We start from the raw sequence: 1,088,758 nt of genomic DNA on the forward strand, positions 1-1,088,758 counted from the left end.
TTAACATATTAAAGTAACAGAAGAAGATTGCTGTGAGAAAGATCTGATTTCAAATCTGGCCTCAGACACTCATCAATTGTGTAAGCCTGGGCAAGTCACTTAACTCTGCCTCAGTCTCCTGAACATAACTTTGTATTCCTCCCAGAGTTGTTGTAAAGTGTTTAGCATACTTCCTGGCACACAGTAGGTCTTAATGAATGTTTCTTCCCTTCCCCTTCCCTTTCCCAATGGCTCCCAAATGGCTTTCATGATGTACTTTTCAGAGATGTATTTCTCTTTCTTTTCTACGCATCCAGATGCTTCAGGTCAAATTTGGAGGCTGGCAGAATGCAACTATGGTTACCTACTTTGATGACTATGCCAATCTATGCTTTGAAAAGTTTGGAGACCGGGTGAAGCATTGGATAACTTTCAATGATCCTTGGGTAAGTCCATTATTTTCTGAGCTATGGACCCCACTCTTTTTTTTAAATGTTTTTTAATTAATATTTTGTTTTTATATTGCTTAGATTTCCTGAGGTATCCCTTAGGAATATCTCATCCCTCAAAGAGAATCATTCTATATAACAAAGACCATAACCCTTCTCTTTTAAAGCTGATTTTTATAGTGTTCTCTCACTAACTCAAGTCTCCCTCCTTATTCTTTTAGTCAGTTGCAAAGAAAGGCTATGAGACAGGACGCCATGCCCCTGGACTGAAGCTCAGAGGTACTGGAGCATACACAGCAGCCCACCATATCATTAAGGTAAAAATGAAAGGCTGAAATTCTTCCTGGGCCTATAGACTAAGGCAGAAGAGAAATGGCTTCTCAAAGCTTTGAAATCTGCATCTCCCTTTTAGTCCTCCTATTTACACTCACTCTGAGCCAACAAAAACAAAACAATGACCACTAAGTGGGGCTTGAAATGGGACATATTATTGGTCAATCAATGAGAACCAGAGTAAATTGGGTTTAAGGCATGGTCCTTAAGAAAGAAATAGTAAGAAAAAAAGGTTTTTTAATTTAAAAAAAGAAAAAAAAAAGAAATAGTTTGACAAACAACAGCAACTCTTATATTACTTTACCATGTTAGATAATGAGCCATTGATATATGTATGTTGATTAAACAAATATTTGTTGAGCTATCGTTACATACTCATTGTGGGAGGTACCAAAGGCAGAACTACAAAGATGTATCAATAAAACATGGCAGCTGCCTTCAAGAAGTTTCCAATCTAGTTGAGGAGACAATAAATACCCATATGAAATTTTTAATAAACAACAAGGTATATCATTAGTTAATTAGTTAACCTTCCCCCGCTCTCTATTTAGCATTTACATGATTAGGTCAAAGTGACAGTGCTACTACTATACACAGTGAAGGGGCAACATGCCCTCCAGCCACGAATGGCCTTTTTCCCAAAATTTTTTCCAAGTACTTTGTAAATTCTTTACCTTATGCTTTACCTTATTGCCTATATTTATACTTGTTATCTTCTCCCCTTAAACGGTAATCTTCTTGTGACTAGGATATATTTGTATTCCCAACACCTAGCCCAGTGCCTGGCACAAAGTAGACAATAAATGTTTTTTGATTGATTGAATTGGAATTAGTGATGGTCCTTGGACACGGAGAATCGAGACTTATAGATTCCCAGTACAGGTATCCTTCCACTGGCTATCCACAAAGTCTAAGCTTTTGCTGAGAGGCCCCTGAGGGACAAATCTCTGGGATGGCCGCCAGGGTGACCCTAAATGGAAATGATCTGAAAGTAAAGTTTATCTTTAGCATCTTATATTTACCCATCCGGACTCTCCTGTTACCCCATTCCAAATATCCATGGGCTTCATGTTACCTCCTTCTCCCAGCCTGCCTCCCAGCCAAGAACTCATTACTACAGCACCTTAGCCCTGCATGGTACAATCCCATCATTCAAAACAAATTTTGGTAGGCAGAGAAAATCATGAGCCCCAGATAATATGAGTGAACGTATGCTAAGATGAAAAAATGGGTATTGATCATTCAGTAAACATTTATAAAAATACTTATTCTGTGTCAAAAGACAAAAGTCTCCTGTACTCAAGGAGATTACAATCTAATAGTGAAGACAATATGCAAACAAATCTATTCAAAACAAACAATATATAGGATAAAAAGGAGATTTTTAACATATATTTAATTAATTGAGAGAAGGCACTAGAATTAAAATGAGTTTGGGAAATCTTCCTAAAGAAGATTAGGACTCTTTTAGGTAAAGTATATACATTTTGAGGAGCTAGGTGGTACGGAATGGGCCTGAAGTCAGGAAGATTCCTCCCCGAGTTCAAATCTGGCCTCAGACACTTACTAATTGGGTGACTGGGGTCAAATCACTTAATCCTATTTGCCTCAGTTCTTCATCTGTAAAATGAGCTGGAGAAGGAAATGGCAAACTCCTTGCCAAGAAAATGCCAAATTGTCACAAAGAGTTGAATACAACTTAAATGACTAAACAACAACAAAGTATTAATTTTAATCAGGGTTTCTGGAGCTGAGACTTTAATTAAAAAAAAAAAGATTATAATAGGAGTATTAGGAACTATGATAGACCAATGGGACAGGTCCTTGAGAAGAAGGAAAACTTTTGGTAACCCTAAAAATTAGACTGGTCTTATATCTCATTCTAAAAACAGAAATATGTAAAGTATTCACATATTAATCAAAGAATAGCACAGTTTTGCAACTGAAAGAATCAGATTATTTCTGATACTATAACCAAATACCCATCTAATCACTGAGGGTTCCTACTATGCTGGCTCTTCAAGTAGTAGTTGTGACCAGGTGGTTCAATTAAAATGCATAAGATATTTTCCAATGCAAAAGGAAACCTTGCTGTCTACCACATGTTTCTATTTTTTCAAAGCCTAATTTTTTTATTTGTGACCACACCCCATAGAGACTCATTATTTATGAGTGTCTAACACTATGCTGAATGGGAATAACAGGTAATCAATAGACACTAGGAGAAGCATTAAAGAGATGGGATCTACCAACATTGTTTGTAATAGTCACTTGAGGGCTTTCATGTATAAATTCACATTTATTCAATGCTTATTAAATATCCACCATGCAGTGGTATACAAAGTGGTATGTTGATAAATGTTTAACAACTGGCTCTTGGAAGGAAAATATACATAAAACACACATTTAATTTTAATCTGTATTACTAACATTTTCTTCATTTCTTTGTAAGTCTAGACAATTCAACACAAAAATCAAGCAAGTTTTGATTCATAGTATTTACCAGGTTTTTTTTTGGTGTAAATGCTCACATTGAAAATTTAACAATGGACTCTCCTGGACCAGTTTAAGCTGGTTCCAGCACACCCCAGGTTATAAGAAACAGTGTTAGGTTGTTATTTATACATATGAAGGACATAAAGATAAAGAAGAGTTTAGGCCCTGCTAACAAAAAGATATTGAAAAGGATACAACATAAGCCAAAATATTATAGAATGTGATGGGACAAAGGTGAGATCCAGATAAAGTACATCAGGAAAATCTGAGAGATGACTTTTTATAAGGAATAATGATCTCAGAGCTGGACCTCAAAAGAAGAAAGGCATTCTTAATACACAAGAAGATGGCCCATATAAACTATTGAAGCAAAAGACAAAACATAACTGGGGAGCAGCTAGCACTCTGATGTGACTGAAATGAACAACACATGAATGGGAATAATGTGAAATAATGCTGGATCATAAGTCACAGTAGTCATTGAATGTTTAATAAAACCAAAAACTTCAGCTCCTGGGATTAAAAACTCACTATTCGACAAAAATTGCTGGAAAAACTGGAAAATAGTATGGCAGAAAGTAGGCATTAACCAACGCCTAACACCCTATATCAAGATAAAATCAAAATGTCTCATGATTTAGACATAAAGGGCGATACTGTAAGCAAATTAGGAGAACAAGGGTTCGTCTACTTCTCAGATCTGTGGAGAAGGGAGGGATTTGTGCCAAAGAAAAACTGGAGAACATTATGAAATACAAAACAAACAATTTTGATTATATTAAATTAAAAAGGCTTTGTACAAACAAAGCCAATGCAGTCAAGATTAGAAAGGAAGCAGAAAGCTGTGGCGGGGAAAATTTTACATGCAGTGTTTCTGATAAAGTCCTCATTTCTATAATATAGAGAGAATTGACTCAAATGTATGAGTATAAGCCATTCCCCAACTGATAAATGGTCAAAGGATATATACAGACAATTTTCAGATGAAGAAATTAAAGCCATTCTAGTCATATGAAGAAATGCTCTAAATCATTATTGATCAGAGAAATGCAAATCAAGACAACTCTGAAGTATCACTTCACACTTCTCAGATTGACTAAGATGACAGGAAAATGTGCCAAAATGTTTGTGGCAGCCCTGTTTGTAGTGGCTAGAAACTGTAAATTGAATGGATGCCCATCAATTGGAGAATGGCTGAGTAAATTGTGGTATATGAACGTTATGGAATATTATTGTTCTGTAAGGAATGACCAGCAGGATGAATACAGAGAGGCTTGGCGAGACTTACATGAACTGATGCTAAGTGAAATGAGCAGAACCAGGAGATCATTATACACTTCGACAACGATATTGTATGAGGATGTATTCTGATGGAAATAGATTTCTTTGACAAAGAGACCTGAGCTTCAACTGATAAATGATGGACAGAAGCCACTACACCCAAAGAAAGAACACTGGGAAACGAATATGAACTATTTGCATTTTTGTTTTTCTTCCCGGGTTATTTTTACCTTCTGAATCCAATTCTCCCTGTGCAACAAGAGAACTGTTTGGTTCTGCAAACATATATTGTATCTAGGATATACTGCAGCATATCTAACATATATAGGACTGCTTGCCATCTAGGGGAGGGGGTCGAGGGAGGGAGGGGAAAAATCGGAACAGAAACGAGTGCAAGGGATAATAATGTTGTAAAAAAAAATTACCCTGGCATGGATTCTGTCAATATAAAGTTATTATTAAATAAAATAAAATATTTAAAAAAAGATGACAGGAAAAGATAATGACCAATGACTGAATCTGAATCAAAGCATAGTATTTTCTTGCTCTTGGTGATGTTGTTCATTTGCTTGATTTTTTCTTTCTTGTATTTTTTCCCCTTTTGATCTAATTTTTTCTTGCAAAGCATCACATATAGGGAAATATGTTTAGAAGAATTGCACATGTTTAATCTATATTAAATTGCTTGCCATTTAGAGGAGGGAGAAGAGGAGATGTGAGGGAGAAAAATTTGGAATGCAAGTTTTTGCAAAAATGTTGAAAATTCTCTTTGCTTGTATTTAGAAAAAATAAAAGCTATTATTATAAAAAAAAAAAAGAAACAATGTTGGAGAGATTAAAATCAGACTGGAGAGGACTTTAAAAACCAATATTTTAGTTAATAGACAATAAGGAGCTAGTGAAATTGTTTTTTGTTTTGTTTTGTTTTGTTTTTTGAGAAGTGATGCAACTTGGTCAGACTTGTAAATTTTTTAAAATTGTTTTGGCTGTTTGTGAAGAATGGACTGGAAGCTGATAAATTAGTTAGGAGTCCATTACATTAATTCAAGGAAGAGATAATGACAGTCTGAATTAGGTATTAGTGAGATGAGAAGAGAAGATGGATGTAAGAGCTATGATAGAAGGTGATTTTAGTAATACCTGGATTTGGTGGGCAAGTAGATGAGAAAAAATAGAGACAAAAAAGATTCTAAATTTTTAAGTTTGGGTAACTGGGAAAATTATGGTGCCATCAACAAAAATAGGGAAGTTAAGGAAGCGCCAGGGTTAAGGGAAGTTAAGTTCTATTTTGGACCTATTGAATTTGAAATGCCATCATCATAGCTGGAAAGAACCAGCAGGCAGTTGGAGATGTGGGAGTGGAGCTCACAAAGAGACTAAGACTGTATATATAAATCTGGGACTATTCTGCAGAGGCAATCACTGAAACCATGGGAGAGGAAAGAATACCAAGAGAAAGAGTGTAAAGAGGAAAAATAAGTGAAGACAGAGCCTTGAAAGACTTTAAAGGCAGGAAAGGCAGGAAGTGGCTAATGAACCAGAGAATAGGTTAGACATGGAATAAGAGGATCAGGAAACAATGGTGGCTACACATGTAAAGAGGAAGAGATAGATGATACCTTAAGGTCATTGCAAGATTGAATTTTATTTTTCTTTTTGAAGAATATTGAACATGTTTGCAGCACAGATCCAATACAATATGGGACACTGAAGATGATAGAAAAAGATTGAGATAGGGAGAAAGAGAGAGAAATGCTCAGTGATCCTAAAAATGGAAAGGAATGGTGAGAAAGGTAATGGCAGAGTTTTTTTAAAATAGCCACTTACCTTATGTTTTAGAGGCAGAAAAATTTTCAAATCATCCATTTTCTGAAAAGATTTGTCTCAGCAAGCTAATAGGTCAACTTTCTTTACTATAATACTTAGCAAAAAACTTAGTTGTTGTCCATTTATGGGTTATTCATTTTAAAATTATTTACAATGAATTATTAATCCTGGGCTGACTTTCCCCTAATTGCCCAGCATTCTACCTCCCAGACTCTATATTCTCAGGCAGTAAGTATTCATTTAATTTTAGCCCAAGAAAAACATAGCCCAAAAGATAAATATACTAAAAATGCCATGAAGCACTACTAAGCCAAATATAGGCAGTTTTTGGATTATCTGATGGTCTGGATTACTACATTATGATTCATCTCCATTACTGTAGATGATTTAGAACTAAGAATGGAGAAACTGTAATGTATGTAATAGGCAGAGGAGGGAGTCATAGAGGCTTTATGTAGTATTTTAAGGTTTGCAGTATTTACTTATTCCCCCCCCCCCAAAAAAAAAAAAAAAAAACAACCCTGGGAAATAGGAACTATTATTATCCTAATTTTATAGATGAGGAAACTGAGGCAGATAATGGTGATTTGTCCCAGATAATACAGCTAATGTCTGAGGTTGGATTTGAACTCAGTTTTTCCTGACTCCAGCTTCTGCACTCTATCCACTATGCCACTAACTAGAATTTGAACTGGAATTCTTAGATTTTGACTTTGAAAAGTAGGGCGAATATATTGAGAGTAAGGTGGCAGCGGGGTTTGATAGAACCACATTCATTCAGCCATTTATTAAATACTTATTATGTAGAAACAGCATTGAATTTAAGATATGGTCCCTACTCTGATGGAAGGAAGGAAGGAAGGAAGGAAGGAAGGAAGGAAGGAAGGAAGGAAGGAAGGAAGGAAGGAAGGAAGGAAGGAAGGAAAAAAAGAAGGAAGGAAGGAAAAAAAGAAGGAAAAATAAAGGAGGGACGGAATGGAGAGAAGAAAAAAAGGAAGAGAGGGAGGAAGGAAGGAGGAAAAGATACAATCCAAGGGCTTTAGTGACATAAAATGGTAGGTTGTCTTGAGAACTGGTCCCTGCCCTCATGGTGCTTACAAACTAGCAAGAGATGTTGTAAAAATGTGTTCTTTTTCTTCTAGTCCCATGCAAAGGTCTGGCGCTCTTACCACAAAGCCTGGCGCAAAAAACAACATGGTAAGCCTCAAACATTTAGAATCAACCAATAGAACTGGAACAAACAGGTTCTACAAGGTGACATGTTCCTTTATTTTTTTCTCCCTTTTCCCAAAGGGCTGGTGGGGATTTCATTAACTTGCAATTGGGGGGAGCCTGTGGACATTACTAACCCAGAGGATGTCGAGGCTGCTGAAAGATACATGCAGTTCTGTCTAGGCTGGTTTGCGAACCCCATTTATGCTGGAGACTACCCCCAAGCTATGAAGGATTACATTGGTGAGTAAACCGGCCTCCTACTATCCCAGCTGGAGAGGCAGGCCATGTGCTATACTACAATGTTTGGCTAACCTGAGAATGGGAAGATCAGGATTCTAGTCCTTGCAAGTCATTTCTTCCATTCAGGCTATTGATGAATAAAGTTTAGGTTCTTTTCAACTTTTTCATTCCATGATTCTAATAGAATGGACAGCTAGATGGGGAAATGAATCGAGCACTGGGCTTGAAATCAGGAAAACACCTTCATGAGTTTAAATCTGGCCTCAGTCCCTTACTAACTGTGTGACTCTGGGCAAGTCACTGAACTCTTTTGCCTCAGTTTCTCCACTGAAGAAGGAAATGGCAAACGACCCCAGTATCTCTGCCAAGAAAACCCCAAATGGGGTCAGGAAAAGTTGGACATAACTGAAATGACTGAGCAACAACAAATAGAACTTTTTCTTATAGTGTTTATGTGAAAAGAATAAAAGCTGGGGACATAGAAGGAAGATAAATGGCAGTAAATGTTCTAGATAAGCCATAAACTGGATAATAAGCTACCAAAGAATAGAGATTTTCTGTCTAGAAAACAACCTAAGAATATTGAAAAAAATGAGTATTTGTGAGCTTGGAGAAAAGTTCACCAATAATTTAGAGATGGTTTTTCTCCTGTATCTTTTGCCTTTTTATTTCTCTCTTCCTGTGTCTCTCCTCCCATCCCTTTTCCTCCCCTCCCCTTTCCCTTCCCTTTCCTTTCCCTTCCTTTCCCATTTCCTTTCCTTTCCTTCCCTTTCTTTCCTTCCTTTCCCTTTTCCATTTCTTTCTCATCCCCTCTTTTCCCTTTCCTAGTTCTGTTTCTAGCCTTTTGCCTATATTTATTTCTTCAGTTTCTTTTTCTTGTCTTGTGGCTAGAACTAATATTTCTAGAAATATGTAAATAATGTAGAGGAGGGGCAGCTAGGTGGTGCAGTGGATAGAGCACCAGCCCTTAAGTCAGGAGCACCTGAGTTCAAATCTGGTCTCAGACACTTAACACTTCCTAGCTGTGTGTGACCCTGAGCAAGTCACTTAACCCTAATTGTCTCAGCAAAAAAAAAAAAAAAAAAAAAGTTAGATATCAATAATAGTAGGGGAAGGCAATCTTCACTTTATTTTTTTGTTTATTGAGAAAACTTCTAGTATTTCCTTATTATCTAAAAGAGCCACTTCTGGTTTTATGAGATTTTTAAAAAAGGATCTCTCTATACCTATACCTTGTAGTTCTTAGAATAAATCAGTATTATATGTTCTTAAAGGCTTTTTCTCCCTGTATCTATTAACATAAACACGTGGGGTTTCTTTTTTAATATTAATTTAATTAATTAGTATTATTTTTTTTCAATGCTGAATCATCCCTAGTCCAATGTGATTATATTTGAATTATTTTTTTAGATAAGTAGAATGTAATATTTTTGCGAAGTTTCCACTAAAAATTTTAGAACAATATTCATTAATGATATTGCATACATACACATACACACATATACATATATGTAACATATAACCAATATTACCTGTGTATAACAAAAATATAGACCAATATCATTAGTGACAAATTCCAGGAAGCAACGAGATCTATACACATATATGTATGCATGTGTATGATATGTGTGTGTATCTTCCACTAGTTTAGGTATAAGACCTATATTTGTCTCTTAAAAAAAGAGTTTGGAAAGAGGATTCTGAGAAGAGTAGGTGAGAAAATTCTAAGCTCTTCAGGTTTCTTCCACAAACCAGACAAAATAATGCCTTAGGCGAACCTAGAGTTGTAAAAACAAACCAGAGTAGAGGCAGAGTACTAGTTCTCCTAGATCAGTTGGAGAAGATCTGAAGCAAAATTCTGGGATGAAGTAACAGGCTGTTCCTCTGAAACGCCCAGCAGAGAGCCTTGGGACTGACTGGGTTGGGAGGCAGCCTCAGCCCCCGCCACAGGAATCTTCCCCTCGGGGACAGGGTCAGGAGACCAGAGTCTGAGCCTGAATCTGGGAAGAGTGAGGGAACCTCTGCTATAAGAGACAGCACAGCTGGACTGCCAAAAGAGAGCCCTAAGTAAAACGGGACCAGCACATGGCTGATGAGCCCAGAAGCAGTGGAGGAGAGATGCTTTGGGCTGTGGGCACTCACAGGAGGGCAGAGTTCTTGGTTGGGATTCCAGGCCAGAGGGGAGAACTAAAAAACAACTGGGGCCATCCCCAGGAGTAGAGATGACTTATAATAACAAGCTTTAAGGTACTTTATTTATTTATTTATTTTTAATGAGCAGGCAGAGGAGAAAGAACCTCAACAGAAAGTTTACTATGGGAATAAGTGGGATTTGTCTTCAAAGGAGGATACTGAAGTTAAAAAAAAAACAAAACCCTCTCACCCTAAAGAGTAATATCAAATGGTCACCTGCCCAAAAAGAATTCATAAAAGAACTCAAAAAAATTTTAAAAATAGAGACAGACTAAGAAGAAATTTTTTAAAAAAAGAACAATCCCCCAAATCCAAGATTATGAAAAGAAAATCAATTGACTAGAACAGGAGATCCAGAATTTTATAGAAGAAAATGACTTCTTGAAAATTAGAATTGGGCTAGGAGAAGCCAGCGATGTTATGAGAGATCTCTCTATATATAATTTATTTATTTTTGCGGATGTAATTGGGGTTAAGCTGCCCCATATTTATATGATTTTTAAAAAATATTTTGGGGGCAGCTAGGTGATGGATAGAGCACCAGCCTCATTGAAGTCAGGAGGACCTGAGTTCAATTCTGGCTTCAAACACTTAACACGTCCTTGCTGTGTGATCCTGGGCAAGTCACTTAACCCCAATTGCCTCAGCAAAAAATGTCATATAAATAAAAACAAAACAATAAAATATTTTTAAAAAATGAAAAATAGAAGAGAATGTGAAATATCTCATAAGCAAAACAACAGATCTGGAGAACAGAACAAGAAGAGAAAATATAAGCATTAGAACAAGAAGGGAAAATAGAAATACAAAAAATCAACCAATCACCACCTGAAAGAGATCCTAACAAGGAAAACCTACAGGAACATCACAGCCAAATTCTGAAACTCCCAGGCCAAGGAGAAAATATTACAAACAAGAAAAAACCCAATTTAAATATGGTCACAATTAGAACCATATAAGATGTAGCAGAAGCTACATTAAAAGATCACAGATCTTGAACATTATATTTTGAAGAACAAAAGAAATGGAAGCTACATCCCATGGTAGAAATTATCCTGTATTCTGTATTTCATGTGATGTATTCCAAATTCATATGGTCCAATGGCACTCCCTGCCCTCTCCATGATTGTTTTCCTTTCCTTTGGCTATCTTCTTACTTCTGGATCCATGTCTTTTCCGGATCCATATCTTTTCCCCCTTCCCCACTTAAGTGTAGGCAGAGGGACTTGTACAAAAGCCTTGGAACAGGAACTAGCATATCTTGTGTGAAGAAAAGTGTCTGGAATAAGGTCTAGGAAAAAGCAAAGTTCTAAAGTCTTAAATGACAACAGTTTAGCCAAGAAGAGGAGATGAAATAGTGGCTAATGGGGATGGTTGGATTACATAAGGATTTTTTAAGGATGAGGAGACATGTGCATGTTTGTAAACATGGGGATTTCAGCAGAGAAACCAGCAAATAGGGAGATATTGAAGAATTTGTGGGGAAAATCTGTTAGATCCAAATATGATTTCTCTATTGTCAATGGAGATAACTTACGCAAATCTTGACATATTTTCCATTTCTCATGGGTATGTATATATACATATATATATATATAATATATATATATGCATGTGTGTGTGTGTGTCCCTGTGTATATGTATGTATATGTATTGTTCCCTCTTTAACACAAACCCCATGACAGTAGGTATGGTTCTTGAAAAACCAGCCCTCCTCCCCCATCTAATTCCTCTGTGAAACTCACATCTCATTTGTATAATTTCTCTTTTGACCTTTTTCTTGTTTTTTAGAATCATATACTCAGCTGTACTCCATTCATATATGGTTTACATTTCTACAAATAAAAAATAAGTGGTTTGTCTTCATATTTCTCTTAAGTTCAAGTCTTTCTGCAACAATTTAATTTTATTCAATGTCTTTTTCTTTTGGTACATTATTATGCTCAACTTTGCTGGGTATGGTTTATTTTGTTTTTGTTTTGGCCACCATGCCAGTTCTTTTGTTCTTCAGCATACAGTGTTCAAGACCTTAAAGTCTTAAAGAGACTTGCCCAGGATCACATAGCTAGAAAGTGTTGAGTGTCTGAGGCCGGATTTGAACTTAAATCCTTCTCCAGACACTTCAGGGCCAGTATCTAATCACTACTCCATCTAGCTGCCCCACTACTGCTATGTCTTAAATGGTTCTAATTGTGGCTCTGCCGTATTTGAATTTTTTTCTTGTTGCTTGTAATATTTTCTCCTTGACCCTGGGGATTTCAGAATTTGGCTATCATGTTCCTGTAGGTTTCCTTGTTAGGATCTCTTTTGGGTGATGGTGGATTTTTTCTATTTCTGTTTTCCCTTCTTGTTCTAACACTTCAAGACAATTTTGTTTCTTGTATTATTGTTTCAAGATTCTTTTTTGATTGTAATTTTCAGGTAGTCCTATTATGTTTATGTTTTTTCTACTTAATCTGTTCCCTAGATCAGTTGTTTTTCTTTTTCTTTAAAATTTATTTTAAAAAGAATTTAAAGAATAAAAAACAAAAGGAAAAAATGAAAAACAAAACAGTACAAATCAGAACACTGTCATGTACCGAGAAGAACATCAGGGAGGATTCAAAATATATAACAAACAATTTAAGAAAGGATGTATAATAGTAGAAAACATTATATTCATGAGTATCCATCTTTATTTCCTTGTAGGTTGTTCTTTTATTCTCTGCTGTACACTTTAACTTTTTTTCCCTTTTCATCTCCCCTCTCCCGCCTGTATAAGCTATTTCACATCTCTTCTATTTTTTCATTCCATATATTGTTTTTATTATTTCTTGGTCTCATAACTTCACTGGCTTTCCCTTGCCCAATTCTATTTTTCAAAGAGTCATTTTCTTTTTTCTTAAATGACTTTTTATTGACAGAACCCATGCCAGGGTAATTTTTTACATTACCCCTTGCATTCACTTGTTCCGATTTTTCCCCTCTCTCTCTCCACCTCCTCCCCCAGATGGCAAGCAGTCCTATACATGTTGAATAGGTTACAGTATATCCTAGATACAATATATGTGTGCAGAACCGAACAGTTCTCTTGTTGCACAGGGAGAATTGGATTCAGAAGGTATAAATAACCCAGGAAGAAAAACAAAAATGCAAGCAGTTTATATTCATTTCCCAGTGTTCTTTTTTGGGTGTAGCTGCTTCTGTCCATCCTTGATCAAATGAAACTGAATTAGCTCTCTTTATCAGAGATCCACTTCCATCAGAATACATCCTCAAACAGGATATAATGATCTCCTGGTTCTGCTCATTTCACTTAGCATCAGTTCATGTAAGTCTCTCCAGTCCTCTCTGTATTCATTCTGGTCATTTCTTACAGAACAATAATATTCCATAACATAGAAATTTTCTTAAGATTTTGGATCAGCTTTTCTAGTTGGTTAACTTTTCATAATTTTCTTGTTTTTCTTAAATTTTTTTTGGGGAAAAAAAATTCTCCAATCTCTCTCAATTTTTAAAGTCTTTTTTTTTTAGTTTATCTGTGAAACCTTTTAGGGTAGGTAACCATTTCATTATTCTTTGGAGTTGGACAGATTTTTTTTTTTTTTTTTTTTGCTTCAGTATCCTCTGAAGACAAATCTGTATTTTCATAATAACTTTCTTGTGGTTGGTTTCTTTCTCCTTTGCATGTTATTTTAAAATTACTTATAGCAGCTTACTGGAATCAGCTCTACTTCTGGGGTTGGGGAATGGTGCCTCTGGCCTCAGGGCCCCCTTCAGTTCTCTGCTAAGTGCCCACAGCTAACAGCATATCTGTCCCATTGCTTTTGCACTCACCAGATGTGAGCTGCTTCCTTCAGCTCAGGCTCAGGATACCTTTTGGCAGCTCAGATGGGCCTGATATCACTAAAGATTGGTTCCCCCAATCTTCCCCTTCTCAGATGCCCAGCCCCCCATACTATCTGGTGTGAAATCCTGTGGCTGGGACCAAGGCTCCCTTTTAACCCAGCTAACCCCAGGGGCTGCAGCTTGCCATTCCAGTAAGGAGCTAGCCTTACATTTCACAGGAAGCAAACCTCTGATGTCTTTCTTTAGATCTCCTCTGGTTGTCCAAGGAGGACCACCCCTCTGCCCCAGCTTTTTATTTTTACTGCTTCAAAATTGCAGAGGTACTATTTTGTCTTGTTTGTGGGGAAAATTTGGGGAGCTTGGAATTTTCTATCTTCCCAGAATCCTCTTAATTGGATTTCTTGCTAACCTTTCAGTAAATTTTCTTTCACCGATTCTCATTAAAGTATTACTTATATCTTAATAATTTTTTAGGTTTAAATTTAAATCAAATTGAATATTAAAATCCAGCCCCACTTTTATATCAAGGTGAAGACACATTCTAAGCTCAAATTTAGTCTCGTTGAAATAGATTTCAAGTCATTCCTTAATGCCAGAAATAACCATAATGTAAAAATTCTAATCTGTATGAATGATGATCCTAGCTAAATGAAAGAATTGCTCTTTTCTATTTCAAACTTTTCTATCTGCAAACAAATTCACAATTGGGACTGATCTTGACTGCTTTTTCAAATATAGCAGTGTTTACTGGGGGGCAATTTGTAGTATCTTTCTGTATGTCTTTAAAAAAAAAAAAACACTGGTTAAACTTCATTTTGAATGGTGGTGGGTTGTATTCATGTTGATTTTATCCATCTCGCATTTTCTAGCATGAACAGCTCATTTTGATTGATCTGGTAGGTTGGCTGATCTCTATTATATCTCACGTATATATTTTAAAAAATTTTTGGCATTAATATTGATCTTTGTCCTAAAGTTTATAATATCAATACATAAATTGTCTCTTCACTGTTATTAGAATTTCACAAGACTAATGATTCTTGTTATGTACAATGCTTCCCGATTTATTTCTCAAGTATTTGTTGTTTAGACACAAGGTTTTTATAGTCTATAAAGTCTCTAGCACTTATTCTTCACAAACAACATTTTTGTTTTGGCCAGTTCACCTCTGCATTAAACTATACGGTACTTGTTTATTTAATTTGAAAGGTTTTGAAGTTTTTTGCACAATTTCTTTACATCCTTATTGACTGGATATACAACAGACAAATATGAAGAATTATGTGATCATTACCTTACTGAACTGAAATTTAATTCAATTTTAAAGCTATATTTAATAGTAACACCATAATGTTCTTTTAAAGTATATTTCACAATTCTCTTAAAAGTGGACTTTCTTTAACCAGAAGTTTCAAGTTGTAGGTAGATTTAAAATGCATTACTCATATATAAAAACTTTTGTGGTTTTAACATTTTAAAATTGTTACGTAAGACAAATTTTTTCAGATACTTTAATCTTAAATCCTGGAATTTAGACATCTCTTTTAGTAAGTATTATAAATTTGGAAATATTACTATCATATATTGTGAAAGCAAAAACATTTGTGGGAAATGACTTTTAAAGAAACTTTTTTTTCCTTTCATGACAGGTAGAAAGAGTACAGAACAAGGCCTGGGGATGTCAAGGTTACCAGTGTTCTCAATCCATGAAAAAAATGACATTAAAGGCACATTTGACTTTTTGGGATTAGGTCACTTCACTACTCGATACATCACACAAAAGAATCATCCTTCCCGCCAAGGGCCCAGCTATCAAAATGATCGTGATGTAGCAGAATTAGTTGACCCAAACTGGCCAGATTTAGGCTCTAACTGGCCACAGTTGGTGCCATGGGGATTTAGGAGGCTCCTCAACTTTGTTCAGGTAATTATTAGAAAGCATTTTTTATAGGAAGTTAGTGTAAAGAGCTTTGTTCTAATAAAAACAAAAGACAAAAATTGCAGATAGTACTCTTCTCTAAATATAAAATTATAGCTTCTTTGTAAAGTATAAATTTTGTAAAATTCAAAATGGGATTTTGATAGGTTTAATCTAATAATTACATGCTGCTATTACTTGATTTAAAAGTTAGCATTTTAGAAATTCTCTACATACTTTCCCTGTCTTAACCCCAGTATCTTCCATAGCTGGTTTAAATATTAATTTGTCTTATTTTCAGACTCAATATGGCAATCCTGTCATATATGTGACAGAAAATGGTGTGTCTGAAAAGCTGAATCATATTCAATTGTGTGATGAATGGAGAATACAGTACCTCAAAGGATACATTAACGAGATGCTAAAAGGTGAGAATTAGTTGCAAACATTTCAATTTTTAATTCAAAAGGTCTTTTTGTTTTCATGTGTTTTGTCAACTCAAACTCACAACAGGTTGTGTACTATATGGCTATTGAAAGAACAAATGCTGTATGATCAGAAAGGTACAATATCTAGAACCTAAGTAAAAATCCCATCATATTCAACACTGATTAGACAAATGTAGTCAGATCATTTGACATCAACACTCAGTGGAATGTCATTTGATGGACAATAATAAACTGAAGAATATCCACAGGAAGACCATGAAAGGGAGATTTCAGGTTTACAGTATTATGAATTATCAAGAAAAGGAACTAGGGACATTTATCCTAGAGAAGATGAAAGGGAGGGTACTTTCTAATAAGACATGGTATTTTGCTTTTAATTTTAACTCATACTTACTTGCTAGCTATGTGATCCTGGGCAAATCACTTAACCCCAATTGCCTCAGGGGGAGAGGAAGGGGGGAGAAACTTATAGAATGTCATGTGGAAGAAATATTGTTTCTTGTTTGACCCAGAGGACAAAAGCAGAAGCTAAGAATTGTAGAAAAGCAAATTTAGGTTAGTTATACCTCTAGAGGTATAGTTGCTCTGATTCAGGAGGTTCTCCTTCGCTTTATTTCTTCCAATGTTCAAGAACATTTATTCAGGGCATTATAAAAGTTGATTCTCCAAAAGACCATCCTCAAGAATTCACAGGAAACTCAAGAAATCATCTAATACATTCCATACCCAAATACTCTCCTCTGAGCCCATTCCAAGTTCTGAAATTCTACAAATGTGTAAAAGCTTCAGGAAATAAATGTAGTTTTACACATTTTCAGGGAACTAAATATTAAAATGATTTTTAATGGAAATTTGTTTTTAGCTATAAAAGATGGTGTTAATATAAAGGGATATACTTCGTGGTCTCTGCTTGATAAATTTGAATGGGAAAATGGATACTCACACAGATATGGATTCTTTTATGTTGAATTCAACAACAAGAATAAACCTCGATATCCTAAGGCTTCAGTTCAGTACTATAAAAGCATCATCACTGCAAATGGATTTCCTAATCCAATAGAGGTGAGACCAACATTAATTCTAACCCAATTAATATATGCCCTTATGGTTATACAGCATTAGTACAACTTTCACCCTACATCTCCTCTATCACCAGTTCTCAAGTTATTAGTCAGGACTTGAACTTCCTGACTTATAAATCTATATTGTTTATGATACAAGATGGAAACTGAACACAATGAAAAAATTCAAATAGAAACAATATCTATTCATGAATACAGATATTTATTGATATATGAATAACACACAATTTAGCATAATATAAATGGTTACATGGTAAGCTAACTAAAAGCAAAGGATATGATTGTGCTCTCTATAACATTTCTAAACAGAAGATACCTTGCTGTTTCTCAGTCAAGATCGTCCAGTCCATTCCACCAGATGGCTCCAAAACTTTTCATGGGAAAGATATCTAAATTCTGTATTTAGTAACTTTAAAGCTTTTACGGATACAATGTGAGAAAAAAGCAGAGAAATAAGAATATTCAAAAACTGTACAAGCTCTGTTCTATGATTAGTGGAAAAGACACAGGGGGAAAAAAAGGCAAAAAGAGGGCAGTCAGTTTTCTTGTTCTTAGATTGTTAGCTACTTGAGGGCAGGAAGATGTTTAGTTTCTTCTTTGTATTTGTACCTAGCAGAATGTTAATACAAAATAGAACAATTTCTTTTTACCCATCACAATTAAGCTCCAGACTTATTTCCATGCTGGTTCCACATTATTTCCCCTCCCAGGCTCTATGATCTGCCAAACTGAACTGTTTACCATCTCTCATCTAGGACATTCATCCTCTACCTCAGTGCCTCTGGCATAAACTATTTCCCATGCCTGGAATACTAGCTTTCTTCACTTGCACATTTTAGAACACTCGACTTCCCTTGGAGGTCCTTTCAAGAGAGCTTCCATGATTGTTTTTACACCATCCACTATTTGTCATGTTCTGTACTTATTTATCTGTGAACATATAAAGACCTCCAAGGGAACTCAAGTGTTCTAAAATGTGTAAGAACTCAAATTCCTTAAGGGAAGGGGGAACTGTCTCATTTTAATTTTTGGATAACTTGAAAACAAGGAACACAACTTTTTTTTTTTTTTTTTTTTTAAACATTCTGCACAGGGAACACTAAATATTTGCTGACTGATTTAAACAGGCTAAAAACTTTGACTATTAAGAAACCATTACTTATCAAGCTAATCTTAAACAGGTGGAAAGATGGTACAGCATAGCCACAGAAACCTGTTCTACCACCAACCAGATCCTTGCTGCAGGTAAATATTCTGTCCCTATCTTTGGTTCACTAAATGTCATGGTCATATCCAGAATTACATAAATCATATGTTCCTGAAATCACTTTCTAACATCTATCTAAAATAAAAACAAATTCTTACTTTACTTATAAGCAAATGCTAAATTGCTAACTGCAAATACCTTAAAATGAAAAAAAGAATGCTTTAATAACATGATAGCTACAAATACAGAGGCAATGTTTATAATACACTACATTGCTCCTAATAAATCAAACTGATGCATACTAATAGCCAAGGCAAACTAACAAACTTGGGAGTTTTATGGATTAGACTTTTTTCTTTTGGGGGGTTGGGGGGGTGGGGAGGGGAAGGGAGGGTAGTATTAAAAAAAAAAACAAAAAACCCCGGCACCAATCTGAAAACATATAAAGGGGCACTTCATATATTGCACATCAGCGTTTCTAATGCAATGGTTAACTAAAAGAATAGGCAAATCTGTCTCTAAACATTCCAGTTAGGAGATTTAGGCAAAACCACACCCAGAAAACATGAAAAACAAGAAAATATAAAAAACCGTAGCTTACTAAGAAGAAATGATGTGCTGCTCTAGATTTTAATACTTTTTAACTTGGCATAAGCCTATCTGTAAAGCTAGCCTGTCATTTCAAAATCTACTAAAATTTTCTACTTGGTAGGGAAAAATACTGAATCACATTAAGGCATATTTGAAAAACAGGAGCAGAAAAGATAAAAAAAAAATACAAAATGAGATAGTATAGTCTTGATATAAAAAAGTAGTGTTAAATATTCCAATAGTTTAAGTACAAACTAATACTGCATTCCCTACAAAGCTAAAATATACTCTAAAGACATTAATTGTTCCATTACTGAAGATGATATATATAATATCTAATACTTAACATAATTTCTCACATGACCTGTTTAATTATACTTCTATTATTAACAATGCCAAAAGTTTCTAAGTGCTTCCAAACTTTCTTCTGGCAATTGTCTTTGTTTCTCCCCAACTTTTATGTTTCCTTCCACCCAACCAAAGTAAGAAAAAAAAGTAGAATATTTTTACTACTATTCAAAAATTGGTTCATAGACAAAACAAAAACAAAACCAAAAAACTTTGCATGCTTTTAAGAAGCAAAGATATAGTTTTAAGACTTCTCTAAATTTGAAAGGCAGTAAATCCTAAGTACTTTGCCTTCTATTTTCTATAAATCATTTTAAGGAATGGCTATTAATTAATTCCCAACATTTAATTATTTAGGTGCCAGTATACAGAGTAAATCTAAATAGGTGAAAATGTGAACTGATCTCTTAAAGGTTTTTCAATATTACTAATCTTTCAGTAAAGTTACATCAGCTGAAACAATGAAATATTGACTTGTGTATGGTCCCTGTTTTCTTACATTTCAGAACCTTTGTTACATCACATGCAAATGGTTACAGAGATTGTGGTGCCTACAGTTTGCACACTCTGCATACTTATAAGTGCAGTTCTACTGATGTTCCTTCTTCGGAAGCAAAGCTAAGAAAAGATTACTAATAAAAGGTTACTAACAAAATAGCTTCATTCCATATAAAATTTAGTGTTGTCATCTTCATTTGGTTTCAAAGGCCTGCAGAGTTTCCTTTTTGGTTACTGTGGTGATAAAAAAAAATTATTTGTACATATATAATTGACATCACTTCCAACATCACAAAAGTATCACAAAAGCAATTTGGATTTTAATCAACTTGTGTCTATTTTTTTTTTAAATGCTGCACATACTATTATTCAAACTTGAGGATAAAAGCTAAAATTAATGTTCAAGAGATATCTTGAAGTAAAAACCAATTATTAAGTCTTAGCCAATGAAAGGAATGTTTTAAGTGCTTATATTTAGGTCAAGTTTATATTTCTTCTTTCTCTTAGCATATAACATTAAAACTACAAATCACATAAAATGGGATGAAAATATGGTCGTCTTAGGGAAGACCAAAAATGCCAAGTACTTTAATTCCTATATGAAATCACTGAGTTTTTAACTATTTAAACAAAGAACTTTTTTTTTCATCTCCAAATAAGATTTAAAATTAATTTTAAAAGCATTTCAGCATTTATATAGACAAACATGGGCTTAATATCTTCTTGGAAAGATACGACTAATACATTTTCCTTGTATTTAAGATGATATTCTATTAAAAATATTAAAAGATAATATATAACAGCATTTTGTTCTAACAAATGAAATTGTTTTTTATAATCGATAAACAATAAGGACAATGAGATTTTATATTCTCTACAATTTTCAGTTAAATTATGAAATGATAAAGAAGTGATTCATTGTTAAATAAAGCTTCTTTGATCCCTACAAATGATGTCCTTGACTCAACATGGTTCCTGGGCAGCCATTTTCATTATTAAACAAAGAATTCTTAAGACTTAAAATTTTTACAGATTATTTTGGTTCATTTTCTTTCAGATCAAAATATTTTTAGGAAAGGTAATTTGCATTTGAGCTCTACACTAAATACTAAAGTACTCAAATGAATCTTACATCTCCTTGAAGTGAGTATTCTAACCACTGACTGAAATGACATTTTTGCACAATAAACTTCCATAGAACTTTTTGATTAACTTAAAAATACATATTCATTTTTAATTACTAATTTGCATTCTGAAAACAAATGTCATTCTATCATGTTAAACCCTATAAAATTAATTTGTCAAAGTAACTACGTAACTGAAAAGGCAATCAAAACTCTCCATGCTTAATAACAAGTTTGCCTTTGGACAAGTTACTTCTTCAGACTTTCTCATCTGTAAAAAAAAAATTGGATGATCTCTGGTTCCTTCACAGCTCTGACAATCATGAGCATCAAATATCAGAAGAACATATTAAACATAATTATTATCTATTGTATTAAATCAGCATTACACTGCAAAGAACTATTTGCTTCCAAACTTCAAAACATGCTAAAAAAAAAAAAAGATAAAATAAATAGCTCTTACAGGATAATATCAACATACTTTATGTGAAATGCACTTTGCTGCAGGCAACCATGTTAGTGAAAAACATTTTTTCTTCAAGACTGTTGTTGAATGTCGACTCGGACAGATCTGCAACAAAAATGATATTTTGGTGACTATAGAAACACTTAAAATAATTGTGGTTTTGCCCACTTTCATAATTATTAAGAGAAAAATTGCTTTCATTCCACTGTAACACAAAGTTTGAATAGTAAATATATATATAGTATTTTAAGAAAGAAAATCTAAAAACCTAAATTTACAAAGTAGGGTTAGAAGAGGATTACTTGAATGAAAAAAGAAGCCTTCTTGGTACCATTTGAAATATAATTCAATTTACTTACACACTGCTGAGCAACGAAAAAAACAATTGCTTTATTAATCCAATAACATCACCTTTATGCCACATTTAAAAGGCATTCTTTTTCATTTTCAAACTCATAAAAAAAGTATGATATATTCACAATTCAGTTTCTCAGGCTTATATAACTATTGTTACTACTATCTTTTCCTTATAAGAGATAATAAACAGTTCAATTAGCATTTAGATTCTAGCCAGGAATCTTTGATTTTCTTTTTATATTTCTATTATTAAGCACTTTAATCCAATCCAATAATCCAATCAGTGCAAGGTACAATATAAAACTAGGCCATAATGGCACGGTGATAATTAGTTTGTCAAAAGCTTTTTAACTGCTTGCAAGGCACTTTACATTTGATCCTTAACAAGCCACGGGGTAAATACTATGTTCTTCCTCATTTTATAGATGTAGAAACTGAAGGAGGTAGAATTAAGTGACTTATCTATTACTACTTAGCTAATTGTGTGTTTTTAGGATGGCTGTGACCTCAGACTTTCCTGACTTCACATCCCCACTGCATCCACTGCCACACTCAGCTTCCTAACTCTATACTTTCCATTTACTTCCAAATTCTTTTCTTCACAATCTGGTATGGCTCAAAATGTAGAAGACCACTGGGTCTTCTAGGTTTTTTTCTCTCTCCTGTAAGTATTGATTTATTACATACATTCCAAGTACATCATTAGATTACCTGAAGAAGCAGAAATACCCTGAATAGAAAGGTCATATCTAAAATTATAATGATACAACAAGTCCATCTCTCCATAGGCAGCCAGGTAGCACAATAGACAGCATATTGGGTCTGAAGCCAAGAAGTCTCATTCATCTTCCTGAGCTCAAACTTGGCTTCAGACTTAATACACTCTATGACAAGAAGTTACTCACTCATGTTTGCCTCAGTTTCCTAATCTATACAATAACCTGGAGAAGGAAACGGCAATCCAAACCATTATCTTTGTTAAGTAAGCTCCAAGTAGTTTCACAAAATGTTGGAAACAACTGAACATACTTTTAAATTTTGCTTTCTTTTGGGTTTTTAACTATGTGGCAAAATAGTTGAAGTTGAATAGCACAACCGTTACTCTAAACAGCTCCATTAAATAGTAAATAACCTCTATTTCTGCTAATACTTTTAAGTCAATGCTAAGTTATTCTAACAAATACCTTACTTTCCCAAGTTCCACATCGAATCCTCAGCTCCACCCTCAGGTCCCCAATAAATACAGAAGTCTTTATCTTGCTATCATACTTACGTGAACTCTGAAATTCCTTTATCTTATCATTCTAGCTTTCTCCATTTTATGACCACTCTTCATCCACACTAAAACCTTTTGATTCCTCTACCCCTCAGTTCTTTCCTAGGCCATCAATCTAACAAAGGCTAATCTCCTTCCTTCCCTAAGGTAAAACGGTTTAACTCTAAATGGGCCTATTTGTATCTTTATGTCATCAGGTCTTACCAAGCCAAAACCTTGAATTCCTTCTATCTTATCCTGATATTCCTATTTATATGCTACTATACAGCTAAGAGAGAATTAAAAAAAAAAAAAAATCACAAAATCATGTTGACTGGGTCCACATTTATGTAACCACTATTTCAATTAGGTCCTCCACTACATCAAAGCATTATTCTTTATTACAATTCCCTAATTAATTTACTCTCCCACTTGCCACAAAGGCTTTTCCAAATTGTTTCATTCCTCCTCAAACCTGCAATGTTATTAAAAAGCTCTTTTAATTACCAAATGCAATTAATGGCCTTTTCTTGATCCTTTGTTCAAGACCACCTTCTTTTTGCTCTTTATATGTTATCTCGTCATGTATTCAGTGATCTGTCATAAGTCTCCCAGACAAGAAATTCTACCAGAAGGTAGATGTAGGAACAAATTGGTGGGTTATTATAGGGAAGCAGATTTCAGCTTCATATATAAAGAAAAGATAAAATTTCTCCAAAGTAAAATAAATTGCCTCATGAGATAAAAAGTCCTCAATTAATGGAAGTCTTGAAGGAGAGACTGGGTGATATTTGGTAGAGATGTTACAGATTTTTATGCTTCACATATGATTGAACCAAGTAATTTGTAGCTAGTCAACATAGTGGTTGAACATGCAGATGGAAAATCTCAAGCTTAAATATAGCCTTAAATATTTAGTAACTATGGGAACATGGGCACATTTTTTAATCTATTAGCCTTAGTTTCCTCATCTATAAAATAATAACAGCACCTACCTCTCAGGATTCCTGTGAGAATAACATGCAATATCTGTATATTGCTTTGCAAAATATAAAGTGCTATAAAAAGGCTTCCTGTAAGTTACTATTTTTAAAACCTCCAAGGTACCTTTAAACTAGAAGTCTGTGATATTAAAATAAAAGACATTTCAAATCCTGTCTGAGAACCTGAAATCTTTTCTTTTATTCTGGCTTTTGAGTGTCACTGTCAAGTTGCTAACATTTAAAATGTCCACGATACTTGGTAGATACCTCATATTTTTCTGAAACAGCTTTTATCCTACATTTAAAACTGAATGTTTAGAAGTACATACTTGACACTATTAGTGAACTCTTTATCTTTAATGGCTACAGAACAGATTCGGTATTTTAAGATCAGGCCTAAAAGAGCTACCAAAATCATATATATATTTTTATCTTATTTTTCATTCACTCTATCATTTTAATAGTTAAATTTTAACATAACTCTAAATATTCATTACCTTCTTTGTTAAAATTCAGGTGGCTTATTGATGGAGTGTCACTTAGTTGCCAAAGTGTTTTAACTTCCTTCTGTCCACTATTTATTTCCACTCTCCATTTTTTTGGAGTCTCGCTAATAAAAGAAAAAAATAAGAGAAAAATAAAAAACATGTTTTTATAGAAGAATTATTTCAGGCTAATAAATGCTTACCTCTGATAGAAGTTTTTTATGACAATTGGTCTGATCGGCAGCTGAAATGTATGTTTCTCATTGAGAGGGTTTCTCTTATAATATAGAATGCAAGACCTATAAAAACAAAAATGAAAAAATTTTTTTAAAGAATAAAATTCATTCTAAGATAAATTTTTTAAAAGTTAAGTTTTTTTTTTTAAATAGCAACTGAGGCACAGAAGTTTAGATGGGAAACCTACTATAATTTGAAAAAAAGATTCTTTTGAACATACAATTACACTTAATACATGAACCAAAGGGGAAAAAAATTAGTTATTGTCTAGCTTTAAAGAGATTAAAGATAAAAAATAAAGTACTGTTAGCAAAGAGTCAGAATTGGAGAAACATCAGAGAACCTATATGATTTGATACAAAGTGAAGTAAGCAGAATCTGAACAGCAATTTATACTGACTACAATAATATAAAAGAAAAATAAACTGTTAAAGACTTAAGAATTGAGATCAACTTTGTGACTAATCACAATTGCAGGAGAATATCAATGAATCAATGTTTTTCACCTCTTGGGGAAAAGGCAATAGATTAAAGATGCAAAATGTAAAATTTAAAATATGGTCAATATGTAGGATTCTTTGGGTATAGCTATTTGTTACAAGGAAAGACTTTTTTCAGAGGTAGGAAAATAGTTAAAAAACAGAAGGGCTGTAACTACCATGCTGAACTTGAAATACATAAAAAACACTACATGGTAGTCTCCTTTTTTTCTGTTCATCTTATAGAGAATATGTTTGTCAAATTAACATTAATAATAAAAAATTTTTTAATAAATGAATATGTTGAGGGAAAGAACACCTAATATATATGGGGGATAAGAAGGATTATAGGTAGGAAATTAAATAAAAGCTTATATAGATATGTTTACCCCATAAGAATTCATATCTAAATATTTTTAAAGTTTGCAAAATGTTTTTCCTTTACATCAGCCTGTGACAGGTAGAATATAAACACTACCATCATTTTGCAAATTAGGATGAGGAAGAGTGACGTGACTTAGCCGAGATTAGAGAATTATTCATTGCAAGATCTAAGATTTGAACCAAGTTTCAATGCTCCTATAAAATATAATTTCCTATCTAATTTTGTAAGCACAGGAAGCTTTGAAGTGTTTTCTTTTTCTTCTTTGTAAGTGAGAAAACAATCTGCTTTCACTGAATTGATGAGGGGTAAATCAAAAGGTTCTCCCAACTTTAGTTTAAGATGTTACCTAGTTACACAGAATCAGGACAAGCTTCATACAAGAACAATTCTGCATAACTTTTTAGTAAAACACCTGTCTATAACAGTAACAGACTAATAGTCGAATTGCTCACACGACCTTAGAGATAGTCTAATCAAAAAATATAACATGGGTGATAAGGGCAGAATGGTATTAAAACACAAGTTTGAATTATTTCTGAGGACAACTAAAGCATTTAATCATAACTACTTAATTATAGTGTCAAAAAGTTATTAGAAAATAATGATTACTTACTGTGCTAAAGTGAACAGGATTTCGTGTGGAAGTTTAAGGTATATCATGCAACTGATCACAACTTCCAGAATGTGGTGGAGTTTCCTAACACGACGTACTTGTTCTTGTGTATCTATGGATGTGGAAATAAAGTAATCCTAAAAGAAAAAAAAAAAAGAGGGGGAAAATGGAGTCTTTGCAAAGAAGCTATCTAAGAGTAAAGTATGCCCCAGTTTAGAAGCCTGAGGGAAGAAAATAAGACAGAGATAAAGAATGTATGCATTCCAACATTATTCTTAAACTACACATTTTAAATAGACCAGGTAAATCATTTTCTACACAAAGAGGAAAAATGACTTCTCAATTAAGTCCCAAGAAATAACATATAGGCCACCACCCTAAATAGATCGTTTGCTTAAAAGGAAAAAAATACATATAATATAGTCAATAAAAAATAAAAAATTATAGGTCATGCTTTTATCAAATACTTTAGGGGAAAAGTGAAAGGAGTAAAATTACTATCTTTAGATCACCACAATCCCTTTCAACTATAAAACCTGCTGCTCTGAAGCCAGAAAGTGCTTTTATGGGTATTATGGATATGGGCAATATGTGTCCATGTGTGCATACACACACACAGGAAAGGGGAAAGGGAGAGAGACTCAGACAGGGACAGTGATTGAGACAGACACACAGAAAAGTATCAAATTTCCAAATGGATGTCTTAATTAAATTCAATATGGCCAAGAGAATTCATTATCTTTTTAACAAAACCCATCTCCTTCTCTGAATTCTCTATGCCAAAGGAATCACCACTTTCTTTCATCACAAGTTCATAACCTCAAAATCATCCTTAATCCTAATTCTAACCTTCATGTCATTTAATCGGTTACCAAATCTTGCTGATTCTATCTTAATTCACAAGGCCACTATCCAAAGTTCATCACCTCTTGAAGTATTACAACAGACTACCAACTGGAATCCCCAATTCCTTTGCCCTCTCTAATTTATCTTCTATTTCTGCTGCCAATAAGATATTCCTAAAGGACAGGTTGAGCATATATCTCTTTTCAAAATCTCAAGTGGCTTTCTATAATTTCTAGGATTAAGTACAAACCTTCTGTTTGATAATTAATTCAGCCTACCTCTCTAAATTTATTAGATATTACTAATTTCTTTCTATCTAGTCTTCTACATCTCTTAGAATCCCAAGCTTCCTTAAAAGTTTGGCTCAAGGAATAATACCTCCTATACCTTTCTAGTACCCCTCAGGCATTAGTGCCTTCAAAATATCTTGGTGGTTACTTAAATTGTATACATATTGATTTTTCCCCATATCCCAACCCATGTGCTTCTTTAAAGCAGGTATTTCTTTTCTGTCTGTGAACTATCAGAGCCTGTCACAAAAAAAGTTGTTGATGAATGCCAAACAATTCATCATCCAAAGTGCCATTACAATATTTAATATCCTTGAAGTTGTTAGTGGTTATTTTTTTTTTCCTTTAGAGAAATTAAACAAAAGTAAAGAACAACCCGGTTTTCATTCCATGATTTCTGGCAAGGCCTCTTTCAGAACATACATATTAAATAAAATCAATAATCTGAAATAATCCCTCTCAGATTTCACATGTGCTATTTTGCACAATTGATGTGGTTCTCAAATTTTACATAGAACTTCGATAAAAATTTAATGCATGTATGAAGTTTATTTAGATGAATCCTATTATCAAACATTTTCAAAAAATAAAAATCCTTGATTTGCAATGTAAATATATACTTTAATTTAGTTTTTCTATAAATATGGGTTATCATACACAGCAAAGTTTCATTTACTAAAATCTGGACTGAAAAACTCAAAAACTTTTCTACACTAAACTTTTATGAGATATAAAATTAAAAACAACTGCCAAACTTTCTATAGCCATACTATATAATCAGACAAGTGTTTGATGATAATGACCTAAGGCAATGCAAAATCCTAAAAAAGACAAAACTTAAAATTCAGATGCTCTAAGGTCCTGCACAACATATTTTATGTATCTATGATTTTGTATTTGCTTCTCCAATACTCTTGAATAAAGAGCATTTTCTATGTTGGATTTAAGACAAAGTACACCTATACATAAATAATATAAAAGGACAAAATAAACTGGAGAATGTCAAAATAAACTCACCAAGTGATTCATTGATGCAAGCTCCTTGCCTATTAAAGAAAATTAAATATATATAAGTGGAAAGCATATCCAAAACAATAAAATCATACCTTAAGTATCAAAATCTCTCTCTATATATATATACACATACATATAAATATAAAATCTCTACAATTTTAAAGCACTTTATGAATTTTTCAAAATATATCATACTAACTCAGTGAGTATATTTTTTTAAAAAGATAATTTAATATAACATTTAAGCCACAATTATCAATGTTATTGTTTATCCTTGAAACTCTCATAGTTTCTGTTTAAAACATTTTAGAGGGTTTCAAGTGTTGGTTTGCTCAATCAAGTCATATTACAATATCTTACGAAACAATGAATAACATGGGGAAAGAAAAAAAATTATTTGAAGGGTAGGTAATTAGAGAGGGTAATGGGGAATTTAAGAGAACAAAAACAAATATGACTTACCTATGAAAAAGTTAATGTAATCTCTCTTTATTTTGTCCAAACCAACTTCCAAAAGCATTCGAATTGGAGTGGTACCAGTGAGTGGAATTACATCCATGGCTCCATGGTAAGATTGCTGAATATGCTTACTTAGCAAACCACTACTCCCTCTGTGGAGCTAGAAATAAGATATCTCCTTCAGAGTATGATATATTAACATCATTTGTGTGAAAAATTAAACACAGGGCTATCTACATGAATCTAAATAAGGTTCTGCTTTGTTCTAAAGCACTGTTTCCTCACAACTTATTTAAAAATCATGTTTCTTAAAAAATCGTGTATTTTAAATATGTAAAATATATACATACCCATGGCTGTACATCCCCACGTCTTAAATACTGTAAGATCATTGTAAAGCATGCCACCAAATCTTGATATGAAGCAACACCTTGAAAACACAAGTTATTCCAATATTCATTTTTGTTGTATTTTTGCAGTTATAAAATGATTTTTAAAAAATCATTTCAGGTAAAAGAAGAATATTCACTTTGTCAAAGAAAGACAACATAGAAGTTAAATCTAAGAATTAAAAGGTCTAATAAGTTGATGGTAAATAACTATCTATTCTCTATTACAAAATGGAATATTAAATGCTTGTAATCCTAGCAAGATACAACAAAAAGACCCCTGGATTTAGAGTTCTCCAACTCTAAAGAGAATCTGGGTTAGAAGCTTACTCTGCCATTTTTTAGTAAACCTTTGTAGACCCACTTGATCTGTATGGTGCTCGTTTCCTCCTGCATAGAAGCTGTAAGTTAGTCTAACTGATTGCCAATCTTTCCACCTCTTAATATCTGAAAGATTCTATATGCAACAATATTCATTTATTTATGGAATTAGAAATTTCCTATGACAAAATATTTTAGGCTTACTAATGAGTGACAGTACATAATTCAACTGTTAATGAATAGCTAAGAAAAAACTTGATTAGAATGACTTCCATGCAAATCAAAGTTTAAAGAGGAAAAAAACTAAGGTAGCCATTTTATTTCAACAGATTTGAAAATAAATCTAAAATAGAACAGATAAGATATAGATTTTTTTTTTTTTTTTTGCTGAGGCAATTGGCATTAAGTGACTTGCCCAGGATCACACAGCTAAGAAGTATCAAGTGTATGAGGCCATATTTGAACTCAGGTCCTCCTGACTTCAAGGGCTAGTGCTCTATCCACTGAGCCATCTAGATGCCAAGATAAGATTTATTTTAACAGAATAGATACTCACTCATTCTCATTCTGCACCACAGTTGTTCAGTGAAATCCAGATCACCTCGTACTGTAAAAAGACACTTAATGGAATCGTCAACTGCAGCAGTATCACATTTCAATACCTGAAAAAGAATTAAAACTTTAGAAAACACTTCATTTACCAAAATTACAAAGATTTCTAGGTCATCAGAAACAAATTTTAAAAGAACCGTACATTTGCACAATTCACTTATTAAGTTTAGGCAGACAATACAAAACTTTTATATGCTAATCATAATGATATTAGCAATAAAAGTTTAGGCAGACAAAAATAAGTTTAGGTGCACTATGTGGGCACTTACACACAAGACAAAAGAGTATTGTTACTGATCAGTCATTTCAATCTCTTGTCTAACTTTATATAACTTTGTGGACCTCTGAACATTACGTTTTCCTGGCAAAGACACTTGAGTATTATTTACAGATTTTTTAAAATGGTCATCACATGAGTCTATATAGGGGAAAAACTACTGCACCAAAAATAACTGAACTTGGAATAAATGTTTGCCATCAGTTTTCCAAAGATACTCAGTGGTTTGATTCTTTCTCTAAAGCAAACAGAAGTTAAGGGAATTGCCAAAGTCACATAGATACGAAGTTTTTGAGGCTGAATTTGAACTTATTCCAAGTCCTGTACTCTATCCATTGTTATTTTACTAGGTAAACAGGTATTCTGACTCCTGGGAAGGACTCCAAAAATGGGGCAGTGAATAACTTTCTAAGCTACCTGTTCTGTTTGTTAAATATCTTTCTGGTATTTAATGATGTAACTTTTCTGTCTCCATCTCACACATGCAAAAGCATCACTAAAAACACATAAAGGAGCAGCTACTATAATGGATTCATGTGAGATAGCATAAAGTCAAAGACCAAGCATATTGTGGAATGAGGATTATATGTGGAAATTCTTAACAAAAAGTCCACATACCTTGACTTTTTTTGCTGAAGTATCAATTCCATCCAACTTACTCTTTAAATCTAAAAAATTTAAAAATGGCATTAATGATTATTCTGTCCTATTCTTTCCTTGCTTTCAAAGAAGGATAATGTTATAACCCTAGCCAATCTGTAGTAAAACAGTATACTGAAGTTGCTACAACTGTAGGCTAGAACTGGAAAGAATCCTAAAGACCATCTGATCCAAATCTCCCTCGTTTTATAAATGAGGATGCTGAGGCACAGAGAGGTAAGACATTATCCTAAAAATCAGTCATGATTTAAACCTAGATCTTCCGAATATATTTAGTGCTTTTCTCCAATATAACCTTTTATCTGCCTTGTAAAGTTTCTAAATGTAATATAGTATCATTACAACCAAATCTAAGTATAAGGAACTTCTGAAACGACCTCTCTTTTGTACCTTTATACATAATACTACAAAATAAAGCTCTCTATTCCTTAACCACAATAAGTTTTCCTTAGACATCTATAGAGAACTATCACAAAGGCCTGCTTAGAGAAACTAAAATGATTTAAATTGACAACATGCAAGTGAACTAGAAAAACAAATACCATTGAGAAATTCCTGAACAAGGTCAACAGATGATTTAGTTTCTGTAGGTTCAGGCCACTCAGTAATACCAGTCGCCAATCCATCAGCCAAGGCCTATTAGCAGAAAAATACATTGTTCATGCAATCAATAAATGTTAATACACCCAACCAAATGGAGGATTCAAAAAGAAAATAAGACTTATGTTGAATGAAGGACTATACCCAGATAGGTAGGGAGAACAACACACCTGAAACAATTAGAAAACAATGTGCCTGTGAAAAACTATTAACTCATTATACATAATTATAGCTCACAAGTATCACATCAAATTCTAGTTATTAAACAAGCACACTGTTATCTACTGTTTCATTTGTGTTTCTTAAAATAGCTCACACTTTTTTGACAGAGTCCTATTCTGATAATTCTTCATGGCATGGAATTGATTCGGGGTTCTTGATGTTCCAGCAAACTCAGCTCTGGTAGACTTTAGTATCCTTGGAAAAAACTTTGTATATAACACTATACAATATTTGTATATATTGGATATAAACTGATGCAACACATTGTGTCCAGCATAGCTGAAGTAGACAAAGGCTCATCACCAGAAGCTGGTCACTTGTGATAAACAAAAGTAGTTCTTGGTCTTGGATGGCCTGCTTCTGCAGTGATGGCAGAGGGGTAACAGAAGGGGTGAGAAGGTTCTAACAATAACAGTTTTTAGATGACTATCAACTTTAACTTGGCTATTAGTACTCCAAACGTGAGATTCATATCCAATGACAAAAAAGTAGACATACAAGGGACTGAGTTGTAGCAAACCTGATATTGTCCCTAAAAATAAAATCAAAGACAAATGGGGTTATAGTTAAAGTTTTTTCTTGCTAAAGCAAATAATGGACATTTTTATGTTAAAAAAAAAAAAAAAGGTCTCAACCTTTATTTTGAGTCCAAGACCTCTTAATCAGTAAGTAGGTAGTATGTTTCAATTCAGGTTTTCTGAAATTGTGGTTGGTCATTGTGTTGATCAGATTTCCTAAGTTTTTCAAAGTGTTTGTCTTTATGTTGCTATTATTGTATAAATTGTTCTGATTCTATTCATCATCTCACTCTGCATCAGTTCATACAAGACTTTCCATGTTTCTATTCCCTTTATCATTTTTAAACATAACAATATTTCATCACATGCACATATGCATTGCTCAGCCCTTTCCTAGCTGATGCCCCTTCCCCACCAGTTTTCAATTCTTTGCCATCACAAAAAGAGCTACCACAAATATTTTTGGGTCTTTTAAGGAAATAGTTTTACTGCACAAGCAAAGACAACAAAAATTATAAATTCATGGGCCATCTAATCACTATAACTGTAGCATCTGATAAATATTAAGAGAGGCATTGCATCATTTTAACATTTCATGTAAATGATATAAAGAAATTCGAAGAACTTGTTAAGATTATTTAAATTAATTCAAAATGTGCTTTTATGTTTTGCATGTCAATGCAAAAGTAGGGACAGGCAAGAATAATGGGAAATGTTTTAAAATGCATGAATCTATATGAAGTAATGAGAAACAAAACTAGACATACCACACCTTTATCATCAATAACAATTTGAAAATATTTCAGAGAAGCTACATGTGGTGATCACTGAGTAATGCCACACACATACAAAAAGTTGATTACTTTTGATAAACAGGAAAAGATATGTTTCTGAATGATTTGGGTATGACCAAACCAACTTGTTAGATGCAAATCAATCACCAGAGAAGAGACCCAACAGCCTTTACCACACTTAAGGAAACATTTTACTTTATAGGTAGGAAAAGACAGTAACCAAGGAGAATAGCAATTTAGAATATGCACTCATTTGTAAAAACTATTCAAAACAGAAGACTTTGAATAATACTGTCTCAAACAGCTAAGAAAACCAGTGAAAGGTAAAACTTTTAAAGATAGTTGAGTGATACACTTAACTAGCCAAAGTTATCCTGAGGGAATTTAAGGATGAAAATACAAGATAGAAGACATACCAAAAGAAAAAAAAAAAGTAGTAAAGACCAACAAAGAGTTTTATTAACAAAACTTTTTTTCCCCAAAAAAACGGCAGTGTCACCACACTTGGCCTTAAACATAAATGCAAGATGCACTGGCAAGCAAAAATAGCACTAAAGAAAAAATGTTGAAAAAAGCTAATATAAAAAAGTTTTTCAAAAAGAAAGAAAATGATTGTGGGAAAATCAGCCAAATTACTCCAAGTATACATAAGAGTAACATTAAGAGTAGATCTGTGTTGGAAGTGACATAACTTTAATGGCTTTATTTAAGGTACTGATTTAAACTGGTTGAGGGAATAGAAAATAAAAAATGTGTGTGTAGGAGGGCAAGAGGAGAAATCTCAGAACTTAGTAATGCCTCTCCCCTGAACACCCCCCCCCCAATTATATCAGCTAACATATGCATACATAAAATTTTTAACAACTAATGTCACATACGTATAGTGAATTAATATGAAGCCATTTGTAGGGAAAAGGCAAACAATCCCAAATGGACCACATATTTACCATTACACTGATAATTGAAATATGTGGAGAACACAACATTCTATAAGTATTGTTGGAATTTTTACAAAATTGTTAGGCAGAACAAGCAAGGTATCTCCCGACTTGTACTTGAAAATTTTTCAAGATTTCTTGTACAGATTACTTGTTTGTTCAATAACCTATAATAGATATTAGCCAATGCTTAATTTAAGAGACTGCTCGCCAAAAGCATGTCAGTATCATAAAGGCAATCCAATGCAGAGTCCAAATTGAAGAGGGATTTTCTATAATACGGTAAGTCCTCCAGAGACTTTGTTTGTTGCTATCACTCTGCTAGTTACATTGAGCCAGGAAACACTGCTGAGCCTCCTACAAAGGACATCCAATCCCTCAAAAAAAAAATTTGGCATAATTCACACCCTCAAAAAATGAAGTGAATGAAACAATTATGTTTGTTATATCATACAATTATATAGTCTATAAAATTAATCCATTAGTATATATGAATCTTAGAAAACCAGTTTATATGGAAATGCTGGGCACAAAATTAAAATGTTGTTTTCCGTGTACTGCAAAATACATTTAACCTATATCACATTGCTTGCTGTCTTGGAGAAGGAAATGCGAGGAAGAAAATTTGGAATTAAAAGTCTTACAAAAACAATGTTGAACACTATCTTTACATATATTTGGAAAAATAAAATAGTACTGAAGGGGGAAAAAAAGATATTGCAGAACTTCTTTTAAGAATTCAAATTTTATTCTACCACCATACCACCATCATCTAAACTATCAAACAATTTGAAATTATTTTTTAAAAGTCACTAAAATTCATACTCTTATTCGTAAATCACTAAGCTAGACCAAAACCCCAAGGTAGCAAGAAAAAAAAGACCTATATTCATAGAAGATAATGTCTCATGACACAAAAGAACAAAAGACATGCCAACTGATTGAGGAATGGCTAAATAAATTATGAAATACGAATGGATTAGAATACTTATGGTGCCGTTTAAAAAAAAAAAAAAAAAGATGACTTCAGAATTTTTCAAGACTTCAAGGAAGCACGGGAAGACTTACATGCACTGTTAAAGAACCAGGAACACAATATAAACAATGACTGCAACTAAGTAGAAAAAGGAAAAAAACAAAAATGCAAAATTTAATGCTGTGTAATTATAATGATCAAACTTAAATTTAGAGGAGTTTAGAAATTTCCTTTCTGTCCCTTTGTAGAAGGAGAGATATAGGGGAGGGGAAGTGGAATATTTCATATACAGTTAAACAACTATGGAAATTGGTTGGTTTTGCTGCATTACATTTTTCTAATTCTTTTTTTTTTTTTTTTGCGCTGAGGTAATTGGGGTTAAATGACTTGACCAGGGTCACATAGCTAGGAAGTGTTAAGTGTCCAAGACCAGATTTGAACTCAGGTCTTCCTGACTTCAGGGTTGGTGCTCTATCCACTGTGCCACCTAATTTCCCTCAGACCCTTTTTTAAAAATACTAATACTCTTCCAATTCTTTTGCATTGCAATGAGTCACTAACATACTACAATCTCTAGAAAACTAAAAATGAGTATTGGAGAGATAACATAATGGAGATAAAAAGATTGTGACATAATAACTAAGAAAACCTAAGAAGGACTAGAGTAAAAATCATCATCTGGAAATGTAAAATGTGCATGACTGTTGTGATCTTCATCAGTGAAGGAACAATATAAACTGAAACTATCATAAGTCTATTCGAACAGCTCACATTTGTATAGCATATTAATATTAAAATGATATTTCATTTGGTGCTCACATCTCTCAGAGGTAGATGTTATATTACTATTTCCATTTTGCTTAAGTCAATGAGGGTAAATGACTTGAATATACAATCACAGGGAGAATGTCTGAGGCATTAAAACAGTCTTCATGATCAAATTCTACATTCTTATTATGTTTTATTTATTTGTTTTATATTTACTTTATTTATATTATTTATTATATTTGGATAATTTTAACTTTACTCCCCATGTGAAATTTCAGACATTAGTATGATGGTTTATTGAGAAAGATTCTCCCAAAAACAATGAGAAATAACTCTTTGTTGAGTGTATGTTAAATAATCCAATGACCTTAAGTCTGAGTATTTCAACTATAGAAGAAAAAGTAAATTTCATATCAGTTAAAGACATTGTGATGACAACTTCACTGAAATATAAAAACTTAAGAAAAATTGCAACTTTCAGACTGATACTCACAATTAGAAACTTCAGTTCTCTATGCAGATGATACAAAGGGCTTCTAGGATCTCCAGGTTCCACTTTAATATTCTGAAAATTACCCAAAAGTAAGTTTTTAGTACTAATACCTTACATATCATTAAATTTTATAATTAATTTCAAAATCCTACATGCTTTCCCCCTTTCCCTCCCCATAAACAGCAATAAAAACTTAATCTTATAATTCCATTGTAGTGTGCATGTCTAACGCTGTTAAAGAGTAAAGGAGTAATTAAAGGCAGAACACATTATTCACCCAATACTCACACTATTCATGGATATTTCAAATCTTTCCTGACCCAGAAAAACAAATGTGAATTCAAACCACTACACCCTCTATCTTGATATGCACTCTCTTGAAAGACACCTGTGTCCCTCTGTCTCTTCCCCATCTACAATCAAGAACCTACATTAAATGATCTTTTTCACATGCTCTCTCATAATTTTCATTGAATTTCAAAGAGTTACAAGGTAGGATAAATAAAGACATTATAAAGCCTATATTAATAAATAAATGATGTCTAATTAAAATTAATCATAATTACTTATTATTAAATCAGATCTCAGTATTTAAAATCAGTCACAAAATTCCAAATTATTTTTTAAGTCTCTGTCCCTTTCTTCCTAATAGCCTAGCTTACCCTAGTCCCAGATTAACATTTCTAAATTCTAGTACCTACTCTCCTCCCCATTAAGGAAGACTAACTTCAAAAACTCCCATTAATTAGTGGAAGGCTCTCTTTAGTGTTATGAAAATTCAATTTTATTATTTAAAAATAAAAGATGGTATATACCAAGTGATAGAAGGACATTAGCTACAAGACCAGCATTTCTGAATGGTCAAAACAGAAAAAGGCTGTTCATGTAATAAACAAAAGAGAATTTTTTTTCCATTTGTAGTGTGCATGTCTAATGCTGTTAAAGAGTAAAGGAGTAATTAAAGGCCTGGATATAGTAAAAAAGGGGAAAATTATTTCCTACCAGTACTGAAGCAGAAGTGAGAGGTGGTGTTTGGAGAAGCACATCCACAGGACTCCATGAAATATCCAAACCAATCGTAGTGTATGAAAAGGGAATTGAATCATCTAAAGGAGTGGATTTAAATAGTTCGTATTGAGCAAAACCTCTGGTTGTTACCTAGAGGGGGAAAAGAAGGCTCATAAAGTCTACATAAATAAGAGACTGATAATAGAAGACAGTTAAATTTTTTTCTTAAGGATACCAAAATCAGACACAGCTTTTTTATCTACTTTACAGCTATTTCATTTACAAATCAAGAAATATTTTAAATTTATTTTCCTCCTAGACTACAAATTAACATTACAAAAATAGTGCCAATTAGAAATCTTAAAGATAAAAGCTTCTACAGAAAAATAGGTCTGTATGTGTATACACACAGCCCTCAGTTTTAAATAAAAACTTTAAAATGACTACACAAGAGAACACTTAAAACACATACGGTAGATGACTTATGTCTTTTCAGGTGTGAACTTTTCAATTCTTCAAGATTTACAGAAGAGTTTTTTTCAGGTGTGGGACCTAAAGAGCAGGGGGAAAATCTCAAGATTAAAACTCCAGTTCAGGTTTAGAACACTAAAAAGAAAAAGATTACTATTTCAAAGTAATGTGTACCCATAGCACTGAATTTGGAATTTATGGAACCATATGTTTAGTCAGAACAGTGCTTATTAGAAAGTCATCCAACCTCTTCATTTTACAGAGTAGGAAACTAAAACACTGAGAGGTTAAGTAACTTTCCCCAAATTAAAAACTAGTAGAAATGGTTAGAGGATTAGAGAACTAAGATTCAAATAATGGCTGTTTTTTATCAACTTGTTGGCCTTGTATCTATCTAACTCTCAGGATTCCAGTTTCCTAATATGTAAAATAAAGGATTAGAAAAGATGACTTATAATAGTCCTTCTATAAGTCTAGGATTCTAAAATTTTTAAAAGTTGGAATTAATATTTCAATGTCCACCAAGAATAGCACACTCTGAAAGGAATTAAATCCTTAACTTTTTTTGCAGTTAAATAGCTAAAGATATTTTTCTAATGGAGATGGTTCATTCACAACTTTAAATGAAATCTGAAATGTTTCATCACTAATAGTATTTATCACTGAGTGTTTACTATGAGTAATGTGAAAATTATAGTCAATTTTTTTCTCATCTTTCAAAGTTCTAAGAAAATAACTTATTACTAAACTTTTAAGGCTATTCATAGCATGACCTTATTTCTAGCTGTGTGACCCCAATTGCCTGGGGGGTGAGGGGAGTTGCTTAAAACAGCTCTAGATTTTTATTTATTTGAATCCTATTTATATGCTATTCCCTTTCAAGTAATGTCTTTAAAAAAAAAAAACTTTATAACACTTAAAATCTCACCTTTACATGTGACCACTTGCAAGACAATTCCTGTGATGCCCTTCTTTGTTCTAATAGGTTCAGCACCTAGCCAACAGGTACTTTCAGGATCTGAGCTGTCACATTTTACCCACAAGGGAGGAAGAGGCTTAACTGGCCTTTTAATCTTCAAATGGGTCATATTAGGATTTTGTGTCATTGTGTAAAGTCCAATCAGCTGCCTAGAAAACGAAATTCAAAGAATTTTAGATACAGACAGGGGTTCAAGTTGAAAATTTTGATTCTGGCAAATCCTCAGTTTCTTATGAATACAAGCTACAACTTGTTTAAAATAACACTCAACTGTGTTATTTTAAAGCATCAAGAAATAACTTTTTCATACAAAGTTTTTTATATCCCAGTGCCTAGGGCCTGGGGGTACTAAGGAGTTAGTCAACAATTAATATTCTTAACTGATTATTTTCTTTACAATAGCAATAAGAAATGGTGTTAGAGAACAAAATTAAAAAGACTAAAATCATGAAACTATTAAATTCTCCTAAAAGAGGAGGAGGACAGGAAGAGGATGTTGAAATGTAATCAAGAATACTTTTCTTTGTTCCACTAAGTGATGAATAATTGTCATATTTTCTACCTATATTTGGACACTTGGTGTAAATTATTATTACTGGGAGAACAGAAATATAGACAAAATGGGTGTGCAATGTTGCATACACTGTTAGATATGGTCATTTATCTTAGTAAATTGTTTTTATTTGTTATAGACAAAGAGTCTCTGGGAGAGGTTTAGATGAGAATGACTGGAATTTTTTAAAGGGAATCAATAAAACTTTAGAAACAAATTTAAACCCCCACAAATTCACATGGGTGAAAATGATTAATTAATAAGATTACTTATAGTGAAAGACAATCTAAGAAAAACTAAGTCTGACATTTTCTTGGCAGTGAACAAGTTAATTAACTACTTTTCCTCATATTCCAGATAGTTATAATACTTGTATAATTTAAGTAATACACACGGTTGTTATGAGAAAAACACTTTTGAAATCTGCTAAGTTCTTTATCAACATGAATTATTATTTCTGAAACTATTTGAGGGAACAATACACATTTTTTAAAAAGTTCTCTCCTTTAAAAAAAAAAAAAAAACTTAAAAAGGAAACTCACCTGGCTCTCTTAACAGGTAAAGCAAGTGGTCCAGAATTTCCATTCATGGGTAAATCAGAAATAACTGATTCTTCAGACTGTGATTCTTCCATATTCTCAGCTTCTTTTTCTTTTGAACGCTTTCATAAATATTTTTAGTATTATTAGATTGAGTCACAATTAAGACAAGAACTCACTACATTAAAACTGAGGATTATTGAGGAAAACATTGTCATGAGTATCCAAAGACAGAAAAAAAAAATGATAGAATCAAACCTATAGCACAAAACAGTTGAGTGTTGAACTGGTGACTGGACCATTACCCACTTTCCTAGAACAAATAAAAGTACTATATTCTTTCCTATCAGCAGTACCCCTAATTAGAGGCTCCCTTGTTTTCTCACCAATCATTTCCACAGCTATTACCTAAGACTTAAAGGGGACTACTTCTTTTGACTCTAAGACAGCAGCTTTCTCCCTTATCTGCATATCCTCAAATCAATTATATCCTACTCTTCCTGTCACTTAGAATACAAGTATTTTATCCAGAATATGAAGATCCTCAAAGTACAAACCATACTTATTTCATCCTAGGTACATGTTTCTGTCAGTGTCAACATTCACTTCATCAATAAAGACCCTTGACTCCCTATACATTTTTCAACCACAGCAACAGGTAAAGTCTAAGCAGTTGTTATAGCCAAAAAAATCCGTCACATCATGATTAACTTTCTCATGATGAGCTACCTGATCTGAACTGTTAGGCTGATCCCTGAATGATGGATGGAGTTCTATGCCTACTCATCATTGAAGGCATTATAGACTGATAGGACTTTAATCTCAAAGGCACAGGAGAATTCTAACGTAAAAGAAGCTCTGTCTATGATGAAATACTAGAAATATTTGATGATGGAAATGAACATGAAAAGTCTCGGAATAAGAATCTGTTGCTATGGGCCTATTGCGCTCGAGTTAATAACTTGACTCAAGACAAGTCATTTTGCCCTGCTAGAGGTATGACTATATGGACTACCAAAGTTCCTTTCATCTCTTCCTACAGCTTCATTATTAGGGTCTCACAGTGGTTTTTCTCTCCTGCAGGATAGTGAAATGGATAGCATGTAATGGAGGGACTTGGAGCCACAAAGCCCTGAGGTCAGAGCCAGCTTCTGACAATTCCCTGGCTATGTGACCTTGAGCCAGGCACGTGTCCTCACTTATAATATGAGAGGATTAAACTGAATGCTTTCCAAGGTCTCTTCTAGCTCCATATCTATAATCTTATGAGCCCTGAAATCAGGCTGAATTACACTCTAAGCAATGACTAAGTCCTCCAAGAAGTCTTTGTCTCAAGAATTTTCGTCTGGTCCTGTGTGTCTACACAAACTCTTTTACTTTTAGCAAGGTAATCTATCTTTGTGATAGATTATTGATTCTTGTTCTTCACATTTTTATCCCCCTTTCCTAGTCCTGGATTTAACTCCATCTTTTAACCATAATTAATTTTCTCCTCATCTTTTTCCTAATCACTACAAATATTTCTAAAACTTCTAATAAAATATTAATTAAGATAACTCCTGGCTATAACAAAGAAGATAACCACATGCACAACGTGCACGCAGGGGAACATATCATAATATCTCTATGTTCCTAATTCTCTGAACCAGATGGTTCTTAGGGAACAACCAGTTCCAACTTTCTAATTGCTATTTCTTTGCACTCTGAGGAAAACTTATCTAACATATGATTTGAAGTTTAGTCTCAAAACATTTAAAAACTGGTAGGACCATTGCATTAGATTCCTATGGTACCCAAACAATTTTGAAGCATTTAACACTTTTCAAGTGCCCATTTCAAAAGGAATTTTCAAAGAAAATAAATATTTGACTGCTTTGTGACCTCTCACCTAATAGCTTTTCAAGTATATTATTTTGTCCCTATTACATAAAATGAACTCTTAATAAAAACAAAGTAGTTTACATTTGATTTCATTTCTCACCAGGCTGTACTATTTTGGAACTTCTTTGAATTTTCTACCATGCCCCAGGAAGTTCATTATTGGGAAAGCTTCATTATCCTAAATGATAATTCATATCATAAATCATCCATAATGATGATTCACATCAGCTCCTTACTATTCTGTTTTTCAGATTGAAAGCTAGAGCTATAGTGGCAGGCTCAGAACAATTCATTTCTCATTTAGCTGAACTACTTGGGGAAGTCTCAGACTTTTGCACTATGCTGCTTTTTCTTCTTTCCCACTTCTCCTTTTCAGCTTTTTTGGGGGTATCTTCCCCTATTAGAATATCAGATCATTGAAGACAGCAATTATCTTTCTTTTTTCATATTTGTATTCTTAGCACTTAACTCAGTGTAGCATGTAGTAAGTGCATAATAAATCCTTATTGACCCAGAACTATGACATGAACTAGGTCAGGGCAAGGTCAAGTAGCTATAATAGAAAAAAAAAACAAATTATTACAGTTGTAAATTAGTATGTAATGATGATGACTTTCAAATATTATCTTTGCTCTCCTAACTGGCATTAGTTTTCTATAACTAACCTACCAAGGACCAACATGCTATTGCTATAAACACATTAATCAACTGCTTTATGGCTCCAGTTACTAGCCCTGGATCTTCCCAGTCCAAATATCCTGACCTAGCTATCACCTCCCTATATATGTACTCTTTAGGAGATGGAATTTCCTGAGTGGTAGGGATTGTATTTTTTATTTTCAGCCCTCAGGACTTAGCAAAATATTGGCCCATAGTAAGTTTTTTTTTCATTGATTCATATTTACATAAAGCTTTAGTAACACATAGCTTTACACATACTATCTTATGAAGTAGTTATACTGGGGAAATTGAGTGATTTAATTAACGTACTTTGAAAATAAGAGCTGAGACTCAAAACTTAAAATTCCAAATTCAGAGAACACCATTAAATACAGAATATCAATGTCCTAGAAATTTATCTTTTTTAATAACAATGAACACACAAAAATAAAAGGAAAACTTTAAACATCTATAATTAAGAATATAGAGTACTATTTACTAAAATCAAGATCTTTTGTGAACACTGCCAAAGTAACCGCATGTGATCATTAAGAATTATACAAAAACCCAGTGCCACTTACCACTTTCTCCATAATAAATCTCATGCCATATCTACTTCCAAAACCTTCCAAAGGATTTGCCCGATTTTCATTAATCAATTTTACTTGGACATCAGTCTGTCAAAAATATGTGAAATTACACTGTTAAGTTGAATAAATATACATTACTCTAAAGAACTCTAATATTACACAGTAAAATTCTACTTTCACACATTTCAACAATTTATGGAAGTTGCAAGGTAGACTAAGAAGGATGAATAAATAAGGAGTAAGAAAATCTGGATTCTGATGTTAATTTTGCCACTAACTAGCTATATGTGATTTTCAAAGAAATCATTTCACATCTCTTGGATTGCTTCCAAATCTATGAGAAAATAAAACTATACTATCTACAATGGCCCTTATAGATCTAAACTTATATGGTCAATGTTAAAAATTTTAAATTATCTCTTGCTCAAGCTCATCTTTGTGCCTAGTATGTTCTTTTAAAAAACTTTCCCTACATCAATATCAATGCTTCAGAAAATTTGTAAAGTCTGTAACAAGTCTCCCTCTAACTTATTTTGTATTTGCTATCTTTGTCACAAAATTGGCAGATATTCTTTCATGATTGCTTAATTTAGGACTTTAGAATATTTCTTATAAAGCTAATACATAATGTAACTGATTCACTAATTACACAATATGTGCATGTGCATACATACTCTATAGACAAACCAGCAAGTTCCCTGGAGACCCCAAGATCACACATTTTATTTTTTAACTTTCAGCATCAAAAAACAAAACATGACTTATTAAATTCTAATAGATTAGTAATAGGGTCTGAGAAGAGAAAAAAGCCTGATATGCTTTACCATTTATTCAATGTTTCAAATATATTATTTTACAAAATTTTTTTATAAAATAAACTGAACATTTGCATTTTAAGTTATCTTTTATGAAATCATTCTGATTTTATCCAACTCATAAAAACAAGCATTTTATCCCATATAAACTCTATAGAATTAAATTACTACATTTCACCTTCTAAGTTAGAATATTGTATAATTTAATAGAAGCTAAGAAGATATCAAGTGTCACCTATGTTTTTAAGGTTAGTACCAATGGATCATAAAGTACATAATGTGAAAATGATTTGATTAAAAATTGAATATCTCTACATTTAGTAAAAGCATACAAAATCTCTGGAGTTGATATGCAGAACTTCCCCTTGATGTGCACAGTGAGCACTTATTAATTGAAATACACAATATTAATTTTAAGTATGAAGGAGATTTACTTAAAAGTACAATAAACTTTATACCTCATAGAAAAATGGATCTTTCTTTACTTCTTCCATTGCTCTGAAATACAAAAGTGTTAATATGTAGTTAGGTGGATTCAGAATAAAAATTATTAATGTTTCTATAAAGGTTTATAAAATGCTTTTCTTACAACTGGTAGGCAGCTAGGTGGTGCTGTGCATAGAGAATGCTGCTAAGTTTTTTTTTTGGTTAATTCTCAAAATGAACCAAGTTATCAGGGAGCGAATTCCATGACATAAAAGTGAATTGGATTTAAGTGAGGGAGGGCTATACAAAGTCACCTGCAGCACTTTCTCTTCCAGAGCCATCTGGGTCTAGTGGCTAGATATAGATCAGGACAACTGGATATGGCACTGGGTGAAATGGGAGACCTTGGCCTTTTTAAGCTAAGATCTTCAATAGGTCTCAGTTTGACTGAGGCTGAACCCATTGAGTGATTAAAGCTAGGTCCAATTAAGGCAAAGAATCTCCTCTTTCACCTAGCTCAAAAAAATCGAAATAAATGAATAAATGAATCTGGGATGCTTCAAGTTTCTAACCAAAACAGAAATGACTGCTATTTACAATCAATCTGAGCCAATCAGGACTCATTGAACAAATGCGGGTTGGCCTAGGACCCAGGGGTAGCCAATCAGAATCAAATTGGTTTGGGTTATAAGGCCTGGTCCTTGAAAAAGAAATCTAGCCAGTAAAGCCAGAACTTGCTGAGAATCCAGTGCCTAATTGAGGGCTCTGGCACAGTAGAGATGGAATAGTTGCAAATTGCCTAGCCCAAGTGCCTGGTAGAAGAAGCTTAATAAAATGCTTGTTTCCTTCCTCCCATCCTATATCCCAAACACCCACAATACCAACTCTTTTGTAATGGCAAAGAACTGGAAATAAATGGATGCCCATTAACCGACTATTGACCAAACACATTGTGGTATCTGAAAGTAAAAGAGCAGTGTTAAATAAGAAATTATAAAAGGGACAGTTTAGAGAAATCTAGATTTGTGTGAATAAACACAGAATGAACTGATTAGAATCAGAACAATTTATAGAAAAAATTGTAAAGAGAAATCTTCTGAAAGACTTAGGGGCTTTAATAAAGAGCCCTGATTCTAGGATTGATGAAGCTGTTCCTGAAAGAAAAGTAGCAGCCTTGAAAGGCACAAGGAGACAAACTTATGTCTTGGACATAACTGACCAACTTGGGAATTTGTTTTTTGTTGGTGTTATTTGACTAGGATATTTGTTCAAATTTTTTTTTCCTCTCTAAAAGTGAGTAGAGGGGATACAAGTAGAGATTGAGATAAGGAGAAAAAAAATTTAAAAACTTTTAAAGCAGCCAAAACAATAATTTATTACTTCAAGCCCAATATTTTCTCTATGACTCCGTATTATGTATTCAGTTATTTTAAAGGAAAATATACAGGGTGGCTCTGGTGGGCTTGACTTTAACAAGAGGAGAAAAAAAAGGAGGGGAACATTGGATGGGAAAAAACACAAAAATAAAGAAAAAATTTTTATAAATGATTTAAAGTGGGTAATCTGCAATCCACATTCATCCCAGTAGCCATTTTGTGCAAGGCAGAAAAACAGGGAGGGGGGAGGGAAAATTTAATTAAAGGATGGGGGGAGGGAAAGGGGGGGGGAGAAGGGGAGGGGATAGAAAGTTCCAGAACATTCTAGAAAATGTAAACAGCTGAAGACAACTAGCAATTCCAGTTACACACGCCAGGGGGATGCACCATCAGAACCTCTTACTGAAAATAAATTGTTTGCACAGGTTCAACATAATATCTACTAAATTGTAGTATTGTATTTTATGATGAAGAGTATTCTAGTTTCAAAAGTGCGAGTAATATTTGTTTCTAAAATCACAAAATAAACAGGTCTGCCACTCCCCCCCCCCACTCCCCCTTGCACCTGAGGGCCCTCGGAGAGACCAAGACAAAAGCTAATGTAATGGAAAGAAGCAGCTGCGCAATTGCTTCCCCTAAATCCCCTTAATCCCGCTAAACTCAGGAATGTTGGCAGCTAGAAGTCCCACAACCCTTCGTCTACAGATGAGGGGCCCCGAAAGGGGAAGACTTGGCGCAGCCAGTCCGACAGAAACAATAAAAGGCCTCAGCAATGGCCTTGGCAAGGGAGGCCAGGCTCTGAGAGCCCCAGATAGGGCCATAAAATCGAGGCCGAGGTTTCAAAAAGAGGAGACATATCCCGCAGGACAAATAACTGCCTTTCGGGAGGGGGGTGGGGCAGCCAAGACTGGGGCCTGTTGCGGACCTGGCAGGGCCAAGTGAGGTGGTCGTTCTCTTCGCGCTACCCAAGGCTGAGACCCAGAGAAAGACAGAGAGAGAGAGAGAGAGACAGGCACAGTAAGGCGATAAGAGATGGGGAGACAACTCACTTAATGAGAAGCTCGTAAAGGGCCGTAGCCGACTCATTCACGTTGGGCAACATAGCGTCCACAGGTTCAGAGCTCCCAAGCCACGTCTGCGAACAAGTGCGCACTCAACTGCTAACGTCACAGGGTCGTGACTCGCTCCGCCCCTCACGGACTACATTTTGCCTTAAAAAAAAACTAATAAGTCTTCTCCGCTAAATTTTTTTTTTATTTTCATGACATACAGCGCGTTTTCTTATTTAAATACTATTTCCTTCTCAATTAAGAAAAAGAAATGCTAATAACATTAAAGAGGATTTTTACGCATGTCATCTAATCACACTCTCTTTAGGATCATTCCGCGAAAAATGAGTCCCTAATGTCTAACCTATATTAAAAACTCCAAGATTGTTTTAATAAATTAATTTCATTCATATATGAATACGTATTTCTATACCTATTATTTATTGTATAATTATAAAAGAAATACTTAGCAGTGAAATGTTCTCTTTTTCTTCATTGGTTCGGACTGGTGCAGAGCGCAGGGGGAGGGATACATATAATTGCAAGTTGGTGCTTCGTATTTCCTTTTCCTGAGGAGCCATCGGGCGGAGAGGAGCGTGGCTCTTACTCTCCAGTGCCCGCCATGGTGAGTGAACTCTTTGTGGGGGATACGTTCTTCAAGCCGGGAACTTAGAGTAGGATATCTGGGACCCCGGACAGCGGAGAGGACGTGGAGAAATGTTAGATCTCCCGTGAACGCTACTTCTGGTTTGGGGTGGGAGGGTGGTGTGGCGAAAGGGCAGCCATCTTAGAAGCAACGTGTGCGGGAACAGACAAAAAATTCGGAGGCCTACAGGGTTTACAGGATACGGGTTAATTCAGGATGGGGGCGCCGAATAATTGTGGGGCTACTGACCCCTTAGGAGTCAGAGCAGTCAAGATCTGGTAAAATTCATTTAGTAAAGTCTAGGACCACATGAGAATGAACGTAAGGAAAGGAAAGATCGCGTTCGGCCTTAACTTTGCTTTTCAAAGTTGATGCCACATGGACTTAACGAGGTTTTTTCCTTTGAAACCAACTGGTAATCGAGAAGTACGGTAAGACCTACGGCACAACTGACTGATTTCAGTGACTAGTTCGTCTGACAACACATTCTGATTCTTTATCGAGAGAAAACTGTAGTTAATGTCTAAGTTCAAAGGAATAAGATCCAAAGAAAATTTATTTTTCTCTCTTGGATTGAACGAATGAATCCCAATGAGATAAAGAAGATTGCGTCAAAATTTTAAATAACATTAACCCATCCATGTTTATTAGATTGTTTAGAAGATTTTGTAAGGCTATGTTCCTTTTAAGTCTTTTTAATGATGTTTTTTGAGACATTAAAAGTTACCTGGGAAGATTCATTGCTATGATGTCGTAATTTGCGTCTTACCTAGCGTTCAGTGACAGTTGCCTGCTGTCAGTATGCTGGCGCTTTCTGGGTGATGATTATTAGTAACTGAGCAATGATCCAGAATTCTTAGAAGCTGAAAAGGGCAGATTTTTTCCCTGATAATGTGGTTTATGGTTCATAAGTGCTTGTTACTTTCTTTCCCAGGCTTGTGTACGTCCCTTGATATCTGTGTACTCTGAAAAGGGGGAAGTATCTGGCAAAAATGTTACCTTGCCTGCTGTCTTTAAGGCTCCTATTCGTCCAGATATTGTGAATTTTGTTCACACCAACTTGAGAAAAAATAATCGGCAACCTTATGCTGTCAGTGAACTAGCAGGTATGCTCATATATGTGTAAAGTTTGAGTTTTGTTTTTAGAAACAAACCATAACGTTGGAGAAGTGTGGGGGTTTTTTTAAGGCCAAAAAAAGAAACTACCCACATTTTAATTGAATAAAATAATTTTGTGAGTTGTGTGGCTTCAAAAGAAAACTGTTTAATGCTACACAGAAATGATGAGATTTCCACTTCATTGGTCCGTGTTTCTGAACCACATGATTTTTATGGAAGTTCTGATAATGTGTAGTACATGCATTTGATGAAGGTGTTATTGATGTATTAAATCTTACTTGGCTTCTCCTTACTTTTTAGGTCACCAGACCAGTGCTGAGTCCTGGGGCACTGGCAGAGCTGTTGCTCGAATTCCTCGCGTTAGGGGTGGAGGGACTCACCGCTCTGGCCAGGGTGCTTTTGGAAACGTATCCTTACTGTTCAATTACTTGTTTCCTAAACAAGATATTGTGATAATGATAATTACTTTGGCATAAATATCCTGTGTTTTGTAGTCATTCATATATACATTATGCTGCTCCCTTATAGCAGTGCTATGAAGTGAATAGTAGAATTTAGTTACTAATATATGTGTGTAGAAATTAACTGTCCAAGATTTTGCATATAGTGAGTGATGGGGTTAATTTCACAGTTCCCTGCATTGTAGGCACTAATTATTCATAAATGGGGATGGCTGTGACATGAAAAATTAGCTTGCTATGATGCTGTAATTTGCGCCTTACTCTGTTTTCAGTGACAGTTGCCTGCTGTCAGTAAGCTGGTACAGAAGGTTGCTGAAAAAATTTCTCTGAGCAAGACCTAAGAAAAAGTATTTTGAATTTTTTAAGTGGTAAATGTGATTCTTGACTAGAAAAATAGATGTGTCGAGGAGGTCGCATGTTTGCTCCTACCAAGACTTGGCGTCGTTGGCATCGCAGAGTGAACACAACACAAAAACGTTATGCTATCTGCTCTGCATTGGCTGCCTCTGCTCTGCCAGCGCTGGTCATGTCAAAAGGTATGTTTCATTAGAAATGGTTTGAGTGCACCAGCCCTGAAGTCAGGAGGACCTGAGTTAAAATCTGATCTCAGACACAACACTCCCTACCTATGTGACTCCTGGGCAAGTCACTTAATCCCAATTGCCGCAGCAAAAGAAAAAGAAATTGTTTGAGTGAGGGACATTATAACCATTGCAACACAGACCTCATTCTCTTTCCTGGGGGAGGAATGTCTCCAAATGTACTTTAGTTAAGAAGGTTTGATGAAATACTGGAAATAAATTGGATTCCACTCCTAGCTTTGTAACTTTGAACATTATCTAGTAATTTTTTAGTCTTCCCTTGGTCCATTTGTTCCCTTTACTGTAGAAATCTCTGAAAATCCATCTTAGGTCATGTTAGGAAACCTCGGTATTATGGAACAGTAAGGGAGAAAGGAAATGAACATTTATATAGTGGGTAGGCACTGTGCTGACCAATTTTTTTTAAATTTCATTTGATCCTCACAACAACCTGCAAAATAGATAATCTTGTCCAGTTTTAGAGATGAATTAAATACAGAAGAAAGATTAAGTAATTTACTAGCATCACAGCTAATAAGGATGAGACTAAATTTTAACTCTAGGCTTCCTGATACCCATCTTTCTATTTACTCTTGCCACCACCTGCCTAAAGTCTTTTGATTGGTAACTATTGCAAATTAACAATTCTGTGTGTCGTCTGGCTGGCTATAGTGAAAAAATTTCTTGGAACATGGTTTTCTATAGAATTGTCATGGGCATATCACTTCTTCTCTGTCCCCCTTCCTCAAGGTCATCGAATTGAAGAAGTTCCTGAACTTCCTCTAGTGGTTGAAGATAAAGTTGAGGGGTATAAGAAGACCAAGGAAGCAGTTTTACTGCTTAAGAAGCTGAAGGCATGGAATGACATCAAAAAGGTAAATTAATCAGGCATATATCTGTAACATCACTACAGTGATATAGACAAATAATGTGTAAAATTAGAAAATGGGAGGTTTATCTTAAAGTCAAGTATCTGGTGAATGAATTCCAGCAGGGGCTCATCAGAGTAAAACTTAATCTGGTTTCTTGCCTCCAGATGTGAGGGACATCCTTGTAATGATGATATTCCACTTCATGGTCCGTGTTTCTGAAACAACATGATTTTGTGGAAGTTCTGATACTTGATTAGGGAGTTTTCATATGTAGTTACATTGGAAAGAATCTAAATCTAATGTATTCAGGTTTTAAGAGTTACTACTTAGTGATACTTAAAAGTAAAATTTTATAATAAGATGCCCTTAAAAAAATTTTTTTAAGGTCTATGCTTCTCAGCGTATGCGAGCTGGTAAGGGTAAAATGAGAAACCGTCGTCGGATTCAGCGACGGGGACCTTGTATCATCTATAATGAAGACAATGGTATCATCAAAGCCTTCAGAAACATTCCTGGTAATTTTTTTCTCTCATATACTTCAAGAATTAATTTCATTAATGTGAAGAATCTTGGCTATTTTGGATTTTTTTTACTGGCTAATGGACAACCTTCTGGTAGACCTGCTTACTTGAAAGTCATCTTTTTATTTGAGTGTGACTGGTCCAGAACTAAGGTCCATTGAAATAGCCTTAAGACTTATGATCCTTAAAACATAAGCAAGTGCAAGGGATAATGTAAAAAATTATCCTGGCATGGATTCTGTCAATACAAAGTTAAATAAAATAAAATTTAAATTAAAAAAAAAGGTTATGATCCTGTTACAAGAGTAGTTGGTTTTTTTCCTCTGGATGCAGAAAGTAGCCTCATAAAGCTGAGGCTTTATTTTATAGTGCATGTTTCTGAAGTACATGATGTTCTGATACTTGGATGTGCAGTTTAAGTACATTGGAGAGAACTTTATTTTAGTGCACTTCAATGTAACAATTTTCATTGAATTGCCTTTATATGTTTGTTTTTTAAGTCCTGAGCTATATATAATGAAACAGTTTTTCCACTTTGCTTTACCTTATAGGTATTACTCTACTTAATGTGAGTAAATTAAATCTTCTGAGGCTTGCTCCTGGTGGACACGTGGGGCGTTTTTGTATTTGGACTGAAAGTGCCTTCCGCAAGTTGGATGAGCTGTATGGTACATGGCGCCGGCCTGCTACCTTGAAGAGTCACTACAAGTAAGTGTTCTTAGAACTGAATGAACTGAGAGGATTGGAAATGATGAGATTCCACTTCATTGGTCCGTGTTTCTGAAGCCTATGATTTTAGTGGAAGTTCTGATTCTGATCTTTTCAATTTAGTTCAGATTTTTGTTTTAAACACAAAACACTTTTTTTAAAATTCTGAATTTTCCCCCCTTTCAGTCTTCCCATGCACAAGATGACCAACACAGACCTTACCAGGATTTTGAAAAGCCCAGAGATCCGGAGAGCCCTCCGTGCACCACGGTAAATTAACAATTATTGGCATCTAACTTGACAGTAATAGTTAGAGCTCACTTTTGCTTATTGATGGTGAATGGTAACATTTGCAGAGTTTGATTATTCTGTTCCTAAAAGTATGTTAAAAACAAAATATTACCCACTGTTTTACAGCAAGAAGATTCATCGACGAGTACTCAAGAAGAACCCGCTGAAAAACTTAAGAATCATGATGAAACTGAACCCATATGCCAAGACAATGCGCCGGAATACAATTCTGCGCCAGGCTAAGAATGTAAGTAATGCATATTAAATATAAATTGGGTTTGCTTTTGAGTTTTTTGGTTGCCTTATCTTCTTCCTGATCCTTTCCAGAGGAAAATCAGAGAAGATAAAAGAGCTGCTGCACTAAAGAAAATTATGGAGGCAAAGAAAGTAGATGAGAAAAAGAAGAAGAAGCTTGCAGGTAATAAAAAGCTTGCAGGAGCAAAGAAGGTTCTAGGGCAGAAGAAACCAGCAGAAAAGAAGCTTGGGGAAAAGAAGCCTGCAGCAGCTAAGAAGCCTGCAGCTGAAAAGAAGCCCTCTGCAGAAAAGAAACCTGCCACACAAAAAAAACCTGCTGAGAAGAAGCCTGCTGCATAAACTCAGCATAAGTTTTATCTATTGGGGCATCCACATTATGTGGATATTGTGAATTTCTTTAAAAATAAATACTCAAAGTGGCTTTGGAAAAAAAACTGGAAATTTTTTTATTAAGAAAATAATGTTCACAAATCACAAAAATCATATTTTACAAAAAGTTTTAATTAACCTGATTGCTTTATAAGTGATGTTATATTTGGGCCTTGAATTCAGAACTTGTGAAAACCAATACTAGATGCTGACTCCTATACAATTAATATATATATATATATACATATATATATATGGCCTTGGAGTTTTGAAATGGTTGTAAGTGGTGTGGGTGCTCACAAGGAAATTTGGTAGTGGAAATTAAGGGCCCACTCAGTACTAAACCAAAGTAAGGCGTTGAAAGAAAATATGCACAACTGGATTTATTATTTTTTGTGTGTGTGAAGGGATGATGTAATCATTAAGTAGGAAATAGCAAGGGGATGAGAGCAGCCAAGCTGGGCCTGCCACTGCAAATACCCTGGTCAAATTGCGTGATGGCAATCTTATTCCACTTTTCTAGTGCCAAATGAGCAGTAGAAGGCACTGGCAAGCCAGACCACCCACTACATGGTACCAATGGTGTCAACGATAGGGAGGGGAGAGTGGATAGAAAAGCCCCCGTAGGTGCAGAAGTAGAATGCGCCCTAGGGGTACTCGGAGGAACCCCTGCGTCCCCGCGGAGGGGAGTGTGTAAAGGGCCTTCGAGTTCGGAGGTAGGGGGCTCCTGCACTAGGTGTCTTTAACATGAACTGGTGGGTCCCGAGGATACGGAATGCCGGCTAGGTGTGCCTGGCCACGGAAAACCGAAAACTTGTAGAAGCTTCCGGTGGGGGCCTATGGTGAACCGGAAGTGTATTTCCCCCATAGTCAAGATGTCCGTTTGCCCGGCCTCTTCCGCATGGGGCCTCGCTGTCGTCAGACGGCGTCCCCCGGGCGCGTCCAAAGAGGGAGGCGCTCCTAAGTTGAAGAGCAAGCAGGATGCTAAGCCGGCTGCAGGAACTCCGCAAGGAAGAGGAGACGCTGCTGCGAGTGAAGGCGGCGCTGCACGACCAGCTCAATCGATTAAAGGTAACGCCACCATTGCCAACCCCGAGCCCCAGCATCTTGGGGCGGACCCGAGAGTGGTGTAGCCCTCAAGAGGCCGCCCCCAGGAGGGAGGAGAGAAACCAAGCAGAGGAGTGGCCGAAGTGAAAGCGCGCAGCCACGCCCCTCCCCAGCCACCCTCGGGAACAGGCGATATTCCTCTATGGCTTCCTCTTAGGAGCATTTGCCGAGCACGTGCTTAACCCCTAGTTAGAGCTGGCAACGACCACATGTAGACAGACGAGCACATTACAAAGTGGTCGAAAATAAACCTAGACCTTTGGGCCACGAGGGAAGGCTTCTGTAGGAGGGCTCCAAACTGTTTCCGCCGAGAAAACCTCAGTACTTGCTTTAGAGAAACTTATGATCTAGGAGGGCTCTAAGGCACACTCAACTCGGGTCCTAACTGTAGCGCAGTCCCTCCCTCAAGGACTGCTAGAGGAGGTCCTCCCTCGGCTGCAGAAGAGGCGGGGGAGAGGGGGTGATTTTGTTGTAATGTAGGATGTTGAGATAGAGGAATGGAAGGTGGCTAGATTGGGACCAGATCTCATCACACTTGGATGGAGGACATCGGATGGAAGGTCCCTCTCTTTTCTCACCTTGAACGCTTTTCTCTTTAGCCACTTAGCCATTTTCTGGGTGCCCGACCAATCTAGGTCTGTAATTTGGTATTCCTCTCTCATGGCTCCTTGCCGCATTGTTTCACCAGGTCTTGTGGATTATACGTTGGTATTTTTGTACTCCACAGTGCTAGTGTTTGATGATAATGAAAGGAAACCTAGGCTAATGGAAAGAGTAAGAGGATCAGAATTGAAGTCTAACAGATCCTAATCTCTTGGGAAAACCTCAATTTTCTTATCTGTACTAGAGAATCGCAAGACTCCTTGCAGGTCTTAATCCTCTACTTCTATGATGTCCATCTAACATGATCTCCTTAGTGCTACACACACACACACACACACACACACACACACGCACACGCACACGCACGCACGCACGCGCGCGCGCCAATATAAAAACCATCCCTTTGGTTCCTGTCTTACTTAATCCAGGGCTGCAGGCAACATTTTAACCAGTTTAGGAGGAAGAGGCCCGAGTCCATTACACTTGATGGTCGCTTTGGGGTATTCTGGCTTGGTGATCTTTGCCTTAAAGTGAGCTCAGTTGCTGAAGAGACACTTTACTATTTAAAGTAATTGTCTCAAGGGAGCCCAAAGGTGCAAGGAGAGGGCAGTGCATTTCAGGAGCTCTGCTCCTCCTACCCACTGTTGATAGCTGAGGTCTATCCCAAGACAGCGTTTCACTTCCCTTCCCTTAACGTACAATGGGAGCTTTGTTCTTTCCTCTTCATTGTAAATAGTGTAGTGAAAGGCAAAATGACCCACTTGCCTTATGTTTTAGGTTGAAGAGCTGGCCCTTCAGTCAATTATTAGCTCCAGAGAAGGGGAAAGAATGACCCATCTTTCACCTCCAACTAAGGAACCAGAAAATGTAAGCATAAGTAAATGTGGAACTATGGGAAAAACTGAAGTTCAGAGTTAACGGTATAATTCTCTGCTTTGGGGTAATAAAAAACAGTATAAAAATACATTTTTGAGACCAAAGAACTTTGGAAAGTTATGAGAAATTTAATTAATTCCTCCTTAAGTTAATAAACCCACTAAATTTCCAATTAGTTTGCAATTTGATTATAGGCATTGCATTTTTAAAATAATTTTTGATTGCTTACTTCCCTGTGTTCATCTGTCATCTCAGTTACCCTAATTTGGGGCATTGTGTTTAGGAAGCATAAATTGTCTTGTGTCAAAGTTGTTGTATACACATTGTAATAATCCTGCTTAAAAAGCTATTCAAATCATTCAAATTAAGGCTTGTTTGCCTTAGTCTGCCTTTTTATCATATAGCCCCAGCTTCTTAAACTGAGGCTCAGAACTCTATATGGGGTCTCCCATCTGAAAGGGAGAAGGGTGTCACAACATGATTTATTATCAGTAAATGTTTGATTTGTACACATATTTTATATACTTGTCACATAAAAATTTCTCAGGCGAAAAGGGAGCATGAGTAAAAAAGTTTTAAGAAGCCCTGATATAGCCTAAAGACTCATGTTTGTAATACAATTAATTAAAACATTTAATCTGAAAGAATTTGAGGAATTTGAATTGAGTAGTGACTTCAGTATACTCTGTAAGTTTGGTTCTTCAATGTCTTAAAGAGAGATGAGAGAAAAAAAAGATTTAGTTCTGGTTTTAAGACCTGATGTTTTTAAAATGTATGATTTTTTTTGTTGTTGTTCTTTTTAAATATTAATATGTATATAATATCTTTGGCCACATCAGATTTTGGTGCAGGTAGACAATGAAACTTCCATCAATCAAACTGAATTACAGCTAAGCACAAGAAATCATGCTCAAGAAGAGGAGGAAGAAGAAGAAGAAGAAGAAGAATCTGATTCCTAAAGGAGAAAGGAGAAAATCAGGATTAGTTATTTATCTAAGTTAATTTTAAGATTCAGGGATTTTCCTTCAGTATCTACTACCACAGGGTAGGAAATTCAAGGATCTATATTTTACCATTTGGAAAAAAGGTCAAGTTCATATTAAGTTAGTCAATTCAGATACATATACACACTAGAGATAAAACTTCATGTGATATGGAAGTATTTGTGTATTTGTAATCAAAAAAGATTAAATGTAAGCCAGCCTTTCACATTTTTCTTACTATGCCTTTAAAAGGGAGTTTAACAGTATGCCTTTATTTGTCAATATGTATATATATTAAACTCCCTTATGCATAGAGCAAGACCAAGTTCTAGATTCTATAATCTGATAGGTAAAAAGGTAAAGAGGTATAATGGGATTCAGTTACTAATAGAAAGAGCATAAACTGTTTAAATGCTATCTGAGTAACATAGCACGTTATGTGCATGTAGTTTTGAACATCTTAATCTGAGCTACTACATTGTGGTTAAATGCAGATAAAAAATGCTGTCAATGGGATATCAAAGGAGAAAGCCAAACCATGTTCTTGTAGAATACATATTAGAATAAAAAATCTGAATCGTTTTAAAAATAATTTTTGTATTTAAGGAAATGTGCCATATTTTTCAAAAAATGTCTTATAATGTCTTATACTTATTGAATGAACTTGTTTTTACAATTTAAAAAAAAGGCTAAAGAAATAGAACATTGAAAATTTCTCACTTGTGGTCAAGATTCATTTCTATGCTCTTTCCCTTACCACAGAGGATATGGTTAATTTAGGTCAAATTTGCACAGCACAAGCAACAAAACATAGCAACCACGAACACAGAAAAGACAACAGGTATTCTTGTGCAATTTTAAAACTTTCAAAAACAACTACATACTGTTGTATGCCAGAAACAGAAATGCAACTGAACATGTTTCTTTGAAAATATTATCTAATGTTGACTTTTAAAAAGTGATGATAGTCAACTGATATCATTAACGATTTCCAGGACAGAGAATTTTTGAGTGCATTTTTAATCTTGCAAAGAAGAAAAAGAGGGAGGGAGTTCAGGCAATGTCTTTTTAAGTTTATGTGCAGTAAAAGCCCAAAATTAACCACTGAAAGAATCACTAAAATTTCTAAAGGAATAAATTTAGGAATGTAGAATTCATTAATCTTTTGGTGACCTAGAGAGTGCTATAATATAACATTCAGCTTGTTTACCTGTGAAGAGTATTAGCAATTAGCACAATATACTATATATATATATATATACACATATATATATACATACATATATACATATATATATACATATATATGTGTATATATATATACACACACACACAATATATATATACACAATATATAGCACAATATATGCAACCTTTTAGTGTCTTGAGCACAATGTTTTGGAAACCAATTCCCAAATTCTTATAGCACTCTACCCAAAATGCTACAAATTAAGAAATTTTTTTTCTTTGTTAGTCATTTCAAAAATATCCCATTAAGTAAATTGATCATCCCAAATAAAAGGTGGAAGAAAGGCCATACAACATATGTGAGTATTCTAGAATTATGGCTTCAGATAAATATATAACTCAGAACGGGCACTATACATAGGTACAATACAAGCACACTTAAATATTATATTAAGGGGAAAAATGCAAGATTATGACCAATTAAATTCCCAAGGTCCTTCAGGTTTGTCTTAAGAATTTTTTTTTACATCTTTCTTTGTAAAGAAAAGGGTGGGCATCAATTTGGTCAGAATAACAAACAAGGAAAATAAATGCTGGAGGGCATGTGAGAAAACAGATATAATGATACACTGCTGGGAGACCTATGAACTAGTCCAACCAATTTGGTACTATGCCCAGAAAACTCTTTCTTACACTGGACTTATCATTTATCATTTAACTCAGTGATAACAAAAGGTATATAATCAAGAGATCAATGAACAAAGAACTATATGTACCAAAAATATTTAGAGTAGCTTTTTGTGTGTGTGTGTGTGTGTGTGATGGCTAAGAATTGGGAACTATGAGAATGCCTGTCAGTCAACTGGGGAATAGTTGATGAAGTTAAAACATGTGGTTATGATGGAATACTGTGCTACTGTAAAAAAAAATCATTTTTTTCAGAAAACCTGGGAAGTTTACATGAACTGTAGTGATATATCATGTAGAAAAATAATGCAATAAAAGCACTAATTATAAAATTAATTAACTTTGAAAGACTTAGAAAGTAATCAGTACAATTGACCAACTACAATTTCAAGTCTCATGAAGAAACATTCTATCTAGCTCTAAATAAAAGTTTGTAGATTCCTCAGTATAGATTGAAGCATTTTTTTTCTTTCTTTTTTTGGGGTACATAGCTAATGTAGAAATTTAACTATAAATATTTACAATGGATTTGAGGGTTTTTCCCTTTTCAAGAGATGGGGGAGGAACGAAGAATATAAAACTAAAAGTTACGTTGAATTAAAAAGAAAAGTGAGTGGGAAATATAAATAGGGTCTTTGCTGATTTCAAGAAGTTGGAAGACACTTATTGATAAAGGTGCTTAATGGGAAAGATTTTGAACATTATTACAATCATTTTTGATGTGGCTTCTAAGAGTATAAAATGACAGGAAGGCATCCAAAAGCACATTTTCAAAAAGCATCAAGCTACAAGTTTTTTCTTGGTCCAGTATTTTTCTTGCAACCTTTCTTATTTTTATCTACCTTCCCACATAAAAAAAGCTTGGACAGATTTAAGAAACCAAAATGATCATTTTCCTATAAAATGATAAAATCACTACCACCTGAAGTACAGAAAATATACTACTTTCAACTCTTCTGTTAAACTTGATGATATATTTATTAGAATAAGAGATTAGATTTGTTAAACATTTGAAAATAAAATGGTTAAAAGGATCTCCATACAATTTTTAGGCACTATACACAATATATTCTGTAATTGGATTAAGAGGAAGATGTCTGATGAACTTTAATGACTTGATTCATTGGTGACAATCGAAAACTCCCACTATTTTAGAAACGCCAGTCAAAAATTAAGAGACATACACCACCCAACAACTCTGAATATCCCACAGAATATTTTTAAAATAAATATAGAAATATAGCCACAAGTCTCTAAGTCCTCACAATAGACTGATGAAGCCCTGGCTATTATGGCAGTGCGGGGCTCTGACTTGATTTAGGTGAAAACAACTGGATTCTACACAGAAAGCAAAAATTACAACACCGTGACATCCACTTTCTAATGCTTGTTTTCATAGCAGCAAAAGCATGCTTCCCATGCACTGCTTGTGAAGGACATCACCAGGCTTCTCCTTTCCACTTTCAGGAAAAGAGGGTAAATGCCTAGCGAAAATGAAGTACCACTGTGTCAAGACAACCCCCTCCCCCCGCAAATCACAAGGCCAGCCAGCTGAGGCTGGAGGAGCAGCAGTGCAAAGAAAATCTCACTAACTCAACAGCGCACACTTTCTGGGGGGTCATTAACACAAATAAGAAACCCCCGATGCAAAGCCAATTCACTCAAGGGAATAATCATAATTAAAAAAAAAATCACAAATAGAATTTGGCACATGCTATGTTCTTCATCCTTCTCCACAGGGTAATATGCACATCTGAACAGAGACAAGCATGAGAAATAGGATCTAAGGTAGCATTGTTTTGCACAATGGGTGAGGGAGCAGCCTTTCTCCAGCTTCCCAAAGAAACACTTTAGATGCCAGCAGCATGGGTTGGTGTGCTAGGCTGGTTAAGGCCTATGGTGGAGCAGAGCCAACCTGCAAAATCAACTTCCTCAGCATCAGACCTCTTGATAAAAGTGTGAACCTGTATATGAGAAATGTGGAGAGGAAGTAATATTAGAACAACATTTAAAAAATAAGATTCAATAAGTATAAAAATATATGTAGCACCTTCTTGATATAGTAAAGACATTAAGAAATCAATAGGGTATCTGTAAATTGGGGAATGGCTCAACAAGCTATGATATATGAATAAAATGAACTATTTCTGTATCATAATTAATGAAAAGGATGGTTTTGGAGAAATTGAAGATTTGTAGGAACTGATGCAGACTAAAGTAAATAAAGCCAGGACAATTTATTCAGAAAAAGCATTGTAAAGACAAACAGTTGTGATCAAAAATCAACTTTTGAGCAATGTAATGAACCATCAAGATGCCAAAGGATTAATAATAAAGCATGCTATCCATTTCCTGATAAAGAGGTGATGGATTGATGTTGCATAACAAGACATTCATTTTGGACATGAAAATGCAGGAAATTGCTTTAACTATGGGTATCTGTTACAAATACTTTTTTCTTTCTTTTTTACTTGAGAGGAAAAGGTGGGATGGAAAAAAGGTACAAGAAAAGGGGTATCTCTCCAAAATGAAAAAAGGGAATTACAGATCAGCTAGCCAGCTTTGAAAGGTACATATTTGAAATGATTATATACTTAAAAGAAAAGCAAACTATGTAATATTCACAATTTCATATATAATCCTCTCCTGTTCTACAATGCACATAAAATTTTCTGTTTTTGCTTGGTACTTTTAAAGTTCAGAATTTTCTAAAAATTATGTTCAATCAAGAAAAAAAGGATTCAAAAGGATTACAAAAGTCCAAATGATAAATTGAGCTGATTTAAGCTTAATAGGAAATCTGACCGTTTCTGCTGAATGGACTGACTTTAAAAAAAAAGACTAGAGGCTTATAATGTATGTAAATTCCCCACCATCACCAGGAAGTGAATGAGACCATCTCTCTCAGATTGCATGTTAATCTTTGACAATATCTTTTCTCCTTCATTATTGCCCTTAAAGTTAATTTAAATTGGATTTCACCTGTATTAAAATATTGAGCAAGAGGCACAATAAAATTTGCCCTGGCCTATACTTCCTTAGGGGTAATTTCAATATTAATGAGAAATCTATTAAGACTTGACTTACCATAAGTTGCTTTAAGTCAGCTCTCTCAGCAGGATTTTTTATTAGGCTTAAAAGAAGAACAAATAAAAATTACTTCTCTTTTTTTGAAGGTAAATTTTTTTATTAGTCTCTATAAAATTAACCTACAAAGGATAAATTATTTAGCAAAATGTAAAGTGCAGTGTCTAATATAAGACTTTTAACCCATGATTTATAGAAAAGTCTTGGGATCAGAAACCCATGAGAGAATATAAAAAATTCAGAAGAATAAAGCCATGGTGGGTTACCACAATAAAAGCCAAATCTGAAAATCCTTCAGAGGAGTGCAGCCCAATATAAAAAGCCATATTCTTTATGATATACTTGCCAAGAATAAGAGGCCAACTTACCATTTATTCACAAAATCTTGAAATTCGAGACTAAAGACTCCACTGGGCAACTTTGGAGGAGGCTGAAACACATTACATAATATTACATCTAACTCACTAGAGTGAACTTTCCCACAGCTGATCCTAATCAAAAAATCTCTTCTATCCACCTGCCTTAGACAGGCTTGCCTCTGAACTATTAACACAAAGGTAGGCCAGAGAAGAGCTCAGTCTCTCTTAAAATGTATTACTGGTGTGCTGATACCAAGATCTTCCATTCTGTTGGAATCAGGTATCCCACACTTCCCATACTTGGTGGGAAGATGTTAGCAGTAAAATTAATGGTGATTTTCACCTAATTTGCTAATTGTAGCAGGAGAGTAACAAGATCCTCTTTAATGTTTCTAACTAAGGCAAAAAGTTTCCTAAAAATATGTATCTACATGAGGGGAGACAGATAACATAAACAAACAAAAAAAATCAGACACTAATACTATTAGGAGAAAAGTCTAGGAGAATGTTACCCAACACTCTACAGGTCCTTTCAAGAAAAGAGTTTTTCCTGATGACTTCAGAAAAGATCTTTGCCCATTATTGTTGTTTCAGAATGATCAAATTAAGGCAAAGATTTTACAATCTCTTCCAAATGAGCAAGCAGGACTAGAATTTTTTTATCAGAGATAACAATGTATGCTCCAAGTCATTTATCTCTATTGATAACCAAGGGAAAGAAGGCTTTTCTTCTCGAATTATTCTAGTTACATCCAATCCAAACCCACAATCTGGCCCCAACCGCCTTTCAGTCTCCTCTCTCACAATTTCTATGGCCAGACTAGCCCACACTGCTCTTTCGAATTCCCTGATGGCTTTCCCTCCCTGCTTTTCTACCTGATCCCTCCACTGACCAGCCTTCAAAGTCTAGTTCAAGTCTCACTTCAGGGAATCTTCTCCTGCTTTCTGCTGCTCTTTCTGTGAACCATTCATTTGCCACTTCCCATACATATTAAATAACTATGACAAGCTTCTCTAATGTCTCATTGTGGCAAGTGACTAGGGCTACCTAAGGTTATACCAGACTGCAGGATCTCATGGAGTCTGCAAGCTAGAAATGATTAGTAAAGCCCTAGCAACAGATTATGTAATTTCTGTTCAAGAACAACTTAAATGTGGATGCTGCTAAAAGTCCTCGCCACATCATCACTCTATTTGGTCATGGCCACAGACAAGATGGACAAAAACAAAATGCCTATAGTGATGATAGAGTGGCCAAAAAAAAAAAAAAAAAAAGGTGCTATTCCTCACAGTACAATGGGAAGTTTGTGATGACATGCAATCTCTGTTTAAGGCTCAGCAAGGAGTGTAGGCAGACCTGGAAGTGAGGAAGATTTCCCTGGAATCCTGTCTCAGGATCTCAGGAGCTGTGTGACCCTGGGCTCAGTGACCTCATCTGTAAATGAAGCTCTAGCTTCCTCTGACAGCTCTAAATCTATGATCTCCAGATGATAAGTCCAACACACTCCAGTACAAATGGGACTATAGCCATATTAACATTCTCATTACAAAAGAAATCATAAAATATAAAGAAGATGGATTTTATTTGGAAAAGTGATTAAAGCAGCTGGTTTCATTATGTGGATAAAGGCAATAAGAAACATAAGACTAGGGTACTCACTCAGTCATTTTGGAGTCTTGGGAAAACTTCAAATAAAATTCAGCTCATTCATTTCAACAAACATTTATTTATTAATAAATTCACTTACCATTGCTCTGCTTGCTTGTTTTAATGATAGAAAAATCACACCTCTCCCAGGATAAGCTCATATCAGAGACTGATTCAATTTTAACACTCAATAGCTCCTTAGCTCCCCTGAATTGTCTCTATTCTGGACAGGAGAGCTGGAGAAGGGAGCCAGAACCCCCTCCCAAAGTCCCCTGACCTTCCCAATCTTTCCATCCTTTGGTGTACAGTCTTCCCCAAGAGAAGGTAAGCAGCAGGAAGGGGGAGATTGTCATTCTCTTTGTCTGTATGCCCAGATTTAGCACAGTCCTGACACAAGCTGGTGCTTAATAAATGTTACTATTAGGAAGTACTCATACAAGGGCAAGACACCAAGAGGCTAGACATGAAAAGATGGGAACGTAACAGTCCCTACCTATCTTGAGCTTACTTTTACTAGTTTTACTAAGGAGACAAAATATAATAATCTAAGGAAAATGAGAACAACAACAACTAGACGTAATCAGGACTGGCTTCATGCCAGAGAGAGGAAGAAGAAAAGGCAGAAAAAAGAGATGGGAGATTAAGCAGCAGCAACTATGGCCAAGGCTGGAAAAAAAGGGAAGTAATTTAAAGAAAAGAGGGCAGCTAGGTGATGAAGGGGCTAGAACACTGAGACTAGGCAAACAGACAAATCTTCAGGAGTTCAAATCTGCCCTCAGACACTTCCTAGCTGTGTAAATGTAGGCAAGTCACATAACCCCATCTGCCTCAGTTTCCTCATCTGTAAAATGAGCTGTAGAAGGAAATGGCCAACTACTCTAGTATCTTTGCCAAGAAAACCTCAAATGGGGTCACAAAAAGTTGGACTAGACTGAAACAACTGAACAATAAGTGTTTATTGCTTGAATGAGAAGAAAAACTAAGTCCCAGAAATATCAACTCATTCATGGTCTTATGACTAAAAAACCATCTAGCCAAGTCTGGAACTTGAGGTCTCCCTACGTGACATTTTTTCCACTACGTGATCCTCTTTCTTTCATCTCTACCATAGGCTCCTTAGGACCGGGAGCAGAAAGGAAAAGGAATCACAATAGACACTAAATTTTTAAAATGATTGTTAGACAATTCATAGTCAGTAAGAATTACATTATTTAAGTTAAGGGTTAACTAGACTCTCAGTGTTCATCCTTTTTTTTTCCTTCTTTAATACCTAAGTTTCGATCATTTGATTGCTTAGTAGCACTTCTGCCAGAAGAACAATGATGTGAAATGTTAAACATGCTCAGCAAACATAATATATTTACAGTAAAACATCTAATGACAAAATGCTCAGTGAGCTAAGGAGGAGACTATAGAGCGAATTTTAATCTGAAGCAAAATAAAATAGAGAATTGGTTTCTTTTTTTATTCTTATTTGTGAAAAATGTTTCTACAAGAACTGATGCAAATGTCCAATCTCAGAATAGTCCAGTGACTGATAGGTGTCTTCCCTGATAAAGGTCAATGTGTCAAGTGAATCCTTAGAAAGAGCTATCCTCCCCACTGCCCAGGCATTTGGATCCAGATGGTAAGGTAGGGGAAATAAGCTAAAGAGGCATTAGTCTAGAACACAACTAAAAAGCTGTTTTTCTGAGAGAAGTGATCATTTCTTTCTCATATTAACAATTAATTCCTGAATTAGGATCAGGGTTTTTCTTTAAAAGACATAGCTAATAATAAGATTGGCTTAACTTTCTTAACAATGTTTGAGACCCCTCCTAGGTGGGGAAGCCTACAGAGCTCTACCCAGGTCTGGGTGGAGGTAAATTCAGATAGCCCAGATCTAATCAATAGCTAAGGTCTAGAAGAGAATGTGATGAAATTAAAAATTTAAAATTAATTGTTTGTCCCTCTACTTTTCAGTCACTTCCCCTCCTCCACCCATGCCTACCTGGTGCCAATATTTATGGTTAAATAAACCAAAAGTGGCAGGAATTTGGGAGGGAACATGTATCAGTGCTGTCAGGGTGACAAATCAGTTCACCACCACTATAGACTTAGAATTAAGACAGAATCACAAAGTAAATGTACTTTAATCAGTATCTACAGCATCTCTCTCCACTGGACAAACATTAGTTCTAACTTCATGAAGTCTGGCAGTGGAATCTGGTAGATATCATCTAACTGCCATCTTCATGAAAGAAAAGCCCCTTGTTCCCTTGAGGAGCAACAAAGTGGCACAATGGATAGGGTGCCAGGCTTGCAGTTGGGAAGACTCAAGTTCAAATCCAGCCTCAGATACTTCATAGCTGTGTGAACCTCGGCAAGTCATATAATCCGTTTGTCTCACTTTCCTCATCTGTAAAATGAGCTGGAGAAGGAAATGGAAAAACACTGCAGTATCTTTGCCAAGAAAATCCAAAAAGGGGTCACAAAGAGTTAGACATGACCTAAACAACTGAATAAAAACAAAAATTGCTAAACACAGAATTCAGCCCATAATGAAATACAGTGTCACCACAATGAGAGCATTAGCCAAGAAAAAGAAAGGAAAGACTAAAGCAGGGGAATAAATCCAAATTGAGGTTGGGGAGTGAAACCCAACTCAGAAAGGCAGAAAGAAAAAAGATCAATCATCATGAACTGTCTCTTCTGTCCAAGAAAGCAAAGAATGGTCAAAAGCAAGAAAAATCACTAACCAGGAATTCTAGGTTCAAACTCCCTTTCATCCAGGACAGTCAGAACTTCTGCATTAGGCTCTTATTGATATAGTAGGCCTCCATAACAGCTATCTATGCTTCTAGCACCTTCTTGGGAAGCTGGTGCAACAGTGCTGAGTACAACTGTGCTTTATTCTTAGCTTTGCTGGAAGGCCTGAAACCACTCTGGCAAATTTCTGAGTTCACTTAAGATGATTGGTGGTTTATTAACTAGCATTAACATTATTGACTAAATATTCTAAAGCTTCCTATTTGAAAAGAATTCTAGAATTATCACCAAAGAGCATAATTAGTTCAAAAATCATTATTCATAAGCCAACTCAATTTTGCTGAATTAAAAAAACCTTGGCCTGTCCCAAACATCTGAACAGTTCGCTATTTCCCCAGTACTTAATTTTGTCCTTTGCCCCAATTCCATGATTTGGGAAATCATGCTATATTTACCTCATTGACTATGTAATCCAACAGTTCAAAAATTGCCATTGGTGGTCGACTATCCATTCCATAAGCTACAAAGTTTAGAGAAAGAAAAATGGGTTTATCAGAAGAAGTCACTTTGTTACTGTATAATAAATTTCCCTAGGTGAATGTCCCCCTTGATAACAAAGGCAAAAGTAAGACCAGAGTACAGTATACTTGCCTCAAGGAAAGGATGTAGTCAGAGCAAGAATGTGGGGGAAGAGGACACAGCAACTATGTAACAGACTCTTAATGGCCTGAAGCCATGGTGGGACAAAAGCCTTCCCTCATTCTCAGAGTACTTATCTTCTCATCGAAGACCATTCTCACCAGATATAGGGGGCTCATGGACACCTGTACTTTCAGGGTCAAAGAAACTAACCTCAAATGGGAATTCTTCATGCCATCTTACCCACATACAGTCTCCTCTGGGCTTCATGAAGGAGTGCCCTTGTGAAGCTGGGCATTATGTCAAAGCCATCAGACTGGGAGATTTGAGTACAGCCCTGGGATTTGTTCCTGGCCTGACAAAAAGTTAGTGGAGACATTTCTGATGGGACAAACCTTCCTTAATAACATCAGGTTCATTTGTGATCTATGAAAAATACTCTGGGCTATGATAGAGAGTGTTTAATGCAGATTCTCCCAGCTCCCTATTCCATAATCTTGAATTGCTGCCTTACCTGACCTTTGGCAACTGTGTCCTCCTAGCCCAGTCTGCTTCTGCTGGTCGTGGAATATACTTTGGGGGACTGAGGGGAAGGACTAGACAAGGAGTACCTCTGCTGCTTTTACTGTGATGATCTTGGAAAAGGTACCTCAGTAGTTTCTGTTTCATCATCATACAGCATCTCTATGAAGCACTTACAGCAAGTATTATTATCCTCATTGAGAGGCTCAAAGAAATTAAATGGCTCACCAAAGATGGCACAACTGCTAAGTGTTCTCTGGAGGCCTGACTGCTTAGTCACTGCCTCACATGTTCATAAAAGAAGGGATTGGAATACGGGTCCTTCAAGGTAACTTCCAACTCTATGATACTGCAATCCTTAGCCTGTCACTACCAAGTGACTTGATGTGATAAGAATATAACATTTCCCTTTGCCTCTCAACCACTGTCTTTGCAGTGGTTTGCTGAGCTGCCTCCATGAGCCCAAAGCCAGTTAGAGTTTCCCTAATTCTGAGCAGCCAGATCTTTCTGGGAAACTTACAACTGAGGGGCCTTCCAGGAGTTCTTGGTCGTGGTGATGTCTCAGGTGCATCTCCTTCCATTGGACAGCCAAACATCAGTTCTAGCTCTTTAGAATCTGGTGGTGGAATGGGATATCGTCCAATGGCCATCTCCACCAAAGAAAGCCCCATGCTCCAGATGTCTGATTGTACCGAGTAGTGAGTTCCCTGGAGTCGTTCTGGCTGTATTAGACAGAGGGGAGAGAAAGAAATATCATTGTCATCATGAATAATAATATTAATAATTTTATGAAATATCTTAGCTCTCATGAAGGAAGTGTCAACCCCAGAGACCAAAGACTGCTATTAAAAATTATCTATGCTCACATGACTCCTATTCTCCTCTTGGTTCTGTGATTTTTGTTTTTAAAACTTCTTGGTTCCAATTCAGGGAAGAGATCTCACTTAAACAAGAAAAACACACAAGCTTCTATGACAGTAAAAGGCTGCCTCTGTTATCAGGATCAACTCAGTGTTTTTTCTGTTACTACCCACTGATGTATTCCTGTTCTATTCCTTCTTAAAATGACCTTCGACATTCTGACTGGTCCCCCCAACAGGGATTCACTGCTCTTCCCAACCTCACTGTTCCAGGTGGGACCAGCTGACAGGCAGAAGAGCTTAGATGGGCACCTCAACAATGGCTTCCACAGACCTGGTGCCAGCCTTGCCCTAACATCATCTTTGCTGATGACCACACCATTTTAAAAGGTGAGAATCCTTATGAAAAGCGTTGTATTTTCTGGTTCTTCAGATGTGTCTAAGTCTCAGAAATGATAAGGTAGCCTAAAATTCACTAGAAGGCCAGGATGTGCAATGGAAGGAAGAAGAACTAAGCTGAATGACTCAAACTCTAGAATCAGCTCATGCTGTGTGAGCTTGGGCAAGTCCATTTTTAACTCTTTGAATCCTAGCTTGACAAAATGGAGAATAACAGCCACTCTACTTAATTCACAGGATTGCTGAAAGAATTAAATAACACACTGTATTCTTCCCTCCCCTAATAGTATGTAAGCTCCTTTAGGGTAAGTACTATTTCACTGCCTTTGTATAGTCAACAATAATATTATATATTCAACAGTGTCAGGCACATAGTGGGAAACTTAATAAATAATCACTGGCTGATATAGGAAGGTATTTTAAAAGAATATACCACCATGAGGCATTGTGGTATAGTACAGAGCATTAGACTTGGATCAGAAGACTTGATTTCAAATCCTGCCTCAAAATCCTTTACAGCTACATCATGCGTTCATGAGTACAACCCTTAACTTCTCTAAACCTTAGTTTCTTCCTCCGTAAAAGGGAATAGTAACACTTGAAATATATATTTGATAGAGATGGTAGAAAGGAAGCACTCTGCAAACCTTTAAATACTATTATACAAGTACACAAATTAAAAGTGTTTTTTAAATCCTAGAAAATAACTTATTTTGATAATTATGCATTTTGACAAGTTAATTTCTTCCATTATATTCTCTCACAATTCTCACATAGTATTAGCTACGCTAAGACTGAGCAAATAACCATGAAAATACTCTCAATCAAGTAAATGATAAAAATAATTCTTGTCAATAAGGTTTTATGAATTTCAATAACATTGGTAAAGTGCTGAAGGCCACTTTTAGGGGAACAGCTTTGTTGAGTACAAAGGAGGAGTTATTAGAGATGCTGTAGAGATCAAATCAACAAGACATGGCAAGTGGTTAGACAGGTAAGGTGAGAGTGAAATGTGGAGAATGACACTGAGGTTTTAATTCTGGATGACTGAAAAGACTGGGGTACCCTACACAGCTGATAGGGAAGTTAGGAGGAAGGATGAGGGGGAAAACAATTCAGTTTTAGATATTTTGACTTTTGGGTTCTTCAAGGTAGAAATATCCATTAAGTAGTTGGTTAAGTAAGACTGGAGTTCAGAAAAAAGATTCAGGTTGGATATACAGATTTGGGAATCATCTATGTGGAGATAGCAGAACACATGTGAGTTAATAAGGTGATAAAGTGAGAGACTAAAAAAAGAGCAGGTAGGACAGAGCTTTGAGGTATATCCAAAGTTAGTGTGAATCAAAAGTGAAGCACAGATGTTCATTATGACCATTAATAGTAAATGCTATACTAGAAATGCAGAGCTGTTGAAATAATTAACAACTTTAAAGTTGCAGCATAAAAAATAAATCCATTCAACAAAACTCAGTAGGAAGAAAAATTCCATTTAAAATAACTACACACAATATAAAATATTTGGGAGTTTACCTGCCAAGGCACACAGGATTTATATGAACATGATTATAAAAACTTCATATATGTAAAAACAAATCTAAACAAGTAGAGGCATATTCATTATTCATGGGTCTTATGGGCCAGAACTCTGAACTTGAAACAAAAGATTCTTACAAGGTGACCTGAACACTAAGTCAGTGGAATTGATAGAGGCAATAGTTATCTAATTTAGCATGGTTCAGTATGATTGATTTAATCCTACAAGGAGATGTTATGGGCCAGAACTTGAAACAAGATACTAAGTGGAATCAAGGAGACACTGGTTAAATCTAGTTTAGCATTGATTTAATCCTACAACAAATAATGGTTTCCTAGTGATATAATGATTGGTTTGTACTCAGTGTACAGCATATAAGCAAGAAGCTCTCAGGGTCAAAAAAAGACAAACGCACTAGAAACTCTCAGAGGCTGAGACAATCATTCCATTGCCCACCTTTGTGGTGGCTGGAGGCTGAAGCACACAGGGAGATTCAGAAGCCAGAGAAGGAGGCAGGAGCTCAAGCTCACAGAACCAAGGAGAGAGATAGGCCTATAAGAAAGCTAACCGGGCCCCAGACGAGACAATAAAAGATCTAGATTTTAACCCCTGGCTGCACTTGTAGTGATTACTAAACTGAAATGAAGGCTGCCTCTAGAGACCCCAAGAAAATCTCAACAGAGAACATTACATCTTAGAAAGAATAGTACATATGGGTAGCTTGAGATAATATCAAAATGACGATACTACCTAAGTTAACTTATTCAATGAACTACCAATCAAAGTATGAAAGAATTGCTTTATACAGCTAAAAAAAAAAATCAGATAATTCATTTGTAGGAACAAAAAGTCAAGATTACCAAAGGAATAATGAAAAAATTATGAAGGAAGGAAGCCAAGTAGTCCCAGATCTCAAACTATATCAGAAAGTAGTAATCATCAAAATAACTAAAAACAGAATTTTTAGATCTAGATTAGATACATAATATATAGAAATAAATAAACACAATAGCCTGGAGTTTGAAAAACACAAATCTGAGCTATTGGAGCAAGATTTCACTATTTGATAAAAAATTACTAGAAAAATTGTAAATGAGCCTGGCAGAAACTAGGCATGGATCACTATCTCACACCCTATACCAAGATAAGATCAAAATGAGTACATGATTTGGACAATAAGCAAGTTAGAGAAACATGGAAAAACCTACGTGTTAGATTTATGGATAAGAGAAATGTTCATGACCAAAAAAGAAACAGAGATATTCATAAAAAGTAAAATGGATAATTTCGATTACATGAAATTAAATTTTTTGCATAAAGAAAACCAATGTAACCCAAGTTATTTAAAAAAAAAAAAAAAAGCAGGAACCTAGGGAGGAAAGAGGGGATAGTGCAGCAAATTTCTCTACTAAAGGTCTCGTTCCTCAAATATACAATTATGCAAAATTCATAAAAATAGGCATCATTCCCCAATTACTAAATGGTCAAAGGATATAAACAGGCAGTTTTCAAAGAAAAAAAAAGCTTTCAATGGTCATATGAAAAATGTTCTAAATCATTAATAATTAGAGAATTGTAAATTAAAATAACTCTGAGATACCCACATCCATCAGATGACAGAAAAGAAAAATGACAAATGCTGCAGGGGATGAGGAAAAACCATTGTACACTGTGGGTGGACTATGAAATAGACCAATCATTCTGGATAATAATTTGGAACTATGTCCAAAGGCTATTAAATTGTGCTTACCTTTTGACACAGCAATAGTGCTTCTAAGTCTATCCCCAAAGGAGATCAAAGAAAAGAGAAAAGGACCCATAGGTACAAAATATTTAAAGCAGCTCTTTTTGTAATAATAAACAATTAGAAACTTAGGAGAAGACTATCAACAAGGGAATGGCTGAATAAACTGTAGTATATGAATGTGATGGGATTTTTTGGTGCTGTAAGAAATCACAAGGTGGGTAGAGGTAGTTTTAGGAAAACTTGGGAAGACTTAAATGAATTGATGTAAAGTAAAAACAGAAGAATCAGAAGGACAACATATAATTTAAGAGCAATATTTTAAAGAAAATCAACTGAAAGACTTGCTAATGTTGATCAATACAATGATCCACTACACTTCTAAAGACTCATGATTTAAAATGTTATCCACCTCCAGATGGAGCACTTTTGATGGATTCAAGAGTACAAAATGAAGCAGTGTGTGTTTTTCTTTCCTTTATTTTTCTGGCTTCCCTTCCCATCCCCTGAATATGGCTAAAAAAAAAAAATGTTTTACATGATTTCATGTTTAGTAGGGTGGGGGAAGGGAGAAAATTTGAAACTGAAAATAAAAACTTTTTTTTTAATCTAAAAAAAATAAAATGAAAAAAATTGTTTAATATAATTGGGAAATGTTTACAAAAATAAAAATATAATACATTAAAAATATTTCTTATATGGAATGGTTCTCAGGTAGTGGGGAAGGATACTAGTAAAAACTGAGAATGTAAAAAAAAAAGGCTACATCAATAAAAATTAATTTTAAAAAAAGAATTAATTAGGGAGAAGTAAAAGGATTGCCTTCCTACAGTACATTATCATGGAAACTGGCTGCTTTCTCTTGGTAACAATGGTAGAAGGCAACAAGGGAATAGAGAATTAGGGATAGGATAGAGTTTAAGAAGTTAGAAATGGGAGGACAGAAGAGCAGGTCAGATGGTCTGGCAAAACATAGAAATGGAGGAATAAATTTGGAGAAAATTATGCATAAGGAGTGAGTCAATTAGGCTGTATATAAATAATTCTCACCCAAATGTAGTGAATGTTTATTTTGTTCCATCATGTATTATAACAGCTTGTGAATTTCATGGTTCTTAGAGCATGAAGGCACCTAATCAAACACCTAACTTAGAGATCCTCTTTGTACTAGCATTTTTTCTTATCTTACTCTTTAAAATGTTTTCCCTAAATATATTGCAAACCCCACAAAGGCAGCAATTGTGAAACATCACCAATCCCCCATTCAAACCAAAGACTTCTAAAACAAGGACACTTCCAGAATCTAGAAATTTTCTCAGAGGTTGAAACAGTATCTTCTTTTCTTTTACTCCTTAAAGTATTCACTATAGAGGGTCTGATTTCATAGGGAATGATCGATCAGTTGCTGTTCCTGCTTGAGAGCCCTGGGGGGGCCAGAAGCTTAAGCCAATCAACCAGTTGTCCATACCGACATATAGGACCTCGTGCCCACGAAGGAATTAGCCATGGAATCAATCAGCTGCCCACTGACGCCAAAATCACAAAGCTTGATTTCCCCGCGTGAATTCACCAAGATGTTGGATGGCTTGACATCTATGAGGAAAAAAGACAAAAAAGAGAAAATTGGAAATATAATAGTGAAGAATCCAGACCACCCCAAGGTGACCACTACTGATCAAAGACACTCCAGCCTTCTAAGGACTACAATGACATTCTTGAAACAAATTATCAGAGGAAAAAAATGGATTCTCTGTGTTATCCTCCCTAACTTAATCTTTCAGTAGAAACTTGCGAGAAATAAGAGAACACTTTGTTTTTATAATTCATAACTGATTCAGGGCTAGAAGACAAAACATGTCTACCAGCTTTGTTTTTGAAAGCATTACTGAGATAAAGTGTCTATTGTTTGTTGAAAAACAAGAAGAAAAAAATCAAACTGCCTGACCCTTTTGTTGCTGCTACTACTAAAAATGACTTTCTATAGAGATATCTTTTTCACTTTTCAAAGACCCTTTCACATTTATTATGTCAATCAGAGGCTTTCACTTTCACTTTCAACTCAGGTTTCCCTGGGTCCCACCATGTTACTGAGGTGATACTGTTCTACATGGGATTGGGAGTAGGCTCCACATCAAGGGAGTCTCAAACATCTTAGTACAATTTTAAGCTTTATAACAATTTAAATATCCACCCTATATATGTGGAAGCATGTTTTTACTATATCTCCCGTGTTCCCAATATCTATGTCTTGCTTCAATGTCTAGATTGTAAAACATCAGGTTTTGCAATATTTATACAGATTACTCCAGAGCGAAAAAGCAAAAGAACCTCTAGTTTATATAGTAAATGGAATCCATTTGGTAGAAACGATAATAGACACACACATGGCCCAAGCATGAAGAATCACAAAAGCAAATCTCATTTCTAGAGCCACTCTTCCTCTATCTACAAAGTAACCAGCTAATTAATACAATGCAAATCAATATGGGGAAAAGAAATACTAATATTGTGAAAGATGCTACATTTCTCAAGAATTTGGTAATCTATCTGAAAAGATAGGAGAATGATTAAAAGTACTAAATAATGGAATGTAGAAATTAAAATACTAAATAATGGGATGTCAGTAGAATAGGTACTCAGAGAAGAGAGAGGAGTTGGGTTGGGTTAGAAATAAAAACAGCTAATCTTTGAGTAAATCTTGGAAGCCTACTTCAAAGAACCCCTGAGTTCTTAACCTTTTTGTGACTGAAATAACAAATTTGTGAAGGAAAAATAGAATTTACATTTTTACTGACATCTTGTTTTTTTATCCCACAGTTGATTCAGGGTATATGCCACTCCCCACCTTCTTCCCCACAGTAAGTCTTCCCTGGAAACAAAAAACCATTATGTAAAGCCAAATTACTCTCAAGGTTAGTATCTAACAGCAAAAACAATATTCCAAACCTAGTTTCCCACACTCTTTGACAAAAGGAACAAAAGTATATTCATTTTATCTTCTCTGTTTGAGGGAGACAGGAAAAACCCAAAGTGCCCGACCTGTGTGATGAAATCACTTATACCTACTAATCTGCCCATGGTATGACTGATGTGTTTTAAAGGGGTTCCCTTGAGTCACTGAAGTATAGATCTTCTTCCTTTTCCCCTCTAGTCAGGGAATGTGATGTTGGACCAAAGAAACTACTCCACCAAAAGGCAGGTGAATGACTAAGGCTGAGATAAAATGTAGTTTCAAATGTATCTTCCCCCCTTACCCCGCCCCCCCAGCTGAATAGGAGGAATGTGAAATAAAAATTTTTTAAATAGGTCTTTACTTATTTTCCTATTTTACATTTGAGGAAACTGAGGAGACTTTCCAACAGTCACTTAGCTAGTCAAAGAGCCAGGACAAGAATTTTAATGGAGCCTCAGCTCTCTCAAGGGTAAAATAGGGATTAAAAATCACTGTTCTACATACCTTGCAGGGTTATTTAAAAGATCAAATCAAATGCTATATGTGAAAGTACTTTGAAAAAATAAATTAACTCACCAAATAAATTAACAATCTGACCCAGACAGATTTACAAGTAAAAATTCCATGAAACATTTTTAAAAACAACCCCGCTATGCTCCATTGTTTTCAGAAACAGAAAAAAGAAGGTAGTCTATTAGATTCCTTTTATAAAAAAGACAAATACTGCTCTAATATTCCAATAAAGGAAGTCTAAAGCAAGGGGAACTAGAGACAAATAGCACTGGAAAAGGCAAAGAACCAAGCAGTCCCTAACAATCATGTTTTCTAAAATATGGCAGGGATGGATAGTATTATGTGTCAAAGAGAAATGGCCTTTCTAAGCATGCAATAAATCATATTTTCCTTGGAACAAAGATAATTAAGCATCTTGGAATAAATGAGCATCTGTGAAGCTCACCCTCATTAGTACACGGGTGGTACCAGCGTTCTAGGACAAATCAGGGGTTACTGGAATGGGAAAGGGTGAACAGTTCAGTCTGCTCCACATGTAAATTCTAGTCAGTAATAAGATGAGGCTGTACATTGCAGCAGAACTCAGATTCAGTAATGAATGTCTAGCTCAGGTCATCTTGGTTCTGCCACTAACTATGAACTATTAAATTATGGTCAAGTCACTTCAAGGAACTGTTTTAGTTTCCTCCCATCTAAATGAAATATTAATAGAAATAGGAACAAGGATTAAACAGGATGAGGAGGAGGAGTTGCTATTAGCTATGGTAAATGAAATACCAATACAATGAGATTCTGGATCAAAATAACAATAGAATTATAGCACAACAGGTCAGGAAACACTCATCTAATTAAGTAATACATAATATCAAATGATAATTGTATACTAATACCTTCTGGAATGTTTCTGGAATGGAGTAGGAAATTAAAATTCAAGTGGGAAAAATGAAATGTATTTCATTCCCCAGGACTGTTTTATCTAGGAAGTTGATTTTTAATTTAAAGCTTTTACCTAATAACAAAAAGATAATAAAACAAATTTTAAAATAAAATGAGCTTGGAAGAGATGTATTATTGATTTCTGCTCAGACATAGAGTAACTCTTGTTGGCTAGGTGCATTCTGAATATACCTACTAAGGGATTTGTGCTTTTGCTTCCTTCCCTTCCCCCTTTTAAAATACCATTACCTAGTATCTAGTCAGGAAATGCAGATAAATATTATCATCAGTCTAGGTCTAATACAAAGAGAAAAAAAAATCTGTAATGCCTGTTCCCTCAAAATGTGTAAATCCCTGTAATTCAATCCAGAGCAAAGAAGTGATTTTTGTTTATTAGCTGGTGGGAATTACTATCCAAATTCAATTAATCTATCTATATTTATTGTATAGAGTACAAGCTAAGCACTGTACTAAATTCTGGATGCTGCTCTCTCAGACACGTGCCATGGTACAAACAGAACTGACCCCAGCAACCTTCAGATTCCCCTTTCCTCCCTCTCCTCTCTGCTGAAGTGAAGCTAATTATAGGATTCATTTAGAGCCAGTTCCTAGCTATTTATCAGTTTGGTCCTGTTATCTTTTTCATCTTCTTCCATCTCCAGTCAGAAATATCACATTTATTTTCCAAACTCAACTGCTTGGTGAGCAGATGGCATCATTAAACACTCAATTAACACTCCCTAGACCCTTCCTGTGCACTCTCTCCCCTCCCCTCAGTTAAAATTTAAAATGTATTAACTCGTCCAATCAGGAATGGACTTGGCAAAATTATAAAACAGGTCAAAGTTTATACCTATAGTGTCCTATCTTCCATTCTATTCACTTTTTCTCCACCCTTTTGGGGATTTTCAGCTCTCTTCCTGATTTGTCTCTTGTCTCCTGATCAAATTTTGCTCTCAAGAAAAGCTTATACCTTACTTGCCTATGGGCAAAACTTATGTAGCTATCACCTATGTAAGTTATGTAGCTAACAGCGAATTTATATTTAAAAACAACATTCCATATTTTTCTTCTATTTTGCCCTACTGATTGGGACCTAGATTCCAGGATTTAGTGAGATTTGAATGGCCTTATTTCCCTAATTCCTCTTCCAGAAGGACTGAATCAAATCTTCAAAATCCCATTTTCTTATGCCTTCTACTTCTCATATTGCTTCCATAACCACTGTGGCTCATCAATTAATAATAAGGTACCAGAAGACAATCTCATGGTTTCTTCCTTCTAAATGACTGTGGATCAAAGTTTAGGTAATTCCTGAATGCTAAAGAGACTTCTCCCTTTTTTTGTTCTTCATTTTTTAAAAATTCTTTTTTTTTTTTCCTGAATAGGCAATTGGGGTTAAGTGACATGCCGGAGGTCACACAGGTACAAAGTGTTCAGGTCTGAGGCCAGATTTGAACTAAGATCCTCCTGACTTCAGAGCTGGTGCTCTATCCACTGCACCACTTAGCTGTCCCATAAAACTCTTCCTAACTTCTTTTCTAAACTAAAAGGACAACTCTTGGCTTACTCCAGAACCAGGGGCTAAATCCAGTTAGCTACTTTAGTGAGAAATTCAGAGTAGGATACCCTCTCTCTATTCTGGAAAGGCTCAGAAGGCTTTAAACCTTCCATTTAACCTCAGAAATGATGACAGAAAATTGCCTATCCTGAGAAACTGGGAAGGAAGTTGAAACAAACTGCTTAAAGCCCATCATTATATTCCATAAAAACTCAATATAGTAAACTCAGAAATCCACAGGAATGGAGGAGGAATTCAATGGCACAGATGATCTGAAAACTATTTCTCTGGCTCTGAGTTGCATTAAGCTTTGTCAGAGCTTACCCTCATCAGAGGAAAGGAAGACAACCAGAAAACAAGAAGGGTTATTTTCCCAACATCTCTTGAGCCCTTCTCAAAAGGAAGAAAACAACTCAGAACAGCTGAAGGAGACAGCCCCTAAACAAGGGGTAAGAGACTGCAAGGGGAGCAAGTCTAGCCCCTTTTTCAGAAATCAGAGCAGATAAATTCCATCGATAGAAATTAGGGAACCTGGAGGCCTGAAAACAAATCTTGACTTCAGACAAATGTGCTTTTTCTTACACTGAACCAGAACTATAGCTCCTGACTTGCAGACAAAAGACTGTCTAATTAATAAGAGAAAGCTAACCAGGTAGTGTATGTAAACCTGACCTTAGGCTAATTCACCCATAGATTTATTCTTCGACAGCCTATTTCCCCAAGTCCATCTGGCAAATAAGGAAAATTCAGTGTTATTCCTTAAGCAGTGATCAACATTAAGAAACAACAGGTGAAAACAAGTCCTGTGGACAGTGGCATGCCAGTCTAGGATTCAGTATCTGCTACAGATAATTCACATTATGGTTCACCCTGATTTCAATATTTAAGAGTTAAAGGTAAACATCAACCCAAATTCATGAAGAGAGAAGGCCTCTTAAAGAGGTTAAATAACCTCTTCTCAGTAATGCTGGCAACTGTCAAATTTAGAGGAGGGAAAAAAGCAGCTAATCATTTTAGTAAAATGTAACAAGAAATGGCTACTAGAAAGCCAGCTTTAGATTATGTGTTTTCATAGGGAGATAATTATACAGGAAAGAGCATTAAAAATTCATAAAGGACCCTAAACTTTTCAGTTCTCATTCATTTTTAACTTCTTTTCCACTTTCCTTGGAAATGCTGAAAAGTAGCAAAATACACAGGATTTGAGTTGCTTCTTTTTCCAACTCCACTGAAGTATATTTTACATCCACCTCGCCTCTCTCCTTTCCTTTCTCTGTCAAGAGCATGAAGATGGCCAAAAGAAGAAAGTCAAATGTTACTGCTGGTAAAGACCTTAAAGATGATCCAGTTCAATGTCTTTATTCAACAGATTACTTATTCTACCAAAGATGAAGTGACCTGTTAGAAGGCACACAGATAATAAATGGGAGATGTAAAATCCAAATCAGATCAGATCTGAAGCCTCACTGATCAACTGCTGGAAAACTCAGAACGAAATGCAAGCCCAAAAACAGCTTCTGATTCTTAAAGTGCTAGTGAATCTCTTCTAATCATCATGAGGTCAAGGGAAAGAACTAGAACTTATTCCATCTGGTGGTTATGTTTTGGAGATTTAATTTAGCAGGAGGCAAATCTAATTGTGAACCAGCCTTAGCCACACTACATAGCATATAGAACTAACATTATTTCAGATGCCCTAAAGTCAGCATTATGCACACATTTGTGGGCTCTCCCTCCCTTTATCTCCCCCCCTTTCTTCCTTCTCTCTCTCTCTCTGTCTCTCTTCTTCCTCTGTCTTTGTCTCTCTCCATCTCTCTCCCTCTCCCTCCCTTCCTCTCTCTTTCTGTCTCTCCCTACCTCCCTTCTTTCTTCTTTTTCTCCCTCCTTCCCCTCTCTGTCTCTGAATCTCTCTTTCTCAATTTTACAGTTCCACCATGAAAAGATTATCTCTCCTGTTTTAGAGAGTAACACCCCATTTTATTCACTTAACAACTTTTCTTCTAGCTCTAATGGTGGAAACACATTGACAGCAGGAGCTAAAGGTTGCCATTTCTCTACCTCCTCCTACTTAACAATTGGGTTCAAATAGGGAACCTGCTTAGCAAGGCCTAACAAAAAGGCTATTTTTAGTCTCCACTCTCATTTGAAGATTTCATAGCAAGCTCAACAACCAAGTTGTAAAACAAGTGTTTTTTAGATAGTCATTAGTTTTGAAAAGCTTTTATTTTCTACCCTCTAGCCCCACCTCCCTACCCTGAAACAGTAACAATTGAACATATTAATTAGCAATGTAAGAAAAGAGGACTCGGCTTTATTTGAGTCCATCTTTCCTAGAAACAAACTCATAATTATTATTCATTTTTAACTTAGCAAGATGTCATAAAGACAAGTGAAATGGAAACAGGTGCAATGCCAAGCTCCCAAGAACAACCAAAAAGTCTGGCTCATAGATCTTTGCCATTCCAGACAGCAATGAGGCAGAGGAAACCTTGAGGTCTGAATCAAACACATATTCTAATACTGACTTTGCTGCTTAAGGCCTGGACACTGAGTAAATTAGTGAACGTTCCTCATTTGTAAAACAAGGAAGCTAGGCTAAATAATTTCCAAGGAACTTTTCAATGTGAATGGCCTATTAATCTAGGATGTGTCTTCTTCTTAAGATTTGGAGCTAAACAAAAAGTTATCAAACTGTGCATACCCTTTGACCTAGCAGTGTTTCTACTGGGCTTATATCCCAAAGAGATTTTAAAGGAGGAAAGGGACCCACATGTGCAAGAATGTTTGTGGCAGCCCTGTTTGTAGTGGCCAAAAACTGGAAACTGAATGGATGCCCATCCATTGGAAAATGGTTGGGTAAATTGTAGTATATGAATGTTATGGAATATTATTGTTCTGTAAGGATGAATACAGAGAGGCCTGGAGAGACTTACATGAACTGATGCTGAGTGAAATGCGCAGGACAGGAGATCACTGTACACAGCAACAATAAGATTATACAATGATCAATTCTGATGAACATGGCTCTCTTCAACAATGAAAAGATTCAGATCAGTTCCAATTGTTCAGTGATGAAATGAGCCGTCCACACCCAAAGAGAGAACAGTGGGAGCTGAGTGTGGACCACAACATAGCATTCTCATTCATTTGGTTGTCTGCTTGCATTTTGTTCTCTTTTTCATTTTTTTCCTTTTGGATCTTATTTTTCTTGTGCAGCAAGATAATTGTGGAAATATGTATAGAGGAATTGCACATATTCAACATATATTGGAGCATTTGAATGTCAAAAATCATATATATAAAAAATAAAAAGTTTGGAGCAGCTAGGTAACCTAGTGGATAGAGCACCAGCCCTGAAGTCAGGAGGACCCGAGTTCAAATCCAGCCTCAGACACTTAACACTTCCTAGCTGCATGCCCCTGACAAGTCACTAAACTCCAATTGCCTCGGAAAAAAAAGAAAAAGAAAAAGAAAAGCTATAATTAAAACAAACAAACAAAAAATACAATATAGTACAGAAAGGAAGAAGAGAACTTACTATTTCTTATAATTTTGGGGTGAGAAAAATATACAAACACAGAAGAATGAAGAAATGAACCATACTTTTATCAGATAAACCACACTTTGTTCTGAATCAGGGAAAAGAGTGTTGAAAACATACACATGTAGATACACATCTACCTAAAAATTCATACATGGACACATTCACAGACCTACAAACACAGAAGGAAATATATCAGACAACAGAAAAGCAGAGAAGAGGAAGGAGAGTCAAAAGCACTGGAGAAAGAATAGCAGCAATTTTTAAAAATTCAATTTTACAGCATGGATCCTGAAGGAGTGATAAAAAGGGAAAAAGAGTACTGAAAACTAAGGAATTGGGAAATGGGAGTTTTTAAAAGTATTTATTTATATGAATATAATATTATTTCTCTTAAAGAAATGATGAAACTTTTCTTTTAGCAACAACACCCACCACTAGTCGCCAGCTCCTAGGTCTCCTGAACCAAGACAAAAAAGGAGAAAGCAAGGCAGAGTCCATAATGTCTTGGCCTACCAACAATAAAGTGGAGGCTAGAGCTGGACACCCTCCCCACAGTAAAAACTGGTGGAATGAGAATTGTTCAGAAAGAAACTCCTAAGAGCGTAGATACCAGAGAAGAGAAAGGATGATGATTATAAATGGGGCCGCCCCAGATCACCTAAGCCAACTGGGTAAGTCTCTGGTATTGCTGATAGAGATGACAATGACTTCCCCCCACACACTGCAGCTTGGGGGGGAGGGGAGTGAGGGGGAAGAGTGTGCCAACAGCTACACTCTCCAAGGAAAAGCATCCTTCTCAAAGGGAAATGCACAGTACCCCACAGTCCCTCAAGTGAAGATCCTGCTTCACCCTGAAATTCTGGTTCTTGGAAAAGAGCACTATTTCCTCTCAGGTTTGATATTTATAGATCTCTATTTTTATGGAGAAATTTAAGACAAAGCAAATCAGTGCCTGACATTTCTTTGTTTACTGCCGCAAATAAATCACATACCCATGTATTGTGTTCACCTTAGCAAATAACATGAGTTTCATTTCTTCCCCTGAATTAGGATCCTAACTCAAGTTTAACCTTATCTGCAATTTGGCAGATAAGTGATGCTTTTTCTTTTTTTTTTTTTAGATTTTCTTTTCTTCTTTTTTGAACTTTTATTTTTTTTCAATTACATATAAAGAAGTTTTCAACATTCGTTTGTACAATTTTGAGTTTCAAATTTTTGTTTCTCCCTTTCTTCCCTTACACCTCCCCCCAAGACAGCCGGCAATCTGATAAAGATTATACTTATACATGTACAATCACGTTAAACATATTTTCAAATTAATCACGTTGTAAAAGAAGAATTAGATCAAAAGGGAAAAACCAAAGAGAGAAAAAAAACAAACAAAAAAGGGAAAGTATGCTTCGATCTGTGGTTTTTTCTTTGGAATTGTTTTTCAGAATAGTCATTCAGATAACTATTGTTGAAAAGAGCTAAGTATTGGGGCACATAGGTGGTGCAGTGGATAGAGCAAGTCAGGAGGACCTGAGTTCAAATGTGATCTCAGACACTTAATGTTTTCCAACGTAATGTTTTTAAAGTTAGTTTTAGTAGTTCTAAAGTTACCTTTGCTATGTATCATAAAATGTGATATTTAAAAATAATTATAAACAAATTTTGGAAAAGGTGAGGTAAAGGTTGGAGAAAAATGGGTCACTTTATAATCTTATTTTTATTAGATACAAGAGTTTTCCTTGAAGTCCAGAGCAAAATGTTAAAATTTCACACTGTTCTTCAGTAAATAATCAGAACAGTTATTTCCTTTAAGAATCTTGATGTAGAATGATAATTCAAGAAGGTTTTATTTACTTAAAATCAAAGTCTTGGCCTGAGAAAGAACTTAAGCCTTTCTGTAATCATCTTGTTGGCTTGGATTTAAAGGGAACTTTTAGGATTCTACCCACATTGGGGTGGGGGCAGAAAGGGAGAAACATGGAAGATGGTTAGAAAAATTTAACAAGATAATTTAAAGCAGGGGGACTAATAGGTAAAAACCCACCAAGTTCACAAATAGATCCAATTTTCCTCTAGTGTCAAAAAAAGACAAACATTTATGTCAGTTAAGAGAAATCTGTTTACAAACATCACAACTGTGGTCAGACTCACCTTTGCCTTAATTACATAAATACTTCTACTAATGTTTTAAGTGTGAGATGTCATTCTGACATATTTTATATGTCCTTCCCAGATGATATTTCTAAGACTGTTGCTGGAATGATTACCATACTATTTCTCTAAGGGAAACTCATTCAGATTATTTGCATATGAAAAAGCCTTCTCAAACAACGCAATTTTATGGAAAATGTACCCCTTTGTTAGTTAAGACACAAGCAGTCAGTTTTGAAGCTTTGAAGATTGAATCATACTCTCTTTTTTAAACTTTATCTTTCTTGAGGTTTTTTCATTAGGGTGGGAGATCTATATTTTCTTTCACAACATGACTTTTGTGGAAATGTTTTATACAACTTCACATGTGGTTTCTTAATAAGGGCTGGGGGTGGGATAAAGGATAGAATCTAGAAATGAAAAGTTTAAAAAACAAACAAAATTTTAAAAAGTGTTTTAAATGTAACTGAGGAAAATATCAAAAAATAAATAAGAAAAGAAAAGAATCTTTCCCAGGGGCCTAGCCATACTAGACCTAAAATTATATTAATATTTGGCAAAAATAGCTGGGAAAACTGGAAAATAGGATGGCTGAAACTAAGCATAGACCAACATCTTAGACCTTATGCCAAGATAAGATTGAAATGGATTCATGAATTAAACATAAAAGGTAACACTAAAAGCAAATTAGGAGTGTTAGGGATAGTCTACATATCAGAGCTTTAAAAAAACGAAGAATTTATGACCAAAGAAGAACTAGAGACCATTAAGAAATGCAAAATGAATAATTTTGACTATAACAAATTAAAAAATGTTTGCACAAAGAAAATGAATAGAGCCAAGATTAGAAGGGAAGTAAAAAGCTGGGGGAAATTTTTTTACAGCCAGTAAAAGGCCTCATTCCTAAAACATAAAGAATTGACTGAAATTTATAAGAATACAAGTTAATTCCCAATTGATAAATGGTCCAAGAATATGAAGATAATTTTCAGATGAAGAAATTAAAGCCATTTTTAGTCACATGAAAAAATGCTCTAAAAGTTCCTTGATGAGGAGAGCCCCTAAACACACACTCATACACCCCCTCTCCCCCTCCCCCACTTCTTCTCTATGACTTTGGGGAAAAGCTTGGGAAACTCCCTCAGAGAAGCTCTTCCCTGAGAGACCCACCCCAGGGAATCAAGATAAAGTGGTTTCATTCTGTTATCTGGGTGGGACTAGTTGAGTTCAGAACCACTCCTACTAAGCCAGATAACTGGAGATGGAGATTTCTATCCAAATCTATTGAGTTGGAGATTAGTCCAGGGACACTCATAGAAATGGAAAATTCCTATTCAATTCTGAAAATCTGTCTTATTTCAACTCAAACTGCTCCCCATCCTCTAGCCAAAGTTTCAATTATAAAAAGAGGCAACTTGGGGCTCATTCCTTGTAGAGGACCTAACAGGCCATGCCAAGGAACCACTCTCTCCCCTTGGCATAGCTGCAACCTTCTGCCCACTGAGAGGACATTCTCTTTCTGCGTTATTCCCTCTTTATCTCTCTCACCTATTTCCCTAACAGGACCCTACCCTTCTTTACCCCTCTGTCGCAATTTCTCTGGTAGATCTTTATTTCTCTGTTGGGACCCTGCCACTAAGGAAGTCAGCCTGCAAAAGCTGACTTCTCAATTCTAACAATAAGCTTCTTTTGCCAATTTAATTTTTCGGGTTCATAAAGTCTTTTACCATGGACCAGCACCGACCAGAAGAGGGTTCCCACAACTCCCTGCCCTGCACCAAACCTCATCACCCTAATTTTTAGAAAATGCAAATTAAGACAACTCTGAGGTACAATTTCACGCCTCAAATTGATTAAGATGACAGGAAAAGATAATGATGAATGTTGGAGGGGATGTGGGAAAACTGAAACACTCATATATTGGTGGAATTATGAAATGATTCAATCCTTCTGGAAATTTGGAACTATGTCCAAAGGGCTATAATACTGTCCATATTTGGATCCAGCAGTGTTTCTATTGGGATTATATCCTTAAAAGAGGGAAAGGGGCAGGCTGATTTCAGCAAAACCTAGAAAGACTTACGAACGAAGAGAACATTGGTTCTATGTAACAAGAAGATCATATGATGATCAATTGTGATGAACTTGACTCCTTTCAACATGATATGATTTAAGGCAATGCCAATTTGGAATGGAAAATGCTATTTGCATCCAAAGAGACAACTATGGAGCCTGAATATGGATTTTTGCATACTATTTTCAGTTTTTTTGTTGTTTTTTTTCTTCCTCATGATTTTTTCCCTTTTGGTCTTATTTTTCTTGCACAACATGGATAAGGAAATATATTTAAAAGAATTGCTCATATTTAACTTATATCAGACTGCTTGCTGTCTTAGGATGAAGAGGAAATATATTTAAAAGAATTGCTCATATTTAACTTATATCAGACTGCTTGCTGTCTTAGGATGAAGAGGTATAGGAGGGAAAAATATTTGGAACACACAGTCCTACAAAAATGAATGATGAAAGCTATCTTTACATGTATTTGGAAAAATAAAACACAATTGGAAATTTTTTTAAAAAATAAAGTAATTTTTTAAAATGCAAAAGGAAAGAAGGGAGGGAGGGAGGGAGGAAGGGAAGAAGGAAGAGAGGGAGGAAAGGAAGAAGGAAGGGAGGGAGGAAGGGAGGAAGGATTTTCAGGGACATCTATACAGCACAGTGAATAGAATGTCTCCTGAAGTCAGGAGGCCATTAGTTTAAATCTGGTCCTAGTATCATTTAATCAAAAATACCTTAACAGCTGGAGATTATAATGTTTGGTTCTATTATCTTGGGCAAAACAACGCTATCTCTGCTACGACAGACCATTACAGATTCTAGACTATTGTTGTCCTTTAATCCCTGCCCAAAAACAGTAAGTAGTTTGTACCCCCTCTCTCCCAGGTTTCCTAAGCACACTTCTTATAATCCTCTGGTAGAACCTAATTCCAGCAAAGATGTGGAATAACAATAGATGGATCTAGAATTCAATAATGGACTAGAAAAATTGAGAAATATGGAGATTCATTCCCTCATGGTGCCCTAAACAGTTTGGTCTTTTCATTGTTCAGCTATAGCTAAAACCCAAATGGCTCCTGAAATCCTGAAAGGTTTAGATACCTTAACAGGCCAATATGGCACCCTCTGTAGCTTCCCTATCCCTCTAAAGTTCATAAAGGGAGGAATGGAAGAAAATAAATTTTTATGGAGTGCCCTCAACCTTAAAAGCTCCATATAACTCTATACAAGACTTTACACAGACCTGATTTACAGTGAGAAGAGACCTCATCTAATCTAATGTCTTCATTTTACAGATAGGGAAACTGAGGCCCTCCAAATTAAGTACTTTCCCTTGGCAATACAGGCAGTACATGACAAGAGGGATATGAATTCAGTTCCTAAAACAATTATTTTTTTTCCAACTGTACAATACAGTTTCCAGTTCTCTCATTTTTATAAATATGAATGACTTTGATACCCTTTTCAGCTCAATCAATTGACCCTGTATCAGTTTACCTACTTGTCAACAATCACTTCTAAAACCTGTTAAGGATTAATCACTCATTTGCTGTGACAGTTTAAAAATAAAATCCCGTTTATAAAGCCTATTCTGCTTCAATGCCTTTTAATAAGGAAATTAATAAGGAAAGTGCCAAAGAAAATAGAAAATAAGCTATAAGACAAAGAAGACAATAGGACGCTAACAATCCCTTCTTCTCTATAAGGTAGAAAAAATAGTATTCAGCACTGCAAGGAACTGAATAATTCTTTTACAAGGGAAAGAATGACCTCCTTTTTATAAAAGTTTTATCTGGGGATCTTGATTTTCAGTTACATCATAGGAACACATAAACATATTCATACTCCTCTACAATTAAGTATTTCTTTGTTCGAAGCAGGCTAAATAAACATAAAATTGCCAAAGGACAAAGGAAAAAGTATTCACAGGGTTGATGGATAGGCCATTGGTATTGAGAGCAGGACACACAACAGAGAGAGTGAAAGAGTATAGAACTTGAAACCCTAAAGGAAGAATGGGGAACATATTTGAACTAAGTATAAGCTGAAAAATTAAAAAACACTGGACTAGATAGTTATGTAATTAGCCAAATGTTCAGAAAAACAAAAAGGAAAACATGAGAGATGCACAGCACACAAGTCTATCTACAATCTGATTCCCATTTGCCACTTTAAATTATATCCCATTATTTCTCCACCTAAGTTTTCCCCCTAACTACTCCAGTCTAAGTGGAATGCAAATAAGCATTCCTAACTCCACTTATAGACCAACTTCTTCCTCTCCCCTTGCATGTGTTTCTTGTTTATTCATGTATGCACCTGTGTCTAGCTTGTCTCTAATAAGAACCTAGAAAGGCTCTAGATATATTACATGTCTATAGTACTAGCACCTTCTCCCAATATAGGTACTGAAAGTGCTCCTTCTGTTCAAGAGTCTTTGAAGAATATTCACTGTATAGATCAATTAAACTAAAACTCCTTAACTTGGTATTCAAGACCCTATATAATCTGATGAATTGCCCTACCTTCCCAACTTTATCCTTTAATTTTTCATTAAGAATTAATGTTCCAGTTTAAAAATAAAATCTTGTTTGTAAGGCCTAGTCTTCAATGCCTATGTTCATGCTACTTCCTGTATCTGGAATAAATTCCCCTGCTTCTGCTTATTAAATGACTATCTTTTAAAGTTCAACTCAAATGTCCCTTTCTCCATAAAGTCTTCCCTAACCACCTGCAGTCGGTAATGACCTTCACTTTCTTTCTCTTCCCCAACAGAATTCATTGTGCATGTATATTTTATTTTTAGCAAAGTAATTTGAGTTTGTGTTTCTCTACCCAGATTATAAGCCCAATAAGGTGCAAGACGACATCCCACCTTGAGTGATTTTTAGTTATTCCCTTTACTCCTAGTTCAGTCCTGCAGACATCTTCCTCACTTCCACCCTCTTTCATCTGTACAACTTTTTTCACACTTGTGAGAATTAAGATGGCAATTCAGTGTGGGGTGATGGGGAGGAGAGAAAGAGAGGGAAAGGGAGAGGAAGGAAGAGAGAGAGAAAGGAAGAGGGAGAGGGAGAGAGGGAGGGACACAGAGAGAGATAGAGAGCATGAATGCAGTATTATCCCCACTTGATATATGAGGAAACTGAGGTCCCGAGAACTTAGTCCATCCTAAGACCACACAAGTCTATGCAAATCCTGATCCTTTCTCTTCTGCAGCTAAATCTCAGTGTCTTAAGACAGGACACCCAAAGGAGATGATGTAACAACTTGAATTCTGCTTCTTGGTGCAGTTCCTGCTTAGCCACCCTCACCTAATAATAATGCCTCCTACACTGCTCACAGCACAGCAGGCACACTTTGCTGTGAGCACCTCCCACCAAGGAGAAACTCTAAATGTGCTTCCAAACCAAAACCCGCTCCTGCCACCCCAGTATTTAATTAATTCAGTACCACTGAATCTCCCACTGGTACCTTCCATCTGACAGAAAAGCTCAGTGCCATCTGGGCTCTGGGGATGCCATTCCACCAATAACATAAGAATCACTAGGTCCTGGTGGCAAGTGAAATGGAAGGCATACCATGTATAACTGCTACCATGACAAAATTCTTTTTTTTTTTTTAATTGAAGCTTTTTATTTTCAAAATATATGCAAGGATAATTTTTCAACATTGACTCTTGCAAAACCCTGTGTTTCAATCTCTCCCCTTTCTCTAGATGGCAAGTAATCTATGTTAAACATGTTAAAACTATATGTAAATCCAATATAGGCATACATATTTATACAATTATTTTGCTGCACAAGAAAAATCAGATCAAAAAGGAAAAATGAGAAAGAAAACAAAATGCAAGCAAACAACAAAAATGGTGAAAATTCTATGTTGTGGTCCACACTCAGTTCCCACAATGCTTTGTCTGGGTGCAGATGACTCTCTTCATCGCAAGTTCATTGGATCTGACCTAAATCATTGAGAAGAGACATACACAACAAAATTCTTAATCTGATGATTTTCTATTATGTATGAACTTTTCATAAGGGGAGAATTAAGCGGGGCATGAGGGGCTGATTTCCCGCATTCCAAATTTCACTTAGAAATAAAGAATTACTCTACACAAAAGGGCAGGGCACACACCTGGGCATCTGGGGGAAATGATGCTAAGAAGACCTAAGTTCAAATCAGTGGAGACTCGCCAGCTAAGCAACCACAGACAAGTCACATCACTTCTGTTGCCTCAGTTTTTTTATCTGTAAAATGAGGCTGATACTCCTGTGCGCAGCTCCCCTGCTAGTTGTGAGGATGAAATAAGCTAATAGTGGTAAAGATAGAGCACAGTGGCTGGCACCCCACAGGTGTTGTCTCCATGCTAACCATTATTACTGCCACTACCCCCACTTCCCTACATCTTCTCTACATCTTCTAAGCCAGAGGGTCTACAAGGCTCAGCCCCAGCTACCCAGAAAGAAAAATCACACACTTTAGACCACCATTATTCCTCTCCTCTTTTCCAGGTAAGGGGCACTGGATAGATCGCTGACAGCATGAGGCAATTTTCCCAGCTAGATATAAATTTGCTACGATATGACAGAAGTAAGAAATTTTCTTTCTCAACCATGCTTCTAAAGAAGATAAGTCTGTTTTACTCACCTAATTTAGAATTCCATTTTTCTCTCTAGGTGTGACTGCTTGGCTTTCCCACATTACTAGCAAGGTTCCCACAAAAAAAAAATCTTTAAAAGCTTCAGGTTCTTAATCTATTAAATGTGCAATTTCACAGAGGCAGAATAAAATCAAATGAAAGAGCACGTGTGGAAAAGTATGCATTTGCATGACCTCAATCAAGAAACTTGGGATAGAGACATTCTAACAATTTTAAAAACTAAAACATTAGCCACATGGAAACAGCTTAGATTTGTTCTGACCCTTACTAAAAAGCCAAGAAAATTGTTGAAAGACCTCCTCCTAAATTGACATAAAGAAAAACATCCTAATATGTGATGTAATAAAAATATCACTAAACTTGGAGATTTGATTTGAATCCCAAATCTGACACTGTGTGACCACCAGCAAATCATTTAATCTTCCCAAGCCTCAACTTCTTAATCTGTTTAATGAAACCATATTTACTCCCAAGAGGGGAGAGGATAAAGGGGAAAGGGGTGGTTATTATTTTTAAAAATAACTTTGTCATATAAAAGAGGGAAAAGTACCCACATATGCAAAAACGTTTGTAGCAGCTCTTTTTATGGTGGCAAGAAGCTGGAAATCAAGTGGATGCTCATCAATTGGGGAATGGTTGAATTAAGTTATGGCATATGAATATAATGGAATATTATTGTATAATATATTATTATACAATTAATAGTACATTAGTAATAATGGCAAGCAGGCTAATTTCAGAAAAACCTGGAAATACTTACATGAATTAATGCAGGGTGAAATGCACAGAACCAGGAGAACACTGTAGACAGTAACAACAAGATTATATGATGATCAACTTTGATAGACTTAGCTCTTCTCAACAATATAGTGATCAAAGGCAATTCCAATAGACTTGGGATAGAAAATGCCAACCACATCCAGAAAGAACTGTGGAGACTGAATGTGGATAAAAACATAGTATTTTCACCTTTCTTGTTGTTTGTTAGGGTGGCTTTTTTTCTCTCATGATTTTTCTCTTTTGTTCTGATTTTTCTTTTACAACATAAATAATATGAAAATATGTTTAAAATGATTATACATGTTTAACTTTGCTGTCTTGGGCAAGGGGTGAGGAAGGAAAGGAAAAAAAAAATTGGAGATTCAAAAATCTTACAAAAATGAATGTTAAAAAGTATTTTTACTTATAATTAGAAAAATAAAATACTATTAAGTAAAAAAAAAAATCACTTTGCAAACTTTAATATGCCACAGAAATTTGAACTGTTATAGTTATTCGGGGGAGTCTGAAAATAAAATAGACTGCCTCAGGGGACATTAAATGTCTCCCCACTGAGAGTCTTTAATCAGAGACCTTTTGTCAGGAACATTAAGGCAGGATACCTGTATTAGGTGACAATTCTATGTATCCTATTTTTAACTTACTAAGAAATTTCACTATTTAAGGAAAATACCAATCTACCAACTTTTCCTGTCCCGTAGACCAATTTGTTTGATGGAAGTCCATCTCTCTTTATAACCCTAATAAATAGTACTAATAGTACTAAGGCCTCATTCTTTATTGACCTTTGGCCTCTTTGGAACAGCCATAATGAATATACACTTATCACTAACTTTTTACAGCTCACTGTAGATGGGCCAGAGTTTCAGACACACTTTAGGCATGATTCAAAACTTTTTGGCAAATAGCCACTAGCATTAATACCATCAATTTCTCTATATTCCTGGGCAATAGAAAATGCATGATTTGGATTAAGTCTATTACACAAAGTTTTTAAAGACATAAATAAAGTTTAGGGAAGAAAAAAAGCTGCTCTGTTCTTCCCCATTCTTATCTCTACAAAAAGAAGAATTAGAAAGAAAATGGGTTTTATTTGTGGCAAAGGAGTTTAGTTAGAAGTAAGGAAGAACTGTCTGGCAGAAAGGAAGATTAAACAAGGAGAGGTTCTCTGACTCCTATTTTCACACTGACTCAAGTTTCCAAGAAACACCAGATCATTCTTTTCTCCCTTCCTCAGCAACCAAATTGAGCAATGTCTGCCCAGGACCAGAACCTCATTCCATTTTAATCATGCAGAAAAAGTTTTAATATCTTGACCCTTATGTGTAACATACAGAGGCAACTAGAATCTGCAAAATTGAAAGGTCAGCTCCTGCTGAGGCAGAAGTCTGTCCACTTATCCCAGCCACCACCCAAGAGAGACAGACTCTTCTCTCAACGCTTTCCAAGGCTGGGCTGATGCCAAACAACTTATCAGCAGACATCTGTTCACTGACTCTTCTGCCCCGAAATTGCTCTCAGTAGACCCAAGAGGTCATAGAAGAGCGTTCTGGGGCTAACTTCAGCCTTGAACGCCCCATTAACGATTCAGCTGGGCAGGGGAACCTCTCTCTGTAAATACTATTGCTGAGGTTAAGCAGCAGGGTGGAACTAAACCAATGGTTAGGAACCAATGGGTTAGGCCCAGCTCTACGGAAAAACTAGCCTTGTAATCCAGGCAATCACCTAACCTCTCTGCATCCAAGTCTCTTGCTGATAAGACAGGGACAAAGCATCCCTCAATCAAAGGAATATTATGTTTGAAAGTGTTTGGGACAGTGTAAAATTATATATGAAAAGAATTATTGTCATGTAACATATTTTTCCTCTACTCAATTCTCTCATTATCAGAAGCATAATTAAGAATGGAATGGTGGCACAGTAGAGCATGGTGCTGGACCTGGAGTCAGAAAAAACTGAATTTAAATCCAGTCTCAGTAGTTATTGGCTATGTAACCCTGGACATCCCTTTAACCTCTGTCTGCCTCAGTTTCCTTATCTACAAAATGGAGATAGTAATAGTATCTACCTTCTAGGATTGTTAAAAGGATAAAATGAGATAATAGTTGCAATGTACTTTGTAAACCTTAAAGTGTTGCATAAAAGTCAGGTAGCTAAGGCATACAAAATTAGAAAGAATAAAGTGAACAACAAGTACTTACTTGGCTCACAACAAAAATGAAAGGCCTCATTTCTAAATGAGTTGGAAAACTGATGATTAACTATAGCATTCCTACAACTGAAAGGGCAGCTAAGTGGCATTATTACTTAGAAAGAATCATCTTCCTGAATTCAAAACCAGCCTCAAACACTTACTTAGTGGTGTTATACTGGGCAAGTCCCTTAACCCTGTTTGCCTTATTTTCCTCACCTGTAAAATGAGCTGGAGAAGGAAATGATGAACCACGTTAGTGCCTCTTCCAAGAAAACACCAAATGAGATTATGATGAGTGGAAGACGTCAAAAACACACTGAAAAGCCTAGTATCAAATCAAAGAATGTTTTTTAGACACTTGTTCAGTCTGAATACTCCTTTTTAGGTAGTCATCCTGAGTGACAAGCACATAGTTAACAATAGAATCACAAATTAATTCCAATTTGTTTTCCTTTTCTGTGCTTCCTCAGACAGTCCTAAAAGATAAAGGAGGTTGGGAGATATGAGATGTGAAAGAGTAAGGAAGCTCTAGATTGAGAACCAGAAAACCTAGACAGCTTCCTAAAACATCCATCAGTCTGCTATAAATATTGTGGGTCGGAATCTGAGGATAGAGCGGTTGGCAGAGTCCTTGGATTTACTGTATAAAATAGACAGAATCAAGTAACAGAAGTTCTTGATCTCATACAAGCCTATTTTCAAAAGTTTATTTTATACTGAAATGCTTGTGTTATAGATTGTTGTTCAGTCTAGAAATCATTTTCCAGGTGATATGCAACTCAAGCATGTATTTATTATCAAATGTTTCTGCAATCTCTAGTTCTCTACTACCTCACTTTTGTACTAGAATATTCTATGAAGAATAGGTGTTATAAAATACCCTACAAAAAAACTGAAAAGTTCTTGAGAGACAAATGCTGCAGAAGCACTTGATAATATATGCTTGAACTGCCTAACACTAAGAAAGTTCTCTACCACCTCTTCTAAACACTTTTTTGGTTTCCTTGGAAAGGAATTGTGGTCAGAATGACATGCGAGCAGCTAGCATAGCACTCTGCATGTGTAAAAGTTTTGCTTTGCTTTTTAGAGTAAGCTTGCTTTTTTTTTAAAAAAAAAGAATAATTTTGAGTTTTCAGAAATGAATCTTACCGTGTTTCCCCGAAAATAAGACCTATCCCAAAAATAAGCCTTACTATGTAAGATTCCTCTATAATAAGCCCTCCCCCGAAAATAAGCCCTATTGAGATTGCTACTATAGTGAAGGTGATCCCCTGCGCTACACGCTACATTACGGTACCCTCTAAGCGGGAATGAGGGGGCATGATGGAGGATAAAAGGGGCATGATGGAGGATAAAAGAAGAACTCAGGGGGCATCATGGAGGATAGAAGGAGCACTCTGGGAGCATGATGGTTGGTTAAAACATTATTGAGGAGCATGATGGAGTGAAAAAAAGGACTGACAGTCATAATTTTATTATTCTTTCTGTTTTGACCCCCAGGCATGAGTACAAAAAGGAAGAGCTATACTGTTGAGTACAAGAAAGCAATTATAGAGGAGTCACATGGCAAGAATCTTGCAGTTTTCTGTTAAAAAAAAAAAACTTTTGGATCTTCGAATGGTCAGAAAATGGAGAGCAGATTATAATAACCTCAATCAACAGGTGGATGAGGGAAAAGGGAAAAAGTGCAGGTCTGGATCAGGTTGGCAACCCTTATATCCTGACTTGGAGATCCTCATTGGTGAATGGATTGCTGACAGGAGAGCAAAGGCCTTGGTTGTACGCAGGGCTGATATTCAAGCATTTGCCCTTTCAATGGCACCAGAGTTTGAAATGGTCTCAGAAGGATTCAAAGCATCACAACACTGGTTGGACGGTTTCCTTCAAAAGTATGAACTGTCCCTAAGAAGATCAACAACACTGTTTAAGCTGGAAGATGCTGAAGTTATTAAACGTGCACTTGCATCCAAGTCCTTTATTGATAGGATCGACATTTCCAAGTACCAAACCTGCAATATGATTGCTATAGATTTAACTGCAGTGTTTATGGGACAAGGATCTCAAACAACAATTCATCACAGGGGTGCAATGTCAATCTACATTCCCACCACTGGCTATGAAAGTACACGGGTCACCTGTGTTTTGGCAATTCGTTTGGATAGAAAGAAAGCCACACCTCTAATCATCAGTAAGGGCAAGAAAGATAAGATTGAATGTGTATCAAGCATTTACGTTCTTGAAACCGAAAAAACCTGGTGTACACAAGAAGAAAGTGGGTTGATTTAATGCTGCCACTTGTTATGCGAGGTAACCAAAGAGGTCTGATAATCTGGGATTCAGACAGCACTCACCCCACTAAAGAAATGAAGACCTTCCTTGCAGAGAGAAGAATAGATCAAGTAATGATTCCTGCAGGAATGACTGCCTATCTCCAGACCTTTGATATTGCAATAAACAAGCCATTCAAGGACCATTTGCGCATGGAAGTCAATGACTACATTGAAAATAGAATGGAAAGAAATCAGCGTGGAAACTTTGTGAAGCCCTGTCTGCAAGAAGTTGTGACTTGGGTGAAGAAGTCATGGGATAAAATTACTGACAGCTGTGTCGCCAAGGCACTACGAGCAGGTTACCTGGACAAGACATGTTCATTTAAAGAGAGCTATATTGCGGGACATGACAGATTGGGTCCATTTCTTCTGAAGGAAATAGAGGCGCAAGACATCCAGGACGGAATTCAGGTTATGGACACTTATGACAATGTTGTTGAAGAAGATGACATGATCATTATTGAATAAAGGTACCTTTTTTTGTTCACATTTACCTGTTTATTAAAATTGCTGTCAATGTTCATTAAAATAAGCCCTCTCCTGAAAATAAGCCCTCTGGTGTTTTTCTGTCCACAAAAAAATAATAAAACAGTGTCTTATTATCGGGAAAACACGGTAGTAGCTCAGTTTGGAATGACATAGCTAAACAATATGCACAATCAGTAAACCCGCCATAGCAATTCAAATAGCTAAACCTGAATCTGAAAAAAACCAATCATTATTTTCCTTGGGTTGGGGAAGAACATTTGTATAATTTTTCCTTTTTCTGAGCCTCAGTTTCCTAGGCTGAACTCAATGACAGCAAAGATGATTCTGTGACCCCAGACCTTGCCACTATTTAAGCAATCTTCCTCCATGAACTATCTGTTGCATCAAGAGTTAAAGGTTGGTAGAAGCCATAAATTCAACAAGAGTCATACACAAAAGCAAGGAACAAAAGTTTTAGGAAACAAATCTATGTCAGGTTTAACATGGCTGACCTACTTCAATTAAGCAGGAAATCCAAGGTATGACATTAACTGAGACAGTAAGAGTCCCCATAATTCAAGAGTAATGATTGTTAAGCCAGAGACATCTACTAGTCCATGAAATGCATCCCAGCCCTCTTTTTATCTCCTTTACTACAATTATTAAGGATACAGGGTGAGACAGTTGGAAAATTGGAGAAATAGTCAATACTTTTTTTTCTCCTCTGATTCCACTGAACCATAGAATTTCAGAGCTGGAAAGAGCTTTTAAAGTCATCTAGTACAATCCTTACCTAAATCAGGATATCATTTCCCACAAGTGGTCATTAGGCAGCCACATAAAGCTCTAGAAGTAAAAAAAATCTAGATATGAGGCAATTCATTCTAGTTCTGTTCAACTCCAATGGTCAGGAAGTTTTTTCTTACATTAGGCTCCAATCTGCCCCACTAAGTTTCTATTCGCTTTTGGTTCTATCCTCTAGGACAGAATAAATCTAATTCCCTTTCCCACATGAACATCCTTCAGTTAGTTACCTTGCTGTCCCTCTCATATGCCACTGCAAAATTCTCTCTTCTACATGTCAGACAACAGTAAATAGCTCCTTCAATCATTCCTCATGTGACATCTCTAACACCTTGCCACCTATGACATCTTCCTTTAAGTCACTTAAGACTCAATATCCTACATAAAATGAGGCACCTATATTGAGGACTTTTAATATAATAACATGTTCTTTTGGTCAGCAGTCAGAGAGCAGGTCATATTTGACAATCTAATCTCATGGACTGAACCTGGGAATTAAATCCCTCCATTTGCTTATAATTATTTTTCTCCAGATTTCAAGGATGTGAAGGTTTGTTGTTATCCTCTTTGGCTTTATACTATAAAGCATGGTCTTCAAAGTGAGGGCCTCCACATGACATCAAAGAGATCAATTGAAAGAACAGTAATATCCCACAAGTCTGTAATAACCAATCATGCATGGACTTACACCACCTCCTTCAATATCCATTAGACTTTCATACCATCTACTCTGTCCCCCTGCCACTGCAAGCCTTTCTTATCAGTCTACCTCCAATGCTGGCCCTTCAGGAGGGTTATGAACCTAGGCCCAAATTAAAAAAAGCTCAATTCCCCGTAGCCTACCTACTCCCGTATCCCCTCCTGGCTGCCACAGGAGGCCCTCGTGCAGGTAGGTGCTATGTCACTAGGCAGAAAACCTTGTCAGTTACCCTCCTTCTTTTATTCTTCAGTAGAGAGGAGTAATTGACCAGCACAGGATGAGCAGATATGGATAGATTGAGTCTACACTAAAGATCTCATTAGATTAGCCCCACCCTCCAAATCTATCCAGTTTAATGGAAAACTCCACCACTCTCCCAAGGTTCTAGGTCCTTAATTTTCTCCTCATCTATGAGTCCTCAACTGAAACTGTTCTATAAAGTATCATTTTTATATGCCAGTCATTAAAACAAAGTATCAAAATATAATGAAGTTAAAACTTAACCTCTGGAAGCAGCTAGGTGGCGTCCCGTGGATAGAGCACCAGCCCTGAAGTCAGGAGGACGAGTTCAAATCGGGTCTCAGACATTTAACCCTTCTAGCTGTGTGACCCTGGGCAAGTCACTTAACCCCAATTGCCTCCACAAAAACAAAACACAAAAATCCTTAATCTCTGAATTGCTATATACAAGTATTAAATCAATATTTTTAAAAATGAAACATATTTAATCATACTGCTCTCACTAAAATATGAGAAATATTTTATTAAGAAAAAGGCTGCTGTACCATTAAGACTATTTTCAAGATATTCTTTCATCTGTTAAATTGTCTATTTTGTTTCTGTAAGTTTCATGTATGTAATTATTAGTTAGTATTATATGTAAATAATTTATAAAATAAGTAAAAATACAACTGGGGGGGGGGTATCCATGCTAAAAGTGTTTGCTGATAGAGGTGTGCAATTTAAAAGCAGTGGGAACTAGAGTTTGGATTCTAGAGGGTAGAACTAGGGCTAAAGGACCTACAAGGATAGAAGGGCAGAGTTCAATTCAACCCAAGACCATTTTAATAATTGGAAATTCCCTCATCCTAGAAAATCATAATTTCTGGCCTGAAGTCTCCACTCTGATCAGATACCTTCCCCTAGACCTCTATTTAAAGAGTATGCCAAGCCCAGCTAGCTTCATTTCTTTCTGTGGCAAAAATTACAACCAGACTTCCCCACTTTTCTAGCTACCTTTAGAATGTAAGCTCCCTGAGGGCAGCCACAGTCTTTTTTGTTGTTGTTTGTATTTGTATTCCTAGTGCTTATTATAGTCCCTGGCACATACTTAACTATTTGCTGATTGACCAATAAAGGATTGCATGAATGAAAACATTAAGTATTTCCTATATGCAAAGTACTGAGTCTAGGATACAAAATAAAAATTAATACAGTCTCTGCTCTCATGGAGACCTCACTATAATCAGGGAAAGAATATATGTGGGAAATTTTAATTGATTCAGTGAATCAGATACTTAAAGGTCCTATGGTCTTTATGTACAATGGTTACATTAATATGGATAAATAAATAAAAACACAATCATTTTCAATGTTGAACCATTTGACAAAGCCAAGAACTTTAGAATAGATTCACTACAATAGTTGAATTCTTTGTCTCAGTTTCTCCATTAAGAAAAGCTGGATGGCCATTTGCCAAGGCAAGTTTTACAGGATAGTCAGCTTTACAAAGGGTTTGGGCTAAATGACTTCCTAGGTTTTCAACACTAAAATTCTATTTCCCTTTCTGGAAAAGTGATGCTATTACTTTAAACAAATGAAATAGGATTTGAAGAGAAATGAAGTATAACCTAATCAGATGCCAGTAATAGAGTATTAAAGCCCTCAAGAGAACTGGAATTCCACTGTACTTTGCTTTATCTCCAGCTTCCAAGTCAGTAAAATCTTTCTTTTTCTTTCAATAGGAAGTATCTACCTAGCCTAAGGCATACATATTCTTTCTCCCTTGCCCCAGTGATATATGCATTTGCAAGACAGCTGGCTATAGGAGAGATACAATTCAGAACAGGGGGCCTTAAACTTTTTAAATAGGAGGCCAGTTCACTGTCCCGCAGACTGTGGGAGGGCCGACTATAGTAAAAACAAAAACTTTGTTTTGTGGGCCTTTAAAGAAAGAAACTTCATGGTCCTGGATGAGGGAGATAAACATCCTCAGCTGCCACATCTGGCCTGCGGGCCATAGTTTGAGGACCCTTGAAGACCATGGAACAGAGGAAAGAAAACTGGATAATACACAGATTGGACTTATAACTCTGGTCTACTTTATTAGCACAATACTGGAATATATTTCCCAAACAACATATTGTGACACTCACATGTGGCAATATCCTGGATTTCTTCAATGCCTTTTCACTAAAGAAAGGATAAGGGCAGTTTAAGTATTTATAAATATGTAATTTTGCTAGAGACAGAAGGTTGGTTGAACACAGATAGTTCTCCCTCTTTTCCCCTACTTCTCCTTCATGTACCAGAAAATTCACAGGTATCAATGACTAAAAAAGATTACAATATATTCACTCTGATAAAGTGTCTCAACCAGAAGGAAAAAAAAGTTAAATTTTAAGATTTTTTAAACTAGAAATCAAAGCAATGTATTTTTCAAAAAATAAATTCTTACCTCTATGCATTATCTTATGCTTCTCTCTCAGATATGTAAGACCCTTTATTACCTAGTAAAGAAGAAATATGGATATCTATGTTGAAAGTCAAATAAGTAAAAAAATCCACAAATATAAATTCAGTACCATTAAGTTTGAATGGTCAAGAGATGTTATCTAGCAATACAATATTAAGCAAAGATGATAAACAATATAAGGAAATAGGGAGAAAAAGGGCAAAGGTGTGATGGTTTGCTGGATGCAAGTTGGGCAGCTAGAAATATCAGACTGAGAGGAAACTGAAGATAGAGTCAATTGAATTACGATAATAACTAAGCCAAAGAAATAGATGAATATACCAAAAAAATTAAGAATACAGAAAATACATTCTCTCTTATCTTAAAAGTATGGTCAGACTAAAAAGCATTTCTGTAACTTATCTTTAGAAAGAGAATTCATTTTTATTTTCACCACACAAAGTTTAAAAAGGGAGTCACATAAGAAAAGAGAGAAAGAAATACACACACATACTTTTTAATTGAGAGCTCCTACTTTCTTCCTTGTCTTTATTTACTGCCTTAAACAAAATTGCAGGGAAGACAAATACTTACAGCAATGCTAACTTTCCCCAAAATTTGCTCAGGAATTCTTCCAGCTTTCTTAAGGACCTGGTCCAAAGATCCTCCATCCTAAGAATAAAATGACAATATTTAGTGATTTTTGCGTCCAACTTTGTTTCAAATATGTCGAACTAAACGCAAACATTCCTTTTAGATGAAGACAAATCTCCTGTCTGTTCACTTCAATTGATCAGACATCCAACAAAATGTACTAATGGGTCAGTAAGTCATAGACAGAGAAATATATACAACACTGTCTCTTTTGTCATGAACTTACCATTTTATGAAAGCCATAAGACATATACATGAAAAATTTAAACAATAATAAGACTTCATGAATCAAAAGCCACCAAATGAGTAGCATGGATAATACATGCTTGAAGTATGCAAAAAAAAGGAAAGATCGCTCTGAACTGGGGGGGGTCAGAGAAAACCATACAGGAAAAGTGAGAGCTGATGATTTATCACAGAATAAATGATTCATCTTATAATGAGTTATCATAAAGTAAGGATTACTTTATACTCAAAGGAGCTGCATTAATTTGAAATCTAAAATATTAACAGAAGATAACAATCTGTAATCTTTTATCATAATTAAGGAGGTCCAGAAAAAAATTTCACAAAGAGTAATACCAAATATCATATTATCTTCTATCTTTTTCATTTTGGCTTGAAATTTTAGTGGGTGCCAATTCATGAACCTATTCAGACTCATTTGACTTTCGGTGTAACTAATTATTTATACAGTGACAAACCTATTTAATTCCAAATAACCACCATCTGCAAAATGATCCTAAGAAACAAACACAATTCTTAAAGATGACAATAATTTCCTGAAGCTGTAACATGATCACTGAGTCAGTTTTCATCATAAACAACTGAATCACCACCATACATATGGGGCATTATACTAAATACCAGGCTTACAATAAAGCATAAATCTCAATTCCATGCCTGCAGGAGCTTATAGTATTTCCATGCAACAAAGAGATCTTGAAATTAGAAACTCCTTCTCCCCACTCCCCCAAACAAGGACTCTTCAGATAACAAGAAAATCCAAGTTGCAGGTCTCTAGTCAAAGAGCCAGATCAAAAGAGCCAGCACACATTGTCCTTGTTCACACACCCAGTTATCTAATCTCGGTTCTTCTCCATGAGAAGGCCAGGCACCAACCATTTTTCAGGGTTTTCACGCGCACCCAGTGAGTAATGTTGCAGAAATAGCTTTTGAAGGACTTCAAAAACTTAACCAAATCAAAAACAGGCAGTGTTTGATGAGACAAGACAGAGAGATAGAGCTTCAGGACCCAGGTCATATAAGCAGGAAAGACAAATGAGAAGGGTTTGAGCCCCACCTCTGACACTATGGGAGGAAAAAGGGGCAATAGTAGGAAATCTCCCAAGAGACAAACATAGAAAACAAAAGTTTCAAAAAAGTCAGGCTACAAAAAAGGGATAGGATATCTATTTATCTATATCTATCTATCTCACATAAAAATGATGACTAATAAGGCCTTCTGCAATAAGTGTTAAAAAAAAGGTCAGAAGAGAATACTGTCAGTAGAGAGGAGCAGATATTGATCAAGATGACTACAGAGCCATACTATACAGCCTCATTTGTGAATGGAGAAATTGTCAAGTAATTGTAAAAATCAACTATTTTTTGTTCATTATGTTCAAGCATTCTTGGTAATCATAAAACCATAACAAAGGGCAACTCAGCATTAAAATTCTGATTTTTTGAAAGATGCCGTGGTTTAAATTCTAGTATAACACACAGTCAATTTTTGAGCATTTGTTCTAATAGAGAGGGATGGCACTTCTTGATCAACTTTTGCTAGGGTAGGAGGAGCTTGTGCAAATACATAGAGCAGAGATTAGAGGGAAGAGGGAAGAAAAGATAGAGAAGCTAAAAGAAGCCATGGAGACAAATTTAAATTGTATGTCTTTATCCATGCAGAAAAAACTCTTTCTACTTATGTCCTCTTCTAGATTCACAATGTAGTCACATGTCAATTATCTGTTGTAGATTATTCACACACAAAAGATGCCTGTACTGGGCATCCCTACGTATCCTAGTAGATTTATATCCACTTCATTTTTTGGTTTTGATCTTTTAATCTTTATTAATATTTTTAATTACATGTAAAAATTATTTTAACAAGCAAATGAAAGAAGAGGTTAACAAAATGATAACACAAAATAATCCAATGAATTGATAAATAAAACAAAGGGTTGATTTCTTGACAAAATGTTAATCTGACTTTTTACATAATGGAGAACAGATTGCTAGTCTCAAAAATAAAAAGTCACAAGTAAAAAAGAAATAAAGGAAATTATCAAAAATTATTCTGTCCAGTTACATACTAAGAAAATGGAAAATGCAGATAAAATAGATAACTACTTTAAAAAAAATAAAACACTCAAATTGGTAGAAAAATAAACAGAAAACCAAAGACTCAGTTATCAACAATTATATAAACATGCTTTAGGGGCAGTTAGGTGGTGCAGTGGATAATAGCACCAGCCCTGAAGTCAGGAAGACCTGAGTTCAAATTCAACTTAAGACACTTAACACTTCCTAGCTTGTGCCCCTAGGCAAGTCACTTAACCCCAATTGCCTCAGCAATGAAAGAATGAATGAATGAATGAATGAATGAATGAAAGAATAAAAGAATAAATAAATGGGTAAATAAATAGATTAAAATGCTCTAAATTATTAAATGGAAATTAAAAGAACTCTGAATCCTCACATTAGATTGACAAAGGTGATCCCACCCCTCCCCACAAAAAGAATGAAAATGGACACTTGGCCAATGTGGAAAATGTCCACAATGTGGACCTGTGAAATGTTCCATCTATTCTAGAAAGCAATTTAGAATTATATCTCAAAAAAAATCACTAAATTGCTTATATCCTTTGACCCAATAATGACACTACTAGATTTATATTATACCCAAAAGTCATCATATGTACAGAAATATTTACTGTATTACCTTTAAGTGTAGCAAAGAACTGGAAAAGTTAGGAGGAAGGCCTGAATAAATTCTGACATATAAATGTAACAGGTATAAAAAAAAAATGAAAGAAATAGGCTTAAAGACTCCAGGGAAGATCTGTATGAATTAACAGAATGAAATGAATAATCTATAATTTACATTAAAAACAACAACAACATTGAAAGACTTAAAAATACTAATTAATGAAATCAGCAATCTTCATTACAGACTGATAGAAGTATGATAAATGAAAACCGCAGAATGAGATATATTTTTCTGGATGTAACCAACAGAGAATTATTTTCCTTTAACATACTTATTTGACACAAGAAGAATCTTTTTTTTCTATTTTGTGGAGAAGCATGAAAAATAAGAGGTAGAGGAGAGTAAGTTATACTGGCAGATGTTATATAGAACATAAGAAAACAAAAAAAGTTATGTATATATTTTAGATTGTGAATGTATATTCATTATTTACATATTTTCACATAAATCATGTTGTGAGAGAAAAATCAAAACAAAAGGGGAAAACCAAGAGAAAGGAAAAAAAAAAACCAAAAAAGTGAAAATACTATGTTTTGATGTGCTTTTAATTTCCATAGTTTCTCTCTGGACGTGGATATTGCCTTGGATCACTGAATTGCTGAGAAAAACTAATGTCTATCACATTTGATCATCAAACAATTTTGCTGTCGCTGTGCACAATGTTTTCCTGTTTTTGCTCACTTCACTCAGCATCTGTTCATGTTTTTAAGTCTCTCCAGGTCTTTCTGAAATCAGCAAACAGGCTGATCATTTCATACAGAAAAATCATACTCCATTACTTTCAATTACCACAATTTATTCACTCATTCCTTAATTGATGGGCATCCACTCAATTTCCACTTCTCTCCCACCACAAAAAAAACTGCTGGTTGCATTGGTTGCATTTTTGCACATGTAGGTCCTTTTTCCCCCTTTAATAATTTCTTTGGGATAATGACCCAGTAGTGGAACTTCGGGATCAAAAGTCTGATAGCCCTTTGAATGTAGCTCCAAATCTCTCTCCAGAATGATTGGATCAGTTCACAACTCTACCAATAATGCATTAGTGTCCCCACTTTCCCCATATCCCCTCCAACATTTATCATTATCTAAAAAGTTTTTTTTTTTAATTAAAAAGATATATTGCCATTCTTTTCTGGGTAAATGGCAAGGAAAGAAGAAATGGAGGGAAGGAGGGAAACAGGAACAGAGGGAGGAAGGAAAGAAAGGAAAAAGGGAGGGAGGGAGGGAAGAAGAAAAGAAAGGAAGGAAAAGGGAGTGAGGAAGGAAGGAAGAAAAGAAAGAAGGGAGGGAGAGAAAATGGAAGGAAGGAGGAAAGAAGAAAGGAAGGGAGGAAGAGAGAGAAGGAAGGGAAAGAGGGAAGAAAAAAAGGAAGAAGGGAGGGAAAGAGGGAGAAGGGAAGGAGGGAGGGAAGGAAAAAAGAACGGAGGCAGGGAGGAAGGGAATAAGGAAAGGAGAGAAAGAAGGAAAATTTATTAAGTACTTTCTATGTGCCAGGCACCGTTCAAAGCATTTTACAAATATTCTATCATTTGATTCTTACCACAATCCAGGAAGATAGATGCTAATTATTATTTCCATTTTACATTTGAAGGGATTTAAACGTGAGTATCTCCCTCATTCCAGGTCCAGCACCCTATCCACTAAGACATCTAGGAGCCTCTAATAGAAAATAGCTCAAAATGAGAGGCCACAATGTCAAAACGAAATTTAAAACAAAAAAAATTTGCTGGATAAGTCACAATGAGAATCAAGTACTAACTATACTAACCTTCCCACCTTTCCAAATCTCTATCACTGTTGCTAAGGACCTTGCTGAGTAGAATAAAACTGCCTAAATTATACTTATTTTTAGCAGCTAATTATAATCTAAGTTAATAGTGCCTTTGTGAAGGTTCTATAAAAGAAGCAAATGCTTTATGAAAATATTAGTTCAAAAACTCTTACAATAGAAGTATCTACTTATAAGATGAGTCCCAGTTTCACCACTTCAGCAAGGCTTTGAAGCACTGAAAGATATCATTAGTCAAATTCTATACTTGGACTGGAAGGACTTAAAACAAATTTATAGCTAAAGGCAACTACAAGGTCTTGATGTTTGGTGATATTCTTAACTTTTGAGGAGATTTCTTTTTTAGAATGGAGAGGACCAGAGATTATTCACAAGAATTATTTCTGATGTGCAGAACCAGGAGATCATTATATACCTCAACAATGATACTGTTTGAGGATGTATTCTGATGGAAGTAGATCTCTTCGAGAAAAGAGAGCTAATTCAGTTTCAACTGATCAAAGATGAGCAGAAGCAGCTACACCCAAAGAAAGAACACTGGGAGATGAATATAAACTGGTTGCATTTTTGTTTTTCTTCTCGGATTATTTATACCTTCTGAATTCAATTCTCCCGGTGCAACAAGAAAACTGTTCGGTTCTGCACACGTATATTGTTTCCAGGATATACTGTAACCTATTCAACATGTAAAGGATTGCTTGCCATCTGGGGGAGGGGGTGGAGGGAGGGAGGGGAAAAATCGCAGCAGAAGTGAATGCAAGGGATAATGTTGTAAAAAATTACCCTGACATGAGTTCTATCAATAAAAAGTTATTTTAAAAAAAATTTTTTTGTCAAATACAAAAAAAAAAAAAAAAAAAAGAATTATTTCTGAGATTCTCAAGAAAAGGTATAAGATCAAATATTTCATGTATGTAGGAAAAACCTCTGTCTCAGACCACTCAAGTACTTCCCAGAATTGTGAGGATCAAATGAGGTAATAATTGGAAAGTTCTTAGCACACTGCCTACTAGTAAATGCTAGTTGTTATTATCATTAGCTATTATGGCTCAGATGTTATGACTTCAACAATGCCTCCAATGGTTGATTTTGAAATATTGAAAAAAATGACTTCAGTGAGAAGTAGAATCACAATATTAATTAGACTGTAAATTCTACAAGGGCAGGATCAAATCTCATTCAAATAGGTAGTTGAAGTAGACACAGCAGACTTAATTTAAAATCATCCTTTAAATCCTTAATTAAACTTATTAGTTGTGTGACCCTGAGCAAGTCACTTATTCCTGTTTGCCTCAGTTCTTTATCTAGAAAATGAGGTGGAGAAGGAAATGGCAAACCACTTCAGAATCTCTGCCAAGAAAACAATGGGGCAAGAAAGAGTCAGATATAATTGAAAAACAATTGAACAATAACAAAACCCTGGACAACTGGATCACAACCTCTCTTAGTTTCCCCATGTAAAATGGGAATAAAAACAACACCCACTTCTCATAGGATTGCTGTAGAAATAAAGAGATAATATATATAAATCTCTTTGCAAATTCCAAATCTCTATATGAAGTGGTTAAGTTTTTTGTGTCACAAAGGCCTAAGAATCACTTCTCAGAATATTTTTTTAAATGTATAAAATACATAGGTCCTGGTCATTACACTTTCCCCAGCAGAGCTTAAAGAGAAGGAAGGTTGCTTTTGTCTGTAAAAGCTTCCTGGTTCATGTTCATCACTTTCCTTCTACTTCAGTTTCTACTCATTTGCCAATTCACACATTTGCATCCAAAATTTACATGCCAGGGTTGAAGATTGTGAAGATTACACAGAAGTGTGTAAGAAAACAAAAGGACAAAAAATGATTCACATTCCCTCCACCATCCCAAGGGGAGGCTAAGGTCCAACTAAATGATAAAAAAATAATAATAATCACTTCATGGTAAAATAGAAGTGTGCTTACAAGCTGTCTGTAAAGGACTGCTTTATTATTGAGGGAATGAAGGAGTGGATTATACAATGACTCTTGAACTAAGGGTCTATTTCCACAGAAAACTACTTCTCTCCTGGATAAGCAAGAGAGAATATTCTGAATAACCTGTAGACACACAGAAAATGCTTCTAGATTCTACCTTCCATATGGCACCAACAAAAGCTGACAGCTGTCTGGAAGAAGTCATATAGCACATCTTGATCATTTAAGATAATGGGAGAATTAAACAAACAAACAAAAAAAGCCCACACCAAAACTAGAACACTGGCGGGAGAGGATCTCTCCACACTTTAGTGGTCTAGAAACTTCTTCCCCCATGTCAGTGCTAGCTCAAATATAATTAAGGGGGAAATAAAAACAGTGCAAAATAGTAAAAGAAGGCACTGGAAACTATTTGCTGCTGATTTTCCCAAGTACTTCATTATGTCAACATTTCCTTATTTGTTGGGATAGAAGAGAACAAAGGAGAAGACACTGATGAGAACTCTGATGATTTGTCTATCTCTTATCAATGGTGAGAGCAAAGACATGTAGATAGCAAGGAGCCCAACCTCTCCCACACCAGTTACCTAACTAGAGTGTTGAACCAAAGTTCCCTTTTAATGTACAGACCCAGTTTCTCCAATTGTCCTATTCAGTTATTCTGCCTCAGGTTATAACCTTTCCTCTTAATGTTTGATGAGATAAAAATCTATCTCAGTTGCTCTGCCCCAAAATCCCAGGTTGTAACCATTCCCTCTTAAATGATTGATGAAATATCTTTATATCTTTAGATTATGACATTCCTTCTTAATGTTTGACAGGATAAAGGTTTATCCATTTTAGATATCATTAGAATATCAGTAACCTCTCCAGTACCTCCCTCCATAATGTCATCCTAGGGGCCTCCCCCCTCCCCCAATTGGGTTATCCCCACCCAGGTGCCTCCCCCATTGTGTCATTGTTCTTGTTATCCTATGAAAGGCTTGCCCCTCTGATGCTTCAGGGGTGGACTCTTTGAGACAATAGTCTTGTCCAGCCCTGGGACCAACCATGGATCCATTGGTCCCAGTATCTCTCTCCATTTAATAAACTATTGAATTGGTCTCTAATCTCTGTCTTGCTCAGTTTCTTCGGCATTACAAGAGTTGGCCCACTAGTCTTTCGGAGAAGTCAGCCCCACTTACCATATGCTCCATGCAGATACTGATCTCCCCATCGCTGTAAAACGCCCCATAAAACCCTACAATATATGGAGAGTTGCACTCATGCAGGACTTGCAGTTCCCGTATAATCTGGTTCCGAATTGCTGGCTTGATCTCCAGATGAATTAACTGTTAAGAACAATAACAACTTGGAATCACCTTCATAACTGGTAAAGCTTTTTAATAGGAACAAAAATTTGTTTTAAAAAACGGAAAACAGAGACAAGTTTTCATAAATGTTCACCCACCTGAAGCACCAAATACTAAAGCACAGAACAGCAAGACTTATATTTGTGATATTAAGTACTAAATAAAGGCTGTACTATTATGTTCTGAGAATCTGGAAATGGGTGTGGAGAGGCTGGAAAGGGGCTGAAGATAACCTCTTCCAAGAAACATGGAAGTAGAAGTATTTAATTGATGCAGCTGGGGAGCACTTCATTTGTTTGGAGAAGGCAAGAGAAATGGGGAACCTCTCTGAATAGATGGATACAAGCTCTTTGGGGTTTCCCTTTGGACTGAGAATAATACTTTGTTAGGATTGGTTCTAGGCCATACATTGACTTTACTCTCAACTATAGAAAATGCAAGAACTGCCCAACTTCCTTGTTAGCAACTTTTTTTTGTTGTGCCTTACATCTTTTGCTTTAAAAACTCAAATATTTGAGTCAGCTAGATTGTGCAGTGGATAGAATGCCAGCCCTGAAGTCAGGAGGACCTGAGTTCAAATCTGGCTTGAGACTTAACACTTCCTAGCTATGTGATCCTAGGCAAATCACTTAACCCCAATTGCCTCAGCAAAGAAAAAACAAACAAACCCTCAAATATTTAAATCCATTCAACAGATACTCATTTAGCAAATGCTGAGAACATGCTTCTAGGCATGTGCTGAGAAAGAAACTAAAGAAATACAAAATGTAGTCCCTGTCCTCCACTAACTTTCAGCTTAGCTAGAGACAAAACACACATACATGAAAATAGGTAATATACATTGTCTCTTACTATTAGTTAAATATCAAATGAATGGGAAAAATAGTATTCTAGAAATTCACAGAAAGGTAAATGGGAGCTGAAACCATCTTTGAGTTTCCTGAAGGAGGCTAAGAATTATCTCAACCTTTTAGACTTAGGGAATGACATGATTAAAGGCACAGAGGTAGTAGTGAATACTGGATATTTAAGAAATCAATGAAAAGATTAACCTTGCTGGAGAAGAGAGTATGCTGGGGAGCAGTGAGAGATATGGTTGTATAATAAAAAATGAGGCCAAAACAGTAAGGATCTCAAGTAAAAAGCAAAGCAATATGGACTTCCTTCTGGAGAAAATGAAGAGCCCCCAGAAGTTAGTTTTTTATGTATTAAGTATTTGTATTTTAATTAGGGAAGAATTATAACATCTATGTTTCTGGAACACTTGTATAATCATAATGTGCAAGATGCCTGAAAAGGGTTTCTTCTAAAATGGGCAATAGCAACTAAATGAAATGAAGTCTGCCACTCACAATAAACAGATTGTCCACAAAAAGCAGGACAAAAGGAAGCAGAGAATAGATCTAATTCAATTTAACCAAAATATGCATTAAATATATGTGCAGAAATAATCCTACACACTCACGTGATGTGTTGTAATTAATACCACAGCCATGACTAAAAATCCAGGTATCCCAACTCCTAATCTAATCTGTTTTCCATTTTAATCCCTCTCTACCAATAAAGTTTCCAGGAAGATCAAAGGTATATGGAATGACCTACAATGTGGAGCCAGCCAAATCTCTAGATTTAAATCTCATATACAAAAGTTAAGGCATGTCCCTTGTTCACATAAAGGTTACAGTAGGGAAAAATGACACACAGATATCATGTATTTTGTATTATTGCTATGTGCATAAAAAATGCCAAAGTATTATGTGACATACAGCCTGGAGGTTTGGGGGGAAGAGGGTCATTCCTACAGGATCAAAAAGGTTTCACAGAAGGATAACAAGCTGAGTGAGAATTTTTAAATGGCTCTGGCTCAGAAAGCCACAAAACTCACCTTCCTTGCCATGATTAGGCCAGAGGGTTTGTGGGAAACTTTGAACACCACACCACCATTCCCAGCTCCCAGTTCACTGATCTTCTCAAAGTCATCATCCTTCAGCTCACCCACTTTCTGTTTCTGGGTGAGAAAAGCCTCCAGACGCTTGCGCTGCTGTTCATCAAGTTCTAATTCCTCCAGCTTCTTCTGCAGCGCCTCAAGGTTGGTCCTGCCCCACAAGAGACAGACATACACAGTGAGAACTCTCCCAGTGGAACAGCCCATTAACCTTACTGGAAAATAAACTGAAATCAACCATGAGTCCCATCTCTTAGGTAGAGGAGATAGAACAGCACAGGAAAGAGAGACCCAACCTTGGAGCCAGGAGACTCAGATTCAACTCTAGTTTCTGTATTATGTGACCCCAGATAAGTCAGCCCTAGAAGCCCTGTAGAACAAGGAGGTCAGAGTAAATGATACTTACAATGCCATTTAGTTCTAACATATTAAGATTCTAATCATCAAGGGTGAGACCAATGCCTGGGACCTGTATCATATTCATATAAAAAGCACTGGACAAAATGATAGATCCTCGATTTTTACAAGGGTAAAAGCAATGTTGATTTTACTACTTTCCTCCCTGGGTAACTAAGGGGGGGGGAGGGGGAGGTGTTCAAACAAAACTCAAAAGGATCACTTGGAATCGATTGGGAGCCTTTACGATGTGTCTAGGATGTATGTTGAGTATATATGTGTGCTTCATAGGCTCACAAAGTGTGCACTTTGTTCCATTTTTTTCAGACCCTATCCTCAAAAGAAGTCCATCATAATGTTTTGAAAAACTCATCAAACAGACAACTTTTAAATTACAACTAATTGTGTGATAGTTACTGTGGAAACCTCAGCAAGGCCACATGGAAAGTCTGATTTTTACAGACAACAGCTGAAAGAAATGCTCAATAAAACTAGTAAATGGGAAAACTATCAAAATAACATCAGCAACAGCCAAGTGAGGAAGAGATTATGTTCTTCTTGCAAAGAAAGCAACTGTTCTTATACAAAGTTAGAAACAACTCCCTGAGAGTTCTTGGTACTGATACACTCCAGACATACATTAATAATGACTCAGAGCAGTTCATAATCATTCATTATGATGTTGCCCCAACTCCCTACTTGGCATGTCTGACAAGGAGGAACGAATTCTAATTTAATCATTTTTCTTGCTGAGAACATCTGCAAAGATGAGGGGAAAGTGATTATATCACTGTCAGGTAGAGAATGTTGGGCTTACTCATATGAAAGAGTGTTCCAAATCATTATTGATCAGAGAAATGCAAATTAAGACAACTCTGAGATATGACTACACACCTGTCAGATCAGCTAAGATGACAGGAAAATATAATGATGAATGTTGGAGGGGATGCGGGAAAACTGGGACACTAATGCATTGTTGGTGGAGTTGTGAAGGAATCCAACCATTCTGGAGAGCAATCTGGAATTATGCCCAAAAAGTTATCAATTTGTGCATACCCTTTGATCCAGCAGTGTTTCTATTGGGCTTATATCCCAAAGAAATACTAAAGAAGGGAAAGGGACCTGTATGTGCCAAAATGTTTGTGGCAGCCCTGTTTGTAGTGGCTAGAAACTGGAAAATGAATGGATGCCCATCAATTGGAGAATGGCTGGGTAAATTGTGGTATATGAACGTTTTAGAATATTATTGTTCTGTAAGAAATGACCAGCAGGATGAATACAGAGAGGCTTGGAGAGACTTACATGAACTGATGCTAAGTGAAATGAGCAGAACCAGGAGATCATTATACACTTCGACAACGATATTGTATGAGGATGTATTCTGATGGAAGTGGATTTCTTTGACAAAGAGACCTAACTGAGTTTCAAGTGATAAATGATGGACAGAAGCAGCTACACCCAAAGAAAGAACACTGGGAAACGAATGTGAACTATTTGCATTTTTGTTTTTCTTCCCGGGTTATTTTTACCTTCTGAATCCAATTCTCCCTGTGCAAGAAGAGAACTGTTCAGTTCTGCACACATATATTGTATCTAGGATATACTGCAACATATCTAACATATATAAAACTACTTGCCATCTAGGGGAGGGGGTGAAGGGAAAAAAAATCAGAACAAAAACGAGTGCAAGGGATAATGTTGTAAAAAAAAATTACCCTGGCATGGATTCTGTCAATATAAAGCAATTATTAAATAAAATAAAATAAAATATAAAAAAAAAAGAGAGAGAATGTTGGGCTTGAGCTTTGTATGTTTTTCTCCTTACTATGTCCCTTCCTCCCTTCATATTCTTCTCCTGTACAGCTGAGACAGACAGGTAGAATAATCAGGGCACTTTTAGAAATGTAAGGGGGAGGGCGGGAGGATGGTATAATGGGAAAAAAAAAACACAATAGACCAAGAGCTGGGGTACCTGGATTTTAGTCATCACACTGGGTATTAACTACAACACCATGAGCAAGTCAATTTTTTTTCTGGAAACTTCATCTGTTAAAGATGAAGGTCATTAGCCCCACCCCCCACCCCCAATTCTATGATTTCTAAAGTCACTATACATCTCTCAGTCTGTTTCTTCATTTGCAAAATGGGGACAATATATCTTCACTGGGTTATGATGAGGAGCAAATAAGAATATAGATAAAAATCACACTCTGAAAAGGTAGAAGCATTATATTACTGTAAAGGAACACCACCATCGTTGCTAAACAGATATAGAAGCTTCTGAATGATGAATATATTTGAAAATTTAAAAATCCAATCCAGGAAACAGTACACTTTCCAAAGGAAAAAAAAAACAAAAACAAGATACTCCCTGCATAGGAAAGTTTCTATAATAAAATGGCCTTTAAGTCCCTTCTACTCAACTAACCCCAAGTTACTGACTTCAACTCGATTTACCTTCCCCTCAATACCCCAAATAGTTGACAAACTCTGTAGTTGTCTTCCTTCTCTTCCTCCCACCCATTCTCACTATCCCTCAGGTTCCCCAAGTGTCCACAGTTCCAGCTGAAATGGGCAGATAAATACATAAGAAGAAAAAGAGAAAAGGTACAGTAACACCCTCCTATTCTCATTCATTCTCCCCCACCTCCCTCCCTTTCTCTCTCTCCCCCACACTGCACACCCACATCTACTTCTTCTCCAGACAACAGCTGTGGCCAGTTCTATCATGTTCACCACAACATAGATAAAATAGACCATTGTTAGCAAAAATTATGCACATGGCTGCCTTGCAGTAAACACAGTTCACTGAGATACAAGAAAATTATATACTCACACTAGGAGACTGGAGAAAAACCCAAGAGCTGTCATTTGGGCTCTGAAAACACCAAAGACAAAGTGAAACAAATGGAAAAAAGGTGGATCCTATGAACACAGACACATCTCTCTTCCTTCTCATCTACCTGTTAAGTCTGAACACTCCACCTCATCTATAATCTTTCCTTTACAGCTAATGGACTCCATAGAGACATAACATATAAAGAATGTCAGCTCTGCAAGGGCTCTCTGTGGTCTTCATCTCATGAGACCCAAAAGGGAATTGGTCTGCCAGGGTCACTATGAATTGTATCATTGGGTCTTTTAGAACCCAGTGCAAGGAACTTTCAGCCCAGAGCTCTTTCTGCCACACCCCAAAGACATCTGCAACCAGGTGACCACACAAAGTTCTTAAAAGCTAGTCAAATAAATGCTTAAGGTAAAATGGAAATGAATACCCAATGTGTTAATAATTAATGAGACAAGCATAACAATGGTGCCTTCCAAACCCACAAACCACAAAAAGGCCCTGGCTGGTTGCCAGATGCTGCCCAGTTGGAGCAAATCCAAATCATCCTTTCCTTTGGACTTAGTGACAAACTACCTAATGGTATGAAAAATATAAACGCTTAAGGAAATGATGGAGAGATGCAGAGAAATTCAAGAATCATCGCACTGAAAAAGAAAAAAATTAAGGAAGGAAGAAAGGTCATTTAGCCTAAATTCCCTGTTTTGTAAATTGAGATCTAGATTGATATAATATGATTTTGTGTTCCCCTGATTTTTTTTTTTTGGGGGGGTTATGTTCTGGCAATCTGATTCCAAACTAAATGATTTTAATCTTAATGCCTTTCTTCTAAGTTTATCTTTAATTTATCCTGTGTATATCCTGTGTTGGTTTGGCCAAGCCCACCCCCAACGTGGGAATTCTTTTGTTCTGATAATCTGTCTGATTTGGAATAGATCACTTCAGCAGATAACTTCTGGCCTTAGGATAGTCCCACAGCTCAAACTCCTGAGACAACAGTGAACAGACCCCTCCTCAGTTCATTACTGTCAGATAATCTGTCAATAAGAAACAAATTCCGGAGACCACTTTTCCACCCTACCTATGGTCCATGGAATTAGCATGTCAATGATAGAAAATTATATAAACATGTCTCCTTGCTTCTGTTTCTCAGCTAAATTCTTTTGGAAATTTAGCCCACTTTGTAATGGCATTACAATTACAATAAACTTTGCCCCTTGTCTTGGAATGGGTTCAAGCCTACAAATTCTTTGTAGACACCTCGCAACACGAGTCTATGACCCCAAACTCTGGGGTACCCTTCCCAATCTCAATAATTTGCCCAATATAATAGCAGTTACTTATTTTCCACTGAAGCTACAAAAGTAGGAAAATAAGTACAAACTAATATTTCCAGCAAAAAGGTCCTGTCCATCTCCCATCAATTCACATTACATAAATTTTCACCTATTTTAATGAGACATTAGGCCGAGCCTAGAGTTAATTTTACAGAACTAACCCTGTCCCAGAACCAGCCACCAACAGATATTAGGTATTATTTGGCCTTTATATATTGCAGAGTAGTTTCAGGTATGCTTCTCCTCTCCAGGCATTATGTTTCATTTGGAATGGTTCAGTTCCACAAATTTGAGAGGAAAAGCTTTAAATCTTTTATACTTATCATCAATCCCAGAAGTAGGTTTAAGAATTGTTTTCTGGAATAGTGACAATGATGCTTTTGTGAGCACCTACACACCTGTCAACTTGGAGGAGAAAAGTAGGCGGCCAGTCATGATTTGCATGATCAACCACTGTCAAAGAGTCATGCAAAAAAAAAAAAAAAAAAAAGGTAGGAAAGCAGACTCAATTGTGAAAGTGGCTGTGCTAAAATTTTAGCAAGGTGAATAAATATCTTTCCATACTGTTCTCCAAAAGAAGGAAGTATGAACTGATGGAAAAGAATACCAAAAAGGACATAAAAAACATTATCTAAGCAATTTATAATCAGAAAAAGAGGCTGGTTAGGTGGTGAAATCAACCAATAGATTTACTAAGAACATACTATGTGCCAGGCACTAGGCTGAGCTGGACATAAATGGATATTGAAAAGAAGAGACTGGATAGACTGGAGAAATGAAATCCCTCATAAAACCCAGAGAAAGCAAAGTATTACCCAGGAGAAGAAGGTGGTCAAGAGTGTTGAATAATTCCAAGAAAGTTGAGGACCTATCAGTTCCAGTATAAAAAAAAAATCCTTCTGGAATTCAAAGCTCTCTGAAACCTAACCCCCTCTTGCTTTTCCAGTCTTCTCAACCCTAACTTTCCACTCTCGATTCAGTAACACTAGCTACCCCGATGTTCCAAGAAGGGCATTCCATCTCTTGGCTCCAGGCCACTGTGTCTGAACATCCTTCAGGCCTAGAATGTCCTCCCTCCTCCTGATTCCTTTAAATCCCAATTAAAATTCCATTTTTGACAGGAAGTCTTTCCAAATATCTCTTAGTTCCAGGGCCTTCACTATTTTAATTATTTCCTATTTAACCAGTATATAGTTTGTATATATTTATTTGCTTGTTGTCTCCTCCACTGATTTGAGCTTCTGGGAGGGCAGGGCAGAGCCTCTGGTCTTTTTTGTATCCTAAGGGCTTAATACAGTGTCTGGCATTTAGTGGGTACTTAATAAAAGTTTATTGCCTGACTAAATGATTTTAACCTTAATGTCTTCCTTCTAAGTTTATCTTCAATTTACCCTGCATATCTTGTTTCCATGTCCATGTCATTGTTTTGACGCTGTCTTCTCCATTAGACTGCATTCTTTAGAGCAGGGATGTTTTTTTTCCCTTTAAATTTCCCAGAATTTAGCACAATGCCTAGCACACTGTAGACATCTAATAAATGCTTGCTGACATGACTTGTCAATGTCTAATAGCTTAGAAAAGTCCTCAAGGGAATGAAAACTTGATAATTTGGAAACAAGTGTGCAAACTGGCAGAGTAAAAAAGAGTATATGAGAAGAAAACTAGATTAGATGGTTACTCATGGCTTTTATTTCAATTTGAGTAAGAACAGTTATTAAAACATCATGAAAATTACACTGAGGTTAATCCTAGAGGTTCAGTTCTGTCAGTCTCTCTGGGCCCTCTGCCCCAGCAGCGGGCCTCCTTCCCTACCAGCAGACCTGTCCTCTTCAAACCTCCAGGTAGGCAGCCCACCTTCCCTCTCCTCCACGCTGAACTGAGGGCTTTCTCTCTCAGCATTGGGTGTGGGTCTGTCTCTTCCCCACTCCACCTTCCTTTCTATGCAGTATTTCTCCACTCAAGCTAAGTTCTTTGAGGGCAAGACGTATCTTTCTTTTTGCTTTTGTATTTTTGCTATATATATATATTTTTTGCTACTTGTATTTCCAGCATTTTGGACTAGGTTTAGTAAACTCTTAATATAAAAATGCTTGCTTGTGGTGTTTTTCTTCTTGAAAATATAATGGTTCTCTCTGGGAGTAGGTTTCTTGGGGAGGTAGCCTTAGTATTTTTTTTTAATTTTTATTTAATAATTACTTTATATTGACAGAATCCATGCCAGGGTAATTTTTTTTTTACAACATTATCCTTTGCACTCATTTCTGTTCCAATTTTTTTCCCCTCCCTCCCTCCACCCCCTCCCCTAGATGGCAAGCAGTCCTTTATATGTTGGATATGTTGCAGTATATCCTAGATACAATATATGTTTGCAGAACCGAACAGTTCTCTTGTTGCATAGGGAGAATTGGATTCAGAAGGTATAAATAACCTGGGAAGAAAAACAAAAATACAGATAGTTCACATTCGTTTCCCAGTGTTCTTTCTTTGGGTGTAGCTGCTTTTGTCCATCATTTATCAATTGAAACTCAGTTAGGTCTCTTTGTCAAAGAAATCCACTTCCATCAAAATATGTCCTCATAAAATATCGTTGTCGAAGTGTATAATGATCTCCTGGTTCTGCTCATTTCACTTAGCATCAGTTCATGTAAGTCTCGCCAGTCCTCTCTGTATTCATCCTGCTGGTCATTTCTTACAGAACAATAATATTCCATAACATTCATATACCACAATTTACCCAGCCATTCTCCAATTGATGGGCATCCATTCATTTTCCAGTTTCTAGCCACTACAAATAGGGCTGGGTAGCCTTAGTATTAGTTCAGATCAATAATCATCCCAAATGCAGCCAGAGATTTAAGTACAGTCTTTTATTGTCTCTTCCAAAATCTTATCTCCTTTCCTTGAGGCTCAGCTAGTTTTCTGGAGGCCTTCTCTCTCCTTGGTTCCAAGATCCTGCTAATAATCCTTTGCCTCTACTCCCTTCAACCTTCAGCCAGTACAAAAGTGAAAGATGAAATGAATCTGTCTTGCCTCCAAGAGAGGGCTTCTCTCTGAACTCACTTGACTGGCTCACTGAAGCTCACTCTATACTCCTTCTCCAAGAGTGGGATTATGGGTTTCCTCCCAGAGTGCTCTCTGGCCCTAAAAGCTTCTGGCTTATGTGAGCTCTCTAAAGGTGTGAACACAAGCATTGTTTCTATCAGTATTAGCGACTTATCATCTAGTAAGGATTAGCTCTAAGGTGTGAACCAATAAGCATTGTATCAATTCCACTGAGTTAACACTAGGATTCTAACACTTGCTGACTATCTCTAAGATCTTAAGTCATTTCTAACTGGGCCACAGTTTCTGATCCTTTACAACACAGAATCCCATGGAAAAGTTATTTCTTGAACTTAAACAAAGACCCTCAAATCATGCTAAATGTGTTTGCTACATGTATTTACAAAGAATCAGCCTCACTAAATAATAGGAATCTTCTGAATGATCTGACTTAATCATAGCCCCCCACTCCTATAAAATAATCTCAAATGTTATTCTCCTTGAAAGGGAGAGGATCTTCATATTACTGGAATTCCATTATAGGAATGGAAAGCAAAGGATTGACTACTTGAAGAATGACAACTCTTGCATCTTTAATAAAAGGAGCAAGTGATATGGCATCAAGTGTAAGCATAAAAATGGCTTGAAGAAACAAACCAAGCCAGCTCTAACACCTCTATTCTTTGAGAAGATTATCTTACTAGCTAATATCTTTAAATAAAGGAATTTATCAGTTCCACTAGTTACAAGCACCAGAAAGGCAGAAACTGTTCCTCAATTAGGTATTTTGCTGTAGCACATTGTTGGTTGAATCAGTTCTTTTTTCTGAGACTGTTAAATGGGAGCAACTTCTTGCAGAATTATCATCATCAACATATCATCATCATTTTGTTATTCAGTCATGTCCAACTCTTTATGACCAACCCCATGAATCACAATACAAGTCCTTCCATTTCCACTATCTCCTGAAATCCATCCAAGTTCATGTTCTTTCCTTCTATGACACATCTATCCATCTCATCCTATCATTTCTCTCTCTCTCTTTCTCTTTTTTTTTTTTTTTTGGCTTTCAATCTTTTCCAATCTGTCCTATTTTTTCATTATGCAATTGAAGTATTTAAGCTTCAGCTTCAGTATTTGACCTTCCAGGAGACAGCCTGAATTAATTTCTTAAATGACAACTTCTTCGTGTCCAAGGGGACTATTTTAAGTCTTTTCCAGCACCACAATTCTAAAGCTAATGTTTATATAGCAATTTAGGTTTTACAACGAGAGTCCCAAACTCCTAACAAAATTGCCAATTCAAACAGAATATAGTTATTCCAAACCCAAAAGAACAGGTATATTTAAGCCACCTTCCAGACATACTGCTGTGTTCTGCCTCTGACCTGATACTACAGCTTCCCTACTCCAGATTAAGAGTTCATCATATAATGCGGAATGTTGAAGAGGATGTGGGAAAACTGGGACACTGATACATTGTTGGTGGAACTGTGAACACATCCAGCCATTCTGGAGAGCAATTTGGAACTATGCTCAAAAAGTTATCAAACTGTGCATACCCTTTGATCCAGCAGTGTTTCTACTGGGCTTGTACCCCAAAAAGATACTAAAGGGAAGGGACCTGTATGTGCCAAAATGTTTGTGGCAGCCCTGTTTGTAGTGGCTAGAAGCTGGAAAATGAATGGATGCCCATCAATTGGAGAATGGTTGAGTAAATTGTGGTATATGAACATTATGGAATATTATTGTTCTGTAAGGAATGACCAGCAGGATGAATACAGAGAGGACTGGTGAGACTTATATGAACTGATGCTGAGTGAAATGAACCAGGAGATCCATTATACCTCAACAATGATACTGTTTGAGGATGTATTCTGATGGAAGTGGATCTCTTCGATAAAGAGAGCTAATTCAGTTTCAACTGATCAAGGATGGACAGAAGCAGCTACACCCAAAGAAAGAACACTGGGAAATGAATATAAACTGCTTGCATTTTTGTTTTTCTTCCTGGGTTATTTATACCTTCTGAATCCAATTCTTCCTGTGCAACAAGAGAACTGTTCGGTTCTGCACACAGTATCTAGGATATACTGTAAGCTATTTAACATGTAAAGGACTGCTTGACATCTGGGGTAGGGGGTGGAAGGAGGGAGGGGAAAAATCGGAACAGAAGTGAGTGCAAGGGATAATGCTGCAAAAAATTACCCTGGCATGGGTTCTGTCAATAAAAAGCTATTTAAAAAAAAAAGAAAAAAAAGGAGCATCTCAAAAAAAAAAAAAAAGATAATTATCTCATAATATTCACTCAAAAAATAAAAATAAAAAAAATAAAGTCAGTGGCTTGTTTTTTTTTTTTTTTTTTTCCCCTTTTATTAACTATTAGTATCACCAGGGACTAGCACAATACCAGGAACACAGAAGGCATTTTTTAAAATAAAATTTTTATTTGGTTTACTGATTAATATAAAGTGAATGATTAATAAATGTTTGTTGATTATTGATTGATTAGTTGAAAGAACCAAAAGTGTCCTCTGACTGTTATTAAGGAGTTTCTTCTCTTTCTAAAAAATAAATAAATAAATAAATAAATTATCCAGTAGGTGCTCAGTAAATTCTTGTTGAATTAAATCATTTGGATGCTATTTTGCAATTTTGGATCATTTGAGCTACTTTAATAAATAAATGATGATTTGTAATTATTAAAAAAAAAAAAAAAAGAGTTCATTATTATCTAAAAGACTCTAGACCCCACCCCCCAGCACAACTCCTGTTTCCCTATTCATGACCCTTGTACATACTTATCCCCTTAGCTTCTCCTCTGGGAATAGTAATCAAATCAACTCTACCATTCCTGGAATAGGTGTGTCAATTAACCTTAAAGTCTATTCAAAATCATAGTAAACTGCCTGATTAAAATAGTTACCACGGCCCAACAGTTATGGTCTACAGGATCTTGCTTTTTGTTTTTGTATCCCCAGATTTTAATATGCTGGTAAGTACCAAAATGGAGTGGCTAATGGGCTCAGTGCATGGAGCGCCAGAAAAACTCTTCTTGAGTTCAAATATGGCTTCAGACACTTACTCTGTGACCCTGAGTAAGTCACTTCATCTTCTTTGCCTCAGTTTCCTCACTGGTAAAATGAGATGGGGAAAGAAATGGCCAACCACTCTAGTATCTCTGTCAAGAAAACCCTAAATGGGGTCACAAAGCTTCAGCTACAACTAAGGACCAAATGAAAACAACAGGCAACCTAATAAGTAGTTAATGAATGCTTTTTCATTCATAGGACTTCCTAATAGGAATGGAGAGGCTAAAAGATATTACTGGCTCCCACTGGTTCAATAACCACATTTACTTAGATGATTCAAAAATGTACATATTCAGCTCTACTCTCTCTCCTATTTTCAGTTCTGTGACACCAAATTTTTCCTAGACATCTCAACCTGTACTCAACCTCAACTTCTTGAACTTAATTCGTCTAAAATAAACTCATAATCTGTACTCTTAATCCTTGTCTGCCCCTTTTCTAAACCTTCCTACTTCTCTTGAGGACATCACCAATCATACAAATTCATAAACTGGGATTCATTCTTGTTCAATTCCCACATCCAATTAGTTTCTGTAACTTGTAAATACTATCTTCTGTGATATCTTTCCAATTTGTCTTTTAATATTCTTTCAGCTTCTAATCTTTCCCTTTTCCAATTTATTGTCAATAGAGCAGTCAAGATATTTAAAGTACAACAGGTTGTACCAGATTAAAAATTCTCCTGTGGCTCCTTTCTACTTCAAGGATAAATTATAAACTCGTCATCCTAGTATTATGCCACAGTTCTCTTTTAATGTCCTGACTCGGTTAGTTATAGTGACCCAGTCCTGACTCAGTTTCTCTAAGTGTTCTGCCGCAGTTTATAATTGTCCTGCAAAACCTCCCCTCTCTCTTTATCAGAATATTTGATAAGGATAAAAGATCGTATATTTTAGAATATCAAAATGCCTCTACCCACCCCTAGATATCAGAATATCAGATACCTTCTCATCTCCCCATTTCCAGGGTGTCTCTCCCTATTATGTCATCCACTTCTCCAGAGGCTCAACCCACCCTGTCAGAGTCCCATTTATGAACTCAGCACCCTGACTCTGCCCCCACCTCACCCTGAGTCTGAGCCATGTGTATATATGTCATTGAGAACGCATTGTTTGCTAGATTCTTGGAGATGATAGTCTCATTCAGCCCTGGAACCAAACCATAAATCCATTTGGTCCCAGTAAATCTCTCCCTTTTAAATAAATTATTAATATATTCTCTAATCTCTATCCTGCTCAGTTTATCCGGCATCACACCTAGCATTTAAAAATCTTTACAATCTAGTTCAAATTTCTCTTTCCAGACATTTCACTTTATTCCTCTTCATATACTCTCTGTTCCAACCAAATTGGCCTCCTTGCTGTTCCCTAAATGTGTCTTTCTTATTCCTACTCCATTTTGCATAGCTTGTCTGTTCTCAGGTCTAAAATGCCCTCCTCCTGACCTCTACTTCCAAGAATCCTTAAGGCTCAACTCAGGTGCTACCATTTAAGGAAACTCTCTTCTGATTCTTCTATAGTTGTTGATATATTCTCCCACTTTAAAAAAAAAAAGGGGGGGGGGAGTTAAAATTATTTATTGTTTTGTTTTATTTCCTCAATAGTATGAATGAATGAAAAGGTATTTATTTACTAAGCTCTTATTACTTGGCAGCCACTGCCCTAAATTCTAGAAATACAATCAGCCCTCAAGTAACTAATATTCTTTTGGGGGAAAACATCAAAAATAGGAGAATGGTAACAAGAAAAGAGGTATTTTAGGACACAGGGATGGGACCACAGAAGAGTAAACTGAAAGACCCCATCCTGGGAAAAAAGAGCAAAGTTGATTTGATGCTCATGAACATCTTGGGAACATTGTCTCAAAAGTAAAAGTGATGGTAAATGAAACTACAGAACAGTTAACTGAGATGCCATTTGAAGAAAAGATAACGGTAGTGAGGACTTTGTTATTGTTCTCAAAGCAAGAGATGTGTATCTGTTGGGGGAGTATAAGTACCCAGCAAAAAATGGCAGGTAATAGGGTAGAAAAATGGATGGAATGAAGATGATGTTACATGGTCTTTGGTAAGCTGCTGGAGAGCACACAATGATTTCCCCCACCTCATTACCCCAACCCCTGTGTCTGGGAGCATAAGCACCTAGGCCTAACAGGATCTTAACATAGTAGATAGTTAAATTTTTGCTGAATGAAAAATGAATAAATTTAAGTCTTAACTGGAAGGAAAAGGAAAAATTTAAAGGAGAAGAAAATGTGTGATGAATAAGCATTACTTTTCAATATTTAAAAAAATAATTTACAAATAAAATTCATTTTAAAAAATTCATAAAATCATTTATTTTAAGCTAATTTGCATCTGTCTACATTTTGGTGGTGTATTTGGACTTCTAATATGGTTGATTAAATTGTAAAGGAGCATACTAGATTAGTCTGTTTTATATTCAATTCATACTATTGAGAAGTAAAAACATCAGCAAAATCAATATCCTTTTTTTTGGCTCTGTTCTTTTATACTCCTATATAAACCATCAAAAGCAGCTGTTTAATAGAGACTATTTCTATCGTTCCTTCCAACTCTAAATTCTGTGTCTTGGAAAGTTTTATTTTTTCAGCATATGTTCTTGTCCCATTAATTATGCCTTATGTTTAAACAGCATGTTATTGTTTTCCAAACCTCATTCTACCAAGTTGTATTTATTTCGCAGGTGTATGTATAACCTTGGGCAATCCATTTAACCATTCCCAGCTTCAGCTTCTAGTAATTCTGTGTATCAGACAATAGAAATATCACTAAGCCCATGATAAAAAAAAAAAAAAAAAAAAAAGGAAAACTATAATTTAACAGATAAAGTGACTTGCTAGCTCCTGCTATTAGTGGGAATCAAAATCCATGACCTGGGAGTCTTGTCTTGCCTATGTTCAATCATTTTTTAGTCATGTCTGACTTTTCATACTCTTACTTCAGGTTTTCTTGGCAAAGATACTGGAGGGGTTTGTCATTTTCTTCTCCCATTCATTTTATAAATGAGAAAACTGAAGCACAAAAGGTTAAGTGACTTGCTCATACAGCTAGTAAGTGTCTAGGGCCAGTTTTGAGTTCAGGAAGATGAGTCTTTCCAATTACAAGCCCAGGACTCTAGCCACTGTGCCACCTAGCTGGCCCTGCCCTCACACTGTCTTATAAAAAAATGGGCAGTGTTTCCCAGTTCAACTAAGACCAATTTTAAACTTGCAATTCTTCAGCTAAATCCTGTAATGAATTAGAAGGAAACCAACTGGGCATCATAGCATATAAGATTTCATTTGAAAAAAGGTTATGGACCCTTGATAAAAAAAGGATTCTGGGAATGTTTTAGACACATAGGAGAATCTGTTCCTTTGGATAAAATGTTGAGCAGTGAGTGATGCAGCCTGAAAACTTGCTTGGCTCCGTTATTCACCTCTACACAGAGCCCACTGAGAAACTTCATGAATACTTCCCTCTTTTAGTGAAAGTGGCAAAATTTTCCTCTAGAAGTCCTTGACACAATAATCAAATCTACAATGTTATTAAGTCACATCTTTATTTTCAGGCTGAGCTATATTACTAAATGTAAAGTCCGGGCTAGGTCTCTGGAGAACTTCAGGATCAGCCTAAGTCCTTGGTCCTAGTGGAGGAGTGAAAGAGGGAGGAGGGCCATATGGCTGGTCAAAGATGGAGTCTGGAATCTGAAGTCTTCTCTTGTGTCTGTGGCTGAGAGAGTCTTCTGTGTCTGAGATTTCCTTTAAATACTCCAGTGCGATTATGTCACTACATCACACTGAACATGCACAACCACACTGAGCATCCACAACTATAGCCATTACTGTGCAAGTGCTATCTATAGTAGCATTATATCACCATAGCACATTAAGTATATGTACTTAACTAGAGTGATTATATCATTAGCTAGAGAATCATTATCTCACCAATTGTACTGAGTCTTAACTATACCTTTTCAGAGTTCTGACCCTCTAAAATTACTCATTTGGCAAAACTGATTTTCAAATAGCAATTAGCTTCATGTTATCAATATATTAATCCTACATATGTACATATATTCCAAATGATAAGTTTTTCCACTAATATGGAAGCCCAGGTGAATGGGCCCAGACAAAGATTTCTCAAAAAGTCTATGAAGTTAATTAGACCAGTTCCTAAGCCTAACTTGCAGGATCTCTATTCCCAGAGGGCTGTGGGGCAGGAAAGATCAGAACCTAGGTCTAAGCTTTAGGAAGTGACATGATCACAGCAAGTAGATAACATTGTTGACCATTGGTCAACGTTTTTTCAGTCCATCCAATGAAAAGACTTTTGCAATTTAACCAAAATTCACTATTCCCGGCTTGCTAAAGCTAGGCACAATGCTGGGAGACGGGAGCTGAGAGGGCCTATGTCTGCTCAGCTGGTGTGCTTAGGCCTCTCCTTGCAAGGACCAAATAAATGCTTCTTTGTATATGAAGATGCCTCTGAGTAGTCAATTTGGGTGAGAGGTTTAGCACCCGTCCCATACCCCACTAAATTATATTTTATGTCGTCCTCCTATAAATTTGTACACAAAAATTATATTCCTAAGAAAATTTTATTTGTATATTGGCCATTAAATTTGCTTTAGGATAAAATGCCTAATACTTACCTGGAGGCATTGAAAAACATTATTCTAAGAGTCAGGAGAGCTGTTTTGTAATCTAGTATCTACTTGCCCCTAACTTGCTGAGATACCATGAGCAAGTCACTGGTACTCAGTTTTAACATCTTCAAAATGAGGATAAATTTTTAACTGCAGATTGTTGAAAGGTTCTAATAAGAATATGGTTAAGAAAGAGCTTTAAAGAAATGTAACCATAATGAAGAAAAGTAAGAAAAAAGCAGGCCTAGTATCATCAGATCTTAAAATATACTGTAATGGGCTGAGGCTTGAGTTGATGCACTGAGGTCCCAAGCACATGAGGCTAAATAGTAATTGGACCATACTCTATTAATATATAAGCTTGGAGAAAGAATGGCCCCGCCCACTCTTTGTGCAAGTCCTGATGTGGTTGTATAGGAAATGATGATTTTGGTGGGTGGAGGCAGGGGAGTGGAAAAGGAAGGGGAAAGAGAGACTGGGAGCATTTTGCGATTGTGCTAGCTGGCTTCCTGTCGCAGCTGCCCATATTGCTATCGCAATCTTTTTTCACCTCTTCACTTCAATAAAGATTGAAGATTTTTCCCTTAACCTGAATTCCTGACTCCGGCTGATTTTAAATACGCGGTCATTACACTATACTACAAAGCAATAAAATTATCAGAACTCTTTGGTGATGGTTAAGGAAAACAGATTGATCAGTGGAACCAAGTAGGACCACAATATACAGAAGCAAATGAAAACAATAGCAAAGTGTTCAGTAAACATAAAGATCCAAGTTCCTGTTGCAAAGACTCACTATTTGGGAGAGGAAAAAAAAACACTGACATCTGGCAGAAAATTGGTACAAATCAGTAGGCTCACTTTATGCCAAGGAAATCTCAAATAGGTATGCAACTTAAGACATTAAAAACAAATTAGAAAAGCAAAGGAGGAATTAATTACTTTTCAGATCTAAAAGACTTCATGCTCAAAGAATCACAGAAAGAAAAAAAATTGATCAATTTTGATAATAAAATTTATTTACACAAACAAAACTAATAGTTAAAATTATATGGAAAAAAAGTGAATGGGAAAATCAAGCTTCTCTAATAAAGATCTCATAAAACCATTTTTCAAAAGATAAATGGTCAAAAGGTATGAACAAGCAGTTTCAAAGGAAGAAATGAAAGCTATTAAACAACCATAAGAAAGGTTCCAAATCACTCATAATTACAGAAAAAACATTTTTAAAATAACTGAGGTTCTTTCTGACACTTACAAGACTGGCAGAGGTAACAAAAGAGGAAAATGACAAATGTTGAAGGGATTACAAGGAAATAGGCACACTAATAATCTGTTGGTAAATTGGCTGAAAACTGTTCCAACTATTCTGGAAAGTTATTTGGAACTATGCCTCAAGTTACTAAACTGTGGATGGATTCTCTGGGCCCTGCAATACACTACAAAGAGATCAAAGAAAGAGAAGAATCTATATGAACAAAAATATTTAGGACTACATTATGATAATATGAATAGGACAGTTTCAGCGGAAACTGTGAAGAGCTCTATAAACTCAATGCTGATGAAAGGTAGCATTTTTATAGTGATATAAAGGTTACAAAGAACTTTACATATATCACCTCATTTGAATTTCATAACCCTATGAGGCAGGTGCTATTTTTATCCCTATTTTACACATGAGGAAATTGAGGCCAAAAGAGGTTAAGTAACTTGCTTGGTCACACAGCTAAAGTGTAAGAGTATGAGGAAGGACTATATAACTCCAGTGCTCCTGATTCTAAATCTACCATTCTATGTAGCATGCCACCTAGCTACTTCCAGCAAGCAGGAAACTAATCTGTTCAATTTTAACAACTTATTAAAAAAACAAAACAAAACACTTTGAAGCTGTAGACTTTGGAAACTTGATCAACACAATGATAAATTATCTTGTCAAAAGACTAAAGTAAAACTACACTATCCACGTCCTGACTCAGTAGGGATGAACTTAAAATGAAGAATGAGACGTACATTTTGGGATACGGCCAATAAAGTAATTTGTCTTATCACTTTATGCACAAAGATTTTTAAAAATTGTCCAAGTGCAGGAAAAATGGGGAGGATAACTAGTAAATTAATATTAAGTAATCTAAAATAATTTAATAAGTTAATAATCAAGATCAAAGCATATAGCATTTCAAAACCTCATTCCAGATTTATTCTAAAGTTATCAATATAGGAATATATGCAGAATTTCCCCCTTTTTTTTTTTTATTACTTCCCACTAAAGGTCAAAATAACCATAATATTCCAAATTACTAAAAAATTATGGAAAGTCTTTAATCAGCTGATGAAAAGATTTTTGGGCAGAACACAATCTTTACTTCTTTCCACCTACTTCCTGTTCTTCCAGAGGGGAACAGTTCTCATTTACTCAATGGTTGGCCACATCCTGTCTTACAAGCTACTTCCTGGGAGCAAATGAGGGTGCTTTAGGAAGATCATTAACTCTTTGAAGTCCTCCACAAATATTTGAACACCTATAATAGGCAAGTGTGTTAAACTGGACAAAACAAAATCTATCTACTACAGGAAATGTGGCACTATGAAGAATACCCAAAACAGTGGAAGACATAGGATCCTTGACCTCAACATGTTTCCAAGTGACCTGGAGAGAGATAAAAAGTCCATCCACAAAAGATAAGAAAAGTGATATTAAGATACAGAGTAAAGAACACTGGAATCAAGCAATCCAGAGACATAGACTCTAATCCTGTCTCTGCTCTTTGTGTAAGCATGAAGTCACTTCAGGATTCCTAAGCTGTTACTTCTGCAATTATAGGATGAGGGGACTGGACCAGATAAGTTCTAAGACCCATAACCCCTGACAGCCTCTAATTTTATAATAATACAAGGTAGTTTGGGACAAATTGAACAGTACAGACAATGAGACAATGAGACAATGATTATTGGGGGCTAGGTAGTTCTGGGGAGGCTCAGAGATTCTATACAATGTAGGTTGGACTTTTAAGGATGTACAAGATCTAGACGATGAGAGAATTCTGAATTAGGAAGAATGTTATTGTCAAAAGCAGTGAGAGAAAGCACAAGCCCTTGTTCAGAGGACAGTGAATGAGCATCTGCAGGAGAGACACAGGCAAATAGAATACACTTATGGATGAGAGTGCAGTGAGAGGTAAGTTTGAAAAGATAATTTGGAATGGAATTGTGAAGCACTTCAAATACCAGATTTGACATATTCTTGCATGTTAAAAGTTTAGATGTTATTCTGTAGGCTATGCAGATCCATTTTAAAGTTCCTTATAAAACCATTGACATACTGACCTGAAAAAAAAGGAAGACTCTTTTTAACTACCTTTCCCCAAGCCTTCTGCTCCTTCTGAAGTCAGAGAGATCCTACAGGATATTATTAAACTCAAATAGGAAGGGGGGTGGGAGTGAAGAAATAGGGAGGAGGAGTCACTAAACCATATATAATGATCTTTGCAGCCTACATGCTAACTTAGAAAACTATTAATCTTATGTTCTATTGTATGCTTATTTAAAAAAATATTTTCCAATTACAGTTTAATCTGCTGCTGCCCATTTGACATTTCTCCTATAGGGGGAAAAATGACTTCCCCATCCCTGATTCACAGGGGGAAATCAAAGCTTCATCAAATCCTACTCTTCCCTTGGCTAGCTATCAAAACACAAATCACAGTAAAATGATTTCAGGCTCCTCCACTCTGTGGGTTACTACTTCCCTTAGTTACAGAACCTCCTTCTTTTTCTCTTCAGAAAGACAGGATTTATTCTTACTATGTTGTACCACAAAAAGGAATGAGGTCTATAAATCATATTCAGCTTTCAATACTTGGCTCACCCCTACAAATACTTCCTCCTAAAAAGATCAGAGGGTTTCTCTTATGTAATCCTCAACATTCCATGAAGCAAACAAGGAAGCAACTGGGGACTACTCCGAAATGGGGAAAGCTGGGACAGAGAGGTTAAGGATGTCACCCAATGTCAAACTTAATTGGTAATCAAGACTGAAATCCAAGTTACCCACTTTTCTTTTAGGCACTCTTTCCAAGAGTTTAGCAAGCATTCTCTGGCTCGTAAGACAAATTATTGAAGAATAGTTCCTAAGCAATCTATTAAACTTGACAAAATCAAATTTTTAAATGAACAGCACCTCTGCTCCACAGGATCAAAAATTCTTTCCTTTCTACAATCATTCTTTCAACAAAAACTGAGTATGAGCTAGGAATGATGGGGAATTTTTTTTTCTCCCTGATCTGTCATTTCATGAATATAGGGAGCTTCCTTTGAGTAACTTCCTCTTTTCTGCAGCCTATGGTCTTAAAAAATTGCCTTGGGCACTGAAATGTTAAATGAATTGTCTAAGGAAACACAATTATAATTATTGGTAGAGCTGGGCCTCAAAGCCAGATCTTATGCCACTCCCTCACCCCAAGTTTTACCAGAAATTTATTTTCTGATTTTTAAAGTTTTCTTTTACTGTGAACTTAATTATTAATATTCAAATATACAAATAGAAAAGAGGATTATTTAAGACTATAAACATGTAAAATTTGTTGAAGAAAAATGTACTAAATTTAACAAGATAGTAATAAAAACATTCTTTTGTCACTTTTTCTGCACTTCTCTTTTTCTTCTATACACACTAACAGAATATTATTGCCAAGTGCTATTTCCAGATATTTATCAATAATATCTCCTCCTTTCCCCTAAAAAATTCCCACTATACTAGGTGCTATAGGGATTACAAAAAAGCATAGTTATCCTCAAAGAATCTCATGATATAACTGAGGTATTTAAATCTATACATAAAAAAGATAATCAATAAAAAGTAGCCTATGTTGAATACCAAGTAAGCCATAAAAACAAAATACAGACACAAAGGCCAAAAAAATATGAGATGTCACAAATTCCTTGTTTTCACAGATGGGTAAAAGTTGGGTAAAGTTAGGAATCAGACTAAGTTTATATCTCAAAAGTGGAGTACACAAAGTGTAGATGATCTCCATACCTGCCATTCATAACATCCTATTTTTCTCTCGAGGAAGAATATGTTTGAGAAACATAATGTTCTCCTCACATCTTTTAGTAACAAAACCCAGCATCAAGAGTAGCTCTAAGAGAGCTCTTTCCTGATGCTGGATATCTTTACTTATTTTACAGCCACAAGCGTTACTGTCCTTGGAAATCAATGCTTCCTTTCCTGATCTTACCTCATTTCCTCATTCTCCAAATGTGGTCCCCCTGCCTCCAAACTCTGAACCTGATGGCCCCTTCTCCCAAAGCATCCCTGATGTTATTATGAACCATTAGTGCCTGACCCTGTGATGGAGCACTCAGAACTAGTATAGGTCTGATCGTCACAGTTAGAGGTATTATAACTTGACTCTAACACAGTGACGTCATTTTGGTTCTCTTTAAGAACAAAGGGCAACAACAAGTTCTTCCCAGACCTCCCTTCTGGAGAAGGACCCAGACCACTGATTCCATCTTTCTCCAGACTTGGCCATTCTGGCCCCCTATAAACCCTCCCTTCTTGAACCTTAAAAGATCACTTTTACTCCCTTTTTATGTGCTGTCTTCCCTATTAGAATGAAGCCCTTTGAGGCAAGAATTATTTTTCATTTTTCTGGGTTTGCATCCCTAGAGTTTAATGCAGTGCATGAAAACAGTAAGATGTTTGCTGATAGATTAACTAGAATTTCTCCCTATTCTGTTCTAAAAATTAATTTCAAATATGACATTTTCAATGCCATAAATTCACGATCTACTTCCTAGGGCTATGAAAGAAATTAATTTGTATACTTTAAAGCTCTATGTAAATGTGAATTATCATCCTTAATATTATATCATAAAATCATATTCCAATTTCATGCTGTCATATGTGACCCTAAGTCATATCTCTGTTAGCAAAGCCAAAATCTGTCAAGTGTTATCTACTATGCTAAAAATCATTTTTGTACAGACCTGGCAGACTATGTTAGCTTTCTAAAGACCAGTTTAGCTAAGAACAAAGAAGTTAATCACCAGATGAAAAAATTCTTAGACCAGAGGAACTCATTAAAAGAAGAAAAATGAGAAATTGCTCTAAATCTTATGTGACCTCCAATCTTTCTCCAGCGGTGGTGGCAAAATCATAGAAAACAATCAGTGAGTGTCAAGAATAACAGTTTTTAGACCCCGCTATAAATACTAATTGAATTGATGAAATTCTACAAAGGTGAAACCTATGTCCAAAGACCAATGAAAGGCTAGAAAAAATGAATCATGTCAGTCTTGACATTCTGTAATACAAGTGAAATCAGAACAAAGAAACTGAAATTAAATTGAAAAAATGGTTCTGGAAAAAAAAATCAAATATAACAAACTATGCAAGACTGTATATAAGTTCTTAATGAGGAACATATGAGAAGTAGCAAATTTATTTTATTGTGCTTCCAAAAGCAACAAGAAACATTATTTCATGAGACATTTGGTCATTTTATATTGCAATGGCTGTGATAAGCATTCGCAAAAAAGACAACTATAAAAATAACTGCACTAACATGTTCCAGAGAATGACAAGATAGAGAATTCATGCCATCTGCAGATCTGACAACTTTTTATCTGCATCTTCAAGTAATTGGACAGCACAGGACCAAAGACAAAACCACTGAAAAAACTCTATAAGATCTCCCAAATTATATCACATTTTGTGTTTTCAAAGAAAACATGGAAATATGCTTGAATGGTGAAAAAATGTTGGAAAAATATGGTTCAGGATCAAGGGATAAAACATACCAAAGATCAGGGCAAAGTCCAAGTCAAAGAGGAATTCCTTTTATAAATGGTGATGTCCTCCAGATGCAGATGACATTGTTGATAGCAGAAGATACAGAAACTCTGTTAAGAACTGTTATAGGGAATCCTGACCCTGTCTTTTAGAGTAATCATATTTTTCAGAAACACCAGACCTAGAGAACACAGAAGGTCTTGAATGTGTCAAGGCGGAAGTTCATTTCCCACCCTCCATACTGATATAATTTGTTGTTTGCATCCCAAACTGGACTCCTTGGATGTCACTGGGTGTCAAAAGAGGTGCCAGACAGTCTGCAGTAGGCTTGTGCTGCTGGAGCCTTATAGATAAGGAGACCATCATATCTTCATGGTTTAACAGTTCCCAAGGAAAAAGAATGTGGCTTTTGTGGTAGTCTTGCTCCTCCCCTTTGGGTGGGGTTTTGTCCTTTTCTTCTCACTATTCCCCTCTTGGGCCTGGGTCCCTTTAGGGGGAGATTCTGCTATCCTCCTCCAATTATCCTGCTGTCATATATGTGCAAATCTCTGAAAGTACTGAAGTGCCAGCCCATGCTTTGGGTTCCACATGCATATTCATTTCTCTTGTAATAAACCTAGTTTTCATAGAAGTTTTATGAAGTTGTGATTTCCTGTTGACAACCTGAAGGTTTTCTGAAGGAAAAATGGATCAAACACTAGACACAGTATAATAGTCTCTGCCGCTTACAAAAGAGATAGCACCAAAGATGAAGAAAGCAGCTCAACACCAAGCATACACAAAACTGGTTTTTGAAGGAAGTAACATAATTTTGAAGGCATTTGAGGGATCCGTTTTTAAGGTGTCCAAAGAAGTAAAAATAATATAGTAAAAGAAAAAAAAAACCTCAAACTTCCTTATTATCAAGGAACAAGGGCAATAGAGAAAACAATAAATATGGTCAAATGCCTGTTTTCTCATCTATGTAAAATTTTAGAGAATAATCTAACACATAGATGGTATCTTAGATGAAGGTACAAGAAGATAACTGGCAGTCAATACTCCAAAGGTGTAAAGATTACAAAATATATGTATCCCTTTGAAAATAAGGTTAAGCACATGGTTCCTTTATTAAAACAATGTTTTTCAATGCATTAAATACAAAAGACAGCAAAAGAAACTAATTAAAGCAAAATACAATCATCAGAATATTTTTGAAACAAGTTTATTGCTATCTAATTAAGAAGTCCTGTTTTAGACATATCAAGGATGAACTGGATTCAGAATTAAATAGGAGAAAGAAAACAAATTGGATAGATTGCAGTTTGGGAAACTGCAAAGTTCTTTATTGATCCCAAGGTTCTCCCTGAAATAAATGTAATTTTAAATACCATTTTTTTCCCTATTCCCATTACATAGCTGAGTCATAGAACACTACAGTTTTCACAAAGTCAAATCTGAGGTTCACTGAAATTGAGGCAAAGGAGAGGTATGAGGACAGGTATAAACAGGTTGCAGCACGTTACACAAGGAATTATGATGGAGAAGCAGAGTAAATGATGTTATCAAAGCAATGTGAGAGCAAAAATGAAGATGGGCTGTTTACAGTATGGGAAAAGAAGAGAGATAATGGTGGCTTTTGTGCTTCACTGGAGTCTGATGAAGTCAAGAAAAGGTATAATAGCAGATCCAGTGCAAAAGTCTATGAAGGGGGGCAGTTGGGTGACACAGTGGATAATGCACCAATCCTGAAATCAGGGGGACCTGAATTCAAATCTGGCCTCAGACATTTAACACTTTCTAGCTGTGTAAACCTGGGCAAGTTACTTAACCCCAATTGCCTCAAGGAAAACAAAACAAAACAAACAACAAAAAAAGTCTATGAAGAGAAGGAGAAAAGTCTCTCAAGACAAACAAGCATGAATGGATTGTGATCATCACTGGAAGCACTATCCACATTGACAAGGTAACATACATTGGTGTGAGCATTTTTGGAGGATAAACAGGTTAGGCACAGAGGCTTTCTGGCATAATTCCTGGAAAGAACCCATGTTCCATTTCAAAGGACCTTGGCACACCCACAACAAGGTGAATGTAAACAAGGTTTACATGGTTGAACTTAGTGTAGTGATTATTAACCATGCTCAATTCTTCAGGTTTTACTCATAAAAAAAAAAAAAAAAAAACAGACTGATATGCCCATCTCTAATCTATATTTAGTCTGGAATAAAGTGAAAAAATTTTAATTTGATCATTAATTGACCTTTTCTTTCCCAAAATATTCCTGCAATTTTCATGAGTATCTCTTCTTAATTTTCTAAAATCTATATCTTATCAAATGGAACCTGTAATCTAAGAAAACTGACATTGGGAATATTCCTAGTTTACAAGTACATTCCTAAATTTAAAAATCCTTATCTAGAACTATGCATATATAAAATATTTTTAAAGATAAGGGATAGAGACAGAAATTGGCTCATTCTTGGAATGGGACCATTAAAATAGGTGGAATTATTTCTTCTTCAATAGAACACCTTTTTTTTTGTTGTTTTTGTTTTTTTAAAGGAGGACACTGGGATAAATTTTGGTTGTTTAAAATCATTAAAATTTTGTTTTTAAAAATATGCACAGTTTTAAAGAAGGGAGAAAATTACTAAAAAGGCGGTTGATTGGGAAGGAAAGGAATGAAAGTAGGAGAAATAAAGATGAAGAAAAAGTTTAGGGATTCTCAGATTCACAGATTATAGTCAGAAGGGCCCTCAGAAAACACCTAATCAAACCCCCTCATTGGACAGAAGACAAGAAGCCACATTTAGAATCAAAGGATCTAAGTCTGAATTTTATCTCTTCCACTTACTAGCTCTAAGATCCTGGTATGTCACTTATATATCACAGGATCATAAATCAGAGCTGGAAGGAATGCCTAGTGATGCCTTCTTATCTCACAGATTAGGAAACCTGAAGGCCTCAGAGGGTTTCCTAATGTGCCCGATTTCCTCTTGCCAGGATTGGAGTAAAAAATTCAAAGCCATCTCACACCTTGGATCCCATCAGCCAAAAACTTGTTCCTACATAGGTTCAGCCAAGGGGTGCTATATTTAGAAAGCACTAAATTATCAAAACCAAGAAATCTTATTAATGCACAAATCTTTCTTTTCCCAGATTTCAACTTTCTGGAAGAACTGAAATTGCTGAGGAGAGAGGGAAAAAGAATGAAGAAAGAGTGTGTGTGTGTGTGTGTGTGTGTGTGTGTGTGTATGTATGTCTCTGCTATGTGCCAGGCACCTGGCATAAGCAGATTGTTTGATCCTCACAACAACCCTAGGAGGTAAGTCTTGTTGTTATCCCCATTTTACCATTTAAGCCATTGCAGCAAATTACCTAGCTGGCCTAACATCGCACAGCCAGTAAGGCATCTAAAGCCAGATTTGAATTCAAATCTTCCTGACTTGAGGTCCAGCATTCTACACACTATGTAGCTGCCAATCCCCAGTGCAGCCTTACGTAACACAGGTATTGGCCATGATGGATGTTTAACAAGCCCCTCAATGCTCTGTAAAAATACCTCTCATCTTCCATGTCTCATTGGGAGGCCACCATGAATCTCATCATACATGAACTACCACTCATCAATTTTTATTTAATGCTCTGTGTGTGTGTATGAAGAATTCTAGTGATAGGGATTGTGGGAGATACAAAGAGATATTCCCTCCCAGCACTAGAGGCCCTTAGGCTCTCTTCACTGGGCAAGGCACTTCTCCAACAGTTATATTTTTCTTTTTTTTTTTTTTAATATTTTATTTTATTTTATTTCATAATAACTTTATATTGACAGAATCCATGCCAGGGTAATTTTTTTTTACAACATTATCCCTTGCACTCGCTTCCAATAGTTATATTTTTCTTACCATCAATGATGATGGAGATGGCGAGCATTTACATAAAACCTTGAGGTTTGCAAATCACTTGATACATATATTATCCTCTGATCTTCACAAAAGCAGCTATTCATTTTTATTCCAAGAAAGGGTCTGGGGCATCACCAGACTGCCAAAGGAATCCATGACACAAAAATCCACTGCTAAAAGCTTTAAGGTGTGCAAAGAGTTTTCTATGTTAGCCACTCTGAACCTTACAACAATTCTGTGAGGTAGGTGTTCTGATTACTTTCATTTTACACAGGGGAAACTGAGACTGAAAAGTTAATTGATTATCCTAGTAAATGTTTTTGGCAGGTTCCAAATTCAGGTTTTTCTGTCTTTGTCCAACACTCTACCCACTGTACCACCCAGCTGCCAATACCATCTGTCCTATTTTGTGGATTTTCAATAAAGATCAAATAAGAAGACAAATAAGGAAACTTTGAAAAGCTTATTTTATCTTATTTGCAAATAAGGTTAAAAACTATTATTATTAACCTTGATATTTGATACATAAGAGAAATATGAAGTTTTAGATGATGGTGAGAGATACCACCCAGTGCTAGATTGCTAGAGCACTGACCCTGGAATCTCTTCCACTTGCTGTCTTTCCTTTCCAATGACATCTGAGTGAATCCTCTCTGAAAGACAGAAGTAGACTAAGCTTCACCCAGAGTCCAAGACGAAGAGTAAAGTCCCTAACCTGCTGTTGACACAAACATGCCTAGGAAAAAAAATCTTTACCAATGCATGGAGAAAACACTTCCACTGTCTCAGGGGTATAAGCAAAGCAGATGATTGTTACAGAGGAACTAGAGTTTATATTGGGATCTACTATATCCCAATGTTTGTTTCCTAGTTGTTTCCCAGGCCCTTTTGGAGCCTCCTGTCTAACTGAAAATAATTCCTTTGCTTCCTGAATATCCTAAAAAAAACGTAGGCATGTCCGGCATCATCTCTATTCTAAGTCTAATAGGCTAAAGAACAGCTGAAGAGTCTAGTTACTGCAAGTTCTTTGGGAGATGAGATCTTTACCTGATACAAAGTTACTGCACTCTTGAACCCTTTGGATAAGATGGTACTCTAAGTTTAAGTAAACTTTGAAACCTGCAGGAATTCTTTCAGCAAAAAACTGAATAAGCCACTTCCAGAACAGTTTACTCAAACTCAAGATCTGGTCCATTAAACAGTTCAATAGAATTCAAAGATGTAAATGCTACTAACAGTGGCAGAGCATAACTCCTCTCTAACTTGGTAGTTATTTGTATTAAAAGTATTTAAGTTTTGGGACCAAAATGTTTACCAAAATGGGACCAATCTCAGAAGTCACCAGGCCTCTCAGAACTTGGCTAGATTTGTTCTCAGATAACAGACACAAACTCCTTCACTAGACCTTTATTCAAAACCATCCCTACCACTCTAACACAATACTTATAAATATAATCTGAAACCTAAATTCTTCACCTTTATCTCCTCACATATCATAGATGTGCTGCCACTGATTTAAAAGCATATTTCTTTTGAAGGGCCTATAAAAAATGCCACAGTTCAACCTTTTTCCTCTTCCTGATTTTCCAGGAACAAGATCCCATCTAACAATAAAATTCAGAAGGGTAGTCAGAACCCAGATAATTGCTTCCTCAGCACCCATCAAATGCCTCTGCCAGATGTTATTGTTCTAAGAGAATATTTCCCAGCCTCAAAATCATTCCCTTAAGCTTAGCTACAAGTACAAAGAACAGCTAAGGAAGACAGAAATTTGCTATGATACCTTCCCATAGTGCACTTAATGTTTCCTTAAGAGGAAATGGCAGTACCTTCTAAATTCAATTCTCCCTGTGCAACAAGAAAACTATTCAGTTCCGCACACATATATTGTATCTAGAACATACTGCAACCTATTCAACATGTAAAGGACTGCTTGCCATCTAGGTATAATAATCTTAGTATAATACGCTCATTTTATAGATGAGAAATCTGAGGTCTAAGGATGTTAAGATTTTTCCAACGTCACAAAGGCTGGAGAGAGGATTTGAACCCATGTCCTCTCACTTCTCACAACACATTCAGAAAATAGGAAAAAATTAAATTAAAAGCTGAATAAAGTTCATTTATTGTACTGTAGAAATCCACATCTTTCTTAAGGAAATAATGCAAAGAATCACAAATCATCCAAACTAGAAGAATTACTCACCTGGTCCAATCCTGTCTTTACAGATTAAAAAAGGAGGTTAAATAACTTGCCAGTCACTGAGTTGGCAGACTTGCTCCTGGGTCTCTGGTTTCCAATTCAGCTTCTTTTTTTTTTTTTTAATATTTTATTTTATTTTATTTAATAATAACTTTATATTGACAGAATCTATGCCAGGGTAATTTTTTTTTTTACAACATTATCCCTTGCACTCATTTCTGTTCCGATTTTTCCCCTCCCTCCCTCCATCTCCTTCCCTAGATGGCAAGCAGTCCTATATATGTTAGATATGTTGCAGTATATCCTAGATACAGTATATGTGTGCAGAACCTAACAGTTCTCTTGTTGCACAGGGAGAATTGGATTCAGAAGGTAAAAATAACCCAGGAAGAAAAACAAAAATGCAAATAGTTCACATTCATTTCCCAGTGTTCTTTCTTTGGGTGTAGTTGCTTCTGTCCATCATTTATCAATTGAAACTCAGATCTCTTTGTCAAAGAAATCCACTTCCATCAGAATACATCCTCATACAATATCGTTGTCGAAGTGTATAATGATCTCCTGATTCTGCTCATTTCACTTAGAATCAGTTCATGTAAGTCTCTCCAAGCCTTTCTGTATTCATCCTGCTGGTCATTTCTTACAGAACAATAATATTCCATAACATTCATATACCACAATTTACCCAGCCATTCTCCAATTGATGGGCATCCATTTATTTTCCAGTTTCTAGCCACTACAAACAAGGCTGCCACAAACAATTTTGGCACATACAGGTCCCTTTCCCTTCTTTAGTATCTCTTTGGGGTAAAAGCCCAGTAGCAGCACTGCTGGATCAAAGGGTATGCACAGTTTGATAACTTTTGGGGCATAATTCCAGATTGCTCTCCAGAATGGTTGGATTCGTTCACAACTCCACCAACAATGCATCAATGTCCCAGTTTTCCTGCATCCCCTCCAACATTCATCATTATTTTTTCCTGTCATCTTAGCCAATCTGACAGGTGTGTAGTGGTATCTCAGAGTTGTCTTAATTTGCATTTCTCTGATCAATAATGATTTGGAACATTTTCATATGAGTGGTAATAGTTTCAATTTCATCATCTGAAAATTGTCTGTTCATATCCTTTGACCATTTATCAATTAGAGAATGGCTTGATTTCTTATAAATTAGAGTCAGTTCTCTATATATTTTGGAAATGAGGCCTTTATCAGAACCTTTAACTGTACCAATTCAGCTTCTTTCAACCAGCATGAATCCCAAAACTATGAAAACCCTTAAAGGAGAAATCTTCTTCAACTCTGCCTCAGTGAGGGGACTCCACCCTGAAGCAGTTTCATCTTTGTTATCTGGTGGGGTTGGCTCAGTCCTAAAACCCATTGAATTCAATTCAAATTCTAGCTCTAGCTGAACCAGCAAGGAACCAACCTGGGACTCCACCCATGAGCCCCCTTCAGCTTAAAACCAAAAGCTCTTATTATAAAAGAGCCAAACTAAAACCCTCTCTTTGCAGAGGTTCCAAACATGCCAGCCCTATGCTTGGCATGTCAAAGGCCTTTGCTGACTGAAATACTGTCTCCACTGCCTTCTTCTTTTTACCCTCACCTATTTCCTCAAACAGACTTTAACCTTACTTCCAATACCCATAATAAACCTCTTTTATCAATCTAGGTTTTTGGGTCTGTAAATTCCTTTACAGAGAACTGCTTGCGCTGCTGGAAGGGAGTTCCCCAGAACTCCCTACCCTTGTGCTGAATCCTGAAAGGTTGCAGGGGAGCCAAACTCCTCCATTTGATTCCCTGAACCCCTAACCTGTCACTAGACCTCATTTAAGTCCCTGACCACCAGAAACCGTAATTTCATTTGGTTACCCCAAATCTAAACCTCATCAAGCAGCCCAAGGTCCACAGCTTTAGGCAATCCAAATAACCTAAGGGGAAACCTATGATCCTGCTATATTTCTTCGTACCTAACACCTCAAGGGAGGCCCATTTAGGGACAGAAAAAAACAACTTTGACACAAGAAGAGTCATCAAACTGAATGAAGCTGCATTCAAGTCTACTAAGTAGTCACCATCTGCTGTGGCTTCCAGATACTTTTTTTTCCCTATCAATTCATTGTACCCATTCCATATCCTGGCTCTAGGCATTTTCTGCAGCTGTCCTCATGCCAGGAAAGAGGGACATTTCCTCTTACTGCCTTCCTTAGTTTCCTTTAAGTCTCAACTAAAATCCCACTTAATAGGAGCCTTTTCCAAAACCCCTCTTAATTCTAATGCCTCCCTTCTGAAAATTATTTCTTAATTGGTACGGCATGTGGCTTTTGTTTGCTTATCGTTTCCCTGGTAAAATAGTAAGCTCCGGTGGCTTCAGTCTTTTGCTTCTTTTTGTATCCCCAGGCACAGTAACTGGCCCACTCTAGGCACTTAAACATTTATTTACTGACTGCCTGAATATAGTTTGTGATTTTAAGTCTTCAGGTTTTGGTAGACACTGCTCACTGACTTTAAAATTTTAAATTTTTTTCAAATTTCTAAGCCCTTATCTATGATAAAAATAACTATAACAGTTGAGATCAGTTAGATTCCCAGAATAAGCAAAGGAAAAGAACAAAAGTTTGAGAAACAATGCTTCAGTAAAACAATGAAAATGTTGCAATTTCTGCCTAAATCAACATTTTACGTTCCAAAGGCCTTTCCTTTTTAAAACGGGACTTACCCACAGTATTATTGATTAAAATTTAACTGGAACAAAAAGATGTTTTTAGGAATGTGAATCGTCATTGTTAATAAGTGTTTGGAATGTTAAGAATACTCCCAATTAGAAATAACTAAGATCACTTCCATTTCCCCACTAAAATACTCCTCTTAGTCTTCAAGTAAAGAAAGTTAAATTGAACAGAGGGTTGAAACTTGGATAGGATTTAAATCTGGATTTGACTACTGAACTATAAAATTACAAGCTATTTACAATTAACTTAGAATTACTTCAAAGTCCTAATTCCTTACCTGCTGAAGACATATGTGAAAGATTGTTTAATCCCTTACCAGCAGGACAATAAAGAATGCAAACATTTTTAATGATAAGTTTTTCTTAGGAATCGAGATTTTAATTACTTTTTAAATATAACTTGCTAAATAACAAGTACCCAGGGTACAAATTAGCTTACTTCTTCCCTTAAAACTCCCCTGAAGGAGGTTTAAGGTGGAGTAGACAACAAATAGCTTCAAGCCTACTGCGACCATTCACTTTAACCAATTTTTTGATTTCCTATTAAAGAGCTTTAAATTTTATTAAGTTTGGACTGTTCTAATCAACAGCTAACCTAAAATAGATAACTCCAAAATCCTTCTAATTAAGTCTTTTGCTTTTCATTATTTTGAACATCCCAGTTTGTTTCTCTTAAGTTTCTTAACTGACAAACAAACAAACAAAAGGATTCTATTTGTGGTTAAAAGATTTTCTTTTCCCCTAAACCTTCTTCTAAGATTATAAAGTAAGAAAAACAACTTGCAATTTTCTTCTTAGAAAAGTTTTGCAGTCTGGGATGTTTTTTTAAAAACAGATTGCCTGGTCACTTTACCAAATGTTTAATATAATCAAATGCCCCCAAATGAAGATAGCACTTTTAGGATAGGGACAAACATCCACAGAAGAGAAGCAGCAGAAAGACGCTGGCAGTTAAATTATTTTTCCCTCTAAGTCCTTGATAGGACAAGTTCCAGACCTTGACAACTCTAAGAAGACCAAATGTTTAAAACGAGGAGCAATAACTTCAAAAAGGGGTCATTCCCGTTTTCCCAAACTTTTACTTTTACTTAATTCTTTCCTAATTTGAAATATTAGAATTGCATTTACATTCAAAAATGAGGTTCATTGGGACAATACAGGAAAATAAGAATAAGGCTGTTTAACAGTTAGAAGTAGACTATAATTTAGAGAACCCCTGTTATTTTCAAACCAAACTCCCATTCGTTTTTTTAACGGATCAGTTGAGCAAACAACTTTGTGAGACACCTCCAAATGGCTTTCTTAGGTTCTCTGACAGGCAAATAAAAACTTGGGACCATAAGGTAAAAATCAAAGATGAAATCAAGTGGCATCATAATACCACACTAATATCACATTTATACATCACTAAAATTTCAAAAGACTTTCCTTCACAACAATCCTATGAAGGAGATAGTGCTAGTATCATCCAATCTTAAAGATGAAGAAACTAAGGCCTAAGTAAGTTAAGAGACTTGCCTACAGTTACATTAGTAGGAAATGCTAAAGCCAAGGCTCAAATTCAGGATTCCCTATTGACTCTTAAGATCAATAATTTTTATATAACAGACTACATTTGTAAGTTTGGAGGAAGAACAACAGATTTGGAAGTCAGGCTTCTAAATTTTCTTCCTCGAACTACCTTAACTTTTCTGTAATTATTCCAATTCTAGGTTTTCACCCTCTCATAAAACTTCCCCACTATCCTTACTGCCCTGCTTCATATCAACATCCTGTCAAAGAATTGTTTTCTTAACTCTCATCTTTGTCACAATCCTGTAAAACAGGCAGAGCAGAAATTATAGGCAAACTTTAATAGATGAGGAAACTGTTACTTAGGTTAAAGATGTGCCCAGATCACTCATTAAATAGCCAAGATGCAACCAAAACTCTATGGAGAGTGCTCTTTGTACTCCATACAAAGGATAGAAGAAAGGCTTCTAAGTTTCCTTGGACTGAGCCTTGGACAGGATCTATTAGATCATCTATTAACAGCCTCTTTTCACAGATGAGAAAACAGGTCAAAGAAGTTTGGGTGACTCACCCAAAGTGGGTGGGCAAATAGCAGAGTTAGGATTCACATTTTGGTTTTCTAATCCTAAATCTTCCCACTACTGTGGGAATTTTGTCTCTCCATGACATTTTTCATATTTTTTTTTGTTTTGGTTTTTATCTTTGTACAGCACTAAATTTTTTAAAATGTCATTTTCTACCCCAATTAGCACTTGATAGAGAGCTGTGTAAACAGGTACACTAATAATATACCTGATGGAGCTGTGAACTAGTCTACCTATTTTGAAAAGCAACTTGGAACTGTGCCCAAAAGGCTATTAAAACTGTATTTATCCTCTATACCCTCTGAACTAGTGCTAAGAATACTAGAGCCACACCCCAAGGAGATTAAAGAAAGAGGGGAAAGTCTTAAATGTATAAAAATATTCAAGGCAATTCTTTCTGTAGTGGCAAAGAATTGGAAAGAGCGGATATCCATCAATCAAGGAATGATTGAACAAGTGGTGGTATATGAATGAATGGAATACTGTTTCACTGTAAGAAATGAAAAGGGGAATGATCTCAGAAAAACCTAGGAAGACCTACATGATCTAATACAAAGTAAAATTAGCAAAAACAGGAGAGCAACCGAATAACAGCATTTTTTAAAAAAAGATAATCAATTCTGAAAGATTTTGTATCTGATCATCACAATAACTCACCAAAATTCCAAACTAATGGACTCAGCATAAAGACTGAAACAATTTTTTTTTCTTTTTCTTTCTTTTCTTTTTAGGAGAGAAAAGGAAGAACACATAGCTAATGAATAAATATGCTTTGCACAACTCAGATATTAGTAATGGATTATGGTTTTCTTGCCTTCTCATTGGTGGGAGAAAGAAAAAAAAAAGGGAGAGAATTTGAAACTAAATTTTTTTTTAAGTTTTTGTGCTTTAAAAAAAAATCAATTCATATCTATCAAATGCCTATCATATATCAGGTTCTAGGGATACAAATGAGAAGTGGGGGAGGTAGGTAATCACAGTTTAGAAAAGACCTTATAGACCACGTGTATAAAAATGTAACTTTTTTGTAGTGGCAAGGAACTGGAAATTGAATCCATGCCCTCAGTTGGGGAATGGCTGAATAAGTACTATAGTACATGGATGTAATGCTTAAATCGTCTAAAGATCATCTAAAAAAAATTATGAGTAGGCTGATTTCAGAGAAAACTAGAAAGACAGGAATTGATGCTGAGTGAATTGGGCAGAACCAAGAGAACATTGCACACAGTATAAGATTATGCCATGATCAACTAACTCTGATGGACATGTATGGCTCTCTTCAACAATGAGATGAACCAAATCAGTTCCAATTGTTCAATAATGAAGAGAACTAGCTACATCCAGCAAAACAACTATGGGAAATGAGTGTGGACCACAACAAAGCATTTCCATTCCTCCTGTTGTTGTCTGCTTGCATTTTTGTTTTCTTCTCAGGTTATTTTTACCTTATTTCTAAATCTGATTTTTCTTATGCAGCAAGATAACTGTATAAATATGTATGCATATATTGCATTTAACATATACTTTAACATATTTAACATACACTGGACTACCTGCCATCTAGGGGAGGGGATGGGGGAAAGGAGGGGAAAAATTGGAACAGAAGGTTTTGCAAGGGTCAATGCTGAAAAATTATCCATGCATATATCTTGTAAATAAAAAGTTTTAATTTTTAAAAATATATCTATTAAAAAAAAAAAAAACAATGTAGTCATTCAAGGCAATCCAACAGACTGTGATGGAAAATGCCATCCACATTCAGAAAGAGAACTATGGAGACTGAATGTGGAAAAAAACATAGTATTTTCACCTTTGTTGTTTGTTAGGTTGACTTTTTTTCCTTTCTTATGGTTTTTCTTTTTTTGATCTGATTTTTCTTGTGAAGCACAACAAATAAGTAAACACATTTAAAAGAATTGCACATATCTAACTTAGATTGTTTGCTGTTTTGGAAAGGTGGGAGTAAGGAAGAAAACTTTGGAATACAAAGTTTTATAAAAATGAATGCTGAAAACTACCTATACATACTATTTGGAAAAACAAAATACTATTTTAAAAAAGAAAGAAAAGGCCTTGTAGATATATAAGATGGCACTTAAGCTGAGCCTTCAGAAAGCTTGGAAGTCTAAGTGGCAGAGGTAAAAAGGAATGCATTCCAGGCACACGGTCTTTGTAAAAATAGATAGGAAATGGAATGTCATTTATAAACTGAATATGAACATTATATTTCATCATGAATCCTTTGGAATTGTGGTAGGTCACTATGTTGCTCAGTTACCAAGTCTTTCAAAATTGATTTTTAGATATTTTTTTTTAGTGTTGTTACTATGTAGATTATTCTCCTGGTTCTGCTAACCATACTTTGCATTAGTTCATATAGGTCTTTCCAGGTTTTTCTGAGATCAACCCTTCTTGATTTCTTAAGACACAATAACAAAAAAGTAAATTTTGCTGAACCACAAAGTGAAGGGAGAACAGAATAAAATAAAGCTGAAAGGACAGGTTGGAGCCAGGTTGTGAAGAGCTTTAAATATCAAAAAGAATCTTATTTTTACCCTAGTGGTAATAGAATCACTGGTGTTTCTTGAACAGGAGTGACATGTTCACACTGATGCTTTAAGAAAATCACCTTGGCAGCTGTGTGGAAGATGTATTGGGAAAAGACTTGAGGCCCAGAGATAATTTAGGAGACTATTGAAATGGTCAAGGTAAGAGAGATATAGAAGATCTGAATTCAAGCAATTGTGGTGTTGGGTGGGGAAAAGGGGAGGAATGAGAGCGGGACTTCTTAAACTTTTTCCACTGGCAATCCTTTTTTGCCCAAGAAATTTTTACACCACTTCAGGTGCGTAGGTATATAAATCAGACATTTACTGATAACAAATCATTACTTCACACCCCACTACATTCAGTTATGTAACCCCACATGGAGTCATAACTCATAATTTTAAAAGTTTTGCTGTAGGGGAAGAAATAATAAGATTGAGATGATACTGTAGAAGAAAACATTAAAGATGATGTCCAAGCAAGAAGGATAGTGGTACACTGAACAGAAATGGGAAAATTTGAAGGACAGATGGATGTAGGAGGTATACTTCTCTGAATATGTTGAACCTGAAAAACCTGGATGACACCCAAAACAAGAAGCTAGCAGCAAGCTAGTTGAACTTAGCTTCAAAAAATGAACCTAGGATTCAGAAGAAAGATAAAAGATAATTATATAAATTAGAGAATCATCAGTCTAGAGATGATGACCTAAGTAGATGAGCTTACCAAGGGAGAACAGAAAGGGAAGATGCCTCAGGGCAAAACCTAGGAAGATACCTACATAGAGGAAGAAACTAGGATAATGAATCACCATATGTTCTAAGAAAACACACATGGACAGGTAAGAAGAGCAAGAGACAGCAGCATCCCAAAAGCCAAGGATGCCAGTAATAACTCTGACACATCTAAAGTGCATTAGAATGTATAATGTACTTTACACACATGACTTCACTTGGATCTCATAAAGGAAATAATATAGAGTTAGTCACAGCTCCATTTTAGAGAAAAGGAAATGGATTCAAGAGAGGTTGAGTGCTTTGCCTATGGTCACACACCTGTCACAATTAGGATTCAACCTAGGTCTTTCTAGCTCCAAGTCCCATAGTAAACTTACAATGCTATGTCTTAATTCTCAAATGGGGAATGATAATGCAAATAAAGAAAACTATGAACCATTATCACTAATTTTCTTGATACAAAAATATTCAATGCAAAACTGGAAAAAAAAATAGTATAGAAATATAGCTCCAAAATTCATTCTGATCAAATTGGATTTATACCAGTTATCTGAGGATAGTTCAAAATTAGAGAATCAGCACAATAATTCATTTAAATCTCATAAATCTAAAATCAAATTCTAGCATTATTTAAAACAACAACAAAAAACAAATGTGACGCTTTCTGGGGAGGGGGGGGGAGTGAAGGGGAAAGGAATGAAGGAATGATACTCATTGTCATAATATTATTTAAAATAGTATTAAAAGTATTAGCTAATTAAAAATAGAATAAATTAAGAATAAAAGCTGGCAAAGAGGTAGCAAAATTATTGTATGTTAGAAAACCACAGATACAAGAATTGGGATTTGAAATCAAAGTCCACCCCACATTTTACAAATGAGGAAACTGAACAGCTCAGAGAGATGAAGTTATTTGCTCAAGGTGACAAAAATAGAGATCCTGAGAGGTGGGATTTGAATTCTGCCCCACACCAAATTGTTTCCTTAACTGATCAATAAGCAATTAAGTACATGTCCAGTAAAGGATATCATATCAGATGCAGCAGATATAAAAGATAAAAATGAAACAGAATGGTTTCCTTGGGAAATCGTGAGGAATTAACAACAAAAATAAGGAGTTTTAATGAAGTAGCAAGATATGGAATGTGGTACAGGTAAAAGAGTAGTGGATTCTAAGTCCCAGACCCTGGGGTCCAATCTTGCCTCTGTCACTTACTAGTTATTCTATGTGTTTGTCTCCAGGCAGGTGACTTTACCAGTCTGAGTCCCAGTATCCTTCACTATAAAATAAAGAAGGCAGACTACATGGTTTTGAAGGTCCCTTCCAGCTCTAAATCAGCTATAAAAATAATCAACTTTTCTTTTTATTACTAACAAAAGATTGGAAAGAAATCTTAAAAATACTATTTAAAATAAAAACAATAAAATAAATTTAGTTAATCTACAAATTATACATAAATCTACAGAATTTTCACAGAAATAAAGGAAGTTCTAAAGAAATGATGAAAGTCAATGTTAGTTAAAGCTGTTTATTTTCAAAACATATGCACAGGTGATTTTCAATATTCACCCTTGTAAAACCTTGTGTTTCAAAATTTTTTTCCCTTGCCTACCCTCACCCTTTCCCCTAGACAGCAAGTAATCCAACATATGTTAAACATGTGCAACTATTCTATCTATATTTCCACAATTATCATGGTCCACAAGAAAAATTAGATCAAAAAAAAAAAAAAAAAGAGAAAGAAAACAAAATGCAAACAAAAAACAACAGAAAGAGTGAAAATACTATGTTGCGGTCCACACTCAGTCCCCACAGTCCTCTCTATGGGTGTAAATGGCTCTCTTCATCACAAGACCATTGGAACTGGCCTGAATGCCTCACTGTTGAAAAGAGCCATATCCATCAGAATTAATCATCATATAATCTTGTTGTTGTCGTGTATAATGATCTCCTGATTCTGCTCACTTCACTTAGCATCAGACCATGTAAGTCTCTCCAGGCCTCTCTGAAATCATCCTGCTGGTTGTTTCTTACAGACAATACTATTCCATAACATTCATATACCATAACTTACTCAGCCACTCTCCAATTGATGGACATCCATTCATTTTCCATTTTCTTGCTTATACAAACATTTTTGTACATGTGAATCTTTTTTCCTTTTTTATGATCACTTTGGGATACAGGCCCAATAAAGATACTGCTGGATCAAAAATAGTGCACACAGGACTATCGTCCTTGGGTATAGTTCCAAATTGCTCTCCAGAGTGGTTGGATCAGTATTAGTATCCTAGTCTTCCCACATCCCTTCCAACATACATCATTGTCAAAAAGTCAAAAATATTTAAGGAAACAAGGGAAAAAAGAAACAATGAAGGTTTGGAATTACATTCTCAAATTATAATACAATAATGATCAAAACTATCTGGTATAGGATTTTTTTAAGTGGCCATATGCCACAATAAATCCCAAATAGATTAATAAGCTATACAGTATAATAGGAAAGTTATAGTATTATAAAATTAGGAAAGAATGAAAGCTTCTTTTACTTATTATGCATAAGTTATGAATTTGTAAATAGCTATAAAAAATTACAAAAGACAAAATAGATTTCTTCAACTGTAAGAATCAGAATTACAATTTAAAACAATTCTGAAATATTAACCTCAATTGCCAAAGATGGAAAAAAATAAATGATGACAGGGATTTAATACAATGAGAACACTAATTTACATGCTGGTGGAATTGTAAATTGGTCTAACCAATTGGGAAAACAATAGAAATTATGCAAGAAAAGATACAAAACTATTAATATCGTATCTACAGACCTAGTGATCAATTTTATTACTAAACATGGAGGTTAATAAATATAAGTTCCTTCAAGGAAGAATTTTTTTTTTTAAATCTCTGATTTTGCATGGACTAAAGCCTTGACAGTTGCTTGCAGAATTGAAGACCTACTTGTGCAAAAATATTCACAGCAGTCCATTTGTAATAGAAAAAAAAAAAACAAAAACAGATTTTATGCGCAACTGGAGAATAATAAATAAATAATAAATGAACTGTAGCACATAAGTATGACATGTTGCAGCACCATAAGGAATTACAAGTATTTAAAAATTCAAAGATTTATGAAATGATTTGGATATGGTAATGTAGAGTGAACAAAACAAAACCAAAATACATATACCATAACTATAGTTATATAATAGCAATACAACTCAAGATAAAAAATGCAGAGAACACTGATAGTAAGTAATAAAGCATATACCCATTTTTAAAATAACGCATTTTTGTTATCTTTTTGGTTTTTGCATCACCTATGGTCCCCTATCCTTGCACAAAAAGGGACAGGAAGGTTTCTTCTTATATTTATTCTTAAGGCCAAGCTTGGCAATTATAATTTTCATAGCATTGAATTTTTTTTGTTGTTATTCTTTCCATTCATATCGTTGTAATCATTGTGCCGGCATCTTTTCTTTTAAGGAATGGAAAACTTCCAAATGTAAAGTTGGAAGCATCATCAGTTGAAATCACTATGGTTTTACTTTAAAAGTTTTGGAATTGAACTTTGTGGGGGATTTAATTGGCATTATTCTGGGAGTCTGAATATTTCAAGAATATGTATCAATACAAATTAAATATATTCATGCATATACAGTATAATAGCAATGATATCATTAAGCTGATTTCAGGAGTTATTCACTATAATGAAAATCTGAGAAAAGGCTACTATAGTTAATAAAAATATGTCAGATTCTCTTAGTTTTCCCTTTCTTTCTCCAGAGATTTTTAAACTTCAAGAAATCTATTTTCATTATAAGTTTGCTGGGGCTACTACTTCTAACAGTAATTTCAACAAACTCTACTAATTAAGTCTTTCAGTGTGTTTTTGTAGCCAAATATTCCAAATATTATAGCAATCTCTGGCCCAGAAAAGTTTCTAATATTGCACATGCTATCTGCACATTCAATTCAATTCCATTAAAGTACCTCTAGATACATGGAATGCACAAGGAACTGGGACGAATAATCAAAACAAGCATTTTTACTCAAAGGGAATCTGCAATGATAGGAAAAGAGAGGGAAGGGAACAAGAATTTATATAATACCTATTATGTGGTAGACACTTGTATTAAGTCCTTTACAAATATTCTCTCATTCAAGTCTCACAATAACCCTGACAAGAGTAGCTTCTGTTATTTATCCCCATTTTGCAACTGAGGAAATTGAGGTAAACAGAAGTTACAATAAGTTGCCTGGGTAATACAGCTATCAAGTGTCTAACGCTGGATCTGAACTTAGATCTTCTGGACTCCAGGTCAAAGTGTTTTGTTCACTGTGCCACTAGCTACCTCAATACAAAAACATTTATACAATCCTTTAAGATTTACAAAGGAATTTCCTGAAAATAACTCTGCAAGGTAGACAGTACAAGTATTATGATACCCATTTTACAAATAAGAAAACGACAATTCAATCAGGTTAAATGATCTGCAAATGGCTCCACAGATAGTAAATGTCAAAGCTGGGACTCAAACCTCAGTCTCTCTTCATTCCGCTAGTTGTCTCCCAAATAAGGAAAGTAGGATACAAGGAGATAAGATATTATACAAATGAATAAGGAGACATATGATACAAGTTAAAGTGCAATGAGGGTAAAGGGCAAGTTCAACATTTTTAGCTTATGAGATCGGCAAAGGAAGGCTTCACAGAAAAAGCAACATCTAACCCTAAATGTCTTTAAAGGGGGGGAAGAATTTCAAGAGGCAGAAATATGTAGACGATGATTTCCAGGCACAGAAACACCTTGCACAAAAGTGGAGAGGTCAGGTGAGTGTGTGAAGAAAATAAGAGTGAAAGGAGACTATGAAAAACCAAGGAGGGCTTGATTTTGTATATCTTCAATGTCAGGTTAAGGAGTTTGTGTAAGCAATGAGAAGCAACTTAAGTTGTTATGATCAGACTAATACATTGTTGGAGGAGTTGTGAACTGATCCAACCATTCTGGAGAGCAATTGGGAATTCTGCTCAAAAAGTTATCAAACTGTACATACCTTTTGACTCAGCAGTGTTGGGATTATATCTCAGAGATCTTAAAGGAGGGAAATGGACCCACATGTGCAAAAATGTTTATGGTAGCCCTTTTTCTAGTGGCAAGAAACTGGAAACTGAGTGGATGCCCATCAATTGGAGAATGGATGAATACATTATAGTGTATGAATGTTATGGAATATTATTGTTCTATAACAACCAGCAGGATGATTTTAGAGAGGCCTGGAGAGACTTACATGAACTGATACTAAGTGAAATGAGCAGAATCAATTGATCATTATATACGGCAACAACAAGATTATGTGATGATAAATTCTGATGGATATGAATCTTTTCAACAGAAAGGGAATAGGTCCAGTTCCAATGGTTTTGTGATGAAGAGAGCCATTTATACCCAGAGAAGATTGGGGGAATTAAATGTAGATCACAACATAGAATTTTCACACTGTTGTTGTTCGCTTGCATTTTGTTTTCTTTCCCATTTTGTCCTTTTTGATCTGATTTTTCTTGTGCAACATGGTGTTTGTGGAAATATGTATAGAAGAACTGTACATGTTTAACATATATTGGATTATTTGCCATCTAGAGGAAGGGGGGAAAGAGGGAAAAAATCATAACACAAGGTTTTACAAGGATAAATGTTGAAAATTATGCATATGTTTGAAAATAAAAAGCTTCAATAATTTTTTTAAAAGTTAGTGTCATATCCATCTATGTCTTTAGGAGATTATATTGGTAGTTAAATAAAGAATAGATTAGAGGGAGGAAAGATAGGAAAAAAGGACGAGATGAGAGGCTATTACAGTCCAAGTGAACATTAATGAGGACCTAAACTAAGAATGGCAGCAGTAGGAGAGGGCATATGCAAGAGAAAATAATATCTGACATGTAGATAGTTCCTTAAAATTTAAAGATACCTCATGCAGATGGATCCTATTTGAGCCTCACAACAAATCTATAAAGTTATTAGAGCAAGAATTATTATCCCATTTTACAGAGAATGAAACAGACTTACAACTGTAATATGACTTGACCAAACCCATATGTAGCACAGCTGAGGCCTGAACCCAAGCCTTCTGACACCAGATTCATGTGTTCTTTTCACATTTTATAAAGCATCTTCACATATATTATTGCAAAGAAGAGGTGGGAATGACAGAACTGGACAACTGAGTGGGTAAAGCAAAAGAAGAAAGTCAAAACATAGTCTGTGAGATTTCAAGCCTGGGTAACTGGGAGGATGGCAACATCATCCACTGAAATAGGGAAGTATGGAGGAGGAGAGATTTAGGGACAAGATGGGGAACAAGTTTTGAATAAATTGAATTAGAAGGCAAGAGGGACATCCTAAGAACCAACTGGAAATAAGATTGGATGAGATAAATCTATCTAGTTGTAGAAATAATCTGCAGAAGTCATGACTAAGACATTACATAGGAGAAGTCATCACTAAGGGAAAGAATACAGGGAAAAGTGAGTTAAGCTTTGGGTTATACCAACATTTAGGAGATTCAAGGAGGAAACTGAATCAGTGAAGATCAAAAAAGGGAGGTTAGACAAGAAGGAAGAGGACCAGTTATCTTTAAAGTCAACATAGAAGAAAATATTATGAAGGGGATAGTCAACAGTATCAGATACTACACAGAAATCATGATGGGCATTGGTTTTGAAAATTAAAAGGTCACTGGTGACCTTGGAAAATGCATTTTATTTAGCTTATCAAGGTTGAAAGTCAGATATCAAGGGCCTAAATGAATGGGATAGTAAGAAAATATAAGTAAACAGTATAATCTACTCTTTCTACAATTTTAAGTTTATAGAGAGCAAGGAATAGGAATTACATGCATGGGTTTTTAATGAGAAATTCTTTTTTTGTTATATTATGTTAAGAGGGGAGTGAGAAGAAATGGGAAAAGTCCATTAAAAATATCCTATGCACATTATTTGATATTTATATCAAGAGCTATTTTCTCTCCACTTCAATTTTTAAGATTCCTCAAAACTGAATTCTGACCTAAGCATACATAGTCAACTCCTTTCTGCTGATTTCTGTGCTACTATGAAGACTGAAATCAGAAAATCAGATTGGGAAATATCTACAGAAAGAAAAAACCCTAATGCAGTTCTCCTGCCATTAGCACTATTAGGTAGAGTCATTTTCTTTATGTGTGATAACAATCTGAACAAAGATTTCTATTCTATTGCTGTGATGAGTCATGAAAGTGGGCACAGAGAGAGCTTCAGCAATCGATAGAAATTATTAGCACCCAGCACCCAATTGCATCTGGGCTTCTTTCAGACAACAATACAACTCACCATTTTAGATTGTACCCTAAATTCTACTACAAATCTTATCCCCAATCCCAATTTGAGCTTTCTGCTTCAAGTTTTCTGCCTTAAAATATATCATTTAAGAGGAAGAGTGCACTAATCAAATGGCCAGAATAAGCATTTATTAAGTATTTACTATATCCCAAGCATTGTATTGTGCTCATGGAAAGGCATTTATTAAATGCAGTGCCACTGAGCTCAGTGTTGGAAACACAAACTGAAAAGCAAGACAGTCTCTGTTCTCAAAAAGTTCAAATTCTAATTGCAGTAGTCAAATTATATAAAAGAATTCAGGTCATAGGGCATAGAAAGACCCTATGATCCTTTGATTAATAATAGACCAATCATTATGTATACAGTGCACCATCCATTACACTCTCTATAGAAATTCCCTCCAACTCAAGCAAAAACAGCCTAGAAGCTTCTGCTAAAAACTGGAGGATACCAAAAAATTATGAATATACAAAACCTGCCTATGAGTTTGCAATTTAATTGGGCAGAGAGACTAAAAACAGTGAGAGTTTACAAATGATCAAATACAAGTCAATATAAATATATTCACATGTGCTGAAGTGATATCAAAAGAAGAGATGGAAGACAGACCAGATATTTACCATAAAGCCAATGGTCGGCATCTGCCTTATATGGCCACTGGCCAAAGCTAGAAAAGATCAGGTAAACATATAGTACATATGGACTTATTTTTAAAAATTAAATAAATAAATAAGCGGGAAGTGCATAGAAACAACAAAATTATAAAGACCCTGAAAGTTCATTATATGTATATCATTTAAAACTTTTTAATTAGAAGTAAAAAATTTTTAAGTTCCTAGAATGCAGAAGTTTCACATGTTGCTACAAGGATGCCCAGAAGTAAAGGTAATTATTGTTGCTTACTACAAAATTCAAATCAGTAATTTATCTATTTTACTGTTTTTTAAAACAGTTCCTACTTTTATTTATTCAATGCAACTTATTTTAACTTTCAGTTTTGTTAATCTCCTCTTTGATTTGTTAGGTCTTATTGGTATTTAATGACATCCCCAAGACCTCAAGCTAAATACCCAATTCACTGACCTGCTCTTTCTCTCTTTTATTGGTGTAATCATTTAGAGATATAAAATTTGCCATACTGCTTTGCTTGCATCCCACAAATTTGGTATGTTGTCTCATTATGGTCATTATCTTTAATGAAATTGTGGATTATTTCTATGATTTGTTCTCTGATACATCCATTCTTTAGAATTAAGTTATTTAGTATCAAATTCATTTTAAATTTATGCTTCAAAGACCTTTTATTGAATCTAATTTTTATTCTATTATAAGATGGAATAAAGATACATTTAGTTTTTCTGTATTTGTTGATGAGATTTTATGTCCTAATATATGATCAACTTTTGTGAAGGTACTTTTGCATAACAGAGAAGATTAACCCTTTCTGTTCCCATTCAATATTCTTGAAAGGCTATTTTCTCTAACTTCCTAAAATCCTATTATTCCCTCAATTTCCTTTTTGTTTATTTTTAATGATTAGATTTGTTTAGGTTTATAGTTTTACTATCCCCCCTGAAACTCATTTAACTTTTTCCTCCAAGAATTTAGATGCTACGTTGTTCCACATGTATGTTCAATATTGATATTAATACTGTCTCTACCTTTTAGTAAAATATAATTTTCCTATATTTCTTTTAATTAACCTATTTTTGTTTTTGTTTTGTCTAATATATAGACTGACACCCCAGTATTTTTTATTTCAGCTTAAGTATAAGAGATTCTGCTCCACACCCTTATTTTAACTCTATATTATCTTTTTGCTTCGGCTACATTTCTTATAAACAGCATTATTTCCATATTCGAGTTTCTAATCCATTAGATTAGAAACCTTAGTCTGTTTTAAGAGTTCATCCCATTCATATTCAAGTTCAATTGCTAACTGTATTATTTCTCTTCATGCTATTTTTTTTTTTTTGTTTCTCTTTTCAACACTGTCACTTCTTTTTACCTTGGGTAAAAATCTCCTTTAATCAATCCTCCCTTTTGTCTCCCCACCCAGCCATCCTTCTTTCCTTTAACTCCTTTCTTTCCTTCCTACTTCCCTATTGGGTAATATTAATTTCTGTGCCTTACTATGTGTATGTATAATCTTCCTTTCTTTGAACCCGCTTAGATGAGGATTCAAGTGTTGCAGATTTTTCTCATTTCCCACTCAACTGTCTAAAACAATAAATATCTAAAGATATAACTCTCACAAACAAAAGAGGCATTTAATTTTTAAGAGTATAAAAAAAGTTTGAGAACTGCTGAACTAGCAGAAGTGAAAGCCTTCAAGGGCATCACAATGAGATGGGGCAGAGAAAAGTTTAGTTTCCTAGCTTCTCTATTGTTGCTGGTATGTCTCCATGGTCCCAAGACCAAGCACTTTCAGAGACCCTAGGACAAAAAACATATGGAAGTTATCCACCAAAAATTTCGATTCTCTCTCCTCCCACTCCTCCCCACACATCTTGTAGGTGAAGAGAGTACCTTGAAAGTTTTTCCTCACTTATTACAAATGAGATACTACAAAAATTTCTGAATATTTTCATTTTGATTAACACTTTTTATGAACTCCTCTTAAGAATTTTAAAATATTCAAGATGAAGAGAAACTATGTAGATCAGCAAATACAGCACTACACCTGGATTCAAGAAGCTCTAAGTTCAAATCCCACCTCAGACATATACACTGACTGTGTGACCCCTGGCAAGCAACTTATGTTTCTGCATGACTTCACGTTTAACCAATATCATTTTGCTTGCCTTCTCAAAGTAGGAGGGAAGGATAGAATTTGGAACTCAAAATTTTCAAAAATGAATGTTTAAAATGTCTTACGTGTAATTGGTAAATACTTATGGAAATAAATAAAAAATTAAATTTAGGATCAACATTTTTTTTATGCAACTCACATATTCAAACTGTTCTGTATGGTAATGAGGAATAAGATTCATAGGATTAAATTTTATAGCTGGAAAGGGCCTCAGAAGTCCTGTGGCTCAACCCTCTTGTCTTAAAAGATGAAGAAAATGAAGCCCAGGGAGCGTCTGTGATCTGCCTAAGTTCACCCAGGTAGTAAGTAGGTGGTGGATGGGGCTCGAATCCCCTGATTAGCCCACTGCACCAAGAAGTTAAGAGTAGGATGGGGTCCCCTGAGCTAGATGGGACAAAAGTCCTCCTCTACTGGATTGTGGGCGTACTCCTACAGAGGGAACTTCTCTGGGAGAGGAGCAGATCACGCCTGCGTCCTTTCTTTTCAAAATCATGGCGTAGACACGGCCGGCTGGCCTGTCAGGTTAGAGGCACCACCAGACTTAAGTTGGTGGCCAGCTCCGGCGGGCCTCTCGGGTGCACGCAAGGCGAAGGCGTCCCCCACGCACGTATGCATACCCGGCCGTGTCTCTTTCCCAGTCCGCCCCTCGTGTCGCCCCGACCCCGCACTCACTCGGCTGAGCTGGTCCCGTTAATTGCAGAGCCATCCGGGGTCGGGTTCAGCTGAATGGGCATCGGCTTCTTCTTGGGCATTTTGGCCCCGAGGAAAGCACCTTCCTAACTCACAGGCTCGCTCCCTCTCGCCTTGGATGCAACTCCGCCTTTCCAAATTTAAGGCCGGGACTGGAAGGTGGAAGAGAGCTGCGTCTTTGGGCTCTCCCGGGTCGCGGCACCTCACCCAAGCTGACCGGACTCAAAAGAAACTGGGCGGAGGGGTGGCTATGGGGAGTTCCCTGGGGAAGGGTTTCTCGAGCCGACGGCGGGGATTCCCCCACCCCACCCCCTCACACCCGCCTGGATTCGGTTCTGCCGACACCGCAGTCGGAAGGGCTTCCCCGGCGGAATCTGCGCCGTCTCTGGCTCCTGCAGGCGCGGGATCCCCGGCGCTCGGGCTGGCTCGAGAGCAGTTAAGCGCCACAGCCCAAGGAGCCCAGATCCAGAGATGATACCAGTCCCCCAGCCTCTGGAGAAAGTGCGGCTTCTCGGACTGTCCTCAGAGCCACACAACCGTCCGAGGGAGGGAGGGAAGGAGAGACAGACGGACGAAGATGCGGGGCGGGAGTGGGAAGGAAACCTTCAGGGGTTGTTGTTTTCCCCCCTTCTTCTGGATCTGCTTTTTTTTCCTCTCCCCCTCCGAGCACCGCCGCCGCCGCCGTTACCGCCCCCTCCCATCCAGATTTCGCTGACAGCCAATGAGAAGAAGGCATCCCAGGCAGATGACGCGGAAACACGTCACGGAGGCGGTGCACGTGGGGCCTCCACAAAATGGACTAGGGATTGGAAACAGCGTCCTCTGCCGCTGGCGGTGTTCTACGTGAAACTTCAGGAAAGCTACCTTTTCATTTTTTGCTCTTAAAATCATTTACTTCGTAAACGCTAATCCACTTCTCGCTGTGGGAGGTTTCACGTTCCTGTGGCAGGTTTGAGGTACCCTGCACTGCTGAGGTGACAAAGCTAGGTCTTCCCTTTTACTCTTTTTTGGGGCAATGGCACTGAGCCATGTTATTCTAACTCCTAAAAGAAATAAAATCTCACTTGTTCTGATTTTTCTCTATCAACATGATTCATAAAACAATGTGTATTAAAGATAAATAAATAGATTTCATAAGGAAAAAAAAAGTTTATAATTCTATAAAATTCATAAAGAGTCAATCCTAAGAAAAGTTCCATCCCAGTTTTCCCCAGCTTTCCTTTCTGTTGCATATCTATGCACAGGCCACATGATAAAATTGCTATTTTGCTTTAAAAAAATAAAGAAAATCTCCCGAGGAGAGGAAGCTCCCGCCTTTGAGTCTGGAGACCTGAATTCCAATTCAAACTTGACTACTATTTTTGTGATGTAAGGAATGTCACTGAACCTTTCCGGTCCTCAGTTTCTCCCATCTTCAAAATGAAAGTGTGGCGTTCCACGACCTCGTCTCCACGGATTTAACCCATCCCTAATTCAGCATTGTTGCTTAATCTGTAAGACTGAAATCTAATTGTTCTGTACCCAAATAATATTAGCTCATATTTTATATAGGGCTTTAGGATTTGCCAACTACCTTGTACACAACAATGTAAGGGGCACAGTGCAATAATCACACTCATTTTATAGGCAATAGAATTAGAGATTTAAAAGTGAAAAGGAAGGGAGAGGGAAACTTTCTTTTACTGAAGCTGTGTTCCCTTTAATATTATCACTCTGAAACTGTTTCCTTTTGATCTGTGATCCCTTTTGGAGTCTCAGTCCCTCCTGAGGAAGGCATATCCCCCCAAATAAATTATCTTTCCGGGCTATCAGACCCTTTGATTCAATTAGAAATCCTGGTCAAAAAGCACCCCTTTTAAGTGTTGTTAATTCCAATAGGAGATAGGACTGGATACTGATAAGTATCTAAGCCTGGGAACCTCGGCTTCTGAAGCCCCAAGACTTCTTTTAAAGAGCAGTTTCTGGACTCACTCCTTGTGGAGACCCAAGCAGTTTGCTAGGACCCACTGAGAAGGCATTCTCTTCTCGTGCTAGCCTCCATTTACCTTGCAAAGGCCCAAAGCAGGAACATGCCAGGCCAAGGAACCTCTCTTTCTTTCCTTAGCATAGCTGCCTGCAAGGACCCTGCCCACTGAGAAGACATTCTCTTCTCAGTGCCAGACTCCATTTCCCTAATAGGACTTTGCCACTATAGAAGTTAGTCTCTTAGCAAACTGGTTTCTATCCAACAGTAAACTTTCATGTTTGCCATTAATAATTCAGGATAAATGAATTCGTTCACTTTGAACCTACAGGCAGACCAGAGGGGGATTTTAACAACTCTCTTATTGCCACTAACTTTATCACTACCAGGAATCGAGGGGATACAAACCTCATCAGAAATATCCAGGATATCTATTCCAAACCCCTCATTTTTATAACAAGGAAATAAGGTCTAAAGAAATTAATTAATATGTCAAAGTCACCATAGCTCTAGGATCCAAACCCAAGTCCTCTTTATCTCAAATTCTTTCTTCTGCATCATGCCAGTGTGAGAACTAAGATTCAAAATTTTGATTAGCGTGACATACTGTCCATACCCAGTTTCAAATTCAGGTTACTTGACTTCCAAGTCCAGTACCATCCACTATGCTACATTGCTTCTCAACTCTATCTCCATTTGAATTGAATGAATAGTTGTTTTTGTTTTGTTTTTTTTTTACATTTTAGACTTAATGAAGTGTTGTGGGGTTGCCAAGAAATTCCAGAGCTGGTATTTTTAAATCATTGAGGAAGACTGGCATAAGCAGATTCCCTCAAATGAATTAAGGACTATAGATTTTTAAAGTGGGAAGGAACCAAAAAGGCCATTTAATGCAACTCCTTATTACAGATGAGGATACTAAAGTTTATTTATTGGTGTAACACCAAATAATAAAGGATTGTTTCTTGTCCCCGAAGATGAATTTGTTTTGCAGTTTGTAAGCTAAAACAAAGCTCCTTTTGAAATTTAAAAACTGATGTTGCTGAGCATTTTTATTATTATTATTATTATTATAGCTTTTTTATTGGCAACATATTCATGGGTAATTTCTCAACATTGACCCTTGCAAACACTTCTGTTCCAACTTTTCCCTTCCTTCCCTCCACCCTCTCCCCTAGATGGCAGGTTGTTTCATACATGTTAAATATGTTAAAGTATATCTTAAATACAACATATGTATACACACTTATACAGTTCTCTTGTTGCACAAGAAAAATCGGATTTAGAAAGGTAAAAATAACCTGGTTATAAAGACAAAAATGCAAGCAAACAACAACAGAAAGAATGTAAATGCTATGTTGTGGTCTAAACTCATTTCCCAGTGTTCTTTCGCTGGGTATAGCTGGTTCTGTTCATTATTGATCAATTGGAACTGATTTGGATCCTCTCATTGTTGAAGAGGGCCACTTCCATCAGAATATATCCTCATACAGTATTGTTGTTAAAGTGTATAATGATCTCTTGGTTCTGCTCATTTCACTTAGCATCAGTTCATGTAAGTCTCGCCAAGCCTCTCTGTATTCATCCTGCTGGTCATTTCTTACAGAACAATAATATTCCGTAACGTTCATATACCACAATTTACCCAGCCATTCTCCAATTGATGGGCATCCATTCAATTTCCAGTTTCTGGCCACTACAAATAGGGCTGCCCCAAACATTTTGGCACATACGGGTCCCTTTCTTCTTTAATATCTCTTTGGGGTATAAGCCCAGTAGTAGTTGCTGAACATTTTAAAGAAAAAATTACATCTGTTATTGTCCATAATTTAATAGAGTATTTTAGAACCAAGAAGCATAGTTACTGAAAAGACAACTTTTGACAGAGTATTTACATATTATATCATTTCCACATTTTGAATCCCATATTTCCTTCCCTTAACAAGTGCATTCCAAATATTTTACAATTTTCCCTCATTACTCATTATCCTCTCCATTTAGCTAATTTTTTCAAATAAAATGCTTAATCTAATCAATATTACTATCTTCTAGATTTTTAAAATATTGAGTATGACAATAGTACATGTTTCAGTAATATATGAAATGTTAGCATGCCAAATAGATACATTTAAAGAGTCACGCTACCCACAAAGAAGAGACATCTATTTCTTAAGTTCTCAATGCTTGACATTCCCATAGCAATGAAACCGATGAGTTATTTTAGGAATCACTTTAATTACCAGTTATATTTCATTTAAGGAAGAGTTGCCTCAATTTAGTCATGATGATGGAATTTCAATGGGTCTCTGCAAATGTAGCCTCAAAGTTAGAATGTAACATCTGGTGTCTATTTTTGAAGAGGGTGGGAGTGGAAATAAGGAATTTATCCTGAGAGGATCTGACAATGAAGAGGTAAAGACATTCACTTTTTTGCCTTTCTGTGGACATAGTTTCCAAAAAAGGCAAGATATTCTCAGGTCAGATTGTTCTCAAAAGCAATTAACTTCTTTCAGACACTCAGGATAGAATACCATTTATTCTCAATACAGCACAAAGATGAATTAGGTTTCTTTCTGCTTAGAGAATTGTAACCAATTCTTTCATTGGTATTTTCAGAATAAAGTACTTGGAATGGGAAAAACTCTCTAATATTTTTCTTGTGAAGTGCATTGAATTTATTATAAATAGGAAATAAAACTGATTTAACTTTAAAACTAGAGTGACCACAGTGATCCGTTACCTATAAAGAGCTTGTGGAATTGAAGGAATAGACCTGTTTTGCTTCCATTCTCTGTCTCAGTACCTCAGAAGGCTTGTTCTAAGAAGCTTTCACAAGAGAAGAATGTTGCCTCCATCTGCCTCCTATATACAAGGCATTTAGTTGCTTTTAAACTTCAGTGGATAGAAAATTAACCCTCCTCCTCCTACTATGGGTGTTTTGAATGGAAGGACAGATGTCCTTTCAACTGATTTAAGAAGCTCTGAGCTTCTTCTGTATTCATGTATAAATGCCAGATGACTTTATCTTTGAATTACAGATCTTAAAGATATCATCCCAGTTCCTTCAGGTTACAGATGAAAGAACTGAGGTCCATAAAGGTGACATTATTTGTTCAAGATTAAATTGGTATGATAAATGGTCAAAGGATATGAATAGACAATTTTCAGACGAAGAAAGTAAAGTCATCTATACTCATATGAAAAAAATGCTTTAAATCATTATTGATTAGAGAAAGGCAAATTAAAACAACTCTAAGGTACCACTACATACCTCTCAGATTGGCCAAGATGATAAAGAAAGAAAGATAATCATAAATATTGGAGGAAAAACTGGGACATTAATGCGTTGTTGGTGGAATTGTGAAATGATCCAACTACTCTGGAGAGCAATATGGAACTATGCTCAGAAGGATATCAAACCTTGCATACCCTTTGATCCATGAAGGCCAGTACTAGCTCTGTATCCCAAAGAAATCATAAAATAAGGGCAAGGATCTATCTGTGTGTGCAAAAATTTTGTAACAGCTCTTTTTGTGGTAGTAAAGAATTGGAAAATGAGTAGATGTCCATCAATTGGGGAATGGCTGAACAAGTGGTGGTATATGGAAGTAATAGAATACTATTGTTCTATAAAAAATGATTAACAGGCTGATTTCAGAAATTCCTGGAAAGATTTATATGAACTAATGCTAAGTGAAACAAGCAGTACCAGGAAAACATTATACACAACACTGCAAGATTGTGCTATGATCAACTATGACAGACTTGGTTCTTCTCAGTGATTCAGTGATCCAAGGCAATCATAATAAACTTTGGATGGAAAATTGCATTCTCATCCAAAGGGAGAACTATGAAAACTGAATGTAAATCAATACATACTATGTACATACATTTTTTTTCTTTTTTTCTTCTGTTTTTTTTTTTTTCTTCTCTCATGGTTTTTCCCTTTTGTTCTGATTTTTCTCTCCCAACATGATTTATAAGGAAATATGTAAGAAAAAAATGAATTTATGTGTATAACCAAAAAAATTCCTGTTGTTTTTTACATGTAACTGGGAAAAATTAAAAATTTTAAAACTATTAAATTTGTAGGTTTTATCTCATCATCCAAGCTCCTCCCATACTATCACACTTTCCAATAAGCTAACTTAATTGACAGGTATATTTGGTTTAGTTAACTAAACCAAATGTAAGGCTATGAAATTTTCAGTTATAACTTGTATTTTTTTCTACTAACATTTGAATTGAACTTTAGAATTTTACATAAATTATATGTTATAAGCTCATGTTGTAGTACATAAATATGTAAAATATAATATGCAACACCTTTGTTGTGAAGAACAGATAGGTGTGAACAGAATATTATGCCTATTTTACAGATAAGGAAACTGAAGCTAAAAAGTTAAGCGGCTTGTTCATGGTCACAGAGCTGGTAACTATCAGGGGATAGATTAAAATTATTCTATTGTTGGGATTAAATGATTAAAACAAAATCAGCTCCTGACTTCAAGGAGTTTAAGTTATAATGGAAAAATAAAATATGTACACAAATAAGAATATAGAGCATATAAATTAATTTAAGGAGAAAAAAAGCCCCTAAAAACTGATGGAATCAAGAAAGGTTTTACATAGGAAATGAGGCTAATTGGCTTTATGGGAGATAAAATGCTAATTTTGGGGAATAAGCCACTTTGACTGGAACTCAAGTGTATAAAGGCAGTACTATAGTTTATTTGGTTTTTCAAACAAGTACTATCATTATCCCCCTCTGACAGATTAGAAAACTAAGTCATCAAGGTTAAATGAGTTGCTGAAGGTCAAAAAATTAATTTCATGAAAAGTGGAAAAGCCAGGATGCCAGTTCAGGTCTGTTGACTCTAAATCTATGCAAAGTTGTTCCTGCTTCAAGTCCTTTCCACTCCATTTCATCAAAATTATTTTGCTTAAGCACAAATCTGACTATATCAGACTCCCCTGTGCTTTCAATTCCAGTGGCTCCCAATTACTTCAGAATCAAACATAAATTCCTCTGTTTAACTTAAAAGCCTTCCACAATAAGACCCCAATCTATTTTTCATGCCCCACTATACAGGATAGTCAATATGGTCACTTCGATATAGTCAAACTTTTTCTCTGTTTCCCTCACACAAAACATTCCATCTGCCTTCTTCCCTCTATGTGAACTTTCTGCTGTGTCCAGATTCCTTCACCTTTGCCTCAAAGAATTCCTCTTTTCCTTTGAAAAGTACAAGCACCACCTTCTACATTCAGGAGTCTTTAACTTGAAGTACTTAACCTAAGATATCTGTCTATCAATACAATTGGTTTCCTTTGTAATCCTCTATATTATATGTTATGCTTTTAAAAATATTGTATTGAGAAGGGGGTGCATGGGCTTTATCAAACTTCACAACATCAAACTAGTAAAAGAACCTCAAAAGGGTTAAGAACTCTGTTCTATTGATCCAACTATTCTGGAGAACAATTTGGAACTATCCACAGGGCTATCAAACTGTTCAGACCCTTTGATCCAGCAGTACATGGAAATATGTTTAAAACAATTGTACATATTTAACCTATATTAGATTAATTGCTATCTTGGGGAGGGAGAAAAATTTGGAACACAAAGTTTTACACAAATGACTCTATGAAAACTATCTTTACTGGTGCCCATCAGTTGGAGAATGGATGAATAACTTATGGTATATGAATATTATGGAATATTATTGTTCTATAAGCAACAGCCAGTAGGATGATTGCAGAGAGGCCTAGAGAGACTTACATGAACTGATGCTGAGTGAAATGAGCAGAACCAGGAGATCATTGTACACGGCAACAGCAAGACTATGCAATGATCAATTCTGATAGATATGGCTCCCTTTAGCAATGAGAAGATTGAGGCCAGTTCCAATGATCTTGTGATGAAGAGAGTCAAACTACACCCAGAGAGAGGACTGTGGGAACTGAGTGTGGATCACAACATAGCATTTTCACTCTTTCTGTTATTGTTTGTTTTCTTTCTCATTTTTTTCTTTTTGATCTGATTTTTCTTGTGCAGAATGATATTTGTGGAAATGTGCATTTCCACAGTGTGGAATTGCACATGTTTAACATATATGGGATTATTTACCATCTAGGGGAGAGGGGAGAGAGGAGAGGAAGGGAGGGGAAAAAAATCGGAACACAAGGTTTTGTAAGGATGAATGCTGAAAATTATCTATGTATATATTTAAAAATAAAAAGCTTTAATTAAAAAAAAACTATATGTATTTGGAAAAACTATTAAAAAATAAAGGTTAAATGAAAGTGGCAGAGTAAATAGATTTAGGTTTCTTATACTTTTTCTACTAGCAATCTCTTTTCACCTAAGAAATTTTTATGTAACCCTAGGTATATGGGTATATAAAATAGGCATACAAATCAAACATTCATTGATAATAAATCATGATTTTGCAACTCCCACATTCAATTTAAGATGTTTTGGGATAGGGCACCAGTCCCAGAGTCTAAAGAACCTGAATTCAAATCAAACCTCAGATATTTATTAGCTGTGTAAACTTAAACAAGTCATTTAACCCCAGTCGCTCCAAAAAATAATTAGGTGAAAATATTTTTCCTACTCAAAATTTGCCTACAAATTTTATAGTATTTTGTTATCTTCTAAATACTCATTTATTTGTTTGTTTTTTAATGTGTATTTGCTCCCTCAGGTCAGGCAGTTGGAAAAAAACAAAGAATTATTTGAACATATGCATCCTGGTCCATTGCTAGCCATGTTAATTTTTATTTATCTTTGGCATTCTGAAAACAGCACAGTACTAGTGCAAATTAAGGACTTAAAGGCATTGTGATATATTAGTTGATTCTTGCTCTTATTTATTCATTTAAAGAAAAAGGAGAGAGTTAATTGAAACCCAGATGTTCTTTTCCATAAAGTTTTTCTAACTTTTAACAAGTGCTACTAAGAGAAAAAGACTATGTAAGCCTTGGTGCCTGCCTTAATTTTTTTTCAAACAAGATAGGGAAAGTGAACTACTAAGTAGTTCAACTAATTATAACTGCTAGAAAAATTAAATTTAAAATTTCAGTTTCCTAGTCTTATAACTCACTTTGGATGAAAAGAGAGTAGAAGATGAGCTCAAGCTCAATATTAGGTATCTCCATTGTTAGAGATTTTTTTAAAGATCTGACAATCTTCTACCTCTAACTTGAAAAGGATGATCTAGCAAAGGGTGATTTAGGTGATGTCAAGGATAGGAGCTAGGTTTTAGCCTGTTAGCTGATTTGTTTCTCTTCTTCTTTTTGCTTTTGTTGCTTTCGACAACTTTTTCTGTTTAAGTGTCTGAGGCTGGATTTGAACTCAGGTCCTCTTGACTTCAAGGCTGGTGCTCTATCCATTGAGCCATCTCCTCCCCTTCCCAGAGGAACAAATCAGCTGAGCCAACCATGGCAATGGCAATCCCAAAAACCTCTCCTCCCCTTTCTTTTCCACTCCCCTGCCTCCACCCACCAAAATCGTCATTTCCTATACAACACATCAGGACTTGCACAAAGAGTGGGTGGGGGCCATTCTTTCTCCAAGCTTATCTATTAATAGAGTATGGTCCAATTACTATTTAGCCTCATGTGCTTGGGACCTCAGTGCATCAACTCAAGCCTCAGCCCATTACATTAGCCCATTGCTAAAAAGGGTGCAGTGAACTCTTCTGATAGGCAGTTAGTATCTGCAAGTACCTTCTGATAATTGACTGACTGAGGCCTAGAGAGAAGGACTTTGATTGAGGAACTACCTTCCTTGTGATCTATAGGGAGCTTTTAAAACTCTCCACCCTTTTTTACTCCTTAGATTTCCAGTTGGAAGTATAGCAGGAGCAACAATAGCAGTTTCTAACAGAAGCATATTAGCAGTGTGGCCTATATTTGCTTAAGCATTCTTAGACAAGGATCTCTAGACCTCCCAGATCAAGTTTACTCCTGTTTTTTAAAATTTCTTTTTATGACCAAAGGGCAGAGACTAGATCGTGTGGTTGGACATTTTTAGCCTTAGAGTTAACTGAGTTTGGAAATTCCTAAGTTAGAGAACTCCCTGAATTCATGTCCTCAATAAGATGATGCTCATGGGGAAAGGGGATTAAAAGCAGCAGAATCCTTTAGCTAAAGATATATTCAGGAAATTTAAACTTTGCTATGAGTTCTTCAAGTAAAACAGGTCTATTTGAATCTGAAATCATTACACAGGAGTCTCACAAAGTAACTTAGCTTTCAAAGGGCCATATAAATAGTATAACAATTTTTTTAGTTAATTTATTTAATATTTTCCCAGTTACATTCAGAACAATATTTTTAAACATTTGTTTTTAAGATACTCTTAAGATACTTAAGATACTAGATTCTCTTTCTTATCCCCACTCACTCTCAAAAAACCACATGTGAAGTCATGCAAAACATCTACATAAAATTCAAATTGTAAAAGAAAACAAATCTTCCACTCTAATGAAAATAAAAACTCTCAAGAAAAATTAGGTTAAAAATAAAGAGAGAGAATGCTTCAATCTATATAGACTTGATCAGTTCCTTCTTTAGATATGGATAGGATTTTTATCATAAATCCTTCAGCATAGGTGTGGATGATTGCACTATCGAGAATAACAAAGTCATTTACAGCTGGTCATCCCAGAACATTGCTATTACTTGGTATACAGTATATTTGATTTTGTCCATGGAGGACTTTCCAGATTTTTTTTCCTGAGAGTATCCTGCTCATCATTTTCCAGAGAACAATAATTTTCCATTAGAGAAACTTACTTCAAAAAAATTTTTTTTACATTTACTATTGCTAATTGTATTTCTCCCCCATTTATTCTCTCTTCTTTCACCCATTCTCTTCTCAAAAGTGTTTTGCTACTGACACTCCCTCCCTCAATATGCTATCTCTTTTGTCACTTTACCCTCCTTTCCAGATCCCATTCCCTTCTTATCTTCTTGCAGGGCAAGATAAATTTCTATACCCCATAATTGATATCCTTATTGTACACTGAAAAACTCCTACCCCTATCCCCAAATGATAGGGTGGGGTATATCTCTGTTAACTATATACATATGGGAAAACTCTGGACATGAGCCCTAAAATTTGTTTTATAGGATTTCCTTAAAGTTTTGCTTTGGAATGAGGGCATTAACAAACCAGAGAGAAGTTAATTAATCTCCATCCCAACCCAAGATCTGACTCAGGTCTATGTGAGCCATAAGTCCTTCAGAAGGAGAAGGAGAAGTTAGGCCATATTTGACACACCGAAGACATGTTTCAGTGTGTATAGTTCTCATATTAAGAAACATCCAATCTCTAAACGAAAAAATTTTTCCCATAATTTAAATGGATCCCCTCTTCTTCTGACCTCAATGTAGTTAGAAGCTATCTGGTTTCTGTTCATATTAAAATATTTATTTCATTTTAAGCAGTTTATTTAATTTGGGTTATTCAGGTCCTGCCTCTGACAGGTAGTCATATAGTAGAAATAGTAGTAGAAATATAACTAGCAAAAGCGAAATAAGCATTTATTAAGTATGTGCCAGACACTTCACAACTTCTTTTAAAACATTATTTCATTTGGTCCTCATACCCAGAGAAGTAGTTGTCATTATCACGCTCATTTTATAGTTGAGGAAAGTGAAGGAAAGATTAAGTGACTTGGCCAAGGTCACACAATTATTAAATGTCTGAGTTCACATTTGAACTCTGGTTTTCCCTGAGTGCTCTAATTACTACTACACCATTTAGCTTTCATGGCCAAATCGTAGAACTTCTCATTAGGCTCAGGCAACTCACTAACAGTATAATGTAAATTAGAAGATGAATTCCCAAGATGCATCTATCAAAGGGATTTCCACACTGGGAATTACCCATATAGATGAATCACAAATCCAAGCTGCTCCTTCTCTCCAGCAAAAATCCAGATGTAAACATGTAAAGGACCATGTTAATCTCTTATTTTGTATAATCCACACTATGTAGGGTAATATTTATAAGAAAGATTGGTTAAGAACCTTTGTCCTTAGCCCCTCTGGTACTTATTTAAAGATATAGACATGTTTAAAAACCTTCTTTTTTAGTTTAACTTAAAAATTAAGATATTTATATCTTAATAGTTATATTTCTAAAGACATTTCCAAACTTTTCTCTTTAGAAAGAGGTATAAAATACAAAAAACAAAACCTAAGGGCCTGAGATGGGAGACATTTTAAGGATAGTAATCAACTTTGGATGAACAATACAAAAAATATGTTGTCTACTTTTGATCAATAAGTATGTCTCTACTGGGTCTGTATCCCAAGGAAATCTTAAATGTGAGAAAAGGATCCATGTAAAGGTCTGAAACTCTGAATAAGTGCACTGGAATCAGACAACCGAGCACTTAAGGCTAATTACTGATTGGCCAATACTCTATTAGCATATGCTTGGAAAATGGCCCTTCCCACTATCCTGTGCTGGCTCGATCTTTTGGTGTATATAGATAATTATAGGAGGGATTAGGGGGTGGAATAAGACAAGCCAGAACACTTTGGTGGTAGATGAAGAGAAGGGAGGTTGTAGAGAGCTTGTATCCATCCCCTTCACTTCTCCCCCTAAAGACCAACAAGGACTTTTGCTTATCCTGACTCCAGCTGATTCTAAGGTGTTAGAATCCTAGTGTTAACTCAATGGAATTGATACAATGCGTATTGGTTCACACATTAGAACAAATCCTTACAAGGTATTAAGTTACTAATATTGATAGAAACAATGCTTAAGTTAACACCTTTGAGAATTCACACATTGGCTCACACATTGGAGTTCACAAGTACGGAGATACACAAAACTTTGTAACTTTGCGAATTCACACCTCCCATAATCCCACTCTCAGAGGAGGAGTCAACCTTTGGGTTCACACCTTTAAGAGGTCATATATAAGAAGCTCTTAGAGCTTCAGTCAGTCAGTCAGTCAGTTCAGAAGATTGCCAAGAGTTGGAGTTGAGCTTGAGGCAGAATCCGGAAGAGCAAAAAGGCAAGCTGCAAGAATTCTTGGAACCAAGCAGAGAGAGAGGCCTCTTAGAAAGCTAACAGGGCCCAAGAAAAGAGATAAGACTTGGAAGGAGAAAATAAACATTTGCATTTTACCTGCTGGCTACATTTGAAGCGATTATTACTTTGAACTGAAACTAAGGCTGCCTCCAGAAAACCTCCCCAAGAAACCTGCTCTCCCAGAGAACCATCATATATTATACAAAAGAAGAGAGCACCACACTAAGGCATCCAAGGTGCTGACCCAAACTTCACATTTGGTGCCCAATGTATGAGCAAAGGACCCCAATTTCACTTAAGAAGTCCCTGGTGACCAGGAAATAGGGTGAGTATTTTAATAGACAAACAGGGAACTTACTTTGTTAAGGGCTAAACTAGTAACCTTTTCTAGATGAAATGGGGCAGATATTAGAAAAAGATTCTCCTCCACCCCCACCCCCACCCCGAGGGGGCACTATAGAACGCATACTCAAGTTGATCAAGGGACAAGGCTTACTTGTAACTTGGGAGCATTAGAACGCATATCCCTGTGTTTCTTAAAGGAAGAAGATATAGGGGCAGATAATTGGAAACTAGTAGGAGATCAACTATGTGACTAGTACAATGATAAAGGTCCTTATTCAATTTCCAAGGAAACATTCTATATATACAACATAATACAATTGGCCTTAAAGAATCCTGCAAGTTATTCTTTTTTATTATTATAGCTTTTTATTTATAAGTTATATGCATGGGTAATTTTACAGCATTGACAATTGCCAAACGTTTTGTTCCAATTTTTTCCCCTCCTTCCCCCCATCCCCTCCCCCAGATGGCAGGTTGACCAATACATGTTAAATAAGTTAAAGTATAAATTAAATACAAGTATACATGTCCAAACAGTTATTTTGCTGTATAAAAAGAATCGAATTTTGAAATAGGGTACAATTAACCTATGAAGGAAGTCAAAAATGCAGGCGGAAAAAAATAGAGGGATTGGGAATTCTATGTAGTGGTTTATAGTCATCTCTCAGAGTTCTTTCGCTGGGTGTGACTGGTTCAATTAATTACTGCTCTATTGGAACTGATTTGGTTCATCTCATTGTTGAAGATGGCCATGTCCATCAGAATTGATCCTCATATAATATTGTTGTTGAAGTATATAATGATCTTTTGGTCCTGCTCATTTCACTCAGCATCAGTTCATGTAAGTCTCTCCAGGCCTCTCTGAAATCATCCTATTGGTCATTTCTTACAGAACAATAACATTGCATAACATTCATATACCACAATTTATTCAGTCATTCTCCAATTGATGGACATCCCCTCAGTTTCCAGTTTCTGGCCACTACAAACAGGGCTGCCACAAACATTCTTGCACATACAGGTCTTTTTCCCTTCTTTAAGATCTCTTTGGGATATAAGCCCAGTAGTAACACTGCTGGATCAAAAAACATTGCACAGTTTGATAACTTTTTGAGCATAGTTCCAAATTGCTCTCCAGAATGGCTGGGTGTATTCACAATTCCACCAGTCCCTGTTTTCCCACATCCCCTCCAACAGAATCCTGCAAGTTATAAAAAAGAAAAGAAAAGAAAAGTTTTAAAAACAGCTAGACGAGGAAGTGTGAGGAAAAAAAGGAAGACAAAGGACAGATTAATGGCGATATCACCAGAGGGCATGAGGAGTTAAGTGAAGTTGAAGGGTGGGGTGATTCTTGCTCTCACAAGGCAGCTTCAACTCCACCTAGGGAGCAGGTCCTTGACACGTCTCCATCAACTTCACCTTCTGGGATGGAGGGAGGAGAAGTAGTGGGAGGGACAGTGATACCACCAGTACCTCTCCCCCAGCAATCATCCCCTCCTATGACTAGATTACAAAAGGCACTACTTAAAGCCACAGAAGAAGGGCAGGAATATAGCTGATTTGAGAATAGAAATGTATCCTGTGATTCAACAGTTTAACTCTTCAGGGCAAGAAAGTAGAAGATACACTCCTTTTGATCTAGAAATCCTCAAAAACCTGAAAAAGGCTTGTACTATTTATGGGGCTACATCATCTTATGTCAAGATGTTATTACCGAATTTGGCTTATGAAGTCTTAACTCCTAGTGACTGGAAATCTATAGGAAGGATATGCTTAGAACCTAGACAAAACTTGTTGTGGTTTTCTGAATATAGTAAGCTCTGTAGGATACAAGCCCAGTGAAATAGTCAAAGTGGAGTTAATACTCCAATCACCTATGCCCAACTAACAGGTGTAAGTTCTTGTGCAGACATTTCAGTACAGATTAATTACCTCATAGCAACATATGAGCAAATTGCTGGTGCAGCTATCAAAGCATGGGGTTTTATCCCCGGTCAAAACAACAAAGGAGAGACCTTCACAAAAATAGCACAAGGGCTAAATGAACCCTTTGCTGGTTTTGTGGGATGTTTGCAGACGAGTTGTCATACAAACTATTGGTGAAAATGCAGCAACAGAAATTATGATAAGGCAACTTGCTAAAGAAAATGCTAATGAGGTTTGTAGAAGAATTATGCTCGGACTATGCAAGGATGCTCCTTTAGAGGAGATCATAAGAAGCTGTGCCACAGTGGGCACAAATACCTTTTATAGCCAAGCTATGATGCAGACTTCCCAAGATCTGAACATGGGAAGAAAGACCCCTTTTGGCAAGGGACTTCCAGAGAGACTCATCAATGCTTTCAATGTGGTAAAGTAGAGCATCTGAAAGCTCAATGTTGGCATAGAGACAGGATGAGAAAACAGGGTGGGAGAACAAGCCCCAATACTCCATATTAAAAATGCAATAGAGGCTTCCACTGGGCCTCAGAATGTAGGCTGATTCAGGGAAATGGGATGGGAGGCCCAGCCCCAGGGCCCAAAACAAAAAATACTTGGGGCATGATGGCAGCCAATGCTACGCCCAAAGAGAACTTTAGAAGTTCAATACCCACACATGACCAGGAAGCAACCTGATGGAAGAAAGGGATTACAACTGGGAGAATAGAGTTGTATGCAGCTGGGACAACTGAGATACCCCCTGAAAAGGTGAAATCTGTTCCTCTCCAGCCTATGGATCCCTTGTCTTTAGGCACAATAGGCTTGACCATTTCTCTCCTGAGAGTGCTTACAAAACAGTGTTCATCCATATACTGATGTGGGATAGTGGGGAATGTGTAGATAATATACCAGTCACTAATACAGGTAGACAATGTGTGACTTATCACCCAGGAGAAGTAGTAGCATCAAGTTTACTGATACAAACTCCTAATAAGCAATCTGGTGATAGTCGCTCAGATTCTGACTCCAAGCAACAAAATCCATGAATATACTGGCCAGCAGCTGTGACAGCTGACTGACCTATGCTCACTATCTATATAAATGGCATACCATTAGAAGGGTTGGTAGACACAGGTGCAGATCATACAGTTATTAGAGGTGCCAACTGGCCCAGTCACTGGCCAAAGACTAAGGAAGACACCTACATGTCTAGCATAGGAGGAACAATAGCAGCTGAAATTAGCGGGAAACTATCCTTTGAAATGAACTTTTGAAGGCGAAACAAGAATTTTTATTCCTTTTATAGTTGAAAAAAATTCCCATCAGTCTGCGGGGAAGAGACATTTTATAACAACTAGGATTATAAATGAGTACTTTGTTTTTTTAGGCAGGGCTGCTATTGAAGGCCTGCCAACACTTTTACCTGTTCTTATCCAATGGAAAACTGATACACCAGGGTGGATAGAACAGTGGCCTTTAGCTAGCGATAAAATTCAGATCTTATTAGATATAGTACAAAAAAGTGTCCTTAACCTAGGACACTTACAACCTTCTCTAAGTCTTTGGAATTCACCAGTATTTGTTGTAAAGAAAGAAATCTGGAAAATGGAGGAGGTAAATGAACAGATGGAAACTATGGGAACTCTTCAGCCTGGACTTCCATCTTTTACTCAATTGCCTAGAGAATGGCCTCTTTAGATTTTAGACAATAAGGATTATTTCTATTCTATCCCTGTAGATAAAGAGGATATGAAAAGATTTGCCTTTTCAGTGCCCAGCATTAACTTAGCTGAGCCTTATAAAAGATATGAATGGACAGTTTTGCCACAGGGAATGAAAAACAGCCCTACTATATGTCAAATGTATGTTGCTGCTGCTCTTACTCCAGTAAGAAAAACATTTCCAAAAATAATGTTATTACATTATATGGATGATATATTGGGATGTGCGCCTAAGGAACAAATGTTAGAAGCATGTCTACAAAAGACCATAGAAACACTAAGGAACTACAAATTGTACATAGCTCCAGAAAAAATTCAAAGGACTGCTTCTTTTCAATATTTAGGATAAGCTGCTTACAGTACAAAAACTTTCCTTAAAAACAGACCTTAAATGACTATCAGAAATTGATAGGAGATATCCAATAGATGCATCCAATGTTAGGTTTGACTACCTATCAATTGCAACCATTATATGACATTTTAAGGGGAGACCATGCTTTAAACTCACCACTTCAGCTTACAAAAGAAGCTCAAGAGGCTTTGAGAAAAGTTTAACTGGCTTTATCCAATGTGGTTGAAAGAGTCACTCAAAACCCCTTGGAAATATCAATTTTTGCTACACAAGAGGCACCCACAGCAATCCTTCATCAAGAATAAAGTGTGTGAACCTCCCAGCACAACCAGAACAAAGCCTCACTGCTTACCCAGTGCTTATGGCTAGAATTTTATTGAAGGCTATTAAGTGAGAAGTACAATTATTTAGGATAAGACCTGACAAGATATACACCTTTTATACTAATGCACAAATTAATGTGTGCTGTGAAACCATCCCAGAGTGGCAAATTTTATTAGCCATAGCTCCAAATTTTACACACAGGTCTCCATTAAAGATAATCAGACTATTACATAATTGGCGATGGATTCTTGAAGAAAAGGTTTTTAAAGTTCCTCTTAAAGGACCAACTATTTTTACAGATGCATCCAAACATAATATTTGCACTATATACTCTCATGACTTAACTATAAAGATAGTAGTCAGAACTCCTTTTCAGTCCACTCAACAGAATGAATTGTATGCAATCATTCTAGCTCTTATTTATTATCCAGGAGATATAAATATAATATCTGATTCAGCCTATTTAGTAGGTGTGGTACAAAGAATTGCCACAGCCCAAATAAAATTTGTAGCCTCTAATATATATCAACTCTTTAAGGAACTTCAAGAGCAAGTGAGAAAGCATCCAGGTAAGATTTATATCTTGCATGTCCACTTTCATAGTGGACTTCCAGGTCCTATTTTTGATGGTAATTCAAAGGCAGATAGCCTTCTAACTATATTGGCCAATACTCCTTTATTTCTTTCTTTTTTTTTAAATTTTATTTAATTTAATAATAACTTTATATTGACAGAATCCATGCCAGAATAATTTTTTACAACATTATCCCTTGAACTCGCTTCTATTTCGATTTTTCCCCTCCCTCCCTTCACCCCCTCCCCTAGATGGCAAGCAGTCCTATATATGTTAGATATGTTGCAGTATATCCTAGATACAATATATGTTTGCAGAACCGAACAGTTCTCTTGTTGCACAGGGAGAATTGGATTCAGAAGGTAAAAATAACCCGGAAGAAAATCAAAAATGCAAATAGTTCATATTTGTTTCCCAGTGTTCTTTCTTTGGGTGTAGCTGCTTCTGTCCATCATTTATCCATTGAAACTCAGTTAGGTCTCTTTGTCAAAGAAATCCACTTCCATTAGAATACATCCTCATACAACAATACTCCTTTATTTCAAGAAGCCCAAGAATCTCATTCTAAATATCATCAGGCTGCTCGAACTTTATGTTTACAACTTGGAATAACAAGAGAGCAAACTAGGAGCATAGTAAAAGCCTGTACAGCTTGCCTTCCTTTCCATGCTCCTATGCTTCCTCCAGGGAAGAACCCTCGTGGTTTGAGACCCAATGAAATTTGGCAAATGGATGTGATCCATTATAAATCTTTTGGTCGTCTTTCTTTTATCCATGTTGTGGTAGACACCTTTTCAGGATTCACTTTTGCAATATCAGCAGCAAAAGAGACAGCCCAAGTAGTCACTGAATTCCTTATCCAAGCATTTGCAATTATGGGTGTACCACAAGCCATAAAAACAGATAATGGTCCTGCATATACTTCTAAACATTTTGCACACTTTTGTGCACAGTATAAGATTTTACAAACTACTGGCATACCTTTTAATCCTCAAGGACAGGCAATAGTAGAGAGGAGAAACAGAGACATTAAGATGCTCCTCCAAAAACAAAAGAAAGGGGGAGCCACAGGTAACTCTAGAGAACTTCTAAATCTAGCTCTTTATACTATTAACTTCTTGATTTGTGACAAAGATGCACTGGCTCCAGCAGACCGGTTTTATAACCCACCGGATGGGCAGTGTCCAGTGCGAGCAGCTCCACTATCTTTAGATAATTGCCAGGTGATGTGGAGAGACCCAGAAAGTGATGAATGGAAGGGACCAGAGAGGCTAACTGCTTGGGGGAGAGGGTTTGCTTGTATCTGTACAGGTGGAGAAGGAATCAGATGGGTGCCAATGAGCTGTATTTGCCTTGTCCATTGCAGAGAGATGGAGCACTCCCTTGAAACGAAGGAGAAGACCCAAGAAATATCAGGTAATTCTGTTGCTGATTGTGCTCACCATTGAAAGAGCATAGCAGTTATGGTGATTAATTCATGGACATCGAAAATTGTTGGACTTCAAAACCCTCAGGAATCACTGGATTCTCTGAGACATGATAAGATTGTTGTAGGACTTGAAAACCCTCAGGAATCAAAGGATTCTCTGAGACATAAGACTTGAAAACCCTCAGGAATCACTGGATTTTCTGAGAAATGATAAGACTGTTGCAGGACTTCAAAATCTGCAGAAATCACTGGATTCCCTAACACATAAAAAGGCTGTTGTGGGACTTCAGAAACTTCCAGGGACCATTGGATTCCCTGACACGTGAAGCAATGGACAATAGATTGGTTTTGGACTATCTCTTGGCTGCTAAGAAGGCATATGTGTGATTGTTGTTTACATACCCTCCTTCTAGGACTTCTGGAAATCTTTTACAACACCATGTTGATTCATATTGTTAGTTATATCACTACTTGCATGTACAATTCATGTTTGTTACACCACATTGAGCCTGCACCAGCTGTGGGAAGAGTCATCACTAATAGCTTGTGCTTTATTGCTATGTGTTTGTGTAATACCTCCCCTGCTGATGGGTTTGTGCATACCTGTTTCTAGTAAGACCCTTCAGCCCAGAAACCCGCTAGCAACCCCCACTTCCCTTTGGTGCTTTTCATCTCTCTTCCTGAGAAATCAAGGAGGGCGTGGTCATCTCCTTTTTAGTGCTTTCACCTCCCTTCCTGAGAAGTCAGGGGGTGTGTGATTACCTCCTTTTCAGTATTTTCACCTCCTTTCCTGAGAAGTCAAGGAGGGCATGATCACCTCCTTTTGGAGGGTTCTCACCTCTCTGAGAAGACAGGGATAGAATGACCACCTGTGTTCTAAAACAAAAGAAAGTGGGAGATGTAAAGGGCTGAAACTCTGAATAAGTGTACTGGAATCAGACAACCGAGCACTTATAGCTAATTACCGATTGGATGATACTCTATTAGCATATGCTTGGAAAATGGCCCTTCTCACTTTTCTCTGCTGGCTCGATTTTTTGGTGTATACAGATAATTGTAGGAGGGATTAGGGGGTGGAGTAAAATAAGCCAGAGTCACTTTGATGGTGGATGAAGAGAAGGGAGGTTGTGGAGAGCTTGTGTCCATCCCCTTCACTTCTCCCCTTAAAGACCAAGAATAAAGACCATGGACTTTTGCTTATCCTGATTCCAGTTGATTCTAAGGCATCCAAGGTACTAACCCAGACTTCATGAACCCACATGTGCAAAAATATTTGTAGCAGCCCTTTTGGAGTGGCAAGGAACTGGAAACAGGGAAAATCAGTTGGGGAATGGCTGAATAAGTTATGGTACATGAATATGATGGCATATTATTATTCTATTAAGAAATGATAAAAAAAAAAAAAAGAAATGATGAGCAGAATGACTTCAGAAAATCCTGGAAAGACTAATATGAACTGATACTGAGTGAAGTGAGCAGAACAAAGAGAACATTGCACACAGCAACAAGATTATCTGATGATCAAGTATAATAGACTTGGCTCTTTTCAACAACGGGGACATTCAAGGCAATTTCAATAGAAATGGATGAAAAATGCCATCTACACTCAGCGAGAGAACTATGGAGAATGAATGTGTATCAAAGCATTGTATTTTTACCTTTTTTGTTGTATGCTTTTTCTTTCTCATGTTTTTTTTTTTTTTTTCCCCCTTTTGGTCTGATTTTGTTTTTGCAACACATGACAAATATGGAAATATGTTTAAAAGAATTGCTTTCTATAATATAATATATAATTACAATCTATATAACTTTGCTTACTAGCAATGGGGAGGGGTGAGGTAAAAGAGGGAGGGAGAAAAATTTGGAACAAAAAGTCTTACAAAAATTAAAGTTGAAAACTATCTTTACATATATTTGAAAAAAAAAACACTATTGAAAATTAAAAAAAAAAACTGAATAACCATGAAAGTATGGTCATTTCCCAATATATTTTACTTTCTTCAATTTAATCTTTGTTCAATTTAATTGTTTGCTAGTCATGAAAAGTCTAAGGAAGAGTGCCCTCCTGTGGTGAGAGCTCTCTTTTCAAATATTTCTACCATTTTAAAAGATCTGCATAATAAAGGAGGGAAAGAAATAATTTAAAACATTTTTAATTAATCTTTTGAAACAAAAATATCCTTTTTTCACATAAAATAATAAATTCTTATTTTTAATATATTTTTTTTAAAACATATGTAGTTTTCAACATTCATCCTTGCAAAATCTTGTGTTTCAAAATTTTTTTCTCCCTCCCTTCCCCTCACCCCCCTCTCTTAGACAGCAAGTAATCCAATATATGTTAAACATGTGCAATTCTTCTATATATATATATATATTACTATACTTATCATGCTACACAGAAAAATAAGATTAAAAAGGACAAAAATGAGAAAGAAAACAAAATACAAGCAACCAACAACAAATAAATAATAAAAGTGAAAATACTATGTTGTCCCCACAGCCTTCTCATTCTGGGTGCAGATTGCTCTCTCCATCCATAGGAAGTGGCCTGAATCGGATCACTACTGAAAAGAACCACATCCATCAGAATTAATCATAATATAATCTTGCTGTTTCTGTGTACAATGATCTCCTGGTTCTGCTCATTTCATTTAACATTAGTTCATGTAAGTCTCTAGAGGCTTCTCTGAAATCATCCTGCTGGTAGTTTCTTACAGAACAATAATATTCCATAACATTCATATAGCATAACTTACTCAGCTATTCCCCATTGATGGGCATCCACTCAGTTCCAGTTCTTGCCACTACAAAAAGGGCAACATTTTTACACAAGTGGATCCTTTTCCCTTAAATAAATTATTTTAGATGGTGACAAACAATGCTGGTAAAAATGTAAACCAGTAAACAATGCTGGTCTCATTGTTCTAGACAGACTGAACACTATTATTCAATTAGCTATGTGCTAATCATTGCAAATAGTCTCTACATCATGGAACTTGGGTTCTACTATGGAGATACAACATTTAAACAGATAAGTGTAAAATAATTTGAGAAACAAAAAATATTAATACTTGTTGAAATGAGAAAATGTTTCCTTTAGTTGTAATTGTCAAGGAGCTGGAATCAGTTCAAACGGAAGAAGTTCAAATTTGGCCTCCAAAGATGTATATATAGGAAGTGTACATAACAGATTTACAATTTCATGTGCAATCATCTTTAAAAAAAATTATGCTATGTTATGGAAATGTTTGTTTTATGCCATAAATTAAAAATAAAATTCAAAAAACCATAGCATCTCTCTCACAGTATTAGTTCTCATTCTCTTTCTTTTTCTTTCTTTAGCCTTTAGGATCTGAGCATTTAGAAGATAAGATTTCTAGAAAAGTTAAGATTTCTAAGAGGTAGAGGTAAGGAGAGTGTTCAAGCAAGGAGGATAGCCAACATGTTTGAAGGCACAAAAGCAAGAGATGAGTGGGTAAAAGCAAATAAGTCTGTTCCGCTTGGAACACCAAGTCCAGGAAAGGGAATAACTTGAAGGGAAAAACAAAAAAACCCAAAGAAACTGAAAATTAGGCTGGATCTATATCATGTAAATATTTAAACACCAAGGTAAGGAATTTTCATTTTACCCTAAAGGTAAAAGGTAATCATACAGATTTTTTGATTTGGACGAACCCTGTGCTATAGAAAGATCATGGCTGTTATACGGAGAACAGATTGAAGAAGGGGAGAGATTAGAAATAGGGAAACTAGTTAAGGGTAATGACACAGGTGAGAATCTGAGGGCCTGAATTAGGGGACCGGCTGGATGAATGGATAGATGTGATATAGGTAAAGACAAAGAGGGAAAAACAAAGAATGACTCATAGATTGAGAATTTGAGTGACTGGATGTATCACAGTACCCTTAACACAAATAGAATGGTGAATCAGTGAGATAGATTAGGTACCCAATATACAATAGTAAATGACCATAGTAATCAAGTGTTTGGTAAACCCAACAATCCAAGCTTTGGGGATAAAAATTCAATATTCGCCAAAATTTTCTGAGAACTTTGGAAGCAGTTTGACATAGACTAGGCATAGATCACTATCTTATACCATGTACCAAGATAAGGTCATTAGATATAAGAGATGATCTCATAAGCAAATAAGAGGAGCTTGGAAAATTTAAGAATAAGGGAAGAGTTTATGACCAAATAAGAGACAGAAAGGATCACAGAAAGAATAATGGACAATTTTGATCACATGAAATTGAAAAGTTTTGTTCAAACAAAAGCAATACAGCCAAAATTAGAAGAAAAACAGAAAACTGGGAAAACATTTCCCAGCAAGTTTCTCTCATAAAGCTCTCATTTTTCAAGTATATAAAAAAAGAGTCAAATTTATAAAAATAAAAACCCTTCCCTGATTGAAAAATGGTCAAGGGATATGAACAATTTTTGGAAGAAGAAATCAAAACTACCTAAACTTATATTTTTAAAATGTTTTAAGTAACTACTGATTACAAAAAAAAAAAATTGAAACAACTCTGAGGAACCACATCACACCTATCTGATTGGCTAATACAACAGGAAAGTAAAATGAAAAATATTGAAGGGGATATGGAAAGAAGAGGGACACTAATACACTATTAGTAGAATTATGAACTACTCCAGACGTTCTGGAGAAAAAATTGCCATTATGCCCAAAGACCTATAAAACAATGCATATCTTTTGAATCAGTGATACAGATACTAGATCTGTATCACAAAGAGATCAAAGAAAAAAGGAAAAGGATCTATACATACAAAAACATTTATTACAACTTTTTTTGTATTGGCAAAGAATTGGAAATTGGGAAGATACTCATCAATTAGAGAATGGCTGAACAAGTTATGGTATGTGATTGTGATAGAATATTACTGTGCTATAAGAAATAATGAGGGAGATGGTTTTAGAAAAACTTGGGAAGACCTCTATGAATTGATGCAGAGTGAATTGAGTAGAACCAAGAGATTGTTGTACACAGAAACAATATTGTAATGATACTCAATAGTAAAGGACTTAACTATTCTGATAATGATCTAAGACAATTCCAAAGGACTCTTTATGAAATATGCTATCTACCCCAGAGAGAGAAGCGATGAACTCAATACAAATTGAAGTATAATTTTTTTCACTTTTTTTTTGTCTTTTTTTGGAAATATGACTAATACTGAAATTTGCTTAACATGATTTCACATGTCTGATAGCATATTGATTATCTTCTTACTGAGTCGGGGAGAGAAAGAGGGCAAGAGAATTTAAAATTCAAAATTGAAAAAAAAATAAAAATAAACACTTAAAAAAAAAAAAAAGACATTGTTGGTAACTTTGGACAGAGCAGTTTTGGCTGAATGATGATAGAAGCCTGAAGAGTTAAGAAGAGGAGAAGCAGATACACTTATCATAGATGGTCTTCTCCAGGAATTTAGGCATCTAAGGCAGAAAGGATATGGGATGATAGCAGGAATTGAAGGATCAAATGAGAAGATAAGAAAGACATGGAAATGTTTGGAGGCAATAGTGAAGCATATATAACCTGGGAGAGTCTGAATACAGAGGGAAAGTAGGGATGAAATAGGGGTCATTCTGCCAGAGGAATCAGCATGGAATGACATCACTAGCATATGGATGGGCTGAGATCTGCATTAATGGAGTTAACACACTCATTAATCCTTTTTAGTAATTGAATAGGTCTTGTTTCCCCAACAACATTATTAGAGGACAAGTCTAATATCTCAGTATCAGACATATAATGAATGCTTAATAATATTTGTTCATTCTTGCATAGGAATTTACTTTATCAAACTATTTGAGGGTCAAGTAAGCTATTGAGCATGAATTCAGCAAAATGAGAATTGTATTATCTCTTTTAGTGCATAAGTTCCAAACCAAGATCTATTGGGCTAATTTGGAGCCAAATTCTCCATGTTTATACTAAGATTTAGCATGGGGATAAATCAGTGATAATTTAGTTAATTGGAAGGAAACAATTAGGCTGATCCCATTATTAGTTTTGCCTTCCTTTTTTCTCTTGCTTTCCATTAGTAACTATGGTAGCATTGCCTATGAGCCTTCTTCAGAATATTATATTTCACTGCTTTGTTTTTCATTTATTCAGGTAACAGGAATATCATTTTATAGCTAGAGAACTAAAGTAATAACAATGGCCAATAAAGAGATAAAGACCTTGTCAACTTTCCAGAATTAACTATTTTGAATTACCTAAACAGTACAGGTCTAAAGTAGAAGGAAAATATTTATCAGATCAGGCCTCCAAGATATAATCAGATAATCAGAACTCAAAACTAGTCTTGGGAAACAACTCCTAGGTGATATTTTGACTACTTTACTTAATAAACTTAAAAAAAAACATATTTACAGTTTTCAAAGAATAAAAATGAAATTTTCATCTAAATCTCAGGTAACAAAAGAATAGGGCTAAGAGAATAGAGGATTTGTCCTTTTCCACATATAAAGAAATTTACAACACTAGAAGGGTAAGTCCCAATCACAAGAATGGAAATGGTAACTTGTGTGAATATCTCTCTTCTGCTTTCTTACCCTAGGAATTTTATTAGCTTATCACAGCATTTATCACAGTTCAATATAGGCAAATTGCTGCAATTCCTGTGTTATGCTTGATTCATATATTCTTTACCAGCTGATTGGTCTTGCTTGGTTCTTTATTCCTAATAGACACTATGACTATTGGACATTTTCCTGTTTCTTTGTTTTCTTTCTTCCAGAAACTCATTCTCTTCTTCAGATAACAATTGTTATCTGAGTCCACAGAATTATGAAAGAATAAATCTTTACCTACTAGTGAAGAGGGTTGTGGTCCCTTTAAGATCCTTTCAGATTGATTTGTGATTCAGATTACTCCCAGTCCTTCCTGGCTGATGCATTATCAGTTCAGAAAGCCTGCACCTTTAATTCACAAATCCTGGTCAAAAGCACCCCTTTGAATTCCAATAGCAGATCTGCTACATGGTTGTTATAGCATATAGTTCTATAGTACATAACACAGTTGCATTGTATATTCTCATTTGTCTTATTGCCTTCTCTATAATAAGTCTCATATTTTGAATAGTAATTGAATTTATATGGTAGGCATTTAATACATTGAGTACTGTGGGCCTCAGCTATCTAACCTACAAAATGAATCAAATGTAATCAATTCTGTCAATGGATCAGTATTTGGTCATGCATTTTCTTTTTTTAAAAATTTTATATTCGTGCATTTTGTTTGTTGTAACAAGCACTTTCCAACAATTATCCAAACAATCCCTTTACATTCCCGATGGGAATGGTCTAGAGCTTAGTGGCTATAAGAGAGTTATTAAGAATCCCCATTAAATCAGCCGCAGGTTTTAGGAGTGAAAGAATTCACTCATTCCCGAATATTAGTTGCAAAATGAAAGTTAATTGTTAGATAGAAATCGATTTAACCAGAGATTGACTTCTATAGTGGCAGATCTATGGAAAATGGACTTTCGCACTGAGAATGCAGTTCTCAGTGGACAGAAGGTCCTGGCAGAGAAGGGAGCTGCCAAGGTCCATCTGCAAAAGACCTTCCTTGATGGAAGCTATTTTATTGAGTGTCTTGGTGGGAGGTTGGGACAGCCTGAGCAGATCAGAACCAGTGGGGGCTGGGTGGCCCAAGCAAGTCAGAATGGGGGCTGGGACAAGCCCAGATCTCCTACTGGAATTCAAAGGGATGCTTTTTGATCAGGATTTGTAATTGAATCAAAGGCTCTGGCATCTGGAAAGACAACTTGTCTGGGGAGGATATGCCTTAGCCAGGAGGGGCAGGGAATCTGAAAGGAATCATAGATCAATAGGAAATACAATTTCTTAAAGGGACCACAACCCGCTTCATTCCTCTAATACAATTAAGGAAAATCAACTAATAGTATGATTTGGTTGTATATTTTATCAATCATTGCATGGTAAGTGTGCAACTACTGTTTATTTAAGTGTACTGAAAATTTTGTCATCTTAAAAAGGGTTCTCATAAAAGAAAAAGAGGGATTCTCATACTTCAAAAGATTGTAGAACCCTCAATTATATTATCTCTTAGACTGCTTCTAGTTTTTTTAAAAAAAAAATAGATTTTTATTTTTCAAAATACATGCAAAGATAGCTTTCAACATTCACCCTTGCAAAACCTTGTGTTCCAAGTTTTTTCTCTTTCCCCTCTCCCTCTTCCCTTAGAGAGCAGTATAGATTAAATAAGTGAAATTCTTTTCATTGTAGTTCCACATTTATCATGTTATGCAAGAAAAATCAGATCAAAAGAGGAAAAAATGAGAAAGAAAAAAAACAAGCAAGCAAACAAACAAACAACAACAACAAAGGTGAAAATACTATACTGTGATCCACATTCTATCTCCATAGTTCTCTCTCTGGATGCAGATGGCTCTTTTCATCACAAGCCTATTGGAAATGCCTTGAATCACCTCATTGTTGAAAAGAGCCAAGGTCTTCACAGTTGATCATCACATTATCTTGTTGCTGTGTATAATGTTCTATCGGTTCTATTTACTTCACTTAGCATATTTCATGTAAATCTTTTCAGCTTTTTCTGAAATCAGCCAACTCATCAATTCGTATAGAACAATAGTATTCCATTACATTCATATACCATAACTTTTTTAGCCATTCCCCTACTGATGGGTATCTACTCAGTTTTCAATTCTTTGTCACTACAAAAAGACCTGCTACAAACATTTTTGCACATATGAGTACTTTCCCCTTTTTATGATTTCTTTGGGATACAGACTTTATAGAAACACTGCTGTATCATGGGGTATACACAGTTTAATAGCCCTTTGGGCATAGTTTCAAATTGTTCTCCAGAATGGTTGGATCATTTCACAACTCTACCAAAAATGTATCAATGTGCTAGTTTTCCCACATCCCCTTCAATATTTATCATCATCTTTTCCTGTCATTTTAGTCAATCTGAGAGTATCTCAGAATTGTCTTTTTTTTCTCGTAAATTTATTTATTTTTAATACACATTGTTTTGTGATTCACCATGGGAGCAATAAAAAAGCAGAAAAAAGAAGTGAACATAGCATATGTTGCTCTATATTCAATCTCTTTAATTCTTTTTCTGAATGCAAATGGCATTTTCTGTCCAAAGTCTATTGGGATTTGCTTTGGATCACTGATCCACTGGGAAGAACCAAGTCTTTCATAGTTTATCTTGCTATTATTGTGCACAATGTATTCTTGGTTTTGCTTGTTTTGCTCAGCACCATCTGTGTAAATCTTTTTAGGCCTTTCTAAAATCAGCTTGTTCCTCATTTTTTATAAAACAATAATATTCCATTAACTTCATATAACACAACTTGTTCAGCCATTCCCTAATTAATGGGCATCTACTCATTTTCCAATTCTTTGCTACCACAAAAAGAACTGCTACAAACATTTTGCACATATGAGTCCTTTTCCCATCTTTAATATTTCCTTGAGATACAGATCCAGTAATGGCACCACTGGGTCAAAGGGTATGCATAGTTTGAAAACCCTTTGGGCAGAGTTTCAAATTGTTCTCCAGAATGGTTGGATTACTTCACAACTCCACCACAATGTATTAGTGTCCTAGTTTTCCCACATTCCCTCCAACATTTATCATTATCTTTTCTTGTCATCTTAGCCAATCTGAGAGGTATGAAGTGATACCTCAGGATTGTTTTAATTTGTATTTTTCTAATTGATAGTGATTTCCAGCATTTTTTTCACATGACAAGAAATAGCTTTAATTTCTTTGTCTGAAAATTGTCTGTTCACATTCTCTGATAATTTATCAATTGGGGAATGGCTTGTATCCTTATAAATTTGAAGGACTGCTTCTAATCTTACAATTCAAGATCAATTATTAATTAAAATATAGTGAACAATTTCCCAACAATAAAGGCTATCAAAAAAGTGCTAGACATCTATTTGACAAATTAAAAATAAATTCATTATTTTTGAATTTAAATTGTAGGGAATAATCTCACATTGGCTGGCCTAGGATGAAATAAAATGGCTTAATAGGCTTCTAATGCCTAGAATTTCTATACTACTATGAAATTGTTAGCTATTCAAATTTTTAATGCTTTTGAATTGTTCCAAAGTTATGATTCATAGCTGTTTATTTACTGCTTTAATACAAAATTTCCAAAAAGAACTGACATTAGAAATTCATCAGTGTAAAACATGAGGCTTCTTGCTACAAACCTTAGGAAAAGAGATATGTCTCACATGTATCTCTAAATAAACTACTATGTATAATCAATTAATCTTAGTATCTCTCATATATATAAGATAATTAGTCATTTACAATAACCTACTGGGCTACAGTTGCTATTCACTATATTTCCAAGGGCTCATGAATAATTAATCTAATGATTGGATTTTTCAATTTTTAATTTTCAGGTAGAGTTGCATATACTGCATTTTAGTATGATAATGCAAATCATAAAGAAAATGATGTAAGCAACTAAACTCTTTTGTTATCTAGATCACACCTTAAACTGTAGGTTGCCATCTCAAACAGGGTCTCATAATTGAATGTGCAGGGTGGCAAACTTACGATTTACCATCAGTAAATATGCTTATTTTATTTACCTATATATCCAGGGTCAAATAAATATTTCTCAGGCAAAAACGACTTGCAAATGGAGAATTTAAGAAGCCCTGATCTAGGGGCAGTTAGATGCTGCAGTAGATAGAGCACAGGTTCTGGCATCTGGAGGACCTGACTGCCTCAGACACTTAACACTTCCTAGCTGTGTGACTTTGGCTCGTCCCCAGTTGCCTCACAAAAAACAAAAAAAACAAAAAAAACGCCCAACAACAAAAAAACCCCCAACAACAACAATAAATAATAATGGTAATAATAAAAGAAGCCCTGATCTAGATTAACAATCATTATTTTGCACCTTCAAAACCTCATCTCATTCTTGAGATCATCCAACCAGAATTCTTTCCCTAATTATACACTTCAAATCCCCTTAATATTATGTACTATTTTCTACTCCTTTGCTCTAGTCTCAGAGGAAAAAATGGCCCTTATTGCCAAAATCAACTTCTCTACCTATGCCCTTCATTCTATATCCTTAGGAACGTGTACCTTTGATTATTCTTTTTCTTTCTCTAATTTTTAATTTTTTTCAGTCTTCCTCATTTTAATATAGTATATCTTAAGGAATATCCTCCTCCCAACTTGGTATGGTTGTATGGGTTGTATGGATTGTATGGGTTGATAGGGACAACTACTTCAAATTGAAAGTATTCTACATGTAGACACGCCTACAATTATTGCTTATGAGCCCCTACCCACTGCATTCATATTTAATAATCAATTAGTTGACACAATTAATTCAAAGAAATGACATTTAGTGAAATGGCATAACTTGAAGTGTAGTAACAAAGCATTATCTCATTACTCTGGATTACACTGTCCTAATAAATAACAGTGTTAGTGGAAAGAGTGGGCAAGGCATGCAGTATACACAAATAGATACGTTCTTAGGAAACAGGTCTTCAATTCATATCTCCAAAAAAACCCAGGTATTTACACTGTTCCTCCCAGGTTTCTGCCAAAAAGGCCAAGCATCTGGCTTTTTTGGGTTTATTTCTCTCTGTAGCTCAATTCAATTCCACAGCAGGACTCTGGGTGTGTTCTATGCTAGACACAGCACATTTTACTGGAAGAGTTGTTCTGCTGCCAAACACTATTGCTTCTTTCTCCCTCCTCTCTATTGCCAAAGGTTGCACTCCTTAAAACTGTGCTTAGTTTCTACTGACTCCCTAGAGAGTGTCTTTGTCTCTGAATTGGCTATTGGCATTGGTTATCTTATCTAATTGATGGAGGATACTATCAAAGAGATAGCACAATGTAAATACTTCTTTATGCTTCTTTTATAAGCTGTGAGTGGATCACTTCCAGTTGCAAAAAGTTCCCTGGTTATCTTTTATGTAGTGCAAATAACACCTCATTTTCTAGTATAATTGAACCCTACATTTTAAAATCTCAAAGTGAGATAGAATAACTCTATTGATCAGGGGTAACTTCACTTATTTCTATCATCTCCTGAAGCTCTCTTCCTATATTTTTCCTCCTTTTCATAGCCAAACTTCTAGAAAAAGTTATCCATACTCATTATCATTTTTTCACCTCTCATTTATTTTCCATCTTTCTTCTAACCTCATCACTCAGTTAAAATTAAAATTTTCTCAAGCCTCAATTTCCTCATCCGTAAAATGGAGTACTATGAGTATATAATTCAATTTTTCTGATATCAAAAGAGATAATTTTTCTGTCTGTGACATATATATATATATATTTATAAAGCACTTTGGAAACTTTAAAATACTATGTTAGCTATTATTATTATTATTATCTGTATATCCAAATGCATTTTCAGTCTTACATCACCAACTGCCTACTGAACATTTCCACCCAGATGTCTTATAGTCATCTCAAACTAAAAATGTTCAAAATAGAATTTAGTATTTTTCACCTAAAATCAATCCCTTTTCCTAACTTCTTTGTATCTGTCAAGGGACCATCATTCCTCAGGTTCATTTTCAATTTCTTTGTTTCCACCTCACTTAATCAATTAATTACCAACTTTTCTACATTTTACCTCAATACTGTCACTTTTCTCCAATCATAACATAACCAACTTAACTCAGGGGTTTGTCACCTCTGACCTGGAAGGCAATAACTTGTTAATTGATTTCCCAGCCTCCTTCCCTGTCAAGTTCCTAAAGACAAGTCTCACTGGGTTATTTCCCTAACCAAGAAACATTAGGCATGCCCTTTTATCTCAGTACTTTCCCATCTCTCTCTCTCTCTCTCTCTCTCTCTCTCTGTGGACAGAGAGCAGCGTCTGAAGTCAGGAAGAAGGGATTCAAAGGAGATTTCAGGCAATTCACTAGTTGTGAGAGCCTGGGCAAGTCACAGAAGATGATAAGCCATGGCACTCTTTGCCAAGAAAACCCCAAGAATGGTACAGTCCACAGAATGCCAGAATGGGACACGACTGACTAATAAGCATCTGCAAGGTGCTGAGCGCAGTGAAAATCCCTGGGATTGGGACTGGGGAGGACTTCCAGGGAGTTCATATAACAAATGAAAATATTTAAATAAAAGATGGAAAGTAGCATTAGGAGGGAGAATATTGGAGGCGGGGAGGGGGTCTGAGAAAGGCCTGCCTAAGGTGGTCTTTGCCAGGCACAATTTAGCCATGAGGCTATGGGTCAGTGCCCCAAACAACTCTTTTATTGAAGAACAGAATGCTCTCAATTCCTGGTGCTCTAGAGGTTAGTGGCGATAAGAGAGCTGTTAATATCCTTTAATCTGCCGCAGGTTTAGAAGTGAAAGAATTCACATATTCCAAATTATTAGTTGTGATGCGGGAAACATTCCTTTCTAGATTCCCACCCTCTCCTAGTTAATAATGTAAATTGCCCTTTCACTCACAAATCCTGGTCCCTTTGAATTCCAATAGAAGATCTGACCTGTTCTCAGCCCCACCCGGATATGAGCCAACTTTGGGGCTACACCCGAAAGCCCCTCAAGCTAAGTCTCCTATTATAAAAAGGCCACGCTTGGGAACCCCTCTTTGCAGAGATTCCAAACATGGCTACCATGTGAGGACCCTCTGTCCACTGGACCCTTTGTCCAGTGCCCTCCTCTCTATCTTCACCTAATAATAAACCTCTTTTATCATTCTAGCTCTCAGGGCCAATAAATGCTTTTATTGGGAACTTGCGCCGCTACTAGACCTCCTTGCGCCGAATCTGTACCCCAAACCTGCCACTAGACCTTAACCCTAATTTCATTTAGGTACTCCAAAGCTAGACCTCAACAGTTGCAAAAATGAAAGTTTATTGTTGGATAGAAATCAGTTTGCTAAGGGACTGACTTCTATAGTGGTAGTGATTCTATTAGGGAAATGGAATTTTACGCTGAGAGAATCAGGGGGCCATCTGCAAAGAGATTAGCTCTAGGAAGCTGTTATATTGGGTATCTTGGTGGGGGCTGGGACAGCCCGAACTCATCACACCAGGATTCCTCAATTGAATGAGAATTTAGAATTTCTATGGGAGTTGATTTGCTCCTGAATAGTATTGCTTCCCTTATCCTGGGAGTACGGGCTCTGTTTCGACTCCTTGGAGCCTGGGAAATCTTGGTCTCTGAGATCAGAAAAGAGGACACAATCTCTAAGAGTGATAATTTTAAAGGGAACAGTTACCCTCCCCTTTCAAAACTACTTTCAGTTTTCCAGTATTATTAAACACTCTCTCCTTTCATATACTATATTCTGGCCAAATTATATTTATTACTATTATATAAAGATATTCTGTTCCAGTGTCTGGAACGAACTCTCACTCCACTTTGCTTCTCACAATCCCTGGTTTTCTTCAAAGCTCAGTTTATCCATTATCTTCCACACGCTTTCCTGACCTCCTGGCCCAGCTGTTAGCCCTTTCTCATTGAAATTACCTTGAATTCATTTGTATTTATTTATGCTTTTAAATGACCTCTTTTCAACAAAACATTAATTCTTGGTGAAACTTGTGAGTACATACGTTGATTTTCTCTTAATTGACAAGGTCCTCCTAAGTCTGGGCTTAACATACTTCACGAGGACATTGAGCTTGTGAATGCTGTGTCTGCAAAGCAAAAGCTCTGAATGGTTCTACCAAGCTGGGAAGAATCCGTGGTCTGAAAATGAACATCCAATTGTTTGAAGAGAAGGACCACTAGTCTCTCATCCAGGTGAGGAATTCTTCAGTCACAAATTGCGGGATGAGTTATCAGTAAGTCAGCCTGCATTGATTAAAACACAACAGGAAGCCCCAAGTGGCCCTGTGGACAGAGAGCAGCGTCTGAAGTCAGGAAGAAGGGATTCAAAGGAGATTTCAGGCAATTCACTAGTTGTGAGAGCCTGGGCAAGTCACAGAAGATGATAAGCCATGGCACTCTTTGCCAAGAAAACCCCGAGAATGGTACAGTCCACAGAATGCCAGAATGGGACACGACTGAGCATCTGCAAGGTGCTGAGCGCAGTGAAAATCCCTGGGATTGGGACTGGGGAGGACTCCCAGGGAGTTCATATAACAAATGAAAATATTTAAATAAAAGATGGAAAGTAGCATTAGGAGGGAGAATATTGGAGGCGGGGAGGGGGTCTGAGAAAGGCCTGCCTAAGGTGGTCTTTGCCAGGCACAATTTAGCCATGAGGCTATGGGTCAGTGCCCCAAACAACTCTTTTACTGAAGAACAGAATTATGTCGACCCCGAACCTAACGTTCCGAGTTTCTCAATGTCTTCCCAAATACAGAGCCTGAAACCTATCATTTACTACAGAACTCAAGGCCTCCGGAAGTGAAGTCACTGAAAGGAGGTGAGGATCTTCCGGGAGGCGTGGGAGAGGTACCGACCAAAGACTTCCTTTTCACATTTGGCGCCAAAGTTCCAGGCTAGGGGCGGGGCTAAGGGGTCCCTACTTCTCTGCGCCTGTGCTAAGTAGGCTCTCGCGAGAACAACTTAGGCGCGAGACGCGCGGTATCCCGATATTCTTAGCTGCTTACGTTCCGACAGATCCTCCGTGAAGGGCAGGCCGGCGGTCCGGCTATGGGGAAGTTTGTTGGGAGCTGAAGCGGAGGAGGTCTTGGCATTCCTCTAGGGAACGAGGCGGGTCCCGGGTGATGTTTGGTGTGGGGTCTAGGAGAGGCCCAGGCGAAGCAGGCAGTGGGGGCCTGTGAGGAAGCTGGGGGCGGCGAGAGCTGCGAGTTTGCGCTTGGGGTTCTACCAAGGTGAGAAACCGGGCTCTGGCGGCGTGCAAGGTGACCCCCCTTCTTCTGTGCCTTGGTTTTCCTCGCAGCCTGGTATCTCTATAAGAGTGGAATATTAAGGGACACACCTGTCTCCGCCCACAGTCTAGGAAGGACAGCTGGGAACATTTTGAATTTTATTGAAATGAAGAGTTTGGCATGCAAACTACAGATCGATGATCCTATTAGGTCCCTCTTTTTCTCTGAGGATGCTTCGAAGGCCCAGGGAGGAAAAGTAACTTGAGGGAGATCACCTCGGTAGGAAGCACAATTAGGTGATTTGTCACATTTCGCACAGCACTAGGCCCAGGCCACCCTCCCTTTATTTCCACTCTTGAAGTGCTACATAAAGGGATAATCGTTATTTCGTGTCATATTTCTTAGGCAGTATAGAATGAGTGGTCATAGAGCTGGAAGCTGAGAAATTAGGAGTCACAGTTTCGACTCCCACGTAGACTGTGACCCTGGACAATTCACATCACTTTTCAGGGCTTTAGCAAATTCCTAAAGATAATGAATTTCAGAGAAAGTGGCCACTTGCATTAATAGAGTTTGCTTGGAAGCTACATTTAATTGATGAAATCACAGGTCTCATCCCTTTTGCTGTCTCATCTTCTGTGTGCATCTTTCCTCTCTTTAAGTAAGAACTGGCTTGTTTTTTTAATCCTACCTTCTGCACCTTGGAAATAATACTGTCTTTGTTGAAACATTTTTAAAAAATTTGTTTTTCAACAGAGACCCTCTCTTCTCTGACTCACCTGCCTTCTTTTCCTTTCCTCTCCAGAAAAAAAGAAAAACAAAACCCTTATTGCAAATATGTATACTCAAACAAAACAAATTGTTGAATTGACTACATCCTAATAGTGATGTGACTATCATAGGGATGCCCAGCAAATAAGTATCAGAAGCAGAATTTTATTCCAGGTCTTATGATTTAACAAGTCTAGTATTTTATGTTACTCTTGAATCATAATATTCTGATAAGGATTAGGGAAAGGAGATTTCAGATGAAAAATTTCTGTTTAGGAAGAAGTGTTTTTACTGTTTTTAACTATATTTCCCTTTCCCTTTCTTCCCAGCAGGAACAATGGAACCAGAGGAGAACAATTTGGTGGACCTTTCTGATTATGAGGTGGTAGAAGATGAAACTTTTCAACCTTTTCCACCTCCAGCCTCTCCAGGAAGGGATGATGCTGGAGAAAATGAGCCCACCACAGGTTAGAAAGGAATAGTTCCAAATAATGCCTAAGTTGTCATATTCTTTAGAAATTATCACCATTAATAATACTTACTTGACAACAAATTGTATTTGGTGACATCTCAGTCAAAACCAAAGTATAAGTAGACTCTCAACAAAACTAAAGAATAAGGCAGTGTAATAAATAGGATGTTTTCTTTTTGTAGGGAAAGTATATGCAAACTATCAGATAAGTAGAATGGATATGAATGAAAATTTCACATGGCAGTTGTTATTTTAAGATGCTAACTTCTGGTAAATACCAGGTTCCATATTTTAATTACAGAAATAACTTAAATGTCCTTATCTTCATTCAGAAACAAGGAGGGATCAGATGGGAGATATGCCTGTAGCTACAAAGAAAGCTGTAAAAAGAAATTTGCCTAAGTTAGATGCTCAGAGGTACTTCCTAACTTGCTTTTATTATGTTAAACTTTGAGTTTATTTGGGTGGTTTTGGATACATTGTTTCATTTTCTGATCAAATTTTAACTTGCCTAATCTAAAAAGATTTTTAGTTCATTAAGAAATTTCATGTTTTCCATGCACATGAATATTCACAGCACATATTTATGATTTTACAGATTAATTTCAGAAAGAGGACTTCCTGCATTAAGGCATGTATTTGATAAAGTAAAATTCAAAGGTAAAGGCTATGAGGTAAGAAATAACCAATTTTGATATACTTGCCTTTGTTATGTTATTATTAATAACATTTGGAATTCAGACAGCATTATTTTACTACACAGTTGTGTCCAACCCCATAGTTTTTCCTAAAAAATCTAAAATGCTTTACAGACTTTGCATGTCCCTTCAATTTATTTAGAAAGATGGTTGTAATCTACATTTTATATATTGAGATACAGGTTAAATTAGTCATATGGAGTTAGCCTTTGTTAGAACTTAATTTCTTGACTTGTGGCTTATTATAAAATATCATTAAGTGGGAAATGAAATACTTCACATGAATCCTGCAAATTAATTATAACTATTATTCATTATTTAATAGTGATAGTGTGTTAATTTTTTTCAGCAAGTGCTTTATGCCACTTCATATAAAAGCATAATGAAACTAGGAAGGTTTGAACAGAAAATTCTAATCCAGTAATGAAAACAATACAGATATGGAAAGAACCTAGGAAGATGATTTAGACCTTTTTTGTGTCATGGACCTTTTTGGCATGCTAGCAAAACTCAGTTTTTTTTTTTAAATGCATAAGATAGAATTACTGAGGAAGTCAAATATATTAACATACAGTTATCAAAATATTTTTTAAAGTTCATGAATCTGATGACACCACATTGCACTCCCTCCCCAGTTAAGCACCCTTATTCTGACAGTTTTTGTGATGAAAATACTCTTGTTATAGTTTCTTCAGTTTCTTAACTCTTCCTCTTAAGAATTTTGAAATTTTTTTCCCTCTCAAAATCTTAAGTCTTGAATGCTTCCTAATCTTCTTTCTCTATATATATATTGTTAGCTTTGTGTGAATACTTATTGCTAAAAGTGATTAGTGATTTCCCAGGCCTATATAAAACAATATTCAAAGTACTTTTTAACTAATAAATTCAGTTGTTTTTTTTTTTTTAATGCTTATTAGAATCTTTATCTGAAACAATTAAATAATTTTCTTTTATGTGAATGAATATTCTGGGCTCTTTTAGATTAAGTAGCTCCTTCCTATTTTCCTTTTGAAAGTTTTCTCAACTCTGAAAAATACAAATGACCCCAGTGTCTTTGACAATACTCCTTATTTTGAAATCTGCTGATATAGTCAATATTTAGATGGAATTTCTATTTAGCAATTTTATTTTTATGTTCTAGGCTGAAGATTTGAAGACATTAATCAGACACATGGAGCACTGGGCACATAGACTATTCCCTAAACTGCAATTTGAGGATTTTATTAGTAGAATAGAGCATTTGGGAAATAAGAAGGAAGTTCAGGTGAGTATTAACTATGACATAGGTATCCTCAATCTCATGTAGACTTAGACTTAATGTAAGGAAGAAATGATATTTTATGAGGGCCTTTTTAAATTAAACTGAAAGTGGTTTAAGAAGGCATCTGTAATAATTTGTGAGCACTTTAGAACTATTTTAAGAACTTCAAGGATTCATCCACAAATACAAATTGTAATCTCTTCTAATGCCTTTTATGAATTTTTCATGCCCCAAACTTCACTTAATTGATATTCAGTGCTCTGAGAAGCCTCTCCAAAATTAACTAGGGTAACATTCATCTAATAGACTTTTAGCATAGTCTTTTCCTGAGTGTAAAGTTGAGGCTTTTTTAGATAGGTATAGAACCAGTGAGAACTTGCACTATACTGATAGAATCTTCAAGAATCCCAGAACATAACAGGAGACTATAGAAACACTGTTTTAAAACTTTTTTTAATGCACAGTAGAGCTCCTATTGTTACTTCTGTTTTGAATTGGCTAAGCCTACTAGGGAAGAAAAGAATCCATAATATCTCTATCGAGTAATAATAGAAATAAAATGTTATTCTTTGAAACTTTGAATAGAACGAATGATGTTCATCTTTAAGTAGTTTCTACTACATTGACACTTTTGGTGACAGTACATTATATACTGCCTTCTTACTTTCAGACCTGCTTAAAACGAATTCGACTTGATCTTCCTATTATACATGAGGATTTTATTAATAATGATGGTAAGTATTGCTTGTAGTTACAATTGAGGTATACATTTTTATACACCTATTTTGTTTTTAGATTATGTTCTAATGGATTGGAGCTTTTTTTTTTTTTTTTAATAACGAATATATCTTTAAAGCAAAAAGTGACAATCCAACAAATAAGGTGTCATGTTAAAATATCCTTGTAAAATACTGCCAATCCAGAAGGTGTTGAACTAGCTCATAAAATGTTTGTGTACAGTTTGTTGTGTCCTTCCTTGAAGAGTTGATTGAATTGATTGCCATTTTGCAGAAGATATTAAAAGCCCTTTAGAGACTTTAATTGATATAGATACTGTTTATCCTTGGTTAACTCATGATTTAGCCATGATTAGCAAATGAGTAAAAGAATAAGATAAGAAGTATTGATTTTCATATGCTAGTGACTGAGTCTTGAAAAAGTATTTCTGGGAAGATCAAGTAGAATAAATTGGTGATGTATTTGGCCTTTTTCTCAGCTTAGAGCTGAATGTAAGATCATGACTTGGGATTTGAGGGTGTCTAATTTATCCTTTTATAGGAGAAAAACTTGAAGACCAGGAAAGCTAAATGACATTCCTTAGGTCATTCTGATGGCAGGACTACAACAAGACCTTAGTGACTGTACTTGGTATTGGTTACATTTGTCAGTCACTCATTGTAACCACATAGTCAGTCACATATATCAACACAAGTGGTTCCTGCCGACAGGATCTGTCTAGCTATCAGATTTCCTGTGCGATGGTTCTGCACATATTTCTTTTCAATATCAGTAATTGTGTTGCTTATAAAAAATAGTGGAAAATAAAGACTCAAAATAGAATTCTCCAAGGTCACTAGTAAGTTGATTTTAAATCTCAATAAGACCAATTTAACACAATACCAAAACTGGATTTCTTGCCAAGATATGTGGCATACAGTGGGATTTCATATATATAAGGCAGGGATCCTCAAACTACGGCCTGTGGGCCAGATGTGGCAGCTGAGGATGTTTATCTCCCTCACCCAGGACTATGAAGTTTATTTAAAGACCCACAAAACAAAGTTTTTGTTTTTACTATAGTCCGGCCCTCCAACAGTCTGAGAGACAGTGAACTGGCCCCCTATTTAAAAAATTTGAGGACCCCTGATATAAGATATGAAGTAGTTACTGAACTAGTAAAAGGAAGTTTCAATAAAGAGAATCTGGATTCTAGAATTTAAGAATTTTTGCTAAATTGTTTTAGTGTAGAGGTTTGACTTTAAAACTTTTTAAAATGTTTTTTTAGTTGGTAGATAATTTCAACTAACATTTCTCAAGTTTAAAAAGACCTTTGATGCTTCATTTTGGTATAAAGATAACGGGTTTTTTTTCCTTTATTTTTTTAAAATAATCTTTAAAAATTTAATCTGCCCCACCTATTACTTCTTGAGCAAATTAAAAAAAACAAACCCATCAGAAGGCTATAAAACATAATTGCATAAATTAGCAAAACAAGTTATCACATTAATCACGTCTGAACATTTATGTCTTTCTGCCTTTTAAATTCATAATCTATGACAAAAGTTAAGTTGTGTTTCTTTTGGACTCATGATTTATCATTTCGGTGATTGGACTTCTGAAGGCTTTCATGTTCGTTTTTCTCTATAATGTTATTATAAAATGATTCTTCTACTTTTGCTCATTATACTCAGCTTTAGTTTGTTCTGAAACTATGCTTCAACATTTCATCAGTCTTATGAGATACAAGAGGATACTTCTTAATTTCCAATATTTGTTATTCTGAAAAGCATTGTTAATAATTATATTTATTTATATGAATCCTTTTCCTCTTTCAGGAGAGTATAGACCTAAATGAAATAGGCCTGTTAAGTCTATGCACAGTTGTTCTCCATAAAGAATAATCTAATTCATAGGTCTGTCAAAATGGTACCAGTTTTTCTGTTACCTCCCCAACAGTTTTTAGTTTTCCCTTTTTTTCTTTACCAGGAGGTGAAGGATCCTCAGTTTTTGAAATTTGCATTTCTATAATTTGTGAGTTAGAACATTTTTTCATATGCTTATTAATAACTTAGATTTCCTCCTTTGGAAAAAACTGGTTGTTTTATATCCTTTGACTATCTGTTGGAGAATGAATGTCATTTAATGAGTTCAGTCAGTCATATCTTGGATATTAGACCTTTATGTGAGAACTTTGCTGCAAAAGTTGTTTTTTTTTTTCTTCCCAGTTTTCCTTTTAATTTTTACTATTTGTTTCTGTAAAACCTTTAAAATGTTATATACTTAAAATTGTCCATTTTATCTTGTATATCTTCTCTTATCACTTGTTTTAATCATAAACTGTTCTATCCAGATTTTGAAAGGTAGTTTTATACTTACTCATTTAATTTATTTACGATATTACTTTTTATACATACATGATGGTATCCATTTGATGTTTATTTTGGTGTATAATGTGAAGTTGGTCTAATTCTAATTTCTGCCCAATTGCTATCCAGTTTTCCCAGTTTTTGTTGCATAGTGAGTCCTTCCCTCAGTAAATCAAACCCCCAGATTATCAAATATAATGCTGTTGTGTTTATTTTATTTCATGTCATTTCCTTAATTTGTTATACTCATTGACATTTCTTTCTTTAAAACAACAACGAAATGTTTTAATGATTACTACTTTGTATTGCAGTTTGAGAGTTAGTACTTATAAATCCTGTTCCTTCCCTTTATTTTCAGTACTGTCCTGGAGCTTGTATTAACTTGTATTCTTGAAAGCTGACAGTTTGCTGGGGAAGGAGGGCTGAAATCTCTGGCTAGCCACTTGGAAAGCTGCAGAGCCTCTGAGTGATGGTCAACTGTATGTCTTTTATGATTTGTCTGAAAACTCACTTAGCTTAATAAGTATGGTTTTATGGTAATGAATTTTTTGGCTATGGTAGCTCAATGGTTTTGATACGAGTAAATGGGAGCCAGTAGCTTTGCCAGTGAAATTACAAAACCTTCAAGTCTAATATAAACAGTCTAAAACTTGTTAGGAATGCATTTTATTCCAATCAGGAGAATAACTGTTTTTAGTCAATTTTTTAACTAACTTTCTCTTAGGGACTCTTTTCTTTAATTATTCATTAATAAAATTAGTATACTTGTATGGATTTATTTTTGTTTTTTAATTTAGATGATAAAGCAGAAAGTAATGAATTTGAGACAGCTACCACAGACTTTGATTCCTTGTTTGCAAATCCAGTTGATAAAGAAATATTTGCTTCTCAATCAAATACAACTTTAACAGAGGAACAGCAGCAAAGAATTGAAAAGAATAAACAGTTAGCCTTGGAAAGGAGGCAGGCAAAACTGTTAAATAACATTCAGTCCCAAGAAAAGGGTAAGTTATAAATTTTGTTATATGTGCTGCCACTAAGGTACCAAGGACATGTTAGATATTTTTAACCTAACTTATTTCTCTGCCCCCAAAAATAATAACTCTTAAGAAAAGGTGATAAAAGTTCAGTTTTAAAAGATAATAAAACCTTGACTATTTGGAACTCTTGGAAGCAACACAGTTTTGGGGCTGGAGGCAATGGATTTTAAATCATTCATACACAAAAGCTTTCTAAAGTTGTGGCTATTATAGTGGAAATCTTTAAAAAAATTTTGTTCATTGAACAGGCATGTATCAAGCATCTATGAACTAAACTGCACAAGATACTGAGGATCTAAGGACAAATATGATACAGCCTGAAAGATATATTCATAACAATTTAGCTTTTTCTTGGTGACTCAGGGCTATTCTCATGAATGGCAGTTACTGTACTGAATGTAGCTTTGATGCCTTAGGCTGCTGTGCTGTTAAAATTCTAAATTCAAATTTTAATAGTTATTTTTTTTTTGCCTTTGTTTGTTGGCACTTTTTGCCATTAATGTTGGCAGTTGTCAGCATGCCTACATCTATCTCTTTCTAGCTTTCTTTTTTCCCCAGGCTAAATTAATGTTAGAATTTTGTATAAATTAAATGAGTGAATGAAAAACTTATGAAATTCTCACTCTGTAGTATAGATTTAGTACAGTTTTTGCTTTTTTTAATGGCTTAGATGCCTTTTTTCACTGGTTTCTTGTCTTTTTTTTTTTTTTTTTAACCTGAGAAAGGATACTTTAGATCATAGATCTAGAGTTGGAAGAGACTGCACAGGAGTCCAGAATGACACCCAATCTCAAAAAGGCTAAGGAAATCAACTTAAAGTCATTTATCATGTGGTAAAGTTGTAGAGCCAAGATTCAAGCCTAGATGTTCTGAGTCCAGATTCAGAGTTCTTTCTATGGTTTCTATGGCAATCAGTGAAAATATCAGTGTCATGGCAGTATGAGAAAAAGAGATGAACATATATTGAATCCAACATGACTTTTCATTTGGTAGAATCATGAAGTTGCTTCAATCTCTTTTTCAATTAATGATCAGCTTACATGTCAGCAAAATATTTTTTTACACTGGATGAATATACCAAAAGTGATTTTTAGGGAAAGGAACTATAGAAAATAGAATCTCCTCTCCCTCCATCCCTGATCTTCTATTACAAAACAGCAAAGTGATAGATAATTATTCATTATTCCAGCTTAATAGAGCTGAACATACATGAACATATACACATATACTTAAAACATTTCCAGACTTAAAGAGACTATTAACTTATAATCAAATACATATAACAATTGGTGCTATCATTCATTGTATAGTGATTCTAAATGAAGCTTTTTATTATGATTTTGAGTATAGCCTCTGAATGGAATCTTTTAGTCATTCAGTTCAGTGCCTCTTAGGCTTTAGCTTACTCTTGAGGGCCTCCATTGATAACTTACTACTTCTTTCCACCTTTGAACAAATCTAAGAGTTCTGAGGTTAGAATATCTTCTACCCTAAATCCTTAAGAAAGGACAAAACTCTAAAGGGACTTCTTATTTAAGTGGAACCATTTTCATATTAATGAAGTATTTTGTTTGTAGTGACAATTGTTAGATTTTATAGAGTCCCCCTCTAGGGAGTGCCCAGGGTCACACAGCTGAGAAGTGTTAAGTGTCTGAGTTCAGATTTGAACTCGGGTCTTCCTGACTTAAGGACTAGTGCTCTATCCACTGTGCTACCTAGCTGCCCTTGTATTATTTTTTTTCTCTGAGGCAATTGGGGTTAAGTGACTTGCTCAGGGTTACACAGCTAGGAAGTGTTAAGTGTCTGAGACCTCCTGTATGCATTTAAAAATTTTTTTTATTTTAATAATCTTTTATTTACAGGTTATATGTATGGGTAACTTTATAGCATTGACATTTGCCAAACCTCTTTTGCCAAACCTCTTGTTCCAATTTTTCCCCTCCTTCCCCCCACTCCCTCCCCCAGATGGCAGGATGATCAGTAGATGTTAAATATATTAATATATAAATTAGATACACAATGAGTATACATGACCAAACTGTTATTTTGTTGTACAAAAAGAATCGGACTCTGAAATATTGTACAATTAGCCTGTGAAGGAAATCAAAAATGCAGGCAGGCAAAAATATAGGGATTGGGAATTCAATGTAATGGTTTCTTAGTCATCTCCCAGAATTCTTTCGCTGGGCGTAGCTGGTTCGGTTCATTATTGCTCCATTTGAACTGATTTGGTTCATCTCGTTGCTGAAGATGGCCAGGTCTATTAAAATTGGTCATTATATAGTATTGTTGAAGTATATAACGATCTCCTGGCCCTGCTCGTTTCACTCAGCATCAGTTCATGTAAGTCTCTCCAGGCATTTCTGAAGTTATCCTGTTGGTCATTTCTTACTGAACAATAATATTCCATAATATTCATACACCACAATTTATTCAGCCATTCTCCAATTGATGGGCATCTACTCAGTTTCCAGTTTCTGGCCACTATATCTTGTATGCATTTTTAAAGTAAAATAACTAGGTTAAAATGAGTGGATAATGACACTTTTTTTTTCCAGATTTGTCAGTTATTGTGCCCCAGACACAGGCATCTGAAAAGAATAGTACAAGTGATATTCAAGAAGAGAATTTAAATGAGTTCAATGAAGAAAATCCAGAAATCTCGGACAGTACTGCCAATTCTGCAGATATAGATGATGACTTCCAGAACTCAGGAGTAAATGAAGCCATTTAAAATATGCAACAATAATTAGCCAACTAATCTTTTCAAGGCATTTAAATGTCAACAGTTGTTTGCCTCATTCATCTTAGTAATAGCTGCTTATCTGCTTATCCTCCAATTTAACACACAGAGATTTGTTGTGTTTTTTCCATAGTGGGTAAAAACAATGTAAGTGTTTAACTTTATTAGAAGTCTTTTCAAGATCTGGCCCACTTGTTTATATTTGTCCTATTTATTTAAATTAGTCTAAATTGTCATAGGCTTTATAGCTTCTTCTACTTGTCTTTTTATATAAATAGATCTTTTGTTAGCATATAATTTAAAGGTCCTATGTTTTAATGAAAAGTGCTTAATATTTTAAGATATAAGAATAATTATACACTTTATTTTTTTGTAAAACAAGTGAATAAAGTTCTTTTACAGAAGACGTGACATTTTAATGAATGTAAAAAATAATTCTTTACATTAGTTTGCATATATTGGTGATTTTCTTATACTTTTGATGAGATTCTCAACATTTAAATGGTCACATAGCATGTGTGACAAAGATGAAACAGTACTGCATGGCATCCAAATTTAAGATTTGTCTTCAGAGATTATATAGTAACATTGTCAGTGAATTAAATCTTATTAGCTGATAAGCTTAGGCTTACTTCAGCCAATGTATATCTTCAAGATTTAGAATTCTCAAATTGTTGTCCAGCTACAATTAGATTATTATTTTTTAAAACATTCCTGTAGTCTCTTAGTCCTTCAACCAATTTCTATCTTTTTATTTCCCTAAGCACCTGATCCCTCTTTGCCATCAACAGCCATTTCATTTCTGTCTTTTTGTTATGAGCCTAGCCCCTAGGCATCATGTAGAACCTACTTTGTTAACCTCTAATTTGGGGGTAAACTTTACTTTCTCAGCATTTCTTAGCCAAGGAGCTGTTCTTTGTAATTTCTAATGCATGAGGGGAATAACCATTTCATTTTCATATTTTAATATAGTGGGGCCCATTCATTTGACAATTTCTCTCTTGAGGCCCCAGGTCATTCCATCTAAATATTCTAATATAGGAAAAGAGAAAGGAGCTTATTTCTAAGAATAAATGAGAAGTTGGCAGAAATATATGTCTTAGAACCAGTTTCCTTCCTGTGATACCTGTAGCAGTTGCTAGTTTCTACCTAGTCATTCCCAATCTGGAGCCTGTGATCTCATCATTTCAGGAAGCTCCATCATTTCTGCAGTTTCTAGTCTTAAGAGGCTGTGAAGTTATTTGCTCAAGTCAATCTAGTTAGTAGTTTTTAATTTAGGGCTTGAACCCATTTCTTCCAGATTTGCCACACTACTAATTAGCCTGTCAGGTACATATGCAAAACTGGTTCTTTTGAAGGATGTTATATCTCAAGGGTCTGGATAATGTGCCCTGGGTTTCTGGGTTTCCCCTTTATTTCTTTTGGAGGACATTTGGATTAGATTAAACCCTGGAATGTGTGTGTATTGAGAGAATGATTCAGACTAAAGTGCTGGATTTGGAATCAAAAGGACGTGGTCATGGATGAATTCTAGTAATGTTATTACTTACTTGACTTTGGGTAAGTCAACTTCTTAGTCTTAAGTTTCTCACTAATAAAATGAGTCAAACTGTTTTACAGATGAGAAAACTGAGGCAAACAGGGTAAGGTACCTTAGTCAGGATCACATAGCTTCTCAGTTTTGAATTCAGTAATTCAGGTCTTTCTGACTCCAAGCCTAATACTCTAACCAGTGCACCACCTAGTGTTGCCCCTTTTAAAAATCCCTTCTATGAACTTGAGTATGTAATGCTGTGAATTTGTTCACTTCTAAATTCTGGTTAAATGTATTATCTTGTAAGGTATAAACCGAGTTCACATGATTCCCAGATGGCGACTAGATTCAGTTTAGAAACATTTTGTGTTCTAAAATATCCCTCATGATGAATAGTCTGAATCCAAGTTAAGTTATAGATAAGTTATTTATGAATATCTCTCTAAACTCCAAGAGAGCATCTAATGTTTTATTGTGTCCTCCAGTGTTTTGAGTATTTGTTGAAATAACAAATGTAGTAGCAACCAACCCACATATAATATTTGATACTTACATATAAAGTTCCCAAAAAGTTCTTTTCATCGATTTTGAGCCCCATTTGTCTAGAGTACTAAAAATTTACTATTCTTGTACAAAAGATTAGATTTTATTCTTTCTGCTCCTAAGAAAATCTTTTTAGAAGATTTATAAAAATAATGAGAGGGGTAGTGAGTCAGGACAAAGGAAACTGATATTGACAAGATTCTAAATAATGATAATCTGGCTTTAGAGCTATCATTTTCTATATGTTTTTATAAAGACTCATCTGTACTCAATGCAAATTCAAGTGAGTAATAAAAATAATTAATTTGTATATGCAAAAAGTATTTGAGAGGTAGCTAATGGTTTAATAGGAAAAAAAAAAGTTAGCCTCTAAGTCAGGAAGATCTGAATTCTGTCCTAATCCTGATTCACACTATGGTCCAAAGCAAATCATTCAACCCAAAAAGGTTCTTTATGTGGGGTCCATGAATTAGTTTAAAAAACATCAGTAGATATAGGTGGATGGATAGATGGAGTTAGAAAATTTCAATATAACTGGTTTTCTCTGTGAACCCCTATGGATTATTCTGAGGAGTCCATGGGCTTTGCCAGACTGCCACAAGTGTCTATGACACAAAAGATAAAGAGATTTCAATTTAAATGCTGTTTGCCAAGCTACTCTATAAATAATAGAACAGGTGCTTCATGGGGAAGTTAGTCTAGCAATGAAACTTGGTCCAAAAGTGAAACAACAGTTTTTATCTTATTCTAACTAGAATAATCAACATCTTCCATGTAAAATTATCATGTATTCCAAGAAAAGCATAAGAAAAAATTCGGAGGCAAAACTCCTTAGACGGAATAACAAAGAAATGTATTTTACATTCCATAATCTGAGGACACATCCAGAAGAGCCAAGTCCCTTATTTCTTCTAGAAGTGTATACAAGCTGGTCCCTTTTGTTTGGCAATATTCCTGATACTCTTCTTGAATGATTTTGACTTTGGCTTCTTCTTGAGCAAGCTGAGCTTCCTCAACAGATCTGGTTACTTCTTTCACTAGCTCATTTTTCATTAAAAGGGAATTCTGTTGAGAAAGTTCCGTCTCCGATATCTTGTATGGTTTGTTGCTGATGATTTCAAGCCTGATTGTGTCAGCATGGCAACGAGAGGCCTGCACAGATATCCTTACCTATCAAAGAAAAGAAAGGACCACATTATATTGTTGCCTTTTGTGTTCTTTCCATTAAACAACACTTAATATGGAGCTGGACTTACTGTTACATGATCAAACAAGCTAAATGTAATTGATTCTCCTCCTGCTGTGGTAGAAGTGATTTTGTTTTGAAATCGTTGAAGTGATCCAGGTTTCCATTCAGAACATCCATCCTGATAGCATGAGATAACTAATCCATCTTTATTCTTCAGATAGGCAGCACCTTTAATCCCAAACCTAAATCACAGATGAAGAACACAAATCCAGAGATGCCATATTGTAACAGGCAAGGAACTTATCTAAAAAAAAGTGTTATACTCAAATTGAAATGGGGGCTACTAAACCGTATACAAGGATCCCTGTGAGTTGCATAATGATGCAGGAAGCCATACATTGATATTTATATCATGTTTTTGTTAGTATTAGAATTCATTTTAATATTAATAAAAGATCTCAACACTCAATACTGATTTCATTTTAATCTAGTTTTGGCTGCACTTGGGAGCTATAGGTGGCCCATGGGCCTCACTGCATTTTTCTGATCTAAAATCTTTTAAAGCATACATTTTGTGTAGGGGCTACCATGGAATTGTGTAAAGAATGCTGACAAGTTTTTACCACTTTTTTTTGCCACTTTTTAAAGCTTAATCTGCATTAACATTTCTTCCTTTCATCTCACTCCATCCCAGCTTTGCTTAAGGCTAGACAATTACTGAACAATCAATCAAGGCCTGACTTATAGTATTCACATTGAAAATTTGAGAACTAGCTCTGGTAGAGCTGGCTCCAGCACACCCCAGGACTTTGGGGAAATCACAACTTTGGCAAATTTATGGTTTCCTTATCTATAAAATACATATAACAATACTTTCACTATGAGCTGGAAGGAATCATAAAGATTATCTAACCCTAACCCCCATTTTATAAATGAGGAAACTAAGGCCTAGAAAAATTACTCCAGATTATATAAGGAGCAGAAACCAAGTCAGCTACTCTAAGTTCTTTCTTCACTATTCCATTCTGTCTTTATATCGTAAGGATCCAATGAAACAAAGTGTTTGCAAATGTTAAAATGCCATGTGAAGAACTTATAGTTTATTATAAATATGAATTATAATTATAATTTACAACTGAATAAATTAGGAAACACTGCTCTCCTTTCCTCCCCCCAAAAAGTATTCTACTTTGTGACCAATCAAATGTAGTCAAAGCTTTAAATAGATTTAAGAGCAATGAATACTGATCCTCTAGACTTTATTTTAAAGACTATTTTCTATTAAAGTTTTGGTGGATATAACTTACCTTGGTATAAATACAAGCACACCATTTGTTCTAATTGAATAAATGACACCATCTGCTATACAGCGATCCTCAGTTTCGGGATCTTTGTCTTTGAAATACATACACTGGAAAAGTTCGGTAGACTGTTTTTGGGCATGCTGGGCTGCCTATGAGAGAAGGACAACCCATCAAAAAAGCTTTTAAAAATAAATGTTTATATTCGTAAATTAATTTATATTCGTATTAATCCTGAAGTCCTATAAAATTCACTAAATAATAGTAATGCCTAATTAAAATTAATTCAGTTATATTGATGCAAGTTAGTCTAATGGAAAACAATTTTATTTTCTAAGATGGATCATTTTACCAATTAGAGTATTTTTTTTACAGTAATAATAACTGATAAGTGTATTGTTTGTTATGGTTACAAAGTATGTTTTCATGTGTTTCTTACAAAAACCTTAAGAGATAAATTATACCATACTTTTGACAGAATTCAGTATTAACTATTCAAATCCAGAAAGTTCTTTGGACTGGATTTTAATACAGGAAGGCATCTTCCTTGTAAAGTACGTGGAATCAATGTCTTTTTGCACCAAGTTCCAAACAAAACTTGCGGTTAATACTAGCTTTCAACAAATCCCCAGAGGTTGCCCAGCTCAGCTCTGGTACCCAAAAGAATCTTTATTCTTCACTTAGTTTATTAAAAATCATAGTGAAAAGAGAACGTATTTATTTCATTTTATCTAAATAGAGCCACAGTCACAATAAAAACACATCAAATGAATTGTTCCATTTATTTTAGCTGCTTCTGGAACATAAGGAAAAAAAAACAGATTTTAAAACTTTCAGGCTACTTCTATAAGTTGTCTTTTTCCTTAAGACTTCTGAGGAAGGGGAGTCAGGGGAGTTGTAATTACTCTTTCTTTTTAACAATGGATATTTTCCCCTCAAAACACAATACCCAAACTTACCTGAAAGCTGTCATTAATGAATAAATTTTAATACTAGAAGTTAGGGGATTTCTGCAGAAGGAAAGTTTTCTGTCTGTCTTTTCCCTTCTCCAGATCGTTACTGAATTTTACTGATTTCTTGTCTCCCAACCAGTATTTCCTCCCTGACCACCACCCTTTTTCCATTCTTCTGCCTCAAACCTTAGGGATCTCTAAAATGATTTGGTGTGTCAATACAGTTAGTAGAAGGACCTTAACTTTCACAGTCCTATTTTGGTTAATCAGTAAAGAGCTCCTCTACATAAGAACACTACTTTGGAATCAGAAGCAATATTCCACCCACATAGTTTCAGGAGCCAGCAATTGTTGAGAATTAAAAGAGGAAGTCTACTAAGTAGGATAGAATATTGTATTTACAATAATCAAGATTCTTTAGGTCCAAACCAAATGAGGAGGCTGGATGGCACTTCAGAAGACATTTAGTCCAAAAAATAAAATAAGTTTTTAAAAAGTATGCTTCAAATTGCATTCAATTAAATTTTTTTTTTTTTTACTTTTCCTGCTTTTTTTTTGGTCTGGGTTATCTTTAGAAAGATGACTAATGTGGAAAAATGTTTCACATGACTACATATGTGTAATTTATATCAAAATACTTACCTTTTCAAGGAAGGAAGAGAGAATTTGGAACTCAACTTTTTTTTGGCAAGGCATCGAGATTAAATGACTCGCTCAGGGTCTCACAGCTAATATGGAATTCAAAATTTAGAAAAATGGATACTAAAAATTGTTATTACATGTAATGGAAAAAATGTAAAAGTTTTCATTTTTAAAAAGTCATCCAGTTTAGATCTTTCATTTTACATATGAGGAAACTGAGACCCTGAGGGGTTAAGTGACTTTACTAAGGTCACAACAGTATTAAGTGTAAGAAGTGTCAGGTTCTTTGATTCCAAAGCCAATGATCTTTCTACTGTATCACAAGTAATATATTTGCTGCAGTATGCCCATTAGAAAGCCAATACAGTGCAATTTTAAACTATAATAACCCCAGAAGCATAAAAGCTACCAATTTATAAAAACCATGAATTGAAAGTTGAATAATTTCAATTTCCTGTACATTTAAGTTTTGTAGATTTTGAATAATGTATGTTTAATTTTAATAAGCTGCAACACCCTTTCACTAGAAATGATGTTGTGACCATGTCTGGATGACATTTTTTCAACTGCATTGGTAGAGGATGTCTCTTTGCTTTGCCATCCCATGCACCTGATCTACCAAGATCAGACTTTTTCTTGTGAGGTCACATCAAAACCATCTGATGTGTATCAAAACCTTGTTCCTTTGGATGATCTTAAAGTTAGGATTATAAATACAATCTTTTCGGTCACTGAGCAGCAATATTTAGAGTAATGAATAAGCACAATGTCAAATTCTAATAATAAACATTGATATTTTAAAAATCACAATAAAGTTTTCAGATGTTGAGTTTTTTGTTAAGTCTATAGTATATATACTACTGCAGTTACTGATACAAAGTGTTTTAAGGTAGCATTTCATTTTATTCTCAACAACCTTGAGAGGGAGGTATTATTTCCATTTCCATTTTATAATTGAGGAAATCAAGGCAGACAGAGGTTAAATGACTTGCCAAAAGTCATACAGTGACATCTGAGGCTGGATATGACCTCAGTACTTCCTAAATCCAAGCCCAGCAATCAATCCACTACTCTATCTAGTTGCCTCTAAAGAGACTTTGAATCCATAATACAACTGACTTACCTCACACATACATGTGTACACACACGCACACACACACACACACACACTCAGGGTGTTTAAAAAAATCTTAATGCAGTTTTACATACATACACACACACACACATCACAATAATATTCAACAAAAGCATGTGTATATTTTTACTATTATTAGTCTATGCACTTTTATAAATGTGCACATAGAAAATATTCCCACATATGCACACAGATAGTATATTACACATGTATATGTTTCACATATTTGTACCCTGCCCCAAACTATTAATACAATTACTATGCTACATTTTGGAGTAAATAGATTTTTACTGTGGGCAACTAGAGGACTTAAAAAGACATTAATACTTTTTCCATGAAAAAACTCTAATCCAACTTCTAAACTGACTTACAAATAAAATGTATCATGACCTCTTGTTAGTCAGCACAGCCTATAATTCATCAAACCAAAAAAGGAAGAGATATAGAGGAAACACCTTGGTCTCATCTCTACTGTAACAGTGCCCCAAAGTAAAATCTTTCCAAGTTTCCATACACTATTGAATATATCCACTAGGAAACATAGTTGTAGGAAATTATATAATAGAATTTTAAAAATATGAATTTATTATTATTAAAAAGATTAGTTTTCATTTGCTAGAGTGTGATGCTGTTAAATAAAAGCTCAAGTATTTGTTAATTCCACTATATTAGTAAAGCTAAAGAGTTAAGTGTGGGGCTCTGAAATCAGGAACACCTTGGTTCAAATCCCATGTCTGACACTTACTAGCTATGTGACTGTGGGCAAATCACTAAACTTTTCTGAGCCTCAATTTTCTCATCTATAAAATGAGGGTAAAAATAGTTCCAACCATCATAGAGCTACTGCGATGATCAAATGAAAGAATATGGGTAAACTTTGCAAAACCTCAAAGTACTATGCTATTTTTGTTATTAATATAATTGTGATGAATATAACATAATCATCGCTATTACTAATGAAAGTAGTACAATGGTTAGTGCATTTAATATCCGCTCTTACTCTGTTTCTGTTGTTGATATGTCGGCATAATTCCTCTAGGTCTTTGCTGCTGAACAAATTTTCCTTAATCTCTGTTTTATTATCTTTTGAAATTGCTGCCATTAACAATCGGTGCACAACAATATCTGAATATCTTCTAATTGGAGAAGTGAAATGGGTATATTTATCTAATGCAAGTCCTTGAGGGGAAAAAAAGAGTTAAGATTTAAATGATGAAAAGAGAACATTAAACAAATAGTTTTAAAAAACATATCCTGTAAATCTGAGCAACTGTCAGTATCCTACCATAATGGTGAAACTCGTCTTCTGCACAAGAGCCAGTTGAGAAGTACAACGCATTGGACATGGCCTGGGTAGCCATGGAACGTAGTATTCTGTTCACCAAGGGATCTCTTGGGTCATTGGCACGATCAAGGGAATCGGCTAGAGTTTTATTAGACCTACCAAACAAAAAGAGAAAAAGTATTAGGGTCCAAATACTAGTCTGCAAATCAAAGATTTGAGATTAAGACTTTACTTATCTTTCTGATGGCTTTGATATACTTAGCTATCATCATTTGGAAGGTGGGAGGAGGAACAATGTTTAAAAGTAATTAGAAAAATCTAATTTTTCTTTATGATTAAAACAGAGAAATTGAATCAGACTCTAAATAGACTATGGGAAGGAGTAATATGTTGATATGGTGGTAAAGTCGATACTTAATTTAACAAGAAATTTCTTTCTTTTTTTTTTATTTAATGATTACTTTATATTGACAACATTATCCCTTGCACTCGTTTCTTTTCCGATTTTTTTTTTCCCCTCCTTCCCTCCACCCCCTCCCCTAGATGGCAAGCAGTCCTTTATATGTTGGATATGTTGCAGTATATCCTAGATACAATATATGTTTGCAGAACCGAACAGTTCTCTTGTTGCATAGGGAGAATTGGATTCAGAAGGTATAAATAACCCGGGAAGAAAAACAAAAATGCAGATAGTTCACATTCGTTTCCCAGTGTTCGTTCTTTGGGTGTAGAAGAAATTTCATAGATACTTTCCGGAACTAAACTTGTCAAAATAATGGTCCTCAAAGAACAATCTAAAATTAAATACCTCAGTTCTCCTATAGAAAGCCCTCTCTTTCTAACCCAAAACAGTATGCATAGAAGGCAGAATGAGATAGTAAGAAATAAGAATGCTCAGCTAGAAATCAGGACACCTGTTTTTTGGAAATACTCCTCTTATTATTTAGGGAGTGTTACTGTGGGTAACATCTGGGTCTCAGTTTTTTCTCATCTGTATAGAGGTTGATCACTAAGGCCTCCTTCATAAAATGCACTTCTTTGCTTGGTATTCAATAACTACTTATTGACACAAATAGTACATTTTTAAACAAAATTACTCCCTAATATGAAGTAGGGGATTTTTCTTCCATGTCAAGGATCTTCACTTATAGAAAAAAACAAACAAACAATCGAAGCCCACCTAAGGGTAAATCAATTTAATTTAGCTTTAAAATTATTTTTAGAGAGAATATAAAATGTTCTCTCATTTTAAAATTTAAAATGAAAACACAAAACCCTATTCAATAAGTATAACAAAAACATTTAAAAAATTACTTTGTTTCTGTCTTATAACAAGATTAAAAGAAGAAAGACATGAGGGAAAAAAGGGAGTATAAAGGTGATTATAGAGACAGCTAGGTAAACAGGAGAAACAGGTAAAGATAGAGAAAGAGACCATAGAGAGAAGGAAAAATGGATACATCCACACACAGAGATGAGACAGAGAGGAAGAGAGAGAGAGAGAGAGAGAGAGAGAAAGGAGAAATACCTAACTTATTTACCAAGAGTACTTTTTTATTGGCTAAAGGGTTTAGATTTTTAAGTTACTAATTTTAAAATACAACCTCTAAATTTGTTTTTAAATGTATAAACATCCTGAGAATATTATAAAGCATGTTTCAATTACTTCCTGAGAGAAGTATACTTAAAATCTTCTCTAATACTCATTTTAAAAGCGAAAGATTTTTTTATTTTTAAGGCAGAAAATACAACATCTTGTTTAACAGGGAAATTCTTTGGAATGTAGCATCTTACAATATTAGGCTTTTGCAAGTTTAGGCACAAGTAGTATCATTTAGTACTTGTGTTATAGAATGAATGAAATTACACCAATAACCACACACTTCTCATGCATACCTTTGAGAAGGTGAATATTATAATTAGGAAATTGGTTTTTTGGTTTTTATTTTAAATAACTACCTACAAAATATCTAACATTGCCATGAATTGAAGAGAGCCAATAAGTCTTCGTTTGAGGAGATGGCAAACCACTCTAGTATCTTTGCCAAGAAAACCCCAAATGAGGTCATGAAGAGTCAGACATAATTGAAATGACTAAACAAAGTAAATCTTCCATCTTTACCCAGAGCTGTAGTAGTGTATTACGATCCCATGAACTAAAATGGGAACAAAAGGACTTGCTACCCCTCAAAAAGAGAGAAATACCGTGTATCCATAGAAAAGCCTTTAGCTTTAGCACATTCCCGGAGCTCTGAAAAAAACTCCTGATGTGGAGGTGGATGTTGTCGTAACAAAGCTTGATGCGGGAAGTTCTCCCATATCTTCTTGGCTACCCAGTGATTGGCCAGGATCATACATTCAGCAACTGTTTCGTGAACTTCTAGGGGCTGCTTAGGGATGAGATCGTGAATGTTCTTTTTATCATCCAGCTGTACTCGGACTTCTACTCCTTCTAGTTCTAGGGCACCACAACTGTCCCGTTTGGCCCGCACATGTCTTGCTATATCAGTCAACTTTCCAATTGCCCATACCAATTCATCCTGTTTGGCTTGTCGGCTTTTCTCGTCCATTTCTTTGAATTCTGGAATATCACCTATAACACTAAAGTTTCCATCTAACAGGTCTTGTGCAGCCTCATAATACAGCTTATATGCTGACTGAATGATGGTTCTACCATACCATACTTTTTTTATTTCAAAGGACTTTTTGTCTAATTCCCACAAGACACTTACAGCATACCTGAAAAAAAACAAAAAACAAAAACCCAACAACACAGTTTTTCAGAGCATTAGCTTATCTTGAATTACAAATTCTGCTTTTTTAAAAATTTAGAATAGATGTCATTTCTATAGATTCTGGTCTAGGTTTTCATGTCATTATTTCTATATTTTAATAGCTCAGTCTATCACAACTGGGTTTATACTCCAACTTGCTACTTTAAACACAGAAGTTAGAATTTGAAAGTTTAGATGATTAATGAAAATCTCATCCTTTCCCTACTGTTCTATTTTTTTCCTTCAAATTTTGTAGTATATTATATCAGTATGCCTCCATTATGATAGGCTAATTATTTTATGGAATTTTTTCCCCCTGAGGCAATTGGGATGAAGTGACTTGGCCAGGGTCACACAGCTACAAAGTGTTAAGTGTCTGAGGCCAGATTTGAACTCAGGTCCTCCTGACTTCAGGGCTAGTAATCTATCCACTGCACCACCTAGTTGCCCCAGGCTAATTTTTTAATAGGCTAAGTATTTTGTCTTTTCCTCATTACATGTAAAGATGATTTTTAACATTCATTTTTTTTAAAGTTTTGAATTAAAAGATTTCTTCCCCCTTAAGATAGTAAGCAATTTGATATAGGTTATATATGTATAATCATGTAAAATATTTCTATATTATTTCTATTGTAAAAGAAGAAAAAAGAAGAACAAGGGGAGAAAAACATACACATACAGACACAAAATAAAGAAATTGAAAAATAATATGCTTTCATCTGCATTCAGTTATTTCTCTGGATGGACAGTATTTTTCATTTCTGGTCCTTTGGGACTGTTTTGAATCATTGCATTTAAGTTAATACTTTAAAAACAATGATGTTTAGACCAAGGTCTGTATTCTATTTTCTCTCTGCTATCATTTCATCTCTCTGTTCTAATTTGGTAGGACCTGTGAAACTTATAGTCTATGGGTATAGCCTTCCAGAATTCAGGGTTACAGCTGTGTCACAATGAGACACCGAATAGGATAGACTTTAGTGCACTGCTAAAACAAAGCAACTTTTAAATGAACAAAACAATGCCAAACTTGGTTCCAATGAGCCTGATATAACTGAAATGTGTGTAACTCTTGGTTATCTCATATTTAACCTGGAGATAGAGTGGTAAACAATTACAAATCTCAGCTTACAGTTTTCCATCTTGATTAACACCGCTTCCAACTGAGATCAACCTGTTTATGTTGACTCCATTTTAAAGGAAAGTAGAACTAAGTATGTAGAATCATTCTAGCCTACAGTGTTTATGACAGTCCAATCATTTTAAAGGAATGATAATCAAATACATACAGTAAGCAACAAAAAATAGTGGTAATGCATTTTTAAAAGACCCATGACTATTGTACCAAAAAATATTATTCACTGAGTCCTCCAAAGAAATATATATACACACAGTGGGTATCATATATTATACTATATATCACATAGTTTATTGGACTTAATGGAAAATAAACAAGTAGGAGTTAAAAATAGTTGTACACTAGAAGTGAAGATGAGAGGACATAAGTGGAAGAAGAGATTGGAACAGAAAAGCGAACCATACAAAGACTAGTGGAGAGAAAGATAGGGCATAGGATACAAATAAAAAACAGAGCAATAGAGAGATGAGCAGAAGAAAAAGAGGAGTATTAGTAGTTTGAATCAATCTCACCGATCAACTCCTCCAAGTAGGGAACACAAATCAGCACTCAGAATGGAGGGTAGCATATCATACCGACGATCTGCTAAGTAGTAAGTGGTTGCCCTGTAAATAATACACATATACACATATATAACATAGTTAGTGCAGGAATACAAAGGTATTTATTGCTTTAGGAAATAGTCTAATCTATAGTGAGTCAAAAGACCAAAATATCACTACAATTAAATATAGCTTGGAGACTTTTCACACCATGTGGAATGCCTATTAAGAGAGCTCATTTGACATAAAAGAGCATACCATCTTGTAAGTGAGTACTTTAAGTATCCATATATTTCACTTTTTGTAAAGAAATTAGAAAATTGCTTTCTTTGCTGGTGTGAATCTTACAAAAATTCTGAATATCAAGAAAAGTTAGAATATAATAATCTGGTATTTATATAAAGCAATTATATGTTAATTCATGGAATATTAAGCCAATTTTAACTTAAAATAAAATGATGTATGAAGAGGTTAGCCATATGTAATAAAAAGTAAGATTACTAAGGATCCTATTTTCCTAAGGGAAAAGGGGGAAGTAGATTCCTCTTCCAAGAATTTTCAGAACTGGAAAATACAATGCTCTTTCTGTCATACATATTCTTTCTTTGTAAAGACCAACTTTCACAGTTACCAGATTGTAATGATTAAAGTCCAGCTATCTACATTCAATAATAATAATGCTTTCTTAAAATGTTATTTAATTTCCTGATTTATACCTAACTAAAGAGTATTACCTTACCTTGTTCTAGCTTCAATATCAGTATAAGAATTTGTCATCACAAAATGAGTGACATCTGCAATATGAACCCCAAGTTCCAAGTTGCCATTACTTAAGGTTCTAACTGATAGAGCATCATCCACATCTTCACAGCCTTTAGGGTCAATGCTAAACACAAGATGAGTTTTCCTCAAATCAATGCGTTCTTTTTCCTCCTCAGGATTTACTTTCCAGGGATTCTCTGGGGTGTTGACTGGCATTTCACACATCTGTATGAAGAGACCTAAGTCAGCAATTGATAAGACTTCAGGCTTCAATAATCATCCATCTGCTCTTTTTCACATTAAACATCACTGCAACCATCCCATAACATATTGCTTCAATTCTGTACCTCCCCAATTACCTCCTATAGCCATCTTACTCCCTTCCAACTGCTATTTTCAAGACAGCAGCTAGACTGTGAACATACAGATGGTTAATGAATGTTCTGCTCCTCTCTCTACTGTTCCCAAGACTGCTGTTTTTTTCAAATTTAATAGAATTTCAGATCAAGTCAAAGTGTAAAATAGACTAACATTCTTTAAAAGTCACTTAATGTTTTTTAGATCAAGACCTGTATGTACACTATTTTCTCTCTGCTATCATCTGTTTGGAGTCCCAACTAATTTTGCTAAGAGATCTAAAACATTTTAGTCTTGTCAAGTCTGGTTTACTGTATTCAAGTTAAGATATGTTGATTTCATATCAATATATGATATTAACATAAAATATCCTGAAATATCATAATATTAGAACAACCATTTTGTTTCTTTAAGTCTGATTTTGTTATCCTTTCCTTGACTGGATAGAAGACAAGAGCCTTGGGAAAATTAGTTTAAGAATCTTATCATAATTTTGAATTTTGAAAAGGATTGATTCACACACTTGTAAAGTTGTGTAGAGGGTGTGGCCCACTCAGAAATGCAACTAGAATAAGGTGAATGTTACACTCTTACCACATGCCCTAGAAGGAATGCAATTATTTTAGCTATATGAAAAAATTTCAAAATTGGTCATTGTCAGGGATACAGACCATTAAATAATAACTGTTCTGGAAGTAGGATAAGCTGTCTCAAATATCAGAGGGAAGTGTGGGCTTTCTCCTTTCATGGATCCAACTTTAGTTTGCACAGCAAAATAAAAGAAAATTTAAAAAGAAACACTAGAAGCTATTAGAAAACACAGAGCTACAATAGGAACTAACCTGGGCTTCTGAGAAAGGGGCAACAGAAATACTGTTTTCCACCAGGATTGTTGAAATTTCCCCTTCAAGATCTCTTATTCTTCCTAAAACTCGTACAAAATGTCCATTTGGATAAACAGATGTCGACTCCCAAGAATCAATACGCACAACCACCCTGAAGTCCTGAAATTAGAGGAAAAAGTACAGACATTCCAAGATTAGAGGTTAAACTGGTCAATAAGAGGTCTTCAAATTTAAATAAATGTAAAAAGTAATCATAGCTGACATTTATATAGTACTTGGAGGTTTACAAATTGCTTCATATACATTTTATCATCATGTGATTCTCATAATAATCCAGCAAAATATACACAGTAGGTATTAGTATCCTCAACTTACAGATGATGAAATGGAAGTTTAGCAAGGTTAAGTGACTGGTATTATTCAGTGCACAATTAGTCTCAGAAGCAGGATGCAAACCCAGGTGTTTCTTAACTCCAAGTCTTGTACTCTTTCTTCTAGGACCAGGAATGTCAACTGATGCAAAACCAAAACATTCATCCTACCTCTACTTTCTTTGTCTTAATGATTAAAAACCAAACAAATAAAACCGCACTGTATCAATGGACACAACTTGTTCCTTCAAGGCATTCTGACATTTCAGAACTGATGGTGCTGGCATAGACATCATGTTACAGCACAGATCTGGAGCAGGATGAAGCAGTCCCACAATCCAAAGAGGATGGCATTTTTACAACACTGTCTCTTGACTGATTCCTGAAATGCCAGGTGGGTATGAGACCATTAGTCTAATTCTTACAGGGGAGGCATAACAACCTGCTGCAAATAGGCCAACTAGAAATCATATCAATTATAATGTAACATAGTAAATATTCTTCTAGATGTTTATTGTAAAATATTTTTGAGTAGTACAATAACATTTTAAAACAGGGATTCTAAATTTTCTTTTTTTTTTTTTTTTTTAATTTTTATTTAATAATTACTTTATATTGACAGAATCCATGCCAGGGTAATTTTTTTACAACATTATCCCTTGCACTCATTTCTGTTCCGATTTTTCCCCTCCCTCTCTCCACCCCCTCCCCTAGATGGCAAGCAGTCCTATATATTTTAGATATGTTGCAGTATATCCTAGATACAATATATGTTTGCAGAACCGAACAGTTCTCTTGTTGCACAGGGAGAATTGGATTCAGAAGGTATAAATAACCCGGGAAGAAAAACAAAAATGCAGATAGTTCACATTCATTTCCCAGTGTTCTTTCTTTGGGTGTAGCTGCTTCTGTCCGTCATTTATCAATTGAAACTCAGTTAGGTCTCTTTGTCAAAGAAATCCACTTCCATCAAAATATGTCCTCATACAATATCGTTGTTGAAGTGTATAATGATCTCCTGGTTCTACTCATTTCACTTAGCATCAGTTCATGTAAGTCTCGCCAGTCCTCTCTGTATTCATCCTGCTGGTCATTTCTTACAGAACAATAATATTCCATAACATTCATATACCATAATTTACCCAGCCATTCTCCAATTGATGGGCATCCTTTCATTTTCCAATTTCTAGCCACTACAAACAGGGCTGCTACAAACATTTTGGCACATACAGGTCCCTTTCCCTTCTTTAGTATTTCTTTGGGATATAAAACCAATAGAAACACTGCTGGATCAAAGGGTATGCACAATTTGATAACTTTTTGGGCATAATTCCAGATCGCTCTCCAGAATGGTTGGATTCGTTCACAACTCCACCAACAATGCATTAGTGTCCCAGTTTTCCCGCATCCCCTCCAACATTCATCATTATTTTTTCCTGTCATCTTAGCCAATCTGACAGGTGTGTAGTGGTATCTCAGAGTTGTCTTAATTTGCATTTCTCTGATCAATAATGATTTGGAACACTCTTTCATATGAGTGGTAATAGTTTCAATCTCATCCTCTGAAAATTGTCTGTTCATATCCTTTGACCATTTATCAATTGGAGAATGGCTTGATTTCTTATAAATTTGAGTCAGTTCTCTATATATTTTGGAAATGAGGCCTTTATCAAAACCTTTAACTGTGAAGATGTTTTCCCAGTTTGTTGCTTCCCTTCTAATCTTGTTTGCATTAGTTTTATTTGTACAAAGGCTTTTTAATTTGATGTAATAAAAATTTTCTATTTTGTGATCAGTAATGGTCTCTAGTTCATCTTTGGTCACAAATTTCTTTCTCCTCCACAAGTCTGAGAGATAAACTATCCTATGTTCCTCTAATTTATTTATAATCTCGTTCTTTATGCCTAGGTCATGGACCCATTTGGATCTTATCTTGGTATATGGTGTTAAGTGTGGGTCCATGCCTAATTTCTGCCATACTAATTTCCAATTATCCCAGCAATTTTTATCTAAATTTTCTTTGTAAAGATGAGCTGCTTTTTATTTTGCAGGATTTGAGGATGTTATTGCAGTGGAGTCACTGAATTGGGAAGGAACTGCCATTGCCAGTCACTCATTTGCTTCTTAACAAGAAAGTGCTACAACTTGAGCAGGGGAGGGGTGTGGTACTAGACACATAAGTTTAAAAAATATGCCTCAATCTGTATTCAAACACCATGAGTACTTTCTCTGGGGACGGATAGCATTTTTCATCATAAGTCCTTCAGAGTCATTTTGGATTACTGTTTTGCTAAGAACAGCTAAGTCATTCATAGTTGATCATCTTACAGTATTGCAGTTACTGTGTACAATTTTTTCCTTTATTCATTTATTTCACTCTATATCAGTTCACGTAAGTCTTTCCATATTTTTCTGAGGAAATCTATTTCAGCATTTGTTATAGCCAACAGTATTCCATCACAATCATATATCACATTTTGTTCAGCCATTTACCAATTGATAGACTTTCCCTTAATTTTCAATTCTTGCCATCAGAAAAGAGCTGCTATAAATATATAGGACTTTTTAAATCTTATTTTTTATCTTTTTTGGGGATATAGATGAAAGTATGATTTTCTATATCTCTCAGCATAGTTTCCAAATCCTATATGAAATAGTTGAATCAGTTCACATCTCCATCACCAGTGCCTCAAATTTCCCCCATTGCCTCCAATATTTGCCACTTCCCTTTCTCACCCTATTACCCAAAGAAACAGGTGAGTTGTACTTCAGATTGTTTTAATTTGCATTTTTCCAATCAATAGTGTTTTAGAGCATTTTCTCAGATGGCTATAGACATCTTTGATAACTTTATCTAAAAAGAGATTCATAAATCTATATATTTGAGAGATGAGGATTTGATCAGAGAAACTTGCTTCAAAATTTTTTTCAGTTATAATCAGTAATTGTATTTTTCTCCATCCCATTTCTTCTCATTCATTCTATTCTCTTCTTTCACTTTTCTCAAGAGTTTTGCTTCTGACTACTGCCTCCCCTAATTTGCCCTCCCCCCTTATCCCTTTCCCCTCCAATTTTCCTATAGGATAAGATACATTTCTGTTTATCCAAATGAGTGTGATGTTATTCCTTCTTTAAGTCAATTTTAATAAAAGGTTAAAATGTTTCCTGCCACCTCTCTCTTATTTCTCCCTCACCGTAAAAGCTCTTTCATGTCTCTTTTCTGTCAGATAATTTATCTACCTCTCCCTTTGCCTTTCTCTCAGTGCATTTCTTTTTTCTCACCTCTTAATTTTACTTTTTTAGCTACTATTCCCCTTCATATTCAACTCATACTTGTGCCCTCTGTCTATATATACTCATTCTAACTGCCTTAATAATGAGAAAGTTCTTGTGAATTACAAATGTTATTTTCCCATGTAGGAAGGTAAATAGTTAAACCTTAAGTACTTTATAATTTTCCTTTCCTGTTTACCATTTTATGCTTCTCTTGAATCCTATATTTGAAAGTCAAATTTTCTATTCAACTTGGTCTTTTCATCAGGAATGCTTGAAAGTCCTCAGTTTCACTGAATGTCTATTTCTCCCCTCCCAAAGGATTACACTTGGTTTTCCTGGATAGGTGATTCTTGGTTATAATCCTAGTTCCTTTGCCCTCCAAAATATCATATTCCAAATTCTGCTATCATTTAATGTGGAAGCTGCTAAATCTTGTGTTACCCTGTGGCTCCAAGATATGTGAACTGTTTCTTTCTGGCTGCTTGCAATATTTTCTCCTTGACCTGGGAGCTCTGAAATTTGGTTATAATATTCTTGGTAGTTTTCATTTTTAGGATCTCTTTCATGAGATGATTGGTGGATTCTTTCAGTTTCCATTTTAATCTTTGGTTCTGCAATATCAGAGAAATCTTCCTTTGTAATTTCTTGAAAAATTATTATCTATTTGAAAAATAGAAAACTATTACAAAAAAAGAAAAATTATTATCTAGATCCTTTATAAATTATCTCTCCTGAATCTATTTTCCAGGTCAATTGTTTTTTCCAACAGGATATTTCATAATGTCTTCTATTTTTCCATTCTCTTGGTTTTGTTTCATTGTTTTTTGATTTTTCATAGGGTCATTGGATTCTACTTGCTCAATTCTAATTTTTAAGGAATTATTTTCTTTAGTGAATTTTTTTATCTCCTTTTCCATTTGGCCAATTCTCCTTTTCAAGGCCTTCTTCTCCTTATTGTATTTTTGTACCTTTTTTTTTTTTTTTACCATTTGGCCTAGTCTATTTTTTAAGGTATTAATTTCTTCAGTATTTTTTTGTGTCTCCTTTACCAAACCACTGACTCTTTTTTCGTGATTTTCTTTTTTCTTAAAGCTTTTTATTTTCAAAACATATGCATAATTTTCAACATTCACCTCTGCAAAACCTTGTATTCCAAAGTGGTTTCCCTCCCTTCCCCCCACTTTCCCCCATAGACAACAAGTAATCCAATATATATTAAATGTGCAATTTTTTATAAATATTTCTACAATCATCTTGCTGCACAAGAAAATCAGATCAAAAAGGAAAAAAATGAAAAAACAAAATGCAAGCAAACAACAACAACAAAAAAGAAAATATTATGTTGTATGTATGTATTGATGACTGATTTATTTTGAATGGTCATGGATTGCATCAAAAGGCCCTGCAAATATTCTGGGACTCATGAGATTAATGCACATCATCTGCAAATAGAAAATCCAGAGAAACTTACTTCCTATAATAATTCACTCTCCATTTGTACTCCAAAGGACAAAATATATCCTATTATCAATGGCAAACTGATTCTGTAAGAATACAACTCCCTGTTTTATGTCTTGCTTGACACAAGATTAGTGAACCAAATTATTTTTTATCAAAAAAACCTCACATTTTAACATATTTGTAAGACATCATCATTATCACTAACATTTTTACAGTGTTTACTATGTGCTAGGCACTGTGCTAAGCACTTTACAATTATTATCTCATTTAATCTATCTGCTTGTAGGACAGTCTTTTAGGTTATGTTTCACCTTTAATGAGTAAAATACTTTTTAAAATTAAAAAAAATAATCAACAATCAAAAACATTGAAAGATCTTAATCTCTTAACTTTCAGTCAATTGTATAACCATGAATTATAAATATAATATCCTCCAAATTTTTGTCTTCTCATACAATCCTCAAGAATACCTGCAATAACTTATATTTAAGATTCTCAAATTTTTTTTTTAGTTCAGTTCAGTTGTGTTAATTCTTCATGATCCCCATTTGGGATTTTCTTGGCAAAGATATTGGAGTAATTTGCCATTTCCTTCTCTGGCTCATTTTTACAGATGAAAAAAACTAAGGCAAACAGGGTCAAGTGACTTGCCCAGGATCAAACACAGCTAGTAGATGTCTATGGCCAGATTTGAACTCAAGGAAACAAGTCTTCCTACCTTTATGCCTTTATACTCTACTCATTGTGTATTCTACCTGCTCTTTGGTAATGATGACATCCATTATTTTTTGTAATAATTTACTATCTTCTCTCAGAAAATCTTGAAAAATCAATCTCTTAATGCTTTCAAAATTATATTTCTTCCAGCACAAATTTACTCTGTGTTTATATGATCTGATACAGCTGCCTTTCTAATATAACAATTCCATTTCCTCACATAATACACAAGAGAATGAATTATTTAAGATTCCACTCTCAATAATGAAAACAAATTGCAAAAGGAAACACTGGCACATTTTTTGTAAATTTTTTCTCCTCTTTTTATTGATCTGCCAATTTGATCAATAAGGAAAATCAAGTTTTGCTGGCTGATGTTTCTGGAAGCAGAATTATTTTTGGTTTTGCAGTGTTTCCAGAATTCAGCACAGGAACTTACATAATAATACAGGTGTTTACTGAATGCTGAATTTGCTTTTGATCTCATAACCTTAGTTTTGTAGACTGTTTTGTACTGGTTAAATTTCTTTAAAAACAAAAATTCAAAAAGTTGTTAATGTTGCTTATGTTCTTTCTTTTATTCATTTCCCATTTTTAGAGTCAAAAGCTTGTATAAATCTATAAGGTTGAGTTATTGTGGTTATTTAGTGATATTTTCTAATTTTTATATTTTCTTCTAGTTTGATAGTGATTTTGACTTTTGCTCTAATGGATCTGCACAAAACACAGTTGATATGGATTTCCAAATTAATAACCAATCATGTTTTGTGTAATAATATATAATCAAATTTCATTTTTTGGGCAATTTCATTCTCACCCCATCCAGAATCTTATAATTTTTGTCTTGAGAAATTACTTATGATATACAGATAGGAGGCTTTAATAGTCTACAAGCTTTCATTTCTTAATCCTGTATGGTATGTTCTAAAACCATCCTCTCTATGTCTTCTTTTGAAGTCACTAAGCATTAACACATTATGCTGATTTAAGATTAGAGGACCTTATTAAGGTCTCCATAGAATTTCTCTAGCTCTTTGTTCTCTGCAACAGATGTTGGTGGCTAAGACTTTATACTCTACAATAAATTTTGGGGAACTATTCTTCTTCTTCTTTTTTTTTTTTGGTGGTCATGACTACAAATGTTGATCATTGAGTACAAATGTTCTACCAAAATGATGATTCTCTTTTCTTTGGGTGACCAGTAAAACCCGCTCTGTCAAATCTATCATCTGTTTCTCCAAGCACACACTTAATGCTTACATAGTTTCCAACCACCTTATGTCTTTTCAGTTTAATTTTTAGTAAGAATGTCAATTTTGATATTAATGGAATATCAGGTTGTTAAATATTAGACCAGGATTTCACATTTAGAATGTCAGTTCTAATATGGTTGTAGTTCTCTTTAATAAAATGTCAATTTCTTAATCATTAGATAAGACTTTCATATTTAGAATATCAATAATTTTCTAATTTTTAGAAAGATGAATTAATTTTTATAAAGGGCTTAAAAACTGATTCTTTGTAGCATCTGATTCCTTTTCTGCCATTATGCAGCAGTTACATAGACAGAGCTAGCCAGAGCTAAAGGACCATTTTGAAGTTTTGTTTCATGGGTTATAACAACCGTCATCATCCAGTGTTCAAATCTATTGGTCATTAATACTGTGGAGAGCAGATAATTCTTATATTTTGTGAAATACAGCAATGGCTGAAATCTATGAAGTCTAATTCTCCCTCTACTGATGTTTTTTTTCCCCGTTGCTACATTTTTCTCTAAGCAATTGATTTTGTGAATAATATTGTATCAAGGTATCACTATAGGTCATGAAAGAAAGCTTGTTAGTGTTGTTGGCAAAGTGTACATATATATACACACACATACCTATATTTTGCCAACACTAACAATACGTACGCGTGTATGTGTGTGTGTGTGTGTGTGTACACATATAGAATTAGTTTCTGAGTAATTTCTGATAAATGAATAATACAGGCTATCTTTGGTTATCCTACACAGTTCTTTCTAGGACAGTTACTTTCTGTTCTTTATTTATTAACTGAAGACTACTCAATAGTTGATTCTTCTATATTTAGAAGGTCTTAAAAACAGTATCCACAATAGCAGATGGGTAGTTTAGGGGTCATTCATAATTTATTTTTCCTCTGCTAAAGGAAATACTTGGGTCTACCTGCTACTGCACAAACATAACCAAATTTGAGTAAAATAAAATAAAATGTAATTTTTTTACCTGTAGTGCTTCTGCTTGTTGAGTACTGATTCTGATTTTGGGAATTCTGTAATCCCAAGGTGTAACTAAGATTTTCTGGGCATTTTTGCCCTGGGACTGAACCTCTTCTTTAGATGGAAAAGTCACCACATAATCCCGCCAGTTCTTCTGAAGGATTCCTACCACTCTGCCTTTGAGAAAAAAACAATATTGATTGGTAAGGTAGATACACCTACCTTAAGATAGGGTAGAACAGTCTGCCATATGAACAAATCCTGATTACATTAATGCTAAAATTACTTGTAAAGTGCCACTGAATGAATTAAGGGGCATCATTCTGCTACCTTTAAGTAGTTAAAATTGAACACAAAATGTCATTTATTATTGAGCATATTAAATTTACAAGAGAGAGATCTCATTCTTTTTGTTCATCTCTTGCCATATTTGATGTGTACTTGGCATACAATTGCTCTTCGTTCTCTTTTGCCTTCTATATCCCAATTTTAGAGTTAATAAATATGTAGGGAAAGATATTAAATCTCTGTGAAACTCAGACAGAGGAAGAATCACTAGAAGAAAAGTTACAGAAACTCTCCAGAACCTTCCTTCTCTCATTTACCTGTGGGCATAGGTTCACTGGGAGATTCCCCAGGTGTTTTGTCATCATTTTCATTCTCACATAAAGCAGCAGTCCTTCCTTTCCATTCATTTTTGGGGAGTAGTTCCACCACTACTACATCACCATGAATTGAGCGGTTGCGAGCTTTCATACCATGGACAAGGATGTCACTAATTAAATCTGTTTTTAAGGAGACAAAAATACACAGAAAGTCCTAAAGTTCTTCAATATCAGGAAGATATTGCAAATGCAATCATCCTGCACTCAGTAGCTTTGTACTTTTAAAGATGAAGACAAACTTGTGTTGTTCTGAGGACTAATAGCTACCAATTAATTTTCGCTTGGCACTATTTGAAATAGCATCAGATAATTTCAGAATTACCTCATTGTGATAATAATAATGACAACATTAGCAATGATTGGTAACAATGTACCACTTTATGATTTAAAAAGTGCTTCATATACATTATCTCATTATTACCACCAATAACCATTATTTCCCCCATTTTACAGAAGAGGAAAATAAGCTTGAAGAAATAACTGGTTTCCCTATGGTCTGTGAGTTAGCAATTCTAAGAAATAAGATTAGAACCTAAATTGTCACCTGTCACATTACCAAAGCACTTATCAGTCTTATAATAAGCCTATAAAGCATATAGGCATTATTATCCCTCTTTAACATTCCAAGTCTCCATCAGAATCTCTGTAAACACATTTAAAGCAACCCATCCTGCTTAAATATAGCTACCATCTGATTACGCTCTTCAGCAGATCAATCAGGTGCATTAGCCAATCTTCCACGAATGCTCATGTACTATCATAAAGTAAGTGGTCCTGGGCCCATGCTAGCAGCCCTTAGATAATCTTCTCTTGGGATTCCTATGCAGTCACCCCTGAACTTTGCATGTTTCTGGAGGCACAATCAGCTTTGGATTGGTAGAGATTCAAGGTCAGATATGACACATGTTGAACATAGTACATATTCTAAGTATTTCCACTTCCTTTCCCTTCACTCACTTTAAAATTCTCTGATTTCAAAGGATGATTTTCAAGGGAAAAAGAGCATAAAAATCTGTCATCTCTTAACCATGATAGTTTGGTTTGCAAGAAAGTAGACCTGTCAATTTCTATTTTATTGCAACCAATGACTGAGAGAACAAATAAAAAGTATAATATAATAGAATAAAAGTCCTACTTTTCTTCCACTGTGGAAGACCTCAGTAAAGAAAGGTAAAAAAGGTTCCTGAAAGAAATTGAATATACTGAACCTGAGTCTTTACTGCTGGCTCCCTGGAGTCGGACAAAAGCTTCTATTTGTGCTCTGTGTTTATTGACATTGAGAATTCCCTAAAATCAAAATTAACAGTCAATGAGATGGCTTGAATAGGGATAGAAGAAAATTCAGCTTACCTTTAGCATTTTGAGTGATGCAACAATAACCACTATATTACATTTTTATAAGATATGGAATCATCACTTTCAACAATGATTTTTTTTCCCCTTGAAAGAAAAGGGCACAATGGAACTGTTCTTGACTATAATGGCATTATTCCTGACTGAGATGGCCTTACTTATGAAGCATAAAGAGCCCAAGAAGTCCCTAAATATATCCCACATTTGTATATAAAATGCTACTATTTGTGACATATTCCTTCAGATTATACAGAAAATGGAGATATCATCAAGAGGTATAACAGTATTAAATTCTTAATCTATCAGTGAGATTGAGTCTATCATCTGCACTTTTGATATAAGAAATCCTAGCAGCAATAGCCTCTTAGGTACATGTCATTGAATATTTATTTCTTCCCCCATGATGGGAGACATTTGCAAGGCCATTTTTCCAACGTCTTCTTCAACAGTTAACTTTATAGCTAAAAAGTATTACTAATATGATGGCTTTCAATTAGATGACCAGATTCTATCAGCAGAATGATGTCTGACCCCACATACCACCAAATCACTAAACAATGACCGCAGTTCATTGCTTAGACTGACTGCCCACATATCCCCCTCTCTCAAAGGCCATAGGCAATTAAAGAAAAAAAGAAAACAACTGGGAGTTTTAAATAGTCAGTTTTAATAAGAGAAGGATCCATATTGGCCCACTTTTAACAATGTCTTTTTGTCATTTTCCTCACCTGGATGTATCTCCCAGACTTAATTCCAGCCTCTAATACTTCCAGAGGAAGATGCTCTGGGTATTCTTTCCCATTGTTCTCCTGGCTTTCGAGTTCCCTCTCACGACGGGCCTGAAGTATTGAATCACACAGCTCATGGGCAGCCTTTAAATCCGGCCAAAAGTTGTCCAGATAATTCTGTGTAATAAAGTTAAAAAAAAAAAAAACCAACCCGAAATCAGAGAAACTATAAATAAATATCTTCATTTCAGTTCCATTTTAAAAACTCATTTTCTTGAACAAAAGCTCTGGTATACAACTTTGTAGAGACATTATCCTACATCCCCAGCACCTACTAGAGAATTTTATACCTAATAAGTGTCTAATAAATATTTATTCAATAGATGAATGCATTTCCTAATTAGTCTAGAAAGATTTTATGGAGTTAGTAAGAAGATAATTATAAGCAAGATCACATGTTTAGGACTGGAAGAACTTTTATTATCCTCTAATCCAACCATTCATTTCACTGAGAAGAAAGCTGAGGTTTAAGGGCAGAAGACCTGTTTAAGGTCATGCAGGTCATTAGTCGCTTTCTCTTATTCCTTAAAATTTTTTAGAAGAACCAGTGAGACTCCCCCGCATCTTAACATTTGCATTCTTGATAACTCTGTATTTTCATGCATATAAACGTGTGCATACTATCTCCAAAGCCAGCAGAATAAAGACAGACAGTTGGAGACAGAGTACCCTGTTCCTGGAGATGGTCTTTAAAGGGTTCACTTCCTAACTAAATCCTTTTTATCTATGCCTACAGTATCTCCTCTAGCCATCTGATAGTGTGATTCCAATTGCTTTTTCTCACACCCTCCTAGAAGTCATGACTTTTCTTTGTGCTTGGTCCTCAAACCTCATATGTATTAAACTCACTTACTTCTTAACCTTCTACATTCTGTCATTTTACCTAATCTCTTTGAAATTTTCTTTTTCATTCTTTTCTAAGTCCAAATTTCTTCCAGAAAGAACTTATCTAACTCACTTTGACCCCATATTATTTTTTTCTTCCAATACCACTCAACTTTGTAAAGCCCTTGGTCACATGGTTTGTGTGAGAAAAGCTGTACAAAATTAAACCACATTGTAACACTTGGCTACAAGGAGAAGCGGTTTTCACAGTGAGGAGAAAAACATAATTTTAGTCAACTGTCCTCTGCAGGAGCAAGACATGATGCACTGCAGAAGAAAAAAGAAGTGACACCGACATTAATATCTAAGATCCCTGGAATCCTTTGGCATCTGAGAACATTGTTTTTTGAAGGGCAAGAAAATTCAACTCGCACATTTTAGCAACAGAAACATAAGACAACTAGGAGCCCTTATAAAATCTACAATTAAGATTCAATAAGAATCTCTGAGAACTGACAAAGAGAAATGGATAGTCTAATTCAAGACCTTGCATCAAAAATGACTGCAACCAAATGTTGTTTGGTTGAAAATCTTAACAAGAAAAAAACAGAATGATTATTTATTAACAAATGAATTGTCTCTTTATATCTTCCAAAGGTGTCCAAGGGATGTCCAGAGTGCATGGGTGACACAGGGCAGAGAGTCAATGACAACATCTTATCATGGTTCAAAATGACAGCCTCAAACAAACACTGCCACACTTCAATCCTATTATTTACTCTCACTAATATATCCACTCATTCGTGTGTAACCAAGAGCAAAGAGCAGCTAAAAAACACTTGCCTAGCCTTTGATCTTGGTGACTAGTTTAGCCTTTTGTTTGACATCCAAAACACTTGGTCCTTCTTGGAAAAATAGAACAGTGAGAGTGACAGAGTGGGGATGGTCTAGGTTCTCAAGCTGGGGAAGCTCTAGGAGCTTTGTGGTTTGGGGAGTCTTGCTCAGAACCATCAGTGTCAGAGTGAACTAGGGCAAAGGTGATACAAAATCTCAAGGTATATTCCCCCATTTTTTCCTGTCCTATCACCAACTGGCCAAAGATGCCTAGAGCCTCCTAGGAGTTGTTTATGGAGAATATCTTGCACGAATGTGCAAACACATACACGCCACACACATGTGCACATCCACTAACTAATGACTTGAAATACCTTGAATGAAATCACAAATACACCTTCAGTTTCACTTCCATACTGCTGAATGGCCTCTTCATCTTCTGTCACCATAACAATGGGCATTCTATCTTGACAGTGGTGATAGTACCAGACAGCTGCATTGTAAATGCTCCTAGAAAAACAAACCATGTGCATCCCACCCACCCAAACACATGCACATTAGAAAATAGATTGACGTGCTGAGAGACAATACCACTGTTTAGCACCATATAGCAGAAAAACTCCTTGATTTGGAGATGAAAGACCAGGATTCAACTTTTTTTTTTTCCCTCAGTAGTATTTTATTTTTCCCAAATACATACAAAGATAGTTTTCACTGACAATCATTTTTGTGACATTTTATGTTACAAATCCCCACCTTCCCCAAGACAGAAAGAAATCTGATATAAGTTAAACATATACAATACTTCTAAACATATTTCCATATTTGTCATATTGTGCAAAAAAACGCAGATCACAAGGGGAAAAAAACAACAAGAAAGAAAAACAAACAAGCAAATAAAAAGGTAAAAATAGTTTCATCTGGCTCTGTTCTCCTGGCTCTGCTCACTTCACTCAGCATCAGTTCATCTAAGTCTTTCCAGGATTTTCTGAAATCAATCTGCTCATCATTTCTTACAGAACAATAATATTTCATTATACTCATATAACTTATTCAGCCATTCCTCAATTGATGGGTATCCACTCAATTTCCAGTTCCTTGCCACTATAAAAAGATCTGCTTCAAACATTTTTGTACATGTGGATCCTTCACCCTCTTTTATGATCTCTTTGGGATAAAGATCTAGTAGTGAGACTGCTGCATCAAAAGATATTTACAATTTGATAGCCCTTTGGACATAGTCAGAATTCAACTCTTACCTCCAAAACAAACTAGTCATATGACTACTTCTAATCCCTTGATCAATTCTGGTTTGTGAACTTTTACTTAGGCTTCCAAAAAATAAGTAGAATCATATGTGATTGTGGGAAATTCATGTGATCTTTAGGGTCTTAGTTTATTTATTTGTAAAAAGAGGGGCCTTATAGAGTCTCCTTCCAACTCTAAATCTATGATTCAAATCCTCAAAGCATTTTTAAGGATCTTAAAAAAAATTTATGTCACACACACACACACACACACACACACACACACACACACTCTCTCTCTCTCTCTCTCTCTCTCTCTCTCTCTCTCTCTCTCTCTCTCTCTCTCTCTCTGATACTATTTGATACTGGAAAACAATACCACAAAGATAGGCTGTAGAAATATAACAAGAAAACTGTCTGCATGATTTAAAAGCTATACAGTTTTCACGATGCACTAAAAAGGTCATATGGCATTCAAAGAATATTGCTTATGTACTATTATAAAGAAACTGTTCTTGTGTTCATGTTGATAGTTCCTTAGATGGTCATTTGTTGGAATTCTTGTGAAGTCATGTCTGGACTCTATTCTTTTTAATTCTGGAGGCAGAATCAGCTTTGGATTGGTGAATATTCAAGGTCAGGCATGACTACATGCTGGACAGTTTCACTGAGCTACTGTGGATCTAAATTCTAATGCTATGCTCAGAGACTATGGCAACATGTGACAGGTCCTTTCAAATGCTGTACTATAATCATTTGTTAACAGAGTTCGTGCCATGCTTGCGGAATATGCTTATTAGAACAGTGCCAATCAATTAGCTGAGTGAGTGAAATCCTCATGATAAGCCCTAGCCAAACAAGCAAGGGGAGGGCAATGCCTAAGTGGGTTTTTTCTATTATCTAAATTGATTATCTGAATATCACAAATACAGCAGCAAGAGCTTGCATATGTTAAGCATTGAGAATCACCAACAATTTAGTTTATTTACCTAATATGCCACCTCGCAAAGCTATTATGAGTAGCTAGAGATATCATACAATTGTAAATCTTAAGGTTCTGTGTAAACATCAATAATTATTATGATGCTTGACCAGATTTTTTTTTTTTCATTTCCTTCTCTAAAAAAGGACTGAGTCTAATTCCCTTTCCTACTCCATCCAATTGAAACTTTCTTCTCCTCCACTGTATTGCTCTTATAATCTTGTCCTCTAGGTAGAGGGCTAAGCTTGCAGTGAGTACCCAGTTCACTAAGGTGGACCAGTACTAAGGTCCAGTAGGCCAAATTATATTCATGTATGAAGAAATCCATTTTGACCTCAGTCACTAAACTTGTGCTAAACAGAGGAAGATTTCTCTTGATTTCTGATTTACAGCTATATAAACAATCACCATATTTTCATATTAATTGTGAAGATATCATTTGTTCACATGTTGATGGGATCAGAAGAAATGTTTGCTTTCCCTTCCATGCTACTTGGTATAATGGAAATTCTGAGGATGTCTTTCAGAATTCTCTGACTTACAATATAAAAACCTCAATTCTATGACCTTCACCTTCATTCTAGCTCCACCATTTCAAGGTGGATACAAACACTTTCAGATTATGAAAACTTTATTTTATTCAGCTATAGATCAGAAACTTAGTCTCAGAGTCAGAAAAATCAAGTGCAACCTCCAACATATATTGGTTATGTGATCCTCAGTAAATCCCTTAACCTCTCAGACCTTTAACAAATTCTCTAAAATTTTAAGATGCAGAATAGGTGCTAACACAGATTGGGGAGGGAATTTCTTCAATGGGAATTCGTTAAACCAATGAAATCAGAGGTCCAGTTTAAAAAAAAAAAAATCAGAAGCCAGATCACAAGGTTAAACCTTACCTTTCATAATAGTGAACCAAGTTTTGGTGAACCCTCACTGGCTGAATCTTCATGATCTCAAACTCAAAAATCCATCCTTTTGATCACAATCTTCTATCACTGTTCCTTTCCTACTACCTCACTCCTTCTAAACTTGTTTTGCTACTGACAGCTTTCGGTCCCTCTCTCTGTCCATGTAGTAGTTCACTACCCCAGTTCTAACCTTACTTTCCTCCCTACACTATAAGTAAACAGGCACACAAGATACCACCTTACCCGCCTGTCCATACCTTGGTAATTCTATTTTCATAGGTTCAATTATCATCTCTCTATTCAGTCTTAAAATTATATATCCAAACCTAACCTTTCTCCTAAACTCCAGACATGTCCATACCTGAAGTCATCATATACCTCCCAAACTTGTTCTATCTCTAAATTTATGTATTTTTAAGTATACTACTATATTTCTACTCATGTATGTTTAAAAGCTGTGAGCCATCTCTGACTCATCCCTCATACACCACCTCCAAATCAAGATATCAAGTTTCTTGCTTCTACCTCTACAACATTTCTTTTATCTGGTTCCATAGCTCCATTTATACTGTCATTACCTTAATTCAGATCTCCTTTCCTACTGGCCTGAGTCTCCTAATTGGTCTTCCTGCCTCCACTGTCTTCTCCTGTCCAATCCATTCATTTTCCTAAGGTACAAATTCTGTCCTGTTCAAAAGCTTTATTGCTTTTGAGATAAACTCCAATCTTCTTAGTCTGGAATTTAATATCCTTTGCAATTTGGATATAGCATATTATTTTAAAATATTTCTATTATTTCAAAATTCTTTTCCTTCACATCCCCTAAACACCACTCAAATAGTACTAATAACTTTCCCATCCTCAACATGCCACATCCCACTTCTGCTTAAGTAAAACATGTCCTCTGCCTCTCAGAAAACTTAACATCCTTCAAGGATCAAAGAGGAGCCATCTCCTCCCTGAATCCTTTTCTTCTTACATGCCATTATTAGTGGTCTTTCCCTCCTCAAATTACCTTGCATTTATTTACATATGCACGTACTTGTCCAAGAGGACATAAGTTTGCTCGCGAACCAAACTATTGACTATTTTCTTTGTAACTTGGTAACTCTTAATATCTAGCACAATACTTTGTACATGATTGATGATTGAAATGAATCATTGAAACAGTATTTAATAGTATTAAAAATAAAAAATAAGTTGAAAAATTTATCTAGGTTTTAAGCATTTCCATACAAATTTCAGCTACAGAATAACTGCTGGTTCATTTTGTCACATTCTCTGGTCAAATCCTAATGTTAAATGGTCACAGGCTATAAATAATAATCGTAACAAAAACTGCTAATTCATACAGGTTTAGTACTGTACCTCGTCTGCCATTTTTCCATAGACTCTCCTCTTTCTCTTGGAAGATAGGAGTACTGCTGGAACTCGTTAGCAAAGAGAATACAATCATGGCGAGCATCCTTTAGGAGATTTCTAAGTTTGTTATACTGTCTAAGACAAAAAAGAAAAATAAAATCTAATGAAGTAAGTGCTTTCCATTTACATTTGCTGAAAATGAAATTAGAAAAAGGCACTTCAAAGAAAATATCTAATTATTTTTAAACCGACAAATATTTACTTAAATTAGAATTTTTAGAGTACTTGTGTTACTAATATTTCAAGGGGATATATGGCCTTTAGTCCTCATAATTTTTCTTTTTTCTCACTCCTGAGATTTTGTCTATGGGTCATCTGTAGATTTCATTGCTCCATGATGGATAGCAACTTAGCATTAGGTCTTTTGAATCACTGTGGCTGAAAAATTCATCACCCTGTAGCCAATATGGTGATGAACCTCTGAACTTATAGTTAGCTTTGAGGGAATTGGGACAGCAAGTGGTTATTTGTGGGAATTGAGTGAACCACAGTGACTTTATCTTGTGACTCAATTCTGGAGTTAGCTCGGTTTCATTTCTATTCAATGATGGGTCTAGTCCAAATTCTGTCTTGTGAGAAAAGTTTATTTAATTGTGGGAACTGGGAAAACAAAACCTCAAGCCTTACCTAGTTTTTGGTTTGTCAGTATATGTCTGAGAAACTGGACAACCCCCACATGCTATGTAGACTTTTAACTAAGATCTAGGTGACTAATGCAAATTAATGCAAGGGATTTTCCTCACAATTGTATATCTCATGATCAACTATGACAGACTTAGCTCTTCTCAGTAATGCAGTGATTCAAGATAATTCCAAAAGACTTGTGATGGGAAATGCCATCTGCATCCAGAGAGAATATGGACACTGACTGCAGATCAAAGCAAACTATTTTCACCATTTTCTTTTTTCTTTCTCGTGGTTTTTCCCTTTTGTTCTGATTTTTTTTCTCATAATATGACTAATAAGAAAATATGTTTAAAATGATTGCACATGTATACAACCTTTATCAGATTGCTTCCTACTTTGAAGGAGGGAGAAAAAAAAATTGGAACTCAAAATCTTACAAAAATGAATGTTGGAAACTATCTTTACATGTAATCAGAAAAAAAATAAAATACTGTTAAGTTGTTGTGGTTGTTTTTGTGAAGCAATTGGTGTTTAGTGACTTGTCCAGAGTCACACAGCTAGGAAGTGTTAAGTGTCTGAGGCTGGATTTGGATCTATCCGTGGTACTATCTAGCTGCCCCAATATTGTTAAGTTAAAAGGAAAACTTAGAACACCTGCACATTTCAAGCAACTCATATGTTTCATTCAGAAGCTAGTCCTATACTAATCATTGTTTCCATGTCCCTTTGATTATTTACGACACTTGAAGGGAGAAGGACACCCTTTTCTGAATTTGGGGAATTGTACCTGTTTGTTCTCACTTGGAAAGCTCCTAATGTTTTATCCAATTGGAAATCAAATTACCTAATGATGTGTTGTTTTCTTTTAATTAACTGGCCTTATTTGATTGTTTTTATATCTTTTAAAAAGTCTTTCTCATCTAGTATTTGGGATCCAGCCCTAAGCTGAGAAGATCTGGTCCCAATTGTTAGGCAATTGGCATGCACTACTTAATAAACTGATACGCTCAGAAGATCAAACCTGTTTCCTCAGTCATTTCAGCTTTCACCTGCCACAGCGAGTTCTCTAGAAATCACACAGTACTAGATAGTACCATGGATAGATCCAAATCCAGCCTCAGACACTTAACACTTCCTAGCTGTGTGACTCTGGACAAGTCACTAAACACAGGCCCATCCACGTAAAGCATGACTTTTGATCTGTGTGATGACCACGTATTTAAAATCAGCCGGAGTCAGGAATTCAGGTTAAGGGAAAAATCTTTAATCTTTATTAAAGTGAAGAGGTGAATAAGGATTACGATAGCAATATGGGTAAGAAAGATTGCGATAGCAATATGGGCAGCTGCAACAGGAAGCCAGCTAATAGAGGGGGATCTGAGCTGTAAGGCCATCGCAATAGCAGAAGCAAGCAGTCTATCCTCCCCTTCCTTTTCCACTCCCCTGCCTCCACCTACCAAAATCGTCATTTCTTATACAACACGTCAGGACTTGCACAAAAAGTGGGCGGGGGCCATTCTTTCTCCAAGCTTATATATTAATAGAGTATGGTCCAATTACTATTTAACCTCATGTGCTTGGGACCTCAGTGCATCAACCTGAGCCTCAGCCCTTTACAGATCTGGATTGATAATTTCATTTTCCAATGAGAAACTTCTTTTACTAAAGGAGACTGGTAACTATCCTGCAACTTAGTCTTAGAGGCTAAGATTATAAATCTTAGTGCCTGAGGCACTAAAAGGTTAAATGAATTGTTCAGGGTCATACGGGTCGGCATGTGTCAGATGTGAAACCTTGAACCTATTTCTGTCCTCTCTGCTCTAGGGCCAGTTCTTGCTTCAGTACACTGCTTCCTCCAGTGCATGGACAACAGGGAGTTAATTGCATTTTCCAGAACACTAACACAGGGTCATAATATTTCCTTCCCCAAGAAGGGGGGACATGCCAATCAGATCTGAAAGTCAGGCCTGTAGTCATGGATGGATGAGTTAAGTTCTAAGAAAGAAAGTCCTTTTCAGGAGACAAGCAATATAGAAGAATGGAGACATTCATGGCTATTTAAACAAAATTTATTATTTCTCTGAAAAAAGGTAAGTACTGTTCATAGTAAACCAGATGTTAAATTAACATATAAATTATACAAGGCAGGCAATTAGCATTTACTCCTAGTTCAGTATGAAAAACACTTGGGTCATATACTTGCTCAACTGCCCCACACTGGGGAGAACAAAAAAACTTTCCAAAGTAAAGATGAAACACTTTATCATCTCTCACTGAGACAAGTGCTGACTAAGCATTGTCAGAAAACAATCTTCTCGGCTGGAATTAATTGATTAAACTCTCAATAATGCCAAGCTAGCCACAGCGCTCAGCAAGCCTAGGTGAGGCAGAAGGTATACCATGATAAAAATCAAAGTCTTTGCCCTGGAAAAGCTTACAATCTATACGAGCAAATAATATGTACAATGGTGTGTGTGTGTATAACATGCATATGTTATGTGGTTATACAGAAGACTTTATATATTTGTTATGGTTTACGGTGTATGTTATATATAGACACGTGCATACACACACACCCCACAGAATAATTTCAGGGGCGGAAGAAGCATTAGCAGGTCAGAGGAATTGGGAAAAACCTCCTGTAGGAGGAAGGGGCAGAGGGAAGGAGGAAGTATGTTCCAGGAGTGCTAATTAACTACCCTAGAGGAAGACATGGAGAAGGGAGATGAGACATTTTATGTAAGGATGGCAAAGAAGCCACTTGGGATGGAATGTAGATTACAAAAAAGGAAATAATGTCTCACAACCCTCGAAAGATAAGCAGGATCTGGTTTGCAAAGGGTTTTAAGTGACAAACTAAAGGGGTCACATGTTTCACTAGCTGACCTCACACTGTTTTCCTGAGTTTTTTTTTTTTTTTTTTTTAACCCTTTTAGGTGTCTTAAATCTCCCTTGACATCCTATGTCATAGTTTTCAAAGGCCATGGCAATGAGCAAAATTCTCATCCACCTAAGATTCAAGGACAAGTCTGATGGTTCTACCTATTTAGAGATGGGCTGTGAGTGGATTCCCACACAAGTACCTAGAGTAGCAAAATTAGGGATTCACAGAATATTTAAGGTCTATACTACAAAGGAACAGCAATAATAACAATAACAATCTTCCATTTGATACAGTACAAAGAGCTTTCCTCACAACCCTGTATTATCATATACCTTTTTACATATTTGGAAATTGAATTTCAGAGAGTGTAACTGACTTGCTTTGCCTGCAATCATTAGTGTCGCTCAGTTAATAAGTGGGAGACTTGGAATCAAAATCCAGGCCTTCTGACATCCAAGACGGTGTTATTTCCACATCATAAAACTATCCATTTTTTCTAAGGCTTACTACTACATTCAATCAATATGTTAGGGTGGAAAGGAACACTGGGTTTGCAATCAGAAGACCTGAATTCAAAGATTGCTTCTGGGCTTTGCTGATACTCGTCCTCATTTCTGGAATGTATTCCCTGTGGATTCCCATCTATTCAACTCAAAAGCTTCCTCCTCAAGAAATTTTTCCCTAATGTTTCACATGACTACACATATATATTATCTATATCAAATTGCTTGCCTTCTCAAGAAGAGGGAAGAGGAGAGAGTGAATTTGGAACCTGAAATTTAAAAAAAAAATTATTAAATTTTTTTGTTTATATGTAATTGAGAAAAAACAATTAAAATTAAATAAGGAAGACAAAAAGTGGAAGTTTTCCCTGTTCTTCCCTTTTACCCAGGACATAATTCAGCATACTCTCCTTGTAATTTTCCTCTGTACTTAGCCCCTGTTATTGTTATTTAGGTGGCACTCCTTTGAAAAGATGAACTGATGTTTTATTTAAACTCTTCTTGTCTAGTCCCCCAAAAACAAACTGGACAGTGTAAAGACAGACATGTGTTTACTTAAGATGTGTCAAGGTTGCAGTCAAGTCAGGAAGAAGTCAAAAGTAGAATCCAAGTTTCCTGACTTCTGGTTAAATGTGCATCGTACTAGACTCTGTATAATTAATAGAACTTTGTGTGCCCTGAATCAAAAGATTCCTCAAAGTAGATCAAACCACATGCATTATTTACTAGCTACAAGAGTCACTCTTTAAGAATAAAAAATACTTATATACTCATAGCCTTAGTAGTTCCAAATTATAAGATATATGAACATACAAGATATGTAAAGTTAACTTACAGTTAGAATTTTAAAAGCCTATCTTCCTATTCTGTGTATCTGAAGTATATTGGTGTGTGCATGTCTATCTATCCATCCCTATATAGGACCTATCCATCTTCTCATAAGCAATTAATCTGCTATCTTTTTTTTTTTGTTGTTGTTGTTGCAAGGCATTTGGGAGTTAAATGACTTGCCTAGAGTCACATAATTAGTAAATGTCAAGTATCTGAACTCAAGTCCTCCTGATTCCAGGGCCAGTGTCTACTTACCTGCCCAATGAGCTAAACTTTCTAAAACTTAAGTAAAGTTTCCTAAATAACATTAATGATATGGTTTGCAAAGAGTAAATGAAAAATCTAAAATTTGCTTAATAAGCAAAAGAGCTACTAATGCACTAGACTTCAGATACCAGTCTCTTGGTCCTGTGCTATTTCTCTTAAGGTTCATCATTTCTACCTCCACTAATCCATGTCTATACTTAAAAAAAATGAATAAAAAAAAGTCTAGCTCAAACTTCATCTCCTCTCCAAAGCCCACCCTGATCCTTCTTTGATTTTGCAACCCTCCAGCACTTATAGGCTATTGTGTTGGCTTGTTATTGTTTATAAATTGTTGTGTAATGGCCCTGAAATCAATTTAATTCCATTTATTAAATGCTTACTATGTACAAGGTGCTGGAGACATAAAATAAAAACCAAAACAGTCTTGGCCCTTAAGATGCTTACATTTTACATGAAATAGATATATCAGTGAAAGAACATCTAGAAAAACCAGAAAAATAGTCATATGTGGTACCTTTCTTATGCCTGGAAGAGTTGAGGATGCTAGAAAGCAAAGGTGAAGAGGGAAGGCATTGCTGGCAGGGCAGTGATAGCTTCATACAAAGGCATTAGGCAAGAGAGGGAATATTCAGTAGAGGAAACAACTAGCAGGCTGACTTGGCAGGGTTGTAGAAGATGTGAAGGAGACTAATGTCAAAATAAGTGAGGAAAGATGGAATAAAGTCAGACTGTGAAGGTCCTTAAAAGGTCCTGGACTGCAGAGTGTTCATTTTATCCTCCAGGTAACAAGGAATCACTGAAGATTTCCCAGCAGAGGAGTGACACGGTTTGAGCTGTATTTTAAGGAGTAATTTCTGAAGCCATGCAGAGGGTGGACTGAAGAGGGGACAGGCTGGGAGAGCCCAATCAGGAGGGTGCTGCAATAACTCAGGCAAGGGGGCAGTTGTATAGGTGGACCCTTGGGACGCCCCTCCCAGGATATTCTGGTCACTTCCAAACTGGCCCAGGAGGCTAACTCGGGCCTGGGATACCAGCTCCCTCAGCCTCCTCTGTCTCCTCCTCCTAAGCTCTCCTTTATAGAGGGCAGAGAAATTGGACTCTCAGCTCACTTCACTTTGTATCTATAGTTCTGCTTGACTTCAAGTCTGACTGCCGCTTGTCTGAGGACTACCCTGGTACCCTATCCTAGTCCCCACCTCCAATTCTTTTCAGGTTCCTTTTGTGTATTGCTTTCACCCATTAGACTGTAACCTCTTTAAATGTTAGGATTATCTTTTTTCTTATTTGTACCCTCAGCACTTAGTACAATGCTAAGCTTGGTTAGTCATTTCTCAATCGTGTCCTACTCTTCATAACCCCATTTGGAATTTTCTTGACAAGAGATACTGAAGGAGTTCTCCATTTCTTCTCCAGCTCATTTTACAGATGAGGCAAAATAAGGCAAACAGGGATAAGTGACTTACCCAGGATCAGATAGCTAGTAAATACTTGAGCTGGATTTGAACTCAGAAGACTCTTCTTCCTAACTTCAGGCCCAGCACTCTAACCACCCATAGCTGGTGCTTAATAAATACTTATTGAATTGAACTGGATAGCAGGGGACAGATACAATAGATATTGTGGAAGCAGAATTGCCAAGATTGAATGGAGAGGCAAGAGTCCCCTCCTACTGAAGAGAGTAGTAAGGGATAGAAGAGTCAGGTTACCATAAGTGCAAAAAAGGGAAAAATGTGAAAGGCACAGGCCTAAAAGGAAGAGAACTTTTTAAAAGCGAGAACAGGGCTTTGAGAGAATGTAATGAAAAGAAATGGAAGATCAGTATGGAAACTCTGATGGAGTAGAGCTTATGTGGATGGGAATAAGAAATTGTGAAGTAGGAGTAAAGCAAGTGAATTTTACCTCAACAATCAATCAATCACTAAGTGTTTATAAAACATCTACTATGCTTCAAGCACTGTGCTAGCTGCTAAGGAGCAAAGAATGAGACAATTCCCACTGACAATGAGCTTTCAGCATAAATGTAAAGCTAATAAAAACACACACACACGTAGTTAATATAAAGCAGTTTTGCAGGAAGGGCACTAGAAATTGGAGGAGGGAATCAGAAAAGGTTTCATGTAGAAGACAGTGCTTGAGATGAGTCTTTAAAGGAAGAAAAGGATGTTATGAGGCTAAGATAAAGAGGGATTGAATGTTAGATGGAGAGAAGCCCATATGGAAGCAAAGAGAGGAAGCATTATGAAGGAGGAATAAAGTGAGAACGGTACTTTGATTGGATAACAATGTAGATAAGTGATGTCTAATGAGGTTGGAAAACAAGGGGATCAGGTCATAAAGAGTTTTAAAAACTAAACAGAGTTTATACTTTATCCTAGAAGCAGGAGAAAACTGCTGAACTTGGTTGATGGAGAAGTCAGTAAAGTCACAAGAAAGAAGAGCTAAGAGTTTACCAGCCATTGTTTTCCCAACTAGAATTTTAAGGTGGCTAAAGGTAGGGTCCAAGTCTCCTTTCTTCTCTACTTCCTCCAAATACTCAAAGATAGAATAAACATTAGGTGCTCAATCTGGACTTCTATTTAACTACTATGTGATCCTAATATATTTATAAGACCACTGGATAAATCCTTATTATTAGAGAATTAACAATAGTGTCAAACTTTGGAAAACCAAAATAGTTTTTCGTGAAAAACTGATTTATTTAGAAATGTTTTGGAAAAAACTATATTTAAAATCATCTCTTTACATCTGGAGGATTTGAGTATTGCTTTAAAAATCCTTCAAAATGAAAATTTTTTTAAAAACAAGATTACCAGACTCAGCATTGTGTCAGCAATCCAAATGATCACAACAAATTGATTTTAGTAAGAGAAATTGAAATATGACACCTGGACTGCCTTTAAACTTGGGCATGTATAAACATTTCTATTTTACAGTCAGAACAAAATCAACTTCAAACTCATTTAATCATATTCTATCTGAAAAATCTGTACACAATCTACTTAATGTACATTTTATGAACAGGACATGTAATAAAAGGCAATTTATCATTTTAATATACAAATAAAAACACTTTACACCCTTCACAGTCAAGTAATGAAGAAACTTCAGTGTTTGATAAGAATAAATAACTCCTATATATAAGGTTGGATATATAATTCTAACACTCTCTCTACAAAGGGTGGTCTCCAAGAGCAACCACAGAATCTTCTTAAAATATTAAACGAAGCAAAAACATTGTTAAAGCATTTCTGTTTTAATAGTCTGTCAACTGTTTTTTACCATTTAGATATTTTTTTATATGGAAAGGGTTTTAGACTGGCTTCTTCCAGAAGGCCTTTGTTTAGTGAATACAATTATTGTGAATGGCTTGCTACCGTAAGACTCTCAGAACAAAATGGGAGTTTATTTTAGGCCTCTTTCAATAAATTATTATATGCTATAATCTGTATGCACTTATAATAGAGAAGTATAGAGTTTAAAGAAAATACTGGACTGTTTTTCATTCAATAAATTGTTGCAAATTTCTGAAAGAATACATATACATATAAATATACATATATATACACACACACATACAAAGAGTTCTATATACACATGAACATATATTTCAGGATTAAAGTACTAAGAATACTAAAAAGAAATCATCAAACAGCTTTCTGCTGCAAGAATATAGACCAAATAATGTGAAGGTTGCACTGGTTATAACCTTAAAATATCAACCTACTGAGACATGAACTATAAAAGCAGATGAGCAGATGATTATGCTTCAATCATGTGCTGAAATGAAAACTGTGAAAGAGAGCTTCTGCAAAAATGCCTTTGATAATTCCTTATTAGAAAAGTAAATCCCAAAATTCCTTTTAAATAATAGGTTTCTTACCCTTTCCATCCTCCCTCCCCCAGGATCTTTCTTGTTTAATAAGTTCAAATCAGGAGCAAATAATTATGCAAAACAGATATACCTTCGTCCTCTTTGATGCTGTACAGCTTGACAGGCTGTTTGCATGAAAATAATACCTTTCAGCTCAGGAAACTCAAGAATTTCAAGGTAATCTTGAACAACTTTCCAGTCAGGGATAACATAATGAGTCACATCACTGGACAAAAGTTTCCCATCTGGAACATAATTCAAAATTTAAGAGATGAAACAACATTTCCAAGGCTGCTTTATTACCACTGTCATGTTGCAGAGTCTCTGTGAACAAAATAACTTACAACCTTAACTACCCTGCATGTTTTTAAAAGACAAGACAAATCTACTTTGATAGAGAGCCAAAGACCAGGTAAACTTAGCAGCTTCATTTTTCTAAAGGTGGGATAAATAAAAACATAACATGGTTTATTATGGTGCCAGAGTTACACTGGGGGGAGTTGATAGATTTTTCTGAAAAATAAACAAACTTTTAGGATTACTTAGATTTTCTGAATTAACCCATCACTGCCTAAGAATCCTTATCTGCAGACCGAATAAAAAAGACAATTTCCAGAGACTCATAAAATGTTATTATTTTAAAATATAATTTCAAGCCTTATGTTTTGGATTATAATGTTGATGATCTATAATGAAGGTGTTAATTGAATAAACTATTCAGTAAAAGTAATGAGCAATGAATATAATTTCTGTCCAGCTCATGGGCTTGCTCAACTTTGACCATTAACCTTCATTAAGCCCTAAAACTGACTGAGGATTACTTTCCCAATCCCACGTTTCACTATAGGAATACTGGCACTATCTTGTGTGACCATGGACTAGTTATTTAAAATTTCAACTCTAAAACCTATTATGAAGTTCATTATTATAAACTCGAAGGCTACTCTTAAAAGCAAACCAGAAAAGACATTGTAGAATATACTAAAGGCCACATTATTTTAGGAAAAACTAACAGTAAGGGTTTACATATGTCTTCTTCAAGTTTCTTGCCATTGTACTGGTACATGTAAAAACATCATGAGAAAGTGGGCACTCAAATGGCCGTTTGAGAATGCTTAGGCTATCATGACATTTATGTGAACATACTAGCAACAAAAGGCCCATGTCTGGCGTAACTTTTCAATTAGAATCAATCCTTCTCTCTGATCTGGGAGAACTTGCCACAGTCAGAAAAGGTTATTTAGCCTTTAAAAAATTAGGTAATTTTTCTCCTGCTTTCAAACCCTGCAGGGTTAGGATCAGTCATTATTAGGAAATGCATTCAATACAAACGGCTCCTAAGAAAGTGAACAACAGGGACATTGCTTTTTAATAAGTTCATAGAATCCGAGAATTTAAAGCAAGAATATAGAATATTCAGTCAAAACCATTCACCTTGAAGAAAAGAAATCTGTAACCCAGAAAGAAATAACTTGAAATCAATCAACCAATCAGCAAATTCTTATTATGCCCTTATTGTGTGTAAGGCACTTGGATAACCTGGGTATGGGGGAAGGGAAAAACACAGGTAAAGGAGACAACATAAAGGTCTCCTTATGTCCAACGAGAAAGAGAAGGAAGGTGGGAAGTAACCTAAGAACAGGGGCCCTTAATCTTTTTGTGTCTCAGACTGATGTTTCTAAATGCGCAACATCATCAAAACAAAAACAAGAAATCTCATTTATGCTGAAATAAAGGGGCGATTTCTGGAGGGCGGGGGTCCAGGCTCGGATTGAGAAAGTATCAGGAGCCACCTCACCTCCCCTGCCCCAGGGGGCGCCAGAGCGGCTGTAGAGGAGCGCAGGCCTTGTATTGAAGTTCCGGCTTCCCCACTCCGCCCCCAGAGGACGCCCGAACTACGAGGGAATTGCCCAGAACCAGTGTTTATAGTCCCTTTAGAAAATGGGAGTGGGAGGCGCAGTTTACATTCCCGTTCCCGCCCCTTCCCCTACGCCTAGGCTTCGGTACCACCGGGCATCCCAGCTAGGAGGAGGCGGGGAGCACAGGCCCAGTGTTTACAACCTAGCTCTCATCAGCGGTCGGTGCCGGAGCCATCCCGCGTCCTCTCCGCCACACAGGCGCAGACTGAGTATTTACACTGCCGTCGGCTCCTAGCTTCGTCTCCGCCCCCCCTACAGGGGGCGCCACAGCTGTGGGCAGGCAGGAGAACACCGCCCGCCTTTATATCCCCGCTCCCGCCAGTCCCTTCCTGCTTTCTGTTTCCCCCCCTCTACCCCCGGTTCTGACCGTTACGGCAGCGGGCGGGCTGTGGGCACAGCGGGCTGTTGCAGGGCACGCTGGGCCGCAGGTAGTGCTCCCTGACAATGCGCACAGTGCGGCCTTGGAACGTCCTCAGGTGCAGCACCTTCTCCCGCTTCTGCAGCATGGCGGCGGCGAGGCCAGGCAGCAGAAAGAGGCGAGGCCGTGGCTCGGGACCCGCCCCCTTCCGTCCTCGGGAGGCCGGGCCCTGAGTGCAACCGGGCGCCTCCCGGGGGCCTGAGGCCGGAGCTGCAGTTCACGCTGCGGAGGCCGCCCGACTGCTCTCCGCGGGGCCCAACGGCCGCCCCGCCTCGATCTTTAGGCCTCGGAGAGGGGTGTGGGAGGGGCCCGACATCCCCTTCCTTCGGAGCCAATACCGAGGTCTGAGCCTCGTGCCTCAGTTTACCCTTCTTCCGGTGGGGGGGAGGGCATGAAAAGAAGAATCTACCCACGCCAAACGAAGTTATAGAGACCAAGGAGGGGAAGAGAAAATACATGAAAGGCTCCCAGTTTTCGGAAAGCAGATTAATTTCTGTGGGTGTTGAGAGCTCACATTGTAATGGGAGAGACGACATAAAAAGAACAACTATACAAACTAGGGATAGATGTGTGTGTATGGATGTATATGTAGTCTGTTCTCCATATGTACACATAGTCGTGTCATATGTGTATGTATAAATATGTGTGTACATAGGTGTATATGTGTCTTATGTGCGTATAAATATATATATATATATACACACACACACAAGGAAAATCATGAAAAGCTTCTTGCAGACTTGGAAAGAAGCTAGGGATTGGAGATAAGGGAGAATAGTGCAGGCTTGAGAGAGAGCTTGTGAAAATTTTCCCACGAGGGGTGATGGAGTTTGTCTGTAGCTTTTTGTAGCTATGATTTGCAACTAATATACTTAGGGTAACCTTGAGACACTAAGGAAACACCTTACCTGATGCCTGCCATAACCACAAATCTAAACTGAGCTTTGTCAGGGCACCTCGGAGAGACCCTTTCTGAACAGTTGACTATAATCTGCAGCCTAATTCTTTGGAATTAACCGAAGGGCTTCTCAGTGTTGTTCTGTTAGTGAAAGTATGGATAGTAAGGTAGTAGGGTTAACTGTACAGCTGTTGAATTGCTTTGTCCTAATGCAAGATATTACTAAGGGTCATGTCAGGGTATTACTACATACGATTTGGAATCTACTATGCCATACAGATAGTCATTCTATTACACATGTGAGAATTTTCCATTAATTTGCAAAAAAGACCTTAGTAAGTTATCCACAACAGTTTAGAACTTAATGTGCTTGGTAGTATTTCATCAACAGTAGATTTCATTCATTTATTCAGCAAACATTTGTGAAGTGTCAATGACTAACCAGCTGTATGCGCTCTCACAGAGACCAAGAAAGCAAGGAAAGATAGAAAACATCTATGTATGTGGTCGACATTTTAGGGGGACTCAAAGGGGATTCCAAGCCAGGTGGAGATAAACTTGAATCCTGCAACTAAGCAGGTGTTACTAGGTAGATGTATTTGCCTGGAGAGGTACAACATTTATTAAACTCCTACCATATACATGATCCTTCCAGGCATGGAGTTGATGGAAATTTTAGTTAGTAAATTAGTTAGTAAAGCACTAACTAGTAGTAAACTCTTTAGATGGTTGTAAAGATAGCACCTTTAATAAAACCTTTAAAAAAGAAAGAGTGATTATTACTGTTATTTCTTTGATTTCTAGGGCCCTCCAAAATTTTCTTTGTACCAGGCACATGCTTATTGCTGTTGATACAGAGACAAAAATGACAAAAACAAAACCACTCCAAACCTAACAAAACGATTTGTAATGACATGTAGTTTTATGCTTCATTGTGTTCTATCACTTTTTTGTTATAGAACATAAAAATACATCTATCAGCACAAAATATTTTGTTACTGATTTCAGGAGAAATTCCTTCAATGATTTTGTTAAGTACTTACTAAGCATCTGTACATTCATTGGATCATAGGCACTATTTGAAATTATGTTAAAAACAAACATTCCTGTTTCCTAAGTATTTACAATCTGAAATGGAAAACACTGTCCTCCCCCCCCCCCCCCCCAAGACTGCATGATGCTTTCCTTAAAATAAACTATCCTGCTGTTTCTGAACTAAATGAAACGAAGTTTCATTTCATGTTTTTTTGATTGGTTAAAACTGAACCACAGTCTTTCTTTTGTTGTCCTGGCTTGTAGTTAACCTTTATTTCAGTTCACTTTCAAACATCATTTTAGCACCTAATTCCAGACTTGCTGTATGATAAATGTAGTTTGCAGATTGTGAATCTACTCCAGAAACCAATTTTGAATTCTGTAATAGGTCCATGTTTTATAGTTCTATAGAGATTGGACATGATTGTGACTTTGCACATTTTTTTTTTTTTTTGATGTGTAGTATACCTTATCAATACATGATCAGTCTGCCCCTACAAAAGTCATATTGGCCATCTTTATTCAGTTTTCAGTTTTTGATTTCATTGTCCGAGTATTGTTGGACAGCATTATGCCAGGATAGCAAAATTCAATAACAGCTTTCCATTCCATATTGCTGATGAAAAAAGTTGACTAGGAATAGGGTTCTCCTGGTGCATGACTTGATTCTTCTTCAGGCTTAGCATCAGTGTGCTTATTCTGCAAAAGAATTGTTAGTCATTTGCATGCATACTTGCATATGTGTTTCAAGAGTGCAATCATCAGTAAACAACTTCTGAATTACCACTGATGAAGGGTGATTCTATGAGTGGTGACCAGATGTGCATTTTTGCAAAAGGGAAACAAAGAAAAACTTACTGGCTTCTGAGAGGCTTAGATTTATTGCCATACAATTCACCAACTTAATGACATAGAATAACTTCCAAATCAAATGTCAGAATTGCCAATCTTTTACTCACAATTTCTTGTATTCCTTTTTTTTTTTTTAAATCATTTAATAGAAGATGGTAGAACATTCCAGCCCTCGGTAATCCTTTGCATAACTGAAAAATACTGAACCATCCTTGCTGGATATTTGGATATTTTCATTCAGCTTAACTTTTGGCAATTCCAATCTTATATCTTGCTTCTAAGAAAGGAAATCTGTAGAAGGAAAAGAATTAAGCTTCCAAGTATGGCAGCTTCTTCTAGGATGAGATTCTTTTTTTTAATAATAGTTTTTTATTTTTCAAAATACATGCAAAGATAGCATTCAACATTCACCCTTGCAAAACCTTGTGTTCCATATTTTTCCTCCTCTCTCCCTCTCCCTCCTCCCCTATAAAGCAAGTAATCCAATATAAGTTAAACATGTGTAATTTTCCTAAACATATTTCCATATTTATCATGCTGCACAAGAAAAATAAGATCAAAAAGGAAAAAAATGAGAGAAAAAACAACAAAAAGGTGAAAATACTATGTTGTGAGACACATTCAGTCCCCATAGTCCTCTCTCTGATGCAGATAGCTGTCTGCATTACAAGTCTATTGGAATTGGCCTGAATAGAACCAAGTCCATCATAGTTGATCATCACATAGTTTTCTTGTTACTATGTACATCAACATCACTTTATGTAAGTCTCTCCAGGCCTCTTTGAAATCATCCTGTTTATTGCTTCTTACAGAACAATAATATTCCATTACATTCATATACCATAAGTTATTCATCATTCCCCAACTGATTACTGATGGGCATCCACTCAATTTTCCAATTCCTTGACAATATAAAAAGACTTGCTACAAACATTTTTGCACATATGGGTCCCTTTCCCTTCTTTAAGATCTCTTTGGGATATAAGCCCAGTAGAGATACTGCTGGATCAAAGGGTATGCACAGTTTGATAGCGTTTTGGGCATAGTTCCAGATTGCTCTCCAGAACAGTTGGATCAATTCACAACTCCATCAACAAAGTGTCCCAGTTTTCCTATATCCCCTCCAACATTTATTATCTTTTCCTGTCACTCTAGCCAATCTCAGAGTGTCAATCTTAGTCAATCTGTGAAGTGATACTATGGGTTGTCAATTTGCAGTTCTCTAATAGTGATTTAGAGCATTTTTCCATATGACTAGAAATGACTTTAATTTCTTCATCTGAAAATTGTTAATATCCTTTGACCATGTATAGGATGGAGATTCTTAACATTTTTTTGATTGTCATGGATTCCTTTGGTAATCTAATCGAGTCTATGGATGTCTCAATAACATTTTTAAATGCATAAAATAAAATGTGGAGAACTATAAAGAAAACTTAAGCATATTGAAATACAATTGTCAATTATTTTTATTTTTAATTTACAGATCTTATGTTAAAAATCCATGTTTGGGAACTTGTTAGGCTAAATATTGCTGATCTATATTTGGGAAAGCACTTTACTCAGGTGATGATACCAATGGATATTAGAGATGAAGAAAAAATTTCTGATGGTGAAATTTAAATGCTTGAATGACTTATTAAAGAAGCTCAGAGAATTTTCTCTAAAACTTTGTAAAATTGATTATATACCCAAACCAACGATATTTTGAACAGGCTGCCAAATGTGTAATGGCAAATAGTAAAAGAAGAAGAAAGTCATGAAAACATTATCTTTGTAAGAAGTCCAGCTCAGGGTTTAGGGAAATAAGTACTGGGCTGACAATTAGAACTGACAGAATTTAAGTACTTGTTCTTTAATACGCAATATATGACTGCTCTAACTTCCCGGGGCCTCAGATACCCTAGCTGATATTTTAGAATTTTTTGGATGTAGTGATTAAGTGCGATGTACAAGCTTATTTTCATTTGTTCCCTAACTCAGTAGAAAATTCATTTAAAGAGACATGGTTGTTAGGATGACTCTATTTTATTGAGGGTAATTTAATTTCATATACATTAAAGGCTCTCAATTCTTGATTTTTACTTTTAGTTACAGATATAATAACTTCCTTTTAGCTTTCTGAAAACACTATAAACCCTCATAATCCACTTTGCAGTGATTACTGTAAAATGTTCTGCTTAAGAGATTTTTGGGGGAGGAATGGTAACAGAAAAAATTATTTTCTGTGTGCAAATATATATATCAACAAATATTATATATCAATGCATTTATTGTGCAGGTATCTTTTTTTTTTTTTCTATAGCGTAATTTCTTTCAACACCACTAAGAGATGCTATTTCATTGATTTTGAGATTGTATTGCTAACTTCCCTTACTGCCTCATGTGAAGAAGACATTCAGGTTTATAGGTTATTTCTATTAAAATGCTTCATTTGTTGGGGGTGGTGGTGGTTGTTGTTGGTTTGTTTGTTTTTTTTTTTTTTATAGAAATCGTCCATTCAATGAATGAAGTTTAATTCTTAATTAATTTTGAAGCAATAATACTGAGATTTTTGTCAAAAAGCAGTATTATTGCTTCAAAATTAATTGTTGTGTTTGTTGTTGTTAGAGTCAAACTCTATTCATTGAATTTAAGGGAAATAGAGAGTAGTAGCTTTTGAAACATTACTGTGTAAGGAAAATGCAGTTGTATGACTAGCCATTGAAAAATATTTAAAATATGAACATCCCTATTTTTCACTTACAATTTTTCTGACAGGATTAAGTTTTCCTTTGTCATTCTTATGATATGGTCACTCTGCATAGTTAAATTTAATTTGAGGACTACCCAGAATTTTTCAACTCATTTTAGTCTTTTGTTACTAGATGTAGCTATCTGAAAAACTGCATTCCATTTCATATCTTATAATGATAGCTAATGCATTTAAAACCTTATAATAGAAAGATAATGGAGAGATTAGAAATGGAAAAGATGGATATTATGTTTTAGTCCCCGAATTCTTGTATTTGTGGCTTACAAAAAAAATGCATACTATAAATGAAAAGAATAGGAGACTTCCTGGAAAGCTTGAGAGTTAAGACCCATAAAAACAGGAAGGGTATTTTCATATATTAGTTCAATATTAATCATCAAATAATGTCATTTGTTTAAATAATTTCCTGGCCTTTGTATGTGAAGAAAGAAGGAGCAAATATTGAAAGTTAAGAATCTGATACATATGCGAGATTCTATCACAATAGTTTCATGCCAAAGGAAACAGCCTGTATGGTTCTTTATTTGATTTAAAATAAACATTTTGAACTTCATAAAATATGTTTAAGACAATCACATTTGTTGGAATATTTGAAATGTAGAGCAGCAGAAATAATGTCCTTAAAAAAGAAATCAGAGTGCCAATCCATTCATCAGAGACCACACAAGTGTGAAGTTGGAGGTAATGATGTCCATGTAGGCCAAATTAGCTTGGTTAGTCCAGGCTGATAGATATTTCAAAACAAAAACCTTACCTATACCAACCCATATTATGATCATGTTAAGCAGAATTGATTTATTTTGTACCCAGAATATAGTCAGGAAGACATTACAAAGACTCAAGCCTACTGTTCTTTGTGGTTAATGCAATATATGCAGAAAAGAAGTCTTATGGGGTTCCTACCTTTTGTTTTACTCTTTCACTTCCACCAAGAATGAGTGATAACTCTCATTCAGGGATAGAAACTTTCTGCAAACTCAGTGTCAGATGATATGAGTCCCTGACTTATAAGATTTTAATTTTAAATTGAAAATAACATCATTATAGGCTAATCTCATTATGGGAGGTGGTCAAATCTGGGAGAATGCTAGTATAAATAAAACCACCTGTGTTTTGTGAAGAATTGAAATAGGGTCAAGGGCATGATTAAGAAACTCTTTGTAACATTTTCAAAAGACTTCTTTCTATATTTTCTATTAAATCTGACATTTTAAGAGATGCCGTTAATAAATATTCTTTCTAGAATGTAAAAGAGCTTGAGGCTTACATACTTTTTATTGAACCATAATGTTCTAGTTTTATTTACTTTTTTTAGCCTTTGAGGCCCCATCTCTCCAGACCTGGAGAAGTGAAAGCATTTTGATTCCTTTTTTAAAATTTTAAATTATGTTCCTTAAACATCTTGAGGGATCGCTATTGGGAGAAGAAAATAATTTTCTCCTTTCCTGTGTCTAAGTTCGTACTTCTTTGCTTCTTCTTTGAGCTTACAATTTATACTGTCCATTTAAGATTGCTATAATTTCAAGTTTATCCACAAATATTGAAAATATCCTAAAATCCATTCCTTAATGGTTGCAAAATTTGCTGACTTTTACTAGATTGAAAACAGATTAGAATTCTTTTTGACTGCTTTCACTTTGTGTATCTCTGCTTTTTTTTTTTTTTTGATTCCTTCCTTGATGGTGTCCAGTGAGAGACAATGCTATAAAAAAGAGGCCATCATCTTGTTCCCACTCTGAAGTTGATGTGTCCCCATGAAAATGGGCTATAGCTGATTCTTTGTGTCTATAACCTTAAGAGGTTTAAAAAATCTGGAGAATGAGTTTCTAGAGTCCTAGGAGCTTCCTAGGATTCAGCATTCTAAGAGTCAGAGTCCATACCAGGTTTTATAGTAAATCTTGCAAGTATTGAGGCCCCAAGGAACAAGGAGTAATCTTTTAGAAGTGATCTTTAGGATCTAACACAGCAAGAACTCAGCAATGCCACATTTGGATACACACTTATTGGGAACAATGCTATTTAAGAACCGAGCTAAATCTCCTCAGAGGCTTAGGGAGAAATTTTTATTCTTGCTCTATCTGTGAAGTAAATATCCCCTTTTAAAAGCTAATAGCTATTTAATCACTAAATAGAACTGTGCTGTTAGTCACTGTTGGCTAATACTAGGGGAATTCAAACAGTGAAGAGCTTGTGCCAATGGTATTAAGAGATGCCCCAATGTTTTGGGGTACCTCTAGAAGAAGATGTAACCAGTCTGATTCTGGGATAGTAATAACAGAATATACCTATTATATCTGAGGCCTTCTCTGGGTTAAAGTCAAATCTTTACATTTGCAGTCTAGGCAGTCTAGGCAGATTCTCCACTCTAGAGTTTCATTTTTGAAAGTTTCCAGCATCCTACAGAAATTAGCAAAAAGGAAAAAAAAAGAATTTCTCTCTTTGTGCATGTACAATTATTCTTTCAGTGTGTGTTTCTGTTATAAGTCAGTTCTATCTGAGATGTCATTTGCAAACTGGAATTTGTTCATTTGTTCAATGTTTAAATAGTGGTATAGTTTAATGAACTCTAAACACACATTGATAAGGAGGTATGAATTTTGCATTACTAAAATGCTGGTGCCTAATTGAGAAATGTTCATATTTTCCTTTTGCATGTAAACAGATCTTTTTTTCTTGTGATCTTTTCTTATTGTGAGATTCTTATGTCTTTCCAAGTCTATAGGCCTGGGTTTGCCTGAAAGCCTAGAAACCTCAGTAGATCAACACTTGATTTAATTCCTTTTCTCAAAACCTTTCCTAAATTGCTCAGTTGATTCTTTATTACTTCCTCAGAGTTTACTTGTTCTGCTATTGGGATGAATTTCAAATTCTAGTAGAATTTTCTTCACTTTGACAGATACATTGGGGAAAATTTTAAGTATTCTTTGAAATAGGGACCTAGAGTTAATTTTTCTGGATCTCCAATGGTACAAATCCCCTGAAGAAATTTCTTCATAGGATTTCTTGTATAGAAAGGGACACTTAGAAAATTTTGCCGTGGCCAAAGTTGAATGACTTTTTGACTTGAGGAAATGCAGGAAGAGATTGGAAGACATTTGGTTTCTCCCTTGAAAGTTAGAGACTTGCTTCTAGGTGATGATAGTTCCTAAATCCTTTCTGGGGTACACTATAAGTAGCCTGGGAAGCTTCTTAAAAAAAAAAAAACTAAAGAGGAATACTTTAATGAATTATAGTACTTGTCATTAACAATAGAGAATCATTGTGGCATAGTGGATTAGGAGCAAACTGCTCCATATGCTAAATAGAAAATCCTGGTTCAATTAACATATCGGTGCCCTTAGACAATTCTCTAAAGCTATAAGTTGCAGAATTTCAAAAGATCTATATTTCTTTTAAAAATTTTTCAATAATATTTTATTTTCTAAATATATATAGTTTTCAATATTCATTTTCTTAAAACTTTGTATTCCAGATTTTTCTCCCTCCTTCCCTGGCCTCTCCCCTCTCCAAGATAGCAAGCAATCTGATATAGGTTAAATATGTGTAATTCTCTTAAACATGTTTTCATATTTGTCATATTGTGCAAGAAAAATCAGATAAAAAAGGAAAAATGCCAAGGAAAAGAAAAAAAAAACAAACAAAAAAGATGAAAATACTAAACTTTAATCCACATTCAGTCTTCACAATTCTATCTATGGTGCAGATGGCATTTTCTAATCCAAGTCTATTGTAATCACCTAGAATCATCTTATTGTTGAGAAGAAACAAGTCCATTATAGTTGATTATCACATAATCTTGTTGTTACTATATACAGTGTTTTCTTTGGGTATATAGCCGGAGCTGGGAGTACCAACTAATAAGACCCTTAGCCTTTCTTTTGACTGTTTTCTCTTACTCTCTTCTTAATCTCTTCCTACTTTGACACTTTTGCTGGAAGTGTTTGGTGAAAGAAAATGTTGTAAGAGAAGAGGACTTGGATCTTCTCCCTTCTGATGCCAACATGTAGTCATATAAAAATAGGTCTTTTGTTCTTTAATTTTAGGTGAAGGATACTAATCCAGCATCTCCAACTTTGCAAGTGCCAAAAGGTCTGGAGAATAAACTTCTGAAAGCCTAAGAACTACCTGGGGCTTGGGATATCTGTAGTGTATGTCTTTTTCCTCTTCCCAGAATATAGGATCCTTACAGCAGTGATTTCACCTTTGGAGATTAACTTGGTGGTACTGTTGTTAAGTAGGAATTAAGCTAAATCTTATTCTACTTTCCCCAGAGACTGAGATGAGATTGGGTTGAATGTTCCACTGAGATATTTGAGGAAAACGTTTGCATATTGATTCTTGCTAAATCTTTGAAGTAAATATCTTTCTTCAAAAGCTTAAAAAAAAAACTCACAGTATTTTAGTGGAAGCATATACCTAGAGCTGGAATTGGCTTGGTAGTCATTATTTCATCCCTTTATTCTAATAATATGAATTTACATATTTACTTTATATAGTTATATATGTAGTCTGGGATTCCTCAAAAGTTCATAGCTTATAAGCCTCTGCTGATGTTTCTGAGAACACACTACTTCAAAGCAAAAGACATTTAATTAAACAACATCGCAAAGTAAATGACAAGGAAAGCTCCCTTACACATACAAGGATATGTATATTCTCCCAAGAAATGCTGTGTGCAAACAGGACACGGAACCAAAAAACATGTATAACCAGGATAATTTGTGCTTGTAGGACAACATACTTGCTATAACTTCTCTTTGCCTCTAATATTATTGATTATTTATCCATAGTTCCATTGATAGCATCTCCTGTCTGGTGATATCATCTGGCTACGGGTTCCCCTTGCCTCCCCCCCCTCCCCCCACTGTTGAGATTTTCTTCTGGTGTTTTCAAGGCATCCCCATCTATTTATATTTCTGTTGAACTGCTCTTAGCTATTGTGAAATTGCACCTCAGAATGTAAGCTCTTTGAAGGCAGGGACTATTTCCCAGCATCTAACATAGTGTCTGGAACAGAGAAGGCATTTAATAAATACTTGTTCTTTAATTGATTACATAAAAGGTAAGAAAAGTTATTAAACAAAAGATAAATAATTATTATCTGAAGATAATTAAATATTTAGTAAGCCATATTAAAACATACCTTTTCTCCTTCAGGATGATTTTCTTAAATTTTTCATAGTTTTAGAAGCTACCTATAATATACATTTTAAAAGACTGGATTAATAAAAAAAAATAGTTCAAGTAATAGCTAAATAAGGACTATGAAATTAAAAAAAATTACTGCTGTCTTTTGGTTTTATGTCATTTTCACATACCAATAACTTTTCCTTTTCTACTACCAGTGAGACATTGCTTATAATTAAAATAAAAGTGATTAAAAATAAAATAGAAAGGCAAAAAAGACTATTAAGTGAAATTAACCATTGTCTTACCAGAATCTTACAGAGTATGCTATATTCCACACTCAGAGTTCCTCACCTATACAAAGAAGAGAGGGATGTACTTTTTCTGATTCTTTCTTTAGTAAAGAGCTTGTACATTTTAATTCCATTGCTTTCATTTTCTCTCTTTTTTCTTTTTTCCTTCCTTTTTTATTCTCTAATTTCTATATTTCTTGTTTGGTTGCTTGCTTTTTTTCCTTTCTTTCATTTTCTTTCTTTACTATTTTGTTCTTTGTATGTCATTTGTAGACTGCAAACTTAGAATGATCAGAATATTGTTATATTTAGTAATTAAGTATAAACTAGTGACAAATAATGGTTAAAATGTGTATAATGCTTTAAAGTTTATTAGCAGCAGTATGATCAGAGTGATGCGAGTTCAAGTTTTGCCTCTGACATATGAAGGCTCTGTGATCCTGAACCAAGCTCCTTGATCTCACAGTTTAAGACTATAAATTACTGAAAAAGCATCTTGGGAGATGACATTTCCTTATCCATTGCCCATGTCAATGAAATCACAGATTGAAATCCTTTTAAAGTTTATGAATTACATTATAAACACTGCAAGCATCATTTTGTTTGACCCACAAAACAAGTCTGGTGTTATTTTCATTTTACAGATGGAAAACTGAATCTTCAAGACATACCCATTGTCATAGAGTTGTCAAGTACCAGATGTAGGATTCAAACTCAGATCTTTCTAAAATTTAATGCTAAAAAGTACTGAATTGCAGGGCCTCTAGTGTATAACTAAATTGTTCTTGATTTATCAACAGTCCCTTTAACAAGTCATCCACCAGAGAGATGGCCAAATCTGAAAATCATGCCCTCAGATGGACAGTTGCCTGTTTATTTTCTTAATTTAGAATTTCTAGTGAAGACCTTTTACTTCATGGATATTTTCTCTGATGTAGATGAGGACATTTAATAAGATATTAGTGCCTTCTCTCTTCTCATGTCAACAGAAAAGGAGATAGACTATATATAAACAATGTTATAAAAAACAATTAAGTATAGTTGAAATAAATAGGCTACCTATAAACAATGTTATAAAAAACAATTAAGTATAGTTGAAATAAATTTATTATACTATTCAGACACATTATGGGTTATGAAGGTTTTTCTGAGGTGAATTGAGAACCTAACCTTCATAGTATTATTTCTTTTACAATGATAAACTTTGATGCCTTTTGTTTTAATAGTTTTATTTTCTATTATCTCCCAATCTCTGCCCTTCCCCCATTTTTAAACTCTCATGTAACAAATACACGCAAGCAAAATCAAATGACACTGTCAGTATGTGCAATACTCTGCTTTCATATTTCTCTGTCTCTTTAACAAGAGGAGAGAGGTACAATTCATCATCTGTCTGTGACTGAGATAAATTATTACAGTTAATTGGAACCTGACTGTAAAAGCATGGTATTATTTCTTTGGAAATATATAGTACAAATTCTAGATGACCAATGTAAAAGTGAACTCATGGAACATAGCTGTTCCATTTCCAGTGCTATTCTTTGTCCAAACACGTAAAAGGAATTAAGGGCCATATATTCATCTCCATTTAGCTCATCAAGTTATTGCCTTCTATAGACTGTGAAAATGAAATTCCTAATTTTGCCCAATAAAGTTAATACTATTTCAGGTAGGTTAGTGTGCACCTATAGGAATCCACTTTATGAGTGCTAGAGAGTAAAAAATTAGATTGTGTTCTTCTGATCTCTGTTTTGAGGATAAATTTCAGCTGTTAAAATTAATCTAATCATTTTTTGGTTTGAACTTAGGACCTCTTTAAAGTAGGTAGGTTGTGCAGTGGATAGAGTGCTAAGCTTGGAATCAGGAAGACCATCTTTATGAGTTCAAATTTGGCCTTAGACACTTAGTAGCTGTGTGATCCTGGGCCAGTTACTTCATCCTGTTTGCCTCAGTTTCATCATCTGTATAATGATCTGGAAAAGGAAATAACAAACCAAGGAAATCCCGAGATAGGGACGCAAGGGATAGGAAATGACTGAATAAGTATCTCTTTAAAATTCCCTGATTTTGGTGAGGCTCGTGAACTTCTAATCTGAATTTTATGTTACAAACAAACAAAAAAAGAGATTGAAGTACTTTCTTTCCTTGGGATTTAGGGTTGGTTGCCTGAGCCCCAGAATCTGTCTGATAGACAGTCTTTTTCTGAAACCCACAGAGGAGAATGCCATATATAATGAGAGAATCTAAAAAAGAATGTTGTTGTTTTCCCACTCTTAAATCAACAAATATTTATTGAGCATCTGTTATGTACAGGTACTTTGCTAGATGTTGTGGGGTACTAAGAAATATGAGATGGATGCTTTTAGCTCTAAATTCAGTGACACGATCCCTACTTCACTATGACATGATCTCTATTCCTTCCTTCCCTGCCCAGATTAGACTTATCTATCAAATGAAAAGTTAAATGATATGATATTTAAATAGCACCATAAGACAATTGTAGGAGAAGTGTCACAAAGTGTTCGATGAGAAATTACCAAATGATACAGATAATAAATGTCTTATACCTTCAGAGTAGGGAGAGATCACTTTAGACTGAGATTTTCCAGAAAAATTTTACTGAGGAAGACAGGATATGAGCTAGGTTCTTAAAGGAAGGTGAAGATTTATATAAACTGAGAAAATGAAGAAAAATTTTAGGCAAAGTGCTGAAGAATGAAAGCTTCAGGTGAATTCTGAATACAATAAAGATTGATTTCTTTGGAGTTGGGGAGTAATAGGTGATAAAACTAGAAAGGTAAATTGGTATCAGATCATGGAGCCTGGAATGCCAGATTTAGTCCTTTGGACTTCATCCTATTGGCCTATGAGAGCTAGTGAGGGTTTTGGAGCTGTGTAATAAAGCGAACAAAAGTGTTATCATTATCATACAATCTTATCATTCATTACCATACAGTCTTATAACTAAGACTTTAGAAGAAATGAAAAGGAAGAGATGGATGGGAGCTATATTTCAAAGGAAGAATCAGTGTGACTAGTAGCATGATTCATTTTAGCAATATTATATTAAATACCTACCACATATTAAGTGCAGGTATAAAATATAGATAAGACCCAGTTTTTGCCTATATGGTATAAAAATACCAGTCCTAAAAGATAATAAATGATAGCTTAGAAGATATACAAAGTGCTGTGTGACATCTGAGAAGGAGAAAAGGCATTACTCACTTGGAGAAGAGAATCATAGAAAGCTTGATAATAATAATAGCTAGTATTTATACAATATTTTAAGGTTCACAAAGTGCTTTTCATCCATTATTTTATAAAATCTTAAACACTTTGAAATAGATGCTATTCTTATTTAAAAAAAAAACATTTCACAGATGAGGAGACTGAAGCTAAGAGATTAAATAATTTGCCTAGGGTCACACACCTGGAAGTTGACTTAGGCAGGCTTCATGCTCAGGTCTTCCTTCAAATCTAACACATTATCCATTGTGCCACCTAGTTGCTTATTGGAGAAGATGGTATTTGAATTGAGTTTTAAAAGATGAATAGAGATTTAAAAACCAGAAAAGGGGAAGGGATTATCTTGTTTGCTGCTGTAGCTCCCACTGTTCTGAGGAGTATACAAGAGGAGCTATCTCACTGTGCAGTAACCTGTAGGGGTTCTGATAGATCAGGGCTGGCATCTGTCTTTAGGCCCCATTTTTAGAGTTTGCATTGGCTTCTCCAATATAGCCTCTCTCCCAGCATTGGCAGGTTTCTGGTCCATTTACAGGAACTTGTGCCGGCTTACCTGCTATGAGCTGTCTCCCAGAGCTTGTAGACTTCAGACCTGTTTACCAGAGATCCTGCTGGTTTTCCAGGCCTTTGCCAGCTTCTGGCAACCCTTATGTGCAATACTGGCTTGGATGAAAGAGCTTATTTTCATTTCTCTTCAGTTTTTTTATCATTACTCTAGCTGGAATAATTTTTCAGATTTTTCCTGGGTGGAGTGGGAAGAGGATAGAAGAGCTGGGTTCCTCTACAAATTTTCTCATTGCCATCTCATTAGGAAATAGATTTAAAAGACATTTTTATAGAGGATGGAAGCAAGGCAAGGTAACAATTGGTGAATTTATTTAAGAGCATGGCATGGTCATAGAGCATTAGATTCTGCAGGCCTACAGCTCAGAAGGAGCCAAGGTTGTTGGGGAAAACCAAATCTTATAAAAAACGAGTTTTATTTTTCAACTCTGTTGGGAAAAAAGAATATCAAAAAGAGGATAGGGCCTTTAGTTGAGGTGAATGGGATGATGATAAATAACAACAGAAAGAAGACATGGCGGTCAATTCTTATATATTTTATTTATTCCTTCCTTTACTCTGCCATTTTGGCTCCATCTCCTTATATGTTTTGTGGGTAGAGAATTGATCTTTGCACTAGAATGATAGAGCAAAAATTATTTACAGCAAGTAAAGAGACAGTAAAAGAGTATCTGTTAGTCCTTGATGAAGTTAAGTCACCTGGCCCAGATGAATGACATGCTTAGGTGTTGTGCAAATTGGTAGATGTGATTGCTGAGTCTCTTTCAGTAGTAGTTGAAAATTGGGAAAAACGGTAGCTGTACTACATGACTGGAGAAGGGCAAATGTCAGTCTAATTTTCACAAAGCAGAAGAGAACAGAATCTGCAAAGTATAAGCCAATGAGTTTGATTTTGTCCTCTGGGAAAATTCTAGTATGGATTGTTAAAGAGATGGCTAGTCAGCGTCTAGATAGAAAGTGGCGATTCAAAAGGGTGAGCATGACTTCATCAATAGCAGGCTAGACCGGACTAATCTCATTTCTTTTTTTTTTTTTTTCTTAGATAGAATTACTAAACTAAGAGGTGAGAGGAGTCCTGTGACCATAGTTTACCTAGATTCTATCAAAGCTTTTGACAAAGTACCTTTTATTATCTTTGTGGACAGGGAAAGATACAGATTAGATGATACTTCAACAAGATGGATTCAAGAAGAGGTCATGTGGCTGAACTCAAGGAAGGATTGTTAATGGAACAATGTCAGTGTGCAGGAAATCTCCAGTGGAGTATTCCAGAGATCAGTGCTTAGCCTAGTAGTGCTTAACATTATCAACGACTTGGATAAAGCCATAGATGGTGTGATCATCACAATTTTCAGGTGGCACAAAGCTGGGAGGTTTACCTAACACACTGGATAATAGAATTAGGATCTAATGGAGTCTTGACAGGCTAAAACACCGGTATAGAGAAGAGTTGTTCTGAAAAAGATCTCTGAGTGTCAGTGAACTGCAAATTTATTATAAATTAACATATATGAATATAAATAATATATAAATGTGTTGGTCAAAAAATCAGATTCAATTGAGAATTAAGGTTGAATTAAGAAAGGCACGACTTTCTGTAATATGGAGGTTAATCCCATTATATTTTGCTATAGTAATGCAGTGGCAGTTAGGTGACACAGTGAAAAGAATGCTGGTTTGGAGTCGCCAAGACTCATCTTCTTGAGTTCAGATGTGACCTCTGTGTGAGCTTGGACAAGTCACTTCATCCTGTTTGCCTCAATTTCCTTATCTAGAAAAATGAGAAGGGAATGGCAGACCACTCTAATATTTTTATCAAGAAAATCCTAAAAGGGTCACGAAGAGTCAACACAAAAAATGACTGAATAACAGCTCTGCTTTAGTAAGCCAGGCCTGGATCAGACCAGGCTGGTACTTTAGACTCAAGATTAGAATGAAATGAGGCACATGGAGAACATTTAACAGTTAGCAAAAGGAGATTTTTACTTAGTCATAAAAAAAATTCAAGAAAAGTAGAGTCTTATTTCAGGTCAACACCATTTTCCTACCTCTGAATTGTCAGTCATTTTCCTTAATTGTAAAAATAGGGATAATAAAAAATACCTTCCTCAAAGAGTTGTTGTGAGGCTTAGATGAAATAATATTTTTAAAGTGTTTAGCACAGTGCCTGGGACAAATTAGGTACTATAGAAATGTTGTTTCCAGCTTCCCTCCTGAATTCTGCATAGGGTAGGGCTCTAGGGTAAGCCAATCCTATCTAAGTGTCAGGATTCTAGAAAATATTGCTATCACATTTGCCTTAGTCAGAAATTATCTGGAGCATTGCATTCTCTTCTGGATTTCATGGTTTAAGAAAAACATTAATTAACTGGAGAATGTTGAGAGAGGGATAACCAGAATGGTGAAGAATCTTAAGTCCATATCATAGGAGGATTGGTTGAAGGAACTGGGCACATTTAGTCTGGAGAAGAGAAGCCTGACCCAAAAAAGATTGCAATAACCATCTTCAAGTATTTGGAAGGTTGTCCTATGGAAGAAGGATTAGATTTATAATTTGGTACCTGACCAAGAGCAGAGAGTAGGTGTCAAAGAGGCTTATTTAGGTTTGATGTCAGGAAAAATTTCCGGTAATGAATGCTACCCAATGGTGGAGTTGACTGGGTGGGTTCTTATCCTGAGGTTTTTAAATTTAATTTTTTTGGAGGCAATTAGATAGGATTAAGTGACTTGCTCAGGGACACACAGCTAGTAAGTGTCTGAGGCCAGATTTGTACTCAGGTCTTTTTGACTCCAGGTTGGGATCTCTTAATTGCTCCCCTGAGTTTTTGTTTTTTTCCAAGCAGAAATGGAAATACCATTTGTGATATGTTTTGGAGTTAGAATTGTATAATGTATGAGTGGACTGTATGGCTGGTGTTCCATCCAGTTCTCAAATTTTATGATTCTGAAAGCAAGATGTTGCATAGCAGGGATTCTTGTGATTTTTATTAGGGAGAGGTACTTTAATTTCACTAAAATCTTGAAATTACTGAGAGAAAGAGGCTTAAGAGATGGGGAAATAAGGAGGGCTGATAATGAAGTTCCTGAGTACTACATACAAGGATGTGCTACTATCAAGTGACACAAGCCTCTCCCTGTTCTCTCCCCTGAAAATCACTTACTAAGGGGTAAGAGGGTGAGAGAAGTTTGTGAGTAATGATGATAACTTGTCTGGTAGATTTACTAGGTAAGGAACCTTGATAAATGGCTTCTTTTGGAGGAGGAAAAAGAGGTAAAGATATGGCTAAAGAAGAAAGCAGAGGGAAACATCCCTTTTCTCCCTCCCCCCCCCCCCCCCACCTGCTCCAGCCATGGAAGTCAAATAATGGAAGTCTTTCAGCTAAAACTTGTAAAGAAATAAAATGTTCATTTCATAATTCCATCCTCAAGTGTATATTTCCATGTTTAGCCAAGTGGTAGTCTCATCATACATGTGTTAGGGAGCTGATGGTCTGGAAGGAACCTTTAGTCCTTTCTCCTCTTTTTAGGTGAGATCATCAGAAGAATGAGACCATACTGTTATGTTAAAGATTTGCAGAGAAAGAGATTTCATTCTCTCTCTGATCATCCATTTTAGTGTCTAATAACAAGTAATATCAGGAAGCTCTTCATTCTGCCATCTTAAATTCCTCTTAGAGAATCTTAAATCTGATATGATAGGTGCAATATTCATCCTATCTTATTTTTTAAAAATTGGGATTCCTCATGAAAATATCCAGATTGTGTTTGTGTACATAGGATTGCCCCAATAGAGAGAGTAATAGCATTGACATCATTAGGTTCCAGCTGAACACTAATTGCTGTTTGCCTTGAATTCAGATAGAGGGGGAAGCAATGAAAATGGTATTCAAGTCACATTTAATTGTTATTATTTAAAGGCAAAATCACAGAAGGAAGCCTGAGTTTATGTACAATCAAATTATATAAAAGAATGCCTAGTAAACCAGTCCTAATTCCATCTTGGGTTTTTTTTTTTTTTTTTGGTTCTCTCCATTTCCTCCTTCCCTCCCCCCTCAGAACATCTGGTCTTTTGTCTTTATCTTTTGTGCTCCTTTCCTTCCTATTTAGTGTCTCACTTCTCCTCTCCCCCAACCTGTCTTTGCTGATACACATTCTGAAAAAAATTACTCAACTCATTTTGATAGAGAAAGCTGAGATCTGTGACTGGTACAACTGTTGGAATATATAAACATGACTTTTCTCTAGTTGCCTCTGAGATGCCAGCCTTAGCAGCCTCATTTTTAAAACTATTTATATGCACAAAAGCCCATAATAGAGTTTTTATTGTGTATGCCTGTGATTTTGGTGGATTTTTTTCAAGCAAGATTCTTATTATTGTTCAACACCGACTTCAGTCCTAAATGATAATGAAAACAGAAACATTCTTTTTATAAAGGATATGACTGCCTTGCATGTACTTTAATGTCTGTCTTCCCTTGCCTGAAGGGGATGGTTTAGTGGTTAAAGCAGCAGCTTCCCTCTCCCTAGAAGTCCAAGTTCACATCCTTGCAGCATTGACTCAGTCCTTTATTCTTCTGCAGAGAATAAATTGAATACCAGGCAGTTTAGTGTGTGGGTGTCTTTCAGATGAGACTTAAAACCAAAGACTCTCTGTGGACATTTGAGATGCTGTGGTTCTTTTCCCTCTGTCCTTGGTCTGGATTTCTGGAATGTGGCCTAACCCCAGATGTCAATTATTCACCCCCTAAAAGAGACATTTATTTGGACCTTTCTTCTTTCCCTCCCCCTTAGCTTCTGCTGTTTCTTTGCTTCAATAATGTGACCTACTGCTTTTACCCCTAGATTTCCAGTACATTAAAAAACCAAGCAAACAAAGCAGGATATTTTTTTCAGTGAGTCAAAAAAGCTACAAATAAAAACTTGTTATCTGCATTCCATTATTATAAATAACTTACCGACTCATGTGCTCTCTATATGTGATTTTTATTGCAATTAGAGATTTGAGCTTCACAGTGGATATCAATGGCATTCTCCATGATTGTTCCTTTAAAACAAAATGGAAATCACTAAGTCGCATGGGAAAGAACAGATTTTTTTTAAAGAGCTGACCTTGGTTTCTTAGTAAGATCTACTTTGTGGAGCCATAATTAGCTGCATAATAATAATAATAATCATAGGGAGGTGGAGCCAAGACGACAGAGAAAAGACAGGAACTCACCTGAGTTGTCACCAACGCCTTCCCAACACCTTTAAATAATGCCCTAAAACAAACTGAGGAGTAGCAGAACCCACAAAAGAATGGGATGGAATAATTTTCCAGCCAAACACAGTTTGGCATCAGGATAAGAGTGGAGCGGGGTCCAGTGCAGGTCTTGCCTGTGCAGATCTGGCTCTAGTGTAGACCCAGCCCCAGCAAACCAGGCGCAGGCCCCGGGATGCTCTGGATTAGCAGTGGCAGTGGCTGCTTCTGGAGCTCTCAGCTCACAGATGGGGAGGAGGTTGAGCAAATGGTCAGAAGGAGATTATAAGGGGTCTCATTGCTGGCACTGGGGGCAGGACTGTGGATTTATTCACAGTCAGACCTGGGTCACAGTCCCAGAGTGAGGAGGAGCTCCAACATACCAGAGCTTGTGGCCACAGGGAAAAAGGGACCCTAATCACAGTTCCTGGGCAGAAAAGAATGCTTGTTGTACCTCAGGGACCAGAGCACCTCTCCTTAGATCATACCATCTTGGGAAACTCACAGATCCCTGAAAGTATCTTTGAAAATAGCTACACAAATCCCTTGAAGTTTGAGCCAATGAGCCTGAAAGCAGATCCCCATTTTAGCACAATTAAAAGTCAAAAAATGACTGGAAAAATAAACAAACAAGAGGAAAAAAATTTCTGACTGTAGAAAGTTACTATGGGGACAAGGAAGGTCAAAACATTCATTCAGAAGAAGATAACAAAGTCAAAACTCCTAGGTCCAAAGCCTCCAAGAAAAATATAAATTGGTCTCAGGCCCTGGAAGAATTCTAAAAGGATTTTTAAAATCAAGTAAAAGAGGCAAAGGAAAATTTAGGAAGAAAAATGAGAGTGATACAAGAAAATCATGAAAAAAGTCAACAACCTGGTAAAGAATTCGAAAAAATTCTGAAGAAAAAAAAGATCAGGACAAATGGTAAAAGAGGTACAGAAATCCATTGAGAAGAATGCCTTGAAAAGCCAAATAGAAAAAAAAAATCACTGAATAAAAGAACTTATTAAAAATAGAATTGATCAAATGGAAAAAAGGGTACAAAAATTCATTGAAGAAAATAATCTCTTAAAAATAGAATTGAGTAAATGGAAGCTAGTGACTTTATGAGATATCAAGAAATAAAAAGCAAAGCCAAAAGAATGAAAATATAGATGGCTGTGAAATATCTCATTGGAAGAACAACTGACCTGAAAAATAGATCCAGAAGAGATAATTTTAAGTGATGACCAGGAAAAGAATCTAGATATTATCTTTCAAAAATTATCAAGGAAAACTGCCCTGATATTCTGGGACCAGAGAGTAAAATAGAAATTCAAAAAAATCTACCAATCACCTCTTAAAAGAGATCTCAAAATAGAAACTCCCAGGAATATTATAATTCCAGAATTATCAGATCAAGAATAAAATATTGCAAGTAGCCAGAAAGAAAAAAAAATCAAGTATCATGGAGCTACAGTCAGGAAAACATAAGATTTAGTAGCTTCTTCGTTAAAGGATGGGAAAACTTGGAATATGATACTCTGGAAAACAAAGGAGCTTGGATCACAATCAAGCATCACCAACCCAGGAAAACTGAGTATAATCCTTTAGGGAGGAAATGGATATTCAATGAAATTGAGAATTTTCAAACACTTCTGATGAAAAGACCAGAGATGAATAGGAAATTTGACTTTCAAATATAAGACTCTAGAGAAGCATAAAAGGGTAAAGAAGAAAGGGAAATCATTAAGGCACTTATTAAGATTAAACTACATGAGAAAATGACACAATTCATAAGAAACTTCTCATTATTAGCACAGTTAGAAGGTGTGTATATATAGACAGAGGGCACAGATGTGAATTGAATATGAAGGGATGATATCGAAAAAATAAAATTAAGAGGAGAGAAAGGAAATGCACTGGGGAAAAAGGAAAGAGAAAGATAGAATGAGGCAAATTATCTCACATAAAAGAGGCAAAACAAAACAAAACAAAACAAAAAACCTTTACAATGGAAAGGAAGCTGGAGGAGGTAGTGAGGAATACTTGAACTTAAGTCTTATTGGAATTGGCTCAAAGAGGGATTAATATACACATTCATTGGATATGGAAATCTACCCTACCCTACTGAAAGATAAGAAAAGAAGGAGCTTAAGAGAAGGAGGGGTAACAGAATGAAAGGCAGATTGGGAAGGTAGTAGTCAGAAGCAAAATGCTTAAGGAGGGAAAGAATGAAAGGAGAGAGAGAATAGAATAAATGGGGGGGCACAAAAGAGGGAAATATAGCAATCAGCTGTGAGAAAATTTTTGAAGCCAGATTTCTTTGATAAAAGTCTCATTACTCAAATACATAGACAATTGAGTTAAATTTTTAAAAATAAGAAGTATTCCCCACTGATAAATGATCAAGCAATATGAACAGTTAATTTTCATTTGAAGTAATCAAAGCTATCTATAGGCATAAGAAAAAAATGCTCTAAATCACTATGGATCAGAGAAATGCAAATTAAAAAATTCTAAGGCACTACCTTATACTTACTAATAAGATAGAAAAAGAAAATGACAAGTATTGGAAGGGATGTGGGAAAACTGAGACATTAGTATCTTGTTGGTGGAATTGGGAACTGATTAAACTATTTTGTAGAGCAATTTGGAACTATGTTCAAAGGACTAAATGATCGTGCATACCCTTCAATCCAGAAATATCACTACTAGGTCTGTATCCCCAAAGAAATAAAAAACAAAAAGGAAAAGGACCTATATATGCAAAAATATTTATAGCAGTTCTTTTATGGTGGCAAAAATTGGAAATTGAGGGGATCCATATCAATTGAGGAATGGTTGAACAAGTTGTGGTATATGATTATGATGGAATATTATTATGCTATAAGAAATGAGCAGGATATTGTCAGAAAAACCTAAAAAAATGTACATGAACAAATGAAAAGTGAAATGAGTTGAACCAGGAGAACACAATACACAGTAATAATAAAATTCTAAGATTCTAAGTCTATGAATGACTTAGTTATTCTCAGCAATACAATGAAACAAGACAACTCTGAAAGACTTAGGATGTAAGATACCACCCATTTCCAAAGAAAAAACTTACAGTGTCAAAATACAAATGAAGTGTATTTTCCCCCTACTTTATTTTTCTTGAGGGCTTTTTTGTCTGTTTTCTTTTACTGTTATAATATGTTTTGGATGACTACACATGTGTAACCTATATCAAACTTCTTGCCTTCCTCTTTTCAACAATAAGGTGATTCAGGCCAGTTCCAAAGGTCTTCTGATGAAAAGTCATCTGCACCCAAAGAGAGGACTGTGGGTACTGAGTGTGAATCACAACATAGTATTTTCACTTTTTTTTGGTTATTATTTGCTTGCATTTTGTTTTCTCTCTCATTTTTTTCCTTTTTGACCAGATTTTTCTTGTGCAGCATAATAATTGTGGAACTATGCATAGAAGAATTGCACATGTTTAACATATAACTGGATTGATTGCCATCTAGGGGAGGAGGTGGGAGGAAGGAAGGGAGAAAAAAAATTGAAACACAAGGTTTTGTAAGGGTGGATGTTGAAACTATTTATGCATATCCTTCAAAAATAAAAAAAAAAACTTAAAAAAAAAAAGCAGAATTGGCCAAATGAGGGGAAGGGGGAAGGAAGAAGGTAGAGAATGTGGAATTCAAAATTCTAAAATGTTAAAATTATTTTTACATGCAATAGGGGAAAAATAAAATATAAAACAAATATTTAAAAAAGATAATAATCATAACATTTTGTATCTGCATAGCACTTTACAGTGGTCCCAAGTACTTTTCACACACACACACACACACACACACTCTCTCTCTCTCTCTCTCTCTCTCTCTCTCTCTCTCTCACTTTATCCTTACAATATCCCTGCAATCTAGCTAAGGAAGGTATTTTATATATCTATATATATATATATATATTTTTTAAAATAACTTTTTATTGACAAAACCCATGCCAGGGTAATTTTTTACAGCATTATCCCTTGCACTCACTTCTGTTCCGATTTTTCCCCTCTCTCCCTCCACCCCTTCCCCCAGATGGCAAGCAGTCCTTTACATGTTAAATAGGTTACAGTATATCCTAGATACAATATATATGTGCAGAACCGAACAGTTCTCTTGTTGCACAGGGAGAATTGGATTCAGAAGGTATAAATAACCCGGGAAGAAAAACAAAAATGCAAGCAGTTTATATTCATTTCCCAATGTTCTTTCTTTGGGTGTAGCTGCTTCTGTCCATCCTTGATCAATTGAAACTGAGTTAGATCTTTTCTTTATCGAAGAGATCCACTTACATCAGAATACATCCTCAAACTGTATCGTTGTTGAGATATATAATGATCTCCTGGTTCTGCTCATTTCACTTAGCATCAGTTCATGTAAGTCCATCCTGCTGGTCATTCCTTACAGAACAATAATATTCCATAACGTTCATATACCAAAATTTACTCAACCATTCTCCAATTGATGGGCATCCATTCATTTTCCAACTTCTAGCCACTACAAACAGGGCTGCCACAAACATTTTGGCACATACGGGTCCCTTTCCCTTCTTTAGTATCTCTTTGGGGTATAAGCCCAGTAGAAACACCGCTGGATCAAAGGGTATGCACAGTTTGATAACTTTTTGAGCATAGTTCCAAATTGCTCTCCAGAATGGCTGGATGTGTTCACAATTCCACCAACAATTTATCAGTGTTAGGAAAGGTATGCTACCTACTTCACTAGGATTGTTAAAAAGAAAGGACTTCAAAGACTCTAAAGAAATATAGAAATGATATCAACCAATCAATCAATAAGCTTTTATTAAGCAATTATTCTATTCTAGATACTGGGCTAGGTAATGAGGATACAAACACAAAACACAAAAAGGCTCTTCCCTCAAAGTATCAGCACTATGATTGTTTTCTGGATTAACAAAGGGAAGCTAGAGGTTATTTTTAAAAAATATTTTTATTTATTTCATTAAATAGTTACCAATTACATGTAAAAATCTTTTTTCAATCATTAAAAACAATTAGTTCCAAATTCTCTCCTTCCCTTCTTCCCCCCCTCCACTCCTTGAGTTTAGCAATTTGATATCTATTACTTCTATGAGATCATGCAAAACATATTTCTATGTTAGCTAAATTGTAAAAGAAAACACAAAGTAAAACAACAAAAATAAGGAAAGTGAATAAATTTTACTTCAGTATACATTCAAAATTCATTAGTTCTCTATCTATAGGTAGGAAGCACTTTTCAAAATGAGTTCTTTCAAATTATCTTGGATCATTACCTTGATCCAGTAGCTAAGTCTTTCACAGTTAATCATCCTTATTATATTGTAATTACTGTGTACAATGTTTTTTTTTGGTTTTGTTCACTTCATTTTGCATGAATTCAAATAAATTTCCCAGATTTTTCTAAAACTATGCTCCTCCATGCATATAACAGTATTCCATCACAATCATATAATACAACTTGTTTAGCTATTCCCCAATTGATGGTTATCCCCTCAATTTCCAAAGTTGGCTCTCATAAAAAGTTTTTAAGATATTTTATATAAATAATAATATTTTTATATAAATAAGTCATTTTCTCTTTTCTTTTTTTTTTTTTTGGAGGGGATACACACCCAGTAGTGGTATTGTTGGATCAAAGGGTGTACAGTTTTATAGTTCTTTAGGCATAGTTCCAAATTGCTCTTCAGAATGGTTAGATATATTCACAACTTCACAAACAATGCATTAGTGTCTTGCTTTTTCATAATCCATCTAGCAAATGTCATTTTCACTTTCTGTCAAGTTAACCAATATGATAAGCATGAAATTGTATCTCAGAGTTGTTTTAATTACATTTTTCTAATTAGTGGTAATATAAAATATTTTTTTCATGTGATTCTTGATAGTTTTGAGTTCTAAAAACTGCCTGGTTTTTATCCTTTGACCATTTACCCACTGGGGAATGGTTCTTATTTTTAGAAATTTGGCTTTGTTCTCAATATGTTTGAGAAATGAGACTTTATCAGGGAAACTTGCCATAAAAATGTTTTCCTAGTTTCATGTTTTCCTTCTAATTTTGGCAGCTTTATTTTTGTTTGTGTAAAAGCTTTTTAATTTCATGTAATCAGAATTATTTATTTTACCTCCTGTAATCTTTTCTATCTCATATTTGATCACAAATGCTTTTCTTATCCAGAGGTCTGACAGGTACATTTTCCCACATCCTCCTAATTTATTTATAGTATCATCTTTTATGTGTAAATCGTTTGTCCATTTTGACCTTATCTTGGTATATGTTGTGATATGTTGGTCTATGTCTATCTAGTTTTTGCTAAACTGCTTTCCAGTTTTTCCAGCAATTTTTAGTAGATGTTTGGTTTTTACCCTAAAACCTTGGATCTTTGGGTTTATCAAACACTAGATTACTGTGGTCCTTAATTACTGTGTATTTTGTGCCTAATCATTCCCACTGATTCACCATTTTATTTCTTACTAGTACTAGACTGTTTTGATGGTTACCACTTTGTAATATACTTTGAAATCTGGTACCATTGAGCCGCCTTTCTTAACATCTCTCACCCCTTAATTCCTTTGATATTCTTGCCCTTTTGTTCTTTCAGATAAATTTCATTAGTATTTTTCTAGCTTTATAAAATAATTCTTTGGTAGTTTGATTGGCATGGCACTGAATAATTCAGTAAATTAACTTAGATGGAATTGTCATTTTTATTACAATTATTATTGTCATTTTTATTACATTTATTATGTCTTGTTTTATCAATGATCAATTAATATTTCTCCAGTTGCTTACATCTGTCTTTATTTGTATGAAAAGGGTGACTTTTTCAAATTTCAGACTATTTCCATACTGCTTTTTTCAGAGTTTATTCTGGGTTTGGAAATTTTTGGTGTTTCCAAGATGGTGTGATCTTGGGTTAGGTGTGATCATGATCTCTTGGTCCTTACTTAGGAAGGGCCCTTAATCTTTTGGGATAGTGTCCCCCTCCCTGGGTGGGGGAGAGGAAACTCCCCCTCAGGGCTTCTACTCTCTCTTGACCAAAAGTGATCCTCTCTGTCCTTGAGCTATGACCTAGAAGTGAGAAGAGGCAAATGGGTTACCAAACAGTGTCCTGTATCTTGTGTCCAGTGCTAGCACAGAGGGTTCCCTGTAATCCCTTTCTGACCACTTATCAGGTCCCCTTACTGTCTCTGACTTGAGCACTTCTGAGTGCTGCGGCTGCGGCCATTATTTTGTCCTACCATTGGTGTTTTATCCATGTGGGCTGAGTCAGCCTCCTTCCCCAGGCCACCCAACTTTCTTTCCTACCTCCTATGTTGTCTTAGACTGAAAGAATGTGTCCTTCTGACCTTTTTTAATGGCTCTGACGCTCCAGAACTTGAGTTGAGTATTATTTTAAAGTTGTTTGGAGGGAATGTTGGGAGAGAGAGCTTCTCTGCGCCTGACCATCCTGGCCAGAATCTGAGAGGTTAAGTCACCTACCCTGGGTGGGAGAGCAAACCTGTCACAAAATCGTTAAGAACAGAATCCAGTTCTTCAGTCCAGCCCTCTTCACTGATCACTACTGGTTGGGCACGATAATGCTAAGTATAAGCACTTGGTTAGCTAGCTGAGTTTGTCAGTAATTGGTTCCCTACGTTTTTCTGGGACAGTGACTAAGTTTCTACAGCTTTGGGGTTGATATCAGAAAGACTCATCTTCATGGTTCATATCTGATCTCAAACATTAGTAATTGTGTGAGCCTGGGCAAGTCACTCTTTGCCTCAGTTCCTCCTCTATAAAATGAGCTGGAGAAGGAAATGACAAACCATTCCAGTGTTGTTGCCAAGGAAATCCCAAATGGGACCACAAAAAGTCAGACACGACTGAACAATAATAACAAATCTTTCTCCCACTTCTGTTCATTTATGTTCTTTTGTATCTTCCCCTGAACCTCCCCCCCCCATTGCTTTCCATGTTTTTTCCTTTGTATTATACTGTACCTAAAAAGCCTGCCAATCCACTCACATTATGATGTTAGCATTTTACTTTATTGAGTTGTGCAAACACCTGCATGTACTTGTTTTTGAAAAAGCAGCTAAGGGTGGGCGTACTTATTATGCTGCTACAACATAAGTCAGTTTGAAAATGCCAGACCAAGGAGGGGCATAAAAAAAGCTCCATTTTCTTGAAAACCCTGGGTACCCAAAGTATCACTTTTCCTAGGATTTAGTGTCTATGTGTCCTGTGTTTTGTAAAATATCCTTGATTTTCCCAGCTTCATAGGTGTGAACCATGTACAGCCCATTCATTCAACATTTCAGAAAAGAATGGAGAGTGAAGCTGGATACCATTCTTCGTATTGCTGAGAGCTAAAAAGACTTCACTGAAATGAGATAACAGACTTTAAATTCTAAGAAAATTCAGCTATGGCTCAATAGGAGAGACACTGTGGTGTAGTGGGCTGACCCTGGAATCAAGAAAAAACAGGGATTCATCTTCTGCTTTTAATACACACAAACTGTGTAATCTTATAGACTGGCATTCCTGTCTATAAAACGATAAAGTTGTAGATGCATTTCTTGTGTGGATGCATTCATGAGCCTGTTCCTCCCAGGGCCCCCAAAATTCATCATGTCATTTTAAAATAACCAGAAAACTCTCTAAAGGATCTCCCCCCCCAAGACTGGTATCAGAAAAATATATCAGAAGTAAAGGAGTTTATTGATGAGTGGCATCAGGGTCCTAAATGTTACCCTAGTTGACCTTAAAGACTTAATGCAGCTTTTAAAAATGGACAATTTATGCACTGGAAGACTCAAGCTCAACATGTTATACTGTCTCACATTACATTATAAACAGAAACATAGCTAAAATGTACATATAATAGGCAACAGCTGAGCTTAGTTATGACCTTATTTTCACCGATAAAGACAAATCTCATCATTCACTGGTTGCGATGTCAGTCATTTATCTTCTCCTGGGCTCATGAGGATACAAGTCATGTATACTACTCAGCCTCTCAGTTTGTGACAAGGGAAGTCGGCCAGCCAGTAATCATAAAAGTGACTAATTCATTGGCATTCAGAAATTCTGTTGGTTAAAATGCAATAAAAGTGCATGGTGGTTTGTTTGTTTTTTTCCCTTTACTCTAAAAAAAGTAGCTCAAGGTGGTAAAATATATTCTTCTACTTATATCACCTAGCAGCTGTAAAATGTGACATGACAGCAGAAAGTAAGACTTTGCTTGACAAACCTATGTATATTATGATACTCATATATAGCCATAAACACTTTGTAAGAATTTTTTTTGGTTTGAAGGAATTGTACAAACAAATAAAAATTATGATGGTGCTAGTTTTGACTTTTAAGAAAAGTTTATGGCTTGTAAAGTGTGAAATTTCAAAATGATGCTATAGGCAAAACAGAATGACTCTAAATAAGATGATATGAGTTCCTTCTATCCACCAAGCTCTGATCTGAGCTCACCATCGTGTAGATGTAGCCTCAGGTTCTTAATAGTTATGCAGTGAAGCACAAGCCAAGTCTTATCAATCTAAAAAAGGCTTTGGGAATGAATCTGAGGTACTATGTCTGTCCCATGAGGATGGAGTAGCCCAGCTAAGTTCAGAAAGGCTCACCAAGAGGTTGACTGTAGGTTAATGCATTTTTTAGCTACAGCATTTCCTAAAGACCATCTGCCATGTGTGTGTATGTGTGTGTATTACATTTTATGTCAGTGGAGGGAATTTCCACATTGATCATATCATGAATACTTGAAGTTAAAGAAATCAAATTGCCCATGTGTCTTGGCAAATTTCATCTCAATCATTTGATCACATCATTGCCATCTCTGTTCAGTTTAAAAGGTATTGAGTTCCCAATAAGTGGAGACCATCTGGAAGACCAAAGTCTACCGTCAGGGCTATTGTAGTGGAAGTTCCTATTTAAACAGAAGGTCAATGGACCAGATGATTCTTTTCAGCTCTGAGGTTCTATGACTCATTGCTCAAGTCCTCTTTTGCCCCCTGTAACTCCTCTGTGCTAAGGACCTTTGACTAAAAAGATCAATTTAGAGATGAGTAGCACAGGTAGTTCCCAAAAGCAATGAGCAGATATAATGGGCCAAGAGATTTTCAGAGGCCAGAAGTTGAGGAAGAGAATTGAGACAGCATCCATGGAAAAGAATACCATGTCACAGGACACTGATCTTCTGCTGTTATATAAATGCATTGTTAACAAGGTGGATACTTATTTTCAAAGCAGCCTATTTTATATTTTGCCTATTGCTGATGTTCGATAACTGCTTAATAACAGCAGCAATAATTATAGTAATAATCATGATGATGTAATAATTATAAGGCAAGTAGGCTGGAGAAATTTAACCATTGCATGTAATTGAGAGTGAGTAGAAGAAATAAGAATTAGGTATCCAAAATCAGAACTTACAGTGAGCCTAACATTGATCCTACTGCCTTTTTTCCTGAGAGCAAAGTAACATAATAAGAATGGGATCACAGAGCTGAGGAAGTGGATGCGAGTCCTCCTGCATGTTCATCTTTGAACTACATATTACTGGCAGAACATTAAAAATAGAATCCCATGAATGTTTCTGTCAGATCACTGTCCAGCAAGTTCCTTTAGGGAGACAATAATGATATCTTGATTTTAATTATTCTCTTTTTTTCCATTTCCTTTCAATGTTGTGTTTTGAATAACTTGTACCAAAGCTATTTCCTCCTCATCTTTCCCATAATTAAGGATGGTGGGAGGTATTCCCTTTGGTCTTATTTCCCCCTTATTCTTAGTCATAGTGGTCTTGGCTTAAAACAGAACAGATTTAATTAGTATGATGCTATATATTTTTGAGTTTTAATTTTCCTAATAATCTTACCACATAATTTGATGTTTTAGTTTGTTGTTCTCACTTCTTGACAGATGACAGAGTTCAGAAATAGTCATTGTCTAATTATCAGGATTGGTAATGTTCTATCCTAGATAAGTGATGAGATAATTGTGGTTTTATATGATCCCTTAGAGCAGGGGTAGGTGTGGAATATTGGGCCATGTGAGATCTGTGAAATCATTTGCATGATCAACTGCAGGCAATGATGAACTGAAAGATAAGTACAACAACCTACCACTGTTTGAGTTCTATAGGTTGATAGCCTTTGAATGCTATTATAAATATCCAAATGGACTCTTGACAGAAAAAAATATTTTCAGTCCTGCCTTAGAGGGAGATAATGAAAGAATGGAATGCAGAATTTTGTCACAGAAATAAGTATTTATAGTTCTTTCAGATGAATTAAGAATATCTCATGATGTCACCTACTAATGAATATTAAGAATATTCAGTAAACCTTAGTGGTTCCCTGTTGTCTTCTAGGATAAAATGTAAACTCCTCACCAGTCATATAAATGCATATATAACCTGACCCAAGCTGTCTTTCCAGTTTCATTGCATATTACTACCTTTCATGAACTCTTTGATCTAGCAAAACTACTCTTTTCTCTATTCCTCACACATCACACTCCTATATTTCATGTTCCCATGACTTTTTATTCCCTGTACCTGGAAAGAAAAAACTTCTCTTCATTGATGCCTTATAAAATTTTTCATTTCCTTAAAGATACAATTCAAGTATCACCATCTACACAGTTTTCTTGATATACTTGTTAGTGCTCTATTCCCTAAATATTTTGTATATAATTGCCTTGAATTTATTTTGCATTTATTCTTTATGTACGTATATATGTCTAGCCATAGAAGTTGCTACTGGGAAAAGCCTGGAAAGACTTACAGGAACTGATGCCGAGTGAAGTGAGCAGAACCAGGAAAATACTGTACATGGAGATAGCAAGATTATGCAAGGATCAATTATGACAGAACTAGCTCTTCTCACCAATATGATGATCCAAGACAACTCCAATAGATTTGGGATGTCAAATGCCATCCGCACCCAGAAAGAGAACTTTGGAAACTGAATATGTATCAAAACGTAGTATTTTCACTTTTTTGTTTGTTTGCTTTTTCTTTCTCATAGTTTTTTCCCTTTTGGTCTGATTTTTTTCTTGCACAACATGACAAATAGGGAAATATGTTTAGAATGATTGGACATGTTTAACCTATATTGAATTGCATTGGATAAATGATGGACAGAAACAGCTACACCCAAAGAAGGAATACTGGGAAATGAATGTGAACTATTTGCATTTTTGATTTTCTTCCCGAGTTATTTTTACCTTCTGAATCCAATTCTCCCTGTGCAGCGGGAGAACTGTTCGGTTCTGCAAATATGTATTGTATCTAGGATATACTGCAACATATTTAACATATATAGGACTGCTTGCCATCTTGGGGGGGGGAGGAGGGAGGGAGGGGAAAAAACGAAACATAAGTGATTGCAAGGGATAATGTTGTGTAAAAATTATCCTGGCATGGATTCTGTCAATACAAAGTTATTATTAAATAAAATTAAATTAAAAAAAAACCTATATTGAATTGTTTGCTGTCTTGAGGAGGGGGGTGGTGGGAGAGGGAAGGAGAAAAAATTTGAAACATAAAATCTTACAGAAATGAATGTTGAAAACTATCTGGGCTTAATCATCTATAATTCTGTCTGATTTAGTTGTGATTGGTTGTGCCCATGAACTATTTCATGCAAATAATTGGCAAACCTTTGTAATATGTAAAAAAAAAAACAATTAAACTATCTATACATGTATTTGGGAAAATAAAATACTATTGAGGAAAAAAAGAACTGCTGCTGAGTCCAAGGAAAAGGGTCCATCTGCTCTGAACCTTTTCATCAAGTCAGAGTCAGTACAGTCCTAGGGGAATCTGGCCTATAGTGAGAGGTGCTGGACTCCTATTTCTTTGGCTTCTTGCACTCCCCTCCCTCGTGTCTAGGATCTCTCTAAAAGAGAATTATAAAAGTGCTCAATGTACAATATGAATCGGGTATAGGATGCAAAAGAAAATGCTAAACACAAAACCCACAAGTATATATTGACAGAAAGACTTAACACAGGATTCAGTAGCTTAACTTAGAGCTATTATTAAACTCTCCTGGTAAGTTGAGATGTAAAGCCTCATTACAACATGAAACAGCTTGTGGGATTGCTGAATAGGCATTGCTATATTTCACCTTGGCTCTATACTGCCCCTTCTCTCCTCCCTGCATCCATCTCTCCAGCTAGGCCAGGTCTTGGGCTTCTCTTTTTATCTGGTTATCTTCTTTAATAAAGACATTTTCTATGCTTCCATCAGTTCTTCTTCATGGAGACAGGGCTTTCAGACTGCTCAAAATCACAAGGGCACCTCCAAGCCTGGTCACCTTCATCGTAAAGTCTTTGTTATAAAATATGAAACAGAAGGGGCAACTAGAAGCCCAATCCAAGTTATGAGGTCTCCTGGTTGAGATCCCCTGGCTTTAGCAGCCCCATGGGGGAATGCCATATAGCTGGGGTAAGTGAGTTGGGAAGTGCAGGAAGCCCTTGCCCCGGTATCTGCACTGAGAGGCTTGAAGAATGTTCACACACTCAGCAAGAAAGAAGAGCAAGAAGTGAGTTACTCCTTTTTAAAGATCCACTGAATTGGCTCTTCTTCTCGGTGGTCAATAAGAGGATGCTTGATCATCTTCAGAGTGTCCAAGCACTGAGCTTAGTCAATCAGAATTGGGTGGGGAGGCTCTGACAATGCTCTCAACAACCCGTAGCTACATATATACATGTAATGTCCTCCCTAAAATGTAAAGTCTTTGAGAGGAGGGATTGTTTCATTCTTTGTATCCCTGTGCCTACAGTATCTGGCACATAAAAGGAAGTTAATGAATGCTTGTTAATTGATTAAGAATTGGTCTGCTTTGGGAGTCCCTGAAGGTATACACCAACACACTGGGCTAGGAGTGAGAAAACCTAGATTTTAAGGCTGGCTGTATAAATTCCTAGGCTAAATGACTTATCCAAGATCTAAAGCCTATTTGCCCTTGATGTCTCTGAAGGTCAATGTGAAGATCAGATGTACATGAAAATACTTCCTGAAAGGTAAAATGCTATAAAAATGTAAGATATTATTGTCATCATTATTATTGCTGTTACTATCTCTATTCAATAACTCCCATAGTGATAGTAGTTGTTCTCTGAGAAGCACATTAATCAAATCTCCTTCTTGTTTTTCAGGTATCCAACTTGCTTTTACCCCAACTGTGCTTGCCTAAAGGGAAAGAGAAGATGAATGAATGAGGTCCATTATCTCTTCCTTCTTGCTCCTATCCTGACAGTACCAAATTTTATTTCCACCTTTCATAATGAAAAAGAGTTGGTAGCTAGAAAAGTAACCATAAATCATTAGAATATTTATAAGGCTTTTGCTTATTTACTACACATTGATTAAGTACCAACTGTGTGTAAGACCGTGTGCTAGGTGTTGGGAAAGGATGTCTCCTTTGCTTGAAAGAAACACCCTTCTTTCTTTTTTCCAAGTCCTATCTATTCTTCTAGGCCCAGCTTCTAGTTCTACTTCCTTTTTGCAGTCTTTTCAGACAATTCCAGATAACAGTCATAGCATCATATATTGATCTGTCCATTCCCTGAACTCATTTTGCATTTGCTGTCTGTACCACACAATTCAGCAGTCTATTATAAACTGTCTTGTAATTTTGTTCCTTTTTTAAAGTCATCTCCCTAATTAGACTGTAAGTTTCCCAGAGAGGGACTATATATTACTCTTTCATATTCCCCCCATAGCAGATAGCATAGTAACTAAATATGCAACGGGAGTCTAAGAAATGCCTTATTGATTAAAATTGGTATTGCTACTAATATTCTTTGAAGCAGGGACCATGTTTTATCTTTCTTTGTATTCCCAGCGTTTTTGTCACTGGGCTAAGCTTATAGATGGTCAATAGATATTGAATGAATGAATATCTTACACTTGTATAACACTTTCATTTTCAACACACTTAAAAATCCATTTTCTAATTCTATATTGTGAGTGTAAGATAACACCACCCTCCCTCTACATGTTGGAAATGAATCACAAAGTGGCTAAATGACTTAAAATCACAGACTATTGGAACTGAAAAGAATCTTGTTACTCAGTTGTTTTAGTCCTGTTCTACTCTTCATGACTCCATTTGGGGTTTTCTTGGCAAAGATACTAGAGTGGTGTGCCATTTCCTTCTCCAGCTCATTCTACAAGGAGGAAAATGAGGCAAATAAGCTTAAGTGATTTGCCCAGGGTCAGATACCTAGGAAGTGTGTGAGGAAGTATTTGAATGCAGGAAAGTGAGTTTACCTGACTTCAGACCTGGCACTCTATCCACTGTATCACTTAACTACCTGAAAAGTATCTTAGAAATCACCCAGTTATAGAGCTCCCATTTTACAGATGAGGAAAGTGAGGTCAAGAGAAGTGACGTGACATTGTCAAAGCCATACCTCTGTCTCGTCATACCCTTAGACTTCCAGTCTAACCACTTTTTCACTTCTCTACTATGCTACACTGCTTCTCATACTTAAGATATAGAACTACTTCTCTGACATTTCAGGAATCAACAGGTTCCCTTTGAATTCAAGTTTTATTTTTAAGATTTTTTGGCTTTCAATGACCCTATTGATAGATAACTTTTCCTTTTTTATGAAAGAGTACATCCTATTCACATTCACAGTTAAAATTACTACCTTATAAGTTATTAACTCTGTATTTCCCACCATCCTATTTTTCCCAGTTATGCTTTTCTCTTTCCTTTCCCTCTTTCTTTCCTAATCAATGTTTTGCTTCTGACTAACACTTCCCTCAATCTGCCCTCCCCCTTTTCAGCCCTTTTCCCCTTTGTTATCTCTTTCCCCTTCTACTTCTGTCCTCCTTCTATTAGCCTTCTCCTTTTCTTTTCCCATTCCCTTCCTATTTCCTTATAGGGTGAGACAAGTTTCTATATCAAACTAAACATGTCTGATATTCCCTCAGTTCAAATGATGCTCATTCCCCTCTCTTCTTTTAAGTGTAATAAGTCTTTTTCTCCACTTCATGTGATATAATTATCTCATTTTACTTCCCCTTTTCTCTTCTTCCAGTACAATCCCTTTTCCATTTCCAGTTTATTTTACATCATTACAACAGTCAAATTATACCTATATCCTCTAAGTATAATTCTAAAAAAAGATATAGTTCTCAAGAGTTAAACATATTATTTTCTTGTATAGGGATATAAACATTTTAACCTTTAAAAAACAGTTTTTCCTTTCCTTTTTACCTTTTTATATTTCTCTTAAGTTCTGTATTTGAAGATCAAATTTTCTGTTCAGCTCTGGTCTTTTCACAAAAATTAGTTGAAAACCCCCTATTTCATTGAATGTCCATCTTTTTTCCTTGAGAGATAATGCTTAGTTTTGCTGGGTAGTTGATTCTTGGCTGCAGTCCAAACTCCTTTGCTCTCTGGAATATCATATTCCAGACTCTTTGATCTTTTAAAGTGCCAGGTCCTGGGAAATCCTGATTATAGATCCTCAATTTTTGGATTGTTTCTTTCAGGGTGCTTGTAGTATTTTCTCCTTAATCTGGCAATTTTGGAATTTAGCTATAATATTCCTTGGGGTTTTCATTTTGGGGTTTCTTTCAGGAGGTGATTGGTGGATTCTTTCAATGGCTATTATTGTCTAGGCTCTTTTTCATCATGGTTTTCAGGTAGTTCATAATTCTTAGATTGTCTCTCCTGGATCTATTTTCTAGTTTTTCAGTTATTTTTCTAATGAGGTATTTTACTTTTTCTTCTATTTTTTCATTTTTTTGGTTTTGTTTGACTGATTCCTGATGTCTCATTGAGTCATTTGTTTCAATTTGTTCAATTCCAATTTTTGGTGAATGATTTTCTTCAGTTAGCTTTTTATTTCTTTTTTCATTATCCAAATAAAATATTTTGTTCATTGGATTTTTTTCTCCATTTCACCAATTCTACTTTTTTAAAGGAAGTTGTTCTCTTTTTCTATTTCACCAATTCTGTTTTTCAAGGAGTTGTTTTCTTTTTCCATTTCATCAAATCTATTTTTTAAGGAATTGCTTTCTTTAGACAATTTCTATGTTTCTTTTTCCAAACTCTCCTGCAAAGTTCTCATTTCCTTTCCCCATTTTTCTTCTAACTCTCTTTTAAGATCCTTTTTGAGGGACAGCCAAGTGATGCAGTAGATAGAGCACTGGCCCTGGAGTCAGAAGGACCTAAATTCAAATCTGGCCTTAGACACTTAATGCATCCTAGTTGCTTAACTCTGGGCAAGTCACTTAACCCCAATTGCCTCAGGGAAAACAAAAAAGATCCTTTTTGAATTCTTTCACAAAGCCTTTTGAGTTGAAGACCAACTTATTATCACCCTTTGAGGCTTTATCTGGAGGCATTTTGCCTTTAGCATCTTCTGGGTTTGAGGTCTGTTCTTCCCTTGTTTTCATAACAGCTATCTTTATTAGAGCTCTTTTTTTGTGTTTTTGTTCATTTTAAAAAGTTGAGATCTGCTCCTAGGCAAAGGGGGAATTGTCCTTAGCTTCCTCTACAAGCAGATAGGGGTTTTATGCTGCCCTGGTGCTGCCTGGCTTCCTTCCTGAGCTAGGTGGTTGTGACCAAGTCCCACTTATTATGCTGGGCTTCAGGGTTTTTGCCTTCTATCATTTAGTGGTATTGGAGGTCTCATAGCTGCTCTGCTGATCCACTGGCTTCTGAGCCAGGACAGAGTGGTCAGTGCTGCTATATTTTGGTTAAGAGCATCCCACTAGATCCCATACTGGGCTTCTGCACCCTGGGACTCCCTGTGCTGCACCTGTGCTGGGCCAATTGAGACAGATATTTCCTGAATTTCTTCTGGATATCTTCTGCTGGAAATTTATTATACTCCAAATATTTGTGAGTTCTGTCATTCCAAAATCCATTCAGAGACTTGATCTGATGTTGATTCAGGGGGAAGCCAGGAGGAACTTAGGGAGTTCTTAAGTCCTTCAAAATTGTTTGTCTTTACGATATTGCTGTAATTGTATAATTTGTTCTCTTGGCTCTGCTCACTTAACTTTGTATAAGATGGTACAAGTCTTCCCAGGTTTCTCTGAAACCATCCACCATCTTGGTTCCACCCCCTTAGATATCCATTTCTTTTGACACATTGACTCCATGGACAAAGTGCTCAAAACTATTGATTTGCATTGGAACAAACATCAATGGGAAATCTGCCTGGCTCAAGAATACCACTCAAAAAAATCACTATGATGACACAATAGTCTGGGACTACAAAGACAAAAATTAGATTAGTTCCTGCCCTCAAGAAGCTTAGAGTCTATTGCAATGATGATATATTGTGTGATAATACAGTAAGTGTCAGAGCCAGGACATGAGCTCAGTGCTCTTTTCCTCTCCATCTTGATTTGGGATAGATGGCTTCTGAGTTTCCCTCCCACTCTAAAATTGTGCATTCTGAGTCTAGTAAAAGCAGTTCAGAAGTGGTACCTGCTGCTGCTATTGGGACAACTGGAGTTATTCTTTTCATTACAGTGAGTGTGGGATGTTTACATTGGTCTTGATCTGAGGTTGTGGCTGGTACAGCTCCAGAGTATAGATATATCATTTGCCAGAATTGAGGCAATTAAGTGCAGAGAAACTGTGTTCTAGAATCAGCCTGCAGCTGCCTGATTATGCTGAGATATCCCTTTTCTTTTCCCCACTTCACTCTCATCCCAAGGGAGGGTTATCCAGATCAAGATCTAAGATTCTGTGAGGATGGCAATGGGACAGAGGAGCCAGAAGGATGATGCTAGGTTCAAACAATTAGCACAGATAATCCACAAAATGAGCAAGTCACACATGTATAATAATTCAGTTTGAGTCTATTAAACATTTATTAAGTACCTACAGTGTGCCATCTGTTTTGGTTTACACTTGACTCATTAAAAGAGAGAGCTCAGAAGGATCTCCAGACTTGGGAATCAAATAATCTGGTTCAAATCTTGACTCTATCATTTAGCTTTGTGTCATCTGTTAAGTGGGGTTAACAGTACCTACTGTCAGCTTCATTGAGGAAAGTGTGTAAATTCTAAAGTATTGGAAGAAATGTGAATTATTGATCAGATTTAAACCTCATCTAGAGGCTTTGTGATATAATGGAAAGAAAGCTGACATTGGAGTCACCTGGTTTTTTTTTTTTAATAATTCTTTTTTTTCAATTAACAAAAATTCATTATATCTCTTCTATCTCCTCTTCCATCTCACTGAAAGAAAAAAGAAAATCATTATCCTTGTAGCAAATGTACATTGTCAAGCCAAACAAATTCTCTCAATCACCATGTCTGAATGATGTGTCACATTATGTACCCCAAATGTATCATCTCTCTGTCTGGAGGTGGATGACATGCTTCATCACCAATTCTCTGTTATCATGGTTAGTTATTGACTTGATCAGAGTTCTTAAGTCCTTCAAAATTGTTTATCTTTATAATATTGCTGTTATTTTATAATTTGTTCTCTTGGTGCTGCTCACTTAACTTTGTATCAGGTGGTACAAGTCTTCCCAGGTTTCTCTGATACCATTTCTTTCACCATTTTCTTACAGAACAATAGTAGGAGGAAAGATAAAAATAAACATTTATTAAGGATGTACCATGTACCAGAAACTGTACTAAGCTAATATTTCACTCCCATCATGTATCATCATTTCTTCAGCCATTCCCCAACTGATGGATACACTTTTAGTTAGAAACCTGGATTTAGAATCTTCCTCTAATGTTTACCAGGTGTGTTATCATGGGTACATGCCCTTTCAATTCTGAGCCTTTTTAAACTGGAGTTAACAATACTTTAAGAACCTACCTTACTTATCAACCAAAATTGTTGAGGGGGCCACAAGAAAAAAAGATGTGTAAAGCACTCAATAAATTATTTTAATTTCTTAAAAAATTAAAAAATTTGTCATTTAATTTTTATTCTCACAAACATTAAGTAAAACAAACATTTTCATATACATATATATGTATATATATTGTAGATCAGAATATCATATATGAAATTGCAAAACTATTATGGTTGTTTTTAGGTTGTTTTTCTTTTTTGCTGAGGCGATTGGAGTTAAGTGACTTGCCCAGGGTCACACAGCTAGGAAGTGTTAAGTGTCTGAGACCAGATTTGAACCCAGGTCCTGATTGCAGGGCTGGTGCTTTATCCATTGTACCAACTAGCTGACCTAGTTGTTTTTCTTTTAAACTATAAAAGGTACTCAAAAAGTCTTAGTGCAATTTCAAATCTTAATAATTTAAAACTGCATCAAGACTTTTGGGACACCCTGTATAATGAATTTGAAATATAGCTTTTTGTTTTTTTTTTTTTGTTTTGTTTTGTTTTTACAAACAAATTGAATTCAAAAACAGAAAACTATTCTGTTTGTGATTCTTTCTGGCCTTCTTTCTATTGTTTTCATAAAATAGTTTGAAAACCTTAAAGCTTTGTAATAAAGTCAACTCTTTTTTTGTATGACTGTGATCCCTTGCTTAGAGCAGAGAAGAGAAGTAAGGGAAGAGTTGAGGGGTGGTGTGTGTGTATGTGTGTGTGTGTGTGTGTGTGTGTGTGTGTGTGTGTGTGTGAAGTCTTCTACAAACCCTTCTCACTTGCCTAGCTTTATACACATTCTTTTCTGTAGTAAAAGAGGTGTTAAGAGTGATTAATCAAGTTGGTGGCTTCTGTCGTTGATGTTTCAGTCTTCTCAGTCTTTATCATTTTTTTCTCTTATTCCATGACTTATACAACCTCAGGCATTCATTAGACCACAGAACATTGGAGTTGGAAATAACTACATGCAGTCTAGTTTTCTTATTTTACAGACAAGAAGTAGTGTGGTCCAGGATCTAAGAAAGTCAAGCTTGAGGCTGGGAAGATCCAAGTTCAAGTCCCACTCCAAATACCTACTGGATGTGTGGCCCTGGGCAAGGAAGCTCTCTATGTTCCAGGCTAAGACTATAAAAGTGTCCACCATTGTGGTACAAGGAATTTCCTAACCTGGGAGTTGCTTATCTCTGCTAATGAAATCCAATCCCTATCCTTAGGCTACAGAAGAGAAAAACCAAAGTTTAGAGTGTTGAAAGGATTTGCTAAATTAAAGGTACAGCTAGTTAATGTCTAGGATAAAAAAGCTAGGATCAGAATCCATTACTTCTGATACCTGGTCTGATGTTCTATTACCCCTAGAATGTATCTTCATGCCTCTAGTTTTCTTTCTTTTTCTCCACTTGAAAGCTAGTTTTGCCCTCATTTTGTGAAACCTAAGGACTGAACAATGTCTCTCCTCCTCCTCCTCGTTCTTCTCTTCTTCTTCTTTCTTCCTCCTCCTCCTTCTTTTTATATTATATTTGTATGCTCAATGTCTGGCACAATATTTGGCACATACCAAGTATTTAATAAATACTGGATTGATGCACTTTTTTTTCTCTGATAGAATAAATGATTAATTCATTGTTAGATAGATTTCTGGCATCAATACAAATTCAGGAGATGTTTAAGATCAAGGGGTTCTTATCAACCTGTACCACCTGCATGGCTGCCAGTTTTACTTTTAGATAAGTCTGGTTCTGTGCCCATTTGAAGGTTATCTTTCTCTAATTGGGCCTACTTCCCCTGATTCCCTTTCATGATGCTCTCCTTGACCACCCCTGCTGGTCTCTCATTATTTCCATTGCTTCTTTCCCAGGTGGATAAGCCCTCTGTATATGTGCAGAGGCAAGGAGATCGATTCCTTTCCAGGACTGAGGGAGATGTGTGCAGTTCGTAGAGATCTACTGTGGCTGACAACAGATTCTTTTCCTGACCTTGCAAGCCCTGTTCAGCAGGCCCTTTCTACTCCAAGTAACTACTTAATTCACCCATAGCCACAGGGTTCATAGGATGCAGAACCTGGTAGGGAAGATCAAAAAGAACTTTTCAGTCACAAAATCCTTAGACCTGCCCTCTACTCCCCAGGACTACGAGAATACATCATTTCTTATCCTCTCTTCTCCCCCTTTAATTTCTAATTCCTAATTTCTGCACGGCCTTATTTCTCTTGTATCCAGCCTTATTTCTTTCAGGTTAATTTGTAAAGCTGACTGAAAGGAGTTTCTAGTATTTTAACCTTTTCTGTTCTGGTAATGAGCCAATCATTCAGAACAAAGGTGAGTGAAAGGAGGAAGGATTGGATCTCTTACTCCAAGCAAAGGTAAGTGAAAGTAATGATACTTTGTATTTACAAGGAGCCTTTCTGGAGGCTGGAAATCGCTAAGTGTTTAGCCAGAATTCCCTCATTAATTCACATCTCTAAGCTCTCTGAAGGAACCAGACAAGGAGCATTATTATTATCATCAATCACCTAACAAGAAGAAACTGAGGCAGTGGTGGGAGGAGGGGAAGGCTGCTTTAAGCTCTCTCAGAGAGTTGAAGACAGAGCAGGCATCAAGCCAGTTATTGCCTTTGAATCAATGTTCTCCTTCTTGGGTGTGTGAATGTGGGTGGTGGGATGGGGAGGGGATGGTGGGCACTGATGGAAGAAAAATATATGGTTCCGTTCTAGGCTTGTGAGAGCTGTATTCAAACAAGCCTCAGCCAGGTACTTCACTATAGCCATTGGCTTTTCAGGTCTCTATGTCTAATATATTTTGATTTAATTTAGACGTCGTGGATTAGTGGAAAGGAACGAGGTTTAAAAGAGGTCAGTTCCATTACTCAGCATTATTAATGATGTTGTTGGCCGCTGAAAATCTCAAAAACTAGAAAACTAATAAATTTTACACATTGAAAAATCACGGATGGATCAGGCAAATGTACAAATTCTTAAAAGTATTTAATATCTGTTAAGAGGACAGAATGATAAATTCAATATTGAAAACCAATATCAGATTCACAATTACGAACCATTTATCATTACTGACTGCATGGACAGCACCTTATTGCAGGGAGCACAGAGTGATTCATAAGCTGAGACCCGGAACAACTCCATATGAAGCAAAGTATAAATCTACTTTACATATAGGAAACTTATTTCTACTTCCTATCTTTATTGCCAATAATAATCTTAGCATTTGGGAACAAATTATTATACATTAAACCCATATGTGATGAGCTCAACTGATTCAAAACTTCTCCAAAAAGCCTTCCAAATTATTCCAAATTGGATTATTAACTGAAGCTCCATTTCCTGTGAAAGAGGAAAGCAGACTTATGGTTGGATTCAGTGGCCATCCAGACAGCTAGCTTAGGTGTACAGGCTAGGCCTTAAAGCTTCAGTTTATTTTCCTTTTTGTGCAAATATTGTTTCAAAATGCAGTGATATGACAAATTCAAGACCAAACATAACTAGTAAACCTATCGTTTATTTATATTATTTATTTCATTATTTTATATCATATATTTTCATATATTACATGTAGATAACTATAATGCATCAGTATATTGTATTATATTTTTATATATTATGTTATTTATAGCATTTATACTTTTGTTTTTAAGGCAAATCATGAGATAATATTCATGAAATTTTCTGTTATCATTATAGATATGATTGCCTAGGAATGAGGGAAAATTTTTTTTCAGTTTCTAGAAGTATATTTGAATCCCACATTTTTACCTTTCATGACAGTCTCAGGCTTAGTTTTATCTTTTATTCACTCATTTACTTATTAAAGCATAGAATCTTGAGCTAAAAATGACTTTAATTCATTAATTTGCTAAATTTTTTTTTGGGGGGATCTTTAGATATAGCAGTTTTTAGACCTTGTTAATACATATGATATTCGGTAGGTATACAGTAGAAGAAGGATGGTGGTCAAATATAGGTTTGCTTTAATATCAAGAAGACCTAGATTTTAATCATAGTAGCCACATGGCCGTGGACAAATCACTTAACATCTCATTGATCCAGGAAGCTGTTGAATTGTAAAAATTACAAGCAAGTTTCTTATCTGCAAGAATGGAGGGAATTTGAACCCTAGGATTTCCCTACACTGATGAAATCATAGATCCAGATAATTATGTCTATTTATCTATGCATAATGATGATAACTAATATTTTTTAATGCCTACTATGTGCCAGACATTATGCTAGTTGCTTTACAATGATTATCTCATGTGATTCACACAACAACTTGGGAGGTACTAATGTTATTGTCCCCATTTTACAGATGAGAAAGCAGAAGCAAATAGCTGTTTTAAGTGACTTGTCCAAAGTAATACAATTACTAAGTTATATTAATTACAAATTTCATGCTAATTATTGAGTCTAGATTTGAACTCAGGTCTTCCTGGCTCCAAATCCAGTCTTCTATACACTGTGCTACACACACACACACACACACACACACACATACACATGCAATACATATGTGCATAAATATGTATGTACTCAATGCTCTTCATAGCATTCTTGTATCCTTAAAACTTCACACATTTAATCTTTAATAACATAGGGTATAGGTAAAATAGAAAAAAATCTGATCAGTAAATATATAGACATACTGAATTAACTTTGCACAGCTGATATGGTCTTCAGTTCTGTTAGTCTTAGAACAGTTTATCTTCCTGCCTACCAAACAAATTTTCATTTGTAATAGGAGCTTAAAAATGAATACATTGTGTGCAACTATGTAATGTAGTTGTCCTAAATCTTTAAAAAAGATTCTTTTGAAAGTCATGTATTAAACTATACTTGCAAACTGATTAACCAAATTAAAAATATACATGGTATGAAGACATCTTGTGTCTATCTAAAATTAGAGGGAGATCATTAATATTATTTCTTTTTCATTTTTTAGTAGTATTATTTCTGCAATGCAGATAGAAAAACTGAAGTCCTGAAAGGACAAAAGAGTGAATCCGTAGCTGAGTAGGATATCTGACTTCCTGCCTAAAGTCCAGCACAGAGCTGGACTTCAACTTTTTAGCAATTCTAACATACATGCATGCACACCCTCTCCTCCCCACATAGAAAGGCACAATCATTCATTTATGTATATTCATACAGCTGTAGATAGTTCATAGTTACCAGATGGGTAGCCTCATTCAATAAGTAAAATTCTGGTGGCTTTAATGTGAAGCAAAGATTGTGTCAGGCATTCAGCAGATGGTCAGTATAGTTGTACAATGGGATTCTCTAAGAAGGAATCTTAGATCCTTCTGTGCAAAAAAGTTGAGATAGATTTTGTTCAAAGGTCTTTTGTATCATTTTGAAGCTTTCTCTTACAGATGATTTACTAAATCTCAGACATTTAACCCTTCCTGAAATACTTGTTTTAAAGATCTGCTTTTGACCTTTCCAAAGTTTAATGATGGTCTCATTCCCCCAATTCCAATTTGTACTTCCAGATGAGTTCCCAAAGAAAAAGATTCTTCATTCAAGGAATTCTCAACAAGTTCATTGGGAGTGTGATGTTGCCAATGGATAAATCGCACCCTACCTCAGCTGGACTGGAATATGAGCTGCTGGCTGTGTGAGCCTTTTCTTTCAGAGAATTTCCAAGAGTCTTGGAGAGAGAATAGTTGATTTACATATGGTATGTAATGGTATATTACAGGGCATATGATTTACATTATATGATTTACATATAATTGTGGTAGGAAAAGTAATAGATTTGGAGTCAGGAAACCATGGAAGGCTTCATGGAAGAAGGAATATCTAAATTGCAGCTCTGATATGAACTAAAATAAGCAAAGGTAAGAAATACAGATAAGAGTGCATAGGATCAGTTTAAGGAATATTTAGCATATTTGACTAGAATATAACATAGTAGGGTTAATAAAATGAAATAAATATGAAAAAGTAGCTCAGATAGAATAAGGTTATGGAGGGCCTTAAAAGTTCAGCTAAGGAACTTTTTTTTTTTTTTTTAATACTAGAAGCAATAGAATAAAATCCCCTCTTACACTGATGACCATCTCTTATATTCCCAGCTCTATTCACCATTCCTATAATTTTCTGGAATAAAGTGTCCCTTCCTATTACCAGTCACCTATATTTATATATAATGATCTTCTCTATTAACATTTAGAACTCAAGCACTGTATCCCCAGCATTTGGGGATACACAACACAATGCACTTGGTCCTTAGTAAGTGCTTAATAAATGCCTTTTCATTCATTCATTCAGTAACCACTAGGACTTCTTATTATCAAGAGGGTAATGTGGGCATGTCTGAGCATTAGAAAGATGAGTGTGGCTATTACATGAAAGATAGGTTGGTGAGGGGAGAGACTAGAAGCAGAGAGACCAGTTTACAATATCACTATTATAATAGATTGGGTGAGAGGTTATGAAGACCTGGATGACAGTGGTGATAAATGTGAATGGATAAAAAGAACCATATGTGAAAGAAATTGTGAAGGTAAAATTTTTAAAATGTGGTAAATGATTCAGTGAGGGAAAAGTATATGAATGAGAGGAAAGAATCAATTCATTAAACATTTATCAAATCCCTAAAATGTGCCAGACATTGTGCTAAGTCCTAGAGATACAAAAAAAAATAAATAAAACAATCAGTTTCTACCCTCAAGGATGACATTTAATTAAAGTCAAATATGGCTAGGGTTGGAGAACCTTTGTGATTTGGAAGATGGTAGTGCTATAAACAGAAACAGAGAAATTGAGAAGACTTGGGAAAAGATTATGTATCTAGTTTTTCACCATATTGAATCTGAAATATTTTCAAGGAATGCTAGAAGAGATGCCCCCTTGTAGTTAGAGATGTGGTTCCAGAACTCAGAGAAGTAACTGGAACTAGTTATATAGATTTGGGAGTCATCAGCATGAAAGTCTTGGAAGTGGATGAGATAAATTGGGTGATAGAATTTAGAGTTGTGAGCTGAAAGACAAAAACAGAACCTTGGGAGTATACCTACATTTTAGTAGGTAATTATAAAGAATGAACAGAAAAGGAGATCAAGACAGAGAAAAGAGACTAATTAAAGAATGAGAGAAAAGGGAAAAATTAAAAAACAACAACAAAAAAATCTCCAAGAAGGAGGGGCTGGTCAAGAGTGTCAAATGCTGTAGAAAGATCAAAAAGCATCAGTAATGAGAAAAGGCACTGGATTTGCCAATTAAGGCATCATTGATGACCTTGGTGAGATCAGTTTCCATAGACTGGAGAGGTCATAAGCCAAAATGAAAAGGACTAGGCAGTGAGTGGGTATTGAGGAGGGAGAGGCAGTCTTAAGTGTATGTTGCAGCTAACACAAGCAGCATATAATAAGGAGCAAGGCCCTATTGATTTCCACAAGAAAGTGCTTCTCTTCTAGCTAATGTCTTATTTATTTATTTTTTGCAGTATTAATTTGCATCTGGTTTGGTCCCAAAATCGAAAGAAATCAGAATCTGGCCAAGGTACATCTGCAAGATGAGTTTATTTGATGGTGAATGCATTGCTCTCTTCCGTGAGTAAGCAGTTTACATCCTGCTGGGTTGCATCCCACTGTGGCATGAGGAATATTTCCAATGATTTAACTTTGGCCGATTGTCAAATTGCATTCTGATTGCTTATTAGCTGTAAGATATCAATAGTATATCTGTAACCTATGTAAAAACATACTCATATGGATATGCTTCATTCAGTCATTGATTTCCAACTCTTAAATTCTCCAAGGGACCTCATAAATACACATGATACCCTGAAATGTGGATTTTGCATCTGATTCTTTTTTTTATTTTGGAGAAAGAGATGTAGAAACTCATGTATTGTGCCTGGACAGCTCACTAGTAGTTATGGAACAGAGGAGGTATAGTGCTACTGTTTCTTTTCTCCAGGGTCTTGGGCAAATTATGCTCCATGAATTGCTTCCAGATCTTATTGTTCCCGCTGAGAATACTAAGGGCTCAAAATGGGTGGTACATCTCATAAGATCTGAGTCAGTCCCTGTTTCAGTTGAAAGCAGAAAAAAAGAAACAAAGAAACTCACCTTTAATTTAGATGGGTACAGGGAAGCTTGGTGCCTTTTAAAAAAGTAACCAATAATTTCCTAGAACTATATTAATTTTTTAACAAGTAGAAATAAATGATAACAATTATAAAAGTCATGATATCAGTCTATAATTGGGACAAACCTGTAAAAATGTGGAAAAGAGATTTGTAGCATCAGTTTCTGAGGATGACTCAAAACTTAGTTGTCTATCCTAAGCAATCAGCATTTCACAAACAACATTCAATCAATATCATTAAATATTCAATACATATTCAATGTTATTAAATATTGAACACCATTTAATAAATACAACCAAGTTAATCAAGACTTTGGTGATTGTAGGTTCATAAGAAGCCTATCAAAAATCATTTGAAGTGGGTTTTGTTCTGATATTTCTCTTCTTTTTCTCTGTTTTTGAACCTGTGTATAGTTTGTGACATAGGGCTAGATTCAAGTCCTGGACTGTGAGTCAGGGAGACACGGTTCAAATCTTATCTCTGACACTAGCACTTGCTTGTCACTAAAGTGACAAGTCATGTAATTTCCCAAGTTACTAAATGCTTTCCATCCAACAGCCCTGTGAGTTATTATCCATATTTTGCAAGTGAGGAAACTGAGCCCCAGAAGGTGGGTTAGTCAGCTATTTTTTTTATTGAGTACCTCCTATGTGTCAGGCACTGTGCTAAGTAATAAGATAACAAATAACTGGCTGTGGATCACTCACATCTCTTTCACATGAATTGCTAAAATACAATATCTCATGCCTCTTATATAGCTGATGAAATATCACTGGGAAGTTTTTGGATTACGATTCTCTTAATCAATATGTTTGTTAGCTCCCCAGTTTAGTGTCATCTGCTCTCAGATTTGTTAAACTATGCAATCAATTGACAAGCATTTAAGAAGTGCCTACTATGTGCCAGAATTTTGTACTCAGAATAAAGATAGTCTCAGAACTGAAGGAGCTTATATATTCTACTGGGGAAAATAGTACCTATACATATAAGTAAACACAAAATGTACATAAATGCAAAGCAATTTGAGGGGTGGAGACTTGAAACTATTTTTGTTCTCTACTTTTACCCAAATCAACGATAAGCAAAGGGCCAAGCACAAATCTCATAGACATACCACTAGAGAAAATCTGCCACAAAAACATTGGGTCTCTTTGGATGCAGTCATTCATCCAGTTCCAAATCCACCTAACTACACTGTCATTTTCTAGTCCACATGCCTTTTTTCTTGTCCATAATAATAGCATGAGAAACCACAAATGTTTCTCTTAAATCTAGAGATTTAACCACAGAGCTGGCCCTGAGACCAGGAAGAATCGAGCTTGCTTTTGACACACATGAGCCATGTAGGACTGGGTAAATCACTTAATAATTCAACATTCTAGACAATTCTCTAAGACTATGAGTTTCAGAAATGGTACTAACTTGAATTGGTAAAGAGATTTTCATCATCTGGGAATTTTTAATTCCCATAAAATCACTAATTTAGTCCTTTTTTCCCCCTTTTTTCTTAAACTTCTAGTTTAGTAACTTTGTCAGAAATGGAAATGAGAATAGGCTGGCATGACCTGTTCTTGATAAGCCAAGATGACTTTTTGTAAACTTACTTATTTTTCTAGATCATCACTAGCCATTCCTCTAATAATGCATTCTAGAATTTTGCCAAGACTACATCAAGCTCTCCAGTTCAATTCAATAAAAACCTCACATTTATTAAATACTTATTATGTTTATGACATTATGTTAGATGATATGAGTGCAAAGTTAAAAACAAAAACAAAAAAAATCACTGCTCCTATAGAGGGGGGTGGATTTAATATATAAACGAGTAGGTAAAAACAGATCACCAATGGTACTTTAGGAATATCTGTCATTTCTTTAAGTTCCCTGGGTTGGAATTCATCTGAGCCTAGTGACTTGAATTCATCAATGGCAGTTTAGATCTTTGCTTACAATCTCCCCATGTATTTGAATTTCCCTATTAGTCATTTTTGGTCTGTCTTTTCCAACAGATAAATTATTCTCCATGGTAGAAAAAGCAAGAGAATAAGAATTAATTATTTTTCTCTTCTTTCAATCTTCCATGAACATTATTCTGCCCACTCAAACTGGCTCTATCCCCTCTTTGATCTTCCTCCTTCTCCAATGTAGTTTTAACCTCCTATATTTCCTATTTTCTCCTCACAAATCTTAGCTCATTTTGAGGGTTAGCAATCCTGGCACTATTTTTTGTAGGGCTCTGCTAAGCTTTTATATTCCTCCTCTGTGACTTGCCCTTATTTCCCTCTTTTTTACATATCTTTAAAAAAAATAAGTTTGTTTATGAGTTTTTGGTTCCTCACTGTAAGTCTCTTTAGATGTCTCCCTTTCCTTCTCATTGGAATTCTCTTTGTGCCTTTAAAATTTCATTTTTGAGAACTTTTCATCTTTTTTACTGGCTCCCTACTACCTCTAGAATCAAATTAAAAAAAAAAAAACACTTCTCTTGGGCTTTTTAAAAGACCTTTAAAATCTGGCTACTTCTTATCTTTCCAGTGTTTTTATGTCTTACTCTCTCCACCATCTACTCCACCATCCACTGATACTAGCTTCCTTGTTTCCTTGAACTAGATACTCCATTTCTTGATTGAGCATTTCTTCTGGCGATCTTCCATGCTTGACACTTTCTCCTTCCTCACCTCTGTTTCCAAGTTTCATTGGCTTCTGAAGTTTTAGCTCAGGTTCCACCTTTAACAAGAAGCCTTTCCGAAACCCTTTAATCTTAATTGCCTTTCCCTTGAGCTTATCTCCACTTTATCTTGTATATATCTTATTTGTACACAGTTGTTTGAAAATTTTTTCCGCATTAGACTGAATTCCTTGAGATTAGGAATTATTTTTTTTTTGCCCGTCTTTGTAGCTCTGGTACTTAGTACCAAAGTGGCACATAGTAGGCATTTAATAAGTACTAGCTTATTAGTTCCTGAGCTTTCTTCTTCTATAGAATGGAATTCCAAACCTATCCTTTCTCTAAATCCTCTTATATATGTTCAAAAAATCACAAACTAACAGATTATGCCCAGTTTTCCTCTCATTTATTACAAATTCCAAGATTGAGAGGCTTATTTCTTCTATCACTTCTATCAGGTTCCCATTATTTCTTCTTCAGTCATTAATTCCTTCTTATTGATGATTCAGGTCCAGAACCGCAGTTTTCCTCTTTACTTCCTCTCCCTTTCAAAGAATGAAATTGTCATTAAGAAAAGTGAGGAAACTATTAGTTGCTCCACCTTTGTTAGAGAGTTCCTTAGATGTCCACATAAATGAAATCCTCATCATTACCATGTCACACTTGCTTACCAGATGTAATCTACTTCCCAAACTCATCATCTATTTCCTTTTTCTGTCCAGGTCATCTATGGCCTATTCCAATGTCAATATTGTTTCTGTTATTTATTTCACTGATCTTCACTGAAATGTTCCCTACCATATTTCCACTCTTCTGGTATCAGGATTTCTTCACATGAATAATAATAATACCTAACATTTATATAGCCATTCTGCCAGACACTTTATAAATACATGCGTTACATCTCTTTTTTGTAAATGTTAGTCTGTCTTGTCTCTTCTACTCCTTTTGAATAAGCTATGCAATTGAGACATGTTCTAGTCATAAGTCTCATCCTACCATAACCTTATCCTACCACATACCTATCCATATCCTATGATATCCATGAGACCAAATTTGCTTCCTTATATAAAGGCATTTATTTTGTTTGTTATTCATACTTAATGCTTTGGTGACAATTGACACTATGTATTTGACACTATAAATTTTATTGCTGGCTCCTTTCTTGAATTTTGTGTCTCTACTGCTATTTTTTCTTATAACTACTTTTTGTAGTAACTAGTTTGGGTGATAGGTATGACTTTCTTCCTTCTTTTTCCTTTCCAAAGCTTTGGGCTCTAAATACAGTGTTCTATCTATTCTGTCAGTCACGTCTTTGAATTTTTAGTCTAGTGTTTTTTCTGCAGTATCATGTGGAAAATAGTTCAGAATTAAAGGCTGGACCCCTTTCCTAGTCTTACTGGGATGAAAGTTTTCAGGGTGGAAAGAGTCCAGGACACTGGATTCACTTGTTGACTAAATTGTCGATGGAATGGAATTCAACCAAGATATCATTCTATTACTTTGGATCTTTCACAATATTATACTTATTGAAAGGAATGAAATTTAGACTTTTAGATTGTTTCTAAGAGAAGTGTTCGATTTAAGGCCTTTAAGCTGCAAGCAGTTCAAAATTCCTTAGTATGGCCAGAATCAGATTAAAATAAAATTGGGAAATGTTTAACAGAATAAACACAAATATAAGACACTATAGATAATGTTAATTTGTGGTTTTCTAAATCAACATATACACCACAGGGATTTGAGTTTGATACCACTGCCCAAAAGGATGAGGGCTTACTTTTGAAATGAAGGAAGCCCACTTTCTTCCACTCTATGTATACTATCTGGGACTCTGTTTTTATCTTGGAGGGCTTAGCAATATGGGACATATGGCAAACTAGGCTTCACACTCTTAAAAGACAATAATGGTTATAATGCATTATTTTTTTTTTTCTGATGCTTCTGTTGTTTGTACATTTCTTTCTTTCTTGGATAGTACTTTGGGGGGCAGGAAGAAGGGAAAATTATCTGGACTCTTCTCAGGCCCTACCCAGAGAATGATTTTAGGTGGATTCTAGGTGGACTCAGAGGACTTAATGTTTAGGCACGGAAGCTATTTCTAAAAGCTTCAGAATGAACTGGAGATTTTATTTGCAAATAATTCTGGCTGCTAGTGTGGAAAGTCCCATTATCCCTACTTTGGTCCTTCAGGTTTTTTATTTCATTTTTTTGGTGTATGTTTTAGTCCAAGGGAAAAGGGAAAGCTAACCAGTTAAGAAGACTGCATCATGCAGCTATTCATGTTTCTACAAAGTAATAACCCTTCTTTCCTTGTCATTCCAGTTTCTGTAGGAGGTAGGGAACTAAGAAGTCTGCTTAATTCTTAGTTGAGCTCTACTGGGTAGGGCAGGCTAGACTCTTTGCTTCCAAGACTGACATTGAAATTAGGGGATTTTAAAGTAGATGATCCCCAAGGCCCTTTCAAATCTTTATTTTTTATTTTTAATTAAAAAAAAGAGAGAGAGTGGGGAGGAGGAAGGAGGCAGAGAGACATTGACAACATTGGTGCAGAGGCGAAAGAAAGAAGGCTTAAGTTGACGCCTGGGATGGGGGAAGGGGAAGGGAATAACAGAAAAAGAGAGTTATAGATGAGGAAAAACAAGGCTTCTCTGTCCCCTATCCCATTCTTGGACCTTCTAGCCTTGACACCAGTCTTTCTAGTGTGTTAATGACGTCCTGCCCCCTTTCCCCTTCAATTTTCTGGTCCCTCTTTCTGGTCCTCTGCTCCTGATCTAGATTAGAGTCCCTCGTGTACTCTTCAGCTTGCGGAGGCTCAGGTGCGGGCTTAAGCGGGGCTCACTTAGGTTCTCCCTCCTCCCCTTCCCACGTGCGGTCCGCCCCGCCCCTCGGCCGGACTAGCCAGCAGCTTTGAGTAGGAGCTGCTTGGACAACCGCAACTCCAAACCCTTAGAGGCGGGGAGAGAGTGGAAGGGAGGAAGAGAGATGGAGAAAAAGGGAGAGACCGAGGGAGAGGAACAGAAATGAGAGACTGGGAGCTAGAAGAATAGAGAAGGAAGGTCAGAGAGAATCGACCAGGGACAGAAAAAAAGGAAGAGAGCAAGAAAAAGAGAGAAAGGAAAGGGGAGAGTGAGAGGGAGGGAGGCAGCAGGGAGGGACAGAGGGACGAGGGAAGGGGTGGGGGCTTACTCGGCAGCAGCGGCAACAGCTGCAGCTGCCGCCGCTCCTCCAGCCTCCAGCTCGCAGGGCTCGTTGCAGAGTCTGTGGTCTCCACTCCCGGGAACCAGCCTTCGGAGCTCCCGCATCTCGGGGCCGCTGCGCCTTGACTCTGAGGAAGAGCTGGTCAGCTTAGAGCCGCCAGGCAGGTAAGCGGTGGGGGAAAGGCGGCTCAGGAATAAAGGGTCCTCGGGGTTTGGTCCCAGACTAACTTTGCCCTGCACTCCTGTCCCTACTCGTGCCCTTGCCATCTCTTTCAGGTTCATTCCACGATCCAGGATGCGGCACTCGAGTTTTGAGGGGAGGGCTGGGGATTTTGGCCAGAAGCCCGGGGGTCCGGCTGGGGTCCCGGGGAGATGAATTGAGCCAACGGGGTAGGGCGCACGGCTGTGGGGAACCGGCCAGAGAACCCGCCCGGATTCGGGGCGTCCCCGCAGCCGCGTGCGGGTAATTGAGGCTTCTCTCCACGTGGGGGAAAGGAACAGAGGGAGAGAACCCTGGCAGCACCGCGGCCCCGTGGTCCCGGGTGGGCGGCACAGCGGCTGGGGTGCCTCGGGAGGCTGGGCGCACAGCTGACGCGAGTCGGCAGGCGGTCTCGGCAGCCACCTCTTCTAGGATGCCTGAAAAACGGCACCTTACCCATTTCTGCGCCCATGGGTCTTTTGCGTGGTTTCATTTCTGCAAGCGGGACGAGGAAAAATACTACCCCTTCTGTCCCACCTCGTCTCTTACTGCCGGCTTTCATGCTTTCCTGCCTTGACCCACACCCGGATTCCTAAACCCTTTCAGAATGGGGACCCGGAGTGAATGGGTTTGCTCGGAGCAACAGCTCGGGCAGAGAACTGAGACATTAACCTCATCCATCCTTAGCGAAAATTGACTTTCCACGACTAGATTGACAGTGGACTGTATCTATACACCTGGAGAGTGGAGCCTGAGTTCCTAACTTTCCCCCTCTTAATAGGGATGTTACTTGGAGAGGGAGATAGATAAAAGGGTAATGACCTCTCTAAGTACTTCAAAATGAAGCTGGCTTTCTAAATGTGGTTTATTTATTTATTTTGCAATAATAACCCAGAGGTGAGTTACTGGGTGGTTAAAAAATATATATGTATATTATTATTATTATTTTCTTTTTGATCACAACGACTCGTGAAGGCGTCCTCCTAAGGCACAGAGAGGTTGCGATCTTTTGCTGGGGGAAGGAAGCTTCCCCTATGATAAGACCACGGATAGTTGAAGTATTGAAGTAATAACGATTTTGAACGCAGAATGTTTCTAATGGGGACAAACGCGTGTCTGTGTTTGAAGCTCAGACATCTCTGTGTCTTTGAGAGCAAAGAGCTGGCAGGCAGTGCTATGGGCTCTTCCGCAGCCCCGGGCTTCCCTGGTTGCTTCCCTTAAACAGGGCATCTCAATTCTATGGCTCAGTGTCCGTAACTATTTCTCGTAACCCCCTAGAAATCTCTCTTGAGGTTCAGATGTCTTCCCCCGCTTCATGTTTCCTTTTCAAAAGACTAGATTCACTAAGTGGTTAAACACCGGTATCGCCCGAAGGATGAAAAGAGACACTAGTAATCTCTTGGGTTGAGTGAGCTGGGCATGTTTTGAATCTTGGTGATTTTGGGGAGGACACCCAAGAGGAGAAAGGTGGTGACCGAGACTCAAAGGCTATTCTCTCCAAGAGAGAATCTGTGACCTCGGGGAAGGAGAAGTGGAGGTTACTAGAGGGGTTTGAAGGGTGGGCAGAAAGGTGGGCTGAAAGTCTGTTTATTGAGTTGGACTGATTTGTAGAAAAGGCACAAAAGATGTTTCCTTCGAGGAATAGATGAATCCCATGGAGGGAAATATCTAACTTCATTCTAGAAGAGTTTGAACTCCAGCTTTCTTTGTCCTGAAGGGAGGTCTAAGTGAAGAGGAGGCATGTAGGTTTCCATTCAGGTCTTCACGTTTTAAACAAATTCAGATCAGTGGGGTTGGTAGTAGCTGAGAGATATGAGGAGAGGTCATGCAGTCAGAATCCCCGGAGAGGGTCTTCTGAGCGACTGGACTTTGTCACACATGTCAACCAACAAGTATTCTGGAGAATGCAGTCTGGATATATCCAACATTATGTATAAAAGTAACAAATGGTATCTCTTAAGTGAATATAAATTTTAAATGGAAATGGAGTTATATTAGTTAACTTTTGACTCCACTGAGGACCTTTGGAAAACTGAGTATGATACCAGAACTGGGCCTGATTGGATGAAGATGTGTTAGGAGGTTCAAGCTGTGCTTTTTATTTGACAAATGCTGCATTGGGATCCAGAGAATGTAATATGGACTTGGAATAAAAAGCCTTAGGTTTGAATTCTGGTTCTGCCACTTAATATCTATGTGGCCTTGGCCAAATCAGAGCCTCTATGAACCTCCTTTCACTCATCAGTAGTGAGAATCATGGGGCAGCTAGGTGGCATAGTGGATATAGCACTGAGCCTGGAATAAGGAATATTTATCTTCCTGAGTTCAAATCTGACCTTAGACAGTAGCTGTGTGATACCAAGCAAGTCACTTAATCCTGTTTGTCTCAGTTTTCTCATCTATCAGATGAACTGGAGAAGGAAATGGCAAATCATTACAGTATTTTTGCCAAAAAAAAAAAAAAAGCCCCAAATGGGGTCATGGAGAGTTGCACATGAATGAGAAGACTGAACTACAACAGTTAGGGATCATAAGTGATACTGCCCTCACTGGCTTGTTTGTGGCAAAGAGATTTGTGAATTCTAACGTATTATAGAAATGTTAGCTATTTTGGTGATTCATTCTTGACCTAAACAGATATTGATTTGGCTCCTTAAAAAAACCAGTGATAAGCTAACATAATAGAGATGTCTCCTAACCCTTGCCCTTTAGGAGTGTTCAGCTCCAAATCTTATGAATTAGTAGCAAGGATAAGGACTGCTTTATATTGTAATTAAGTGTCACCCTTAAGTGGTATAGGACTTCAGAAGAGGGAAAAATGTCTTTTGTATTGAGAGATCAGTGAAGACTTGCTAGAAGAGATGGAATTGAGCTAAACTTTGAAGGAGGAAGAAGAGTTCAATGTGTAGAGATTTGAGAGCTTTCCAGGTAGTACGAATCACATGAGCAAAGATCCAGGTGGGAAAGCTCAAAATGTGTATCTTAAGGGACATAGGGTAAACCATAATCTGAGGATTGTATGGAGAGAGCAAGGCACCTGGTTGGAAGCTAGAACTACTTAATATAGGGCTTGATCTGGGACTAATTCCTCAAATTTACCATCAGACAGCCCCTGGCTAGATTCTGAGGTAGGGTGGGTAAATAGTATGCCTACTGGATTTTATTGATTAGGTGTTATTGATTCAATGTGGATATTTTTTGCTTTGCAACCTTTTGATCACTTCTTTGTTCTTCCTCAACAGTAAATATTTATGGAGTACCTACTATGTACCTATTGTGACACAGACACACCAAAGTGACCTGTATCATACATCTAGAGCAGAAAGCAATTGCAGAGGCTACCTGGTTCAATCTCTTCATGTTATAGATGATGATATTTAAGTAGAAGAAAGTTAAAGGGACTTAAGGTCATATGGTCAGAATCAGAGGTAGGATTTGGAGCCAAGTCACCTGACTCCAGAGTCAACATGCATTTTCCATGGTTCTAATTCATCTGTCTTGAGTATAATTGATGCTGACATTTCTTAGTTCTTTAAGTCTTACAAAGCACTTTATATATCTTATTATCTTGCTTGATCTGCACAGCATCTTTCTGAGATAGGTGCTCCTGGTATTATTATCTTCATTTTAGAGAAGAAGAAATAGAGAAAAAAAATTTACCCAAGTCACAGAGTTGATCAGTTCGAGAAGAATTCCAATCCAAATCCAATGCTTTTGTCCCTGAACAAAGATCCCACTGATAATTCCAACTTTTTTATGCCTAGCTTTGATTAAAGGCTTGATGGTTAAAAATGTTGGCTGAGATGAAGTTTGGGGAATATCTGTAGGTTTAAATGATCCAGGCTTCTTTGTTGCTATGGTTAAGGAAGAGAAAGTTGTATTTATGACCTTCCACCAGGGATTCTCAAATTGTTTGGCAAACAGAACCTCTGGCAGAGTAGAAAGGGAGCTGTGGTAACAGTAATAATGGCTTAATATTATATGCCTAAAGAAAGGTGCTAGATAGTACCCAGCTCTTGCAGCTGCAATTTTGAAGTTCATAGTCTCATTATTTTTTGGACCACACCTTCATTGGTGTAAGGAACTTGCAATGATGAAACACCCTTATTCAAGGCAGATCCTTACTTTCTCTGAATCTTAGAAAGTTCCTTGGGTCTACACTCAGTTAAATGAATTGCCTGGGGTCATCCCTCCAGCTTGTGTTAAGAAGTAAGGCTTGAAAGCAAAGTTTTCTGATTTCCAAATCTATATATCTCCCTGGTTACTTCCAGAACTACCTCTTAATGGATTTTTAAGGTGGGTAAACTGAGTTCAATATCACACAAATAAAAAAAATTGAATAGCAAATTGAACACCAAGGGGTCCTATTGTTCTGATTCAAATTAATGCTGCCATTTCTCTTTCCTATCTGATAGATGAAAGGCTTGCAGGAACAGAGAAGATGACTGTATTTCTTGAGATTACTCAGCTCTTCTTTAGTAGAATCCAGAACAATTATAATTTAGAGATGAGTCTCTCAGCCCCCCTCACCTTAGGAGGCCATAGAATTAAAGGAATATTTTATCTTCATCAACAGAGGAAGAGAATACATCGCAACATAATTAGAGAATAAATAGGTGCCATTTGTTGGATGTAAGTTTCATGCCCTATGGCTCAGTGGGGGTTTATTATAGCAATATTATAATTGGAAAGGTGTCATCAACTCTGAAGGTGATTCATGAAACTTTCATGGGCTGGGTGGTCATTGTCCAAAAGGCATGTCTTTTTCATTAGAGGAAGAAACAGAGCCAGAGAGATGGCTGCTTCTGCTCTTGGGGTACTCTGTGCTTTATTTGATGGTAACTATGTGACAGCTCTCCTTAGAGAAGCAAGGAAAAATTATGCAGAAATGAATGCATTGTAATTGGATCAAGTCCATGTTATTCATTTAAAGGTTGTTTTGTTAACGATTTCAATTTTGGAGGTTTTAAGGATTTAAATGTATTTTGAAATGCTATCTCACCTATAATAGGAGGAGAAAACTAGAGTTTGTACCTTAGTTGACTTAGTTTAGTAAAATGTAACAACACAGTTTATCCCTGAAGTGTTAATTAGACCCCAAAGGAAGAAAACCATAAAAGAGTTGTTTTCCTAAATGCTGGCATTTTTCATTTGGATTCTATTTATTGATTATTTTACAGTTGAGAAGAAACAAAAACAAAAATCCATGTTTTTATAGCAAATAAAGCCTGCTGCAGTAATTATGCACATTCAACATAGATCTGTTACTGGAGTAGGAAGTTGAATTTTGGTTTGACCTTAAAATATTTGAGTGAAACATAGTTAGATGACTTAAGGAAGACAAGACCTTCATCTCATGGTCAGCTTGAGATCTAGAGGAGAAACAAGAGGATGGGGAATATTCACTCAATAAGCATTTATTGAATGCTTATTATATGCATTGTGCTAGCCAATGAGGATCCAAAGACAAAAATAAAAATCCATGCCCTTGAGGAGGAGTTTATATTTTATGCCAGATGTCAGAACAGACAAAGTCAAGTAGAAGATCAAGTAACAAATATTTAAGTTCTTACTATGGACCTAGTGTCAGAAAGCAGGTAACAGGGCATATTGGAAAATAATTTGGATTTGAAGACAAAGGACCTGAATCTGAAGCTTATTTATTAGTGTGTGACCTTTGGTGAATCGCTTTATTTCTCTGGGCCTCAGTTCCCTCATCAATGAAGAGATTAGACTAAGTGATCTCTAACAGGTTTTACAGCTCCAGAGCCTGTGGCTTACACTGTGAGGTACAGAACCTGGAGGACAGGGACTGAATCTTTGATTTCTGTGTTCTCCAGCATGATGGTTGAATGTAGAATAAAGAAGGCTTCATAGACTTCTTTTGTTGGTTAGTTAAAATGAGTATTAGAAAACATAGTCTCTACCTTCAAGGAGTTTATCATTTTGTTATGGAAATATGACCAAGACCTTTGAAGCAATTACAGAATAACTTTAGTATGTGGTTAACTGCTAAAGTGTGCAGTACAGTAAGTGAGGTAGGCTTTTAGATAAAAGGGATCAGGGAAGGCTTAGACTTAGACCTGGAAGGGACTTTAGAGGGTACCTGTCTTTTTTTTTTTTTTTTTGCCCCAATACAGCTGAGGAAAGGAGTGATTCCTGACCTGCTCAAGGTCAACAAGGCAGTAAAGGGCCAGCATCAGAATTCAAATTCTTTAAATTCAACTCTCCATGCCTTCATCATGCCTTCCTTAATAGAGAATATGGGACTTTAACGCTGCTTCAATGATTGATTTCTCTTGGTCCTGGTCAGTGAAGAGAACCGACTCTCAATGTGGTCATGTGAAAAGAGCCCTCACTTTGGAATTCTGTGGTCTGGATTCAAATCTTGCTTATGCTATGTGACATTGGACATGTCATTTAACTTCTCTAGGGCTCAGTATTCTCGTTTATAAGATGGGAGGATTGGTCTGTATGACCATTTTGGGTCCTTTCTTACTAAATCCTTCAAAGAAGATTTGCTTAAGGGGATGGAAGTTTTTATGTGTTAGAGGTGTCAGTGCCCTGCTGACGTGATCACTCCCTTTCATCTCATAACTAATTTACCTCTTCTACTTATACAGTTTTAATGGTAGTTTTTACATGTCTTTGTGCAAAATTTATCATTGGTAAACACACTATAGACATTATTCTTAATGTCACTATCTTACTATCCACTTTGAGTTGTTTTTGATGTTTAATTTTTCCCTCCAAATAAATTTTCTACAGATAATGATGCATATTTCCTCTTCCCCCTAATTTAAAAAAAATTTCATTTAAAGTTTTGAGTTCTTATGCCCAAAGAGCTATCAAACTGTATGTACCCTTTGGTCCAGCAGTGTCTCTATTGGGTTTGTACCCCAAAAAGATCATTAAAAAAAAAAAGGACTCACATGTGCAAAAATGTTTGTAGCAGTCTTTTTTGTAGTGGCAAGGAACTGGAAATTGAAGAGATGCCCATCAGTTGGGGAATGGCTGAATAAATTATGGTATATCAATGTAATGGAATATTATTGTTTTATAAGAAATGATCAGAAGGCTGATTTTAGCCTGGAAAAACTAACATGAACTGGTGCTAAGTGAAGTGAGTAGAACCAGGAGAACATTGTACAATTACAATAGACTTGTGATTGAAAGAGCTATCTGCATCCAGAGAGAGAACTATGGAGACTGAATGTGGATCAAATATAGGATTTTCACTTTTATTATTGTTGTTATTTGTTTGCTTGTTTTTTCCTTTTCACATTTTGATCTGATTTTTCTTGTCCAGCACAACAAATATGGAAATACGTTTTGAAGAATTGTACCTGTTTAGCCTATATTAGATTGCCTACTCTCTTGGGGAGAGAGGAAGGCCAGGGAAAGAGGAAGAAAAATTTTGAACACAAACCCTTATAAAAATGAGTGTTAAAAATTACCTTTGCATGTACTTGGAAAAATAAAAAGCTATGAAAATAAAAAAAGTAAAATTTTGAGTTCCAAATTCCATTCCTCTCTTCCTCCCTCCCTTAGATTGTTAGCAATCATATATAGGTTACACAATGCAATTATGTAAAACATTTCCATATTAATCATTTTGTATAAGAAAACTTGAATAAAAAAATTAAAGAAAGAAAGTGAAAAATAGAATGCTTTAGTCTTTCTTCAATCAATATCATTTCTTTGGAAGTGGATAGTACCCTTCATCATTAGTCCTTTGAGATTGTCTTGCATCATTGTATTGTTGATACCTTTTTATTCTTAACAGAGAGGTATGTACTATAAGGGCAGAATGTTGAATTCATTGTTCTACACATTTGTTTTTATTGAACCCTTTTTATTACAAAGGGGAGTTCAATTACTACCTGTGCTGTGTGTTGTCAGGGGGCAGAAATGACTGTGAAATAAAAAGAAAAACTCAATAAAATTTATTCTAAAAATAAAATCAATATTCTTTTGAGGTCATTTTTTCTTTAAACATCACTGTCACTTCCTGATGATTCCTTCCCTCCACCCTGCCCCAATAGAAACCTTTTTGTAACAAATAAACACATAAATAAAACACTAGTTAAAACAGACCAACACATTGGATATCCCTGACAATATATACTATATTTTTGTACATGTAGCCTACCACTTTTCTACTGAGAGGAAAGACAACGTTTCATTATCAGCCCTCTTCAGCCATGATTAGACACTGTATTGATAAGAATTCAATGGTGTTTTCCTTTCAATTATTGTAGTCATTGTGTCAATTGTTCTGCCTCTGCTTATTTTACTTTGCATCAGTTCATACAAATCTTTCCAAATTTCTCTGAATTATTTGTTATTTCTCATGGCATAATAATAATTACATTTGCATATCACAGTTTATTAATGTTTAAGTCTTGTCATGTCATTGTATTCTATGAATTGAAGCCATATCATATTCTTAAGGTGATTTTTTTTTGAGGGGGAAGAGGGGAGAGGGGTCCAGATTTGTTTTTTCACTGAGATAGTAGTGATGTTATAGTAGCAGACAACTTGAAATCACTGCTAGTGCTATGAGATTTCCTAAATCCAATCCTACCTGATTCTTCTGCTGAATTTTGGGTCTGATTCATTAAGTATATAATTTGATAGATTACCATGTCATAGTTTGACCACTATGCATTTTTCATCCTCTGTGGTTTTCCATAGTTTTTGGTTAGATCAGTTTCTTCTACATTATTGTTGGTTTCCCTGAGAATACTTCTTTGTGTTCTGGGACTCCTGTTGGTAGGAGGATTTCTTATTGATGGTGAGATTCTCCAAATGTTCTTTTTTTTTTTTTTTTTTTTTTTTCAGATGACATTGTACGAATTGTAAAAAGTCTCAGAATGTTATCAAATTAATCTCTGTCAAACACTAATTTTATGTTACTTTTTGACTATTGACTCTGGCTCCATGTTATTTATAGAACAGGTTTCAAACTACATAGTTTAACATTCACAAATCTTTCATCTAGGCCTTTCTCACTTCATTTTTCATTTTTGAACACAGATTTCTACTCTAGTAGTTTAAACTCTATCCTGTCAGATTACTAATATTTTGGGCATCCTCTGCTCTGGTAATACTAATGTATTTATGTAGATTCTCTGTTCCTGTCCTTAAAAAAATTTTTTTTTAAAATTTCCCCTCAATCTTGGACTATGAATATCATTTTAAAAAAATAGTTACTTTTTTGATTAATGAGCATTTATTTTCTCTCTTTATACCACTGGAAAAAAAGAAAAGGTCAAGTAAAATAAATACCTATATTGAATATATCTAAAATATGTGTCTCATTCTGCAAATTTAGTCCATCACCTCTAACAGGAGGAATGTAGCTTTCTAAAATATTGGTCCTCTCTTCTGGATCTGTTCACTTTTTTCTGCATCAGTTCATGTAAATCTTCCCACCTTTCTCTGGGAATGTTCATTGCACCATTCATATACTATATTTTGTTTAATCATTTCTCAGTTAATGGACACCTATTTCATTTTCTCTTCTTTGTGGGGCTATCATTTTAAAGAGAGAAACTTCTCCTGAGTTAAAATAAATCTGTGGTTTTACCAGAATGTTTATTACAATTAATTTTTCAATGTATAAAAATCTATTTTTCTCCCTTCCACTCACCTCCCCCATCTACCTCTCCAGAAGAAAAAAAAAGCAAAATCCCTGTAACAAATATGCATAGTCAAATAGAGCAAATTCTCTCCATTGTTCATATCTCACTCTGCATCTTGACAGAGTAATAATTGGAATTATGGTTGGTTACTGTTGATCAAGTTTTTTGTTTGTCTTTACAATGTTGTTATTGTATACATTATTCTCCTGGCTCTGCTTACTTCACTCTATATCATTTCATGCAAATCTTCCCAGGTTCCTCTGAAACTGTCCCCTTCATCATATAATGCACAGTACCATTCCATCATAATTTGTTGTCATTCTCCAGTTGATGGAACTATCTTAGTTTCCAGTTCTTAACCTCATGAAGGAGTTTCTATGAATATTTTTGAACATTTGGATCCTTTTCTCCTTTCTTTGATTTTTTTTAGAGGTATAAACCTACTAGTGATATCACTGGGAAAGGAATATAAATTTCAATAATTTTGGGGGGACAAAGTTCCAATGTTTTCCAGATTGGCTAGATCCCAGCTTTTTAAACCCCACATGGGGTCTTGGAACTGAATATGGGGGTTACAAAATGATGATTTATTATCAGTATATATTTTATATACCTGAGGTCACATAAAAATTTCTCAGATAAAAAGTTGTAAGTGGAAAAAATTTAAGAAACACTGGGCTAGAACAATTCATAGTTTCATTAGAGTGCATTAATGTACTTATTTTTCTATAGCCTCTCCAGCATTTGTCATTTACCATTTGTCAATTTTACTAATCTGAGGGGTATAGGATGTTACTTGAGAGTTGCTTTAATTTGTATTTCTCTAATGCAAATTAAGACAACTCTGAGATACCACTACACACCTGTCAGATTGGCTAGAATGACAGGGAAAGATAATGTAGAATGTTGGAGGGGATGTGGGAAAACTGGGACACTGATACATTGTTGGTGGAATTGTGAATACATCCAGCCATTCTGGAGAGCAATTTGGAACTATGCTCAAAAAGTTATCAAACTGTGCCTACCCTTTGGCCCAGCAGTGTTTCTACTGGGCTTATACCCCAAAGAGATACTAAAGAAAGGAAAGGGACCTGTATGTACCAAAATGTTTGTGGCAGCCCTGTTTGTAGTGGCTAGAAGCTGGAAACTGAGTGGATGCCCATCAACTGGAGAATGGCTGAATAAATTGTGGTATATGAATGTTATGGAATATTATTGTTCTGTAAGAAATGACCAGCAGGATGAATACAGAGAGGACTGGTGAGACTTACATGAACCTGATGCCAAGTGAAACGAGCAGAACCAGGAGATCATTATATACCTCAACAACGATACTGTTTGAGGATGTATTCTGGTGGAAGTGGATCTCTTCGATAAAGAGAGCTAATTCCGTTTCAGTTGATCAAGGATGGACAGAAGCAGCTACACCCAAAGAAAGAACACTGAGAAATGAATATGAACTGCTTGCATTTTTGTTTTTCTTCCTGGATTATTTATACCTTCTGAATCCAATTCTCCCTGTGCAACAAGAGAACTGTTTGGTTCTGCACACATATATTGTATCTAGGATATACTGTAATCTATTTAACATGTAAAGGACTGCTTGCCATCTGAGGGAGGGGGTTGAGGGAGGGAGGGGAAAAATCGGAACAGAAGTGAGTACAAGGGATAATGCTGTAAAAAATTACCCTGGCATGGGTTCTGTCAATAAAAAGTTATTAAAAAAATTTGTATTTCTCTGATTTTTAGTGATTTGGCCTTTTTTTTTTTTTTTTAATACAGCTATTGATAACTTAGGTCTCACCTTTGAAAACTGCCTGGCCAGGATTTTCTAAACTCCTTTCTCTGGTTTTCAAGCATTGTCTGTGATTTGATCCTTATTCTACTATTCAACTTTATTACCTACCAAGTCTCAGCTTCCTTTTCTGTAATATTCATTCAACAAGCCTTCATTATCTACTGATCATTATTATCTATTTCATTATCAGACTCCAATGAACTGAGTTAAATACTGTAGTGGAATACAGAGATAAATAAGAACCTTTCTTGCCCTCACAGAGTTTAGTAGAAAGGCTAATTAACTACATATCTCCCTCTCCTACATTTTCCCTCTCCCCTTCTCTTTTCCCCTATTCTCTTCTCTCTCCCCTTCCCTTGTCTCTCTCCACCAATGTAGTCTGACTTCTAATCTAGTTTGCCAGTATGCAGTATTGGAGCATTACTAGTTTAAATTAAAAAAAAAAAAGAGGTTAAACTAATTTGCCCATGGTTGCAGAGCTAGAATACATCTGAGTCAATACTTGAACCTATGCATTCCTGACTTAGATATCAACTCTTTAACCATTACACCATACTGCCCATTCTCCTTATTGGGTCATAAATATTCCATTTCTCTTTTGCCCTGTAATGAATGCTCTTTCTTTACTTGATGACCCTTTCCCTTTTCTCTTCACCTTTCTAGATCTTCCCATTGTTAAAGTTCCATTTCAAACCTCACTGATTTCATGAAGCTTTCTCTGATTACACTACTCTTTACTTTTTTTTCTTTTCTGAACTTATGGCCCTGTCGGTACCGCAGCATTTATAATGATATATTATCATTATTAGTGATGTATAACATATGTAATATATCATTATAATGATATAGTGATATATTATCTTGTGCTGTTTTCTTTTGTTTAATGCACATTAATCTTATCTTCCTAGTGGAATTATAAACTCTTCTAGGTCAGATACTGTCATATTCTTTTGTATCCTGCTGAAGGTTTGTACAAGTCTGAGAACATAGTAGGTCCTCCTTAAATATTTGTTGATTTGATAACCATGCTAGAAGTGGGAAGGGATAAAGTTCTAAAGACAGGATCTATGCTTAATACATCTTCAGAAAAGCATACCTTCTTCCTCTCTTCCACTGAGTCCTTTGAGAGAGGAATAATTTTGTCAGCAGAAACTATTTGGACATGAAATCCTTTTGCTTCAGGTATGTAAAGAACAAAAAGAGAGAATGAGAATGCAAGTGTCTGTATCTTGAAATCCTACTATTTTAGGGCAAAGCTTCTTAAACTGTGGGTTGTGACCCCATATGGGGGTCTGTATCTGAATGTGGGGGGGTCATGAAATAGTGATTTATTATTAGTAAACGTTTGATTTATATACCTATTTTATATACGTGGTATGTGTACCCTGTATCAGATAAAAAATTTTCAGGTGAAAAGAGGTCATGAGTGGAAAAAAAGGTGATTATGGAGTGACTACAGGCAACACCATAGAATCATAGACAATAGCTAGAAGAGACTTCTGAGGTTTTCTAGTTTCAAATCCCTTCTATTTTTATATGTGAATAAACAGGGATTTACAGAAGCTAAGGGACTTGAGCTGAGTCATTCAGACAATGAGTAGCTGAGCCTGAATTTGAGACTGAGAGAAATCTCATTTTAGGGAAACTTCTGTTTCTGAAACTGATTTCTGTATACAGGGTGAGAAAAACTATATCTAGGAGTTCTTGCTAGTTATGGTGACACCTACTTACATCAGAGGGGGAAAAATCTTGGAAAAAAAAGTTACCATATCCTCTTCTTCTAATGCCTTTCCTGTATCTGATTGGTGTTTCCTAATCCAAGTTAAAAAAATGCACAAGCAAACATATACAATCCCTACTCTGAATCACCTAAACTTTCTTTCAGAGGAAGAGGCACGATCTACGTAAGAAAATAAAATCATGACAGAGCCTATGAATATCAATAGGGAAAGCCTTAAAATACATCCCCAACCAACAGTTTGGCATTTTGTCACTCCTACAGCCCTTCAGTTAACTATGCTCTCATTATATTTTAAGGTTCTAGTCTTCTCAGAATGCCTTCTTTTGAATCTCTCAGAGTTACCAGGTAGATAAATAAGTACTTGTTGGGGCATCCTCTTTCCTTTGTAATTTTCTCTTTCTAATCTCTACCTCAAGGTTATTTTATCTCTTAAAATAACTTCTGATATTGACTTCTGAGGGAAATAGAGAAGGGAAGATGCAACTCAACCGACTTTGTTTTCCTCTTTTGTTGTTGTGGATTGTTCAGTCGTTTATTTCAGACCTGTCTGTTTCTTTATGGCCCTATTTGAAGTTTCCTTGGCAAAGATAATGGAGGGGTTTGCCATTTCCTCCTCTAGCTCATTTTACAGCTGAGGAAACTGAAGCAAACAGGGTTAAGTAACTTGTTCAGACTCACACAGCTAGCAAGTGTCTGAGTCCAGATTTGAACTCATGAAGAAGAGTTTTCCTGATTCCAGATTCAGGGTTCTATCCACTGAATTATCTAGCTGTCCTTCCCTCCTTTATCCCCAGTCTAGGTGCCATTCCCAACAGTAATCCCAGGTGAATATAGTCTTAGAGACTAAAACATGTTTGACTGTTTCCAAGAGCCTTTAGACCTTTATGGAAAAGAAAGAAAATGTTTTCTAATATTTACTCAGGAAGAATATTTTGAGAGGTGGGAGGTTATGGTAGAGTATTTGGAAAAAGAGAATTTGGGTTCAAATTCTTTCTTTGGTCTGTATTTTCTTCCTCTGTAAGATATAGGTGTCGCTCCAGATGATGCCAGTAGCCTCTTTTAGTGTTAAATCTTTAATATTCTGAGTTTTTTAAAAAAGTTTTTATTTTTACATCTTGAAGGGAAGAATGAATGGACTAAGAAGGTTGATGGAATGGGACATAGGTGATTCACTGAGGCTGAGACCGATTGGAGTCAGAGAACTTGGGTTGAAGTTCTAGCTTTGCTACTTATATCTGTAAGTCATGTAACCTTTCTGGGTCTCAGAGCTTCAGATCTGTAAAATAAAAGTGTGTGTGAGGGGTAGGAGGAAGTACTAATAGCTCTAAATCTAGTCTAGGTTTTGTAAATAGTTCATTCCCAATTTTTCACATTAACAGGATGACATAAAATTCAGAAATACCTTCCATTTGGCTTGTAATGAGATGTGTGATTTTTTTCTTCATCTCATTTTCTAATTATATTTCACATGGGCTAATATTGATATAATTTCACATTCCTTGAGGACACACCAAATGATGCTGGTGATCGGGCGAATTTAGTCTTGGATTTAACATTTCCTATAGATATTCTACAAAGTGAGTCAATAGGAATCCACAGAATTTTGTCTTTTCCCATGGTCTTACTCTTATATGGTTGGGTCTAATCACATTGTGTTGCCTTGGAGAAATTTGAAATGGATAGTGTTGTAACTGCATGTTCCTGTTAATGCCTAGAATGATCAGGATCATCAGTTTAGAACTGGAAGGATCCTAAGAGATCATCTGTTCTTTTAGTTACTTTGTGCATCTTCATGTATATATTGTATCATTCCCAGGAGAATGTAAGCTCCTGAGAGTGGGGGCTAGCTATATATATCTTTAATCTTTATATCATCAAAGCTTATTGTAGTAGCTTTCATATATAGGGATTTAGAAAATGTTAGTTGTTTCAGCTTGAATCTTCTCTAATTTCTTCCTTTTATTGAGAAGAAAACCCTGATTTTGCTTGCCCAAAATGATAAATATTTAGTAAAGAGCAGAATTAAGATCTGAGTACACCAAATCTAGTGGTTCCTTCCTCCCCCACCCCCACCCCCATTCCCATGTTGCCTCTTAGTTGAAAATCATCTTTGGTGCATTTGACTAGCTATATTTTGTATATATCTGTGTCTGGAGTGATACTGTGATAGATTAAGGTTCTTGGTGGTCAGGGAGTTAAATGATGAGGTTAGTGGCAGGTTTGGGGTTCAGGGAACCAAATGAAGGGTCTTGGCTCCCCTAAATCCCCTTGGGATCCCGCACATGGCAGGGAGTTGTGGGAACCCACTTCTGGTGGCGCAGAGGTCCTTCATGAAGGGATTTATGAACCCGCAAAACTAGACTGGTAAAAAGAAGTTTGTTATTGGTATTGGAAGTCATCCTTTGCTATGCATGAATAGAAAGACTGAATTCCTTAGTGTCAAGGTTCCAGCAGAGAAGTAAAGTTTCTAGTAAAGAAATCCCGACAGAGATATAAAGTCTTGTTAAGAAAATAGGTAAGACAGATATAGAGAAGGTAACGCTGAAAGAGAATATCAATTCAGCGGGCAGAGGTTGCTGCTATTCCAGGGATGGCATATTAGGTCCTCTGCAAAGAAATGAGTTTAAAATTGTCATTTTTATAAGGAAATCTGAGACAGAGTTTCAATTGAATGAAATTTCCTCAATGCCATCACTGCCCCCAGGCCTAGATGAGACCACTTACTGGGAGTGATTTTGAGCCAACAATAGGGGTCAGTAGAAATCTAGATCTCTAGCTAACTGAGATTACTTCAACTAGTCCCACCAAGATAAATCACTTTATCTTGGTTCTCTGGGGTGGATCTCACAGAGGTAGGGTTCAAGGAGAATCTTTCCTTCAAGGAGCTTTAGAGAGAGTTTTGAGGCTCCCCTTGTCAAATTTACAGTCAGCAACACTGTTGGGAAACTTTTCCAAGATGATATAATAGTATTGGAAAAAATATTGGAAGATGATTGCATAGGTGAATATTTTGAAAAGTCTGCATTTGTTCTAGAAACGAACTTGGAATTTTATCTTAAAAGACAAAAAATTGTGCATATACTTTGACCCAATGATTTAAATACTAGGTATATACCCCGCAAGAAGGTCAGAGATAGAGGGAAAGGTCCCATATAAACAAAAATATTTACAGCAGCATTTTTTTTGGTAATAGCTAAAGATTGGAAAGAAAGTAAGATACTCATTAATTGGGAAAGGACTGAAACAATTGTGATATGTAGATAAAATGGAATTTTTACATTGTAAATTTTGTTCTGTAAAAAATGACAAATATAAAGAATTTAGAGAAACTTAAGAATTGTATGAATTGATGCAGAATGAAATTATTACAACCAGAAGAGCAATTTAACACAATCATCACAATAATTTAAAGGAAGATGACCTGTAGGCTTCAGAGGACTGATGGATGAAGCATATTTCCAACTTTCCAACTCTTGGCAGAGAAGTAAGTAGTAGACTCTATACATATGAAATGAAGTGTAATTTGTCATACATGACCAACATGTTGATTTATTTCATTGAATGTTACTTAATTGTTACAAAGGAGGGCTTTACTGAGAATAAAGGAGACAGTAGAAAATGATAATGATAAGAAAAAGAAAAACAATAGATCAATAAAACATTTAAAAAGAAAAAAAAGCACTGGATTAGGAGACCTAGATTAATCTCTAAGGTTCTTGCTAGCTCTAAAATTCTATGATGCCATGACCTCTACAACCCAGACCTTTTCTTAATTGCCCCTTTTACATCTTCTTCCCCTTTTTCTCCAGGGGCACACTCAGGCATATGAAAGAGTTCACCAGGCCATTGTCACATTTGCATATGAGTTTGCATATCACATGCATATCATTTGCATTGTCTATATAAGTAGTGTTTTCTATTCTTCAGAAATTTTCAAGGTAAAATGTGGCTGCTTCTCTCAAGGTCATGGAACTCGATTGTCTATTTTTTTCCTTTCTCTTTTCCTGCTATGTTCCCTGTTCTTTCTGACCCAAACCACTTAAACAGAATTGTTGTGTGGAGACAATTGGAAAAAAGAGAAGATGGTAAAGTGTCAGAAACCTTTGCTTTTTTACCCTTGTAAGTTATGACTTAGAGAAGTCTCTTCCTGCTAGCTGACAAAGGCAGCCTGGAGACTTTGCTGTCTCTCTGCCTGGCAGGTAGGAAAATCCATGAGCCATGTGGTATCACTGAGTCTGGGCATTCTTTGTGTTAGAAAAGCTTTATTTATTTCCAAGGTATTGGCTTCTGCCTAGGATCTGAGATGAAAAATTAGAACTAGGAGTAAACCTATTAAAGCTATCAACATGTGGACACCACCCAATATTGGGGAGTAGGGAGTAGATGTGAAAGATATGGAAAGGGATGACCTAGATGAGGAGACTTTTTGGAGGTACTAGTAGGTGGTGGACAACACTGGGGCATAACAACAGCCCATTTATAGCTAACTCTGGGCATGTAGTTCTAGCCATGGATAGAGAGATCCCTTGTGGTGATTCCTGTTATTTTTCATGCTGGGATTTCTTGGCAGAGATTCTATTCTGCTCTTGCCTTTTGTTTGCTCTTTTTGGACAATCTGATTTAATTCTCTGTTTCCCCTAGGGAGGCATCTGCAGGTTCCCTGAGAAAGACAACTTTCTTGACACCTGAGCTGCCCTGTGGAGTATTGGTTATAGTTTTGCTGCCTCTGGAAGAAATAACAATCTATGTGCACAGGGAAATTATTCTAAAAGTTCCTCTTGAACTTCTGTCATTAGAGTAATTCCTTTCATAAAAATAGCTAGCATTTAGATAAACATTTTAAATTTTGCAAAGCACATTAGAAATATCTAGCTTTATGCTGGGAAGTTGGTACTGTTATGATCCTTATTTTATAGATGAGTAAATTGAGGCATTGGTAGCTAGGTGATTTTATTTTTATTTTTTTATTTTTTTTTTATTTTTTTTTAAATTTTTTATTTAATAATTACATTATATTGACACTCATTTCTGTTCCGATTTTTTTCCCCTCCCTCCCTTCACCCCCTCCCCTAGATGGCAAGCAGTCCTTTATATGTTGGATATGTTGCAGTATATCCTAGATACAATATATGTTTGCAGAACCGAACAGTTCTCTTGTTGCGTAGGGAGAATTGGATTCAGAAGGTATAAATAATCCGGGAAGAAAAACAAAAATGCAGATAGTTCACATTCGTTTCCCAGTGTTCTTTCTTTGGGTGTAGCTGCTTTTGTCCGTCATTTATCAGTTGAAACTCAGGTCTCTTTGTCAAAGAAATCCACTTCCATCAAAATATGTCCTCATACAATATCGTTGTCAAAGTGTATAATGATCTCCTGGTTCTGCTCATTTCACTTAGCATCAGTTCATGTAGGTCTCTCCAAGCCTCTCTGTATTCATCCTGCTGGTCATTTCTTACAGAACAATAATATTCCATAACATTCATATACCACAATTTACCCAGCCATTCTCCAATTGATGGGCATCCATTCATTTTCCAGTTTCTAGCCACTACAAACAGGGCTGCTACAAACATTTTGGCACATACAGGTCCCTTTCCTTCTTTAGTATTTCTTTGGGATATAAGCCCAATAGAAACACTGCTGGATCAAAGGATATGCACATTTTGATAATTTTTTGGGCATAATTCCAGATTGCTCTCCAGAATGGTTGGATTCGTTCACAACTCCACCAACAATGCATTAGTGTCCCAGTTTTCCCGCATCCCCTCCAACATTCATCATTATTTTTTCCTGTCATCTTAGCCAATCTGACAGGTGTGTAGTGGTATCTCAGAGTTGTCTTAATTTGCATTTTCTCTGATCAATAATGATTTGGAACACTCTTTCATATGAGTGGTAATAGTTTCAATCTTATCCTCTGAAAATTGTCTGTTCATATCCTTTGACCATTTATCAATTGGAGAATGGCTTGATTTCTTATAAATTTGAGTCAGTTCTCTATATATTTTGGAAATGAGGCCTTTATCAGAACCTTTAACTGTGAAAATGTTTTCCCAGTTTGTTGCTTATATTTATAGGGATGCAATGAATAGAACACTGGGCCTAGAATCAGAAAGATTCTTCTTCCTCAGATACTTTCTAGCTGGGTGACTCTGGGCAATTCACTTCATTCACCCTGTTTGTCTTGTTTTACTCATCTGTAAAAAGGGCTGAAGAAGAAAATGTCAGATCACTTCAGTATTTTGCCAAAGAAACCTTGGAAGTGGGATCACAAAGAGTTGGACGTGACTAAAACTACACAACAAGGCTGAAGCAGAAGTTACACAGGGTCACACAACTAGTGTCTAAGGCTAGATTTGAACTTGGCTACAGCACTTTGTCCATTGCACCAACCAGCTGCCACAATTTCCTTTGATTAAATATTACATTCTTCTTGTCCTTTTGAAAACAGCAATGTTATTTTTACCCTTTTGAATATGACTTAGCTATCAGATCATTTCTCAGAAGGGTCTAAAGCTGTAGATGACTTTAGGTTACTTTATTCCTATAAAATTTCATTCTTATAAGAAATAAAATTTTGTTGTGGAGGTGGAGTGTGATGAAAATGATGATTGCTGACTGTAATAATTTTCATTGTGCTTGAGTCAGTTATGCAGGCTCCCAATACTGGGCTGGATCTGAGATGAATGTCAAAGAGTCTCCCCGAATTGGTGTGGGTTATAGCACCAATTATAAAACTATGGGAAAGAGGGAAAGCAGACACTTTCATTACTCTTTTTGACAAGATAAATACGATGATTTTTTTTGCCTATGACATAATTAAATCATAGTAGATGCTAGGACTGGGAGCTGAGAGAAATGATATTGAGCCTTGTTTAAAATGAGAAAGTTTGGTCTTAGCCAGTGGCTTTAATGGTGTAACTTGTGTGGTATAGTTTTGAGGGACTTCTGCCTTGCAAGTACTATAGGTTTCTTTCCCCAAAATGAAACAATTGAGAGAGTTCATCAACATGATCAAATAATACAGCCCAGCTCCCTGAGTCCAGGGCCTAAATAGGGCCAAATGTCATGTTGAAGGCAACCCTGTCAAATTCATATCCCTTTGGTTAGTTTGCCCTTATTCTCTGCATTTTCTCTGAGATTATAGCCCATGTATAGCCTTAATTTAGGGTCTGATCCTCATTTTTACTGGCTGAAGGAAATGTATTCCCTAATGCTCTTCCAAGAGATTATCAGTGGGAGCATGTCCATGCCTACCAATGAACATAAAGTCAAAGTCTCATCTATAACATGGGACACCACTCTATCTAGGCTCATCAAATTGATTAAATAATTCTTTTAACAGATTCTTTGCCCTGATGGGATAAGAGTAATAATTTCTTTTGAGTGGGAAGTGAGGTAGGAGCAGAGATCTATGTTCTGGCTAGAAGAAGACCTTCTGCACTGGAATCAAGGTAACAGGATAGAGTATTCTATGATTAGAAAAGTGACTCAGGACTAGTTAATGTAGTTGACCAATGGAGGACTGAGAAGGTCATGACTTCCCAAACCAGACCCAAGCTCCAAAGAGGTATTGACTTGGAAGTCCCAAAGCCACCCCTGAATGTCTGTCAGTCAGACTTTCCAGACTTTGGCGTTATATTTTCTCTGGAGTAATAAGGACAGGAATGTCTAGGATAACAATGGCCACAAGGTGATGAAGAAATAAGAGTCTCTTGTGTTCAGCTTAATTGAATGAGCATTTATTAAGCCCACTAAAAGCCAATACTCTGCTAAAAAACAGTGCCTGTTTCTAGGGAGCTTATGTTCTACTGGGCGTAAAGAAAATGTACTTATGTAAGGAAATGCAAAATCTGTACAAAGTAAATGCAGAGTCGTTTGGGGGGACCACTAGTATCTCGGAGGGGTCAGGAAAGGCTTCTTGAGCTTGAACCTTGACAAAAGTGAAGGATTCCAAGAGGCTGAGGTGAGGAGAGAGGATGTGTATGATGCCCAAGCACTCTCTCATTAAGTAAGCTCTGGATGATCTATAATGAACTGCCTTGTAAGATAGAGCTCTTTGGCCCTAGAGATTAGCTGGCCAGGGATGTTGTCATAGAGAGTCATGTATTGGGTAGGAGTTTGCATCTGATACCCCCTAACTCTTCTAACTCTGAGATACCATATTAGGAAAGCATAGCATCCTAAGAGCATAGTGTTAGAGCTAGAAAGGATTGTAGAAGCCACTGAATCCAACCCCCTCATTTTGCACATGAGGAAATTGGGTCCCAGAAAGATTAAATAATTTGTTCAAGATCACAGGACAATAAGGAGTGGATTTGGGATTTGAACTGAGGTGCAGAGAATGTTTAGATTGCAATAGGTTGTCATCCTGCAAGTCCAGTGCTGGGCCTGGACTCAGGAAAACCTGAATTCAAATCCAACCTCAGACAGTCACTAGCTGTGTGACTGTGACAAGTCACTTAATTCTGTCTGCCTCAGATTCTCATCCGTAAAATGAGTTGGAGAAGGAAATAGCCCCAAATGGGGTCAGGAAGAATAGGACACAGTTGAAAAATGACTTAACAGCATCTTCCTACAGGTGGTCTTGGCTTGACTTCTTTGTTAAGGTGGGAGAACAGAAGTGAGAGGGGAGGAACATCATAGACCCTTTAACTGACAGGGTAGTATCTTCTGAGAGTCGAATAATTTTTTACATTGTAGATCTCTCGAGTGATGTTGTTCCTCCATCAATGTTCCCTTAGGAATGAGGAGTAGGTATCAGAGTTTGGAGAAGATGATGATGGTTTCAGGTACCTTCTAATAATACTAATGCTAATACAGTTGGGAGGCAGGACAGAGCATGGTACGGTGAAACAAACCCTGGAATTGGATTTAGAGATTCAACTTTGCGTTTGGGCTTTGCTATCTAATCCTATGGTTATGGGCAAGTCAGTCTCTTGTATTCATAATTTCTTTTGAAAAATAAGGGGGCTCATAGGGTCATAAATCTATTGTTGGAAGGGCCAAGGGCCATCTAGTTCATTTCCTCACTTTTTATATATATGTAGAGAGAGAGAGAGAGAGAGAGAGAGAGAGAGAGAGAGATCCCCCTAATGAGACTAAATTACTTATCTGTGGCCATGTAGATAAGTTACAGGAATAGAGTTGGACTAGACCACCTCTGAGGTCTTCTCTAGCTTATAATTTCTGATCTGCTGATCCTCCCTGACCAGCACTTTCCAACTGAGAAGACCCTACCTCCTCTTCCCAGGAGACAGTATGTGTGTGCCTATGGGGAGGCGGGGGAGGTCCTGAATAATAAGTAGTCCAATAAACCAAAAAAAAATTTTTTTTTTTTAAAGCTAGGTGGGTATAAATTACTGCAGGAAGCTTTTTGGGTTGGTGTCTTCTGGGCCATTAGAAGAATCATTAATTATGTATTAAGTGTTTGAAAGGAAAGACATCAGTAGCCTATAGGATGTATTTGCATAGTAATAGAGGATTGATTAGATGCAGTATCTATAGTGAGGGCTACTGGGAATAAGTTCCCAGGGCTTTACAGCAGTGGTAAATTACATCTACAAAATCTTGCCGGATAGTAAATAATGACCATCCGAATTGCTGAAGGAGTTCTCCCGGTCTGGGCATGAATTATGGTGTCATCCTGCTGCCACTGCAGCTGGCGAAGGGAGGGAAGTGCCATCACTCTGGGCGGGGCATGGGAGGGGAAAGGGAGAAGGTTGATCATTTTTCCAAGAGGTGTCTCTGGTCTAGAAGTGTTTGTTCAAGGACACCAGCGCTGAGCCCAGTTGCTGGATCTGTCTCTGTTTTAATATGTTCCAGAGGAGGTTTGAAGCTACTTGCAAAATGTGAATTTTGCTAAAGGCTTTTCCTTAGCTTCCTCTAGGGAGATAGAAGCTCAAACAAAAAGCAAATACAAGTTACTTTTCAAACTGCAAACTATGTGTCTCCATGTAATGAGGATGAGGGAAGGAAGAGATCTGGTTTTCTCTTTGCAGATCTTAAGGCTGTGTGTGTGTGTGTGTGTGTGTGTGTGTGTGAGATATTACTTATCATTGTCATTATGATTATTCTTTCTCCTGAAAGAACCTTGAAGTCCAAAGCAATAATATTTTTACAGAAAAGGCAGAGACAAATACCTGAGCACACAGCAGATGAGAAGTGTAGCAGTAAAGTGCATCCCATGTTCCTTCCTTATGTTATTTTATGTACAAAACAGGTAGGACAGGATTACAATTAAGAAAACAAACAAGCAGAGAAATAGGTATCAAACAAACAAACCTGTTAGGCACCTCTTGTACCAAAGAGGTCTAATTTCCCTCAATTTATGAGGGAGTTTATGGAGCGTGGGTTTGTCATGATAGTGAGAGATGATTAGTCAAAGGACTCAGAGTTCAAATCCTTTCTCTCTCCTTCCCATTCCTATGTGATCTTGGGTCAGTTATTTTCTTCTCTCAGTTTCTTCATCTATAAAATGAAATGGGGATAGACTGATGACCATTAAAGATTGCTTCTAGCTCTAGATCTATGGTTATTTCCTCAGGTGGCATTCTGAGATCCTCTCCTGGCTTATTCTGTTTTTATTTTTGTTTTTAAGGCAGTTGGGGTTAAGGGACTTGCCCAGGGTCACACAGCTAGGAAGTGTTAAGTGTTTGAGGGCAACTTTGAACTCAGGTCCTCCTGAATTCAGGGCTGGTGCTCTATCCACTTCACCATCTAGCTGTCCCTTTGACGAGGGGAGCCCCCAAACTCTTTCTCTCTTTCTGACTTTGGGGGGGACACTAAGCTGTCCCCTGAGAGACCCGTCCCAGGGAATCAAGATAAAGTGGTTTTATTCTGTTATCTGGGTCAGACTAGTTGACTCCAGGACCACTTGTACTTAGCCTGAGCTGGAGATTTCTATCTAGCTCTATGGAGTTGTAAAATACCAAGAGCTGCCCATAAAACAAGCTTCCTTCAGCTCAGTCCTTTGCAGAGGACCTAACATACCATGCCAAGGAACCTTTCTCTCTCCTTGGCATAGCTGAGACCCTCTGCCCGCTGAAAGACAAACTCTTTTTCAGCGTTAACCTCTCTTTGTCTCTCTCACACATTTCCCTCAAAAGACTATACCCCTATTTACTTTCTATCAGGATTTCTCTGCTAGAAGATTTCTTTGCTGAAAATTCTTTTCTCTCTGCTAGGACTCCTCTGCTAGATCTTTACTTCTCTGTCAGAACCTACCACTAAGGAACTCAGCCTGCAAAAGCTGACCTCTCAGTTCTAATAATAAACTTCTTTTGCCATTTTAACTTTTCGGGTTCGTAAATTCATTTACAAAGGACCTGCGCTGACCAGAATGGGGTTCCCACAACTCCCTGCTCTGTGCCGAACCTCATCTTTCCTATCTTATTCTGAATCCAAATATTTCTTCACAATAGCCTTTTCATTTTGGGATCTAATTCTAAAATACATCTCTAGTCACTTTATTTTCATGAGTGATGTTTTTAAAGCTTCAATATCTCTGAACTTTATTTTTATTGAGCAATTACTATGTACAAGAGACTGTGCTGAGCACTAGGAATACAAAGATATGACACATGACTTGCTTTCAAGGAGCTTACAATATAAAGGAAAAGCTTACACAAATAACTGATCCAAGGAAGGGTAGGATAAGTACAGTAACAATAACTTATATTTATTAAGTGCTTTCAAGTTTACAAAGCTCTTTACCTAGTTTACCTCATTTGTGCCCAAAGGAGAGGTCCAAGGATAAATGCTGTGGGGACTTTGAAAAGGAAGAACTTATTTTCAGGAGAATCTGAGTTGTATTTGTTTAAAAAAAATGGGGAGAGATGAATGAATGAATGAATTAAGGAATGAATGCATGAAAAATCATTTATTTATTAGGAGATTACTTTGTGTTAGGTACTCCACCAAGTGCTGAGTCATACAAACACACACACAAAAAGACAGTTCCTACTTTCAGGAAACTTAAATGTATAAAATAACATATAAAAAGAGGAAGGGGTTGGTAGTTTAGGGGAGGGTCCAGGAAGTTAAAAGGATGGTCAGTGGAATCATAAGGAAATTGATTGACTCATCCAATTCAGAAGTGGTAGTATTGATTTGATTATTGTTGATTATTGATGTAGTCACTTGGGTCATCATGGAGATATAGGTCCTGAGTGTGAATGGAGAAATAGAGATCAGTCCAGATGTATTCAGGTGGATTTATGTATCCTTCTTGACTTGATTATTTTGTAGCATTTTTATTCTGTTTTTAAAATTCTGACTTTTTCAAAAAACTGCCCTACCATATAGTAGATCCATAGAATAGAATGCCACCACACAGTAGAACAAAAAAAAGGAGTGTACATTACATTGTGAACTCTAATATGACAACTCATTTTTCTTTTAAAGTATATAATAAATTGAATATGAATTAACTTTCAAAGCTGTCCTACTTGTCTGTGATTCCTTCTGGCTTTCCTTTTATTCTTTTCTGTATATCAAGTTCCTGCTGTGTGCCAAGTACAAAGATACTTTATAAATATTATCTCTTTAGTTCCTACTTTCTTTTACTCCTTTGGACTTTTCCATCATTCCTCAGGAATCCCTTCATTCTGCAAGATCACATCAGCCTAAAATTCATAGCTCATCATTCTTCCCCCATTCTTCTTCCTCCTCACCCCAATCAGTGGAGAGCACCTCCTAAAACTTTCAGTTAGGGAGGGTGCCTAGGACGGTCATCTCCATTTCCCACTGGCTATTCTCCTTTGGATGTCTTTATAATGTCCTCATTATGGGAACCTTCCTCCTACCCCCCAACCATTTCAGCTTTTTTTTTTGTGTGTGTATTATCTTTCCTCATTAGAGTATAAACTTCTTGAAAGCAGAGAAAGTCTCTCTGTTTTGTCTATGTATCCCCAGTGCTTAAAACAGTGCCTGATACAAGTAGGTATTTAATAAATGCTTACTAACTGACATTAAAAAATGTTTTAGTGACTCTTTTTTCTTTCTTTGGCAATCCTTAGCCCTGTTTCTCCATCTTTCCTCAATTGAAAAGAAAGAAGGAAAAAAATCTTTGAGACAGATAAACATAGTGAAGCAAAATAAATTCCCACATTGGCCACATCTGAAAATGTATCCCTTAATCTGCTTCGTGAATCCATTATCTTTCTGTCAGGAAGTGGATAAAACACTTCCCTCATAGGTTCTATGGAACTGTGATTGGTCTTTGCATGAATGGAGTTCTTGTTCTTCCTTAACTTGATTTTATGCCTACCTTGAGTCCCTTAGGACTGGTAACAGGGAGATGGAGTTTCTTTGGAGGGTGATTGGAACTGCATGAAAGAAGGGCAGGGCATATGATTGCCAAGTATTTCAGGCAGACTTGGAATGTTTTATAACATATTAGGAGCATCTACCAGGCCACAGACAACATTCAGGGACCTACACTGGACCTGATTTTCCTCAGCCATTTCAGGGTGTTCACTTTTTTTGGCAGCCCTTAATTATTCATGTTGATGAGCTGATAGGGATACTGAAGCTCCTGGAAATCCAGAGCCTTCCCAAACCTCATAATAGCTATTGCAGCCCTCCCCTAAACTACCAACCCCTTCCTCTTTTTATATGTTATTTTATACATTTAAGTTTCCTGAAAGTAGGAACTATCTTTTTGTGTGTGTTTGTATGACTCAGCACTTGGTGGAGTACCTAACACAAAGTAAATCTGCTAAAAAGGAGCCAAAATGAAATAGACTTGCAATTTAGTCAACAGACGTTGCCTGAGAATCTCCTCTTTTCAGAGGCTATCCTGGATTATATGGAATGCTGTAAAGGAAGAAAATACTCTTTGTTACCAATCTAATGGGGATGAAGTCTCTATTCTTGGGGAGTTCCTAATCTTATGGAAGATACAGAATTCTATATGAAATGACTTATGCACACCTTCTATACAGGTCTGTAAGCTGATGCAAAAGAATATCTAGAACTAGAGTTTGAAGATCCCTGAGATCAGGAGCTGAGCTTTATCTGGACTTCCTCTCTCCCGTAATAATTATTGCTTTATAGCTTTTGTTTGGTTATTTATGTGTGATTCTTTGTGGCGCCACTTGGTGTTTTCTTGGCAAAAATACTGAATAATTTATCATTTTCTTCTCCAGCCCATTTTACAGATGGACATTTGAAGCAAAGTTAAATTACTCACCCAAAATTCCATTGTTAGGAAGTGTCTGAAGCTAGGTTTGAACTCAGGTTGTTCTGACTCTAGGTCCAGCACTATATCTACTGTTCCACCTACCTGCCCACTGCTTTACATAGAGTAGGTATTTAATATTAATTGTTGATAGATGTCTGGAGGGGATAAAACAGTCAAAGATGAAAGGAAGGAAAGGCGTATGTGAGAGCAAAGATTTTTCAGCACAGAGTTAAGCCCACATAGATACATGATAAATATTTGCTGAGGTGAATTGATGATATACTAACTGGAAGCTCAGGGCCCAGATTGGTGTATTCACTGCATCCAGCTTCATCTTAGAATTGTAACTATACTTTTGTGCATTCTGGGAGGCTATTGACATCATGAGATGTTTTGCAGGTTGGCTGTCCTGGAGGGCTCCTCCAGCATCTTTGGCTATTCATGGATGGATGCACATGGACTGGAGATAGGTGGAAATTCTGAGAGTACTTCTGGTCTGTAAAACAAAATGGCCCTTGAGGCTGAGCAGAGGCATGAGAAATCAGGTACCCCTACTGACAGAAGGGGTGTATGGAGGAGCAGATGGCAAGTGGAAGGGGTGAGGGGGGAATGAAGAGTATATTGGCTCTGTGGGGATCTGCAGAGATGGAAATTCAAGCTAGATGAATGTAGCCACATGAACCACCTGTGACTTGGTGTGAACTATGACTAGGACCACCTGCCCCAAGAAGGAGGAAGCAGAGGTCAAGAATGCTCTCAGAAAAAAAAGATCAGGGATAAATTGGCATTTCTGGGGCAACCATTACAACCTTCTTTCCCTATTCCTGGAAGTCTAACTGACGATTAAACTCTTGTTTCTGGGCTATCAAGCTTCTTCCCATCAGAATGTTTCTCTGCTTCTTTACTTCTAAAAGTCAGAGTAAACCTTAAATGGATCCATTTCTAGCTTGGCTCCTCTCAAGATGCTCATAGTTGGTGCTGTTCTTAGAAGGACATGGGAAATAATGAAGTTAAACAATAGCCTTCTGGATTGGTCTATCCACGCTGATCTTGGAACAACTCACTTTTAGTTTCTTGTTCCTGGCAGGTATTTGTTTACTCTTAGCTTTCAATACCCTGAACTAATGATTTGTTTCAAATTCATTGGATCTCCTGGTCCCTGTCCTCATTTTATAGTTCTGACATTCTGCCTGGTGAACTTTATGACTTTGATCCAGGAGTTTTGAGATCTGATTTTTTGATGGACTAGAAGAGTTTGAAGAGACTTAAGATATATTTGGGAGTAGGGAGAGGCTAGTTATTAGAGAAGAGTTCTTTAGCCTCTGGAGAGATAAAAAGGAGGGCTTAGAAAGAGTTGAAATGGCTCAATAACATTCAGTTTCATTGAGACACCATTATTTCTTCCTTTATTTCTCACTTGATAGGTACCTCTTCATTCAGCGAGGTGGCTCAGTGGATAGAGTTCTGGAACTGAAAACAGGAATATCAGAGTTTAAATCTAATCTCAATCACTTACCAGCTGTATGATCTTGAACAAGTCTCTTCATTTTTGTCTGCCTTAGTTTCCTTAATTGTAAAACAGCACCTACCTCACAGGGTTATTGTGGAGATCAATAAGGTTATATTTGTAAACCTGTGGCAGAATGCCTGGCACATAGTAGGTGCTTAGTAAATGCATGTCCCCTACCACTCATTTGTCTTCTGCTGTCTACCACATGACAGAGAGGTAATAAACTTCAGATACAAAATGAGGCATACATTTTTAAACATAGAGAGTAGAGGAACAGGTTTTGATTGATTATGCATATTTGTTACAGGGGCTTAGTTTTCTTTCAGTTTAGGAAGGGGTTAGATAAAAGGGAAGATAATAGGGAGAAGGTGATAAGACATGCTTATTATTTGAAAAAAATAAAATTGAATTAAAAAAAAGAATATAGAGAGCTCAAAAAGTATGGAGAGAAATCTGATGGTAAAATACTTGGGCAATTAAGTTAATTTGAATATGACCTTATATAGAACGAAAGGCATCCAGAACCTCAAGGGATACCATAACTGCATTACTTTACTTGTGCGAGAGATACTTCTAAGTCATCTTTGTCATCACTAGGCATTTTACCCATGTCATTGTAGAATAATGGTAACTAATCTAGAGAACACCAGTAATCTTACTGTTGTCAAAGCTGTTCTTTAAATAGCCATCAGTAATTATAAGCCCCTGTAGACTGTGAAATCATTTTGTGCTGGAGTGTTTGTACCCTTCCCACTACTGTCTTAACAATGCTTTCTTTCTCTGTTACTGGTATTATCCTGATTTTTAGGTATTTTATTAGTCTGTATTTCTTCTATCTTGCCAGAACTTTTTGAGTCTCAGAGTGAAGGGAATATTGGGTTAAAGATGGGGTAGAATATGGGAGCTGAGTGTTAAAGGGCAACCCAGTTGTTACCAAACTCCCTGGATGGGGATTCTATGCCCCCCCCCCCCCCCCTTTAAAGTAATTTCCTCTTTAATTTCTCAGTTTTTTATGATCAGGGAGTAAATCAGGGTTCTGAGCCTACTGTTTCATGCAAAGGATTAATAAACTGGAAATTTATGGGTGAAGTAGCTGACGAAGAAAATGGAATAAATTGAAGTACTTTCTATGAGGGCTGGGGGGGATGACTGGTTCCCAGAATGAATTTTGGCTTATGGAACTTCTGCTGGGGGCATAGACTCCCATGGGGAATTTTAGTTATTTGGAAGTGAATTACACCCCCTGCTGAATTTACACCCCCTACTTTTCTCCCTAGGGCACAGGATGAAGTTAGCCAAGTCTAAGTTACTGTGATGATGTTTCCTGCTTCCTGATAAAACAGACCTTTAGACTATGGATCATAGGAATGAGAATGGAAGTTGAGTTATTGCAGCAATGTCTTTTCCACCCACCTTGCTGAGATTGCAGGGGCAGGGAGTAGGTCTCTCTGTAGATAGAAGATACTTTTAGTCTTAACTCTGGTTGGGGTCCCTCCTCTGATCATCACAGTTTTCAGTGGTCTGACTCACTGCCTGAAGAATCTTAAGCCTACAAGCAGCATCCATCTGGCTCTGACCAGGGAGTCCAGGATACATGCTGATAAAAACAGATTTGTCTTCACCTTACATAAAACAAAGCCTGCAAATTGTAATTTTTTTTCTCCTGCCATCTAAAACTTCATCTGCTGAAGAAGGCAGAAAAGGACACGGAACAGAGGGGGAAATAGGCAGAGAGAGAATTATTAATAATTACACTCTAATATTGCTTCCCAAAGGCCCTATGAAATAGTCACAGATGATAATATGAGCAGAAAAATTCTACATGGAGGAGGAATAGAAGAGGTGTGAAAGAGGGAGAACTGAACTCAAATCACCATTGAAGTTCATGGCATAGGAGAACAGTTGGAGCATTTGTTCCTTCAGAGTGGTCAGGGATAGCTAGACACCGAAAAGTGGGTTCAGGAAAGGCAACCTTCCTCCCCCATCTTCCTCTCACAAGCCATCAGGCTTATTTTGTTTTGAAACTATTTTATGATCTGTTTTTGGGAGGACACTGGAATCTGAGTTTGAAATTGAAGTCAAAGCAGGGGGCAAAATTGAATTCTTATCCTACTTCCTTCTACTCTCCCCTCCACATATATTCTCAATCAGTCTGTTAACCAGATGCTTTGAAGCAAACTATAATTGTTCACCTCAGAATCTTGTGCCTTTACTCTGATGTTGAGAGAAATTGAAGTCAATCACAAGTTGCCTGCCTCCCACTCAGACTCCACAGCAAACCGGCAGTACCATTTGCCATGTCAATAATTCAATGCAACTGGTATTTATTAAGAACTGATCATGTGCCAGGCACTGTGCTATGGAAATATAGACAAAAATGAAAGCATTTACCTGCCTCTGAGAAGTCTGTTTTCTATTGGGGGAAAACAACATACATATATAGTATATACAAAAGGTATAAAGTAATTTTGGTGAGAAGTGGAGAATTGGGTACTGACAACCCTAGGGAATAGGGAGAGGCAGTGACTCCTAAGGGCTGCAGAGGGAGAGCATTCCAGGCATGGTGGAAAAGGCAAATTCAGGAAATGGAATGTCATGGAAGTCACTTTTGGCTTTAACGGTGATCTAACCGAGGAACCTTAGAATTTCCAGAATAACCACTTTCCCCAAGTTTCTCTCTCCTGGGCACTGTTTGGTTACTCAGGCTGTGGAAGTGAAAGAAACACAAGGCAGAAGAGGCAGCTGGGGACCCAATGCACAGATTTAGAATTACCCAGGTGGCATATGTACCTGCTACTTTGTCTAAGCAGGATCGTGGGTTTTGGGGTTCAGACTTCCCTATAGGAAGTCTCAGAGGGAGAATTCCACTCCAAAGCAGAAGTCTTGGCACGAGGAATACAGTGGCAAAGTCCAAAGTGGGAGTTGGACTCCAGGGTCCCAGAACTTCCATGACCAGGGATTATACTGCTATGAGAAAGGGGAATTGCTTCTGAAAAGCAGGTGCTGCCCATAGGGGATGCTTCAAGATCTGGTGCTCTGAGAACAGGTAAGGCTGCTTTATTCTTCAGTAGATATTGTGTCTGTGGGGAAGGACGTACCCTAAAAGATCCTCCAAGAGTCCAGTGACAAGGGCTTCTTCAAGGAAGGGGATTCCTTCTTTAAATCACTGTTATTTCCTGAGGAGACTTGAGGCTCTGGGGACCCCACTCTGAGGACTCTGAGCATTTGGTTGTCTGGGGAAAAGGGATCTTTCCGTTTTCCAGGCACTGCTGAGAAAGGCTGTCGTCTCCAGGCTACTACTTGTCTCTTGAGTCCCACCCCAAAATACACCTCTCTCAGCTTGTTACCAGATCCCTTTGCTCTCTTCTGTTGGACTGTCTTCCCTATTATCCTAGGAGGTCACAGCTAGTGGAAGACCCTGAGATGTGAAGCTCAGGGACCACATTCTCTGGACCACTGATGTCAAAAAGCAGAGTCCCTCCAGGGTTTCTCTTTCCATTTGAGCTCTTGAGAATAGCCCTTTTTGCTTTGCCCTGGTTGTGACTTAGCACTAGCAACTCTTTCCTACTAATCAACGAGCATTTATTAAGGACCTACTATGTGTCAAGAAATAGAGGCACAAATGATTTGCAGGAGATAACTGAATGCTCATTTCTTCTTGGGTTTGAGCTGTGTCTGCTGATGATTTGGAGAGGAAGGGGCAGTGTTTTAAACAATTGATGCTCCCTGAACACACTCCAGCTAGGTTGTGGGGGTCTGGACAGGTTGGGGAGGGGGGTGGGAAAGAGAAACTGGTTCAGAGGGAAGTGCTTGCCCTGGACCCAAGATTGAGAATGGACTCTTGGCAATAATAAGGGGCCCTCAGTGCAGGAGCTAAGGGACCCATCAGCGGTGGGCAACAGTGAGCTCTGTTCTCATTCAGTTTCCCTGACCTGGGCTTTCCTATGGTCCTCTTCCAAGATGGATTTGGCTCTTATTTGGGACTTGTGAACACAAACAATCCCTCCTTTAAACCTAGTTGCCTAATATCCTTTGCGACTGGCTGTGAGCTATATTGGGAATCTGAACTTTTTCTGGAGATGCAATATACTTCCTTCTTTCCCCAAAATTTCTAAGATAATTTAGAACTGTGCACTGGGCTTTTGTATAGTAGCTGTAGCTCTAGATTGGGACATGGTTTTGAATCCTTTATTCTGTTCCTTACTACCTGTGTTATCATGACCAGGTCTCTTCTCTGGGCCTCAGTTTCCTCCTCTAAAAGTGAGATTAGATACACGTGACCTTTAAAGAGAAAATAAAATTTCTTCCCTTTAGGGAAAAGACCAGACTTGAGACAACTCCCCACAACTGAGTGATTTGAGGTTTTTAACTTCCAAATATCGTCTCTGCTGTCTGATAGCAATTCCAACCTTTGAACATTACCGTAGCCCCAGATCCTCTCTAAATCCAACTAGTCTTTGGGAGAGGATGCCATGAATGGAATCATTAACATCTCAGAGTAAATAAATATTAATGCAGTTTTAGCTATTAAAGCATTTAAGGTATTTGGGACAGAGTTTATATAGCTCATTGAGGTTTGCAAAGCACCTTATATTTGTTCTTTCATTTGATTCCCTGAACCATTCAGTTTTCTCAGGTGAGTTTGATGGGAGGGAAGAGATCTGGACATCTGGCAGGCGAGGGAGACATCTAGGAGAAGAGTGCTCAAGACAGGGTTCATCTACTTCCTCATTTTCCTGAGGGGCTGGACCTGTTCAGAAAGGCTTGTAGAGACCATCTGGTTAATGCCAACCTTCTTGAGGCAGTGTGGAGGAGCAGAAGGTGAGGGGTGGAGAGAATCAGGGGCCTGGATAATTGGCCCACTGGATTCTCAACCTTTGCACAGGATGAGACTACTTTCTAAAACTCTTTCTCCAGCAGGAGTTCTTGCAAAGGTTACTGTGGGCCCATGTGTGTGTTTTCCCATTCATTGTACCTACCATATGCCCCTAGGAAACCTGCCCTGATAATAATTTTCCAAAGGGAGGAAAGAGGCTTGGCAAATGGGAAAACAGTCTTTTGACTTAACTGGCTGCCCCTTGCCACCTGTCTTCTTAGCATAGCCTGCAGCTCTCCTTGGCTGGAGTAAGGAAGTCAGCCAGCCAACTGAAGCTGGAGAAGTCAGGGGTATGTAATAAGAAAGGAGAAAAAGAGAAGAAAGTGAAGAGCGATGTGAGAGAGGGAGAGGGGGGAAGAGAGGGAAACAAATGGGAAGAGAGAGAGGGAGACAGAGGGGAAGAGGGAAGGGAAGAGAGAGGGAGAGAAGGAGAGAAGGAAAGGAGAGAGAGAGAGACAGAGAGAGACAGAGAGAGGAAGAGAGAGGGGGAAGAGAGGGAGACAGATGGGAAGAGGGAGGGGAAGAGAGAGGGAGAGAAGAGAGAGGGAGAGAAGAGAGGGAAAGAAGGAGAGAAGGAAAGGAGAGAGAGACACACACACAGACAAAGAGAGAGAGACAGAGAGACAGAGACAGAAAGAGGAAGAGAGAGGGGGAAGAGAGGGAGACATGGGAAGAGAGAGAGGAAGAGAGGAAGAGAAAGAGAGAGGGAGAGAAGGAGAGACACATACAGAGACAGAGACGGGGAGGGGACTGGGGGGAGAAGGGGGAAGGGAGGAAGAGAAGGGGAGGAGAAGGGGGAAGGGAGAAAGAGAAGGGGAGGGAGGGAGAAGGGAGGAGGAAGAGAGGAAATGAAGGAGAGGGAGAAGGGAAAAGAAGGGAGAAGGTCAGGGGAGAGGGAGGAGAGGAGGAGAAAGGGGGGAAAAAGGGAAGAAGGAAAGGAGGAGGAGAAGGAGAGAAGAGAACATGAGAATCATTCAGATTTGCCAGGTTTTTCTCCCCCCACCCCTCCAGCTGAAGGATGGTAATTTAGGGAACATTTTAATTATCTAAACTGAGGAATAGAACCTGTGTTTGGGAGAAGGGTGGACGCACCACACTGAGCACAGGACTGGCCTCCTCCCAGAAACCCATAAAAGCACTGTTGCTATCAGGCAGCCTCTGTCAATCATCCCGCTTCTGGGGAGAGATTTGCTTTTTATTGCAGCTCTTAAGTAAAATGATGTGTGGACAGTGGGCAACAGCACCATGCGGGCTTCTCTCCACTGGGCAGGACTGGTTCTTTACTTACTTGCCATGACGGGAAATTGCTTCTGGGCATTGACTTCTAATGAACACTTTGCAGTGTTTTCTCACCCAAGTGTGCCTGACCTGGGCCACTCACCTCGGCTTCTACGGGCAAATGGAGGGGTGGGGATCCCCTCCCTCGGCCCCTTGATTCTTTCCCAACCCCCTCTCCATCCCTCTCCCTTTCTTCTAGCCCAAGGAACTTATGGAGATCACACACAACTTTACTCAGCGTTCCCAGCCGTGTTCTCCCACCCTTTCTCGGAGTACAAGCAGCTAGCCTCCTCCTCCTGGGGGAGAGGGTCCAGGGGAGTGCACTGGGGAGGTAGTGCGGTATGGTGGGGAAATCCAGGACTGGGGTCTGAAACTTCAATCTGGGCTTTGCCACTTTCTACCCTGAACCGCCAGACCACCTGACTACTCATGAGTTTCCTCTGGTATACAATGAGGAACTTGTGGTAGAGACCTTTAGAGTTCTGCTAGCTTTAAATGTGTAATTCTGTGACTCGACTGAATGCCAACAAGACATCACAATATTGGAAGTGAGGAATCACGATTAAGGAGAAAGAACAAGGAATTGGGAGTCAGAGGACTAGGGTTCAATTCTAGGCTCTTATTGCTTCTTATGTGTGACCTCACTCTCTACTCCTATAAAAAGAAAGGTTGGACTAGAAGAGTGGTTCTCAAACTTTTGTTCTCAGTATATTTATACTATTAAATATTATTAAATATCTGGTCAAAGTTTTTGTGCAGTTATTTTTATAGATATTTACCATATCAGAAATTTTAAGAAAACTAATTTGGAACCTCTGACCCTCTGAAAATTTTCAGAGAACCCCAGGGTTCTTTGTAACACATTTTGAGAACCACTGAACTAAATGACTTCCATTTAGTCCATCCCAGCTCTAAATTACAGACCTTATGGCCTATTAACAATATTGTTGAGTTAATTGTGGTAAAGAGCAGAAATAAGTTTCTAAGAAGGTTTTTGTCTTGGTCATGGGAATTTAGTAGGGGGATACCTTCTCTTGGCCCATCTTTGAGAATTCTGGGACTTTGAATGAGTGAGAATTGTAGAATTAATACATGTATATATGATGAAATACTTTATAGGTAAGGACTATTTAGTTTTTGTCTCTGTAGTCTTAGTATGTGCAGGTTCTAGGATGACTTAAGAACTTGGAGCCAGGAAGATGTAGATTCACAGTCCTGCCTCTGACACAACTGGCAATGTAATCCTAGAAAATCATTTCACCTCTCTGTGAGTTGCAGAGAAGTTATCAACTTGCCTTGATGGAGTTTTCTTATCTAGGACATCCTTAGATTAATGGAATCACAAGTTCAATCCTCATCCCTATCAATGGTATGTAGAGATGTGGTGCATTGGATAGATAAGTCCTTAATAATAATATTGGCTAACAGTTATATAGTGCTTTAAAGTTGGCAAAAATTTTATATATGTGTATATATAAAGCATATATATAATAAACATTTCATATAATTATAATGAAATAATATATATGCATGAACATGTGTTATAATGCATATACACACACATATATATATATATACCTCTCTCCCTCTTTCTTTCTCCTCTTTTTCTCTCCCTTCCTCTCTCTTTCTCCTTTTCCTCCTGTCTCCCCCTCCCTCCCTCTCTCCCTCTTTCTTCTTTTCTTTATCTCTGTCTTTCTTTTTTTCTCTCTCTCTTTCCTGAGATCTTTTGGCCTGTTATAAAGTCCAGAGATGTGTGATGCCTTAAGGTTTTAGACTATCCTGATGGAGGTGAGTGGGGCTGGGAAAGATTAAAAAACAAAAGCAAGCCAGGCAGGTTGTGTTTGGGAGCTGGGGGGAATACTGCATCTGAATCTGAGCTCCAGGGGAGAGGCATGGGCATGTAGCACCTTTTTTGGGGGGATAAAGAGGGAAGGAAGAAAATTCCGCTTGTCCTAAAGGTCCCCTAACAGAAATATGGGAGCAGAAACTGAGGTAACTGGTAGATCCTTTTATGTTTTAGTAATTATTCTGTCACCCATCTAAAATAATTTCATCTTGAAGTTTTGTTGGTATTGAAAACGGCTGCCGAGTAAGTGAAAGCAGCTTTAATTGGGATTCATAAATCCACTTTTTAACAAGCACAATTAGGAATACTTATTATAGACCAGCTTGAAGACACCAGGAAAGCGCATTTAGCATGGGCAGCTTTTATATGGCTTTATTTCATAGAGTTGGAGACAGTGTGATGCTGGAATCCAAATTAGGCCACAAGGAGTAAGTCTTCTGTTTAAAAGCTAAATTTTACCCGAGCGGTCAGTTCTTGGTGTTCCTGTTGATATAATTTCATTTTAATATTAACTTATACTTATAGCATTTTAAGTTTCCAAAATGCTTTCTTTACAGTAGCCCTCAGAGGAAGGTAGCTCAAGTATTTTATTGCAAATTTACAGATGAGTAAAATGAGGTTCAGAGAAATTAAGTGACTTATTTAAGATCACATAAGTATCAAAGCTCTCATTGAAAGTCATGTCTTTTGACTTCAAGTCCCAGATTCTTATGTGTTTTTTTTTTTTTTACTGAAAGTAAGCAATAAATATAATTAATACTTCCACATTGTGAGGATTAAGCGTACAGTGCCCCTGCAATCTGAAAAAATCTCTATAAAATTTTTGGCTCTCCCTATGTACCGGAGAAGTCTGAATTTTCTCTTTTTCTTTTACGGGGTGTTTACAGTACCTTATTGTAAATTCTGACTTAAGCATGTGGTCATAGGCTCTGTGTTGTCTGCTGGCTTTCAGGTGTCACCTGCAGCTTTTGCAAAACTCCCTCCAAATTCCCATTTAATTTCTTAGGCTAATCTACAATCTGTTGAAACTGTGATGGGGAAAGTCAAAGTGAATAGGATAACTGCATGTAGGTCTTGGGCAATAGTACAACAATTCTGTCTCCTGGAGAGAGGTTCACTTAATCTCAATATTTATGAATTTGGAAGCAGCCATCTCTAATAAATTAGAAGGGGCGTCATGGATAGAGAGTTGGACCTGACATCAGCAAGAGCTGAGTACAAATCCTTTCTCAGACTCTTCTTAGCTGTGTGACCCTGGGCCAAGTCCTTTAGGTTCAGTTATCTTATTGATCATGGATGATTTCCAGAGAACATACGGAGTGTCTGGGTGTGGGTAGCTCATGGGTAAGGAGACCAATCCATCAAGCTTTTGAATATTTCCTATGTGATGGTGGCTATGTGGAGGACACAGCTATATTATTAATACACTTACATATCCTTTAATTTAATTAAGTAAGCAATGATTGCCTACCATATGTAAAATAGTGCTTCATACAGCTTATTTCTCAAGATAAGATAGTGGGCTATTATTGTCATTTTATAAGTAATTTTATAAGAAAGGGAACTGAGGTTGAGAAGGAAAGTGATTTGCCACCAGACACAAAATTATTAATTAATTAGTAAAAGGCTGAAGTCTGCCAAAAATCTTCCTGGGCCAGTGTCCATGTTACTACCTAAAACCATATATGTTACATGGTACTGAACTCAAGAGAGCTGTGTATCATTGGGTAAAAGGAAGCTCAAATGGATAAGAATACAAAAAAACATGAAATTCTACATAAACTATGGACTATTAACTATGAGTGTTAAATTCAGAGAAGGAAAAGATAAATGTGAACTAGAGTAGTCAGGGAAGGCTTTGTAGAGAAGACAAAATTTAAGCTAATTCTTCAAGGATGAGTTGGATTACATAAGTGGGAGATGATATTGTCATCTTGGCTTTTTGCAACAACAAGAGCTAGCATTCTTATGGTCCAAAGTGTAAATGCTATCTCATTTGATCCTTACAACAACCCTATGAGGTGGATGCTGCTATTATCACCTTCCATTTCAAGATGAGCTATAGACATTGAATTTAGAACACTTGCTATCTTTCCCCCAAGAAAGTATCCTGAGAAGAAAAATCAATCCATTAGTAAGGTTTTGTTAATTGTCCACTATGTGAAGGCACTATACTAAATTGTTGTTGTTTGTCCTTTGTTAACAAAGAGGATCATGACATCAACCAAAAAGATTATTTAGTACTTACTATGTGCCAGGCATTCAGTTGGGAAGATAATAAATGAAACAATCTCTGCTTGCAAGGAACTCTTATTTTAATAGAGTGGATGACAAAGGCTTTCTGTATATATTCTGAAAGTACATACAGAGTAAACAGAAAGAGAATAAATACAAATAAATATAAAATAAATACAAAGCAGTTAGAGATGGAGGGTACTAACAGAGGGTGAGAATCTTGAAAGAAGAGAGGGGCTGTGAGGCAGAGGAAGGAGGGAGTACATGCAAGGCTTGTGCACAGTCAGAGACTGGATCTGGAATATCCTGTGCTGGAGACAAGTAGGAGGCTGTTGCAATAATCTAGAGAAGTGATTAGGACCTGAACCAAAATAAGTCCCTTTGTGAGAAAGGGTCGGATTTGAGAGATATTGGGAAGATAGAAATGGCAAAATTTTCTAGTTGACTTGATATGTGATATAAGGAAAAGTAAGCAATCAGTGATAATATTAAAGTTACCAATGAACTTATAAAGCTGAAAGAATGATTATACTTTGGGCAGACAGAAGATTTTGGAAGAGTTTTGGGGAAAAGATAATGAGTTCAGTTTTGGAAGCCAGATTGCCAATGGTTGATTGAGTGATGAGTGAGAGGAGAGGAAGTCAAGACACTGAGTGTAAGTAACTTTTTTCAAGGATTTTGAGAAAGAGAGGACAGTTTTAGGATGAGAGTTTTAGTGACATGAGGTTTAAAGGCTTTTTAAAGATGGGGGAAACTTGGACATGTTTGAAGGCCATAAAAAAGGGAGAGGGAAAAGGAGGGAGGGAAGGGGAGAGGGAGAGGAAAAGGGGAGAGGGAAAAGAAATTGTGATCTGTTAAAGAAATCAGAAGGAATAGGTGATTGTTGAGGGATTGGCCTTGGCAAGGAAAAAGACGACCTCATTGTCAAACTGGGAAAGGTGGAAAGAGTGGGGAATCATGTCAAGGGGTTTTGAGATGAAGAAAAGGGGAGAATAGGGAGCAGCTCACGTTATAATGACCTCAGTTTTCCCTAGTGTAGGAGAAGGCCTGGTGAGGAGTAAATGCGTGAGACTTGTGGAAAGAAAAGAAGTTAGCATAGCTGCTGAGGGGTCAAAAAGATTGAAGTCTGAGAAAAGGCCATTTTTTTTAAAGCAAAAAAGAGGTCATTGGTGACCTTGGAGCCAGCCATTTCAAGAGTCGTGAGGATAGAAGCCAGATTGCAAGGGGATGGAACAGTGCCTGGAAGGTGGAAAAGTGGAGGCAACACATGTAATCAGAATTTTTTCTGTGTGTTTCTTTAAGGGAGAAGAGATAAAAGAAAACAGCTTGGGCAGGGGAGAGGGGGAGGGGAGAGAAGAAAGGATAATATCTTCATAGCAAAAAGAACTCATTAAGTAAGTATTTTCATGCTGAACTGAGTATTCTATAAGACAAGTTCCATGGTTAAGAGCTCTGATCCCGGGGAATTTAACGTCTATGACAGGATAGATGTGTTGATGATTTGTTAAAAAAATTTTTTTAATTGAATTTTTTTTTAAATTTTCAGTTCCAAATTCTTTCCTTTCCCTCTCCCAATCAATAAGAAGACAAGAAAAATGAGACTCATTACAAATATGTATAGACATGTCTTCGTTAAACATATTGTATAGAAGATATGGATAAATGAACAATAAAGTCTGAAAAAATATTGAAATATTTGATTATTTATATTTTGTAGGATATATGAATTACTGTATTTTGAGATTGGACAGCAGGGGAATCCTTTGCTTCAGCAAAACTAATAGAAAGTTACTTCTGTAAATCTGGGACATCTTCATGGAGGAGGGCAGTTTTAAAAGAGCTGCTTCCATGAATAAAGCAGCTCATGAAGACCATGCCCTAAACCATGGGCAGATTGGATTCTGTACAGATGGAGAACATGTCTACTCTGAAGTAGTCACAGATATTTTGGAGTATGATATTGAAGTATTAAATTTATGGTGGGCTTTGTGATATGGCAGAAGGAACTAGACTTGGGAATTAGGACATCTGGGTCCACATTTAAGCTCAGATATTTATCACCTGTTGACTCTGGGCAAATAATTCTGTGACCCTGATTTCCTCATCTGTAAAATAGCAACAACAGTATTTGAACTCATGGTTTATAGATGTTATAGCACTGCCAAAATGTGAGGTATTAGAATGCAAGATGCTGGTTAAAACTTCAGGACTGGATGGTGGACAGAAGGGAGAGCTCTCTTCTTGCCTAGCTTAAAATCACAATTTGAAACTAGCTGCTCAGAGAGTCTCCAAGGCCAAAGTAGCAATTTCCAGTCATGGACCCTTGTCTGGTTTTTTGTTTTTGAGGTTTTTGTTGGTGAAAGCTTTTCTCTAACTAGGCATCAGGACCCCAACAGTATCTCACCTAGATTCAAGCTTAACTCTGCTACTTTCTAGCTGTGTGATCTTGGGCAAATCAGTTAGCCTTAGCTTCTTTCTGTATAAAATGGAAGTGTTGCATTGAGGTCCTCATAGCTTAAAATCGATTTATAGTATCTTCAAAGATGCTTTGCAGAGATGAGGAGGAGAAATGATAGAAATAGATGTTTTAAGAGAGTCGTTTCTGAGATAAAGTGGAACAGTGGAAAGAATGCTGGCTTTGCAATCAAAGGCCCTGAGTTAGAATTACCTAAGTGACCTTGCTCAAGACACTTAGCTTAGAAGCTGATAGTTTGGGGGTGCAGTAGATAGAGAACTGGAGCCTGGGGTCAGTAAGATCTGTCTTCAAATCCAGCTTTAAACAGTTCCTAAATATGTGACCCTGGACACATCACCTCTCTTTGTCTCAGTTTTCTCAATTATAAAATTGAGATAGTAATAGTATCTACCTCTCAGTTATGGTGAGGATCAAATGAGATCATATTTGTAAAGTGCCTGGCACATAGCAGGTGCTTAATAATTGCTTATTTCCTTTTTTCCTATTTTATTTCCCTGGGCCTCAGTTTACTCATCTATAAAATGACAGGGTTGAAATAAATGATCTTTCTAAATGTATGATTCTGATAATTGTAAAAGAGCTTTGGTTTTTCTGCTGAATGGTGGGCCTGGAATGAAATGTGTTATTTTATTGGTTTGATACTCCCAAAATAAAGAAAGTGATAGTAGAGGGTCTAGGACAGAACCTTGGAGAACACCTAGAAAGGAATGGTACCAGAGAGAGGAATGCATAAATAATGGTTTAAGACCAGAAGGCTCCTAGAAATAATTTAGCCCAACTCTTCTTTCTTTTGAAGAAGACATTGAGGTTTAATGTGAATAAGTGACTTCTAGGGTCACACAGATAATATGTTGTAGAGTCAGGGTTCTAGCTCAAGTTTTCTGATAAATGATCTTTTTATTTTGCTCTTTTTACATAATAACCCAATGAGTAAGGACAGAGTATCTTAAGCTCATTTTGACTGATTTGGAAATAGAGAGTAAACAGTTGGTTACAGGACTCACAGCTACTTAATACAGATGATCTGGCTCTAGATTCTAAACTTCCAGCAACCCAGGGCAGATCTCTTCCTACTGTGCCCCACATTTGCTTCTTGAAAGCCCCACTTTTCACCCACAATTTATAACTCCATAACCCCCCAGGCTCAGATGATTGTTATTGTTTGAAGGAAGCCACCCTCAAGTAAATTTGACCTGATGCTGCTGGGCTGTCTTGACTAGGATTTAGCAGGAACCTCATTGTTGAAATGCTTTTAGGTTGTAATGGTTACATTTCACATCGATGCCTGGCAGGATTCATTGTAGCACGGAAAAGAGGCTTTTAGTTTAATTGAACCATGGGTCTTGAAATGGCAACTAATCAGTCAACTTTCATTTCATTCCTTTCATTTGTGGCTAATTATATTTTCCTTCAGGGATTAGGTGAATCAATGTAAATGATGGTCTTTCTCCCACACTCCTCTGCACTCCTCACCTTTTCATTTTAGAGACCCTTGGATAGACAATTGCCAATTGTAACATATCAGCTATGAACATTGTGTCTCCTGCCTCAGATGTAAAAATTCTCCTGCCCTGGTAAAGGGTGTAAATAGCAGCATGTCAACCATGTTCTGAGCATGATACCAGCAACACACACTAAGTGATGATGAGAAGGTGCTGAGCAACTGTCTGATTTAAAGGCATTCATTTTCTTCTCATGAGCAGACTGAAAGGCCAGCCCACGGTTAATAATTCATTTGGGGATCCTTTTCATATTCAGGGATCCATGTCTATCAAGGGACAGAGCTATTGCTTAAATTTCCTCATTAGAGCCAAATAATGTTCAACTGCTAGATCTGGAAGGGACCTAGTCTTATCCCCTCATTTTACACAGAGGGAACTGACCCAGAGAGGTTCGTGACTTGCCTGTGATCACACAGATAGTTAAGGGCACTTCTGTCCCTCTCTCTCATGGATGAGAATTGGAGGCTCCATGCCAGTTCCAATGATTTTCTTTTACTTTTTCATAGATTTCCAACTAACACTTGTCCTAAATGAACTAGTTGAATTTTCTCTCTCTGGTTTGTCTAGGATTTGGAGGAGAGGATGGAGAATACTGTATAAATGACCTTTATTTCTATAAATTGTGATGATTTCTTATTTAAGTTGTGAGAGAAACTACCTTAATAGTGTGAAAATGGAAAAGGAGGCCAAGAACACTCTCAGCTGTACATTTTTTTTTATTTAATAATAACTTTGTATTGACAGAATCCATGCCAGGATAATTTTTACACAGCATTATCCCTTGCAATCACTCATGTTTCGTTTTTTTCCCTCCCTCCCTCCTTCCCCCCCCAAGATGGCAAGCAGTCCTATATATGTTAAATATGTAGCAGTATATCCTAGATACAATACATATTTGCAGAACCGAACAGTTCTCCCACTGCACAGGGAGAGTTGAATTCAGAAGGTAAAAATAACTCGGGAAGAAAATCAAAAATCAAATAGTTCACATTCATTTCCCAGTATTCCTTCTTTGGGTGTAGCTGTTTCTGTCCATCATTTATCCAATGAAACTCAGTTAAGTCTCTTTGTCAGAGAAATCCACTTCCATCAGAATACATCCTCATACAATATCGTTGTCGAAGTGTATAATGATCTCCTGGTTCTGCTCATTTCACTTAGCATCAGTCCATGTAGGTCTCTCCAAGCCTCTCTGTATTCATCCTGCTGGTCATTCCTTACAGAGCAATAATATTCCATAACATTCATATACCACAATTTACCCAGCCATTCTCCAATTGATGGGCATCCATTCATTTTCCAGTTTCTAGCCACTACAAACAGGGCTGCTACAAACATTTTGGCACATACCGGTCCCTTTCCCTTTTTTAGTATCTCTTTGGGGTATAAGCCCAATAGAAACACTTCAGCTGTACATTTTTGACTGGTGAGCGGGTTATGTCATAGATCTGGAGGTAGATCTTGGATGCACTACATTCTCCCTAACCAAGCCCCACCTGATCCTAACTCTGCCTTCTCACCATGAATTCAGTATGAATTTGTGCATTTCCTTTCCTTCTTAGCATTTATCTCTGTTGGCTTTAGATATTCCTAGTGTGATCTTTTAGATCTATTTTTGAGCCACCTGTTTGATCAGGAGTCTTGGTCTGTGCTGAGTTCTTAGTGGAACTAGAGACACAGATATTGGCTGTTGGGCTCTCTCCTTTTTTCTAAAGACATCTTGATAAGATTTATTTTGTAGACTCCTAGAATATAGAGCTTAAAAAGTTAGTTCAGCCTCAGTCATTTTGCAGAGAAGAAATGGATGAAAGAAGGAAATGATTTGTCCATGGACACATCAATTTGATATTTGAACCTTTGGTATTTGGACTCCAAGTCCATGCTGCTTCTGCTATGCCATGTTGACTTACCACTACCACTCCTGGACTCCTATTAAATTGCCTAGGATGAGACAGGATGAGATGAAGACAGCTAGGTGGCACATAGAACGTCAGGCTTGGAGTCAGGAAGACACATCTTCCCAAGTTTAAATACAGCCTCATGTTTCCTACCTGTGTAGCTCTGCGTAAGTCATTTAGCCTTGCCAGCCTCAGTCTTTTTATCTATAAAATGAGCTAGAGAATGAAATGGCAAACCATTCCAGTACCTTTGTCAGGAAAACCATAACCTGGGTCATGAAAAGTCGAATATGATTTCAATGACTGAACAGCAACAATAGGATGGAATGGAGGGGACATTCTGTCTCTTCAGGGCAGATAGTCTATGTGTCCTCAAAGACAAAGTTGAGATTTCTTTTCTTAGTAGTAGCATCAAGGGCTCCAAATCCATTGATGGCCATGGAGTTGAAAAGATAGACAATGGGTCCAAGGGCAGGGACCTTACTACAAGGAGACTTCATGCATTTAATATATGTAGTAAGTCACTCTCAACAAAGGGAAGAAATCTGGGATTGAAGAAAGAAAGAAAGAAAGAACACTCTCAAACAAAGGAAATGCTCCTGACCTTTGATGTCTTATGTACGAAATGAGAGGACTGGCCTAGATGGGCCTCCATAGTGTGGAGGATGGTGAGGGTTAGTGATTTATTGGATTTATTGGAATACCAATTCTGTCACTTATTATCTATGTGACTTTGGTCGAGTTAATCTCTCTGAACTTCAGTTTCTTCATCTGTAAGATGAAATAGTCAGATTAGATGAAGTTTAAGGTTCCAACTTTCAGCTCTGGATCTGAGATCCTTTTCTGTGCTATAATTTCATGATACCAGGATGTTGATGCACATGGGAGCTTCCTTCATGGATGGGGATGGAACCTTTGCAAATAGCAGGTGCGTGGATCAGGTATATATTGAGCCTCTTCCTTTTATTTCTGCATCAACCGAAACTCTTGGTTCTCAGCTCTGAGATCAACATACTAAGAAGCTTCTTGGTTTCTGCATTTCAGGTATATGTATTTTCCCCCCTGTCTGAGTCCCTGTTTTATTCTGATATATACATGCATAATCAGATCTCAGATGGTTGAAGTGGAGAGCTGGGTCTCCCCTTGATCTATGGGGGCTTATGTGCATAATTCCCTTTAATTCACTACAGACAGGGGTTGAAGAGCTGTGACTGAGAGCGATTTTCAAAGTCTCTCTTGGAGTTCAAAGATTCATCTCTCCAAGTCTGGCCAGTAAATTATAGGAGGAATTTGCCATGAATTTCCAATGTTGAACAAGTTCCCTGCTTCACTTTGCAGCCCCTACAGATGTGCAGAGCTGGATTTTTGTGTGTTGCCAGACCCCCTTCCCAGTTCTGAGAGCAATCTGCCAACCCATCCCCTCTGCCAGAGCCAGCCCTGCCAGCCGCTGACCTTTGCTACTATGCATTTCCCCAGGCCTTTATGTTTCCATTTTAATTTTGCTGTTGAACTCACAGTTATTTCTTACTTATACAGGAAGCGGAGGCCAATTGTGCACTCACTCCATCGCTGACAAAAGCCTTCATTATGAGTGTATATCTTCACACTTTATTTGCCTCCGTGGTAAATGTAATTTTCCCATCAGGACAATCAGTCATTTTCTGATGTGATCTGTGCCGCTCTCACAGAAATAAATTAATGCCTGTATTATTGTGACAGTCTATTTGCTGGAAAAAAATGTGTAAATTAAAGTGAAAGTGCTTTAAGTGGACAGGCATATAGGAAGCTCTAAACCCAAGGATTGAATTTCTCCTTCATTTCCCTCAGCTTTCCCATTCTCTTACCTTTTCTTCTCTGTCTTCCTTATATAACTTCTTAACAGCCCGATTACCCAATCCTCACTATTCTGCACAAATACAGAAAGGAAGCTAAGTTAAATACACAAAAGAATGAGGAGAAATGCAGTTAGAAAGATGCCAAGGGCTGAGAAAGAAGTAACAAAACAGAAACAAGCTGAGGATGACAAAATAAGATGAAAAATCAGAATGCAACAAAACTAAATGCCGAACTGTATTATAGGTTCAATCAAAAAGTATGAAAGAAGGGAAAGAAGAATGGAAGAAAGAAGGAAGAATTAGTTGGGTACATCTTTAATCATGGACAGGAGGACTTCTGTACTATTTACAAAGAAGCTCCCTTGGTGCTTCTGTTGGAGATATTTCTCAGCTGGAGGGACTATGGAGCTGACTCAGTGTAGCAATCCTTATGTGGACCCAAATCTGTATGTTCTCATTTGACTGGTTTTAAAATTGAGAAGCAACATGGTATAGTGAGTAGAGAGCTGGTCTTAAGAGAGAAAGACCTGAATTCAAGTGCTACCTCTGACACAAAATGGCTTTGTACTCCTGAGCAAGGCATTTAATTTCTCAATGTCCCCAAGACTAAATGTTGCAGGGTGATTGCTGCTCTGCATTGACAGAAGGAGTATCATGACTTACCAAATAAATTAATATGGCCAAAAAAGGGGATAACTCCAACTCCAGTTTTTGTTCCTTCCTCCCTAGTTCTCCCTTTAATTCTTGCATGGATGCTTTTTAGCTCAAGACAACTAGATCTTTGTCCCTCTGTGCTACCTGGAATGCATTGAGAGATGGTGATTATGATCAGATTTCCAGTAGCTACCAGGAGGGTTGAATGATGCTTTTGTCTTTGAATTCTTTCTGGAATTGTTCTTTTCCATTTTCTAGGTCAGGAGAACCAAGAATTGTAAGAAAGGAGAAAGAAGGCTTCTTGAAGGATGAGAGAATTTAGGACACAACTAACTGAGTCCTCACCCAGCCCTATGTTTCAGGACCTTCTCTTGAACCTCTCACCCTGATATCCCCAAGGGAAGAGGGGAAAGATCAAGATGTTATCAAGCATATAGCTGGCATTGACCTTGTGACAGTCATGAAAAAATGGTAGTGAATGAAGATCTAGCTGTCTCAGGACTGCAAAAGGACAAATGTGCCAACTTTTAAAAAAGGGGGGTGGAGTCTATAAGGATTGTATGTAGATATACATGGCAGGCTTGTCAAATTTCCAGAGGTCATGAAGCTGGAAAGGCTCATTTAGACAATGGGTTGACAGAGCTACGATCCAAAAAGATCTCAACTGATTAAAACAATGTGGAAAAATAGAATAGTGTGATATTGAATAGGAGTTAAATGCTAAGTTCTACTCTTAAGTTTAGAAATGTCTAAACAACTTTCATGAAAAGAATATTGATGTTTTAGTGGATTTGGATTCGATATTAGTCAATAGGATGAGATGAAAGCCTCCCAAACTAATGGTAGTTTAGACAGAGTGAGGAGGCTCCAGAAGGAGGGAAGTAGATTTCTCTCTGGAAGGGGGACTTTACTTTAGTCAGGTCATATTGAGGATACTGTGTTCAGGACTATTTTTACTATTTTAGGAATGACATTGATAAGTTGGAGAGCATATGTAGGAAGGTGGCCAGGATCATGAGGAGAAGGGCAACCATGCCAGATATGTTGCAGGAACTAGAAAAATCCAGCTTAGAAGAATGAAGACTTAAAGGGGAGAGAGAGTATCCAAAAGCCTGGCATGTGAGAGAGGTATTAGATTTGTTTGCTTGGCAGAAAGGGATAGGTAGGAGCTAGAATCCTACCTCAGACACTTTCTTTCAAGTGAGGGTGAGCAAGTCACTTAATTTGGTCTGCCTAAGTTTCTTTTCTTTTCTTTTTTGCTGAGGCAATTGGGGTTAAGTGACTTGTCCAGGGTCACACAACTAGGAAATGTTTAAGTATCTGAAGTCAGATTTGAACTCAGGTCTTCCTGACTTCAGGACTGGTGCTCTATCCACTGTGCCACCTAGCTGCCCCTGCTGTAGTTTCTTAATCTACAAAATGGGCCAACAATTTCACCTACAAAATACACTTTTTGCATAAAGTGTATTTAAGTGTAATGGACTGCTTCAACAGAGAGTGGATTCTCCTTCCCTAAAGACTTTTAGGTGAAGGAGGTATGATCACTTATTGAGGACGTCACAGAATGAATTATTGGTCATGGATGGGCTTGGATAGGTAGATGATCTCTCAGGTACCTATGTATTCTGTGATTCGGTGACAAATGCATTCCTACAAATCCCTTTGGAATTCCCTATGCCTGCAGCTTGTTGGTATGGTCTGATATAGAAAACTCTTCTAGAGAATATACACAATGTGGAGAGCATATCCGCAGACTTAGGAGGAAAGACACCTTAGAAATCACCAAATTCACATCTAAACTATTCTGCTGGGACAAAGTCTCTATCTCTTCTCCCTTTTTCTCTAATGTCATTGGCTCCATGTAAACATTGACATCTACTTTGCTTTGTTTTTATGTGCCAGATTTAGGTAACCTTAGTGTGGGAAAGATGTGCATTCTTTTTAAAAATTATATTTTTTCCTATTATAATTTTAAATATAAACAAACATGAATACTTCAGTATACAGAAAATAAAAAAGATTATCTATTATGCTGTGAATTTTAAAAATTATATACAGTATTGTTTTCTTTTAAGTGCATATTAAATGTAAAACAGTAATAAAATTGCCCTGTTTGTCTCTATATCTTTTGGAATTTCCTTATATGTTCATCCCAAAATGAAACTGAGTTTCATTTTTTTTTAAAAGCCTAGTTGGGAAGACAGAAAATTCTATTTGTAGTAGAACTTCTTGGAATGTAAGGTAGAGAATAGGAAAAGGATTTGAGTCCTTGTGACCTGTGACTTTTGAGATTAGTGAGATGTCTCATGAGATTCTTTAGTGCATGGTTGTTCCTTCTGTGGGGTAAGTAGGTCCAGTAGTGTCTATCTACAGATCTGCTCTTATAACATAAAGAATTTTAACTGGAAGTCCAAAGACACAGGGCATCATCTTGGATTTTTTTAGCTTGTTGTGCAAGTGTCTTGTTCTCTTGACATCTCAATTTCCTCATCTGTAAAACGTGAGGATTGGATTGGAAAGGCTTCTTAATTTTTTTTTTTGTATCATAGATCCTTTGGGCAGCTTGGTGAAATCCATAGACTTCTCAAAGTAAGAAAGATGTAACCCTTGTCCCCTAAATTAATAGAACTTTTGTAATTTATTCATAAACTCTTTGGGTGTCTGTGGAACCCAAGTTAAAAACTCTGAGATGGTCTGATCTTTTTATTATTATTATAATTTTTTATTGACAGAACATATGCCTGGGTAATTTTTTACAACATTATCCCTTGCACTCACTCCTGTTCTGACTTTTCCCTTCCCTCCCTCCATCCCCCTCCCCTAGATGGCAAGCAGTCTTATACATATTAAATATGTTATAATATATCCTAGATACAATATATGTGTGCAGAACTGAACAGTTCCTGTTGCACAGGAAGAATTGGATTCAGAAGGTGAAAATAACCTGGGAAGAAAAAACAAAAATGCAAACAGTTTACATTAATTTCCCAGTGTTCCTTCTTTGGGTGTAGCTGCTTCTGTCCATCCTTGATCAATTGAAACTGAGTTAGATCTTCTCTTTGTCGAAGAAATCCACTTCCATCAGAATATATCCTCATACAGTATCGTTGTTGAAGTATATAATGATCTCCTGGTTCTGCTCATTTCACTCAGCATCAGTTCATATAAGTCTCTCCAAAACTTTCTGTATTCATCCTGCCTGTCATTTCTTACAGAACAATAATATTCCATAACATTCATATATACAATTTATGGTCTGATCTTTAATGTTCATTTTTGACTCTAGAATTATAAAATGCCAGAATTAGAAAAAATAAGAGTTTTCTTTTAAGGCTAGATTTAGAGATATACCTGAGTATGAAAACTTCTATAATCTTCTAGAAACCTTATTGGATGATACCCAGAAACTCTTATAAATATGATTTCCAATACTGTTTTATGTTATACTAAATATGGGAATTATCAGACTTGGTTCCTTTTGTCCAAAGGGAACCCATCCCAGATACACAACAATTTTTATTCTTGTGAACAGGAATCTGGAGCTCTCATATTAACAGATGATGGTAGCCTGCAGGTATTTATGGATCCCTGGAAAAAGCTGGTAGTTTTAGAAAGGGAGAAATTAGCCATACTATGTTGTAATGATTTAAAATACTACATTTCTTTTACTTTTTGTGAGATTAAAAATATCATTACAATATAAAATATACACACGTGTGTGTAAATATATGTATATATACATGAAAATTATATGTGTGTGTGTGTGTGTGTAGGGGAGAGAGGAGAAGGAAGAGAAGTAAGAATAGACAGAAAAGGAGAGAGAAGGAAAGGGAGAGGGAGAAACTGAATGAGAATGAAATTCCTTTAAAATATCCTTGAAAAGAGTACCCTATCCATCTTACCTCTTCTTGAAGACTTCTGTTGACAGGAGACTCAGTACTCTTAAAGACAGTCTGTTTTAGTTTTGAACAGATATGCATTAGGAATTTTTCTAATGCTGAGCTGAAATTTGCTTCCATGTAATTCATTTCAACCAGCTGGTTCCCTTCTGCTTTACAAGGTCAAACAGAACAGGTCTAGTTATTCTTTTATATGACAACTGTTCACATATTTGAAGACAGTTATAATTTTTCTCTTAAACTTTCTGTTCTTCAAACTAAATGTTCCTGTAGTTGCCTGACTTCTCACCATGGTCACTCTTGTCTGCATACATTCCACATTGTCGGTGTTGCTTCTGAAATGTGGTGCTCAGAACTGGTCCCAATTTTCTAAATGTAGTATGACGAAGGTTATCACTTCTTTCATTCTGAATGCTATATTTATATTAATGGAGCATAAGATCATATTAGATTTTGATTTTTTTTACTGTCACATCATGCTGCTGACTCACTGAGCTTAAGTATCCTGAAATACCTAGATTTTTCACATGAGCTCTTTCCCAGTCACTTCCCCTTCCCAATATTGTTCTCATATATTTGATTTTTTAACCAAATTTATAACTTTACATTTATCTCTCTAATTTAATCTTGTTAACTTCTGTTTTAATCTTTTGTTCTTGTTTTTAAAGATTTTTTTTTTTGGATCCTGATTCTATCATTCAATTTATTAGCTCTTTCAGTTTTCTATATTTAGAAATTGGATGAGCTATACCCTTTTATACCTTCATCCATGTCACTGATGGACAAAACTGGGCCAAGGACCAAATGCTGTGATGTCCCACTAGAGACTTCCCTCCAGGTTGACATTGAGTCATTAATTATGGAGAGGCAGCATAATATAGTAAAAAGCATGCTGGCTTATAAATCAGAGGATCTGGATTCAATTCTTAGACCCTTCCCTATTACCTGTATGACTTGGGCAAACCATCTAACTTCTGTGAGCCTCAATTTCTTCATCTGTAAAATGAAAGATTTGCACTATATGGGCTCTGAAATCCTTTTTAGCTTTAGAGGCACTATCTCTTTTCGAGTTCAGTTCATTAGCCAGTTTCAAATCTATTTAACTCCTCTTGTTCAGTCTGCAGATTTCTATTTTGCTTGGGAGGATATTGTGAAGGATATCGTGAAATGCTGTGATGGAATCTAGATATACTATTTCCAAGCCATTCTCTTCATCATCCTGTCTAGGATCTCTAACAAAATGGAAATGAGGATTAGTCTGGCATGACTCATTCTTAATGAGCACATGCTGACTCTTAGGAATCACTATCTCTCTTTCTAGATGGTAAGTGCCATGAAAGCAGGGTCTGTGGCTGGCACGGTGTTCTGTACACATACTGGTATGTCAGCACCATGGCCAGAGAACTCACAGTAGACACAATAGATGACACTTACAAGCTGGGCCGGCACTCTGGAAAGGGAAAACCTGTGCCAATTCACAGTTGAATTATATTATACTTCTTACAAGCATGCAGGGGGGTCTTGTTATGAGGAGATTTAAAGATAACTAAGAGTAGTTCCTGGTTAGTTAATGACTGGTCATTCCTGGGAAACTGTGGAAGATTCAGTCATGTGTATATATTGATATAGATATAGATCTATCTAAGCTTAAAGAGTTTGGGAATGATATAGCTATGCTGTGGGGTCTCTGATGTGGGTGTTTTTCTTTTAGTACCAGTCCTTGGTAAAATGGACCCAGAACTTGTGTATTGTGTCTTTGCTACTCCTCTAGTGGGCTATGTGTAATGTGTCTGTTCTTGCTACTTCCTAAATGATGTGGAATCAGAATTCTATTTTCATTAGGTCTATTACAGGGCCTTCCTGAGACAGCCTAGACTCCACTTCAGATGGCATTTGTATGTTATTCTGTCCCATCGATTTTGGAGGGCTAAGGGTGTTATAGAGGCCCAGATGTAACAGAATATTGTATAAATGAATGAATGAATGACTGGAATCTTACAAAATATGCCTTTAATAATCTTATCCTAGAATTTTACTTATATTTGATGTCAAGCATGCCAGAATATAGCTTGAAGCAATTACTTTTTCTTTAGGTTTTGAAAATCAGCCTGTTTGCTCATCTCCTGTCCCATAATATTTCTCTCATTCACCTCAGTTTCACAAAGAAAATTCTGATTCTAATTGATAGAGGTAGCTCATTACTTATTTTGTTTATTTCTAGAAGAAGGGATGAGGAAACTGGGAAGGAAGAAGGACTAGTTGATTCCGATTTTTAATTGAAATCTGCAGTAGGCACACTTCTACCTCACTTGTTGAATCTAGAATTTCTTTTTTGTTTGTTTGTTTTTTTGGTTTGGGTAAAGCAGTTGGAGTCAAGTGACTCACCCAGGGTCACACAGCTAGTAAGTGTTAAGTGTCTGAGACCAGATTTGAGAATCTAGAATTTATTAATGTTTTTCATTTTGTATTTCCCTGCTTCCCAGTTTACTGCTCCCACCAGAAAGCTGTTTAGAATGCATTAATTCTGATTTGCCTTTTGGCCTTGTAGTAGGCCAAATTTTGAAGGTTTAAAAGAAGAGCTGGGGGTGGGCAGGGATGAGGTTGACTTATCCTATCCACAGAGCTAATAATTCTCCCTTGTTATCAAATAGCTAGTTGTAATTTCAGGGCTCTGATCTTGGTGAGCCTCTTTGAAATCATCTATGATCCTTTCAGCTTGGGAAACCCTTGCCTTATGCCCTGCCACATAATGAGCTTGCAGAGGTTGAGTAGGGAGAGCCAGCTTGGAGTTCCCAGTGTGGGCTGAGGGGAGTCCCTGGCAGGGAGATTATCAGTGAGAGTACTTTTGAGTTGGCTGCTACTCCAGTGCCTCTGCCAGAAAAGTTCTCAGGGCTGGAATGATTGTGGGGAAAGAGGAACATAAAGGTTCAGAGTTTGATGAGGAATGCCAGAGATCTGGTTTATGGTGATGTCTTCTTTGTCTAGGGGTGTGTGTGTGTGTGTGTGTGTGTGTGTGTGTGTGTGTGTGTGTGTGTGTGTTGGGAAAGTAAAAGTTAGGGGGAATACTGGAAGCAGGTCTTAAGCTAAGACAGAAATGAAAAGGGAAAGAGAGGGAGAGGAAGAACTAGAGGGGGAGAGAAGCAGCAAAACAGCCAATTTAATTCCTTGAGGAGCTTTCTTGGCAGAGACTGGGGCTGACCCAGCCTTGCAGTTTGGGTCTCTGCAGTCTCAGAGTGGAAGGTTGTCATAGGGCAGAAGCTTTCTCTTTTTTCCTTTCTCTGGTGCTCTGCCCTTGATGGGAGCGGGCTCTCCTGAAGGCATAGTCAGGATAGGGAACTGGGTTATCTCTTTCTAGCTTATCAGCGAGACACTGTTATATAGATCTCCGTGCTCTTACTGAGCCTAGGAAGCAAGAGGGGAGTGTGTGTGTGTGTGTGTGTGTGTGTGTGTGTGTTTGTGATTTTTAATCTGTGCATACTATCTATATGCTCCTGAATGAATTCATGAATACAAGCCTGATTGTGTGTGTATTCTCTGTAGCTTGGTAGATGCAGGATTGTGTCTGTCTCCACGGAGCACTGTGTGCCTGTATATGGTCATAATTGAGTGACTAATCTGTTCTTGTGATTGGGAACTTTAGATTGCATCTGTGATGGTGCAGGTGCCCATGTGTCTGAGTGCCCTCTCTGGCTGCCAGATTATATGCAAAAGGGCATAAGAACAAAAGTCCACCTGGACTTTGAACTTACGTTAGAGAAGGCAGAGGATCTGGTGCCATTCCCTTCCCTGACTTGATAAATGCTGTCAACCAATAGGAAATACTTGTAGGTTTTCACCTCTTACCTGGAATACCATAAGAGCTTTCTAACTGGTATTTCTGCTTTTAGTTTCCCCCTCTCAGTCCCTCCTACATACTGCCACCATTTTCGTCTTTCTAATTATAATGATTGCTAGTACAGTACTTCCTAAATTACCTTGTATTTAACTATGCTGTATTTATTAGTGATACACACACACACACGTGTGTGTGTGTGTGTGTGTGTGTGTGTGTATACTTCTATCTATCTCTACCCCTCCATTAGAATGTAACCTTATAGCAAGTAGGGACTGCTTTCATCCTCTGAACTTGTATTCCCAGCACCTAGCATGTGCCCGGCACATATAATAAATACTAAATCTAGAAGGAAAGGTTGCAGCTAGATTACATGGAAAGAATGCTATATTTGGAAACAGAGGACCTGATTCAAATTCTGTGTTCAAATATATTTTTCGTATCTTTTATAATCCCAATATCAGATGACAAATATAAAAACCACAGGATTGTTGATTGGTTCTTAAAACATTTTTCTGATAATGGCACTGCCTTACTTAGAAGCTTTTGACACTTAATGAACTCCTTAGATTGACATTCTAAGCTCCTCATAATTATAAGATCAAGATTTAGAGTTGAAAGAAACTTTGAATTAATCAAATCCACCTCCAACCCTCAACTCAAACCTGAGAAAACTGAAATTCATTGACCATCTCAAGGTAATACAAGGTATTAGTTTCAGAGCTGGAATTTCAAGCCAAGTTCTCCAACTATAAATGCAGCATTTTTTTCACTGTACCACATAATCCAGCTCCTTCTTCCCCTTGCAGCCTTATTTCTCTCTTTCCCTTCATGCTTCGCACAGTACCTGATACAAAGTAGGTACTTAATAAATGCATATTGATTAATCGATTGACTCATCTACCTTTTGCCAAACCATATGAGTCGATGTTGTTTTTTTCCCTGCTCATAATTTTTTGGCCATGTTCATGCTACTCTCTCTGTCTCAAATACTCTTCCTGCTCCCATCTCTGCTTATTGAAATTCTAGTCATCATTCATGTTGCTAGTGATCTTAAATGCCTTTCTCCCATGAATCTTTCTTGGAGCACCCTCTTCCATTACGACAACTACTGCCAAATGTGCTTTCTTCTTCCTCTGAACCCCACCCCACACACTTTGTCCATCTCTTATTTAGGAAGATTTGCTGATTTTTGTCTCACATTCCTTTGCTACATTGTAAGCTCATTGAGGGCAGGGACTATCCACGAGTCATCAGCATGGGATCTTATACAGAGTAAAAACCAAATGTTTAGTGAGTACATTCCTGGACTTGAGTTGTTTTTTTTAATTTTCATAATAGGATTAAGCAACATAATTTGGCAAAAGAAATTTGTGAAAGAATCAGCTATTAGGTTAGATATAAAGTCTGAACATTCTTGGCTGGATTTTGTTGTGACTGATGAAAATTATAGTTCTATTATGGTGACATTAGACTCTATGTCACAAAAGGCAAATGGGAAATTTTCTTGAGTTCACTTAGGGAAACCCTGCTTGACAGAATAAGAGAAAGGACCAATTGTTCTTCCCTGATTACTTGTTGGAGAGATGTCATCCTAGAGAAAAATGAGAACTGAATGATATCATAAGTGTAAGGTACTTCTAGTAGATTAGAAGTAGGATTCTAAGAGAAAAAGTTGTACCAGCATCTGGGTGACTCCATAGGCTATTTTTCCTTCTGTCCTAGGCGTTGGGTGACTAATTCATTAGGAAGGATGCTGTGTAGCCTGGAACTCAGTGAAGGGCAGAATCAGATGCAGGGACATATCCAGGAAATGAGGGTCAGTTCACAGTTGTTACAGGGGGGCTGTAAGGGGGATGACACAACTCTCATTATGCACAAAAGTGTCCTTGACTCTGATGATTTCTTCCCTGTCACCTTGTAATCTGTGAGTTCTTCTCAGAGCCTTGAAAAAGGCCAAGTTGTATTTTGAGTAACCTAGTGAGAGAGATTCTTTTAATGGGAGTTAAGTGGAAGGCAAAGATTGGTACCATTTCTCTCCTGTACTCTCCTAAGATATGCTGGCTTTTATAGATGAAGAGAATGTTATCAACCCAAAGGACACTCACTTTAAGTTGTTTTTTCATTAGAATGGATGAGTTGCATTGATAAATCTATACTCTCTTGCTCAGTCCTTGTGTTGGTCAGTCATACATTTGAACTATAGAAGCTTTGAGTTAGGTTTGAAATGTGTTGAACTGAGAGAAGATGATCAGTTTTCATGATGATTTGACTTGTATCTAATAAGTTTAATTCAAGTTAACACTATTATGTGCTGGGCTTTATGGGTATAAAAACATGGTTCCTCAAGAAACTTACATTTTACTGAAATAGCATGACAGATTCAGATGTCCATAGAGTATACCTGAGTAATCTGATTTAGTCTAAATTCTCTGTGTATCAATATTCATCTTTGGGGAAGGCAACATGCAGACCTGTAGAGAAAAGGAGATTTGCTCTTCAGTCAGAAAGGCAGAATTGTCACTTGAACTTAGGCCATTGAATCACAGCACAGAAGAGAAGGTAGAGGGAACCTTAGATCATCTAGATAACTATCCATCATATTACAGAGGATGTGATGGAGTTGCAGAAAGGTTAAGTGTCTTGTCTTCTGCTTTTAATAATGCCGATTCCTGCACTGAAAGTCATTTCCTGATTGTTCCTCAAACCCTGCCCTCACTTCCCTTTCTAGCCCCAGACATCAAATGAAAGAACAAAACTTGACTCCCATTCATTCCAGTGATGGTGAAGGTGAGATTCAAAGTGACTTCCTGTGCTTCCTGCCAGCCATGCAGAATTTATTGTGCTCCATAAATATTATACAACGTCCTATGTCCCAGGCAGGGCAGCTGAATCAATGGCCCAGAGATAGGTGCTTTTGACTCTCCAGAAAGGTCTCACTGCTAGCCTGGTGGTGATGGAGGTTGGTGTGGAGGGCAGAGCTGGATGACAAGGTGAAGAAGAACAAGGAGAGAGAGAGAGAGAGGGAGAGAGGAAGAGGGAGAGAGAGAGGGAGAGGGAGAGGGAGAAGGAGAGGGGGAGGGAAGGGGGAAGGGAGGGAGGGAGAGAGAGAGAGAATGAATGAATTAGAATGTGCTGGGGATGGGCAATAGCTCAGGAGAACAAGAGGGTGATATTTGTGAGTATTCCACGTGCTCCTCTTTGACCCTCCCCTCTCCCTGCCCCCAGTATTTATCAGCTTCTGGGAAGAATCAGAATTCTGGACTGCCACGTGGCAAACCTACTCTGCTCAGCAGTGCTTGTCACTGACCTACCTTTGTTTTCTCTCCTTTGCTTCCTGCTGCCTCTGTCATTTCCACATGTGGTGTGCATGTGTTCACATCTGAGCCAGGAAGAACTTATCTTCCCTAGGAGAGACATACCATAAGCACAAAAAGTCAGTCAACAGGCATTTCATAAGTGCTCGATATGTGCAAAATAAATTCTGGGAATAAGATTTCAAAAAGCAAAAAGACACACAATCCCTGCCTTCAGGGAGCTTACTTTCTAATGGGATTGGCCACACAAAAACCAAGTTGAAAAGCAAAGTGTGTGTGTGTGTGTGTGTGTGTCTGTGGGGGGGTGGGGGGAGGTGGAGCAGAATGGAAGAAAGTACATCAGGGAAGGTAAAGCTTTGGGGAAAATTAAGAGAAGACCTGGATATCCTCCTTAAATGAAGGTTCTGGGAAGAGCCATCCACTCTCCAATCAGGGGCTCCAGGGCCAAAGGATACTTCTGAGGTGCATGTCTCGGAGCTGAGAGGATCTTCCAGGAAGAAGAGTTTCTGGGTTATGTTGGAGAGATCTAGGAGAGTGTAGCCTAGTGGAAAATGATAAAGTAGCCTTGCAAGAGAGCCACTCTGAAAGAAACCAGAGAGCCAGCCCAGAAGAAAACAATATATCCATACCACCTCACACTGGAATCTAGCTTTAGTTTGAAAAATGTCTCCCAAACATCGTTTCCCTTGACCCTCATACAAGATTACTATCAGCTAAGCAGAACTTCGGGTCCTGGTTCTAACACCATTGATGAACAAGATCATAGGATCATAGTTTTAGAGCTGGTGGAGACGTGAGAGACCATGAGTTCAGTCCAACCCCTTCTTCGGGTCCATAAGGCTATGGAGTCCCAGAGACATTAAGCCATTGTCCAAGGTCACCCAGCCAGTATGTGGCTAAGCCTGCACCTCAGCCCAAGCAGTCCTGACTTTCACCTCACCACTATGCCTTGAGATCAGAAGTCCCTGGAACTGGAGAAACCAGGAGCCTCAGTATAACTTCCTCTCTTCAAGCAGTTTCAGGATCCTTTTTCCCAGCAGTGACTACAATTTTTCTAGCTGTGCAGCTCCTCCTTCCCTCCCCAAATATTCCCTCAATTTGCTATGATGATAGACTTAACAGCATGGTCAGACCTGCTTGTGTGATCTTGGGTAAGCCACTTAATTTCTGTTTCCTCATCTGTAAAATGAGGAGAGGTTTGCAGTAGGTTATCTCTGAAGAAGGCAGCATAGTACAATGGAAGGGACACTTAATTGCTTCTGAAGTCTGAGGACCTGGATTCTTATGTTCATTCCCAGTGTGACTTTGGACAAATAATTCAGTCTCACCATTTTCTCATCTGTTAATGAATGGTTTGCACGGGATGGCTTCTGAAATCCCTTCAAGCTCTAGACTTATCTAGACAAGATAACCTCTGAGGTCTCTTCCATCATAAATCCATGATGATTCTATCATCCTTTGGTGAATCCTAATTCTTTAAACGTGCTAAAGGGATGTTGTGAACAAAGTGTTTTACTTTAAAATGCAAAAAAAAAAAAAAAACCCAAAACTTTTTTGATGCCGTAGGAATGATCTTGGAATCTACTCAGGGGACTGCTCCCAGGATCTTTCTGAGGTGTTAGCTACAGCTGATTTCTTGGGCAGTCAGGGTTGTTCCTCTTCTTCTCTGTAGTAGGATAGAACTTTGCCTCAACTTGGAAAAGATATTGTGGTCATTCAAGGTAGGCAGGGATGATTGTTCACAATTGCTATTAAATACTTCATTGTAAAGACACAAGGTTCCTGATAGTGACCCAGAAGCTGGTTTCTGATTGCTTTCCCCAGTTTTGTTCTATGTGTTTGTGGAAGTTGGATGGAGGAAGGGTAGTTGCAGGGCTTCATTGGCTACGGGAGTGGTGGTGGGGAGATGTCTACATCTTTTTTGCTAATATTTTATTTAAGATTTTAGCATCAATATTCATTAGGGAGATTGGTCTATAATTTTCTTTCTCTGTTTTCAGCCTACCTGGTTTAGGTATCAGTACCATATCTGTGTCATAAAAGGAGTTTGGTAGGACTCCTTCAATCCCTATTTTTTCAAATAGTTTATATAACATTGGAGTTAATTGTTCTTTAAATGTTTGGTAGAATTCACATGTAAATCCATCTGGTCCTGGGGATTTTTTCTTAGGGAGTTGATTGATAGTTTGTTCTATTTCTTTTTCTGAGATGGGACTGTTTAGGATATTTACTTCTTCCTCTGTTAATTTGGGCAAGCTGTATTTTTGGAGGTATTTTTCTATTTCATTTAAGTTGTCGAATTTATTGGCATAAAGTTGGGCAAAGTAACTCCTAATTATTGCTCTAATTTCCTCTTCATTAGTGGTGAGTTCTCCCTTTTCATTTTTAAGACTAACAATTTGATTTTCCTCTTTCCTTTTTTTAATCAGATTTACTAAGGGTTTGTCTATTTTGTTGGTTTTTTCATAGAACCAACTCTTAGTTTTATTAATCAATTCAATAGTTTTTTTACTTTCAATTTTATTGATCTCACCTTTTACTTTTAGAATTTCAAGTTTAGTGTTTGACTGGGGGTTTTTAATTTGTTCCTTTTCTAGCATTTTTAATTGCAAACCCAATTCATTGACCTTCTCTTTCTCTATTTTATACAAATAGGCCTCTAGAGATATGAAATTTCCCCTTATTACCGCTTTGGCTGCATCCCATACATTTTGGTATGATGTCTCATTATTATCGTTTCCTTGGGTGAAGTTATTAATTATGTCTATGATTTGCTGTTTCACCCAATCATTCTTTAGTATGAGATTATTTAGTTTCCAATTATTTTTTGGTCTACTTCCCCCTGCTTTTTTGTTGAATGTAATTTTCATTGCATCGTGGTCTGAAAAGGTTGCATTTACTATTTTTGCCTTACTACATTTGAGTTTGAGGTTTTTATGTCCTAATATATGGTCAATTTTTGTATAGGTTCCATGAACTGCTGAAAAGAAAGTGTATTCCTTTCTGTCTCCATTACATTTTCTCCAGAGATCTATCATATCTAACTTTTCTAGTATTCTATTTACCTCTTTGACTTCTTTCTTATTTATTTTGTGGTTTGATTTATCTAATTCTGAGAGTGCAAGGTTAAGATCTCCCACTATTATAGTTTTACTATCTATTTCTTCTTGCAGCTCTCTTAGTTTCTCTTTTAAGAATTTAGATGCTACCCCACTTGGTGCATATATGTTTAATATAGATAGTGCTTCATTATCCATGCTACCCTTTAGCAAGATATAGTGTCCTTCCTTATCTCTTTTAATTAGGTCAATTTTTGCTTTAGCTTGATCTGAGATCAGGATGGGTACCCCTGCTTTTTTGACTTCACCTGAAGCATAGTAGATTTTGCTCCAACCTTTTACCTTTAACCTGCATGTATCTCCCGCTTCAGGTGTGTTTCCTGTAAACAACATATTGTAGGATTCTGGCTTTTAATCCATTCTGCTAACCGCTTCCTCTTTATGGGGGAGTTTACCCCGTTCACGTTTATGGTTAGAATGACCAATTCTGTATTACTTGCCATCTTGTTAACCCCGGTTTATGCTTTCCTCCCTTCTTTCCCCTTTCCCCCCCTTCCCAGTATTAAGCTTGTGAGCACCCCTTGCTTCTCACAGCCCTCCCTTTTTAGTATCCCTCCCCCCGCCTTAGAGTTCCTCCCCCTATCTTACCCCTTTCCCTCCCAGTTCCCGTATTCCCTTCCGCTTAGCTTATTCCTTCCCTTTCCACTTTCCCCTTCTCACTTTTCAATGAGATGGGAGAAGTTTCACCATAGATTGAATATGTCTTAAGATTTTTCACTTAAAGCCAATTCTGAAGGCAGTAAGATACCCACTATATTCATCCCCCTTCATTCTTTCTCTCAGATATAATAGGTTTCCTATGCCTCTTCATGAGATGTACTACCCCCACTTTACCCTTTTTCTGGTACAATGTCCTTTCCACATCAATTTCTAGAACAAGGTATACATGTATTCTTTATACATCTATATAGTCAAAATATAGTTCCCAAGATTAATCTTTACCTTTTTAGATTTCTCTTGAGTTCTATATTTGTAGATCAAACTTTTTGTTAAGTTCTGGTTTTTTCATCAGAAATAGATGAAATTCGCTTACTTCGTTGAATGTCCATCTTCTTCCCTGGAAAAAGATGCTCATTCTCGCTGGGTAAGTTATTTTTGGTTGCATACCAAGTTCCTTAGCCTTTCGGAATATCATATTCCAGGCCCTTCGATCTTTTAATGTGGATGCTGCCAGATCCTGGGTGATCCTTATTGTGGCTCCTTGATACTTGAATTGGGTTTTTCTAGCCGCTTGCAATATTTTTTCTTTCATCTGAGGGTTCTGGCATTTGGCCACTATATTCCTTGGTGTTTTGATTTTAGGATCCCTTTCAGTGGGTGATCGATGAATCCTTTCAATGTTTATTTTTTCCTCTGTTCCTATGACTTCTGGGCAGTTCTCTTTGATAATTTCCTGGAAGACAGTGTCCAGGCTCTTTTTTTCATCATGTTTTTCTGGGAGTCCAATGATTCTCAGATTGTCTCTCCTGGATCTGTTTTCCAGGTCTGTTGTCTTCCCAGAAGGTATTTCACATTTTTCTCCATTGTTTGATTTTTTTGGATTTGCTTGACTGATTCTTCTTGTCTCCTCGAGTCATTCAATTCCACTTGTTCAATTCTGATTTTCAGTGAAGTATTCTCTTCACTCACTTTTTAAAAATCTTTTTCTAATTGTCCAATTGAGTTCTTTTGTTCTGTGGAATTTTTTTCCATTTCGCCAATTTTGTTTTTTAGGGAGCTGTTTTCTGTTTCCAGTTCACTAATCCTATTTTTCAAGGATTTTACTTCTTTATCCACTCTCTCTTTAACTGACTTCTCCAGGCTCTTTTCCCATTTTTCTTCTAGCTCCCTTGTGAGAGCCTTTTTAATCACTTCTATGAGGTTCATCTGTGCTGAGGAACAGACGATCTCCTCCTTTGGGGATTCACCTGGGGACTGCCTGTTTTTAGTCTCCTCAGGATTTAGAGTCTGCTCTCTATCTGTATAGAAGCTGTCAAGGGTTAAAGTCCTCTTCAGCTTCTTGCTCATTCTGTCTATTAATCAGAGACAAACTACCAAAGAAAAACAGAAAAAACTGGAGTCTTTCTTTGGGGGGGGGGGGGCTGGGTGTGTTATCGAGCTTCCTCTACAGACTGCAGAGGGCAGCAGTGAGGCACTAGCAGGACTGTGCTGCGCCTGCGCTCTGAGATCCCAAAGCGTGCTGAGTCACTGAGGGGGGGAAGGGGGGGTGGCCAGGTCCCGAGAGACTCCAGCTGTTTGGGGTTGTATTCTTCAGCCCCGGTGTTTTTAGCTTCTCTGCTGGGCTGTTGACTTGCTGCCGGAGCAAAGTATCCAAACCTGTAGCGAAGCTCTCCCCGCAGAGACGGCTACGATCACTCTCCACCCCCTCTCCAGTCTGCTCCCGTGCTCTCACTGCCGCTGCCCGCCGCCTGCGCCCGATCTAAAACCGCCCCAGCCCTCCAGTAAAGACAGACCTTTCTTGGCGGATCTCAAGGATGGCTTCTCTTGGTAACTATTTGTGGGTTTTTTTCAGTCAAGCATTGATTCAGAGGCTTGTAATGAAATGGATAGTGAGAGAAAGCGTGGAGCTTATGCAGCTGTGAGCCTCCTCTCCGCCATCTTAACCGGAAGTCCGATGTCTACATCTTCTAAAGGAAACTAGCAATGTCCCTTGCACATAGTAAGCCCTTAAAAGTGTTGGTTGAATTTGATGGAAAGAAAAGTCCCAGGTCTGCCTCAGTTAACAGGAAATACAAACACACACACATGTACCTGGAAATATATTTTTACTACATAAATTTTCCAGGACATTTGATAAACTCCTTAATCAGAAATAGGCTTCTTGGCACCCTGGGAAATACAGAGGTGGGACCAATTAAATTCATTATTTGAATCTTTTTCCTCCCTCTCCTCTCTTCTTTCCTTTCTTTTCTTCTCTCCCCTATTTCTTACAGTTCTTTTTTTTCTCCCAAGAAGCATGAATTTAGACTTGAAAGGGAACTTCATCTAACTCACTTATTTTACAGGTGAGGAAACAGGTTAAAAGTGGATTCCCTGAGGCCACACAGAGGTAGTAAGTGGCAGAGTTGGGATTCACATCCTGATCCTGTGCGTCCAATGAGAGTGCTCTTTCCATGGTAAAGTCAGACTCTTGAGGATGCTAAAGTAAAAAAAAATTATTGTTTTGAATTCAATGAGCTTGCAAGAAAGCTTTACAATAAATAGTGCAACATTTACTTCCTATAATCTTTGTGAGGTAAGGAAAGCAAATTCATATTTTTTCCCTTTCCTTGTCATTTTTCTTTCAATTTCTTCATGTCTCAGAGTACTTAATCCTCTTTCTCTTTTACTTCTCCTTCAAATCCCAAACAATTTTCATAATTAAATGAACCACTCTTCTGGCTAGACAAAACATAACACCCAACTCTGCTCTGCTACAGAATCCTTGTGTATGTCAATGTTTTTCACTTTTCCTTATTCTTCTGGCCTCCTTTACCTTTCCTTTAACCTGAAAACAGTCAGAGAATGATACAAGTACAGGGCATTCTCCTGATCTTCCCTCCTTTCCTGCCCTTATTCAGGCTAGAGAGATATGAGGACCATGTGGAAGGCAGAGGCTGGGGCTCTAAAGAGATTTGAGCTCTGGTGGGTGGGGAGGTTGGCAGAAGATTGGGAAGTTGATGGAAAAACTGAAAGTAGGGTCTAAGGGCTAAAGAGAAGGTTCTTAGAATGGAGACGGGGAGGGAGAAGTTTGGGTTCCCTGGGGCAGTGTTGGAGGTCTTTGCTCCTTTTTTTAGAATTCTCTGGTCTCCTTTCTTATTCCATTTTCAGGATTTACTTCCCCTTATGCCTATTCTTCCCCCCTCCCCCCACTCCTCTCTCTCTTCAAGGCAGTTGGCGTTAACTAGTGATAATCTTGGAAGATTTTGGTTTAAGTGACCCTTTGTTCTTGGATAGCAGGGTCAGGTTCCCCTCAAGCACAGCAAATGTGCATCTTATGTCTACTCCATGAGTGCCATTTGTTTGTTCCTGTGGAACTCATTGGATCTTGGTTAAGTACCAGTTGTTGGTGCTAGCACTTTCCCTACTTGGCTCTATTAGCTCTGGGGTTTGTTTACCAAAAGTTAAATTTGGTACTGAGGAGGGTTATGAAGGGCCTGGGGCCTCATAGAACCAGGACTCCCAGAGGCAATGTGAGTCCAGTGGGGATTGAGCACAGGTTGGAATCTTAAGGCTTGGAGAAACATTGAAAAAACATCCTCTCCATCCTATTGCCTACAGCTAGGAAACACTACAGAATACCTAACTCAGTTCTAAGATGGGGAAGAGTGGCTAGCTTTTAAAGACCTTAAATAAAGGCTTGATTTACTTTCCCCCTACATCACCTACTTCAGATCTTACAACTTCCTTCTAAGTCATGAGATATAACAGTTGATATATGGGACCTTATAGAATTTTAGAGCTAGAAAGGACTTTTTATCTAACCTCATTCCCTCATGCTATAGTTTGAGCTCATTCCTTCTTGTTTAGGTCTGCTACATGATAGTCCTTTAGGGGTTTGAAGAATAGAGTTGTGAGAAGCTCTGAATTTGAAACCTGACTTTTTCACCAATATTCCAGTTGAGGCCTTGAGAACAAGAGACTGAAAAAAGTGTGCAGAATCTATAATAAAAGGGTAAGAGCCCTTAAGATTAAACAGATGGAGCATACTGGCAAATGGAAGTATGGATTTTATAAAAGGAAATTGTGCTCTCTTAAAACATCATAAGTAAGTTGGAATGAATGCATATAATTCAAACTTTAAAAAACATGTTTTATAATCAGTACAGTATGCCGGTACATAGTAGACCTCTTATTTTTTTTTAGTGAATGAATTTCTTAGTAAAAGTTTATATTCCAGAATTGCTGTTTTTTTTTTAAATTGAGACTTCATGTGATTGGTCAGTGTTTTTAAGTGTAAGAAAAAAATGATTAGCAATAAATGGGCATTTTGGGGTGTGAAACACTGTAAACAAGGGGTTTCTACCAGAGATTGTTGCTTGGATCAGGCTTATTTTTTTTTTTTTTTTGGTGAGGCAGTTGAGGTTAAGAGATTTGTCCAAGATCATAAAGCTAATAAGTGTTAAATGGCAGAAGTCACATTTGAACTCAGGATCTCCTGCCTTGAGGGCTGGTGCTCTACCCACTGCATGATCTAGAATCCCCTAAACTTACTGTTTTATAAATTATCTGAAAGAGAGAGAGGTAAAATCCCCAGGTTTTCAGATATTAACAATATTGGAAAATAAAAGCAAGAAGAAAAAACTGCAGTAAAAGAGCTCATGAGGTGGTGAGTGGGCAGAAAAGTAGGAGAGACTCTTTGAGGCATTAAAATGTAAAGCATCAGGAGAAAAGTAATCCAAACTATGTTTACAGGAAGGAAGACATTGAATTATTCCTTATGATCCAAGAAAGGGATCCAAGGCTCATTATAGCCTCAGACTATGACCAGGGGCAGAAAAATGGACCAAATACTAGTGAGGCTTTATCAGGGAAGGAGTGAGAAACAGAACAGAAAATGCCGTCCTGCCATTGTTAGAACTAGGCTTTGTGTGTTTGTACTTGGAATGTTCTGATAACAACATAAGGGGAGCAGCAAAGGGGTCCATAGAAGGGCAGTAAAAATGATTGAGGGGCTGCCCCATGATAGACTTTAAAAATGATGCTTCTTCAATTTGGAAAAATGAAGTCTAAGAGAGGGTGTGATCAAAGTCTCCAAAGTGATAAATGGTATGAATTGGGTGTATAGAGTTGTTCACCATATCTGAGAGCACAAGAACTACAGGGGCTCCCTTGAAGCTTCTGAAATAAATTTAGGACAAATAGAAAAAAATATTTTTTTAAAGGCAGTAAATTGATGGAATGTGTTAAGGGAATGGCACAGGCTACAAAAGAGACTCAAGGAGGCTTTAGATCTATTCATGAAGTTTAAATATACAACATAGCAGTTAGAAAATGTTTGGATTTAGGAAATGCTTGGGATGCTTGGGAATGTCTATAATATTTTGAGGCTGACATTGGGGGTGGGTTTGGGATGGGGAGGGAACTGTATTTTCCCATTAACAATCCTTTGGTTCCCTTCAGTCACTGAATCCTGGCCTGGATATGCCCCTTAGCTGACAGATGATGGAAAACTATACTTCTCCAAACTGCTTCTCATCAGGAAAAATTTTAAGATGAAATGAAAGAAAATACCCACTCTATCTTCCCAAGCCTATCTCAAAACTTCCCTTCAGTACTTTAAACTTCAATCCACTGAGGTCCCCTCCTTAATGTCAGGACTTATTCTGCCCTCTGATAATTTATGCAGGTTTGATTTTTTGGTCACCTACAGGTTCATGATATCCTCCTTAAGTCTGCGTGTCAGCTTCTCCTGAGAACTAGGTCTCCCAAGGCTCTGCCTCCCTCATCACATTAGAAGTTGCCCAAGGGAAGAGACTACACTACCACCTCTTGGACAGGGCTCTCCCTGGGGAGTTTGTGAGCACTCAATTAGTGATGTTGACTGACTGACTCTTTCTGTGCCCTTTCATCACAGCATGAAAGAAGAAAGATGTGCATTTTCAAAGGCAGCCTTGTGGGGGTGAAGCAAGTTATGTGTGTCATTTAATCTCTTCCACAAGCAACACTATCTAGCCTTTGGGTCTTTCAGTACATCAGGAAGTAGAGAACAAAAAAACAAACAAATGCATGGATGTCTTTTTAGGACAGATAATTATTAATGGACTCTGGCTCAGATCATGCTTTGACTGAATAGAATAGCATCATGGCTAAATTTGTTCTGGCTTTTTCTTTTTTTTTTCTTTTAATGCACCAGTAGAAGGACTTTTGGCTCTTTGTAGTAACATACTCTCCTGCTCCCACACAAGGGAAGAAATCAGAATTGTGCTTCCTCAGCAAAATGGAAAATTGTTTTCTTAAAAGGGGGCCTTCTGCCCTTGGAGGTCCAAAAGAGGTTCTTCAGGAGTGTTGTTCACCTGAGTAGGCCAGGAGGGAAGCCCTCAGGAATCCAGGGCTTCTAGAACAATTTTCCCCTCTTTTCTTACCCGGCAAAACTTCTATGTCCCTTTCTCTAAGAGTATCATTTATACTGTATATATATATCTAATATGTATTTAGTTATTTACATGTTCTTGCCCCCATCTTAAGGATGAAGACTTTTTTTGGGGGCTTTTCTTTGTATCCTCAGTGCTTAATACAATGCCTGATATATAGTAAGTGCGTGCTGTTAATTATAGTAAATATACATAGTAATAAATATTTGTTGGTTGATGCCCTATTCATTCAAGTCCCTGGCTTTATGCTGTGCTAAGTGATAGTTTGTATAATTTTTTTTGTGTGGATGAACTTGTGAATTTATTGGCAAAGGGGATTTTTAGTGAGGAGTATTCTCTGACCAGTGTAGATCAATACTTACTTTGCAGCTTGGAATAAACTTGGAAAGTTGCCTGAGCCACTCTCTAGTTAAGTGAATGCCCTAAGATCACCTAGCTAGTGACTATTAGAGACAGAACTTGAATCTGGGTCTTTGTGTCTTGTAAATCAATCCTAAATCTCCGTCAGTGTATATTATTTCATATTTTAAAAAATATGGTCAAGTCCTTTACTTAATTTGAGCCTCAGCATATCCCTTTGAAATAAATAAACCAGGCAAGATTTTCATTTAGTAAATGAGGAGATTATGTCTTAAGAGGGGGAAGATGATTGGGTAACAGAACCAGGACAGGAAAGCTGGTGCTTTGCCCCAGTAAGTATGGCTGAAATGGGTTGTCTAACTAAACTAATATATGCATAAGTGTTGACTAGATAATATGGCCCTCTTGCCCCAACATAGCATCTAGTAAAAATGTCCATGTTTCTAGAAAGTCCTTAGGAATGGTTCTGGTGGGAACTATAGACACTATGGCAGGGATATTGATGGTCAGGTGAACTTAAGACTTGGTCTAGTTGTCTTCCTTACTTCCATCCTTGGTAGTGGCTGGTGAGTTGGATGGAACATACCTTATTCACATTATAAATAGATAGAGCTAAATGATCATCAATCAGCAGTTGACTCCAAAAATCTAACGATCCAGATCTCACCTTTCTTCTGACATCTAGTATCATCATACATATTGCCTGCATATTCTATAGGCACTGTGAACTCAAAAGTTTCCAAAATAAAACTCATATTTCTCATCAACCTAACATTTCTTCAACCATTCTCATTTTTGCTGATAATTCAGGTGTATAACCTTGAAATCATCTTCATTTTCTCTCAGTTTCCACATCCAGTCAGTTACCAGATTTTAAGACCAAGTCTTACTTATCTTGGTTCTGTTACCAAATCATTTTCCCCCTCTGAGCTATAAATCTTGGGCTTGCTTCCATAACATCCCTCTCATTCTTCCCTTTTCCCTATTCAAAACCTCTCCTCTACTTCAGACTCTTGTCAACAATCTTTCCAGTCTGGTTTCTCATTACTTCCCTTCATACTCTTTCCTTGTTTTTATTATAGGACATTGTTTCCTATCTCCATGTCTGGACGGCTCTCCCTCTCCACTTCTAGCTCTTTTAAAGTTAATTTACATATTCTTTGTATTTACTTCCCTGTATATTGTTATATCCCTCAGTAGAATGCAATCTCTTAAAAATCTAGGATTAATGCATTTTTGTCTTGGTATCTTTTTTTTTTTTTTTTTTTCCTGAGGCAATTGGGATCAAGTGACTTGCCCAGAGTCACACAACCAGGAAATGTTAACTGTCTGAGATCAGATTTGAACTCAGGTCCTCCTGATTTAAGGTATCTCAAAAGAAATTGCAGGCTTGAACCCATCTCCAAGTCAAGGGGCAAAGCTTATTGTAATTGTAATGCCAATTGGAATGGGCTAAGTTCCAAAAGGATTTAACAAAGAGCCAAGGGCAAGAAGAAAAATTTATAGGAAAAGTTAGAGAGACCAGAGCTTTATGTTATTTATTTGCAAATTTTATGGTTTACAGGTAGGTTTGAGAGGTGGTCTATTCACTATTGTCTCAGGAACTTGATTTTTTGCTGACCAACAGATTATATATCTGACAGTAAGTAATGTTTGTAGGACTATCTGAAGACCAAAAGACTTTAGAATCATTGACAGACAGCTTGTTAGAACAATTGCACTCTAAGGTCAGAGGACCTAAGGATTGCTGCTATATCTTCTTTTAAAATCTAGAGGAAGAAATATTATATTTCTAAGTCCAGAAGACTTTAGAATCATTGACAGACAGATCGTTACAACAATAGCATTCTAAGATCAGGGAACTTTAGAATTATTGCTATATTTTCCTTAGAAACTGTATCCTATCAATCTAATTTTTAGTTCACTATTCTTTCCATTATACTCTAGCCCTCCACAGTGGATAGATAATGAGAATTGGGGTTTGAAAGACCTAGGTTCAAATACTACCACAGGCAGTTGCCAGCTATATGACCCTGAACAAATCACATAAATATTCTGAGCTTCAGTTCTTCCAATTGTAAAATGATTTTTTGAGGTTCCTTCCATCTCTAAATTTATGATATTTTCCTGAGAAAGAATACCTCATGTACTGCCTTGACTGTAGGTAAGGAATGGATCCTGCCTAACATAGGATAATTAAAGTCCCACTTATTCCTAAAGCTCTTAAGGCAAAAAAAAATCTTGAGTGAGGAGAGTCATAAAATATAAGAATTAGAAAGGATCTTGGAGACCATCTAGTCGGTGGTAATCATGGCTGGAAGATACAAAAGGGAGAAAATAAATAATTTGGAGAAAGTGGAGGATAACAAAAACACCCTTCTTTGTCCAGTGTGTTTCTAGGGTTTCCATGAGTCCCTCAGAACAATAGTTTCAGGTCCTCTATTGGTTCACAGACATATCTTGGGAGGTCTGAGGGAGAAGAGATAACAGGAGTGGCATTTTAAATTCTAGAAACATGAGTCCATCTGGGAAGGCCTTCGAGTTTAACTGAAGTTGGAGTAGTCAGAATGAACCGATGTGGTCCTTTCCGTTTTGTATCCAGGGCCCCAGTACCCTGAACTTACCAAAATTTCAAGTATACCATGTCCCCTGGATTTACTGGAGTGACAATCTGAGCATGAGCAGCTGTCGGTTTAGGGACCCACCAAGCTGTGTGGATCTACAAGAATGTCTGTGATTAAGAGGGGCCTCCCACACAGATGTTCAGAGGGCTCAAGCTTAATATTCTCTCGGGGTAAGGGACTCTAAGTAACCATAAAGGGAGATTCTTCACCTGGTCCTCTGGAGTCTCCAGGCAAGTGTGGTAGGAATTCACTGGAGAGTGTGATTCTTTTTCTCCACCTTTCCAGAAGATTGAGGATGTCTGGCAGAATGGAGATGATAAGTAATTTTAAGTGCCTCAGCCACAGCTTGTGTTATTTGAGAAGTGAAGACTGGGCCATTGTCACTCTGTAAAGAGCTGGGCAGGCCAAAACAAGGTATGAGTAAACACTTGGGTACCTCCTGAGCTTTTTCAGCTCTATAAGGGAAGATCTCTACCCAATTAGTGAAGGTGTCAACAAAAACCAAAAGTAATTTGAAGCCCTGCAAGGGGGCATATATGTAAAATCTATCTGCCAGTCCTCCCTTAAACAGGATTCAGGAGAGGAGGGAGAGTTTTAACAGTTCCTTCAGGATTTACTTGGGCACAAACAGGGCAGCTGTGACCTATGAAAATAAATTTTACAAGGGATTGGAGAGCATTTTTTCCCCAAGTAGTTAGCTAGGTGTAGGCCAAAAAGAAGTTTCCAATGGCTAACCTCTGGAATTAGAAGTTAGTCTGTGATTGTTTGAAACTACCCAGAAGAAGAAAGAATAATACAAACATTTTGTTAAATCTTGCTAATGTTAAGGCAAAACAATGACTACAATAATATAAATTTTTAAAAATCCCAATAAAATGAAGTTGAATTAAAAGTAATCATAACAACACTTTGGCCCTAGTGAAAAATGTACTTTTCATTTCCTGACTCCTTTGTTTTCTGCTTCCATGTCCTTTGATGGTCTTTTTCTAGTCTTTGATGATCTTGATCATCTCCTTTCTTGATTTCTTACTACTGTGCTTCGGGATTTAAGCCTCAGATTCTCTAGAAGGCAGTAATTGGGTTTTTTAAGCATTCATTTTTCAAATAATTCTAACTTGCATTTGTGCAATTTAGCTTCCCCCCTCTTATTTTTCTTCCTTTTTACTCCTCCTCCCCCCACTTTTTTTTTTTTTTTGATAATCAATTTACTCCAAATGGCAGCTGGCCAACCTGGCTCAGAATAATCACAGATTGTAAAGCAGAGGCAGGAGGTAAAGTCAGCTGACTTGGAACCATTTAAAAGGCAGCTCTCCATGGCTCCTTAAGCTCCCTTCCCCCCTTGGGAAAGGACAAAAACCCCAAGTCATATATTCAGCCAAACTGGATTGTCTAAATGTGGATTATTCATGCTGTGGGTTTAAAACCTATTGTGAGGCTGGCTCCCAGTAGAAGAAAGAGAGCAGGTTGCCTGGCCAGGCGGGGGAAAGGGTTCAAGGCTTTTGGTGAAGAGGAGAACAGGAAACTTGTCCTTTAGATGAGATTTTGGTGCTGACTTGGTGAGACAAGATATCTGGATTCCTTCTGGGAGAAAGAGAAGGGATTGTGTATTAAAGTCAGCAGAGAGAGTTGCCTAAGGGACGGGTTTAGAGATTTATAGTGAAGGTAGGGTTCCTTTACTTACAGTCAGCAAGTGGGTCAACCCCCTTTATCCCTGGCTATGATGCTTTAGACTTGATGATTTGTTTATCTGAATTTCTTACTTTTAGAAGACAGAGAATGGACTCAGGTCTTTTCCTCAGGAGAAAACAAGTATAACACACATTCCAGAGTATATATAACGCTTATTCCCAAGGAATTCTGGAGGAAACTTTATACTTTTGTAGGTAGGAGGGAGGAGAGAGGAGGGATTATATGGAATATTGAGCTAGAAGGGAATTTAGAAATTGTGTGATCCAACACCCTCATTTATTTATTAAGAAGAAAAACCAAAAAGGAATACAAGACAAAATAAAACAAAATGAAAGAGAATATTGTCATGTGCCCAACAGAACATCAAGGAGGATTCAAAATATATAACAACAAATTATCAGTTCAAGAAAAAAAATATATATGAGTATAAGAAATTATATTCAAGAATGTCCATCTTTTCATTACTTCCTTGTAAACTGTTCTTTTGTTTTCTGCTATGCACCTTTTACTTTATTCTTTTTTCCCCTTTCATCCCTCCCACTACCCCCAAGCAAGCAATAGTTAAGCTATATTTATGTATATATATGTAGATATATACATACACTCCCACATACACCCTCCTCTCCTCACATCCATATACACAATATATTTTTCCTATCCCTGCTGACTCTCTGCTTAATTCTACTCTTTAACTTGCCTTGCTATTACTTAACCTCCTCCAGGGTTTCCTCCCTTGTCTTCTTCCCTCACCTTTGCTTCCCATATGCTTATCCCTCCCCTTTATTTCTTTATAGATTTTGGAGCTTGCTATACCTTTCTTGGCTTTTTAACTTGATAGAATGAAAATTTTCTATTTTGTGATCAATAATGTTCTCTAGTTCTTCTTTGGTCACATATTCCTTCCTCCTCCACAAGTCTGAGAGGTAAACTATCCTATATTCCTCTAATTTATTTATAATCTTGTTCTTCATGCCTAAATCATGGACCTATTTTGATCTTATCTTGGTGTACGGTGTTAAGTGTGGATCCACGCAATTCTAGCATATTTGAATTGTTTTTCTCTTTGATATGGGGATTTCAAAATTTAGTAATAATATTCTTATGTGTTTTCCAAGAAGGATCTCATTGAGGTGGTGATCAGTGGAATTTTTCTATTTCTACTTTCCCCTTATGTTCTATCACTCTGGGACAATTTTCTTGGATTATTTCTTGCATTATTGTGTCAAGGTCTTTTTTTGGTCAACTTTCAGGGCAATCTAATTATTTTTATATTTTTTCTTCTTGATCTGTTCTTCAGATCTATCTTTTCCCATAAGCTATTTCACATTCTGTTCTATTTTTTCATTCTTTATAATCTGTTTTGTTATTTCTTGGTCTCTTATAGCTTCACTGGCTTCCCCTTGACCAATTCTAATTTTCAAAGAATTTTTTTCATCTTTGAAATCCTGTATTTCCTTTTCTAGTTTGTTAACTTTTTTTAATAATCTTTTTGGATGGTCTTTATTTATTTATTTTGGTTTTTCCTCAAAGTCTCTCATTTGATTTTTAAATTTTTTTTTTGAGTTCTATAAATTCTCTCTGGGCAGGGAGCTATTTCACATTATTCTTTGGGGTAGAAGCTTTTTTCACTTCAGTGTCCTTTTCTGAAGATGAACTCTGGTCATTCCTGTTTCCACAGTAAGTTTCTATGGTGAGGCTTTTCTTAGCTGGTTCATTTTTTTTAAAATTAGCAGTATTAGTGTAAGGACCTCTAATTGTGACATAGGGGGATGGTACCTCTAACTTCACTTCAGTTCTGTCTTCTGAACAGGAGTCCCAAACTAGGAATTCTACCCTCCAACAAGTACTCACAGTTGACAGCCTCAGCATCTCTATTCCTGTGCTTCTACACAAGCCCAGGGTCCTTCTCTTCCAGGATGGCTGTTCTGCAGCACAGCTGGACATGGTGTTCCTAATCAGCTGAGGTTCCCTCAGTCTTCCTGGACTCAGACCCTGACTCCACAAACCGTTCAGGAGGTGAAAGTTTCTGTGGTTCCTGCAGGGGCTCCAGTCAAACTCAGCTAGCCCCAGGACTCTCCACTTGATCTTTCTGTTGAAATAGCCCGAGGTGTTTGCACTTCAGAAGAGTTAATCCCAGCCTGGGGTCTTTCTTCAGATCTTCTTGGGTTGTACTAGGAGGACCCCTGTTGTGCTACAAGTTTTCTTGATTTTTCACCAGTCTATATTCACCCCAAGGTGCAAATTTTTTCTATTTGTGGGGAAAACTGGAGAGCTTGAAATTTATCAACTATTCCTTCATCTTCCCAGTATCCTCACCAACACTCCCATTAAAAAAAAATATTGCTCTTTTGTTTTATTGTCATCAACAATAAAATAAATAACAATAACAAATTTCCCAATATACCCTTTCCCTTCCTGTTCCAAAGAGCTATTCTTTTTTAAAAAAAATTATTAAAGCTTTTTATTTACAAAACATATGCATGGGTAATTTTTCAACATTGACCTTTGCAAAATTTTCTGTTCTAAATTTTTCCCTTCTTCCTCCCACCCCCTCCTCTAGAAGGCAGGTAGTTCAATCCATGTTAAATATGTTAAAATATATGTTAAATCCAATATATGTATACATATTTATATAGTTATCTTGCTGCACAAGAAAAATCGGATCAAGAAGGAAAAAAAAACCTGAGAAAGAAAAAAAATGCAAGCAAACATCAATAGAAAGAGTGGGAATGTTATGTTATGTTCCATACTCAGTTCCCACAGTACTCTCTCTGGGTGTAGATGGCTCTCTTCACCATTGAACAATTGGAACTGGTTTGAATCATCTCATTGTTGAAGAGAGCCACGTCCATCAGAATTGATCATCATATAGTCTTGTTGTTACCATGTATAATGATCTGCTGGTTCTGTTCATTTCATTTAGTATCAATTCATGTAAGTCTCTCCAGACCTCTCTGAAATCATTGTTGGTCATTTCTTACAGAACAATAATATTCCATACAATTTATTCAGCCATTCTCTAATTCATGGGCATCCACTCAGTTTCCAGTTTCTTGCCACTACAAAAAGAGCTGCCACAAACATTTTTGCACATGTGGATCCCTTTCTCTTCTTTAAGATCTCTTTGGGATATAAGCCCAGTAGAAACACTGCTGGATCAAAGGGTATGTACAGTTTGATAACTTTTTGAGCATAGTTCCAAATTGTGGAGAGCTATTTCTTATTAAAAAGAGTAAAAAAGTAAAAACAACAGGTCAGAAAGACGAACCAATTTTTTAAAAGCTTGAAATTACATGTAGAGTTTCATACTCTATGGTCATTAGTATACTCCCTTTTTGGGTGAGAGGAACTTTGAAATTGAGCAACTGAAGAGGGTATATAGGCTTGCTATCATATTAAGGATGTTTCTAGATGTGAAAAATATGTTCTTTCTTTCTTCCTTCACTATTCCCCCTTCAGGCTGGAGAAGTCCTTCAATTCTTGTTATATTTCCTTCCATACCTGTTCTTATTCAATGTCTTTTTCTGATATGTGAATAAGACAGTTTGCTAGTCTTAAGTAAACATTTATTTGGGTACAGGAAAAGTCTGGTCAAACGTACTTTGAGAATGAGGTTGAAGGTCAGTGCCAGAATTATGTGGCTTTTGCCTGTTTTTAGTGTATTGCTTTGACTGAGAACTGTGTATTCTATGTCCTGACATTCAATGCTCAGTTAATAATTTTTACTAATCAGTTTAAGTAATCGGTTAAGGCCCACTCAATTCAACAAAAACTTATTAGATGCCTTTTATGTGCAGGGAACTATGTGGGAAATAAAGAAAAAAATAGAGTCTCTGCCTTGTTGAGAAAATTCAGTGTATACACAAATGAATACAAAGAACATATAAAGTAGTTCAATGTATTCAAGGCTTTCTTGGGGTAAAAGGGAAATATAGGCATCTAAATGTGAATCAGAACAGAACTGTGGATTCAGATCTGGAAGAAACCTCAGAGTTCATGTAGTCTAACCCATTTATTTTATGGCTGAGAGGTGTTGTGACTTGGTCACCTAGTTGGTTAAAGGCACTCTGTTCCAGATTGTCTGTCTGTACCTTGTCCTGCAAATTACCTCAGTAATTTTTCTTGGCTTTTTCCTTGTTATTGCTGATTTGGAACTTTTCTCCTGCCTATAGTGTCCTATTCCTTAAGTTTTTGAAGATCTTCTATTGTTCCAGGGTTCCTTTGACTACCCACCTTGCTCTTCTCCTTCACCTCCTGAGCAATTTCCATTTCCTGGTTGCTTATTTTTCTTATGATTTTGAATTTCCTGCGTGCTCTGCTTTTTGGTACCAATCCTCTTGTTTATCAATTTAACCTCTGATTCACGGTTACCTTGCTCATCATTTTTGATGTGTGTCCTCCTTCTGGTTCATTTTCTGGTCTCATAGAATCACAGAGTTGGAATATCTTGAAAAAGTTGTCTGGTCTATTCTATATATAGGAATATCTTCTACTTCTTCCTAGAGGAGTAATTGTATAGCCTTTTAGGCCTCCAGCATGAGGAGATACACTCATCCTGAGGTTGTCTATTCATTCCAGTTTTGTAGAGTTGTAGAGTCCTCTCATTGTTGAGGAAGATTTTCTTTTCAGAGAACTGAAATCTGCTCCCTCTCTAGTTTCTGTTTATTGTTTCAAACTCTGCCTTCTGAGGCTAAACAGGATAAACCTTACCCCTCTTTTACAGAAAAGTCCTTTGGGTACTAGAAGATAGTTTTTCTGTTTCCCTTACCTCTTTTCTTCTCCAAACTGAAGATTCCCAGTTCATTTAAGTGATCCTTGCCTGCCATCAGGGTAGGACCTTTCTCCTGCCTTCCTATTTATTTAACTCTGACTCAGTGGGAAGATTTGCTAAGATAATTGAGATTCAAGCTAAACAGGAGATGCAACTTTTTTAAAAAAATCACTGATTGTCTATTCTTCTGTGTCCTCAGCACGGACCAGTGTATCTCCCCTGGGCTGTTCCTTTGGTGTAAAGCCAGATTCTCCTTCTCCAAGTTTCCACTCTTATGGCTCTACCTGTATTTCAGACACAAGCCTGAAGAGGAAATGATTGATTCTAAACAAAATTGTGTTGAAATTGTAAGAGAAAAAAAATCATAGAAGCAAACATGTAGCTTATCTATAGCGATGTAAAGCTTGCTTTAAAAGAAAGACTTTTAAAGACTTGGGCTATTATGAGAAATTGCTAAGAATGCTAATATGCATTAAGGTTTACAAAGCACTTTCCTCACAATAGCCCTCTGAGTCAGAGAATGGGAAATAGCAGTCTCACAGAGGAGAAAACTGAGGTGTCAAAAACATGGAGTGAATGTGAATAGTTACACATGAATATGTGTATGGTTGTGTGGTTACTCAACTAATAAATACCAGAGGCAGGATTTGAATATACGTCTCCTGACTCAAAATGAATGAATAAGCATTTATTAAACACTTGCTATGTGTTAGATGATAGAGATACATATATAAAAATGAAATAATGCTTGCCCTCAAAGAACTCACTGCTTATTGGTGGGGATGGTATGTAGCTACAAAAGCATAGGTGGAATAAATAACAAAATAAACATGAGGCCATTTGAAGAGGGCACCTACAGCTGGGAGTGGGGATGAGGAAAAGCTTCAAGCAGAACGTGAAGCTTGAGATGAGTTTTGATGGAAGTAAAGGATTTGATGAGGCAAAGGTTAAGAAGTGTATTCTAGGCGTGGGGGATTGCAGTGAAAAGACACAGAGGGAAAATGGAGTGCCCTATGGGAGGAACAATAAGAAGGCTTCTTGGCTGGACCATAAAGTACAGGAAGAAGAGTAGTATATATTCGGACTGGATAGGTGGGTTAGAGCCAAGCTGAGAAGGATTTTAAAAGACAAATAGAGGAGTTTTTATTTTATCCTGCAGGTAATAGGGAGGCATTAAAGTTTATTGAGTAGAGGAGTGACATCGTCAGATTTGTGCATAAGGAAAGTGATTTTGGCGGCTGTTCAGTACCTTTTACCCTGCACTTCATTTCCTGGAATGGATGCTATCGCAGGAATGAGGAATGACCAGTCGTCCAGAGCTCTCTCCATCCAGCTCTACAAAAGCGGCTGATGGCGGTGATAGAAAGCCAGGCTAGGGGTTTGGTGTGCTACAATCTCAGCAGCGACCCTGCAGGGAAGGAGGAGAGGAGTTGGAATGGATTTATTCCTTTAACAACTTGGTATCCAGTTTGGGGGTGGGGAAGGAGATAAAAAGTTGAGATAAAATATCCTCTTCCCTCTCTCACTTTGGAGTTGACCTCCACAATCTTTTCTAAGCCTTCAAGTTCTATAAATGTTTGCTGTTGAGAGGAGTAAGACTCACCTTGAAAAGCTGAGAATTTTTTTTCCAAGACATTGACTGGGGTGGGGGAGAAGAATCAGGTAGTATTAGGTTGTTCTTTCTACATGTGGAAAGTCTGAGTAACTTGCAGATTTGACAGCAGATTGTCAGTCAGGAGGTTTGGACCACCTTGTTTCACTTTGGGCAGAGATTCAGACTGACAATGTTGATCACTTTTGATCCATTGATATTCAGAAGCCCCTTTCTCCACCCCACCACCTTTTCTACTCATCTTCCATCTCAGCTCAGGGAATGGCTTAACTTTGGAACTTTTTCCCTCCCTTCTCTGTGAATAATAGACCAACTGCCCAGGGGAGCTGATTCTTGCACCAGTTTGCAAGGCTGTTTAAAAAATTCCAGTTTTATAAACCTCTTTGAAAGGAGTGACAGGTCTTACTCCTGGATAATCATTTATAGATCAGGTGATGATTTCCTTCTGTGTCTTAATGACACTTGTATTCTCAGGAGAGCCCAGCCAGCCTTGTCAGATACTGCTGATGCACCCTCTTATGTGTGTGTATGTGTATGTGTGTGTGTCTCCAGGATCAAACAGTAGCCTGGCCAGCCCTGTCAGATAATGCTGATGCTCTCTCTCTGAGCCTGCCTGCCCTGGTTAATCAAACTCAGCCCTTTCATTTGCATTTCCTCTCACCTTTGGTGCCCATGCTGGAGTTGGACTTGAAAGGTTCTTTTCTCAGAAGAATTTCTGGCTCTAGGTACCACGAAGCTCTAGGAGTTTTTCCTTGGGAATAGGCCTCTAGAGGTTCAAGACTCGTCCAAGGTGCTTTCTTTGTTCTTATGTCATTAAAAGATGTATCTTCCTCTCTTTTCTCAATCTTCCCATTGGGCATTTTCAAGACTACTAAAGAGGAACTGGAGGAAGATGCTGAATGAAAGCAGGGCAGTGTTTTGTTGGCTCATGGGTTCCCTGGGGTTATAAGGATGTGGTCTTTTTCCAAACAAGTCTCAGAGGTGGAAGGGACCTTCACCATCCTCTAGTCAACCCCTTACTGAACAAGAATTCTCTTTATAAACATCTCCAGCTAGTCTAAGTGAGATAAAGAAATTTCCAGTGGACAACTCTTACTTTTTAGAGACCCCCCCCTTATGTTATTCCTAAAGCTGGCTGTCTTTTAATAATTTGTCCTGACTCTTTTCTTCTGTGGCCAAACAGAACAGATTCATAGTTCATTGATTTAAAACTAGAAAGGACTTCAGAGGTCATCAAGATCAGCATCCTAGTTAAGTGCCTTCTTCAAGGTCACAGCAGTAGGAAGTATCAAAATGGGGCTTAAACCCATGTCCTCAAATTTCCTCTTCTGCTTGATGACCTTTGACTACTTTGAGAACTATCATGTTCCTCCCAATTTCACCTCCAGTCTACCCCTTTTCAGGCTAATTCCCAATTCCTTTGACTGATCTTATCATGGATGACATAAGTTTGTTTTTGCAGTATAGACAAAGAAGTCTAGACAGGTGCTCCAAAGGAGAATTTCTGGAAGAAACTCTAAATTTTGGGAAAGTGGGTCAATATTATTTATCTTCAAAATATTCTTTGCACTTCTTGAATGCCTATTTATGGGTTAGGTGTTGGGGGATAGGTACTGAGAATATAAAGAGAAAAATAAGGCAATCCTGCCCTCAGAGTGTTTACATTCTAATTGAGGAGACATGTAGATATATAAATATGTATGTATTATACTGAGGTGGAGAGAGGAAAGAGCATATAGGACAGGGGAACTGAGAGGCTTCAGGTAGAGGTAGCATTTATCTTGAGCTTTGAAAGAACCTAGACATTCCAAGAAGTGATGATGATATGGGATTCCATTTCAGGCAGGCAAACAATTTGTGCAAAGACATGGAGATGAAATCTGAAATGTGAGGAAAAAACAAGAAATCCTATTGAGGTTTAGCTTGGTGTGCATGAAGTGGAGCATTATATAATACCCTAGAATGGTGTGTCCGAGCCAGATTGTAAAGGATTTAAAATGCCAAATAGAGTAGTTTGTATTTAATTCTAGAAGTAATAGGGAAGCAAGGGAGTTTATTAAGCAAGGGAATGATATGGCCAGGCCTGTGCTTTAGAAAAATAATTTGGCAGCTGCGTGGAGGAATAATTGGATAGGGAGAAACTAGAGGCTGGAGTTAGGAGCCTATTGCAGTAGTCCAAGTAAGAGGTGATGATGAGGGTCTACACTAGATTGCTGACTGAGAAGTGGGCATGTAAGAGGGTAGTAGGTATGCAAATAAAGAGAATAAAGGAATGAGAGATTTTGTGAAATTAGAATCAATAAGTCTTGATAACTAACTGGATTTATAAGATGAATGAAAATGAATCCTGAGGATAACACTGAAGTTTCAGATCCCCCTGACTTGAAGGTTAGTGGTACCCTTTCTAAAAATAGAAAAATTCAGATGAGGGATATTTTGTTTGTTTTGGTGGGGGAAGATAATGAGTTTTATTTTGGACATGTTGAGTTTGGGAAGCCTATAAATCAGTCTAAGATGCTCAGTAGGTAGTTGAGTATTTGGTACTAGTACTAAAGGTAGAGTTGAAGGCTATTTATAGGAATCTGAAAGTCTTCTAAATAGAAATGATAATTTAATTTATGGGGTCTGAGAAGATCACTCAGAAAAGGAGAAGAGAAAGGTAGAGAGAGAAGGAGGGGAAGGGAGAGAATTTAGAAAGAGAGAAAGGTCCAAGAGATAACCTTGGGGACACTTGAAGTCAGACGACATGATATAGATGGTGATCCAGCAAAAGTGGCTGAGAAGTGATCGAACAGAAGAAGAACCAAGAACGCAGTATCATAAAAACTCAGAGAGGAGGACTATCCAAGAAAAGACAATGGTCAGCAATGTCACATATAGAAGATAGAATAAAGGTTGGGGAAAGGCTGTTTGATTTGTCATCATTGTTAGCTTTGGAAAGGGAAATTTAAGTTCAAAGATGAGATCAAAACCCAGATTGTAAAAGAGCTGAAAAGTGAATAAGAGGAGATAAATTGGAGGTATAGAAAGGCAGTTTTTCAAAGAGTTTGGATATGAGATGGAAGAGAAATATAGAATAAAAACTTAAGGGCTGAGTCAAGTAAAGATTATTAATTTATTTAGTTTTAAAGCTGAAGGACACATGAGCACATTTATGGGTAGCTGAGAAAATACCAGAACAAAAGGACAGATAGAAAATTATAGAAAGGGAATGACTTTTGAGGGATAGGCTGGGACAGTCTACTAGAAGAGAGAGGAGAAGATAGGATTGAGATTTTGGGTTGGGCAAGGAGAAGGGCCACCTCTTCTTTAGAGCTTGGAGTAAGGAAGGAAAGTGTCAAGAAGGGCTTTGAGATAAAGAGAAGGGAAGGCGAAGGAGCTCACAGAAAATGGCCTCTTTTCTAAAAAAAAGACTGCATAACTTCTACAGGATTGGTCCAGCTAATCTAGTTAGACTTTGGTGTGTGAGCAAAAAAGGTAAGGATTTAGAAAATTAAAGATGGTGTAGAGCTGAATTGCTTAATTCTAGGATCAAGGCTGGGGAAGGAAGAAAATAAAGCAAATACAGAGGCAGCAAATATCTGGGGGGAGAAGTCAAGAGCCCTGGGCTTTCAGTTACTGGTGTTAATGATGGGGACTAAAAGCAGGAATAATCAAAAAACCAATTTGAGCTGTGGAGTCAATTGTTCTCAGTCGTGGCCATCTATTCCCTTCTTCAGTTATTCCTCCTGTTATTGGCCCAAGATCAGGTCAGAAGCTATGTGAGCTTGTGGAAAAAAGACAGCATCTGGAATCAGAAATCCTGGGTCCAGCTCCTGTCTCAGATGCTTTCTAAACACCTCATATGTACCACGGCAGATTTCTTTACCGCCTTGGCTTGTTTTCTAATCTGAAAAATTAAGGGGCTGTTCTGGGTGACCTTAAACATTACAGCCCTAACTCTGTGATGCTAATGGAGGCAGCACCCTGGATAATGCACTTGTGGATAATTGAGCCACCTGTATTGCCTAGAAGACCCAGAGTATGGGCTCAGAGCAGCTGAGACAGGGCCGGGGAGGAGGGGTAAGGCACACCAGGCTGTCTCTATTTCTCTTGTGTATTTAAATGGAAAGTCAGAAAATGTGTCGGAGTGAGATCGTAATTAAATTGTGGACATAGTGCCAGACAACTTAACTAGAGCCCCCTCATGCTACATGCTCCCGAATTTAATTTTCCAAATAAACTCAGTGTGGCATTGATGCCCAGGGAGGATCAATAGAATGGAAATTGCTTGCAGTTTCCCCTAAAGTGTTGCAATGGATTACTGCTCTCACATTTCCCCTCCGCAGTCCTTTTTCTGCCAGAGTAGGCCCGGCATTCATTCCAGGCACATACGATTTAAGGAAACGGGGAAAAAAATGGAAACTACAGACTGTTCCCGAGCACACTTTTGCTTGTGAAGTGTAGGCTTTCAGAGGATTTCTGGATCATAAGTCATTGTGGGGAAAGTGGTGATAGTGAAGAAACGTGTCTCCCAAGTTTCGGGTGGGTGGGTGAGATGGTGGAGAGTGGAATGTTTTGAGAAGAGGTAAGTCTGTTCTAACAAGATGGGAAAGTTTAAGCCAGATCTTAAAACCCAAAGGCAGAGTCAGATCCTTGGCTGCCGCTTAGCTGAGTCTCATGTTGCTATCTCTCTCCTCTGGAGCTTGAGTTCTATCCTGGGAATGGTAGGTGCAGGAAGGAGTCACAGATAACTTTTGAAAACCCATGGTCCTAGGCTTGGAGAGTAATGGGGTTGTACAGATAATCCCTTAATCTCATTTTGTGTAGATGTGTATGTAGGCAATGGGGGCAAGTGACTCGCCCAGGGTGACACAGCCAGACAGTGTTAAGTGTCTGAGATTAGATTTGAACTCGGGTCCTCCCGACTCCAGGGCAAGTGCTCTATTCACTGTACCAGCTTCGCTGTCCCTTCTGGTAGTTTTGACTGCTGTAGATTCAGTTCAACAAATGTTTGTGTCTCCTTGTGTGGAGAACTGGGCTAGAATTTAGATGAAATGTGTTCCCTGCCCTCATTAAGCTATTTGTCTACTAGGGAGATAGATTACATGTGTAAGTACAATACAGAACAATATCTAGCTGTGTGGAGGAGAGTGGGTTTGGAGGAGTCGATCACACAGCTATCTAGGGTACTTCCTGATTAGTGTGAACAATGAATTCATGGAAATAGTCGCATTATTCAAATACACACTGCATATTTCCTTTGGGCTGGAATCAGTCAAAGTATTTTATATAATCATAACTTCAAGTAGTATGAACTAATATACATGGGATCACTTAAGAGGAATTTATTATTTTCAGTAAAAGGAACCTGGCTGAGTTGTTGGTTGGTTGCTTTTTTCCTCTCTTTTAAAAATTTTTTTGGGAGATAGGGGGAAGGCTATATTTAAAAAATAAAAATAATATACAAATTCAAAAGAGAAATACAAGCAAAATGTGGTGAGTGGGGTCCTGGGGAAATCAGAGAGGTTTTATGGAGGATGCAAAATGTGACTTGAGATTTAAATGATAGATTTCAATAGATGAATGGAAGGAGAAGAATGAGCAGAGCCATGGAGGTAGGAAAGCAGGGGGCAAGTAATGAGAATGATAAGTATACTGTTTGGTTCAGAGCACAGATCAAGTATAGGCAGTCAGGTTGCACCTTGGACAGAGCGCTGGGCCTCCAGTCAGGAAGATTTGAATTTAAGCCATCCCTGAACAATCTTTCTTTGTCTTAGTTTACTCAACTGTGATACAAATGATACCTACATCACAGATTGTTGTATGGATCAAATGAGTTAATATTTGTAAGTGATCAGCCCAGTGTCTGGCACATAGTAGGCACTTAATAAATGCTTATTCTCTCATACATGATTCCCCTTCCCTTTTTTGAGAAAAGTTGCTATTTGTCCTTCATTTTCGAAGAGGACCAGTGATATCATGGGGTGACGTCTTGATTTGTGTGTGAATTGGTTGTGAGACAGAGTTGTCAGTCCCACACTCTTTTCCCGAGTTATAGATGTCCAGTGGTAAGAGAGAAGTCAAGATGACGAGTGACGGCCCAGGAGGCAGTGGGTGCTCTTGTTATCCACTGCCTGGGGAAGTCTTTACGTGCTTGGGACAGATACTCCCCTAACTTCCCAATGGCTTCGAAGTCCGCTGGTTATCCTCGATGGGGTTTAGCTTGAGTGCCGAGACAGGCTGTTGGGGGCTGATTGTTGTGCATGCTGTAGTCTCTTGTAGCCACGGGTGAGAATGGAGTGCCCTGGTAGACATCAAAGGTGGATGAGCAGCCCTGAAAGGGCTTGGAAAGCCCTCGCATAGAGGCTCTGGCCCTCCTGCAACACTCCATACACTCTAAGATAAGAAAAAGCAACAGAGGGGAGAGGAACTTGAATACCAAAGAAAGGAATTTGAATTTTATTTGATAGGCAGGAGAGCGATATTATTAAACGGTTTTGAGCAGAGAAATAATCTGATCAGATTCATGCAGACGAAGGATTAACTTAATTTTGGAGTTAAGATTAATTAGAATGCTCTAGCTAGAGTGTGTGTGTGCATGGGTGCATGAAGGTGTGTGTGTGTGTGTGTGTGTGTAAATGTCAGTCTACACTACAATATGGGCTTTAGGAATAGAAGACTGGGGGATGGGTATGAGAGAGATTGTGGAGGTAGAATTTAAAAGGACTTGCATGGGGTGGGGGGAGAAGCAACTGAAAGCCCCTAAGTTTATGACTGGCTGATCCCATTATGAAAGAAATAATGCAGTCAGAAGGAGAGCAGATTCTAGGGCAAAGATGATAAACTTGCTTTTGGACATGTTGATGTTGGGATCCTGATGGAATACTCACTGGGTGTGTTCTACAGATTAGAGATGGTGATCTGTACCCCTAGAAAGAAATTAGGATCAAAGAGAGAAACTGGAGTCTTCTCCAGAGGCGATAGTTGCAACTGGGCAAATGAATGTGGTCAAAATGGGAGCACCACTACCCCCACTGCCAAATGACCAGCTAGGAATTAACTTGGGTTTTGGTATTCTTTCCTTTACTTTCACCTGTGAGCAATAAAAGGAGGAGAATCAGGCGTCCAGGACATCCATAGGCTGGACCTTTGGGTCTTGGATGATGGAACCTCTTCAATATAAGAATATTATGCATATGTAGATACAAAGGTTTTGATTTTCTTCTGTCTTTTCCACTGTTGTGGAGTGGGGGAGAAAGGTAGGAAGAAGAAATAATAAACACTTGATAATTGAAAAAAGTAATTAAATTTTTATGGAGGCTCTTCTCTAGCTCTAGCAATCATAGATAGGGTTTTGAGGGTTGGGATAAGTTTGGCAACCACGTACAATTGGAGTCCAGGAGAAAAGAAAGCTGAAGTTTCTGTGAGTTTGTTCAAGGATGCTCTACTCTCAGAGAGGCACCTCTACCCATCATTTACATCCCAGCATTTATATATATATATGTCCCTTTCTCCTTTAAGCCTAACCCAACTTCCTCCCTAGTCATCACATACCACTTAATTTGTGAGGGAACTATATTATTTCATATATTTATGCATGTCAATTAGCCTCACGAAAATAGATCCAAAATAGATCCAAAGCTCAGATGTCATTGTCTCCCAAAGCCTGACAGATAAAGCTAAATATGCTTCATAGAGTTGACAGACTGACCATGTCTGGGACTTCCAAGGAGAAAAAGTTCCTGGAAATTAATTAGTGGTCAGGGACATTGGCTACCCTGAAGCTGCAGGAACTAAAGTTTTCTTTTTTTAATAGGAAAGAGTATCTGTTCATCTATTGATTGATTTTTCCTTCTAAATTCCTTTCTCTTTTAAAATTTTAGTGTTTGCAAACTCTTGATGCATCCCAATGAACTCCAATTCTTAGTCACTTGTTCTTGGCTCCAGATGTTTTTTCTTCAATCTCTGACTCGATTTCCCAGACCTCTGGTGTTTGTCAATCTATTTTGGGCCTTTTGGAACCTCGGTTCTCCTGGTCCCAATAGCCACTTACTCTTTCATCAGATTAAGAACAAAGAAAAAAAATTTCCCTGGCCCATTTAAAGGCATATGGGCAGAAGGCAAGACAGTTTGGTATGTTTGAGAAAGACTTAGTTCACCATAGAGGTGTTGGGGGAAGATAATGATAGTTTTTGGAAGCAGAACTTATCTATGGAGAGGGACTTGGAAAATTCTAGAGATAAGGACATTGAAAATACTGCTATACTAATTTGGTATAGAAATCCTATAGGCTAAGTATTCATTGAATTGAGACTAAATACACCCAGGGGTCAAAGGGAGCTGAGAAAATAATGTAATTTTATACAAACAATAGAAAGAAACATTTGTCTAAATCACTGGTTTCCAGTCTTTTTTGATTACGCACCCTTATTAGGAAGGTTTTTTTTTTTTTTTTAAAGATCTGATTTAACCAGATAATTGCTCATCCTCTTTTCAAGGAGCTCCAAACATTCTCATACCTGGACAGAAGTAGAAAGAAAAGGTGTTTTCTGAATCTGGGGCACCAATAGGCAGGAATTTGGGTTCTTGTGTTATTTACAATGCTTCATGGAGGTGAATTGAAAAACAAAAACACAGCTGTTGCTAATTTAAAATGTAACATCCCCCAAAACTGGAGGAGAGGAGTTATTGAATATGTGACACAGGAGAAGAAAGATTACTGTGCATATTAAGCAGGGCGAAGAGTGATTGCTGAATACATGATGTAAAAGGAGATAGTCTACACAAAATTAAATACAAAAATTCAGTAGAAAATAATTATCGTCCATACATTATGGGCTTGACATATGGTAAGTTTTCTACTTCTAAAAGCTTTGTGTAATTTTTGAATGACCCATTTAGCTGTAGGTTTCTCCTTATATCTCTGAACACTGACTCTTCTACATTGTTAGAGATACTCAAAGTCTTCTCCTGGCTTTTAACCCATTGTAGGAACTGTTCCAAAACATCTATGTAAATCCTTCCTGAAAAAGCAGGGTCTCTGGGTGAATCCCTGGACCATTTTGAGATTTGTGTGGTTATAATAGCAGCACAAACAAACAAAAGAAAACAAAAACATTAATTCCAGACTTTAGAACTTAAGATTTCTCCCTTAAACCCTTCTGTCCTCTTAAATTAATGGGAGAGGATCCAAGATCTGGAATGGATTTCAGTGGTAATCTATCTGGTTCAGCCCTTCATTTTATAGATGTTAAAGCCAGGAGCTCCCAAGGTTGTAATTATCCTAAGACTGTAATTAAGTGTCAGAAGTAGCATTTGAACACAGGTCTTCTGACTCTATAGCTAGTTCTCTTCCAGTGTATGCCCTGTATTCCAAGGTCTAATGGGTCATGAGCAATATAAACTAGAGGGAGGTAGCAGGAGGTGGAGAAGGAAAGAGAAGGGATTGAAGGCGGTGAGTCTTTCATTCTCAGTCTGAGATCTATCTGACCGAATTCTTTCCTGAGCTAGGGGATTGCTTATATGGGTGACCGCTTATGTGTTCTTTACCATTGGGGCAGCAGAATCTTGAGGTTGCATCTGGGAGGCAGAAGATAATCTAGATATTCTGCTTCCTTCTCGAGCCTTTACTTGCCCAAATCCCTAGCTCTAGCTCATAACCCTTCTCCTTTCCTCTCCATTCACTTCCATTGAGGACCAGAGAGATAAAGACGCTTGTCCAGAGTCACACGAACTGGTCAATAATAGAGGAAAGATTTGACTGTCACTCTCCAGACTTTGCCCTGTGACTCCTTTTGACTTGTTTCTCTGCCTCTCCACAATGGGTTCCTCTCTTGGTTTATTCTGTTTCCATGCCTCGTCTCCTTCTCTGAGGAACGTTCCACCCACTGTTCCCTTCTATCTTTGATCCAGTCTTTTGGGGCTTTTCTTGCTCATTGGGAAGCTAATATATCAATAATGCCCACTCTTTAGGTAATAAGTTAAATGGGATTTTAAAAAAAAGTTAAATGGGATTTGATGATGATTTCCACTTTTAGGGCCAGAGAAGTCCTTGTGCTTGGTTTCCTGGCTGTCACCATGTAATTTAGATCAAACTAGAGTGAGGTACCCAGAACAGACAACAGAGCTTTGACCACTTGGCTTGTCACTAAGTGACAGGAAAGTTGTTGATGATTCTATGTCTCTGATAACCTAGAGTCAGGGAAGAGGAACGTGTCCTGAAGGCCTTTGAGGAAGTGCAAGTTCTAGTGTGTTTGCTTTTTGGATTTTAATGAATAATTTGGGAGGAGGGGTACAGGGCTTCACCAAGAAAGTAAGGAAGCATTGACAGATGATTGAAAGGAAGAGTGAAGCCTGCTCATCCTGCCTGGGCCACATTGCAGTTTTGACAGCAAATTGAATGAATATTCTCTCTTTGGGAAGCAAGAACATTAAGGCAAGCATGAGGAGTTGTTGTTCCTCCTTATGTGAGGAGAGAGATCAAATCAAGCTGGAATCCTCCTTGCCTTTAATTTTTATTTGATGCTCCTTGTTTTTTATATCACATATATTGAAGATACTAACTAGATCCCTTCCCTTCTTTATACCACATTCATTAGGTGCTGCTGTACAACAAAGAAAAATAATTAAGAAAAACCAAGTGAATTTTATGGTATCAGCAGTATTACACACTTATAACCCCTCACCTGTATTATTAACAGGGAGGAAGTATGTTACATAGGCTCATGAATGTATAGGATCATCGATCCAGAGCTAGAATGGATCTTGAAGGTCATTTAGGGCCACCTACTTATTTTATAGATGAGGAAATTGAGACTAAGGGAGGATAAGTCACACTACCTGTATGTGCAGGAATCATAGATAGAGTTTGAATTTATTTCTTCTGACTTCAGTCAGTGCTATTTAATTATTCATTCTTGTGTTATTGGTTATTTTAAATTCCCAGTTTGATTTTCTTTTTATTGACATTGTTAATTATTGATTGTTAGTCATTGATATGTTGTTGTCTCAATTCTACTTTCTTTACTCTGAATCAGTTCACACATATCTTTCTGTTTCTAGTTTCCTCATTCTTATTTTTATGCAATATTACATTATTTTCATATACTACAGTTTTTCCTCAATTAAGGAGTACTCATTTTGTTTCCAAGTTTTTTTGCCTCTACCTCTCTTTATTAAAATTTCATTTTTAACTTGTAGGCATGCTCTGTATTTTTTTAAAGTGATGATGACACGGGAGTCATTTTTCTGAACTCCCTAGCTTAATTGGATGAGCAGTTTGGGTGTGCTGTGGAGAAAAGGGGTTTAGATTTCCCATCTGACTGAGCAAGCTCTTAACTGGTGTGGCAGGGAAAGTTCTATGAGTATTTATTTTATTGATCAGTTTTTGTTTTTGTGTAAGTAGAATCATCATTGGGACTTTGAAAATGGGTAGGGGCTGAGGAAGGCATGGAATAAAGAGAAAATCCTTGGATTATTAGGAAAAGAGAGATTCTTAGCGCAGGAATGATGTGATAGAAATGCTGTATGCATTCCAATGCTTTTGCTGTTGGTGTTTGCATGCATGTGCAACTAGGGATGCTCACATACATGTGAATTCTGTGGTACCAATATGTCATTGTTAGTGTATGACCAGGAAATGCCCATGGTGGTGCTTTATTTGCTTCCTGGGCTGGAAGGTGGGTTTGATACAAGGAGATGCAGATACAAAGTAAAGATAGATATGGTTATTCCTAGCTGCCCACGTTTGAAAATGAAAATGCTGCTTTAAAAAGGAATACACCTTGTTTCTGCTAATGGATTGTAAATGCTTATAGGCTTGCTGATGACTCTGTACCTTCTGTAGCTATTAGCATGGAGTTTTCTATAGGGTAAATTCCCTATAATGCTTACTGACTTAGTACTGAAGGGGGGGAAGAGAGGGAGAGATGAAGAGGGAATAGGGACACACTGGGATTTATTGATTTCTTCTCACTCTTTGGTTCTTTACCGTTATAAAAGTTTCCTTCCCTGTTTTTTTAAATGTGTGTGAAAATCAAAGCTCAAATAGTTTCTTTTCCCATCCTGACTTTCCAGCCCTTGGATCTGCAGGAAGGCAAAGGGCCCATGTTACTTTTGCCTCATCATCCTTCACTTTGCCAACCATAGAAAGTAATGATATATTGAGGCACATTAGGTTTTCCATCCTGCAGGCCTTAAAAGCTAGGGTTTTTACAAATTAACAAGGGTAGAAGTGTGAGGACAAGAATGGGACTTTGCTCATGGTGCTGGAGGCACCAGGAATTAATATACACTTTGAAATGGTGGGGATATTGAATTCATTTCTTAAATCAATCCTTAACCAAGAAGAATGAGGGGGGAAATTTTGGGGGACAATTAGTGAGTAATGACAACCTTGCAAAAATAGCTATTGATGAAGGGTAGGTAGTGCTGGACAGGGTGGGTGAAGGGGAAATCAGTGGAAAATTTAAAGGAGCATAAATCAGTGGGCCCAAATGATGTGTTTCCTGGGGCTGGAAAAGACTGGCTGACAAAATTGTTGACCCACTTATAGTGATAGATGGCCATGGTGTAATGGTAGGGGTGTTCTTGAATTGACAGGAGTGTGTTTAATTTCTCCACTAAAAATATAGTTAGAATGAGGCAGCTGAGGCTTTGACCCAGGCTAATATCTTGGAGGGGGAGAGGGAAGCTTTTTTCTAGAATGGAGAGGAGTAAACTTCTCTATGGCTCCCACTGTCCTTGTACCTCACTTGATGATGATAGCCAATTTATCCCTGGCTGCCATGTTTAGTGTCCTATTGCCATGATGCCTTTTCTCCTCAGGCTTGCCAACCTTTAGCTGATGACTTGGTGGCCCTCCCCTCTTACTATGACTATGCTTTTGGTTGGATTGTCTCCTGTACCATGATTGTTCTTGACTTCCCTTCCAAATATCTTTATTCCAGGTGAAAAATATATTAATTATTGCCTTGCTTCAGACTTGCCCTTTTGGGGGAATAGCTTGAAAGAATCTTCAAGAAAGCAGGAGGGACTTTGGGCAGAAACATTCAGGTTGTTCACCAGCCAGTCCTTTTTCTTCGTACACTAGAACTTTGTACCCTGCAAGAAGTACATCATTCAAACTGAGTTCTTTATCCAGTGAAGCAGACAGAACTACAGAGCCTGTCATCCTGTAAGTTGGGAGATCCTCTTTATAAGTTTCCTTCACCTCTCCTGACAACCATCTCCCTCGTGACTAGAGACCTCAGACCCTTTAATAATGATCTAAATTATGCAGGGCTTCCCAGTAGGTAACTTTACATACTCCTTGTATTTGAAGAACCATGACATAAGGGAGGGAGCTAGATGATGTGCGAGATGAGCTAAGTGATAGGAGGGGCGAGAGAAGGACATTTGCAGAATAAGCTCCCTGAGGTCAGAAGCCAGGCTAGTTATGTACCCTGGAGAAGGCCAGCCTCTGCTCCCATTCCTTCTGCCCTCTGAGTATACTGCATATCCTATGTAGTTCATAGAACCATGGAGTGTTATCAATGGAAGGGAAGTGAAAGGTTATCAAGTTTACTCCTCCCTTCCTTTATCTAAATGTTAAAGAAATTGAGGTCCATAGAGATCAAGAAATTTGCTCAAATTCATCCAGCATGCGAATGGCAGAACCATTATAAATGAAGGAATGAACTGCTTATTCTATGCAAGGCACTGTGCTAAGGACTGGAGATGGGATGCTCTTAGTATGTCTTCTCTGGTATCTGACTATTACCTCTCACCAGACAAATGCTTTTGAAAAATTCAGGGATGCTGGAGCTTCTTTCTTTTAACGATAACAATTCCCCAAAGGCAGAGGGACTGTTTGGAGAATATACAAGAGTTAATTGTCTCAGGTACCTTTTTTTCCCCTCTAGGACTGGCCCATCTTAAGGACTGGCCCCTTTCCATCTGCTTCATTCAATCCCTTCCTTTCATCCCTCCACCTTTCCCTCTATTGTGGCCTTCTTATTACTCAAATTACTGTTGTTGCTAGGTGTGGGGATTCTCTTTTTCATGCAGAAAGAGGGACAAAAAAGATCTTCACTTAATTTAAAATGACAACTTAGGTTTCCTTCTGGGATTTTTTTTTTTTGGCCAACCATCTCTTAGTAAATTATATCTGACAGTCAGAAATAAACTCTTGCCCAGATTTATGCTTAGTGTGGACACATAAAAGGCTGTGCACTAGATGATAAAGGCAGACAGCCTCGAAAAGGACCTACTAATTTTGAAAAAAAAACTTTTGTGCCATTTGCCCCCATAATCCTATTCTCTTTAATGCTCCTTACTGAGCCTCACTCTGAGACAAGCTTGCTTGCCCACAGGGTATGATGCTTCTGAGCATTATTAGTAAGGCTGAGCCCCTTGCCCCCAAATGAGACTAGAGTAGTGCTCCTGTAGATTCCTTTCTTCTCATGACTTAGCCAGAAAAAGGAGGGGGAGAGGGGCAGCTTTTAGATAAAGAACCAAGGACATGGCATCTTTGAAAGTTTTCCCAAAGGAGATGTCAATGTTAGCTGAGATTGCCAGAATTTACTTTAGCTATTACTATGGATGAATAATTATGTGCAATTCAGCCAGTGCTGTGGGTTCACGGCAGGTTAATTGGGAATAATGGGTTTCATTCCAAACAGTGAGGAATGATATTTCAAAAAAAAGGCAGTCCTGTTCTAGGAAGGGTGTCCTTGCTTTGCATACCCAGTCCCTTCTCTGCTCATCTAGGAAGCAGGATTCTAGGACTGGATGGGATATTTGTTCCACTTCTTCCAGTGGTTAGGGAGAGGGGGTAGTTCCTGAGGCAGCAGAGATCCTAGGACTCATTTTCACTTTCTCTCACACCTTTCTGCCTTCAGCTGAGGTGCTGGACATTGCCTGATTTGCTGCTGAGAAAGGCAAGAAAGTTGATTGCTACTTTTCTGGCAAACTGGCTAAAACTATAGGCTTTGGGCCTTCCTTTGAAGGTTATCTCTCAACAAAGAATTTAGAGGGGAAGGTCACTTAATACTACTGCTTCTCCCAGGAAAAGAGGCATCTAGGTTGGGTCTGATGCTAGATTAACTCTTTTCTTCCTTGAAGATTGTTTTCTTTCTTAAAGACACAAATGAGCACAAGGAAATAGTTTCTCTCTTGTATCCATTAGTACTCTGCTGTTTTACAGAGTAGTGACTGTGTGGCTTTATGGGAAGAGACTGACCAAAAGCATAGATTTAGGGCTGGAAGGAATGGACCTATAAGGCCCCTGGTTCAACCTTCTTATTGACCAATGAGGAAACTGAAGGCCAGAGAAGTTAGATGACTACATGGATAGTAAGAGGCAAAACTGGATTAAAAAATTATTTATTTTTTATTATATTGCCTTTTATTTACAAAATATATGCATGGATAATTTTTCAGCATTGACAATTTGCAAAACCTTTTGTTCCAACTTTTCCCCTCCTTCCCCCCCCTTCCCCCAGATGGCAGTTGACCAGTACATGTTAAACATGTTAAAGCATAACTTAATTACAATATATGTATACATGTCCATACAGTTATTTTGCTGTACAAAAAAAACCCGAACTTTGAAATAGTGTACAATTAGCCTGTGAAGGAAATAAAAAATGCAGGCAGACAAAAATAGCCGGATTGGGAATTCTATGTAGTGGTTCATAGTCATCTTCCAGAGTTCTTTCACTGGGTGTAGCTGGTTTAATTCATTACTGCTCTGTTGGGACTGATTTGTTCATCTCATTGTTGAAAAGAGCCACGTCCATCAGAAATGATCATCATACAGTATTGTTGTTGAAGTATATAATGAACTTCTGGTCCTGCTCATTTCACTCAGCATCAGTTCATGTAAGTCTCTCCAGGCCTTTCTGAAATCATCCTGCTGGTCATTTCTTACAGAACAATAATATTCCATAACGTTCATATACCACAATTTACTCAACCATTCTCCAATTGATGGGCATCCATTCATTTTCTAGCTTCTAGCCACTACCAACAGGGCTGCCACAAACATTTTGGCACATACGGGTCCCTTTCCCTTCTTTAAAATCTCTTTGGGATATAAGCCCAGAAGTAACACTGCTGGATCAAAGGGTATGCACAGTTTGATAACTTTTTGAGCATAATTCCAGATTGCTCTCCAGAAGGGCTGGATGTGTTCACAATTCCACCAACAATGTATCAGTGTCCCTGTTTTCCCACATCCCCTCCAACATTCTGCATTATCTTTCCCTGTCATTCTAGCCAATCTGACAGGTCTGTAGAGGTATCTCAGAGTTGTCTTAATTTGCATTTCTCTGATTAATAATGACTTGGAGCATCTTTTCATATGGCTAGAAATAGTTTCAATTTCTTCATCTGAGAATTGTCTGTGCATATCCTTTGACCATTTGTCAATTGGAGAATGGCTTGATTTTTTATAAATTAGAGTCAGTTCTCTATATAGTTTGGAAATGAGGCCTTTATCAGAACCTTTGACTGTGAAAATGTTTTCCCAGTTTATTGCTTCCCTTCTAATCTTGCCTGCATTAGCAAAACTGGATTTTGAAACTAGAAATGCTGAAATGGGATCTGTTTATTTATCATACTTTAGTGAAGTGCTTCCTATGTGCAAAGCACTTATTGTGTTTGTTTGGGGGTGGAGAAGATCACTGATGACAAACCTTACTCTGGAGAAATTTGCAGTTTAATAGTAGCGAAGGATAAATACAGAAAGAGCTGCAACCAAATGATATATGCATAAAGGGGAGGTCTGTGGGAAAAGATATGAGAAATAGAAGGCATATTTCATATGGAAGAATGAGTCATGAAGTCATCTGATTGGGGTTTCCAAGGAATTAACTTAGGTAGATGGAAGTGGGTGAGATACTGGCTAAGCCAGGCTTAAGGTATGATATAAGCAAAGACAAGGAGAAATAAAAAGGCAGAATGGGAATGGGAGACAGTAGTTCATTTTATCTAAGGCATAGAGTACATGTAGGAGAGAAGTATGAGAAGGCTGGAATAATCATAGGAGAGCTTAGATTAAGACGTGGAAGAGACAATGGAAGTCATGTCACTCCATCTCTTCATATTACAAATGATCTGGGAGCTGGAGATTAAATGGCCAAAGATACATGGGTAGGTTGTAGAAGAGTAAACTAATTGCTTCAAATCCAATGCTCTAGGTTTTATAGGGCTTTGAATGCCAGGATCAGTAGGGATCCACTAAATGTTTCTGAGTAGGAATGATGAGAATGACAATATCATAGTGGTTCTGTTCATTCTGTTCAGGCTGAGGATATGAAAAAGGGAACCTACATTAATTGGAGTCTGGTGTCCAGATCACAGGAACTAGCAATCCCATTGTACTGGGTGCTGGTCTGAGAACATGTTGAGATTATTGTTCTGAGTTCTCGCATTACATGTTATGACTATTTTTTAAACTACAAACTAGATAACTAAGGAGAGGATAATAAATTACTTCAAATATTTGAAGAGCTATGGATGGAATAGACCATCATCTGGGAGATTAGCAAAATTCCAGATGGCATAACTAGGACTAGTGTCATGAAGCAAAAAGAGGACAGATTTTGGGAACAACATAGGAAAGAACTTACAAATAATTAAGCTATCCAGCAAAAGCATGAAGGCCTACAGAAGCAGCATGTGATAGAAAAATGAGTATTGGGCTTGGAATGAGAAAGCCTAGTATTATAGAAAGAATATTGGAAATCAGAAGGACCTGCATTCAAATTTTGATTCTGCACTTACTTTATGATTACAGGCAAGTCACTTCAGTTTTTTGGATTTCAGCTTCTTTATCTTCACAAGAAAGGGATTGGACTTAATATAACAAAGTGCTTTTCAACTTGAAATCTGTGTTCCTGTAGCCCAAGTTTGAATCTTACCTTTCCTACTTACTACCTGTGTAGCCTTAAGTAAGTTACATGACCTCAATTTCAATATGTATAAAATAAGGAAATTGAAATAGATGCTATCTCTGGTCCCTTCCAGGTTCAGATCATATTAAAACAATTTGTTAAGGGGTAAAGCCCTCAAGAAATGGGAAATGTTATGAATAAAGCAGTGTGGTATAATAGAAAGAGTAAGAGCTATCTGCTTCTAAGTTTGAACTTTAATGAAGTTGTAGAGGGAGCAGTTCTCTCCTCTTTTTGATCAGGAGCTTGGAGCCAAAGATGAGGGAAGGCATTAGGTAACAAAAGGGACATTCAGGCAGAGAGGATAGTGTAATAATAGAAATGGAGAAAGAAGTGAAGAAAGAGTCAGAAACTAGGAACTCATAGAAAGAGATGGAAGAAGGCAGAGAGAAACACAGGAAAAAGAAATAGAGATCCTGATGCCTTTTCAATTCATTCACCTTCTCCATATAATTTGATGAATGTCATTTCCTTTTTATAGAATCACAAATGCATATGTTTATTTTTTATTTTGTTATTATTTTATTTCAAATTTTTATTTTTATTTTTGAATTCTTCTCTTCCCCTTCATCCATTGAAAAGGCAAAAATTATGATACATATTACACATTTGAAATCTGATGCATATATATTAGAGAAGATGCAACTTTAGACTTCTTTCCTACCCATTTTTTCTGCTGATGAAGATATTGAGCTCCATCAAAGTGAATCTACTTGTCCAAGGGCATATATTAGCATGTTGTGGAGCAAAGGATTTGTATCCAGGTCTTCTGACCTCCAAATCTTTTACATAAAAAGTAAAATTTTTCATGATTTCAGGAAAGAGATACTTTTGGTCTTTTTGCAAATCTAAATTTTTACATCCCATTCCCTTAGCATAAGACCATGGTTTTCCCATTCTTTGTATCCCCCGGTGCCTGGAAATAACAGATGCTTAATAAATGCTTGTTGACTGATTGGAATACATGATTGGTATAAATGTGGATATTCTGCTTCGTCTTTTCCAAGTGCTTGAAAGTAATTTCTGTTTGTGTTCATGCATCTGTGGTTCAAAGTGGCACTAAGAGGTCAAATGGGTTACCCTATTACTAGGGGTAGTCCACAGTGCTAAGATGATAACTAGATATAGCCATCTCTTAGTCTTGATCTTTATGGATTTCTGGAATCCTTCCCAATTCAGTCTGAGAATCTCTTCTCCTCACTGTCATCACTGTAATCACTGGAGACAAACTGGAGCACCTGAAATAAGGTGGTGGTGGGAATAAAGAAAAGGCAATGGGTGTAAGAAGGAAGTTCAAAACAGCAAGACTTGGCACCTAATAGGAAATATGGGCTGAGAGAGAATAAAAGATGACACATGGTTTTGAGACTGGATGACCAAAAGAATAGTGGTTTCCTCAACTGAAATAAGAAAGTTTGGAAGAGAAATGGATTTAGAGGTGGGATGGTTGATATTGAGTTCTGTGAGTTCAGTACAAAGACTAGGGTTCCTTGTATGAATGAATTTATGAAAAAACATTAAATAAGCACTTATTCTCTGTCAAGTACTGCCCTAAGTACTTACTGACTATATTAATTCCCCCCCATCACACACACACACATACACACCATTGTCATCCCAGACAGATCGTTCCCTCAGAGTTAACATTCTAGTTAACATGCAAGTAGAGAATCAGGTGCCAAAGAGTAGCATTTTGGTCTGGGAAATCTTAGAGCTGGTGACTAGAATAGCAGGCCAGTCAGTTGATCTAGAGGCACTGGCAGTGTTGATTAACTACTGTGCTACCTAACTGTCATATTATAGCTATACTCTACTGTAAAGTCTGGACCAGATGGCCCAGGTCTAGTGATGTTCCTATGGAATTAATACTGATTCTCCTAACAGTATTCCTTATTGATGGAGTTATGCCTTCATTTAACCCAGATCAGAGTGGCACTCAAGAGTGACTACCCCCAGAAAAAGTCAGCCTGAATTTTACCCAGAGATGTATCAGTTCTGCTCGCCAAAGCATCAGAAGTCATTCATTCAATTTCATTTTTAAAAATAAACTCTGCATATTAACTTTATCTGGAAAGGTTAAAAATGATTAAAATTATGCCTTTATAACATCTCTCATCTATCCCCATTCTCTTCCTTCAGCTAAAACCCTAGTTCAGGCCATCATTTGAATTACTGCAATAGCCTTCTAATTGGTCCCCCTGCTTCCAGTATCTTCCCTCTTTTTTTCTTTTGAAATGTTTTATTTGCCTCCCCCATCTGAACAAAAATAAACATGCAAATATAGCAAAGTCAGTTCCCATATTGACCCAAAATGCATGTCTCATTCTGGATTTTAAGCCTATCACCTCTCAGGCAGGAGGTGGGTGATGTGATTCATCTCAAATCCACTGGACTCAAGGTTTATTACTGCATTAATCAGAGTTCTAAAGTCTTTCAGAATTCCTTTATTTTCTTTTGAAGAACAGTGTACCTCATATGAGTAATCATTTTTCTTTTAAAACATTTTTATTGATATCTTTCATTTTTTATATCACCTACATTTCCTAATATATTCTTTCACCTCCTAGAGTCATCATTTATAACATAAAATGAAAAAAAGAGAGAAGAAAAAGAATTCAGGAAAATACACACACCAACCAAATCTATATTGCATATAATGTTCCACACTTACAGTTCTCCACCTCTGCAAAGAAGAGAGAAAGGTGCTTTCTCCCTCTGCAATATCTCTCAATCTCTCACTCTTTTTTCTATTATATATTTATAGTATGTATATGCATATGCATATATATCTGTGTATATATTATTTGAGAAGAGGCCAAGCTTAGTCCTCATAATATTCCTATATTAAATTTTAGTTGCTTTGTAGTTTTCAGTTAGTTCGCCATCTCAGCTTTAATCTCACTTCATATTTGCATCACAGCCTTAGCAATTTCAAAGAGATTTCAGGAAGCACAATATCTTATTAGATCTAAAAGATAACTTGGATGATAGGGCAGATTCTATTTCCTTTTTACAGAAGAAGAAATTCAGTGACTTATTCAAGCTAAGCAGAGGTCAGGCCAGAACCTGGATCTAATGGCTTAAAAAAATGCAATATTCTTGCTTAGCCCCTACTGAAGAAGAAAGAAAATATATGTTACTTGTGGACTGAGGACCAGCAAGGTCCCTCCTCCCTTCCCAGTCCCTCCACAGCATCATAACTAGAGATCTCAAGAAGAGGAAGAGGGAGATGGATAAGTGGGAAAGATGATCCTCATCCAAGTCTCTTCAATCTTGTCATTTCATATTCTTGGCTTTCAGTTTTCCTGGAAATGAGGTGGTGGGCCTATAAGGGGCAACTGAAAGAAAAAATTGAGTACTCATTTTCCTCTTCCCCAACACATATTCTCCCCCAAATGTTTAAATCTTGAGGATTAAAACTGGCTGAGCTCTACCTAAATATGACACATATGCTCTTCCTGCATGAAGGAAGGAGGATTTATTAGTAAGAAATCAGTGTGTTGATCTTCTCTCCGTTCCACTAGCCAGGCTGCTACTGATTGATGTTGCCCATGACACGCAACCGGGCACTAGCTCCTTTTTCTAGGCTCCACCCACTGCTCATAACTCAAAATGATGGCTATAAATTTAGAGAGGCAGCAGAGCCATCCACTAATAGTATACAGACACCTGGTTTTCCTGGCATAATCCCTCTTAGATGCCTCCCTTTATAGAAGACAAAGCAATTGTGATTTAATGGAAATTTCGCAGAACAGCAGCCAAAAGATCTGGATTCTAGTTCTGACTTTGCCCCTGACTTGAAGTGTTACTCGGGCAATTATTCAATCACAGTAGGACTCAATTTCCATATCTCTACAGTGGGATAATGTTTGCTCTGATACTTTACCCAATAAGAATATTGGGTGGATAAAATAAGAGAGTAAGTGTAGATGAACTCTGGAAAACCATCTTTTCTTATCCTTAGTTCAAATACTCAAAGAGTCTGTGGTTGTCATCAATTTGAATGTTTCCTTTAGCATACAGGTGCCAACTATCAAGCTTATCCATCCCATGGGACTCTTGTTCACATCATCTAATAAAATGGCCATATTTTTTTCTCCTTTGAAGTGCTTGTCACCACTTCTGGCCACCTGTTTAGTATCTTATCTTGAGCTAAATGAGAGAGTGGCTATGTATTTGTATTAAAACCCTATCAGCCATAGCCAGAAATCAAGTCAACAAACAATTAAGTACTTACTGTGTACCAGATACTATGCTTAGCACTGGAGATATAAAAACAAGTAAAAAGTAAGACAGTCCTTCCCCTTATGGAGCTTATATTCTAAAGGGAAGAAAATACAAAATATCAGAAAATGAAGAAGGAAGAGCTGTGTGGGGAGGCAGAATGCATTTGTAGGATGGACTCTCAAAGTCATACTAAGGTCTAAATTTATAAGTGTTTATTATAAGTCAATTATTAAGCTCCCATCATATGCAAGATGTTGCAAATAAATGCAAAGATAAAAACAACACAGATTCTGCTCTTGGGGATTTTGTAATCTAATAAATAGTGAATGAAGTAGTTCCAAGTATAACTTCATCCCAGAGTTATCCTAAATAAATCTAGGTTCAGGTCATCAGGAACAATAAATCACCAAATCTCTAAACTTGTCTAATCTTGTGATTTACGACCATATTGTTTATAGGTAGAAGCAGTGAATATGTTATTCCTAGTTTATTTTCTAGTTGGACTCAATTTCCATGTAATGCTTATTTTTTGAGGGAGGGACTACAATGTAGCTGACACACATTTAAAAAGAGTTTAATATTTTGCATTCAAGGAAAATTTGAAGATGTGAATTTCAAATATCATCTGGTGGGTGAATGAGGGAGACATCTTTGGAGCTGGTGCATTCTAATTCCTCCACCTACAGTTGTACTTCATAGGTAGTCACCTGCTCTGCCATCATAAATGGCTATTGGTATTGATGATAAATAGCTATTCTTTTGGCACCACTATAGTTCAAATACCAGACTACTTTGGAAGAGAGTAGCATTAAACTTCTAGAACCCAGGGCATTCCCAACTGATGTAGTAGGACAAGATGGTGTGTTGTATTTTGGGGAGAATTTATAGAGTGTGGTATGGTGATGAAAACAGCACCCTGGAGAAGTCACTTCTCTCTTTTCTTCAGCCCAATATTTATTATGTTCTTGTTATGTACCAGCAGCTACTACACTAGGCAAGAGGATACAAAGAGAAATGAAACAGTTCCTGCCCTCCAGGAATTTACACTTTCTTTGGGAGGGGATGCAACATATGTATGGATAACTAAAAACAAAGTGTATACAAAGTAATGTAAAGTAACTTGAAAAGGGGAATCAAGAAAGGTCATTGAAGGAAGTTGAGGATTCCAAGGGAATAGGACATGTCCAACAGACACAAAGACAATACTCAGCTGAGTAAGTGGATGTTGTTTATTAGGAGCAGGCTGATTGATGAGAATAAGGATGGTATGAAGGGGGGTCATGTGAAATAAAAACAAAAGAGCATGTAGGAATCAATCAATAAACATTCTCTGTGTGGTGCTGCAGATAGAGAACTGGACCTAGAGTCAGGAAAAACTGAGTTCAAATCTGTACTTACATATATAGCAATGTATATCCATCAATATAAAGCTATTTATAAGTTATAAAACAGTAATTTATAACATCATAATACATATTGATATATTACATATGTACACATAAAATACATATAAATATGTATATAGACAACACATGTACACACGAACACATATAATGATAGATATATATGTGTATATATATAGCCACATATATGTAATATGACACATATAGCTGTAAATAGGAGAATATTTATAAATTATTTCAGTGATTTATAATAGTAAATCACCAAATTGTTAAACCCTTTTGATGCAGTGATTGTGTATGAACATATTTTTTTACATAGATGTGATCAGTGTATATCTTATTTCTAGTTTTTTTCTCACTTAGTAATACGTTATAGAACTTTATTAATTCCATTGTATTGCTTACTCTTTGGATGCTCTGTGTATGTATTTGTTGATATACAAAACAGATATAAGGTGAATTAGATTATTGATTGTCAAAGATGTCAATGATGGGCTGAGGATGTTGTATTTTATCCTCACGACAATACTGAACCTTCAAGAATTTTGAATAGAGTATGTGACCTGATTTGGTCAACCTTTGTCTCAACTTCTCCATTTGTAAAATGGGGATTCCGATGCCTATATGGCCAATGTCACAGGGCTATGATGATGAAAGTACTTTGAAGTTTTCAAAGTGCTATGTAAAAATAAGTGGTGGTTGTTATTTAGGTGAAGTATGTTGTTTTAGGCAACTTATTTAAATGATTTAAATTGTTGCTGGCATTTTGAGTTAAATTGCCACTGCTCTTCATCCAAGGTGTGTGAAAAACAAGAAGAGAAATGTTTCTATGTGACTTGGACTTAGCAGTTGCATCTGTATCAAACCATCCTGGTTAGGAATGAAAACGAGGCAGGCTTTAAAAATGATGTTTTAAATATTTAGTCTTTTTTTCTGGCCATGTATTTATCAAAAATGAATCTCTGGAATCTGCAACAGCGTGCATTTTCAGTCCATTTGCAAGTGGTTCACGCAAGCGAGCATTTCATCAGACAAAATGGGAAATGCTGTGTCTCGACCAGAGAACAAAACATCTCTCAGGGACAACAGCAGGAGTCACATCAGCGGATTAATTTAAAATAAAATCCTATTCCTGAGTTCCCATTACCACCTTGGAGTCTGGTGTATACATACAACTTTACACCCCCTTTCATTTAAAGCAAAAAAAAAAAAAAAAAAAAAAAAAGGCAACAAAACTTTAACCTTCCCTTTAGAAATCCACCCAAAAGGTCAGAGCTGTGCTCCTGCAGATTTCCCAAGCTCAACTGGGAACTGATTAAAGCCTCCAGGCCCAGCTTGTCAGTGTTGTCAGAGACAACTATATAAACTCTTTGTTATTCACTTTGCTGAATATTATAAATATATTTATCTTCCTCCCTCAGGCATCGACAGGACAGGTGCTGGAGGAACAGAGAAACCCCAGCATTAAACACTGTAACAATGGCCTTAGTTATTCACATTGGGGCTGGAAGATCTCAGGAGGGAGAAGCAGGAAATTTTCCTCAGAGGTCAGTGTATAGTTGGCAGGGGCTGTTGTCATTATAGTGAGCCTATACAAATATATTTCACTGCCCAACTACTAATTCTGTTCAACTGAACAAACCTTCATTAAGCATCTTCTAGGTGCCAAACATGGTACTAGGGATACAGACAAAACCAGAAGCATCTGCTTTCAAGGAGCTCACTGAAGAGATGGAAGATGTATACAGATGAGGAAAAGCAAGATATACATACATACATATATATATATATATATCTATATCTCACAAACAATGCAGAGAATATGCTATATTAGTAGGGGTGGGGGGGAAGGTGAGATTAGAAAAGGACTCTTGTATGAAATGGCATCTGCTCTGCTGTGAGAAAAATTGGGGATGCCATGAGACAAATATGATACTTCAAAGCTCTTGATTTCCTTTTGCCAATTTTTAGCTAGGAAAGAGAAGGGTGGAAGTAATGGAAAATGCTGTGGCTTGAAAAGGTGACTATCGGGATGAATACTTTACAAAAAGAAATGCATAGGAAGAAGAATTGGTCAGGAATACTCCTGATCAATAGATTTCCCTCTACCCAAGCCCAATAGATGAAGTCACAGAAGGATTGTAACAAAAATAATGAAATATTAATGTATTGAAGTGAAGATATAACATAGATGTACTCTGTCACCTCTTTATGAGATTTGAAATTTTCCTTGATAGAATTATAAGATCAGCTAGCTATTTGCTGATACAGGATAGGCCATATCTCTGGTGACCTTTAAAAAGCTAGATTTCTAGCTCTAGATTGTGAGTTGAAGCAGGAAGCAGTTTCATATAATATAACCCCATGGAATCTATCTGCCAAGGGAAAGTCAGGAACTATATTAACACAACTATAAAACACTTTTCACCCAAATAAAGTCAGATCTAATCAGTTGGAAAAAATATCAAATGCTCATGGATAGGCCGAGCAAATATAGAAATGACAATACTACCTAAAGTAATCTACTTATTTAGTGCTATACCAATCAGACTCCCAAGAAATTATTTTACAGATCTAGAAAAAATAATAGCAAAGTTCATCTGGAAAAACAAAAGGTCAAGAATTTCAAGAGAATTAATGAAAAAAAATGCCAATGAAGGTGGCCTAACTGTGCCAGACCATAAACTGTATTATAAAGCAGCGGCCATCAAAACCATTTGGTATTGGCTAAGAAATAGACTAGTTAATCAGTGGGATAGGTTAGGTTCACAGAACAAAATAGTCAATAATTATAGCAATCTAGTGTTTGGCAAACACAAAGACCCCAGCTTTTGGGATAAGAATTCACTATTTGACAAAAAGTGCTGGGGAAAATTGGAAACTAGTATGGAAGAAACTAGGCATTGACTCACATCTAACACCACATACCAAGATAAGATCTAAATAGGTTCATGATTTAGACATAAAGAGTGATATTATAAGCAAATGAGAAGATCATAGGATAGTTTACCTCTCAGATCTATGGAAAAGGAAGAAATTTGTGACCAAAAAAGAACTGGAACTCACTATTGAACACCAAATAGATAATTTTGATTATATTAAGTTAAAATTTTTTTGTACAAACAAAACTAATACAGACAAGATTAAAAGGGAAGCAATAAATTGGGAAAACATTTTTACATTTAAGGGTTCTGTTAAAGGCCTCATTTCTAAAATATATAGATAATGACTCAAATTTATAAGAATTCAAGCCATTCTCCAATTGATAAGTGGTCAAAGGATATGAACAGACTGTTTTCAGATGAAAAAAATTAAAACCATTTCTAGTCATATCAATCAGTATTGATAGAGAAATGCAAATTAAGACAACTCTGTGATACCACTACACACCTCTCAGATTGGTTAAGATGACAGGAAAAAATAATGATGAATGTTGCAGGGGATGTGGGAAAACTGGGACACTAATACATGGTTGATGGAATTGTGAATGGATCCAGCTATTCTGTAGAGCAATTTGGAACTATGCCCAAAGGGCTATCATAAACTGTGCATACCCTTTGATCCAGCAGTATTTCTACTGGACTTATATCCCAAAGAGATCTTAAAGGAGGGAAAGAGATCTACATGTGCAAAAATGTTTGTGGCAGCTCTTTTTGTAGTGTCAAGAAAATGGAAACTGAATGGATGCCCATCAATTGGAGCTTGGCTGAATAAGGTATGGTATATGAATATTATGGAATATTATTGTTCTATGAGAAATGATCAGCAGGATGATTTTAGAGAGGCCTGGAGAGACTTACATGAACTGAGGCTAAGTGAAATGAGCAGAACCAGGAGATCATTATAACTTCAACAACAATATTATATGAGGATCAATTCTGATGGACGTGGCTCTTCTTAACAATGAGATGATTGAGGTCAGTTCTAATGATCTTGTGATGATGAGAGCATCTATGCCCAGACAGAGAACTGTGGGAACTGAGTGTGGACCACAACACAGCATTTTCACTCTTTATTGTTGTTTGCTTGCATTTTGTTTTCTTTCTCATTTTTTCCTTTTTGATCTGATTTTTCTTGTACAGCATGATAATTATATAAATATGTATACATATATTGGATTTAACATATATTTTAACATGTTTAACATATATTGGATTACCAGCCATCTAGGGGAAGGAGTGAAGGAGGGGAAAATTTGGAACACAAGATTTTGCAAGAGTCGATGTTGAAAAATTATGCATGTATATGTTTTGAAAATAAAAAGCTCTAATTAAAAAAAAAGAAAACAATATGGCCCATGGCCCTTTAGAGGAACTCTAGCTATGGAGAAAGAATGCAACTTGTAAGAGAGCATTTTGCCTCAGAGCTACTTAGTAGAAAGCAAAACCAATGAGACAAGAGGTCAGTCACTATATGTAGCTCTGAAAAGTCACTTTGGCAGCAGAGAAAAGAGTCGTTATGGATTCAAGAGATAATTAGCTCTTTACATCAGAAGTTGAGCTATGGAGAAGAACAGATCTAGGAAGTAAATGAGTGACCTGCTCACCAAAGATCCCATTTCCAGTGGGGAGTAGAATGAGGAGACCACAAGAAGAAAAAAGATGTAAGGACTTTTCTGCAGAGCCAGAACTGTGAAATGGCCTGGCCAAGTATGTCCTTTCTTATATCCTTCATTACTAGTACATTCTGTGTACATTTGTGGAAGTGTGTGTCCCACGTTTATGAGAGGAATATTTTATAGCTAACATTGTGACTGTGCCATCTCTATAAATGCCATTGCTTTAAGGCTCATTATGACTTCGAGATGATTATAAAAAATAAATACATAAATATAAAAGATAAATAATGGTAAGTGCTTGTGAACTATATCTTGTAAAAATATTTATTTTAATACACATTGCTTTATGAATCATCTTGGGGAAAATCAGAATATAAGAGAAAAACCATGAGAGAGGAAAAAAAACAGAAAAAAGAAGTGAACATAGCATGTGTTGATTTACATTGAATTTCCATAGTTCTTTTTCTGAATGCAGATGGCATTTTCTATCCAAAATCTATTGGGATTGCTTTGGATCACTGAACCACTAAGAATAACCAAGTCTTTCATAGTTGATCCATCACACATTCTTGCTGTGTAAAATGTATTCTTGGTTCTGTTTGTTTCGCTCAGCCTCAGTTTGTATAAATTTTTGAAGGCCTTTCAAAATTCAGTTTATTCATTATTTTTATAAAATAATAACATTACATTACCTTTGTATACCATAGCTTATTCAGCCATTCCCCAATTGATGGGCATTTACTCATTTTCCAGTTCTTTTGAACTATGCCTTTTAAGAATATAGACTTGGAGTATTGTGAATCCAAAAGCATTTGCCTCCCAGGAACCCAAGCTATACCCTGTAAGTGCTGGAATAGTAGGGAACCCTTGGGAAGTATTAGATATGAAATCATAAAGCAAGTATTGACAATACTATAGATGTGAACTGAACATGTTGTTATATTAGTTATTCAATTCTATATTGAAACATACATATTGTCTCTGGATTTCTATCATTGTGCACTCATATAGTATAGTAATATTTCAGCTTTTCTAGACTCTTTGGAGAATATAATAGCCCTGGCCCTATCTTCCTTTAACCTTTGCAGCAGGTTAACCCTCATCTTTAGATTCTACCTTGTTCTAATTCTTTCCTTAGACAGGGATAACATGGCAAAATGGAAAAAGTGCTAGGCTTGGAGCTAGATCCTAGTTCAACAAGTATATCTCTCATACTTGTTAGCAAGTCTTTTAACTGCTCTAACCTTAATTTAAACATCTTTAAAAAAATCTTTAATACCTGTCTGGAGGGCTGTTGTGAGGATCAAATGAAGTCGTCTACATAAATCCTTTGCAAACTTTAAAGACCACTTCTCCTTCCTCTTCTTCTTCTGTTCTTCCTTCTTTTTTTTCCTGTTTCTCTTTCATCCTTCTGTTATTATCAAGTAGGGCAACTGGAAGGGAATCCTGTTGAAATGGCTTTGTTAAGTTGTTTTTCAGTCATGTCTGATGCTTTATGACTCTCATTTGGGATTTTCTTGGTAAAGATACTGAGTGGTTTGCCATTTCTTTCTCCAACTCATCTTACAGATAAAGAAACTGAGGCAAGCAGAATTAAGTGAGTTACCCACAGTTACTTCATTTGGTCCTCATAACAGCCCCACAGGATTGATATTAAAGATGGTAAGAATTGTGGTGTACAAGAAATGGATTGTACAATTATAAAACATTTTAAAGATGTTTTAACTAAAGTTCAGAGCAGTTAAGGGACTTACTGATAAATATGGGAAACATACTCACTAAATCCCGGTTTAACTCCAAGCCTAGCACTTTCCCCACTACAAGAGCTTATCTCTGCCTAAATGTTTGAGGCCAGACTTGAACTCAGAAAGATGAATTATTCTGACTCCAGACCCAGTGCTCTGTGCGTTATGGCACCACCTAGCTGTCCTGTTAAAATAGCTTATGAACACATAATCTAGTTAATCTTGAGGTAGACTTTAGTATTACTGTTTTCAATTGGGTTCTTGCTTTTTTCATCTCTGCGATGTCCCACTTAGTCTCTCAGACTTCCTGCTTGCATTTCACTGTATCTGCAGATGTTATTCTTAGGTCTCCTTCACATCAGCTTTTTCAAGAGGCACTAATCACTATATCTATTCCCAGTTGGATAGAAACTATGGATTTTAGATTCAGTTTAGGCTTTTAGTTAGGGGTATTTGTGTCCTTTCTCCCTTAGACCAATCTTCCATCTTGTAATTGATGTCAAAAATTCATATATCCATATCTCCATTTCTTAAATTACTATCTTCTAACCCTTGATCAACATTATAGGTCTGCTTGAATTTCTGGGCCCAGCTTTTCCCTAGCTTCTTTGTCCTGATACCTCCTGAACAGAGGAAATGAAATATTACATTGTAAACAATTTTTTCAGATAAAATGATGTATGACGATAGTACTTATCTGTTTAAATATAAACTTTTTTTCTTTTAGAAAATGTTTCTATTTTGAACAAAAATGTTTAAGAAACATAGCCCACGTTACTTGCCATCGTAAATAGAACATCCTCATGGACAGTGTCATATTTTCAGTATGGCCCAGCTAAATATGAATCCTTCTATTGTGTTGTCACAAGTTGTTTTCCATCCCTTTGGAAGCTGCCTATAGTTTGACTCCCCTTCTCTATAAGGAGGTGCCCTACTTCCAGTCAAGGGCTGCTAACAGGGTTGTCACCTGGGCCTTAGCCCTAATAACATAGCTGAATCAACCTAGAGAAGGCTTGAGTTTCCAGTTATAATCAATAGTAAGTATTAATTTAATCAGAAGAGGAAAAAATAATCAACCAGGAAAGCTATATTTCCCCAAGGAAAATTGGCAAGGGCAGTTGAGTGGCAGTCTTCATTCTATATAAAATAGGAATTCAATTCTCTTTCCTCTTACTCATTCCTGTTTCTCCATCTCCACTCTGGCTCATTGCCTGATCACTTTGGCTTAATATCAGTACTAGACAGCAAAAACAGTGCTACCCCCTGCCCTGCCTGAATTAATTCTGTGAGGATGGCTTGGAATGGGACATGACTTTGATGAAGAAAATCATAGTCAGTGGAACCCTGTGCTATTGTCCCTATATTTATTTCTTTTTTTCTTTCCTGGAATAAGACAGAACATTTCACTGATAGCTAGTCATTGACAGACACTCTATTCACTCACCAATCTCTGTCCATTGACACAGCTAACTGATTAAGATGAGGGGACAAGGGGGTTTTATGTGAGGACTTGGGATCTCACTTGCTTGCATATGGGAGAAGAATTATGTTGATATCTTCCCATAATGCAGATGAGAGGGGAGTACTAGCATACATCCTTACTCATTGGTAGCATCAGCCTTAGGGATTATAAGTAGAACATTTTTAAGGATCATGGATGCTCCTGAGTAGCAAGTAGGGGAGTATTGAAGACAATTCAGACAGAATTTCAGAATGAGCATTCAGAAATATGTAAATACTACAAATCAGGTCTTAATTTATTGTTTTATTGATTTTTCTAGTCTTAAGAAAGTGATGGAGAAAATGTTAATACAGATTTAAGCATAAAAGTATGCTGTGTATACATTTTCTACCTAGAGATCTGGTTGTTAAACCTTTACCATAATATCCCTGGCAGCAGCCTCTGACTGCAATAGTAGTGTTATCTTTTGCAGGGTTTTAGGGAAATTTGGAGACCCCTCTCCCCCCCCCCCAAAAAAAAGCCTGTCCAAGCTGAATAAAGTACAGTCTTCTTTCTAAGCAGAGGAATGGACTGTATGACCTTGGAAGTTCTTGGAGGAATGACATAAAGTAGGTTGCAAAATGGCAAGTGGGAGTCTGTTTTCTGAGAAACAATGTGGTATAATAGAAATAATACTGGTCTGTGAGTCACAAAATATGGCCCCAGATCTCCAACCTCTGTCACTTACTATCTGAATGACGTCAGTCATTTGATTTCTGAGCTCTAGTTTTCTCATTGGTGAATGGGATTAATTTTTTTTACTACCTGTCTCATAGAGTTGTTGTGAAGATCAAATGAGTCTGTACTTTGTAAGTGAGGTAGTAAGCTCTTGTTAGATAAACTTCATACATGGGGACTGGGCTGTGTGGGGAGGGGAATATTCGGTTGATCACAAGGACTGACTGTATTATATTCATTTTTAACCAGAGAGAAGACAGTGCTGTAGTTGAAAGTTGTCTATTTCAGGTAACTTATTCAGAAACATTTCAGGGACCCATTGCTGTGTTTGTGGGTATTATTCTTTGGAAACCAGCATTTAGAATATCTGTGATTGTTTAGGGCTCAATGAAACAAAAGTGGTGGCAGTTTGGATTCCTCTTCAGGCCAGTTGCTGTGTTCCAAGGCACAGCCAACCAACCTCCACTTAGCTCTGCTAGCCACTTGAGCATTTATAAGTTTCATAGGATTTAGAGCTGAACCTGATAGATGAATACTATGGGCCATAAGATGAGGGAGGAGGTGGGGGATGCCTAGAATTGTGAATGAATCAATTCAACTTATCCCTACTAATGAAAAAAAAACTCCACCAACTTAAAGTATCTCTTTTACTGATGGCAGGTCAGGCGCATCATCTTTATATATAAGGGGCGACATGTTATCATTGAAGATCAATTCCTCTTTCAGATTCATTGCCTATGAAATCCCCTCCTATAACAGTGAAAATCACTGGGTAATGAATAGATTGCCAAGTCCCAGCCAATGGCCCATTTATTTCAAGCAATATTTGAAACCATAAAATTCCATTACAACAATGAATTTGCAAAGAAGGAAAAGCCCCTTCAATTATGTTATAATGGGCTTTGACCTGTGCTGTTATTTGTTAACTCTTCATCCATTGTCCCAGCCACTTTTTGTTTGAATGCAAATTGGGAGCAAATGCCATCTTGGGATATTTCCCTTATTTTTCAATTTTCCTCTTAAAAAAAAAAAAACAACCAACAAATCAATAAATCTCATTATCTTTAGGGTGTATTGTTATCCTAAAGCCATGAACCTCAATGGTTGTCTTGGTCCTGGATCTAAGTTCCTACTTCTGGTCTCCCTGGATCAGACAATTGGGTCATATATACATACATGTACATACATACATACTTGTCTTTGAAATATCTCTGGACATTTATTTCTGCTATAGTAATCAGGAAATCAATAACAAGAATTGGAGATGTCCAGACTCTTAAGTCTGGTCCCACTTGATGTCCAGTTCCTGAAATATGTTTTAGGAATCCAAAATGGCGAATGCCTAAGACCATAAGAAACCTGATATCTGATTGTGCCATAAATGATAAAAGATACTGTTTTTCATTTGGTTTTTATCCAGAGGGGATAGTATGAATTTTTAGGGAACCTAATGGTATCTTAGACCCTGGGGTTGGAGGACAAATGTTTGCCATTAAGCGAAGTTGGTTGGTATAGTGTGTGTGTATCCACACAGTAGGGAAAATGTCCCTAATAGTTAATTAAATTTTCAGAGATGCCCGTCTCAATCATGTAGCTGCTTCCAAGAAACAAGATACCTCCATTGACTTGCTTCTTACTTAAGAAAGAGAAATATGATAACAGTAAATTAAAATTAATAACTCCATTTTTACGACCTAGAGTCAGAGGCAGCCTAACGTCAGATTCCTATGAAGTCCCTGGATTATTTATGGCACAGATGTTTTCAGCAGCTTCATGGGAAATTTCTAGCCAGTTTTTTCCCTTCCCTTCCTCCCTTTGTAGAGAACCACTGTTTGCTGATTAACTTCCATGCCCCTTGGCTCTTTGGGGGCAGAGTCTGTTAGTGACTAGTTTTGAAAGAGGTGACTTAGAACAGCCAGGCTTCCGTTGAATAGCAAGACAGAAAGGAGGAGGAGGAGGGAGTAGGAAAGCAGAGCAGCAACAGTTCAGGTGTTAACCTACTGATGTGGAAAATTGCTCTGACAGTTATGATGTTGTTTCTTGCAGTGAGGGTTACACTATCATTTACTCTAGACCACGCCTGCAAACTCTCAGTGCCTGCCTCATTGAAGAGCCTCTAGCAGGCAGCTGCCTTCCGTGGCAGGGAAGGGAGAGAGACAGTCATCCCTTGCACCTTCCCTGAAGCCAGGGCTCCGTGGGGAACCAGCTGGGTCGGGGGCTTAGCTCCGAGTCTGCCCACCTCCTGAGCTTCTCTGGGTTTCAGGGTTTATGAAGACGTGGTATGATACGTCTTTTGTCTGTATTACAACACAGCAGCTGAGCCATGGCATCTAAACTTCCTCATCCAGGGTCCTGTGCAGGGCTTGTGATGGTGAGAGAAGGCACAGGCTCCTCTGCCCAGGAGAAGGTTCAGAACACGTGACCTGAGCCTGTAGATTATGCTGACAAAACCCCAGCATTTTCCTATATCAACCCAGTTAATTGAAGATGGATTCCTTCATAAGGTAATGGGATATATATATCACCAGGAGGACTTTCAATTAGTCAATTGATCCATTAGCTAACAAATATTTACTGGCCACCTTCTATGAACATTAGAGCCTTAAAGCATTACAGAAATCTGAACCATGAGCCTTGTTCTGAAGGCTATAGGAGAATTTCCATTTAACAAAACATTTATTAAATTTTCTTATATGTAAGGAACTGTGCTAGAAGCCTTGTGGACAAAATAAACAGGATTATACAGTCTAGTAGGGCTATTGCTATATACACAAATAACCATAATTTATGGGCTTCAGTTCCTCGTTTATGTTTTTTTTGTCCTCAAAAGAACTTCAGATCTAGTTGGCTCGAAACACACCAATTAGTAAACATTTATTAATCATCTATTTTGTTCCAGGTACTATGCTGGGCACCGAGAAGCATGTGGAGTATGAGCCCCCACAGAGAGTGTGATTGCTATGGAAGTTCATAGATAGGACATCAGTGAAAACTAGATGGTAGTCAGTGAGATGGGATAGAAATTGGACTTTGAAGAGAAAGGAATAAATATTTGTTAAGTGTCTACTATGTTCCAGGCACTGTGCTAAGTGCTTTCCCCCTATATAATCCTCACAGCATTCTTGGAAGGTAGATGCTATTATTATCCCCATTTTAAAGTTGAGGAAACTAAGGCACACAGAGGTTAAGTGACACAACGAGTAAGTGTCTGAGACTGTTTTTTGAACTTGGGTCTTCCTGAGTCTAGGCTTAGGGCTATATCCACTATGTTACCTAGCAGCCTATTACAAAGGATCCATAGAATTTGATTAAACTGATACAGTAGGGGAGCCCATTTGTGATGGGGGTGATCATCTTAGCAGAGGCACAGAGCGAAGAATGAATGGACATGATACTGTTGGAGGTACAGTAGGGAAGTGGACCCAGTAAGGGGGTAAGTGGAAGGGAACAGCTGTGGGCCTTGGGATGGGCTGGGCCAGCGGAGGAGGGCCTTCAGTCTTGTCCTTTTCTCTGATGGTGTGCTCCAGCGGGCACTTTTACCAATTGAGGACGAGAGCCCATCTCTTATTATAACCTGGCACCATAGACAGGTAGCTCAGGATGACAGGAGCAGCAGCCCGGACCCCACAGTGCAGAATCATTTGATGACACATTTTCGAAGCATTGTCTGCCAAAGTTGCATTGTGCAGAAATGAGCCAGTGATGGGAGGACAATAGAGTAATATGATAATGACGGGCCATTCATATCTGCCTGGCATCCTCGCTGCCTGGAAAGATAGGATTTATGGAAACTAGTGGTTTTCTAAATATAGACTTAAAGCACAGGAAATGCAGAGTCATGGAAGTCTATTATAATTTCCCCATTGGCCTGGGAAGACTTAGGGCTTGATAGAGAACTAGGGTTGGGCAGGTATGACTTGGATGCTCATGGCTAGGGATCTTTGTGCTAGGGCCTTGGAGCTTGCATTAATTTTCACAATAGTTTGGGAAGTGAGAGGGTCTTTATTATAATGGAAAGGACATGGTAGGGTGGATTGGAGGTAAGGTCAGGAGTTAGGGGTTCGAGTCTCATTTCTAGCACTGACTTGCTGTGTGAACCTGGGACAAATCCCTCTCTGTGCCCTGGTTTTCCCTAATTGGGGTCCTAGGATGATTACGTTAGAACAGGCATGTACCATAGTGGCCATTTAGTCCAATTCTCTTCTTTTACTAATGAGGAACTGAGGCCCAAAGAAATTAAGTGACCCCTGGCCAAGTTCATAAAGGGAAAAGTAGCTGAATCAGGTTTTGAATTCAAGTCCTCTGACTTGTGAGCAACTGTGCTTTCTTGCATTTGCAAGATACACAGATACCAGGTCCAAAGAAATCATTGGAGGAAAAGGGATTACTTTAACCCCTAATAATTTTTTAAATCATTTTGCCAACAAGAAAATGAGACCAGAATTTGTTTCATCATTTCCACATTCCCTTCTCCACCAATCACAGATAAAGATTATAGACAGAGTTTTTGTTGACTTGGGAAATCTTGGTTTCCAAGCAGCGTTCCTGATGAGGGAACTGAGAGAGGAGAGAGGTGAAATGTACCAGTCCTTTGTGGAGAAATCCTGGTGGCACATGATCCTTAGGACCTGGGGCTGCTGGAGAGGATGCTGAGGGGCTCACACTTGAGTGTTTGCTGAGAGCTTCCTGTACCCTTCTCTCCACTGGGCCATTGAGCTCCTCAATGCCGGTGATTACCGGTGGGCTGGATGCCAATCACCTGCATTGATGAGGCGCTTGGCTTCATGCATCTGGGCAGAGATGGAGGTAGTGCTGAGAACTGGCATCTGGCTCTCTACTTCCTTCTTCTCTGGAACCTTCCCCCAGCCACCTGCAATGGGAGCCGAGAAGTTGAGTTAGTGAGCTGTTGGCCGCAATGAGGAAGGAGAAAGCCAGGGTGGGTCTCATGCAGTGCCCTGAAGGGGCCTATTAACTATCAAAGTTGGGACATATTCTTTCTGTTGCCTTAGGAGCCTGAGAAGTTGTAGGGGAGGAAAGAATATGATTTTTAAAGACACGTATCCTGCCATTTGAAAGAAATCTAAAGGTTGTTCAGTCATTTTTCAGTCACATCTGACTCTTTGTAACCCCATTTGGAGTTTTTTTCACCAGGATACTAGAGTGGTCTGCCATTTGCTTCTCCAGCTCATTTTACAGATGGGGAAACTGAGGCAAACAGGGTGACGTGACTTGTCCATAGCTAATGAGAAGGTCCTATTTTAACTTAGGAAGATGAATCTTTTTGATTCCAGGCCCAGTTCTTTATCCTCTGAGGCACTTAGTTACTCATGAACTGAGGGAATAAAACAGAATTGAAAAATGAAGGCTTCCAGGGAGGCTTATGGTCTAGGCAGCTGCTGTTTCCCTTACTTCACTCTTGGATCGTGCCTTGAATTAATGGGAACATACTCCTGAAGGGATTGAGAGGAGGTGAGACCCTGTTACACCACAGGGGTGGTCTCATAAACCTGTAGCAGCAAAAAGGAATTGCTGATTTTTGGAGAAGGCTTTCTTTTTTTCTTCCCCTCCTCCAGGAATTATCTTGTTCAGTCCCTTTACTGGAGCATTGTTTTCAGTCATTCAAAAGGCATTTATTGAGTGTTGCTATTCTCCAGGTCCTGTACTGAGTACTGGGGGTGAAAAAAATGCCAAGAATGTGGTCCCTGCCCACAAAGAGCTTATGATCTAATGAGGGAGACACACATGAGAATAACTCGGTACCTTTGAGTTCTGTCCAGAGTAGATGGAAGGTAAGCTGAGAGGGGAAGGCAGGGGTATCTGGGAGGCTGGGGAAGGTTTTGTGCAGAGGTAGCATGAGTCTTGAGGGAAGCCAGAGTTCTGAGAGTTTTACAATAATACTGCTTCTCTAGAGCAAAGATATATCCCTTGATGTGACCCTGACCGTGAGTGTGTATCTCTGGACTGCATCATTCCCTTGTAGCCAGCACTGCTTTCTGAAAGGTGTTTCCTGCTGATTCAGACATTTCTTTGTCCTGCCCTCTGCAAAAACCTATCCTTTGGGATTTTTCAAACCAGGCAACAGAAGCATCAATACAATTGGGAAACATTTCCAGTATGTTCTTGAATCTGAAAGGAAACCTCCCCTAAGTCCTCCAGTCTTCTTCCTTTTCTTTTCCCAGAGTAGAAGGACCACTATCTTAGGAGTCTAGAGACCTGAGTTCAAGTCTCAGCTCTATCTCTTAATTAGCTGAATTACTCTGTACAACACAACTTCCTTGGGCTTCCTTGGACTTCTGTCTGGACTCCTGTTTCTTCATATCTTAAAGGAAAGGGTTGGACTGGGTAAACTCTGGGGTTCCTTCCAGGGAGCACAGAAGGACCATTCATTGATGAGAGTATGTAACATAATGCTTCTTAGGATATGAGCTAAAAATTATTCTGAGATCTCACTTGTTAGAGGGAAGGTCCCAAGGGTTGGAGAGAGTGCTGCAGAGAGGGCTCAGCAAGGGCTGGATGAGCTTAGGATAAGTGGAGGCTTAACACCTCTCTGGCAAAGGCATCTGTGACCCATCACCTACTACTATGCCATGTCCTTTTCCCTTTGGGCCTTTTGGCTGAGAAGAGTGGAGAGGAAGATCAATCAGCCTAACTTTTCAACCTCACATACTAGGTCAGACAAGAAAAGGAATTATCAGAGGTCCATAAAAGAGGCAGGAGCCGGGAGGCAATGTTGGATGCTCTACAGACCAAAGAACTGACTTTCCTACTAACGCTTGATGCTTGTAAGTCTGTCGTGGGCTCAGTGCTCTCACATTCTTGGTCTTCCCTCAGTGGAGAAGGCCTCCCACAGCAGATGAGTGATACTACTGTGTCTTCCTGGTGGCTGCTAAATCATTGTCATGAACAAGAAGCCTGAATTGCAGACATTCTGGCTCCTGGAAGCATATTAATTATTCCCGGAAGACATCTTTATCCTGGGCATTTCTTTCCCTCCTTCCCTCCCTCCTTTCCATAATTAACATTACATGTCATTAACAGTCAGATAACTTTGTATGATCAAAGACTGCATAATTTGTAGTAAGATTCAGAGGAATAACACATCATTCATTTATTATGTTATTGATCCTTCTGGTCTGACATGTCCTAATTATTCCTGATGGCAACCGGACCTCCCTGCACCCTCAGGGCTGGCTTTGAACTTTTTGTGTTGGCCCGGATTCTCCAGACATCCCTTAATTCTGAACCTATGGGATTTGGTAGGGTGTTGGTTTTCAAAGGTGTTTGGGGGAAGGCTGGCTCCCTTTGGGGCCACATGAAAGCAAGGAGAGGTTTGGGTTTTGGGTGATATTCTTCTCCTGAGGAGACCACAATTCCAGCAGCAGCATGACTGGAATTGGGCGAGGGAGATGTACCATTTCGCATTAATTAGCAGATTCTGTTAATTGACTTCTTAGGGGCTCTGGCTGAGTTTTTCTCGAGGACCATCAGGTTTGAGTTTTGTCCCAGGCTTGGGGCCACTTGCTGCTTCTGAAGCACTTATCACCTTGTGCTGTCCTGATGAGGGTCTGCAGGAGTAGGCAAAACCCCCAGCTGACTTGCCAGTCAATCGCTGGGTGTCCAGTGAGGCTCTTGAAAACTGCCAAGTGAAATGGTATTTATATCAGTGATATAATTGCAAAATGATACTTGTCTCTTAATTGGCTGTATTTATGAGCAGAGAAAGCTGCCTTCTTCTTGCTGTTGCTGAATCTTGCAATTAACCTTTGTAATTGCATGACAAGAGTGTTTTATATTCAATCTGTAGTCCCAACATGGGGTGGCACTGGATTGCTTAGTGCAAATTGGGGGCCTAGTTATTCAGCATCCCCTACTAGGGAAGGCAATGGGGTTCTTGGGGTGAGGGCAGGAGGAAGAGACCTCTGGCCAAGGACACAGTTGTGGCTGAGTATTTTCCCGAAGTAAGGAGGCTTTTCAGATAGCTGCAGACAAAATCATTCCTGCTGAGAAGCTGAGAATCAGCCTGGGAATAGGAATTGGGGGAATCACAGAATTTTAGAGAAGTAACTGTCAGCAGTCTTATCTAACTGCCTTTATTTTACAGATGAAGAAATGGAAACACACATAGATAAAATGAGTTGTCCAGGGTGTCCATGTAATGACAGAACCAGGTCTAGAAATAGGATATTATGACTTTTCTTACTTCACAAATCTTGAGGTGATTCCTTCAGGCACTATGGACTGAGAGAACTGGAGAAGAAAGGTATGGAGCTAAAGAAAAGGCTGGCCAAGGGAAAAAGGCTTTGTCTCTTTAATTAACTAATTATCTTTACATTTATGTTAAAAAATTCGAGTTCCAAATTCTCTCCTCTCCAAACTATGATACTCATGGTACATGTAAAGTCATGCAAAATACATTTCCATGTCTCTTCTCCCCCCTCCCCCAAAGCAAGAAAAATAAAGTGAAAAAAGATGTGTCAATTTGCACTCTGTTTATCAGTTCTAAGAGGTAGGAGGCTGAAAGTATGACTGAGAACAAAAGGTTCTTCTTGTTCGGTTAGTTCAGTCATATCTTTTTTTTTACCTCATTTGGGATTTCCTTACAAAGATGCTGGAATTGGCTATTTCCTTCTCCAACTCATTTTACAGATATGGAAACTGAGGCAAATTGAATAAGTGACTTGCTGGGGGGGGGAGGGGGGGGGGCTATCCATTGTGCCACCTAACTGCCTTTATAGAAATACTTTATATACTCTTCTATAAATACTTTAAGCAAAGCTTTATAAAATCATGTCAAACTCAGATTCTTATTTGATGCTTATAATAATCCCGTGAGATAGGAAGAATTGGCCTAGGTATTGTCATTCTCATTTTACAAATAAAGAAACTCATGATTCATCACAAAAAGGAAAAGAGATTGGTTATATGCTACTTCCCTAGTTGATGGCAGGATTGGAGTTAGGATCAGTCGACTATGAGTTATTGAAACAATCTACAATATTCAAAGCCATATACTAGATATATGTGCAGGAGATAGAGGACCTGCCCTTAAGGAGGCTTACAATCTAGTCCGTGACAGCATAAACACACAAGAGTCATTGTGCTCCTGATTCATCCCAGGGTGTGATCTCCTCTTGCCTCTGAAGGGCTCCCATGTAGAAGACAAGAGCCAGATGCAGTGAGTGGAAAGGATGGCAGAGATGGAATCCACTCCGGTTCTGCTCTTTCAGCCCATGTGACCATAAGTCAATCATTTAACCTTTATGAGTGTTTCAAATAAAGATTTTGGTCCGGATGACCTTGAAAGTCTCTTCTATCCCTAAATCTATGAGCCTGCGATCCTACACCTCTTACTCTAAGACTATGATCTTATAATCTCTGCTGAAGACAGAACAAAAAGAAATACGTTATCAGCGTGGGCAGGACCAGGACATATCCTCCCCATATATTTTTTTTTTTTCTATTGTACTGTTCTGTGAACAGCTCTTGGGGGGATTTTGGCTGTTCCTGGGACTAAGTTTGGGGGCAAAAGGGGAAGAAGGAAGAAACAGAAAAGAGATTATGGAAATAGGGTGCTTGCTGCAGCCAATAGGACTCCAGAGGGGGTATGGGGCACACAGATAAGACTGTGCTATGCAGACTTGTCATCGGGAAGCTGTGGTGGGGGAGAATCAGGATAAACTCATCCCCGACAAACTTAGCACTCCTCCAACGGTCCTTTTATTCTTTCCTTCTCGCTGGAAGAGCTCAAGTGTCAAAAGGATTCAATTTTGAGCCTTGCAATGGCTAATTATTAATGCCAAAGCTGTTCCCAGACCCTTATTATGTCACGTCACCCGGAAGATTTATGGCCACTTGTGAAAGTGGCTTTGAAATGAGACAAAATTCAATATTGAATTTTTTTTCTCCTTTTTACTTCAGGGTTTCAGGGCATATGACATCAGCCCCCTCTCATTAGCATAATTCTAATGAGCTATAGAGCGGTTAGCTTATTAAAGTGGTTTTCATTGCAGCTGTTAGAGAGTTTTCATTATGCTGGGTGATTGAGGGGGTGAGGATTGGGTGGAGGAAGGGAGGATAAAGAGGTGACGGCTCACATCTGTAAGTGAATTCACAGGTCTTAGAGCCCCTGCAATTGTTCTGGGCATGAAATTTCTCCGAGACAATTCGTTGTGGAATCAGTTTACTCATCCAAAAGACAGAAGTTCCTTCTATTATTTTATTTAGTTCCTTCAGCACTGAATCACCCTCTCTATAAATATCTTCTCTCACCTGCAGTGGGTACAGCTTACAGTGTTAGTACGAGGAGCATCATTACATGGTGTCAGGGGATAAGTTAGTGTCGAGTTATTTCAGATACTTTGCTAAAATTACTAAATCAACCCATTACACAGCTTAGAATTTGACAGAGGATCAGAGGATCATAAAATTTTCGAGCTGGAAGAGACCTTTGTGATCAGCTAGTCATTTTACAGATGAGAAGATTGAGGAGAGAGGTACTTGGTTAAGGTCACATAGTTGATTAATGCCAGAGTGGTTTATGGCAGTTCAGTTGATAACATTTCGGTTTATTAGAAGTTTTTGAATTGTTTTCTTCTCCCTGAGGTTGTGTAGGAGATAATCCTGATGGCTTCATTTTTTTCAGTTATGGCTTTGTCAAGTCTTAGAAACGGGAAAGAAAATGAAACTGTGTATGAAGAATAGAGGCCAATTTGATGGACCTTAGAGTGGGCGAAAGGGAGTCATATGTAATGAGGTTGGAAAGGTAGATTGGGGCTAGATTATGAAGAATATTAAAAACTAAAAAGAGATTAATGTCTTCTGTTATTATACATACTTTCTTGAAATGAAAATTTATTGTTACATATTTTGAATTCTTCCTGATGCTCTAGCACACAACAATGGATTTTTCTTGTCTTTTTAAAATTTCATTTTGTTTTGTTTTTCTTATTATCTATGGAAGCTTTAAATAAGTTTAAAAAGCCAAAAAGAGGATTTTATAGGGAGCTACTGGAGTTTATAGAATAGAAAAGGAACATTATCAGATTTGTATTTAACAAAAATCACTTTGGCAGTTTTATAGAAGAGAATTTGGTATGGGAAGACCTTTGGGGCAAGGAAATCAATTTGGAGGCTATTGCGATATATATATTTTAAATAATAACAAAGAAAGTTAAAAAAATTCTGTTTAATTCTAATGGAATCTTATGTTTAATAATCTTCCCCTTTCATCCTACCAAGTTGCATTATTGAATTTTATTATTATTATTATTATTTTTTTTGCTGAGGCAATTGGGATTAAGTGACTTGCACAGTCAGGAAGTGTTAGGTGTTTGAGGCCAGATTTGAATTTAGATCTTCCTGACTTCAGAGTTGATGCACTACTCACTACACTACCTAACTGCCCTTATTAGTGCATTTTAAGATTCAAATGAAAAATCCTCAAAAGAGGATTATAAAAGGACATCCAACTGTATTCTCTTGCTGATTAATAATAGATGGCATAATGGATAGACCACCTGGTGTAGAGTCAGAAAGACTTGAGTTCAGATCTTAGCTTTGAGTTTAGGGGCCCTACTTGTTCTCTTTAGGCAACAGCCTAATTTCCTGGGATGACAATTTGCCTTCTGTGCTAGGACTGGAGGCTGTCCCACTGCTCTGCCAGGATGAAAGGTCTCAGCTGCTGATTTGTTGTGATTAAGATGCTCTCACCTATACAAATTATCAGCATTTCTATATGTTACTGTCAAAGCCCAGCAGCAAGAGAAAGAAATTCTATTTAAAATAACTGTAGACAAAATAAAATATTTGGGTGTATACCTGCCAAGACAAACCCAGGAATTATATGACACAATTATAAAACACTTCTCATATAAATAAAATCAGATAAACAATTGGAAAAATATCAATTGCTCATGGGAAGGCTGAGCTAATATAATAAAATTGACAATTCTGCCAAAAATGATCATTTGCTCAATGCCATACCAATTAAACTGCCAAAAATTATTTTATAGAACTAGAAAAAATAATAACAAAATTCATCTGGAAGATGTTCTCACTGGCTTTCCTGGACACCATGTGAGCTGGGCTGAACACCCTTTTCACTTAAGTGAGACTGCTCTTTCTTGATGTCCTAATCTATCTTGAGCTGGAGAGTGGTTTCATTCTGTCAGATTCTGTTCAAAGGCTTGTTTTTATGTGTTTTTCAAGGGAAACTAGGAAAGCTCAAGCAGTTTCCTGACTTCACTCCGCCATCTTGGCTCTATCTCCCTTTTGCACTAGTTTAGATGGAGGTTGACATGGTAACATTTGCCAACTGATTTGCTATATGGGGTAAGAGAATGAGGATATGTGCATGATGTGGAAATTATAAACCTAGGAGAATGAATGGTGGTACTTTCAACAGAAATAGGGAAGTTTGGAAGAGAGGAGAGTTTTTGGGAAAAGACCATGAATTCTCTTTTGGGTATGTTGCAACTAAAATATCTCTAGGAACTCAGTTTATATTGTCTAGGAGAGAGTGATAATTCAGGACTAAAGCTTAGGGAAGACATTGGGGTTGGAGGTCTACATCTGGGAGTCATTTGCATAAAGATAATTTAACCTCTGGGAGTTGACATCCTTGAGATATAGAATGTAGAGAAAAAAGAAGGTCCAGAGCAGAGCCTTGGGAAACAACACCCTTAGTTAGGGGGCTTAATGAACTAACAAAGGGAAAATAGGAACTTTGTATATATTTGTTCGCATTTTGTCCCTCCTCCCCATTAGCCTATAAATTCTTGAGGACAGGGATTGTCTTTTGCCTCTTTTGGTAATTCCAGTATTTGGCACAAAGCTTGGAAAATATAAGATGCTTAATGAGTGTTTATTGATTGATGGATTGATAGGATCAGTAAGACAAGTAGAAGGAGAGTGCCTTCATTCCTTCCATAGTAACATTTTTTCCATCATGGTATGAGGTTTGACATAAGAATTAAATGGGGATTTTTTGAGAGTTTTATGGAAGCCACAGATATGTAAAGGTCAACAAAAGACAAAAAAAGTTTAGAAACTCAGAAATGCATAAGATATATATGTTATTATATAATATCAACATATTTTATCTTTTAATACTTTAAATACTCCATAAAAGAAAAAGAAAAAATTAGACAACTTCTTTGGTATGAGGGAAAGGCCAAAAAATTGGATTTTCTATGTTGTGGAAGTGTTGTGTTCCTAACTACCTTGATATGGAAGAGATTACTGTAATGTTGTGAAAATCCAGAGAAGGAGAACATCTAGGAGAAGATGTCATGTCACATTTAGCAAGCTGATCAAAAAGGATGAGGGCTAAGAAAAGGCTATCATTAAATCTCACAGTAAAGAAATTGATGTTAATTTTGGAGAATAATAACATAGCTCTTGGAGGTCAGGGTTTGCCTTTTGTATTTATATCTCTAGTACTCTGCACAGTTCTTGGTACATAGTAAGCACTTAAATGCTTATTCATTCATTCACAGGGGATCATGTACCTAAATATATAATTGTATGTAATATATATAATATAGTACAAATTGAGTTAAATGCTAAGAAGACACAGAAAAAAGACATTTCATCTAAAATTTAATAGGGGAGAAAGTGAATTACAGAAAGAAACTAGTAATTTCCATCACAAAGAGTCCTAAAGATGGGAGAAAGGAGAGAGGGAGGGAAAATGATAGTGGAAGTTAGGTTCCAAAATTCTTAGGTACCATAGGAATGAGATTTAGTAATAAGCTGTTATCTAAACATTTTCTGAAGTTCTTTCCTCAGCCCTGATCTTTCCTATAGCCTTGTAAAAGAAATAAAAGTTGCTAGTGTAAATCTCTGGAAGAGCATGAGATTTAATTATGCTTTTGATATCTATAAAGACCTGGTCACACTCAGTAATGAGAATGAGCATATAACAGAATTGGGCTTGAGACATGATTATGCTGAGGACCCTCTTGTTCAATAATTTGAGTCATATCTGATTTTTTTGTGATCCTATTTAGGATTTTCCTGGTAAAGATACTGGAGTGGTTTGGCATTTCCTTCTTTAACTCATTTTACAAATAAGGAAACTGAGGCAAAGAGGGTTAAGTGACTTGCCTAGGGTCACACAGCTAGTAAATTTCTGAGGCCAATTTGAACTCAGCTCTTCCTGAGTTCAGGCTAGGTTCTCTATCCACTGCCCCACCTAGCTCCCTGTTATTGGACCCTACACAAGCCAAAGAATTAGGTTTCCTTCTGCATCTGAAGAGAGGATATACTTGAAAAGAGGTTTTTACTTTGTCAAAAACTATAGGATACAAAAGGCCAATTAGTTGGCTTATGGGTCTGAATAGCAAGGAAGACTATGTAAGATTATGAAATTATAAATATATATATTGAGGTAATTGAATCAGACAGATCCTGGAGAGAAAAAACATAGAGACAGCATGGCTAATAGTTGTGAAGTTAGGAGATCTAAGTTAAAATCTAGGCTCAAACACTTACTCTTAAGTCATTTAAAGTTTCCGATCCTCATTTTTCCTTCTGTAAAGTACTAAGAATGATACTTGCATTATTTGTCTCAGTAATAGAGTAATATGATAAACCTGAAATCACTATTTAAATTAATTGTTATCAGTTAAATTAAGAACAGAGGTTCTTAACCTGGGATCTATAACCCTCAAGGGCTTTATGGATAGAGTTCAAGGAGTCTATGAACTTGGATGGGGAAAAAAAAATTACATCTTTATTTTCAGCTGAAATTTAGCATTTCATTTAATTATAAATAGAGTAAAAATTATATGAAGGTAGGTCCCTAAGCTTCACCAGCCTGTCAGAGGTGTCCATGACATAAAAAGGTTCAGAACTTTTGATCTAAGAGAACTCCCTATAATGTGTACAACTTTTGCCTCTGAGCTCATCTCCTCTTGACTCTAGACAGTTTTACCTAAATGATCTTTAGAATCTTCATGGAAGGTTTTCCATGTTTTCTTCCATTTCTCAGTAACCAAGAATAGAAAGATTTTCTGCAGAATGATTTAGAGAAGAAAAGGGAAACATCCCAGGCATGGAGGCATTCAGTGCAAAGACATGAAAACCGGAAAAGATGAAGTATTAGTAGGTCAGTGTCTGTCATTCCAAGAGTATGTATAAGGAATTAAAATAAAATTATATCAAAAAGTAGGAACGAGCTGGATTGTATGCCAAAACAAAGGATTTATGGTATATGGTATTTCATCTTTCACGTACTAGGTACCTCCTAGAGTTTATTGAGGAGTGATAGTAACATGGTCAGAATATTATTGTAGAAATATCTCCTTGGCAGCTGAACAATGAATAGATTGGCAAAGGAAGGGATTTGAGGTAAGGAAGTAGAGAGAATAATTGGAAAACTATTGAAATTGTCAAGGTAGCTATGTATGTGTAGAGAAGAGGATGTAGGGGAGAGACATTGTGGAGAAAGAAATAACAAGATTTGGCAATGGACAACCTATGTGAGGTGGGGACAAATGAGTGAATGATGTTATACAAAGGTTGAGGTTCTGGGTGCACAAGAGGATCATGGTGTCCTTCACAGTTATAGGGAAGTGTGGAAAAGGGAAATAAAAAATAATCAGTTCTTGTTCATATTGAGTTTGTAACATTCTTAGAAATCCAATTTGAATTGTCCAAAAGAACTGTAACTCAAGAGATGGGTTAGGGATTGGAGACTCATTCTCTTCCTCTTTCTTTTTCTCTTTTCTGTCTCTTTCCCCATCATTCTATCCCTCTCTCTTTTTCCTCTCTTTCCTTTTCCCTCTCTCCTTTTTTCACTATCTCCCCTTCTTCCCCCTCCTTCTAGAAGTCCCTTTCTCCCTATCTCTTTCTATGTCTGTCTTTCTATCTCTCCCTCTCTCCCCTCTTCTTTTCTTCCCTATCCTTGTCTCCCTCTATCCTTTTCTTCCTTTTTTCTCTCCCTTCCCTTCCCCCTTTCTCTTCCTTTTCTCCTCCTTCCCTGTATTTTTCTCTCCAGACTCATGGGAGCTGATGAGATTGTCAGGGTAGAGTAGAGAGCAGAAAGAGAAGAGGGCCCAGGTCAGGACTTGGGGGATACTCACTGGTTAATGGACATGACCTAGATGAAGAACCAGCAAAGGAGAATGAGAAGCATCAGTCAGATAGCTAAGAGGAGACCCAAGAGAGCAATGTCATGAAAGCCCAGAGTAGAATATTCGTGAGGGATAACATTCCATAGAGAAGTTTACTACTGAATGTCTTCTATCTTCCCATTTCTCTTGATGGAGAAACTGTGGTCTAGAGAGAGGAAGTGACTTCTCTGAAGTCCTATAGTTTGGTGGTATCTGAGCTGGGATCAGGACCTGGTGTCTCCTGTGTTTTGACCCTCGTTTTTACCATTCTATAATCCTGCTTCTGTAAAGCCATTATTGCTGTTGCCCTTGGCCGGGAACCAGCAGGGATTTTTGTGAACTCAGCAAGTTGCTTTCCTTCTCTCTCTCTCTCTCCCTCCACTAGCAGAGGCTGCTTGGCTTTCCCTGACACTCGTTACCTCTCTTCTAAATGTGAAGCACTCTGACACCTTCCTACATACTGGATCCACTTGTTTGGCTTTAGAGATTGCTCTATGATGGGTGAAATTAGTTTGAAATAAATGTCCAAACTGCCTCTTCCCTCCTCCCAATGATCTTATCCTTCCCTCAGCTTTGTACAACCATCCGGAGTGCAGGTTAAGGGTGTTAGTCTTGATATGTTCTTTATAAGCAAAGATGCTGCCCTGAGCAGGTGGGTGCTGACAGCTTGCCAGCAATATGGGGGGAAATGTATGGGTCGCCAGCCCTTCCCCTGAGACTTAGAGGGCTTCAGCATCTTTTTGGTACCGGTGAAAACCCTCTGAGTGAGGGAAGTGTTTTGCTTATAAAGCAAGCTCTCTCCCTCTACTCCCCTCTCTCAAACATACACACACAGTGCCCAAGGGCTGGAGAGGTTCAAGGGGAGGATCCCTCAAAGTCTTATTGTTTGAGTTAATCTCTCAAGGATTGATTCAATGCTAGATAATTACAGAGTATTTCTTTAAGTCTTCAACAAATATTGCATTTATATACAATACTCATTCAATAATACTAGTTAATTATATAGCACTTGCTCTGTGCCAAGAAGTGTGCTAAGCACTTTACAATTTTTATCTCATTAGATCCTCACAGCTGTGGGAAGTAGGTGCTATCGTGATCCCTTTTTTACACATGGGGAAATTGCATTAAACGCAGAGGAGAATGAAAAGCATCAGTCTGACATCTAAGAGGAGACCCAAGAGAGCAATGCCATGAAAACCCAGAGTGTGAGGAATACCATTCCATAAAGATGTTTTCTACTGAATGACTTCTATCTCCCCATTCCTCTTGGAGAAAATGAGACCCAGGGAAGGAAAGTGACTTCCCCAAAGTCCCGTAGTTTGTCACTGTCTGAGCTGGGTCTGCCTGACTTCAGGTTGGCGGTCTATCCACCAGCAAGCAGCTAGAACTCTTAAATATATGCTTGCTATATATCTTTCCAGCCTTTTTCCCATATTAGTCCCCTTCACACTAATCAAACTGGCTGGCTAGGTGCTTCCCAGACAATTGGTCTCCTGTTCCTCCTCCAACCTGGAATGTACTTCTTTCTCAAAAGGCTAATCTCCATAGACTAAGGGTGCATCTTGAACATCCCTATCTTCCCCTCACTGACCCACTACAGATCTAGAGGTCTAATGCCTGAGCTAGCATTATTCTGTGGAGGCCTCAGGAAAAGCTGCTCTAACATGTTAAGCTTTTTAATTTAGCGCGTGCTGCTCGGATGTGCCCCCAGACAAAACAGAATTGATTTATAATTCTCTTAATGGAAGCAAAAGCTTTGGTTTCTCTTGAAATAGATTGTTACCTCTGCCACCTTCCCCAAGCCCACCGCTCAATGTTTTTTCTTTTCTATCCTTATCTAAAAATATGATGTTTTTATTTCAGTCTTCTAGTCTAATCTACTAAATGCCAGACATTTCTTTTTTAGACCTCTAATTTATAGCATGTTTGTTCAGTTTGGCTTTATTAATTAATTTTCTTCCCAGGACTCAATGACAGAGTCTTTGTGTAATGTTCTCTTACTGTAAGCCAGGTGCCTTTATCCTTAATGAACAATTTCCTGGAAAATACTGAAATAAACAATGATTAAATCAGGTCAGAAGCACAACGGATCTGGGAGTTGCATTCGGTTCTGCAGATTTAGGTTCTGCAGATCTAGCCCCTACCAGGTCAGAGCTAGGTGTTTATCTCCTTTTGTGGCTATTTTTTTCAAAGAAGCCTTCCTTTTTAGAGGGGGTCAGATAAGAACCCTAGAAATGGCCCATTTCCCTCCTCTTAGAAATTAGTCCTGCCACAAATTTGATCCCAACTTCAGAGAAAAGTTTCTAGGGAAGGGAACAGCCTTAGTCAAGAACTGAGGCAAACTGGCATTTGGCTCCAGGCTCTTTCCTCAGTGTAACTCTGGGAAAGCAGGGGTATTCTAGAAGGAAGGAGGTAAAGTTCATCCTTGACCTTTTTTTCTCTTTGCCACTAGCCTTTCCTTTGCCCCAGACACCCAGTGTCATCCCTCTAAAGAATTTGCAATGTAGAAGGCAAAACTTAACCCCCCAAAGTAAATCCATAAGAGCCAAGTATTCTTTTCTCCCATCTCTCCTTGGTTCTCACCTCAAATCACAAACCTTGTGATAGAGTGCAAAAAGCACTTTGGCAAGTCATTTTACTTCCTTGGGACTTTTATTTTCTCATTTGTAAAATTGCAGAGTTGAACAAGATGGTCTCTGGGGTCAGTTTTAAATTTAAGTTCTTAATTGTCTTGGGTCATTGTGTGGCTGAGAATAACCAAGTCATTCACTACTGATCATTTCTTACAATATTACTGTGTACAATGTTCTTGTTCTGCTCACTTCTCTTTGTATCAATTTATGTAGTTTTCTCCAGGTTTTTCTGACACTATCCCCTTTGTCATTTTACAGCACAATAGTATTTCATCACAATCATTTACCAGATCTTATTCAACCACTCCTTAATTGATGAATATTCCTTCATTTTCCAAATCATTGTTACCATAAAGAGAAAAATATTTTTGTACTAGTAGGTCCTTTCCCCTTTTCTTTAATCTCTTTGAGATATAGACCTATTATGCTATTGCTGAGTCAAAAGACATGCACACTTTTATAGCCCTTTGGGAGTAGTTTCAAAGTGTTCTCTAGAACGGTTGGCATTGTACTGCAGAATGGCAGCTCACAAATCCACCAGCAATGCTTAGTGTTCCATTTTTTCCATATCTCCTCCAGCATTTGTCATTTCCTTTTCTGTCATTTTAATCATCTTAAACATGTGAAGTGGTACCTCAGCTGTGGGGTTTGAGATAGTTGTTTGGACATGGGTGTATTTGTGCATTATTTTGGCTATGTTTATCTGAACCACTTCCAAAAGCTCTCTAGGTTATTTAAAAATAAGGATATACTGCATTCTAAGGGTCACCCTGCAGGTCATTTATATGTTGAAAGTTAATGTATAAACTGACCTTGGAGGCATGAGTTTAGGCTCTGTGAAGCTGCAGCATCCAAGGAACGGGAGCTAGAGACTACTTGGACATCCAGATAGTTCAGTGGTTAGAATACTGGGCCTGGAGTCAGGAAGACCTGAGCTCAAATTCAGCCTTAGACACTGATTAACTATATGACCCTTGGGCAAGTCACTTATTTATGTTTACCTTAGTTCTTTATCTGTGAAAAATGAACTGGAGAAGGAAAAGGCAAATCACTCCAACATCTTTGCCAAGAAAATGTCAGAGAATTCTAGCCATTGTGCTTTTTAAAAATGGGCTCAGACATGGCATTGGCTGTTGTTTTGGGGGCTTCTTCATCTTCATCCTGCATCCTCCTAAAAAACACCTGATCTTCCTTAGGCTGACTGTTGTCCAACTCCGTCTAATCAAGGGTTTTTTTTTTTTTTTTTAGTATCAATGGTAGAACTTGACCTTTTTTCCTGTGAAAATTTCATACTGCTCAGTTTGATCTGTTCTTCTAGCTTAATAAGATCTTTGTGGATCATAACTTTTACTCAATAGATTGGTCACTTTATATTCTGGCATACTTAATAAGAATGAGGCATACCTTTCTTCATCTAAGGCACTTAAAAATGTTGATCATAAAGTAGATCCTTCAAACATTCTACTTAGAGATCTTTTTTAAGGTACCAGTAAGCCCTTAATGACTACTCATGGGGTCCACTCATTCAAACAGCTCTGAAGCTACCTTACTAGTATCATCTAGCTTAAATTTCTCCATCTTTCTACCAGTGTTAGTCTGAGGGGCTTTGTAAAAGGATTAATCAAAATGTAGAGACAAACTCTTCTTGCAGCAATCCCTCAGTTTGCCAGCCTAGTACCTTTTCAAACAAAGAAGTTAGTATGTCATGATGCATCTTAAAAAAATCTATAAACACTGATTTATTTTAGCATTCATTTCTAAATTTTGAGTTCTAAATTCTCTTTCTCCCTCTAATCTCTTCCCCATTCATTGAGGTGAAAAGCAATATACCTGTTACATATATAAAGTCATGCAAAACATATTTCCATTTAAATCATGTTGCAAAAAAAGCACAAGAAAAATAAAGTAAAAAAAGTTTCAATCTACATACAAAATTCATCATTTCTCCATGAAGTATTCCTGAAAAAGAGATGACTCTTCTTTTAGATCATGACTTTCCAGATGTTCACAACCTCTTGCTTTAGTCATAGACTCGTTTTCCCCAGGGATCAATCAAGGTCACTGGCCTATCATTTGCTAATGCCCCTTTTTTTCTGATGACAGGGAAGACATTAATGTTCTTCAGTCTTCTCATCTTCTTAATCTTTCAAGGAACATTTATATTGGCCCCTTTCAAATAGAATCCTTTCTTGTATTGAATAAGCTTAGTCAAACTAAACAAATCCAGTATTGCATGTGTCATCTCTTACTGTTGTCATAGTGTTTATTTCTGCTAGCCTTTTTGTCCTCACTTTTTCAATTCAAATATTCTTCCTGAGCAGAGAAAAACAGAGGCAGATGAAAGTTGAGTAGTTTTGTCTTCTTACTAGTATTCTTTATCATCATTCCACTCAGTAGTCCTCTTCCTCTTTTCATCTTTCTCTTTTTCCCAACATAGTTAAAGATGATTTTTATTTTCATTGGTAGTTATCACTAACCTCCACTCATTAGCTTCAGTGATCAAAAAGCTATTTTTATAGATTTGGGTATTGCCTTTGAATCTGTTGTTTACCCTGGCTTTCATCTTCTTGACTTGTGTTTTTAAAACTTCCCCCTTTTCTTTTTTAAAGAAAGATTTCTGTCCAGCCATTTGTTAAAGTTCCTTGGATTGCTGTAAATTTTAGGCCACAGGATATTTCCCCTTCCCCCAAATCTAGGGAGTTTCAGAATGCTCTGCTTTCCTTTTGTTCTCTGTCACAGAGTTTGAGTTGGTGTGATCCCTCCCTCAGTGGCCTCCTTAGTAGTCAAGAATCAGGTCCAGCATAGCAAGTAACTTCTCTTGTCACTTCTTCTACCTTTTGAAGGATGGTAATATCATTCATTATCATAAATTACCATGAACAAAGGTCAGATGGGGACAAAGATGTCAGTTTTCCTCTTTGGCCCTATGGTGTATATCACTCAAGTTCCTCCCCATTATGGTCAAGTCAAGAGTCATGTAAAATAAATATGATTTAAAACTGTTTTTATGTGGATTCCTTGCAGGTCTCTCTGAGAGTGGAGAGAGCTGGAAATAACAATGTTTAGAATAACTTTGGCCAAAGATAGACAAATCTGAAAGGCCAGAATAGAGTGTTGTGGCCAACCTCACTAAGGATAGAAAACAGAATACATCATTAGAAAGGAGCTGCAATAATTTTCTTCACAGTATTTAATTCATTTCTTATATTATGCAGAACTGACTAATGTTTCATTACCCATCTGTGTATGCATATAATATATCATTGTCTTTCAGGTGACATAATATCTTTAATTAAAGTATTTGTATAATTTATAATGGCAAATTTTTTCATGTTTTCTTGAAGGACAGCAGCACATAAAGTTCTGAGAATTAGCATGTGGTGCTAGGCAGGCTGTCTCTAGTTTATGTGTTCAGGTCCTAAATCTTCTTAGAAAAAGACAAAAGCGGCTTTCTCACTTTGTGTCTCATGCATGGCCCAAGAAAGGAAACTTGTATTGAAAAGCAATCTGGGAAAAGCACTGTTTGGGACATGTGACCCATTTTCTTTGTATATTGTCACATCTAACCATCCAGTAAGTGCTGGAGGAATCCTTCATATGTAAAGAGGCATCCACATTATTAAATTTATAAAAGTTATCTGTATCCTGGGGAAAGGAAACTCCTCTTAGGTTGTGGGCCAGGGAGGGGAAGTGGTCCATTGGAAGAAGACTGGTTTTGGAGTCTGACAAAATTGGTTTGAATCCTAGAGCTGCCACTTCTTGTCTGTATGACCTTGGTCACTTCAGTTAACCTTACTTGACTGTCTCAGTTAGCCTTCCATCTAGTCTGCATATACCTTGTAGGTACCTAGTTATTTTAGTGTCAACTTCCCTCTTAGAATGTGCATTCCCTGAGCACAGAAATTCTTTATATTTTCAGTACTTTGGACAGTACCTGGCACAGAGGAAAACCTGTTAATATTTATTAATTGACAGAATATCAAAGCTGAAAGAACCCTTGGAGTTTATCTAGTGCACTCATGTTACAGATTAAGAAAAATTGAAAGCAAAAAATTTAAGCTACTTGTTCAAGGTCATACAACTTGTTGGTAACCTAAAAACATGAAAAGAGGAAGAGTAAGAGAGGAAAATAATCAGAGAGGAAAATAGTCACCTGACGTCATTCAGTCTCTTTGAAGAAGCTGCAAACCCAAGGGAGTAGGCAGAACTGTAGGTAGGATATGGTGGAAAGAGTCAGTTCCTAGTTGTGTGAGCCTCCGCAAGTCACTTCATCCCATTTGCTTCAGTTTTCTCATCTGTAAAATGAACTGAAGAAGGAAATGGCAAACCATCTTTCCAAGCATCTTTCCAAGACAAGGGGTCATGAAGAGTAGAATATGATTGAAACTGCTGAACAATGGCAGACAGAAAGAACACTCAGGATGATTCAATGCCCCAAGGAGAGAGGAGGAGAAAGCCCCAAATAGCTGGAGACAGACTGAAAGGACAGTAGCTGGACAGATAGTTCTGAAAGAAAGCAAGTAATCTGAGAAGGAAGCTTTGAGGCTGGCCCAATGAATGGGAGTAGGAGGCAGTTACATATATATATATATAACAGTGCCTAACGAGGTCTCTGATTTCCTACCATGCTGCTTGGAGCCAAGCTGTCCTCACCAGTTTGCCTAAGGCACCCTGGCCCAGGGGGAATGATTTCTCAGACTTGAAGTAAATATTTTCCCAGGCTGCACTCACTTCCCTCTAGCCAAAAAGGAGATGAGAAATAAGTATGTTTCCAAATGGCCCCTGACCTCCTGTCACTGAACTCATTTATTTAAATAGAAGTGTGATTTAGGAGTCTCCAGAACCTCTGAGTAGTTGGATTGGCTAGTTCTTAGTTGTGACCATTTAATAAAAGTGCTATTTGAGGCTAATAGGGGTGTATGTTGTGCATGACTGCGTTTGTATAATCTATATCAAAGTGCTTGCTTCTCCAAGGAAAGAGGAATGGAGGAAAGAAGGGAATTTGGAACTCAAAAATTATAAAAAATGAATGTTAAAAATGTGTTTTGTATATAATTGAGAAAAATTAAATTATTCTAAAAGCAAAATATTTTCAAAATGCTATTTGTGAGGAAGTAACTTGATACTATATATATGTATATATATACATACACATGTGTGTATACATACATACGTATGTATATATACATACATATATACATATATGCCTGTGAATTAGTTATCCAATATATGGATTTTTTTCCTAGGCCAATTCCTTTTCCCTCTCCATTCTACTGGCTTGTTTGAGACTCCTCTTTTCTTTTCATTAATGTTATCTCACTTGTATTGAGCAGAGAAACACATATCCTTACGGAATGCTGATGGGGGGGGAGGGGTTGGGCACAAGGAGCAAAGACTTAGGAAACTGATTAAAGGCTCTAATGAGGGACCTGCTTGAACTGAGAACAGTACTTTCAAATGGGAAAGATCATTGACCTAGGTGCCAACTTCAGAAAGGACAAATAGAATGATGAACATAGAAAGGGATGTTTACTTGAGTGAGGCAGCATGATATAAGGGTCTGTGAAGGTGTTTCAAGAAAAATGTTGATAAATTTATTTCATTATAATTGGTTTCTTTTGTAATCCGATATATTTTATGTTTTTATTTTTATAAATATTTTAAATAAACATTATAAATATTGTGTTTTATAATTATATTTTAAAATATTTTAGAAATAGAAATATTTCTGTACATTTTAGAACCATATTTGAAGTAGTCTATTGGTGTCAGCACATTGTCAAAAGTGTCAGTGATGCCAAAAAAATAAGAATTCCAAACATAGAGGATAGAATATTTGCTTCTGAGTCAGAAATACCTGAGTTTGAATTCCATTATTAGCTGTGTGACCCTGGTAACTCACCCTTTTTGGGTCTTCTGTGGAAGAAAAAAACCTAAGCATTTATTAAGAGTTATTGTTCAGTTATGTCTGAATCTTTGCCACCCCATTTGGGGTTTCCTTGGCAGAGTTGCTGGAATGCTTTGCCATTTCCTTCTGTAGTTCATTTTACGTTTGGAGAAGCTGAGGCAAACAAGATCAAGTGACTCTGCCAGGCTCATACAGCTAGTTAGTATATAAGGCCAAATTTGAATTCAGGCCTTTCTAACTCCAGACCTGTCATTCTATCTACGCTGCCAGATGGCTGCCCCTTGCTAGAAGCTAGGCTACAGATACAAGCAAAACAAAAGTCATTCCCTGTCCTCAGAGAGCTTACATTTTAATAAGAGAAGACAATCCACAAAAAGGAGTTAAAAAGAGTGGCTGGTGGGGCCCATAATGGTGGAATGAAGGCTTGTGGCTGGAGGATATAGTTTTGAAGTCCTGGGAAAAATCAGGGACAGGACCAGGAGGAGAATAAAGAAAGGCAACCTTAGCCCTCCACAAAATAGAAGCCCTAGTTATAATTAACCAATGGAAGAAGAAAGAGTGGGTCTTACAGACTAATATTACATGGTTAATGAGCCACAGGGGTGAGGGGCTGCTTTGACTTGAGGAGGCTGTAAAATGAGGGGGTTTGACTCATTAACTTCTAAGTCACATCTAGCTCTAATTCTTTTGATACTTTGATCTCTGAACTAGATGTTATATCAGCCCTGGCTGATAGAGTGAAGTCTGCTAGATAACCCTCACATTTAAAATAGAAAAAGAAATGGAAATGATTGGCTGGGCAGAAGCTTTGGGATTCTTTAGTTTACCTGGAGCTTCTTCCCTTCTGCATTTCAAATGTAAACATTTGGCTGTTTGCTTCTTGAGCAAATATAACTTTCACATGAGCAGAAAGCAGGGCAAGCCATTGGCACCTGCTGGCCTCATACAGTCCTCCTGGGAGAAGACCTGGACGGCATTTAGGCAAACCTCACTTTATGGGGAGAGAAGTTAAAAATTAAAGTTGCTATTGCTTTGAGCCAGGTTGCTCTATTGCTCTTGCCTACACAAATGACTGGCTGAATGTAGGACTCCTCATTTTCCTTCTCTGCTTTCCTCTCTCCCTTTCTGTATGCAGAGAATCAATAGAATGTTAGAGTTGAAAAACATCTTTGACATCATTTAGATAAAAACCTCCATTTTACAGATGAGGACATTTTCAAGTATTTTCTTTCCAGGGACTTCTACCTGTATTGACTGTCAAGGCTATCTACTCTCCTTCCTCTCTCCTTCAGCCCTTCAATCCCCTAAAGCCTAAATTTGCCACTGCATTTTTTAAAATTGCAGTCTTGCCATGTAATCATGCAGGTTGGAAAGTGCTAGTTTCAACTTGGCAAAAATTTCCCATTGCCAGAGATGAATTACTCAGATTGTTTAGTTGAGTTCAGCCGATGTTTATTAAGCATTTCTTCTGTTCAGAGTACTGTGCCAACCACTGGGGATATATAAATACAACTAAGTCACAGTCTCTGCTACTACAGTATTTAGAATAGACAGCTAGGTAGCACAGTGGATAGAGGGTTGGGTCTGGAATCAGGGCCACCAGAATTCAAACCTGACTTCAGATACTACCTCTGTGACCCTAGGGATTCAATCATTTGACCCTTGTTTCCTCAGTTTCCTTATCTATGAAATGGAGATGATAGTACCCACTTTCCAGGGTGTTGTAAGGATTGTGAGATAATAATTATAAAGTGCTTAGTACAATGTTTGGCAAATAGTAAGTGCTATGTACATTTTGCCCATCACTATTAATTATTCTCTGTTAAGCATTAATATTTTACTTATGTGACTATGACTAATATAAAGAAAGTGCAGAGGCAATAGAGAACAAGTTAGAGTAAGAAATTAGAAGGAAGATTCTGTTCATTTCTCTCCAGGTAAATGTAGTTTTTGTTTAAATGAAGGTTGAATATTAAAGCTTTTACATACTTGCGCTTGTACTTCTATTCTTGGAAATCTTAAAATTCGTTATTCAACTTTCCTGCCTTAGTAAGTATAGCATAGTGAAAAAAAAGTTGGCATATTTCTGAGACTCCCAGGAATATTGCCAGTCCAGGATTATCATTCTGGACAGTAGTAGAAAAGGAACTCTTAAGACAGATACTATTTCACTTTTGTGCTTAGTACATGGTAGGTACTTTAAAACTATATGTTGATTGATCTGCTAGTTCTCATTATCCAGGACTGGATATGTGATTGTCAAAAACATACAAGACTAGACTGAATGTAGACTCTACTCAGAAGACACCCTTAGAGATGTGCTTTCTGAATAAAATGATAACTATTTCAATGGGGCTCTGATCTCATCAATACGGATACTCTTCATTAGTTTAACTTGAAACCCATCCTTACCTTCCCATCCTGTGCATTTGATGTCTATACATTTCCCATAGATCCTCCACAATAGAGGCATCCATATTAGATGCTTTCCTATGTTTCATAGACACCAGTTCAAGACCTGGGTTATCGATGTGTCATTTTTCATTCCCTATACCATGTGATGTGTCCATTTCTTTTCTTTTCTTTTTATTTAATGCTATCTTTCTGGCAGCTTCTCATGTATAGGCCATCATGGGATATCTGCTGCAACCTATCTACATCTATTCTACATTTTCTCCTTTAACTTTTGGTCCATTGTCGACTTGATTCTTAGGATGTCAAGTTATCCCAAGATTCACAACCATGCAGCATTTTAAGGGAAATATTTATTAATATTGTAAAAATAGGACTTTCCTCTGCTTGGAATTATTAAAAGTGCAACATGATTTCCCAAACATAAGTCAATCTATACTCTTCTATACTATTCAAGGTCCAATTTATTGTCCCTATGCAATGCCTATTCAATTTATTTAATTAAGGTATGCACGTACATTAACTTTTTACATATTTTCATATGAGTCATATTGGGAGAGAAAGATCAGAACAAAAAGGGAAAACCATGAGAGAGAAAAAAAGAAGAAAAAGAGGTGAAAACAGTATTCTTTCATCTGCCTTCAGTCTCCATAGTTCTCTCTCTGGATGTGGATGGCATTTTCTATCAAAAGTTTATTGAAATTTTTTGAGTCACTGAATTGCTGAGAAAGCTAACTCTATCATAATTGATCATCACACGATCTTATTATTACTGTGTGCAATGTTTTCCTGGTTCTTCTCGCTTCACACAAATCAGTTCATGTAAATCTTTCAGGCTTTTCTGTTCATCATTTTTTATAGAACAATAATATTCAATTATTTGCATATACCTTAACTTATTCAACCATTTCCAACTGATGGGCATCCACTCATTTTCCAATTCCAAATAGAGCTGCTACAAAAAATTAATGATCTCTTTGGGAAATGCCTGTTTAGGATAGACATACTGATTTGCTAACTCAGCAGTCTGGCTTTGCCATAGTCTGGATAATGAATATTTTTCATCCATTTAGTTTTTCCTGTTTGAATTATTTGAATCATTGCTTTTAAAATAATTACATATTTCATGGAGAAGTTGTTTTTATGGATTTTCACTATGTCTTCCAGAATATCATCATCCTGTAAGATCATATCAATCCTGAAATTTACATATTCCCCAATACTTCTTGCCCTGAGTGCCCTTCCTCTTTTTGATCAGAGAATATAGATGGACAATGTAGAGCTTTTTCTAGATCCTCCATTTAAGGAGATGGTGACTGCCCCACAAAGGCAGCCAATTACTCTAAGCCTTCTTTTTCAGCTTTCTTTTATGCATTTCATTGTCTTCTACTAGATTATGAAATCCTTGAGGGGATGATCTGTTTTTATTATTCTTTGTATCCCCCAAACTTAGCACAGTACCTGGGATACAGTAAATGTTTAATAAGTGTTTATTTACTGTCCGGTGAATGCTTTGGAGCTTGATATGATCAGCACCACATAATTCACAAACAAAAGCATTGAGAGACAATCTAGAGGAAATCTCTTATTGACTCTTCACCCCAAACCCTTCCCTCTTTCTTTCCTATTTTCTTCAAGGATACCATCATCCTCTCAGTCATCCAAGCTTACAACTTGGGTGTCATGTCTTCTTCCAATTCTCACTCTCTTTTTTCCTTCCTACTTTTGTTGTTCAATTGCAATTTTTTGTGAACCTATTTAGGGTTTTCTTGGCAAAAATATTGGAGTGGTCTGCCATATCATTCTCTATCTCATTTTACAAATAAGGAAACTGAGATAAGTGACTTGTCTGGGATCACACCGCTAGTATATTTTTGTAGTAACCAGATTTGAATTCAGAAAGATGAGTCTTCCTGACTGCAGGCCCAACTCTCTATCCCCTATTTCCCTCCCTCCTAGAATCTAATATGTTGCTGTTATGCTATTTCTCCTTTCCCAAGATCTTTCATATATGTTTTCTTTTCTCCTCTGACACTGCCTCTATTCTGATGTAGGCCCTCATCACCTAACATTAGGACTATTGCAATAGCTTCATGATTGTTCTTTTTGCCCCAAGGGTCTTCTTACTCCGGGCCATCATTCATTCAGCTATAAAATGATCTTCCTGAAGCACAGATCTGACCATGTCACCCCCACCTCTGCCTCATACAATAAACTTCACTGGTTCCCTATTATCTCCAGTTTCAAAAATAAAATCTTCTTTTTGACTTTTAAAGCCCTTATAAACTGGCCATCTCCTGCTTTTCTAAACCTTTTAAAATTTACTCCTCTTCATGTACTCTATGATCAGTGACACTAACTTTGTTTTTCTTGCACAAGATTCCATCTCCTGACTCTGGGCATTTTCACTGATTCTCCTCCATGTCTGGAACCTCTCTCTACTCTTCCCTGTCTCCGGGCTTCTTTCAACTTTTAGCAAAAATCCCATCTTCTGTAAGAAGTCTTTCCCAGTCCCCCTTAAAGCTAATGTTTGTCCCTGATATTCTGTCCAGTTTTTCCTGTATATATCTTGTTTGTACACAGTTGTTATCATGCTGTCTCTCCTATTAGATAGTAAGCTTCTTGCGGGGGAGGGACTGTTTTTTGTCTTTGTATTTCTAGTGTGCCTGACACATACTAGGTGCTTAGCAATTATTTATCAATTGGTTCAATTATTGTTTTTATCTTTCTATGTATCTTCTCTTAAAACTATACCCGATACATAATAGGTACTTAATTAATGCTTGTTGACGTCCCATTTAGACTTTCCTTAAGTCATCCTTCATGGCAGTAGTAAACAAAGTTTGATGTAATAATCGGAGAGCCATTAACAGAATTATCTCTGCACTAGCATTTATCAAGGAATTTGGTGTCATCTTAATGTACGCTTGAGATATTTCTTGTTGAGGAGATCTTTTTTAGGTGTGTTTTGCTCTATTAAATGTTGTTTGCTTGTGTATGGTGTTTTTTTTTTTTAATCAACAAAGAATAGACACAAATACAGACTTTTGTATATTCTGGAAGATTCTGCTGGATTTGGAGCTAGTAAAACCTAGATTTTGGCAATTCAGTAATGGATGACCCTGAAAAGTCCCTGCACTTCTCTGCCTCAGTTTTCCCCTTTATAAAATAAAGATAATTACTTGAAGTATCTATTTCCTGGACTGGGTATGAGGCAGAAATGAGATGATATGTGTAAAGTCCTGGGCAAACTATAAAGTTCCATCCAAATGCCAGTTGTTAGGATGATAATAACTGTAAAGATGTGACAGGTTATAACAAGTCATAACTAAATCCAGATGTTTGGGAACTTTCTTTCAGAGGCCTAAAGGGGAGAGGCATTTCTTCACATGTCACTTTACAGTGCCCTACAGACCCATTCTCAGCCTCTGAGGCCTCTCAACTCTTGCTTTAGGCTACATCATAAAGCCTCACATGGATATGGATTGGATGTGAGCCTCCTTCCCAGCTGTTGTGTAGCAGTTAAACACAGCTTATGGGTCTGAATTGATCTCTAAAGGAATATCTTTTCAGGCAGGAGTCCAAATTTAACGTGGGTTCTATGTGAAACCTGATACTTTGGTTCCTTGTCACACAACATTGGACTATTTGGGATCCTGTCCTTTTTTTCTGAACTTCCTTTTGTAATGATAAGAAGCATCCAGATGAATGAATGAATGAATGAATGAATGGAAAAAGCTTTTAAGTGCCTACTCTGTTTCAGGCATTATGCTAAGCCTGGGAATAGAAGTACAAAAATGAGGCATTCCATGTCTTCAAGGAGTTCACTTTCCATATAGGAGAAGGCTGCACATATAGGGGACTGACCTGTATTTTCATTGAAAAATGTTTAGTTTCCATAAAATCCTTTTATAAAATGGCCATTCCTATCAGTCTCTTTACTTAAATTCTCCAGTTCTCCATCATGAAGAATGACTAGGAATATTTTAAAGTAAGGCCCAAATAATTGCAAAAACCCTGTACAACTGCATTTTCAAAAATTAATTTTTAAAAATTTCAGTTTATTATGTTTTAAGTCTTATGTTCTAAACTGTCTCCCTCCTTCCCACCCTATTCCCCAGTACTAGAGGAAACCAACACTTGATACACATACTCCCATGTACATGTATATGTGCATACACACAGCAAACACATGTGAGTGTATATACAGATGTGGCCATAATAACACAGTCACCCACAACATGCATACATGCACATACAGATATGCATATATATTGGTATACATGGGTACATAAGAGGGCATATGTACACTTCTATTGATCAGTTCTTCCCCTGAAGGTGGATATTATCTTCCTTAATCAGTCCTTTGTAGTTGATCACAACTTCATTTTAAAGTGATAGTATTTCCCCCTCCTGTCCCTATAGAAAGAAAAGAATCATTATATCCTAATTTCCAACTCACAACTGGAAACAGACTAAGTGGTGGAGTTGGCAAGTCAGTAGAGTACCCTTATTTGCAAAGAAATAGAAAGCGATAATGGAAGCACATGGGATGGAACAAGACAAAGATCAGTTTTGTCTGAGCTCCTTGAGAGGCAGAAGACTGTGGAGTAAGTGTTGTTTCAGAACAGGAGGTCACACAATCCCAGAGCTTCATCAGAAGAACCCATCACCCCAGTCCTTGAGGGTTTGTAGGTAGGTGGACAAAGGGCCAACCTTGGAGTCAAGAAGACCCGTTTCCCCCAATCCCCTTTCTGCCACAGACTGACTGCGCCCAAGGTGATTCCCCATAGCTGTCAGTTGGAAAAGATTGTAAATCACAGATAATTTCTAGATCTGCTTTGGTGCAGGAATGTGTGGATGTTCAGCTATTTCCGTCGTGTCTGATTCTTGATGACCTTATTTGAATTTTCTTGGCAAAGATACTGGAGGAGTCTGTCATTTCCTTTTCTAGCTCATTTTGCAGATAAGAAAACTGTGGCCAGAAGGGTGAAGTGGGTAAACCCAGGGTCTCACTGCTAGAAAATGTCTGAGGCTAAATTGGAACTCATGAAGATGAGATAATCTTTCTGACTCCAAGCCCACCTCTAGTCACTGTCATCTAGCTGCCCTAAGCAGGGAATTACGTAGTGAGAATTCTCCACGTTCTTGTAATCATAGATCAAGAAAGGGGGTGGGGCAGGGGAGGAACCCTTAAAGTTTTTAGGTGTTTTATTTATGTTATTTTATCTTCAATTCTATAACAGCCTTGGGAAGTTTGTACTACAAAGTATCATTATCACCATTTTACAGATACTGTGTCTCGGACAGGTTCAGTGAATTGCTCATGGTCACACAGCAAGTAAGTATCAAAGGTGGTATGTGAACGGCCATTTCTGTATACCCCACTGCCTCTAAATGGTGGTTAAGCCTGGCAGTGCCTTTAGGAGGTGTAAACTTGTGACCCTTTCTCTCAATCTAGTGCTGTTCTGTTACTGCTTGCTTTTTCCGGACATCCATCAGGTTTCAAGGCTGCTTATTCTTGGCCAGAGTATCTATTTAACTCTATTTAATGGAGTCCCCAGGCTTCTACTGCAATATATTAACTATTTTAGGCTATGGCATTCTGAGGAAACAGAGCAGAATGTATCAGGCTGCTTTAGCTCAGGCCAGGACTAGGGAATAATTCTAATTCAATCTGATTCATCTGGTGGGACCCCAAACTGGCATAGGGATCACTGCTGACTCTGGGAATTTCTACTGCACAAGTATACTCATGCTTATACTCACAAATACATACACACATAGAAGCAGGTATGCTTTTGGAATATGAAGAAGCCCTGAAAGCCTTGATTTTTTTTCATTTTAATTTTTTAAAATTTGAAATTAGAAAAAAATGTTTGCTACAAACTGGGGCTCAATGGGGATATCATGATAATATGTTAGGTTTCATGATGGCAGAAAATATCTTAATCCCAGACATCAGGTAGGCCCAAATGTGGGCAGTAATTCTTCTTTTTTACTTTCAGCCAAGCAGTAGTGTGAGTACTGGCTTTCTGATCACTAAAGAATGACATCCTTGGGATAGGGAAGTTGAATATGCTATAGATAGATAAGGAAGAAGATCATATACTTTTCTTTCTTTCTGCTTGAATTGAGGATAAGTCTGGAACTTGGCCAAATAAGTACAATCTATTTTTGATTCAGAAAAATTACAGATAGGAATGCATGTACATCTTCTATATATAGAAGATATAAATCTCTCTTTATATATTGTCCCTATACCTCTCCCCAATGCCACTAGAAATGTTAAGCATTTGCTTTATCAGCCCTTGATGGGAGCTTTCTTCTGCTATTCTGTGAGACTAAAAACATTTTTTTCATGGAAAACTTGCTAAGTGCATCAGTCAGCCCTGCTCTCCTTCCTTTTTCCATCCCACTCTATCCCACCCTCAATTGCATCCTGAAGTATCTGTTGATTATAAGTCAAAGGTATATACTGTGAGGGTGAGGTTTGATGAATTCTGCAGTTGAAAATGCCCCAGTGAGACTACAGTGGTCTGTAGATACATGCTGCTGCTGGTTTTCAAGGCATTTTCCATTAATAAATTGACATTGCTGCTATGCAGCATTAGTCATAATGCAGGATATTTCCAGGAGACCACTGAACAAGCCAGGAGAGGTCAGGACCAGAAGTCTAGTTGGAATTGAGGACAGATAATCAAGTATGAATCAGGACATGGATGGTTCTTACTTGGATCCATTTTGAAAGTGGAGTTTAATTTAAGCTTAGAAAAGCCATGTGATAGAGGAGTGGTTCCTCAGTAGTTGAATCAGGTTCATCTTTTAAGAGGTCAGCAGCAGGGGCCAGGCAACAAGTGGATTCCTGGCAGATGGGCAAAGTTTCAGCGTGGAGTAATTGAATGCCAGATGGTCATGTTCACCCAAGCGGCACACTTTGGCTATGATCTCTGATTCTCTGACAGAGGCTTGCTGTCAGAGTACCTGTGTTCAGATGCTGGCTCTGATACTTAACTTCCTTTGTGATCTTGGACAAGTCACTGTGTACTTGTTTATATATTAAATGATTTCCAGAGGCCCTTCGAGCTCTGAAACCTGTGCTCTTGACCTTGGATTTCTGTGCCCTGAGTAGTTTGCATGCCTTTCCAATTCAATTAAATAAACTTCTGGAGGGCAGAGATTGTTTCTGACACTTCTTCTACCTCCAGTGCTCAATAAGTGCTTGTTGGTAGACAGCTTGTGTAGTCTACTGACACCCTCAAGGCAGGTCTACAGAACCTCTGTCCCCAAAAGATCAAAGAAAGAAGAAAAGGTTCTCTATATACAAAAACATTTATAGTGTGGTATACCTGTAGTTACATTGCAGGGGTTCTCAAACTTTTAAATAGGGGGCCCGTTCACTGTCCCTCAGACTGTTGGAGGGCCAGACTATAGTAAAAACAAAAACTTTGTTTTGTGGGCCTTTAAATAAAGAAACTTCATAGCCCTGGGTGAGCAAGATAATCATCCTCAGCTGCCACATCTGGCCTTCGGGCCATAGTTTGAGGACCCAAATGATCATTTTCTCTGTCAAGTTTAACGATAAGGTTCTAGCAGTGTGTTCAGTATACTCTATCATAGAGCATGGTCTATTTATATATAATATAGACTGAGAAACAGAAGGTTGTCCATAAATTGGGAAATGGTGGAACAAACTATGGTATGAGAATTTTGAAACACTTTATTGTTGTTGAATTGTTTCAATCTTGTCCAACTCTTTGTGACTCCATTTGGGGTTTTCTTGGCAAAGATATTGGAGTAGTTCGCCATTCCTTCTCCAGCTTATTTTACAGATGAGGAAACTGAGGCAAACAGGGTAAAATATCTTGTCCAGGGTCACACAGCTAGTAAATGTCTGAGGCTGGAATTGAACTCAAGAAGATGAGTTTTCTTGACTCCAGGCCCAGCACCTCTATCCACTATATATATCATCTAGCTGACCCTGGTAAAATACTATTGTGTGACTTTAAAAAATTATGAAGACAAATCACTATTGATCAGAGAAATGCAAATTTAAAAAGTCTGAGATACCACTACATACCTATCAGATTGGCTAAGATGACGGTTAAAAATAATGATGAATGTTGGAGGGGATGTGGGAAAATTGGGACACTGATGCATTGTTGGTGGAATTGTGAACACATCCAGCCATTCTGGAGAGCAGTCTGGAATTATGCCCCAAAAGTTATCAAACTGTGCATACCCTTTGATCCAGCAGTGCTACTACTGGGCTTATACCCCAAAGAGATACTAAAGAAGGGAAAAGGACCTGTATGTGCCAAAATGTTTGTGGCAGCCCTGTTTGTAGTGGCTAGAAACTGGAAATTGAATGGATGCCCATCAATTGGAGAATGGCTGAATAAATTGTGGTATATGAATGTTATGGAATATTATTGTTCTGTAAGAAATGACCAGCAGGATGAATACAGAAAGGCTTGGAGAGACTTACATGAACTGATGCTAAGTGAAATGAGCAGAACCAGGAGATCATTGTACACTTCGACAACGATATTGTATGAGGATGTATTCTGATGGAAGTGGATTTCTTTGACAAAGAGACCTGAGTTTCAATGGATAAATGATGGACAGAAGCAGCTACACCCAAAGAAAGAACACTGGGAAATGAATGTGAACTATTTGCATTTTTGTTTTTCTTCCCGGGTTATTTTTACCTTCTGAATCCAATTCTCCCTGTGCAACAAGAGAACTGTTCGGTTCTGCACACATATATTGTATCTAGGATATACTGCAACATATCTAACATATATAGGGCTGCTTGCCATCTAGGGGAGGGGGTGGAGGGAGGGAGGGGAAAAATCGGAACAGAAGCAAGTGCAAGGGATAATGTTGTAAAAAAAAATTACCCTGGCATGGATTCTGTCAATATAAAGTTATTATTAAATAAAATAAAATAAAAAATTATGAAGAAAACAGTCATGTAGAAACCTGAAAAATCTTGCATGATGATCGAACAAAATGAGCAGAAACAGAATAGTTTGAGCAAGTTGAACTTATTATCTATTTTAAAAGAAAAAAAAGTTGTACATACTAAAGATTTTCAGTTTTATGCATTATTTTCTCTCTCTTTCCTCATTCTGTGCCCATCTTATTTAGCATTTGTTCAGTTCAGAATAAAATGAAATGTTATTTCTCCCCAAATTTATTTTAAAGAAACAGAATAAGAAAATAGAAAAACAGAAAAGGAATACAAAACAAAAGAGAACATTGTCATGTGCCCAGCAGAACATCAAGGAGGATTCAAAATATATAACAAATACCGGTTCAAGAAAGTATATATATATATTTGTAGAAGAAATTTTATTCATGAATGTCCATTTTTTCTGTATTTCCTTATAAATTGTTCTTTTGTTCTCTGCTGTGCCCCTTCTCTATTTTATTCTCTTCCTCCCCTGCCTTTTATCCTCCACCAACCCCAAGCAGGCTATAGTTAGAAAAGAATGTATTTATATATACATATGTAGATATATACATACACATGCCCCCACACATAGACACACATATATCCCTGTTTACTCTTTGCTTTAATTCTACTCCTAACTTGCTTTGTTATTACTTAACCTCTTCCTGCCCATGGATCCTTTCCTTGTCTTCTTCCCTTATCCTTTGTTTCTCTGTCTGCCCATCCCTCCCCGCTTGTTTCTTTATAGATTTTGGAGGATGTTATCCCCTTCGTAGTATGTATGTAGTGTTGTCTATTTAACCCATTCCTTATATGAGTAAGTTTTCAGAACTATGAGCCTTTTTTCCCACTCTAATGCCTCTGTGTCTGTTCCTCCTCTGCACATCATTTACATGACAAAATTATTACCTTAACTCTGACCCAATTTTTCTTTCAAGCTTTTCTTTTGCTGATGTCAATCTTAAACATATGATATACATTTCCCATGTGAAAAAAATAAATAATTTGTCCATGTTGAATTCCTTTAAATTGATCACTGATTTTGGCTTTTATATGTTAAAATTTCTATTTCAGCTTTGGTTGATAGAAAGTCTTGAAAATCTGCAAGTTCCAATGTCCATGTTTTCTCATTCAATATTATAGATAATTTTGCTGGATATGATATTTTTGGCCACAGGCGTAGTTCTTTTGATTGTCATTAGATGTGATTCCAGGACCTGTGATTTTTTAATTGTGGTTGCTGATAAGTCCTATACAATTTTAATTGTAGCTTAAGAATATTTGAATTTTTTTTCTTGTCTCTTGCAAAATATTCTCTTTGATCTAAAGGTTTTGAAACTTGGCAATAATTAGATATTGTTTTTCCCCAAAAGATCTTGGTGGAGTGGTGATTGGTAGTTATTCTATTTCTACTTTCCCCTCATGTTCTATCATTCCAGGACAATTTTCTTGGATTATTTCTTGCATTTTTGTGTCAAAGTCCTTTTTTTGGTCACAACTTTCAGGCAGTCCATTATTTTTATATTTTTCTTTTCTTGATCTATTCTCCAAATTTGTCACTTTTTTATAAGATGTTTTACATTCTGTTTTATTTTTTTTTTCATTCTTTATCTTTGTCTTTCATAGCTTCCCTCTGCCAAATTTTAATTTTCAAAGAGTTATTCACATTTTTGAGTCTCTGTCTCTCCTTTTTAAGTTAGTCAACTTTTTCCCCCCATAATCTTGTTTTTCTTGGATGGTTTTTATTTTTTAGTTTTTAGTTTTTCCTCAATGTCTGTCATTTGATCTTTAAATTCTTTCTTGAGTTCTTCTATAAATTCTCTCTGGGCAGGGAGCCATTTCATTTCATTTTTTCTTTGGAGTAGAAGCTTTTCTTTTTGCTTCAATGTCCTTCTCTGAAGATGAACCCTCATCTTCCTTGTTTCCATAATATGTTTCTATGGAATGGTTCTTTTTTCTTTGCCAGTTCTTTTTTGGTCTGTTTGTTTTTTAATCAGAGGAATTAGTAAAAGCATCTCTAACCTTGGGGTGGGGGGAATGGTATTTCTAGGTTCACTTCAGCTCTCCCCTCTGACCAGGAACTCAACCCTCCAGCAAGTGTCCCCAGCCAACAGTATCTCTGCCTTGCTGCCTCTGCTCTCACCTGGTGCTGGTTTCTTTTTGCCCAGAGTGACAAAATGCTGGGCCTGGCATTCCTGATCAGTCAAGGTTCCCTTAGTCTTCCCAGTCTTGGACCTGGAATCCATGAGCCATCCAGGAGGTAAAGGTCTCTATGGTTTCTACTGAGGCTCCAGTAATACCCAGCTAGCCTACCAAGGCTCTCCTATTGATGTTTCTGTCGAGCTAGCCCAGTGTTTGCATTTCATACGGATTAATCCAGGCTCAGGGTCTTTCTTCAGATCTTCTTGGATTGTACCAAGAGAACTCCAGTTCTATTCCAAGTCTTCTTGATTTTTCACTAGTCTAAGTTCACCCTGAGGCACAAATTTATTCTATTTGTAGGGAAAATCAGGAGAGTTTGAAATTTGCCAATTTCCCAGAATCCTTTCCCTGAAATACATTATTAAAAATTTTTAAACTGAAGACCTATAGCATGGTGGGTAGACCCTTTAGGGTGAATATGGACAAGAGTTTCACTTTGTTATTGGCTGGGCAAGACTCACATTGGTGTCAAGATAATTTAAATCTGATAATAGAATGTAACGAAACACTTGTAGGTCATTAAACAGTTAACAAAAGGAAGTTTACTAAGCCATAGCAGAGAAGGCTATTTGGTGAGGACACCATATTGATTCAGCTGAGCACAGCTGTGTATACAGAAAAAAATAAAAAGAGAATAAACATACAAATGTGGGTTAAGTTGGGGAGGGCAAGTCCTATCAGCTAGGTGAAATCCAGAAAGGTTTCAGGTTGAAGAAGGGGCTAAAGCTGTGTCTTAAAGTCAAGATGTCAAAAATATGGTCAACAGTCTACAGGTAGCCCTTGAGTGAGTCTGAACTTGAATAAGACATAATTGGGAAATATTTAGGAAAAATAAATAAAAATAGATTAATGTTAATATATGGTTTTCTAAGTAAATATTCACCAGTAGGGATTCTTGTGTACAATTTAGTAACTCTCCTTTCTTTGTCTTAAAGGAAGAGAGTGATTCTATGAAGGTTATTTAGCTTTTTTTCACAGTCCATCTAACTTTTTGTCACCCGATTTGGGATTTTCTTGGCAAAGATAATGGAATGGTTTGCCATTTCCTTCTCCAGCTCATTTTACAGATGAGGAAACTGTGACTAGCACGGTTAAGGAATTTGTTCAGGGTCATACAATTAGGAAATGTCTGAGGCTACTTAGCTGCCATCTACCTGAAAATCAGGAGTGTCTACCTAATAAACCTAAAGTATCAAGAATATCATTTCCCCACAACTATCCTGTTCTTCCTTCTAGCTTTTAACCACTCAGCAGTCAGCCTAGGAAATAAAAGGACCCGGTGTTGTTTACATTCCTTTCACCCTTACCTCTGAATGTAGGGGCATTTTCTTATTTAATCATTAATGTTCTAAATCAAATGGCACCCAAAACGTTAACCTCTGTCACTCCAAATGGAGTTGGCCTAATAACATTGTAGAGTGAATTGATTTTCCTTCGGTCATCTAATAAGCATATATGTCTGAAATCTCCTTTCCCCCGGATGGTCCTCCTGAAGCCCCATTAAAGTTAATGGGCATGAGTTGCCCCTGAATGGTCCTAGAGAAAGGGCAGCTCTGATTCTTGCTGTTATTTACCGAGTCAAGCAGTTTACGAGGTCTTCGTGAAGTCCCCAGGGCAGACATGGTATTCTAAAAACTAATTATTCTAAGTGCATCTTTGTTCCCTATTCCTGGATGGGGTTCTGAGCCCTGGCATAGTGAGTAACCAAGACCAGGAAAATGTCTAACTATTGTGGTACTTGGTTAAGTAAATTGTGTAGAAGCATTAGCCTTTGTGATGAGATCATTGACTAAGAGCTGGGAGGGACCTTAAAGACTATCTTAGTGTAGTCTAACTCTTTTTAAAGTTGAGAAAACTGAGGCTCAGATAGCTAACTGACTACTTCAGTGATATACTGAGCTAGGATTCATATCCAAACCTCTGTCTCTAACTTCAAATCCAGCCATGGTCTCATTGCTATACCATGTTGTTTTCCCACAATATGCAAATCAGCACTGCCATGTTAGTTCCTAAAATGAGAAGTTGAGTACCTCTTATTTAGGAATTAATTAGGAATACTAGATTTCTTTTTTTCTTTTCATTTTCAGTTCTTTTTAAAAACTGTATTTTATAGCCTATTATGTTTCCAATTACATGTAAAGATAGTTTCAACATTCATTTTTGTAAGATTTTGAGTTCCAATGTTGTTTTTCTCCTCTCTCCCTTATTTTCTTTCTCTACACTACCAAACAATCTGATATAGGTTAAAAATGTATATTCATTTTTAACATATTTCCATAGATCTCATGATGGGAAAGAAAAATAAGGATAAAAGAGAAAAACCATGCGAAAGAAAAGAAATAAAACTAAAGGGGGTGGGGAGGTGAAAATAGTCTACTTTGATCTGCATTCAGTTTCCATAATTCTCTCTCTAGATGCAAATGGCATTTTCTGTCCAAAGTTTATTGGAATTGTTTTGGATCACTTTATTCCTGAGAAGAGCTAAGTCTATCATAGTTGATCATCACACGGTGATCATACAATGCTTTTACTGTATACAATGTTTTCCTGGTTCTGCTCACTTCTCTCAGCAATAGTTCATGTAGTCTTTCTAGGCTTTTCTAAAATCAACTTGCTTGCCATTTTTTAACAACAACAATAACAATAATAATAATATTTTTTATTTTCAAAATGTATGCAGAGAGAGTTTTTAACATTAATCCTTCAAAACCTTGTGTTCCAAATTTTTTCCTTCACTTTCTCCCACCTCCTCTCTTAGACAACGAGTAATGCAGTATAGGTTAAACATGTGCAATTCTTCTATACCTATTTTCACAATAATCATGCTGCAGAAGAACAATCAGATAAAAAAGGAAAGAAATGAGGAGGAAAACAAAGAGGAAGCAAAGAACAACAAAAAAAGTGAAAAAACTATGTTATGATCCACATTCAGTCCCCACAGTCCTTTCTCTGGGTGCAAATGGCTTTCTCCATCACACATATGCAAAGATAATTTTTCACCTTTTTAGGGGAAGCAATTGGGGTTAAGTGACTTACCCAGGATCACACAGTTAGGAAATGTTAAGTTTCTGAGGTCACATTTGAACTCAGGTCTTCTGACTTAAGGGCTCTATCCATTGCACCACCTAGCCGCCTCTTACCATTTACTCTTGCAAAACTATGTGTTGTTTTCTCCCCATCCCCCACTCCTTCCCCTAGATGGCAAGTAATCTAATATGTTAAACATGATAAAAATATATGTAAATTCAATATAGTCATACATATTTAGACAATTATCTTGCTGCACAAAAAAGGAAAAAAATGAGAAGGAAAATAAAATTCAAGCAAACAACAAAAGAAGTGAAAATGCTATGTTGTGATCCACCCTCAGTCCCCACAGACCTCTCTCTGAGTGTAGATGTCTTTGTTCATCATAAGATTATTGTAACTGGCCTGAATCGTCTCGTTGAGAAGCAACACATGCATCAGAATTGATCATCCATATAATCTTGTTGTTGCCATGTACAATGATCTCCTGGTTCTGCTCATTTCACTCAGCATCAATTCATGTCAGTCTCTCCAGGCCTTTCTGAAATCCTCCTGCTGGTCATTTCTTACAGAACAACAATATTCCACAACATTCATATGCTATAATTTATTCAGCCTTTCTCCAACTGATGGGCATCCATTCAGTTTCCAGGTTCTTGCCACTACAAAAAGGGCTGCCACAAACATTTTTGCACATGTAGGTCCCTTTCACTCCTTTAAGATCTCTTTGGGATATAATGCTTATCATTTCTTATAGAACAATAGGGGATACTAGATTTTCCAAGCCTGTCTATGTGACCTTAAAATTATTTGCTGTATTGATTTCTAGCTTCCATGCCTTTGCAGTGGTTCCACATGCTTAGAATGCTCTTCCTTCTTGTCTCTTTACCTCTTAGAATCCCTGGCTTTCTTGAAGACTCAACTCAAACTCCACTTCTACTTCAGGGATCTTATGGCTCCTAGTTGCTAATGTCTTTGTTTCTAAGGCTGCTTTTATCTACTATAGTATCTACTCTATATTTCTTTACATGGCTTCTATCTGCTTTTGCATCTGTCAACTCAGCCAGGCAGTTTGGTGTTTTAGTGGATGGAGCAATGGTCCCAGAGTCAGACTTGAGTTCAAATCTTTAGTGTGTGACCTTGAGCAAATCCTTTAACTTCTTGTCTGCCTCAGTTTCTTGGAACTGTAAAGTGGGGATAATAATAGCATTTACCTCCCAGAGTTATTGTAAGGATCTTGTAAGATCACATTTGTAAAGCTCATAGAATAGTATCTGACACATAAGATATATGTTTAATAAATACTTATTCTTGTCATTTTGTGTCTTTTATATCCTGATTGTTTTGGACTCCCCATTAGAATGTCAGTTTCTTGAGGGCAGACCTTTCTCCCCTTTTTCTTTGTAATCCCAGCAGTGGTATGAGCTTATAAACCTATTGATTGATTGATTACATTGATTCTTCACCTGTAAAATCTTCTACAGCTTATTCTCTAAGTAAGCTTTTTCATCTCTCCATAAGCACAGGAGTTGGGGAGAATTTGGAACCAATGCCCCAGCTTGTAGTCTTGTTCTCAATGTAAATTCAGCTGGCAGAATCTTTGGATCCTTTTACTCTCTTTTATCTATCATTTCCTGGTGCCTTTCAGCAAGGCCAGCATCCCTGTCCCAGGTAAATCTTACCTTCCTTCTGAGCCTTTTTCTGAGGGTACCTTGATTTTATTTTGCATGGTAGCTTCTGGACTCACCCCTGCCTACTGAGCCGCTTTCCCTGGACCTGACTTGTAGGTGGAGGGAACCTTTGATTTGCACATTCAATGACTCTCTTTCTTTGCAGAAATAATAGAAACTCCCTCTTTTTTTTGTCCTGTATGTTCATTCCTGCTAAATGATGTCCCAATTTTAGATATATAGGAAGAACCTTTTAAATTTGGAAACTGGAATAGCTGAGAATTTGTGGTAATCCAGAAAGGGCCAATGATGGTTTGCCTTTCTATTATTTGTGATAAAGGACTTGCTAAGGGAATAAGGGACAAAATTTTTAAATTAGCTCTTCTTTGGAGACAGATGATGAATGTTTGGCTTACTCTAGCTATTGTTATCTAGTCATTAAAACCAGTTTAGGAGGCATTTCTTCAAATATGTGAGCCTATGAACCTGCAAAATGAAGTACTTTGGGATGTTTGTGAATGTCTCTAGCTCTACCTATGATTCTGAAGTCTTAGGAAGGTCAGGCTTAGTATGAAAATAACCTTGAAGAGATGACAAAAATGATTTGAACTCTCACTAAGATATAAATGATTGGTATGCTACCTTTTCTTGAGAGCAGTTTTTTAAATAGTAGGAAATAGAGAAAAAGGCATGAAGACATTGAAGACCTAAGGCTAGATGTGGGGGTAGGGCAGGGGGAGAAGGGAAAGGGAGGGAGAGAGAACTATCATATAGGAGAAGGTAAAGCAAAGGAAGCCTGGAGGCATTGAAGGCAAATTTCTCCAACTTCACAGTTCTTTGCCCAAGGCTGAGTGTACTTACTTGAAAGTACTGAAATGACATTTTAAAAAATATCTTCCATAATTCAGACTCTGTGCTAATCTAAACTAGCTTGCATTTGTGATCTCTCCACCCTTGGATTCCTCGTGATGTTTTCTTCCTCATCCTCAATCTCCACTTTTGATACTTAGTCAATTCTGCCTGGTACAATGACTTCTTATGTTTGTCTCACATTCCCCTCTATCCAACTTTATCTCTTGGAGATAGGAGCCATATTTTTTATCCATTTTTGTATCCTTCATAATTTAGTTCACCAGTCATTTATAAATTTGTTTAGTCATTTTCAGTTGTGTCTTCTGTAACTCCTTTTGGGGTCTTCTTGGCAAAGATACTAGAGTGGCTTACCATTTCCTTCTCCGACTCATTTTACAGATGTGGAAACTGAGGCAAACAAGGTTAAGGGACTTGTACCAGGTCATACCACTAGCAAGTGTCTGAGGTTGGATTTTAACTTGAGAAGATGAATCTTCCAGACTCCAGGTCTCGTGCTTTACACACTGTGATGTCCATGAGCTGCTCATTTATATAATACTATGTACAAGTTTCTGGGGATTCTAAGAAAACCAAGAAACTCAGACAACTACTGGGAGAAATACAGCAGACATGGACAAACACAATTCGGGAGCCTTAGCATATGGGTTTTACACCGCAGTCTAGAAAGGAAGCTCTCTGCAGATAGGGACCGTGTCATTGTAGTCATTGTCTCCCCAGAATCTAGCTTGTAATTGGTACTTAGAAGACATTTGTCCAATAGAACTGATTTATAGGTGTTTGGTGAGTGTTTGTTGAATGAGTAAATGAATGAATACCTCTGAGTTAGCAAATTGTTACTATGATAGACAAAATGTCTGCAGCTGTCGGAAAAAATTGTAGTTTAAGTGTAAAATATTGAATGTTCATTACTCCATGATGATGGGAAACTTAATCTGCTTAGCAAATCTGTTTACTGTTTGATGTTGGGAATATGAAGTGCTAAACAGATGTTCTGGGAAGCAGTTTGATTAATAACCCCTCTTCTTTTGTTCCCCTTCATAGGACCCAAGATGGTACTCTCCCTCCTAGCAAAATCGATGGTGAAAATATTCTTTCTCTCCTTCCTTCTTCAAACTACACTCTCGCTGAACCCCGATGATCCCAATGTGTGCAGTCACTGGGAGAGGTAATGGTCAAGCTCCCCCGACATGTTGTTTGGCTCCTGAGGGTGCCCTGATCCCCTTTTGGTATGAATCAGTAATCCACAATGTTTATTGAATGCTTACTCTTGTGGAAGGCCCTGTGGGAGAATAAAACTTGGCTCCTGCTCTCAAAAACTTACAGAAAGGTACAAGTCAGCATAAAATTAAAGCTTCAACAGTGTATAAGTATGGGGAATTTCAGAGGGGTAGAGAGTGAAATTGGTGGAATATCAAGGAAAACTTTGTGGAACTGGATTTTGAAGAAAGATAGGCTTGGAAAGTACAGAGAAAAGTAACTTGTAGGAAGAAGAAGAAAAGACCTGCCTGATTTGAGTAGGATCATGAAACAAGGAAGCTTGTTTCATGTAAGTTATTCTAATAGCTCAAAAATATGGCCCTCTGAAGTTAACTGATTATTTTCTTATTCTTCTCATTATTATTAATAATAACAGTTTGTAATGATGCTTTAAGGCATACAAAATGCTTTTCTATGAAGAAACTTGTGTAAGAATTATTAGCCCCGTTTTATAGATGAGAAATGGAGATTGCAAGAAGTAAAAAAACCCCAAAAAACCTTGTTTCATGGTCAGTAACTATGTCAGGACTTGACCCAAGGCCTTCTGGGCCAGGGTCAGTGCTCTGTCCATTACCATTACACTATGCTGAGTGGTACAGATTGATGACATCTGAGCTTTCCTGACAGCCAGGGGAACCAATGGAAATTATTGTTTCACCCACTGCTCTTACTTTAGTCTTTAACAGTGGTTGGATTTAAGTAGTCCAATAGTTTGTCACTATTACTTATCCTTTTGTCTCCAAACTCACTAATAAATATTAGGTATTGTTTGTCTTCATTGGGAGTGGAGAGGGATTGGCAGATGATGTCAATTAATATTTATGCAGTGCTTTAAAGTTTGCAAAGTACTTTACATATGTTATCTCATTTCACCCTATCTGTCAGCAAGCACTTCTTAGGCACCTCGTTCCAGATACAGCTGATATATATTCTCATTCTCTCTCTCTCTCTCTCTCTCTCTCTCTCTCTCTCTCTCTTTCTCTCTCTCTCTCTCTCTTTCTGTCTCTCTTTCTCTGTCTCTCAATCTCTCTCTCAATCTCTGTCTCTGTCTCTCTCTCTCCCTCTGTCTCTCTCTCTCTCCCTCCCCCTCCCCCCAGGATTATACCGTTAATAAGTGTTTAAGGCTAGATTTGAACTCAAATCCTTCTGACCCCAGGGCCAGTGCTCTGTTCACTGTCCCACTTAGCTGTCTCATAGCTGAGTTTCACAACACAACCACGTGAGGTGGGTAGGGCAATGTTAGCCCTCTTATGGTCGAGGACACTGAAGTTCACTTGGGTCACTTGCCAGTGGTTGTTGGAGGTAGCCTTTGACCTCATTTTCCTGACTCTGAGTCCAGTCCTTTATCTACTATATCAGACTGCACAAAAAAAAAAAATGGCAGATGGAATTTCTGTTGGCGTTTATTGCCTGGGATGATTGTCATGATTTGTTAGACATTCCTTATGTGCTAACCTAAGTATTTGTCACAGTATGGATCTAGAAAGGCTTTGCCTGTTCTAGGTAGTGCCTTTATAGGTGGTTGGTTACTAAGTGGAAAAGAAAGAGACAGGGACACAGACTCATAGAGACACAGACAGAGAAATCGACAGAAACAGAAACACAAAGACAGCTGCGTGTTCACTTGTCTCCGTTTGCAGAGTCCTGCCCAAATTCTAGAAAAAGCAACTTTCCTGGCTTCAGAGGACTCACTAATACTTAAAATAAAAACTAGCAGCTTCTCTTTTTACATGTGACTTTGGGATATGGGGATTCTTATAAGGGATTTCCAGCTATAGGACTCCTTTTGATTGAGGTCTTGTGGGTATAAAATGAGGTCTCTTTTCAAATCAGGAAATCAGGAGACCTGGGTCTGCTCCCCACGTCCAGCCCCTTACAAACAATTTGAATGTTGGCAAGTTTCCCTTTCTTTATCTGTGAAATGAGAAGTTCAGACTCCGTGATCTCAAAGGTTCCCTCCAGCTCCAACATCCTGGGAGAACTTTCCCACTCACCCCAAAAGACAAATGGCAGGAGCTTCTGCTCCTAGAAACTTGGCATTGAGCAGTCAGTCTTGGTTTGCCATTTCCTCCCCCAGTTCCTTTGACAGGTGAGGAAACTGAGTCACAGCTAAAAAGTATCTGAGGCCAGATTTGAACTCAGGAAGATGAGTTTTTCCTTACTCCAGGCCCTGTGCTCTATCCACTGTGTCACCTAAGTTTTCATAAATGTTTATTGATTGACTAATCAGAGGAACTTCCTTCTACTAATAGGCTTAAAGATTAATAAATTGAAATTAGGCAGCAAATATAGTGGATAATATCAGGCCTTGGAGTCAGAAAGATCTACATTTCTGACATAAGGTAATCATATACGGCCATAGAACAAGTAACTTATCTTGTCAGTGCCATTTCCCTCCCATTCCTCTACCTTCTCCCCAAAAATCTCTCTAAGTTATGAGCTACAGTGAGTTGCTGATCTAAATCAGTGAAGGAAGTTTTCAAATTGGGAGTTCTCTACACTGCAAATCTCATTTTCCCCTCCTCCCCCTTTTCCTTCCCCCCAACAGTAAAAATATTGTTTATATCCTAAGAATGTTTAGAGGAAATTACTTTATAAACTGTAATGTGCTATATAAATATGGGTTGCTATTATTAGTAATAGTAATAAATCAAGAAGAAACCCAAATTAAATCTCCAAATTGATGAGCTATGCTGACTAGGACAATGCCATTACTTGGATGTTAGTAAGTCAAATAAATAAAATTAAAATGAGGGCCCTAGTGGAGGAATCATGCTATAAAAGAACAGCAGAGGTTTGTTATTGTCAGTGTTTCATTGGCACAGTAAGCCTTCTGAATTCATAGTCAGCCTTAATGCAGTCCCAGGAATCCCTGAGCCCATTGGGTAGGTGGGAGGACAGGCAGGGCTATCCTAGGGGCCTGCTACATTCTTGGGAGTCTGCAAAGAAGCTTGTGCTCAGGAGGGACAGTCCCAAGGCTGTCCCTTCAAATCTCTGGGCCTTGGGAGTGGGATAGCTCTCAAGCCCCTGCCCCACACAGTGATGTCAGAAGTGGCAGAAGAGCTCGAGCTGCCTTGTTTTGCTTAGACAGAGACTGATTACCTAGTTTGTAGATTTAGTCAAGTCCTCTTTCTTTTTCTTTTTTGTCTCCCTGTTCTTCTTCCAGAGTAAACTCAAATACATCTTTTGTTGTTGTTAAGGGAATAAAAGTGTCTTTTCTCTCTAAGGGAACATCTTCCATTGCAGGAGACACTTGAACCAAGTTTTTGTAGTTACTAAATCTTTGATTCAGAACAAAGGCAGTATAGGTGAGGAGAAAAATAACTGGATTAGAAGATCTGGCTTAAAATTATGGCCCTGCTAATAGTGTGAATCAATCGTGTGCAAGACAAATCAGCTCTGCCTACAGTTTCTTCCTCAGTGAGCTCCTTGAGAGGAAAGACTAGTTTTTGCCTTTCTTTTTATTCCCAGTGCTTAGCACAGGACCATGGTATGTGCTTAATAAATATTTGTTGACTGATTCTAAAATGAGGGACCCTTGAGTACTATCTACGTCTTAGAAAATCAGGATGGCTTTCTAATTTGATAATCAGCTTAGGTGAGAACTTTGGTGCAGAGAAAAGAAAGTTGGATTATTTCTCTGGGTACCAATCAGGTTTGAGGTTTCTCTGTTGGAGTGGGTTACCCAGGCTCTCCTAGCTTACTTCCTGACTTTTCTCTTGAATACTTGGGTGAACTTGGACAAGACATTTTTCTCCTTGTTGAGGAGAAAAAACTCAGTTTTCTCATCTGCAAAATGAAGGAGTTGAATGAGACGAATCTCTGAGGTTCCTTCCAGTTTGAAATCCTGTAATGTAGAGGGCCTCTGCTCTCAGTCCTGGGACCCCACGTTAGTTCCTAATGTTCCAGTAGCAGCCTGTTCTTGGCTCAGCTCCATTGCACATTACGTGAAGATTAAATCTGTGTAATTTAAAAAATACACACCCTAGCCCCGAGAGACCTCTTAGGGAGAATTCCCCAGTTGGATTAGTGCTCCAGACGGGAGCCTCGGTAATTATGCCCCTCCATCATAAAACACAGAGTAAAGACCTCCCTGGGCTGGTAAAGTCTGGCTCTGTTAAATTAATCTGGACCCTCATTAGCATTTTGATATACAAGCAATGTTAACTACCCAGCTACAAAGCTGAGATACAGTCCATACCCAAAATCTTACTAGAATTCTCTTTCCTGAATCTTCTCTCCTCTTGGTCATCCTTGCTGAGACAGTTGTGATTCCCTTATCTTTTGGGGTCTACTAGGGCTTAGCATATGAATTTGTGAGGATGGGAGCAGAGCTTTTGTCTATAGAAAATTGAAATTTGGGGATGCATCTGATTTCTCTTATTTGGAAGGCAAACTTCTGGAGGACGGGACTGTATAGTACCTAGCAGAAGGCCTTCCTCATGCATAATATATACATCAAATACTTGCAAATAATAAGCCCTAATGAATGACTTCCATGATTCATTCAGGAGCAGAAATTTTTGCACTTAAAATTTTGTTCTTCCCCAATACCCAGCACAGTGCTTTGCACATAGAATTTGCACATAATATTAAGCACATTTGGTGCTTAATAATTTTTTAAAGTTGAAGTAATTGAAATTTAATGAATAAATGAATGAATCAGTGAATGAACTTATTATTTCAGGAAATGAGCCAGACCTGTATTTCTGAGAGGGGGATGGAACATATGCTCTTGGAATAATCTAGAGGGGGACTATCTGGTTTTAGAGTCTCCCTTTCCTTGAGTCTGGGAATAGAGTTTTTTGTGAGCAGGGAAGGATGGTAGCCTGGTATTGATACATTGTGCAGTGTAGTGAGATCTCTTGGTTATGCAGGTAGCTAGCTCAAGGAGGGTGTGACGGCCTAAAAATTATCCAGTTCCCGGATGATAATGCATCTCTCTCCCCTCTCCCCCTTAGCTATGCTGTGACAGTCCAGGAATCCTATGCTCACCCTTTTGACCAGATCTACTATACAAGATGTACCGACATTCTCAACTGGTTCAAGTGCACAAGGCATCGGTGAGTACCATCCCCACATGATGAATTCTCATATTATTGGGCATCTGGGCCTTTGACCCGATCTTGACTCTTGAGATTGTCCTATCCCTGGGGGTGGGGGGAAGGCGGAGAGACAGACACAGTGGGAGAAAGACAGAGAGGGACAGAGACAGAGAGAGACAGAGAGGACAGAGACAGAGAGAGACAAAGAGAGGGAAAAAGAAATCAGGACCCACAAGTAGAAAGGGTAGTGTCAGAGAAGAATCCAGGTCTGGAAGAAAGGGGAAATAAAGAGGGCAAGCTGTTGTCTTGCTGTGTAAGTTTAATCTGTAAAATGAGAAATAATTTCTTCCTCACCACCTGTCTTACAAAACTGGTATGCTTCAGTGAGATAAAATAAAAAGATATAGAGGCATTCTGAAAACCCTAAAAGATGGGGTTATTATCAGTTAGTGGTGTTCTCTAAGAAGGCAAGCAAGAGGTTTGAATTCCTCTCCAGTGGTTCTCAAACTCTTTTTCTCAGTATCTTTATGGTATTAACAACTATTGAGAATCTGTCCAAAGAATTTTTGCTTATATGGGTTACATAATAGATATTTATCATAAATAGAAAAAAACTGATTTTGAATTTGTAGACCCTCTGAAAGGATTTCAGAGACCCTCCAGGATTCACTGCACCACACTTTGAGAACCACTGCTCTAGCCAGTGAAGATCAAGTTGGGAATCAGTTTACTAGAGATGTAGGCAATAAATCACAGCCCCAACCTGATTCCCTTTCCAGGATCATTGTAGATAATTAATACTGGCAGCGTATTAGAGGCATTGTAGTTCAATGGTTAGAGATCTGGTTTCTGTGGTGGGTAACTAATACAAGGAATAATAACACCTCCTTCCCCAGAGAGTCAGTAATGGGTGCAATACCTTCAGGGCCTCCCTTGACAGAGGCTATTGAGGAATGCATGGCAAGAGCCCTCCCTTAACCTTAGCAGTTACAAGGACAGCAGATTTTAAGAATCCCACATCTGATGATGAATATGCCCATAGAGAATCATGGATGTCTGATAGTATTTCGGGGTGATTGAGCAGACTCTCTGAACCATCACAGGGAACAGAAAGGATGAGTCCTCAGGCATGTGCAGGACCAGAGATCCAGGCTGGTGAGCAGGAAATTGTAGCTTTGGATTTACAAGGAAGTTCATAACCTAACAGTTAATGGGAGACTCAGGCATGAGGAGGAAAAAAGTATTCCACAGAAAGAGGGCCAAGGGTAGGGATCACTTGATTGCCAGAAAGTCTCAGGTTCCAGACACTCACTGGCTGTGTAACCCTGAACAAGGCATTTAAACCCTCATAATGTTCTAGGAGATCCCTAACAGCCACATGGTGATTTAGAAAACTACAAATTATATTGTATTGCATTTTTATTTATTTTCTAAACATTTTTAAATTATATTTTAATCTGGCTGAGGCCATACTCTGCAGTTTTGTGGTTCTCTGCTGCCTGTTTGCCATGAATCTGACCCCTTGGCTGCAGGCAACTCTTAGACTAAAAATTTCAGAGAAGGTGTTGAACTGCAGGATAGAGGAAGTTCCTCCTACTAATGAAACGACAAGTCTAATCCCTTTCCCTGGCATAGTAAACAGCATGATACAGTGGGGAAAAGACAATAACTCCAGACTGAAAGCAGGATACCCAGGGTCTTCTCCCAACCCTTGCACTAACTTGTGTAATTTGGGCAAATCCTTTCTCTTTGAGCCTATTTCCTCATTTGTAAAAGAGAGCTAGACGAGATGGTCTCTGAGTTCCCTTCCTATCTCTGATACCCTTTAGTTGTGCATTCTTTGCCAACTCTGATCGTGGACAAAGAAGCTGGCTTGCTCTTTATTTCAGAAATCGTCAGGTTCTGGTCCTGGAGCTGAAGCTGGCAAGGATGTCCCTGCCGTGTCTCAGTGACAGAAAGCATGTGACACTGCTCTATCCATTGCTCTGAAACCGGGGCTACCCATTCATCACCCCTGGCACCCGGCAAGGGAGCGGCTGCTTATTAAAATAGGCTATGTTTCTGGAAAATGAATTATTTTGCAGGATTATTGAGTTGTCTTGGAGCTTTCCTGATGACCCAGAGCCTGCACGTTGACAGCAATGTCATCAATTTGCTTAAATGCAGACGGGCATGTTTTAATATGGCATCCTTCACCTAAGAGTCGGCAGAGAACCAAACTTGCAGCCCCCTCCGCTTCCTGCTGTGGGACTGAGATCCAGACAGGCAAAGGAAACTCTTAATCTGGGTTATAAAGGAAAAGAGAAAACCTTGGTCAGGCTGTGGACGCTCCTTTGTGAGAAGTCCTAATAATAGCAGTTCTGCAGCTATTTGCAAAGCCCACAGTTCTCATCTGATCCTCACAGCAACCTTGTGAGACAGATGCTATTTTTATCATCCATAATATATAGAAGCATAAGTAAATGACTTTCCCAGAGTCACACATCTAAGTCTGAGACAGGACTCAGATAAACTAAGGTTTTCCTGATGTGAAGTCCATCACTCTATCCACTATTCCACAAGCTTTTAAATAAGATCCTAGAAGTCTCCTGTTAAGCTGGCTTAACTTGTTTGGAGGGAAGGGAATAGACTGGATGACCTCTAGAATATGCTTTCAATTTTCCCCACTCAGATGCTTACATAGTTTCCCCAAAGACCATGGAAACTCTCTGCCTGTGCTAGGAAGCCAGGCGTGGCTTTCCAAGCAGGACACCTCCTCTTATGGGTTTTTGATAAAGTAGAATGACCTTATCTAATGACATCCCCAAATATCACAGATTTCCTAGGGGATGCAAATGCTGTCATTTGTCATAAAGGGAAAAATTTAAAAATGGAAGAAGGATGATTCAGCTTCTACTGGGAGGCCAGGGAACGTGGAACTCAGGTGTGACTGCTTAGCCAGATATGGCCACTGGCCAACAATGGAGTCTAGCATCCTCAGCTAAGTTGGCAATGGTAATTATTGGGCACAGCTGAATAGGGTTTGCTGCAGTGATAATTTCTGGTAGACAATTTCTGGTAGACAATTTCTGGTAGAATAATCTCACCAGGAGGCCAGACCCATGGGAAAAAGAAGGTGCAGAGACAATCTGGAAGACTTCAGAAATCCCTTTGTTGAACTACTAGATCATGGACTCCACCATCCCTGGCAAGGAATCCTCTGGCCTTTACTTGAAGACTTCCAGAATGAGAAAACTCATTAATCTTATTAAGTCCCTTATAATTTCTCTCTCCTGTTTATCTTTTTATGCTTCTCTTGAGTCTTGTTTTTGAAAGTCAGATTTTCATTCAGAATGCTTGAAAGTCTCCTATTTCATTGAATGTCCAATTTCTCATATGAAGTATTATACTCAATTTTCCTGGATAGGTGATTCTTGGTTGTAATCCTAGCCCCTGTGCCCTCCAAAATATATTCCAAGCCAAGATTCTTTAATGTAGAAACTCCTAAATCTTGTGTTATCCTGATTGTGGTTCCACAATACCTGAATTATTTCTTTCTGATTGCTTGCAATATTCTCTTCTTGATCTGGGAGCTCTGAATTTGACTATAGTAACCTAGGAATTTTCATTTTGGGATATCTTTCAGGAGTGGCGGATTTTTTTTTCAATTTCTATTTTATTCTCTGGTTTTAGAATATAGGGGAAGTTTTCTTTGATAATTTCTGGAAGTGTGATATCTACTCTTTTTTGATCACAGATTTTAGGTAATCCAACTATTTTTAGATTCTTTTCATCAGATCTATTTTCCAGGTCAGTTGAAGAAGTTTCTCGTTCTGCCACCCAGTGTGAAACAGGACAAATCTAATTTACCTTCTCTGTGTTATTTGTTTATGTACTTGAAACCCCCTTTCAGGAATTCCCCTCTTCTCTCTACTCACTGATTTCTAAACTAAGTATCTCTAGTTCCTTCAATTAATCCTCTTAAGGCAAGATTTTGAATCCTTTTGCCAACCTTTTCAACCTTCTCTGGACTTGTTTCAGGTTGTCAGTGCCCCTTCTAAAAATGGGATTCCTAGAAACAGTACCTTTGGTCTGATGAAGGCAGAGTCAGAGCAACAATAGCACTTGAAATAATGGTTATGCTGATATTTTTGTAGAGTCTGAATTTTTGCAAAGGAGAAGGCGTGCTTTACAGGGTGTGGTTTTTGACTTTTACAACAACCTTGTGAGCATGGTAGTTGTTTCCATTTTACAGATGAGGAAACTAAGGTACAGAGAGTATAAATGGATTGTTCATAGTCACACGGTTCATAAATGTCAGAGGTGGGATTTAAACAGGTTTTTCCTAACTCCAAATCCAGTGTATTCTTTATTATTACTCCAAGCTGCTTCCCATATACAGCATAAACATTACAGACAATTCTTTTAATGCAGCCTAAGAATGCCATTAGATTTTCTTGGCTGCTGTTATACTAAGATAGTTATACTAGTGATTCATATTAAACTTGCAATCCATTCAAATCCCTGGTTTTTTTTTCATGGTTATTTTTTAGCCACATCTCTCACTTTCACACTAGTGCAATGGATCTTGTTTTTATTCTAAGACTGCATTTATCCTGATTGTTCACTGATATGATTTATCCGAGTTCTTTTGGATTTTGCTTCTATGATTCAATACAATAGGTTTTTTTTTCAGTGATTAAAGTGATTCAATAAACATATCTGGGCATGATGAATGCATAAAATCACTAATATAAACATTGAACAGAACTGTGCCAAGGACTGAGGCTTTTGGTGAACTTGAACTTCAATGGAAATATCACTATTATGTTAGGATGTCTATCATTGATCACCTATTCTTAGCCACTGAAACGAAACATGTTTTGTAGGGTGTCTGATTTTAGGTCCTGGAATTCATTGCCATTGTTCTGGTCCCTTGTTGAACAATCTCTTTATCTGGGATCCAGAGAAGCATAGGACCCGACTGCAGAATCATGTGCAGACTCACTACTTCTTTGTATCTGACCCATCAACCATGTATGGATTATCTCGTATGTGTCTTTGGTGGCAACTGTTTAATCCTAGGTTGACTTCCTGTTGCACATTTCTGAGCTCTAGTAGTTGGAAGCCGTGATCTCTGGAAAAGTAAATTAACGTTCTCTCAGCCTACTTATTAAGGCAAATATGCAGCATCATGTTCTCTTTGTTTCTATCTGTCTTCCTGCCAAAACCCTATGGGAATGACTTTGGGATTATCTGTTGTTGTGTATTATACAAGCCACTGCTTCCCTTGGTGAGTGGCTAACCAAGAATTGATGAAAATCCTAACTTACTTATATGAAATCTCAGACAGTTTCTCTCTTCCCTCTCAGTTCCCTCCTCCTCCCCTTTCCCCATCTCAGTGACCTCTTTAAAATGAGGGGGTTGGACAAAGAGCTCTCTAAAGGTCCCTTCTGGCTCTGAAAGGCAGGGACAGTGTTAAGAGTTTCAAGAGAGAGAATATAGCCCTTGGGTTTTCTTGGTGAAAAATAAAATGCTTCCAATTCTCTGAGTGGCTCTGAATGATGAACAGGAGAGAACATGTTTCTTTGGATGCCTTTTCCCCCCTTCCCTCTGGGGGAGAAACTCTAAAGGGACAATAGGAGTGATGAAATGAATTAATCTAATCATCTGTCCATCCCAGGCTTGTCATTGACAAGGGTTATTGAGCATATAATGACCAGATATGAGTGGAAGGAACGTTGGAATTGGAAGACCTGGTTTGAATCTCAGTTATGCCATTTATCTCTGGGTCCTGGAGCAGCCCTGGGCTTCTGTTTTGTCTTTTATCAAAAATAGTCTCTAAAAGCCTTTCCAGCACCAAATCCTATTATCTTACCTCTCCAAGGTCCCTTCTAGCTCTGCGCTCCGGATGCCCCCTCTGTGTTGCTTCCTCAAGGCTAGAGTTGTCCTCCAAATTACCCAGTGTCTCTTCTGCAGGACTGCAAGATTATGCCCAAGAATCATTTCAAGATGTGAGGGAGAATTGGCAGACATTAGCAGATGCTGCGTTTCTAATACACTCAATATTGCTAGTGTCAAGATTTCCCTATTGATTTTGTTTTATTGTGTTCCTTCACATCAGAAACCTCCATGCATTTTAAAGTAATTATTGAATGGCATCCTCGCTATAGCTTAACACAAATATAATTCTAACAGGAGTGATTGATTTTCAATGCTTTCAAGTGGCTTTCTGTCTTGTGATTTAGAATCAGTTATAAGACGGCGTATCGGAGAGGCCTCAGGACCATGTACCGACGGAGATCCCAGTGCTGCCCAGGATACTACGAGAACGGAGACGTCTGCATACGTACGTAGGAGATGTGGCTGTTCTTTGCCTGATTGGAGAGGGGAGGGAGGAGTGATGGAGAAGACCCAGGGTAATTGGATGAGTCGCAGAGTTTATCTGTGATTGAAGCCAGCAGCCACCCACATAATATCATGTACCTGGGTGTAATACATCTGCTCATGAGTCAGAGTAGATGCTGTCTTTTATTGAACCTGAGATTTTCTCCCCTGGTGTCATTTCTTAGGGATCTATTGGAGACAAATTAATTTCCTATTGACTAAGGCAATGTGTTATCTGGGAGGATGTTACACGTAGGGAACACATTAATAATGGCTTAATTTGTCAGATTAACATTTCACCATCCACTGTCGACAGTAAAGAACATAACTACAGAACAGATTGGAAAAAACAATCACAACGTTTACAACAGTTAAGCTTTGATGGCAAGGGAAAGGACGTGGGAAAACATCTAGCAGTGGAGTGTGGGGATTACTGCAGTTCTCCATCCCCGGGTTCATGGCCAAAGGGGCCACGTGCCAAAGACCAACATGGTTGACATCCCCATTTCCCTTTGGGTTAGCTCTAGGGCCACAGGATGCCTAGCTGAAAAGAAAAATAGGAATCACCCATTCTGGGAAGTTGTGCTTTGCCCTGGGTCCCCACAAAACAGCAGTGCTGTGATTTGAATCTAGTTCCTGACTCTAAACTCAGCATTCTTGCTCCTAGTCAGAGTTTTTCACATCCTATTCTGGTGGAGTCTAGTTTTCTAGACTCCAGTGTCTCATTTCTGGGAATAGCTTAGAGTGGTGAAGAGAGCACTGGACTGAAACCTAAGATAGTGTCTCAGGTCTGTTTAAAGAAAGGTAGTAGGTGTATGGACTGACCATAGAATTTTCAAGATCTCAATTCTTTATCTGTAAAATGGGGAGTTCAGGCAAGATGATTTCCCAGGTGTCCCTGCCAACTATCATCATTCAAGAAAGTCCCAGTCTACCTCTTCACCTCAGCTTATTCCTGGAAAATTGCCATTTTCAAAGAAAGCCTGACCTTGAGATATAGTTTAATGCCATCTCAGTATGGAACTTAGAATAACCAGCAAATGAATGAAAGAAGCTTCCTTCCAACCCTGCCTTCACCCATCAAAGTTCTTTCTGCTTCTTAACTTTGAGGAAGGTTTTCTCTGTTAATATTCTCTGTGCTATTCAAGTAGGTACAGCAGACACCAGAGAGACTCCAGATTGGGTGAGTGTAGGCGTGTTGATGTTTGGGAATGAAATGACAATTTTCCCCACTGTTGTTAAATCTCCCCCAATGTTGGAGAAACTCAATCTTAATTGCATTAGGGGTGAATGAAAAAACACTAGGACAAATACATTGGATAGGCTTAGTTTTTCACTAAAAATGCAAAAAATTGCAGAGCTTTGCAGGACTGAGCCAGCAAAAAGGACATTCTCCTCCCCCCCCCCCCCATTTCTCTGGATAATGAAGGCAAGCACAGACATTTCTGGACCTACTAGAGGTGGATTGAAGAAGGGAAAGGGGTATAGGCAGCTCACATTCTGATATAGTCCTCCACATTGCTTTTTTCCTTTTCCTCTCCCCCCTTAGGCATATGGTGATTCAGGCTGGATATATTTTATTAGATTCATAAAGCCAGAGGCCAGTTTGATGGCAATGTTTTCCCCCACTGGAGAGTAAAATTGTGTTCCCAGGAAAATCCTAAGAGAGAGGTTAGACGTCAGCGAGGGGGACCTGGGAAAGAGATGCCAAATTCCCACGATAATTTTCATTAAGTAATGTTGATAAAACCCTTTGAAGACAGACAACACTGCAGAAGTGCTAAGTGTCCCAATTTCATAATGTCATAATATGCTGATTTGTGAGGGCACTTCAGACCCCTTTCTGCAGCATTTATAATGGCTGGTGCTGGGACTGTGTGTAGAACTGACTGAGGTGGACTGCTTAGCTGAATAAAGCTGCTTCAAGCCTTGTTTAGGAGAAGGAGGTTTTTTATTTGTTTGTTTGTTTTAGGAAATTAGACTCTTGAACCCATTTTGAAAATCAAGCCAACAAACAAGTCGATGAGCCATTTTTATCAAGGACTTACTATAGGAAGCTCTGGGAATACAAATATAAACAGAAAGACAGACAGACCTGCCCTCAAAAGAGGTAATATTTTTGTGGGGAAAAGCATCACATAGAAAGGAGCTGAAAAGTGAGGGGAGGGAGGAGATGAAGGTGCCAGGTATGTCCATGTCACATTATGATGTATTATGAACTGTCATGTTCTCTGTTTAACCAGGCAGCATATCACAGTATCACAGTGGAGAGAAGGCTGGCCTTGGAGTTTCAGTCCTGTCTCTTACACACTAACTCTCCATCCCCCAGGCACTTCTTTAAGATTTAAGATACAGCAAAATTGCAGAATTGTACAAAAGTAGATTAGCGAGCTAGAGATGTGCGTGGGAGAAGGAGATTTATTATTTTTGTTATTTTAATTTTTATTCCATGAAATTTTGCGTGTGAACCCATTTGAAAAGGCAAACCAACAAGCAAGTTAAGTCAAGAGCTGTTGGAATCTGAGAGATTATGTAACTCATGATGAAGAAACTAAGACCCTGGGAAGTTGTGGCTTTCCCAGGGGCAGATAATAGTCATTTTTAATGGGATTTGAACTAAGGTCCTTTGACTCTAGGACTAATACTCTTTTCCCCTTACCGTGCTGTCTCAAATAGTGAAGGGGGAGTTTCCACATTAGGATTTCATACTGATGGAACCACTGGTCCAGACCAATAAATGAACACAATTCAACTTCTGTCTTTGTGACAGCACACAAAAGGTCAAGGTCAGTTGCAGAGAGTCAGGAGGACATGGAAGTATCTTGCTGGGCTTTGCTATCAGAGGTTTTTACTTTCTTGACCAACCTTTTCTGTGAGTATCAGAAAGGCTCTATGTGCTGACTCTGCCAGGGAAGGAGAAAGGTGGCAATTTTTTAATTGCAAGCTGTATTCAGTAATTAAATCTCTCCTGTTCAGACTCCGATGGCTGCCAGAGCCTGTGAATGAAAGTAGTTGCTGTTGTCAAAAGCAATTGGGTATTTATGTACTGTCCAGCTATCGCGTGCTCCCTGGGGCACGGGAGGAAATCATCTTTGGTTCTCCCTGCTCTTTGTGGTTAGACTTCTTTCCATCCTTTAAAGTCCAGCTCATGTAGCACTGCCTCCTCTGTAAAGCCTTCTCGGATCACCTAGCCCTCAATCGATCAAGAAATTAATCAAAAAGAGTTTTTTTTGGTTGTTAAAATACTTAGTGACAGACACTTTTTCAAGGCCCTGGGAACCTAAAGTTGAAAACTAAAAGTAAAGCAGCCCTGTCCTCAAGGAACTTAGTCTTACTTTCCCAGTTTCAATGGAGCTTATTGTCTGTATTCCTTATTTTGACATTTATCACACACTACCTTGAATAATATTCTTAATCTTCTCTTCCCAGATATATTACTAGCTCCTTGAAGGGAAGGATCATTTCTTTTGTTTATTTGTACTTTTATTACTACTTTGTTGTTGTTCAGTTGTTCCAGTCACCAAACTGGTGACTCTATATGGGTTTTTCTTGGCAAAGATACTAAAGGGGTCTTCCATTTTTTTCTCCAATCCACTTCACAGATGAGGAAACTAAGGCAAACAGGGTGGAATGACTTACCTAGTGTCACACAGATAGTAAGGGTCTGAGGTTGCATTTAAATACAGGTCTTCCTGACTCCAAGTCAGTGTTCTGTGCTCTGTGCCAACTAGTTGCCTGTCTATTACTGCTGTTTTTGTGATAACAGCTTGCATTTATCTAGTACTTTATAGGTTTCAAGACACTTTTTATTTGCTGTTACATTTATTTTTATATCCATTTTGTGAGAGAGGCAGGGCAGCTATTATTGTCTCTACTTTAATGATGAAGAAAATGAACCCAGAAAGGTTAAATGAGTTTCTGAAATTATTTCCTTCTGTTTTCCTCAGTTTCCTCATCTGTGAAGTGGGTTGAGGATGGAACCATCCCACTATCTTTGACAAATGGAGTTACGAGGAGTCTGAAATAAGTTAACAATCACAACACATAGCCAATAAGTGGTAGATTCAGGACCAGGAGAGTAGGGATTGTTTCATTTATTGCCTTTGTATCTCCATCACCAGTTCAGTGCCTGATACTCAGTAGATGCTTAATATTGATGGACTCATTCTTCTCTGTTGCACTGCTTTATATCCTACCCAGTGCCTAGTGCCAGGATGGGCATGCAGTAGGTGCTCAATAAAGACTCGCTGATGGAACATCCTACCTCTCAACCTCTCTGGGTGCTGAACTTCCCCTCCGCCCTGCCACCCACAGGCACAAGGATGGAGTGCAGCTGCTGCGGCATTCAGGGCCCTTATGCTGAGATCCCTCATCTCTCCAGACCCCTTGCCCTGCTATGGAACGGGCCATGTGTGGTGTTTAAAGCACAAAGTCTCAGTATTGCCTGTGGTGCCTCTGCAAACTTGGGCATATCTCCTCGCCTCTGAGATAATGTCTTCATTTATAAAATGAACCTGGTCATTTCCGCCCCTCAGTCCTTTGATTTCTAGGGTCCATTTTGCAGTCTTCCTCAGCCTTGTTTTTTTTTTTTTTTTTAATCCTCCGTGGCCCTGAGAGGTAACAGCTAGGTAATCAGATAAGCCAATCCCTGCTAATATGCTGCAGAATGGGACAAGATGCTTGCTTTCCAGAGAATAAGATAGCTTTTTCATACAAGTGGCCTTCTGGAGATAATGTGCCCACCTTTGATGTAGCAGCGGGCCCTTTGGTGTCCCTGCATGGAGCTTCTGAATGAGCTTGCTTTTGTCACCCTCCTGTGAGGAGAGAGGGAAGGGGGGCATTCCACCTTCCTTGAATGGAGCTTCTAGGAGGAGAGTCCACTCAGGCAGGAGCAGCTTTTTTTTTTTTCCAAGACAGAATAAGCCACAGTCAGTAAGATAATGAAAAGGAAGTTTAAGAGCAGAAACATGGATGAAAGGTTTCCATGCAAACTACTGCTTGATGCTTTGTTCCTTCCTTCTGGCCTTTGTGGACATTCAGAAGCCCTGCAGTTAATGAGGATCAGTGTAGGTTGGGTAGTTCTTGGCTGAAATCTTCACTAATGGGTCTTTCTTTGATTAAACAGTGATTTTCACTCACAAAACTATCCACATTCTCTCTCTTTCTTCCCCCACATGTTTGCTACTTTATTGTAGCATTTTATCGTTTTCAAAGCTCTTTCAGTGTTTTGTGGTAGAGAGAACCTTGGTCTAGGAAGAGAGACCTGCAGCCCAGTGGTGAACTCTGCCAGTGATATGTGGAATGTCAGATTCCCTGAAGGAAATCAGCCTAGAGACGTTAGATGATTTGTTGAAGGCCACATTGTAAGTGGCAGGTGCAGGACTAGGGGGGGAGGGACCCTTTCATTTGTGGCAGGTCAGGGATATTTGCATTTCTAGCAAGCAGCAAGGTGCCTGGCCCAACATGCCAGCTGACTGATTAGTCCGAGTCCAGGTCCCTGTGACATCTAACCCAGGTATGCCCAGGGAAATGGGGAAGGGATCAGAAGGTGTTCTCAAGCACCAAAGTGTCTTCGACCTTGACTTTGGAACATTCTGGTCTAATCTTCTCATGCTTTCTTGGGATAGAGACCTTAGGTAGTAAACAGTACCCTGGTGCACAGGGCACACATTCCTAGGATATACTCATTGGCAAAGAGTCATGGATAGCAAGATTCCCACAATTCACATTTCTCTGCCACAATGAGTTCTTTCTAGAATCCTTTTCAGTGAAGGTTACATGATAGTTTATTAGGGATGCTATAGAATTTATCGGAGGTATTCTTGACCAGGTACATGGGGAGGAAGAGAGGAGAAAAGGAATAAGCATTTTTTTTTTTTGCTGAGGCAATTGGGGTTAAGTGACTTGTCCAGGGTCACACAGCTAGGAAGTGTTAAGTGTCTGAGATCAGATTTGAACTCAGGTTCTTCTGACTTCAGAGCTGGTGTTCTATCACTGTGCCACCTAGCTGCCCCAAAGAATAAGCATTTATTAAATGCCTACTATGTACCAGGTATGGTGCTAAGTGTTTTACAGAAAATTATCTCATTTTACCTAAAGAGATTAAATGACTTGCCCAGAGTTACACAGCCAGGGAGTATCTGAAGCAGGATTTAATCTCAGGTGTTTTTGACCCCAGACTCAGAACTATATTCACCATGCTGCCTAGCTGCTTTGATTAGTAGGTGATTAATAAGCAGTTGTGGAATTGGATGTGCTACCTACAGATGAAAGCGAGTAGGGACAGGGAGAGAGAGAAGCTGATGTCCTCATTAGCTCTATTGGCCCCCGTGGTTGTTTCTCAGTTCTCCCAGCTCCACTGTTCTGCTTGCCTGATTGTGTTAACAGTAATCTTAGAGCATTTAAATCTCTCTGGATGCTCTTTCCCCCCCTTTCCCCCCATCTTTCCAATAAGAACAATAACAAATTTCCTTCGTGCTTTACACAGTGGATTTAAGATTGTATATATGAAGGTATTTTGAAAACGGCAAATTATCAGGTGTGTGCAAAATGATGGCTTTGTTATCCTCCTGGTTCTTGAAGGAGCCTCATTCCAGTGCAGTTCTCATTCCAGGCCAGGTCCTTTTGCTGACCCATTCGAGCTGCTTTGCTTCCCGGTAATGGGCCAGCACTAAAGCTGCATTGAACTTTTCCCAGAGCACGTTCTCAGGAGTCTCTCTCCAGACTGATCAAAGGATCCAGGAGCTCAGACTCTTGTTTCTTTCTTCCCTAGGAAGAAACCAACAGGTCAGGTTCCTCCAAGGTTATTATTTTTTCACTTTTTTCTTAAAATTTTTTTGGCATATATTTTTGTTGATTGCTTTTGTTTTTGCATTGTTTGAATTTCTTGCTGTATTTCTCCCCAACCCTATTTCTTCACTCCCTTTCAGAGAACAATGCCTTATAACAAAAGATTTTTTAAAGAAAAAGAGGCAGAGAAACTTGATGTTGCAGTGAATAGAACATTGGTCCTGGAATTAGGAGGACCTGAATTTATATTCTAACCTCAGACACTTAACAGTTACTAGGTGTGAGACCCTAGGCAAGTCACTTAACCTCAATTGCCTTGCCAAAAAAAAAGAAAAGAAAAGAAAAGAAAAGAAAAAGAGGAGAGAGAGGAGAGTGGGGAAAAAAATTCAATAAAACTAATGAACACATTGAAAAAGCAGTGTTCCACACCTGTGGGTCCACCAACTCTGTAAAGGAGTAGGAGTGAGAGGAGGGAAAGTATCTTCTCATATCTCTTCCATAAACCTTCTTTCCAGACTTGTCTTTTATAATTACAGTGTTGCTTGTTTTGTGGTAGGAGTTTTGCCAGTTACATAATAGTCATTGCATTTATTATTTTTTTGTTCTGCTTATTTTATTTTGTATCAGTTTATGTAAGTCTTTCCGTGATTCTCCCTATTCATCTTGCTTATCATTTTCTACAACATAGCAATATTTCATTTCATGCTAGTCTGCTTAGTTATCAGTGGGCATCTACTTTGTTTCCAGTCTTTTGCTGCCATATAAAGTGTTGCTATAAATATTCTAGTGTATTATGAAGTCTATCCTTTTGTTGGTCTCTTCCTTGGGATATTTGCCTGACAATGAATCTCTGGGTCAAAAGGTATAGACATTTTAGCCACTTCATTTGGAAAGTTCCATATTGATTTCCAGAATGGTTGGACCAGTTCATCGCTCCACCAACAATGCCTCTCTTTCTACAATCTTTATAAAACTGGTTATTCTTATTTTTTGTTATCTTTGCTAATTTGCTGGGTGAGAAGTCAAGCTTTGCAGTTGTTTTGATTTGCATTTCTCTTATTATTAGTGATTTAGAGCATTCTTTTGTATTGCCAATCTTTTACAATTCTTTTTGAGACCTGTTCATATTCTTTGACCAAATATCTGTTTCTTCCAAGGTTATTCACAGGACTACAGAATTTCAAGCTAAGGGACTAGGAGAGGTCATCTAATCTAGCCCTTTATTTTATAGGTAAGGAAGCTGAGGTCCAGAGAGTGTAATTCTTCAGTCAGTGCTCCTTTGGCACCTGGAGAAACTCCTCACCCTTTTTATAGTTCCCCACTGAGAAGCAGACTGAGTTATTTCTATGAGCTCTGCAGTTACTTTTGAGATTTTTAAGTGAAGAGACAGAAGACAGAGAGTTCCCAGCCCTTCTGCAGGAGTCTGTGTGGGGATGTTTTATGCTGTAATGCTGTCTGGAAGGTTGTCTTTCTTGGTTTCCTCATGTTTTCATTTTAAAAATTTATTTTCTTTTTCCATTTCTTCTGTCAGCTGATGGTGCTGAGCTAAATTTTGGCTCTGCAACACAGTGTGTTTGACTTGGAAAGCCCAAGTTCAGACCTCAGTTTCTAGCACTTAGTAGCTCTGTGACCATGAGCAAGCCACTTAACTTTTCAGTTAAATCATCTGTAAAATTGGGAAAATACTGTAGTATCTATCCTGGAAGGTTGTTGTGAGGCTCAAAGCAGTAAATATATGTAAAGAGCTTTGCAAACTTTCAAGTCTTTATGAATGTCATCATCATTTATACTTTGATGAAACAGAATGAGACCAGTAACCTCATTTTTCTGGGGCCAAGGTGGGGGACAATGAGCCACCTCATGAGCCCAAACCATCAGACACATTTGTGTTATTTCTAGGCAGAGTGGGGATAGGAAAGGCTGTAAGGAAGTCGCTGACTCTTGTTTGGAAGCTCAGCTGCAACCATCTGGAGATTGGAAAACTCCTGGAATGCTGAGATCAGAGGGAGTAGTGCCTGCAAAACTTATTCACTCTGAGCAACTGAGCCTAGCAACTCTAGCCCTTCCAGCAGGGACAGCTCCCTCACAGATGCAATCCCTGAAAATAAACTGAGGAGGCCAGAGAGTAAATCAGCTTCAGTGTGATTTATAGGACAGTGTGTTTGCCCAGCTAAGCTTTTGGCAAAATTAAATGCACAGGCTATGGAGAAAAAAAAGTACCCTTTTCAAACAGCCGCAGGGTTCAAACGTCCTTCATTCCTCCATAAAGGATTCTCAAAATTATGTGGACTAGATTAGTATCTCTTTTACATGAAGCCATTTCAATGCCTCCTAGCTGCTTTAAAAATAAAGTCCCTGGACAGCTCTTTTGTTGTTTTGTCCAGCAAGCACATGGTAATTGAAGATTTCCCTTTAAAAGTGTGTCAGGTGGAAAGAGCCTCTAATTTACTAAGTAGAGGAATCTTTGTTAGGGAGACTGTTTTTTTTGTTCCATCTGTCCCTCTTAATCTTGTTTTTGTACAATAGAATTACATAAAGCATTGCATGAGGATTTGGTTCCAAATAGGAAGCATGGACCCAATTCAGCCCCAGGGGACTAAGCACATAGTGGGATGGAGATTCTTGAGTTTTTCCTTTCTTTCTCTTTTTCCTTTTTCCTTCTCATCTTTCTACCTTTTCCCCCCTTCTTCTTCATTGTTCACTCATACTTATGGTGCCAAGCAGATTGAGAGCTTTGTTCTTAGGCTTATCAGAATTTATTCTCATTTTTTTGTTCTCACCACCAGTATTATCTTTGTTTTGGGGGACACCAGAAGCCAGATCCCAAAGCATAATTTGTAGTCCATCCACTTTATTAATATGAGCATAGATCAGATTTTTGGACTCTGTTAAGTATCAACTAGTGACTGATTGAACAATCTTATTGGATAGGACTTAGTATTCTGGAAGGCAACAACAATCAATCAGCAAGCATTTATTACGAGTCTACCATGTACTGGGCAAGGTGCTAAGTCAAAGTGCTCATAATTTTTTGTTTGAGGAATCTCTCTAAAATTCGACCCTTCCTTTTTTTGCTAGCTAATTCCTTGATTTAATGTTGATGACAAATAAACACAAGTATTTAGTCATGTGTAATCTTGGACATAGAATTTTTTTTAAATAGCTTTTTATTTTCAAAATATATGCAAAGATAGTTTTCAACATTTCAACATCCAAATTTTTTCTCCCTCTCTTCCATTCACCCCTTCCCCTAGAGAGCAAGTAATCCAATATATGTTAAACATGTGCAATTCTTCTATACATATTTCCATAATTTTAATGCTGCACAAGAAAAATCAAACCAAAAAGGAAAAAAGAGAGAAAGAATACAAAAAGCAAGCAAACAGTAACAAAAAAACTATGTTGTGATCTACACTCAGTTCCCACAATCCTCTTTCTGGATGCAAATGGCTCTCTCCATTACAAGATTATTAATCCAACCCTTTATATAAGTGTGTTGTTAGGACTTGAATTATGATTCTGAGACATTGAGAACTGTAAAGTTTTGGGCTGTAGTGTTGGAGAAGCCTTGGTTCACAGAGTTTTAAAATTGAAAAGCATTTCATCAGCCATCTAGTCAAATTCCACATCCAAAAAAGAGTCATTGAGTCTTTGTGAGAGGGATTCCACTTTCCCAAAGGCAGCCTATTTTGCTTTTAGATTTTCAGTTCGAATAAGTAGTGTTTGAGTACATACCATATTCAGAGACTTGTGCTAGACTCCAATGGAGAATACTAAGAGGAATAAGTGCTATCAAGGCACTTGTAGTCTAGCTAGGGAGATTGCATTAATTAACTTCTTACTATATATCAGGCATTGTGAATGCTGGGGATACAAAGACAAAAGGCAAAATGGTTCCTACCCTCTAGGAGCATGTATTCTTTTTTTATTGATAGAACTCACGCCAGGGTAATTTTTTACAACATTATCCCTTGCATTCACTTCTGTTCCAATTTTTCCCTTTGCTCCCTCCACCGCCTCCCCCAGATGGCAAGCAATCCTTTACATGTTGAATAGGTCACAGTATATCCTGGATACAATATACGTGTGCAGAACTGAACAGTTTTCTTGTTGCACAGGGAGAATTGGATTCAGAAGGTATAAATAATCCGGGAAGAAAAACAAAAATGCAAGCAGTTTATATTCATCTCCCAGTGTTCTTTCTTTGAGTGTAGCTGCTTCTGTCCATCTTTGATCAATTGAAACTGAATTAGCTTTCTTTATCGAAGAGATCCACTTCCATCAGAATACATCCTCAAATAGTATCATTGTTGAGGTATATAATGATCTCCTGGTTCTGCTCGTTTCACTTAGCATCAGTTCATGTAAGTCTCGCCAGTCCTCTCTGTATTCATCCTGCTGGTCGTTCCTTACAGAACAATAATATTCCATAATGTTCATATACCACAATTTACTCAACCATTCTCCAATTGATGGGCATCCATTCATTTTCCAGCTTCTAGCCACTACAAACAGGGTGGCCACAAACATTTTGGCACATACAGGTCCCTTTCCCTTTTTTAGTATCTCTTTGGGGGATAAGCCCAGTAGAAACACTGCTGGATCAAAGGGTATGCACAGTTTGATAACTTTTTGAGCATAGTTCCAAATTGCTCTAGGAGCATATATTCTTAAAAGGGAAACAGTACATATGGTAGTCAGGTAGAAAGTCACAAGAATGGTGAGTGGAGTCATAGGATAATTGAGTTAAACCTCTTTTCAGGAAAGTAGTAATAATTTGATTACTATTCATAAGAATTGTTTGTGAATAACCACAATACAAAGAAGAATATAATAAATACATGAGAGGTTTAAAAAGCATGGGAGTTCAAAAAAGAGAGAATTGACTTTTGTGGATAAGGGATTGTTGTGAAAGGGAGTAAGGGAAGTGAAAGCTGGAGAGATTGTTTGAAGTTGGAAAGCCTTAAATTCTAGGCTAAGGAGTCTGGACTTTCTTTGGCAAGCAATAAGGACCTATTGAAAGCTTTTATATGAGGGTAAATCGTTGTGGTTAGTTGTATGCATTAGGAAAAGTAGTCTGATTGTTATTTTGGGATAGTTTAGAGGAAGTAAATATTGAGGTAGGGATAGTGACTAGTAGAGCATTAAAATAGTCTGGGCAAGGGGTAATTTGATCTTAGACTGATGATATAGGTGGGGATGGAAGTGAGAGAAACAAAAAGTGATAGGAATTGATGATGTATTGAAAATTAAAGACAAATTAGGGGAAGAATTAAATAGAGAGCAAGGCACATAGATTTTCAACTTGATTTTTTGACAGTGGTAGCCCCACTAATCCCAGGGATGTGCATCACCTGTCAGGATTCAGCATATATTCTTAAAAGGGAAACAGTACATATGGTGGTCAGGTAGAAAGTCACAATGAATTAAATTAGGGAAACAGTACATATGGTGGTCAGGTAGAAAGTCACAAGAATAGTGAATGGAATCATAGGATAATTGAGTTCCAGGCTCTCTGTTCACCATCTTTGCCCACATTTATGTAATAAAAAAGGGAGAAGATACTAATATATATATTAAGGACAAAGTCAGCCTTTAGGTCTGCAAGGGGGTTGTGGATGAGCAATAAAGAGCAACTCTCATCAGTTATTACAGAGGTTAGAAGAGGAAGGCTTTAATTTCAGGAGGGAATTGGAATTGAGTAATTCTTAATTTATCAGGAATGGAAGGAAATGAATGAGATGTTCAAGCCTATAGCATATCCTGGTTTGTATGGGGAGGACTAAAGTCAGTTTAGTAGAAAGGCAGAGGATAGAATATGTGGCTTTTCTGAAGGTTGTTTCTAAGTTTAGGATTCTAGAATTGTCCCAAACTAGGGGAATGGGGTAGTTCTGTCTGGCCACAGCAGAGGGAACAGAACAACCTTTGTGAGGTTTTTCACAGACACAATTCTAAGAGAAGGTGACCAGTTTCCAAAAAAGAAATATATTTAGATAGAATACAAAACTACAGTGAGCTTCCCATGTTTAATACAATGGATTTTTAATGTGTCTACTCCTGATATGTGTACAAACCTATGAATTGTGAAGTGGAGACATCCTAGTCAGCATTGTTAATTACTTGCTAAGAAAAAGAGGCAAGCTTTAAGCACTTTGAGGTTGCCTGCAAACTGTGCTTGTTCTGACACTGTTGGGGGGGCTGGTGGAGAGAGAAGAGGAAGCCATATGGCCCAGTGGTGAAACATCTGTCTCTCTAGGAGGAACAATTCTGCAGCTCTCTGCCATCTGGGTGAATTACGATACTTGCCATTTCCATGCATATGCTGCAGCAACACACCAACATAGCAGTCAAGTGGGCTTATGATGAAAAGGGATGGAATAGCCCCTTTCCAGGCCCTGGCCCATGAGCTAGACCATCCATCTTCGGGGAGCCTGACTCAGCAAGCCCATCTGACCAGACATTCATGCCTTGGCTGGGGTCCTGGCTCTGAGGTTGCATGCCTCCAGACCTCTCCCGTTATACACACGTATTAGTGCTCACGCAGGTGGAACATTCTTAGGGAAAATAAATTCATGTCAGTCCTTTCAGCTGCAGGGCAGCCACGTTGCCTCCCCTGTCCCTCGTCAGTCTGCCAGTTCCAGAGAAGCCTAGTGCGCCAGTACTTTCTGGTTTGGTGCTGGTTGTTGCATTTCATTGCTCCATGTTGGGTAAGAAGTCTAACTGTCATTCATTTTGTCCACACGTTCCATGCATGGACCAGTTAGGTGTTCTGTTGTTTATTCCAAAGTGATCTCTCTTTCTAGCTGTCTTTTTTCTTTCTCTACTTTAGCAGCATTTACTGTCAGGTGAGATTGTAAGCTGTATGAGGATGGAAAACGTGTCCCATTTATTTATCCAGCACATTGGTATACTCAGTATACGTGATAGATACTAATGAACAAATGATTCGTTGAATGACATTCCATCTCAGATAATCATGCTTCTTTTTTTTTGATCCTTAGCCAAGTTCCAAGACAGCATAAATGCAGGCTGGACCCAGCACAGAAGCAAATGAGATCACAGATTCTTCCACAGAATTTGAGTATCCATGATTTTATTGGTGTGGATATGAAGATTGCAGCCTCTTAAACTCTTGGTTCATGGTTTTCATGAATGACTAAAATTTTACTTCCGTGGATTTATCAGTCATCTATGTCTCCGGCACTGTGTTAGTGAAGGGGGCAGAGGTGGAGAGGAAGACGTAAAGACAGGCGATTGTGGGGTGGAGGGCATGAGGGAGAGTTCTTCACCCTGCAGCCAACATGCTGATGAGCTTCTCAGAACTTAGCTAGGCTGGTTCCCTGATGAGAGACACACAGTCAACTAGGGTCACCTCCCTGCTGTGATGAGATATTAGAGTTGTACTTAAGTGGAGCAATGCTAATGATAATTAACATTTCTCTGGCACTTTAATGTTCACAAAGCACTTTCCTCATGACAACCTTATGAGGTAGGTAGTGTATTATCCTAATTTTTACGGACAAAGAAACTAAGGCTCAGAAAGGTTACTTATAACCAAGGGCAAGGAGCTGATAAGTCATGGAACCAGGATTTGAACACACATCTTCTGGTCCCAAGACCATCACTCTTTTTAGATGTTACTACTTTGCTATAAATACATTCCTTAGGAAAGAAGCAAATTAAAAGAGTCTTTTGCCAGATTAGTTTATCAGCAGAGCTGAGGGATGTGGGGTGGGTAGATTTTGTAAAGAAAAAGATCTATCTATCTATTACAAGGGACTATCTAGTGCAGTGGGCCTCAAAGTGTAGTCCAAAGAATTGTTGGGATCTCTGAAACTCTTTCAGAGGGTCTACAAATTCAAAATTATTTTTATTTCTAATATAGTAAATAGCTATAAATATAACCCATGTGAACAAAAACTCTTTGAACAGATCCTCAATGGTTTTTTAACAACATAAAAATACTGAGAACAAAAGTTTGAGAACCACTAATCTAGTGTAATCTGTAGATCTATGCTTGAATCCTCCTTAATAATAAATAACAATAACTTATATTTATAGAGAGTTTTCAGGTTTGCAAATGTTTAACACATGGATGCATGTGGTATTCTTTTGAGCCTCATTATAGCTTTGCATATTTATTTTCCCTACTTTACAGAGAAGGTAACTGAAACAAAAAGAGGTTAAAAGTACCTCATCCAAGGTTACACAAACTGATAGAGGTCAATCAATCAATAAATAACCACATGTTAAGCACTTATGTGCCAAATACTGTACTGGGGAGATAAAGAAAAAGGAATTGAAACCATTCTTGCTCCATAGGAGCTTATGTCGTTATGGATGTTCTTCTTATATCTCAGGCAGAGTTGTCCAACTTTTGCTGGAATACTTCCAGTGATTGAAAGTTTGCTATCCAACAACATGTGGCTCATTTCATTCTCTTTAATTATTAAAAAATCCATTTTTATATTGATTTGAAGACTTCTTTGGGAGATAACAGTGGAAGAAACCCCTAAAGTATTAAGGAGAAATGGGAAAGCTCTGGATTGTTGCTGAATGTGAGAGGTGGGAGCTCAGAAAGGGGACAAGTGTAAAAAGAGGGAAAGTATAGATTCCTAAAAACCCTTATTTTTGATTTCAGCCTATACATATTTATTATTTTATAATCAAGATATTTGGTGCACATCATATAATCAAGACTTTCCAATTGGTAGATTGTGGTCTGTCTATGTCAGTTGGTTACTATGTTAGTTGGTTACTGGAGTCACAATCAGTACCCCTTCTCAAATGATCGAGGGGTTTCCCAGCATGAGAAAGTCTGACCATTCATTATTGCCTCATCCCCTTTGCCCTTGCTGTCAGCAGTGAGCACACAGAGCCCATTAGCAATGTGGACTCTCTATCCCCCCTGATTCTATGGGGTGATTGCTTATACAACTCTAGGGGAATAACAAAGGTTGAATTTAGAAAAAATTGGAGACCCTTGCCCTAATTCTTCAGAAATCCAAGAAACAAATTAGTTCATTTCCCTGGCCCCCAACTCTCAAAGACATCTCATTTAGTGTAAAGAAGCTTGGCCCCAGCAGCTGTCAGGTGGCTGCAGGTGATGTCAAACATGGTTATTTTGGAGCTCGTCACAGCTTATTTGGTAATCTTGGAGTGTTAACCAGAATGGATCAATAGCACTGAGAAGTACACAGTGTGAAACCAAACAGCCCGGAAATTAAAGTTTTAATCACTTCTTTCCCATTCCTTCCTTCTCTCCCTCTTCTAGTACCTCCATTTGAATGAATTTACTTATTCTCTGGTTGGGTGCCTGCTTGAGTGTGCCTCTTGTTCTGCTTGATGGGAAGAGGAAGAACGAGAAGTAGACACTCATCAAGATGACCTTTAGAGAGGCACTGAGAGGGAGCAGACAGCCCCAGATAGCATCTCCTTCCTTTCTGCCACTGTCAGTTCATCCAACTGTGGCCCTCTTCCCACCACTTCCTTGTCTTTTGCCACACAATGGCTCTTGTCCCAGGAGGAGGGATGAAGGGGTGGGGGTGGGTCAGCGCAGTCAAATAATCCTTTATTGATTGAGAAAGAGCAGCTCTTTCTCCTGGAATCATCTCATCTGGGGGGTTTCCAGTTCTGCATGTTTGTAAGGTGGGGAAATTCATGGGAGGGGAGACAAACTGAACATTAATCAAATTCATTGTATCTGCAGAGCATTGTGCTCAGGACACAGAAAGGGAAACAAAAACCACACGGTGCCAGACCTTGATGATCTGATTTTCTACCTAGGTGTGTGTGGAGCAGGCAAGCCATAGTACATACCCAGGTAGTTAAATATTAAGTATATAAGAAAATAATGGCAGACAGCCTAGAATGATGGATAGAAAAGCTCAGCCTTAGAGTCGGGAGGACCTGGGGAAGATCAAGATGATTTATCAATTAGTTGACTAAAAAGCATTTATTAAGTAACTGTTGTGTTGCAGGAACTACACTAGTTACTATTAATACAAAAACAAAAAGTGAGATAGCTCTTGACTTCATGGAATGTATCTTATGGGAGAACCACATATACACAGATAAATAAGTACCAAACATATTAAAAAGTAATGCAAATTTGGAATAGCGGTTAGAAGAAAACTTAGGTTTAAGTTGATCAATTAACCAAGCATTTATTAAACACCTACCATGGGCTAAGTGTCGTGCTAGGTACAGAGAATAGAAAAACAAAAGTGAGATAGTATCTGCCTTCCAGGAGCTTCCATTTTACTGGGGAGAAACAACATGCATATACATACAAAATATAGGGGCAGCTGGGTGGTGCAGTAGATAGAGCGTCAGGGCTGGAGTCAGGAGAATCTGAGTTCAAATTTGACAGTTGCTAGCTTTGTAATTCTGAGAAAGTCACTTAACCTTGTTTATCTTAGTTTCTTCATTTTAAAAATTAGCTGGAAGAAGGAAATGGCAAAACATTCCAGAATTTCTGCCAACAGAATCCCAAATGGGTCACAAAGAGTCAGAAATGATTTAAATGACTGAACAATGACAATATACCCAATACATGCTGAGAAAATATCTTTTATTTGATGCTTTTAACACATACTAATTAGGTGACTGTACACAGGGACATAACCTTTTAGTGTCCCAGATGACCCTCTGACTAGAAGTTACAGATGACTTGCCTTAGCGGAAGTTGTTGCCATATTAGTGGTTCTCCACATTGATGAAATAATAGATACAGATAGAAGAAAATGATATCTATATATCTATATATCTATGTAAATATAGATATATAGATATATAGATATGTAGATATGTATATATATATATAAATAAAATTTCAAGAGGGATAAAGTATTAACAAAAGGTGCAGTGGGGATTAGACCTTTGTTTTCTTATCAAGCTTGATTTTTAGTCTCTAGGTATACCCATCCAAGGGGGGCAAAAGTAGAAAAACCATATTAAGAAAAATGGGCTCTGGGCCATGTGGGAAGGACCCATGGGCCCAGAGAATCTTGCTTTCCGATCCCTTAGAGCACTGGTTCTCAAAGTATGGTCTAGAGAATCCTGGGGATCTCTGAAACCCTTTTAGAGGGTCTACAAATTCAAAAATAGTTTTTATTTCCAATATGGTAAATGTCTATAAATATAACCCAGATAAATAAAAATGCTTTGGAGATATCCTCAATAATGTTTAATAGGATAAAGATACTGAAAACAAAGTTTGAGAACCACTGCACTTAGAGAGTTGGAGTTGACAGTCAGAAAACCAGGATTCTGTTCTTTCTCTGCCACTGTCTTCTCCAACGATTCTGATCATGTCACTTTTCCCTCGACCTCAGTTTCATCCTTTGTAAGAAGATGTGAATAATTACACATGAGAATAGAGTACATGGGAATCCAGAAATAGATTCAGTGAGCCTGCAAAATGAGAACGCCTCTAAGGATCTTTCTTAGATCTAGAACTATGGCCCTGTATTTATGGACATAGGTTTACAGGGTGCACATGAGAGGAGTATTAACTATCCAAGATTATTCAAGAGGAACTGGAATACAGCTACTTTATTCCATTCTATTTCTGATTTGATCCTTTAAAGTGGATAGGGAAAATATTAATTTCAATGAAAAACACTTCTATGAAGGGAAGGAAATGGACAGAAAAAATGAGAGGTGATTTAATTTTCTTCGGGTTATAGATATTACCTCCTTTAAATGAATAAACTACTACTTGGCTGTCAGCACCAAAAAATATTTTCAATCTTCTCCCCTCTCCAGCCCCCCACAGTGGATGATGTATGTCTGAATTTACTTACTCCTTTATGACCAAGAACTTTTTGATTTTTATTTATTTACTACTCAATTAAATTATTTATTTTTAAACACTATTTCATTTTTCTCCAATTACATGTAAAGACAATTTTAATGTTCATTTTTATTTTACTTTCCTGTTACATGTAAAAACACTTTTGTTATACATGTACATTCACGTTTTACATATTTCCATATGAACCATTTAACATTCATTTAAAAAAAAATTTGAGTTTCAAATTTTCTCTCTCCCTCTCTCACCTCCCCCTTCCCTGAAACAGTAAGCAATTTGATATCGATTATACTTGTGCAATCATGCAAAACATATTTCTACATTAGTCATGTGAAAGAAGACACAGGCCAAAAGAAAAAAATAAAAAATAGTAGGCTTCGATCTGCATTCAGACTCCATCAGTTCTGGCTTTGGCTGTGAATAGTATTTTTCATTATGAGTCCTTTGGAATTGCCTATGACCAAGGACTTTTTATGGGCTGGCTGGCTAGAGTAAGCCTGTTTTCAGAATAACAAGGAGTTCTCGCATTTGAAGAAAACTGAGAGAGGGAGAGGTTTTTGTCCCCTTCTGCTTTTCCTTCCTGCTTCCTTTTCCAGCTCCTCCACTCTGATGAGTTACCGAAGATATGACCTTTCTTATTTGCCTAAGGTAGACTGCAGACAGAAGTCATGAGCGTTGAAGAGCCTTAGGAATTGTGACTCTGGGGTGTTGGAAGCAGGCAGGATTGGGATGGAGAAGAATAATTGGAGCTATTGGAAAGGAGGGAGTGTGACCTAAAGGGCTATAGATGATAATGACAAGGAGCTGGCTAGGATGGTGTGAGCTTTAAAGTAGGAGAAGTGGCTAAGGAGAGATGATGGGAGAAAGAGCCTGAAAATAAGAATTGGAGGAAGGAATATGCCAGCTGCTTCTCTCATCCTGCTTGAGAGGGAAGGATCAGCCAGCCTTGGAGAGGATGTCTAGAGATAGATAGCTTCAGGAGAAAGTTAGGTTCCAGAGAAAGAAAGTGAAGGAACATGAGAGGAAGATACACAGGGTGATGAGGAATTTGTGAAAGTAGTAGAAACAGTGGGGATAGGGATTGATCAGGGCTTGTTGTTCATCCTTCTTTTTTTTGCTGAGGTAATTGGGGTTAAGGGACTTGCCCAGGGTCACACAGCTAGGAAGTGTTAAGTGTCTGGAGGCCAGATTTAAACTCAGATCTTCCTGACTTCAGGGCTGGTGCTCTGTCCACTGCATCTCATCCCTCATTTTCAAAGAGAACCGATGATATTATGAGGGTGAAGACTTGACTTACCTGGGAATTGGATTTTAGTCAGACAGAATGGTGCGATGTCGTCAGCCCCACTCTCTTCCAGGGTTATTGAAATCCAGGGGTAAGACACAGGTTGAAATGGCTGGTGATGGCTCAGGATACTGATGGCCTATTTGGTGTCTGGCTAAGTGCTAAAGAGCTCCACTGGGCCTGAGCCGGATGGGGATGAAAGTCTGGGGAGAAGTTGCATGAGAAAGGATTTTGGAGGGTAGAATGAAGCAGGTGGAACAAAGGTGTAGTTGTGGGGTTAGTGAGGAGCCCATTCCGTGCTCTTCCTCCTGACCTCTGAGGGCCCTTATCCTGTACCAAACGTAGCAGGAACTTGGGTCGGTGCAGTGGGGCAGAGAGAAGGAGCAGCCCCTCAGCTTCTCTTCCTTCCCTGATCTCTGCTATAACAGCGCTCTTCTCTTAACCAGTGAAGTTCACTCATCTTCCTGACTCCAGGTGCAGTGCTCTGCACATTATACTACGTGGCTGCCTCTTATACTACACTTTTGTTATTATCACATCGATGGGCATCTGTTTTGTGTTAGTTCTCTAGCAAAGTTCCACCATAAATATTCCAGCATCTATTGATTCTATCCCTCTGTCCTTGGCTCCTTGGGGGTATATGCCTAATCATAATATCACTGGGTCAAAGAGTGTGTGTGTATAAATACACACACTCTCACACACACACACACACACACACACACACACACACACGGAGTGTGCAGTGTCCAATAAGATATAATTAGAAAATGGATTTTTTGAAATAGTAGGATTTGGCAAAATAGAAAGGGTACATATATGGTAACTCCAATTTGAAATGAAGTTCAGGAGTCTCTTAGTGGGACCCATACATATACAGGAATCCTCTCTGCAAGATTTTTCAAAAGTGATCTTCTACCTCAAAGAAATTGAGCAACTCACTGCTTACCATGAGACTTAGTTCATTCATATGTTGGGATCCCCTTCCCATCCTTATTGAGCTGAAAACTGCCTCAGCAACTTCTCCCTCTTGTCCTATTCTTTTCTTCACCTTACCATGCCTAGTTCTTTCAACTGGTAAACATATAGTATCGTGCTCTCAACATCCTGGTCACCTTCCTCATTCACTCACCGAATGCTTGTTGAGCATGTACTACATATATGAAAGACACGGTGACTTCTGAGGATGGTATATAGAGGGATCAGATTTGGTTCCTGTCTTCAAGAACTTTATAATCTGGTTGCAGAAGTAAAATGCATTGATTTAAAATGCCATATAAGTGCTTAAAAGGAATACAGACAAAATACTCTTTATGCTCACTGAAGTGAAGAATCACTTCTTTTTTCTCCTCCTCCTCCCTCTTCCTCTTCAATTAAGGAAAGCTTCACAGAAAAGGTTTCACTGAGTAGGCTCTAGGGATGACTAGAAAATTAACAGAGATGAAGACTAAGGCCATCTCAAGTGTATGGAAAAGAATGAATAAATCCAAAGACGTGAGATAAGAAAACCTGGAATATGTTGGAACACATAGTGTTTTAGTTTATTTGGAGTATAGAGCTCATTCATTCAGTTGTTGTATCTACTGTGTATAAAAAACTGTCACAGGTGCTAAGAGAGATTAAAAAAGAAATTAAGGGCGTAGCATGAGGTAAAGCCAAAGATTTGAGATGATGCTAGATTGTGGAGTGCCTTAATGGCCAGGCAAATGAATTTGAACTTTATTCATCAGTCAGTAGGAAGCCACTGAATATCTTTGAGCAAGGTAAGCAAATGTATAGAATTGGGAATGAGAAGATATATATGGTGAACAGTGAGAAGGTTATGTAGGCTGGAGTAGAGAATTTGAAAGATGGCTTGGAATCTGTTGGGAACGCTAATGATACAGATTTGGGAGCTTTTAGTAAATTCAATTCAGTAAATGTTTGTAAAATATTTACTGTGTATAAGATACTATATTGGGTTCTGATATTCTAATATCTAAGGACAGATAGATTTTGGCTTCAAATAGTTTATACTAATGCCTATTTCTGGTGGAGATGGGAAACCTGACTCATTTCTCTTTTTCAAACAGGGAGAATATCAGTGGCTCAAATCCCTCTCCCTCTCTCTCCCTTTTCCGCTCTCCCATTTTCCCTCCTTCCCCATCTTCCTTCCCCTCTCCCTTCTTCCTTCCATCTGTCTCTGTCTCTCTGTCTCTGTCTCGTCTCTGTCTCTGTCTCTGTCTCTCTCTCCCCCCACCCCCCGCATCCTATGGGCTCATCTCTTGGAATATAGTATGAACTGCTTTGGGGAAGGGTATACCAGTTCTGCTTAAAATGCTGCCACATTCAAGCCTTTTGTAGAACTTTCTCTTTCCAGAAACAAAACAAAGCCACAGAGACCTCCTTCCAGTCTGATTCTGGGTTTGAATGGAGCCTGATAGTCATCATATGGATGTGAGAACAGTCACATAGGCGTGCCTGTCTCCTGGAGATTTGTTGGACTCCATGGCAACGCATGATCAGTCATATTTGGCCTGATATTTTTTCACGTTTCTTTGCTAAATTATTTTGTTAAATAGCACATCACACACATCATCTGTCCCCAGGTACTGGGAATAGCGAGCATAGCAAAGGACATTATTTGTTTGTTTAACAGTTTGTGCTGCTCATCAGTTTTCATGCAACTTTTCCCTCTGCCTCTCCTGAGGTGAAGGAAACTTTACCTATTTACAGGCTTTCTTGCTTGTGGAAATTTGGATTCTGAAGCTCTAAGAGGTTCATTCGAATCTACTGGGTTACCTCTTATGTGCTCATAAAACCCAAATGTGATAGACTGTTACTCACTTTCTAGGCTAAGATTCAGCCCCATCCGCTTTTGCTTGGAGTACACCTGATTGCAATAAGTTGCAGTTAGAACTTCAAAGTTTTATCCTTTTGCTGCCTAGGGGGACCGTTCCACTATAGACACATCACCAGCCCATTCCACTAGAGGTGATGCTTTTGCAGGGAATCCTACCCCTCCCTCTCCTGTGGTTGGGAGATTGTGCAGGGTCAGAGGAGCTGGCTCCCATTCCAGCTGCATCATTAACTAGCTATGTGACCTTGAGATTGTTTTTTAAAATTCACACAAGAGAAGCTCGGGCTAGATGACCAGTTCTTATTCTATGATGTTATGATCCTTAGGGTTAGAACAGGCCCCGGATCTGGCAGCACCAGAAAAAACAATGGCATAGATGGCACATGGGACCAGGCCTGGAGTTAGGAAGACTGGTCTTTATCAGTTCACATCTGGCCTCGGGCACTTACCAGCTGTGTGATCCTGAGCAAATCACTGAGCCCTGTTGGTCTCAGTTTCCCCATATGTCAAATGAGCTGGAGAAGGAAATGGCAAACTGCGGCAGTATCCTTGCCAAAAAAAACCCAATGTGACCGTAAAGAATCAGACATGATAAAAATCGATTGAACAACAACAATAACACCAGGGGAACATAGAAAGAGAGTTGTGAAAGAATAATCTGCAGATGTAACTAGCAGTGATTTAGGGAGCGGGATCAGTGAAAAAGAAGGCAGCCAGTCACAGATAATGGCAACATGGTGGGGAAGTAATGTGGGATCACTTTGGCAAAGAACTGCATGAAGGACTAAATCTTAATGTCTACTCACCCGTTTTCCCAGAGTGCCATCTAAGGGAAAAAGATGTATCATAGAGATGTACAAGTGTCTGAAAGTAGAGCGTACAGAAAAAGGCATTTAATTGTACTGACTCCGATGTATTTTCTGACCTTTTTGGGTAAATGAAGCTTTTTAAAGCCTTGTGAGCTCAAGTGCTTGTGTGATGATAGATGGCCACTTTGGGGGAGCACTGCAGCCTAAAATTTCCAGGTTCTACCTTCCTGGGGTACTGAATCAGACAATTGAGAACTTAGAAGAGTGAGGGCTCACAGCTTTCATATTAAAGGAACCTTTTTGACACAGGGGTTCAAATTAATCAGCATTTACTGAGTACTTTTAAGAGCCATGTACTATGTCTAGTGTTTTAAAAGATGTAAGAAAACTTAAGATATGGTCTCTGCCCTCAAGAATTTTATAATCTAATTTAAGAGGCAAATGATGCATAACTGAAAAGATAGTTAACAATACAAGAAAACATTTGGAAAATTTCAAATAAGTATGGATGTGAAGTCCTTATATAGAAGTTCAGAGGAAGAAGAAATTCCTAAAGGGTAGGGTGGTCATCTATGGCTTTATTGAAGAGATAGGTCTTAAGCTGGTCTTAAAAGAAATAATAGGAGTTGGGTAGGCAGAAAGAACAAATTTTCAGGTAGAGAGAATATAATGCAGAGTAAAGACGGTTAGTTCATGCAACCTTATCCTGAATAATAAAGCTTCCTCTCAAACACTGTTCTAGATGTCCTCAACGTCATCACTCTTATGTACATATTTCCAATGGAAACTAAACTCTCTCCACTATTTCTTATCAAACTAAAGGGCACTGAGTCTGTTATTCCTGGTTCATAACAACTCTGTTTTAATTATGATGGCTCTAATTGTCACACACACACATACACACATATATTAGGGATATTGTGATCAAAGCGTCTTGGTCATTGGGAATAATTAAAGGAGGGAATGGGAGGAAATGGAAAAGAAGGAAGAAAAGGTGGAAAGAAAAGGAGAAAAGATATGAAAAATGAAGATATGAAAGAAGAAAAGTCAGGAATTGAGGAGAGGAAAAATAGAAGAGAAGGAAAAGAGGGGAAAGGAAAGAAGGATAGAGAAGGAGCTGTGAAGATGATATGAAAGAAGGTGGGAGAAAGGGAAAGAAACAGGAGACAGGAAAAGATAGAAAAAAAGAGAAGGAAGGATTTTTGCTAGATTCAGATGATAAGAGAATAAGAAAACAAGGGTTTTGTTTGAAAAAAATCAATACTCTTCTCAATGTGAGAGAGGAGTAAAAGTCATCTAGGGAAATCTCTGTAATTATGTTTTATTAGGTCTCACAATGCAGTGCTGAAGCGAGATTTGGAGAACTCTTAACAGTCTATTTTCTCTGCTTTATCTTGATCTTCTGCCAGCATGCAGCGGAATGTGGGAAGGCTTCTTTGGACCCTTTTTGGGGTTCTGGATTGTGATAGAATGTCTTCCATGGGTGAACACTAAAGATCAACCAATCCTCAGCAAGATTGGTAGAGAAGCGGGATGGTGTAATGGAAAGAATATAGAACTTAGTTTTCAGTCTTAATTTCAAATCATGTTTCTGTATTTGCATGTATTTGTCTGGGCAGGTCACTTATCCTTTCTACTCTAAGTTTCATCGTTCATAAAATAGAAGTGTTAGACCTGATAACCTCTAAAAGTCCCATTCAGCTTCAAATCTATTATCCTAGGTGAAGTTTGTCTTATTGGTGCCTTTATCAGTCCAGCCCCTTTACCTGTACTTCTCAGGGGTCTTGATTAAGACTTCAGTGTCTCACTTCTCTTGCCCTTCTGAGAGTACACACTGCTCTGGATTTTTTACCCTTTTATCCTCTTTTAAGATTTACCATTTCATTGGGATCCTACTCTAGAACTGAGAAAATGTTTTAAAGTTGTCAGTATGGTAGTAATGATGTGTTAAACTGTTACCCAGTGAATGTATTCACAATACGATTGGAGACTCCTGAAGACAAAGCTCACTTGGAAGGCTCTGAGGCTCTTTGGTGGTGGAAATATTTTGTAGAAAGCTGAGCTTCTTTAAATTGTACCATGTACCTGGCAGCCTGCTCTTCCTCAGGTGTGAAGCAATCTTCAAGCCTGGAGTGACATGGGAGAATTCGAGGAAGGCACATGTACAAGTTGTGTTCAGTTGGTTCACCAGGTTTGAGGTAGCAAGCACAGCTGTTCCTCACAGCCCTGAAACAGTCACAGAAGGTGTGTTTCTCATTGAGCCAGTGGGAGAATGGAGTCATATCTTGAAATAACTGTCCTGGACCAAGGAGAAGAGAGATTCTCATGCTTAAAAAGCTGAGGTGTAGAAAGGAGAGACAGCTAGAGCAGTGCTTCCCTAGCAACTGAACCTGCCATAGGACAAACCGCTTCCCTGGGTCAGTGATTCATGTCTAATCTTCTGTTGTTGTCCTACCTGATCTGGACCACACAATTACTGCACCCACTTTCTTCACAGGCTTCCCTGCCTTCAGAATTTCAGAATTGAAAGGGATCTCACAGGCCATTGATCAGGTTCTAGTAGAAAACAACGTTAAGCATTTACTATATGGCAGGAATTGTATTAAATGTTGGGAAAACAAATAGAAGTAGAAAAGACAATCTCTACTCTCAAGAAGCTTATATTTAAATGGGAGGTGACAGATAAAAGAAGATCTGGAAAGAGAAGGGGTAAGGAAGGGAACAGGAGAGAGTCCTACCTGGAGATGAGACTGATGGTGAAGAGGTGGAGAAATATGTAGAATACAGAGGAAAGCAAGTATGAATTGACTGGCCTGGGTGCCTTCTGAAATGAAAATTGGGCTAGAGACTTATAAAACAGGAGATCAAACTTCAGGGTACATCTGTCTCCACTGGGGGAAGATGCTGTTGATGAAATAGAGAACTTGAGAGAGTAAGAATTTTCTTTCCTACAACATGGTCCAGCAAGAGACCATCCAGTCTTTGCCTGAAGACCTCTAGTAAAGAGGAACCACCTGTCCTTTGTGCTTCTCGTTGGAAGGCAGCCCCTTCCACTCTGGAATAGCGTTATAAGCTAATTCCCAGATCTTCTACTCTGTAACTTCCCTGTCCTGTGCCTCTATTTGCCCTCTGGAGCCAAATTTAGTCTGGTTTCTATATAAAAGCCTTCAGATATTTGAAGGCAGCGGTTATGTCCTTCTCAAAGACTTCTTTTCTCCAGGAGAATCATCATCAGTTTCTTTAAGTGATTCATCAAGGACAAATTCACCAAGCTTTGAACCAACCAACCAGTTGGCCAACCCTCTATCAAGCCTTTATTAATCCTCTGTGCTATACCAGGCAACATGCTAAGTGCTGGGAACATGAAGAACACATTACGAAACCATCCTTGCTCTGGAGGAAGTTATATGTGGAGGAAGTTATGTATAGCCTTCTTGGGGAGCACTCTTCCTCGCTAATTATGATTTGCCTACCCTTAGATTTCATTGGTGTAGGGTAGGGAGCAATCACTGAAGAAATTTCATCACCTGATGCAGTTGATGGTCTGTGCTTTACAGTTACATCGAGAGGTTAAGTGACTTGCTTAGTGTTAGTCGCTATCAGAGATGGGACTCGAACCCCGGTTTTGTGTTCTGGCTGACTCCAGATTTTACTATACTACCAGCATCATACCGTCCAAAGGTGGTTTGACTTTTGTAGAGTGCAGTAGGATCGCCACTTGCTTCATTCTGAACACTGTGCCTCCCTTCTTAATGCACTTAAAATTCCATTATCTCTTTTTGGATGCCATGTTGATTCTACCTCCACAGCACATCTTTACAATTGTCTCTTTTATTCCCCTAACACTACCACACCTGGAACTAAGGCTCTCATCGCTTCTTACCTGGACTACTGCCAACAGCTTCCTAAATGGATCTCCTCTTTTGATTTTTCCCCTTTCCATTCCATCCTCCACACAATTATCAATCTAATTTCCTAAAGCTCAAGTATAATCTGATCACTCTTCTATTTCAAAATCTTCAATGCCTCCTGTTGCTTCTAAGATGAAATACAAATTTCTCAGCTTGGTATTTAAAGCCCTTTGCAGTCTGGCTCCACATTACTTTTCCAGACTTATTTCAAATTATTTCCTTTAATGTACTCCTATGTATTGTTCCCTGAACTTTACATAACATTTCTTCCTCCATGTCTTTCTTTTAAAAAAGTTTTTGATATCTTTTGTTTTTAAATCACCTATAAAGACTTAATCATTTCCTTCCCATCTCCAAAAACCATTTCTTTTAACATTTTTTTCTTTTTTTAAAATTAAAGCTTTTTATTTTCAAAACATATGCAAGGATAATTTTTCAACACTGATCCTTGCAAAACCTTGTGTCCAAATTCCCTCCTTCACCCACCCCTCACCTCAATGGCAAGTAATCCAATATATGTTAAACATGTTAAAAATATATGCTAAATTCAATACATGTAAATATATATTTATACAGTTATCTTCCTACGCAAGAAAAATCAGATCAAAAAGGAAAAATATGAGAAAGAAAACAAAATGCAAGTAAACAACAACAAAAAGAGTGAAAATGCTATGTTGTGATCCACACTCAGTTCCCACAGTCCTCTCTCTGGATATAGATTGGTATTTATCATGACAGGATCATTGGAACTGGAGCCATGTCCATCAGAATTAATCATTGCATAATCTTGTTGTTGTCATATTCAATAATCTGCGGGTTCTACTCAGTTCACTTAGCATCAGTTCATGTAAGTTCCTCCAGGTCTCTCTGTATTCATCCTGTTGGTCATTTCTTACAGGACAATAATATTCCATAATATTCATATACCACAATTTATTCAGCCATTCTCCAATTGATGGGCATCTACTCAGTTTCCAGTTTCTTGCCACTAAAAAGAGGGCTGCCACAAACATTCTTGAACATACAGGTCCCTTTCCTTTCTTTAGTATCTCTTTGGGGTATAAGCCCAGTAGAAACACTGCTAGATCAAAGGGTATGCACAGTTTGATAACTTTTGGGGCATAGTTCCAAATTGCTCTCCAGAATGGCTGGATGTGTTCACAATTCCACCAACAATGTATCAGTGTCCCTGTTTTCTCACATCCCCTCCAACCTTCCTTACTACCTTTCCCTGTCATGTTAGCCAATCTGAGTGGTGTGTAGTGGCTCCTCAGAGTTGTCTTAATTTGCATTTCTCTGATCAATAGTGAGCACCTTTTCACATGACTAGAAATGGTTTCAATTTTTTCATCTGAAAATTGTCTGTTCATATCCTTTGACTATCAATTGGAGAATGGCTTGAATACTTATAAATTTGAATCAATTCACTATAGAAATGAGGTCTTTATCAGAAACCTTGAATGTAAAAATGTTTTCCCAGTTTATTACTTCCCTTTTAATCTTGTCTGCATTGGTTTTGTTTGTACAAAAACTTTTTCAAAAAGTTTCTTATAATAAAAATGAAATGAATAAGAAAAAGAAGTTCAGCAAAACTAATATAAAAAAATTCTGATGTTATATGCAGTATTCCATCACTGGTCTACCATCTCTTGCAAAGAAACAGGTGGAGGCAATTCTCTCTTCTCTCTTCATTGGGGTCAAAGTTGGACATTGTCATTTCATATTCATTTTTACTTTTGTAGTTGTTAGTGCTCTTTCCATTTATGTTATTGCAGTCATTGTGTGTAATGCCTTCCTGGTTCTATTCACTTCATTTAATATTAGTTCATATAAATCTTTCCATGATACTATTTGGGTAGCACATTCATCATTTATTACAGCATAATAATATTCTATTTAATTAATTAACCACTGTTTGATTAGCCATTCCCTAATCACTGAGTATCTACTTTAGTTCTAATTCTTTGTCACCTCAAAAAGTGTTACTATCAATATTTTGACATATATAAAGCCTTTCTTTTTGTTATTGTTCTCCTTGAGGTATACTTCTAGGAGCAAAATCTCTGATTGAATGTGTATGAACATTTTAGCCACTTTGCATAATTCTAAATTGATTTCCAGGATGATTATACCAAATCACTGATCTGCCAACAATGCACTAGTGTTCCTGCCTTTCCACAACCCCTTCTAACAATTGCCATCATTTATTATTATTAGTGATTTGAAGTACTCTTTCATATGTATTTTTAATAATTTGCAAGTTGTCTTTTTGATATTTTAAAATTTTTCCTTTTTTATTTTTCATATTACTTATTTTCCACATTAAAAAAAAACTTCTGAGTTCCAAATTTTCTCCTTCTTTTCTGCCCCTCCCCCACCCATTGAGAATGCATGCAATGTGATATCAGTTATATATGTGAAATCATGCAAAACATATTCCCATTATTAGCCATGTTGCAAAAAGAAAAGCAAGAAAAATAAAGAAAATGAAAAAATCATCCTTCAATCTGTACTCAGACTTCATCAGTTCTGTCAGGGAGATAGCATTTTCCCACAAGTCTTTTGTGAACTGCTTTTCATATTTATTGACAATTTGTCCATTTTATCCATTGCAGGTTTGCTTTTGTCTCTCTGTGCATATGCATACGTGAGCGAGTATATGTCTTTGATATTAGACCCTTATCAGAGATATTTGACATTTCTTTTTTTTTTTTAACAAGTTAAGCCTATCTCTTTTTATCCTTGCTCACACAAAACTTTTTCAGTTTTAATGTCATGTAATTCCTCCTGTAGGATATGGAATCTACTTCTTCTTCACCTGTCCTTCTTAAAAACTCTGGCTGCCTTCTCATGATGTCTTCTTTGTATAATCTTTTCTGATCCCCTTAATTATTAAAGCTCTCCCCTTCTTCCCCAAATCATTATATTTTGTTGTTCATTTATTTACAGTTGTATTTGACTCTTCAAGACCCTATTTGAAGTTTACTTGACAAAAATATAGAAAGGGTTTGCTGTTTCTTTCTTTAGCTTATTTTACAAATGAGGAATCTGAACTAAACAGGGTTAAGTGACTTGCCCAGATCACACAACTAGTATTATCTTTCTCTCCAGAGAAAGTACTTTATCCTTTGCATCCTCTAATTGCCCCCAGATTTTATACACACACATATCTATATGTGGGTATACACATGCATGTACACATCTATGATATACACATATTTATATACATTTATATCATGATACACACATTTCACACAATTACACACTTGTGCACACACACACAAATAAGTACATACACTAATTCATTCAAGAATTATATCTTCCACCAGAATTTAAGTTCCTTGAGGTAAAGGACTATTAAAAAAAAAGTTGTCTTTTTTTTTTGCTCTTCATGTAGGCATTTATTAAATGCTTGTTGGCTTAAATTAGATGAACCAGTTTTAACTCATATGGAGTTTTTATTTCATTGAAAACCCAGATCTTTTCACATTAACTATTATCTAGCCACACATTTCCCACCCTATACTTCTGAAGTTAAATTTTTGAATCCAAGTGTGGTACTTTACATTTCTCTCAAGTAAATTTTGTTTTGTTAGTTTATCCTATCATCTTAGCCTGTCACAAGCATCTTCCCTCCCCCCCCATTCTATTACACAACTTATTAACTATTTCTTTCACTGTCCTATCATTTTTAAATTTGATAGGCATCATCCAAATACTTAATATATTCCTGAGACATCCCAGTAGAAATTTCATTACAAATTGACATTATTCATTAATGACTACTCCTTGGGTCCAGTCAATCAACCAGTTCTGAAATCATTTGACTAGATTATAATCTAGTCTGCATCTCTGTTTTGTTCATTCAATTTAGTTCAGAAAAGATTTATCCACAAAGATAGGATGAGAGACTGTCAAATACTTTATTGAAATCCAGGTACATTGTGTCTGTGGAATGTCCTTGGTCTATCTATCCATCTGGTAACCCTCTCAAAAAGGAAAATCATTCTAGTCTGGTGAGGCATTTTTTTAATGACCCCTTTTTTTTTTTTGATGAAGTTACACTAGTTCTTGGCGATTACTTTTTAACTTCTCCCAGTCTGTCCCTTTAATCATATTTTTAGAATTTTCTCAGGTTGAAATTAAGCTATAGGGCTATAGTTTAAAGATTGTCATCTTTGCTTTTTTTGAAACCTGGTAAAGTATTGATCTGTCTTTCGTGCTATGACATCTATTTTCTATGATTTAAAAAGTATTACTAATGGTGTCTTAGCAGTGATATCTAGTAATTCTTTCAATATCTTGGATATTATTCTCTCTAGATTGGTGACTTTGAACTTGTTGAGGGCAATGAGGAGTTTTTATAACATCTCCTAACTTGTTCTGGGTTTCAATTCCCTGTTTTATCTTTTCTTTTTGTAGAACTTTCTTCTTAGTAGAGAAAACTGAAGCAGACTAAGAGTTGAGTAGTCCTTTCATTTCATCATTGTCTTCCTATCCACTTTGCATGGTATTTCTAATCCCTTATTTTCCTCTTGCCCTTGATATAGGTAACAAAGGTCTTCCTTTTTGTCCTTGGTAATCCTGATCAGTCTCAGCTCATTTTGAACTTCTACATTCTTGACATTAGTGTTGTAGGACTGTTTTATACTTTTGTATTCATTCTCTTTTTTTATCTTCATTTCTATCATGTATTCATTCTTTTTCAAACTCTAAGTTGGTTATTGAGTTTCCCTTGTAGCCACCTTAATCCCTTTAGATAATTTTGCCTTTTCTTCTGCTTTGGAATAATCCATGAATAATTAGAATTTCATTTTGAGAATTTTTCCTTCCTCTTGGGCTAAATTGTCCTGTAGAATTTTAGACCAAGGCATTCTACCTAACTTTTCCATGAACTCCCTGAAATCCACTTTCCCCAAATCTAGGATATAGTTAAGATAATGTGTGACACATTCTTCCTCCTCTGAAATATTTTCTAAGATAAGAATAGTCATTTCTTTTCAAGATTACTTTAATTTCTACTGTAACAATCAGTTTTCAAATAGTAATTCCCTTTGTTGCTTCTTTTACCTACTGAAGAATAAAATCCTCATTAAGGCAAGTCAAGGAAGGATGTATCTATCTGCTTTTGGCAGAGATCGAGCTCCAGCAGATGTCTGGAAATCTGCAGTCCCCAATCTTCTGTATTTCTATGCCAGGTTTATTATTTATTTCCTAATATCTTCAGCTATTTTCTCCTTCTGTTTACATGGTCTTTCTTATTTCTCCCTGACATCATAGAAGTACCAGAGGAATGTATTGGCAGTCTACCTGTCAGCCCTCATTCTTGTCACTTGACCAGCTTTTCTTTTCCTTCTAACTTGCAATTCCTGGTAATATCCTTTATTGCTATTTTTTAGAGCAGTGGTCCTCAAAGTGTAGTCCAAAGAATTGTTGGGTCTCTGAAACCCTTTCAAAGGGTCTACAAATTCAAAATTATTTTTTATTTCTAATATAGTAAATAGCTATAAATATAACCCATGTGAACAAAAACTCTTTGAACAGATCCTCGATAGTTTTTTTTAACAACATGAAGATACTGAGAACAAAAGTTTGAGAACCACTGTTTTAGAGTTTCTTATTGGTTATATGCTGCAACTGGCTTATATATGATGCTTCTCTATTATCCTCAGTATGATACTTATTTTTAGTTTTTTTAGACATGTTTGTATTCCATGTCCCTTCCCCCCATATAACAACTTTAGTAAAATGTTAGTTTTTTTTTAACCTTTTGTTTTTATGGGAAACTTGGGGTCAGTAAAGAAGCCTTGAAATTTTCTGAAGATAAGCCAGTTCATTCTCTTACTCCTATTCAACTTTGGGTCCAATGTATTGTCCTTCATTGCATATGTCAACAGACAAGGTCCATAGGGTATCCATTCACGTGAATATTGAAATCTGGGCAAGAGAAATTCTTCATCCATTTGGTCTTTCCTATGTGGATGGACATATCAAATTCCTATGAGTGATTATAGGTCTCCTCTCGGAAGTTCTATGATTTCTGGGCTTTGTTGCAATCAGTTCAATGTCATGCATAAATAAGAACATTTACAGAACTTCACCATCCACAGGAAAAGACTGAGCTAGATTCTGCACTGGATCTCTCCTGCATTGCAGTGGCAAATGCCCTTGACAAGGATGCATCTTCTTGTTTTACACATCTTCTGCTATTTAATATCAGAGGGTTTGTTTTTGAAAGAGGTTACTCCTATTATCATATTTTCCAATGAATTTTGAATAATTTTGATGTATGGATGAGACACACCTGATTATAAAAGAGCCTAGAAAGTGTTTTACTAAGTCTACTGGAGTTTTTTTTTTGGGGGGTAATATACAATAAGTATAATGGGATCTTATGTTTCTCTCTACCATTTAGTAATAGTGAAATTATAAGGATGTGGTCCATTTTTGAATAGTATTTGTTATGGAAGTCTATTATAAAAGTCTGTTAATGCCTTCATTAAAGATATTCTTGATTTGTGTAAACATGACCTTTCTTAAGGTTTTGTATGGATGGAAGAATAGGCATAAGAATGAGTAGTTTTTTCCCCCTAATTAACCATTTCTTTTCTCTCTTCTCTTTCCCTCTCACCAGAAAAATAAAATCCCCCTGACATGCATAATCATGCAAAAGGAATTCCTATATCAGCCATGTCCAAAAATATGTCTCTTTCTATATGATGTATTTATCACCTCTTTGATAGGAGATGGGTAGCATTCTTTGTCATTGGTCCTGTGGAATCAGTGTTCTTATGTCTTTCAAAGTTGTTTGTTTTTACAATATTTTATTATTGCATATCTGATTCCTCTAATTTTGTTTACTTCAACCTGAACTAGTTCATATAAATCTTCTCAAGTTTCTCTGAAACTGCCCTCTTCATTATTTCATATGGCACAATACTATTCCATTATATTAAAATGCCATACTTTTTTTCAGACATTCCCCAAATGATAGGCACTCCCTTAATTTCCAGTTATTAGATCACTACAAAATGAGCTATTATAAATATTTATATGGATATGGAAACTTTCCCTTTTTCTTAATCTCTTTGAGGTTTAGGTCCAGTAGTGGTATCATAGAATCAAAAAGTAACAGCTAATAACTTTGGGGGCATTATTCCAAATATTTAGCAGAATGATTGGACTGGTTCATAACTCAATCAAGAGTGCATTTAAGGCACCTATTTTCCCATGTCAATAATTGCTAATGTTATCTCAATTATATGGATATGTTTAAGTATTAATAAGTTCCAAAATGTTTTCTATCCTCCTTGACATCTTCTCATTTAGATACCTTGTACATCAATCTCTTAACACTCTCACAATTGTGTTACCTCCTTTATGGATCTCCTCTTATATATACTTTACATATATTTAGTTTAATTCAATTTCTTTTCCTGCTTTATTCTTTTTAATACCATTTCTAACTCTCCTATGGGTCTTTCTGGGACTTTGAAATGTGGTAATTCCACTGATGGAGAAAAATGTCATAATGGCTTTTGCAAATCTTATCTATTTTTCTTCTGTTTGTAACTCGCCTTCCATTTTCATCCTTGAATACCCTTGCAACGATGTGATGTAGTTGGATATCTTACCCAGCTTTCTTTAAACTGGTTCTCTCTGCTACTGAGAGACTACTTTGATCATAATCACCTTTCTTCATAGATTTTACAAACAAGTTCATATTTAAACCTGGCATGAATTTTGGCAGCCAACTCTTTCCCTTTGGCAAATTAGATTTTTTTCTGACTAAGGAGTTTTCTGGGCTGTTATGGTTTCCTTGTTGGAACCATTAATTTGGGCAAATTTCTGGATAAAATGATTATGATTAATATTGATATAATTTCTGCTATCCATATCTCATTTTAATTTTTCAATTATTTGTTTAAAATAGTTTAGATTTAAATGTATAAGTGTATACTACATCTTTTTTCATTACTTATTTTTGTTTCTTATTCTGACTATAGCTTTGACAAGGTGATGACTCTATTATATGCAGATAGCTGAAAGTAACAGACCTTTTCTTGTAGCTTAAAATATAACTTATTTTTTTTCTTTGTGGTATTTATTGGTGCTCACCATGTGCAACATTTCTTAGTTCTTAATTTGAACAAAGTGTTCATGGTAAAGAATCATGAGATGTGTTTGTAATTTATATCTTTGACCTCTCTCATTCCTTCTTCCTGAACCATGCTTTCCCATGTATTTCTCCCCATCCTCCACGTTTTGCAATGCTTGCATTGAAAGCACCACGTTGAGGAGTTTCTTGATTTAGCCAGGAGAGCCATATCAAGTTCTTTGTAAAATTTCTACATTTCACTCTCAGCAACTGAATATGGATGCATAAATTGTAATTGTTTTCATAATGATTTTTCTTGCAAAGACTTACTAGGCTGCAAAATGCAGTAAATATACCATAAAATAATGTTTTTTATTTTCTTTGTGTACATAATGCCATTCCCTCCAACAGCTTTTTTAACTCTCCAGGAATAAATCCTGGTGAGCTATTCTTCCATTTAATTTCAACTTCCTTATTTCTTTTGGTCTTATTTCTATCAAGAATATCAAGATTGTTAGGATTTGATTTCTTTAGCAACATATCTTCTTTGATCATTGGACAAGGAATCCAGATTTAAGGATACCAATAGTCAAATTATAGTGTGCTGATGATCTTAAAAATGTGTAATTCTTAGCATCCCCTTCCATCTTTTCTATTATTCTCCTATCATCATTTCAGAAGCAGGAGAGGGCCACACAAAACTCGAGGCCCTTTAAAATTTTATTTGTTTCATAGGAATGTAATGGCCAATAAAATTCCTTACCAGGTGGCCAACCTTCTATTGATAGATCTCTCAGAAGTTAGCTAAGTTGATCCTTAGAAAAGACTTAATTTGTTGCCAGAACCATATTCCAAACTTTCCAGTATGGTAGGACCACCAAGCCTTACATTCTCCTATCAAAGCTTTAGAGAACCCAGGACCACAGCTTCTTTACCCCAATGAGGCATCAGCCTGGTCTTTGTGAAGTTGATATCTATGTGGGAGAATTTTTTTTTTTTGTGCTGGGAATTCAAATTTAGTTCCGTGGGTAGTGAGATAAATTGCTCAGGATACTTGATCAATTTATCAATTTATCCCTTTCTGTCCCTCATTTACCTCATGTATAAACACATGGGAATGGGATTTTATGCTTGTTCTCATTTCAGATATTGTCTCTTGTGAATTACTAATCTGTTTTGATTGTGTGTGTGTGTGTGTGTGTGTGTGAATCTTGTTTTCTCTAGTATTTGGCTTAGTCAATATATGTTTTCTTTTGCTTCCATTTTAAACTTAGAACTATCAGTTAAATAAGATTTTAGGCATTTTTTTTACTAGCCTGCATTAGGTGCTTCCCATCTATGATCAAGATTTCACCATTTCTTTATTTCTCCCTGTTTAGAAATCTAAAACTTTGTCTTATCTTATACTAACTACTGATTCTCCAAATTAGTCTTTATTTTCAGGAAACTTCTACTTTCAACTGCAGTGGTGATTTGTACATCTAAGGTCTTCAATTTCTTGCTGAGAACTTTACAGTTCATAGCAAGTTTTTTGGCTTCTTTTGGAGGTATTCCTACCCACCTCCTGACCTTATGAATCACAAGGAATAAGTAGGACAACCCTCAAGGGTTCTTCTACATATCTAGAATAGGTTGGAAGAGTACATACTTCTCTTTTCAGAGCATCATAGATCTTAAAATCTTAGATGTATGAGTTGATAACACCTTAGGAATCATCTAATCAATCCTGTCATTTTTCAGATGAGGGGATTGACATTCAGGGAGGATAAGTGATTTGTCTTAAATTTCATAAGGAGCATATAGGAGAACCAGCAATCAAACCCATGTTTTCTGAACCCAGATTTAGAGCTTTTCCCCATTTGACACAGTGCCTTCCCATTTTGCAAATTGGGTCAATAAATGGCTGCCTTGGTACTCCTAATCAAGATGCACTTACCATGACTCCTACGCTCTTCTTCCATTACCATTTCTGGATGATTCCCTTCCTGACAAGACTTGTGAGTCACTGTCAATATTTCTTAGACTAGAGTAAACATCTCCCTCAGCCTAAAGTAGTTTCCTTTCCTCAATTCCTAAAACATTCATTATCTATACCACTCCTTGGTCACTTAGTATATACTTACTGCCTTTTATTATAATATTTTAATGCTATATTGCCTAATATTATTATAGTTGTTATAGTTCTTCCCCAAATACACATTAAGCTCCCTGGGGTACTATTTCTTAGTTCTATATATCCCCTATAGAGTTGATATAGTAAGAGATGAAAAGTTATGGGATTAGTAGAAAGAATATTAGACTTGGAATGAACAGATCTGGGTTTGATACTTAGTTCCCACCCATCTTTTAGATACTTTCCTGCCCTCTGTTTGCCTACAATCAAATTATATTAGCCTACTTACTGTTTCTTGAATACAGCCCTTCCTCTCCTATTCTCCATACCTTTGTCCTGTGTCTTCCATGCCCGGAAGCTCTGTTCCTTTAGCTCTACCTCTCAGTTGCTCAGAGGCTTCCTTCTAGACTCAACTCCAATTTCACTCTCTTCTTTAGGGAGCCCTTCTCTCAAATTATTTTCCATCCATTAAGCATATATTTTGTGTGTAGCTAGTTATTTACATGCTCTTTGACTCTTTAGAATGTAAACTCTTTGAAGGCAGGGACTGGGTTTTTTTTTTTTTTTTTTTTTGGTTGTTGTTGTTGGATTTTTTTTGCTTTTCTTTGGACCCTTAGCACTTTGCCCAATTCTGCCTTATTTAAATCTAGTTCATGTGCAAGTCAAGACATTTGCTATCACATCATGATGTCATTGGTTTTCTTAGAAAACAAAGAACAAACAGCAACAGTAGCACTTAGCACAGTACCTAGAATATAGTGCACTCTTCATATATTCTTTTTCACTGATTGTGATATGACTAAAAGCATGTTTCTGAGGCTGTCTGAATCTCATCATAAAATGCAGAAAATTGATATAAATCCTTGGAGGGCATATTGTGGAAAAATTTGAGGTATGAATTGGATTAGATGGTCTTTGAGGCCCCTTCTAATTCTGAGATTCTCTGAAAATAATAATAATAATCCCTTCCTTCACTGTGTCACAGAATTGTAATGATAACTCTTTGTGAACCTAACAGCATTGTTTGGATGAATAGATGGATTTCTTGATTATTTTTAGCAAAGTGTCCATAGCGATGTGGGTTAAGTGTCCTGAGTATGGGTTATATCCCCTGAAGAAGCCCTGATAAGTTTAAGATACTCTTTAGGTTTGAGATTCTGTCCTTTGCCAGCCCCCAAGGGCTAATCATTTTTATGATCTCATCAGATTTTTATTGAGTGTGTAACTTAAAGGATAGTTTTATTCCTTGCTTCTTTTTGTTTTTCCAGCTGGATTCCCCCCTTACCTGTCATTGTATTAATATCTTTGCCCCTTCCTCCCATTCCCTCATTCTAAATGCTAAATTAATCACTTATCCCTCTTCCATTATGACTTCTCATACTAGGACTTGTTTCCATACCTGAATTTCCCTTTGCCTAGATTTTCCAACTTAACAAAACCTTACTGTATATTTTTCAAATGTCATTCCTTATAAGAAGGACACATAGGCAAAAAATAATCCAGTTATGAGTAAGCTCTGCCAGAAAAAAAAAGTCATTTTGAGTTTCATAAAATCCCAGAAAGACAGGACAGGATAGGACTTAAATCATCCTTATTAGTTGTTTGATAAATATTTCTTCTTTCCAGTAGAATATTTTCACCATACTTACAAATTGTACTTCTTCTGTTCTGACAGAAGGAATGACATTTACTACATGTGTAACTTGGGAAAGACATGTTATGTCTCTGACCTCAGTTTTCTCATCTGTAAAAATGAAGGGATTGAATTTGAAGGCCTCTGAGACTCCTCATTCAAAATATATGATCCCATGATGCCATTGCTTTCCAATATTTCAAGGTGGTGTATGGAGAAAAGCACTGGTCTTGGAGTTAGGAAGCTTAGGTTTAATGCTGGACTGTCTCCAGTTAGCTCTATAATTCCCTGTGAGATTCAGTGTCTTATACCATCCACTCCACAGGATCATTGGGAGACAAGGGCTTTCCCTCATGCCTGGGATGCATTCTCTCCTTACTGTCTGAAACCCTCATTTTCTCTTCAATGCTCACTTACGCCTTACCTTCTATATGAATCCTTTCTTGGTCCTTCCTAGCTGCTATTGCCTTCTCTCTACTCCTACAACTATCATATCTAGTCTGAATCTCTTTCATATATAACAGACTTATAAAGGTCCTTCTTATCTTCTCTGGCTAAATTGTAAGCTTTTATAGGGCAGAACACATTTAAGCACCTTACACAGTGCCAGGCACATATAGTAAGCACTTTAATAAATGATTCTGATTGCAAAATAACGATGATGATAGCTGTAGTATGTTGCTTTCATGTTTGCAAGTACTTTGCCTACATTATTTGCTAGAACCTCACAAAAACCTTTTGAAGTAAGTACTATGGGCATACTTAGCCTTAGTTTACTCTTTTTCCTTTTTCGGAGACAATTGGGATTAAGTGATTTGCTCAGAATCACACAGCTAGTAAGGGTCTGAGGCCAGATTTGAACTCAGGTTCTCCAACTCCAGAGCTGGTGCTCCACCTTCTGTAATGTGCACCTAGATAACCCAATTAACCTCAATTTAGGGTAAGAAGACTGTGGCTCAGAATATATTAAGTGCCTAAAATGTACAAAGCACTAAGTTAAGTGCTTCTAAGGACACAAGAAAGACAAAAAAAATAGTCCCTACTGTCAAAGAGCTCACAGTTATATAGATTCAAGTATTTGTTTATTTATAGTTACCCAAAGAGTTAAGTGTCAGAGATGGGATTTGAGCCCAGTTGCCTCCGGAATCTGAGTCTGGGGCTTATTCCATGATAGTGTTCCAGACAGAGATAAAAGGAAGTGGGAGAAGAGCTGGGAGAAGGATAAAGAAAAATGGGTGGTTGCTCTTGGGATCAGAAGGTTCACATAGCATGGCACAATAGAATGAGTCTGGATGCCATGTAGCTTGGATTCTACTCTGGGCTCTACAATGAACTTCATGTATGATCCTGGGGAAGTCATTTTCTGTTCTTGGCTGTAGTTTCCTCGTCTATAGGATGTGAGTGTTTGTGTTGGAGGGAGTCTGGCCTCAATAACCTCCAAAGCCTTTTCAAACTCTAAAATGCTGTAATCCTCTAGTTCTGTGATACATCTTGATTCTTGGAACTGCCATAGGTCAACTGCTAATTAACCACATGTGGCTCATGGTTAATGTATTTTGACAGCCAGCAGTCCCTTATCTAGCAGAAACTCAGTAAATAATGTATTCAGAAGATAAACAGGAGTAATGAAGGAAAAAAAAAAACAAGCAAATGCTTTGGACCTGGCAGGGAAAGCCTCTCACAGCACCTGCCCATAAGAACTGAGAGTTCTGTTCAAAAGGAAGAAAAGTGGTTCCAAAGTACATTGTTTCCATTCATAAAAGGACAGGACACTCACTCAGTAGGAAAAAAAGAAACCAGTGGTGAGCATTTGGCCAATCTGGGTGATTTCCATCAATCAACAAAAAGCCCTTTCCCCCTGTCCTCTGTGGGAGAAAAGCATTGTTGAAAAACAACCTCACAGCTGCTTCTCCTGTAAGCATCTTGTTTCAGTGCTGGACAACTTTTAATTTTGCATTATTTTTATTAAAACCCTAAATCAACAGCATTAAGTGGCTCCCAATTTAGCTTCTCATTATGGGTCGAGATTTAAAATCAGCAGGACGACTGGCATAACACCATGGGAAGATGTGGCAGTGACAACTTTCATAACACCAGGGCCACCATTTTGCCAGGATCAGAAATGGGGCTTTTAAGCTTCATTTATTTATTTATTTTTACTTTTAAGATGGAATTGTCCTCAAGAACGAGTATTTCTCAGTTCAGGCAGTAAGCCAGGGTTTTTTTTTTTTTTACCTTGAGTATCTGAACTTAAAATTTTTTTCCATTAAAAAAACCAAAACTATTTCATGTAATAAAATAGGTATTTTATTACATGAATAACTATTTCACGTAATTGTATGAATTCACTGTATAAATTTCATTAAAATAGGAATTGATTTTATTTTATGTATTTAAAATCATCATTGTGAGAAGGGGTCCAAAGGCTTTACTAGATTACCCAAGGTATATTACTGTGGACAGAATGTGGTTCTGCAAGAGAACTTGGCTTTTAATCTTTAATCTCTGTTTCTTCTTATATGATCATGAGCAACTTTGTTTCTTTATTTTCTGGGTCTCAATTTCCTCATCTGTATGTAAAATGAAAATAGGGGCAAATTAGGTCAACTCTTAAGGACCCTTTCAGCTTTCTCTATGATCCTATGCCATCTTAGAGACCATCTTACCTCCTCTCTAATTTTACAAAGGGGGAAACTGAGTCCCACAGAAATTAAACCCCTTGCCCAAGGTCACACGGTGGGATCCTTTCCAACTTTAAAACTGATCCAGCAAGCACAAAAGAAGTTTATGATACTTTGTGTCTCATGTTTTTCTCTTTCCATCTGTGAGAAGATTCAGGTCTGGGCTTGTTGTCCCGTATGCAGATCTACACAGATTCCATAGGATTGTGTGGTTGTAGGGCAGAAGTAGAGGGCATCTGCTCTGTCTCTCTGCAGAAGGCTCCCCAAATAGCTCCAGACTTATAGGAACCCATCCTATTTTTAAGAACCTCTAGAGGAACAAATTCTACAGCCTTGTGACTCACCACCTCCACTTTCTTAGTCCCCTCTTGACTATAGGGAGAATTCAGTTTGCCATGTGCCTACCTGGCCAAGAAGGGAGCTCACTGCAATCTCTGGACGAGATGTCTTTGTGACTTATGAGCTTCTGAGGGATTTAGTCATCTGGGAATGGAGGTGGGAGGGGTACAGGGAAAGGAGATGCCCACTAACACTCAGAAATGGTGCCTTTTTCTTGGTTGCAACCAGAGTCCGGGTTATGATTGTCTGTGGTGTTGAAGAGGTTTGTAGGGCTGGGAGTAAGAGTTGCTAAGGAGGGAGGGGGATGAGTCTCCATGGCATCCTTCCCAGTTGTGGAACTGAGAGCTCATTCATTCATGCATCCATCTGGCCATGATTTATTAAACTCATATTCTGTGCAAAGCACTAGGTTAGGCACTGGGGAGATACAAAGATAAGTATGATTTTCCCATGGGGAGAATGTGACCAGGAGACAGATGACAGAAGTAAGGGCAAGACCACAATATGGGGCATGGGGATGTAGAGGAAGGAATAGTGTTAATATTGCTATGTGCTCGTTCTATGCTGAGCCACACTCCCTCTGGGGCAGACAGATCATAGAGATCAATATACTTCATGCTGTGGCCTTTGTCCCATCACCCCATGTAACTAACATCCAAGCAGACAGACAGATGGTGATGAACACTGTCCTTATCATTTGAGAATCCATCATGAGCATCGATGAGAAGATGCCACTTTGTTTGGAATAAGCTAGTAGCAAAGCATAATTGAAAAAAAAATGGAGAACAGGAGACTAATTTTTAAATCAGGGCACCAAGGGAAAAAAAAACCTTCTCAGCAAGCTTCATGCTTTGCTTTCCTTGTAGGTGGTGAAGATCGATTTCCCAAAGAAAAATCAATCAGTGGGAATGTGTCTTTCTGGAGAAAGCCCAGAATCTGTCAAAGAAGAAAAAAAAAAAAACATAGAAAAAGATTTTCTTGGGTCATGTGCCGAGGATTTGCTGACTCAGGTCTTCTGTTTTAACACCATTAACAAGTTGAAAAGCTGTTGCTCCTTGCAGAAGTGCAGGATTGGTGGTTTTGAACCTCACAGCCGGGAAACTCCTTTATGAAAGAATGCTAAGTGTACTGAGAATGGTCCAGAAGGATATTTTTGTCCTGCAGAATTGATTAAGGGAATTGACCGGAGGGCTGTGCTGTGGCTTTTCTTGGGGCACAAAGGAGAGAAGGATTGCTTCTACCTGGGACCTGATCAGGAATATAGAAATGGAAAATCATCCATTTTAAATTGATAAACAATTATTCATATTGGATCCCCTTTGGGAAACATCATTAGAGACAGGCGAGTGTCAGCAGATGTTACTAATGGAGTGGCAAGGTAGAAACAGGTATCTGAGGGAATTCATTGTTTGAACACATGGCATGAGACAGAGGGCTTTCCAATGATTAATGGAGAGGAGGGCTCCTGGCTTCTGTAGAGAGGTGTGAATGGCAGTCAGAAATCTTTCTGCTTGTAGAATTATATTACCGTAGCTCAGGTTTTACTAGCTGATTGGGTCACAAGGGAGTTTCCTAAGAGTTTAACTTCTCTTCCATGCTGGTGATTGATTGAATAAGCATTCATTAAGCATTTTGTGCAAAACATCATGCTATATGCTGAATATACAAAGAAAAACACAACAAAAATAGGCCCTGGTCTCAACGAGCTTACATTTTCCCAGCAACTAAATTATGAATATAATTCATACTGTTAAATGAGCAGAGCAGTGCAAGATAAATTTTTGGGAGAGGTGTGATACCAATAGCTGGGGCATCAGAATGATTTCCCATAAATTAAGTCTCAAAGGAAGCTAAGAGATAGAGGTGAGAAGGGTATGGCAGCCGATGAAAAAGCATGGAAATTTGAAGGTGAAATGTTGAATTGTGGGAAAAGCTTTGCTCAGAACATTGACTTTGTGAAGGACGTGAATTTGGAATGGATTCAAAAGTGAGCTAGAACTAGGTCGAGAGTGTTTTAGTTTCTTGAACACTAGAACTTGAAGAATTTCCACTAGTTTCTTGAACAGGAGAATAACATGGGGAGGGCTTTAAGCAGAAGATCATTGTGGTAGCAATGAAGCATTGAGAAGTTATGGATTTCTTGTGAATCCACATAATTTTGCCAATGTGCAAAGATTAAATGAGCTCCGTAGGACTCTATTTTTCTCGGATTGTACCCATTTGGTTCCAGCTTTATGGCATCATGAAATATTTTTGGAGAGTTGAGTTTGATTCTTATCTTTTTGTGCCAGCTCCATCCAGCTCGTAAAGACTTCCTCTTTCCCCTGGTTTCCCTCTCCCCATTCTGCTCCATAGGTCTGAGAATGACCAGAATCCTTGGATTTCCATTTTTCTAAGAGGTAAATGATGAATAGAATTAGAGGACAGAAGTTCCAAAGCAAGCAGTTGATTGCCTTCTCCCACCCACCTTCATTTTTTTGGTTCAACCCAAGGTATTTTTTGTTTTTAATTTCTTTGAATGGGAGCCAAGTCCAGGAGCACCCAGCTGGCACTACCCAGCCTGTTCCTTGGCCGTGAGAAGAGGACGAATGACAATATAATTCAGTAGCAGCCAACAGAGACTCCAAGGAAAGAGATAAAAAATGATGATCTAGTTACGATGAATGATCTTGTAGGAGATGTTGATTCTCAAGTAACTTCTTCAGAGTTCTCTGTGGTCTATATGCTTACATAGGAGCTGATAAATTGATAGTAGAGGTTGGGAGACTTTCCAAAGTAGGAAGTCTCCATGTCCTTCCAGCTTATCGTAAGAAGTCCTCCATTTTGTTCTTGTCTGATTATTTTATGTAATAGACCAAATGTGATTTGCAGCAATGAAAAACAAACTCTAGTTCTCCAGAGAGAAAAAACCTACCATTTAAATCATGTAAAGGATTTCAGTAGCCACTCTTCTTACAATGGCAGGGGAGAGAGATGGGTTCTGCCAATTATAAGGAAGCAGTGATAAATATCAAATGAATTATCTCTGAACTCATTTTGTTGACTTTTTTAGATTCCCACTTCCACTCCCTCAACTTTCTGAGTGACCTTGAACATGGCAAAAATCACTCATGCTAAGCAGTTGCCTTGGAGTTAGTATTTTGGCAGACTTTGATGTAGGTCATTTTATTTCCAGGCTGAATCAAACAACAAACTGATCTTATACTCATGCCAGGAATGCTAATGGTAAACTGATCGATGAGCATGGGTTGGGACAGAAAGAAGTGGCCAGATCCTATAGGCATCCCCATAGAACACCACTTCACCAGCAGACATTAAGGACTCTTCAAATTTTCTGTTTGCCATGAAGCTAGGCTGGGGTATCAGGCAGGTGAGCCAAGGCTCAGAGCATTATCTTTCTATTTCTTAACTTTCCTGTGTAAATAATTTTTAAAATTCCATCAGCTACAGTAAGATCCTTGGCAAACCTTTTGGGTAAAATATATTACTATGAATATCTGTGAGATTTCTGGGTTGACTTGAGAGGAAAGCTGATGGAATAAGACTTAATTCCAAGCTCTCTTGGTGACAGGACACCTGATCATGTGCCCTTTGGTTGGGGATAGGGTGTGACTGAGATGGCTTCAGTAATTTGATTTCAGAGTCAGGAGTCTGAAATAAAGCATGCTCTCTTCACTCCTATTCTACTCCAGGGTAATCCTGCTATGCTTATGCAAACTCATCTTCTGGGACCTTGCTCCCTTGCCTTGCGTGTAGGCTCCAGAGCACATTTGTCTGCCTGCCAAATTGCATGTACCTGCATTTGTGGAAAAGATTTTCCTGCAGCTTGAGTGATTGAAAGTCACCCCAAAATCCAATAGGCTTCCCCACCAGTGTCTTCCTCCATAGCTTGGGAGGAGCCAGGATGGCATTGGATTTAAGTTTTTGGCAGCCATGTCAGCCTTCCTTAAATGAGACCAACCCCCTTCCCCCAAACTCCCAGGAAAAAAGGAGTAAAGTCTGCTGAGTTAGCACAAGTGGCTGTTTTTAGAGGTGATGCCTAAATCAGCTTCACTCATTCCAGGGGGACTGCATAGCATCCCTTCAGGCAACCCTAAAATATTGAAACCCTTAGAAAGGCAGGACAAGGATCGTTGGTGATTTTCATTTTTTTTAATGAAGCTTTTTATTTTCAAAATATATATGTGGATACAGCATTCACCTTTACAAAACCTTGTGTTCTAATTTTTTTCTGGCAAGTAATTCAATATATGTTAAACATATGCAATTCTTCTATACATATTTCCACAATTATCATGCTGCACAAGAAAAATCAGATCTCAAAAATGAGAAAGAAAGCAAAATGCAAGCAAACAACAAAAGGAGTGAAAATATTATATTGTGGTCCACATTCAGTTCCAAATGTCCCTCTCTCTGGGTGCAGATGGCTTCTTTGGTTATTTACATAGAGTTCCTCTTGACCTTGGATTTTCCCTAAGTAGTCAGATAGCCAATATTTATTGAATATGAGAGATAGTGTGGTAAAGGAAAATACACAGGATGGGGGTACTAGGATGTTAGACTGGGAGCTTGAAGATGCCTTAGACATCCCACGTGGGCACTGATCTTTGTTCTTTCATTTGCTGAATGACTTTGGGCAAATTATTTAATTTCTCTAATTTCCTCATCTGTGAAGCATTATTTACCTCAAGTACAAATTTGTATGTATTTGGTATTAACTTATTTGTATACATGTAATTTGCCCTCAATAAGATGGAATTTTCTATGGGGTATGAACTGCCTGTGTCCTAGCCCAGTGTTAGGTGTTCAGTGTAAAATAAAACACTTGTTGAATTAGTGAGTTAACTGAGATTTTATATGAAAAGCATTCTATGAAACACTACAAAAATATGAGCTATAACTATTGTACAAAGTACAGTGTTAAACCTGCAAAGAAAGTGATGAGGCAGGATCTCTACAATCAAGAACTCACAAGTGAATTGGGGAGACAGAATATAAACTTGGGTAAAAGCTGCTGGATGATGGACAGTGGGCAGAGTGCCAGACCTGAAGTCAGGAAAACTCATCTTGGTGACTTCAAATCTGGCCTCAGACCCTTACTAGCTGTGTGACCAGGACAAGTCACCTAGCCCTGTTCGTCTCAGTTTCCTCATCTGTAAAATGAGCCGGAGAAGGAAAGGGCAAAGCAAAATGACATACGGACAAAGCTGGGGTCACGGAGAGCACTGAACCTCAACAACGGAAAGGCATGGGAGGAGCAGAACTCGGAGCTGCCATGATTAGGAATACGTACTTGGTCCTGGGCTCTGTCACTTTTAAATGCTTCCTCTCCCTCTCGCCCCCAGTTTCTAAGGACTTGCCTGCTGGGGGGCATTATGGCAGCTGGCCACTTATGGCATCCCAGCCAAGGAAGATCACTACACATTCTTTCCTAGGTGCCCCGCTCTGAGACAAATTCTGGTGCAAACGGGTCATGATTCTGACTCAGTGTGGAAATCCTTGTGTTCACATTAGGAATAGGCTAAATAAGATCCAAATTCAGCTAACCTCTCAGTTATTCAGGGAGTTAGCACATTGTAAAATTAAAGCACAGAACCTTTGTTCTCCTTGTGATTATTGAACTTCAGGCATTCTATTGTCCTGGTCAGTTAGTCAACAGGCATTTACTAATTGCCAGGCACTGTCCCAAAAAAACCCGTAATAGGGAAAACGGGGAGCAAGCTAACATAACATGCTGACTTTTTAGAATGTGTTTTCCCATTTAAAAAAAGCCTTTTGTAGATAGTTATAGCTTACTTTGATGACTGAAATTCCTCAAGCAGTTTCTCTGATGACTGCCTCTTTCAACCACCGATCGAGTCACAGCCCTATCTGGTTCCCAAGCACTAGATATTATAATATTAATTATATGTGGAAATACATATAGAAGAATTGTATTTGTTGTCTGGGGGAGGGAGGGGAAGGGAGGGAGAAAAATTGGGAACACAAGGTTTTGCAAGGATGAATGTTGAAAACTGTCTTGGCACATATTTTGAAAATAAAAAACTATTATTAAAAAATAATATTAATTATGAAGTGAGGCATTCAGAAATGGCCAATCAGAAAAGTCTTCTAGGAGCAAAATATCCACTGGAGGTAGAACAGGGTGTGCTGGGATCTATAGTGGCAAATAATTGAGGAATTCAGGTTAGGTTTCTATGGTTTCTGTAGAGTGTAAGCTCATTGAAGATTCAAACTATTTCATGTTATTTGTATTTCTTCTGTCTAGCATACAGGTCAGTCAATACATATTGGATACTTAATAAATGCTTATTGATTGATTGATTTGTTTTAATTGTCCATAAGCCTGAGCAAAAACATTCCTGTGGCCATGAAAGGTGATAAAATGAGAGCTAGCTGTGGTCTTGGGCCAGCCACTTAATGTCTGTTTGCCTTGGTTTTCTCATCTGTAAAAAGGGCTTGTTGTGAGGATCAAATGAGATCCAAATTTGTAAAGCATTTTGCACAGTGCCTGGCACATAGTAGGTGCTATATGATAATAAGGTGGTGGTGGTAGTAGTAGTAGAAGAAGAAGACTTACTGGAGTCAAAAAGAGTTCTGCAGGAGGCTTGCCATGAGTCCAGACTGCGCAGACACAGCTGCTGAGACAGTGGTGGAGCTTTGTGACAACAGGGCTTTTTTTCTCTTTTTTTTTTTTGCTGTTTTGTCCTGCCAACAACATTGTTCTTGAGTGGTCAGCAGCAGGTGCCTCGATGCCATCTGGTGGCTTACAGCCACGCGCTGACCTAACACCTGAGGGTCAGCAGTTATAGGAAAATCTTCATTTCTTCCCCTTTTAGGCCTTTTAAAAATGGATATCTTTTGTTCTGACCTCATCTTATTTCTGAATCTATCCTTCCTTCTTTTACCTCCTTAGAGAACCATCCTTTGTAACAAAGAATTTTTTTTAAGAGCAAAAAAGCCATTTAACAAAACCAACCTACCCATCGAGTGTGGTTGACAATATAGACATTATTTCACATCCCTAATCCCTCACCTTGGTAAAAGGGAAGGGCAGTCTATTTCCTCATCTTATTCTCGGTGAGTTGATAGTAATGGCCATGTGCTAACACAGGGTAACTAGGGGATGCTGTGGATAGTGCAGCAGGACTGGAATCAGGAAGATCTGAGTTCAAATGCAATCTCAGACCCTTACTGTGTGACCCACTGTGTGGCAAGTCCCTTAATCCTGTTGGCCTCAGTTTTTCCATCTGTAAAAGAGCTAGAGAAAGAAATGGTGAACCACTCCAGTATCTCTGTGAAGAAAATGTCAGGTGGAGTCACAAAGAACCAGATATTCCTGAAAAATAACTTAAAAACCAAGCCTAACAGACTCAGTCCTTGCTAGATAATTTGCAAAGGGCCTTGTTATGAGGAGACCCTTCCCAGGGACCCATCAATGGTAGTCATGTTATACAATGATCACCCTAGGAAAACTCCAAGTTGTTGTGTTGTCTTTGGATATAGCACAGTCACAGAAGGATGCTCAGTCAGATATGTTTTAAGTGCCTACTATGTGCTGGGTACAGAACTAAGAAAAGCAAAAACAAGAAATAGCCCCTATCTTCAGGTGCTTATATTCTAGGGGGGAGACAATCAAGTGCAAATAATTGTTGGCAATATTAAATTGTACCTAGCCTTAAAGGAAAGGTCCTGGCATTAAGAAAACCTAAGAAAGGCTTCTTGCAGAAGATGGGATTCTAGCCAGAACTTGAAGGGAGCCAGGGAGGCCAGGAAATGGAGATGAGGAGGGAGAATGTTCCAGGCAAGGGAGATAGCTGGGGAAAATGCCCAGAATTTGGACATGGAATGTCTTATTTCAGCAACAGCAAGGAGGCCACTGGATTGCAGAATATGTGGATGAGGATACAGTGTAAGAAATTGCAACCGTAGAAGGGAGCCAGACTTTAAAAGCTAAAGAGAAGATTTTATGTTTGATCCTGGAGGTACCAGGAAATTGGAGTTTATGGAATGGGAGGTGGGGTAGCATGAGGGGACGGGATCAGATCTGTGCTTTAGGAAGATGGCTTCATAGCCAAGTGGAGAAGGAACCAAAGGAGACAGAGGACAGCTAAAGCTGGCAGGATAACCATAAGGCTATTGCAGTAGTCTCAGCATGAGGTGATAAGGGCTTGGACCAGACGGTGTCAGAGGAGAAAAGAGGGACACATGAGAGATGTTATAAATGAACAGAGCTTGGCAATCAATTGAACATGAGGGATGTGTGTGTAATGGTGGTGGGTGTGAGAGAGAGAGTGGGAGATTCACCTACATTGTGAGCCTGGGTGATTGAGGATGGTGATATTCTTTTCAATAAAAGAAAAATTAGGAAGGGGGAGAAGATAATGAGTTCAGTTTTACAAATGAGATTAGGGTGTCTTTGGGATATCCAGCACAAATTGTCCACTAGGCCGTTGGAGATTCAAGACTGGAGGTTGACAGAGAGGTTAGGGCTGGATAAATAGATCTATTAGCATAGAGATGATAATTGAATCCATGGGAGCTGATGAGATCACTGGTTGAAAGAAATTGAAGGAGAAAAGAAGAAAGTCAAGGACAGAACCTTGGGGGATACCAAAAGTTAATGCCCATGGATAAAATCTGGGAAAGGAGATGGAGAAAGAGTGGTCAGACAGGTAAGAGGAGAACCAGGAGTGAGAAGTGTCACAAATTCTTAGGGAGAAAAGAAGAGCAAAGAGAGGAGAGTAATCAATAACGTCAGAACTTGCCAAGGAGAGTAAGATGTCCTCTATTTTAGATGTGGAAAGGAAGTCCCAAGAAAAGAAGGGAGGATTTGCATATATCATACCTTTCATGGGGGTAAATATTGACAGAATCAATGCAGCCTAAGGAGGTCATCCTGGGGCATTCCAATTTCACATTTTCCTTTTTTTTCTATTTATTGAAATTACTCAGTTATTTTCATGAGTTCTGCCTCTGTTGAGCCTAAGATCAATACATCAATGAAACTTGGTATGACATTTGAGATCCAAGGAAACAGCATCTCCATTAAAAATTAGGAAAGTCCAGGAGTTGGTCAGAGTTCTCCAAATTTAGAGCAGGAAGGGGCTTTGCAGAACTTTTAATCCTTTCATTTTTAGTTGAGGAAAATGAGACGCAGGGAAAAGTCTCACAAGGTCTCACAGTATCAAACTGAGAATTTGAAATCAGGTCCTCTGAAATTGTTTATATTGATATCCCTCAATAGGTGATGATTTTTCTGGCACGGGCAGTAGCATTATTCCCATTTGGCTGCTAAGTATGGGCAAGGTCAACTCCTGGTCTCTTCCCCTACTCTTCCAGCTTAGCAAGAATAGTTAGGAGTTAACACACATCAGACACTGCCCAGACAATTGGGGAACTTTTTGACTCAGGAAAGCAAAGGCTTTTATATCAGATTCTGCTCAACTGTTACTGCATTTGGATAAAATACACATCTCTGAGCTTGACATCTGAGGCTCTTCACAATCTGACTTAATTTTTCCTTTCCAACTTTATTTAATTTTGTTATCCTTTACTTGTTCAATGTGGATTGTTCAGACTGGATTACTATATGTTCTTCACTATTGTCCTGGCCTCTTTTCCCCTGTGTAGACTATCTTCTATGCATGGAATGTGATGCCTTCTCATTTCTGCCTTTTGGAACCATTCCCTCCCCTTCTTCCCTTCCCTCTTCTTCCCTTCTTCCCTCCCTCCTTTTCTCCCTCCCTTCCTCCCTCCCCCCTTCCCTTCCTTCCTTCCTTCCATTATTTAATAGTATTTTTAAAAATTATATTTAAAAACAATTTTTAGCATTCAGTTTTACAATTTTTTTTACAAATTTTTCTCCTTTTCTCAAATTATAGATATATGTTATATATTTGCAATCATGTAAAACATACTTCCATATTAATTACAGTTGTGAAGGAGCAAACAGATCAAAAGGAAAAAACAACAAAAAATAAAATAAATGAAAATAGTATGCTTCAATCTACATTTAGAGTTCATTAGTTCTTTATATGAATTTCGATAGTACTTTCCATTATGAGTAATATCCATCCTTTGTAATTGTCTTGGATCATTAATATTTGCCAAGAGTGTCATTAATAGTTGATCCTCAGAGGATGTTGCTAGTACTATGTACACTATTTTCTGGTTCTGCTTATTTCACTTTGCATCAATTTATAGTAATCTTTCTTCTAGGCCCGTCTTAAGTACCACTTCTTCCTTGAAATTTTCTGTAATCTATCCTCCCCTCCCATCCTTCTCCCATCCTGGCCATGCATGTAGGCACTCAGTTAAAAGTAACAACTGCTTTTTAAATTTTTCTTGGAATATTTGTTAGAATTTTTTGTTCCTATTCCATTTTTCCTCATCTAATATGGATTTAGATATATGCTATCTCCTTCTTAGTAGAGTGTAAGCTCCTTGAGGTCAGGGATATTCTTCTTTACCTTGCACTGGTAGATACTTCATGAATGTTTATGGAATTGAATTACTAGTACTTCTTTTGTGAGCTCCATAAAACCTCACCTTACATCCAGCCTTGGTCACTTTTACACTAACTTATGTAACCATGGGTGAAACTCTGTAGATGGATAACTTTTCTGAGCCTCAGTTTCCCCATTTGTAAATTGAGAAGGTTGAACTAGATGATCTCTGAGATCATTTCTAGCTCTAAATCTACATTTTTGTGATTGTATTAACTGATACATTTAGGTTCACAGAATTTTCAGAGTTGAAAGAAACCTTAGAGATTACCCAGTCCAATTATTTTATTTTGTAGGGGAGCAGCCTGAGGCTTGGAGAGGTAAATTAGTTTGCCCATGGGTAACAAAGCTAGTAAGTAGAAAAGCTGCAACTCAAATCCATATTTCTTGATTCCTAGCCCAGTGTGCTTTCTTTGAACCAGGTTCAAGGACACCAAATTGGAATCGATGTCAAAGCTGTGCTCTCCAGGTTTTTCCTCTTGGAACAAAAAGTACATTTCTAGTTTCCAAATGAATTGGTGTTATATCTGTATCCAGATGGGATGGCTCTGGGTCTTTCTTACAAGCTCCCAGTTCTTCAAAAAACACTGGAAAACCTGTGAACAATTTCCTGTGTTCTGCTATTCTGATGACAGGAATATACAGACTGCTGATTCCCAGGAGGTGGGAAACTTCTTTTTCAGCGCCTTTTGTTCTGTCCTCTCCAGATAGGACATGAGAATCAGGGGGAAGGTCAAGCCTAGCCATGCCATCCTAGCAGCATCTCTGAAAAAGGTCTGAATGTTGGAGAGGGGATCACTCCCCTCCCCAGTCACTCAGCCAATCAGTATGTATTAAGTACCTACTATGTACCAGACACTGTGCTAACCCTGAGGATACAAACTCAAAAATGAAGCAGTCTCTATTTTCAAGGGATTTATATTTTGTTAAACTACAACTAGAACCCAGGGCTACTGTCTCCAGTCTAGTGGTCTTTCCAGTGTCTCACAGTACTATCTCTAGGATCAAACATAAAGTCCCTTGTTTGGCATTCAGTGAAATTTCTCCCCAACCTAGGCGCTCCTCCTTTTTTAGGGTTCTTACACGCATTCTATAATTCAGCCACAGAAGCCTACTTTCTATCCCTCCGAAGTGGCAGTCCTTCTCCCACGTATCCATCTCCTATCTCTGAGCCTTTGCTTTGTCTGGCCCCTACGGGTGAGACACCTTTCCTTCACTTCTGCTTCTTCAGATCCCTAGCTTCCTTGTTCAAATGCTGCAAAGGCAAGTGGTTCTTTCTTAGTCTCCCAGAGGCAGGACCCAGCTCTTCTAGGCTTACCTTCCATTTATTCTGTAGTATCTTGCATAAACCTATTTATTGACACAAGTTTTCCCTTTCAGTGTGAGATCCTCTAATGCAGGGATTATTGGAGCCGCTCTTTATACGCTTAGCATTTAGCACAATGCGCGGCACATAACAAGGACTTAATAAATGCTTCTGGACTGATTGGCTGACCCCATCACATTTTTAATTCGCAGTGAAAAGACTATATGATTAAGTGCCAAAATGTGTATCATGGCTAATGAGGAGTCTAAGAGTTCAGAGGAGAGAAAGATCAGTGCGGGAGGAAAGGAGAGATCAATATATTCTGCACCTTCAGAGATGTTTCCTAGCCATGGAGGACTAAAAGCTGGGGTGGGGGAGATGGTGGGCGGAGGGGGGAGGGCTCCCACTTTCCGCTCCCGGACAGCTGGGTTACCTTGGCTGAAGGATGACCCATTGCTGATAGGGATCTTTAGGCAGAGCTTCCCACTGCTGATCCCCAGAAAGCTCGCGCTGAGGGAAGTCCCATCATCTCGAAGTCCAGCCCTCTGGGAGAGTCGTTAGCAGAATATCATAAGCCTGTTCTCTCCCTCCCCACTCCCTCCTCGGTCTCCTCACCCCAAACAAAAAGGTAAGCAAATACTCGGGACCAAATAGGCCGCTCTGAGCCTCCAGTATTTGCCATCAATATTTCATTCCTCTCCCCACACTGTCTAAACAACATCCATGAAATATGAATGAATTGCAGCTTTGACAAATGCATCGCCTGGACAGACTACAGAGGGGCGAGGATGGAGAGGGGAGGCCTGTGGCAGGGCCTGGAGCCCGCAGTTTGGTGAGCCATTGTCCCGGCCTTAGGAGTCAGCGTGTTAAATGAGGGACTAGGACAAAGGAACGGCCCGTGTAATCACTTCTGGTGCCCCGGATAGACTGTTAAACAGGCCCTGCTGAGCTCATGGCTGGGGGGAAGGAGGCAGCCCCTAGGGCTGATGGAAGCCTCTAAAGATCCTTCCCTGCCTTTCTGCCTTCTGGGCCAAATGAGGGGGGGACAGATGGGATGGGGCTGGTTCAGATCTCCAAAGTCAGATGGAGCAGCGAGGAAGGAGAGTGCTCCTGGGGGGCACGGTCTTCTCCCTCAGCACTGGAGAGGAAGGAGTCTCCCCTCCCTTGGACCCTCAGATTCCCTCTGCTGGCTCTCAGTCCTGCTGTGGAAGTGAGTGCTACTGCCCAAAAAAGGCCGTCTCCCTTTGCACATCAGCACTGTTCATCATAGTGGGAGCTTCAGCATGAGCTTGGCCTGAATGACCTGTGAGAGCCCCTCCAGAGATGGAAACCTTTGATGATAACTGAGCCCGGTCACTAGCTAGGAGTCAGAGGCTCTGGTTTTGAGCCCTTGTGTTTGTGTTTTTCCAGTGGATTCTTGGATGACTAGTGGCTAACTATCCACTGGTCAGTTTAATTCCTCTGAGTTCTCGTTTCTCTGTCTCCTGTGTGTGTCTGTCTTTGTCTTTCTGTGTCTCCCTCCCTTCCCCTTCTCTTTTGCACTCCTGTTTTCTCTTGAACTTTATCTCATTACTCTCATGAATTCATTTACACTTGACTCCCCCAGCTCCCAAATCTACATATCCTGCCCTCTTCTTTCTTCAAAAAATTTTAATTCAATAATTTATACATATATTTGTAATCTGTCCTTCCCTTATCTTCCCACTTAAACAATAAAAACAAGAAGAAAAAAAATTCCACATCTTAAGTGTTCATAGTGATGGTGCCTAGAAATTTTATCTCTCCTTTTTAAGTTCATTACCTTTCTTTTTTTCTTCTGAAATAAAATCCCAAATCATCAAATGCTTACTGAACATCTCCACCTAAATTCCACATAGACATCTCACAGTAAAGATTGACAAAACAGAATTTATTATTATAAACCATTTCTCTTCCTAAGGTGGTTATTCATTATTATGGTGGTTGTTTAGTCATGTCTTACTCTTTGTGACCTCATTTGGGAATTTCCTTGCAAAGATACTGTCATTTCCTTCTCCACCTTATTTTACAAATGAGGAAATTGAGACAAACAGGGTGACTTGCCCAGGTTCAGACAGTTAGTAAGTGTGTGTGACTGGATTTAAACTTAGATCTCCTGACTCCAGGCCTGGCACTCTATCTACTATGTCACTCCGCTGCCCAAGATTAATCATAAATCCTCATAAACCATTTCTTTTCCTAATATCTCAATTTCTGTTGAAAATGCCAACCTTGTTCAGATCATTCAGGTACACAGTCCCAGAGCAGTCCTCGAGTTTTCACTCTTCCTTTCAGTCAATATCCAGTAAATTGACAAGTTTTATTATTTTTCTCCATAGTATTTCTTACATCCTTCTTTTCACTCATGTGGTCCCTGAGTCCAGGTCCTCATTACCTTTCTCCTGGTCTGTTGCAGCAGCATTTTAATTGGTTTCCTTGCCTCTCATCTGTCCCTTCTCCAATCTATCCTCCACACAACTATTCTTAAAACATAGGTTTTACGTCATCCCTCTGCTCAGTACATGTCAGTGTCTGCCTATTGCCTCAATGACAGAATACATAATGAGCATTTTTTCTTTGGTTACTGTTTTTTGCTTTCCTTCTTCCAAATTGTCCTTCACTTCCATGTATTTTCCTACCAATCTATTGTTCTTTCTTTTGTTTCTTTGGTGATATTTGCTATTACATATTCTGGTTTTTCTATTCTGTCCATTATTTTTGCTGTGCAGGCCACAACTTTTACTCTCATAATTCTCATTTTCCTTATGAACTACTCAAGAAGAGTGTGTTGTCATTTTATATTCTCTTAACATTCTATAAGGCCTCTGTTCATCAGTGTTGGATCATTTTCCTTTGTTTTGCATTATTCATAGATGCCTGAATTCATTTACTAAAATCTTAAGGCCATTATTTCCTTCTGTTGTTAATTTTTTTCCTGTTTATGTTCAAGGTTTTCTAAGTTTTCTTCTTCTTGAGATCTTTAGTAATTACTGTTATTTTTTTCCTCTTATTTTCTCTATTATTCATTTTCTGACTCCTTCCTATCTGGTTGTAGTTTTCTTGGGGTCTGGATCTCAAAGCATTTCATTCTTCTCCCACATTAACAAATTTATGGTTCTCCATCTTAGATCTCTACTCTAGTTGCCTTTAGGTGATCAGAACTGACTTCACCTGAATGCTGTGCTTTTCACTCTCAGGTCTGATGAAGTGCTACAGAGTCCCTGCATGCGTGGTGTTCTATATCAGTGTCTTGTTCCACTTTCTCTATTACTTAGTTTTTTTGATTGGACACAAGCATTTTGGAGCTCTGCAGTGATGGTGTTAACAGGATTGTGGATCCTTTTTTGTGTCCTTAGGTCTTCTGGACTTAGTGCCAGTAACATGGAGGTGGGTTTGAGGTGAGTTAGTTCAGGGTCAGTGAGTATCAGTTCACCAAGTTGTGGGTTTTTTTAACTTTCTCTTGGATTCTGAATGTCCTAGATCACAGAAACAATTGATGTTGCTTTATCTTTTGTGCATAATTTCTGCTTTGGAAAGTTTTGTGAAGTCATGAGGATTGGAGAAAATGCCCAGTCCATCATCTTGTTGTTTTGTTTTTATCATAGCTTTTTATTTACAAGATATATGCATAGGTAGTTTTTCAGCACTGATAATTTGCAAAACCTTTTGTTCCAATTTTTCCCCTCCTTCCCCCACCCCCTTCCCCAGATGGCAGGTAGACCAATACATGTTAAATATGTTAAAGCATAAGTTAAATACAATATAAGTCTACATGTCCAAACAGTTATTTTGCTGTACAGAAAGAGTCAGACTTTGAAATAGTGTACAATTAACCTGTGAAGGAATTCAAACAGACAAAAATAGAGGGATTGGGAATTCTATGTAGTGGTACATAGTCATCTCCCAGAGTTCTTTCCCTGAGTGTAGCTAGTTCAGTTCATTACTGCTCTATTGGAACTGATTTGGTTCATCTCATTGTTGAAGAGGGCCATGTCCATCAGAATTGATCATCATATAGTATTGTTGTTGAAGTATATAATGATCTCCTGGTCCTGCTCATTTCATTTAGCATCAGTTCATATAAGTCTCTCCAAGCCTCTCTGTATTCATCCTGCTGGTCATTCCTTACAGAACAACAATATTCCGTAACGTTCATATACTACAATTTACCCAGCCATTCTCCAATTGATGGGCATCCACTCAGTTTCCAGTTTCTAGCCACTATAAACAGGGCTGCCACAAACATTTTGACACATACAGGTCCCTTTCCCTCTTTAGTATCTCTTTGGGGTATAAGCCCACTAGAAATACTGCTGGACCAAAGGGTATGCACAGTTTGATAACTTTTTGGGCATAGTTCCAGATTGCTCTGCAGAATGGTTGGATTCGTTTATAACTCCACCAACAATGTATCAGTGTCCCTGTTTTCCCACATCCCCTCCAACATTCCCCATTATCTTTCCCTGTCATTCTAGCCAATCTGACAGGTGTGTAGTGGTATCTCAGAGTTGTCTTAATTTGCATTTCTCTGATTAATAATGAGTTGGAGCATCTTTTCATCTGGCTAGAAAGAGTTTTAATTTCTTCCTCTGAGAATTGTCTGTTCATATCTTTTGACCATTTATCAACTGGAGAATGGCTTGATTTCTTATAAATTAGAGTCAATTCTCTATATATTTTGGAAATGAGGCCTTTATCAGAACCTTTGACTGTAAAAATGTTTTCCCAGTTTATTGCTTCCCCATAGCATGTTTATGTGACCCAGAGAATACAAATTACTTGGCTTGACATTTAAGCCTCTTGATAAGCTGGCTCCAATATGCCTTTCTATTACTTCCCACATAGTGTCAGCCATGTAGGACTACTTTGTGGCCATTTTACACAACATTCTACCTCCTAGGGTGTATGAGGCATTCAGGAAGGAACAGCACCTCTGGTGTGAAGGCTTACAGAATACATTTCAGGCATGCTCATGCAGTGGCCACATCCTGGTAAAACTTTAGGAGATGGTCTCACCCAGGTTGGAAGTAACCAGTGGGCCTCATACACATCAGTGAATTAGGGGGAGGTCTGCTCCAGGCCGGTGAAGACTTTCCCCCAGAACAATGAGTGGATGAGGATTCTTTGTTCCAGTTGAAGCAGATGCTGTGAAGAGGTTAAACCTTAGTCAGGCATTGAGGGGGCTGGGGTCATCCACTGCATCCCTGTTTATTGTCAGTCTTCCTGATGTGTTTAGGCACATGATTCTGGAAGACAGAGTAAAGCAGAACTGTCTCACTTAAATCCAATTCATGGGCAAATCAAGACATTACCCTGTGATATCGTGGGTCCTCTTCAAAACTAAGAACGAACAATTCTATCTACCCTCTCTATACCTTTACACACACTCTCTTTTTTTCTTCTCTAGTATCCAGCATCATCCCTGGCAAACACTTAACACTTAATGAATGCTTATTGTATTAAAATGAATTAATGCCTTTTTAAAATCTTTTACATGCCTATTTTATACCTTTTTTAAGCTTTTTATTTTTAAAACATATACCCGGGTAAATTTTCAACATTAACACTTGCATAGCCTTGTGTTTCAGATTTTCTCCTCTTTTCCCCCATCCCGCCCCTAAATGGCAAACAGTCCAATATATGTTATACATTTTAAAATATATGTTAAATGCAATATGTGTATTTCTTTGCTGCACAAGAAAAATCGGATCAAAAAGGAAAGTAAATGAGTAAGAAAATAAAATGCAAGTGAACAGTATCAAAAAGAGTGAGAATGTTATGTTGTGATCCACATTCAGTTCCTACAGTCCTCTCTCTGGGTGCAGATGGTTCTTTTCATCACAAGATCATTGAAACTGAATGCCTTTTTTTTAACTGAGGAAATTCCCTATCTTGTTCCACAAGAGCCTCACCTCCCTAGCTTGTAGATATTTTGCTCCATATACTATATCCCCTACTTCACCTCCTCCCCCAAATAAATTTGCCTGTTCTATATTTTACCCACTTGGACATGAGCATGCTCTCTGAGCCTTCTAAGACATCAGCTGATAAATCTGATAAATAATATGTGCCGGTGAGCTAAAAAGAAGAGGCTTGTTCTTTCTTGGTAATATATACTTCTACAGAAACCTTCTGTAAACAACATTCTTATCATCCAAACCATGACTGATTCAAATGTGGATATTTGGGGTCTGTCAGCAAGGGAGGACAGCTCCAAAGCAGTCCAGGGGCAGAAGAGGGAGATATATTTGATAGCACAACAGGACCTTGTAGTACTGCCCCAATTCATGGCATGTTGTGTGGGACACCAATTCTGTAGCCTTGAGGGGAGTCACTCAAAGAGATGGTATCTTCCTCCTTTTCATGAAAAGGAGATTAATTCAGATAGCTAGCCGAGAGTTGACAAAAGCTGATAGTGGCAGCCAGTTTCCCGAGAGCTTAAGGGAGTTTTCAGGGTAAAATGGAGTATAAAATTGAGGATGAAAATGTTTAGTAATCCTATACACTATAGATAAGATATAGATAGGTGAGGTAAAGAAGGAAAAGGTAGTTTAATCCAGGAAGCAAAAAATGACCTTGAAAAGCCAGCGATTGTACCAGTTCGGGAATGGGATCATTTCCAGTTCTTAGACTGTTACCAGTAATCCTTCCTAGAGCTGTCATAATCTGAGAAGCCTTCAATAGGCTTGCCTACCATCCTTGGGGGCCCATGGTGACTGATTGCATGATAAGAAATTGTGAGTCTCATTCTAATTATAATTATCATCATGAATGTCTCTCTTAATTACTTTGTTACAATTAGTGGGTGCCTTTTCCTCACTGTTTGTGTGCTTTGTGGAGTCACTGACATTTGAGAGCCCCAAAATAGGGATGTTTGGGGGAGAGAAATAGGATGGGGGAGGGAATGAAATTTGTTCCAGGCAGTGTGAGAACTACCAAGGGAAAAATAAAATGGATGGTGACAAGTTATTTCCTTGGCTGTTAGGGGTATGGGACAGCATGAACATTGAAGTGAGTGGTAGGGAAGGAAGTTAAGTGTCTCCAACTATTAAGTAACTTGAAATGTAGATGTATCCTACACATTTCTGTGTGTGTGTGTGACTTACAGAGTGTATATGGATGGTGGATGGATTCCTACATGTATATATGTATGTATAGTCTTGCAAAGTCACCTTTTGCCTTAGATTTGAAATGTATCCTGCAGGTTTCATCCTAGTGCATAACTCAGATAACTCGAGTCAGGTCGTGGCTGCCCCTTTCTCTGCAGTCTTTGGGGCGTTTAGGATCGCCACAGAGCAGTTTCCCGTGACCAGCCGAGTCGGTTTTCATCATTTCTTGTGCTTCTTTCCCCCTCACAGCCTTGTGCACAGAAGAATGCGTCCATGGCCGCTGTGTCTCCCCCGACACCTGTCACTGTGAGCCTGGCTGGGGAGGTACTGACTGTTCCAGCGGTGAGTACGTCCACACTCCTGCGGCCGAGGGAGGGGAAGGGCCCTGCTGGGGGAGGGGAGTGCAGCCCAGTCGGATGGAGTCTGGAAATGACCATTGGAAGGGACCTCAGGGTCCTCTGGTGAAAGAGAAGATACAGCCAGGGAGCGTGTCATTGACTGTTCTTGTATTTTTTTTTTCCTGAGGCAGTTGGGATTAAGTGACTTTCCCAGGGTCATTCAGCTAGGAAATGTTAAGTGTCTGAGGCCAGATTTGAACTCAGGACCTCTGACTTCAGGGCTGGCTCTATCCACTGCGCCACTTAGTGCCCTGTTCTTGTGTTTTGGAACATCACTGGGCGCGTTATCTGTAGTTTTGTGGTGGCTGAATGCTCGTGTACAGGTGTGTGTGGTGTGGGTATTGAAGAGAGGTGCAAAAGTGAATCTGTATCACATATGTGTGTGAGCATGTGACTCCTTAGGAAAGGAGGGGTATTCGTGGGAGGGGATGCAGGGACTCAGATCTCCTTGCCCCCAGAAGCCTCTCCAAGCATGGTTACAAAGAGCTGTGTTTTGGTAGTTTCTCTCATGGGCTTTGGCTCACCTTTGATTACCTGTATTTCTCTGCTGTTCTGCTTTCTCTCCTTCTCCATGAGACTGTGAAAACAGGTGCCTGCTGCTCATGGGCTCTCACCAGAACTCTTGGTGTAGTTGCCAGCGCCTTTCTTTAGCATTCAAAGTTCTTGCTCTGTATAGAAATGGTGCTGATTATAGAGAGAGTTTTGGATGTTTGAGTTGGATGATAATTTTAGAATGGAAAATTCAGAGTCTGCTGAATCAGGGAAAATTGGGAGGATGGGGTTGGGCAGGTTCTCTGGGGTTTTGGCAGCTTTACTGGCTACACTGTCATATGTTTCTTCTAGGTCTGTCCCACGTACCATGGCTTTGATATATCTCCCACTTTGAGTCTCCAATCCTTTCTATGCACAGCTGCCAAATTGATATTCCTAAAAGACATATTGATATTCCTAAAGCATAGGTCTGCCTATGTCACTCTCTTATTCAAAAAGTTCCAGTATTACCTTTGAGATAGATTACAAAATTCTCATTTGGCATTTAAAATCCTTCAAAAGCTGGCTCCAACTTGGCTTGCCAGACTTATTACAAAGTGCTTCCCTTCATGCATGCTATATTCCAGCCAAACCAGCGTAATAGCTCATTTCCCACCTCTGTGCATTTGCTTCTACCTGTTCCTTCTACCTGCAATGCCCTCCCTTCTCACCTTTACCTCTTGCACTACTTTAATCTCTAACTACTTTAAAAGCTCAGCTCAAGCCTCCTATAGTAGTGACCAGTGGGTGTTCTATATCCCACCCCAGTCCCCACTCTGCAATTACTTCATATTTACATTTGATATATTTTGGTTTTTACTTATTTTCCATGTTTTTCCATTTTTCATTTCTCATAAGAGAGTGTAAATCCCCAGAGACAATGACTCTGTTTTTTGCTTTTGTTTTCCAAGTGCCAAGAACATGTTGAATTATTTCAGTCTGTCCAACTCTTAGTGACTGAGATTTTTTTGGCAGAGGTACTGCAATGCCTTGCCATTTCCTTCTCTAGATCATTTTACAGATGAGGAAACTGAGATAAATAAGATTAAGTGACTTGCCCAGAATCACACAGATAGTAAGTATCCAAGACCAGATTTAAATTCATGAAGATGAGCCTCCCTGACTTCAAGCCCAGCATTCTATACATTGTACCATCTAGCTGCCCTCTCTGATACATAGTAGGTGCTTGATATTATTTATTTATCAGTTGGCTTGTCTTGCTTGTTTTTCTTTAAGCTTGGCCTGATTTCTGTCGCAGGAGGGAATGAGCTAAGGTGAACATATAAGTAAATCTTATAAGCTTGGAGATTTGGGGTGTTTTTTTAGACTATGGATTTCTAACCTGGGGGTCTGTGAACTTAAAAGATATAAATAAATATAGATACAGAAATATGTAATATGCGTGTGTATTATATATATTATGATAACTAGTTCACTGTAATTCTTTTTCTTTGTATTTTATTTTATACATTAGAAAGGAGATTCTGAGAACTCTGTAGATTTTGCCTAGCTGGAACCCTGTGTTTTAGACTGAATCTACGATTTCATTCACATAGGGAACCCCAGGGAGAAAAATTCTCTACCAAAGCCGACTGATACCCCCTCCAAAACTCAGTCTTTGAAGGTTGTCTGGGAGTACTCAGAGGTTGAGACTCATCCAGGGTCATGTAATCAGTATAGATACTGAGTCAACAAACATTTTATAAAGTACCAACTATGTGCTAAGCATTGTTCTAGGGAAGAGAGAGCCCTAAACCCAGGTCTTGCTGATTTTAAGTCTGGTTCTCTCATGAATATGCCTTTCTTGGAGATTTTACAGGAATCAGTTTGGAGATTAGTATTAGCCCTCTTGGTCATAAACTTCCAGCCCATCTAACGATGAAGAACAGAGGACAAAATGTCAGTTTATGCTGAATAAAGAAGACAGAGGGACTGTTATTAAATTGTACTAATCTCACAAGTGGAGATAAAAGGAAAAAAAAGTTTTTCTCTATATTGGAGATCTAGCTTTTTAAAATAATTAGAGATATTAAAACCTTGACAATGATTGAGATAGAAGCATTATTCATAACTTTTATTTCCGCACTGGGCAGGGATCCAGTATATTTCATTTATGAGTTTTCAGCTGTAAGGAGAACGTGAGCCAATTCCTAAATTAAATATGCCCTGTTAACTTTTATAAATGATACCCCAGGATTAGCTTAGAAGCTTAAGCTTTCGTTGTATTAAGATAATTGTCGCATTCCCTGTGTCCCATATCTGTTTGACTCCCATCCCAGACTGCTTTGGAGTCTGCCCTGTGTCCTTGGGGCCAGAAACATGTGTTTGCAGCAGAGTGGTGTCTGAAGTACTGGGATAAAGGGTTGCCCTTGCCCTGATTTTCTAACTGCTCCCTATCTCCCCTATTCTGTATCCCTAGGGAACTAATAATAATAATGATAACATGAATAACTAGCATTTATGTAGCACTTTAAGATTTATAAAGCACTGTATAAATATTATCTCATTTGGTTCTCACAGCAATCCATGGAGGGAGATGATATTATTGTCACTAATTTACCTGGGGAAGCCAAGGCAAACAGATGCTAAGTGATTTGCCCCATGTTAAATAGCAAGTGCCCGATGAGAGATTTGAACTGAGGTTCGACTCCAAGTCCAACTGTGCCACTTAACTGGGTCATCCAGTGCTTAGGGTAAAAGGTCTGCCCAGTGTCTTGCCTGGGATTCCAGAGTTTGAGTTCATCTGTACCCACATCCAAATCTCATCTACCATGTCTCTAGCAAGTATTTATCAAGTCTCCACTTAACGCCTCTAGAGAGGCATCCCTTATCTCCTGAGGCAGTCCATTCACCCCTTAGATTATCAGGTCATCGATTTCCAGCTGGACTGAGATCTGTGAGGTCGGGACTTAAGTGACACACATAGGAAGCATCTCATCTGAGGTGGCGTTTGAGTTCCTGTCCCCTGATTCCCGAGCCAGGGCTTTTGCATCGCCCTGAGCCATCTCCTTTAATGTCCATGTGTTTCCTTCCCTGGAGCCCAAATATAGTTCTCTTCAGTTTCTACCCATTACTCCTATTTGTGGCTTCTGTTGCTGAGTAGACAGAACAAATACCTCTGTTGGGTAGCCTGCAAACTTTTTGTAAGTTTAATTTAAAGGCTCCAGGACTAGGACTTTGCCCCTCATTGAAGCTACAAAGGGAATCCTGCTTTCTTTCCAGTCTCAATCTGCTTGTTGAGTTGTCTGCCACTGTTCCCATGACCTCCCCTCCTTGCCTTCCGGCCTGTCTTACTAGGGTTCAGTACAAAGAGAATCATCTTTCCTTGTATCATCTTGCTTCTTCCTACTTTGCTTGGGAAGGAGTGAAGAAAAGAATTGAGGAAAGAGGGAGGAAAAAAGGAAAGAGGGAGAGAAGAAGGGAAGAGAAGAAGGAAGGAGAGAGGGAGGAAAAGAAGGAAGGAGTGAAAGGAAGGAAGAAGAAATGGGAGGAGGAAAGAAATGAAGGAAAGAGATAGAAAAAGAAAGAATGAGGGAAGGAAAGGGGGGAAGGAAGAAAGAAGGAATGAGGGAAGGAAGAAAGAAGAAAATATTCAGTAAGTATCTTCTATGGGCTAGGCACTCTGTTAAGCACTTTATAACATTATCTTATTTCATCTTCATAGTACCCAGAGAAGTAAGAGCTATTATGTCCCCTCTTTTACAGTTGGGGAAACTGAGGCAGACGGAGGTTAAATGATCTGGACCAGGTCTAAGGCAGGTGTCCCTGATCTCGCCCAGCGCTCCGGGCACTAGACCGCTTAGCTGCCTCGAGCATCCCGTTATCCTTTCCAGCATCTCATCCCCCACAGCCCAACCTTCCCGGAGCCCGGGTCCTTAGTTCCTAGTGACCTTGTCTTCCTGTCTGATTCAGGGACGCGCAGTTGATAGAGCGGGCCTAGAAACTGGTGTGAGGCATCTGTCACGCTGGACGCTAAATGGATTGGCCGGGCTGCTTTATAGACTTTTGTGCTAATTACTTAATTGGTGCCAAACTCTTCTGGCCTCCTCAGGCGCCCGGGGGCAGATTCATATACTTAGAGACTCACAGCGTGTTAGAGCTAAAAGGAGCCCTGGAGACGGCTGGTCCGAGCGCCTCATGGGCTTCCAGAAAGGGAGCCCAGGCACGGTCCCGGGAGCTCGGGGGTGCGGTCCCGGGAGCGGTCCCAGGAACCTGAACCTGGGCGTGATTCCGGGAGCCCAGGCACGGTCCCGGGAGCTAGAGGGCACAGTCCCGGGAGCGGTCCCAGGAACCCGGGCGTGGTCCCAGGAACCTGAACCTGGGCGTGGTCCCGGGAGCCCAGGCGTGGTCCCGGGAGCCCAGGCGCGGTCCTGGGAGCCCAGGCGCGGTCCCGGGAGCTTGGGGGCACAGTCCCGGGAGTCCAGGCGGGCGTGTGGGGCTTCAGCCGCCGCCACTCCGGGGAAATGTAACAGGGAGGGACCTCCTTCCTGGACGCACTCGGGCACAGGGCCGGTCCTTAGGGGTGTCTGGGGTTCACATTCAGGTTAGGAATCTAGCAAACATTGCTGAGCACGTTCTGTAAGGCTCTCTCTGGTGCCTGGGACACTGACAAAAAATGACTTTCTCCATTGGGGGACTTTCTCCATTCCGTTATGTTAGGGATGTGCTAGTTCAGCAAACAAGTAGCAAGCCTGGTGGGTCTGGCTGAGGAGCTAGAACTGTGGCTGCAGTAACAGCTAGCACTGATGTAGCAGCGCTCTAGGATTTGCAGAGCTCTTTGCGTTTTGTCTCATTCAGTCTTCACAGCAACTCTGGGAGGGAGTGTTGTGATTACTTTCCATTTTACAGATGAGGAAACTGAGACAAAGGGTCACAGATATAGACAGTTTCTGAAGCAAGATTTGAACTCAGATCTTCCTGACTTCACAACCAGCCACCTAGTTATCTATTGTTTTCTCAAGTGGGATTAGAGAGAGTGGATGGAAGCAGGGATGAGGTGGCAGTGGTCAGGAAGAAGAGAGATACCCAGGGAAGGGAACCAGGAATGGAACCAGAGAGAGAGAGACAGACATAGAGACAGAGAGAGACAGATGGAGAGACACAGCGACAGAGACAGAATGACACACACAGAGAAAGAGACACAGAGAGATACAGAGATAGAGAGAGAGAGATACAGAGATACAGAGACAGAGAGAGACAGAGACGGAGAGACAGAGATAGAGATAGAGAGAGAGACAGAGAGAGAAACAGAGACAAAGAGAGAAACAGAGAGAAAGATTCATTCTTGACTTGGTCCCTCTGATCAAAAAACCCCAGTGTCTCCCTATTGCCTCTGGGATAAGATGCAAATCTTGGTCTTCATCACTGAAATTCATGATCTGTCTTCATCCTACCTTTCCAGTCTTGTTACATGGTATTCCTTCCTCTTCACTCACCCTGTGTCCCAGCCAGACTAAAGTTCCCACTGCTGTCCAGGTGCTGATCCTTCTTCTAGAAACAATTGCATATGTTTAATTTTCTGTGTGCAGTATTCTCTCCCCACCCCCAGCACTATAAGCTCATTGAGGGCAATTGCTTCATTTGTGTCTAGGAGACATTTCACAACCACTTGCTGTCGCTGTCACAGCACCCCATTTCCCATGCTCCCCTGTGCCTGGAATGCTGCTTGTCTTCACTCCCCCACTGAAAATCTGGGGCTCCCTGCAAAGTTCAGTTCAAAAGCTTCCTCCTACATGAGGCCTTCCTGATCTCCTAGGGCTCTGACATCCCGACTCGCACAAATTATTTTGTATTTATGCTGTAGATGTATTTGTTTTCCAGTCCAGAAAACAAGTTCCTTAAGGGCAGGGACAATTTCATTTTTGTCTTGTATCCCCAGTGCCTGGAACAAAGCAGGTGCTTAATGAATGCTTGTTGATTGATTCAATGACACTAGCTATGAGAATCTGGGCAAATCATTCACTTTGGGGGGCTTCTGTTCCCTCATTTAATCTTGCCTAATTGAGGGTTTAAAATAATTGGTTGTCCACATTGCCTTCCCCAATGCTTTAGAGGCCAAGGCTGGGACCCTAGAGGCCCTTTCTTTGGATGGGACCCGTGACCTCCATGCCCAAATACTCCCGGGCTGGAGCTCCCTGGGGAGCTTCGAGGTGCCCAAGCGGAGACTTCAGCACTGTGGGAGTGAGGAAGCAGGAAGGGCTGAGCTGCTGGGGAAGCCCACGGTGGCTCTGCTGCTCTGAAGGCACGACTCGAATTGCCTGCTGTCAAGACTAAGGCAACTCCAGATCAATCACTCTGAAGCAATTACAAAGGTTCTTTCCCTTGGCCCCTCTCTCCTCTTCCCTCTGCAGACCCAGAGCCCAGCTTAAGGTTGGATCCCCATCCCTGGGAGTACTGCCTTCTGCCAGGCATCTGTCTGTCCTTGGGCCTCCCCAGAATACGAACTCTGAAGTCTTCTCACTCTGGGGCCTGTTTACCATAATGCAAATGAGAACAGAAACCTGAATGGGACAGCAAATGTTTTGTTTTCTTTCTTTTCTTCTTTCCTCCCTTCCCTCCTTCCCTCCCTTCCCTCCTTCCCTCTCTTCCCTTCTCTCTCTTCCTTCCTTCCCTTCCCTCCCTCCTTCCCTTCCCTCCTTCCTTCCTCTCTCCTTCCCTCCCTCTCTCTCTTCCTTCCTTCTTCCTTCCTTCTTTACTCCCTCCCTCCTTCTTCCCTCCTTCCTTCTTTCCCCCTTCCTCCCTTCCTCCCCCCTTTTCCCCTCCCTCTCCCTTCCCTCCCTCCTCCCTCCCTTCCTCCTTCCCTCCCTTCCTCCCTCCCTCCTCCCTTCCTTCCTTCCTCCTTCCTTCCTTCCTCCCTTCCTCCCTTCCTCCCTTCCTTCTTCCCTCCTTCCTTCCTCCCTTCCTCCTTTCCTCCCTCCCTTCCTTCCTTCCTCCCTTCCTTCTTTCCTCCCTTTCTCCTTCCCTCCCTCCTCCCTTTCTTCCTTCCTCCCTTCCTTCCTCCCTTCCTCCTTCCCTCCCTCTCTCCTCCCTTTCTTCCTTCCTCCCTTCCTTCTTCCTTCCTTCTTCCCTCCCTCTCTCCTCCCTTTCTTCCTTCCTCCTCCCTCCCTCCTTTCCTCCCTTCTTCCCTCCCTCTCTCCTCCCTTTCTTCCTTCCTCCCTCCCTCCCTCCTTTCCTCCCTTCTTCCCTCCCTCCCTCCTCCCTTCCTTCCTTCCTCCCTCCCTCCCTCTCTCCTTCCCTTCCTCCCTCCCTCCCTCCCTCCCTTCTTTTCTCCCTCCCTCCCTCCTCCCTTCCTTCTTCCTTCCTTCCTTCCCTCCCCCTTCCTTCCCTCCCCCTTCCTTTCCTCTCCCCCCTCTTTCCTCTCCCTCTCTCCTCCCTTCCTTCCTCCTTCCTTCCTTCCCTCTTCCTTTTCTTCCCCTTTCTTCCCTCTCCTCCCCCTTTTCCCCTCCCTCTCCTTTCCCTCCTTCCCTTCCTTCCTGCCTGGCTGCCTTTCTGCCTTTATTCCTTTTGAAATCTGGGCAAAACACAGTTTTTTAAGTTTCCATTCACCACAGCCACCCCCACATCTCCTTCATTGTCACTCCTGTGCTCTGTCATTTTGCCACTCTCCTTATCTCTCTCTCATCTCACTCCATCTTTGCTTTGCCTCCTTTTTTGTCTTGCTCTGTGTGAGTCACTATCTTTTTTCCACTTTATCTCAGTGCTGCTGCCTTTTGCTCTGTCCTTTTCTTTGGATGTCACTGCCTCTCCCCCATGCCTCCGTACCTGTCATTCTGTGCCTGCTCCTGTCTCTGGATCAGTGTCTTCCACTTCTCATCTTTCTTTGTCTCCACCTCTTGCATGGCACAACAGAAAGAACTGTCTCAGAGGACCTCACACGTCTACCTCTGATGCTTCCTGCCTGGTGGTCTTGGGATTAGCTTTCCTTTGCCTCAATTTCCTCAACTGTAAAATAAATGAGTTGAATGGGACAGCAAATCTCAGAAGTTTTCTGCTCTGAGAGAGGCAGACAGATAGACCGATAACCTCAGATGTCAATCAGCTTATGTTTTAATAGCGGGAGATAATTCATACATAGTAGTGCTGACTTTGAGGGATATTTTGGTTTGGAAAGTTTCAGGGATGGTGAGTAAAGACCTAGGGGAATACATTGACATATCTTCCTTTTCAGTAGCAACGACAGCTTGAATTGAGGATGTTTCCAGAAGGGGAAGGAGGAGGGTATACAAGAGGCAATGAGGATGTTGTTGAGAACATGGCATGAAATTAAAGTGAAGTGATTCAGTGGGCCAACCATCGCTCAGTACCAGAGGGGCCCCGGGTCAGATGTTTGGGGCTAAATGCTCTCTGGTCTGGGAGGCAAACCACGAATGGATGAAAAGATGTCAGGGGAGTGACCCTGGACAAGTCACTTAACCTGCTTGCCTCAGTTTCCTCCTCTGTAAAATGAGCTGGAGAAGGAAATGGAAAATCCTCTAGTGTCTTTGCCAAGGAAATCCCAAGTGGGGTCATGAAGAACTGGACATGACTGAAAAACAACTGAATGGCAACCACAACAAAAGTAAACAGGCCTTCTCTTTATTCCGGATGTCTGTATTCCTTCTTTTCAACATTTCTTTCCCTAATTCTTCAGTACTTCAGACGTTTTCTTTATCCCTGCGATGAGACTAGGTCACAGACAAGCGTGTCGGGCACTTAGCTGCAGCCACTTCCTCCCTGGCCAAGGAGGATGGGCAGGGTTGAATTTGTCCACTCCCGTGCTCTCGGTCAGTTCTCCTCTGATTGGAGGCAGTTTAGGTGGAATAGGGGATTGAGTGTTAGCTTTGGAAGGAGGAAGACCCGGTGGAACTCTGGAAAAGTCATTTAACTTCCTACGTCTCCCCTGGGCTCCAAGCTGTCGGACGCACAGCAGCCACATGCAGGGACTGTTTAGGCAGATGGACCAGGCCAGGGTGAGGGGGAGTTAGGGGGATGTCTGCCCCAGCATGTGGAGAGTGGAAAGATGATCACGGTTTGGTCCGGTGGCCACAGAAGGGGGTGAACCAGGTGCTGGGAGTTTCCGTGTACCACAGCCTCCCTCCAAGGAGTGCTTAAAGCTTGGTCCGGCACTGAAGACTCCACGGCCATCTTGACTTTTGTCCTGCCACTGGACTTAGATGACTTAGGGAAAGAGAATAAGGCTGCATCTCTGCCTCGTTTAAATCCAGTTGATGTACAAGTCAAGCTGCCCCCTGTGATATTCCTGTTCCTCTTCGAAAAAGAGCTGCCCCGTTCTTTTTCGGGTCAGTGGCTGGTGGTGCAGTGGATAGAGCATGGGCCCTGGAGTCAGGAGGACCTGAGTTCAAATTTGATCTCAGACACTTGCTAACTGTGTGACCCTGGGCAAATCACTTAACCCCGATTGCCCCCCAAAAGAAAAGAAAAATGCAGGATTATCAGCAGCAGCCACAATATAAAATAGAGATAACAGCATCTTTCTCCCAAGATTGTTATGAGGTTCCATTGAGGTAGCACATGTAAAATACTTTGTAAACCTAAAGAACTACATAAATGCCAGCCATCCTCATCTTTATCATTACTATTATTATTATTCATTTATGGAATGGAAGGTATGAGTAAGAATGACCCTCTAGTCCTTTGGACTGGGAGGGGGGGAGATCACGAGGCAGGTGTCGTTCTGGGGGATGGATATTCTCTTTGCCAGTCTGGTGGGTATTGGACCTGCCTGAGTCTCCTTGTGACTGTGAAAACCAGTAACTAAGCATCCTGGTATGTGTGGCAATGGTGGCGGGCGGAGCGTGGGAGGCGTGGGGAAGGAGTCCAGGGAGAGGGGACTTCTGTCCTACTCAACATTGGCCATCTGTTCTCTGAAGATAAAAATTAATAAATAAGTGAAATGAACACAGCATTAAAAATCGACTGTGATAAAAGCCAGCACAGAGCAAGCAGGTGCCAAGTTGGAGTCACTGTACCCAGCTGGCAGCTGGTATCCACGCATCTTCCTCTTTCGCTGGCACTGTGCCCACGCAGGACCCCGTGCCCCCATCAGTCGCTCACACCCCCTCCTAGCAGCACCTTCTCTGCGAAGGAAAACAAGCCGCTTCCTGCTTTCCTTCCTTTCCACACCTACTGAGCCTCAAACTAACAGCTCGAGTAGGTTGGGAAGGGAGCAGCAGGTTGTGGTGATAAGAGTCGTGAGCTCATCACCCGAGGAATCCTGGTTCAAATCCTAGCTCTGCTACTTCTGTCAGTGTGGCTTTGGGCATGAACCTCTCTGGGTTTCAGTTTCTGATCCACAAAATGAAAGACTGGGCTTTTGTTGTCATTGAGTTGTTGTTCAGTTGTGTTCTACTTTCTCTGACCCTTTTTTCCCCCCTGAAGCAATTGGGGTTAAGTGACTTGCCCAGGGTCACACAGCTAGGAAGTGTTAAGTATCTGAGGCTGGATTTGAACTCAGGTCCTCCTGACTTAGGGCTGGTGCTGTAATCTAGATGCCCCCTTTTGGGGTTTTCTTGGCAAAATTCTTGGAGAGGTTTATCATTCCCTTCTCCAACTCATTTGACAGATGAGGAAATGACAGACAGGTTAAGTAGACTTGCCCAGAGTCACACAGCTAATAATGTCTGAGGCTGGATTTGAACTCAGAAGGTTGAGTCTTCCTGACTTCAGACCCGGCTCTCCAGCCACTCTTCCACCTAATTCCAGCTAGACAGGACCAGACAGCCTCTAATGTCCCTCCCAGTTCTAACTCTGTGGTCATAGGAAAAGGAACGCTGCCGTCTTCCTCGTGTCTGCTAAAACCAAGTCCTGGCAAGAGAGGAAGTGAAGGCGGTCAAGGAAATCTTTCCTTTCCTGGGCCTGAAGGTGCTGACGCTGGGAGCGGGCAGACCCCTTTCTCTAAGGCCCCTTACTCCGGGAGTCTCCCATCCTTGGCCTGGGGCTAGGAAGGAGGCCTTGTTAAGATTTTACTGTCTTTCATTGCCCATCTCCCCTGGGCACCTCTATGCTAGTCTCTCAGATTCAAGGAAGGAGCGAGAAGAGGGAAAGGGATGGTCACTCACGGAGCATCTGCTGTATACCAGTTTCCTTGTTAAGGGCTATGAGAGAGACAAAACCTGCAGTTCTTGCCTCCTAGCCCCCAGTCTCACAAGATGAACAAGCTATAGGAATCGATTTTAAGCAGTAGAATTATAGGACTGAAAGCTTGAGGGGGTCTTAGAGATCACGGGATATTTTTTATATCATTGCAGTCCCATGAAGCCTACATATCCATAATGCTTTTAAATGCATAAAATACAACACATAGGATCAAAGAGAACATTTATTCATTAAATATAGTTATGAAAACTTAAAAAAAAGTTTATGGACCCAGATTCAGACTCAAAGCCAATCTCTCTCCCCACCATTTCCCAGACGATAAAATAGAAGTCCAGAGAATTGAAGTGAGTTGGTATACAGTAAGGGGCATATTAGGCATTTGAACTCTAGCCTGCCAATGGAAAATTCAGTTCCTATTCCACTATATCATGCAAAGGATAATAAGAATAATATTGGTGAGAAGTGTTCTAAGATTAGAAGAAAGCTCATTTTGGCTGTGGATGAATAAAGAATACTTCATAGAAGAAGCGATGGGGATCCTGAAGGTTGATTGGATAATAGAGATGTGAGGGGATGACATTTCAAGTGACAGAACAGAGACTCGGAGGTGGAATTGAGGGTGGCAGAGAATCATACCATTTTTTAGAAGCACAAAAGAACTTTGAGATAACTTGGTCTAACACCTTCATTTTATAAGTGTTCCAAAGATGTCCCATCAGAGTGGAAGGTCTTGCTTGAGGGATAGTACATAGAAATCTGGGAAGTAGGCTTGGCCAGTATTTCTGTGGACCCTTAATGGTAAGCAATGAAATTTGGTTTTGATTCTGCAAATGAAAGAAACCGCTGGGGCAGCTGACTGGTGCAGTGGCTAGACCACTGGCCCTGAAGTCAGGAAGACCTGAATTCAGATACTTACTAGCTATATAACCCTGGAAAAGTCAATTAACTCCAATTATTTCACCAAAAAAAAAAGAAAAGAAAAGAAAAGAAAAAAATAATGAGCCATTGAAAGTTCACTTTGATTTTATTCCGTTTTAATTATTTGTAAATAGGGAATTTGTGTCCTTCCTGCCTCCTTACTGTCAAATTGCTTGTGACTATGGCTTAAGCTTTTGGGAGGAAGAATGAAGAGCTTTGGAAGGGGGGGAGTTGAGCTTCTTTTGAGCTTCTTTATTTTCCTGAATCATGCCAGTCCTGAACATCCAGGTATATAGCATCATATAGTGAAAGGTGGATGGGACCTTAGAGGCCAGGTGATTTACCCCTTAATTTTATGTATGAGGAAACCGTGGAGGAGGAATTTTACTGACTTGCTGAAGGACACCTAGATACCTAAATGTCAGAGGTGGGCATGGAGCAGACCATTTTGATTGAAGTCAGTGGAAGCAGCAAGAAGAGAGAAAGGTAGATTTGTGGAGCTGAGAGGATACTGCTGAATGCAACTTGAGCACAGAAGATGTTTTGGCTTGGCTGTATCTGTTACCATGGACACAGGGTCGGGTTGAGTTGAGGCAGTACCTGATGCAAATAACCCTGACGAGGGCACCGGTCTCTCCCCTCACCTCTAAAATTGCTTATAGCCAAGCTAAGAAAGCTTAAGCTTCTTCGATTTCCCATGATGAACTTTATTAAAAGCTGACTGTGCAGGCAGAAGGGCAATCCAGGTGAGAACTCTGCGGGGCAGAGATCTAAGGAGCTTGCCCAGACAGCTTGCCCTGAATGTCTCTGGTGGGATGGGAGGCCCTCATGCACTAGCTATACTTTAAACTGGTTGGAGATTTGAAGGCACAGCACAGACCAATGACTGGGGCAGTCATGACACTTTCATTTATTTCTTATATCCTCAGTAATGCCATCTGAGTCCTTCTTGCTATTGTCATCCCAGACTCTGGACATCAAGTGATAGGACCTGGACAGTGTTTCTCACCTTCCCAAGGTTCCTCCTTCCCTGGTCAATCCAGCAAGGGACTCACTTGACCTTTGATAGTATAATTAGATCAGAACAAATTGTAAATGGCATCAATGTGTGTTCTTGGGAGGGCAGTTTTTGTCACTTCCGCCTCACCACCATTGCCTCGGGGACACTAGCAGAAGAACACACAGGAAGCCTCTTCTACCGGCATCTCTTGCTGGGTGCAGACATTAACTGCACTGCGTTCTGGACAGCTCCAACAGCACCAGGGCTTTTCCCTGGACATGAAGTTCAGTCCCTAATGAGGAAAGCCCATGGAAGTCGTAGGATGGATAATAAGCCTCAAATTGAATAATTAATGACATTATAAAAGTACATCTGTTCTATGGTCAGGGTAATTCAGCCCAATTAGAAGCAATTATTTCCCAGAGTTATTACACTTTGCCTTTTTTAACGAACCGCTGTAGCAACAACATAGGATTTCCAGGTCCTGCTGCCAGAGTGAGGGAGGTAGTTTTGCTGAGATGGGATGACTGGATGATTGCCTGCCCCAAACTGGGGTTGGAGAGAATTCAATGGAACCAGTCTTTATTAAGCACCTACTGTGTGCCAGACACTGAGCTAAAAGCTGAACATACAAAATTCAAAAAGCCCCTGCCTTCAAAGAGCTTATAACCTGAAGTTTCTTTCCTGATCTTAGTTTTGATCAGAGACTCTCCTGATGCTGCTTTTCCCTTATATATTGTTCTCCCAATTAGAGTATTAGCTTCAGAGCAGGGGCTGTGATTGTCCTCAGTACTTAATACATGTTTACACATTGATAAATGCTTTTTCATTCAACTCATTTCATTTAGTATTTCTTATCTGGGAATCTGAGTATTATATAACATAGAGATCTGGGTTCTCGCTCTAACTTGGGCTCCAACTTTCTCTGTGACCTTGAACCATTTTTTTTAATTAAAAAAATTTAATGAGGCAACTGGGGTTAAGTGACTTGCCCAGCAAGTGTTAAAAATATGTCAGGTCAAATTTGAACTCAGGTCCTCCTGACTCCAGGACTAGTGCTCTATCACTTTGCCATCTGGCTGACCCAGTTTAACCTCTCTAGGTCTCAGTTTCCTTCTCTGGCAAAATGCAGGGTGTGGGTGAGTTACCTCACAGTTCTAATATTCCATAATTCAGCCTACTAAAATATGGTGTTTTTATTTTCTTTTACAATGAGGTCATTCAATTCCTATCCCTACAAGAAACCACAATTTCAGAGTAATGGGACACACACAACCCCCTTTATGCAGTAGACAAGTTCTCTAAAAAATGTTGAATAAATAAAATTCTATATTTAATTCATTAGGGAATTTCAAGGTTCTCATTTAGTAGTCTCTGCAGTGTCCTGGGAATTGATATAATCAGCACAATGCCCTATACTTGGGAATATGCACAGGGATTTCAATGTCCTCAGATTTCTTGCCAAGACAAAAACCCATGTTTTTAACATTAGTATTTTCCATCATCTCTGAGGAATCAAAATTACAGTTCACCAAAAAGCAGTGGAGAGGCATATGGCAAGTGTACATAAAAAAGTCTATTACCAAAGATGAACTGTGAACCAAAAAAGGGGTGAAAATTATTAAAAATATAAATGACCAGAAAAAGAGGAGAGCTGATCATGGAGCTGGAGAAAAGGATAGAACATGTTCAATCTGCACACAGCATTGGTACCCACTTAATATCAAAAATATCAACAAAATGAGGGGGAGTGATGGATTGTGATATGGACATTATTAGAAAGCGGGTCCACATGAATGAGATCATGGACCTTTGAGATATTAGAATAGAAGGAATCATAAAATCATAGGTTTAGAACTGAAGTGACTCTAGGGTTTATATAGTCCACTATTTTTCAGATGTTGAACTGAGGTCAAGAGATAGTAAGTGAATTGTCAATGAGTAGGTGTCTAAAGTGGGATATGGATTCAGGTCTTCCTGCCTTCAGGCCTAATGCTCATTTACTATACTATGTCTTTTCCTATTGCCAAGGATCATTTTGCAAAAATAATCCTTTCTTTTCTGCAGGAAGGTCTTCTTCTTGTGATTGACTTTTTTGGAAAATTTGTATTTTTGCACATGAGGAATGATCTTAAATAGAACTGTCTTGTGCAGCCACAATAACTGTTTCAATACTTTTATAGAATCATGATCCCATTGGTATGCACTGTTCCTCCACTCTCTGTGTGTGTGTGTGTGTGTGTGTGTATGTGTGTGTGTGTGTGTGTGACAATCCAACCATAATTTCTCATCCTGTGTTATTTTTCATGTCCTTCAACAAATTCTCCATGAAGGATATACTCAATGTGTTAGACCCTCCTTCTGCATCTTTTAATAGAAGGGGCCCCCAAAGTCTTTGTATATTATGTTAGTAAAGCTTTGGGGATCCCTATATTTTATGGGTACCAATGTAATACTCGGGCATCCTTCACTTTTGCTACTTGACTGGCTCTCCTTTTACAGTCAGTCAATAACCATTTATTAAGGACTTCCAATGGGCCAGAGATTGTGCTGAGTGCTACAGATACAAAGAACAACAAAAAGAGTCCCTATCTTTATGGAGCTCACATTCTAGTGGGGGAAGACAACATGTAAATAGGATACCTAGAAGATATAAACAGCAGAGATAGCAGAAACTCTTAGAGGAGAAGGTATTAGCATTTGTGGGAAATAGATTTCCTGAAAAAAAGTTGATTTTGAGCTGAGTCCAGAAGGAAGCTAGGAAAATTAAGAGATAAAGAGGACAGAAATCATCCCAGGCATAAGGAATATTGCAAAGGCATAGAGATTGGAGATAAAGTGTCATTTTTGAAAGAATTTTGATGCTTCTTTCTTGCAAGTTATTTTAAGTTATATGCCTAATTTTACCTCTTAGATGTCTTAACACTGATCTTTGAGTCACCTGAAATTCTTCTGAGATCATAGTGTTCCATGATTTGCTGTCAAAAAGAATCATCAGGAGAATATATGTTAAAGAGATAAGTTTTAGCAGCAAAAGACATCTTGAGACCAATGAAAAAGTAGTATAGTTTTTAAAATGCAATCCAATCCATTCTTCTCATATTGGGTTCTGGGTACTGTCTCATTATATATCCATAGTGTCTGACAAATTGCATATCATAATCTGGGAAAAATGTTTACTTCATTCACTTGGTTTTACCTGTATAAATAACCAAACCATTCCCTTTTGAGTGGCCATGGATCTCTTGGTAGAAGTTCTGGATCTTGAGGTAATCAATGTTCTATTATTCCTAAATATAATTACCAGAAAGATTTTATCTTCTGTAGGAGAATCTGTCTTCCATTTGGGCTTTTCCACAGTGCATCTTCCATGAGAATGGACAAAAAACTTTTAATAAGCATATGCCTTGATTGATGTTGATAAGTAAAGTATCACAGCACACAGTAGTTCTTATATATCTTATATGATCTTACCATATGCATGACAGCGTCCTGAGAACTTTCAAGAATGTTTTGCCCTTAGAAGTCACATGCTTTAATAAGTTTCTCTTGTAATAATTTGATTTAGCTTGGTCTTACAGCAAGCTTTCTAAAGGTTTCTTTTCTCCTTACTGCTTTTGACATTTTGTGAGACAATCCCTCTTATAATTTTCTGCCATCTTCCTCTATAATGTTTTGTAGGTGTGCTGGTATTTTAAAATGATGTTGTTATTTTTTAATAGTAGCTTTTTATTTTTCAAAATACATGCAAATATAGTTTTTAACATTCACCCCTTGCAAAACCTTATGTTACAAATTTTTCTCCCTTCCTCCTCTCTTCCCCCCTTCCCTGGACAGCAAGTAACCAATATAGGTTAAATATGTGCAATTCTTCTAAACATATTTCCACATTTATCATGCTGCAAAAGAAAAATCAAATCAAAAAGGAAAAAAAAGAAAAAAAACAAGCAAGCAAACAACAAAAAGGTGAAAATACTGTTTTGTGATCTACATTCAGTCCCCATACTCCTCTCTCTGGATGCAGATGGCTCTCTCCATCACAAGTTTATTGGAATTGCCTGAATCACTTCATTGTTGAAAAGAACCAAATCTATCAGAGTTGATCATCATATAATCTTGTTGCTGTGTACAATGTTCTCTTGACTCTATTCACTTCACTTAGCATCAGTTCATATAAATCTCTCCAGGCCTTCCTGAAATCATGCTGCTGATCATTTCATATGGAACAATAATATTCCATTATATTCATATGCCATAACTTAGTCTGCCATTCCCCAACCGATGGGCGATGATGTTGTTTTTGATAGCCATGTCTCTTTGCAGTAGGAAAAGTAGTATATTCTGACTGCTGTGGTTTTTTAGCAACTTTTGGCCTCCTCATTGTGGTGATTCTTTAATATTGGTTAAATTTCTTTAAGAGAAGACACTGAGTCAGTGTCTTATGCTTATCATTTTTCACAGTCTTACGTAAATAGGTAAGGCTCGAGTTATCATAAATATGCATCATATCTTTTCACCTGTACCCTTTCTTTAAGTTTGATGTTAAGATGGCAGAAAAAGCAGGGATGTGACTGACCTCTCCCAAATTCCCCTGCAAACAACTTTTAAAATAATATCTCAAAAAGAACTCTAGAGTGGCAGAATCCACAAAAGGACAGAATGAAATAATTTTTCTGGTCCAAGATAACTTAAAATACACTTCCCAACAAGCCAGCAATAAGCCTTGGGGCCAACTGAATCAACAGCTGTAGCTTCCAGAGCTCTGTGCCCACAGATGGTAAATGGTAGACAACTGGTCAGAAGGAGATTACAGAGGTCTCTTTGCTGGCATGTGGTGCAGGACTTCGTTGCAGTCCTGGGTCTCAGTCTCAAGATGAAGAGGAGTAGAAGTATACTAGAGTTTACAGCTGAAGTGGACCAAGACTTTGGTCACAACTCCAAAGCAGAAGAAGAATACTTGTGAACACTCACAGACCAGAACACAGGCCAGGAGAGCAGTGACCACATATCCCCTTATTTCATACCACTTTGGAAGAAATGAAACCTTACAGATCCCCCCCAAACCTAGCTCTTAAAATGGCAGCCCAAAAAACTCCAAAGCTTGAGACAGTACCTCCCTCCACCCCGAAAGCAGAGCCCAACTTTATTAAAAATCAAGAAACAGGGTAGGAACAATCAAACAACAACAATAAAAGAACATGAATGTAAAAAGTTACTGTGGTGACGAAAAAGGTCAAAACATAAACACTAAAGCAGACTACAAAGTCAAAATTTCTATGACCAAAACCTGAAAAAAAAATATGAACTGATTTCATGTCCAAAAAGAATTCCTGTAAGACCTCAAAAAAGAATTTAAAAAATCAAATAAAATAGGTAGAAGAAAAATTTGGAAAAGAAATTACAGTGATGTAAGAAAATTATGGGGGGGACGGGAAACAGCCTGGTAAAGAAAACATTACAAATACTGAGGGAAATTATACCATAATAATACCTTTGGGGCAGCTAGGTGGTATAGAGGATAGAGTACTGGCCAGGAGGACCTGAGTTAAATTCCAGCCTCAGATAACTTACTAGCTATGGGATTCTGGGCAAGTCAATTAATTCTGATTGCCCACCCCGCAAAAAACCAAAAACAAACAAAAACAATCTCCTTCCCCAAAACAACCAAAAAAGCCAACCTTCAAAAAAAAAAAAAAGAATAGTTCAAATGATAAGAGACCCAAAAATCCATTGAAGACAGTTCCTCCTTAAAAAGCAGAATTTACCACTTAGGAAAACAAGTACAAAAATCCACTGAAGAAAAGAATTCCTTAAAAGATAAATTGGCCAAATGGAAAAGGAGCTACACTGAAGAAAATAATTCCTTTAAAAATTAGAATTGAATAAGTGGAAATTAATGACTCCATGAGATCAAGAAACAATAAAGCAAAATCAGAAGGATGAAAAAAATAAAAAAATGTGAAATATCTCATTGGGAAAATGACTGATTTGGAAAATAAATCAAGGAGAAGTAATTTAAGAATTATTGGATTACTTGAAATCCATGATTTAAAAAAAAAGAACCTAGATGTCATCTTTCAAGATTGTCAAAGAAAACTGTCCAGATATTCTAGAACCAAAAAGTAAAATAGAATTTGAAAGTATTCCCAATCACCTCGTGAAAGAGATTATAAAATGACAACTCCCAGGAATATTATAGCCAAATTCCAGCTCTTCCAGTTGAAGGAGCAGCCAGAAAGAAGCAATTTAAGTATTGTGGAGCTACAGTCAGGATAATACAAGATTTATCAATCCTTTACATAGAGGATTGGAAGACTTGGAACATGATATCCTGAAGGGCAAAAGAGCTAGGATTACAATCAAGAATTTCCTATCTAGCAAAACTGAGTATAATCTTTCAGGAGAAAACCGTGGATATTTAATTAAATAGAGGGTTTTTAAGCATTCCTAATGAAAAGACCAGAACTGAATAGAAAAATTTACTTTTAAATACAAAGAAGCATAAAAATGTAAACAGAAAAAAGAAACCATAAGGGATTCAATAAAGTTAAATTGTTTACATTCCTACATGGGAAGATGATAATTGTAACTCCTAAAAACTTTCTCATTATTAGGGCAGTTAGAAGGAGTATATATAGACAATGAGCATGGATGTCAGTTTAATACAAAGATTGTCCATTGCCCGTCTTTTAAAAGAAAAGATTTATGGTTGACAAGCTTGAATTTCCTGAATTGTCAAGTTTGGGGTTTTTCATTCCTTAATACCAAACTAATTAATACTCAGTCAAAAATGTTCAATTTGTTTTCGTCATCTTCTATTCAATTACCTACCTTGAAATCATTAAGGATTAATGGAGATGTTACCATGGTTTGAGAGATCTGTAAATAACTTTGCAAACCCTAAAGTACAATATAAATACTAGTTATGATTTACTTGTCAAATTCTTCATAGATTTTCATCATCCTTCCCAGCAGATGTTAGTATATAGAATGTGACTGTTTATGTTTCTTTTCTTGTCTCTACTGTGACAAGATAGCTATTTTTCCTATGAAATAATATTTCTTAATAAGGATGTCAGCTCCTTTCTTCACCTTTTCTAGGACAATTTTGAGGCTTGATTTTACTGCTACTTCTTCACATTGTTGGTTTCATTTAAAGTGAGAACATCAGTGCACGTGTAGTTAAATTGCTGTGGTAGAATATTAACTTGGGCATTGGACACAGATTGCACATTTAGAATACCAAACATTAAATTAATTCTTTTAGGTAGTTTAATTAAAAACAAACAAACAAACAAATGCTGTGATTCTTAGCACCCTGTGACCATTTCTCTTGCTCTGTTACCATAATGTAGGCTGGGGGGTCATTTTATGCCTTAATCTGTTTTGTGGATTGCGATGGCCCAAAAAATTATCACCCAGTGACCAATGTTCTGGTGATAAGTCTCTGCTTGCTTAGCTAGGCTGGCACTTAGCTAGCAAACAGCTTGAAATCAGTGCCAGCAACAGTAATGTTATTGAATTCATGACACCTGGTTTTTATGAGTGTCTGTTGTACTAGAGGAAGTAGAGAAGTATGAGATTAGTTTTAATAAGTTTGTTAAATAGAGCTATCTTGAATGGGCTGATCTGTCCTCCAAGAAGGTCTAGGTTCAAGTTTCACATCCTGGTTGTGTGACCTTGGACAAGTCACTTAATTTCTCAGTGCAACAGGCATTAAGTTGCATTCATAGAAGGAAATTCAGTACCCACAATCCCACAGCTGTCTGCAATGATGGAATAATGCGTCCAGTGTTTTTTAAGAGTCATCATCATATCATTTGGGAATAACTTAGCTATTCTCAGTAAGACAGTGATCCAAAACAATTTCAAAGGACTCATGATGAAAAGTGCTATTCACCTCCAGAGAAAAAATTAATGGCATCTGATTGCAGGTAAAAGCATACTGGTTTTCACTTTCCTTGCTTTTTGTATTTCTGTTTTATTTTTGGTCTGTGTCTTCTTTTATATATGACTAATATGGAAATATATCTCGCATGACTGCACATTTATAACATATCCAATCTTTTACCATCCGGGAGGGGGCAGATGAGAAAGGGAACCAAACATGTTTTTTTTAACTGATGGTTAAAAATTATCTTCACACGTAATTGGGGGGGGCGCTTGTTTTTTTCTAAAAAAAGTTATTATCAGCAACAAACCTTTTTTGCACACTTATTAGGTTCAAAAGTACTATGAGATCTTCCCCCAAAACATGAAATTGATGGTGGGGGCAGCTAGGTGAAGCAGTGGTACTTTAGTACCAGCCCTGAAATGAGGAAGATTTGAGTTCAAATTTGGCCTCAGACACTTAATGCTTCCTAGCTGTGTGACCTTGGGCAAGTCACTTAACCCCAATTGCCTCAGCAAAAAACCCAAACAAACAAAAAATCCATGAAATTTAGTCATTGTCCCCTAATCAGGAGAGGTAGTGCCATTTTCTTTGGAACAGACAATTCTACTTCAGCAGTTTGAATTTTGGAGAGTCATTATTGAAAGAAATCTTCAAGATGATCTATTATAGTGGTTCTCAAAATGTGGTCTCAGAATTCCTGAGGGATCCCTAAGATTCTTTCAGAGGGTCCCTGAGGTCAAAACGATTTTATAGTCATAGTAAGATCTTATTTGCTTCTCAAAGCATTCGTCCCTTTCCCAATTACATATCTGTATAAGGCTAAGACCCCCAAAAGGTGTGTCTTGTTTTTGTACCTTGAGTCCATCAGTTTACTAACAGGAACTGGATAACATGCTTTGCTGGAATCACAGATGGTCATGGGACTGATCTGAGCTCCTTTAGCTCTCAAAGTTATTTGTTTTTACAGTGCTGTTATTACCATATAAATTCTCCTCCTGGTTCTGCTCATTTTATCCTTCAGTAGCTTAGACAAGTCTTAAAAGTGGTTCATTTTTGCATTATTGATGTTATAGTTATTATAAATTGGTCTGTCCTGCTCATTTCACTCTATATCATCATGTCACCATAGACAAATAACTTGTTCTCCCTGCATCTAATTTTTTCTATAAAATCTGAGAACTGGACTAGGAAGAGCTTCTTAAATTTTTTCATGCCCTGGACCCTTTGGGCAGTCTGGTGAAGTCTATGAACTTCTTCTCAAAATAATATTTTTAAATGTATAAAAAGGAAATATATAGGACAAAGAAAACCAATTACATTGATATATAATTATTTAAAAATAAAAAAGTTAATGGACCCCAAGTTAGGACTCATGAGACATCCCCTTTACTGACTCTGCAAGGGGGGAGCAGTCGGCTCCTGACAGATTTTACTTTGATTTCCTACTCTTTCCCTTCCTCTCCAGCTAATTCAGGTTCTGCATAAAAGCTAAAACTCATCTAGTCTGGCTCATTCAACTTCTGAATATCAATAAAGGGATGGATTTAGCATTCTTGTCCTTCCCTGCTCTGGCAAGCAAGCAGAACATAGTGAAAAAGGCTTTGGGTTCAAATCCGTGGTATATAATGACTGACACTAAATTTGGAGTCAGGGGAACAGACTCATCTTCCTTAGTTAGAATCCAGCCTCAAATATTTATCAACTGTGTGACCCTGGGCAAGTCACTTAACTCTATTTGCCTCAGTTTCCTCATATGTAAAATGAGCCAGAGAAAGAAATAGCAAAGCACCTTTTGTGTTGAAAACCCTAAATGGCATCCTGAAGAGTTGGATATCAGAGAGAGAACTATGGAGACTGAATGTGGATCAAAGCATGGCATTTTCACCTTTTGTTGTTATTGTTTGCTTTTTTTCTTTGTTATCTTTTTTCCCTTTTGATCTAATTTTTCTCACACAGTATGACAAATATGGAAATATGTTTAAAAGAATTGCATATTTAACCTATATCAGATTGCTTGTTGTCTTGGGGAGGGGAGAGGTGGGGAGGGAAGATGAAAAATTTGGAACACAAGGTTTTGCAGAGGTGAATGCTAAAAACTATCTTTGCATGTATTTGGAAAGATAAAATCCTATTTTTTAAAAAAAAAAGTTGGATATAACTGAAAACAACTGAACAACAATGACTTGGGCTCAGTGGAGCCTGATGAGGACCCTAATGGGAGGCGTGCTTAGAGTTAGCTGGTTATCTGACCATAACTCAGGTTAGGGGAAAGACTAAGCAGGGAGATCACAGAAACATAGATTGAGAGTGGAAGTGACCTTAGAGGCCATCCAGTCCAGGTCTTCATTTTACAAATGAGGACACTAATGTCCAGGGAAGTTAAATAATTTGTCTAAGATTAACCAGACAGGAAGCCTTAAATCTCCGAATCCAAATCCCCTGTTCTTTTCCCTGTCCCATGCGGGCCAGGAGTATTTGGACTAACAGGATTTCAAATGTTGCCTAGATGACTCTGCCCAGAAGGTAAGATACGTGGGGCTGAGGAGTATGTGTAATTAACGGGAGGGGGCACTTTTGGTTAGAACCAGAAAAGATACCTTATCCCTTGCTTCCTAAGGACGGGTTTCTGGGGCAGACACTCACCCCGGCAGCTTTCCTCCTGCTGCCTTGTTTCTCTTGCTCTGGCTGGAAGGGTTTCCTTCTAACATGGTTATCAGATGCTGTTCCCTGGAGTGATGGAAGGTTACAGCACAAAGGGGCGGGGGCAGTGTGTTATAAAATGAAGGGGTTCTGCTCAGAGCACAGGCTTCAAATTTACTTTTACCATCTTCCAATAAATTTCCCAGGCTGGTCTCCTCATCCATCATCTGGTATTAGCTTCCCAGCCTGGTGGAGTTGGGCCACTCTAGAAAGAATCTGTGATAGACCAGCCTTTGACGAACTCTATTGCTTCCTCCTGCTTCAAGACAAACCCCTAAATCCAGACCCTCTGCTCTCCCCTCCTAGTAAATCTAAGTAGTTTAAAATAACTCCTCCCGACCTTGAGACTAGCTCCAACTTTCTGCCATTCATCAGCCTCTGGCGAATTGTTATTAAGGTTTCTCAGCTCCTACTGAAAAGTCACCACCTTAAATCAAAGGGCTGGCGAAGGAAAGGAAGGTAAAGGATGGAAAGGGGAACCCGGAGACATCAGCGGAGACAGCGCGAGATAACGGAAGGAGGCTGGGCTGGAAGTCACATCACCGCATTCCGAGTTCTAGCTTGGCTCTGTGACCAGCTAGCTGGTCATCTGTCCTCTCTGTTCTTCAGGTACTTGACCTGTCAAACATCTGTCCCATCTACTTCAGAAAGTAGTTGTGTTCCATTCCAGAGGATTTATGATGAAAGATGTTATGGACCTCCAGATAGGGAAGTGTGATAGCCTCAGAATGCAGATTGAGTTTTTGTTTTGTTTTATTTTGGGGGTTTTGGACATGACTAATGCAGGGATTTGTTTTACTTGACTAAGCATTATTTGTAATGGGTTTTATTTTTCTTGCTTTCTCAGTGGGGAAAGAAGGGAGGTAGAAGGGAGAGGGTTCATAGCAGAAAATAAAATAAAATTGATTTTTTAAAAAGTGGTCACCATATCAGACATAGTTAAGAAAGCATGTTGCTAAAGCTTGAGGTGGGATATAGTCAAGTAGAAGGAATACTGGACCTGGAATCTGAAGATCTGGACCTGAAGCTCAGTCCTGCTACTTACAACTTATGGGATCAAGGGGAAATCATGTCACCTCTCTTGGTCTCAATTTGCTCCCCAACAAAAGGAAAGAGTTGAAGATATAGCTGTGCAATTGAAAATGGTTATAGAGAATACAAGCCAGGAATGAAGATATTTATTGAAAGCAAATTAAACATAATGATGATTACAGCAATGAAAATGGAAAGAACAACAAAATCCTGGTAATGTGCTTAAATATAATTGCCAGTTTGAGAAAGAAGACAATGTATGTCCCCCACTTCTTTGCAGAGGTATGAGACCATCAGTGTGGAGCTCTGCAATATAATATTTGGGTGATATGTTGGTTAGTTTTCCTGAATGGCTTTCTTTTTCTCTCTCTTTTATTCTTTATTACAAGGAATGGCCCTCTGGGAAGGAGAGTTGGAGAGCTGGAAGGTTTATTTAGAAGCTAAGGTGATCTGAAAAGATATTGGGGAGGGAAAAAAGGTTGGACTGGATTCAGCATCAATTCAACAAACATTCTTTAGTACCTTCTATGTGAAAGACAATGAGATAAACTTTGAGATTTCAAAGACAAACAAAATTAAAAAAAATCCCTGCCTTCAAAGAGCTTATGTTACTAAGGGATGAAAATTAAAATAGATAAGTAGCTACATTATAATTTGAAAGGTGGAAAAAACACTGACAAGTAGGGATATCATGAATGGTTTTCCTTAGAAGTGTCAAGAACCAGGGTTGAGCCTGGAAGTTAAGGGTTCAGAGGGGAATGAGTACATCCTAGACCTTTGCAAAGGTATTGAAATGGTAGATAGAATACTGAGTTCAGGAAGTCAGCAAGTAGCTGGAGTTTAGTTTAGTTGGCGTATAGAGTGCTAAAAGGGGAAAAATTTTTAATATATGTAATGAAAATGAAAGCAATTCATAAAATAACAATAGAAAGAAAAACAACTTTGAAAAATTTAAGAACTTTCATCAAAGCAATGACTAATTACAATTCTAGCTGACCAAAGATGAAGATAAAAATATAGATGTAAAAGACCTGAAGGAAGATTAGAAAGAAGCACAGACAAGCAGGACAGCTTTGAAAGTTGCAAGCTGAACTTACATAAGAAGAAAATAATATATATATATAAAACATAACAGAGATAAGCAGTTTCCTATGTTATTCTGTCTATTCTACTTAACAGCACCCATTTTATTTGGTGTTTGCTAAGTTCAGAATAAAAATTAAATTTAAAAAGGAAGCAAGAGGGGAAAACAGTTAGGTTTGAGAAAGAAAGAAAGGCTGAGTTTTGTCTATGAAGGGTTTGGAATGACAGAAAGTAGGATTTGTCTTTTCTCTTAGGTGATCTCAAAGGGCGCTTCCAGCTTTTGGTCCTATATTACACAGAGGTAAAGAATTGATACCAAAGTTGCCTTACTGAGTTCAGTTTCCAAAAATTCCCTTTTTTGTTTCAGTTGAAAGTTCACTGCGCAAAATGCTTAGCTAGATTTACTAGCTGTGGTTTGGTCTCTGGTATATTAATAAAACATACTATCGTTGCTATTGATATAGTTCATCAAAGCAAAACTTGTTTTACCTACATATCCAGAACTACTCACCAGGGCCTTGCAGTTACATTTCTTTCATTCATTAACTCGGAGATTGTTCATTGACAGCCTAGCACAGGGCTTGGCACTTAGTGCTTAATGAATAGCTGTTGCTTACTGGGTTCAAGGCAGAACTGGGGAAATAAGTGGAATAAAACTCTTCCCTTTTGAGAAGCCTTCTTAGACACCAGCCTTATTATATATCACTCTGCTTTTTGAGCTTTTGCCAGCCAAACGGCCTTTCTTGTTCTTCCCTCACACAGCAGTTGATCTCTTGCCTCTCTGTCCTCTGTGCCTGGGATTTTGCCTCTTGGAATTCCCAAAGACAGTCCTTAACTGCCAGAAGCTTACATCCACCCAGGCAAGGCAATACAAAGGGACTGAAAAGCAAGGGTGAGTTGGGAGAAGTGAGGTAAGGATGACTGGTCTGGGCTGGTCCTTAAAAGGGAGATTCCAAAAAGAACTCACCAATGGGAGAAGGAGAAGGGGACCACAAAGGGTTCACATGTTCCTGTATATATGTTGTTTTCTCCTCACTCCATCAGGAGACTCCATCCAAAACATTCATCTTTGTCTTTGTAGCCACAGTGCCAGCCCATAATAGGTACTTGAGAAAATTTTTGACTGATTAACATAGTAGGAGGTATAAGACATATACCCCAAACTTAATTTGTTATTAATGCACAAAGTACAAACAAAACGTTATGGTAATTCACAGGAAAAAAAGTCCTTTGGGAATCAGAGAAAGCTTTATAGAGGAGATAATTTGTGAAGGATGGGGAGGATTTTGTAGATTCATTATGCCAGTTGATTAATTTGGAAAATGTTTAGATTTTTTAAGGGCACTATGGTCACTGTCAGTATACGTTTATTTTGCCTTGATAATGGAGAATGGTCCTGAGCCTGCCTGAAAGTCCAAGCCGTGTGTGTGTGTGTGTGTGTGTGTGTGTGTGTGTGTGTGTGTGTTATGCATATGAGTTAATTACCAAAGTGCCCAGTGTTCTTTGTTGGAGTCTGAAGCCTGCAAATCCTCCATATTGCTCCATCAGCAAAGACAAACCAACAGAGGGAGGAATATGGGGTTGAAATCCACTTCATTTTAATAATTGACAACAGGATGAGTTGTGCGGATTTGTAGCTATTTGATTTGCTTTGACAGCCACCAGGGGAAATTGCTGAGGTCTCTGTGTATCTTTCAGCATCTTCATATGGATCAGACTACAGGGCATCCTTCTTGAATAGAACCCATGCATTCAGGTTGATAGAAATCATAGAAAAAAATGTGACAGATCACAAATGCAGCCTTATTCACCCTTTCAGAGGAAAAGTGAGCAATATCTGTATTTCTGCTCTCAAAATTAGGGGATAAACTGTGTGACTCAATACAATTTGCTTACTGAATACAGATTAGTGGGGTGGGTTATAGTCTGCATTCAATCTCAGCTCTGAATTCTTTTGGACATCAATAAGACTGGTATATCCAAAGTACAAAGCAACTCCAGTCTTCCATGACAGCTGGCAAGAGTGGTTTATTTTCCATGTATTTGAAGCTAAAAGCTAATTTGCTAATGAGAGGCATATATTTCATAGCCTTCCTTTCACAAGGGGGAGTGTTATACAATAAGGGATCATGACACCTCCAAGCAAAAGAATGATAAACAAGATTTATTTTTTGCTTAATGGAAATCCAACAATGCAGTGAGCTCTTCTTTTCCCAATTGTTTACTACCAAAACATTTTTCACCCTCCAGTGTCTACTGAGGTATTAATGCCCAATGAGAGAACATTTTGTTGAGCTGAAATGTCATGATAAACCCCACGGTAAAATTCAGGTTAGAAACAAATTTGAAGTTTTCAAAGAACATTTGAATTTTATAAATGTATGACCTTGATTTTTGTTTGAAGTAATTGTGTTGAGCCTCAGGTGGTTGCTATGACTTCTATTCAACAGCAATTATATAAGAAAAAGTAAAGTCTCCATATCTCCTCCCCTCTTTCCCCTTCATTTCCTTTTCCTCCTCGGTACCCTCCTTCCTTCTCTCCTCTTCTCCTCCTGCCCTCAGGAAGCTTACCTTCTATTGAAGAAACATGTACATATATAGGTGGGAACAAAAAGTGACATGGTGGGAGGGAAGATAGCAGCAACTGAAGGAGGGGTTCAGGAGAGGTTTCATGCAGAAGATGGCATTTGAGCTGGATCTTAAAGGAAAGTAGGAGGAAAAGATGTAATCCAGACATAGCAAAGGCCAGGAGATGGGAAATGGAATATAGTGTATGAAGAGTATTGGAATTAACTGAAGTTATACTGAAATGGGAATGGGAATAGTGGGTTATAAGTCCAGAAAGACAGACTGGTCATCTTCATCATCATAACTGAAATAGATGAGAAAATTAAAATATCAAAATTAAGTAATAATAAAAATAACTGACATAATGGAGCATAGGATCATAGATTTAGAGCTGGAAAGGATCTTATTGCTTTCAGTTTTGAAAAATATTTCATATACATGAGCTTATTTGTGTCATCTCCATTTTACAGTTAAGAACATTGAGATTTCAGGAAATTCAGTGATTTGCCCCTTATGACTTTCCTATTTGTTGAGATATATTCACAAACAGACCAGAGTTTTCCTTCCTGTCCCATTGACCCCAATACCCCCTCTGAAAACAGGCTTCCAGGCCATCATTTGTGGCCCTTTGCCACTGGCAAATGTGGGAAAAGGATCAGAAGGGATAGACTGATTTCAGGATTGTCAGGTCAAGTGTCCTGGTTCTGTAGCATCCAGTTGTGAATCCATAGATAATGGATTTCCCTGAGATTTAGGAGAAAGAGCAGGGGGGAAAGAATGGGTCTGGAGCCATAGGAATAAGTGAAGCTAAGCCAGATAGTCAGGTCACACTTACATAGCACTTTAAGTTTGTAAAGAACTTTACAGACATGTTTTATTTGACCCTCTTGACAGACCTGCAAGGTTTTTGAAAATTGTGATCTCTATTTCACAAGTGTGGAAACTGAGAGCTTGATTAAGTGTCTCTCCATGGGCACACTGCTAATAAACATCCACTGCAGAATGTCCAAGAGATTCCATATCTCCCCAAAGACCATGGAGTCACACGGTGGAGGAAATCCCCACTGGCTCCCAGGGAGGCGAATTTGCCCAGTGTCCCACTGAATGTCTTCAGCACGGGACCTTAGGGTTTTTACAGCCCCCTATGAGCCCAGGCCGGTACAGGACTACGATCCCTGTAATCGCACAGGTAGAAAAAGATAACCCGGCTTCCTGAAATGGGGATACTTAGTTAGACCTTGGCTGGAATAGATGGCAGAACTAATGTCTCTTTATCATGCAAACAGTTTAGTGAACTGAGAAAAAGCCTCCTGACTATAAACCAGCAGTAATGACCTGACAGGCAAAGGGGGCCCAGAGAAGTGTTAGCATCACAGAGACATTAATCTGTTCCCGGCTGCTGCTGCCACTGCCCTGCTGCCGCTGCTGGAAAGAAATTTGTTAGAGTGGTTATGGAGGCTATAAAAGCTTATTTTACAGCAGTCATCAGGACCAGGGCCTCATCGAGTGCAAGGGAGAAGGGACCTTACTTGGAAGCCAAAGTGCCACAGATGGTATTGAGCAAAGAGTTCCTGACTCAAGGGTAAAGGCTCTGCTTGCAGAGTTGGTTGGGTTGGGATGACCCTAGGCCAAGGCAAATCTTCTCCTTTTTTTTTTTTTTAATTAAAGCTTTTTATTTTTCAAAAAACATGCATGGACAGTTCTTCAACATTAGCCCTTGCAAAACCTTGTGTTCCAATTTTCCCCCTTTTCCCCCACGACCTTCCCTAGATGGCAAGTAATCCTATATATGTTAAACATGATAGAAATATATGTTAAATCCAATATGTGCATATATATTTATATAGTTATTGTGCTGCACAAGAAAAATCAAGGCAAATCTTCTAAAGAATTATTTATTTATGTAGTTGCTAAACAAACAACAACTTATGTGCCAGCTCCTTCCATTCCAGTTCAACCGCTTCCTTAGGCTGTCTGATTATTTGGTTATTCTATTGCTCCTTTAGGGCAAAGACTGGTCTTGATTTTATCTTTGTTTCCCCAAATTATAGCATGGGATCTTACGCAGAGTAAGTATCACAGTTGTATCTAAGGTAGGGCAACTGGGGCTTAGCTTCAGGTTGCTGAAATTTAGCAGGGGCAACAGTGCTTATGCTTTCATCAGATATGATCCATTGATCTTAGCATACCTAGATAGTAAGAAAAATTAGTTAAAACAGGAAGCTATCCAATGGTGGGCTTCCTCCCTTCTCCCACTCCCTTCCTGCTTTACTTCGGGGAACTCCTCCCCACACTTTACATTGTTCTTCCTTACTTGTTTTTCAAAAGTGTTCTCCTTAGCTCCCATAGCCACTTGATTCTCTAATATTTTCACCTGTGAGGACTAATGACTTGGGAGTCTTTTTTTCTCAGCTACAGAATGGTCCCAAGGCCTTTTTCTGCACAGCCCCTTGTGTTCTCAGGTTTGAAGTCTCTTCACAAGCGAAGCTGTTTTTTTGAAGATTTGATTGCCGTTTGTGCTGCTTTCCCCAGAGTTGCTCAATATGGCTCTCATATGCACTCCATAAATGTTGGTTGAATTGAATGAAGAAGGATAGCTTCAGAGTCAGACTGCCTTGCAGGGAAATGATAGAAAGGTGCCCACAACAGAAGTAGGAGTGAAGGTAAGGAGAGAAAACAGCTAATGGAGTTCAGGAGAGTTGTAACTAGTCACTTGCTTCTGGAGCAAATATTTGGGAGAAAGGTGAGACTGGAGACCAGTAGTCATGTTAGGAGGCTAATATGGGTGAATGTCTGGGAGAAAGGTGGGGAGAATGAGAAGTGGCTCACTTGGGGTGGTCTGGTATTCTTGATCATTTCTCTCACCATATTCTTGTTACTAACCCTCTGGGAAAGATAGAGCTCCTGTTGGCAGCTTCTGCTCCCCGGAGCATCCATGCATGTGTCTGGCCTCAGGGCCTTCCTCTGCAGGGACCCTAAGAGGAGATAGTCTGAATGATGATGACATAGCTTACAAATTCAGCCTCGAGCTGTGCTTCTGGTCCTCTGTGCTTGAATTCACTTCCTTGTGCCTTGGGTGATAAGCTCAGTGGTGGATGTTACATCATAGTCTGTCTCTGGGGTCATTTGATGTGGGACATAGAATTACCTGCCATTGGACCCTGCTGACTCATTTTATTATTAGGCTATTTTTTTTATTAGGCTAAGTTTTCCTTCTTCCTGTCCAGAAGCTTCGTGGTTCTCAGAGAATGGCTCTCTGTACAGCTCTTCGTTACCTTATTCGTAACCTGCTAGGAGCCTTGCTTTGAAGCTTCTCCCTCTCAGCAGAAATTCTGTGCTATAGTCTCTCAGGAGGCTCCTAACTAGTAGAGAAGTCCAAGTGTTGTCCCTTTAGGTTACATTCTGGTCTAGAATTCCCTTGAAAAGTGGGCATGATCATAGAGGAAATAAAAATGAAATTACATCCTTGATAAGACAGGATTGATTGGTGTGGTAAAGTGGGATTATCTGAAATGCAATCTGGCTTAAAGGTAGAGGGATGGGCCAAATGGCCTTTCTAACTGTCCTTTCCCAAACCCATAATTCTTGGGTGCCTCTATGGAGTGAGCCTAAGCATCTGTGTCTTTGTCTTTCTTCTTTCTCAAAGTCCTCTCTCTACTCTTACCCCCAATTGCTGAAGCTACAGTGAGATCTCTAGGCTGGTTATGTCAATGCCCCATTTGGAGAAAGAGAAAGACCCTCTCCATGGTTTCCCCAACTCTGTGAATTTAGCTGCAGTGAAAAGTCAGAGGGAAATCTCTGTGTTTGCCAAATAGAAAAGGCGAAAAAAATCAATAGGGTAAAAAAAAAATCTCATTTTCAAGCTTTTAAGCAGGTATTGCAATCAATAAAGGGAAGGAGTCCTAGAAGGCAATTAAGCCTCATTCCATAGGGTTCTTTGGTATCTGAGGAAATATCTCCTGAAGAGAAGACCCTGTTGGGTAACTCAGACTCAGAGATTCCTTAGCTCCTTGTAGGACACTCAGAGGAAGCTTTGTCAGGGGAAGAGAGGAAGAGCTCCTTTGTTTGAGTTTATGCTGGAAGATATGTCACTGATGTGAATGTCATTTGGGAAATGACTTTGCCACTTATTGAATGACTTTAGCCAAGTCATTGTCATTTCTCTTTGACTTTATTTTCTCATCTATAAGATGATGACCTCTAAGATCTCATCCAAGTCTAAATTTCTGGTTCTTCCAATTAATGGGTCATCCTTGTTTCTCCCAGATCTGAATTTTATTGATTCTGGGATTTTAAGAGCTTATGTTGACAGTATGGCTGACAAGGTTCTGGGGAACTAAGAAATTGCTGAGTCTGTGCCAAATTCTTGGTGGCCTATATGTGCACAGCTTTTTACTGGGTACCCTGGAAGGAATCATCATGGTGCTGAGGAAGGAGACACAGTTTCTGCCTCTCCTTGAAATATTCCCCAGTCTGTCAAGGAAGAAATGAAATATAGCCACATCAAATTATTTAATGACACAAAGCATTTAGCAAGTGTAGATATCATTTCAAAAGTCCCAAGAGACTGTCTAGATTCTCTAGCTTCAATGCAATTTTGTTATGCCATATTCCAATTGAAACAAGTGGATCATTCATTAGAACTTGAAAACCTTTTTGTAATACTTTTGGTGGCCCTGTAATTTTCCTTATTAAGTTTTAATCTATATAATGTAAATTGAATCCATAAATGTTAGGGAAAATATAAGATAAGAAATAAATTAGAGTCTAGTGGAATTAGTCAAGGGAAACTATGTGACCTTGGGCAAGTCATTTAATCCCATTTGCCTTAGTTTCTTCATCTATAAAATGAGCTGGAAGAGGAAATGGTGAACCATTCCAGTATCTTTGTCAAGAAAATTCCAAAAGGGGTCGTGAAGATTTGGCCATGACTGAAAAATGAGTAAACAACAATAACACATGTAAAACACTAGAGATGCAAATAGAAAATTGAGATAATCCTACTCTCGTGAAGTTTATATTCTAATTTAGATAGACAGCACATGAAGGAAGGTTCATATTATGTTGAGCTCATACCTTATGGAAAGACCAGGTAGTAAGTAGGCAGAGTATGTAGTAAGTAACTTGGTGAGAGAGAGTTACTGTGGACTCAGAGTCATAGAATTTAGAGTTGAATGAGCCTTAGTGAAAACCCCCAATTTGATAGATGAGAAAATAAGATGACATGATGCAAAGATTTGCCAGAGGTGGCCCAGGGAATAAGTAGAGTTTGAGCAGAGCTAGGATTTGTTCACATGTCCTTGGACTGCAACGTGAGTGATCTTTCTTGTACATAATACCATCTTCCCCACCTTGGCTTGATACCCCTCTTATTCTCCACATCATCCCAACAGAAGTGGAGAGACAACTTAACAGCTAGAATAGGGTCTGCATGTAGTACAGGTTCAATCACACTAGGAGTAATGATGATTGATACTCTGATGTGGTCAAGGAATCCCTTGGTCCCGGGGCTGCAGATGCAGCTTCCACTGACCTGTGCCAATGATTTGGATTCCTTGAGCTGAATCTCTCTTCTCCAGCAAGACCTGTTCCCTGTTGTGTGGCCCTTTGGGTTGGATTTGGAGGCAAAGATACAAACAGAAGCATATTGTGCGTGTGTGTGTATGTATGTGTGTGTATGTATGTGTTGGGGTGAGGGAGAGAATTCAGCCTTGATAATCACTCTCTTTACTGTAGTATCTGGGAGTAGTTTTAAGTATATCAATAATTCTTATTTCTAGAATGCTTTCTGGTTTACAAAACACTTCTCTTACGTCAACTCTCTAAAGAAAATAGTTCAAATTTAATTTTTTTTCCATCTCCCCATGGAAAATGAGCTCAGACAAGTTAAGTGCCCTACCGACCTTTGCAAGCACAGTGTCAGGGTCACAATCTAACCTCAACTCTCCTGACTCCCAGGCCAATACTTCTATGACAAAAAGCATCTTGAATCATCTAAGAGTTATTTCTTGGTCCTTCCTCTTTGCAGAAGGCAACTCGGAAGCCATGAAACCTAACCCACACCTTCACCAGAATCTTCTTGAAAACGCTGGCTTCAGTCACTGGAGTGAGAGGGAGCCCAGCACAGGAAATCTGGGTTAACCAGCCCACTTTGGGACAGTCCTGAAGTTTTCTCTTCTATCCTGCCTAATTGTACCTCAGTCTCTCCCTTTAGCTTTTAACTCTGCCCAAACAGGACAGACATAAGCCCTCTTGCACCTTTTGGGACTTGAAGGGTCTATCACACTCCTCTAAGTCTTCTCTTCTCCAAGCTGACCACTTCCCTGTGGGTCTCCTCCTTATTGGCCAGACACTCAGCCTGACTCCACACTTACCAACATTTAAATGATTGCTTTAAAGTTACAAAGCACCTTGGACATATTCTCTCATTTGAGCTTCACAGCAATGCGGCGAAGGTGCTGTTAGTATCTTCATTTTCATAGAACAGTCCAAGACCCAAAGGGGTCACAGAGCAGTAGCGTCTGAGGCAAGGCCAGTGTTCCTGACTCCACAGCCAGCACGCTTTCTACCCTGCCACCTTGCTGCCTCATTGTTTTACTGGTGCCCTGCCCCTGATGCCCTGTGCCTGCCCACCTTAAATATTAAGTTTGTTTGGCTTTGGTCACAAATCACCATTTCTGGAAGTTTGCCAAAAAGCTTGAAAATAAAAATGGAAAAAAAAGCTGTGTCTGAGCCCTGCCCCTCTCTGTTCATTCTCCCTTTCCCTTTCCCTCTTTCCCTCCCTCCTTCTCTCTCCTTTATTCTCCCCTTTCCCTTCCTCCTTTACCTCTCTCTCTCTTTTGTCTCTGTCTCTCTCCTCCTCTCTTTTTCTTTCTTCCCCCCTCTCTCTCCCTCTCTCTCCTTGTTCTCTTTCTGTCTCTCCCCCTCTCCTTGTTCTTTCTCCCCTTTTTTTTCTTTCTTCTCCTTCTCCCTCCCTCTCCTCTCCTTATTCTCTCTGTTTTCCCCTTCTCCCTTGTTCTTTCCCCCTCTTTTTCTTCCCCCTCTCTTTTTCCTTCTCCTTCCCTCTCCCTCTCCTTGTTCTCTCTCTCTCTGTCTTTCTTTCTCTCTCCCCCTATTTTCTGTCACTTTCTCTTTTCTAAGGCTTCCTCTATATTCACAGGCAACCTGATCTTCCTTCTTGAGAACCCTGGACAGGAAGATGTGCTTGTTTTTTAAATGAGCCGGCATATCGGTTTTAGTTACCAGCATGTTTGTTTTACCATAATTAGGTAAATAAATCAGCACATTAGCTCCCTAGTTTAGAGCTAGTCTGCTTCTAGAAAAGAGTTGCTTTGAAGCATCTTGTGAGCTGTAGGAGAATAGTGATCCAGCACCTAAAAGGCTGGTGTCACAGCTGGAGACTTTGGAGGTTGTGGGAGTTTATTTCCCCCTTATTTAATTTTTCAAGTGTTTTTTTTTTAAAGTAGATTGATTCATTAAGATGAGTGGGCCAAAGCAAGGGCCTTTCTGCTGAGCTGGACCCGTGGAAGCCAACAGAGCTGGGACCCAAGGCTGGTGCTTTGCAGATAATGTCAGGTAGGCCCTCCAAGCTGCAGGTGGAGATCATTAGACGGCTTTTCCTCTTTCCTTGCATCTCCTCTGCCCAGGCTGCCAGATACAAGTCTGGCCACGCAGCAACCCCATGTCCTTGTTTTCTCGGCATCATTAAAACCTAATTAACAAAATGGGGAAATTCTAAAGGTGCAACTTTTTTAAGTGCTGAGGACTTTTCACTAGAAAATTTGGCTTGGAGGAGGGCTAGAAAGATGGATGTTCTGAGGAGTCTGTAGAAGATGGAGGTCGAACCCCAACAAATGAGCTTAGATTGATTGGAGTTGTAGGGGTTAGGTTAGAATCAAGGAGGACCTTCTGGACCATGATGGTTGTGAATTACCAAAATTAATGGCTAAAAAAAATTGATGAAATCTTCTTCTCTAGAAATCTAGGCTAGGTTCAGGGACAGGAAGGAGAAAGGCGTGACCTCTTGAAATGTCTCTGTTCACAGAGACTATATGTAGAGAGGGTCTGCTTTGGGTTGGATTGAGCACGAAGAAATACCTTTTACCTTATTCCATATTCATAAGCTGTGACTAAGGTGAGCTAACTGTGCTTTGTCCTCTGGTGATAAAATTTGGAAGGAGTTGACAGTACGCATGTTCCTCCTGCAGTGTAGAAACAACTGATTGTAGTAATTAGATAGCAAGAATAATTAGTTAAAATAGGACACTTCTCCTTCTGTAGCTTCCTGTTTGTTTCCTTAGATTTTTAGCACTTCCTTCCCTGCTGTAGCTTCCTGGGATTCTGGATGTCTCTGTCAGTAGAGGCTCGTGTCCTGGGGTCTCCCCTGCCACACACACACCCCATACATGGTGGTAACCAGAATCTTTCCTCAGTTGAATTATCCCTGGCACCAAACTTGCTAATTATGATTATGTTTCTGTCTCTCTAGTTCAATATGCAGAGAAAATCAAAGTCAAATGGAATTGACTGGGTTTTTTGTTTTTGGAGGCGAGGAGAGGAGATGAGTGAATAGACTGAGAAGAATAGAACATCCCCAGAGAATGTCACCTTAGGCTTTAAGTCCATCTCTTCCTTTTGACTTCCCTCTCTCAGTTTCCCTGAATGTCTCCGTACACCAGTCTCTGCCATCTTGCATTTGCTTCACAAAGTGTAACGATAGTTTCTTCTGCACATCTTACTCCCCCCGAGGTGCCCAAAATGCTGCCTCAGCTCCCAGCTTGTCTTACCCCAAGAAGGCCTTTAGGATTTATGAGTCTAGGGGTTGAGGAAGGGGGAGAGGAAAGACAGCTTCCCGAAGAAATGCATTTAGTGCCACATTTCAAACTTCCAAGATTTGATTGAAATGGTAGTTAAAACATTTTAAGGCTCTTAGGTAAAGTTGAATTTGCCTCCTGCGCCGACCTATATTCTATGATATTATCAGTTTATTGCGGTGGCCCTGTTATATTGCCAAGAGACGGCACTTTATCGAGCCCTGTCAGCCCATCTAGCAGGGACGTGGCTCGAGTTTCCATCAGGAGAAACACTATTTGATGTAAACGCTCTAACACATGCGTGCGCTCTCACACATACACATACAAGTGGAGGGGGGGCAGGATGACAAAAAGAATAATTGTGAATTTTAATTAAGTTTCAGCACTCTGACTTTCTGTTGTGGGAATGCTGATCTAAAAGAATTCTTGTTTTATGCAGAAGCAAAAGTATTTGTTTCCAATGTCATTTTTATATTCCTTTGTGTGGCAATTAATACTTAACTCCTGGGAAATAAAGCTGTCACCCAATGTGGTCTTTATGGCCATGTATTAAAACACCTATCTCTGATAATAAACTATTGTAATAAAGTAATAAAGTATTGGGAAGACCCTGTTGAATGGAGGTTTAGTTCTGTTATTAATTCTACTATAAGGAGACGAGCTTTAACAATTCTATTTATCTTTGTTCATTTCTTTTTTTTTTTTTACATTGATGTGTCAATGAACTAGGAAAAAAATGGAGTTAGAGAATTATTGTGATTTGAGGACGAGAGAGGGGGAGCAATCAATTCTTCTCTTATTCCTTCCCTGGAAAAGTATTTCCAATTAGTGCATTAACTGCCATGATTATGGCAAGTTTGTAACCTGGTCATAATCTGCCTCTATTACCTCTGGCTATAGTTGTGTCCTTGATACAAGAGGAAAGGTAAAGAGAACATATTAGCAGTCCCTTGCCAGAACCTGCCTATATCTGAGCTCTAATGGCGTTTAACTTGTGGACCTCATTTGAGTTTACAAGTGATTACAAACTATCCTGTGGGACTCGCTTCTGGATGAATTTTCAAATAAGTTGCAAAACAGTGACGAATGAACTTGTTGTGCTGTCAAAATCAATTACTGCACCAGCTCCCCAGCCCCTTCTCTCTCAGTCCCTTAGCCCGGCATCCCCAGGCTCGAGATTGAGGGCAGAGGCGAAGCTGAGAATCTGCCCATCTCAGCCCACTGTCCGTCAGTGACCATCCCGTCCCTCACCTGCCGATGGCCTGACAGGTTCTCATCCTGGAGGAGCCCGGAGAAATCACAAGGAGGGGAGAGTTGGCCAGACGCTTCTTCCCAACCCATGAAATGATGTCTTCTTTAGTGAAAACTAGGAGAGATTGTTGTTGCGGTTTTAAGTAAGATAAACATCTGAAAGGCCCTGGGATCCTTGTTTTGTGACATCAGATGGCTGATGCAATTTATAAATATCCCCTTAATATTTCTGAACCAGATTGGCCAGAAGTTTGCAGCCTGTAACTTCTGAGGACTGAATTGACTTTTCCAGGGAAGAAGGACTCCGTTTGGCTTTTGATAGTGTTCCCCCACCTTTTTCCAGGTACGGGAAGGACCTCTCACAGGAGCTTTCTGTATGAGCCTCCCCTCCCATCAGGAGGAGGGCAAGCAGCCTGCAGAGGGATCTGCCCCACAGGTGTCTCTGTCTGCAATGTGGCCCCTGACCAGGGCCTGAATCCTTATCTTTTCTAGAAAGAAAGGAAACAAACGTCTCCAGGTGAATGTCTCTCCCTTTGCTCCACTTCCCTTCCTACCGAGCAGCCCCTTCCAGGTGGCTGCTTTTTAATTCCTCACCTACTCGACCCAGCAGAGTTACAGCCCCCAATTAATCACCGAGGATTTATTGAGTGCCTACTGTGTGTCGGGCACTCTGCCAGGCACTGGGGTCATAAAATACAAAGTGAGACTTTCCCTGGATGGTCCCTCTTCCCAAGCAAGCAGATAGAAGATATACACGGTGTAAGTTGTTCAGGGTGGGGATAAAGGGGCGCTCAAGCCCTTAAAATGCTCTATGATGGTTGCCAATGGCTCAACCAAGGAAACCATCTTCCAGAGTTTTGTGCTGGTGGTTAGAGGAGTACTACTTACTCCTGAGGTAGTCATTTTCTGGAGCCACCACCTGATCTATAGTGGCTTTCAAACTTGCTTCCTGGGTTGCCTATTTTCTACTAGGATCCCATTCTGCTGCAGCAATCCGTGAGCTAAGGTAGAATGGAAAAAATTGAGAGCAAATATTTCATTTTTTGCCTTTGAATCCCCAATCCCTGGCACAATAGCTATCATATAGTAGAGTGGGTCCAATAAATGCTTACAGATTGACTGAGTAAAGATAAGGCTTTGGTATTTACTCATATAGAAGCCAGCTAAGGATAGACTCCATCTTTAGAACTTAGAACAATGCTTCTCAAATTCCTCCTCAAGAAATTTTTATATGACCCCACATACATAAAAGAAGTATACGAGTCAAACATTTACTGATAATAAATCATAATTTCACAACCCCCACATTCAGTTGTGAGACTCCATATGTGGCTGCACACTGCAGTTTAAGAAGCTGGACTTTAGATTATCTATCCCCTGTTCCTTTCCACCTAAGAAAGCCATTTCCCCCTCTCTGTACTTCAATCACACACACACACACACGTATATATGTATATATACACACATATATATACACATATGCATAAACATACATACACAGAAAAGAAAAAGAAATTTCTCTGAGCCATATAGCATATCTAAAATGTATTTACTATATGTAATAGTATATTAAATATAGTATATTCTCTTAGACATACATATCTAGTATATATATATGTAATAGATTCATACTCTAATATGGTAGTAATATATGGTATTGTACCACATATAATAATAGTATATAGTACTTTGCACTATATTATAATACAGCAATATATAGTATATTGTAGTATATATCTTTCTCAGAAATCTACAATATATATGGGATAGATATATAGCACATGTAGTGTATCATTACTCAGATATAAGATTATCAGGTATATATTAATGCACTAGGATCCCATTCTGCTGCAGCAATCCACAAGCTAAGGTAGAATGGAACAAATTGAGCGCAAATATTTCATTTTTTGCCTCTGAATCCCCAATCTCTGGCACAGTACCTATCATAGAGTAGAGTGGGTCCAATAAATTCACATAGGATGTGAATGCATACAGACATGTGTGTACATACATGCATCATACATGTACATACTACATATATACATAGAACATGCATACATCTCTAAATATTTTCTTCCTATGATCTACAGATCCAGTATTATATGGTACCCCACTGCCCTACTGGAGACAGGATGGGCAGAAACTGTCTCTGGTCCTGTGTTACCTTGCTGTCCTGACTTCAGGCTTGCACACTTCCTATCCCCCTTCGGATTTGAGTTCTGATGTTCCCACCAAACGTCCTAATTCTTGCCTCAGCTTCCCTCCCTCTTCTCAGGCATTGTTTGGATTCCTGTGGGAGGCAACTAAACTGGCAAGAGTTTGGAGGCAGATCAGTGGCTGTAGGAAATCTGGAGAGAGACCATAACTCAACCAAATTGACTTCCCCTTGTTTTGTCTTGTCAGTGTGTTTGATTCCCCTCGGATTTGGCTTCTGAGCTTTTCCATTCTTATGGTAAGCAGGAAATGGTCCTGGTTGCTTTGAAGATAGAATACCCATTCCTTAGCTTTAGCATTTCAAGTTCTTCACAATATGAACCCAATATGAGCCCTGTCTTTCCAGGATTATTTCATATTACTTTCTGTGCTTAACTCACTGTGTTCAAGTCAAATTCAAATCAGTTCAAGTCAACTGGTGGTTCTCTGAACTTGTCATTTTGCCTTCTGCCTCTGTCCTTAGAAATCATTCCTTTCTCACCAGTCATTTCCTAAACTCTGATGCTATCTCTTTCAGGAGGTCTTTCTGGATCCCCTGAATTGTAATGTGCTCTCTCAGCATTCTCTCTGTATCTCTCACTGTCTCTGTCTATTTTTCTTCAAATTACACTGTATTTACATATTAGTTTAAATATGTCTTCCTAATGGAATAGAAGACTCTTGAGATTGAGCTCTGGTTTTCATTTAGTTTTTGTATTTCTGACGTATAACATAGTGCCATGTATACAGGAGGCATTTAATAAATGTTTATTGATTGAATGAGAAGTATATCATAGGTAGGGAGAATTTCAGGATGAACAGTTACTTAAATCCATTTATTTATTATGTGGATCACATTTGTTATTTTGCCTTTGTGTCCTTAGTCCCCATCACAGGCTCTTGTAGATAAGAGTAAATAGTAGGCACTTAATGCATGCTTCTTGAATTGGATTGGATTCTAAAGGAGAAAGAAAATTGCAGTAGGATCTATTAGTTAATGGGAATGCATTAAGTACCTGCTAGGGGCAGGCTAAGCGATGGAGATAGAAATATAGAGAAGGAAGGAAACTGCTTTAGTATTGCTTAGTACTTTACCTAGATAGGACATAAAAGGATTTTTTTTTCACCAAAAATATCTAGATGGAGGAGATTTGAGTTTCCCCAACAGGGTTCATGGGAAATATCCTCTATTTACAACAAAAATTTGGTAGCTCAGCCCACTGTTGGGATTTAATAACCAGTAATTATACACCACAAGGTACCTCATGTTTTCCTTGGTCCTTGCATCCTGAAGCACACTTTGAGGGCAAGCTATTTAGTGGAGAAATGCCGTCGAGACCTGAATGTTACCAAACATGATGAATAGCACTGAGTTTATTTTCAAAACGCCTCTTACTTTGAAACGAGAAAAGAATCTGCAGAGCGTGGAAACTCAAGAGCCCTTTTCCTTCTTCTTCCCTCATCTACTCTAATGCAAATAAAGGCAACCCGAGCAAGTCAACCTGCTGCAATTATGCTGTAGATCACGTCCTAAATATCTCCTTGAACATGACATTTACTAAGAAAAACACCAGCAAATTAAATGTTTGATTAACATTACATCTTTTAGAGTTTAAAATGGGCGCATATAATTGGAAGCTGCATTAGCTTGAACTTTAGGAGAACAGCATCATTGTCCTGTGAATCTCTCCTATTTTATTGAATATTGTTGTATCTATAACAATGATGAGTATTTACCCGGCACTTTTCATGAAACAATCCCATCATTATTCTAAAGATCCTTAGGGGAAGAGAAGTTACTGCAGTGTGAGCCTTTGTTCTGTGTAAAGGTGAAAATCTGTTTATTTTCGTATTTTGTGCTTATTTTCTTGAACCTGAGGTCAACAAAATGCCTCAGTCATGTTTTCTTGGACTTTAAGGGATAGAAGTTGGACGTAATCACATGTGATTGTCCAGCAGCCCTGATCTGTTCACTCTGAAGCTGTGTCCACATTAACAAAGGCAATTGTATTATTTATCAATTTTGGAGAGAACATAAGTCTTTCTTAAATCTCCAGGTTTTTGCAATCTCCTCTGTTAGTATGCAGAGGTAATATGATGGAGTGGATAGAGAGCTGACCTCAGAGTGAGAAAGCTCTTCAGTCGTCAACTAGCATTTATTAAGTACCTAAGGAAGCGGGGAAGAACAAGCATTTATTAAGTGCCTATTATGCTAAGTAGCCTATTGTGTAGAGATCATTTATTAAGTGAACAAGTAACAGTCATTGCTCTCAAGGATCTTGCTGTTGATTGGGGGAGACAGCATTCAAACAGGGAAGTACAAATAAGACAGAAGGCAGATTAAGTTGCAGGTAATCTCAGAGGGAAGGTGAAGGTTAAGGAGGACTGGGAAAGGCTTCTTGCAGAAGGCAGAACCTGAAAGCCCAGGAAGCCAGGAGACAGATGTGACAGAAGAGAGTTCCCTAGTGGAACATCATTCGAGTTTTGCCTCTGACAGTTATTGGCTATATAACTGAATAATTCCCTCAAGTTTCTAATATTCTAGGCAACTCTATAAGTTTTAAAATACTAGTCTATACTAGTGAAGTGAGTTTCCTCAGCAGGGATTCCCTATATTAATTATTCATAAGTCTGGAGGAAAAAAATAGCATAAAAACTATAAGACTTTCTAAGCATTATGATGATTTTAATTTTTTATTTTTCAAGTACAAGTATTTTTTTTAAAAAATTAATCTCTTCCCTCCTACTACCTGCCTCCCCCATTGTACAAAATTTAAAACAAAAAAATAAAAATAAATTCTTCAGTATATATTAACATAATCCAGAAAAACAAACTCCCACATTAGGCATGACTAAAAATGTCACTTTCTGCATTTTTAAATTTTATTATTTCTCTGTCAGGTTTCATTTACATTCTTTTGATTTATGGTCATATTGATCAGAGTTCTAAAGTCGTGTGAAGTTTTTTTTCGCTAAAATGTTTTTATCATTGTATGAAGTATTGTTTTCTGCTTGATTTATTCTGTATCAGTTCATAAGTTTTTCCAGTTTTCTCTGAAGTTATCCTTTTCATCACTTATTATAGTACAATTTTTCCACTTCATTCACATACCACAATTTTTCTAATTACTCTGCAGTAGGACAGTCCATTAGTTTCTAGTTTTTGACTACCTTGAAAAGAATTGTTCTAAATATTTATGTACATATAGACTTTTTTCTCATCCATCTCCAAGAAGAAAACATTTAATTCTATTAAAAGTCATGTACAAGCAAAACTTAGGGAGATAAAGGATTCTTGGCTTAGTAAGAAGGCAGATGAAATTGAGTTTTATACTGATAGTAACAATCCAAAATACTTTTATGGCACACCGAAAGCTATTTATGGTGAATTTCAGCTACTCAGTGCTGAGGGTGCCACATTGATTAGGGGTAAGGACCTGATCCTACAGAGATGGGCTGAACACTTCCACACTGTTCTCACTTATCAATCAGTGCTAAAAGCACTGACTGTTTATCTCAGTTGAAGTGAGCCCCTCCCTGGTTGAAGTTCCAACTGAAGAAGTTTTGAATGCCAAAATGTTCCTTTCATGTGGTAAAGCACTTGGTGCTGATTCTATTTCATATGAGATTTGCAGAGTGGGAGGTTCTCTGCTCATACAAAAGCTGACTGAAATGTTCCAGGTTATATGGCAAAAAAGGAGCTTATCCCCCCCAGAGTTCAAAGATGCCTTCATTGTCCATCTCTACAGAGATAAAGGAAATAAATTGCTCCTGTGAGCATCATAGTGGTCCGTAGAGAATCAAGAGGTATTAGACTGACTACCAAATTGAAGGTTAATGGAGCCATTGTGCTGATCTCATTGTTGTATACCAGTGAAACCTCACAGTATACCAGTGCCTTACCAGGAAACCGAAGTGCTTCCATTGGAAATGATTTGGGAAGATTCTGAAGATCACCTAATAGGAAAAGAATCAGACACTGAATTGCTTTCCCTAACTAAAGTGCTGTGCATCCAAACTCTACAGCAGAGAATGCAACTCCATTAAAATGGCCCATTGTTCATATGTCAGAAAGACTATTTTTTGAATAATTCCCACAGGGTAAATGCTCACATAGTGGTCAGAAAAGGTGATACAAGGACACTCTCAAAGTCTCTCTTCAGTATTTTGGAATGGATTGTGCAACATAGGAGATACTGGCACGGGACTACCAGCATAGCATGCCTTCTTCAGAGAAGCTGTGGTGTTCTATGAGCAAAGCAGAACTGAAAGCACTCAAAAGAAATATAAGATGTGCAAATTTAAAGAATCACCCCAAAGGAACAGAGTTCATGAGTTACATGAGAATGTTTCAGTGAGAAAATTCATGAGCCACAACAAGTGTTTATGTTCTACCTGTGGTAGAACGTGTCAAGCACATATTGATCTGATCAACCATAATCAGACATGCTGTAACTAGTGATGTTTTGGTCTTCTTTGAGAACAAAGGACTACAACCAAAAACCAAAACCAAAAAACCAAATGTTTGTTGAGTGATTGATTGATTCATAACAATAGTTAACTTTTATATAGAAATTTAAGATTTGTAAAAACACGTTAAACACATTTTAGCCTCATAAAACCCTTTGAAGATGCTTGAATAATCTTATTTCATTGAGGAGAAAACAAGAGACTCAAAGGTTCAGTTACTTGCCTAGGTTCATATAGTGTGTCTGCTATTGCAGCTATTTCAAGCATGATTTGGAGTGGGGTTTTTTGTAGTATTGTTTCTTTCTTTTTTTTTCAAAAACTGGGCTTAATTTGCATCATATAGTTGATATCTTTCTGAGAAGTTCTGCATAAATTGAAGCTTGGGAAATAAGTTACATGTTAATACAGTTGTCTTAACTACTAGCCCTAGTTCACTAGACCAGAGTTCAAATCCAGCCTCAGACACTTAACTTTTATAGCTGTGTGACCCCAAGGACTCACAAAAAGAAAGTAAAAACAAAACAGCAAAAAAGAGGGCTTACTGAGTGGGGGCAAGGGGATGTAGCTAGAAATAACTGACATAAAAATAAAACATATCAAAAAAACTATTTTAAACAATAAATTAAAAAATACAAAAGTGATAACAAAACCAAATGCCTTGTAAAAAGTAGTTGAGCTTGTTGAGCTAGAAATTCTAAATAGATGCTTACCTGAGTGGGTGCAGACATAAGTACCCTGGAAGTTTTCAGAAAAAGTTAATAAACAAAGAACAATCAGAGAAGGTTTCATGAAAGAAGTGGGGTGCTTAGGGAGCCTGTAGGAGTCCAGTAGGCAGAGAAGATTAGGAAATTCATTCCATACTAAAAGAATAATGAACACACACACACACAGTTGAAGGCAAGAAAAAACATTTGTGAGATGGATACATTTTCTTTATAAGGGAAGATAGCTATGTTTTAAAAAAGAAACCAAAAAAAAAAACTAAATCAAGCTGACCATTTCTCCCTCAATCCCATCCTAATATTGCTTAGAGGCTCCTTCTCAGTTTTGACATCAAATCTGTTTTTTTTTTTTTTATGAAAATGACAAAAGAATTGCAGGTTGCTTGTCATATTAGTACCATAATTTATTATCGATTTTCATGCTCTTTTGGAGGAAAGATGGTGGACGAGAACACCAGGAAAGTTATTCAGCTCAGCTTTGAATGGAGAACAATGAAGAATTATGGGTCTGTTGCAGTGAGGAAGTTTAAACAATTACTTTGCTTTGATTAGGAAGGGTAATGTCTCTCTTTGGGAAAACGGTATTAACAGGAAAGTGAGGATGATGAATGCCTGCTCTGGCCTGTATAAATCTCACCTGTGCTCTTTTGTTGCCATCACATGATGCATGTATGAGATAAATTCTCCAAATCTATTTTTGTGCTATTGCCAGCAGCCCCTTGATAGAGTAAATAAGAGTTATGGCAGCCATAATGGCATCACTTATGAAGGAGTAAAAAAATAAGCCAGCGTGTCCACACAGTCCTTATAAATCTACTATAAGCAGTAGAACCTTTAGCAGAAGCTCCAGTGCATTGCTTTCTTGAGGGTGCTTGGGCGATGGAAAGCACCCTGTGTTGGAATCAAGAGTAGCTTTCCTTTCTGATCTGGAGCAAACAACTGCAGGAGCATGGAGGTAGGGAAGCAGAGGAGGAAGTTGCTTCTTGACGTGTTTAGAATGTTGAAGTTGCAAAACTTTCAAAGACCAAACAGTCCAGCATGGACAGAACTGAATGCCATGCCTAAAGGTCCTGATGGCCCTTGGTTTCAGGCCAGGCTGTGAATGGAGCTGGAACAGTGATCTACTTGCCTAGGCTGAGTAAATGTAGAGCATTTGTGGAACATATGTTTCACTGGAGGAGAGAGGAGGGAATAGCAGCTTCTGGGGAATGAAGGAGAAGAGTAGGAAAAAAAAAACATTTAGGTATTCTCTATACCTGGTTGCCCATTTGGAACCAAAGGAGAGTAAGAGAGAAGGGCCTTAGGAAGAAATGGAACTCATTCAGTTTCATTCAAATATTTATTAAACACCTGTTATGTATCAAGCATTTGGGAATCCAAAGATGAAAACAAAATAGTCCTTGCCCTAGGTAACCAATTGGCAATCACCTGTACAGTGTTATATTGGGGGGATGCTAACCCCCCCCCCCCAAATATCTTTCCTTGGTCTACCAAAAGCAAAGATATTATCTCCAAAATGGCTCTGGTTAACATGTGTATGCTACCTAGCTAGGATAGGGAAACATGTGAACTTCTTACTGCATTGGCACAGAATATTAGTAGCCCACAAGTAGAAAAATACTTTCTTCACATAAGTAGCAAAAGCATTATATCACCATTTTATAAATGTAGAAACTGAGACTCTAAACTATCAGAGGTTCTTAATTTGGAGTCTATAAAATAGCTTTTAAAAATACATATTTTTGATAATTTCAGTGTAATTGATTTCCTTTGTAATCCTGTATGATTTATTTTATACATTTAAAAGCATTATTTTGAGAGGACGTCACTAGGCTTCACTGGAATATTGAAATGTCCACAGTACCAATTCTGTCTAATCCAATTCCTTCATTTTGCAGATGAGGTCATGTGTGTCAAAGGTGGAATTTGAACCAAGGCTACTGATTGGTGTAGTTGATGATGGGGCATCTAGGAGGTTAGAGTGCTAGGCTTGGAGTCAGGAATCTGGTCTCAGATGCTTCTAAACTGTGTGATCCTGTTTGCTGCAGTTTCCTCATCTATAAAATGATTTGGAAAAGGAAATGGCAAACCAACACCCTTGCCAAGAAAACCCCAAACCAAGTTGAATGTGACTGAACAAGTGCTGATTGTAGAGAATCAGTGCCCACTGTGCCTCAGCCAGTGTCCACCTTCACACAACGAGGGCCAGCTAGAACTTGAATCCAGGCCTTTGGACTTTTCTTCTTTCACGTCACAGTCTGCTCATGCATTGCATTAGCTGGGTCTTCTGATAGGCCTTCTGGCTTACAAGCTTTCAGGAGTCTAATGGAGAGGGAAAGTAGAGACATTTCAGCGAGAATAGGAGCTGGGAGGGCACCCCACTAGAGATGGAGACTGGCTTTTCTGGAGAGGGCACGGAATGCTAAGCAGGATGTACAGGTGCGGGAAGCCAGGAGGACAGCACAGAAGTGGAGGGTGATTCAGAATTCCACCCACTTCCCAATTTTGCCTAAGGCTAGCCTTGCCAGCTGCACCTGGCTGCCTGCAGGAGCCCCTGTGGAGAGTCTGTGAGGTTTTCGCCTCTCAGACCACCCTCTATCTCCTTTCCCTTTCAATCTATAGTTATATATCAGTCTGTGAGAGCTGTGGCAAAAGAGAGGCAATGAAACTTTGGAACTCCTGCCCTGGGGCTGAGCCATTTGGAGGTTAATGGAGTAAATGCAGACTTACCTGGGCACTGTGTCTAGTCATCCCCAGACCAGACCTTGCTTCATTTGCTATCTAGTCATCCATATAGACCATCTTTCCATCCACCCTGCATCTTCCACCCCACCCTCATCCTTGTTATATGTACATTGATTAGTCAATAAGTCAACAAGCATTTATTGTTTACTCTGTGCCAGGCACTGTGCTGAGTGCTGAAGACTGAATCAATAGAACTGTTGCTTTCTGGAAAAGGTGCCTCAGTTAACTTTCAACTTATCATAGAATTCCTTAGATCAAAACTCTCATTCTTGACTACTACTTCCCTAGATTTTTTTGGTCTCCACGTGGGCTTCTTTGAGGGGAGGAACTATTTCACTTTTTGCATTTGTATCCCATTTAGCACATACTGTACCTTTATTAAATAGTTTTACATTCATTCATTCAATCATTGAAGTAGGGGTTTCAAATTTCAGTTCATCTCAAGTATTTAGAGTACCTAGCACTATGGTTGCCTGGGCAAAGGTATATAAAATAGATGCCCCTTGTAGCTGCTGGAATTTAATTTTAATCTAAATGAAATCTAAGATCTGTGATCTCCCATATGCTGGGTTTTTTTTTTTTAATTTTCTCCATGGAGTCCTCTTTCCTGTTCTCTGTCTCCTTCCTCAGGGAGAGACCGGAGTAGTCCAAGCCTGAGTCAGCAGTTAGTACCTTGGACAGCAGCTTAAGACAAATACAAAATCCCTGGACTTGTGTACCTAAAATTTCTCCATAATAAGCACTATTCAGATCATGATAACAAACCTGATACGACTGACTTACCCTATTCCACTCCCTCAGGCTATTGTAGTGCCCCATTGTGACTTCCCAATCTTCAAAGGAGAAGTGACTGCAAGTCATTTCTTTCAGCATCCTCATCTGAAAAACAGATATTCTCCCAGTCTGCTCAAGGCAGTATGATACCGTGAATGGAGCACCAGACTTTGGAGGACCAAAAACATTCTGTATGAACCTAGGTACATCACTTAACCTCATCTGTAAAATGAGAGAGTTGTTCTTGATGGTCTCTAAGGCTCCTTTTAGATTTAAATCTTTGACCTCATTAATGTTTACTTTATCTTGATTCTTCATGTTTTCTTGAGCACATAGGGTGATTAAAAAAAAGGGAAGAAATTCATCAGAGACTATTCTGGTACTCCCATCCCTTCCCAGATCCCCTGACACTATCTCTCCCCATTTTACATCTCTCCAGCCAAGAAAACCCTGGTAACATGTCAGGGATTCAGATAGCCTCTCTCCAGATACTAACTTTTCTCTCCTTTCTCTGCTGCTTCCTACCTTTTGGATTAATTTTTTTTCCAGTTCATGGATTGACTCCAAATCATTCAATCAAGCTGTTTGAAAAAGCAAGAAGAAAGGACCCTGACAATGGGAGGGGGGAGCCAAGGGATAGGGACAGTGGGCCCTAGTGAGCTCAGGACACATCTGTGAATGCGAAGAAGAGGCTCTTAAAGAACACCAGCTGGATGCCTTCCTTTCCAGAAGGAGTCCTATGGCATCTCAGGTCAGATTGATGGGCCAGTGCAGCAATCCTCAGGCAAAAGCTCCTGATGGAGGTGGAAGTTTTGCCTGATTTAGGATATGCGCTGCCTGGAGCTGATATTTCCAGCCCATCAGAGAGGTGGAGTTAATCCTTCCCACAGACCTTGGCAAGAGGGCTGGGAATTATTTGGTTGTCTGCTCTTATTGACCAGGGAGCTGAAAGATAGATAAGTTAACTCTCTCTCCCCAAAGTAGCCAGCCACTAAAATGTAAACTTTAGAATTCCTGCTATCTTGTCAAGCACTCAGCACAACTTGGGATGGAAATCAGAATGGGCATTCAACAATAGAAATACCCAAAGACAAATTTCATTATTTATTGAAAAAGTTTCTCCTCTAGAGATCAGAAAAAAAAAAGATGAGAGGCTTACCTGTATGATATTATTGTAATGTAGTCCTGCCAGTAGACAGGAGGATGGATGAAATGACTTTGTGAGGGTCATTGAAATGGAATTATCCTGCTCTGGAGGCATATAATGGCTTTTCCTCCAAGGAACTCCATGTGTTTTCACAGACATCACTACCTCATATGTCTTTACAAGGCAGTGCAGTGTAATAAATTGTAGACTGACTTTGAAGTCAGAAAGACCAGGGTTCAAGTGCATCGTCTGACCTATAAATGTAATGTGATCATAAGCAAGTCACTTAATCTCTCACAGCTCCTAATCAGCTGTTTAAGAGCCTTAAGTTCTATTGTGACCTACATTGATGGCTGGAGTTTTCACACTTAGGGGATTTCCTACCAGGAAAAAATCACAAAACTGGGCAAAAAATGATAGAAACTTAGAATCACAAGGGAGATTAGTGATCATCTAGTCTGTCTCTATTCCCCAAAGAACCCTCAACATAAAGCATTTGACAAGTGATCATCTGGCTACTACATCCTTAGGAAATCCACTCAAATTCTGAGGTGGCTGTATTCACTGAAATTTTTTTCACCTCTTTGCAATTTCCATCTGTCTTCTCATACTGCACTTGGCAGGAGGACACAAATGGGACACAGGGAATCATAGATTTCATGCTGTAAGGATCCTTTGAGAACATCAGATCATATATCATTTAACAGATGAGGAAATTGAGGCAGTAATTCTCCCAGTCGTACCACTATTTAGCCTCTGAGGTAGAATTTCAACCAACACATTCCTAATTCCAGGATAGTGCTCTATCTACTATGCTATAGCGCTTTTCTAGGAGGACTAGGTTACAAATAGGAAAACTGAGGCTTAAGTTACAAGATGGGGAAACTAAGACCCCAAGAAGCTGAGTCATTTGTCCAGAGTGATACCATACATTGCTAAAACCATAGTATTCAGGCTCCCTGAAAAGTACCCCAGCAACGCCCTCCCTTTGGCTCTCTGGTCATGGGTCAGCCCAGCTGCCCAAAATTTCCAATGCATAAAATTAGAGCTCCTGGCCAGAGAAAGGGCCTTCTGTTGTGGCTGTCATTCTCTCCAAATCCAGCGCAGTCCCCTTGGCCATGGGGACAGGAGTGTTGGGGAGCTGACTGTGCTGTGTGCACAATCATGGAAAGTAGGAGAATTAATTTTCTTGGCTCACCGATTGGCTCCCCTGCCCAGGAAGGGGGCTCCTCCCCTCTGGGAAGCAGGCACACAGTATGAGTCATGTCTCCTTGTGTGTTCCTCCACATGGTAGCATCCCTCTCCGTGACACTGGCGTCTCTCTCAGAGATGTCTGGGTGGCTTCCCTGGAGTTTCCTGGGACTACATCTTGCCCAGAGTGTGGCTATGAGCAATCAGGCTCATGTCTCAGACCCAAGACATGGAGAATTTCCTTGTTCTCCTGCCCAGTGAGCCAGGAAAAGAGAAGAATGTCAGGCTGACATGGGCATGCAGGTTGGAGATGCAGAACCAGCTCAGGACCAAATTGTGAAGGAGCCCCGTGACTGGAAAGCTTTTGCAAATGGGTAAAGCAGAACTCTCCTTCTGGTTCTGGCTCCAGGGCAAAAACCTTGGAATTTCCTCATCTGTCAAACAAGGGAGATGGCCTAAATGATCTCTCTAGGAGACCCTGAGGTCCAAGGATTCTGTGGCCATTAACCTATCTCAGGAAGCTGGAAGTGCTGGGTTTTTCTCAGTTTAAATGCTTCTTTAACATAGTATTATATGAAGCAGTCAATCAGCAAACATTTAATAAGTGATCATCTGGTCACTTTCTAAGGAAATCTGTTCATGGTGGCCTAGTTCATTGAGATTTTCTTTGCCTTTTTGTAATTTCTAAATTGCATGTTTATATATAATAGCATGTTATGCTAAGCACTGTGGACACAAGAAAGGCAAAACCCATCATTGTCACTTAGGAGCTTACATTCTCGTGGGGGTAACAGCATATAAATGAATAGGTGGGTTTCCCCTATATACATAGTAAAAGGAAGGCAATCTGAGCAGGGGAGGCATTAGCAGCTGAGAGGATAGGGAAGGGCATCCTGCAGAAGGTGGGGTTCCAGCTGAATCTTGAAGATTGCTAGGGAAAATTAGGGGGCAGGATATTCTAGGAATGGGGAATAGCCAAGGCAAAGGGATAGAAGTGGGTCAGACTTGGAGTCAGGAAAACCTGAGTTCAGATCTGGCTCAAGTGCCTACTAGCTGTGAATTTCCTCATCTTAAAAATGAGGAGCAGTAGCACCCTAAATTACAGAGTTGTTGAGTTCACCCAACCCTGTTGTGAAAGTAACAAAGGGGATGCGCTCTTATATGGCATTTCTTCTTTCTCATTTTCTCTGCTGCTCTTTTGCCCACAATCTCTCTGTGTCTGCGTCTGTCCCTGGTTCTTCCTACTCCTTTCTTCTCCTTCCTCCTCCCCTCAGGCTCTTGGGCATCCCTTCTGCCTCTGTCTGTGTTTTGGACTCTCTTTAGCACCACAAATAAATGTTGAATTGAATTCCCTGTCCTGCTCCATCTCTTCTTATCTTCTTCTCTACGTCCTTCTTCCCTTCCTTTCTTTTTTCTCTCCTGTCACTAGCCTTGCCCAACTTCTTCTCCAGCCCTCACACATTTCTAAATTATCCCCAAACAGATGCTGCCACAGAGAAATTGGCCCTTCCCCTGGGACAAACCTATTCCCCAGGTGAGCAGGCCGGCGCTTCTCTGCAGGCTGCTTTAGTTGTAGGGATGGTTGCCTGGCAGCTCTCCCCCAGTGAACCCTTGGTTGCTTGCTCTGCCTCGTCACCCCCTCGACTGCGAGGAGAGACTTGGGAGATGGAGCTGAACTAGAGCCCTGTCCAGAAAGCAGCATGGCCCAGGGGAAGGCGTGCTGGACTGGGGATCAGAGAACCAGCTCTGCTGCTCGCTACCCTGAGAACTTGGGCAAGTCGCCACATCTCTGTGCCCCGTTTTTGATTTGCTTTGTGACAGCGTTGGACTCGGTGCACTCTGAAGTCACTCCTAGCTTTAGATCTAGGATCGTGGTGAAGGTGGCAGGACAATGGCTGTCTGTAACACCCGGGGCATCAGGGAGCCACAGGCCCATGGGACTTTACAGATGATCTAATCCAAACCCAGGGAAACTAAGGACCCGAGAGAGTCCTTTTACAAGTGTCACATCAGCTCTCACATTAAGAAAGTTAACTCCCTGACAATTCCTTCTTGCCTTTTTCCCTCCTTGCTTCTCGCTCTCCCATATTATAATTCTGCCGATGAATCTCTGTAGTTACATTACTACTGTGGTGTCATCCTCACAGTGAAAAATTCTTTCCTGTTGCTAGGGATTTTTCTCTTCTACCATTAAAGCAAAAGGAGATTCTTGTGCATAGTGGGTGCTCAACTAAAAAAAGAAAAATATATATATATAGCTAATTAATCAAAGATTAGTGGCATAGGGTCATGAATCTAAAATGAGCCACATATAATAATGAGGCAAAAGTAAGTTGCTTGATTTTTTTATGCCTCAGTTTACTTATTTGTAAAAATAGGGAACCTACCTCCCAGGATTGTTAGAAAGATAAAATGAGATGATATTTGTAGATAATCTTTGGAATTTGAAGCAAATGCTAGTGCTAAAGTAGCTATTATATAGCTTTACAAAGCACATATGTGTTTTATAACATGCCATATATACATACACACGTATATACACATATGTGTGTATACACACACACACACACACACACACACACACACACACACAAAACCTTGTTGTTTTGCAGCTGTTCAATCAGGTTCAATTCTTTGTGATCCCAGAAGGTTTTCTTGGCAAAGATACTCGAATGATTTGCCATTTCTTTCTCCAATTCATTTTACAAATGAGGAAACTGAGGCCTTCGGGGTTGAGGGACTTGCCCAGAGTCACACAGCTAGTGAGTGTCTGAGGCTGAATCTGAATCCAGGCCTTCCTGAGTCCAGGGCCAGAGCCCCATGCACTCCTCTAACTAGCTGCTTCCTAGGCTGTTGTTGTTTGTCCTTTGTTCTCACAGACTAATGACCTCAATAGGATCATGTCTTGACTTTCATGTGAACTGGATTTGTGTGAGACAGAGTGACACAAGGTTGTCAGTCATCAAAGTCCAGGCCTTAAGTGACTTGCCCAGGATCACACAGTGAATGTGGGAGGTTGAACTTGAACTTGGATCTTACACCCCGACACAAGTGTGAGGAAGGTTCTTATTTTCCCCATTTTGCAGCTGCCAAGAAGAGACTTAAACTTTGAATCTGTAGTAAAATCTTGACATTAGGATTTTTTGTGTTAAATCAAAGACTTGTCTCCTGGAGAGCACAGAGCAGAAGTGGTGTGTGTGTGTGTGTGTTGGGGACCGGGGGGCTGAGGTGGCCAGGTAGAAGGGGGTCTGGGCCCTGACTCCCCCCGCCATGGCTTTGCCTTTCACGGGGCTGTCCTCTGACTCCATGTTGCCAATCAGCCTGGCCTGGGTAGGGAGAAGAACAGATGGTGGGAGAGAATCAACAGAACACAGATGATTGTTCTTATTCCTGAGCATCCCCAGGACACAAAGCCAGGGACAGCCAGGGAATGTGGACAGCACAGGCTTGTAAGAGCAGTCGGCTTTAACGCAGGATCTGTTTGTTTTCTGCCGGGTCAGACCTGCTGTTGCTTATTTTCAGAAGGGCTAGAACAATGCAACATACGTTGAAGAAGCTTAACAAGTGCTTCTTGTATGGATGAGTGAATGGATGGATGGTCTAGTGTTCTTAGAGGAGCATTATTTGCCAAAAATTTAGAGTTAGAAGTGATTGAGGGGACATAGGAAACCCCCAAACCTGTGCCCTGTGGCCTGGTCTACAAAAACAATACTGGATCCTGCTTCTATTTAGTCAGGGTGTTTGGAGGTAAAAGGAACTTTAGTGCCCATTTAATGCAATTCCCTGCCTTTGCACATGAGGAAATTGTGGAGACACAGAGAGATTGTGGGCAAAAGAAAGCAGCAGAGGAGATGAGAGAGAAGAAATGCTGTCCTATTGTGGCCTTGAGTGCAGAGTTACCTCCATGCAGGGAGCAGGCAGCAAGGCTGGGGTTCAGCGTCTCTGGATGCAGAATTCTTTTCATCATACCGCACTGCACAAATCACTTTCTCTCTCTAGGCCTCAGTTTTTGCATCTGCAAAATGAGAAAGCTTCTGTTAAATCCTCCGCTTAGCAAAGCCTTACAATGCTGTTGTGGGATGGGAGCAGAGGGGATGGGGAGGGTGTGAGGGCACATGAGCTTTTGTTTGTTTTTTGAGGGAGGGATGTCAGAATCTCTGATTTAATTAATATAGAGAATGTCTGCATAGAAACTCCTCTTACCTCTGGACAATTCCACCACAGCTAGCTGGTGCAGTGGATGGAGTGCTGGGCTTGGAGTCAGGAAACCCTGAGTTCAAATCCAGCTTCAGAAACTTCCCAGCTGTGTGACATCGAGCAAGTCACTTCATCTCTATTTGTCACTAAATAGGAAATGACCCATCTCTTCACCAAACCCTGTGGACAGAGACCCAGGGAGTCACAAAGAGTCCAGTGGGATGACAGCAATAGAATTGCCACAGAGAACTTCTTGGAGGCACTTAGAGACTCACTGCTGTGTGCCAGAGGGAGGCCCAAGTCTGTGGTTCCTTGGCCAGCATTATGTCCGGTTCACCAGACCCCTTCTCACGGATTTGTCACCACTGTCCACACTGAGCTGAGCCTCGGCTCCCTCCTGAAGTCAGATAGACCTGAGGGCACAGCTTCTTAGGCCTGGCCTATGTTTTAAAGTCTTCTGTTCCAGCAAGCCGGGCCTTTTATTCCTGGTGGTTGTTGGAGTTATTTTGATTTGCCTTTTTTTGTCCTCCGTTCCCAATAATTCTCGCCCTAGGCCCTGGGAGCTGTAAGACACCTGTACCACAACAGCACTTAGGTACTGGACACTTTCTATTATTTCCTAGGTTATATTTGCAAACCCAGGATTCTTCCCAGGTGGATGGGAATTCATTTTCTCCAATCTCCCTACAGCAGAAAGCCTGCATTTTAGGTTACCAAGCAAGGTTTTAAATTGCTGTCTTACTTGGGACTTGAAGATGCCTTGGGAGGGAAGATGGAAGGGTGGAGAGGGGCGGGAGAGTGACAAAAAAAGGCTGGTGTGTTCATAACTCTAATTTACTGTTGGCAATTAGCTTCCTAAAACTGCTAACCTTTCAACCTTCTTCCCACCGTCACTGGGGGAACTATTGACATTCAGAATCTGCAAGCCTAGTACCGCAGTCAGAGAGGGAATGTTTTTTTAATGGGGACTTGTGCCTGGGTGGCAGGAGTGTTGGATGGGGCCTCTTCAATTTGCATACTTTTCAGTTTATAGATCAGGCTGCATTTTAAGAGGCTTTTTTGAGTCCCTTTCCCGGAAAAAAAAACCCAACAAACAACAAAAAGCAAAAAACTGGCACTTGGATGGAGATTTTGCCATGTATGGTTTTTCAGTGTACTAGCTTTTCATCTTCATTTCTTCCAAGAAATAGAGAATAGGGAGTTGGGGAGGTGTGAGGCAGAAGAAGGGGGGGGGAGTATGGGTAGAGTAGGTTCTCCAGATCTTAGAAGGAGAGAAAGCCTCAGTTAGCCCAAAGGGTCACCTCCCACATCTTTCTATTCGCAGCAACCCTTAAACATTGGTGGCTCCCAGATACTTTCTAAAGGTCATCCTGTCAGCACACACACACACACACACACACACACACACACACACACACACACTGTTAGGATGAATCCCCAACCTTTCATCTTCCTCTCACTCTTTTCCTCTACTCCTTTAGGGAGCAAGAAATGGAAATTATAAGAGAGAACTACTTAGCAATTACAGCTATCTCAAAGCAGAAGGGGGCTATCTTTGAAAGCAGAAACTTCACCCAAATCCTTCCTTCCCCACCCTTGTTATTGCCAAGGAAGGTCTTTTGGCAAAAGCTGAATGACCACCTGTTAATTTTATGGCAGAAAAGATTCTTGTTAAGGGGTGGGATGGATTTAACAGTTGCTGTGATCTCTTTCAATTCTGTGATATCAGTAATAAAGAATTTAAGGCTGATTAGATAGTTAAGTGTAGGGAATTGGGGTAAAAAGGAGAATAAAATGTCACTTTGAAGACTAGTTGGGGAGGCAGGTCACAAGCACGAACAAAACAAGATGATTGTGTGAGCTTATACGGTACCATTATATGCTGGCACAAGTGGTTAATGTTACAGGAATTCAAAGAAAGCAGCAGATTCCGAGGATTGGGGACGCAGAACAGGCTTCCTGGAAGTTCTTAGGCTTTCATATTTGTCATTTTGCTTTGAGGGATAAATTCCCCTCAAGAGCCCTTGGAGGAAGGCATTATTCTATACTCTATTTCACAAATGGGGATTCTGGGAGTCAGAGAAGCTAGTGGAGGAGCAAAGACCAGAAGATAGCAGGTACAGCTTTTCATTACACCATCCAGGGCACTTAGGCAAGTGGAAATGGCGTTCCAGCAAATATGCATTGTGTTTGAATGCAAGAGTCGTGGAGGATTCTAGCAGAAGAAGAATGAGAGAGGAGATTGAAAAAGGCAGTCAGGGCAGATTGTTTCCCGCCTTATTTCTCAGGCTAAAAAGTTTGGGCTTTATCCTGCAGATAATATGAGGCTCTTAAAGGTCTTGGGGCAGGGGAGGGATGTTTTAGGAAATTACTCTGGCGGTAGGATGGAGATTAGATTGGAATCAGAACAGATCAGAGGCAGGAAAATGCGAGATGATTCCAGTGGTCCAGATGTAGACTGATGAGTTCTGGGCTAGGGTTGTATCAGTAAGAATGGGAAAAAAAGAAAAATTAGAGAGATGGAAATGTAGTGTGTTGGGGGAGGGAGGGATTGAAGAGACTTAAGATCTAAGCCTTGAAAGACTAGAAAAGACAGCTGATCCTTGCTTCTCACCACTGTTCCAAAACACAGGGGTAGAGCAAGGCCAAGGTGGATCTGAATCTTAAACCCATTCTACCTCAAGGATATTCTGAGCTCAGCTCAAGCCCCTTTTCCTAAGGAATGAGCTGTCTTAATTGGCCCAGGGGAAGGGGAGAGAGAGAGAGAAAGGAGGGGGGAAATGGGGTTAGATCATTCTGAATCAGTCTCTGTTTGTTTTTCTTGCTCAGGCCCTTGGAAGAGTGATTTAGATATTTTCCTTTCAGTCTTAAAACACAAACCTCCCCAAAGTCATTAAATTGGGAAGCGATGCCAGACATTAGACAGCCACTGAGTTGAAACCCATTTGGTTGAAGGATATAGTCAGAGAAGCTTCCCTCCATTTTATTAGGTGAGTAGCAAGGAGGTTCCCAAGGACCCTTGCTGACACATCTGTCCAAATCTGCAGCCACAGATGGCTACCCAAAATACACATTCTTCTCAGCTGGCTGGGGCAGAGATTGGAGAAAAAAGGGGGGAAGGGGAGGGAACAAGAATTTATAAAGCACCTGCTGTGTGCCGTGCATTGTGCTAAGTAAGCCCAAAACTCTTGTGGACGCACAGGAAGGGGAGATGGAGGGAGGGGGAGAAAAAAGATCTGTTTTGGTTATATCAGGACAAAGTTAGATCAGGTGGCAAAACAAGAACCAATAGCTTGAAGTTACATGGAGTTTGTCTAAGGGGAAATCATTGGTCTAGCCTTCACATTGAACCACATGGAATCTTAAGGTTGGCTAGGACCTCAAGGTTTATTTGTCCAATCCTCTTCTTGGAATAGGGGCTTCTTCCACACCATCCCTGGCAGGTGGCTTCTCTCTGCTTTTGGACTCTGCTTCTATTTACTGATGTGATTGGTTGTGTCTGTTTGCTTTTGGACTTGTGTATTCACATGGTCCTGTTTCTTCTGCTGTACTGGGAACTCCCCAAGGCAAAAGATTATGTGATTAGCCTCTTTTCTTCTTGTGGACTCCTCCAGTAGTCCAGTTCAGTCCATGTTACTAAATGTCTATTCCCTTGGAGACAGCCCAGTTTCCCAGCCTGACTTAGCCCATGTGAATAAGGGGAAAGGTTTGGGGAGGGAATGATTTTTTTTTTGTAAAAACTCATTGAGTTTTAGTCATCTGAGGTGCACCAAGTAGCTGATAAAGACTTAAAATTTGGTTTCCATTGTGTCAGTATCCAGTGGGCATATTTATATTAACTGTGCAAACACTGTGTGTGGCCATGTGCCGAAGAGTTAAATGTCATGCGTGTATTTGTCCCCAATCTGCCCAGACACATGTCCCTCAGAAGTCCTTGCCAGAAGAGCAGATTGGGCCAACTCTGTGCCCATTGCCCAGAGGACACCCCCAGATTTCCAGCTGGCTCTGGGACTACTGAACATTTGTAATCAGGCACATGAGAAATGCTTGTCTAGGTGAGTTCCATAGTCCTCCTTCTTCTACCCCAACCTGGGATTTTCTCTGGCTAAAGACACTTTGGAGGGAACTATGATTGTCTTCGCTGACATTAAGCTCGGAAGATCAGAATCATCCTCCCTAATACTCCTTGAGCATACTGTCACAATGGAGCATTTGTTTTTCCAGGTGTTCAAAACCATTCTTGATCTTATTTCCCTTTTTTTTTAGCTTCTATTACCTTATCCGTTACATGTGTTTACTTTTTACTGTAGCCCTTATACTGTTTGTCACTAAAACTTAAAAGAATGCTATGGCAGTAGGATGTGTATGGGAGCAAAAATCAGGACACCTGGGTTCCAGTCCTGGAAATAAGTAGCTGTGTGATTTTAGGCAAATCATGATGCAGGGGAACTAGCCAAAAATCACAAACTCTCGGAGTATAACTAGAACCAGATTAAAGTTTAAATGGGAAATGTTTAACAAAATAAGTATCAATCCAATACAACATAGATAATGTTAACCTGTAGTTTTCTGAGTCAATTTGTGACTCACAGGGATTGATTTTTATTTGAATTTGATACCATTGGACTAGACAAGGTTCAAAACTTCCCAGCTTCCAAATATCCAGCTGTTTAATCAATATTTATTGGACTATATCCCCAGCCCTATGGTTTTCAGAGGGATACAAATGATAGAATAAGACATGGTCTATTCCTTTCAGAAACTTAAAATTTTATTGGGGGAATGTGACCAACAGAAATGGAATTATAATAATAGCAATTGACATTTCTATGGTACTTTCAAGTCTGCACAATATCTTGCATAGATTTTTTTCAGTTGAGCTTCACACAATTTTATGAGTTAGATACCAAAATTCAGATGGTATCATGCCCATTTTACATATTATAAAAACTGAGGAGGCTCAGAATGCCTTTTTTGTTTAAGGCGGAATTTGAACCTTTTTCTTCCTAACTCCAAGTTCTGTAGTGTATCCATTATACTGCACTGACTTTCAAGTAGCGAGGGAACACAGTATAATATAATTAAGTGCAGAAACTCTTAAGAGCAGCCTATAACTTTCCTCAATCACCCATTCCAGATGCTTACACCTTTCCCCCTCATTAAGTATTTCTTCATGTCTAACTTACAGTCAGCATTGCCTTTCCTCAGTGATTTCTCCCTCCTTTCTTTTTTCCTACCCTTTCAGGGTGTATGGGAATAAAGAATGAATTGAAGACCTGAGTTACTTGGCTCTCAGTAGGCCAGGGAAACCATTATCCTCAGAACATCCTGTAAACTTCTCACTTCTCCCCGGTTCCCAAGGCTGAGTGGGAGGGAGACATTCATCTCCCTCTTCCTACCTTTTTCTTTCTCCCTCTGCCATCCTGGGAAGAGTGTAGATTTGTACTTGGGAGGAAACTTAGAGATTACCCCCCCCATTTTTTTCAGAGAGGGTATCTGAGGCTCAGAGAGAACTGAAGTCACACAAGTAATAAGGATTTGAACTCGAACAGGCTATAAATTTAGAGCACTTTCCACTCTACCACATTGTTTTCCCTTGATGTTAGAAGTCATTTTCACAGTCTGCTGGAGAGTGGATCCAACCTCATCCCATAGAATCTGTCATATGTTAGGAATTCAATATATAGTTTTTCAATGAATGAATTTTTTAATGAATATTCAGTTTTTTGAATGAACAAATTCCTTCAAAGTTGCATAAATGTGTGTCTGGGCAAAGCCCAAGATGTGCTATCCAGCCTCGCAGACCCACAGTCTAGAGATGGGCTCCCCTTTACCCCTTTCCCACCTCCTTTGCCCTTCTCCCCCACCTGTCTCTCACCCACTTCCCCCAACTCCAGGTCTTTAGAGTTGAGCACCTTAGTTGGGAGGAGGGAGAGAGAGAGAGAAAGGAGGGGGGAAATGGGGTTAGATCATTCTGAATCAGTCTCTGTTTGTTTTTCTTGCTCAGGCCCTTGGAAGAGTGATTTAGATATTTTCCTTTCGTCTTAAAACACAAACCTCCCCAAAGTCATTAAATTGGGAAGCGATGCCAGACATTAGACAGCCACTGAGTTGAAACCCATTTGGTTGAAGGATATAGTCAGAGAAGCTTCCCTCACCATTTTATTAGGTGAGTAGCAAGGAGGTTCCCAAGGACCCTTGCTGACACATCTGTCCAAATCTGCAGCCACAGATGGCTACCCAAAATACACATTCTTCTCAGCTGGCTGGGGCAGAGATTGGAGAAAAAAGGGGGGAAGGGGAGGGAACAAGAATTTATAAAGCACCTGCTGTGTGCCGTGCATTGTGCTAAGTAAGCTCAAAACTCTTGTGGAAGCACAGGAAGGGGAGATGGAGGGAGGGGGAGAAAAAAGATCTGTTTTGGTTATATCAGGACAAAGTTAGATCAGGTGGCAAAACAAGAACCAATAGCTTGAAGTTACATGGAGTTTGTCTAAGGGGAAATCATTGGTCTAGCCTTCACATTGAACCACATGGAATCTTAAGGTTGGCTAGGACCTCAAGGTCTATTTGTCCAATCCTCTTCTTGGAATAGGGGCTTCTTCCACACCATCCCTGGCAGGTGGCTTCTCTCTGCTTTTGGACTCTGCTTCTATTTACTGATGTGATTGGTTGTGTCTGTTTGCTTTTGGACTTGTGTATTCACATGGTCCTGTTTCTTCTGCTATACTGGGAACTCCCCAAGGCAAAAGATTATGTGATTAGCCTCTTTTCTTCTTGCGGACTCCTCCAGTAGTCCAGTTCAGTCCATGTTACTAAATGTCTATTCCCTTGGAGACAGCCCAGTTTCCCAGCCTGACTTAGCCCATGTGAATAAGGGGAAAGGTTTGGGGAGGGAATGATTTTTTTTTGTAAAAACTCGTTGAGTTTTAGTCATCTGAGGTGCACCAACTAGCTGATAAAGACTTAAAATTTGGTTTCCATTGTGTCAGTATCCAGTGGGCACATTTATATTAACTGTGCAAACACTGTGTGTGGCCATGTGCCGAAGAGTTAAATGTCACGAGTGTATTTGTCCCCAATCTGCCCAGACACATGTCCCTCAGAAGTCCTTGCCAGAAGAGCAGATTGGGCCAACTCTGTGCCCATTGCCCAGAGGACACCCCCAGATTTCCAGCTGGCTCTGGGACTACTGAACATTTGTAATCAGGCACATGAGAAATGCTTGTCTAGGTGAGTTCCATAGTCCTCCTTCTTCTATCCCAGCCTGGGATTTTCTCTGGCTAAAGACACTTTGGAGGGAACTATGATTGTCTTCGCTGACATTAAGCTCGGAAGATTAGAATCATCCTCCCTAATACTCCTTGAGCATACTGTCACAATGGAGCATTTGTTTTTCCAGGTGTTCAAAACCATTCTTGATCTTATTTCCCTTTTTTTTTTTTAGCTTCTATTACCTTATCCGTTACATGTGTTTACTTTTTACTGTAGCCCTTATACTGTTTGTCACTAAAACTTAAAAGAATGCTATGGCAGTAGGATGTGTATGGGAGCAAAAATCAGGACACCTGGGTTCCAGTCCTGGAAATAAGTAGCTGTGTGATTTTAGGCAAATCATGATGGAGGGGAACTAGCCAAAAATCACAAACTCTCGGAGTATAACTAGAACCAGATTAAAGTTTAAATGGGAAATGTTTAACAAAATAAGTATCAATCCAATACAACATAGATAATGTTAACCTGTAGTTTTCTGAGTCAATTTGTAACTCACAGGGATTGATTTTTATTTGAATTTGATACCATTGGACTAGACAAGGTTCAAAACTTCCCAGCTTCCAAATATCCAGCTGTTTAATCAATATTTATTGGACTATATCCCCAGCCCTATGGTTTTCAGAGGGATACAAATGATAGAATAAGACATGGTCTATTCCTTTCAGAAACTCAAAATTTTATTGGGGGAATGTGACCAACAGAAATGGAATAATAATAATAGCAATTGACATTTCTATGGTACTTTCAAGTCTGCACAATATCTTGCATAGATTTTTTTCAGTTGAGCTTCACACAATTTTATGAGTTAGATACCAAAATTCAGATGGTATCATGCCCATTTTACATATTATAAAAACTGAGGAGGCTCAGAATGCCTTTTTTGTTTAAGGCGGAATTTGAACCTTTTTCTTCCTAACTCCAAGTTCTGTAGTGTATCCATTATACTGCACTGACTTTCAAGTAGCGAGGGAACACAGTATAATATAATTAAGTGCAGAGACTCTAAGAGCAGCCTATAACTTTCCTCAATCACCCATTCCAGATGCTTACACCTTTCCCCCTCATTAAGTATTTCTTCATGTCTAACTTACAGTCAGCATTGCCTTCCCTCAGTGATTTCTCCCTCCTTTCTTTTTTCCTACCCTTTCAGGGTGTATGGGAATAAAGAATGAATTGAAGACCTGAGTTACTTGGCTCCCAGTAGGCCAGGGAAACCATTATCCTCAGAACATCCTGTAAACTTCTCACTTCCCCCCGGTTCCCAAGGCTGAGTGGGAGGGAGACATTCATCTCCCTCTTCCTACCTTTTTCTTTCTCCCTCTGCCATCCTGGGAAGAGTGTAGATTTGTACTTGGGAGGAAACTTAGAGATTACCCCCCCATTTTTTTCAGAGAGGGTACTGGAGGCTCTGAGAGAACTGAAGTCACACAAGTAATAAGGATTTGAACTCGAACAGGCTATAAATTTAGAGCACTTTCCACTCTGCCACATTGTTTTCCCTTGATGTTAGAAGTCATTTTCACAGTCTGCTGGAGAGTGGATCCAACCTCATCCCATAGAATCTGTCATATGTTAGGAATTCAATATATAGTTTTTCAATGAATGAATTTTTTAATGAATATTCAGTTTTTTGAATGAACAAATTCCTTCAAAGTTGCATAAATGTGTGTCTGGGCAAAGCCCAAGATGTGCTATCCAGCCTCGCAGACCCACAGTCTAGAGATGGGCTCCCCTTTACCCCTTTCCCCCCTCCTTTGCCCTTCTCCCCCACCTGTCTCTCACCCACTTCCCCCAACTCCAGGTCTTTAGAGTTGAGCATCTTAGTTGGGAGGAGGGAGAGAGCGAGGAGTGCTACCTACAGAGTCTACTGCACATTCATTGTGAAATTTATTTCCTGTTGTATCCAATTTGCATTAATGCAGCTCATTAAAAGATAATTATTGTGTGGGGAAGAGGTCACAGGATCTATCAGTGAAACATCTGGAATTATTTTGGAGGTTGGATGACGAAGCCGTGGGCTTCATTCAAGCCCTTATTTTCACAATGGCACCAAAGTATTAGGGCCCCATCAAGATGTGGCCTTGGTCCCCTGGCTGTGGGTAGTCCTACTCAAAGAAATATTGAAACCTAAGTGATCTAAGAGGGGATCATGCAGTTCAGCCCAAGAAATACCCTTTACATTGAAATGACTCAAAAAAATTCAATTCAGTAAATGTTTCTTAAGCACCATGTGCCAAGCACTGTGGTAAGTTATAGGGATACAAAAAGAGGCAAAAGACAGTCCTCAAGGAGCTTATAACCCAATGGAAAAAAGAGGAGGGGAAGAGAAATAAAAATTTATTAAAGACCTACTGTGTGCTAAGAGCTTTAAAATTACTCTCTCCTTTAACATTGCCACTGGATCATTGCTGTCACTTATAATGATGATGTGTAAGTGCTTTTACAAATATTATCTCATTATATCCTCATAACATCTCTGCTAGGTAAATGCTATTATTATCCCTGCTTTACAGATGAGGAAACTGAGGCAGAAAAAATTAAGGAACTTACCCAGGATCACAGTCAGAGTCTGAAGCTGGATGTGAACTCAGGTTTTTCTATCTCTATACTATGTGGCTACCTCTCAAAAAAAGGAAAGGAAGGGAATAAATATTTATTCAGCACCTACTATGTGTCAGGTATTATGCTAAGCTCTTTTAAAAAAATATTGACTTTTGCTGGATACTATAAAGAGATCAAGGTCTGCTCTTGGTCTAGTCAGATAAGAAGATATAGATTAGAATACTCAGAAAAATGTTCAGATAAGGTTAAGAATAATAGTAAGGCAGACCTTATTGCCCACCCCATTGCCAAGCCACCCATCCATCCTTTTTTTCTTTCAGTGAACTAATACAAACTCTTGGTTCCAGAGCTACCACAATTCCCTCTGTATCCCCAAAAGCTCTCCTATTTTTTAAAATTAAATAAATAGGATCATTAATTTATAGGTAGAAGGGATCTCAGAGATCATCGGGTCCACCCTCCCTCGTTTCACAAATAAGGAAACTGAGGCTAAGAAAGGCATAAGTGATTGCCTGGAATCACACAGCTAGAAAAAGTATCAGGTTTAGCTAGGTCAGTCCATCACTGTGACTACAGTCAGGCAAGGTGGTTTGGGTAATTAATAGGAAAATTTTAAAGACAGCTCATTAGCAACATTTAGAAAATAATCCTTATTAGTCATTTAATGGCAGCTTCATTTAGAGGGAGAGAGAGGATGAGAAGAACTCAGGCTAAAAAGAAGAGAGAGGATGATTAGGGAAAAGGCTGATTAATGCCAGAAGGAGACAGCTTCTTCCTCAGGCTGGCCTTTCAGAGTGCACGGGCAGAAGCACTTGGTTAGTCTCTCTCTCATCCTGGCTGAGCATGGTAAGGATCTCTAGCTTTGGAGCTGAAGGACCCTGGGACGAATCCTCCCTCTGTGACCTTGGGCAAGCCCTTTCCATTCTTCAGTCTCTCTGTTTGCAAGATGAAGTGGCTGGGTAAGATACCATCTTAGTCTGGATCCTAATAAATTAAAAGGTCAAGCTTAAACGTGACCTCTCTTCACATCCTATCTCACTACTCTGGTTAAGAAACCAGACTGAACGTCTTCTGAGCCTGACTCTGCTGGTATAGAGCTCCCCCCGAGACAGATGCTGGCTTTCACTGCGCTCCTCCCATCACTCACCAGGATGCTCGGAATGATTGTAATCATAGATTACATTTAGAGAGCCTTGCAATTTTTAAAGGACTTGCACATACAATATCTCATTTAATCTTTGTAGCAATCCTTCACCTGTTCCCTGATGCTTGAAATTCCTTAACTAGAGGACCGACCTTTTATTCTCCTCTAATGAAAGATCAGGCTTAAAAAGCAAATTACAATGGGTAAATGGAGTTACAGCTACATTAAAGTGTAAGTGATTGGTATCAGCGTTTTCCCAAGCAAGATTTAGGTAAGGGAGTGGGTGGGGGGAGATCTTTTCCTTTCAACTTGGCGCTTCATCTCCTGCCTCCAGGTCTTTGCCTAGGCTGTTTCCCCTACCTAGAATCCAATTCCTCTTCACTTTGGATTCAGCATCTCTAGCTTCCTTCAAGACTTATTATTCTTAATTAGTCATGCTCTTTTCCAGTTCTTTAAATTATACATATATACATACACATATATGTGGGTATATGTATGGATGCATATATTTGTTATGTACATATCCATTTATATGTTATATAAGGAAATATAAGGTTTCTGGAGACAGAGAATGTTTTTTATCTTGTCTTTGTACCCTCAGCACCTTGTCCAGTGCCTTGAACATAGTAAGTACGTGATAATATTTTCTCTGGACGGAGGACCAAAGACAAATTTGACTTCCGGATTTGCTAAAAGACAGAGTAAGCTCTGGATCATCACCCAGACATGACAGCTAAAGTCATATGGGAGTGTGACCAATTAATCGATCAACAAGCATCTATGAAGTACCTTTTATGTGCCAGACACTGCATTTAGTTGCTGAGGACCCAGAGAAAAAAGTGAAATAATCCCTACCTATCACACTGATGTCGAGGAGCAGACAGTCTAATTGGAAAGGACAACAGAAATATACTGAATGTCACAAAAGTCTTAGTGCACTTAAACTCTCAAAACCTCAAAATACATTAAGACTTTTGGGATATTTCCGTCCAGATAAGTTCTCTCTCTCAATCTATATCTATTTTTACATATACATACATAAATACATACATATCTAGCAGCAGCTGGGTGATGCAGCAAATAGACCATTGGGTCTGGAATCAGAAAGAGCTAAGTTCAAATCCAGACTCAGACACTGCCTAGCCATGTGGCCTTGGCAAGTCACTTTACCTCTGTTTGTCTCACTTTCCTCATCTGTAAAATGGGGGTAATAATAGCATCTACCTTTTGATTATTGTGAAGATCAAATGAAATAATAATTGTAAAGCACTTAGCACCCTTCCTGGCACATAGGAAGCACTTATACATATACTTTATAATATTATATTATTATTATCATTGATTTAATGCAAAGGTGCTAGCTGGGAGGATCCATGAGAGAATATGAAGAAGAAATTAAAAGTGACCGTGGACAAAACTGTGGGCAGGGCTCAGAGAGAATGAGCAGTGTTGCAGAAGCAGGGAAAGAGAGGGTCAAGATGGACAGTGTCATCTGCTGAATCAAATGTTACAGAAAAGTCAAAGAAAATTAATATTGAGAGAAGAGCAGTGGATCTTTTTGATAGCTACAGAGAGGGAAGTTTCATTAGAAAGACAACAAGCATTTGCAAAATTATTTTCTATATACCAGGCACTTTGCTAAGAGTTGGGGAAATGAAACTGGATTCATATCCCATTTCTGACACCATTAGTTATTTAACCTCTCAAAATCCCAGGCAACTCTCTAAGATCATTGAGGTTCAAGAAGGCAGTCTACTCTGTACAGGAAGTACCTACAGGAAACTCTTGACACCATGAGTTCTTATCTGGGAGCCAAGAAGTCCTTGGATAGATTTTAGAGGGTCTATAAAGTTGAATGGGAGGAAAAAAAATCTATATTTTTCATGAACCTCTCATTGGAATTTAAAATTTCCTTTTAATCCGTGCCCTCAAGGTGATTACATTTTAATGGGGGAGATAACATATACATAAATAAGTATTTTCAAGATATATAAAAGCAGAAGGAAAGGAAGGGAAGATCCTAGGGGAAAGCATTATTGTCGAAGCTAACATTTTGAGCAGAGCCTTGAAGAGGGATCGAAGTATTGTAGTAGAGTGAAAATAATATCTTTAAAGCAAAAATGACAATCTAACAAGTAAGGAATTGAATTAAAACACCCTTGTAAATTCAAATGACTGGTAATCCAAAGTGTGATGAATTAGCTCAATAAGAAGCTTATGTGAAGTCTTCCTTCAGGACTTAACTAAAATGCTATTTTGCAGAAGATTTTTAAAAACCTCTAGACACTTTAGTAGTTTATCTTTGGTTAAGAGGATGATAATGAGACAGCTAGGTGGCTCAGTGGGTAGAATACTGGACCTTAGAGTCAGACTTAACTTCAAAACTGATCTTAGACACTTCCTAGCTGTGCGAACCTGAGCAAGTTATTTAACTCTGTTGGTCTCAGATTTCTGTAAAATGAGCTGGAAGAGGAAATGGCACACCATTCTAGAATCTTTGTCAAGAATATTCCAAACAGGGTCCCTAAGAGTTGGATATAGTTGAAACAATGGCAACAGACATAGTGAAATCAGAGATTACCTCATTTTCTTTTCTTTGTGTTCCTAGTGTCTTGGGATAACAATAAATGCTTTTTTTTTAGACAGTGAGAACAAACTGTCTTTTGGATTGTGCCCCTTGCTGGGGACAGCTTTGGCCAGTTCTATCTATTTTCTTTTAATTTTTGGCCTAAACTTTCTTTTCCTGTGTAAGGTACCTGTGTATAGTCTAACTAAGATTGGAGGATACTGCAAACTGAGAATGTCAAAGAGCTATTGATGAAGGGTCATTCATATCATTTAGCCTGGTTTCTCTCTTGAGAGAGTGCAAATGACACAAACACTTTGTGATCAAACGGAGGGTGATAAACCATGAGCAATGCGAGGGCCCGGACATTTTCACCATGAGCCATTTCTGGGGTCTGGGGGCAATGCAGGGTCTGTGAGGTTTCTAGGTTTCAGAACTTTTTTTTCATCCTTTAACTGTGAGATTTTCTTCACAAAGCCCTCCACAAGACTCAAGAGATACTCCTACTTCTGCCATTAAGTTACTTTGGAAAAATCACTTCATTGTGACCCAAGGAAAAGAGTATTGGACTTGAAGGCAGGAAGACCTAAGTTCAGGGAGACACATCCCATTTCTGACACTGTCAATCATTTAACCTCTCAAAATCCCAGCCAACTCTCTAAGACCATTGAAGTTCTAAGAAAACAGTCTACTCTGATACAGGAAGTACTCACAGGAAACTCTTGACATCAAGGATTCTTAACTGGGGACCAAGAAGTCTATGGATGGATTTCAGAGGGTCTGTAAACTTGGATGAGGAAAAAAAAATCCATATTTTTCATGAACTTCTCGTTGAAATTTAACATTTCCTCCAATTAAAAAAACCATTATTCTGAGGAGTCCATAGGCTCTCCCAGAAAACCAAAAATCATCCATGACTCAATAAAAGTTAAGAACCTTTGTGCTATACCAAAGGGGAAATCAAATAGGAATAATTAAGTCATGTTATCTCACAGCACCTCAGGATCAGAAGAGATCACATGCATAAAAGGTTTTTTCAGACTTTAAACTACTTTACCGAATGTTGTCCATTCAATTAATCCATTAACAAGTATTTATCAAAGGCTTACTATGTAAAAGGTACTGGGCTGAGCACTGGGGACATTGCACTTTATTTTCTTCTGTTGCAAAAAGCAGAAGAGACCACATGCCTTCTTCCTTCCCTTAGATGTGATGATTCATTGATTGTCATTACAAAGTGTCTGTTGTCTGTGCTGTGTATGGCGCACATACAAACCATTTTAAACTTCCCTTGGAGAAAAACTCTGGCAGGACAAATAGACATAGATTCTGTCCTGCACAAGATGGCACTTAGTCTACCATCATTGTTCTTTTTTCAGATGCTTTTATGTGTGTTTAACATCTTATTGGCATAAAATTTTATGTGCCTTATTGCATAAAGATGTTAAAGTGACTTTGGGATGGCTAATGAGTTAATTATAATATGCTTGCTGGTTAATTGATTAATTGAAGACATGGACCCTGACCTAGAGAAAGGTTTCATCACATAGTGGAGGTGTAAGCACTTTACAAAAGCTTAAAGTACCATGTAACTGATGGCTAAGAGGCAGCATAGTGGCTCAGTGGATAAAGTGCTGGGTCTGGAGTCAGAAGACCTGAGTTCAAATTCGGCTTCAAACACTTCTTAGCTGTGTGATTTTGGACAGGTCATTTCATCTCTGTCTGCCTTAGTTTCTCATCTGTAAAATGGGACCATATTAGCTTCTACTTCCCAAGGTTGTCTTGAGGATCAAATGAGATATCTGTAAAGTTTTAAAAGTTAGCAATTATGTCGTTTTGCAAACCTTAAAACACTACATAATTGCTAACTTTTATAATTATTATAGAACATCTAAAGGGCAACATAATCAAAGGTGAGATTGTGTGTTGCAAATAACAGATGCTGCAGGAGTTCTCTGAAGGGGAGAAACTATAGGGTATGATAATCAGGGAAATCTTCATGGGAAAGATGAGAGTTGATCTGGGTCTTAAAGGATGAACTGGAACTGTGTGCTAATGAAAGTCTCCTCGACATCCTGGAATCCACCAGAGAGAGACCAGCAGCGTGGCGGCTGCTGATGTTCTTCCTGCCCATTAGGTTAACAGACTGTGAAATGTCATTACCAAAGTGTCATTTTAAGAAATAAACTTGGACTGTTCCTAGAGATAAGTATGTCTGCAGCAGCTTTACTCGAGAGTTGGGCTTCAGCTAACTCTCCCTCCGGACCCTACAAGAGTGATTGGGAAAAGTCTCATGGAAAAAGTGGGACTCAGGATAGACCCTGAAATTGTGACAGGATTTATTTAGGCAAAGAAGTGAGGTGGGAATTAGAAACAAGGGGAAAGAGATGATCAAAGTGTGGGAGTCAGAAATAAGTGTGGGGGAACAACCCGGGCAAATGGAGCACTAATGTTGAGTAGTAATGGATACAAGAAGACTGCTAAGCTCAAATGAGTCATGTTCTTACTTGGGTGTGAACTTCATGGTGTGGAGTAGGAGTTTTTCCCCATCCTTTGACTGTTTTTCTGGTCCCAAAATGGCAACGTTGTATCCTACATGTTATGGCTCATATGAGGAAATGAGCTTTTTGCTAAAAGGCCTTTCTACAAATGAATCAGCCCCATTCTCCGGAACATTAAGGACCATTTAAAACCAATGAAAATTTCAGCATGCTTGGTGAATATCATGTACTCAATAAATAATTTTTTAAAAATATTACTTCCTGCAATGGGTTTATTAGTCTCAATGTAAATGTAAAATTACCTACACCTGTGATTAACATCAGATGCTACAAACCCACTGCAAGATGCCTAGGAGGGGCCCATATTTAGAAAACCTGACTTGGATGAGTCCCCCAAATCAGAGAGAATGCCACAGGAGCAGCGGCAGACCTGGCTGCTGATTAGCAGAGGCTTGTTCATCTTCAGGGAAAGCCAAAGATTCCAGTGGGGTGAGTGTTTTGGACAGGACCTGCCAGGTATGTCTGCAAACAGGCAGTCACATAGACACAGCCACTAGCATTAGGGGCCTGGCATAAGGGACCAGTAGCTATTCGGTATATTTTTCCCTGAATGGAGATCAGGCTCTGGGTCAGATTGCTCAGACAGAGCTCAGGGACTTAATTAGGCATGTAATGCTCATTAGTAGTAATGAATGTTGCCTGCTTTAGTCCTTGAGTGGCTATGCAGGAAAGGTGGCCTCCATGGTGAGAAGTGGGGTCTGGGGTTAGGTGGTCATTTTTCCTGGAACCTAGCTTCTCGGATATCGCAGTGCCAAAAGTGTGTGTGTGTGTGTGTGTGTGTGTGACAGAGAGAGAGAAAGAGAGAGAGAAAGAGAGACAGAGAGAGAGAGAGACAGAGAGAGAGAGAAAGAGAGAGAGAGAGAGAGAGAGAGAGAGAGAGAGAGAGAGAGAGAGAAAGAGAGACACAGAGAGAGAGAGAGAGAGTGTGTGTGTGTGTGTGTGTGTGTGAGAGAGAGAGAGAGAGAGAGAGAGAGAGAGAGACAGCACAGAGAAAGAAAAAGGAGAGAAACAGAGAAAGAGGAAAGAGACAGAAAGAGGAGAAAGAGAAAAGAGATGGGAGCCGAAAGGGGGAAGCAAAAGCTTGGATAACCAGAGATGGAGAACTCTACTGGTTAAAAGCAATGGATTGCTGAGGATTCCTATGATTCTTGGCAGAATTATGACCTCAGCTAGCAATGAGATAACATTGAATGGTACAGAGGACTATACATTTCAGGAATAGAGAGGGGAATTTTGCTGGCTCTACACTGGAAGTAGCTGAGGCTAGGGAGATAGTGAAGAATATTTGATTAAAGAATAAAGCCCTATAAACAGGAAGAAGTCTACAGAAGTGAAAATTACAGCTAAAATGAAAAGGGGGGGAAGGAAATAATTTAATTAGACACTTGAAAACCAGAGAGAATTGAAGTTGGGAGAAATGATCCAGAAAGAGGAAGTTCTTGGAGCCAAGGGAGATCTGGACTTAATGCTTTGCTGTGCGATACCATGAGAGTTGTTTGATGTTCCTCTGTTTCTTTGGAGACCCTGATGAGGAGATCAGCTACAGTAATGCTTATTCCCTAGCTTTCTCCTGGCTACGTGTGTCTGACCATGGGACAAAGGGAAAGAAGAATAGGAGTGGAAGAAAGAGAGGTTTATTTGCATATTCATGCAGTTCATCAGCCAGTGTTTACGAAGTTCCCACTGTGTACCCCACACTATGCTAGATATACAGAGACAAAACTGACACATACCTTGCTCACAAGAGTTTACATTCTATTAGGAGAAACAATATGTAGGGTCAGGACCTGAGATTCTAATGGTACTAGGAGTCCTCTCTAGCAAGGCAGGTCTGTGCCTTTTCTACAGCTTCTAATCTTTTTTTTTCTTTAATTTTAATAGCCTTTTATTTACAGATTATATGTGTGGGTGATTTTATAGAATTGACAATTGCCAAACCTTTCCAATTTTTCCCTTCCTTCCCCCCACCCTCTCCCTCAGATGGCAGGATGACCAGTAGATGTTAAATATATTAAAGTATAAATTAGATACACAATGAGTATACATGTCCAAACCGTTATTTTGCTGTACAAAAAGAATCGGACTCTGAAATATTATACCATTAGCCTGTGAAGGAAATCCAAAATGCAGGCAGGCAAAAATATAGGGATTGGGAATTCAATGTAATGGTTCTTAGTCATCGCCCAGAGTTCTTTCGCTGGGCGTAGTACAGCTTCTATCTAGAGCCCTGAGAAGTTGACTCACTTGCCTGGAGTCACACAGAAAACATATTTAAGAGTTTCTCCTGGCACAAGACTGGCTTTCTGTCCACTATGTTCTGCTGCTTCTCAGAGGTAAAATCTGTATCACCAAAAATAATTCACCAAATAGTTATTGAGTTCCCAAGAGACATTTCTTCACTAAGTACTTCAAGAATCCATTAATTTATCGATGAGGATAATCCTTCTCCTGATACATATTGAAACCTCTCTATACTTTTGTCTAGACAGTTTTCATGAGATGCTGAGACCAAAACCACTTCTCTGGTGGCTGCCTCCCATATAGAGCCTCTCTATACCCAAGCTGGTCCTCAGATGAAAGACACACAGTGGAGGAGCAAGACCAGCACCTTCCAGAGCTTACACTCGATTGGCATTGACTTCAAGAGCCCAAAGTCACCTTTAATGAATGTAAAGAGTATGATTCAGGTCCATTGAAGGGCAAAGAAAAGATTAGAAGCAACTTTTTGAGAATATCTAGCATTTTGGGCTTTATTGAAATATTTTTCTTATCAATTATCTCATTTGATCCCTGCATAGTCTTTGTGCAGTTGGCATGTCGTGACTCATACCCCTTTTATTGATTAGGAAACTGAGGCACAAAAAGGTGAAGTAATCTTCTGAAAGTCACATGGTTGACCAGAACAAGAATCAAGATCTCATAATACTGAGTCCTGTGCTCTGTCAATCCACATGGGCTTATTTGTGGCAAAAAAAATAGCAGTATTACTAAGGAGAAGGGTGCTGGTCTTAGTGCAAGAATACTTACAGATTGTATACCATAGGCATTTAATAAATGCTCAGTTAATGGAATTGTAATCAAGGATAATGAAGCAATTGACTTTTAAGGCTTAAAGATAGCACAGCTACCAAAGGAGAGATTTGGAGAAAAGTCAGAAAAGATCTTAGTGACCCCACAATTAGAAACTGATGCAAATTCATATCAGGTGGGATTATTTCAGAGGAAACATATAGGGAGTGGGGTAGGGGAGATGCTTTTTGAACAGGACAGTTTTGGGATGGGGGAAATGGAAAGCAGGGATTCACTGTTAATTTTGAGGCAGTTATTTTGAATGGAGCACCAGACTTAGAATCATGAAGACCCAGTTTAAATCTGACCTCAATTACTTAGAACTGGAAGGACTTCAGAGAGCCTTTATTTTTACCTCTTTGTTTTACAGAAAAGAGAACTGAGACCCGGGCAGGTTAGCTAGCTTGCCCAAAATAATACAGGTATTAAATTGCCAAGCTGGCATCTGATCTCACATTTTTATTTGCATTATATGATTAGCTGGATGACTCACAGCAGTGAGAAAGGGACTTGTTTTCAGGGGATCCCAACAAGATTACCCTTTGAGCTTCCAAAAGCCTATGCTCTTCCTCCTCAGCAGGCTCCTCTCTGACTCCTCCCCTCCTCCCCAGCCCCAGTCTTCAAGGTCTCCACCCTCACCAATGTGGATTCCTAACAACGCTATGAAATGGACTACAGGGGAAAGAGGCAGAATTTGAAGTCAGAGGACTTGGGTTTAGATCATGGTGACATTCGATGAATCACATGATCCCTATGGACCTCAGTTTCCTCATTTATAAAAAAAAATTTGGATTACATGACCTTTGTGACCCCAATACAGTAGAGCTCTACTTAATGAGTTTTTTGTGTACTTAAAAACATTAGCCTCAGAAGAAATCCATAGAACTCATCAGATTGCCAGTAGTCAGAGCACTGGCCTTGGAGTTAGGAGGATCTGAGTTCAAACCCAGTCTCAGACATTTGAGGCTTATTAGTGTGTGACCTTGGGCAAGTTACTTAACTCTGATTGCCTCCCCTCCTCCCCAAAAAGAATCAATGCTTGAGACCTATAATCTTTCTATCCTCTCAGTTGCTAATGTCTTTCCTGTAAAATACGTCTCATTATTTACTTTGTATATGTTTTTGTAGGTACTTCTATCTATACATGTTGCATTCTTTCAAAAGAATATAAGCTCCATGAGGGAAGGGAACTTCATTTTTTATAGATGAGGAAACTGAGGTCCGTAGAAATTAAGGTCACCTCAGTAGGAAGTAACTGACTCATGATTTGAACCCAAGTCCACTGACTTCAAATATTCCCTTTTCCATAGGGTGTTGGAAGCAAAGAGCCATGTAAACTTTCAAGCCCTTTAGAAGTGGGAGTGGGAGTTATTGTAAGATCAAACCCATGTTGATCTGTGTGGAGACCCTGAATCTCAGGTTAGGGGTGAAGTGAGTCGGAAAGGAAAATCTCGTATGGAAGGGCAAACACAAGAGAAAGCATGAAAGCTTAAGAGGGAATCAAGCTTGGAGCCTCTAACCCTCATTAACCTTCTCACTGCTGCTCCAATGCAGATTTATCCTGGGTCCTTGTCTCTCTTAACTGGGGCCCTGTGCCAGGAGGACTTTCCTGCGCCCCTCTCTGAGGAGTCTTTTCTTCTAATGCTATTGAGGATTGATCACAGGCACCCAGCAGGCGAGTCACTGAAAATAACCCAACTGTGCAAACTTAAAACACGCCGGGCTGTGTCCCTGGATTCATGAGCCATCAGGGACAATTTCAGTGCCATGCTTGTAGAACTGATTGTGTGTGTGTGTGTGTGTGTGTGTGTGTGTGTGTGTGTGTGTGTGTGTGTGTGTGTAGCTCATGCTTCTATTTGGTTCCCCCCACCCCATCCCCTTTTCTGGGCACTTGCCCAAATTTTACATCTCAAAGCTAGAAGAGAGATTTCAATTTGGCCCTTATACAAACTCCACAGTCATTGAAGTGCCATCTTCATTTAGTTAACGTTCTTTCTGGGCAATCCTGGCTCATGCTCGCCTCTATTATACAGTGATGGGGCTAGCTTCGTGGTAGGCGGTGATCCTGGGTTCGGCATAAAATCACCTCTTGCAGATGCTTCCACCTCACAGACCATTAGCAACACAGGCAGGAGGTTGAGTTCTAGGCAGGGGCTAGTGATGACATTCCCTCCTTGCCAAATCCGGCTATTCATGGGTCAGAGGGAGGCAGGATATGCTTTCTGTTTGTTTGCTGTGGCCCTGAGGTCCCATTTCAGCCAAGCAAAGAAAGGCACCGATCCAAACTCGGGGTCCAACACTCGGGCAATTTAAACTTTTCAGTTCTTGGATCAGCCTGATGGAAGGGACCAGATCTTCCTCCCACCTCAGTCAGTCGGTAAATACTTATTAAGTACCAGTTATGAGCCCAACCCTCTGGAAGAAGATTCCTGGAGAGGTATAAGACAATATTTTTGCCCTCAAGGAACTTGTAATCCAGTTGCAGAGGCAAGAGTCATCTACACAGCAGGCAAAGAATGGAATAGGATATAACCAGAGAAGGGTGCAATCTTTATGGGCTGTGGTAGATTCCATAGATTTAGAGCTAATGAGAAGTCATTCATATGATGGAAAGGAAGGAACATTGGACTTGGGGTCAAGAGATGCTGGTTTCAAAATCCATCTCCTGTTCTTCCTTCAGGTGTGATTCTGGGAAAGAGTCTGGGAGCCTTGGCTTTCTAACCTACAAAATGAGAATAATACTGATATCTACTTCTCTGGGTCATAGATTAAAAAGATAATGGATGTGAAGAAAGTGCTTTGTAAACCTCAAAGTGCAATAGAAATGTTAAATATTTTTATTATCTAGTCCAATCCTGTCATTTTGCTGTGACTTTATGAAAGGCCATGACCTGAACCCTGGAGAAAGGGCAGGGAAGACTCAAAGTGGGCAGAATGTTACTGGCCTGGGCTAGAGACTGAAGAGAAGGGTGATGGGAAGTAAGGCTGGATAAGGAGGGCGGAACCAGCTTAGGAAGGTAGTGGTATAGATTTACTGGATGAGAAGTAGGGAGCCCTTATCCCAGAAGAACCGGAGGAAACAGTGACAAATTATATGAGCCAACACACTTGTAAGGTGAGACATACTTTGGAATAGAATTATAAATGTGAACTCCATACAGACAGGGGCCGTTTTGCCCTCTAGTTCTTAGTGCAGCATCTAAAACATAGTAGGTGCTTTTAAAAAAATGCTTATTGATTTGCAACCTGCAGAATGTTCCAAGATTTCAGTCTTCCCATAGGCTGACCATAGCCGGATTGTCCTTTCTTCTTACTCCTATGCCTTTTTAACTTCTTACTGGTGATGAATCATTCAGAATCACCCATCAAATCCCATGGAATCATAGCCCAGGAGGTGAGGGAGGGAGTGGAAGAATAGGGAAGAAATCCACCTTCGGATTCTGAGCCTGTTACTTGGGCCTGGTCCACTTAGCAGCCTGATTTTAATTTCCTTCTCTGTGGTTTCTTTGAGACTCTGGGCCTTTGGGCCTAGCATTGATCATCTTTCTTTAATGCAAAAAAAAAAAATGGAGGAAATCTTTTCCTTGAAGATGAGCTTCTGAAAGAAAAAAGGTTGAATTCTGGTTTCCTCCTGGTTTGTCTGTGGTTTTTGTCTTTTTATTCAACTGCATCAATAAATGCCACTTATTGATGAGGTGACACCCTTCTGACTACGGGTTTCAAAGATGATCTTGGACCTTATTGCCTCCTTAGAGACAGTCATACATTATGATTGATGGATTGCTGACCTTCATGCCAGCAAAACCTGGATTCCTCTCTTACTTGCTGCTGGGGCCATGGGAAGTCAGTTAATTTCTCTGATCACCAGTTTCATCTGTTAAATGGTGATCATAAAACCTGTAGTTTTACAAACTTTAAAGCTCCATGGAATTATCAGTTATTATTACACAGCATAGTCCCTACTCTACTTTGGCCCAGCCATCTTTGTTCTACCTATGGCCTCAGCCTCTGTTTCATACATGTTCCCGGTCTCCTCCTACCCCTGGTCCCAGTTCTAGTCTCTCACTCCCGTCCCTCCTGGACCATTCATCATCAGCCCTTTGCTTGAGGACCTGTATCACGGCCTCCGGTCCCAACTCTGTGTTTTCCCCTGGGTTCTAACTCCAGGTATCTTGCCTCCAGTGTCTGTTTTATTCACGAGCACAGTTATAGAATGAATAGATTCTAGGACGCAGTTCTAGACCAAGATGAGGAAATGAACCGTGTGAACAATAGGTGTTCTGGTGCTGTTTTTCACCTGCTTCAGGGTGTGTAAGTCTTACTGTCCATCAGCTGTCTGTGTCCCCCACCCACCCACCCACAGAACCCACTTAAGTTTGTGTGGGCCCTGCAATTGGCCCACACAGAGGAGCCTTTTCCAGAGGAAGGCTGTGAATCTTTGGACAGCGTCCGCTGTTCAATGCCAGACCAGCCTGGGCTAACGCATAAAGTGCCTCACAAAACCCAACAAATACTGACTTGTGTTTCCCAACATAGCCTCTTGGCTGGCTTCCTCCCACCTGACCTCACACCCATTAATCTGCCTTTTAACTGAGTCTGCATGTGGCCAAGGCACATGGAGAAATCCATCCGCCCCCAGTGGGACCCCTCTAAACTAGGTCACCCCGAGGCTTCACCTTCAGAGATCCTCAGCGGCTGCGCCCTGGCACTGCCCAGAGCCAGATCCCTGGCCGAGCCAGCTTGGCGAGTTCTAAGCATTCTATCACTGGGAGCTGTTTCCAGATGGGGAACAAACCGCCCCTCACCAACCTTTCCATGGCACCTGCCCTGGAGACATTAGACGAGAAAATTGGTTGCATTCTTCTCTAAGATGCCTGTGACTGACACACACACACACACACACACACACACAATTACTATATATAATTATATAAGCCATGTAAGCTCTGCGGATCCTTATCCCAAGCTTCACTGCCACTGGTGAGCTATTTCCAAAGCTCTTGATTAGCTACATCTTTCCTTCGGGGTCTAGGGACCATAAGTGATTCTCTAATACCTGATCTGACCAGACCCTCATGGGCTTTTCCTTCCTCAAGATTATCAGTTGAGAATTAATTTAGACAGTCAGCCTTATAAAGCTTTCAGAGAGCAGCCTTTAATAAAGTTGTACAATAAGTATTGTTGATATAAGAAATCCTCCTAAAAGCCCGAGACATGCTGTCCCAAAAATATATAGAGAGAACTCGTGGCAAAGGGCTGACTCACAGCTTCTGGTTACTGAAAGTCCTTCCCTTCCTTCCATGGGATGCTCAAGAAATTCCCCTTAAAAATGGTGAATCCTCGTCCCTCCATCTTTGGCTTTCAAAGCAGACTTTGCTACATCTGATCCCAGGATACCATCTGATAAGAAGATGGGAATGACTTCTCTCTCAGCAGTATGATGCTAAGACATCAATGGGAAGAAAGGAGGCCCACATCTAGTAGACCCTTTGAGGCTAGAAGATCCTATTCCATCAAGAAGGTTAAGGGTCTGGGAATTTGGTCTTCAGTTAAAAACTCACACTCCCTCCAATTGCTGGAATTCCTCCTTTCTAGTCAGCTCGATGCTTTTCTACAGAATCCAGAAGTCATACCAAGTCCCTCAGCCACATAGGACAGACCTTTTAATTTCATCTTATTAAATAGCTTTCAAAGAGTTTTTATTTTTTCAATTAGTCTAAAACCTGTGAACAAGACATCTTCTCAGTTAAGATACCAAGAACTAAAATGAAGTTGAAATGGTCTCTGTCTCTCTCTAACGCAGTGTTGGAGCTGGATCTTAGCTAAGGTCCTTTTTAGCCAGACCTGCTACACTCAGATCATGATATGTACATACATCATGCCTCTAAAACTTCTCCCTAGAAAATCATTTCAGCTCTCCAATGTACTCCCTACCCCCTGGCCCTTAGTTTGGTGGCTCCTCTCTGAGCCTCCATTTAAGAAGAGCTAGTAACCAGGACCACTCCTTCATTCCTCCTCCAGGCTGCTCCTTTCCCAACTTGTATGCCTTTGCTTCCCACTCTCCTTTCAGCTTCCTTTTATGTGTTGTCTCCTCCATTAGAATGTCAGCTCCGTGAGGGCAGGGACATTATTTTTGCTTGTATTTCTATTTCCAGTTCTTTGCACAACTCCTGACGACATAAGTTCTCAAGTGCTTGTTGACTGATCTAATCTCTTTATTTAGGAAAATGGAGGCTCAGAAAAGGTACATGACTTGCCTAAGTCTACACAGTTACTGGTAGATCCAGGACTAAATACAAGGCCTTTTAACTTTTAGACTAATAATCTTCCCAAGACATCATGTTGATTTTCTTGTTAATTTTGTGGCCTATGCCAAGAATAGACGTGTTGGCATAGAGATTCCTGCTTAGGTATTAGCCCCAATAGGTCTCTGGTTCTTGGTCTTTTCCATGAGAAATTGAGGTAACACTGAACATTTAAGTTGATACTACTATAGGGAAAATTGAGAGACTTGCACAAGTGTAGTTTCCCTTCCATTGGGACAGCCATTTTCTAAACATGTTTTAAGGTTGTGTGAGAACAATAAACTTGTCCTTCAATGAATGATATATAAATAAACATTTTACTAAATGAAATTATTTATAAATTTTTTTACTCATACATTTATAATTCTAGCAAAATAATATTCTCTTGGTCTGCCAAGATAGACTTGGTGATATTTAAAACCCCCTAGAGTGCTGCTGTACAGGACCCACCCTTTGAGAATTACTTCCCTAAAACTGGAAATTAGTATGGCAGAAACTAGGCATTGACCCACACTTACCACCGTACACCAAGATAAGGTCAAAATGGGTTCATGACCTAGGCATAAAGAATGAGATTATAAATAAATTGGAAGGGCATAGGATAGTTTACCTCTCAGACCTGTGGAAGAGGAAGGAATTTATGACCAAAGAAGAACTAGAGATCACTATTGATCACAAAATAGAAACTTTTGATTATATCAAATTGAAAAGCTTTTATACAAACAAAACAAATGCAGACAAGATTAGAAGGGAAACAATAAACTGGGAAAACATTTTTACAGTCAAAGGTTCTGATAAAGGCCTCATTTCCAAAATATATAGATAATTGATTCTAATTTATATGAAATCAAGCCATTCTCCAATTGATAAATGGTCAAAGGATATGAACAGACAATTCTCAGATGAAGAAATTAAAACTATTTATAGATATATGAAAATATGCTCCAAATCATTATTAATCAGAGAAATGCAAATTAAGACAACTCTGAGATATCATTACACACCTGTCAGATTGGCTAGAATGACAGGGAAAGATAATGGGGAATGTTGGAGGGGATGTGGGAAAACAGGGAGGGACACTGATACATTGTTGGTGGAATTGTGAACACATCCAGCCATTCTGGAGAGCAATTTGGAACTAGGCTCAAAAAGTTATCAAATTGTGCATACCCTTTGATCCAGCAGTGTTACTACTGGGCTTATATCCCAAAGAGATCTTAAAGAAGGGGAAGGGACCTATGTGTGCAAGAATGTTTGTGGCAGCCCTGTTTGTAGTGGCTAGAAGCTGGAAAATGAATGGATGCCCATCAATTGGAGAATGGCTGGGTAAATTGTGGTATATGAACATTATGGAATATTATTGTTCTGTAAGGAATGACCAGCAGGATGAATACAGAGAGGTTTGGAGAGACTTACATGAACTGATGCTGAGTGAAATGAGCAGAACCAGGAGATCATTATATACCTCAACAATGATACTGTATGAGGATGTATTCTGATGGAAGTGGATCTCTTCGATAAAGAGAGCTAATTCAGTTTCAATTGATCAATGATGGACAGAAGCAGCTACACCCAGAGAAAGAACACTGGGAGATGAATATAAACTGCTTGCATTTTTGTTTTTCTTCCCGGGTTATTTATACCTTCTAAATTCAATTCTCCCTGTGCAACAAGAGAACCGTTTGGTTCTGCACATATATATTGTATCTAGGATATACTGTAACCTATTTAACATATAAAGGACTGCTTGCCATCTGGGGGAGGGGGTAGAAGAAGGGAGGGGAAAAATCGGAACAGAAGGGATAATGTTGTAAAAAAATTACCCTGGCATGGGTTCTGTCAATAAAAAGTTAAAAAAATTAAAAAAAAAAAAGGGAGAATTACTTCCCTAGAAGATCTCTGAGGTTTCTTCCACTTCTGAGCTACAGCAATGTAGAAAGATCCAAGCTCAAGAACCCTGGGCACTGAGAATCTCCTCTAAATCTTCAATTGTTTTTTCAAGTCTTTTAAAAATCCTTGCTTGTTTTTAAAACTTACAAATTTCATCTGTCCACACAATATAACCTAACTATGAATGGCATTTAAAGGCAAAGTGAATTATCTTCTCTCAGCTCATATGAGTTTCAAGCACTTAGAACAGATACCTAGAACTTAGGTCCAATAAATGAATGGACAAAGAACCCTGCAAGCCAGTAGTCATAAGAACACAAACTTAGAGCTAAAAGGTATTACTTGGAAGAGCAAGAATTCATAACCAAATCCTCAGACTCCAAATCCAGTCTTCTGTCCACTGTACTCTGCTGCCTCCTTGTAAGGTCACATAGTTTTGGCCGCTGATGTGTCATACAAAGGTCAGCTAAGGTGGCACAGAGAATCAGACTTGGAATAGGAAGACATCTTCATGAGTTCAAATCTGGCCTCAGACACTTACTAGCTGTGTGATCCTGAGCAAGTCACTTAGTTCTGTTTGCCTCAGTTTTCTCATCTGTAAAATGAACCTGAGATGGGGATGGCAAACCATCACAGTATCTTTTCCAAGAATGGCAAAAGTGGCCAAAATGAGGTCATGAAGAGTTGGACATGACTAAAAAAAAGCTCAATAAAATTTAAAGGTTAAGTGATTTGCCCATATAGCTAGTAAGTGTCTGAGTCTAGACTGAAACTCAGGTTTCCTTGATTCTAAGCCCAACACTTCTATCTACTGTTCCTCTAGATGCTTCTAGACAGCTCTAGGGTTCTGACTGATGGTGGACCATCTTAACTAGCTCATTTTTTGTGTTTTTTTAATTATAGCTTTTTATTTACAAAACAGATGCATGGGTAATTTTTCAACACTGACCCTTTCAAAACCTTCTGTTCCAACTTTTCTCCTTCTTCCCTCCACCCCTTCCCCTAGATGGCAGGCAATCTCATACATGTTAAACATGTTAAAGTATGTGTTAAATACAATATAGGTATACATATTTATATAGTTATCTTGCTGCACAAGAAAGATCAGATTTAGAAAGAAGGTAAAAATAACCTGAGAAGAAAAAACAAAAATGCAAGCAGACAATAACAGAAAGAGTGGAAATGTTATGTTGTGGTCCATACTCATTTCCCAGTGTTCTTTCTCTGGGAGTAGCTGGTTCTGCTTAACTAGCTTATTTATCTGTATTCTTCATGTCTAATGTGTTCTTGAAACCTGGTTATCCCTTCAGACCTTCTTTGGTCTTACAAGATTGCATATCTTTTGTGTTTTGTTGAGATTAATATTTATAGAAAAGTTCTTGGCACATAGTAGGTGCTTATCCCCTTCTCCTTACTAGCTTCTGGTACTTGCCAATTCCTCTGCAATTGAAAGAGAAAGTGCTCTGATGTCAGAGGTTCTGGATTCAAATATTCTCTCTGAATAGTTATATGTCCTTAGGCCATCATAACCTCTCTGGGCCTTGACTTTCTTCTCTGTAAAATGAGAGAGTGGAACTAAGCAACCAAATAAAGTTTCTTCCAGCTTTGTCTGAGATGTTGTGAGCTTGCACTCTTGCCTGATTAACTGTATTCCTGATCTCCAGGTTGATCCTGCCTTTGACAAGATCAGTCAGTCACATCATAATAGGGTTGTAAACTAAACTAAGGAGTTTGACGTTTACTTTGTAGGTGATGGCAAATTACCAAGGTCTTTTTTGAGCAGGGAGGCAGTGTAGTGAGCAGGGAGTCTGGTCTTAGAGTTAACAAGCCCTGGAACCAAATCTTGCTTCTAACACCTCCCTACTAGCTGGGTGACCTTGGACAAGTCAACTTCTCAGTTGCCCAGGGAAGTCTCTAAGAATCTAAATTGAAAATTGATAAGTGGTCTGTATCAATCCAAGGAGGATCCATATTGTAAGCATCTTAATATGCCCAAAAGACCTTAGCTTAAAAAGGTCGAGGCTCCCCCTGCACCTGAGGCTATTGCCAGTCATCTTGACCAATGTCTTGCCACTGGCTCTGGAGGAAAGAGTGAGGCTGGTGATTTTACATACTCCTACCTTACTTAAATCCAATTCATTTGCAAGTCATGATATCACCCTCCTGATGTCATTGATCTTCCTCTAGAATGAAGGCCCTGCATATCACCCTAGTCTGACCCAATCTGATGAAGTTCCAAGTGTGGACCAAAAAAGTCCTCCAGATTGCCCAATACAGAGATAATCTTTAGGAAGATTCATTTGGTAACAGAGCAGAATATGAATTGGAGTCATTAGGTGTGGGATTGGGGGGGAATCGAAGGAAGATTAATTAGAAGACCATTGCAGTAATAGGCATTGAAGCATGAGCTAAGGCAGTGGTCCTCAAACTTTTGTTCTCAATATCTTTATCCTATTCAAAATGATTGAGGATCTGTCCAAAGAGTTTTTGTTTATGTGGTTTATAGTTATAGATATTGATCACATTAAAAATAAAAACTAATTATGAATTTGTAGACTCTCTGAAAAGATTTCAGAGATTCCCAGGATGCTCTGGACCAGACTTTAAGAACTACTGAGCTAGGTGTTATTAATGGGAGTAGACAAATGCCAGAGGGACTATAGGATAGTTTGAAGCAGTGGTGGCAAATTCAAATAGGAAATGGAGAGGATGGTTATTAAAACAAATGGAAAGATTCCTCTGGACAGTATAATAGTTTTAAAATGTAAGATTTTATATATACATTTTTTGTTGTTGTTGTTGTTGTTAAATAGTTGCCAATTAGGTAGTGCAGTAGACAGAATATCAGACCTGAAGTCAGGGAGATTCATCTTCATGAATTTAGAACTGGCCCCAGATACTCACTAGCTGTGTGACTCTGGGCAAATCACTTCACCCTGCTTGCCTCAGTTTCCTCAATGTAAAATGAGCTAGAGAAGGAAATGGCAAACTGCTGCAGTATCTCTGCCAAGAAAACCCCACATGAGGTCACAAAGAGTTGAATGTGACTAAAATGACTGAACGACATTTTAATCTGGTTTTGGCTACACATGTGAGTATTGTGGACTACATGTGTCTGTTATCCTGAGTGTTTGATCCCCCTGGTTTGTAGGACTTCCTTCAAAAATCTTGTGTGAAACACCTGAAAACTGGATGCTGCTATTCTACCTTTCTGGAACAAGTTGTGAGCCTTTCCTGTCTTGCTGTTGGCAGGGACCACTGTGCCATATTGTTTTCATGGCTCTTATGTGTGTATGTCTCATCTCCACAAGTATATTACAAGCTTGTAAAGAGCAGGGATAACTTATCCTTTGTTTTCTCCAAAACACCTAGCAAAGGATTGGGCACAGGGTAGATACTGTCATGTACTTACAGCTGAAAAGAGAACTGACTTTTATCCAGGTTGATGCTGGCAGGAGGAACATCTATAATGGAACTGAAGTCCATGTGGCTCCCTTACTCAGTTTCTGAGGCCATGTGATCAGTAAATAAAATGAGGAATTCAAGTACAAAAGAAAGGAAGGCAGAATAAGTTAATCTATGGTTCCACTGCATTCAACTTGATCTGTGTGATGCAAAACATAGCTGACTTCCAAAAAACTTTGGAGCCTGGGATTTGTAATACTTTCCAAATATAAATCACAGGCCATTGAAAGCAAGGTACTGTAGTAGAAAGCTATTAATTATGCATGGAGTCAGAGGATCTGGGTTCAAATGTCAGGTTTGTCACTTATTACTTGTGTGGGCTTGAACAAGGCATTTCTTTGTATTTTAGTATTATCTGGAAGATTAAGGAGTTGAACCTAAATGGCTTCTAGGGTCTCTTTCAGCACTAATCTGGATTCTATGAGACCTCAAAAAGTCCTCAAATTCTATCTGCCACCTTCCTTGAGCGGTATTGTGTTACTGTGGATAGAATGTTGAACTTGGACTCAGAAAGACAAGGATTCAAATCCTGCCAACTTTGAGAGCTGGTACAAGTCACTTAACATTCTTAACAATTGCAAAAAGAGAGAATTAGATTTCTAATTTAACTTAATATCCCTTCTGGTTCTAAATGTATAATCCCTCATTTTACAGCTGAAAAAACTGCAAGAGAGAGAAATTGAATGATTTTTAAAGATGGCCATGGGGCTCCTGAAGGCCTGGGTAATTGAAATGCACAAATATATGCCAAATGGCATTTTTACTCCAAACCTGCTTACAAAAAGCAACTGGTTGAAAAAGACAGGGATGAACACAGGTTTGTGAGCAAGGGACCTAACCTCCCATACATGGAGCAGGATAGAAGAGAAGGTACCTGGACAGTAATTCCATTCATTCATGCAATAAACATTTATTAAGCACCTATTATGTGCCAGGTACTTTGGTTATCTGGGATAGAACCCTCATGATCAGCCTGCCCTCTGTAGCATTCATTGTCAGGGAGATAGCATCACTGGATCCTTGGGATCCAGGTTGGAAGCAGTCTATTCCAGGGATCTGGGTTGACCTCTCTCAGTTGATTGCCCACTTTATTCCATTCATTCAGCCAAAACCCCAAATTGGGCACCGGGGAAAGAACGAGCTAGGTACCTATCATAGGAAGAGAGGGAGTCAAGTTGGACCGAGACAAACATTAATCTCCAGAAAAGAGAAACCTTTTACAAATGAAATATTCATAGTAGTTTATTGAATCAGGTTTTATTGGAATGAAAATACACTTGCCGAATGTATTTATTTCCCTAGATGCTTTCAGTCTCCTTCCCTTTCTGAGTGATTTGATTTGGGGGCCAGGGAAATTTTTTCTCCCAAGTAAATAAAACTTACCTCAGCAAAATAAAGAAATTTACATTAGGATTTGTATTTGGCAAGGTCAGATAAGATGTCTGAGAGCCTGGTGACAATTCAGAGTCAGAATTCCAACATATAGTATGTACTGAAAAGAGTGCTAAACTTAAACCCAGAAGAGAACAGGTTCAAATCCAGTCTCTGATATGATGTTACATAATTTCTCTGAGTCTCTGTTTCCTTATCTGTAAAATGGCAACAATAATGCCTATGGTCTGTCCTCATGTAGTTGCCAAGGCTGAGAATTATATAAAACACTTTTCAAACCTTAAAGGGCTGGATATAAAAGTTAATTAATATAATGGTGGAGTGGGAGAGTAGGAAATTTGTTCACTTCCCACTACTCATTCTGGAGCATGTATATTCTGCCTTAATCCTGTGATTATTTGTCACAGAATCACAGATTCTGATTTGAATCAGACCTCGTGGGCTACCTAATCTGACTCATACTAGAAAGAAATGTTCACCACAGGTTCAAACAAATGATCACTCTGCTAAAAGATCTTCCTTGAGGTACCTTCACTCTCTCTGAGGCAGTCCATAGCATTTTTGAATAGCTCTAATTGCCTCTTCTAACATCGAATCTATTTTCCCTCTCTCTCTCTCTCCCCTTCCCCCCTTTATCTCTTTTCCTTCCTTCCTTCCTTTCCTTTCTTTCTTCCTTCCTTCCTTCTCTCCTTCCTTCCTTCCTTCCTTCCTTCCTTCCTTCCTTCCTTCCTTCCTTCCTTCCTTCCTTCCTTCCTTCCTTCCTGCCTTCCTTCTTTCCTTCCTTCCTTCCTTCCCTCCTTCCTTCCCGCCTTCCCTCCTTCCTTCCCTCCTTTCTTCCTTCCTTCCTTCCCTCCTTCCTTCCCGCCTTCCTTCCTTCCTTCCTTCCTTCCTTCCTTCCTTCCTTCCTTCTTTCCTTCCCTCCTTCTTTCCCACCTTCCTTCCTTCCTTCCCTCCTTCCTTCCTGCCTTCCTTCCTTCCTTCCCGCCTTCCTTCCTTCCTTCCTGCCTTCCTTCCTTCCTTCTCTTCTTCCTTCCTTCCTTCCTTCTTTCTTTCCTTCCTTCCTTCTTTCCTTCCTTCCTTCCTTCCTTCCTTCCTTCCTTCCTTCCTTCCTTCCTTCCTTCCTTTCTTCCTTCCTTCCTTCCTTCCTTCCTTCCTGTTGGGATTAAGTGATTTGCCAGAGTCCACATAGCTATTAAGTGTCTGAGACTGTATTTGAACTCAGATCTTCCTGATTTCAGGGCTGGTGGTCTATCCATTGTGCCCCTCTAATTGCCTCTTGCTCCTGAAGCCAAACAGAACAAGTCCATTACTCACATGATAACCCTTCAAATATCTGAAGATAGTCGTTGTATCCCTATGCCTTCTTCAGGCTAAACAGGTCCAGTTTCTTTAGCTGATCTTCCTATGATTTGTAACTGTGGACTCTTTACCATATCGGTTGCCCTCCTTTCGAAATGCTCTCCAGTTTATCAGTGTCTTTAATCTCTGGTGCTTTGAACAGAATGAAGTAATCATATTGAATACTGAGTCAAGGCAAAGATATACTATCACTTTTTTTTCCTGTAATTCCTTTATGTAGCCTGAGATTGTGTTAACTTTTTTGGCCACCACATCATCATAACAATGAGCTTGCAGTCCATTAAATCCCACAAATCTTTTTCAAAGTGTTCATGATGACATCCTGTACTTAGGAGATGTTGACTTTTTGGACCTATGTGTAATATTTTACATTTATTCCTGTTGAATTTCATCTTACTAAATTCAGCACATTTCTGTATCTTATCAAGATCTTTTTAGAACTTGACTCACCTAGAGTGTTAATTATTACTCCCGGTTTTATGTCATCTTGACAAACATGTCCAATAGCAACAAGGAGCCAAGCATAGATCTTTGGGCATTGGGAAGGAAGAAAATGTAGCAGTCCAAACATTAAAGACTAATCTTTGAGTCCAGCCATTCAGCTGGTTCTTTATTGATCCATTTTCTTATCTAGTGTACAACTCTCCAACTTTTCTGCCGGTAATGAGATACTTTAACAAATACTTTGCTGAAAGCCAGGTAAACTCTATCCATGACATTTGTCTTTGGCCAGATGTTGTTTGGAAAAGAGAGATTTCTCACTGCACAGAACTGGTGGGATAAGCACTGTATCTCCTTGGCATACTGACTCTGTTGGCTTGACAAGACCAAATCCCCCCAGGACTTTTTAAAAATAGATTTCCTTCCTGGAGTGAAATGCTTCTTTCTGACTGGCTAGCTGCCTCTTTCAATCTGTCTTTTTATATCTATTTCATGTCATCATTTCTGTGTTTTTTTCTTCCTTGGTTTCATCACTATCCTTCCCTGGGCCTCATTCTCTGGAATCCCTTCCTATATAGCCCACTCTTTTTCCTTTGCATTCTCTTTTCTCTGTCTTCCTTGGGCCTTTGTCTTCATAGCCACACATCCATACTTGTTCTTCTGTATAAATCTTAGTCCTTGCCAAGGATCTACATGTGACCAAAAGCAACCACCTGTTTGGCTCTCTCAGCTCTGGGCTTCTTGCCAGTCCCCTTGCATACCCAGAATGTGCGTTGACATGGTCACAGGCAGGCAGAGTGAGGTCTGTCCAGAGAATGGCATTGTCTTCCTCACAGCTCCCCCATCCCAGGGAAAAGTCATGTGGACCACTTGGGGGCAATCAGCAGGCATCAGTGCTCACTACTTCATGCAGAAACACCCCATAGCTAATATCACACTAACAACCTCAGACTCCCTGGGTACCTCTTGTTGACAGCAGATCTGCACGACAGGAAGAACCAAGAACTGGGGAGGGTATGGCTATAGACACAGACGATTCCATTCCTTCTGAGAGTAAGCAGCTGACTGAGATTTTTAACTTAACAGCACAGTGACCATCCAGATGCTCATACATTTGAGCTATCAACAATAGCAACTGTCTAGCAACCTGCCCTTAGGAAAACCATGTGATCATCCAGATCAAGAAATGTAGGCTAAGCTATAATATCACTACTATATGTGTATCCCAAAGAGATTGTAAAAAGTGGGAAAAGACTGACATGTATGAAAATATTTATAGCAGCTCTTTTTGTGGTGGCAAAGTATTGGAAACTGGGGGATGCCCATCGATTGGAGAATGGCTGAACAAGATGTGGGATGTGAATGTGATGGAATACTATCATTCTTTAAGAAATGATGAGCAGGCAGATTTCAGAAAAACCTGCAAAGACTTGGATGAACTGATGTTGAGTGAAGTGAGCAGAACCAGGAGAACACTGTGCGCAGTAATACCTATGAATGACTTAGCTCTACATCTCTCATCTCAAAGATGACCTTGTTGTAATGGGGAGTAGAAAGAGTAAAGGATATAACTTGTCTATAGAGAATCTCATTTGGGATGTGACAACTAATGGGGAGGAAGTCTAGTCTTTTAATAGTTTCGCTTTTTAGTAAGTAATTGTTACATAGAATTAGAAACTATGTTTCTAACTAGCTAAGGAGCATGTGTTGTTAATACTCTTGAAATTTGATGCCCTGGAGTAAAGGCCCAGTCACCTACCCCTAATTAAAGCTCTTATGATTCTATAATCTTTTTCTGGAACTTGCCATTGAATCTCTCTCATTTATGGGGATTCATCTTTCTGGAGAGAAAAGTTTTCTCCCTAAAGAAAATCATAGAAGCAGGTGAAATTTTCCAAACATCCTTGGTGTTTGTACTCTTGGAATAATGGGAGCCCCGAAGATAAAAGAATAACATTGTGCCATAGCAGGGAGGACTTCCAGGAAGACAGAAGCTGTGAATGTGACTTTGGGTAACTGTTCCTGGCCTCAGTTTATCCATCTGTAAAATGTAGAAGTTGGGTGGGACAAGATGAGCTCTTAGTTCCTTTCTTTAAGTTGGGAGATTTCAATAATAAATTCACATTTCCCTAGTAATTAAGGTTTACCTAACATCTTCCTGATTGACAGCTCTGTGAAAAAGAACGATTATTCCCATTTTATAGGTGAAAAAACTTAGGTTCACAGAATTGATGTGACTTACCCATGAACACATAACTAAATGGCATAAAGTAAATGGCAGAACAAGGTCATACATGTAGGTCTCCTGACTTGGGATGGTGCCTTGGAAAAAGCATCATATTTAGATTTAGAGGGCCTAGATTTGAATGGTATCCTTGCCAATTACTACTTGTGTAATTTTGGGTAAGTCCCTAAGTTTCCTGTGTTCAATAAGGCTGTTGGACCCTTCCAATTCTAACTCTGTGTTCCTATAGCTCCAAGACAGAGCTTTTTATACTCGTGTGCCTCTACCTTCCAGGAGAAGGAAGGGTAGATAATTTTGGCCAGTGATGTTAAAGGCTATTTTGGGGGACAGAGAATATTAACAGAGTCTCGCTTACCTTGATTCCTTGTTGTTGTCACAGGAGTCCTGGCACTCAGGAAAAACAAACCACTTTTACTCTGTCTCTGGCAGCTCTTCTCCTCCCCCTCAGGAGGACAGTTCTGTTGTTCTAATGATCGAACCCCCTCCCTTCTCCAGTCCCCCTCCTGCTTATGATGATTTAATTGATCGTGTATATAAGCTGGCTGTGCTGCCCCAGCAGTGCTCTCAGCTTAACTCTCACTTAAGAGAGAGAGGGGGAAGAAAGCCACTGTGGAGCATCCCTGTAATTAGGAGCTTTGGCTCATCCCTGAGTCAGCCAGTAGCTGGAGAGCCCTACCAGAATCAATCCCTTTGGAGGCCTGGGGGAAGGATAGAGGGAACATCCCCAGCCCAAGCTGTGCTGCCTTCAGGACAGGTTACCTAAGTCTGTTTGTACCTGGCTCCCTGGTCACAGAGGGTGAGATAATTACACGGGAGCCATGGAGGCTTGGAATTCATGCTGTGATGTGATGAAACCCACTTAAATACATGCACCCAAAAAAGGGAGGTTTGAATTTGTTGCTTAAAAGGTTCTGGTCTAGTCAAAGAATGGATTATAACTGGAAGCTTTGTAAGAAAAGGTAGTTTGTAAAAATTTCAGGTTATTCAGGAGGGAGCTACAATATTTACATTTCAAGAAAAACCTTGCCAGCAGCTTTTTGTCTCTCCCCCCCAAAAAAAAATCCACTAGAATATCTACCTAACTAACAAAATGGAAAGTAGTTTGTTCCCAATTGGAAACTTGGTTGTTGTAATTCAGAAGGCAAACCCAGGCTATGCTATGGTGAAAAGAACCCTAGCTTTGGGCTGATTTTAGAGAGGTCACACAAATAAACGGTAACGTGACGAGGCAGGGCAATAGATTCCAGGGCTTGGAAGCCATTCTCCAGACTCAGCATGCTCCAGTGAGAAAAGTACGACATTGGCTGACCCCCAGAGCTATAACTAGCCTTTTTGTGCCCAGGACAAGTAGCAATATTAGCCTTGGAGAAACTGCATAAAGGGGATCCTGGGAAAACTGCCTGTGAGAATGGGAGTGGAGAGAGAACCAGCTCTATAGGAGTTCTCCTACTGGGCAATTCCTGGAAACTACAGGTTCAAATCCCACCCATGATTTCATTGACCCTAAAATGAAAGAGCTGGGCGAGAAGGTCTCTGAGGTCCCTTCCAGCCCTCTCTTCCCTCCCTTCTTCCCGCCCCCCCAAAATCTATGAGCTCATGATCTTGTTTTCTTACCCAAAGCATATGCCTGCCATCTAGTGGTCATTTAACCTAATTGTAGGGAAATTAGCTAATTTGTTAGAATTAATGCTGTCACATGACTTCATACCCTTCAAAAATTTGCAAACCAGGGCTGTGCACACAACTCAAAACTTCTGAATGGAGCCCAACCAGATTAAAATGTAATTGGGAAATATTTAGCAAAATAAATGAAAATACTTCAAAATATAGATAATACATTTAATCCAAGTCAGTACTAGCTAGTAGGTATCCCGATAGAAGGATTAGTAGTCTGCTTCCTATTTGAGTTTGACAGCACTGTTGCACAACACATTGTAAAAGAGAAAACCCAGTATCTTCTCAGAGAGCTTCTACTCTGTAACTTGAGTCATCGAGAGTCTCCTTCCATCTAACTTTAGCGTAGCAAGAAAATGTGGTTACTTGCCTAGAGTGGTAGAGAACAAGCTATAAACTTCAAGAAGCCTAATATGAATGTTGTAAACTCCATTTTAAAAGAGAAAACCCAGTATCTTCTCAGAGAGCTTCCATTCTGTAACTTGAGTCATGGAGAGTCGCCTTCAGTCTAACTTTAACATATCAAGAAAATATGGTTGCTTGCCTAGAGTGGTCGAGAACAAGCTATAAACTTCAAGGAGAAACCTAATATGACTGAAGAGGAAAATGCCGTTAATGGTGATTTACTCTGATGCAGTATTTCCAGCTGAAAGTGAGCTCTGCCTCCTGGTGTGTGACATAATATTTGGCTGGAGCATTTCTCACATTCTCTCTTGTGTCATCATTGTTGCCTGCTTCTCATCCCTCCCCCATCAGATTATAGGTTCTGTATGGTTTCTTTGTTTTCCTAGCAACAGTGCTCTGGAGAACCAGGAAGGATCCTTGGGTTCCTCATTGTGGGGAGCACCTGGTGTGGAAACCGCCTTCGCTAGCACTAGTTATTCATACATAGCTGAGCAGGCAAATCCCAGAGCACTCTGGAGGAACTGAGAGCGTTAGTGATTTACACAAGAACACAAGGTCACAGCAAGTGTCCAAGATGGAACTTGAATCCAAGTCTTTCTGACTCCAAGTCCAGCACTCGATTTGTTTAGCTCTTCCCTCAAATAGTGAACACAGACCTGAAGAATAAGGGGAGAGAGTGGGTTTTACCTCCCACCTCAGCTCTGATGAGCCCTTCACAGCGTGTCCCTTAGTGAGAAGGGCAAATCATGAACAATGCATATTTTAATGCAGTTGACTGTGCCAACCGAGGGGAAGACAGTATCATGAATGATCCCCAAACAGTGGGTTATCATAAAGCGATTTCTGTTTGCCTTTGGAACTCATTATTTGAGGTTTTTAGACTATAGATTTACTTTTCTAATGATGTTTGTCTTCGGTTGATAAAATAGTTTGTACACTTTGAGCTGACGGTGAGGGAAGGTGGCTTGAAAAATGTGCTGGAGATAATCCTCTGCATGGATTCGGATAACTGAGAAAGGACCTGCCTGCTCGCTGATTTATATTCATGCGCTGGAACACTTGGTCTCTTCTGCTGGGGGCTTCAGGACAAATCTGATACCGATCTTCTTTTACTCGAGAGAGGGAAAGGCAGGAGCCGAGAAGAGGGCAGAGGGTGGGGGAAGGAAAGCAAGATTCGTCTAGTTCAGTTTATGAGCTGATCAATCACTGTATTAAAAAGTAACAACTCCATAGCCTGACCTTGTAGACTATCGCTGCGTGACTCATGCTCCCCAGCCAGCTTTGGTTTAACTCGGGAGCGAGATGGGCTATTGATGGGAAGCCTGTTAATGACTGAAGGAGATGAGAATCTCTGACCCACCCTCTGGTAGCCGGACCTTTTAGGGCAGAGAAAAGAGGAGGAGTCTCACTACCTGTCTCACTGAGCTCTGGGAAAATTTGAGAATAAGGAATAAAATAGCAACTGGGAAGAAAGATAAGAGAGGGCTGTGCTAAATAAATAAATAGAGGCGGAAGGGGCCAAGGGCATAAACAGAAAAGGCTTGAGACCCTGGTTAGTCAGTCTGCCAGAATCATCCCTCATAGCCCAGCTTCAGAGAAAAACTCGACCCCCTTCCTCCCGCAGGTTGGCAAATTAGCCATGTGAATTTGGTTCCATTCCCCAAGCCTCCCGATGAGGTCCCTTTCCTTCTCCCAAAGGTGCGTAAGGCACCAGGTCTGGTGTGCAGCTCTGACTTCTGCACACAGGGATGGGGCTTGTGAAGTGCCATTGCCGCCGTGCCAGGCCGGGAAGCAACCCTGGGGGCTGGCAGCTCTGCTTTGGAAGGAGAATGGGCACACCTGTTACCATACTTCAAGTTGGTTGCAGGGGAGGACTAGGCCTGAGGGAGCCATCTCAGCATTAATATTAATAATAATAGCCTACACTTAGATGGCACTTTAAAGTTTACAAATGGGAAAGGGAGTTGGGCACACCTGTTATATAGATCAAGTTGAAGGGGAGAACAATGCCTGTGGGAGCCATCTTTGTATTAATAATGATAACATAATAATAATCCCCATTTCCATTGTGCCTGAAGGTTTCCAAAAAAGGGAAGGAGAACTAAGCCCATCTGCTGCTTTCTGGGCAGTTAGGTGGGGTTGTGCCAGACTTGGCAGTCAGGAATACCTGAATTCAAATCCAACGTCAGACACCTGCGATCCTGGCTAGGTGGGCAAGTCACTTAATTTCTTTTTGCCTCAATTTCCTCATCTATAAATGGGATAATAATAGTATCTCACAAGATTGCTGAAAGAATCAAATGAGATGATATATATCTTAAAGCATGAATTAAATGTTAGCTGTTATGATTAAATAGTGAATCAAAGGACAAAAGCCATCCCAGTATTAACATTATTATTGTCGTTATCAGTATCATCAGTAGCTTACATTTTCATAGAGCTTTGATTTAGGTGGCACAAATTTTAATATTCTCATTTTACGGATACAGAGAAATTAAAGTAACTTAACTAAAATTATGCGACTAGTTAGGGCCTGAACTAGTTTTCTTGATATTTTTTTACTTCCTATAGTAGCACAAGCCTCCCAAGGTGATAGTCTGGCTGGAGTCAGAGGTCCTGTATTCAAATCCCTCTTCTGGTACTTTTTACCCTTCTCTGTATTCTTTTCTGTAAGAGAGGCTTTCAGCTCTAAAACTGTAATCCATCCCCTAGACCGTTTATACTCTTAGACAAAAGCATCCACCTCTTGGGCCTTGTGGATATGGGGCAGAGTCTTCCCTTTTCTCACTGTCTTCCTCTTGGGGAGCAGCCTCTTTTGCACTCCTTTTAGAAGCTAATAAGGTCAGAATCCATGGCCTCAAGTGGGATGGATGGATGGACAGATGGATGGGAGGAAGTGCCTCTAATGGTCCAGGTGGCTGCTCCCCCTCCAGTCCTTGCTGGGAAGGTTACTGGCATTCTTGCCTAATCTAGGACTTGTCCAGTGGCACAGGGAGCCAAGCTGACAGCCCAGCCTACCCCACTTGTGTTTTCTTATTTGTTCCCAACAGGAAATCAATGATGTCAGAAACAGTGGGATAACTCCTCGGTCCCGATCAATGTGCCCTGATTAATTCGGTCGTGGCCGCTGGCAAATTTGCTGCATCATAATTAGAATTATTAATTAAAAATAGGAAATCGATTGACACAAATTAAGTAAGAGAAGAGTCCGTTTGACATTGGCTGGGGGATTCCTGGGATAACTTCCCCATCTTCCCCATCCCGAGCTTCAGGGCCTGTGACCTTTTAAGCCTCCCCAAGCTATACAAGCCCAGCATCATAGGGCAGCCTGGTTCATATCTGGTAGAGGAAGGGAAAAGAAAGGGAGACGAAGGGAATGAGCCTGTAAAGAGCACCTACTGTGTGTCGGGCACTGTGCCAAGTGATTTTACCAAGATCACATTTGATTCTCACAATAACCCTGCAATGTAGGAACGATTATTATCTCCATTTTATAGTTGGACAAACTGAGTTTAACAGGACAGCTAAATAGTAAAATGGATAGCACACTGGGCCTGGAATTAGAAAGACTCACCTCCCTGAGTTCAAATCTGGCCTCTAATACTAGCTGGACAGGTCACTTTGCCCTGTTATCTCAGTTTCCTCCTCTGTAAAATAAGCTGGAGAAAGAAATACCAAACCATTCCAGTGCCTTTGCCCCAAAATAAAATCTCAAATGAGGTCACAAAGAGCTGCATATGACTGAAAATGACTGAACAAAACTAAAGTAAATAGAGATTAAGTGATTTGCCCAGAGTTACAGAACTAGTAAGTTTCTCTAAGGCTAGATTTGGACTTGTCTTCCTGAGTCAGTGCTTTATCCACTGTGACCAGGAGCCTCTAGACAGCTTTTTTAGTCATCTCTCTAAGATCATCTTTCTTTACTCCCTGTTAGATGTCCCTGTAAATGTGTATTCATTTTTGTTTATAATATTGCATCTTTAGGGCTGATTGGAGGCAGTTATAGCATCTGAGTTCAAAATTCAGTGCAATTCAATTCATTAAGCCCTATGTGCCAAGTCCTGTGATATTCTCATTTTTCTCATCCCATCCCTTCCTTTTCCTCCATCTTCCCTTCTCACAGTAACTCAAGTCCCACACTTCCTTAGAGAGCTTATCCCCTAGGGACCCTCATCTTCAAGAAACATAATTGGAGAATTCTGCCATGAGAACGACACATGGGTAAGCCCTGACCTTCCTGGAGAGAGCTGGCAATGGAGCAGCCCTTCCTCTGCTTCTAATTTATAACCCTTGTACATAGTTTAAAAAAAGTTAGCTTGAAGTGTTCTCCAACCAACTTAATTACCAAGGGCCTCCTCCTGAAAATCATTCTATCTAGTTGAATATTAATCTGTAATTCAAAGAGCCCCTAGGCACAAATTGCATGATATTGTACATGCAAGTAATTAAGACCATAAGTAGGCATATTCCACAGAACCAGGAATTTCCTCTTGGAACAGTGGAGGAAAGGAAAACAGGCTGTTAACTTCAGGTAAGTTTTCAGCAGTGGGACCAGTACCATTATTCCTCTGGCACTTGTAATAGATGATTCTGTGGGATTCCAGGACAGGAGACTAGGGCTAGGTAGTGTTCTGGGACTCTAGGTTGGTTATTTGTAACTTTTTAAAAATGGTTTTATGATTGTAAATGAACAAAATAAAATTCATAGTATTACAAAGGAAACATATTGAGATATAGTTACCAAAATATTAAAAACAACCACCACCAAGTTTATAGATCCCAGGTTGAAAATCCTGCTCTACATATTTCTTGGTGAACTTACCCTTTTCTCTTATTGTAAAGAATGAAGCCTCAGATGATTGCAAGGAGAGAACCGAGAGCTAAATTTCCAGATTTGTGCTCTCTACAAGGTAGCTTTTATCTACAGAAACTCCAATCTTCACCTACTAAAGATAAGGGATCAATTCAAGGCGTTTAGTAAGTGCCTGTTTTTAACCTAGAACTTGGCTAGGTACTAGAGGAAATACAGAGTTTAGATAGGATGGGATCCCTGACCTCATTTAACTCCTGATGCAGTAGAGAGCTGACATGAAAGCAGATGCAGTCCTTTAAGAATTTATCCTTTTATCATTGTGGTCATTCCTATAGACCAGAACCTCAAATGATTGACTGGGTCATTCAGGAGTTTGTGTGGCCAAAATATTCATCACCCTGTGGCCAACCTGGTGCCCTCCCAACTTCATTTTGCTGTTGTTGATTGCTAGAAATATAATCCTTCATCAGATCCATACTTGAAGCCTTTCTAGTCAGAGCTAGCGTTCCACTTGCCAACTCTTCGAAAACCCAGGATTTCCTCCCTGTCACCGTGATACACAGGATGGGAGTAAGTTGAGGGCATGGATAACTAATGCCCAAATACTTATTAGGCTTGTGTTCAAGAAATCAGAGCAGAATACTTGGTGAAAGTCAAGGGAGGAAGATTCTTAACAACCTGGGGGGATGGGGAGAGGGAGAGAATCAGGAAAGACTTTCTGGAGGAGCTGACATCTGGGTTGTCCTTTAAAGACTAGATGGGAGTTCAGGAGGCTACTAGGAAAGAAGCAGGACATTCTGGGGATAGGCAAAAGCCCTGAGGTGGGAAGCAAAGGGAAGCAGAGACAGTTTAGCTGGAATACAGTATATATAGAGGGGTTATAATGATAAGTAAGGAAAGAATATTGAATTTGGAGACAAAGAATATGGGTTTGAACCCTAATTTTTCTATTACTCACTGGGATTGTGCACAATTAAAAGTGAGCCTTTCTGGGCCTCATTTCCCTAATCTATGAGGGCTGGAGTTGATGATCTTTACTATTCCTTATAGTTCTAAATGCTGTGATTCCCTGCCAGAGCCAATCCCTCCACCAACATCAGGTAACATAGAGCAAAGGGCTTGGAATCAGGAAGACCTGAATTTGAATTCTGTCCCAGATACTCGGTAGCTATGTGACATTAGACAAATTAATTAACCTCTCCTAGATCCAAGTCATTATTTAGTTATTTTCAGTCATTCTTTATTCATTCATTCACATTTCTTGACCCCATTTGGGATTTTTTTTGGCAGAGATACTGGAGTGGTTTGCCATTTTCTTCTCCAGCTTATTTTACAGATGAGGAAACTGAGACAAATAGGATTAAGTGACTTGCCCCGGTTCACAGACCTTGTAAATGTCTGAGGGCAGATTTGAACTGTGGAAAAGGTGTTTTTTGACTCCAAGTCTGGCCCTTTGTCCCCTATACTACCTAGTTCCAGTTTACTCATCTGTAAAATAAGAATGATAGGACTTTACCTCACAGAGTTATTGTATCAGATGATATAATTTATCTGAAGTGTTTTTAAACCTCAAAGTACTGAATAAATGCAAACTACAGACAGTTCTTGCTTTCTGTAAATCTGCATTATGCAAATTTGACTCTAAGTAAAAGAAATCCACATTCCAAAAAACCCCAAAATAAAAATAAAACCTGTCTTAGCATAACTCTGCAGAACTATGTACTCTTTCTCTCTGATCCTGCCTCTCGGTTTGGCATTCTGGGGCCTCCAGCCCTCCCCCCCCCCAATAAAAACCCTCTGAGTGAAATGAGATTGAAAACTTGGAGAGACTGTCACCACTGCTGCTTCTGCCAGAGCAGCATTTGGCTTCAGACCTTGAGCGTTTAGAGAGGAGCTTTTGCCCCACTTTGCCCACTTATAAGCATATTTGCCCTGGGTGTCTTCCATCCCTCCATGATCTGATACTGCATGATTATCCAAGTCCCGTGTTCTTTTTCCTATTCTTTTATCCTTGCACCATGTGCTGGCTCCCTTTCTCCATGAGAGTACAGACCCATTCTGCCTTCCTTTTCCACGTGTTGGGCAAATTTGCATTACATAAAAATTGCTTTATTTAGAGATCTGCAGAACAGTCCATTTAAGTAAAGTGAGAACTGTCTGTATTATTATTATTGTCATCATCATCATCATCATCCTTCCATACTCCTACTACCCATAACCATCTATATCTGATCTACCTTTCCAGTCTTATTTTACATTACTTTCCTTCATACCCTCTGCTTTCCTACCAAACCAAACGATTAGCTGATCTAGAACTCAGTTTGCCACCATCCACTGGTCTACATTGACGGTAGCCATCTCCTTTCCTAAAGACATATGTTTCTCATTGTTGCCTGCCCCAAATCCTTCTTGACCTTCAAAGTTCAATTTAGACTTCCTCCATGAAACCGAGTCCTCCTTCCCCAAATGAAAGGCTTTGTTTTTTTGGATTTTCCTACAGAAGTTTGCCTGGATCTCTCCTTTTCTCTCACCTCCGTCACACTCATTTCCTTTTATATTTTCTGTATGCATATCATTTTTTGATAGAATATAAACTGCTTGGGGGCAGAGACAGGCTGTATTGTACCACAGTCTTACCACATAGTAACACTTAATAAATGTCTTAAACAGGTGACATACCCTGAAGACAGTAGTGAGTGCAGACACGATGTTCAGAAAAGAGTCTTCTGGGAGTCTTCTGCTTGCAAGTCATAAGTAAAATCATGGAAGTGAATGAGACTGTCTGGCAAGTGAACACAAAATGAAGGGGAATCATTTGCTTACTGCCTTCAACTACAACTTGTTGTCTCTGGCTGTAAAATCTGTTCCCTAAGTCCAATAGAAGCACCCCTAATATTTACCAAGATCCTCTATCAGTGGAGACCTTTGAGGCTTAAAAGCTTTTTACTAAACAAGGGGTAAGGGCAGAAATAAATAGCTAAGGTACGTGCCTGCTCCCGTGTCTTACTTTGGCATGAAGATGGCATAGTGCTAGAAAATTATCCTAAGAGAACATCTGCTCTGACAGGTTTTGCCAAACTGGGAATGGTTCCACCAGAGTTGTAACTAGGGCAAGGCTACCTGGGCTTTGTTCCAGGCTGCTGAATTTATAAGGTGCTGATTCCACCTTATATACCTTCAGGCTCTCCAGACAACTAAGCTTAGCACTTAGATTGCAAAAATAATTAGTAACAATCAAAAGCTACCACATATTGGTTGGGATGAGTTCCAGCCCCCAACTCCCACGGCTTCCTCAGTGTTCCACAGCCCAGTATACTTTCTCTTACATGCCCTTGGTCTCTGTGGGACTTGGCCTAGTCACAAAAATTCCTATTAAGGATCTGAATTCATGTAGGAGTGATCAGAAAGATTATGTTCCTGTTGCCTGAGAACCAGCCTTTGATGCTGGATTTGAGAGAGTTACCTGGTCAAAGAGTGACAAACTTCTCTGTCATAATACTTCTGGAAGACCTCCTACCCCTGTCCCACTCCAACAACTTCTGATAGGGAAGGATCTGGTGACTTTGGATGCTTAACTACTGACCCTTGTGTAACAGGAAAGAGGCAGCCAAAGGCAGCAGTTTCCTTTATTCTTCAGTTAGATAAAAGAGGTCCCCGACTCCTAGTAAAGGAACTCCCAACTAATTGTAATTAATTCAGGATAGACTGAAGGAATTGGGATGTTTTGCCAGTAGAAGAAAAGAGATAGCTAGAGAGCTGTGTGCAAGTGATGTCTGTACCAGGTGCCAACTGTGTGCCCGTGGACAAGTTAACCATTTAATGCCTCTAGCCAGTTCTCGAACTGACTGTAAGTTTCAATGAGATGATTCAGGCCAGTTCCAATGATCTTGTGATAATGAGAACCATCTGCACCCAGAGAGAGGCGTATGGGAACTGAGTGTGCCTCACAACATAGCATTCAAACTTCTTTTGTTGTTGTTTGCTTGCATTTTATTTTCTTTCTCATTTTTTCCCTTTTTGTTCTGATTCCTCTTGTGCTGCAAGATAATTGTATACATGTGTATGCCTCTATTGGATTTGCATCTATTTTACCATGTTTAACATTTATTGGAGTACTTGCCATCGAGGGGAGGAGTAGGAGGAAGCGGGGCAGGGAAATTGGAACACAAGATTTTGCAAAGGTCAGTTTTGAAAAATATCCTTGTGCAAAGAAGGAGTCAGTATGTCTTGGCAAAGCAGTTCTTTAAGAGAAGTCCTCAGCCAAAGAAAATATAGGTCCAAATAAAAGAGAAAAAGACACAGAGAGAAGAGGTTCGTAGGTTGTATTCTCTCCCTTCTCAAGTAATCAGTCCTGATGGTGTAACTAGTTGATGCAGTGGATAGAGAGCTAGATCTGGAGTCAGGAGGATCTGAGTTCAAATCCTGAATCAGACATTTACTAGCTTTGTAACTCTGGGCAAATCACAAGTTTGCTTCAGATTCCTTATCTATAAAATAGGGATAATAATAGAACCCACCTCCCAAGGTTGTAAAATCCCAGAGGGGTAATGATCATAAAGTTCTTAGCATAGTACCTGGGGCAGCTAGGTGGTGCAGTGGATAGAGCACCAGTCCTGTAGTCAGAAGGACCTGAGTTCAAATCTGGCCTTAGGTACTTAACACTTCCTAGCTGTGTGACTCTGGGCAAGTCACTTAACCCAAATTACCTCAGCAAAAAAAAGCAAAAAAAAAAAAAAAAAAAAGGCATAGTCCTGGCACATAGTGAGTGCTATATATGTGTTAAATATTATAATTATGTATATGATGATGTTTTCCCATTGGAAAATTTTAGTAGAATGTAAGCTTCTTGAGGACAGGTAGGGGGTACAATGGTTAGGGTACCAGGCCTGAAATCAGGAAGACTCATTCTCATGAGTTCAAATCCAGCCTTAGACATTTACTAGATGTGTGACTCTGGGTAAACTTCCTAAAACCCTGTTTACCTCCATTTCTTATCTGTCGAATGAGCTGGAAAAAGACAGGGCAAACCACTATAGTATCTTTTCCCCCAAAAAAGCCCCAAATGGAGTCATGATGAGTCAGACATGACTGAAAAAAGATTCAACAACAATAACAAAAAGCTTCTTGAAGTCAGGGGCTGCATTTCTTTTTGCTTGGTATTTCTAGTACCTAGCACAATGCTGTGAATATAAGAAGCACTTAATAAATGTTCATTGGATTGGTTTGGATTTGAAGGACTTGGCTCCCTAGACCAGAACTAGGACAATTGGTTTAAGTTATAAGGAAGCAGACTTCAATTGAGGAAAAGGATGAATTTTATATTTGGAATTGCTCCTGAATAGAACGCCTCCTTGGTGGGCAGCATGTTCCTGGATCCTAGATACCTTCAGAGGCTGAATTATCAGCTATGCATTGGGAATACTGGGGCTTTGTGGGAAGTCTCATGGAATTCTGGTAGGAAAGGGCTTCATGGAAAATCTGACATAGTAAATAAACTGCTAGACTTTGAATCAAAAAAATCTAAATTCCCATTTCAGATACTTACTAGCTTCATGACTGAACAAATCCCTTAACTTATTTCAGCCCTGGTTTCTTCATCTGTTAAGTGGGAGTAATAAAAACAACCTCTCAGGGTTCGAATCAAAGAAATATGTGCAAAGTGCTTTGTAAATCTTAAAGGACCAGCTGTTTTTATTATTACTTGGAGGGTAGTTAGACTAGACAACGTGTAAGGTTCCTGCTAGCTCTGGACACTATGATGCTACATCTGCATCTGCTGATGGTTTTTTCCTTAAGTATCCCAACAGAGGAGATGATTTCATCCTTGGAGCAGAGCCAGTCCTCACACATAACTGTCCATGAGGTGTGATGTCAGGAGCCCTCATTCCCAAGTATCTATTCTGCCTTTGGAGTCATTTCTCTGAGCAAAGACTTCAGACAATATCACGAAACAGTCCTGGGAGAAGAGTCAGCATTCCCAGTTGTCTCAGAGATGGTCCTACCTCCTCTCTGTATTCCTGAACTACTGAGGCAATAGTCTTTTCTCTGCCACTGTCCTCTGGTTTTACTTGTACTCCGGAGTGGTTCCTTTATATAGAGGCTCCTTTTATTATAAGATAGCATGGATATAGAAAGACTAATAGATCAGAAACCATGATCTGGGTTCTAATTCCCCTCTTACATTAAAGATATTTTTGTAATCTTGGACAGTTCACCTCCCTTCTCTGTGTCTGTTTTCGCCAAATGAAAGCCATAGACAAAATGATCTCTAAAGACCCTTCCGCCATGGAGATGTGCTTTGATATTTTATTTGAGATGGATAACACATTAGATCATTATCACTCAGAGGCTCCTCTGCATGAATTAGCAAATTGATCAGCTGTCACCTAGCGGGATTTAAGGGAAAATTCAGCCCAAGATGGGTCATTTTTGTTGTCTAGGAGGTTTTAAAGAGGAAAGAGTGGGAAAGTAGGATATGTCAGGATACCATAATAGGAGTTTGGGGCAGTCAAAGGTCAGCATGGGACATTGGGTGGCAGGCTAATAAGGGGAAGAGATGATCAACTTTGCTTCCTGAACAATCTTGCTTAGGGCACACCCTAGGATGAATGTTTGGTAATTATCCGGCTCATTGCCCAATGCTAATTGCAAATAGACTCTTGTGGTAATAGAAGGGCACCATTTCAGATAATCCAAAATAACTGATAACAATAAAAAACTATCTTCTTTGTTTTTGGAATTCATTATCACTTTTTGTTTGGGCCATAGTTTTCTCTGGCTTATACTACTGGGCACAGGCTAAGGTTTTCATTTTTTTAACTCATATTGGTTGCATGAAGAGGGGGGCAATGGTGTATTTTGATAGGCAGACTAGAGTGAAATTTGGGGATAATCTATGGATAATCCATATTCATATAAGCAAGAGTGGAGCAAAAGTGGAGCATAACAGTCTTTACTGTATGTCAGGAGTGCAGAGTCCATTCTCTCAACAAGAAGGAAGAGAAGGTAACAGCCAAAGGAAGTGGAAAAGCCTGTGGTGAACAGTGCTGTGTTTATATTCCAACTTTACTAACCCTGTCCCATCAGGGATTGATCTTGGTCCTGTTCAACATTTAGTCCCAGTGCTGTCAAGAGGCTATAACTAGAGGACCCAGGGCTGACTCAGTATAGGAAATAACTCCTAACTTGTCAGAAAAGGAGTAAAGACAGAAAGGGTGAACTGCTCATTGGTTTGTGCTTACTTTCAAGGCTGGAGCCAATCTGGTCTCATCCAATAACCATTTAATAACCTACTACTTGTGAAGCAATGTAGAACTATATATAATACCATAGGTAAAGAATCGGAGGGGATTTTCTAGCTCAGATTCTTAACTTGGGAATGATGGTAGAATCTTAAAGAATCCTGAAACTTGAATGGGAAAAAATGCATCTCTACTTTTACTAACTTCTAATTGAAATTTAATGTTTCCTTCAATCATTTAAAAATATTTTTCTGAGAAAAAGCTCTATAGACTTTTCCAGAGTCTCATAAGATTTCATAATACCCCAAAGGTTAAGAATCCCTATTATAAATAATGAAGTTGAGACTTTGTTAAATTACTTGACCCCACAGGAAATAAAAATGGTCAGAGTTACACTCAGATTCTTTGACACCAAAAACCAGGGCTCTTCCATTATGTGCCAAAATAATTAATAACAGTAGTTCCCATATATGCAGGGTGCTCCCAAACATTTAGTATAGTTTTAAGTTCTTATAACTAAAAATTGCATTTTTGCAAAACCTTTTTTAAAAATCTATAAAGTGTTTTACATATATATCATCTTGTTTGACTTTCATAAAACCTTGAGGTCACTGCTATTATTAGTGTCTGCTTTTCGCTTTGTATCTATAGTTATCTTAATGTGAATATGTTGTTCCCCACCCACTCTTGCCCTCATTAGAAAGTAAATTTCTTGAGGACAGTGACTTTTTTATATTTGTATCACCAATGCCTAGCAAATGGTAGGGACCTAATAAGTCCTTATTACTGTTGTAGCTGAGGAAATAAATTCAGAGAAGTTAATTCACTTGCCTAGGATTACTCAGCTAATATATGAGGCAGGATTGAAATGAATAAAAAAATTGTTATTAACTACTTCATATGTACCTGGCACATGCTGCTGCTATATGCTAAGGATTCAAATACAAACAGCAAGATAGTTCCTGTCCTCAAGGGGTGAATATTCCAACAGAGAAAGACAACACTTATAGGGGAGTAGTGTTCGTGGAAGAATGTCACAGGGATGGTGGATAGAGTCATGGGGTCATTGAATGACATGTTCATTTTAGAAATGGTAGTGCTGATTTGACTATTGTTCTTGGAGTAACTGAGTGGGAAGAAGGGGAAGAAGAGGGTACTGTTGGATGACAGGGAGATGGCAGGAATGCATCACATTGAGTGGGGGCACCTAGACTGTGTCCTGAGCCCAGAGTTCCTGGTGGGAGCTGTCATACCAAACTGAATGCAGCCGCATGGCAGGGTCCCAAGTTTTCCTCACTGTAAGTGGGGTGCTTTATCCTCTCACTACACCATACACAGGCCCCAAACCATCCAAAGTGAAGTGATTCCTAGCTTTCCCCCTACCCTCCCAAAGTTCCTCTCTCCTTGCTCACTGCTCTAGCATTGCTCATGAAGAGGTCTTTTAAATTGGCTGTTTTATGTCATTTGGGTACTTTATTCCCAGGACACATGCTAGAACAAGAATAGAGTGACAACAGTGATTAATTTTCCTGACAGAATTGGCGCTAGGAGAGGAAGTCGCGTGGGAGCCAAAGAGCTCTGGTACAACGATAAGCTTCAGATCTCATGGCCATTGCAGCCTCTCCAAAAGAGCGTTTCCCTAGAGTCTGTCTCTCCACTGACCCCAGACCTCATCATGGAATTAAGAATACTTGCTCATAGGCACAGCCACACATAAGTAGGGAAGTCGATTCCTCCTCTTGACCCTGTTAGCTGGCCCTTTCAATCAACGGTGAAATGAAAATGAAGATATTTACTTAGACTTTCGCTGCCTTTGGTAAAGAACAATGTAGTAGTGGGCAACAAGATCACTGAGGAGACAAGTGGATTTTTAAATAGACCTTCCACATTCAGAAAATTCAGTGAGGAAGAAGAGAGGAGAAAGCCTTCTTTTCCGATAAAAATTAAAATATTAGAAAACCTTTGTAGAGAGATTGTTCTTTTTTACTTTCTAAAACACCATCTTATTTTATTTCTGGAATGTCCATGGAATGATCATAATTATTGTCTCCTTTCTACACATGGGGAAACTGAGTCACCAGAGATTCAACTACTTATCCAAATATGACATAATGGATAAATCATTGGATTTGGAGGCAGAGAAACAAAGTTAAGAACTCATCTTTATTCATCACTATTTGTGTCACTATAAATAAGTCAATGAACCTCTCTCTGTTTCAGTTTTACTCATTTGCAAAATCTAGTTGAAACCAGATGAATCTCTGTTACTTTCCAGTTCTCAACCCCAAGAACCTTTTCTATTTCCTGGCTCTGCTGCTGATTTCATTTATTTAGAATTAGGACACAAGGCCCTTAACTTTCAGCAACAGGTTTTTTTTTTTCATTAGCCCATGTTGTCCTACCATCTCCAATCCTGACAGCTCAAATAATGCCACTTTACCTTTTCCTCAATTGAAATTTCTTCTTGGGATCTTAGGAGTACTAAAGATTTGATGGCTCAGTAGGAACAAATGGCAACCCCAGCCATCCATTCTACTTAGAACTGCTTTGCTGCCCATATCTACGTTGAAATTTCACAATGCTTGCGAATGTCATTGGACATAATCTGAATAGTGTTGCCTGGCTTTTCATTTACCCATAGGAATGCCAAATGAATGGTATTTTCTAAAGTGCTTTTTTCTTTGCATATCTTAAGTTAGTTTTGTGTTTTGTTTTGTACTTTTGATAGATTATGATGTGTAGCTGGAGAGCTGACTTCAGAATCAGAAGATCAGGTTTCATATTCTGCCCCTGACACATATTGGGAGTGTGATTCTGGACATCAATAGTTGCACATCTGTATTAGAAGAATAGAGGGAGTTTCCTCCCTTGAGTTCGCTTTAAAAATGAAGCTGTATGTCCAATTGGAAAAGAAAAAAAATGTTAGAAGAGACCATAGAGGTGAAATATATGCTAATTCCCTTTCTGATATTCCCAGAAAATGATCATTATCCCACAATCTCATAAGGAAACTCACTTTATTTTGGGACAGCTCAAATTATTAGAAACTTTTTTCCTTGTATTGAACTGAAATCTTTAATTTTCAATCCACTGTTTCTAGTTTTTTATTACAGCCCTTCTAGTACTTGAAAACCATTATTATTTCTCCCCAGTATTATCTTTCCTTCAGTCTAACTATTTCTAATTTCTTCAGCTTATCTCTTTAGATCATGGTTATTATGTAAATGTAGGTCAATTTCTCAACCACCTACTTAAATGTGGTATCCAGAATTGAACTCAATACTCCCCGTGGAATCTAACCAGGACCGAGTAGAGCAGGACCATCACCTTCTTCCTTCTAGATGTCATGTTTCTCTCTATACAGCCTGATATCATGATAACTTTTTAGTTGCCATCTCATTATCATGACTTATGCTAATCTTCTAGTACTTTTATAGAATTTTTTTTTGATGTAAATTGCTATCTAGCTACAAGTTTTCTCCTTTTATTTGTAAAGTTGATTGCTTGCCTCTGTATCTAGGGTTTATTGTTTATCCCAGTTAAATTGAATATGAGCAGATTTGGTCCACTGATCTAGCCTGTTGAGATCTTTTGGGATCTTTAATATCATCTAACCCTACAACTATCCCTCTCATCTTTGTGTCATTGGAAATTTGGATAAGCATTTTTCTACTGACGTCACCGAAAAATTTAAGTAACACAGGGCCAAGAATAAGTTTCTGAGATGCTCTTCTATAGGACTTTTCCTCTAAGCTGACATTAACCCAATAATGACTACTCTTTGAATTATTATTCAATAAATTCTGTATATACTCTAACTTTACTATGATGTAGCTTCCCTTTCCATCTTGGTCATAAAGAACATGTGAGAAAGATGACTAATATGGAAACATTTTTGGATGACTACACATGTTAACTTATATCAAATTGCTTTCTTTCTCAACAAGAGAGATGAGGAGGAAGGAAGGGAAAGAATTTGAAAGTCAAAATTTTAAAAATAAATGTTAAAAATATTTTTACATGTAATTGCAAGAAATAAAATATACTAAATTAAAAATAAAACCCAAAAAGAGAGTATGAGATTGTTAAATTTTTTTCCTGAAATCCAGTTATACAGTATCTTCAACATTTCTTTGTCCTATCAAACTAGTAACCTTGTCTACTCACAGATGGCTGATTTGCCATTGCAGTTCTTGATTAAACCAAGATGACTCATAGTTATTAGTGCTTCCCTTTCTAAATGCTTGTAAAACATCCATCTAATGCTTATTTTGCTGGAAATTTAAGTTGAGCTTATTTTTCTCCAATTTAAAAACTCAATTCTTCTTTATCAGATTGGGACAATATACATTTTTATAGGCCTGAAGTACCTCTTCTACTGGCTATATTTCATAAGAATCATTTTCAAAAATCATTAAAAGTGATAGTTCAGCAATGGTATCTGCCAACACTTTTACCACTTTGGTTCTAGCCTCTATAAACTTCATGTTCTTCACACCATTTCTTCCCTCTCACCACCAGCACCATGGCTTTGAGGCATCATATTTTTTTATGACATCCAGGACATGTAAGCGATTCTAAGGCATTTCAGTAGCCTAGTGAGTTTGATGGACAGCCTGAAGCCCATATGCTAGACTGGGGTATGCCTTATTGTGCACATACCCCAATAATATGCTTATTGTTGCATTTTCTTTTCTTTTGATATGAGGGCTTGCTCTACTTTACTTCTATTGCTTCAAAGCAGGAGTTCATAAATCCTTTTGTGTCACAGAACCTTTTTGGCAGCCTGTGGACCCCATTCTCACAATAATATTTTATTTTTTATTTTTTTAATAGCTTTTTATTTACAAGCTATATGTATGGGTAATTTTACAGCATTGACAATTGCCAAACCTTTTGTTCCAATTTTTCCCCTCCTTCCCCACCCCCTCCCCTAGATGGCAGGATGACCAGTAGATGTTAATATATTAAAGTATAAATTAGATACACAATAAGTATACATGACCAAACCGTTATTTTGCTGTACAAAAAGAATTGGACTCTGAAATATTGTACAATTAGCCTATGAAGGAAATCCAAAATGCAGGCAGGCAAAAATAGAGGGATTGGGAATTCAGTGTAATAGTTCTTAGTCATCTCCCAGAGTTCTTTTTTTTCTTTTCATATTTTATTTTATTTTATAGTAACTTTATATTGACAGAATCCATGCCAGGGTAATTTTTTTTTTACAACATTATCCCTTGCACTCGCTTCTGTTCCGATTTTTCCCCTCCTTCCCTCCACCCCCTCCCCTAGATGGCAAGCAGTCCTATATATGTTAGATATGTCGCAGTATATCCTAGATACAATATATGTTTGCAGAACTGAACAGTTCTCTTGTTGCACAGGGAGAATTGGATTCAGAAGGTAAAAATAACCCGGGAAGAAAAACAAAGATGCAGATAGTTCACATTCGTTTCCCAGTGTTCTTTCTTTGGGTGTAGCTGCTTCTGTCCATCATTGATCAATTGAAACTCAGTTAGGACTCTTTGTCAAAGAAATCCACTTCCATCAGAATACATCCTCATACAATATCGTTGTCGAAGTGTAAAATGATCTCCTGGTTCTGCTCATTTCACTTAGCATCAGTTCATGTAAGTCTCGCCAGTCCTCTCTGTATTCATCCTGCTGGTCATTTCTTACAGAACAATAATATTCCATAACATTCATATACTACAATTTACCCAGCCATTCTTCAATTGATGGGCATCCATTTAATTTCCAGTTTCTAGCCACTACAAACAGGGCTGCCACAAACATTTTTGGCACATACAGGTCCCTTTCCCTTCTTTAGTATTTCTTTGGGATATAAACCCAGAAGTAACACTGCTGGATAAAAGGGTATGCACAGTTTGATAACTTTTGGGGCATAATTCCAGATTACTCTCCAGAATGGTTGGATTCGTTCACAAGTCCACCAACAATGCATCAGTGTCCCAGTTTTCCCACATCCCCTCCAACATTCATCGTTATTTTTTCCTGTCATCTTAGCCAATCTGACAGGTGTGTAGTGGTATCTCAGAGCTGTCTTAATTTGCATTTCTCTGATCAATAGTGATTTGGAACACTCTTTCATATGAGTGGTAATAGTTTCAATTTCATCATCTGAAAATTGTCTGTTCATATCCTTTGACCATTTATCAATTGGAGAATGGCTTGGTTTCTTATAAATTAGGGTCAGTTCTCTATATATTTTGGAAATGAGGCCTTTATCAGAACCTTTAACTGTGAAGATGTTTTCCCAGTTTATTGCTTCCCTTCTAATCTTGTTTGCATTAGTTTTGTTTGTACAAAGGCTTTTTAATTTGATATAATCAAAAATTTCTATTTTGTGATCAGTAATGGTCTCTAGTTCATCTTTGGTCACAAATTTCTTTCTCCTCCACAAGTCTGAGAAATAAACTATCCTATGTTCCTCTAATTTATTTTATAATCTCGTTCTTTATGCCTAGGTCAGGACCCATTTTGATCTTATTTTGGTATATGGTGTTAAGTGTGAGTCCATGTCCCAGAGTTCTTTTGCTGGGTGTAGCTGGCTCAGTTCATTACTGCTCCATTGGAACTGATTTGGTTCATCTCATTGCTAAAGATGGCTGGGTCCATCAGAATTGATCATTATATAGTATTGTTGTTGAAGTATATAATGATCTCCTGGCCCTGCTCGTTTCACTCAGCATCAGCAGAATAATATTTTAAGTGCATAAAACAAAATATATAGGATTATAAAATAAATACATTACATATTGAAATAGTCACCAAAATGTTTTGTAAAAGAACAAATTCTCAGACACTAGGAAAGAAAGAACTTCTCTCCAAAGGAACTTCCTCTATTCCACAGCCTATGGATCCGGGGAAGGAGCTGTCCTGGTGCTGAAATCCAGGTTCTTGAAAGGAAATCCTTAGAGTTGGAGCTACACAATTCTGCTACATTCTATTCCTCCAGCACCAATACTAGCTAACATTTTCTAATTCCTTCTTGTTGTGGTACGTATTACTTCTGAAAACTGTTCTGCTCTAGGTGACTGAGACCTTTCTCATTTTCTACTCAATCAGTGACCTGGGAAATATTGGGACAATGCCATTTTAGGTTTTTCAAATCCCCTTCCCTATTATTGTCGCTCCTTGCAGAAGAAAGTTTTTGAAAGATATTGAAATCACAAGAGGAAATACTGATAATAATATACCAATACTTTGTGATTACATAGACTCCTTTATTGGGCTTTTTTCACTGCCATCATCTCATCTTCACAAACTGGGATAGAACAGGGTGACTGTGCCCTTTTGAAAAACAAAAATGTTAGATGAGAATCTTTTCTTACTTATACCCACAAGCATTTATAGGTACACCACTCTTGTGCACAGATGGACCCAGGAAGGCAGGAATGGGTCCATTTCTTTTGTCATAGCCCCCATGTTACAGAAGACAAAGCTGAGTCACAAGAAAGATGACTAACATGTCATAAGGAGCCCAGCTTGGATAATCCTGTTAGGAAGAAAAGAAGAAAATTACAATGGTGTGTGTGTGTGTGTGTGTGTGTGTGTGTGTGTGTGTGTGTGTTAAGACACTGCAGGATACCAGCAAACATGGCACAAGGGACAATGACCAATAAAACCCAGCAATCCCCAACTTAATTCCACAAACAATAAATGTATTAAGCATTCAGAGCTCTGTGTTAAACATAGGAAATATATATATAAATATTAAATAAAACACAATTCCTTCCATTATGGAATCTTACAGTCCAATATGGGACTAGAACATACCAGCAAGTATCAATACTACAAATAAGACTTGAGTGAGGTGTATAGGGTGGGAAGTGAAGGGAAGATCATTTCTGACTGAGAGAGAGAGAGAAGGGATTAAGGAATACTTTAAAGAAAAGATGGCATTTAGCTTCACTTTAGAGGTGGATATTATTTTCAACAGATGGAAATGGGGAGAGTGGTCATTGGCAGTGTGAAGAAGAGCCGCCTGAAGAATTAGGAAAACACAAGACAGGTAATAGACTAATTTGGCTAAAGCACAGAAGGGAGCAACGGTAGGAGTTTAGACTGGAAAGGTCAGAAGGATCCAGATTGTAAAGGAAATAGATACCCCCATGCCAGGGGACTGGTCATTCTTCCACACAGCAAGCTTTGGTTGCCTCATTACTGCCATCCCCAGTGATCAGCAATACCCACTAAACTTTTGGCTTCTCCTTAGACTGAACAGCTGGTTAATTATGCATTGCTAATAGCTATATACTAACCAGCCTAGACCTTTTCAGCTGTTTGGTCAATTGTAGGAATGGTCAGTTAGGGCCAGTACAGTAAGCCAGGCAGCACTTAAGTTTCTTTGCGGGAGGAGAGATCATTATCTTTGCAGAGTGTCCAGAAGAAATGGAATAATAATAGTGATGATGTTTCATGTTTAAATAATACTTTATAAAGTCTTGCCAAAATGTGCTTTAGCAACCGCTTTCCCCATAATCCTCAAAATGGGAAGTGCAAATATCTTCACTGTGTAGATGAGGAAATTCAAAGCAAATTGTCCATGATCACACAGCTAGAGGTGACCGGGCTAAGATGTCTACCCAGATATCTCCTAGTTCCAAATTTTTCACTCTTTCCACTTAAACATATTTCTCCAACACATTAGTTGACTGATCTTCCTTCCCCATGAGGCTCCCAAGTGCAGCTAGCTTGCCATATCCTCCCTACCTCTGTCCTTTCTGACTGTTTGGAGTGGCAGGTGTTTAAGCTCATATTCTTCCTCATATTCCCAGTTCTTGGGGACTTCTCTCATGCCTGAAGTCTATAGCAAACATTTTGATATGTCCTAGCATTCAGAATTAGAACCTTAGAGAGTATCTAGTCCAAACATTTCATTATACATGTGAGGAAACTGAGTCTCAGAGAAGAGAAATGACTTGTTTTTTTTTAAATTTTTATTTCCTGAAACATTTTCAATTACAAGTCAAAAATATTAACATTAATTAATTTTTTTAATTCAGAAATCTCTGTCTCCCTTCAGCCCTTCACCCATGGAAAAGGCAAGTAATTATATATGTGAAATCATTCAAAACATATTTCCATATTGCAAAAGAAAACATGTATTTAAAAAATGTATCCTCCTATTTGCACTCAGAGTTCATCTATTCTTTCTTTGGAAGTGGATAGCATTTTTAATAATGGGAATGATTTGTTTTAGGTCAGTAGTAGTGGTAGTAGAAACATTTTCCCCAATCATTTTAATGTTTCATGGAGACCTAGTTCAAATCCTACCTCCTCCCTGAAGCCTTCTCTAATCCCCCAAGTCAGAAGTGATCTTTCCTTTCTTAGAACTCCCATATTAATTTGTACCTTTCTTGAATCACTGTTATCCTACCCAGCATTAGCTTATTCTATTTCCATGTCATCTCCCCTGCCACAATGAAAACTCACTGAGAACTATGTCTTGTGTCTTTCTCTGCAAAGGATGTGTCCCATGCAGAATAGGTGCTGAAAGAGTGATTAATGAATTAATACCTAGCTTGTGTGCATGAGTCTCAACTAAGCTATTGGGTTGCTTTAAGATAAAAAGCAGTGGGGCTTGGTTGCCTTGTTTCCCTTCTGCCACCCAGGACTTTTTAGAGCTCTGTACTGTGATTGGACTCCTTTCTTAAGGGTCCATCTATTCTTCAGTCAAAAAGTCAATCAACGTGCATTAAGTATGTGCTTAAAATGGGCCAGGCTCTTTGCTAAGGGTCCCTGTTAGAATGAGCTCACATTCTAATGGAGATGGGATGGACAACATGCCAATAGCTGTACAGACAAGATATAGATATAATATATATAGTGTGTATATGTATATAGTGTATATTGTAGTGTGTATCTGTTTATCTTTTATACACACACACACACAGACACAATGGATGGTAATTTTAGAGGGAAGGTACTAGCAATTGGGAAGGGAGTTTGAAGAAATTCAAGATTCCTATCCCTCATGAGGCACTTTCTCCTTTAGTAGGACAAGAGGTACTATTGCAAAAGAAGCCTCTCTGGAGAAAAGGATTTAGAGCTAGATGGGACTTTCAAGTGTGTAGTACCACTCTGTAGGTATCTTGTTCTTGGCTTTTTTGGCAGCCTTGTCAAGAATCACCTCCAAATTGTCCACATGTGGACTAACTCCCTATTTTTTTATCCTGGGATCTGTTAGCCCTACAATGCCCCTGAATCATTTCTCTCCATCAAGCTATTTGATTTCTCCAAGAAATACATTCTAAGAAAGATAAACCACTGTAAATAAATTCCAAGAAAAGCCAAAAAGGAGATTGTCTGCTTTGGGGCATTATCTGTGGTGCTCCCTAGCATTCTTGTCATAGATGTAATGAAAAGAATTGGGGGTTTTGAGTCCTGTTAGCTATTATTATCGTAAGGTCACTTCATCTCTCTGACCTTCAGTGTGTATAAAATAAGGAGTTTGGACTAATTAGATGATCTCTAAGGTCCCTCCCAGCTCCACCATTCTTTGAGTCTGTTCCGACTCATTAGTATGAGCAAAGGAAAAATTGTTGGCCACTTGTTAAAATTTTGGGGTTGTGTCCTGACTCCTAGCCTTGTCTAGCCTGGCTTTATTGATGTAGCAGTCACCCTAGCCTCAGGCCTGGCCATGGCAATGGCTCAGCATCTTCTCCAGAGCTCCCCTTCATTTGTTCCAACATTGTCCTCAGCCCTTTCAAATGACTAGGACCTCCCAAGTTCCTGCTGGAGAAGTATGTCTTCTGTACGGTTTTAATAAGGTATCTCTCTTTCTGAAGCCTGAGTGATGACAGGTAGCCAACTAGAACTAACTATGCTGTTAAGTTTGCCTTGAAATCCTTCAAGAGTTCCCCAGTTAGAGACAGCTTGAGCTATGAGCTCATTAGGCATTAGAAGCCTGTCCAACGCTCCGTCGCAGGCAGAAAACCTGTAATAGATCCACTTTTGCATCAAGTTGAGAAAAACTGTGCTTTTTCAGTCCTTAGCAGAGTGCTTCTGACTTGTTTTCAAGCCCATTCTGCTATATTATTCAATTAGCTCAAAATTAAATAAGGCTGCAGGACTCTCTTCACCCACCACCATGACTGACCTGATGCTGATGTTGTCAGTCCAAGTTTAAAGGAATTTTAGTGAACTGGATTGGATTTTTTGGGGGGAACTGAGTTTTCACCTGTTCCCTTCATATTGATCTTTTCTCCTTCCAAAAGAAAAAATTAAAAAGAAGAGGGAAGGAAAGAGGAAAGGAAGGAAGGAAGGAAGGAAGGAAGGAAGGAAGGAAGGAAGGAAGGAAGGAAGGAAGGAAGGAAGGAAGGAAGGAAGGAAGGAAAGAAGGAAAGAAGGAGGGATAGGAAGGAAAGAAGATGGAGGGAGGGATAAGAAGGGATAGGAAGGGAAAAGGGGAGGAAGGGAGGGAGGGAAGAAAGGAAGGAAGGAGAAAAGGAAGGAAGGAAAGGAGAGAGAGGGAGGGAGGAAGACAGATAAAACACATTTGGGAGTCCTACCTGGGACTCTTTTTGTTTTAAGTATCCAATTCCTTTTGTGTCCTACTTGATCATTTCTCTTACTCTCATGTTATTCCCAATTGTTCCTCCCTCCCTTCTCCCCCACTTTTGGTGCTCCACCAAAGAAAGAGGAGATGCATCTTGTAGAGATGAAAGAGACAATGTTCGGGTTGGAGAAGGCTGCTAAATTTTCCATCTTTTCAAAAGCAGGAAAAGATGCAGCCTGAGGGGCAAAGGCCCCATGGTTCTGTCCTAAGGCAGGTGTAGACTTGCTATCAAAGAAGCTTGGCATTTATTTTTGAGCCCCTTGAGAGCCTCTCTGATATTTTTGAGAATGGGGGTTCTGACTCACCACCAAATATTATTTTTAATTCTTTTTTAAAGTTTTAAGCTCTAAATTCTATCCCTTCTTTCTTTCCTTCCCCTTTCTTTGAGACAGTAAGTAATCTGATATAGGTTATAAATGTGTAATCACATAAAACATTTTCATACTAATCATTCTGTACCATGAAATTTCCAAATGTCTGAAACTTTCTTTCCTCTCCTTCCCTGTGGGTACCAGTGCTCATATATTCTCATAGACTGCTCAGGATGATAGTCCTTTTGAAGCAGACAGCATCTCCATTCTGCAGTTCTTATTCCCCTTTCCTGACCTTGAGGGTACCGTACTTTTTTGGACTTGCTCTCTGCCAGGTGACCCTGGATATTAATGAGTGGATTCATCAAAGAAACTCAAATTCAAAATAATTTTCCCTCAAGCCAGCTCCACTTTTCTATGTCAGTGATAATAGTCACTGTTATCAGTCATCCTAAGCTTGGTGACTCTATCTCCTTTAAACCCTCATCAAATCTCAATTCAATTCAATTCAAATTAATTCAACACACATTTATTAAATGCCTAGACTTACTCTGTGTAAGACACTGAGTTAAGTTCTGGGGATACAAAGAAAAATGGAAAACAGTTCCTTCCCCCAAAGAGGTTACATGGAAGCTTAATTAAGGTATTGTCATTTTAATCATATTGACTCAACTTATCCATGAATAATTAGCACTCCTGCAATTATTTATATCTTTCTTTATTTCTATAGTCTTCCATCCCTCTTCCTTTTCATTCCCACTGCTGCTTTTCCAGTTTAGCCTTCATGACTTTATATCTGAACTAATTCAACAATTTAACTGGTCTCCTTGCCTTAAACCTCTTCCCATTTAGCCTCTACTTATTTATTTCAAAAGGTCTGGTATCTGTGATTTCATCAGTTTCTCTCTTTCCCTCCCTTTTTTGGGGAGAAAAAGGAGAGATAATCAGACTTGCCTGGGGTCACCCACCTAGTAAGTGTCTGAGACCGTATTTGAACTCCTCCTGACTCCAGGGGTAGTGTTCTCTCTACTGTACCTTACCTGCCCCTTATCAGTTTCTTATCTCTCTCCATCACTTTATATTTCTACTCCATATTTTGACTGTGGCAAAGTAGATAAAATGCCGGCCTTGGAGCCAGGAAGAAATGGTTTAGAAACTCACTTCAGACACATGCTACCTGTGTGAGTCTGGGCAAATCATCCAATCTCTCTGATCTTCCATTTCCTCATACCAAAGTGAGGATTAGAATAACACTTACCTCACAGTGTTGTTGTAAGATAATGTAATTAAAACCCTTTGTGATAAACCTCAAAATGCTGTATACATGTGAGGGATTATTTTTATTATTCACGAGTCTCTGTAACTAAAAAGAAAAAATATATCATCTAGTGCCCTAACATTTGGTGGAATAGATACTTCTAATTGCAGTCAGGTCTTTGATCAATGGACAAATAGAGCCTGTATTGAAGCTTTTCCAACTTGGTTTAAGACTTGCTGGATCTTATAGTGTACTAGCCTGGGGCCTGGGCTTTGAGAAACCTATGGGTTACTTCTACCTTCCAGTGAGCAGGACTTTGATGAAAGATCTCCAGATTCATCTTCCTAAAAATACCACTTTTTATAGGACTTTTCCTACTGAAAATCTTCAGTGCTTCCTGTGATTCAGGGAACATATGACTAGAAGGAACCTTTGGAGTTTGGATTGGATGGCCTCTAAAGTCCCCCTTGTGAAGATCATCTAGACCAACTCCTTTTTACAGATTAGGAAACTGATCTAGAAGTGAGAAAGGACATGTCCAAAGTCACACATATAGTAAGTAGAAGAGGCAGGGTTTGGGCCTGTATTTGGTGCTATTTCTATTTTTGTGGACCTGAAAGTGGTGGGATGCTATATTGATGTGGGGGGAGGTTATGGAAGATGCTATAAATTTGACAGTCCTTTTTCTCTGTAGAAAAATAGATAATTAACTCTGGGATTCCATAGGAAGGTGAGCAGAACCCACAACAGCAGGCCAGCAATCAGGAGAATTAGTTGAGCCAGACCTATGTCATCATGGGGAGTGTTTGAGTAGCAAATGACTATTCCTTTTTATCATAGTCACAAGGGAGTTGAGACTGTGTAGTTTTCTCTTGTGAAAACTTCTAATTACCAGACTTGTCCAATTCCTTTTAAATGTAGATATTCTTTCCTCTGTGAATAAATCCAACCTGTGGTTTGAATTATGTGGCAGCAGGGCTAAGAAGAGAAAAAAGAAATAGATACCACAATCAATCAATTAATCAACAAACATTTATTAAGAATCTACTATGTTCCAGGTACTATCCAAGGTGCTACAGGAATAAAAAGATAAAAATGAAAGAGTCTCTTTCATTCAGGTTTCAAAGGCCTTACATTCTATCAGGGGAAATAGCTGGTATATAATAAATTAAGGTAAAATTTGGAGTTGGGGCTGCCATGTTGTACGAGGCAGGACAAGCCAGCCCCTGTCAGAAATGGAGCACCTCATAGTTCCTGATCAGTAGTAGGATTGGGACTTGTGAATGGCCACTGTACTTCCAGCCAGGGCAAGATAGGGAGAAATAGGGCCTCTCCCTTCAAAAAAAGAATAGTGAAGGGAGAAAGTCCTAGAGCAAGGTCTTCTAGACAAGTTCTAAGGCAGGTACTGAAATTTCCAGAAAGATAGTTCAATAAAGCTCCCAATTCCTAAGGCTCACATTCATGAGCCTTGAATTAGAATTAGAGGGTTCTGATCTCCTAGATAAGTTCCTGGACCTCCATGGATCTTACTTTCTTCATCCATACAATGATCCCTGAGATCCCTTTTAGATCTAATGAATCTATCTCAGTCTGACCTGCCTATCTTTCAATCAACCAATAACCATTAATTATCTATCATACCAGGCATGGTGATAAACATTCATTAAGTGCCCACTCTGTGCCAGGCACTTTGATGAGCACTGTCCTTGTCTTCAAGGAGCTTACAATTTAATGGGAGAAACAACGTGCAAACAAATATAAACAGAACAAGTTTGGTACAAGAGAAAGAAGAAATGACAGATGGTGGAACCTGGGATTAAGAAAGTTTGGGAAAGACTTCCAATAAGAAAAGGAATTTGGAGATCTTTCCCTGCCCAAGTTGTTGTTTAGTTGGTTTTTAGTCATGTCCACCTTTTTGTGATATCATTTGGGGTTTCATTGCTCAAGATACTGCAGTGGTTTGCCATTTCCTTCTCCAGCTTATTTTATAGATGAGGAAACTGAGGCACATAGGGTTAAGTGACTTGCTCAGAGTCACATATCTAAGAAGTGTCTGAGACCAAATTTCAACTCAGGAAAATGAATCTTCCTGTCTCCAGGCTCAACACTCTATCTCCTGCACCCCCTCCCTTCCCAAGCTATGTTTTAAGCAATCTCATTGTTTCTCAAAGGATTATGTTTATTCTAAGATTTTTACTTAACACTGGTTTCCTTACTTCCTTTGTATTGTCTAAGTCTTTTTTCTAGGTCTTTCTTGTGGGATTGATTCAAGTGCCTTCTTCTCAATGAAACATTTTGTGAGCCTTTGGGTTTTATGTTTACACCTCATCTGCTCTATGCTATTGTATTATTGGATTTTTTTTTCATATATGCGTTCTAGCTTTCTAAGTAGACAGTAAATCTTTAGAGTAGGAACTAGATCTTCTCCTCTGTATTTTCAACATATAGCCCATTGTCCAAATATCTACAGCAGGCACCCCTGATATTTGGTAATGAGAAATAGCAATATGTTGTCAAATCCTGATCCTGCTATTTTCTACCTGTTTGATTTGGGGCAAGTTACTTAATCTGGGGCTCAGTTTCCTCATTTCTAAATTGAGTGGGTTGGACTATATGAGCTCCAAATTCCCTTCAGGCTCTAAATCCTAGGAAGTCTATGAACAATTTCCTAGTAATGCATCTGCTTTTCCAATAATTTATTCATCCTGGGCAATAGTGGGCAACTGTCTCCAGAAGGCCCTTAAGAAGTGGACTAATGGCACTGAGGCTTGGGAGTATGGAGGTCCCAGTGGCTGTGTCCTACTCAGGCAATAGGACTAAGTTCCCCCAAAGTAAATAGAACTGGTTAGAATCCCTTTGATGCCTGGGGCTTCTAAGAGATCAAAAGATGTTTGGAGGCAAAGAGCTGTAGCTATCTTGGTTAATGAAGCAGCTTTTGCTGTTGTGGGCTGTTGGGTCAGGTCATCTGAAATCCTAAGGGTCATTAATCCTCTCCTCTTTCTTCTTGTGTTGGATTCCTTTTCACCTCCCCTTCCCCAAGAGATTGAGACATAACCGGGATTGGGCAAAGCAAACAGAGCCTCAGTTGAACTGTTCTTCCCCAAATAAAATTTTAACCATAAGGAAGGGAGAAAGGGAGGGAGGAAAAGAGGGGTGGGGAAGCCACAGAGAGGGAGGAGGGACAGAAGCGAGTGTATGCGTGGGGAGACAGAGAGAGAGAGGGAGACAAAAAGAGGCAGAGAAAGGGGAGGGGGAGACAGACAGAGGCAGAGAAATAGAGAAGGGGAAAGGGAGAGGGAGAAAAATCAGGAAGAAGGGAGGGAAAGAAGAAAGAAAAGGAAAAGGAGAGAAGAAAAAGGGGAAGAAGAGATGGAAAGAAAGAGGGGAAAAGGAGGAAAGTAAGGGAAAGGAAAGAAGAAAAAGGGGAAGGAGAGATGGAAAGAAAGAGGGGAAAAGGAGGAAAGTAAGGGAAAGGAAAGAAGAAAAAGGGGAAGGAGAGATGGAAAGAAAGAGGGGGAAAAGGAGGAAAGTAAGGGAAAGGAAAGAAGAAAAAGGGAAAGGAGAGATGGAAAGAAAGAGGGGGGAAAAGGAGGAAAGTAAGGGAAAAGAAAGAAGAAAAAGGGGAAGGAGAGATGGAAAGAAAGGGAAAAAAGGAGGAAAGTAAGGGAAAGGAAAGAAAGAAAAGAAGGAAGAACAAGAGAAAACAAAGAAGGCAGGGATAGAAAAAGAGAGGGAGGAAGGGAGGAAGAAAAGGAAGACGGCAAAGAGAGGAAAAAAGAAGGGCGAGAAGGAAAAGAAGAAGGAGGGTAAGAAGCGCCTCGCGGAGCGGGCCACGATTGTTCGGCCCCCCAGACTACGCGCCGTCGCCCCTCTTTTCTCCCCCTCCCACTGAGGAGGCATATTAAGCCCCGGCAGTTGCAGATGAGTAAGACGGGCTTCAGGAGTGATCGCCCGGCTCAGAGAGACGTAAATAACAATAAGGGGACTATATTTAGTGCGCGCTCCGCCCCGCTCCTCCCTCGGAAAGGGGGCAGTAATTTATCACCTCCTGCTTTGTGTACACGTGTCAGCACAATTCCCGAATCACCTTGTCCCTGACACTCGCGGCTTGGGCGGCGGAGTTCTCGCGCGGCCGCTCGGGAGCCTGTGGCTGCTAGTGAGCCCCCGCGCGGAGGGAGGAAGGGGAGGCGGGCCTGGCGCTTCCGGGACCTCCGCCGGCCTCCCAGAAGGGCAGATCCCGGCTTCCTGGGGCGGGGGGCGGCAGTGGCTGGGCCCTCCCGGCCTTCCCTCACCTGCCGGTCTCCCCCCTCATTCTGCACCGATACCGCCCCCACAAGTGTAAGACGGCTTAGGGGTTCTCGTGGTGGGCACTGGCCCCTTGTGCGCACTTGTCTGCCCTGCCCCTTGTGACCACACGGCCGCGCGCGCGCGTTAGGCACGAGGGCCGCACTCGCTGTGCACGTGGCCCAGAGCGCGCCCCCGCACGAGGGAAGGACCCTCACCCCGAGCTCCGCAGGGAGGCGTGGGGGGCCAGGCCCGCTTCATGAGATGACACGGACTCACTTTGCGCATCTGTAAAATGGGGGTTCTACTTTTGGCGGCGCTACCTCACAAAGCTCTTAGAAAAAGCACACCGGCAACCTTAAAACACCCACTGTTCAGACAAGAGCTAATTATACCCTGAGCGTCTGTGACACTGGAAACGTCCCCTGGGTGTTACTGATGCATACATTTCAGCAAAATGTTCGCAGGTTTAGAGCCCTCGCCAGTGGAGGGCTTCTCTTTATGTCTGACCTCAGCGCGCTTTGTCCCCGGCAGATGGACACACAGTTAGTCTGTGTCCCTCAGACTTGCAGAATGTTAGAGCCGGAAGCTCCCTCCCTTATTCCCTGGGGGACAAAATGGTGGCTCTGAGAGGCCCCGTTCTTCTTAAGTCCCAGCATTACACAAAGATCATTAATACATTAGCTTTCCAGGCAAAGCAATGGCCGACCTTAACCTCTTGTTAAGCATCCGCTGACAGAGTAAACCCACTTTTTGAACCGGTGTCCAAACATGATTAAAGAAGAGCTAGTCTCTCTGCCCTCAAAAAAACAGGTATTCCGGGGACCAAATCTCTGTCTCTGTCTCTCTCTGTCTCTGTGTGTGTGTCTGTCTCTGTCTCTCTCTGTCTCTTTGTTTCTAACAATCTGGGTCTCTGTCTCTTACTTTTTGTGTGTGTGTCTTTCTCTCTCTCACACACACACACAGAAATAGCAGAGGAGGACTTAAGAAAAAGGTACATCTATCGGAGTCTTTGTCAGACAGTAAAGAACTACAGACCCAAATTTATACAGATGGACCCTACCTTAAGCCCAATCACAACACGGGACCACACCACACAGTATGGTAGTAATCATTGTACCTAGCATTCATTGAGCCCTTTACACATGCTGCCTTATTTGATCATCACCAGAGCCTGGTGAGATATGTGCTTTTCATTACCCCATTTTACAGATGCAGAAACTGAGTCTGTGAGAGATTAAATAATGTCCCCAAGGCCACCCAGCTAATTACCTGAGGCAGAGTCTGCCCTAAGATCTTCCTGACCCCTAAATAAGCGGTGCATGTCCTGAGCCATCTAGCCACCAAGTTGTTATTATGGTTGTTCAGTGGTTCAAGTTGTGTCCAAGTCGTTGTGACCTTCTCTGGGATTTTCTTGGCAAAAATGCTTTTCTTCCAGTGGTTTGACATTTCCTTTTCCAGGGCATTTGACAAATGAGGAAACTGAGACAGACAGGGTTAAGTGACTTGCCTCGGGCCACACAGCTAGTGAGTGTCTGAGGCAGGATTTGAACTCAGGAAGGTGTGTTCCTGACTTCAGACCTGGCAACTACTAGGGAAAAAACTGTAGGCCAGGAGATAAGGGTCCTAGTCTCAGCTCTACCATGAACTACCATAACTTTGGACAAGACACTTAAGCTCTTAGGACCTTAGTTTCCTCCTCTGTAAATGGGAACGGAGTCCTGCTCTGCCCCACTCATGGTACTGCTATACTGCTCAAAAGAGAGAGGACTTTGAAAAAAATCTATTAAAATGAGTAGTGGTATTATTTTAATAAGAAAATCATAGTGTTATATTTTCCATATTATCTGGTCGACATTTTTATATTTCTTTAAAAAAAAAAATCAGGGAGGTAACTAGATGATGCAGTGGATAGAGTCCTGGAGTCAGAAGTACCTGAACTCACCTCTGGCCTCAGACACTAGCTGTCACTTAACACTGAAAAAAAGCCAGAAAAAAAATTCAGGAACGGTTGCACGAGGCAGCATAGTGCTGTAGAAAGAGCTGTCATTTACAAGTTAAGGGACTTTGTGCAAGTCACTTGACTTATCTCAGCCTTTTCGCCTAATGTGTTAAAGGAGGGGTTTGGATCTCTAGAACCCTTTTGGATTTATAAATCGATGAATCTCTTAGGGGTTGTTGTTATTTATTTAACATAAGCGTATCGTTATCTAGGTAGAGGTCCAGAGCACATGGCTCCACTACCATTCTGGACATGCTGTGCTTCCTTCCCTTTTTTCCTCCCTCTTAAGCTGAGCTTGATCAGATGGTTCTGCCTATATGTAGTTTCCTTGGGGGGAAAACAAAATAGAAGGATTTTAGAGTTGAAAGAGACCCATAAAGCTCTCTTGTCCAATCCTATCCCCACCCCCATTTTACACAAAGGGAAACTGAGAGACTCGAAGGGAAAAACTTCTCCCTGAAGCTGACTGGTGACTCAGGGGAATCCCTCCAACCAAACCCATCTTCTTCTCCATCTGGGAAAAAAGCCATAGAATGAATGGATCACAGGGCAGAAAAAGGGCATCCACTTCCTATTTCCAGCAACAGGCAGAGGAGTCTAGGCTTACTGCAGACAGCCGGAGGCTCCCACATGGGAGCAGGATCCTTCTTGTGCCATCTGTCCTCAGCACAAAGCCTGCATTTCTCAGCTCACCCTCATTCCCTGGTAGCTTTGTGATTGCTCTCACATGATTTCCTGTGGGGGTGTTCCATCTCCCCAATTAGACATGGATTTCCCTGAGGATAGGGACGAGGACTTCTATTTCTGTGAGGTTAACCATCATTTATTTTCTCTAATTTAGTTCCACAAATTGGGCACCTATTATTGGGCACTTCAATAGGTACTGAGCTAAGTGCTTCAGTTATTATCCTTTTCCATTTTATGAATGAGGAAACTGAATCTCAGAAGTTTTTCTTTCTTTCTTTCTTTCTTTAAATTAAGAAGTCTATTTTTCTCCCTCTCATCTCTTTTCCCTCTCCCCAACTGAAAAAACAAAAACAAAAAAACAACCTTGTAACAAATATGCATGATTAAGCAAAACAAATTCCTTCCTTGGCCATGTCCAAAAAATATGAGGCTTAAATGAGTAAATGGGAAGTGTTAGATCCAGATCTTACCTGAAGCAGGGACATAATCACCAATAGGCTACAAATTAAAATGTATTAACTGAGTGGGCAAGGTATCCCTGTTAAGCATGCTGCCTGACATAGAGTAGGGGCTTAATAAATGCTAGTTGACCAACCACCAAGGGCCGTGTGAGATCTGAAGAGAAAGATCACTTCTGCTTTAGGAATCAGGAGAAGCTTCATGGGGGAGAGTTTTGAAGGATGGGAAGGATTTAACAAACAGAGATAAAGTGACCACACAGAACTGGGCACATAAGTGCTCAAAAAATACTTTTGGAATGAATGGATGGGAATGGGATTAAAAATAATTCAGGAAGAACCTACTGGAAAACTTTGTGACTCTGAAGAAGAATATGAGTGACAAAAGCAAAGGAAAATTGGGATTATTCATCCTCAGTAATCTTTGAAAACCAGAAAAGAAAAAAGATCAATCCTTCTACAAACTTGTGATTTTGAGAAAGACAGTTTGGGATTCACTTTCTTCATTTGTAAAAAATAGCATTTGGACTAAATTATCTACAAGATCTCTTTGAGTTCTAACCTTTTAGGTGTCACTTTGGTGTGTCAGAAAGAGCACTGGGCAATTCAACAATTGACCAAAGTATCATAATAATACATATTTTACATATATACATATATATATATATATAATATGACATATATAAATAAAAATAACATATAAATATATAATATGTAAATAACAACTTTTAAGACTCCAGAGCTATGCTGGGTACAAGCACCAAACTTACTTTAGGAGGATGATGATGGGATATACCTTTCACTATTTGTCAGAGACATGATGGTCAGGAGGTGCTGCTGGAGAGAGGCTTCTTCAGACATGGCCAAATGCATCAATTAATTTCATTAGATTATATTTGCTTATGACGGACAAAAGCAGCTACACCCAAAGAAAGAACACTGGGAAACGAATGTGAACTATCTGCATTTTTGTTTTCTTCCCGGGTTATTCATACCTTCTGAATCCAATTCTCCCTATGCAACAAGAGAACTGTTCGGTTCTGCAAACATATATTGTATCTAGGATATACTGCAACATATCCAACATATAAAGGACTGCTTGCCATCTAGGGGCGGGGGTGGAGGGAGGGAGGGGAAAAAAATCGGAACAGAAACGAGTGCAAGGGATAATGTTGTAAAAAAAAATTACCCCGGCATGGATTCTGTCAATATAATGTAATTATTAAATAAAAATAAAAAAAAGATTATATTTGCTTGTCATTATAAATTCCTTTATAATATAGATGCATCTATTTTAGAAGAGTGAGTTTGGGGGTAGTGAACAAGATGTAAAAAAGGGGAAAGAAAAAAAGGGCATTAATGAAACACATTTTAAATAACCAGAAAAAAAGTTCAGAGGCAGTCACAGACAAGAAAAGCAGTTTATTATTACTTATCTAAGTTTAATATACATTTTAAAATTATATGACAAAAGTTCATAGTTTAAGACACTTTTTGTTCTTTGTATATTGAATGAGTCATGATTGCTAAATTCAAAGCAAAAGAGAAGCAAACACTGGACTTGGAGAAAGAACTGGATTTGGATCCTAAATAACTTGGTAATTATATGCTCATGGACAAATGACTTAATTTTTCAGAGCTTCAATTTCCTTTTCTGTAAAAGAATGATCGTACTCGTGCCACCAGTCTCATGGGGTTGTTGGGAGAACAGTCTTTTGTAAACTTTCTTATAAATCTCACTTATCCAATCTATCCCCCAGAATATGTGATAAATAGCTGAGGCTATTATCACAGTTAGAGTGAAAAGTCGGGAGTCAGGAAGACCTAGATTCAGATATTGCTTTGAAAACTTATTAGCCATGGGACCCTCAGTAAAGTGTTTTAAACCTGTGAATTTTAGTTTCCTCATCAATAAAATGGCAATCATAATAACACCTTTCCAAGAATGTAACAAGGACAAAATAATATATGGAAAGTTCTTTATACTTTTAAAAAGATTATTGTTGTTCCTGATTGTGCCCTGGACCAGGTGAGCTCCTAGATCACAATTCTCCACCTGTGAAAGGATTCTGCCCAGATCCCTGGTTCAGTGGCTCACCTTCCCCCTCCACTTTCTAAACACAATTCTACCCGTGACCTCTTAACTGGAGGGTTCTGCTCTGGAGATTTGGGGATGGAGAGGGACTGAGTCTGTTTGGTCTGGGAAGGAGTATATACAGGGAGGCAGGTAATGAAGAGAGCCTGACTGCCCCCAGCAGGTTTGTCGTGTCTTTGTGAGATGTCTTTGAAAGGATCTTCCAGAGTGGTAATTTCTTTGTGTGCAAACGTGATTTATGAGGCTTTCTCTGCAAATTGTGGAGATAAATGGTCTTCTGGGCTGGGAAGCTTCAAAGACAGCGATGCCCCAGATTAGATGCTGCGGGGTAACCTATGAGCCACTCCCTCATTAAAGGCTGTGTGCATGCGTGTGTGTGCGCATTGGGTATATGTATGTATGCATGTGTGTGCATTGTGTATATGTATTGTATGTGTATTCCGTATATGTATTGTGTGTGCATTGTGTATATGTATTGTGTGTGCATTGTGTATATGTATTGTGTGTGCATGTGTGCATTGTGCATGTGTACATTGTATATATGTGTGCATTGTGTGCGTGTATGTGTACTGTGTATGTTGTGCGTGTGTGTGCATTGTGTGCATGTGTGTAGGTACATGTGTGCATTGGGTATGTTTATGTGTGCATTGTGTATATGTATTGTGTGTGCATTGTATATATGCATTGTGTATATGTGTGCGTGTGTATGTGCATTGTGTGCGTGTGCATGCATGTGCATGTGTGCATTGTGTATATATATGCATTGTGTGCATGTGTGTGTGTGTTAGGAGGAAGAAGATGTTGCAGAGACATGAGAGAGAGGCTTAAATTTGAGTTCTAAGCAGAGAGATGCTTTAACCAGAGGCCCTCTCAGCAGCCATGGTACCCTATTCATCCAGAGATCAGTCTTGCCAGACTGACATTGGGACAATGGGACAGCATTCCCATCCTGCAAGCTGGAGGAAAGTGCTGGGCTCTCCAGTTGGTGTTGGGATTAGCTGTGGTTCTTCTGGAGGAAGGGAAAAGGCCCTTGGGGGCAGGACGGTGAAATCAGGTCTAGGGGCTGTTTCTGTATCTGCATTCTCCAAAAAGCAACTGGTCTCACTAAGGGAGCTTTGCAGAGGGGCTCCCCTCAGGCTCCCTTCCCCTTCTGGATGGAGGGAGGCAGGGCACAATAGTCAGGTGTGAATCCCTCCCCAAACACCAGTGACTGTGGGCAAGTCATTTAGCTTCACCTCAGTTTCCCCATCTGTAAAATGAGGGTGTTAAACTCCAGGGCCTCTAAAATTCCTCTTGACTCTAAGTATGCTCCTATGAGTGCTTAGCCCTCCTGGGATGATGGACAAACGTGTCCTAAGTATTCGCATTCTAATTCAGAGCCTTGATTTTCATCTCCCTGGTTTCCTTATCTTTAAAAAGATGAGATGATTTCTTTGTGCCCTTCGCACCCTTCAATTCCTCTTTCTTTTCCTGGTTCTGTGTCTATCCCATCCCCAAAATACACCTGGTTGTACAGGTACTATGCTGTGTGCTCTTTGTGAGAAGTTAGCTAATAATGCTCTAGATTATGGAAGACCTCTATCCCAAGGACAGTAAAATGCAAACTCCTCAAAGTCAGGGACTATTCCAATTTGTCTTTATATCCCCAATTTCTACCATGGTGCTTTGCATTTATGTTAATCCGTAGACTCGTCTGTTATCCCCTTAATATGAGCACTCCTTCTGAGCCTGCAGGTTCATTCAGTTCTCATTCCATCCATTGCTTCTTATCCTTTCACTTCTTGTCCATATCCTCCCATAAAAACCGTAAATCTATACATAGTAGGCAGGCACTTCAATGTTTATTGGATATTAATATAGAACTTGCATACCCTCAGGGGATCCAAGACAGGAAGCTATCATGGTGAAATGCCAGGTAGCAGACTGGGATCTTGAGGAGGAGGCTGGGCCCAATTTAGAGCACACACTGTGAATCCCACCACTCTCTCCCTACTCTGGATTTCAAATACTGAAATCCAGCTGAAATGAACTTCAGAGGCATAATGGGGGGGGGGGAGAGGTGTGCTGAGGGAAGGGGGAGAGAATGATCTGAGAGTCTGTGACTATGTAGGGAGGATGAGAAAGGGAGCCCTGTCCCCTTACTGGATGAGAGAGGAAAGGGAATAGATTTTATGATGATGTCCACTGTATTTTCTTATCCTTCTGATGTCTTCCTTTTTTCATTCTGTTCTGCTCTCATACTGAATAGGAGTCCTTCCTCTGAGGCAAAATGTCCTGGGTTCCATTCCCAACTTTGACTTTTACTATATGATCCACTTAACTTGAGTGAATCTACACAATTCCTTAAGATTATAAATTACAGGCTTTTAAAAAAAACATTTGTTAATTTATTTTTAATTTTTCTCAATTACATACAAACAAAAAATTTTTAACATTTATTTTTAAAAATTTTGAGTTCCAAATTCTCTCCCTTTCTCTCTCCTGCCCATCCTTGAGAAGGCAAGCAGCAGTTTGTTATAGATTATTCAGGTGCAGCCATGCTAAACATAATTGCAGAACTGTTAAAGATCTGTGCTGGTGGAAGAACTTGCCTCATCTGGAATTCTTTCTGTGAATGCAGTCACGGATGCTGACAAAACGTTTCCAAAGAAAAGGCCTGTGAGGTGGCTAGGACAGGTTTGACTCTCTCCACCTTACAGGTGAGGAAACTGAGTCCCAGAGAAGAGAATTGATTTGTACAAACATCTTGGTGATAGGCAGCAATTTTGATCAACTGCTATTCAATGAACATTTACACAGGACTCACATCTCACCATATTTTTCTTACTTCAAGCCCAGTGTAGAGACCAGAGGCCTGACCATAGATACAGAGGGAGACAAAAACAAAGGCAAAAATAACACAAAAAACCAGCCAGGCCCTCTGTTGTCTAAATACAGAGAGTGCAGTGAAATTGAGCCAATAGCTTGTGTAATAGATAGATCTCTAAGAGCTAATGATACATCATTATAATCCTGTGCTCTCAGCATCTTCTCAGCTTAGGGACCATGTCAGGTGATTGGAGTTTTAATCTATGGCACCTTCTTGCATTAATATTTAATTTGTGCAATCTAAGTAAATGTTAGTGAGAAATTGACTCGAGCCGTAACTAGGTGAGCTCTGAAGCAGCAGGGTGGATGGGGTGGGAAGAAGTTGTCCTGATTTTAACATTTTCTATATGAGGGATCACGGGGGAAGTTTCTCCACCTCTCCAATCCTCAGTTTCCTCATTTGAAAAATGGGGATAATATACAGTCACCCCATGTGTTCATGTAGTTGTGAGAAGAAATATTTTTGTCAAAATAATGGAATTGTGAACTGTTAGCCTCGTCATTATTAGCCTGGGCATTAGGGCTTGGAGGAGATAGGGAATGGAGAGTCAGTCAAGATTGTGGGTCTCGAAGGTTAGAGTTCAAATCTTACTTCTGATGCAGATAGCTGTGGGTCCACATGTACAACTAATTCTCAGCCTCGGTCATTTCGTCCAAGACTTAAATAAGGTATTGATACCAGGGAAATTAAAGAAGCTCCCATTGTTCTTGTTAAAAGGACAAAGTTATTGACTTCTACAGTGACATATGAGCTTGGTGACTTGGCCACAAGGAAGAGCAATGGCTAGAATACTGAATTTGGTGTCAGGAAGGTGTGAGTTTAAATTCTGTTTCAGACACTCACTGGCTGTGTGATCCTAGGCAAGTCATTTAACATCTCTTTGCCTCAGTTTCCTCACCTGTAAAATGGAACTAGTACTAACAGCTCCTTACTCCAAGGCTTGTTACAAGGACCAAATGAGATAGCATATGTAAAGTGCTTTGCAAACTTTAGAGCAATATATTATTTTAATCATTATCTTTTTCCTCCAAGATTAAACTCATTTTGCAAAAGAGGAGAAATTGGGGGAGGGAATGGCAAAAAGGGAGGAGGCAGAAAGCTATGCTGGGTGACATTTAGGCAGGGCTCTCTGGGCTCTGGATCCTTGGACTGGCGTAAAACAAAGAGGCTCAACCAGAGAGAGCTCTAGCTTCTGCCTTTATTGAGGAAAGTCACTTGACAAATGGCCTCACTTACTTGGAAGTCATTTTATTTATCTGCTAAAATGGTTTAGAGCGAGTGTTGTTCCATCTCTGTCTCTGTACCGGCTGGTTTGCTAAATTTGGGTGAGATCTATTGACCTGGAGCAAGACTCATCCATTTGGGAGAACTGATTCTTCAAGGATTGGAAGGAAGGAAGGAAGGAAAGAGAAAAAAGGGGGAGAGAGGGGTGGTAAATTCACTCGGGGCAGGGGGAGGGGGAGAGATAGGATGTTATTGTTATAAGTGATTAAGGTCCTTGCTTTCCATCCTCCTGGTTATCCCTGGGGAGAAGGAGAAGAGGGGAGGAAAGAACTTTCTCTTCCCATTCTTGATTTTGCTCATCCTAGGAGGGAAAGTAATCAATGGTATTTCTAGAAGCTATCCATGTTATAGAACTTCTAAGTCTCAACTCTATCCCCCTATCTCTCTCTTTCTGTCCTTTACTTATTTTGTCTGTGAAATAGGGAGAATGATTCTAGGCTTCCTCTCTTTTTGGACTATAGCACTCTCTTCCTCTCTCCCAGGGACACTGAGAGGATAAATTAGGAAATATGATTGAGTCTCATGAAGGGAAACTCCATGGTACTCTGGAGGGTAAGAGGCTGAGGCAGGATCTGAACTCAGGACCTCCTTATGTCAGGTCTGCTGCCCCACTTAACCCTCTCTGTGAAGATAATTCATCGGTAGATTGCCTTACCCATTCCTTGGGGGATTCTCTGCAGGTTCAGTAGGCCCAAGGGCAGCTAGATAGTATAGAGCAGGGTTCTTCAAACTTTTTCTACCCCTTTTCACTGGAGAAATTCTTACATTGACCCTAGGTATATAGGTATATAAAATAGGTGTACAAATCAAACAGTGCCTGATAGTAAATCCTAATTTCACATTCTTCACAGTCAATTAAAAGACCCCATTTGGAGACACAACTCATAGTTTAAGAAACTTTGGTGTATTGGATAGGATGCCGGGCCTGGAATTGGGAGGACTTGAATTTACATGTGGCCTCAGACACTTACTAGCTGTGTGACCCTGAATAAGTCACTGAACCCTGTCTGCCTCAGTTTCCCCATCTGTCAAATAAGCTGGAGAAGGGAATGGCAGACCATTCCATTATCTCCGTCAGAAAACTACAAATGAGATCACAAAGAGTCAGACTGAAATGACTAAACAACAGTGTACCCAGCATTCTCCCCGGGTACCCCATCATCATCCAGTTGTTGCTCAGAGAATGGAATTTCATCTGAATATCAGCCACAGTGAAGCATATGGGGGAAAAAAAGAAAAAGAAAAATCCTTTAATATAGCCCCAAACCAAGTGGTAATAATTTGTATGTTACCAGCAAAAGTGCTTTATAAGGTGTAACGCGTTCTACAGAGGCAAGGTTATGGCTGTATTAGGATAATTGTGATAATGGCTGTTTCTATTTTTCCCAACAATTGGATAATGTGGATGGTATTTTATCTCCTTTTATCCACCATCATCAGAGAACGAGCTGTTATCATTGAATGTTCCACATAACTGAAGCGTGTCCCATTGAGCCCCGGCTTTCTTGCAGTTTCATTTTAACCATCTTGGGAGGAAAAACTCTTTTCTAAAATGTGTGACACACTCCTCTGCTTTCCCAGGCCGAGAGGGCTGACATTAGGGCTGACTGTGGTCCGGATGGCCGTGGGCCATCGCTGCGAGCATCGCTTATCAGCTGCATGTAACACAGTGATACCCTCTGCCCTAACATTAGGCAGTGCCGAGACCCCGCTCGCTGGCTTTGTGGAGTGTTCTCGGGTCATCTCATTCCTCAATGTCAAGCTGTTGGCTCTCGCTTCGCTCACTGCAGCACTCCTGGCCCTATCAGCCATCTCTCTCTTGAGTCTTCCGTGTGCTAAGGCATCAGATTAAACAAACCCATCTGAAATAGAATTAATATAAGGGTCAGTAGGGGGTGGCAAGCTCTCTGTGAGTAAAGCCTGAATTTTATGTTTTGTGAAACATATTTTGGGCTGCTTGAAGGGCTTTTTTTTTTTTGGTTGCTGGAGTTTTCTTGCTGGTGCTCTGGACAGGTAGGACAAGTAACCTCTGGATCCCTGAGACACCGTGGTACCCTGGTTGCTCAGTCAAGGACATGACTGTTATTTTTATTACCTGTGTGATTTTGGAGCAAATGCCTTGACCTCTCTGAGCCTTAGTTTACTCTTTTGTAAAAAATGAGGGCCGCTAGGAGGCTCAGTGCTGAGCCTGAAGTCAGAAGACTCATCTTTCTGAGTTCATTACTCTGAACAAATCACTTAACCCCATTTACATCAATTTCTTAATCTGTCAAATGACCTGAAGAAGGAAAAACCCCAAATTGGTCAGTCACAACTGAACAAAAATGAAGGGGCCAGACTAGAGCAAGGATTCATAAGCTTTCTTATATTTTGGATCACTTTGACAGGCTGGGGAAGCCTATGGATCCATTCTCAAAATAATGATAAATGCATAAAATAAAACATATGGGATTACAAAGAAAAGTCATCATATTAAAATACAGTTTTTGAAATATTTTTTAAAAACAAGTTCACTCATCCTAGGTTAAGAATCTTTGGAATGGGTTATCTCTGAAGTTGCTTCTGGCCCAAAGGTTATAAATTTGTGATTAACTTAGGTTCAAATCTCAGTTTTTCCACTTATTACCTAGTGGAATCTTGGCAAGTCCCTCCCCGGACTTGGTTTCTTCCTCTAAAATAGAAGATTTGGACTACATGAGGTCCTTTCTAGCTCTCAATCTGTGAATAATTCACATTTCCATAGTGCTTTCCTTGCAATAAACCTAAGTTATATAAACATTATAATTCTCATTTTCCCAACTGATAAAACTAAGGGTCTGACAGTTTTTGTGATTTGGCCAACATCAAAAAATATCAGAACTAAGACAGAAATCCCAGTTTTCTTGCTTTCAAGGGCAATGCTCTTCCCATAATATTATGCTGACTTTAGACTTTATATGAATGCTTTGGAACATTAGGTTGGGTCTGCTCTCTCATTCTTATATGAGGAAACTGAGGTCCCCTTGTTCTGGGTCTTAGAGCTAGTTAGAGTGGCCAGCAGGAAGCAGAGATGCCAGCTACCTTCACCCCCATCTCTTTCTCTTTCTCAGTACTTTGCTGCTGGCACGGCTACCTCATGGTTACTTAACTCATCTGCCTTGGGATTCTGTCTCCCATGGTCCCTTTACTCTCCAGCTGATGCTCCCAGGTTTCCTTGGAGTCACCCACCAGTAAACAGCTCTGCTGCATCCCTTGAATATAGGGGAGAGCTACAGAGACACTGGGACCTTGGGACCTGTTTAGATGAAGGATCAGTTGAAATAATCAGAGAAAAGTTTAGTTCAAAGAAGAAAAGAATATAAGGGCAGGTGGGGCTGTGACACCAACTTTAAGGCAAGAATTATCAGCCTGTTTTGCATTGTGGACCCCTTTGACATTATGATGAAAATCGCCTGACCCCTTCTTGGAACAGCATTTTTAAAAATGTATAAAATAAAATACATTGGATTGCAAAGAAAAGTCATCTTATCAAAATGCAGTTCCCCAAATAGTTTTAAAACCCAAGCTCATGGGTCCCAGGTTAAGTAGCATACCCTGCCTAAAAGTATTTGAAGCGCTTGTTCTGTGTTGACCAGAAGCCAGAACTAAAAACAATAGCACCTCCCTCCCAGAGCTGTTATGAGCCCAGAAAGAGATAACAGTTATCAATCACTGTCAGCCTTAAATCACTATGACTTTAAATGAATGCCCCTTCCTGAACCTCAGTTTCCCTGGATGTGACATGAGGATGTTGGGCTAGATGAAGGGGAAGGTCTGTTCCAGCACAAATGCTCCATATCTGGCCACCGATCAAGGATGATGAGAAAGGGGCCCAGGAACTCACCTTTTATGACTTAAACATTCCATTTCCCTCTCCGTGCCCCTCCCCTCCCGAGCTAGAGAGCAGATGGTCCTTTCTGAAAGAGTTGTCTCTGCTTCTTTGTTAAATTGTGCATCCGATATGAAAGCAGTTTGACAAGTTAAAAAACATTTTGCAAATGTGAAGTACAGCACTTTTGTTGGAAATCTATCTCTCAGTGCCCAGGAAACATTCCACTTTTCTCTGCGTGATAGTCACAAGGTATGGAGAGTCAAGGAGAAGCAAAGCTCTGGGACATTAGGAAATTCAGACTCCCCCAATTTCCTTACTTGACTCAATTCTAATGATTTCCTTCTTCACCTTATTTCAGCCCCTCAGTGGCCAGCCATTAAATCTTGATGTTTCCCAGAATTTTACCCCCGCCACAACTTACTTCTAACTTCTGTTACTATTGCAATAGATTGTGCACTTAGACTTCTCCCCCCTCCAGCTCATTTCACAGCACAGCAGGATTTATCCTAGGGATGCTTGCATCTGGTGGTTTTGCTTCTGCTCAAAGCCATCTAGTGATTTCCAAACACTGTACAATTCAGGGACTGGCACAATCTGGCCTCCCGTTACATTTCCAGCTGGATCTCCGAGTACTTCTCTCCACGTGCACTCTGCCAGAGGCTCTTCATCTAAGCGTGTCCTGGATCCCTTGGACAAGTAGTCTGATGAATCATGGGACCCTTCTCAGAATAGTGTCTTAAAATGCATAAAGTAAGACACATGGAATTGTAAAGGAAACCAAGTTTAGTGCAAATATAGGTGCAATTTTTTCCCCATCCAAGTTCATGGACCCTCTGAAAACTATCCATGTATCCCAAGTGAAGAACTCCTTCCTGCTCTAGCCAAACTATATAATGCCGTTCTCATTATCTCTCACACAAACTTGTGTTCTCTCACCTTCATGCCTTTGCTCCACATATCTTGAATGCCTTCCATCACTGATTCCATCACTGAATCCCTGACCGTCCTTTAAAACCTACCCTGTAACTGGGGGAGAGGGGAAATATCATTTAAAAAAATAAATTCCACCCTGAATGTCAGCTCCTTTGAGAAGCCTTCCCTGATAGCCAGTTAGTGATAACCTTTTCCTCTCTGACCTCATGCTTCTCTTAATGCTCCATCAGTTTGGGTATTTATTTCTGCATCATGACTATGGATGGGTCATATTCCCCTATTTGATCATAAATCTCAAAGAGCGAGGGACCCCGTCTCTTCTAGACTTCTATCCCCTTCCCTCTGTCCCTGGCTCCCTGCGCAGTGCTTTGCGTACAATAGGAGTGTAATTAATGTTTGCTGGGCTGAAGCAGGCTGATGAAGGAGTTCCTTAGAGCTCAGGTGACTCTGCTGGGACTCTGAGCATCCAGGGCTGTCACCGGACAAGTTGTTCTAGCATTTGAATTGTAACGGGTGCTGCTTGGAAGTGATTTTGGAGGCACTTTGCATGACAAGCCAGGACTTCACACAGGATCTTGTGTTTCTTTGAGAGGCACGGTGCCCGGTGTGAGGGACGCGATAACCCTGCTGGGCTCTGCCTGGGTAAGACTCTCTGGAGCGCTGGGTTCAGCTCTGAGCACTTTCACCCTTGGGAACCTGTCCAGTGGGAGTTAATTACAAAAGTCCCTTCTGGCACAGACTGAAAAAGGAAGAAGGAAAATAGAGTCAGAGAAAAACAGATTCAGGGGAAGAAAGAGGGAGGGGGCAGAAAGAGATCCACCTTCCAAGACAAGAAGAACACAGGAGCCTGGATAAAACCCCCAAGAGGGACCTCGGAGGCTATTTAACCTCTTTACAAATGAAGAAACTGAGGGCCACAGAGGTAATGGCAGCTCAAAGTCACAGAAACCGTTCTGGGTTTGGAATCAGAGATTCCACTCTTTCAGATCCGGGCCCTACTATTTACCGAGCGTAAGGTACTTATCCCTTTAAGGGGATTGGACTAGATGATTTATAAAGTCTCTTGCAGATCCAAATCTATGAACTCTGTCTCTCTTCTAACTTTAGACCCATGCCCCAGTGATCCAAGAAATAGGAGGAGATGGAAGAAAGCAGAGAAACATAGAGAAAAAGAGAGGCAGGAGACAGAAAGAGATTAAGCCTGAGAGACAAGCAGGGACAAGACCAAGATTGGAGAAGAGGAACAAAGACAGAGAGGAATGAGCCAATATATTCTCCAGACAGGGCCTCGGCAGGGGCCCCCTAACTCTCTCTGTTTCTGTTTCAGGCTGTGACAGTGACCACTGGGGTCCCCACTGCAGCAACCGCTGCCAGTGCCAGAACGGGGCCTTGTGCAATCCCATCACGGGGGCCTGCGTGTGTGCCGACGGCTACCGGGGCTGGCGCTGCGAGGACTTCTGCGAGCCAGGGACCCACGGCAAGGGCTGTCAGCTCCCCTGTCAGTGCCACAACGGGGCCACCTGCGACCCTCGCACCGGAGAGTGCCACTGTGCCCCGGGATACACTGGCGTCTAGTGAGTGCCGGGGCCTGGGAGGGAATCACCAAAAAGCAAGCTTTCACTAAGCGCCGACTGTGTGCCAGATACTGTGACAAGCCTTGGACACACAAAGGAAAAGGCAAAAACTGGACCCAGGCCCAGGAGGTCCTGGTCTGATCGGGAGGGCCCAACTACAGGTCACAGGGGAAGGTCCTGCGGGTTCAGGTTCAGGGATGGTGAAGCTTAGAAACAAGACCAAGCCACCGACTTGTTCCGTGCCTTGAGCATCCTTCCACAGCAGGATTGAACAAACATGGGCAGCAGGGCTGCAGGCTCCTCAGTCCCAGGCTACAGTGCCCTTGGTCCTCCTCGGGACAAATGGAGACACAGCTGCTCCCCAGAGAGCTTGCACGGTTGTTATGCAAAGTCTGAAAGCACAAGATCCCCTCAGATCTTCCCAGCCTTGGATCCCCTCTCCCTGACACTTCTTATTCGAACCAAGCTGTATGGGACAGCCCTCTTTAGAAATGCCCTTTGGGTTGAGTGTATCCATGGTTCTGACCCAATGTTCTAAAGTCACTATTCATTGGTGAGGTCTGCTTCCTCTTGTTCCAGGATTCTGATCAATTTAATTCCATCCAAACCACATTTATTAAGTGCCTTCTGTGTAGAAGACTTGCTGCGTCCTAGGTGTATAAATACAAAATGAAAAATAACTCCTATCCTTAAGAACTTTATTATTTGGAGCAACTAGGTGGTACAGTGGTTAGAGCACCCGCCCTGAAGTTATAAATTTGACTCAGTTCTCTCTGTATTTGAAAAATAAGGCCTTCATCAGGGTGGTAAAAATTTCCAGCTTTCTGTTTTCCTTCTAATCTTGGTTGTGCAAAAACTTTTAAATTCAATGTAATCACAATTCTCCATTTTGCATTTCATAATATTCCTTATCTCTTGTTTGGTTATAAATTCCTTCCTTCTCCAAATATCTGACAGGTAAACGATCCCTTGCTTTTCTGATTTGCTTATGGTATCACCGTCTAAATTGTGAACCTGTCTTTATCTGTGAGATGTTGGTCTGTGCCTAGTTTCTGCCATACCAAATTTCCAACAATTTCTGTTAAATAGTGGGTTCTTATCCCAGAAGGTAAAGAGTCAGACTACATTTAAATCCTATTCCTATACACACTTCCTCAAAGGCTCAGACACCAGAGAGACAATGAAACACAAAGGAAAACACTCTGGAATCTGGTCCAAATTGTCCTAATTCCAGATGTGTCACATTCCTGTCTTTTAAGCAGTCTCTTTTTTTCTCTTTTAATCATATTTCCATCTTTGTCATGTTGTACAAGAAAAATCAGACCCAAAGGGAAAAAGCATGAGAAAGAAGGAAACAAACCAAAAAGTGAAAATATTATGCTTCGATCCACATTCAGTCTCCATAGTTGTCTCTCTGAATGTGATTGGCATTTTCCATCTCAAGTCTATTAAGAGGGAAGGTTTCCTGGGCCAGCATTCTTCTCTCCTGGTTTCCTTTGCCAGTGGTTATTGGTAGTGATCACGTTCCTCTTTCTCAGCCACTCACACTTCGTCTTAGCCCAGATGTTCTCATTTACCCATTGGCAGTAGCAGACTCCCCACACTATTCCGGGGATATGGGCCCCCTGCTTTCTTTCCTCCAACTATTTTAATAGGCAAGAGGTTATTTTCATTTTATAGAGGAAGTAACCGAAGCTGGGAGGATTGCCCAAGATGGTACATTGAAGAAAGCCAAGCAGCTGGGGGCTTCGTGCCTCTTCACTCTGCTTCTGATGTGTCCCATCCCCTGATACTGAGTGCAGGAGTAGGGCTGCCTTTTCACCCACAATTAATGAAACTCTTTTCCTTTTAGCTGCGAGGAGCAGTGCCCACCTGGGAGCCATGGGGCACATTGCGACCTCCGCTGTCCCTGCCAGAATGGGGGTACCTGCCATCACATCACAGGGGAGTGTGCTTGCCCTCCTGGCTGGATGGTAAGTGGGGTCTCATCTCTAGTGGGTCAGGATCAGGGCGAAGGGGACAAAAGGGCAGGGAAACATGGGTTTGGAGAACTTCCTGCTCCTCTCTCCCTTCTTAGTCATATCACAAAATCTATTGAACACTATGTGGGAAGCTAGGGCGGAAAGAGTGAGAATCCTACTTTGAGATCCTCTCTCTCTGTGGGACACAACCACTGTGAGTTCTGCATTAAATTTAATATGATGATGAGATCACTATTGAGAAATGCTAGATAATTGAAATCCCCAATCACAAAATCTCATTGTTAATGCTTTTCAGTTCCCAGCAACTTCTCCTACCTTGCAGAACTTCCTTCAAATAAATGTCGACCAAAAAAAACAAAACAAAACAGATTAGCACATTTATATTCACACATGTATGGTATGTTTGCTATATTCCATACCTGTAGTTTACCAATCTTTTTCTTGAGACAGGAAGCACACTGCACCATTAGTCTCTGATGTTGGGCCCAAACATCTCTTCAGCCAAGAGTTTTCACCTATTCCCGTACTCCTGAAACTTTCACTGAGGTTGTTCAGAAGTAGCCTCCAGGAATGACTGACTTCCCTGTCCTCCCCTTTCATTACCCCTCTTTTTGAGGGAGACCTCCTTATCTACCTCCTCAGCACTACCCGTTTCCTGGAGAGACTAAATAGTCCCCAGAACATGTTTCCCACCTGGGCCTGAAACCTTCAGGCTGAAAGAAGTAGGTGAGGGGATGGGACTGCAGCTAGCTGAGAAGAAGTAGTATATTTTTGGAGGCTGTGAATACAAAGGGGGCAGTTTTAGGAGGAGGGAGTTAATTAAGGAGAAGGCTGGGACTGGAGGTGGGAAGGAGATTATTAGATAATTTCCTGCTCCATGTCCCGCAGCCCAGTCACCTAAGAACCTCAGGGGAAAATCTTGAGACTAAACCATCTTTTTGCAAGAATTTGGTCCCCAGAGGCCAAGCCAAGTGTATTTGAGCCAAGCCAGCAGATGGACAAGCTGAAATGAGGTAGGGGCGGAAGGACGGAAGGGTCAGGGACAGAGACAGAGACAGAGGGACACAAGGGCTTTGTGAACAGGGAGTGAGTTTCAGTGCTGCTCTCCAGCATTAATGAAAGCACTGCTGAATCGTCAGAGCAGGAGAAAGGAGAAAGAGTAAGTCAGAGCATGCAGGAAAGTGTGGGATGGAGAAAGAACAGGCATGGAGGGTAATTTTTCCCCACCCCCTTGACACATCGAAGGATTTATTCCAGGCGATAGAATTTTGTGTCAATGAGGAGTCTTTGAATTTGAGGACTTTATGTTTTTAATTTTATTGTAGACAATTGGGTTTCTATTTTTGACACAAGGCATTTTACTTGCAGATTTGTATGAATTATTAATACCCCCACACAGGCACAAACAGTCACAAAATAATGAATCTAAAGCTGAGAGATGGGGCTTCTCCCAAGAAAAGGGAGATGGTTTGAGAAAGGTGGGGAATATCAGAGAAGGTCCATTGCTTCCTTCCCTAGCTAAGGTGGTCAGGGTCCTGGCCAAAATCTAGAAAAAGAAAGTCCTGATTCTGGCCACAAGGGAGCTGGCCTTTTGCTGGTGGCTTCAGGTTGGCTCTTCTCTGCATCCCTCAACCCCGGCCCTGGGTAAACGGTCCAGAGTTCAAGCCCTCTGCTTAGAAAGTGAACCAATAGGAAAAGTCACTCCTGACCGTGCTCCCAATGGTCTTGGTCTGATTTCCCTTATCCTAGAAGGTGTCCCTCCAGTCCCAGGTAGAGCTCTGGCAAAATCCAGGGGATTTTTTCCCTTATTTGGGGATCTGAGACTTTCCTTTCAAAGGAAAAGGAGAGAGGACAGAGGGGGGAGTGATTTCATAGCACAGTAATCAGAACCAAAGCCCAAATGAATGGAAATCCCTAGTCACCCAAATCAGACAGTCAGCTCCTGAAACAGAGCACCCCACCTTCCACCCTTCCCTGTCTACTGAGCCCCAATCTAGGCACTGTAAAGGAATATAACAGAAAGGAAAGCAGCCCCAGTTTCTGGGGAACAGCCCAAAGAGATGTACTTAATAAAACAACTTACAAACTACCAACTAAATCAAAGTATGTAAGTAGAGAAGAGGACAGACTACAGAAGCAAAGTGTAAGGGTCAATTAGAGATGGTTTTCTCAAGGAATGACATTTAGCCGGGTTTTGAAGAAGGGAGGAGAAAGCTGGAATGCCAAGTTGGGTGATTGCCCTTCTGTGAATGGGTGAATGAATTTTTAAAAAGACATTTTGCGAAGCACTGAAAATACAAACGGAAATGGTGAAACAGCCCCTACTCTCAAGGGTAGCCCCATTGGCTTCTCTTTGCCTATTGGATTCTCATAGCCAAGACGACATAATCGGAGGAAAGGAGTACTGGGCAGACAGGGTACTGGGCAGTATTTTACCAAAACCATTTTCTTTACATGAAAGCTCTCACTGGGCCATTCCCCTGTTCACTCAACTCCAGTGATTCTTCATTTTTTGAAGCCTTTCTTCCCTGGCCCCACACTCTCTTTTCAGCCTTTCTGGACATTATAATGCCTGATTATGCCCTGGATCTGACCAAACTGGCTTTATCTCTGTTCCTCACACACAATCTTCCATCTCCTGCTTCACACTCTTGTGCTGGTCATCTCTCAGGCTTAGAATAGTCCTTCCTCACCAATTTGAGGTGTGCAATTGCACACCTGCAGCACAAACACACCTTGGGCAAGAAATCTGTCCTGATCTCTCCCAGCTGAGTGCCTTCCTGCCCCACATTACCTTTTACTTACTTTGTATTTATTTTTATAGATTCATTTTACATTCATACATGTACTATCATCTCCCCTATTAGAATGGAAACTCCTTAAGAGCAGAGCTTGTTTCATTCGTTGTGTTAATGTTTTTAGCATTTAGCCCAGTGTCTGGCTGCTTAATAAAGGGAGCTGGGTCCTTTTTCTGGTCCCTGGTTTCCTCATCTCTAAAGTGAGTTGGGTGGACTTGGTCATCTGTAAGGTTTCTCAGGTTGTCCTTAATGGTTTGTCTGAGAGTCCCTTAGTTCTCTGATCCTGGAAGTTTTCAAGGAGGAGCTTGGTGCCAATTTAGGTGGCAGAGTGGAGAGAGGACCCGATCTGTTGTTGGGCAGCCTCAGCGGGTACTAGCTGCGTGACCCCGGGCAAGTCCCTTAACCCTGTCTGCCTCAGTGTTTCCAGCTGCAAAACGTGCTAGAGAAGGAAATGGCTAACTGCTCTAGTATCTTTGCCAAGAAAACCCCAGATAGGGTCACAAAGAGTCACAAAGCAACTGGAAACAACTAAACAATAAGAAGGTACTTAATAAATGTTTATTGATTGGTTTAGGGATGTCAGTGAAAGTGAGAAGAGTCATAGTTCAATTGATTAACACATCCTCTCTAGAAATGGTAATATAGATTTGATTATGGTTCCTAGAGCTAGAGGTGGAAAACTAGGGAGAGAGCAAAAGAGGAGAGAGGTAGTGCTTTTTTCTTCTTTTTGGGAGGCATTTAGAAGCTTAAGTGACCTGCTCAGCTGTCCCAGATGGACTTTGGAGAAAGCAGCTGCCCTCCACTCTCTCCTGTTATGTCCAGCATGGCATTTTAGACTGGCAAGGATTGTGTGCAGGCTCTGCTCCCAACACAAGCAGATTCCTTCTTTCCCCAAAGGAAGAAAAGTTAAAGGATGAAGGTGGGCTTCTTCTATAGCAGAGGGTAGTATTGCCTTATCATCAGAGCCTTACAGGTATATAGGGAAAAGCACTGGACTTGAAGTAAGACTTTGGAGTTCCAGGTCTTACTTTGCCTTTCTAAGACTCAGTTTCTTCTTCTATAAAATGGGTCTCCTAGGATGAGGGAGAATTGAATTGGATCTGTGGTGTTATACTTACCTAAAAAAGATCCCATCTTGGCTGCACATTGATTTTTAAAATCACAAGCAAATATAATAATAATATGATGTATTATATTTCTATTTGCTTTATTAAACATTTTCCCATTTGTCTTTTGGGAGCACTAGGGAAGTTTTGTGAGTAATGAGTTTGACACTGAACTGGATGATCACTAAAATTGCTTCCATATCTAAATCTAGTATCTCTAGGCCTCAGTTTCATGTTGTGTAAAATTGGAGAAAATAATCTCTAACCTCGTTTTCACAGAGAATAAAATAAACATATCCTATTAAGTTCCGTGTGTATTGACACAAGTTTTAAAAAATCAACTATAATTACAAGAGTGGAGAAAGTGTGTCAGGACAAAATTTCATAACAATCACTGACTTTTATAGAATGCTTTGAGGTCTGTGAAACATTTTGTATACATTATTTCATTTGATCCTCACAACCACTATGGGAGGTCAATACTATCAAAATTCCCATTTTACTGTTGAGGAAACTGAGGCGGGAGAAGCTGAGTGACTTTCCTCTGATCACAGCTAGTAAAATGCCCGAGCCTGGTTATGAAGTCTCTTAACTGACCCTGAGTGTAGCTCTACCCAATAAGCGGGGTTCAGAAGAGACATATCTAGTGGTTTTAGCAGATGTCAGTAGTGTGCCCCGACAGCCCCAAAATCCAATTTGCTCTTTGTTACTGAGTCGTAGTCAGTCTCCTCTGACTCTGTGGGACCCCACTTGGGATTTTCTTGGCACAGACACTGGACTGGTTTGGTCTCTGGCTCATTTGACAGATGAGGCAGGCAGAGTCAGCCAGCTAGTAAGTGACCGAGGCTGGACTGAACTCCGAAGACGAGTCTTGCTGACTCCGGGCCGGCGCTCTGGGCTCTGGGCAGACTAGCTGCCCTCATTTGCTCTTAGGCTGCGCCAACAGAGGGGCAGTCCCCGGAACAGGAAGGTGGCGGGCTTCCTTTCTCTGATCAGATCACAGACAGAATATTAGGTTCAGACCCGAGCCACGCCTCTGGGGGACGCTGATCAGTCGGACAGTGACCGAGGGAACCAGAGGACACGTCCTGTGTGATTCCTCGAAGGAACTGGGGCTGTTGAGCCGAGAGATGAGCAGGCGTTGAGGCAGCTTCCGAGGATTCCGAGGGCCATGGGGATGCAGAGACATGGTCCTCTCCAGCTGCCAGAGCCTGTGATTCTGGGCCTGTCAGGCGGCTCTCCTCACCGTTCTGGGCTCCCCACCTTTCTTTCCCGTCCTCCCTCTTGCTGTCTTCCCTGCACTGAACCACATGCTTCTCTGACTACTCAAGTTCATGGTGATGGATCCCATCTTCAGAGCGCTCCTCCTAAAGCACTAACTGCATGGACCACAAAGTCTGGAATGTGATAATGTACCATTTGCCTCATTCTCTAGTGACTAAATGTTCTGTCTCCTCTGCTCAGAGGTCCTTGAAGACAAGAGCCACGTCTTTATCTTCCCTGATCTGTATCTCTCATAGCACTGAGCACAGGGCCAAACACGTAAAAGACAGTTTATAATGATTACGGAAAAACCAAGGCTGATGGTCCCATGTGCCACAGCCAAGGGTTATTCAGTCCTTGAGTGGGATCCTGGAGTTGATTGGCTGAGCAGCAACCTAAGTCAGATTTGTATGGAAGGTTTGATTTGCATGAGAGATGGAGTTAATAATTTGTACAAATCTATACTAAAATCAAACCTCAAAGGAAAGAAAATTCATACAACAGAGTATCACAAAGTAAACAAGACACACTAAATATACTAACTGGTGACCAATTAAAAGCTGTTATACTAGGTCCTTCCAGCATTAGTTAGCCCTTCTCTTAAGAGTCTAGAGGAATAATATAAACTTTAAAGTCGTCTGTAGTTTGAGTCCTTAATCTGAGCTCTGTAATTTTAAATATATATATAAATATAGAGACACAAATATAATTCAATGTAATTAATTTCCTTTATAACCCTACATATTTTATTTTATGCATTTAAAAACAAAGGGCCCCCAGTGTCACCAGATTGTCAGAGGAGTCGGTGAGAAAGGGTTAAGCGCCCCTCATCCAACTGCAGCCTCAGGGTCCATCTGTACCATGTATGCATATAGTCATAGCTCTGCATCCAAGGGACTGTTTGTTTTTGACATAATGGCTTCTTTGGTCAGCCCAGGTCCAACCTCGGTCTCCTCTGTTTCAGGGAGTAGTGTGTGCCCAGCCCTGCCCACCAGGGACATTTGGCATCAACTGCAGCCAGAGCTGCCCGTGCCATCATGGAGGGCAGTGTGACCATGTGACCGGGCGGTGCCAGTGTGCAGCTGGCTACATGGGGGACAGGTAAGGAGTCATCTGCATGCACTTGTGGTCCTCCTTGTTGATAATTCCATCACTCATAATGGCTCTGAAATAAGGGTCATGATTTATATCAGCCACGCCCTGTGTGCTGCTCAGAAGGTACATGGTAAATCTGCCTCCCAAATAGGCTACCCTTTGGCCTGCAGAGGGTCCCCCAGCCTAAATAATAATTATTATTATATTATGTGATAATTATAGAATTCCAAGATTTATCGTGATTCTCCAGAGGAAGGAGAGCAACTATCCAATCTAGTTATGTGAATTAATGGGGATGAGCTCCCCAAATTGGTAACCCAGAAGTCCTGTCTAGTTAGCTTTAGAAATCACTTTGTTCACGTAGCTGTAACATATCAGAGAGGCAAGGAAGCATGGTGGATAGTGCTGACTATCAGGAAACCTGGATCCAAGTAAGGCTGAAGCACTCCAGCTAAATGTTTCCTATTTTTTATCTTGCCTTTCCCTGAAACTAAGGTCATTTGGGGACAATGTAGGTGCTTTCAGAGTCCGTGCTCATGCTCATGGCATTTCCTTGCATCTGGCCTGCAGAAAAGCCCTCAGCACATGTGTACCTGCATCGATGCTTGATAAGCAATCCGAGGGCCCGCATTCAAACCCTAGCTCTGTTATTTCCTTACCTGGGTGCTCCGGACAAATCACTGAACTACAGTGAATGAGGTGTTGGATCCAGGTGGGCTCTCCCGTATTCCAGCTCTGTGTCCTGAGAGCCGAGGCACCCTCCGCGGGGCATGAGCCACTAAACCCAGAGCAGCACAGGAAATGAAGGGAGCAGGGACTGTGAGAGAGGGAGTCTGCTCTGTCCGGAGCATTAATGGGGTGACTACCTCCTCGTTCAAAGAAAAAGGCAGCCCCACTTTCCCACTGGCCTAGCATCTGTGTTTCCTGACCCAAAAGAGTGTCAGCTCTTGTGTCTTTTCCAAATCTGCGGACCAAGGGCCAGAGCATCCAGTACAGACGTAGATACAGAGGGAGAAGGCGAAAGTCAGCCTGACTTTCAGCAGCCGGACAGCTCCCACCTCCATGCTCCAGTGACGGATTCCGGGGGAAGGGCCTGCAGCAAACCTGAGCGCCCTTTGGAAAGCCCCATGGATTGATCTGCTCAAGCAGAAAATGGGAAGGCCTGGTGATATTTGGCTTGTGCATCTACACGGGCCACCTCGTGTTTAATATTTTGTGAAATTGCCTCCATCCATTTTGCCAGTGACAGCCACATTAACCCAACCCAAATCATCGCCGAGCATATTAAAGTTCAGCGGGTGTAATAATGCGGCCTCCCCAGATAGGCAGGAACAAATGTAAATTAAACAAGAAACATAACTAGGGCTTTGCAGCTCATTTTGTGATTTAATTGAGCAATGTATCTGGTTGTTAATGGCATTATTGGACACATTAGATTGATATGTTGCAAAGGAAGGATGTTTAAGTAGAGAACTAATTCCTGCTGTGATTATCCTTATGTTCCAGGGGCCCCGTTATTAGCATGCTTTGTGTAAAATTCATTAGCAGGAGCTGCTTGATCTCTAAATAAATAAGTTGTTTAAATTGTTAGCAGGAAAAAGGCTAATTATGCAAATGGATTAGGTCGTCAATATTTCATTTCCAGATGCTTTTCTTCATGCTATACGATGCTTCATCATCCCTATAAATATAGCAAGAGGTAAAGTGTCTTATTGAGGAGGCAAGAGTCTGAGATCACCGGCCTCTCCTGCTGGTGAGGAAGGGGCACAGCAGTAGTGCTGTATGAGAGGGAGATTGGAAGCCTGGGTTCAGATTCTACTTTCACAACTGTGTGACCGTGGGCAGAGTGACCAAACTCTCTGAGTCTCTCCTCTGTAAAATGGGGATAATAGCGCTTGCCCCATAGATCACACAAACTCCCATTTGCCAAGTGTCTTCTTGCAGGTTGTAGCCCTCCCCATAGACATCAGCTGCCATTGTTGTTCTGAGGGGAGGAAATCGAGCCAGTAGAAATGGGTCTTCCTCCGGTGATCCCCAGGTCCCGCAAACAAGCACTCCCTTGGGAGAGCCCTGCTGGGGGTGACGAGTCTCTCGGCCATTTGAATTTAATTCTGGAATTGGCCGGAGAGGTTGAAATTTGGTCTGGCCTGCAGAAACGGGGAGGAGGGCCAGGGCTGAGAGGATTCACCTTGGTGTAGCCACGGGTCCCATGTTGTTCCCCCTTGTCTGTAGGCGAGACCGCACTTTGTGCAAACCTTGGAGTTTATACTCGGTCCTTGGAGTCTGTGGGTTTCAGTGCAGCCTCAAGCTCTAACTGTCCTGCCCTCGGACAAGGTTTTAATCTAATTTTAGTTTCTTTAGGGCTCAGTTTCCTCATCTGTAAAATGAGTGGGTTGGACTTGGTGTCTGAGGCCCCTTCCGGGCCTACGTGTGCGCTCCCCGGGTGGTCGGACTCGGTGAGTGGGGAACTCAGCCGCTTTGTGGGTTACCTGCAGGTGCCAGGAGGAGTGCCCCATCGGGACCTTTGGATTCCAGTGCTCCCAGCGCTGTGACTGCCACAACGGGGCCCAGTGCTCCCCCGCCTCCGGGGCCTGTGTGTGCGAGCCGGGCTACAAGGGGGCTCGCTGCCAGGAGCGGCTGTGTCCCGAGGGGCTGCACGGCCCGCAGTGCGCCCAGCCCTGTCCCTGCAACGTCACCAACACACTCAGGTAGGTGCTCGCAAAGGCTCCCAAGGGCAGGGAGGGAGGCCTGAGAGCCGGCCCTGAGGAAGGGGCAGAGAACCCTCTCCCCCCTCCCCCCAGGAACCAGGCCCTAGGGCTGCCTCCAGGCGGAAGGGACTAAGGTGGCAGAAATCTGCTCCAGGAAATGACAGGTGTGAGCAAAAGAGAGCGCAGAAATATACCTGGGCAGTTCTCTCTGGGTCTCCATTTTCTTATCTAAATAATGAAAAAGGTGGAAGAGATTATAGTTAAACTTTCTTCCTCCTCAGGCAGCCTCCCAGGAGAATACTGAGACCTCCTCCCCATCCTACCCCCAGTAGAATGGTAATGAATCAGGGGATTTATTTCTGCCATTAAAAGTGGGAATGGCACCCTGCGCTCTCCCTCACCCCCAGCCAGCTGGCCTAGACGCAATAGAAGGCAGGGTGAGCCCAGTCACTGACTCCGAAGTCAGAGCACCCGAGTTCTGATTCTGCCGCCTGTGGGATGCTGGACAGGTCACTTAACAAACCTCAGCTTCCTCACGCAGATGAAGAGCTTGGACTAGACGGCCCCTGACCGGCCCTTCCAATGTGACCACAGGCATGGTGACAGGAACAGGAGAAGCCGTCAGATCAATCCACAGCCCATGAAACAGGGTGGCTGGGTGGGGGAGGGTTTGCAGAATTTGAATGCTCCTTTAAATGATGTAAGGTGGGAGTACAGTGGAAAGGGAGCCAGCCCTGGAGTCAGGAGGAGGCAAGTACAAATCCGGCCTCAGACACCTGAGGGACTCTGCTCATTTCACCTGGTGTGCCTCAGCTTCCTTATCTGTAAAATGATCTGGAGAAAGAAATTACAAACCCCCTTCCCTTTCTTTGCCAAGAAAACCCCAGCTGGGTTGGACGTGACTAATAGACTAAAGAACAACAATAATAATCTGTGAACTTGTATCCACGCTCCTGCTCCCATTGTCCTGCCTTCATTGGCTTTGGAATTTGATGTTTGATGGCTGATCTGCCCCTACAGGTTCTGGATATAAAGATCCTTCATCTTTAATTGTTATAAAATCAAAGAATTTTGCTGGTTATCCGATTATCTCATCTCTGCTTAAATATGTCCAGTGATGGAGTGCTCCTTATCTCACAGCATAGTCTATTAACTCCATTGCTGGTCATGTCTGAGTGTTAAAATGGTCTTCTTTGTACTAATAAGATGCTTTGTATTAATTGTATTAAGATCCATTAATCGAAGTTTTCCCTCCTGGCAAGGACCGTGTCTTAATAACTGTAATATCATTCCATGTGGCTGGCACAATGCATTATGTATAACAGGCATTCAATAAATACAATCAAATCAATGAATGCATGAATGAATTCTAAGAATTCTATATGACAACCCTTCTTTTATGAAGGGACATTCCTCATATCTCTTCTAAGCCTGTTCCTTTTTAAGGCTTAAATGATCCTATTTTCTTCAGCTGTTCCTCAAAATTGCCTCTCAGTTCCTTCACTCATCTCTAGACACACTCCAGTCTGTCAGATTTTCTCTTAAAATGTGCTCATCCCTGGAAGCGGCGGTCCAGGAGTGGTCTGCTCGGTGGGCTCTGGCGATCCCCACTCAGGGCTTCAGTCAGAGAAGAAGCCATTCGGGGCAGTCGGGGCAAGCTTCGGCTCTTCTCGGGTCCACAGACGGTCTCGCTGTCTTGGAAAACTCCCCTTTTGAGGGGATTCCTTGTAACCAGGATCTGTGCCCAGATGTGTCAGAGGATATTCCCACAGGCAGACAACCCACTCGCACCTGAGCAGAGCCTGGCCTCCAGCCCTAAGCAGCCCAGAGCTCATGCAAATAGGAAGTTGGAGGGGCAGGAAAGAAACAGGAGGTACAGATGAGGATCATCCAGAAGAGAGGGACAGGGATTACTCGCTATAGTCAACCAATCAGTAAGCATAAGAAGGTGGTAGAGTGTTGGGCCTGGAAGCAGGAAGGCCTGAGTTCAAACTAGCCTCCTTTACTAGCTGTGTGAGGTCCTTCAAGTTATCTTTCCCAATGTCCTCATCTGTAAAATAAGCTGGAGAAGGAGATGGCAACCGCTGCAGAATCTTTGCCAAGAAAACCCCAAATGGGGAAGAGTCAGACACATGTGAAATTACTGAACAAGCATTAAAGAGCTGCATTATAAGGGGATTTAACATACATACATACATATATATGGAAGAACAGAAAAAAATTAAATAGAAGCTAATGGAGAAGGCACCAGCATCTAGAGAGATCAGAAGAGTTTTCATGTAATAGGAGGTTATATGGAATCCACTCTCCAATGTCCATGATATCCTGTCTCCCCTCTCAGATGGGTTTTCTATAGGGAGGATGAGTAGGAGACAAGAAGCCACAGGGTATTTCCTCCTTCCCTCAGACTCAGGAGCTCTTGGGATTCCCTCCTGGTCATCTGTCCCTCCTCCTCTGTCCATGCTTCTTATTCATTTCACAATGTGCAGGATACCTCTGTCTCTCTCTCTATCCACTCTGTCTCTGTCTTCTTTCTTCTCTTTCTGTCTCTCTTGCTCTTCTCTCATCTCTGTCTCCTCTCTTTCTCTGTATCTCTTCTGTCATCTGTCTTTTTCTATCTGTTCTCTCTCTCTCTTTCTCTTTCTCTTCCCCTTTCTTCTCTTTCTCTGTCTCCTCTCCTTTCTCTCTGGCTTCTCTATCTCTTTCTATCTCTGTCGCCCCTCTCCATCTCCTTTCTCTCTGTTTTCTCTCTGTTTCTATCTGTCTGCCCTCTGTCTCCCCTCTCTCCATCTCCTTTCTCTCTGTCTTCTCTCTGTTTCTGTCTGCCCTCTGTCTCCCCTCTCTCCATCTCCTTTCTCTCTGTCTTCTCTATCTCTTTCTATCTCTGTCTGCCCTCTCTGTCTCCTCTCTCTCCATCTCCTTTCTCTCTGTTTTCTCTGTTTCTATCTCTTTTTGCCCTGTCTCCCCTCTCTCCATCTCTTTTCTCTCTGTCTTCTCTATCTCTTTCTATCTCTGTCTGCCCTCTCTGTCTCCATCTCCTTTCTCTTTTCTATTCATTGACAAATATATTTCTTAATGTCTTCTCAAGGCTGTGGCAGAAAGAAGTGAGAGGAGCAAAGATAAGAATGACTGTGGACCCATATCTTTTCTTCCTCATCCCTATATCTCACCCCCCATTACCTTTTTCCCTTACTCTCTCCCCAACCTCCCAGCCTTCATTCAATGCTTTCAGCTCCTGTCAGGCTTGACAGATGGAAGAGGAATGATAAGCAATAACAAACTCAGAAGCTGTCCACACTCCAGGGGTTTTGTCTTTGCTGATGATTTGTGAAGATGGCGGAGATGCTGGATGCCTTCCTTGGACCCCCCAAGCAGCTCTCCCCTCCCTTCCCTATTTCACATTGGCTCCCTTTGATTTTTATTACTTGATTACCCTCAAATCAACATAAAGCCATTGGTGACCTTCCAAGGGCTTTGCAAGTAATGGCTACTCAGTCAATATTTGTCGATTTGATTTGATTTGATTGTTACAAAGGCTCCTCCCAAGTCTTCTAAGGGGCCAAGAAATCTCTGATTGCAGGAAATGAGTAGGATTGGGGAAAATTGAGGCAACGGCTACAGAGGGACCATAAACCTCAGTCTGATGAACTGCAGTATGGCTGACCTCCAGGGCTCTGCTGAGTCAGCCCTAGTCTCCCTTCAGTCATTCAGCAAATGCTTACAGAGCTCTTATTCCATGCAAAAGGACTGTGCAAAAGTTCAGTGAGGATATGGAAAGGACCAGAAAGACAGAGTCCTTGCTCTCCAAGATCTTAGATTCTGTAAGTAGCACCAAGATATATGTACAAATCGTCTGTTCAGTGCAAAACAGCGTATGCTAAATGACTAGTTCAGGGAGTCCCCAGATCCCCAAGGGATCTATGGATGGATTTCAGGATGTTCATGAACTTAGATGTAAAAATATTTACATCTTTACTTCAATGTAATTGGTTTTGTTAGTCATCCTATTTTTTTTATTTTATGCATTTAAAACATATTGAATTATCTAATTAAAGGCTTTACTTCTCTGCTTTGTTATCATTACTTTTTCCATGGAAAGGAAGACTCCCTACATATCCCTAAAATTTTTGTGCATTCTTTTAAAATAATGTTTATAATTAACATAAAACAATCTCAACTAATTTTAACCAAGCAACCAAACAACATGAAGAACAAAATTTCAAATAAAACTTTAAATTCCAAATAAAAAAAATAACATTATTCTGAGAAAGGATTCATAGGTTTCTCCAGATTGCCAGAATGATCCATGACACAAACAAAAACTTTTAAGAAATGCTTTCTAATGAGTAGTCCAAGCAATAAGTACTACAGGTCAGAGGAAGAAGTGTGGACTGGAATGATTGAGGAAGACTTCATGGAGAAGAAAGCTTTGGATCTAGACTTTGAAAGAGAGGGATAGGATTCCAGTAAGCAGAGAGAACAAGGGAATATTATTCCACACTTTCCAGTGTGGTTGGTTGGGTATTTGAGGGGTGACTGGGTATCTTTCTGGAGAAAGGGAGTCCATTAGCATCCTACTATCACCATCCCTAAAGAGCATATTGGGGGTAAAGTTGTGACTCATTCAGGGATAAAAAGAAAAATTACTCCTGTTGATATAGAACATGCTCTTTCTACTATAAATATCTCAACCAGGCCCCCAAATTAAATAGCTATTGTTATCCTGTTGATTCTTGCACAGCCTTGCCCTGCATAATTTATCATTTCTGTAAAGGATTCCTCCATGCATTATTTAGCTGGAAGGACTCCTTCCTCCCTCACCCACCACACCCCCTTGCTAATCGCAGCTCATCTAATATTGATGATTATTTATTTGGCTTCTTGTCTGAAAAAAACACTGAGTTTCAGGACCAGGTAGCATGTTAGCAACTTTTCTGCAAGGGAGGAAGCCCCTGGAGATTCTGAAGGACCACCTAGAATCTGCCAATTCTACCTTAACAACTCCTCCAAACTGGCACCTCACAAGAGACCATGCCCTGGTATCAGAGTTTATCCTGCCCACTCTCTGCCTCCTGGCAGGTGTACCACCTAACAGAACACTGACTTTCCTATCTTCAAAGATTTTTCTCCCTCTCTTGGGGGTCCATTTCCAAGTTTCAGTCTCCCCCAGCAGTCAGAAAGGTCCCTTTCTGCAGAGCTTCTCCTTTAATTACAGAGAAGGCAAAGGAAAGAGATGTCAGCAGCTGTTAATCCGAACATTGGGTGCTTCTGAAGGTTCTCATCAACCTAGGGATCGCTCCTTCTTTGGCCAGCCCACCAAGGGCTTCTCTAAATGACATCTTTTTCTTATACTTAAAAAAAAAACCACCCTCTCCGAGCATTTCTCTTTTCTGTGATTCATTTGTTTCTACCTTTGCAATCAGTTAGTCATGTCAATCCTAGGCACGAAGGACTACTGTGTGCTTGAGAAATTGGAGGGGGTGGGAATTGCTGCTTAACTGGAGATGAAGGCAGCTTTGAAGATGCAGAGAACCTGAGTCTCCCTTCTGCTCCATTGTGGACCTTGGCTCCCTGGAGGAAAATTCATTATGTTCTGGGAGGGACTATGTAGTTTGTCATTCAAGGATCATCTGAAGAACAGGATATTTATTGGGGTGAGGTCTAATGTAGAAGAGGGATTTGACTCTTGCTCCTTGACTTCAGAAGGCAACAATAAGTGGGATAGTATAAAGAGATAGACTGGGCTTACTACAAGGAAAGATTTCCAAATAATCAGAAGTATCCAAAACAGCAATGGAGTGACTCTAGAGATGGTGAATCCTTCTTCCCCCCCACCCCCCTTTTTTTGAAAGCTTCAAATGGAGATTGTTTGGTCACTTCTTAGAGACAATGTGAAAAGTGTTTTCAATTCTGATGGATTGGGGATTGAACAGTCACTGAGACTTCTTCCAAGTCTGAAATTCTGTTATTGCCTAGGAAGAGGACAGAAATAGACCAAAACCGAGAGCTCTGACCTCCCCACACAGAATTCTAGCACCATTCAGCTCTCCCCCAGTTCCATCTCAGAGATAGAGAAATCACCACTAAAAATTTGAGTTATTTCATGCACTTTGCAAAGGAATCATTTTTCTTAATAATAGAAACAATTGAGAGAGAGACAGACAGAAAGACAGAGGCAGGGACAAAGACACAGAGATACACACACACACACACACACACACACACACAGAGAGAGAGAGAGACAGACCTGGCTTCTGACTGTGCCCCCTGCAATTGAATTGTCATGGAAGGATTCCAGCAGCCCAGATCATATATTACCTTTGAAAGATTGGATTAAGCCAACAGATGCAGCATTGATAAAAATCTCATAGTATGTGCAGTCGAGGAGAGACTGCACAAAACTCTACCCTTAAAATATTCTTGTAATGTTTAGCTTTCAGTTCCTATTAATCTGTGATTAATCGGTATCTGGGAGAAATGGAAAAACAGTAGGCAAAAAAAAAAAAAAAAGCATCCAACTAAACATCAATGATTGTAAGCTTTGTCTGAGATTACCAGGAAGAGCTAGGTTCTCAGACATAGTTTGAGCTCTCCCCATCATCCTGTTCCTCCCTCCTAGACACACATACTCATTCACTCCATTCCAAAGCAGGAACAGACATAACCAGCTTCATACTGATATGAATCTCTCCTATTCTTCTCAAGAGCCCCACCACCTCTTACATTGTTCTACTACTTTACTTATTATCTTGATCCTTTGTGATCCCCTATAAGTTCATTTCTTCTTTTATCTTACCTTAGAAGAAATGGAGAACAGTCAGATCAATGGTGTCAAACTCAGCTAGAAACCAGGACTGTACATAAGGATCCCTGTAGGCCCCATACTGATTTAGAAAACCTCAAACTAATACCATCTATCTGGCATTGTATTGTTATTTATTTTGTTAAATATTTGCCAGGGGTATTTTAATCTGTTCCAAGGCACTCAGTAGTGCTGCTGCTGTCATGCTCCCAACTCCTCTGTAGTAGATCAGAATAGACTAACACTCATTTTTCCCACCAATGGATATCTCTTGGTTCACAATTCTATTTTTGAGGGCCATCCAGGGGGACAAAGACCCTGTCTAACCCCTTAAAATCAGTTTCCTCTGCCGAGACTCTTTCCCACCCATTGTAAGTCAAGACATATCCATGGAAGTGGGTAGCTCTCCAGCCCCCACATCTTGAAGGAAGGAACTGAAGCTCCAAGCCTGTTTTTAGTTTTCCTGCTCAGTTGGAGGCACTGTGGTATAGTGGAAGGAACACTGGAAGCCAGAAGCCAGAACCAGGTGTTAAGTTTTGGCTGTAGGAGACCTCAGGCAAGATGTGCCTTCAGGAGACAAGGCCTGAGCCCCTCCTCTGCACCAAACACAGGACTAGGTGTTGGGGAAACCCAGTCCCTCTGTCTTAATTATAAGACTGTACATATACCATAGGCTGTAGGACACACACAAAACTCCGAAGTGCCATAGGAGTAATATAAAAGGTTATGGTATTTGTTTTGTTTGACTGTTGTTTATGTATAGAAGAATTCTTTTTCTTTTTCACAGTAAATGGAGGAGGTGGGAGGTTGAAAAAATAAATACTTAATAATTGAAAGAAAATTTTAAAGGTTATGTTAGTCCTGAGGAGGGTGAACTAAATTCCACTTGGAGTGGGGAAGGGTGAGGAGGAATCAAGGAAAGCTCAGTACAGGAAGTGAAATTTGAGTTGGCCCCCAAGGTGAAGGTAGACTTTTGAAAGCTGGAGATCCAAGAAGAGGGCATTCAAGACAGAGGGAAAGGCAGAGCAAAGGCCCGGAGGTAGGAAAGGCTGAGAGTTATTCAAGAAATGGCAAATAGTATGGCAAAACTAGGGGGGGAACTGTATGTCAAGGTGCTGGTAGGAGCTAAGACTGAAATGGCACATTCCACCTGGCTCTGGGTAAAATCCAGCATCGATGGGAGTTTGCCATCAGATAACTGGCCATCGATGAGGGGCCTTCTTCCTCTTGCCCTGTGAGAGGACCTGGTAATGTCTGTCCTTCCTTTATCGGTGACCAGCATCTCTCTCTCTCTCCTGCCCAGCTGCCATCCTGTGTCGGGAGCTTGCACGTGCCACGCAGGCTGGGCCAGCCCTCACTGTAACGAATCCTGTCCTGCTGGCTCCTATGGAGAGGGCTGTCGGCTGCTGTGTGCCTGTCAGAATGGGGCAGACTGTCACAGCATCACAGGGAGCTGCACCTGTGCCCCAGGCTTCATGGTAAGGGGACACCGGGGGGAGAACGGGACCTCTGAGCACCAGAATCTGGGAGGAGGAGAGAGACCCCCGATTCTCTACTCCTGGACATTGTATAAGTATAGAATTAAGTGATTCACAACCGTGGGACTCAGGGGGACTGGTTGTAAAGAATGTAAGTATTTGGAACGGAGGGGACATCCAAGAGGTCAGCCATGGCCTTGGATCCCTTAGCAGAGACAATATTTCTGCCAGAGGAGAGCATAGGGGTGACCAAGGCTTCTTGTTGGGATGTTTTATGTGAACACTAACTCTTGGATAATCACATTTGGGAATCAAGGGGCTTGAAGTGGGCGGGAGAGTTAGAAGGCCCACATCTCATCCTGCCTTCTTTGCCAGTAAATGGCATGATTTTGCCACCTCAGTGATCTCTACCCCCATCTAGAGAAGTGTCGATAGAGGGATGCTAGCCCAATGGCAGAATTCCTATCAATTAGTTATCCAGAGTGTCATGGGCCTAGAGGAAATCCCACTGTGGGGGGCCCTCTCCCCCTGGTAAGAGCACTTACATCCAGGTGATATTGAGTGGGTGAGCAAGATCACCCCTGAGAGGGATGTACACTATGTTGGAGAGCCTTGAATTTGAGCCAGGAAACCCAGCAGTTCTGCTCCTACCCAGCCCTGTGAGCTTGGGCCAGTGACGGCCTCTCTGGTATCCAGTTTCCTAATCTATAAAATGAGATCTTTAGGCCCATTTCTTCCCGAGCCTTGTGTGCATCTTAGGGAAAAGAAGCTACTTGTTTGTGACAGAGACCAAAATAGGGAGATTCAAAGTGTTTTGCTTTGGTAACAGTGAGAGAGTTTTACAAAATGATTTTATATATAATGTCTCGAGGCATTTTTAGCACAAGTCAATGGAGTCATTTCATTGAGGTACTGGCTGTCTGCCAGGGGAGCCATAACAGGAGGGGAAGGGAAGATCTGTGAAGGTAAAGAAGCAAAGTACAGGGCAGATAATCAATCCAGCCTTTAATGACAAAGCTGCCTGTGATTCCCAGCCGAGCACAGGGATGTTCCGGGGTCAGGAGAGACTCCAACCCCCTCAGGACTGACTTGTGGAAAGCTCGACACCCAGTGACTTATTTCCTGTTCATTGACTGAATGCGCCCTCCCCTCCCCTCCAACTTCAGGGAACTTCACTGTTCCATCTGAGTCATCTCGCTGTCGAGATTGCCAGAGGATCTGGGCTAAGACAGATTGCACGCTCAGCTACCCTGATGAAACCTGGCCGGCTCCTATCCATCTCCATCCTCCCGGCCCCATTCAGCCTCATTATACTTGAACGGGCTCGTCTGGAGTCCTCAGCTGGCGGTGTCTAACCTAAGAGATGGGGGTGATTATGGGACAATGGATTGTCCTCCCCGGGTGTCTCTCAGCCTGTTGTCAGCTAGCCTGAGAAACATGGGAGGTCCTGAAGGGGCTGCATGAGGCCCTAACTGAAAGACATCTCACCTGCCAGGCTGGGAGTTTCCAGGCTGCTCTGACATTTGGTCAAGCTCTGGCCGGGGAGGAGACCCCGCCATCAGTGCACATAGCCTCAGGTGGGGCCATCACTGCTCAGGGAGAATAATAGCCTCTAATCTATGGCAATTGACTGGGCAGTTTAGTGGAAAGATCACTGGACTGGAAATTAGGACACCTGAGTTCTCATCTCAGCTCTGCCACTAATTGGCTCGGTGACCTTGAGAACAAGTCCTCTGGGCTTTGTTTTTTTCCAGATGGAATAGGATAATGATGCTTGTCCTACTGCCTTCACAGGGTTCTGACCATCAATAGATAATGATTTGTTTTAAGTTTCATTGTTGCCTTTTGCTTTTGTTCTCTGTCATTTCTCCTTATATTCCATATACTCTGAACTGAACTTTTTTTTTAGATTTCTTTTTAAATTTTTTGAGTTCTAAATTCTCTCCCTTATATCTACCCACAATTAAGAAAGCACTTGTGAAGTTATGTAAAACATTTCCATAAAAGCAAGTTGTGGGGAAAAATAGATCTCTCACTCTAATGAAAATAAAAACCCTCAAGAAAAGTTAAGAGAGACAGAGACAGACACAGACACACAGAGAGAGACAGAGAGACAGAAAGAGAGAGAGAGAATACGCTTGACTCTCTAATCAGATACAATCAGTTCCTTTTCTGGGTACAGATAGGATTTTTCATCCTAAGTCCTTCTGAGTAGTCATTAAGCCCAACTTTTTAACAAAGACATTTACTCAAAGCTAACTGATACAGTAACGGTATCTGGGAGCATACAGCACCTTCTACATCCACAGCCTCATACTCTGTCCTGAGAAGGGGGAAGTATGTCTCATTTTCAGATGAATTAGTAATTCTGTTTTGCGTGTGATTGTGAGAACTTTGAAAAGTTCAGGGCACAGAGTGTGCATTGTGATTAACTACCCCATACAGAGGGGATGGGCACTGAGACAGAGAGCCCAGAAATGGTCTAAATTGGTATTTCCACACACAAACACACCAAGAGAAGGGAATAGGCTAGGACACCGATGTCAGACTCATCTACCTTATGCAGAAATCTGTTCCTGTCAAGCCTCTGCTGAAAACCTTTCAGTGGTTTCCTAATGAGAAAAGCTTACACTCCTCCGTCTGACATTTGAGACCAGCCTTTCCAGTTTCATCTCTTGAAACTCTCCTTTGGGAACTTCGAGTTCCAATCACACTGAACTGTTTGCTGTCCCCTGCACCAGTGCTGACGATCATAATTCTGTACCTCCTCTTTCTGTCCGTAAAGTAAGGCAAAGCCTCCCTCCTTCAGGGAGCCTTCCCTGAGCCTTCCAATCAGTCATGACCTCACACAACCTCCACCGGCTCTTTTATTCACTTTTAGAAAACTGTAACACTAATTGTATTTGTGTCATGTTCTCACCTCATTAGATTAGATTTGCTTCCTAAGGGCAAACCTCTTATCTATCTCCCCTTGTACTGAGTTCGGTGCTCTGACTGCATTAGGGACTTAATTTTTTTTTATTAAAGCTTTTTATTTTTCAATGAATATGCGTGGACAATTCTTCTAACATTAGCCCTTGCAAAACCTTGTGTTCCAACTTCCTCCTCTCCCTACCTCCTCCCTTAGATGGCAAGTAGTCCAATATATGTTAAGCATAAATATTAACTCCAATATATGCATACATATACAATTATCTTGCCACACAAGAAAAAAAAAAGAGATGCAAAATAAAATGCAAGCAAACAACAGAGAGAGAATGCTATGTTGTGATCCACACTCAGTTCCCACAGTCTCTCTCTGGGTGAGAATGGCTCTCTTCCTCACTGAATAATTGGAACTGGTCTGAATCATCTCAGTGTTGAAGAAAGCCATGTTTCATTAGGTACTTTAAAAACATATGTGAGGCAGCCCAGGTGGTGCAATGGATAGAGCACCCGTCCTGAAGTCAGGAGGACTTGAGTTCAAATCTGGCCTCAGATACGTAATGCTTCCTGGCTGTGTGACCTTAGGCAAGTCACTTAACCTTAATTAAGTACCTCGGTTTCCTTAACTTTAAAATAAGGATGACAACATAATGCTGACCTCTCAGGATTTCCATGAATATCAAATGAAATATTTGTAAAGTGCTTTGCACAGTGCCTGGCAAAAAGGAGATGTTTAATAAGTAATTTCTCACTCATTCCCTTTCTCCTTTATTTCTTTCCTTCAATCTTCCCTCTAGTCTCTCCTCTCTCTCTCCCTTCCTTCTTTCTTCCCCTTTTCTTTCCCTTCCTTCCTCCCTCCTCATCCTTTCTTCCTTTCTTATTTCTTTCTTCCCTCTTTCTCCCTCCTTTCTTCATCTCTGCCTTATTTCCTTCCTTCCATCTTCCCTCCTCCCATTCCTTCCTCCCTCTCTTCCTTCCTTCTTTTTCTCTCCCTTCCTCCCTCCCTCTCATCCTATACCCCTTTCTGACTTCTTTCTTCCCTTCAATTCCTTCCTCCCTTCTTCCTCCTTTCTTTCTCTCTCTTATTTCCTTCCTTCAATCTTCCCTCCTCCATTCCTTCTTCCCTCTCCTTTCCTTCTTCCCTTTTTCTCCCTTTCCCTCCTTCCCTCAATTCCTCACTCCCTTTCATGATCTCTCCCCTTTTTTCTTCTTTCTCCCTTTCAATTCTTCCCTCCTTCCTTTCCTTTCTCTCTCCCTCTCTTCCTTACAGCCTTCTTTGCAGCAATAAATCTATGCTTCTGTAATCAATTGACAAACAAGCCCAGGGCACTGAAAAAAGCAGCTGCCCTGATTCACAGTATTTAAGGGTCAGAGGAGTCAGAGTGAACAGTAATGTATTGACTGCAGTTTCTGTTTCCTAGGAGAAAATATAAGATGGGAGAGCAGGGAAAAGAGGAAGCTCTGTTTAATTGGGACAGAGTGTATAAAGTGCAGTGGGCCAGCCTGGGCCAGGAGACCTGGATTCAAGTTCTGGCTGTGCTCCAAATTGATTTCATGAGGGCAAATCACTTAAATTTTCCAGGCCTCAGTTTTCTCATCTTTAAAATGGAGACTGTAATTCCTTCTCAAAGAAAAAACTGTTGCAGAAGGCTGTGAGCAATGCCATGAGATGGTTGTTGTGAATAATAACCAACACTGATCGGACCCCTGCCTTGTGCCAGGCACTGAACAGTTTTACAGTTATCATCTTACTTTTATCCTACTTGATCCTCCCAGAAACCTGGGAAGTAGGTGCTATTATTCCCATTTTATAGGTGAAGAAACTGAGGCAAATTGAGTTTAAGTGGCTTGCTCAGGCTCACACAGCTAGGAGTCTGAGCCTGGATAGGTACTCTGCTGTTTAGACTCCAGGCCCAGAGCTCTGGGTCCTATGGCCTCACTTAGCTACCTCAATGATTGAATTTCAGAAGAAACTAAATGCTCTACAGATAGGAAAAATTGTTCTTATTAAGGGATGTCAGGCAAAGACAGGAATTTTTAAGCTCCTAGAGCTTATATCATCTACCACAGCATTATAATTACTGAAGTAGTTAATAAAGATCAGTTTTGCCTGGCATTCGAGACCCTCTATGATCTGATGGTACACTGCCAACCCAGCCTTATTTCTTATTGTCAGAAAAACTAAAAATTCAGAATGAACTGAGTCTGGAGGTGAATGGCAAAGGATACCAGAAAGGGTTTTTTTTTTTTAAATCATGTTGGGGAATAAAGAGAATCAAAGAAAAGTCAGGACACTGTAAACAACATTATTCATTCATTTCAGTTATGTCCAACTCTCTGTGATCCCATTTTGGGATTTTCTTGGCAGAGATATTAGAGTGGTTTGCCATTTCTTTCTCTATCTCATTTTACAGGTGAGGAAACTGAGGCAAACAGGGTTAAGTGACTTGTCCAGGGTCACATATCTAATCTGAGATTTGAACTCAGATCTCCCTGACTCACCGCCCTAAGATTATTGTATTAAATCTAAAAGAATGAGACTTATTTTAGGTAAATGTACTATTCTGCACTTTAATTTAAAAAAATTTACAAGTCAAGGTTAGAATGCATGGCTAGAAAATATTTATGTGAAAAAAAAATTTGAGTGTTTTTATGAATTAAGCTAAGTATTTGTCAAGATTGAAATAAAGCAGCAAAAAAATTAACTCATGCAATCTTAGTCTACCTTAAAAGAAGGGTACTAGAGTGTGGGAAGTGATCATTCTTTTCTTTGTGAGACCACATCGAGAGGACTGAGTTCAGTTTTGGGTGTGGCAATTTAGGAAGAACATCCTAAAACAGGAAGAAAACAAAAAGCATCTAGGGGGTAGTGATGGGTCTTGAGACTATGCCACAGGAAGATCAATTGGATGCTTAGCACAGAGAGAAAAGATTTAGGGGAGAACATGATAGTTGTCAGCAAACATTTAAAGGATGCTCTGAGGGCACAAGGGGGACTTCGATGGATGAAATTATAAGCAGTGGGTGAATGTTTCAGAGAGATTTTGATTGGATATAAGGAAAAACTTAATGTTTTCTGGGGAAATAATGAGTTTCTCCACCTCCCATTTCTTGGATATATCACAGAAAAGTTCCTTGACTTGGAGTGGTTTTTAATAGGTGAGGTACCTGCCAACTCTTAGATTCCATGATTCATATTCACATTCACCACATGCTTGATGCTCCAGCCAAACTGAACTATATTTCCAGTTACTGAAAAAAATCTGTATTCTCTTACCTTTGTACTTTTGTTCATGCTGTTCCCTAGAATGTCCTTCTATCCTTTTCCTGTGAAATTCCTAACTATCCTCTGAAATCCCAATTCAAATATTAGTTCATTTAACACATTATTTTATGTTATACCCTCTATTAGACTGAAAACTCTAAGAGGCCAGGGGCCATATCATAAGCCCCTCAGGTATCTCTTCCCTAAGGCAGTGCCCCTCCCATAATAAATTGTTTACATCCAAATTAATAAATACATTTTATTAAAGGTGATAGAATCAAAGGAGAAAGGGGGAAAGAGATCGTAACAGGAAAGGCCATTTATACACAAAGAGATAAAGAACAAGAAGTAAGCTTAAAAATGCCCTGGTGAAACTGGCTTCCTCTTACAGATTTCCCTTTTTACCCATCCCAAACAGATGGGGCTCTTTTAATTCAGAGCCGAGTCACTGGGCAGGGTATCAGGATTACTCATCCTCAGGAGTTGCCAATACAGAGTCTCACTTTGGGGTACAGAGAGTCCCGTGTTTTTGAGGAAAACAAAGTTCCTGCTTGCCCAGGAACACTTAGGGGGTGGGGTGGGAAGGGAGGAATGCAATGCAGATTCCTAAAGTGTCCATAGAGCAGAGTAATCTGGATATTTGTTGTTTGGGGGAGGTGGGAATATTGGAGGAGTTAGGAAACTTTGTTTTCAGCCTGCCAACATTGGGACAAGAAAATGTATACTTTTTAATTAAATGGTTTATTAAAAACTTAATGTTGAGCACTGATAAAATCAATTAAACTCTCTTAGTAATTAGAGAAGTGGGTACATTTTGTAAATTAGAAATAGAGATACCTTGCATCTCTGTTCCTTGGTTTTATAATTTTAAAGTTGAGAAATGTGAGTAAGAAAGTGTAAAATCACTTCCACCTTTTACATTCTGTAAACCTGAGTGGTACAAGGAGCTAATAGATGTGCAGCTTGTAAACCTTTGTGAATTGGGAAAACCTGCCAGAGTTTTCATTCTTCTGGCATGGCCTTTTTAGATTTAGAATTGGGAGGGAGCTCAAGATAATCTAGTGCAATTTCATCTTCATTTTACAGTTGGAGAAAACAGGGTCTAGAGAAAGGTGAGTAGCTTGCCTAGTTTCACACACCAATAAACATCTGAAATATCCAGCACCCTATCCACAATACCACGCCTTTTTGAGAACCCAGACATACCATAAATAGACATTGGATTAGTGTTCTCAGTACTGATAGAAATACCAATAGAAGATATAGTTGTAATGTGCTTTTATGTCAGGAATTTTCATTGTTTCAGCACTTTGGACAGTTCTGCTGACTCAGAGTCAACATACACTGACCTGAGACCTCCATCTTGCTCCCCAGCACTCTAATATTGAGGAAAATTTGGTTCCCTATTGCCTCGGTTAACCTATTAGCCGAGCTGAAACCTGGAGGAGGTGAGGCAAGTCAGAACAAAGACCCCATAATTCTTAGTTATGGCCTTCTTCCCATGCTGTCCTATTAACTCGTAACTCGTGCAAAGGCTCTTCAGACAGTGCCATAGCGACCATTTTCTGGTTAAAAAGAAAAAAAGATTTAGTTCAAGGCTCCTGCCCTGCTCCATCCTCTTGGAGCTAAGGAAAAGATTTCCTAGATTGGGAAGATTAAGTGAATCTGGAATAACTACCCAGGTCCCTCTCTGAAAGATGAAAGAATGAGGTTCCCAGATGGAAGCAACTACCCATGAACAAAGTCTGGTAGAGGCTGGAAGGGAGAAGGGAAGGGGCTATTTCCAGCCATTAAGGATGGAGTGTTAAATCCTCTGCTCTCTTCATTGTCAAATGAACAAGTGGCCGAAATGGGATACAGTAACTCACAAGTCACTGTTTCTGAGCTCCTTGGGGGTAAATTGTCAGATGTTATTTGCCAGCTTGGTATTTCATACTGATAACTCCCCTGATCTGGCTAGACCAGCCATTTTGGGTAACTAGAAGGCCTTTCTAAACCTTCCATTTCTCTGATTCTGGGACAAGAAGAAGAAGGTAAGGGCAGAAAGGCATATGGATAAAGTCAAGTTTTTTTCTGGATACAAGTTAGCTGCAACAGCCATCAGGCAAAACGTGGACTTCCTTTAGCAGAAATAGGAGGGAGAAAACCACTCCCATTGTGTCCATTCCCATTCTTCCCTCCACTCTGGCCAGCTTTCCAGTTATTTGATGAAGGCCAGGCTCTGCAGCTGATGAATTCACCCTCTCGATTCCAGAACTAATTATGGCTGCTTCTGTGCCTTCCCTAGACATCATCCATCTTGGCAAAGACCATCTTTATTTCCCAGAACGTCTTCCCCCTTCTCATCCCACTTCATGTACCGAGTGCAGGGGGTTAGCAGGGGGTGGCTGGCAGATAAGGGTCAGCAGAGCCATTCCTCAACTTCAAATGCTCTCCGTCAGCTCCACCACTTGTAAAGAGGGCGGGGAGGAAGACAAGAGAGGGAATGATTCCCCAACCCCCCAACTAGGCTCAGAGGCTATATTTCACCCCCGGATGACAGAGTTTCTATTACCTTAAAGGGCTCATCTATTTATGCCGCAATTTTTTGAAACCCTGTCCACTGTTATTGAACCCTACACGCTGGCGAAGGGAGCCAGTGCTTCATCACCCAAATGAACAAATTCATTTAGACATTTTTCTTCTTTCTTTTATGCCATTGGTAGGTCTGGACCACTAAGTCTAAGAGAAGAAGAAAGAGTTCTGAGAAACATAGATTGCGTCTGTGGCATGAAAATACTATTCTGAAAAGCAATGATTCACTTTTTCTATAAGGTCCCCCAAATCTTTTAGACACCCCTTTCCTGCTCCTTTCCTCTCATTTTGACTACAGTACCCAGCCACTGGCACAATGCCTGGCACATTTTAAGTAGGTGCTTAATAAATATTTCTTTATTGATATGAATTGATACAATGACTGCCTCATTTTGACAACTGAGTTCTAGCCAGAATAGGGGTAAAAGTCAATTCTTGATTATATTCATTATATATTATAGATTCGTATATAAACATATATATATATACATAAATTTGTCAATTTGTTTTTCCAATTTTATTTTTCTTAGTATAAGCATCATATAATGTTTGATTTGGAAGAGGCCTTAAAGGTCAGGTAGCCCAGTATATCCCAAACTTTTTAAAGGGTAGGGTAGCCACAGAAAGTTTTCTAAAACTCTCAATAATGGCTCCATAACTGAGTGGTTGCCCATCAGTTGGAGAATGAATATGAATGTTATGGAATATTATTGTTCTATAAGAAATGACCAGCAGGATGATTTCAGAAAGGCCTGAAGAGACTTACATGAACTGATATGAGGGAAATGAGCAGGACCAGGAGATCATTGTACATGGTAACAGCAAGATTATATAATGATCAATTCTAATGGACGTAGATCAGTTCCAATAATTTTGTGATGGAGAGAGCCATCAGCACCCACAGAGAGGAACTGAGTGTGGACCACAACATGGTATTTTCACTCTTTTTGTTGTTTGCTTGCATTTTGTTTTCTTTCTCATTTTTTTTCCTTTTTGATCTGTCTTTTCTTGTGCAGCATGATAATACTGAAAATATGTATAGAAGAATTACACATATTTAACATATATTGGATTGCTTCCTGTCTAGGGGAAGGGATAGAAGGGACAGAGGAAGAAAAAAAATTGGAACACAAGGTTTTGCAAGGATGAATGTTGAAAATTATCTATATGTAGGTTTTTAAAATAAAAAAGCTTTAATTAAAAAAAAAAAGAAAAAGAAGCTTAGTTGGAAAAAATAAATGAAACCTCTTACCAAGGGAAAAAAAGAAAAGAAAATTATACTTTTAGACCCAATAATCCCCATTATTGGGAATTTCCTGAAGAATATTATTTTAAAAGCAAGAATAAATCTATCTCACCAAAGATTTAAAAAAACAGACAGTGGGCTCTATGAGGAAAAGCAAAAGTTCATGACATTTTTACCCTCTAAAATATCCATCATGGATAGAGATCAAGTGTCAGGAGGACCTAGGTTCAAGTACCACTTCTAGCATATATTGATTGGGTCACTTTGAGCAAATCATTTAATTTTTCGGTACTCCTGGTTACTGTCCAAGACCATCTATAACAGATATATGCCAGTCTGCATTGGTAGAGTGAATTTACCAGTGACCTATAGTTCTAACCCAATAAACATATATAATAGATATGTGCACATATAATATAGACACATATATAATATATATATATATATATATATATATAAATTACATATCAAAAATACTTAGGATAGGCAATAATTATTCACCATAAAAATGGATTTAATTTCCCCTACTAAGATCCAAAATTTCCCAGATGCCCCTTAATCTGAGGTATCTCATATCTATAGACCAACATTTAGGGTTGTCCTTAGTATATACTTTGAGACCCCAAGTATTCCACAATTAAGTTAGTTTGAGAAACACTGATTTTACAGACTAAACAACAGTAGAAGTGATTTGCCTGTGGTCACAAAATTAGATCATGGAAAAGTCTGATGGAAGAGTATTAATGTTTCCCCAAAACTACATTTCCTTTCCAACTCCCACTCCCTCATTTGATGTTTCTTAGCTTAATACCTACCGTTGGCTCAAGGGGAAACCACCCTGGGACTTAAACACAAGCAAACAAACAAAAAAATTATATTTAATTTGCAAAGTGAAGAACTAAAATTTTATTTCATTTCACTAAAGGCTGAATTTGGTTTTCCCTCACTGAGTCCTTATGGTTTGTGGAACTTTACTAATGGAAAACTGCTGACTGTATTTTACAAAAAGGAAAAAAAAAAGCTCATCTCTTTGCCTGACCTCTACTCTCAAATGTTCTTATTAGTGCCTTTAATTACCAGAAGCTGGTCCTCCCCTGCCACTAGTCCTGTGAATACAGGAGTATGTAAGGATTATGAAAAGAAATAGTCTAAGATGAAGGAAGTTTAGTGATGATAGCACTGTGGTTCTGGAGGGCACAAGGGAAATGGAAGGACAGAGCCAGATAAGGACTTGGGAGGGGGAGAGCCATTTATTTTTTATATTCACAGAAATCCAGATATCTTTGGAATACACAACCTTCCTAGGTACCTTTCTCTCATCTCCCATCCCAGCTCCTTTCCCCCACCACTTCCAGATCCTCTGGTTCCAGTCATCATACATTTAGAACTACAAAGCACTTTATGAACTACTGAGTCTGATCCCTTCATTTTACAGAAGAGGAAACTGGGACAGAAAGAGGTTAAGTGATTTTGCCCGGTATCACAAAGCTAGTTAGTATCTGAGTCACAATTTGAATTCAGATCTTCTTGATTCCAAATCTAGTGCCCTATCCATTGTGCCATGCTAGATCTCAACTCAATATCTTTTCTTCCTTTGTGGTTTACATTGTCATGATAGATCACATGAAAGATATGTAAAGTGCTTTGTAAACCCAATGTATGAGTGTTAGCTGTCATTATGCTTATAAATCAACCAATCCAGATACTGGAGCCAGTTATCTACAGGCTCAAGATCATTCTCTTTCCTTTTTGTTGAAATCCAAAACCTGGCTCAGTTTTTCCTCTCAACTCCAAACTTTGCCCACAACCCATCTTATACATAGTTGCTAATTTAATTTTAAAAATTGAACTTTATTTTATTTTCAGACCTGAATTTTTTCCTTTCCACTCTCCACTCCCCCCACCTTCCCACTCAGATTAGAAAGCAAGAAAAACAAAATCTCATTTAGAAACGTGAATAATCAAGCAAGTGAAATTCTTTTATTGGCCATGTCCAAGAAAGATGTGTCTTAATTTGCAATCTCAGTTCATCACTTCTCAATCAGGAATGGTAAGCACATATCATCTCTTCCAAAATTGTGGGATCATTTTTAGTGTGTTTGATATTTCCCAATTTCATGTAAAAATTTTAATGTTAATTTTTTAAAATTAAATTTTAAATTCTCTCCTTTTCTCTCCTTCCACACCTCTTGAGAAGCAATGCCCTATATTGATTGCACATGTGAAGTCATGCAAAACACATTTCCATATTTTTAGTGACATTTTCCATATTAGTAATAAAACATACACATTCCCCCAAAACAAGAAAAATAAAGATTGAAAAGGATGCTCAGAAATTAAAACAGTTTCAGTTCTCGTTCTCGTGTTCTCTCTCTCTCTCTCTCTCCCTCCCTCCTTCTCTCCCTCCCTCCCTCTCTCTCTCTCTCTTTTTCTCTGTTTTTCCCTCTCCATCCCTGCCCTCCCCTCCCCCCAGATGGATAACATTTTTCATCGTGGATTTTTTGTAATTGTCTTAGCCTAGTGTATCTAAGTATTTCACAGTTGATTGCTGTTATAATGTTGTTGTTACTATGTACATTATTCTCCATGTTTCTATTCATTTCATTTTTTGCATCAATTCATATAAGTCACTCCAGGTTTTTCTGAAACTTTTCTATCATTTCTTATAGCACAATTATATTCCATTGCAATCATGTAGCTCAACTTGTTCAGCCATTTCTCAGTTGATAGGCATCTCTTCAATCTTCAATTCATTGCTACCACAAAAGAGTTACTACAACTATTTTTGTATAGTAAGATCCTTTTTCCTTTACTTTTTAAAAATAATATCTTATTTTCCTCCCCAATTACATGTAAAAATAATTTTTTAACATTTAGTTTTTAAAGTTTTGAGTTCCAAGTTACATCCTTCCTATCTTTTCTTCCCCTGAGACAATAAATAAATTGAGATATGTGTGTTATACATATTATTAGTCATTGTGCAAAAGAAAACTAAATTTTAGAAAAGTAAAAAATAGTGTGTTTCAGTCTATATTCAGATGCCATCAGTTCTTTCTCTGAAGATGGATAACATTTTTTTTTATCATCACTCTTCTGGGATTATCTTGAATCATTGCATTGCCAAGAAGAGCTGTCATTCACAGTTGATCATCATACAATATTGCAACTTTTACTCTGTACAATGTTCTCCGAATCCTGTTCACTTCATTCTGCATCATTTCATGTAAGTCTTTCCAGGTTTTTCTGAAATCATCCTCATCATTTTTAATAGCACAATAATATTCCATTAAAATCATATACCACAAAATTTATTCAGTCATTTCCCAGTTGTTGGACATCCCTTCGATTTTCATTTCTTGGCCACCACAAAAATAGCTGCTATAAATAGTTTTATACAAATACATCTTTTCCTACTTTTTTAATCTTTTTGAGATACAGATCTAGTAGTGATGTTGCTGGATCAAAAAGTATGTGCAATTTTATAGCCCTTTAGGCATAGTTACAAGCTGTTCTTCAGAATGTTAGGATCGGTTCACAACTTTACCAACAGTCCCAATTTTTCAACTATTCCTTCAGCTTTTGTCAATTTTTCTATCAGGTTAGCTAATCCAATAGGAATGAGATAATAGCTCAGAGGTTTTTTAAATTTGCATTTCATCAATCAGTAGTAATTTAGAGCATTTTTTCATGTGATTGTTGATAGCTTGAATTTCTTCTAAAAACTCTTCATATTCTTTGACCATTTATCAATTGAGGATGTTTCATACTTTTTTTATAAATTTGGCTTAGTTCCTTACATATTTGAGAAATGAGGCCATTATCAGAGAAATTTGCTATAAATTTTCCCCAGTTTTTCATCTTCCTTCTAATTTTAGTAGCACTAGTTTTATTTGTGCAAAATCTTTTTAATTTCATGTAATCAAAATTATCCATTTTATTTTCCTCTATCTTTTTTGGGGTCATAAACTTCATTAATTCTTATAGCACAATAGTATTTTATCACATTCAATTGCTACAACATTCATTTCTTAGTTGATGGACACCTTTCAATTTCCAAGTCTTTGCAATCACAGAAAGAACTGCTTTCTTTTCTTTTTTTTTTTTTTACATATACTTCTTTTCCTCTTTCTTTTATCTCTTTAGACCTATTGGTAGTATTGCTGGGTCAAAGAATATTTATAGTTTAATAATTTTTTGAGCATAGTTCCAAATTGCTTTCTAGAATAGCTGGAACAAATCACAGCTCCATCAATAATGTACTAGAGTAACTTCCAAATTGATTTTCCTAAAATACTGGTCTGACCATGCTACCTTCCTGCTCAAAAAACTTTGTAGATACTATATTGCCTCCAGGATAAAATACAAACTCCTCAGTTTGGCATTTTAAGCTCTTCACAATTTGACTCTAACCTGTGTTTCCCATCTTAACGTTATTCTCCTCCAGCACTCAGCTTCATAAGCTGCTTTTTGTTTCTTATTTATAACATTCCATTGCTAATGTCTGTGACCTTGGACACAGTCTGTCCTCCAAGCCTGGAATGAACTCCTTCCTTTTCTGCACCTCTTGGAATCCTCAACTACATTCAAGGCTTAGCTCTGTCTTTCAGTTGTTAACACTTCCCCTAACTTACTTTTAATTTATTCATATTTTGTATTTATTTACATGTTTCCACTCTTCTCTTCCCTAACTTTGATTGAATGTAATCAATTTAAGAGCTGAAATTGCTTTTATTTTTTTCCTTTATATTTTTAACATCTAGTACAATGCCTGATACATAATAAATGCTTACTGAAAAGAATTTTTATGTTAATGTATTCATCAACCTCAACTCCTATGAACTTGGCTTTCACTCCTCCTCAGCCATTCTCTTGATCTTGTCATTGCCCTCAAGTACCCTACTTTCATGATACAGAAATCTAAAATTTCTCTATCTTACCATAAGGTCCTAGTCTTCAATCTCTCGCTGTACCTCAACCTTCATCTTAGTCCAGACACCTCTCCAACCTACCGCCCCAACTGCTTTTCCCTCTTCCTAGTCTCCTAGGTCATCTGCTGTTCTAGTTAGGTACTTCTTCCTCCTCAACCATTACCCCATGACCGACTAATCAACTGTATACTATCCTCAGTTTTCAAATCTTTTGCCTTCTTTTCTTACCATCTCTGCCAAATCTCAGCCCTGGAGTCCTTCTACCATCTACCTTTATTTGCTCCTATTTGTATGCTATTGAACAACAGAAAAAAAAAATCACATGAGACAGCCACCTAAGTCCTCCAAAAATTTATACTATCTAAGGCGATGCGAGGGTCAATGTTGAAAAATTATTCATTCATATGTTTTGAAAATAAAAGAGAAAAGGGGAGAGAGAGAAAGAGAGAATATGAATATGAATATGAATATGGCCTAAGGGGTCACAAGGAGTAGGACATGAATGACTGAAAAATAGCAACAATACTGGTCAAGTTTTGTTGACAGAATTAAATATACATCAATCATCTTTCAGTAGATTATTGGAGAGAATGTAATGAGGACAACATTTTAGGAGAGAAGCTATCTACAAAAAAAGAGGGAAAGCATACTTTAATTTTTTTCAATTAACAAGAAATTTTTTTTTCTCCTCTCACTGGAATAAATAAAAAAAGAATACCTTTATAAAAAATATAAACAAGGAAAATAAATTTTCCACATTAAAAAAATTCCATAAATTTATGCTATCTAATTACCAATGGGCATCAAGGCAAGGTTTTTTATGAATTAATTACATACATTAATGAACTTACACAAAAACAGACATAGGGATTGAATCTGTGATTTCATTGATATAGGGCATCCTAGCTAAAGATACTCCCTCTATCAATGTAAACCATGATAAAAATGCTGTCAGTCTCCACAGAGAGCACACGAATGGAATCTGAGTGTTGGTTGAAGCATCCTTTTTTACATTTTTAACTTCCTCTTTGTGGGGTATGTGGTCTCTGTATGTTCTCTCAGATGCTGTGCTAGACTCTGGAGTACAAACACAAAAATGAAACATTTCCTTCAAGGAACTTACCTTCTATCAGGGGAACAGCTCTTAGCGACTGAATTATGCACCTGAGTGCTGGAAACAGGGAGTGCTTTGGGCTATGTTGTAAATTGTCTGAAGTCTTCGGCAGAACGTACACAAAGAAGCTGAGCTCGGCCACAGCTGTGGGGGAGCTTTCTGAGCCCTTCCCTGGTTAAAAAGAGCACTTTTAAAAAGGAAATGACTGGCCCAGGGCGCCCAGTCTGGTGCCAGGATGGACTTAGACTCTGTGTCCAGCTGCGGCCGGGCTCTCACACAGACACGCCCTCAAGCACCCAGATACAAGCCGGCACACGCGTGTATGTGGACACAAACTCTCGCACACGTGTTCTCCTGACAACGGTGAGATAGGGTTTAGTCCTAGAGGTAACAGGGAGCTGTTATGCTGGTGGACTAGGCGGAGGTGAGCAGATCAGGCCTGTAGGAAGATCGCTTTGGCTGCAGCCTGGAGGATGGACTGAAATGAGACTTGGGATGAGGAGCCAGTGAGGAGGCAACTCCTACAAGTCCTCATGAAAAGTGCTGAGGGCCTTGTATTTTTTGTTTGCTTCTTATTTTTCTTTTTTTACATTAGAAAGTTTTAGTGATTATTTTTTTTAAAGGCACAAACTAATCTGCCTTAGGGAAATTAGAAATGGGAAGAATCCAATGCCTTTGATCCCCTCCCTTCTTTTGTAGAAGAGCTCATCTGACTTGAGATGAGGGTTGGGGTATCACTGATGTCAAACCAAATACTCATCCTTGGAGACCACTATCTTCTTTTCTTTCATGAGGTCTCTGAGTGAGATTAGGTGCACTCCATAGTGAGATAAAGGACTTAGATTTAGGACTTGTAGATATCTTCCTACTTCTGCTAGTAGCTTTTGGGGTGATATGAGCCAGAATTTCACTTTACCTGCCTCTTAATTTCCCCATCAGAACTCTGACTTCCTGATAATGTAGATGCCTTCTCCATAAATAGGCAAAACAGCTGACTACCATCTGCTCTGTGGTCCCAGCTGTCCCTAGAGTTTCTACCAGTCAATGTTTTCATTTGTTAAGATCTAGGTGTTGCAGTAGGTAGTGAGGGCCCGAGCTGATCCCCAAGATTGCAAACAGGTGATACCTTGCACAAAAACAGGGAAGTTTGGCGCGTTGTGCCACAGTTCCCTTTTAATGTCCTGACCCAGTTTTTCTAATTGTCCTATTTAGTTACTCTGCCTCAGTTATAACCTTTCCCTCTTAGTGGTTAATGAGATAAAGATTTTATATCTTTAGACTATAATCTATTCCTTCTAAATGTTTGACAGGATAAAGGTTTATCCATTTTAGACATCATTAGAATATCAGTAACCTCTCCAGTACCTCCCCCATTAGGTCATCCCCATCCAGGTACCTCTCCCATTATGTCATTGTTCTTGTTATCTTATAAACGAATCTTGTTATCCGATGTTCAGGGCTGGATTCTTTGAGACAATAGTCTCCTTCAACCCTAGGACCAAACATCAATTATTTGGTCCCAGTAAATCTCTCCATTTAATAAACTATTAAATTGTTCTCTAATCTCTGTCTTGCTCAGTTTCTCCAGCATAACAAGAGGAGGTAGAATAATAACATCTTCCTATTATACTGCAAACCATGCATCCTCTGTGACTCCCCCATAACAAAAGTGGGGAGAGGGCTCTTACTCTCAGGTCACTGCTGTGATCCACAGCCAAGGGTTCCTGCCTCAACCTTCCTGTGATCTGGGACGGGGATCTTAGGAGAGATCCATAACCTTAGGAGGCTGGGGAAGATTTCTCCAATAACACCTATCCAACTGCTGCAAGTTGGTGCCCAGACAGTGCTTGGCTGCTGACCTTCTCCAAATGCAAGGAGGAAAAAAAAGGAAAAGTTTGAGTAATCGAGGGCTGGCAGCAGAACAGGGAACATGTTGGGAGATAAGGATGAGTGGGATTATGTTAGAGACAAGCTGGAATTCAATCTATCTTCCAACTTCTGATAAATTGAACACACAGCCCGTAGGAGTCAGTCTCTGGCCTCCCTGGAACAGATCACAGCTTCCTAAGGGTCCAAGACCCACTTTGAGATTCCTCCCTTAAGCCACCCTCAAAAAGTTGCACAGCAAGTTTCAATACGGACTGATGGAGATTTTTTCCACTGAGTTCCCTAAAGCAATGAAATAATGTCTGGTTAAGAAAAAAAAAATTTTTTTTAAATAATTGGAGAGATGGGTGCTTGGAAGTTTGGTTGTAGAAGGAAGCTTTGAGCCAAACCTTAAAGAAAGCAGAGACTCTAAGAGACAAAAGGTAGGGAGGAAGTGCATCCGGCACTTGGGGGAGAAAGCTTGTGCAAGGATATAGAGAGGGTAGGCGGAATGACAACCAGCAAGCCAGCTTGAATGAAACCTAGAGGGAACGAAGAGGAAGAGGTTATAATAAGCCGGGAATGATAGATTGGAGCAGAATTGTTAAGAATAATAATAGCTGGCATTTAAGGTTTACAAAGCGCTTTGCATGAGTTATCTCATTTGATGAGAGACAGAGACAGAGACAAGGAGAGAGGTGTGGATATTCTGATCCCTATTTTATAAGCCATCAGGCACCAGAGGAAGAATCTGCCTCTCCCCAAGGAATGTACCCCCCACCCCCTCCCCCCTCTCCCTTCCCCCTCTCTCCCCCCTTTCTTTCCCCCCAGTAATGAAGCTTCATTCCCTACCCGGCCTCTTCCTCCCGTGTTATCTTTAGCACCAATAAGCCCATCTGCAGGGAGTAATTAGTAACACCCGCAGGGGAAAGGATTCCTGCCAGAGGACATGATTATGACTAGAAAACTAAAGATGTTGCAGGGAAAGGTCATGAATAAATTACTCAGGTTAGGGGCAGAGAAGAAAAACTAATAAAAAAAAGAAAGTTCAAAGTTTCATCTCCCTGTTAATGGGCATAAGAGATACAAGTTAATTCCATGGCAGCAGAACTAAAGAAATGAGGATGTGTCTCCCCTACTAGTATGTATACCCCAAGGGAATGTGGGGGTGGGGATTACAACAGGGAAGGAGGTGAGGTTTCTTGGGTGGGAAAGGGAAGGTTCTGGCCTGGCACAGGTAGGACATGAGTCTGAATGTTTCCTCATGTGTAAAATAGGAAAATTATCAAATAAGATAATGTATGTGAAGCACTTTGCAAGCCTTAAAGGTCTAGCTGTCTATAGTCTTTATAGCCATAAATGGCTCCTTAAAAGGCTGGCTGTTATATCTTTAAGCTTTTTTTTTTTTCTATCTAACTACCTAGTTTGTAGTTATCCTGAGTGGGGTTTCCAGGAGTGGGGATGGAGGGGCATCGAACCATCCATGTTCTCCCATCAGCCGTACGTGGGCTTTGGCTCCCTGTTTGCAAAGTGCTTGGCTGGGGTTAAATCCTGAACTCTATAATGGAGAAATAGAGCAAAAGTTGGATTGTCTCCTTCCCCATCAAATCCAGGACCTCAACTTAATTTTACTGGTCTGTAAGCACTGAGCCGCTCTGCCATGAATCTTTCACAAGGACACAAACCTGGGGACGGGGGCCAAGCTGCATGGCGTGGGCCCTCGTTAAATCCTCAGTCTTATGTCGGCCTTGGGAAGGGTTTCAGGATATTGAACACTGAGGATGAAGGATGCTCCCTTCTTGCCTGTCTCCCCCGGATTTGGCAGTTGTGGATCTCCATTCTGCAGGCTCCTCTGATCAGGTCCCAGGGAGGGAGCCACCCAAAGGCCTCAGGTACCACTGATCCCCCTGAACATCCTGCTCTGCTAAGGGGCCCAGCATGGTGGCTATTGAACCGTTCTCTGAGGCTTCTGGGACTAACTCGGCACATTCCAGGACCCTTCCTAAGTAGGGTAACATTCCAGTTGTAGGATCTAAGCAGGAGTAAAGGAGAAAATCCTTTGGGATTCCAACTTTAAAAAAAAAAATGCTGAGGCCTGTGGTGGGCTGCCAGTCTATTGATCCCTAAGCTGCCTGCAATTTTTCTGAAGGAGAATCCTATTGGCTTTATATCCTCAGCCTTATTTACCTTTGGTTTGTAATTGTTTTTTAATGATTCTGTGATCAATAAGTGATTGTATTTATCTCATTGTTTAATGCTTGCTGTTCCTCTTCTCAGAACTAACCCTGGCTTTTGGGAGTTCTGCAGTATTGGGGGAGGACTGCGAGCCAAAGGTCATGACTAAGTTAAATTTAGCTGTGGACCCCAGGGGGCCCTTGTTCCTCCTTCTTCCTTTTTCTCCCTCTTTCTCTCCCCCCTTTCTTCCTCCTTCCTCACTTCTTTTTGTTCTCCCCCTTCCTCCTTCCCCTCCTTCCCTTTATTATTCCCTTCTTTTCCTTCTCTCTCAATTTCTCTCTCCCTCCCCATTTTCCTGTCTCCCACCCACAGAATCATAATCCCACATTATCATCGCCACTAATCCCCTACCAGAAAAAGTTTACACCAGCTAGGCATTCTGTTGCTGCCCTAGTTGTTTGCAGATTGCACAGACTCCTGGTGTTGGACATCAGTCTGAGAAGCAATGAAGTGATCGTAGGCCCTTTTCCTCCAGGGAAGCTATAAAGAGCCCCCCCCCAGGACATACTCCCTCCACAGAGCATGCAGGGACACAGGGCACGGGCTTCCCAGAAGCTCCAGAGCACTCTTCAGAGTGAACTCTATTGGTACCTTAAAAGGGGAGGGGGGAATGATGAAACCAAAAGATGACTGATTGGGGCCGTGTGCGAACCGTTGATCTTGGAAGAGCAGTCTCATAAATTCCTGGTTTGTGCCGGGAAACAGCTTTCTGTGCTCATAGGAAAGGCAGTTAAGAAGGCTCTGGGAAAGAAGCTAGATCATTCTTTGTGCCAAAATCAACTTTGGTCCTTTGGAGAAAGGGATTTAGCTGGAGTAGGGAGCTGGGGGAAGATGTAGAGAGAGGTCTGATTCCAAGTTAGGGAAGATGATATTGCTTGACAGAAGAGATGGAACGGACTTCCTAATTTCGAGAGATTTCCCCTGTGATTTTCTTGGATGGATAGGAAGTGATCCTAGACCTCTCCCTGCCTTTATTCAGATAAAATCAGAGCTAAAGACAATGATGGTAAATGAGAGACCTAGAGAGAGCATTTGTCTGCGGGAGGTGTCATGGGGGAAGAAAGTGGTCTGAAACAAATCCAAAAGGGTAACCAGACTGCCCTCGGGCCAAGCCAGAGGGACCAAAGTAAACAAAGACAGAAGACTGGACAGAAGTCATGAAACAGAAATCAGCCCAGCTGCCGTTGCTGGGAGACCAGGTAGCACGGACCAGGCCAGGAAAACACCACAAAGGAAGCCAGAAATGACATAAGTACCATGCTTATCCCTCCTCCTCCTTAGTCACCCTCACCATTACTGCTGTGATGATATCCAGTGGATATTATGGGATTGAGACCCGGGAGGGACCTGAGAAATCTAGTCCAATTCCTGCATTTTACAGATGAGGTAACTGGGGGCCAGGGGAACCAGCTCAGTCACAGGCACTCTCAGGGGCTGAAGAGAAGCTTGTGGACCAATTTCTCCTTTTGGAAAGGAAAGGACGAGCAGACAGCTTGAGCAGCCACAGACGTGTAGCCCCCAAGTCCTCCACAAGAATAAAGCTCCCGGAGGACAAGCATAATTTTGTTGTTGCAGTGTTTTATCTCGTCACCTAATGCTGTGATTTGTACTTAGTAAGCACTTAATAAATGCCTGTTGGATGGGATGGAGAACTATGAAAACTAACAACATTAGTTTTGTTGCTCACTTGCTTTTAGTTATATCAGCTTCTTTTTGGAGTTTTCTTGGCAAAGATCCTGGAGTGATTTGCCATTTCCTTCTCGAACTCCTTTTACAGATAAAGAAACTGAGGCAGACAGAATGAAGGGACTTGCCCAGGGTCACACAGCTAGTAAGTGTCTGAGGCTATATTTGAATTCAGGTTTTCCTAACTCCAGGCAAGCAGTCTATCCACTGCAATTCTCAGCTGCCAGTGGCTAAGGCTTCTCAGTTCTTGATCTTCCATCATATTCCAGGAATGTCTCACTCTCCTTACATCCTCATCCGCTACCTAGTCAGCACAAGGGACAAAGCAGACAGGAGAAGGGGATTCCATTCCTCTTCCCTTCCTCACTGGCCCTCCAATCCTCATGCTTTATTCAGAGTTTCTCTCCCAAACACTACGCCTGCTGGCAGCTCAGTCTTGCTTCATCAGCAACACTCTAATTAGGTCCAGGGAGATTTGGTTGTATTGGGGGGGCTGCCAAAGCCCAGTGGTCAGAAATTTATTCCCCGTGCCATCCCCTACTACTCACTGAATGGGCCCCATGTAATTCCCTCCTCCTAGAAAGGCTTAACTGAGATTTGCAAATCATTTGGGGACCTTTTCCCCTAGTCCCTTAGGTATGAAGGAGGCAGGAATGGTTGAAGGGATGAAGAGGACCAGTTACTAAAGGAAACTGCAAAGTCATCTACTCTAGCATTTTCAAAATAGAATAAGAGGTTTCCAAGAGAACAAAGGGTCACAAACATTTCTCTGGAATGGGTCAGTATCTGGAGGCAGGACTAAAGATCAAGTAACACTTTAAGCATTTGAAGGGTTTGAAGGGCTGAGCAAGAGGCTGTCTGGCCACACAGATGTACTGATCAATAATAATAGTATGGTTTAGCACTATAGAATTCCCAAAGAGCTTTCTGTACGTACATTATCCCTGGTGGAGAGAGAAAGGAGTCAGCATTTTCATATAACTGCTTCTATGTGCCAAGCATTGTGTTAAGTGCTTTACAAGTACTATTTCATTTGATCCTCACAATAATGCTGAGATTGCTATTTGCATTTGAGGAAACTGAGGCAGATAAAAGTTTAATGACAAGCTCATATATCTGGAAATTGTCTGAGGCCAGATTTGAAGTTGGGTCTTCCCAACTGCAAGCCTACACTGCGTAGAAGAAAAAGCATGCTGAATTTGGAGTAGAAAATCTGAATTCAAATCCCATGGACAAGTAACTTTCCCTCTCGGAGCCTTAGTTTCCCTTTCTATAAAATTGGAACCTACTTCATAGAGTTGTTGTGAGGGTCAAATGACACTTCCTACCTATAGGATCTTGGGCTACTCATTGAACTGCTCATATCCTTATTTCTCTTAATTTGCAAAATAAAGGAGATGGACCAAATAGCTTTAGTACTCCATTCCAATCCACTCTAATCTATGACCCCATGTTCTCATTTGAAATAACAACCATTTGAGGTAGATGAAGATGGTTTCATTAACTCCATTTCACAAATGAGTAGAATTGAGATGTGGGTTTAGTAGAGCAGGAGGTACTGACTCAGGAGAAAGAATGGTGAAAGCCGAGGATATAATGTGACTCAGGAGGAAATAGAGTTCTACTTTTCTTCCTGAAACCAAGTCCCATTTTCCTCTTAGCAGAAGTAAGAAGGGGAAGCACTACTGCTCCTAATTCCTTTTTAGGGACTGATTTGGTGAATTATTCTTTCAGTCATCCCCATTCCAGTCTTCATCTCAAGCTCGTTCCTCCCTTCCCCAATCCTACCCTTAGCCAACAGATAGGATAAATCAGTTTTATTCTTACATATGACTTAGAAATAAATCCAAAAGTATGTATTTATTAGGCATCTACTGAGACAATGCTTAATGCAGGAGCTATAATATAGCAGTAGCTTAAAATGGGCCATGTGACTGAAAGACTTTCCTACTTTCAAAGAATTTGCACCCTATGCAATGTTCCCATCCATTTCAGATCCCTCCTTTTTGAACAAAACCATTTGAAGTAGAAAATGTTGAAGAGAAAACTGTCAAGGAGAGCCCCGGACATTCTGAGCATAAATTAGGTGATAATGAATGGCCAAGAGTATCTGGTGGAAGAGGCACCAGCCAGGAGGGAAGAAGTACGCTGAAGCTAGGAGTACCTCAGGCCAAGGGGAAAGATAGGGGCAGAGTGTAAGACTGGAGGGAATCTTACAAATGGGCAACACCTGGCTAGAAGGGAAAGCTGAAAGAGATGCGGTTGCCAGCTCCTCCACCCATCCAGGTGCGCTTAAACTAAGCGCAAGTCCATAAATCTCAGGTTTTACTATTAAAATCACTGATGCACAGAAGTGCAAAGTTATAAGAGGCCTTAGAGACCAACGAATCCAATAACTCATTCTACAGGTAAGCAAACTGAGGCCCAGACTTGTGAAGGGACTTGCAGTAGTCACGCAGTTAAATTGGCCGTGGAAGCTTCATTAAGTCCGGCTGCTAGCCTTACTTCCTTCCCTTCCCTCCATTTGGGGCCTCCCAGAATCGAGGCTCAGCTCTAGATCCCTGGATCACAGATGAGGTGCAAGAACTGGAAGGGACCAGAGAAAAACCAGTGCATCCGACCTCCATCATTCTTGGAGGCAGAGAGACGTCATCAGACATATCCAAGGTCACTGTGGCAGTAAGCAATGGACCGGATGCAAATCCAGGTGGCACATCCTAATGTGGAGCCACGGCCCCCAGAGCAACAGCCCCAAATGATCATTCCCTAAAGACCAAGGCTGAATCAGGAAGCCTGCTTCCTCACCTATGCAGTCTTGGATGATCAGCAGTTGTTTAATACAGGGCTCCACCTTGGGTCTCAATTTCCTCATCTGTAAAGTGAGGGGATTGGGTGGATGGTCCAATGATCAGGTGCATGAACAGCTTTCTTCCTGCTTCTGCCTAAGGACCAAACGATCCCCTTTCTTTCATCTCGCTCAAAAAAGAGAGAAAAAAATAGACTCACTCCCTGTCACTCTTCTGTACCCGAACACACTCATTAACTTCCGGCACATCATAAGGAAAACGAATAATCAACATAAGATGCACAGCTGTTGATTAATTTTCCTAAATAAGGGAGTGCTCTGAAGCACCATATTGCAAGGGAGAAAATTCAATAAACAACATTTGAAACAAATTTAATAGAACACAGGATTCATTACCCAATGGGGTCAAAACATTGAGCTGCCACTTTTCTATAGTTAGGCAGGATGGAGAAGATGAGATCTGCCTCTCCTTAACAGGACCCGGGCTCTTCCAGGAGCTGCTCTTTCAAATTAGGTTCAAGATGTTAATAGCTGATGCCCAAATCTATAATTAATGTGCCTTTGGAGCTAGAGGTAAGAATTCATAGCAACTGCCCATTCATGGAAATAGGAAGTGGAGCATGCTTGGCAGGCTTTGTTCAGAGAGTTGCTGCCAGCTGCAGCGTTAGGAAACTGGATCTGAGGGCAGAAGGGAGAGATAAGTGTGGCCTTTTGCTAAATCCTCTGTTTCCCCACTAAGGTGTTGGTTTTTTTAGGCCTGATAATGGGGGGAGGGGGAGTCTTCTAAAACCCAGAGTGGGATGGAAGTATCTGAATAGAAGTATCATTTTGAGGGCAGAAGGAAGGGATAAGTGTGGCCTTTTGCTAAATCCTCTGTTTCTCCATTAAGATGTTATGGTTTTTTAGGCTTGATGGGGGGGGGGGGTCTCCTAGAACCCAGAGTGGGATGGAAGTATCTGAATAGAGGCGTCATTTCCCCAAGAGCAGGGGTGTTGAGAGCAGCCAGGCAACAGGAACAAATGGGAATTATTCTAAAGTTTTGTAGGAGAGCATTGTGGGGTAAAAAGAGGAGGACTTGGAGGGGAGGAAGGAGAACTGGGAGTCTGGGCCCTGCTCTGCTCCTCAGAAGCCAGACCTCAAAGCCTGGATTTTCTCAGTTGTAAAATAAAAGAGTTGGTTTAGACTTCCCATGCTCCCCTTTTTAGGTCTCGATCATGGGGCCAGGGTCATTTCTATGGAAAGGCAAGCAGTAGGATCTGAGGGATGCCTTGAAGAAGACCATTCTCCTATCTTTCTACCCTCCCAACCACAAAAATATTTACTGAGGTGTCCCACAATCTCTCTTCCCTTTGAGCTTTCTCCAGAAGTCTTCCCCTAAAATACTGATGCTGTCTGGGATGAATAACCCCTAAGGGCTCCCCCCTCATTCCCCCCACCTCCCCTTTCTGTCCTGGGAAAAGCCCTGAATCTGGAGTTAGAAAATTTGGGTCCAAATTTCAGCTCTGCTGGTGCAACACCTGGCTCACATTAGGGCAGTCATTTCCCCATTTCTGGGACTCAGTTTATTCATCTGTAAAAGGAAGGAATTGAACTCGAGGATCTGTTTGTTTTTCTAGTTCCAATACTATGATCTTTTTATGAAAAACCCAGCCAGCTAATGCGTTTGGCAGTACATGTTGAGCAATAACTCTGGCCTCCTGGCAATGGCAGACAAGAGAATTTTAAGGGGAGAAAACAGAATGGGAGGACTTTGGTTGGGGAAGAGGGAAAGAGATCTGCAGTATGTAGTGCTCTTTGGGAAGGTAGACCCCCCTGGGACAGTAGCAGAAGGGCACTGAGGGTGTCTTGGACAAAGGGTGACATGAAAAATAACTTCACCATTTCATCTCTGATCCAAGATCACCTCACCAAGCTCATGGACAGTGCGGTGTACAGCAATGGACAGATCTGGACACAGATCCTGCCTCTGGCACTTACTAGTTTGTGTGACCTTGCATAAGTCATATAACTTATTACCCCAGACAAATCACTGAGACTGGAAATCTCAGGTTAAGTCCCTATTTTTTTCTCACTGAGAATTCTATACACCAACGGAATTAGAGGTTTGATTAAAAATCTCTGAGCCTCATCTGTAAAATGGATATAATAATAGTATCTACCTCAGCTTTCTTATCCACAAAATAGGAGTAATAATAGCACCTACTTATGAGACTGTTGTAAAAGTCAAATAACATTAGCTGTGTGATATTCAGCAAGTCATTTTACTTCCCTGGGCCTTTCTTTACTCATCTGTAAGATGAGAGGACTGGAATGAGAGCTATGATTTTGTGAAATTGAATAAGACCATGGGTATTTGTAAATTATTTTCAAAGCTTAATTATTATTATGGTGGTGATTCAGTTGTTTTCGGTCATGTCTGAACGCGACCCCCATTTGGGGCTTTTTTTGGCAGACACTGGAGCACTCTGCCATTTCCTTCTCCAGCTCACTTTACAGAGGGGGAAACTGAGGCAGCCAGGGTTAAGTGACTTGTCCAGGGCCATACATACAGCTAGGAAGTGTCTGAGGCTGCATTTGAACCAGAGAAGATGAGTCTTCCTGACTCCGGGCCTGGCACTCTGTGCACTGCACTACGTAGCTACTGTGCCACGAACTGACCTTGTAGGCAGTGGGGGTATCTCCTTCCCCTTCCGAGGAGACCCAGTGAGGTGGGGGAAATGAAGCCTGAAGACAAGGTCCCCGGAGAAGTCCCTTCTGTTGGGATGCTTGAGGGGAAGCCCCTGTCCGGTAGCAGCTCCTGAGCCTGGGGAAGGGAGACCCCCAGCACACCCATGACCAGGTTTCAGGGGGCAGGGCTGGAACTCCACCCCTGGCTCTTGGCTGCTGATCCAGTCCCTTTTTTCAACCCCCAAGGTTCTTCCCTGTGAATGAGCCACGGCCTCCCCACTCATGCTGACTCAAAACCATTCCGGAGTTAAGTCTGGCTGGCGGGGGCCCCGGGAAGGACTCGCTGCCTGCAGTCCTACGATTGCTTCATTACAGGAGAGGAGCCCGGCTTGGTTCGGTGTCGGGCCAGGGACAGACGTCCGAGACAGGCTGTTACACAGGGACGAGCCCCTCTTTCTGTCCGTCCCCAAGCCGAGAAGCAGATGGCGCAGCCGTTGCCGGACGAGGTTGGAAGTCCGGTCTGGGGGTTTCGGCTGGGAACCAGCTGTGTGACTTGGGCAAAGGACTTAACCTCTGGGTTCCCCCGTGTAAAATAGCAAACTGGCGGGGGGCTGGCGTCAGGAGAGGCAAGAAGATGAGAGAGTGCGTGGGAACCCCGGGGAGGGGGTGATGGATTACTTGCAGGGAGATCAGTCAGTCCACCTGTGGGTGACCAGATTCCCATCTTCTGGAGCTGCCCAGCCCCCGGGCCCCCTCCCGAGTCCGGGGTGACCGTCCTGGCGCCGGGGCTGGGAGAGCTGATGGAGACGACGGCCCACCAGCCAGGAAAGCAAGCCTCTGAAGAGAAGCTAGGAACGGTTATGGGGGATTTGCATTGGAGCGGAGGCCCTGGAGGCCCTGGAGGCCCCGGATGTGTTTTTATGGGTTATTTATAATCTTGGGAAAATAAGGGTAATGAGAGAGAAGTGACAGGCTGGCCGGGGGCCAAGCTGCCACAGGCCGCCTGGTGGGGGCAAGAAGGGGCGGGGGGCAGAGAGGATGTACACTCTGCGGTGCGTGGGATGCTGCCCTGCCCCATTCGGAATACGCTGTTGCTCTCGTAGCCCCTCAGAGGCCCTGCCGCTGGAACTAACATTTGCTTTCTCCAGTTCACGCGCGGAGGAGGAGACGCTCCTGGCCCACGGCCCGCCAGGCCTGTGTCCAAGCCAAGGCCCCTTTTGTGCATTGTCCCTTTCGGGAGGTCCCGCAGGGCGCTGCCCCCTCAGCTGTTGTCCCGAGTGTCTGCGGAGCTGGAGACGGGGCCGGCCGGCCCGGCAGGCCCTGACTCTGCCCTTTGTTCCCACTCTCCAGGGCGAAGTCTGCGCGCTGCCCTGTGCCTCCGGGACTTACGGCCCCAACTGCTCTTCTGTCTGCACCTGCAAGAATGAGGGCACCTGCTCCCCCATCGATGGCACCTGCACCTGCAAGGAAGGTAAGGGCCCTTCCTGCTTTGGGCTGCCTTCACCCTCTTTCTGGCAGTCAGGAAGCTCCGGACAGTGGCCAGAGGCAGGGGTTGGATCACAGGATTCACATCTGGGGCAGTGGATAGAGCATTAAGCGTGGAGTCTGTAAGACCTGAAATCAAATCCTGTGTGACTTAAACAAGTCCCCTAACTTCTGTGTGCCTCAATTTCTTCATCTGTAAAATGGGATGAAAATAGCACCTACCTTCCCAGGGTTGTTCTGAGAATAAAATTAGATACTATTTTCAAAGTGCTCAGCACACAGTAGGTACCATATAAGTATTAGCTCTTATTACTATTATTATCCAGCTCTCCCATTTACTATCTGTGTGACCTTGAACAAGTTAAGTCCCTTTTTCATGCTGCAAATCACTTGTTTTATCATCTGAGGTCCATTTGTTCCCTGAGTAAATCCTAGGAAATCTATGTGTGAGTCCGCGTCCCCCCTGGCTTCCTGCCCACTGTCCCATGCCAAGGAGCCTTCCTAATTACAGGTGAAAATGAGCAGCTGTCCCTACCCAGGAGCACTCCCAGCCCGCTCTGCAGGCTCTAAGGCCTGAGCCAGGACTAGAGGTGGGGAATGTCAGCACTGCTTGGAAGATAACCTGGGATGGAAAGCAAGAGACTCCTTACCAGGGATGTTTTCCGTATATAACTGATAACTCTGCTCCCTGGGGCACACGCTTTATTTTCTATGAAGTCATTTCACGTCCCAAGTGCATTTCAAAGCCTCTGGGAACAGGTAGGAACACTGGGGGAAACAGTTTTCGAATCCTGCCTGAGTAAGGCTCACAGATGTCTTAACCCAACCAGTTAGCACCCTCATCTCCAGCTGTTTCACCTCTAGGCCTCAGTTTACTTTTCTGTCAAATGAGAGGGACCTCCACAATCCGGTTCTGAATCAACGTCCCTGTGACCTGTCCCTAATGACCCTTAGCAGGCCAGGAAGTGCAGCCATCCCTGCTCCTAATGTACTCTATGACCTTAAGAAAGGCTCCCTGACCCCATCTCTCAATCAGAGGTAGCAATCATTTCCCATTTACCTCACAAACATTACCTGAGGATCTAAAAGTCATAGAATTAAAAATGCATTAAAAAGTTCACAGTGTGCAAGAGCATTTTCCAAACCATATGCTGAAACCGCATCCTAAATACTAGCATCCGAGGCAAACACATGATGCTGGTTTTCTTTTTTTTGCTGAGGCAGTTGGGGTTATTATGACTTGCCCAGAGTCACCCAGCCAGGAAGTGTTAAGTGTCTGAGACCAGATTTGAACTCGGGTCCTCCTGACTTCAGGCCTGGTGCTCTCCCCACTGCACCACCCAGCTGCCCCAAGCTTGCAAGGTTGACAGCGTATTTCACATATGCATTCTCTCTGCATCTTCATCACTGTCCCTCAGGGAAATAGCCCCCTTCACAGCTGAGGAAAGGGAAGCAGGAGAAAGTCAGTCTCCAAGGACCGACTGGAGCTCAGCTCCCGTCCTGCACTCCCTCCTGCCACGCTGCTCAGGCTCTGCCAGGAGAGATTGGAAGGCTTTATGATACGGGCCCCAGAGTGGGCCGGAGGATGCGCTCTCCAGCCCTATCACATCTGTGACAATGGAGTGTGAACTCTGACACGTTCCATTGAACCAGAAAGACCCCAAGAATGGCCCCAGTGGTGAATGGTCTGTTGTAAGCTCAGAGGCTCAGCATCACAAGTTGGACTTCCAGACCAAGTGAACTTCTGGGCAAAGGGGCCCGCCTGATAATGGACCGATTATTACATCGTGGTGGGGCTGGGGATGGTCACAGTACAAATGAGCCCTCAGCCTTGCCAGGGCCTGATGACTGACTCAGTTTCCTTCCGTCCAGGGTGGCAGGGGGTGGACTGCTCCCTCCCATGCCCCAGAGGTACCTGGGGCCTCAACTGCAATGAGACGTGCACCTGCGCCAATGGGGCGGCCTGCAGCCCGACCGATGGTACCTGCTCCTGCTCCCCTGGCTGGCTCGGAGACACCTGCGAGCAGCCCTGCCCGGTGAGTGGCCCGGGGGGAGTGGGGGGAGAGCTGAAGTCCCTGGAGTTGCAGGGCGAATGAAAACAGAGACCCAGAGAAGCTTCCCTACCCCAACTTGCTGGGGAGAGCAAGCGTTAAGGGCAGGGACACCTCTTATTCACATTTGCATCTCCTCTGGCACCTAACACAGCATCCTGTCTGTTTGCCATATCAGTGTGAATGTTGGCCATCCCCAACTATGGGGGACCCCCCACCCCCCAATGGGCTTCTTCAACAGGAAAAAAGCACAGTTATAATGCCGCTGCATTCCAATTTTACACAGGCCGGATACAGGCCACAGGTTAGTCTGGAGGCAAATGTATGCTGAAGGAACTTCAGTATTCATGTGGTTTTGGCTTCTTCTGGTCTTTCTCAGGAGGGAACTTACGGGCTGAACTGTAGCGAGCACTGTGACTGCGGCCACGCGGACGGCTGCAACCCCATCACCGGCCATTGCTGCTGCCTGGCCGGCTGGACTGGTGAGTCCCCGCCCCCCTCCAGGGGTAACTTAATCTGTGGCCTGTAATGACCTCGGCCATTCCAAGATTTGGAGCCTCTAGGATTTGTCGCTCATCCTCTCGGACCTCGACTCCAAGGCTGCTCCAGTTACCTCTCTGATCCAAAGATTTTGTTCTGGGCGTCAGGAGGACCTGCTGGGCAGCCCCTTAACTAGGCCATGTGCAAGTGTGGGGGGCCCCCTGAGCAGGGCCTTAGAAGTCACTGACCGTGCACAGGAGACTTCACCTTTCTGATCCTCAATTCCCTTATCTGTACAATCAGATAAAAATACTGGCGCACCACCACTCTCCCAGGATGGTGAGAAAGGCGCCTTCTCAGTTATTTACATTGCGATTTTGGGATGGAAGGAATGAGTACCTTTCTGATAAAAATAAGATATATATGGCTTCTCCATGGCATTAGACATTTGTGCATTAGATAGGAATGTGGATTTAGAACTGGGAAGGGCCTTAATAGTCATTTAATCCAATTACCTCATTTTGCAGATGAAAACACTGAGACCCAGAGAAGCTTCCCTACCCCATCCTGATTTGGCCAAGTTCACAATGATAGTAAGCAGAATTTGAATCCAGGTCAGGCCCTCTAGTCTCTAAATTAAGTGTTCTTTCCATTGTATTCTAAGATCCTTTCCTTCTCTAAGATTCAGAGATTCTAAATGACCTGAGACTAGCTTCCCAGTTACTCAATTTACTAACCATCCTCAATAGTGCTTCCTTTCTCCTACCCTTTCTCCTTAAATCTGTTACAATTTTCTAGAGAAAAGAGCTCTTCTGTAGTGTGGAGGATGGGGATAGTTTGTCAGATTTGAGATTTTTCTTCCCTATTCTGCTATAGAATGTGGATCAGGAAAAACAGATGCCCAGAATTGCATACACAGCCCCTTTCCATCCCAGTAACTCCATCTCCCTCCTCCAAATGTTGTTGGCTGGTTCTACATGCATACCGATCCCTCCCTTCAGCCATGCTATTCACTCTTCCATGTCTCTGCTTTGTAGAGAGAAGGGGATAAATGGGAAAGTCACCATTTCCTAACATGATCTCATTCCCAATTTTATCAGTGGTTGGACCCCCTTGAAGAGAATGAGAAACCACGACCCATAACTCAGGCCCTACATCTCCTCTCCAATCTGGATCAAAGAATATCAAAACTTAAAAGGGCTCTGGGGTAATGGAAAGAGTTGGATTTGGATTTGGAATCAGGAAAGGCATGGGTTCAATTGCCAACTGACATGGGACACTTGGGTTATAAAATCAAGTTAATATACCAAAATACCAACCTCACAAAGTGGTTGAAAAATTAAAATAAGGATGTCTATAAAGGGCTTTGTAAACTTTAAATGTGATATCACAATTGCCCACAAGATGGTGTGTCTGCAGAGCATTTTTAAAAACTTAATGGGCTATAATATAAATATTAGCTCATTGCCTTCTAATCCCCCCTATTATTATCTTTATTTTACAGATGAGGAAAACAGAGGTTCAGAGAATTGTACCCGCATGTCACAGAGCAAACTCTGTCTGAGACAGAGTTTGAACCCCGTCCCATGTTTTGTCCATGCTTAGGTTTGGATAAATAGGCACTAGGTTGCACCATAGTACACAGAGCGCTGCGCCTGGAGACAGGAAAATCCAGATTCAAATGTGGCCTCAGACACCAGCAGCTGGGGAGTTCTGAGCCTGTCACTTAACCCATTCCTCATCTGTAAAACAGGGATGATAACAGCACCTACCTCACAGGGTTGTTGTGAGAATCAAATGAGAAAATAATAGTAAAGCACTTAGCACAAGGCCTGACACAAAGTAAATGCTATATACATGTTAATTGTTATTATCAATTATTATTATTAAATGTCAGCTATTGGAAACTGAGGTCAGAAAAGGGGGAGTGATTGTGCTCAAGAAATTTCAGGTAGTGTGAACGGTTCAAATGACTTTCAAATCCAGGTCCCTTCCCCCTCCTTCATGTATACTTGGACAACTATGATCTGCCCGTGGAGCCAGTTGAGCCTGCCTCATGACCCTCTCACCGATCTTATCTGACAGTCTTGCTTTTTGACTCTCAGATGAATAATTCAGGTTTATATTACTCTGAAGTCTCACATTTGCTACAGCTGGAAAGTTTCAGGGCAGCCTAGGGGCAGAACTTGCATAGCTGCTCCAGCCCTGGCCTTCTGTCCCTCTGGACAGTCTATTTCTATAAAATTAGACATAGCAACCAATAGGCCTCCCTCCCAGATGGATCTCTGGGGCTGATGAGAAATTGACTTTAATTTTTCATTGACTTAATTTTGAGTAAGCTGATAAGATTTTAATGATGTTCGATACTTAAAAATTCTTTCTTTGACAGGCAACCTTTCAGCCCCCACTATTCCACAGCTAATTTGCCCAAATGTGAATTATAAAGTCATATCAAAGATCTTATTGATGTCTTGCTATTCATTACCATGGTTGCAAGGTTACTGGAGACTCTAAGAAGGGCAGAAGTCAGAAAAAACAGCAGAAAACGTCCTGATGTCAAGCATTTTCTCCTCTCCCCCAAAAAGTCAAATTCCCTACTTCCACCAAAGCAAGTTGGCTTCTAAACTGGAAAGAGATTCAGAATTCATCCAGTCAGTTATTTTATAAGAGACTGAGCCCCAGAAAAAGCAAGCTAGCCAAAGACTCAGGTGGCTTTGCCTAGGCCAAATGCAGGGAATCATCCTCAAAAAATAATTAATAATGGATCAATTAATAATTAATCAATGAGCCAATTTTAAAAACTTTATTAAGATCCTTTTCTATTCTAGGTTCTGGCCCAGGCAAAGTGCAGGACAAAAAGAAAGCTCAGCTGCAGTTCCCGTCCTTAGGGATAAAACTGTGTGAAAGTGAAAATAAACAAAAAATGAGCCTTAGGGACTGAGATATATGATATTGACCGTTCAGGGATACTTTATTTTATTGCCCCTTACTTAAGTGCATTTCACAGATATTACAGTTTTTACAAATTGATTGATGCAAACGTCTATCAGCACCATTTTTCCAACAGCATTTGCTCACATTGTGTCTTTGTGTCCCATCTGGATAATTCTCAAAGATTTCAAGCTTTCTTCATTCTGGTGATCTGTGATTAGTGATAGTTGAAGTTACTATTTTAATTGTTCTGGGGTGCCACAAACTGTGCCCATATAAGATGGGGAACATAATAAGTGTTATATGTGTTCTGACTGCTCCGCCAACCAGCTGGTCCCCATTCCTCTCCCTCTTGTTGAGCGTCCCTGTATTTCCTGAGACACAATTTTGCAATAAGGCCAATTAATAACTCTACAAGGCCCCTTAACTGTTCAAAGAAAAGGAAGAGCCGACCAATGTGGCAAACTTCATTGCTGTCTTATTTTAAGATATTGCCACCCCAGTCTTCAGCAACCACCACCTGATCAGTCAGCAGCCATCAACATCTAGGCAAGACCATCCCTAGTAAAAATAAGTTATACCTTGCTGAAGGCTGAGATGATGGTTAGCACTTTTTAGCAATAAAGTATTTTTAGTTAAGGTATGTACATTGCTTTTCTGGATAAAATACTATTTTACACTTAAAAGACCAAAGTATAATGTAAACAGGACACATGTGCATTGGGAAACCAAAAAATTCATGTGGCTTGTTTTATTGTGATAGTCACTTTATTGCGGTGGTCTGGAAACAAACCTGCAATATCCCAGAGGTATGCCTGTAAATCTAAAAGGAGTTTAAGGAAGAAAAAGGTGAATGTGGTCTGTGATAGGTCAGAAGAAACTTCAGGGAGAGGTGGCCCTTGCTGTATTGCCTCCAACCAGAACTGTGATTCTGTTAAGACAGGGAGTTCTGAGTGAAGAATCTCCTTTACCCATGCAAACAGAAGTAGTCTTGGCAATTTAGTCTTTAGAGAATTGCCTGGGACACAGAGAAGGTTAGTATTTTGCCAAAAGTCATATAGCAAATAGTATCGGAGGCAGAATTTGAATTCAGATCTTTTTTATTCTAAGGCCAGCTTTCTAACCACTTTTTTTTTTTAACTTCTTAAAAAGATGAATAATATTTGGAGTAAATAAAGTGAGGGGCTTCTTTTGTGGGCCTTGATGGAAAAGAGGGAGCTTTTCTGGGGTCAGACTGTGCTCAAATAGTCTGCCTTACAAACCTGTGGAGAATGAAACTGTGGCCTTCCATGTTCTAGCTTGGAAAGGGATGATCTCCAGGCTCGATGCAGGGCCTCCTGAAAACTGGATCCTGAATAGAGCATGGGCAGGGGTTTGCTGGAGATAGCTCTAATCAAGCTGTTTGTTCAATTTTCAGTGTATCTTCGCCTCAGGAATTGGTAGTCACTACAGCTCAGGGCTTGATTTATAGTCTTATTATCTAGACTTTAAAAAAAGCAGCTGGGTGACCTGGTGGATAAAGTTCCAGATCTGAAGTCAGGAAGACCCGAGTTAAAATCTGGCCTCAGACACTTACTAGCTGTATGACCTCGCCTGCCTCAATTTGCTCATCTGTTAAATGAGCTGGAGAAAGAAACCACCAACTACTCCGGTTTCTTTGCCAAGAAAACCCCGCATGGGGTCACAAAGAATCATACATGACATCATAACAAGATGTTAATAATCCAGATTAAACTTAAATAGTTTAAATAAACTTACAAGTAAGTGTGTGCATACATTCCCCCCCCTCCCTCCCAGATCTTGGTTGTTAAACATTTCCCAGGATACTGCTCATTCTATAAACATTGTTTGAGCTCAGTAGGAAGACAGTAAAAAGCTTGGGGACTGATGTCATCAGCAGGCTGAAGACCTGGTAACTTTAAGCAAATAATAATTAAAATAATAAATATAATATGTTGTAAGGGAGAGAAGCTAAAACTCAAAAATTTTAAAAACAAATGAAAAAAAATGTTTTGAATATAACTGGGGAAAAATATTAAATAAATAGAAATGTCTTAAGTCAAATTTGAATTCTGGATTCTAGGACAAGCATTCTCTCCATCATGCTACCTTGGTGCCCCATAATTATAACTGGCTTTCATGTAGCACTTTAAAGTTTACAAAGTGCTTTACAGCCATCATTTTGTTTTAAGTCTTACATCATCCCGAGTGTGGGGCTCTTTTACTATTAGTCCAATAGCTCAGGAACTTCTGAGTCAGCCAAGTAGCATGACAAGGACCGACTTTCTCCATCCTGCTCCCTACCCTAAGATGCTCTGTTTAATCCCCAGACTTGTAGAACCTCAGGGATGGGAGAGCAGACCTACATCTGGGCCTCTGCTTCCATTCCAACTTGGCTTCTCCCTCAAACTCCTTTCAACCTGGATTCACCCCAACTTTCCTTACCCTTCTAATGACCAAGGAAAAATGGAGTCCTACATCTCTCCCTTTTACTGTTTTCTGACCCTGAACAAGTTTTTCAAACACTTTGAGCCTCTGCTTCCTCAACTATAAAATGTAGTTTCCTAGCTCTAAAATTCTGTGATTTTTTTTTCCCCCTGCCTCTCACCTTCCTATAAATCTTCTTCCACTATGACAAGATCATGTTTCCTCTTCAACCACCAGGTGTCCGCTGTGATAGCACATGTCCCCCAGGTCACTGGGGCCCCAACTGTTCCATCTCCTGCAGCTGTGAGAATGGAGGCTCCTGTTCCCCAGAAGATGGGACTTGCGAGTGTGCACCAGGCTACAGGGGTCCCCTGTGCCAAAGAAGTAAGGATGATCCCCTCTTTCCCAGTTTCTGTCTCTTGAGACTCTCCCTGCCCCCCAAACAGAGAAGACTAATTTTTAAATCATTTTAATTTCCTTTTTTTCCCTCAATTAGCAAACATCTGTTTTATCTCCCTCTCAACCCTGGATAACACATTTTCAGTTAAGCAACATAAATGCCCATGTTGGCTGGTGCCCTAAAATGTATGCCTCGTTCTACATTTCAAATCCTGCCTCTCAGTCTGCTTGTGGGCGATCACTTCTGGTAACTTTGGCTGGTCATTGCATTGATAAAGGGTTGTATTACGTCCTTCAAAGCTATTTGTCTTTACAGTGTTGTTGCTGTATAAATTCTTTTGGTTCCATTCACTTGGTTCTGCATCAGTTCATAGAAGTCTTCCCGGATTTCTCTGACTGTCCCTTTTGTTATTTCTTATGACTCAATAATATTCCATTATTTTCCTATACCATGAGTCCAACCATCCTCCAACTGATGAGTCCCCTCCTTAGTTTTCAGTTCTTTGCCATGGCTACTACAAAATTATCTTATATTCCCTTCCTTTTCCGGCGTGGCCCTGAAACTGATACCCAGGAAGCTTTCCAATTCAAAGGGAGTTTAGGGGCCCAGAGGGTCCTCCTTAAGAGCTTCAGTCCCAAGCTGGCTTTTGTTTGTAGAGCTTTCCTGGAAGTTTCATTGCGTTCTCCTTCCCTCTCTCCCTGTTATTATCACTCCTAGGAATTTCAAAAGAGGCTACTCTAAGATCATTAATGGAAGGGTCCTAAGTAATAGGCCCTCTGTAGAGAAAGTGACTGTTTACCTGAGCTCCAGATGGACTGACCCCCATAATTCCTTTGGGTGTTCCTTTGCTCATCACCTTTATCATGCCAGTGGGGATGTGAAGACTGGGGAGAAGAGGAAGAGTAGAGGGCCCCAGAGGTTTAGCACAGTTCCTGGCACATAGCAGGTGCTTAAGAAGCATTTGTTGACTTGACTAAATGGAGTCATCTAGGAGGATCAGGTGAGTCCTTGGTCCCTTCCCCACTAACTGCCATCTTTTGATCACCATTCAGTCTGCCCCGCTGGCTTCTATGGTCACAGCTGCAACCAGCCCTGCCCGCTTTGTGTGCACAGCAATGGACCCTGCCACCACGTCACTGGCCACTGTGACTGCCTCCCTGGATTCTCCGGTTCTCTCTGCAACCAAGGTACCAAATTTGTGGGGAGGAAACGGGAGGGGGGGAGGGGAAAAGGGGGGTAAGCTGGGGCCTGGGCAGAAATGGGAAGGCCTAAGGTGTGGCTAGGGCTTTGGAGCACTGGATGCAGGTCTTCATTTTGTAATTGACCCTAGGGAATCCTGGAAAGGCATCCCAGAAGGAGCCTGGTTATATATATATATATATAACCAGATTATGTAGTTGGAAAGGATCTTTGAGGTCACTTAATCCAATCCTTTCATTTTACAAGTGAGGAAATTGTAAACAGATCTCAGGGCCCTCGTTTTGCTGTTGCTCTTCTTCCGCCCTCTCTTGTAAAACTGACATTTTGCTTATAGAACCCATCCAGTTCCCACCAGGTAAGAAGGAGACTTCCTAGCTCTGAAGCCCACGGTCCCTTTATTTCTCATAGGTATGTGCTCTAAGGAGGAGATTTGAGACTTCAGTGTTTCCAATATAATGAGTCCTTTCTATTGAGGCAAAAATTGTTAAATACTTGCACACACAGTTGAAAATATTGAAAATAAAGAAAACATAGGCAAGCAATTCCTAACAACTGAGCATTAACTGAATATATTATCATCAGCAAATATTTAAGTGTCTTCTGTGTGGAAGGGGGTGGGAAAGAAATTCAGTCATTGATCTCAAAGAACTTATATTTAAATTGGGGAAATTAAACACCAACACATAAAAAGCTAAATAAACCAGAACAAATGACCTTAGGCAAGTCCTTATTTGTAAAATAAAGAGTGGGGAATGGACTAGGTCATCTCTAAGGTTCCTTCCAGCCTGAAATCCAGTTGCACATCATCTAATCCAATTTCTCACCCATTGAGAAATCTTTTCCACCACATCTCAGACAGATACTCTCAGTGTTGGAAGACTAATTGCCTGCTGGGGCAGCCTACTCTGTTCATGGATAAGAGAGCCCATGAGTTGATTCATTCATTCAAAGTGTGTGGTCTCTTAACATGCATGAGTGGAAAGTTCACCTCTCCATGCTTCAGGGGCTTTGTGAAGTATAAGCCCCCTGGGGAGCTGCCATGTCACAATTTCATGAGCCCCCACTTTTCCTGGATGACTTAATCATAAGCTGACATTCAGAAGCTTAGTTATTAAACATCAGAGAGTTGGCAGTCGATACAGATAGGCTGGATCTAAATTAGGTCCTAAACAGCCTGAGGAGTGTCTCTTGAATCATGCTCTGTCTGATTTATTGCCCCTCGCTCTAATGAGTATTTTCTACATATAGATTTAATAGAGTTTACTATTAATGGCAACTGCCCTGGTTAAGTCTCAAACCTTGTAAAAAATTGAGCTGACACTTTTTAATGACCTGCTTTCCAGGGGGTTACAAATTACAGACAGTGCTTAGGCAAAATCATTCAACATAGATTAAAGATAACTAAATGTTTTCTTCCTTTACTAAAGCATCTCTCTTCCCTCAACTTCCTCTTTACTCAAGCAGTCTACCAATTAATGTATTGAACTGACTGTAGGATTGAACATGTCGCTCTCATGTTAGGAAGATTTCAAAGCATGGAACATAACTAATTGTTTTATTTAAAAAATGGAATGTTAAATTGCGGAAGAGGACATCTCTAATCTTTGTACTTCTTAGAGTAGAGGGCAAAAAATGGGATTCTGAAATCCAACTCCAAATGCAATAGAAGATGCAAAAAAAAAGGGGGGAGGGCAGGAAGGAGATTGGACCAAGCCATGCAGCCATGGCTTAATTGTGTAGAACATGAAGAGACAGAGGCAGAATAATGAACATGGGCCATACCTAAGCTCTTGCCCAATGTCTTGCCTACTCAAGGTAGGTGCCAAAGCTTTTGTGAGAAAGGGCCATAGAATTCTGGGATCTTAGAGAGGGAAAAATATAAGTCCTCTAGTATGCAAAAATTGCTCCTGGCTCACTGATTCCTACTAAACCCAGCCCCACTGTGACAGGTGCAGATGTAGAAACCAGCCGGGTTCCATAACCCAAATGGGCAGTGGACAAGCCAGTTACTGAACCAATTATGTGGTTGTTTTTGTTTTTTTAATTGTTGTTTTTAAGAGAAAAATGTGCCTTGACCTGGGACTTGGCAGATTTAGTATAGTTTGCTTCCGTTTGGCTTTCACGTTTTGATTCTTTGTAGAGGAAGCATGGGGTAGATGGAAAGGACTGGTGAAGCAAGAGGACTTGGTTCTTTTCCCAATTCTGCCATTTACTTGTTTTATGTTCTTGACCCTTCTGGGCCTCATCTATGTAATAGAAGAGTTGGTCTAGCTCAGTGGTCCTCAAACTTTTGTTCTCAATATCTTTATCCTATTAAAAATGATTGAGGATCTGTCCAAAGAGTTTTTGTTTATATGGGTTGTAGTTATATTGATCACATTAAAAATAAAAACTAATTATGAATTTGTAGACTCTCTGAAAGGATTCCAGAGATTCCCAGGCTGCAGAACCACTGGCTAGCTAAATCCTTCCCGCTTAAGAGTTCTGGGATTCCAAACGTCACTGAAGGGGCTGGGCAGCAGATGCTGATGTTGATAGCAGATCTCTCTTGCCCTCCCTTGGGAAGTGAAGCTTTTTTTAAACTTTCCTCTCCACAGTTCCCACATCTGTCCCGAGTCTGGTAACCAGGTTTCCTGAGTATGTATGGCAAGGCCAGAGCAGATCAATGAATCACCAGGGTCATGATAGAGAGTCCCAAGGGGCAAAGGGGAAAGGGAGAAGGGGAAAGGTTCGTGACATAGGACGTAGGTATGGGAAAGTACTAACTCTAAGGCAGGATTCAGGTGGGATGGTAGTAGGAAAGCTGCTTCTTCCAATCCTTCATCATTAGGTTCTGGAAATTGATTATGTGGCATGAAAATTTACCTTATATTTTTTCTTGCATTTATTTTCCACATATTTATTTAGCTAAATGGTTATTTCCTAATAGAATGTAAATTCTTTGAGGGCAGAGACTTTTATTTTTCGTTGTATGCCCAGCACCAAAACCAGTGCCTGAATATTATAGATGTATAATAAATGCTTGCTCACTGACCGACTGATTGATGAGTACACCGAATTTGCCAAGGATGATTTTGATGGATGTGAAGAACGGTGATGGCAGGGTGGGACTGACGGGTGGGAAGGTGATGGCGATGGGATGATAGTGGGAGTGAACAACAGTGGTGGCTCTGATGAATATGGTGGTGACGGGAATGAGAAAGAGTATTTCTTTGGTCCCAACAAGGCCCTTGGGAAGGGAACGGGTGTGTGTTGGGGGAGAAGGTCAGGAAGATAATGTTTGTGGCTTGGTCGTCATGGATGGCTGAATTTTATAAGGCTTTGGGCCCTTGGCTAGGAGTAGGGTGAGATGAGGTCAGTCACAACTCTGTGTGCCTCTGCAGTGTGTGCTGGAGGAAGATTTGGGAAGGACTGTTCTCAGCACTGTTCGTGCTCCAACAATGGAACTTGCAATCCTATCGATGGCTCCTGCCAATGCTTCCCTGGCTGGATTGGCAAGGACTGTACCCAAGGTAAGCTGTTCTGGGCCCTCCTCCTTCACTATTTAGCAATAATTGCTACCCATCCAGTAAGCCTCAAGCCACTGTCCTACTGCCCCCAAAGGCATAGCTTCCTGCCACAGCCCCAAATTTCCTTTTGGAGTCACATTCATTTTGCCTGGACTCGAGGTAAGCTCTTATTTTGGTTTATGTTTACCCATTACCACCTGTTGTGTCTCCCCTGAGTTTGGGATCTGGGAGTAGGATCCTGAGCGCATTCAGAGGGAGCTGTGAAAAACCCCAGGCATATAGCCAATCAGAAGGGAAGTGCAAAGGCTTCCCACCTCCATTAGTCAGTTATTCTATTATGGGATCATAGACTGTTTTGTTTGTCCTTCGTTCTCGGAGAGGACCATGTCATCAGGGAGGTGATGCCGGGACACGCAAATGAATTAAACATGGAGCAGAGAGGGACCTAGAACATCATCTTGTCTACCCCAGTTCATTTTACAAATTAGGGCAGTGAAGCCCAGTGCTTTGCCCCAGGTCACAGGGAGAGTGAGACAGGATTTGAATCCAGGTCCCCCAGGAGTGCTCACCACTCCTTGGTAGGCCACTGTTCAGAACAAAAGTGCTATCCTCAAAGAGCTCTATCTGCAGTCCCCCGCCTGGAGTGAGTTCCCTAATGCGGTAGGGATAAGGGCAAAGCCGGTGCTCAGACACACAGAAGCCATGGAAGAATACGTCACTGTTTATAGAACATGCACGGAACAGGAGGGCACGTGGACCCAGTGACTTCAGAAGCAATCGAGGGATGAGGAACGCGCCATGCCAAATGGGGCGCGCGTCTCAGCAGCTTTCTGGGAGGGGAGTTTGAAGCGAGGCCTCGGAGGAGATGGTCTGGCTTGGCAGAAGGGCCAGGGGAGGCATTCTGGATACAGATCATTTTCCCTGCGTCGGGGGGGCTGAAGATATGGAGGTTGGCTTAGCCCCTTCTGTCCGAGGGGATACTCCCATCCTCACACTCTCTAACACTGTTGCCCTCCCTCCGTGTCTTTTTGACAGCCTGCCCACCAGGGTTCTGGGGCCCTGCCTGCTTCCACACCTGCAACTGTCACAATGGGGCCGGGTGCAGTGCAGACGATGGGGCCTGTCGGTGCACCCCGGGCTGGACAGGGCTCTTCTGCTCACAGCGTAAGCTCTGGCCCACCTCTGGGAATGACATGCGGCACTCTGCTGGACAGAGCAGGGCGCCTCCCGGCACCAGCTGAGCGGGGGGAGAGAGAGGGCAGGGAGGAAACCCCTCAGCTGGGTTTGGGAGAGCCCAGGTAGGGGAAGCACCTCAGGGAAGAGAAGTCGGCCTCCGCCCTCCTCCGCCCGCTCTCAGCTCAGCGAGTCCCTCCCTCCCCCTATCCTTTCACAGCCCATTCTGGAAATTTTCTGATATGCGCTGGCTTTTCCACCAACAGTTCTGGAACTCCATCTCCCCACACCAGAGCAGAGAGGATTCCTCTGACATTGGGTGCTGACAGAAATAAAACCCCAACCTGACCTCCTACGGGAGGAAGGTAGAGGCTCGGGGAGATTGCATGGGAAGATTGAAAGATGAGTTTTCTGGTCAGGATTCTGACTCACAACCACGTTACCTGAGTGTACCAGAACAGTGAAGCTGAGGAAACCATTAGTGGGTCATGAGAGACTGTCTTGTCTAACTCCTTATTTCACATTAAGGACACCAGGATCCAGAATTCTAGACAAGATTCAGTTAAAGTTATATATAGTGAGCCAATTCAAATTAGACCCTTTTCTCTTCCCTTCGCCACCATATCCCTTTAGGAAAGTCTTGGATTACTAGCCATGTGATCATGAGCAAAGTATAGATAAGGTCAAAGATTTAGATCTCCAAGGACTTTCATCTAGGTCAGCCCTCTCCTTTCATAGATGACCCAGATTTCACCTGACTCTTAGGTGAAAGGTGTCTGCTTGAGGGCACAAAGGGTATGGTAAGTGATTTGAATTAATGTCCTCAGACTCAAAATCTAGTTTTTTCCCACAAAAACCTGGTTGTCCCTCTTTGGTCACTCCTATTCCCATCATATCTATGAAAGGACTCTGTAATCTGGGCAGCACTATCTATGATGCTCTATCAGTATTATTCATATTCATGGGTTTAGGATGAGATCCGACAGGTTTCTCTATTCCTTGACCCCTGGGAAAGGTAACTGTTGGGGCTGGGGGTGTTTTTCCAGGTTGTCCCACAGCATTTTACGGGAAGGACTGTGGGCATGTGTGCCAGTGCCAGAACGGCGCCGACTGCGACCACATCAGTGGCAAGTGCTCCTGCCGGACTGGCTTTACAGGACGGCACTGTGAACAGAGTAAGCTGGCCCAGCCTCCTGGGGGGAGGGACATTCCTGGAGGAGGGAGGCTTGGGCCCCTCAGGTCCTTCTGACAATCTGCCAGATCCCCATTCCCTCTGAGCACTGCTCGTCTCTGATGCTCTCCCCACCCATCACCACCTGGGTGGAGGAAGAGACCGAACTTTACAAATAACCACCCAAATCACCTTTTACCATGGTCGCTGATCTCTGGTGCCTGATTACCAGGATCTGTAGAACCACGCTTCAGTGAAGTCTTTGAAGAATGGCTGAAACTCGGGGGAGATGTTGGGATGCATCCTGACCTAGCGCCCTGCTAAAGCTTGCCATTCTAGCTCAAAAAACCCCCTCCCTTTCTGTCAGACCTCAGAATTAGGGCCCACCACTGCAGGGCAGGTGAGATGGACATGTCCCTACAGATGTTCTTATTAGTCTGATAAAGGTCAGTCCTTAGCTGGAGGCTCTCAGCCTTCTGGTTCTTCAGAGCAAACTCTTAACAGGATACTTTCCTGCTTTGTGAGGAAGGAAGGGAGAGGCCTGTGTTCACTGCCAGGGGTAGGTGGAAGGGGGCCTTCAGCTCAAATTGCTGCCTACAAGGGGCCCAGGAGGTTACGTACTTTCTGAGCACACTATCCCAGTCCTTGTTGGTGTAGACAAGTAAGAGACAGGTTGGCATTCAGGTGTGGTATTGCAGGGATGGGACAAAGGAAACTGAGGAGTACAAAACTCAGTTATTAGGGTGATGAACCTGCAAAGTTCAAGGCATCCCTTCCCAGGCCAGTTCCCACAATTTGGAACTTGATAGACAGCAGTTAGAATCAGGTTTGGACAGATAGAGAAGCACAGAATTCTAATTTTGTGAAAGGGATCAGGGAGTGTTTCCCAACATTGTCATACAAAGTAGATGGGTATAACATTACAGAGGCAGAATAACTGTGAATCCTAGGAGAGTATCACTCTCACACACCCCCTCAATCATGCAGTGTACAAGCCCTGGAGCTTCACTTCCTTATCTGTTAGCTTTGCAGCTGAAGCCCAGTTAATGATATGCTGAGACTCCTTCCCTGGGGATCTTAAGGTATAGTTAGTCCAGGCTGGAGAGAGAGATGTGATAAACTGCAACAAACTTCACGAAGAATTTGTCTTTGAGGCACCTTTGAGGTCAGAGGATCATAGATCTGGAGCTGAAATCTCAAAGATTACCTGAACCAACCCCCCTACATTTTACAAATAAGGAAACAGATTCAGAGTTCAGTGACTTATCCCAAGTCACACAGCTAATAGAAGTGAGATCTGAAATTATGTCCCGTCTCCCTATTTAGTGCTTTGCCCGCTGGGCCACACTGGTCTGGCCTCCCATCCCTTGTCCCCAGTCCCTGCCAGCCTCTGCTCCTTTGAATGTCTGGGTGGAGGAGGAAGGAGAAGAGATGTCTCTGTTTTAACAGTTCTGTCTGTGCTATAGAGTGTTCCCCAGGAACCTTTGGCTATGGGTGTCAGCAGCTGTGTGAGTGTATGAACAATGCTACCTGTGACCATGTCACTGGCACCTGCTATTGCAGCCAGGGTTTCAAAGGCATCAGGTGTGACCAAGGTAAGACAAGACTACATGGTCCCGCAACTTAAGGCATGGAGAAGGGAGGGCAGGAAGAAGCTTCTAGATTGCAGGAAGTATCCTAGTTTAAGGTAAAAGGAGAGAAAAAAATCCCAGAAATTGACAAAGTTGGGAAGGAGAAGAGATGTCTTAGATTTGGTCATGGGGAAAGAAAAGAGGGTTCAAGATGGAAGGTAGGTCAGGGCTTGTTACAGCTAACACTTAGAGAAGTTTCTAATTTGAAATGACTGAAAGTCCTTGATCTCTGATTCTGTTACAAAATTTAGCATTTATTTAAGGTGCAAGAAGCAGCTAAACCGAATGTTCTATGGAGCAAATAGAAAACTATACATAGAGTGACACACACAGAGAAACCAGCATCACAGATAATCTTCTCATTTGCCCTTCTAGGGCAAATTAAATGCCAAAGTCATAGTTTGGGGACTGGAGGGTAATCCCACTGAACTCATAATCACATTCCATTCTCCATTATCTGTGCAACAACAGAGTTGAAGGACATTTTTGTTTGGATTGGGGAATATAAGGAATTTTTAATGGGCTGGTTTACTTTCCTCATCTTATTTGGCTCATGATTTCTTCCTTTCTTGAACAAGAGGAGTCTCAGAAGCTCCTGGGGATAGTAAGGAAGCCAGTCTGGGATGAAATATTTGCCACAAAAAAGCCAGAGTGATAATCCACAAATGAATAAAAAAGAGCTAACTCTTCTTTCCAGAACTGTGATAAATAACTCTTGCCTTTGTTATTATTCTTAATACTTTTCAAATGACTTTCATTTCTGACTCATTTGATTCTTAAAGTATTGCAAAGATGTAAGAAGGATAAGTAAATCACCCCCCCCCCCCCCCTTTTTCTTGAACAGGTAAGGAAATAGAGGCCCATCCAGGTTCACATAGTCTTTGGTGTGGCAGGTTAAGATAGGGTTCCTTGTCTCTTGCCTCCAGATAGAGAATTTAGCTAATGATGTTTAAAAGAGGAAGATGATTTTAGTGAGGAAACGACGGGTAGTATTTATGACTCAGAACAAGAAAACTCAGGTTGGGGATGTTGGAGGTATAGGGCAGGAATCCTGTCCTGAGGGCTCCTCCCCACACACTTTGCCCCCCCAGCTGCCCTCATGATGGAAGAGCTGAACCCCTACACCAAGATCAGCCCAGCCCTGGGCTCAGAGAAGCACTCGGTGGGGGCCGTCATTGGAATCGTCCTGCTGCTCCTGGTCATCGTGGCCCTGCTGAGCCTGTTTGCTTGGCACCGGCAGAGACAGAAGGAGAAAGGCAACGACATGCCTCGGGTCTCCTACACGCCAGCCATGAGAATGACCAGCACCGACTACTCGCTGTCAGGTAAGGACTGTATGGGACACACAAAGATAGAGGGCCTTCCCAAGACCCTGCCCACTCCACAAACCCACAGAGGGAACTTCACTTCGCAGAGTCCTCCCAAGAGCAGATGACTCTTGTGCTCCCAAGGTCAGGTTTTGGGAGCTGGCTTAAGAGAAACTAGTCTCTCCAAAGCTTTGGAGAGATACTAAACCAAAGGACTGAGGTGATCCAGACTGATGCAATTCTGTTATCAGTTTCCTCCCAAGAACTTGAATCTTGTGATTTATGCTACATTCCAGGGAGGAGGGAGGAGGAAGAGGAAGAATACTGGAGCCTGGAGCCTTGAATGTCAGGAAGGGGCTGTTTTGAATTCTTCTTCCCTTCTCATCTTAATGCCCCTAAACAATTGCCAGTGCCCCACTACCCATGGTCCCTCTCTCTTCCTTACAACTCAATGCCAGATTTCATCATTATAAAAATTCTAGTTTTCCAGCATTCTACAGAAGGTTGGCCAGCCAAGCCCCTCTCCCCACCCCCGAGGCTAGATCACTGGGGCAAAGCATCCATACACCCTTACTCCTCTCACTCTATATCCCTGGAAAGGGAGGGGGGGACAAGGAAGTGTCCCCAAAGGCTCTCCATCATACTTTTTTTAATGGTGTTTGGAGAATCCCAGCACTAATTTGAAGCTTCCAGAATAAATGCTCCTCTAAATGGTGAGCATATTAAACCTACTTGAGAAGAGACAGAACCTAATACTGATTATGGGGAGAGATGACTTCAATTGGATTGCCTCTGCCCATGGCGTTAACTAGTTCCTCTTATCTGTACCCCTGATTTTCCCAATCACCCTTGTGGTGGGTGGGGAGAACTGAAAAAACAGACAGAACAGGGAAGGAGAGTTTGAGAGATCAAGGCATATTTGGCCAGGAAAGTATAGAAATCTGATCAAGTACATTTAGAAGACCAGAAAAAGGTGTGTGGGGGGACTTAAGCACTAGAGAGAGTTGGATAGTGGGCCTGCTTTGACCTCCAAAGATCATCCACCCAAATTGAAGAAGGAAAAAAAAAGCTGGCTTATATCATTTTTAAAAATTCAATTAATATAGAAATTGTCCCAACTTGCTCTCACTTTTCCCAGACCCTCTCTGCCTTTTCCCCCTTGAGTTTCCATTCTCTGCCCCCACTTCCTTGGTATCTCCACCAGTGTCTTTTCAACCCTATCTCCTTCCCTCATGCCTCTCCAATGTCTGCTTCTTTTGCTCTGATTTCTGCCTTCTAACTCCCATCCCTGTTCCCGAGTCTGTCTTTCTTCATTGTAGCTGTATCCTGGCCAACACTCTCCCCTGCCTCCACATCCCACTCCCAGCAGGGCAGTCAGCTAAGACAAGTGTGAGTGTGTATTCAAAGCTCTGCTTTTTCATTCTAAATTCACTGAAGCAAACTTCCACAAGATGTCAGCAGAGTCAAGAACACCCCCTATTTTCCACTCTGGGACACCACAGACCCATCACAACTACCCATTGCTCTACAAATCAGGACGCTCGCTTGTCTCCCCCTCTTCCCCCCTACCCCCTTGCCTGCTGCTCTGTAGCCTTCTCCCATTCAGATAGCACCCTGCAGCAGTTATCCATAAGAATGTGTCAGAATGCACCTGTTCGGTAACCAGACTACTGACAAATGTGGGTCCCTTTACTATTCAGCCAGAGCAGGATAGAAAAGCAAGAGTTGGGAGTTGAGGTTTAGGATCTGATATTGTACCCTCAGAGGCAGGATGGCATGGTGAGTAAAGGGCTGGCTTTGCACTCAATCAAACCTGGAGTTGTCTCCCTCTGAAATATTAGCAGTGTGACCACAGGCAAGTGTCATGTAAGACCTCAGGGCCACTAGATAACCCTGCAAAATATATAGATAAGTTGCTGATGTGTATCGGTGTCTTTCAAGAGGGAGTTCTTTTACTGGGACTTCATGTTGATGAAATCCCAGGTCTAAAGGGGAAAAATTTGTGGCTTCTTTGTGCTATTCCTATTCTTTAGACATCAGCTTCTTAAATTGTGGTTTATGACCCCATATGGGGTCTTATAACTGAATGTGGGGGTCACAAAATTGATTAATATCACTAAATGTTTGATTTGTATATCTATTTTATGTGCTATATACCCAGGGCCACATAAAAACTCTTGGGCAAAAAGGTGTTGTGAATGAAAAATGTTTAAGAAGCCCCGGTTTAGACAATCAAGAATCATCTTTTTTCTGAAGGGGTGTGGCAGTTTCTCCACTTCTCATCAGAACCAGGGTCAGGGGAACTCTTAAAACATGAGACCACTTGTGATTGGCAGGGAAGGGGAGGGAAGAGAAAGGGTTGGATTGAATCTATCCATATCTTCTCTTCCTCCTGGGGACAAAGGTTCTTCCCAACACAGCAAGGGATCATTCAGACATGTATAATCGACTATTAGTGCCATTCTCTTTGGTTTTGGGTGAAGAGGGCTGCTTCTGAAGCAATCTCCTGAGTCGAGTCGATATTAGAACTTGCAAGCTCATTTATCATTCCTTCAGGATGCCAAACTCCAAAAGTAATCCCAGTGTCATCTTCTATTCTGGAAAGTCCAGTCCATATGTCCAAAGGACACATTCTGGAGGGGGAGAGGGAGGGTCTCTATAAAATGTCCTTTTGGGACATTCAGGAGCTTGGAGAAATGTCGGGGGCTGGCTAAGTTTACGAGGCACTCTTGGGTCCTCCCCAAGCCATGTTTTGTGCTCTGGGGTGTGTCCCTGGGCTAAGGGGATTGGGGGTGTTTGTGTGACACCTTGTTCTCTTCCCAGATGTGTCTCAAAGTAGCAGCCATGGTCAGTGCTTTTCCAACCCCAGCTACCACGCTCTGACATGTGGGGTGCCTTCCGAAACAGTCAGTAATTTGGACAGGAACAGCTCCACTAAGGTATCTGTCATCAGATTTCCACTTATCCTGCAACTTCCCCAGTCTAGCTCCATTTTCTTTTAGAAAATTCCCCAGAGCTGCTCTTCTCTTTGGGCTACATGCGGGCAAAAAGTACAGGCAATACTTCTACATGAACCAACGTGTCACAGGTTACTGATAGCTGGTTAGCTGTGTTGATTGGAGTACCATGATAACAAATTTCAAATAAGCTGGGCTCAAACTTTGTTCCCCAACCCCAGTTTGTATATCCAAAAGGATAGGATAAGAACATAAATGGCTAAGTGCAAATCCATCCCCACTAGATGGGGATGAACAATGAAAACATTGCAAAGTTCATTCCTTAATGGATTATCTTATTTGTACACAAACGATAGCTTAATAATTGGCTTAGTGATATATCTGCAGTGGTCATATAATCCTTCATAATATTTTTCAAAGTGCTTTCAAATTCATTATGACTTTAGATCTTCAGTCTCTCAGTGAGGTAGGCAAGATGAGAGAATCCTTATCTACATTTTACAGATGAGGAAAATGAGATCTAGGATGAAAGTCACATAAGCTTATTGGCAGATTGAAACCCAGGTCTTTTTAACTTTTATTTTCATGTTCTTTCTGCAAAACCTTGCTATTTCTACAAATCTCTTGAGACTTGACAAATTACTTTAAGTCTCTGACTGCTACAACATGTGGCAGGTAACTAGCCTATGCTGTAACTTCACATTAGTATTGATAGGATCCTAGCTCGGAATAAACAATTCCACGAAGTTCCCCATGGAGTCAGTCACCTCTCAATCAGTCCCTTTGATGACGAAGAATGGCAACTTGCTTCTGCTTACATCAGAGGATGCCATCTGACCTCTATTGGCCTATAACAGGGAAATCAAAACAGTACTAGGAGAGAGAGCTTCCTGGACATCCCACCTTCCTTTACATGGCTCATCCCCAAGTAAATTTTGAACACCATGATATGACGCTAGAGAAGCTGCCCTCTGTACACATACCCTCTCATCCCCAGCCATTCACATGTAGGCATATCTCCCTTCTGCACACATTCTCTTTGTATGATGTGTATGATCACATATGCATATGCTTGAATGCCCGTTTCTTGAACAAGCACACCTCTCCACAGATACATTTTTATAAACTTCTACACACAGCCCCCAAAAGATACACACCTTCACAAAACACTTTCTTTGGACATACAAAAATACTTTTTCCTGATATCAGCCCTTTACATTTGTATGGCACTTTATTGGCATGTGAAACTGGCACTTCTTTCATCACAGTAAAATATCCTAATTCTCCCAGAGGTAAACACGACAGTTATTATTACCTCCATCTATAGAAGAGGAACTCAAGGTAACAGATCAAGATGGGGAAAAACAAAAAAACAAAAAACTGGACCATTATCCAACATGGCAATTCAAGTAACTTCTCCATCTTTATTGCCACGCCATCCCTTATTTGCTTCATCCACATTAACTATGGCATATTGTTGAGATAACAGCATAAACTAAATACTAACAACTTCAATACAGTTGCAGATGGATTCTCAGGCCCTAATTCTGTCTCCTAATCCTAGTTTCTTGTGATTCCTCCTCATAGCTGGCTTCCATAAGAGAGGTCCTGGGTTTCAACCTCTGCTTTATTACACACTAGTCACATAATCTTGGCCAAGGCACTTCCCCTTTTATAGCCTTAAGTTTCTTTATCTGTAAAAGCAAGGTATTGGACTAAATGACTTCCATGTCTTCTAGCTCTAGACATATGATAAAATAAAGTCAAATCAGTGTGCCAAATGACAATCCTACAGCAAAGTGATGTTAAGGGATCAAATGGCTTTTAATGCTCTTCCTAGCTCAAAGGCTTACCTGTTTGGAGAAGATCCAAGTCATAGACCCTTGGAAGTGGGACAATTAGAAGTACCTACGGTTTACCCATAAAGCATGGATGCAGGAATCAAACCCACATCTCTCTCTCTTACAACATAGTCTTTTTTCTCTCTGGGAACATGCATGCATGCACACGCACACACACATACCTATTTTATCTAGCTATATACCCAGGGCCACATAAAAACTCTTGGGCAAAAAGGTGTTATGAATGAAAAATGTTTAAGAAGCCCCGCTTGCCATGAAGAAATTGACCCATCCCAGAAGCTCTGGCCCAGCTGTACCTCAATATCTAAAGAGTTCTTACCTCCAAGCCACTGATAAGAGTCTTCATTTCCTTACCTGTGAAATGAGGAGGGTTGAGTCTCATAATGTTTTGAAATTTTCAAAAGCAGGATCTACATGAGGCTGTATGCTGTAATGGCTAGAGAACTGAACTGGGAATTAGGAAGAGTTTAATCCCACTTCAGATAACTTAATAGCTGTGTGACCCTGGATGGACAGGTCATTCACTCAAGCTAAGTCTATTTCCTCATGTTATACAGATAATAATAGCGTGCACACACACCCACATCTTGGTTGTGAGGGTCTGATGAGATAATGGCTGAACATGTGTCAGCTTTAAAAGCACTATATAAATGTAAATTATCTTTATCGTCATCTGAAAGGGAGACCCCTGAACATCAGAATAATTTATTTAGCACTGCAGCCTCTACCAATTGCTCACTTCCATCAATCCCTTCTCTCTGCTTTTATTCGAAAGTGGCTCTTTGAGGGAAGCCCAGGCTCTGTGGTAGTTGAAAGCAGAGGCTTCATCATAGCTAAATAAAGCAGAGAAGGCACTGATGGCATCTGGGACGACCCAGATTTTCCTACTAGGAAACAAATAATTAAACTAGATAAAAGTGTATTTCTCTAATTTGTTCCTGTAGTTGTTTCTTAGTAGAAGCATGATGCATAGGCCATGTCACAGTGACTTCTCAGCAAGAACCACTGTGGCTCTGGTTCTTCAAACCAAATAGTCCCCTCTCACTCTCCAGAATAGGCCTGAGAATGTTTTCTGTAAACATGCTTCCTCAGTAGGGATTGGGAATCTGTTAGGCAAGCACAATCATACTGGATTACCAAAGTCCTTCTTTGCCTCCCCCTGCCCCTAAACCACACTTGCCAGCATTTCTCCCCATTCTCACCACCAGTGGAACGTGTTCCATGTCTTCAAACATAAGAGTAACCAGGGTGGGCAGAGGCTATTTATTGGGTCTGGGATTTGAGGGGACAAGGGACTTGGTGTCCTTGAGGGAAGGGGTGGGGGTCTGGATGACTCAGTGTTAACCCAGTCTCCTGCTTTCCAAACAGCTCAGTAACAAATCCCTTGACAGAGATACGTCTGGGTGGACACCTTACAGCTATGTGAACGTGCTAGGTCAGTAAACATGTCCAACCTCAGTTTTCAAGTCCTATCCCATCATCCTCTGAAAGACTCTTGGGATCTTCCTTCTCCCAGAACTCCTTCCATAGGACTCTTATTTTGGCAGAACTTTGGGCTGCTTCTCTTTTCTTTGTCCTAAGGGAAATGACATAATCAGGCATTTGCCCCCAGCATATGATGTGCCTTTTCTGGGAAGGGCATGTTGCTGAAAACCTGAAGTAGAAGAAGGGAGACTGTTGAGGGGGAGTAGTGAGAACAGTCTATGGCAAAATGGGCTAAGATTTCCTACAGGGAGGAGAAACACCCATGGTTCCTTCCTTCGATCCTAATAAAAACTAAATTTTTTTTTAGTTCCAATGGGCAGGATTGAGACATATGTAAACATATACAAGGTTTTTCCCTAAATCACAGTGAGGATCCTAAATCTGTAAGGTCAGACAACTGTCTCCACTTGGGCTAAATGCCACTGGATAGGAGCACTGTTCCCTGGGAAAGGGGAAGCTAGTAGAGAGGGAAAGCCTTTTACTCGTGGCCTGCAAGAGGATGGGTACCATTTTCAAAATGCACCCTCTTTGTCTCTGCCTGTTCCCAAGCTTGCCTCCTTCTTAAAGCACCAAAAGTTTATCACTGGCCACCCTCTCCCCTATAGTGGACAGAGAAAGGGAACAAAGCCACCTTAAGTGTCTATCATCAGGCCTCCCTTGGAGTGTCTCTATTATCTCTTCCTAAACCCTATGTGTCTCATACCGTAGGGGCTCTGGGAATAATGGCTCCTCCCTGTCATTCCTCTCACTAGACTCCCATTTCCAGATCAGTGCCCTGGAGGCCAGGTACCCGCCCGAGGACTTCTACATTGAACTTAGACACCTTGGCTGCCCCGCTGAGCCAAACACACCAGGTCAGATCCCATTCCACTTTGCTTACCTTTTATCTCATTCCACCAAGCCCCAAGATATGGAGCTCTCTCTCTTCCCACACATCCCTTGCTAAATACCATACCATGGACCAATCGTTTCCAAGCAAGTGTGCCCTATGCCTTCACCTCTCTTCCCCCTCCCCCCAATTCTGGTTCCCGATTGTCAATGTGGCCAGTTCTTCTATGCAACTTGGAAAACTAGCCAGGATACTTATAGTAAAGGTCTTGAGGTGTGGCAATGGAGAGAAGGGTACTAATGATCAATCCTATTACTCATCAATACAGCATCTAAAGCACACGTTTCATTCCAGGATGCCTTCTTGTCACTACCCAGCATGCTCTTGGGTCTTATTACCCCTGCCCCCCTCTGAACTCCAAGTTGATATGAGTTCACAAAATATAAAATTCACACGAATATGAAGATGAATTAAACATAATAAGGATGATAAAGCACATGATAATTTCCAAAGCCAAAGAAAGGCTTTGGGGTTTGTGTCTTTTTGTTTCTGTCCATTAGCATGGATAGTTGAGATTTGGTTATCAATCTATGGCACTCAGGATCCTGAAGGAGTGCCCCAGACAAACTACCACCCGGGGTGCCTTCCTTTCTTTCTCATCACTAGATGCAAAGTATAGTTTTTGAAAGTGGGTGCTCTCATCCCATGCCTGTCACCTTAAGGCCATGGGGAGATTGTGGCTTAAATGAGAGAACAGGAACTAGGGTCTCACTGACTTTATGTTCATCATCAGCAAAATAATCATAAATTATCCATCATCCTTAATTGAATATTCATTAAGCATACAAGAATACTGGATGAGTGCTCCAGAACTAGTAACTTGGGAAAGAAAGGAAGAAGAGGATAATCATATTCATTAAAATAAGAGGTGAGAGAAACTGGGGAGCTAGGAATAAATAAGTCAGAAGTAATGCTGAAGAAGGAATAGGGGACATCTATGTGAACACATTCTCAGCAAAGATATTCCATAGAGCCTTCACTGAACTGGAGTTCCTTCTACAGCTGCCCCAGACTTCAGGTTCTATACAGCACGAAGTAATAGAGCCTCAGATTGTTATTTCTGGATTTCAGGTCCTAGGACGATGTAGTTTGACACCAAATACAGAAAACTCAGTCCCATTGTCAGCTCAGAGGAATAGAGGGTTCTGATTTTATTCCTCTGAGCAAGATCCCCAACAGACATAGGTACACTTGTGTAAATATTCCCCAGTGCATGTGCGTGTGCACACACACAAATGTATTTTAAGATTTACAAAGGGCCTTACACAAGTTGGCTTATTTGACCTTCACAACAACTCTATGAGTTAGATGCAAAAAGCTGAATTTCCTAGTCTCAATTTCCTAGGCCCACTGCTCTATCTCAATATATCTAGGATTTATGTCAATGCAAACTCACCCAGCTTAAACTTAAAGGGAGACCCAATTCTGGCTTTCTTTTGTAGGAAATGCTAAGAAACAGCAAAAAACAATGACCTGGTAATCAAGAACTACAGCCCAAATTTTCATTTTTGTCTTATTTTGCTGGTTCTTAGCAGGAGTGATAATAGATTATGATTGACCAGGATGGCAGACTGCTTTAAGGCACAATTTCATAGCATCCACTCACCAATAGTCTGTGCTGCAATAGAAAGAAAACGAAAGAAGCCAAGACATCCAAGTTCTAGGACCAAAATGCTTTACTGCATATGACCCAAGACAAATTCCTTAAACTTTCTGGGTTTCAGTATTCTCTACAAAAGGCAAAAGTCATCCCTGACACAAGCAAAAGCACTGGCATTAAATGAACCACGTTCAACTCAATCCTGGTTCTTGTAAATACACTGCAGATAGAAATACTTTTGAGTCGGCAACATCAGCTAAGATAGATTTGTTCTTCAAAACTGTGTTTGCAGTCCTGATTTCCCAGCAATTGGCAAATAAGAAACACCTCCAGATGGCCCTCATTCTTCTCATCTCCACCACCAGAGCCTTGAGACAGGATGGAGAAAAAGTCTCTTCATTCTTTGATGATAACCACCAGGTTATTCCAAGACTAAATCACATACCTGCACGGAACAAGGGTCTAAAAGTCCAGTTTTAAGGTTATGAGTGGAGAAAAACTCAAAGGAAAGATCTTCAATAAGATTTCAGAAATCTAGAGTCATAGTTGGCAAATAGCCCACTTTAATATCTTAGAAATATTTTGGCAACAGTGCCTACTAGTAATGTTGGGAAATAATGCCTAAAAACGATGCCATCAGATACTTCCTTCTCCCAAGGGGTCTCCCAGCTTTGAGGGCCCCAGAACTTTAAAACAAGATATCTTCACAATAAATTCACAAGTAGAAAGTTAGGAAGGATCAGTATGAAAGCCAAGGGAAGAGCAGGAAGAGTTACATTGGAGGGAATGGTGAGGAAAAACAGCCACCTCTCTAATTTCCTTTTTTACTTTCCTGAGAGTAGTTGGTTGGGCTTGTCTGAAATGGAGTTGGAATGGTGCTAAGGAAAAGGATTAAGCTGGTCAGAGGTATTATTTTCACCTCCTTAGGCTTCTTCTCATGAGCAATACCACTGGGTAGGCTTACAGCTTGTCCACATAAGGGAAGTGACTAAGTTATATAGATGGGAGTGCTGAGTTTTTGGTGATGAAACCTGTTTGATCTTGTCAGCACAGGTACGAGAAAAGATAGCAAGATTTACTTAAGTTTTCACAGTTAAAGTCATGCAACAACACTCTGGCCTTCATTCTCAAATATGGTACTTAACTAGTGCAGCCAGAAACTATCAAGATATATGCAATGACTTTTTACATCCAAATACTGCCTCCGGACATGGGAGATGAGAGCCATCACAGGAGAGCCCTAGGAAAGACCATCATTATCCTCAACTCAAGCTCAGGGCCTGAAGTCCCATAGGTATTAGTCATATCTGCTTAAGAACTGAGGAGCCCCCAACCAAAGTTCAAACCAGAAGCACAATCACCCTTACAAAATTAATAAGCACTGCTTTTTTCCATAACCAACTCTCAATTACTCATTAATGGAGAATCCAAAGTAGACCATGGAAAAGAGATAACCATTTACCTAAAAAACACCCACTTTTAGATGACCTGTGTCAATCCACACTCTTCAATAATAAACAGAGTTTGGGGCAGGTAGAACCCAAGTTGGTATCTGGCCCCTATGCGTGCATGGATGCATGAAATCTGGCTGCTTTCATAACAAATCTACGTGACTTTGGCTTATCCATGCCTTTTCCTTCCTCCTTCTTCCCCTCCTCATTAGCATGGCTAATTGAGAGCTGGCTCTGCTTCTTTTCATGGCTGAAGCAATTAATTTTAGGAGATGGAAATTTTCTACATGAAACAGTTCTATCAGAAACACCTTTAGTCATGGAGAAATGTAGGGGGGTAGAGGTGGAGGAGGAGTGGTGACTGCCCTCTGGCAGGGAAGAGAGAGGGAGCAAGTGAATCATCTGCCACCCACTACCCTTAATACTCTCCTCACTTACAATACTATTTCTTTTCCCATTCTATGTTTTTTTTTTTTTTTCCTGCAGGTGCTTGTGGGATGGATAGACGTCAAAACACATATATCATGGAGAAAGGTTTCAAAGGTAGAGTATCCGATGCCTGATGTGCCATTAGCAAAGAATTTAGCTGGATTAACACTACAGACCAGACATGGCCAGAAGTTCCTCAAACCTCAGAGAAATCGGCACATCTAAAAAAATAATCCACAACATCCTGATTCTGGGTAATTCTACTCAGAAGGAGCAAATGTTAATAATTCATTTTTAAAAATTTCAATTAGTTATATCTGCTTAGCAAACTCTTTGTGGGTTATTTTTATAGGTACCAACCAAATGACTCCAAAAATGTAGAATGCCTTTATATCCAAACAATTAGTGTGAGCTAAATCAATGAAAAATTTGAAATAAAGTCAATCTATCTGCCCCAGAGGCTTCCTGTCTTGAGCTAGAAAGAACTACCTTTTACACCCATCAAGGTATGAGAAATGAAAATTATAAATCCTTAACGTCCAAAGGGTCCCAATCCTCTCCCCTTCCTTGAACAAAGAATCTATTTCTAGTGACCAAAACAAATCTTTATCACAAGGGAAAAAGATGAGAAGGTACAGCTGTGCCTTAGAGCTTAGAGCACACATCAGTCAGCAAGCATTTATGTGGCAGACAGGCACTATGCCAGATAAATACAAAGGAGATAATCTTTACTTATAGAAGCCCCAGATTTCTAGGGCATTGAGGAACATATAGAACAAATGTTAAGTCAGAAATACTTTTCTTCCTCTCCTGAGAAAATTTGTTCTCTCGGTGATATCTAGTGATTTTCCAGAATTAGTGATAATTTGCTTTCTTTGGCATAAAATAAAGGTGATAATATACTACCTATCTTAGGGGGTTGAGCCTAAAACTCAAATAAGATAATGCAAGTAAAGGGCTTTGTACACACCAAGTGCTATATACATGCAAGTAACTTTGATAAAAATCTCCACTTATTAATGATGTGGAATCAAAAAAGACCCAGAGTTCACTTCTTGCCTTAGACGTGTTTTAGCTAGGTGACTTTGGCCAAATTACTTGACCTCTGTCTGCCAGCAGAATGAGGGGTTGGACTTAATAATCTTTACAGCCTCTGTGAGCCACAACCAACAGCACAACTTTCAGCACAAGTTGGGCTGCAACAAGGAATTGCCCCGGGGCACTGAGGGAGCTGCCACTAGCCAGCTTAGCACCTAGTTTGTAAGAATAATTAGCTAAAATAGGAAGCTACCAGATGGCACAGCTTCTTCCCCTTAGCAGAGTTCCTCCTAGGCCTGGCCCACCCCTACCTGGACTCCACTGCAACAAAGTTGTAATGTCCTCGGATCTCCATTCATGGACTTCCTCTCCCTTCACTCAATTTGTCCTGGATAAACTGATTTTAGGGTACAGTTTAATATTTGCTCCAGACATCAAAACTGCTAGTTACAACTTGATGTCAAAGATCTGGGTTGATGCAATATTAACATAAATTAGCGCTCTGCATTTTACAAGGGCTCTAAACTGTCTAGAAGTTATGAAGTCAAGGTTACAATGCGCTATTTCTATAAGAGCACATGCTTGCTTGTCCATTTCATTCTCTCATGCTTTTTCAATGAAGCCATTCAAACAGGATGTCCACAAGCTCTCATGGGCTGCATTACAACAGGTAATAATATAAACAAACCGGACCACTCATGGAAAGTGGCTGAAACAAGTCTAGACATATTGTTAAATGGATACAACTTGTTCTTATCAGAATTCCCCAAGACTTTACACTAGAGAACATTTAAAATAGGTAACACATTCATAAACCTCCAAACTTTTAACATCAACAGGGCTAAGAAAATCAAAGACAGCTTCGGTCCATTCCTTTTTCCATGAGGTGATGATCAAAGAGATGAAAAGGCTTTGAAAAGATCGTCTATGTAATAATCAGATGATCTAATGTGTTTTACAGGATGAAAATACATCCTAGTCTCGAGAATTTGGTTTTGTTATCATGGATATATATCCAGAGACAAAAGTAACTAATAGGAGATATAATAGGGTTTGAGAATGAAGACCTAAATGCAGAAAAATGCAAATGCTATAAGAAAAAAAAAGTGAGGGGGAGGGAAGGGAGAATAAGGAATAGAGGATTCCAGAGTCCCAGACCTTAAAGTATTATTAGAGACATGAAATTAACAATGAACCAAAAACCCAAGCACTTACACTAATCACAGACCCCGGGAAAAAACATAATAATCCTTAAAATTTTTGGATAAGTTTCTCCTCAAAAACAGCCCATATTCTGTCTCGAAGTGTTTCTATGCTTCCATCTAAATATCCGCCACAGCATCAAGGTCCATCTGTTACCCTCTCTTACTACTCTCTTCTATTTCTCGGGTATTTTGAGCTAGCTACCAACATAATTATGGTAATTCCAATTCCTTCTGATTTTATGCTCCCAACACACCATACCTTCTTTCTTTCCACCCACCTCTCTTCCCCCAATAGTAACTTTGCCACATTCTAGTTATCCAGGCCACTGGTTTCTCTTTCGATTTCTTCAATATGCTCCAACTGAAATCCTTGGTCCAGCTCTCTATCTCTGTTTGATTCCCAATGATCCAAATGATTCTCATTTCTCTTCCTCCTGGCATAAATTTTCATCATTTCCTTCATGCAAAGCTCTTTTCATTTTGTCCGGGAACTTAGTTCCTGGGACCTGCTTCTCCCTTAACTTCTACCAGCATGTTTCCCACCCCAATCCTATCTAAATCCTTCCTCAAAATGCTGCAACAGGCATACCCACAGGGCTCTCTGGTAACCAGGGAAGATTGCGGTTCTGGGGGAAACAGTCATCAATTGCAGGGCCATGCTTGGTTATAACAGCAGTAATGGGAGCAGAGAGAGAGATTTTGGTGCCCAGCTCTAGGACTAACTTTACTGGTACTTGGTTCTCCCCAAGCATTTGAAATGGAGAAGAGCACCTGGGCTTCATTTATTCCCAGTGTTTGGATCGATTATGCACCACCTTATTAACCAGGGACTCTGCATCACAAGATATCACAACCCATTTCTCACCCCAGCAGAGGGCCAGGCTAGCAGCACTGATCAGTCAGAGCCAGTCTTAAAATGCCTCAAGGTGGAGACCAGGGGATACTTGAGGAAGTATTTTTAAACAGCTGTTTATTTAATCATATAGATGGGCAAGATGGTGACTCAGCAGAGGAAAAGGGACAGCTCCTACTTTTTCCCTGCCCCTGCCTCCTCTCCTGGCTTGTTATAGTTCCATACTCACAATGGGGAGATTTGGTATACCTTTTAGTCTTCACACTTTTCTGATGGCCTCTTGCAGGCAGGATGAAGGGGGATGGGGGATAAGAAGAATGTAGACTCAAAAGATTGGGGAAACTGCTATAGTTTTTTGTTTCTGACCACAGAGACCAAGAAATCCAGCTTCCTAATATAATGAATAACAATGCCCCAGGCTGGCTGGAGCAGAATAGTTTTTATTCTAGGATGCCTACAGCTAATCATCACCCATACTTTGGATGACTGAAAAACAAGCAAAAACCTGCATCTCCTCTTATAGGAGGAAGTGAAATCAAAATGAATCGTTTTGTTTTGTAATGGGGAGGTGTAAGGCTCATTCATTAGGCAAGAATTTCAAGACTGACCTATCTTTAGATCATATGACTTACATGGGTTTATTTCATTAATCTTTTACATTTTCCTAGGACAACTGAAAGTGCAAACAAAGGGACAGCTTCTCTCCTTGAAGTCTTTTAGCCACAGCACAAAATTTTCTGATTTATTTTGTTTTCTGATTCTTGAGGAAACAGATTTGTCTAAAACCTCATGTATCTTGTCACTTGCATTGCTGAACTTTGGGGATATGCTTAGCTAAAAGGCACCCAAAAACAGAAAATAAAAGTAAGGAAATGTTCCAGGAGACAATGTTCTTCCTTTCTTTGGCAACTACTATTGAAAGAAAGCCAAGTCAAGGAAATAAATAGCCACGTGTCATATAACTGTGGTCTCTGCTGAATTGTAGACAGCCTTTACCTGTCATCAGAGATACCTGCACTAGAACCGACAGAATTAGGAGAGAGAGGACCTCATTTGTGAATCTCGTGGAAACCTTCAACAGGATTGGGGTGAGAAGGATGGCTACCAAGTAGTAGCTCTGGTGAGGAGGACCATCTTGCTCAAGTTACTACAGTTTGAGCAAATAGCTATTCACAATGTGGACTGTTCTCTTCAGGTCAAGGAAGGAAAAATCCTTGGCTAAGTCCAAGGCACAGGTTGTCACCCACACATTCATACAACCAGGAGGAGTCTCTTGAGTACAACCCTCAGTACTGCCCCCACTATCAGTACTCCTAAGCTCTAGGGGGAAAAGTTATGTGCACTAACTACTATACTAAGCAGAGTGATATAAAAGCAGGAGGATCACAAAACCAATTTATTGTTCTAGCCCAGGAGTTCTTAATGATTTTTAGATCACAAACTCCTTGCATAATCTGATAAAGCCTAATGTTTTTAAATGTCTAAAGAAAACATGTGGGATTAAAAAGAAAATCCATTATAATGAAATAATTACAAAGAGGAAAAAAAGTTCGTAGACCCTAGGTTAAGAACCCTTGAATCTAGTTCAACCCTCTCATTTTATAGATGGGGAAACTGAAGCTACAAGGAGGAAAGTGATTTGCCTTTTAAGATCACACAGGTAGGTAAACAGGCAGAGGCGGGATTCCAGCCCCAGTGGGAATCACTGTCCAAGGCTCCTTGTGAAGCAATTGGCCTCCTCCTTCCCCAGTTCACACAAACAACAAGGCAACTCCCAGAATATTCCTTTCCCCCCATGTAATGGAGTCACTCTAGGTGGCAGAATGGAAAAAGCACTGCTTTGTAATCAGATTTTGGGTTCAAATCCTGCCTCTGAAATTTCCTGCTTGTGTCACCATAGGCAAGTTTCTTTGGACCTCACTTTCCTCATCTGTAAAAGGAAGTCTCTCCTGGCTCACATGCAACCCTATGGTTTTTCTTCTCTTTCCTATAAAATTGGCCCTAAGAGGTCTCCTAGCTTAGGTATTAGAGAGACTGCCTGCTCACCTTCCTCTCCCCCCACCCCCCCAAATTGATGGTGTAGGGGTAAAGAACAACCAAGTCTACTTGGGAAAGTAAAATCCAAACCCAGTATGTGGGTCTGCCCTGGCTGTGACTTGAGGACAGTGATCTCCATGTGGCTTCCTCCAAACATTTAAAAATGTCCCTAACAAGTGCCCTTTCATTTCCTCTGCTGAATCACTTTTTCAGAAGACAGGTTGGATTTTGGGGCTTTAGCTTTCTGCATGTTTCTGCTTATAACTTTTAAATGATAGGAGTCCTTCTTGTTCTGCAGATTACACAAAAGAATCCGTAAGCAGCTCAAGTACGTGCTCTCTAAACAGCAGTGAAAACCCCTACGCCACCATCAAGGATCCGCCCCTCCTTCCCTGCAAGCCCCCGGAAAGCAGCTATGTAGAGATGAAGTCACCTGCTCACAGGGATTCTCCATACACAGACATGCCCTCCTTGTCGACATCTAATAAAAATATATATGAAGTTGGTAGGTGTCTTAAATAACTCTGAAATGCAGTGCATAAACTGAAGTAGTGATAAAGGCCCCCTAACCATCCCCCTCTTTGGGAGGGGAGGGGATAAGAGAACTTAGCCCATTATTCCAGCATCTTACCTCCCAGGCCTGCCCCTTCTCTCCTGGGCCACTACTACTCTCAAAAACACTATGATAATATGATAATTATGTATAGTAAGGGAAATGTGTTTCCCTAGCAATTTGTGGAAGTTTTCAACTCAAATTCATTACTAATCTGAGTGACCAGATGTGTTTCTCTTTACATGTGAATAAGGATTTGTAAATGATCCATGCAGTTATATTAAGGTTACACCCTCACCTGATAAATTCACCAGTCCTTAAGTTTCATGTCTAATGACCTCAGGCTGTGGTTCCATCAGCTTGGGAGGACTGACTGATGAAAAGCCCCATCTTCAGTATTTTAGATCTTTAGGATGAGATTCGAACTTGGCATTATTACAACACACTTAGATAAGGTACCAACACGATGACAAATTCTCATTTCTAACTCCAATACTTTGGTTTACAGAATAGCTAACAATGACATGAATGTGACAACCTCCAATTCCCTCCCTTAGTCTGCATTAAAATAATCCTTCCTCTTCTTCCCCCAAGAGGCAATCAAAGCTAATCTGTTCTTTGAACTCATTTTTCACTATATCCTTAGAACCCACAGTCAGTGTGGTCCAAGAAGGCCGTGGTCATAGCGCCAGCTATATCCAGAATCCATACGACCTACCTAGGAACAGCCATATTCCTGGTCATTATGACCTCCTCCCAATAAGACAGAGCCCTGCCCATGGACCCTCTCAGGACAAACAATCTTAAAAAGGGAAAAACGCGCTTGTGATGTGCTGTACTGGACACACACTCTGATTCACTGAAAGAAGACAATCCTTTGACTTGAAATAATGGTAAACAAGGAACACTGGTATGCACCAACTCCTGCTGCATGATCGCTTTTTACACTCTCCACCTAGGACTAACGAGCAACTTCCAAAGAGACTGGAATAACTGTCCAATGAAGCTCTTTATATGGTCTACCCCCAAAATAATACAACTCTCTGGACTGTGTTATAACAACACTTTACAAGATGAGTCAACACCAGCTGTATAGACAAATTGAGACATGAATGGAGAGCTAGTGGAACATTTTGGGGTTTAAAAAAAAAAAACAAACAAATCCTGGGGAATAAAAGTAAAGGAGAAGTGAGGGTGGTAGAAGAAAAGGGAGGCATGGGGAAGGGGAAATATTTTAAAAGCACCAATTAATATGATATCTGTATGTTTGGGCAATGTTATTACTATACCCATTTCTTTGATCTTCTTTTATAGTAAGTTGTTTTTTATGGTCTTCTTTAGTAACAAGATATAGAGAGATGCCTCATGCCATCATATTATCAGTGCATCAAGTTGCTATGACTATATTCTGGTTTCATCAAATCTCAATGGCTCCAAGTCATGGTTTAGTTGTCTCAAGAATTATGTATGTCAACTCAAGTGGAATCCTTTTAATAATTTTAACAATTTAATTTCTCCCCCTTTTGGCCTAAAGATAGTTATAAAGCTGTGATTTTTACAGAAACGCAAACTATTTCCAGAGTAGAAACTTTCTTCTGTGTCTAGAGATGGTCCAGGATAGCTTTACCAACTGCCATCAGACATAAACTCTTGGCAGTGTCAACCAGTTTCATTAAGATCTCCTTTGATCTGGGACTATTTTTATATAACACCTCAGTCATTCTACTTAAAAACTAGCTTTCAAAGGAAGTTTTAAATAATCATTTATGGAACACAATGAAAAGCTAGACAAAATAGCTATAAAGTCTGCCTAAATTTTTTTAAAGTGATAATCTTTGACATTTAAACTTGTTTTCAAGCAATTCTTTGTAAAATTTGAATTTGATGTAGTACTGAGTCTAAATGTGTAAAGTTAAACAAGAGGCAGAATTAGGAAGTTAATTGTTATGGGATTTTTTTTAATGTGACCAAATAGAGTGATCAAAGAAAAAAATGAACTTTGATCAATTGTAGCATAAACAGAACCATGGTAGAAATTACCTTCAGAAACTAGGAAGAAATTTTTTTACTTTAGAACCAATCATTCCAAGACACAATGATCACCAAAGTTATTGTTTCAATGGGTTAGTGATCTAAGTCTAGGTATTCAGGGGTAGTAAGTACTTCAAATCACCACTAAAGGCATGATAGGATTTTTAGCAGTTTAGGTAATGTCCTATTAAGACAGAGACAAAGCCAACACTTCAAACCTTAGAATAATATTCACAAGAGAACTTCAATGGCAAGCCGAAGAAAATTTAAAAAAACAAAAAAACAAAACCCATGCCATAACTGTACCTTGTCATTCTCCAATATTGATCCATTCAGCAAGGAGCACTTCCATGGAGTCCACAAAGAAGTAAGGAAATGACTAGTGAAGACAGAACTGTTTCTATATGGAAGCAAGAGAGTTTCAAAGCCCTTAATGCAAATGATAATCTGCTGTATAAAAAAATTAGTTAAAGCATTAGCCAAGAAAGAAAAACATTTTTTCCATACATAGGCTTAAAAGGAAGCAGATATTCCCATTGTGGGATGATACATAATATATACATGAATGCTGCATGTATGCATGGGAGCAAATGGGTGATCAGCAATAGCAATTTTGTGTTCCAGAAAAGCCTTATAAACTATAATTCAACATTTATTTTATAGGTCCAGGTAACTTTTACATAAATATATGTACATATTATATACATATATATATATATATATATAAAAAGATTTACCTCAATTTCAGGTCAGCCAATATTCAATTATCTTTATGGTGAAGATCAACAAAACATGGATGGGTGGAAAGATAGGTAAGGCAAAACTTAGCCACTACTTGCAAAATATTTTTTAAAGTCGGCAATTGTGCTGCTAATTTGCAACAAGCAACAAGCTTCAAAATGTTAAATATCATCCCCATTCCTTTTCCCTAGTCACTGTCCAATAGAGGTATTCCTGAACTGGCCAAAAGCCAGAATCTAGACACCCAAGAGGAAGAAAAGAAAAGATAAAAAAGCACCATTAACCTGAAGTAAGTAACTTCCCAAAGATAATTGAGAATTGACTGCAAAAAAAAAAAGTATTTCAACCATATATTGGCTATTGTTAGGTAACGGTCTAGCATTAGCACAAACATGTTCAGCTGCCAGCTTAACCAGATACATGCTGTTTCTGTAGACTTAACTGGAAACCTATAGAGATTCATTCCTTTGTTCCAGATGCTGTATTTTCAACCAAATGAAGTGATGTGCATAGAGTTCTAAAGAAAACACACATACACACACTGCATGATAGCATTAGATTAGAAGCTAGACTATGACATGGCAATACTTTTTTAAAAACAAGACAGATTTGTAATATATTTGTTCATTGTGCAAAGGTACTGTACCTTGTACAAAATAAAATGAATTCCTCTCAACCTGTGTTTCTCAAATTGCTTTGATTTACAGATCATAAGAATTCCTAAATAACATTATAAACTGACTATATTTTTAGATTATACTTGATGTAAAGACAGGACTAATCCAAACCCTATTTAAGAATTTGTCATCATAAACCAATGCATCTTAAAAATGAAAAAGGAACATCTAAAGAATGCAGAGTCTTCTTTTGAAAGGTGAAAAAAGGCTTTGGCATATTATCATTCTTGAAAAATCGTATATGCACATTACTATCACACACAAGGCCCTTACTAGTCTCATTGCATTTGAAGGGATGAACAAAGATAACCATTGCTGCTTGTATTCAGCTGAGGGGGGAAAAAAAGGACAAAAGTACTTCTATGGAAGGGAAAGTTGAGACCTTATTTACATACATTTGATGAACAGCTTTCTTCTGTCAAAAGTTAACCAACAGCATGGCCAATTAGGGATGTAACTGCTTCACTATCTCTTAAAATTCTAATCAGTAAAGTAGCTAGAGTTCTGTAATAAAAATGCAGACACCAAATGGGAGCTTACTGAATTCAACCAAAAGATACAAGTTTTAAGATTTACCCCTTGAATTTTCAAAGCTTCTGTGTGTAAACCATTTAAAAATCATATTGAAGTAATTTGAATTCAGTTTACAAGGCTTAAATGGTATTTAAGAAATAATTCCAGTTTGATAAGAGTGTCTAAGTAAAAAAGAAAAAAGATAATTCATGCCATTGTTAAAAGATTAATCTTCATCAGAAACAAAGAATAACTTGAGAGGTCTTGCTAATTCTCAATAGCAAGGACTTAATATTCACAGGAAAGACTTATGTAATGAAGATTTATGATTCAAAAAGAGTATTTCCCAAGAACATCAGCTCATTACAAAGACAAGATGGTGAACATTACCAAATTCACTAATCAATGGGGACCACTGCATGCAATACTATTAAGTCAGAAGCTAGATGGACAGCAGCAATTACATCAGTTAGTGACCTATCTGATCAAGCCAAAATTATTTACTGCAAAAGAAAAGTACTACCATACTGGAGGGAAAAAATAAGCTCTTTTTAATAAACATATTTTTTATTTATTTATTTTTCCCTAATTAAAAGTGTACAATGATCTTCTATTAAACTATCATCCAAGTGGAAGTAAAATTGGATGATGGGATAAGCTCTCTCTAAAGTTTTAGCTTCTTCTTATTAAGTTACTATCCTTTTTTGGGAGGGGTCAAAACCTGTCCTCAAAATATGTAGGCAAAAAAATCACATGAAAGGCAGTCTTGTAGACTGCCAAGCTGTTAGAGAATGCCAAGTAGTGACTAACATCCTTCCTCAATCAACAAGCACATGTTATATGCTAGACATATGAGTTAACTTCTTACTGTACTTTGTGTCACCTCTATTTTTTGAAGGCAGAGACCATAAATTCAGTTCTTTTGTGAAAAGCTTAGCATTAGTGTTAGCAAGCATGAAAAATTGGTTATATGGGGAGAGGTAAGGTTGAGTTCTCAGGATGAAATCCTATTCTGAGAAGGGAAGCTCACGAGTCAATAAGTTTCAAAACTGGGATCACTGGCGATTAAAAGCCATGTGGTTACTTCTATTTGCATTTATGGATATAGTTCATGTATCAAGTATATCTGAGCCTTTGCTTGGTACATTAATAACAGCAGAGGGAAGGGAAGGGAATCAGCATTGTATAGCCCTTACTACGTGCACCATGCTAAGCATTTTTACAATTATGTAATCCTCACAACAACCCTGTGAGATAGGTGTTATTATCCCTATGTTTTGTAAACTAAGGGAAACAGATTAAGTGACTTGTCCAGGATCACACAGCTAAGTGTTCAAATCTGGGCTTGAACTCACACCTTGTGAATTATGCTCCAGATACTAAAGGCTAGCCTTCACCTAAGATTACTGAGGCAAATATTATTTATATCTTTTACTAGTTTATATTATTACCTACATATCCAAACAATACTACAACATATACTAAGCATACACGTTTGTTTACATCTAGATATTAATTGTTGAGTTTATCTCCTGTATAATCAGCTTATTTGGTACAAGACTCTAAAAGCAAAAATATAACAAATGTAAAGAATATGAAAATCCTTATCTTGAAAAAAGTTCTTGCATAAATGTATACTTACTTTTTAAGAATATATGCCAACAATTTAAAAAACTGGAATGCAGAGAACGAGCATCTTCCAATTTACAGTTTCCATAGCAGCCAGTTCCACAGTAGTACAATACACATGATTCTTGGATACTTCCTACTATAACTGAAAGATATGCTACAAATACTATGAAATGTTCTTACTTAGATGGAATCAGCAGAGAAAGGAATGAATGTTTTAATAAAACAAAAGCATCTTGCAAATAACGCAAATGATTCTGTAACTAGCTTCTGAAAATGTTGGTTTTTTTAATACTAATGTTCCTAAGTCCATACTTATGTAAAATAAGGCCCATATCCCTATATCTTTAATTTTAAGATAAAAACATGTCGTGATTGCAGCCAAATCATTTAAGGGAAAATGTAATCTGACAAACCTGAATCTGAGTTGGAGTATAATTTGGTTTTAAAAGATAAGAGTCCATCCACTGAATCACACAGTCAACTAAAAGATACCTTAAAGAATTCAAGTCCCCTAATTTTATAGACAAAAATAATATGCTCACTTATATTACCCTTTAAGTTTCACATACTATCTTCCTTACAACAATTCTGTTAACTTCTTTTTAATTCTCCCAACTGTCCAAATATGCCTTCTTACTTTGCTTTACTAAATAGCTAGTTAGTATTTATAGGTCACTTTAAGGTGTTGGTGTTGTTCCGTAGTCAGACTATACATTATGTTTCTGTTATTCATAACAATCATAAATTTTTATGTATAATTTCTTGTTCAACCGTTTTTCAGTCTAATCCAACTCTTTGACTCCATTTGGGGTTTTCTTGGCAAAGACACTGGAGTGATTTATCATTTCTTTTCCCCAGTAATTTTACAGAGAAGGAAACTAAGGAAAATGAGGTTAAGTGACTTGCCCCGGATTACACAGCTAGTATTGAAGCCAGATTTAAATTCATAGATGAGTTTTCCTTACTTCATGCCCAGTAGTCTATCCAATGTGCCACCTAGATGCCATTTTTAGGTTTACAAAGCATTTTATACCATCTGTTTTGATCCTTACAATAAACCCTGCAAGTTAACTATACCCATTTTATAAATAAAGAAACCGAGGCATGAAGAGGTGACTTGCCCAGGAGCATGATTAGAACTCAAGTCTTCCACAAGTCTTATCTATTCACCCGGCTGCTTAAGCTTATTTTCATTCCTCACATTCCATCAATTGTCAAGTAATTGCTTCTACCCCTAAAACATAACTCATATGACTTCTCTTTTCTGTACCCCTAGAACCTCTATCCTAGTCCAGTTCTTTATTACCTCTTGCCTGTAGCAATGTAAAAACCTGCTATTTAGTCTTCCTGACTCCAGACTTTAACTCTGTATTTCACAGCTGCCAAACAGATATTTTTGGGGGGAGGCAATCAGGGTTAAATGCCCAGGGTCATATCACTAGTAAGAATATGAGGCCATTTTTGAATACAGATCCTCCTGCCTCCAAGGCTGGTGCTCTTATCTACTGCACTACCTAGCTGACTCCAAGTTTATTTTATTAAAATACCGTTCAATGTCACATTTCTTGCACTATATTTCTCTCTCCTCCAAAACCAGTAACACTCACAAAACTCTAGTGGTTCCATAGCCTTCCTTTTTTGGACATACTCTTCATCACTGTCCTGCTAGCTATTCATCACCCATAATATTTCATTTATCACTCCTTTTCTCTGGCACAAGTGGCCTTTCATATACTCACTGTGAATAATTCCAGGCTTCTTTTAAAGCACACTCAAGTACCATTTCCAAAAGAGTCCTTTCCTAAAATATGAGCACTCTTTCCTTGAAATTATTTTAAATTCACAAAGAGAAGCACACACCCCATCTTTAAGGACTTTACACTCTATATGAATGAACTTTTTTGTTTTTGTAGCTTTCATATAGTGAGTATGTCTTTAATGTCACTAAATACTTAATGTTTACTGAATTGAATTGAACCTGTAAGGAAGGTGATCAAATCATTATTAACCCCATTTTATACATAAGAAAGCTAAGGCTTCAAAAAAAATAAAAGCAATTTGTCCACGTTCACATATAACTTCAAAACAAAACCTTTTAACTCTCAGTTAAGGCCCTCTTTCAACTTTAAAGAAATAATATGATGGAAACATGAGTTATTAAAATTTTAAACAGCATTATGCCTAAAATCTGCCTATAACAAAATTTACTATAGAAACTTGAATGTAGGCCATTACTAGAGACATGCTGCAGTCCATTTACATTCGCCACTTATTTCTATTTTGTTCTTTGCATTACCTGCAATTTTGACTCTGCTAAGACTTGTGTTTCATGATTCACAGAATTACTAAGAGAAAACTGGGATAAGATATGTGTTTGTATTAGGAAATATTCTTGTGATCATGGAATGCACTATGTGATGTCCTAAATGCCACCCAAAAACAACCCCAAATCAATCTGAGCCCAACAAAATGTCTAATCATAGTGCTTATTCTCTTTCTCTCTCTCACTCACTCACACACACACCCTTTCTCTCTGGATCTGGGACAAAAGGCATTTTTCATCCATTCAAATTTTTGTTATCTTGAATAACAGTTCATTCTTTCTTTTCTTTTCTTCTTCTTCTTTTTTTTTTTTTTTTTACTAATTTCAACAATCTAAAAAATATGACAAAAACAGAATTCATGCATATGTTTTGAAGATAATTAAAAAAGAGAGATCATAGTTCAGACTTGTTTAAAAAGGGAAAAACAGAAACCCTAATTTGCAATTCTTTGTTAGCCCAACAGTTAACAGCAAAATAGAAAAGCCAATACTACTTTCTTTATACTAGTAGTAATAAAAAATAAATACAACTAGCTGACACTCTATTTCTATCTCTAGTTGCTACCATATTAGAGCCATCAATTTTTAAAAAGTGACTTGTTACAATGAAGAACCTCTGTTTTTTCCAGTACACTAGGGAAGTTTTAAATCTATTCCAATTCTTTCAAAACAAGAAGATGCAAAAAAAGAAACAAACAAACAAACAAAATAGTGTGTTGGAAGTTACTATCCAATAGGTTGAGAGGAAGGGAAGAGATTAGGGAGAAGTGAAGAGAGACGGGATGAGTGAAGCATATTCCTCAACTTATGTAGCTACAGAGTTCAGGTACCTGTATGAGACAAAATTCTTAAAGAAGATTTTAGTGTTTATATCATTCTATTTATCAAGACATTATCTGTGTAGTTTGTTTTTGTTCAAGTAGACATCAGTAATGAATTTCTACTTTTTCACCACTCTCTCAACCTCATTCAACCTGTGAGTTTAAAAATTAATAAGACATGACATGGCTGAATTTAAGTAGGAAAAAGTTCCTGGGTTCCTACCCAATTCTCACATTCTTTGAGAAATAACAACTGATTCTAGATGTGATCAAACTAACTTAATTGCCAATTCACCTTACTCTTAAGGGAGAAAAAAACACCTATACAGTAAATTCATTAGCGGCCAAAAAGAGACGAACAATTTAATATTGTGTGTGTCAATTACTGTGGATAGAAATTTGCAGTTACTTTATCTAAAAAAACCCTAACAAAAACTTATAGCCAAATCTCTTGCTTTTATCAAGCCTAGTAAGCTAAGCCCACTTTTAAAAGATAAATCCTTTAACAAGATCTCTAATAAAGCTCAACAGTTTGGCATCTTTTTCCCTTGAAAAACTAACCCAGATGACATTTTAAAATATAATAGCTATCTTACAGTGGAACAGTTAAAAGACAAAAATAACTCTACTGCAATGATGTAGAAAGTTAAACCAAGTTACCACTGCTTGTTTCTGGTGAGACTCTAATAAGTAAACTATTCAAGATGAAAGAATCATAACAGCAGTCAGACAGGATTACTGTTCAAAAACTGCTGCATGATCATGAAGAGCCATAAATATTCAGTAACCTCAATGAATATGTTCAACCAATCAAACTTTATTAAGTACCTACTTTGTGCCAGGCACTGTGCTTAGCACTGAACTATTGGTTCAGAACTAATTCAGAAGAAAGTACAACACTTGCTCAAACAAAACTCAAATTTAAAAAGTCCCAAACAGGCTTGAGCCATTAAAAAAAACAATCTGCCTTTTTTTAAAAAAAGATGATTTCATAAACATCTAGCATGCTAGTCACTCTTCTACTTTGCTACTCAAGAAACCCTTGAAAACGTACTTCAATTTTGAGTAAACTATGGTAAGAAATGAAATTCTTTCATGGCCCTAGGAACATTATTATATATATAACTACTAAGGAGTCTCCCTTAAAATCATCAAAACTATGATAATCACTGTCAAGAAAATTTATCTAATATTTATTTTCAAGAACTTAGTGTATATATAATTCTAGTTTCACTATCCTATAAACTCCACACTTACTATTCTAATATAGGTCCTTGCATCTTTTAATGGTTAGGAAATAATATCTATGGATACAGCCAAGTCATTCAAAGGAAAAATATAATCTGACAACATAGGGAATAGTCCCCCTGTAACTGTTTATTAGAATATGAATATATTTTAAATCAATATCTTAAAAAAAAAATCAAGTTACATTACATGCATAAAATACAAAGTAACAATTTACAAATAGATCAATAGCATCTTAAGAACCAATACACTAAAAGAATAAAATGCTACAAAAGAAAACCAAAATTACTGACTACAGCAATGCCTTCCGTGTGCCCCACACTTCATGAGCACCGCAAAAGACAAAAGACTGGCCATGAAATATAATACACTGAGTATGCCCATATATTTCAGGCTGACTTTTTCACAGCCTGAATAACCTTTAGGACTCTCCTATAACCTTAATAGATTTCACTGCACTTGACACAACTTTTAAAATTACTTCAGATTAAGCGCTTATTGTTCTCAAATGGAAGGGGGAGGGGAATTAACAAAGGAATATAGACTTTAGATATTAGTAATACAACTGCTTCTTTTGAACAATGTAGTGGATAGAAACATTTCAGAACTGTTTAGCTTCTAAGTATGTTCTACTTAAACTCAGGATTTTCTTTTAGCTTGTACACTAAAATATATGCCTTCAATTGCACACCACATTAACCGAATCTGACCTTTGGCCATATCCTTAAGACAGTGGAACCAAAAGACAAGTTTAACTTTGAAGTTTCTTGACATGCTGAAAAAACTCAATCAAATAAATCAGCATTTTAAAAACAAACCATACTTGGTATTGGGTTTATTGAGGGGGGAGAACTAGGCCATATTTCATTTCTTGGGGGTGATAAAGGAAAAAATCCATACATTTCAAAATTTGGTACTTCTAGCATTGTACAGATTATTTATTGCCTAAGCAATAAAATGCTGCATGATCTGCCACTGTGAAATTAAATCATTTAGATAGCTTTAACTGCCTAGTCTAACTGCAGAGGAGGCACCTCAAATGGAACTTGAGTCTACAGTCTGCCATGCTCATCACTTAACATGATGACCTTCCTTCCCCCTCCTCTCCACATCCAATCACATATCTACTTAAACTGTAAGGAGAGAGAGAGAGAAAAAAAGAAATCTTTTGAATTTTGCAAAGCAATCCTTGAGTCAGGAAAAGTTTGGTGCGGGTTTTTCCCCCTTTCGCCCCACAAATTGGTAAAAAAAGAAAGAAAGCAAGAAAAACTATTATACCACACAAACCTATTAAGGCATTTTAGAAATTGTCTTTCCAAATAATGGATATTTATGAAGCTCTTAAAATTCTGCTTTTTATTTTTATAACCCAATTTCTGGATTTGGAGAGACTGCATTGAAGGGAGAATACATTTTTTAATAAATCATTCTGTGGTAAAATGTTTAGTTAAATATTAAAGTATTCTTTGATTTGATTCAGACCAGAAGATCTGAGCTTTAAGCACTTGAGTTTGAGCATTTACCATTGCAATAGACCACCCTGATGGAAAATGAGCAATAATTAAGGAATCCAAACATCCATTTTATTAAACTAAGGCTAGTGAGGGCTTCGCATGAAAAGAAGCTGCAGTCATTTGGGACAAGTAGGTGATTTTATAAATTTGAAATTAAAAAAAAAAAAAAAAGACTTAAGACATAAAGAAATTCAGAAGTAGTAATGAAACACAAAAAAGTGACCACAAGAATTACAAATATATTTAAATCTCGGACCTGGGGAATGGACTATACACAGCCTTCTAGGGGAGAAGCACAAGCCTTATATGTTCTGACAACACTGCACCTTTGGCTTGTTTTCAGTGGTTGGTGAGACATGGATAGGAACCACATTGTTGCTTGGAGACATGTCATTTTCACGTCTGTCTGACATTTGCTTCTGAGAAACAATGCGATATATTTCTGTATAAAAAGAAGAAGTATTTAGAATTTTGTATTAATAAAACTCATTAACAGCTGCTACCACAGAAGCTTGTGTTAGGGATCGCTTTCTATTCCAATGGCTAAACAACTGTTTTTCCTCTTCAAGCAACCAATGCTTTATTACAGGTTTCTTTGGGGGCACAAAAAAACCAGTTTCTTCTTTCTTTCCAAAAACAAAAAAAAAACTCAAGAGATTAATGAAATACCTAATAGTTTAAACCAGGGGTTCTCAAATTTTTAAAACAGGGGGCCAGTTCACTGTCCCTCAGACTGTTGGAGGGCTGGATTATAGTAAAAACAAAAACTTTGTATTGTGGACCTTTAAATAAAGAAACTTCATAGCCCTGGGTGAGGGTGATAAACATCCTCAGCTGCCGCATCTGGCCCACGGGCCGTAGTTTGAGGACCCCTGGTTTAAATAGTAAAACATGAACTGAAAGCTTAGACTAAAAATGTTACCATAAGGAAATTCAAAAACCTTGGCCAACAAAAAGTCTGAGAACACTACTGCTTTAGCAAAGGAGATGTATAAACCTTCCTTATCAAATTCCCCATAGATCTGAATGGAACAAAATATGAAACACAATTTTACAAATATACTATGAATTTTTTTAAGGCAATCTGATATAACAGAAAATATTCAGTTTTTTTTAGCACCTTGGCCCACTGAATGAGTTAGAAAGTTATAAATTTTAAATAAATCTTAAAGAACTATATACAAACTTTTATAAAAATCAATAGTGAAAGACATGTGGTATAGTAGTTAGAAAACAGACCTCAGACTTGAGATCAAGTCAGGCTATAGTGGAATGGCAAGTCATTTAACCATTAAGTGATGCAGTCAATGCTCTAATAGAGTAAATTGCAGAGCAGAGGACAAATGGCAGTGATAGAGGGAGTTCTCTCACCAGGTCCTTACCCTAAAGAAATCACAGGTCTGGACAAAACAACAACAACAAAATTAGAAAAAGTTACTCCAAAACAAAACCACTTGGCAAATAAATGATTGCAAAAAACTAGCATAAGTAAGCATATGTATACTTTTTTTTAAAAAAAGAAAAATTGAAGTGGTTTGTTCTCTGCCGTATCTTTGAAGTAATTAACTCTACATAAAAGCTAATTTTTTTTTTTTTTTTAAGTAGGGATAGTCAAAAATTGATTAATCCAGGTTTTCCAGGATAAAGAGAAGAGCAACCAAGCAATCCCATCAGCTTTAGAAGCAAAGTAGCAGCTTACATAAAAACAATGTTATTCATTCATTAAAAAAAAAAAAAAAAATCACAAACTGGACTTCTTCCCCCTAAACCCAAATTCCCTTGGTTCATTAATTTTGTAAAGTAACTAGGAAAATTTTACATGGCAAAAGTCATAGAATTACAATTTTTTCGAACTAGCTTTTTGGCCTCTTCCACACCATCATTTCATAGAGGAACAAAGTAAAGCCACAGAAGCTAAATTGACTTTCTCAATGACAAGTAATAAGCAGCAAAGCCACTAGTCAGTCCAGAACTAGTAAAAGAAAAAGCAAAGAAAATTGATAAGGTAGAGACAGACTTCTGAGAACTGATGATAAAAAATTAAAATGATGTGATTACCAAGTAGAAAAGCTGAACAGCCTTGTATAACATTATCAAACTATCAAATAGTCTTTTCTGTATTTGACTCACATTGTATTTATTTCAAGTCATTCTTCTAAGATCCCCCTCCCACCAAAAAAAGAAAAAATGTCCAGGAATCAAAGCATTATCAGTGAAAGAAAGCAGAGTTTTATTAAGGAAATGAGATGGAGGACAGAATTTTTTTAAAAACTAGAAATGGCACAAAAAGGTTGCTAAATCCACTTAAGACATATCCAGTCACCAAAGGTTAAAAAAGGAAAAACTTTGATAAGGAGGAGAACAGGAGGAAGTAGATATCTCCTGGCTGGTCTCTAATTAGAGAAAAATATTTTTAAAATAAAAACTAGGAACTCAGGGAACTAAGTTTTCCTTCCCTTAGGGGCAATGAATTATATATTTAACTTTATAACTAAATAGATTACATACAACTCTTATACTAGAGAAGCAGCCTTGTTATAGTGGAAAAAGCCCTGACTTAGGAATCAAAAGACCTGGATGAATTTTAAATATAACCAACTTATAATTAAATACAAAAATGTAATAGATGCAATTTTCTAATTTGTGACAAATGGCAATAATAGGTACATACCTTCAGAAAGATTATAAGGTTATGAAGAACAGGGTGGTTATTTAGAAAAAAGATATAGGCAGTTTCCAATGCTTCCTCTAACCAAGTAAAAATCATTTAAAAAAAAAATAGTGTCACAAATTCTGCTACCACCACATAGATACAGCTCTAAATTTCACCAACATCAAAGGCAGTATTGAATGCTCACTTTGGTAAAGATGAAATGTATTGGAAGGTATTCCACCATACAGGAAATTCCCACAGCATTCATGTAATAGACATGAAGAGTTTTTGCTAGTTTTTGATGGGTAAAAAGTTCTGCTTTATTGTTTTAATTGCCTTTCTTTTCCTTCAGAGAAATGACATGAATAAAAACTATTCCAAATTATAGAAAATGAAAGCTAAAATGTTACTACTACTACTACTACTACTACTACTACTACTACTACTACTACTACTACTACTACTACTACTACTACTACTACTACTACTACTACGTGATAATTCGTAGTTCTGATTCTTCATCCATTGATTCAAATCCACCTTTAAAGGAAGGCACAGATATCCCTGTGTTAGAAAGTATATTTTGAAAATATTCTTAGCAGGTGGTGACAGATTGTGTTGCAGAAAAGAAATCACTCTAAACTTCATGGACTAATGGCTTAATTACCAACATACATCACTACATGAGTTTTAACTTCTCTAGAGTTTAGTGCAGCAAATTGTTATTATGGTGACTTGAAACCCTTTTAAAAGATCTGTAAGATACAGGAGTCATACTATTGCTAGTAAGTTGCTCACTTTTCAAGTGTCAAGTTCAGTTCAAAATTCAAATGTAAACAGTCTTTCTACAAAGTTGAAGCAGTTATTCTTGCAAGTAAATGTTACCATTCTGTATTCTACTCAGCTCAAAAAAAAAAAAAAAAAGTTGCTATGGATCGATGGAATAAAAGTCAGCTAAAAAGCATAACTGAAAAATGACATGAATTGATATTTACCACAGAAATCATCAAATGAAAGTCTTCAAATAAATAATTCAACATCATAAAGTCAGACAATCTGTTAGTATCTACCTCAAAAACATAAGCTTCCAGGGCCAGAAAGTATACCCCACCTCGTGATTAACAAGCAATATGAGGTGGAATGGGGAAAGCAGAGGCCTTAGGACACATTGAAGTTTGAATCCTGGCTTGTATACTAATTGGCTGTTTGAACTAAGTGTATTTTTTTCATCAGTAAATGGTGACACTGAAACTTCTACTACATACTTCCAGATAGTAAGAAAAGCTATTATGAATTATGAATATAACCAATGGAAACATTTTAAGTTGCCACTAGATATCAATAATTCCTTCTAGAAACTCTACAGGCATAAAAGAATATTCTTCTTTCAACCTTGAGAATCATAACAAAAATTAAATGGAAAAAAAAAAAAAAAAACCAACTTTCCTCCTTTGAAAATCAGAGTCCTAAAAGAAATACAGGTGGCAGTGAAATAACTTTTATTCACTTGAGTTCAAATGCTTCCCCTACAAGGAGTGCCTTTGATACCACAAGTTTCCTATCTCTGCTAATGACATTTTATAAATAAAAATATCAATTGAACTGGAGAATAATAATAGATAAGCTCTCCAATATATCACTTGGTGTCCCCCAAACTAATTTTTCTCTTAAATGAAGCTATGCATTCATGTTCCTTGATGACCCATTTATTTAAAAAAAAAAAAAAATCACAAAATGTCACCGTTAGAAGATCTCTTCCAAATTCTCTAATTTGGTGTCATTCCCCCACTGCCCTCTTATAGACAAGTTCTGGTAGAGCTAGAACTAGAATCCTGGCTAATTAGCTTTTAATCCGAATCCTATTATTTTTACCTTCTAACATCTCTCAATAAGCTCCAATGGTTCTATATCACCTCTCGAATAAAATATAAAATCCTCTCATTACCATTCAAAATCCTTCTTACCCTTGGTCCCCTTGTATAATTCCAGTCTGCTTAATACCTTACTCACCACAGTGTACTTTGTGTGATCCAATGACAATGTCCTTCTTCCTATTCTTCAAACAAGATACTCCAAATCTCTCCCAACTCTGGGCACTCTCCCCTATGCTTGCAATCTCTCCTTTCTCTTCTTTGTCTCCCAGCTTCCTTCATGTCCTATAAAAAGACTTTCCTGATCCACTTTAAATGCTAGTGTCTTCTCTCTGTTGATTATCTCCAACTTACTCTGTATATATCTTGTTTGTGCACAGTTGCTTGCATGTTGTCATCTCCATTAGACAACAAGCTACTTGATAACAGGACTTTTTTTTTATTTTTTTGCCTTTCTTTGTATTCTTAGCACTTAGTACAGTGCCTGAAACACAGCAGGTATATTATACATGATTGCTGGCTTACCGACAATGTTCTTCCCATCATATAACACATTGTCTCTGGAATAACTCAGATAGTTTTAAAAAGTATAGGATTTGTAGTCATGCTATAGAGTTAATCATTTTTTTTCTTGAGCCATAGTCCATCTAAAAGGACAATTCAGAGAACAGGTCCAACAAAGGATGTTTCACCAAAAAAGCATCTGACAAGCCCCGATCTAATTTTTTTTTTTAACAGAATGTAAAAATTTGTAGATTATCCATACTACCACTACAGTACAAAAGACAGCAAACTTTTAAATGTCTACATATTATCATATACTAAGTACCACTACAGACAAAAGGCAGCAAGCTTTTAAATGCCTTGACCTGCATATCCACCTTCCAAAACTTAAGAGCTTAAACTCTGATCTTCATCCACCACTATTCTAGCCTTTTCTGAATGCTAATATATGCTCAATTTTACCAAGCATGAAACATGCTCCTTTTACATGTCAAGAGAAAACAATGTTGAAGGATTTTCTCATTTTAACTTAAAGAAATGAGAAAAAGCACATGCTCAAACATCTATTAAAATATTTCAGAGTTGCTTCAGAGGTATCATATTTTTCCTTGTCTTGATACTGGCATTTACCTAGTGAAAGTATATTCAAGGACAACTCTGTACTTGTTACCATGAAGAAGAGAATAGGAAAAACAGGAAGTGAACACACTGTTTCCAAAATATTACTTGACTAGATATTAGTCGGGTAATTTTAGATGGCAAAATTCAAAAAGCAAGAATTGTAACTAATTTTGTGCTCTGTACTGTTACTACACCATTGAGTTTTCAAATTATATTCACTGTGTAGTACCTTCAGATGGGCATGATATTTATTTTCAACTTCAGAATTCATTTATTTAAACACAACATGTTACCCAGTTTTCATTCCAACTGGTATAAATTCAAAATACAAGCCTTACCTGTCAGGATTGTCTGGAAAGCAGCTTCTACATTTGTAGAGTCTAAAGCAGATGTCTCAATAAATGACAAGCCATTCTTTTCTGAGGGAATACAAACAGACCAAAAAGCCTCTTTGAAATCATTACCAACCAGATCAAGCCTTAATATAAATGAAATGATTTTTAACAAAAACACAACCATATAACAGTAGAAGCAACAGAATTTTTTGGATCATACTACTTCAATTACTTAGGTAACACCCATCATTATACATTTTACTAGAGTAATCTATTACTCCCTTCCTTATTCCATCGCCCCACTTACCCCAAAGAATTAACAGACAGCCTTGTTGAAAATAATACATCAATAGGGTACATCCAAAACATTACTAAAGGTAAGAATACTATTCAACCCAAAATTAGGCATGTCAATTTTGGTTCTTTTATATCCTTCTTTCCTTCACGAAAGTGTATCTAAACTTCTAAAAATACAATGACTACTACATAACAGGTATTCAGTACGTGTTTTTGAGTCAAGACATAAATTACACATTCCATCTGTATATGTCTTTTGAAGCAAGCTTCTTATACAATTCACTAAAATGTAATAGAAAAATTCATTTAATACAATAAAATAAATCAATAAAAAAGTCAGGAAAATCTGACGAGAAAAGAACGTGCTACAATAGAATAGCGGACTGGGAGTCAAGAGACTTGGGTTCAAACCCTTGTTTTCTGCCACTATCTCATTTTGTGTCTGAGTAAGGCATATCAACTTTATATCTGTTTTTTCATCTGTAAAATGAGGATATTGCATTTGGTTATCTACAAGATCTCTAAAGGAAAAAAACTCAAGAGATTAACGATGGACAAAATGACAAAACCCTACATTCAAGGTGACCTAAATATCTTAAAACAATGACTCATTGGTCAAGAGGGCTCAGACTCCTACCACTCATATTTGGCAACACCCAAAAGGTCATGATATACTTTTAGGTGTATAAGGACTTTTAAAAGAGGAATTGAAAATGACAGTAAAGCACAGAACATTTCTTAATAGAGAAAAAGAATAGTTGAGATCATGCCTATTCTTCCATGCAGTTACCAGGAAAAGAGCAATTATCTACATTCAAACTTTACCTACAGAAACACAGGCAGTACAGCCCCTAAAGAGAAGGGACAGAATGGATATGCATAGTCTAGGCAGGTAGACACAGGATATTACTATTCTACCAAAACATAAGTGGGGAAGTTTCTTCTCTATTAAAGTCATTAAGGAGAGTCAGACAGTGTTGCAGCAGCCTATAGTAAGCACTAGGTGATCAGGTCAAGTACAACCCTGTGCTGTAAGGCACACACAGCCAAACTATGTAAGAAGCACAAATTTGCATATAGTTCATGCACAAACACTTATTTCACTATTAGGAGGCTGAAAAAAAATTCTTAAAATATCATTTTAAAATCAAGTATCCTTCCCAATAGCACAAAACAAAGCAATACTTCACTATCAGGCAAAAAGTCTTATCATAAAAGTTGGGTCACTCATTACCTGCAAAGGCTCTTGCTTCATCTGTAGGGACTGCTCTGAGATGACGTAAGTCACTCTTGTTGCCCACAAGCATGATAACAATGTTACTATCTGCATGATCTCTCAATTCTTTCAGCCAGCGTTCTACATTTTCATATGTAAGATGTTTAGCAATATCATAAACCAGCAAGGCACCTACTGCTCCACGGTAATAACTGAAAAACAGGACAATTTTATATTAAAAGATCAACTATAACTATAAAGTAGGTAGGGGCCAACCATAAAAGAAACAACCAAAAAAAAAAAAAAAACCCCCAGATTCTTATTCCTAGAATAAAGTTATAGATACTTGCACATTTCACAATGCCATATTTTCACCCCAAATCAATGTAAGTACGGAAAACTGCTCCACAGAATCTGGATCTCCTTGACTTACGCTGATGTTATAGCTCGATATCGCTCTTGTCCTGCTGTGTCCCATATCTGTGCCTTTATTGTTTTCCCATCAACCTGGATGCTTCTTGTTGCAAACTCCACACCAATGGTACTCTTACTCTCCAGATTAAACTCATTTCGAGTGAAACGAGACAGAAGATTACTCTTTCCTACTCCAGAGTCTCCAATGAGGACAACTGAAAAAAACAAAACAAAACAAAGTACTATACTTTGCTTCTAGGGAAGTAAAATTCAGCTTAAATAACAATAAACAATAGACACCACATCTAATTGTTTGATTTTCCCCCAAAGAATTCAGAAGAATATGTACCTAGCCCCTGCTACTGCAGTGCTAAGATTAATTTCTTCTTTTTATTTTTTACCAATGTCTTCCTAAATATTATTACATAACTAATTACATTAGTTCATTCATCATTAAAACACCTTAAAATTTAAACTCCAAGTTTACTGAACTGACAACAGTTAAAACTATTAGCCACTATGAAAATGAATACTAACATTACTATCTTAAATGACAGTAATTTGAAGATAAGATTATGCGGTCCACCAAATACAGAGTTGGGAGGAACAAAAGTATCTGACAAACAATAAGATAATAAAGGATTAGGGATGGTATGTGCAGAAAGTCCTACTCAATTTCAATTTCAAACTCTTAAAGTTTGGTGTATTCACAGGATCCACACCTCAGGCCAGATGAAAAGGTATTTTGCTTTTCAGTACCAAAGTGAGACACCATATTAAAAAAAATATATACATAATATCTCACTATTCCCAGCACAGAAACTAACATGGCTCTTTAATACTTTTATCAGATTGGAAGACACAAGCCTGGGACAGGAAAGTGGTCAGTATACTAAAGGGAGACGCTAAGAGTACTGCCTAATAATTTGGATTTTCTTTAAATCCGAGTAATCCTAGCTAAGGGGAAGAGAGGTGAGGTTGGCAAGGTATGGATTCACTTATAACATCTTGAAATTTAAAAATTTAAAAAGTAGGTTTTGATTAAAAGAATTCACAGTCCCATGACAAGAACTTTTTTATATTCTTCATAGTTTAGCACAATGCTTATAAGGCACACAGCAAGATACTTTGCTGACACTACAGATTCTAAAGTACTGATGTGGGTATTCCTCCTATAATTTAATTCTATAACTTAGAGCGTCTTCAAGTTACCAAGGCTGAAAATTCATCTCTCTGCTGTCAAGCTTAGCTTAGCTAGACTGACCTTTGGCTAACAAGATAGACTATTTTATCATAAAAATTTACAGACAAGTAAAAAAAAAAAGGGGGGGGGATCATTTTCAAACCCAAAGTACAAAATTTATACATGTGATTATGCATTTAATATTTGAAAAGTGAAAAATGGGAGTTAAGCATTTTTCTTTTAAAGAGTAAGATGAGTTTCAGAATTTACATTAATCTAGCTTGATTATATTAAAGGCCTTAGCCAGACTTTACTTATCTCAATAGACAACAATAGAATTTTTTTTTTTTTTTTGCAAAGGGAAAAGTTTTATTATTTTAAGACAGCACACATTCCTGCTACTAAACAGTAGTTCCTCAACCTTCTAAAGCAACTAAAGGTTCTACAAACTTAGTCTAGAAAAATTAACAAAACAAAGTTAACAATAACAAACAAGGGAGTGCCTTATAAAAAGGGATAGGAGATATGGGGGAGAGAGGTGGGTAGATAAGAGGATTGGAAGAGCTCACTGTACTCTGGCCAGAGAGCAAAGACAGTCCATTATGCATTCCTTTCTTGCCACAAGATCGGATACAAGCTGGCCTCTGGGCAGTCTTGGAGGGAGTTACTTTATCAAAAGCATATCTTTCTGGCTTCCTCGGTCAGCTGATTCAGCAAGAAATCCTCCAGGACTGCAAAGACAGCATGCAGCACAAAGTATAGTTGTTTTTAACAGCTAACATTGTCAATTCATAGGCATCTTAAGAGATCATAACAAAGGATATGTTAAATGTTAAGTAGGATGATAGATTTAGTGCTACAAGAAACCTTAAGGAGCCAAACCCTTTATTTTACAGTTTAGGAAACTGAGGTCCAGTGGAACTCTTAAGTGACTTGTCCACAGATCAAAAAAAAAGATTAAAGATTGCGCTGTCTTCCAGACAAGTCCAGCATTCTACCCTACTACATAAGCATATATGCCAGCTACCAAAGCCTACCTTCTGGACATGAAATCAAATCCATCATTATATCCACATCACAACTAGATTGTCCAACTTTCTACTATATTAAGTAGAGCATTCTGGAAATTTCCATTTCTAGTCTCACTATCTAGCAGAGGTATAAATACCTAACATGAGGGTGGAGCAGGAGGAGCAAAGAATTTCGAAAGTATTAGAAAGATACCAGCCCTGGAAGAATTAGTCATTTAATTCAGACACATCATACTCATCAGCAAAGCCTCATTTTGAAGACAACCAACCATGATAATATACACTATATGTAATACTTAAGAAATCAACCCCACAAAAAATATACAATAGATTAAGTAGGTGGTTTGTTTATTTTTAAGTTTAGCATTCTGGTTAAAACAACAACCACTTCCCCCCCCAAAAAAAAAAATCTGTCTTTTGGTAAAATGCTTAATGTTATGATTGCTTCATTCCCAGTTTCAAATTCAGACTGATATTGATCTAATTTTACAAAATCTAAAAAAAAAAAACCTAAAATTTTTATGTAATTACCTCAAAGAACAAAGCAATGCTAAAATAGACACACTTAACTGCAAACTAAAATTAATCCGTTAAAAATTCCTCCTATCAAACCAGTAAGATATACTATGAATTAATTTTAGCACTATTTTAATTTTTAACATGTTTACCTGAAAACAAATATATTAAATATACAAGTCATGGCTTAATATACTACCATAAACTCACTAAATTAAATAATAAATTAGATATTCACATTAGCAAATTGTTTACATTCAAAGCTATCCCGAATATGGAAGATTATTGAAAGCTTCCTCCAGTAGGAAATGCCTAAGAATACTTTGGGAGAATAAAAGATTCTGACATCTAGAAGATAATAGTTTTATTAGCACAGTGTTGTTAATAACAAAGTGGGAGAGTGGCTCAAAATTCAATATAGAAGAAAACTTTTTTCTGTTCTGCATATTTCATCTCAGATTTTCTTGAAAAGACTCAGTCTGTTAGAAGACAGATGTAAAATTCATGAAAAATCATCCTCAAGACAAAAAAAGGCTAGAACTTTACTTCTCATCAAAACAGCCGCAAAATAAACTTGCATATTTCATGAGATAACACATATAGCACTTTACAAATCACAAAGCATTCTATAAATGAATATTCTTAATATTAGGTTTAAAAGGTCAAAATTTACAGGGTGAACTCACTGGATTTGACAGAAAACTAAGTTATTTTTCCTCCCAGACTCAAATTTACAATTTTATTTACAAATTTAATTGCAAATTTATAAATTTACCAATTTCTTGCCAGAGAAAACATTTTATGATCGTATTTTCTGCCTTTAAAATGTTAAAATTAAAACTATGCAAGATAGTATTCTTTACTTCTTGGAAAAGGTTTCAAATGCCTATCTTCTATTTTATTACATTTCAAGTTAAAAAACAATTCATTTGAGTGCTGTAAGCCTTATGAATAATATGCTCCAGATAATTTTTTAACAATCTTTAACAATTAAAAAAAACTAACAGTACAGACTCAGAATGACTACCACTTAGCTAAATAAAGTTAAGCTAATGAATTATCAACATCAAATCTTAATACTTAACTTTGTAAAATATATTAAATATCAGAGATGCCACAAAAGCCATATAAACACCAATGGTCATATTATTTAATAATAATAACTGATATTTTTATAGCATTTACTATGTGGTAGACACTGTGCTAAGTACTTTATAATTCTCTCATTTGATCCTCCTATCACTCTGGCGAACTAGGTTCTATTATCATCCCCATTTACAATGAAGAAATTAAAGTAACCATGCTTAGGGTCACAAATGGTAATCTACTTTAGCAAAGGTAGTAAACATCTATTATGACATGTATTTTTTTAAAGTCTTTAATTTGGGGCTATTTAACACAACACATATCCAAAAAATAACTCTTAAGAAGTCATCACTATTCTTTCTAAAGGCATTTCCAATGTGCACATATATTCCAGCAACAAAACATGTTTTTAAATCAAAATGTCTTTATAATTTTTCCAGATTCAAAGTTGAAAAAGAAAAACTAAAACAGAAGGCAAAGTTCCTAAAAGCAGTTTCCACTGACAATCATCTGAGAGTTAATTACTAGTGAGAGAAAAAAGAGAAGTAAATTTGCTGGTTCAACTATTTCTAATCAATGGAATACCCACCCAGAAACATTTCCAGAAAAAAATGTGACTGAATGGCCTGGTGTCTAAAATGAGATTTGTAACTTCCAGAGGGCAAAGAAAGTAATCTTTTCAAGGAATCAATCACAATTTCTTAAAGACTTACTATGTGGCAGACACTGTGCTAGTATTGCTCAAGCCAGCCATCTCTTCATTCTCCACTTTGTTGCTCTTCTTTGCCACCCTACTTCCATCTCTTTTCTGCTTGCTTTTGTGTTGTTTTACCCCAACGGGTAATAAGTTCCTTACGGGAAGATAGTGTCTTTGTTTTTCATCTTTATATCCCTAGTATTTAGCACAATGCTAGCACAAATGATTGACTACTAGGACATGAATATAAAAGTGTGAAATAACATCCTTATGATTTTACATTGTACTGTGGTGAGAAAAAGTGATAGAAGTTCACAGATAATTGGAAAAATCAGAGATCTCCTAAAAGTGGTTTTCACCTGAGCTTAAAAGGGAATCTTAACAGAAACTCAAGGTATTGGGAGTCACTAAAAGAAAAGGTAACATTCCAAGTACAGACAAGTTTCAGATCCCAATGTCCTACACCTCCCCACTCCAGCCACCAAGACCTCCAAAAGCAATGAAAAAAAAAAAAAAAAAAAAAAAAAAAAAAAAAAAAAAAAGGCACAAAGGCAGGAAATAGTATGGGAGAGGGAGGATAAATAGACATTTTGGCAGAACCACTAAGTGCCCAACAGAGACTAAAGTGTATTCAGCCTAGAAAGATAGTCTGAAGCCAAATTGTGAAAGTCTTTAAATTTCAAAGCAGTTTGTATTTAATCCTAAAAGGTAAAGTGGAGCCACAGAAGTTTCTTGAGCAAGGAACAACATGGTCAAATCTCTTTTTTTTTTTTTTGTTATCTACTTCAGTTCCTTGTACTCATTAGGTACTCAAATACTAGATGAACAAACATTTAATCATATAAGAGATCAAGGTCAAATTCACTAAGACTTCAACATAATTTAGCCATTTTCTCAGCTTGAATTTGCTTTCCAGTTTTACCTATCTTTCAGACAATTTCCCATTTACAGATTGTAAATTCTCTGCAGGCAAAAGTCATCCTTCCCCTCAAAACCACTGAATCTATTTTTTATTGTACCTCCACACTCTACAGTGATTATTGAGACTCAAGCTTTCCTGTCAATACTCACCATTAGACATCTACATCCTAATCTAATATGAAAACTAATTTCAAAGACCCTACGTTTTCTAATTGGATAGAAGCAGCAGCTTTCACCTCTAAATCTTTTAGTCAGTTGGAAAAGAGCACCTTCTACCTAGAGATGGCCACACCTCATAAGGGTGATGTAATTCATACTAGGACATAAAAGAGTCAGTTCTTCCTTATATTAATATGGTAATTCCGAAGTTCCTAGAGTTGCCAAATAATCCCCAAAGTAAAATGCGTTGCAGCAACCAAAATTTGAATACAAGTAGAATGCTTTTCTCAGCAGGAATTTTAAATTTTTGTTTTTTCTTTTTCTAGAAAGTCTATTACTACAAAATATTCACCCTAAATTTAAGTACCTACTTGCTGTTTTACTTAAATTACAATCTTCCCTTAAACAACCAATCCAAAAGTTTCATGAAGCTCGTTTTAAATGCTTTTTCAATGAACTGTTTTTTGAAAATACATCCTAGTCTCCACTTGAGATTTCTAAAATCCACCATTTGCAGTAGTAGCTCTATAAACACATACTTTAAAAGGTGGGAAAATATATGCAAACTAGTTATCCCAAACGAGAAGATGGACTACTTACTGGGAAAGGAATCCCTAGCAAAAAGAGGAAATTGAATACATTAAGCAGATAACTACTGGATGATTTGCAAAGAGTAATGTTTCCTGCAGTATTAAGCACCAATGGCAAAGCTAGAAATAGTCAATCTGCTCTAACACTCTTTTTAAACTCCACCCTCCCACAATAAAGCTTTAATATCAATGGTTTCTCCTTTCTTAGTAATAATCTTGGTTCAGCACCTTCAAGTGCAAAAATATACAACGAAAAGGCGCTGTAAAATCATACAGACTCTACAATCTCTCACGAGAAGAGCGGTTCCCTTAATCTTTTGTTTAACAAGAATTTAAAAGATTCTCTTTTGGGGCAAAACCACATTGAGTAGCTTTTCTAAGCGCTTCGGAATTTTGTTTATGAGAACTGAGCACTTAGCCACTGTTTAAAAAAAAAAAAAAAACCTGTATACGGCAGTTACTAGGACCCTTCTTTTCTCACCCTCTGAACAGGGCAAGGTTGGGTCCTCCCGATGTTGCAGCAGGAAACAATCAGACCATTGCGATAAAACAGACCAGTGTTCGTGCAATGCACAATCTTTCCAGCTCAGCAACTGGGCCTTCAGGTCTGGCAAGGTGAACAACCCCCACCCATCCGCAACCCCTTCCCATGAGCAGAGTCAGAGACACCCTCCCCGGCCGGCCCGGCCCTTCCCTGCCCGAGAAAAGGGAGCGGTCAAGAAGTAAGGGGGATAGGCATGAAGTCATGCAAGCCTCCAGGGTCACTGCGACGTGCCGGGGGGCGGGAGGGTTGGCTTGGCTTTGCTTTTGGGGGAGGTATGGGGGCTAAAAGGGAGGATTATATGATTCCTTTGGCCTCCGAGTCGGCAAGCACTTGTCAAGCACCTACTGTGCGCCCGGCACAAGGGACGCAAAACACTCCTCCCTTAGCACCCCGGCCAACCCCAGGATCCTATTCTAAGTGGGGGAGGGGGAAAAGGAAGGGGACACAAGCTAGGCCAGGGTAAACAGAGAAAGGTGCCCTCGGTTCCAGGTGTAGTGGGCGGAGTCGACTGCAGAAGGGAAGACAACTGGATTAGGGAAAGAGGACAGAACTAAGGCCCGGGGAGAAGAACCGGGGCCCGGCCCCAGGGTAGAATGAGGAGGGAGGGCGGGGAAAGGGTCCACCAAAGGTGGGGAGCTGGGTGCTGAGATGAGAAGTGAACGCCGCGGCTCGGAGGGCCGGGGCTCGGGAGCCGTCTTTCAGGAACCCGCTGAGACTAACCCGGCCCCGGCCCCGGTCCCAATCCCGGCCTCGGTTCTGAGGGGTGCCGGTCGGCTTGCCGGCCAGAGGGGGGATGGGCGGCGAGGCCGCGGCCTCACCTTTAAAGAGATAGTCGTACTCGTCGTCTCGGGTGCCCATGGCGCGTCACTGGGGGCAGAGGGGCCGGAGCGGCAGTCGGGCGGGGGAGGGGGCGTCACTTCAGGGGGAGCCGAAGCCGGAGCCGCCGCAGAGACTCAGAAGCCGGACGAGGGTAACGCGCCCCTCCCTGTCCCTGCGCCACTTCCGCCAGCCCTGCCCACCCTCTCTCCCTCCTGGGAAGTACTTCCGGGGACCCGGACTCCACCCTCCACGAACGCGGGTTCTTACTTGTTCTCGACCCCCCCACCCCCCCACTCCACATCGGCCCGGAGCCACTCGGACGCGCGCCCGCCGGCCCGCCCGCTCCATTCGTATTCTAGTTCGGCGTACTGTGCCGGGAGCAGGGGTGCTCCCCCTACTCACTATCCCGAAAGCACTGAAGTGAAACCGAGGCAAATTACTCCTGCAAAAACACGAACCCACCCCGTTCACCCCTCGGATAGTCCGGAACTAGGGTTCCGGCAATACCTTGCTGAAGAAGAGTAGAGATAGGGTGGGTCTTTTAGTCGGGGCGGGGCTAGCTAACTATAAGGGAGCCTTGAGCGCCAGTTGCGGTATGGCGGTTCCATGGTGTAATGGTTAGCACTCTGGACTCTGAATCCAGCGATCCGAGTTCAAATCTCGGTGGAACCTACAAATGTAACTTTTTTCCAAGATTTCCGGTCGGTTCAATGATTACCTTTCTTCTATAACTCTATCCCATCACAATCATTCATTCATTCGCGGATGACTAAGTTCTTTCTCTGGCACTTAATAGGTCCTGTATTAGGTGCAGAGCAATGTAGAAACTAAAACACTTTAAAGACCTAATATTCTTCTTGACAATTATTTTTTAAACGTGTTGTGATTATGAATCTGACAATTAACATGAACATTTCCATACAAAAAGGAAAAAAAAAAGAGGGTTATACACGAAAGCACAATTTAAGGAATAAATTAAGGAATATTTCTTCCACACCTGTCCCGATTATGTTTCTAATTTTCCTCATTTCATTTTTAACGCTTTATTTTATTTTTTCCTCTTTTGGCATCACTATCACTTTTCCACCCCACATCCCCATTTTTGTTAAAGTCCCTCCAACCAAAAAACATCTCTCCCCTGCACCCCCCCCCAAAAGCCTCTTTTGTAACAAATAAGCACAAATAGTAAATTCATAAGTTCGTGTGGAAAATATATCATCTCCTGCATCTCTAGTCTGTCACCTCTGTAAAGTGGGAAACATTTCAACGTGGTCCTCATGTTTGGTACTGCCATTGAAAGGAATTCTTAAATATTTCAAAGCTGTATGTCTTTAAAGTGTTTTAGTCATTTTATAAATTGTTCTGGTTCTGAAAGCTCACGTTCTACGAAAGGAAAACAACATGAACATAGATAAATACAAACTATATTATATATATGTATATATACACACATACATATAGATAAAATATACAAAGTAAATTCAAATTTTCATCATGGGGGAGGGCGTGTGCTAATGTGGGAGATGGTATTTGAGTCCTGAAGACTTATCCTATAGGCAATAGAAGCACTGAAGTTTCTTTTCACGGGGAGTGGCAGCTGTCAGTCCTATGCTTTAAAAATATTTCCTGGACATTTCTTGGAATATAGATTAGAAAAAAAGGCTAGAAGAAATAGAACCAAATTGAGATTAATTCTTTAATTCAGGAAAAGGTAATGAGGACCTGAACTAAGTGTATCTGTGAGTTCAACAGGATAGAGACAAGATATAAAAAGAGAGACACCCCCCACCCCCCCAAAAAAGAGTAGAAAATCAAATATAGATAGGTGAGTGAGAGTCAAAGAGTAGACGATAATTCTTTCCATTCCATGTCTTCCTACTGGGTGTCCCTCAACTCAGCTTCATACTTCCTAGACTTCCTTTTAAGACTCACTCAAATCTTAACTTCTGCAGAAGAGCTTTCCCAGTGCTCACTTCATTTAATATTATTTTCTATTTATTCTGTATGTAAAAGTATATGTGTTTCTAGCTAGAGAGATACATTTACAAAAAATTATATAAATGTATAGTTATAGATATAGACGTATGTTATATCTTATCTGTGTTACTTATGTGTATACATATACATAAGCACATATAGATTGCTATATACACACATATATAAGTATTATATATACGTATATGTGTGTGTGTGTGTGTGTGTGTGTGTGTGTGTGTGTGTATACATAGTTACATGTTGCTTCCCTCCTTAGGATGTGAATTTCTTGAAGGCAGGGACAATATTTTGTCCTTTCTTTGTATCTGCAGCACTTTGCATAGTTCCTGGAATGTAATAAATAAGTGATTAATAAATATTTTTTTGACTGACTGAAGTTTCAAATCTATATGACTGGAAGGACAGTGGTTCTATCTACAGAATTAAGGAAAGAGAAGACAGTTTGAGAAGAAAGATAAAAAATTCTACTTTCATAAAATTTATATAGCACTTTAAAGTTTGAAAAGCACTTTTATTTGTTATTCATTTGATCCTCACTACAACCCTAGGAGGTAAATGTCATTCTTATTGACATCTTACAGATACAGATTAAGTGACTTACACAGACAGGATCATAGAGTTAGTAAGTTTCTGAAGTATGATTCAAATTCAGATCTTCTCAACTTCAAGTGTAGTTAGTACTCTATTCACTTCATCTGTTCAAATTACAGAAACAATTTCCTGCTCACCAACAGTGTGTTGTGTACTTTTTCTACAACAATTATAATAGTCCATTTTTATTAACTTTGCAAGTCTGATGGGTAGAATCTCAGTTGTATTAATTTGTATGTCTAATTATTAATGATTTGGAAAATTTTTTAATGTGGCTCTTGACATTTTGGATTTCTTCCTCTGAAAACATCTTGGGCCATCACTAATCATCTTGACTTTAGTCCTGCACTAACTTTCAAATGACTCACTTAAATCACTTAAATCCAATTCATAAATAAGTCAAGCTGTCACACTCGTGGTATCATTGGACTTTGAAAATAAACAACAGATAACAACAATTTCTGCATGAACCAGCTAGCTGCCTTGTGCAGTATAAGAACCCCGTAAGAGATGTAATTGGAGATAACCAACAGGTAGCTGGAAATTATATGTATATATAGTCATAGATATAAGGATAATAGATGAACCTACAGGAATAGATGAGATAATCAAGAAGATGTATAAAGAAAAGAGAGCCCAAAATGGAGCCCTTGGATACATTGGAATGTGTATGATAAGTCAGCAAAAGTGACAAATAATCTTCACTCAGTGATCACATTATAGAATCATAGAAGAGAATTCCAAAATCATCTTCTTTAACTTTCAAATTTTTCATAGGAAGAAATCGTGGCTCAGGAAGATTAATGAGTTGCCTAGAATCACATAAGCAAGACTCCTCCCTGAAAGCTCACATTTATAAGACACTCCTTTTAACTTTTGTAAGACCTTCTTTTATCATGGCACCATTCCTCCTTCAACACAACTTCTTCCCTAATTCTTTCTTTCATCTATCACAGGGAAGGGAGTTAATTGGGCAGTGTGTTTACTCATTTGTTATGCAACAGTTAGGGTGCCTCCCCATTTTGTAGTGTTTCAAATAATACATATGAACATACTTATTCACTCTCTGGGAATGACTCATTCATTCTAAGTTTTCCTCAACTTGACAGTCTAGGTTCTCATAGGAGGATCACTGCTACATAATTATATTCATGCTTTATTAGGTTCTTGGGGTGTCCTTGTTGAGAGAGGAATATACTTCTACTTACCACTTAAGATTTTCAGGCCCAATTGGTACATTTCTGTTTACACACACAACCACTCACATTGATGACATATTTATCTCTTAAACAAAACCATATTTTTGGCAATAAAACAAAAAATATATAAATAAACATTACTTCATAGTTTCTCATATGTTAAAATCAATGTATAATTAATAACTGTGTCCCAATTTATACATACATCTGGGTCATATTTTCTCCACAATTCACTCAATATTTGTGGTAGATAGTAGATGCACACTTACAGGGAGCTAACAAAGAAAGCATTAGTGAGAAAAAATCACAACTCGATTTCTAAATTTAAGATTTTTCTTTCTATCACAGGAGCTGTCTTTAAAAATCCTTTGATGAACATAACTTCTGTGTAGAACAAATGTTTTGAACCACTAAGTCCAGTTAATTCACATTGAGTTTAACTGGTCAATTTACTGCATGATTTTTCTGATTCCCCTGCTCAGTTCAACCAGCTTCTTAACAGCAACTCTATTATTAATCACTTCTAGCTTCAAGTTTGACTGATGCAGTTCTTAAGTGTGTCCTTTCATTTCTTTTATTTCTAGGTCCAGGTACTGGGTTCTTTTTGTGATCAATCCCACCTCAGTTTATGATTAGTAACCTTACTCTCAGCTTCTATAATCAGATAAATTACTTTTGCGATCATAGAAGAGTACCAATATCTGTTTCTTCCTAAAAATTTTCAAATTTTTCAATATTTCACTTTACAAGTCACTGAAGCTTATTCTAGTCTCCACTTGTTCCAATATTCAATAGCATGTCACATTCAAAAAAGCACCTGCCATCTCAGAACTCTGAGTCAAAATAGTTGTTTTTCTTAGGACTCTGAATAGATTTATGCCCCAAATAAGAAAGCTACCAAAGGTCACTCCTTTAAATAATTATTTATATGACTGTCTTAATAAATCATTTGGCTATTAAAAGAACCAAATCAATTAAAGTCTATGAAAAAATTTGGTTATTGAATAATAGGAGATTTCTCAAATGGAAGGTGGAAAGTAGAAAGCAGAAATCAGAGATTTTCTATTGTTGTAATATTCAAATAAATCTATATCTACTTTGAACTCCAAAGGAGTCAGGAGCCTGCAAATTTAGGGCACTGGGAAGGGGACTTATATAAGAGTGCTCTCTAGTGAGCAGTTGAAATACTGCAGGTTTCAGGAAAGTCACCATATGAGTGTTGAATACCTCCTGAAGAAACCACTTAGCTGGTGGGATGATTACAGCTCTATATGATAACCAAATTATGCACTATCCTCTGGAGCAGGTTAATTAATTAATTCAAGTAAGAGTCTAGAAATCTATCGATTTTATGAAGCTGGGAATGAGTCAGGTGTTATTTACAATGTTTTATACAGCATCTTCCCTATGTTACAGTTATGTACCTCAATCAACTAGCTGCTAGACAACTGAACTGAAAGACCCCCAGCTCTCCTGCTTACTACTAGCCTTGTTATTTTAGCCAATTCTCTGAGCCTTAGGTTCTTCGTGTATAAAATTAGGATAATTACAATTGCACTACCTATCCAATCAAACTGGAAAAATTCATTGTAATAAATGGACTATGTGCTTTTAGTGGGCAGAACACTGGACTGAGTCAGAAAGATCTGAATTTACATCTTGCCTCAAATGTTTACCATCTACGTGATAACTCTGGGTAATTTATTTAATCTCTTGGCTTCAGTTTTCAGCTAGGTGATGCAGTGGGTGGAATGCCAGACATGGAGTCAGGAAGACTCATCTCCCTGAGTTGACACTTCACTTCGCTTAAGTGATCCTGGGCAAGTCATTTTGAGTTCCAAATTTTCTCCCTCCTTCACTTCTCCCACCTTAAGACAGTAAGTAATTTGATGTGATATGTGTACAATCATGTAAGACATTTCATATTATTTATGCAGGGAAAGAAGAAACAGACCAAAAGGGAAAAAACCCACAAAAATAAAGAAAGTGAAAGTATACTTCACTCTATATTCAGACTTCATCAGTTATTTCTCTGGATGTAGAAAACATTTTCCATCATGAGTCTTTTGGAACTGGCTTGGAGCATTGTATTGATGTGAAGAGTTAAGTCAATCACAGTTGTTTATTATACAAAATCACTTATAACTGTACAGTTTTCTTCTGGTTCTGCTTATTTCATCAGTTCTTTTTTTTATTCATACATTCCATAGACAACTTCTTTTATTCCACTTCTTTGTAATTTCATGTTTGTAATAAGTTACAACATGCTTAGAATTATCATATATTTCCTCCTTTCCCTCTGGGTAATACTAATTTTCACTTCTTTGCAGAATATAGTGTTCTTTAATTTGTGGTCATAAAATAACACTGATAGAATATTGGAATAGTATTTAGTATTAAAAATGATTTTTAAAAAATTATTTTATTTGAAAAAAAAACAGAAAAGGAATACAAAACAAAATAAAGCAAAATAAAAGAGTTGTTATATGCCCAGCAGAACATCAGGGAGGATTCAAAATATATATCAACAAATTATCAGATCAAGAAAGTATATATATATATTAGTAGAAGAAATTATATTCATGAATGTCCATTTTTTTAACTTCCTTGTAAATTATTCTTTGGTTCTTTGCTGTGTACCTTATTTGCTTTATTCTTTTTTTCTCCCTTTCATTCCCTCAAAACCCCCAAGCAAGCTACAGTTAAGAAAAGATATATTCATGTATATGTATATAGATATATACATACATATACACACTTATATCCCACATACACATACGTCTTTCCTATCCCTGCTGACTGTTTAAATTCTGCTTCATAACTTGGCTTACTATTACTTAACCACCCCCTAACAAAGGATCCCCCCCTTGTCTTCTTCCTTCATCCTTTGTTTCCTTATCTACTCATCTCTCCCCCTCTATTTCTTTATAGATTTTGGAAGTCACTATACCCTTCATGGTATATATGTAGTGTTGCCTATTGAACCCATTCCCATTATGAGTAGGTTTTCAGAATTACGACCCTCCTGCTCCTTCTACTGTCTCTTTGTCTATTCTTCCTTTGCACCTCATTCGTATAACATCATTACTATTTTTACCTTAATTCTGCCAATCTTTTTTTTGAGCATCCCTATTGTTGATGTGAATCTTAAACATACAGTATACCTGTTCTTTTCCTGCTGCTTAATTCTGACTCCAACACATCACTATGCAGTATTTAACCAAGATCAGTTGATCCATCTGTTTGAATCTCTATCTGTCCATCTATTCTATCAATCTGTTTTTCCAAACTTTACCATGAATGCAGTTCAGAGTTCATTGGCCAGTCTTCCATGCAGAAGATTTAAAAATAATAAGAGAGATAACAATTGATCTGTTTAAAAATAATAAGAGAGATAACAATCGATCCAGATTGACAATATAATAAAGATGATGAGATTATCTAAATTAATTTACAGATAGTGCTACAGCAGTCCAACTACCAAGGAATTATTTTGTAACAGTAGGCAAATTCATCTGGAGGACAAAAAAGTTGAGAATCTTAAGGGAAATGATAAAAAAAAAAATAGGAAGGAAGGAGACCTGGCAGTTCTAGATTTCAAATGATACTATAAAACAAAACTCATCAAAACAATTTAGCACTGGTTTAAAAAAAATTGATCAGTGAAGAGAATAAATGCATAGAACCAGAAATAATCAAATTTAATAGCACAGTATTCAGAACAAATAATATGGCTATAATACTATAAAAGAAGATAACTTTGAAAGACAAAAACTCTGATCATTGCTCTCAATTACAGAAGACTGATAATAAAGCCTGCTTTCTGTTTCTTCGCAGAGATATAGATTATAAATTCATAAAAAGACACATTCTGGAACACAATCAAAGTGTGAATTTCTTTTTGCTTGGTTATGTTTGTTACATAGGAAGGCTTTTATTTTGGTAGGAAGGGGCAAAGAGTTGAAGAGAAGAAGGGGAGTGGCAATAAAAAAATGACTAAAAAGAAAGTGTCAATGGAAAATTTTTAAATAAGCAGAAGAAAACAGAAGGAAGTTCAAAAATGGACCTGGAAAAGCAGGGTGGAATTAGTACTACCAAATTATATATGTAATTATGTATATATCACATGATATATTTATGTAACTTGAAACATGATATGCCTAATAGTTCATAATTTCATATATAATTTTTTCTGTTTTCTGTATATTGAGTTTTTCATATTTATTAATATTTCTCAACTTCCTTTTTTTTTTTTTCCAAGAAAAGGAATGAATGGAAGAGGTGGGCACTCCCCTTTCACAATCTTGGATTAAAAGGGAAATAAACTTCCTTAGATCGTCAGGCAGACGTCATAGTAGCTGTTATTCTCAGCAATTCTGCATTTTTCCCCCTGCATGACTTCCCTTGGATTGCAGTCTCCACTCTAGGCTCAGAAACTCTCCTTATGGTTCAGCATCTTTTGGCTCACATTGGTTGTGGTATCTATGTCTTTCCATCTGGTTCCTGTTCACCCCTGCAGCTTCCTTCTGATTCCTCTCCTGAAACTCCAAACCAAAAGGTCAAAGAAAAGAAGACCCAAGATGAAAAGAGGATGTCTTAATATACAGATAGTGGGCTCTAGTCTATTGAGTAGTTTCCTGTCCCTGAGGATCTAGGAACAGATAGCAAGTGCCTCTCTGTCCAACCTAGAAAGAATGAAGGCAATCTAATTTACTGACACTATGTCTCAACAATTTTGCTGTTTCCCTCCTATGAAAAATTTTCTAGGTCTTAGGATCTCCAAGAAATTTCAATTCAACACTTATTGTGTGATAGGCTAGAGAAACAAAAACAAAACTAAGTTTTTGCTGGGGAACTTCATCTGAGGGCTAAAGAGAGGTAAGGAGAAAGGGAAACAAACTGTGTACAGAAAATCAAATATAAATATATATGACTTAATTTTATACAGGAAAAGAAGAGGATGTAGATTACTATGAAGGAGGGTTCATTAGCCAAAGAACAGAGATTCCAGAAAATGCAGTGGAAAGGTGGGTAGATAGGGAGATGGGAAAGTTAGGACTGACATGTGGATGGATATAAGGGAGTAGGAAAATAGCCCAGTCTACAGCATACAATCACAGGGGTTTTGTCTAGGCAGAGGGATTCTGAATGGAGCATAGGGTAATCGATAATGATGTCCTTCACATTAGCAATGGTGATATTGATTTAATTATCAGTTCTTGAGCAAGAGGAAGAAAGTGTTGGGAGTATCCAAACACAGGCAGGGCAAACAATGACTTCCTGGTTCTCCTTGATGATCCCCAGTGGTTGGTGAGTTCTGTGCCCTGGTCTTCCTTCTTCAATCCTTATTTAGTCAGGTCATCTGTGCCATAAGACTCACAGCTCACTTTGATGTTGAAAAGCTGTCTTGGCAATGAGAGTCTCAGGGGAAGGAAAATGGTGGTTCTAGGTCCTGTGAAGAGGGAGATATGCAGAACAGTCTTGGGTCCTGCCTAATGGCCAAGGCAGAGTCTTGGATCCTGGTTGGTCATAAAAGGGCATAAGATTATAGAGATGGAAAAGGAAGGGTAGAGTTACCTGTTACACAGGTAAACTTAACTAATATTACTATTTGTAAATATCCCCAGTCAAGTGGATTTCTAGTTCAGAGGTGTCAAACACATGCTCCACATGCCTAAACCAGATAAAAATGTAATTGAAAAATATTTAATGCAATAAATAATAATACAACAGAACATTGTTGCTACCAAGATTTCCTTGGCAGAGATACTGGAGGGGTCTCTCATTTCCTACTCCAGATCATTTTATAGATGAAGAAACTGAGGCAGGCAGGGTGAAGTGACTTCCCCAGGGTCACATAGCTAGTAAATGTTTGAAGTCAAATTTGTGCTCAGGTCTTCCTGACTCTAGATCTGGCATTCTATCTATTGCACCTCAGTACTCCAATTTGGAATTAATTGTTAATTTGGAAATCACAGTGGGTATAGCTCTCACTTCTATTTGAGTATGACTGTTCTAAACCACTGATGCCACCAGTGTCCAGTATCAGTGAGGTAAGATCTGTCTCAGGGAATAATGTGAAGCAATCAGGAAATCTAATCCCGAATTTAGCCTACAGAACTAACCAGACTCAACTTTCCTGGATCAAAGAAGGAAACAATATTCTGTTGTTGCTTGAGTCCCCATGGAGCAGGGACCAAACCAAACCTTGTAATGCATGTCTGGTAGAGAGGAGAAATGTCTCCCGAGGGAGGAATAGCAATCAATGCTTTTCAGTTCCCCAACAAGCCAAGAATCATTATGGTTTTGCAAAGATAATTCACTGAACTTTTCTAATCAAGCCTATAAAATATACAGGAGGTGATTTTCCAAGCACCAAAATGTTCCATTACCTTGGAGAAAACTGACAGAATCAAAGGGAGGCATTGAAAAAAGAAGAAAAATCTGGGTATGAAACTGATGATTTAATCCAAGATAATAAAGAAAATTCATCTTTTCCAACAACATGAAAAGATCAGAATGAGAGTTTAGCCCTTTCATACTGGAAATACATGGTTCGGAACAGTGAGACAAAGTTATATTTAACTGAGATTGAGTCTATACAACATTAAATGGAAAATTGTCCAACTCAGATAATGTAAGCAAGCAAGTCCAACTCCATACTGTTGCTTCTGTCAGAGCTGTATGTGTGTGTGTGTATGTGTGTGTGTGTGTGTGTGTGAAGGATTCCTTTGGCTATTTGATGAAGTCTATGGACTCACTTTTTGAATTAAGTTTTTGAGTATATAAAACAAAATATATAGAATTACAAAGGGAGAAAGGAATAAGCATTAATACATTATCTACTATGAGTCAGATAAGGCAACTAGGTTGTCCAGTGGGTAGAATGCTGGATCTGAAGTCAGAAAGACTCATTTTCCTGAGTTCAAATCTGGCCTTACTCAGTTACTGGCTGGGTGATTCTGTGCAAGTCCCTTAAACCTGGTGGCTGTACAAAATGAGCTAGAGAAGGAAATGGCAAACGGCTTAAATGTCTTTGCCAAGAAAACCCCCAAATGAGGTCCCAGATAGTTGGTCACAACTGAACATTTACAATACCTGAGCCAAGTTTTTACTGTGCTAAGTATATTTTACAAATATCTCATTTGAAGGAAACAGTATTATTATCCCCACTTTACAGTGGAGGAAATTAGGACAAAAAGGGGTTGAGACAAACAGAGGGTTACACAACTAGTAAGTATCTGAAGTGAAATTTGAATTCAGGTCCTTTTGATTTCAAAGTCAGCACTTTACTACATTACTAGCTGCCTCTGAAAAGAAAAAGAAAAAGAAGAAACAAAAAAACCAACTATTGAAATACAGTTGTCAAAAAAAATTTTTTTTTAAGTTTACAGACCTTAAGGTAAGAATCCTTGACCTAGAAAATTAAGGTGGGTTAAAAATTAGCCAAATAATTTATTTTAGTCTTCTATCTTGTATTGTAAAAAACATTATCTAAACATTCAAAGCTCTTGACCTCCAGGCTTGAAAATTAGAGTTATCTCTATTGCTTCCTTTTCCCTGGCCTTCCTAACTTTGAATAGAAAAAATGAACTGGCTTTTGGCCAAGGATGTACTATAATCATAAGAGCTGATTATAGTTTACATGGAGTCTTGCAAATCTAATCCAAAGGCTTTAAACTGAAATGGAAGGGGGAAGGGAACAATCTATCCACCTTTATTAACTATGACAGATGTTACAGAAAATATCTACAATGTAGAAAGAAGAATAGCTATAGTGACACTCAGAAATTTATAGGAAACAAAATCCAAGAAAACAGACACCAGTAAAATCTGTGGTGTCAGATGAACATCCATAAATAAACAAACTTTGAGTAAGTACAAATTTGAATATGAAGAGGCAAATTTGACCTCAAAGATTTCACTTAGTGTTGGGAAAATATGCCCACACCTGGAATATGAACCTGGAAGTTTATGTCTTATTAAAAAAGAATAGGATTAGGAAAGGGAATTGTCTGGAACAAATTATGTTATATGAATGTAATGGAACATCATTTTACCACATGAAATTTGAAGGGAATGCTTTAAAGAAATCTGGGAAGACGTGTATGAACTGATGCAAAGTGAAAGGAGAAGAATCAGGAAAATCATTTGTACAATAACAATGATATTGTGAAGACAAATAACTTTAAATGATTTAGGAACTCTGATGATCACAAGGATCAACCACAATTCCAGATGACTCATGATGAAACATATTATCCACCCCCAGATAGAGAGAGAATTGTACTCATTGTGCAAATTATAGCATTTTTTTTTAAAAAGGACCTAGTCAATATAGGTATTTATTTTGCTTGATTATGCATATTTCAACAGCTTTTATTTTTTCTTACTTTATCATAGGGGTAGGGAGAATGAGGAAGGAAATAATTAAGGATTGAAAATAAAATAAACTTGAATCAAAAACAAGAGAATGGGGGGCACAGCTAGAGTAGATAGAGCATTACCCCTGAAGTCAGGAGGCTCTGAGTTTCCATCAGACTTCTAACATTTACTGGCTGTGTGAACCTGGGCAAGTCGTTTAACCCCAATTGCCTCAAAAAATAAGGGAACAGAATCATAGGGGTAGGGAGAATGAGGAAGGAAATAATTAAGGATTGAAAATAAAATAAACTTGAATCAAAAATAAGAGAATGGGGGGGGGGGCGCAGCTAGAGTGGATAGAGCATTACCCTGGAAGCCAGGAGGACCTGAGTTCCCATCAGACTTCTAATACTTACTGGCTGTGTGAACTTGGGCAAGTCATTTAACCCCAATTGCCTCAAAAAATAAGGAAACAGAATGAGCAAGCATGCTAGAAAACATTTGGGGGAAAATCAAAAGAGGCAGAACAAAACTGATACTGTAATTGGATTATGATTCAGTCTATCCAGAAAGAGAAGACTGATCAGAAGCTTGGTGTGGAGGCACAATATATAGGGATATTACAATATGATATGATAGGAAGTGTGTCTTTAATTATCCAGACATCTGCTACCACTTTGCTTCTTCACAGAGAAAAAACTAGACAAAATTTTACATATTTATCCCACATTTGAAAAGAGTAAATTTCAAAGAATTCAGAGTAAAAATAGGCAGGATCTCATGAACTAAAATTTTATGAAGAAAGTCAGTCTAAGATTGCTCTTAAGGTTTTCATTTTTGAGATCACAAAGAGAAATAATTCCATACTATTTGACAAAAATTTCTGGGAAAATTGGAAAATAGTATGGCAGAAACTAAGCATTAACCAATATCTCATATCCTATACCAGGATAAGGTCGAAATTAGTTCATGATTTAGATATAGAGGATGATACTTTATAGAGGATGATACTATAAATAAATTAAGAGAACAAATAATAGTTTGCCTTTCAGATCTGTGGAGAAAGGAGGAATTTATAGACAAAGAAGAACTAGAAAATATTAGGAAATACAAAATGGATAATTTTGATTACATTAAATTAAAAAAAGGTTTTGTACAAACAAAACAAATGCAGCCAAGATTAGAAAGAAGTGAAGCAGAAATTTGGGAAATAATTTTTACAGACAGTATTTCTGATAAAGGCTTCATTTCTAAAAATATATAGAGAATTGACTCAAATTTATAAGAATACCATTCCCCAACTGATAAATGGTCAAGGGGTATGAATAGACAATTTTCAGATGAAGAAATTAAAGCCATTTCTGGTCATATGAAAAAGCTCTAAATCACTATTGATTAGAGAAATTCAAATTAAGACAACTGTGATGTACCGCTTCACACCTCTCAAATTGCCTAAGATAACAGAAAAAGATAATGATAAATGTTGGAGGAGATGTGGGTTGTGAAATTATCCAACCATTCTGGAAAATAATTTGGAACTATGCCCAAAGGGCTATAGAGCTGTGCATATTCTTTGATACAGTGGGTCTGTATCTCAAAGAGATCATAAAAGAAGGAAAAACATCTACACGTGCACAACTGTTTGTAGCAGCCCTTTTCATAGTGGCAAGGAATTGGAAGTTGAGTGGTTGCCCCTCAGTAGAGGACTGGCTGAACAAATTATGGTATATTAATGTAATGAATATTATTATTCTATAAGAAATGATGAGCAGGATGATTTCAGAAAGACCTGGAAACACTTATATGAACTGATGCTAAGTGAAATAAGCAGAACTAAGATAACATTAGACACAATAACAACAAGATTGTAAGATGATCATTTGTGATGGACTTGGTTCTTTTCAAAAATGAGGTGATTCAAGTAAATTCTAATAGACTTGTGATTAAAAAGTGACATCCACATCTAGAGAGAGAACTACGGGGACTGAATGTGGATCAAAACATAGCATTTTCATCTTCTATTGTTGTTGTTGCTTATTTGCTTGGTTTTTTTCCTCTTGTCTTTTTTTTCCCCTTTTGATCTCTGTGTACGTCCATGAATATGGAAATACGTTTATAAGAATTGCACATATTGAACTTAGTAGATTGCTTCCTATCTTGGGGAAGGAAAAAGATAGGGAGAACAAATTGGAATATAAGGTTTTGCAAAGGTGAATCTTTGCTTGTATTTGAAAAAATAAAATATGATTAAAAAAAAGAAATAATTGCAGTGAGATGGAAAAGATGGGAGTAGTTAAAATAGACCAATGTAGATGCAAAATAAACTGATTAATCAACTTGAATTTTTCAAAGACATTTGTAAGGAGAATGATGGGGGAAAAACTTAAATGAACTGATGCAAAATATACTAAATAGAAGCAGAAAAGCAATATATACTACACAGCAACAATACCATGAATAGCAAGAATAAAAAGATAATAAAAAACTTAATGCTCCATAAATATAGTAATCAAGCTTGGTCTGAAAAAGAGCTATGAGAATGAAGATTTCTCCCTGCAGCAGGAGAAAAAAATCTTCCAGTGTTCTCATAAAATAGACAAAGTTGGTTTTTTTTTTCCCTTTAAAAGTACATATTGAAACTGTCTTTAACATTTAATTGGCTTAGGATACCAAGGCTAACTAATCACCTGAGAACAGAAATCCATGAGGAACTTCAGCTAGATATACAGATTTCACAAGTGGACCACTGTGGACAAGAAAGAGATTTGACTCTAATTTCCTCAACTAGATCAATACTGTGTTCTCAGCTAAATGTCCTTTCCTTGATCTGAATGTCCTTACCTCGCTATGATCAATTAAGTCTCCTTTTGTTAACTGTGTATAAGCTATGAATAGTGCTGTGTAATTATAATCAACAAAAATAGCTCAAAAGAAGAAATATAAGGATATACTCCTTTCTTTGTAAAGATTTAGAACTGAATTATGAAGCATGGCATACATTTTCAAACCTAATTCATACATTATTTTTACTGAACTGATTTTTTTTTTAATTTTCTGTTTTACTCTTTAGTATAAAGAATGACCCTCTGAATAGGGTAAATAAAGAGATATATTAAAAATTGTGATAAGAAAAAAATCATCAAAACCAAAATTAAAAAAATAAAGGACACAAACAGAATATAAAAACAAAGCTAGTAAGTAAGGAATTGGTGTAAGAGTATAGTTTTGGTTCAATATTTCTTAGGTATTTTTTAATGTAACTTTTATTTATTTTAGTTTTATTCATTTAATAAATATTATTTTTTTCTTCCCCTCTCCTCTTCTCCTTAAAAAAAGGGCAGTGGAAGGGCAAAGTCAAAATAGCATAGAGACATCAGAAAATTGCCTAACTCCTCTCCTCTCCCTAAGAAACAAGTTAAATAAATCCTCTAAAAGAATTTTAGAGTGATAGAATCTATCACCAAAAAATGGAGTGAAAAAATTTTCCAGCCTAAGAGAATTCAGAATGACTTCAGGAAAGGTCTGACTTACTAAACAAAAGGGGAGCATAGCAACAGAGGCAATGCCCAGGAAAGCCAATGGGAGATTCCTAGACACAGCATAGATTAGTAACTGAGTCCCTGCAATTCTGGCTCAGCAGGCCAGCTATGAAGTCTCCAGACCCAATCAGCAGGCAAATTGCCAAACCCCAAACCTAGGGCACCACAGATAATCACTAAGCCAGGTCACTCTAGCACAATAGGCAAACTGCTAGTCTCAGAAGTTCCTGTGCAGAAAGCTAGTGATCAGCTTCTTGAACATAATGCAAAAATCTTGGGACAGTGCCACTTTTTTATTCCAGCAGCAGAACTCAGATTTTAAAAATGAGCAAAAACCAAAAAAATAACACAGACCATAAAAAACTACTCTGGCAACAGGAAAGATCAAAACATAAACTCAAAAAGTATAAGGGAAGCCTCAAGGAGAGATATAAATTGTTCTTAATCCCAAAAAGTCCTTTTAAAAGTGCTCAAAATCAAGTAAGAGGGTAGAAGAAAATTGGGAAAATAAATGAAGGTTATGCAAGAAAATTATGAAAAAAGAATCAACAGCTTGGAAAAGGAGGCATAAAAATTGACTGAAAAAAACAACCCCTTAAATATTTAATTGACCAAACTGGGGGAGGGGATCCATTAAAAAAAGCAACTCCTTTAAAAGTAAAATTTGGCAAAAGGAAAAGAAGGTCCAAATGCTAACTGAAGAAAATAATTCCTTACATATTAGAATTGGGAAAGTGGAAGCTAATGACTCTATGAGACATCAAAAATTATCCAAACAAAAATCAAAAGAATGCAAAAATAGAAGGAAATGTAAAATATTTCATTGGAAAAACAATTGAACTGGAAAATGGATTCAGGAAAATTAACTTAAGACTAATGAACAAAAACAAAAACAAACAAAAGGAGCATGGCCAGCATCTTTCAAGAAATTGTCAAGCAAACTGATATCCTAGAACCAGAGAGATAATGTAGTCAATGAAATCACTTCTTGAAGGAGATGCCAAAATGAAAATTCTGAGGAAGGTTGTAGCCAAATTCTAGAACTATATCAGGTCAAGAAGAAAATACTGCAAGGAGTCAAGGAGAAATGATTCAAATATGAAGGAGCCACAGCCAGGATTATACAGCATTTAGTAATTTCTACCTTAAAGATCAGAGGTCTTAGAATGTAAAATTCTGGAAGGCAAAAAAGTTTGGGATTATGATTAAGAATCAACTACCATCAAAATTAAGCACAATCTTTTGGGGAGGAGGGAATGGGAATGGACATTCAATGAAATAGAGGCCTTTCAAACTTTTCTAATGAAAAGACCAAAGATTAGGAGAAAACTTTATCTTTAAATATGACTCAAGAGAAGCAAAAAAAGGTTAGAGGAAAGGAAAAAACTCATGGTATTCAATAAGGTTAAATAGTTTACATCCCTAAATGAGAAAATGACATTTGTATTTTTTAAGAATTGTATCTTTAGCTCATTTAGATCATTTGGCATCTAAGATGCCAAAAGGGAAAAAAGCCAAAGGAAAGAAGGTGGCTCTGGCTCCTGTTGTTATAAAGAGACCAAGAAAGTGGTCAATCCTTTGTTTGAGAAGTGACTCAAGAACTCTGGCATTGGTCAGAACATCCAGACCAAAAGGGACTTTTTTCAATTTGTCAAATGGCCTCAATACATCAGACTGTAATGTCAAAGGTCTTTCTTTTATAAATGTTTGAAATAACACCAGCAATCAATCAGTTCACCCAGGCTTGGATCATCAGACTCAAGTGCTTAAACTGACTTACAAGTACAGAGATTAGACAAAGTAACAAAAGAAGCAAAGGCTGCTGGCTAGGGCTGAACAAAAAGCTTCAAGCAAAAGAAATGTCCACACTAAGAGACCACCTGTCCTCAGAGCAGGTGTTAACATTGTCACCAGTCTGGTAGAAAACAAGAAAGTTCAGTTGGTAATGATTGCAGATGCTCTTCCTACCTACTTATACTAGAAAATGGGGGTTCTTTACTGTATTATCAAAGTTAAGGTCAGACTGGGTCACTTAGTTCACAGAAAGATTTATACAAGCATTATCTTCACTCAGATTAGCCCTGAAAATAAAGGAGCCCTGGCTAAGCTAGTAAAAGCTATCAAAACCAATTACAGTGATAGATATGATGAGATCTGACATTACTGGGGTAGCAATGTCCTGCATCCAAAATCAGTGGCTCATATTGCCAAGCTAGAAAAGGCAAAAGCTAAAGAACTTGCCATCAAATTGCAAATGTATGTTTGATTTTTTTCCCTACATAAAAGGACAATTAGAAGGATCATATTTAGACAGAGAGTATGGGTTTAAATCGACTTTGATGTGAGGATAAAAAGTTAAGGGAAAAAGGATTCTGTTGAGAGAAAAGGAAAGGGGAAGGCAGAGTGAAGTAAACTATACTGCATGAAGAAATATAAAAAACCTATTACAATAGAGGGAAAGAAGGTAAGTTGTGAGCATTATTTTACCCTTATTCTCATGAAATTTGGCTTAAAGGGGAAATAACATACACATTCAGTTGGAAAGAGAAACCTATATTATCCTCTAGGTAAGCAGTAAGGGAAAGGGGGAAGAAAAGGAAAAGGAGGGATGATAGAAGAAAGGACAGATTGGGGGTGATAATGATCACAAGTAAAACATTGGTGAGGAGAAACAGCATGAAAAGAGAGAGAAAACTATTAAAGGGGGGCATAAGATGGAGGGAAATACACAATAATCACAACTGTGAGTATAAATGGGATAAAAAGTGAATAGCAGATTAAAATCCACTGTTGTACAGATATTTGTTGTATTCAAGAAACTAGAAAGACACAAAGAGTAAAGATAAAAGGCTGGAGCACAATTTATTATGCTTTAGCTAAAGTAAAAAAAAATCAGGGGTAGTGATCCTGAACTCAGACAAAGCAAAAATAAAAATAGATTTAATTAAAAGAGACAAGGAAGGAAACTACATCTTGCTAAAAGGTAGCATAGACAATGAAGTAATATCAATACTAAACATACATGTACAAATGGTGTAGCATACAAATTCTTACAGAAGTTAAGTGAGTTACAGGAAGAATTAGACAGCAAAACTGTCTAGGGAGACCACATCCCTCTCTCAGAACTAGATAAACTTAACCACAAAATAATAGCCCCCCAAAAGTTAAAGAAGTGAATAGAATTTTAGAAAAGTTAGATGTGATAGACCTCTGAAGAAAACTGAATAGGAATAGAAAGGAATATACCTTTTCCTCAGCAGTATATGGCACCTACACAAAAATTGACCATGTATTGAGGCATAAAAATATCACAAATAAAGGAAGAAATAGTAAATGAATTCTTTTCAGATCATAATGCAATAAAAAAATTTATGTAATAAAGGGCTATGAAAAGATAGTTTATAAATTTATAAATTATAAAGTTTATAAATTAATTGGAAATTAAATTATCTAATTCTAAAGAATGAGTGGGTAAAACATCAAATTATAGAAATAATCAATAATTTCAATCAATCAATCAATAATGTCAAAGAGAATGACCATAATGAGGCAAGATGCCAAAATTTGTGAGATACAGCCAAAGCCATATTTGAGGTAGATTTTATATTTCTAAATGCTTACATGATTAACATAGAGAAAGAACAAATCAATGAATTGGGCAGGCAATTTAAAAAGTTAGAATAAGAAAAAATTAAATCCCCAATTAAATGCCAAATTAGAAATTCTGAAAATAAAAGAAAGGATTTGTAAATTTGAAAGTAAGAAAATTATTGAACTAATAAATAAAACTAAAGCTGGTTTTATGGGGGGGGAGGGCAGGAAACCAATAAAATAGGTAAACTTTTGTTCATTTTGATTTAAAAAAACCAAATTATCAATATCAAAATGAATAGGGTGAATTCACTACAAATAAAAAGAAAATTAAAACAATTAGGAGCTATTTTCCCCAACTGTATCTCCCCCTCAAAATCTGACAATTTAAGTGAAATGGATGATTATTTATCAAAAACTAAATTACCTAGATAAATATGAGAAAATAAACTATTTAAATAACCCCATTTTAGAAAAAGAAGTTAGACAAGCCAGAAATGAACTCCCTAAGAAAAAAAAAATCTCTAGGGTCAAATGGATTTCCTACCAAACAATTAAAGAACAATTAGTTCCAATACCACATAAACTATTTAGGAAAATAAGTGAAGGAGTCTACTAAATTCCTTTTATGACACAAATATGATACTGATACCAAACCAGAAAGAATAAAAAAAAATGAAAATTTTGCTAAAGAATGTTGCTAAAGAAGGATATTTGCTAAACAATTTTAAATAAAATATTAGCAAAAAGATTATAACAATATATTAAAATAAAAATACACTCTCAACAGGTGGGAGTTATAACAGAATATATGCAGAACTGGATCAAAATTTGGAAAACTATTAGCATAATTGATCATAACAATAACAAAATTAATAGAAATCATGCTATCTCAATAGATGCAGATAAAGCTTTTGAAAAAAAAATATAGCATCCATTCCTATAAAAATGCAAGAGAGTACAGAAATAAATGGAGTTTTCCTTAAAATGATAAGTAGTATCTTTCTGTCTAAAACCATCATTAGCTGTAATTGGAATAAGCTAGAAGCCTTCCCCATAAAATTAGGAGTAAAACAAGGATGCCCATTATTCACCACAATTAATCACAATTATTCAATATCATACTAGGAATATTAGCTTTAGCAATAAGAGAAGAAAAGAAATTGAAGGAATTAGGATAGGCAATGAGGAAATAAAACTATCATTCTTTGCAAAGGATATAGAGAATTCTAGAAAACTACTTGAACTATTTAACAACTTTAGCAGTTGCCAGATATAAAATAAATCCACATAAATTATCATCATTTCTGCATATTATAAACAAAGCTCAGCAGCATGAGATAGAAAGAGAAATTCCCTTTAAAATAATTGTGGAAAATATGAAATATTTGGGGGTCTACTTGCCAAAAAAACCCCAGGAACTTATATGAGCACTATTACAAAACGCTTTTCATACAAATAAAGTCAGATCTAAACAATTGGAAAAATATCAATTGCTCATGGGTAGGCTGAGTCAATATAATAAAAATGACAATTCTACCCAAATTAATTTATTTATTCAATGCCACCACAAACAACCAAAAATTGTTTTATAGAATTACAAAAAATAAAAATGAAATTCATCTATAAAAAACAAAAAGTCAAGAAATCAAGGGAATTAATGAAAAAATGCAAAGAAAGGTGACCTAACTGTACCATATTTAAAACTGTATTATAAAGCAGTAATCATTGAAACTATTTCATTTTGACTGCAAAAATATAGAGAGAACTGAGTCAAATTTATAAGAATACATGTCATTCCTAATTAATAAATAAATGGAGGATATGACCAGGCAGTTTTCAGATGAAGTTAAAGCTATCTCTAGGTATGTGAAAAAATGCTCTAAATCAGTATTGATTAGAGAAATGCAAATTAAAACTACTCTGAAGTACCACCTCACAGATATCAGATTGACTAAGATGAGAGAAAAGGAAAATGATAAATACTGGAGAAGATGCCTTGTTGTTGAAGTTGTGAACTGATCCAACCATTCTGGAGAATAATTTGGAACTATGCCCAAAGGGCAATCAAACTGAGCATACTCTTTGATCCAGCAATACCACTATTAGGTTTGTCCCAAAACTATCATTAAAAAGGGGAAAGGATCTACGTGTACAAAAACATTTATCTTTTTTTTGTGGTGACAAAGAACTGGAAACTAGTTGAGGAATGGCTGAAGAAGTGATGTGTGAATATAATGGAATATTATTGTGCTATAAGAAATGACAGATTGATTTCTGAAAAATCTAGAAAGATTTACACGAAGTGATACTGAGTGAAGTGAGCAGAACCAGAAAAACATTGTATACAGTCACAGCAACATTTTGCTATGATTAACTGTGATAGACTTATCTCTTCTCAGCAATTCAATAATCCATGATAATTCTAAAAGACTCATGATAGAAAATACTATCCATATACAGATCAAAACATACTATTTTTGCTTTTTTTTTTTTTGGTGGTATTTCTCTTTTGTTCTGTTTCTTCTTTCACAATATGACTAATAGGGTCATCTGTTTATATATTAGCAATATATAACCTATATCAGATTGCTTGCTATCTTGGGGAAGAAGGGTGTGAAGGGAAGGAGAAAAATTTTGAAATTCAAAGTCTTATAAAAAATGAATGTTGAAAGCAGAATCAGGAATACATTGTACACAGTTAACAGCAGAATCAGGAATACATTGTACACAGTTAACAGCAAGATTGTGTGATGATCAACTATGAAAGACTTGGTTCTTCTCATTAGTTCAGTGATCCAAGGCAATCCCAATAAATTTTGGATAGAAAATGCTATCTGCCTCCAGAGAGAGAACTATGAAGACTGAATATAAATCAGCACATACTATGCTTACTTCTCCCCCCCCCTTTTTTCTTCTGTTTTTTTTCTCATGCATTTTTCTTTAGTTCTGATTTTTCTCTCCCAATATGATTCATAAAGAAATGTATTTTTAAAAAATGAATGCACATGTAAAACAAGAAAAAATAAAACAATTAGAAATAGGAAAAAAACCCTTCTAATCTTAAAAAAAAAGAAAGAAAGAAAAAATGAATGTTGAAAACTGTCTTTACAAATAATTGGGGGAAAAATTACGATACTAGTTACAAAAAAGGGTGGGGGAAACACCCTTGTAACAAATATGTAAAGTCAAACAAAACAAATTCCCAAATTAGATGTATTTTTTAAAAAGTGTGTCTCATTCTGTACTTTGAATCTGTCATCTCTCTGTTAGAAGATGAGTAGTATTACTGGTTCTCTGGAATCATGGTTGGTATTGTGTTGATAACTATTCTTAAGTCTTTCAAAGTTGTTTGCATTTATAAAGTTATTGTTATAAAAATTGTTCTCTTGATTTTACTCACTTAATTCTGTATCAGTTCCTACAAGTTTTCCCAGGTTTCTTTGAAACTGTCCCTTTTGTCATTTTTATACACTAATATCAATTATATTAATGTACCATAATGTGTTCAGCATTGATGGACACCCCTTTGGTTTCCTATTCTTTACTACTACAAAAAGAGCTGCCAAAAGCATTTTTAAAAGCATTTTTACTGGGGGGGAAGGGGAGGGGAGGGGTTTCTTAGTTGTGTCCAATTCTCTGAGATCCCATTTGGGGTTTTCTTGGTAAAGATATTGGGGTGGTTTGCCATTTTCTTCACCAACCCATTTTACAAATAAGGAAACTGAAGCAAACAGGGTTAAGTGACTTGCTTAGAGTCACACAACTAATAAGTGGCTGAAGCTAAATTTGAATTCAAGAAGATGAGTCTTTCAAACTCTAGATACAACACTGTCTCTACTGCACTCCCCAGTTGCCTCATTTTTGAGCATATAGGTCATTCTTTTCTTTTTAAAAAATCTTTTTAGAATAAGAGTGTCCTAGTTTTGTCCCTGGGTCAAAGTGAATACACAGTTTAGTGATTAAGGGTCACTGGCTAAATGAATTCACAGCTCTTCCAATAATACATTAATTGTCATCTTTTCCCAAAGTTCTCCCAACATTTGTCATTTTTATGGTTTGGTCTTCTAAGAATAATGTCAGAAACACTAAAGTTTATACATTCAGCAAGGAACGTTGAAGACAACAAAAACATGTATTTAAAATTAGATTAGGTTTTAAAAAGAGAAGAATCAAAGGAAGGATCAAGAAAATTGCGCAAAGTACATAGAATAATGAGAATAGTTGATGTAGATATTCTGTATATACTTATAAAATATAGTCTCCCCCTTTAGAATGTAAATAATTCTTTGAAAGCAGAAATAATTTCATTCTTTGTATTTATATCCCCAGCACTTATCACATTGCTTGGTACATAGTAGGTGCTTAATATATACATGTTGACTTATTCATTGATTGATGATAGAAAAAAACATTGGACTACTTAATTCCTATTTTGCTGCTGCTTTTCTGCCAACGAGAATGAACTTTAGACTGGAAAGGAGAAAACAATATCTTTATATAGGGCATTGCTATTCAAAATTAGTTAGGTGCTGATAAGAGAGTACTTAATTGCCCTTGATAAATTCAAGTCACCTGGTCCAAATGAACAGCTTCTTGGTTACTGAAAGAACTGGAAAATGTGATAGCTGAGCCTCTGTCAGTGATCTCCGAATGAATGGGAGAAGACTTGCAGGAATGGAGAAGGGCAAATGTCCCTGGAGAACGGAATCTGAAACTACAGGCAAGTGAACTGAACTTCAATTTCCCCCAGCATTCTATAATGCATTATTAAAGGGATAGCTTGAGTGTATCATTTACAAACGAAAATGGTGATCACTAAGAATTAATGTTTTTTTCAAAAGAATCATGCAGTGAAGCATGCTTTTTGTCACTGTTTTTTATTATTCTTGGAGTTTTTTTGGATATGTGTTTTCTTTTGCAACATGGCTAATACGGAAATGTTTTGCCTGACTGTGTATGTATAATTGACATCAAATTGCTGGCCTTCTATAGAGGAGAAAAATTCAGAACTTAAATTTTTAAAAAATCTTAAAAAGCTTTGTTCACATGTAACTGAGAAAAAAATCAAATTAGAATGCCAAACAAAATAAAACAATAACAAATCAGATCATGTTAAGCAAACTTCATTCCCTTTTTTTTTTCTTTCTTTGACATAGTTACCCAAGTGTTGTGTTAGGGGAATATTATGCAAAAATATACCTAGATTTCAACAAAGCAAGTGTATTCTCCAGGGAGAAATGATGAACTGATAATATAATAGTTGTGGATTCAAAACTGGTTAATTGACTAGACCCCAAAGGTAGTCAATCATTAATGATGTCCATTTGAAAGATCTCTATTTGAATACTCAAGGGGTTAATGCTTCACCTTTTGCCATTTGACCTTCTTGACAAAATTCTAGCAGGTATAATTGAAGGGAGGCTAGTTAATGTCTAGAAAACTAAATGATGATCACAAAGATCCAGCAAGTACAAGATACCCAGACTAACTTCATATTCTTTTTGACAAGATTACTAAATTAATAAAACAAATAGATGTGGTTGTAGGTGTAGTTTGCCTATATTTTAGCAAAGCATTTGATGGTGTCCCTCACAATTTTCTTGTGGAAAAGGGAGGAAATAAGCATTTATTAAGCACCTACTATATTCCAGGCACTGTGCTAAGTACTTTACAAATATTTTCATTTGATTCTCATAACATCCCTAGGAAGTAGTGTAATAATTATCTCTAGTTAATGCAGGAAGAAACAAAGTGAATTGCCTAAGGCACAGATAGTAAGTATCTGCACTGGATATGTTTTGAGACTCCAGGTCCAGTCCTCTCTCCACTGGGTCACTTAAGTTGCCTACTTGAGCTACATTAAAGCTCCTTAAACTGTGAGTCAGGACCCTATACTGAATGTGGGGATCACAAAAAATTTGACAATTGTAAAAGGTTTCTGAATACTCTATGTCCTGTAGTCTCAAATACTCTGACAAGATTTAATTGTTTATATAACAATAAACAAGTACATGAATCTCATTAATGTGCAAATCACTTTAAAAATTGTATTAAAGCTTTTTATTTACAAAACATATGCATGGGTAATTTTTCAACATTGATCCTTGCAAAACTTTCTGTTCCAAATTTTTCCCTCCTTCCCCCTACTCCCTCCCCTAGGTAGCAGATAGTCTAATACATGTTACATAAATTAAAATACATGTTAATCCTATATACGTATACATATTTATACAGTTATCTTGCTTAACAAGAAAAATCAGATCAAGAAAGAAAAAAAAAACCTGAGAAAGAAAACAAAATGCAAGCAAACATCAACAGAAAGAGTGAAAATGGAGGGAGGGAGGGGAAAAATCGGAACAGAAATGAGTGCAAGGGATAATGTTGTAAAAAAAATTACCCTGGCATGGATTCTGTCAATATAAAGTAATTATTAAATAAAAATTAAAAAAAAAAGAAAGAGTGAAAATGCTGTGTTCCACACTCAGTTCCCACAGGTCTCTTTCTAGGTGTTGGTGGCTCTCTTCATCACTGAACTGGTTTGAGTCATCTCATTGTTGAAGAAAGCCATGTCCATCAGAATTCATCATTGTACAGTCTTGTTACCATGTATGATGACGTCCTGGCTCTGCTCATTTCACTCAGCATCAGTTCATGTAAGTCTCTCCAGGCCTTTCTGAAATCATCCTGTTAGACATTTCTTATAGAACAATAATATTCCATAACATTCATATACCACAATTTACTCAAACCATTCTCCAATTGATGAGTATCCATTCAGTTTCCAGTTTCTAGCCACTACATAAAGGGCTGCCACAAACATTTTATGCAAATCACTTTTAATATACGTTCAAATTACATGTATACTAAAGAATTGTTTTAAAATAAATTTCTTTTTGTACTTGTGTACCCATTTTATATGTCCATATATTCAGAGCCCATAAAAATTTCAATGGTGAAAAGGTATCAGAAAAAAGTTAAGAAGCTCTGGGTTATATAATTGGGAGGATTTAAAAGCAGCTGACTAAACCAGACCTAAAAAGTAGTCATTGATAGTTTGCTGTTAACTTACAGGAATTCAGTGATCTCACCTTGGGAATCTGCCTTTGATTTGTGCTATTTTAGCAATTTTATCAACGACTTGGATAATAGACTATACACCTATCAAATATGCAAAATGTATAAAGCTGAAGGATTTAGGGACATAGTAAATATGTTGGCTTACACAATCAGGATCTGTGAATTTCTTAATAGGTTAAAATCTTGGGCTGAATGTGGTTCAAAAAAGCAATTTCACAAGTAGAAGATGGGGTACGTATGACTAGATGGTACTTCACTTGAAAAAGATCTGGAAGGTTTAGTGGACTTCACGCTCAGTATTAATAAATAACATAATATGACAGGCAGAAAAGCTAATATAGTTTTAAGCTATGTTAAAAACGGACATAGTATCCAGGATTATGGAGATGATGGTTCCATATACTTTGTCTGAGGCAAATTATAAAATAAATATGGAGATTAAATCTGGATATCACAATGGAAAATGGACAGTGCTAAGTTAGAACATCCAAAGGGAAAAAAATCAAGATAATAAAAAACTTTAAATATTTGGGTTTGTGCCAAATGAGGATTGTTTAAAGGAAATGGAAATGTTTGCCCAGTTCAAGAGCAAGTTTGGGGGATGTATTATATAGCTCATTGTGTTTATATCCTGACTCTCAAGCAATGCAGTATATGGCTATGGACCATTATTTGAACATACAAGGGAACAAAGAAATATTATTCCAGCTTTGGATTGTCTCTCCTGGTAGTCAGCACTACACGGAACAAACAAAATAAGAAGCAGTGAGAAAGACCAGATCACTTCAGGTGAGTTGTTGAAAACTCCCCAGAATCTCACCTAGCTATTCATCCCTGGATATCTCAGTGACACCGTAGATGGAATACAGATCTTGAGTCAAGGTACCCAAAATTTGAATCTGGCCTCAGATATTTACTAGATGTGTGGCAAGCCAGTTAACTTGTTTCTGCCTCACTTTCTTCATCTGTAAAGTGAGATAATTATAACACATTATTGTGGGGAATCAAGTATGATTGCATGTGTAAAGTGTTTTGTAAATCTTAAAGGCTTTATCATCACTAGCTCTATTCCCTATTATACATTCTGGCATAAATATCCCAAAGAATGAGGGTCATTATTGACAATTTTTGCCAAAGCTGATTGCAGCTTTGAAAGTGTTTTATATAAATGCTGCTTTCTGTGATCATTGATATTGGATTTATTGTTCGGCAATTGATAGTTTTAAAAATTACATTATTTATTTTAGCATTCATTTTTTAGAAATTTTGAGTTCCCAATTTTCTCCCTCTTTCTAGGTCCTCCCCTACCTACTGCAGAGGCAAGTAAAAGGATCTCCATTATATATATGAAGTCATGCAAAGCAGATTTTCATATCAGTTATGTTGCAAAAAAAGCAACAAAAGTGGAAAAAATATGCTCCAGGCTGCACTCAGAGTTCATCAGTTTTTTTCTGTAAAAGTAGATAGAATTTTGCTTTGTGAGTCCTTTAGAATCATCATGGATCATTGTATTGATTAGAGTAGTTAAATTTTTCACAGTTGAACCTTATTATAGTATTACTGTTGGGCAGCTAGATGGCACAGTGGATAGAGCACCAGACCTCTTTATGAGTTCAAACACTGATCTCAGATACTTACTAGCTGTGTGATTCTGGGCAAATCATTTAACTTGTTTGCCTCAGTTTCCTCATCTGTAAAATGAGCTAGAGAAGGGAATGGCAAACCATTCCAGTATCTTTGCCAAGAACATCCCAAATGGGGTCATGAAGAATCAGATAAGACTGTTTGCCTTCAGAGGCAAAATTTGACTATGGACAAATACCTTCTGCCTACTTCTGACTTTGTATGATTTCTTTTTGGGTTGAGTCACTTGAATTGGTTGCTGAACTGGAAAAACTGATGATATAAGTTGCATGATGGCAATTAATGGAAAGGAAATGTTTCTAATTTCCAGATCCTGTGGTCTCAACAGGGCAGCTCCTAGTTAGTCCCTGTTCTAAATAGATATATGGACAATCAGAAATACTAACTTAAAAATCCATCATTATTTGATCAACTGTGATCGATTTGGCTCTTCTCAGTAATGTGGTCAGAACAATTCCAATAGAAATGGAAGGGAAAATGCCATCTGCATCCAGAGAGAGAACTATGGGGACTGAATGTATATTGAAGCATAGTATTTCTAGCTTTATGTTTGTTTGATCTGCTTTTTCTTTTTAAACATGACAGATGGAAATATGTTTAAAAGATTGTATATGTATGACTTATATTGCTTGCTGTCTTGGGGAAGGAGGAAAAATGAATATTGGAAATTTTTTTCTGTATATTTAGAAAAATGGAATACTATTGAGGGGAATAAATCCATCATATTCAATCACACATAGATATAATTACAGCTCTTCTTACAAACACATACATACAGACACATACATATCCTTTGTAGAGCAAGTTAACTAGACATAATTCCCACCTTCTAGAACAGAGATGGAAATATCCTTGCCATCTATATGCCTTCGACTAAATTTCATTTATTTCTATTTCATTATTATATGATGTAAATAAATTCATTATTTTCGGGAACAAAACCCCTAAAGGCTGTTATTTGTGCTCATAGTTGCAAAAGCCCAACATAGCCTCTAAATTTTATATTGTAATGCCCCAAAAGGCCACAAGGAGGAAGTACCACTCCATGAAAATAGATTTTAAAATGACACGCCTCACTTTTTTTTTTTAAGGCTAAAAAGAATGGGGTTTTTTTCCCCTGAAAAGAATGAGGAAAGGAGAAAGGGAATAAACATTTATGTAGCATTATGTGTCAGCACTATACTAAACATTTTTAAAATAAATATTTGACCCTCAGAACAACCTTGCAAGAGAGTGGCAACTATCCCCATTTTACAGTCAAGGAAACTAAGTCAAAGAGATTGTGACTTGCCAAGGGGCACACATCTAGTAAGTCTCTGAGGACTTCCTTACTTACAGACCCAACACTTCATTCACTGAACCATAGGAAAAGTCTTTATTATGAAGGATGGGCTAAGGGATATATATATGGATGGGAAAGGAATACAAGAGATAATTTAGGTAAAAACAAGACATTAATAACATAATATAATTTTTTCTACATATATAGATATATATGTAGAAAAATTATATTTATGAATATCCATCTTTACTAAAAAGGTAGAATTCCAGGAACACTTCTATTTTCAAATTTTGTGTAGAAATTAATATACTCATAATAACACATTCATTCTAACAATATATTTTTCATGTTTCTAATACAAATAACAATTTTTGGTTACTATATCCTGGTTGGTATTTCTTTAAAGGGCAGTCTTTGCATACATGTGGATATATTTGACTATGTCTTACCACAAAGCTAGGAGGTATAACTAGCCTTCTGGATGATAGAGTTAGGATCTTGACAAGCTCTAAAAATGAGTTGAATCTAATAAGATTAAATTGAATAGGGATAAAATGTAAAGTCTTAAACAGAGTTCAAGAAAGTGAAAGCCTGGTTAGACTGCTGTCGATTTAAGAAAGACCAGGGGGTTTTAATGAACTATAAGTTCAAATGAATCAGCAAGATGACGTGGCAGCCAAGAAAGCTCATGTGATCTTGGGCTGCACTGAAAGGCTTAACTCTGGGGAATAAGGAGGTAACAGTCTTTCTCTACTTTGCCTGGTCTAACTATATCTGAATTATTACAGTTGATTCTGGGTGGCACATTTTAGAAAGGATATTTTGATAAGCTGGAGAATGTTCAGAAAAGAATAACTGAGAAGGTAAAGTTTCCTGACTATGCCATATTTAGATCTGTTGAAAGAATTGGGGGAAGATTAACCAAAGAAGAGAAATTCTCTTTAAGTGTTTGAAAAATTGTTATGTGGAAAAGGAAATAGACTTATTCAGCTTGAACTCGGAGGGCAGAAGATGTAGTGACAATTTTAAATTTGATGTCAAAAAAAATTTTCCCTGAGAATGAAAGCTTCTGGGGTGCACAATGGATAGAATCCTAGAGCCAGGAGAACTTGAGTTCAAATGTGAACTCAGATATTTAACTAGGGAAGTCATTCAACCCCAATTCCCTGGGGGAGAAAGAGTGAAACTTGTCCCAAAGTAGAATGAGATACCCCTTTCTGGAAGTCTTTATACAAAAGCCATTTGTTGGGTTCATGATAGTGAGGATTTTTTTTTCCTGATATGAGTTAGACTAGATGGCCACAGTTCTTTTTCAACAAATTCTATGATGTTGTATTTCTATATGCCTCTATCTCTGTGCCTCTCCATTTATCTCTTTTGTTGTATATTTCTGCTTATGTTTTTTTTTTCAGTGTCTTCTTCCTTTTCCCTTTTTCCTCACATTCCTTTTCCCCTTTCTATTTCTTTTTCAATTGGATGTAAATTCTATCAGTTGGGGAATGGCTGAACAAGTTGTGATATATGATTGTGATGGAATACTATTGTACTATAACAAATGACAAAAAGGATGATTTCAGAAAAGCCTGGAAAGACTTACATGAACTGATGCAGAATGAAGTAAGCAGAATCAGGAAAAGATTATATATTGTAGCAGGAATATTGTATAATGAAGAATTGTGAGTGACTTAGTTCTTCTCACCAATACAATCATCCAAGACAATTCCAAAGGATTAATGATAAAGAACTGATACTTTCTGAATGCAGACTGTAGCATACTATTTTCACTTTCTTTTTTTGTTGTTGTTGTTGGAATCTTCTTATACAAGATGACAAATATGGAAATGTTTTACATAATCAGATTGCTTACTGTCTCAGGGAAGGAATATAGGGGAAAGGAGGAAGAAAGAGATAGAATTTGAAACTTAAAATTAAAAAAAATACAAATGTATAAAATTGTTTTTAAATGTAATTCTGGAGAAAAATAGCATTAAAAAAAAGCAGTCAAATTGTCTCAAAGAAACTTGTCTCCCCCTTAAAACAAATTTTGTTTGTGATCCTTAATGGATTTTTTTTCCTATATGTATCAATGAAGTCTTTGCAGGAAAATGTTTAATAGTCATGCTCCAGGAACTTAGAGCTAAGATAAGATAATAGGAAGCCTCTTCAGAGATTATCTAGTCAAACTTCCTTATTTTACCCTTAAAGAAATTGTGGCCCAGGAAAGTTATGCGACTTATTAAAGGAAATATGAACAGTTACAAGTAGAAGTATCAGAATACTGCACAATGTTTCCTAAACTTTATATTTCCTAATTTGAGTTGAATTAGATTGGAATTTAAAATTTTTGGTTATATAAGATATGTATTGGGGAGATGTCTAATATATAAATGTGTAGATGTGGCCTACAGTTGGCAAAAGTAGATATATGGAATTTGCCTCATCTTTGCAGAAAGGAGGCATTGTCTGTACTGCCTAACTGGGGGGCTAGGAATGGGTAGGATACAGAATCACTAAGCCTGGTGATTTCTTCTTTTTTTGAGAGGGATATCAAGCCCTCAAAACGAATAAGGTCTTCTTCAAAAATGAAGGACATACAAGAAATTAGGATTATGTTTGCTACTACTCAAATATTCTGTGGGGTGAATCTGACTTTAGAATAGTACTGCTGTCCTTGATGACTTTCACTGGAGAAGGTAGTCCTTTACTTTTACTCAATAATTTCACTCCCACCAAATGCTGGTTACATAAAAGTCCATCAGGAATATTTAATAAACCTCTTTATCAAAAAACAGTAGCCAGTTGAAGAAATTATACAGATAGGAATATACCAAAGAATCCATGAGGGTAAAAGAGCTCTTCAACTGGTTATGATATAAAGTCTCAATTAAAGTTATAAGATCAGAGGGAAAAATCTCACCATGGGGAATGTCCTCTGTGGAGTGCAAATGCTAGAAGCCAAGAGACATGATAGGTACCAGCTTCTTCCTATAGCTGTCATCCAAGAACTCTAATCTTTTGTTCAAAAGTCCCTGCCTTGCCTGTCTCTGTTGAAATTTCTATCCAACCCACTGGAATATGTTCTTTAGAGATACATAAAGATGAGCAAGGCTTTCTTCCGATCAGAGTTCACATTGTCTTAAAGGTATATAGTGCAGATCATGACATTGTCCATCAGAAAAACTAATCAACTTGAATAGGTAGGAGTGCATATTATATTTATATTTACTATCTATCAATTACATAAATGACACAAATTATGTAAATACCCATGTAGTAAAGATCCCTTGTATTTGGCTCTAGCAAAGTGAAGGGAGATAGGGGTAACTTCTTGGAAGCTGACATAAAAACTGAGGTGATAAGACTCACATGGGAATAATTTAAAGATTTGTATAATACATTATACAAAAAAAAGGAGTATGTCAAACCCCAGGCACAAGAGCATGATTGTTTACTCTGTTTTCTTGGGTTCTCTCAAAGTTAAGATTTGGATAATTTGTTATTAGGAGGGCATCTAGATGGCACAAAAGGCAAAGTGCTGCTGTTCTTAGATTCAGGAAAACATAAATTCAAATTCTGCCTCAAACACATTCTAGTTGGGTGACCTTGGGCAAGTCACTTCACTTTGGTTTCTCATCTAAAATGATTTATAAAATGAAGGAAATAGCAAACCACTACAGTATCTCTGCCAAGAAAACTCCAAATAGGATCAAAGAGTGAGGCACAACTAAAAAATGACTGAATAACAACAAAAATTGTAAAAAACCTTAGAAGAGTGGATTGTAGAGATCATCTCATCCAAGCTTTTCTTGATACATGGGAGCTAACTGAACCTCAAAGAAGTAAAACAATTTGCCCACCATCCCCCAGGTAATATATAGCAGAAAAAGGTTTTGAAGACAAATACCTTGATTCTAAACCTAATGCCTTTTTTATTATACTATGTTGTCTCCTTTCAGTTTATCATTTTTCTGCCCAAAATATGAGTGGTCCTGAAATCACTAAAGATGAGGAATTATACCTATTATCTTCAAGAGTGAGTTCCCAGAGTAGAGCTGAAATGTATTTTTTCTTTCAGGATGTATTTTTTTTTCAGGATCTATTGATCCCCAGAGAAAAGACAAAGCACAGATCTGGTTATTGACTTCAATGATACTCTATTGCCTAGTAAGTTCAAAATTCATTGCTTGGCATTTGAAGTTCTTAACAATCTGGCACCATTTTACCTTTACAACATTGTTTTATAGTGTTCTTCTTTCAGATCCCCTGTACTCCATAATGTTCTGCTCTCCTGTATTTTACTGTGTTGTTCTGACTCTTTGTGACCTTGTGTTTTCTTAGCAAAGATACTGGAATGGTTTGCCATTTCCTTCTCCAGCTCATTTTACAGTTGAGGAAATGGAGGCAAATAGGATTAAATGTCTTGCCCAGAGTCATACAGCTAGGAAGTATCCGAGTCCAAATTTGAACTCAGGAAGATGTTTTTCTGATTCCATGTCTGAGATTCTATTCACTGTGCCAACTAGCTGCCAACTAACTATTGCTAGTCTGTGCTCCAACCAAACAAGACCACTTACTGAGCTCTACATATATCCTGCACTTTTTTACCTCTATGCCTTTTTTCACATTTTTCTCTAGGTCTAGAAAGCCTTCCTCCCCTATTTTCTCTTCTCTTGAATTCTTCTCCATCCTTTAAAACACAACTAAAAAGTCATTTCATCCAGTCAGCAGTTGTTGAAACTTCTGGACTGGAATCAGTCTTCTCCACACTCACTCCCTGGATCTCTTTGCACTTCTCTCTTGTACTTATCATGTAATCATGTATATTATTGTTATATATATATGCAAGTGTTATTTTCCACAACTGGATTACAAACTCCACAAAAACAAGACTCATATCTTAACTCAACTTTGTAGATTCCTCAGTGTCTATCATGGTTGTTATGGTTTATTCTTTGTTCTTAAATAGGAGCAATGACATCAGGAGAATGATGTCTTGACTTGCAAGTGAATTGGATTTAAGTGAGGAAGGGCTGTGCAAAGTCATCAGCTTCACTCTCTCCTCCAGAGTTATCAGTTTGAATCTTACACAGTGATTTACACATATTAGCTCTAACTCAATGTCCTTTGAGTCAAATTTCCTGGGAAGAATGGCCCAAATCCAAAATGTCATTCAGTTTATAGGAGGCAAAGGTCCTGGAAGACACCTACATTAATACAATGAGAATGGTGGAGTTACCTAATACAATTGTTTTTATTGTACTGTTTATGGTCATCAATCAATAATTATTGAGGATCAAGATTGTCCAGCCATGAAACAAAACAGTGCCTTGTCTCAGAGTTGATGATAGTCTGGCATTATTTCGGAAAAGTAGCTATTGTTGCTGACCAAGGGAAATTTTCCCTTCTGGATTATTGACTTTGCGGTTGTTTATGTAGCTTCTGTTTTTCCATTTTTCTTCTCAGATCCAGCTCTTAATGCACACTCTTTTAAAATTTGCAATTGAGCAATAATAGGCACAAAAATATATATGGTTGATTGAGATATGAAGATCTAGAAGAAAATGCAAATATTATTTTTGTGATGGAATTGAGTGCTCTGTGTTGTTTTTTTACCTTAAAAAGCTTAGAGCCAGCAAGAGATTCAGAGAAGAAAGAATAATAACAATTTTTTTTTTAAATAGAGGATAGAGTCAAGATAGCAGAGAAAAGGCAGGGACTTGCCTGTGTTCTCCCAAATTCCCCTCCAAACAACTTTAAAATAATGTCCCTAAATTAATTCTGGAGCCACAGAACCAACAAAAGGATAAAATGGAACAATTTTGCAGCCCAAAACAATCGTTGTCAGGAAAGGTCTGTCACACAGGGATCAGAGTGGTGTGCTGTCCAAGCAATGACTCAGGCAAGCTCGCAGTAACTGAATAGGCGGCAGCAGCTTCCAGAGCTCTCAGCCTAGGTAAGGGGGTTGGTCAGAAGGAGATTATATAGGGTCCCTTTGCTAGCATTGAGTACAGGATTCTGTTGCATTACCCATACATGGATCCAGATCATAGTTCTGGATTGTAGTTTCAGAATGAGCAGGAGCATTAGCACACCACAGCTTGCTGGTATAGGAAAATGGGATCACAGTTCCAGGATGGGAAAGATTGTTTGCGGTTGCTCACAAAACAGAACACAGGCCAAGAGAGTAGATCATGCTACCTTGGAAGAACTGAAAACTTACAGAATTCCAGAATTAGCTCTGAAAACGATTGCACAAAAAAAGAAATAAAGGTTGGATCAGTGTCCCCTTCACTCTGGGAGTAGAGCCTAACTTTAACAAAGTTAAAAGTCAAGAAATATCTGGGCATCTGAGCAAACAACAATAACAAACTAACTTGACTATAAAAAGTTATTATGGTGACAGTGAAGATGAAAAAACAAACTCAGAAGAAAACTGCAAAGTCAAAACTTACATCTAAAGCCTCAGAGAAAAATGTGAATTGGTTTCATACCCAGCACCACCATCACCACCAACAAAAATAATTCTTGGAAAAGCTCAAAAAAGTTTTTAAAAATTAAATAAAAGAGGTAGAGGAAAAAATGGTAGTGATGCAAAAAAATTATGAAAAAAGAGTCAATAGTTTGATTGGAAGCACACACACACACACACACACACACACACACTCAAAACCTGAAGAAAATAGCATCTTAAAAAACAGAATAGACCAAATAGTGGAAGAAGCACAAAAGTCTAGTAAAGAAAAGAACTAAATGATCAAATGGAAAATGATGTTTAAAAATTCATTGAAAAAAAAAGAAAAAAAACCAGATATTTAATGTAATAGAGAACTTTCCAAAATTCCTGATGAAAAGACCAGAGCTACATAAAAATTTTGGCTTTCAAATACAAAACAAGAGAAAAATAAAAAGATTAAAAAGGAAAGAGAAATTATTAGGAATTCAATAAGATTAAGTTGTTTACATTCCTACATGTGATGATGACACTTGTAACTCCTAAAATCTTTATCATTATGAAAGCAATTAGAAGTATACATAGTTGTTGTTCTTCCTTCTCAAAGAAGACCAAAATGATATCACTACGTTAGAATCAAGTTACAGCATGTCCAACTGTGGCTGATCAGGCCAAAATGATCTTGGGATGCTCTACCACCAATTCACATTTTTCTCTGAGGCTTCAGATGTAAATTTTGACTCTGTTGCCTTCTTCTGAGTTTGTTTTTTTGGTCTTCACTGTAACCATAGTAATACAAATTGTCCCTATAAACATTTGAGATGGCTTCTCTAACTTTGTGCATCTTGCAGTTCTGAGCTAATTCAATTCTGCTTTACTCACAGAGCACAAACCAGTCTCTGATGAGAGCCCATCATGCTGGATGGTCCTATGTCAATAATTCCTATGTTATACAATCAGTTCTAAAGTTAAGAGAGACCTTGAGAGGGTCCTTGTGTTGCTTTTTCTGACCACCTTGTGAATTCTCTATAAAATAATCTTGTTGGCAAGCATACACTTGCCATTTGAACAATGAGCCCAATGCAGTTGTGCTCTCTGAAGTAGAGTTGGAAGGCCTAGCAGTTTAGTTCTAAAAAGGACCTCAGTGTCTGGTATCTTATGCTGCAAAGCGATATTCAGAATCTTCCAAAGACAATTCAAAAGGAAGCATGATGCTGGTAGACTGTCCAGGTTTCAAAGGCATTCAACAATGAGATCAGCACTAGACAGAGGACACCAGTTGAATTGAATATGATTGGGTGATATAAAAAAATACAACGAAGGAGTGAGCAAGAAGGATTCACTGGGAAAAGAGGAAAGGGAGAGGTGGATGGGGTAATTTTTCGTACATAAAAAAAGATGCAAAAAACCTTTTACAATGGAGGGGAAGATGAAGGATTTGGAAGCTCAAAGAGGGAATAATATACAGACTCATTTAGATAAAGAAGTTTATTTTACCTTACAAGAAAGTGGGAGGGAAAGGAAATAGGAGAAAGGGAAGAGGCTGATAGAAGGGAAGGCAGATTGAGAAACAATTCTGGGGATAGAATGAAAGGGCGAGGGATAAACAAAGGGAAAAATAGGCTGTAGGGAAATGCATAGTAATCAACTATGAAAAAATGTTTATACCAAGTTTTTCTGATAAAGATTTCATTTCTCAAATATATAGAGAATTAGAGCATATGTACAAGGATACAAGTCATTTCCCAATAGATTAAAAGGTCAAAAGATATGAACAGGGAGTTTTCAAAGTAATCAAAGCTATCTAGAGTCATATGAAAAATATTCTAAATAACTATCGATCAGAGAAATTTGAATTAAAGCTCATACCTAACTGATTCAATCATTTGATAGAGCAATTTGGAACTGTGTCCTTTAACCCAATGATACCATTATTAAGTCTGCATCCCAAAGAGAATTTTTTAAAAAGGAAAAGGCTCTATATTGCAAAAATATTTATAGCAGCTTTTTGTGTTGGCAAAGGATTGAAAATTGAGGAGATGTTCATCAATTGGGGAATGGCTGAATAGGTTGAAGTATATCATTATAATGGAATATTATGTATAGGAAATGACAAGCAGGATAATTTCAGAAAAATCTGGAAAGACTTATATGAACAGATGCAACGAGATGAGCAGAAGCAGGAGAACATTGTACACAGTAACAACAATATTGTATGATGATGAATTGTGAATAACAGCTATTCTCTTTTTTTAAATAATATTTTATTTTATTTTATAATAACTTTATATTGACAGAATCCATGCCAGGGTAATTTTTTTTACAACATTATCCCTTGCACTCATTTCTGTTCCGATTTTTCCCCTCCCTCCCTCCACCCCCTCCCCTGGATGGCAAGCAGTCCTATATATGTTAGATATGTTACAGTATATCCTAGATACAATATATGTTTGCAGAACTGAACAGTTCTCTTGTTGCACAGGGAGAATTGTATTCAGAAGGTAAAAATAACCCGGGAAGAAAAACAAAGATGCAGATAGTTCACATTCGTTTCCCAGTGTTCTTTCTTTGGGTGTAGCTGCTTCTGTCCATCATTTATCAATTGAACCTCAGTTAGGTCTCTTTGAATGACAGCTATTCTCAATGATCCAAAACAATTTTGAAGGATTTATGACAAAAAACACCATCTATCTCCCAAGAAAAAACTGATAGAGTCTGAATGCAGAGTAAAGCATACTTTTAAAAACTTTATTTTTGTTTTGGGGATGTTTTGTTTCACAATGTGACTAATATGGAAATTTTTTTATGATTACATATGTATAACCTATTTTAAATTGCTTAGTTTCTCAAGGATAGGGGGAAGAGAAGTAAAAAAGAAAAGAATTTGGAACTAAACATTTTAAAAAATGAATGTTTAAATTGTTCTTACATGTGACTAGGGAAAGCAAAATTTTTAATTTTTTAAACTTCATGTTTTTATAGTAGCTATCATCATAATAAATATTCATAATTTCCCAGCTACATGGAGTAGAAACATTTCAAAACATAAATATAGAGAAATGACCAAAAATTTGGGGGATAGAATAAGAGATGTGTGTGTGTTTGCATGTATGTATGTATATATGTCTCTCTGTATTACACATCATCTCTGTTATTTAGTCTGATAATGGAGTTGTACTGAGGATGATTTATTGAATCTATAGAAGATGAAGCTACACTCCAATGTTCTTATTCAATTAAAAAGTGTTTTTTTTAAGCATTTGATAAAATCCAACATCCATTCCTATTAAAAACACTTGAGAGTATAGGAATAAATGAACTTTTCCTTAAAATAATCAGTAACATCTATTTAAAACCATCATATGTAATGGTGACAAACTGCAACCATTCCCAATAAGATCAGGAGTGAAACAAGGTTACCCACTATCACCGTTACTATTCAATACTGTATTAGAAATGCTAGCTTTGGTAATAAGAGTTGAGAAAGAGATTAAAGGAATTAGAGTAGGCAAAGAGGAAACCAAATTATCACTCTTTGCTGATGATATGATGGTATACTTAGAGAACTCCAGAAATTCTACTAAAAAGTTATTAGAAATAATCCACATCTTTAGCAAAGTTGCAGGATACAAAATAAACCCACATAAGTCATCAGCATTCTTGTATATCACTAACCAACAGCTAGAGTTACAAAGAGAAATTCCATTTAAAGTAACTAATGATAAGTATAAAATATTTAGGAATCTATCTGTCAAGAGAAAATCAGAAACTTTATGAGCAAAACTACAAAACACTTTCCACACAAATTAAGTCTGATCTAACCAACTGGAAAAATATTAAATGCTCTTGGATTGGTCAAGCAAATATAATAAAGATGACAATACTACGTAATCTATTTATTTAGCACTATACCAATCAGACTCCCCCAAAAATATTTTAATGACCTAGAAAAAATAACAACAAAGTTCATATGGAAAAACAAAAGGTCGAGAATTTCAAGGGAATTAATGAAAAAAAAAAATCAAACGAAGGTGGCCTAGCTGTACCACATCTAAAATTATATTATAAAGCAGCGGTTACCAAAATCATTTGGTATTGGCTAAGAAATAGACTAGTTGATTAATGGAATGTTTTGTCAAAGGATAAAAGAGCCAATAACTTAAATAATCTAGTGTTTGACAAACCTAAAGACCCCAGTTTTGGGGATAAGAACTCACTATTTGACAAAAATTACTGGGGAAACTGGAAATTAGTATGGCAGAAACTAGGCATTGACCCACACTTAACACCATACACCAAGATAAGGTCAAAATGGGTTCATGACCTAGGCATAAAGAATGAGATTATAAATAAATTGTAAGAGCATAGGATAGTTTACCTCTCAGACCTGTGGAAGAGGAAGGAATTTATGACCAAAGAAGAACTAGAGATCACTATTGACCACAAAATAGAAAATTTTGATTATATCAAATTGAAAAGTTTTTGTACAAACAAAACTAATGCAGACAAGATTAGAAGGGAAGCAATAAACTGGGAAAACATTTTTACAGGTAAAGGTTCTGATAAAGGTCTAATTTCCAAAATATATAGAGAATTGACTCTAATTTATAAGAAATCAAACCATTCTCCAATTGATAAATGGTCAAAAGATATGAACAGACAATTCTTAGGTGAAGAAATTGAAACTATTTCTAGCCATATGAAAATATGCTCCAAATCATTATTAATCAGAAAAATGCAAATTAAGACAACTCTAAGATACCACTACACACCTGCCAGATTGGCTAGAATGAAAGAGAAAAATAATGTGGAATGTTGGAGGGGATGTGGGAAAACAGGGACACTAATACACTGTTGGTAGAATTGTGAACACATCCAGCCATTCTGGAGAGTAATTTGGAACTATGCTCAAAAAGCTATCAAACTCTGCATACCCTTTGATCCAGCAGTGCTACTACTAGGCTTATATCCCAAAGAGATCTTAAAGAAGGGAAAGGGACCTGTATGTGCAAGAATGTTTGTGGCAGCCCTGTTTGTAGTGGCTAAAAACTGGAAAATGAGTGTATGCCCATCAATTGGAGAATGGCTGGATAAATTGTGGTATATGAATGTTATGGAATATTATTGTTCTGTAAGAAATGACCAGCAGGATGAATATAGAGAGGCTTGGAGAGACTTACATGAACTGATGCTGAGTGAAATGAGCAGAACCAGGAGATCATTATATACTTCAACAACGATACTGTTTGAGGATTTATTCTGATGGAAGTAGATTTCTTTGATAAAGAGAGCTAACTCAGTTTCAATTGATCAATAATGGACAGAAGCAGCTACACCCAAAGAAAGAACACTGGGAAACAAATGTAAACTGTTTGCATTTTTGTTTTTCTTCTCAGATTATTTTTACCTTCTGAATCCAATTCTTCCTGTGCAACAAGAGAACTGTTCAGTTCTGCACACACATATTGTATCTAGGATATACTGTAACACATTTAACATGTATAGGACTACTTACTATCTGAAGGAGGGAATGGTGGGAGGGAGGGGAAAAGTCGGAACAGAAGTGAGTGCAAGGGATAATGCTGTAAAAAATTACCCAGGCATGGGTTCTGTCAATAAAAAATTATAATTATGAAAAAAAAGAAAAGTGATTTTTTTTCAAATAATCCTATGACATAGGAATCTAAAATCAAAGGACAGAAATCTACTATGAGAAAGGCAAGTTGTCCTGTGGTAGACTGGTTTGCTCTTTACACTATTTCCCACAGTACCCCTGGTGGCTGGGTATCAGATAAAAACTTTTTTTTCTTCCCTCAACTTAAATAGCTTTTTATTTTTCAAAACACATGCAATGCATTGATATTTCCTACACCCACCCTTGCAAAACCTTGTAAAACTTTTTTTTAAAAATAATAATGGTGGTAGTGTCAATAGTGACACTACCGTCAGGCCAATGAGAAAACCTGGGTTCCAGTCTTTTCCAGTTATCTAACTTGTTACATGATCTTGGGCAAGTCATTTCTCCCAAGGCCTTAATTACCCTTCTGTGAAATAAAGAGCTTCTAAATTCCTTTCCAGTTCTGACAGCGTATGATTCCATGATTCATTCAACAATGACACCATCAGGGCAGGGTAAGTGGCCCATTGTTTCTACTAACATACTGTTTTTCCCATCTAAGTAGAAAGCAGAAACTGTCAGACTGACTTGGACAAGAAAGGTAAAAAAGAAAATGAGACAGGGGAGACCAAAATGGGGAAGGAGGAAAGAAAAGAGACAGAGATAAAAAGAGATTGGGAGAGAGAGTTTGAAAGAAGCAAAGAGAGAGACAAAAATGGAGAGACAGAAAAGAGATAGAAACAGAGAAAGAGCCAGAGAAAGAAACATAGACAGATAGGGACAGAGAAAGTGAAAGAAACACAGAAAGATAAACAGAGACAGAGAAAATGAGAAACACATACATACATAGAGAAAGACAGAGAGACAGAGACAGAAAAAGAGAAAGAGACAGAGACAAAGAGAGAGACAGAAAGACAGAGACAGTGAGAGAGGACAGGAAGAGGGAGAGACAGAGACAGAGGCAGGGGGGAATTTGAGGAAGAGGAATTGAGAAAGACAGGGACAGAGAAACCTTGAAGCAGAAAGTAGATTAGGTACAGTTCTCAGGTAATAGTAAATCACTCTCCAGAACACTATTTTTTTGCAGTTCTTATACAGAAGAGAATCAATATCACCAGACATATTGGAAAACCACTCAAAACATCACTATGTGGACTTATGTTATCTTAAATCAGACTGATAAAGTTTTCAAATTTTATCTAAGGTTTTTTAAATGATGAAAACCTGAGCTGAGCCAAAGGGACTTGGTTACACAGGGATTCGAGGGATTCCCTTGGCATGGAGGAGGGAAAATGTGATATTTCTTTTCCCACTGTATCTGGTCACCAGACCCTCCATTTACTCTCCAAACTTAGTCCCAGTACACTACCAGCAGCCCCTCTTCCTCCCTCTACTTCAGGGCAGTCTGCCTACATGACACCACCAGGTTTGAGAGCATAAACTATTTGGGACATCTGAAATCAGCAATATTTGTAGCGATGGAAGTGAGGGTTGAACATTCCATTCTCTCCAACAGGGACCCCGGAGTCTTTGTTGCCCCCTGAATTGAATTTTCTCCAGTTCCTGGAATTCTAAGTTATGGCTCTGAGTCTGAGAAAGTATTAGCATCAGACTCATGCTGACAAGCCCAATCCTGTCTTATAAAAGAGGCAAATATTAACTTTGGCTTCCTTCTGGAGACAGTTAGAAGACACAACAGATAGGCAGAATGCGAAGGCTGAAGTGAAGAAGACAATTCAAAGACTAGCTATATGGCCTGAACAAGTCACCTAATTTCTGTCTACCTCATTTTCCTTGACTGTACAGTGATACCTACCTTATAAAGTTGTCACAAGGATCAAATGAGATAATTGTAACATGCTTAGCAATAGTGATTGGGCCCATAGTAGGCTCTTAAAAATGTTAATTTTCTTTTCTATTTTTCTCTCATTATGCCAGAAAATCCTCCATCCCCATCAATCTCAATGCTCAGACCCCATCATCTTTCTGATGCTGCTGGCTGATTGGAGGGGGCTTACAATGTGGGAGCAGTAAAATAGGATGATGAAAAGAACTCTGGACCTTGAACACAGGGGGCAAATCCCAGCTCTGACAGGTACTAGCCGTGTGACCAAAGTAGGTCACTTTATATCACAGACTCTACCTATAAAATGGGTATATTAATGCTCAAATCACCAACTGCACAGGGAATGTAAGAGGAAAGCATTTTATAAACATTAACACATTATGTAAATATGACTGTGGCTATTATCACTAGAATACACACACACACACACACACACACACACACACACACACACACGGTGACTTCTCTGACACCAGTCAGAGAAGGATCCTATATTTGAGAATTGTGTAGTGGTCTTTGAGAGATATTGCTCAATTACACCTTCTAGTAAAAGTTACCATCTGCTCTGTGTCCTGACACAGCCAGGCCTGCCTAGAGTATAGAATACTTTTGAAACTCATTTCTTCTACTTTTACATGAATGATAGAAATCGTCGGTTTTGTAATATCAAAAAATGCTTGATGAGTATGTGAAGTTGAGCATCTGGGGGTACTATATAACCTCCTTCAGATTTATTTCTAAATTCTGTCCTGCTCTCCTGGTTTTGAGTTAGTTTTTACAGCTGTTTTGCCATTTCCCTCCCATTGAGAGACTATGGCTTGATTCCAATAATTTTATTACCCTTTTCTCCCCCCTAAAGTTCCATGTTTACTTAAGTTCCTTAAAAACAAGCCATCATTCTATGAATTGCCATTGAGATATTCTGTTAGGCAGAAATGGAAACAAAAATTTTATAGAGCATGAAGCACAGAAGTGCTTTGAAATTATTTGGAAAAGCAGATGTGTGAAAGATGAAAGTTCCCTGTGGGTTCCTGGTCCCATTCCGCTGGGAGATAAATGACATTAGAAATCTGGTTTCCAAGTTTCCCAGGGGTTTGGTTCTTTGAACTGATGGCCCAGTGACTCATGGTAGAATTTTCTAGACTTTCAAACTAAGCCAACAAGCTTTGTTTGTACAGAGGGTTCCCTGGGGAAGTCATTGACAAAAGCAGGCTGAATAGGGATGTTTGGGCAGGTGAACTTTTATGTTGGCTTTTGACCAGAGAAAATAGCAATATTAAGCTAAGCCATTTGGATGCATAAAGATAATAAAAACTGAGTTATCACACATGTATGGTCACAGAATCACAGAATCTCAAGTTGAAAGGATCCTTACCTTGGTGGTTCTTTAATCTAATCAGTATCCAAGAAACAGCTCTGCAAGATCCCCAGCATGTAGTCATCCAGTTTTTGCCTGAAGAACTTAAGGGAAGGGGAATTAGCTAACACCCACGGCAGCCCATTCTATTTTGCTGTTCTACTTTTGGATCGCTCTTCTTAATTTTTTTTAAACCAAGACAAAATCTGCCTCTCTGCAGTTTTTATCCATTGTCCTTATTTCTTCCTTCTCTCTGTGGGATAGTCTGTGTCTGTGTATAAGGCCCTCTAACAACCCTTTCTTCTCGGGGATTAGGGGCTGGGGTGGGGGAACCTCTCAAAGTAACATGATAAGACCTGAAAATTATAGACTTCCCTGGGGAAGTTAGAAGCCCATTGGGAGAAGGGGAAGAGTTGGTTTGACTCTATGGACTTGTATATAATCTCTTGCGTTTTCTGTTAGGTGAAATAAAATCTGTCCTTAATATTTTGTCAGCCTTAGTTTTTGCATAGAAGTTGAGACTGCTTTTTCTTTTATTGTAGTGAGCAAAGTCTAATTCTGGTCCTCCCTAGAGAAACTCTAGCTGTAGGGAAAGAGAATAGGAGAGGTTAGGCAGAGAACAGAAGGCCTCAGTTCCTTGGAAGGTGGCCAGTGGATCTGAGGACAATTTACAGGACTCAAAAGTAGCTTTGAAGGATACAAGTTACAATTCCTGCATCTTCCACCTTGAACTAAATTGGTCCTTGGAATGGTCCATAATTCCTCCATGGTTCTACTGGGGCTGTTTAAACAGTACACATTCTTTATTATTGTTCTGTAAGAAATGATCAGCAGGATGATTTCAGAGAGGTTTGAAGAGATTTACATGAACTGATACTGAATGAAATGAGCAGAACCAGGAGAACCACAACAAAATTATATGATGAGCAATTCTGATAGACATGGTTCTTTTCAACAGCACAGTAATTGTGTCTTGTGATGGAGAGAGCCATCTGCACCCAGAGAGAAGACCGGAGGAACTGAGTGTAGATCACAACATAGTATTTTCTCTCTTTTTGTTGTTATTTGCTTGTATTTTGTTTTCTTTTTCATTTTTTCCTTTTTGATCTGATTTTTCTTGTACAGCATGGCAAATGTGTATAGAAGAATGTATTGGGTTACTTGCTATCTGAGGGGAGGAGGTGGGGAAAGAAGGAAAGAGATTTGGAACACAGGGTTTTGCAGGGATGAATTCTGAAAATTATCCATGCATATGTTTTGAAAATAAAAAGCTTTAATAAAATAAAATGAAGCATCTTGTAAATGGGAAAAAAATTAAAAAATAAACTCCCTCTCCCACTTCAGAACAGGTAGGCACTTTCTCTGCAATTTATAATCATAGAGAATAGGCTGGGACATTGAAAGTTGAAGTAACTTGGCCAGGTTCATAAAGCTAGTATATATCAAAGACAGGATTTCAAGCCAGCTCTTCTGAATTCCTAAGCTAGATTTCTCGTATGTCACCCTGACTTTTGCATCTATCATGCTTCTCCCTTTCATTGCTCGCCTGAATCATCCAGGAGGAGGCATATTTTTACATACCTGGATTATACAGATGGACTGAGTGGGCAGTTTGTCTCAGAGGTGTCATTCTTTTACAGTCATTTTTATAAAAATAAACAGGATTATTTAATGCAACAAATCAAAGTAAGTAATCGCCGAAGACAACAATTTTGTTGTTTTCTTTTAAAAATCTCATCAGGAATTCACCCATGTTGATTCTCTCACCCAAGTTTAGAGCATTTTCCCCAGGGTCATTAGAGTTATTGAAAAACAACACCTGGGTACAAATAATTAGCCTTTTCCTTAAAGATATCTTTCCCTTGTGTATACTAGGTGTACTGCTATATTAAAAAAATGCTTTTGAGGTAACTTTAATCCTTCATTTTACAAATGAAGAAACAGGGGTAGGGAATTTAAAAGACTTCTCCAAAGTCATATAGGGAGCATTAGGTGATGTTTGAATTATGTAGTAGACCCAGGATTTTTTCTCCATTTATTGACTGGATGCCAAGAAATTCAAATCTGTCCTATCAAGCCCATATTATTGGCACTATTTTAGCAAAGCCCAATAGCTGGCTCCCAATCAAGGGCAACAATGGAGGCTAGGAAATTTCTGGGAGAATCTCTATCCTGCTCCAAAAACAAAAATTCCTTTATACCTAAATGTCAAATTGGTCTTAATGGCCTAAGAAGAAAGTACTAAAATTCATCATAGATTTTTGAAGCAAGAAAGAGACCAAAGAGACCAAATAATGCAACCTTCTCATTTTCCAGAGGAAGTTCAGAGACAAAAGGTCCAAGGTCACCTAGCTAGTACAAAGCCCAACAATAACTGCCTTATATAGACTCTTCCTCTAGAATTCTTTCCAAATGCTGTCCTGGAATGATAACATTTACCCAAGAATTAAGTAACAATATTAGAATGTACATGCTAGGAAGATAGGAACTGTTTTTTGCTTATTCTTTGCATTTCTGGAATATGGTAAACATATTGTTTGATTGATTAACCAAAAAGGGTTTTTACAGATTCTCAGGTTTCCAGTGAGTCCTGGAATGTATATTGACTGATCTGCCCAAACCATATCACATTTTATTATGTGTACATATGCAGACTTTATGCTTTCCTATTCAATCATCATTGTTAAAGGGGAAATCAAGGGCAGAATTATAACTAAGGTAGGAATACAAGGCCTTTGCCCCAGAGTGCCAAGAATTAGAGGGTACAGAAAATACTTTGTCCAATAGGTAGAAAAAACTGGACTGACTACCTTAGCAAGAATATTAAAATAGAAAGCTACCAGAGGATAAGATCTGTATATAATCCAGGTAAAGTTTTGTCTTTGCTTCCCCAGCTTCTCCCTCATCATGGCCTCCTTAAAAGCAATATCCTAAAGTCTCTGCCCCCTGCTTTCTTCAAATAAATAAATTTAAAAAACTTAATGTGGCAAAAGGACTAATTTCTCAACCTGAGGTTCCTCTTAGCCCTTTAAGAGAATTTGTCTCAGAGCTCCAAGTAACAGAATTTTTAGTTATAGCAGTGGTCAGAAAGGTTCCTTTAGAATATAATTGTTTTGCATAACTTCACCTCTTCCTTCTCAGGGGGTGGGCAGTGGGGAGGGAGGAAGGAAGAGAATTTGGAATTCAAAGTTTAAAAAAAGTTTTAAAAATTGTTTTTACATATAATTGTGGGAAAATGATAATTTAAAAATAATTTAAATAATTAATATAATATAATATAATAATTATAATATATATTAAATAATTAATAATTTAATTAAATAATTTAAAAACCATAATTAAGATACCACAATGACCAATCATAATTCCTAAATATTCATGATGAAACATAGCCCATCTCCTGATAGAGATGTGATGAACTTAGTGCAGATTGAAATTTTTTAAAACTACAAGAAAACATAATTAATGAAAAATTTGGGGATTTTTTTTATTCCTCATGTTTGTAAACAGAGCTTTTGTTTGTCTTGGTTTCTCAATATGGGGTAAGGTGGAGCATGATTCAGAAAAGTGGGAGAGATCTTTGCTTGAAAAAAAAATTTAAGAAAATGGAAAGAAAAAAAGAACATAATCAATAACTTTATCTCGTGATAATATACTTTGAGGGAGTCTCTACCTAAAAGGAATTTTCCTTTTTCATAGGAACATATATATAGTGTATACATTACTACATAACCTCATCACTGTGTCTAAATTTGGGGCTTCTGCAATAAGAAATTGGTCACATTTTTGTTCACATTTCTGAAATAAAGTGTTTTGTAAATATGTCCAAATTCAACTTGATTATTGACTTCCTTTTGTGATTTCAACTCACAATTTGAGATCTTACTCAATAAAGTTGCTCTTTTGGGGTACTTTCATTGCACAGTCTTCCCTATCTTTTTCCTGCTTCATCTTCTGGTGCAAACTCTGTCTGAGGAACTAGAAAAAAAAAGCAGAATGTAACAAGTTGGAGAAATCACGCCTTTTTGCAAATGAATTCCACCTTGAAAAGCAGGTCTCATTGAAACAGCAACTGCCAGATGTGTAATGTTAATAAGAATGTAGAGAAATCTTTCAAGTGAAAACTAATGGTGCAGAAAATGAGTCACTTTCTGTTTGTATTTGAAATCTAGATAGGAAGCACTACATTCAAGTTAAATGACTTGGGTTCAATCTACAGGACCAGAGCTGTAATTAGAGAGGAACAATTGGGACTTTGTCCTAGATCACCAACATCAAGATGGAAGACTTGCTTGCTTCCTAATAGAGGTTTTCCAGTCTGGTGAAATCAGGGTAACACTTGCTAGTTAGAAAGAAACATGTGACAAATCCATAATGGCCATGCTCTTTGGCAAAAGGTAGGTTTATTTAGGGGAAGAGGTTAGAGACAAAATAAGAGGTTTAAGCACGAGGAGTGGCAAATGTGAAATAGAGTTGGAAGAGCATATAGTAAGGAAAAGATAAATTCCCCAGGAGAACTCATAATTAATCAGGAGAATGCCCAAAAAGTTATCAAACTATGCATACCCTTTGATCCAGCAGTGTTTCTATTGGGCTTATACCCCAAAGAGATACTAAAAAAGGGAAAGGGACCTGTATGTGCCAAAATGTTTGTAGCAGCCCTGTTTGTAGTGGCTAGAAGCTGGAAAATGAATGGATGCCCATGAATTGGAGAATGGCTGGGTAAATTGTGGTATATGAATGTTATGGAATATTATTGCTCTGTAAGGAATGACCAGCAGGATGAATACAGAGAGGCTTGGAGAGACCTACATGGACTGATGCTAAGTGAGATGAGCAGAACCAGGAGATCATTATACACTTCGACAACGATATTGTATGAGGATGTATTCTGATGGAAGTGGATTTCTATGACAAAGAGACCTAACTGAGTTTCAATGGATAAATGATGGACAGAAACAGCTACACCCAAAGAAGGAACACTGGGAAATGAATGTGAACTATTTGCATTTTTGATTTTCTTCCCGAGTTATTTTTACCTTCTGAATCCAATTCTCCCTGTGCAGCGGGAGAACTGTTCGGTTCTGCAAATATGTATTGTATCTAGGATATACTGCAACATATTTAACATATATAAGACTGCTTGCCATCTTGGGGGGGGTGGAGGGAGGGAGGGGAAAAAACGAAACATAAGCGAGTGCAAGGGATAATGTTGTAAAAAATTACCCTGGCATGGATTCTGTCAATACAAAGTTATTATTAAATAAAATAAAATTAAAAAAAAATCAGGAGAAAAGAAATACATTATGAGGTGGGAGTAAGCCATTGACTGGCAGGTTAGATCCATAGAGGAGTTTAGCAGACTAATCAGAGTGAGGAGTAAGGAGAAAGATGTCATTAAAGGGAAGATATTGAGAGAGACAGAGACAGAGACAAAGACGGAGAGACAGAAAGAGGAGAGAGAGAGACAGAAAGAGACAGAGAGACAGAGACAGACAGAGAGAGAGAGAGAGAGGAGAAGAAGAAGAAGAAGAAGAAGAAGAAGAAGAAGAAGAAGAAGAAGAAGAAGAAGAAGAAGAAGAAAAAGAAGAAGAAGAAGAAGAAGAAGAAGAGGGAGAAGGAGGGAGGAAGAAAGGGAGGAAGGGACGGAGAGAAAAAGAGAATGAATATCTCAATATCTCATAGTGGGCTTAGTCCTGAAAAGGACATAGCAAAGATTTTTATCATGAGCAGATCTTTTATAGGGCAAATACAGTCTTGGAGGTTTCTCAGGAAAACCAGTGAAGTAAAAGAGGGAACTCAAGGAGTCAGATTGGAATCAACTGGCAGATCAAGTCCCAGATCTGTCTAAAAGATCTGCTAATCAATATCTCATAGGTGTTTAAAGATGAACAGAAGTTGGGGGATAAACAATAGAGGATGATAAAGAATTCCATCCTTACAATTACTCTATAGAAATAGTATAGTCTGGGAATTGGTTATATCTGATAATCACCAGTTGGGTTTCTCCTTGACAGAAGAAGAGAGTAAATCCACATCCAGCCCACTGTGGCCACGCTGTGGTTAATGAAACCAGAATTCATTAGGCTTTTGTTAGATGCTAGGTACAAAGACAAAAATAAAAAGTCTCTTATATCAAGAAACTTACATTCTAAGGAAAGAGACAACACATAGTCTATAGATATAGACAAATTAGGTATAAAGCATGTGCAAGGTAACCATGTGGGGACAGCCTTAGCATCTGTGAGAACAGCTTTATACAGAAGGGGCCACTGGAGCAGAGTCTGCATAGAAGAGAGATACCAAAAGGCAGAAGTAAACAGGAAGAGCATTCCATATATGGGTGATAGTCAATGGAAAGGTATAGGAACAAGGGAGAGATTGTTATATGTAATGAAAAGAAAGTAAGTGTAGGTAGACAGGAGAGTACACTGAGGTAAGTAATATGTAAGAAATCTAGAAAGGTAGGATTGGCCCAAACTGTGGACACTAGACAAAGGAGGAGCCTAAGGTTGCCTAAAGGCAACTGGAGCTTGTGGAGGAGAGGTGGGTGATCAGACCAGGACTTGAAGAAAATCTCTTTGATAACTATGTGGAGGAAGAAGCTGGGAGATCTATTTGGAGGCTACTGTCGTTCATCTTTTGTTTTTGATGAAGACCAATGGCTTCAAAAAAGGTAATATCCTGACTTGCTTGTGAATTGGATTTAAATAAGGTAGAATGACCCAAAGTCATCATCTTTTCTCTCTCTCTTCTTGAGTCCTCAAAGTCCAATAATGATAGTTTAGATGAAAGATGATGAATTAAGTCTGATCTAGAGGGAAGGGAATATGGAGATGTGGAGAAGTAAATAACAAGGTTTGGCAACTAATTGGATATGTAGGATGAGTGAGGATTGGGAGCTGAGAATGACACTGAGGTTGATGCATTCTATCATGAGGGTTCCACCCTCACTCACTTCACTCTCTCACTCACATCCTCCTATCTATCACCTCCCTAACCTTCACTTCTTTCCACGGGTTGCCCTGGGTGACTGCATCCAACTGAGATATAGCATCCTCCTGTCTTCCCCTCACCTTTGTTCTCTGGCTTCTCCTGCCCAGTATGACCATATTCAGGCAAAGTCCAATTCACTTATTTTATAAACAAGATAAATGAGTTCCAACTAAATCAAGTGAGTTCTCCAGCCTCATCTAGTATTTAAGTGGCAGAGCCCAAATTAAAGTCTTAGTATTTAGAATGCATAGTTTAGAACTTAAATCTTGTAATTCCTCATGGGTAGGAATATGCTAATAAATGTTTAATAAATGGCTCTCCATTAAAAAAAAACTTCTTGATACACTTATATGTAATCTTCATTATTTACACTTTCTTCTTCACTTTCTTAAGTCTAGACAACAAAACAATTTTTCAAAACATAGTGAACAATAAATAGAGCCCTGATTTGTAGTGTTTGCTGATTTCCAGGGTATAAATATTCACTATGCAATCTTAACCACAGAGTCTAGCACACCCCTACTTTGGGATTATATCTTCCACTGAACACACTATTATACACTGGATGTATTTTAGATATGGTAGGAAGAGCAAGGGATTCTTAGTTTGTTTTTTTTTTTTTTAAAAAAAATGGGAAAGACAAGTATTTAGGAAGATTAAAGAATCAAGGTGATTGTTACACAAAAACTCATTGTAAATATTATCATTGATAAGTAATGTCCCTTTTATCATAGACAATAAAAAATGATAACCCTTTATCATAAAATATCCTTTGACCATTTGTCAGAGCTTTTGGTAAGTCTTCAAGGAGCTGTTATTAAAGTGAAGCGCTAGATTTTTTTTTTTTAATTTAAAAACATTTGTAAAAATGATTGTTTTAGTTCTTACCTACTAATGTTTTATTTGTAACTGTTTGAGTCTTAAGAATTCATTCTGACAAGTAAAGGAAACTTCTTGAGTTTAAGGATATCAAAGGAAGAATGAGTTTTGATTAAGGCTGTATCTGAGTAATAACAATCATTAATATATGAAAGGAAACACTGAGTCAAGAATTTACATTTCTGAATATCTGGATGCTTGCTGTCAGAGCTAGAGCAATAAGTTTGAATTCTTATGCCTTGAGAAAAGCTCCCTAGGAGGAGATTTAGTCCAGAGGAGTTGGCAGATGGGGAAGGATGAAGAAGTAAGGAGTATTATGATGTCTTATGAAATAGAACTAACCAAAGAGCAAGATTTATAGAAATAGCAGTCTGGATTACCACCTCAGGGAGGACAATATTCTGACTGCCTCACCCTAATTCCAGTTCGGTGGGAGCACTTCCTCCCATAGGGACCACTCCACAATTTATATCTTTGGCTACTTTACACTGCCACACAGTACAACCACCTTTAGGATGGTTGCCATAGCATCCTACTCCAAGGACCAATTGAGGGGTAAGGCTAAATTCTCTGAGGTATGAGCCACTCCTGCTACTTGCAAGGTAATAGCAGCCACTCCTGCTATTAAACTAACTTCTGTGTCCTTTTCCCTTTAATTAAATTTGCCCCAGGGGCAAAAATTCCTAGTTATGCCTTTCTGTAATCAGTACGCCACTTTCTTAAATGTAGCATTTTACACGGCTTTAATTCTCCACTAAGGTGAACTCATGAGGGAAATAAAGCCATCATCCCAATATTTCCCTTGATAAAATTTAAAATCTAAAAATGTTACTGTCATTTTTCTGATTTTTAAAAAGAGAGCATGCTCTCTCCCACTGTTGTCCTAAGGGATATTAAGGACTGCGGAGGTCTACTTAATAGAGCTCCTGGTATCAGAAGAATGTTTTTTGTATTAGATTTGTATTGAATTTGACCTGGTTCCAATGCCACCTATTTTGCTAATTGCCCACTACACTTAAAAAAAGTACCTAATTTTCTCACTTCTCAGTGTCAGCAGTGCAGAAGTTATTGTGGTATATTTTTAACTTCCACAAAATAATAGAGTTTTAGAGGCTATCAGGTTCAGCTCCCTTCCATTGACTTCTTATTGTCCAAGTTTGCTATACTCAGTCTTATGAGAAATGGAAAATGATGGGAAATGCTCAGCCTTGATAGGAAAAGACTTCAGAAAATCAAAACTTTTGGATCTTCAAGGAAATCATAAAGAAGGAAAAAGGACCCACATGTGCAACAATGTTTCTAGCAGGTCCTTTTGTGGTAGCAAAGAATTGGAAAATGAGTTGGGGAATGGCTGAACAAGTTGTTGTACATGAAGACAATGAAATATTATTGTTCTATAAAAATGATAAACAAGCCTTATAAAAAGGCCTGGAAAGATTTACATGAACTGATGGTCAGAACCAGGAATACATTGTACGCAATAACAGCAAGAATGTGTGATAATCAGTTATGAAAGACTTGATTCTTCTTAGTGATTCAGTGATCCAAAGCAATCCCAATTGATTCTAGACAGAAAATACCATCTGCATCCAGAAAAAGAACTGTGGAGATTGAATATAAATCAACACATGCTATATTCACTTCTTTTTTCTGTTGTTTTTTTTTCCCATGGTTTTTCCCTTTTGCTCTGATTTTTCTCTCCCACTATGACTTCTAAAGCAATGTGTATATTAATACACATAATAAATAAATTAAAACAAACAAACAAAAACTTCTGGATCCTTCTTCCCCACAATCTTTTACCCTGTTGAAGGAAACAACATACAAACAACTGCATCTATGTAGGTGACTGGTAAAGTCATCTTTAAAGAGGACTGGGAAAGATTTCTTGAAGAAGGTAGGCTTTGAGCTAAGTCTTAAAAAAAGCTAGAGAAGCCAAGAGGAAATGAAAAGGAAGAGAAAAGCTAATTTTAGGTATAAAAAGTCAAGGAAATTGCATAGAATAGGTAGATAGAGTGTTTCAGGCAAGGAAAAACAAGGAGGCCAGTATCACAAAAGACTACTCAAGTGGAAGAAGGATTAGATTTGTTCAATTTAACCCAGGAAGCAGAACTAGAAGCAGTCAGAAGAAGCTGCAGAGATATTTTAACTCAGTATAGAGAAAAGATGTCTAATGTTCATATTTAGTCCAAAAGAGGTATATAGACTGCCTTGAGTTGTAATGACCTCCCCATTACTGGCAGCGTTTTGGTGGAACAGAGGCTGGATAACTACTTTTCAGGGAAATTGAAGAGAAATTCCTCTTGAATGAGGAATGATTTATGAAGTTTTTTTTCTAGCTCTGAGGTTTTGTGAAGATAGATAAGGCAGTATACACATTTTACAGAGGAGGCCCCTGAAGCCTGGTGATAGGAAATGATTTGCCCACAATAACAGAGCAGTTATTAAGTGGTACGGGGAAAACAGAATTCAGGCCTTCCAACTCTCAGAACAGTACTCTTCTACAATATCATAACACTTTTTGGGGAAACAAGGCACAGAAAAAAGAATTAAATCATGTGAGCAGGGGGAGGAAGGAGAATTTTTTTTATCACATCACAAATTCTTCCATTCCTGTCATAATTGAATACATTATTGATGAGAGCCATCTGGCTACATGTTTCAGGGGAAAAGCAAGGAAATTTAAGATCTGGCAGCTAAACAAAAGGTGAAAAAAAGTATCCAGTGTTCAATACCTCTTGCTGTTATCTTGTTCTTCAGGAGTGATACTTTGGTGTATAATGATGGTCTCCAAACTGAGTTAGTTGGGGCAATCAGATGTGCCAGTGTTACCTTGAATTCTAAAAATGCTTTTTACTCTCTAGCTCACATCCTGAGGGACTCTCACCAGCTGTAACATGATATGTCAACTGTTCCCAGAAACTGTATATCTACTTCAATATTATAATCAAGGAAAAAAATCTTTACCAGAAGGCAAGAATGAAAAAAAAATTAGAATAACCTCTCTTGCTCTCCTACTGAGTGTCTCCATTTCTACTATCATCATAATTTTCTTTCCTTGTCTACCTTTTTATGTATCCTGGTTGGCCACCTCTGAAAAAGCCTGTGTTTGAAGTTGCAGCCTCCTTGCAATTAAACTCATATTTTCCTCTTCACTGATGGCTGAACTCCTTGCATATACCATTTTCTCCTCCTCTTCTTCCTCCTTTTCCTCCTCTTCCTCTTCTTTGTTCTCCTCCCCCTCCTCCTTCTCCTTCTCTTCTTCCTCCTCCTCCTTCCTCTTCCTCTTCTTCCTTATCATCATCTCCCTAACTTGACCCAGATGAAAGTGGACACTAATGAGCTCAATCCCTCTGCTGAATAGCTTAGAAACTTTGAGCCACTTCATTTCAAACCTTGGGCCCACTTTAGGTAACTTAGTGCCCTTCTTGGGGTTTGCAATATTAATGCCATACAATGTGGACACCAGATCAGCTTCAGTTCTTTTGCAAATTCGAATTCCTGAATTCAAGATATCTACCTGCCTTGACTTACTCCAGTAGCTGGGAGAATAGTCATGTGCCCACATGGCCCAACTATATGCTATTTCTTTGACTCTTTGTCCACTACCTGAGCACAGCCTTGACTTCTTCACAGTCAGTGTTCTGAAATCTGACTTTCTATCATATTGTTGTGTTTTTTTTTTAACACTGATTTCTGGGAGGATATTATTGATCTCAGAGCTAAAAGAATGCTCAGTATATTATGGAATACAGTCAAGATATCATTATTCTGATTATACAGATGAGGTACCTGAATCCTGAATAGAATGATTAAATGATTTCTCGGGCAACAAATTTCTAAGTAGTCAGATAACATTAGATCATTGGGAACTGGACCTGTATTACACTGTGACTTTGTATGACCTTTGTCTACTATGATAGCTTTAACAGAATGTGTGAGTTCAGTTTAATTTGATGTTCCTTACTTTACCACTATGGCTAGCTGTTTTTAAAAATCATCAATGACTTCCTCTTAATAAAATCTTGGCTACTCATTGACTTTTTTTTTTTTTTTTTTTACTGTTGATCCAAGGTACATAGTTATATTCTCAAAGAAGTCGCCATCTCTAAGGCTGCTTGGTTCTAAGGTATAAAAATAACCTGCTTTAGCAGAGGAATAGGATACCTCTAGTTTAACCTATGAGATATTCTCTGTTTCTGCTCTATTGAGTCACACTTCAGAGAAAGCACTATAAATAGAAGAGACAGAAAAATCGAATCAGAGAACGATTCTCAGCCTTGTCTTTTCTACAAGGCAGGGCGGGCTGCAATGATTCTTAACTCTGAATTAACACATATGGCTTTTATTTTTCATAATTATTCTCATTTACATTTGAGCAGCGTAATAAATGGGCAATATGCTCTGATGCCTGTCTTTTGGTCGCATTTTAAAAATTGCTAACATTCCAGTATACCAAGGAGTACTTCCTTTTAACTTATCAACCACAGAAAAGACATTTCCCTTTTGTTCTTGTTATGTTTACTGTAACTATGGAGACCCCAAATTGCATATGAATCTGATACTTGCGATTCAGGTTTAACACACAAATTTTTCTTTAAAAAAATCTATCAAAATATTATGACTATCACTAGGGTTTTTAGGTTCATATAGTCATTAAAATTTTAGCCCAATACTTGGATACAAGGCTAAATCAACAAAAACAATAAGATGCAAAAAGTTGTATTTGAGTATCAGGAATTCACAAATTTATAGCATAATATCCTGCATATAGTAGATGATCAAAAATTTTAGGAGAACCAATTTTTTTCCGTCTTCCTAGGTCTTTTATTGAAATGGTGTCAACGAAACATTTTAAAAGATCATAGATTTAAGGGGAAAAAATCATAGATTTAGAGCTAGAAGGGATCTTAACATTGATCAAGGCCAACTAGATCATTTTACACATGAAGAAACTAAGGCACAGAAAAGTTCAAGCCTGTGATGACAGGAGCACTGAGGGACAAAGCCAGATGATCTTGCATACCAATCCAATCCTCTTTGGTACCATTTGGAGACAGTCGCTTAAATGATGCCATCAAATAAAGAAGCTGCAACCTTTTGCCTTTGAAATGGGGTTTTCTTTTCTGTACCCTACCAGTCAAGGATAAACATTGTTAGGGAAAGAGTATTCAGTTTTTATCTCTTTATAAAAGCTCTGAGAAAATCACAAGTTTTAAGAATCTAACTCTGCTCATAAGAAATGAATTCTTTCAAATATGCTCCAGTATATCCATTTTTTAAATGGCTTAGCTTTCATAAAATTGAAAACCCACACACGTTATACATATTTGATCAATATATTTACCCATTGATGAGTAGCATAATATCCTGTACATAGTAGATCTGAATATTTGGAAACAGATATTTCAAACTACGTAAAAAAATCAGAATGACTAACAGATTTATTTATTGTACTATATTAGCTTCATTTAGAAACAGTTTGGAAAAAGCAATTTTGTTATATATAGTTCTATAGACCCATAGGTATTAAATAAATTTCAAAGAAAATTTGTCTGTGCATAGTATATTTTCCATTTAAATAGAGTGTTCAGTACTTTGTATTATTAAACCTGGAAAATAATATAAACCAGAAGCTCAAGCCAAGAAGTTTTTAGCTCCTGAACCATATTTAGCTTTTCTGGGAATTAAACTTCAGAGTTCATAACTTCTTATCACCAAAGGACTTTAAAAAGCAGAATAAAGTACAAAAATAAATAGTTAAGTGAATCACTATAAACAATGTTGAAATCAGAGTATGTTATAGATCATAATTCTTTCCTGCAGGTATAATGAATAAATATGCTTATCATGCATTTATGAGGTCTACTTCAAATTATTTCCTCTACTGAAATCTGTTAGCAGCTGTTTTCCATTGTTTTCTTTCTCTAACAACAACTGTCAGCAACATAGAATACATAAATTGGCCAAGAACATTTTCTGAGTTAACAGTGTTATTTTTTTATAACTAGTTCTTTTTTTCTTTTTCTTTCTTCCTTCTTTCTTGGCTCTTTATTTCTTCTTCCCTCACTCCCCTCCTTCCTTCCTTCCTTCCTTCCTTCTTTCCTTCCTTCCTTCCTTCTTCCTTCCTTCCTTCTTTCTTTCCTTCCTACCTTTCTTTCTTTCTCCCAACCTCCCATAATACATATTCACATGCATATGCATAATTACATAAACATGTTATCCCCTACATATAATTTCATTAGTGTAAAGATACTCACCCTTCAAGGAATTTATGGTTAAAGAAGAACTGGAGATGATTATGAAAGACAAAACGAACAACTTTGATTACATTAAATTAAAAAGGTTTTACAGAAACAAAACCAACAGAAACAAGAGTAAAAGAGAAGTAAAAATCTGGGGAAAAAAATCTTTATGGACAGTATTTCTGATAAAAGTCTCATTTCCAAAATATATAAGGAACTGTGTCAAATTTATAGGAATACAAGTCATTCCCCAATTGATAAATGATCAAAGGATATGAACAATTTTCAGATGGCAAAATTAAAGTCATTTATAGTTACATGAAAAAAATATTCTAAATCACTATTGATTAGAGAAATAAAAATGAAAACAATTCTGAGGTACCACCTCACACCTCTCAGATTGGTTAAGATGATAGGAAAGGATAATGACAAATGTTAGAGAGGATGTGGGAAAACTAAGACACTGATGCATTGTTGGTGGAGTTGTGAAATGATCCAACCATTCTGGAGAGCAATTTGGAACTATACCCAGAGGTTTTTCAAACTGTACATACTCTTTTCCCCAGCAATTCTATTACTGGGTCTGGATCCCAAAGAAATCATAAAAGGAGGGTAAAAGACCCACATGTACAAAAATGTTTGTAGCAGTTTTTTGTGGTAGCAAAGAATTGAAAAAGGAGTGGATGCCCATCAATTGGGGAATGGCTGAAGAAGCTGTGGTACATGAAGGAAATAGAATATTATTGTTCTATAAAAAATGATGAACAAGCTAATTATAGAAATGCCTGGAAAGATTTATATGAATTTAGCAAAACAAGCAGAACCAGGAATACATTGTATATAATAACAGCAAGAATGTGTGATGATCAACTATGAAAGACTTGGTTCTTCTCAGTGATCTGAGTTTGGACAGAAAATACCATCTACATCCAGAAAAAGATCTAAGGAGACTGAATATAAATCAACACATGCTATGTTCACTTCTTTTTTTTGTTTTTTAAAATCTCTCCCATGGTTTTTTTCTTTTGTTCTGATGTTTCTCTCCCAACATGATTCATAAGGCAATGTATATTAAAATAAATAAACTTATAATTTTTAAAAAGACGATACTAGCCCTTCTCCCAAAAGTTATTGTAATGGAGTGACAAAATCTGGTCAAGTTCCTAGATTCTTAATCATCAGAGCCCAGGATCAAGTCCTGTCCCTGATACCTGTTGGGTATGTGATTCTGGGCTAGTGAATAGCCTCTCTGGGTGGAAACTAAAAGTAAAAGCTGAAGGACAATTGCTGAGCTTGCTTGAAATAAGTGACTTAATTAAGTCAGGACACTCTAAACCCTTTGTAAGAAAATAAAAGCCAAAGGAAAAGCCTCATTTTTATTGCTCCAAAATAGGGAGGAAAGTCATTTCATCCTTCCTTTTCATTTAATTTTCTTCAAAGTAAATTGCCACCTCGATCAAACTGTGCACAGTCTTTAATTTAGCAATACCTTTACTAGGCCTGTATCCCCAAGATCATAAAAAAGAGAAAAGGATTTATGTATAAAGAAATAATAACTTTTTTTGGTGGCTAAGAATTGAAAATTGAGGAGATGCCCATCAATTAGGGAATGACTGAACAAACTGGTATATGAACGTAATGGAATATTATTATACTATAAAAAAATAAATTTCTGAAAAACCTGGAAAGACTTTAATGAATTGATACAAAGTGAAGTGAGCAGAATTAGGAGAACATTGCATACTGTAACAGCAACATTGCATAATGATCAGTTATGAATATGAATGTGAATTGCAGCAATATAAAGATCTAAGACAATTCCAAAGGACTCAGGATGAATCCACACCCAGAGAAAAGACTGATGGGAATCTCTATGTAGATCAAAGCATGCTGTTTTTATTTTTTGTTTTGTTTTTATTCTGGTCTGTTTCTTCTTTTACAATATGACTAATATGGAAATATGTTTTACATGATAGCCCATATGTAACATATTAAATACTTACCTTCTTCTTTTTTTTTTTTTGCAAATTAACAATATAGTTTATTTATCAGATTTATGGATGAGAAGAATTTAGGATTAAGAAGTTATAAAGATCATTGCAAAATGTATAATATATAATTTTGTTTATAGAAAAATTTAAAAAATGTTTTTTACAAGTAAAATCAATGCAACCAAAATTATAAGTAAAACAGAAAACTGGAGTGGGGAAATTTTGCAGAAATACTTACCTTATTAAGGGAGAGAAAAGAAAGGGAGAAAATTTGAAGCTCAAAAAATTTTTAAATGAATACTTAATTTTGTTTTATTTCTCTTTTTTTCCCTTTTTGATCTGATTTTTCTTGTGCAGCATGATAATTGTGGAAATACATATAGAAGAACTGTACATGTTTAAGATATATTGGATTACTTGGAGACAAGGGAAGGGAGTGAGGGGAAGGGAGGGAGAAAACATTGTGAAACAAAAGGTTTTGCAAGGGTGAATGTTAAAAATTATGCATATGTTTTGAAAATAAAAAAGCTTTTTAAAAATGCTTAAAATTGTCTTTGCATATAATTGGAAAAAATAGCATATTATTTAAAAAGGAAATACATACATATGTATGTATATATATATATGTGTATATATATATATATATAGAGAGAGAGAGAGAGAGAGAGAGAGAGAAAGAGAGAGAGAGAGAGAGAGAGAGAGAGAGACAGTGTACCACTAGTCGCACAATTGAAGTTATCTGCTAAGCTCTGAGGTGGTGATTGACTGAATTTATCCTTACGGTATGTAATTGGGAGAGCCACAGTTTTCAGGTACTAGTTAACCATTGAACTAAGAGGTATTATCAGAAGACCTGTGTATTCAAGAGCACTAGAACGGGATCCCAACTGAAAAACATATCTTCAAGTGTTCACATAAAACCAAGATCTAAATGGGTAAAAAAAAAAAAAAAAAAAAAGGAAGTGGAAGGAAAACAAGAATAGAAACAGACTGCTTCCATTTGGTTCATGTTTAGCAAAAATACCATGTTTACAAAATGTTTTGAGATGTTCAGATAAACAAAATTATACTTCTGTGAATTACACAGTTATCAAGGGCCATGTGTAGACTGAACTGAAAAAACTCCTGGAGTATCAGGACGTCCCACATGTTGCTTTTTATCATCTTAGTTTCTTTTAAGAATCAGGACTTGAGAGAGAGAGAAAAAAAAAGAAAAGAAAATATGTCATCTGTGGTGAGCGTGGTGAGTCCACTTTTGCAGTAAACCAAAGATGAACATGATTTTGAGAAAAGAGTTATAGTTTCAGAGAATTAATGGTACACTTGAGTGTATCTGCTTGTCTGCTTCAACGGTTTACGGATGTGAGTTTATAGTATGTTTTTGAAGAGTAAATGCACATTAATCTTCTTATCATTTAAAAAATGATTTTCTTAAAAATTAAAATTGTTTGAAAAAAAAAGCACCTTGCCAAGCTGTGATTTTGTTCAAAAGCTGAATTCCCATGAGAAAAGTAGTAGCTGTAAATAAATAAGGGTGATGTGTTTGGGGTTTTGATTCAGTGACTGAATGCAGTAGTCATTTAGTGACTCTTTTACAAGAATAGAGAACAGAGTGACCTGAACGCAGAAATTTTAAAACAGGGCCTGGGTCATACTATATAATCACTGCTATTAAGCACAACAAATAGACATTTGTCCCCAAGAAGTAAAGGGTCTCTCTGAAGGACATAATGAATTAACTTTAGCAGGGTAAGTTCCAGTAATTTTGATTGCCTAAATTTTCAGGAGGACAACATTTTCTTTCAGGACTAGGCTGTTGCAAAATGAAACCAAGATATTGTTAAATCATCCTGTGGGTTAGAAACCAGAGGAAAAAGGTAAGAAAAAAAACGGAAAAAAAAAGGAAAGGGAAATACTTGAAACTTTACTTTAAAGTCAATACTTTAAACCTGTACTTTAACTCAAGAATTTTTAAAGTCTATGAACTTGTTTGTTTCAATATCTGTGTAATTGTGTTTTTTTTTAACAGAATTGATTTTCTTTGTAATTTTAATGTATTCTGTGTACTTAAAATTATTATTCTAAGAAGACTTCATCAGATTATCAAGAAGTCTGGGACAAAAAAGTTTGATGACCTCTGATCTCAGTGATCTTGTCCCCTGATGCCCTGATAGACAGCTGATTTTCAAAATTATAAAGGTACATAGTAAAAAATTTTCTGAGATTAAATCCCAAATAAATTTGCCCTAAATCTTTTAGAACTCCTACAGAGTCTAAGTCCAAAATGCTACTGAAATAAGGACCAATTATAAGCTAAGCCATTGTTACTTTCATAATAAAAAAAGGATTCATATTGAAGAACTAGTAATTATTGCCCATCAGTTGAATATTTGAGTTGAGGAGAACACCCACAAAGAATGTAAGCCCAATAGAACATTCCTGAAGACTTTCATTTTTCATTTTCCATATAATATCCCCAGCATAATGCCTAGCACATGGTGGATATTTCACAATGATTGCTGAATAATTTTGGATAGCACTATATAATTTTTTCTGTTTTAATAAGAAAGGATTTAGTTCTATAAATGGGAAATGGAAGAAATTTATTATTGTCCCCATACCTGAAGATTGGTTACTACTACTAGAGTAGCAGAGTATTTTTTTAAATGAGGCTTTTATTGCTGGAGAGGGGACTTGAGATTATATTTAGGCAATTTTTCTCTTTATTCCCTTGGTTGGATTTCTTCCTTCCTAGCTGCAGAATGAAAAGAAGACCAAGCTGAAAGGATGCTCCTTAGGTCCTCCCTCTGAGGCCATCATGTGACCTCTGGGGTCAACATGGGCCCAGGTTCTTTTTCTTTATCCTTTCCTTACTATGTTGTGAATTTTGAAATATCAGAGGGACAGGCCACAAGGATGTCCAGTAGTGGAGTCTGGGGGTCCAGCTTTGAAGCCCCAAGGATCAAGAGGATACCTATAGATGTTAGCTGAGTGGTAGCTATAGCAATATTCAACTAAGAGGGACCTCTGCTATGTAGAAGCTCCAGTTAAGTCTTAGGCCCCTCTCCCCAGAGACAGAAGAGGCATAAATCAACATCTCACACTATATAGAAAGATAAGCTCCAAATGAATATATTACTTAGATATAAAGCGTGATATTATTAACAAATAAGAGGGATAAGAAACAAATTACCTTTCACATCTATGGATAAGAAAAGAATGTGGGAAGACTAAGGGATAGAGAAGTTCTCAGGTGATAAAATGGAAAAATTTTGAATATATAACATTTAAAAGTTTTTGCACACACAAAACAACACAGCTAGAATTATAAAGAAAGAAGGTAAGTGGAGAAAAATTTTTAATCAATTTCTCTGATAAAAGATTTGAAGAAATGATAAAAATATATAAAGAACAGCAATACTACCACTAGATCTTTTACAGACCTTTGATCTCTACTAGAGATAAAAAAGAAAAAAGAACTAATTGTATAAATATATTTATAGGAATGTTTTTTGTTGTAGCAAAGAATTGTAGATCAATGTAATGCCCATCCATTGGGGAACTACTAAATAAATTATGATGTAGGAATGTAATAAAATATCTGCCATAAAACACTAGTTTTTCAATAATATCACACTATATGCTTTGTAAATTAGTATTTCTAGGAATAAGGCTCCTCATAAGATCGTTCACAAAAGAATTAGGGTACATTTTTGGTAGAGTTATGAAAGAATCCAATCATTCTGGAGGGCAGTTTGGAATTATGCTCAAAGGGCTTAAAAACTGCATATTCTTTGATCCAGCTGTGTCACTACTGGGTCTGTATCACAAAGAGATAAAAAAGGTAAAAGGACCCACATGTGCAAAAATGTTTGTGGCAGCCCTTTTTGTAGTGGTAAGGAATTATAAATTGAGTGAATGCCCATCAATTGGAAAATGGCTGAATAAGTTATGGTATATGAACATAATGGAATATTAATTGTTCTATGAAAAATGATGAACCGGCTGATTTCAGAAAAGCCTGAAAAAACTTACATGAACTGATGCTGAATGAAGTGAGAAGAACCAAGAGAACATTGTACACAGTAACAATAAGATTGTGTCATGATCAACTGTACTAACTTGGCTTTTTTTCAACAATGAGGTGATTCAAGGCAATTCTATTAGAATTAGGATGGAATATTTAACATATATTGGATTACTTGGCATCTATAAAGAGGGGGTGAGGGAAGGGGGAGAAATAGGAACACAAGGTTTTACAAGGGTCAATGAAGAAAAATTGTCCTTGAATATTTTTTGAAAATAAAAAGCTTCAATAAAAAGAAGAATTGGGATGGAAAATGCCATCTGGAACCAGAGAAAACTATGGAGACTGAAAGAGATTGAAACATAGTATTTTCACTTTTTTTTTGGTTTGTTTGGTTTTTTTATGATTTTCCCCCTTTGGGTCTGATTTTTCTTGCACAACATGAGAAATATGGAAATGTTTAAAAGAACTGCATATATTTAATCTATATCAGGTTATTTACTGTCTTGAGGGGAGGGGTAGTAAGAGAGGGATAGAGAAAAATTTGGAACACAAAGTCTTCCAAAAATGAATGCTAAAAACTATCTTTACATGTATTTGGAAAAATAAAATACTATTGAAAAAATTTTAAAAAGAATTAGGGGAGGCTTGGGAAATAATCTACAATTATATTAGTAGTTGGACTAAATAGTAAAATGAGCAAAGCTTTGGTTTTCTAGCTCTACCTTAAACTAGGGTCACAGTGAGAATAAAAGAAAAGCAACAGGATATAAGTTCAAAGCCCATGAATGGGAGATGAAATTCTAGCGTAGAGGCATCAGTTCCTACTTTTCCTTCAAAGAACAACTTAAATACCATCACCCACATTGATATATCTATATATCTATCTATCTATCTATATATATATATAATATGAATTTATAATATATTATAAACTAAAATAATTCACAGTCTTTTTGTTTTGTTTTGTTTACAAAGGAGATAATTACATTTTTTGTTGAATGAGAAGATCTGCACATCATCTCCACCAAGGGGGAAGAAGAATTTTCAATTGCCCTAGAGATATTTTCCCATTCTTAATTTATCTCTTTCCAGGTTTTCCTTCCATTGTCTTTATTACAAGCCCACATTTTCACCTTTGTTGCTCTTCTAATTTTCAATCACTACAGAAACTCTCAGTTGTCTTGGCAGCTCTTGAAATACATGTATTGTCTTCTCAGCTGGAGAATCTGTTGGTCTTCAAGCTGGATTTAGTTCAATCAAAAGAAAAAGATTGAGGGTATTTGCAATGAGGCTACTCCCAGAGAAAAATTTTCTTAACAGCTTCAAGCTGGAGACTTCTGGGTAAAATGATAGAATGAGAAGTTGTGTGCAAGCCCAGTCCTCCTCCTCAGTACCTCAAAAGAGCAAGAAGTGCCCCCAAATGAAATAAAATAAATAACAAAGTGAAAAGGAAGGAAACAGTGTCCTACAAAGTAAATACTACAGAAACAATAACAGTCATATCACCCAATGCCAAATCCTTGATACACTAAGTACTTTGCATTCTGGGCCCTGCACCCCAAGTTCCATGTGGTTTTTTGTTGTTTTTCAAAATATCTCTTTAATAGTGATTCAGCCAGATACTCCAGTACTCAATAAGAAGATTATTAGGAATTCATCAAGTTCTACTGAATTAGGGGGGAAAAGTCTTTCAGGGCCAGCATTAAATGTCTTTTGGAATAGAAAAGAAATCCAATGAGAAAATGAAGTGGGGTTTAGGTAAAAGCCCAGAAATTTATTATTTTTTGCTGTTGTTACTTGTCCTTCCTTCTTTTTTTTAATAATAGTTTTTTATTTTCAAAATACATCTAAAGATAGTTTTCAACATACATCCTTGCAAAACCTTGTGTTCCAATTTTTCTCTCTCCCTTCCCCCCATCTCACCCCCTAGACAAGTAATTTAATTTAAATGTTAAACATGTGCAATTCTTCTAAATGTATTTCCACATTTACCATAAGCCCAGAAATTTTTTTTAAAAGCGCTGTATAAAGTTGAGTACCTATATAAGTGTATGTGTATATGTGTTTTCATCAAGGTATATTGATGTATATATGTATATGTACAGATGCATATATGTGTATATATTCATCAATGTGTAGTGTATATGTATATGTGTGTATTCATCAATGAAAGAAAGTGGACTTGAAACCAAAATAAGAAATTTGGGTTTTTTCTTCAAAAGAAGCAAGAGATGAGCAGGGCATTTGCAAATTCAACAAGAAAAAGAAAGACAAACATGTACAGCCAGCAAGAAAAGATAAACAATGAAATCAGTGTTTTCATGCTCCCAGGGAAAGGCAAAACTATTTTTTTCAACTTACATTCTTTAAAAGCCATTGAGACAACAAAGAAAAGCTATCATTTGGCAAACTTCAAAGAGCACACGAAATTGGAAGGAAGGAAAAAGGTAGGAATGAATTAATAGTTTATAAGCTAGATCTCTAATTTACTCATTAGTGAACCAACATTTTTGGGAAAAGGAAAAAGCACAGAGGAAATTCTTTGGGGTTAGAACAAGGAAAGAGTAAGTGGGGGTAGATGTAGAGATACACTCCTGCCTGGGCTCAAGAGAAGGGTTTGGGGGATGGGGTTTGACTATTTTGTTTTCCTGTCTAGGAGGCTTTAACAGATCAGGGAAAGAATATGCGGAAAAGACGCAAAGCCTGAAGGGAGAACATAAAGCTGCTATAGTCTGTTTGTGGAAAGGGAATGTTACACTGATATTGTAGTGCATATTTCTGGAGGTGGAGCTATGAGATAATGACTTTACAATGAGTTCCATTTGGATGGCAGAAGGTCTCCTAGGAGCCTTCTATTATCTGGGGCCATCTTTCTTAGGATACTTTTCCATCTCTAAAAGAGTCGGAGTCTGAATTCCTGAAGGTGTGCATCACTGAAGGCAGAAAGATAGGGTGACATAAATATAAGAGTGAGGAACTGCTCTGTGAATGGGTATGTGGTTAGTGAAAGTGCTTGGAGATGGACTGGGTCTACTCACTCTGGACCCAGAGTGACCCATTCAACAATATCACACTATATCCTTCAGGAATTATCATTTCTAGGAAGAAAGCACCTCATGAAGTCATTCTAAAAAGAATTGGGAAATAAACTGCAATTATGCTATAAATCGGATGGAATAGAAGAATGTGCAAAGTTTTGGTTTTTGGGAAGCCCCACCTTAAACTAGGGTCATAGAGAGAATAAGGAAACAGGATATAAGTTCAAAGCCCATGAATGGGAAATGAAATTCTAGAGCAGAGGCATCAAATATGCAGCCCTGGGCCACATGCAGCCCACAACACTCCTATGTGCAGCTGAATCAAATTAAAATGTAATTGAGAAATATTTAACAAAAATAAGTAAAAATACAATAAAACATAGATGATATTACATTTTAAAACTAAATCAATATGTGTCTCACAAGAATCCTTATGTACAGATTAGGCATCCCTAATTTTTTATGCCAAATTTGAATAGAAATAATTAAATTTAAATTTCTTGGAAAAGGGAACACTACAAATATTATCCAAATTAAAAAAAGTGAATGGGGGGAGCAGGAAAGAAATTTATTGTACTCTTATCTGATCTGAAGAAGGGAAAGGCAAAAAAAAGAAAGCAAAATTAAGAGAATAAAAAAATCAAATTTGAGGAATTTGAATGTGGGCAAGACAAGGGAGCTGGTGGTGGAAAGAATACAGAATCATTTTCATGTAAGCAAAAGAAACTACTGACATAAGGATTTTATTTAAAAGAAGAAATGGAATTTAAAGAAGGAAAACAAAAATTTAGTTGTTATAACACTATATGTGAACAGTTTAAATGCCCTAATATAATGAAAGAGAATGGCAGAATGAATAAGAAAACAAAATCCATTTTTTTTTGCTGCATACAAGAAATACATTTAAATCATGATACAAAATCAAAATGAAGTCTGGAACAAAATTACTTGCAAATTACAATGAACAATATCATTTAAAAATATATATTCATCAAATGACATAGCATCTAAGTTCTTGAGAAAAAAATCACTAAATTACAAAATACACTAATAATTACAGAAAATTTAATAATCTTACAGAACAGAATAAATCTAAGAGAACAATAAAAATGTAGAAGTGAACATATTGATGGAAAATATATTTAAAATATGTTTTACAGTTTCTCAATGAAATATTAAAAATAAATATATTTCACAGTATCAAACGGCACTTTTACAAAATTTCATAATGGGATAAGGTATAAAAGATATAGATTAAGTAAAAAAAGCAGAGAAAAAAAGAGAAAAAAAAAGTAAATGTATCCATTATAGACAATGACAGCAAAAAATAGTAATTAGTCAAGGAAACATGAACAAAAGGTAGATACATTTGAAGTCTAAGGAACAACATCCTTGACCATAAGTTCTTAACTTGGGGTTAGATTTCAGGAAATCTATGAAACTGAATAGGAAAAATGTATTTTCATTTATAAATCTCATTCTGATAATCAACAAGGTCTTTGACACAAAAAGATTAAGATTCTTGACTCAAATGAAGAGTAGGCAAAAGCATAAATATAAACAAAAAATAATCATTTAAAAAACAATGATATTAGTGAGACAACATCCCAGAATTTATGGAATATAGCTAAAGACTCAGAAAGAAATTTATATTTCTAAATACACATTGACACAATAGAGAAAGAAAGGATTCATGCATTTAGCATACAATTTTAAAAACTAGAAAATAAGTAAATTAGGAATTTAAAACAAGAACAAAATTACATGTTTTCTTTACACTGAGAACATAAAGAAAACATGTAATTTTCCTCAAAAGCATATCAAAACTTTGAAATATTATTGCACTACGAGAAATGATGAGCAGGATGCTCTCAGAAGAAAAAAAAAACCTTGAAAAGTCCATGACTTCAAACAAAGTGAAATGTATTGTATACAAACTAATAGCAATGTTCTGGGAAGACCAGCTATAAATGACTTCACTATTCTCAGTAGTACAATTATCTATCCTCAACTATTCTGAAGGAGTTAAGATAAAAAATTCTATCCATATCCAGAGAAACAACTGATTGTGTCTGAATATAGTTTGAAGCATTCTCTCTTTCTCTCTCTTTCTTAACTTAATTTTTCTTGAGAGTTTTTATTTTCATAGGGATGAGAGATTTGTTTTCTTTCACAACTTGACTTTTATGGAAATGTTTTACATAACTTTACAAGTGGTTTCTTAATTGTGAGTGGGGTTTAAGAGAGAGAATCTAGAACTCAAAAATTTTAAAAACAAATTAACTTTTTTTGTTTTGAATGTAACTGGTAAAAAATATGAAATAAATAAAAGAAAATAGAAAATAGATGATACTGTTGAATAACAAAAAAAGTATATCAAAAATTTTTAAACTTAAGAGATCTGAGATAGCCCAAGATAAACTGAGTAAACTATAAATGAGTGGGAAGGGAATCTTGATTAAAATGAAACACCTGAAATTTATAAATAGATTCCATCAATGTCTAAAAAGCAATTAATATCTATAATATGATATATATGTAATAGAATGCATCTATTTCATATACATATGTATAATAGCATTATGCTCTTAAAAAAAGAAAGGAAGACTTAAATAATTCTGTAGAAGTAGCCACTGTTCATGATTGGGCTTACTAACCTAAGTTAATCTACATTTGGTGTTTTTAAAATACCAAGGAAGTTGTATTACAAAATCAGAGAAAATAATACCACAATTAACTAGGAGGAACAAACAGTTGAGATTAAAGGAGTCCTACCATTACTAAATCCAAATAACTTTATCCATAATCATTGAAACTATTTGGTGCTATCAGTTGGAGTTATGGTATATGAATGCTATGGAATATTATTGTTCTGTAAGAAGTGACCAGCAGCATGATTTCAGAGAAGCCTGGGGAGACTTATATGAACTGATGCTGAGTGAAACGAGCAGGACCAGGAGATCATTATATACTTCAACAACGATACTCTATGATGATCAATTCTGATGGACAACACTGAGATGACTGAGGCCAGTTCCAATGATCTGGTGATGAGGAGAGACATCTACACCCAGAGAAAGGACTATGAGAACTGAGTGTGGACCACAACATAATATTCTCACTCTTTTTGTTGTTGTTCGCTTGCATTTTGTTTTCTTATTCATTTTCTTTTCTTTTTGCTCTGATTTTTCTTATGCAGCAAGATAATTGTTTAAATATGTTTACATTAAAAAAGAAACTATTTAGTGCTGATCTAAATATAGTAATGTAAGTCAGTAAAACAGACTAAATAAGCATATCCTATGTGGGGAAAAAAGATTATCAATCTGTCTTCTGACAATTTAACGTGATTTCAAAAGCCTATGAGTAGACTACACATTACTCCCCTAAGGGATTATGGGAAACTAACTTTCCCACAGAAAACTTTCCTGACTTTAGAAAGAACAATAGAAAGCACCTGCCCATTGTACTATAACCAACTTTCCTGTTAATATGTTACTTATTTCTGGAATGTTCCAACTGCAACCTATTCTATCCTAACACAATTTTTTTTTCAACACAGCACCTTCATTTATCCTTAGTCATCTTCATCCATTTGTAAATCTATAAAATGAGCTCCTCTTTCTCAGCTCTGGAAAGAACTTGTCTAGCCATTGATCCATAAACAAACATTTAATAAGTGCCTAATATGTGTTAGGTATTATGCTAAACTCAAGACAAAAATGAAATAGTCTCTTCTCTTAAGAAGCACTCCTATCAAGGTCAACAACATGTGTGTGCATGTGTGTGCATGTGTGTGTGTATATATATATGTATATATATACATATATATGTAGAATATATATAAGTATATGTAGAATAAATGCAAAATAAATATGAGATACCTTAGGAAGGCAGGTTGCCAGTATTGGAAGAAAGCAAGGAATTATACGAAGATGCAGGAAGAAGTGCAATCCAGTCTGTGACTACAGCCAGTTTAAAGCATGAAAAGAGGAGGCAGAGTGCCATATGTTTGGAATGGTCAAAAGGCCAATCAGGCTGAACTGAAGACTACAGGAAGAGTAACGAATAGTGACCCTGGACAGCTCATTAAGGGACAAGTTGTAAAATACTGCACTCTCTCTAAGCCCAGCTTTACACCTAGAAAGTCCTGTTTCTTCTGAGCAGATCTTACCATTAAAAGCTGCTTTAGTAAGAATAATACATTTTAATTAACGACTACTTTTCTGACCCACTTGGTTATCAGATATTAGTCAGTCAATAAACACCTCTGTAGCTGCTTCTCTGCTAAACCTGGAGATATAAAGAAAGGTATAAGACAGTCTCTACTCTCAAAGAGTCTATAATCTAATCATCTAAACACGCAAACAATTATGTACAAACAAGACATGTACAGGATAAATCAGAGATAATAGACAGAGGGAAGTTACTAGAATTAAGAAGGATTGGGAAAGGCTCTTTGCAGATGGTAGAATTTTGGGTGAGATTTAAAAGAAGCCAGGGAAACCAAGAGGTTGGGATGAAGAGGGACATAATGTCTTCAGATAAATATGTTTAATTGCTTGTTAGTTTGTTTACAAATCGCTTTCAGATCCAGCTTTTCCAGATGATCTTTTCTTCTTAATTCTGAGGAGATTTAGCTGAATATTACCTTCAATTCTTCTCTCCTGAAATGTTCACACAGAATCATTTCCATAGACTCTACCTCAAAATGTGCTTGTCTTCAAGCTTCTTGGTTGCCTTGGCAACCCCTAAATGGTCCCATTAAGATTCAGATCCCAGGAATATAATTTTTCTTGTTAATATGCTCACTAACTTTGCAAAATTTAAAGCAATATTTAAATAATAGTCAACATTATTATTATTTGGAAATAAATATAAAGAAAAATATCTTTATATGACTCGTTTTTGTGCCAGAGGTAATATGTATGCCCATGGTGTCAAACTCAAAAAAACCCAAAAGACCCAGTATAGTAAACTATACATTAGGATTCTTACTGGTCTCATATTGTTTTAGAAAATCACATGATAACATCATCTATGTTCTACTGTATTTTTATTTATTTTGTTAAATTTTTCCCAATTGTATTTTAATCTGAGTGCTGATCACATTTGGGAGGGTTGCTGGCAGCTGCCCAGTGTTTAATACTGCAAGTGTAGTGGATAAATAGCTGACCTGGAAGCCAGTCAAATTGGGCCTCTGACACATTTTGCTTGCAAGTTACTTAACTCTGGGCAATACTTAAGAAAGTCTTTATTTAACTAATTTGAAGTGTTGATCTACACAGAAAGATTTCTCACTAGGCATCCTAGAGATGTGGGCTCATTACTGTTCATTGAAGACACTCCACTTCCAGACTGAGCTTCATTATCTGCCATGCTTGAACTGCTCTTCTTTCTCTGTCTCCTGGCCTCCTTCAAGTTCCATCTAAAATCTTATATTCTTTGAGAAACCTTTCTCAATTCCCTTAATGCTAGTGCCTTCCTTCTATTAATTACCTCCAATTTATTCTGTAAATATCTTGTTTGTATGCAGTTGTTTTCTTCTTGTCCCAATTAGACAAGTCCCTATTTGAGAGCAGAGTGTCTTTTTTAATCTTTCTTTGTATCCCTAGTGTTTATCATTCAGCACTTGGCATAGAGTAGGCATTTATTAAATGTTTATTGGCTTAATGATTAACAATAATAATCAAATCACAGATCCAGTGCATATCTTTTATACACAAAACCTTTTGAGGCCCCAAATCCTTTCTCTTTATAAACTCAAAACCCCTTTACAATTTAGCTAGTCCTATTTATCTATTTATGAAAGGCCAAGAATGGGCTAAGGAAGATTACAGAGGCAATGATCTTTCTTTCTTGATTTAGCTTTGTCTATGATGCATCTTTCCACAGCCCAATTGAGAAAAAAAATTTAGAATTTAAAAACTGGAGGAACTAGAAAGCAAGAGTGTTTTGGTAGTTGTTTTAAGTGTGTTCTGCTTATAAAGTTGATGGCCAGAATTGTCTAGCCCAGTAGTTGTCAAACATTTTGCTCTCAGAACCCCATTAGCTATTAAGAAATATTGAAGATTCCAAAGATTTTTTGTGTATGTGAGTTATATCTATAAATATTACCACATTAGAGATTAAAACATACATTTTAAATATATATTTTAACTTAATTTTAAAATAAGAAGAAATCAATTATACACTAACATAAATAAAATACTTTATGAAAAAAATAGTTATGTATGCCAAAATAAAAAATTGAGTGAGAAGAGTCACATTGTTTTAAATACTTTTGGAAATCTCTTTAATGTCTGACTTAAATAGAAGAAAGCTATATTCTTAAATTTGCTTCTGCAATCAATCTGCTGCAATCTGTTTTTTGGTTGATACACATGAAGAAAATCCTGCCTCACAAAGATATGTAGTTGAAAAAGGGAGGAATATTTCAATATGCAAATAATATCTTAATATTATTATAAAAATAATTTTGACCTTATAGACAACTGAGATTTGACCTGCAAAGATCTCAGGATGCCAATTAGGTCTTGCCCTCAGTGATTAAAACCAGAAAGCAGACTAGTGTGAGTTGCATATGGATACTCAAATTCAGAGAAAAACAAGTTCATTTCAGTAAGACAGACATGAATCTGGGGGGCACTAGTTGCCTAGTCAGAAATATTTCTACTCTTGGTGTTAATGAATTAGATGCCTGGAGGAAAAAAACCCTATTGGAGATGAAAAATCAGTAAATAAGAATGAAAAGAATAAGATAGACCATTCTATCTCCATAAGGAAAAAAAAGCTAAAAGGGTTTTGGGAGGATATTGGACTAAGAAGATTTTTTGGTGACCTATGGCTGAAACAACTCTTTTTATAAAAGAGTAACTAAAAAAAAAACTTTGGCTTTGAACTGAAAGAACACACTGGAACCCAATCTTTTTGTAAAGAAAGCATAGCACTATCAATAAGGACTGCTGCTGAAGCCCGAAGCTGGAAGAGGTCCATAACCACAGGTCTAGTTGGAGGCTTGTCTGTCAGTGATAGGTAGAGACTTTGTAACCAGTAGAACAGCATCCAGTAGAGCAGCATCTGATGGAGACTGCATATCAAGTGGGGGCAGCATCCAGTGGAGTATGTGTCTGGGGGAGATAAGTGGGGAGTAGGTCCAGTGGGAGCAACATGATGACGTTACCAGAAGCCATCAGCATTCCTGTAGCATTGGAGGTAAGTACTCCTCCACACATGTGCCCTGGCCACATGTGTTCCCTACATTTGTGTTTCTCCATGTATGTTACTTAAATATGTCAACCCTTCTCTCTCAAGGAGTGTGTGTGTTTTGAGAAAAGTATGCTCCAGATTTATGGATGGAAACGTTTTACTGCTGAATTTCTTACTATGGCATCTTATCATAGGACTGTTTGCCACTAATTGTAACTTCTGGCTGACTACTAAAAACAAACACATTTCTAGAGGCTCATGAATTATGGTTTTAGTGCAAGAGTTATTAACCTTTTTAGCGTCATAGATCCTTTGCCATTTTGAGGAAACCTATGGATTCCTTCTTGGAATAATGTTTCCAAATTCATAAAAATAATAGAATTACAAAGGAAAATAATTATATTGAAATAAAGAAGTAATTTTTCCTACTCAAGTCCAGAGGTTACCTGAAATCTATACTCCTGGACCTCTTGGGACTCTAATAACTCCAGGTCAAGAACTTCTATTTTAATAGCTCTGGTCAAGGATACATAGGATACTCTGAACCTGAAGAAGCTTTCAGGGAAAGGAGTAATATCCTCAGATCTCTGACACATAGGCTAAGTAGCTTTTCCTAAGGTCTTAACTCACAGTAGGCAAGGCTAGTTATTCCATAAATGATATAGAAACCGACCTCTAGACTTAATAGCCCTGCTAACAAGATTCAGTCTTTCAAAAGTATTTTCTAGTGGTTTAAATACAAAAGTCAATACATGGAGTCAGAAACTTCACTCAGGCTTGGAATTCTCTTGAAGAGTGTGCCAGGATGAAAAACACATCACAGAAATTGTGCCCAACTGTATCAATGAGGTATCTTTGATGAATATATTTTCCTTTCTATAGCTAAGTAAACTGCTAAATATTCTACAAATGTCTCATCTTGTTCCAATCTCAAATCTGAACCAGCCTAAGTCCTTATCCTATCACACTTTATCTGGAACACCCAAAATTCCATTCATGATTTTCCCCATGTGCTATCCCTTTAAAAAAGGATAAGTATTGGACCTGTGATTTAATTAATGGAAATCTCTCCCAGGTTGGGCATTTCCCTCTATCAATATAGGTATTTCCTTTCTTTCCTACTTATGGTCTTTTTTTTCCTGAGGCAATTCCAAGATTACATAGCTAATAACTGTCTGAGGCAGACTTGAACGCAGGTCCTCCTGATTCCAGGTCTGATGCGCCATTCACTGCACCATCTATCTGCCCACCAATTTATAATTTCAAAGAGTTACCTAGAGCATTGATAGGATGATTTTTTTGAATCACATAGCAAATATTTATCAGAGATAGGATTTGAATCCAGGCTTTCTTGGCTTCTATGCCAGCTGTCTATCCTCTATTTTATGCTGCTTCTTTTATACCTTAAATGTTTATGTTATTTCTAGAATGTTAGTGAAGCCGTTATGTTGGACTTCTCAAGCCTTCTCCTTTTTAAAATATTTGTCAAGGGCACCACTATCCTTCCAAATACCAAGTCCCTAACTGGGTATCAACCTTTACCAAACTCTCATGGCCTAAAACCATGCTTAATATGTTCACAAGCTCCTGTTGATTCTATCTTTTTAATTTCTCATGTATGTCTCTTTTCTCCTCTCAACTGCCAACATTCTTGTATAGTTTTTATCATCTCATGCCTGGACTATTGCAATGCCTTCTGGTGGGTATCCCTGCCTCAAATCTCTCCCCACTCCATTCTACCTTTCACTCAGCTATCAAAGTGGTCTTCACTAAAAGCTCAGATCTACCCTATCCAATCCACTTCAGTGGCTGCCCATCACCTCCAGGATCAAATATAAAATCCTCTGTTTGGCTTTTAGAATCCTTTATAATCTAGACCCTTCCCATCTTTCCAGTCTTCTGATATTTTACTTCCCTCCATATACTCTATGATGACAATGGTCTTCTGACAAGAAACTCCATCTCTTGACTCCTGGCATTTTCACGGGTTGTCCAATGTTCTCTCTCCTCACCTCTTCATTTTGTCTTCCTTTGCCCTTCAAGTCTCAAATAAAACCCCACCTTCTGCAAGAAACTTCCTAGTCCCCTCTAACCCTAGGGCCTTTCCTTTCACACACACACACACACACACACACACACACACACACACACACACACACATATATCTTGTTTTTACTTAGTTATTCATATGTAATATATCCCCAATTTGTCATTTATCCTCAATATGGGTCCTATTTTAAGAAGCTTCCCTCAAAGTTTCTTCAAATAGATTTACAAATAAATTAATCTATCAAAAAGATCTGCAGCAGACTAAATTCTGATTGAGGAATCAAAAAAAAATCACAATGAATCACTTAATCAATTCAGTGAGAATAGGGAGAAAGAAAGGAAGGTGAAGCTAGGGGATTGATCTAGCTAGGATTACACTGCTCAGGGATTGTGACTAAGAGGAAGACAAGGTCTTAGGCCTGGACCCTGGAGGAAGTGGGGAACAAATACCAATTGGAAGATTTATTTCCCACTACCTAGTTCTGGGTCACAGGTTCAGGGCAGAAAGAGGAAGGGAACTGCATTAAGAGTGATATTCTGAGGTAAGGAGCTGTTGGGGGTCCTAGCCTATGTAATGAGCAAGGAGAAAATTTAGAAGCAAGTAGAAACAGTGTAGCTCAGAGCCCAGGAGCAAAGAAGGGTTTCAGCTTTAGTTTCTAGCTTAATTTGAACCCCACAGAGGAATAATCAAAGCAGGAATCTCAGACTAAAAGGGAAGTTTATATTTCTATTCCTGAAATATCAGAGCTTTCCAAATGGCTAACAGGAATTGGGTCCAGCAGCTGTCTACTTATTTCTCAGATTGAAAGGCAGGTCAGCAACTTGCAGAGTTCAGAGCATCAGGACACTGACCAGACTTTTTCCTAGATCGATATATTTTGGAACCATTGAAAACTTACAGGTTGGACTGTTGTCAAAATGGCAGAATGAGAAGAAGCATTTTTGTCTTGACTCTTCACCCACATTCTCACTATATTTTCACTGTGTGATTTTGAGTCCAGGAGCAGAATGGCAACTCAATTCTAACTTCCCACCAGCAGATGAGCACATTGTAGAATATAAGGGGAAAAGACCAAGATGATAGGAGAGGCCCACAAGTCAGTCATTCTGAACTTGCAGAATCTCTCAACACACAAACAGTGATTGAGTCCAGTATCAGTCTACTAAAACTCAACTTTACACTAGCCAAGAGACCCAATTTGCAGAGTTCAGAATAGAAATGAATAGATTTGTCACATGATCATGCATTTTGGAAGCAATGAAAACTTGCAGACCCTCAGATTAAGTTGTCAAAGAAACAGGAGTATGAAAAGGACAGAAATTCAGGCCAGACATCATCCCTCCTTCCCTAAAATGAATGGAGCTCAAAGCTAATCTAAAGTCCAAAGTCAAGAAGTAGGTCAGAAAAATGAGCAGACAAAAAAAAAATAACCCAATCATAAAGAGCTATAATTATGAGAGGGAAGGTTAAGGTACAAATACATTGTTAAAATCTACAAGCAAAGTCTCAGAGTAAAATGCAGGTTGGACATAATTCTATAAGAGTTAAAGAAATGTTTAAAAAAGATTTTAAATTTCAAAAAGGAGGTTAAAGGCAAATAAGAGTTTTGGAAGAAAAATATGAAAAAGAGAACAAACAGCTTGGTTAAAAAAAAAAGCATAAAATCTTACTAAAGAAAATAACTCCTATAAAATTAGAACTACCCAAACAGAAGTTAATAACCTCATGAAATATTTAAAAATAGTGAAATAAAGTGAAAAATCTGAAGAAAATGTGAAATATCATAAAGGAAAAATAACTGACTTCAAAAATTGATGAAGGAGAGAGAATTTAAGAATCATTTGAGTACCTAAAACTCAACAACAATCACAACCAAAGAGAATTTGGAATCCTATTTCAAGAAATTATAAAAGAAAATTGCCCAGATATCTTAAAACTAGGGGACAAGCTGAAAATTTTTAAAACCTACTGAACACTTTCTGAATCTGAATCTGAAATGAAAATATTCCCAGGAATATAATAGCTAAAGTCCAGTTTTCCAAGCACAGAGCCTAAAAGAAAAATCCTAACATAAAGTCTATAGGTAAAAAAGTAAACTAAAAGAAGGTATGTCAAAGTCAAATAAAAAATACTACAAATAGCCATAAAGAAAGAACTCAAGCACTGTGAAGCCACAGTCAGGATAACACAAGATTTTACAGCCACAACAATAAAGGACAGGAGGACTTAGAATATGAAATTCCAAAAGACAAAGATCTAGGATTACAATCAAGAATAATCTACTCAGGAAAACTAAGCATAAAATAATAAAATAAGCATTTGGGGGAGATGGATATTTATTAAAATATAGGATTTTCAAATATTCCTGATACAGAAATGATCTCAGACAAAGAGAAAGCAAAAATAAGTTTAATTAAAAAGATAATTATGGAAAGTACATTTCTCTAAAGGCACCCTAGAAAATGAAATATCAATACTAAACACATGCTCCAAAATGTGTGACATCTAAATTTTTTTTAATTTTCAATTGTATTTTATTTTTCCAAATACAAGTAAAGATAGTTTCAATATTCATTTTTGGAAGACTGTGTTTCAAATTTTTCTCCCTGCCTTCTTTATCTCAAGATAACAAAAAAAATCTGATATAGGTTAAATATGTGCAATCCTTTTAAACATATTTTTATATTTGTTATGTTGTGCAAGAAAAATCAGACCAAAAAGAGGGGAAAACCAAAAGGTGAAAATATTATGCTTTCATCCACATTCTGTCTCTATAGTTCTCTCTCTGGATGCAGATGGCATTTTCCATTGCAAGTCTATTGGAATTACCTTTAATCATCTCATTGTTGAGAAGAGCCAAGTCCATCGCAGTTGATCATCATATAATCTTATTGTTACTGTGTATAATATTCTCTTGGTTCTGCTTGCTTCATTCAGCATCAGTTCATGTAAGCTTTTCCAGGCTTTTCTGCTGATCATTTCTTATAGAACAATAATATTCCATTACATTTATATACCACAACTTATTCAGTCATTCCTCAATTGATGAACATCCATTCACTCAATTTCTAATTCCTTGCCACTACAAAAAAGTACTGCTACAAACATTTTTTAATACATGTGGGTCCTTTTCCCTCTTATATGATATCTTTGGGATACAGATCCAGTAGTGACACTGCTAGATCAAAGGATATGTACACTTTTATAATCCTTGAGGCATAATTCCAAATTGCTCTCAAAATGGGTGGATCATTTCACAGCTCCACCAAAAATAGCGTCTAAATTCTTGAAGCAAAGCGTATAGGTTTCCCTATGCTAAGATATCACTAAAAGCCTATAATACCCTCTCAGTACACTCAATACCCCCAGGAAAGTAGCAATAGGACCAGTCCAGAAATTCCTTCCAGAAGGGCACAGAACCTAACAGAAAAAGGAATATGCTAAGGAGATAAGAAAGAGGAAGAATGAGGGGAATCATTTCACATAAATGGGGTATGTAAGAAAGAGGCAGTAGAAAGAGTTGGTGATACTTGAGCTTCATTCTCATCTGAACTGGTTTAGGGAAAGAAGAATAAAAATATAACAAAAACGATAAGATAGAAAGTAGGCTGAAAGAAGGTATATGAAACTTTACCCAAGTAACTAATTTCCTGAAAATTAGAATGAGCTAAATAGAAGGCAATGATTCCACAAAACAGGAAATAAATAAATAAAAAGCTAGGAAAAAAAGAAAATATAAAATATCTCATAGCAAAAATAATCGACCTAGAAAATGCATTGAGGTTATGCATTTTTTTGTTTTGTTTAAGAAAATCATCTTTCTCTATACAAAAGTGATTAAATAAAGGTTTCCTAATTTATTAGGGAAATTAGGGAAAAAATTAAAAATCGATTTACTACCTAGAATCCATGATAAAAAAGAATTAGACATTATCTTTCAAGAAATCTTTTAAAAATTGGCTGTATCTCTTAGAACTAAAAAGCATTATAACCAAAATTCAGAGCTTTCAGTTTAAGAGGAAAAAACATACCATAAGCTCTCAGAAAGAAGTCAAGAAAAAGCCACAGTCAGATTCACACAAACTTTAGTAACTATCATTATAAAAAAGTGGGGAGCTGGGAAAATATTATGCCAGAAGTCTTATGCCAAGAATAATTTCCCTAGCAAAACTCAGTCTAATGCTGCAAAGGGAAAATGGGTCTTTAATGAAACTTAGGAATACCAAGAATTCCTGATAAAAAGGACCAGACTAGATGAAAACATCGAAGTTTGAATACATGTGTTAAGAGAATGTAAAAAAAGTAACCACAAAGAAGTAATGACAAAAGATAAAAAAGAATAAACTACTTACATTCTAATATAGAAAAATGACATGTTTCCTCTGGACCCTATCATCATCAGAAGTCATATTAATTAATTAAACAGAAGACATGGGAGTAATTCTGTTATATCTTGATTATCTTAAAAGAATAATGGGAAGAAAGGAAAAGAGTAATATATTGGAGAGGGAGGAAGAAGGCTAGGGAAAATTATTTCCTATAATTAGTGTGCATAAGTAAAAGTCTATACAAAGAAGGAAGACATGGAGGAATATTTGCATCTAAATCAGTCAAAGAAGGAAAAATTTGCATATATAGAGCTGGGTACAGAAATATATCCATTCAACAGAGGAGGGAAGGGGAAGAAGTGAGAAATGAAAATTAGAGGGAGGGTAAATTATGGGATTAGTCCTAAAAACCATAACAATCTGAAAGGCTATCCATCAATTGAAGAATGACTAAACAAATTCTGGTACAAATGTATATGTAATACTATAGTGCTGTTAAAAAATGATAAAGGGTATGGTTCCAGAAAAACCTAAGAAAACTTATAAGAGAAATACTAAAGAAGGGAAAGGGACCTGTATGTGCCAAAATGTATGTAGCAGCCCTATTTGTAGTGGCTAGAAACTGGAAAATGAATGGATGCCCATCAATTGGAGAATGGCTGGGTAAATTGTGGTATGTGAATGTTATGGGATATTATTGTTCTGTAAGAAATGACCAGCAGGATGAATACAGAGAGGACTGGAGAGACTTACATGAACTGATGCTAAGTGAAATGAGCAGAACCAGGAGATCATTATACACTTCGACAACGATATTGTATGAGGACATATTTTGATGGAAGTGGATTTCTTTGACAAAGAGACCTAACTAAGTTTCAATTGATAAATGACGGACATAAGCAGCTACACCCAAAGAATGAACACTGGGAAACAAATGTGAACTATCTGCATTTTAGTTTTTCTTCCCGGATTATCTATACCTTCTGAATCCAATTCTCCCTATGCAACAAGAGAACTGTTCGGTTCTGCAAACATATATTGTATCTAGGATATACTGCAACATATCCAACATATAAAGGACTGCTTGCCATCTAGGGGAGGGGGTGGAGGGAGGGAGGGGGAAAAAAATCGGAAAAGAAACGAGTGCAAGGAATAATGTTGTCATTATAAAGTAATCATTAAATAAAAAAAAAGAAAACTTATAAGAATTGATACAGAGTGAAGTGAACAGAAATTGATGAGCAATTTATACAATAACAACAATATTTTAATGACAACTTTGGAAAAGTTATAATTTTGATAAAGTTGATAAAACATGCTATCTAGCAGCTGATTGAAAGAAAAAATTGAGAGTGAAAATGTAACATACATGAATATACTACACATATACATATATATGCACACATAAATATTCATGAATATTTATATATTCTCTTTTTATTAAATTATTTTATTTTTTCTGGTTACATATATATTAACTTTTAAAACATGCATTTCTTTATGAATTATGTTGGGAGAGAAAAATCAGAACAAAAAGGAAAACTCATGAGAGAGGGAAAAAAACAGAAAAAAGAACTGAACATAGCATGTATTGATTGCATTCAAAAAGAGAACAATGGACATTGAATGTAAGATAACATTTTTTATATAAACTTTATTGGGATTGCCTTGGATCACTAAACCACCAAGAAGAACCAAGTCTTTCATAGTTGATCATCATACAGTCTTGCTGTTACTGTGTAAAATGTATCCCTGGTTCTGCTTGTTTCACTTAGCATCATTTCATGTAAATCTTTTCAGGCCTTTCTAAAATCAGCTTGTTCGTCATTTTTTTATAGATACATAATAATCCATTACCTTCATATACCACAACTTATTCAGCCACTCCCCAAATGAGGAGCATCTACTAATTTTCTAATTCTTTGCTACCACAAAAAACAACTGCTATAAACATTTTTGCACATATGAGTTCTTTTCCTTCCTTTATGATTTCCTTGGAATACAGATCCAGTAGCGATACTGCTGAGTCAAAGGGAATGCAAGTTTTATAGCCCTTTGGTATAGTTCCAAATTGCTTTCCAGAATGTTTGGATCAATTTCATAACTCCACCAACAATGCATTAATGTTCCAGTTTTCCCACATCCCCTCCAACATTTGTCATTATCTTTTCCTGTCATCTTAGCCAGGAGATATGAGGTGATATCTCAGAGTTGTTTTAATTTGCAATTCTCTAATCAATAGCGATTTAAATCATTTTTTCAAGTGACTATATATGGCTTTAATTTCATTATCTAAAAATTGTTCATATCCTTTGATATATATTCTTTTAAATACGGAATGCTGAAATTTGTTTTGCTTGGTACATGTGATTTGTAACAGGTTTATTTTTCTTTTGTTTTCAACTGGAGCTTCATGGGAGGGATTTTTTACTAATAGAAAAAATAATTTTAGAAAGGAAAGAAGTCTTAACATAGGCACTAGAATTAAATAAAAAGAAATTCCAAAGGGAAATTCTTCTAGTAATAATCTATTTCCATTCCTTTAAAAATAAACCTCTCCTTTCATGGTTCCATATCTATTATTTCCTAAGCTATTCATAAGAGACTTTAACAGGGTAATTGGGTAATACCAATATATTTAATTTGATTCTCCCCTTTTAACTTCTTTTGAATATGGTAATCTTAGTGCTAACTAATTAGGAAACCTTTATTTAATCACTTTTGTATAGGGAAAGATGACTTTCTTAAACAAAACAAAAAAACTAATCACTGACCTATTATTTTGTTTAAGGCTAAAATTTTTTCTTTTAAAGTCACTGAAAATTTGTAGTAAACAGAATATTTTTGTTCATCTACTTAGATATTTGTTACTTCTTGTTTTTAAATTACTAGGTGATCCTTCAAAGATCACACTAGCAGATCCTGATTAATTAAGAAATCACAACACTGTTATAAGAAAAATGTGATTTACACATGAATAATAGGGAAAGAAAAATCATAAACTGCAAATAAATTGTCTAAATTGGTATAGAGGAATTGATTGTCTTTTTAAGTTTTCCATGAAGCATTAATAAGTATAATAGTTTGACTTCATTTACTGTACAAGAGGAAGTGACTGTTAATTAGTCCTTTCATAATCTTTTTATTACTTTATGACCATCATATAAAACTAAAGATGCTTTCCTTAAGCATGTGTTTTTCTGATTTAAGTATAGGATTGACCAATAAGCCCAATCCTGTGCAGAGTGTATAAGCATGCTTGGCTGATGCAATTTTCCAAGAAACTGGGAAACCTGCTTCTGAGAGAGTTGTGATGAAGTGTTATGGAAAATGCCTTAAAGAAAACTTGGAAATATGTAGACATTCTGCAAATGATTCCAATCTTCTCCCCACATGGGAAGGAAAAACCTTTTTTGACTGGATAGTAATGTGTTCCAAAAGTCTAACAAATTTTCCTGTGGTTTGACTTCTTTCATGCTGACTTTTTATCAAACAGCATCTGCTGCAAGATGATGTTTTAAGGGGAGACACCTTTGGCCTTCTCCCTACTAAAAACTGATGTTTGGCCTTATGAATATGGGCCTTAGTTCTTTTGCTTTAGCATTTGTACTTTCAGCTTAGATGAAGAAAGATTATGAATTTTGAAAGATCAAGAGAGGCAGCCATCCCATAAGTTAATGATTCCATGCACATTAATTGGCTGGCTGAGCATCACTAAAGAAGGGAGGCTTCAGTCTCAGTGACAGATGAATCAAGGATGCTTCACTACTGCATTTGGATATACACTTAATAATTCTAAGTCCATGTAGAAACTGCATCATCTACCCAAAGACTGAGGTGGTACAGAAGAAAGTATATCCCCAAGTCATGGGGGGAAAGGAGGGAGAATGTTTGTGCTTCTTTTCTTACTTTATCTTCAAAATAAGTATTCTTTTGTAAAAGTTGATTGATATTAACTAGTTTAATGGAATTGGAGATCTAATTGTAGATGGTTAACAGTATGGAAAAAAATGCCATTTGGAATGTGGGACTAGAGTCAATGGCACTGGAAAAAGGACTCTTCAGTATTTCAGAAGTATTCCTAGAACCTTAAGAAGAAAAATATTTCTGTAATAACAAGGCCAAAGAGATACTCATTATATAAGTTTAAATGCAAATTTTATTCTTGCAAATCAAACATTAAATTAAAAATATATTTTAACTTATAATCTGTTTCATAGTATCTTTTCATTGAATGAATGACAGTGTTGTTTGACTAGATATATGCTATTTCAAAAGATAGTCTTCTAATTTGATTTAGCATATCAATATCATATCAGTAATTGCTTGGACCTTTCCCAGGAAAAAATTCATTCATTCAATAAACATTGATTATGCACCTACTATTCACCAGGCAGTGTGCTAAGTGCTAGAGATACAAAAAGAGTCTAAGACAGTCCCTGCCCTCAAGGAGCTTACAATCTAATGGGGGAAACAACATAGAAACAAATATATACAACATAGAAACAAAGCAAACTATGAACATGACAAATAGGAAGTTATTAAACAGGGAAAGCCCTGGAATTTAGAGGGTTAAAGGAAGACTTCCTATAGAAGGTGGGATCTTAATTGACACTTAAGGGAGGCAAGGAGGTCAATAGTGAGAGCAAAGGAGAGTGAACATTCTAGAACTGGGATACAACCAGAGAAAATACCTAGACCCAAGAAATGGGAGTGTTGTCTTCATGGAACAGCCAAGAGGTCAATGTCACTGGATCAAAGAGTACATGTAGGGGAGTAAGATGTAAGAAAACTGGAAAAGTAGGGAGAAAAGTAGAAAAAGAGAAGAAATTACTTTATGAAGGGCTTTGAATGCCAAACAGTAAATCCTGGAAACTATAGCACTACAAGTGAAACACACCTTGAGCAAAAAGATGGACAATGGATAATGATGCTTCTAGACTGTGGATAGTTGATAGTTCAGCTACCAAAGTGACCACAGAAATTATGAATGTTGCTCAGAAGTGGTAGGCAAGGCTGGCATCGACTACAAGAAGGTACAACAAGAAAAGGTATTCTTGTTATGAACACTTTCAGTGGAAACAGCTTCAGTTTTGCTAAACTCATGGGTGAAATGAAAGGTTCCTGCCTACCAACTTAGGGTAAATTCTTTGTTGTTTGACACTTGCTATAATCTTTTGGCTATGGCCCTTACTCTCTCAACTTCTCCATGCTCTAGAAGTTATTGTTGTTTCCCTTAGGTTCTGATGGTCAAGCTTTTAGCCTTATCTTTCTGAGAACCAGAACTCTAGGATATTTTTTTTGTATTGTCTTCATTAACTCCCTCTATTCCTCTTCCCTTTCTCTTTACAATCCTTCTTTATATGTGGTCTTCTCCCATTAAAATGTAAACTCTTTAAGGACAGAAGCTGTCTTATTGACTTGTATTTGTATTACCAACATTTAGCACAATGCTTGGTGCTAAGTAAATCTTACTAAATGCTTTGTCTATCCATCTCTGGGTTCCAATTTCCTTACTATGAAAATATTTATACCAGGGCTTTCTGTGACAGCAAAGAGCTAAAAAAGAAAGTAGGAGGGATGGCTACAAATTATAGTGGATGAATGAGTAACAACAAATTCTGCTGGGTTCAATCAAGGCGAGGTTCCACTTTCTCTACCATAAAGAGGCTCCTAGCTCTGGATTTGGTAAACTGGGTTTTAGCACTGGCAAAGTTTATTCTCTTAAAAGAAGAATCAGGTTTGTTTTTTTTTCTTGAGCTAACTGGATCTTTACAACACTACCTTGAAATTTAAAGTTTAGATTTAGCCCAATATTCAGTCTCTTCAAAAGAGAATAGAATAGTACTCAATGGACTGTGTGAATCAAGTATAGGACAGCTATTTATTTCTCCAACACAAGAAAAAAGTTTAAAACATAAAAGACTCATAAGTATCCCTTGATAAATATATAAAGTATTATATAATAACTCCCTATTATATTCTCTTGGAAATTGATATTTAAAACATAGAACACATAATAGAATTGCTGAATAGACATTTCACATTTATCTTGGCTCTGCAACTTCCTTCAAGGTCAATGTCTTCTTGTAAGCTAGGCCAGGGTATAGCTCATCTTCTAGTCAATGGTTTTCTTCTTTAAGTAAAATTGTAGTAAAATCAGGGAGAAACTACCACAATACAACTGACAAAGTTGTCTTCAAGATTATAAACCTCGCTTTCAGAATTACTATTCAATCACCAAATTTCAAAGAAAGAAACAAAATCATAAAAGGCATCCAAGACTTGAAGCCCATGCTCTCAGGTAGCTTGTTTGTCCATTGCCATATGTGAATAGCTAATAATGCTTTTGAGAGGAAAAAAAATCCCTTCCTCCTCCCCCTCAAAAGGAAAGAGAGAAAGAAAGAGATCCACATTATATGTTCTGGAAAGATGAAGAAAAGAATAAGAGTAGAAATTTTCTCTCTCTTTAAATAATCTACTGAATAGGAAGGTTATTGGCTCAATGGCCAATATTCATTGACATAGGTAGCCCTTGCCAGAATCATATAATCCAAGGAATAAATGAGAGAGGATTGTTTTGCCATTCCAAAGCAAAAAGACCATTAATGTTGAGCTAGCACATATGGCCCACTGGAAGTAGTCCAGGGAAGTTCAGTTCATTTTCACATAAATTCCATGAGATGGCTTCTTCAACAAATGTAACAGAATATAGTGATAACTTAAGAACAATGAATATAGAGAATTTGGAGACATATGGAGAGACATATGAATTGGTACATAGTGAAGAAAGCAAAACCAGGAAATTAATGACCTATAGTCATGTGATTGGAAAGAACAATAGCAACAACAAAATCTTAAATACTCTATAATTAAAATGGCTAATCTTGACATTGAAGAAGAGATGAGGAAATATATCTCCCTTCTTTCTTTGTCTAGGGGAATTAGGATATGAAATATTGAATCTGATTCAGTCATTTTGTTGATTAATTTTGCTGACCTGTTTTTTAATTTTTTTTAATTTTAAGGGGCTTGCTGGGTAGGAGAGAAAATAAGGATGCAATAGTAAATGGTACAAATAAAAAACTACTAATATAGTTTTTTTTAAATAAAAGAAAGGGTTAGAGAAGATCAGATCCTCTGACTGAGGACCACAAAGTTTTACAAGAAGTTAGTAAATGTATATGTGCACCAACATTGTTTTATGTATATATACACACACATAAATATATCTCACACACAACCAAATCTATATATAACTCCCAATAAACAATAGGGAATTAATAGGAGGAAGAAACTCCCTGAAACACTACAAATCTATGATTTGTAATTTCATCTTAGAATGTTACTTAAAGGCAATGAAAGATTAAATGATTTGTTCAGTGTCACACAAGTAGTAGGAAGAATTTAAACTCAGGTTTCTTCAATTCTAAGACCAGTTCTTTGTACACTCTTCCAGATTGCTTCTTGATCACTATTTAGCACCAACAAAATATGCAAAATGTCTCAGTACAGTAAATAAGCAAACATCTTCCAGACAAAATAAGATAAAAAGATAATGTAATATTATTTTTCAAATGGATGCTGTGAAGAATAAAATTTAATTTAAAAGCATTACTTAATTCATAGCACTTTTTTGCTATCAGCTATTTTCTCAATAGCTATTATCACATGGGGGATGCAGTTTGTAAAATTTTTGTGAACTTGAAGAGGTGATCTTTAAAATCTTATCCAGTCCTAACATCCAGTTTTATGTGTCAGAGAATCCATAAAACCAAATTATGAAAGTGTCATCCATATAAAACATACTGTGTAGTCAGGTGATAGCACAGATATGTGATTCAGAATAAATATGTGATTCAGAATAAAAAAATTCAGACATCAGTACTGAATTATAATATTTGGCTATATTTCTGCTGACATTTCCACTGAGATGGTCTGCTAAAGTTTATTTGGGAGATAAAGCAGATTTCTACTGTGGGAAGACTTGCAAACAGGTTTGTCATAATAAAGTTTATTGGCAAGTCTTTCAAATGTATTTTGATAAATCATCAGTCCATTTCCTTTTTCCAACAATGGTCCATTTAGTCTGTCAAGCTTTATTCATAGAATTCAAGTTCTACTTTTATTGAGCTTCTTCTTTGGCAACTAGAATGTTTTTGACTAGAATTTGAACTCTTGGTCTCTCCTTCACATGTTTAGCAGCCATCAGCTAACTTCCATATTGTCTGGAGTACATGAAGCAAAAAGAACCTATTACTTGCTTCTTCCATTAATTCCTCATTCATTTTATTACAGAGTTCTTTTTACATATTTACTTCAGTCTAAATATCAAGGATTAAATGACTTTCTTTTTTCCTTGCCCATCAGCCACATTATTGTTGAATTGTGTCTGATTTTTTGTGACCTCATGGATCATAGCACTCTAATACTGTCTAACATATATCCAATATTCTCTTGGCAAAGATTCTGGAGTATTTTTGCCATTTCCTTCTCCAGTGAAGTAAGACAAACAGATTAAATGGTTTATCTGCAATCACACAGAAACTAAAGGTCTAAGGCCTGATCTGACAACAGGCCCGATATTCTATCCACTGAGTTCTTATCATCTACACAGTATTGCAGAAATGGTTTACTGAGTTCAATTCCCCAATTATTGTCAAGTATTAAAAATCTTTTTTTTTTTGCTTTCTGAATCTAAATCTGAAATCATTCATTTCATTTAAAGAAAGAGGGAATGCAGATCCTTATTTCAATTTGAAATGCTTTCTTCTTTACAACTTTCATTTCCTTATTTAGTACATAGTTTTTGGTTCTATAAAAGTAACATTTGAACTACATGAAGTTAGTAAGGAGATACTTTTATGAATAATTCCATTAAAAATATTTGAATAAAGTAGGAGAGCTTTCAAGTTTTTTAATATAGAATGGAGAGGAAAAATATCCATTACTAGGAGACAGGAAAATGATCCTGACACTGGAGATTCCAGGATAGCTTCCATGGTTATTTAGTAAATAAAATATCTCCATATTTTTTATTGCTTTGTGGTTGGCTTGTTTTTATCTTTACTGTTAGAAACCTCTATTAATGATCAAATTCTGGAACTGTTTGCATTTTCCTCCTGAGATTAATGGATGTATGATAAGAACGTTCCACTTCCATGTTTCTGCAAGCCTGTTAAGGTGTTCCTATGTTGGTGGGGTGCAGCTTCCCCATATATATGGTTAATATGTGGATTCTTTCCTTGGGATGTTTTAAGAGCACTAAATTCTACACAGAAACCAAATGATCCCTGAGTTTCTCAGCAATGCTTACATTACTATCAAGGTCTGAACAAGATGCTAGAGCTCAGGAGAAGAGCCATAACTAGTAAAGGGTAACTAGAGCTGCTACCTGTAAGGTTTTGTCACTCTAGATATAGGTCTCAGACCTACCTTTTCTCTCTCTCTTTTTAATAGCTTTTTATTTTCAAAATATATTCAGAGACAATTATATATATAAAATATATTCAGAGACAATTTTCTGTTTTCTTTTTTTAAATTTTTTTTATTATTATATCTTTTTATTTGCCAAACATATTCATGGGTAATTTTTTTTAACATTGACCCTTGCAAAATCTTCTGTTTCAAATTTTCCCCTCCTTTCCCCCCACCTCTTCCCCTAGATGGCAGGTTGTCCAATACATGTTAAATATGTTAAATTATATGTTAAATCCAATATATGTACACATATCTATACAGTTATCTTGGTGCATAAGAAAATTGGATCTAGAAAGAAAAAAAAATCCTGAAAAGGAAAACAAAAATGCAAGCAAACAATAACAGAAAGAGTGAAAATGCTATGTTGTGGTCCACACTCGGTTCCCATAGTCCTCTCTCTGGGTGCAGATGACTCTCTCCTTACTGGACAATTGGAATTTATTTGGTTCATCTCATTGTTGAAGAGAGCCACATCCATCAGGATTGATCATCGTATAGTCTTGTTGTTGCCGTGTATAATGGTTCTGCTCATTTCACTCAGCATCAGTTCATGTAAGTCTCTCCAGGCCTTTCTGACATCATCCTGCTGGTCATTTCTTACAGAATAATAATATTCCATAACATTCATATACCACAATTTATTCAGTCATTCTCCAACTGAGGGACATATACTCAGTTTCCAGTTTCTAGCCACTACAAAGAGGGCTACCACAAACATTTTTGCACATGTGGGTCCCTTTCCCTCCTTTAAGATCTCTTTGGGATATAAACCCAATAGAAACACTGCTGGGTCAAAAGGTATACAGAATTTAATAACTTTTTGAGCATAGTTCCAAATTATTCTCCAGAATAGCTGGAGTTCACAACTCCACCAACAATGTATCAATATCCCAGTTTTCCCACATCCCCTCCAACATTCATCATTATCTTTCCCTATCATTCTAGCCAATCTGACAGGTGTGTAGTAGTATCTCAGGTTTGTCTTAATTTGCATTTCTCTGATCAATAGTGATTTGGAGCACCTTTTCATATGACTAGAGATAGTTTCAATTTCTTCATCTGAAAATTGTTTGTTCATATACTTTGACCATTTGAGTCAATTCTCTATATATTTTGGAAATGGGGCCTTTGTCAGAACCTTTGAATGTAAAAATGTTTCCCAGTTTATTGCTTCCCTTCTAATCTTGTCTGCATTAGTTTTGTTTATACAAAACTTCGAAATTTAATATAATCAAATTATCTATTTTGTGATCAATAATGATCTCTAGTTCTTCTTTGGTCACACATTCCTTCCTCCTCCATAGGTCTGAGAGGTAAACTTCCTATGTTTTTCTAATTTATTTATAATCTCATTCTTTATGCCTAGATCATTAACTCATTTTGATCTTATCTTGGTATACGTGTTAAGTGTGGGTCAATATCTAGTTTCTGCCATACTCTTGTTTCCAATTTTCCCAGAATTTTTGTCAAATAATGAATTCTTATCCAAAAAGCTGGAGTCTTTGTGTTTGTCAAACACTAGATTATTAAAGTTATTGCCTTTTTGGGGATTTTTATGAGGATTTTTTATTAGGGAGTTGATTAATAGTTTGTATTTCTTCTTCTGAAACAGGACTATTTAAACAATTTACTTCCTCTGTTAATCTGGGCAATCTATATTTTTGTAGGTTTTCCTCCATTTCACTTATGTTATCAAATTCATTGGCATAAAGTTGGGCAAAGTAACTCCTAATTATTGCTCTAATTTCCTCTTTATTGGTGAAAAGTTCTCCCTTTTCATTTTTAAGACTAACAATTTGATTTTCTTCTTCCCTTTTTCTAATAAAATTTACTAAAGGTTTATCTATTTTGTTGGTTTTTTCATAAAACCAACTCTTAGTTTTATTTATTAATTCAGTGGGTTTTTTACTTTCAATTTTATTAATCTCTCCTTTTATTTTTAGAATTTCAAGTTTGGTATTAGATTGGTTTTTTTTAATTTGCTCTTTTTCTAGCTTTTTTAGTTGCAAGCCCAATTCATTGATCTTCTCTTTCTCTATTTTATGTAAGTAAGCATCTAGAAACATAATATTTTCCCTTATTACCACTTTGGCTGCATTCCACAAATTTTGGTATGTTGTCTCATTGTCATTCTCTTAGATGAAATTATTGTGTATATGATTTGCTGTTTCACCCATTTATTCTTTAGGATGAGAGTGTTTAGTTTCCAATGACTTTTGGATCTATTTTCCTCTGTCTTTTTATTGAATGTAATTTTTATTGCATTGTGATCTGAAAAAAATGCATTTACTATTTCTGCCTTTCTGCATTTGATTTGAGGTCTTTATGTCCTTATATATGGTCAATTTTTGTATAGGTTCTATGAATTGCCAAAAGAAAGTATACTCCTTTCTGTCTCCATTCAATTTTCTCCAAAGATTTATCATACCTAACTTTTCTAATATTCTATTTACATCTTTAACTTCTTTCTTATTTATTTTGTGGTTTGATATATTTAATTCTGAGAGAGCAAGGTTGAGATCTCCCATTATTATAGTTTTGCTGTCTATTTCTTCTTGTAGTTCTCTTAATTTCTCCTTTAGGAATTTCCATGCTATACCACTTGGTACATATATAATTAATAATGATATTGCTTCATTATCTATGATACCCTTTAGCAAGATATAGTTTCTTTCCTTATCTCTTTTAAGTAGATCAATTTTTGCTTTTGCTTGAAATGAGATCAGAATGGATACCACCCCTTTTTTTTTTACTCCACCTGAAGCATAATAGATTCTGCTCCAGTCTTTTAATTTTACTCTATATTATTACTCTGCTTTAAATGTGTTTCTTCTAAACAACATATTGTAGGATTCTGGCTTTTAATCCAGTCTACTATCCACTTCCACTTTATTGGAGAGTTCACTCCATTCACATTTACAATAAAACGAATTCTATATTTCCTGGAATCTTATTATCCCCAGATTATATTTTTCTCTTTCCTTTTCCCCTTTCCCTCCTCTCCAGTATTTAACTTATAAGCACTACTTGCTTCCAGCAGCCCTCCCCCTTTAGAATCCTTCCTCCTTTAGAGTCCCTCCCCCTTTATTATACCTTTTCCCTACTATTTCTATTTTCCCTTCTATTTAATCTACTCCTTCCCTTTTCACCTTTTCCCTCCCACTTTTCAATAAGGTGAGAGAAGTTTCTCTGTAAACCAAATATGCCTAATACTTTCTCTTTGAGCCAAATATGATAAGAGTAAGATTCACATAATGTTCATCCCCCTCCTTTCTTTCCCTCAAATGTAATAGGCTTCCTTTGCCTCTTCATGAGATGTAATTTCTCCAATTTTATCTCCATTTTTCCCTTTTTCTGGTACAATTCCCTTTCCACCTCTAGTTCCCTTTTTATATCATAACAGCAAAATCAAATTATACATGCACTCTTTACATACAGAAATACAGTTCTCAAGAGTTGTTTTTACCTTTTCATGCTTCTCTTGAGTCCTATATTTGGAAGTCAATTTTTTTGTTTAGCTCTGGTATTTTCATCAGAAATAAATAGAATTTACCTGTTTCACTGAATACCCATCTTCTTCCCTGGAAGAAAATGCTCAGTTTAGCAGGGTAGTTTATTCTTGGCTGCATTTCAAGTTCTTTTGCTTTTCAGAATATTAGATTTCAGGCCCTTAGATCCTTTAAGGTAGATGCTGCTAAATTCTGTGTGATCCTTATTGTGGCAATTTGAATTGTTGTTTTTTTTTTTTTTTTGGCTGCTTGTAATAGTTTTTCCTTAGTGTGATAGTTCTGAAATTTAGCTGTGATGTTCCTTGGAATTTTAATTTTGGGGTCTTTTTTAGGAGGCGTTCAGCGAATTCTTTCAATGGCTATTTTACCTTCTGATTGTGTTACACCAGGGCAGTTCTCTTTGATGATTTCCTGAAGATAGTGTCTAGGCTCTTTTTTTTTTCATCATCATCATTTTTTTTTCAGGAAGTCCAATAATCCTTAGATTGTCTGTCCTAGATCTATTTTCTAGGTTAGTTGTTTTCCCAAGTAAGTATTTTACATTTTTTTTGGTTTTGCTTGACTGATTCTTGATGTCTCATTGAGTCATTCATTTCCATTTGTTCAATTCTGATTTTTAGTGAATTATTTTCCTCATTTTTTTTAAAACTTCTTTTTGTTTTTGGCCAATTGAGTTTTTAAATGAATTACTTTTTTCTATGGAATTTTTCCCATTTCACAAATTCTGTTTTTTAAGGAATTATTTTCTTTTTCTATTTGACAAATTCTGTTTTCCTGGGAGTTCTTTACCTTTTCCATTTCACAAATTCTATTTGTCAGGGAGTTGTTTTCTTTTTCCACTTTATCAAATCAATGTTTTAATGAGCTATATGCTTTTTCCAAACCCTCTTGCAAAGTTTTCCTTTCCTTTCCCCATTTTTCTTCTAGCTCTCCTTTGAGATCCCTTTTAATTTCTTCTAGGAGAGCCTTGTGTGGTGGGGATCAGATTATATTACCCTTTGGGGCTTCCTCTGGAGAAACTCTGCTTTTAGTCTCCTCAGGGTTTGAACTCTGTTTTTTCTCTTTCACTATAGAAACTATTTACAATTAGAGACCTCTTTGCCTTTTTACTCATTTTTTTTAAGTTGAGATCTGCTTTTAGGACAAGGGAGGTTTTCCAAGCCTCCTCTACAGGCAGCATGAAGTGGCAGCAGCTATGCACTGGGATCGTGCTGACTCATCCCAGTGATGGGTGCATGTGGCCAGGTCCCATGAGACTCTGGCACTTTGTGGTCCACTCTTTACCTTTTGTTTTTGTGTTGGATGTTTTATAACTTCTCTGCTGATCTACTAGCTTGCAACCAGAGCAAAGTAGCCAGCATTATAGTAAAATCCTCCGTGTAGATTCTCTGCTGCATTGAGTCTCCACCACCCCATGGAGGCCTCACTACCCCAGGTCTGCATAGCATGTGTGGTCTGGCCTCTTGTGCCTGGCCACCTCCCTGAGCCCAACCAAAACAGACCTTTTCTGGCGACCATCAAAATTATATTCTGCTGGTAATTTGCTTCATTCCCAATATTCATAAATTCTGCCAGTTTACAATTAATTCTGAGGCTGAATTCTGTAATTAGTTGAGGGTACTGAGAGGAGATCAGAAAGAAGTGTGTGTCCTCTCCACCATCTTGGTTCCACCCCTTGCAAAGATAGTTTTTGACATTTATCCTTGCAAAACTTTGTGTTCCATATTTTTCTCCCTCCCTTTCCCCAACCGCTTGCCTTAGAAAGCAAGAAATTCAATAGAGGTTAAACATATGCAATTTTTCTAAACATATTCCCACATTTACCATGTTGCACAAGAAAAATCATAAAAAAAAGGGAAAAATGAGAAAAAAAAAGCAATTAAACAACAACTGACAAGGTGAAAATACTATGTTATAATTCACACTCAGTTCCCATGGTTCTCTTTCTGAATGCAGATGGTTCTCTCCTTCACAAGTCTGTTGGAATTGTCCTGAATCCCCTAATTGTTGAAAAGAGCCAAGTCTGTCACAGTTGATCATCACATAATCTTGTTGTTGTGTACAGTTTTCTCTTGGTTCTACTCACTTCACTTAGCATCAATTCATGTAAATCTCTCCAGGCCTTTCTGAAATCAACCTGCTCAATATTTCTTATAAAACAATAATATTCTAATATGTTCATATGCCATAACTTATTTTTAAATTACAGCTTCTTATTTACAAAACATATGCATAGGTAATTTTTCAACATTTACCTTGGAAAATCTTGTGTTCCAGATTTTCCTCTTCTTCTCCCCACCTCCTTCCCTAGATGGCGGATAATCTAACACACATTAAATATGTTAAAATATATGTAATATATATTTTAATATATATAATTAAATTATATATATATATATGTATATATATATATATATAATTAAATAATATAATTGTAACAATATGTATATGTATATACATATTGTTACAATTATATTATTTAGCCATGACTCAATTCATAGGCATCCACTAAATTTCCAGTTTCTTGCCACTATGAAAGGGGTAGTACAAACATTTTTGCATTTGTGAGTCCTTTTCCCTTTTTTATGGTATCTTTGGGATACAGACCCAGTAGAGACAAGGCTGAATCAAAGGGTATGCACAATTTGGTAGCCCTTTGGATATAGTTGCAAATTGCTTTCCAGAATATTTAGATCAGTTCACAATTCTACCAACAATGTATTAGTGTCCCAGTTTTTTCACATCCCCTCCAACATTTATCATTATCTTTTCCTGTCATCTTAGCCTCTGAGAGGTATGTTAGGGTACCTCAGAGTTGTCTTAATTTGCATTTCTCTAATCAATAGTGATTTAGAAGCATTTTTTCATATGACTAGAAATGACCTTAATTTATTCATCTGAAAATTGCCTATGCATATCCTTTGACCATTTATCAATTAGAGAATGGCCTGTATTCTTTTCTATTATTATTAAAGCTTTTTATTTTCAAAACATATGCATGGATAATTTCAACATTGTCCTTTGCAAAACCTTGTGTTCCAAATTTCCTCCCACCCCTTTCCCTAGATGGAAAGTAATCCAAGATGTATTAAACATGGTAAAAATATATGTTAAATACAATATATGTAAACATATCTATACAATTATAGTGCTGCACAAGAAAAATCAGATCAAAAATGGAAAAAATGAAAAAGAAAACAAAATGCAAGCAAATAACAACAAAAAGAGTGAAAATACTATGTTGTGATTCACACTCAGTTCCCACAGTCCTCTCTCTTAAGTGTAGATGGCTCTCTTCACCACAAGATCATTGGAATTGGCTTCAATCATCTCATTTTTGAAAAAAGCCACATCTATCAGAATTCATCTTCATATAATCTTGTGGTTGTCATGTACAATGATCTCTTGGTTCTGCTCATTTCACTTAGCATCAGGTCATGTAAGTCTCTCCAGTCCTCTATGAAATCATCTTGCTAATCATTTGTTATAGAATGATAATATCCTATAACACTCATATGTCATAACTTATTGAGCCATTCTCCAATTGATGGGCATCCACTCAGTTTCTACACTACAAAAAGGTTGCTACAATCATTTTTGCACATGTGAGTCCCTTTCCTTCCTTTATGGTCTTTTTGGGATATAGGCCCAGTAGAAACACTGCTAGATCAAAGGATCTGCACATTTTGATATGGCTTATATTCTTATAAATTTGAATGAGTTCTCTACATATTTTAGAAATGAGGATTTTATCAGAATTCTTGGATGTAAATATTTTTTCCCCAATTTTCTGCTCCCCTTCTAATCTGGACTGTAATAGTTTTGTTCATACAAAAACTTTTTTTTAATTTAATGTAATAAAATTATCCTTTTTGCATTTCATAACACTCTCTAGTGCTTCTTTGGTCATAAATTCCTTCTTTTTCCACAAATCTGAGACATAGACTATCTCTTGTTCTCTTAATTTGCTGAAAGTATCACCCTTTATATCTAAATCATGAACCTATTTCAACTTTATATTGCTATAGGCTTTAGGTATTGATCAATGCCTAGTTTCTGCCATACTATTTTCTAATTTTCCCAACAATTTTTGTCAGATAATGAGTTCTTATTCCAGAAACTAGAGTCTTTGGGTTTATCACAGACTAGATTACTATATATACTAACACTACTATATATACAATTATTATATCATTGACTACTGTATCTTGTGAACCTTAACTATTCCACTGATCCACTACTCTATTTCTTAGCCAGTGGTTTTGGTGACCACTGCTTTATAATATAGTTTTAGGCCAGACTTGACCTTTTCCACCTTACCTTTTCTGCCAATTCTATAATGGCAAGGACAAAACTGTGACCTTCATTGGTATGACTATATGGATGGTTGGATGTTCTCTGAACTTTTACCATGTCTTTGCCATCCCCTCCTCACCACTGCTTTTACTAGAGGTAAAAATAATTTCTAATTACAATTTCATTTGATTCATAACTGCCAATTTTTTTTCCATTTCTTTTTGCTAAACCCTATACTGCTCCAATTTCACCACTAATGCTCTGAGAGATGTTCCTAACATTTAAAAAAATTTCCCATGGTCTTAAAAACTCACAACACAGACTTCTACAGTATGAAATTCTAAATCTAACAGGGAGGGAGTTCACTCCTTTATAATTATATCTTTTAGGTTATAACCACCATTTATTATTTTGAAGCTGACCAAAATGGTAGAAGAGAGAAAAGGAACCAAATATATAATCTCTCTGTTCCTCTTGGTTTTCCCCAAGACTGGCTCAAAAATAGCTCCCAACAACATAAAGGAGAGAGCCGAAAGGGTCAGCCACCACAAAATGTATATTTTGAATGACTAAATACTACATACCAAAAACACATCAAATAACCCATGATTTTATGATCATGTTTAGTTCCTCCACTGACACAAATCACAACTCGTTCACTTTTTTGGTAGGCAAAATTGGGTGGCTAAAAAGATTTCACCTGATGATCATCATTTTTGGTGATGAATCTCTCCAAACTTGGTCTTTGGATGAAAAATATAAAATCAGTGTTTGTATTCATAGTTGAAAACTTTTTATTAGTACTTATCAGAGTTTGTGTTCCATTGTTTTTAATCTTTAAGAATTCAAGATTACTTCTCCACTATAGTAAGATATCATAGGAGGACTTATCTCCCCCACCCCCATCCCCCCCAAAATTGCTTTTTTCCTATTATTTCCATCATTGAAAGCCTGCTTTTTTTTCTATCTTATTTCCATCATTGATACCAATTTTCACTTAGTTATCCTATATCTGAAATTTGGGTGCTCTCTTTTTGCCTCTTTTCACCACTCATATCTATTAAATTAGCAATCATATTCTACTTCCACAATGTTTCTCAAATTTATGCTTTTTCAGTTACCTTTGACATCCTTTTAATCAGGCCTCCATTACCACCTTCTGGATGATTATATTAATTTCTTTTCCTTTTCTACTATTCTTCATTTTCTATTAGATTTATTTTCCTAATATTATCCTAGTTCCCCTACCTATTTGACCATCCTTCTCTGTATCTTTCACTAAATTGTCATCTTCCTATATCTCTTCTCCCAATTCCCTGTCTTTGGCCTTTGTCTTTTCTTTCTCATACTCTTTCCCCTGGTAATCTCATCCACTTACATGGCTTCAGTGATTACCAGTCTACAAAGAGCGTATCTACCTCAATATTATATACCTTAATCTTTCATCATAAATGGACTTTTCCCACCCAGGTATCTCATCAATATGTTAAAGTATATATCCAAAACTGTACTTTCCCCTCCAAATCTACCCCTCTTGACTTCCTTTTCTAAAAAATTTTCAAATTTTGAAATTTGAATTTCAAATCATATAGACTCAAGACTTCAGATCACTTTTGATTCTAATTATCCATCACTTTCCATATCCAATTAGTTTACAAAATCCTTTCAAATCTATTCACAAAATATTTTACTCCAGCATACCTTCTTTTTAAAATTTTTATCACTATTCCCCATTTAGGCCTATTTATCTCTTACCTATGTCATTGAATAACTTAACTATGTTTTCTGCTTCCATTCTTTCCTCTTTCCAATATGTCTTTACACTGCTGTCAAAGTAATCTTCCTGTTATAAAAGTTTGGGTCTGATTTGATCTTTCCCTTGTTCAAAAAATTCATTGGTTCCCCAAAACAAAACATTAACAAACTGTTTTAGCTCATTACCACAGTCAGAGACCAGGGAAGTTGGACTATTAAGGCAGGAAGATCATATTCCTGACAATAACCCTTGCAATGGCAACAAACAACTCTCCTCCTTTCTGAGACTGTCTCTAGGGAGTTTTTAAACTACAAAAATTCCAACAACAGGTCAATAATTAGTTAAATTGTGGTACATTAATTTTTTTTAATAGCCTTTTATTTACAAGTTATATGTACGGGCAATTTTACAGCATTGACAATTGCCAAACCTTTTGTTCCAATTTTTTCCCTCATTCCTCCCACCCCCTCCCCTAGATGGCAAGATGACCAGTAGATGTTAAATATATTAAAGTATATATTAGATACACAATAAATATACATGATCAAATTGTTATTTTGCGGTACAAAAAGAATCATACTCTGAAACACTGTACAATTAGCCTGTGAAGGAAATCCAAAATGTGGGCAGGCAAAAATATAGGGATTGGGAATTCAATGTAATGGTTCTTAGTCATCTCCCAGAGTTCTTTCGCTGGGTGTAGCTGGTTCAGTTCATTATTGGTCCATTGGAACTGGTTTGGTTCAACTCATTGCTGAGGATGGCCAGGTCCATCAGAATTGGTCATCATATAATATTGTTGTTGAAGTATATAATGATCTCCTGGCCCTGTGGTACATTAATGTAAAGGAATACTATAAAATTATTAAGATGAAGAAGTATGTAGAATACAGAAAAATTTGGAAAGATTATAATAATGAAAAGCCAAAAAAAGTGAAACCATAAAAATGCAGTATATAATCTTAGGAATAAATGTGAATGGACAAAGAATTTTGATAGGGATTTAGAAGGAGGAACTGAAAGTTTTATGATTTTTAGTGCACTGAAATTAACTTAAACATGGTTACTACTCAGTTATAGTTGTCTAATATTTAATGTTGTTTCTAATAAACTAATTTTTAAAGTCCAAAACCTCTGAACTGGTATTCCCTAAATTAGTTATTATACTATGGCTATGTTATTCCTTATTGAAAGGACAGAGTACAACAGAACTAACTGACACCTTGTTATAGTACAGTAGTACAACTCTGAGGATTCTTATTACCCAATGAATTTTCCTACATGTCTGTATTTGTTTTCCAAATGCTGGTTTTTATACTTCTCCCCATTAAATTTTATTTTATTAAACTATGCCCATTGCTTTAACACATTAAAATCTTGTTAGATGAATTTTCTCATTTAATATGTTAGCTATTCCTCCCATCTTCAAGTTCAATAAATATCCCATTTTGTCCTCACCAATGCCCCTGATTAAAAATAACTATATAATAAATATACATATATTTTATATTATGTTATATGTTATATATATATATGCATATATATATATAATAAAATTAAATAAAAATATTGAATACAGATCCAAATATACATCCCTGGGAACCTCTGATAGAGACCTTTCTGTGTTGTCATCTATCCATTAATAACATCTCTTTGGATCTAGTCAATTCTAAATCTACCTAATTGTACTATTACTTGGTCTACTTCATTCTGTCTCGTCCACAATCCACTGATTTGTTTCACTGGTCTGCATACTTATTTTACAAGAGAGAGCTTCTATTTGGTAATAAATAAGGTGCAATGAAGATGGTTGGTCAGTGATAAATACTTTAAAAATCCATCAATAAAATAGTTTTAAATGCCCAGAAGAAAACAATGGGAACATAAGTAAATAGAACTACTCTGTCAAATTATATGTAATACACACATATGTGATTGTGTACATATATAAACAAGAAAGAAGTTTATGAGAAATTATGAACTGTTATATATACATTATTTTTTATGCTTCTTAAAAATTAGATTGTATATGATAATTAATCGTTCCTTTTTATCTATTGAAATGTTTGTGTTTATTGATGATTGTTAAATTCATATTCAAAAAGAACATTCTAAAAAATAAAGGCAGTTGCCTGAGATACCCACAAATGTGCTCCCACGCCACACAAGCGCACACAGAGGACAGCATGAGAAATAGTCAAATGCTTTGCAGAAATCCAGAAATACTTTTTCTCCAATATTCCCCTTATCTAGTAATCCTGTCAAAAAAGGAAATGAGATTAGCCTGTCATGAGCTATTCTTGATGTACCCATGCAAGTTCTTAGTGATCACCACTTCCTTTTTTAAATGCGCAAACAAACCTTTTAATAGCAAGTTTTAGAATTTTGTCAGAAATCAGATCAAAATTATCAGCCTACAGTTTGACTTAAATTAAGTGTATACTGTGTGTGTTGTATTGTGCTAAACATTGGGGATTCAAAGGTAAACATAAAGAATTTCTTTTCTTTTGAATGCTTACATTCTTCTGGAGAGAAATAATATTTGTTACAAGGTAGGCTCTGAAAGGGACAAGGTATACATGGATGAAACATAGTACTCTAAGAACATTTGAGTTGGGAGAAGGGAAGTGAGAGGAGGGAGAGAAAAACAATTAGGGAATAAGAAAAGACTTCATGGTGATAACTGACTTGAGACTTGAAGGAAGAAACGAATTTTAAAAGACAGAGAAGAGGAGGAAGTACATTGCAAGCATAAGAGTAGGTTTCCATTCTGAAATTTCTATTTGTTAAACAGAAATAAAATAAAATATTTCTGTCTTCTCTTAGTCATCTTTTGTGTGTTTTTTTTTTTAATCTATTCCAAATAGTAGGCCTATGCCTTCTTTGATTTTCCTTTGGGCTCTAATATAGCTTCAAAACAAAACAACTTTCTATTGTCATTATTCCTTGCTAGCCTTACTTTAGTTGTGTACTATTCTCATGTGTTTGTATTCATCATATTTATTATATTCTGAATCATATCAGTTTATGTAAATATTTATTCCTTCCACTTTCCCCCCTGGACTCCTTATAATCCTCAACATTAGATTGTAAACTCCTTGAAAGTAAGAATTATCCCCTTTCTCTTCCTTTTATCCTCAGGGTCTAGCTCAGTGCCTTGTAGATATTTAATGAATGTTTGTCATTGAAATTGATTTCTATATTAACCATTGTATATAACTGATCTGATGTAAACTGTTCAATTTCCCTGCCTTTCATCTTTCCTGAAGTTTTCTGCTTTTTCCCCCAAGGCAGACATCTGTTTAAAACCAAACAATAAATATTTTGTTCTCATGGCAGGTGTTCCCCTACAGGGCTCCTTCTTGCTTGGCAATTTAGAGGGTATCCCCTGTGGTCTACCCTAGTAGAATCCATGTTTAGGCCAAAATCAATAAAAAGTAAAGACTTGATGGTGTCCGATTTGCTCAGCTTCATGTTTCCTAAATGTCCTAGTTATAACAAAACTGGGTATGTAAGAAAAGCTGACTCATATTTCCTGCAAGTCAGCACAGATATCCATTCAAACTGTTTGAACCTTTGGACATTTCCAGAAAAAAAGGCCAAAGTGTTGAAATAATTTATGAGCATTTGTTTTATTTTCTGAGAACCATATAAGAACGTCTGTTGTAAGATTTCAGACAAATCAAAAAATTAGCGATGAAACCCACCTCTATAATGACATTTTTCATCTTGATAAAATGTTAACAATCTTTACTTGGTTAAAAATTAAAATATATTACCTTTAGAAATAGATATATCATAGATCTTACTGTAACTACATTGTACAATGTTATGTATAAAAATGATTTTTCCTTTTAAAGATAATTGAAAGTTTGAGATATTTAACCTACAAAGAGATATCAAGGCAAAATAACTAACTTGAAAATCAGAATGTGTTAAAGTTATAATCTTTATGTTTTTTGAGTATATGAACTAGAACTGTATCAAAATGTGGCAACTGATATAATCAGAGACAGAAACAGAAGGATCTCAGATGTAATGCACCTATATTTTCATTACAATCTATACTGTTATTTACATCTGAAGTTTGGTTTAGTTAGTTGCCAGATTTTGGATGTTGTAATTATTATATTCTCTTTAATATTCCTTATTTCTAAAGGTTATTCAGTGGATCTACCTTTTTAAAAATTAAAAAATTGATCAACAGGCATTGTATCAGGTGCTGGAGATACCAGTACAGAGAACTAAACAATTTCTACTCACAAAAAACTTACATTTCTTAATGTAATTATTTAAATAAATAAACAATGTTTCCTACCCCCCTTCTACCTCCCTTGCCATTGGAAAACAAAACAAACAATAAAAAACAAACAACAAAAAAAGCCCTTGTAACAAATATGAAGTTAAGCAAAAAAAAAAAAAAATCCATTATTTTATAAAGCTAGAAAAAAATAGCAAAAAGAAGAAAAGGTCAAGAATACTAAAGTAAGTAATAAAAAAGTGAAGGAAGAGCTTATCATAACAGATTTCAAATTGTATAATAAAATGAAAATCATCAAAACAATTTGGTACTAGATAAGAGATAGGTCTGTGGAATAGATTGGGTACTTAATACACAGTAGTAAATGACTATGATAAAGTCAAAGAACCAAAGATTTTAGAACAAGAACTCACTATGTGACAAAAATTGCTAGGAAAAGGTAAAACAGTATGATTGACTCTAGATATAGACTAACATCTTACATGACATGCCAAGATAAAGTCAATATGGGAATATGGTCAAATAAGCAAATTAGGAGAACAAAGAATAGTTTATCTGTCATATCTATGGAGGTTGGAAGAATTTATGATCAAACAAGAGCTAGAGAGGCCTATGAGATATAAAATAGATAATTTTGATTATATTAAAATTTTCAAAAGTTTTTGCAGAAACAAAACCAATGCAACCAAGATTGGAAAGAAAGTAGAAAACTAGGGAAATTTTTTTAAAAAATGAATATCTCTGATAAAGGTCTCATTTCTCAAATACATAAAGAACTGAGACAAATTTATGAAAAATGTAAGTCATAACTCTGAGATACCACTACACACCTGTCAGACTGGCTAGAATGACAGGGAAAGATAATGCGGAATATTGGAGGGGATGTGGGAAAACAGGGACATTAATACATTGTTGGTGGAATCGTGAATACATCCAACCATTCTGGAGAGCAATTTGGAACTATGCTCAAAAAGTTATCAAACTGTGCTTATCCTTTGATCCAGCAGTGTTACTACTGGGTTTATATCCCGAAGAGATCTTAAAGAAGGGAAAAGGACCCACATGTGCAAGAATGTTTGTGGCAGCCCTGTTTGTAGTGGCCAGAAACTGGAAACTGAGTAGATGCCCATCAGTTGGAGAATGGCTGAATAAATTGTGGTATATGAATATTATGGAATATTATTGTTTGGTAAGAAATGACCAACAGGATGATTTCAGAAAGGCCTGGAGTGACTTACACGAACTGATGCTAAGTGAAATGAGCAGAGCCAGGAGATCATTATATACTTCAACAACAACACTATATGATGATCAATTCTGATGGACGTGGCCATCTTCAGCAATGAGATGAACCAAATCAGTTCCAATGGAGCAGTAATGAACTGAACCAGCTACACTCAGTGAAAGAACTCTGGGAGATGACTAAGAACCATTACATTGAATTCCCAATCCCTATATTTTTGCCTACCTGCATTTTTGGTTTCCTTCACAGGCTAATAGTACACTATTTCAAAGTCTGATTCTTTTTGTACAGTAAAATAACCATATGGACACGTATATTTATTTTGTATTTAATTTGTACTTTAATATATTTAACATGTATTGGTCATCCTGCCATCTGGGGGAGGGGGTGGGAGGAAGGAGGGGAAAAATTGGAACAAAAGATTTGGCAATTGCCAATGCTGTAAAATTACCCATGCATATAACTTGTAAATAAAAAGCTATTAATTTTTTTTAATGTAAGTCATTCTCCAATGGATAAACAATCAAAGAATATAAACAAACATTTTTCAAATGAAGAAGTAAAAGCTATTTATAGTTCCATAAAAATGCTCCCAATAATTTTTTATCAGAAAAATACAAATTAAAACAATTCTGAGGTACCACCTCATACCTATCAAATTAACAAATATAACAGAAAAGAAAAAAATGACAAATGTTGGAAGGAAAATGGGAAAATTGAGATACTAATGCACTGCTGATAAAATTGTAAATCAATCCAACCATTCTGGAGAACAATTTGGAATTATTCACAAAGGACTACAAAACTGTGCATACACTTTGATCCAGCAATACCCATTACTAGGTTTGTATCTCAAATCAATTTGTAAAAAGGTGCAGGGGAAAGGTTCTATTTGCACAAAAATATCTTGTAGTGGCTAAGAACTGAAGTTGAAGATATGCCTACCAATTAAGGAATAGTTGAACAAGTTATGGTAGATGATCATAACAGAATACTATTGTGCTATAAGAAATGACAAGCAGGATGATTTCAGATAGACCTGGAAAGACTTACATCAACTGGTACAAAAGTGAAGTGAGCAGAACCAGAACAATGCACACTGTATACAGTAATAGGAATACAACAAGATGATCAACTGTGAATAATTTAGCTCTTCTTAGCAATATAGTGATCCAAGAAAATTCCAAAGGATTAATGATGAAAAAAAAAATGAAGGAGTATGAATGCAGACCAAAGTTTACTATTTTTCACTCTGTGTGTGTGTGTGTGTGTGTGTGTGTGTAGGGGGGAATGGGTATATATGTATGTATTTGGTCTGTGTGTGTGGTTTTTTTTTTTTACAACATGAGTAATATGAAAACATTTTGCATGATTGTACAATTATAACCTATATTAATATATTTACTATATCAGGGAGAGGGAAGGAAAGAGAGAAGGATAGAATTTGGAACTCAATTTTTAAAAAATGAATGTTCAAACTTGTTTTTACATGTAATTGGGAAAAAATAAAATACTATTTAAAAAATTATTACTTCTGCCATATCCAAAATAATGTCTCATTTTGCATCCTGAAATTATCACTTCTATGGAGATAGGTAGCATTCATCATCACTGGTTCTCTCAAATCATCTTTTATTATTTCATTGATTAGTGTTCTTAAGTTTTTCCAAGTTGTTTATTTATTTTTATTGTTAGTATATAAATTGTTCTCTTGATCTTATTCACTTTATTCTATATCAGTTCATCTTCTCTAGTTTTTCTGACCCTGAACCGTTCATCATTTTTTACAGTACAATTCATATGTCATTTTATTCTTATGTTATCATTTATTTAGTCATTTCCTAATTGATGAACACCCCTTTATATCAAGTTCTCTGCTACTACAAAATGAGTGGATGTATTTTTATATATCTGAATTCCTTTCATGTCTTTGATCTTCTTGGAATTTAAGCCTAGTAGTGATATTACTGTGTTGAAGGAATACATAATTTAGTGGATTTGGAGTACATATTTCCTCCAACATTGATTTTCTTCCCTTTTTGTTAATTTTGCTGATTTAATGTTAGATAGAAACTTGGAGTTGCTTTAATTCACATTTTTCTTATCAGTGATTTGGAGCATTTTTTTCCCCATGCTATTGCTAGCCTAGATTCCTTTTTTTTTTTTTTTTTTTCTTTTGAAGGCAATTGAGGTGCTAAATGACTTGCCCAGGGTCTGAGTAAGTGTCTTAAGCTGCATTTGAACTCAGGTTTTCCTGACTCCAGGACCTGTGCTCTATCCATTGTATCATCTGTTTGCCCCTAGATTATTTCTTTAGAGAACTGCTTGTTCAAATCTTTTGATTATTTATCAAGTGCAGAATAGCTTTTATTCTTACACACATTAACCAGTTCCCTACATATCTTGGAAATGAAACCCTTGTTAAAAAAAAATTAACAAAGATTTTTTTCCTAGTTCTTTTCTTTCTAATTCTAATTAACTACATTGATTTTGTTTGTGCAGAATCATTTACATTTTATGTAATCAAAATGGTTCGTTTTAATTTCTGTGATCCTCTCTATCCCTTGTTTGGTCATCAACTTTTGCCCTACTCATAGATCATAAAAGTAATGTGTTTCTTGGTCCTATGTATTTATGATGTGATCTTTTATGTCTAGATCAAGTATCCACTCAGAACTTCTGACTTGTCTTTTTAAAGATATTTGAGACAGCACAGTTGAGCATAAAGAGTGCTGAACTTAGAATCAAAGAACTTGTATTTCAAATTCCAGCTGTACCATTTACTGCCTTTGTGGGTTTGGTAAACCACTTAATGTTTCTGGGACTCGGTTTCCTAATCAGAAAAATAAAAAAGAATAGATGATTTCTAAGGTCCCTTTCATCTCTTGATCTTAAGATGCCATGTCATATTTTATTTTTTTTAAACTTATAACATCTGAAATTGAGCTCTTATTTAAAATGCTTACAATTTTAGCCTATGGAATTAAATATACAGAAATTTCAATGTAACATTATTCATTAAATTTGATTAAGCTGGGCCTGATTTGGTTCCTAACAAGAAGTTTTGTTACTAAAGTACCAAAAGAAAAAAAGCCAAAAACTTCAGTAGAAAATAATCTGATTTATAAGGTAGTTCTTCTGGCATAGAGACCAAGGTTAGCTGTATAGCAAAATTCTGGAATATTACTCACAAACATGAGAAATTTCTAGTATAATAATTAAGGTGCTTAGATTTAGCAGATGGAAAAGATTAAGCTTTACACATCTTGGCTTTTTTTGTACTACAAAATGAGCGAATGAATTAAAAAGTATTAAGTACAGTGTATCATGTACTATTTTTTTTCTTGGAGAAATGAAATAATTATGTTTTAAAATAAAATGTAAGAATATTCATACTGGTCCTGATAGAAGGAAGCTTGTTAGTTGAACTGGAATTTTAACGACCCATTTTTTCTTTTTTTCTGGGGGCCAATATATTTTTAATTAATGGTTTTTGTTATTTTTATGTCATTTTTTGAGTGTTCAATCCTCCCTTATAACCAAATAGGTAAAACCAACCAATGAAGCCTATACTATATCTGACAGTATATGTGACACGGCTGCAGACTTTCCCCTCTTTTCTAAAGGAAGGAATTTTTGTTTCATTCTCTGAGCTTTGGGATAAAGATTGTTCTCTACAATTAATCTGAACTTAGCTACTTTTTAGAGTTGTTTTAATTTACATTATTATAATCATTATGTATATCATTCCCTTAGTTCAGCATTTTTGCTTGGAATCACTTTATCTTTCCTTAATTTCTCTGAATTTCTTATCTGTATCATTTCTTATAGTACAATAATCTTTTACATTCACACAAGTTGTTCAGTTATTCCCCATTTGATTGGTACCAACTTTATTCACTTTATTTTTAGTTTTATGCTACCACATAGAATGTTATATTTGATATATAAGGGAGTCTCTGTGTCTCTGTCTCTGTCTCTGTCTCTCTCTTTGTGTCTCTGTCTCTGTGTCTCTGTCTCTTTGTCTCTCTCTGTCTGTCTCTGTCTCTCTCTGTCTCTCTGTATGTGTGTGTGTGTGTCTCTCTGTCTCTGTCTCTCTCTGTGTCTCTGTCTCTCTGTGTCTCTGTCTCTGTCTCTGTCTCTCTCTCTCTCTCTCTCTCTTTCTCTCTCTCTCTCTCTCTCTCTCTCACACACACACACGCACACACACACACACACACACACACACACACACTCACAAAACCCCCTTAAGATATATAACCAAACTTACCATTGTATTTATTGTATGAAATTTGGGTCTCAAATCCATTAATGAGCACATTTTTTTTCCACTGTCAAATCATATCAATTTGTTTCACTAGAGATCAAAGTTCCCAGTCAAAAGCCTCATTTGTTCTTCAGTTCTCTTCCTTTAATCCACTTTGGATATCATCAAATTTTAAGAATTATTAAAATACAATATAATACAATGAATATTTTAAACTGTCAGACTGGGTCTCTTCCAATTTAGATTGGCTTTATGAAGGAGCCAATTTGTTATTCATAAAGAAAGTTAAAGCTCAGAGTAAAATTAAGAAACTTTTTAGATTTTTGCATTGTCATTTAAGCACTGGGTTGATGACAATCTCTATTCCTATTACATATGATTTCACTATTCTAAAATCTATTTATGATAGGAAACACATTAAGTATAGATTGTGCTTTCCCTATTGTCAGCAAAGAATTCATTCCTTAAATAATGAGCAGCAGCTAAACGCCAAAGTATTGAATGTGAGTGGAGAAAATGGTACTTAAAGAAATAATAGCTTATGGTTTCTTAACCTGGAACTCCATGAATGTGCTTATAATTTTTTAATAGTTTAAAATAATTCATTTCTTTTTAAATTCTATGTATTTTCTTTTATGCTTTAAATTTTTTTATTTTAAGAAGGGGTTCATAGGCTTTATCGGATTGCCAAAAGGGACCATGAAACACAAAAAAAGGTTAAGAAAGTTTGGCATAAATGTCTTTGATTTATGGGTCTACTTTAGGCCAATCAAAAATGATAATTTCTAGCTTGTTTCAAGAACTAATGAGAGACTTGATAAATGCTTTTAACTGCCAAAATTAAAAGCATTTTACAAGCACTTAGCAGCTTTGTAAAACATTGCTCTGGTGTTATTTTCTATTTGGAAACTTTTTGCTATTTAAAAATATATTGAATTCTACTGCAGAGCTCATGATAACCATTTGCGAAACAACACACACATACACACACAAACTATAAAAACAATTGCAATATATTATTGCAGCTACTTCTATTGCAGGATAAGGAGTACACAGCTTTATGTAGTACTAAATAAACCTTCCAAATTCATTCAATAAATTTTAATAATTGGTGATTTCAATACAAAGATGAGCACAGGAAAGAATATAAGATATATGATAGAAACTATGTTTTGGGGGGTGGCATAGTGGATAGAGTATCAGCCCTGAAGTCAGGAGGACTAGAATTCAAATCTGATCTAGACACTTAATATTTCTTAGCTGTGTGACTGCTGGGCAAGTCACTTAACCCTAATTGCCTCAGCAAAAACAAAAACAGGAATAAGAAAAAAGCAATCATAAAGTTGTAGACTACAATAGTCTCATTCTAATATACCTAAAATCCCTTTTTTTTTAATTGAGAAAAGTTGAGAGGCATTGGATATGGTGAACCCCATAAACAACAAAACATGATAAAAGTGAAATTGTTTGTACTTTAATGGAAAACATATGGTTCCCAATGTGAATCATTTCCAAACCAGCTATTTGTATTAAAACACAAATTTGTTAGTACAAAGATCTAAATCAAAAGCAAATTAGAAGAAATGACAAAAATGAGAAGGTAATATGGTGTGAAGTTAAGCAACTTAAGTTACTGATGTTGAAAGGAAAAGAAAAAAAGAGTGGATGTCAACATAAGCTATTATCACAGTACTTGGGACATATTGAGTGTCCAATACATGCTTGTTGGTTTCCTAAGGTAGCTTAATGTTGGAATTAATGGGAGCCACCTGACAGTGGCTGGTGGGGATCCAACCCAGACCTACAGAATGGATCTCCTCTTGTGAGAGGATGATACAAGCTAACTGAGAGGCAGTTGCTGTTCTCTGACCTCTCTCCTCTTCCCTCTGCCTCTAATTTATCTTGTTCCTAGTCTGCAACATCTATGTCATCAAAGCCTGCCCTACAACTGCTTCAGATGTTATGATCCACAGCTGTGGAGGCTCTCGGAGAATTGACCTGTCCCTTAACAATTTCCCATTTTTTTGTTTTTTGTTGTTATTTTCCCCCCAGAACATGGTCCATACATTGAGGAATGCAAGCAGCATTATCATCTCTAGATGGTTGTAGCAGGTATTGATCTTATCATGGAGGCAAACTTTCAGAGAAGTCTATAGTCAGAACAGGCATTTAAGTCTCTCATCAGTTTCGTGGCTCGGCCTTTTGATGTATTGACCCATTTGATTACCCCAACTAAAAAAGTCTTATGGAAAGTTCCTTTCCTTCCCTGCAGGTTACCGAAGGAACTCTAGAAGGATCCTTCTCACGAACAGCTTTGATTCTTCTTGTAATTCTTGTACTTCTTATATCCCATGGTTAGGAGCCATATGTTGGAATACATGGGAGCTGTTGGATGCCCAGGAGCCACCTGACAGTGGCAGCTGGAGATCCAACCCAGACCTGCAGAATGGATCTCCTTGTGTGAGAGGATAATACTGTTCTCTGACCTCTCTCCTCTTCCCTCTGGCTCCAATTTATCTCATTCCCAGTCTGTAACACCTGCGTCAGCAAAGGCTGCCTTGCAACTCCTTCAGATGTTATGATCCACAGCTGTGGAGGTTCTCGGAGAATTGACCTGTCCCTTAACAGCTTAATATAAATTAATTTCTGCAACAACAATGAAAAAGCCTAGAAACATTTTCATTGAAAAAAATACTAAGTCTCTTTACCAAGGATGAACAACTGGAATGGACAGATCAAAAATGCAAAAGATACTAAAGATTTTTATATCAATTTTTTTCTACATTAATTTTCTACATCAATTAACCATCAAATTTGCGTTCTAAAGTCCTTGATGAGCCACACAAGGAAGTTGGAAAAGTTCTAAAGAAAACAAAGCTAGAAAAGGCAGCTGAACTAGAATAGGGAGTTTATGCTTAAGGTTATGTAATTTTGAGGATATTGAGATCTAAATTTCCAAGCTATTCAAAGAAAGGATGCCAAAGACTTGAAGATGACCAAAAGAATGTTAGAAATTACTGATCTATGTGTTTATTTTCCCATTTCTATGAAATATGAAAAAAATCTCTCATGTGGTGTGTGTGTGTATGTGTGTGTGTGTGTGTGTGTGTGTGTGTGCGTGCACTCATTGAGGAAATTTTTGATAAAAGTATGAAAAGTATGAGATAGGAATGTGTGGAAAGATGATATTCCATAGTGGGACCACATTTTTTTACATTCATATAATTGACTAAAATATGTAGAAAATTAGATATCTCAGTACACTTGCTTACAAAAAAGTATTTGGTTTAGAGCAAAACAGCACTTTTACTTTACTCTTTAACAAAGTGTCTCTCATGAACGTGCCACTTATACAAGATGCCTTCACAACTATAGCAATAAACCTAATTTCTTTCAATGACTCTTGATATCAGGCAAGATGTAAGCCAAGGAGAAATATTGTCATAAAATATATTTACTTTTGTCTTGGATAAAGTTCAATGTAGAATCTAAATGTAAGGGAATCTCCTATTAAATAGTCCTATAGATGATCCTTTTTGTGAATGATGTATTTATTGCATCAAGTCCTGAGCTTTGCAGTCTCTTAAGTGAGACCCATATTCCTCAAAAGAGCAAGAAAAATCTAGTGGATAAATGATGAAGTTAATTCTGATTAAGACATACATTTGTAGGGGTAGTCCCAATAATTAGTTCATAAACACACATATTTGTGTGTGATAGCTATCTATTTTGAATAGACCCCAAACACAGATAATGAGTTAGTTTAAGAGTATAACAAGATAGATAAGAGTTATATTGAATCTGGGAAATGGAATGTTTTATTAAACCAAAGCTGTTTTCTGAAACAAAGACCTATTTTTTCTTGGAATATCACAGTCTCTGAAGGAATATCATAGTTGAACAATCACTAAAAAGAACAATGGGTAGGTTCATGCTAAGCACAAATAGGCTGTTAACACTACAAGAGAAAACGCACATAAGGAAAATGATGAAAGGATCATAGGAGAAATGTATGATAAAATGACCAGATAGTGAGAACAAGGAACAAACAATGGACAACTTGAATGATCCAATTATATTCTGGCAATGTCAAGAGAACTAAAAGAAAACTCCTGGCATGGATGTAGGAACCTAAGGTGAATGCTACAAGGGTAGTATAGCATTCGAGAAGATATTTACTTGAAATGAGTATCCAGTATAATTTCACAAATCCATTAAAATACCCAAGTAGAAAATTCCATTCTGTAAAGTATGTAAATTTCTATTTATTGTAACTGTTACTACAATTGTTACTATAATTCCCAATTGCACTGTGCAGATTTAGAAGGAAGCACAGGGTGACAGCTTGGTTTACATTTTACTTGATATCAACCAAAGAGTCATTGAAAGAAATTACCTCTGTTAATATCTCTAATGGCATCTAAGATGACTGACATATTCATGAGAGCTTGTTAAAGAGTAAAATAAAAGTGATGTTTTGCTCTATTAAATCAAATGCTTTTTATAAGCAAACATACGGAGATATCTTATTTTCTACATGTATAACTATAACTCTATTTTGATATGTCACTCGAGTTCTCAAAAATAATGGCTATGGAGCGCTGATAATTTGCCTCTGAAAAGACCTCTAATACACTTTGACAACAGTAAATATGCTTTCTGAGAACCTACCTAAGGTGAAAGAGGATCATCATCATTAGGCTGTTCATTTGGTAATTAATTCTTTGGCCATGGCAACTCATGAAATTCTGCAATGGATTTTTTAAAAAAATTCTTTACACTACTAAGTGTAAACATAGTGAACTGAGTGAATTTAGCTGACAATTGAGTGAACTTAGCTGAGTGTTATTTTTGTTACTAGTCAATATTTTGAACATCCAAATTGCTCTTTAAAAAGGAGTGACTGACCCCCTTGGGTATAGTAACTGGTGTGGCTACAAACTGAAGGATGAATTATCTCTGTCCTTGGAGAAAGACTTCAGGTGCCTGTCACTTGTCTTTAGCTATGCTTCCACACATGGACAAAAAGTTGTCAGCAAATATCCACTTTTATGACAAAAGGCAGATCAGAAGCCGGGGGGATTAATTATTTGTTTGTTTGTTTTAATTTTGATGTTTGACCTTACTTGTGGGATCTGCTTCAAGAAAGAATTTGTCAGAACTGAATTTGTTCAGGTTGATATGATTGAAGAGCTCTGGGAAGGGATTTCAGAACCATACTGAGAGTGAGAGGCATGGATATCCCCATCCACTTCCCTCTTCTTTCCATCGTAGCGGAGAAATAAGCCAGAATTAATTAGCCAGCATAAACTCCAAATTAAAACAATAACCAAAACAAAACCCCCTCCAAAACTCTCGTGCTATTAATGGTTTTTTTTTTTTTTTTTTTAAACCCCAGTGTAGTTTCTAGAGAAAGTCCCTGGATTCCCCATTCTGCAAGGTTGTTTATACTGGTCTCGAAACCCTCGTGGGGACTGAGTGCCCCAAGGGGATTCCCAATTGCACCTGAGCAGATTTAGGGGAGGAAGCGAAGGGTACTGGCTGGAGAGCCGTCCCTAGACAGCCTCGGGATTGGTCGTGCCCCATTAGGGACTTGCCTCGGGCCACTTCTCAGAGCTAGGAGGCAAATGAGATCAGCATGCTAGCCCAAGGTAGATGCAAGTGTGAAAGATTAGGATGTGGAGTGAGGAGCCAAGATTATCTCATCCAGATTCCTCAACTCTCACAGATAGGGCAGCCTCTCCCGCGCTCTTACTGTCAGGCGGGCTATGTCTAGGTTTCCCAAACAACCAAAGCCGTGATGAGGGTTGGGCAGTTTCTGCCCCGCCCCATTTCCCTCCTGCTGTGATAAGGTGGGTTTTGGGACCCGGTGGATCCCCCTACCTCTTGGCCTCTCCCCCACCTCCCCCCGCCCCTGCCCACTCGTCAGGAGACGCCGGTTGGTCGCTCGCCCGCCGGAATGGTGACGTCACTGTCAAGATGGCGACGGCCGCGGCGGCCTCGATGGGAGGAGGAGGCGGAGGCGGAGGCGGAGGCAGCGGCGGCCGCGAGGGGAGGGGGAGTCCCGCCTGACTGAGGTAGCAGGCCACGGGCTGGCGGGTTGGGGTTCCGCGGAGGGCGGAGCACTGTGCTCGGGATGATCTAAGCTAGCCAGAAGCCGCCGCCGCCGCCGCTTTGGCTTTGGCTCCTCGTGCCCAGCTGCCGGGGAGGTGGGGACCCCGGCTCTGCTGCCTCGGTGACTGGCCCTGTAGCTGCGGAGCCCCAAGCGGTAAGTGCTTGGGTAGTGGGGTGGCAGAGCGGTGACATGTGGAGCTGTCACTGCCGGGGACGACTCCTTGTGCGTGGTGTGTGTGTGTGTGTGTGTGTACGCGCGCTCGCGCCCTCGGGGGTCAGCGAGTGGGAGAGGGCGGGGGCGGCAGGGAGGGCTGCTAGCCTCTAACCCCCTGAAGGGTCTGGGGAGTCGGGCTTTGTGGGCCACTTCTTCAGACCCGGTGAGCGCAGAGACACTTTGCGCTTCCTCGTAGCCAGGCCGCCCAGCTCTCCCTCCTCGGGACAGGTTTGGTGGCTGCCACTCGGTCCCTTGGCTCCGCTAGTAATCGGGGAAGACGGTGCCGGGGGTTGGGGGCGGGGGGCGCCGCTCGAGGCTGTTTGTTTCCTCCCTGTAGTCGGGGCAGGTGGGGGCGGGGGGAGAGGGAGTTGAGAGACAGAGGTGGGGGAGGGGGAAGGAGAAGGAGCGGGGAAGGCTCCCAATCTGGGTTCCTGACATCCCCGTTACGTAAGGCTGAGGTGGCTCCCGGGGATCCCACCTGCTCGGCTCGTGTGGAGCCCCACAGACTCCGGAAGAAGTGGCGGGTGAGCCCTCTGCCCTCCCGTCATCCCAGGGCAGTGGGGGCAGTCAAAGAGGGCCTGGGAGATGCTGCTGTCCCTGCTGCTGCGTCCGCCGCTGCAGGGGGTCCAAACCTGCGGAATGGAAGTGGTAGAGCACCGCTGCTGCAGCTACCACCGCCTCCGTTGTTGTTGTTTTTAAATGATCATGCTCCCCTTTCTTAGGCAGCCTCCCTCTCTTTAAAGTTTATTAAGGAAGAATGAAAATTGCTTCGTGATAGCCTTTCATTACCAGTGCTTTTAAACTGGCCGATGTATTTGTAACATTTGTGTGACGACCACGATGTGCTTATAATGAAATTTCGTATCGAAGAAAACTTGGGCCCTTAAAGGTGGGAGTTTTATTTTTAGTTGGAGAACAGTTATTCTTTGGTTCAATCACCAGGATCCGTTGTGTGCTGGAAACTAACAGCCAAGAGAGATGAAAGAATGCTAACTGGCCTGCTAGTCATGAGTGACAGTAGGAAATGAGTACCCACAGTTAGCTCATGTTAATTAAAATATTCTTGTTCGGCTTTTTTTTTTTTTTTTCAAGCTATTAAGTGTATGTACTCTTATTTTTCTTTTAGCAAACAAATAGCAGTAAACAGTGTAGTCCAGATGACACTAAGTATTATTTCTTCTAAAATAATTTTTTAAGTGGATTCTGGGGAGGTCTTAAGTTTTTGCGCTATCATTGTAGATAATGGAGTCTTTACATTTTGTTTCAATGTAATGAAGATCATTAGGGATCCAGTTTTTAATAATTCAAAGTATGAAGAAATCACCAAACATTTGTATCCTCTACCTGTTGGAGAAATTTTATCTTAAATAGAAATGTAGTGTTTTGAACAGCTTATTTTCTTTTTAAATTGTTGTTGGCAATAACATGCTATATAGCAGTATTTTTCTAAATGGCAAGCGAGAGTTGTTTTTTTTTTTATTTTTTATTCTGGCACATTACTTTTTCTGAGTTTTGTTGTTATAGGAAAGTGAATTGAGCAAGAATACAACTAAAGAAGGAGGGGGAAATAAGTATTCACATTCTCATCTGCATTATTTAAAAATTTTTAAAAATTTCTGAAAATTGTAGTCATGTGAAACTTATATTTTCCAAATCCATTAGATGCTGAAGTTTGTTGAGGGAAGATAGACTAGGACAGAGAATATGGTGTTACTTTCTTCCTCCACATGTAGTATTATTTCGGGTAGTTATTGAATTATGTTAGACTCTTGGGTCTATATTAAAAAGTGTAAGAAGTAACAAATTTGGTAAGATTGCATATAAAGAAGAATTAAAAATTAGTCTTCTGAATTTTCAGAAGAATTTCAGAATTTTGTGTGTGTGTGTGTGTGTGTGTTGGACATTGTGTGATGCTAGCAGAACTTTGTTATTACCCATTTGTTTTTGCCAACCATTTCTGTGATATACTATGGGTATTCTTGAATAAGAGAGAACTGGAATACAGTATAACAAAATTCTCTTTCCCAACTTCAATGGTTTTGTTTTATTGTTCCATGGAGATCTTTAAAAGATAAACTAAATGTCCCAAATCATGGTTTCTTGTACCACTATTACAAAGCAGATTTTTCCATTAAAATTTTACAAGGAGTTGCATAGAAATTTTTAATACACTCCTATTACAAGTGTTCTTCGTGTTTCTAATGTCTCTCTTGTCTTTTGAAAGAATATTGGCTATTGTGAATATTAATGATACTTATGAATCAGAAATTCCTATTGCACGTGTTCTAAACTTTGTATCTCATTTACCTAGCATACTAAATATCTACTCTTACTAAATCCTAATTTGGTTTGGTTTGATTTAGTTTGATTTGGTTTTGATGTGGACTTGTGAATTCATCTGTGGAGGAACTTCTAGCATAGTTCCCTCTCTTTACCAGTGCAAAGCAGCTACTCATCAGTAAATTTAGACTCTTAAAACAGTAGCTTGGGCAGTGACTTGCCCAGAATCACACAGCCAGCAGTATCAGAGATGGGCCAAGGTTTCATCTCTCTAGGCACCTAATACATGTTTATTAGTTAAATTAAAAAAATTGTTTAGTGGCTTTAACCCAGGAAGAGCAAGGTTAGAGTCCTATCTCTAATATTTTTGTAGGCTTTGTGATGGTAGGTGAGTTCTTTAACTTCTTAGTACTTTACGACTGTTATTTGCAGAAAAAAAAAATACTGAACTACTTTGATAATGGGAGTTTCCTCACTAAGAAATTCATATACCAGTGAAATCTCAGGTTCAGGTCCTTTCTTTATTAAATTGGATAAGAATGATTTGAATCATAGTATAAGACTAAAAATTCTTAGAAATTTATCTCATAATTCTTTGTAACCAAAGCAGTTTTTAATTGTTGCTTATCTGTGATCTATATGATAATGAACAACTAATAATTAAAGCTACTCTCTGAACTATGACAAGCATTGGTCTCAGGATTGTATTACTGAGCATGATTAGTTCCATTATTCACTTTGCCTAGCACCCACATCCTCATTTTCCCTCACATACTGGACAATTGTATAGAAATGTCTATCACAAGTTTCCTTTCTGTCCTCTAAGGAATTGGGTATCTTTTCCAATACTCGTATTGTGTATACACATCTCCTTTGGATAACACTTGTTCCTTCTGATACATTACCACTAATACATTGTTACTTTTGTCTAGAAAAGGCAGGACCATTTCTTTAGTGCCAAAGGAACTTTAGTAGTTGTAATCATCCAAACCTTTCATTTTTACAGCTGAAGAAAATTGAGGCCCACTGTAAATAACTTGCCCCAAAGTCACACAGCTATTAAAAAACAGAGCCTGCAGTTTATTCCAGGTCCTCTGACTTCAGTTACAGAGTTCTTTCTTTTATGCCTGGCTGACGCTTGTGTCTCTCCATCTCTTTATTCCTTGACTAAAAAGTTGTGCCAGAGACACACCTTTATCAAGGGATGGGAAAACCATAAATTTAAAAGAAAATTAAACTGAAAAAAGAACCAGTACCATTCACTTTTAAGGACCTTAAAAGGGCCTAATGACTTTTATTCAATATCTTCATGTACTTCCTCATCTCTGATAAAACCTTTACCCCTTTCTGAGGTATCAGCTTTCAGCATAAATTTAAAAAAAAAACAAAACATTTTATTCAATCTTTTTTTATGATCCTTTAAATTGAAGCTATTATGACAATGCTATTTTAGACTATTTTTTCATTGCAAATGTATAGTATTCCTGCTCCCTTGTGGGGTCAAATTACTGGTATTAGGCTAGGATGAGAGCCTAACAAACATTTATGTAATTTCTATCTAAAATTCCAAGGTAGCTTTAAGATGAACTTTTGGAATACAGTCTGTCTTTTGGATCCTGTCTATAATCGTAAAACCCATCAATGCTCATGCATTTTATACTTGGCACCAAACTAGTTTTAAAGTGATTGACCTTATCCTCATGAACACTCTTTATCTACTTCTTTTATAAATAAATATATTACAACAGGGAAAGAAGAGTCCAAGCCACTAAGAAAAAAGAAATGGAAAAGATATGAAGGGAGATTTCCTGCTAATGCTACACATCATTTTCTAGTGAAAAGAATGATCAAAATTTAGGCAGGTCAGTTATGGTTATTTCTGACCAATGTGCAGATATATTTTAGATTTATATGGAAGTATATACATATATAATACAGAGACATACTTATTCAGATTTTCTTATAAATATTTGGGCCTCTGGTTCTTATGGTTTTAAACCATAAACTTTACACTAAGAACTATTACTGTTGAAATTTTTTTAAAAAAGCATTTAAGATCTGTCTTATCTCCCTCATCCCCTCTTCAGCAAGTAAGAAAAACAAAGCCTTAGGTCACAAATATGTATATTCAAACCAAACAAATTTCTGAATTGATCATGTCCAAAATTGCCATGTATTGATCTGTACTCTGAGGTGAATAAGCTATTTCATCATGAGTTTCCTAGAATCCTGATTGGTCATTGTAATGGTAAGAGTTTTTTTTTTTTTTTAAGTCTTTCAGAATTGGTTATGAGCCTTGTTTTTGTAAGATCCTTTTACAAAATTATTAACTTATAAAACTCAAGCAATAGGAAATTCTACCTGGCTTTCAGCTCATAATCACCTGCAGTTCATTTCATAGGCCTTACATGACCCAAGATCTGGAGGTTCCCTAATCCTGTTTTAGATCCCCTTTAATATGGTCCTTTGAATTTGAGACTGTCACTATCAGGAGCACATCATTGTCCTAGATATTGGAGTTCACAGTCTCAATGTCATCCCTTCCCTTCTTCCCCCTTCCCTCCCCCCCGCCCCCAGGCATTTGGGGTTAAGTGACTTGCCCAGGGTCACACAACTAGGAAATGTTAAGTGTCTGAAGTCAAATTTGAACTCAGGTCCTTCTGACTTCAGGACTGGTGCTCTATCCACTGCACTAACCCCTCACTGTCATCCTTGACTCCTCCCTTACATTCTACATATCTTCAATCCATTTCTGAATCTTGTCTTTTCTGCTTATAGAACATTCTAATATTTTTCTCATAGCCATTGCCTTAGTTCAGGCCTTCTTTACTTTTTTCCTGGATTAGCCCTCCAACTGGAGTCTCTGCCTGCCTCAAGATGGTCCTCATAACATTCCATCTACTCAATAGCCAATATAATCTTTCTAAAGTGTAGATGGGTTTGCCTATAAACTTCAGTGACTCCATATTACTACTTTAGGATCAAATATAACTTCCTCTGGCATTTAAAGTTCTTTTTAATCTGGCTTACTCTCAATTTTATAGTCTCTTTACATTGCTGCTCCATGCCATTATGATCCAGCAACACTGACCTATTTGTAGTTTCTTGAACAAGACTCTGTCTCCTAATCCCTGGCTGTCTCCCACCCATGGGATACTTTGATTTTTCATCTGCTCTTGATTTCCCTGGCTTTAAGATTCTTCCCAAATTACAATTTCTGTAGAGGGTTTTTCCTAATACCCCTAGCTGCTGTCTTTCACCTAATTGTCACCTACCTAATCTGTATATATATTTTATATACCTAGTTATTTCCATGTTATATCCCCTTAAAATGTAAGTTCCTTGAAGACGGGAATTATTTTTGCCCCTCTTTGTATCTTCAGTACTTGGCACAGTGCCTGATACATAGTAAATAAGTAGATTTCAGGATAGTTGTTTCAAACATTTATTTCACCATATCCCAAGACAGTGAGGAAACCTGTCAGTGTTCTGGAAATTTGTTGCCTTTGTATATGATAATTCAATATTTCTTATGTTTATGAATGCTGAAATGTTCTGACATCATAAAAGAAATATTTTTATAATAACATTGAGCTTAAACTCAGACTTCTAAACCCTGCTCCCTTCCCCCCATTAAAAACAAAAAACTAAAAACTAACACCTGAGTATCCACAGGATTTTTCAAGCTTCTATTCAGGTCTGATGCCAAATTTAATGATTTTAAGACAAAAGGCTGCCTGGGGTTGAGTAGTAAGGACCCATGAAGCATTATGTTAAGTACTCATAAAAATGAGTGATAAAAATAAAATAATTTCTACAGTATTGTACTTCTGAGTAGGCCTCCAGATTTTCTATTTCTCTACCTTCTCATCAGCAGCCTAACCACCCTAGAGATTTCTCTTATGTTGGGATTGCTATAAGAATTGTTAAGTTTCTAACTCAAATGATCATTTCATGAGATATCCAGTCTTGCTTATTTTACTCCTGACTTCATTGACTCTCTGGGCTTCTTATTTCCTGCGGCCTTTTCCTTTTATCTTTACAACTTTCCAACTTCCCTTTATATGTTGTCTTCCACCATTAAAATATAAGCACCTCAAAGGTAGACTGTATGTTGTTGTTGTTTAAATACTTGTATCCTTTGCCCTCAGCACAGTGCTCAGCATGTATCCCTTACAGTACCTCATCTATTACTTTGTCTATCCTTGGAGAATGATTTGGGTTTTAAGCAAATTTATTATAAAAATTCCCTAAACCTTAAAATAAACCACTTTATATTGATGTCAAAAGCCAGACTGGGATTTTAATAATTTATGTATCAACGATGGAGGTGTTCATCATTTGGGGAAATAGCTAAATTAATTGTGGTGGAATATGTAATGGAATATTATTGTACTGTAGCAAAGGATATGTGTGATAAAGACAAAAAAGCCTTGAGAGATCTATATGAATTGATGTAAAGTGAGGTAAGCAGAGGCAAGAAAATAGTATATGTAGAAACTAAATGCAAAGAATGTTGATGTTCCAAAAAATAAAAAGTAATTGTAACAAAATTATAAAGGTCAAATATTGAATGAAGAAATATGAGAAGATACTCTCAACCAACACTTTTGTAGAGGTAAGAGGTCTACAGGTGACATTAATTGCCTGTATTTTTGGACTTTTTCAATTTATCAGTCAGTTGTACTGACTTCTTTTCTCTCTCTAAAAATACTTATTTGTCCAGGGTGATGGCTTTCTGGGATGGGGAAGAGGCAGGATAGATGGGATTTTATGGTGCTTTAAAAAACAGAAAATATCAATAAAAGCCTTATTTTAAAAAATTTAAAACAGCACTACAATTCTGTTATAATTAGGAAAAATATACTAAATATCTTTTGTGCAGGGCCCTATAAGAAATGTTGTGATTTTGTAGGTACTTTCCCTACCAGTGAGGATCATAACTCTTCCATGCAGTTGACAATTATTTAAGGGCTAAAGGTTTATTCTGTGTGTATGTGTGTGTGTGTGTATGAAATCTCATTTGATCCCTCATAACAACTCTGTGACATAAACATTATAAATATTATCCTCATTTTACGAAAAAGGAAACTGGGTGACTTGTACAGGGTGAGGATTTTTGCTATAACTCCCAAAATTTATCACTTACTGCCAACCTGTAGATTAGACGCCTCTAGCTAGACTGACACACAGTTGATCATAAGCCTGAACTTGAAGTTTTTCTTTCTTAGTAGAACCTGACAGAGTTTTTGTTCATTGCTCTGGTATGCCCTTTGAGAATTCATAGTAATTCATAGTATTCATGCCTTGAGAATCAAAGCAGGATTTTAGAGTGTGCAGAGATTTAAGAAGTAAAAGACACAGTTTTTGTCTTTGAAGAACTTACAATTAAATGTCATAAGCATGGTAGACAGCAAGACCTTAGAGATAGTCTTCAAACTCTTTACAAAGAAGACAATGAAGGGAGGTCTTGAAATGTGAAATGATTTATTTGAAGTCACACAAATAGCAAGTAGCAGATTTAGGATTTTAATCTAGCTGTTTTGACCCTTTAGTATTTAGTATTCCTACATGGATTTTCTTAATCTAATTGGGGAAATAAAATGTACACTTAGGAATGACAAAGTCACATCTGCAATAATCGATATCTTTGATAATTTAAACTTAGTTTATAATGCTGTGACTATTCGTGATACCAGAGTGACCAAACAGGATTAATCTGGAAAGGTTTTAAAGAGGAAGTGAAGCTGGGTATCCCCAAAATACCTGCCTTGAGGGAAACTCAGATTAATGGGTTTCTTGAGTTTGGGAATTCTGAGCTATAGTAAGATTAAAGTAAATTGGATAACTACTAACTTCAAGCACAAATATTGTAATTCCCTCAGTGAGCTTCTGCATCATTTGATATTAGGGTTTGGGTCCTGATATCATTTGCATTTTTAATGTAGGGGATATAGAGATAACTAGGCTCTAAAAAATTTTAGGTATTTGGGGAGGACTTGGCTTTGGAGTAAGAGGAAGGAAGGGAAAAGGTATGTATCTCAAAATGATTGTAATATAAAAATCATTAATAAAAGACTAAGTGGGGTAGTTTCTTATTTCTGTGTGTATTTTTGTGTTAAATTCAATCCATTTATCACACAAAAAATATCTTGGTATAAAGTTGCCCAAAGTCTTCTGATTTTTATGTTATTAATTTTTATTTTTATAAATTTTTGTTACATAATTGAACATGATACTTATTCACATTTTTCTCTTGCCCAAGAATAGAGAACAGATGGCTAACTATGTTTATATGTCATTATCCTGACGTTTGTGAGAAAAAAATTGAGTTCTCAAATATCCCTGAGTGTAATTGATATTTCTTGGTGTTTAGCCAGAATGATATTGCTTCATTTGGTTGAAAGTTGACATCTTTATGGTTTTGAGCAAGATCCATGGTTACCTCAACACTTTTTAAGTACATATTTAGTAATATAGTTTAGTAAAGCATTAAGGTCTTTCAGAATGCCATGATAAGAAAACAAAACAAAATGTGATAAAATATTTTTTATTTTTATGCTCACAATATTAGTATTAACTCATCATGATAATATGGGCTCTGCTATCCAAATGTGAATCAATGAAAGAAGAAACTTTAGATCCTTACTATGTACCTGAAGTTTATAGTCTATTGGAGATGACCATACAAGTACAGGAATTGATGTCCAGAGAGGGACATGAGTTGAGAAAGTTACAAGATAGTGATTGGAGCCATAGATGATAGATTGATCTGAAGGAAAAAGAAAGAGAAGGAAATAAGTTTTTGGTTGTAAAGGAGATGACAGTGGAGTCCCAAGGGAAGTGAAGGCTTTCTTGAAATAATATAATGGTTAGAGAGAGACAGTTAACAGGTAAGAGGAAGAAGGTGAATTAAGGATAGAATAAACCTCTCCTCCCCCAAAAGATAGAAAGAAAAAGGAAGAAAGAAAAGAAGATCACTGAAGCATTTCTTTAAAGTACAGAAGAAAACAAGAGACCTAAAAGAATCATGGGAAAGCCAAGGATAGCTTTGAAAATTACATATTGAATTTATTACATATTTCATAAAAAAAGCAAGTTGCATATAAACTTTTTGCAGTTTCATGTACAATCCATGTTTTTTGCTACATTTGTATAGGAAAATGTTCATTTGAAAAAGGCCTTTGAGGTCTTTTTAATGATAATAACTCTTGAATTATATAAATTCTTTAGTCTTAGCAACTTGGCTTTAGCCATAAATTAGATTTATCTGTATAAATCTTTCTGTTAAATTTGTAGATTTTTTTTCTGCTCAATTTTTTAAATATTCAACATTCCCAATTTTAAAGATATAAAATTGTAGTCAGTTTTAATGACTAATTTAGAAGAGATAAATTCATAGAAGAAATATTTTAGTTTTTATATCTGGATGCTATAAATTTTTAGCCATTCTTCCTGTTCTATAAAGCTGTAATTACTACTAAAAATTAGAATGAGAGGGGTTTTGTGGGTTTTCTTATGAATTATATCTCAAGAGTTATTTTAGCTAGTAGATAGAACATGAATTGGAGAAGGGCAAAGACTAGAAGCAAGAGCAATTAAGATTTTATTACAATGCTTTCTTTACCTTCCCCAGTTAAAATTGTCCCCTCAGTTCCTTTAAGACAAACTTAGATACCTCTTCTATAAAGTCTTTATTGATCTTCAAAACTTGCAATTCTCCCAGAAGTCTCTTCTTTGATCTTTCCTATTCATTCTTCATATACTATATTGATTTTTGTGTAAATTTTTTGTGAATGTGTCATACCAGTGTAGGAGGCAATTAGATGGTTCAGTAAATAGAGTCAGGAAGACCTGAGTTCAAATTTTGCTTTAGACACTTACTAGCAATGTGACAAGGTTTAATCTTTGTTTGCCTTAATCCACTGGAGAAGGAAATGGCAAACCACTCCAATACCTTTGTCACAAAAAATCCCATGGACAATATGTTTCTGGGATTTTGAAGAGTTAGATGCAATTGAACAACAACAACTTGCCACTATTCAAGAATACAAGTTTTTGTGGACAAAGACAATACCTTTTCATCTTTGTATCTTCTCTGTCAACCTTAATAAATGCCTAATAAACTAAAGCATTTTCCTTTTCAGGGATACCTATAACAACGTTGTACTATCTATCTTTCCTTCAGTACTTCCTTTTTTATTCTGCACTTAAAAAAATGTTTAAGGCTTTTTAAATGTCTTTCACTACTAACGAACTTTCTTCTCTTTTTCAAATAGAAACCCTCACTTATTACAAATACATATAGAGAAGAAAAACAGATCAAAATGTTGGCCATATCAGAGGATACATAATATTCTGTGCCTCTGTCTTCATTTCTTTGTCAAGTAGGATGAGGTATATTTCATCCTAAGTCTTTTGAAGACTTTGACAAAGATTCATCTTCACACATTATTATTGAACTCATCATATAAATTGTTCTCCTTTTTTCACTCTATATTGTTCATACAAGAAGTTTTTACATATTTCTCTCAGATATTCATCATTTTTCTTAGTATAATTAAATTTCCTTATATTCTGATTCCATATTTTGTTCAGCCATAACCCAATTAATTGGTACCTATTTTGTTTCTAGATCTTCGTTACAACAAAAGATGCTACTTGAAATATTATTGTTTATACAGGTCCTTTCCCTCTACCCTTGAACTCCTTGGGTTCATGTCTAATAATGGTAGCATAGTTTATTGAGTTTGGGGACATAATATTAATAGTTGAACCCAATTAATAATTCTTTGAACAGTCCATGAGTGTGCATGTCTTCCTACAACATCTCTAACACTTATTATTTTCCTCTTTTGTCATTTTTGCCAAGTTGGTGATGTGGGATAGAACAACAGACTTTGTTTTCATTTGTCTTTGTGATTAGTTTTTTCACGTGGTAGTTTACTTTTCTTTTTCTCTCTCTCTCTCTCTCTCCCCTCATTTTTCTTCTTCTCTTTCTTCTCTTCTGCTTTTCTTTCTTTCTTTCTCTTCTTCTTCTTCTTCTTCTTCTTCTTCTTCCTTTTTCTTCTTTTCTTCCTTTTTCTTCTTTTCTTCCTTCTCCTTTTTTGTTTATTTTCTTTGTCCATTTTTGGGAATGGATCATAAATTTAGAATTGTAAGGATCCTTAGAGGCTATTGAGTTCAATTTCCTCTTCTTATTCTCAAGTTTGTATAAAAAAGAAATTTGTTGTGAAAAATTTTATCCAATTATTTTGATTATTATTCTGTTTATTTTGGTCATGCAAAAGCTTTTCAATTTTATTTGATCAAGCTGGTCTATTTCATGATTATCTCTGTTCTTTAAGAATTCTCTCCTAAGCTAGACTGTGAAAGATATCTCTAACTTGTACTCTAATGTTTTAATATGACCTTTTACATTTAAATAATTACTCATTTTGAATTTATTGTGCAATATGACATGAGATGTTTGTCTAAGCCTACTTTTCCATATTGCTTTCTACTTCTCCTAGCACTTTTTGTCAGATAGAATCTCCTCACTGAAATAATTGGTGTCCTTTTCTGTAGCAAAGAAATTCAAGGGAGAGTGACACCTAAAAGGAGATCTTAAGGATTCCTTTCACAAAGGGAAAAATGACCTTTAAGCAAATAGACACTTCAGTTTACCAGGGGAATTCTATGAACCCAGTCTCCTCGGAGACCTTGTGTGTTCAATACAAGAGTGTGCCCCCAGTTGGGGTGAAGTTTTCTGTAATAGTTGTACTTAACTATCTACTTACTGTAGTAAAACTATTTTTAAAAGCTTATTTATTCTGTCTGACAATCAGTTGAGAGCCCATTGTGTTGGAGTTAAAAGTAATATAACTAGAAATTCTCAACCTCAGCACTTCAGGTTTACACCCCTAATACTTGGATCCTAGGAGGTTCTGGCCCCTCATCCTACCAGTACAAGTGGGAGGTAGGTCTTGTTTCATTCTTCTTTCAAGTTTGTTTCACTTATCAACTTCTCTGTTTTTTTTCACCAATAACAATTTTTTTTTCATGATTCCTGTTTTCTGCTATAATTTGAAATCTGGAACTTCTAGATCCTTTCCTTCCTAATTTTTTCATTGTTTCCCTTAGAATTTTGTTTTTGAAATGAATACCAAATTGTTTTTATGTTACTGATTTATGATATAATTTGAAATTGATATTGCCAATCCTACTTCTTTCTTTTTTCATTATTTCTTTGCACTTCTTGATCTTTTGTTATTATTTTGTTTATAATTATAAAATAACATCTTGGTAGCTTGATTGGCATGGCACTAATCTTGTTTATTTAGGAAGCATATTTGCATGGCTCAAACTTAGCAATTAATATCTCCAATTATCTTAACTCTTTAAAAAGTATTTTGTAGTTCTATTTATAGAAGACCTAAGTGTATCTTAGTAGGTAGACTTCAGATATTTTATATGATTTTATAGTTATTTTGGTTGGAATTTCTTTTTCTATCTTTTGCTGCCAAGTTTCATAAGCAATATAATTCAGCTCTTTATTTTGTTGGAGCTAAGAAAGAATGAAAAAACAAATTAGAAAACTAGATTCAAGATCTCTTTTCAAATTCTGATAGCTAAAGTTCTTTGGCCTTCAAATGTCTATTTGTGTTTAAAAGAATGATCAAAACATGACTGTGAAATCATTAGAAAGATTTGGAATTCTTCTGCTTACCACTAAGAAATTTATATTTCTTTGAGTGAATATTTGATTGCTTGAAGTAAGTATTACATCTGTGCCCATAATAATATTCATAACATATGCTTTAGGGTTCACAAAGTGCCTTACAAATACTACCTCGCAATTATCATGCTGTGTGGAGTAGGAACTTTTATTATCCCCATTTTAGAGATGAGGAAAGTAAGGCCAAAAGAGAATGTGATTTACCAATCACTCATAGATAAATCTGATGTAAGATTCAAGTTCAGGTCTTTCTGACTCCTAAGTCCAACACTCTACTTATTGTGACACCTAGCTGCCTCTTTACTTAAGAGATTATGAACTTTACCCAAATAATTCACTTTATTACAGAATACAGTAGTCTTTTGACACATTTAAAAATAGGAATTATTTTATGACATTATTTATTTAATTTTTATTTTATATTTTATTTATAATATATTTATTATTTATTTTAATAAAGCTTTTTATTTTCAAAACATATACGTGGATAATTTTTCAACATTAAATCTTGCAAAGTCTTGTGTTCCAAATTTTCCCCTTCTTCCCCCACTCCCCTAGATGGCAAGTAATCCAATGTATGTTAAACATGTTCAAAAATATGTTAAATCCAATATACAGTATACTTATTCATACAATTATTTTGCTGCATAAGAAAAATATGATATTATTTAAAGGTAACTTTCTGAGATATCTAAGTGGAATAGTGAATAAAAGGTTGGATCTAGAGTCAGGAAGACTTGAGTTCAAATTTCACTTCAGAAAATTACTAACTGTATGACCTGTGATAAGTCATTTAATCTCTGTTTGCCTTGGTTTCCTCAACTGTAAATGGGGACAGTAATAGCACTTTTTCCCAGGGGCATTATGAAGATCACATGAGATAATACTGGTAAAATGCTTAGAAAATTGCCTGGCACAAAGTAGACACTAAATCCTTATTTCTTTTAATTTCATTACATTTCTTACAATAATGGGTCAAAAGAAAACATTTTTAAAAATATTAGTGGATTAGAAATCTATATATAAAATGTGACTATTATATATTTGATTTATATACATGACATATGATTCTATGTTATTATAGATATTATTGTATATTGTGTTCCTTATGGTATGTTATATTATTATATACTTATAAACAATATATTATTGTATCATACAGGAAACGATATAGCACTCATTTCAAAAAAAGAAAATTATAATAATTTGGTAAAGGAATTTATATTTAGTTCATTTATTTGATGGAAAAGGAATGAGAGGAAATGAAAAAGCTATAAATGTATTTAACAAGTAGATGGTAACAAGAACTATTTAGAAAACGAAAATGAAAACTACCTGATCAACTGAAAAATTAGGCAAACAAAATTGTTAACCTATTTGGAAGGGAAAACTCTTTTCACTGCTTGGTCTCAGTTTTATCTTAGTAATTTTTTCTTCTTCTCCCCTTAACTTCATCTATCCCCAAGACAGCAAGCAAAAAGAGTTGTTATAAATATTTTTGTACATGTGGGTCCTTTTCCATTTTTTATGATCTCTTTAGGATACAGACCTAGCAGTGTTATTGTTGGGTCAAATGGTATATACACTTTATCATCATCATTATTATTATTATTATTAATTTTATTTAATAATAACTTTATATTGACAGAATCCATGCCAGGGTAATTTTTTTACAAAATTATCATTTGCACTCATTTCTGTTCCGATTTTTCCCCTCCCTCCCTTTACCCCCTCCCCTAGATGGCAAGCAGTCCTATATATGTTAGATATGTTACAGTATATCCTAGATACAATATATGTTTGCAGAACTGAACAGTTCTCTTGTTGCACAGGGAGAATTGGATTCAGAAGGTAAAAATAACCCGGGAAGAAAAACAAAGATGCAGATAGTTCACATTCGTTTCCCAGTGTTCTTTCTTTGGGTGTAGCTGCTTCTGTCCATCATTTATCAATTGAAATTCAGTTAGGTCTCTTTGTCAAAGAAATCCACTTCCATCAGAATACATCCTCATACAATATCCTTGTTGAAGTGTATAATGATCTCCTGGTTCTGCTCATTTCACTTAGCATCAGTTCATGTAAGTCTAGCCAGTCCTCTCTGTATTCATCCTGCTGGTCATCCTTACAGAACAATAATATTCCATAACATTCATATACCACAATTTACCCAGCCATTCTCCAATTGATGGGCATCCATTCATTTTCCAGCTTGTAGCCACTACAAACAGGGCTGCCACAAACATTTTGGCACATACAGGTCCCCTTCCCTTCTTTAGTATCTCTTTGGGGTATAAGCCCAATAGAAACACTGCTGGATCAAAGGGTATGCACAATTTGATAACTTTTTGGGCATAATTCCAGATTGCTCTCCAGAATGGTTGTTTTCGTTCACAACTCCACCAACAATGCATCAGTGTCCCAGTTTTCCCGCATCCCCTCCAACATTCATCATTATTTTTTCCTGTCATCTTAGCCAATCTGACAGGTGTGTAGTGGTATCTCAGAGTTGTCTTAATTTGCATTTCTCTGATCAATAATGATTTGGAACACTCTTTCATATGAGTGGTAATAGTTTCAATTTCATCATCTGAAAATTGTCTGTTCATATCCTTTGACCATTTATCAATTGGAGAATGGCTTGATTTCTTATAAATTTGAGTCAGTTCTCTATATATTTTGGAAATGAGGCCTTTATCAGAACCTTTAATTGTGAAGATGTTTTCCCATTTTATTGCTTCCCTTCCAATCTTGTTTGCATTAGTTTTGTTTGTACAAGGCTTTTTAATTTGATGTAATCAAAATTTTCTATTTTGTGATCAGTAATGGTCTCTAGTTCATCTTTGGTCCAAATTTCTCTCTCCTCCACAAGTCTGAGAGATAAACTATCCTATGTTCCTCTAATTTTTTAATAATCTTGTTTTTTATGCCTAGGTCATGGACCCATTTTGATCTTATCTTGGTATATGGTGTTAAGTGTGGGTCCATGCCTAGTTTCTGCCATACTAATTTCCAGTTATCCCAGCAGTTTTTATCAAATAATGAATTCTTATTTGTGACCAAAGATGAACTAGAGACCATTACTGATCACAAAATAGGAAATTTTGATTATATCAAATTAAAAAGCCATTGTACAAACAGAACTAATGCAAACAAGATTAGAAGGGAAGCAACAAAATGGGAAAACATCTTTACAGTTAAAGGTTCTGATAAAGGCCTCATTTCTAAAATATATAGAGAACTGACCCTAATTTATAAGAAATCAAGCCATTCTCCAATTGATAAATGGTCAAAGGATATGAACAGACAATTTTCAAATGATGAAATTGAAACTATTACCACTCATATGAAAGAGTGTTCCAAATCACTATTGATCAGAGAAATGCAAATTAAGACAACTCTGAGATACCACTACACACTTGTCAGATTGGCTAAGATGACAGGAAAAAATAATGATGAATGTTGGAGGGGATGCGGGAAAACTGCGACACTGATGCATTGTTGGTGGAGTTGTGAACGAATCCAACCATTCTGGAGAGCAATCTGGAATTATGCCCAAAAAGTTATCAAATTGTGCATACCCTTTGATCCAGCAGTGTTACTTCTGGGCTTATATCCCAAAGAAGGGAAAGGGACCTGTATGTGCCAAAATGTTTGTGGCAGCCCTGTTTGTAGTGGCTAGAAACTGGAAATTGAATAGATGCCCATCAGTTGGAGAATGGCTGGGTAAATTGTGGTATATGAATGTTATGGAATATTATTGTTCTGTAAGGAATGACCAGCAGGATGAATACAGAGAGGACTGGCTAGACTTACATGAACTGATGCTAAGTGAAATGAGCAGAACCAGGAAGATCATTATACACTTCAACAAGGATATTGTATGAGGATGTATTCTGATGGAAGTGGATTTCTTTGACAAAGAGACCTAACTGAGTTTCAATGGATAAATGATGGACAGAAGCAGCTACACCCAAAGAAAGAACACTGGGAAACGAATATGAACTATTTGCATTTTTTATTTTCTTCCTGAGTTATTTTTACCTTCTGAATCCAATTCTCCCTGTGCAACAAGAGAACTGTTCGGTTCTGCAAACATATACTGTATCTAGGATATACTGCAACATATCTAACATATATAGGACTGCTTGCCATCTAGGGGAGGGGGTGGAAAGAGGGAGGGGAAAAATCGAAACAGAAGCGAGTGCAAGGGATAATGTTGTAAAAAATTATCCTGGCATGGATTCTGTCAATATAAAGTTATTATTAAATAAAATTAAATTTAAAAAATATAATGAATTCTTATCCCAAAAGTTAGGCTCTTTGGGTTTGTCAAACACTAGATTGCTATAGTTGACTATTCTGTCTTGTGAACCTAATCTTTTCCACTGATCAACTAATCTATTTCTTAGCCAATACCAAATGGTTTTGGTGACTGCTGCTTTATAATATAATTTTAGATCAGGTACAGCTAGGCCACCTTCATTTGATTTTTTTTTTTCATTAATTCCCTTGAGATTCTCGACTTTTTATTGTTCCATATGAATTTTGTTGTTATTTTTTCTAGATCATTAAAATATTTTCTTGGAAGTCTGATTGGTATAGCACTAAATAAATAGATTAGTTTAGGGAGTATTGTCATCTTTATTATATTCGCTCGGCCTATCCAAGAGCACTTAATATTTTTCCAATTATTTAAGTATGACTTTATTTGTGTGGAGACTTTTTTGTAATTTTGCTCATATAATTCCTGACTTTTCTTTGGTAGATAGATTCCCAAATATTTTATGCTATCAACAGTTATTCTGAATGGAATTTCTTTTTGTATCTCTTGCTGTTGGGTTTTGTTGGTGATGTATAAAAATGCTGAGGATTTCTGGGGATTTATTTTGTATCCAGCTACTTTGCTAAAATTATGAATTATTTCTAATAGCTTTTTAGTAGAATCTCTGGGGCTCTCTAGGTATACCATCATATCATCTGCATATATACACTTTTAATATTGGGCATAGTTCCAAATATTCTCTAGAATGCTTGGGTCAGTTTACAACTCTATTGACAATGCATTAGTATCTTAGTTTTCTCACATCTCCTCCAACATTTATCATTTTCTGTCATCTTAGGCAATCTGACAGGTATCAGTTGATACCTCAGAATGTTTTAATTTCCATTTCTCTAATTGATAGTGATTTTGAGCAGTTTTTCATATGACTATAGATAGCTTTAATTTCTTCATCTGAAAATTGCCTATTCATATCCTTTTGCCATTTATTAATTGGAGCGATGTGTTGATTAGTTTTGCTGAACTTTCTTTCCCTGCTTCTTCCTTAGTCTTATACAAAATGGCTTATTAGATGGGGGAGAGGAAAGAGCTATGTTCAGAAATGAATGTGAGATAAAAACAAAAGATATCAATAGAAATGTGAAATTTAAAATACATATGCTAAAAACTAAAAGAGATATCAAAGAAGAAAGTAAGAAATTTACGTTATGGGAATGGTAGCAAATGCGAAATTGTCAAAAAGAATGGTGATTAAAGTGTAACACTGAACACTTTCTTTTCATGTGCAGAATGAGAATCATATATTTGCATTTAATGTTCAATACAGAATGTAATAGGAGTTTTTGTGTTTGTGGGAGATCTGATTTGATAATAGTTAATATTTTAGATGAAAAGAAAATATTATTAGATGTAATCTATGCACCTCATCCTACTCCCATAATATGAACACCCTTCTATGCCCCACCTTATAATATTCCCTCTCCATTTCTTTGTAGATTTTAGAGGATGCTATACTCTTTATAGTATATATATGTATTGTTCCCTACTTAACCCAATTCTGATGTAAGTTTTCAGAACTACCAACTCTCCTTCTTCCTGTAATGCTTTTGTTTTGGTTCTTCCTCTGCACCTCATTCATATAGCATAATTACTATTTTTACACTTTTCCTAGACAGTTTTGCTTTTTAGAGTGAGATTATCCTCAGTTCTGCCTCAATCTTAGTTTTGAGCTCCCCAATTACTGATCTCAATCTTAAACATATAGTATACAATTCCACGTAACAAACACACAATTTGTTTTTGTTGAGTCCCTTGAAATTATTCTTTGATTTTAACTCTTATATGTTAAATTTTCTATTAAGTTCAGGTTAGCTTGAGACATCTCCAAGTTCATTGAATGTCCTTTTTTTTGTTGTTGTTGTTCAATATTTTGATTAGTTTTGTTGGATATCCTATTTTTGGTTTCAAGCCTACTTCTTTTGATTGTCGATATATATTATTATGGATCCTTTGGTCATGGTTCCTATGTTTTAAAATAATTTCTGGATATTTGTGGTGCTTGAAATTCTTTATCCACAAGTATTCCCATTTCCTTTTTTTTTCTTTCATCACTTTTTTCACTTACATTTGCTTGTGTATATTATTTAGTCTTTCTACTTCCTCCATTCCTTATTTCTCTTTTTCTCGTCTCTATGGTCTTCCCTCCCCACCTTCTCTAGTGTCAGTTTTTTTCTGTTTATATATACATATATATGTTAGACTTAATCACCTCCTTTTTTTTCTAGCCTCCTAATTTACACCTCTATCTTCACCCACTCTCTTCCATCCAACAAATTCCATTATTTACATTCTCAGACTCTTTAGTGTCTTGCAAACTGAAATCAATAACCTTGGATTCTACTTCTATCTACTATTCACTATGTTTTTGACTTTGGTCAGTTCATATAGCCTCTGAGTTATAGTTTCTACATATAGAAAGGTACAAGGTTATATTTATATAGTAGTCCCTTTCAGAAAAAAAATACTTTATGATATCATGGCTTCTATTTTACTTTGCCTTTTTTTTTACATTCTGTCCTTGTTCATTCAACAATCATTTATTAAGCATTTGTTTTGAGTCTTTTATTCCTGCTAAGTATATGGAGGATGTAATAGAAACAGGTCTCACTTGGAAATTGAGCTAAAGGATTTCTAAAATTTCTTGTAGCTTTAAATTCTATGATTCTGTAACATGCAACACCTAACTTTTTTTTTAATTCAGTAGTATTTTATTTTTCCAATTATACATATAGTTTTCAACATTCATTTTTGTGAGATTGAGTTCCAATTTTTTTCTTCCTAAGACAGCAAGCAATCTGATATAGATTATATAAGAACAATCATTTTAAACATATTTCCATAGTAGTCATGTTGGAAAAGAAAAATCAGAACAAACAAAGGTGAAAATAGTATGATTTGATCCATATTCAAACTCCACAGTTCTTTTGTTGACTGCAGGTGTCATTTTCCATCCCAAGTCCATTGGAATTGTTTTGGATTACTGAAGAGCTAAGTTTATCATAGTTGATTATCATATAATCTTGCTTCCACTCACTTCATTCCTGGTTTGGCTCACTTAGCATCAGTTCATTTAAGCCTTTCCAGGTTTTTTTGAAATCTGCCTGTTCATCATTTCTTGTAGAACAATAATATTCCATAACATTCATATACCATAACTTATTCAGCCATTCCCCAACTGATGGGCATCCTCTCAATTTCCAACTCCTTGCATCTCAAAAAGAGCTGCTACAAATACCTTTGCATATGTGGTTCCTTTTCCCTTTTTTATATCATCTTGGGGATACAGACTCAGTAGTAACAATATAACTAGAGGACAATCCATATGAACATAGAATGTCAGTGCTAGAAAGGTCCTTAAATGATTTATTGAACAACAATTCACAAACATTGATTAAATGATTCATACCTGCAAGACATTGTGCCAGTCCAAACTTTGTACTTGCAAATGAATAAATGAGCCTCATAAATAGGTTAGGGAACTTGTCCAGGTCACCCATGGGACACTCTCTCTTAGTGTGTTTTTATAGTCATTCAGAGTAAAGGAAAACTCAGTTGTGAAACTTTTTCTGAGAAGTTTTTGTGGAAGAGATTAGTCTTTTTTTCATTGGGAGTTATATCTTGGCATTTTGGCACCAAGGTTAAAGTCATTCTTGGAGTTGGGGGAAGGTAAGGAAAAGTAGGGGAGATGGAGACCTTGAGGTTTTTGTGCATTACCATCACCATTACCCCAAGCTTCCTGTGTAATATGGTTTTTCAAGTCAGAAGGAGCAGGCCTAACCCCTTAGTATCTAATTAAAGTTTTGTTTTTCTTCATCTGGTGTCCCAGAACTATAAGAGTTTCTGTTTCTCTTGGAATTAGAGGCTAGAAAGAAGGATTTGTTCTGTCTTAGTATTTGTTATTGATTGATTGATTGGCAAGACTTTCACCTTTATCAACTGGTTATTCTCCGTACTAGGGTAGGCAGATTCCATGTATCCCAAACTCAGCATTAACATCTGATGTGACAAAAATCCTTTTACTATGTTCTCATCCTTGTTTGTCATACTTTTCACTATAGTCCATATCCTCCTTTGTTTTCCGGTACCATTGTGCACTCCAAAATCTCCACTTTAACATTAATAAAGTCTCCTTTATATTGAATCTTTTCATTATATATTCTTTTCTTCTTGCCCTAAGGGAAACTTGGCTTTCTTCAGGAAGACTCTATATAGTCTATCCCCCTCTCCAGTACTGGTTGTTCCTTCTGTCTTTCTATCCGCTCCAAAACATTGGACCAGGAGGAATAAGCATAGTCTTTGTTTCCATTTCCTTTTTTATTTCCCATCTTCATACAGCCTCTTTCTAAGTCTGCTATTGTCCATCAATTGTCCATCAATTGTACATCAATTGTACATCTTTGTCCACCAATTTAGCTACTTCCCAAAAAGGACTTGGCCCTTGAAAGTTCTGTGTTCATTCTGGCGGTTATGTGATTCACTCTGCTGAGAAGGGTTAGGGAAGTAATAAGTACTCTGTGGTTCTCAGGAAGTGGGTAACCTCCTCCTCTGACGTATACTTCTTTCTGAGTGGCTGCTACTCATCTTAAGAAATATGGTATGTGTTTGACATTAACTTAATTAGAACTAACTCTGATGCTCCATCTACTGGAACTATCACCTTTTCCCTAAACTGAATATATTTCATTGGGTTCTATACACATGACTTTAGCATAATGGAGTTATTCCTTAGATAGAGGAAGCTATGACATGTCTCTCAGTTACTGGAAATAAGAACTGAAGGTATTCTCAAGGCAACAGAGAGGAGAGCAGAATGAAAGCAGCGGGGTATCTTCACTATGACTAACTCCCTAATCTGCAAGTTATAAACCAGCACTTAGTGATCCCTACCAGCAAAAGGACATGGAGCAGAAACAGAATGGTCACAGGAACTAAGTTGACACCAAGGGCTCTTCCTAGCTCATGTCCCACACCATGAAGAAGAGCCAAAACCCGGATCTAAGGGTTGCTTCAATCTCAAAAGGCCACTAGGTAGCTTAATGGATAGAGAACTCTATCTGAAATCAAAAAGATCTGAAATAAAATATACTCAGATACACTTACTAGTTATGTGACCCTGGACAAGCCACTTACTGTCTTCTACCACAGTTTCCTCATCTGTAAAAATGGGTATAATAGTAGCATCTCCTTCCAGGATTGTTATTTGTTTTTCATTCTTGAAGAAGACCGTGCCATCATGACTTGCAAGTAAGTTGAGTTTAAGTGCAGCTAGGTTAGCAGCAAAGTTACCTGCTTCTGTCTCTCCTCCGAGTCATCTAGGTCCAGTGGCAAGATATAGATTAGGGTGCCTGGAGATGGCCCTGGATGCAGTGAGAGTCCTTGGCCTTTTAAAGTTAAGGTCTTTCCCAGGTCTCAGTTTGTCTGAGGAAATCCCCCATTCAGTGATTAGGCTTAGATGAGAAATCCAGGATTGTTGTGAGTATCAAATGAAATTATATTTATGAAGGATTTATAAACTTTAAAATTCTATATAAATGCTGGTTATGATGAGAAGGAGGAAGAAGAGAATGATGATGAAAAGAAAACCCTTTTTGTCAAAACCAATGCTATCACTTGTACTGTTGCTCCCATAACTTTACATTTCCTCTTGGAGTTTTCCCCCCATGATCATTAACTCTCTTTTTCAGTCTCTCCTTATTCATCAGTTCCTTCTCTACTTCCTGTAAACTTGCATACATCTCCATCCTTATACAACCTTCACCTGGCCCTACCAGTCCCTCAATCTGTCATCCTATGTTCCTTCTCCTTTGTATTGCCAAATTCCTAGGAATTATGTACACTTACTGACTTTGTTTCCTCTCCACTCATTTATTTTTCAGCCATTTACAAATAGGTTTTTGACCATAAAACTCCATTAAACCTGTTTTCTCCAGTGTCTTCTTCCCAATTCTCATTTATTTTGACCTTTCTGTACCTTTTGACACTGTTAAACACTCCATCTTCCTTTTTCCTTTCGTCTCTCTTCCTTGGGTTTCTATGACGCTTCCATATAGATTCTTCTAGTTATCTGATTATTTAGTTTTCTTTGTTGAATCAATATCCATAAATCTCCCCTCTACATATGAATTCTGTCATTACACACTGTGATAATGTTCATTCCATGGTTTCAATTATCATCTGTATGGATAACTCTAAGATCCAGGCTTAACCTCTTTCCTGACCTCCAGTCAGATATCACCAGTTTCTTGTTTGGACCTTTTGTACTTGATGTCCTGTAGCCATCTCAAACATAAGATTTCTGAAACCTCTCATCTTTTCCTGAATTTCTTTTTTTTCTGTTGAGGGTGATGCTATCCTTCCAGGTTCACAAGTTTACAATCTAGGAATCATCATCAGCTCCTCCTATCTACTAATCAGTTGAATAATTTTCTCAGTTCTTCCTCTGTGATATCTCTTATACCCATTACTTTCTTGAATCCTAACCTGAACCCTAGGTTAGACCTTGACTTCTTGTCTAGACCATTGTAGCCTTTTAATATCTCTTGTCTTTTCCCTCTAGCCAAATTCCTGTTCCTATAACCAGTGATATTCTAAAGCACTAATTAATGTTACTGAAACTCCAGGGACTCTGTTACTTTTAGGATCAAATAAAAACTTCTCTTTTTTGACATTTCAAGCCATTCACAATTAGTTCCAGTCTATTTTCCTGTTTTCCATACATTACTTCCATTCAGGTATATTATGATTTAGCTCAACTAGCTTTATTGTCCCTGAAATATGACATTCCTTCTCTTATATTTGCTTTTGCATAGACTGTCTCTTATGTCTGCGATGCACTCTATTTGCTTCTAATTTTAAAAATCTCTAGTTTCTTTTAAAGTTCAGCTTAAACGTCACTTAATGAGACCTTGATATTGATGCATTTATGCACTAAATCCTATGTATTTGTGTTTAACTCTCTTAATTCTGTTTCAGATTAAAAATGAGATTCATGTCATAGCTTTTCCTACTTCTTCTTCCAACATTCTTCTCGAACATCTAAGTTATAACTTCTATCTCCTTCTAATTCCATTCTACATAACTCATTTTACCTTTAGTTCCTTGTTTTAAAATTCTCAGAACAAACTAATCCATACAGCAGCAATATTCTTTGAAGGTATTAAGGATTCTTTGAAGGTTCTGCAAGCATGTTTGTTTCTTCTCCTACTATTGGAATGTTAGTACTACATGCATTACCATACATGTCTTTCCAATTTCTTAGGTAAATTTACCTTTCTAGATTCCTCTGGATTCTTGTTTTGTATTTCCAAGTAGCTGTTTAGCTTTTTCATCAAGAATACTTACGAGTTATTTATTCCTTTTAGGTCCATTCTTCTCTCACTTCCCATTCTTCTATCCACAAGATAATGCTTAAGTTTGTAGGGTATTGTAATGCTTAGGTTTGTAGGATATTTTTCTTGCTTATAAGTATTTCCCCCCACATTTTTGAATACTTTATTCCAAGAATTCGTCTTGCTTATAATACAAGCACCCAGGTTTTGTGCGATCCTAATAGTGGTTCTTTAATATTTCTAAATGCTTGCAGTGTTTTTTCTTTGTCAGAGCTCTGGAGTTGTTCTTTGACATTCCTGGGACTTTACCTTTTGAGGTTCCTTTCATAAGGGGATCAATAAGTTCTCTCTAGTTTTTCTTTGTCTTCTGGTTCTTAAAGAGCTCACAGTTTTTATTATTTTTGGATAATATAGGACCCAGTCTTTTTATAAATTATGGTTGTTAGAGAGTCTAATGATTCTTAAATGATTTTTCCTTGACTTAATTTTCAGGACAATTGTTTCTTCTTATGGGAAACATTTTACATTTTCTTGTTTTTCATTTTTTTTATTTTGTTTTAATGTTCTTAGTGTGTTAAGAGTTTTTGATGTTTATTTTTTTATTTTGATGTCTATTGTTGGGAGTTTTGAGTTCATAATTTAAGTAAGGTTTAGTACTTTCTCTTCTAAGCTTCATTTACCTTTCAATTATTTCCTTCAAAACATTTATCTCTTACTTCATTTCTTCTAGATATTCATGAACTCCTTGTGATTTTTTTTCTTTGAGCCTCTGTTTGGATTGTTACAATATGGCATTCTTTTGGGGCTGGATTTTTTTTTTGGAGGGGGGGGATGGAGCATCTCTAAATCTGTAATTATTTATTTTGATTGATACCTTTGATTTATTTGTTTCAGAATTGGGAATTTGTGCCAGGAACAGATTTGACCCCTTGCTGTTCAGTAAGGTAAGGTGGTCAACCCTACTTAGTCTCTTCTTGAGACACTTATGTTCCTATGCTGATCTCTTAATTCTCTTCCCTCTCCTTCCTTCCCCCTCAGGCCACCCTGAGTATTGAGATTCAAAATACTGGATGTTCAAGGTTTTCTTTAGCTTTTCAGACAGTGTTAGATACTTTCTTTTTTCTTTTTATTATAGTTTTTTTTATTGACAGAACATATGCATGGATAATTTTTCAACATTGACACTTCTGCTCCAATTTTTCCCATCCTTCCTTCCACTCCTTCCCCTACATGGCACGCAGTCTCCTACATGTTAAACATGTTAAAGTATATCTAAAATACAATATGTGTGTACATATTTATATAGTTCTCTTGTTGCACAAGAAAAATTGGATTTAGAAAGGTAAAAATAAGGGTTAGATATTTTCCTTGGAAACCCTGAGCTACCAAATTGTTCATCTAAGAATTGTTGTGCTGCTCCTGGTAACTTCCAAAATGCTATGCATTTTCTGCACATTACACCTACCGGGGGTTTACCTGGGAAACCCTCCATTTTTTTTTTTCTTTGGACACAGAACCTTGCATCATTACTACTGGGAAGCTACTGCCTTATTTGCTTATACTAGTGCTGGGCTTTGCTAATTGTTCACTTTCTTAATGTTCTACACTTCTGGCTGATTTTTTTACTATAGTCCTGGAGTAAAAGAAATAACTTGATTATTATTCTATTTGGTCCAAATTTCATAATTTAGCTGTAGTTGGTATGGGAAAATGGATAATTTGCCTCCATTCAGGAAGCCCATTTTTGTCTGAAAGATGAAACTTTTCCTTATTCCCTCCTCTGTTTACTAGAACCTTCTCTCTCTACATTTTGCCAAAATATAGAGAGTAGAGAGTGCTCTCTTGAGAACAAGGTTATTACATCTTCTCAAGAGTTCTCAGGTACCCAGAGGGGTTAAAGTATTAATTTTCTGCCATTAGCTCAGGCCTTTACTGGTTGACCCTTATTTTAGGGAGCCAAAAAATAGTATCTCAGTTCCATTTAGCCACTTAAAGTTGATTGTTTTTATAAAGGGATGATATAGCAATGCAAGAACAAAGCTACAAACATTTCCCTCTAACAACTAAGGATTATAATTCCTCCAAAACACCTAAGACTGGAGAAAGGGAGATTAGATCCAAAATTTAGTTTATATACTCAATGTAGCATGAGTTCTTATTCAAAGATGGAATTGTCATTGGATGATTAATCCTGGCATTTTCTAAGTGCTTGAGATGTCAAGAAGGCAAAATTATGGTCTCTGCCCTCAAGGAATTCATATTCTAATGAGGGAGACAATATTTGAAAAGTTGCACCTTCAAGATAAATACAATGGAAGGTAAATGGAAGGTTCCCTTTAGAGAGAAATAGAAAAGTGGACCAAAAAAAGCCTCCTATAGAATGTAGGATATGAACTGAGCCTTGAGAGAAATTAGGAAAACCAGGAGGCAGAGGTAAGAGGGAAAGCATTCCAGACATGGGGGACAGCCAGACTAAAGACAATGAGTAGGGAAATATTTGTGCAATAGGCCAGTGTCATTGGATCACCCAATATTTTGAGGGAAATAAATTGTAAAAAGACTGGAAAAGTAGGAAGGGGCTACATTGACATTGTAAAAGGCTTAAAAAGCCAAACTGAGGATTTTATATTTGATCCTTCAGGTAATGGGGAACCATTGTACTTTATTGAGTAGGGGGTGGTGATTTGGGGAGGTGACATGGACAGATCTGAACTTTAAGAAGATTTTATCTCATTAGATTCTTCTAAAAATAACCCTCTGAAGAATGAATCTGAGGGTATATTATTACACCCATTTTCTAGTGGAAAAAAATTCAAAAAGATCCAATCACAAGCTTTAAAGGCAAAGCTGAAACTGGTCCTCTAACTCCAGGTTCATTGTTCTTTCCGCTTTGTCATGTCTTCCCTAGTTGAAGCCATATATACAGTGAAATGTCATTTTAAATAAATATCATCCTTATTGTCAACGTTTTGACTGTAATAAAATATTTTTCTTTGCATTTACATAGAGAGAAATGAGTGATTGTACATTTGGTAAGCTCTGTAATATGTAACTTTTAGACATGTTAACAATTCTTGGCAAGAATTAATTTAAACTTTATTATTCTTTTTTAAATCAGAATTCTTCAAAGTCTGGAAGCTATAGCATTCTGAAGTGAGCATCTGTACTACTTTAGAGAAAAAGATTTCAGTGATATGTAAGTGTTTTTCTATTTTTATTGTAGATTGTTTCTATTAACTGTCTCTTGTATTCTTTTTTCTTTTGGTGAGGCATTGGAGTTAAGTGACTTGCTCAGGATTATATAACTAGTAATTGTCAAGTGTCTGAGGCCAGATCTGAATTCAAGTCCTCCTGACTCTATGGCAGATGTCTCTTTTGTATTCCTAATGAATTACAATGAAACTTCTCTTAACCATTTCCTTCAAATAACTAAAAGAAAAGCACATTGATATATTTTCATAAAATTTTTAAATAAATAATAAGAAAATTAACTGATTAAATAAATTGCTGAGGTATCTGGGTATCAGTATACAATCAAACTTCTTAAAAGCATCAAAGTTATAATGATCATATATTCTAAATGAAAAATCAGCTTATATCATATCATTTGGCCAAAGATGATTAAAGAATTAAAGAATTCACTACAAGAAGAAGAAATTTCTGGGAATCAAAAGTTCTGGATTCTACTCTAGCTCTTCCATTAAACAGCTGGATGATTTTGAACATGTCCTTCAATTCTGAATCTAGAGTTCCTCATTTGTAAAATGAGAATTATAAGACTTGTATTTGTCTCTGTTGCAGCTTTATTGTGAAGAAAGAGCTTTGTAAACATAAAAATGATTTTTTAAATGTGAGTTAGTCTGGTTAGCCTCTCTATATCCAAGTTTTTTCATCTGTAAACTAAAAGGACTGGACTAGATGTTCTCTTAGGTCTTTCCTAGCTCAAATTTTTAATTTTCTTGTCCAAGACTTAAATCTAGGTTATATATTTTTTTCAAAGATGAGAGTAAATATCCTACAGCAAAGAAGGCTTGAATAAAAACATATCTTTCCAATCTTTACCAGTTAGAGATTCATTGGATTAAGAAGTTGCTCTTTAAAATAGAAATAGCTACACCATCAATGCACTCCCCAAGAATCAGATGGATTTACAAATGGATTTAACAAAATTTAAATAACAATTCTCATTCTATGTAAACTGTTTGGAAAAAAAAGGGGAAGGAGTCCTACCAAGTTCCTTTTATGGCACAAGTATGGTGCTGAAAGAGCTAAAACCAGAGAAAGAAAATTATAGACCAGTTTCCCTAATGAATATTGATGCAAACATTTTAAACAAAATATTAACAAAGAGATAACAGCAACTTATCACCAGGATAATACTCTGACCAAGTGGTATTTAGATTAGGAAATGCAGGATTGGTTCAATATCAGGAAAACTATCAGCATAATTGACCATATCAATAACAAAACTAATAGAAATTATATGATTATCCCATATAGATAGAGATATCTATAGATAGATAGAGAATAGACTTTTGGAAAAATGCAATACCAATTCCTACTAAAAACACTAAAGATCATAGGAATAAATGGAGTTTTCCTTAAAACAATTAACAACATTTATCCAAACCCATTAGTAAGTATTATATGTAATGGGGATAAGCTAGAAGCATTCCCAATAAGATCTGGGTGAAACAAGGATATCTTGTTTATTCAGTATTGTACTAGGAATGTTGATTTTAGTAAAATGAGAAGAAAAAGAATTTGAAAGAATTAGAGTAGGCAATGAGAAAGTAAAACTATCTCTCTTTCCAAAGGTTATGATGGCATATTAAGAGAATCCTAGAGAATCAACTAAAAAAGTTTTTGAAACAATAATTTTAACAAAATTTCAAGCTATAAAATAAACCCGCATAAATTATTGGCATTTCTCCATATTAACAACAAAGCCCAGCAGAAGAGATAGAAAGAGAAATTTCATTTAAACCTTAGATAATATAAATTATTTGCTACTCTGTTTGCCAAGGCAAGAACTATATGAACACAATTACAAAACAGTTTTCACACTTATCAAGTCAATCTAAACAATTAGAAAAATATCAATTTCTCATGAGTAGGCCAAACTAATATAATAAAAATTACAATTCTACCTAAATTAATCTACTTGTTCAGTGCTATACCAATCAAACTGCCAAAAAATTATTTTATAGAGCTAGAAAAAGTAATAACAAAATTCATCTGGAAGAATAAAAGGTCAAGACTATCAAGGGTTAATTTAAAAAATGCAAAGAAAGGTGGCCTAGCTCTATCATACCTAAAACTGTATTATAAAGCAGCAGTCATGAAAAACCGTTTGGTGCTGGCTAAGAAATAAAGTGGTAGATCAGTGGAATATATTAGGTACACGAAACACAATGTCAATAACTATAGTATTCTAGTGTTTGAAAACCCAAAATCTCCAGCTTCTGGGATAAGAAATTATTTGACAAAACTAGTTGAAAAAACTGGAAATAGTATAGCAGAAACTAGGCATTGACCAATTCTATACCATTCTCTTAGATCCCATGCTTACCTTATTTCAAAGATAAAGTCTAAATGGGTTCATGATTTAGACATAAAGGGTCAATACTATAAGCAAATTAGGAGAGCAAGAGATAATTTAACTGTCAGATCTTTGGAGAAGGAAGGAATTTATCACCAAAAAAGAAATAGAGAACATTATGCAATATAAAATGGATAATTTTTATTACATTATTTATTATGAATTATTATTTATTACATCAAATAAAAAAGTTTCTGTACAAACAAAATGAATGCAGTGAAGATTAGAAGGGAGGCAGAAAGCTAGGCAATTTTTTGCAAGTCATTTGGGGTTAAATGACTATAGCATATATAGCATATATTTAATGTCTGAGACTGGATTTGAATTCAGTTCCTCCTCATTCCAAGATTGGTGTTCTATCCATTCTGACAAAGGCCTTATTTCTAAAACATAAAGAGATTTTTCTTTTGCAGTAAAATAATTGTATAAATATATGTACATTTATTGGATTTAACATATATTTTTAACATATTTAACATATATTGGATTGCTTGCCATCTGGGGAGAGATTGGGAGGAAGGGGAAGGGAAATTTGGAACATAAGGTTTTGCAAAGGTCAGTGTTGAAAAATTATCCATGCACATGTTTTGAAAATAAAAAGCTTTAATAAAAAAAGAAGTATGACAAATGTTAGAACAAAAAAAATAGACAGAGAACTGAGCCAAATTTTTAAGAATATAGATCATTCCTCAATTGAATAGATAATTTTCAGTTAAAGGTATTAAGCCATCTATAGTCATATGAAAAATGCTCTAAATCACATGTATTAGAGAAATTCAAATTAAAAATGTATAAGGTAACTCCTTACTCCTATCAGATTGGCTAAGATGACAGGAAAAGATCATGATCAATGTTGGAAGAGGATGTGGGAAAAGATTAATGCATTGTTGGTGGAATTGTGAACTGATCCAGCCATTCTGAAAAGTAATTTGGAACTATGCCAAAAGGGCTATAAAACTGTGCATACCCTTTGATCCAGTAATATCAGTACTGGGTCTGGATCCCAAAGAGATCTTAAAAATGGGAAAAGGACCTATATGTGCAAAAATGTTTGTAGCAGCCCTTTTTGTAGTGGCAAGGAATTGGAAATTGAGTGATTGGGGAAATTCCCCATCAATTGGGGAATGGTTGAGTAAGTTGTGGTATATGAATGTTATGGAATCCTATTTTATAAGAAATAATGTGAGCAAGCTGATTTCAGAAAAGCCTCAAAAGGGGCAAGCTGCATGGTGTAGGTGGTGTAGTGGAGAAAACACCAGCCCTAAAGTCAGAAGGACCTGAGTTCAAATCTGACCTCAGACACTTAACACTTCCTGGCTGTATAATCACTTAACCCCAATTGCCTCAGGGGGAAAAAAAAAGTTTAAAAAAAAAACAAACAAACTAAAAAATGAAATAGGAATAGTTAAGCCTAGCAGTCATTTATTTCATAATTTGAATAACTTTATTCAAATAATCAGATTCTTTTCTTTTCAACATTTAAATTGAGATTAAGACACTGACAAAATGGGAATTAGAGATGCCAAGAAAATGAACTAGCATAGGTATGGCACTGAAGCAGGGAGAATTAGATAGCCATAGGGCAGGCAGAAGATACCAAATAGAAATTTCTACTTGGCAATTTGCCTAGGGCCCTATTAACCAACATTCTTTTTGGGCCACTTAAATTTTAGTTGGCTCATAAAAATCATCTGTTTTCTTTATCTACAGTATATTACACCATCAGAATTCATAAATTACTATATTAATTTATGTTTATAGGAATTATCCCATTGATTCAATTATATTGCTTCTGGTTATAATTTTGATAAAGATAGGAAAGCAAATGTATACATTACTGAAAAGATTTTTAGTAACAGTTAAAATGAACTATTTTCTGGTTAAACCAGAAATTTCAGTGAATTAAGTACATATCCTATTTCATAAATAATCCAATTAACCAATTTTTTTCTTTAATTTGTAAGCATGTTTCATATCGTAAGCTATAGGCATATGTAAAATAGATACAAAGTCATTTGAGAGAGAAGGCATAAGTAAATAGCTGAGGAATCATGAATGGCTTCATGTTAAAGCAGGTATTTGAGTTTAGCCTTGGTGGGGGAAAGCATTCTAAGAGGTAGAGGTGGAGAGGAAACGGCATTACTGGAGACAGCTAGTACAAGGGCGAAATAATGAGTGATGGAATTTTGTGTGTGATAATCAGTTTGACCAGGTAAGTGAAGTGAAGAAGAGTAACCAACGAATCAATAAGGATTTATTAAGCCCTTATGACATGTAGGGCACAGTGCTAAGTGTTGGAGATATAAAGAAAAGTAAAATATGGTCTTTGCCCTTAGGAAATTTACATTCTGTTGGGAAAGACAGCAAGTAAACAAGTATATACATACAGTATATAATAAGTACAACATGGAATAGATGAAAGATCAACTTAGAAGGCAGGCAGGGCTGTAGCAGTGATCTAGACTATGAAGAATGTCTTACAGAAGATGGTATTAGAACTGAGACTTGAAACTAGTCAATCAATAATACTTTTGTGTCATAATGTCAGACACTATATCAAGGACTGGATATATAAAGAAGGACAAAAGACAGTGCCTAACCTCAAGGAACTCACTGTCTAATGGGGGAGACAGTATGGGAACAACTGTGTAAAAACAAACTACTTAACAAGATACATAGGAAATAATCAATAAAGGGAAGGAGCCAGAATTGAGGGGGATTTTAAAAAGCTTCCTGTAGATCATAGGATTTTAGCTGAGACTTTGGGGAAGGCAGGAGGAATAGATAAGGAGGTGAGATCATTTCATGCATGAGGAATAGCCAGTGAATTGCCCAGAGTTGAGAGATGGAGTGTTTTGTTTGAGGAACCACAAGGATGCCAGTGTCAGTGGATCATGTGACAAGCATGACATTTTGGAAGACTGAAAGGGTGGTGGGGAGAGGATGAGGAAGAGCTTTGAATGCTAACCAAGGGATTTTTATTTTTAATCCAGGAGATGATAGGAACCATAAATAGGATCTATTTATGGAGAAAGGGAAAAGGTGAATAGTTGGACATGCACTTTAGAAAACTAACTTTAGCAGTTACATGGAGGATGAATTGGAATGGCTGAAAAAGCTAGAAAGAAGAGAATTTGAAGGAGAAGAGTCTGATCAGCAATGTTAAAAGTTGCCAAGAGGTCAAGAAGAATAGAGATTGAGAAAAAGGCTATTGGATTTGGCAATTAAGAGTTCACTGGTAATTTTGGAGAAAGCCGTTTTGAGTGGAAGCTGGATTGTAGAGAGTTAAGGAGAGAATGAGAGGAATGGAAGTAAAGGTTTTTATTGTAGATAGCTCCAAGAGTAGATAGAAAAGAGACAAAGCATAGGACAATAGGAGAAACAGGTGAATCAAGTGAGGAATTTTTGAGAATAGAAAAGACATGAGCAAGTTTTTAGGCAGTAGAGAAGCAGTCACCACAGGGAGAGGTCGAAGATAAATGAGAGTGTGAAGGAAGCCAGGTAATCTAAGATGAGATGAAAAAGAAGAGGGGACAGTCATAACAAAGAACTATGGGAGAGACAGGCAAATAAGCCAGGATAAGTAGATTGTGGAGGCCTGGGATGGGGAGTAAAGTATAAGAAAACTAGACAGGCAGAAAGGATCTTGTGAAGAGCTTTAAATACCAATGGACTTTCTATTTAATCTTGGAGATAATCCCTGTGTGAGTGATAATCAAGTAAACTAGTAGGCACTAGTAAGGGTAGATCTGGAAGGGGCCTAATTGTGTAGAGTATTAAATGTTAAACAAAGGATTTTATATATCCTTGAGGTAATAGAGAGTGACCAGAGTTTATTCAATAAGAAGTATGATATAATTAGATCTAAGATGAAGGAACTCACTTTTATAATTTTGTGGTTATATGGAGAACAGAGTAAACAAAGGAGAGACTTGAAGAAACTCAAAGAAGTAGAAACTACTTAGAAAGCTAACTTAATAATCCTGACAAGGTAATGAGGTACTAAATTAGAGTGATGTCTGTGTGAGTAGAGAAATAAGACTTCCATCAGCATAAAAGAAAAAATTTGAAGATAGTAATGATATAATTTAGCAACAGAACTGGATATATGAATTATAATAATAGCATTTATAGAGCACTTTAAGGTTTCCAAAGCACTGTGTGTGTGTGTGTGTGTGTGTGTGTGTGTGTGTATTATCTCATGTGATCCTCACAACAATCTGTGAACTAAGCATCATTATTATCCCCATCTGACAGGTAAGGAAAAGGAAGCTTACAGATTAAGTGCTTCACACCAAGATAATATAGCCAGGAAGTGACTTAGTGGGGCAGCTAGGTCACAAGAGTAGGTAGAGTGCCAGACCTAGAGTCAGGAAGACTTCTTTCTGAATTCAATATTTACTAGCTATGTGATCCTAGGCAAGTCACTTAATTATGTTTGCTTCTGTTCCTACAAAGCAGAATTGAATTAGTTTCTTCTGAGAAACTTGAGATGAGCAAAGTTAGAGAAGCCACCTCAAATGTTCATAGGGACTATTTGTGTCCACCCTGTAGCAGATCATTTTGAGCTCATATTGGTCTGATCAACAATAGTCAGACACACTATAACTAGACTCTAACATAGTGATGTCATTTTGGTCCTCTGAGAATAAAGGACAACCACCAAAATGAACTGGAGAAGGTATCTTTGCCAAGAAAACCGGAAAAGGATCACAAAGAGATGGATATGACTGAAAAACAACTAAACAACAAAAAAGTGACATAGTTGAAATTCAAACTCAGGTCTGCTCGACTCCAAGCCCAAATTCCATCCATTGTACCATTTCAGTAAGGTTGAGGAGTAAAGGATGACAGGTTATAAACCTAAGGAACAATGGAAGATTGTTATGCCATTTAAATCGAAGGAGTAAGCATGGGGAAAGGGGAAACAAAATTATGCTTTTTTTCATATAATAGGAGTTTTTCATAGCAAACCTTAGAGAATCAACTAAAAATTAATTGAAATAATAATTTTAGCAGATTAGTATTATATAAAATAAACTTAAGTAAATCAACAACCTTTGTATACATACTACCAACAAAATCCAGCAGAAAGAATTAGAAAAAGAAATTCCATTCAGAATAATTAAATAATTTATATAAACTATTTAAGAAAGGAAGACATATTTATGAGATATATGAATACAACTAGCTAAAACTCTCTACAGAAACAAAGACTTAAGCACAGTTATACCTAAATTAATTTACTTATTTAGTACTAAACCAGACAACCAAAGTATTATTTAAGAGAGCTAGAAGAAATTTCAAAATTCATTCAGAAGAACAAAATCATGATCAGAGTTTTTCAGGTTTGGAATTTGTCAAAGTGATCTTCAGTAGGATTAGGGATGAGAGATTTGGGAAAAAAAGAGAATAAGATCTAGTTGAACAGATTCAGTAAGGAATTGAGATAAAGGGAGGAAGAACTGAGAGGCAGAGGAGTTAAAAAATTCCATAAGGATAAAGAATATTAGAAAGGCATCAGGAAATATATATAATGATAAAAATTATGATTATGTGAGGGAATTTCATAGTTCATGAAAATGTTAGAGAAACATGTATAACAAAGCTAGAAAGGAAGGTTGGAGCCAGAGTATAAAAGGCTTTAAAAATGCTAAATTGAAATTTATATTTGATTCTTGAAGTAATAGAATGCCCTTAGAATGAAGTAATATAGTCATACTTGTAGTTAAGGAAAATCACTGTGGTAACTTTGTGAAAGATGGTTTGGAGCGCAAAGAAACCAGAGATAGGGACATCAGTTTGGGGACCATTATAATAGTCTAGGCAAGAGACAATGGCCAAAAAAGGAGACAAGAGAATGGTAGGGATATGGAATTGAATTCTTAAAAATAGAGTTTTTTTGATAGCATAGGAAAATCACCAGAATTAGAATAGGTTCTTGAGCTTGTAGAGTGATGTAATTAGGACAGGATGTTTGTTTGCTTTATTAAGATGAATTGGAGAAGGGAAGAACTGAACTAGTGGTTGAATTAGACTGTTTTCCCTGATCCCATCTTATTTTTTTTTCAATGGTCAGAATTTCCATGAAATCACTATTTCAATTCATCACTTTATTTCTCTGGACAGATTTCTTTGTCCTGACCATCACTTTTTTATATAGGATTAGAGACTGGTTCTAAAGTTTGTGGAACCTTCTACATGCATTCTAATGCAAGTCAGTGCCTTTTATATAACTTAATATGTCTTTACAAATTGCCTGGAGCTCTCAAATAATTGTACTGCATCATAGAGTCAAAATATCAGAAGCAGGACTTGAGACCAGAACCTACTGGCTCTGTGGCCAACTCTCTGTCCACCAGATCACTTTACTGCTCTTCCTATTTTCAGGTGTTCTTTATGTTGAAGAAAGCTTTATACTTTCCTTTCTATCTCTACTCTTGTCTTTTCTTATTGTAATCTAACTTAAGGGGCAAATGCTTAAATGTTTCCTACCAATTAGCTGAAGGGCCTGGGGAAAGGAAGAGTCTTCAAAAAGAATTCTTGGGGAGGTATAGAAAGGGAAAACTAATCAATTCTCATTATTTGTTGTTAATTGAAGCTACAAGCGCCTATAACTAACATTTCAGTCTTCTTTTGATAAGCTATACACAGAGATATCTCATTCCTTTGGTTTTTCTGATCTTAAGAAAATTGGATGTAGTTTCAAAAGAACACTAACTAAACCAGTATCTGAAATTTTAATTAATTATATTCTTTTTTGAAAACTCTGCTCCAGGGGCAGCTAGGTGGTGCAGTGGATAGAGCACAGCTCTGAAGTCAGGAGGACCTGAGTTCAATTCTGATACCAGACACTTAACACTTCCTAGCTGTGAGTCCCTGGGCAAGTCACTTAATCCCAATTGCCTCAGGAAAAAAAGAAAAGAAAAGAAAACTCTGCTCCAAGTTGAGCAGAAAGATTTTTTAGAGGGGAACCACCCCCTTACCCCTGACATTGGTTCAACATTGTATATATCTTCTCTTTATCTTATTTCATGGCTTTATAGTACTATAATAATTTGGAGAATTCTTAAATCAAATTCTTGTTTTTTGAATAATCTTCTGCTTTAGTATCATTAATTAAAGCCAAGTTTTTGTACATGACTTGAAATGGTGTTCCCACAATACTTTTCAAAGAGCCTAAACGTGAACAATTGTGTTAATTTATGCTTCCACTTGGTACATTCATCATAATCACATATTTAGCTCATTCTCTGAGATATTTGGGGTGCTATAAAGCTCTAGAGTATTTTGTTTCCAAGGAATAATTAGATAGTATTCATTAATTGTTTATTTCCTTAGAAGAGGTTTTCAATGGTTTATTCCTTATCATCTTGAATGATGCTTATGTCTTAAAATTTAAAACAGAAATATTCTCAAGAAACAAATTGCTTTTTAAGTTAAAAAAGTGTGTGATTTGAGCATCAGAATGCTCTTGAAATGAATAGGATTCAGAAGTTTTGATGCCATTAACTAGTTTTCTTGACATTATATATTTTGCCAATTCTTAACTTTGTGATATTAGTTTTTCCCAAGGAGACAAGAAAATAGGAATTGAATGATAAAATTTGCTTCTCTGCCAATATTTATGAAAGGTAGTATTGTCATTTTAAACACCTCTATGCTTTTAAAATAGTACATAATAAAAATCAGTTATATATATTATCCTTAGTGATAATTTGGAGCATTCAATTGTAATTAAAGTTACTTTGACTACTATACTATGAAATTATTATCTGAAAGCTGGAGAGTATCTAGGAGAGGACAACTTGAATGATGAAAGCTGGAGTCTATGTCATATGATGATTATTTGAAAGAAATGGAAATATTGATCCTGGAGGAGGATGACTTTGTGGGGGACATGATAAATGTGTTCAAGTATTTGAAAGATTGTCAAATGAAAGAGGTTCTACAAAACATATTCTCCTTGTCCTTAGAAGTCAAATCAGTAAGCATTTAATAAGAACTTGTGATGTGCTAGGCATCGGTTAAGTACTGGAGGCACAAAGAAAGGCAAGAAATAATTCCTGCCTTTAATAAGAAAGTTAGGAAGAGGAAAATTTTTCGGGAGAGAGATAATCAGCATAGTTTGGGGTTTGTTGAATTGAAAGATGTCTATAAGACATCCAGTTAGAGCTGCCTAATAGATAGTTGGAGACAGTTATCGAGTATCCTAGGTAGACAATATTTTGAATATATTAGAAAACCTAATTTTTTTTCACTAAGCTTTGCTTTAATTCTTCTAAATAATTTACTTTAAAGCATAATTCCTCATTTTCAATTTCTATGATGTTAGCTTCCCCAAAATCACTTAGTAATACCAATACCATTTAAAATAATTTAATGCTTTACATTATTGTATATTTATAACATACCAAATTATTTTCCATCTCAGGAAAGGGAAGGGAAAAGAGGGAAGGAAAGAATTTGCAATTCAAAACTTCAAAAAAATTTTAAAAATTATTTCTACATATAAAAAGATAAAATTTAAGCATTTAATTTTTTTCTTCCTCTTTTCTTTTCAGAGATGGCTTAAAACTATAGTGTATATGCCAATCATTGATAGTTTAACAGTAAACCTAGGCTAAATAATATTGTCAGAGTCTAAATTTTTAAAAGTTATCATATCTTGATAATTATGACATAAAAATATATTTTCAGATTTACATATACATGACATAATATGAGATGCTATAACAAAGACATTAGACTAAAATATCAAAAAGAACCTTGACATGGACATTTGGTTGAAGCAAACATAGTTCTAAAACACAGAACATGTGAATGAAAATAGGGCCGTGAAGAACAAGTGTGTGTTTGGTCATATTGGATATTTTATAATAAGCATCATTGCCACACAGTGGAGATGGTTTGACACCCAAGTCATCTGACTCCAAGGTGTTGTAAGAACAATCTTCATTTGTTTTGTAGGTTGAAATTGATCTGAACTTCAAGCTGCTTTAGAGTTTTGAGATTGTGATATAACACTGTATTTTTGGAAAGACCTAATGATAATTCACATTTATATACCATTTCAAGTTTGAAGATATTTTCTTCAAAATAACTCTGAGGTTGATAGTACAAATATTGTTTGCTCATTTTACAGAAACATATGACAGTATAGGGACAACACAGATTTAACTTACAAATGAATAAATGTCAGTTTAGACATGTCAATTCTATTTAGTATAATACATAAAAGTAATAGCATACATTTAGAAAAATTATTGGAGCCTTTTGTCAATGATACTGGTGAATTCTATCACCTGACCAAACCTTGTTTGAGTTGGCTACCACTTTTCAGCTAATTCACCGTATTTATTCAGGGATTCTCTTAGAATTTTTTTTTTTTTCAAGAGGCACAGTGAATAGATAGGAAAGGATCTGGACTTGTGATTTCATCTATATGGAAAATTACCAGTGAGGAAACTTATCTCTACCAATGCAGCTTTGGCAATTAATCATCATAGAAAGTTGTCTGAAACACTGATAGGATAAGTGACTTGCCCCTTGTTACATACCCATATATTAGAGGTGAAACTTGAACTTAGGATATCCTGACTGTGAAGCTAGCCTTCTATGTGTTTTGTTGACTTTATAAATTAGATACCTCAGGGAATTCTATGAATTCCAAAATTCCTGATGGGGTATGTGTGTCAGAAGTCTCCATAATCCTGGAGATAACTATATTGACATTGAAGAACACTTTCCTGTTTTACTATAAGTGATTTCCCTGACAATTCATTTGAGTATCATAAGATTTAGAACTTAAAGGGAAGATAGGATACTCCGATATCTTCATTTTACAGATAAGGGAAATAAGACTTGAAGATGTTAAATGGTTTTCCTATTCTCATATAAGTAGCTACTTTTAAATCTGGGGTTTAAACTCAGATTTCTGAACCCAAGGTACAGGTAGATAGATAAATATCAATTATGAAAAAGATAATGGGTTTTACTTACTGCAAGCTCAGTATGAGTCAGCAGTATCAGATGTGATAACCAGAAAAACTAATGCAGTCTTGGATTGCATTAAGAAGGACAGTTTTTAGGAACAAGCGATAGCCCTATTGTGCTCTGAATTGTGACCTATTGTAGTCAGACCTCATCTGGAGTCTTTTTTTAAATTTTGGGTGCCATGTTATAAGAGGCACATTGATAAACTGGAGAGTATCTAAGGGAACATAACCAGGATGATGAAGGATCTTGAGCCTCTGTCATACGATAGTTTGTTGAAAGAAATGGGAATATTTACTCGGAGGAAAGAAGTTTGTGCCCACAAAAATTTTAGTCTATTTAGGATGAGAGGATAAAATGGAACTGGAAATGTAGTTTTATCGAACCTTCTGCAATGCCTGGGGCATTGAGAGGTGATGTGCATTGCCAGATTCACAGTGCCAGTGTGTATAAGAGATGGGACATGAATCTAACTCAGAGACCAGCCCTTGGTTCACTATAGCTTGCTGCTTCACCATGCTGTACCTTGAAAGGATATTACATTTCTTTTTCCCTTGTACAAGGGAGGTATAGAATATGTGGCTATATTGCAATTTCTTCTAGTTGAAGAAAAATGGAGTTAAGTGACACACTGGACAGCTGACTTGAGAGAATTTTGCTATTAAAGTACTGACAAATTATGATTATTAACATAAATAAATGATGGGCTTTTAAAGGTAATATTCTATAAAATTATAAAGCCAGTATTTATTACTAAATGTATATGTCTGCTACAATCTACCTTTTTATTTATAAAAGCCTCATAGATTACCTGATGTTAAAATGAATCGTCTCTTCTATTTTCTTTTCAGATGTATCCTCCTGTAATGGAAGATGATTGAAAACAAAGGGCCTCGTGTGGCTGACTATTTTGTTGTGGCAGGGTTGACTGATATTTCTAAGCCTCTTGAAGAAGAAATTCACTTCAATGATGCATGTCATAAAATAGCTAAACCAAAAGAACCTATCACAGATGTAACAGTTATTATTAAGTCTCTTGGTGAAGAAGTACCAAAGGGTTATACATGTATCGATGTTACCCCAGCTGGATTGTCAGCAGATCTCAATAATGGAAGCCTTGTTGGGCCACAGATCTACCTTTGTTATAGAAGAGGAAGAGATAAGCCTCCACTCACTGATTTGGGGTATGTGTTTTTAAAAAAGTATGGATAGCATTAAAAATGCAAGTTGTCGAATTTAAATATTTTGTTAGTTAATAGAACTGGTAGAAAGATTTTTATATCCCATTTACTCTTTTTTTTGACATTTTCTTCTTATTCATTGCCTTCTTCCATTCTAAGTATCCATTGATGTTATTCATTACCATCCCTGGGGTTAGAGAGAAAGCATCTGATTAGCTAATGTACACTAAAGTGTAAATGACTTATTGTTATCTCTCCTGGTTTTGAATTTTGAAAAAGTACCACCTGCCAGGCCTTGGTTTAATAATAGTTTAGAACCTGAGGTATTTTGGGGGGAAGATTTATTTGGGGTGAGTTCAAAAGGAGAAGTGGGGATAGGTATGCTTCAGTGCTATCTTTGTTTTGAGTAGGTTAGATAAGCTTGTAAGGACTCTTAAGGTAATCTTGTATTTGATGAGAAGTGAAGGAGGAGCATGATAATAGCTATTATAAGTGATCATTAAAAATTAGAAAGTATTAGAAAGCCTACCTTGTGAATGAGTAATTAGCCTTATTTTGCTTGGCCTCTGGGGAGAGTGTAGTAGTTGATGAATGTAACAGAACTTCTGTACAATTAGAGCTGAACCAGACAAGGTCTAGAGTTCCTCTCGCTGCTTTATTAGTGGAGATTTGTATCCTGAGATCTAGGCCTGGATATATAAGCTGAACTAGATAATCTTTATGGTTATCTTTTAACCCTGAGATTCTCTTTTTCTCTTGACTAATTTTACTCAAACTTTTGAATTCAAAGAATTTCTTCCTGATTAATGCAAATTAAAATTTCCTTGGTTACTAAAGTTGAATGTGAATGTTTTCCCCACATATTTTAATGTTTAATTTTTTCTGAAGAAATGAGAATGAATTAAAGGCCTCCTTAAGTTTATTCTTGCATTATGATTTTCTGGTTTTATTCCTTTTATGGCAAAACAATTAAGTTGAACAATTATTTGTCTTTTTACTCTGTACGTTAAGCTTTGATTACAACTTTTAAAATAGTTTCAAAGTGACTTCTATTGCTGCTTTGTTATATTTAAAATGTTAAACATTTAGCAAATGTCTTTATTAAAGTGAATCAATTATTCATATTCTTGCAGCTTTGAAGAGCTAAGGACAAATGGTCTTAAAACCTTGGGAGACCTTGCTTTTATCATGGCCCCTAAACAAAATTCTATGATTCTCTTGTGTGGCACAAGAAAATTTACCATTATTTATCACTAGAGGAGAAGGCTTCCCTCTGTTCTTTTAGGAACAAGTTATCTCCTTGCACCTCTGGAGAGGAATTTTTGGTTATAGAGTGCAAAATTTAGTGAAACTAGAAGAATTACATTAATTGGTAGACAAGTACACCCAAAGCACAGGATTTGGCCTGAGGGAGAGGATGCAAATAATTATAAAATACAAGTCATGCCTTTAAGCAGTTTGCAATATAGTTTGAGTAACAAGATATATGAAAAGTTACATGCCAACATAAGAATTAAATAACATTATTAGATAATAACCTCAAGATGTCACCAGGCATATGATTCTTCAGCAATTTATTATTGTCATACAGAGCAGCAGAATATAGTGCCAAAAGCCCTGTGTTAGGAATCGGGAGTTTCATATCTGTTACTTTATGCACCTGGACCTCAGTTTCCCCATCTGTAAAATGAAGAAATTAGGCAAGGTGATCCTTATCTTCATGTGATTAGGCTAAATTTACACAGGGCTAAAATACACAGATGTATTTAAGGAAATACATCAGTTTTCAGATGAAAGTCTTCTTTATCCTCTTAACTTCCCATGATTTATAGGATGCCAAAGGATAAAAGGCATTTCTCAAAGCATTATACAGTTTGCATCCTTATACTATAGCCCAGAACTTCCTCTTTTGTTGAATCAGTTGAGAGGAAGAATTGATGCATCCCTTAAATTATTATAAATTATTATATAAATTATTATTATATTATTAAAATATTATATTACAAGATATAAATATATATAAATAAATTATAAAAACTAATGCTTTGGTTCTTTTATTGTTCTTGTTATTTTGCTATTGTCTTAAAATATATTGATTTTAGACTCATTTTATAATTTCATTGTTTTAATTTTCATTTTCTACATGAGGAAATATACTTATCTCTATAATTTTCCTTCAAATTAAAAATGAAATACTAAAATTTTACTAATTTTGCTGGTTTCATGTATTAAAAGATCATGGTGTTATGTTTATTTATGGAAGATTTGCTTGTGTTTACTTTGTAGGGTCTTATATGACTGGAAAGAAAGAATAAAACAAGGCTGTGAAATTATTCAGACTACTCCATATGGTCGCCCTGCAACTATTAGTGGCAGTACCTCATCACAACGAATTTATGTCACTTATAGGAGGGCCTCTGAGAGCATGACGCAAAATACGCTAGCTGTCACAGATATCTGTATTATCATACCCAGTAAAGGAGAAAGTCCACCACATACATTTTGCAAAGTTGACAAGAATCTCAATAATAGTATGGTAAGTATCTCTTTTTGTATCTAATAAATTAGATCAAAAATCATTTTGATCATAGTCATGAAGATCATACCTTAGTATGAAGTTGTTGGAATATGTGTTTGTACAATTACTTCTATTGATAATAATAATAATAATAATATGAATCTTTTGAAATCCTGAAAAAAATTTGTCTTTCTATTTTCCTGATATAATCAAATGTTGCTTTCACGTGAAGATTTAAATGCTTCTTAAAGTCTAGTTTTTATTTTAGGGAAGTAACTGAGTTGTGACCTAAGAAGGAACTTTTCTAAAATACCTTTTAAATTTCTTTCTTCATATAACTAAATTAAACTCTCTAACAATACTTAAATTAATACCTGGTCACAATGTTTAAAAGTCTCACCTTTATTACTTTTTTTAGAAAGTATATATTTTTTTAAATTTAAAAAGATAGGTTTTGGTGGTAAAATTAGGTGTTTGGATTTTTTTCCCCCCTTTGGAAATTGCTACTTGGCATATTAGCTGCAATCAGAGATCTATTTATTCTATACCTAATGAGTGGCAGCATTTGTTTGTAACTCAAAGGATAGAAAAAAAAAAGCATTGATAAAAATAATGAGAATCCAAAGCTAATTTTATGGGCCTAAACATATTTTTAAAATAGTAAAATGGATGCAGGAGTAAATTTTTAACTATCACATAATTAGCTATGCAGTTGAGGAAGTGCATGGAAAACTTCAGAATCCTTTGTATAAAATATACTGGGGAAAATGTTGTGATCAAGAAGATATCAACAATTATTGAGCCATGTGCCTACCTGTTCATCTTCATAAAATATTTACAAAACTGTTACCACCAATATTAGTTACTTTAAGAAAGAATAATCCAAAATGGATAGCCATCCAATATGAACTCAAAAATTACAAATTTCAGAATTGTTCTTTATAGACAGATGATTTTTAAAAATCAGCAGCCATTAAGACACTCTATTCTAGAACACTCTAGGAATTATGCCATATTCATTTAGTCCTAGTGTGATTGACAACTTAGAATCTTAAGGAGAGAAGTCATGGTGTTTTTGTATTCTGAAAATGACCATTTGCAATACTCAAGAGTTTTAAAAATATTTATTGTAGCAATGGTATTTTATACTCCACCAACAAATTGTGTCTAGCATAACTGACAGATTGTGAATGATGTACTATATATTCAGAATGTGTAATCTCATACAAAATATACGTTTTTCCACTGTAGGTTTGTATCTACTCTGTGGCTGCCTTGATTCAAATTCAAAGTGAATTGATTTCTTTATTATTAAGAACTATTTCTGTAGATTATATCTCTCTTACTATATTTCCTGATCAGGGTTCAACAGTTTATCAAAAATATTCTAGATTTGCTTAAGACATTGAAATACCCATCTGATGAAATGAGCAAATGTTCTCTTTATTTTCTCAAAGCTAATCTTGAATCCACTGTTGAAGCCTAGAGGGTTCACATTGCAAAATAAGTGGAAGTTATTAATCCATTTTGTTTGAATTTCAGTCTGTTGAGAAGTTGGGGGAGGGGTTCCATTATTGTTGTTGTTTTAATTTTATCATTGAGTAGTGGGGTGTTCCTCAAAAATTGTTGTTCTCTGCCTTATCTTGTACACTATTAATCATTCATTGATTCAATCACTTATTTTTTTTTTTACCAACTCTTTATTGTTATTACAATCTATTATTGTCCCCTTCCGGCATTCCTTTGCCTATATTGTGAGGAAGTTGATAAAAAATATTGTAAAGAATTTCTAGCATATTCACTCTTTGACTCTCTGCTTTCCCTCCAAGCTGATGTCTGACTTTAATATAAACTAGAAATTGCCCTGGTTTTAGAGAGAGATGGTTATTTCTAACCAGAAAACAACTATCAAATAGTTACATCTATTAGCAGCTTTTGATATCACTGATTTTGAGGAAAGGTTGGTTTATTTTAGCTCTTTGGCAGAACTGGATGAAGTTTATTTACAGTGATTGCTTACCTCCTTCTCTAAGAGGAACCAAAAAATAGTTTGTTTTTTTAGTTTATTTTATTGGTTTGTTTTATTATTTGTACTTTTGGAGATTCCAAGAAAGAAGTTCTGATTTATTCTCACACTTTTCCAGTATATATTAGGCAGCATTGTGGATGCGAATGTTGATTTACAGACAGAACTCCTGATCCCAACCATTTATTGGACGATTAACTAGTTACAACAAAAGTTAGTTGATTCTGTTGTGATTATAATAACAAAACTTTCCTTGAAGAAGATTGGAGATGTGAAACATTGTAAATACTGCCAGACTCAATTAATGTGTTGGTCAGTTTTCCCAAACTGCTTTTTTTACCTCTTTAAATTGTTGTTATAAGAGATGACCCCCTGAGTATGGTTTGGAGCCTGATAGGTTCAGAAATGAAGGTGATATAAAAACAAAAGATAGCAGTTTTAAAAAAAAAAAAAACTTGCTACTAATTTAGGCCTTCATCACCTCTTGCCCTACACTATTGGAATAGCCCCCTGATTATCCATCCATATCCTTTTATTCACTCTATTCTCAGCAAAATGTTAATCCTGAAGCAGAGTCTCTGATTGGGCCCCTTTTGTTCAAGGTGCTCCACTGGTTCCCTATTGCCTCTCAAATAAAATATAAGATCCTAAGTTGGGTATTTAGAGCCCCCCCCCATAATGTGGTCCTAACCTACCCTTCCAGTCTGCTTCATATTATTCCTTATCATGTCTTCTGTGTTGCAGGCAGACTGCCCATTCTGTGCACACTAAAGTCCACTTTCCCACCTTTGTCCAGGATGGCCTCTGCCTAAAACACCCTGTCTCTTCACTCCATCCCACAGCTCATGTCTGGCTTCCCTTCATGTTCAGATGCTGCCTTCTGTCTGAAGCTTTTCCTGACTCTTCTTACAATTTCTTCATTATAGATTTTATATTTACATATTTATAAATATGATGTAGTAGGTATAGCACTAGATTTACAGACAGGAAAATCTGGATTCAAATCCAGCCTCTGATAATTATTCTACTTACTTCTAGAGTCATTGGAATAATTGAAAGAAATCAATATAGTCTCTGAGCTTTGTCACTCACTGCCTGTGTTATCTTGAGCAGGTCATCCAACCTCTCTGTGCCTTAGTTTCCTCACAGGCAAAAGGAAGGGGTTGTATCTGGTGTTCTCTAAGGTATTTTCCAGCTTTAACTCTATGTTCCTGCATGCCTGTATTTATTTCATCCTTGTTGTTCAGTTATAAGATCCCATGGCCCATAGCACACCAATACTATCCATGATGTTTTCTTAGCAAGGATACTCAGGTGACTTGCGATTTCTTTCTTTCTTTTTGTTTTTGTTTTTGTTTTTTTTTTTTGTGGCTGAGGCAATTGGGGTTAAGTGACTTGCCCAGGGTCATACAACTAGGAAGTGTTAAGTGTCTGAGATCAAATTTAAACTCAGGTCCTCCTGACTTCAGGGCTGGCGCTCTATGTACTGCGCCATCTAGTTGTCCTCATCTTTCTCCAGTGGATTAAAATGAACAGAGATTAAGGATCACACATCTATTAAATGACTGAGGCTACATTTAAACTCTGGTCTTCCTGATTCCAGATCCAGCACTCTATCTACTAACTGCATCCTATTTTTCTCTAGTAAAAAAAAATTTTTTTTTGAAGGCAAGGTCTCTTTAGGTATTGTCTAAGTCAAGAATCTTATATACATATGTGTGTGTGTGTGTGTGTATTACATAACTTACATATAGTGACTGATTACCTACTTAATAAAGGGTTGTTGAATTGAAAGTTTAAAATGAGTGGTAATCAGTATATAAGCTTAAAATAGAGATGAAAACTTTTGGATTGGGGAATCTATTGTATCTGGATGCCTAAACATCTTATTTTTAAATATGGACTGTGGTGCTTTATTAATAGAAGAAATATGTTCTCAATTTTGATATTTTGGTGCAATTTCATTTGACATTCATAGGACACTGCTTTCCAAGTTGGAAAGCAGAAATGAATTCTACTTTTCATTTCATTTTCATTCTCTTTTCTTGGTAAAAAAAAAAAAAATTCAAAAATGTTGTAAACAGATAGTGTTGGATTTAAATTGAATCATGTGCTCATTGAGCTCTGCATTTTCTATAATTGTATGTATTACAATCCTTTCTTACTGCTTCATCCAGTGCCATGCTCATCTTTCCAATATTCTAGAGTAATTTCTCTAGATCTTCTGATATTTCATAGATTGTAGTAGAAGACTTAGATTAACTATTATCTCTTGCTGTTCTTTATGACTGACCCACTTCCTTTTCCAATTGTGCATTTCTGGATAATCTCTTTGTCAATACTTCTTGCATATAGCTTGTCATTGGTAATAAATTTTTATTATTACCTTTCAACCTCACACTTTTGTTGCCTTGCCTTTCTGACCATAGTATTATTTCAGAAAGTTTTCATCAAAAAATGATGGTAAAAGTTTTGATATTTAAAAGAAAATTTCTAATTGTTTGGAAAATTTATTTGAAGACTTTCATGTCCCAATGATGCAAGATAAATGAAGAATTGGCACAGTTCTCTTGGCGTCTGTAGAAGGGAAAAGAGAGTCACAGACTTTCCAGAGACTGCTGGAAAGTTTTCTGTGCATATTGCTCTTTTCTCTCCTCTCTGCCTAGTTTCTAATAATACATTTATTTGAGTTGTAGCTTATTCTCTCCATCTGGCTAAGCTTCCTAGAATAACTTTTCTTTTCTCTTAATTTGCTGTTTGGAATTAATGGAAAATTAACAGCAAATTAAGAGAAAAGAAAAGTTTGATGATCATTTTTTCTCTTTTCTTCCTTTTTGGAGGGATTATAATTGCCTCTTCCAAATAAAATAAGAAAAAGATACTTAGAATAAATCATGTAGTCAGGCAAAACAAATCTACACAATAGTCTGTTCAGAAATGTATGATCTTTTGCACTTTGGGTCTTTATATACTCTAATTTGTTTAGTCATTCCTCAATTTATGGTCATTCTCTTAGTTTACAGTTCTTTACTATAACAAAAAGTGCTGCTATAAATATTTTCTACATATGTATCCTTTTCTTTTTCTTTGATCTCTTTGATGTACGAAGTTAGTAGCAGTATCGCTAGATTGATGGGATGCAGAGTTTTTTTAAATATATAATTCTGTTCTAGGAAGTTGAAGAAGAACCCAGATATTGAGATGATAAAAATGACTGACCAGAAACCAGCAAGATGTGTGTGTGTGTGTGTGTGTGTGTGTGTGAGAGAGAGAGAGAGAGAGAGAGAGAGAGAGAGAGAGAGAGAGAGAGACAGACAGATGGACAAACACAGAGACAGACAGACAGACACAGAGAGAGAGAGAACACCCAGAAGAATACATTTATTAAACACAGGGCAAAACATGTAAAATTTATCTCAATAAAAGTTTCAGGTTAGCAGATGGCCTCCTCATACCTAAATCTGTTCTGTCACACTAAGTTCCTTGCTGGCCAACATCTTACATTAGGCAACACAAGTTGAGCATCTTGCAGGATGCAATAGACAAGACAGAATCTCTGATTTGAAGCATATCTTTTACATCTTAACAATCTTGTTTTTCCCTGCTCCCACCATTAAATTCTTATTATGCTCATTGCTGTCAGGATCTCTGACAGTCAGGCCTTAGTGAGAGTCAAAGCAGGCCATGGCCAAAACCCACCACAAGTGGTGCTCTAAAAATGCTGGATTAATTCACAATTTCATGAATAATGCATTTGTGTGCTTGTGCTTTCATATCTCCTCTGATCATTGCAATTTTACTTTTTTTAAATTGTTTTGCCAATCTGATGAGTAAGATAGAATTTTGTTTTAATTACCGTATTTTAATTATTAATGATTTAATTAATTATTAGTTATTTAGAGCATTTTTTTCATATGGCTATTGATTCTTTGGATTTCATCCTTTGAGAAATGACCATCATATTCCTTGAATATGAATTCATGTGGGATTGACCTTGTTCTTATAGATTTGAATCAGTTCCCAATGTACCTTGATATTATATCTTTTGTAATATTTTACTTTGTAGATTTTCCACAGTCATTTCTTTTAGCATAAAGAAGAAAGTGATAAAAGAGAAAAATGGGATCAATACCAGTGGCTTATGATTGAAGTATTTTTCCTCTCTTTTGTTGTTTGTCTTTTTCCCCTTATTGAGACTCTATAACTGTTCTTGCCTTTTTTTTTTTCCTTAACCCTTTTAATTCTCCCTTCAGGATCTACCTTCCAAAGGTGAAGTTCATTTTGCTTGTGACTATTATGCTCTTGGTTTTATTCTCCATCTTAACTTTACCTCTATCCTGATAGCTTTCCCTGTTAAATTTTATGTATTTCTCTACTAAAGTATGTGTGTGTTTATGTGTGTTTCTGCATGCATGTGTGCATACTCACATCTGGGCACATGTGCATATCGTCTTTTGTCTACTTCAAAAAAGAGATAAGAGTGAGGTTCATTTAATAACCCTCCCTCCAAACTTTTACATGTTTGTATACTAATTGCAACATCTTTATTCTTTCTACACTAGTGTCTTCCTTCTATTCTTTTCTTTTTATGGGAAAGGTAGGAAATGGTCTGATTATGAAGAAGTTTTAAAGACAAATGAAGAATTTTATATTTGCCCCTTTAGATATGGAGCCACTAGAGTTTATTCAGTAGCGGTGTGATGCAGTCAGATGTTTTAGAAGTTGTATACATGAGGAGAGACTGAGGTAGGAAGACCAATTAGGAAAGATACTCAAAATAGTCTAGGCAAGATAGGTACAAAAATGTTCATAACAGCTCATTTTGTAGTTGCAAAGAATTAGAAATTGAGGGGATGTTCATCCTTTGTAGAATGACTGAACAAATTGTAGTTTAAGGAATGGTTTCTGAAAACCTGGGAAATCATATGAACTGATAAAAAATGAAGTGAGCAGAACCAGGAGAACACTATACACAGTAACAACAATATTTTAATGATGAATAACTGTGAAAGACTTAGCTATTCTGATCGATACGATGATCTGTGATAATTCCAGAGATCTCATGATGAAAAATGCTACGTCTACCTCCAGAGACTAAACTAACAAACCTCTCTGAGTACAGATTAAAATGTATTTTTCACTTTCTTTATTTTTCTTTTTTTTCAACATTACTAATATGGAAATATGTTTTGCCTGACTTCATATATATAACAGATATCAAATTGCTTGCCTTTTCAAGAAGAGTGATAGGGCAGGAAGGAGAGAGAAACTTTGAAACTGAAAATTTTTCTAAATATTAAAAAATTAAAATTAAAAAACAATAATTCTTCCTCCCACTTATCTACCACTACCAAAAAAATTAGTCTAGGCAAGAAGTGATGACATTATCTGATGGTTATCTAAGTTGTAAAAAGGAACATATAAGAGAAATTTTAAGGGATATATGAAAAGATTTGTTAATAGATTGGATATGTTGGGTGAGTTCGAGTGAGAAATCAAGGGAGACACTGAAGATGTGAGCCTGTGTGACTAGGAATATGATACTGCCTTCAGCAATCAAAGAGGGGGAATAGTTTGAGAGGAAAGAAGAGTTTTATTTTGAATGTATTGAACTCAAGATGCTTAGACAACATCTAATCAGAGAAGTCCAAAAGTCAGCTAATGATATACAATTAACTCGGGAGAAAGACTACAGCTAGATATATAACTCTTAAACCATTTTCATAGAAGTCATAGTTGAACCTATGGGAGCTAAGAAGATCATCAATTAGAGATAGATTAAAGAAGAGGATACCCACACTTAGTGAGCATGTCCTAGATGAAAATTTAGCAAAGGAGATTGAGAAGGAGAATCAGGAGAGAGCAGTATCAGAAAAATCTAGAGAATATATGCAGAAGAAGGTAATATACAGTGTCAGATGTTGCAGAGAGGGCAAAAAGGATTAAGATTGAGAAAAGGTCATTGGATTAGCAATTATGAGAACGTTGATAGGTTTAGAGAGAGTAGTTTTAGATGAATGAGGAAACAGCTGCAGAGAATTTAGAAGAGAGTGAGAAAGAAAGGAAGGGAAGGTACCAGGTATAGAGAGCTTTTTCAAGGAGAAGAGATGCTAATGGGGATGCATGGATCAAGTGAGGGCTTTTTTTTTTTTAAAGAACAGAAGAGATATAGGCTTATTTGTAGGCAACAGGTAAGAAATCAATAGGGAGAGATTAAAGATAGAGAGTGGAGATGATAATGGGAGTAATATTCTGGAGATGATGAGAGAGGATAAGATCAAGGATGCATATTGAAAGCTTTGTTATAGCCAGGAGAATTACCTCTCTGTGTGAAATAGATAAAACAGGATATGCTGGTACAAGATGTCTACTTGGTATGAAATGAAGAAGGGAGAAGAGAGAGAAGAGTGAAAGCCTTTTGAAATGAATGAAATCCTTAGCCGAGAAATGATGTGGAAGACTTAAGGAGGAATGACAAGATTTGTAATAGTTACTGTGGTAATTTTGAGGTCTAACAGGATTTCATTTTATATTGAGACCCTGATTAGATTATATAACAAATTTGTAATGGATGTAATCAACTTGAATTCCTTAGTTTTTCCACCTTCATTCTGCACTATGTGAATAGGAACAAAGGAGGTAGATGAAGGGAATAGCCCTAAGTTTGGATTGGTAAAATATGATCATTAATAGGACAAGGGGGCAAGTGATTCTAATATAGAGTACATTGTAGAGTTGAACTGATTCATTAAGAGATTGAGTTGGGAAAGGAAGATGAGGACAGCTGGTGTAGCATTGATATCCTGGGGAGGAACTGAGGGATTGGTGAGCCTAGTGATGATGAAAAACAGGATGAGAGTTTATAAAGCATAAGGAAAGATGGGATGATAAAGTTTAAGATCAGATAAAGGAATTTCAATTCATGAACATGGAAGATTACACCGAGGGTGATGGCAATATCACCCTATATATTACCTCTGTGAAAGTGGAGTAGTAAGTAGCTTGTGGGAATTCAGTAGATTGAGGAACTGGGAAGTTAGAATAGTTGAAGTTCTAGAATAGTTATGGGAACATCAGTGTGTATGTTGCTGTTCCTGGCATGAATTTTTCAAATAAATTTACCTTTCTCAGTTTCTCTTGATTTTTCTTTTTGTATTTCAAAATTTCTACTCAGTTCTCTTTTTTATAAAAAATTCTTGAATGTCTTTCCATTAAATGTTAATTTTTGCTCCTATAGAATTATATTCAGCTTTATAGGGTATATTTATTCTGAGTTGTAAGCCTACATCTTTTACCTTTTTAAATATTGTACTCTAAGGTCTTATTTCTTTTGTAGTAGAAACTGCCAGATCTTGTGTGATATTCATTATGGTTTTCTGGTACTTGAACTTATTCTTTCTGTTTATTTGCAGTATTTTTCCCCTCTGCCACCTTAAGACATTAGCTAAGACATTCTTAGAGCTTTACTTTTTGGTTTTTCTTTCAGGAAAATATTCTATATTCTATATAATATTCTTTCAGGAGATACTCTTTCTATTTCACTTTGCTCTCTGTGGTCAGTTTTCAGTTATGATTTCTTGAAATCTTGTGCCCACATAGTTTTTTTTTCCTTAACAATCCTAACAATTCCAAGGAATTGAATGATTCTTGAATTATCACTCCTTGATCTGTTTTCAAGTTCTTTCTTATTTTTTTTATAAATATCTTATGTTTTCTTTGAATGTTTTAGTTTTAAAAATTGTTCTAATTTTCTTTATTGTGTCATAGAGTCATTGATTCCTATTTTGTATGCTCTAATTTTCAGGAAGTCCATTATTTGGGTAAGGTTTGCCACCTTCTGGTCTAGTCAGTTTCCAATTTTTTTTCCCTAAAGGTTTCATTTCATTTTTTAAAAACATGTTTTGCTTAATTTCTTAAAATGTTTTTATAGTCTTTGTGGAAATACCATTTTTCTTTAAGGTTTTGCATGCAGCTGGTGTAGCCTTTGGGCTAAATTTTGGATATCTCTAGATCTATAATAATTTTATATAGTGCTCAGTATCTTCTGTTGGTGCTTTAATTCCTAATTGTACTTTTGTACTATTTGTCAGACTTTACTCTTAGCTCTTTTGGGGGTGATAGAGTCAACTCTTTTTCCTTGGCCATCTAAATTCCAGATCTGAACTCCAATTCCTGGGATGTGTCTGTGTTAAGAGCACTTCTAACTTTTGAGTCTCTCTGCATCTATTGCTTTCAGTATCTTTCAAGGTACACAGATGGGTTTCTGACCACAGAAAATATTTTTCATGGCCACCCTCTATTCTTGCTGTTTCCAAATGGAAACAGAAACTTGTATTTCATCTTTGATTATATTAAGAGACTTCTGCCTTGTTTGTGTTTTGACACTGGTTTTTCTTACAGATCTTTTTTCCTATTGCCTGTGGGCTTCTGGATAAATGAATGAAATCACTGTAGTTTTTCCTTGTAATTCTTCACTGTTATTTAAAATGGTGCTATTTCAAGGTTTTTGCTAAAATAGTGAAGTTAGGTTACCTGCCTTTGTTCAAGCAGAAGTTGGAGAAATTAATAACCAATATTGACTATGAGGTAATGAAGCTTGTTTTTTGTTTTTTACTTTTGTTTTTGGTTATGGCCAATTCATGATATACATTCTACTAGGACTTTGAAAGGATTGCAATCTGTCAATGAAATCAATAGCAAACCATATATCTGTTGAAGTATTAAAATCTATCTACATGGATAAGTAATACATTATATAAATTGAGAATAAATTTTGAATTATCTGTTTTAATTTATCCTCACTAGACTCTTTAATCAATATAGATAAAAGAAAATTGTTTATTGGCTGTTTATTAAAACTGTTTTGAATTTTATTTTAAAGATCATTAAATAAACATCTAGCTTATTAGTAGGCACATATCACTTATAATTATATATCTATTATTAAAGTAACTCAACAATTTGGTCTTTTTCAATCACTTTTCCTACCCAGAGTTTCAACTTGTAACAAAAACTAATTATGGTTTGGTTTTGCTTTAAAAAAGCATTATAATTCCTCTAAATTAGAGTCATAAAATTACTGTTAAATATGGCAGTTTTGACAAAGGAAAAATGTTATTTTAATTCTTTTTTTAAAATAAATTTTTGTGTTTTTTTCTACATTGACTAAACTTTCCCCTAAATCCCTTCCTCTTCTCTTCCCAGAGATATAACTAATATAGACACACACACACACACACACACACACACACACACACACACACACACACACACATATGTGTGTATATAAAGAGAAGAAACAATAAAATGTATCAATATATTGAAAAGAAAATCTGCCAATACATGTATTGGTCCATACTCAAGGATTCCCAATTCTTTGATCCTTTACAAAAGAGTTAGAGGGCATTTGTTTTCTTATCTCTTCTTTGAGATCAAGCTTGTTCTTAGTAATTTAGCAAAATTAATTTTCAATTGTTTTGTGATGGTTATTCTTTTCATTTACTTTATTGTCATTGTGTAACTTATTTTCTTGACTCTGGTAATTTGTACTTCTTTTTTTAAAAAAGTATATTAGAGTTTTTCAGTGTATTGATATGTTATACTGAATTTTTTTCTTCCTCTTTTTCTTTTTTTAGAAGTTCTTTGTTATAAGGAATAGGGATATGGGGAAAACTATGTTACCTAAAAGCAAAAGATATCAACAAAAATATATTTTTAAAGTATATTTTGAATTTAACAAAATGTTACCAAGATGACCAAGTAAATGGAGGGACAGGAAAAAATATTGTTGCATCTTATGTAATATGAGTTCTTGGTAAATATGATGAAGTTATTTTCTTTAAATGATTCTAAATCTATTAAATTATAAAAGTTTGTTGTTATTTTTTTCCAGTGGGGATCAGCAGTATACTTATGTTATAAGAAGTCTGTGGCAAAGACTAATACGATATCCTATAAAGCTGGTAAGTTTCTTGCAAGTTTATAGAAAGCATTTTATTTTATAGAATTTATTTGGTAGTTAGTAGAATATTAATATAAAACAGGAGTTTTCCTGTTCCGGAACCACATTTAAATAGGTATGAGTTGAATATCAAATTTCTTTGTAGTTTTTATTTATCCACATTGTAGCTTAAATCAGTAGAATTTTCCCCACACTAAAAAAAAAGTTATAAAATCTTATATCAGTATAAATCTAATTTATAGTACATATCTATAATCATAATGCTTAATATTCATGTGACATACAAGCTTTGACTTAAATATATACTTTTTGTAATTTGTAATTTATAAGAAATAATTATCTAAAGATTTAGAAATATTATTATCCTAATGAGTTTCTTATTTTTCCAAAGGACAATGAACTTAGTACTTTGGTGGCTCCATGATTATATCAGGGTGTATTATGTTTCCTCTACAAATGCATATTACATCTTGTGATCTTGTGGGATTCTCTTCTGTGTCTTTTCCATAAACTCTCTACATACTGCACTACTTCCTTTTATTGTTTTTTAATATCTTGTTTTTTATGCTCATATAACTTTCCCACATTCCCTTTTTAAAATAATAATTCTTTATTTTCAAAATACATGGAAAGATATTTTTCAGTATTCATCCTTGCAAACCTTATATTCCAGATTTTTCTCCCCCCCTTTCCCCTACCTTCTTCCCCTAGATAGCTAGTAATCCAACATAGGTTAAACATGCAATTCTTCTATATATATTTCCACATTTATCATGCTCACAAGAAAAATCAGATCAAAAAGGAAAAAAAAATGAGAAAAAAAAACAACAACAAAAAAGGTGAAAACATCATGTTGTGATCCACATTCAATCCCCATAGTCCTCTCTCTGGATGCAAATGGCTTTCTCCATCATAAGTCTATTAGAATTAGCCTGAATCACTTCATTGTTGAAAAGAACCAAATCCATCAGAATTTATCATCACATAATCTTGTTGCTGTATATAATGTTCTCTTGGTTCTACTCGCTTAGCATCAGTTCTTGTAAGTTTCTCCAGGCCTTTCTGAAATCATCTGCTGATTGTTTCTTATAGAACAATATTCTGTAACATTCCTATGCCATAACTTAATCAACTATTTCCCAAATAATGAGCATCCAATCAGTTTCCAGTTCCTTGCTGCTACATAATGTTTGCATTTTGTAAACATTTGCACATTCAAACATTTTTGCACATGGACCTATATTCTTTCTAAGAGATATGTCATCTCAAATGTTTTTATTCTTTAGGATTCTTTTTCTCTTTGAAATATCCTGGGAATTGACTCCTTAAATCCTTTAAAATTGCTGCTGTTATACTAATTTATTCTTCTATACATTTGATCAGATTCTATTGTCTTTTCTGAGTTCAACTTAACTGCCCTTATTCCTCAATTGCACCACATCCTTAAAATCATCCAAATAAAGGGGTTTTAATATTGTCACTGATGAAAATAAAATGCTATGTCAGAAGTAGATTTGTCTTCCTTTGTGTCTTTTGTTCTTTCAGATTTATCTACAAATGTTCTTTATGTAATCTATCTTACATAGGGAAGGTCTTACACAAATCTCTGTATGCTAATTTTGTCTCAATTACTTTTCACTGCCACTGTGATGATATCTCATCATGGTTTTATGTTGCCCCTTCCATGATGTTTTACAAATAAACTAATGTTTTTCCCCTGGATTTCATTCCTCTTTATTTGTCAGAAAGGTTAAATATTTTCTGGTTTACGTAGTGTCCAAGCTCTTTTGGCTTGGTTGTTATGGTGACTTTTTTGGATTGATTAAAAATGGTTTGTATTTACTTTTGTTTATTGCCCATTTTTGAAAGTAGATAGGTTGTTTAACCACATCATGTTGGATCTACTATAATCTCAGTTTGTCTTTAACCTTCTAATTTGATATTTACTTTGTTTGACCTTTGTTACCAGGCAAAAACCTGATTTGTATACTGAAAGTCTATTTTAAAGTGACTGCTTCTATAATCAGTAATTTCCTGTCTAGTTAACTTATGGTATTATCTGATGCTTGATTATGTCTTGCAACTCTTCTTTAAAAAAATCCTATGTACAATTATTAGATTTCTTAGTAGTCTGCTACCCTTGTCTTCCTTTCATCTTTTAATCTCAAGATTTTTTCCCCCAAAATTTTCCCCATCTTGGCCTTTATCTAGTTTCATATTAAAGTCATACTGAATTAAAGAATATGTTGGCTTAGTTGAAAGATTTTATTGGGTTTTTCATTAAATTTCTTTACTTCTTATAATATGGTAGGATTTTTTGAGTTGGTAGCAATCTTAGAAATCGTCTCATCCTATCTTCTAATTTTACAAATGAGGTGACCAAAGCCTAGAAGAGATAAGCAAATTAGTGAAGGTCTTAAAACTTTACCCCAGGATTTAAACTGAGGTCTCTTGACTCCAGATCTAGTTCTCCTTCTCTTTCCTGCCTTGTTTTTAATGTTTACACTTAAACCAGAATATCTTCTTGCTAATCTATTTTGCTGGTGTTCAGCATCAATACAGCAAAGCAAAATGATCAAGTATTCCATGAAATGATGTGTAGGAGGACATCAACTCCACCAGCTTTCTATTAACTTCTGCAGAGAACCTGTCATTCATTCTTCAGCCTTCTGCCTTTATGATGACGATATAAATGACTCTTCCAGTAACTGACTAATTCATAACTTTGTCCCGTGACCAGTCTTAATTGTACCAACTGTTGAATTCATATTAGGCATTTTAAACATTGATTCTTAACCTCATCTATCTCTTTTTCCTACTTCCCACCTTCAGTATAATAGAAAGAGGTCACATAGGACTGAAAACCAGTTTGTGGTTTTGTGCATTTTGTAGATTGCGATGACCAAAAAAAATTATTATTTCATGGTCAGCTTTCTGCTGATGAGGCTCTCCAAATGCAGTTATATTAGTCCTTGGACACATAGTTTGTTGATAGGTTCATATTCTAGGGTTTTCCAGCTTGGTAAAGAGTGCTGGGATGCATCTTCTTAGACTTTCAGAACCCAGGATTAACCACATCCCTCCTACTGACCCTCTATTGGGTAAGACTTTGTGAGGCCTTTTTGATATATAATTGGTACATCTTGAACTACATTCTGTTTTTATTGTAATTAAATCTTAACAGTTTTAAAAACTTTTTTTAAAAAAACTGCTTTTCTTTTGAAAAATATTAAAAATATTATGCCCAAAAATTTATAAAAATTGAGAGTTAAAAGAAACTTAAGGAAACTTACATGAACTGATCAATCAATAGACATTTATTAAATGACTCTGTGTGTCAATTGCTGAGGATATAAATAGGAAAGTGAGATAGTAGTTGCTCTTTCTTTGCTATAGATAGGGGATAGAAAATGATTTAGCGTGAATTAACAGCATATAGAATGACTAGAGAAATGGAAATGAAATGATCTCTAAGAAAGTAGTTGGAAGCTATTAAATTGTAATGACCAATTTAAATCTCGAGAAATGATCATTGAAATGCCTTTATTCTTTCAAGTATAAAAACCATGATTGTGAAATAGGTCATACATTGTCAGAACACCATCACAATGTATTGGTGGATTTGCTTAAATGTTTTTCTTTATTTCAAGAGAGGGTGCAACACTAAGGGGAGAATTAAGGAGGTGTTGCTGTGGTGTAAAAACAAAAAACAATAATAAAACTTTTATTTAAAAAAATTTTTTATGAAAGAAACCCTCTTAAGCCTCTTCTTGATTACTAGAAGCAAAATAGTATTTAATCCATCCTCAAGATAAAAATATCAAATCTTTTATCAGATTTGTTGCTACTTCTGTCAAAATCTTTTTTTTTTTTTTTTTGAGTCATCTATTTTTCTCTATCTCTGTTCTAGAAAATTTCCTGTTGGCTTTTCTGACTCCTATACCACTTCCATTTAGTCAGTCTTATGAGCTTCTGCCATCTTTCTGACTGACTGGTTGTTGCATCACCCTTACCTTTAAATCTTAATACCGTTCTTAAAACCTCATCATTAACTCTAAGCTTCTTTTCTTCACATTTAACACCTTCCTGCTGACCAGCTCAGCTAAACCTCTTTCCTAATTTTCCTGCTCTTTTCTCCCATTCTATTTATACTGACCTATTTGTCATGCCATTAGTCTGCTTTCCCTATTTTTAGCTCTATACACCTTCTCTAATGTACTTTTAAACTCTTTTACTTAAATACTTGTACTCTTGAAATATAAAAAAAAATTTCTACTTTCTTATCTTTTTACTTTCTTCCTTTGGACCCTGTAATAGTTTTCCATTGCCTTTCAAATTAAATCAAAGCTCCTAATTATGGGCTTTTAAAATCTCCATAGGTTGACTCTCTTATAGACAAAATCTCTTGCTACTACCCATCCACCATTTTTCATTGGTCAAACAGTTTCTTTTACCCATTCCCCCAAGTCGTGAATGGAATATGGTGTTAATCCCATCAAGACCAAAAAAAAATTTCACGAAATGGTTTTCTAGATAACATGAGCTCACTCCAGTTAGTCTAAGTTGTCTATATTTGTTATTTTAAAGATTATTTATCATACATTTAGCTAAATTGCTGTACTGGAATGTCTTTTATATGTATGCTTTTGTTTTTGCATACCCCAAAATAAGCATATATAGAACATTCAGATGGATTTGTGATCTCATCAATGTGGGTATTTCTTTCAGTGATTCAGATTGTATACCTTTCTATCTACCCTGTATAGCCCTTCTCCATCTCCATGTCCTTCTTTCTTTTGTTAAAGTTATATATAGATATAAATAAAGTATACATAAGTTCCTAGAATTTTAGACTTAGAAAAAATTTAAGAGAGAATATAGTTTCCAAGTTCAGGGAGCTTATTTTCTACTTTATTTGAACTTCCCATAGTATTCCATATTTTTAAATTTTTTTTGGTATTTAATAATAACTTGTTAAAAGTTATTACCTACACCATTTACTTATAGTACTGAGGAAAGCTTACACTGCCCAAGAGATTAAGAATCTCTTCAAAGTTCTCTTATAATGTCTTCTCCATAAAAATTTCCCAAGGAAAATAGAAGCCAATGATTATTATAAGCTTTAGATAGCATAGAACTTGTAATATATGCTCTTTTATTACACTTTTTTTGATGATACAATGCTTTTCTTTCTGTTTTTGTGAAAATATTTTCTTTTTTGTCCCTAAAGCCCTAATGTACTTTTATTTATTTTTTTAAATAATAGCTTTTTATTTTCAAAATACATGGAAAGATACTTTTCAACATTTATCCTTGCAAAACCTTGTGTTCCAAATTTTTCTCCCTCTCTTCCTCTGTTAAATATATACAATTCTTCTATACATATTTCCACATTTATCATGCAACACAAAAAAATATTTTCTTGTATCTGCTTTGTAAAATGAATATTTATTCATGGAATCTTTGTTACTATGCTTAGAGGAAAGGTGCTAATGAATTATAAAATAGTTATAAGCTTATAGTCAAAATGAAAATATGATTATTTGTTAAAAATAGAAGTGCACTCTGAGACTGAAGCAGACACACACATATGACCAAAACTAGAGTCTTCATATTCCCTTTAACTCCTAGGATATAGTTGATACATGACAAATAATAAGCAGTCTATTACTATTAAGAATTATAAGAGTTTATAGTAGTTTAGTTTTTAAAAATTCTGACAAGGTGTCATAGGATTAACTTTATTATTAAAGTGTTTTGACTTTTTAACATCTAAACATTTAAGCATTTGATCACATATAAAGTGAGGAAGGAAAGAGTTCAGTAGTTTTTGTTGACTGTTGAAGCTTTATATTTTAGGTTTAATATGCAGATATCCTGAAGAAGACTATGAGTCATTCCCATTACCAGAATCAGTTCCCCTCTTTTGTTTACCAATGGGAGCATCTATTGAATGTTGGCCATCAAATAGCAAATACCCTCTTCCTGTTTTTTCTACATTTGTATTAACTGGAGCTTCTGCTGAAAAGGTACTAAATCATTGGACAAATTATAGCTATGAATTTTGTGTAAATTTACAAGCTTTTTGTTTCTACTCTGTAGCAGTACACATTTACAAAACAAGCAAATAGTAAATTTTAAATTATTATACATCATTTTATTTTTATTTAAATGTAGTTCATTAGCAGTATCTAGTAATGTATGGCCTTAATAGTTGGAGGGTAAGCATGGGAGTTCAAATCCTACTTTGTGGCATATGTTAAGTATGTGTCCATAGGAAAGTCAACATAACCTCTTAGTGTTCCAGGCAATTCTCTATATCTATTGCTAGTTGACTTCATCTCTGTGAATGGATTTTTTATATATATATTGGAGTTCTCCATACCAATGAAATCACAGGTTTTGACAAAAAAAAAAATTGTGTATAAAGCAACTGAGACTTTCTAGAAGTCACAAAGAAATCATTTTTCTTATCTTTCCAATCTTTTCTCTGCCAATGTGATAAAAAAAATTTTTATAATCACAACTTACTCCAATAAGACTAACGCTAGGAAAGGTCACGTTCTTCCTTGGCTTACTTCCTTAAAACAATAGCTTATAAATTGATACAGAAATATTGGCAGAATCTAGGGCTGTACTTTTACTGTTTCCACTTCCTTTCCTAGGATATGAAATTATTTCTATGGGTCATTTTTTTTAAAAGAATGTGGTTAGGACAGTTTTTGCTCTTTTAAAGGTAAAATATAACTTTTCTTAGGAGTCCAGAGCAGTATCTTATTGTCAATTGAGGGTGGAGAAGGGTAAAAGTTTAATGTTCCCAAAATATTTACTTATTTAGTTTGCATTAAAAAATATAACAACATACATGTTACCAACATGAACTATTTTTCAGGTCTATGGTGCTGCTATTCAGTTTTATGAATCATACCCTGAAGAGAATCTCACAGAAAAACAAAGATTTCATTTGGGATTAACATCTTCTACAGAGGAGAAATCTGATAGCTCTAAAACAGTTCACACTAATAAATGCATATGCCTTCTTTCTCACTGGCCTTTCTTTGATGCCTTCAAGAAGTTTCTGACTTTTCTATATCGGTACTCCATCTCTGGACCTCATGTCCTTCCAATTGAGAAGTAAGTTGGAAATTGTTTTGGTTCTGATTTTAACTTTTGTTAGACTTAATATGTAGTTTTTATGTTTGTGAATTAGCCAAATTTCACATGGCAATTAGATCTCTTTATAACATTTTCTAAATATGTAATTCTATTATTTTAATTTCATATAATATATGATACCATATATAATAAATAAAATATAACCTTCGATAATTTTATATATATGTATATATGTAAAATTATCGAAGGTTATATTAAGGGATCATTTCCAGGTGAGAGGCAATGTGATATAGTAGGTAGAGGTGAATTCTGTTGTGAAGACCTGATTCAAATCCACTCCTACCACATCTTGGCTCTGAGATTCTGTGTGAGTCAATAAGCCTCTCCATGCTCCAGGCAGTCTCTTAAAAGCAAATGCAGAGCAAGTGCCCATCTATAATGGGAAAGGGAGTTTCTTCATCTGGAATTCTCTATGTGAATAAAATTGCAGTCTGTTCTAAAAAAAAGAATTTCAAGAACTATTGCTAAATTTTGTTTTTGTAGCAGAATTATTTGTCATCTATTATTTTCAAAATGAAATATGTTTCTCCTGTTTGTTTTTCTATAAACAAATTATTTTTTTTAATATATGAAATTTTTTTTTATTTAATGATTACTTTATAATGACAACATTATTCCTTGCACTCGTTTCTTTTCTGATTTTTTTTTCCCCCTCCGTCCCTCCACCCCCTCCCCTAGATGGCAAGCAGTCCTTTATATGTTGGATATGTTGCAGTATATCCTAGATACAATATATGTTTGCAGAACCGAACAGTTCTCTTGTTGCATAGGGAGAATTGGATTCAGAAGGTATAAATAACCCGGGAAGAAAAACTAAAATGCAGATAGTTCACATTTGTTTCCCAGTGTTCTTTCTTTGGGTGTAGCTGCTTATGTCCGTCATTTATCAATTGAAACTTAGTTAGGTCTCTTTGTCAAAGAAATCCACTTCCATCAAAATATGTCCTCATACAATATCGTTGTCGAAGTGTATAATGATCTCCTGGTTCTGCTCATTTCACTTAGCATCAGTTCATGTAAGTCTCGCCAGTCCTCTCTGTATTCATCCTGCTGGTCATTAAAATCCTAAACTAAAAAAAATTCTTTAAAAATCATTTTTGCATGGTCCCATGGCAAAATCATACAATACATAGTCAGAAATGGGTTTCAAATCTCACATGTCACATCCAAGCTGAATGATGTGGGCAAGTCATTATTTTCTCTGTACCTCAATTTCTTTATCTATAAAAATGAAATTTTTGTACTAGATACTCTACAATTCATTTAAGCTCTGAATCTATGTTTGAATAGAATTTATATGATGCACAATAGACGTTGAATTTGTAGTTGAATTTTTCCTTACTTAAATATTACACATCAAAATTAAAGGAATTGGATTTAATTTATATTTGATGAATCTAAATTAAATAAACATAAAAACTTATATTTGTATAATATTTTAAGGTTTGTACTTTCCCCACAACAACTTTTTGAGGTTGTTATTGCAGTTTCAATCTTGTCCCCACTTTAGACCAAAGCTTATGTGACTTCTGAGTCATATAACTGCTAAGTGACTGAAATAGGTATAAATTATTGTTAGTTATACTGACTCCTAAGGACAGTAATCTTTCTGTCACTTAATACAGCCTTCCTGAACTTTTTGCGTAAGGATCTCATACAACTGATCTACGTTTCTTTGCTCTCTTTTTGTCTGTCATGCTATTTGTCCCATTTGTCACCAAGATGAATGCATAGAACCCAGAATGATCCAGTTTTCATTATATAGTAACTTAACTGTCATATAGGAGTTTATATCTTTTCTCTAACTTTGCCTATTCATGCAAATTATTTTAGGTCAGTGAGGGCCTGTATCCCTTATTTCCCTGTATAATAATAGTAGTTACTAACAATTTTATTTGATGCTTCATTGTGGCATTAAAATGATTCTGAGTGCTCAGAAGCTATGCCAGTGGGAGAGGCAACTTCTTCCAAGATACTGATTGAATATGGTCTCAGGAATGTCTATATGTTTATTGTCTGCAGACTAACCAGCCTAGAATAGTTGGGACAATCTTGACATCAAGATGAAAACAGAATAATGCATATGTCATCCACAGCAATTCTCCACGATCATCTTATTACAGAGGAATTATGATTTGTATCTGTGGAAAAAGTACTTTTGTTGACAAAATAGCAGACTTTTGAAGTATAATAACAAGTGTATTTGTCTATTTTGTGCTACTAGACAGTAAGTAGTACGTATGGCAGTTTAGTTACCTTTGAATGCCCCTCATGGCACCTAATATAATAATAACTAGCATTTATATAGTACTTTGTGATTTGCAAAGAGCTTTACAAACATTATTTCGTTGCAGCAATATGGAAGGTAAGTCCTATATTTATCCCTATTTTACAAATGAGGAAAATGAAGCAAACAGATGTTAAATGAATTATGCCCAGAATCACATAGCTAGTAAGTGGTTGAAGCATATTTGAACTCAGGTCTTCTTGACTCCAGGCTCAGTGCTTTGTGTACCATTTGACTATCTAACTGCCCATTCATTATGAAAAATCCCTATTTTATTCAATTATGTTCAGAAAGTTGATTGACTTTTAAGAGGTAAATGGTCAGCTTTCTCTTTGATATATGGATCTTGTCTGAGAATGGTCACTTTGAACAAAATATGCTAGAGACTGACAATGCTGGCTCCTTTAGCCTCTCAGGAAGGCTGTATTAAGTGACAGAAAGATTACTGTCCTTAGGAGTCAGTATAACTGACAATTTATACCTATTATTGGTAAATAAAAGAATGGAAGGGCAGACATACTGTGGTCATCACAGAGGCAGGGAGGTTTGGAGCTCACTTTGCATCTGAGAGGCTAAAGGAGCCAGCATTGTCACAGGATTCTAGATTGGAGATTGGAGAACACTGAGTCCCACCTCTCACTTTTCAGTTAAGGAAACTGAAGCAGAGACCCGTGAAATGATCCAGGTTCAGAAAGAGAATATTTGAGGCAGGATTCTAACCTAGAACTTTATAATTCCAATATTTGTGAAATTCCTAAACTGTGTACTCTAATGGATGCTGGGATGGGGGAGAAGATACAAAGATAAATAAGGCATTGTCAAAATAATTGTTCTATATAGGCTATTATTAATATGCTAAAAATAATTTTTTATCTTGATGCCTTTGGAAGAAAAAAATGAAATAAGTGTTTTGGTCATTTAGATCTGTTTTATGTGACATAAGAGGTGCACACTTGTACAAGATTGACATAAATTATTTATCTGTATTTTATAGTATAAAATGGTTTGGAATTAAGTCTTAGTTTGACATTTTTCTCTTATTTTTTATAGACATATTTCACATTTTATGCACAAAGTTCCTTTTCCATCTCCTCAGAGGCCACGGATTTTAGTTCAGGTAACATTTTCTTGATTTTTATGATAATCATATGAATATTTTTCTGTTTTATAAAATTTTAAATAATAAATTTCAGATTAAGGTTTGGGCATTTTTAATGTTGCTTGAAATTAATAAATCACTTTATTGTACTTCTAAATTAAACTAATACTCAGTTTTTGTTAAAAGATTGATTCATAATAAAGAAATGAAAGGAAATAAAAACATGTATTTTATTATATTTATGTTTGATATTTTAAAATTTATATTCATTGTAATAATATTTAAGAAAATTGTTAGAGAGCAGAATAATTACAAAGGAGAAAACTAATAGTTAAGGGGAAGCTAGGTAGAGCAGTGAATAGAGCACCAGCCTTGAAGTCAGGAGGACCTGAGTTCAAATCTGGTCTCAGACACTTAACACTTCCTAGCTGTGTGACCCTGGGCAAGTCACTTAACCCCAATTGCCTCAGCAAAAAAAAAAAAAAGAAAAGAAAAGTGATAGTTAAAATAGTTTCTTCATAATCTTTGTGCATCTAGTTATGATAATTATAAATGGGAGAAGGGAGTTTTTAATGGCATCTTCATAATCTTATACATATTTGCTCTGTGATATGATTTTTAAAATCAGTTTTGGGTTTGGAAATTACTTCTTTGTCATTAATGAAGCGTTCATTCAAAACACTATTGCTTTAAATCTGTTCCAGTTATCACCACATGATAATCTTATTCTTAGTCAACCTGTATCATCACCTCTTCCTTTGAGGTAAGTAAAACTATATTTTCAAATAAGTTTAAATTTATTTAAATTTTTCATGAAATTTTAAATGCATGTTATCCAACTTGCATTTTTTTACAACTATTCTCTACTAAACTATATATTATAATTTCAAATAGTTATCTTTTTACTGCATTTAAATCTCTTAGGATCAGTCTTTAATAGATTTTGAAGACAAATAGGACTATAATGAAAATGTTGAATATTTTGTCTATTTTTGAGGGTTTTTTTTAGTTTCAGATGTTTTCTGTTTCATATGTCCAAATATTTGCATGTTATAAAAATATATTGCTTTCATTTCCCCCTAAAAGCTATATATTCCATACATAATTTGAAAAAAGAATAATAATTCCAGTACTACAGACTAACAGAAAAACATACTTTTATCAGTTTACAAATTAAGAAAAATGATGAAATGTGTTTTCCTGTCATGCAAAGCACCTTGAAATCTCATTATGAATGTAATTTTCTTTTTTCCTTTTTTTCTTCATTTAATAGTTTTTAAATAGATGTAAAAATAGTTTTTAAAACAGTCATTTTTATGGTATTTTTGAGCTTCATATTTTTCTCCTTTTCTCCCCCTTCTCTTCCTCCCTAAGACAGCAAGTAATCTGATATGAACTGTACTTTTATACAGTCATGTTAAATAGATTTCCACATTCGTCATGAGCAGCATAGTTTTCTAGTAATAGAATTATAGTCACAATACAATTATGCTATTATGTAGTATATACCTGAGGAAGGAGAACTACTTATATATTTTTATCTTAGTTTTTTAAAAATTGCATTGGTTTCATCAGTAACTTACTTCATATCTGTTCTTTCATCTTGTAATTCTTATTCCACATTTTGTGATAGAAATAACTTAATTCATAATATTTTCTGAATAGTTTTATCGCAAATCAACATCTTGCAAGTAAAGTATTTCATACATATTTAAAAATAACAAATAGTTATGTTGCCATACATGTAAACATTTTATACAGCAAGTAAATTTTTTAAAACCATGTTTGTTGAATTAATTTTGAATGCTTTAGAGGAATTTGGTGTTAAAAGAATAAGTTACTATTTCCTTTTGTAAAGGAAATAATCACACCTAATTTATCTTTTGATAAATTCAAGTGATTATTTGTTGATTTGTTTTAAATCACTTAAATATTTTGATTGTTCAAAATTGAAATATTGGAATATATTATGTGCCATAACCAAAAAAGCTTTTTTTAATATGCCTTTTTGTTGGAATCCTTACTAACTGCTAACTGATTAGAGTTGATCTAATCTTACAAGAAGATGTTTTGGGCAGAACCTGAAACAAGGTACTAAGTAGAACTAATTAATACAAGGCTTGTGTTCACACCTTTACTCATTGGAGTTCAATGAGTTCACACCTCCCTTGAAGCTTTGGGTCAGAGAGCACTATGGGAGAAAACCCATAATCCCTCTCTCTGGAAGGAGCATAAATAGGCCAATGGGCCAGTCGAAGAGGTTCTGGAGAGGAAGACGCTACAAGTCGAGATTTCACTGGAATGACATGAAGACTGGAACTGGCTGGAGGCTGAAGAAAGCAGAGGCAGAGGCTGAAGGACCAGACCTTTGGATTTAAAGACATTTGGAGAGAGCTCTTGGAACCAAGCAGAGAGATAGGCCTCTAAGCTAACCGGGCTATATTGGAGATAATAAAAGATCTGAACTTTTATCACCTGGCTGCGTTTTGAGAAGAACAAGATCACCACATTTTGGCGCCCAACGTGGGGCAAACAGACCCCCTCAGTGGATTTCAGTGGAAAAGCTCCGATCCTGATTCAAGTGGAAAAGCCTCTGATCCTGATCCAGTGGAAAAGACTCATCAACCCAGAAATTAGGGTGAGTGCAACAAAGAAATTTTGTTAGAAGAGTTAAAGTAGAATTTCAGCTAAGATGGGACAGATATTTAGAAAACAGCCTGTTTCTGTTCAAGGAAAATGTTTAGAGAGCATTGTCAAAGTTATGGAAAGCCAAGGTTTAATTATAAGTTTACAGCAAATCACTGAACTTTTACAAATTGTAAAGGATATATGTCCTTGTTTCTCTCTTGATAAGGAATTAGATCTAAATGAATGGAAATTGGTTGGAGAGGATCTTTGTCAATTCTATGATAAAAATGGGCCTAACTCAATAATTAATACATATAATGTAATACAATTGGCTATAAGAAGTTATTTAAGTGATAGAATGATGAAAAGGAAAGTACAGGAGGAAGAAATGCCAACTTTACTAGGTGAAAAGGAGGACGAATCAGATGAGAATGGAATTAATTATAATTCTGAGTATGATACTTCACAGCAGGAGGAATTAGGTGATTCCACATCTCATGACCCTCCCCCCACAATGAACCCTTCATGGGTGGAACAAGGGGGAGGGAGAGAGACAGAAACACAGTCAGCTTCTCCTGTAAAGCAGAATTTGACAAGATTAGAAAAAGCATTAATTAAAGCAAAAAATGAAGGAGAAGATATATCTGATTTTATAAATACATATTCTGTGATTGAAGAGCTCAACTCCTCAGGTCAAAAAGAGAGAAAATACACTCCTTTTAATTTGGAAAAAATTAAAGATTTGAAAAAGGGTTGCACTCTTTATGGGGCTACATCATCTTATGTGAAGATGTTACTGGATAATTTGTCTAATGAAATCCTAACCCCGAATGACTGGAAATCCATAACGAAAACTTGTCTTGAACCGGGACAAAATTTATTGTGGCTTTCAGAGTTTCATGAATTATGTAGGATTCAAGCCCAATGCAATAGGCAAACAGGAGCTATTGTACAAGTTGCTTTTGACCAACTAGCTGGTGAAGGTCAGTATGCAGAGAGTTCAGAACAAATTTATTATCCCATAACAGTGTATGAGCAAATTTCTAAGGCTGCAATAAAAGCTTGGAATTCTCTCCCTGGACAGAAAGATGGAAATAATGCTTTCACAAAAATAGAGCAAGGTCCCAATGAACCTTTTGCAGATTTTGTGGGACGTTTACAAACAGCTGTAATAAGAACCATTGGAGACAATGCAGCAACAGAAATAATGATTAGACATTTGGCTAAGGAAAATGCCAATGAGATTTGCAAGAGAATTATATGGGGGCTAGACAAAAATGCTCCTTTAGAAGAAATCATAAGATGCTGTGCCACAGTGGGCACAAATGCTTATTATGCCCAGACTATGATGAACATGGAAAGACAAGGTCCTTCTTGGCAGAGGAATTCTAGAGAAACTCGTCGATGTTTTCATTGCGGAAAAGTTGGACATTTGAGAGCTCAATGTAGAAATGGAGACAGAGTGAGAAGACAGGGTGAGAGAAAACCCAAAACCCCATGTCCAAAATGTAACCAAGGCTTTCATTGGGCCTCTAAATGTATATTGACCCAGAGGAAGGAGAGGCAAGGCCCAGCTCCAAAGTATCAATCAAAGGACAGGTGGGGCATGATAGCAGCTGAGATTACACCCAGAGAGACTTTAGAAATTCAGAACTCTGATGTCATCAACCAACAGAAAAGCAATCAGGATTACAGTTGGGAAGAATACAGGCCTTTTAAGACAACAAGACAATATCCAATGCAAACAACTCCAAAGTAATTACCAGATGATGAGGAGAAATCCCAAATTTGGTAAATAGAAGGGAATTAGGTTAACTGCTTGGGGAAGAGGATCTGCTTATATTTCCACAGATGAAGAAAGAATCAGATGGCTGACAATGAGACTGTCAAAAGGACTCTTAAAATCTTCAGAAATCATTGGATTCCCTAATACAAGATGAAACTATTTCAGTTCCTGAAAAACCAGCAAGAATCATTGGGTTCCTTAAGATGAAAAATTGTTGATGAGACTTTCTGCAGTACTTCAGAGCTTACAGGAACTATTGGATTCCTGGCACATGAACTAATGGACAATGGATTGCTTATGGACTATTTCTAGGACTTATGGACATGTGTAAATTTTCAGGTTGATTTATGTTGTTACAATACTACTAGCCTGTGTTATATTGCTATGTGCTTATGTAAATTATGTATAATGCCTCCCATATTGATGGATTTATGTATACCATGTATATCTGTTACAAAGTTCTGGCCCATATTGATGGATTTATGTGTACCCCCTCAGAAACCCCCTATGTTTTAAAACAAAAGAAAGGGGGAGATGTTGGAATCCTTACTAACTGCTAACTGATTAGAGTTGATCTAATCTTACAAGAAGATGTTTTGGGCAGAACCTGAAACAAGGTACTAAGTAGAACTAATTAATACAAGGCTTGTGTTCACACCTTTACTCATTGGAGTTCAATGAGTTCACACCTCCCTTGAAGCTTTGGGTCAGAGAGCACTATGGGAGAAAACCCATAATCCCTCTCTCTGGAAGGAGCATAAATAGGCCAATGGGCCAGTCGAAGAGGTTCTGGAGAGGAAGACGCTACAAGTCGAGATTTCACTGGAATGACATGAAGACTGGAACTGGCTGGAGGCTGAAGAAAGCAGAGGCAGAGGCTGAAGGACCAGACCTTTGGATTTAAAGACATTTGGAGAGAGCTCTTGGAACCAAGCAGAGAGATAGGCCTCTAAGCTAACCGGGCTATATTGGAGATAATAAAAGATCTGAACTTTTATCACCTGGCTGCGTTTTGAGAAGAACAAGATCACAACACCTTTTCTCTACCATCCAACTAAAGCACTGCTTTTTAAAACATGATTCTTTATTTAATCAAGATCTTCAAAATTGATCTGTTTTCATATAAATTAAGCAGATGAATAACCTTTTTCTATTGTAAAAATCACATAAAGGAGATTAGTGATTTTGCAGCCACATAAGCACTAAATTTTTTTCATTGTAAATTTAAAAGCATAATGGCAGAAACCAATATAATTTCATTAGATTTAAGACTGTATCAAAAGCACAGATTATTCCCAGTCATTATTTGCTCTTTTCATTTCTGATCTTTCAGACAAATTTTGTGATTTTTTTTTGTCTTCAAATATTTATTTATGATTCGTGTTTATATTTTTATTAACAGTGGTGGCAGGTTTTCAACACTGCTACAAAACCTGGGTCCTGAAAATGCTATAACACTACTTGTGTTTGCAGTAACAGAACATAAAATTCTCATCCATTCCTTGCGGCCTTCTGTCCTGACTAGTGTGACAGAAGCCTTAGTTTCTGTAAGTATGAATTTCTTATTGGGTTTTAGTTTTTCAATATAATTATTTAGGTAATTTTAAACTTTTAATATTTTAACTTGAAGTTATTTGTAAGTATGTTTCTCCTAAAATAGCTGGATAGCAGTTGATCTGGAAAAAATCTGGAGTCTAGATGCACTGCTGCATCTAGAAGGGCAAATAGTATGATATAGCAAAAAGTCTTCTGTTTTCTTAGGTATCATGCTGCCAAAAAAAAAAAAAAAAAAGGAGACCATGCATAGCGACAAATCAGCCTTGGTAAAATTACATTTGGACCCACTGTGTTCCGTTCTTTGTACCACATTATAGGATGTTTAAAGATTGAATATGTCTAGAGGAAAATGATTAGGATCATAAGGGTCATAGAAACCATGCTATATAAAGATTGATGGAATAGATTGCAGTTATTTAGCCTAGACAAGACAGGATTTAGGAAGAACAAGATAATTGTCATCAAATATTGAAGGACTATCATATGGCAGAGTCAACAAGCATGTATTAAGCTCACTATGTAGTACAGACTAATAAAATCCATACCCTCAAACAGCATACATTGTAAAGGAGAAGACAGACAACTTGCAAAAGACATATATAAGATATATGTGTTATACATGAAGAGGGAATAAACTTGGACTTTCTTTCCTCCAAAGAATATAATTAGAATTACAAAAAGGTAATTTAGGCTCAAGGGAAAATCTAATCAACAATTAGTGCTATCTCAAATTGAAATGGGCTCCTGGGTAAAGTTTATACTTCTACTTCAGTGGAAGTTTTTAAGGAAATTCAGTAATTTCCACCTCTTTGGAAGTTTTCTAATGAAGTCATTTATTGGTGATGATGTAGAAGAAGAGCTTCTTGTGCAAGCCTGAATCAGATAATTTTTGAAGTCCCTTCCAATTCATAGTCTTTTAAAAATTCAGGGGAAATTTTTTTTAATTTTTAATTTCTAATGTTTTATTTCAGTTAATGACTTAATTTGATTAATGTTTTAATTTTTAGATTTTTAAAAATGTGTTGATTGTTTTACTGAAATGCCCCAGAAAATCACTGATTTTTACCTGCGTGGCTACTTGTTTCACTGTGTAGATTATAATCTGTCCATACTTTAGTAAACCATTATCATAAATTTCAATGGCTAAAAAAAAAAAAAAAAAAAAAAATCCCTCATGGAGAATCCTTTTTGATCTAGCTAGCTTAGACCTTGAATGATAACAAATCACCAAATCTAACAACATAACCCATACTTAAAGCCTTTTCTGCTTGGGAGTATCTACTAGAATTTCTAATGCATACTCTATTGAATCATCAGAGTAGGATTATAACAAATGTAACGAAATGTTAGCTCTGGTTATAAATGTCACACTTTATCAAATGTTGGAAATGAAATATGTGTTTAAAAGATAATATTTTATGTTTACATAATTTGCTTATATGGTAAACAGTTAAATTTTCTTTTATCTGTTATTTATTCAAAGATGATATTTCCTTTCCACTGGCCATGCCCATATGTTCCTCTTTGCCCATTGGCTTTAGCGGATGTTTTGAGCGCACCATGTCCATTCATAGTAGGAATTGATTCGAGATACTTTGATCTCTACGATCCACCACCAGATGTTAGTTGTGTTGACTTAGATACCAACACCATTTCTCAGTAAGTATACATGAACGAGTTCTGAATCTGGTTTTCTAGGTGTAAGTATTTCGTGATCACTAACTATGGTTCTTTATATGATGCATTTCCTACATGTATAAAGATCTGTTACTATTTTTGAATCAAATCTATCTACATTTTCAATAGACCAAATTTCTAACAGTAGAGACCTCTTTGTTTAAAAGAAAATGGATTTTTCCTGCCATAGCTCTTTAAATATTTAAGAAGCATATTTTAACCTTATCCATTTTTTGAAAGTTGGAATAAGAAAAATTAGAATTAAGAAAATAAATTTCTCCTCAATGCAAATAATAAATTAATGATGAAATCATAGGTGCAACCTAGCACTTATTTTGAATCCAGTTTAAAAGTTTAGAGAGTAATGGTGTTTGCTTCTGCTGTGGGAAGATAATATCCATTCTTAATTTTACCATGTTTAAGTAGTTGTTGAGTATTATTTCACTTTTTATAATTTCCTTGTGTTTTTTGGGAGGTTTGTCCTTGAAATATTCCTTTATTTATGTTTAATCATATTTAAGCTATTCAAGAAAAAGAGAAAATATAGCTGTGCTACAGCAGGGGTTTGTTTTATAGCTTTGTATAGCGAGAGGTGTTCAGGCTACTCCCAGTTTTCCTATAAATAGTTTAGCTATCATGACCGAGGTGACTGAATATGTCCTAGAAAGAGAGAAAACAAATAACCTGCTCACACATTCTCCCCTGAAGATAATTCCTCGTCTCAGTTGATTTGTGAAGCACAATAAGTAGTAAAGTTTTTATAGCTAATAAATGTAAAATATGAGCATATGCTTCTGTTTACTAACAGGCAGGCACTTAGATTTAATAAATTTTCTAATATTTTGGTATCTTTAAATAATTTTATGCTAGTTATTTAACCTTACTGCCAGTTTTTAAGCCATAAAACTTTAGTTTCATGGAATAACTAAGAAAGCATAGGAAAAAAAATTTAAACTTTTTAGTCTAATTTAGACTTTAGTCTAAAAGAAAACACTTTTTAGTTAAGGATTGATTCAAAGACTTCCCAGCAGCAAGAGTGAGTAAATATTTATGCTTATTCATAACTAGTTTTTATTGCTTCTTCTCATAAGATATTTTAATCATTGGTTAGTTGGCAGTCTTTTAGATGCTTTAACTGCTTTACTTTTTTTTTCTCACACATTTTGAGAAAAAATTTAAAATAAAAATGTTACCCATATAATTCTTCTTCCCATACACTCTTTTATCTTCAACTTTTATATTCTTATGTTACTTCCAGAAAAGGATTATTGTGAGTAGACTTGATTTTATCTTTTACTGGCAAAACCAGAAGAGTAGAAAACTTTTTCTCACTGATTGGAGTGAGAGAAATTATGCAACACTCTACCTTAATATTCCTTGTGTAGGTGAACTTTGGAAATCTTTTTATTTCATCTCCCTTTTCCTTTACCTAGAATAAATAGGCCCTTTTCTTGCTATACAAAAGTTGAGCGGGTATTAGCTCCCTTTTTTCCCCTTGAACCAAAAGCATTTAAGGCCCAACCTAGAAATTTGAGGGAAAAGGAAATGTTAAATGAACTTCTACCTTTTAAATCAGTTGTCAGTAATGGGCCTCTCCTTCCTCTCTGATGCTTATGAACATGTAGAATCTCTCATAAACCAGCATTTCAACTTGAATGAAAAATGCTAGAACAACAGAGGAATTTTTTTTTAATTTTTATTTAATAATTACTTTATATTGACAGAATCCATGCCAGGGTAATTTTTTTACAACATTTTCCCTTGCACTCGTTTAACAGAGGAATTTTATAAGAAGATATTGTTGTCATTATGGGGACATTGTCCCAATGACAGGCTGAACATGAGTTTGGAACAGAACTCTGAAAAACAAGTTATCCTCTGGAGTCATAATTGGCCTTTGAGATTCATCGAAGATAGAATTAGAAGAGCTATTAGTGGGATTTGTTTTTGTGCTAGGCTCTGGATGCTGTGAAAGTTATGTATCTTAGGATCCAGAAGTATGTCCAAGTCTTAGACATTACAAATGTTGGATAGCGTCTGTGATTGTTGTCAAGCCACTTAATTTTTCTAGACCTCATTTTTCTCAGATCCAAAATTAAAGGGTTGGATTACATTATTTATAAGCTCTTCTCTAGCTCTGTGATCCAGTGATGAGAATAACTAAATTCTAAAAAAAAAAAAAAAAAAAAAAACTCCATTATTGTATAATTCTAGATAAGTCACTTTTCCTTTGTGAAATAGGAAGTGAACATCAAAGACTGATAAAGGTATCAAAAGATTGGTAAAAGGAAGATCAGAATACAAATGTTTAATATCTTCTTCTCTAGTTTTAGAGGGAAAATGATGAGGGGAAATAAAGGTAATTGTAAAAACATTATTAGATGTAAACAAAATTTTATACTGGATGGGATGTATTGGGTTGGGAGATTTTCAACAAGAAAATATAACACATGAAAAAGAACTGTGCTAGATTGAGTTTATTATCTTTTTCCTTGCAACAAAAGAGAGAGAGAGTGTGTGTGTGTGTGTGTGTATACATATATAAAACTACAACCATGAAAGAAAAGCTAATCCTAAGTTAAAATCTTTTCAATAACTTAAAAATCATTTCCTATGTCAAGGGAAAGATCCCTTGACAGAGTGATCATTGCCACTTGGCTATGCTGTTGAAATATTATATTAAGACTTTCACAGCAGGACCTCTAGAAGCAAATGGAATACAGTCTCTACTCTCAGCCCTTGTGGTAGAGAAGGAAACTCCTAAGACACCATGTTTATAGGTCTCAAACTAAAGCTTTCATAAGACTGGATTTCTCTTTCCTAACTTTTTGCTGTTGTATGGGGAAATATTTCTCTCAATCGTTCACCATTTTCTGTTATGAGTTCAAATGTTGGAGTTCTTGTTCTTCTCAAAACACAGCCGGTTTAGCTTAGGGCCCTCCGAATATCTCCAAATCCAAAGGTTCTGTCTGCTAGCCTCTGCCTCTGCTTTCTTCTGCCACAGTGGTGTGAGATGAAGATGAATCTGGTTGTCCACTCAACTCTCACTCGTAGCTTTATCCTCTGAAAGCTCTTCGTCTGCCACCAGCCAGCCAAGTGGAAAAAATGTATTCTCGAATAGCTCTCTCTCCTTATATGCGAATCTTCTGAGAGAATGGGATTATGGGTTTTCTCCCATAGTGCTCTCTGGCCCAAAGAGCTTTAAGGGAGGTGTGAACTCCCTTGAAGTTAGAAAGTTTACTTTGTGAAGCTGGCATACTTGTGAACTCCAATGAGTAAAGGTGTGAACACAAGCCTTGTATTAATTAGTTCTACTTAGTACCTTGTTTCAGGTTCTGGCCAAAATCTTCTTGTAAGATTAGATCAACTCTAATTAGTTAGCAGTTAGTAAGGATTCCAACAATTTTCTATTATGATCTTTTAAAGATATCATATATTGATATTGCTTCTGGCTGCTGTGTTTTTTCTATTTGACAAGAATTCTGAACCCTGGATGACAGTTTCTTTGCTAATTTACAACTCCTTGTGAAAATTAAACTTCTAAGAAATAGCAGAATGAGTGTTATTGCTGATACTTTTCTCCATTTTTCAGCATATATAGCTTGTACAATGAGTAGGTTGGAACTATTATAATTTCCTTTAGTGTCTTCTCATTATCTTTTTCTGATTTTGAGCTATAGTTCAGTCAAACAATGATCTGATTTCACACAAAGAGCTGATTCTGAAACGTTTGCATTTCAGTAATTAATCATTTTTTATTTGCTAGGATAATCAGTTTCATTTTTTTTATATTGAGTTTTGGTGCTCATCATGTTTAGTATGTATTTACTGTATTTTTTTTCCTTCCCTTCTTCTTGAAGAAAGATTCATGATATATTAGCATCAGTCTTCTGAATAATCTTTTTGAAATAATATTTTCCCAATTACATGTAAAAACAATTCTTGACACTTTGTTTTTATTGTTTAAAATGTATTTTAAACTTAAATACAAAATAGGAAAAGGAAAAAATGGCCATGTGCCCAGAAGAACAAAAAAGAGGGTTCAAAATATAAAGCAATAAATTTCCATTTCAAAAAACCTACATAATAAATACTACACATTATATTCAGAAGTGTTCATTTTTTCCTTGCTTCTTAGAACATTTTCTTTTGTTCTGTGCTGTGCATTTTTTACTTTATTCTTTTATTTCCCCTTTTCCCTCCCTTCTCCCAAGATGGCTATAATTAAGCACAGATATGTTTTCATACACGCATGACACATACATGCCTACATAAATACATATACATAGATATCTATAATCATACATACACACGCACACATATATGCATCTGTGTAAGATCCTTTTTTTCTGAGGAAGGTAAATATCTTTTATTTTTATTTTTTTTTATTTTTAATAGCTTTTTATTTACAAGTTATATGCATGGGTAATTTTACAGCATTGACAGTTGCCAAACCTTTTGTTCCAATTTTTCCCCTCCTTCTCCCCATCCCCTCCCCTAGATGGCAGGATGACCAATACATGTTAAATATATTAAAGTATAAATTAAATACAAAATAAGTATACATGTCCAAACCGTTATTTTGTTGTACAAAAAGAATTGGACTCTGAAGTATTGTATAATTAGCCTGTGAAGGAAATCCAAAATGCAGGCAGGCAAAAATATAGGGATTGGGAATTCAGTGTAATGGTTCTTAGTCATCTCCCAGAGTTCTTTCATTGGGTGTAGCTGGTTCAGTTCATTACTGCTCCATTGGAACTGATTTGGTTCATCTCATTGCTGAAGATGGCCATGCCCATCAGAATTGATCCTCATATACTGTTGTTGTTGAAGCATATAATGATCTCCTGGCCCTGCTCGTTTCACTCAGCATCAGTTCGTGTAAGTCTCTCCAGGCCTTTCTGAAATCATCCTGTTGGTCATTTCTTACCGAACAATAATATTCCATAACATTCATATACCACAATTTATTCAGCCATTCTCTAATTGATGGGCATCCACTCAGTTTCCAGTTTCTGGCCACTACAAAGAGGATTGCCACAAACATTCTTGCACATACAGGTCCCTTTCCCCTCTTTAAGATCTCTTTGGGATATAAGTCCAGTAGTAACATTGCTGGATCAAAGGGTATGCACAGTTTGATAACTTTTTGAGCATAGTTCCAAATTGCTTTCCAGAATGGCTGTATGTATTCACAATTCCACCAACAATGTATTAATGTTCCTGTTTTCCCACATCCCCTCCAGCATTCCTCATTATCTTTCCCTGTCATTCTAGCCAGTCTATCTGGTGTGTAGTGGTTGTAAGATCCTTTTGAAGGCAGATAATAACTTCTTACCTAAGACCAATTCTTTCCATATATTTCTAACTCCAGCTCCTCACTTCTTATACCACTGCAGTATTCCAATTTTATTCTGTCTAGTTATTTTAGTCTAAAACAATATTGATTAATATCATTGACAGATTGTATAGTTTCCCTATTTTTCTCTTTTGATAAATCTATTTTAGCTTTAAATTTATCTGAGATGTTCTATTTTTCTTTTCTTTGTTTTTCTTTATTAAATCTTTTTATTTTTCAAAACATATGCATGGATAATTCTTCTGTATTAACCCTTGCAAAACCTTGTGTTTCAATTTTCCCCCCTTCCCTCCACTCCTTCCCCTAAATGGCAAGTAGTACAATATGTGTTAAACATGGTAGAAATATATGTTAAATCCAATATATGTATACCTACTTATACAATTATCTTGCTGCACAAGAAAAATCAAATCAAAACAGGAAAAATGAGAAAATAAATTACAAGAATACAATAACAAAAACAGTAAAAATACTTTGTTGTGAACCACACTCAGTTCCCACAGTCCTCTCTCTGGGTGTAAATGGCTCTCTTCATCAAAAGATTATTGGAACTGATCTGAATCATCTCACTGTTGGAAAGAAACACCTCCATCAGGATTGGTCATCAAATAATATTGTTGTTGCCATGAACAATGATCTTCTGGTTTTATTCACTTTACTTCACATCAGTTCATATAAGCCTCTCCAGGCCTCTTTGAAATCATCCTGTTGGCCGTTTATTATAAAACAATAATATTCCATAACATTCATATACCACAATTTACCCAGCCATTCTCCAATTGATGGGCATCCACTCAGTCTCCAGTTTCTGGCCACTACAAAAAGGACTGCCACAAACATTTTTGCACATGTAGGTCCCTTTCCCTTCTTTAAGATCTCTTTGGGATACAAGCCCAGTATTAACACTGCTGGATTAATGGTATGAATAGGTTGATAGAGATGTTCTATTTTTCTTTTGAATTTAAAATTTTGCTTCTGAAACCTTGGGCATCTTTCACTTCTTTATTCAGAACCATATTTCAGAATCATTTTCACCATTCTCCTCCTGCATATCTTCATTTTGAAGTTATCAAGTATTAAAGTTTGTGTTACATTAATTTGGAGAGTCTTGTCAAATTCTTCATAGAATTTTACTTTATCAAATACTGATGTATCAGCCTCAACTCTCTTCATGTGATCCTATTACCTTTTCTTGCTTCTTATCTTTTTGAGATCTTTGTATCATTTGACATTGTTTATGGCACCATCATTCTTTGTTCTCTTTTCTCCCTGGATTTTTACAACACTGTTCTGTTAGATGGTCTTGGCATATAAAAAGAGTTTAATATATGTTTGTCGACTGAGTGATTGATTGGCCAAATCTTCTTTATCTCTTTTACAAGAGCATAATCCATGTCCCATCCCTTGTATACAGATGTACCCTCTCCTCTTCTCTCTAATGCTCTCTTTATCATCAATTTAAGGGACAACCATCATTTTTATAGAAGTTTTCCCCAAACTTCATATCTAACCCTCAATTCTCTTGAGCCCCAGTTCTGCATTAGAGTTAGTACTCTAATAACAACACACTCTTCTAGAACCTGGATCAGTAATGAATCTCCATTCTATGATGAATCATCTGAAGAAAAGCCAATCAAGCAATCAATAAGTATTTATTACAAATCAAAGTGCCAGGAGTTGGAATTATTGCTAGGTATCCTTGATTAAAAAAAAAGACATAAAGTAATCTGCAAAATTGGAAGTAGAATTAAAATTGTTACAGAAGAACATATTTTAAAAGAATAATTCTTATTTGAAAGAGAGGTTATATTTTTAATTCAACATTTTCTCTTATTTCATAGGAGCAAAGAGATTATCTAAGTTCAATGGCTTCATTTTGGGAGGGAAGAAACTGAGGTCCAGAGAGGTTAAGTGACACATTCAGAGACATGCATCTCATTAATAATAACTAGACCTGTAGCCTAGATTCCTGAGTACCAGGCTGATAATAGAAACAGAAAGGAAAATATTGAACTGAATATACTTGAATAATTTAAAATTTAATTTATCTTTTGATTAGGAAATTACATATTTTGCATTGCATAATATACATATTTCTTAGCATCACATTACAGAATGCATAAAATATCAGAAGTTTACCTAAGGAACACTCAAGACATATAAATATAATTATAAAATAATTTTTAAAGAAATAAATAACTTTAAAAATTGAAAGTATATTTATTACTCATGTTTGAACCCTTCCAATATAATTAAAATTATACTATCTAAATTAATTTACGAATTTAGTGCTATGTTAAACTATCAAGGCAATAAAATATGGAATATAGAACTAGATAAAATAATTACAAGATTCAAGAACAAGATGTCTAGAACAATGGTTCTTAATCTAGGGTCAGTGAATTTGATCATTATTATTATTTTGCCAACTATTTCAAAAATATTGGTTTCATTTGTTTTCCTTTGCATTTTATTATATACATTTAAAAACATTATTTGGTAAAGGGACATAGGCTTCATCTTGGACTGCCAAAAGTGTCTGTGATGAAAAAAGGGCTTAAGAACTCCTAATCTAGAATATCAAGGGGAAATTATCACAATCATCCTGGGTTTTGATAGGTGTGCTTTCCCTTTATCTTGCCCAGAACTAGTCCTCCACTTCCCTTCTCAACCACAATCTCAAAATATTTTCATCTCCATTTTAGCTATTATCTCTATCTTCTCATTGGAAACTTGGACTTTACTCCTAAAACTCCCCTGGTTTTTAGAGGTATAACCTTTTACCTTATCTTCTCTAGAACCAAGTTTCTATCTCAAATTTATCTCAATGTTTGTGTTATCTGTAAATTTAAGAAGTTCAGTATCAAGAGTCATTGATAAAAATATTAACTATCACAGAATCAGGGATAGTTCACTGAGTCCCTCCACTAAAGACTATCTCTGAGCATTATTTCAGTTCATTAATCACAACTGTTAGAGTCTAGTCATTTAAATATTTATAAATTCACCTAACTGTTAACATCTAGCCCACATCTTTTCACTTTATCCAGAGAAATGTTATGAGAAATTTTATCAGATTAAACTATGATTGTAACATTCCTTTGATCTAGTAGTCTACTAACTCAAACCTAAAAAAAGAAAGTTAACCTGTCATAATTTGCTTTTTGATCACATTGACTATTTGTCATCTCTACTTTTTAAATGCTCACAAACTTTTTCATAGTGTGCTTGTGGATTTTGTCAGTATTTGTGGTCAAACCCACTGGGTTATAATTTAAACATTCTACTTTCTTTCCCCTATATTAAAATTGGTATAATATTTACCTGTTTCCAGTTTTGTGGTACTTCTCTGACTTCCTGGGATTTTTTCACAGGTCACTTATAATGGCTCAGAAGTCATATCAGTTGATTTCTTTTGGTACTTAGGATAGCTAAAGATATTTTGCTTTGGGAAGTCACAAGGATGATGAATAGATCATGGAAGAGCCAACTGATAAGTTCTTTCCAGAAATAATAGTTTTGATTTGATAGTTTTTTTCAGAGCAAAAGTAGAAAGTAGGGGTAAAGGGATACTGCACAGTCTACTTGCTTGGCATTAGGGCAGATGGCAAGGAGATGATTAGGATGGGTGAAAGAATGAAATATGAAACATGGTCTGGAACTAGATAAATATAATGGACCATGTATGTTGTATTATTTGACTTATCAATCAGGATAACACTGGTCCAGGGCAATGGTTCCAAATGGAATGCATTGATTCAATTAGGGTATATTCTCATTAGGTTAAATGGTCTGGGGATAATTGCTACAGAATAGATGGCAAGCTGATGAATAGGGTAGGTGTTAGGTGGTAGTTCCAAGTCTAAGGAGTTGACATTTTATCTTGTAGTCAGTAGGATGCCAGTGGATGTTTTTGGAGAGATAGTAACTTGGTCAGTATTGTGTCTTTGAAAGATAATTGGAACATCTGAGAGAAAGGAAAGAAACATAAGAAGAAATAGGAAGCAAAGAGGGCAATTAGAGTTTTATTGACCAATTTAAACTGGGGTGTTAGTCTAGAGACCGAGTGTCAAGGCTGACTGAGGTTATATATAAACTTAGTATTTTGAAGGACAGTAGTGTCTTCAACAGAGCAAGGGAAATTTAGAGGAGGAATAGAATTATTGGAGAAAACAAGTTCCATTTTTGAATATGAAATCTGAGACTTGAGAAAACATGTGAATGGAGACTGTTATTACCCAATGGAACTGAGGTATAATTCATATAGATTTTCATGTCATTTGCATAATTGAATCTATAGCAGTTGATGAGATCTTTAATTCAATGAGTATTTATTTATTAAGTACACAGTATATGCAAAGCATTGCTGGGCACTAAGAGTAGTCTACCTACTTTCAAGGAATTTACATTATATTGAGGAAATAAAACGTACCCAACTTTCCAGTCAATTTTGTTCTTACCACCCCTCATAAAATGTACTTCATTCCTGACCTGTTCCTGAATTCTATCATTTGATTGTGATTATAGTCTAGAATACCAAATTCTGTATTCAGCCATCATCTTCTTGATTAATTGTTTCCTTCCTAAATCTGCTTTTTCCTTATTATGAAGCTCTTGATTTTAATCAGCAGGAATGATAGAAACACTACCTGTGATCCTGAGCTCTTTATTTTCTTGACCAGGATTTCCTTATACCTAGTGATCATTTTCAATTTCCTTCTGACAATATCATTTGTCTTTTATGTGAAGCACCAGAAGTAGCATGGTGTAGTGGAAAGAAGGCTGGATTCGGTCAAGAAGACTTGGATTCAAATCTTTGTTCTCACCTTTCACCCTTTGATAATTTTGAGCAAATCTCTTCTTTCTGAGCCTATTTTGTCATCTGTAAAATGAAGGCTTTAGACCAGAAAATTTCTAGCCTTCTTCCAGTTCTAAAACTGTGACCTTGTCAGTAGGTTGAACAGGATTCACCAAACTCTTGGTCACATAATTCTCTGGGAAGATACTGTGTCTTCATATCAGTTTTACATGTAGCCTCTTCAGTACTGCACAGGAGTAGGGTAGTCTTTATCACTTTTTGTCCTTTGACTATTACTAATTGACCTTTTTCCTGATTGCATCTATTATATCCATATCATTGTTTCTTGAAGTACAGAAAGTATTTGCTTATAAGAAAAAGCTATACTTAATCCAAGCACTAAGTTTCAAAAATTCACTAGTCTTTTTTTTTTTCCTTTTTCCTATTTGTCATCTCCTAAAATATTAGCACAGGTTAGGCTTTTTCTATCTTTTCAGGTTCCTTTTCATTTTTTTGAAGCATTCTTTCCATTCTTTTTAGAACTGCTGGATTTTCCATATTAATTGGAGGGTGAAGAGATGTTTCTCTACCCCTTTTCACCTTTCTCTTCTAGTAGGGAGAACAATATGCATATAAAACATACTGTGTTTTTAGCAGAGACAAAAATCAAGCCAAGGGCTTTGTAGGTTACTGAAATATTCCTTTTTTTTCTTCCATAATTGTAGGAACTAAGATTTTCTATTCTTCATTATTCTGATTAACCAACGTTTATTGCTAACTCTTCACAGTGAATGATAATAGTATTATAGGCAATTTTCTGCCCTGGGAATTGAGTCACTAGAGGCTTCTGAAAAAAGCTTTATCTGTAACATTCTCATCTTTTTCTTAGAGTTTTTTTCATCTTTCTTCACAATGTGTTACTACCTGACATAGCTGTTTTTTAAAGACTCTTTCAGTCATTGTAAATCATTTCCCTCACATTTCCATGCTGAGTCTCACAAAAACAGGCAACCTATCTTAAAGCATTGTGTCAAACGCGAAAGAAAAATTTTGATTGGGAAAATTACTATAATATAAAGTATATTTGAAACTTAGTTATAATGTTCTTCTAGAATTTGCAATACATTGAACAATATGTAAGAAATAAACTTTTAATAAGGTCACTTTATTATTTCCTTGACTAAAATTCACTTTAATGGAGTCTCAGTATTTTTACATATTTCCAGTTTAACTAGTTTAAAGATATTCATATCTATTTTGTGCCCCATGACACTAGTCAGTATAATTCCTAGCAAATATCTATTGAGAACTTAATATGGTTATGGAACTACAGAATGCTATAGTATGGATGTGCATAAGATAAAGACTTTTAAAATACCAGGTACCCAAAATCACCAATATGCATTTTTTTAATGTTGGCCTTCAAAATTTTTTTATACTTTGTTTTATATGTTACTACCATATGTTTTCTTTTTTTCCTTTTTCACACACAACAGGAGTATAACTTCTATCGAGTAAATATATTATTTTTGCTTTTAAATTTTAGAACTGGAGACAAGAAGAATATAGCCTGGAAGATACTTCCAAAGAAACCATGCAAAAATCTGATGAACACATTGAACAATTTGCACCAACAGCTAGCAAAATGTAAGTGGATAAGTTATGATAAATGAGATGAATTGGTTATTCTTTCCATTATCTTTTATGAGTTGAGTCTACTATGAAAAATTTTGCTTATCTTGCCCTTTAATAAATATTTTCCCCCAGTTTTGCATCGTAAGTATTATAGATAGAAATGTTCATATCTTAGGGATTAAAGCAAAATTTAGAGTAGAGAATGAAACAATAAATAAATTGGACATTTTTGCTCATACTTTTGCTATATTGAAAAGAATTATTGAATGATAAAACAGGAAGGAATCTTTTAAAATAATCTTTATTATTTTTCTTTTACTATGATACTGTGGGGGAAAAAAACAAGATCACCTTTCTAGACTTCACTTATAAGTAAAATAATAAGGTAGATAAAGGTATATATGAAAAAAATTTTTGAAGATTTGAGAAAATTTATTTCAAAATTATATTTGGGAATTATAGTTCCAGTGTATACTGTAAGAATTAAAACATATGCATCTTGCAGCTGCACTATGAAGCTTTAGACATTTAGAAAATAAATATTTGCCAAAAGTATAATTACATTAATCAGGATGAAAATTGATTTACCACATAGAGGGTTTCTGTAAAAGGAAGAGTATATTTATGTCCTAGAAATGTTCTAGATGGTGATAAAGAGATTAAACTATAGTTTCTTTGTTTGAGCCTCTGGTATTTCTGTGAGAGACTTCATTAAAAGCCATAAAGGAATACTGTGATTCATGTAAAATATAATATATATGGGAGTCAACATATGTATGAAAAAAGAAGTTGACCTCTAAAATCATCAAAGATAGAGACTAGAAAAAATTTACCAAAGATTAATAAGATAAACAAATGTCATTTTAATATAGCATTAGTAAGATATACCAAATAGAAGGTGAAAAAGAAAAAAACACACTTTAAAAATTTCATGATGTAGGCATCATGAAACTGACTCTTCAGCCAATGGAACTAGCTTTGAACTGTTAATTTGCTGGATATTATTGTGAAAAATATTTGCTATTATTATGAAGAAAATACCAATACTGTATTTCTTCACAGTACAACAAAGACCCAGAGAAGATGAATTAATGGATCTAGCAATGAATGACTATGACTTTAACTCAGGAAAGAGATTACATTTGATAGATATGGAAATCCAGGAGGCATTTTTAGGTTTCATGGCCTCCATATTAAAAGGTTACAGGTCATACTTAAGGCCTATAACACAAGCCCCATCAGAGACAGCCACAGATGCAAGTTCCCTTTTTGAGCTACAAGGTGAGTGATTCTATTTTACAACCTAATAATTTTGACCCTTTAACAAGTGAGTTATGTAAATTATTGGTTTTTTCAGTGTATACTTTTAACAATTCCATATTTAATTCACTTCTTTAAGATTAATTATTAAGGGACAGCTAGGTGTCACAGTATATAGAGAGTACCAGCCCTGAACTTCAAATCTGCCCTCAGATACTTAGCACTTCCTAGCTGTGTCACCCTGGGCAAGTCACTTAACCCCAATTGGCTCAGCCAAAAAAAAAAAAAAAAAAGATTAATTATTAAGAAATTGCACATATTTAACCTATATTGGATTCCTTACTGCCTAGAGGAGAGGAGAAGGGAGAAAAATTTGGAACACAAGGTTTTGCACAGGTGAATGCTGAAAACTTTCTTTGCATTTATTTGGAAAAATAAAATACTATTAAAAAAAGATTAATTCTTAAATTCTTAAATATTATAAGAAAAACAAATGCAATTGATTGCATACAGTTTAGTTTAAAAAACAAGCAAAAGAAATAATTTAAATAGAATGAGATATCTACATAATTTTTTGTGTTTAATGTTTAAAAGAAAAATTGTAAAAAATGCAGAAGTCTTTTGCTTTATAATTTAGACCTTTTTTTGGGTAGAACTGTAATTTCCTTGGCAAGGGGAACTCTCAGTGTGGAAATTTTTTATGTAAATCACAACTCATCTCTAAATTGTATTGTTAAGAGTTTCCCTGGGAGAGGATTCTGGGAAGAAGTTGGAGTAGGTCAGAAAATTTCAAGTTCTCCAGATTTCCTTCACAAACAGAACAAATTTGTGCCTCAGAATGAATATACACTGGTGAAAAATCATTATGATTTGGGGCAGAACAGGTATCCTCCTGGTATAATCCAAGAAGATCTGAATAAAGACCTCAGGCTGGAGATTAATGCAAAGTATAAAGATCTCCAGGCTAGCTCTGCAGAAACACCAAGTGGGCACCCCGGGACTGGCTGAGTTTGGCAGACTCCATAGGAACCCCAAAACTTTTACTTCCTGGATTGCATGAGGAGTCAGGGTCTAGATCCAGGAAGACTGAGGGAATCTCAGCTGATTGGAAATGCTAGGCTCAACTGTGTTACAAAGATGCAATCCTGGGTTAAAAAAAAAGAGAGAGAGAGAGAGAGACGCAGAGAATACAAGAAATACAGAGATACTAGAAAAGGAAATACAGAGTCTTAAAGATGAAAATAAATTTGAAAATTAGAATTGGGCAAGGGGAAGCCAGTGAATCTATAAGAATCTATAACAAACCAAGAAATAACAAAACAGACTATAAAGAATGAAAAATTAGAACAGAATGTCATATATCTTATAAGAAAAACAACAGATCTGGGGAATAGATCAAGAAAAGAAAATATAAGAACCTGAAAGCTATGATCAAAAAAAGAACCTTGACGTTATTATGCAAGAAATAATCCCAAGAAAATCATCCTGGAATGATAGAAGATGAAGGAAAAGTACAAATAGAAAAAAATCTACCAATTACTACCTCAAAGTGATCCTTTGTGGAATACACATAGGAATGTTATTGCCAAATTTTGAAACCCCCCAGATCAAAAAGAACATTTTGCAAGAAATAAGAAAAAAAATTCACATATACTGGAGCTACAATTAGAATTGTACAGGATTTATCAGTAGTCACAATAAAAGATCAAAGGTCTTGGAATAATATATAGTGGCAACCAAAAGAACTAGATCTGCAGTCAAAAATATCATCTTTAGCTAAATTATCTATAATATTAAATGAAAAAAAATTCAGCAAACTTGCAGATTTTCAGAACTTTCCTTTTTTTATTTTTTATTATAGCTTTTTATTTATAAAACATATGCATGGGTAATTTTTCAGCATTGACCCTTCCAAAACCTTCTGTTCCAACTTTTCCCTTCCTTCCCAACTTTTCCCTTCCTTCCCCTCACCCCCTCCCCTAGATGGCATGTAGACCAATACATGTTAAATATGTTAAAAGTATATGTTAAATGCAATATATGTTTACATATTTATATAATTACCTTGCTGCACAAGAAAAATTGGATTTAGAAATAAGGTAAAAATAACCTGAGAAGGAAAACAAAAAGGCAAACAGACAATAACAAAAGGAGTGGAAATACTATGTTGTAGTCCACACTCCTTTGCCATAGTTCTTTTGCTGGATAGCTGGTTCTCTTCATTATTGAACAAGTGGAACTGATTTGGTTCATCTCATTGTTGAAGAGAGCCACGTCCATCAGAATTGATCCTTATATAATATTGTTGATGAAGTGCATAATGATCTCCTGGTGTTGCTCATTTAGCTCAGCATCAGTTCGTGTAAGTCTCTCCAGGCCTTTCTGGAATCATCAGGTCATTTCTTACAGAACCTTCATAGACCACAATTTATTCAGTCCTTCTCCAATTGATGGGCATTCATTCAATTTCTAGTTCCTTGCCACTACAAAAAGGGCTGCCACAAACATTTTTGCACATGTGGGACCCTTTCCCTTCTTTAAGATCTCTTTGGGATGTAATCCCAATAGTTACACTGGGTTTGTATCATCAAAGTAACATCAAAGGGTATGCACAGCTTGATAACTTTTTGAGCATAGTTCCAAATTGCTCTCCAGAATGGTTGGATGCATTCACAACTCCACCAACAATGTATCAGTGTCCCAGTTTTTCTACATCCCCTCCAATAGTCATCATAATCTTTTCCTGTCATCCTAGCCAATCTGACAGGTGTGTAGTGGTATTTCAGAGTTGTCTTAATTTGCTTTTCTCTGATTAATAATGACTTGAAACATTTTTTCATATGCTTAGAAATTGTTTCAATTTCTTCATCTGAAAATTGTTCATATCCTTTTACCATTTATCAATTAGAGAATGGCTTGATTTCTTGTAAATTAGAGTCAATTCTCTATATATTTTCGAAATTAGGCCTTTATCAGAACCTTTTCTCAGTAGTAAATCCAACATATAAGAACCAATATCAAACATCAGTTTCGAAGAACTTAACATAAGTAAATTATTTATGTTTCTTACATGAAAATGCATACCATATATTTAAGATTGATATCAGTAATTGGGTTGCTCAAAAGAAATATTAGGGCAAAGTTGGCTATGATCTGACTCTTAAAAAGCAAAACCATCTTCAAAAAGGTTAAAATAGTTATACAAGCGAGGTGCAGAGGAAGAATAGGCACAGAGACATTGAAGGGATGAGAAAGATTCATAGTTCTGAAAACCTATGCAGCTATTATGTTTCAGAGCAAAACTTAAATACAAGCCTTCCTGACACCAAGACTGGCCCTTTGTCCACTATGCAACACTATATCTAGAGGGTATGTGTGAAAAATAAATTTTAAAGAATTAAAGTATTTCTCTTTTGAAAAAACAGCATATAGGAACCAAATAAAATAATTTGAGAATCTGAGTGATAATTTTTCCATTTCTTTATATTTAACTGTTTTATGTTCATAAATTGGAAGTATACAACCTACATTCTAATAGTTTATGTACTTGCTTAATAGGGTTCTTAAAAAGCCGGGACCGTTCCCATCAAAAATTCTACAACATGATGACCAAAACACAGATGTTTATTCGTTTCATTGAGGAATGTTCCTTTGTCAGTGACAAAGATGCAAGCCTTGCATTTTTTGATGATTGTGTAGACAAAGTAAGTAATACTGTTATAGAACCTTTCATCTACAGACGAGTTTTACTTTGGGTTGTAATAATGAATCTCATGAATTAAAAAAAAAAATGTCAGTATATGAAGTAACCCGTGCTTGAAATAAATGTAGTCATTGTGTTGGAACAATGTGTGCATTCTGGAAAAGAGGTTTCAACAAAGTTGATTTTAAAGCAAATTTATATAAGTCCATTTTGTAATTGACTTCCCATGATACAAATTCATTCTTATGAGAAAGTCCACTAACAAACTGAATTAAAACCTTTTACTCAATAATAATTTAAATAGTACTTGGTCCTGTGGCATATTATATCATAGTGGATAGGGTGCTGACAGTGTATGATAGCTTTCCACTGACATTAAGATTTCTTTCTTATTCTGGGAACTTCAGTTTCCTCATCTGTCATGAGGGGCTCTTGAATCAGATAACATTTAAAGACGCCTTCAGTTTTAAATAAGAGATCATATGAATTGTAAGAAATTTTATTTATTTTACAGGATTGTTGTGTGAATCAAATGAACCAATATATGTAATATTTGATTTGTAAAGTTTAAGGCATTATGTTAACTATCATTATTTCATTGACAAAAAATCTGGCTCTAAAAAGAATGTTCTCATTTAAACCATTCAAGAAAGATATCAGTAATGTATTTTAGTGCCATCATTTTTGTGTTATTTCCTTTTGTCTACCTTTCATTTGTTTATCATTTTCCATATTAGCACAGCTTCTCATTTTTGCAATACACATTCACATTTCAGTTGTACTTATGTTCTTATCAGACTGCCACACAATACACTTGTATATGCATTCATGATTGGATTGAATGATGTAATTTGGAATATTAACAACAGCTATATTAAATTGGAACATATTAAAAAAAAAAGATTCCTTTCCTTCCTTTAGCTCCATTCTGTCCTCTTCCATTACTTCACAATAATTATTTCATTTTGGGATATCCCTGATTAAAGCACTCAAGATTACCTATTCTTTTTTCATTTTTCTTTTTATTTGTAATAATTAACAGAATTATAATGCCAACTCTCACTTTCTCTGTTATTGAGTAATGCGATATACTGTTTCTTGTATTTTAACTGAGAATTCCTTAGATTCCACAACTTCTTAGATTAGAATTAAGAAGGACTTTAGAAATCATCTAGTTCAACCCCCTCATTTTACAAAATAAGAAACTGAGACCTAGAGTTGTAAAGTGATTTGCCCAAGATTGCATAGCTAATAACACAGCTGACTCCACTTTTCTTTCTACTGCAATTGTCAGTCTTAGGGCTTTGAATGAGATTCCAAAGTTTGAAATTCCTTTTTAAATAGAGAATGCTTATTGTATTATTTTGCCAAATCAATAATTCTTATACATTAGAAGGATAATTTAATGTTCATCATCTTTAAAAAATGAACAGAACTTTGGAATTTATTATTTTAGAACTTAACTGCTCTATTAATATTCAAAGATGACTGAAGTGGTAAATTGTATACCTATTGCCTCCAACACAATCTTTTATTACATTTAGTTGTAAGATAAATGGAACTATAGTTTGTGGGCTTATTTATGTAACTGTAAAATGAAGCTTTTTTGTCATACTATTTTGATGCATTTTTATGGTACAACTATAATGGTTTTTAATAGAAAAGGTCTGTAGACTTAATCTTAAATATAATCTATCTCTGTCCTATCTGTTGTAATCTATATCTGAAACATTTATAAAGATTACCTAAAGACACATTTCCATGAACAAGAGATTTATTAGAACTAACTATAATTGGTTCTGAAATGGAGAAAAGAAGGGGAACCTTGTTTTGTCTTGTTTTCTAATGGTTTATTTTTTAAAAGTTAGGATTGGAAGTATAATTAAAATACAAATACAGAGTATTTCAAAAGTCTTGGTATGTTTCATTAGCTTTAAATTGCACTAAAACTTTTGGGATATTGTGCCCTATAGGCTTCTTATAGTATTCTGTGAAGCTCATTTTGCATAATTAAAGCCTTATTTCAAACAGTTTTAAATTTATGAACACTAAACTTACATATGATATATACATATAAGCAGTTGACAACATCATTCAATGCCTCTGTTCCTCATGATGACAACTTTGGGAATAAGTGGATTTAAGAGAGGTACTTTCTTTTAGCTATAGAATTATGGAGAAGTATCTCTTCTTGTGAAGTAACAAGTTAGCAAGTAACTATTTCCCAAGTGTATCTCTACTACTCGAGTTAAAGTAGATGTGTTCCTACTATCTCTAGTTGGAAATCATTGAATTTTCCCATAATCATAATATGTCATTGAAATTGTTTGTTATGAGTTAAATGACTTTTGTGGGATGACCTAGAAATCTAATCATCAGATTTTCCTGTAAATCTTTTCTACAGAAACAAATGTGTTCTAGTTACATAGAGATGATGTTCCTGACTATTATCAATAACACCTTCACGTCGTTCTTTGTGAATAATGGCATGTATTTATGAGACACATTGTTAGATTTGCTTAGGGCTATAATCTATTACTTAAAACAGAATTTTCTTCTGAACCTCACAGGGAAGAAAAATAAACTGCAGTGTTATTGTTAATATGCTTCTTTAACTTTTAAGAAAACAGACCCATTTTTTAATACTTAGTAAAAGCATTCATTGTGGGGGTAGGAGTGGAGATAAATATGGTATTAGGGGCAGTAGTAGTAACAGTAGCAGTGATGGTGGTAGTAGTAGTAGTAGCAATAGAAGCAGCAATAATAATACTAGCAGTATTCACTGTTACTCAGCACAAAGAATAATATCCTACAGTTCCATTTTGGGTTTGGTCCTGTAGATATTTTGATTATAAATGCTATATTTCAGCTAACATTAGATATTCTATTCATCCATGTTATAATGTCATGGCTAAAATAATTCTCATATTCTAGGAAACACAAGGCTTGCCATCTTGCTAAGATGATATTGCTAAGACATTATGATCTGGGATGTTAATGTACTATATAATTAATGCATTAGTTGACTAGGATTTCATGAAAGTAAGTCACCTGCTGTTCACCCAACAGAAATTAATGCAGAAGATTATTGGAGTGATTGCTTGATGACTGTTCAACCTCAGAAGTCTCAAAAATTCTTTTTAAAAATACATATTAATATTCATATAGATTTTTAAAACTGAAAAATGGCTTAAATTATAATTTTAATTCTAGAGTGAAAAAAAGATTACTTATATAGTATGAGATAAAATTTTATTTAAACTTTCCAGTAGCTCTCTTTCAAGTAGCTCTCTTTCAAGTATAATTATAACTCATCAAGTTATGGAAAGAGTTTTTCATTACAAATCTAAATCGTTTTGTTTATATTATAAAGAAATTTAAGTGACCAAATTCTTATCTTCCCCTTTCCCCTTCTCTTTTCTTTCTCTATAAGATCTTTGTGATATACCTAGAGTCTAGTTGTAAATTTTTCTCATTTCATACTATCTCTTGATATTATAAAGAGAAAATGACTAATTTAAAAGAGATTTTGTGGGGAAGGGATGAATAGGAAAACTAATCACCTGTCATGAGGTAAATATTTCAATCACAACTCTTGAATATAATCTACTAAATTTTAGAGAAACTAATGTCAGTGTCAGTGGAGGGAGTATAATGACCATTAAAACTTCGACCTTGAAGTGTTAAGCAGAAGCAATTAAGTAGTACTACTGGTGTCATCTGAACTTGACAGCATTTCCCTCCTTGAAACAGTCAAACTCATGCATATGAGTCTTCTCATCCCTTGATGCTTCAAAGTGTCGTTCCTGTGCCTCTATAGGGGTTCACCTAGTGTTCTAGATCTTTAACATTATAAGAGTATTTGTGGAATCCAAAAGTTATCAAGTCCTTGTTTCTTACTATATAACTAACTCTTTTCCTTTTTCGGTATGCATCTCTTTCATGATAACTTTTCCTCTTTTTGCCCACTATGCCTCTCCATCACCCTTTGACTGACCTGAAATTTTGATTCTTTATAGATTGTAATATTTCAAGATTCACAGTCACATATTATTATTGGAAGATGTCAGTAAAATTTCATTTATGACTCCTTTTAAAAAGCAATTTAGAGTTATAATTTTGATACTTTTTATTTCTTTTTTTTAAAGTACCCTAAGCATCTCTAAAGAACATTTTCAAGGCAGATATAAATCTTATGGATATGTGGAGAACATAAAAATAACTTTGAAAACTAATTTAATTTTATCCTGATATGGACATTGAATTTTTTTTCTCTTTCTATGACAGAAACAGATGTCATTATGCTTTACAGAAGACAGAAATGTTCAGGCATGCCTTGGATATATTTCATGTTTATTTTTAATTTTAAAATCAGATATAAAATTTTTATTGGGCAGTGTTGCGAATTTGCAAAGGCAAATAAATACTTGTTGAAAAATAATGCTGAACTTAACCCTACAGCATATAGTTTTGGTAATTGAAGTATTGTTGAGAATTAACCTGTCTCCAGGATAGGACAATCAGTCAGTAAAGAAGCATGATTAAAGTTCATATAATCTGGCTTGATTGCCCTTGACTCTGGTCTTTTTTCTGGGAATTCCCCCTAATCCTGATTCCGGAACCAGCTAGGTAGGCAGTAATTCATTTCAACTCAACCAGCCCCTAGTGTATACAAGTCATTGTCCTGTCTTGAAAACAGAAAGGCAGTACAAGCCCTTGGTCTCAAGGAGGTAGTACCTAAGCTGAGCTTTGAAGGAAGATCAGATTTTCTTGAGATGGAGCTAGAGAAAGAGAACATTGATTGGGAACAAGGGAAAGGGATTATATCCACAGAGGGGACATCTTATTGGAAGGCAAAGGTTGGGAGAAGGAATTCAGTCACTCTTTTTGACTAAATATGGTTTATAAATAGGAGTAAGTAAAGTGAAATCATGCTCAAAAGGTAGCTAAGAGCCAGATAGTAAAGTACCATAAATGCCAAGATAAAAAGTTTGTATTTTATCCGTTGTTGTTTGTTCTCCATTCTCAAAGAGGACAATAGCATCAAGAAAGCAATGCCATATCATACAAGTGAGTTGGATTTAAATGAGGGAAGGCTGTGCTTCTCCTCCAGTCTCACTTTCTCCTCCAGAACCATCTGGGTCCAGTGACAAGTTATAGAACAAGATGATTGGAGATGGCCCTGGATGAACTTCATAAGCTAAAGTTTCTAACAAGTCTAACTAAGGCTTAAGGCTGGGTAAGAAATTAAATAGAGAACAGCCTTTTTTACCTAGTTTATACATACATATATGCATACATACCAATCTGGGATGGGAAGACCCTCAGGGTTTCTGGTCAGAAAAATTGCTATTTACACTCACTCTGAGCCATCAGGGCCTACACAGTAACCAATTGAAACTTGACTTAGGACCTTTTGTGGGCCAATCAGTGAGATCTCGAATGATTAGAGTATAAGGCATGGTCATTAAGAAAGAAATCTTGCCAAGATATCTTGGGAGATTTCAGGATTAAGAGAGAGGAAGGAAGGAAGAAGGAAGAAAAAAGGAGTAAGGTAATTGTTTTAATTTCCTTTTTTGCAGCTGAAATTTTGTGAGATCAAAAAATCTTGTGTCTTCCTTAGCTCGTCTCTCATCCTACCCATATCCATTTAGTTTCCAGATCCTGTTATTTCTAACTACAGCATTGCTGACATATATCTTTTCTGTTCACTGAATGGTCACACCTCTATTTCAAACTTTCATTCTTTTTCTGCTGGATTATTGCAGTAGCCTGCTGTTTCGGCTAGAAACACTGAGGATCTTCCCCTTCCAGACTGACTTTTTTTTTTGACTAGGTAAAAGAGACCATTTTCTGCCTCATATATTACCTAGCCTTAATTACTGATTAGACATTGCCTCAATCAAACTGAGACTTGTTAAAGACCTTAGCTTTAAAAGGCCAAAATTTCCCACTGCATCCAGGGACATTTCCAATTTTATAGTTTGCCACTAGACCTAAGTGGCTCTAGAGGAGAAAGTGAGGCTAGCGACTTTGCATAGCCCTCCCTCACTTAAATCCAGTTCACTTGCCTGTCATGACATCAGTTCCTTGATGTCGTGGTCATCTTCATGATGGAAAATGAAAGACAAACAACAGTAACCTCCTAATTAATCCCCCTGTCTCATGTCTCTTCTCAGTCCAATTCATCTTCTTTACAACTTTCCTAAAGTATAAGGCTGACCCCACTTGTTCAATAAACTCTAGAGGCTGTTAACTTAAAACACATAATATAAACTCCTTCATTTGCCGTTAAAAGCTCTTCCCATCCTGATCCCTCCTTATTTTTCTAATTCTTTATTCACTATATTCACTGTTCTTTATTCACTCTATAGTTTAATCATATTGGTCTATTTACTGCCCCTCACACATGATCCTTCATCACCCATCTCCATACTGCCATACTGACTGTCCCCTAGAATGTTCTTCCTTTTTACTTCTATCTTTCAAAATCTCTGGCTTCCTTCAAGACATAGATCCATCTCCAACTTTTGCACTAAACCTTTCCCATTTTCTCCTGACTTCTGGTGCCTTCCCAACATAACTTTGTACCTCCTTTGTATATATCTTTATATATGCTTGTGTTTTCTATGGGATGCTAGCTCCTTGAAGGCAGATACTACACTTTTTCCTTGTATCCTTAGCCCTCTGTACAGTGTCTGGTACATTTAAATACTTATTGATTGTTGAACTTTTGTTATTCAGTGGATCTGTGAATTTTATTGGAAATGCTTCCCTCTAATGATGTAAACATTCTGTGTTTCTTGTCCACCTTCACATAGACCCTATATTAAGGAGCTTCCTATGGTACTTGTGACTTTCCTCAACATTAGTGGCACTAATTACCTTAGGCCTTCTGTCCACTTATTCTCTTTTATATGATCTTGCCTTCTCTTGGCTTACCCATCTGCCTCAGCTCTTTGTGTCTAGCATACATCTTTTTGTTGCATTTTAGTATATTTTTAGCCATTTGCCTTCAAGAAAAATGAGTTTTTAGTGTATTTCTTTTTAATGCTCTTTAGGTCGATATGGACAAAAATGGTGAAATGCGACTTATAGAACTGGATGAATCCTTCAAAAGTGAACATACTGTTTTTGTAACCCCACCTGAGATCCCACATCTACCCACTGGTGAAGAGCACCCTTTACAATACAGGTATTTGATAAATAAGATGTATAATTCAAACGAGAAGTATCTGTATATAGTAGTTTACATCAATAAAAAGGGAAAGGGTGGGACGTGATCTTTAATTTTCATTATAGCTCTATAATCTATGAGCCTATGTACTATGGTATTTTTAAAAGCTAAAACATTATAAATATTAATATTTGTAGGTAGGCAAATTTATCACAAATAATTAAACAAATCAGATCTATAAACCTAAACAACTTGTTTGTTTGTTTGTTTTTGGTGTGATGTTTTGTTTGATTGGGTTTTTTGCACAGTACCCACAAGTTAGGGAAAGTCTTTTCCATCATACCTATGTGTAATCAATTATCCCCTCAAATGTTGACAGAGTTCTGTTAGACAGAAATTTATATAATTCTATTTCAAGAAAATCTTAAACTTTTTTGGTTTTTAGTCCATTAAAAATAATTTTTAAAAGATTAATCAAATTCTGTGGCCTTCAAAAAGATTTTATGAAATTTTATGTTATTGTAGGCTTAATTCTGTATCTTTAATTTAAGACTATAAACTTTCAAAAAATTTTCTTTGTTTTAATTGAAACCTATGCTAGTGAATTTGACCCTGATAAACAGTTCACTAAGTGCTTTAGATACATTCTTAAGTTTCTAATACACAGTTAATTTAGGGTGATTTTTTTTTTGATTGGTTGATTGATTTGGAAATTTTAGAAAATAGCAATATATTTTAGAAATTTTTATAACTCAGGATGGTGGAGGATAGGTCAAAATCCAGCTAAATTCTCCCAACATTCCTCTCTGAACAACTTTAAAAGAACATCTCAAATCAAATTTTGGAATGCAGAGCCAAAAAAAAGTTCAGAGGGAGACATTTTTCCAACCTAAGACAATTCAGGAAATTCACAGCAAAGGTGTATACTACTGGGGTGTGTGCAGGCCCACAGCTTGAGAACAGCACCAGCACTGGGCCTTGGCAGAGATTTCAACTCCATTAGCAACTCTCAATAAGAGGAGAGGGATGTGTTGGACAGCTGATTAGAAAAAGAATGCAGGGGGTGCAGCTAAGTAGTGCAGTGGATAGAGCACTGAGCTTGAAGACACTGGCTAGGAGTAACTGAGGTCAAATATCGCCTTAGTTATGTGATCCTGGGTAATTCATTTAATCTTAATTGCCTCCAAAGAAAAAAAGAGATTACAAGGGATCCTTTGCTGTCATAGGGTGTAACTTGTATTGACTGACGATTTGACTGCACACAAGCAATTCTGGTTTTCAGTTCAAGGGTAGAGAGGAGCATTTGCAATCATTTATAAGGGAGCAGAGAGGAGTGGGCCACAGTTCCAGGACGAAGAGGAGTAGTAATAGCACTTAATGGTTGCAGGAGACCAAGGGCTCTTCTTGGGTAAAGATATAATCAGGGAAATTACATTATACTAAAAAGGTACCAAGTAATATCAAAAATTATTCACTTCAAGTTTCTCGATAAAAACCTCATTTCTCAAATATATGAGGTTCTTTATAGAACACAACTTCATTAGATTCCTTTTCTCATTGTTTCTATTTCCTGTTGGTCTTTCTTTAGCTAAGTGAATTTCGCCTTCAGTAGCCAACAGTGGTTATGAATTACTTTGGTAATAATCTTACTAATTTAAGATTTTAAGATATTAAACTATTTTGAAGATTTTAAATGGGATGTATCAAGTCAAATAGTAAAGGAAGCCAAATTTTTATTCAGTGTGAATTGAAGAATATTTTTTATATTTCTCCTTACCAAGTGTTCACTCTCTTTATGTCCTGCTTCTTTCTTGTTTTGCAAGTAATTCAGACTTTCTTACTTAGACTTTTTCAGTGTAGACTAATAGAGAGGTTCCGGGACATTGAGAGAGGCAGACAGACTCCAAGTATCTTGCCAACCATCATGAGGTTTCTTAGTCTTACATGGGATTTGAACTCAGATCTTCTGACTTTAAGATTAGCATCCTGTGCACTATGTCCCACTGCCCCTGATAGACTATAAGTCAACAATATCAATTCTTAGTCAAGCAATGAGTGTTCACATAATTAATAACCTGTAGGTATCATGTATTTCTGCATATAGTATTTAACAAGAGATTTCCCTCCCCATTTTGTAACAGCTATAATGGATTTCCTGTCCTGAAGATAGAGTTATTTGAAAGGCCAGAGGGATTTCTACAAACACAAAATAATAAACTGGCCTCAAAAAACAGTAGTCCTAATAGCCCTTCAACAATGTTCAGAAGAACTAAACAGGTAATTTGAAAATTTTTTACTTTTTATCATCATCATACTTTGATTTTTTTGCACTCTCTAGTCTATCACTCCTAACAGAGTGTTACATCCTAGAACGCTGAATAACTATTACAATTCAAATCTATTGCAGCCCATTTTAAAAGATTATCCAATTATTTTATTATATTTTAATTTTATTTTAATAAAAATTTATATTTTATTTTAATTTAATAATTAATATAATTAATTGGATCTAATTAATTATATTTAATAATAAAATTGTTATAATTTTATTTTAATAATTAGAAATTCTTTTAATAAAATAAAATTATTTCAATTTATTTTATTGGTTTGAAGTATATATAAAATCTATCAGTTATTATTTTAACATGTTTAACATGTTAATTAGTTTAACATGAACAATTATTCAGGAGTTTTTGTTGTGGTAGGATTTGTTATAATAAAATTTGGCCTATAATTTATAATTATGACAATAATCATGTGAATAAGAATATTTAAGTGCATATAAGTTCATTAATGAAAATTTGTGGTTTCTTAGGAAATCAAGTCAGCCCATAAAATAGCAAAGAGGTATTCCTCCATCCCTCAGATGTGGTCCAGATGTCTGTTACGTCATTGTTATGGCCTGTGGTTTATTTGCCTCCCAGCATATGTGAAAGTGTGCCATTCAAAAGTCAGAGCTCTAAAAACAGCATATGATGTACTTCGAAAAATGCATTCTAAAAAGATTGATCCTCCTGATGAGGTAATATTTAAGTCTCACAAAATTCATTGCTTCCTTCTAAAATTGCACATAGGCCTCTAATTCAGTGTACCTTTTAACTTAACTGTTTCAGGTCTGCTATCGGGTTCTTATGCAGCTGTGTGGCCAGTATGGTCAGCCTGTTCTTGCAGTACGAGTACTTTTTGAAATGAAAAAAGCTGGTGTTCATCCCAATGCCATTACTTATGGTTATTATAATAAGGTAATTAATTTTGGTTTAGTATAGCAATGGAAGAGTTATTTTTTTTGATAATTATGATGCTCAAATTTAAGTGCTGTTGATAAAACTGCAAGAATTTCTTAAAACACTTAATTGAAAATGTACTTTTAAAATAAATAACATTTCTTTATTTTCTAATCTTTTTTTGGAGGGAGAAAGAGATGCAGAGGAAGTAAGGGGAGCAAAGGGGAGGAAGATGTGTATTTAGTGGAGCTTTTATAATAGATTATCTCTATCTATTGTGTTTAATTAATAGGCTGTTTTAGAAAGTACCTGGCCTTCAAGCAGTCGAAGTGGTTATTTTCTGTGGACTAAAATAAGAAATGTTGTTTTAGGAATAGCACAATTCAAAAAAGTTTTGAGAAAAAATGCTCATCTATCACATGCTCCTCTCTCAGGTAAATAAAGTGATTTTACAATTTTTTTTCATGAAATGACTTGTTATAATTTTGAATTCTAATAAGTGTTTAAAATCACAATACTGAATATTTTGCTAGTTTTGGTTGGCTTATATAAAATCTTAGCACTTATATTCTAACCCTTTAAAAATAATTGATCTTCTTGACATTGCTTAAATTTCAATCTTGGATTACTTAATTTAAACAAATACATAACTTATATGTTTGCTTTATGCTGAATACATTTTTACTAAATAGATGGAAAGTTTCAGATTTTTTTCATATAGCACTCAATAGATTGCCACCATAAGTAAGCAAATAAGAATCAACAGACTAATGGGTATTTGGGGGTATATCTCCTTGAGTGGTAAAATGCTATCATATTGTGTTCTTAAGCAGATGGCAGTGACCTGGATGCTGTTAGTCATGGCAGCATGGATAGTTGTAATGACACAAACACTGTGGAGCAGGCACCCTTCAACACTGAGTTAATCAAAGTAGATTCTACTGATGATAGATCTAGTACAGGTTTGTGTGTGTATATGTATATATGTATTATGGCATATATTTTAAACAGGATTTGATAGACTGTCTTATTCCTGTTTTGAATGTTCTCTTTTAACTTGATATGATGTTAAGCAGATACTTATGAAACATATTGTTCTATTAAAATACTGGTTAAGATCTTATTTAATATTGGCTAGATTCCAAAGTTCATTAGCTATTTGAGTTCTTCCATTATTTTTAATAGAATAAAATGTTAGAAAGCTACTAAAGCAGCTTTATTTAAACATCTTAGTATATTAAAATATAATTAGTTCCAGAAACACATAGATCCCTTCAGCATATGATCTCCTTTGACAAGTACATTCTTTAAAAAAAATCTTAATTATTCGAAAAACTATAAGGCTAAAAAATTATAGCATCTTACTACTGAAGAATTGCATTAATTTCACCATAATATAAGAAACTTATACACAGATATTATCTTAAGTAGTGTTGACTGATAAGATATGTGGAGTAAAGGAATTAGTGGATCAACTTGTCCTTTACATATTATATTTTTTTAATTAAATATAACAATTAAAAACAATGTAATGGCAATGTATTCATGATACACAGAAATTATGAATTGAGAGATACAAAATTTGTTAAAAACAAAACTTACAAGCTGCTTTACTTGCAACAGAGAACATTTGTTTGGTTTATTTCTTTTGATGTTCATTTTTAGGAGAAACTGTTATAGGCAAATCATGATGAAATATGATATCCATGTTTTTAGCTTTTTCTTGGCAAGTTTTATTTCTTGAATAATTCAGTGAGAGCTTGCACAACTCAAGATGCAATTTTTTAAAAATGTGATTAAAAGCATATCATTTAAAAGAGGTTTTATTAAAATTCTTTTTCTAAATTTTAAGAACTATTTATGGATTAGAATTATATTTACATTAAAAACATATAAGTCCTGTATTAGAACAAATATAACCAATAGAAGAAAATAAATCACCTGACATGATCGATTCTATGATAGGATAATGTTTTAGCATGTAATTTCAATGTATTACTTGAGCTTTTTCTTCTTTATTCCAATATAATTACATTTCTAAAAAAATATATATGGGTTTGGTTTTTGGTTGGTTTTTTTTTTTAGCTGAAACTTTAATGAGTTCATCAGTTATGCAAAACCAATCCAAAATCCTTTTCCTGGTATTTTAGATAATATATTTATGTTAATATATTCAATCAGCTTTTAGTTATCTTTAAGTGGGTTTTCTATTTTTTGTATTCTCTTTGTCTTGGGCTTCATGCTATTAAGAGTAGAGATGATGAAAGAAACACTCAACTACCTCCCATTAGTAGGGATAAGAAAGGCAGTACAGTGATTTTGTTTGAAATGTATCCAGAAATTTATATGCAAATCTATTTAAGCACTATATGACCACATGATATGGGTATGGGAGTGTGTGTGTGTGTGTGTGTGTGTGTGTGTGTGTGTGTGTGTGGAGAGAGAGAGAGAGAGAGAGGCAAATATGAGGACCAGTGAACAAGCAAATGCAATGAAGAATGTATAACAGATAATAACTGATAAATTATAGATCTTTATGGGCTTTTTGGGGGATAAATGTAAGTTTTATTGCTTTTGTTTTTTGTTTAAGTTTTGTGATAAATTTCTTTTAAAAATTTACATACCACATTACTGATAATTTTACTTGTCACTATGAAGGATTTCAAAAAATAGGATATAATTATTGTTCTTAAGTTTTAAAATATTTCTGTCTTTCCAGGGGGTCAGTCAGATCTTGGATATAATTCATTATCTAAAGATGAAGTTAGAAGAGGTGACACATCTACCCAAAACTTACAGGAAGAAAAAGAGGACAAGAAAGAAAGTGATTGTAGTTCTTGTAGGTGTTTTAAGTATTAATATGTAAAATTACCTACTATTTATGTGGTTGGAACAATTCACAGGTGTTCAAAGTATATTGTTCATTGAAAAAGATAAGTGACCTCTGGTATAAAATATTTCTATTTTATTTTTATCCCTGCCTAGTTCCCTGACTGGTCAAGATATTTGCATCATTGTGCATCCTCATAATAAGGAAAATTGGACTTAGCATAAAAGCGATAACTATTTTACCAAATGAATGTATGCAGTTAGTGACTTTTAAGAAGTCTTTCCATGTCACATATTATTACAATGAACTCTAAGAGACCTAAATTCTCTTAATGTAGTATTATTGTATCGTTCTGAACATTTCTTGAAATAGCAAACCTTCAGCTGGAGATTGAAAACTTTTGTTACAGAATGTTTTAAAATGGGCTTTGGTTCATAATGAAAGAAAAAGATAATACTTCACACACAGAGGGGGAAATTTTCTTTAAGAGGATTATATATACGTGTGTGTGTGCGTGCGTGCGTGCGTGTGTGTGTGTGTGTGTGTGTGTGTGTGTGTGTGTGTAAAACATGTAAGGTATTGGTTATCTTATTTTTCTTTGTATTCTTATGTGTCCCAAAGTCCACACAGCTTTTTAATGCCTTGTGCTTTATATGTAGAGTTTATATATTGATATAACCCTTACTTTCTCCTGAAAGTTTGGGAAAGGTAGAATAATTCCAAGTCGATAACTGAAGAAATAGTTAAGTAGGTTCCTTAAGGCTTTGCAGAAATTTAGCAGTTTAAAAACAACTAGAACAAGCCTTCTTTATACTTCCTTAGGTATTTTTTCTCCTATTTTTAGTGTCAAAATTTTTTTTAATGAAATTTTCCTTTTCTCTATATAGTGTCTGAGAATGAGAGTGCAAAAGGAAGTGCTGATTGCCTTCCTAAGCTCAATTATCAAAATACAGACAATATAAATCCTACATCTAGTATAGTTCGCCTCAGTGGTATGATCAGCCATGCAGATGAAATATCAGGTGGAAGCACAGGTAAGCTATATATTGCATTCTTATTCTTTGCATGATAAACCAAATTTATATCTATGATGCAAATTATGTTAACCAGAAATGTCATTATATTTATAAATTGCTTAGCACAGTATTTGGTAGATAACAACCACAATATAAATGCTAGTGATGATGATGGTGGTGATGATGTCATCATTAATGTCTATTTGTGATGTTTGACATTATGGTCAAGTGACTTGTGCACTAAACTATAAACCAACAGTTATTGTATTACTCTTTTCTAACTTGTCTACACCTAAACTCTATCCAATGTTGACATTGTTGCTATTTTTGACAGAGAAACATTAGGAACTCTAAAGGGTAGCAAGCTGGTTCTTATTAAAAATTAAGCTTAGTTACATAATTTCATCAGTTAGAAAAATGCAAGTATTCAATGTTGTGCCTAAATTCTGTCTTAGCTATCCAGTGGCAATAACATAATATCTGATAGTTGAGGTGTAGTAATAAGACTTGGTGGTTTTTCTCTTTAAAATGTTTTTATACAATAAGATTTTATGCAATAAGAATAAGTTGGCTACAAGGTGCTAAAATCATTTGCTGAGGTCAACTCTAAACAACTGTCTCCTATGTCAGGGTGCTTGTGATTTGAGTTAATTTAGAGTAGACCAACATCTGTAGTATTAAGGATTCTTGAAACTTTACAGTAATACCATAATGTAATAAGATGGAACTTGCATTATAGGTTTATAGCTAGATCGAGAAACTTGAGTTGAGTTTGGTCACCTTCTCAAGGTTACACTATTCCCAGGAGAGGCAAGTTATAGAACCTGACTCTGCTGACTTCCAGCCTCAGGGTCCTAGAGAGTCCAGTCAGCAAGACATAATAAGAGTTGATCTTGGAGTCAAGAAAATCTAAAATCAACCTTTGGTGCTAGCTATATGATTTTTGAGCCAATCACTTAACTGCATCCTCACTAATAAAAGGGTTAGAGTTGACTTTTGTAGTCTCATGGAATTCTAAATTTATGATCCTTCTACAGGATCACTTATGGGTTTAGTAGTCACAGGATTTTTTTTTTTGATGGAATAATGTAAATATACATTTTAATTTCTTAGATCAGCTTAGTTTTGGTTCTGTTTACAAACAATAATATATATTTTTGGGAATTATCTCAAGTAATGTTCCTTTATATAAATACTAGCTACAATTTTATGGAATATCCTTTTTTTGAAAAACTATTCTACATCCTCTGATATCAGGTAAAAGGTATGGTTATTTCTCTGAGAATGCTTGTTGGGAAATTTTTTTTAGCTCTTTATTTTCAAAATATATGCATAAATAGTTTTCAACATTCATCCTTGCACCCTTGTAAAACCTTCTAATTTTTTTCTCTCTCCCTTTCCCCTCCCCCGCCTTAGACAATAAGTAATCCAATATATGTTAAATATGTGCAATTCTTCTATACATAGGAAATATTATTATTTAACTTTATCAAAGTTTTACATTGACTTTATGAAAATACTTCATTGACAAATCAAGTCCTTTCTGATCATTATATTTCCCCTCCTCTTAATTTGTTTCTATCGAAGATACCATTATTCTTATAGTCACCCAGTTTATAACCTTTGAGTCATCTTTAATTCGTCTTCATTTCATTGTCCCAGTTTCAGTTAGTTACTTTTATACTTTATAATAAAGGATAGCTCTTATGGAATGGACAGGAAACAAAAAATAGCAATACAAATCAACTTTCTAAAATGTCAAACAAAGGAGTTTATACTTTTTCCTAGAAGAAGTTAGATGCCTCTAGAAAAGGATTTCTTAATCTCTCAAGGAGTACATAGATAGACTTCAGTTAATCCATGAACATGGATAGAAAAAAAAAATCACATTTTCATTTTCACTAACCTCAAACTGAAATTTAGCATTTCCTGGGATTATAAACATTTAAAAAAAATTCTGAGAATATTCCAGAAAACTTCCAGAAAGTTGGTTTAGAGTATAAAAAAAAAAGGTTAATAATTTCTAACCTCAAATTTGTGGAGCAGAGAATTAGTATGCTCAGACTTGTGCTTTAAGAATATCATTGTGAGGAGCAGCTAGATAGCGCAATAGATAGAGCAACAGCTCTAAAGTCAGGAAGACCCTATTTCAAATCTGGCCTCAGACATTTAACACTTCCTAGCTCTGTGACCCTGGGCAAGTCATTTAACCCCAATTGCCTCAGCCAAAAAAATAAAAAAAAAAAAGAATATCATTGTGGCAGCTTTTGGAAAGGTGGATTGGAAAGAAAACAAGAATTAATTTGATGGCTATTTCAGTATTCAAGGAGATAACTGATGAAGTCCTGAACCAGGGGAATTGGCTAAATAAGTAGAGATAGAGATTCATGCAAGGGATGTTGGAAATAGAATTCACAAGACTTATCAATTGATTAAAAGGTTGAGGAGGGGAAAGGTGAGGGAGATTGAAAAATTGAAAATTATGAACTTTAGTCACTGAAAGTTTGACAATGGCCCCAACATGGAAATAGGAACAATGAAAAAGCTGATAAGATAAAAAATAAATGAAGGAAAAGTTAGTTTCAAGTCTCATAATTAAAGTTATCCTTGGTATTTTTTTTACTGAACTATAGATCTTTCTCTAAGGTTTAACCCCTTTTTCCCCATAACCTAATTCTTCTCTGGCAAATATCCTGCCCGTCCCAAATATTTTATTTTACTTTTTTTGCTACAGGATTTCCCTAATTCACCCATACTGGAAGTTCAGGGACACCATACTAATGCCAAATTTAGTGTAGACATTTTTGTTTTGTTAGCCCAAGCTATCTGTTACCAGTTAATATTTCTTTAACTATTTATGTCTGCTTTTATTACTCTAAAAAAATTACTTCTATACTTATATTCATATAGTTCCTATGAGTATGTTAGTAAGTATGCTTTCAAGTATTTTATGCATTCTTTATTTTATCTCTTCTTTTTGAGTTTTGTTGATAACACAGAAAGGTTGATGACTTATATATAGGTTTTTTTTTCAATATCCTGCAATTTTGCTAGTCATTGTTTCAATGATTTTTTTAGTTGACTTTTTAAGTAAACCATCTTTTTGTTTGCAAAAGGCAGCAGTATTATTTTTGATTGTATTCCCTCAATTTTTTTTCATGTTTTATTACTATAGTTAGCATTTCTAGCACTATATCAAATAATAATGATTACAGGGGCCTTACTAACTTGAGTTCTGATCATATTGGAAAAAACCCTTGTTTATCCTCATTAATATATAAATGCTAATTTTTGGTATTAGATAAATGCTACTTACTATGCTGAAGGAAGGGTTCATTTATTTCTATTTTTTCTAGTGATTTTTTTTTCCATTTCATCAAACTTAATTTTTAAGGAATTTTTTTTCACTTAACTTTTATGCTTCTTTTTCTAAGATGTTAGTTTTTTCCCCAAAATTTTCATAACTCTCCTGTACAGCTCTAATTTCTTTTCCCCATTTTTCTTCTGTCTCTTTTTTAAGATCTATTTTGAACTCTTCCAAAAGAGCCTTTTGAGCTAGAGACCAATTTTTTATCACTTTTTGAGGCTTCACCTGAAAGTATTTTGCTTTTGCTGTCCACTTCTGGGTTTGTGTTCTGATCTTCCCTGTTTCCATAGTAGCTCTGTATGATCAGAGTTCTTTTTTGCTTTTTTTTTTTTTTTTTTTTTTTTTTTGCTAATTTTTAAAACTTTAAGTTCTGCTCCTAAGGCACAGGGGATATTGTCCTAAACTTCCTCTGCAACTGGACAACTAGATACTCTGGGGCTTTCCCACTGCATTGGGTAAGCCTGGCCAAATCCTGCTTGTTATGTTAAAGTTCAGGGGATCACAACTTGCTTTCTAAACCAGGAAATAGCCAATGCTTCTGTATTTTGGTTAAGTACCTTTTTGCACTGGACCTGAATTGGTTCACTTTCCTCACTACCCAATTGAGACATACTTTTCCTGAAGTCTTTTCAACATATGTTAAACTGGAAAATTATTACACTCCAAATGTTTGTGGGTTCTGTTACTCCAAAATCCATTTGTAAATTCTGAGGGAAGTTGGGGAGAGCTTAGACTACATCCTATCTACTCTCCACTATGTTGGCTCCACCCACTCTAATCATTTTTTTTAACAGAAATATATATTTTATTTTGTCAACAACATTTATAATCATTCACTAAGAATGTCCTTGGTTCTCTTCTATCTCTATTCTCTTTCCGTTGATGATCTAATTAATTCCTACAATAATAATTTTTAAAATGTCTGTGCAAACATTCCAAGTAAAGCCAGTTATAGTATCTCCTCTGAACTCTTAATTTCACGCTTCCAACTACTTGCTGGACATATCCATTTAGATGTTCTATAAACACCTGAAAATCATTATGTCTAAAATAAGTTGTATTTTTCCCAAACCCCTCCATCCTCTCCACTTTCCTATTTCTGTTGGGCTTACCATTATCTTAACAGTTACTCATGGTTGCAATCATGGACTCTTCCTTGCTTCTTCTTTTCTTCATCATTCATAACCTATCATTTGACAATATTACTCATTTTATCTTCAATACATTTTTACACAGCATCTGCTAAAAATTCAAACTTTTTATTACTTTTCACTTGAAATATTTCAATAGCCAACTAATTTGTCTCTCTGCTTATAGTCTCTCTTCTCTCCAATCAGCTATCAAGTTGATATCCCCCAAATTGAGATTAATCAATCAATCAACAAATCTTTATTAAATGTCTATATTGTGCCAGACACTAGAGATACAGATAGAAAGAAACAACCTTTACTTGCAATGAGCTTCAATTCTAATGGGAGAAACAAGTGCATCTGAAAACACATACAATATAAATATAAAGTTAGTAAAAACACACACATATGTAGATTATGTGTATTATAAAAATACACATATCTATAAAAATACACATACACATTAATTAAATACAAAGATATTTGGAGGGAGGGCACTAGTAATAGAAGGAATCTGGAAAGACTTCATGTAGGAAAAAATACCTAAGCTGCATCTTAAAGGAAAAGAAGGACTCTGAGATAAAGGTAAGGAAGGAGTGGATTTCAGGTATGAGGGATGGCCACTGTACGATAGCTTGGAAATGAAAAATAACATTGTTGTGAATTAACAACAAAGAAAAGCTCAATTTTTCTGTATTGCAGAGCATGGGAGGAGCAGCACCCAGTGAGGCTGGAGAGATAGTTTGTGCCAAGTAGTTATAGGGATTTAAAAGCTTTACAGAAGAGTTCTAATTTACCCTAGAGGCTAATAGGGAGTCACTGGAGTTGATTGAATAGAGGAGTCACATGGTTAAAGATATGCTTTTTAAAAATTTTTTGGCATCAGAGTGAAGGACAGATTGGAACGATGAGGAACATGAGACAGAAAGGCCAATTAGGAGACTTTCAACATTCCAAATGAGAGATAATGAAGGCCTGAACTGAGGTGGAAGCTCTGTAAATGAAGAGAAATAGAACTGGCAGCTGACTTAATCTTGTCACCCTCAATCGTCAATGAATCCTTTTGTCTCAATGATAAAATGTAAAATTTTTATCCTGGTATTTAAAGCTCACCATGATATGCCTCGGACTTCCCTTTCTATTCTTATTTTGTATTCTTCTTCTTCATATACTCCTTGTCCTAGCCACAGTGACCTGTAAAATGATGCATACATGGCATTCATTCTGTCTTCTCTGAACCTTGGCACTAGTAAGGTCTCCTGTTTGGAATGCACATCTTCCATACTTGATTGGTAGAATGACTAGCTTGTATTCACATCACTTCTTATGTAAGAATTTAACTGATTATCCTGTACCCTGCTGTCAGCATTCTCTCTCAAAATTATTTTATCTTTATATATAATTTGTATTTACCTGAATTCATGTTATTTCTCATCAGTCAAATATAAACTCCATGAGACCAGGTATTATTTCACTATTGTGATTTCAATCCCAGCACCAAGCAGAATATCTCAAACATAGTGGGAACCTAATGTTTATTGAATTGAATTTGGTTTCATGATTAGTGCTTTTCAGGGACGTCTTTGTTTTAAGAAGTATAATGCTAATTCTTAAGCTGTGATATTTTATTCTTAATTATTTCCTTAGCCAAGAATTTTCTTTTTTATAGTAATGAAATATAATCTTTCCTATCTAATCAGTTAGGCTAAATTGGTTAAAAAATTATTATGGCGTTTACTCTTTAAGTAGCAAAAACAAGTACTAAAATTTAATTTTCCAGTGCTTAGCACATGCCTGGTAAGCACTTAAGAATGCTTGTTAGCTTGACTTAATGTTCAGATATAGTATTGAAAGCAACTCATTTTCTCATATTAAATTCTTCATGACTAAATTACCTTTTCTGTTTTTCAGAAGACACATCTGAACTGCTATTGATATCTTCTTTTGAAGAGACAAATGAAACAGAAAATATTGAAAGAAGTTTTAGAAAAAGGCACAAAAATGAGACAGAACCTACTTTGCATGAACAGATGTCTTGGGAAAACAGAAATCATAATCTTAGTGAAAGTGTATTAATGGGACTCATGATCAATAGGATTGGCCAAGAAGAAAGCCCTGGAGAAATGGTTGAAAAATTAGGAGCCGATGCAAAAATTCTTTCAAATGTTATGCAGAAAAACCCAAGGCCAAATACCCTTGATATTGGAAATCCATCTTTAAGATCAAAAAGAGACAGTCTGGAAAAGGAATCTAGTGATGATGACACACCTTTTGAGGGTACTAGCTGTTTGACAGATAAAATTGACTCCCCTGTGATTTTTGACTTAGAAGATTTAGACAATGAAGTAGATACATCAAAAACAGAGACCACCTCTACACAAAACCCTAAGAGAATTGAACGATTGAACAGCAACTTTTCAATAAAACCTATCGAGAAAACTGATGTTGCTGCTGGATTTGATCCACTCTCACTTTTAGCTGCTGAAACTGAGCAGCAGCAGAAAGAGGTGGAAGAAGATGAAGAAAATGATGAAAAAAGTATTTCCACACCATCAGCAAGAAGAGATTTAGCAGAGGAAATTGTGATGTACATGAATAATATGAGCAGTCCTTTGACCAGCCGTACACCAAGCATTGATTTACAACGGGCTTGTGAGGATAAATCTGCAAATAAGAAAAGCCCAACAGTAACTAAGCCATGCCGAAGGTCTAGCCTTCCTCCTATTTCTCCCAGACCAATGCGTCTTACCAAATCTAAAAGTTACTATATAAAAAATGAAGATAAACCCAGGGATAGACTTTGGTCTTCTCCAACTTTCTCACCAACCTGTCCACTTAGGGAACAGTCTCAGGATATGACTGGTACATTAACTCTTGTTCCATCACCTTCATTTAATTTAGATACATTAATAACACCTAAATTAGATGTTCTAAAGAGTAGTGTATTCTCTGCTGGGAAAGGTGTTGCAGAGAAGGCAAGCAAATGGTATACAAGATTCACTATGTATACTACACCCTCCAAGGTAAGATTTTCTGGTATAATCATGGTTACTTCTTTCTACCCCCTTGATGGAAAATTTGAAAATGCATGACTGCTGGAAACATTTATATTGATAGTTATTCTTTAAATAATGGACCTGTCTAAAGAAAACTTTTAAAAATCTTAAATTTGTTTATGTTTAAGACTTAGGCCTCTAAGGAGAAGAAATTTTATTGATTAGATTTCTTTCTATAATTCCACTGTGAAAGATAACTTATTAAGTAAGAATTGTTTATTAGAGTCCATCATGAGAAAAATTATTATTGATTTTCAATCTTCATACTGGTTTTCTGACTAAACCTATTAATATAACAAAGTGAAGATTGTTAGCATATTAGTTCTACAAAACAATTTTCAAATAAAAAAAATAGAGCACACTATCAGCAGAAATTGTTACTCTTATTGCATTATGGATATTGCCATTGTCTCTTTTTTAAACTTCTTTTCCTTTTTATTCTAATGAAGGGGAGAGGGTTCTCTCATTTATTTGGTAGATTCACATACTTTCAAAATATATATTTGATTAGAAGTGAAAATAAAGGCAAATAATCTTTAGCCTTTAAAATTTGTAGGCAGTAAAGTCTTTTTTTGATTTTGTAAAATTAATCTTTCAGAAATCATTGATTTTTTCTGCTTGCACTTTGGAAATTTCTAATAGGTCAATGGCCATGCCTTCTTAGGGCTTTCTAATTCAGCTTGGCTTCCTGTAGGCAGCATGAACAAAGAAAGGACATGTCTTCTCAGTCAGTTGTATTTTTTAATATTATATGTTTGAAATAATAACAATTATAAAAAGTCACTATTTATAAGGTACTATACTATCTATTTGAAGAAATTTGTATCACTGTATAATCAAATGTGCCTTTTAAAAATTTTTTAACTAGTATTAATCAATACTTAACTTGAAATTGGTTCTGTCACTCCCAGATCTAAATAGAAAAAAAAGTTTTCAACTCATTCTGAATCTTTGCTTAAATGAAGATGATTTTACACTATGCACACAACCGACTTTCATTCTGGCTCCAATGCTTCAGAACTTAAGGGTAGTTTGGATTCCAAAGGCCTTCTCCTTTTTTCTCACTGTTTCACTTTCTCAGTATGCTAACTAGTGCCTAGCACTTGTCTTGGGCAAAGATGTCATTTGATTTTTCCAGTGTCCTAAAATGCCTATCCTGAAAAGAGGAAAGAAAAAAGTTTTGACACTGCATAGGTCAGAATAAAACTCCATAGCAGGACCTTTCTAATCAAGAGAAAGCTAGGTACTGCACTTTGTTTTCAATCATTCACATAGGGAGCTCCTAGGTGAGAAATTTCTTCTGATTATATAGATCACTACCTTCTCTGCAGACCTGTCTTGAACATTCAGAGGTTACAGGACTTATCCAGGGTTACACAGCCATTATATGTCAGAGATGGGGCTTGAACCTAGTCTCTTAAGCCACCTCTAATCATTGTACCATACTGCCTCTTGATGAAGAGAAAACGTTTCCTTTAACCATCTCTTCTTTCCCTGGCTTGCTGCCATTTAGAGCTCAGAATTAATGAAAACACAATTTTTACTCAAATACTAAAGACTATTGTCTTTACTATTGTCATAGACTGAGGACTCCTTTACAGTCTTCTATTTTTTTCTGAGTCAACTGCTTTTTTGTCCATTTGGCTTTTTTCCAGTGCATATTAACAAATAACAAATAGCAAATAACGAAATGAAACAAAAAAAACATTTTAACTATTTGCACAATTGTTTCTACAAAGTCTTTAAATGTATTAATTTGAAATAATTATTTTCCTCTTGACAGGTAATACTCTGAAATAAAATTATTAGGAGTAAGAAAAATCATTTTTGTAAGATAAGTTTTATTCTAGAGATAGTTTGTAAAACTCTGAATTCATTTTGCGATGGACATTATGTCTCAGTGGTAAGTCTTGAGACTGTCTCATTATATTTTCCCCAAGCTGACTGTCAAGGATACATTTCTTGTTTGTTTGGATTTTTTATTATTATTTTTTCTCCTGTTGAACATCCCCATAGTACCGATATTGGTAAAGGAACATTATTAAATTGGTTGTCTTAACTTGAAAATAGTGAACTTTCTCCAGGCTAAAAAAAATAAGCAATTTAATTGTCTTATTAGGATCAGAATTCAGACCGAACCAGTCTTTCTTCAGTTGGAGCCCTAGATTCTGAATCTACCTCTTTAACAGATGAAGAAGCTTGCAGTGAATTTGAAGGAATGCCTTCCCCTCAAGAGAATAATGTCACATCAGAGACAAAGGGAATCGGACTTAGTAGATCAAGTCTAGAAAGTACTACCTCTTGCGAGGGTTTGTTTTAACAATTTTATAACATAATTTTATAATATTCATCTCATTTGTAATCCCTTTTTGCTAATTTATATCTTTAATTATATCTACTTGAGAATTCCTCATTCTAATCATAGATGCTTCCCTGAATGTGGTACTTTTATCTGGCTCTAGTTTACCACTAGAAAGATCCTGGGAGATCATTTAATATGCTCCCTCATTTTACAGATGAGAAAACTGATCAGTGTTTTCTTTTACAACTTCTGTGTTTTCTTACCCAACATGACTTTTTTGGAACTGTTTTGCATAACTTCACATGTGGTTTCTTAATTGTGGGTGGGGATAAGGGAGAGAACCTAGGGGAAAAAAATTTTTTTAAACAAATGTAAAAAAAAAAAAGAAAGAAAGAAAAGAAAACTGAACTCAAAAAAAAAAAAAAAACAAAAACAAAAAAAAAAAAACCTTGTTACTTGCCTAAGAACACAAATTAGCAAAAACAAAAATAGAAATTAGTTTTTAAAGAGAGAGAGCAAAAGAATACCTCTTTTGTAGAATGAAAGTCTGAAATAAAAAAAAGAGTATCTTTTGTCTAGGTATTGGAAGATGACTTTGACAGAATTAAAAAACAAAATCTCTCATGTTCTGAACATCTTCTATCCTTACATAAACTTTATCTCTTAAGATTTATATTCCGTCCTTACCTAGACCTTTAAGCACATACCTAAACCTAAAATGTATGAACCAGAAAATTTTATTCCTTTTAATGCTGGTCATGATATAGTTACGAAACAGATCATTTCCATTAACCCATTTTTAAAATGTTTGGTATTTTTTTAAAACTTTAGATTCATTTTATTTTTTTCATTTATCAATCAACATTTATTAAACCTTACTATGTGCTTTCAACTAAGCTACACATTGAGAATACAAAGACAAACATGAAAATATTCCTTGCTTAAAAGAACCCTGCATTCTATTGTATGAAACAACAAATAGATCTATAGTTATATACCCCAACACTTACAAAGCAGACACAAAGCTGACCTTAGGAAAACACTAGTAGGTTGGGGGACCAGTAAAGGCTTCCTGTTGAAGGTGACTATTGAGCTAAACTTGAAGGAAGCAGAAGGAAGGGAGGAGAACATTCTAATTATAAAGGGACAATTGGGTACAAAAGCAGAACCATGGGATATGAAGGACCACAAGTAGGCCAATATGATTGTACTCTAGAGTGTAGAGGAAGCAATAATTAGCAGTGACAGAATAGTTAGAAAAAGGTCATATTGTGAAGAGCTTTAGATGCCAGGTGAAATAGTTTGTTTGATTCTCGAGACAGTAGTTTTATTTAGTGGGAAAATGACATGGTCAGAATTGCACTTTAGGAAAATCACATTAAAAATAGTATGGAAGATGGATTGGAGTAGGAAAAAGCTGGAGACTGGAAGGGTAGATATTTCCAGAATCTAGGCAAGAGGCAATATGGGCCTGAACAAGAGCACTGGCTATGTGAGTAGAGGAAGAGATGTGTATAAGAAACACAGAAATAAAAATTACTAAAATTTGCCAGCTAATGGTCTTTGTAGGATGAGTGAGGATGAACAATTGAGGATGACATCAAGGTTGCAAACTGAATAATAAAAAACATGATGTTACCTTCAACATGAAAAAGTTCGGAATAAGGATGGGTTATGGGGGGAAATCATGGGTTCTCTTTTGGACATATGAGCTTGAGATACCTCCTGGTTAATGTTCAATGGGCAATTAGTAATGTGGAACTGGATTTCAGAAGTGAGATTTGGAATTGATCTTTTGGTATATGAGTCATCTGCATAAAGATTAAAATTGAACTTATGAATATTGATATATGGATGTACCAAAGGAGAGGACCTAGTGAAAAGGGAACAGGGTCTTTCAACATACCAACAATTAGTAATAATGACAAGGACAATGATTCAGTGAAAGAAATTAAGAAATTGTGATCAGATAATAAGATAACCAAGAAAAAAATCCTTCAATAGTTTTGATTCCCTCATCCATTTCAGCAAGCATTTATTAAGTCCCTACTACACACAGGATATAGGTACTGGTAATAAAAAAACAAAGCAAAATATTGTCCCTGTCCTTAAGGACCTTAGATTATATTACATACAATCTAGATGGCATATAAACATAATGCCTCTTAGATTTGTACAGTAGATTCTCAGGAAATATTTGTTGAAGAAATGAACCCAACATATACATGGACAAGTTTGTTTTCCCTGGTAACTAAAATGTATATATTAAAAATACATTTTCAGTGTTTTTTGCCTTACTGGTGTTTTATTGTTTTATGCCATGAAGGTTTTTTCCCCCATAAATAGAATACTTTCTTGAGTTATTATTACTGAAATCTAAAATTGTTATTTCATTTGTGAAAGTAAACCTACATTTAGTTATTTTAAAATTATCTACTATAATTTATTTTCATATTTAAAATATTTTGTTTGTTATTTTTTAAACAATGAATAGGTCCCTTGTCAAAGTTCGTTTTACCTGGAAAATCAGAATTGGCATCTTCTTGCAGCACAAGTAGTACAAATATCTTCCAGAACTATGCTATGGAGGTAAGAAATTCTTTTGAATTAGTATCTTTGTAACTGTAAAACTGAAATGAGAGAGAAAAGGACAAAATACAAGAGAACTGGAATGATTGAAGTATATGCAGTGTTTATGAATGAGGTATTATGAACCTAATATAAATGTCATTGCTCCCAATATTAATTTGTAGATTCAAATTCAAATTTGCAGAATCAAAATACCAGTGGGTTTCTTTATAGTTCCAAATAAAATCTTTACAAAATGTATATGGAAAAAGAAAAGGACAAGAATAATTAGGAAAGGTTTTGAAAGAAAAACAATAAAATTGGAAGACTTGTCCTCTGACACATTGAAGTATTACAAAGCTGTTAGAATTATATGGTATTGAGTTAAAATTAAACATAAAGATTAGTGAAATAATCTAAAAAACTCAGAAATAGATTCAAATATATATGTATGTGCATATATATATTTGTTTTTGTTAAAACTATGTTAAATAAAACTGGGAAAAAATTTATTATTTAATACAAGATGTTGATAATTATAACTGACTCTTAAATTATTATTGTAAGGCTTATAAAATACTCTAAACACCTCGTTGGTAATTTCTCTGAAACCTTATTGAGTTTAATGCCTGTTTATAGAAGAAGAAACTAAAAGACTCAGAGATATGAAATGACTTAGAGACAATAATGTCAGAGTCAGAACATGAAGCTGGGTCCCTCTCACTTCTAAGGCCCTTACTTACTCTATTGCACCACATTGCTAATGATGATGTGATGACAATATAGTCAAAAATACATTTAGATCCATAATTTATATAATGTGTGTTTTATCAAAGATTCAAGAATTTTTTTAAAAGCATTAGAAGGTTATAAGAAAAAACATCAGGGCAGCTGGATGGCGCAGTGGACAGAGCACCAACTCTGAAACCAGGAGGGCCTGAATTCTAATCTGACCTCAGATATGTCATTTCTATTTGCCTTGATTTCCTCATTTCCTGAAAAATGAGAATAATAGCACCTATCTCCCAGGATTGTTATGAGGATAAAAGTGCTTTGCAAACCTTAAAGCATTGTATAATTGTTAACTTATTATTAATGATATAATTAAGATAAAAAAAATAACATAGAGGAGAATAGCTGTGGCCTGTATCAGAAGAAAAAAACTGACATCAAAAATGTACAAGGAACATCTATCTATATTTAAGGGTAGCCTATAGTCCCTATTGGATAGTCAGACACTTTACAAAAGAAGATAAGAAAATTTAAAATACTCACATGAAAAAATTCATTCAAGAGAATGAAAATTGGAATAATGATAGGTACCACTTCATATCTGTCAAAAAAGTCAAAAACAAATAAATAGACAAAAACAACAAAAGGTATTGTAGCAGGTCCTTAGGAAAACAGTGTATTGCTGCTGAGACTATAAATTCATACAGTCTTCCTGGAAAGCAACTGGTTTTCCAGATTGTCTGTTTTTAATGATATCCTTTGACCACATACTCCCACTATTTGGAATATACCACAAGAGTATTAAAATTAATGCAAAAAATTACAACTGCATATCAGGTGTCCTCAAACTACTCCCCGCAGGCCAGATGAGGCAGCTGAGGACGTTTAACCCCCTCACCCAGGGCTATGAAGTTTCTTTATTTAAAGGCCCACAAAACAAAGGCTTTGTTTTTACTATAGTCCAGCCCTCCAACAATCTGAGGGACAGTGAACTGGCCCCCTATTTAAAAAGTTTGAAGACCTCTGTTTATATTCATAAGACACATGGTATAATAGATAGCAAGTCAGTCTTTCAGTCAGAGAGGCTATGGATTTAAAACCACTTGTGTATCGAGTAGCTAGATGTCTCTGGGCAAGGCATCATGCAAGGCATGCATGAACTTGGTTCAGGTTTGTCAGCCTCAAAAGGACAGAGTAATTGCCTGAATGCATTATTTATTGGAGGAAATTTGCTCATCATGAATTCTCTATACTTAGGAAGCCACAGGTCCAAAATCCCTCCCAAATTATGTAATAGCAAAAAACTGGAAATAATAAAAAACTGGAAATAAATGTTCCTCTCCCAATAGGAAAATGTCTTTCTGAACAATATCTGTATCCTAAACCCAGTTGTCCTACTATTAGGAACATTATTTTAGTCTATGTAAACTATTAATAACTATCATTTGTAATAAAAAAGAACTGGAACAATATAGAGGTCCAACAGAAGAATATCTAAACAATTTGTAGTGTATATCAATATAGTGGAATATTAAAATATAATTAAGAATGGTAAATGAATAAGGAAACAGAAAAAATGTGATAAGAAAAATTTAAGAAAGCAAGTCTAAAAGAATGGTTCATCTTTTTTATTAAGATCACAATGAATATAAAATGGTATCTAAATTGGAGTAACTGCTGATCTCCAGACAATATCCAATATTGCTTTATAATAAAAATATCAGTATAAATGTTATTAATGTAGAATTGTTTTCTATCTCTTGCCTTCAATTTTAAATTAATGAGATTTTACTGTACAATTTTCAAGTCAAAAAACTAGAATCATTTATGAAATTTATGGATAATGAACTAATTTTCTTTTTTCTTTGCAGCATCATTATGAATAATAATAATAACTTACCTTATGTGATGCCATGATATTTATAAAGCACTTTTCTTACATTTCCATTTGATCCTCAGATTAAGCTTTTGAAGTAATACAATTAGAGTTCTCATATTTCAGATGAAACAGCCAGTAGCCAGAGAGACCTAATAGTTTTCTCAAGGTTATGAAGCTCATAAATGGCAGAACTGGGATTTTAATCCAGGCCTTCTGACTCCAGGGGAGATATTTTTCCTGCCTCCCTTAGATGAAGCCTGAATGTTAATCTTCAGATAGATTTATTTCTTGAGTTAGATTTTATTTTAATTCACTTTGTACAGATAGCAATTCTCATGGAATAGTTTAAGGCTTGACCACAAAAATACATAAATTCAAGAGAGTGTTGTTTTCTCTTGCAGGTTCTCATATCAAGCTGTTCAAGATGTCGAACTTGTGACTGCCTTGTACATGATGAAGAAATCATGGCTGGTTGGACAGCAGATGATTCAAATCTCAATACCACATGCCCTTTTTGTGGAAATCTTTTCTTACCCTTTCTAAATATTGAAATAAGAGATTTGCGACGACCTGGCAGGTAATAACCTTTCTTTTTTCTTTATATTCACTAGCTTTGTTGGTTCTGGACAAATCATTTAAATTCTATTTGTCTTAGTTTCCTCAACTGTAAAATGGGGATAATAAAAGCACCTATCTCATAGTTATGCCATGAAGTTATGCCAATGCAATAATATTTTTAAAGCACTAAGTAACAGTGCCTGGTGCTATATAAATGCTACCTGTAATGCTAATGATTATTCTTGTTATTTAAAGAAGCATGTATTTGTATACTTTTTCTTTAAAAAAATTTAAAACATGTCATTCACATTGTAGGTATTTTTTAAAGTCTAGCCCTTCTACTGAGAATATGCATTTTCCATCATCATATTCAAATCAAACAAGGAAGTCCTACATTTCTTCATCAGCCTCAGGCGTTGCTATTTCTGCTCAAGAGAATTTTAATGCAAATAGGTAATTATGGTTATGTGGTGTTACATATTTCTAGCACTTTGTATGTTCTATTTCAGCCTTATTTGGTGATCTTTTACAGTGCAGTTTTAGGTTATTAAACTAATAAACTGTTAAAAGATTTGACAGTTTCAAAGGAGTTAAGTTCTGAAATTTGTTAATAGAGCCTCATGAAAAATTTCCACCTCCTTCAGTTGTTTAAAAAAGGTATTAAAATGGATCAGGAGACTAATGTTAGGTCATAAACACATGAACTTTTCAATAGAAAGGCAATATATATTGAAATGTCACCAAAATGGGGGATTGTAAAGTTTATAATAGAATATTCCCCACATTTTTTAAAGGCAAAATTAATAGGAAACTTAAAGCTTCAGATTATTTTTTCTTATCTTTGTCTTTCCAAGAAATTAGTAAAACATATGCTTGCTTTATTTTTATTTATCTTTAATGGAAAAAATTGTCCTCAGAAAAGACAAAAATAAACATGAAGAATAAGATAAGATGGAACTGCCAAATAAGATTTCTCACTAGGGTCATTGGCTCAATCCACCAGGTACTTTGTGATGACAGCTTCACTCTGGAATCTGGCACTAAGAACCATCCCCAAGAAGCACTAGTGACAGAGGAGCTTCCTTTTAGAAAATGAGGTTTCTATGGTCACTTGGACAGAGTTCAGGAGGTGCCCTTGACATCCAAGTATGTTCTCTCTAGACTCAGCACAAGCCAGGCTCTTTTTTAGGACCATACCAAAAAGTTCCTCTTCGTATACAGGTTATCAGGGAAGAGCCAGTGCACCTTTAAAATGGAGAAGAAGGGCTTCCAGGTAAAAACAAAGGAAAAGAATGTGAAGAGGTAGAAGTGAATTTCTAATTGTCAAGTAGAAAAATATGCCACAGAGGAGAAAGTACCACTCAGTCAGAATCAAGTAAAAGCAAGAAAGTTTTTTTGTTTTTTGTTTTTTCCCTATAGAAGGGGATAGTCTGAACTTTTGATACAGAAGCAGCTCCTTGTGCTGCAAAGAATGAGGATGTGAATCCCCAGGGACTGGCTAGGAAAGGGAGATCATCCAGTAGGTTTGGGGGTGGAGGGAAGGGAAAGAAAAGATTTCAGGGCAGAGGACAAGAGTGGTATGGGGTTTGGGCAGAGTTACTTCCTCTCTGGGCCTCAAAGTTAGGAAAAGAATTTGAAATTATACATGATTATATAAAAACATGGTCCAAACCTCTAAGAGTAAGAAAAAATACAAATTAAGACAACTCTGGAGTTTCTCTTCACTCTGCAAATTGTCAAAAATAAAAAGAGAAAAGAAAACCAGTCAGTGTTAGAGAGATTATGGGAAGATAGGCACACTAAAACATAGTTGAACTTTTGAATTGATCCATTCATTCTTTCAATTTAAAATTATGCAGAAGTGATTATACCATCCATACCCTTTGACCCAATGACCCAAATACTACTTATAGATCCCCAGGTCGTCAAAAACAAAATATCACCATGGTGATCTTTGTTTCCAATTCTTTAGTGCTGCAGAGGGGTTTTTCATCAATTGGGAAAAAGAAGGGAAAGTAAACATAGTCTATGAGTGATCCAGATTTAGAAAGATTTACATAAATAGACGCAAAGTGAAATAAGCAAAACCAAAAAGACAAAAAGAAAATGGACTCTGAACAATTGAGACAGCAAGGACAGTGTAGAAGATCAATTAATGAAATCTCCCTCCTCAGAACAGAAAGGATAAGGGATAGGGACAGGCACTGTAAAATGTGCTTGTACCTTGTCAGATGTCACTCTTACCAGGTTTTCTTGTTTAATTGATTTCTTTTTGTGACAAGGGAGAATTCATTCTTAAGGGAGTTGGGTGGGATTTCCCCCTGCAATGAATGAGGTCATTTCAGGACATCAGTTTAAAAAAAAATAAGCTTGAAAACAAATGGAGTTGTGCCAATTAAACCTTTGTTTTGATAGGGTTACTAGTTTGGTAAATCAAGAAAATGTGAAAAAATATCATTTACCTAGGAATGGGAAAGATGAAAAGATTAAGTTAACAGTTTTTTAGTTTGATTCAGAACCAGTTGAGCGATGAAATCCAAACTGTAGTCAGTAATGCAGTATTGTCAATTTTAAAGAATCTATAGTGCAACCTGTACTTTTTCCTTGGGCTATTTAATATTTTCACCAGTGACTTAGGATAGACATTAATGTTATGCTTGTCAGATTTATAGATAGTACAAAGCTTTGATAAATAATTGGGAATGAGGAACTTTTAAAAAATACATATATAATTCATATATTGGATCTAACATATATTTCAACATATTTAACGTGTGTTGGACTATCTGCCAGCTAGGGGAGGGAGTGGGGGAAGGAGGAGAAAATTTGGAACAGAAGGTTTTTCAGGGGTCAGATTTGGAAAAATTACCTATGCATATGCTTTGTAAATAAAAAGCTTTTTAAAAATACATATATGTTTACAAGTGATTTGATTTAATTAATATTTAATAATTTTTCCAAATTTTTTCCCCAAAATTTGAAAAGGAAAATATAAAAAATGTATTCCTAACACCTAAGCTAGTTCAAGATAAAGCAAAGAAAGGACTATGTAGACCTTTATTCTATTTCAAAATCTTTGCATAAAATTCTCATTTAAAAAAAAAAACTATTGCAATTAACAAAGAAATTATTCAAGTTAACCAAAATAGATGCAAGTATGGTGCTTCATTAGTAGAACAATTCATATAAATAGCCATTATAAAAACAAAACATCCACATGATTACTTCAATAAACACAATAAACACAAAAAAGTTTTTTGACCAGGTACAATATTTATTAATGCTAAAAACTCTATAAAGTACCAGTGTAGGAGATAAAATAGAAATTAGAAAAAAATATTATCTAAAATTAAAAACACTATTTGCAATGGAGAAAACACTGTCAGTGTTCCCAATAACTAATGAGGACAAACCAAAGATATCTTTTTTCTCACTATTGATTGCCATACTCAATATATATAGTGGTGTATTGTTTTACTAGTCTTAATTTTAATAACCTTATAACTAGTGAACAGCTTTAGATTACATAATAAAATTACAATGAAAATTATTATTATTCTATTTAAGTGATAAAGTATATCATAACAATTTGTGAAAAGTATGATTCCACTTAAATGTATTATATTTGTTTTGTTTGTTTTGCTAGAAAGGCTTATAATACAAGATAAAGAATTTAAAGGTGAAAACATTGACAAAAAGGAGACAAAACTATCTCTATTTGCTGGTGAAAGCTGGCTTTCATGGAGAACCCAAGATAATCAACAACAATTTAAAAAAAAACTAATTGAGACAATAACTTCAGTAAAATATTTAAATACAAGATAAATTAACAAAAATCAATATCTGATGTTATATAGTCAAAAAAAACTTCAAAGGGGAATAACAGAAAAGTCCTGTTTAAAACAATTACAAAATGCATAAAATATCTCAGAATCAATCTAACAAGGTTCACTCAAGCTTATAAAAATATATTTATAAAATACTCTTAAAATTTTAAACATAACTTAAATAATCAGTGGGATATTCTTAACGTGATCATGGTTGAAATTAACTAATGTACTAAAAGTAAGTTTACCTAAATTAGTGATATACCACTAAAACTATATAGAGGATACTTTATAGCATTAGACAAAATAACAACAAAGAGAAGCCTTGAGATTTTGACACATGAGGGCTGCTTGAGGTATCCAGGAAAACTCCTCCTGGAGAAGAGTAGTCTTAGAGAAATGGGAAAGGGATTAGACTGAGAACATGGCTTGAATCTAGAGTAAGTAAATGAAAAACTAGGAGTAAATGGCCTAATGGTTTCTTATAATCCAGAGATTCTATATTGGAACACTATAGAAATGTACAGTGTATTGTATTCCTCTGCATAAATGAACATGTTCAATGCGTATACTATGTATTAAGCATTACCAATTCTTCTTCCCTTCCCCCAAGCAAATCTAAAGAGCAAGAAAATTCATGTGCCCGAAGTATTCAAATCCCTGAAGGAAGGAGACAAAATATGAGTACATCAAAATGTCCAATATTTCCCGTGGCCAGGAGCATTAGTACTTATGGCCCCTTAGACAAGGAAGAAGCAAGAGGCCAGAAGATTGGCCACATTGTGTCTACAGGTAGTCTGCCAGCAACTTTGCAAGGAACAACGGTATATATGTTGATATTTTTAATTTGAATGCTGATCCTTTAGCTATGCTTTTATTTCCCTTATGCAGTATAGTCTTACTAGTTTTAATTTTAATAACTTTATGAGTAGTGAAGAGTTTTAAATTACATAATAAAGTTATAAGGAACATTATTATTATTCCACTTAAGGACAAAGTGTATCATAACAATTGTTTGAAAAGTATGATTCCACTTAAATGTTTTATACTTATTTAATTGTTTTGTTTGTTGTTTTGCAACAGGATTCACTGGGATTAGAGTGGGACCTTCCGAGTCCAGACCCTATTACTGTCCCATATCTCAGTCCATTAGTGGTATGGAAAGAACTTGAAAGTTTGTTGGAAAATGAAGGTGATAATGCAATAACGGTGGCAGACTTTGTGGACCATCACCCGATTGTATTTTGGAATCTAGTGTGGTATTTTAGACGGCTGGACTTACCTAGTAATTTGCCTGGATTGATTTTGACTTCTGAACATTGTAATAAGTATTCTAAGGTATGGGAGAAAAGTCTGTACCAAATATGGTACTATAAATATTGTTCTTTTTACTTCAAAAATGATTTTGCCTATTCTCAATTATGACAAATGAGATTTTATTATATTTCATTTATTCCAGGACCTTAATACTTACAATGACAATTTATGGAACTTTTTTTTTTTTAATGCATTCTTAGTTATATTTCTTTCTTCCTCCCAGGTTGCTATCATTTTTATCAGTAACTTGGGTAAAGCCATGGCATGCTTATCCAATTTGTAGATGACTCTAAGATAAGAGCAATAATTAATGGATGATAGAATCAGGATCTAAAAAGATTTAGCAAGCTAAAACATTGCACTAAATAGAAAGACATGAAATTCAGTAAGAATAAATGTGAAGTCTTACACTTACCAAGTAACAACCACAAAAAAGTAACTTCCAGGCACTGGATGGGGAAGACATAGTTGTTGTTTTTTTTTTTCTTTTTTGAGACAAATTTGTCCCAAAACAAAAAACAAAAAAACTTAAAAGTTTAGAGTAGATGGCCAGCTCATCATGATGTGGTCTTGTAATGTGGCCACCATATCTGATCTTGGGCTCCACTTAGAGGTGTAACTGCCATATGTAAAGAGACAAGAGTCTGTGCTCTGCCCTTATCAAGACCTCCTCTCGACCATTTTGTTCATTTCTGGACACCACAGTTTAAGAAAAACATTGCTAAGCTAGAAAGTGTCCAGAAAAAGGCATCAGGATGGTGAAGGAATTAGAAATGTTTTTAGCCTGGAGAAAAGTATACACAGAAGAGAGATATGATCACCATATTCAGATATTTAAAAGGCTATCTGTCATGTGGAACAGGGACTAGAGCTGTTCTGTTCAGCTTAGAGGGCAGAATGAGGAACAATGGATGAAAAGTTTCAAGATGGGAATCTAGGTTTTGGTATTGGAGGGGGAAAAACCTTTTCCCACAATTAGAGCTGTCCAGAGATAGAAGACCGAGTTGCTGCCAGAGTCCATGAGGGAGGTCATTGAAAGTCTTTGAGTAGAAGCCGGATGACTCCTTTGAGGGGAGAGATAATGATGATTATTTTGAGATTATTTAAGAGCACAGTGAGCCAGTGATGGAGCAAAGACCAGGAGCCACGTACACTCATTTTGTCACTACCACTAACTGCCTGACTTTAAACATTTTTAAAATTGTAACTTTGCAACATTTTTACTACTGGTACTATATCTTAGTGTGGAAGGTGTTTTAATTTTAATATTAACATTTACTTTGTGATTAATATAATATAATTAAGATTTCTTTGTTGTTGTTGCTCAGCCATGTCTGATTCTTCATCACCCCATACAGTTTTCTTGACAAAGATACTGGAGTGATTTGCCATTTCCTTTTCCAGCGGATTAGGCAAACAGGCTAAGTGACTTGCTCAGGATCACAGCCAGTGAGTGTCTGAGGCCAGACTTGAATTCATTCCAATTTGGACATTCTATTCACTGAACCCTCTAACTGCTTTCTTACCATACCATCAGGGTGTTTTCTTGGCAAAGATACTGGAGCGAGCAGGAAAAAAGAAAGAATCAACACAGGCCCCCAAAAGCCACCTTTTGGCTTTTCCTACTTTCTTTTGTGCTTTTTCTCCTCCCTTCTTCCACTCTTTCCCTCTTTCCTTTCCTAGCTCCAAGAGCCCAGGGGGGAAGCATATAATTTTTTTATATATACATATACAGTATGTCATGTTCATCTTAATCAATTACCAGTATATATCTAAAATAATTTTATAAGAAGTAGTATATGCTTATATTAATTATTTTTCTTTTTTTTTTAACTATTTAGATTCCCCGTCACTATATGTCAGAAGACAGTAAATATGTTTTAATTCAGATGTTATGGGACAACATGAAATTACACCAGGATCCAGGACAACCCTTATACATCCTCTGGAATGCACAGAGTAAGTATCTTTCTAAGAAAAAATCTTTATTGACATACAATAATTAAATATTTTCTTCAAGTAGCACAGATAGTCATACAACTGATATTTTCTAATTCCACTTTTTGTCTTTCAGGTCAAAATCGTACTCTTTTGTTTGAGAGTGAGTGTAATGCTTGGTGTTGCTAAGGTGTAGATTTCTTTGAGGGGGGTGACCCATGTATGAATATGCATGTGCATGTCAAAGAAAGATTTTAGCTCTTAGCAAATTGCTCCAGATTCTTTTTCTGCCTGTTTACTAGTTTTTAGTCTTAAACTGCTAACTCCAACATTTTTAAGGAGTACTGTGATGAGCAAAATATTGTTGTTATTTGTATGAAACTATGTTTTATATTAGGCCTATATGTCACCTTTTAGATGTACTTGTCTTTTCCTTTTATACAACCTCCATATTAATATCTCCATTACTTTTTTTGTCCTAGCATTGTTCTTAATTTATTTTCACTGGTGTTTTTTTTTTTGGTTATTTATAATATTCCAAAATATCCATCTGAAAAAATAGCTAATAACTATTGCTTAATTATTTTTCTTCTTTCTAAATCATGAATACTCTTTCACTTGTTATTTTTGTTCTTTTACAGCCCAAAAGTATCCAATGGTCCATTTATTACAAAAAGGTGACAATTCCTTTAATCAAGAACTGTTGAAAAGCATGGTTAAAAGTATTAAGATGAATGATGTTTATGGACCAATGAGTCAGATTTTGGAGATACTAAACAAATGGCCTCATCTTAAACGACAGAGGTAAGAACTATTCTTTTAAGAAAAGCAACACTTAAAATTAAATATGAGATCCATTCAAGCAAATTAATAATTCTTCACTTAGTAAATTATTATCAGAACTGGTTTCATGCCTATTTTAGCCTGACCATAACTTCTAATGATCACATTTTCCCCTAATATTTGGAATCTAACAGTTTCCTCTCCCCCCCCCTTTTTTTTTTCAGGAGTTTATACAGGGAAATACTATTTCTCTCACTTGTGGCATTAGGAAGAGACAACATTGACATAGGTATAATTCATTATAATATTTTGTATTTACTTATCATTGTTTTTCTATATGTTATTGTCAAGAAAAAGAATAATTATCCTCTTATTTCATCATGCCAATGTAAAAACAAACAATAAATATAGACTTTTATATCAAAACATAGTTCTCCAAAGCCTTATCCCTTTAATATTATTAAATGTAACATTAATAAGAATTCTTTGGTGAAAATACTAGTAAAGTACATTAAATATTTTAAGTATATTTTTCATTAGCTCCCAAACTTTTCTTAGTTGGCTTACCTTTTTTCGTCTTTAAGTTTGCTCCTCCCAAACCTCAGGAAGAATGGCCCTTGTTAACTAGAGAGAAGAAGGTTTTTAACCATGCCATTTAAATCTCTATGGATGGCCAGAAAACACTCCAAGGTTTGGGGGTATGGCACATGTGATAACCACATGTTCTATTTTCTGATACAAATCCAATTGAAACTGAAATCTTCCCATTTCCTGAGCCTTATTTTCTTTCTCTGGGATTGGGATTGCGGTAGATGATCTCTGAGATTACTTTTACTCTGAATTTCTCTAAGAAAATGATCAATGTAGTTAACTAATTGGACCATCTTGTCTAGGTGTTCTGAGATCCATTAATAAATAATTTAATATGGCATAGAATATGCTTCTATAAAGTGATTGAATCTATAAAGATGATAAAAGATCATATCAGAAGAATAGATAATAATTCACTGTTGACAGATCATTTTTAGTGAGACTTGACAATGACTCAATTCATGTTTTGTGAATAATGGTATATGACAGGATCAGAGCATCTGTACATTGCTATACTAGGCCAGGGTGGGACATGGGGGGAGGGAAGGAAAACTGAGAATGTTCTCCCATGGCATCTTGGCCCTAGAAGAGTAGAGAGAAGGCCCTCAGTTGAGATGACTTGGTTTTAGTGTGGTAATCTCTAATCCATCTGGGCAGCAAGATGTGTAGGCATGGCAGCAGGCATCTTCAAGAAGAAAATTAGAAAAACTTCAACAAAATAAAGTTTAAAAGAAATATTGGGAGAATATTTTGGTTTAGGAGGAAAAAACTGTCAAAGTGGAAAAAGAAAAGAGGAAACTATCTTTCATGCCTGTATGCTATCCAAAGGCTAGTATTTATAATCACAAGTCTAATATGAATCAGCACTTAATGCCTTTCTCAGAAAAAAACAAATTAATATTAATACAAGGATACATAAAATGAAGAAGAGGACATAATAATTAAAATGACCCTTTATTATTACTCAGAAGTCATTCAAATATATAGAGGCGTCCAACTTCAATAGGATTACAAAATCCAGGAGTCTAGAAAGCAAATAGAATTTTTATAATTTAATGAATGAAAATCAAACTCTCTCTTCTAGTTCTTTCCCACCATTGAAAAATAAATTAAAACAAAAGCTCTCACAAACATGCATATTCAACAAATGAAATTCCTACATTAGCTGTGTCCAAAAAAGCATGTCTCAATCTGCATCCTCTTATGGTTAGCAAGTTTTAGCAAGAGTTATCTACAATTATGGCTGTCATTGTATTGACCAAAGTTAAGTCTTACAAAGTAAGCAACAGAATTTTAATTAGCCTTTAGAGAAGCTAAATAAAGTTGGTTAATCTATATAGATTGTCTAGTTAGTTTTCAAAATGCTTTATTTGGAAAGAACTTTTCAATTCTAAGGGTTGTAAAACATTGGAATATGTTACAAACATTATATTTTGTGATAAAGTTTAGAAGATGAATAAAATTACCTCAAGATAGCTTTTCCTTGTGTTTTTGATTTTGATTGTGTTTCTGAAGTAATATAATACATTGTTATTTATTCTACATGCCCCTTTAAATGCAGATTTCTTTATCTGTGTGAATATTTACAGATGCATTTGACAGAGAATATAAGATGGCATATGATCGTCTTACACCTAATCAAGTCAAGAATACCCACAACTGCGATAGACCACCAAGCACAGGAGTGATGGAATGTCGAAAAATTTTTGGAGAACCTTATCTTTAAAATAAATTTATGTGTACATATTTACATAAATATGTGTGTATTGCATATATACACACACTATATGTTTTGTACAGTTTATGTAAAAATTACCACTTTAGTCTCTAAGAAAATTTCTATCTTTGTTTGGTTTGTTTGTTTTTTTTTTTTTTTTGAAAATGTATTTGCAGCAGAGTTAGAAAGCCCTGACAAACTACAAATCTTTTAGTAAAAGACTAGTAACAACTGGGCTACATACTGCTTTGCTTCCTGGTCCTTTTATTGTTCCCCTCTATAAAGAATTTCATGGTGGGGAAAAACCGTAATTAAAAGTACTTGTCTTAAAAGAAGACAGTCTTTTGGAAAACAGTGATTAAAATCATGTATGAATACTAATAAGTAACATAAAATTAAAGGATTTGCTGTTTACATAGATTATTCAGATGTTATAAAGAACACAAAGTTGTATAATACACGTTTTAAATTGTTTATAGTAAGTTCATATTTTTTTAATTTTTTAAAATTACTATAGAAAACTTTAAAAATGAGCTTAAACTTTAAATGAGCAATTTAGTGCTCTTCCTTCTAAGTCTGCTGCTATTTGGAACAAACAGTCCAACCTATTTTCAATTTGAAAAGAGGGGGGGTGTAAGAAAGAAGGGAGGACACACAAATGGTCAAAAAATGCCAACAGTGACCCTAATATTGTCCTGGGTTCACTTTGCATTTGCACATCAGGAAGCCATAAGTTTGAAAGTGTATACATATATATAAATTGTAGAGTGATATACCCCATACACTGCCAAGATTGGCACACTGACAATCTTGAGAGTAGTAGAAGTCCCAAATATAATTCTCCAGTACTTTCTAAACTCAGGCTCAGTATACAGTGAAGAATCCAGCACTTTTTTGTTGTTATTGCTAATGGCACTTATATAGAGTACATTGGGTTGGGGGGAGAACTTGCAAAATTGAACATAAATTTTATAAATATACATAATGGTGTACATTCCAAGTAAGTGACACTACTCCAAAAGTTTTATCTGATTTTAAGGTGGAAGTAACGATTATGGCAGATATATTCCAGATTTATCATGTAGCACAATCTGCTGTGCTACATGATAATTATAAGGATCACAATCAGGACATTCCATTTAGAATTATATTTAAAATGTATTTTTATTTTACATGGAGCAAAATATTCATTTTCTAAGGGATATATTATAGAATAGATCTTCCATATTAAATTATGTAGCTTTTTAAATAGGCCATCAACATCTACAAATTATGGAAACTAAACAACAAGCTGAATGTTTGTTCAGAGATATTTAAAATTAGGTGTTTTTTTTTTTTTGTTTTGTTTTAAACACTTAGTTGTGCTTCTCTATGCAGTGTTCTTCAAGTTATTTCTTTCAAGGGGAAACAGTATCCCTTGTTACCATTAGTTACTTCATTGATTTTCATTGTTTGGATTTGTGTCTATGTGTTGTCATTAACAAATGAAAATTGCCTAGATAATGTGATGAGACAGAATAAGGAAATGATCCAAAGTTGTGTGTGTGTGTGTGTGTGTGTGTGTGTGTGTGTGTGTGTGTGTGTGTAGCAATTTGTAGAACAGGATGAGATATACCTTCACTGGGCTATAACTAAAAGTCCCATCATTCCTTTCCAAAATCATTTCATCTACAAATAGATCTCATTGTAAACTTGAGCCACTCGTGAATGATAACAACTTGAAGAATTTTAGTTTTCCTTTTAGGGAAATGGTCAGCAAGAAATATATGTAATGCTCCTTACTCAGGCTTATATGACACTCTTTTTTCACCATAACAATTTCTATTCCCAACTAAGTATAAACTTCTCATACTCTGTATTCTAATTCTCTAATTCACTAATAAATTTGAAAATGTTTATCAGTAAGCTTAGGAGACATTATGTTGAATAGCCATGGGATTGAGCATCAGTAATTAATTTACCCTAAGTCACTTTTGTAATAAGGTTCTTAAGTATTGTTTTTATTTTCCCTGTAAAAGCCTCTCTATGGCTATTTACTTTTTTTTAAAAACTACTCATATATTTTACATTCTTATATAAATCTAAATGTCCTAATCTTATAATCCAGGCTCGCTTGGAAAGTGGCTGTTTATTTTGTCTGGATTCTGTTCCTAGTATTTGGATCCGTTTTTTTTTTTTAATTCTATATAATTATTTTTCTAGAATTTTATTTTTTGCATATAGTGATGGGAAATTAAGTCAGAAGAACTGTGAGGAAAACTCCCTTTTTGCCACAGGTACTGTGCTTGCTTTATATGATAGAATAAACAGAAATGGATAGTTGAAATTCCTATCCCATTTGGCACATCTCATTTTAGAATGCTTGGTTTTGTTTAGAGTTGGAAATTGTTGATATTAAATAACAACCATACTACTTGCTTATGTAAGGTTTGTGTTACTTCCACTGTTTTGAAAATTATCTATCCATTACCATTTGTTAGTGTTTTTATAATATGTTGTATTTCAATTATCTTCCTTTTCTCTTTCAACTGCAGAATTGAGTAGATATGTTTATTTTCTGATTCACTTTAGCTGTGGCCTAAAAAAATAATACCTGAAAATATCAGTATCCTGTATCAAATAGCTAATAATGCTTCTTTCCAAAGTATTTTGATAATCACTATGACATCTGAGAATAATAAGAAAGTGCTTTATTCTTCCCCTTACAAAGACTACCTTGTATTTTTGTCGTATAGTCTTATGATCCCATTTAAGAAGGTACCTATTGTCTTTGCACCAGACCACACTGCATGAAGCTTCATTTTTATTTTTATGTGAATATTTACTTGGGTGCTTCCATCCAGTTCATTTATCTCGGGCCAGGAAGGGAAAGAGTCTTCTTTGGAGTGGTTCAATGATATTTGTGCTGAAAATCGAGGTAGATTTTGCCTGTGTGTAGCCTTCTTCATTTCCTGAACTTCTATTTTCTTATTTAGCAGCTGCCCTTCAATAATAACCTTAGCATCCTCAGCACATTATGTCCTCTGATTATTCTGTAATATCCACCTCTGCCCACAAAGCAAATATGTCCCTGGGTTAATCCTATTGAAAGTGTTAAATAGAAATTTTATGAAGGCCACATCAATAAATATTTCCAAATCTCTGCTTGATGATAAAAATGCTATCATATGCTTTTCAACACTTGTAACAAAAAAAAAAAAAAACATAAAACCCTATAAAGCAAGTATATTTTTAGTTTGAAGTACATTTTTTTCCTATGTACCTGAAATATCTTGAACAGTCTAAATTAGAGTTTAGGTTTTCAATACATTACAAGTCAGAACAGTGGTACCAATAAAATGCAACTATCAGTAGGATGAACATAAGTAAGCAAAAATAATCCCAGAACTCATCATCATCTAAGTAATTTCAAAATGGAATAATCATATATCTCTTAAGTTGGATGATTCCTTAAAATTCTCAGTATAATATTGATACTGGCCAAGAAGTTATCCCTGAGAAATAAATGAATTGCTTTTGCATATCAAATCTTTGCCATATGGTACATGTTGATTTATTAGATTAACATTTCTAGTTATTATCTTTGGGATTTTTAAATGGTACTTTGTTACCTCCAAAACTGCACTTTTTTAATGAGTGGTTGTAGATCTGTAAATATGTAACTGAAATTTTATTTACCAAAAAGAATATCAGGAAGTTCATTGTTTTGTTTTATAATTCATTTAAAATATATCTGATCAATGTTCATGATAAACATTTTTCTCTTGTCTCTGGAAAAATGGAAATTCTGTTTGGTTTTACAATGTAAAATAAAAAAAAAAAAAGATTTAGCTAAAAGATCAGCATAGCTATTCTTTTCTATTTTTTTCCCACAGGGTTAGAATCTTGACTCCACCAAACTAGTTAAGCATTAAAAGCAAAGATTAAAAAGCATAACTTTTACTTACTTTATGAAAATAACTCTGAATATCACCATTTAATTTTCCTCGCAGATGACTACAAAACAATTTTGTACTTTTTTGTAAGGGTTTTAAAATTTAGAGGTGAACATTTGTAATGTTCTGCTATATAGCAAGTAGAAATTTGTAATTTATCATTTCCTTCTCTCTGTTCATTTATCTTCCAAATTTCTTTCCATTAATGACAGTGATCTGTCTAATTTAGTGTAATGTATTTTGACATGAAGTCACTGCTTCTTAATTTAAAATTGTTTATATTTTTTAGGACTTTAAGAAGTTTTTAGTTTTCTTTACTACACAACTTATACCCTGTTTTGCTCTTTCCTGTAGCATAGAGTATGAGACTGACCACAACTATTCATCTTTTTTATGAGGTAACAGAGAGAAGTACTAAAAAAAACCTTGCATAGCCCTCCTTCACTTAAATCTAATTCACTTGCATGTCATGACATCATCTGCCCAATGTCATGCTCCGCTTTGAAAATGGAGAAATAAAAAATTGCACCTCTTTGGTGGAGATGACCATTATGCAACCTACAGATCTTAAAAGATACAGAAAAATAATTGCCTTGTTATATAAAAATGTGAAGTATCATTTAAAGAAACTACTCTTTTATTAAAGAAATCACATGGATGGTTTCTCTAGGGGTTACAATAAGTCATCTCATTCTTCATTTGTTTGAAAGCATATTTCTGGCGTCCTTCAATGGGAGGGAAGGCATTTTTTGGTATTTACTCTGTGTCAACTCTACTGGTCTGTGGGAGCACAGAAAAAAAAACAGTCTGTTCTCAAAGAGCTCACATTCTGATTTGAAAGATCAGTACTTAAAGAATCAAACAGCTCAATGTGGATGGAAAGGTCCATTGATCCTTAGGATCCAACATCAAAACCAATGTCAAGGACTAGAGGTTTTCACAGCGCACTGTTAAGAAGGAAAGATCTTTCTGGGATCTAGGTGAATGGGATTTGGCTGAGGCCGTTGGGAGAAAACAGTCTTTCTTGTAGATTTCACCCTTTGGTTCTGGAGCAGTTGGGGGATCCAGGAGGATCCTTCTTATGTTGTCATTCACTATATAACAGTAATCGACAGTCACCCTTGGCTGCTTTTGATTTCAACTTTGATCATAACAGTGACACTATTCAAAAGGCTGTGCCTTTTCCAATAGTTTGAACTAGTAAAAGCAGCAAGTAGTAATATGTAATATAAAAGCATATTAACAAATTCCACAGAGGAGATTTAAACTAAGAATATGTTGTCCCTTGTAACATCATTTCCAGGCTTTTTGAGGAAACACCTTCATTTTTTAAAATATAGAACTACATACCACAAGAATGATATTTTACTGATCATATCAGAACTCATGTATCCAAATAAATAATATCATCAACAAATTAATAACCTTGTGAGGTTATATATTAAATAATCTAATGAATGCTATCTTTACTCAGAGCACTTTGCCTGTTATGACATTTCAGAGCCAAAAAGCTATCTCAGTTCTTTATAGTCATACCTTATATATTTTTATTTCATTCTTAATAAACAATGCTCTCAATTGCCCAAAGTAATTTCATTGGTTGTTTCCAAAAATCAAATTCATCTCCCAAGGACAAAGATTTGCTACTACTGAGAATATTCAATAGATTTGTTGGGGTTTCAGGTAATGCCAAAAAAAGAAAGTCCTGGAACTGTTTTCAGCAAATGGTAACAATTAAAATAAGTTTATTACTTCCCAAGGGACTACTTTAAAGAGAACATCACTCATTTGAATGCATAAATTCTATTTGCTTTTAAAATCAATATCTTACTTTGTTTTCTTCCTCTCCAATATCTACCTCACTCCCATTAGTCCTAATGTGAGAGAAAAATCACTTTTCATTAGTCCTACTCCTTCCTCTTTTGCAAAAGTGCTCATATTCTTAGGAGATTAAACTTTTCCCCTTCTAAGCTAGAGATGATTGATACATGTGAGGAAATTTAACTCATGCACCCTCTTGTTTAAAACAAAATTGTTCAAATGCTCAAAATTAATCTCAAGATAAATTGAATCTGTGAACAGTGTTTACTTCTCATCATGCTGCTTCTTACTAGTGACTTTTACCTGAATTCAAAAACATAATTTGACTATAAATTGGATGGGTACCTCACTTAAGAAAAAGGGAGAAAAACAGAGCACCATATTTGCTTAGCGCAGGAGATACAGAAACCAGGTCTGCTAGTTTGAATAATCTGGTTTAGAGCCTAAAGGAGATTGGTAAAATTCAGAGTCTCCAGGAGTCCCTTAGATGTGGCTAGGGAACGATGTAATAGTGAAGGCTATTTTCAATAGTCCCTTTCATCTACCCCTTATTTTAAAAATAATTAGTTCTCTAATTTCAATTACACCTATAGTCTTAGTGTGCTGGCTATAGAGTATGATGTCCAGGGAAGAGCCCCTCAGAAAAGAATATTCCATCAGTCAAATATAAAACTAAGTCACCATCAAGCCTCCAGTTCCTGACATTGCTTACTGTGAAACATCCCAGACACCCTCTTGAGCCACAGCTCCATGGGTAGAGTTCATCCTTTGGGAAATACAATGATCCACAGAGGAACATCACATGTGCATTTGTTCTTTGTTCAATAGCATTGGCTTCAAGACTGACTCAAATGGAGATGGGACAGGATATGATTCGATCTTCTAACATTACACTGATAATCAAGAATATGAAGTAAAGGAGAAACATGATGAATCCTAGAATTTTGTTCATTTTCCATTTACAGACTGCAATTGAAGAGATCACAAACAGGAGCATGAGAAAGAGCAAAACAATTGCACAGAACAAGCCATTGCTGCTCACTGGGACAGGCTGAAGCGCGTTGAGGAGAGAGAAGAGAAACCAGGGAACTGGCAAACTGAAAGACAAGAAAAGGGGATGAGTACATAGTGTGATATTCCAGGAATAAGACAGGACAAGACATTTTCTAGTGTATTTCCAATGTAATGCCTTTCTATTTTTACAAATGAGGAAACTGAGCCACAGGAGACAGCAAAACTTCTCAGGTTCACAAGGAGACAAGTCTTGAACTCACATTTTTCTGTCCCTTCAGTTCAATGCTCTTGCCTTATATCACACTGGCATTTCAAAGACAAATCAGATTGCCTGTTATAAGAATTTCATTTTCTCTCTACTTTCTTAGCACCCAACAATCTTATCCCGTCTTCTTTTCTCCACATCTACAGAGCCTGTCGGCAGCCCTCACTTATCCAAAAGCTATTACATGTGGCTTATTCAGATGATAGGTTGCTACTATTCTGTATAGACCAGAAAAAAGTTAGGGTGGGGTGGGATGGAGAGATCGTGTGCAGAAGTGGTCTTAAGATATGAAAATGCTGATTGTTCACTAGAAATGCAATCTGGTGCCTTGTAACTGTCAGTAATTCAAATAAAAAGAAGAATCGGGAACTGAGATTGCATCAAGGATTCCTCTGTCAAATCCAGGAATCAATGAGCTGAGGGTTTAACCGTACTCAGTAATGGAATTTAATGGATTTCACTTTTCAATCCATCTGTAAATTCTAATCAATTCTATTTTAAGCAGTATTTTAGTTCTGCAATATACTGTGTTTAAGAAAAAGTCATATCAGTTTATCCTTTATAACAATAATGCAAATATCTCTTTTCAAAATGAACAAAGTGGAAAACAGGAATGGATCCTATTGTGCCAGAGCCTATAGATTTTTTTTTAATTCTTTCAATCTAACTTGAAAATGAAGATTTCTCCTTACCCTACAGTGATGTCAAATATGTTGCTGCCCACTGAGCTGGAAACAGCCATATCTCCTAGGCCTTTTCTGGCAACAATAACACTTGTAATGAGGTCAGGAATTGAAGTGCCTGCTGCTAGGATTGTCAAGCCCATAATCTCTTCAGAAATCCCAATTGTTTCACCAACCTAGTAAAGAAAGAGTAATAAGTATAGAAAACAAACCATGGCTATAGCTTTCTAAAAACATTTATCATTGACATTTAGGTACTTCCAATATATTGAGCACTGTAGGGATCTGAAGATAAATAATAATTATGATAATATAAATATATTTTATTTTTAAAAATTAAAAAATAATAAATAATAATTACTGCCTTCATGGAACTTAGAGCCTTAGGCAGAAAAGCATCCTAGCTCATTCCCTCAACACTTATAAGGGATGAGGGTGGGGCAGAGTGTAGAGGGTCACAGTCAGTGAGGAAACTCTGGATAAGGTATAAGATCCTTCAGCCCAGAGGGAACCTGCTGACAATGTCTGGTTCGGCTCCTTCATCTCCCCTAAGGGCTCTCTGCCTTCCTGAGAAGTCGGGGAGGTGACAACCTGTGTTGTGATTGAGGCAGAGTGATACCAGGTGACAAACTACATAGCAAGTTGTTCATATGGTCCCACGTGGGCAGTACATACTGGGCGCATGCCCAATGTTTTTGTTAAATAAGGGTATGAGGATATAAAGGGGAGAAAGACCTTGTAATAAATGGACTCCATTTTTCCACCATCTTTGGGAGTTCTGTCTCATCACTTCTCCACTAGGAAGGTATATTTTAATCACCCCAGCGTGGGGGCTCTAGAAAGCAACAGTTATTGTTTTGTCACCCCAACTTGGGAGCTCTAGAAAGCAGAACACAACAGCAGAGGAGAAAGGATTGGCAACTTATAGTCCATCATATCACAGAGAGAGGGGAAGGAGAAGGGATGTTCTCAGGACATCAGATAATTCTCCTCTTTTTAAAATGCGCTCTCCATGAGGCAGCTAGATGGTGCAGTGGGTACAGCTCTGTCCCTGAAGTCAGGAGAACCTGAGTTCAAATCCAGCCTCAGACATTTAACACTTCCTAGCTGTGTGACCCTAGATAAATAAGTCACTTAATAACTCCCAATTACCCCATGAAAAAAGGGGGAGCTCTCCACACTGTCCTACCTGAACACTGTCTCCACATCTCCACTAACTGCAAGCAGAACCAATATTATCAAAGCAGCACCATAACCAGGAGCAGTTATTCTGTCTAAGATCACAGATGTATAACTAGAAAGAACCTTGGGAGACATCTATGTCAAGCTTTTTGTTTCATAGATGAAGAAACTGAGATCCAGAGAGAGTGAGTGACTTGATTAAATAAGATCAAGGCTCAAAGGAATTAAGCATCACAAGTGGGACTTGAATGTGGCTCCTCTAACATCAGAACCAGGACTCTTCCCACTGTACCACAACTACTGTAAAAGGACCTTATGACCCAGTCATGTCAGTCTTAATCTGATTCTTCATGACCTCATTTAGGGTTTTCTTGGTAGAGATACTAGAGCGTTTGCCATTTCTTTCTCTACAGATGAGCAGACAGAGTTAAGTGACTTGTCCAGGGTTACACAGTTAATCAGGATCTGAGGCCATGTTGGAACTAAGGAAGATAAAACTTCCCCTAATTCCAAGCAGAGTGCTATCCACCATACCATGCAGCTGAAAGGGCCAGTCCCTCAAAAGTCTGTTTACTTTCTATGTAAGAAAATCGGTAGTTCTCATCTGGAAAGTATTATATCATTGGAGATAATTTTATTTTCAAGTCTTCAGCGAGAATAATGAGAATTTAGAAAATTCATCTGGATTCTCAAAACCACAGTGATATGTAAGCCTTAGTATTATATTCAGGAAAAGTTTGAACGGGAAAAAATGTTGCTAGAGTTTCTGTTTACTGACCTGGTGAGCCCACCACACCATGAGGTATGAAAACATGGCTATCCACAGGATGGAGCCCAGAAATGTGATTACAAAGAACTTCTTAGATTCCTGTTGGAAAGTTTTTAGAAAAATAAGTGAAACAATATCATGAGATGAAAAGACTAAGGCATTTGGACCAAAAGTTACCAGTTTGTGCCAATGGCTACTTGACAGAAGAAGAAGGAGTTTATTTTGCTAGGATTCAAATGATATGTGAATTGGAATCTTAGCATTGGACAGGGCCCTTGAGAATTTCCTCTGCCTGTCCTTTCCTATTTTTAAGTCAATTTTTTACTACCAAACTTGTGAAGCAAAGAGGCTAACAATGAGCAATACCTGCCAACATAATACAATGATATTTTTTTGTCCAAATTAATGGTATTTTAAAATTAATAGTATTTTATTTTTCCAAACACATGCAAAAAGTTTTCAACATTCATCTTTACAAAACCTTGTGTTTCAATTTTTTCTCCCTCTCTCTCCCCTTCTCCCTCCCCTAGGCAGCAAACAATCTGGTATAGGTTAAATATGTGCAATTCTTCTAAATGTATTTCTATATTCATCATGCTACAAGAAAAAGGAGGAGGGGGGAAACACAAGAAAGAAAAAAAAAACAAGCATCAAACAAACAACAACAAAAAAGTAAAAATGCCATGGTTTAATCCACATTCAGTCTCCATAGTTCTCTCTTTGGATGCAAAGGTCTCTTTCCATCATAAGTCTATTGGAATTATCTTGAATCACTTCATTGTTGAAAAGAGTCAATTCCATCCCAGTGACTCATAGTTTTAAACAAGAACAAAAAAAGCTAACAAAAACTTTTTTTAATTGCAGAAGTGATTTTTTTAGTGTAGAAAAAACATTTTTCAGTACTACAGAAAAAATGTATATATGACTTTATAGCCTCCAAAAAATGATATCTCATATTGTATACTCAGTATTGTTTGGAAAAGTCCCAATTGTGAAACAATAATGAAAGGAAATATCTATTGTGCTCCTCCCCTAGATTCTCAAACTCCCTCCATCTATGCCAAATAAATATGCCAAGAAAGACATTTGCAATGTGAAGATTAGTCTCTAAGGTCACAAATACATTACTTTTAAAAGGAAGACCAGAGGCTGATATTCAATGGATGCCCCAAAACTTAATCATAAGTGAACTTTGTAATTAAAAAAAAAAAGGAAAACATTATAAGGCAATTTTTCTCCTCCTAAAATCCTTTAGTTGGCATTTTGAAATGTTCATAACCATACACTTTAAATGTCTTTAATTTAATTTAATAAAATAAAATATAAAACTGTCTATACTTTTACCCCCTCAAAAAAACCCTAAAACTTCTTTATGAAAGATTATAGCAAAAATTTCATTCTTCCTTCTCAACTTTCACTTTCAATATGATGTCTTGACCTTTCCTTAATTTCCAAACCACCTAGAAATCAAAAGAGTTCTTTGGAATTTTAAAGAGTTCTTTATCATATTTTCTTCATCATCTGTATGTAATAGTTCCTCTGTAGACCCCATGGGAAGTTAGAAAGAGAAGTTTGGAAGTATAAAATAATATAGCATGCTTAAATGGAGTCATTAACTTCACATTATTGCCCTTCTGGGTTTTATGACCCATTTCTTTGTTGGTGAATTGATATGTAATGCCCCAAATTTTCACTTTTAATCAAATTACACTAATAACTTGCCTGATTTGTTAAAAGTTAAATATATATATATATATATATATATATATATGCACACATACATATGTAGATATATACATAGTATGCTTACCAGTCACAGTAAATCAAAGCATACAAGTCATTCTATGATAACCTAAACTTATCAAGTAGATAAGCTAGATAGCAGACTTTTAATGTATAAAGTTAAATTTTAAGTCATGTAAACCAAAGTTGCCTTATTTTTCCATTAACCCAAAGAATAATGGGTCATAAAGAGAATCATACAATAATAGGGCATTGCGTCTTCTGTCTTTGAAGATGTGACAGCAAACTGTCACAAACCCCTTCCCCCTAAAAAATCATCATTATCCCATAGAAAAGCTAAGACCTACCTTGGTTTTTGCCTTTTCCCAAAAGGCAACCTAAAATCAATTTCATCAGTCTTTTTGTATAATCCTAATTTCCTATAGAACCTAATAGAAAAATATGATTACAACAATTGTTTTCTCATTCAGTATTTCAGGTATGAACTATCAGAGACCGAACCAGAAGCAATGGCTGAAAAAAATCACTTCTCAAGTTCAGTATACACATCCTCTCTAAACAGAGGCTAAAATCACATACATTCTTCCAGCTGCCATATTATATTATTGACTCATAGTGAGTTTATAGTCCAATAAAAATGCAAAGTCTTCAAATTAATGATTATCTAATTATAACTCTTCTAAATTATATTTGGAAAGGTAGGGTTTTTTTTTAACTTAAATGTAAAATTTGTCCTTTATTGCTATTAAATTTTATCTTCTTTTTGAACCTTAATTATTAACTATTCCAATTTATCATCTGCAAATTTAGGAAGCATACTATCTACTCCTTTATCCATGTCATTGATAAAAATGTTGAATAGGGTAAAGAATAGCTATACAGATCACTAAAGACTTTTCTCTAGTCTAACACTAAGTCACTGATAGATAGATACTTTTGGATTCACAGAGCAGTTTTTGAAACAGAATCCAAATGGAATTTCATTAGGACATTATTTTTTCCTGGGAACTTGAGGTATCTAGGAGATAACAAAAGCTCTGTTTCAATATGATTCCAGGTACTAAGTTACTCTTTCAAATCCCAAAGGAAACTTCAGAAAAACTTCTTCACTACTGATCACCTTTTGGAATAACTTTCCTTAGGAATGTCTCTAGGATTAAGATGTACCTCTAATACCCTATGTCCCATTGAATTCTACTTGCATGCAAGACTTAAACATTTAAAAGTATTAAAAAGATGAAAATAAAATAAAGTTTTCTTTCAATTATAAAGGAAAGATGAATTGTTTTTCAATTCAACAAATGGGAAGAATTATTGGGGAAAGTAATATTCTTGATGATATAAAAATAAAAAATTCTACATAGCAAAAATAATATTAAACGAAAAATATTTATGACAAATATAAAAGACAAAAACTTGATCTTTAAAATGCATAAGATTTTGTTAAAAAGGCATAGTGGTAATTCCTAGTCCATAATGAATAAATTACCAAAGGATACAAAAAAGACAATTTTCAAAAGAAGGAATATAATGGTGACCAATCAGTTTATAACTACTCAATCTCACTAAGACTCAAAGTCAGATATATTAAGATAACTTTGAGATAAAATTTCACACCCATCAAAGTGACAAATATAATCAAAAGAAATTAAACTCGATTTTAGTAGGATTGTATAAGAATATATATTCCACACATTTGTTGATGGAACTAGAGATTTATAGAAGCATTTTAGAGATGAGTTCAATAGTGGTGAAATAATCATGCTCTCTGACCCAATTGTTCCACTGATAGGAATATACACTGAAAGTGTTGTTTGTTTAAAGAACTGGTATTTGGGGCAGCTAGGTGGTACAGTGGATAAAGCACCAGCCCTGAAGTCAGGAGGACCTGAGTTCAAATGTGATCTCAACTTAATACTTCCTGGCTGTGTGACCCTGGGCAAGTCATGTAACCCCAATTGCCTCAAGGGAAAGAAAAAAAAACTGATATTCACAATAATAAATATCAAATGTGTAAAATACTTGATACTTTTCAATGTATTAACATACATTTTCTCAAATGATCTTCACCATATTTTTAAAAGTTAAGCAGAAAAACATTATTTTCCCCATTTGAACTATGAGGAAACAGTTATGACTTGCCCAAAGTCATATGATAATTAGTGGTGGTAATAAAAGTGGAACGTAGGTTTTCCTGACTCCTGGACTTTTTCTGTTACACCATATCACCTGGAAATATATAAGAGTGGTGTTCGCTATTATTACTAATAATAATATTATGATTTTCTAAATGCCTTCAAATTACTCTATGATCTCATCTTATCCTCCCAAAAACTCTGTGAAATTAAAGGGAACAAATGGCATTTCCCTTTTTACAGATAGTAAAAACGAAAGCACAGATTTTTAAATACTATCAGTCTGGGAACCAGAATAAAATTCTATGACTCCTAACTCCTGCTTAAAGTATATTTAAGTCATACTCAGGTAGACTTTTATTTAAAGGGGTGTTTTTCTATGTGGTGGGGTCTCCAAAGTTGAAACTGTAACTTCAATGAATTTTTAATCAGGACCTCATTTCAACTCTAGAATTTGAAATATTCTGCCCACAAACATGAGTGGATACATCTACTCTGCCTCTCAGGGGTGAGCCCTGAACACCTGAAAACTTCCATAAGACATCCTTAAGGGACAGGATTACAGGCAGTGATATCTTACCGGTCTCCTGACATCTGGAATTGTCAGCCACAGAGGGAAAATGATGGGAAAAATGAAGAGGTAAATGGCCTGTTTAGATTTTGTTTCAGGCCATTCTAGTGTCAGAGGCTCCTCATTTTCTTCTTCTTCCTCCTCTTCATCTTCTTCCGCATCCTCATCTTCATCTTCACTGCCATCCTCACCTTCTTCTTCACTTTCTTCTTCACCTTTTTCTTCACTTTTTTCTTCACCTTTTTCTTCCCCTTCTTCACCTTCTTCTTCACCTTTTTCTTCACCTTCTTCTACACCTTTTTCACCTTCTTCTTCACCTTCTTCTTCACCTTTTTCTTCACCTTCTTCTTCACCTTCTTCTTCACCTTTTTCTTCACCTTCTTCTTCACCTTTTTCTTCACCTTCTTCTTCACCTTCTTCACCTTTTTCTTCACCTTCTTCACCTTCTTCTTCACCTTTTTCTTCACCTTCCTTTACACCTTCTTTTCCACCTTCATCTCTTTCTGCATCTCCCTTTCCATGGTCTTTTTTACCCTCCTTGTCTTCTTCCTCTCTCCCTTGACCTTGACTTTTCCCTTGAATTTCATCTTTGTTCTGACCTTGGGGTTCATCTTCATTTTTTTCTCCTGCTTCATTTCCACACAGAACTTTATCTTTATCTTCACCTTCACCTTTATCCTCTCCTGCAGCAGCTGCACCCTCCTGCAAATCAAAATCAACATAAACATTGGCTAGGGACTTGAATCAACACATTCCGACTCCCAAGTACCCAGCACTTCTGGCCTTTGGAACCTGTCACTTTAAAGCCTGAATGTCAGTAGCAACCTGATCTCTTTTCCAAGTAGTTTTTTCCCTTATGCCTTCTTCTATTTTTTCATAGATAACATGAAAGGTTTGGGCTGAATGATCTCTAAGGTTGCTCCAGCTCTTTCTGTAATGCTATAATCTTTTGAAGCCTCATATTGATTGTATATTTGGTCTCTCAAAAATATTTACTGAGTACTAAATATGTGCTAAAGGCATCATTTCCAGCACTTATATCTTGCTGTGGTGGAGTAGGAGTATCACAGACTGATGCACTGACACTAATAAGTAGACATGATCACACATATTTAAGGAGGACATTAAATAACAAAATATTAATAGAAGTAAGTAGGGCTATTGACTAAGAATGGGAATGGAAGTGAAAATTGTATGTCTAGATCAAACACTAAATTTGAGAAAAAGAGATCTTTCTCTTTCTAATGGGAATTGTCTGATGCTACCATGTCTTTTTAAAGTGGTAGATATTTTAGAATCATAAAAAGTGGCTTTTGAAAAGCCACTCAATCCCCTAAGAGAACTTTTGAATGGGATGTCATGAAGAAGGAACACAATAATCATCTGATTTTGGAAAGACTTGATCAGTCATTGGGCTTGGGACCTGTTGGTTATGCCAGCTCTTCAAATGAACTAAGGACTAGAGGCACCCCTCAAGTTCTTGGCAGATGGTCCAGTTAGGATGGGAGCTCTGAAGAAGAGAAAGCAATCTACTCTTGGGAAGAAGAAGGAGAAACTGTTGTCATGCAGAGAGGTTTCAGAAATGATAGTACTGCCACTGAGAGAGACCACATGGCCACTACCAAGGATAGGCAGGAATGCTACCTGAATTACAGTTTCAACATAAGTAACTAACCTATCTAAGAGTTTGCTGATGACTTTTTTGTAGTGGCAAAGCACTAAAGCAAAGCCCATTAGTTGGGGAATGTCAAAACCAGTTGTGGTATGTGGTATGTGAGTATGCGAGTATGATGGGATGTCTTGTAAAACTTGGGAAGACTTAGATGAATTGCTGCAAAGTGAAGTAAATTGCTAGGAAAACGATATACACAATAACTACAACAATGTGAATAGAACTACAAATGTCAAAAATGAATGCTGAGAAATTCTAAGGACCAAGCTTGGCTAATTTAAAGAAGAGATATGAGAATATATTTCTCTCTCTTCTTTCCAGAAATAAGCCACTATGGATATAAAACACAAGACATTAACCTCAGTTAAATTTTTTTCTGTTTTAAAATTCTTTGTTATAAGGGATGGCAATGGAGATTTATGTTGGCAAAGCTCAGTTAATATATAAAGAAAAATTATCAATTAAATGTGTATTTAAAGAGCTAAATATTTCAGGAAAATGGACCAGGATCCAAAGGAACAAGATCAGGACTTCCAGAAAGCAAGGCTATAAATCTGTCCAAGAAAGATGGAAGAGACCAGTTTGAGAAAACTTGAAGCTCAGTGAAGAAATCTTGAGGGCCAATCAATTCAACAAATATTTACTAAGTATCTATTAAGTGCAAGGTATTCTTCGAGGCCCTGACTCAGAGATTTCAAAGAAAAACCCTCCCTTCAAGCTTTTGAAGAGGAAAAGAATATATAATATATACCCATATAACTAAATGCAAGGTAATTTGAGGAGGGAAAGATCCCCCAATAACTCAGAAGGATCAAAGAAGACTTTGGGAAGGTTTTTTTCAGTAATTTTGAGCAGTGTCCAACTCTTTATGACTTCATATGGGATTTTCTTGGCAAAAGTAATTAAACTGACTTATTATTTCTTTCTCCAGCCCATTTTACATATAAGGAAACTGAGGCAAGCAGGGTTAAGGTACTTGCTCAGAGTCACACAAGTATTAAGTATCTGATGGTGGATTTGAACTCAAGTCTTCCTGACTCCAGATCTGGTGCTCTACCCACTATGCTGCCAGCTCTTGTTGTTGCTTCTTGTTGTTTGTCCTTTGTTTTCAAAGAGGACCTAGCTAACTGAGCCTTGAAGGAAGATAAGAATTTTGAGAGGGAGATATAAAGGAGAAGTGCATTCCAGGCGTGGGGGATAACTTCTACAAAGGAATGGGAGCAAGAGATGGATGCTGAGTTTGAGAACTGGCAATCTGGTTTCACAGAATCATAGAATTTAAGAAAGAAAGTAATGTGAGATAAAGATGGAGGGAGATTTAGGATCAGAGTATGGTTGGGTTTTAAATGCCAGGTTGAAGAATCCAGATGTTTTATTCTAGAAGTAATAAGATACAACTGAAGGCACTCAATAAAAATAGAATCAGAACCATTATCATTAACAGAATCATTAAATAGATTACTCTGGCAATCATGTAGAGGATGGATGGAAGAAAGGAGAGACTAGAAGCAAAGGAAACTATTAGGAGGTTATTGCAATTCTCCAGGCAAGAGATAATGAGGACTTGAATTAGGGTGATGGCTGGATGAGTAGAAAAAAGGTACCCAATGCCAAGAGATGATTATGAAAACAGAATCAACAGTACAAGGAAATTCATTGGTTGTAGAAAGATTCAAGGATGACTCAACAGGATAGCTACCTACAGAATTCCCATCCTCCGTGAGAATTAGGTGGGGAGCACAGAATGGAAAAAAAAGACTGGGTACCCCTAATTGTGCTAAACAAGTCAATTATTTTGTTCCTAGGCCATAAAAAAGTCTTGTTTGTATATAATTTCTTTGAGTTAGTTTTCTTATTTTGTTTTATTTTTCCTTTAGGCAAGAATGGTCAGAGCACCAGTTATATCTCAGAACTCCTAAAAGGTGAAAATATATAAGTAAAAAGCAGAATTTGGCCATGATGATTAATTCTTTCTTATCTGAGACATTTTCTCATAATGACTGTTCTAATTCATCAGGGGAATTATTCTGATCTGGTGAGAATGAGAGAAACCCCAAGATATGTTGAAGGTATCATCAAGGTAGAACATAAAGTAGTACGAGTGGAGCCAAGGAGTAGCATGACAATATGCTCGTAATACTTTCTATAATACCTCAAGAATTCATGACAACTATGGGCTGACGAATGCAGATCAAAAATCCCCTAGCAACTTGGTGATCTTTAAAAGCTTCTTTGGCCAAGAATGGGATGAACCTTTCAGAACTCCACTGGATTTTGGAGAACAGACAGTTGATGTGGATCCATGCTCAGAAACTTTTCTAACTTGATAGGGCATACCCAAACCTGATTCCCTTGCCATCAAAAGGGTGACCATCCCAGGGTCACTTACCATGATGAAACATTTATTGGGGTTGGATCTTAGGAAGGAAATACACTCAAGGATAGAAAGAAGAATGGCATGAGCCTACAAACTGACTCCAGGCCAATGAGCAGAGTCCTCCCTCCTGTTTGGAAGACAACACAAAGTAATACATTCCTTACAGCTCCATCTAAAGATATGATGACTCCAGAGGAATTACCAAGGAAGATTTCAATACAGTAGAAAAAATATTGTGCCCAGAGTCAGGGATAAGGGGGTCTGAGTTCAAATCCCATCCTGGCTAAACACACTCTACCTCCATTGATGACATTATTCCCTTGGGTCAACTAATCCCAATACTTTCCCAGTCTCCCCAATGCCCACATTCTTTCTCCACTAGCCCCATCCTCAACTTCCAAAATCTCTAATTTCTGTAGTCACAACATATGTCAACAGGGAGATGGAGTAAGGAGGACATTCCTTTCTCTCCCTCAGCCAACTCTATAATGAGGAGGTTGGACTTTGATAATCTTTAAGGTCCCTTTGTATTTTAAGACTCCCTGACTCTCAATCTAATGGTCTCTCTTCTGAATGGCTTATGTGTACAACCACCAGCAATAACTGTGTAACTCTGAGTATTTACCCAGAACCAGTTGTATGCATAATGATGAAATAGATGTCAGGCCTTCTTCCCCAAAATCTCTCTTCAGGAATTCAGCATTGTCTCAATTGCTCAAGTTCTGATCTTTCCCAGAACAGAGGATCTAACAAATTCATTCTAAATAAAGTGTTAAAGAGTAATATATTAATCCTCCCCTTGTACAATTGCATTTTAAAAGAGAATGTAAGGCAGTAGTCCTAATGGGATTTTTTTGGTGTGTTGCATCAAGGACTCCTTTGACAGGCTGGTGAACCCTTTTTTCAAAATAACATTTTCCAGTGCATAAAATAAAATACAGAAATATACAAAATAAAAAAAATAGATTGAAATATGTTTATCCATTTTTTTAAAGCAAAGTGTTAGCCCCTCCTGGCCTTGGGCAACATTTTTCTCAAAGGAATGAATCTCTAACAGGATTTTAGGCAAAAAAAAAGTGGGTAAGATTTGGTCCAAAGAAGCCTTCATGCCTAGAATCACATCACATAGGTGATTGAAACTATCTTCCAGAATGCAATAAACACTGAACCCGGGTTCTAATCCAGGTTTTGACCCTAACTAATTCTGAGATGGGCTAGGAATTAGATATGTAGTGTCCTTGATATAGGGAACTCCCAGGAGAGGCAATGTCCTCTACCAATGATAGTAGAAGACTTTTTTTCTTTGCAAATTATAGTCTAGGAGAGTTTCCTAGAACAATGAGAGGTTTGGTGATTTGTTCTGGGTCACAGAATGAGTCCAGAATGAGTCAGAAGTTGGATCTCCGGTCTTTCTGGCTTCAAGGCGGGATCTCTTAATGACATCCTACCTCTTAAGTAGCTATGGGACTTTGGACACAAAATTAAATTAAGTAAACTTTCTAGGATTTAAGTTTGCCCACCTGAAAAATTAGAGGGTTGGACTTGGATAATTTCTAAGGTCCCTTCTTGCTTGAAAATGCTATAACTATGGCTCTACTTCCTAGTTCAACTATGTGACAAGTCTGGACCCAACCATACCTGCCCATCAGGGGTTGGTTCATCATGATCTTTGGCAGCACGCACAACAGAAGCTGGAGAAACTTTGACTGCTGGGAGCTCATCGGGCTCTGCAGGTTCTTCCACTTTAAAGGACAAAATGTGAAAGGACACAGGTTTGCATGATGCAGAGCAGCTGAAAGAATGGGAAGAGTCTGGGCAGACTCAGAGCAGACTCTGACTTCCTACCTAGAGGTTTCAGGACTTCCCTGGGGATTCTATCTGATGCAGAAAGTAAAACCATAAAAAATGAACCAACTCCTTGGTCCTCCCCAAACTAGAGAATAGTTAGGAAAACACAGTTTCAGTCTGTCTTGCTTACAGCAGTTTCAGCCTGATTCCAGCCAAAGATATAATAAGTAAGGGGAAGAGAGGAAGACCAAGAGTCCCCAGAAAGCTACCCCTACCCCAACCCTTTTAACTCTGTGAAAAAGATTGAGTAAAAGCAATGAAGGAAAATGGTCAATTCTACCAACTATCAGAAAAAACAAAGAGTCCATTGTTATTTATGTTTTAAGTATTTCTGATTTGGTAAAATTGAATTGATTAGATTTTATAGCACTTCCTGGAGAAAAAGAGCCAAGTAACCTGAGCAGATCAGGGGAAAAAACAAACAAATCAACCAACCTTGGGGAAAATGTTATATAACATATAATCTGGAAATGATCATTTAAGCCTAATAACCCACTTTTCCCTTCCTCTTTATTTCCAAGTTTCTTTAAAAGGAAATTTGTATCCCTAATGTCATTTCTTCCCTACTCACTCCCAATCTGGCCTCTACCCCAGATCAAATCTAAGATTCTCATGTATGTATTCTTTCAAAGATCATTAATAGCATCCCAATCACCAAATTAAACGTGTCTTTTTGGTCCTTATCCTCCTTATTGTCCCTACTGTTGACCCCTCTCTTCTGGTGGATACTCTCTCCTCCCTTAGCTTGGTTCTCTTCCTGCTTTTCTAACCATGTCTTCTTTATCTTCTTCCTGGGTTCTTTGTCTTCTTGTTCACCTTTTAATGTGTTTCCCAAAATTCTGTCCTTGGGTCTCCTCTCGCCTGACAATATCATCAAGTGCTGCCTCTAAGCTGAAGACTCATAAATCTATGCTTATTGAACCAAATTCAGGATGTCCCACCATTTAAAATATATGTTTAAAATCTACTCTACATGGTGCAGTGGATAGAGCACCAGCCCTGAAGTCAGGAGGACCTGAGTTCAAATCTAGTCTCAGACACTTGACACTTCCAGCTGTGTGATCTGGGCAAGTCACTTAACCCCAATTGCCTCAGCTTAAAAAAAAAAATCTACTCTATTTTCTTTCCATTTAAACCTGCCCCAACCTGCTTCTTTTCCTAATTTCATTATATCTCTCTAGAAATTACCACTGCTCTGGCCCCCTATGTTCATAAATAAGTCTTCTTTGACTTCTCCATCTACCTCATTTCTTATATCTGAGTAACTCAGTTCTACCTTCAAAGAATATATCATCATCCATCCAACTTATTCTCACTGCCACCAACTGGCTACACATTGTAACCCCCTATTACCAACCATTTCAGTGATATCATAACTTTTCTTCAATCATCTCTCCCCCTTCTAAAGCAGTGAGCTTCTGTCAGAATAATCTTTCTTAGGCATGAATCTTATCATTTCATTCCCCTACTCAGAAATCATTAGTGGTCCCTGCAATAAATGCCAAACTCAGTTATTTAATACCTTCAACAATCTATCACCACACTTTGTTTTCAGATTCAATTTCCCCAAAAAACTCCTCACATACTCTTAAGCTCTGACCAAACTAGCTTGCTTCTTGTCTCCCAAATGCACCGGGTACCTTTCTACCTATTTGCTTTTCCTCTGATTTCTCCCTATGTGAATATGCTTCTTCCTTTTTTAAAAGTTTATCTCAAATGCTTTCTCATTCCATTAAGCTTTACAAGTCACAAACATCAGTTAATGTTATTGTAAATATTTATTGAGGGAAAAAAGAAAGTAAATATTTATCAGGTCAATAAATGATCAGGCCAAAGCCCAATGAACCAAATTCAACAATTCAAAACACTTCACAAAGAAGTTTTTTTTTTATCTCTTTAATCCACAATAATAAACATTTCTACAAAAACCTAGACAATCAATCAAATAATAAATCAAACTCTAATGTGTAGCACTTGCTGATTTCTAAGAGATAAATTATGTTCACCCTCAGCTCCCTTGAATTTTTAGGTACTGGCTTTAGCACAGAACTAATTATTATCATAAATACATATTAAGGGAATAAATGAATGTGACAAAACCCTGTGAACTAAGTCTTGGAATTCAAAACTTAAAATTGGGGGCTGGGGCAGGGAAATAGATTTGAGGACTCAAAGTAGATCCACAGCCATAAATAGGCACAACCCTATAGCACTACAAACTTAACTCGTCATTAAGTTCAGAGTATGTCACAACCCTTCCTGTAAACAAGACTAATGGCATCTCTCAGACTGAAACTGAAAGTGTCCAGTAGGAACATGGAACTTTAAATTGAGCATACTAGGGGACTGGCAAATACATGCACTACCAGATTCCATTTCTATTCAACGAGTATTTACTAAGTTCTTAGAACTTAAGAAGTAGGCACACAAAGACATAAAGAAAGTCCCTACCCTCAAGGAGGTTACATTCTACTAGAAAAATAATGCAATATGTACAAAGGGAAGTAAAAACAGAGTTTTTATGAAATAAACATCTTGCAATCGTTAAAAAAAGAAATGTGAATAGTTGTGGCTAGACCATGTTTCAATTCTATCACAAATAATACTTCTTATGTGCATGCTAAGCACAGTCTCCATTCTCAAGGATTGTGTCCAGGCTAGTAGAAGAATGAAATGTGTACACAAATAAGAATTCAAATTACAAAAGCCTTTCCTGAAAGCTAGGTGACCTTAAGGAAGGAACCCAGTGAAAAATGGAAAATAATTTGACAGAAATAGTACACTACATTGTGTTAAAAAAAAAAAAGATTAAAAAGATACAGAATGTAAATATAAAAGGTCACATCATCTTAAAAATAGGAGAGGCAGAAAAAGACACCTTTACATAACTAAAGTAAATAGAGAATTCTTAGCTAAACATAGAATAAAACTGATCATAGAAAGCAAAATGGACAGTTTTGATTATGTAAAAATTTGAAAGGTTTTGAATGAACAAAATTAATGTGGCTAAAATTAGAAGAGAACTAATTAAGTGTAGGGAGGGAACCTTCTGAGCAATTATTTCTGATTAATGTCTAATCGTCAAGCTACGTAGAAAATCAATGTTAATATATAAGAATAAAGTACATTCTCCACTATGTAATAAATTAAAAAATATGAAGCAACAATTTTCAAAAAAAATAAATCCAATTAATCAAAAAGCATTTATTAAGGAACAGCAATGTACCAAACATTGTGCTGGGTGCTAAGAACACAAATATAAAGAATAAAGCAAGTGCATGATATAAGTAGTTAGTAAGTAAAAGTGATTAAATACAAAATAGTTAAATACAAGGTTTCCAAAGGAGGGTATTAGAAGTCTCAGAAAAAGATATATGCAAAAGACAATTCTTCACATTTTATGAATTCATGCAAAATAATTCCAAAGGACCAATGTTGAAAAAATGCTACCTGCAGAGCCATAACTAATAAACTCTGAATGCAGACAGAAGAATACTTTGTTTAACTTTATTTATTTTTATTGTTTTATTTTCTTTGTGTTTTCTTTTGCAACGTGGCTAATTGGGAAATTATGTTTTGCATGACTTCACACAATCACTATCAAATTGCTTGCCTTCTCAAAGAGGCGGGGAAGGACAGAAGAAAGGGAGAGAATTTGGAACTCAAAGTTTTTTTTTTTTTAATACTTGTTAAAATTATTTTACATTTGAGAAATATTTAATGAAATAAATAAAAAGTAATTTTAAAAAGATGATCTTCAGCTGAGTCTTCAAGAAAGAGAGATTCTATGAAAGGGAGGTAAAGAGAAAGTTCATTTCAAGCATGCAGAGTGGTCAGTGAATTTTACTATAATGTATGACATCAAGGGACAAAGCAATTCTACCTCTTCTCATCTTCTTCTTCCAATTTTCCCCCTTCCCCATCCTCTCCACCACAGGCAGATACAGAGCTCTCTCCACTGAGAGACTGGTTTTAGTCACTTTGGAGCTGTGACCCCCTCCTGACTTCCTTCTTGATGTTGCTTCCCTCCAAGTCCCTTTTCTCAGCCGCAGGGATTCAACTCTTTAGTCTCAATCCCCTCTGACCTCTTCCTCACCTGCAGATCCTATAATCCAGTTAAAACAAGTAAGCTCTTCACTGGGCCATATCGGTGACCCCAGACAGAGAGGCCAGGCCATTCCAGAACTGTGGCCTGGAGGCAAGGGCTGCTTCTTCCCAGATGCCCCTGGTTAGAATCCCACTTAGAATGTGACAAGAACTTATCCAAGAGTCTCATAAAGAGCCGTGATTCTGAGCGCAGGTCTCACTCCCTACCCTCTTCTCCCTCCAACACACAATACCATTGATTCTGGATTCAGAAATTGGTTAGTGACCAGAGTGAAGATTTCCCATCTGGACAAAGGCAGAGCTTGTGCCCCCAGAGCCACAGTGAAAGAGAGCCCCCAGAGCTGGTTGGAGAGGCTTGCTGAGAATTTTTCTCAAACTCTGATGGTAGAGGGAGGGATTTGGGTTCTTGGGGAAAGGGGAAGGACAGAGGGAGGAGGCTTTGGGGAGGTATTTGAGTTCAGTTTTCTGTGACTTTTAGAAAGTTTAGAATTCAGACAGTACCTTTACCCTCAAGGCAAAAAACCTTGGGCCCTTGATCTCAACTTCTGTCTCCTGAAGGAACTTGCTCCCTTTGATCATCCCTTCTCTTCCCCTAATTTTTATCTTTTTCTTAAACATGGGTTCTTTCCTGTTACCTACAAATGTTCCTGGATTTCCCTCATATTTAAAAACTTCACTCAATGAAGGCAAAAGCAGGAATTATGAGATACTAGAATAAATGGCATTATAAGCTGTTATTTAAACTCATTATATATATATAAAATAAACACATGATATATAAGTACCTCACTATATACATAAATACCACACAACCCTTTTTTTTGCTAGAGAAAGGAATATTATTATTTCTTTGGCCTACATCAAAACAAGGATTATACCAACTAATTTCTTAAACCAGCTTGTTTTTTATAGTATAATATGTTTTTTAAACCACCCAGGCTTGACCTTTTTAATCAGAACTCCAAAAATCATTATTAAAAATATTGCTGTTCAAAAATGTTTGTGGCAGCCCTTTTTGTAGTGGCAAAAAACTAAGGAGAATGGCTAAACAAATTATGATATATGAATGTCATGGAATATTATAGTTCTGTTAAAAACTGATCAGCAGGATGATTTCAGAGAGGCTTGGAGAGACTTATATGAACTGATGCTAAGTGAAATGAGCAGATCATTATAAACAGCAACAGCAAGATTATATGATGATCAATTCTGATGAACATGGCTCTGGTCAACAATGAGGTATTCAGACCAGTTCCAATGGTCTTGTGATGAAGAAAACCATCTGTACCCAGAGAGAGGACAGTGGGAACTGAATGTGGACCACAACATAGTATTTTCACTCTTTTTGTTGTTATTTTCTTGCAATTTATTTTCCTTCTCATTTTATTTTTCCTTTTTGACCTGATTTTTCTGGAACAACGTGATATTTGTGGAAATATCTATAGAGGAATTACACATGTTCAACATATACTGGATCACTTGCCAACTGGGGAAGGTAGTAGGGGAAGGAGGGTAAAAAATTAGAACACAGGATTTTGTAGGGGTGAATGTTGAAAATTATCCATGTATATATTTTGAAAATAAAAAGATTTAATTAATAAAAAAAATTTTGCTGTTCAGTAGCATCCACCCCTTCATGACTCTGTGTGGGATTTTCTTGGCAAAGACACAGAAGTAGTTGCCATTTCCTTCATCAGTCGATGAAGGTAAACAGAAGTTAAGTGATTTGCTCTGGATCACATAGCTAGTGAATGAATGAGGCTAGATTTGAATTCAGATATTCCTGAAGCACTTTATCCACTGAGCCACTTAGGTACTTCCATAAAAATAATATTACTTTTTTTTTTAAATTTAATTTTATTTAATAATAACTCTGTATTGACAGAATCCATGCCAGGATAATTTTTACACAGCATTATCCCTTGCAATCACTTATGTTTCGTTTTTTCCCCTCCCTCCCTCCCCCCCCCCCAAGATGGCAAGCAGTCCTATATATGTTAAATATGTTGCAGTATATCCTAGATACAATACATATTTGCAGAACCGAACAGTTCTCCCGCTGCACAGGGAGAATTGGATTCAGAAGGTAAAAATAACTCAGGAAGAAAATCAAAAATCAAATAGTTCACATTCATTTCCCAGTATTCCTTCTTTGGGTGTAGCTGTTTCTGTCCATCATTTATCCAATGAAACTCAGTTAGGTCTCTTTGTCATAGAAATCCACTTCCATCAGAATACATCCTCATACAATATCGTTGTCGAAGTGTATAATGATCTCCTGGTTCTGCTCATCTCACTTAGCATCAGTCCATGTAGGTCTCTCCAAGCCTCTCTGTATTCATCCTGCTGGTCATTCCTTACAGAGCAATAATATTCCATAACATTCATATACCACAATTTACCCAGCCATTCTCCAATTGATGGGCATCCATTCATTTTCCAGTTTCTAGCCACTACAAACAGGGCTGCTACAAACATTTTGGCACATACAGGTCCCTTTCCCTTTTTTAGTATCTCTTTGGGGTATAAGCCCAATAGAAACACTGCTGGATCAAAGGGTATGCACAGTTTGATAACTTTTTGGGCATAATTCCAGATTGCTCTCCAGAATGGCTGGATTCGTTCACAACTCCACCAACAATGCATCAGTGTCCCCGTTTTCCCGCATCCCAAAAATAATATTACTTAAAAAAAAAAAACAACCCTTCACTTGGCTCTACAATCTCTGCAAAATATAGTCCTATTTCTCTCTTCCTTTTTAGCTTGTTTCCTCCACTTTCTCAACTTCACTCACTTGTCAACCTTTTGCAATCTGGCTCGTACTCCCATCATTCAGTTGAAATGGTTTTCTCAGAAATCAGCAATGATCACTTTACTAAAAAATCAAATGACCTTTTCTCAGTCCTCCTTCTTCTTGATCTCTCTCTATAGGATTTGATACCATCAACTACTCCCTTCCTGATACTCCTGATTACCTCTGTCCTCCTACCTGGGTTTTTGTGACACCCTTCAGCCTGAGTTCTCTTTCTGCCTATCAGCCTGATGTTTTTCAATCTCCTTTATAGGTTCCTATCCTGCTCCTTGAAATACTGTCAGTCCTGAGTCTTTTCTTATCTCGATGTTGCAAATCTCATCAGCCCTCACCTATCAGCGCTATTAAATGATTCCAAAGTCTATGTTCACAGCCTACCTATTGTAACTACTTTAGCCTATCAGTTTATCTGAGCTCTAGTCCCTTATCTCTAATTGTCTGTTTGATAACTCTACCTGGATGTGCCATAGGCATCTGGAACACTATCTGCCCAAATCAGAGCTCATTATCCTTCTCGCTAAATCCATTCCTCTTAATGTTTCTTATTTCTGCTGGAGGCAAGTTAGACCATCAAGTCTGAAACCTAAGCATCATCCTTGATTCATCAGTTTCTCTCTCCTCACCTCCATAAATATCTATTGCCAATTCTTACAGATTCCACTCCTTTACATTTCTCCTTTCCTAATGTTTATGTTTTCTCTCTGAGGCATCACTGAGAATAGATAGTAAGCAGAGAAGTTTCTGATCACTTTGTGAGCATTTGCCTATGTGAATTCTCCATAAAATAGTCTTTTTAAATATAAACTTCTCCACTGGCATTTAAAACTCTTCCCAATCTGTCTCCAACTTTTCTATTTTTTTTTAGGCTAGTTATACATTATTCTCTCTCATATGTTTTACTCACAGGCTCAGTGACCTAGCTCAATTGACTTTCTTGATATTCTCCACTTACCAAATCCCATCTCCTACCTCTTTGTCTTTGCTCAGGCTATCCTCGAATGTTCTCTCTTTTCAGCTCTGCCTCTTGGAACCTCAGTCTCTTTTCTGGACTAATCCCAGGGGCTTTTTCCTTCAAGCAGTCTTTTTCAGTTCTCTCATTCATTAATATTTATTTTATATATCTCTTTATATACTATAAGCATCACAGTACAACCCAATGATTCTTTTATTACTTATTTATTTGTTTTGCTGAGACAATTGGGGTTAAATGAATTGCCCAGGGTCACACAGCTAGGAAGTGTTAAGTGTCTGAGACCATATTTGACTCTTGACTTCAGGGCTGGTGCTCTAACCACTGTGTCACCTAGCTTTTGTTCCAATTTTTCCCCTCCTTCCCCCCATCCCCTCCCCGAGATGGCACGTTGACCAATACATGTTAAATATGTTAAAGTATAAATTAAATACAAAATAAGTATGCATGTCCAAACAGTTATTTTGCTGTACAAAAAGAATCAGACTTTGAAATAGTGTACTATTAGCCTGTGAAGGAAATCAAAAATGCAGGCGGACAAAAATATAGGGATTGGGAATTCTATGTAATGATTCATACTTATCTCCCAGAGTTCTTTCGCTGGATGTAGCTGGTTCAGTTCATTACTGCTCTATTGGAACTGATTTAAACCCAATGATTCTTAACCTTTTCTGTGTTGCTGTCCATTTTGGCAGGCAGTCTGATGAAGTCTTTGGACTCCTTCTCATAATAAAGTTTTTAAATGCATAAATTAAGATACATAGACTTACAAAGAAAACCAATTATATTGAGATGTGATTATTAAATTTTTAAAATTTTATAAAATCCAGGTTAAGAATCATTGATCAATATAGATAGCCTTGGAATCAGAATGATGTGCTTTTAAGTGTTTCCTCTGATACACACTAATTGTATGACCTAAACAAGTCACTTAAATTTTAGGAGCACCAAATATTCTCTAAGAACAGAAATTATAAAGAAATGCCAATGGGCATAGAAAAATACTTCACAGGGTGTTCCTTACACTAATGAAGTGACTGGTCTAGTCCAAAAAAAACCTTTTATTCATTTATCTGTGAATATTTCCCCTAGCAGAATAAAATCTCCTCGAGACTTACAGACTCTCATTTCTATATTTGTACACCTTGCTCCTAGCATGTCAGCTGATTAATAATAAATGACTGTGGTTGATGGGGGTGGAAGATTGGTACAGTGGAAATGCAGAGCTGGAAAGAACCTTAGAGGTCATTTAGTCCCTCTTATTTTATAGATTTATAAACTGAGGTATAGAGATATTAAGTGACTTAATTAAGATCACTCAAGTAGTATGGGGCAGTGATGGATTTGATCTCAAATTCTAACAACTTTAAATTCATATCTTTTTCTACTACCCTACAGTATCCCAAATATTGGAGACTTTTCAGGTCTCTGAGGGCCCAGGTGACACTTCGCAAATGGGCCTAGCCATAAATTCAAGCCAGTTTGCAGCAAGCTCTAGAGAGCAAATTTCCTGGACCACTCTCATATCATAAGCTGTCCATCACACTGTGAAGATGATACAGCTTAGGCTAGTCGTCCCTGTGACATTCCCCTGTAATTATACCTATCCACCTTAAGATTCAGTTCAAAGGAGAAATCACAGTTGCCCCCCTTGGACATTCTAATTCAGATTAGAGCTGAAGAATCATAGAAGGAGAAAGTAAAAAATTACATTCTAGTTCTCTTCACTTTGTTCAATACTCAGCATCTCAAGTTCTCTGCTCTAATCAAAAACTCAAATTAACCCTTTCTCCTTAATCACAATTCCTGGTCCTAATCATTCATTGTTGGTTATTGGTCTTCCCCTCTAAATGGTAACAATATCCTTCTGCTCTCAGCGGCCAAGGAAGGGCTATTTTGCATATTGAGAAATGGAAGTAGGAGCCTTTATTTGGTCTGCTTTGTATCTCCAAATTCTAGCACAATGCTTAGAACAAGCTTAATAAAAGTTTCTTGTCTAAGATCCAGGAGGAAAAGAAAGCCTAGTCGATTTCTGCTTTTAAATTTTACGATGTTAGAAGCTTTTCAAAAATAATTGTCCTCTCCCATTCCTATCTCTGGGAGAAATGTCTCTTTTTTGCCTCTGAACTGGGAATAAAGCAAAAAGCAAAGATAAAATCCATATCTGAAGCAGATTTCTTGGTAGAAATATAGGAATTGTCTTGAATCATTTAAACCATTGAAAGAAAAGGAGAAATCTGCTTCATTACTCTTGAGAGGATTCCAGCCTCTGTGAGTTGAAGGGGGAACCTTCCTGGAAGGATTGTCATGGGGATATTTGTAAAGTACTTAACATAGTGTGTGGAACATAGTGCTATATAAATGCCTACTGTTATTGTTGTGATTAGTGTAGGTAGACTGCTTTGAAATGAGACCCTAGAACTGCAAGATTCTAGTCCCATTTCTGCTAGGTATCAGATATGATCTTTGACCCTAAACATTTAACCTAAGTTAAGTTTCTTCATCTATAAAATGCTGTTTCTACCTTACCTAAAAGAATTAAGAAGAGCAATGAACAACTCGCTTTGTTAAAGGAATGCCTTTGTTAAGTCTTAGCTTCCTAATCTGCAAAATGGCTCTCCTTTTTTTGACTGCTATGATCAAAAGGCCTTTGCTACATATATGCTACTTAGAAAATATTCCAATATGACCATGAACAAAATGTAATTCTGATTATGATAAGGGTTGAAGAAACACAGAAGATTCAGTTGGACCCAGAGATCTCTTCTCTATAGCTGGCTTGAAGGTGAATAGTGAAACAAATACTGTACCATACTTCACTGAAAAAACTGAATTTGTTAGCTGTGAGCTCCTCCTTTGTCTAGTTTCCTCATCTCATTTCACTCAAACATCTCCCTCCACTAACTTCTCCCACACTCCCACAGCCTCAGATAAAGAAATGACACTTCTTATCAAGGCAAACCCTTCTATACACACCTTTGACCCCAACCCATCCCAACTTAATTGGCAGATAGTCTCTGCTATTATCTTCCCTCTTTCTCTTATCTTCAATCTTTTCCTATCTTCTACTTCTTTCTCCATTACTTAAAAACACACCTATAAATGAGGGTAAACCCCTGCATAGAATTCCCAATCCCTCTATTTTTGTCCGCCTGCATTTTTTATTTCCTTCACAGGTTAATTATACACTATTTCAAAGTCCGATTCTTTTTGTGCCACAAAATAACTGTATGGACATGTATACATATATTGTATTTAACATATACTTTAACATATTTAACATGTATTGGTCTACCTGCCATCTGGGGGAGGGGAGGAAGGGAAAGAGGGAAAAAATTGGAACAAAAGGTTTTGCAATTGTCAATGCTGAAAAATTACCCATGCATATATCTTGTAAATAAAAAGCTATAATAATAATAATAATAATAAACACCCATGTTCCCTCCATTCTTAAAAAATCCTCACTTAATCTGACCATCCCAGTTAGCTTTTATCCTTTGTTTTCTATCCTGAACTAAACTCCTTGAGAAAGTGATTTCAGTGCTTTCATTTCCGATACCCTCACTCTTTTCTAAGCTCCACTCCCACCCCCACTCCCTCAGCCTCAGCATTCAACTTAAACTATCTTTTTCAAAATTACCCATTTGACAAAAATATCCTTTTGTCAATTCTGATTCTCCTTGACTTCTCTGAAACATTTAAGTTTGCTTATCAACCTTGTCTTTCTAAATGAGCTTCTTTCTCTCTGTCACTCTCTGTGTGTCTCTTCCTGCCTCTCTCTCTCTCTTTCCCCCTTTTTTATCCCCCCATGTGTCTCTCTCTGGCTCTGTCTCTGTCTCTCCCTCCCCTGCTTTTCTCTCTTGGTTCTATCTGTCCAAAGGTTCCGTCTTAGTCTCTTTTGCTGGTTCTCCCTTACTCCCTAAGTATGGTGGTTCCCTAAAGCTTTGTCCTGGGTATCCCTCTCTTTTTGCTCTATACCATCTCCCTTAGTGACCTCATTTCCCATGGTTCAGTTATTATTTCTATGTAAATAACTTCTAGTTCTATCTATCATACTCTAGTAGCCTTCCTGAACTCCTGCCTATGCATCTCCACCTACCTCTTATACATCTTGCATGGAACATCTTGTGAACTTTATGTCCAAAACAGAACTCATTTTTTTCCCCCAAATTCTCCCCCACTTCTGAACTTTTCTATTACTATCAAAAAGACCGCCATGCTCCCAATCACTCAGCCTCTCAACTTGAATTTCATCCTTGACTCTTCACTCTCCCTCACCTCACATATCCAATATGTTGTCAAATCTTGTCATTTCTACTTTCACAACATGTGCTGTATAATTCTCTTCTCGATTCACACAGCTACTTTTATACAGGACTTCATCACCTCTCATCTCTTTTACTGCAAGAGCCTTCTAATGGGTCTCCTGGCCTCAAATCTCTCCCCATTCTAATCCATCCTCCACTATATTTTCCTGAAATATAGGTCTGATGATGTCATCCCCCTAGACAACAAGCTACAATGACTCTCTATTAATAATTAAGATAATAGTAACTAACATTTATATAGACTTGAAGGTGTGCAAAGCTCTTTATAATCTTCCTGAATCAAATAAAAAGTTCTCTGTTTGCCATGAAAAATTCTTTACAATCTCTTTTCCTAGTCAGCCATGTTAGATCTTAACCCTTTTCAGGCATTCCAGAATACAACTACACTCCTTAGCACCCTTAATCTTCCATCTTCACAACTGTCCTCCATGCCTGAAATTTCCTACCTCCTCACCTCTGCCTCAATTACCCTGCCTTACTTGAAGACTCAGTTGAGATACAAAGACTAAACCTCCTTCTCCGGAAGCTTTTTCCAGTTCCCTCCCCTCTGAGCTGCAAATATCTTCCCCTCCAGAGCGCCTTGCATCCACTCTGTATTATTTTTTATGTACCTGGTTATTTACATGTTGTCTTTTCCATAAGAATGTTTGCTCCTTGAGGATGGGGACTGGTTTTTGCCTTTCTTCATATCCCCAGCACTTAGCAGTTCTAGACACGTAGCAATCACTTAATAAATGCTTGTGACTGACTGCCACTACTGTATTCATTTCTCAAGGATAAATAATGGAATCACAGGTTCCCAGTTGAAAAGAACCTTAGATTAAGGCATCTGGGCCAGCCCCCTTCTCAGGGCATGAACTTCTTCCACATTATCCCCAAAGGTGATTGTTTGTCTTTGCTCAGACCCCTCCAGTGTTACAAGGAACTCGGGCCTTACCTATTCCACTGGCATTCCAGGCCAGCTCAGCTTCCATTCCCTGAAAGGTAGAGGGCAGCCTTGAGAGTATAAGTCAGCCCTGGATAGGAGGTGGGCCCACAAGAGGAAAATGTGCCCAAGTAACTGCTATCACATTCACCCCTCCCTCCCTTTGTGGGGAACTGGAGAACTGGGTCACAACAGCCCAACTGATCCTTGAGTAACATCTTCACAAGAAGAGAAAGCAAATACTCACTTTATCAGAGGCTAAGCCCCTTGGGAGCTCGCCAGTTATTGGCTGAGGAGCTGTGGTGATCTCTGGGGATTTGACAAGTCATCCAGTCCCATCCGAAGTTCCACAGGTCTTGGGCACAGCTCTGCTGCCCTTGCGTCGTCTGCTCGAAGCCCTGTCTCTTTCTGACTTTGTCTCTAAATGCCCTCTGATGTGTCTTTCCCTGTCTCTTTTCTGTGCCGTTAGCTCTGTTTTGGGCTCTATCTTCCTCCCTCACTGTCTCTATCTCCTTCTGTGTTTTGTCTCTCTGACTCTCGCCTCTGAGACTTTGAGGACCCAGTTCTCCAGCTGTAGGAGGCGAAGGTATTGGCTGGTCCAGGCTCCAGGCAGGTTTGGAGAAACTTCACTTACCTTCCCCTAGAGGGTCCAGCGTGTGCAGCATGAGCTGGTAGATGGTACTGCGAATGGTGCAGTTGTGTAGCGAGGTCGTACCGTTTCCTCGGGTCAGACTGGACGGGAGCTGAGCAAGGGGAGACAGCACAGCAGCCTCAGTCTGCATTGCGCTCGCTTCTCGTCGGCAGGAGACGTCGCGGAGGGCTCCGCGCTGATTTCCCAGACTGGCTTATCACCTGCACCACAGACCCCCTCCCACAACTCCCCACTGCCCAGAGGCTGCTTTACTTGGAGATCAGAGTGATTCTGCAAGAGCTTCCAGGTGGTCCCTCAACTCACCCCACCCCAGGGAAGAGATCAATGCGTGCAGATGCTCCCAGACACAAGCTCCCAGGTGGGATACACTGACCTGACAATAAATGTACACATACCTGTGCATGCACACAACGTGAATCTCACACACACACACACACACACACACACACACACACACACACACACACACACACTCTGCATTGAGGTCATCTCGCCCTCTAGTGGCTACAGTCTAGATCACTCAGGCTATTAAGGTATCATCTAGCTTTCATAACCTCCCAAAATCATGAGTCAGGGGGTTGGCGGATTTCTTTAGATTTGGGGGGAAGAAGAGAGAGAGAAAAGGAAATAACAGCTGTGTTTATGGGTACAGTCTAGAAGGTCTCTCTTGGAAAATAGGTGGTTTTCCCCTATAATCTACCCCCAGATTCCAGAAAGAACCCTGTGATAAATCGGTAGTCAGAGACCTTAAGGAGCAGAGTTTTGGAAATCCTGAACATCCAGCAAGAGTACCTCCTTACCTCCCATTATAGGTATATTTTCTTTTCATTTGGACCTCAAAAGTCTCTCTTTTTTTCATGCTTCATATTATTTTAGACTCTTAGCTCATAGTGTTAAAGCTGGAAGGGACCTCAGATATCACGTAGTCCAACCCCCTCACTTAATAGATGAAAAAACCAAAGCTGAGAGCATGTTGATGACTTGCCCACATAAGGCAGAAAGAGCCCTGGCCTGCAGAAGTCAGGATGCTATGATTATTCCCATGTGAGATCCTGGGCAAATCGCTTAGCGTCTCAGAACTTCAGTTTCCTCATCTGTAAAATTAGTATAAAGCTAACAGCACCGACTTCACAGAGTTATGGTAAGAATCAAATGAAATAATATGAATCAAAAGCTTTATAAATATAAATATTATCTTCTTCTTGTCCAAAATCATACATCTAGACTAGTTGCAGAGTGGGGATTAGATTTCTAACTCCCAGGATATTACTCCCCAGTATCTATTAAGCCCAACAGATACACCTTCCCCTAAAGTGTTCCCTCTCCCATCCCTGGGCTTCCCACACCATTTCAGGCCCCTGCCACCACTCACCTTCAGTTTCTTGCTGTCTTCCACATCATCCACAGGGATGTCACCATTGCCTGTCTACAAACAGGGACAAGAGTCATAGGAATGTCACACCAATAACAGCCTCCAGTCTTCCACATACATCTGCATTCTGTGTGCTCAGGGGAAGCCACCTAATGCCATGCTATTTATTTGACTATTCGAACATGATAAAATATTTCTCATCTATATCTAAGAGTTAATCCAGTTTTAGAAATTATCTAAATGGGTCTAAACTCCTTAGATTGATATTTAAAACCTTCCATAATCTGAGCCCAATCTACTCATTTTCTTTTTAAAAATGTTTTTATTTATTTTAAAATTATGAAATAAGACAATTATTTCTATAACATAATAGAATAATAAAATGATAATTGTACATGAAACTAACTATTATGAACAACTTGCTATTATAAAATAATATAATAAATTTATCACGGAAATTTTTTCCCTTCCTTCTCCTCTACTCCCCTACTCATTTTCCAATATTGCCTTTTAGGCCACTACTAATCTAGTCCTTGCTCTCCAACATACTATGTTCTTGCTCATTTCTGAGCCTTTTTTCACACCTCTCACCTCTCTCTTCTCTCCTTGCTCCCTTAGGGATCATTCATCCTTCTTCTCTCCCTATCCAAATCTTAGCTCTTATCTCCACCTCAAAGCCTTACCAACTCAGCTGGAAGAACTCCCCACTTCCTGGAGTTCTTATTGTCTGGATTCTTCAGTTGGCATTTATCCTTATGTTAGCTGCTTCATTATTTTTCATGTGGATAACTATTGTCTCCCTAATCATACTGTCAGCTCCAGGAAGTCAGAATGATCATGTTTCAAAAATGCCATCTAAATGATACATTGTACTTATCATGTAACATATATTATTATTAATAATAATATCTGTCCTTTGTAGAATGCTTTAAAATTTTCAAAATGCTTTCATGCCTTTCATTATTATAATAGGCATTTGGTAAATTATTCTTGATAAATAAATAATGTAACTACTACAATTATCTACAGTATTAGCATGTCTCAGGGTCTCTCTTGTTGATAATATGATATTGGATAAGATAGTTTCTAGTTCATTCTATATTTGTAGCCTGGCAATTATTGATCTGGACTCCTTAGCTACTGATGGAGTTTTAAAACAAGATTCTGATGAAATAGCATAAAGATAACTAAATTGAAAAAATTGGGCAACACTTGCCCAACTGGTTTTCTGGAATTTCTGGAGCATTGTTTCCTAGCTTTCTTTTTATCAAGTTATATCAGAGGTGAGGGAGGAAAGGGAATATCTTTCCCAAAGATACAGAAAATTATATAGGGCCATTCTATAAAGTTTTTGGACAGTTGATTCCTTAATTCAGGTCAACAAAATAAGCAATATTTTGCCTAAGGTAGAAGTAGTCACTGCTTTTCTGACTCATCAATGCTATCCTTCAAGAGTTTAATTCAAAAGTACTTTCGAGTTATTCAGTAAATTGTTTTATTTATTCTCATTAACAATAATATACTTCATATTGATAGACCATTTTGAACTTTTGTCTAATTTTTCATCATCTAATTTAATTCTCACAATAGAAGTAGCTCACTCAGGAAAGGGTATAGTAGACTCCTCTTTCATCTTCCATTTGGTTAAAAACAAAAAAGAAACCATTTGGTTGCCATTGTGGGTGATGGGATGGGATGCTCTAAATAATGAGGACCTCTTGGTTGACTACATCTTCCTTGACTATTATTACCTATTAATATGAGGAATTGATTTCTCTGCTTTCTAGCCAAGTGTAAGCAATAGATATGTAGTCAATATTCTACAATCAGCAGCAATGATACAAAAAGTGCCTAACAAATGTTGAATGAATGAATGAATAATGAGAATAATGAATAATAAGATCTTTTCCCAAGAGCACTAAAGGAAGTAGAACAAGAACATGAGGGTAATAGACAAAATTTGGAAATATTCCTAAAATGACTTGCTTAAACTTGTGGAAGCCAAGGCTGATCATATAATAGTAGTGGCTCACATTTATGGTTTTAAAGTTTGTGAAGCATTTTATGCCCATCATCTTGTTTGAACCTCACAAAGTACCTTGAGATAGGTATAATAGGTATTATCACACCCATTTTATAGGTTAGAAAGCTAAGGCTAATAATGCCCAGGATCATATAGTTAGTTCTCAAAGGAGGATGGGATTTGAGACCAGGATTTCTCACTCCAAGTTCAGTCCTTTATCATCTTCTCTGCCACAAAAATCTGTGATGTTTCTAATTATTCTTGACAACCGGAAAATTTGTGCTTGCTGTGATTAGCCTATAGGATAAAGGAGAGGAATCAAGACTAGACCTGGAATTTCATTTGAAAAGGGAATTCCCAGATTTGGAAATACCCCCTATCTCTGGGAGGCTAAATAATTTCCTCAGTGTCTCAAAACCAGGATGTGTTGAGAGGCAAGTTTTGAATGTAGGTCTTTTTGGCTTTGAGGCCAGATCTCTGTCAACTACACCATATTTCTCTATAGTTTTCTTTTTAAAATTCAGACACAGGGATAAATAAATAATAGAAAAGAAAAGTACTAATGTAGGTTATAGATTAAATGTTCCCCCAAATCTATAGCTGTCCTTGAGTCTAGTTCCTTTCTCTCCTAGCCCAAATAGAGCTGAAAAAAGCAGTGAAGTGAATGAAAGAGGCGTTAGATTTAGTCTTAGAGGATCTGTATTCAGATTCTGTCACTTCCTACTGTTACTTTGAACAGATGTCACCTGAGGTCAATTTTCTCAATTATAATATTAGAGGTGAACTATATGATGGCTAAGTGATTTTTTAAATTCGAAACTCTTTGCAATGAAATAGGTTGTATATACTGACTCCTTTTGTCCCCTAGTCACTATATTCTTTCAAGAAAGATCCTTTCTAAAGAATCTGGTTTAGCATTGACTTTTTCTTTTGGGGACAATTGGGGTTAAATGACTCTCACAGGGTTACACAGCTAAATGTTTGAGGTTACATTAGAACTCAATTCCTCTTGATTCCAGGACCCAAGATTTATCCACGGTCCCACCTAGCTGCCTCTAGAATTGACTTTTTTATGCTTCAAATTACCAACAATCCTCCATTGTAAACTTCAAGTCCCTTGCCATGCTTCTCAATTCCTCACCTCTCTCCCTCTTCCTCACCAACTTCCATGTCTCCTAAGTTACTTATTTTTTGAAGCCAAAGTTAATTAAAATAAGTGAGACAAGTCAGGGAAAGGAGAGGGAGGAAGCTGCTCTGTTAAATATCTACCAATGCACTAAGTGAAGAGTGCAGCCCAGTAATCAAAGGTTATCCTTCCATGAAAAAGGGCATTCTGGGAGATGGATTTGCTCATTTTAATGGTGGAAGCTAAATAATTTATGAGAATGAGGACTAGAGTTTTGCATTAGACTCTTTTAAAACATGACTGTACATTACTGACATGGCTTACTTAAGATAAAATATTAAACCTTCAAAGTATCTCTTTATGAATTCAGAAAGGAATAATCTGCCCTTGGACTTGTTGAAAAAAGTCTAGATAAATAGTTATACTATCTAGTCAAATCAGAGCAGGTTCTTGATCACTGAAATTCAGGAATCAAGAGGGTCTTAAAAAGACAAAATTCACCTATTAAAAAAAAAGATTTTGAAAATCTTTACAGATCCTGTCTTGGTCTGAATTAATGAATATTCCTAAGTAGAGAAATTTTTAAAAGAAGAAGAAATAAAGCTTTATTGCTTTAAAATACAGAATGTAATGCTTAGCTGTTACCAATACAGTGCCAGAAATAATTTTCTATCATGGAAAGACCACCAAACTGAGAATCAGAAGACTTCTTCAATCCCAGCTCAGCCACTAATTCTCTTGGTCACACTTAGCTTCCCTTTCCCTTTCCTTATTCTATAAGATGAAGTTTTGGACCTATGTTATCTCTACACTCCTTGCCAACTCTAGCATTCTGATTCTAACAGAGATCCTGACAGTGAACGGAGAAGATATATTGATTTTTTTTTAAAAAGGCACATAAGCTTGTCGCACAAATTAATGACTGCTAAAGTAGTTGAAAATAGTCTGTTTCATGTATTATACATTCTCCTTGATACTTTGCTTTTGTTATTTATTTAGAATACAATGTTAAAGCTTGAAAGGACTTTGGAAATCATCTAGTAAAGCCTCTTTATTTTATAGATGATTAAAACTATGGCCCAAAGATAGTCTCACAGGCTAAATTGTGACTATAAATCCAGTCTTTCAGGCCAGTGTTCCTTCCACACTAAAGAAATGATAGAGATCATATTTTCTGCAGTTTGGCCAAGACAATGTTGGGTTCAACACCAAAGCTACTTCAAATTAAGGAAATAAAGCCTTCTGTCCTTTGCACCTACAACATTGGCTAGTATCAGATCCAATTCTAGGAAATGGTTTGAGGTTATGGTTTATGATCCTTTCCTCATCTTGGTTCACATCTTCCAAAAACAGAATATAAGTAAGCTTTTGCTTAAAATTCTGTGAGCCCATTTTTACAATTTTAAATTTATTTTCCTAACACATATGCTGATATAAAGAAATCACAATCCCCCCCACTCAACCTATAGCTTCTCTGCCCCTTTAAGGTTGAAATAAGAGTAAATAGCTTGAGGTAATGATCACTGAGGACCATTCTCATGGGGGGACATTAAAATGCAGGATAGAAATTTATTCCTCCCTGAAACACTCATTATCCAAACACTCCAGATTTCCAGCATATATTATGTTATTTTATCTTAGTCTATCTAGATAGTAAACTCTTAAAGGGAAGGGCAAGAATTATTTCTATTCTCTCAGAACATATTAGGTGCTCTATAATGACTTGTGGCCCTTGGACTTAGTCAGAGCATCACAATTAAGAACTGAAAGATAACTTAAAGAGCATCTAGTTTATTCCCTTTCATTTTATAAGTGAGAAAACTGAGACCACTAGAGATGAAATGCTTGCCCAAGGTCAGAAAGCTATTAAGTGACAGACAAGATTTGAACCCAGAGTCAACAGGAGATTTCTCTCCCTGGCTTTTCCTCCTCACTCTTAATTATGAAAAAAGGTACTTGAACAAAGAACCCCTAGCCATTTTCTTCTTCTCTCTTCTCCCAGATAATAGCTTAATGACCATTTGTGAACTCAGAATGTGCTCAGAATGTTTTTGGAATGCCCCTTTCCAAGCAATGATGTCCATTTGGTTATTGGACTGCCTTCTTTACTACTTTCTGGGCAGCTACTTAATAGAGTCCCAGTCTATCATTTTAATAACTACTCCTTCCTCTCTCTCCATACTCAGTGGTGGAAAGATTCACATTCATTTCTGGGACTGATAGAGCATGTCAGAAGGGAGGTACTAAAGTAAGGTTACTAAAATTAGAAGACTTCCTCACTGGATCATTGCACAGACATTTCATAGAATAAGTTTAAATGTCTAAATTCCCTATTCCCATCTGACACCTTTGGTATTTAAGGAAAATTTGACTAATGCAACCCAGTGTACTCTACTGAGTATCACAATAAAATCTCCATATCTTTCCCATTTAAGCACTTCATATCATTCCCTGTGTATCCAAAGGCTTAGATTGAGAAATTTCTTCTCTGGGAAACCCCATCCACATTACCTCTTCCACTTTCCTACTGGGGGACTTATCACTTGGAATTGGTTTCAGGTACAATTTTTGGCCAGTCTTTTTTTTTTCTCTCCTGATTCTCACAATTGGTCAGATTCCTTCACAACCTGGAGAATCCCCCCTTCAACACCCAAATATCCATCTCCAGCCCTCAAAAAAAAGGGGACAACCTTTTACAAAGACCTCTTCCTCCATCTCCCCAGTGGTGAATTCTGCCCTTACCTTATTGAGACCTATTCCAATCATAATCTTGGGCACTGTCCTCTTGTTAAGCTGTTCTTTAACCCAGATTTCAAGTTGTTGGTTCCATTTCATGGTAAAGACATAGAAACCATAAGCCATGAGGAGCATTAAGCTCTCCCACCAGGTGATCATGCTGTCCAAAAAGAAGATGATGAGCATCATCAAGTCAAAGATATAAAAGGAGACATCTCGGAACAGGGGCCACCAAGTGAGGTTGAGGACTTCTTTGGAGAACAAAGCACAAGTGCCGATGACAAAGAGGATATTGAACACAGCAGAGCCCACAATTGTGCCAATGCCCACATTGCTGTGAGAGATGAAAACACCAATGAGTGATGTGAAGAGCTCAGGAGCAGAGCCCCCAGCTGCCATGAAGGTGGCTCCAGCCACATCCTCAGAGATCTGTAGCTTATCGGTGATGACTCCCAATGCTGGGACAAAGAATTCATCACACACAATGGCCAAAGCCACAAACACATATATCATTCCAAAGAGATGTAAGACCACCCAGCCTTGCTTCCGTTCCTCCACACTGAACAGGTCTTCAGGGTATTCTCCCTTGGGATGAAAGCCCAACAGTTTAGGATCTGTAGGGGAGCTATGGCTATCCTCATCAGAAAGAGGTGTCATTTCTGTTGAAGGAGAAAGGCTGACAGGAACTGTTGGGACATGATCTACAAAAACACAGTCCCGGATCTGGGCGGTAGGGGTAATGATGCCCATGGCAGAGGATGTTGTGTTATGTGCTCCTTCCCTGAGAGTGACTGAAGAAGTTTTCTTCATCATCACCCTGGTTGAAGAGGTTCTCGATGTCCATACCCTAGCTCTGGTTGGGGTATTCATGACTCCCAATCCAGGAGAGGTGGTGTTCTCCACTGTTGTGCTAGGTACCACAGTGCTTGTCTCCATCATTGTTGGATGAGCAGTTGGGGAATTTTCTGCTCCTCTTCTCTTTGAAATATTTGAATTCTTCTTTTCCACTACTCTCTTGGAGGTAATTGAAGTATTCTCCATTACTCTTTTGGGAACAGCTGGGTTTTTTTCCTTTATTCTTTTAGGAATAGTTGGAGTTGTTTGTACTACTACTTTTGCTGAAGGTGAGACAGTGTTCTCTATTATTCTTTTTAAACTAGTTGGGGTATTCTCAACTATTCCTTTGGGGGTTCTTGGGATATTTTTTACTGTTCTTTTGGGGATAGCCAGAAGCTTCTTTTCCATTGTTTTCCTAAGTGTCATTGTGTCATTGATTTTCTCTTTTACCTTGGGAATAATCACATGATTCTCAATTTTTTTAGGAGTAGTTGAGGTAGGTCTCTGAACATTTCTACTGAATGTGGTTGGAGTATAATTTTTCTTCCTTCTCCTAGGTGTCTCTGGAGTCCCTGGGGTAGAGTTATCCATTATTCTCCTGGGTGTGTTTAAGTTTTTCTTTGCAATAGTTGCTGAGGTTGTTAACTTGTCCCTGCCTTCTGTAACTTGTGAGTGCAGTGTACTGTCTTCCATTTCTAGAATGGATTCCTGATGGTCACTGTTTGATATTACTGTTTCACTATCAGAAAGATCCCGACTGGCCATTTTCACAGGGTTCTGAGAATACATGGTTGTCCACAGTTTAGGCATGGACCAGTGGTTCTTCAGAAAGTGGTAAGAAGAGCCAATGAGTATCATGCCCAAAAGAAAAAGGACTCGATTACATTGGAGCTTCTTACAACGAGCTAACCGCTTCTCCTGCCTCCCAAATTTGATCAGTTTCCCCATTATGACCAGTCACTCTTAGAAAAGGATTCTCATTCCAACCAGTGGAAAATAGAGTTGGCTCCAGGATTCGGGGAGGTCATTAGGGAGAGGTGGGTCATGAATCCCAGGAAGTGTCTGCAAACCTGAAAAAAAAAGATATTTTCCTGTAAGAATTGTCATACTTAAATGAGACTGCCAGTCTTAGAGACTCCAATATTTATGTCACAACCTTTAAGGACAAATTCCCAGAAGTGAGGAGAGTCTCACTCAACAGGGCAGTGAGGTGTATGCATGAAAGGAAATAGTAACCTGTCTTGTACTTTCTGTAGGAAGACTATGGGAAGAGCAGCAATAACATAGCCTCCAATAACATGGATACCACCAGCTGGCCTCTGGAGATAAGAGTCAGGCTGTTCTGAAGAGGGCAATTAAAAGATTGTTAGAACCAGAAAGGGCCTCAAGTATCATTTGTCCAAATCTTCATTTTATAGATGAGGAAGGCAATACCCAAAGAATTGAAGTGCTTTTCTAAGGTCACATAGCTAGTGAATGGCATGATCTGCTCTCAAAGCCAGGCCTTCTGATCCCAAGTCCTTCCCCTTCCCCCATGCTGCCATTCTTTGTGCTCTCCAGTCCTACTAATGGATCATTTTCTCTGTCAAACTTTAACGATAAGGTTCTAGCAGTGTGTTCAGTAGCCCCAACAACATTCGACTTCTCATTCTCCCCATAGATATAGTGAAGGGATTGCTAAAAGTAGAAAAGTAGAAAATGGAAATTCAGAGAGAACAAAAAAGGAAGATCAGGACTAAGAAAATTGAATGTTTTTATCTGCCACCCTAGAAATGTTTTTTCTGTGTAAAGCAAGAAAGACAAAAGGGCTTGGCACTTAAGCAGTAATTAACATTTCTTAAGTAATTGTTTGAGGGGCTCTTCAAGCTGAAGTACAACAGTAATTAATAAGTCTGAACTTGAAACTTATAAATTGGGAGATTTGCCACTGGCATAGATCTAAAAAGTCAGCTGAGGGTTTGGCTCATTGTATACCTGAATAAATTTAGGTTTAGTGATTAGCCTAAGGGTACACAGGTAACTAATTGAAGAGTCAAATTTGAACCAGGTTCTTTAACTCCAAATCCAATACTCAGTCCACCTTACTAAGATGCTAACCAACAATGAGTTAAGACAAGAAACAATCACTTCTTTCTAAAGCAAAGCTTCTTAAATTTGTTGCCACCCCAACTGGACTTTTGTAATTGAATGTGGGGGTCATGAAAAATTTAGCAACAAAAATGGTTTCTGAAAATTCCATGACCAAAAATTATTTTAAAATCGATCACATAATGAATCTGAGGTGTTTCTGGCAGTGTTTGTTACAGTTGCATCCCCAGACTTCACTGCAGTCCTGGTTCTGAATATACGACACGTTCTAACATCTGAGTTCAGATTTGAGACAGGTGTCACAAAAAAATCTCTCAGATGAAAAGGGGCCAAGAATGGAAAAGTTTAAGAAGCCCTGCGTTAGAGTGACAGACCTAAAGTCAGGAAGAATCATCTTCCTGAGTTTCAATTCGGCCTCAAACACTTGCTAGATATGTGACCCTGGGCAAGGCTCACCTCAAATTCCTCTTTAGTAAAATGAGTTGGAGAGGGAAGTGGCAAATTATTTCAATATAATTGCGGAGAAAACCCTACATAGGATCACAAGGAGTCTAATAATGACTGAAAACAACAGAACAATAAACATTATTGTGAACAGTTTTTTCCAAAAAAAAAAAAAAAGAATTAATATTAAATCAGAAAATCATAAAATTGTTAATTAAGATTTTGCAAAATTATAAAATTGTAACTAAATTAATTAGGGTTTTGCAATTAAGATCATAGATCTTAAAGCTCATTTAGAGCTATCCCCAAATAGAATAGTTGTCTCAACAGTAGCAAGTTCTCCTTCCTTGGAGATCTTCAAGCTTGTCAGGGAACTCCTCTAGGATGTAGATTATGGGAGATGATCAATAAGGTCTCTATCAGCTCTTACATTCTGTGATTTGGTGGATTCATATAATCCAATTTTTTTTTACTTTATAGAGATGAAAATTGAGGCCTAGAGAGATAATTTGCCCAAGGTTACCCAGATAGAAATGGAAATTGAATCCAGACCTATAATTCCAAATCTAACACTCAATACTTCATCACATTACCTTTCCAATTCTATTAATTTATCTCTTGATAAAGATGAATGTAATTAAAGAAGAGGTATTGAGCACTTTCTGAATCAAACAGAGCATTGAAAACTTGAGGCTATATTAATTGACCCACAATAGACCAAATATCACCATGGCTATATATCTACTTCCCCAGTCACCTGGCTCTTATGCCTATCATGTTAGAAGAAAAGGTTCTGTCCACATTAGCTGATAATATTAAATAGTCAAGTATGACAAATGGGTAATAAGGTTATATAATTTAGAGCTAGAAATGATCTTAGGGACCATGAAGTCAAACCCCCTCATTTTGTAGATGCCTAAAGAAAGTGACTCAACCACAATCACATAGCTAGTTAGTGTCAAAACCAAGATTAGAATCTGGATACCTTTACCTTTAGTTCAATACTCTTTCCTACAAGTTAAAGAAATGAAAGTGAGTGTTAAAGCTAAAAGAAACCAATAGAAGACAAACCAATGTAAGATTTTATCTTATTCAACTTTTTCATGCAATTATCTTTTCAAAGAAATACTTGCAGTCTATACTTTGAAGCAAACCCATATTTGAATCTTATAAATAAAATGCTAAAGTTGTATAGCAATTCCCTTTCCACTTTAGGCTTACCCTATATTATGCAACAGGGTCAAACCAATTCCCGAGATGAGCCATTACTATCAAATTGCTAAATTTACCTTCAAACCATGATGTTCAAGTTGAAAATGTGGATCATTGGTGGTAACTTCTCAATTCTGGAAGCTTTCTCAACTCCTCCTCTCAGAGAGTAGAGATGAGGCTGGAGAAGGCTAGTAGGGAATTCTCCCATTCTCATTCCCCTCTATTCCCAGCTGAGTATTAACGCAAGGCAGGGTCGGGTATGAAGGGCAGAGCAGTGGAAGAATATCCAATCCCATCTAATACCTGCTGCCTTTAAGAAGCTTACAGGATACTGAACAAGTTTCAAGTGCCTCTTGGATGAACTTAGGGGAAATAGATCTGTTTTCTTTTGACCCCAGGAACTGGGGGGAGAGGAAGATAGAGCTCTTTCTAGTTTGTTTCCAAATAATAGGAATTGGAAATTACTCTATATTTTCATATCCACTATTGTTATCACAGGAAAGAAAAGGAAGTCTGGATTGAGTAGAGGCTCTAAGAGAATGGGGAAAGGGTTTCTTCAGAAACATGAAAAATAGTGGCTTTGGGTATAGGAAGAATCCTTTGAAACAGGATGGATGGAATGTCACCAGATTCACTTAGGCAAATTCCCAGGACCCTAAATTAACTGAACTGTCCTCTGGTTTGGGTTGGATATTCAGGAACCTCGTGTCTCACTCTTTGTGATCTGCAGAATGGCCATTCAATTAACCAAATCATTTGTAATTGTGTTTATTGATTGCTCCTAGAAATCGTTGTGGCACTGGGCTGAAGGCTATTTTCTGCTATTAAAAATGCTTTCATAAGTCCCTGACTAGTCCTCAATCTCCACCACTACCTCCTACATAAACACACACACACACACACAAACACACACACCACCATCACCAACAACAAAACAACAACAGCAGCAGCAATAACGACAACAGCACAAATAACAGCAAGAAACTTAAGCTTAAGAAGGTACTTAGCTCCCTCTGCTGAACATCAGAGCACTCTCCCTGCTCTAGGAAGCAACTTGTCCCTGACATTCACAAAGTCCCTTTGAATCATAAACAGTTGGCATGGAGGATTGGTGAAGATAACTGAGTTTGTTTTTTTTTCTTTTTAGACATTCTTGCATGTAGGCAAATGACATCATTCCCCACCCCCCCTCCCAAAAAAAAAAGGAATGCCACATCCTACCGAGATAATATATACTTCTAAACCTTTGTTTTCAGAGAGATTTTTTGGTTTGTTTTGTTTTTCTAACAAATTTAGTTCAGGACCCTGGCTAGATCCCATATTAGAGAAGCTGGGATAAGACTAAAATGTGTTTTGTTTTGTTTTTCTCTCTCCTGCCCCTGGTGGCCAATCCATATTCCCTGCCCTTTAAGAATTCAGGCCACGAAGGTTTAACTGAAGATGAGTACTGAGCTCTCAACCTGAGCTGACCTTTGCCTAAGCTATCGTAGTTGTTCTAAAATTCGGGTCACAGACTATCTGAAGACAGAATCTGAGGATCATTCATCAGTTTGCCACCATAGAAATACTTTCTAGAATTGATGAGGATTAGCATTGTTATTGACAACATTTTGATAGAAGGATTAAACAAATAAATCCATTATTTCATAAGAGAAATAAGTCTACTTATTTAAACATGTCAAATTTATGCAATTTTAAATTTCAGGTATAGGTACCACACACACACACAAGATTTATGTTCCAGTTCTAGCTCTGCTACCTGAATGACCCTAGTAAATCACTTCATCTTCTTAATCTTAGTTTTCTCACCTGTAAAATATAACATTGGATCAAATGTCCTCTGAGGTTCTTAATCTATGACCTTATGATCCTACTCAGTCTTCTAGAAATAGACCTCTCTGAATTTAACCAGAGAACAACTGGTTCTATAATTTTTTAAAATTACTTCCTGAAGGACCTATCAGAACTTGGACTTAATAAAGCATTCAACGAGATTACCTCTACTCGAGGAAATATCAGAATAGGGCTTTATTGGAAGACATACAAACTTATAGACATGTTAACATTAATGTTCCAGAAGACCAGACTATGGACTATCTGGATGACCCTTGTGGATAACTATGCTTCAAGAAATAAGTGCTGATCTATAGGATTTAACATACTATTTCTACTATGTTTAACATGTATTGGACTACTTGCCATGTAATATAGAGGGTAGGGGAAAAGGGAGGAAAATTGGAACAAAAAGTTTGGCAAGGATTAATATTGAAGAATTATTCACACATATGTTTTGAAAAATAAAAAGCTTTAATAAAAAAAATTTTTTTAATTAAAAAAATTAAATGTTGAAGTGACAATTGTGACCAGAATACTATAAAAAACAGGAAAATAATGAGGGAGATTTATTGATTATTGAAAGATATTGGTTTATAATCTTGATTTCCTTTCAAGATTTATACTTGAGACTTAACCTTGATTCAGGGGGAAGGCAATTGAGCTAGCTGCCTTGCTTAGTTGTTACTATTGACTTTTTCTCAAAGTACTGATAGCACAGTGAAGACCCTGACAGCATTGTATTCTGAAACCAGAGAGAGTAAGAGATCGAGAGAGAGAGAGAGAGAGAGAGAGAGAGAGAGAGAGAGAGAGAGGGAGAGAGAGAGAGAGAGAAAGAGAGAGAGAGAAAGTTGTATATCACTTATCTACTACAACATATTTACACAGATAAGTAAATCCAAAACTCATTTTATATTATAAACGGTTTTGAGAAAAGAAATAAAAATTTTGAGGAAAGACCCCCATATAAGATGTAGCCTTTGAACTATGAGGTTAAGGTCAGGAGGAAGTATGTTCTGAACATAAGGGAACTTTTTAAAAGAAACAGAAGTTCTGCCTTTTGACTTCAGAATGCTAAATGTTTATAATTCATCAGATCATAGATTTAAAGTGAGAAGGGATCTTAGAAATCATCTAGTTAAACCATCTCATTTAAAAAATTGCTCTTTTTCACATTATCATTTCCAAGTATATCAATCAGTCAATAAACCTTAAGTACCTAGTATATACCAGATACTAGGCTAAGCACTAAAAATATAAAGAAAGGCAAAAAATGTGCAGAGAGATCAAGAAAAAAAAAGAATTGAGAAAAGCCTATTCTCAGCCTTCCTACCACTCATCCTAATCTAGCAAAATTATGCATTATATAATGGATTAGAAAAAAGGTCCCATCTCCTTTTCTCAGGAACAGGTTACTAAGGCATGGAATATATTGTGATATATATTGTCACAGGGATACAAAGGTCATGTACAAGCCAAAGTGAAAATGAGAGTGCAATTCCTGCTATTGTAAATAATAGAACACAATTGTGCAAGTTGGTCCACTGTATAAAGAAAACTTAATCAAATCTTCTTCCAATCACTGAGGAAAAGACCTTATAAAAGCAAGAAGGAAAGAGGCTGATGAAGGAGAACAAGGTATGAAATAAGGATGCAGGGTTCAGTCAGTTCAATTTTAAAAATATTCACTGAGATATCCAGCACTGCATTAGGCATTGTGGAGCTAATAAAGGAAGAAGACGTGAATCCCAGTACACAATTTGGAAGTCACATAGGAATCAATGAAGGTTGACTTTTAGGCAAGACAGAAGTTATTCAATGGGATAAAAGGAAATACAAGAGATGTCAATAATGGAGACGTGATGTGGAGAGACAATTAAGTGAGAGAGAAAGACTATAAGAGGAGAATGGGAAGACAGGATCTAGAATAAGAACCACTGAGAGGGGATGGAAGTCAATGAGGTTAGTGAGGAATGTATGAGAAATGGGGTAGTGGAGAGATAAGAAGCAGGACCATGTCACGCCTCTACACAATAAATTCTCATGATACCCTATTACCTCTGGGATCAAAGAGAAATAATCCTCATCTTTGAAAGCTCTTCATAATACTCACTTCTTATTTTTCTAGTCTTTTTACATATTAACTCCTCCCCCAAGCATTCTGTGATCCAGTCATATTGACTTATCTGCTATTTATTACACAGGACACTCTGTTTTCCATCTCTGTGACTTTGAAGTGGAAAAGCACCCCAAAATGGAACCGTGAGAAACATAATCCTAAATCTTTGTAGTTAGAAGTTTATTACTAGTTCTTCACTCCCTAATGCAGATGGTATTTTTAATATCCCAGGTGTGCTATCCTGAGAGTCTTGAGACCTTGACAACCTGATAAGCTTAAAGAAATGCTGCTTGCTGTTGCCTGAGAATGACCCCCTTAGAGTGAGACCCTTTTGCCTCCTGTTTAGAATAGAAATTCCTTTATTATGACAAATGTATCAAGAAACATTTTGATGTCTCTTTCTTCTTTCTATAAATATATGGCCCTGAGGCCACTCATTACTGACCCCTCCCGTGTTGGGGTTGGGGGTTCAGTTGCTAGCTAGCAATAAACGCTCTTAAAACTTCATTATTTTCGCTGCCCTGTTTTTCTCTCATCTGGATACTTCATTTGGAGGCCCCAGCGAGATAGCCTTTGGCTCTGTTTCGACAGCCAGTCCCTTTCCCTGAAGGGCAAAGGGGGTTACCGGCTCTAGAGGGTGGCCAACGAGAGATGTTCCTCGGCTTCAGACCTTGGTAATCCACCTTTGTGGACTGGAGAGGAGACATAAATTTGAGCGCGAATTTGAGCGTTCTGGGAACCGGTTTATTTCTGAGTGAGTACTCATGGATAGAAGGTGGTCACGCTGGATGCAGCAATAGTAATGGCTACCGGCCTCCACAGGACGCTGTCAGAGTACCCTGGCTGGTTGTCTGTCTTTTGTGCTCCGGAATTGTTTGTCTACTGTCTCTTTGTGTTTAAGTGCACTTGTGACTATCTGGTTCTGTGTGCCAGTGTCACAACTCTGGTTCTGAGGGCCTTTTGGCACTATCTGGTTCTCTGGGTATTCTCTGTGAAGGCAGAGAAATGCACCAAACTGGGGCTCCGAAGCCTAAAATGCTCCATTTGGTTTCTGGGAGGGAAGGCTCTCGAGCTGCAACAACTTCCCTCAGGGCTATACTAAGGTTTCTGAATAGCCTCTAGTTTGTATATGTTAGATGTTTTGTTTAATGTTGTCATCGTGACCACTATGTCTGTGTGATTTTTGTTCTGTTTATGACTTGTCTGTCTGTTGTGTAGATTTAAAGAGCTCTGTTAAGTTTTAAGAACAATGGTTAAGAAATTTGGCAATTGATTATTTCCATATTGCAACTATGCTTAGTATAAAAATTTTTGTGTGTGATTTTAAACTTTTTAACTTGTTGTACTAATTTGTAAGTAAAAAAAAAAAACAAACAAACAAACAAACAAAAGAAAAAACTTGACTATTTTAAACTGGTGGGGAATTTTTCCCTGAAAAGCAGGTTTCCAAAGTCTGCTAGAGAGGAGTAATGGTGACAAAACCTTATCTGCTTAATGCCACCTGGGAAACAAGAAGTTTATGTTAGTGGTCTTGAAACACTCAGGCAGAAGGAAGAAAAATTTAAAAAAAAATCTATTTGATTTGCTTTTGAAACATTGGGTATGGGTTATGTCTGCTGAACATGTGGGTTTTATAGAGTTATTTAGCTATTTACTGCATTGTGAATCTTAAAACTTCTAAAAGGAAAAGGAAAAGAGAATGACGGTGATTTATGAAAGATTGATTTGTGTAGGTTTGAAGGGTTTTAGGAGTAAGGAAAGAGAAAAGGTGGGGGTAAGAGAAACGGGAGAGGATCTTTTGTCTTCAAAGATAAAGATTCAACTCACAATCCCTCTTCCCCCTTCTCCTCCCCTCCCCCCCCCCCCCCCCCCCACTAAGTGTGTTCCAGCCTTTTTTATCAAGTCACAGCTGGCTGACAGGAGCAACTGTGATTTTAAAGAGACAACCTACATTTGTTTTTGTTTTTGTTTTTTTGGATACATAATGATTTCCTTGGTTAAGGAATATAGTTATAAATGTGATCTATAATTTGGTAAAGTTATTTTTAAAAGTTTAATTGATGTTTTAAAGAATCTTTCAGATTCTTTTATGTGATATTAGGATATTCTGTATAGGATATTCTATATAAGTTTTAATTGATTGTATTGATTGTATGTCCATCATTTACAGGACTTATGAAAATAATAGTTTTTTCTTTGTCCTTTTGGAAATGTTTCTGTTATAGGCAATATGTAATTTGGAATTTTTCTATGTATTAGGTATTTTAAAGAAAAATGATTTGTATAATGTTTGACCTATGACACTGCCTACTTAGTATGAAAGATGACTTGTGAACTTACTGAAACAAATTTCTTACTGTTATCAATATAAGGTCATGGTAAATACCTGTTTGGGATCTACTTGAAACTTTATTCAATGGAATTTGTTATTGGAGGTAAAATTTGTTGGACTTGTAATTAATATAGGGAGTTTTTAAGCTCCACCCTCTGATGGTTAGTGGAACAATTACCTGGAGTATGACTGGATTAAGGGTACTTTATCCTGTGTCCTGTATGTGCTGCAGGATCGGTTTTTATATTATGTTATACTTATATTTCTGCATTTTTTTTCTTCTCCTGTGCCTAATAGAAGCCAATGGTCAGTAGAATTTGTTAATGCAATTCAATTATGTCATATCTTGCTGTTTCCAGTCTGATTATATGTAATCATTGTATCCTAAATACTTAGGCAAATGAGTGTTTAGCCTGGTCATCTACTTATTACTAGACATTCGTGTCCGAAGGTTTTTATAAGTTTCTAAATGATGAGAGGACAATTAACAGTGGTCTGTGAAACCTAACTGCTGTTTTTATTGGGACTACAGCTGACAGGCATTTGGCTGTCCTGTGAGACAAGCATATTTCTTTCCATGGGCAGCTGCTGGCCTCCTCACATCTTGCAGCAGTCCTTGTGGATCAGTCTTTCTATTTCAGACTGTCTTCGCCCCTTATCAGCATGAAGCAGTTTTTGGATGAGATGCTTTACCCCCTGCCACTGATAGACTGATATGGGAATTGGAAAATAGTTGATGAATGACTGTTAAACCCTGCATGGGTCATTTATTACTGTGTGTGTTGAGATTGGAATGGAAATTGTTAAAATTGTGTAACTCTTGCTGTTATGTTTGAATGATTTTTAGGAAACCCTACTGTGATATGTATAGGAATTCACTCTTGTGATTTATATGTGGGATGATTATTTGACAGTTTATTTGCCTTTTTTTTTTTTTTTGGATGATTCCATTTGCCTGAGAGAAAAGGGAGGGAAAAAGAGATAGTAAATTGGGGAAACAGGAAGAATGGGAATCCCTAGTTTCCTGTTCACTTTGCCCTAGGTACTTCTGCCCACCCCCTATCTCACTAGTTCAGATTGAATTAGAAGTCCTTTAAGCAGTCCTTTTTCATTTTTACTCCTTGCTTAAACCTACTGGAATATGACTGCTGGTTATGCATAAGGGTTTAACTTATTCTGTTGGAGTTGCCCTGGCAGACTCAGTGTTTGGCATTTTTTTTAAACAACCAGAAATCAAGCACCTTGGGACTTGGCAGTTTCCAGTCCTGTAACACCAAGTTTTTAACTGGTATCTCAGCCTTCTCAAAGGACGTTTCAGGTCTCTAAAATTCGGAGTTTGCCTGCCTTGATGGTCTAACTGTGCATACTCTCATAGCTCTGCTCAGGAACTTGTATCCTAGGGGCAGCCCTCTCTGTCGCTCTGGTGGGGACAAGTGGAGCTACTCCAGGCCTCACCCTTCTCCCCTGGAGTGGGTTGCCCCTCTGAATGGGCAGCACGACAGTCTTGAGCCCTGCTACTCCCTATATAAGCAGAGCTGAGTTAAATGCATAAATGACTGTAGACCACCTAATTCACAGTGAACTGTCCATCTCAAACTGGATTCTCTGGCTGAGATGGTGCTCCATCTGTCTTGCTGCAACAGGAAGCCTTTGGGATTGTCAGAGAGAGACTTGCCCTTGCCATAGAAGTCCTTGCATTTTTCTACTTCTATTTTGGTTTATCTGCCTCAAATAGGGTTGGCAACATTATGGTTCTGGGACCTTCCAGGTATCTAGGAGAAGGTAATTCAATGATTTGAACTGTTGTGCCACAGTTCCCTAAATGGCCCTACCTCAGTTTCCCCGAATTGTTCTGCCTCAGGTCCCCTGTTTGCAAGCTCCCTCCTGTTCATTAGGACTGATATAACTTAGGGTTAGTTACTTGTATATGTGCCAACTCCAGATAAGGGGGAGTTCAATGTAACCTATGGGCAACTGACGCTCCTATGTCCTCAAGATCCTCCTGGACCGGCTGATGGCCAGGACTGGTGGCGCCCTGCAGAAGGACGTGTAATTCTTCCAAGAGCCTTGGGCTATTCTTTGTTTCAGAACTGCCCTCTAACTCACTTAGGGGGCCCCCCCACATCTGCCCTGCGCCCCTGAGGGCTCTCACCCAGGGAACACTGGAAAGTTGATTTCACGGATAAGGAAGTTTGGGTTCAAGGATATCGTTTTCTTTTGGTATTTGTTGATACCTTCTCAGGATGGCCTGAAGCCTTTCCTGTGAGGTCGGAATCTGCTTTGATCATGGCAGAGAAACTTGTGACTGAGATTATTCTCCGGTTTGAGCTCCCCTTCTCCCTCGGGTCTGACAATGGCCCGGCCTTCATTTCTAAGGTTGTTCAGTCTCTGGCTAAAGCCCTCCGGTTCAAGTAGCACCTTTACTGTGCTTATTGTCCACAGACTTCAGGTCAGGTAGAAAGGATGAATGGGACACTTAAAGAGCATATTTCTAAGCCCCGGTTGGACACTGATGAGATCTCAGGAGGGCTCCTTCCCTTTGCCCTCTTTAGGGCCAGGTGTACTCCTAATCCTTCTGTTCTTTTTCTCTCACCCTTTGAGGTCCTCTTTGGTGCTCCACCCCCCATCCTTCCCCGAATGGGGCAGGACAGCTCTTATGATGTTGCTAATGGTTCCCTTTTCAAGTCCTTGCAGGCTCTCCAGGACACTCAGGCAGTGCTCAGGACTCTCTATTGGGCCTCTGCCTGGCCTCCCCCGCCCCAGCTGCTGGACCGGAAAATTGGAGCCTGACCAGAACATTTCCTCTTGGCTCTGTATTGGAGCCCCGCTGGACCGGCCCTCACCAGGTCATCCTCTCCAATCCCTCAGCAGTGAAGGTGGCCCCCTGTAAGGTTTGGGTCCATCATTCACATGTGAAGCCTTGCCCTGCTCCCGAGGTGCCTGCAGGGCCCAACTCAGGAAGATGGTGTTTTCATGTCTTATCCCCTTTTATGGCCTGATCCTCTCTCTTGCTCCCACCCTCCCCCACTGGGGAAGCCCAGCTACTATTCTCCCTATAGATATGTGTGGACCTTAATAAGAACTACTGGGGGGAAGTGGAGGCCCCAAATGAGACTTATGGGCAGCTATGGTTCTATTTGGACCTATGCCAGCTCTTGGGAAGGATCTGAGGTGTCAGGTTTTATGCAGCAGGAAGAGATTGGGGAGCCCTGCTCATAGCCCAAAGAAGGACTCTCCAGAGGGAAAACATCCCCATAGGCCCTAATACACCTCCTCAGCCTCCACTCCCTGAGGACCGCTGTCTCCCTATGGGACCTTTATGTCAGCCCTTGATGGGATACACCGGCTGATTAACCTGACCAGCCCCATCCTCGCCCCAAGCTGCTGGCTCTGCCTGGACCTGTCCCCTCCCTCCCCACTTTGTGGACATAGATTTAAATGCCACCTGGGGGACAAAGGCCCCCTCCATCCTGAATCTTTCACTCTCGGCTAAAAACCTGTCCCCAGAGTACACTGCCCACGTTCCCAGGTTAACTTTGGGAGGGGTGCAGGAAGAGGCACAGTGCATCAAGTCCGAGGGCTAGGATCTGGAGCGCTCTCTGTACAAAAAGCACTGTGTGGAAGTTGTTGCGGGTTCCCCACACAAAGATACCATAAACTTTCTAATATGAGCCCCCGCAGGGTCCTATTTTGCATGCACTATGGGATTAACCCCTTGTATCAGGGAATTCACTTTAACCTTGAAAGAATCTCCTGAGCTTTGCCTGCTTGTGTATGTGCTCCCTCAGGTCTCTCTCTATTCTGAGGAAGGAGCTGAAGAACATTTTGGTCTGTTAGATAGGGCAAGGAGGGGTACGTATGTTCCTCGGGGCAGCTTGCTGTTTCTATTCTAACAACTTTGGGGTAATAAGAGAGTCCCTCTCTGCAGTTAGACAGCGGATCAAGGACTGGGAGATGTCTCAATGCCAATCAATGTCTTGGTCCCAGTCACTTTTCAATTGCTCCCCCTGGGTAACCTCTCTTGTGACCTCTCTGATAGGCTCCCTTACCCTATTTCTGCTGGATCTACTGATTGCCTCTTACCTGATTGTTTAACCACACATATCAGGAAGAGGATCCAGGCTGTTAAGTTGTTTGTTGCCAGGGTCACTTACTCTCCCCTGGCCTCTGATGAGTCCAGTCTCTGACGGTCTCAAGAAAAGCGGGGAGTGAAGTGGAAAAGCACCCCAAAATGGAACCGTGAGAAACATAATCCTAAATCTTTGTAGTTAGAAGTTTATTACTAGTTCTTCACTCCCTAATGCAGATGGTATTTTTAACATCCCAGGTGTGCTGTCCTGAGAGTCTTTAGACCTTGACAACCTGATAAGCTTAAAGAAATGCTGCTTGCTGCTGCCTGAGAATGACCCCCTTAGAGTGATAACTTTTTGCCTCCTATTTAGAATAGAAATTCCTTTATTATGACAAATGTATCAAGAAACATTTTGATGTCTCTTCTTTCTACAAATGTATGGCCCTGAGGCCACTCATTACTGATCCCTCCCGTGTTGGGGTTGGGGTTCAGTTGCTAGCTAGCAATAAATGCTCTTAAAATGTCATTATTTTGGTTGCCCTGTTTTTCTCTCATCTGGATACTTCAACTTCATTTCCAGTCCTAGAATGCTTTCCTTTCTTCCTCTTCCATTCTTTAGACTCTTTGGCTTTCTTCTAATCTGAACCCTATATATCCTCTTCTATAGAAGGTCTTTCCTGGTACTCCAACTGATAATCTTCCACTCTATGGCTACCTTATATCTACTGTATAGAAATCTTGTATATTCCTATACATATGCTTATGTTATTTCATCACTAAAATGGAAGCTTTTTGAGTGCAGAGACTTTTTCTTTACTTCTCCAGCTCTTATTAGTATTGTACTTAGTACATTGTAAGAACTTACAAAAGGCTTTTTTTGAAAGGGAAAAAGACCCACATGTGCAAAAATGCTTTTTGCAGCTCTTTTTGTAATGGCAAGGAACTGGAAGCTAAGTGGATGCCCATCAGTTGAAGAATGGCTGAATAAGTTATGGTATATGAATGTTGTAGAATATTATTGTTCTATAAGAAATGGTCAGCAGGATGATTTCAGAAAAGCTTGAAGCAACTTATATGAACTGATACCAAATGAAGTATTACCAAAAAAACACTATACACAGCAACAAGAAGATTATGTGATGATCAATTGGGATGGATATGGCTCTTTTCAGCAAAAAGGTAATTCAGGTCAATTCCAATAGACTTGTGACGGAGAGTCATCTGCATCCAGAAAGAGGACTGTGGGGAATTGAATGTGGATCACAACATAGTATTTTCATCTTATTTGTTGTTGTTTGCTTAGTTTTTTTTCTTTTTCATTTTTTTTCTTTTTTGATCTGATTTTCCTTATGCAGCATGATACATATGGGAATATGTTTAAAAGAATTGCACATTTAAACTATATTGGATTACTTGCTATCTAGGGAAGAAGGTGGGGGGAGGGAGAAGAATTTGGAACACAATTGCAAGGATGAATGTTGAAAACTATCTTTGCATGTATTTTGAAAATAAAAAGCTATTGTTGAAATAAAAAAAGAATATACAGAGAAAATAAATAAATAAATTACTATGATATAAAAAAAGCTTTTTTATTGAAAAAAAGTCTATGAGGGGCACAGGATATAAGGACATAAAAGGACAGGATATAAAACATATAAGGACAGAATATATAGGACAAGATGCAGCAGGGGATCAGAGAATTCAATAAGGACAAAGAGGACAGGGAGAAGATGTCAATAGGAGTCATAGATAAGGGAGAGGGAGATTAATAGAGAGGAAAGAAGTTTGTAGGAGGCAGGTCTTTCTTGATTTCCTGAGGTTCTTAATGCTCTCTCTCTTCCCCTCCTCCCTAACCCTCACTCCTACCCAAGAATTGCTTTTTATTTATTCTGTGTGTATTTGTATTTATTTATCTCTGTACGTTATTTCTCAGCCTTTATAGAATATAAACTCCCTGTGAATGAATCTAACATTCTGGGGAGCAATCTGGAATTATGCCCAAAAAGTTATCAACCTGTGCATAGCCTTTGATCCAGCAGTGTTACTACTGGGCTTATATCCCAAAGAGATACTAAAGAAGGGAAAGGGACCTGTATGTGCCAAAATGTTTGTGGCAGCCTTTTTGTAGTGGCTAGAAACTGGAAAATGAATGGATGCCCATCAATTGGAGAATGGCTGGGTAAATTGTTGTATATGAATGTTCTGGAATATTATTGTTCTGTAAGAAATGACCAGCAAGATGAATACAGAGAGGCTTGGAGAGACTTACATGAACTGATGCTAAGTGAAATGAGCAGAACCAGGAGATCATTATATACTTCAACAACAATACTGTATGAGGATGTATTCTGATGAAAGTGTATGTCTTCGACAAAGAGAAGATCTACTTCAGTTCCAATTGATCAATGATGGACGGAATCAGCTACACCCAGAGAAGGAATACTGGGAATGAGTATAAGCTGTTTGCATTTTTTGTTTTTCTTCCCAGGTTATTTTTACCTTCTAAATCCAATTCTTCTTGTGCAACAAGAGAACTGCATGGTTCTGCACACATATACTGTATCTAGGATATACTATAACATATTTAACATGTATAAGACTACCTGCCATCTAGGGAAGGTAGTGGAGGGAGGGAAGAGAAAAGTTGGAACAGAAGTGAGTGCAAGGGATAATGTTGTAAAAAATTACCTAGGCATATGTTCTGTCAATAAAAAGTTATAATAATAATAATAATTTTATATATATATATATAAACTCCAAGGGGGCAGGGACTCATTTCTCCTCAAACACTTATTAACTGAGTAAGTCACCTTATATCTATCTAACTCTGATTCCACATCTATAAAATGGGAATAATAATAGCACCTACTTTCCAGAGCTGTTGGGAGGATAAAAATGACATAATACAGAGCATCTCAGTGCCATTTTGAACTTTAGTAGCTTAAGCTTTGGAAATGCCTTATATTTTAGAAAACTGACTCAAATTTATAATACTAGCCATTCCCCAATTGGTAAATGGTCAAAAGATATGAACAGTTTTCCAAATTTTGTTCCAAATTTTTTCCCTCCCTTTCCCCCATTCCCTTCCTATAGAGAACTAGAACTTTGGAAAAGTATTCTTGAAACAAGCATACTTACAGCAAAGTGTTAACTCAATGGAATTGATGAGATGATAGTTCTCTAGTTCACGTATATATTTAGTACTTAGTATGGTGATGTAATGGTTCTCTAATTCACACATAACCATAATGATGTAATTGTAATAGGGTATTTAAGGGCTGAGAAGGACTGGAAATGAGACATTCCATTTTTGGCCATCCTCCTGATGGCTCTCCTGCACTCCTCCACTAAGATCAAGACTGAGCCAGAATAAAGACTTTAGACTCTATTCCTGACCATTCTCATGGTGTCTGTCCTGCTGAGACCAAGGCCTGTCCAAAGGACCTCCAGAAAGCTAGCCCGAACATTCCAAAATTCCAAATCTTTTTCTTTCCCTTCTCCCCATTCTAGACAGTAAGTAATCCAGTATATGTTAAACATGTGCAGTTCCTCTATACATATTGCCATAATTATCATGCTGCACAAGAAAAATCAGATCAAAAAGGAAAAAATGAAAAAGAAAACAAAATGCAAGCAAATAACAACACTCAGTTCCCACAGTCCTCTCTTTGGAGGTAGATGGCTCTCTTCATCACAAGACCATTGGAATTGGCCTACAACTTTGGTTTTGCAAAAGTGAATACTAAAAGTTATTCATGCATGTAATTTGAAAATAAAGTTTTAATTTTAAAAAAAACCCTGAAAAGATGAGCTGAACAAATCAGCTTTTTCTGATTTCAGAAAAGCCTAGAAAGACTTACATGACATGATATTAAATGAAGTGAGCAGAACCAAAAGAACATGGTACACAGCCACAAGATTATGTGATGATCAACTGTGATAGACTTGGCTCTTTTCAACAATGAGGTGATTCAAGACAATTCCAATAGACTTGTGCTGAAAGCACAATTCCAATACATTTGTGCTGAAAGAATACAGAAAGAAAACTATGGAGACTGAATGTGGATCAAAATTTAGTATTTTCATTCTTTTTTGTTGTTTGCTTGTGTTATTTTTGTTTTTTTTATTTTTGATCTGATTTTTCTCATGCAGCATAATGAATATGGAACTATGTTTAGAAGAATTTCACTTGTTTAACTTAAATAGGATTGCTTGCTGCCTTGGGAGTGGGGGAAGAAAAATTTGAAACACAAGATTTTACAAAGGTGAATGTTGAAAATTATCTTTGCAGGTATTTGGAAAAATAAAATACTTTAAAAATTGTAAATTACACTAGGAAAAAATTTTTTACATCTGAAAAAAAAGATCTATGTTTACAAAACTAAAAGCACAATATAAAGGCTAGCTTTTGCTACTGCTGCTGTTATTATTATCACCACCCACCATCCTCATCTCTGTTATCTACCATTACTACTACTAATTCTATTACCACTATTTTTAGTACTGTTACTATTCTACTACCAATACCACTACTACTGCTGCTGCTGCTGACACTACTACTACCAATACCACTAGCACTGAGGATGATGATGATGAAGAAGATGCTTTGTTCCCCAAATGCTTGGGTTATTTTGTTGTTAGTTTTCTTGGCAAAGATAATAGAAAGGTTAGCCATTTCCTTTTCCACCTCTTTTTTACAGATAAAAGGAGGCAGATAAGGTTAAATGACTTGCCCAGATAGTGTCTGAGGTGAAACTTGAACTCAGGAAAGATAAAAATTTCTGATTCCAGACTGAGCACGCTATCCATTGCACTACCTGGCTGCCCCCTTGGAGCCTAGAAGGTGTTTATTAAAAGTTTGTTCATTGATCTGAGATTGGTTGTCCCCTCCCTACTCCTTTCTCAGTTCTTGTTCTTCTCTTTCCCTTCTACTTTCCC

At 37.4% G+C, this 1,088,758-nt stretch overlaps 11 protein-coding genes, 7 non-coding genes and 1 pseudogene across 37 annotated transcripts; 14 read left to right on the forward strand and 5 right to left on the reverse strand.

Moving 5' to 3' along the window:
* The first annotated feature begins 313 nt into the window (after positions 1-313).
* On the forward strand, positions 314-20,059 carry LCTL (lactase like). 2 transcript variants are annotated; one of them, XM_051980808.1, is made up of 7 exons: positions 314-425; positions 650-745; positions 7,508-7,562; positions 7,659-7,820; positions 15,491-15,765; positions 16,061-16,187; positions 19,943-20,059. In XM_051980808.1, the coding sequence occupies exons 1-7, from the start codon at positions 336-338 to the stop codon at positions 20,056-20,058; spliced, it is 921 nt and encodes a 306-aa protein (XP_051836768.1). In that variant the 5' UTR covers positions 314-335; the 3' UTR covers position 20,059. The 2 variants fall into 2 exon arrangements, with proteins under 2 accessions (XP_051836768.1, XP_051836769.1); XM_051980809.1 differs by lacking the exon at positions 650-745.
* Positions 20,060-20,071: 12 nt separating this feature from the next.
* On the reverse strand, positions 20,072-46,958 carry ZWILCH (zwilch kinetochore protein). Of its 2 annotated transcripts, none has more exons than XM_051980806.1 (19): positions 46,843-46,958; positions 44,450-44,489; positions 43,168-43,263; positions 40,049-40,167; positions 38,903-39,102; positions 37,976-38,055; positions 37,498-37,653; positions 36,496-36,567; positions 31,729-31,822; positions 31,145-31,194; positions 30,194-30,299; positions 29,278-29,357; positions 28,931-29,087; positions 28,472-28,500; positions 26,319-26,455; positions 24,808-24,903; positions 24,617-24,729; positions 21,540-21,629; positions 20,072-20,168 (listed from the first exon to the last, which is right to left on the reverse strand). In XM_051980806.1, exons 1-18 carry the CDS (start codon positions 46,893-46,895, stop codon positions 21,541-21,543), a joined length of 1,767 nt encoding a protein of 588 aa, XP_051836766.1. In that variant the 5' UTR covers positions 46,896-46,958; the 3' UTR covers positions 20,072-20,168; position 21,540. The 2 variants fall into 2 exon arrangements, with proteins under 2 accessions (XP_051836766.1, XP_051836767.1); XM_051980807.1 differs by having other exon boundaries at positions 21,522-21,629.
* Positions 46,959-47,327: 369 nt separating this feature from the next.
* On the forward strand, positions 47,328-52,730 carry RPL4 (ribosomal protein L4). Its single transcript, XM_051980810.1, has 10 exons — positions 47,328-47,467; positions 48,423-48,594; positions 48,908-49,014; positions 49,466-49,604; positions 50,400-50,524; positions 50,907-51,036; positions 51,594-51,750; positions 51,937-52,020; positions 52,168-52,288; positions 52,369-52,730. The coding sequence occupies exons 1-10, from the start codon at positions 47,465-47,467 to the stop codon at positions 52,633-52,635; spliced, it is 1,305 nt and encodes a 434-aa protein (XP_051836770.1). The 5' UTR covers positions 47,328-47,464; the 3' UTR covers positions 52,636-52,730.
* On the forward strand, positions 48,230-48,330 carry LOC127552649 (small nucleolar RNA SNORD16). The gene has a single exon (XR_007951505.1). It is a non-coding gene; the product is annotated as a small nucleolar RNA SNORD16 (small nucleolar RNA).
* LOC127552646 (small nucleolar RNA SNORD18) lies at positions 48,764-48,836 on the forward strand. The gene has a single exon (XR_007951502.1). It is a non-coding gene; the product is annotated as a small nucleolar RNA SNORD18 (small nucleolar RNA).
* LOC127552648 (small nucleolar RNA SNORD16) lies at positions 49,302-49,401 on the forward strand. Its single transcript, XR_007951504.1, has one exon. It is a non-coding gene; the product is annotated as a small nucleolar RNA SNORD16 (small nucleolar RNA).
* Positions 50,701-50,771, forward strand: LOC127552647 (small nucleolar RNA SNORD18). Its single transcript, XR_007951503.1, has one exon. It is a non-coding gene; the product is annotated as a small nucleolar RNA SNORD18 (small nucleolar RNA).
* Positions 51,786-51,857, forward strand: LOC127552645 (small nucleolar RNA SNORD18). The gene has a single exon (XR_007951501.1). It is a non-coding gene; the product is annotated as a small nucleolar RNA SNORD18 (small nucleolar RNA).
* Positions 52,731-52,827: 97 nt separating the features above from the next.
* SNAPC5 (small nuclear RNA activating complex polypeptide 5) lies at positions 52,828-56,953 on the forward strand. The gene is made up of 3 exons (XM_051980811.1): positions 52,828-53,736; positions 55,153-55,242; positions 56,091-56,953. Exons 1-3 carry the CDS (start codon positions 53,647-53,649, stop codon positions 56,208-56,210), a joined length of 300 nt encoding a protein of 99 aa, XP_051836771.1. The 5' UTR covers positions 52,828-53,646; the 3' UTR covers positions 56,211-56,953.
* Positions 56,954-59,063: 2,110 nt separating this feature from the next.
* On the reverse strand, positions 59,064-158,397 carry MAP2K1 (mitogen-activated protein kinase kinase 1). Its single transcript, XM_051980812.1, has 11 exons — positions 157,891-158,397; positions 110,608-110,818; positions 108,555-108,701; positions 100,567-100,644; positions 99,976-100,027; positions 73,121-73,245; positions 67,633-67,834; positions 66,407-66,471; positions 61,565-61,626; positions 61,197-61,242; positions 59,064-60,073 (listed from the first exon to the last, which is right to left on the reverse strand). The coding sequence occupies exons 1-11, from the start codon at positions 157,968-157,970 to the stop codon at positions 59,960-59,962; spliced, it is 1,182 nt and encodes a 393-aa protein (XP_051836772.1). The 5' UTR covers positions 157,971-158,397; the 3' UTR covers positions 59,064-59,959.
* A 34,795-nt stretch (positions 158,398-193,192) lies between these two features.
* Positions 193,193-203,923, forward strand: TIPIN (TIMELESS interacting protein). Of its 2 annotated transcripts, none has more exons than XM_051980814.1 (8): positions 193,193-193,449; positions 194,547-194,684; positions 195,022-195,106; positions 195,288-195,363; positions 196,529-196,651; positions 197,319-197,382; positions 200,532-200,738; positions 203,333-203,923. In XM_051980814.1, exons 2-8 carry the CDS (start codon positions 194,555-194,557, stop codon positions 203,506-203,508), a joined length of 861 nt encoding a protein of 286 aa, XP_051836774.1. In that variant the 5' UTR covers positions 193,193-193,449; positions 194,547-194,554; the 3' UTR covers positions 203,509-203,923. The 2 variants fall into 2 exon arrangements, with proteins under 2 accessions (XP_051836774.1, XP_051836775.1); XM_051980815.1 differs by having other exon boundaries at positions 194,550-194,684.
* LOC127552682 (small Cajal body-specific RNA 14) lies at positions 198,004-198,141 on the forward strand. Its single transcript, XR_007951537.1, has one exon. It is a non-coding gene; the product is annotated as a small Cajal body-specific RNA 14 (non-coding RNA).
* A 2,502-nt stretch (positions 203,924-206,425) lies between the features above and the next one.
* DIS3L (DIS3 like exosome 3'-5' exoribonuclease) lies at positions 206,426-247,047 on the reverse strand. Its single transcript, XM_051980813.1, has 17 exons — positions 246,878-247,047; positions 244,683-244,836; positions 235,555-235,683; positions 231,421-231,556; positions 229,328-229,504; positions 228,455-228,533; positions 227,187-227,366; positions 226,589-226,758; positions 218,515-218,676; positions 217,293-217,540; positions 216,524-216,616; positions 214,305-214,838; positions 212,100-212,254; positions 211,815-211,993; positions 208,091-208,236; positions 206,851-207,025; positions 206,426-206,764 (listed from the first exon to the last, which is right to left on the reverse strand). The coding sequence occupies exons 1-17, from the start codon at positions 247,014-247,016 to the stop codon at positions 206,453-206,455; spliced, it is 3,168 nt and encodes a 1,055-aa protein (XP_051836773.1). The 5' UTR covers positions 247,017-247,047; the 3' UTR covers positions 206,426-206,452.
* Positions 247,048-300,756: 53,709 nt separating this feature from the next.
* On the forward strand, positions 300,757-756,921 carry MEGF11 (multiple EGF like domains 11). Of its 12 annotated transcripts, none has more exons than XM_051980816.1 (26): positions 300,757-300,927; positions 457,606-457,729; positions 462,783-462,884; positions 469,094-469,194; positions 530,735-530,827; positions 670,559-670,805; positions 672,658-672,778; positions 678,919-679,055; positions 681,545-681,757; positions 689,863-690,037; positions 718,700-718,820; positions 720,707-720,870; positions 721,265-721,367; positions 726,961-727,107; positions 728,176-728,310; positions 731,707-731,835; positions 732,868-732,996; positions 734,052-734,180; positions 735,643-735,771; positions 736,899-737,132; positions 739,938-740,053; positions 743,302-743,368; positions 744,171-744,272; positions 747,845-747,901; positions 753,219-753,425; positions 754,120-756,921. In XM_051980816.1, the coding sequence occupies exons 2-26, from the start codon at positions 457,614-457,616 to the stop codon at positions 754,278-754,280; spliced, it is 3,435 nt and encodes a 1,144-aa protein (XP_051836776.1). In that variant the 5' UTR covers positions 300,757-300,927; positions 457,606-457,613; the 3' UTR covers positions 754,281-756,921. The 12 variants fall into 12 exon arrangements, 10 of the variants coding, with proteins under 10 accessions (XP_051836776.1, XP_051836779.1, XP_051836777.1 ...); XM_051980819.1 differs by lacking the exon at positions 754,120-756,921 and adding an exon at positions 752,489-752,543 and having other exon boundaries at positions 753,219-753,421; XM_051980817.1 differs by lacking the exon at positions 744,171-744,272.
* Positions 756,922-763,573: 6,652 nt separating this feature from the next.
* RAB11A (RAB11A, member RAS oncogene family) lies at positions 763,574-780,613 on the reverse strand. The gene is made up of 5 exons (XM_051980827.1): positions 780,430-780,613; positions 772,904-773,099; positions 772,489-772,682; positions 770,961-771,041; positions 763,574-765,415 (listed from the first exon to the last, which is right to left on the reverse strand). The coding sequence occupies exons 1-5, from the start codon at positions 780,467-780,469 to the stop codon at positions 765,276-765,278; spliced, it is 651 nt and encodes a 216-aa protein (XP_051836787.1). The 5' UTR covers positions 780,470-780,613; the 3' UTR covers positions 763,574-765,275.
* Positions 780,614-781,030: 417 nt separating this feature from the next.
* On the forward strand, positions 781,031-781,102 carry TRNAQ-CUG (transfer RNA glutamine (anticodon CUG)). Its single transcript has one exon. It is a non-coding gene; the product is annotated as a tRNA-Gln (tRNA).
* Positions 781,103-797,613: 16,511 nt separating this feature from the next.
* On the forward strand, positions 797,614-798,384 carry LOC127546883 (60S ribosomal protein L7a-like; annotated as a pseudogene).
* Positions 798,385-896,659: 98,275 nt separating this feature from the next.
* Positions 896,660-1,028,060, forward strand: DENND4A (DENN domain containing 4A). Of its 6 annotated transcripts, none has more exons than XM_051980828.1 (35): positions 896,660-896,832; positions 922,451-922,500; positions 924,675-924,752; positions 938,006-938,338; positions 940,622-940,871; positions 952,772-952,841; positions 958,700-958,869; positions 959,733-959,974; positions 963,354-963,420; positions 964,107-964,165; positions 969,219-969,363; positions 970,857-971,032; positions 982,754-982,854; positions 983,905-984,123; positions 987,661-987,806; positions 994,867-995,000; positions 997,124-997,259; positions 997,798-998,004; positions 998,096-998,224; positions 998,499-998,640; positions 999,037-999,168; positions 1,000,926-1,001,045; positions 1,001,924-1,002,070; positions 1,008,461-1,009,572; positions 1,011,725-1,011,914; positions 1,014,402-1,014,496; positions 1,017,488-1,017,663; positions 1,017,960-1,018,097; positions 1,022,085-1,022,295; positions 1,022,555-1,022,809; positions 1,024,630-1,024,747; positions 1,024,863-1,024,889; positions 1,025,368-1,025,530; positions 1,025,734-1,025,798; positions 1,027,690-1,028,060. In XM_051980828.1, exons 4-35 carry the CDS (start codon positions 938,028-938,030, stop codon positions 1,027,824-1,027,826), a joined length of 5,790 nt encoding a protein of 1,929 aa, XP_051836788.1. In that variant the 5' UTR covers positions 896,660-896,832; positions 922,451-922,500; positions 924,675-924,752; positions 938,006-938,027; the 3' UTR covers positions 1,027,827-1,028,060. The 6 variants fall into 6 exon arrangements, with proteins under 6 accessions (XP_051836788.1, XP_051836789.1, XP_051836791.1 ...); XM_051980829.1 differs by having other exon boundaries at positions 999,040-999,168; XM_051980831.1 differs by lacking the exon at positions 1,024,863-1,024,889 and having other exon boundaries at positions 896,661-896,832.
* A 5,545-nt stretch (positions 1,028,061-1,033,605) lies between these two features.
* SLC24A1 (solute carrier family 24 member 1) lies at positions 1,033,606-1,070,668 on the reverse strand. Its single transcript, XM_051973952.1, has 6 exons — positions 1,068,890-1,070,668; positions 1,062,999-1,063,052; positions 1,041,945-1,042,637; positions 1,037,496-1,037,585; positions 1,035,545-1,035,711; positions 1,033,606-1,034,670 (listed from the first exon to the last, which is right to left on the reverse strand). The coding sequence occupies exons 1-6, from the start codon at positions 1,070,666-1,070,668 to the stop codon at positions 1,034,421-1,034,423; spliced, it is 3,033 nt and encodes a 1,010-aa protein (XP_051829912.1). The 3' UTR covers positions 1,033,606-1,034,420.
* Between the last annotated feature and the right edge of the window lie 18,090 nt (positions 1,070,669-1,088,758).

The sequence above is a fragment of the Antechinus flavipes genome, chromosome 2 (assembly GCF_016432865.1).
Source record: "Antechinus flavipes isolate AdamAnt ecotype Samford, QLD, Australia chromosome 2, AdamAnt_v2, whole genome shotgun sequence".
NCBI classification, from domain to species: domain Eukaryota; kingdom Metazoa; phylum Chordata; class Mammalia; order Dasyuromorphia; family Dasyuridae; genus Antechinus; species Antechinus flavipes.

Bases quoted from the DNA above. Each gene is read 5' to 3' on its own strand.
- DENND4A (XM_051980828.1), top strand. From the start codon at position 938,028: ATGATTGAAAACAAAGGGCCTCGTGTGGCTGACTATTTTGTTGTGGCA. The intron at 959,975-963,353 runs GTAAGTTGGAAA...TATTTTTTATAG, and splicing joins CATGTCCTTCCAATTGAGAA to ACATATTTCACATTTTATGC. The intron at 971,033-982,753 runs GTAAGTATACAT...TTTAAATTTTAG, and splicing joins GATACCAACACCATTTCTCA to AACTGGAGACAAGAAGAATA.
- LCTL (XM_051980808.1), top strand. From the start codon at position 336: ATGGTTACCTACTTTGATGACTATGCCAATCTATGCTTTGAAAAGTTT. The intron at 746-7,507 runs GTAAAAATGAAA...TTTTTCTTCTAG, and splicing joins CAGCCCACCATATCATTAAG to TCCCATGCAAAGGTCTGGCG. The intron at 7,821-15,490 runs GTGAGTAAACCG...CTTTCATGACAG, and splicing joins AGCTATGAAGGATTACATTG to GTAGAAAGAGTACAGAACAA.
- ZWILCH (XM_051980806.1), bottom strand. From the start codon at position 46,895: ATGTTGCCCAACGTGAATGAGTCGGCTACGGCCCTTTACGAGCTTCTC. The intron at 39,103-40,048 runs GTGAGTTTCCTT...TTCGTTTTCTAG, and splicing joins TTACCTGTTAAGAGAGCCAG to GCAGCTGATTGGACTTTACA. The intron at 29,358-30,193 runs GTGAGTATCTAT...TGTGTTTTCAAG, and splicing joins GTGGTGCAGAATGAGAATGA to GTGTTGCTTCATATCAAGAT.
- SNAPC5 (XM_051980811.1), top strand. From the start codon at position 53,647: ATGCTAAGCCGGCTGCAGGAACTCCGCAAGGAAGAGGAGACGCTGCTG. The intron at 53,737-55,152 runs GTAACGCCACCA...CTTATGTTTTAG, and splicing joins ACCAGCTCAATCGATTAAAG to GTTGAAGAGCTGGCCCTTCA. The intron at 55,243-56,090 runs GTAAGCATAAGT...TGGCCACATCAG, and splicing joins CAACTAAGGAACCAGAAAAT to ATTTTGGTGCAGGTAGACAA.
- MEGF11 (XM_051980816.1), top strand. From the start codon at position 457,614: ATGGTACTCTCCCTCCTAGCAAAATCGATGGTGAAAATATTCTTTCTC. The intron at 737,133-739,937 runs GTAAGGACTGTA...TTCTCTTCCCAG, and splicing joins CACCGACTACTCGCTGTCAG to ATGTGTCTCAAAGTAGCAGC. The intron at 753,426-754,119 runs GTAGGTGTCTTA...CTATATCCTTAG, and splicing joins TAAAAATATATATGAAGTTG to AACCCACAGTCAGTGTGGTC.
- MAP2K1 (XM_051980812.1), bottom strand. From the start codon at position 157,970: ATGCCCAAGAAGAAGCCGATGCCCATTCAGCTGAACCCGACCCCGGAT. The intron at 100,645-108,554 runs GTAAGTGGGGCT...TTTTATTCTTAG, and splicing joins GTATCTGCATGGAGCATATG to GATGGAGGATCTTTGGACCA. The intron at 60,074-61,196 runs GTAAGTCAAGTC...TCTCATATACAG, and splicing joins CTGACTTAAAGCAACTTATG to GTTCACACTTTTATCAAGAG.
- SLC24A1 (XM_051973952.1), bottom strand. From the start codon at position 1,070,668: ATGGGGAAACTGATCAAATTTGGGAGGCAGGAGAAGCGGTTAGCTCGT. The intron at 1,063,053-1,068,889 runs GTAAGGGCAGAA...CCCTGTTTGTAG, and splicing joins TTGGAATAGGTCTCAATAAG to ACAGGCAATGGTGACATCCC. The intron at 1,037,586-1,041,944 runs GTAAGATATCAC...ACTTTCCAACAG, and splicing joins TTCCAGATGTCAGGAGACCG to GAATCTAAGAAGTTCTTTGT.
- TIPIN (XM_051980814.1), top strand. From the start codon at position 194,555: ATGGAACCAGAGGAGAACAATTTGGTGGACCTTTCTGATTATGAGGTG. The intron at 194,685-195,021 runs GTTAGAAAGGAA...ATCTTCATTCAG, and splicing joins AGAAAATGAGCCCACCACAG to AAACAAGGAGGGATCAGATG. The intron at 196,652-197,318 runs GTGAGTATTAAC...TCTTACTTTCAG, and splicing joins GAAATAAGAAGGAAGTTCAG to ACCTGCTTAAAACGAATTCG.
- RAB11A (XM_051980827.1), bottom strand. From the start codon at position 780,469: ATGGGCACCCGAGACGACGAGTACGACTATCTCTTTAAAG. The intron at 773,100-780,429 runs GTGAGGCCGCGG...TGTTTTTTTCAG, and splicing joins GTACGACTATCTCTTTAAAG to TTGTCCTCATTGGAGACTCT. The intron at 765,416-770,960 runs GTAAGGCTTGTA...CTTTTTATACAG, and splicing joins TTTCCAGACAATCCTGACAG to AAATATATCGCATTGTTTCT.
- RPL4 (XM_051980810.1), top strand. The intron at 49,015-49,465 runs GTATCCTTACTG...CTAGAAAAATAG, and splicing joins GCCAGGGTGCTTTTGGAAAC to ATGTGTCGAGGAGGTCGCAT. The intron at 52,021-52,167 runs GTAAATTAACAA...ACTGTTTTACAG, and splicing joins AGAGCCCTCCGTGCACCACG to CAAGAAGATTCATCGACGAG.
- DIS3L (XM_051980813.1), bottom strand. From the start codon at position 247,016: ATGCTGCAGAAGCGGGAGAAGGTGCTGCACCTGAGGACGTTCCAAGGC. The intron at 231,557-235,554 runs GTACAGTACTAA...TTGTTTTTCTAG, and splicing joins ATGGAAAAATGGCAGACGAG to GAGCATTTACAATGCAGCTG. The intron at 217,541-218,514 runs GTTAGTTCCTAT...CTCTTCATACAG, and splicing joins CCCCTTTCTCAGAAGCCCAG to ATGTGTGAAATGCCAGTCAA.